Source organism: Chiloscyllium plagiosum, unplaced genomic scaffold (assembly GCF_037043375.1).
Source record: "Chiloscyllium plagiosum isolate Xiang-an unplaced genomic scaffold, Cpla_swu_hap1 HiC_scaffold_12, whole genome shotgun sequence".
NCBI classification, from domain to species: domain Eukaryota; kingdom Metazoa; phylum Chordata; class Chondrichthyes; order Orectolobiformes; family Hemiscylliidae; genus Chiloscyllium; species Chiloscyllium plagiosum.
In genome coordinates, this window is record NW_028270150.1 from 83,432,511 (window position 1) to 84,585,943 (window position 1,153,433).

Sequence of the window (1,153,433 nt, forward strand, 5' to 3'; positions counted from 1 at the left end):
CATCTTCTATGTTGCTTACAAGGCCAATTTCATCCTCATGACATACTTATCAATTATTTGTTTATGTGATTGAAACAACTCCACAGAGGCCAGTATCCCGTCACCAAGTCACCCTTTATTTTCACGCGCCCAGTACATGGGCTCTGACCAGCCGGCTCAGAGCCAGTCCCTAGAATGAGGAGACTCTCTGAATCTCCTATTTTTTTTTTCTCTAGGTCAATTCCTACATTATCTCTCCCATCCTCTCTTCTGTCTTACCATGCTGCTCCTCTGACAACCTGCCTCAACTTCCCCCAACTTTTCCTGCATGCCTTGCCATTGGCTTACCAATTCCTGAAAATCCAAAACTCATGGAATGTGGGCAGGACCATCATTTGTTGCCCATCCCTTGAGTAGAGTGACATACCAGGCTCTTTCAGAGGGAAGGTAAGAGTTGGCGACGTTATTATCAGTCGAGAGTCAGATGTAGACAGATGGCAGATTACCTTCCCAGAAGGTCATTGGTGAAGCTGATGAGATTCATGCAACAATCAATGACATTGTTATGGTCACAAGTATTGAGGCCACCTTTATATTTCAGATTTGTTATACATTGTATTCAAATTCCATCAGATCCCCTGATGGGATTTGAACCTGTTATGACAGCTTTAACCAGGCCTCTGGATTCGTAAGTCTTGAAATAACTCCATAGAGGCTGGTATCCTGTTGCCAAGTCACCCTTGATTTGCACATGGAGAATCCTTGACACTGATCCAGCTCCCTCAGAGCCAGCTCTCAGAGTGAACAGAACCTCTGATACTCGTGTTTATTTTTTTTAACTTTCTTTTTCAGAACCCCTGGCAACTCTGATTTTTTTTATTTAACCTCCACACTACCGCCTAACTGTGGTAGTGCTTATTCTTTCCCCAGCACCCATGTTGTGTATGTGCAGGTGTGAGACACAGTGAAAGACACGAGGTGCATGAATCTTTATTCAATTTCCACCACCAGGAAGATAGGAAAACATCTGGGTGGCCAGTGACAAACACTGGCCTTCACATCAAAGGGCAGTGCCGTGTGATCAAAACAGTGAAGGGGAGGGTAGGGACTAAATCAAAATAGAGTTGGAGGGGGAAATAATACATTCCACTCCCTGCGGGGCCCACCTCTCCCTAAACACCTCCAGGGTGCTGGTGGACACCGCGTGCTCCTTCTCCAACTCAAAAAGGGAGTGCAAACACCCACGCCCAATATACACGTGGTCCACGGACTCCCCAGCGCCACAGAACAATCAATTGGGCTGGGAGTCCGTGAACCACCGCAATCTGCGGTTGCAGGGGACCACTGCGTGCAGCACCCTCCACCCCAGATCCCCGAGAGAAAGGGGGAGGACTCCCGCATAGAGAGCCCTCCACTGGGGATTCCCACCACCCGTTGGCAAATGGGCACGCTAAGGCGTGTCCGGACAGTGGATGAGGGAGAGGAGGTGGACGGTGTGCAGCAGCAGTCTGTACAGGGCCCGCCTTTTAACCCCCTGAAAGAGAACAAACTTAAAATTCCGGAGGCAGCTCAGGTTGTGGGGCACGGGCTCCCACGGGAAGTACGGGACCTTGGGGCCAATGTGAAATTCCGTCTGGGCTGGGATGAGCATGGACGGGATCCAACCGCACACCTGAGCGTCCTCCAACTGGTGCACCGCTGTTTTAAGGTGTCGGATGGCGGTGGCCACGTACCGGACGTCTACCGCTGCCCTGCTTGCTATGTCCTGCGGCAGCGTCCAGCCCAAGCCCCCGGCACCCAGCATGTCCCCGACCCTGGTCACCCTCGCCGCCACGGCCCTCCCCTCCAACAGCCACTCGAACCCGCGAGTACGGAGGTGCGGATTCCTGAGCAACGGCTCCCTGACGACAGCCGCTACTCTAGCCGGAGGGTAGGCGCGACGTGACGCGATTCGACCATGTTCTAGACAGTGATCAGGTCCTGGTAAAAGACAGGCAGCGTCTTGAGGGCAACCTCCAAACCGTCACGGTCGACGAACAGGAGCTGCGTGTCGTAGTTGAGGTTACGCACCTGGTGGAAAAAATACGTCGCCAGGGCGCACCACCTAGGAGGGGGCTCGACGTAAAGGTATCGCCGCAAGGTCTGAAGGCGGAATGTCGCGACCTGGGTGCGGACGCACACCAGCGACTGACTGCCCTCCTCAATAGGGAGACTCAGAACCTGCGCGGCGACCCAGTGCATCTTTTTGTCCCAAAAGAAGTCGACCAACATTCTCTGGATGTCAGCGACAAAGCCAGGAGGAGGGACCAAAGTGACCAGCCGGGAATCTCCTATTTATTTATTTATTTATTTTAAAAATTAACCCCCACACTACCGCCTAACCGCGGTAGTGCTTATATTTTCCCCAGCACCCATGTTGTGGAATCTCCTATTTATTTATTTTTTTCCCACAAAAAAAATCTCCTGTTTATTTATTTTCTCTTTTTTCTTTTTTCTTCCTTTTTTTCTTTTTTTTATTTAACCCCCACACTACCGCCTAACTGCGGTAGTGCTTATATTTTCCCCAGCACCCATGTTGTGGAATCTCCTATTTTTTTTTTCACGGGGCAAAATCTTTATTGTAGTAGCTCAGTTGTAGTACAAAAATGTTCTACCGTAAATTACCATTAAAAAGCTAATTAATTTATGGTTTGAACAGTTCCTGCAGATACACAGAGTTCATCTGATATGCTCTCAGCCAATCTGAATACCTCTTTGAGCTGCCATAGTAAGGATAGCCAATGGTAGCGTAGTAACTGCGCCATGCATGATAATAAGCCTTCCAGTAATCACTAGAATATTCAGACTCAGAGGGCAACATGGGCTGAACTTCTGGGTAAGGACAAGGTGCATCCTTGCTGCCCTGATCTGTGACACTGGAAGCTCTTGCTGCTTCAGCGGATGTCAGCTTGGGGTCTGCCTTGGATCTTTTCCTGCTGCCCTTTGGGGCAAATCTCCTATTTATATCTATCCCTGATTGGCCCAGGTTAATAACCCCAGTCAAGGATCTCATAGTCAATGAGATCCATCTGGCCCTCATTCTAATCACTACTATGACTCTCCAGAAATATGGCATGACACAGTGGTTAGCACTGCTGCCTCACAGCGCCAGAGACCCGGGTTTAATTCCCTCCTCGGGCAACTGTCTGTGTGGAGTTTGCACATTCTCTGCGTGGGTGTCCTCCGGGTGCTCCGGTTTCCTCCCACAGTCCAAAGATGTGCAGGTCAGGTTAATTGGCCAATGCTAAATTGCCCTTAGTGTTAGATGAAGGGGTAAATGTAGGAGAATGAGTCTGGGTGGGTTGCTCTTCGGAGGGTCAGTGTGGACTTGTTGGGCCGAAGGGCCTGTTTCCACACTGTAAGTAATCTAATCTTTAAAAATTTACAATTTCTTTGATGCATGATATAATTTTGTACTTCTTTCTGTTGCACCACTAATATTTCCAATTTAATTGTAATAGTTTGTAAAATGTACAAAATATTTCAAATGAGTTGTCATATTTGTACATCCATCCTGTTTTATTTTTTGGAAAGCAATTTGTCTGTGCTGTACAGTTTTCTATGCAAACAATATTTACTAAATATATTTTAATTACTCACAAATGTAAACTCCACTCTCAAATAGATTCTTTTTTTTTAAGGAAAACATTAACAATTTACATGGTAAGGGACCTTGGGGGGGGGGGGGGGGGGGGGGGCAACTTTGGTTTTATCTGAGATTGGGAGCAATTTACGATTCAGAAATCCATTTTTCAAATGATTCTGAAGAAATTAGAAGCTGTTGCAACACATAATGAAATCAGACATTGCTGTTTAGAACATATATTCTAACTCAGATTTATGAATATGATATTCACTGGGACTGAGTTTCATTTATTCTGAGTTGAAAAGTGTGTTGCTGGAAAAGCACGGCAAGTAAGGCAGCATCTGAGGGGCAGGCGAGTCAATGTTTCAGGTATATGCCCTCACATTCCTATTTAAGGGCTTATGCCTGAAACTGCGACTCTCCTGCTCCTTGGATGCTGCCTGACCTGTTGTGCTTTTCCAGTGCCACACCTTTTCACTCTGATCTCCAGCATCTGCAGTCCTCACTTTCTCCCAGTCATAGAGTCATAGAGATGTACAGCATGGAAACAGACCCTTCGGTCCAACCCGTCCACACCAACCAGATATCCCAACCCAATCTAGTCCCACCTGCCAGCACCCGGCCCATATCCCTCCAAACCCTTCCTATTCATATACCCATCCAGATGCCTTTTAAATGTTGCAATTGTACTAGCCTCCACCACATCCTCTGGTAGCTCATTCCATACACGTACCACCCTCTGCATGAAAATGTTGCCCCTTAGGTCTCTTTTATATCTTTCCCCTCTCATTTTTCTGTATCTATTTGATCAGATGGAGTTAAAATCAAACCTAATGAGTCTATTGCTGTAGATTGATCAGTGATGTAAGGCATTCCATTGTTTTCTATTTCACTGCATGCCTCTAACAACGCTGGATGTGGTGCCAAGGGAGATCTTGGAGTAATTGTTCAAGATATTTTGGAAAGACTGGTGACACGCCTTTCCTTAAATTATGCCATTGGCAGTGTCACCTCGTGATCCATTATGTCCATTCACCATCCTGAATAATGGCGCTAATGAGTGGAATTCACTGCCCAAGCGCTTTGTAATCCAATGTTGTTCAAGAGAAATAGTGGATTGGCCGCAGTTGGATATGGCAAAGCTGTTTTAGCCATACTCATAGATAATGCCTTTCACACACATACACTAACCGGATCAATCTGGTCTGACCAATCTGATTAACTAACAGCTCTGTGGTCCTGGCAAAACCAGAGGATTCAGTGATCAGGGCAGAGACTACAAACACTCCCCAAACTCTAAATTACAGAGACCAGGACCATGCAAGTGTGGTGTCTCATGGCAGGGAGGGCTGTGGAAAGGGGTGGGGGAGGGGTGTGAGGGTTTGTCTGGAAGTTCAATGAAGTGTCCAGGAGGGCCTGAAAAGAGAAACACTAGGCATATTTAAAAATGAGATGTCATCTTGGTGGAATTACACGCACGACTAACTGAATACCAGACCATAGAAATAACATGCGATAGACAGAGCTAACAGATTATAAGTAATGGATTGGATCGAATTCTGTAATCCTGTCACATTCAGTTGTGAATGTTGGTGGACAATTAAATAATTAGCAGGCTGTGAAGACTCCATAAATATCCACACTCTCAATGCTGGTGAAGTTCAGAACATTAGAGCAAAAGACAAGTTTGAAGTATCTTCATTCATCTTCAGCCAGAAGTGCTGAGTGAATGGTTCATGATAGCCTCCTCCTGAAGTCTACAATATCACAGATCAAGAAATGTTTTAAAATGCTGTATCCTGCAAAGCCTGTGGACCCTGACAACATGCTGGCAATATTACTCAAGACATGTGCTCCAGAACCAGCCATGTCCCGAGCCAAGCTATTCCAGTACAAATCCAACACTGACATTTTCCCAGCAATGTGGAAAATTGCCCATGTGTGTCCTGTGCACAAAAAGGAGGTCAGATATAATCCAGCCATTACTACCTCATTAGTTTACTCTCCATCATCAGTAAAGTGATGGAAGGGGTCATTGACAATGCTGAAAACTGGCATTTGCAAAGGAATAATCTGCTCGCTGAAGCTCATTTTAGGTACTGGCAGTATAACTTGGCTGTTTAGTTCATTAAAATCTTGGTCAAAACATGGCAAAAGAGCAGAATTCCAGAGGTAAGCTACCAGTGAATGTCTTTGATATCAAGGCGGCACTTGACTGAGTGTGACATCAAGGAGCCCTATAAAACAAAGTAGAGTCAATGAGAATCAGGAGAAATCTTACTAATTTTTATAGATGCACCACACAAAGCATTCTATTCACATGTATCACTGCTTGGTATGGCACCTGCTCTGGCCAAGACCAAGAAATTACAGACAGTTGTAAATGCACCCAGTCCATCATACAAACCAACCTCCATTCCATTGGTCAGCATGGACCAGAAGGGTCTGTTTCCATGCTGTACACCTCTATAACTCTCTGACACCATCTGTACATCACTCTGTCTCAGGAAAGCAGCCAACGTAATCAATGACCTCTCCCACTTTGGTTATACTCTCTTCTACCCTCTTCCATTGGGCAGAAGATACAAAAGTTTGAAAACACATACCAACACAGTCAAGAACAGCTTCTTTCACTCTGTTATCAGATTTATAAATGGACCTCTCATATATTAGAGTAAGTCTTTCTCTGCACCTTCTCTGTAGTTGTAACACTATGTTCTGTATTCTGTCCTATTACCCTGACATACTCATGTAAGATATGATTTACCTGGATAGCATGCAAACAAACACTTTTCACTGTACCTTAGTACATGTAACAATAATAAATCAAGTCGAATTAAAAGCTTTTCACTGATTGGAGTCATACCTAGAATACAAGAAGATAACTATCTTCCTGGTTGTTGGAGATCAGTCATCTCAGCCCCAGGCCACCTCTGCAGGAGTTCCTCAGGATAGTGTCCTAGGCTCAAACATTTTCACTTGCTTCATCAATGACCTACCTTCCATTATAAGGTCTGAAGTGGGGATGTTTGCATGATTGCACAATGCTCAGTACAATTCTCAACTTCTTAAATACAGAAGCAGTTCATAGTTAAATGCAGCAAGACTTGGACAACATCCAGACTTGGGTGGATATATGAGAAATAACATTCACATAACATATGTGTCAGGCAATGACTATCTCCAACAAGACAGAATTGCCTCTTGATGTATAACGACATACCATCACTGAAACCCCCACTGTCAACATCTTAAGAGTTTAACTAGAACCTGGACTCATGATATAAATACTATGGTTACAACAACACATCAGAGGCTAGCATACTGAACCGAGGAACTCACCTCCAGTCCCCCCATTGCCTATCCACTACATACAAGACACAATTCAGGAGTGTGATACAATGCGTTCCACTTGCCTTAATAAGTGCAGCTCCACTAACACTCAGGAACCTCAGCCATGACCTTCAACATTCACTCCCTTCACCACAGCATACAGTGGCATCAGTATGCAACCTCCACAAGATGGTGCTGTAGCCAATTACTGAGGGTCCTTTAACAGCACCTTCCAAACCCACAACTTTTGACACCCTGAAGGACAAAGGCAGCAGACACACAGGAATACCAACTGCAAGCTCCCTCCCCAATCCACACAATCCCCTTGACTTGGAACTACATCGTCTTTCCTTCACTGTCACTGCATCAAAATCCCAGAGCTTCCTTCCTAATACAATGGTGAGTTACTTTAGCCCCACTCTCCCAGGACTGTAGCTGTTAAAGAATGCAAGGTTATTAGGGATGGGCAATAAATGCTGGCAGTGAGGCCTGAATTTCTCATAAACACATTAAAAAAAAGGAACAAACACCCATGGGAATCAGGTCTTAGGTGAGTGCGGGGAAGGTTGCTGAGGTGGAAAGCTTGAGGGAGGCACCCATCTCTTCCCACCCCTAGGCTCGAACAGGGTGACATCTTGAGGTTTCTCCCACCAGCCTACAAGTTGAGGCCAGACAGGAAGTAAGCACCTAAAGACTTCAACTAAGGAGAAGGCTAAGAACAGAGCTGACCTTCAAAAAAAAAGCCCTTCTGTTCAGATGTTGATAGGGTAAATATGAACATGGTGGGGATAAATAAAACAAAATGCAACAATGGGATTCTAATATTCTTGTCTTATTCATTCACAGGACCTTGACAATTATTTATTGCCCACCCCTAAGTGTCCAGACGGTAGCTAAGAGGCCACCACATTGACATGAGTCTGGAGTCACATGTAGATCAGACCAGGTGGCGGTTTCCTTCCCTGAAGGAATTTTCCAAACATCAACACTGCTTTCATGGTTGTCATTGGATGCTTAATTCCAGGCTTTTATTGAATTCAAATGCCACTATCTATTGTGGTGGGATTCAAACCCAAGTCCCCAGAATATTAAAAACAAAAACAGAAGTTGCTGGAGAGGTTCAGCAGGTCTGGCAGCATCTGTGAAGAGAAATCAGAGTTAATGGTTCAGGTCCGGTGATCCTTCCTCAGAACTGAGGAAGGGTCACCTGATCCAAAACATTAACTCTGATTTTTCTTCACAGATGCTGCCAGACCTGCTGAGCTTTTCCAGCAATGTCTGTTTCCATCCCCAGAATATTAACTGGGTCTAATGATATAGTTAATGTTTATTCCATTGTCTGAGCCGAGAGATAATATTGTCAGGCCATTGCCTCTTACGGTATGTATATTTCGTGCTGGAAGAGGGTAAGCTGGAATGCCTTACCAGCAAATGGTAGCAAATGGATGATTGCTTTGTGCATTACTCCTGGTTTCTGTCAATTAATGTGGTTGACACTCCTGTTTATTTTTTTCCTGAAATGACTAGAGAAGCATAATTTATGGATTTCATGCTACTATTTTCAATAAGATGCACTAAAATGATCACATATGTATTTCCTTGAGATGTTCCCCCATTGTCTGAAATCATCCACGTGGTAGTGAAGTGCACAAAAGGCTTCACTTCGCTTTTTATACCCATCTCAATGGCTAATCGTGAATAAATCTGGGTTGATTAAATTTGCGTCTTGTAAAATGCTGCCAATTGAAATGCATTTTCAAACAAACAAAATGTAGCAGAGTTTTTGTTCAGATACAAACATTTCTGTGCATGAATAATCTGAGATGTGACATGTGGTAAATGCAGCAGACAAATGACTGGAAAAAACTGCAAGATCTGCAGATGCTAGAAATCAGAAATAAAAATAGAAATTGCTGGAAAAGCTCGGCAAGTCTGGCAGCATCTGTGGACAAAAATCAGAGTTTAACATTTTGGGTTCAGTGACCCTTCCTTAGAAACCCCTTCCTTCATAAATCACTGCATAATATTTTGATCCTCTGTAATCCTTGGTGTCCTCCTGGCAGCAGTGTCTGCTTACTTCTTGGTACTGCTGACCTGAGACTGTCTGGCTGAGCTCGCTGGGTGGGACTTCCACTCCTGTGTCTTAATTCCAGGTGAAGGTCAACTGGTGCCCACGGCAATGCTTCATTGGCTTTATATTCAGCAGGTCTCGCCTTAAAGTGCCAGTGTATATCTCTCGTTGGCTCTCCAGCCAGCTGACCAGATCCCACCTCCTCCACAAATTTCCAACAATTAACAATGATTTTCTGGTTTTCAAGTTCTTGATGGAGAAGGCAATGGCTCTAAAATAGTTAATATTGCAGAACCCATTAAGCTCTGCCCAATCAGATAGCATCATAAGGACTAAAGTGAGGATATGGCAGGGCATCTAATGATCTTGTAGAATGGAGATCTATATCCATGTGTATTCCATTAGTCTTTGTACCTAATTAATGTATCTTGTATCTGGTTACTATCATGCAATAAATAACATTTTCTTCAAGATGAGGCCCTCTTCTCATTAAGATTCATTATCTTCCACTACCACTGTAAACCAAGTAGGCCCTTAGACCTATTCAAGGAATGAGGATGGTGGCAGAAAATCTCTCTGATCAAAAACTGATAGTGCTTTTCATCACAGGAGATACCACAGCTTTTTTTCCTCAGATAATGATAATAATGATGGACATGAACATAAATCTTTCTCCACTTATTGTTATACAGAACAAAACACGATCCATTTCTATTAAAAGCTATTCCCAGTTTAGTTAATGTCAAGTAAAATATGGGGAAGGGAATTACATTCACTTTAGGATGCAGAATAAAAAGCAAACACCCAACTAATAATGATGAGCAATTTGCTTGTGCCGTCAGTGGATGAGTATATTGCCATTTTTACCCTCAAGTCTGGGCTTCAAATACAACCTACAGTGATGAGTCAAAAGATTCGCTACTCTGCCAGCTTCAAGGATTGTGAAAGATCTAAGGTTGGGGCAGCTCTTGTTCAGTTCTGAATGGGCTCAAATCCATGCTGTGCTGGCCGTAGTTCAACGCTAATTAGCAAAACCTAAACAAGAAGTGAACAACATCCCCACAAGAACTTTTCTTTCTGGTTGATAAGGGAAGGGCTTCTTTGTGTGGAGGAATTTGCATTGACCTCATGCCTCAATTTTAATTGGGGCTCCTGCAGGACTTCCACCTATGGAGGATCATGGGGTTTTGGGAAATGTGAAATCTGGGAATCTTGGAATCTGTTTGGTAAAACTGCACAAAATGCTCGTTCATTAATGGGACTTGTGTTTGTATAAATATTAAGGACAGAATTAAAGTGCATCACATTTACAAATATCAGGAATTTTACTCAAAAGCCATAACATGTTGAATGAGAGATAGACCGTAGCAGATGTATTTATTTATTCCTCTTTCTTGTGCATCATAAAGGCTCATGGTGCTGATGTCCCACAATCCAAATTAAAAGGTGATTAATAAAAATGAAGTTTATTCCCGCAGGGTATAAATGTAATGCTTATTAGTGATACAGTTGATTTTAAAAAGCAGGCATGTGAATTATCATGTCCAACTTGAACAGTTCGGCATAATATAAGCAGATGCAAAACAAAATAATCAGAATGAGTTACTCTCCATGACAGTGCTATGATGGGAGTATAAATGCTTCAGTACTGGCACAGGCTGGAGGTTGGGAGAGTACAATCGAGGAGTAAATTAAACTGACACAGTCACGGAATGGGTGAGAGGGATATTGACTAAGTGCAGAGCTAACAACTGCTTTGCGGGACTGACAGCTTATAAAGATGTTACTTCTGCTCATATTGAGATGCTTGGCAAATGGCTTGCTGCTTTGTTGTGGGTAAGGAGATTTCAAGATCACACTGTGATTAAGCAGAAAGTTTATTCCAACTAACACTGTGTTATTCAAGAAAAAAACACACCTGCAGGAAATACAATGTCAGTTGGATTTTTGTTTTGAGTCTAGCCTGATACTTAAATAAAATACTTCACCTACAATGGAGAAAATGACACCATTAAACATAATGAACTTAGATAGATACCAATAGATATCTCTTCACTAAATAAGGTGATGCAAAATTTGGATCTAATCTAATAATGAGTGATGGTAACATTGAATATGAAAATATTTAATGTTAGCAGCTTATAAGGACTTTTACATTGATCATTTATAAATACTTAATGATCTGAATGATTTGAGAACAACCACTACAACTTCCTTCTCAGGAAGGAGTGGATGGCAAATGTCAGACTTCATGTCCATACCCCAACAGCAAGATTTTAAAATAAAATTGCCACATCTTCAAATGCAAAGGAAGTGTGAAAGGCCTATTATTGAAGATGGCGAGTGTTTATAAAGTTCTTTACACACACCCATCTGTCTTAACACCATTCCTTTCAGCACAGTGAAGCGGTTCACTCTGAAATAAAAATATTTCGTTCACATACTTTCTCCTAAAAAGGCAGTGGAATGGAATATTACAGAACATGTTGAGAATGAAGAGCAGAGCACTTCTCAGTTTCTTCAAATTATGAAAAAAATTGTTGAAAAATCTTTTCATTATTTGCACAACCAATAACAGAAATCCACCTTTGTGTGGCTGAATTTTGACAGACCTAATTGGCTTGCCAACAAATGTTGTGCTTGGACCAGGATTTCTGAGTTGCAGATAAGAATATCTAATATGCAGTTTCTTTGTACTACAGCCCACTTAATCAGTCAGCAATAACTCAAAGCACAAAAACAGAGAACATTGAAGCTAAAGTGATTATTTTCTTAGTGGTTCTGTCTAGTCTTGCAACACAAAAGATTGGCTGAAGATAGAAGTTTAAAAGTCAGTCTCTATAACTCACTGTCTAGCAAAGCCTTACACCACAAACCTCAAGTTGAATTATGCACCAAAGTGATTGGTGATTTTGACATAAAATGTTGCTGTCCCTCAGAGAAATTTCACACTTGATTAATGAAAGAATAAAATAAATTACATTTTTGTAGCACCGTTCTGTTCCATAGTGCTTGATTACCAATGCAGTGCTTTTGAAATGCAGCCATTGTTATAACACAGAAAATGAGGCTATGAATTTGCTCTGAACAAGGTCCTACAAACAGCAGTTAGGCATTAGCAGCTTACAAAAGAAAAATACTGCACATGCTTGAAATCTGTAAAAAAAAATAAGATGCTGGAGGTCAGGAGGGCAGCTAGCATCCACCGTTAGAGGAACAGAGTTGGTGAGTCCACCCATGCTACTTCAGAGCTCAACAATCTCTCTCCACAGATACTTCCAAATTTCTTGCTTTTCTCTATCCTTTTCTGTTTTTATGTTAGCAACTAAGTTTTTTTGTTAATTCACTCATGGGTGTCACTGGCTGGGCCAGCATTTATTGCCCATTCCTAGTTGCCCTTCAGAAGGTAGTGGTGAGCTACTGCCTTGAACTGCTGCTATAGGTTGACCCAAAATGCCTTTAGAGGAGTAGTTACAGGTTTTAGTTATGATACCTGTGGGACACCAGGAAGAACGCATCAGCTGCTTGCAAAATATCTTTTATGTCCACTGAGAGGACCACCACAGAGTCTCAGTTTAACATTGCAACTGAAAAGTGCACCTCTGACGTAGTAATACCCCCTTAGCATTTCGCTGTGGAGTGTCAGCTCAAATCTCTGGGCTAAGGCTTGAATTCTCAACCATCTGACTCAGAGCGCAACACTTACTTCTATGGAGATACGGTGGGAGTATAGACTGGGATAAGGTGATATATCAGGGCCCAATAATTGGAACCCAAGGTTCTAGGGGGCCCACAGAGTTGGGGGGGAATGGGAGCTTTGGCCAGGGAAGCACTAGGGCATGTAATTTCTATCCCAGCCCCTGGGTGGGAAATTGGAGGAGGGTGGAAGCTGTATAAAGGTGAAGAATGCTTGACAAGGCCTTTTGGAAGCAAGTAAGTAGTTGCCAACAGTTAGTAAAGACTGGAAACATTGTGATAAATTTTTGGTCTATCCAAAACAGGTAGACTGCAATCAGGTCAGATGTTAAGATTTATAAGGTCTGAAATATGAATACAATCACCTCTACTTTAAGCACTTTGGGTTTCATAGTGGAGAAATAAGGGCTCCCAGAAGTGGGTCAGACATTTACATATTTTAATAAAGTTAACAGCCTCTGATGTTGTCTGGTTTGCCAGTTTAACCTCGATTGACCAGGTTTACCAGGAAACCCAGGAATTTGAAGTGAGCAAAGCAATGCTTTCATGGAGAAGATAAGTGTGCTTGGATCTTCTTCCACAAAAAGACAACAAGGTTGTGCATTACCCCTCCCACAGATTACCTCTCCAGTGTGGTGGCTTAGACTTGCTCAGCCTACTCCAGGGTGTTTGTTGAGTTACCGAAAGCCAGTTATAGAGCGACGCCCCTATCCCCAGAATCGTTTTCCACGGTTTCAGTTACCCGCAGATTACTGCGGCCCAAACACAAGGCAACCAGGGAGCAGGAGGCTGCCGGGAAGGTATGTTTCCCATTGAAATAAATGAGTTCGCTCCTATCCACAGTTTCCAGATCCTATCCTATTCCCGTAGCTTTGCATATACCATGGTTAATCCACCTAGTCTCCACATTCCTGAACACTTGGACCAATTTTAGCATGACCAATCCACCTAATCTTACACATCTTTGGACTGTGGGAGGTAACCGGAGCACCCGGAGGAAACTCACGCAGACACAGGTAAAAATGCAAGCTCTACGTGGAAAGTTACCCAAGGCTAGAATCAAACCCGGGTTCCTGGCAAGGTGAGGCAGCTGTGCTAACTACTGAGCCACCATGCCACCCATAATCTCAGTTAATGTTGACCATGAAATTGAAAGCCCATCTGCTTTACTAATGTTCTTTTGGGAAGGAAATTGCTAACTTTACCTGGCCTGCCTACCTATGACTCCAGACTCACAACAATGTGAATGATTCTTTGATGCTCCCTGCAATGGCTTAGCAAGCCTCTCAGTTCAAGAGAAATAAGGGATTAGTGACATTGCTATTCCATGAAAGAATATAAAAATCCTGTTATTGCGTGGGTAAACTAGGAAATGCCGCACTATATTAAACCTCTAACGGGAAATTGACCTCAGTGAAGATGATGAAGAAAGTAAGTGTGAAGAAAATTATCGACTTATCACTTTCCTCAAAGGATGACAGTAAAATACAATCAGCAGGAAATGGCAGCCAGTATCCACACTGTGCATGTTATCTGTCTGACCTGGGATTAGATATAGAAAATGAAAGCTCACTTTAAGTAAGACTACTCAACTACTTACTAGCTAAGCAGTAGATAATACCCAAATGTATCTCTGTTGTTATGTTGTACATGTCGTAACTTTTATTGCAGAACATGTGATTCATTGTCCATTATGCCATGCAATCATGCTCCAGTTCACAATCCACAGCATCAACACACTCGCTGTTATTGGTTATAATGATTTATGCTTGACTCTGACCAGAAACATCTGGTCAGCACGGTGGCACAGTGGTTAGCACTGCTGCCTCGCAGCGCCAGAGACCCGAGTTCAATTCCCGCCTCAGGCGACTGACTGTGTGGAGTTTGCATGTTCTCCCTGTGTCTGCGTGGATTTCCTCCGGGTGCTCCGGTTTCCTCCCACAGTCCAAAGATGTGCAAGTCAGGTGAATTGGCCATGCTAAATTGCCCGTAGTGTTAGGTAAAGGGGTAACTGTAGGGGTAGGGGTATGGGTGGGTTACGCTTCGGCAGGTCGGTGTGGACTTGTTGGGCCGAAGGGCCTGTTTCCACACTGTAAGTAATCTAATCTAATCTAATCTAATCTAATCTCCTCCCTTGGATACCCTCTTGTATAACATATAAAATGAGTCAGGAATAGTCACAATTTAATAAACCAAACAAGTCTGGCAGAAACTGACTTGTCACTGGAACATAAAGTTAGGATAGGGTGTGAAATCAGCATACAAACTAAACTTGCCCATTCTGACCAGGTGCACTCGGCTAAAATTCAGAACTATTTTGTGTATTCCATTGAGGAAAACTGCACTGGGATATTTAACAATGCGAAACAGCCCTTCGAAAGCGACTGCCTCCAAATAAACCTATTGGACTACAATATGGTGTTGTATAATTTTTAACTTTGTCCATCCCAGTCCAACACCAGCTCCTCCAAATCATGGCTTTCATCCAGGACAGAGAATCCATTTGAATGACACTCAATCTTCAACCTTCGTTCCTTCCATCGTCAATGCACAGTGACAGCTGTTTGTACTCATAGGATCATAAAATCCCTGCAGAGTGGAAGCAGGCCATTCAGCCCATCGAGTCCACACCGAACCTCCAAAGAGTATCCTACCCAGACCCATCCCGCGACAGGACATGAGTGAACAATCAACAGTGGTTACGTGGTTACCATTTCTTAGTCCACATTTTTGAATTCAAATTTCATTATGTGCTGTGGTTAGATCCACCCCATTTCCCCAGAAAATTAGCTAGAGGTGCTGGATTAGTGCTCCGGTGATATTACCACTAAACCACTGCCTCCCCCAATATCATTATCACAGTCAATACAGTGTCATGAAGGATGTCTGAATGCAGACTTAGTTAAAGCTTATTCAGTCTATCTATTTCACCTTTTTGTCAGCAGTACGGAATTGAAAAATATCGATCTTGTCCTATTTCGCAGCCACCCCAAGTATTTGTTAACGCATTACCTGTTCTATGGTAGCAGTCAGTTCCTTTCTTTTTACTTACCTGAATATTGTAATATTCATCTCACCCATGTGGCAGTTCATTCCATAAATTGATATGTTCAAGCAGAACGAGATTGTTCTTCAACTTCCCCACTCTTCCTGCAGTTGTCCTCCCATTGCCTTTTCTCTCCTTCCAAAAGCTGATGATTAATGTGGTGAAACAATTTCAATGGATCTGGAAATATTTCAATATCCTGCTTGAGCAGGCTATTCCTCAGAGTGCAGATAATGAATGTTGCCAGGTGATTTAAGTGGTGAATATCATGGCCAGAGAAACAGTGTCCTTGGTCAATATTTGTACGCACAGAGTCCAGTCGGAATAATGTGGCCCATTTTCAATCCAAACACCATTGGGGCAATATCAGGTTTAGCTACATCAGCAACAGTTGGAGTTCAACCGTGCCAGGCACTGGTTTAGCCATAGTGTTATCTTATTGACATTTTGTAATCATTCATAGAATCTATAGCACAGTAGGCCATTCAGCCCATCATTGCTGTGCTGACTGTTTTTTGAAAGAACCATCCAATTAACTCTAACTTCCCCATTTTATCATGTACATCATTGATAAACTTTCTGAAGTATTTCCAGAGAGGTCTATATTCCATCACCAAGACAACCTTTATTTACAATGGAGAGTCCTTGACACTGATCCAGCGTCCTTAGAGCCAGGTCTCAGAGTGTACAGAACCTCTGGCACACCTGTTTTGTTTTCTCTTTAACCCCCACACTACCGCCTAACTGCAGTAGTGCTTATTTTTCCCCAGCACCCATGTCATGTGTGTGCAGGTGTGAGACACAGTGAAAGACCAACAGGTGTACAAATCTTTATTCAATTTCCACCACCAGGAAGAAAAGAAACACCCAAGTGGCCAGTGACAAGCAGTGCCCTTCACGTCAAAGGGCAATGCTGTGTGATCAAACAGTGAAGGGGAGGGCAGGGATTAAATCAAAATAGAATTGGAGGGGGAAATAATGCACTCCACTCACTGCGGCGCCCACCTCTCCCTGAACAACTCCACGGTGTCGGTGGACACCGCGTGCTCTTTCTCTAGAGACACCCGGGCTCTAACATAACCGCGGAAGAGGGACAGGCAGTCAGCCCTAATGACCCCCTCCATGGCCCGCTGCCTGGACCTGTTAATGGCCAGTTTGGCCAGGCCCAGGAGCAGACCCACAGGAGGTCTTCAGACCTGCCCTCCCTCCTCCGTAAACACGCTTATTTCTATCTGTCAGCCAGAGTTCCCTGATTGGGGCTGTTAAACTGGTCCAATCAGTGAACTCATAGAATCATAGAATCCCCACAGTGTGGAAATGGGCTGGGTCCCTGGTGCTGTGAAGCAACAGTGCTAACCGCTGAGCCACCATGCTGCCTGTCTACAAGTTGTACATCAATGACTCATCAATACTTCTATGACAGCACCTTCCAAATCTATAATCTCTACCACCTAGAAGGCCAAGGGCATAGATGCATCGGAGTACAACCATATGCAAATTCTGCGCCAAGCTCGATAACATCCTGACTTGGGAACTATGTCAACGTTGCTTTGTTGTTGTTGGGTCAACATCCTGGAATGTCGTTCCTGACTGCACTGTGCTTGTCTCAACATCACATGGGCTGCAACAGTCCAAGAAGGCAGCTCACCTCCATCTTCTTCAGGATAATTCAGGATGGGCAAAAATACTGGCCAGGTCAGCAATGCCTGCATTCTGTGAACTAATTGTTTTAAAAAATAGCTTACATTTATAAATCACTTTCAAGATGTTCCAAATAGGTTCCTGGGGCATGACTTTAAAAATAAAGCTAAGCCTGAGAGGGGAATTTCAGGCTGAAAGTTTAGGCAAAGAGGTGGATTTTAAAGAAGATTTTAAGAAGTTGGAGAAATGAAAGAGTTAAGAGGGAATTCCAGAGTGTGGGATATAAAAGATCAGAATTTAGAAGGGGTGGAGATGAAAAGGATTGAATCAGTATGATGCATATTTGCTGAATGAGCTTATTACTCAAAGGAGATAGAACTGAATAAAGTCAGTGCCAAGTCCAGCTAAGAAGATAAAGGGCTAAATATTGCATAATGCTGGCGTTTGGGTACAGAGAGCAAGATTCACAATTACTCGGCCCCTGTTGAGATGATACTGACAGCATATTGCCTCAGCATAGTTATGATTTGTAGCCAAGTATTAAATCTTCTGCTGACTGTCTTTGCACTCAGGCGTTTGTATGGCTATCATAAAGTACAGCTGGCCTCTTAGAGGGAATTGCACTCAAGCTGCAGAATCTGATGGATCTGTCTCCAAAAGTCTGTCTCCAAAAGCAAAGGTAAGAGTACCGATGGAGCACCAGGCCAGAATTTGGCCTTGCAAATTCTCTGATGTGGTGCTGAAGGTGGAAATAAAGAGAGTTGTACTTCAACAGGGGCCAGAGAATGGGACCAGACAACCAGATAGGCCAATTTAAGAAATGTAGAGTTGATGAACTGTTGTGCCACAAAAGTTCACCAAGCTCAAACAAGAGGTCAAGGTCAATGAACATACATTCACACGCTTTCAGATTACCACTGCACCAGTAAGTGCACATCCTTCTTCTCGCACAATACCCCTTTCACTTACTGTTCGAAAATTCAGATGCTCCACCTAGCTCTGACACATTCACTAATGCTAAAAGTTTTGCACTTGTGTCTATTTCCATCCAAACCTTCAGCTATCACAGGTATGTCACCCAAACAATTTCCTCCATTTCCTGCAATTCTCTCCTTCTGCTTTTATGCATTCAGATACGCAGGATCAGCTGCTTGGCCAACCAGTGAACCCTGACGATGAAGGATACTACCTATAGTTCATGTATAATGAAAAAGCAACTTCATTTGGTTCAAACACAATGGGCTGCGACACATCAACACTCCTTGCAAGAACAATTTTGCCAAAAAAAAAGCCTTCATTACCACCAGGAAGTGTCAATGCTGGTACTGATGAAACTTGGAAGTCCACTAAGCTCAATGATCCAACAAACTGCCAAAGCACCATTCGACAAGGTGGAACCATTAACAAGGACTGGTTGAAACTTGCTCAGCTAAGATGACTCCAGATGCAAAGAACAAACAAAATTTATATGCTGTGCAATAGAACTGCAGTAAAAACTATATAACCCGAAAGGTGCAAAGGATATGAGGATATTAATTAAATAAACATTGGATTAACTTATATTAAGAAATCTAAACTGGGACAATGGATATGTGTGAAGGAATCAAGAGAGTGCTTGGATATATTATCACTAATGTTGCTCCCTGAAGTAGGCAGACAGTGAAGTATTCATTGACAGAGAAAACAGATGGCTCGCTAAACATTACTGTTGTTTTCCTGTGAGATGGACACCTCTACGTTTGATGCTCTTCCTTATTCATGTCATATAAGTGTTAAGTGAAGAAACATCATCACTTGAGATTGAGAAGGTCTTAGACTGTTTAGCAAACAGAAAATTGCCTGGCAAGGATGAAATTCCAGCTGAACTGCTCAAGCATGGAAATTCTCAACTATTGCAGTACCTTGTGACCTTCTCCTTCTTCACATTATACAAAAACATAGGTGGTTCGATCCACTTGCAGACTGAGAGTACAGCCAACTATACTGGGGAAATGATCTTCTACGTACACCAGTTTCAAGAAAATTATAGGGAACGGGGTATACTTTACTTTCAAACATCCAGTGTTTAACACTGTCAGCAGAGCACATCTCGACAAGATTCTGGGGAAAATTGGCTGCTCACCAGAACACCTCAAGCTCATCCATTCCTTCTATGACATTTACCACAAAATGTAGTCTGATGGCTTCACTTACAACAGTTTCAGACTGAAGAATGAAGTGAAACAGAACTGCATTGTTAACCCCACTCTGTTTGGTATCTTCCTCTCGATGGACCAAACCAATGCCTTCTCTGCAGAAATGGAAGGAATCTACCTGCACATTAAGATAAACAACAAACTCTGCTATCTATTAACACTAAAAATGAAGACAAAAACACATCATGTCTGATTTGCTGATGATCTGCTATGCTTATTATATCCACTTGGCAATTCAATTACAAAGACTCCTGGGCCATTTCTCTCATGCCTATAACTTGTTCTCCCTGACTACAAGTGTAAAAAATAAAGTTGTACTCGTGATTACAAAAAATAACACTCCACTGGAAGTGGTCAGCAAATTCTGCTACCTTGAGTTCACAGTAATGTACAATCTCTCCCTTGATGCACGCATTGAGAAAGCAGCTACCATTTTATCCTTACTCTCAAAGTATGGATGAAACAACATCACATTGACTCAGGGATGAAATTGCTGGTTTATAAGGCCGGTGGTCTCAGTGGTTTTATTGTACAGCTGTGGACGGTTTGCATTTATCAAGAAAAGAAGCTGAACAGAGGAAATGACCACACCTCCTTTGGAATGGCATGCACATCATGATGACCAATAGTTGCAGAAGGTTGGCAACAGGTGCCAACACTGAAAACAAAAACTCATAATGATATTTGGAAGCTTCATGTGCCAATCAGAAAATGCCTCTTGAGGATTGGCATCATATCCTTATGAAAGCTCTGTCCAAAATGGATTATTTTGCTTGTGCCCATCATTTTTCAGAGGTGGAAGTATGCCAATGATGATATTGGATAAATATGATAGGAAGATTTTATGGGTGTCTTTTCTTTTGACCAAAAGGATGCTGTGATTGTTTATAAGAGAGGGATTCCTCCTCCTCCCTCTCTTCCTCTTTTATTTTCACCTCCCAGAGTTCTCACCAAAGTTTGATGACAAGGGCTGTGTGCTTATGAAAACTAGGCTGTGTACCATGCGTCAGACCAGTACATATTTAGTGCTATGTTCCAACAAGTATTATAGGGTGTCTCCTGAACAGTTCTGTCAGCAGAATGAGAATGGTTGGTTCCACAACTCTCCTGAATGGCTCTCATTACATGTGATGTGTCATGTAGTCAGATGGTAGAGGGGTGTCATGAGTCATTTGTGAGTTACTCATCATCAAGTAGTAAACCTCTTGCTTATCATGTTGGGTTGAATGGCTGACTTGATCAGAATGAATTCACTATGATTGCTCCCAGTGTGATGGAAATTCACAAACATGATCCTCTGTACGAGATCACACACCAATGGAACACTCACTGACTGATAACCTGCATGGGATGTGGCATCTGCAGAGCCACTTGCATGCAGTTGATTGCCCCCTCGATCATTGATAATCCTTGACAGAGCCATCCTCCTTTATTTCTGAGTGGTTGGACAAAGTAAGAAGTCTCCTGTTCTTCTGTATCAGGGCCTTTGAGATCTCCCTAAGGAAGCAATAGACTGTAAATTCGTGATATTGGTGAAGTTCTCTTCTCTGGTATGGAACAGTCCACTCATATACAAATTGAAACTATAGATACTTTACTGTTACTTGGAGTAACATTTCAACTTGACCTGTGGCTCAAGTTTGGCTGGAGAAAGTGACATCATTCTGGGATAACATCCTTAGTGAGTCCTGAAGAAGGGTCCTGCCTGAAGTGTCAACTCTCTTGCTCCTCAACTACAGCCTGACCGGCTGTGCCTTTTCCAACACTGAATCATAATCATCTCATACACAGATGGAAATTCAAGAGGTATTTCCTGAAATCTGAAGGAGGTATAACTTTAGATTGAGAGCCCTTATCCTTCCTGCGTACACAGTTTTCCCTCTCTGCCTCTTGTACTCCTCTCTCTGTCTAGGAGGGATTGCAATTCTTGCCCCTGTGAATGACACCAGCAATGCTGAATAGTAGCCCCACACCTTTGAACTCCTTCGGAAGGTCCAGTGACACTCCCTTCTGACTCCAACAATTCTTCAGAACACGTCCAACAGCAAGGTAACACAGTTTCTCATGGAGTCATAGAGAGTCATAGAATCCTACAGCACGGAGAGAGAGCCCTCACCCAAAATGGCCCATGCCAACCAAAATGTCCATCCACGCTAACCCCATTTCCCTGCATTTGGCCCATATCCTTCTAAACCTTTCCTATCCATGTCTTTGTCCAAATGCCTTTTAAATGTTATTAATGTACTTGGCTCAACCACTTCCACTGGCAGCTCATTCTATATGCATACCACCCTCTGTGTAAAAAAAAGTTGTCCCTCAGGTTCCCTTTTATTCTTTCCCACCTAACCTTAAACTGATGCCATATAGTCCTTGATTCCCGAACCCTGGAAAAAGACTGAGTTCATTCACCCTATCCATGCATTCATCCTATCTTATATGCTTCTATCAGTCTCATATGCTCTGAAGAAAAAAATCCTAGCTTGTTCAATCTGCCCCTATAACTCAGACCTTTGAGCCCAGGCAACATCTTGTAAATTCTGTCTGCACTTTTTCAAGTTTAATAACATTGTTCCTATAGCAAAGTGACCAAAACTGAACAGCCTCACCAACATCCTGTATAACTGCAACATAACTTCCCAACTCCTATACTCAATGCCCTGACTAATGATGGCCAGTGTGTCAAAAGCCTTCTTCACTGCCCTATCTACCTGTGACTCCACTTACAAAGACCGTGAACCTGAACTCCAAGGTCCCTCTGTTCCACCTACACTCCTTGAGGTCCTCCCATTCATCATGAAACTCCTGCTTTGATTTGACTTTCCAAAATGTAAGACCTGACACTTATTTATATTAAACTCCATTTGCCATTTCTCAGCCCACTTCCCTAGTTGATGAAGGTCCTGCTGCAATTTCTGACAACCTTCCTCACTGTCCATGATACTGCCTATTTTAGTGTCATCTGCAAACTTATTAATCATGTCTTGTATATTCTCATCCAAATCATTGATATAGATAACAAACAGCAGTGGACCCAGCACCAACCCTGAAACACACAACTCAACTAACTTTACAGCAGGAGAACAGAGTAAACTCACCTCACCTGAATGTTTCAGGCAGATCCCCTTAAGTAGCAGTAATGGGAGCACACCTCATGTAGCTGAATACACCCTCAGTTGAGAGTGTTTAAGAGAGTGCACAAAGCTATTGGGGCATAGTGGTAGTATTCCTCGCCTAGAAGCCAGAAGACTTCACATTCAAGTTCCATCTAATCTAGTGGTATTTAACACTGTCGTTGAACAGACTGTTTAGATAATATTTAAGAGAGCACATTGACAAGACCTATGAGATCCAGAATGGTAGCTCAGGAGTCAAATCAATGCTAGTTGCTGTAGGAGGTCACAAATTTCTACTTCTGCTTTATTCCTGTACATGAATGTTATTTCTGCGCTGGTATTACTCCAAGTCCAGAATGCCATCAAGGCCTTGCTGGCAGTGCCCAGAAGCAAATCACCCTCCATGTTCAGGATTTGGTGGGCCTGTTTTGCTAGAAGCTGCAGGATCTGGACTGGAGGTCAACCCTCAAAGTTATGACTAATCACACACTCAAATCCAGCCAACAATAAAATTAGCATGTCTTGTAAAGCCCGTCCTTCCCCCACAGCCACCCTGCGCATCCCAGTCAGATGAAGGAGTCCTGTTAATAGGGGATAGCAATGTCTGTGATAATTCATTAATTTTGTTTTGAACGCACTAACTAATGAAGCTTTAAAACATTTTTGCTTTTAACTTCAGACTCTTGTTTCAAATTTCACTCTTTTTTTTCAATCTGGCATCATTGGGTCAAAGTTGCCCTTGTGAAATAGAGTGGCTTGCTAAAAATGTTAAGCTATCTCTTAGGGTCATTAAGAGTTAACCATGTTGATGAGGAACTGGAATCATGTATTAGCCAGACTGGATAAGAATGGCAGGTATCCTTTCCTGAAGGATGCTTTATGCGAAGCAGTGAATTTTTATGACAACCTAACAGTTTTACGGTCACTTTTACTGATAACAACTTGCACTGATCTTAACCAATGTAGAATCATCAAATTCATTAGAGTTTCATAATCCAACACATGTCTTTTAAACTCTGACCTAAAGAGCTGTACTTTCTTCTTTTACAAAGAAGGCAATAAACAGTGTGAAATCTGAAATTTAGGGCTTGGACAGAAGTGCTGAGGTATTGAATGATTGTGGTTCTTTGCTGGCCACTTAATTTAACACAGGCATTCATGTTTAGGGTTGTAGTGGTTATGTTACTAGATCTGTAGCCTAATAAAACATAACTTGAAATGTTACTGATGGTTGATGGAAATTTTGAATTAAAGTGATGTAATATCATTAAAAGCAATCATAAACCCATTGAATTGCACTAAGACATCCAGTGGTTTATTAATATCCTCTAGGGAAGGAAGCCTGTCTACGTGTTCAGTGTGTCCCAAACTCACATCAACATGGTGGACTCTAAAATGCCCAAAGGAGAAGGAGAATCGACGTTTCGGACATACGTCGATTCTCCTTCTCCTTTGAGGCTGCCTGACCTGCTGCGCTTTTCCAGCAACACATTTTTAAGCTCTGATCCCCAGCATCTGCAGTCCTCACTTTCTCCTCTAAAATGCCCAAGAAAACATTTAAAATGGATAAACTGCTGTGGTTCAAGCAGGTTCAGGGAAAGTAACAATGGGCCAATAAAAGTGTCTTTGCCAAATGGCAGCGAGTATTTTTTTAAAATTATCTGCAGTCATCCTATTGCTTTCAATTAACTTTGACTCACTGCTGTGGCTGCATTATATTCAAAGGGTGTGGCACCATCTGGGTCCATTCTTCCTTTTACTATTTTAAACACTGGCAAATCTCTCAATTTTCTGAAATGTTTCTTCTGTTTTTATCCCTCTATTGAAATAATGCTGGACTAACTTGCAAAAATCAAATGGAGAATTACAAGTTCTTTAAGATTACTTATTTATATCAATTGGACATGACCACTTCAATGCCAAACTGTTAGACTGTAACAAAGTTTGTAGAGTGGGGGAAAGGGTGACACCCAATGTAAATTATGTATCTTTTCAGTTTGTATACCATAAAAAAGGCAATATAAAAACCTCTTATGAAGTTTTCAGAAGCTGCTTTTGTACTTATAGAATTTTTAAACATTCGTTGAAAATTAAAACGTAATTGTCAATTTTTAAAAATTATCAATTTAAGTATTTAGGGGGTCTTTGATAATTGGAACTTGAATAATGGCTCAATTAAGTATTTTCAAATCATTTTTGTTTTTTAAAGTACAGGATAACATGGAGATATGCTCAAGCAGACCCAATACTTGTTTTATGAATACTTGGAATAATTTGTCATTATTTGCTGTACCTATTGTTATTAAGAATGTGGTACAAGATACGATAGGCAAATTCTCCATTCAACATTTCACATGAAAAATCAGTACCTTCAGCAATGCAGCACTCCCTCAGTGCTGTACTGAACAGCTGTCTTAAGCAAAGTGTTGAACGTTTGCCAAATGGAGTTTGAACCCATGGCAACCTGACTGAGTATAAAGGGCGACAAACAACATCCAACGGAAGACAAAGTGGAAGCATTTTCATCCAAATTCAGCAAGAATTGCAAAACAATGTGTCATCTTGGCTTCTTCCTGATGTCCCAAACATTATAGATACTAGTCTTCTAAAAAACTTTGATTCATTCTATGGGATATCAAAAACATTGCTGAAGATACTAGATGCTGCAAATGCTATGGGCACTGACAACATTCCAGTAGTGGTGCCAAAGACATATGCTCCAGAACTAGCCACACCTCTATCCAAACAGATGCAGGATGGGTACATCACTGGCATCTATCTGGCAATGTAAAAATTGCCTAGGTATGTCCTGTCCACAAAAAGCAGGACATATACAGTCTGGTCATTTACCACCCCATCAGTCTATTCTTAATCATTAGCAAAGTGATGAAAGGTATTGTTGGCAGTGACCTCAAGCAGCATTTGCAAAGGAATAACCTGCACACTTATGCTCAGTTTGGATTCTGCCAGTCAGTTTGCTCATGACATCATTACAGCCTTATTTCAAGCTTGGACAAAGAGCTAAACATTGGAATTGGGATCAGTATGGCTGCCCTTGATATTAAGGCAGCATTCAACCAATTATGACTTCAAGCAAAAACTGGAGTCAATGAGAATCAAGAGGACTCCACTGGACTCCACTGGAGAAGCTCTTTCCAGCACACAGTAAGATGGTTGTGGGTTATTGGAAAGCATACATCTCAGTCCCAGGATATCACTGCAAGGGTTCCTCAAGGCCCTAACCTTCACCAGTTTTATTAATGACATTCTATCCATTAGAAGGTCAGAAGAGGCGATGTCTGCTGATGATTGCACCATGTTTAGCATAGTTCACAACTCCTTATACTCTGAAGCAGTTCATATCAAATGCAGCAAAATCTGAACAAAAATGAAGTATGGGCTGATAAGCGGGTAGTAATATTTATGCCACATAAACCAGGCAATAACCATTTCCAGCAAGCAGTAATCTAACCATTACTCCTTGAGGTTCAATGGTATCATTATTGCTGCATCCCCCACTAACAACATAGATTAGGGGATTACAATTGACCAGAAACTGAACTGGACCAGCCTTGTAAATACTGTAGTTACAAGGGCAGATCAGAGGGCAGGAATTCTGTGGTGAATAACTCACCTCCTCCAACCCAAATGCCTGTCCACCATCTACAAGGTAGAAGTCTAAAGTGTGATGAAGTAATGTTCACTTGCCTAGATGGATGCAGCTCCAATAACACTGAAGAAGATTGACTCCATCCAGGATGAAGCTACTCACCCCACCTAACACTCATTCCCTCCACCACCAATGCAAAGTAGCAGCAGTGTGTATAATTTGTAAGATGCACTACAATAACTCATGAAAGTTCCACCAACAACACTTTCCAATGTTCACAATACTACCATCTAAAAGGACAAGGACAGCAAATACATGGAAGCACAAGTTACTGTATGTTCCCCTCCCACCAATTCACCATCCTGACTTGGAACTATATCACTATTCCTTCATTGCCATCAGGTCAAAGTCCTAGAACTCCCTTCCACTGTGTGTATTGCTACACCATGCAAGCAATGCCCACATCCCTCAAACAAATTTTTAAAAGCCTGAAAGCAAGCCACTCCAAGCACGCAATCACAACTGCAGGTGGCAGAATGAGTGGGGAAGTTCCAATGGATTTCCAGTTCATTCAAATCCTTGAGCTAGCTGTCTCATTAATTTGGCTAATTGGCATCTGGACTCTAAATTGACAACCTTGGTGCCCTCATCCAAAAATAAATTATCAATCTGAACTTTGAAAATCATTTGTTGCAGAACCTCCACCTTTTGCTTTGGTTTGTGACTGAATTCCAAACGACCACTGCCCTTTGTGTGAAAACATGCTTTGTGGCTGCATTCCAAAACAATCAAAGTCTAATTTTAAAATCAAACCTCCTCCACCCTTCGTTCTAGGTTTCCCAAACCAGAGTAAATAGTTTCTTTGTATCAACTATGTCATCATGTGAACCCAACAGTGGATTATTAAGGAATGCAATGACATTGCAATGGTGGATGTCTTTTTTTTAAATACATCAACATTAGAATTCAGTGCAACTCAGAATGTTATGCCAGAGAAAGGAACCAGGAATTAGACTTTAATTTCAAACTTACACCAGCAGCTTGCACAGATGTTTCAAGGGGATTTAGACAAGATGAGTGAGTGAGCAAGATCACGACAACTGGAGTATAATGTGGAAAAGTGTGAGCTTATCCACTTTTGTACAATGGTGCATGATATTTCCTAGATAGTGAGGGATTGGAGAGTGTTGATATTCAAAGGTTTTATTCAAGTCACTGAAAGTAATTCAGAAGGCAAATGATATGTTCGTCTTTATTACAAGAAGATTTGACTACAGGAGTAAAAATCGTAAACTTCAATTGTTCAGAATATTGGTGAGACCACACCAAAAGCATTGTGTGCATTTCAGGTCCCCTTGCTGAAGGAACACATTACTTGCCATTGAGGGAATGTTATGGAGGTTCACCAGACTGAATCCTGGGGTGGTGTGATTATCTAATGAACAGAGATTAAGGAGACCTTGAGCTTGTATTCTCTGGAGTTTAAGACAAACTCATAGAAACTTACAAAATTCTTAAAGAAATAATGTGGACATGCCTATGTTGGGCTGGGGTGGACAAAGTTAAAAACCGCACAACACCAGGTTATAGTCAAATAAACTGGACTATAACATAGTGTTGTGTGACTTTTAACTTAAAGAAATAAACAGAGTAGATGCAAAAAGAATGTTTCCCTTGTACATAGGATCTAGAATCAAAAGTACACCATCTCAAACAATAGGCAAGCCATTTAGGACTGCGATTAGGAAGTACTTCTTCATAGAGTCAGCGAGTCAGAGAGATGTACAGCGCGGAAACAGACCCTTCGGTCCAACTCCTCCATGCCAACCAAATATCCCAACCCAATCTAGTCCCACTGCCAGCACCTGGCCCATATCCCTCTAAACCCTCCCTATTCATATATCCATCCAGATGCCTTTTAAATGTTGCAATTGTACTAGCCTCCACGACTTCCTTTGGTAGCTCATCCCATACCACCCTCTGCATCTCTTTTACATCTTTCCCCTCTCACCCTAAACCTATGCCCTCTAGTTCTGGACTCCCCACCCTAGGGACAAAACTGTGTCGATTTATCCTATCCATGCCCCTCATGATTTTGGGGTAGCGAATTTTTGGAATGCTTTATCCCACAGGGTCAAGGAAGCTCAGTCATTAATTAAATTGAAAACAGAGATTGGTATATTTCTAGTTATAATTACATCAAAGGATATGGGAATAGCATGGGAATAGTGCATTGAGCTGGATGATCACTATGATCTAGAATGGTGGAGTTGGCTCAAAGAGTCAAATGGCCTATCCTGCTCCAATGTAGATCAACAATGTAAGTATTCTGTCAGAAATATGACCCACATGTCTGTGCAAAACAATGAATGGATAAATGAAATGACTGTTCAGCTGTTTTCAACAATGATCAAAGCATTTCACTATCAAACTATTGTGTATAAAACCCAGGGGAAGCCTTAAACAGTTTCCATCGTCTAGCTATCACAACCATTAAGATTGTAACAGTATTGGCTAAATACAAGTAAACCCCTTATTCCATTTTTCATTGAGATTCACAGCAGATAAAAATATTTCTGTTCCATATTTTACAACTGGATGATAAATAAAAATGTATTCTTATATAAAAACATAGTTATTTCTTAAAAAGTTTTAAAAAATGAGAAAACTGGTGGGATGGACACTAAAATATAAACAATGACATACTAGTTTCCACTTTCCACTGCTTTAGCACGAACAATGATAACAAACTGCTCGTAAGTTCTGTTTATCAGTAACATTCTCCTTCCTGCAGTGCTCCCATAGGAAGCAAGCAATCTAACAAGGGTTTGACCTGACATATATTTCCTTCTTAATTATACATGAAGATTAATGTATACACTGTATGTGGATATTGTATCTATATCATGCCCATTACTATTTGAACTTTGCTTTGATTTCCAAGTTAATATTTTCAAAAGCATGTCAGACTTCGTCTCAGTGGTAGGATCCTTATCTCTCAGTTAGAAAATAGTTTAGAAGAATTAATATCCAGGTGAGCTATAAGAATTTGAAAAGTAAGTAAGAGATAAGAATGGAGATACTCAAAGATGATGACTGCATTATAAAGTTGCCACTGTAAAGTATTATCTCACCAGGCATCTCCATCATGCCTCATGTGCAATCAATGTCTGTCACTTCACTACTGCTACCAATGTAGCACTGCTAGCATCACAGTGATAATGCTTGCTCAAATCTGCCAGGGCACACACTTCAAACATTAAAGAAAGCTACAGTACTCCACAGTGTATGTACCAGGAGCACACTGACCTGTCTTCACAAATAAGGGAGTGTACACACCTGACAGTTTTTCACCAAAGGCTTACATTAAAAAAGGACACAACTAAAAGGATTTTTTAAGAGTCACATCGGATTCGAAATGTTAACTTTGTTTCTCTCCCCGCAGATGTTGCCAGACCTTTGAGTTTCTCCAGCATTCTCTGTTTTATTTCAGATCTCCAGCAACCACAGTACTTCACTTTTACAAAGAAGGCCTTTCGAGTTGAGCTCCTCCAAGCTTTACTTGGCTAACAGAATAGCGTTTGCTGCTGTCAGCCAAAGGAACTGCCATGTGCTGCGGAGGCATATTGCCCCAGTTAGGAATTGCTTTTTAGACTGTAAGTACATGCACAATGAAATACATTGGTTGCGAAGGAGCAAAATACCACATATAATCGTGTATAGGTCGATCTCATGTATAAGTAAAACCCTTTTTTTTGGTCAAAAAGCTTGTATTTTTCATTTACCTCATGTATAAGTTGGTCCTAGTTTTTTGCGGCTCTCTTCCTGACCACATATGCTGCCCTAAAGGGCATGATTTGCACATTTTTGATTCAAATGCAATACCTGCGTCATCACGTTACACGCACCAGCATATATTTGCACAACATGATTTTCAAATGGTTAACTTGAATGTTGATGACTATATGTAGGTTAACTTGAATGTTGATGACTATATGTATACTATATATATTATATAGAAACTGTATATATTTATAACTGTAATAGCTACATACATACATTTGACCTGTGCATGCAAATATCTACCTTATGGCAACCGTCGACCTTGTCTTGCAGCCTATGCCTCAGTTTCTTAGAAGTAGCTGTCGCATACAGTTCTGCTCTGAACTTATTGTATAACCCCCCCAAATTTTTCTGACGAAATGGCATCATGAAGAAACAAATATAAAGCACAGTTTAAACTAAAAGCTATTGAGGTCGCAGAGAAGAACAACAATAGCATACCTGCAAGGGAGTTCTGTGATTCTGAAAAACTTGTTCGAGAATGGAGGAAAGAAGCCACACAGTTAAAGGCTATGCCAAAACAGAAGTACGCCAACTGAGGAAAGCTGAACAAGTGGCCATAACGCGAAGAAAAGATTGCTGACTGGGTAATTCAGTGTCATCAGAATGGACGTATAGTGACTCGATAATGTATAAGAATATACACCAAAAACAAAGCAAAAGAAGATGGATTCAGTGAATTCAAAGCCAGTGCTGGATGGTGCAGTAGGTTTATGAAAAGGTATGGTTTAGTGCTTAGACAGAAAACCAAGATTACCCAATGTCTACCAACAGAACCTAATGACAAGGTAACTGAGTTCTATTGCTTTGTAATCAGAAGTTGGAAGAAAAACGAGTACAGGCTCTCATGCATCAGCAATATGGACAAAATCCCAATAAACTTTGATATGCCAGGGAACAGAACTGTGGACAAGACTGGAGCAAAAACAGTTTTGGTTAAGACTTCTGGCCATGAAAGGAGTTGATTCACTGTGGTACTTAGTTGTATGGCAGATGGAACAAAATTAAAGTCTATGGTGATTTTTAGGTGGAAAACTCTGCCCAAACAGAAATTTTTGAATGGCATTGTTATCCTCGTCCATGAAAAAGAGTGGCTGGATGAAGATGGCTGCAAGAATTGGATGAGGGAGGTCTGGAATATGTAACCAGGTGGACTTAGAAAGGAAAAAAAGCTTACTGGTTTGGGATATGTGAAAAGTGTTATCAGCGAACTTCAAGCTAACAATACTGAGATTACAATGATTCCTGGAGGTCTTACGAGCATGGTGCAGCCACTGGATGTTAGCATCAATAAACCTTTTAAGGACTTAGTACAGAAGAAATGGGATACTTGGATGCAAGAAATGGAAAAAAGCTTCACAAAGAATGGCAACATGTGTGCTCCATTCCTTGCAACTGTATGTGAATGGATTGTTGAGTCCTGGAAGTAGATGAAAACTGAAATTATTGTGAAAGCTTTCAAAAGATGTGGAATTTCTAATGCTTTAGATGGTACAGAGGATGGTCAGGTGTAAGTGATGACAAATCAATTGATGATCCCCTTGAGAGTGCAGATGAAGATGATCCATACGATGATATCCTTGACCCGGATGATTGGAACGAATTATTCAGTTGGTGAAAGTGATGAGGACAGTGAATTTGAAGGATTCTAATGGACGTTTGCATGTAATTTTTGTTTTAAGCAGCTATCCCAGAATATTTGTGATATACGATGAGAAGAGTTTTTTTGCTGTGAATATCAGTTTTTTTGATGTAAGGTGTTTACCATATATTATTAATAGTTTCATGTGGTCTTTTCTCATAAAATACTATCAGTCTTTTTTTGTTGTTTGTTTTTACTGCTCCTCTGCTTTTATTTCATGAATTGTGTGTTGTACAATTACTGGTAACTGGAATATAGTACGACCGTACCATTCTACTGTAGCAGGCAGAATGGAGACAGTTATTCTGTAGATAAATATCCAATAATGGCCATAATTCTTTTTCCTTTAGTTGTTTATTACTTTATTTGGTGATTTAGCTCTTGCTTGTCCTTTTGTTGACTCATGCCAAGCATGAATTTCATCCCCTCGAAAACAATACCTTGTGTCTTCGACAATATCCTCATTTCAGCTTAAAAAAACACACCATCTTCAAAGTAATCAATAAACATCCCAATTCTGTCGTTATGAGGGAGGAAAGGTACATGATGAAACAGTTGAAAATTGTTTGGCTGAGGACCTTACCCTGAGGGACACTTGCAGAGATATCCTGTAGGTGAGGTTACGTGATCTGCATCCACGACAACCATGTTTCTTTGTGTTGGGTATGACTCAACTAGTGAAGAGTTTCCCCTGATTCCCAATGCCCCTAGCTTTGGTGGGACTCCTTGATGCCAAACTCAGTCAAATGTCACCTTCGTGACAAGGGCAGTCCCTGTCACTTCTGGAGATCAATTGTTCTGTCCATGTTTGTATCAAGGCTTTAATGAGGTCAGGAGCTGATTGGCCCTGGTGGAATTTAAACTGAGTAGGTCATTGGAAGGCAAGTGATATTTGACAGCGCTGTCAATGACCCTTCCATCACTCCACTGGTGAGCAAGGGTAGGCTGTTGGGACAGTAACTAACTGTGTTGGATTAGTCCTGCTTTCTGTGTACAGGACAATTTTCCATATTATTTGTTAGATGCCAGTGTTGTAACTGTACTGGAACAGCTTGGCTAGGATTGTGGCAAGTTCTGGAGCACAAGTCATCAGCACTATTGTTGGAATGTTGACAGAGCCCACAGCCTTTGTGATATCTAGTGCTTTCAGCCATTTCTTGATATCACGTCGCATGATTTACATTGGCTTGAGGCTGTCATCTGTGATGCTGGGGACCTCCACAGGAGACCATGATAATTGCATTCAGCAATCTTTGGCTATAAAGGTAGCTAACTTTGAACTAATTGTAATAGTCAGAAATGACCAACATTCATCAATAAGTTGGGATATTCAGTTTTAGGAATTACAGCGATTCTGGATACCTTCGACATGTTCCTACATGGGATTGGGAGGTCTGGTTTTAAGACCCACCTGTTTCAGAGGTCTTTTTTAACATTTCCGCATGGGTTGATTAGAATAATAGATTAAATTTTAAAAAAACTTGGACATTAAACCATAAGGTGGAAATCCTTGGTTAAATTAAAATTTGATTTTTATTAAATCAAAGAATCCTTGACCAACACATTAACAGGACAAGGGACAGTATTCTTTCAAAAATCTCCAATAATTTCACATATTTTTGATTTGCTAATGAAGCAACTACCATTGGTTTTATTGTAAAAGGGAAAGAAAATATGTCTGCTTTATTATCAAAATTTTATAATTTACTTTTAAAATATGATTCCATCTCATATTATGTGCAGCTGATTTGCTCAGGACTATAAACTATTTTCCTTGACAATCTCCTCTTTTCAAAAAAGAATCAAAATTTTTATTTTTCTTCACAAAACTTCCATAGGCATTATGTTCTTAGACTATTTTTAAGACTAGCTTTAAGATACAAATTAAAATTCATCTTCAAAATTTCCTTTATGTTCTTTTTCTTTCTCACTCTTCAAATATTCTTATTTCTTTGGATTGAGTTTGCAGTCTTTTCCTTGCTATCGGCATCATTCAAATATTCAATTATTTACTCAATGTAAATAATCATAGGCAATAAATGTGCACGTGGGTGTCATTGGAGAGACAGCATCTAGTGTCCGTAGGCTTTGCCCTTCTGTGATCAGTGGGCATCACGGAAGTTATGGCGCATTATATTGCCCACAAAGTAACATTTTAATTTGAATTTGTAGGTTTCCTCAGATCTTTAAAAAAAAATTCATTGTAGTGTTTCTTAGGAGCTGTCAATTTTAAAATGGTTTATTCTACTATATTGGCTTATATTTTAAAATAGTAGACTAAAACATTTATAATTCATGCCACTTGTTGACTCTGGCAAATAAGTTCCATGGTCACTAATTTAGGAATGAGTTAATTCCTCTAATTGTACTTCATGGTTAAATACTAACCCTCATCTGAGACAACCTTAGGAATTTTCTGTCAATCTCAGGATGTCCAAAAAGACTTCACACCCAATTCAATATTTTTGAAGTGATGTAGTATAGAAAGTACAGCAGTCAATTTGCACACAGCAAGGTCCCATCACAAGCAATGTGAAAATAATAATATAATCTGGTTGATTTGTGTTGGCTGATTGATAAAAGTTACACAGGATACCAGGGAGAACTCCCTGTCACGTCTATTGAATTTTATCACTGGATCTGAGAGAGCCGACAGGCTACTGTTTAACTACTCACCTGAAGAAAAGTCACCATGGACATCCAACATTGTTAATGTACTGGAGTGTCAGCTTCAATTTAATGCATATTGTATCACCTTTGGTCAATACAATTCTGTTTATTCTGCACCTCTTCCATATCCAATATCACCACCATAGAGTATAAAATCTGAAATGTAGCAACTAATCTTCATAAAACTTTAGTAAGACCATTGCTGGATTTTTTGTATGCAGTCTTTGATTTTGATCTATTGACCATAAAACTGTAGGAATTTGGGGCAGAATTAGGCCAGAATTAGATGGTTTGCTCCACCTTCCGATCATGGCTGGTACATTTTTTTGCCCCAATTTCCTGCCTTCTCCCTGTCACCTTTGATCCCCTTACTAATCAAGCACCTATCTGTCTCTGTCTTAAATACACTCAATGACTTGGCCTCCATAGCCCTCTGTGGCAATGAGTTCCATAGATTCACTACTTTCTGGCTGAAGAAATTCCTCCTCAACACCGTTCTAAAAGGTCATTCCTTCAGAGTGAGGCTGTGTCCTCCAGTCCTAGTCTCTCCTACCAATGGAAACATCTTCCCAACATCCACTCTATCTAGGCCTCTCAAAATTCAATAAGTTTCAATGAGATCCTCCTTTATCCTTCTAAATTCTATTGAGCATAGACCCAGAATCCTCAACTGCTTTTCATATGATAAGCCCTTCATTCCTGTGATCATTCTTGCAAACCTCCTCTGGATCCCCCCCCAATGCTAACATATCCTCCCTTAGCTACTGAGCCCTTAGATATTGGAAGGATGTTCAGGCAGTAGAGAGCATCAAGACCAAATTGATGAGGGAAACCATCTTTCATGATGGAGTATAAATATGAAGACTTAAATCTGGGACTGTTTTCATTAGCATTTACTAGAGATTTTAAAATCCCAAGAGAAAGAAACATTTTCCCTGTGATTAACAGCTCTAAAATAAGGCCATATAAGATTAAATATAAGAGATTTACGGATGGAGGGATGGGAAGAGCATTTGTTTTACACAGAGGGTTGTGATACAATGAACTGAATTACTGGGGTTACTAATTGTCGCAGAAACCAAGTCAACAGTGGTTAACTCTGTTATTTTATCTACAGATATGGCCATGCCTGCTGAGTTTCTCTAGCAGGTTTTGTTTTTTATTTCAGAATTAAGTTAGGTGTTTGACTGAGGGAAAGGGTATAAAGGATATGGGAACAGGACGGGATACATGGATCAAGTTCCTGTTCATTTGGAGGATGACTTGGTGGGTCCAAGTGATCTATTTTCATGTGACGATTTCCGTGTATTGTCAGCCATTTCTCCTCTAAAACATGTCAAATCTTAAACAATGATCTTGAATAGGCTGCTGCCTCTCTTGGGGATCCATTAAAGCACATCCAATGGCGTCCCTAAAGCACAAGGTTGTACGGCCAGCCAACTTCTGATTAAGAGCTTAAGAATCTCAGACTGTTATGACAATAAGTAGCCTTAGTATGTATCGCATGAGAGTATGAATGGTACGTTTTTAAATTGCTCTTGACACTGCTGGGGGAATGATTTAACCAATTGAGACTCATAGATGTTTGCAGCAAAGAAGGAGGTCCTATAGCCCATCATACCTGCACTGGGATAAATCTGACTACACGGATCCATTTTCTTGTCCTTGGCGCAGAGCGCTGGAGGCCATGATGATGCAAGCCAAAAGATCAGTGCTGCTTAAAATATTATGAGAGCTTCTGACTCAACCATCCTTTCAGGCAGTAAGTTCCATGCACTCACCACACTTTTTGAGAAAAACAAATCTCAATCCTTCACTTCTACCTCTTTCCTTAAATCCCCTGGTTATTTACCCCTCTACTAATGGTAAAGATGCCTTCATGTTCATTCTGTTAATGCCCTTCATAATCTTATGCAGCACTATCAGGCCACCTCTCACCCTTCACTGCTCCAAGCAAAACAACCCCAATCAACCCAATTTTTTTCCCATAGCTCAGACCATCATGGTAAATCTCCACTGTATCATCTCAAGTGCAACCATATTATTCTCATGATGTGGAGACCAGAACTCCTGCAGTACCCCAGTTGAGTCTTAACCAGTTTTTTGTACAGCTTCAGGAAAGCTTTCCTGCTCATGTATTCCATAGCTCGGCCAATAAAGCCAAGCATCACATATGAGTTTTTAATCACCTTATCTACCAGCCCTGCTAGCTTCAGGGATGTCGATATGCACACCAAGGTCCTGTTGACCTTCAGTACTTCCAGGGTCCTGTTATTCATTGTGTAATCCTTTACCTTGCTCGTTCCTCCAAAATTCATTACTTCACACTCTTCCATGTTAAACTCAATTTGCCACTGCTTTGCCCACTTGACCAGTCTGTTGACATCCTCTTGCAGCTTGCAACTATCCTCCTCATTACTTACCAACTTACCAATTTTCATGTCATCTGTGAGCTTCTTGATTGAACCCCCTTCTATTTAAGTCCAAATCATTAATACGAACCACAAACAGCAAGGGCCACATCACTGAGTCCTGTGAAACTTAACTGGAAGCAGACTTCCAGTCTCAGAAACATGTTACTACTTTCACCCTCTGCTTCCTGTCTCTCAGCTCATTTTGGATTCAACATGCTACATTGCCTTGAATCACCGTGGGCACTTTCTTTCTTGACCAGTCTGCCATGACAGACCCAACTAAAAGCTCTAATAATATCCAGGTAGGGCGACTTATTAAACCTTCCACTGCATTTTTGTTGTAAAAAAACATGGGTGACAATAAATTGCTATTCTATTCTATTCTAAACTGTTCCATTGCCTCAGAAATCTAAGTGTCTCCTGCACCAAATCTCAAACCATACATTCATCTGCTCTGTCTTTCTTTTCCTATACTTTCTACTGCATGGCATTAGGAGTAATCAGAAAATTGCTAACTTTGAAATTCTGCTTTTCAGTTTCCTGCTCAACTCCCTAAAGTCTGCCAGCACAATCTCATCTCTCTTTTTTCCTATGTCTCTGGTCACATGGACCATAGCCACTTGACATGACATTGCTTTATCCCACACTTTAATGAAGGCATTTAAAACAAATGAGTTGATTCTTGTGGAAAACATGTGGACCGAACATTGTAGAAATTTTACGAGACGTTATGTTCGGGTCAAAATGCTTAATGATGGAGGGAGATACAAGGACAATATTTTGTTAATAATAGATTAGCACAGCTGTTCATAATAGATTGTTAGTAAGTTGTGCCAGCTCAGTGAATTTGATTCTCTCATATGAAAATATTTACAGTTACATGAAATCCTTTGCGAACAAAAACATGTTAGAATCAGGAGCATTTCTGAGGTTGGTTACCTTAGAAGACCCTCCTCAGAAATTAATTTTTTCCAGGATGAAGGTGTTGGGTCAGAGAGGAGGGTGGTGTGGATAGATGGGAAGGGAGATTGGCAGCTAGGGCAGGTTATGCGGATGGTGCTGAGCTGGAAGTTTGGAACTGGGGTAAGGTGGGGGGACGGGAAATGAGCAAAATGATGAAGTCCACATTGATTTCCTGCGGCTGAAGTGTTCTGAGGCAGAAGGTGAGGCGGCCCAGGAACTGCATGTCCTCGGCAGAGTGGGAGGGGGAGTTGAAATGTTTGGCCACGGGGCTGTGAGATAGAGTTGAAACGTTGGGCCACAGGGCGGTGGGAGGGGAGACTGGATGCCCTCTCGTAGAGCACTTTCGGGAACATCTCCGGGACACCCGTACCAATCAACCCCACTGCCCTGTGGCCCAACATTTCAACTCCTCCTCCCACTCTGCCGAGGACATGCAGGTCCTGGGCCGCCTCCACCGTCACTCCCTCACCACCTGACGCCTGGAGGAAGAACGCCTCATCTTCTGCCTCGGAACACTTCAACCCCAGGCCATCAATGTGGACTTCACCAGTTTCCTCAATTCCCCTTCCCCCACCTTACCCCAGTTCCAAACTTCCAGCTCAGCACCGTCCCCATGACCTGTTCTACCTGCCTATCTCCCTTCCCACCTATCCGCTCCACCTTCCTCTCTGACCTCTCACCTTCATCCCCACCCCCATTCACCCATTGTACTCTTTGCTACCTTCCCCCACCCTCCTCTCTGACCCAATACCTTCATCCCCACTCCCATCTACCTATTGTACTTTTTGTTACCTTCTCCCCAGCCCCACCCCCCACCCCATTTATCTCTCCACTCTGGAGGCTCCCTGCCTCCATTCATGATGAAGTGCTTTTGCCTGAAACATCAATTTTCCTTCTCCTCAGATGCTGCCTGACTTGCTGTGCTTTTCCAGCACCACTCTGATCTAGACTTCAGCAAGAAGGTAGCTTACCGCAGCATTCTCCAGGGCAATTAGGGATGGTCAATAAAAAGCGAACTGACCAGCAACAACCACATGATGGAATGAATTTTAAAAATTCTAATTTATTTATTCTAGAATAAATATGCTAAGTAAAAACTGAGTTCTATTGGTAACTTATAATGCAGCATTGCACATTCTGCCATTTAATCACTGATGCCATAAACCCTATTACCATGGTTCACTGTCTGTTACAAAAAACAATCCTTACAGTGTGGGAGCAGGTCATTCAGCCCATCGTGTCCATACCTACAATTTGGAGAGCATCTCAGACCCACCCCCCCACCCTATCCCTCTAACCCCGCATATCCCATTGTCAATCCACCTAACTTGACATCTTTGGATAGTAGGAAGGAAGAAACAGGGAGAACATGCAAACTCCATACAGTCTCCCGAGGCTAGAATCACACCCTGTGCTGTGATTGAGCAGTGCTAACCACTGAGCCACTGTTCCACCCCAAACCATCTCCCTGGCTTGCTCATAAGTTGGCTTTCATGTCTAATATCTTCCAATTCTGACACAAGGTCGTCATGATACCAGAACTGGCTTCCTGTTAAAAGGAACAACAGTGGGAAGGCATAGATTTAAGTCTAGATTAGTGTGGTGCTGGAAAAGCACAGCAGATCAGGCAGCATCAGAGGAGCAGGAAAATTGACATTTCAGGCAAAAGCCCTTCATCAGGAATATTCTCCATTTTCCTGCTCCTCGGATGCCGCCTGACCTGCTGTGCTTTTCCAGCACCACTCTAATCTAGACTCTGGTTTCCAGCATCTGCAGTCCTTGCTTTTACCTAGGCATAGATTTAACCGGACGTGGAAAAGAAGCAAGAGGTGATGGAAAAAATCCTTTCCTCACAGCGAATAGTTAGGGGGCAGAATGCACTGCCTGGAAATGTGGTGGAGGCAGGTTCAGGTTCATTGGATGATTATTTGTGCAGAAATACTACAGCAATGTTATGAGTGGAGAAACAGGAGACTGGCTCTAGGAAATAACGCTGGACGGAAGATCAAGGGGTAGGCGCATTGGGCCGGATAACCTCCTCCTGCGCTGGAACAATTCTGTGATTCTGAGATCCTGGTCGAGCTGGGCTCTCTGTATCACTGGGCGGGGAGAACTCAGGTCTGTGAAAAGAACGCGGTGTTACTGGACCCGAAACGTCAACTCTGCTTAACTCTCCACACGCGTTGCCAGACCTGTCGAGTTTTGTTTCCCCCCAGCAATTGCTGTTTTTGCTTTTCTGATTTCCAGCATCCGCAGTCTTTTGGGGTTGAGTCTGGCTGGAGCCAGGTAATTGTTGAAAATGTGTTGCTGGAAAAGCGCAGCAGGTCAGGCAGCATCCAAGGAGCAGGGGAATCGACGTTTCGGGCATGAGCCCTTCTTCTTCAGGAATCCTGAAGAAGGGCTTGTGCCCGAAACGTCGATTCTCCTGTTCCTTGGATGCTGCCTGACCTGCTGCGCTTTTCCAGCAACACATTTTTCAGCTCTGATCTCCAGCATCTGCAGACCTCACTTTCTCCAGGTCATTGTGTCGAGGTGGCCAGTGAACGTGTTGCACTGGGAGTGTGTTGCACTGACAGAGGTCAGCTGAGACAGTGAGGCTCTGTTTGGAGGAGCAGGTGTCATGCCCCTCTGCCCCGTCTGAAGTTGATCCCCTTCGCCAAAGCCGCAAGGCAGATGACCCGATCTTGCCGCCTTTCCAGATGACTCCAGTGCACTTGGGAGGGAGTCGGGAGCTCTGAGCAGCGACCGTACAAATGCACATCGAGCGTTGACTCACAGCCCCGCGTCCCCAGCTGTTGCCTGGCGGTTTTCGGATTTCGGGGATTTCGGATTCCCGAGCAGCAGTTCTGGCTGCGTGTGCAGCTCCGCCAGGGTTAACTTAATGGAGTTTAGCCAAGTGTTTCACTGTGTGTGAGTGTGTGTGTGTGAGTGAGCGCAGGGTGCGGATGTGAGTTTGAGACAGACGCTCGCCCAGCTCTCTCTCATTCCCTTCCCTCCCTCGCCCCTCAGTCCCAGCCGGCATTCCGCCTGTCTCCTCCCCAGTTCCAGCCCCAGTGAGCCCCCCCCCCCCCCTCCCGAGATGTTTTGATGGTGATGAGCCCGTCCTCCCGCCGCCGAGTCTGTGAAGGGGGCTGTCAGCCGATGGGAGCGAGTGTCCTCCCCAGCTCCGCAGAGTCACGCACAGAGCAAAACAAATATAAAATAAACAAGGGGTCAGCCCGCTGCCCCCGGAGATGTCCGCTCAGGGTTTGCCCCAAGGTGGAGGTGCTGCAGGAGGGGCCGGAGGATGGTTGAACACGGTTTTGTTCTGTTCCTCGCCCTCAGCCAAGACCATGTCCAAGAGGAAGCTGCGCCAGACCAGGAGCCTGGACTCGGCGATTATCCGGGGCTACGGCACCGACAGCGAGCTAACGGCGGCCGACGACTTCGACGCCCCCCGGGCTGCCTGCCTGAGGGGCAAGTACGCGGGCGCCGGCGGCTCCCTGTGTTCCCGCAGCTCGGCCGAGAGTCTGCTCAGCGGCCGCTCGCTGCGCCCCCGGCACTGCCCCCGCTCCCCGCTGGAGAAGTCTCTCTCCGCCAGCTTCAGCTTCGACCTGGAGCCCAGGGGAGGGGGCAAGAGGGACCTCGCCTTCCTGCCCAGGAGCCAGCCTCAAAGCCCGGCCAGCAACACCCTGTTCTCTCCGAGGAAGTGGCTGCAGAGGAAGCCGCACCAAGTCAGCAGCCAGTCCTACATAGTCTGGAGGTCAGAGGTAGGAGTTTTAACTCGTGTCGAGAGTTTTGATGGTGTGTGCATTGTTGGTAAACAGTGTGAGGACTGGCATCGCCTTGCTCGGCGGGGTGAAGTCGAGTGTTGTCTTCATTTTAGTTGTCAAATGTGGCAGTGCGGATGATACTGTGCATCCAAGAACTGAGAACGACTGGACCCATTCAAATAGCGCGCACTGTTACCAATGTCTTCAGGCTGCACGGGTCATTGGTGTCATTGTTGATGCCTGAGGCATATCAAATACATCCGAAGGAACTCCTGCAGTTTTATGTTTTGAGGAATGAATAGCACCCTCAGTTCACCTTCATCAGCTAAGAGCTATTCTGACCAATCGATGCTTTTGTTTCTGTTCGCTACTTTGTTGCAATAATTGCTTTGTGAATGAATGACGGAGAAATGATCAGGAATCCTGAAATGATCCCCATTAACCAGTACTAGGCCAACAATACTGAGGTACTAAGAGTGGACATGAACCCAGGAGGTCTGTCATTTCTACAATTGGACTGTCCAGATTCCCTAAATTGGGTTCTTGTGGCACAGCGGTAATGTCCCAATCTCATAAGATAAAAGATTCAGGTTCAATTCTGACCTGCGACAGAGGTGTGTAATAACATTCTTTGAACAGGTTTATTAGAAAACATCTATCGTCCAAACTAGTCTCCACAAATGATGCCATAGTTTCCCTGCTAAAGTCAAACCATGACAATAAAAAATTAAATGCAATGAACAGGTTGTTGCAGTTAATCCTGACTTGTTCTAATATTTGATGTTAAAGGTTTTTCTGTGTTGAAATGGTGCATATCTCACCTTAATTTTGAAGGGATTGGACAATACAAGGTCCAGCCTGTAATTCATCAGGGTGATTCGGAACAAAACCTAATTTGTCCTGAGAGATGAATAGATCGTTTCTACCTACATGCGCTGACATTTGCCATGTCTGGAGATCATTCCCTTAATAGCAAGAAACCAGTATATTCCTAGTGTAGTCTCTCAAGCAAGAATATGCAACAGCTGTCTGTATCAAAGTGTTTGGAAAGTCTGAGTGACTGCTAAAACCTTTTGGAGTTAACTATTTGTTCAATGTTCAATTCTACAATACCACCTCTATTTTCTACTGTTAAAAAGTAATTTTATGCATCTCTTGAATGCAACTCACATTTACCTGGAGCAATACGAATAACATGGAAGGATCTAATCCAATGACTTTAGGTCATCTGAAAGAGGCCCAGAGTTGGGGGAAGAGCCAGGAAATAACTGTAAATTCATTATTCAGTTGAAGCTCAATTATCATTTCAAACTTCAAATTTAACATAATGTGTACAATTAGTAATGGTAAATTCACATTATTTATGGCCCAATATGAAATGTGATTGATCAGTTGATTTCTGATTATTTGAAGATATTAAAAACATCAGTTGACTTACAAAATCATTAACATTTCCATTTTAACCTGTTTTGTGATGTGCTGTCCTTGTATTTTACAAGGTCTATTGCAGTATTGTCATAGTTTTTCACTAAAACATAAAGGGGACCATTAGAAACATTTACAGTATTCAATTGTGAAAAATACCTAGCAGTCCAATTTTAGAACATGACCTTAAAACATTGCATAAAGTGAACATTTTGAGATATTACAACACCAACCTTATGCATCTTTGAAAAGTTTCAAAGCACACTCAAGTCAAAGAACAAATTTTGAAGTGTAGTTACAAAGAGATCTCACATCAGTGAGATAAAATGGCAGACAGCCTTCCAACTCCATTTTGATTTAGCCCCCTCCCTCTCCTTCACCTTTCTTGGTCTGCATTGCCCTGAACAATGAATCAGTTGGAAAATATAGGTGATATGCTGGTGATGGTGAATAGGCAAAAATTGCCACAAGTGATTTGGTGGTGGGAAAAGAAATTCAGTTGTGTGTGAAAGCAATTCTGATTAGATTACCTACAGTGTGGAAACAGGCCCTTTGACCCAACCAGTCCACACCGACCCTCCGAAGAGAAACCCACATCCCTATATTTACCCCTGACTAAGGGTCATATATCGCTACAGGCAATTTAGCATGGATAATTCACCTAACCTGCACATCTTTGGACTGTGGGAGGAAACTGGAGCACCCAGAGGAAACCTACGCAGACACGGGGAGAATGTGCAAACTCCACACAGGCAGTTGCCCGAGGCGGGAATTGAACCCTGGTTCCTGGCGCTGTAAGGCAGCAGTGCTAACCACAGAGCCACCTTGCCACCCCAGAAAATACCAGAGAGCTGGTTTGCAAGTTTTGGCTGAAGGATAAATGCGGGCAAGATACTGGGAGGTACTTGTGCAGTGGATTGAGGCAGCATGGTGGCTCAGTGGTTAGCACTGTTGCATCATGGCACCAGGGGCCTGGGTTCAATTCTATACTTGGGCAACTGTCTATGTGGAGTTTGCACATGCTTCCTGTGTCTGCATGGGTTTCCTCTGGGTGCTTGGGTTTCCTCCGGTGCTCCCACAGTCCAAAGATGTGCAGACTAGTTAGATTAGCCATGGGAAATGCAAGGTTACAGGGATAGGGTGGGTTTGGGTGGGATGTTCTTTGTAGGGTCAGTGTAAACTTGATAGACTGAATGGCCTCCTTCTGTGTTGCAGGAATTCTAGATGCCTAATTTAATGTTTCACTTGAAAGAAAACATTGCTTCTTCTGGAGCAAACCCTCAGTGCTGCGCTTGAGTGTCAGCTTAGATTATTTGGTTAAGCGTCTGGAATGGGATTTGAACACACAACATTCTGATGGCAAAGCAAGTTGTGCTATCGCTGAGTCACATCTGAAATACTACAGATGGAAACAACTCTGAATGATCATCATGAAGTAACAGTATCGCACATCATTAAAGTTTATTGGCTTAAGTACAATATTTCCTGTTATTTACATTGATTAAATAAGCTTGATGTCAACTTTGCAGTTCACCCTTCCAAGTATAAATAGAAACAGAGTATTGCCAATGAATAAAAAAAACTTTTTTGACAACCTTTTGATCAAATAGCTTTGTCGGAAACACTTTTCAACATTAACTATGGGATACAAACACCATGCTGTAATCATGATTGACACAGCCTAGTTTTGGGAGAGATGGTGGTTATGTGAAAATGAACTGTCAAAATATTATGAGTTGTTATGCTGAATGACCTTTGCTTTATTTGAAAAATGCTGGACCTGAACTTACATCATGAGATATCATCACACAAAATATTTAACCCAATGGTCTGAAATTTCTCTCTTTTGTTCTTTCTTTCAGTAAATGTGTGAATCCACCTCAACAATGAGTTAATGCCTTTGCTATCGATCATGATATATGTTATCATCTTTGTTACGACGAAGAAAAAATGCAGATGGGTGTCCTTTGTATGATCATAAACTGTGGGGAAGGCTGAGGGCCTTTATGTTTTTGCATCTTAATCTTGAAACTAGATTGATGATTATATTGCATTCTGTAATAATACAATGTGTTAAAAGTAAACTGTGAAATCATTATAGGGCTGTTGGCTCTCCAAGATTACCTTGGAGTCTTTGGGAATTAAAGATTAATCTGCAAGTTACTGTACCACCAATACGAGGAGCATTTGAAACTGTGGAGTCAATCTTACCAGTACTCAAAAGTGGCATTTTTGTCAAGTTTCATAAAGCAAAATTTTCATGCCAAGTTTCATGCCAGGAGTTCTGGCAATGGCACCATATTTTAAAAAGCCTTGTGAATCCAGTCAAGTGCTGTCAACTCAGAGCTACCTTGCATGATGTGTGACCTTTGCTCCACACGTGGCAGATAAAGAGATATTGACACCTTGCTTTGTGGTCAGCAACCTGAAAGGTATGGTGGACAGGGTTGTGCCAAAATGGGTTATCCTCTTCACACAAGACCAACAGATGAGGCCATGAAGGCAGTTCTTCATCTGGTCTGATGTTGCCAGCCAGGCCATTGTGGTCTCAACTGTCCAGAGAAAGTCCCAGGAATACCACAAGAAGGTTAATAACCTTCTCTCCTCAATCAGACTAAGTGTCACCATCTTGCCTCTGCTAACTCACACTCTGTCCATCTCTGCTACTGCACCCACCTCCCATCCATGTTTTGCCATGCTCAGTACTGCATGTAACATCTTCTCTCACTTGCTCTCGTCTACTCCATCATCCCCCAAACTACTAACCCTGCACGGTGTCTGCATTGTCCACTCACTCACCAGCTTCCCCTTATCTGCATCAGCACTACCATCTGTTCCATCTCGATTAATCCCTTACCTTGTCTCCTACTGGGAGATAAGGGCCCACAATAGGGCAAAAAAACCCAAGACAGCCAGTGAGGGGCCCACTATTTGGCTCTTCAAGCCTATAAGGAGTGGAGTCAAAGAGTGCGGTGCTGGAAAAGCACAGCCGGTCTGACAGCATCTGAGGAGCAGGAGAGTTGACATTTCAAGCATAAACCCTTCATTAGGAATGGGGCTTGTAGCCCAAGGGGGCTGAGAGATAAACAAGGGGGAGGTGGGGCTGGTGGGAAGATACCGTGTGGGTTGGAAGGTCCCAAGACGGAAGATGAAGCATTCTTCCTCCAAGGCATAGGGTGGTTAGGGTTTGGCAATGGAGGAGGCCCAGGACCTGCATGTCCTTGGTGGAGTGGGAAGGGGAGTTAAAGTGTTCAGTTGCAGAACAGTGGTGTTGGTTGGTGCGGGTGTCCCAGAGATATTCTCTGAAATGATCTACAAGTTGGCATCCTGTCTCCCCAATGTAGAGGAGACCACATTGGGTGCAACAGATACAGTAGATGACGTAAGTGGAAATATAGGTAAAGCTTTGTTGGATGTGAAAGGATATGCAGAAGTACAGGTAAATGTCTGTCGGATCTGCTCCTCGGATGCTGCCTGATTGGCTGTGCTTTTCCAGTACCACACTCCTTGACTCTCATCTCCAGCATCCACAGTCCTCACTGTCTCCTAGTTAATTATAAGGAGAGGATCCTGACTGTGAGCACCTCGACTATGCTGACTGTGCCCAAGCTCCTGGACTGATATCGAAGGCTACCCTTCACTTACTGTACTAGGACCCCTGAGTCAATGATGTCTCCTTTGATTTGACTGACAACTATTCCCCTTAGACTTTTAGACATGGCCGAATACAGGTGTGAGATTGATATAATGTGGTGCTGTACAACAACATTTCCATTACCTTGACTTGTCACTGTTGACAATCAGGCCAACCTGCCTGGCTTTGTGCCCGCACTAAAAGGCAAAGCAAAACAGAAATACTGTGAGCATTTCAGCTTTGGCTGAAGTGCAAACCACAAACAGGCTAAGCAAAGCAGAGATGCTATGAGCATCCAAGTCAGCTCAAAGTGAATGAACACTGAAAGGGCAAACAAGGACCCATGAAATGCTCCCCTGTCAAATCCATGAGATGGGTGCCAATTGCTGCACATTAACAGCCCTAATAGCAGTATTCTAATAAAAAGAGTCGGTGTGTTCCAAAGTGTAGTATTGGTGCAGAACTGGAATACACAAGTAACATCTCAAAATTCAAGAGAGTGAGGGGTAGAACTGAGTATGGTAGCCATCACAAAGGTGAAGGTGGATGGCCTGAAGGTGGATAAATCACCTGGACCAGATGGACTACACCTCAGAGTTCGAAGGAAGATAGCTGAAGAGATAGGGAAGGTGTTAGTGATGATCTTTTAGGAATCACTAGAATCAGGGACGGTCCCGGAGGAATGGAAAATCTCTCTCATGACACCCCTGTTTAAAAAGGGAGTAAGGCAAAAGATGGAAAATTACACAGCGATTAGCCTAACCTCAGTCATGGGTAAGATCCTGGAATTCATTGTGAAGGATGAGATTTCTGAATACTTGGAAGTGTATGGTAAAATAGGGCAAAGTCAGCACCGTTTCATCAAGGGGAGGTCATGCCTGACAAATCTGCTGGAATTCTTTAGGAAATAATGAGCAGGTTAGAACAAGAAGAGACAATGGATGTTATCGACCTGGACTTCAAGAAGGCTTTTGACAAGGTTCCACACAGGAGGTTACTAAGTAAGATAAGTGTCCATGGTGTTAGCATGGATAGGAGCTTGGCTGTCTGGCAGAAAGCAGTGGGTAAGATAAAAGGTCCTTCTCAGGATGGCAGCCAGTGACAAGTGATGTTCCGCAAGGCTCAGTGTTGGGACTACAACCTTTTTTATTTTGTACATTAATAATCTAGATGAAGGTACTGAGGGCATTCTAGCTAAGTTTGCAGACTATACAAAGCTAGGTAGAGGGACAGGTAGCATTGAGAGGCGGGGAGGTTGCAGAAGAATTTGGATAGGTTAGGAGAATGGGCAAAGAAGTGGCAGATGGAATACGATGTGGGAATGTGTGAGGTCATGCACTTTGGAGGCATCGACTATTTTCTAAATGGGGAAAAAAGTCAGAAGTCTGAAGTGCAAAGAGACTTGGGAGTTCATGTCCAGGAATCTCTCAAGGTAAACTTGCAGGTTGAGTCAGTAGTTAGGAAGGCAAATGCAATGATGTCAAGCATTTTGAGAAGACTTGAATATAAAAGCAGGGATGTACTTCTGAGGCTCAATAAGGCTCTGGTCAGACCACATGTGGAGTATTGTGTGCAGTTTTATCTCAGGAAGGATGTACTAGCCCTGGAGCATGTTCGGAGGTGATTCATGAGAATGGTCCCACAAATGAAAAGCTTAATGTATGAGAAACTCAATGAAGTTTAGAAGGATGAGGGGGGGTTAAGAAGGATGAGGGGGGATCTAATTGAAACATACAGAATACTGAATGGTCTGGACAGAGTGGATCTTGGGAAGATGTTTCCATTGGTAGGAGAGACTAGGACTCAAGGGCACAGCCTTAGAGTAAAGGGAAGTCCTTTTAGAACAGAGATAACATAGAACATAGAACATAGAACATAGAACAATACAGCACAGAACAGGCCCTTCGGCCCACGATGTTGTGCCGAACTTCTAACCTAGATTAAGTACCCATCCATGTACCTATCCAAATGCCGCTTAAAGGTCGCCAATGATTCCGACTCCACCACTCCCACGGGCAGCGCATTCCATGCCCCCACCACTCTCTGGGTAAAGAACTCACCCCTGACATCTCCCCTATACCTTCCACCCTTCACCTTAAATTTATGTCCCCTTGTAACACTCTGTTGTACCTGGGGAAAAAGTTTCTGACTGTCTACTCTATCTATTCCTCTGATCATCTTATAAACCTCTATCAAGTCACCCCTCATCCTTCGCCGTTCCAACGAGAAAAGACCGAGAACTCTCAACCTATCCTCGTACGACTTCCTCTCCATTCCAGGCAACATCCTGGTAAATCTTCTCTGCACCCTCTCCAAAGCTTCCACATCTTTCCTATAGTGAGGCGACCAGAACTGCACACAGTACTCCAACTGTGGCCTAACCAAAGTCCTGTACAGCTGCAACATCACTTCACGACTCTTGAATTCAATCCCTCTGCTAATGAACGATAATACTCCATAGGCCTTCTTACAAACTCTATCCACCTGAGTGGCAACCTTCAAAGATCTATGTACATAGACCCCAAGATCCCTCTGTTCCTCCACCTGACTAAGAACCCTACCATTAACCCTGTATTCCGCATTCTTATTTGTTCTTCCAAAATGGACAACCTCACACTTGGCAGGGTTGAACTCCATCTGCCACTCCTCAGCCCAGCTCTGCATCATATCTAAGTCCCTCTGCAGCCGACAACAGCCCTCCTCACTGTCCACAACTCCACCTATCTTCGTATCATCTGCAAATTTACTGACCCACCCTTCAACTCCCTCATCTAAGTCATTAATAAGGAGAAACTTCTTCAACCAGAGAGTGGTAAACCTATGGAATTCATTGCCACAGAAGAATGTGGAGGCCAGGTCATTGAGTATCAAGGGGTCAAGGGTAATGGGGAGAAAGCAGGAGAATGGAGTTGAGTAAATTATCAGCCGTGATTGAATGGCCTAATTTCTGCTCCAATGTCTTATGGTCTACACTGTAGTGGATTGGAGATATGTCATGATGTGGTGAGGCTGGTACATATTTAAACTATAGGGAGAGTCTCAACAGGCTGGTGCTATTTTCCTGGAGTGTCAGAGGCTGAGGGGTGCCCTTATAGAGATTTATAAAATCATGAGAGGCAAGGAAAGGGTAAATAGCCAAGGTCTTTTTCCCAGGGTAGGGCAGTCCAAAACTAGAGGACATAGGTTTAAGATGAATGGGCTGATAAATAAGAAGGCTGAAAATGTGTTGCTGGAAAAGCGCAGCAGGTCAGGCAGCATCCAAGGAGCAGGAGAATCGACGTTTTGGGCATGAGCCCTTCTTCAGGAATCCTGAAGAAGGGCTCATGCCCGAAACGTCGATTCTTCTGCTCCTTGGATGCTGCCTGACCTTCTGCGCTTTTCCAGCAACACATTTTCAGCTCTGATCTCCAGCATCTGCAGTCCTCACTTTCTCCTGATAAATAAGAGGGACCTGAGGGATAATTTTTTTCATGCAGAGGTTGGTGTGCGTATAGAAGGAGCTGCCAGAGTTGAGTAGAAATGCAGAATTTAAAGGCATCTTGATGGGTTCATGAATAGGAAGGCTTTAGATGGATCTGAAAAATGTGTTGCTGGAAAAGCGCAGCAGGTCAGGCAGCATCCAAGGAGCAGGAGAATCGACATTGCGGGCATAAGCCTTTCTTCAGCAACACATTTTTCAGTTCTGATCTCCAGCATCTGCAGTCCTCACTTTCTCCTAGGCTTTAGATGGATATCCACCAAATGCTGGCAAATGGGACTACATCAGTTTGGTGTGGAAGAGTTGGACCGAAGCGTCTGTTTCCATGTTGTATAACTCAATGACTTTATGTTGGATGATAAAAGTCTGTGGACTTGGGGTGCACATGGTTGCTGTCCACAAGGTGTACTCTGAGATCTGGGAGTTAATGTCCAAGATAGAGATCCAAAAGTGCCAGTGATAAGTTGGAGTTGCCTGGTAATCACTCTGACCTTCATATCAAGAATTCTCAGCTTCTAATTTCTATATGATGGATAGTAGAATAAGAAACTGCATATTTATGAGGAGAAATTAGGTAATAATGTGGGTGATAATGAACAATAATCTCTATTACTGGCCCCTCACCAGCAAGAATCTTGTCTTGACATCCAGGACTTAGTTAGTTACCTTTGGTCTTGACATTGAGAAGGGTCTTGCTGGATATCTCATCTGATTTTCTGTATTTCTCAGCACAGCTCACACCGTTTGTGGACTGGGAAGGCTGGCAAGATCCTGCCTTGTCTTTGTTTTATTAAATGAAACATTTTTTGAATAATTTTCTTTATGCCCGCTGCTTTTGATGTACATCAATGGCTTGGACCATGGGCACAGTTTCAAAGCTTGCAGATGACATGAAACTTGGAGGTATAATAACCAGCCTGGAAAACTGCAAAAATAACCAAGAAGACACATAATGGTAGAATGGGCTTGAATGGACTTGAATTCAACATCAAAAAAAATGTGAGGTGATGCATTTTGATAGAAAGGATAAGGACATGCTTAACAGCACAACTAGGAAAGGGTGAGTCAGGGCTTCTGCTTCTCGGATGCTGCCTGACCTGCTGTGCTATTCCAGTGCCACGCTTTTCGACTCTGACTCTCCAGCGTCTGCAGTCCTCACTTTCTCCTAATTTGCAAAGAGTTTCAGGAAAAGAGATGGTGCTTGAGTATAAATCTTTGAACGGTGACAAGACAACTTTACAAAGCATTTAATATCACACCATGGACTTCATAAAGATAGGCACAGACACAAAAGCAAGGAAGATAAGCTAAACTTCTACAAAATATTAGTGAAGTCCGCAGTGTAGTATTACCCCAATTCAGGGCACACATTTGGGAAGGACGTGAAGACTTTGTGGAGAGAGTACAAAGGAGATATACTAGAATGGGTCCAGGAATTAGCTATGACAGTTACGTGGATAGACTGGAGAAGCTAAGGACTTTAGAGCAGATAAAGTTAACAAGAGATTTGATAGAGGTGTTAAAAATCATGCAAAGTTTCTGTTTCTAATGACTGAAGGATTGGTAATGCAAGTGCACAAGTGTAAATGATTTGCAAAGAATCTGAGGTGGCACGAAGAAATATATTTTTCTGCAATGGGCAGTTCCAATTAGAATACATTGCCTGTCAGAGTCGTGGTCACAAATTTAATAGTGGCCTTCAAAGAGGATTTAAAAAATACTTGAAGGAGATAAAAATGCAGTGATAGAAGGAAGAAGTGGAGATTGTGATGAACTATATTGCTCTTTGATAGTCTAATATATCCTCGATCAGCTGAAGAGTCTCCATCTGTGCAGTGCTATGCAATTCCTTGAATAGTTATAAAAATATAAGAGGGAAAAATGTTTCACTTTGAATTAACAGTCTGTTTTTGATTGGTGTAGCAGCTAGTACATTGTTTCATAGGCATGTGGACAACCAGAGGCAGGATTGTGGGGCAGGATTGTGGGGATTGTGCGGTTGTAGGCAGGAGATAATATGATGACAACACCAGATATATGAGAAAGCCAGATCACTCAAAACATTCTTAAGCAGGTAGCCCAGACCATAAGTTTGCAATTTGTTTCATTGTGTACAGTGAAAATTAGCCAGAGTGAGGTTGCAAGGTTGACTAATAGATTTTAAAACAGACAGAAATGTATTCACAAAATTACACAATGAAGCACAAAGAACAGAATAAAAAACCCCTACAGAACTCAGTCTATCCAAATTAGACTTAATTATGCTGTTCCAAAACTCCACAGAAGTCCCAATAAGCAAACCCCCTTAAAAACCAGTACAAGTGGAACGTATGCTTACAGGTTAAAGTTAGAAGGACAGAAAGAGAGAGAGTTTGTTTCCACACACCTCAGTGTGGAACTCCCAACTAGTTCTGGACTGAACTAAACAGCTCAGCTAGAGAGCTGACCATGCACCTTTCATTATCCAGGTCACTTCTAAAACATGACCACTTTGGCCTGAAGTCTCATCTGTTTACACATAAACAAAAAGGCCCCTCAATACCCTTTAATCTCTGTACCAAACCAGAACGTTTTATTACCCCTCTGAAAAAAAACAAGGACATAGTATCCTTGAGAACAGGAACATCTTTAAAAAAAAAAGAAAGCAGCTTTGTGACACTTCCCCCCCCCCCCCCCTTAAAAAAGTGAACCATCACCAAAAGATGGCTTCATTTTTAAAACCCTTCGAAAACCCGGTTAGTAGTCTAAACACACATATACACTATACTAACTATAAACGTGCAAACATGCACAATGCAAATTCAGGCTGTGGCACACCCGCCACCGAATGCCTCCATATCTCATTCGAGACTCAATAATGTATCTGCAATCATATTTTCATGAACTGCCGCCTGCACAATTGACAACGTGAATGGCTGCAACAACAAGCTCCATCGAAACAGTCTGGCATTTTTGTCCTTAAATTTTTCCACAAATATCAATGGGTTATAATCAGTGTGTATGATTGTCTCAGATGCACTGCTGGTAATATAAAACTGAAATGTTGCAATGCCAGCACCAAGCTTAAAGTCTCTTTCTCCACCGTTGAATATTTCTGTTGATGAATGTTCAATTTCCTGTAAAAATGCCCAATGGGTCTTTCTATTCCCTTGTCATCCTCCTACAGGAACACTGCACCGAGACCCACATCACTGGCATCAATAGCCACCTTGAAAGGCTTCATGTAATCTGGTGTGGCTAATACTGGGACAACGGATAACAGTGTTTAGGCTGTCAAATGGCTTGTGACAGTCCGCTGTCCACTGAAATGCCTTGCCTTTTTTTAACAACTCGGTGAGTGGAGCAGCCAAACTGCTAAAGTTTGGCACAAACGTTCAGTAAAATCCCAGGAACCATAGTACTGCTTTTCTCATGGACTGTGTGGGAAATTCACCAATTACTTTTGTTTTCACATCCTGTGGGACGATTTGTCCATGTCCAATAACATGGCCCAGGAAGGTGACTTGGGCTTTGGCAAATTCACTTCTGGCTTGGCTTACCACCAAGCCTGCCTTCCGAAATCGATTGAACAAATCTGATAAGTGCTATAAATGTTCCTTCCATGAATGACTAAAATTCACCAGGTCATCAATATACACCACACAATTGGGTAATCCGGCAATGACCGTATTAGTCAGTCTCTGAAAAGTGGCTGGAGTGTTTTTCATACCAAATGGCATGACTTTGAACTGATATAATCCATTCAGCATTACAGAAGCCAAAATTGCCTTTCCTCTTTCTGACAGAGGTACTTGCCAGTAGTCTCTGAACAAGTCCAACTTAGAAATGTAAGTTGCTTGTCCCACTTTTTCAACACACTCCTTCAACCATGGAATTGGATATGCATCAGTCTTTGTAACGGTGTTGACTTTGCAATAGTCCACACATAATCATTAGGTACCATCTGGCTTTGGCACCATGACTATGGGAGAACTCCAGTCACTGTAACTCACTTCAATTATGCCATCTTGGGGCATGCACTCTATCTCCTTCTGAATCTGTGTTAACTTTAGAGGGTTATGCCTATAAGGATGTTGCTTAACTGGAACAGCATCTCTTATATCTACATCAAACACAATTAGGTTAATACTTCCCAGTTTATATCTGCATATCTCCCCATGTGATAGTAATAACTCTTTCAGATCATTACGGTTTTCTTGTGGAAGGTAACTCAATAATTTATCCCAATTTTTGACAACTTCCTCATTGTCCAATTTGATTTGAGGAATGTCCAATTCAGAATCCTCTGAACTTGGTTCTTTCTCTGTGCTGTAAGCATTAATACCTTCTCCTCTTGCTTTCCTTCCCTATCAAAATACCTTTTGAGCATATTCACATGACACACGCTGTGAGATTTCTTCCTGTCTAGAGTCATTATCAAGTAGGTCAGCTTTCACAATTTCTTCTCGCTTTGATAAGGTCCACTAAACCTTGCTTTTAAAGGCTCATCTGTCACTGGAAGTAACACCATTACCTTATTTCCCAATTGCAAAATTGCAAATTTGTGATTTCTTATCCACTTCCTGTTTTATTGTAGTCATGATTCGGAGATGCCGGTGTTGTACTGGGGTGTACAAAGTTAAAAATCACACAACACCAGGTTATAGTCCAACAGGTTTAATTGGAAACACACTAGCTTTCGGAGCGACGCACAATCACCTGATGAAGGAGCGTCGCTCCGAAAGCTAGTGTGCTTCCAATTAAACCTGTTGGACTATAACCTGGTGTTGTGTGATTTTTAACTTTGTTTTATTGTATGCTGTGATACTTTTAAATGCTGTCTAGCCAATTCTCCAGCTCTATTTAATCGTTCTCTAAAATTTGACACATATTCCAAATGGGTGATCTCTGAATTCTGACTTATTTACGTCTCCTTAATCAATTTTAATGGTCCCCTTACTGCATGCCCAAAAATTAATTCAAATGGACTGAATTTGGTTGATTCATTTGGTGCATCTCTGATCGCAAAAAGTACAAAGGGATCTCCTTATCCCAATCATCTGGATAATCCTGACCATAAGCCCTCAACATGGTCTTTAGTGTTTGATGCCATCATTCTAGTGCTCCCTGTCAGTCCGGATGGTACGCAGTAGATTTGAACTGCTTTATTCCCAAGTTATCCATAACCTCCTTGAATAGTTTGGATGTGAAGTTTTATCCTTGATCTGACTGGATCTGTATTGGTAGTCCATATCTAGTAAAACATTTAAATAATTCTTCTACAACCCTTTTAGCTGTGATGTTGCATAATGGGATTGTCTCTGGAGATCTAGTTGACACATCCATTATTGTTAACAAATACTTATTCCCACTTTTTGTTTGAGGTAGGGGAACTATACAATCAATCAAGACTTTTGTGAAACATCCCTCAAATTCTGGAATAGGTATTAAAGGTGCAGGTTTTATTATTGCCTATGGTTGTCGATCAGCTGACATGTATGACAAGTCTGGCAAAATTCAACATCATCTTTGTGTTGTCCAGGCCAGTAAAAATGTCTTTGTTTTTAGCCTGTGTTTTCCTCACCCCTAAATGTCCTCCAAATGGTAGCTAATGTGCCACTCACAGTATCTCTTTTCTATCCCCTACTGGCAAAACAATTTGATGAATCTCTGTCCATTTCTCATCTGCTTGAATGTGTGATGGTCTCCATTTCCTCATTAAGACAACTTTTGTTAAATAATAATACACAGGGATGCATTCACTTTCCTTCTCTGTAAATGCCTTTTGATATAACTGTTTTAAGTTCTAATTTTTCTGCTATATTTCAACCAGCTTAGCAGAGCTCAAGATACTTGCATGTTTATGTATTTGCTCCAGCTCTGTTCCACTTATCTGATTGAAGAAAGTTTCTGATAAAGTTATGTCAGCTTCCTTATCTGTGCCTTTTGAACTCTCCTGCTTCAACTTATACCTTTATAATCTTGTGACCACACAATCAGGGAAAATTCCTGGATAAACATCTTAGATATCTTCAGTTGCCTGTGTCTCCACAGGCTTTTCAACTAGAGTAGGCAGTACACCCACTGCTGAATCAGCTATATAATTTGCAAGGCCAAATTGTATTCCTGGAGCTGAGAGTTTATCTAGTGCTCCTACCACAAATTCTCCACTCTTCACTGGACTCTCTAGCCTCACTTTACATAACTGAGCATTTTTTGTCTAACCATGAATTCATGTTACTTTTTCTGGCAATAGTCACTCAGGAGTACATATCTCCTCATCCTTCAGCATCATAGACTGAGAGCAGCCTGTGTCCCTTAATATCGTAACCTCTTTACCTGCTACTCCTGGCCTATGTGAACTTTACCCTTGCGTCTATATTTTTTAAGCAGATCTGGCACTTCCTCCTTAATCAACCTTTGATCATCTTGTATCCCAGAGGCAGTTGTCTAATTTCCCTTGTGCCTTTTGTTACTAGTCCAACAAAACTTCTGGGCTTGTCTGGTTTTCCTACATCTGGCATTCTCCTATCCCACCAACACTGTGATTTTGTATGGCCCACTTTATTACAATGAAAACATCAAAGCTTTTTAATTCCTTTATCCCTCTCAATGGTTTCTTTTTTACCCTGTGATAAATTATTCTTATGATCTTCATTGAGATCTACCTTTCCCTTTTCATGTGAGGATTTCTCTTTGCCCCAATTTCTATCCCTCATGGACTGAAATTGATTCTGGAAGCAAACCCCTATTTTATGGACCAGCTCATAATCATCAGCTATTAACCTTGCTGCTTTAACTGTCTGCTCTTCCACATGAGTTCACATTACTTCCTCGCTAAGGTTATCTTCAGCCTTTATCTCCAGCCTTTTAAGCTGACTTTCGTTTTTTAAGTGTCAGTTTTTGAAGTTCAAAAGCTCTCTCTTTTTCTTTTTCTGCTCTCTTCTTCCCTCTCTTCTGCTTCTAATCGTAACTCAAACTGTTTCATTTCTGCTGTCCTTTCCTTATCTCTTGCCTCTAACTTAAGGTGCTCCATTTGCAATTGAATTCTTGCCATCTCTATAGATTCTGATGGTTTCTCCAGTGAGTTTAAATGCTGAGCTACTGCTGTAATTATCTCTCCTTTCCTCACAGAAGCAGGCAGATCCAAGCCCAGCTGGTCTGCTAATTCCTGCAGCTTGGTCTTATTCATGTTCTGCAAACCTTCCAAAGTCACTGCTTCCATTTATAGAAAACTTTAGGCGACTGAAAGAGTCATTCCTGTCCCAAGCTTTGTCTACCCAACCAAACCAACACCCGAAATAAAGACACTAGCACCTACCATTCACTGTTTAAAATCCCGGACGAGCCCCCAGTCTGTTATGGACTAGGCCAGACCACTCAAAACATTCTTAAGCAGGCAGCCCAGACCATAACTTTGCAATTTGTTTCACTAAGTGTACAGTGAAAATTACCCAGAGTGAGGTTGCTAGGTTGACTACTAGATTTTAAAACAGGCAGAAATATCTTCACAAAATTACAAAATGAAACACAAAGAACAGAATAAAGAATCCCTCCAGAACTCAGTCTATCCAAATTAGACTTAATTCAACAGCTCACTGTTGAACTCCCAACTAGTTCTGGACTGAACTAAATGACTCAGTTGACCACTCCCCTTTCATTATACAGGTCACTTCTAAAACATAACCACTTTGGCCTGAAATCTCATGTGTTTACATATAAACAAAAAGGCCTCTCAATACCCTTTAATCTGTGTACCAAACCAGGCTAATCAGCACCGAGAGCAGTTTATTACCCCTCTTTAAAAAATCCAAGGACATAGTATCCTTGAGAACAGGACAAGCTTTTATAAAAAAAGAAACCAGATTTGTGACAATAAGCAATAATTCTTAGTCAATAGAACATCCATTGAGTATCTGCAGAGAGATGTGATTTTTATTTTGCACTATGTTACACATCTGAATTCCTCACAAACTAATGATAAGTTTGAGCTAATAGACAGAATTAATCAAAGCTACTATGGTGGAAAGTCTTATTCTTTATATTTACCATAATCATTGCAAATTGCTTGCAATCGTTTATTTCTGCTTTAAGTCGCATGTTTTAAGCATTAAATATTGCAATTCAGTTGGTGATATCTACAGGTGCGAATCTCACTGCAGCTGACCCATATTATGCATTTAATTGAGTCATTCAGCAAAGCAAGAGGCCATTGTGCTTCTTTCTATCATTGAGGAGCTGTCCAAGCAGTTCAACCCTTTTGTCCTTTCACCACAGACATGCACTCTATTTCTTTCCAAGAATATATTCAATACCTGTTGCAATAGCAACTGCAGAACAAATTGCTTAATTGGCTGTAAAGCGTTTGGTGTGTTCTTAAGTCACAAAAGGTGCTATATAAGCATGAAATTAAAAAAATAAACTACAACTTAATATCCTTCAAATAATGAAAACTTATGTCTTTATCCAATCTGACCAATATATGAATTCAGTTCCATACTTTAATTGATCATTAGCTGCCCTCTGAAATTATCCTAAAGCAAATTATACTGTACCAAAAGGGGTGACTAAAGATGGGCAATAATTGAAGGACTTGCCAGAAACATTTATTCTCATGAATTAAAGTATAAGTATAAAATAAAGCTCAACAGTTCGATCTGACCACACAGTTAAGTTTCTCTTCAAAGAAACTGTAAATTATCATATACATCAAGTTCAATTCTGAACTATTGAACCAAATGTTTTCAGTCACAAAGCAAAAAAGTTGAAACTATATGTGTTTGCACTGATGAGTAACATGGTGGAAAGGACACCATAATGATTGGGATGAATCCTTATCTACTGTCTAACAATAAATGGACAAAGGGGCTTTGAAAGACCAAATGTAGAGCAAGGTAGTATCCTGACCCATGTAGGGTATCTTGGAAATGAATTCTTGAGTATTCACTTTGCATCCCTTTTTCTGCTGTTTCACTTCTTGAGAAAATATTCACTGTGCAAAGATTGTCACCATTTTGAATGATGCAGAGTTCTACATCTGTTCATCCAAAGGCTGTTTCTAACTTCCCACACACCAAATGGAAAGATGAACTCTCTCACTGTTGTGTTTGCCAGGACCATGACACTAGGTGCAAAAACTGTGGAGTTGTTTGAAAACTCTAATTTATTTGTAGGACCTACATAGGAGTACACTGTAATTGAAGTTTGCTGAACTCACCCTCAAGCCAGCAATTTTCCTTCCATCCCAAAATTTTGTACAGTGCAGTGCTACACAGTGTGATGTACTAGCCCAATGATCATCAGGTGTGTCTCAAAGCTTTACCTGAGGTTGGAAACGCCTCAATTTCTTTAGGCAGTATAAGAGCCAAATCTCAAGCTAAATTATTCTACTGCAGTTGCTCATTAATACTTTATTCAAACCTGCTACAAACTGAGGGGAAATTAAATTTGAAGCTGTTTTATTGAACCTCCCTCTTTCTGTTCTTTATTAGTGTTGGATCAAAATCCTGTTAATCCTCACTTAACAATTTGTGGAAGCATCTTGATCACATGGATTGCAGCAGCTGAAGAAAAAGACATGTCTATTTCTCAGGGCAAGCAAGCATGGGTGATAAAAGTTAACATGGCCAATGATAAATATATCCTGAGGAAAATAAACAATGTTGGGATACAAATCTGAAGATTTTGTTTTGATCCTTTTGTTCTGGAATCACTTAGCTTTGTTATAACTTGCTGTTTCTGTTGTTTAGCGTGCATGTTGTTCTAAGCTGTACTGTCACCTCATTTTTACCTATGCCTGGTACTGTTCCTGGAATAGTCTCCTATAATCTTCGTTGAACTGTGGTTGACCATCTTTTTTAATGGTAGTTTTAGAGTAAGGGATATGGCAGACCATGAGATTACAGTGTGTGGTTGAATATAATTCAGCTGCTGCTGGTCCACAACAGTTTGTAAATGCTCAGTTTTGATTTGCTACCTCTATTTTGAAAATTAAATTTTAATGCAATTTAATTTTTAAATGATATTTCATCTAATAATAGAAATTCATACTTCCCAACATTTACTTCTCTAAAATTCAATTAAACGTGAAGAAATGTCAATGCATTTTTACTTCCTGGTTTGTCATCTGTAAAAGATTCTTCATTGAGATTGGCTACTTACCTTGCTGATATCATGTTGTTGGATGCTTAGAGATCACCTTGACTTGACTCAAGGATCAAACTAACATTGGAAGAAATGAAATCCATGCCACAGCAATTTTTAGGTTTTCATGGACAGCTTTCTACCAAATCAACAGCAACTGCTATTATTTCTCCACTGACCACAAAATCTAGGTTAAAATGTCCAAATGCTTCTGCTACTGCCTGTTAATGTTCAATCTATAGCTCTTTCAAAATCTAAAGCAAATAATAGGGCTTCTCTTAAAATTGAACCCATCTGTACATATTGCTGAAGGACAAGAAACAAGAAATTCCAAGAAACAGAGCATTCACGTGTCTTGCGAAGAATATTGAACTTGTATTACAGGACCACCTGACACGATAAAGATCAGTATTATCCTGAATATGTGCTTATCCCATTATCTCAGAAAGAGGGGAGCAGTCAAACAATACACAACATCTGGACTACATTCACTTTTTCACATAAATGATATTGGAATACAGAGCAATCTTCTCAAAATAGTTGAAGATGCTGGTTCAATTTGAAATTTTCAAGATTGAGGATAATAGATTTTTGCTGTGCAAGGGTATCTAGGGATATGGAACACAGATGCATAAATGGAGTTGTGCCACAGGTCAGCCATGATCTGTCTGAATGATAGAACAGTTATGAGATATTCTGAACGACCTATTCGCTTTGCTTTCTGGGTGAGCAAACTGCCCAAAATTACCTCTAATTTTAATATTTGCATTACCTTTTTAATGGGTGTGGTGCCAGTGTAAAGAATTGCTTAGCTTTTCACTTGAGTTAGTTTTGCAACAGTACAATCCCTATATTTCTACTTTAAGAAATGAAAAAAAAATTGTATGGACATAAGCCAGTGTCCTACTGTCTGCTACAGGCCTCTGCAAAAAAGTGACTAGTTTAGTATTTCAGTTCAAGTTGGGTCTTAGGTCAATGTGGATTGAATGGAGCCACTCCTGGTCTCCATTATATTTTACTCATTTCAAGTATTTGTTAGAACCAGGGAAGGAAATTCCTGTTGTTTCATACTTGTAAAAATAATTCATAGGATGAGTTATAGACACGACTGCAAACCAGGCAGTATGAAATAGAAAAGCACTACAGCAATTGCTATCAAAGTTTTCATCTTAATCCTTTGCTTACATAGTGGGGTTGTGGAAGGGGCAGGTGGGTGTGGTGGTAAAGTAAGCAGGATGTTGGAGTATTCTTTCTGAGTCTGGTTTGTGAAAAATACTGTTTTGTAATAAAGCCTTAATTGAATGTCCCAAATTCAGAGAATTGATTAAATGTACATTGAAGGCATTTTGCAGGAGACCTTTATGAACAGCAAAACATTAACTTTGAAATTCAGTTAAAAAGAGTACAATTAAAATTATCATAAATCTGTCAGATTGTTGTAAAAGCCAAATAGTTCACTAAATCCTCATTGGAAAGGAAGCCTACCACAATTTGTGAAGTTTTTTGAATGTTCTACTATCACAAAAGGATATTTTGTTTGAATTGTGAGAGACTGAGAAATGTGTGCAATCAGAAGGTCCTGGCTGTCATGGGATCAAAACCTTGGAACTCCCTCCCTAACTGCACTGTTTCATAGAATCCCTACAGTGTGGAAGTAAGCCATTCAGCCCATAAAATCCACACGGGCTTTCCAAAGAGCATCCCACCCAGACCCATTCCCTCACCTATCCCTGTAACTCTACATTTCCCATGGCTAATCTACCTAACCTACACATCCCTAGGCAATTTAGCACAGCCAATCCCCCTGCACATCTTTGGACCATGACAGGAAACCAGAGCACCAGGAGGATGCCCACATAGACATGGGGAGAACGTGCAAACTCCACACAGGCAGTCACCCGAGGGTGGAATCAAACCCAGGTCCCTGGTGCTGTGTGGCAGCAGTACTAACCACTGAGCCTCCATGCCACCCCAACACTGTATGGATTATAGCAGTTCAAGACAGTAGCTCATTGCCATATTAGGGTTGGACAATAATTGTTGCCTCAGCTAGCACCAGCAATACCTTATGAAAGAATGAAAACAGTACATCCAAGTAATAATTTTTTCCACAGGGCATTACAGTTTCAAATAATTTTGTGCATAATAATTATATTTCTCCCTTTATTATTTTAGTGATAATTTTTCTTGTTGACCTTCCAAGCAGTCAATATAAATAATTCCTCAAAAAAGTCATAAATTGGGAAAATCTATGTTACATCCCCTGATTGTTGTCTATTCTAGATAAAATAGATTCAATTTTTAAAGCCTTTCCTGACAACATCAACTTCTTATTATGCTTATTGTCTTAGCATATCTTTTTACTCTATCTATTGTTCCAATGAATATCCTTCTTATGAACTCAGAATGGCATGCAATATGACAAATGGGCTTCACCAGTCACACGTATAAATTCAATATCATATTTTTGTTTTATTACAACATCCTCTATGCATAAAACCAAATAATTTTGCTAGTTCTTGCACAGTTGTATCAATAAAATTAAGGGTCTGAAGAAAAGTCATATTGGACTTAAAACGTTAACTCTATTTTTCTCTCTACAGATGCTACCCGACCTGTTGACTTTTTCCAGCACATGTTTATTTATTTAGATTAAATCAAACCTCTTGTATGTAATTTTATTGTGGCAAAAGGTCACCAGACTTGACATGATTTTTAGTGATTGGGTCAAGGCAAATGAACTGATATTCTATATCAGTGATATCCCACAAACAGTAATGAAATGATAGCCTTCTTCTTAGCGACATTCTGTGAGGGAGAAATGTTGTGCTGGACATGGGTAGAAATCCCTACACTTGACACAGTATAATGGTATCTTTAACAAACACTGAGCAGGTATGTGGATTTTAACTCCAAATTTAATTGGAAATACAGAAATATAATGGGACACCCTCATAATACCGATATGCTTTTGTTCTTCTTGCTTTTAAAATATTCATAAAATACTATTTACTTCATCAACATTTACTGTAAGATTGTCATGTTAGTATTTTATGTTACAGTCCCACAACAACTATTTCTTATGTTCTTATGTTCTTGGAAGGAGGTGGAGTAGTTTGGTAAAACTTGGATGGGATTTGAACAACTTTCGCTCCCTTTAGCAGACCTACTCTTTACAGATGCTTAACTCATAAACCAGACTGGTATTTTTCTGTTACCCTAATGAAATCCTCTCTGCCCTTCAGAAACAGAAATCTGCTACCCACCAACAGTAACTCCTTTGAATCTTAACTTAATGTGGAGTGGTTCCATGTTGCTGAGCTAATAATCCAGTGAATGAGTATTCAAATACCACTGTAATTTTATTGAGAATTTGAATTCAGTTTTAAAAAAGACCCTGATGTCAGTAAACGTGATCTGAATATTATCGGTCCTGAAAGTCCAAATGGTTTAAACAGTTGTGGAAGCTTACAGGAGATAAAAAGGTTATTGAAATTGTTATGCCTTTGTTGGCTCTTTGAAAGTGCTGATCAATTAATTACATTCTCTTGCTGCTTTCTCATAGCCTGTTAATTGTAAACATAACATTTTTAATCATTCTGTTCAGATATGGTTCAATGTACCTCCAAGGCAAGTGGATCTCCAGCTGCGAGGCTCCACAAGACTGTTCAGCTAGTTAATTGTTACTTTTCCTTTAATATTTTCTAATTAACCTTCTCAGGGATGTTTTTACACCCCTCTGGAGCTGGTAGAGCTTGAACCCACGTTGCCTGGCTCTAGAAGTCAGGACACTACCTCTCCATCACAAGAACTCCGAGCTAATTGTATATTGATTGAGTATTTAATTGTTCGAAAGTGGTTGGATATTAACTGGAACTTCACACATACTCATACACAGGAAGAAAGGGTTCTTGTGGCCCTTTAGAACAGGAAGTCTGGGGTTGTGTCACATCTACAACAGAAGTGTGCCATAAAGTTTCTGAAATAATTCCAGGACACTGGTATCCCGCCACCAAGTCACCCTTATTATCTACATGTGCACAGTGCATGGACTCTGACTAGCTTGTCAGAGCCAGTCCCGAGAATGAGGAGACTGTCTGAATCTCCTGTTGATATCTGACAGCCAGGGCCCCTTAACTGGCTGAGGTTAATAACCGCAATAAGGAATCTCATACTCAATGAGATCCACCTGGCTCTCATTCCAATCACTACAGTATCTAAACAAGTTAATTAAAACAAATATATATATACACACACACACACACACACACACACACACACACACTGGTATCGACTAAAGCCATGATTATTGGATGGCAGGAGTAATGAACGTCTCTCTTAGTAAGTGCTTATGAATGTATGAAGAATAGGCTTCAGCCAACACTTGGCTATTTAGATATGAAAACAGTCCTGCATTTTTCTTCCTGCTCAAATCCAATTTATGTTTCAAAGATGTTAGTTTGCCTCCTTCACTCATACTTTGAAATCATAACAATTGTAACACAAAAAGCTGTTGCGCATCTATTTCTTTTCCTGAAGTCCTTAGCAAAGGAAACCTGTCATCTTTAACTTGTCTGACCCTCTGTGACTATGTGTCAGCCTGATTGACTTAACTGTCCTCGGAAGTGGATTAGGAAGTCACTGAGTTGTCAGAGAAACTAAGGACAGGCAGTAAGGATCAACCTTATTGACACCACATCCTGAGAATTAAACAAAAAGAAATACATGAATGTTGCCATATGGTAATATGTGACATAAATACAGGAGAAGCAACAACACTATCTCACTACACCAGTTCATAGTCAATCTAAAGTGCATCAAGCAGACATTCCTGAAACTCACAATATATCTAATATGCCCATTCTAAGTTACTGGACTGAAAGATTTAAGAACACAGACAACACTAATAGGTACTCAAATACTGTATGTAACTGTTTCATTTCAGATGTCCCAGTTCAACTGGTGAATACCAAATACCTTTGCTGAATGCCAAAATACCTTATTGGAAGATATTATCAATTGTTATGGTGAACAAATTTGGTTTGTTTCCATGGCAACTCTAGAAACTCCAGCAAAATTTGAGAAATGTTTAAAACCAAGCAGTATTAATTCCCTTGGTGTATTCTTACTTACAGATGAATAAGACTTGAGATTCATTAATATTATAATATGTGACATTTCACACAGTTAAGGATATCTGTGATGGAAATAACTTCAAGATCCAACCAAGATAATCATTTTTTAGAACAATGTATGTAATTGGCTACATGTATAAAGATCCTGAAGCATTGTGGACTTTAGAGATCAAGTTACATTATAGTTACATTAATTTGAAAATTTTGAAAAGATATGCACGATGCTTCAGGATTCATGGTTGCCTGAGAGACGTTACTGCCCAAACTGTGGATTTCTGTGCAAGCAGCCCTTCTAATATTGAAATAAACAGACTGCTGTCATCCCCTTTAATGCACAAATTTATAATGAAGGAACCAACTCCGAAGTTTTACAAATTTCAAAAGGAATTTCACTTATCATGTTTTGGGTCTGTCAAGGGAGTTAGAAGGATGTGATAAGCTGCTCAGATACAGATACATTCTAGGGAGTGGTGTTGCTACTTGGCCAACAACCGATCACTGTCAGCGATCTGTAAATTAGAAGATGCCAACTTAACCACAGACTAATTGAGGCCCCAATTCCTTTGATGATTGGACAAATAGTTTTGGAGCTGAATCCTACCAAACTGACATTTAGTTTATTTAAGCTGTTCAGGGGAATAAGGGAGGAAGTGCTGTGTTGTGCTTTAACTTATCTGTTTGGATTTCCTAACTGATCTTGATCAATTAAGTCAATGGGCTGAGGAGTGGCAGATGGAGTTTAATTTGGATAAATTCAAGGTATTGCATTTTGCTAAACCAAACAAGGGCAGGACTCATACAATTAAAAGTTAGGGCTTGGGTGGTTTTGTAGATCAGAGAGACCTAGGGGCTCAGGTACATAATTCTTTGAAATTTGCGTCACATGTAGACAGGGTGGTTAAGAAGTTGTTTAGCATGCTTGCCTTCATTGTTCAGACCTTTGAGTGTAGGAGTTGGAAAGTCATATTGAGATTGTACGGGACATTGGTGAGGCCTTTTTTGGAGTACTGTGTAGTGTTCTAGTTGCCCTGTTATAGGAAGGATATTGTTAAACTGGAACGAGTTCAGAAAAGATTTACCAGCATATTGCCAGGATTGTAGTGTTTGAATTATGACTGTTTCAAAACCTTCCACATACAAAACTGTCATCAATTGCATTATGATATTGGGGTGAAATTGTATTTGGGTGGGGTTGCAAAAACAGCAGGTTTTCAATGGTAGCCTAACATATGCTTCACCTGATATACAGTTCCATTGACTACAGTAGATCTGAATATCCCACACGTTGTAAACAATTGACCAATGCAACTTAACTGCTCTTTTTTTCACATTTAATATAAGTTATTGCTATGCATTGAAGATTTGAAGATTGTGACAGGTGCAAACATACAATTATTATTTCAGAATTTTCCTTCATGTGCAATTCAAGTGATTGATTTTAAGAGTGCAGAAGTTACTGCAAACACTAAACGGAGAAAATTAATTGAGTGATATTGTAATAAGGTCTACAGAACAAGAATTGGAAATAGGCATCTTGGTAATGGCATTGGCGTGCTCTTGCATCGAGTTATTTTAGGAAAAGGACCAGTTGTTCAATATTTCTTACAGATCCATTGTTGACACAGAGTACATTTTCTCCTCTTCCATCAGTATGCCTCTGCGCCACCATTCAAAATTCCAATCTGCACACAACTTTTACGTATGTTCACACATAACCCTAAATTAGGGGAGGCAGTGATGTTGTGGTAATGTCACTGGCTGAGTAATCCAGAACCCAAGGCTAATTTTCTGGGATTATATTTTTGAATCTCATCAAGGCAGTTGTTAAACTTGAATTTAATAAAAGTGTGGAATAAAATAGCTCACCTCAAAATAACTGTGTCACTACTGTTGATTGTTGCACAAACCCACGTGGTTTGCTAATGTCCTTTAGGGAAAGGAAAATTCTCATCCTTATTAGGCTTGGACTGCATACAACTTCAGACCTGCAGCAATATAGTTGACTCTTACCTGTGGTCTGGGCAATTAGGGATGGGCAATAAATGCTGGCCTAAGCTGCAATAAACTCCTCCCATGAATGAATAAAGGAAATCATATTTGACAGTGACCATGGCACAATATCTCTGTGATCCATGTTAAATTTGGTACTGTTGATAACCTACATTCATCTAAAACACAGCTTTACTTTCCACAAGTATGCTGCCTTGCCTCCATTATGGTGGTCTGATCAAAAATTATACTTGTCACTGAATTGCACAGCCTATTAGACCTAAAAAATACCACAACTCAAGAATGATTAATTTCTGTTGATAAATATATAAATAAGATAATTTTTGTTATCTAATTCTCCTTCATCCATATCCTTAATAAAAGTTCACCATTTTTGTCAGAATAATATTTTTGCTTATTCATCAAACTACAAAAGAACCAGAGAGTGACTAATAAATTTTTTTAGTGCATTATGAGCTGAAATGCACCACTTTAAGGTGATAAAAGCAAATTCAGTAGTAACTTTTATAAAAGAATTGTATTTAAATTGGAGAAATAAAAACATATTGGAAATTATTAATTTTTGACGATGGGGAAAGATAATGGAAGTTGGAACAATTAAATACCTTTTTCAAAGAGGCAGCGCAGACAGAGGGTTTAGGTGATGGGATGGGCTGGGTGGAAGTAAAATTGTTTTTTTTTAATAGAGGCACTTTGTAGAGCTTGGCTAAGATGGGTGTGTGCATTTTGGTAAGCTTATATGTCTTTGATTTGGATATATCAAAATTTGTGCTTTTAGAATTGATGGCTGAGCACAGTTGACATTCCATGATGGGAGATTAGTGGCAATCAAGAGTTCAAGTCTTCCTCCCACTTAATTTGATAGGAATAGACACTAACAGATCTCCAGCAAAAAGACAGGAACATCTGTTACCAAGCTGTCAAATACAATGCATAAATTCTCTCATTAGACAAACACAAAATTGACACGTACCCTGGGAGAAAGCTGCCAAAATAATAGATGCTTACAGAATTTCCAACCATCATGGCAATATCATAGGATTTAATAACTATTCTGGATCACACATATGAATTGGAATTGTTTGGAATTAAAAAGAAAGTTCCCTGATATTAGTGATTCCATTAAACTTCAGTATTAAAGCAAAATAATCCATATGACAAACTCCAAGCATTGTTGAGGTTTCGTCCCTGATGGGATGTTGTTTTTTAATTGAAGATATAAAGCATGATACTGGCACAGATAAGTAAACAACTCTATTTGTCAAAGCAGGTTTTATTGTGTTTCCTGCCTGGAGAAGTCATTTTGTTTATGTATAGCTGAAGTTTGTTCCTTAATGAAAAATTCATTCTATCTCACCCACGGTCAAAATGAGAATATGCTAGAAAGAGCTGTCAACATGCAGGATTCCTGCTTTGATTGATTATTGTACTGATGATATACAGGTTGCTTGGCTCAACGGTTAAAATCAAAGATCGATGTTTTCAGAACAATAGAAAATTGATGGAAGAAGAGGATATAAAAACCATTGCTCTGAGGCACCACTGTCATGGCCAAAAATGGAAGTGCAGTCAGTGATGGCAGAGCTCAGGTTATTTTTGTGAATCCTTCTCCTTTTAAGTCAAAGAAATTAATTTAAAACTTATCAGCCTTCAGGGTGCTAATGAAGTATTTTTAAAATACAATTACTGTTGTAATGTAGGAAACACAAGAATGCATTTGTACTTCTGCCAAATCCCAGAAATAGTATTGCGATATTGATCTCTCTTTTAGTGATATTGGTTGAGGGATAAATATTGGACAATGCATCAGGAAGAACTCCCTGTTCTCTCTGTAACAAGTTTGCAGAGCATTTTATATCCATCTAAAGAGGCAGGGAGAGCCTCAGTTTAACGACTCATTTTGAAGCCAGCACCTCCGACAGTGCAGCATTCCCTCTGTTGTTAATTGTGATTCAGCCAGTGCTTGCATGACTTAAACAGAATTTAACCGGTTAACACAAAGGCAAGAGCACTAAAGGGTGTTCTCTATGGTTTGAATAACAAACAGCACTAAGAACTAATCTGCTTCATGCTCATATCCTAGGCTTTGAATTCCTCAAATCTGAAATGAATACCTGTTAGCCTTTGCTGTTTAAATGTTCCAGGAAATCTTTGACCTCTGACAACCATTCTAACACCATTGGTAATTTATGATTAATTCGGTACATAAAACATTATTGCACTTAGTGCCTCTAAATCTTTAAGTTTTGGATTATTTCAACCTTCTATTCATATTTTCTGCTTTGTGTTGAATTATTGTCAATTGGGTGGTTGTTATATGCAATACATTGTGTACTTTTTTATTGCTGTTAAATTGGCTGTGCTGTAATGTGTTAACTTTTATAAGTTTTCCTTGGAACTATTTTCAATGATTGAGAGATGCTCCTTGTGAACCACATTTCCCACCAGAGCCAATTCTTCACTACCTCTTTCTTAGTTCTGAGATTGTGGTCACAAGCTACCTTCTTGGACTATGATTCGCAGATGCCAGTGTTGGACTGGGGTGTACAAAGTTAAAAATCACACAACACCAGGTTATAGTCCAACAGGTTAAATGGAAGCACACTAGCTTTCGGAGCGACGCTCCTTCATCAGGTGATCACAATCACCTGATGAAGGAGCGTCGCTCCGAAAGCTAGTGTGCTTCCAATTAAACCTGTTGGACTATAACCTGGTGTTATGTGATTTTTAACTTCTTGGACTATGTGTGTGATACTTAGCATGCTGCCTCAATTCAGAGGACAGTTAAGAGTTATTATGTTGGTGAAGTTCTGGAATCATATAGAAGTCGAATTGGGTGAGAATGACAGGTTTCCTTCCATAGTGGACGTTAGCAATGGATTTGCATTCATAATAATGGATGCTTATAGCGAAAGAATGTTTCTGACATTAGAGCAGCGACGATGCTTCAAAAGTATTTCCTTGGCTGTAAATTCATTTGGGACTTCCTAAGTTGTGAAAGTTTGTATATAAATGCACAGTCTTTCTTTGATAGGAACATTTATTAATAATCATATTAATAATTATATCTCAGTTTGAGTTAAAACTGAGAGCGCTGAGTATGCTCTGAATCCTGAATTAACATTTACCTGATGTGAACTGCAGTTATTTATAAATTTTAGAAAGAATTTGGGCAAAGCCACAAAATACAATAGGCATGGGTTCTTGTAGGAAGACTCTCAGGGTTTTCTGGCAGTTCTAAAATATTTGCTATTGCTGATTTATTGCACTGACAACTGTTTTAAGCATTTGAATATTTTGCTGCCAAGACTGAGGTGTTATAATATTTTCAAAAAAATACGTAGTGAAAAGAAAGGTGAGGGACAAACAATTTCAATGGTGAGAGAACTTCTTCTTGAAGTACAGACAATTTTATATTCATGGCCAGCGAGTTTTATGTCAAGGGTCATACAGCCATCTATAGGGATAGACAGTGTACGATCAAGGGTCAGTCCTATTTTCTGGGTCTGTAGATTTAAAGAAGCAAAAATGGCCCTGAGTAGAGTAATATGTTCTTCTTGTCGGATGTGGGAGTTTAGGGAGAGTTTACGGGTTACTGAGGATTATATCTGCAATAAATGCAGTTGGTTGTAAATCCTTTCAGGTCGAATGGATCGGTTGGAGAGGCAGCTAGAGGCAATGAGAAATTTACAAGAGCAAGGGGGTGTGATGGATGGCAGTTATAGAAAGGGGGGAAGGTTTTAGATACAGTCAGATAGACTGGTTAACTCCAGGAAAGGTAAGAGAGTTAGGCAGGTGGTGCAGGTGTCTTCTGTGGCTATACCCATTTCAAACAAATACGCTGTTTTGGAAAATGTAGGGGGTGATGGTTTCTCAGGGGAACGTAGCATGAACAGCCAAGTTTCTGGTATTGAGACTTGCTCTAATGTATTGAGAGGTGTGAGGGGACTCTAGTCCGAGGTACAGACAGACGTTTCTGTGGCCAGCAGTGAAAAATCAGAATGGTGTGTTGCTTCCCTGGTGCCAGGATCAAGGATGTCTCAGAGAGGGTGCAGAATGTTCTCAAGTGGGAGAGGGGCCAGCAGGAAGTCATTGCACACATTGGAACCAATGACATAGGAAGGGAAAAGGTTGAGATTCTGAAGGAAGATTACAGAGAATTAAGCAGGAATTGAAAAAGGAAGTCCTCGGGAGTAGTAATATCTGGATTACTCCCGGTGCTACGAGCTAGTGAGGGCAGGAATAGGAAGATAGAGCAGATGAATGCATGGCTGAGGAGCTGGTATATGGGAGAAGGATTCACATTTATGGATCATTGGAAGCTGTTTTGGGGTAGAAGTGACCTGTACAAGAAGGACAGATTGCACCTAAATTGGAAGGGGACTAATATACCAGCAGGGAGATTTGCTAGAGCTGCTTGGGGGGATTTAAACTTGTCAGGTGTGGGGGACTCAGGGAGATAGTAAGGAAAGATTTCAATCTGAGACTGGTATAGTTGAGAACAAAGGCAGGTCAAACAGTCAGGGCAGGCAGGGACAAAGCAGAGAACAAGGTAGGACTGATAAATTTAACTGCATTTATTTCAATGCAAGAGACCTAACAGGGACGGCAGATGAACTCATGGCATGGTTAGGAACGTGGGACTGGGATATCATGGCAATTACAGAAACATGGCTCAGGGATGGATAGGACTGGCAGTTTAATGTTCCAGGATACAAATGCTCCAGGGAGGATAGAAAGGGAGGCAAGAGAGGAGGGGAAGTGGTATACTGAGGGAGGATATTCCCGGAAATACATCCCGGGAGGTTATTTGGTTGGAACTGAGAAATAAGATAGGAATGATCACCTTATTGGAATGATATTATAGACCCCCTAATAGTCAGAGGGAAATTGAGAAACAAACTTGTAAGGAGATCTCAGTTATCTGTAAGAATAATAGGGTGGTTATGGGCGGGGATTTTAACTTGCCAAACATAGACTGTGACTGCCATAGTGTTAAGGGTTTAGATGGAGAGAATTTGTTAAGTGTGTACAAGAAAATTTTCTGATTCATACTAGAGAAGGTGCAAAACTTGACTCCCTCTTGGGAAATAAGAGAGGGCAGGTGATCAATGTGTCAGTGGGAGAGCACTTTGGGGCCAGCAACCATAATTCTACTAGTTTTAAAATAGTGATGGAAAAGGATAGACCAGATCTAAAAGCTGAAGTTCTAAACTAGAGGAAGGCCAAATTTGGCGGTATTAGGCAAGAACTTTCAAAAGCTGATTGGTGGCAGATGTTCGCAGGTAAAGGGAAGGTTGGAAAATGGGAAGCCTTCAGAAATGAGATAACGAGAGTCCAGAGAAAGTATATTCCTGTTCGGGTGAAAAGAAAGGCTGGTAGGTATAGGGAATGCTGGATGATTAAAGAAATTGAGGTTTTGGTTAAGAAAAAGGAAGCATATGTAAAGTATAGATTGAGTGAGTCCTTAGAAGAGTATAAAGGCTGTAGGAGTGTACTGAAGAGGGAAATCAGGAGAGCAAAAAGGGGACATGAGATAGCTTTGGCAAATAGAATTAAGGAGAATCCAAAGGGTTTTTACAAATACATTAAGGACAAAAGGATAACTAGGGAGAGAATAGGGCCCCTCAAAGATCAGCAAGGCGGCCTTTGTGTGGAGCAGCAGGAGATGGGGGAGATACTAAATGAATATTTTGAATCAGTGTTTACTATGGAGGAGGACATGAAAGATATAGAATGTCAGGAAATAGATGGTGACATCTTGAAAAATGTCCATGTTACAGAGGAGGAAGTGCTGGATGTCTTGAAATGCATAAAAGTGGATAATCCCCAGAACCTGATCAGGTATACCCTAGAACTCTGTGGGAAGCCAGGGAAGTGATTGTTGGGCCTCTTACTCAGATATTTGTATCATCGATAGTCACAGGTGAGGTGCCGGAAGATTGGAGTTTGGCTAACATGGTGCCACTGTTTAAGAAAGGTGGTATGGACAAGCCAGTGAGCCTGACGTTGGTGGTGGGCAAGTTATTGCAGGGAATCCTCAGGAACAGGATTTACACGTATTTGGAAAGGCAGGGACTGATTAGGGATCGTCAACATGGCTTTATGCATAGGAAATCATGTCTCACAAATTGATTGAGTTTTTTGAAGAAGTAACAAAGAGGATTGATGAGGGCAGAGCAGTAGATGTGATGTATATGGACTTCAGTAAGGCATTCTTCCCATGGGAGATTGGTTAGCAAGGTTAGATCTCATGGGATACAGGGAGAACTAGCCATTTGGATACAGAACTGGCTCAAAGGTAGAAGACAGAGGGTGGTGGTGGAGAGTTGTTTTTCAGACTGGAGACCTGTGACCAGTGGAGTGCACAAGGGTTGGTGCTGGGTCCACTACTTTTCACCATTTATATAAATGATTTGGATGTGAGCATAAGAGGTATAGTTAGTAAGTTTGCAGATGACACCAAAATTGGAGATGTAGTGGACAGTGAAGAAGGTTATCTCAGATTACAACGTGATCTTGATCAGATGGGCCAATGGGCTGAGAAGTGGCAGATGGAGTTTAATTTAGATAAATGTGAGGTGCTGCATTTTGGGAAAGCAAATCTTAGCAGGACTTATACTCTTAATGGTAAGGTCCTAGGGAATGTTGCTGAACAAAGAGACCTTGGAGTGCAGGTTCATAGCTCCTTGAAAGTGGAGTCGCAGGTAGACAGGATAGTGAAGAAACCGTTTGGTATGCTTTCCTTTATTGGTCAGAGTACTGAGTACAGGAGTTGGGAGGTCATGTTGCAGCCGTACAGAACATTGATTAGGCCACTGTTGGAATATTGTGTGCAATTCTGGTCTCCTTCTTATCGGAAAGATATTGTGAAATCTGAAAGGGTTCAGAAAAGATTTACAAGGATGTTGCCAGGGTTGGAGGATTTGAGCTCTAGGGAGAGGTTGAATAGGCTAGGGCTGTTTTCCCTGGAGCGTCGAAGGCTGAGGTGTGACCTTTTAGTGGTTTACAAAATCATATGGGGCATGGATAGGATAAATAGTCAAAGTCTTTTCCCTGGGGTGGGGGAGTCCAGAACTAGAGGGCATAGGTTTAGGATGAGAGGGGCAAGGTATTGAAGAGACTTAAGGGACAACGTTTCACGCAGAGGATGATATGTGTATGGGTGGAGCTGCCAGAGGAAGTGGTGGAGGCTAGTATAGTTGCAACATTTAAAAGTCATCCGGATGGGTATATGATTAGGAAGGGTTTGGAGGGATATGAGCCAGGTGTTGTCAGGTGGGACTAGATTGGGTTGGGATATCTGGTCGGCATGGAGGGGTTGGACTGAAGGATCTGTTTCCGTGCTGTACATCTCTATGACTCTGTGACATTGTTGAGGGACAGGCTATCATTAAGGGGCAGAGTCCTGCATCAGTTGAGGGAAAGCCAGTCTGTGAGTTTTGCTAGACCACTTCAGAGGGGAATTAAGAATCAAACATATTTATATTTGATTGGAGTTACCTGACTTAGGCCATTTAAGAATGGCAGGTTTGGTTGTTAGTGAACCAGTCCAATTTTTAACATAATTCTAACAGCTTCATGGTCACTTTACCTTTACTTCAAAAACTTTCAAAACAAATTTCTTATTCTCAGACTGTCCCAGGGGATATTACATAATATCTCTGAACTGACATTCAATGCTGCTGGATTGCTCGTCTAGTAATATAACCGTTAGTTAGCACGGGAGACTTAGAAAAATATCCTAAAGTATTTAAACCCACCCAAAAATTTGACTGCAAACACACCGTACTCAGAAAAAGTCAGGCATTCATTGTATACTTACAACTACACTAATTAATTTAAAGCTAATTTTTGCTGACAACCTCTAATTTTTTTTTAATCTCTTTGCTTATCTTTATAAATACATTGATTGCTTATCTTTATAAATACATTGATTGCTCTATCTTCTCAGCATTGCAGCATGTTAAATACATAAGGAACTTAAATTTAATTCTGCCTTTCAACAATTATATAAATAGAACACTGATGTTAACCAGACACTGGAACAAGCTGACTATGTATTTAATCCAGATGTGTTATTACTGAGATTGTAAATGAATATCTGAAGAAATGTTACAAGGCTACCATTTTAGCGGTGGCTCCATTGCCATCAGAGTCAATAGGCTGTGAGTGCAAGCACCACCCTTGTGACAGACGGAATACTGTGTGACAGAGGTACCATATTTTCAAATGAGATGTTGATTCTCAAATGACGGGATCTAGGTTTTATGTAGCATCTGAAAATCATCACCTCAGAGACAGTGCTGATGATTTAGATGTGTACCTGTATTATTATAAGGTCCAGGAAATCCTGAAATGGACATTAAACTCTGACATAACACTCTTTCCAATGACCCATGTGTAAAATACAAAAACTCTCATAAGTGAGACAAATTAATTTAGGATGGTCGTGGATCCAAATTCACTATACAGTAGTTACAAATTATACAAATGAGAGGAGAACACAATATGCATGATAACAGGGAAAAAAAAAAATCAGCTTTCTGGAGACATGATGCATGTAACAGAATGTACTAAGAGGGGCTTAGAATCCTTGAGCTCTTTGAAGAGAAGTATTTTGCAGGCATGGGGAAGTGGGTCAGTAACCAAAGGACATAGATCTAAGATAGTTGGCTGAAGAATTAGTTTTTTTTTGGTGTGATAAGTTGTTATAATCTGAATGTATTGCCTGAAAGGGTAATTAAAGTAGATTCAGCAGTAACTTTACAAAAGGGAATCAGATACATATTTCGAAATGAAAGAACTTCAGTTATGTAGAGAAGCTCTGTTAGTTGGGATTGTTCCCCTTAGTATTGATAGTGTAAATATAGAGTAATAATTGCCAGAAGCTTTTGGCAAACAGGCTGATAAATAAGGGGCATATATTTAAGGGAAAGGAAAGGGGTGATGAGACAAGATTTTTTTAAATCAACTAAGTTGTTGAAATTTGAAAAACACTGCCTGAAAGGGTGGTAGGAACAAATTCATTGGAAATATTCAAAAGATAAATGCTTCAAAGCAAATATTTTTAAGGCTTTAGGGAGTGGAATTCGTGGGATAGCTCCACCAGGCATGAAGATTTCTCTGTGATTTCTATGATTCCGTGAAAAAGCTGGGAGGTGAGACTAATTTTGAGTATTTCAATCAAAGAACCAACAGAGGCACCGAATTATTGCCTTTCTACTACAACTCTATGGCTAAGATCTGGCTGTGCAATAAATCCTGTCAAGCTGTGTGAGGCCTACTTGAGGGTCACCATTTGATGTCACTTACAAATAACTTTTCTCTCTCTTCTCCCACAATCAAAAATAAAAGTTTCGCCAAGACTTCTTTTTGTCTCTCTTGAAGAAAAGAAAAACAAAGTCTTTGAACAGTTGCAAATTCTAGAAGGGAAATAAGACAAATTGATTCAATTGCTATTTGTTGGGAAGAGACAAATGAAATTATGGATATTTCTGCATTGTTCGGGGTGTTCAATCAATCTAAAAACACTGTTGTGGAAAATTTGGAGTATATTATGAAAGTAAGTTGTTTTGTTCCAGTGTAGCTTAGCTAGTTGCTGGGACTGACGATCCAGACAATCTTCCGCAGATGGAAGGAAATGGAGTTCAAGCTGTCTCAATTCCAAGAGACAGCAACAGTTTCCAGATACAACAGAGAAAAAAATGCACACATCCCAATGTGTAGCAAAAAATGAGAGCAGTAGATTGCACTGATTCTTTATTTGAAAAAAATATTTTGATACAGAAAATCATAATTAAAAATTCAGAAATCTCATGCTCAGATTGGCAAAAAACATGGATAAATAACTCCCTTTAAAACATATATGCACATGCATCAGGTTTGGACTTTCTTAATGTTGTTTTTAAATGAATACTTGGCTGGTTTCCAGATTCTGTGGACTGTGCAAAATTGAGCCCAATTCTCAGCTGGTTTTGTTTTATGCTTATATATCTTATTGAGGAGTAGCAATCTTATTGATGCTGATTTATGTGATATTTGTGAACACCAATGTGACTCAATCTGTTCAAACTGAGTTAATAAGTTCATTTTGCTACTTTGCAAAGAAAAGGAATAAAAAGACACCAACAAATCATTGCAAAATTAATGTTATTGATATCTGTAATACTCAAAGGCTTTAATTCCTTTCAATGATCAAAACGTAAATGATTTTGAAATGTTTAACATCTGTTAAAATGGATATCCTGTGGATTAAGAATGGGACAAATCAAAAAGAGAAAAGTATATGCAAGGACTTTCAGCAATCCTCAATCAATGTTAATGAATAGGCTCATTATTTTTCAACATTGTGGTGACTTACTGCAGAAATCACTCCGTTTAAAGGTGCAGGTTTTCACTTTTACTTCTTTATAGATTCCAGCCACTATATTTTATATTGATACAATTTTTTGTCTTTTGAAAACAAAATCTTTTGATGTGGGCATACCTGGAAAAGTTGGAATTATTGTCCATCTCTAGTAACTTTGAGGAGCTTGTATTGGGCAGTCTTATTGATTTACTGAAGTTGATATGATGAAGATGTTCTATCATGTGCTGTTAGATTTTGCTTTATTCTAGTTCCTCTTTGTACTGGTTTTGATATAAGTGAATGACTTACTGGACCACATCAATCAACAATTAAGAGTCACTTCACATGGGTATGGAACTAGAATTATGCACAAGCCTTAATAGATTAAAATAGGAGGTTTGCTTACCCAAAGCATGTTAATCAACCAGTTGGGCTTTGTGATAACCTGATAAGTCCTGGTTACTTTCACTGATACAAATGTATTGTCTAGGATGCACAGATGCAGAGTCACGGGGCAACTTGTAACGTACTGTGTGGAACAACAGAATGAAATTAAGGGAACGTTGACTGCCACTATTATTTTTGAAACTAAAGTCAAATTCTCAAACTGCCATGCCAGATTTGCATTCACAATTTCTGAAATGTCATTTCTGAATTACCAGGCTAGCAAGGTAACCACGATACTTCGGAGGCTTTAACCCCTGGAACATTCAGAGTAATAAACTTGCATCATCTTGTTCAACAGGAAGTACACTTAGACCACCAAGTTTATTCTGTATAGCCTATTAAACCATATATTTAAAGTGGAAGTGGCATTTCTTCTTCATATTTCTAACACAGTCAGTGGGTTTAAAAAAAAACTATCAAAGTTCAGCCGCTCAGTGGAACACACAGATCACTGCTTTACGATAACCCATGGCTTGTCTCTGCAGATCATTTATGATAAAGTTCTTTCACATTGTTTACAGTGATCTGCAGATAATGAGATATTCTAAGTCTATTTTAATGTTGCGTGTCCCAGAGTGGCATGGCACACGGATCACAATACGATACGAGAAAGATATAAACTCTACTAACCACTGCTTCCTACTAGCCAGTATGTTAATGTCAGTTAACTAAGAGTTTTTTTAAATTGGTGAAGAGATAAATTTCAAAGACATATGTCAACAACAGACAGTTTGTAAATCATGGTACTAAATTAGCCACATTTTCATGGTCTAAAATCTGAATTTGTCAGTCCAGTGTTCACAGGAAACCTTCAGAGCTTAAGAAAGTATAATTACAGTAATTAGTTCCTGACGCATTTGTTTGTGGCAGGATTTAACCCAATATGTTCTGAGTCTGAATGTGATCCAAATTTTTATAATAACATTTTGCTTGATGAATATTTTCTAGTTTTTCTTTTGTGATGAATATTTCACTACTCAAAAAAACTCTTACTGCTTTATTGAAAATAATTATTTATTCATTTTTGAGGGAATTTGGTGACTTCTGTATGTGGGTACATGTATGTCAGTCAGCGTATGCACTTTTCATCTTTTGTATCTATTTGTATGGTCCATGTCAGTCAGATGCTACTTGAATTTCTCCTGCATTATTTTGTCTTAGCTGAAGATGACAACCAGTGTGTGCATTTTTGAGCTTCCATAACTATGTGTGTTAGCCTTTAAGTATGTGTGTAAACCTGTGTAAGCAGGAATGTCAGTGCATAGAAACCTGTGGATTTGTGTGTACAGTGCAACCTCGGTTATCTGAACATTGAATATCCGAATTTCGGATTATCCGAACAAGATCTCAACGTCTCGATTCTTGGGTAAACTGTGTTATCTGAACATTTGATTATCCGAACATCTGATTATCTGAACAAAATACTCCCTGCCCGTGTCGTTTGGATAATCGCGGTTGCCCTGTACATGTACATCTGTTTGTGTGTGTGCATGTGTAGGGCGTATCTCCGTTAGAGAGAGAGAAAGAGTTTGTATGAGGCTTCAATTAGCATGTCACAACAATCTAATAGAGGTAGAAATTTTGCTCGAGAGAACTACTTGAATAGTAGCGAATAATTGTTTCATGATCTTGCTACTGGACTGTGCATATTGAGGTTATGATGTCACATCACCCAAAGCTTGACAGTCTTCCAGTGTAAATAGTTGTCTTTGACCAAGTATTGCAGACTGGCACATTCCAACGACTAGGACTACGTGCTGAGGTACGCACTAAATATCAGAGTAGCCGCTGCCAAGGTGCAGTGGGAAAAGACTTCCATCTAAAATATTATGGGGTCCATTCAGTTGTCAGACCTCCTCATTAAATTAGCCTCCTGAAACTGTCTCTCCTGCACCCTGGAACCTACAGTTCCAAATATGAGTCACTTTTGAGTACTTCTTCCAACATTATACAATTAGATTTGCACATTTTGCAATTTCTTTTCATTAGAAGAATTTATCCTTCCATCAATATTCTGCGTTTTTCTGTTGAAACTACATCTCTCAAAAGATAAATCCTTCTATGCATGACAGTCCTGGGCAAATTTCATCCTGGGTTGTTGTCTCTGTCTCCGTTCTTGGATCAGTCTGTCTGTGTGTAATAAAGATCGTGTGTCTCTTCCCTTGTCACTGGGAGAAATGTCAACAACTGCTCCAGTTACAGTTTCATTGCCAGGGCATTTGCGCTTCCAGTCAGTCAAACCTTTTCCATTTTTCTGTAACATTCAGATTTTGGATTTCAAGAGCCTAAGGTAGTGGTTGAGTACCTTTCATCACAATTCAGCTTTATACTGTAAAAGGTACCAAGGCATCCATCAAAGTGAATAAAGTTGCTAGAAATGATCATTTCCTATTCTGCCACCATCTGTCCATATATCTTAGCAGGTATGATTGTGAGTTATTATAAAAAGTATCAACATATTTTTTCAACAGTAATTTGCAGGTGGTACAAGTATTGGTAGGTCACTGAATTGCAGTAGAAAAGAGAAAACATGCAAATCAATCACTGGAATCAGATTTAACAACTAACATGGATCTTGAACCTGATACTGTTTAAAAAAGGACTTGTTTTCATGCAGCATCTTTAACAACCTCTGGATGTTCCAAATTCAATGAAGCACTTTTGAAGCTTAATCATATCTGTAATATAAAAAGCACATTGCCAATTTTTGCAAGGTGAAGTTCTACAAATAGCAAATTGAAAAGAAGCAAATAATCTTTTTAGTCATATTAATGAGGCAGAAGTATTGCCCTATGGCTCAGGTGGCTATCCTGAATACAATGGGTAAATTTTCACATTCCTATGCAAGTGTGGAGCTAGTTTTCCAAATCAGTCATCTGTTTAGACACGACTAGATATTATTTCTCTTGAACTCCTTCCTGAATTAAGAAATGCTAAACAATCCATTTCTTTGGACAAAAAAAATGGTGTAGTAATGTTGCAACTAATAAAGAATTAATTGTCTTTTCAGCACTATTTTGTAATTACATTTTGCGTATTTCACCATTGTAATGTTTCCAGCAACTGACGAACTTTGGATTTTCAAAGTAGATTTCATGAGGCATTTAAAACATTGGAAATAGTGCAATTCAGTACATGGTACAGATGAATGGAGTTATGATCTTAAATTAAAATACCTTAACATAGCACACAAAACATTTCAAACTGAGCAAGAATTAAACAAAGATCATGGAAGAAGAATTGAAGCATCTGGGCTTTTGGCATCCTAATCGCTGTTCAAGTTGCTAAAAAAGCAGTTTGTTGGTGTGATATGTTTATGATTTATTTTGTCATTTCTTGAAGGTTTTCTTCCATGCCCTGCCGAAGCACACTAATAGAAAGAGTGATCCAGTTTCTTTCAGCACGGATAACCTTGGTTTCCCATTTGACCATGCTTCCAAAACCGTAAAGTTCACATCACATCAACAACTTGCATTTACACAGGGGACATACACTCAAGATGAATGTATTTTATGGTGGAGATGCAGAATGATTTCTTCACTCAGAGAAAGAAACAATGTAGGAAGATCATACCAACTTGCTTCAAATTGAACATGAGATATTAGGGGATGCAGCCAAACGCTTACTCAAAGGGAAAGGTTTTAGGGAGAATTCTAAAAGAGGAAAGAGAAGTGGCGAGGTTTAGAAAAGGAATTTCAGAGCTTAGCTGGGCAGTTGAGTGTCAGATCACCAATGGCAGAACAATGGAAATGGCAATGACCAAGAACACAAGATTGGAGCAGGACAGAATTCTTGGAAAGTTGTAGGGCTTGAAAAAGTTTCTGAGTGCAGGATGGGCAATTTGAAACTAAAGGTAAGAATGTTAAAGTTGAGGCAGTGCTAGACTGTCAAGTCAGTTAGCATAGGATGATGAGTGAATAGACGTTTAGTGTGATTTAGGTTACAAAAATCACCTACTTCCACCTGATTAATATAATTTGTCTCTTGGAACTTAGGAACACAAGAGTGGCCATTCAGCCCATTCAACCTGCCCCACCATTCAATTAGTACACGGTTGATCTACTTCAATGCCAATTTCCACACTATCTCCCTGTCCATCAATGCCATTAGTCCTCAGAAACCTATCAACTTCTGTATTGATTATGCTCAAGGATTGAGTTCCACAGCCCTTTAAAGAATTCCAAGGATTCACCACCCTCTCAGTGAAGACATTACGCTGCATTTCCACTTAATTACATTCATCTTGAGAGCATGTCCCATGTGTAAATTGAGGAGGACAATATTAGATTTTAAAAAGGCTTTGAAAAATTGGAGTGGGCAGAAAAGTGGCAGGCCAAATTCAATGCAGAGAAGTGTGAGGTGGGAAGTACATTAAGAAACAATACAAACCAAAAGGGCATGTAGGAACAGAGAGACCTGAGTGTATATATGCATAAGTCATTAAAGATGACTGGACTGATGGAGAGAGTAGGTAATCGTGTACAAAATATCTGAGGCATTATCAACAGTGGTTACAGTACTAGTGGATGTAAGTTTGCTCACTGAGCTGGAAGATTCATTTTCAGATGTTTCATAACCATATTAGGTAACATCATCAGTGAGCCTCCGGTGAAGCACTGATGGTATAGCCCACTTTTTATTTGTGTGTTTAAGTTTCCTTTGGTTGGTGATGTCATTGCCTGCAGTGATGTCATTTCTGTTCTTTTTCTCAGACAGTGGTAAATACAATCCAAGTCAATGTGTGTGTTGATAGAGTTCTGGTTAGAGTGCCATGCTTCTAGGAATTCTCCGTGCGTCTCTGTTTGGCTTGTCCTAGGATGGATGTGTTGTCCCAGTCAAAGAGGTATCCTTCCTCATCTGTATGTAAGGATACTAGTGAGAGAGGTTGTTTTGTGGCTAGTTGATGTTCATGTATCCTGGTGGCTAGTTTTCTGCCTGTTTGTCCAATGTACTGTTTGTTACAGTCCTTGCACGGTATTTGTAAATGACGTTAGTTTTGTTTGTTGTCATGTTGCTACATGGTTGGTTGCACCCCCACACCTGGTGGCATTCAATGAAGTGGCTTGCTCAGGCACAACCTGGCTATTCAACCACAGCAGCAACACACATATTGATTGCCTTCGAAACAGCCTTAGCCCATCTGCTGCTTTGTTACTTCAAACTTGTACATTGAGTTGTCTGTATGCTAATTTGCAATAGGTCTTGGTTAGCCCTGTGCTCACTGATCTACTATGGCTCCTTATCTAGCAATAGCTTTGATTTTAAAATTCTGTGTTCATTATCCCCATGTCTCTGTAACGTCAACCCCTCTGATTAATGACAGAAGTAAGATTGGATATGCCCCGTTTCACAATTTTCATTTAAAAGACCGTTTAGACTTTTCACTCCTAAAGGAACCTGCTTTCTCATTTGTCCTGAATCATTGTATTCTGTGATGTTACCCAGCGATAAACTGATTAATTAGTGCATCTGAAAAAAGACACTGCTTTAAACGAATGGCAGCATTTTACTTGAAGTAAAATGCACTTAGCATTTCTACAAGAAAGAAAGGATTTGCAGCTTTTCTGACCCCAGGTTGTCTCAAAACACTTTATAGCTGGAAGTAGTGTAATGCTGAAGTATAGGAAACATGACAACCAAATTGTGCACGGCAAAAATCCCACAAACCGAAATGGGACATGACGAGGTTATCTGTTTAAGTAATGTCAGTTGAGGATTAAATATTATCTGGAAATCCCATTTTTCTATCCAATAGATCATTGGATCTTTTACACCCACCTCTCGAGAGAGGGCAGCTAAGGTCACAGTTTAAAACCAGTCTGACATTGCCACTCCGGTATCAATATTGAGACAGTGGCCACCTGGATTATATACTCAGGGTAAAGCTTAAATCCGCAACTTTCTAACTCAGAAGCAGGAGTGCTAGCAACGTTACCCAGGCTCCCATCTATAATGAGTATATTTTCTGAATTGGCGTACTTATTGGATCAATCATGAAAATTGACCAATAGGTCATGAAATTTCTTATTTGTGCACAGCTAAAATACGCTGTTTTAATATCCCATGCATCAAACCCTTTGTTTCACAACAGTTAATTTGCCCGCTTCAAATATTAGGTTATTCTAGTGTTACTCAAGAGAACCTGTGATTATCCAGTTAGTAGACCAGTCATTTAATTGTTAAGTAGCAGGGCCACCCACGCTGTAAAAATGTAAAACAGCTTTTAGATCAGATGCCTTTATTACATTACAGTAAACCTGTTGCTGAAGCTTGGTACTGGAATCTTGGTCTCATACAGTAAAGGTTTCTTAATGGGTACACCCTGTGGCAAATAAAACATACTTTTTACATAAACATTCCTTTTAAAAAAAAAACACTGTGGAATGAATAGAAAAATGCGTTGGAACTAAGTGCAAATGAACGGCCCCATTTACTGATACAGATGTGCAATGTGGAAGGACCCTTTGCATAAAGCATAGTTTGTATGCTGTCACCTTTTCTTCAACCATAACATGGCTCCTAATTTGGAGTTCAGTTAGTAGAACTGTATGCATATTTATGTTGCGACTTCTGCTGCTGCTCTTCAAAATATTCCTGATGCTGTACCTCCAGACAACGGTTGTATTTATTTTTAAATGGCTCTGGTTATGCTCAGTTTCTTTGACATGGTTTCTCAGGATATTGATGTCCCTGCTAACTGGCCATCCTTAATTGCCAAGAAAAGGTGGTGTTGAACGTTTTCTCAACTGCTGGCAGTGGTTTGATATAACCATGGATCCAAAAGAGATTAAATATCACCTTGAATCTCAGGGAGGGACATAATGGAACAACTCTGGTCTCACTAGGACATTGTACATTTTAAGCATGATTTCCAGTAATTTATATTTGACATTTTTTCACTTATTGGTTTGGTATTTTACTTGCATTGTTTTTGACCATGTTTTAAAGTTATTGAAGCCTTCCCAAATCACTCATAGCTAGTTGAGTGCCATTCAGAAAACGTTTGAGGATGAGTATAGTGTAGTGATAATACTGCAGAGAGGTCTGGACAAGTGTTCTGGAAACAATTCAAAACCTATCAGGACACTTGGAAGACTCTAAATTCAATTAGTGATTGTTTTAAAAATCCTACCAAATTTTAATATCTTTCAGGGGAGAAAATCTGGGGTATTTACCCCTTGACTCGTGTATATTTAACTCTTAACAGCTGTCTGTTATAGCTTGGCAAGGGCAATAAATGCTGACCTTGCTATTAAGCACAAATAATAAGCAAAGTTCTTTGGCCATTTTCTCTTTTGTTACAATATTTGTTGGTCTCAGTTCAGCTGGTAGCACGCGAGCCTTTGTTTTAAGATGTTATAGGTTCAAGTCCCACTCTAGAATCTTGGGCCTAAATCAGACCAGGTGTTATGATCCCAGCTAATAGGAGTACTGGACAAAGCAGAACCCAGAGAGAGACCTGGTTTGATGGAATATAAATTCTTGTTTTGCTTTTTCATTATAGTAAAGGACATTTCCTGAACACATTAACAGAAGGCTGTCAATGTACTTTTAACAAAAGAATATAAAACTTGAACTCTGTTATACTCTTAAAGAACTATGTGAAACAGTCTTATTGCAGATATCAGAAATAAATATTGAACCCCTTTATTCTGAACAACAACCTTACCTTTAATTGAGTTGCTACTTGAGCTCAATTATTAGTTTTATGTGTTCCTTAAACTCATTTCTTCGACAGCATTCTGTTTTGGAGGTTTGTCTTGTTGGATTTTAAGCCACCTTTCTTCCAGCTCACAATCATCTGGAAACTGCTGAACTAAGAGGAATTTTGCTGACTTTTTCTCTCTACCTGAAGCCTGTGCACTGCCTCTTTTTCTAGATCGTTCTGACTTTCTGTGCAAAAGATAAGGCTGAAGCATTTGCTAAAACCTATATCCAGAAATGCCAAGCGACTGATCAATCTTGATCTCCTCTGGATGTCCTGGCATCACGGATGCCAGTCTTCCGTCAGTTTGATTCACCCCACATGATATCATGAAATGGCTGAAAGCACTGGATATTGCAAAAGCTATGGGCCCTGGCAATATATGAAAAATAGTCTGAAGACTTGTTCTCCTGAACTTGACACACCTCTAGTCAAGTTGTTTCAGCAGAGCTTCAATGCTGGCATCTACCCACCAATGTCAAACATTGCCCAGGCATGTCTCATGCACAAAATACAGGATGAATCAAAACAGTCCCATTACTGTTGCATTGGTCTACTCTTGATCATCAGTCAAGTAATGGAGGAAGTCATGACAGAATTATTAAGCGGCATATGCTTAGCAATAACCTGTTCAGTTTAGTTCCATCAAGGCCACTCCGTTCCTGACTTCATTACAGTCTTAGATCAGACATGGACAAAAGAGATAAACTCTCAGAATGAGGTGAGAAGCACTGCATTGACATTAAGGACACGCTTGACTGATTGCAGCATCAACAAATTGGAATTGGAGCGGGGGGAGTCGCTCACTGATTGGAGTCCTATCTTGCTCAAAGCAAGATGGCTGTGGCTGTTGGAGGTGAATCATCTCACTCCAGGACATCTCTACAGGAGTTCTTCAGGCTAGTATTCTAGACATAGTGTTCTTCAGGCTGCTTCTTCAATGATATTTCCTCCATTATAAGTTCAGAAGTGGGAATGTTTACTGATTGCACAAAATTCAGCAACATTCATGCCTTGTCTAATACTGAAGCAGTCTGTGTCCAAATGCACAGGATCTGGACAATATCCAGGTTTTAGCTATTAAGTCAAAAGTAACATTCAGACCACAGAAATGGCAGGCATTGAACAAAAGAGAATCTAACCGTAACCCCATTACCATAATTGTATACACCACTATCGACAGCCTGAGGGTTACCATTGACCAGAAACGGATTGGACTAGCCATATAAATACAGTTGGTGATTGGTTGATTAGCATCACAACCACAAATGTTCACTCTCTGCACCACTGACACTCAGTAGTAGCAGTATGTGCAATCTACAAGATGCACTGCAGAAATGATCAAACCTCCTTAGACAGCACCTTCCAAACTCACAATCACTGTGATCTAGAATGACAAGGACAGCAGATACATTAGGACATCACCCATACGTTCTCTCCAAGTCCAAAGGCTGAATAGGCTGGGGCTGTTTTCCCTGGAGCATCGGAGGCTGAGAGGGGACCTTCTAGAGGTTTATAAAATCATGAGGGGCATGGACAGGATAAATAGAGAAGGTCTTTTCCCTGGAGTGGGGACTCCAGAACTAGAGGGCATAGGTTTAGAGTGAGAGGGGAAAGATATGAAAGAGACCTAAGAGGCAACTTTCACACAGAGGGTGGTGCATGTGTGGAATGGGCTGCCAAAGGAAGTGGTGGAGACTGGTCCAATTACAACATTTAAAAGGCAGTGGATGGGTATGAACAGGAAGGGTTTGGAGGGATATGGGCCGGGTGCTGGCAGGTGGGATTAGATTGGGTTGGGATATCTGGTCAGCATGGACGGGTTGGACCGAAGGGTCTGTTTCCATGCTGTACATTTCTATGACTCTAAATCACTCACAATACCAACTTGAAAATATATCACTTTTTTTTCAATGTTGCTGGGTCAAAATTCTGAAACTCTCTCCCTAACAGAATTGTGTGTCTATCTACACCAAATAGACTGCAGCTGCTTAAGAAGGCAGCTCACCATCACTTTCTCAAGAGAAAAAAAGGGATGGTCAATAAATGCTGGCCTAGCCAGTGACACCTATGTCTCTGAATGAATGAAAAAGGTCAGTCAACATGTTTGGAGTGAATACTTTTGTTTATAAGTTATACATATACTGAAAATGGAAAACAAAAATGTGCCCAGGATGGTTTTCAACTGGAGGCTGTGTATTCAATCCTTTAGGAATAGACCAAATGCAATTTTACCAACCCTAAAACTATATTCTTAAATTGACTTAGCAACTGTGATTTAAAATAGGGATAGAAAATAGTGCAACATCTTAGCCAACATCTTTGCAGGGAGCAACTGATTAACATTTCAGATTATAGTCTTCCATCAGAACCCTTTGACTGAATGTGAATTAAAATTTGATTTCAATCATCTGTAGTTGGAAAAAGATCTCTTTTGTCTTTGTGACCAAGCATTGTTGATGCACAAGATGACCCATGTTTTAACCATATTGAAATCTTAACCCTCTCTGTCAGAGCTAGACTAATAGTAGGAGGAAGTGAGGACTGCAGATGCTGGAAATCAGAGTCGAGAGTGTGGTGCTGGAAAAGCACAGCAGGTCAGGCAGCATCCAAGCAGCAGGAGAGTATATGTTTCAAGCATAAGCTCTTCATCAGGAAAGGGAGTGGGGCAAGAGGGCTGAGAAATAAATGGGAGAGGTGTGGGACTGGGGAGGGAAGTTAGCTCGGAATGCAATAGGTAGACGAAGGTGGAGGGTGTTAGTGAAAATTGTTAGAACCTCAAACAGGTCAGCATGGGTCGGGTGCCACAGCACAATCTGAAAACCAACATAGTTTCAGGAGATGGATTGCTAATTTTAATAAGTCTGCTTGCATCAGTGTTGAGCACCATTTTAAGCGGGAAATCCAGCCTTCAGATTTACCAAACCTTCCTGAGTTCCATTTCAAAATCCAGTCCATAATGTAATTGTCAGAGAAGCTAGATCATTGAAGATATGTGTGTCCTTCAGAACTATTGTACCTGAGTAAGTGGTTGATTGGCAGTAAGTCGAAGTAAACTTTCATACATAACCAAGTGAGTCTTTTCATGACAATCATTTTCACTTACCCTCTGTAAATTAACAGCTTTATTTTATAGCTAAGAGCTGCAAATCATAGTCAAAATGATTTCTAAATTCTTTCGGTACCTGCAAATGACTGTAAACTGATTTATTCATGAGCCCTGCATATGCTATAATATGGCTTAGTTAAGTGATGATAAATGTATATGGAACAGGAACAACCACATGTTACTAAGGGCATGCATCAAGGACAAGGCAAAATTTCTGTAGGAGTTCATGAACTCCATCATGGTTTCCTCCTTCCAAATTCCAACTTTCTTGTGCTTGATGTTTTCAACATTTTCATTATTCAAGAATATTTACTTCCCCTTAATCATTATCATGCCATTAAATCTGATGACTCTCCTGGTAAAGGGATGGTCTTAGGCATTAGACTATCAAAGGAGATCAAGGAAGGGATAAATAGTAAAAAGGCTTAACTGAAGACTCTATCTGAATGCACACAGCATTCGTAACAGGGTGGCAGAATTGGCAGAGTCATTCAAAATAAATGAGAGTCATTATGAGGATACGTGACCATGGCTGAAAGCCGAATAGTCAAGACTATTAGGCATTTCTGAAAGACAGCAAGAAAGGAAAGGGGGTGGAGTATGAGTATATGATGAGATAAATATTGCGGAGAGAAATGGAAAACAAAAACAGAAATTGCTGGAAAAACCCAGCAGGTCTAGCAGGTCTGTGGAAAGAAAGCGTTAATGTTTCGGGTCCAGCGACCCTTCGTCAGAAGGAATTGTAGCTAGGAAGAGGTTGGTATATCTGCAGAAGATGGGGTGAGGGAACGGGGGAGAGGGGTGGAGTAAATGAGAGTTGGAGTTGGAGGCTAGAGAGAGAACAACAATTGGGCTGACAAAGGAATGGGTAAAAGTCAGCCTGGGAGAATCAATAGCTGCTAATGTGGACCATTTGTGGCTGGCAATGGATTGGTTGTGGTAGCAGCCCAGGTGATGACAAGGCCTGGTGTGTAGTGGTTAGGGTAAGGATATGGGAGAAGATGCTTAAGCCCTAAAATTATGAACTTAATACTGAGTCCATGAGACTGATGGGTCCCCTGGGGAAAGGCTGGCCACCACATTCATTACAAACACACCAACCCCCACAGTTATCATCACTATACATCCTCATACCCTGCTTCCTGTAAAGACTCTCTTCCATTTTCCCATGTTCTTCATCTCCATTGCATCTGGCCCTCTAAAAGGAGGCTTCCATAATGTCCACTCGGCTCCTCAACGGAGGATTCCCCACCACCATGATTGACAGGGCTCTCAGCCATGTCTGACTCATCTCCTGCACATTGGCCCACAACTCTTCTCTTCCTTTTCATAACATTGATCGGGTTCTCCTTGTCCTCACTTACCATGCTACGAGCATCCACAACTAAAGGATTGTTCGCCAACATTTCTGCCACCTCCAGCAGGATGGCACCACCAGACACATATTCCCTTCCTATATCAGCCTTCTTTCAAGGGACCATTTCCTCTGGGACACCTTAGTTCCCTCCTCCTCCACTCCCATGGCACCTTGCATGCAGTTGCAGAAGGTGTAACACCTGCCCATTTGCTTCCTCTCTCCTCAATATTTAAGGGCCCAGACATACCTTTCAGTTGAAGCAACAATTTACCTTGACTTCACTCAATGTAGTCTACTGTATTTGCTGATCACATTGTGGCCTCCTCTACTGGGGAGATGAAATGCAGACTGGGCAACTGCTTTGCAGAACACCTACATTCTATCTGCAAAAATGACCCTGTGCTTCCTGTTGCCTGACAGTTCAACACACTACTACGTTCCCCAGGCAACATCTTTGTCTCAGGCTTGCTGTAGTGCTCTGGTGAAGCTCAGCGCAAGCTGGAAGAACGGCATCTCATTTTCTGCTTAGGGACCGTGCAGCCTTCAGGACTCCGTATCGAGGTCAAAATTTCAGGGCTTGAGCTCTCCCATGTCCTTACCCCAACCTCCACACACCAGGCCATGTCATCACATGGGCTAATACCACACAGAACACATTGTCAGCCACTAATGGTCCCCTTTTGCAGGTATCCTATTGAGAAAGAAAGACAATGTGACAAGATTAACTAGATAAAGATGGTGTTGAAGCGAAAGAAAACATGAAAAATGCTCCTTATATTGGTGCAGTGCTTTCCAAATGTATTGCCGATGTGACATTATTTTCACGACTTGAAAACTGTTGCGACTCGTCTGAACACTGGAGAAGGGGAAGATCAAAAACAGCAGGAGAAAGAGGGTTGCCCTTTGCTGCCAAACTGATTAATAGCAGGCCAGAATATTGTGAAAAGGGGTGATTAAATAATTAATAAAGAGGGTGAAATTTCAGTACGAGAGACCAAGAGCAAGACATATAAAAACAGACAATAAAAGCTTCTATATGTATATAAAAAGATAGATTGGGTTCAAAGTAATGTTTCTGTCTTAGAGGTTGAACATAGGGAGGTAATAAAGATAAACAAGGTTGAAACTTTATTGCTGGAACAGCACAGCAGGTCAGGCAGCATCCAGGGAACAGGAGATTCGACGTTTCGGGCACAGGCCCTTCTTCAGGAATGAGCAGAGAGTGTTCAGCAGGAGAAGATAAAAGGTAGGGAGGAGGGACTTGGAGGAGGGGAGTTGGAAATGTGATAGGTGGAAAGAGGTCAAGGTGAGGGTGATAGGTCGGAGTAGGATGGAGGCGGAGAGGTCAAGAAGAAGACTGCAGGTCAGGAAGGCGGTGCCGGGCTGGAAGGATCCGGCTGAGACAAGGTGGGGGGAGGGGGGATGAAGAAACTGGTGAAGTCCAAGTTCATCCCCTGCGGTTGGAGGGTTCCCAGTCGGAAGATAAGACGCTCCTCCTCCGACCGTCGGGTTGTTGTGGTTTGGCGGTGGATGAGTCCAATGACCTGCATATCCTCGGTGGAGTGGGAGGGGGAGTTGAAATGCTGTGCCACAGGTTGGTTGGGTTGGTTCGTCCGGGTGGCCCAGAGGTGCTCTCTGAATCGCTCCGCAAGTAGGCGGCCTGTCTCCCCAATATAGAGGAGGCCACACCGGCTGCAGCGGATGCAGTAGATGATGTGGGTGGAGGTGCAGGTGAATCTGTGGCGGATATGGAAGTTTCCCTTGGGGCCTTGGAGAGAAGTGAGGGGGGAGGTGTGGGCGCAAGTGTTGCACCTCCTGCGGTTGCAAGGGAAGGTGCCGGGAGTGGTGGTTGGGTCGGTGGGGGGTGTGGATCTGACAAGGGAGTCGCGGAGGGAGTGGTCTCTACGGAAAGCTGATAGGGGAGGGGAGGGAAATATATCCTTGGTGCTGGGGTCTGTTTGGAGGCGCCACCTCTATATTGGGGAGACAGGCCGCCTACTTGCGGAGCGATTCAGAGAGCACCTCTGGGCCACCCGGACGAACCAACCCAACCAACCTGTGGCACAGCATTTCAACTCCCCCTCCCACTCCACCGAGGATATGCAGGTCATTGGACTCATCCACCGCCAAACCACAACAACCCGACGGTCGGAGGAGGAGCGTCTTATCTTCCGACTGGGAACCCTCCAACCACAGGGGATGAACTTGGACTTCACCAGTTTCTTCATCCCCCCTCCCCCCACCTTGTCTCAGCCGGATCCTTCCAGCCCGGCACCGCCTTCCTGACCTGCAGTCTTCTTCTTGACCTCTCTGCCTCCATCCTACTCCGACCTATCACCCTCACCTTGACCTCTTTCCACCTATCACATTTCCAACTCCCCTCCTCCAAGTCCCTCCTCCCTACCTTTTATCTTCTCCTGCTGAACACTCTCTGCTCATTCCTGAAGAAGGGCCTGTGCCCGAAACGTCGAATCTCCTGTTCCCTGGATGCTGCCTGACCTGCTGTGCTGTTCCAGCAATAAAGTTTCAACTTTGATCTCCAGCATCTGCAGACCTCACTTTCTCCAATAAAGATAAACAAGGAAATGCAGACACTTTGAGAAAGTATTTTGTCTTTGCACTAGATGACACAAAACATCTCGAGTATAGTAAGAAATCAAGACAAAGGGAAGGGAGGAACTTAAAACAATGAACATTAAAGAAAAAAGTAATGTGATGAAAGGCTGACAGGACCCTTATGGCCTGCGCCCAAGGCTTTCGAAGGAAATGGCTGCAGAGATGGAAGATGCATTGGTGATAATGTTCCAAAATTCCATGGATCTTGGATATTTTCCCGTGGAACAAATGTTACATCACTATTCAAGAAAAGAGGGAGGCAGAACGTTGGAAACTATAGGTCAATTAGTTGAACATCTGTCACTGGGCAAAAGCTAGAATACATTATTAAGGAGGTCAGAGCAGGACATTTAGAAAATCAAAATATAATCAAAGAGAAACAACATGGTTAACTGAATAGAAATTGTGTTTGACAAATGAGCATACCTCCAGACTACATTGTGTGTGTAGAATTATTCAGATTCCCTGAGTAAACTGTAACAGATCACCACCACTTACGCATTGCAGGCAGTTCAGAGAAGGTTCATGATACTGAAGGTGATATTGGTGAAGAAGGTAGCATTGGTCTTGGTGAGGAGAGTGGTTTTGGTATGCAAGATGGTGTCAGTGAATCGGATGATGATAGTTGGGAGGATGTTGGTGAGGACAATGTTGACAGTGGGCAAGATGACAGTAATGAAGAGGATGATATGATTACGATGATGTTGGTGAGGATGATGGTTTTGGTGAACAAGACAATGATGAGGACAATGTGTTCCTCTGTGAAATGGTGACGGTGAGGTAGATGAAGAAGATGGTCATCGAAATGAAGGCGTTGATGGCAACAAGGATGTTGATCATATTGACAGTGATGCTGATATTGATACTTGTGACCATAGTAATGAATTTGATGTTGATTAGGACGTACTTAGTAAAGATGATGATGGTTATGATCAAAACAATGATGTAGTTGTAAATGTGAAAATGTATTCACATGACCAATCCTTTTTTAACTTCAGCTATCTGATTGGTTTTACAAAATTTCATTCTTGGTATAGTCTTGCAAACTGGGAAGACAATCAAAAATGGGGCACGAGATCCCTGTGACTTTTGGCCCATTAATGAATTAAACATCTGCAACTTGTGACATGTATTTTATTTTGCTTTATTGAAATCGACATGCGAAAGCTGCTGCATTTTTATGAGTCACTGATTAATTTTCTCTGCAGTTTTTAAAAAAAATGTTCTTATCTGTTTTCCTTGGATGAGAATCATATGAAATAGAAAGTAGCATCTTCCTGATGGAATGAAGAATAAATGCTGACTGCTCCATGTGATAAATATCTTAAAGTATCTCAAGTCTTTTTAAACAAGGTTAACTGCTCATCTCATCAAAAGCAGCAAATCTGCTAGATTTTAAGATAATCTCTGTATTCATGTCTAAAGTTGTAATGTAGGCACTGATATGGACCCTTGCTGTTTCTTTGCTGTTTGATTATGGTTCATGTTTTAGTTAACATGCAGTTTAGTTGGTAGACAGCAAAGATATCATTGGTAGTTTTGGGCACATTTTGAAATATAATTTTTATTAGAAAACAGGAGAAAGGGAACAAATTAAAATTAGATAAAGAATTAAGTATATAATCACAAAAAGAGAGAAACAAATAAAGAATTTAAATACCTTTAAAACCCGTCACAATATCAGAACATCCGAAAACACTTTACAGCCAAAGGATAGCTTTTGAAGTATAGTCACTGTTGAAATATGGGAAACAATAGTCAATGTGCACATAGCAAGGTCCCACAAAAATAACAGCAAGATCACCTCCTATTGGTATTGGTTGACAGCTAAACATTGACTAGGATGTCTGGAAAAGCTTCCCTTTTCTTCCACTGATAGCAAGAAACATTCTCAGGTCAGATTTGACAGAATAAAGTTTCCTCTGCTCTAATTCCAACATAGAAGCGCACACCCATTACACCCATATTTCACTTCCCGTGGCAAATATGACATTTACGTTGTCAACTCCTTTGTTATCTTTACCATCAGGTATGTAACCTTAATTTCCCTTGGTCCATTTGCAAACATGTTGGCTGCCACTCCAGACCCAAGTCTATCACTTGTAATTCCCTATTTGTTTCCTTCTTAACCTCACTCTTCTATTATTTTTCCTTGTTTCATTTCTGCCTTTTCCTATTAAAGGTGTCAAATAAACATGACAAGTTGGTGTTGGACACTTATTGGTGCAAACTAAATTAATGCGTGCCCTTGATGTGCACTGTGCTGTCTAAACTTTTTAATGTCACATCCTATGTAAGATCAACATTGTGCAATATCAGAATGAGAATTCATGCAGAATGTACCTGCAAGCTATACCTCCTGAAGCATGTAGAAATATTTAATGGTCGAAAATACAAGTTCAGTGTTTACCCCCTTAAGCAACATTATCCAATGAATGAGTCACCAACCACATGTGACTAATTGGGAATATAGATGTTGATCACTCCAGTTCTAATTAGTAAATAAGCAATGAAAAATAAACACTACCATCAGTCATGTGATTTCAATGCTTATTCACATGGAAAAACTTAAATCCTTATGCCCATTTGTTGGTAAAAGGGTTAGAGGAAAATCAGAACATGCAAGTTATTTTCGATTAATGTGGGTGTTTACTAGGTGGTTTACCGAACAGCTGTCGTTAATGCTTTAAATTCGTACCTTTTTCCAATTTCATTCTCAATCTGTTTTACCCATTTGACTTATAGTGACATAGTGTCTTGGAGTCAGAGTTGTACAGCATGGAAATAGATCCTTTGGTCCAACACGTTCATGCTGATAGATACCCTAAATTAATCTAGTCCCATTTGTCAGCATTTGGCCCATATCCCTTTAAACCCTCCCTATTCATGTACCCCTCCAGATGCCTGTTAATTATTGTAACTATCTCAGCCTTTACCACTTCATCTGGCAACTCATTCCATTTATGCCCCACCATCTGTGTGAAAAAGTCACTTTTAAATCTTTCCCCTCTCACGTTAAACCTGTGCCCTCTTGTTTTCGACTCCTTTACACTAGGAAAAAGACCTTGGCCAGTCATTCTATCCATGCCCCTCATGATTTTATAAATCTCCACAAGGTCACCTTTCAACCTCCGATGCTCCAGGGAAAATAGCCCCAGCCTATTTAGCCTGTCCCTATTGCTCAAACCTTTCAGGCCTGGCAACATCCTTGTAAATGTTTTCTGCAGCCTTTCAAGTTTCACAACATTTTTCCTACAGTAGGGAGACCAGAATTGAATGCAGTATTCCAAAATGTCCTGTACAGCCGTAACATGACATCCCGAATTCGACACTCATTACACTGACCAATAAAAACAAGTGTACCAAACTCCTTCATTATCCTTTTTACCTGTAACTCAACTTTTAAGGAATTATGAATCTGCACCTCAGGGTTTCTTTGTAAATCCTGCTCTACCATAAGTCCTATCCTGATGTGCCTTACCAAAATGCAACATCTGCCACTCCTCGGCCCATCTGATCAAGGTCTCGTTGTGCTCTGAGATAACTTTCTTCACTGTCCACAACGCCACCAATTTTGATGTAATCTGCAAACTTACTAACCATTCCTCCTATATTCTTGATTTTTTTTTCACTCTTTGTTATTGCATGAGACTTGGGTCAGTGATATACATGCCTTGAATTTAACATTCATCAGATTAATAATAACAGTGGTAACTCCTTGAAGTTGGAGAGGCATTGGCATAGTGACATTTCCAATGAGACTGAAGTAAAACCCCTGGGACACATAAATTCATGTTCCCACCGCTGCAGATGGTAAGAGTCATAAAGTCATACTGACAGAAACAGACTCTTTGATCCAACCGGTCCATGCCGAACATAATCTCAAACTAAACTAGTTATACCTGCCTGCTCCTAGCCTATATCTCTCCAAACCTCTTCAATTCATCTACTTATCTAAGTGTCTTTTAAACTTTGTAACTGCCCACATCCATCGCTTCCTCTTGAGGTTGATTCCATATAAAAATCACCCTCTGGGTAAAAATATGCCCAACCATTTTTTAACTCCAGTTTCCTGAAGTTGCTGACTCTTCCTGGTGTGCATCTCCACAAGCAATGGTAGATCTTCAGTGTCTTAATCAAATAATGTGCAGAAGCTGGTGTTGGACAGGGATGGACAAAGTTCAAAATCACACAACACCAGGCTATAGTTCCAAATAAACCTGGTGTGTGATTTTGAACTTAGTCCAATAAATGACCGTTTCTCACAGGCATCTCTAGACATTGTGTTGGTCTGCTGTTTGAGCAGGCTGTCACCTCTGGTTGGGCATGTTGCAGCAGATTTCATCACATAACCTCCAACCTCTTTGCTCTTACACTCCTGCAATTAGACGTCTGACACATCCACCATCACTGCACTGCACTTCGCTACATCACTTGAAAAGTGAGTATTAGCAGCTTATTGTCACATTGCACCTCGAGAATGAAAAGTCCCCAACTGCTTCACAGGAGTATTATCAGAGAGAGTATGGCACTGGATCATATAGGGAGAGTTGAGGTCAGATGATCAAAGGTATGGTTAATGTGATTCAATTCAAGCTACTGAGTGGTGAATCTATGGAATTCATTGCTCAAGAAGGCTGTGCAGGACAGGTAATTGAGTATATTTAAGACATTGATAGATAGATTCTTGGTTGTCAAGGCAATCAAAGGTTACAGGGAGAACGTGGGAATATGGGGTTGAGAAACCCATCAGCCATGATTGAATGGTGGACCAGACTTGATGGGCTGAATGGCCTAATTTCTGCTCTTTTGTTTTATGGTCTTATAGTCTAATGGTGACCATTATCATAAAACTTTTTTGGTGGCTCACTAATATCTTTTAAAGAGGAAATTCTTCCATCCCCATCTGGATTGGCTTGCTTGTGACTCCAGATCAAAAGCAATGTGATTGACTACCCTCTGAAATGGTCTAGAGAGTCACTCAGTTGTTGCTAACCATTATAAAGTCTGAATACAGGAATACGACTACACAGCATTAATCAAAGTAGTAAAAATGATAGTGGTACAAACAGTTCTGTCAACCCTGCAAAGTCATCCATAATAACATTTGGTGGTCTGTATCATTTTTGGGAGAGCCAGTCAAAGACAGCAAGAGGAAAGGTATAAGTAAGGTATAAAACCATGAGAATGACCATGTCCTGGACACCATCATCAGCATTCCTTAAAATGTTTTATTCCATTGAATAAAAAAGAATTGGCAGACAAAAGAATAGTTAGTTAGTAACACAGAGAATAAGTGAAGCTAGTTATGTGATAAAAGGAACTCGGAAGTTGAAAATGTGCTGAAAGCAACCTATTTCATTACAGGTCCTGGCATTGTAGGGGTATGTAACAGACAAAGAAGAGGTATTCATGCTTCAAAATTGTTAAATTTGATTTTGAGTCCTGAAGACTATGAAGTACCTTGTAAGTGTTGTTTCTCCAGCTTGGGTTGAACCTTACTGGAGCACTGCAGAAATGTTAGCTTGGGAACAAGTGGTGCTGAAGTAGCTGGAAACTGGATTCTGTGGACATTTCCACAAACAAAGCATAGGTGTTCCCCAACATGGTCACCTCGTCTGTGTTTTGTCTCCCCAGTATAGAGGAGGCTGCAATGTGAGCAGTGAATACTGTAGACTTGTTTGAATGCAACGTAGCTGTTTTACCTGGAAGGTATGTCTTGGATCTCGGTAGTGAGGAGGTAAACGGGCAAGTGTTTCACTTTTGCGATTGCATGGGAAGATGCCGTGAGGTGTGGGGAGGTGTTGGCAGTGGAAGAGAAGTGGACCATGATGCCCCATAATGAACGTTCCTTATAGAATGCTGACAAGGGAGGGGAGGGAAATAGCATTATTACCACAGCTATTATCTACCCAACACACCTATGGTCCTGTTTTCAAATGGATTATCTTCAGCACAGCCATTCTATTTTCAATTAGTCATAGTCACCACTGTCACCTCTCTAGCATCTCTTCTTCTATCAACAATCCCTTAATCTGCCTAGGCTTGTTGTCTACCCTTTCTCTCTGAGCTCTCCATGCTCTCACTCTTCCCTCACCACCCCACCCCCATCCCTGTAAGAAGCATGAATACCACCTTTTCTTATTTACTTGCATTTCTGAAGAAGGGTCACTGGATTCTAAATGTTAACATGTCTTCTCCCCAAAAATACTGCCAGAACTACTGAGTTTCTTCAGCAATTTCTGTTTTGTACGTTTCAAATCTCCAGTATTCACAGTTTTGTTTAACACTTAAAAAGATGATGTGTCAATCTGGTGTACAACACAGGACTACATAAGTGGCATGCGATAGACATGGCTACACAGTCCCACAATCAACAGATCAGCTCTAAGCTCTGCAATGCTGCCACATCCAGTTGTGCGTAAAGCTGGAGATGGGGATATTTGCTAATGATTAAACAATGTTCAGTATTGTTCACAATTCATCAGATATTGAAGCAGTCCATGAACCAATGCAGCAAAACCTGGGTAACATTCAGGCTTCACTGGTAAGTGAGAAGTAGCATTCATACTACAAGTGCCAGGCAAAAATTATTTCCAACAAGAGAGAATTTAATGATCATCCATTGAGATTCAATAACATTGTCAACATTGAATCGCCGATTATTAACATCCTGAGGGGTTCCATTGACCAGAAACTGGATTGTATTATCAATATAAATACTGAGCTCAAATACAGATCAGATGCTAGGTATGCTGTGGCTTTATTGGCTTGCTGTCTTGAACATTTACTCCCTCTACCACCAACACACGATGACAGGACTGTGTACCATCTACAAGATGCATTGCATTAACGTAGAGAGCAGGATTCAAACCTGCAACTGCTACCACCTAGAAGGACAAAGGCAGATGCATGAAACACAACCACCAGCAAGTTCCCTTCCAAGCCACATAGCAAACTGACTTAGAGCTAGATTGTCATTTCTTCGTTGTCATTCAATATTAACTCTGGAATTTTCTTCCAAAGAGAACTGGGTGTGTAACTATGCTGCACTGATTGCAGCAGTTCAAGGAAAAAGCTCACCACCATCTTCTCAAGGTCAATTAGAAATGGGCAATAAATGATAGGATTGGCTCGTAAATGAAAAAAAAGTACAGAAATTTCAAAAGATGGAAAGAGTTTATATTTCTATACAGCTTTTTACATCTTCAGGATTTGTCAAAGTCTTTCTCACCAAGGAATCACATACATTTAAAAAAATCATGTACAAATTGCAGGAAAGGCCAGCATTTATGCCCATCCTAACATTGCCTTGACAAGACTGTGGTGAGCCTCCATTCTGAACCACTGCAAGCTATGTGGTGAAGGTGTTTCCATAATGTGGTTAGGTAGTCAGTTCTAGGATTTCAATCCAGTGATGATGCCCATATTAGAATGATGCATAACTTAGAGGGAATGTTGGAGGAAATTCACATACTTGAAAATTCTTAATAGCTCAAGTATTTTCAAATTATCAGATAATATCCAGTAGTGAAACAACACTGTTGTCGTGATTGCAAGATTCAAAAACATCCCATGTTATATCGACTTACATTTATAGTCAAGATAATTAAAACTTTTTTCTGTTGCATATGGAAGTTTGGTGGAGGAGCAATGTAAGTTTAGATCTGATAGCATGATTGTAGTACGATTACTGCTGATAATGAAGTCAGGTAGTGGGCTGGGTAATTTTGAATGGACAAATTGCATGTGACTTTTCGATAATGCAGAAAATGTTCCAAATTCAGGAAAACAAGAAACTGTTATTAAACATTAAGGTCACCATCTCGCAGACCTTTAACTAGCTTGTGTTAACCTAAAATCTTTTTGGATCTTTGACCTCATCAGATTTGGTATAAGCAGTCATACTAATGGATTGTGTATTAATTACACAGCATTGAACCATTCGCAAGCCCATTACTCACCTTAGACCAACATACAGTAATGAACCATTGTTGATCTTCTAGATAATGAGCATGCACATTTCAGCAATCAGATAGATTTTGCATCCATCGTAACTGTTAAAATGCCACATCAACTAAATCAGTAAACTTGCACAATTATCCACTCTTAACTATCTTGTGTTCTGTAAAAATACAGTAAAATACAGAGGCACAAATTGAGGTAATTTGAAGGAGGTTATAGTTTTTACCAGGCCTGCAATCAAAGTGACCATACAAAATAAACATAACCTGAATGATTTCCTCAGTATTACTAACTTCAGCCCAAACTACCGCAAACGTTATCTCAGCTGCTGTAATACTATCCTTGTTTAACAATGCCACACCCCTGCCTCTTTTACCATCTTCTCTGTTCTTGCTGAAACATCTAAATCCCGGAATCTGCAACAACCATTCCTGTCCCTCCTCTAGCCATGTCTCTGAAATGGCCACAATATCGAAATCTTTGGTGCCAACCCATGCAGAAGTTCACCCACCTTATTCTGGATGCTCCTGGCACTGAAGTACATACATTTCAAACCAATATCCTGATTGCCAATGCCCTCTCACTACCTTGTAAACATATCCCTGACCTCACTACCGTCAACCTCCTGTACACTGGAACTACAATTAAGGTTCCCAGCCCACTGCTGCATTAGTTTAACCCCCCACCCGCACCCCGTGGAGAGCATTAGCAAATTTCTGCCCCAGGATATTGGTATCCCTCTGGTTCAGGTGAAGACCATCCTGTTTGTAGAGGTCCCACCTTCCCTAGAAAGAGCTCCAATTATCCAAGAATCCAAAACTCTCCCTCCTGCACCATCCCTGCAGCCATGTGTTCAGCTCTGCTCTCTCCCTGTTCCTCGCTTCACTCAAATGTGGCACGGGCAACAACCAGAGACAAACACTCTGTTCTAGCTCTAAGCTTCCACCCTCGCTCCCTGAATTTCTGCCTTAGACCTCCACCTTTCTACCTATGTCATTGGTCCCCATGTGGACCACAACTTGGGGCTGCTCCCCTTCCCCCCCAAGGCTCTCAAAAACACAATCAGAGACATCATAAACCCTGGCACTTGAGAGGCAACACACCAATCATGAGTCTCTCTCATTCCCACAAAACCTCCAATCTGTCCCCCTAACTATGGAGTCCCCAATGACTAAAACTCTGCTCCTCTTCCCCCTTCTCCTTTGAGCAACAGGGATAGACTCTAAGCCAGAGACCTGTGCCCCATTGCTTACCCCTGGTAAGTCATTCCCTCTCCACAGTATCCAAAACATATACTTGTTGTTGAGGAGAACCACCACAAGAGATCTCTGCACTGCCTGCCCATTCCCTTTCCTCCCCCTGACAGTAAACCACCTACCTTCTTCACGTGGCTGTGGAGTAACTACCTCCCTGTAACTCCTGTCAGTAACCCCCTCTGCCTCCTGAATGAACCGAAGTTCATCCAGCTCCAGCTCCAGCTCCAGTTCCCTAACATGGTTCTCAAGGAATTGGAGTTGGGTGCACTTCCAACAAATGAAGTCAGCAGGGACACTAGAGGTGACCCTTACCTCCCACATACTGCAGGAGGAACTGCCGATCTAATCTTGTAGTCTGTATCTCCATATTCTCACTAACATTACCCTTTCCCAATGTGAATACTGATGAAAAGTATTGATTAAGCGCTTCCCCATGTCCTCAGATTCCACACACAATTTCGCACTACTATCTTTGATTGGCCATAATCTTACTCTAGTCATTCTTTCATTCCTGATATACCTAAAGAAGGCCTTGAACCTTGGTTTTCCTTGAACCTATCCGCCAACAACTTCTCACGTCCCCTTCTGGCTCTTCTTAGCCCTCTCTGTAGATCTTTTCTGGCTAACCTATAACTCTCAAGCCCTCTAACTGAGCCTTCACACCTCATCCTCACATAAGCCTTTCTCTTCTTCTTGTCAAGAGCTTCAACTTCTTTAGTAAACCATACCTCCCCGCATGATAGGTGTATATTTATCAAGGACCTGCAGTAGCTGTTGATTGAATAAGCTCCACATTTCAAGAGTGTCCATTTCAAGGAGTAGTGCCAGAAGACTAGAGGATACCAAATGTTGTTCACTTGTTTAAGAAGGGGAGTTGGGACAACCCTGGGAATTATTGGCCAGTGAGCCTTACTTCAGTTATACGTAAGGTGTTGTAAAAGGTTATAACAGATAGGATTTATAATCATCTGGAAAGGAATAATTTGATTAGAGATAGTCAACATAGTTTTGTGAAGGGTAGGTCATGCCTCACTAACCTTATTGAGTTCTTCGAGAAGGTGATAAAACAGGTGGATGAAGGTAAGGCGGTTGATGTGGTGTATATGGACTTTAATAAGGCGTTTGGTAAGGTTCTACATGGTAAGCTACTGCACAAAGTACGGAGTTTCGGGATTGAAGGTGATTTAGTGATTTGGATCAAGAATTGGCTAGCTGAAAGAAAACAGAGGGTGATGGTTGTTGGGAATGTTCATCCTGGAGCTCAGTTACCAGTGGTGTGCTGTTTTGGGGCCACTGCTGTTTGTCGTTTTTACAAATGACCTGGATGTGGGCGTAAAAGGATGGGTTAGTAAATTTGCAGATGACACTAAGGTAGGCAGAGTTGTGGATAGTGCCAAAGGATGTTGTGGGTTACAGAGGGCCAAAGATAAGACGCAGAGCTGGGCTGAAAAGTGGCAAATGGAGTTTAGTGCGGAAAAGTGTGAGGTGGTTCACTTTGGAAGAAATAACAGGAATGCAGAGTACTGGGCTAATGGTAAAATTCTTGGCAGTGTAGATAAACAGAGAGATCTCAGTATCCAGGTGCATAAATCCCTGAAAGTTGTCACCCAGGTTGACAGGGTGGTTAAGAAGGCATATGGTATGTTGGCGTTTATCAATAGGGGGATTGAGTTTCAGAGCTACGAGGTCATGCTTCAGTTGTACAAGACACTAGTAAGGCCACACTTGGAGTATTGCGTACAGTTCTGGTCACTGCATTGTAGGAACAATGTGGCAGCTCTGGAAAGGGTTCAGAGGAGATTTACTAGGATGTTGCCTGATATGGAAGGAAGGTCTTATGAGGAAAAGCTGAACTGAGGCTGTTTTTGTTGGAGAGAAGAAGGTTGAGACGTGATTTAATCGAGATCTATGAGATAATCAGAGGTTTAGATAGGGTGGACAGCGAGAGCCTTTTTCCTCAGATGGTGAAGACTAACACAAGGGGACATAGCTTTAAATTGAGGGGTGATAGATTTAGGACAGATATTAGGGGCAGTTTCTTTACTCAGAGAGTAGTAGGGGCATGGAATGGCCTGTTTGCAACAGTAGTCGACTTGCTGGGGTTAAGGGCATTTAAATGGGCATTGGACAAACATATGGATAATAATGGAACAGTGTAGGTTAGATGGGCATCAGATTAACTTTGCAGGTTGGCGCAACATTTAGGGCCGAAGGGCCAGTATTGCGCTGTAAAGTTTTTAAAAACTGCTCAGTGTTGTTGCAATGACTCAAGCACTGAGCTGCCAACAACAAGTAATTCATGTTTCATCAAAAGTGAGTAATAAGTCAGAAATTCTAACTGCATTAAAATTCCAGAGATTTGATTACTGTGGTATTCATCTTAAGGCAGGAGAGTTGATTTCTGAGAAATCATTTCATATTTTCAATCAGGAAAAATAGATTATTGTTCAGTGTTGCACTGCAGGGAGAACTATAGAAACGTTTTTGCTGAGCTGATCAGAAAACCATGGAGGGTACCGTGAACTGAACTCTACATGATGTATGAAGACGTTGCACTAAGAATGATCACTTGATTCACTTTTGTTTGATAAAGAGGCATCCCAATTATAAATCGAAGAATTACCAACTTAGTCCATGTTTTGTTAAAGCTCTAGTGATTGTAGTTAAGGATGGTAAATCGTTGCACTTCCTTTCTCTACATATATTTGAAGAGTGGGGCCTGAATGAAGCATCGTCTGAATCGTTTTGCAGTTTCAATGCAGTTCCAGAGAGACACGGGTAGGAGATTTGTGTCATATCAGTTTGAGACAGCATTTGAATTTACTTTATGGAAACACCATTCGCTGTTTGTCCTGACGACCGTTTTAAACATTTCAGGTTCCACTATGAATTCACAGCTCATGTTTAGTAGCTTGTTCAAGATATTGCCGAGCAGCAGTCACTGCAAGACCCAGACGACAGTTCCCAGGGTCACTCCTGGCTCCCACTGCCTACCTGCAGCCAGCCAGCACAGCAGCTCTTCCTGCTCACACATCCACCCCCACAATGCACCCCATCCCACTCCCCAGCACACACCCCCTCCCAATCTCCTTCCTCTCCCACACCCCATCTTCCCCCCCCCCCCCCCCCCCCCCCACCACACCACACCCCATCCAACCGTCACTCACCATATTAGATTAGATTAGGTTAGATTCCCTACAGTGTGGAAACAGGCCCTTTGGCCCAACAAGTCCACACCGACCCTCTGAAGAGTAACCCACCCAGACCCATTTCCTTCTGACTAATGAACCTAACGCTACGAGCAATTCACCATGGCCAATTCACCTGACCTGCACATCTTTGGATTGTGGGAGGAAACCAGAGCACCCGGAGGAAACCCACACAGACACGGGGAGAATGTGCAAACTCCACACAGTTGCCCAAGGCTGGAATCGAACCTGGGACCCTGGTGCTGTGAGTCAGCAGTGCTAACCACTGAGTCACCGTGCCACCCTAATATGCCATCACTCTGCCCCCCCTTCCTCCTTCAACCTCCTCGGGACTCCCCACCCCCCTGTCCCAAAAACCCCAATTCTGAGTCTTGCCACATAGTCACTATCTTCCCCCGATCTCTGAGGCTGAATGGTCTGTCCTTAATAAAGGGCTAACATTCGTTCCCCTCCATCCCCACCACAACGAATTCCACATCCACCGCGATGCTGAGCTCTTCTTCCACTACCTCCGCCTCTGTGCCTCTTTCTTCGACTAAAACTCCTGACCTCCCTCTGAGGACCCCTTCTCCCACCTCCAACCTTCCGCTTGCACTTGGGCACCCCCCGTCAGCCTTGTACCTACCCTAGACCTCTTCATTGCTGACTGCCAATGTGACATCGGCTGCATCTATTTCTCCACCCCCGCCACCTGCTCCAACCCCAGCCCCTCCTAACATGCAGCGCTCCACTCTCTCCGCACCAACCCCTGGTTCACCTTCAAACCCGTGGTGGTAGTCTGGAGAACTGACCTCTATGTCGTAGAGGCTGAACGCCAGTTCTCTGACACCATATCCTACCTCCCCCTCGCCCACGAACCCACCATGACCCATTAGGCTAAAATCACTCACACTGTCCGTGCCTCATTGTCTACGGTGATCTCCCCTCGAATGCTTCCAAACTCATAGTCCCCCAGTCCAGTTCTACCTGCTCCTCAAGATGCACAAGCCCAACTACCCCAGCCAACCCATTGTCTCAGCATGCTCTTGCCCCACCAAACTAATTTCTTCCCTATCTCAGCTCCATTCTCTCCCCCTTGGTTCAGGTACTGCCCACCTATAACTGTGACACCAACCACGCCCTTCATCTCTTCAGTAACTTCCAGTTCTCTGGCCACCAGTGCTTTACATTCATTATGGATGTACAGTTCTTATACACGTCCACACCCCACAAAGACGGCCTTCAGGCCCTCAGCTTCTTCCTCTCCAACAGGCCCATCCAGTCTCCCTCCACCAACACCCTCCTCCACCTTGCTAAACTAGTCTTCACTTTTAATAACTTTTCCTTTAACTCCTCCCATTTCCTCCAAATCCAGAGGGTGGCCACAGGCACTCAGATGTGCCACAGCTACGCCTGCCTCTTTGTCGGCCACTTTGGACAGTCCTTCTTCAGTACCTAAAGAGCACTGTGTCCCAAGTCTTCCTCTGTTACATTAATGACTGTATGGGTGCAGCGTCCTCCACCTGGGCTGACCTGGAGCAGTTCATCAACTTCGCCCACAACTTCCACCCTGCTTTTAATCTCACTTGGTCCATCTTGGACACCTCCCTCCCCTTTTTTGACCTCTCCGCTTCCATCTCTGGCGGATGTTTACTATAAACCCACAGATTCTCACCATTACCCAGACTACAATTCCTCCCACTCAGTATCCTGTAAGAACTCCATCTGTTCTCCCAATTCCTCTGCCTCCCCTGCATCTGCCCGGACAAGGAGACATTCCACTCCCAAGCACCCCACGTTTTCACCTATTTTGAACAATGTGCTTTTCCATGTTCTATCATCCACACAGCCCTCCGCCACACCACCTCCAATTTCTGTTCCACTGCTCTCAAACCTCCCTCAAGCGCAATAAGACAGATTGCCCCTTATTCTCACCTACCACCTCACCAGTCTCCACATCCAATGCATCATCTTTAAACACTTCCGCCAACTTTAACTAGACCCCACCACCAAGATCATCTTCCTCTCCCACCCCTCTCTGCCTTCCGCAAGGACCGTTCCCTTCGTCAGTCCTTGGTTTGCGCCACTCTCCCCACCAACCCCTCCCAAACTCCCAGGTACCTTCCCCTGCAACCGGAAAGGATGCATAACCTGCCGGCACACTACCCTCTTTCCCCCCCCCCCCCCCCGCCCACCTCCATCCCGGGCCCAAACAGTCCTTGCAGGTGAGACAGAGGTTCATCTACCTCTCCTCCAACCTAGTTTACTTTATGCAGTGCTCCCAATGTGGTCTTCTCTACATTGGGGAAACCAAACATTAACTAAGGGAATGTTTCACTGAGCATCTCAGCCGGGCCTGCAGGGGCAAATCAAACCTCTCAGCCACCGCCCGTTTTAATTCCCCTTCCCACTCCCTTTCCAACATGACCATCCTTGGCCTCCTCCATTGCCATAATGAATCAAACCTCAAAACAACATTTCATTTTCCGCTTGGGCAGCCTACTGCCCGGAGGCCTCAACATTGAGTTCTCCAATTTCAAATTACCTCCTACCTCTCCCTTCCATTCCTCTCAGCCACCTACTAGATTCCTCCCTCCCATTGATTAACCAGGTCGTACCCTCTATTTGTCTCCACCTATCCTCACCTCGCCACTCTGCCCCCACGTCCCCCTTTATCTGCAGCTCCCCTCACAGCCACCCCCAGTCCTGAGGAAGGATTACACTTGAAATGTCGACTTCTCCACCTCCTGATGCTGCCTGCCTTGCTGTGTTTAGATTAGATTTCCTACAGTGTGGAAACAGGCCCTTCAGCCCAACAAGTCCACACCGACCCTCCGAAGAGCAACCCACTCCCCTACATTTTACCTCTGACTAATGCACCTAACACCACGGGCAATTTAGCATGGCCATTTCACCTGACCTGCACATCTTTGGATTGTGGGAGGAAACCAGAGCACCCAGAGGAAACCTACGCAGACACTGGGAGAACGTGCAAACTCCACACAGATAGTCGCCTGAGGCGGGAATTGAACCTGGGCCCCTGGTGCTGTGAGGCAGCAGTGCTAACCACTGAGCCACTGTGCCTTCCAGTCACCTGCTCGCCTACGTTGGATTCCAGCATCTGCAGGTTGTTTTTTGTCTCTAGCAGCAGCCAGTGGGCGAACAATATTTGATGAAGCTTTTAAAAACATTTAAAAGTTTATAATTGTTTTAAAAAGAGTGTTTGAAAGATTTAAATTAATAATAAAATGCTCAATGTCTTAGAGATGAAGATGGATTTTAAGATGCATGACTTGAGCTTGTGATGTTATTGGAGGGGTGGCTTCACATTCTCATCACAAGACCTGACTGGTGCTCTTTTCCATGGACCCTGCTACAGGGAGAACATGACATTCCTCAACATGTGCTGGGGCTGCTGCATTTATTTTTAAGCAACCTCTTCAGAAACATCTGAGGCAGCTGTGACTTCAACCCAAATTTTCTGGGCCAGAGATAGGGACACTACCCTATACCAGAAGAGCCATCCTGAGTCTGTCATACATTGACTGATAGAGATTGATTGCTATAATAAGCCAATCATTCCATTACTGTTGCAAAGATTGACGACTCAGATCTTAGAAAGCAGCTAGGGGTGCATTGGTTCTTAATTAGCCGAGCGCTTCCTGTGATGGTATGCATGGGATTTTAGTTTGCTTTGTAATGTTAAATCCAGGGAAATACTTCATGACTTTAGATCCATGGTAGTTTTCTGCATGAATATCAAAAAATGATTAATGCCTGTCCAGTTGAGTTTCACCACACTATTCAACCACAAAAATGAGAAACACAGGCAGCTGGAGATGCATAAATTCTCCGTTAGCACATCTGACATTCAAAGTCCATAGCTTTGCTGAAGGGCCTGCTGTTCAAAAAGACTAAGTTGTTCACCACTTGCCATCAACGGCTAGTTTGGCTTCTCCTTAAAAGTAAAAGATAGAATTTAATGAAATCAAAAAGGAGTGGCAATCTATGGATCCAGAAGTGGTAGATTCTTCCAATGCCAATCAAATCCAAGTTGAGTAAAATAGTCCCTTATGGTTGCTCACTTTTAAGTAAATATCGTTGAGTGTACAGAGTCGGAACAAGTATTCCTTTAAAAGTTCCTATCAACAGGATGCCCACAATTTGCACATACTGCATTTGGAAATTCCTTGCCAAAAAGGATATTTGCCAATAGAAAGTGAATAATCAGAATGCAAAATTAAGTAAATTGTTTACATGTGTGAAGGATATCTGACGTTCTTTTCCTTGATAAGGAACAATAAATATCTTGCAGTAATTATAAGTTTACAGTTTGATTGACTGAGTGCAGGGTTTAAAACTATTTGAACCTTTAGTTTTAGCTTTTCTGTCAAATAAGAATTAGAATTCTTTGCTGTCAAAAATCATGATCATCATTTTGTTTATGTGACTAAATCCAATTTCATATTTTTGGTACTGGCAATCCAAAGTACCCTTAATTTCAAAGGCAATGGAATATGCTGCAGATAATGATTCGTAAATCAGCATCAGAAGCTAGCATCTTAGGGCCAAGTCAGACTGGATAAGTCCAAGTGAAATGCAACACTTACTCATAGTTGCAAGAGTGTTTTTGATGACAGCTCAAATAAGTCTGTGTTTCGGGGTATGTAGGGATGGCCTGGGGCCAGGATTTTTATTTGCAGAGATTTTTTTTTAATTTTTGAAAAACTTAAAGTCTCACATCAATGGAGGATCTCCAAAACCCTGGTATTTGGAACCGAACCACAACAGATACATTTGACTGTAATGAACCACAATGTTAAATCAAGGCTTGATCTACCTATTCAGCCAGATGTAACAAATCCCATGGAGCTATTCAGTGAAGGCAAGACAATTCCTCTCTGCATCCAACCCAACAGTTATCCCTCAAATAACTCTATCAGAAAGAAAGTAGCTGTTTGTGGGATCTTGCTGTGCAAAAACAGATTGCTGTGCTTTTCTACATTACAATAACAATGGCACTTAAAGGGGCTTTGGTACATCCCAAGATTACGACAGAATGCTATATAAATGTTGTTAAACTATGTGAACAATGATTCGGAGGAGCCGGTGTTGGACTGGGGTGGACAAAGTTAAAAATAGCACAACATCATGTTATAGTCCAACAGATTTATTTGGAAGCACTAGCTTTCAGAGCGCTGCTCCTTCATCAGGTGGTTGGCTCATCATCGGGCTCCTTGTTTTTACCTTCCAAATAAACCTGTTGGACTATAACCTGGTATTGGGTGATTTTTAATGATGTAAAAGTATAAATGACATGAAAGATGTTGTCCAGTTCTGCAGATGACATGAACCAAATCTTCTATAATTTGAGGTATAGAAACCAGAGTACAAATTTAACAAAAAAAGGAGATAACAAGAAAATGGAAGCAGACAGAGATCAAGCAAAAGGCTGTGAGAAGAATTGTTCTGTACAACTACCACTTGCTGAATAACTATCCCATTGCGATGCCTTTGAAGTTAATAGAGAGAGATGTATACTGGCTACTTGAACTGATACTGTCTGTTTTACACAATTATTTAAATCCAAAATTACCTCCTCCCTCCCAAAACAATTCATACCTTTCCAAAAAGTTGTATTATTGCATAGCTTCTAAACCAGGTAAGTAGTGTACTGAAAGACAATTGCATGATATCACAACATATGATAGTGCAGCACTGTATGAAGGCACCTCTCTCACCTTCAGTCACTCTCCCAGTGCAATGGAGTCTGTGTAGAGTGTTCAGACAATCAGTTATCTCTAGGTACATGAACAGAAGTAACTCCACAGACACCTGTGTCCCATCACCAAAGTCACCCTTAATTTAGATGTGGAAATTCCTTGACACTGACTCAGCTCCCTCAGAGTCAGCTCTCAGAGTGAACAGGATCTCTGATATTCCTGTTTTTATCTGTCAGCCAAGGCTCTCTGATTGGACCAAAACAGACCCAATCTGGAAACCCATATTCTATGAGGTCCACCTGGCTGACCTTGTTACAATTAATACAGTAAAAATCAGTACGCACAGAACCCAGATGGTATATAACTCTGTAACAAAACAATAACATAAATAGTCAGAGCTTAAAAATGTGTTGCTGGAAAAGCGCAGCAGGTCAGGCAGCATTAAAGGAACAGGAGAATCGAAATTTCGGGCATAAGCCCTTCTTCAGTTTTGCAACCTCAAGACACATGTCTCAACAAGAACCTGATCTTTGTAGTATATGTTATGTAAGCTAACACCTGGGACAGCACTCATTCTGGCATCCTCTCTGACCTATCATCTTCTCCTCCACCTTCAGCTACCTTCCCATAACCCGAGCCCCCTTCCATTTATCTCTCAGCACCCCCGGCCCCAAGACTCACTCCTGATGAAGGGTGTATGCCCAAAACATCGATTCGCCTGCTCCTCGACTGCTGCCTGACCTGATATACTTTTCCAGCACCACACTCTCGACTCTGATCTCCAGCATCTGCAGTCCTCACTTTCTCTTGGCAGGTGATGTTTGACTCAAGAAACCCAGTCATGGTGGCCTGTCAAAGCAAGAAGAAAAACAGGCAGAAACAGTTTAAAAAATGTATAAACAGTTTAAAAACTTTCAAAGATCCCCCACTCTTGTTATGGTATTACAAGCAGAAACATTGTCAAATGAGATACATTAGTACTGCAATGGCAGGAAAAAGCCTTGCATTTGTATAATGCCTTTCAGAACTAGAGAACTAAATTGTAGAGGGTGCAGTAATTCTCACATGACACGACTGAATGAAGAATTCGGAGGGGAGCTGCTACCTCACAACAATATAAAACACGGAACTTGAAGGTGTGACTTTTCCCTTGTCCCAGGAGCAACTCCCATCTTATAGAACTGCCAGCCAATCAGAAAGCACATAGCTTTGTTGCCTAGGCTTGCCACTTGGGAGCAGTGGTCACAGGTGGTACTACCAGCAGTCCTGCCAAGCTGGGGAGGCCAGGTGACTCCAGCATCGGGGATAAAAGTGTGAGGTGGTGGACTGGGTTCAAGAGGCCAGCTACTATAGCTAATGGGGGGGCAGAACATCGTACATGTCATGTGTCTCTGATAGGCCCAGACAGACCTTCAAAAAACCTGTTGAACTATAATCTGGTGCTGTGTGATGTTTAACTCAAAAAAAGGTACTCCAAGCTGGCCTGACACCAGCCTTTGCAGCAAAAACTGTCATATACATCCTTCAAGGTCCTCCCAGCATCACAGAATGAGATCCTTACATGATCATGACTTGGCCATTTATGGGCCTTAACAGGCTTAAAGATGGGAGGGCTGATGGTTGTCACTCCCACTTCCTGTAACATTTCAGAGAGGTCAGGGGCTGGCAGGTAGGCACCGACAGGATACTTGTGTGATTCTATGTGCCTCCCTCACCTTTAAGCCCACTGGAAGTGGGGCGTTACACAAGTTCATAGAATTGTTAGAATGTAGAAGAAGATCATTTAGCCCTTTGTGACCTCACTGGCTCTGTGACGTGGCAACACAGCAAATCCCACTCCCTGACCTTTCCTATCACCTTGCAATTTTTCTCTCATTGGGTTATCCAATTTCCCTTACAAAATCCTTGACTAAAGCTGCATCCACCATATCCTAAGGAAATGTATTTCAGGTTCCAACTATTCCTTGAGGAAAAAAGATTTTTCCTTATGTTGTCATTGGTTCTTTTGCCAATCACCTCTGGCTCTTGACCCTTCTGCCAATAGGAGCAGTTTTCTCTCCAGCTTATCCTCTCACAATTTCAGACACGTCTGTTAAATCTCCCCTCAACCTTCTATTATCTTAGGAAAACAACCCCAGCGTCTTCCATCTGTCTATGGAACTGAATTCCCTCATCCTGGTAACCCTTCTCTTTAAAACGTTAGCTTGAATTACTAATCTAGTGAGATTATCATAATTTCATAGTCTCTCTCTATACTCAGCAAAATCATTACAGATAGATTAAATATCTGCAGATGGTAAGTAAACTACTGATAATCTCATGTTAATTGTGTCAACTGTACAGTTTTGCACAAGTCACCCTACAGTGGGGCTCCCAACTATTGGTCATTATCAGTCAAGACTCTGAATAACTCTAGTGCAGTTCTTCAAGATACTGAGATATTTTTTATTCTCTATCTCTACATTAGAGAGAAAGCAGCACTTAATTAACATGCCATCTGACAGGAGGCACCTCCACCAGTGCAGCACCCTTTCAGTATTACAAGTAGTGTACATGGAGCATAAGGAGCATGATGTTTGCACTTAAGCTTACAATCTTCCGACTCAGAAGCAAGAGCACTACTAACTCTACCAGGGCTGACATATTCAAATTGTTTAGTTGCAAAACCTCAATGAGGAAATTACTTTGTTTTGGTGGAACAAGGAAATATAAAATGTAGTTTAAATTGACATATACCAGGCCTAATGGATACTTCCTAAAACTTTCAAACAGAATTTCTACTATGTCTTGGATAAAGGCGTCAGACAGCAAAATAGGATCCTGAAACCACGCAGCAAATGCTGCAGGGTCATTTTTAAAAGAAACAGAATGTAGTTATTCTTCCAAAGGTTAAACTATGTTTAATTTTGTGTCAAAAAATAACATGTCTAAATGTAAACACAACTCTAATAATGAGACCACTGGCTATGTTTAGCTCTGCTCACCAACTTTAGCAAAATCTATTGGCTGAAAAAAACAAAATGGGAAAGGCTGAATGAAGGGAATGTTGAGGAGGCAAAATGAAAGAGTTTTAAGAAAATATGCTTACATTGACTGAAAGAGTCTTTATTTATAGCCTCTTTCATGCCCTCAGAATATCTAAATTGTTTAACAATACTTTTGAACTCTTGAAAATGTTACAATGTAGAAAGTAATGTACTTCAGAAACAACTTAAAGTAAAATTAACAAGGGCAAGAAGAGATTGTATAAAATGTGAGGTTCCATATTTTGTATACATGCATAAAATTCTGAAATGTAAGGAAAACAAACAAGATAAGGAGAACTAGAAAGTGAAGCAGAGGAAAGGAAAGAGAGACTTGCAGTGAAAAATATCAATGGTGATGAGAGAACAAAACAAAATCAACAGCATTAAACATGATTAAAATATATACGTGGAAGCTGTGTAGGCCTTAACCACTTTAAATATTTGACATCCTTACGGTTGGTTAATTAGCAGATGGCTATGATTTAGAATCTTACCATGTGTTTTGCTAAGATCCCAGCCTTGCATATGTGTCTGGTCCCACACTTGTCTGAAAATAACCATTCAGATTCTGATCGTGCATCAAGATGACAAGCTGTGATGGAATTTCCTGAAGCCAGGGTGCTTCCAGCCTGATCAACTGAAACACAAAATGCAGATAATAAATAGAACAAGCACAAGTGCCGAGAATCTCTGCTGTATGATGCCTGCATTTTTGGTGCTGCATGTGCTGTTTTGAGTCCAAAATGGAGCTTGCACTGTGCATGTCCATTTCTAATGGGGACCACACGAGATGCCATTTTGCTAATTGCCAAACAAGAGACATACTTATAGTCATGTCATACTACATGCAAATAAGGGCCTAGCACCTGCTGCTGCTCTCTATCTAGCAATGTTGGTTCAATCACACCTGATTCTGGATTAGTGGTGCTGGAAAAGCACAACAGTTCAGACAGAATCCGAGGAGCAGTAAAAATCGACGTTTCGGGCAAGAGCCCTATTCCTGCCTGAACTGCTGTGCTTTTCCAGCACCACTTAATCCAGAATCTGGTTTCCAGCATCTGCAGTCATTGTTTTTAGCTCACTCACACCTGAGGCAATGAGCAGCATTGCTGCAGGCCTCCAGGGAAATCAGTGGCAAGCAGAACAGAATAAGAATAATGTTACCTTTCACTCTAATCACTATTGATCCAGTTTCAAGCTCTCTCTCTGTGCTTTCCTTATACCCATTATCTTTGAATCTCCTTTTCCTTCTGTTACCTGTCTAACCATTTTGTAGATGCCAGAATGATGTCTGTTTCAATTACAAACTCCTTCAGTGAAATTCACAGCCTGTGTATGAAAAATTTAGATAGGAACAAAACGGATTGGAATGGTGCCAGTGTTTCGCAATGAAAAATAGCTCCATGTCCTGGCAGGAATTTTAAGCCCCTTCCAAATCATTCACTTGTTTTACGGAGATGAAGCTTGAAGCTCAACTTCTTGTGAACTATGGCCCACGTCTTTAAGTGTATGTTCCAACCACAACGCAACATGACCTGGCTAAGTTAGCGTTTCCTCAGAAAAGGTGAACAGTAAGTAGAAGGTCGAATTTTATAAACTATATAGCTATAAATATCTCCCCTCTGCAACTGAGTGCTATTCTATTTACCAGACTGGGCAATATATTTTGCGTGGGGTTAGGCTGACAGCCTCTATATATTTTTTGATACAATACTTTAAAAAAAATATTATTTTGTGATTCGTGAGTGTTGCTGTCAATCCCATCAATTGTTGCCCACCCCTATGGCCCTTCAACTGTGTTACCTGATAAAACAAGTTAAGAGTCAACCATATCAGTATAGGTCTTGAGTTGCACATAGGCCAGACTAGTAAGGACAGCAGTCCTTCCCTGAAGGACATCAATGAAAGAGGTGGGTATTCACGATAATCAATGATGGTTTAATGGTCGCATTTACTAAGATTTTCTTGATTTGTCAGTTGAAATCACCAGACCACCTATGTGTCCAGCATTCGATTACTAGTCCAGTGACACCACCATTATGCCACATTCTCTCTCTATGCTCAGTACAAAAGTAATGCAGCTAGGACAAGTGTCTGTAGATGATTCTTAAACTCGTGATAATCTTATTTTCATTGTGTCCACTGTATTGTTTTGCCCAACGCTCCATGCAGTGAGTCTCTCGACTGTTAGTCATTGTGAGTTTGAACTCTCTTTGATTATTCATAAACTAGTTTTTCACTTCAAGTTCATACAAAGCAACAAGAACCACAACTCATGATTGCCTTGGTCCGATCCACATGAGACTTCAGCACCACACCAAGATGAAATGTGGCTGATCAAACCACTCAGTCCTAGCAAAGCACGCTACAAATAATACAGCAGCGGCTCAATGTCCTTTATGAAGAAGATGCAAAGAAGCTTCAAGGGATTTGAGTGAATGGCCAAGAACATGGCTGATGGAATAGAATAGGGAAAAAAGTTATCCATTTTGGCAGGAGAAACAAAAATGCAAAGTATTTCTCAAGTGGTGAGAAGTTGGAATGTATTGAACCCGTACAATGTGGAAGCAGGCCATTCAGCCCATTAAGTCTACGCTGACCCTCTGAACAGCATTCCATCCAATCCCCATAACTCTGCATTTCCCATGACTATCTCATCTCGCTTGCACACCACAGGACAATTTAACATGGCCAATTCGCCTAACCTACAAATCTTTGGATTGTGGGAGGAGACCAGAGCCCCTGGAGGAAACCCACATAAACATGGAGAGAATATGCAAACTCCAGACAGTTGCCCGAGGGTGGAATGGAAGCTGGGTCTCTGGCACTGTGAGGCATAAGTGCTAACTGCTGAGCCACTGTGCTGTCCCAAGGTAGTTCCTTGGATGTCCTTGTTCAGCAGTCATTGAAAGCTAACATCCAGGTATAGCAAGCAATTAGGAAGGCAAGTGACACTTTGGCCTTTACTGATAGAGGGTAAAGATGTCAAGGGTAAAGATGTCTTGCTGCAATTTCATAAAGTCTTTGTGAGACTGCGCCTGGAATGGGTTAAGTAAGGAAAAATTCAAATGCCATATGGGAAGTGCAACAATGGTTCACCAGTTTCATTCCTGAAATGGTGGTACTTCCTGTCAAAGTAAATTAAGAAAATTGGTATGGTATTCTGTGGAGTTTAGATGAAAGAAGGGTGATCTCATCGAAACATACAAAATACTACAGCGTTCAAGAAAGTAATCATAGGAAGGTTGGAGGTGGTGGTGTGTGGGGACAAGAAGTCCAGTTTAACAATAAAGGGTAAGCTAGTTAAGACTGAAATGAAGAGGAACTTCTTCACCTGGAGACTGATGAAGCTGCGGTTTTCTCATTCATTGAATGTGTTCAACAAGCAGATAGATAGATGTCTAGATACTAAAGTCATCCAGGCCTATGAGGTAAAGTGGAATTGGTGTTAAAGTGAAAGTTCAGCTACAATCTGATTGAATGGCAGACAAATGGCCTACTCCTGCTCCTATTTCCCTACATTCCAGAAGATGGCCCACAACCACCTTCTCAGGACAACTAAAGATAGAACAATAGAAGAATTGTGGAACAATGCATGGGGATAACATTTGGCCCAGCGTTCCTGTGCCCATTTCTTTGAAAAAGCTGTCCAACGTAGTCCCATATGACAGCAATTTCTGTATATCTCTGCAGGCTAGACTTCTTCAAGCCTACCTCAATAACCCTTTCGTAAGTTCTATCAGAACATGACCTACCATCCTTTTGGATAGTACGTTCTAGATTTTAACAAGCCTCTGTGTGAAAGTATTTCTCATTTCCCCTCCATTTCTTTGCCAATGATTTTAAATCAGTGACCTCTGGTTGCTGCCCAAGAGCAACAAATGTGAGGTGATGCCAGAAAGGAAGGAAATTTCTAATCACAGGAGGCCGGGAATTATCAAAATCTGATTGCAGAGTTACAGTTCAGGCCAGAATTTTTATGTGAATGAGCAAACTTTCACTTCCTTGCAGCTCACTGTTGGCTTCCTGCAAATATCTGACAGCTCTTCTCAATGACAGCTCGGAAAAGCTAACAAGGATTTCTAGTTCCAAAGAGTGCAAGGTTGAGAGAGCAACATTGGTTTGTATTGTCTCGTGCTAAGCCCAATGCAGTGCGTCAGTTCCTTCAAGTCACTTTGCATGGCATTAGCAAATCAATTAAAACAAGCTGTAGATTTTCAATTCTTTCTGAAGGTTTTCCAAACTAAAGAACTGACTGGAATATTTACCCCTTAGCACTTTTCAGCATCTAAATAAATATTTAGAAGAAAATACTATTTCATCAATCATAATTGTTACAGACGTTAAAATAAAAATCTAGCTTTTCATGTTACTCTAAATGCATAAAATGGATCGCATGTCAACTTGAGTCACCAAAACAATTCTGGACCCAAATTATTCAGGCAGGGATTTGACATGAAATAGCAAACAATTACTACTGCTAATTATGGTGTTTAGTTTGTTTAATCTCACAATTGATTTGTAACGGAAATTTCAGAACGCTGGCTACATTCCTTTAGAAGCAAAAATGTATCCCAAAAATTGGTTCCTGTATGTCAATACCCACCGGCAAAATTAATAACTGGAGAGAAGCAAAGACAAAGCATTTTCCTTCTAAACTTAGAAACAGCTATACTTTTAGCTGTTAACCAAATAGATTCTTTGATCTATTAAACATTCTATCCCATTGCTGAACCCAAATTATTTAATAGTTTTCCCTACAAGTGACGAAGAAAATAATTTGCTTTGGAATGGCACCATTCACAACCTCTGGATTTCTTAAAATGTTTTAGAGACAATTATGAAATTTTGAAGTGTTTTCAGCATTGTCTACTCCTTTGTAGACAGTCCCTTGGGATCAAAAATGCCTTGATTCCACTTCACTTTGAAGTTCTGAGATGACACATATGTCAAATTCTAGATGAGAGTGGTGTTGGAAAAGCACAGCAGGTCAGGCAGCATCTGAGGAGCAGGAAAATCGTGTTTCGGGCAAAAAGCCCTTTATATGTCAAATTGGCTGCTAAGTGACCTGCAGATTATGCTACATGTTGGTGGTTGGAGAATAAGTAGATGAGTTGTTGGAAAATTTGTGCATTCTCCCTCCTTGACTTTGTCTCTGCATGCCTCATTAAGTTTTTCAATGTGTTTGATGCTTCCCTGAATGAGCCTTCTCCATTTTTGTCTGTTATAAGCCAGAGTCTTCCACAGATCAGCAGGGAAGCTTTAAGAATATTCCTAAAGAGTTCCCATTTGTTTCCTGGTCGCCTCTTTCCATGACTTAGCTCTGAGGTGAGGACCTACTTCAGGAGACTAGTCTTGGACATATGACATGTCCTTCCCAGCAAAGCTGGTTCTGGGTAATTAGTATCTCAGTGCTAGGTTTGGGAGAGGAACTGCCTTTATTGCTAATGGAGTTCAAGGATCTTGTGAATGCACTGTTGATGGTTCTTTTCTAGCACTTGTAGGTTGTCAGAATTCTCAGAGCGCAGGTTCACTACCATGGGACCTTGATTTTGAGTTTGAGATCCTGGTCCCAGAATACTCGTTTCCACATTTATTGCCATTACATTTAGGAAATTCAGCAAACAATTTGCACACAGCAAGGTCCTACAAACAACATTCAAAAATGACCAGATTATCTGTTTGAGTGATATTGGTTCACAGATGTGACTGGGCAGATCTCCCTAGTTTTTATTAGCAAACCTACCTGGGATCATTGATGATGACTGCATACATGCATGTGAAGGAGTTAATAAGACCTTAGTTTAGTGTCTCATCTGAAGGTCAGTGCCTCTGACAGTACAGCACTTTTTCTAAAAAGCTTGTACTGTGAGCCCCTAGTATGTGCTAAAGTTTCAGGAGTGGGATTTTGATAGTCTTGTGCTTCAGAAGAGACATTTATACAACAGACTTTATGATGGTCTGGCCAATGTTAAATTTTCAATAAGCATCACTGAAACACTTATCTCATTAGTAACACTTATCTCATTAGTGCTTTTGGGACTTGCTATGTGTAAATTGGCTGCTGCATTTCGTACATCGCAACAGTGCCTGTGCTTTAAACAAATATGTAATTGACTCGAAAACATTTCAGGCTGTCTTCGTAAGGTAAGAGGTGTCATACAAACAGGAGCCCTTTCTTCTTTTCAGCTGTTTCTTTCTGACATGCATACTACAAATTTCTGTGAGAGAAAAAGAGCCTTCTAATCTGTAGACTTGCTTTAGGCTAGTTAATTTAGTGCTCATATCCTTCTGATCTAAACTTAGGCTTCAGTTAAACTGCTGCTACCAGTTTCTGATCAGTATCTGAGGAATGTCACGAGCTGTCCAGACCTGTGGGCTCCAATGACCTCTGTAATAGAGAGGTTTGGTACAAGCTGGGCAATTTTCCATGTTAGGCAAGAGCAGATAAGGGCAGCATCTTTGTCTCCTGTAGCTAAACACACTCTAAACTAAATGGAGGATGTCCCTCAGTTTCACTTTGCCAGGTTGGTACTTGCTAAGATGTCGTCTTGCTCCCACATCCAGTGCAAACATGTGTTACATGGAGACCTGGCACAGCCCTGATTTTAGTGTACCAGAAAATCAGGAGGGGGCCTAAGTTATTTCATCAATTCAAGATTGTATCAAACAAAGCTACTTTCACTGAGGTGGAAGTGGGAGCCCCCTTGGTTAACTTGCTCACGTCTATATTAATTGTGATTCTTATCCTTATGCCTGGATGTTGTCTCCAGTCCATTTGTGAAAGCTAGACTATTGTTATCAATTTTGTTGTTGTCAAAACTTTGAATTCCAGTCCACATATGTCTCATCACAATAAATTGTCTCCCTTTATTAAAAATATTGTTTTCTCCATTGTGCAGCAGATGCTGAAGGAATCAATGACGAATAAGAGTTGACTCAACATTATGTAGACACATTGCAATGTGTTTTTTTTACACCCAGAGTAAACGTCTCCTTACAGAATTGAATGTACACAACAGCTTTAATGCTGTAACCACTAAAATACAATGAACAGTACTCATAAGTACAGCATTTCTTGCTGTATCACAGCTCAAAAAAGCTAGGGCTGTGAGATTTATGTCAAGGAAAACAACCAAAATGTAAATGTATTGAGATATTCCCTTCAAACATGGCAATAGTTTATGTCATTTGCCAACAGACTGTGAAGCAGAACATAGGTAATATATGGTTAGTGGACAGGACAGAAACATCCTGGAAATGCAGAAAACAAGGCTATTAAGTCACAGCTGTATAAAGTTGTAGGACACTCAGCATGTTAGTAATTTCAACATCTAATTCCGTTAGTGATTAAATGCAGCAATATAATTTAAATGTTCATTTGGCAAAAGACTCAGAGCATTGGATCTGATAATTTGCAGCATCACACAAATGAGTAAAAAGTACCTCAAAGTTGATAACAGAAGATTTTTTTTTCAGGAACATGTGCTGAAGTAAGAGGAATGAAGGTGGACAGCTTATGAGCTATTATCTCCCTATCTAGCCTTCATTATGCACAGACATTAAGTGAGAATAAAAAAATAGGATAATAGGAAATGGAGCTTATTTTACAACAAATTACCAAAGAAAAAGGCATGAACATATATTTTGCCTCACATGTCTCTTTAGTCATGGGACATCTTCCACATCTAAGCTGGTTCTGTCATTCAACTGGACAATGCCTGATTTATACTTCAATTGCGTTAATCAACCAAAGCTCTATATCAACTCAATCCCACCTTCATTTCCTGGCCTCTTCCCACAACATCTGATCTCCTCCATGTAAGTGCAGTAGAAGCAACATCCACCCTTTAACCTCCTGTTATTTTAATTCTGAATCCCATTTCCGCTCTGACCTCTATTCTCTTGGCCTCCTACACATTTCCAATGAAGCTCAATATAAACTTAAAGAACAGCACTTTCCCTTTTGATAAACTATTTTACAGCCTCTGGCCCCAATCATTGAGTTAAACACTTTCAATCTTTGCATTTTGTTTTGGTTGCCAATTCTTGGCAATAATTTAGCTGCTCTCATTTAATACTTCTCCAGATGAATCTTTACTTGTCCCACCACCATTTCATTCTACATTGTATTGTTATCTCCTTTGTCATTTAATTTCTTATGCCTTCCACCCTCTCCCAGAACCATGCTTTAGTTCTTTTCCTCACCACTTTTCTAGGCTGTGTAGTTTCTGTGAACCTGCTACCAGTTGAATCACAGCTGTCAAATGATAGGTTTAAAAGAATGAACCATGAGTTTAGGTTGCATAAGCTTGGCTTGTATCCCCTTGAACCTAGAAAGTTGAGGGATGGCTATTTGAGATCTCTGACATTTCTTTTCTCATTGACCACAGACCTTAACTTTGATTCTTTCCACAGATGCTGCAAGACCTTATGGGTATTACTGATAACTTTTATTTCAATTTCCAACATCTGCTTTTGTATTTATTACAAATCATTTGATACTCTTACCCAATAAATACCAGTATCATTGTGACAGCTGCTGTGCAGTTGGAAGTACTCTTGTCTATGAGTTAGAGTTAAAATCCCAAAGTGCTGCAGTATTACAAGTACTATCCTTTGGACAAGACATTGAACCATTGCCAATCAACCATAGCCCCCATCTGCATGCTTGGGTGGATGTAAAAAATCCCATTGCACTACTTTGAAGAAAGGAAGGGGAGTTATGCCCAATGTCCCTGCCCAATTTTTATCCCTCAAGCTCCATCACAGAATCAGATTGCATTATCACATTACTGCAGATGGGAGTCTACTCCATGCAAATTGGCCAATGTGCTTCCAATAGTATCTGCACTTCAGAAGTACTTTGTAAAGTGCTTTGAAATGTCTGGCGGTTGTGAAAAGTGCTATATAAAATGCAAGTTATTTAAAATTGGCGAGTCTGTAATGCAGGTGCACTGTTCAAATCTGAACTCAGATATTCGCTGAAGCATCACTCTGCCTCTTTGTGTCAAAGGTCTCTTGAGGTGTTGGGCAAACTGCCCATTAGCCTTTTGATTATTTTGCTATATCCCCAGTGTCTTTGCATGTTAGCCCCAATTATGGGATGCCTGGTGTCTCCTGTCAGAAGAGAAAGTATGCACTACGATATTTTATTGATATTGAGCATTCTCATTCTGGATTATTTCAGTCCCTGTTTTAAATCACACTGATGGCTGAGTTTCAATGCCTGGATATCGTTCTGGAGAATATTGGTTTACAAAAGTTACAGAGCAAAAATAACTGGGGGCAAGACACCTGGATTATGTGGTTTGTTTCTTGGATGCCAGTTAGCAGTGTCCATTGGAGGTACACATGAGGATGACCTCAACTGGGACCTTGGATTCATATCACACTACAGGTGGCCCCACTATGCTTTATACTCTCTCTCTCTCACATACTCACACACTCATGCAGAATCTCTCTCGTACACACGGTCTCTCTCATACAAACATACATACACACCCCACACTCACACCTATGCACACACACCCTCACAGGCTTATCACCCACACTTTACCAAGCTTTCACACATGTAAACACACAGTCTCTCACGTGCTCTCACACTCACACGCACACGCTCACATGCACACACTCACTCTCTCTCTCTCTCTCTCATGCATGCGCACACAGAAATAAGTCTATGGGATGAATTTGTACTTGTAGAATGCATCTGCAAATATAATTCTATTTTGCTCAGAAAATGCACAATCTGCAGGCAGTCAATACATGTAATATTTTGTAAATTCCACTTTGGAATTAGAACCAGTCTGACTCAAGATTGCAATACAGACAAACTCTAACCTCACACATTTAATGCATTGTCTGAGCTGAGATGTCACCTTTTGTTACAAAACCTTAAGTTATCTTGAGAAGGTGACTTAAAAGAAGTTCTGGGATTTATGTATTCATGAACAGAAACCTGCGACCCATTCTAAAGATGAAAGACTTAACAACAATCCAGGTTTATTCAATATAGAGGAAACGCGATTATTCGGCATTCTATTATCCAAATTTAGGATTATCCTCAAGATCACAAGGTCCCGATGTTTAGCAAAACTGTGTTAGGCGGCATTCAATTATCCAAACAAAATGCTCCCCCTCGTATCATTTGGCTAATCGAGGTTCCTCTGTATATCATTTCAGTTGCATGTCACTATAATCTTTTGCTATAAATTCTGTGCCTTATGGTCTTATGCTCCACAACCACCTGGTGAAGGAGCAGCGCTCTGAAAGCTAGTGCTTCCAAATCAACCCATTGGACTATAACCTGGTGTTGTGTGATTTTTAACTTTGTCCACCCCAGTCCAACACCGGCACCTCCACATCAAGCCTTTTAGGGAGCATGGCCTAAGGAAGGGCTACAAAAATAGGAAGAGAAGACAGGTCTACTATTGAAGATTCCTACCTTGAATTTAAAAATGTACTCAGTACACGCTTTGGTTGCTGTAAAATTAGAAACCAGGCAAAGCCACCTATCCCACCGAGTTGTGCCTGACAGTTAGATCTATGTTCAACACTTATTCAGATCATTTCCAACTGCTCAACCACGCCTTTCCACAATAAACCAATCCTAGGCCTCGACTGCCTGCCGATGCAGGAATGCTTCACTAATACTGTCAGAGCCAAGTCCTGTAAACTGATGAATAATGTTAAGTCTATCCCACACAAAGCATTGCAGAGTAAATTGCACAACAAACATTTTACTGCAGGGCACCGTCTGTATTAAGCGAAAGTGAGCACTGCAGATGCTGGAGATTAGAGTCAAGATTAGAGTGGTGCTGGAAAAGCACAGCCGGTCAGGATTGCAGGGCTCCTGCCCAAAATGTTGATTTTTCCTGCTCCTCGGATGCTGCCTGACCTGCTGTGCTTTTCCATCACCACTCAAATCCTGACTGTCTGTATTAATCTTTTCTGCAATGTGGAATCACTTAGTGAGCTCAGATGCAATACATTCCATTACAAACTACTGTTTTTCATTCAATTGTTACTCACTTAATGCAAATCTGAGTCTCAGTTCCAGCATAGGTCATAAGCATCTCTTTAGAATTCACCGGAAATTGGGTCATTGGGTAGTTAGCCTTACACTGAGTGAATCTTACATTTATTTTTAAATACATTCCTTCTCACTCAGCTGTGGAAATAGCACATTGTTGGGATCAAAGTGGGTCAGCTTCAAACCAAGATATCACCCATTACAGTTGTAGCATGCAGTGAATTCTAACTCAACAAGCAAGAAAATACTGGCACAATGGTGTTTAGCTGCGTTCTCTTCTACCACACTTCTAAACCATTTGAAGCATCTTTCCTACGCCAGATTTTCTATACTTCCATTCTGCCGTTCCCTGTCCCTTGTCGTTTTGCAGTAAACATTCACAGATCTGCATCATCTCATTTGCCAGCCAGTTTGTCAAGCTCCCACCTCTTAATCATGGTTCAAAAAACCCTTCCAAAGACGTGAGCACAGAAGTCTAGACTGAGAGGATTCTGGACTTTGGAACATAGGAGAAAGAGTACAGCATTCAATCTGTCAAGCCTGCTCGCCCATTTAACATAACTATGGCTAACTGAACACCTCAGTTCCTTTTACCACATTACCTCACTAGTCCTTTGTACCACCGGTGATCCGAAATCCATCAATCTCTAAATGTATTCAAACGCTGAGCTTCCACAGCCCTCTGAGGTAGAGAATTCAGACTTTTTGGGAATTAATGTTAAGCCATGCATCATCTGTCTTCTCAGCGGGATGTAAAAGATTCCATCAGCTATTTTGAAGAAGTGCACAGACGTTCTGCCACAGTGACTGGGAAACATTTTTTTTCACCTCAGCCAACTTTGCAGTTAAAGTGTGGCGGCAGATACCTAACGTGGCAACCTGTCTGCTTTGGCCCACCGTCGGCCTTTTTTGCATGGTCATCTGATCTTCAGCCTACTGAGTGATTCAGAAACAGTGAGTTGTGTGTGGGTGTGGCAGAAGTTCTCCCCCAACCTGTTGGCAGCTACTGGCTTTGAAGGTCCTGGAAATACCCATATATTTAAAATTTCACCCTGGGAACCCCTTCCCTGACTGCAAACCAGGAAGAAACACCACAATGTAGAGTGATTACTGCTCCCTCCACCCTTCCTTGCCGAGATGTCTGGGAGATGCCAAAGGTTGGCTTCTGCACGTCATGGATTCCTCATTGAACACTCTGCTTCACACTATCTGGGACAGAAAGTAGGTCCTCTTCCTTTCTGATGGATGAAAAAAGCCCTCCCTTCAGACCACTGTGGCCTGGGCCTAAGTGGAACCTGTCAAGCAGCCCCAAGAGGTGGGAGCCGGTGCAATGATGAACTCCTGCCCTCCACAATTGCTACAATCCTCTCACTGCAACCTCACACTCAATGGGCCAGCACTTAGTCTAACTTTGTCAATGCACAGCCATGTCAAATTGGCGTGCCCCTGGCTCACCATCACTTGCACACTGTGTTGCGTACTGACGGACTCACATCTTTGCACTGACAATCTTCAAATGCTTTCCAGACACTGTGCCTTCTTCTCACTTCCTTCATACGGCTCACTTATTGCACAGGCAGATCACTACAGGCTCACCAGGTGCTCATACACCCATTCCTATCACAGCCAACTCCTCTTTCTCTCATTTCAGGACAAGGTGGCGCACAGAGGTCATGCTGCTGAGGGCCTCCTGTCAGCATTCCCCATTGCTGGGGGGGGTGAGGGTTGGGGGGAGCGTGGGGGGAGATTTGCTGATCTCTCCAAGGAATGGGGGGAGCCAAGGCCTGGGAGGGTTGGGATGATGGGAAAGTTAACACATCTGTTTCAGTCATTCAGTGTATTGAGTTCATCAGGGAGTCTGTTCAAAAGCTAGGGCTTATGGCTTACCAGGTTTTTGATCGGGGACAGGTGGCTTTTTGGGAGCAGACTAAAACTCTCTCTATACCTTTTTCTGAACTCTGTGCTCTTCTTTACGATGCTGATTTGCTGCTAAATCTGAGGGTAGGTCATCAAGCTGAGACACGGACCGTCTCTGCTGATGTCACTTGACTCACTGTCTTCTGTTTTTTCAGCGTTATAGAGTCATAGAGACGTACAGCACAGAAACAGACTCTTCGGTCCAACTCTTCCATGCCAATCAGATATCCCAACCCAATCTCGTCCCATCTGCCAGTACCTGGCCCATATCCCTCCAAATGACTCAAGTTTTCAGCATCTGCAGATTTTCTTTTTAAAAATTGTTTTGTTTGGAGATAGATTCGGATATTCTTCGTTGGCTTTATTTTGCTTCTATTCTTTATTTCAGTCAAAAAAGAATCTTCGGCTGCTATAGTGAAACTGAATATGTGGAAGTTTCTCACAGAATCGAAAGCGAGACACCAGCGTATTTAAACTGAATGCTGATGAATTTCTTGCAGTAACGTAGCCGGCAAATATCTCTACATTTGAGCCACCGATGTCGTCCATTGGTAACAGTCAGTGAAACTTCTTGTTGACCTCACAAATTAGATGCTGGAACGAAAAAGTGCGCTTTCGCAGTCGGGATCTGAGCAATGAGTGGAATTTAAGTTTTTTAAGTCTGGTTTTCGTTATGAAAATTGAAGTTTGAAGCCACCAAGTCTTTATTTACACACTTAAGGCACAGCATGGCCAAAAGAAATCTAATTGCAGAGGCATTTCAGATGCAGTGATACAGAAATTAGAGTACAGATTACAGCAAAAATTTACTTAGAAATGTCACGAAATACCAGGTTTCTCTGTCCTGTAGCATTGCAAGTTTTGGGTGTAAATTTACAAATCTTTCAGTTAACTGGCGTAATGCAGGAAACTCACATGAGTTGCTATTTTGCAGGAGGATGGTGGGGAGGGGTATTAGTGATTGTGTTAGATCTGGTGCGGAAATGGTGCAAAATATCGTGGAAGGTCAGGCACTGTTCGGGATGGGTGTTGGTTAAGCTTGTTCGATCTTTTGCACTGAAACTTGGTGCCACGCCACACACATATGGCTACTTTTTTGAACTCGAACTTCCTGGTTATGTCTGACTTATCGTTTACATACTATATTTTTTAAAAGCTGTGATTTGGAGATGCTGGTGTTGGACTGGGGTGTACAAAATTAAAAATCACACAACCCCAGGTTATAGTCCAACCTGTTTAATTGGAAGCACTAGCTTTCAGAGCGCTGGTCCTTCATCAGGTAGTTGTGATGAAGTTTTTAAAAGCTGATACAGTATAGATCAGAATAAGTCTGTTCGAGTGGCATTTCTACTGTATATTGGGGCACTGGTGGAAAACAGCATTGTGACTTTAGTGCAGATGTTGCCACCCAAGTGGATCTTACCCAAAACGTTGTTCCCCAAATCTTCACTCACACCAAGTCTCATTCACCTGTTATCTCTGCGCCCACTCAGCTACCTTGGTCAGCATCATCTTCATTCTAAAACTTCCGTCACTGTATTCAAGGAACATATTCCATTCCAGAACACAGAATCACAGAAGTGTTAGAATGCAGAAGAGGCCTTTCAGCTCATTGCGTTTGCAATGACTCTTCAAACGAACATCATGTACATTTTGCCAATCTCCTTATTTCAACCCATTCAATGCCCTGTTGAATGTCTCAATTGAACCTGCCTTTACCATACTTCTAGGCAGTGCATTGTACCCTTACCTATTCGCTGTGTGAGAGAGATTTTTTTCTGACATTTTATTTGCTCATTTTGCAATCACTTTAAGTCAATGCTCTCTCGCTTTTGTTCCTTTTGTGAGTGGCAACAGCTTCTCCCAATCCACTCTATCAGCCTGCCCATGATTTTGAAAATCCTCCATCAGATCTCCTCTCGGCTCCCCTCTCTCCAGAGAGAACAATCCAAGCTTCTTCAATCTACCCCCATAATTGAAGTTCCTCATTCCTGGAGCCATTCTTGTAAATTGCTTCTGCACTCTCTCCAGTGCTGTCAAAGGATTCAGTGTCACTTTACGTGGAGTCCTAGGTTAGATTCAGCTTCTGCCCAAAACGTTAGCTGTGGCATTGCCACTGGTGACACCCTTTATCTGGTGCAGGTCTACTCTGTAGTCTTTTTTGCAATGCAGCGGTTTGAGTTTATTACATCCTCTGTAATAAGCACACCAGAGTGGATGGAATCAGAAACCCAATGGCACCGAATTCCCATCTACCCCTGCTACGAATCTGAACATAGTTATGGAAATTGGGAACGACCTTCCCCCAAAAGGCCGTTGATACTAGGTCATGTGAAAATTTCAAGACTGAAACAAAATCTGGCAACACCCACTGGGACAAGGCACAAAGGTTCCTCATCTGTTTCTGAGTCTGTGCCAAAGTTTCTGGTGTAGCAAGCTCTGTGACTGGAATCCATGGAGCATAGTAGTTGAGAACGTTCTGATGTTATCTTTGTAATGAAAGCTTTGTGTTGTAAGTTTACAAAGGAACTTGTAATTTGAATGGCATGCAATATATTTCAAATAGCTGATGCAAGTAAAATATGAATTAAAAGACCTCCAGCATCTTACTTTTATTTGTCATATCTTACATGCACTTTATGTTTTTGATGGATGTATACTGTAAACCAAAACAAGTTTGTCTGAATAGAATATCTACTGTACATTGGGGCACTGGTGGAAACCTTGAACTGTGAATACAAAGATAATGTTGCAAGGCTGCATAGCTTTGAGCTAATCTGAAACACTTTTACCTGTATATTAACTGCATGAAGCCGCAATCACACAGTGTGCCTGGTGCTTGTAGATCTACATTGGCTCCTAATTCAGCATTGCCTCAATTTTAAAATTTTTATCCTTGTGTTCCCCCTTCCCTATCTTCAAAATCAACAATCTTCTGAAAAACCTGCAATCCATCAACTCTGGCTTTTCGGGCATCCCATATTCCTCTGTCGGCATAGCTTCACTCTTCAAAGTCAGGGTGCAAATTTTTGCTCTCTGCACCTCTCTGCTTTTCGAGTCATGAAGTCAAAGAGATGTACAGCATGGAAACAGACCCTTCGGTCCAACCCGTCCATGCCGACCAGATATCCCAACCCAATCTAGTCCCACCTGCCAGCACCCGGCCCATATCCCTCCAAACCCTTCCTATCCATATACCCATCCAAATGCCTCTTAAATGTTGCAATTGTACCAGCTTCCACCACTTCCTCTGGCAGCTCATTCCATACACGTACCAGCCTCTGCGTGAAAAAGTTGCCCCCTAGGTCTCTTTTATATCTTTCCCCTCTCACCCTAAACCCATGCTCTCTAGACTCCCCGACCCCAGGGAAAAGACTTTGCCTATTTACCCGATCCATGCCCCTCATCATTTTGTAAACCTCTATAAGGTCACCCCTTTCTACTTCTCTGTCCTCTTTTAGAATCTATCTTTCTCACTAAGCTTCTGATCACTGGCCCTAACATTTTCTCTTATGGCTCAGACTCAAGTTTGTCTGAGAGCTGTCCAGAGAAGTCCCTTGGGACATTTTAACTACTAAAAATACTATACAAATGCAAGATGTTGCAACCTTTCTCTGCATAATCACATTGAAAGAATCAACGGGGTTCACAAACAGCCCCCAAAAATGGTTGCAGGGCTCCTGGTGCCGAACTACCCTAGTTCAGTATTAGCCAAAACTATTATCTTTGGCTTTGTTGCATACATCACTGCCTTGCCATTAGCTCAAGTCTGGTCCCTCCCAACACTGGTTAAGCTAGTTGTGATTTGAAATCACTTTCAAGCTTTATCTGAGCTCTATAGCTCCCTTCTTCTCCATCACCAAAGCCACTAACTTCTAGCAGGCAACAGTACCCCCTTTCCCCCGATCCTCACTTCAGCCCCTCTGCTGACGTATTTGTCATAAATGATTTTGCAATCAGAAGATTGAATGCTCTGACATTGTCCGAGCTGGTCTCCTATTCTCCATAAAGTCTGTTCTGCTGAAGCTCTGTTCTATGTATGTTGTCATGCACTAACCCCTATATTCCGATTGGTCTCTGTATCCCAACACATTCAATTTAATTCAAAATCCTGGACCTTCATCTATAAAGCAGCCTCCCAAGTTCTTGTCTCACTCTGTCTCTGCAATGTCTTCCTGAACAGTTTGGCTCTTGCTGTTGGTGCCTTTCATACTTGCGGTAGAGCCTTAAGGTGTCTCGGTTCTAAAATCTGGAAATCCTTATACTCTTCAGCTCTTAAAAGTCTGCTCACATCCCATCTCATCAGTCAAGTTCTTGTTGTCTTGCCTAACCTCTCATATCCTGGTCCAGGTTCAGTTTTCCTTATGCCTAATTCTTTATGTTAAATAGACTACCCCATACATAAATCCAATTGCTTTTATCTTTAACGTGACACAAAATTTGCTCAAGAAGCAAATCGTTCTTGTTGTCTTTTGCTCAAAATCTTATCTTCAGTGATTTGAATGAATGGAACTAGTACTTTTTTGTTCAATATCCATCAGTAAGTATGTGGTATTTGCTTAAGAAGCAAGTACACTTTTTATTTGTTTATTCTTTCCTGCTCCTTCTTCCAAATCTTTTTTTTATCATTTGTTTACATCACTGTAAGAGATGTTAGTCACTCGCACTTCCCATACAGGATTTATGATACTTGTTGAAATAGTTGTAGCTACCGCAGTGCCTAAATTTTCCCACAGTGATCACTCTGATGATCCGTGATCGTTCACTAAAGCCTTAGTTGGAATAACTGATGTCTTCAACTACCCCACCTAGTTGTGCCTACTGTGAGTGTCCTTCCTTAATATCTCTCAGCATGTGAACATCAGCCCCATGCAGTGTTAGAAAAAAACACTCAACACTAAAATATACTTAGCCGGAATTTTAAGTGTATTAAATTTTAAAAACAGTATTATTAGATTTTGTTTTCTGTTGTTGCTGTCATAAAATCATGAGGGGCATGGATAGGGTGAATAGCCAAGGTCTTTTCCCCAGGGTAGGGGAGTCCAAACCTAGAGGGCATAGGTTTAAGTTGAGAGGAGAAAGATTTAATAGGGACCTAAGGAGCAACTTTTTTCCCCACAGTGGGTGGAGTTTGTATCGAATGAACTGCCAGAGGAAGTGGTGGAAGCTGGTACAATTACATTTAAAAGGCATCTGGATGGGTATATGAATAAGAAGAGTTTAGAGGTATATAGGTCAAATGCAGGCAAACGGGACTAGATTACTTTAGGATAGCTGGTTGGCATGGATGAGTTGGACTGAAAGGTTTTGTTTCCGTGTCATACAGCTCTATGACTTTGGGGGCTCAGTGGTTAGCACTGCTGCCTCACAGCGCCAGAGACTCATGTTCGATTCCAGCATTGAGCCTTTGTCTGTGTGGAGTTTGCACATTCTCCCTGTGTCTGCGTGGGTTTTCTCCAGGTGCTCCGGTTTCCTCCCACAATCCAAAGATGCACAGATTAGGTGGAATTGGCTATGCTAAATTGCCCATAGTGTCCATGGATGAGTGGGTTAGATCTATTAGTCAGGGATAAATGTAGAATAATAGGGTAGGGGAATGGATCTGGGTGGGTCAGTCTTCGGAGGGTTGGTGTGGACTTGTTGGGCCAAATGGCCTGTTTCCACACTAGGGATTCTATGACTCTATGTGATATAGGTTTATGTGAGACTGTCTGGGTTTAGAGGCTACTTTCAATCTAGTGTTGTGCAATGAGAAACACCAATCTAATAATCTCTCTGTAAACGTGCATTTAATGAAGAATGATCCTAATACCGTGGAATTTTACATTACATTTAACAGTGATAAATAATTCTTTGGCAACACAGAACTTAAACATTGCTAAAAGGAAACAAACAGTTGAAGCTTTTCATTTTGCACACATCAGGACTAGCACGGCATGAAACAGATTTGGAGAAAGAGACACTAATTTATGCAGATTGAGAAAAGGGAGTTGAATGGTTGGGTCATCGCTGGCATGGCAAGACAGCAAAGACAGTTAATTGCCGATCTTTGTTCTCAGACCAGGCAGGTAGATTCTTTGGTCAGTGTTTTGCCATGGGAACACAGCAGAAATGATCATTTCCATGGCCTGTATAACGAGTACTATATATATTGGTGCCCCTTTATCAACTCTGTTCCCCGTGTCTTATTCCCAACGAGTGTAAGATGAAAAGTTTTGACTTCTTGTCTCCTTCTATCAATGTGATGTGGTTCATTCTAAAACTAGGATCACAAGATCCTTGGAAGGAAAATGGTATGGTGACCTTTATTGCTAGGGAATTTAAGTGTAGGAGTAAGGATATCTTCTGCAGTTGTATAAAGCCTTGGTGATCACATGGAGTATTGGGATCATTACCTAAGTAGGATATAATTGCCATAGAGGGAGTGCAACAAAGCTTCTCCAGACTGATTCCTGGAAATGGCAAAATTGCAATTCGGCAAGAATTTGGGTCTGTATCCTCTAGAGTTCATAAGCACAATCCTTACAGGGATAAACAGGTAGATTCAGAAAGGATACATCTTTTCCACATCCAATCTATCTAGGCCTCTCAGTATTCTGTACATTTCAAGCAGGTCCTAACCTTCTCATCCTTCTAAACACTCTGGGTACAGACCCACAATCCTCAACCGCTTGTCACATGACAAGCCCCACACCCCTGAGATCATTCTTGTAAACCTCCACCCAACCCCTCCAAGACCAGAACATCTTTCCTTCGATACAGGTCCCAGAACTGCTCATATTATTCTAACGAAGGTCTGACCAGAGCCTTAGCAGTCCATTTCTGCCATCTTGAAATGAAGCCAACGTTACATTTGCCTTCACTACAGCCAATTAAATCTGCATGTTAAGCTTAAGAGAATCCTGAGCTAAGACTCCCAAGTCCCTTTGTGCTTCAAATTTTGAAATACTTCCACCATCTGGAAAATAGTCTATGCCTATATTCTTGCTACCAAAGTGCATAGCCTCACACATTCACACACTGTATTCCAAATTTTGCTTCTTTGTCCACTCTCTTAATCTGTCCAAATCCTTCTACAGCTTCCCTGTTTTCTCAACACTACCTCTCCCCTCATCTATCTTTGTATAATCTGCAAATTTAGCAACAATGCCCTCAGTTCCTTCATCCAGATTATTAATGTATAACGTGAATAGTTGTTGACCCAACATTGACCCATGCAGAACTTCACTAGGCACCAGCAACCATTCAGAAAAGGACCCCTTTATCCCTATGCTCTGCCTTCTTCCAGTTAGCCATTCCTCTAGCCATGCCAGTACCTTGACCCAGACACCATGGACACTTATCTTATTTAGCAATATCCTGACTGGCACCTTTCAAAGGCCTTCAGGAAATCCAAATAGACCACGTTCACTGGCTCACCTTTATCTAATCTGCTAGTTACCTCCTCAAAGAATTCTAACAGAATTGTCAGGCATGATCACTCCTCGATAAAGCCATTCTGACTCAACCCTATTTTGCAAAGAGGTGTCATCCTGATCATCAGGGGTTGGCAGATACTGGAAGCCAAGTCCACTGATGAAGGCTGTGTGTGAGGCTGGTGCCAATGGATCGTATTCTAGGATGTTGTTGCTTGGTGTCAAACATGGAGGTCATTCCTTAGCAGGTTTTCCTGACATCTGCCTTGTTGTCAGGCTTGGTAGGACAGGAGTCTAAATATTGACAGCGTGAGCTGTGGAATTAGTAAGTCTTTTAACAAGCAATGATCAGTAACTCGCCACTGCCTAATGACAATCTCATCATTCTGCTTGTAAAGCATGTAACAGATAGAGTGAGATGTTCTTAATGTTAAGATGGACCTTGTTGCACTTGTTGCCAATTCTGCCACACCTCTCAGTATTGCCAATATCACTCAGAGCCCTATGAGATTCTGTCAATGGTCACAATTAAGCCATCCCTTTATTACAGCTTTTATTGTCATGGTGGGATTTGCACTCATGCTCCAAGGATATTTTCTGGATTGCTCATCCAGAGATATTCCATCACTGACTCCCCTCATATGAAGACATTAGGTTCGATTCCCTACAGTGTGGAAACAGGCCTTTCGGCCCAACCAGTCCACACCAACCCTCTGAAGAGTTTCCCTCTGACTAATGCACCTAACACTATGGGCAATTTAGCATGGCCAAATCACCTGACCTGCACATCTTTGGACTGTGGGAGGAAACCGGAGCACTAGGAGGAAACCCACGCAGACACAGGGAGAATGCGCAAACTCCACACAGACAATCACCCAAGGCGGGAATCGAACCTGGGACCTTGGTGCTGTGAGGCAGGAGGGCTAACCACTGAGCCACTAGGATATGTAGCCAATCATTTAGGATTGAGATGAGGAGAAATTTCTTCACTCAATGCATTGTTGAATATTTGGAATTCTCCACCCCAGAGGTTTGTGGCTATTTTATCACTGAATATCTTCAAGGTTGAGGGAAGCACATTTTGACTTTGGGGAATTAACTGATGTGGGGAACAAGTGTCAAAGTGGAGTTGAAGATAAAGATCAGTTGTGATTGTAGTGAAGGGCAGAATAAGCTTGAGTGGCTATATGGTCCACTCCTGCTCCTATTTCTTATGTTCTTACAATTAGATGAATAGAAATGGGAAGAGGCTTGCCTGGTAAATATAGTCTGACATGGGGCACTTATGTCAAATGTCTTGTTTCTGTGCAGTGCATTCTTTTTATTCTACCATCTTTGGTTCTGTAATTATTAATACTCTTGTATTGCAAAAATATTACCATCTCAGGTTTGAACTTTTCAATTAAGTTAGTCCTAAGCACTTTCCGGGGAAAGTATTCCATATTTACACTACACTATTGTGACAAAATACTTTCTGTCATCATATCAGAGTGGCTTTGCTATAATTTTAAATTTATACTGTTTGTTCTGGACTCACCCACCAGAGGAAATCATATCTCCCTATCCACCCTATCAACTCCCTTGAGTCAGTTAAATATTTCTATTAGATGACCCCATAATCTTGCAGGTTTAAGCAAATGCAAGCTTTGTACTAATGTGGAACAGAACCCACAGGCTCCTGAAAGAGGAGTGTATCTTAATGTAAATTTCTTGTTTTATTTCACATAAATGCTATTATTTATTGCTTGTACTGATCTCAGTGGGTATTCAACAGGAAATTGCCAACTCAGATATTTTGGGAAGATGAATCATATGACCTCTAGCTACCAACTGCACCTCCTCCATCTTGGCTACTTGCGATAGTTGTCTAATACTTCAATTGGACAATAATGGCAGCTACTACACACAAAATCCACTGAAATGCAGAATCCGCTCTATTCACATTGCTTGCTACGCATCTGGCAGGAGCAAAATAAAATGTTCCTTTGACTTTTCTCCTAGATTTTGCGGAGGAGTATCCAGGGAAAATGAAATGAATTTCTCGAAGAGTCCAATAGAGCCAGTGAGCAATAATCTCTACACCACTCGCTCATAGCATTTGTTAAGGAAATTCCAGGCTTAACTTGGCTTGTAGAGGGAGTTGAGAGTCTAGATGTGGCTAATTGCATTTCAGATCAGTAAACAAACACTGAGCATTAGATACAATCATTAGAAATATGATCTTAATATCATATTTACATAGCCTTTGCATGTCAACTTTATTCTTTCGACGCATTTGCTTGTAAATCTGTAGCTGAGTTTGTTGACTTTGCGATTGTAAAGGATGCACTTTCCGCGTTTTTCTTCACTCTCCCTGTGGTATCAATGCCAGCAGCTGACCAACCATGGTTATCAAAATATTGCAGATCTGTGAAATAGCTGAAGCAAAGTTATGCAATTCTCACTGGGGTTGGTGCAAGGGGGTGTGGGTGTAAAGGACTTGGGAGAGAACCAGTGAAGCCAGACAAGGGTGAGGGACAGAGGACAGAGTGGATAGTGGGAGGTGGGCAATTGAGGGGACTGGACAGGTAAGACTCAGGCAGGCAAAACAAGTGGGTCAGTGCGACTAAGTGAGGCACAAATCAGCACTGATACTGGCCGATGGGAGGAAGTGCACATACTCCAGCAGACGTTTAGACTATTGTGTACAGTTCTGGTCACCGTACCATGGGAAGGATATTAAACTTGAGAGATTGCGGAAAAGATTTACAAGGATGTTGCTGCGATCGGAAGACTTGAGTTACTGGGACAGGCTGGGGCTTTTTTCACCTGGGGCATCGGAGGCTAAGGGGTGACCTTATAGAGGTTTATTAAATCATGAGGGACATAAATCAAATGAATAGCCATGGTCTTTTTCCTTGGCTGGTGGAGTCCAAAAGTAGAGATCATGGGTTTTAGGTGAGATGGGAAACATTTAAAAAGGACCTGAGGGGTAAATGTTTCACACAGAGGATGGTGCATGTATGGAACAAGCTGCCAGAGGAAGTGGTGGAGGCTGATACAATTATAACATTTAAAAGGCATCTGGATGGGTATATGAATAGGAAGGGTTTGGAGGGATATGGGCCGGGTGCTGGTAAATGGAACTAGGTCAGATTGGAATGTCTGGTCGGCGCAGATGAGTTGCACTGAAGGGTCTGTTTCAATGCTGTATGACTAGATGTCCTGTGATCAAGGGCACACGCAAATAGTGAAAATAATAAGAGAAATGTACAGAATGTGTGTGTTTTGGTGATGTGGATGCCTTATTTCCCGGTTTGCTGAATGCTGGTAGATGTCTATTATATAATAACAAACAAGTATATTTATACCAGTGTGGGAGAAAGTTGTTCATCCCTTCAAGCCTGTTTCATCATTCAATTACATCACAGCTGATCTGTATCTCAGTTCCATGTATTCTCTTTAATATAATCCAGTCCACTTTAGAAACTTTCAACTGACCGAACCACATCAGCCCTTTGGAAGAGAGAATTCCACATTTCCATAACCCTTAATAATTGGTAAATTCGAAGTGCCTGCAAGATGCTTGCTACTAAAATAGTAAATATAGAAAAACATGGTGTCACCACACCCACAACACATGGTTGCTGAACTATTTCTTTGGATAATAATAAGCTGGGAGAGGCAAATGGTGAGATATCTTTTTGAAAGGAAGAGTGACAAGCATTGGTTGGGAGACAGAGGGGGAGAGAGAGAGAGAGAAATTGGGAGTAGCCTCATTACACTTACGCAATAATGCAATTTTACAGTTGTGTGCACTCATGCAAACAAATGAGAACAATGATTTGGAGATGCCGGTGTTGGATTGGGGTGGACAAAGTTGAAAATCACACAACACCACATTATAGTCCAACAGGTTTATTTGGAAGCACTAGCTTTCAGAGCGCTGCTCCTTCATCAGGTGGTTGTGGCTAACAAATGAGGAACAAAGTATTCCAAACTCACTTCTATGGAGAATTTGCCTTTCAATCTAAACAGCTTGAGGATTTTCTGCAGGAGTAAAACTGCAATAAAATGGGTTTCAGGGAATGGTTGCAATCCGTCGCTTTTTATCTCCTCATTATCTTGCCATGTTTTAACAATATCACAAGTAAATCAAATGCAGTCCATTGATGTTTGAGGCTGTGTGATTGTATTGTTGTTGCTGTGACACTTGGGATTACATTTTTTAGCTACCCACTGCGACCCCTCCCCCCCACCCACCTCAAACCCATAATGTTGTTTGACATATTTTTTCAATTTCTGCTCAAGTTGTTTTCTGGATTTCTTCCACCGCAGCAGCATCTGTTTCTTTTGATTAAAACAATGTGCAACTCTGTAGTGCGCCGACTATGAAATGTTGTTCTGAACTCTGCTCCAAGTGCTTGACAAACATTTTTGCCTGGATCAATCTCTTGGTAAAGTCTCTGAGGCCTCTCTGGAGGTGTCAAAAAACATTTACTAACTAAGTATGCAGATACCATGGTTCCCTCTTCCCTCTCCCAAAAGTCTGCACTGTCTTCTTTTTGTTTATTCTCATTCCTCATTTACAATTTTCAATAATTCTATTTCGCTTGGCCCCAACTAATTACCTTGCAATATGGTTTCTCTTGCTCCCCCTGCATTCTGTCACTCCTCCCCACTTATCACGTGTTCCAAACTGTCCCAGCACTGTATTCACCTGTTTCCTCTTACAGTAATTGAGAGGTTAGTTCAAAGGGGAGAGGCAAATCTCAGCATTGTATTAATTACCTGACTCAGGAGGAGTAGTCAGGGGTAAAGATGCCCAGTTATGCTGATTTGTGTCAGTAGGTGGTGAGCAATTGATCAGAACACTGACTGTACAGGTGAAAACATTGTTGGTTTGTGAGTTTGTCGGCCCTTGACTCAGACAACACATTAGAGACAAATTCCTCAAAAAATAATTAGTTGTTTGTAATGCTTAATGCATCCTTTCTGATTTGACTAATGGGAAATTGTGCAGTTGAACAGAATATTTGGTAAATTAATATTTCTTCCATCCCTTCTAAGATCAAAATGTACATTTTTCACATTCTGTCTTGCGCAGAATTTTTTGGCAAATGGGATGTTGGGTCTCAAGGCAAAAGCTTTTGATTTCCCTAACATCTTGAACAGTTTGTTCCCTCTTTTCTATCATGGGTGTAGTAAGCACAAGTTTGGAAAGCATGAGTGCACGAAGAGAAACACATTGTACTTAAAAAGGCTTGGGGTTTCTCGCAGTGCCTGCTTAAAATAGCAAGACCAATAAACAGAATGGTTGGATCATTTTACTGTGTGTTTCCCGAACCGGGATTCAATTAACCATCAAAACAACAACATCTTGCAATTAAATCAGCGCCTAGGGTTATCATCTATGGTTGGACCTGTTCCACCATTCGGCCTCCTGTGTTCAGCATTCCAGCTCATTCAGTAGCCTTTTTCTCAAGTATCAATATTTTATGACTGCTGTCTTAAATAGAAATATTCCAAGAAATTGAAAACTAACACAATTCCTTTCTAATGCTCCTAATATTTTCCTCCAAGTGTGGGCCAGCAGTGGAGGATCCTTAAAGAGGTGTCAGACGGCTCATGAGCAGATTTAAATGAGCTAATGCCTGTCTAAGTTTCACTGGAACCAAAAAGGCATAGGATGCATTTCAGGTGTACTCAGGTCATAGGATAAATGATGTTCTGAGCTCTGGGAATGTATCATTAGTCTGTGATTAACCATCAGTTCTCTTTCAGATAAGATGCTAAACTGATATCCATTTTGCTTTTGAGGTGGATATAAAATAACCCCAAAGCATTATTCAGAGAACATAGAACATAGAACAGTACAGCACAGAACAGGCCCTTCAGCCCACGATGTTGTGCCGACCATTGATCCTCATGTAAGGTAAACCTAATGTACGAACTCTCAAATTTCTGTGACCATATGCATGTCCAGCAGTCTCTTGAATATCCCCAATGAGCTCGTTTCCACAACTACTGCTGGCAACGCATTCCATGCTCTCACAACTCTCTGCGTAAAGAACCCACCTCTGACATCCCCTCTATACTTTCCTCCAAACATCTTAAAACTATGACCCCTCGTGTTAACAATTTCTGCCCTGGGAAAAGGTTTCTGGCTATCAACTCTATCTATGCCTCTCATTATCTTGTACACCTCAGTTAGGTCCCCTCTCTTCCTTTTTTCCAGTGAAAAAAGTCCGAGATCAGTCAACCTCTCTTCGTAAGATAAGCCCTCCATTCCAGGCAGCATCCTGGTAAACCTCCTCTGAACCCTCTCCAAAGCATCCACATCTTTCCTATAATAGGGCGACCAGAACTGGACGCAGTATTCCAAGTGCGGTCTAACCAAAGTTTTATAGAGCTGCAACAAGATCTCACGGCTCTTAAACTCAATCCCCCTGTTAATGAAAGCCAAAACACCATATGCTTTCTTAACAACCCTGTCCACTTGGGTGCACACCAACATCCCTCTGTTCCTCCACACTGCTCAGAATACTGTCTTTAATCCTGTACTCAACTTTCAAGTTCGACCTTCTAAAATGCATCACTTCACATTTATCCAGGTTGAACTCCATCTGCCACCTCTCAGCCCATCCCTGCATCCTGTCAATGTCCCGCTGCAGCCTACAACAGTCCTCTATACTGTCAACGACACCTCCAACCTTTGTGTCGTCTGCAAACTTGCTAACCCATCCTTCAATCACCTCATCCAAGTCATTAATAAAAATTATAAAGAGTAGAGGCCCAAGAGTAGAGCCCTGTGGAACACCACTCACCACTGACTTCCAGGCGGAATACTTTTCTTACACTACCACTCACTGTCTTCTGTCGACCAGCCAATTCTGTATCCAGACAGCTAAATTTCCCTGTACCCCATTCCTCCTGACCTTCTGAACGAGCCTACCATGGGGAACCTTATCAAATGCCTTACTGAAGTCCATATACACCACATCCACCGCTCGATCCTCATCAACTTGTCTAGTAACATCCTCAAAGAACTCAATACGATTTGTGAGGCATGACCTGCCCCTCACAAAAACATGCTGACTGCCTTTAATCAAGCCAGCCTCTTCCAGATGGTCACAAATCCTATCCCTCAGAATCCTTTCTAACATTTTGCAGATGACCAACGAGATGAGAAGAGCAAGGGTCTCCTGTCAGGCCTATATTTGCCCCTCAACCTTTTGCCAACACTGATTATTTGGACATTAACACAAGAGCAAAAGAAATAGGAAGTAGAAGGAAATCAAATAGCCTTTTGAGCTTGCTCTGCCTTTTCATTCAATCATGGTGAACCATCCACCTCAACTTCATTTCTTTTCACCCTGATATCCTTTGATTTCCTGGAAGATCAAAATCTATCTACTCAATCATGAATATATTCAACAATAGTGCAGTGCAACCCTTTCAGATGGAGAATTCCATGGCTTCCGAAGCATTTAATCAGAAGGAAGTTCTCATTGTCTCTGTCCTGAATAACCAACTCCTTATTCTCAGACTGTGTCTCCTTGTTCGAGAGTTTGCCGCCAAACAAAGCAACCTCACACGGTGTTGCCTGTCAAGTACCTTCAGAATCATTAATGTTTCAATAGGAATATCTTTCATTCTTCTAAACTCTGGTTGATATAAGCCCCATGTACCCAGCCTTTATTATGGAATAATTTTCACATCTCAAACATTGGAATCAAACATTGCTATACCACCTACAATGCAAATGTATCATTCATTAGAAATGGGAACCAAAACTGCATGCAATACCCCAGACATGGTCTTATTAAATCAGTCTACAACTGCAGCAAGACTTCCTTGTTCTCATACCCCAATCCCTTGACAACAAAAGAGACCAATGTGTCTTATGCCTTCCTAGATCGCTGCACTCAATTGCTAACTTCCTCTATTCTTTGAATAAGTACTGTCAAAGCTTTCTCAACTCATCATGGTGAGTGGGAAAAATGGAATAGCAGAGTACAATTTAATCTTTATTCAGTAGTTTGTGAAATATGTACAAAGTGATTTAGGATGCATCCTTGTATATCGGGCACTGAAAGCAAATATGTAGGTGCAGCAAGCAGCAAGCGTGTTGGTCTTCATTGCAAGAAAAGTTGGGAAAGGATGTCTTACTCTGCAGGGCTTTGGTGGGACCACATTCAGTGCAGTTTTGGACTCCTTGCCTAAGAACTGATAAATTACCGTAGAGAGAATAAAGCAAACGTTCACCTGGGCTGGCAGAACTGTCCTACAAAGAGAGATTTGGTTGACTGTGGCTGCACTGAGCAGAGTTTAGAAGAATGAGGGCGGCAATTGTGCTCTTTGAAATATGTAAAATTCCGGTGGGGGGGGGTGTGGGGAAGGGGAGTGGAAAGACTGGATGTTTCCCTTTAGCACAGAGTTTACAGCCAGGAGTCATGGTCTCAGGATAGAGGGTTGGCCATTTCAGACTAAGATGGAAGGTGGTGAACCTATGGAATTCATTCCACAGAAAGCTGTGGAGGCCAAGTCATTTCATATATTTCAGAAAGTATAGATTTCTTGAGGCTAAAGGTTCAGGGTGTAAGTGGAGAGAAGCTGGATTGTGGTGTTGAAATGGAGGATCAGCAATGATCATATAGAATGACAGGTTGGGCTTGATGGGCTGATCTTCAGTTCGTATTTTCTATGTTTCTATCAACTTTTAAAAGTTTCACACCTATTAGAAAGAATGCTACTTCTCTATTCTTGTTACTAAAATGAATAACCTCATAGTCTGCCAAATTTTACTCCATCTACCAACTTTTAGCTGTCTCTTCTAGCATGCTAATAGCCCTCTGAAGCCTCAACATGGCCTTCTTGTTAGCTTTCTATCATCAGCACACTTCAACACACTCAGTCTCTTCATCTACATCATACAGAAAGTATAAATATATGTATCCATATGTGGAAATTTGCTTTGTTCAAATTACCTGCCAGCTTTTCTACATTATAATAGTCACCGATCTTCAAAGGTATTTTATTGACTGTAAATTGATTTTACACATTGTCAAGTGCTCAAATTTATTACATAAATGCAAGCGATTCTTTGCTCTTGCATTAACAATCACCTGAAGAAAAATAAAACAACAAAGTTACAAAAAAGTGACTGATGCCTGACAATCTGTCGAAAATATAAGTGCAGAATTTTATTTTCTGTGAGAAAATCTGAGGGCAACTTAACTCTGCTAAGGTACCAGCATGCATGGAATTCCTCAGTTGCTTGCATCACCTCGAAGAACCATCCCCCATTACATTCTGCTCTGCATTTACATAATTGTGTCTCCAAATGTAAAATACCGGCACACAAGTGATCCTGGATGTATGTCAATGCTGCTCTGGCATAGATCAACGTGAGAGGGTAGTGACTTCTTTACCTTCATCATGTGGTTCAAGCTTTCTGGCAGAACCAACAGCAGTCAAATTGAAACTTCCCTCCTCTCTATTTTATTGCCCTTGCTTCAGATGTAGTCTTGATAGTATCCTAACTGCACATATTCCAATTCAAGCGGCAGTCTCTGAAGAGATGTTCATTGATTCTTTGCGGGTTTTTGTGCGAGTCATTTGAGGAAGTGAATCTATGTTCTGCAGTCTTCCAGTTGACTCACTCTTCTCTGTCTCTGAAACTTTAGAATACAGTGCAAGAATCTCAAGATGTCATTGTTCTGCTACTGCAGTCAAATGTTAGCTCCTCTTCAGTATTGTAACTTCACTATTCATCAGGTGGATAAAAATAATCATTATCCAGTTGAGTAGAAGTACCCACCTGTCCTCATCCTGATGCAGCAGCCCACTGGCCATTGGTCCTTTCACTACCATGAGCTTTGGGATACTGTTAATAATCTGCTGTCTTCATTTCAGCTGCTGAAAATATAGTCCATAGGCAGCCTTCAATCCTTTGCCTTGCTAGTCTATTTCAAATGACCAGTTCAATGAGAAGTATGAGAACTATCTCCATAGCATTTGTATCAGTGAACAACAAACTTTGTGGTGAGATGGTGAGGTTGGAAGTACATTCAATCATGGGGGAGTATTTCTGGTTAAATGTTTCAGCTATTGACGTTACTAATGATGTTAAGAAAATATATCCAGTTAATAATGTTGGAATCTGAGAAAATACTTGGAGGGGGCAAGGGGGAAATGATATGAAGAGATAAGGTACAATGAATATGCAGATGAACCTTTTGAGGTAAATTGTGATGTCACCGTGACTTCAGTAGCCATGTGCTGGTCCACTGCCAGAAGGTTGGAACCTGTACAACACAGCTTTGCCATCATGTGCAGACTGTTAACAAATGTTTAAAAGGAACTTCACGCCTGGGCTTGTGCTTTTATTAAAATCTGAAGAATGCATATCAGCATATTGGCCAGCCATAGCCCATTTTGAAACTGCTATTAATTAGACAACAGCTTGTCCCAGTAAGACACTGAGCTTTGAGCCAAATGTTGGGGGGTTATACCCCACTAAAAAAAGATAGTTCCATCTGACACTTTAGGGCAGTGTGAAGGGAATGTTGCACAGTTGGAGACATTGTCTTTCAGTTGAGATGTTAAAATATGACTCAATTTGCCTATTCAAGTTAAAAGTCTCATTAATCCGTTTGAAGGGAGGAACAGTGCCCTGACTGTTAACTGTACATCGTATGTGGATAATTGCATTCAGGTGGTAACTGGGGATTCAGTTGTACTCTGATATATTGGTATACGTAGAAACTGGTTATTGGTTTTGGAAATGCATGGTTGCAATGTGTGTCTCTCTTATAATCCCATTAGAGGCTGAGAACTTTGAATTCCTCATGATCAACCAAAGGGACTAGAATTCACATTTAAAAACAATTATTATAATAAGTAAACTAAAAGCAATGTTGTCTAAACACTATCTTATAGGCAACTTGCACTCAGAATTACAGGAAAGTTCACCCTAGTTAAAGGTTTAATACAACTGATAACGCCCATGTCTTAGCTGTACACTAAAATGCATGCTTAATGGAATCACAGTCCTCAGAGAAAATAATTACACAGTTTATTTCAGCTTTCAAAGGGTCATGCTTCCCAATTTTACAAAATCGTAACTACAACTTGAAGGAACTTCCTTTAGTTTTCTGAAAATTCTCAAATTCACTCCCAACAGTAGAGCCTGCTGTGATGACTCTTGTATTCTACTGATGCTGCCAGGACATAGCTCCTGGATTCCTCAGATGGCCACAGGGAATGGCCATCTCCTTCTTGCCTCAGTAGCTTACAGAGACTTTGAGCTTTTATCTGCTGACCGTACTAATTCTGGTCCTTTTCCTCTCTCTTATAATCATATACAGCTCGAAAATGGACCCTTTTGTCCAATTCATCCATGTCAACCAAGTATCCTGAAACAAACTAGTTCCATTTGCCTGTGTTTGGCCCATATCCCTCTCAACCTTTTCTATTCATGCACCTGTTCAAATGTCTTTGAAATGTTGTAATTGTACTTACCTCTACCACTTTCTCTGGAGCTCATTCCATACACTCACCACCCTCTGGGTGAGAAAGTTGTCCCTTAGGACCCTTTTAGATCTTTCCCCTCTCACCCTAAACCTGTGCCCTCTAGTTTAGGATCTCCTACCCTAGGAAAAAAACCTTGTCTATTCACCTTATTTATTCCTCTCATGCTTTTATAAGGTCGATAAGGTCACCCCTCAGCCTTTGATGCTCCAGGGAGTGAAGTCCCAGTCTATCCAACCTCTCTTTATAACTCAAACCCTTCAGTCCCAGCAACATTCTTGTAAAATTTCCTTTCTGTATCCTTTCCAGTTTAACAATATCCTTCCCATAGCAGAGCAACCAGAATTGTATGCTGTATTCTAAACGTGGCCTCACCAATGTCTTGTACAGCAACAACATGATGTCCCAACTCTTGACCACTGAAGGCAAGCATGCCAAATGCCATCTTCACTACCCCGTCTACCCGCAATGCCACTTTCAAGGAACTATGAACCTCCACCCCCAGGTCCTTTATTCTGTTCTACCCAAAAGCCTGGAGATTTAAAATTTCTTCACTGTCAACACAGCTTCCATGCAAGAGTTTCCAGGTACAATAATTTCAGACCTTGCTGGGCATTGGTTAATCTGTCAGGGCGGTGTAAGTTGTTGAGACTAGTGGAACTGCGATTGTCCTTCAATAGGTACTAATCCATGCATGGTTGCAGGACTGGAAGTGGGGTAGGGAGATAACCAATGCAAGCCATTCCCTTCCTTTCGTTTTTGACAACCCTGCTCCCTCTCCTCATGGCTCCAACCCAGAACCCGCCTCCCTAAACAACATTTATGTTTCCGTTGGGCAGTCTTCCATCCTGGAAGTCTGGGGACTTTTGCTGGGTGACAGCCACTGCCTCAGATGTGCAGTAGCCCATATTTGGGGCCTCTAACTGGCCAATAATTCTTGGCGGCTAGGACAGTCTCATTCTGGGTCATAATCCCAATAGAAAGCCAAGCGCCAGCCAGCCATTTACCAGCTGCTGATTGCTGGAAGATCTAGTGATTTCCCATTCTCATTGACTGCAGTTTTCTGGATTTTTACAGAATTCCTGTAATTCCCTTCCACAGGGCAATATGGGTCACCCTACTGCACATGGACACTACCGCCTTCTCAAGGGCGACCGGGGCGTGCAATAAATTTTGGTCTAACCAGCGATGCCCATTTCCCGCAAGCAAATAAAACAAAAGATTTTCTTCCTCCAAACATTTTGATATGCCTGAACATGAAAAGCATCCAGCCCAGTAAAAGCCTATAAAATAATATTTTAGTCAACCTGTTTAGACATGTTATGACATAAGCCCTCTGCTATCATGTGCAGAACCTGGATCTTCTGGTCTCGAGATATGGATACTGCTGACAAGTCCTGACGAACCTATCCCAACAGTCACTGCGTCAGAGGTCAGATCAGTTTTCCTTCGTGTGAATCCAAGGAAAGTGATGGAACCAGACGGAGTACCAGGCCATGCACTCAGAGCACGTGCAGATCAACTGGCAGAGGTCTACTTGGACAAATTCCGTCTCTCCCTGCAACAGGCCACTGTCTCTGTCTGTTTCAAGAGGCCAACATCATCCCTGTGCCCTAAGAAGGGTCAAGCAGCATGTCTCAATGACTACCGCACACTGGCCCTAACTTCGGGTCATGAAGTGCTTTGAAAGACTGGTCATGGCATTAATCAACTCCAGCCTCCCCACTACTCTTGGCCCACTCCCATTTGCCAATCAGACCAACAGATTCACGTCAGATGCCATATCACTTGTCCTTTACTCCTCCCGAGAACATCTTGACACCAAGAACAGCTATGTAAGAATCCTACAGTTCAGCCTTCAACACTATTATACCCTCGAGACTGATTACTAAACTTAATGATCTCGGATGAAGCCCCACTCTCTGCAACTGGATCCTCAGTTTACTGACCCACAGGCTACAATCAGTGAAGATTGGGAACAATATTTCATCCTCACTAACACTCAACACTGGAGACCAGGGGTGTGTACTCAGCCCCCTACTATACTCACTGTATACACGTGACTGCGTTGCCAAATACCAGACTAATGCCATTTTCAAGTTCGCTGATGGCACCACCATAGTTAGTTGAATCTCAGATGGCGATGAAACAGACTACAGACGGGAGGTGGAAGACCTGGAAAAATGGTGCACTGAGAACAACCTAGCTCTTGATGCTGGCAAAACCAAGGAACTCATTATTGACTTTTGTTAGGATGTTACTCATGCCCCCCCCCACACATTAACAGCACAGAGGTGGAACGAGTGGAGAGTGTCAAGCTCCTGGGAGTGGTTATCCAACAATGTCTCTTCTTCCTCAGGCAGCTGAGGAAGTTTAGCATGACGGCGAATACCCTTGCCAACTTTTATAGGTGCGCTATCGAGAGCATTCTGTCTGGATGTATCACTACCTGGTATGGCAACGGTAGTATTCAAGAGATGGTTACAGAGAGTGGTGAACTCAGCCTGGACAATCACAAAGGCCAACCTCCCATCTATAGAATCCATCTACCAGGCCTGATGTCAAGGAAAGGCTGCCAGCATTCTCAAAGATCCATCCCACCCAGGCAATGCTTTTCTACAACCTCTACCATTGGGGGAAGGTACAGAAGCCTGAACACACGCACCAGCCAGTTTCAAAACAGTTTCTACCCTACTGTTGTTAGAATACTGAATGGACTCACAAACTCTTAGCATTTGCCGATATCTGTGTTTTTGTTTTTGCTGCTGTTTACCTATTATTTACTATCTATGCTACTTAACTCTGTGATCTGCCTGAATTGTCACAAAACAAAACTTTTCACTGTGCCTCGGTACATGTGACAATAAATTAAATTAAATTAACTATCAGTGAGTCACAAGACCAAGATTAGACTAGTTTTGTCCTTCACCACTGAGCTAGCTAAAATGGAACACTGGCAAATGACCTTTACAGAGTCGCAGAAAGAGACTATTTGGCCCATCTTATCATTTTAAGTGAGTGCCAATCTCTTGCCCTTTCCTTGTAACCCTGTACTTTGTTTCTGTATAAATAATCATTGTCTTGAATGCCTCAGTTGAATCAACCCTCACAATGCTTCCAGTCAGCGCACTCCATACTCTAACTATTCTTTATGTGAAAAAGCTTTTTCTCACCTTACACTTAGTTCTTTTGCAACACTTTAAAATTGTCCCCTTTGGTTCTTGATCTGTTTACGAGAGGGAACAATTTCTCTCTGTCCACTCTGTAGAGACCGCACATGATTTTGGAAAGTTCCATGAAATCTCCTCTCCAAGGAAAACAGTCCTAACTTATCAAATCTTTCCTCATAACTGAAGGGTCTCAATCCTGGAACCCTTCTCAGAAACTGCTTCTTCACTCTCTCCAATGCTTTCACATCCTTCTCATACTGTGGTGCCAAAATTGTACATAATTCACCAGCTGAGGTCGAACAAATGTCTTTATATAAGTACATCATAGCCTCTTGGCTCTTGTATTCTAAGCTCCTGTTAATAAAGCCTAGGAAACTATTAATAGCTGCCTGTCTGTTGTGTCACTTTTAATGACTTAGAGATCTCAGTTTATATCTACTTATGTTTCTGCAGATTTTTTAGAGTGGTACTCTTTGAGATACTGCCCAAGTTTTTGTACTTAAGTGCATCACCTCACATCTCTGCATGAAACCTCTTCTGCCACCTAACCACCATCTTCACCAATGTGTCAAAGGCCTGTTGAAGTTCTTCAATGTCATCCTCACAGTGTACAATTTTCCCAAGTTTTGTGTCATCTGCAAACTTCAGAATTGTCTTAAATGAGAAATGTAGAGATGCAGAGGAACCGAGGAATGCATTTATCCCAGCAGGTTGACAGATTAAGGTGGTTAAGAAGGCATACAGCATACTTTTTATTTATTTGACCTTTTGGCTTAGAACTTGGGAAGAGTGGGATAATCCCGAAAGGACATTGGTGAATCAGAGGGGTTTAACAATAGAAGTTTCATGATCAATGTTTATAATGCTGGCTTTCAATCTCAGATAGAGACATAGTGTCATAAAGATGCACAGCATGGAAACAGACCCTCTGGTCTAACCCGTCCATGCTGACCAGATTTCCGAACCCAATCTAGTCCCACCTGCCAGCACCCGGCCCATACCTCCAAATCCTTCCTACTCATATACCCATCCGAATGCCTCTTAATGTTGCAATTGTACCAGCCTCCACCAATTCCTCTGGCAGCTCATTCCATACATGTACCACCTTCTGTGTGAAAACGCTGCCCCTTAGGTCTCTTTTATATCTTTTCCCTCTCACCCTAAACCAATGCCCTCTAGTTCTGGACTCCCCGACCCCAGGGAAGAGACTTTACCTATTCACCCTATCCATACCCCTCATCATTTTGTTAACCTCTATAAGGTCACCCCTCAGCTTCTGACGCTCCAGGGAAAACAGCCCCAGCCTGTTCAACCTCTCCCTATAACTCAAATCCTCCAACCCTGGCAACATCCTTGTAAATCTTTTCTGAATCCTTTCAAGTTTCACAACATCTTTCCGATAGGAGGGAGACCAGAATTGCACACAATATTCCAACAGTGGCCTAACCAATGTCCTGTACAGCCACAACATGACCTCCCAACTCCTGTACTCAATACTCTGACCAATCAAAGAAAGCATACCAAATGCCTTCTTCACTATCCTATCTGCCTGCGACTCCCCTTTCAAGGAGCTGTGTACCTGCACTCCAAGATCTCTTTGTTCAGCAACACTCTCTAGGACCTTACCATTAAGTGTATAAGTCCTGCTAAGATTTGCTTTCCCAAAATGCAGCACCTCGCATTTATCTGAATTGAACTCCATCTGCCACTTCTCAGCCCAATGGCCCATCTGATCAAGATCCTGCTGTAATCTGAGGTAACCCTCTTCGCTGTAATACACCTCCAATTTTGGTGTCATCTGCAAACTTACTAACTGTACCTCTTATGCTCGCATCCAAATCATTTATGTAAATGATAAAAAGTAGAGGACCCAGCACCAATCCTTGTGGCACTCCACTGGTCATAGGCCTCCACTCTGAAAAACAACCCTCCACCACCACCTTCTTTCTTCTACCTTTGAGCCAGTTCTGTATCCAAATGGCCAGTTCTCCCTGTACTCTGTGAGATCTAACCGTGCTAATCAGTCTACAATGGGAAACCTTGTCGAATGCCTTACTGAAGTTCATATAGATCACACCTACCACTCTGCCCTCATCAATCCTCTTAGTTACTTCTTCGAAAAACTCAATCAAGTTTGTGAGACTTGATTTCCCACGCACGAAGCCATGTTGACTATCTCTAATCAGTCCTTGCCTTTCTAAATATATGTACACCTGTCCCTCAGGATTCCCTACACCAATTCACCCACCACTGACGTCAGGCTCACTGGTCTGTAGTTCCTTGGCTTGTCCTTACCACCCTTCTTAAACAGTGGCACCACTTTAGCCAACCTCCACTCTTCCGGCACCTCACCTGTGACTATCAATGATACAAATATCTTGGCAAGAGGCCCAGCAATTACTTCCCTAGCTTTCCACAGAGTTCTCGGGTACACCTGATCAGGTCCTGGGGATTTATCCACCTTTATGAGTTCCAAGACATCCAGCACTTTCTCCTCTGTCATCTGGACATTTTGCAAGGTGTCACCATCTATTTCCCTACAGTCTACATATTCCATATCCTTTTCCACAGTAAATACTGATTCAAAATATTCATTTAGTATCTTTCCCATTTTCTGTGGCTCCACACAAAGGCCACCTTGCTGATCTTTGAGGGGCCCTATTCTCTCCCTAGTTACCCGTTTGTCCTTAATGTATTTGTAAAAACCCTTTGGATTCTCCTTAATACTATTTGCCAAAGCTATCTCATGTCCCCTTTTTGCCCTTCTGATTTCCCTCTTAAGTATACTCCTACTTCCTTTATACTCTTCGAAGGATTCACTCAATCTATCCTGTCTATACCGAACATATGCTTCCTTCTTTTTCTTAACCAAAACCTCAATTTCTTTAGTCATCCAGCATTCCCTCTACCTACCAGCCTCTCCTATGACCCTAACAGGAATATACTTTCTCTGGAGTCTCGTTATCTCATTTCTGAAGGCTTCCCATTTTCCAGCCATCCCTTTACCTGCGGACATCTGCCCCCAATCAGCTTTCGAAAGATCTTGCCTAATACCATCAAAATTTGCGTTCTCCAATTTAGAACTTCATCTTTTAGATCTGGTCTATCCTTTTCCATCACTATTTTATATCTAATAGAATTATGGTTGCTGGCCCCAAAGTGCACCCCCACTGACACCTCAGTCACCTGCCCTGCCTTATTTCCCAAGAGTAGGTCAAGTTTTGCACCTTCTCTAGTAGGTACATCCACATACTGAATCAGAAAATTTTCTTGTACACACTTAACAAATTCCTTTCCATCTAAACCCTTCACACTATGGCAGTCCCAGTCTATGTTTGGAAAGTTAAAATCCCCGATCATAACCACCCTATTATTTTTACAGATCGCTGAGATCTCCTTACAAGTTTGTTTCTCAATTTCCCTCTGACTATTAGGAGATCTATGATACAATCCCAATAAGGTGATCATCCCTTTCTTATTTCTCAGTTCCACCCAAATAACTTCCCTGGATGTATTTCTGGGAATATCCTCCCTCAGCACTGCTATCCCTTATCAAGAACGCCACTCCCCCTCCTCTCTTGCCTCCCTTTCTATCTAGCATTTGTATCCTGGAACATTAAGCTGCCAGTCCTGTCCATCCTTGAGCCATGTTTCTGTAATTGCTATGATATCCCAGTTCCATGTTCCTAACCATGCCCTGAGTTCATCTGCCTTCCCTGTTAGGCCCCTTGCATTGAAATAAATGCAGTTTAATTTATTAGCCCTACCTTGTCCCTGCCTGCCCTGATTGTTTGACTCACTTCTGTTCTCAACTGTACCAGTCTCAGATTGACCTCTTTCCTCACTATCTCCCTGGGTCCCACCACCACTCCCACCCCCACCTTACTAGTTTAAATCCTCCTGAGTAGCTCCAGCAAGTCTCCCTGCCAGTATATTAGTCCCCTTCCAATTTAGGTGCAATCTGTCCTTCTTGTACAGGTCACTTCTACCCCAAAAGAGATTCCAATGGTCCAAAAATGTGAATCCTTCTCCCATACACCAGCTCCTCAGCCATGCATTCATCTGCTCTATCCTCCTATTCCTGCCCTCACTAGCTCGTAGCACCGGGAGTAATCCAGATATTACTACTCTCGAGGACCTCCTTTTTAGCTTCCTGCCTTATTCTCTGTATTTTCCCTTCAGAATCTCAACCTTTTCCCTTCCTATGTCGTTGGTTCCAATGTGCATAATGACCTCTTGCTGGCCCTTCTTCCCCGTGAGAACATTCTGCACTCTCTCTGAGACATCCTTGATCCTGGCACCAGGGAAGCAACACACCATTCCGCTTTTTTGCTGCTGGCCACAGAAACGTCTGTCTGTACCTCAGACTAGAGAATCCCCTAACACAATTGATCTCTTGGAACCCGCCGTACCCCTCATTGCATTATTGACAGTCTCAATACCACAAACTTGGCTGTTCATGCTAAGCTCCCCTGAGAATCCATCACCCCCTACATTTTCCAACACAGCATACCACTTTGAAATGGGTATAGCCACAAAAGACTCCTGCATTAGATGACTACCTCTCTTACCTTTCCTGGAGTTAACCCATCTATTTGACTGTATCTGAGACTGTCCCCCTTCTTATAACTGCCATCCATCACATACTGTTGCTGTTGCAAATTTCTCATTGCTTCTAACTGTCCCTCTAAACGAACTACTCAATCTGATAAGATTCGCAACTAACAGCATTTATGGCAGATATAATCCGCAGTAACCCTTAAACTCTCTTTAAACTCCCAAATCTGACAAGAAGCACATATCACTCTACTAAAGGTCATTTTTGCTCCTTCACAATCTACAGACCCAGAAAATATCACTGTCTTATTCCTCGGCAAACACTGTCCCAGGTTAACTTCATAGTTATGGCTTATATTTTAAGTTTAATCAAGAGACATATTTCCAAAAACATATAATCAAGAAAGAACCCACTATACTCACTACTGCAGACTTTCTGTAGTCCACATAAAACAATTAACTTATCTGATTCTGTGCTGTGAACTTCGCCCAATAGTTCCTCCAAGATCAGTTGTGAATTTCACTGTTTGTTAATTTTCCCAGACGCACTCCGATGTCCAGCGATACATAAATTCAAACAGAAAGGCAGTGTCAGTTTCTTTCTTTCTTTCTCTCTCTCTCTCCTGCACTGTCCTCACCATGTGCTTCCTTTGTCTGTTCTTCTCCTTTTTAAAACTGCTGTTGTTTTGACTCTTTTTTTCCAAAGTTCCAAAACAGTGCAACAGCACAAAAACAGTAATTGCTGCTCCTGGAATTCGAGAAAATCACCTCCAGCATCTAAACTACCTCAAAAAAGGAGCAGCTGTTACAGTCAGAAATCTTTCCCGTCCTCCATCTTGGATTACCCAGAATCCTCTCAAAAAATCTTCATCAATTAAATTTAAATTTCACTGCCTAATATAATCAGTTTTGGCATTAGTCTGGGTGTCTAAATTACCAGTCCAGTGACACTATCACTATGCCACTACCTTCTCAAATCAGTAAGACAAACAACAACAGATGAATCAGTCTTCCATCTCATGTTGTTGGACTTTGCTGTGTTCCGATTGATTCCTTTCTCTGCATGCTAATTTGAGAAGGGCAAAATGAGAGCTTGTTAGTTGCATGCTTCAGGATACAATTAAAAATTATATCAGAGTGTCATTAAAGTTATATAAAGGCAATGATGAAAGTATGAATGTTCATTCTGATTAGGATGTGAAGCAGCTTGCCTGTAGATTACTTTTTGATACAGTCAGTTCTGCTTTTACATGGTAGTTCTATTCTCCTGTAATCCCGTGCTATAAGAAAATTGTGTAACATTAGATTAGATTCCCTACAGCGTGGAAACAGGCCCTTCAGCCCAACCAGTCCACACCAACCCTCTGAAGAGTAACCCATCCAGACCCATTTCACTCTGACCATTGCACCTAACACTCTGGGCAATTTAACATGGCCAATTCACCTGACCCGCACATCTTTGAACTGTGGGAGGAAACCGGAGCAACCGGAGGATAGCAGCACTATTTCAACTTATGGGGCCGGAATTGCATTACAACCAATAAATGCTTTAAAACTTTGCACTTTAAAAATAGTGTCCCCAATTCATCAATTGCGAATTTGTATTAATGAAACGAGCATTATAACAGAATGACCTGTATATTTTTAGTAAGATTCTAAATGACTTTATTCCAAATTAGTGAGTAATTTCCTGTAATAATCATCCCTTGCTCATGTTATACGTCTTCCTTAGTCTGTAACTCATTTCCTTATATTGCTCATTCAACTGAATCCCTCGTTCACTCAAAGTATATTGTATGCAAGATACATTGCAAGCATGTGTGCACCGCATTCGAACTCACTCAGTTGCAGAGGTCCAGAAACTTTTGGCACTAAAATAAAGAAAGTTCCTTCTCATGGTTCACGCCCACTGTACTGTGATAAATGCCAAAACAAAGTAAATATGATAATATCAGTATCTCTAATTCTCTTGAGTCTGTCACTGTTAAGGTTTGCACGAAAAAAAGTCAGAAACTGAAAGGAAACAAAGAACATGCCAACTGGTCCAGTGCTGTCAACTAACACTGCAGAACTATTGGGTATAGATTTAAGGTGAGAGGGGAAGGATTTAAAAGAGATATAAGGAGTAACTTTTTCATGCAGAGGGTAGTGTGTGTGGAATGAGCTGCCAGAGGGAGTGATGGAGGCTGATACAATTACAACATTTAAATGGCATCTGGATGGGAATATGAATTGGAAGAGTTTAGAGGGATATGGGCCAAATGCTGACAAATGCAGCGAGATTAATTTAGGATATCAAGTCGGCATGGACAAGTTGGACAGAAAGGTTTGTTTCCGCGCTGTACATCTCTATGACTGCAGTTTGGCAGAGACGACATAAAATGGTGATAGCCAGTTCTTTAACTTGGAACTTAATCCTTGGGATATGGGTGCTGATATCAAGTATTTGTGGTCCCATTCTGTTCCTGCTCAGAAAATGCTGTGGAAACACAGTTTTTTGATCCCTTGCACTTTGCAGCATTTGTTTTACTTTTGGGGCTGAATACACTATTTCAGAGGGCTGTCCATTGTGGCTGAATTGGTTGCTCTTGCCTTGGTGTCACAAAATTATGGGTTCAAGTCCCACTCCACAGCTTGATGCTGATGCGCCATTTCCATTCTTGCGGCTCAAAAGTTAAAATAAGACCTCATTTTCTTGGGTAGATATAAAAGATTCCATGACATTATAATACTTTGAGGAACAATAGTGTATTTAACGCTGATATTCTGGCTAATACTTATTCCTCAATCAAGATCACCAAATGCATTTGATGGAGTTTGAGGTGTGCAGTTTGGCTGCTACTTTTCCCACATTACAACTGTGCTTACTCTTTAAGAAGTACTTAAATGGATGTAAGCTGCTTTGTGATGTCCAGTATTTATAAAAATCAGTTACGTAAATGAAAGTATTTTTTTTCTGAATAGTTGTTTGATGGAATGGAACTTGAGCATTTCCACGTTTTGTCAAAACCTTTCACCTTACATTCATCAGGACACTTTGCAAGAATACCAAAGTAAGGGGAAAACAACATTTATAATGTATCGGAGGAGATTGCTAATTGGTTGGCAAGCAGACATTGATTGGTAGAGATGTTGTAATGGAGAATGGATTAACACTGATTGACAGCTAACTGCTTGGCTTTGTTTAAATTTTAAAGCAGGCCGATTACTCTGATTAGTCAGGGATTTGCACTGATAAATTTACCAGCAGATGGTTATCACCTATTTTGTTGAGTTAATATTGGCACAGTGCTTGTAACTTTTGTTTTCTATCAGCAAAGAACAGGCCTGTCTGTATTTATAAATGCATTTAATTTCTGTTAAGTGCCAACCATATTGGTGGGGGCCAGAGTCACATATAGTCCAGCCTACGTATGGATGGTTGGTTTTCTTCCTGAAAGAGCATTGGTTGGGTTTTACAACAGGCCAGCAGCTTCATAATCAATTTTACTGATATCAGGGTTTACTATCCAAAAACATATTTCTACTGAACTCAGATCCTCCAATTGTCACAGTAGGTTTGTCTGAATGACTGTGGTCTGGATTAGCAACAACATAACCACGGAATTATTGTAGTTGACTATCATTACTGGGAAGAGTGTAAATTGAGCCTTAATACACCATGGTCTGACTCATTTTGTTTCCCAGAATGGCTTAAGCATTCACTGTGATAGGTGTTGGCCTTTTCCTTTAAGTCATCTGTGTTTCAGTCATCCAGTTGCTTTTCAATTTGTACTCACTGGAGCAGGGTGGACAAAGAAAATAGAACAAACTGTTCAATCTTCAGGAAAATCAAAGGCCTTTCTTTGTCCAAGTGAGCCTCCTCTTGCCTTAAAAGAAAAGGAATGCGTGGTATGAGCCCATCAGGGACAGTCAACCATCATTATTTGATCGAAATGAAAGGAACTTTCATTGCAAACAGTGGTGAATCCTCGGTTCAGTGCAAACATAGCAGCAGCAGCAGAGCTCGTCCCTAATCTGTATAATGGTGCAGCTTGTTGTGGTTAAAATCCACGTGCCCTGTGTTTCACATCCTATGTGAAAATAGATTTGCTGATAAATTGCTAATTTGCTGCAGTTAAACAACACTGTTGAGAATTTCTTTTAATTAAAGCCCATGGTACAGTTTTCTGTAATTGTTCTGAATTTTTAAAGAGGCATCGTACTTTTGTCCAAAGTTGTGTTTGGTGTGTGTCTTGGTTTATTATAAGACTTGTAGGACTATCTGGGTAATTTAAGATGGAGGACGGGAAAATTTGTGGCTTTAATAGCTGCTCCTTTTTTGAGGTATTTTAGGTGTTGGAGGTGATTTCCTTGAATTCCAGAAGCAGCAATTACTGTTCCATTATCTGTTGCATTGTTTAGGAACTTTGGAGGAAAAAAGTCAGAACAATGGCACTTTTAAAACTGACACAGCAATGAATCTGTGCTGTTACTGCCTTTGCTGTTTGAATTCATGTATTACTGAACATCCCAGGGTGTGTTTAGGAAAACTTAACAAACAGAGAAAAAATTGATCTTGGAGGAACCTGTTTGGGAGAGATCACAGCACAGAAACAGATAAGTGCAAAATTTTAAGTGTAGCCTTGGTGTAAATCTACAATAGTGAGGAGAGTGGGTTATTTCTTGATTATACATTTTATTGAGATCTTTCTCTTGATTAAATTTTAACAATATAAGCCTTAAGTATCAACTTAGCCTGGAGCAATGTTTTGGAGAGCAATAAGACGGTGCTATTTCCTTGGTCTGTCAATAGGAAGGAGCAAAAAAATGTCTTTAGTAGAGTGATATGCTCTACCTGTCAGATGTGGGAGTTTCAAGAGAGTTTATGTGTTACTGAGGATTATATCTGCAATAAATGTTGGTTGCAAATCCTATCAGATCAAATGGGTCAGTTGGAGCGACAGTTAGAGCCAATGAGGATTTTACAAGAGCAAGGAGGTGTGATGGATAGCAGTTATAGGAAGGGTGAAAAGCAGCAGGTACAGTCACAGAGATAGGTTAACTCCAGGAAAGGTAAGAGGGTAGGCAGGTCGTGCAGGAGTCTTCTGTGGCTATTGCCATTCCAAACAACTATGCTGTTTTAGAAAATGTAGGGGGTGATGGATTCTCAGAGGAATGTAGCACAAACAGTAGGTTTCTGGTAGCAAGACAGGCTCTGATGTAATGAGGGGTATGTTAGGTTCCAAGCGATTGATTGTCAGATGTACAAACAGATGTTTCTGTGGCCAGCAACGAAAAATCAGAATGGTGTGTTGTCTTCCTGGGCCAAGATCTCAGATGTCTCAGAGAGGGTGCAGAATATTCTCAAGGGGGAGAGGGGCCAGCAGGAGATCATTGTACACATTGGAACCAATGACATAGGAAGGGAAAAGGATGAGATTCTGAAAGGAAAATAAAGAATGTAAGGCAGTATTTTTAAAAGGAGATCCTCAAGGGTAGTAATGTCTGGATTACTTTGGTGCTATGAGCTAATGATGGTAGGAATAGGAGGATAAAGCAGATGAATGCATGGCTGAGGAGCTGGTGTATGGGAGAAGGATTCACATTTTTGGATCATTAGAATCTCTTCTGGGTTAGAAGTGACCTGTACAAGAAGGATGGATTGCACCTGAATTGGAAGGGGACTAATATACTGGCAGGGAGATTTGCTAGAGCTGCTCAAAAGGATGTAAAGGTGGAGGGGGGGTACCCAGGGAGATAGCGAGGAAAGAGATCAACCTGAGACTGGTACAGTTGAGAACAGAAGCAAGTCAAACAGTCAGGGAGAAAGCACAGGACTGATAAATTAAACTGCATTCATTTCAACGCAAGAGACCGAACAGGGAAAGCGGATGAACTCAGGGCATGGTTAGAAACATGGGACTGGGATATCATAGTAATTACAGAAACATGGCTCAGGGATGGACAGGACTGGCAGCTTAATGTTCCAGGATAAAAATGCCAGAGGAAGGTTAGAAAGGGAGGTAAGAGAGGAGTGGGAGTGGCCTTTTTGATAAGGGATAGCGTTACAGCTATACCTAGGGAGCATATTCCCGGAAATACATCCAGGGAAGTTTTTTAGTGGAACTGAGAAATAACAAAGGGATGAACACCTTATTGGGATTGTATTACAGACCTCCTAATAGTCAGAGGGAAATTGAGAAATTTGTAAGGAGATCTGTTATCGAAAAGAATAATAGGGTGGATTTGGTAGGGGATGTTAACTTTCCAAACATAGACTGGGACTGCCATAGTGTTAAGGATTTAGATGAAGAGGAATTTGTTAAGTGTGTACAAGAAAATTTTCTGATTCAGTATGTACCTACTAGGGAAGGTGCAAAACTTGACCTACTCTTGTGAAGTAAGGCAGGGCAGGTGACTGAGGTTTCAGTGGAGGAGCACTTTGGGGCAAGCGACCATAATTCTATTCGTTTTAAAATAATGATGGAAAAGAATAGACCATATCTAAAAGTTGAAGCTTGAGCTGCACGGTGCCTCACAGCACCAGGGACCTAGGTTCGATTCCAGCCTCTGGCGACTCTCTGGAGTTTGCACATTCTCCCAGTGTCTGCGTGGGTTCCCTCAGGGTGCTCTGGATTCCTCCCACAGTCCAAAGATGTGCAGGTTAGGTGAATTGGCCATGCTACATTGCCCATAGTGGTAGGTGCATTAGTCAGGGGTAAATACAGGGTAGGCGAATGGGTCTGGATGGGTTACTCTCTGGAGGGTCAGTGTGGACTTGTTGGGCTGAAGGGCCTGTTTCCATACTGTGGGGAATCTAATCTAATCTAATCTAAATTGAAGGAAGGCTAATTTTGACGGTATTAGGCTAGAACTTTCAAAAGCTGTTTGGGGGGTAGATGTTCGCAGGTAAAGGGATGGCTAGAAAATGGGAAGCCTTCAAAAGTGAGATAATGAGAATCCACAGAAAGTATATTCCTGTTAGGATGAAAGGAAAGGTTGGTAGGTATAGGGAATGCTGGATGACTAGAGAAATTGAGGGTTTGGTTAAGAAAAAGAAGGAAGCATATGTCGGGTACAGACAGGATAGATCGAATGAATCCTTAGAAGAGTATAAAGGCAGTAGGAGTATACTTAAGAGGGAAATCAGGAGGGCAAAACGGAGACATGAGATAGCTTTTGTAAATAGGGTTAAGGAGAATCCAAAGGGATTTTACAAATCCATTAAGGACAAAAGGATTACGATGGAGAGATTAGGGCCCCTCAAAGATCAGCAAGGCAACATTTGTGTGGAGCAGCAGGAGATGGAGGAGATACTAAATGAGTATTTTGCATGAGTATTTACTGTGGAAAAGGACATGGAAGATATAGAATGTCGGGAAATAGATGGTGACATCTTGCAAAATGTCCATACTACAGAGGAGGAAGTGCTGGATGCCTTGAAATGCATAAAGGTGGATAAATCCCCAGGACCTGATCGGGTGTACCCGAGAACTCTGTGGGAAGCTAGGAAAATGATTGCTGGGCCCCTTGTTGAGATATTTGTATCATCGGTAGTCACATGTGAGGTTCCAGAAGACTGGAGGTTGGCTAATTTGGAACCATTATTTAAGAAAGGTGGTAGGGATAAGCCAGGGAACTATAGACCGGTGAGCCTGACGTTGGTGGTGAGCAAGTTATTGGAGGGAATCCTGAGGGATAGTCACGAAATTTATTGAGTTTTTTGAAGAAGTAACAAAGTGGATTGATGAGGGTTGAGTGATGGATGTGATCTATATGTACTATATCTATATGCAAGGCATTTGACAAGGTTCCCCATGGGAGACTGGTTAGCAAGGTTAGATCACATGGAATACAGGGAGAACTAGCCATTTGGATACAGAACTGGCTCAAAGGTAGAAGACAGAGGGTGGTGATGGAGGATTGTTTTTCAGCCTGGAGGCCTGTGACCAGTGAAGTACCCACAAGGATCGGTGCTGGGTCCAATACTTTTCTTCATTTATATAAATGATTTGGATGTGAACAATCAAGATATAGTTAGTAAGTTTGCAGGTGACACCAAAATTGGAAATGTAGTGGACAGTGAAGGAAATTACTTCAGACTACAATGGGATCTTGATCAGATGGGCCAATGGGCTGAGGAGTGGCAGATGGTGTTTAATTTAGATAAATGTGAAGTGTTGCATTTAGGGAAAACAAATCGTAGCAGGAATTACACACTTAATGTTAAGGTCTGAGGGAGTGTTGCTGAACAAAGGGACCTTGGGTGCAGATTCATAGCTCCTTGAAAGTGGAGTCGCAGATAGATAGGATAGTGAAGAAGGCGTTTGGTATGCTTTCCTTTATTGGTCAGAGTATTGAGTACAGGAGTTGGGAGATCATGTTGCAGCTGTACAGGATGTTTGTTCGACCACTGTTGGAATATTGTGTGCAGTTTTGGTCTCCTTACTATTGGAAGGATGTTGTGAAACCTGAAAAGGTTCAGAAACGATTTACCAGGGTTAGAGGATTTGAGCTAAAAAGAGGCTGAATAGGTTGGGGCTGTTTTACCTGGAGCATCAAAGGCTGAGGGAAGACCTTATAGAGGTTTATAAAACCATAAGGAGCATGGATAGGATGAATAGACAAAGTCTTTTCCTTGCGGTGGGGGAGTCCAGAAATTGAGGGCATAGGTTTTGGGTTTGAGGGGAAAAATATGAAAGAGACCTAAGGGGCAACCTTTTCATGCAGAGGGTGGTGCATATATGGAATGAGCTGCCAGAGGAAATGGTGGATGCTGGTACAATTACAACATTTAAAAGGCATTTGAATGGGTATATGAATAGGAAGGGTTTGGAGGAATATGGGCCGAGTGCTGGTAAATGGGACTAGATTAGGTTGGGATATCTGGTCAGCATGGAGGGGTTGGAGCGAAGGGTTTGTTTCTGTGCTGTACATCTCTATGACACTATGACTGGGTCAGAAGTTTAATATTCCTACAAGATCTCATTGACAGCAAAGAGATGTCTCCATATTGTCTATTATGGATTTTAGTTGTTTAGGACGTCCAGAAGAATTCCCAACAGTTCTCTTCGAATAAAAAGAAAGGAAGACAGAAGGAAAGCCTTGAATTCAGATAATGCCTTTTATAATCTTGGGATATCCCAAAGCAAAAGCTTCACAGGATTAAACAGGAATGTTATCAGACGAAAGCTGACAAAGAATCACATTCAAAAGTATTGACAATGGTGACTACAAGCTTTATCAAACATTTATGTATTAAGGAGATAATTAAAAGAGTAAAGAGTTAGAAAGGTTTAGACAGAGAATGTCAGACCTGCAGGCCTGGGCAGCTGATAGTGTGCATGTCATTGGTTGAACAACAGAAATTGAGGTTGCCAAAAAGGTCAGAAGCGAGAGAGGTGGAGAGATTTTGGAAGATTGTAAAGTTGGATAAGATTACAAAGTTAGGGAGGGATGAGACCTTGAAGGGTTTTGAAAACAAATGTGAAAAACTTTAAAAATTGAGGCCAGACCAGGAAACAATGTACGCCAGAGAACAAGGACCTGACCGTTTCATTAAATTTCCCATTTGGAACCTCCTGAAATTAAATATAACTTAGTAAAGTAATATAAGGGAATTGTTGTATATTAAAGTCGGCCTGGGAGATGTTTTGTTTTCATCAAGTGATTCACCCATGAAGACTCCCAGCCTTAATAAAGCCAAAGTGGTAGCTTACTCATAGATTTCTCTTCACATGGTCACTAAGTGCGTGTCTGTATACATATAGTTTAAATCCAAGCTTTGCCCTCCAAGCTCTGTTCTGAATATCTAGTTAAAATTAACAACAGATGTGGTGAGCTCTGCAGTCCCAATTGAGATGCCATATTTGAAAAGTTCTGATCACCAACCAATAAGAGAAAAGAATTCGAAGAACTAGGTTTAACAATGATTACCTTGATCAAGACTATATGATGCTGACCTATTGGCATCTAAAAACAATCAGCACTTCTTCTTGATGTTTGGTCTCAATACAATACAAAGGATATGGAGACACTGGGGAAAGTCAAAATACATTCACAAAGCTGATATCAGAACATTACATCCAGTGGGAAATATTGAAAATGCAGTGGCAGCCTTCTCGAGAAAAGAGAAACTTGAGGTTTTTACAGTTATGGAAGAATTTAATAACACAGACATAGAAAAAATGCTTCTGTTTGTGGGTGGGTGGGTGACTACAAATATACATATTGAATTTAGTGGTGAGAATGTGAAACTCACAACACATGGAGTGGTTGAGGCTGCAGCATAGATGGATTTAAGAGGAAGCTAGATCAGTACATGAGGGAGAAAGGAATGAAAGGTATGCTGATAGGGTGTAATGAATTGGGATGGGAGGAGGCATAGTCACTGGCATGGATCAGTTAGATTGAGTGACTTGTCTCTGTGTGGTAACCTCAATGTATTGCTCATTGTTCTGCAGTAGGTAATTGTATGGATTCTGTGCTGGACATATTTTAGGATAAAAACACTCGATGTTGCAGGAATGTGGTTAATTGAAGAATGGTCTTAATATTGCTGGATCCTTCTGAACACATAACTTGGCTTCAATGGGTGCTCTGCAAACTTGAATCAATTACAAGTTTGTATTCGAGGTTCTAATGTACTTTATTTTTGAAATTTTAGTATATCCCCTTAGATCTTGCCATTTATCCTCTACAAACAAGGAATAGTTGCTTATTTTACCTTTGAATGATGTCATGCTAGTATTCAGATTGAAAGTGTAACCTTCTGATCCTCGAGCTTTTCTGTAATGGAATGGTCAAAATCATAGAACAAATAACATCCAATATTGTATGCTGATTTACTGAAACATTTGAGCATATAGACATATTGACTTAATCACATCTGTTATATGATGAGTTAATTGTTTACATTCTGGCATTTAATAATGTGGAAGCGGAAAACATTTGGCAAGGGACTTTCCTCTCTTGAGAAATAGTGGGAAGAGCAGATAATTGAGTGGGTTAGCACCGGGGGAGATATTCACTACTCTGGGGAGGAAGGCATGTGGCTGACCTTCCCAACTTGCCATCAATTAAGGCCCATAAATGTCCTCTTAACAACCACATAAGGGCCTCGTCCCTGTTGCCAGGTCCCCGATTAGATGCCCAGTGAGTGAAAACAATGACAGCCTTCCCAAACCCTAAATGGAGTGGCCAGCCTGCCGGGCTGCTGAGAGCGGGATGGTTAGGGCCTCACTTTGCCAATCTGGGAATGATCTGGGGCACAGATGAGCTGCTGTAGGCCACCACCTCCCTTTGACCTCATCCCATGAACCCTGCCCTTCCCCAAGGAGTCACTTACTTTGCCGGCTATACCTGGACTGGGATATGACTGTGCAGCTGGCAGCTTTCACTGTGAGTGCCAGCCTCTGATTGGTCAGCAGCTGAAGGCACAGCAGAACATTACACTGTCAGGAAGTGATGCACCAGAAAAGGCCACCATGTGGACACTTGTGTGCTTGATAGGCACTTGGTCTGGCTCAGTGGTGGTGGTGGTGCTGTCCTTCACTTTATGGGGCTTGCCTCCATGTTTTGAAGACAAATTCTAAAACCTCTGGGGTCTGTTTCTATGACCCTATGACTCTGCCTTGGAGTTAAAGTTCACCCTCAAAGAAACAGTGCAAAGGGCAATCTGGGAGGCACAGGTTAAAAAAAAATACAGCCTTTGGAAGAAAAGATATGGAAAAACACGATTATTACCAAGAACGTATAGTTCAAATAAAAGTAGAAGAGCAAAAGCAAAAAGAGTCATGCAAGGGAGAGAGAAAACCCTGAAGAAAGTTGTTTTTTGTTGTGTTTAGTTGTACAAAGAGCTGCAAGGCTTTATTTCTAATGATCTTCAGTGTCAGAAATAGTGAACTGAAAAGTCTTTAGGAGAAGAATGGCTGAGCTAAAACGTTCTCAGGGCCTGTCAAGAGTTGAATATTGAGAGATATGATTCAATTCAGTGATTGTGTATTTCCCAGCTTATCCTATTGATTGGGGTATGTTCAAGAATGAAGACTATGATTATGCCACGCAGATTCACATATGCACTCCCATCAAACAAAGTTCCCCAAAAGGAAGCTTATGTTTCAAGTCTTCATCAGATGAAGAGTCATCTCGACTTGAAATGTTAGCTTACTCTCTCTCCATGGATGCCTGACCCGCTGTGATCTACAGCACTTTTTGTTTTCAGTACCGATTTTTTTAGTAATTTGCTTCCCAAGAGGAATGCTGATTGCTGAGTGTAGTTTACAGAATAAAGTAAAATAATCTCCAGTCCTGAAAACACAGCAGTAAAAGTAAAAATATCAAGCAAAGGAGTTATTTTGAACAATGATAGTGATTCAATAACTGTGGGCAAAATGACCTTTTCCTTGTATTGCAATAACAGCTTTCGTTTCTATAGGTACCAATACCACAGTAAACCTCCCAATGCGCTTTATACTGTAAAATGGAGAGGAAATTTCTTTATGTTAGAATGGGTCATTGCTCTGTGCAATTCTCTTCTCTAGACAACAATCAAGGCTGGGTCGTTGAACATATTCAATGCTGAGTTAGAGAGATTTTTTGATCAACAATGGAATAAAGGATTGTGGTGATTGGACAGGAAAAGTGGATTTAATGCCAGAATCGGGGTGGCACAGTGGCTCAGTGGTTAGTACTGTTGCCTCACAGCACCAGGGACTTGGGTTCGATTCCTGCCTTGAGTGATTGTCTGTGGAGTTTGCACATTCTCCCGGTGTCTGTGTGGGTTTCCTCCCACAATCCAAAGATGTGCAGGTCAGGTGAATTGGTCATGCTAAATTGCCCATAGTGTTAGGTGCATTAGTCAGGGGTAAATATAGGGTAGAGGAATGGGGCTGAGTGGATTACTCTTTGGAGGGTCAGTGTGGACTTGTTGGGCTAAAGTGCCTGTTTACATACTGTAGGGAATCTGATCAGATCAACTATGTTCTTATCACATGGTGGAGCAGGTCCGATGGGCTGAATGGTCTACTTCTGCTCCAACCTTTTTTCTACTTTTGCTTATTCAATTCATTCAAAGTTCATGAATATACTCCCACCCAATATCGCAGTATCCTTCTTCCAAGCCCCTTACACAATAATTTAGGAAACCTGACAGCCAATCTATGCTCTGCAAAGGCCCTCAAAAAGTAATGTTATAATTACCAGATAATGTTTCAATTATGTTGATTGAGAGATAAATATTACCCAGGGTATCTGGGCAAAACTGTGCCACAGGGTTTTTGGGTTCAGTTCAGAGGTAAGTGAGGGCCCAGTTTAATGTCCCTTCCAACAGCACTCCTTCAATGTTTCATGACAACATCTTTCAAAGTTACCTACACAAGTGTCTGGAGAGAGGACAACCCATAATCTTTGAGTAAAGAGGCAAGAACGTGACTAACTGAGCTATAGCTGACACAAAGTACAATTGACAAAAACAGAAATTGCTGGAAAAGCTCAGCGGGTCTGGCAGCATCTGTGGAGGGAAATCAGAGTTAACGTTTCATGTCGAGTGACCCTTCCTCAAAACGGAGGAACTCAGAGGTATCCCGAGGAAGGACCATTCAACCTGAAATGTTAACTCTGATTTCTCTCCACAGATACTGCTAGACCTGCTGAGTTTTTCCAGTCATTCCTATTTTTGTCACTGATTTACAGCATCAGGGTTCTTTCAGTTTTTTGTTTGATAAAAAGCAAGATTTAAAAGTACAGGAAACAGCCAGGAGAATGGGATTACAGTAGGAGGCTTGTATGGTTTAAGCACAAGGAGGGGATTCAGCAACAGAAAAGGATCTTTTTCTTTGATGTAACAGTCTATGATTATCTATTAGCTTCACTGACCAACTGCATTCCTTTGGCTTTCTATCTCTTTCTTCGTTACTCGGATGGATTAGTTTCTTAGAGTCGCTGTCCCTCACACTTGCGTGTGTGTATGGTTCTAGTAGGGAAGTTATAGCTATTCATTCTCTATTAAAGAAAAGGTTGCATCCCTCAGTTTGGGAATCATTTACATAGAACATTACCATCCATGACCATCCAGCAATGACCAAGGGCATGTTTTCAAGGAGGTCTTTTGAAGTGGTATTAGAATGCAGGTGACAGAGTTTACAATAATTGCCAAAGGATAAAATTGGCTGCCACAACACGGAGAGAGAAATAACAAAATTAAAGTTAAACAAATCCATCTGGTTCACTTTCTACTGTTTTGGTTGTTTACATTAGAATGCAGTCATTGGTTAATCATAGCAATCAATTTCTATTGACTAATCTAAAACAGAACCAGAAATGAGACAAGGAAAACTGCAGTGATGGCAAGTTGTGGGAAAACATAAAGATGATACACACTTGTCATATCTCAAATACCAAATAAAATGTGTCTCAACATGTTATTTTTCAAAACTTAGACTTGAATGGATCAACACTAACTGCTTACACCATCTCCTGAAGAATTGAGTGTCAAGCACCATGCATTCACTTACTGGAATATGGAGCTGAATTTGAGTCCCTAGGTGGACAATAAAGGGGTCAGGTGGCTGATACTTTGCTTCATCTACCACAGAGCTATTTGCATGAAGGCAGAGTGCAGAGTTGGGGAATAGCAGAGCTACCCACACAGCACAGGATTAAACTAAGTAGCAACCACTTGAAGCAATTGTTGGAGGTAAACTGAGATTTTTCAGTAGCTTCCAGGTTTCAGGAAGTGGTCTTCTGGATCAGACTTGCAGCACACCGGGAAGGTTGGAGGTGTGGATGGGGAAGGTGGAAGGGAGACATATAGTCATACAGCACGGAAATAAACCCTTCAGTGCAACTTATCCATGTCAACAAAGTTTCCCAAACTGAACTGGTCTCATTTGACTGTGTTTGGCCCATATTCCTCTAAACCTTTCCTCTTCATGTAACTGTCCGAATGTCTCATAGATGTAACAGTACCTGCATCTATCATTTCCTCAGGCAGTTCATCCTATATACGAACCACTCTCTGTGTGAAAAAGTTGCCCTTCAGGTCCCTTTTAAGTCTTTCTCCTCTCACTTTAAAAATATGTCACAGATCAACCAGTGGAGGGGTTCCTCCTCCCCTTTCACAAAATGAGGTCTGGCTGCAAAGGCTATTTTTAATAGAAATTTCAAAGAGTTGAAGTGAGGTCATCTCCATCTTAATGTGCCTCCACCTTCACTTTACCTGCTGTAGTATCCTGCCACTACTGTCAAGCTGGAAGCCTTTGCTTGACATTCCAGCTTCAAGATCTACACAACATCCTTAATTAAACAAGCCCATCCTTAATGTGATTAACTGGGGAGAATCAGATTGAGTGATTATTTCTTACACATTTCAATCGAACGATGGAGCTCAGAATCTTTCCCGCTATTTCTGCAGAATAGTTTTAAATTTACCCCACTTCAAGTACACACCACGTCCTCTGATTCTACAGCTTATTATTTAGTCCTTATAAATACAGTGAATATACAACTTTCCAACCTTCTCTTATCCTGTGAAAACATGGTTAGAAATGTAAATAAAAAGTAGTTCCTGTTTCACCTTGGATTACCAATCCTCCAGAACTGAACTGGAGCCTCCAGGAACTAAGGATTAATCTTCCTGTGAGTAAACTGAGAGAATGGACATGTTGGATGACAATGTCAGAATATTGGGGATGAGTAATTGGGGATTAAAGGTCATTTTATGAACTGGCAGCAATATACTCAATTGGAATTGGCAGCTCTGAGCTTTTCAGGTAACACCACATGTACTCATTTCTATTTATCAGCCTATAGCAGCATACAGTTTCACACTATTACTCAGGCTCAGGAAATCCTGGTTGAATGAACAGTTGCAAATAAAAGAAAGACCCACATTTATATAAGACTTTTCCCAATCGCTGGATGTTGCAAAGTACTTTACCGTCAATGTGGGAATTGTAGTCTTTGTAAAGTAGGAACAATGGAGGTTGATTGTGATTTCTATACAAAGGTGCAGATTACCAACAACATGGGTGGAGTCAGCTTAAGACATTAAAGTCTCAGGAGCCAGCTGGAGAACTGGTGAGAGATCTGTGCTGGCACTTCCTGGGAAGACTCCAGAATCACATATTGATCAGGCAGTGGCAAGACCACCATAAAGTCCTTCCATGCATGGAATCAAGACCCAAGGACCGGATGTCACACCGATCATGGGCTGACTGCCAATCAGAAGGTGGATGCTCTTGGACTCAGCAGAGCCACAAAGGAGCCATGAATGCTGCCAAAAGAAGATCCAAGGAATGCCAGCATCACAGACCACCCAGGTGATAGGTAAGAAATGTAAACGTTGGAGGGGGAATTTCCTGGGTTGAAAAGGTGTCTGTGGGAAAAGGGTGCAGGGAGATCAGCAGTAGTAAACCAGAGAACTGCAGATGCTGGAAATCAGAAATTGCTGGAAAAACTCAACAGGTCTGGCAGCATCTATGCGTAGTAAGCAGAATTAACATTTCGGGTCCAGTGACCCTTCTTCAGAACATTGATAGGTTAGTGGCAGAACCCTGCCTGATGCCCAGTCCTTCAATTAGATACTGATTGCCTTTGATTGAGGGAAAGACCATCCTTTCCCATCTTGAGGTATCAGACTGTCTGCAGGTGGCAGCTGTTGTGCATGTTGTATGACAACAGACTTGTAATCAGCTATGCCAATACCAGTAGCAGTGGACAGAAGCCCTTATGCCTAACTCTAACCCTAGTTAATTGACCACTTAAGGGTTTTGATTGGGAGTAGAATAAGGAGATCAACCATGTGTCTTCCTGCCTAGAAATAAGTTTTGGTTGAAGTGGGAAGATATCAGGCTTCAGGTAAGCACACTTCAGCCTAATAAATGCCTTTTCACCTTCAAGCTCCCCAATTCCTTAGCAGAGGTTTCTGAATGATATAAAGCATGGAACATAGAACACTACAGCACAGTACAGGCCCGTCAGCCCACAATGTTGTTCTGAGCATTTATCTTAATCTAAGATCAACCTAACCTACACCCCCCTCAAATCACTGTCCTCCATGTGCTTGTAGTTGCTTAAATGTCCCTAATGTCTCTGACCCTACGACCACCACTGGCAGTGCATTCCATGCACCCATCACTTTCTGTGTAAAGAACCTATCTCTGATATCTCCCCGATACCTTCCTCCAGTCGCCTTAAAATTATGACCCCTTGTGACAGCCATTTCTGCTCTGGGGAAAAGTCTCTGGTTATCTACTCGAACATAAGGGAATCTATCATACTTATTAATATTGTGTTTTTGGAACATGTTGGTAATCATACAGGAAATCTTTATACTGGGAATATTGCTTGAAGAAGTGAAATTAGCTCAGAGATTGCTTGTATTTGAATTTCCAGCAATATAATCTGTTCCCTGCACAGCACCATTTCCAAGGAACTGTAACACAATAAGCTAAGATTAGTACATCATTGAAAATAAGAACAGAACTTCCTTGCTGAATCTCCCAGACATATTTCATTTTTGCTGCTAATATTTCTATCAAATAGGATATGACTTCTTTCTTTGTATTTTCTGCTGTAGCCCTCAAATGTGCCCTTTCTGAGACAGAAATGTGAGAGTATGACCACACCCCATCTAGTGGTCATTGTTAGCTATTACATGACAATACATCAAAGACATTGGCTTCAGTTTTACTGTAAGTGACAATGTGATAGTGCTTGCTGTTGACATTGAAGTGTCCACAGAGATCTTGTGACTGTGGGCCTCAAAGCACAAGGGAAATCCAAGACCTTATAGTCTGCACAGGGAACTGATTCCCTCACAATTTGTCTAATGATAATATAACACTTTATATACAATTATGCCTTTCGTGGGTGATATGGGGTTGGTTAACAAAGGCCTGAGTACTCATGCATCACTTGCAATCTCCTACTGTATCTTTGCGACTTGATTCATCAGAATAAGGTCCAATGTCGATTTCCACATCGTGTCACTCTACGGCCCTCCTTGTCAGAGTGGTTCATGTCCAACTGTATGCAAAGTTGTTACTTGTGAATGATGCAGATGCTAACTGCTCGATTCCTAAAGATCCATTCTGTTTTTTAATGTATCCCCCACAGGTTCATTGTAAGCATAATGATGGATCTAGTCACAGCATAGGTCATCGTTACCTTTGCTAATGTAAAGGAACAGTAATAGCCTTCAGTGAATATCAATAGTCTGCACAATGAAGAGGTACCTTCGGGATGTACAGCTGATGCAGGAGGCTCAGAGTATCTCTTTCTCAATGCCATTCCCTCCAGATGAGCGAGGTGCAGTGTTGCCACAGTCTGTGGGTGTCTCAGGACATCATCACTGCACTGTGCCAACTCCTGGAATGGAATCTAAAGGAGTGTGGGCCATTCAAGGTGGTTGTCAAGGTGACAGCTGCATTGAATCTTTATGTGACTGGTTCCTTCGACTGACTCATTGGGGATTCAATCCTCAATCCACAAATTTATTCAGGATGTTACCAATGGCATTTGTGCCAGATCATACACTTCATCTCATTTTCCTGTGATGAGGCCAGTGCTGCAGCCTGAGCCATAGGATTTGCCACTGAGCTGGCTTTCCCCAGTTGCAGGGCACAATAGAGAGTACACATGTTGAGAGGGTCATTTTGTAATGGAGCTGAGTTCATAAGTAGAAATGTGTTTAATTCCAACAATGTACAAGTGATCTGTTGGGATTATCTATACCACTTCTTAGCAGCATGTCCTCAGCACCCTGAGAGCTGCTGTAATGCCATTTACTTGAGAATTCTCAAGTACCTGCTGTGTTTTAGGGGCTAAATGCTTCACAAGAATGGTTACTGGATCAAGGGCTACCCTTTGTGACCATGACTAATGACTCTATATAATGCAATTCCCTGACTGAGGTGGAGCCTAGATACAACATAGTTGAGAGTGTGTTGCTGGAAAAGCACATCCGAGGATGCTGCCTGACCTGCTGCATCACACTCTCAACTCTGATCACCAGAATCTGCAGACCTCACTGTCTCCATAGATACAACATAGCCCATTCATAGAATCCCTACAGTGTGGAAACAGGCCATTTGGCCCAACAAGTCCACACTGACCCTCCGAAGAGTAACCAACCCAAACCCATTCTCCTACCCTATCACTCTACATTTCCCCAGACTAATGCACCTAATCTGTACACCCCTGAACACAACAGGCAATTTAGCTTGGCCAGTTCACCTAACCTGCACATCTTTGGACTGTGGGGAGAAACCGTAGCACATGGAGGAAACCCATGCAGACACTGGGAGAATGTACAAACTCCATTCAGACAGTTGCCCGAGGCGGGAATCGAACCTGGGTCCCTGGTGCTGTAAGGCTGCGGTGCTAACCACTGAGCCACTGTGCTGCTCTTAATTCTTCAAGGCCATGGTGAAGCAGATGATAGGCCTCATTGAGATGATAGGCCTCATTGACTTGTAAGGGCTTTACAGTATGGAATGGACAGAGTGCTGTATAATGTGAGCATGCTGTGCTTTGGAGCAGGCAAGGATAGGATATAATGGCCAGGAGAGAGGGACTAATCTTCCGAGGAGGAACATGAGAACATTGAGCAGGAGGCGCACCTTCTGTGCATTATAGATTGCAGCACTGTTTGGTAATACAAGCCAGGTAGGACTTTTGTTGAAACCCAGTTCCACCAGATGAGAGCTGGGTGCAGTGATCACTCATTGACTGTAAAGTTGTTGGTACTTGACTTCAAGTAGCTTCTTTCTTTATGAGAGATAAAAGCAGCTTCTATATGTTTCATTTCTGGTCACTTTTTGTGTTAATTTAAAAAATAAGGTGAATGTTTTGAACCACTTGAATGCTCTCCTGTATGTAATGGTTCAATATTGAACAATAATGAAATGCTGGGCTACACTGGGCATTTGGGAACGAGGAGCACTGACCTATAGGGTTGTAGGATAGGAACAGGTAAGCTGTGTGGCCTTCATAGTAATTGAGGAAGAAATGTATAGTTGTTTGTGTAAGAAAGTGCAGCTGTGCCATGTCTGTTACTGTGAGAAGTCTTGCTTTCTGGCTGCTGTGCCACTATGTTGACTGTGAAGGACAGCTCTGGACTGCCAACACTTGATTAGATATACTGCTTGGGGTCAAAAATAGCTAGCACCAGGAATTCTGGAATATCCCAGCAGTGGCAAGGACTTCTGCCTGTGGTGAGTGGCAGAATACAGCTAGAATTGGTTGAGGGGGCAGTACCACAAGGGTGTAGTATCTAGTAAGTGAGGTGAAAGTGCAGAAATCTCTCTAGGCCCCATGGAGAGTGAAATAACTCCACGGAGGCCAGGATCCTGTCACCAAGGCACCCTTTACTTACACGCGCACAGTACATGGACTCTGACCAGCTAGCTCAGAGGCAGTCTCTGGAGTATGGAGAGTCTCTGAGACTCCTGCCTTTTTTTTCCCTGAGAGACTCCTGTCTATATTTGTCAGCCAGGGCTCCCTAATTGGCCCAGGTTAACAACCTCAATCAGGGATCTCTTACTCAATCCACCTGGCCCTCATTCCAATCACTACAGAAAGAAACCCTCCATGAAACTCAATGAAAATTACACACAACAGAGTTCTCATAAGATTCTGTCTTTATAGATAGAGTTTATTAACTACTCCGTCTTACAATTCTTCTCACACCCCAATCCTGCCTGTTCCTCCTTTATGTCAATCCAATGAGCACATATCTCAATTACTTGCTTAAAACCTCTGGCAGGAAGTTGGCTGCAGCTCTGTGGGGCCACCATGTGTTTTAAAAATGCATTTTTTTGCTGAATTTGACATCTTATGGAATTTGACCACAAGGAAATTGCCATCTAAACTATTCATTGCTAAAACTATAGATGAGAAATAAAGAGTGTAATTCACTTTGGTATCCAGTTGGCACCAGGTTGAATTTCTCACCTAGCTGCTGGGTTTACAAGAAGGAAGATGACAAAAATAGTAGTAGCACTGAACACTGTTTTAAAACAGCTAGGGTGCGTGAACTGAAATCTTTTCTGATAGCTGTGAATGTGTGTATACACAACTCAAACATGAACCACAGTGTCTTCTCAATATACTTCTGAAGGGAGAAGGCCACAATAGTAAAGATGACAGTGACATTGTGTCATTGAACCATTGCCCATAGCTAGCACCACAAATGTATTAGTTATCTGTTGTGAAACTGCAAGTTCTCTCTTAAAGTTAATGTCACTGCCAGACATTTTATAGAAAACTGCCTGAGGCAATCAGTGTATCACTGCTGCTATTATGTGCTTTAAGAACCTTTGAATAGCAGTTTTAAACACCACTTACACAATGATTACATGTTCAAGCATAAAATACTTGTCACCCCATCAGAAAACTCCAGCCTCTACTGCTAAAGAGATGCAAAAGTGCAGCATTGAGACCCTGTACCAAATCTATAGAGCTAAATGATATAACTGAAGTCATAACAATCACCCTCAATCAGAATATAGCCATTTCCTCAGACGTTTGGTCAATTTGCTTTATTCCATGTACTGCCAGGTACCAGCTAACTGCATTAGATATAGCAACAGCTGTTGGTTCTTGACGGAGCGGCATGGTGGCTCAGTGGTTAGCACTGCTGCCTCTCAGCACTGGGGTCCCAGGTTCAACTCCTGCCTCAGGCGACTGTCTGTGTTGAGTTTGCACATTCTCCCCGTGTCTGCATGGGTTTCCCCTAGGTGCACTGGTTTCCTCCCACAGTCCAAAGATGTGCAGGTCAGGTGAATTGGCCATGCTAAATTGCCCATAGTGTTAGGTGCACTAGTCAGAGGGAAATGGGTCTGGGTGGGTTTCTCTTCAGAGGGTCGGTGTGGACTTGTTGGGCTGAAGCGCCTGTTTCCACACTGTAGGAAATCTAATCTAATCTCAGATATCCTGAAGACTTGTCTTCCAGAACTAGCCTCATTTGGCCAAATTGCTCAAGTGCAGCTGCAACATTGGTACCTACCTCATATTGTGGAAAATGACTCACTTATGTCCCACAGACAAAAAGCAGGACAAATCTAATCCAGCTAATTAATGCCACATCAATCTACTCTCGATCATCAGTAAAGTGATAGATGCTGTCGAAGAATGCTCTATAAGGGGTATATACTCAACAATAATCTGCTCACTGATGCATAATTTGGGTCTGCCAGAGCCTTTTGGCCTCTGATCACATCTCTGCCTTAGTCCAAGTCTGAACGAAAGAGCCATGTTCAAAATGTGTGGTGAGAGTGACTGTCCTTGACATAAAGGTAGCATTTGACTGAAAGTAAAATCAAAGAGCCGTAGCAAAACTGGAATCAACGGGATTTGGGGGAAAACCCTCCACTGGCTGGAATCATGCCCACCTCAAAGAAAGAAAACTGTAGTCATTGTAGGCCAATCATCGCAGCTCCAGTACCTCACTGCAGAAGGTAACCTAAGTTCTATCACTTTTACCTGCATCATCACTAACCATCGCTCCAGTGAAAGGTCAGAAGCAGAAGGCTTGCTGATAATGGCAGAGTATTAAGTACTATTTTCAGATCCACACTTGCTGAAGAGTTCATGCCAACATTTTGGTATGAGTTAATAAGTGGCAAGTAACAATCATGCCTAACAAATGTCAGGCAATGTACTTCTCCAACAGGAGAAAATCTAACTATCCCTCTCGACATTCAACAGCATTACCATTACAGAATCTCTCACTATCAAGATTGATTGTCTCCCATTGACCTGAAGTGAAATTGGACCAGCCATATAGTTTCAAGGCTGGAAATTCTGTAGTGAGTGACTCGCCCTCTGATTTCTGAAGTCTGCCTACCATCTGCAATCATTTACAAGGCACAAGCCAAGATTGTGATGGATACTCTCTACTAGCCTGGATGAGTGCCACTCTAATGACACTCAAGCTGAAATCACTGAGAACAAAGGCGCCTGTTAGATCAAGGCCCCATTCACCAGATTAAAGACTCACTTACTCCATCACAGAGGCAGCAGTGCATACCATCTATAAGATGCAATACTGGAACTCACCAAGGCTCCTTCAACAGAAATTGTGTGTTGAACCTGTAAATAATAATACAAAACCTTGACCAAAAACTGAATTGGACTAGCCATAAACATACCAGGGCTACACTGCAGGGCAGAGGTTAGGAATCCTGCAGCGAATAACTCTCCTCCTGACTTCTCAAAGCCTGTCCACCATCTACAAGGCACAAATCTGGATGAGTGCAGCTCCAACAACATTCAGTAGGTGACAGCCCACTAAGTAATACACCACTGTTGGGTATGGACAAAATGAATTGGAGATGTAAACATAGCTAATGTAATTTCTAGGTTAGCCACAGGGTGATAGAAAAAGTCCAGAGAACTATAGACCATTCAGCTTAATACAGGTGGTATATATTATAATGGAATCTTGACTCAACCATCTCATGGAAAAAAATCCAAGAAACGTAAAATATATAAAATAATAGCACATATTTTAAAAGGGAGAGACAACGTACATTTTTTGATGGAATAACATAAAGAGGAGGAATAATGTCACATTCCCAGATGCTGGTAATACTGGATGTCAGATTCCAGAGTGAAACCTGGCTTGATAGACCATAGATTTATGTTTGCTGTTTGGATTCAGTTGTTGTTAGTTATTGAACACATTCACACAAGACTGCCAACATAATTCTAACAAAAGGACATAAGTTTATTACTCAAAAGAAAAAAAACAAATATGGAATGATGATATTATCACTGGGCGAGTAATCCAAAAACTCAGACAATGCTCTGGTGACCTGACAAATGGAGGAATTTGAATTTAAAAAACAAGCTGGAATTACAAATCTTCTGATGCCCATGAAATCATGGTTAATTGTTGTAAAAACCCATTGGGCTCTCATCCTCTCTCAGCCCTATGCTGATGGTGTAGTATGCCAGAAGCTATATGTAAATGATTCTCTCTCTAATGGAGTCAGGTGTCTGAGGTGTTTTGGGACTATGGATCAATGATGATTAGTAGGTTATTTAAATGGTCTGATAGGCTATCTGTAACATGGGTGAGCAGTGGTGACTCCCCACTCTGTTGGGAACAAAACATGACTCAGAGGCAAGAACATTGGCAACTTTCAGGCTTTCTACCTCAGTTTACTCCTTTTTGAGAAGTCTATAATTCTGCTCCTGGATTTGGGAATTGAAAGTACATTGCAAATTTTGCAGATGACACCAAATTAAGGGATAAAAGTAGGGTAGAGAGTTGCAACAAAACACAACAAGACTCTGAGTAAACTTTAAGAATGTATTTGGCAAAAGAACTTGCAATATAGTTCAGTTTGTGGGGATATGTTTTGTTTAGATGGATAAGGAAGCAGCATATTTCTTGGAAAAAAGTAAGATATGTCAGATAGAGAAACAGGAAGATCAGGAGTATAGATACACATGATACTAAAAGTGACATAAAAATAGCAAACAAAACAAGCCCATTTCCAGAGCAATAGAATTGGATAGCAGACAAGTTACTTTAAACCTATACAGGACCTTGGTTAGACCACAGTTGAGTATTGAGATCTGCTATATAAAGAATAGAGAGGTTCTGGAGAAGATACAAAAAATATTTACTCAGTTATTAAAGGTGTGAGAATAGATTGAAATGGATGCAGTTTTTTTCTCTCAAAAAGAGAAACTTGAATGGCAAACTGATAGAGGTCTGTAAGAAATATGACAGTGTTAGAGAGAAATGTTGAGAAGATGTTTCCAGAATTGACAACCATAAATATGATATAGTCACTAATAATACCAAAAAAAGGAATTCAGGACAAACGTTTTGAGTCGGAGAATAGTTAGCATGTGGTACCACAGGTAATGCTTGAGCGAACTAATGATGATCCATTTTAGGCAAAATGGAAACGTTGGTAAATTCTATTAACATTTCCTTTTTACCTCGTGTTCATACAGCTTTGTCTTAAATGGAGCAGTGCATTGACTATAGGAGTTGGGATGTCATGTTGCGGCTCTACAGGACGTTGGTTAGCCTGCGTTTGGAATACTGCATGCAATTCTGGTCTCCCTGCTATAGGAAAGATGTTGTTAAACTTGAAAGGGTGCAGGAAAGATTTATAAGGCAGATGCCAGGGTTGGAAGGTTTAAGGTATAGGGAGAGGTTGAACAGGCTGGGGCTATTTTTCCCTGGAGTGTTGGAGGCTGAGGGGTGACCTTATAGAGGTCTATAGAATCATGAGGGGCATGAAGTGGGTGAATAGCCAAGGTCTTTTCCATAGGGTAGGGTGTCCAAAACTAGACCCCCTATCTTAGTCCAAAACTAGGTTTAGGGTGAGAGGAGAAAGATATAAAAAAGACCTAAGGGGCAACATGTTCACATAGAGGGTGGTGCATGTATGGCATGAGCTGCCAGAGGAAGTGGTGGAGGGTGATACAGTTACAGCATTTAAAAGGCATCTGGATGGATGTAGAATAGGAAGGGTTTAGAGGGATATGGACCAAGTGCTGGCAAATGGGACTAGATTAATTTAGGATATCTGGTCGGCATGGACAAGTTGGACTGAAGGATTTGTTTCCAAGTGTGCGAGGGGAAGCATGTCCTGGAGCAGCATGAGGGGAAATGCGAGTCCCAGAGTAGTGCAACTTACTTTGATGCAGCTGAGCAGACTGGAGGCTTGGGACTATCGTTGGATTGAAGTCTGGTGTGGGTGGTCAGACCACGTGCTCACTGAGCTGGCTGCAATGCTGCTGCAATGTAATATTGATCTGAAATTCTTTACTGGACTCTAATGTCAATTCTTTAACTATGTTATAACTATCTTACTTCTAACTTAGAAGTAAGATTTCCTCTTATTCCTCTTTTGTATCCAAGATTTGTACTTGGGTATTTGTACCTAAGATGGCGCCATTGGAGACAGCTATTGTAAAAACTTTTCACTGTATTCCTGCACTTCGGTAGAGTCATAGAGATGTACAGCATGGAAATAGACCCTTCAATCCAACTCATCCATGCCAACAGATATCTCAACCTAATCTAGTTCCACTTGCCAGCATCCGGCCGATATCCCTCCAAACCCTTCCTATTCATATACCCATTCAAACACCTTTTAAATGTTGCAATTGGACCAGCCTCCACCATTTCCTCTGGCAGCGCACTCCAAACACGTACCACCCTCTGCATGAAGAAGTTGCCCCTTGGGTCTGTTTTATATCTTTCCCCTCACACCCTAAACCTATTTCCCCCAGTTCTGGACTCCCCCACCCTCAGAGAAAAGACTTTGTCTATTTATCCAATCCATGCCCCTCATGATTTTATAAACCTCTATAAGGTCACCCTTAGCCTCCAATGCTCCAGGAAAAACAGCCCCTCCTTGTAGCTCGAATCCTCCAACATCCTTGTAAATCCTTTCTCAACCCTTTCAAGTTCCACAACATTCTTCTGATAGGAAAGAGACCAGAATTGCACACAATAGTCCAAAAGTGGCCTAACCAATGTCCTGTACAGCCACAACATGACCTTCCAGCTCCTATGCTCAATACACTGGCCAATAAAGGAAAGCATACCAAATACCTTCTCCACTATCCTATCTACCTGTGACTCTACTTTCAAGGAGCTATGAACCTGCACTCCAAGATCTCTTTGTTCAGCAACACTCCCTAGGACCTTATCACTAAGTGTATAAGTCCTGCTAAGATTTGCTTTTCTAAAATGCAGCACCTCGCATTTATCTAAATTAAACTCCATCTGCCACTCCTCAGCCCATTGGCCCATCTGATTGTAATCCATTGTAATCTGTCCACTACACCTCCAATTTTGGTGTCATCTGCAAACTTACTAACTGTACCTCTTATGCTCGCATCCAAATCATTTATATAAATGATGAAAAGTTGTGGACCCAGCAGCGATCCTTGTGGCACTCCACTGGTCACAGGCCTCCAATCTGAAAAACAACCCTCCACCACCACCCTTTGTCTTCTACCTTTGAGCCAGTTCTGTATCCAAATGGCTAGTTCTCCCTGTATTCCATGAGATCTAACCTTGCTAAGCAGTCTCTCATGGGGAACCTTGTTGAATGCCTTATTAAAGTCCATATAGATCACATCCACTACTCTGCCATTGTCAGTCCCTGTGACAATAAAAGGATATTCTCTTCTATTCTAAGACTCTAATTAGCTTCAGAAGGGTAGGAGGGGTTTTCTGGGCAGCATTAACTCACATTGACTCATTGGACTGAGTGGGTTTTTATGTAAATATTACTGCCTATAGGTAGCTCTATTCCAGTACAAATCCATTTCACTCTTAACTACCTCACTCAGGCAGGTCAACATGTGACTTCAGCAATGCCTCTATCATGATGATAAATTTTAAAAAGTACTGTATCTGTTTTTGCAGTCAGATGAAAATCCAATCAAATGGAGACAGTTTCAAAGGAAAGTTTTCATTAAGAGATAAATTACTTGGTCATGATCACAATGTTGTTTGTGTGAGATTGCAAATTAGCTGCTGTGTTTCCTACATTACAACAGTGAACACGTTTCAAAAGGTACTTGATTCATCATAAAACACTTCGGAATGCCTTGAGATCCTCAAAGACACTATAAAAATACAAATTCTTTCTTTCCGTCTCATTATTGTAAGTGATCTTGTACTGTCGATTGGATGTTTTATGAGGTGTTGAGATGCTGTTTTCCGAAATGTACAGCACAGGGAATGCTCAAACCTGATTAAGTAATCTTGAAAAATGCACTAGTTCCTCGAGGTATGACTGTGGAAATAAGTTTGATTTCAATTATAATCTCAATAGTCTCAATGAAAAGGTCATCAATTTCTCATCCTCTATTTATATTGCAAACTTTCTTTAATTGAGTTCACTTTAAAGCAGCAGCAAAGACATTTGCTAAATTTTATTTTCTGAGCAATATGAAGGAGGCAAAAATGCATAGTTAAATTGTTTGGGTGTAATATTCTAACAGAATATGCACTTTCCTCAAATCACAGAGGGGGATACTTAGCTATATTGCTTTCTCACAAAATGCCTTCTGGAGTGAAATGTTACTATTACATGAACGTTAATCTAAAATAATTGTAGTTAATAGTTAATTAACTATTGTATACATCTGAACTAGGTCAGATAAATATTGAATAAAACTCGGTAAACATTTTGAAAAATAAAACTGTGGATGTGTCAAACTTCCAACAAGCTCTTAAATTATTGCTTAGTTGATATTCTCAATTAGGAGAAAGTGAGGACTGCAGATGCTGGAGATCAGAGTCGAAAAGTGTGGTGCTGGAAAGACCCAGCCGTTCAGGCAGCATCTGAAAAGCAGGAGAATCAACTTTACAGACATAAGCCCTTCATCAGGAATACGGTGGGGGCGGGAGGTGAAAGAGGGCTGAGAGATAAACAGGAGGGTGGGGGTGGGGGGCAGGTAGCTGGGAATGTGATGGGTAGATGAAGGTGGAGGTGATAGTGATAGGTTGGAGAGGAGAGTGGAGCAGATAGGTGGGGAGGAAGATGGACAGGTAGGACAGTTCAAGAGGGCGGTGCCGAGTTGGAAGATTGCAAAATGTGTGCTGTCAATAAAGCTAATATTTTATCCTCAATCATAAATTGTTTGATGTAAAAAAAAAAAGTTGGTAGCCTTCTCATCCTTCCTTCAGGCCCTCCAGTAATAAGTAATGAAGATACTGCATCCACTTGTGGGAGCTGTCTACATTGTTACCATAATTCACAGGTAAGAGGAAGATGGGAGGCTGGAACAGTGAGAGAGATGGGAGAGAGGAAAGAAAGAGAGAGAGAGAGAGAGAGATGAGGGTGAGAAGTATACATACAGGTGGAGAAAGTGTATAAACAGGAGGAGAGAGACAGAAAAAAGAAATACATAGATCATTTCACAACCCTATGATATCCCTGTGAAAGCCAATGATATACTTTTCAAAGTGAAGTCGCTGTTTTAATGGAGGAAATGGGATAACAATTTGCACACAGAAAACACCCATGAATTGCAATTTGATCAATCTGTTTTTATGGTGTGGATTGACATATAAATAATGGCCAGTTCAGGCCACTCAGGAAAACTCTCCTGGTGTTCAAAATAGTACAGTCCACTTTTAAACCCATCTGAGAGAGCAGACAGGTCCTCAGTTTTAACATCTTGTCTAAAAGACAGCAAGAGATGGAGATTGCCAGAGAGGAGAGTGGTGGAATATAAGTGAAAAAGTGGAATAAAAGTGGAAATGTTTTGCGAGAGGGGGAATAGAGGGTGAGTGTGGGAGGGAGGGTTAGTGAGATTTGATTTGATTTGATTTATTGTAGTCACGTGCATCTAATTTCAGTGAAAGGTTTTGTTTTATGAGCAGCCCAGGCAGGTTGTAGCAAACAAGGACATACAGATCATAGGGTGCGTGGAGCAAGGAATACAAGGTTATGGCTGTGCAGGAAGGTGCACAAAGCAAGATCACCATTAGCAAGATCAACATTATTTATAGTTAGAGAGGTCTATTCAGCAGCCCAATAATGGCAGGGAAGAAGCTGCTCTTGAACCTGTCGGTGCGTGTGTTCAAGCTTCTGTATCTCCTGCCAGATGGAAGAGGTTGGAAGAGAACATTATCAGGGTGGGAGGGGTCTTTGATGATGGTGGCAGCCTTTCCACAGCAACAAGAAGTGTAAATGGAGTCCATGGATGGGAAGTTGGCTTCATGATGGTTTGGGCTGTGCACACAACTTTCTGTAGTTTCTTACAGTTCTGGGCAGAGCAGATGCCATACCAGGCCATTATGCACCCAGATAGAACGCTTTCAGTGGTGCATACTCTAGAAGTTGGTGAGGGTCCTTATGGATATGCCAACTTTCCTAAGCTGCCTAAGACCATCTCATCTGTGTGGGAAGTCCGGGGCAGATTGTTGGTTATCCTCACTGTTAGGAACTTGCCACTCCCTTCCTCTCCACCTCAGCTCCTTAATGGAGAAATGGGTGTAGATAAGGAGAGAGGGGGAAAGAGAATATGTAGGAGACATGTACGGAGTCAAACATCAATGGTCTGTGTGTTGTTCCTGGCCCAGGCACCTGGCCCCAACCTGAGCATAGTGGCTTATCCCCTGAAGTAGGCTCAGAGGCCCCTGGACTCCTGGGCCTTGGTTATTGGGCCCGGATGCACCGTTCTGTTTTGGAGCGTAGTTTAGAATAGAGGCAGAATAGAATGTAATTCCATATGTGATTAGAGAGAGAGCAAAATAGAGAAAAGAGTGGGCAGGACTCAAATCCAGGCCCCAGAGTTGAAAGCACAACATGATAACCTACTGCCTCATGTGGTCTTGTACACCATAACTGTTCTTATATACCACTGAGTTGGAATTATTAAAGTGACATTTGAATTGGCCATACTAACATGTTTGTACATTTTCTCTTGTTCTCTAACAAATCATTTAAACACTATTAATTACTCTACAAGTAATTGAGGCAAGGAAACACCCACCCCAGTCATAAATATTAGGTGCTTTTTAAGGCTGAAATGGGAAATATTGTCTGCTTTTCTTTAATGATTTAAGGTATTTTCACATCAACCTGAGAGACAGAGAATCAGTAAATGCCTTATCTGAAAAATGGTACCCTCAACAGTACAGCAATTTCTTTGTACTCTAAGTGTCAACTTAAATTCTTTTTTTTTTGGAGCTATATTCCCTAGCACAGTAAAATCCTGGAACTATACGACAGAAACAGTATTAATGTTGGCTCTGTATGACATGGCATAGCGGTAAGTCATAGAGCTACAGAAATTGGCACATTAATATAATCTTGGCAATATAATACCTGGCAAAGTAATGTGTCATAGAGCTGTAGAAGTTGGGTCAGTATTAATTTTGGCAATGTACTACTTGGCACAGTATTAATCTTGGCACAATACTATTTGTTACAGTTGATAGAAAATTAAAATTAATTAAAGTAACTGCATATGGAGCTGAGAATCTGCCAGCAAATGCTGCTCCTTCAAATCAGGCAAGGTAAATATAGAAAAGGGAGACAATGTAAGTCTGTGATCTAAACTAATTTTTCACCTACCCTTTAAGTTGTAATAGAATCGAGATTAAAGTTTAAGTTTGCATGATACCAACAGCTAGTGCAAAAGTTGTTCCTTTTTCAGCTTTGATATAGAGTCATAGAGTCATAGAGATGTACAGCACGGAAACAGACCCTTCGGTCCAACCCGTCCATGCCGACCAGATATCCCAACCCAATCTAGTCCCACCTGCCAGCACCCGGCCCATATCCCTCCAAACCCTTCCTATTCATATACCCATCCAAATGCCTCTTAAATGTTGCAATTGTACCAGCCTCCACCACATCCTCTGGCAGCTCATTCCATACATGTACCACCCTCTGAGTGAAAAAGTTGCCCCTTAGGTCTCTTTTATGTCTTTCCCCTCTCACCCTAGGTCCACCTTGAGGTGAAAAGAGAAGAGTCCTGGTAGTTAAAAAAAAAACTACTGATAAACTGAATGAAACAAAAGTAAATCAATATTCAGTGGACAGAGTAGCTGAGTATCAGTAAAAAAGGGATTTCAAAAACTCTTAACTCCCCTCTGGGCTTTCTGAGTATAAGGTTCTATGTCAATCATTCACTTTGCTAATTACCTCTGTGAAGACTATTCCTCTAGCAAGGTGCCATGATGCAAGGTTCATCTGTGAGGCTATAAAATATTAAATCTTCTGCTTGGAGGAAATTCAGAATATTCCGAAATGCTGTGCTGTTGGCATCATCTATTTGTGGAAACTGGCAATTCTGAACTATTTTAATAAAGGAAAGATCACGCTCATTGACCCCAAAAAGCCAATATCCCACTCGTTTTCCTATATTTAGTGCAGCAACTTAAGTAGATATGCATATGTGTTCAGTAATAGTGATCTGATGGCAATGTTTCTACACAACTACTCTCTTGGGATATGATTTCCTTGAACTGACCTTAGAACTGAATGCCAGAAATGCTTTAATTATTATTGTCATTATTCACACAATTACGAACTATACCAAGCAACTGTGAAAAGTCTGTAAAGATCAATACACAAAAAACAAAGGGGCTATCAGGAGACTGAGGAATTCCAGATGGAGTTCATTGGCTAGTATTAGCTTTTCAGCATGGTGACTCAGTGGTTAGCACGGCAGCCTCACATCACCAGAAACCTGGGTTCTATTCTGCCCTTGGGCAACCATGTGTTTGGAGTTTGCACATTCTCCCCATGTCTGAACGGGTTTCCTCTGGGTGCTCCAGTTTCCTCCCATAGTTCAAAGATGTGCAGGTTAAGTGGATTGGCCATGCTAAATTGCCCATAGTGTGCAGGCTAGGTGGGTTAGCCATGCGAAATGCAGAGTTACAGGGATAGGGTGCTCGGGATGGGTCTGTGTGATGCTATTTGAAGGGTGAGTGTGGACCTGATGGGCTGTATGGCCTGCTTCTGAACTGTATGGATTCTATGATTCCTGCTTTTAATTGAGTGATGAGGGGTGAAAATTTGAAATTACACTTTGATTCATAATTGTTCCAAATTTTGATTTGATGTTTAAACTCTTTTTCTGTGTATAAATCTGGCAAGTAACCTGTTGTGCTACTGCTATACAGTTGGCCAATGTGTATTCATAAGGATAGGAATGTTAGGTCATTTAGTATGCAGTGTATTATTAAAAGACTATTGTGCCTTTTAAGGCTGTAAGTTCTGGTTATCATTAAGTAAAATCTTCTTCAGCGGGATCAAGGATGACTTGCTTCCACTCTAATTTTGATTGGTTTTGAAATTATTGAGAAATCAATGTGTGGTCTGCAGACTCAGCCACCTGGGAGGCAGGTTGGGTTAAATGGGTCAGGGATATGCCTCGACGTCACTTCAGCATGTTCTCCCCAATTTCCATTGGTGTGTTCAGTGCCTTTTCTGTTTTGACCACTCACAATCCAGAGTCTCATGCCTGAGTTGGCAGGTAGGTCTGACCCCCATCAGAGAAGTTTTGAAGATTTCCCTAAAGTGTTTCTGTTGTCTTTCTGTGAGTCTCCTGCCGTGACTGAATTCTGAGTAGAACGGTTGTCTCAGCAGTCTCGTGCAGGCATTTGAACAATGCGACCCATCCTGCAGAGCTGGTTTTGAGTGATTAGCACCTCAATGTGGGGCAAGGTGGCTTGGGAAAGGGCACTGCTGTTAGACTGTCTTCCATGCTACTATATTTGAAGGATCATTTAATCCCTACAGTGTGAAAACAGGCCATTTGGCCCAACAAGTCTACATTGATCCTCCGAAGAGTATCCCAACCAAACCCATTCCTCTACCCTTATTACTCTACATTTCCTCTGACTAATACACCTAGCCTACACATCCCTGAACACTATGGGCAATTTAGCACAGCCAATTCACCTAACCTGCACATCTTTGGACCTTGGGAAGAAACCTGGGCAGACACGAGGAGAATGTGCAAACCACACAGATACTCGCCCAAAGCTGGAATCAAACCCAGGTCCCTGGCACTGTGAGACAACAATGCTAACTACTGAGCCACCGTGCCACCCGAGCACTGGATCTTGCAAAGGTACAACTGGTAGTTCTTTTGCAATGCTTTGAGATGCCTTCTGTAGAGTCTGTAGACTCCCAGCAGAGTCCAAATGCAAAAAAAAACAACAGGTCAACCAAATGTCTATTGTTGTTTAGTGGAGGAGCATTGCAGATCAGAAAATTGCAAACTCCATAATAGAATATCTAGCATTAAGTAACAGTTTCTCTTTTCTTTTGAAATAGCTTCTAAGGATGAAATAATTAGGATTGTCTACAGGTCTCCTGGTTACGAATTTGATTCATGGGCAAGATGTTATGTAACTGCATGGCTGTGATAACCTTTCTTGCCTTTGCTTGCAGTCAATTGAAATTCAGCAACAAATGCTCTGACTGAGATTGTTAATCAGCATCTGTGGTGACTATAATTTTATCAATGCATGATGGCACTGCGATTTCAGTATTGGAAGTGTGTAGTGCTATAACAGCCTAATTTGTTGCTTTGTCTTGTCTCGTGGATTGTTTTAAGAACTTTGTGAGTCTACGTGCAATCTAAAATTAATAATCCAGTTCAAATACACTTCATATTCTGACATGGGAGATGAGAATGTGAGGTTTTTTTTGGACAAAGTAAGAACACAAATTATCTCTTTATACTGTTACTATAGTGATTGTCACAAGGTCAGCCAGGTGGAGCGCATAGAATACGAGTTCCCTGATGGGGGTGGTTAATCTGGTCTATTCAGAGAGCCCTGGCTGACAGACATAAACAGGAGTGTCAGAGGTTCAGTTCATTCTGAGAGCTGACTCTGAGGAAGCTGGACCAGTATCAAGTACTGTGTACTTGTAAATAAAGGGTGACTCGGCGATGGGATATTGGTCTCTGTGGAGTTATTTCAGTTACTTTTAACACAGTGCAGTTATTAATGACAGACTAAGTGTTGTTTACCTTTTGTCAGACCCAAAACCAAATAAAATGCAGACTAGGGCTTGGGCTGACAGAGACCAGGGTCACAGTTTAAGTTTTACATTTCCTTTTCTACCAGTGAAATCTCCCTGAAAACTCAGAAAAAAAAAGACTGTCATTTAAAACTGAGTTTGTATTAGATATATTTATGTTTTGGCAGATTTTCAGACAGCTCAATTGTTAGGTTGATTGCGCAGTATGAAAACTGGTTAATAGCAATTCTTTGCATTGTACTCAGTTGGTTACTACTAAAGTCTTTGAGGTAGATCACCAAACAGACAAACTTACATCCCTGGAATCAGATAAAATGCTTTTAAACACGACTTCACATTTGCCTAATGCAGCTCAGAGGTGGTTTTTAGTTTAGTTTTCATAGGATGTAGCTGCCACTGGGAAGGCTCAGCATCTGTAGCCCATCCCTAGTTATACTTGAGAGGATGTTGGTGAGCTGTCTTCTTGAACCACTGTGGAGTATGTAAACTAATAATTGCATTATTAGGAAGAGATTTCCAGGAGTTTGATCCAGTAACACAGAAGAAACTACAAAATAATTCAAATCCAGAACAATGTGTGGCTTGGAGGAAACTTACAGGTGGTGATATTCCTCTGCTCTGAGCCTCCGGTTGCACCTGTCCTGTACACTTCTAAAATAGATCTGTCTGCTGACTCATCCTTTACGTAAATAAATATACATGCACATGCACATGCACGCACGCACACACACACACGTATAAAACATAATTGGAGTCTTCAAATAAATCAAATCTACTGATAAGCTCAATTGGGACTGGAAGTCTATGTAAAAGAACCAGAAATACGGGTGTTCACAGGTTTAGACAGGGCTGCTGAAAGAAGCTTGATTGGTTACTGCAGTGCATTTTGTATATGATACACTCTGATGCCGCTGAGCATTAGGAGTGGAGAGAGTAAATGTTCAAGGTGGTGATGAAGTGCCCTTCCTGTAGACTGCTCTAGTTGATGTTGAGCTTCTTTAGTGCTCTTGAAGTTGCACTAGTCCAGACATGAAAGGTATTCCATCACACTCCTGTGTTAGTGTCTGAACAGGAATGTGCAAGAAACCATGCACTCTGCTATGGCTAGAATGGGGTAAAATGGCTTCTCTCTTTTCCTTTGCCTTGTTTGGCTGCAACATGTTTTTTTTTGTTCAAAAAGCATATTTGTTAACTCAGTAAGTATTTAATAACAGTTGGTTAGCTCAGTTGGTTGGAGGTCTGGCTCGCAATACAGAATGTTGCCAAAACTATGGGTTCAATTCCCACACTATGATAGACCAGACCAAGCTCCCTCCTAATATATTAAGAAGATAGCCTGGACCCTAACATTTGATTACTTTAAAGGTAAATGTAAGGCATTGTGTTCCAGATTTAATTTGATTGGTCAAACCACTCAACTTTAGCGTCATAGAGGTATACAGCACAGACAGACCCTTCAGTCCAACTCATCCATGCTGACCAGATATCCTAAATTAATCTAGTCCCATTTGCTAGCACTTGGCCCATATCCTTTCAAACCCTTCCTATTCATGTACCCATCCAGATGCCTTTTAAATGTTGTAATTGTAGTAGCCTCCATCACTTCCTCTGGAGCTCATTCCATACACCCATTACCCTCTGCGTAAAAAAGTTGCCCCTGAGGTCTCTTTTAAATTTTTCTCCTCTCACCCTAAACCTAAGCCCTCTAGTTGGGGACTCCCCCAACCCAGGGAAAAGACCTTGGTTTATTTACCCTATCCATGTCCCTCATGATTTTATAAATCTCTAAAGGTTTACCCCTCAGCCTCTGACACTCCAGGGAAAACAGTCCCAGCCTATTCAGCCTCTATATAGCTCAAATCCCCCAACCCTGGCAACATCCTTGTAAATTTTTTCTGAACCCTTTCAAGTTTCACAACATCCTTCTGATAGGAGGGAAATCAGAACTGCACATAATATTCCAAAAGAGGCCGAACCAATGTCCTGTACAGCCACAACATGACCTCCCAACTCCTGTACTCAATACTCTGACCAATAAAGGAAAGGATACTAAACGCCTTCTTCACTATCCTATCTGCCTGAGACTCCACTTTCAAGGAGCTAAGAACTTGCGCTCCAAGGTCTCTTTGTTCAGCAGCACTCCCCAGGACCTTACCATTAAGTGTATAAGTCCTGTCTTGATTTGCCTTTCCAAAATGCAATACCTCACATTTATCTAAATTAAACTCTATCTGCCACACCTCAGCCCATTGGCCCATCTGATCATTGTAATCTGAGGCAACCTTCTTCGCTGTCCACTACACTTCCAATTTTGGTGTCATCTGCAAACTTACTAACTATACCTCCTATATTCACATCCAAATCATTTATGTAAATGATGAAAAGCACCAATCCTTGTGACACACCTCTAAACCACTGGTCGCAGGCCTCCAGTCCGAAAAACAACCCTCCACCATCACGCTCTGTCTTCTACCTTTGAGCCAGTTCTGTATCCAAATGGCTACTTCTCCCTGTATTCCATGTGATCTAACCTTGCTAAGCAGTGTACCATAAGGAACCTTATTGAATACCTTACTGAAGCCCATATAGATCACATCTACTGCTCTGCCCTCATCAATCCTTTTTGTTACTTCTTCAAAAACTCAATCAAATTAGTGAGACATGATTTCCCATGCATGGATCCATGTTGACTATCCGTTATCAGTCCTTACTCATCCAAATGCATGTAAATCCTGTCCTTTTGGATTCCCTTCAAACACTTGCCCAACACTGATGTCAGGGTCATGGGTCTATAGTTCCGTTGCTTTTCCTTACCACCTTAAATAGTGGCACCACGTTAGCCAACCTCCAGTCTTCCGGCACCTTACCTGTGACTATCGATGATCTAAATATCTCAGCAACCAAAACACATTTTAGTTTCACACTGCTGTTAAAATACAGAAAAAATAAAAAGAAAAGAATTGGCTTAACTGTAACTATAGAAATGCTTAACAACGTAATGTCTTAGTGAGTTTGAGAAGACTTGTAGTTCAGGTTCAGGTTCTGGATGTAGGTTTGCTCACTGAACTAGAAGGTTCATTTTTAGACATATTGTCACCATACTAGGTAGCATCTTCAGTGAGCCTCCAGATGAAACACTGGTGCTGTAGCTCACTTTTTGTTGATATGTTTGGGTTTCCTTGGATTGGTAATGTCATTTCCTGTGGTGATGTAATTTCCTATGGTGATGTCATGTCCTGTTCTTTTTCTCAGGGGGTGAATCGAAATCAATGTGTTTATTGATAGCGTTCCGGTTGGAATGTATGGTGACGAAACGTCTGAAAACGAACCTTCCAGCTCAGTGAGCAAACCTATATCCAGAAAGTAATATCTAGATATTAACTACTACTAATTAACTGTTCCAATACAGTAACATCCCATAACCATAACCCTGGCAAAGGCAAATTCAGTAAAATAGGATGTATCATATGCAATTCTCATGGCAGGAAGAGAACCCCAGCTTTTAGCTGTAACAGAGAGAGGAATAGGAACTTACACATCCATTTTTAAGACCCCAGAAACTGCTGAAATCTAAAACTAAAAATCTGGTTCTGTGGAAGCTTGACCCCACCCATTCAGGCTGTTTCTATTATTCCAGCATTTTTAAAAAACCCCAAGGCCGCACAAGCTGTGTATTTTGTTGGCTTTGAGCAGACTGCTCACTACCTCTGTCTCAACCTTCCTTCACAAAAAAAGGACAAAATACACTTCTTAAAACTATAGTATCGTCACATACACCGGCCAAGAGCTCTCCTCTTCAGCCTCTACTCTCTTCTGAGGCATTTGACCCTCCGGTTAAACCATCACCAGCTGTCTCTCTCTCTCTCTCTCTCTCTCCTCTCTCTCTCTCTCTCTGTCTATCTCTAATGAAAATACAACCCGATGGTCTGGCAGTTTTACCCTGAGAGGGCTCTTGGGGTACAGTAGTAATGCCCCTACCTTTGAGCCAGGAGCCCCAGGTTTAAGTTGCACCTGCTCCAGAGATATGCAATACCATATCTGAACTGGATGATGAGAAAATATCTATCTGGTAAAGAGAAATGTTAAAAGAAATCACTAACAACGAAACAGTTTATGGACGGTATTCATAGTCACACACACACACTCAATATAGGGCTGGGAAGAGTCCATCAAAAAAAAGTTAATGTCTTTATAATAGGTACATTGGTTAGTTTCGGTATTAATTTGATGGTCTAGGTGCATCAAATTTAAAGACGAAGATGGATGAGTTAGTTGTTCCTCTGTTGAACGAGCAGTTGAGTTCTTTCTTTAAAATCTCTGCTGTACACGAATACGTTATCAATAGCTGGCAGGACTAAAACCTGTGTTGAAAGAGTGGGAGAGGGGCCAGAGGGAACTCACTTAGCTTCTCAGCTGCTTGTACAGTTCTGCAGAGAGAGCATGTGCTGAACACACAAAGGAGTTGGCTTGTCATATTACCACTCTTCCAACTGTCTGTCAATCAAAAATGTTTGTATATTCCAATTGTTATTTGATCAGTTATTGACTTGTTTATGTCTGGTCATCTAACCTAAAACCAGGGTCCCAAATGTCCAAACCATTTTCCTTTAACAGTCAGAGCAAATTACTGCAGATGCTAGAATCAGTACTGAAAACAGAAAAAAATGCTGGAAATCACAGCAGGTCAGTCAGCATCCAGGAGAGGCAACAAGCTAGTGTTTCAGGTCTCAATGATTCTTCACGTCGACTCGAAACATTTGCTTGCTCTCTTCACTGATGCTGCTTGACCTGCTGTGATTTCCAGCATTTTTTCTTTCCTTTAATAGTCCATCTCCAACAGTTGAATACCTTCTGGTGATTTTCTTGAGTACTTTGTCAATGAGAGAGGAGACATCGTCTTTCACACACTTCAAGAGAATCATGTTTGGGGTGGGTTTTGCAGACTTGTTGTCTTCGTTCTAATGGGTTTGCAATGTGGGTTGTATAGTAATACAAATTAGGTGGCTGCTTCCACAGTGAGCTTGTTACTCTTAGTTTGCATTTTTAAAAACTCTTCTTTTAAAAAAGAATCAATTTCAGGTTTCTAATTGGTTGTTAAAAATAATTATTTGATATAAGCATGTCTTTGTGACATTGCGTTGCATTGGGTTGATCTTGTCAGACACACAGTAATGAAATGTCAAGTACCAGGTCTTCGCCCTGTTTGAACATACACATTGAGATTGATGATAATGGCACGTTTGGACAAGATTCTGTGTTTTCATGATCTAATGGGGCAGGAAAGCCAATTTAATAATGATTTTATAGTGTTTATATTGGCAAACAGGAGTACAATTATCTGAATCTCTCATTCAACTTCCGTTATAACTAGATTATCGCCTTTATACATAGTTTACGCTAAGGCATGAAAAAGGGGCAGCCTCTGAAGTGATATCTTACATTTCTGCACTGCTTTACAAGATACATTACAATCTCTAATCTAAATGTGCTGAAATGATTTTGCAATAGTTGTTCAGTTAGTCTGAACAAACCTAAACCTTAATTTTAACACATATGCGAGTTGTTTGGGGGTAAAAGTTTCTCACTGCAGTATTCAAAGGAAAGTAAAGGAATATTTTTCACAGATTCGGTGAAGCCAGTAGACAATTAGGTCGTCAAAGTTTGAGAAAATGGCAAGAAAACACCAGCTGGACTATAAAATAGATCAGATAGATGCTGCATGCATGAACTGTCACCCCTGACCTTGGGGAGATTTGTAGTTTATTGGCAGGCTTTTTAAAACCGTCCTGTTGGGAGAAAGTAAGGATTGCAGATGCTGGAGAACAGAGTCAAGAAGTGTGGTGTTGGAAAAGCACAGCCAGTCAGTCAGCATTAAAACAGAAGGAGAGTTGATGTTTCGAGCATAGACATTTCATCAGGAATGTGTTGGGATCTCAATTGCAGGGTTGACAGGGTGAAGTTTACTGTTGACACTTCTGGTGCCCAGGGCAAAGCTCTGTGGTCCATCCAGTCTCGTTCCTGTCTGCATGATGCTTAGCTGTTTTCAGTATCTTAATACCTGGTAAAGACAAATGTTCAAACAAAATGAGAAGATAAAAGTATTTTTAGTGTGCCTGTGTTGCAGGCAGTGCCTTGGAGTTTGGGGGATTTATCTAGCATTTTCTGTTTTGCTTCAGATTTCCAGCATCCACAGTATTTGGTTCTTGTATATATTACTATTCCTACATTGACCAATCATCTCTGCAATGAGAGAGGAGCCCTATGGTCCTCTGGGACTATAATGACTTTACCTTTTTACCTTGCCAACCAGGAAGAAAAAGGAAATCTTGAAAAACAGGTATTCTTCCTGCTCCTGTGACTAAAGCATCTGTAATGCTTTCTCCTCACATCCCAATTCTAACTTAGCTTGCCAGGCAGAATTGAGAGGAATAGAGGTTTAAAGGTTTAAATCACTCAATATTATCCATTGACTTAAATGAAGAGTAAAATAGGGTGGGCTGCAGATCAGTGTGGGCAGCAATCCAGGTTCCTGAAATGCAGGATTGATTAAACTTGATGTACAGTGACCTCTGGGCACATGCAAACCCATCTTTTGCCATTTCAAGGACAACTGAGTTTACAGTGAAATATGAAGTAAAAAGAAATGGTTTCTCCTGGCAATTATGTGAATTTGGGAATCAATTGCACTGGAGTCAATTTCTGCTCCATTTATGACCTACACTTAGATGCACGTGTAGATGTATTGCAAGCAGTCATTGCTTTGTGATAGGCCAAGTAACTTGGAGGCATAGACCTAGAGAATGAGTTCAAATCCCACTATTGCAGTTTGAGGATTGTATTTGGAAACAAAAAGGTGTCAGTAAAAGTGATCATGAAGCTATTGGATTATCATAAAAACCTAACTAGTTAATTACTGGTCTCTGGGGAAGGAAATCTGCCTTCCTTACCCAACTTGGTATATAATCTAACTCCAGTCACACAAAACCATGTTTGTTTTCCAACTGACCTTCTCTGGGCAAATAGGGATATAAAAGAAATGTTAATTTTCGCCAGCAACGCCCACATCCTGAGAGTGATTAGGGACAGAAAACGAAGCGCATCGACCAATGGAAAATCTTGTGAGAAGGAAAAATTGAATAGTCAAGCTCTCTTGGGTATGAGTAAAAGGCAGGCAGCCAGAAAGTGATAATTACGGACTAACTGCTGCCAGTTGACTTACTCTGTCCTTGTTAATAATCCTCTTTATTGCTGAAGTTCAACATTTTCTTTGCAAAGGAACAGTGTTTCAGGATTGTTCTAAAAAAATGACATGCTCAGAACTGCAGTTGCTTGATTTAGAATCTGTTCACTCTAGTGTCTGGGATTTTAGTGTTATGATGTTTCAATTTAGAATGTACTTCTGCATTGTTTTCTCAAGGGATTCAATTTTTTAAAATAAATTTCAATCGAGACTTAAACAATCCTTAGATAAGCACATGGATGATGATGGGATAGTGTAGAGGGACGAGCTGAGAATACTTCACAGGTTGGCGCAACATCGAGGGCCGAAGGGCCTGTTCTGCACTGTATTGTTCTATTTTCTATGTTCTAATAGTTTAGGTACAGTACTTTAAATACTAGCACAAGGAGTGTGCAGCTAATATGTAGAGATGTTTATTGTGCAACAGGATATAAAATAAAATTGTATTTAACCAGGTATGTATGTTCACAATTTTTGTATCTATCTTCAGAAGTATGTTTTGGGAGGGTGAGGGAGTTAGTTCATCTAAAAATAGTGATGGCCTACATGGGCGATAGGCCCCACACTAGGATTTGAACCAGAGCTTCTGGGCTCAGAGGTAGAGTGAAAGCTGGCAAAATAAAAATTGGAATCATGCATATTGTTCTGTGGATTATTGATCTGAACATTGTGCTGGAACAAACTTGTGGATCACATGGAAAACTTTCATTGATGGTACCCTGCGTGGCCATGACTGTCTGCTTTGAAAAGCAATATCATCAATTAGGTACTTCTACAAAGTTCCGGAATTAATATTGAGTGCAACAATTTCAGATTGCACCGTAAGATGCGCCCCATTTTGTTTTTCTTTCTCTCTGCAGGTTTTGCTTGTTTTTTTTCCCCCTTACTTGTGTGTTGTTGGTTGGCAATTGTTCATCAGTCTGCCATTCAGACCTCCTTTAGACAAACCTTTTGTTTCCTTATTGGTCCCTACGACCATTTCCTTTAGCCTTCTGCTATCATCATCTTTCTCATTTAATTTCTCCTGCTTTCTACCTTACTTAGAGACTTTTCCTTTTGAGCTTTTTCTATACCCTTGCCCATTCACTTGCTTAAAATCTAATGAATTAAAATGTTGGTCTTATGATGTTAGTTTCTCCCTTGATAGTTTTCTTTCTAATGTCCAAGTATGTTTTAGCCACGTCCTACTCAATCTCATGTATGTTAATTTGCACTTATTGTGTGAATTGGCAAGAGTATGACGTCAATTGGGCGAACGTGAGGACTGCAGATGCTGGAGATCAGAGTCGAGAGTGTGGTGCTGGAAAAGCACAGCAGATCAGGCAGCATCCGAGGAGCAGGAAAATCGACGTTTTGGACAAAAGCCCTTCTTGCTGTGCGTTTCGAGCACCACACTCTGGACTATGACATCAGTTGTCCCAGTGCAAAGAATGCAGAGCTAATAACTACTATTGTCGAAATTTAAATCTTCAGCTACTGGTGGGGACTCTTGAGTTACAAGACTCATAGCAACTTGGTACAAAATTCAACTGGTTCAACTTCTGTTTCAATTCCTTCAAAATCAAATTTCAACACACATGTCAGATGCACCATTTACATTTATTTTTGTTACCAATTGTGTGAATTGACTCAAGAGGGTAGCCCTTTGTATAAACAATGCAACTCCACATTCCATGAAGGTTACACTGACCCTAAGCCGAATGCTGTCTTCGCAAGGCAGAAACAATAAATAAGCCTGTGTTGTTATTTGAGCTCTTATATAATAATTCCATTTAATAAAATGGCAAATTTCAGCCCAGGCCTCATGCTTTTCCCCATTTACAATCCTGTTGATCACTGCATTTCTAACATCAGCACAAGACAGAGTCTTAACGCCAATAAGCTGTCATCAAGGACCAGTCATAGCATTCTTACCTCAGAGCCAGAAGGTCATGGGTTCAAATATCACTCCAGACGCAGAGCACAAAATAAGGCCATAAGACGTAGGAGCAGAAATTAGGCCATCAGCCCATCGAGTCTGCTTTGCCATTCAGTCATAGCTGATGGTTTTCTCGATGCCATCCTCCCGCTTTTTCTCTATAATCCTTGATCCCCTTGATACTCAAGAACCTATCTCTCTCAATCTTAAATATTAATCATAAAATCCCTACAGTGTGGAAACAGGCCCTTTGATCCAACAAGTCCACACCAACCCTCCAAAGAGTAACCCACCTAGACCCATTCCCCTATCTTATTTCTCTACATTTTACCCCTGACTAATGCATCTAAACCACACATCCCTGAACACTATGGGCAATTTAGCATGGCCAACTCACCTAACCTGCACATCTTTGGATTGTGGGAGGAAACCGGAGCACCCAGAGGAAACCCACGCAGACATGGGGAGAATGTGCAAACTCCACACAGACAGTCACCTGAGGTTGGAATTGAACCTGGGTCACTGGCGCTGTGAGGCAGCAATGCTAACCACTGAGCCACTATGCTGCCATATACTCAATGACCTGGCCTCCCCAGCCTTCTGTGGCAATGAATTCCACAGATTCACCACTCTCTGGCTGAAGAAGTTTCTCCTTATCTCCGTTCTAAAAGGTCTTCCCTTTATTCTAAGACTGCGCCCTCGGGTCCTAGTCTCTCCTTCCAATGAAAACATTTACCCAACATCTACTCTGTTCAGGCCGTTCTGTATTCTGGATGTTTCAATTAGATCCCCTCTCACCCTTCTAAACTTCATTGAGTATAAACCCAGAGTCCTCAAATGTTTCTCATATGTTAAGCTTTTCATTCCTGGGACCATTCTTGTGAGCCTCCTGTGAACACTCTCCAGGGCCAGTACATCCTTCCAGAGATATGGGGCCCCAAAACTGCAAATATGGTCTGACCAGAGCCTTTAGAGCCTCAGAAGTACATCCCTGCTTTTATATTCATGTCCTCTCAAAATAAATATAGACAGAAATTTCAGTACAACACTGAGGGAGTACGTGTTAGAAGTAAAGACCTGGGCTTTCTCCCCAGTTTCTGGGCCATTATTTATCCTCACCCAATGTCACAAAAACATAATATCACATAACAATTTGTGAGATCTTGTTGTATGAAAACTGACAAACAAGTGTCCTATGTATAATGGTGACTGTATGGAAGAGCACTATGATGCATCCAGAGGTCACGAAAATGCAACATAAATGCCCAACATTTTACTTCTTTTCCTTCATCCGAGATACAGAAATAATTCTATTTTAAATGGCAAGCAACTGAGTACAATGATGTTCCACAGATTGCAACTTAGTTTGCCATTTATTGATATGTTTGCTGACATTTTAGTTTCTTCTTTTATATCCTTACACTCTTCTCATGGGAGAATATGAAGCAGTGTGTAATGAATCACATGCTGATTAGCAGTCTAAACAAAACAAAACAAAACCGCAGAGAACTGCGGATGCTGGAAATCAGAAACAGAAGTAGAAATTGCTGGGAAGATTCAGCAGCTCTAGCAGCATCTGTGGAGAGAAATCAGAGTTAACATTTAGAGTCCAGTGACCCTTCTCCAGATCAGTTCTGAAGAAGGGTTATTGGACCTGAAATGTTAGCTCTTCTTTCATTCCACAGATGCTGCCAGAGCTGCTGCGTTTTCCCAGCAATTTCTGATTAGTAATCAGGCTGGTTCTATCTGCTTCCCTTTGAAATCTGCCACCGTCAAATCCCACTTCAGAAACCTACCCGGAAACACCTTGCAAATTATTGCCCTTTCTGATCTCAGTTTCTTCTCCAAACGCCCCGAGAGTGATTTTGATTCCCAAATCTGTGACATCTTTCCAGCGAATTCTGTCGATAAGTCTATCCAATCAATTTTCAGTATCACCCTCTCTATCATCTCCAAAACACTTCAGGTGATTCCAATGATCCCATTTCCATTTTCTAAACTTCGTATATTTCTGCTCAAACAAGTCTGTTGCCTTGTGTATTGTAACTGAATTTTCATAATACAATAAGACCATAAGACATAGAAGCAAACATTAAGCCATTCAGCCCATCGTGTTTGCTCCACCACTCAATCTTGGCTGGTATGTTTCTCAACCCTATTCTCCTGTTTTCTCCCCGTAACCTTTGATCGCCTTGACAATCAAGAACCTATCTATCTCTGTATTAAATATACTCAATGGCCTAGCCTCCACAGCCTTCTGTGACAATGAATTCCATATATTCACCACTCTCTGGCTGAAGAAATTTCTCCTCAACCCTATTCTAAAGGATCTTCCTTTTACAATACTCTAAGGCTGTGTCCTTGAGTCCTAGTCTCTCCTGCTAATGGAAACATCTTCTTAATGTCCTCTGTGTCCAGGTTGTTCAGTATTCTGTAAGTTTCAATTAGATTCACCCCTCATCCTTCTAAATTTCATTGAGTGTAGACCTAGAGTCCTCAAGTGTCCACATATGTTAAGCTTTTCATTCCTCGGATCATTCTAGTGATCCTCCTCTGGACCTGCCCCAGGGCCAGTACATCCTACCTGAGGTACAGGGCCCACAATTGTTCACAGTATTCTAAATGTGGTCTGACTGGAGCCTTATAAAGCCTCCGAAGTACATCCTTGCTTTTTATATTATAATCCTCTCAAAATAAATGCTATCATCGTATTTGCGATCCTAAGTGCCGACTCAACCTGCAAATGTACTTTAAGAGAATCCTGGATGAGGACTCCCAAATCCCTTTGCATTTCAGATTTCTGAATTTTCTCCCCATTGAGAAAGTAGTCCATGCCTCTATTCTTCCTACCAAAGTGGATGACCTCACACTTGCCCACATTGTATTCCATCTACCACTTTTTTGCCCACTTTCCTAACCTGTTTAAATCTTTCTGCAGCCTCCCCACCTCCTCAATGCTACCTGTCCGTCCACCTATCTTTGGATCATCTGCAAACTTAGCCAGAATGCCCTCAGTTCCTTCATCTAGATCATTAATGTATAAAATGAAAAGTTGTGGTCCCAACACTGACCCTTGGGGAACACCACGAGTCACTGGATGCCATCCAGAGAAGAACCCTTTTATCCAAACTCTCTGCTTTCTGCCAAACAGCCGATCTTCTATCCATGCTAGTATCTTGCCTCTAATACCAGGGGCCCTCAGCAGCCTCATGTGCGGCACCTTGTCAAAGGCCTTCTGGATGTCCAAGTAGATTGGACTTTCCTTGACTTTCCAAGTGGCTTTCCTTGGTCTAACCTGCTCATTACCTCCTTAAGACATTCTAACAGATTTGTCAGGCATGACTTCCCTTGATTAAACCATGCTGACTTTCCCCTATTTTACTATGCACTTCCAAGTATTCAGAAATCTCATCCTTCACAATGGACTCCGTAATCTTACCAATGACAGAGATCAGGCTAATTGGCCTGTAATTTCCATTTTCCTTTTGCCTTACTCTCTTTTTAATGGAGGGGGGAGGGGGTGGTGCTGTTACATTAGTGATTTTCCAGTTCTCTGAGATGCTCCCTGACTCCAGTGATACCTGGAAGATCACCACTAACACCTCCACTATCTCTTCAGCTATTGCCTTCAGAACTCTGGGGTGTAGACCATTTGGTATAAGTGATTTATTCACCTGCAGTCCTTTCAGTTTTTCTCACATCTTCTCTTTGGTGATGGCCACCATACTCTGCCCCTGACTGTCTTGAATTTTTGGGATATTCCTCATGTCTTCCAGTGAAGACTGAGACAAAGCAATTATTTAGTTCCTCCGTCACTTCTTTGTTCCCCATTACTACTTCTCCAATCATTTTCCAGCAGCTCAATGCCCACTTTTGCCTCTGTTTTGCCCTTTCGTATATCTAAAAAAACTCTTGCAGCCTACTTTTTTATTACTGGCTAGCGTATCCTCACATTTAATCTTCACCCTCCTTATTTCTTTTTTCGTTGTCCTCTGTTGGTCTTTGGAGGCTTCCCAACCCTCTGGTTTCCCACTGCCCTTCATTACATTATCTGCTTTCTCTTTTGTTTTTGTGCTGTTCTTGACTTGCCTGGTTAGCTATTGTTGCCTCATTCTCCTTTTCGTATGTTTCTTTTCCCCAGGGATGAATTTCTCCTGAATTACTCCCAGAAACTCCTGCCATTAGCTGTTCCACTGTCTTTCCTGCTAGGCTCCTCTTCCACTGAAAAAATGTATTGCTGGAAAAGCGCAGCAGGTCAGGCAGCATCAAAGGAGCAGGAGAATCGACGTTTCGGGCATAAGCCCTTCTTCAGGAATGAGGAGGATGTGCCAAGCAGGCTAAGATAAAAGGTAGGGAGGAGGGACTTGTGGAGGGGCGTTGGGAATGCGATAGGTGGAAGGAGGTTAAGGTGAGTGTGATAGGCTGGAGAGAGGGTGGAGGCGGAGAGGTCAGGAAGAAGATTGCAGGTCAAGAAGGCGGTGCTTAGTCTGAGGGTTGGGACTGAGAAAAGGTGGGGGAGGGGAAATGAGGAAGCTGGAGAAATCTGCATTCATCCCTTGTGGTTGGAGGGTTCCTAGGCGGAAGATGAGGCGCTCTTCCTCCAGGCGTCGTGTTGCCATGGTCTGGCGGTGGAGGAGACCAAGGACCTGCATGTCCTTGGCGAAGTGGGAGGGGGAGTTAAAGTGTTCAGCCACGGGGCGGTTGGGTTGGTTGGTGCGGGTGTCCCAGGGGTGTTCTCTGAAACATTCCGCAAGTAGGCGGCTTGTCTCCCCAATGTAGAGGAGGCCACATTGGGTGCCGCGGATGTAGTAAATGATGTGTATGGAGGTGCAGGTGAATTTATGATGGATATGGAAGGATCCCTTGGGGCCTTGTAGGGAAGTGAGGGGGGAGGTGTGGGCGCAAGTTTTGCATTTCTTGCGATTACAGGGGAAGGTGTCGGGAGTGGAGGTTGGGTTGGGGGGGGTGTGGACCTGACGAGGGAGTCGCGGAGGGAGTGGTCTTTCCGGAACGCTGATAGGGGAGGGGAGAGAAATATATCCTTGGTGGTGGGGTCTGTTTGGAGTGGCGGAAATGACGAAGGATGATACGATGTATCTGGAGGTTGATGGGGTGGTAGGTGAGGACCAGTGGGGTTCTGTCCTCTTCCAGTCAATTCTGGTCAGCTCCTCTGTCATGCCTCTGTAGTTGCTTTTATTCAACTGTAATACCGTTCCATCTGATGTCACCTTCTCCCTCTCAAATTGCAGAGTAAAATCTATCATGTTATGGTCACTGCCTCCTAAGGGTTCCTTCACCTTAAGCTTCCTTATCAAAGTCTGCCTCATTGCACATGACTAAATCCAGAATTACCCATTCCCTCGTGCACTCCACCATAAACTGCTCCAAAAGGGCATTTTGTAGAAATTACACAAATTCCCTTTCTTGTGGTCCACTACTAATCTGATTTTCCAAGTCCACCTGCATGTAGAGATGTCTCTGTAACCTTATCTTTCTTATACGCCTTTTCTATTTCCTGGTGTATCTTGTGCCCCACATCCTGACTACTGTTTGGAGGCCTGTGCATAATTCCCATTATGTTCTTTTCACCTTTGCAGTTCCTCAACTCCACCCAAACAGACTCTACATCATCTGACATTACATCATTTATTGCTATTGATTTAATTTCACTTCTTACTAATAGTAAGAGAAAAGTAAGATAATAAAGCAACTCTACCCCCTCTGCCTAGCCACCTGTCTTTTTTGATAGGATGCATGTCTTTGGATATTTATATCCCAGTCCTGATCCCCTTCCATTCTCATCTCTGTGATGCCTACCACATCATACCTGCAAATTTTGATCTGTGCCACAAGCTCATTTACCGTATACTGCGTGCATTCAGGTACAACCTCTTCAACCCCGTACTCACCAGCCCTCTTCTGATTGTCATCCCTTTATTCAGTGTGCTTGAAGTTTGATTCCTAATCTTTCCCAAACACTTTGTTCTATTTTGTGTTCTGGAGACTTTAATAACTGCTCCCGAGTTCTCCTTTCTTTTCATTTTTCTCATACTTTTCCAGGTAGTTGAATCCACCCCAACAGATGTTAGCCAGCTGCAGCAGTAGCGATTGTACACCTTGGAGTTTTATCCTTCCCTTCCACCCCTCCTTCCTAGTTTGAAGTTCTGTTGACCACCCTGCTTACCCTTTTCGCCAGAACACTTGCCCCAGCTCGGTTCAGGGGGAGACCATCCCAACGGTACAGATCCCTCCTGTTCCAGTACTAGTGCCAGTGCCCCATGAAAAAAAAGAACCTCTCTTTCCCGCACCACTCTTTTAGCCACGTGTTTACTTCCCTTATTCTCACATCCCTATGCCAATTTACACGTGGCTTGGGTAGTAATCTAGAGATTATAACCCTTGAGGACCTGTTCTTTAATTGCGTTCCTAGTTTCTGATAATCCATAAACAGGTCCTCTTTCCTAGTCTTGCATGTGTTCTTTGTCCCAACATGAATCACAGCAACTGGATCCTCCCCCTCCCTCTTTAATGTCCTTTCAAGCCAGTCAAAGATGTCCCTCACCCTGGCATTGGGAAGGCAACATACCATGCGGGACTCTTGATCTTGCTTACAATGGATGTTATCTATTTCCCTAAGTATAGAATCCCCTATAACTATCATGTATCATTTTGCTCCCCCCTGTTGAATGGCCTACTGTACAGCTGCTCATCCTCCCTCATTCCACGCAAGGAGGAAGTACCTCAAACGTGTTGGACAAGGTCAAGTTCTTTTTCTTTAAATGAGCAGCACAGTGGCTCAGTGGTTAGCACTGCTGCCTTGCAGCACCAGGGACCTGGGTTTGATTCCAGCCTCGGGTGACTGTCTGTGTGGAGTTTGCACGTTCTCCCTTGGTCATGCTAAATTGCCCATAGTGTTAGGTGCATTAGTCAGGGGTAAACATAGGTTGGATGGGTTGCTCTTCGGAGGGTTGGTGTGGACTTGTTGGGCTGAGTGGCCTGCTTCCATACTGTAGGGAATCTAATCTAATCCAGAGCAGAGGCATCTCTGTTCCTGAATACAGGATCCCTCTAGCTGCCTCACTTGCAGTCAAACCCTGCTGTCCCTGACCACTGATTGAACTTAAGGTACTTAATCTACCAGATGTGACCATCTCCTGAAACAAAGTGTCCAGGTAACTCTCCCCCTCCTGGGTGTGCCACGGGATCCAAAGCTTAAAATCCAGCTCATCAATTCTGAGCCAAAATTCCTCCAGCAACCAATACTTGCAGCAGATGTGGTCACTGCAGCTCAGCCAGCTCCCACATCATACAGCTACAGCACATCACCTGTCCAGCCATCTCTACTTATTTGATTAATTTATTAGTTAGTTAATCACTGGTCAGTAATTAATTATTAATTAGTTTTCAGAGGCAAATATTAAGTTAATTCCGAAGCAAAAATACTTCTCTTTTTTTATAAGTATCCCAACTCATTTAAGTGAAATCTTACTTTATGATTGGACTTGATTATTCATGTGTCCAAACTTTATACTCATCATTATAGGTTAGTTTCATTTATGTTACAAAATTTTCACAGTTCCAATTCTCTTGCTCACTGGATAGTTGGATGTACAATTTGATATTGGAATGCCCTAACAGTCCGGACACAATAATAAAATTATCTGGGACACTTGAACCTCCAACTGGTAATTTCCCTGTTCCTTGGGACCCTCCAACATTTTTTCTGATTCTGATCTAGAATCTGAGACTTCAAGCAGTTCTGACTCACTGACCTGGACAACTCCAGGTTAAAAACATGTCTATCTCCTGGTTGTCTATCCGACAGAATAACCTCTCACCTCAGTGACCCTCAACTTATGTGCGGACTCAGCAACTCCCTGATTGTGCAATCCCTGCTGCTGATTCTCCCACTAATACTCCCACTGACTTTCCAACTCTGTCTGACTCTCTGACAATCTCGAAGTTGTTCAGACCCTTCCTGATATCTCCTGATTCAACCTCCCCACCCAATCACCCAACTATTCTACTACCCTACAACCCAACACTGCTTTCATTCCACCCATGTACCACCCAAGTCAGCTGTCACCCTGAATCTTTTGCCACTTTAACCAGCTGCTGTGCTATCACCCTGCTATTTTGCACAGTTGCCAACCTATCCATTCACGCACTTGTGTCATGTACACTTATTTGTGAACACTAAAAGATATTTAAGTTTCAGTGTGTTAATGAATGAAGACACACCGGATGGTGGTAGCTGGTGCTATAAAAATGGTGGTTGTGGCTTGGCTTCCCTTGATGATCTAGGGCTAGAGGAAGGAATCTGACTTAGGTCTTGCATTTTTGAAAATGCCAGATGTCAGGGTCAGAAAGGTGGAACCCTGTAATTATGGAAGAAAGGCAATCATCGAACAATGATTGCTATTTCTTGGAAGATTCTAAGCAAATTGTAATGAACATCATCAAATTACAGAAATGCTAACCTGAATCAAAGTGCAGAAACAAGACTTTCTGCTGGAGTAGTCCAAACTGGTACTTCATATAAATCTCCTCAAACTGTATCTACCTCTTCCCACTCTGCTCCTGTATCATCCTTTTCCTCTTCTCCCTTAAGTATCCAATGTAATAAGGAGCCAAAATGAACATTTCTCAGCAAATAGGCTGTACTTTAATCAGGTGCAGCCTCTGTATAACTTGGTTGACCTCCTCCCCAACCCAGCCCCCAATATTCATCAGACTGACTTCCTGTTTAGATTGTGCTCGGTTTCCATGTGAAGACTAAATCAAGCTGCGGTCACATTTTTAGCTTTAAACATAGCCGCCTCTAACACAAGCAAACAGGTTAACCACTAACTACCTCTAGAACAGATTCACAGAAGATTGACTAGCATTTGCCTTGAGCTCATTGTCCCATTTATAACACCATTAGCAAAGTAGCAAAGACATTTGACAAAAGGATTAGTTTTTTCTGAAGCAAGTTTCAGTTTGTCTTTGTGCCAAGTATTTTTAAAGTGAATAATGGAAGCCCTGTCTTGTATAGAAGTCATTTACTAATCTGAAAGGCTCACGGCCTTTTCTTTCTTCATTTTAACATTCAAGTGAACACATTGTTTCACATCTGAAATTCACAACTTTGTTGATTCCCATGGAAAATTAAATCAACGGCACTTTTACTCTGCAATGATTTTGCCACTTTCCGCAACCTGTGGACAATTCAGAATTTTTTGTAACAGGATATCAGTTTGCACCAGTTGATAATAAATTATCATGTTTAAAACCTAATTGAGTCCAGTTTTGGGGCCACATTCCTGAAGCTTGTGATCATTTCTACATGCTTGAGATTGAAGGCAAAGCTTGATCACAAAACCTTTCTTATTAACCAATGCAGAGCCCTTCAAACAGAAACCATAGCACAGAAAGTTTTGCATTTATAAGTGCTTTACAGCTAATTGATTCCTAGTTGACAGCTAGTCAATGTTTGAAGTGCACTGATTTTAGTAACGTAGGAAATGTAGTTATTGATTTGAGCACATCATGATTCCACAAGCAGGTGTGTGATAAAGCCCAGGAAATCCGTTAAGGGAGTTCTGATGAAGGGTCACTGGACCCAAAAGGTTAACGCTGATTTCTCTCCACAGATGCTGCCAGAGCTACTAAGCTTTTCCAGCAATTTCTGTATTTGAATCTGTTTTGTGATGTTGGTTCAAAGATAAATAAAGGTCAGGACAATGAGAATGCTCCTCTTCGAAATAGCATCTCTGGTAGTTTTTTTTACACTCTGTGATAGTTAATGGGGTTTAATTTCTGAAGCAAAAGGCAGTGTTCTGAACATATTGAAAAAATGGAGGTCTGGAGATGACGCTGGTAAGCAGTGTCAGGAATTTGTGACCTTTCATTTTTATCTGGCACCTGGGAAAAGAACAACCATCATATTGTTGAGACTATCATAATTTTCCTTTTTTTTCTCATTTTTTATTTGGAACTGTAAGTTGAAGTTGAGAATTGAACTTTGAACTGCTGCCTGTTTTAAAAAGAGGCGTGAACAAAAGACAGGGGTTTGCTGTTGGGAACTGACCTAGAAAAGATGAAGTAGGTTACATACTGCTCTAAATACACTGTAGATATGTCGCCACCAAGATGTTGCTACGCTCAAGGGCTGGCAGCTGGTTGGATGTTGAATTGGTTGATTAAGGGAAGACTGGTCCTGGCTAGCCAACCACAGAGAATGTTAAAAGAAAGAAAGAAACAAAGAGTGAATTAACACTTACAGGGCATTGAGCAGGGAGCAGTTTTAGTTTTGGAAGCTTCTGGACTGAGTGGCTTTTGGTTTTTGCTGTCTCTGGTTATTCACCAGTTATTGATTTGTTGAGAGTTCTGAGAAAGGAATCCTAGTTTTCAAGAAGTAAGTAAATGTCTACAGAGGTCTTTGGACATTATTCATGTTGACTGGCTTCTTCAGGCAAGATATACATTCCTACCTGCATATATTACAACCCAGTAATCCAAACATTTCACAGAGGCCTGGTATTCATTATTGAAATGGTTACCAAACTGACAAATTATGAGTGTTTTATTTCCCTTTCTAATTTATCTTTAACTATGTCTATCTGTCTGTGTGCGAGAAGGGTATACGATCAAAGAAGATTAGGCTTGGACCATAGATGTTAATAAGATTACCTTGTAGTTTATCTATGTTCTGCTAAAGTTAAATTTTTAATAAGAATTTCTTAATTTCCGTTTAAGTTATAAACTTGGTGTCCAAGATCTGTTATTTGTAAACAAAACCAGAAATTGCTGGAAAAGCTCAGCAGGTCTGGCAGCATCCGTTGGGAGAAATCATTTTGGGTCGAGTGACCCTTCCTCAGAACCCTGTTATTTGTAAAGTCTGATTAAGAACAATTAAGCAATTTTAAGGGTCATGGAATATTTTAATTTCATTGTGTTGTGAATCCAGTGATAGTGAGGCTGATTTGGTTTGGTTTGCTAACCCTGTGTCATAATAATATAAATGAGGCAAGCTTAGCTAATATGAGACATTGGTACACACACTTAAGGCCTTCACCACTCACTAGTGAGTTTCTTATTTAGCTGTTGAAATATATGGAAGAACGGACTTTTGCTTCTCAATATCAAGAATATCACTTTGTCATTTTCATTGTATTTCCCCGATGGACTCATCAGTGCACATGTTGTTCAGAGGCTGGGTAAGTTCTGCCCTGAGTGTCAGTTTTTCTGTTAGTCCCTCCTTCTCTTTCCCTTCATCAATATGTATATTTAACAATGAGTTTAAATCTGTTTGTACTGATCTCATGGTGGGACGTTTTCCATCCTTCAAAGAAAATCAGAGAGCTTGCAGCAACAGTCTACAACATCTCCATTGGACACTCCCATTTATAAAAATACATTATTTATTTTGGACATGCAGATTTATGGGGAAGCAATGGTCCAGAGATACTATTGTGAGAATGTTAATCAATAAACTCAGCTCATGTTCTGGGGACCCCAGATATGTTCTCTCTCACTGGCAGGACAGACCCAGCAGAGGTTGCAACGCAGTGGTATACACTTGGGAGACAGTTACCCTAGGAATCCTCAATATTGACTCTGGACCTCATGAAGTCTCATGGCTTTAGGTTAAACATGGACAAGGAAAGCTCCTGTTGATTACCATGTACAGCCCTCCCGTGGCTGGTGAATCAGTACTCCTCCATGTTGAACAACACGAAGGAAGCTTTGAGGGTGGCAAGGGTACAAAATGTACTCTGGTTGGGAGATTTCAATGTCTACTGCCAAGAATGGCTTGGTAGCAGTATTCCTGATTGAGCTAGTTGGGTCCTAAAGGACCATAGCTGCTAGGCTGGATCTGCGACAAGTGGGGAGGGAAGCAACAAGAGCAAAAAACATACTTGACTTGGTCCTTACAATCCACCAGCTGCGGATGCATTTGTCCATGATAGTATTGGTAAGGGCAATCACCATACAATCCTTGTGGAGATGAATGGGAATTCACGTTGTCTTCACATTGAGAATACTTTCCATCACATGGAGTGGTCTATCACTGTACTAAATGGCACAGACTTCAAACAGATCTAGCAATGCAAGACTGCACATCCATGGGGCACTGTGGGCTATCAACAGCAGCAGAAGTATACTTCAACACAATCTGCAACCTCATGGCCCAGCATATCTCCCATTCAACCAGCCAAGGGACCAATGGAGAGTGGAGCACCAAGCATACCGAAAGAAAAGAAAATGACGTATCAATCTGGTGAAGCTACCAAACAGCTCTTCTTGCTTGCCAAACAGCAAGTGATAGAACTAAGAAATCCACAATTCATGGATCAAATCTATGCTCTACATTCATGCTAGTGGACAATTCAGCAACTCACTGGATGAAGAGGCTCCAAAAATATCCCCATCCCCAATGATCGAAGAGTCTAACACATCAGTGCAAAATATAAGGCTGAAGCATTCACAGCAATCTTCAGCCAGAAGTGCTGAGTGGATGATCTATCTCAGCCTCCTCCAGTGGTCCACAGCATCAAAGATATCAGTCTTCAGCAAATTCAATTCACTCCACGTGATATCAAGGAATGGTTGGAGGCATTGGATACTGCAAAGGCTATGGGCCCTGACAACATTCTGGCAACAGTACTGAAGACTTGTGCTCCAGAACTTGCTGCTCCTATAGCCAAGCTCTTTTGGTTTAGTTGCAACACTGGCATCTACCTGACAATGTGGAAAATTGCCCAGGTATGTCCTGTACATGAAACAGAAGATAAATCCAACCCAACCAATTACTGACCCATCAGTCATAGAGTCATAGAGATGTACAGCATGGAAACAGACCCTTCAGTCCAACCCATCCATGCCGACCAGATATCCCAACCCAATCTAGTCCTGGAAAGTGTCATTTACAGTGCTATCAAGCAGCATCTGCTCAGTGATAACCTGTGAGGGCCACTTAACTCCTGACCTCATTACAACTTGTCCAGACATGGACAAAAGAGCTGAATTCCAGAGGTGAGACAAGAGTGACAGCCCTTGACATCAAGTCTGCATTCGACTGAGTGTGACATCAAAGAGCATGAGTGAAATGGGAATCAATGGGTATCAGAGATGAACTCTCCACTGATTGGAGTAATTCCCATCATGTAGGAAGATGATCGTGCTTGTTGGAGGTCAATCATCTCATCTCCAGGTCATCACTACAGGGGTTCATCAGTAGTGTCTTAGGCCCACCATCTTCAGCTGCTTCATCAATAATCTTTTCTTCATCATAAGGTCAGAAGTGGGGATGTTCGCTGATGATTGCATTATGTTCAGCACCATTTGCCACTCCTCAGATACTGAAGCGTTGCTAAATCTGTTTGAAGTCTGTGCCATTTAGCACTGTGATTTCAACTTGCAATGCAGGTTGGAATGCAACAAGAACTGGACAATAATTGTGCTGAAGCTGATAAGTGGCAAGTAACATTGACACCACGCAAATGACAGGCTAAGACCATCTCCTATAAGAGAAAACCTATCCACTGCCCCTTGACATTCAATAGCTTTACCGTCACTGAATCTCCCACTATCAACATCCTTGGAGTTAACATTAACCAGAAACTCAACTGGATTCACTGCATAAAAACAGTAACTACAAGAGCAGGTCAGAAGCAAGGAATACTGTGGCAAATAACTTACCTCTTGACTCTTCAAAGCATGCCCAACATCTATAAAGCACAAGTTAGGAGTGTGATGGAATACTCCACATTTGCCTGGGTGGGGCAGCTCCAACAACACTCAAGAAGCTTGACAACTTTCAGAACAAAACAGCTCCATTGATAGGCACCACATCCAGAGACATCCACACTCTGCACCACCAATGCTCAATATCTACAAGATGCACTGCAGAAATTCACCAAAGATCCTTTGACAGCACCTTCCAAACCCATGACCACTTCCATCTAGAAGAGCAAGGGCAGCAGATATGTGGGAACACCAGCACATGCAAGTTCCCCTCCAAGTCACACACCATCGCTGTTCCTTTACTGTCGCTGGGTCAAAATCCTGGAATTCTCTCCCTAACAGCATTGTGATTCAACCTACAGCACATGGACTCCAGTGGTTCAAGAAGGCAACTCACCACCACCATCTCAAGGGCAACTAGAGATGGGCAATAAATGCTGTCCTGCCGCTTCCCTTGAATGAATAAATTAAAAAGATTTATGATTATAAGAAACTCTTGTTTTTGGTGGTAAATGCAAGACGGAAATATTGGTTAAAAACCCTGAATTGCAACATAATGGTAAGTTGATGACGAGATGACAATGGTGCAAAAAAAGGGCACAGTCTTACCCAGCTGAGATCAGTTGTTCTTTCTCTAGGTTTCTGACCATGTTGGAAACATCCACCCAGTGACCCTGGAAAAGCCCAATTAACTTGTTTCAGAGAATGTCGCTATGTAGGAATTTGAGCCTGTGTTTACCTGCACCTGTTTATGCAATCTTGGAAGCCCTCCAGCTCTTGGAAACATAATCCTTAGCTTGTTAAAAGAACACATACAAAATAAACTCAGTTCATGTTTATTAACTTGTAACATCATTAATTCTCTTGCTAAAATGTTGCTGCTGATTTGGCCAGCAGCTTCAGCAAGCGCACACACACACTGTACTCTGGAGTAGAGTGGTGCTGGAAAAGCACAGCAGTTCAGGCAGCATCCGAGGAGCAGGAAAATCGACATTTCGGGAAAAAGCATTTCGTCAGGAATACAGGCAGAGTGCCTGAAGGGTGTGAGATAAATGAGAGGAGGGTGGGGGTGGGAGAAAGTAGCTTAGAGTTCAATAGGTGAGTGGGGGTGGGGATGGAGGTGATAGGTCAGGGAAGAGGGTGGGGAAAGGTAGCAAAGAGTACAATGGTTGGGTGGGGGTGGGATGCAGGTGATAGGTCAGAGAGGAGGGTGGAGTGGATAGGTGGAAAAAAAGATAGGCCGGTAGGACAGGGTATGGGGACAGAGCTGAGCTGGAAGTTTGGTACTGGGGTGAGATGGGGGAAGGGGAAATAAGGAAACTGGTGAAGTCCACATTGATGCCTTGGGGTTGAAGTGTTCCGAGGCGGAAGATGAGGCGTTCTTCCTCCAGGCGTCGGGTGATGAGGGAGCGGCGGTGAAGTAGGCCCAGGATCTCCATGTCCTCGGCTGAGTGGGAGGGGGAGTTGAAATGTTGGGCCACAGGATGGTGTGGTTGATTGGTGTGGGTGTCCCAGAGATGTTCCCTAAAGCGCTCTGCTAGGAGGTGTCCAGACTCCCCAATGTAGAGAATACTGCATCGGGCGCAACAGATACAATAAATGATATTGGTGGATGTGCAGGTAAAACTTTGATGGATGTGGAAGGCTCCTTTAGGACCTTGGATGGAGGTGAGGGAGGAGGTGTGGGCGCAGGTTTTGCAATTCCTGCGGTGGCAGGGGAAGGTGGGTTGTCCAGGACGGGAGGTGGGTTGTTGTGGGGCGTGGACCTGACCAGGTAGTCACAGAGAGAACGGTCTTTGCGGAAGGCGGATAGGGGTGGGGAGGGAAATATATCCCTGGTGGTGGGGTCTGTTTGGAGGTGGCGGAAATGTCAGCGGATGATTTGGTTTATGTGAAGGTTGGTAGGGTTGAAGGTGAGCACCGGGGGGGCTTTTGAGGTGGATATAAAATAACCCCCAAAGCATTATTCAGAGAACATAGAACATAGAACAGTACAGCACAGAACAGGCCCTTTAGCCCACGATGTTGTGCCGACTATTGATCCTCATGTGAGGTAAACCTAATGTATGAACTCTCAAATTTCTGTGACCATATGCATGTCCAGCAATCTCTTAAATATTCCCAATGACCTTGCTTCCACAACTGCTGCTGGCAATGCATTCCATGCTCTCACAACTCTCTACGTAAAGAACCCACCTCTGACATCCCCTCTATACTTTGTGCCAAACAGCTTAAAACTATGACACCTCGTGTTAACAATTTCTGCCCTGGGAAAAAGTTTCTGGCTATCAACTCTAACTATGTCTCTCATTATCTTATACACCTCAATTAGGTCCCCTCTCTTCCTTCTTTTTTCCAGTGAAACAAAGTCCGAGATCAGTCAACCTCTCTTTGTAAGATAAGCCCTCCATTCCAGGCAGCATCCTGGTAAACCTCCTCTGAACCCTCTCCAAAGCATCCACATCTTTCCTATAATAGGGCGACCAGAACTGGACACAGTATTCCAAGTGCGGTCTAACCAAAGTTTTATAGAGCTGCAACAAGAGCTCATGGCTCTTAAACTCAATCCCCCTGTTAATGGAAGCCAAAACACCATATGCTTTCTTAACAACCCTGTCCACTTGGGTGGCAATTTTAAGGGATCTATGTACGTGTACACCAAAATCCTGTCCAGCTGTTCCTCCACACTGCTCAGAATACTGCCTTTAATCCTGTACTCAACTTTCAAATTCGACCTTCCAAAATGCATCACCTCGCATTTATCCAGGTTGAACTCCATCCGCCACCTCTCAGCCCATCTCTGCATCCTGTCAATGTCCCGCTGCAGCCTACAACAGTCCTCTATACTGTCAACAACACCTCCAACCTTTGTGTCATCTCAAACTTGCTAACCCATCCTTCAATCTCCTCATCCAAGTCATTAATAAAAATTACAAAGAGTAGAGGCCCAAGAACAGAGCCCTGTGGAACACCACTCACCACAGACTTCCAGGCAGAATATTTTCCTTCCACTACCACTCACTGTCTTCTGTTGGCCAGCCAATTCTGTATCCAGACAGCTAAATTTCCATGTATCCCATTCCTCCTGACCTTCTGAATGAGCCTACCATGGGGAACCTTATCAAATGCCTTGCTGAAGTCCATATACACAACATCCACCACTCAACCCTCATCAACTTGTCTAGTAACATCCTCAAAGAACTCAATAAGATTTGTGAGGCATGACCTACCCCTAACAAAGCTGTGCTAACTGTCTTTAATCAAGCCATGCTTTTCCAGATGGTCATAAATCCTATCCCTCAGAATCCTTTCTAACACCTTGCAGATGACAGACATGAGACTTACTGGTCTATAATTGCCGGGGATTTCCCTATTTCCATTCTTGAAGCGAGGAATTACATTTGCCTCCCTCCAGTCCTCAGGTACGACTCCAGTGAAGAGCGAGGATGCAAAGATCTTCGCACATTTCTTGCTTCCCAAAGCAGCTGAGGTTTCTTGATATTATATAGAAGAGAATCAAATTGGCTGATACCAGAGCCCTCAGGAGGAGGCTGGGATGGATCATTCTGCTTGGGACTTTTGACTGAAGATGAATGCAAACACTTCAGCATTTTCTTTTGCACTGATGTGCTGATCTCCCAACATGCGGACAGGGATTTTTGTGGAGACTTCTTATCTGTTAATTCCTTAAATGCCCACCATTATTCATGGTTGGATGTGGCTTCACTGCAGAGCTTAGATCTATCTGTTGAGTTTGAAAGTCCAGATTCAAGAATTCACATTATAATAAAACAAAAGACAGTCTGTATTTGGGATTCGGTATGCAGTGACTTCCCAATCTGGGCAACAATTTGTGGAGAGCAACAGAATGGAAATAAAATATAAATCTGAATTATTCAAACAAAGAGATGGACAAGGACCTTTTCAGGGCAACTAGGACTAAGACAATAAATGGCCATCCTGCTAGGGATGTCCATATTCTTAGAATGAACAGAAATGTTGTGCTAGTGCTTCACTGAAAGGGGATAGATGTGTAAAGCTGCTCAGTACCACAGCTTGAAACAGATTGGTTTGGGCAGCAAGCTAATTGGAGTGTTTATTACTGGTGATGCCCAGACAGCCAAGTGAAGCAATGGGCAATCGTCGATGCTGGTGACTGTACAGCAGGGGAAGCCAACAAAAATAAAGGTAAATTGAAAATGCTTGGCATTTAATGTGCAACATTTGGAGTTATTGCAACAAATTGAACTATTCCTTCTTGTCAGCAAAAACAGTGAATTTGCATTACAGTACATACCATAGCTCTGCGCAAGCTGGTATCTTAAAAATTTTTGCAGTGTTTATATTTCAAACAGGTTGCTGAAAGTTCACAACTTCTCACATGAATGAAATTAGGTGCTCCTGTATCTTGAGTAATGACAGCCAGCCCAATCTTTAATATTTGAAGAGAGAACGGGAAAAGTGTCCAACATAATTCTTCATTAAAAGTGCTGTGTAAATTCAGGGAGTGAATTTTACAGAGGTGGGCGGTGCCTTAACCACAACGCCTCCCCTCCCCCTTGAATTGATTTTGAAACAGGCTGCTCTGCAGTTACAAAATGGGAGTCGAGGAAGTCTGCTCTCTGTAGTATTGTGAGATCTGCACTCTTGGGAATAAACAACAACAGGTCTTTGGACAGGACTGTTTACAGATGGTAAAAGAAGGCAATATATCTGGAGTCCTGCAAACTAAGGCTTTAAATCCATGTGATCTGACGTAACTGTAATGTAGCTCCTTCTGCATATGCATCATAGCTTTAATTAGGTAAGTTCAATTCCCTTTACTCTGCATCTCTCCCCAAGTTTGTTTAGAATAGCCCTCTTTACCATTAACATTTTACTGTGAACATATTATCCTTTTTGTTCTTGACCCAATTCTCCAATACTGTTCTCTGTTCTCTTAGATGTGTAGTGTGTATGTATAGGGTTTCCTTGGGACACATTGGTGAACACATTGGTGGAGAGGAATGGCAGCTCTTGACCATGGCTGGTTCTTGGCCTGAGACACATTAAAGATTTGGATTTAGCACCACTGAAGACCAATGAGGAAAAAAAAACTAATTCAAAGGAGGAATGTCTTTATAACTAAAATGATCACAGCTTCTTGATAAAAAAGACTAGGAGCTGGAATCCTTATTCATCTTTCCACTGCTTTACTTTCTCATCTAGCGATGGGTCTCCTAGATGAAAATAACAAGATCTAAGAGCATTCTGAAAACAGTCCCAACAATAGGAAATGGAAATTTGCCTAGTACTTCTCGGACAGGAATTCCTCTTTCTGTAGGTAACAATATCGCCTAGATACTTGCTTTATCAAGATACTGCTGAAGTGCAGATGGTGACATCCCAGGGCTTCCATTAAGAAACTAAGACTAAATCATCAGCAACAATATAATAAACTGCTCCACCAGAGGAAATTTCTGTATCTGCAGGTTAGCCTCATTCTGTAGATGATCTCTTTCATTAATAAGGAAATTAAGATTTTTATCAGCTCTTATCTTTGAGAGACAAGGTCATTGCCCATTAACAGAAGCAGACAATTTTCTTCAGTATTCTTCTTGGAGTTCTGAACATTTCTACAACAGAGAGTTCTTCTGACATAAATGTTACTCTGTGTTGTGTCAACTGCATAGGTTTTCGTATAAGAGTACTACCGAATAACTATTATCTCAGAAATTGAATAGAGTAATTGGGTTATTCCCACAATGGTAGTATCAAAGGCAAACAGTAGTGTAGGATTATGAGGGGATTGCAAAGTAACTGTAAATGAGCTATTAGAATGAAGTCTACCTTATAATCTGTCAAACATCAAGGATCAGATCAATTTGTTGTAAGCAGGCTAGATTTTAAAAAAAATTAGATGTGCCAAATTTCTACCTACATCTCCAATTAGAGGATGAGTCAAAGTTATATTTGACTATTTATCTTCCAGTAGGTCTATTTCAGTTTCATTGGCTACCATCTGATGTTTCTTCAGCCCCTGAAATTTTTCAAATGGCAAATATTGCAAGGTATTCCATGGATAGTGTGTTATTTGGACATGCTACTTATTTCAGCTCCAAATACACAGACACATGATGATAGGTTGAAGAAGGAGCTCTAACATGGGGAAAAGCAAGGAGTTCAGGAGAAGACATTCATTTGTGAAATTTTCAAAAATCGATAATTTGGATCACAGAATAGATAGAGATCAGCTGCATCCTGCCCATAGTAAGGTTCAAGCAGTAAGAAATATGCCATATTTACGACAGCTTCCACACTGGCACCTACCCAACAATGCAGAAAATTGCTAAGGCATGTCCTGAACCTAAAAAGCAGAAGTCCAACACTGTGAATTACTGCCCCAGCTGCCTGCACTCGATCATCAGTAAAACGAGGGAAGATGTCATCAGCAGTGCAATCAAGCAGCGCTTGTGCCACAATTGCCTGCTCACGGAGGCCAGTTTGGATTCTGTCAAGGCTACTCAAATCCTAACCTCATTACTGCCTTGGTTCAAACATGGACAAAGGAACTGAATTCCAGAGTTGAATTATAGAGTCATAGAGATGTACAGCACGGAAACAGACCCTTCGGTCCAACTTGCCCATGCCGACCAGATATCCCAACCCAATCAAGTCCCACCTGCCAGCACCCAGCCCGTATCCCTCCAAACGCTTCCTATTCATGTACCCATCCAGATGCCTTTTAAATGTTGCAATTGTATCAACCTCCACTACTTCCTCTGGCAGTTCATTCCCCACACGCACCACCCTCTGCATGAAAGAAAGTGACTGCCTTTGACATCAAGGCTGCATTTGACCAAACATAAAATCCAGGTGATTTTGATATGACACGGGGTAAACCTTCCTCCCCTCCGCTTAATTTAAACCAGCAACACAGAAAAGATTTATCCCATGTAGTAATCTGTGAAAATTCGAGAGGTTAAGAACTATTTAAAGTAAAAATTAACAACTTTATTTCTTAAAGTATAACAGAGAATAATTAACTAACAAAATTTACAACTCCTTCTACAATATTTATCTTTACTTTCCATTCTATAATACTGGTCCGATAAAACCTCCAAGTAAGATTTACCAAAAATTCAGATTTCAAAACCAGGCAGCTGACGAAATCTTCCCTTTATATCTTCCTCTGTAGATTTTCTTCTTCTTAAGGATTTCTGTTTCACGTGTCATTGATAACTAAAGGTACCTTTAAGAGAGCTGTGTTTCGGGCAGTCTGTACATGGCAGTTCTCCCTCAATTGTTCAATTTTTCCCAGTCTTATACCCCAAAGCATTGAATAATTTCATTGGTTTTTAATATTGTCAGTATTCTAAATTCAAACTTGATTGGAGGTTGGTATTTTGGGGCATAATTTAAACCGATTGGCTGAATTCGAATTTTGTTTTTATCTCCAGGCAACTCAGAGATAAATACAATGGCTAGCTGTTCTGAACCAAACGTTACATTGTAAATTCTGTGTGCTTCTCTAAGTCCTTGATAGCTTTCAACTTTCTTAAAGGTACAGTACCCCTTACACCTTCATAACACATAGTAAAACTAGACTCAATGTGAATCAAGGGAAAACCATCTGCTAGTTTGGACTCATACCCAGAAGAAGTTTGTGGTTGTTAGAAGTCCTGTCATCTCAGTTCTCAGACGTCACTGCAGAATTTTCTCAGTGTAGATATTTTCTAACCAACATGCTCAGAGATGTTACTCCACAGCTATGGAGCAGATAGGACTTGAAACCCTCCTGTCTTCAAGGTAGGGACAGTGCCACTGGGCCATAAAAGCCCTTAATTTCTTCAGTGTAGTGTCTTAGGTCAACAATCTTCAGCTGCTTCATCAATGACCTTCCCTCCATCATAAGATCAGGAGTGGGATGTTTGCTGATGATTGTATAATGTTTGCATGATTCGTGAATCCTCAGATACTGAAATGTCCATGTCCAAATGCAGGAAAACTCAAATGTTGTCCAAGCTTGGACTGATGAGTGACAAGTAGTATTTATATCACCTAAGTGTCAGGAAATGACCATTGCCAACAAGAGAGAATCTAACTATCCACCCATTGACATTCAATGGCAACATAATTGCTGAATCTTCTACTATCAACATCCTAGCAGTCAACATCAGCCAAAAAACTGATCAGGACTAGCAATATAAATACAATGTCTGCAAGACAGGTCTGAGGCTATGAATCCCTGTAGTGACCTATTCCCCTCCAGACTCCCCAAAGCCTGCCCATCATCTACAAGACAAAAGTCAGGAATGTGATGGAATACTCCCCACTTACCTGGATGAGAGCAGCTCCAACAACACTCAAGAAGCTTGACAGCATACAGGACACAGCAGTCTACTTCACTGACACGATATCCACAGACATTGGCTCCTTCTACCACCAATATATACTAGCGGCATTGCAGAAACATACCAAGTCATTTGAACAGCACTTCCAACCCACAACCTCTATCCTATAAAAGATAAGGACAGCAGATATTGGAAACACCACCATTTGCATTTTGCCTTTGAAACCACTTCCCATCTTGACTTGGATATGTATCACCATTCCTTCAAAATTGCTGAGTCAAAATCCTGCAACTCCCTTCCTAATTGCAGTGTCAATGTACGTATATCAAATGGAGCAATTCAAGAAGGCAGCTCACTACCACTTTCTCAAGGTAGGTATGGACAATAAAAGTTGGACTGGCCAGTGATGCCCCTCCCCCAAAGGAATAAGCAGAGATCCTTCATAATATTTCCGAGCACAATCTTTTATGGTTTGAGTGAATTATTACCGTCATTGCAATTCACATTTGTCAACTGACCCCTGATGAAGGATCTTCTATGGTTTTGGACAAAGGAATGGGTCAAGGTATTCAAGTTGTATAAATGTAAGTCAGAGATTATGTAATGCTTGTACACCAGAAATGTCTGAAAAGATTAAGCTAGCTTTGGATACTTGTTTGGAGTAGCCACTGTGATCTCTAATGTGTTAGATAATGGTGAGGAGAGAGAGAGAGAGATTGCATTTACCTCATGTACCATAAGTGCTAATGAGCAATATAATGTTCAGAATGTGAAGCATTGTCTTTGATATTTCAACTAATGTTTGTTCATAAATGTTTGTTTGATCATAGTTTCACATTAAACTGAACATAAGCTATTGACTAATGTTTTGAATCCAAATGCTCTGGTTCCAATTTTAGCTTCAGCCCACAATGTAGAGGTGAGCTTTGATTTTGTTTGCTTTTAAGTAAGAGACTGAAGAGAAACAATTGAGAAATCATTGCATTGGTGATGAAATGTCTAGATTACCATCCCCATCCGATGGTACCAGCAGGGAGGATTCATTTTAATTTTCACATAGAGTCAAAACGATGCACAGCACGGAAGCCGACCCTTCGGTCCAATCATCTATGCTGACCAGATATTCTAAATGAATCTAGTCCCATTTGCCAGCTTTTGCCCCATATTTCTCTGAACTCCTTCTATGCTCCATATATCCATCCAGGTTCCTTTTAAATATTGTAATTGTACCAGCCTCCACCACTACCTCAGGCAGCTCATTCCATACACACAGCACCCTCTGTGTGAAAAGGTTGCCCTTTAGATACCTTTTAAATTTTCCCCCTCTTAAACCAATGCACTCTACTTTTGGACTCCTCTAACCTGGGGAAAAGACCTTGACTAGCCACCCTATCCATGTCCCTCATACTTTTATAAATTTCTAAAAGATCACCTCTCAGCTTCCAATGTTCAAGGGAAAACAGTCCCAGCCTATTCAGCAACTCCCTTTAGCTCAAACCCTCCAACTATGGCAACATTCTTGTAAATCTTTTCTGAACACTATCAAGTTTCACAACTTCATCCCTATTGCAGGAAGACCAGAATTGAACATAGTGTTCCAAAGGTGGCCTAACCAATGTCCTGTACAACCGCAATATGACCTCCCAACTTCTATAATCAAAGCACTGAGTGATAAAATGCCTTCTTCACTACCTGTACTAAATGCCTTCTTCGCTACCTGTCTACCTGAATGTGCACCCCGAGGTCCTTGTCTGACAACATTCCCCAGGATCTTACCTGTAAGTGTTTAAGTCCTGCCATGACTTGCCCTACCAAAATCCAGCACCTCAAATTTATTTACATTAAACTTTATCTGCCACTCCTTGGTCATTTGCCCATCTGATCAAGGTCCCGCTGTACTCTGAGGTAACCTTCTTCACTGTGCATAACACCACCACATGCAGATGAGTTGCTAGTCACAACTTGAAGGGACTCCCACATTGTCAAAGGTTTATGACTGTATTACAAATGGGTGGCCAATACAGATATGGTATTTACAAATCAAGCTATTTTTCATCCATAATGTGTTGTCAGTTGATAAAGGTTTTGTTATGTGGGAAGCCAGTATTGTAATTTCATGAAGGTATGAATCAAAGATGCTTGTGACCTCATGATCCACACTTGGGGAAGAGTTTATTGAGAAGCTATCTTTTGTTTCAGGATTAGATAAGGGCATAGAAAACACAATTAAACTCTGCAGAGTACATCAAACTATAGTTAACTTTGCAACCATGAAAATGGCCAGCTAGAGAGTGTCACAGTCAGCTATTAGTTATGACAACTATTTGAAGGCTGTTAAGATCTTTATGAACAGCCAGCAAAACATTTTGTGTCACCTGAGTAATTCCTCTAGGTACCCAGATGAAACTGTTTCTGACAACAGACCTCAGTTTCATTCAAAAGAATTATCAAATTTCGTGAGAATAATTGGGGGAAGACACACTCATGTTGCATTGTGTTATCCTGCTTCAAGCAGAGCAGCAGATTGCAAATTGGTAAGCATGCTCTTGTTAAACAATTGCTGGATATAAACTGGAAGAAATGTCAGATACAATTGAATCATAAACAAGCAAATGTATTACTTCATTTATCGTAACATACCTCATCCTAATAGTGGTAGAATACCAGCTGAATTGTTTCTTAGAAGGTAGCCTGGAGTGAGGTTTTCATTGCTGAAATCATGTTTGGCACAGACAGAAGAAGAAAAGTAATTCAGACAGAAAGAGAGTTACGATAGGGATAGCATGACCGAAGAAGTCTGAAGCTGAACCAGAGGATAAAGTGAAACAATAGCATTAACAAGTAGTTGAAGTAGCTACCAGGGACAGTCATAAAGTCCATGATTCTTGCATGTACTTAGTCAATATATTGATAATGGAATGGTTAGATTTATATATGTTGATCATGAAGTACCTGCAAACGTTCATGAAGAAGGGAGTTGGGAAAAATCGAAAACCTGTGATGAATTGGATAGTTGGGATACCAGCTGAGTACCATAATTTGTGCCTGAAACCAGTTCAGATCCAAATCAGTCAGACGTATCTTGTGAAGATTCAATTAAAGTCATTGCTCAGTAGAGGAAACTTCTTAGTCTCAGGTCAAAACTGGCCAAGGTCCTTTTGAGTTGTGAAAATTTGGGTCAAGGTAGGATGTATCTTTTTAGGGATAGGGAATTAGCGAATAAGTTAAATTTGTAAATAAGTGGAAACTGAAAGATGTATATAAGTTGAATGGAAGTTTGGTCTTCAGTAAGGAGGGAGGACTGTGTTATACAGTTCTGTGGCCATTTGTATACATATCTATATAGCAGAATAAACACATTGAGTTTGCTGTTGTCATTCCATGTGCTGACATTGTTTTAGTATTCCCTGCAAAGATATCATATGAAGGTTGGATAAGCAAGGTCTGGGTGAGATGAGTCTTGATCTAATTCACTAACAGCTGCAGGCTTCAATGGCTCAATGGTCCATGGTCTAGGAATGCAAAGATTGGATATGCTCAGCGACTTTGTCACAGATGGGATTATTCCAATTCCTCATTACCTGTGAAGATTAGAGCTGCACTTTACTTAACAGGCCATTTGGAAAGCTAGCAAAAAAAGAAAATAGAAAACTGAAGGTCAGAATGGGAAACAGAATTCTCAACAAATAATGTATATAAAAGCCAGAGAGGAGAAATTATATAATGCTATGAAAAGCATTTTGTATCCTAAATTATAACACCTCGAGAAGTTCACATGGAGAGATAACGCTGGGCGGAATTCTATATGAACAAGCAGCTGCAGCTCCCAGGCTTCGTCCAGGCACATTCCTGGATGTTGACGTCACTTTGAAATGAAACTTACTCCAGATTGGTTGTTAATGTCTTGTGTGAAGTGTGATTCTGCACTACTGCAGTCCTGAAATTTCTGGTTTACTGGATTTGGATGTGAAGGGAAACTCCACATTTCACAGCCACTGTTGAATTTAGTAACATTTCTCAATAATCAATCCCAGTCTGATAATGGAGACACCTTGAGTTCAAATCCTACAGTGGCAACTTCAGAATTTGCATTACATAAATGGACATGGAAATAAATTTCTGGTCCAGAATTTTTGATCTCCAGACTGAAATTGTCCACAAATTCTTGACATTGGCTGGCATTTGAGTTTGTTAGCATGTTTTTGCCTGTGTGTGTATCCACAACATGCTGATTTGAATATTCTTACTCAACTGGATGTAGAATTAAGAATATTAAAGTTTGATTGAAGGACACATTCTTTCTGCCAATTCAAAGTTGCCAGTCAGCAGGCTGTGACCTGGCCACTGGATGGAACCAGACTTGGGGTGGGGAGTTGTGGTGTAAAATTCCAAGCAGTGGAATGTGGTGAAACGGTTAAAAATTATGTCCCAATACATGTGTGAATCTAACCGGAATGGAGGTGTTGCTTAGTCCCGTGTGAATCTTATTACACACCTCCCCGTGTGAATCTTCTTATCTGTATGTAACCAGAATGGAATGTGTTTTTTAGCCTTGCTCTGCTGTTCACATGAATGTTTATATCTGGAAAAGAGTATATCAGCTGGAAAAGTCTCCAGTTCGGTGAGTCTGCTCCGGGGTTACGTTTAACCGCCGAGCGTGGGTTGTTGGCAACCGCTCTACGAGAACTGACGGCTCCCAGTTCCGGTAACATGTAGAGTGAGTATAAGCCAGACCCGTTGTGGCGACGCTGCGGGGAATAAAATGCCCATATTCTAGCAGACTCGCCTCTTGGTCGTTTGTTCTGTGTCAGACTACTCTCCTACGAACCTGACCTTGAGAATTTTTTAAAACATTTGGCGTAGTCGGCAGGATCAATCGCAATTGAGGAGAGATTTTGATACAGAACAATGTTTTGGAAAAAGACTAAGAAACCAGAAGAACAAACTGTGGAGGTCCCGACCGTCCCGGGATGGCATGGATGTGGGCATGTACGTGGCAGTTTGTTTGAGAGAGGATCCCAGTCCTGCCGAAGAACCCCTTGCCTGGGGTACAGCGGAGGATGTGGGCATGTCCAAAAAGCTGAAGCGGAGTTAACAGAATTGAATGGGATTGAACTGAACTGAACTGAGTGGAACTGAAGTGAATCAAATTGAACGGAACAAAATGGAACTGAGCTAAATTGAATTGAAATGGACGGAACTGAATTGAACACAATTGAATTGAACTGAACAGACCTGAACTGAGCTGAATTGAACTACACTGAATTGACTGAACTGAAATTAACTGAAACGAATTGAACTGAATTAAGCATAATGTAACACATGTATTGGGCCAAGCAGTGGAATGTGGTGTAAAATTCCAAGCAGTGGAATGTGGTGAAACGGTTAAAAATTATGTCCCAATACATGTGTGAATCTAACCGGAATGGAGGTGTTGCTTAGTCCCGTGTGAATCTTATTACACACCTCCCCGTGTGAATCTTCTTATCTGTATGTAACCAGAATGGAATGTGTTTTTTAGCCTTGCTCTGCTGTTCACATGAATGTTTATATCTGGAAAAGAGTATATCAGCTGGAAAAGTCTCCAGTTCGGTGAGTCTGCTCCAGGGTTACGTTTAACCGCCGAGCGTGGGTTGTTGGCAACCGCTCTACGAGAACTGACGGCTCCCAGTTCCGGTAACATGTAGAGTGAGTATAAGCCAGACCCGTTGTGGCGACGCTGCGGGGAATAAAATGCCCATATTCTAGCAGACTCGCCTCTTGGTCGTTTGTTCTGTGTCAGACTACTCTCCTACGAACCTGACCTTGAGAATTTTTTAAAACAGGAGTGGGAGGGGGAAGGGGCAACAGTCTGGGTGGCCTTTTAAAAAATTCCTACCCTAAATTCCATTCCCCATCACTGTCAATGTATAATGTGGCTAAAGGTCACCCAATGGGAGTCCAGCAGCATGGACAGGTTTTTATATAGGAAGCTGTCCAGAGGCTCCTCTTCCCTCTTTCTTACCTGCATCAGCAGCACTAGCTTGGCATGTCTTCTTTCTGTTTCTTCAGTCTGAGAAGCTCTGCAGTTCTTAATTGGATTTTGTAAGGCACTTATTGTCCTTTTGGACAGTGAACCAACGAATTTAAATTGGACACTACTATTTAGCTAAAGGAGCGATTTGCAACTTGAAGATCAAGACCAATTGCATGCTGTGCTGTTTAGCTACACAAGATTATGTTGTCTTTAGAGTAGTGAGGTGGACACTTCACAGGACAGATTTGCACCAGCAGTCTTGGAATTAAGAGAAAACTACTTAACAACAGCCTTTGGATTTGATTTTTAAGTTGCAGTTTCAGAGACCTGTCAGTAATGTTTCCTCTTAGCTGTCTGGCTGTGTGGGTGTGCAGCCATTCCAATGATCCACACATGGCGATTGCTATTGGTATGCAGATTATAGCACTGAATCCCAGTTCCAGAAATTACTGTCATGGATTGGTCATCGAAGTAAACTAGAGGGCATGCTGCCTGTATGGCAGTGCACTCAAAGTCATCCAGGGGTCTGCAAACTAGAACCACAGTCTCCCCCTTCTCTCCTTGCATGAAGAATGACAAAAAAAACCTTGAGAATCTAGACAAAAAAATTCTAATATAAGAAAAGATACAGTAGCCTTGACAGATGCTGAATCAAAAAGTTACCGTTGCTCTGTGGACATAATTATGTTATCATTGCTAAAGCTCAAAAGAACTGTGAGAAAGAACTTAACCCCACCTTTGTGATCCAGCCTGTGATGTACAGAATTTGTTTATCCCAGCCTATGTTTGCCATTCTCTATATTTGTGTCAAATCATCTGCTTTTGTCTGTCTTACTTGTGAGTGAATATGTATGTTTTTAGATTTTCAAAAGGGTCTAATTTAAGTCACATAGTAGTAGATTAGCAATCCATTTTTGCCATTTGTTATAGAATAAATTTGGTCATAATCAATAGAGTTTTCTTCGTCCGAAGCGAGTGAGAATTGCTTTTGAACCGGAATAGCAGTCAATGAGGCAAATTGATCAACTTGGTAGTTTAACTGGGTAGCTCCATATTTGTGTTATCTTGTGGAATAATGGGGCTTGATTACTGGTGCATCCTTTCCAATTGAGTTGTGAAAACTGTGAGAATGATCCTGACCAATCCTTCAAATATCGCATCTGCATCTGATGCCAGTTGGGATCCAGAAATGTTCTTGACTCCAGAAGAAAAGTTTGCCACTCAAATCAGTACTAGTTGGCACAAACCTGTCTGAATATTGTAAAATCCCAATGGATTCACTAACTTCTTAAAGGAAGGGACATGGAGTTACAATGAACAGGTTTTCAGATTAATGACTGACTCCCTCAAAAATGGCACTAATTTCTTCACACCTCTGCTGCCTTAACTCTCTCACACTCTCTAATTTATTAATAGAGAATGATTTATTTCAAGCCTTTTTAGCCCTGTCAGTGTTCCTGCTGAATCATACTGAAGTTTGTTCTACGTAAGTGTTGTTACTAAGGGAGAGCATTGTGCTCATTGTCATCTCCTGGTATTCAGTAGGAGGGGAATTATTTCCAATCTATCAAGGGCTTATCCTCAGATTCTACTTTGTCTACACCTCTTCATCTTACCTTGTACTAGTGAAATAATAATGTCTACATTCATTCCACTGATCCTTCACCAATTTGTTCAGTTAAGGGGGATAACTTTTTCTAGGCACGGTAAGTTAAATGCAGTGTCCGACCAGTCTAGTCCCTGCCTTTGGTGGTCAGAAACAGGATCCTCTGCTCATTAGGGATCAAGAGCAGAAAGGCCATCACAGACAACCTGTCCTGACCTCTTTCTGCCCCATTGTGGACTATCATGCTCCCAGAATGAGAGAGAGGCAAGTATTATAGAAGATGAAGGTGGTGGCACAGCAATTACAGAAGGTGTGGGAGATGAGGTTTCCTGAGTGAGTGGGCAGCACGGAGGGCATGCAGCATTCGCGTGTCAGAGTTTTAGGCTGGGTGAGGGTAAATGGGGAAGATGGTGCAGACATTTTGTAAGACTGGTAGAACATGAGTCTTGGTGGGAGGTAAGTGCAGTAGCAGAGATAGAGTGAGTGTGATATCAGAGAGGGGTTGGTGGCCCTTACCCTGGCAGAATGGGAAAAGTCATTGACCCATTTCCTACAGTGATAGGTATTCCTTCAAATGGTTGAGAGTGCCTCAATACTGATGGCAATGTTGGACCGGGCTGACATGGCCTGATGTCATTGCTTCCATTGCTGCTCTTGGGGGAAGAGGATGACTCATCTGTGCAACACTGCAACAAAAGGAGTTCCAGGACCATGCTTTCAAAGCGGGGTGACAATTTCCCTCTGTTTGCCATGTCTGGGGCAAGTGTCAGGAACCATGCAAGGCAGCTCCAGACTGATGGGTATAGATAGGTTTAATGGTAGTGTCTTCTCCCTAAGATGAGGGATTTCAAGACTAGAGGCATATTTTTAAGATGAGAGGAGAGAGATTCAAAAAAGACGGCAAATTGTTTATACAGAGGGTGATTTGTGTGTAGAATTATCTTCTTGAGGAAGGGATGGGGTGCAGGGGGAGTTACAACATTTGAAAGACACTTAGATAAGTACATGAATAGGAAAGGTTTGGAGGGATATGAACCAGGAGCAGGCAGGTGGGACTTGTTTAGTTTGGGATTATGTTTGGCATGGCCTGGTTGGACTGAAGGGTCTGTTTCTGCTTCTAGCGTCTTTTGCAGGCTCAGTATAACCTCTTTGTTCTTGTACTCTGTTAGGATACTGTAATGAGTTATGACTCTCTGACTATGACAATGAATGTGGCAAGAGAAAATTTGCTTGTCATCGCGACAAGAATCTCTCCACCAAACTGGTCACGACCCACACTTTGTCAAAAAAGGAATATTCTGGCCTTGGGGCTGAGTAACAATCAAAGACAAGATTAAAGAAGGTGGTGGGGAAATGGAGCAAAGAGACATCAGCATATCATAACATTGTATTGGGTAGGAGGAGGTCAGTCAGCCCATCATGTCAACATCAACTCTCTCAATAAACATCATTACCTTGGAACATTCCACTTCCTTTCCCTTGAAACCTTGTCATTGTTTCTATTTTAATAATAATCTAATGTCTTCTTGAGTGTCTCATTTGAGCATGGCTGTTACACATTTCCAGATGGTGCATTCCAGACCCTAACTATGCACTGTGTGTAAAGTATTTCTTCACATTCCATTTGCTTCTTTTGCAAATTACCTGAAGTCAGTACCCCCTTATCCTTGATCTTTTTAGAAGTGGGATCAGTTTCTCCCTTTCTACTGTGTTCAAACCCTTTGAATTTTGAAAACTTCTAATTAATAGTGATTTTTGAGAAGAGTTGAAGTTCAGGTTAATGCCAAGTATGTAAGTTAGCTCACTGAGCTGGAAGGTTTGTTTTCAGACATTTTGTCACCACACTAGGTAACATCATCAGTGAGAGAATCTGGTGAAGCGCTAGTGGTATGTCGTGCCTCTCTATTTTTCGGTCTTGGTTTCTTAAGGTGGGTGATGTCATTTCCGGTCCTTTTTTTAAAGAGGATGTAGATAGGGTCTAACCCAATGTGGTAAAAACAATGACTGCAGATGCTGGAAACCAGATTCTGGATCAGTGGTGCTGGAAGAGCACAGCAATTCAGGCAGCATCCGACGAGCAGCAAAATCGACATTTTGGGCAAAAGCCCTTCATCAGGAACGTCGATTTTGCTGCTTGTCGGATGCTGCCTGAATTGCTGTGCTCTTCAAGCACCACTGATCCAGAATCTGGTTTCCAGCATTTGCAGTCATTGTTTTTACCTCGTTGATTTTAACCCTACTGCGAATCCTCTTGCAAGGATGCCTGCCTTGAAGAAGTTTTCCTCCTCTCTCTACAAGAATCTCAGGGAGTCACTCTCTCACTGCAACTCCCAGGTCATTTCCTCTAACCCAATTGATAGAGTTCTGGTTAGAATGCCATGTCTCTAAGAATTCTTATGCGTGTCTTTGTTTCACTTGTCCTGGGATGTGTGTGTTGTCCCAGTCAAAGTGGTGTATGCATACTTATATAACTTACATACTTCTAACTAATCTTTGATTAGTATTTGCCTTGCCAAGGGAAGTAATCCTAATTTCTCCAATCTATCTTCAGAACCAAAATTTGTCATCCCTGAATCATTCTTGTAAACCTCTTCTGTACTCTTTCCAATGCAGTCACATCTCTCCTACGATGTGGCTCCCAGAACTGTATACAATACTCCAGCTGAGGCATCACTAGCATCTTTTACAGGTTCAGTATAACCTCTTTGTTCTTGTACTCTGTTAGGATACTGTGATGAGTTATGCACGTGTACAACCATGTCTCTCTCCTCCTGTACATCCTTTAAGGAGGCACCCTTTAATTTAAACTGTCTCTTCATGTTTATTCTAACAAAATTCTAGCACTTCACTTCTACCATGTGCTACCAATACATACCTATGGAACCCAATGTCTTTCAGATGACGTTTACAAGGGACTGTGTATAAATGTGCATATGGAAATGAAAGATGGTGTTTGACAAGGACTTGGGGACTCTGGGTAATGGCTTGTAAGTGGGTTATTGCTGGTGTTTCTTTGGCTACCATTTGTTAGATCAGAATACAAAGGCCTTTCCACATAGGCGGCACGGTGGCACAGTGGTTAGCACTGCTGCCTCACAGCGCCAGAGACCCGGGTTCAATTCCCGCCTCAGGCGACTGACTGTGTGGAGTTTGCACGTTCTCCCCGTGTCTGCGTGGGTTTCGCTCCGGTTTCCTCCCACAGTCCAAAGATGTGCAGGTTAGGTGAATTGGCCATGCTAAATTGCCCGTAGTGTTAGGTGTAGGGGAATGGGTCTGGATGGGTTGCGCTTCGGCGGGTTGGTGTGGACTTGTTGGGCCGAAGGGCCTGTTTCTACACTGTAAGTAATCTTAAAAAAAAAGCTGAAGGGCACAAAAGAGGCATTGGAGGTGATGGTATGATCAGTAATGTTGAAGTTTGCATTTGAGCCAAGAAAGATATAGAGGGATAGCTTAACATAATTGCGTCCACAAAGAATATCGCTTGTGACTTTGATAAAAGGCTGTATCAGTATTGTGGTGGGAATGAAAATCTGATGGGAGGAAATCAAAAATAGAATCCGATGTACAATCAATATTAAATCCCATTCTGCTGCCATCATGTTTATGTTATTCTCAAACTGGAATCATTTAAGAAAACAAAATTATTTTTAAAATCCCCCCCCAAATCCTCCGGATATATTTTAGGAGTGCAGCTAAACAGAAAAATGAAACACATGCTTGAGATAGACATTATTGGATGCTCTGTTAAAAGTGGGGGAGTTAAGAAGCCTCCTTCATCAGGAAATGCCTGTTTCTAGTTACAGGTTCCCAGAAGAATGTAGCAGCTGCATGTCTGAACAGTCTACATCTTAAATTTAAGCTGGGGATGGGGCTGGAGGATGAGGACTGAAAATTACTCCTCCCTGTTGGCATTTTTTTATTGAAGTCAACACAAATACAAAATAGATGTCTTTAGCTTATTGCATGGCTTTTCCAGTGAAGTTGCTGACAGCAGGAATTCTGGTCCATAGAGAATGAAATCATAGAATCCCGACAGTGTGGAAACAGGCCCTTTGGCCCAACAAGTCCACACCAACTGTGAAGAGTCTCCCACCCAGACCCATTCCCCTAACTAATACACCGAACCTATACACCCCTGAACACTATGGGGCAACTTAGCATGGCTAATTCACCTAACCTGCACATCTTTGGATTGTGGGGGGAAACCCACGCAGACACAGGGAGAACGTGCAAACTCCACACAGACAGTCACCCGAGGCTGGAATCAAACGTAGTTTCCTTGTGCTGTGACGTAGCAGTGCTAACCACTGAGCCACCCGTGCCACCTCAAACACTTTGAGCTAACCATCGGGGTGGGAGTGTACATGCTTCCGTCACTTTGTGCGGCATGAACTCAAGTGCAGACTTTAGGACTCTGATTCCTTGGAAAAAGACTTTGGAAATTCAGGTGCAGATGACAGCAAGATTCCTCTTTGCTCCCGAATTCCCCAAAACTGTCTGTGTTGTGAAAGTGCTCTCCTTGTAGGGAAAGTGTTAATGATTTCACTGCAAAGAATAGCTCCTTCTCCCAGCTTTATGTTTTGCCCTAACTGTACAGCCGTTCAGGATATTTTCTTACGGATTAACTCCCACCTCATGAAGCTCAGATTTTCCTTCAGTTTTCAAGCCCCTTGTAAACTTTATTTGACTTCCTTCTCTAAGATTAATCGTTCCTTTTATTTTATTCATCTTTGGATTTGCTTTGCTCACAAGTGTTATGTGGTCCAATTATTTACATATCAGAGGGAATGGGATGATCTAACTCTGGGAAAGTTTTCACTAAGTACACTTTCCCCATGGACAAACAACAACATTTGCATTCCTAAGGTGCCTTTAATGTTACAAAACATTTTAAGGTACTTATAAGCTTTAATGCTAAACTACATCAGGAGGAGTGACTAAAAGGAGTGATTAAACAGATACTTTTTAACAAATGTGTTTAAGGAGAAGGGAGAGATAGCACTGCTGACAGTTTTGGGGAGGGAATGCTTGGCCTGAGGGCCAGGATGCTGCAGGTATGACTACCAATGAAACAATCATAACTAGGGACCTGAAAGAGGTCAGTAATAGAGGAGGTAGACAGGCAGAAGGCTGGAAGAACACAGCAAGCCAGGCGGCATCATGAGGTGGAGAAGTTGGTGTTTCAGGTGTAACCCTTCTTCAGGACTGAGGGTGGGTGTAGGGGGAGCTGCAGATAAAGAGGTTGAGGTGGTGAGGTGGGGATAGGGGAAGATAGGTAGAGGGTATGACCTGATTGGTCAGTGGGAGGAATGAATCTGGTTAGTGGCAGGGAGGAGAGGAAGGGATGGGGAGGGGCTAGGAAGGGAGTCGGGGGGAGGGAAGGAAGGTACTTGAAATTGGAGAACTCAATGTTGACCCCTCCAAGCTGTAAGCTGCCCAGGTGGAAGATGAGGTGTTGTTCCTCCAATTTGCAGTTTGGTCCATTGTGGCAATGAAGGAGGCTAAGGATGGTCACATTGGAGAAGGAGTGGGAAGGGGAATTAAAACGGGCGGTGACTGGGAGGTCCAGTTGCCCCTGCAGGTCCGGCTGAGATGCTCAGCGAACCATTCCCTAAGTTTACGTCCGGTCTCCCCGATGTAGAGAAGACCACATCGGGAGCACCTGATGCAGTAAACTAGGTTGGAGGAGAAGCAGGTAAATCTCTGTCTCACCTGGAAGGACTGTTTGGGCCCTGGATGGAGGTGAGGGGGTGGTGTACCAGCAGGTTTTACATCTTTTCCGGTTGCAGGGGAACATATCTGGGAGTTCAGGGTGATGGGGCTGGGTGGGGGGGGGGGGGGGATGTCGGTGGGGAGTGTGGTGCAAATCAAGGACTAACAAAGGGAATGGTCCTTGCAGAAGGCAGAGAGGGGTGGGGGAGGAAGATGGTCTTGGTGGTGGGGTCTCATTGGAGTTGGCAGAAGTGTTTAAGGATGATGCATTGGATGCAGATACTGATGGGGTGGAAGGTGAAGACAAGTGGGATTCTGTCTTTATTGTATTTTGGAGGGGGGGTTAGAGCAGTGGAATAGAGGTGGTGTGTTGGAAGGCTGTCTGGTTGACAGAGGGGGGATACCACATTGTTTGAAATAGGTAGACATCTGAGATGCTTGGGAGTGGAATGTTTCCTCATCTGAGCAGATGTGGTGGAGTTGGAGGAATGGAAAACGGGATGGAGTTCTTGCAGGATACTGGGTGGGAGAAGGTGTAGTCCAGGTAGTTGTGAGAATCTGTGGGTTTAGAGTAAACACCCATCTGGAGACTGTCACCAGAGATGGAAATGGAGAGATCAAGAAAGGGAAGGGAGGTGTCCCAGATGGACCAAGTGAATTTGAGGGCGGGGTGGAAATTGTGGGCGAAGTCCCTGCACCGGTGCAGTCAACGATGTAACGGCGGAGGAGTTGGGGCACAGTGCCTGGGTAAGTACTGAAGAGGGATTGTTCGACACAGCCAACAAAGAGACCAGCATAGCTGGAGCCCATGGTCACCCCCTGGATTTGGAAGAAATGGGAGGAGTGAAAGGAAAAGTTTCTAAGGGTGACGACCAGTTCGGCAAGGCAGAGGAGGGTATTGGTGAAGGAGATCTAATATAGTGGTGAGCTGAATCTTACATTCCTAGTGTCAGTATAATCAAGATGTTTGGGGGATTTTTTATCCCATGGCTTATGGAGATTTCTCACCATACCTTATCAAACTCACCTGATTAACTATCTACCCGACCTCGACGACATCCCTCTCATTTTAGCCCCATTGTATCACACACTGTTTCTGGACTAACTTTCCACTCACCAGCAACATTCCCTCTAATTCATTTTTCTGTTGCATGGATCATCAATGTTGATTTCACTAGTTTTTCATTTCCCCTCCCCCCTCACCTTATCTCAGATCCAACCTTCCAACTCAGAACCGCCCTCTTGACCTGTTCTACCATGGCCCAACATTTCACATCAACCCCACCACCCCGTGGCCCAACATTTGAACTCCCCCTCCCAATCTGCCGAGGACATGCAGGTCCTGAGCCTCCTCCACTGCCACTCCGTCACCACCCGATGCCTGGAGGAAGAATGCCTCATCTTCCGCCTCGGAACACTTCAACCCCAGGGCATCACTGTGGACTTCACCAGTTTCCTCATTTCCCCTCCCCCGACCTTATCCCAGTTCCAACCTTCCAGCTCAGCACTGTCCTCATGACCTGTCCTACCTGCCAATCTACCATCCCACATATCCAGTCCACCCTCCTCTCTGACCTATCACCTCCATCCCCACCCCCATCCACCCATTGTACTCTTTTCTACCTTCCCCCCACCCTCCTCTCTGACCTATCACCTCCATCCTCAGCCCATTCACCTATTATACTCTTTGCTACCTTCCCCCCTCCCCATTTATCTCTCCACCCTGGAGGCTCCATGCCTCTATTCCTGATGAAGAGCTTTTGCTCGAAACGTCGATTTTCCTGCTCCTCGTATGCTGCCTGACCTGCCGTGCTTTTCCAGCACCACTCTGATCTAAACTCTGGTTTCCAGCATCTGCAGTCCTCACTTTTGCCTACTTGTCCTATGTGTCCATCTTCCTTCCCACCTATCCGCTCCATCCTCCTCTCTGACCTATTACCTTCACCCCACCTTCGTCTACCTATCGCATCCTCAGCTACCTTGCCCCCAGCCCCACCCCCCCTCCCGTTTATCTCTCAGCCCCTTTTGGCTACCCCCTCATTCCTGATGAAGTGCTTATGCTCGAAACGTTGACTCTCCTGTTCCTCACACACTGCCTGACCTGTTGTGCTTTTGCAGCACCACACTCTTTGACGCTGATCTCCAGCATCTGCAGTCCTCACTTTCTTCCTGTCCCTAGCTACGTCCCAACTAACCTCCCTCTTCAAGTTGCAGCTTCTCTGACCCCCATTGCCCACTGTAGACCGCAACTTGTCATTGTCCAGTAGGGGTACACTATATGAGATAATTCCAAACATGAGCTTTTATTTACAGACAGCTAAATTGAACAAAACAAAACCACCAGAGGCTTCAGTTTGCCCCCACAATGCAAACCAATTGCTGGCAGATTGATCAACCACTATTTTACATTCCATGGCTGTCAAAGAGAGTAGAATCATAGAGTCCTACAGCACCGAGACAGGCCCTTTGATCCAAACTGGTTTGTGCTGATCAACATGTCTGTCCAAGCTAACCCCATTTCCCCCTGCACTTGGCCCATACCCTTCTAAACCTTTCCTGTCCATATATTTATCCAAATGCCTTTTAAATGTTGTTATTGTACCTACCTCAATCACTTCCGCTGGCAGCTCATTCCAAATTTCTCGGCCCACTTCCCCAACTGATCATGGATGTCTGCTGTACCCAGCTCTCATTTACTGGTACTGGGTTTCAATTAGGTTCTTTCTGGCTTGAAACACCTGATATGGCTGAGTTCTAACATAGAGAAGGAGAGCTTCGTCCTCCTTGATCTCCTCTTTGATAGAGTGCCTCCATTTCCCTGGTTCCTTGGCATATATCACATCACTTTTTTGAGTGTACCAATTGTCCAAAGCACAATACAATAGGATGATAGAGCACACCCCGTCCAGACTATAATAGGAAGGCTCCCAAGTCTAGTTGAAGCAGTGGAACTGCATTTTCAGTAGCCCGACTATGTGCTACGCTTTGATTTTATTGACAATTTCCATTGTGCTATCAACTGGTCTTCTCAGTGCCGTGTGTGTCCAAGTCAATGGTATTCTGAATCTGAGGGAAGCCAACATTCTTTCCACACCCTACCGCCCAGGCTGCAGCACTGACTGTATCGTCGGCTAACAAAATCAGCTGGTGTAATCTTGAGCAGATGCCACTAGTCTCTGTCCTGATGTATTTGTAAATGCACGACTGAGTCATCCTACTTGGGCCACCCATCACTGTCACATCGAAGTTCAAGACGGCTTCCATCTTCACAGCCAAGAGATGACGATGGCCTACCACTTCTGCAGCTCTGAGGTCTCACTCTAGCAGCCGGCATAGTTCCATCATACTCCTCCAAACAGTGAGATATCCAGCACCCTGATAACAAGGGCCATGTCTCCATTCTGCTTCAGTCTCAGCATGTGCACCTACTTGGTGAAGGTGCCACATTGGCTGAGTGAGCAACATATCACATCAAAAAAAGGAATGTCTGCTGCATTCTCATCCTTTCTCATCCCAGATCCGCATCAACAATGAAATGTATCATTGCATTCAGTAACAACCATCATTAACTGACATGACAGATGATGAAGCAATTGTCTCCGCCTACCAGAGCACCCTTGGAAGTTTCACAAGTTATAGGTCGCTTTTGGCCAACATTTCCCTCTTTTCATGTCATTGCTTCAAATGTCTGTATCATTGAGATGCCAGGGTCCAATTTCCAAGCACCTTTGACCAGCTTTTGAACTCTGCACTTGCACTCTGCATGCAGTGCAAATGGTTGATGAAATGACTGCAAATTAAATGTAGCCGATGTTTACAAATGTATTTGCCCCTTCAGTGTTCTAACTTCCAGCAGACTTAGAACCCGAGCTTTCGCCCATCAAACTGAAAATTCTGCCCAATGTGGGCATTGGCTCAGCCATTTTCCAATTGCAGTTAGCACCCAGATAATGGCAGGGAATGCAGCTTGCAATTGATACCGGGAGCAGTGGGGTCTGCCATACACTCCGCAGAACATCCATGTCCCCTTCTACCTTATATTACCCTGACAACACATTTCTCCCATCCCCCATTTGGAGACATATGACATTGAACTTTGCCTGCACTGTCCTCACTATGCCCTAAGTCTGACATTACATCCTAATGATGCTCATCCTGGTCTTCTACTCTCTTCCTTTGGTGGTTACATGACAGTCACAGTAAGCAACCACTCTCCATAATCATGCCCTCTAATGCTGTTCTGCATACCCACCCTTATACTTTGAGTTTCCCCTGTCACTAAAGTGGACCCACTTCAACATATGCCTCTGTCCTCAGTCCCCAGCCTCAACCTTTCTTTTGGCAATCAGTCCCCTTTATCACTCCAGCACCATCCTCAACAATCATTGCAGAGATCCCAAGACTGTATTTGCTCCAGAACACTGACAAACATCGACTAGATATGTCTGACCAGACCCTTGATCACTGTCATTGCAGCTCCCCAATAACAGTTGCTGACTTCCCAGACTGTAGTCAGACATGTCCCCTGACTGCGACTGGTCCAAGCGAACGACTGGCTGCAGCCAATCCCGTGACCTTGCTCATGACTGTCAGCAGCACCCCTTTGACAGAACTGAGGACCAGTCTTTACCCATGACATGACCATTTAATTAAATAAATATGCCTCGCAGGCAGCTGGCACATGCTGTGGGTTTTAGTTTGATGTCTCAAGTGTACTGAACAGCAAGATGTTTCCCCCACTACTCCTGGACAGATCTCTACTGACAAGCATGACAGCCAGCCAATTTGTGTGTCTGCATAAAAGGATACATCAAAATGATAGGACTTTATAAACGATAGACTTTAGGCTGAGCTCTGGCTGAAATGCCATCATACTAACAGGCAAGTCAAGTCAGATCAAGGAATGGAGCATCGAGGTAGGTGCCAAGTGAACATGTATTAAGAGGGCAAGCAAGCAGCCCTGAGCCACAGCCCAGTCCAATTTGTGAACTGAGATCCTGTCACAACATGGAAGACATCCTGGCAGCAGTTTTTCAGTGTTAGTTGCCAGTACATAGGTCTGCAATTTCTAAGTGTCCTGCAAGTGGATTGGAGAGGTACCGTGAGGAGCATGAGGAGTTGGCAGTAATTGGATGTCAATGTTCCTAGATGAGGGGTGGTGCTCATGCATCATGCCCTGTGGTGCTGTTTCACACTGAGCAGCACAGAAGGTCCCCACAGCCAGTGGTGAGCTGAAGTTGTTCGGCAACCGGGGCTGGCTTCCGGGTCAAGAATTCTCAACATCGAGTTTGCCGCAGCTGTGAGATGTCCTGTTAATGAAGTCATTAACAAGCAGTAATCCCCTTAATTGGCAACTTGTTGCTGCCCTGTGGCAACCTACTTTGACACCGGGAACTGCATAAAAGTTGCTGCACGTTGCTCCTGGTGTTGAGACAGTATACCCGAATTTCTCAAGTGATTCTGCTGCATTTCTCACCAGACCCCATGCCATCTAAGCCCATGCCATCCAAGCCCATGCCATCCAAGACCATGCCATCCAAGACCATGCCATCCAAGACCATGCTATCCAAGACCATGCCATCCAAGACCATGCCATCGAAGACCATGCCATCCAAACCCATGCTGTCCAAACCCATTCTATCCAAGCCCCTATAAGATTCTGCCCAGCATTTCTATTATAAATACCTGGACAAATACTTCTGAATTTTGAAATACACTTTCATTTGCAAACATAATTACATCTAATCAGTTAATAGATAGATTCTTTCCTCTTGCAGCCAATTTGAACAGTATAATGTAAACAGGATGGTGTAGCATTCTGGGCAGTTATAGCTTACATCATTGCTGTAATCAGTTAGGGAGGAATAATGAGGATGATAAATTAACAAATTCTGCTGAATACTGACAGCCAGCCAGCCAAATGCTTTGCCAGCAGATGTTGTTCTTGGATTAGGATTCCTGTAGGCGAGCTATAAATATCTAATTTTCTAATCCTCATGCAGTGACCAGTGTAACTATTTCAGAATTCAGTCAAAACGAAAACATAGTTTATATAGAATGATTAAGTCTGCAGTTCTTTACAAAATTTTGGCAAAGTATTATCAAATCCTACCACTTGGAGTATAAGAAAATGGACAATTTGGAACTATTTTCTGGACTAATTCAGATCATGTGCTGCAAGGAAAATAAAACAGTGTTAAATGTAATAAAATATGGCCACACAATTTGGCTGTGTAGTGCTAGTGTTGCAGTACAAGTACAGAAGCAAAATAGTATCTGTATTACTTCCACCCAATTGTGGCATGGTCTGCACATGCTGAATGTTCTCCTGGTCAGTCTGTTAGTACGAGCATTACAAAAATGCATGAGAAGTGTGCAGTGAAGTCTGCAAGACAGAGAGTCATAGAGATGTACAACGTGGAAATAGACAATTCAGTCCAATTCACCTATTCTAGTCCTACCGGCCTGCACTCAGCCAATATCCCTCCAAATCCTTCCTATTAATATATCCATTCAAATGCCTTTTAAATGTTGCAATTGTACCAGCCTCAACCACTTCCTCTGGCAGCTCATTCCATACACGTACCACCCTCTGCGTGAAAAAGTTACCTCTTAGGTCTCCTTTAAATCTTTTCCCTCTCATCCTAAACCTATGCCCACTAGTTCTGGACTCCCCCACCCCAGGGAAAATACCTTGTCTATTTATCCTAATCATGCCCCACATGATTTTATAAACCTCTATAAGGTCACCCCCTCAGCCTCTGACGCTCCAGGGAAAACAGCCCTAGCCTATTCAGCCTCTCCCTATAGCTCAAATCCTCCAATCCTGGCAACATCCTTGTAAATCTTTTCTGAACTCTTTCAAGTTTCACAATATCTTTCTGATAGGAAGGAGACCAGAATTGCACACAATATTCCAACAGTGGCCTAACCAATGTCCTGTACAGCCGCAACATGACCTCCCAACTCCTGTACCCTATACTCTGACCAATAACGGAAAGCATACCAAATGCCTTCTTCACTATTCTATCTACCTGTGACTCTACTTTCAAAGAGCTATGAACCTGCTCTCCAAGGTGTCTTTGTTCAGCAACACTCCCTAGGACCTTACCATTGAGTGTGTAAGTCCTGCTAAGATTTCCTGCTAAGAAATGCAGCAACTCGCATTTATCTAAATTAAACTCCATCTGTCACTTATCAGCCCATTGCTCACCTGATCAAGATCCCGTTGTAATCCGAGGTAACCTTCTTCACTGACCACTACATCCCCTCTGGTGTCATCTGCAAGCATACTAATTATATCTCTGAAGCTCACATCCGAATCATTTATATAAAAGACGAAAAGTAGTGGAACCAGCACCGATCCTTCTGGCACTCCACTGGTCACAAGCCTCCAGTCTGAAAAACAACCCTCCACCACAACCCTCTGTCTTCTACCTTTGAGCCAGTTCTGTGTGGCAGAATCAGATGTCGAATACAGCAAGACCCATCTCAACATTGAGATGGTGTCGCAAGGCAACAATGAGATGCCAATTGACATGCGTTATTGATTGTTACACACCTGGTTACTGCCACAACTTATCTCATCTGTATTCAGCCTCCCATCTTACCAAGCACACCAAATAAGCAAGAAATTGGGAAAACTTGTCAAGGAAACCAAGCCAAGTATCTGAAGAATTCTGAGCTGTTTGCTCTGAACAACCTCCGTGCTGTATATTAAGCAACAACATCCCAGGACATGAGCTATGGGCTCCAGCCGAAAACACTTCTCCATCTTGCTTATTGGCATTTGGAACCAGCTAACCCACCATCGCCATTCTGTCCTGTCTACTTTTCACTGACAGTGTGCTCTGACAGCACAGACCTGCATTGCAGGGTGCACCAGCGATGAGCATTGAAGGGCTGCAGCAGGGACACTCTGGGCAGAGGGATAGGCACCCAGTTTGCAGACTGGACCAGGCTGCAGCTCGGGGATGCTTGCTAGCTCACTCAGCACTCACTCACCCAGCGCCTCTCTGCATGCTCACAGCACCCCTAAATTGCCTGGCCAGGCTGTGCCGAGTACCTTAGTGAACAGCAGTGTGCTACGTCAGTCTCACACCTGCTCCATGTGCCAGCAGTATATGCAGCAAACGCACTGCATGAGCAACAAGCCGGCAGCCATGGATCCAAGTCAAAGGAAAGTAGTTCTCACTGAAATCTATCGAGGCAACCATCAGTCAGGTATAACAACACAGTCCATCAGAGGCAACCTCCCTCAGTGAAGCCATCGCCAAGGTAGTGAGCTTGTCAGTTTAGTCCTCGTGACGAGAGCCTGCATGCTCTGGACAAGTTGTGGTACAATAGAGAAGGCACTGAAAGATTTGCAAACATTGGGGACAACATTGGCCACTAGCACTACAGAGCCAAATTGTGTGGTCATATTTTATTACATTTAACACTGTTTTATTTTCCTTGCAGCACATGATCTGAATTCATCCAGACACATAGCACTGGGTCATGATGAGATCTTTTGTCCCTCCTTGATCAACATCCCTAATGTCTGGCTTCTCCTGTGTGTAAAAACATAGATAAAGACAATATGGTGGCATCGTTGTTAGTTTGTGGTTCCCACGTGGAAAAGAAAGAGGTGAGCATTTGGAAGGGAGTGAGGAAGCAGCTCAGCGCATTCCAGATCATCAGAACCCTCCCGATATGGGAAGTTAAAGGGGAAGAGGGGATAGGAGAAGAGTGGCAGTGTATTATGGGCTACAGTGAGGATGCTGGTACATGAGGGTTGATGGGAGGTGTGGGCAGTGTTAGATTGAGTGTGGGTGACAAGAGAGATGAGTGTGATACTTAGCATGGCGTAGCAGAGTGGTGACTGATCTTTCGAAACTGCTGGCTGATCCCTTATGCTCTGGCTTAGCACTGACCTGGAAGATGATTTCAGACTAAGCTGAATAGGTCTGGTGGTGTGGCCTCCTCTGCCAGTCCACCAGGAGGAGGATACCTTCTTGTTGTACCATCCTGTCCACCAGGACCTGCAGGTCCCGGTTGGCAAAAGGCAGTGTCAGCTTTCCCTTCTCCATTCAGGTGTTCAAATTCTGTCTGTCTACGAGGAAGGCATTTTCATCATGTCAGGGTGCACTGCAACATTTTAAAGATAGGGCAAATACAAGTAATGCCACTGTCTTGGCAGATATCGGATGAGTGGCAAGTTATTCTGGAAATGGCACATGGTAGGATGGGGCAGAAATGGGATGTGAGAGGTGCCATAGGAGCGTGGTGGTAACTAATGAGGCAGGTTTGGTAAGATATGGTGAGAGAACTTACTCAGTTAATGGTGAGGATCTCTTTAAGTATCAATTGGGACCTAGCCAAAAATCACAATATTCAGCCGAGTGTGGAGATGAGGAAAATATGTTTTGTACAGTGAGCTGTGATGATCTGGAATTCACTATCTGAAAGGGTAGTGAAAGCAGATTCCTTTGAATGGAAATTGAACATATACTTAAAAGGAAACATTGCAGAGCTGTGGGGATTCAGAAGGGCAGTGAATCATAAGATCCCTACAGTGCTGTAAGATGCCATTCCGCTCATCGAGTCTGCACCAACCCTCCGAAAAGCATTCCACCCAGACCCAGCCTATACCCATAAACCAACATTTACCATGGCCAATCCACCTAACCTGCACATCTTTGGACTGTGGGAGGAAACTGGAGCACCCGGAGGAAACCCACCTGGACACAAGAAGAACGTGCAAACTCCGCAATTGCCCAAGGCTGGAATTGAACCGGGGTCCCTGATGCTGTGAAACAGCCATACTAACCACTGTGCCACCATACTGCCCATGAAGGAATAAAGAGAGCAGAAAGCAGGCACAGATACAATGGGCTGAATGGCCTCTTCTGTTCAATAATAGCCAGGAAGACTAGCTGTAAGAAAAAATATTTTTCACCATCAAAAACCATCTGGTGGATTTACATAGATGGGGCCATCAGATGAAACGGCTCCACAGGAAAGGCAGCAGCCAAACAACAATACAAAAGTAGCTTTGAAGTAAAACTGGATCAGAAAGGTACCTTATTCTAGAGCATCCTTGGCAAGTGATTCTACGGGGCTCAGCCAAGTTTTGTGTGACTGTGTGAATGTTTGGAGTTATTTGTTGTTGTGTGTTGAATCAAGGGCCTATTACAAAACATTTTAAACACTGGCTGGGCCAGGTTTACACTGCTGAGGTAAGTAAATCAAGTCAGGAACCAACTTGGTGGATCCACCTCGGCTTAAAGTGTCCAATCCTAGATAATCTTTGCTGTGGGGAGAGTGCAGGCTTGGCAGTGGGACCTACTTCAATCTGCTGGCCCCTATAGCCGATAGGAGAAAGTGAGGACTGCAGATGCCGGAGATCAGAGTCGAGAGTGTGGTGCTGGAAAATCACAGCAGGTCAGGCAGCATTTGAGGAACTGGAGAATTGACATTTCAGGCAACATTCCTAAAGCTGATAGGCAGCCGCAAGGGTGGGTTAGTTCTGAGGTGGGTTACTTATAAAGCCAAGCTCAGTTCTCTGGGAGTCTGCATCAGCTGTGATAAAAGCAGTTGGACCGCTTCACCAATTACCCTCTGGTTTACAACATGTTCGCTTATTGGAAAGCCTGTTCTCGATTACTGGCATTGTGTTCACATCAAATAGTAATGAAATACTCTAATTGCTCTCGACCCATGGGTGGCAATCCAGGATTAAAACTTCTGTGATGAAAGCTAATACCTTTCTATATATGGATAGTATTTCACTTTGTTTAAGGATTAAGTAGTTCTGTTAGCGCAGTATTATAAATGGCATTTAATTCGCAGGCTTAACTTTTTCATAGTGTATTAATTTTTTTTTAAATCAAGATCCAAGACCCAGATCAACTATTAAATCCATGTTTAGCTAAGAGTTGTACATTTTTCAGTCAAGGCTTGGTAGTACGTCACTCACCACCCTCCCCCTGAAATAACTCCAGGGAGGCTCGTATTCCATCGCCAAATCACCCTTTATTTACACTGAGTCCTTGACACTCAGAGTGAACAGAACCTCTGACACTCCTCTTTTTACCTGTCAGCCTGGGCTCCCCGATTGGACCAGATTAGGAGGTCCTATCAGGGAACTCATGTTCTATGACGTCCACTGGCCGACCTTGTTACAATCACTACATCCCTCCCCCTCTGAGTCCGAGGACATATGGCCGGTTCTTTTTTTTTGTAGCCCCCTCTGGGGTGTTTTAAGCACCAGTTCAGCTTCGTCCAACTCTGCCTCTGATGTGGGCAGCCCAGAGCACCTTGGAAAAAATTTGTTCTCTTCTTCAGGCAGCAAAGGCATCAAGGTGGTGACATCCGCTGTATCCATCTCAAATTCCAAGATACCTTCAACACTTGACGGAGGTGGTGAACCCATGGATGCCAGAACAGGCATTTCGAGGTGCTGGGCACATTTTGCTCCCACATCGTTTGTGAGTCTGTAGCTTTCATATAGTCCATGTACATGTTCAGGACCATCGTACATACCCGAACTTTATATGTCACTGGAACTGACCTCGCATTGACCACACCTCTCATCCATGCAGGGCCATTCCCGTGGTTCCTACACTAAACTTCATCCCCTGAAGTAAACTGTCTCTCTTGCTTAGCAGAGTCATGTGTGCAGCATTGGCATTCCTGATGCTGTTTCACCATCCTCCCCAGGTCGGGGAAGATCAGATTTAACCTAGTGTGGAGTCTTCTCCCCATTAGCAACTCTGCTGGAGCTATCCCTGGAGGGCTGGTCCTTTAATTAAATAGGAACTGGGACATATTGGTATCAAGTGAAGATGTAGGCTCTTTCTTTAAGGCTGCCTTCAAAGTTTGGACTGCTGTGTCTGCCAGACCATTGGATGATGGATTGTATGGAGCTGCCCTCATATGACAAATACCATTCAACTCAAACTCCCTGCTGGTAAATGATGATCAACACTTCTGGGAGTCCGTGTATTGCACGCAATGTTTCTAACGTCATCTCCGTGTTTGACGAATGCACTCTGTGCAGGTCTAGCCACTTTGAGCGGGCGTCACAATGACTAAAAACGTTGAGCCCATCAAAGGGGCTGCACAGTCATCATGTAACCGAGTCCAGGGTTTATCCAGCCATTCTCACGAGTGTAAGGGAGCTGCTGATGGTAATTTTTGTCCTTATTGGCACTTGGGGCATTGCCCCACCAACGCAGCGTTGTCTGCATCTAATGCTGGCCACCAAATATAATTTCTCATCAACATCTTCATTTTGGAAAACCCTTGGTGGAGTCCAACCTTTGTTGGGAACAATCACTCTTGCTTCCCGTAATAATATGCTGTCCTCTGGTCTGCTGGATCCACAAAGGTTTCAGTTCTGGCTGTGACACCCTTTGATTTTCCCCGTCAACACCCAACTGTTTCAGCTTTGCCAGGACTGGATCCTTCTACATCCAAAATCTGAAATTGTCAGCTGTGATTGGAGGTGTGTCCTGTTGATCAGCAAATTCAGTAGCCATACATTCTAGGCTAGGTTGCATTAACTTTGCTGTATTACTTTGAATTTGGGTGACTGATAGGAGAGCTAACTGAGGCTCTTGAAATAACAGCCAGGCTTAGAGTCACGGAATCATAGAGTCGTACAACATGGAAACAGACTCTTCGGTCCAACCAGTCCATGCCAAACATAATCCCAAATTAAACGAGTCCCACCTGCCTGCTCCTGGTTCATATCCTTCCAAACCTTTCCTATTCATGTATCTATCCAAATGTCTTTTAAATGATGTAATTAGACTCACATCCCCCACTTCCTCAGGAAGTTCATTCCACACGTGAACCACCCTCTCTGTAAAAAAATTGCCCCTCATTTCCTTTTTCAAATCTCTCTCTTCTCACCCTAAAAATGTGCCCCCTAGTCTTGAAATCCCCCATCCGAGGGAAAAGACAACTCCCATTAACTTGATTTATACCTCTCACTATTTTATGAACTTCTGTCAGGTTACCTCTCAACCTCCTACGCTCCAGTGAAAAAAGTCCCAGCTTATCCAGCCATTCTTGATAAGTCAAACCCTCCATATTCGGCAACATCCTGGTAAATCTCTTCTGAATCACTATTTTCTCCGGTGAAAGAAATTCAGAACAAAGGGGTGTAACCTTAAAACTGGAATTAAGCAAATCAGCAAACACTTTTTTTTATACAAAAGGGAGTGGACATATAAACTCTTTTCCCTGACAAGGTGTTGCGGAAGGATGAATTTAAATTTTCCTGACTGAAATAGATAGATTCATTGGGCGATGGCATCAGGGAGTGTGGGAATAAGGTGAGTAAAATGCAGATTGTCCATTTTCTAACTGAATGCCAGAACAGGATCAAGGAGCAGAATGTCTTACTCCTGTTCAAGCAGTGAAGCAACAATGTCAGTTGTGTAATTGTGTTGCACTTCGGTAAAACTTTATATGATGGCTGATGATTAAGATTTTCAGGTTTGTTGTGATTTAATGCAGCACTGCTGTAATGTCGGGGAGTTTCTACTCAGGAGTAGTTAATGAAAGAGCCTGCTGTGAAACATGAATTTGTACTGCAGCATGTTTTGTGTTTAAGGGTTATGCACAATATAACATTGCAGGAAGCTTGATTTATGATGCAAATGAAAACGTCCAGATTTTCCATTTCAGTGATGTTGGCGCATACTCGGAGCAGATTTCAGGGAGTCCCACACTTCTGTATTGTGATTCAGCATCCAATTTAAACGGAAAATATATGCGGCAGGATGGTTGCGATTTCAAGATAACCAATTAACCCCTTGAAAGTACAATGGCAGAGGAAAATTAACTGGGAGAACTAAGGACTAGAGGGAGAATAGCAGGGAGAATGAAAAACAGAAACAAAGTGGCAGAGGGTGAGATGATGGGTATGCAAGAACTTGGGTAAGTAGAATTGGCAGAGAAGGATTTTTAGATTTAAAAAAAAAAGAGTTAAATCACACAAAAACACACCTGAACAAAAAAAAGCTACAAGTAGAAGAAAAGAAAATCCAAACTGAAGCAGAGAATTAAAGTACAGTGAGTTGCCTTGGTTACTCTGAAGATAATGTCACCCCGACTAGTAATATACACAATATAGAGAGTCACTAGAAGTACATGCATAATCTTTAAATATTTTTAAGGCAGAGATAGATAGATTCTTGATAACCAAGGGGATGAAAGTGGTATGAAGAATTATAGAGTTGAGGTTAAAATCAGATCTTATTGAATGGCGGAGCAGGCTCAAAAGGCCAAGGGATTACTCTTGTTCCTGGTTCATAATAGCCACAATGTACTAGATACACTTCCGTAAGCTTCAATAAAAAAAGGTTTCTTTCCAACCATTATCCAAACAATTGCATTCTCACAGGTGCTAACTGATAATAATTAAAAGCAGATGCCACAATTTAATGGTTGCAATCTCTCTGGTTAGCTACCTCCAATTGTGGTGCCCTCAGTGTCGTCCCTTCTGAGATTAGTTAATGCAACTTGATTGAACAGTGGGAAGTAAGAGCCAACTGTTTTATGAAAAGTGTGCTTTCATTCACTGACCATATTTATATTTGATGACTATGATTGGCATTAGGATGTAGGCATTGCTAACCAGGATGGCATTTATTGTCCCTCCCTGGTGGTCCTGAAAAGGACCTTAGTCAGTTGTTGCAAGATTTATTTTAAAAGATAAAACATTAAGGGATTTGATCACCTGAGGTTGAATTTGTTGAAAGAACTCACTTCGCTGTACTTCTATGCACAGCACCCAATGCAGTTAATTCCAGGAAAGGATGTTGGATTCCTCTTATTGAAAAGGTTAAGATCAATTACATTCTGCTAGTTCTTAGTTCATAATGAATAGTCCCAGAAGATACTTCTATCATCAATAGTCACAGGTGAGGTGCTGTAAGACTGGAGGTGGGATAACATGGTGCCACTGTTTAAGAAAGGTGGTAAGGACAAGCCAGGGAACTATAGACCAGTGAGCCTGATGTCAGTGGTGGGCAAGTTGTTGGAGGGAATCCTGAGGGACAGGATGTACATGTATTTGGAAAGGCAAGAACTGATTAGGGATAGTCAACATGGCTTTATGTGTGGGAAATCATGTCTCACCAACTTGATTGAGTTTTTTGAAGAAGCAACAAAGAGGATTGATGAGGGCAGAGCGGTAGATGTGATCAATATGGACTTCAGTAAGGCGTTCAACAAGGTTTCCCATGGGAGACTGATTAGCAAGGTTAGATCTCATGGAATACAGGGAGAACTCACCATTTGGAATAGAACTGCCTCAAATGTAGAAGACAGAGGGTGGTGGTGGAGGGTTGTTTTTCAGACTGGAGGCTTGTGACCAGTGGAGTGCCACAAGATTCGGTGCTGGGTCCTCTACTTTTCATCATTTATATAAATGATTTGGACTTGAGCATAAGAGGTAGATGTTAGTAAGTTTGCAGATGACACCAAAATTGGAGGTGTAGATAGTGAAGAAGATTATCTCAGATTACAACAGGATCTTGACCAGATGGGCCAATGGGCTGAGGAGTGGCAGATGGAGTTTTGGGAAAGCAAATCTTAGCAGGACTTATACACTTAATGATAAGGTCCTAGGGAGTGTTGCTGAACAAAGACACCTTAGAGTGCAGGTTCCTAGCTCCTTGAAAGTGGATAGATAGGATAGTGAAGAAGGCGTTTGGTATGCTTTCATTTATTGGTCAGAGTATTGAGTACAGGAGTTGGGAGGTCATTTTGCAGCTGTACAGGATATTGGTTAGGCCACTGTTGGAATATTGTGTGCCATTCTGGTCTCCTGCCTATTGGAAAGATGTTGTGAAACTTGAAAGGGTTCAGAAAAGATTTACAAGGATGTTGCCAGGGTTGGAGGATTTAAGCTATATGGAGGGGTTGAATAGGCTAGGGCTGTCTTCCCTGGAGTGTCAGAGGCTGAGGGGTGACCTTACAGAGGTTTATAAAATCATGAGGGGCATGGATAGGATAAATAGACAAGATCTTTTCCCTGGGGTGGGGGAGTCCAGAACTAGAGGGCATAGGTTTAGGGTGAGAGGGAAAAGATATAAAAGAGACCTAGGGGGCAACTTTTTCACTCAGAGGATGGTATGTGTATGGAATGAGCTGCCAGGGGAAGTGGTGGAGGCTGGTACAATTGCAACATTTAAAAGGCATCTGGATGGGTATATGAATAGGAAGGGTTTGGAGGGACATGGGCCGGGTGCTGGCAGGTGGGACTAGATTGGGTTGGGATATCTGTCCGGCAAGGTCGGGTTGGACTGAAGGGTCTGTTTTCATGCTGTACATCTCCATGACTCTAAACAAAACAGCTGTCGCAGAGCTCTTTATCTCAGCAAAATACAGTCTAACTATTCTGCATATCTTAGAAGTGCATTTCAAATTACAACAAGGGAATAAATATACATATATATATGGCTAATAAAGAAAGGCAAGTACGATTTAATATATAGGATATTAAGACCAGAATTATATTTACTGATGCAGTAAGTTGGTCATCATCTAATATGTTCTATTTATTGAGTAAAAGGGGAGGAAAACTGTTATTGCAAGATATAGTGACCATCAAGGCTGATCCAATATCTATCCTATTCAAGGGATGGGAGATGCTGTTTGGAGACACTTCAAAGGCAAGTTTCAGCCCTTTTTTAAAGTGAAGGTGAAAGAATGATGAGAAAAGCTGTCATATACCAGGGAAGAGAAACTGTAATCTGCCATATAGATGACACTGGCTCAAGCCACTTGAATTATCACTCAAGGTATTTGCTGTATTTGAACAATTTTGAGACCTGCTTTCTGCAGTATTACCTTTTGACAGAACATATTGCATTGTGTCAGTAACTCTATCTCCACCATTATTTTGTGAACATATATTTTCAATCTAGGGATGAAAGCAATGTTAGCAATATTGCATTTATTCTTATCTCTCGGTGCCCTGTGTTTGCAGTAGTTTTTAATTGTTGAAGTGATACTCCCAAAATGGGGCAAGTGAGGAATTTCAGCATGCCGTGACAATGGGGCAAGATTGGGAAAGGGACTTGGCAATGATCGTGTTTCCACAGCATTGATGTTTTTATTCCATTCGGTCGCTCAGATCCTGAGGGAGAGAGGTTTAGGCCACCTTGATGAGTTGCTGCACGACTGTCTACAGTTGGTTTATATTGTACCAACAATATTCTGGTACTGCTCGAGTGGATCAGTTAGGCAAAAGTGAGGACTGCAGGTGCTGGAAATCAGAGTCTAGTTTAGAGTGGTGCTGGAAATGCACAGCAGGTCAGGCAGCATCCGAGGAGCAGGAAGGTCAACGTTTCGGGCAAAAGTCCTTCATCAGGAATGAGGCTGGGAGCCTCAGGGGTGGAGAGATAAATAGGAGAGGGGTGGGGCTGGGGGGAAGGTAGCTGAGAGTGCAATAGGTGGATGGAGGTGGGGGTAAAGGTGGTAGGTAAGAGGGTAGGATGGAACAGACAGGTGGGAAGGAAGAGGGACAGGTAGGACAAATCATGAGGACGGTGCTGAGCTGGAAGGTTGGAACTGGAGTAAGGTTGGGGAGGGGGAATGGAGGAAATGAGGAAACTGGTGAAGTCCACATTGATGCCCTGGGGTTGGAGGGTCCTGAGGCGGAAGATGAGGCGTTCTTCCTCCAGGCGTCGGGTAGTGAGGGAGTGGCGGTGGAGGAGGCCCTTTTTGTTAACTGCCTGTCTCATCTTTATTTGTTTCTTTGTTTGGTCACTTCCCATTTGAACCTTCTATATTCAGCTTAGTTCTATCTTGTTTTATCTTGTCTTATGCACCCTTTTCCTCTTCATCTTAATCTTTATCTCTTACATCTGAATTTGTTTGTTCTACATTTGCCCATTTGGGAACACACCTTGGCTGAATCTAAGCTATCTCCTTGTTAAAGGAATCCCATTGTTACAATTTTGTCTGTCATTTCACTGACAACCAACAGTCAGAACAAATAATAGGACAGAGAGTGTGGAAAGGGTCAGGAATTTAACTTTAGGCACAGCAAATAAGAGGATAACTATGAAAGGAGGGACAGTCAATGCAGAACTAGGGAGAGGTTTTTATTTAAATGTACACAGTATACAAAACAATGTAAATGAGCTTGCAGTGCAGATTGAAATCAGCAAGTCATCAGTCATTAGCGATTCCTCACAGACAAGGATGACTGTCTTCCACTCTCAGGGTGAGTCTGTAGGTGGCTGTACAGTCTGATGTGGCTTCTGCAGACTCGGCCACACTTGGAGCAAGAGGTAGTCATGGGGAGGGATGTGGTAGCATGTTCCTTACATTGTTTTTGCTTGATTTCCGCTTTTTCCCGAGGTGCTCGATGTCTCGAGGTGCTCGATGCCTTCCTGGATGCTCCTCCTCCATTTTGGACAGTTTTGGGCCAGTGATTCCCAGGTGTCGCTGGGAATGCCACACTTAGCCATTGAGGCCTTGAGGGTATCCCTGAAGTGTTTCCTCTGTCCACACTGGGGATCCTCTGTCGTTTTGGAAATGGGAGTAAAGCGCCTGCTTGGGGAGTCTTGTGTCAGTCATGAAGGTGATGTGCCCAGCCCATCACAACCAAACTAGGGTGCTATAGACTGTCCACATCTCAGAGCCATATAGGAGAGTGGGAATGACCACACCTCCGAATGTCATGAGCTTGGTTTTGAATCTGATGTTGAGGTTGAGAGCTGTGCTTGCACTTTGAAGGCAGTTTTGGATCTCTTCACCAATATATGCTTTGGTCAACAGAATACTCCCCAGGTATTGGAAGTGACAAATGTTCTTTAAGGCCTCCTGAAGGACCTTGATATTCAGGGGTTTGCTCTGCAGTGCTGGCCAGGTTGGTGGAGGACCTTTGTCTTATGGATGTTCAGGGTGAGACCCATATTCTCATATGCTTCTGTAAAGGTGTTGACATGGTCTGGCATTCGTCCTCTGAGTTTGCACATATGCAAGCATCACCTGGGTACCGCAGCTTGATGGCACTGTTTGGGGTGACTTTGGTTTTGGCTTGAATGTAGTGGAGTTTGAATAATTTCTCATTATTTCTGTAAGTGAGCTCCACTCCTGTGGGGAGCTTGTCAGCAGCAAGGTGAAGCGTTATAGCGAGGCAGATCGCTAACAGTGTTGGGGCAGTGGTGCAAACCTGCTTGACACCAGTCTGAACGGGGAATGGGTTGGTGGTGGAGCCATTTCTCATTACCACAGTTTCCATGTTGTGGAGCAGGTGAAGAATGGTGACAAATTCCATAGTGCAGCCAAAGCAGAGAAGGGGGACACTCCATAATACTTCCTGACTGATGGTGTCAAAGGCCTTTCTTAGGTCGAAGATGGCTATGTACAAGAGTTGGTTCTTTTCTCTGCATTTTTCCTACAGCTGTTGCAAGGTGAAAATCACATCTGTTGTGCCCCTCCATGGCCAGTAACCACACTGCGATTCCGGGAGGAGTTCCTCAACCACAGGGAGGACACAGATGAGGAGGACCTTGGCAATGACTTTTGCAATCGTCGGGGGCAGGGAGATTCTCTAGTAATTACCACATCGGAGCCTGTTCCCTTATTTGAAAATGCTCATGACTGTGGCATCTCAGAGCTCTGCCGGGATGTTCTTCTCCTTCCAGATAATGCAGACAAGGGAGTATCGCTGTCAGCAGGAACTCTTTGCCTCCACATTTCAATGCCTCAGTGGGCATACCGTCTGCTTCAGCAGCCTTGTTCTTAAGCTGGCAGATGGCCTTCGGACAGGGCTGAGGCGTTGCTGAGTTTGTGACGTGTAGCATGCTGTGGGATACGGCCGAGGATGCTCAGATCAATGACAGAACCCTAGATGATGAGGTCTCTGAAGCGTTCCCCTAGCATTGTCAGATGGCTTCTTTGTTTTTGATACGAATCACTCCATCCTTGGCCAGCAGCCTGCCTTTGGTGTTTGATCCATAAGTGGTCATGACGTTTTCAAGAATGACATGAATAGGCATTTTGTTAGGTGAGGTTATGAAGGTATATCAAGTACCCTGAGTAAGTGACATTGAGGTGCAGATCAGCTATAATATCACTGAGTAATGTAAAAGAATCGAGGGGCCGCATGGCCACTTGCTGCCAGGTTCAATCCCCAAAAGAAACTTAACCTTTTATTCTTTCTCACAATGACAGACAGCAAGATTTAAAAAAAAGTGGGCCAATAGTTTAAACTATTGCTCAGTTCTCCCATTCAACCACCATGTTGCCAAGCTTTCAGAAGTTCTTTTTAAAAATATATTTGCAATTTATTTAAGAAAATTTAAAAAAACAAATTACAGGATTAATTTCTTCAGTGAATCACGAGCACAATAAAAAGCAAACAGACTAAAAGCAATGAGAGAGTTTGCATTTATCTAGCACTTTTCACAACCTCAGCTTGTCCTAAAATGCTTTACAACTGAATTGCTCTCATTTTGAACTATAGGGGAAGAATCATAGAATCCCTACAGTGTAGAAACAGTCAACACTGATCCTCTGAAGACCATCCCACCCAGACCCATAACTCTATCCTATGACTGAAACCTTGCATTTCCCATGGCTAATCCACCTCGTCTGCACATCCCTGGACACACTGGGGAATTTACCATGGCCAGTCTACCTAACTTGCATATCTTTGGATTGTGGGAGGAAACTGGAGAACCCGAAGGCAAACCATGTGGACACGGGGAGAATGTGCAAACTCCACGCAGACAGTTGCCCGAGGCTGGAATCAAACCCGGGTCCCTGGTGCTATGAGGTAGTAGTGTTAACCACTGAGCCACTTGTCAACCCATTTTGTTTAAGGAAGATGAGATAAGGTATGAGCAGGGATTAAAATCCTGATATGTGCTGCTGAGTCTGGAACCTGACATGGTCCTATCAACTTCTGAATTTTGCAGGTGAGTGTATGAGCTTCAGGCAGCTATTGGAAAAGTCACCCTCGCAAAGAGCTTTGAAATTAACCCCAAATTCTGACTTTAACAGCCAGTACATGTGTATTCCAAGCTCACTGTAACGTTCCAGGGTCAACGAGGTGAGATGCCTGCAGGGAGTGTTTATTTAGTGAAATGGAGCTCCCCAAAAGTACTTAAGCATTACAAAGTTTTTGGCCATCCACAGTGAAAGACATGTGTTTCCAAAATTAGTTTTGAAGTCTGAAGGCACACACTTCTGTATGCTACATCTCTCGAATAACAGTGTGCAATCTTGCAATGTAGAGAAGGTGGAGCTGCAGCAAAAGGAAGATATAGGATACTCAGCATTCTCCAATGAGAAGATAAGGAAGAGGATAAAAAGCAAGATGTGGCTACATGCCTGCAGCCGCACACCTGGATGGCAGCTTCATCCGGGTACATGTCACTTTATGTACACATGAAGCTGTCCAACAAACTATGCCTAGATTGGAGTGGTGCTGAAAAAGCACAGCAGGTCAGGCAACATCCGAGGAGCAGGAAAATCGACGTTTCGGGCAAAAGGCCTTTAGCAGGAATGAAGGCAGGGAGCCTCCGGGGTGGAGGGATAAATGAGAGAGGGTGGGACCCTGGAGGCTCCCCGCCTTCCACCTTGATAAGGGCCTTTTGCCCGAAATGTCGATTTTCCTGCTCCTCAGATGCTGCCTGACCTGCTGTGCTTTTCCAGCGCCACTCTAATCTAGATTCTGATCTCCGGCATCTGCAGCCCTCACTTTTACCAAGAAATTATGCCCACCATTTGTCTGCTTCTCCTGCACAGTCCTGCCTTCCTTCTTTCCCACTTGACCCTGGACACAATTCAGTCAAACAGTTAATGTTCTCACTCTGATCTCCTTACAAAGGCTGATTCTATCATTTCAACTAAAGGCTCCAGACCAGGGTGAGCAGGGAAAGGCAACAAATGAGATTGAGGAGCGCAAGTAAAATGTGTGATTTACTTAAAAAATAAACATTACAGCAACATCTTTAAAATTGCCACACGTGCCCTAATGAATCTCGCCAGGCATTTACCAAGTCTTTCTCATCCATTTCCTCTTCGCTTTAAATGGTGCAACCTTGTGGTTTCAGCTGAGTTGAAGCACAGTTTTACTTTCCCTTCTCTGACAGATGTTTGCCTCAGCAGATAGGCCCTGGTTTTTCCTGAGTCATGGCCTAGAGGACCCAACATTGAGTTACAGCCCAGAGGACTCAACATTGAGTTACAGCTTGGTGGAACCAACATTGAGTTACAGCCCAGAGGAGTCAACATTGAGTTACAGCCTGGTGGACCCAACATTGAGTTACAGCCCAGAGGACTCAACATTGAGTTACAGCCCGGTGGACCCAACATTGAGTTACAGCCCAGAGGAGTCAACATTGAGTTACAGCCTGGTGGACCCAACATTGAGTTACAGCCCAGAGGACTCAACATTGAGTTACAGCTTGGTGGACCCAACATTGAATTACAGCCCAGAGGACTCAACATTGAGTTACAGCCCAGTGGACTCAACATTGAGTTACAGCTTGGTGGACCCAACATTGAGTTACAGCCCAGAGGACTCAACATTGAGTTACAGCTTGGTGGAACCAACATTGAGTTACAGCCCAGAGGCCTCAACATTGAGTTACAGCCCGGTGGACTCAACATTTAGTTACAGCCCAGAGGACTCAACATTGAGTTACAGACCGGTGGACCCAGCAGTGAGTTACAGCCCGGTGGACTCAACATTGAGTTACAGTTTGGTGAACTCAACATTGAGTTACAGCTTTGTGGACCCAACATTGAGTTACAGCCCAGAGGACCCAACATTGAGTTACAGCCCGGTGGACTCAACATTGAGCTACAGCCCGGTGGACTCAACATTGAGTTACAGCCTGGTGGACCCAGCAGTGAGTTACAGCCCGGTGGACTCAACACTGAGTTACAGCTTGGTGGACCCAACACTGAGTTACAGCCCGGTGGACCCAACACTGAGTTACAGCCCACAGGACTCAACATTGAGTTACAGCCCACAGGACTCAACATTGAGTTGCAGCCCAGAGGACTCAACACTGAGTTACAGCCCAGAGGACTCAACATTGAGTTACAGCCCAGAGGACTCAACATTGAGTTGCAGCCCAGAGGACTTAACATTGAGTTACAGCCCAGAGGACCCAACATTGAGTTACAGCCCGGTGGACCCAACATTGAGTTACAGCCCAGAGGAGTCAACATTGAGTTACAGCTTGGTGAACTCAACATTGAGTTACAGCCTGGTGGACCCAGCAGTGAGTTACAGCCCGATGGACTCAACAGTGAGTTACAGCCCGGTGGACTCAACATTGAGTTACAGCCTAGAGGACTCAACATTGAGTTGCAGCCCAGAGGACTCAACATTGAGTTACAGCCCAGAGGACTCAACATTGAGTTACAGCCCAGAGGACTCAACATTGAGTTACAGCCTGGTGGACCCAGCAGTGAGTTACAGCCCGGTGGACTCAACATTGAGTTACAGCTTGGTGAACTCAACATTGAGTTACAGCCCGGTGGACCCAGCAGTGAGTTACAGCCCGGTGGACTCAACATTGAATTATAGCTTGGTGGACCCAACATTGAGTTACAGCCCAGAGGACCCAACATTGAGTTACAGCCCGGTGGACAACATTGAGTTACAGCCCGGTGGACTCAACATTGAGTTACAGCCCGGTGGCCTCAACATTGAGTTACAGCCCGGTGGACCCAACATTGAGTTACAGCCCAGAGGACTCAACATTGAGTTACAGCCTGGTGGACTCAACACTGAGTTACAGCCTAGAGGACTCAACACTGAGTTACAGCTTGGTGGACCCAACACTGAGTTACAGCCCGGTGGACCCAACACTGAGTTACAGCCCACAGGACTCAACATTGAGTTACAGCCCGGTGGCCTCAACATTGAGTTACAGCCCGGTGGCCTCAACATTGAGTTACAGCCCAGAGGACTCAACATTGAGTTACAGCCCGGTGGACTCAACACTGAGTTACAGCCTAGAGGACTCAACACTGAGTTGCAGCCCAGAGGACTCAACATTGAGTTACAGCCCAGAGGACTCAACATTGAGTTACAGCCCGGTGGACTCAACATTGAGCTACAGCCCGGCTGACTCAACATTGAGTTACAGCCCAGAGTACTTAACATTGAGTTACAGCCCAGAGGACTTAACATTGAGTTACAGCCCAGAGGACTCGACACTGAGTTACAGCCCAGAGGACTCAACATTGAGTTGCAGCCCAGAGGACTCGACACTGAGTTACAGCCCAGAGGACTCAACATTGAGTTGCAGCCCAGAGGACTTAACATTGAGTTACAGCCCAGAGGACTCAACATTGAGTTACAGCTTGGTGAACTCAACATTGAGTTACAGCCCAGAGGACTCAACATTGAGTTACAGCCCAGAGGACTCAACATTGAGTTACAGCCCAGAGGACTCAACATTGAGTTACAGCCTGGTGGACCCAGCAGTGAGTTACAGCCCGGTGGACTCAACAGTGAGTTACAGCCCGGTGGACTCAACATTGAGTTGCAGCCCAGAGGACTCAACATTTAGTTACAGCCCAGAGGACTCAACATTGAGTTACAGACCGGTGGACCCAGCAGTGAGTTACAGCCCGGTGGACTCAACATTGAGTTACAGTTTGGTGAACTCAACATTGAGTTACAGCTTTGTGGACCCAACATTGAGTTACAGCCCAGAGGACCCAACATTGAGTTACAGCCCGGTGGACTCAACATTGAGCTACAGCCCGGTGGACTCAACACTGAGTTACAGCCCGGTGGACTCAACACTAAGTTACAGCCTGGTGGACCCAGCAGTGAGTTACAGCCCGGTGGACTCAACATTGAGTTACAGCCTGGTGGACCCAGCAGTGAGTTACAGCCCGGTGGACTCAACACTGAGTTACAGCTTGGTGGACCCAACACTGAGTTACAGCCCGGTGGACCCAACACTGAGTTACAGCCCACAGGACTCAACATTGAGTTACAGCCCGGTGGCCTCAACATTGAGTTACAGCCCGGTGGACCCAACATTGAGTTACAGCCCAGAGGACTCAACATTGAGTTACAGCCCGGTGGACTCAACACTGAGTTACAGCCTAGAGGACTCAACACTGAGTTGCAGCCCAGAGGACTCAACATTGAGTTACAGCCCAGAGGCCTCAACATTGAGTTACAGACCGGTGGACCCAGCAGTGAGTTACAGCCCGATGGACTCAACATTGAGTTACAGTTTGGTGAACTCAACATTGAGTTACAGCTTTGTGTACCCAACATTGAGTTACAGCCCAGAGGACCCAACATTGAGTTACAGCCCGGTGGACTCATCATTGAGCTACAGCCCGGTGGACTCAACACTGAGTTACAGCCCGGTGGACTCAACATTGAGTTACAGCCTGGTGGACCCAGCAGTGAGTTACAGCCCGGTGGACTCAACACTGAGTTACAGCCCACAGGACTCAACATTGAGTTACAGCCCGGTGGACTCAACACTGAGTTACAGCCTAGAGGACTCAACACTGAGTTGCAGCCCAGAGGACTCAACATTGAGTTACAGCCCAGAGGACTCAACATTGAGTTACAGCCCGGTGGACCCAGCAGTGAGTTACAGCCCGGTGGACTCAACATTGAGTTACAGTTTGGTGAACTCAACATTGAGTTACAGCCCAGAGGACTTAACATTGAGTTGCAGCCCAGAGGACTCGACACTGAGTTGCAGCCCAGAGGACTTAACATTGAGTTACAGCCCAGAGGACTCAACATTGAGTTACAGCTTGGTGAACTCAACATTGAGTTACAGCCCAGAGGACTCAACATTGAGTTGCAGCCCAGAGGACTCAACATTGAGTTACAGCCCAGAGGCCTCAACATTGAGTTACAGACCGGTGGACCCAGCAGTGAGTTACAGCCCGATGGACTCAACATTGAGTTACAGTTTGGTGAACTCAACATTGAGTTACAGCTTTGTGTACCCAACATTGAGTTACAGCCCAGAGGACCCAACATTGAGTTACAGCCCGGTGGACTCATCATTGAGCTACAGCCCGGTGGACTCAACACTGAGTTACAGCCCGGTGGACTCAACATTGAGTTACAGCCTGGTGGACCCAGCAGTGAGTTACAGCCCGGTGGACTCAACACTGAGTTACAGCTTGGTGGACCCAACACTGAGTTACAGCCCACAGGACTCAACATTGAGTTACAGCCCGGTGGACTCAACACTGAGTTACAGCCTAGAGGACTCAACACTGAGTTGCAGCCCAGAGGACTCAACATTGAGTTACAGCCCAGAGGACTCAACATTGAGTTACAGCCCGGTGGACTCAACATTGAGCTACAGGCTGGTGGCCTCAACATTGAGTTACAGCCCAGAGGACTTAACATTGAGTTGCAGCCCAGAGGACTCGACACTGAGTTGCAGCCCAGAGGACTTAACATTGAGTTACAGCCCAGAGGACTCAACATTGAGTTACAGCTTGGTGAACTCAACATTGAGTTACAGCCCAGAGGACTCAACATTGAGTTACAGCCCGGCTGACTCAACATTGAGTTACAGCCCAGAGGACTCAACATTGAGTTACAGCCCAGAGGACTCAACATTGAGTTACAGCCTGGTGGACCCAGCAGTGAGTTACAGCCCGGCTGACTCAACATTGAGTTACAGCCCAGAGGACTCAACATTGAGTTGCAGCCCAGAGGACTCAACATTGAGTTACAGCCCGGCTGACTCAACATTGAGTTACAGCCCAGAGGACTCAACATTGAGTTACAGCCCAGAGGACTCAACATTGAGTTACAGCCCGGTGGACTCAACATTGAGTTACAGCCTAGAGGACTCAACATTGAGTTACAGCCCAGAGGACTCAACATTGAGTTGCAGCCCAGAGGACTCAACATTGAGTTGCAGCCCAGAGGACTCAACATTGAGTTACAGCCCAGAGGACTCAACATTGAGTTACAGCCTGGTGGACCCAGCAGTGAGTTACAGCCCGGTGGACTCAACATTGAGTTACAGCTTGGTGAACTCAACATTGAGTTACAGCCCGGTGGACCCAGCAGTGAGTTACAGCCCGGTGGACTCAACAGTGAGTTACAGCCCAGTGGACTCAACATTGAGTTGCAGCCCAGAGGACTCAACATTTAGTTACAGCCCAGAGGACTCAACATTGAGTTACAGACCGGTGGACCCAGCAGTGAGTTACAGCCCGGTGGACTCAACATTGAGTTACAGTTTGGTGAACTCAACATTGAGTTACAGCTTTGTGGACCCAACATTGAGTTACAGCCCAGAGGACCCAACATTGAGTTACAGCCCGGTGGACTCAACATTGAGCTACAGCCCGGTGGACTCAACACTGAGTTACAGCCCGGTGGACTCAACACTGAGTTACAGCCTGGTGGACCCAGCAGTGAGTTACAGCCCGGTGGACTCAACATTGAGTTACAGCCTGGTGGACCCAGCAGTGAGTTACAGCCCGGTGGACTCAACACTGAGTTACAGCTTGGTGGACCCAACACTGAGTTACAGCCCGGTGGACCCAACACTGAGTTACAGCCCACAGGACTCAACATTGAGTTACAGCCCGGTGGCCTCAACATTGAGTTACAGCCCGGTGGACCCAACATTGAGTTACAGCCCAGAGGACCCAACATTGAGTTACAGCCCAGAGGACCCAACATTGAGTTACAGCCTGGTGGACTCAACATTGAGTTACAGCCTGGTGGACCCAACATTGAGTTACAGCCCGGTGGACTCAACATTGAGTTATAGCCCGGTGGACCCAACATTGAGTTACAGCCCGGTGGACTCAACACTGAGTTACAGCCCGGTGGACTCAACATTGAGCTACAGCCCGGTGGATCCAGCAGTGAGTTACAGCCCGGTGGACTCAACATTGAGTTACAGCCCAGAGGACCCAACATTGAGCTACAGCCCGGTGGACCCAACATTGAGCTTTCGCCCAGAGGACTCAACATTGAGTCAAACACTAAAGACAATCAGATGCAATTTGTTCCATCATTTGTTACAAGTTGAGAAAAAAATTCATAACTTTATGGATTTTGAGACGACTGTGCTCATTCGATTTACCCGGGAACTGCAGGCATAAAATGAAGGGCCACCAACAATTTTGGCAGCGTTTAGCTAATTTTGGTCATTCTTACGTGCATCTTATTCGGTTTAAATTAGCGAACTACAATTTTTGAATCGCGCTTTCCAAAGTGCTCGCACATGTATGGACAGGGCTGGAGAGAACTGAGTCTGAGGTTAGTGCGGTCTTCCGACTAGAAACAGCTGCAATTCCTTCCCTTGTGTTTAGTAATGTCATCGTGGTGGCGAGGAAGGGGTCAGGGCATTCCTTCAATCAGATTCCGAGCGTGATGTGTCAGTGACTTGAGAGTTGTCGTCAGTTGGAAACCCCCCCGTGAAGAGCCACCTGCAGTGCAAAGGGTTTAAAATCATGAACTATCTTCCTGCAGTCTGGTCCGAGCTGGAGGCAGTGCCCAGGGTATGCTGTCTCTAGTCTGACCTGAAACAAAGTGAAATAGGCTCTCCACGAAAGATGGTCGACGTTGCTTACCAAGTGGAAAGCATAAGGCGCAGCAGCACTTGAGAAAATTGACATGAACCTGGAGACTCGAAGCTGGAGTGAGGGGGAGAGCTCTTAGTTGGTTTCACGGAAGTTCATTCGAGTTCCATCACTTTGGCGTTACAACTGACTGCAGCAGCCGGTGTATGTGGATTGTCTATGCACAAGCTATGGCAGACTCTGTGTTTTTTGAAAAGCAGGTTACCTGTGCGGTAAGTTATTGCTTTAATGTGAAATTTCGTGAGTACTGATAATTTCCACCCTTTGGGGAGCTGGCCTGTTATTTGCGTATTATTCGGCGTTGTGTTATTTAATTTGCCACTGTCACTAAAAGTTTGTTATTGAAAGACTCCCTTCAAGTTGCTCACACGCACTGTGTCCAGTTGAGAATTAACAGGGTGTTTGTTGAATGCAAGAGTGATTGACCAACTTGGTGTTGAAAGGCAGCAATCCGATTAATTTAACGTGGTATGCTTTCCATTTCCTCTGTTACAGTGACGAACACTGCAGACTTCTGACATCAGAAAATTCTGCAACTATTCAGATTTCCTGCAGGCTTTAAAAAAACCCCAGATGCTGACGAGCCAAGCTTAGCTATTGGGAACCGGGGCAGCGTGCTGCTCTGATGTATGTTAGAACTCCCTTACTTGTGAAGATCCTGAGTGGACTTTAACAAATCCTTTCTGTGTACTCCTGGTCCCGCAATTTACCAAAGTCAACATCACCAAGTAGGTCAAAGTGAACGTACTTTGAGAATATCCTGTTATCTTAAGTATTTGTAATAGCAACAGTATTACAAATGATGGATGGCAGTTATAGGAAGGGGGGGGGAGAGTCTCAGATACAGTCACATAGATGGGTTAACTCCAGGAAAGGTAAGAGAGATAGGCAGTTAGTGCAGGAGCCTTCTGTGGCTGTACCCATTTCAAACAGGTATGTTGTTTTGGAAAATGTAGGGGGTGATGGATTCTCAAGGGAACGTAGCACGAACAGCCAAATTTCTGGTATTGAGACTGGCTCTAATGCAATGAGGGGTATGTCGGGTTCCAAGAAATCAATTGTGTTAGGGGACTGTCTAGTCCGAAGTACAGGCAGACGTTTCTGTGGCCAGCAGCGAAAAACCAGAATGGTGTGTTGCTTCCCTGGCGCCAGGATCAAGGATGTCTCAGAGAGGGTGCAGAATGTTCTCACGGGGGAGGCCAGGAGGTCATTGTCCACGTTGGAACCAATGACGTAGGAAGGGATAAGGTTGAGATTCTGAAGGGAGATTACAGAGAGCTAGGCAGGAGGTCCTTGAGAGTTGTGATTTCTGGAATACTCCTGGTGCTACGAGCTAGTGAGGGCAGGAATAGGAGGATAGAGCAGATGAATGCATGGCTGAGGAGCTGGTGTATGGGAGAAGGATTCACATTTTTGGACCATTGGAATCTCTTTTGGGGTAGAAGAGACCTGTACAAGAAGAACGGATTGCATCTAAATTGCAAGGGGACTAATATACTGGCAGGGAGATTTGCTGGAGCTGCTCGAGAGGACTTAAATGAGTAAGGTGGGTGGGTAGGGGGGAGGTGGGACCTCGAGAGATGGTGAGGAAAGAGATCAATCTGAGACTGGTACAGTTGAGAACAAAGGTGAGTCAAACAGTCAGGGCAGGCAGGAACAAGGTAGGACTAATAAATTAAATTATATTTATTTCATGCGAAGGGGCCTAACAGGGAAGGCAGATGAACTTAGGACATGGTTAGGAACATGGGACTGGGATATCATAGCAATTACAGAAACATGGCTCAGGGATGTCAGGACTGGCAGCTTAATGTTCCAGGATACACATGCTACAGGAAGGATAGAAAGGGAGGCAAGAGAGAAGGGGGAGTGGCGTTCTTGATAAGGGGTAGCATTACAGGTGTACTGTGGGAGGATATTCCCGGAAATACATCCAGGGAAGTTATTGGGTTGGAACTGAGAAATAAAAAAGGGATGATCACCTAATAGTCAGAGGGAAATTGAGAAACAAACTTGTAAGGAGATTTCAGTTATCTGTATGAATAATGTGGTTATGGTAGAGGATTTTAACTTTCCAAACATAGACTGGGACTGCCATGGTGTTAAGGGTTTAGATGGAGAGGAATTTGTTAAGTGTGTACAGGAAAATTTTCAGTATTTGGATATACCTACCCGAGAAGGTGCAAAACTTGACCTACTCTTGGGAAATAAGGCAGGGCAGGTGATTGAGGAGTCAGTGAGGGAGCATTTTGGGGCCAGCAACCATAATTCTATTAGATTTAAAATAGCGATTGAAAAGGATAGACCAGATCTAAAAGTTGAAGTTCTAATTTGGAGAAGGGCCAATTTTGACGGTATTAGGCAAGATCTTTCGAAAGCTGATTGGGGGCAGATGTTCGCAGGTAAAGGTATGGCTGGAAAATGGGCGCCTTCAGAAATGAGATAACGAGAATCCAGAGAAAGTATATTCCTGTCAGGGTGATAGGAATGGCTGGGAGGTATAGGGAATGCTGGATGACTAAAGAAATTGAGGGTTTGGTTAAGAAAAAGAAGGAAGCATATGTTAGGTATAGACAGGATAGATCGAGTGAATCCTTGCAAGAGTATAAATGCAGGAGGAGTATACTTAAGAGGGAAATCAGGAGGCAAAAAGGGGACATGAGATAGCTTTGGCAAATAGAGTTAAGGAGAATCCAAAGGGTTTAAACAAATACATTACGGACAAAAGGATAACTAGGGAGAGAATAGGGCCCCTCAAAGATCAGCAAGGTGGCCTTTGTGTAGAGCTGCTGAAAATGGGGGAGATACTAAACGAGTATTTTGCATCAGTATTTACTGTGGAAAAGGATATGGAAGATAAAGACAGTTGCGAAATAGATGGTGACACCTTGCAAAATGTCCAGATTACAGAGGAGGAAGTGCTGGATGTCTTGAAACACATAAAGGTGGATAAATCCCCAGGACCTGATCAGGTGTACCCTAGAACTCTGTGGAAAGCTAGAGAAGTGATTGCTGGGCTGCTTGCTGAGATATTTGTATCATCGATATTCACAGGTGAGGTGCTGGAAGTTTGGAGGTTGACTAACGTGGTGCCACTGTTTAAGAAAGGTGGTAAGGACAAGTCAGGGAACTATAGACCAGTGAGCCTGACATTGGTGGTGGGCAAGTTGTTGGAGGGAATCCTGAGGCACAGGATGTATATGTATTTGGAAAGGCAAGGACTGATTAGGGATAGTCAGCGTAGCTTTGTGCGTGGGAAATCATATCTCACAAACCTGATTGAGCTTTTTGAAGAAGTAACGAAGAGGATTGATGAGGGCAGAATGGTAGATCTGGTTGATATGGACTTCAGTAAGGCATTCGCCAAGGTTCCCCATGGGAGACTGCTTAGCAAAGTTAGATCTCATGGAATACAGGGAGAACTAGCCATTTGGATACAAAACTGGCTCAAAGGTAGAAGACAGAGGGTGGTGGTGCAGGGTTATTTTTCAGACTGGAGGCCTGTGGAGTGCCACAAGGATCGGTGCTGGGTCCTCTACTTTTTGTCATTTACATAAATGATTTGGATGCAAGCATAAGAGGTACAGTTGGTAAGTTTGCAGATGACACCAAAATTGGAGGTGTAGTGGACAGCGATGAAGGTTACCTCAGATCACAACAGGATCTTGACCAGATGGGCCAATGGGCTGAGAAGTGGCAGATGGAGTATAATTCAGATAAATGCGAGGTGCTGCATTTTGGGAGAGCAAATCTTAACAGGACTTATACACTTAATAGTAAGGTCCTAGGGAGTGTTGCTGAACAAAGAGACCTTGGAGTGCAGGTTCATAGCTCCTTGAAAGTGGAGTCGCAGGTAGATGTGATAGTGAAGAAGGTGTTTGGTATGCTTTCCTTTATTGGTCAGAGTATTGAGTACAGGAGTTGGGAGGTCATGTTGTGGCTGTACAGGATATTGGTTAGGCCACTGTTGCAATATTGTGTGCAGTTCTGGTCTCCTTCCTATCTGAAAGATGTTGTGAAACTTGAAAGGGTTCAGAAAAGGTTTTCAAGGATGTTGCCAGGGTTGGAGGATTTGAGCTAAAGGGAGAGGCTGAACAGGCTGGAGCTGTTTTCCCTGAAGCGTTGGAGGCTGAGGGGTGACCTTATAGAGGTTTATAAAATGATGAGGGGCATGGATAGGATAAATAGTCAAAGTCTTTTCCCTGGGGTGGGGGAGTCCAGAACTAGAGGGCATAGGTTTAGGGTGAGAGGGGAAAGATATAAAAGGGACCTAAGGGGCAATTTTTTCACACAGAGGGTGGTACATGTATGGAATGAGCTGCCAGAGGATGTGGTGGAAGCTGGTACAATTGCAACATTTAAAAGGCATTTGGATGGGTATATGAATAGGGAGGGTTTGGAAGAATATGGGCCGGGTGCTGGCAGGTGAGATTAGATTGGGTTGGGATATCTGTCCGGCATGGACGGGTTGGACCGAAGGGTCTGTTTCCATGCTGTACATCTCTATGACTTTGACTCTAAGTATCCCCTCCTTGCATCTTCATTATTGTGTCTGCTACCTGTTTGGTGCACTGCCACTACATTAAGGTTTTAAAAATGTTTCAACCAAACATAAGGATTTCCATCACCTAGGTCAGGACCAGTAGAGAAATGGGAAGACCATCACCTCCTGATTGCCTGCCAAGTCACACGGCAGTATGTGCTTGACATATATTGGTATTCCTTCCCTGTGTTTTGGGTCAAAATCCTGAAACAGCCCTGTGGGTGAATCCTCAACAAAGATTCGGGAAGAAGGCCCACCATCACCTTTCCTCTCATAGCTTTTGGATGGTTTGTAAATGATAGTAACGTTCTAGTGATGCTCACATTCTGAGAATGATTAAATGAAAACAATCAGACCTCATTGGATAATCATTGCTTTGGGATACAGCATCGTACCCACAATAACTGTTTAGTGACATGGGATACATTACACATTTTGTCCTAAAGTGATCATGTGAGTAGTTTTATAAATACCTAAGGATTTTTTTTTTCTCTGCCAGTCCATAACCTCTGGCGATGAAAGGAATGGGCTAAATCTCCCCTCCACTCCATGTGGCTTGTTGGACTGCAGTTTTGTTTTTCACCATTCAGTTTACTGCCTTACATATAAAAAACCTGCAACAATTATTTTAAAAAGAGCTCTGTTGCCAAGGAGATGCCAGATAGTGTACAGTACTTCAAGTGAATGGAACCTATTCAGGAGAGCTCAGCTGCAAGTTTTGTTTATGAAATAATCCCAACATGTCTCTGTTTTATGCATTCACACATACCAGTGCTCACCTGAATTGAAATGTACAGTAAATTGGCTAACCTCAAATATTCTCTGATTACAATCATCCATCTAGTGTTTTATATGGACACTTTAACATGGAAATCTGCCAATCTGTGTCATTTTGGCAATTGAGCTTTGCTCAGTGGTTTCTGTTGTTGAGTTTGTGCTTGGGTTTATGGGTTACAGTTGGACTAAAGTGCTCCATGGTCTCCATTATTACTAATAGTTTGGTACATGGAATAATAACCTCTTTTTCCCTTGTTGGAGAGTGCTGATAACATTTCTTCCATCACTTAAATGGTACAAGCAGCAAAGATGTAACATACAAGATTGATATTTTTCTGTGCAAGTTGCAGTCAGTTGTCCTACTCACTTTAGTGTGCTTACTAAATGCATTTACTCCATGTACCATTTCGGACTGCAAATCCATTGGAAATATCAGTATTGGGGTCCAATTTGTCTCATGATATGCCCTCACAGTTAAGAAATTTAAGTCAGAGATATACAAACAAATATTGGTATAGTGTCCCTCTTTCCAGACTGTACAATGGTAGTAGTACTATCAAAAAAGGAATACTTCTTTAAATAATGTAAAACTTTAAATATTGACAGTCAGATAGACTTGGACATACTCATATAAGGAATGCAGAAACATTGCATGCAGATACAGCTATCAATTAGGAAAGGTAATGCAATGTTGGCCTTTATTGTAAAAATAAAGGTGACCTGCTACAATTGAATAAGACTTTGGTAAAACCACACCTGGAGTACTGTATGTTGTTTTGGTCTCCGTGTCTATGAAAGGATAGATATTTTCTATTCAGCCTATTCAAAGATGTTATTACACAGACTCTGGTGGAGATAGTATTTCAACCCAGGCTTCTTGGCTGAGAGGTAAGGACATTACCTCTGCCCCACAAGAACCTGCCCTATGCAAAGATAGTCTGAACTGGGAAGTAGTGCAGCAACAGTTCATTAGATTGGTTCCTGGGATGAGAGGGTTCTCCCAGGAAGAGAGACTCGAATCTATATTTTCTGAAGAATAAGAAGTGATCTAATTGAAACATTCAGGACTATAAACATGGTGGCTGAGTGGTTAGCACTGTTGCCTCCCAGCACCAGGGTCCCAAGTTCGATTCCAACCTTGGATGACTGTCTGTGTGGAGTTTGCACATTCTCCCTGTGTCTGCGTGGGTTTTCTCTGGGTGCTCCGGTTTCCTCCCATAGTCCAAAGATGTGCAGGTTAGGTGAACTGGCCATGCTAAATTGTCCATAGTGCTAGTTGCATTAGTCAGAGGGAAATGGGTCTATGTGAGTTACTCTTCGGAGGGTCAGTGTGGATTTGTTGGGCCGAATGGCCTGCTTCCACACTGTAGGGAATCTAATCGAATCATAAAGGGGATAGATATCAAGAGGTTATTTCCCTTCGTATGAAACCAAGAACACAGGGATACGGTCTTAGGGTAAGGGATTAATCATTTAGACTCTGAGGAGAAATCTCTACTCAGATGGCTGTAAATATTTGGAATGCTCTACCTTAGATGCTCCATTGTTGAGAATATTGAACATTGAGATCAGTAGAGTTATACAGAACCTTTTTGATGTAATAAAACTTCCCAGTTCGTTCACTGGAATGTAATCAAATAAAGTAACACACAGAGCCACATAAGGACCTTTTAGGAAGGGTCATTTTGGTGTAAATTAACTTGAAAGATTGATGGCAGCAGTAGATTTTAAGGAGCAGCCTAAAAGAGATAAGTGAGATGGAAAGAGTTGATGAGACAATTCCAGAGCTTAGTGAGTGCCAGGACAGCTGAAGGCATGGTGGCCAACGGTGGAATGACAAAAAAGGGCAATCAAATCAAAAGAGTGCAGATGTAGTAACCTGAAATAAAAACAGAAAATGCTGAAAATACTCAGCAGATGTGGCAGTGTCTGTGGAGAAAGCAACAGAATTAATGTTTCGAGTCAAACCTTTGAAGAAGTTGTATTGTTTGCAAAATGTTAATTCTGTTTTTCTCTTTAGAAATGCTGTCGGAATTGCTGAGTTTCTCCAGGGCATTCTGTTGATAAAAATTACAAGAGTGCAGAGTTTTCAGAGGTTATGAAAGGTTGGAAGAATCTATAAGATGTCAGGCTATGAAGAGATTTGAAACAGATGTGAGAATATGAGGATCAAGAGCTGTCAGTCTAGCCAATGTACATCAGCAAGCATAGCAGTAACAGATGAATGGGCTTTGATGCATAGTAGGATACACTGGGCAAATTTTGGATTAACTTGTATGGATGGAGAGTACAGGTTGAGAGGCAGACCAGAGTAGGCTTGCAAATATTTAACCTGGAGATACCAAGGGCACAGATAAAGCTTTGAGATAAGGAAGCTACAATAACAAATTACCTGTTTGCTGTGCATGCAGTCTACTTTACAAGATGCATTAAAGTTGAGGCTGCTGATGAGCTTGAATAACATGTCAACGTTTCCAATCCAGGCATTATGCGGCAATATGGAAAACTACTTTATGTTGGTTGGCACCCTTGGAATTCTAGAACAATCCTAGCATGAGATGATGTAGTCCCAGCATGGAGCCTCACTCCATGACTAGTAGTGTAAGTTATGTCAAGAAAACGGATGGTAGATAGATTGGACAAGTTAAGCTGAGAAAATGATGAGAGAGGAATGACTGGGCTGAAGGAAAAGGGTCTGTGTCAAGGATGAAAAGCAACTCAGCAGATGGTTTCAATCTTTGTGTCAAAAATGTCCATAAATTTGCTATACTTATTGTTGGATGTGAGAGTGGACAGAGAAGGGAGAGGCAGTTAAGGAAACAATTAGGATTGCAAGAGAGAAGCCAGGGATTATCTATGCTTTCCAAGATGGTCCTAGAATATTGTTTGTTTGATTCAAGCATGTAAGAAGGTGGCCTGATCACACGATGCAAGCTTGTCAGGAATGGCTAATCCAGTTATGTGTGAGATATGTTTAATCATCAGTCTTTGTTTGTTGTAAGAAAAAAAAATAGGTGTTTTACCAAGGGAGTTGCCTGAGATGTGAGTAAACGTTTCATTTGGGACAAAATGGACAAATGGTGCTGATTAGCTGTAGACATGTTGTTGCAGATGGAGTGCCAAAGGCTGGGCAATTGGAATTTAGAATGTGCAGTTCCAAATTATTTGAAGGAGAGCATTTTTTAGGGATCAACACAGAGAAGATAGGTTGGAAAGGTGGGCAGGCATACATTGAAGTGGATGAAGATTGAAACCATGGAATTTAAGGACCCACGGGAGATGGTAAATTTGAGTGGGTGGCCATGTTTTGGAAATGATCATTGAATTCAGAGGACAGCTGGAAAGGGGGGTGCTGAGAATAAGAATAAATCACAAAGCATATGGAATTGCTCAGTTGAGGGTTAGAGGAAGCAAAAGTAAGAGGATATCTTTGCAAGTAATTTTAGGGCACGGCATTATTATCAGGCAAAAGTATTCGGCAAACAAATGCAAAATGTTGGCAAATACAAAACACAGTGACATTGAAACAAGGTCATTTTGTGGGTGGTTGGGTGATTTTGTTTTCTGTCTCCACTTCCAAATATACATAAACCTCTCCTGAAGGTCCTGAGTGTATTCTAAAAATATGGTTCCACGGACATCTTGTCCCATATCTCCTTTCTTCAACTGTTTCACCCTGACGTTGAAAGTTTTAAGCATATGGAGCATCATGTCCAAGCATCATTCTATCGGGACATTCACACAGACTCAGTTCATCAGCACCTGCTTTTTTTTGGGTTCTCATACTGAAGTGCACAAGGTCAGTTGTGGGGTCAATACTTCAGTACTACTGGTCTGTGTCCATTCTGAGCTCTCCCCATAGAGAAAATGGGGATATTATTTCCATTTGCAGGAGGGTCAGTAATCCAAGGAGACAGATTTAAGAAAATTAACAAGGAAAATTCCAGTCCCTTTCCGTCGAGGTCTTAGTCCATTCTCCCCAGGCTGCAGTTTCCATGTAAACAGAGTTCTGCCTGTATCATTGTCTCTTCATGGAACACTTCATTTCTGGAATATTCTCAACTTTGAACTCCCATTGGTCGTGATAACCATGGATCTACCAAAACCACCTTTGCATGAGCATGGTAAGGCACACTCTGAGCCACTAATCACTCAAAAATGAATGCAACAATGGCAGCAATCCCAAATATCCTTTTTATATCCTAAATAAAAGTTTCTGACTTGGCTTGCTGATTGTCTTTTGCTGTCTGACTGGCCCCTTTGCTTTTGACTGCTCGCAGCCTTCACATTTTAAGCTTCATCCTGTTGGCTTTGAGGTGATGGGTCATAAGGTCACACAGACGGGTATTTCTGATTACCCAAAAATTATAATCGATCCATTTACAATTGATACAAACTATAAAAAGTCTTTTGAAACAATTTAAAAGATCATTTATCCAAACATTTTAAAGTAAATTTCACATTGACTTTACTAGCTGTTACATCTTCTTATTCAAAGAATATCACATTGTTACGAAAGGGCAAAATACTGCAGATGCTGGAAAATAGAAATAAAAACAGAAATTGCTGAAGAAACCTCAGCAGGTCTGGCAGCATCTGTGGATGGAGAAATAATGGTAATGTTCTGAGGTAGAGTCATATCCACAAATGCTGCCAGACCTACTGCATTTCTCTAACACTTGCCATTTTTATTTTGCACTGTTACTATGCTTGATTAATAAATTGCTCACAACATTGTCATAATGATATGGAGGCAACTCTTCTTCTCCTTCATCCAACTTCACGTTGGCAACTCCCCCACTCATAAATAGTGCCAGTACCATACTTTCAGCCATATCTCAGTTGGCAATGCTCTCAAATCATGTTAGAAGGTGTTGGGTTCCAGTCTGTAATCCAGGCTAATGCTTCAGTGCAATGTTGAAGATAACATCTTTCAAATAACATGTTAAATTGAGATGCTGTATGCCCACTCAGGTGGGCATCAAAGTACTTCATTGAATTTAAAGTGTTTTGGAACAGCATGAAGTTGTTAAAAATGCTTCTGTATTCCCTTATATAATTCATTCTGCAGACCAGGCCTGAGCTAAAGTAATTAATTGTTACTGAAAAAGCACACAGACCGTGGCAAACCACAAAGCATGCAAACCTAATCTAAACTATTTAAATGTTGCTTATCGATGAGACTTAAGAGCACTGACCTTTGCTCTTTCTTCTCCTTCCCTGGGTGTTCTGTTGAATTACTAGGGTAGTACACTCCAGGTCTAGTTTCATCACAGAACGTAATGTAACTCCTGAAAAAAATGAAAATGAAACTTGTATTTATTTACTTGTATTGGGCCTTTTATGGCCTCTAAACATATCCAAGCATCTTATAATCAATGAAATGTATCGTGAAGTGCAGTTACTGTTGTAATATAGAAAAGACAATGGCCAATTTGTATTACAATATTTTACCAGATAATCTGCTTCATTGACGGCAGGGATAAATATTGACCAGAACATCGGGAAAACTTCTCTCCTTTTCTTCCAATACTATTGTGCGACCATTCCTTTTTAAATCTCTTTAAAAACATGAAACTATTTGGAGACTTATTCTTCTAAATTTCTTAGAATTCCAGCAGTAAATTTAGTGACAACTATTAACCGCTTGGCTCAGTGCTATGCAAGTCATCAAGCTGTCTCAGGAAAGGACTGACTATGGGGAAAGAGGCCATGGTAAGCAGTAAGTTATTGGGAAGGACTAGATGAAACCAAAAGTAGGGGTGTGAAAATGAGAATGGGGGTAGTATAAATCAGGTTACTTAGCTTCAACCTTGACCATTGAATTAAGAGAATCAACAAAACCATGCAGGTTCAATAAAAATGTTTTCTTTAAAAGTTTCTCACGTACAGTGATCTTGAGGGTAATACAAATATCACAGCAATAAAGCTACTCAAAGAGCGAGCATAGCTAGATTCCAGTAATAGAAACCCTAAATTACCTCAGTTATACTAAAATAACAATAACCTCCTTCTCAATTTTTCATCAACTAAAACGCTTAACGTAGAACATGCAGAATATCCCCTACTCCCAATTCTTGTTCCTCGCCCATTCCTGCCGGCTGTATCATTACTGAATTTGTCACATTCCCCCTGTGGCTACTCCTATAACTAAGCTGACCCTGACCTTCTCCTGCTGCTGCTGATTGACTGATTGTTGTCTACTGCAGGCTGACTGGCTACTGAGAATAAACCAAGAGACCATTTACTCCAGAGGTGTGAAATAACATCTCTGGACAGGTTGATCAGCAAATATTTATCTAGGGCTGCTGGACTAGCTCCCTCTGCAATTGGCTAGTCCTGATGTACCATTTAAATTTGGTGCTGCTGCTCTGTTCTGTAATCAAGTGCCTTTCTCTAAACTTGAGCAGCATTCAAAACCCGCTCTGATTAGAATCTTCCAGTTGTGGAGGCGGCTGGATCTGGGAGAAATGGTGATGTCCTAGAACTCCACAGTCCATCGAACTCCACTGGAACCAAGTTCTGAATGAAAAGGCCCAAGCTTGACTTTCCCACCTCACCATTTATTGTGGCCTTCAGGTTGCCAATTAATAATCACTTGAGGACTATCTAAAAGCCTATTTTCACCTTGGCTACAATTATTTTTGTTCCAACTGCGATGAGAAAAGAGTTGGCTCACCTGACTGCTAAACAGTGCATGGGAAGCTGTCATTTAGTGCAGCGAGTCCCTTGATCTGCACTGATTTCTGCATAATTGAGAGCCACTGCTTGTACTAACCTCCCTGCCCCTCAATTCCAGGACCCTCCCACGAAGACCTTGGTCCTCAGGATGTTGGGTATCCTCCCAAACGTTGCCACAGCTATTGGTGACACTGCTTGTTCAAAAGTTGCTGACAGCTGATTGTCTGGCAGATCTCACTTGGCAGGATTTCTGTTTGCAGGAACTCCAATTTTGCAGAAAGGCCCACTGATGCCCTCCAAACTGCCCAACTGGAGGAAAATTCAGCAGACATTGCAGTGAAGGATCAGGTCAGGTGTCTCACTACCTTTTTGCACACTTAATAAAAGTGGCAGATCTTAACATCGAAAACAATGTTGCCCTTTAGAAATCACCAAGTTGCCATAGGTGTGCCAGTTATTCTGGTATTATTCCATCCACACCCACCAATTTTTTTTTTAAAACGCTGGACACATTCAAACAGTACAGCTCAATGTTCTCCATTTTCTCCACTTTCTTGACAAATGCTTAGCACCATCCAGTATCCAAAGAAGTAAATTATTCACAACAATCAAAGAGCACTAACATACTCAAGCTTTCTGTTATATAATCTTACCAACAAACTCACAAAAATGTTCAATTCCACACACAATTGCTTTTGAGATCAAACACTCAGTAACAGTCTCTTAGCCATTTGTTTATTTAGTGATTTTAAAAATATAGTTAATGTAGGTTCCCCATTCATTATCTGTTGCTAGTGTCCTAAGAAGGAAATAAGTCTAAGCCACTTAATAATCAAATGCTGAAACAAAATAGTCTCACTTCCCTTGCGAGAGAAATGGACTTTACCATTTAAAAGAATGCTAGAAGGCTTGATCGTAATGAAAGGCATCTATGAAAACCGACATTGTGAGTAACAGTAACTCTTCCAACTAACTGATGTGAACATCTTTCTCTGTGACTAAAATATTGAAGAAATATGTAACTAGATAAACTTTTTAAAAATGACTCGAAAGTGGTAGTTAATTTTAACTAATGACTTGAATCACCCCTTTCAGTCAGATTTTCCCTTAAGACTTTGTGACTTTTAGGTACTGATTGTACAGAAGCTATAGTGTGGAAATAAGCCATATAAGTGTATGCTGGTGAATATGATTCACACAAGCTCCTCCCACTTCAATAATCTCTTCTTACACTTTATTCCCTTCTCCCTCTCATATGCATTGAGGCTTTTCAATATGTATCAACACGATCCGCTTCAGCTTTCTGTGAAAACTCACTTTGAGTACTATTTATTTCACATGCTTACTGTTGAAAGAAAGAACTTGCATCTAAATAGTGACTCTCATGGTTTCAGGATGTCCCAGTGCATCTTATGATCAAGTACTTTTAAAGTATAGTCACTTAAGAAACATAAGTGTCTCATGAGCATGTGATGCTAACCACTGTCAACAAATGTTTGGGCAAATTATTTTCCGATTTGGCCTACTTGGTATAAAACGGTTAAGAAAAACCACTACATCGTCTAATAAAGAGTCATGATTTGGAGATGCTGGTGTTGGGCTGGAGTGTACAAAGTTAAAACTCACACAACACCAGGCTTTAGTTCAACAGGTTTATTTGGAATCACTAGCTTTTGGTTTATAAGGTGATTGTGGAGTATAAGATCATAAGACACAGAATTTATAGCAAAAGTTTACAGTGTGATCTAACTGAAATTATATATTGAAAAAGATTTGGATTGTTTGTTAAGTCTCTCATCTTTTAGACTGGGCATGTTGGTTTCACTTCTTTCATATATAAATCGCAGAACCTTTTTAAAAGTTATATTCTCAAGTGAATTTCAACAATTGATGTCATGTTGGCTCAGATAATGCATTGAAGGTGTGAGGTGCCCTGTGTGAGGCTGTTTGTTTGTGCTACAATGTTTCGACTGATTCTAATCTAATAAATGTTTAGATTAGATTAGATTACTTACAGTGTGGAAACAGGCCCTTCGGCCCAACAAGTCCACACTGATCCTCCGAAGAGTAACCCACCCAGACCCACTCCCCTACATTTACCCCTTCACCTAACACTATGGGCAATTTAGCATGGCCAATTCACCTAACCTGCACATCTTTGGACTGTGGGAGGAAACCAGAGTGTAGAATTTCATATGGATTCATTCAGTTTTTGAGCAAAATAAAATGTAATTCTGCAGGTACAAATTCACCCCACAAACTTATGTGTGTTGGGGGAGGTTACGAGTGCCTGTGAGAGAGTGTGTGGGAATGTATGTGTGAGCATATGAGGGAGAGTTTGTATATGAGAGAGGGTGTGCGTGAATGTATGGGTCTACAGGAGTGTGTGTGTGTGTGTGTGTAGGTGTGTAGTGCAGTGGGGTCACCTGTAGTGTGAAATGAACCCAAGGTCCTGGCTGAGGCCATCCACCTTGGGTACCGAACTTGGCTATCAGCCTCTGCTCGGCCACTTTTGCGTTGTTGCCTGTCCCAGGGACTGCCTTGGAAGATGGTCACCTGGGGGTCCGAAGTCGAATGTCTGGGACCGCTGAAGTGTTCACCGACTGGGAGGGAACACTCCTGTCAGTTGATTGTTGTGGGGGTGTCCATACATCCGTTGCTGTGGCCTCTGCTCGGTCTCGCCAATGTACCATGAGGCAGACAGACAGGCGTGTTCCCTCCAGTCGGTGAACACTTCAGCGGTTCTGGACATTCGACCTCAGATCCCCAAGTGGCCGTCCTCTAAGGCGGTCTTCGGATTAGGCAACAACACAAAGTGGCCGAGCGGAGGCTGATAGCCAAGTTCGTTACCCATGGGGATGGCCTCAACTGGGACCTTGGGTTCATGTCGCACTACAGGTGTCCCCAATGCACTACGCACACTCAGACAGACAGACAGAGACAGACACACACACACCCTGACAGACCCATACACTCATGCAGGCTCTCTCATATTCTCACACATACACTCTCAGGCACACATGCACACACGTACCCTCTCACAGACTTATACCCTTTATACTCACACTCACACATACACACACTGTCTCTCAAACACTTATAACACACGCACATGCACAGATGTACATACACACACACCCACCCACATGCACACAAGTTTGTGGGGTGAATTTGTACTTGCAGAATTACATTTTATTTTGCTCAAAAACTGCATGAATCCATGTAAGCTTCTGTAAATCTGTTTTTTAGATTAGAATCAGTCTAACCATTGTAGCACAGAGAGTCTCACACAGGGCACCTCACAGCTTCAATGCATCTACTGGGTCAACATGACGACAATTGTTGAAGTTCATTTGAGAACATAACTTTAAAGAAGTTCTGCAATTTACATAAGAAAGAATTGAAACCAACATGTTCACTCTAAAAGATGAGAGACTTAACAAACAATCCCAGCTTTTTACAATATAATTTCAGTTACATCACACAGTAAACTTTTGCTATAAATTGTGTCTTACGATCTTATACTCCATAATCACCTGATAAGGAGCAGTGCTCCGAAAGCTAGTGCTTCCAAATTAACCTGTTGGTCTATAACCTGGTGGTGTTGGTATTTTTAACTTAATAAAAAGATGCCTTTGTCTTTAGTATTATATTGCATGAGAGCAATCAGGTACAAGCTACATTAATGTGATTAACATTGTTACTAAGACAATGAAGAGATCAGATGGTATGTCTGTCTTTCTTAGGAACTAGAGCAGTTTCGACTTTGCTCAATGATGTTGTTTTGACTGGGAGGAGTTAAATAATGTCTTCACCATTAATCGTTTCAGAACCATTACCTTCTACAGCAATTGGAAATGCAACATTAATTTGAGCACAAGCATTCTATAAACATAGATAATAGGAGCATAAATAGACCATTCGTCCTTGCTCCACAATTCAATATGATCATAGCTGATTATCAACTCTGTACCTTATTCCTGCTTTCTCCCTATACAATAATGTGATAATGTTCAGAAAATTGGTTTGTATTAAAGGTGATACATAAATACCAGGTAGTTGCTGGTGTTGGGCTGATTGTGTGCAGTACTGATTGATGCTCGACTCCAGAGGTGCCTTCTTTCAATTAACATTTGTTGAGGGAAAAACATTTTCCAAGACATTGAGGAAATTCCCCTAATCGTCTTTAAATAGTTATAGGGGTCTTTTACTGACAATTCAGTCAGGACCTTAATTTCACATCTTATTTGAAAGAAGGCACCTCTAGAATCTAGCATCAATCAGTACTGCACACAATCAGCCCAATACCATCAACAACTGGTATTTATGTATCGCCATTAATATAGTGAAATATCCAAGTCACTTCACAGGAATAATGTAAACACAATCTGACATGAGCTCATAAAAGGAGAATTAAGACTGGTGACCGAAGCTTGGTCAAAGATATAGGTTTCAAGGAGCATTCTAAAAGTAGAAGAGAGAGGTAGAGAGATTTAGCAAGGAATTCCCACACTTAGCATTGAGACAGTGAAAGGGTCTGGAATGGAACCATCAATTTGTTACTTTCGTGAAGCTTTCTTGCTAAGAACAGTTCTGTTTTGGAGCAAGGTTTAGTTCCTAGTTGTTGCTAAGAAGGTGTAGTAATAATGTATATCCTCTATTATTTATCTATTGGCTTGGGTCATAATGACATGGTTTACAGGCTGCAGTAATGATGTGGTTGAGCTGTGGTATTTCATGTTGTCATTAAGGGAAAGGAGTGGAAACTGTTCCAGCAACTGATAAATGTCAAACTTTCAGTTAAGGAAAACTGAGAAACTAGCAACTTACCAGCATCACTATTCTAAGGGTTTAATACAAAATCAATTAAAGGAACTCACTGAGGGGAAAAGGAAATCAGGCGAATACTCTACTCCCCAGAAGTTGAAGAGTAAAACAAATTAACTTTGGATGATATTGACAATATAGTCATAATCTTCACATTCATCCAAATTGTCCTCAGAAATTTATGTTAATAAGTAATTAGTTGGGATATATGTAGGTAACAAGTAATTCTTAAATTGTGACAGGATTATGAGCAGTTACATTAAATGACATTTTTATTCCATCTGGCAGGCTCAGACAATAAGTAAATCAGAGCATCAAGTTAATCCGTCAGATGAGGAGGAATTTCTTCTCGCATAAGATCATTAGTCTTTGGATATTTTTCTCTCACAAAGAGCAGTGGGGACTGGGTCATTCACTAAAATGAACAATGTTTTAGACAGATATTTGACATCACAGTGAAGGGTTCTCAGAGGCAAGGAGGAAAGTGGAGTTAAAGCCACAATTGGATCTGAATGATCTTATTGAACGGCAACAGGTTCAAGGGGCTGAATAGCCTTAAACTGCTCCTATTTATTATGTAGTCTTAGTCTTATCCTGTGCCAAATACTGCTTGCTGTTTACACAAGTGATTGCATTAGTATCCCACCTCATTTAATCTACTTGAGTGTCAGTTATAGCTCAGAGGAAGCAGGTTTGTCTTTGAGGTTGTGGTTTCAATCCCTGTTCCAGAAATGTGAACGTATGATCCAGGTTGACTCTCCAGTACAGTACTGAGGGAGTGATCTATTCTTGGAGATATCACCTTTTGGGTGAGATGTTAACTTTAAGTCCATCTGCTGTGTCCCCTTTAAATGAAATGTTTTCCCTTTTGAAGAATAGTAACGGAATTCTTCCTGATGTCTTTGCCAATTTTTATCCCTCAGCCAACACCCAGATCAGCTTATCTTCATAGTATTACTTTGTGTGGGATTTGTTTGGCACAATTTGGCAGTCATGTCCTCTATATTGTATCAATGATTGATTACATTTCAAAGGTACTTAATTGGCATTTGATTGTCCTGAGAGTCATTGTATAACGTTTCTCGGCTTCTGCAAAAGTGCATTTCCTAATGGGAGATAAGAGTCATACAGCATGGAAACACACCCTTCGGTCCAACACATCTGCGCCGACTAGGCATTCCAATCTGCCCAGCCCCATTTGTCAGCATATGGCCCATATCCCTCTAAACCCTTCCTATTCATATACCCATCCAAATATCTTTTAAATGTTGTCATTGTACCCACCTCCACCACTTCCTCTGGCAGCTCTTTCCATGCACACACCACTCTCTGTGTGAAAAAGTTACTCCTCCCGGTCCTTCTTAAATCTTTCCCGCTCACCCTCAACCTATGGCCTCTAGTTTTGAACTCTCCCATCTGAGGAAAAAGACCATGGCTATTCACCCTATCAGTGCCTCTCATGTCTTTATAAACCTCTATCAAGTCAACCCTCATACTCCGATGCTCCAAGGGAAAAAGCCACAGCCTATTCAGACTCTTCCTAAAACTCCCTCAAACCCTCCAGTCCCAGCAACCTCCTCTCAAGTTTAACAACATCCATTCTCGAACAGGGAGATCAGAATTGAATGCAGTCTTCTAAAAACCCAACTCCTAGGTCTCTTTGTTCGGCAACACTCTTCAGGGTCCTACCATTAACTGTATAAACCTTGTCCTGGTTTGCTTTACCAAAATGCATCACCTCACATTTATCGAAATTAAACCCCACCAGCCACTCCTTGGCCCTTGGCCCATCTGTTGTGTTGGTAAGTGAAATTTCACTGGGTTGGAGGGAAACTATTTAAGTTACCAAATTAAATCAAGTTGAGAAGGGTTATGTAGACTTCCTGAGCATCAGGGAGGCAAAAGCTTAGAGCACTGCAAAGGACCAATAGGGAAATATATAACCAGATCAAATATATCCCAGAAATTTGCCTTATTTCTTTTGAGTTTTAGAAATTAAACAAATGTTTAAAATAATTGGATTGGATAGAGCAGGTGAATTTAATAGGTGAATCCAGATCAAGGGAAGAATGCTTTGGATGGAGTCTTGCGTGGATCCGAGCTATGGCAGAATTTCTGACAGAATTGGAAAAGTCTGGCAGGACAGATACTGATGTCAGGACCATCTTCCACCATCTTTTATGCTTTTCACAAGTGGCGTGGCACGTTTCTTCTTAGGCAGTGGTGAGTTGCCAATGAAGGGGGGTTATTGCTTGTTGATGGCCCAACTTGCCCCATTAATATTCAGCATTTTGCCTTACCAAACACGCCAAACAAGCTACACATTAAGTGAACTCAATGTGGAAACTACAGCAGCAACTTTTTTTAAAAAAAAATTATTTATGGGATTGGGCATCATTGGCTAAGCCAGTATTTATTGCCCATCCATAATTACCCAGAAGGCATCTGAGCGTCGACCGCAGTGCTGTTGGTCTGGAGTCACATGTCAGCCAGATCAGGTGAGGATGGCAGATTTCCTCCGCTAAAAGACATTAGTGAACCAGATGGGTTTCTGCAACAGTTAACCCAGTGCTTACATAGTCAACAGTAAGTTAGCGTTTTTAAAAAAAGCCCAGATTTTCTTCTGTTGAATCTACATTTGTGCATCTGCTGTGGTGAGATTTGAACCCATTTAGCCTGAGTTTCTGGATTTCTAGTCCAGTGACATCACCATGACTGCACTGCCTCCCCTATCCGGTGCATTCAGGTCACTACTTGCTGTAAAACTATGTTGGACAGTAGGCATCAAGATCTCAAGGCACACTCCATGAGCACTGGTCACATATACCCAACATTTACAGACATTGGTGACATGTGCAAACTTCTAAGATCCCAAGTGCACATGTCCGATCCTTACAGCATACTTCTGCACTTTGACTCTGCACTTTGGGCTGCACCAGCAACTATCATTGTAATTCTGCAGCAAGGATTCTGTGCTCTTAGGGACATGTAGTGAGGTCATAGACTGGATCAGGTTGCACCTTCAGCTCTTGCTTGCTGGCATAGTGCTTATTCACTCTGAGCCTTGCACTGAAATGCCTTGCCTCTTTGCACTTTATCACCTCAGCCAGAGAAATCAGATTGTTATTACCTGTGTATTAGCTTGCCATTTAGTGCAGGCACAAAGGAAGGAAGTTGGTCATAGTTGTCAGCAGGCTTCAATCATGTCAAGGGGGATTGTCATTGCTCAGCGCTGTGGCACAGTAAGTCGAGGGCAGCCTTCAATACATATCCAGGGGCTTGGCAGTGGTCAGTCAGGTGCTCGGGGCAGTTGGAGTTAGGATGCTGTCCACATAAAGGTGAGGAGCTGAATGTCAGGGAGTCCACCGCCCATCTTGACTCTCTCTGCCCGTATTTGGGTTTGGTTTGCCCCAATAATGCGAGAAAAGCAAGTATTAAGTGAGATGAATGTGGTGGCATGACTCTTTCTGTTGGTACAGGTGGGAATGTGTCCTAAGGGAGTGAGGAGGCATTGCAGAGGGCATGCAGGGTTCGTGCTGTCAGCAAGTGTGGAAGATGTTGCAGGCAATAGTGAGAATTGTAGGGCAGTGGTACACCAGCAGAGATGGAGTGAGTGTGAAATATCGGAGAGAAGATGATGACGCTTAAGTTGGCTGTATGTAGAAGGACCTTCTTTTTACCTTGCTGTCCGTTCTTTCAGATGGCTGAATTTACTTTAATCTGGGTGGCAACCTTGGATCAGGTTTAGATGATCTGGTGTTGCTCTGCCACTGCTGGTCCTTGGTGATGAGGAAGTTCATAAGATCAGAAGAAAGAAGAACAGGAGGAGTCTGTTTGGTCCCTCAAGCTTGCTCAGCTATTCAATAGGATCACGACTCTGTCCCATGTCTTCACTGCCCCATCCAGCATGACTTCAAGGACTCTGCCTGCAAAGCTGAGCACTAATCTTCCTCTGTGTGCTATATACCAGGGGCAAATGTCAGCAACCGTGCAGGGCAGCTCAAGACTGATGGTGCTTATCTGAGTGCATGATGGGCTTTTAAAGATGGCATGGATGAATGGGATGCTGGTGAATTCTGGGATCTTCACTGAGTGTGTTTTGGGAACAGTGCGGGCTCAGCTGCGGCCAGAACTGGATGTAAAGGATTCCTTAGGGATGGCGATGGTAGTTAATGGGTGAACACAGAAGACACGCTACAAAACCTTGCTAGGTCTGGCTGTCAAAATCCTTCTAAAAACTGTGATGCAACTCAGATTTAGCAGAAGAAGTCTAAGATTCAGCCCTTTCAAGTGAGAACTGATTTGTTTAGGAGTGATGTCAGGAATGCACTTCCTAAAAAAGACATCGAAAACCTGGAGCTCTTTCTCCAATAAAGCTACCGACTCATGTCACTGAAACTATAAAAGACTTGAAATTGTCAGCCTTTTTCAAGGTAAATATGAGACATGATATTGAACCAAATCAGGTAAATGGAGTTTATGCTGATAAGTGTTGATTCTGGCTGAATATCAAAACTGGTTTGAGGAGTTCAGTGGCTTAATCCTGTTCATGCATGTAAATGCATGCAAAATTCCCCGCTTCTGTTTTACCTTCTCAATATCTGGACACTATTTTCTCAGAAGCAACAAATAACAGGACCAAAAGCCCATCGCAAGGGTGACGTTCCTCTTATGTGCATGGAGACCAGTGTGCTTTTAAAAGTATCAGATGTGGGTGAAGCTAAGGTGTGATGAATGGTTCCAAATGTGTATACCAGAAAATAAATCAAAAGCAATAAGTGGTAACTTCCTTTTGACTCTTCAGATACGACTCAGTACACCCTGTGGATCAGAGATGCAGATTCAAGGAAATGCAGTTTAAAAAGCAAGGCTTCCCAAATGGGTTTCTATCAACCAGAATTGCGTATTTTAAGTCTCCTTCCCTCAACTGATATTAAATTGCTATTTAATCCTTGCAAATGCTAAATTAGGGGGCCAGCTTGTGGAACAGTGGAAGTGTCCATAGCCCTGAAACAGGAGGCCTGGGTTCAAATCCCATCTGCTCCAGAGGTGTGTAACAACATCTCTGAATAGGTTGATTCAAAAAATAGGTTAAATAATAACACTTTAGATTAGAAATTGGGCCCCAGATTAGGAGGTGGCAAGAAATGTAATCTAAATCTTAAGATATGTTTCCTGGTTTCCTTCTCATAGTTAATAGTGGTGCAAAGAGAAGTGATTTAATGCAGGAAGAATAATAAAAAAAAACAGAGTATTACTTAAATGGGGAAACAACTGTAGAATTCTGAGGGGCAGAGGGATTTGGTTGGTCTGGTGTATGACTCACACTAAGATAGTATACAAGTGTAGCACATGATCACAAAAACTCACAGGATGTTATCCCTTATGACAAAAGGAATTGAACATCAAAGGAAGGATGTTATGCCTCAACTGTACAAGGCATTGGTGAGAACACATCTCAGATACTCGGTGCAGTTTTGGTCTCATTCAAATGCATTAGAGGTGAGTCAAATGTCGTTTATGATATCTGAATGAGTGGGTTGTCTCATGAGGCTTGGTTGGACAGGCTGGGCTTGTTTCCATTGGAGTTTAGAAGAATGAATGATGACTTGATTGATGTGTACAAGACCCTAAATGGTCTCTGACAGAGTGGATGTGGAAAAAATGTTTCCTCTGAGTCCAGAACTTGGGGGCACTGTTTTAAAATTAGGGGTCACCCTCTCATGACAGAAATAAGGAGAAATTTCTTCTCTTAGAGAATTAGCAACTTTGGAACTCTGTCTGAGAAGGTGGTAGAGATGGGATCATTGAATATTTTTAAGACAGAAGTAGGTAGATTCTTGTTAGATGAGGGAATCAAGGATTATTGATGGGTAGGTGGGACTGTTTATCATTATAAATCCACCAATTTAATGACAGAACAGACTCGAGGTTGAATGGTCTATATAAGCTCCTATTTCACATATTTGTATGTTCGTAAAGAAGATCTACCCTGATCTTTGCTGATAAAATATAACCATAATTCACCAGCTTTGGTATTTTGGTAATGTATCGATTAGTCCTTCAGGCTGTAAATTACTTTGGTAAATCACCTAGAGGATCTGATTTTTTTTTTCGAGACATCATTTAATTCAATACTGAATACTGTAAAATACTTTCAACTTTTGCATTCAGCACTTTTACAAATTGCACTTTGTACTTACTGCTTTCTGTCAGTTCCAGTTGAGGCAAGATTTCAACAAAAAGGGAATAGAGGTAAAAACAAAATTATCCCGAGAAAGCAGTTTTATGATTCAATCTCATCTGTTTTGAGCTGAAGTAATCTCAGAATTTAAAATACACGCTTGATGATTCAGTTTGTCTTAGGACACTATTAGGACTTGAAGCAACCCCATGTTGTCTACCTGCAGCCCAGAGCATTATCCAAGGGCACCAGCAACTTGCACTGCTTGTCCATGGTCACTAGCATCTACAAACCCCACATGTCCATTATGGCGCCTCTCCAATACACTGGTAATGACTCTGGGAGTACAGACTTGATGCTGAAAAAATATTAAAAGTTGTAGCGCTTGTGATCCTGCATTAAATATGACATCACACTTCAGCTGCTTCGGCTCTAATATGACTCGAAACATTGAACTTGCATCTCTGTCTTACCATAATCCTCCTTTAAGAATCTCCTTAAAACTTGACACTTTGACCAAACTTTTGGTGACCTGTCCTAATATCTCTTTGTGACGCAATATCAAGGTTTGTTAATGCTTGTGTGAATTGCCTTTTAATTTAAAGTTGCTATAAAAATGAAAATTATTATTATGGATTTCTCCCCATTGCACAATTTGGTTCATACAGATGATGTAAATTTGGAGATATTTTTGAAAGTCAGAATTAAAAATAGCAAGCATCGAAATATATCCTCTTAAACTTATTGTGCAAATACTTTTGTTGTTTTTTTTTTAATGAAATTTTTCAACATGTAAACAAAATGTGGCAGGCAGATGACATTGGGTGGCACACAAGATTTGATTCACTTTGTTTCCAAAGTCTGATTTGAGGAAATCAATGCCTAGTTACCAAGATTGGGCATTTTCAACCGAGTACTGATTTGACCCTCAGTATGGAAGCTGTTTGTAGATTAGAATCCAGACCAAGAGATGCTACATTGAACAAATATAGAAATAAAATCACACTGATAGAGTTGGAGGCCTTCGTTCAAGGTGAGGCAAAGACATGTCATCATTATGGCTGCTGCCCTTTGGCAGAGCTGTATCTGGCCTGAAACAAAGCCTTTTGCAAATACTGAATGTAATTTATATTGATGACTATACATCATTGCTGTTTACTGTTGTCACCTTAACAAGAAAACTTCTTCAGCTTTGCTTTCTATTTCCATCCCTCTCTTGTTGTCACAAGGCCCATCTCTAACACTTACCCTTCTTTCCTCAACCTCTCTGTCTCCATTCTTGGGGTGAGCTGTTTATCATTATAAGTCCACCAATTCCCACAGACACTTTAGCTACATTCCCTCATTTCCTCCCTACTTCAGGAACTCCATTCTCTGTTGCATCTTTCTGATGATGGATCTTCCCAGCACAAGACTTGGTTGTGGTAGATGGAGACCTCAACTGTGTCCAGTCCATTTTCTGTACTTCAGCTCTTGCCTCTGCTCTTCCCGCACAGACCTGCAGCAGAGTACCCGTGTCTTTACTTTCTGTCCTGTCAGCCACCACATTCAAAGGATCACTGTGTCTGCCATTTCCATCACCTCCAGTATAATGCTACAATCAAATGTTTCTTCCCACCACCCTCATCAGCATTCAAAAAGCGACATCCTGCAACATGCTTATCGACACCTCATTCACATTTCCAAACCCTCGCCCCTTCCCATGACATGTTCCTGTGTAATCACAGGAGGTATATCACTTGTCATTTTACCTCCTTTGTCCTCATTGTCCCCAGGTCCCAAACACTCCTCCCAAGTGAAGCAACAGTTTGCCTGTCATTCTTTCAATTTAGTGTCTTATATTCACTGCTCTCAATACAGTCTCATTAAGATTGGAAAGACTAAATGCAGGTTTGGTGACCGCTTAGCAGATCAGATCAGCTCAGTCCAGAAGCGTGAGCCTGAGTTTACAATACTTCTCATTTTAATTCTCCACTTTGCTCTAATGCTCACATTTCTATTTGCCTGCTGCAGTGTGAACACTTCATAAGATTCTGAGCTCAACACTGAGTTCAACAATTTCAGATCATGAACTCACTCTGTTCTGTCTTTTTGCCATGTGTGGTTTTAATCTTGTTTTCTTGTGTTTTCATACAGAGCTATTCATTGCTCTGGCATTTTACACAAACTCTCGAACCAATACAATTTAATATAACTGTTACCGCAGTCTCTCTTTTGTCATTTTATCCATAAAATCTTTGTCATTTAATATCTCCCACCCACAACCCAAGTTTAGACCTCCCCTTTTGCTCTTCCTCCCGTGCCCTTCTTTCAAAAGCTTAAAATTCACAACATTTGTCCCTTCCTCCAGTTTGGAAGAGGGGTCACATTTAACTTGCGTCATTAAAATTGTTTCTCTCTCCATGGATACTACAAGACCTGCTGAACTTTTCCAGCACTTTCTGCTTTTAGTTTTGCAAGTTTTAGAATCTTTACAGTGTGGAAACAGGCCATTAGATCCAACAAGTCCACACCAGCCCTCCAAAGAGTAACCCACCCAGACCCATTCCCCTACTCTACATTTACCCCTGACTAATGCACCTAACCTACATATCCCAGAACACTATGAGTAATTTAGCATGGCCAATTCATCTAACCTGCACATCTTTGGATTGTGGGAGGAAACTGGAGTATCTGGCAGAAACCCACGCAGACCCAGGGAGAATGTGTAGACTCCACACAGACAGTGGCTTGAGGCTGGAACAGAACCTGAGTCCCTGGCACCATGAGGCAATGGTTGAAGATTGAATAATCCCTAACAACTAATTTCTGTCAACTGTCACAATGACAAGGCACTGCATACGCATCAGTTTAGAATCTGCTTCCTTTGATATAGATGAATCAACTTTGACCCAATTAGGCTCCAACCACAATGACACAGATGAGCCACCAGCCCTTGAAGGTGACACTTTTAGAGTCTTACAGCACAGAAGGAGGCTCTTTGGCATCTCATACATGTGCTGGCTGTGTATAAGAGTAATCTAATTAGTTCCACTGCCCTACTCTTTAAATATACACCTCACTTTTGACAATTAATATTGGGTTGTACAATCTGGATCGCATCAACTGAATGAATAAAGCAAATTCTCCTCATCTCCTCTCTGCTTCCTTTGCCAATGATCTTAAACTTGTGTCCTTATGTTCTCAATCCAACTGCTTGTGGAAATGGTTTCTCATTCTTGAACATACCAAAACCCATCTTAATTTTAAGTGGTTTTTGCAGATTGATAGAGAACTCCCATAGCTTTGCTAGTTTCTTTATCTGTTATTGGATGACATTAAAAGAAAGATTCACTCAAGATAACAGCTTGATTAAAATTTATATTGGCAGTTTTCAGAACTAGTTCCAATTCTGAGATAATAGGAAATCACAGAGGAGTGATATTAATGCAAGAAACGTCTTTGACCATTTCATTATCAGACTTTACATTTATGCTTTTGGGAATGCTGACACTCAAAGGAAATTATAACTGCTACTCCCTGAACAAGAACATGTATACTATTTGAAATTTATATATTGCTTACACATGCTGAACCAGTTAACTATGGAGAAACAAGCATTTATCATTAAGTATTTAACATACTTAAGGATGATAATAATGACACAGTTTTGACAGTTACTATGGATCCTGTGGCTATCATGTTTCACATCATTCCCAAGATGTTAGTCAAAGCCCAAATTCTGCTAAACTAGGGCATCTAGCATGTTGGGAAAAGACCGAGCCAACCATCTATCTCCTTAAGCAATGAGATTTAATGATGGAGAAAGAAACAGATAATAACAAAGATGGGATCTGCATCAGAGTCAAATCAGATATGGAAAGTACAATAAAGAGAGAGAGACAAGAAAAAGAGACAACAATTGTGTGAAAAAAAATAAAATGTTCTATTTTTCAGATCTAACACTAACTTGACCACTGCAGGTTCAGATTTAACAATGAAACTTGTTCTTTTTTTGAGGCAGGGATGTTGCTTAGCAATACATTAATAATTATCACACTGAGCATTGTGCTAGGTCATATAAATTTCAGTACTTTCTTTCTGTTGAGTTTTTTTAATGCAAATCCCGTACGTTCTTTTAAAAGTAAAGTAGAAGTCAACAATAACTCAGACTTATATAGAGCCATTAATAAAATGAAACATCCCAGGGTTCATCAGAGGCATTTAAAATGAAGTAGGACACTCAGCCAGATAAGGACAATTTAGTCAAATGAGTAAAAGTTTGGTCAAAGAGGCAGGTCTTAAGAATCATAAGGAGGGAAACCATCTAATGCAATGGAGAAATGTGGGAAGGAAATTCCGAGCTTGAGACCTAGTCAACTGGAGGTACAGCCCCAATGGTGCACCAATTAAAATTGGTTATGCACAGTAAGACAAAATTGTGTGGCACAGTGACCCAGTGGTTAGCACTGTTGCCTCACAACACAGGGATCCAGGTTTGCTTGCAGCCTTGGGTGACTGTCTGTGTGCAGTTTGCACATTCTCCCCGTGTCTGCGTGGGTTTCCTCCGGGTGCTCCAGTTTCGTCCCACAGAACTAAAGACGTGTAGGTTAGATGGATTGGCTATGCTAAATTGCCCACAATGTACAGGGATGTGCAGGCTAGGTGGGTGAGCCATGGGACATACAAAGTTACATGAATAGGAGTGTAGGTCTTTGGAGAATCAGTTTGGACTCGATGGGCTGAATGGTCTGCTTCCACATTCCAGATTCTATGATTCTATTCTATAGGAGTACAGCTGTCTTGGAGGATTGTGGGCTTCAAGGAGATGATAAAGATTGGGAGGATTGAGGATGTGACATGATTTGAAAACAAAAATGAGAATTTTAATCCTAAAATGTTGCTCAGTAGAGGCGAAGGGTGAGATATTATTTGTGCAAAGCAAATGATGGAGCACTGTTTATTTACATACCAATTCTGGAAACTTGCAACTCATCATCTCTCTTAATCTCCTACATTGGCTGACTGTTATATGTGTAATGATTGGTAATGTCTTTTGTCATTATCATGCTGTACTATGCCAACAAGATTCAGCCCTTTTCTTCCCCTATTATCTTTTCATTTCCTTGCTCTCAAAAAGTAGACTTGTATCTATGTTACCTCAAACATATCTGTTTTGACATCTGTGGAGGAAGAAACAAAATCTGAACAATATCCCCACAGTGTCAACCTTGTTTAACAGCACAATGTGCCACTTCAAAAACAGGTGTTTATAAATCTACTCGCTTCAAATTCATCAACTCTCCCTCCTTTCTGCAGAGTCATAGGTGTAAACACCCTTTGCACCGGTAAATGGATGTCAGTGTCAAAATTGGATAGGAGAGTTGGCTCAAGTGAATGGAAGCGTCTCTATTGTTAAAGCAGTATGGGATTTCTTTATTTGAGTTAGAGTTAACATTTTCATATTAGCACTGCTTTGTGTTTTGATTTCTTTGAAATAGTTTATATGGGGGCAGGACCTTTTTAGATACTTTATCTTTTCCTGTGCCAACTTCAACAGAGAAGATGAAAGGCTGGGCAGACTGGAGTGACAGGATTACAGATAACTTGAAAAATGTTTTTGAGTAACTTGCAGTTGATGTTTTGCCCTGGGTTATTATCTTTTAGTGTATGAGTAATGGAATCAAAGAACCATTTTTTTTTGTCCCTAATTGGCCTGGATTTTATCTTTTTTATCACATCTCTTGGGAGATTACATGGTACTGGTTATGGTGGGAAGAGTATACACTGCAAAGCACAAAGCAGTACTGCTGGAGGGAGGGCTGGATGGACCTGTGAATCTTTTCCTGTCCATCAATGTTTGTCCATACTTTGATTTTTTTTTCCCAGTACTCCAGGCAGAAGGGGAAAATTCCTGTTCTGGATTGATGCTAGACTAGATACTGCAGTTGTTTGTGGCTGGAGAGTGTGCAATGTATTTTGGTTATGAGAAGTTGATGTAGAGGGTCAAGGATCAGTTGTATTTCAATTTTTCTTTGGAGTTTCTGTTTAAATAAATAGTTCTACTTTTCATTGCATTGTAAACTAGTGGTCAGCTAGAAAAAGAATTGTAAAGGTTAATGGAAATGTTGGCCTCTATCTCAAAGGAGTTGGAATGTGAAATGTTGGAAGTAATGTTAAATTTGGAGTACTGTATTCAGTTCTGGGTGCTGTACCTCCGGAAGACTATAATAGCATTGGAATGGCTGCAGCACAGATTCATCAGAAGGATTCAAGGGAATAAGGTTTATATTATGAGGACAGTTTGCATACATGAGGCTTGTATAGATAATTGACAAGTGATATTAATGAGTTATTAAACTTAGTGAAGAATTTGTAGTTTTGGGGTAAGTTACTGTTGTAGTTTATGAAACATAGCAATTAATTTATGCACAGCACATTCCAACAATCAGAAATATGATACTGAGCAGGCTGTCATTTTTGTATTGTTGATTGAGGAACAAACATTAACGAGGACAGTGGGGTAACTGCCCTAGTCTTGTATAAAATAGCACCATGGAATCTTTTGCATTCATGTAAGAAGGAAGTTGGGACCTTGGTTTACTATCTCATGAGAAAGAATGAATGAGAATTAGTGAAACTCTTCAAAAGGCAGCACAAATTCCACCTGAATATTTACTACCTTATCAGTCTGCTCTTGATTACCAGCAAAGTGATGGAAGGCATCATCAGCAGTGCTATCAAGCAGCATTTGCTCATTGATGCTCTGTTGGGGTCTGTCAGGACGCAACTTAGCTCCTGAGCTCATTGCAGCCTTAGTCCAAACAGAGATTAAAATACCAAACTCAAGCAGTAAAATGCCCTTAATATCAAAGCAGCATTTGATTATGACTGAATGTGGCATTAAGAAACCCTAGCAAAACTGAAGTAAGTAGGAATTAGTGCATGTGGAGGTGAGAGGAGGGACAGTTTCCATGAGTTGGAGTCATATCTACCACAGAACAATATGGTTGTGATTGTTGAAAGTCAGTCATCTTAGGAAATTTAATGTAAGGGATCAATATTTTTAATCAATCTGTTCAGGAGTGTTATGACATACCTCAAGAGCAGGTGGGGCTTGAACCTATGTCTTTTTACCCAGAAGGTGGGACACCACCACTGTGCCACAAGAACCGCAAATGAATCAGAGATTCATTAGGGCACTTCTTGTGCTCTAATCAGCCTGTTCAGCAATGTTATTAATGCATCTCTAGAGCAGGTGCACTTAAACCCAGGCTACCTGGCTCAAAATGTAGGACATTAACAGTCTGCCACAGAAGCCCCAGATTCATAAGAATAGTGTCATAGTCCCAATCATCTACAACCACTTTATCATTGATCTTCCCTATATCATAATCTGAGAAGTAGGATTATTACTGATGTTTACATACTGTTCAGCACTCATTCGTGCAGGTAAATGGAATGTTTCTAGAGGTTTTATAGTTTCAGATAATTGCATTTCCCTTTCTGCATCTCTTTTGTTCACCCTGATGCATTCTCTAGTATTTTTCTCTGCCCTGAATCTCATTTAATGCTGGTGTTGTCATTCACCAAGGTCCCAGGTGCCTCATTATACTCATCATGTCTTTATCAAGTTATGGTTGCAGCAATTTGTGGTGCAAGATCTTTGCTGCTTCAGGCTTATTGTAAAATAGTGAATGAATAGGACATGTGGTGAAATGCTTCCTGATTTTAGCAAACTGTGGGACTATCCCGTTGTAGAATTATACCTTTAATTCTTCCTGTCGTGCAGTATTATTTTTGCAGCGTAGGAGTGAAACACTGTAACCCTCTCACTTTACTTTTCACATGATTTATTGTTAACGCCAAGAAATGAAAATACAAACAAATAATTTACTTAGTTTGGAACAGGCTCCAGCTCAGATGTTGCTGTTTGTTTACTACATTTGCGGTAAAGTCTGCTTTAGATCTAATCCATCCCTCAAGGCGGAGAACAGCAGTTGCTAATACTTGGCTATCCAGCAGCACGTGGCTTTGCAAGTTTAACAGTATCAAACTTCACTGGCATTCAAGAATCGGGAATTTGAGTTCTCCTATTTTTATGTCATGTCTCTGGGTAAAAGTACCACATTGCCTGGCACAAATTTGCCATTTATCATCCCTTGGCTGAACATTCAAAGCAAATTGTTTCAATGGTGAGGAAAAGAGACAAAAGTAGGCATGCATCAATTTCTCAAAGTCTCAGAATGTTTCACACCATGTGTTTCTTTTTGAACAGTGATGTTCGTTATATAAGGAAGCAAGCTGTGTGAAATGCCCACCTTGGTGCTCCAGCATTGTGTCTCCGATTTGGTGAGAAACAACACAGTAAGACAAAACAGCATAATTTTGGCTAAACCTCAGAACCTCTGTGTCCCTATGAAAATTCAGGCCTTTGCTGTTTCTTATCAGAGAGTCAGTTTATGTGTAGGAAGAGCTCAGAAATTGTTCAGACTTTTAATTTTGGCAGCATTGATTGTATTAGAATGCCAGTCAGCTCACTGGGAGACTCACAGCCTTCTTCAAATAGTGCTCATGAATCCACTATTTGGTCTGGTTTCCCATCACATTTGAAGGACAAATCCTCTGACAATAGAGCAGCCTCTGATAATGTATTGGAGCTTCAGTCTATAAGATGAAATATAAGTTGTAATACATTGTGTGTGAAGGTGATGTAGAGGGGGTTTTAATTTCACAATCTTCCGACTGAGGGAGAAAAATAACAGGAACATTTTCTTTCTTAATAGGCATTAGTGATCAGATAAGGTTTTAAGACAGTTTAGTAGTTTCATGAGCATCACTACTGAAGGTAGCTTTTTATTCCAGATTAGTTTAGTTTATTTAGCTGAATTTAATTTGCTTAATTGGTATGCGGGAGTTTGAACAAATCTCTCCAGGTTATCACTCTGACACTGTAACCAAAAGATAAAAAGTAACTCAAAAGTCACCATCTGGTCTTCTTAATACCTGATTTGCTCATTAATATCTTTAACATTTTTAACTGGTCTGGATTATAAAACCAGTTTTATAAAATGTTACTGTGCATAGTTGACCGTTCTTTGAAGCAACCTTAAGAGTCATTCAGTTGCATCAAATTTCTGCAACTCAAGGAAAATATTGTTCTTGGGATGTGGGCATAAACACATGTGTGGACATGTTACAGCTTGCACTGTTATATATATTGTTTAGTTGTGAGAAACCAGGATATTCCTTCTTTGAAAGCCTATGGTATTGAGACCAACTGGAGACCCGATTGTCTCCCTGAGTGAAAACAACATAGACTAAGGATTATACTGTAAGCTTTGTGGCAGACGCCGACTAGACCAGGCATTTGCCAGCAAACTACTGAATTTTCCAGTGGCAAAGACATATCTGGTGATCAAAATATGAGGCGACGGGATGGGATTTATGTATGTTTAATTGCCACATATATGAGTCACTGTTGATGTGGATTTTTGTTTGGTGTCAGAGTAGCTATGCAATTAGCTTTTTATTTCAAATAACTGTTGACTATAAAATCAGACAAACATTCAATAGTATTGAAGAAAACTTACTCCTTCTTTTGACTTTTACGGCACATACAATCTGTATATCTTGTAAATTACAAACAGGTTTGTCTTTTCACTGAGAGCTTCAAGAATCTATAAACATCTGTGTCCTCTGCGCCTGCAGACCAAACTCAACACTGTGTTACTGCTGCAAGAGATGGATAATCAACTACAAAGCCTAGCACTCTGTTAGACATGCTGGGATATGTGCCTACAGTGTCATTTGATACTGGGAATGTTTTTTTTTAAATTCCACTGAGTCAGTTGTAAAGAATGTTTTGATTTATATAGCAGATGATTTTTGCCACCAAGGAATTGAACACTGTTGAATAGTTTTGAAATCAGTTCAACTGTTAATTTCCCGTAACTACAAAGTAACAAATGCACAGTTCGTCCCTGTTAACCTCAAGAATGACTTGCTATTGTCTTCATATCCATACAATGTTACATGGCATTCTTGTGAGGAGCTTTGAAACGGGTAAGTAGAAAATTGGTTTCATCTATGTTCCCTTGGTGATGCGTGTATGGTTTGCAGGTGATGGTCAGTTGGAAATATCAGCTTTTCTGTAGTTAGTTTTGCGTTTATCAGTGTACACTGCCACCACGATACAGTTCCAGCATACTGACTGAAGTTAGTGGGACTTAAATGTGAAGTGATGTGCTTTGTATTGTTGTTTTCCTCCTATCCAGAATTCCAGCCAACCCAGAACTTCCAAGGTGGTTCATCCCTAATGAGGATACAACAATGTGTTTTTCAGGAGAGTTAAAAAGTCCTGTATATAAAAAGTTTTGGTGTTGATTGTGGAGGGTTACATGTGTGTGCACACACACGGACACACATACATCTTGTGTGGATCTGAAAGGAGCATGTGAACATGCTGCATTTGTTGTGACTGCCAGCATCAGGTGGCACAGTGACTGTGCATAAACACAGCTTGGCAGTGGAATGGCAGCTGCCTGGGATAAAGATGACACTGGCTGTATATTCACAGTACAATGTATGGTCAAACCACTGACCATTGGGTGACTGAAATCAAACACATTTAACATCCTGCTAAGATGATCTTTAAAATATTTCCTGTCCAATTTCTTCTGTCCAATATCCCCCAAGCAAATTCAATGGACAATCTGAGCTCCAAAAGGAATAAATCTCTAAAGTTTGGAAATCACCATAAATCTTGATGGGCCTCTGAGAAAATTTTGAGGTTTGCAGTAAAAGACTATTTGTATCACTAGGTGCAGGAGATGATCATTTGAACAGTAGGAAAGGTCATCACAGCAGACAGATAGGTTTTAAGAGTCTGTAGTCATATCTGTATATACACAAATGCAGCCTGGTGAAGGAGAATGTACCACAGTAAAGTGAAATTGGTGGTTCCTTCTGTACATGTCAGCATCTATTTTATCAGCCAACTATGGAGTACAGAGTAATTATTCTGTATGGACACACCAGTTAGGAGCAGAATTATATCATTTGTTCTCATGGGTCTGCTCAACCATGCAATGAGATTATGAGATGTTTGTAGCTTCAATTCCACAATCACACCTACCTCTATAACTTCTGACTCTTTTAGTCTAAAATCTATCAACCTTTGTCTTAAAAATATTCACTGACTCTGCCTGTCTAGCTCTTGCATGTAAGATCTCTGTACATGTAACTTGTAGATTAGTCTTTTCACTGAGAAGGATAATCTTACCTTCATTGCTCAGACCTTTTGAGTATAGAAGTTGGGATGTCATGTTGCGGTTTCAGCAATCATGCTTTAGCTGCTGACTGCATGTGTTTTTAAAATAGTAATACTCTTAAAGTGGTAAACTCATTGACTTGATTTTTTTTCCCTTTCTTGGTCTTCTGGATTCATCTCCTCACAGTGGGGGTCACATCTGTTGCAACACGACCACTCCTAGTGTTTTTAGTATTTGCAATTTCTACCAGAATGTGGTACTGAGTAAAGGTTGCTTGAGGTAGTTCACTGCCAACAATTCTCTCTTTGCTGTGTCTTGAGCTAATCTAATGATTATGGTATGAGATAAACCTCTGTGTGCAGAAGAGGCACTGTTCTTGGATAGCAAGCTTCATGGTAGCAATAAGTACAACTACATTTGGTCAAACATATTACGGGGATCTTAAGTACCTGGGGCAGACATATCAACTCTTGCCAAAAGCTTGAGTAGACCTGCTTGCCTCTATTCACAGATTGTATGGCATCAGTATAATTGGTTGAGCTAGTGAAACACGTACATTAACCCTTTAGAACAGCCATCTTATGCAGTAGCTATCATGTCTACTATGTATCAACCCTGGATTGCATGGCTTGACTAGACTCAGTTTGGAGCCCACCTCATTGTCTATACCGAGGCATGGGCCTGGGCCTGGATCTTCAAAACCTTCAAAGGCTAAATTTAAAAAGTTCTTTTAAAATTATGACAGAGTGTGACTGCTGCCACCAGCTGTTCACTGGCATTTGTCCTACCGTTTCTGCACTAACAAATTCAAATTGCACACAACCATCATCCTGCTGAAAAATGGTTCCAAAGGGGGAGTACCTGTTTCTAGAATAGGCCTTTAGCTTAGTGGTGTTACGATATGGGGTAGACCCTCCTGCTTAATTTAAACCAGGAACACAGAAAAGATTTATCCCGTGCAGTAATCTGTTTGGGGCTCGTCCGGGATAAATCTTTTCTGTCTTGCTGGTTTAAATTAAGCAGGATGGTTTACCCAGTGTCGTAGCAGTTAGTGTTAGTACTCTTTCGCTAATGAGACAAGATGTACCAAGCATCTTTTTAATGTCTTTCTCTAATATTTTTATTTTAAAATTATACACAAAATATTTGAAGAATCTTTACTAGAACCTATTTATTAATATTGTAAATAGTTTCAAAGAAACAGGTAATTTAACCTTAGCTGCTGCTTTCATGGCTGCATGATGTGTAACTAACACTGTTCGCCAATGGGACAACATCCTTTCATTAATGAAGCTGGAATTAATTATTTGTTTAAATGATCCTTCAAAGTTTCATTTTACACATCTGCATTTGTTACAAATCTTCAAATCGTTTGTCCTTAAAATTTCTTTATCAAGGCTTTCTCTGCATTCCTTGTAACTTGTTTTTCAGATCATTCTCTCTTTTTGCCTCAGAATAATCCCTTCTCGAAGGCACTATTGTTTCACTTAAATATCGAAGCAGGCTTTTTCATGTTGGTTTCCTCAGTTTGGTAAAAATAGTTGGTCTACCATATTGTTTCTGCATACTGAAGCCATTTTGTGTCTCTCAATTGTAGGGGCAGCTCCCAACACATCACTGTTCCTTCATCATCACTGGGTGAATAACCTATAAGTCCTCACCTCATAACATGAGTCCGGCGGTGTTTCAGCACTCAGGTCTTTGTGTTTCCCGCATTTCGACATTTCTCCGTGACATGGGTGTCCTGTGTCCTGTCCCAACCCAAACCAAGTGAATGGTGTGATGTTGTAAATAGTTAAACCTTTGTCCAGAGTCGGTTCACTGGAACACTCACTCTCTCTCGGGAATATGCCTTTCTAGACACAGTTATGCTTGAAACCTTTTTTCCACAGACATAACAGAGAAACATTTCTCCTTCCACATTCAGGTTCTGATGAATCCAATGGCCCTGTCATGTCATAACTTGATGTTTAGTTTGAGATTTCCATCCATCAATCATCGCCCTCAAAAATGAGATCTCAATCCAAACCTTCTGTTTCATCAAATGACTCTTTTAGCACTTGGTCCAGCTCTTCTATCTGAAGAAAATTCACAAACACGGGGCTGTTCCATATCCTTCTTTGCTCAGACCTTTGAGTGTAGGAGTTGGGATGTCATGTCGAGATTGTACAGGACGTTGGTGAGGCCTGTCCTGGAGTACTGTGTCCAGTTCTGACCGCCAATATCCTGGTCCTGGTGAATTGATTCATTCTATCAGCTTGACGCTACCATTATTGAGTTTCCCACCAGCAAGTCGGCTTGGAACATCCATATCCCGGGCTTCCCGCACATTGCTAAACCTCAGGCACTGCAACACTGTCTCTCAGTCAGGAAGTTTAATCACTGTTCTCGGAAGCTTTGTTGAGTGGAGACTAGGTAATGATCTCTGAATATTAAGCAGACTGCAGATAGAGATGAGCAAGTCTACTCAAGCTTTTAGCAGGAGTACATGTATCTCCCTCAATGCTCATATCTGAACAAAGTGATTTCTCTTTCAATGCTAGTATTCCTGTCTCTAAATTTAAGTGACAGGGTTTGGGTTCTGGCCTCAAGAATTCCAGAATGCTAGTTGCAGATACAGAAGTGCTGTCTAGTGGTGGTACATACATCTCATTTTTGTGGATGGTCTCCACAGTCATAGAGAGTTAGTGGGCATCTTCAACCTTGGTCAGTGTCGAACTTGGAGAAAGATAACAATAATTCCAAAACATCCACAGTTACTGTTTCCCAATAAGTGAATCCAATGAGATTTGCAAGACTAAGTTAAACAGAATTAAATTTGTAAAGGTATCCATGAAAATGCAGCAATGCAGGTAAATAGATTTGTTCAGATTAGTCATTATGCCACTAAATGGCATGAAAAGCCTATTTTCTGTTCTCATGTCCCTATGTGAAACATGAGTTAGGACCTCCTACTTGGAGAAGACAAATTTGTGTATCATAATCAGCGGCATCAGAGTGGCATTTATTGAATTCAGCATGTTTGCTGATAACATGGTTGCAATGTAATCACTTTATCAGGCATCATTCTGGTCAGAAAGCTACAGTAAACTTTGGCCATTTTTAGTTTGCTCATTTGGGAAGAAATCATTTCATTTTACAAGTGTCAATTTGTAGCACAATCGTGCTGGGTTAAATTCTCACTCTCTAGGGCTTGAGCTGTAACCCCTGAAGGAGTTTGTGTTGGAGCTGCTGTCTTCTGGATGAGACACCAACCTGAGATCCTAGACTTCTGGTCATGTGAATGTGAACAATCCTGTGGCAATATTTTAAAGGAAAACAGGAGTGTTCTCCTGTTGCCCTAACCAAGCTCCATCCTTTATCAATATCACCAGAACATAGAACATAGAACAATACAGCGCTTTGACCCTCAATGTTGCACCGACCTGCGGAACCAATCTGAAGCCCATCTAACCTATATTATTCCACTCTCGCCCATATGCCAATCCAATGGGCATTTAAATGTCTTTAAAGTTGGTGGTTCTACTACTGTTGCAGGCAGTGCGTTCCACACCTCTACTACTATCTGAGTAAAGAAACTACCTCTGACATCTGTCCTATATCTATGACCCCTCAATTTAAAGCTATGTCCCTTCGTGCTAGCCATCACCATCCAAGGAAAAAGGCTCTCACTGTCTAACCTATCTAACCCTTTGATTATCTTATATGTCTCAATTAAGTCGCCTCTCAACCTTCTTCTCTCTAACGAAAACAACAGCAAGTCCCTCAGCCTTTCTTCGTAAGACCTTCCCTCGATACCAGGCAACATCTGAGTAAATCTCCTCTGAACCTTGTCCAAAGCTTCCACGTCCTTCCTGTAATGCAGTGACCAGAACTGTATGCAATGCCCAAATGTGGCTGCACCAGAGTTTTGTACAGCTGCAGCATGATCTCATGGTTCTGAAACTCAATTCCTCTATCAATGAAAGCTGAAACACCGTATGCCTTCTTATTAGCCCTACCAACCTGGGTGGCAACTTTCAAGGATCTATGTACCTGGACACTGAGATCTCTCTGCTCATCTGCACTACCAAGAAACTTAACTTTAGCCCAGTAATCTGCATTCCTGTTACTCCTTCCAAAGAGAATCACTTCAAACTTTTCAGCATTAAACTCCATTTGCCACCTCTCAGCCCAGCTCTGCAGCTTATCTGTGTCTCTCTGTAACCTACAACATCCTTTGTCACTATCCACAACTCTACAAACCTTAGTGTCATCTGCAAATTTACTAACGAGTCCTGATTCAGTCATTTATATAAATGACAAACAACAGTGGACTCAAAACAGATCCTTGCAGTACCCCACTAGTAACTGAACTCCAGGATGAATATTTCCCATCAACCACCACCCTCTGTTGTCTTTCAGCTAGTTAATTTCTGATCCAAACTGGCAAATCAGCCTCAATCCCATGCCTCCATATTTTGTGCAATAGCCTAACATGGGAAACCTTATCAAACGCCTTACTGAAATCCACATAGATGACATTCGTACACTTTTCCCTCATCCACCTGTTTGGTCACCTTCTCAAAGTACTCAATAATTTTGTGAGACACGGCCTACTTTTCACAACCGTGTTGACTGTCCCTAATCAACTTATTAATCTTGCAATGAATTTAAATCCTATCTCTTATAACCCTTTCCAATAGTTTACCCACAACTGGAGTAAGGCTCACAGGTTTGTAATTTCCAGGATTTTCTCTACTCCCCTTCTTGAACAGGGAACAACATTTGCTCTCCTTCAGTCTTCTGGTACTATTTCTGTAGACAATCACGACATAAAGATCAAAGCCAAGGGCTCAGCAATCTCCTCTCTCGCTTCCCAGAGAATCCTCTGATAAATTCCATCCGGCCCAGGGGAATTATCTATTTTTACACTTTCCAGAATTACATGTCCTCCTTATGCACCTCAATCCCATCTAGTCTAATAGCCTGTATTTCTGTAATCTCTTCAACCACATTTGTCTTTTTCGAGTGTGAATACTGTTGATAAGTATTCATTTAGTGCTTCCCCTATCTCCTCTGACTCCATTTACAACTTCCCATTACTATGCTTGATTGGCCCTAATCTTACACTAGTCATTCTTTTATTCCTGATATAGCTATAGAAAGCCTTAGGGTTTTCCTTGATCATATCCGCCAATGACTTCTCATGTCCCCTCCTGGCTCCTTTTAGCTCTCTCTTTTAGGTCTCTCCTGGCTAACTTGTAACTCTCAAGCGCCCTGAGTCTTCACATCTCATCCTAACATAAGCCTTCTTCTTCCTCTTGACAAGAGATTCAACTTTCATAGGAAACCATGGCTTCCGCACTCGATCACTTCCTCCCTGCCTGACCAGTACATACTTATCAAGGACCACAGTAGCTAGTCCTTGAATAAGCTCCACATTTCAATTGTGCGTATCTCCTGCAGTTTCCTTCCCCATCCTATGCATCCTCAATCTTGCCTAATCGCATTGTAATTGCCTTTCCCCCACCTATAGCTCTTGCCCTGCAGTACATACCTATCCCTTTCCATCACTAAAGTAAACCTAACTGAATTGTGGTCACTATCACTAAAGTGCTCACCTACCTCCAAATCTAACACTTGGCCGGGCTCATTACCCAGTACCAAATCTAATGTGGCCTCTCCCCTTGTTGGCCTGTCTACATACTGTGTCAGGAAACCCTCCTGCACACATTGGACAAAAGCGGACCCAACTATAGTATTCCCAGTCAATATTTGGAAAGTTAGAGATTCCTATAACAACTACCCAGTCACTCTCGCTCCTATCGAGAATCATCTTTGCTATCATATCCTCTACATCTTGGGAACTATTTGGAGGCCTACAGAAAACTCCCAGCAGGTTAACTAAATACATAATCTTGCCATTATCACATTAATATTTGTGCAAGCTTTCACAAATTAGCTGTCACTATTCCATCATTACAATAGTGACCATGCCTGAAAAGTATCTACCAGTAATTGGTTTCAAAGAGCTTTTGAGGCATATGGTGGCCATGAAAATCGTGGTATAAATGCATGTCTTTTTTTTATGTACCAATAAAATACCCTGAGATATTGATTAAATACAGATCTGAAAAATCCCTGAAAACGATTCAAAGATGCATGGTCTATTAAGAGAAAACATTACCAAATTGTGGGCGGCATGGTAGCACAGTGGTTAGCACTGCTGCCTCACAGCGGAAGAGACTCGGCTTCAATTCCTGCCTCAGGCAACTGACTGTGTGGAGTTTGCACATTCTCCCCGTGTCTGCGTGGGTTTCCTCCGGGTGCTCCAGTTTCCTCCCACAGTCCAAAAATGTGCAGGTCAGGTGAATTGACCAGGCTAAATTTCCCGTAGTGTTGGGTGAAGGGATAAATGTAGGGTGGGTTGTGCTTCGGCGGGTCGGTGTGGACTTGTTGGGCCAAGGGGCCTGTTTCCACACTGTAAGTAATCTAATTGTTCGTTTGAACTTCAGTTTCAATTGGAATTGACATGCTTTTTTTTCTCAAACCTGTTGGCCCTTTTATTCTCTTCTATTAAGGGTAACAGGTTTTCGTCAGAGAGTGACATGGTCCATTGGTGCAGTATAATATTCTCTTTAGAGGATGTGGTGTTTGCATGGTTCACTCCTGCTAGTCTCGGTATAATTGGAAGATGGCTACATTTTCCAGCAGTTGTATGCGTTGAACTGAAGGTAACCTCATTTATATATTTTCCATCAACGGAATGTCTAGTTAAGGAGAGCAGCTGAAAGCCTTCAGGATAATATGTGAGGTCTTTACTCCTAGTCCTGAAGAGATTAATAGTGGCCTTTGGCAGCAGGTTGTTGATTAATTGGGGATCCTTTTACTTCTGGCTGATGTAGCTTGATTGAAGTTAAGGCCAATTTTTCTTCCATTAAATTCAGATTTACGTTGGCCAGTATGCAATAAAATCTAATCTGCTGTTAGCAAGAAAGAAATGAAAGCACTTGCTTCAAGGTCTTTGACTTATGTTTAGTTGGGCTTAAATTGTGAGGCACTGCACAAAGTCTCAATGCACTGAAATCAAAATGTTGCGATGTGATCAGTATTCCTGCCAAAATGGTGTTCTTTGCTCAAGAGAAGGGGATGCTAACAATCTCAGAGTTAAAGTGGGAGGAGTTTAAACAAACTGGGTAGTATGAAAATACATCAAGAAGTTGCACTCAAAAGGTTTGAAATGCTCAAAGTAGGAAAGTCAGTGGGAAAAGAAGCATTGTAAATGTTACACCTCTGTATGAAAGGTAGGAGTGATAAACCAGGCAACTACAGACTAATGAGCTTGATGAACTTGTGAAGACTTGCATCTGCGTCTGAATGAGCAGTCACTTGGAAAACACAGACAATCAAGGCAGATTTGCATTTATAAAGTACCTGTCATGACTACCAAGTATCTCAAAGAGTTTTACAATCCAGGAAGTTGTTTTGACAGGTAGTCACTGTTGTATTATTGGAAACACAGCAGCCAACTTGTGCACAGCAAACTCCCACAGACAGCAATGGTGATAATAATCCATTTTAGTCATGTTGGTTGGGGGATTAAATATTAGCCTGGACATTGAAAATAACTCCCTTACTCTTCTTTGAAACGGGGTGCTTAGATCTTTCACATCAGCTGAGAGAGCTGCTGGGGCCTTGATTTAACATTTCATCCAATAGGTGGCTCAGCTTACACTTTAATGCTTCCCCGACCAAACAAATGTCTGACTTATGAACACAATCCCGTACAAGGATGTCATTTTAAACATTCAATATGTGAAAATTTCCTGTACTTACGAATGGCTGCTTTATATTCTCCCACATTGTGTTCCAACTTGTGCACAAATTGACTTGCGAGCGGACTCGGGACTGGAACCTGTTTGCAGCCTGGGCACTGCCTGTGCTATTTTGGAGTGTCAGCCTTGATTTTTGTGCTTCTTTCTGGAGCTTCACTTGAACCCAGAAGACTGTGATCAATGTTAAGGACTTCTAAGGCCCTTCTGCACAGCTACTGGGGGATCCCACACACTCCAGTCATCATGCTCACAAGATGCTGCCTGGCTTGCAGTTTTCTTCCAGCCTGCTGCTTGTCGCCACTTTGGTGGAAGCCGCTCATAGACCCTGGAGGTTCGAGCTGGGGAAGACAAAGTAGAGGCAATGCTACTACTGACTCAGAAGCAAAAGTACTTAACTGAGTGACAGTTGATTCTCTACCTCTGAACCAGGAGCCTAGGTTCAAGTACCACTTACTCTAAAGGTATAGAACAATATCTCTGAGCAGGTTGATAATCACTTATAATGATAGTCAAAATGGATTTGCTGAAGGTAAATTGTGTACACCAAACTTGATCGAGTTCTTTGATGAAGTAACAGAGTTGATGAGGGTTGTGCATTTGATCAAGTGCCACTCATTTGCCAAGTTAAAATCTGTGAGACAAAAGGAACAGTGACAGGTGGATACAAAGTGACAGAAAACAAACTATTGGTGAATGGGTTTAACATGTGTACAGGATTCCCCAGGTGACAAATTAAGTGCACTTAGTTTTGATGCATATTGATAACTTGGGGTTTGGGTACAATTTTGGAGCTTACAAATGACACTAAACTTTGAAATGTAATGCAGCAGATTTCTGGAGGACACAGAGTGGCTGGTAAGATGGTCAGACACATAACTTTGAAATTTAATGCAGTGAAGTGATGAATTTTGGGAGTAGGAGCAATCATCAGTAGAGGCAATAAAAATAAAAGATAAAATTTTAAAGGGGTACAAGAACTGAGATGCCTGAGGGTGTACGTACACAGTGCCAATATTAAGAGAATGTTCATTTGACATAGTTGCTAGAAAGAACCAGAGGGGAGATGAAACAGGAGTGATTACTATTTTTATGCAATAAGTTATGATGTGGAATGCACTAAGTAGAAACAGATTCCATAGTAACTTGCAAATGGGACTGGAACATATATTTAAAACTGAAACATTTATAAGGTGGAGGTGTGAAGCTAACTGGATACCTCCTTCAAAGAGTAAGCAGATGGGCTAAATAGCCTCCTTTGTAACTGTAATACTGACAAAGTGAATGGTAGAGTGAAAATTAAATAGTGAAACATACTAAAAACGTTCTCCGACAGATGACTATAAAAGGAGACAAGAAATTTAAACTATTGATCTGATCTAATTAGGTCTCAAGTTACATTTCTCTCAGATTATACATTATAACTTAAGATCCAACCATATGTATTTTTCGATCTCTGATTTGTGATGAAACATATCAGAAGCTGGAATGGATTAATTTAAAACTTCTGCAGAGATGTTAGTTTGGAGTAGTGCTTCGGATACTGTAGAGATTTCCAATAAGGGCTCTCTGCCAAGTTTCTCTGGCTAGGTGACAGAAAATGAAGTACAGAATTAGTTTTTGTTTTACGTATATTCAAAGCAGAGTAATTTCTCACTGTTGCTTTGAGATCAAGGAGCCTCACCAGCTCCTGCAGCGCCACTGTGACTTCCACCTGAAGTGAGGACATTCAGACCTTGTTGCACATTCCAACTCCACCCAAAGTTGAATTAATTCCTTTTGCATATGCATTGACCAATGGGAGAATAATATTTCCATAACAAACCCTATCAGTACAGCTTGTCTTGTTAGCTGTTCCCAATAGCAACGATGTGGCAAATGTATTTCCTGATAAATTACTCTCCAGGGCATATTATCAAGGAGTGAGAAGTAAGAAATAAAAGCAGAAATTGCTGGAGAAATTCAGCAACATTCAGCAGAGTTAACATTTCAAATCAAGTGACCCCTCTGCTTTCTCCCCACAGATGCTACCAGACCTGCTGAGTTTCTCCAGCAATTTCTGTTTGTATTTCAGATTTCTAGCATCCGCAGATCTCTGCTTTATATTTTAGTTTAGCGGGACTTGTAAGGATATTGCGCTTTAGGTTTAGAAGCTGTTTTTGCTTAAAAATATCTTCTAATCATTCTGCAGCACATTCTTACTGGGAGAGGAAAAAAAAATCACTTCAGGTTAAAATATTCCCCCTCATATTGCTCTCTTTCAATAATCCTTTTAAGGCTCTTACACATGAAAAGCCTTATACAAATATGAGTTGTTTTTGCTTCCGACATCTGTTCTGATAAAACTTTTTTTAGCTGAGCAAAACATTTGACATATAAACATGTTGGACCATGATTAATTTTAGGTTGCAGAATTTTAAAATCTGGACACTGTGCTTGAATGCAGCTTTAATTTGCAGTGTTCCTCAACTTTTCCTCACTCCTTTCTTCTCTGTGGTTGGTTGAGGTTCAGTAGTCCTTTCTTGCTTGTGTCCATTACTCGTTGGCTCACAGAACCAATAATCATCCGAGATGAAAATACGAAACCCTCTCAGAATGTGCCCTTAGTCTTCCAAAATATTGCTGGCAGGTCTTTGACATTTGAAAGTTAAAGGTTATGCTGGTACTTATAAATATTTATCTGATTATTGGAGATTTGCACTCTCTGCTGATTGGCTTTCATTTTACTGTCACAGACATATTTTGCACAAACTACAAAGCGTTTGATAAGTCAAAGGGAAAGAAAGTGTGCTGACTTTAAATACCAAGGAACTAGATATAATGTACAGTTTTACCTCTGTAAACCACTGTGTCCTTATGGAGGGAGGTAGAGCTATTGAATACGAAATGCGCTAATGTATATTCTCTATAATGTTCCTTTTGAGAACTGTGCAGAAATTCTACTAAATTAAGAGAAAATTTTACGTTTATCCTGAGAACAGAATATAAGAATTTTTTTTGCTATTTTTTCACAGTGCTAACGTCAGATCTAACTGGCGCAATGATGTTTTTGCAAAGCAATGGCATGTTTTGACGTAAAACATCAGATGTTTTCCAGATACTTCAGCAAAAGAGAGCAGCAATTTAAAAATCCTCTGCCACCTGTTTTCTTGTTCCCAGCAGATCATAAACTGAAAATGTGAGGTCTGTACCTTGTAATGGTTTGTGCTGTTAGTGAAGCTGACTGTTAGCAGATTGAAGGTAGGCGGTCGATTTGTTGGATTTTGGTTCTGACCAACTGACTGGATGCTGCAGATCCTGTTTTCATAAATCATGTGGACTAATACGATGCATATGAGCTTGCAAAATTTGAAAAAAAATTAGTATATTAAGCTGACTTTACACCATGATTGCCACAGTTTAATGACTTAAAACATCTTCTGGCATTGATTGAAATTGTTGGCTGTAGTTTCAATCTGAAGTGGGGAAAATGATACCTGTAGCTTTTCTTAATCCTGACTCCATACCAATCAGAGTTAGTGATGCAGTGTGAGATATGCAAAGGCTCTGATTGGGCTGGAGTTGAGTTTGACTCCGGATCAGCGTCACAGGGTACTGCCTAGAGGTCTGAATTAGTTCTGGAAAGCAGATGACAGCCATTCTCAGGCACAACGAACTAAGCAGGAGAATTGAAGGCAAGCAGACCTGCAGTCCAAAGAGGAAACAAGAATTCAGGCATAACTTGATCCACACAGCTCAAGATAACTGCACAAGGGGACATAAATTTAAGGTGAAGGGTGGAAGGTATAGGGGAGATGTCAGGGGTGGGTTCTTTACCCAGAGAGTGGTGGGGGCATGGAATGCGCTGCCCGTGGGAGTGGTAGAGTCGGAATCATTGGCGACCTTTAAGCGGCATTTGGATAGGTACATGGATGGGTACTTAATCTAGGTTAGAAGTTCGGCACAACATCGTGGGCCGAAGGGCCTGTTCTGTGCTGTATTGTTCTATGTTCTATGTTCTATGTTCTATGTTCTAAGTGGTAACTTTGTGCTACATCATGAGCACCTAAATTGGACGACCATTCTTTTATTAAAGGTTTGAAATCAACAACATCAATAAGAAATGTCTCCCTACTGTGTTCTTGATAACAGATCAACTAAGATGCTCCAGGCTCTTCCTGTTCTTAAAGTTTGGTACTATTCTCCATCTCATCAATGAGTTTAACAATATGTTAACTGAAGGCATGCAGGTTGCTAGCTTATCCCACCATCCCTGTAACATTCCAACATCTGGAGGCAAAGGAAGACTGATGTGTTATCTAAGACTATTATTTTCAAAGCATGTCTGCATCTGGCTTTGCTTCTCCCCTCATGGATGATTGAAAATCCATCCCGTTGAAAGTGAGTTGTGCATGCTAATATTATGTATTTTTAGAAAACAGGTGTTTGTTGTTTTGCAGAGAGTGAGCTATAATCTGATATCCATTTATTTGAAGCAGTACAGTTTATTTCTATTCAATGACTCATAACAGAAAATGGAAGCAGCAGCTAAGGATGGGATCATGGCTGTGATTGCCTAGATTCATCTCTGTGGAATTGCTACTCGAATAAATAATGGCTAGCACCTGAGAGGTATGTTCCATGATGAGCCACTCCATATTGGCAAGTGAGACTAAGACAAAGAAATTCAAGCAGGAAAATGCTTCCTTTCTAAGCAATGATCGAGCTTTCTAAATTGCTGACCCTACTAAATGTCATGACAATAATTGAGCTATGTTCTGAAAATACTCTGAAGCTGATGGCATAACCACTATACAGTAAGAGTCAAAATCCATGTCTTCCTTAAGATTAACTTTCTTCTTCAATGACAGCTTCGCTGGCGAGTGAGACCTTCCAGCTGCAGATCTGATCCAGCTATGTCTTGCTCTTAAAAACCTCAAAAAGCTCCTTAAATAGCTACCTCCAAAAATAGTAGCTCCTTCAGTTCACCTTTGACCAACACTCTGAAATGTGAGCATGTTGATTATTAGTCTATTATTTGGCCAACAGCACCAAGCCTCCAGCATGAATGGTCTGATTAAATTACATGCCTGACATATAAGTTCAGAATCATGTGCTGTAGCAGAATTAAGATGCTAATATGATGGGTTGAATTTTCCCATCTTATTGGCGAAAGGCTGGGAATCGAAAGGGCGAGCAATCAAGATTGTGGGAAGTGTTGGGAGGGGAGTTAGAATCTGTCCACCCACTATGGAAACTTGTCTGTCTTCCTGATCCTCGCGTCCTCCAAGTAAATTCCCCACTTCTGTGAGAATTGGAATTTGGAGCAGGGGTTGTCCATTCAGGTCCCCGAGCTTGCTCTGTCCTTCAATATGATGATGGCTGATCATATTGTGGCTGCAACCCCCAATATCTGACCTACCCCTGACCACTTTTGGCTATCTCGGTCAAAAATCTATGCATCTCAGCCTTAAAAAAAAAGTTACCCTTCCTCCCTTTGCTGTCTGGGGAAGGGAGTTAGAGGGCTCCATGCTATTGAGTCACCTACTCCAAAATGATGCAACAAAATCCAGTCTGGTGCCTGGCGTCCATTGAACAATAGCCCAGGTTCTTCATTGGTCACTGTTGGCAAGGGAGTGGGATTGCCATCAGCTTGCGGTCCTGGTGGCAGGATTTCAAGATCCGCTGAAAAATTCAACCCAGTGATGGATTTCCAGAAATCTCATAAAGGTACTGAAAAATCTAGCAGTCTTGCAAAGCACCTTTCGGACCACTGTTGATTTGATGACAAGTTTTCTGCACAGCCAGGATAGCTTAAAAAGTAAAGCTTAACTCTGGTTCAGTCCAATAAAATCAATTACCTAAAACAGCAATCAGTTGAATTTCCCTATTTTGTGTCTTGCTTTGCATGTTACACCAACTTTTGTGCTTGTAAGTCCTTTATCACTTGTGGGTATATTGAAAGCAAAGGAATGTAAATGGGGGTAGTTAACCACTATCAGATCAAAAAGCAGGCATTTCTTTACATAGAGGGGTAACAATGTAGAACTTACTGACAAAATGCACTACTATAAACAGCAATGTGGATTTTTGAGAAGATTAATAAGGAAACAGAGCTACAGGTTGGGGAGAGGTAATTAGAGTAAGTGGAGGATTGACTGGAATAGAGACACAGACAGAGATCTGTTCCTATTCTGTGCATTTTATGCAATTTATCAACTAAGACAATAAGTAATGATACCCGAATCAGATTTCTGGAAAAGGTTAACTAAGATCAATTAAAAATCACAAGGTAAGTTGAGAGAAAGTGAATTCACTCAGTAGAACACAGATACAGTAATTTATTTTGCATTGTCTGGTTACCACACAATCAATTCAAAACTTATATTTTCAAATGGCTCCCAAAGATAGATTAAATAGTGGCAGCTTGCTATTAACAGAGTCCAAGAGAATATATTCCATTTTAAAGGAAACGAACAAAGTAACTAATACTGCCACACAACAAATAGATTGAAACCAAAGAAAAGACATACTCACTGGATATCCCAGCCAGCACGGAAATCAAGCTTTAATAGGGCCCTTTAATTTTGGTAAAGTGACCTAAACGGATCACCTGTAGTTCGAGGCAGGTACTTTTTCACAAGCCAACATGACCTCTTTAAAAATGGCCTGAAGTCAAGTTCGCGGCACTGCAGTAACATGTGGCTGGCAGACCATAAATGGGTTAGAGGACTGGAGGTATCTGGGGTGCAGATTTTCAAATCATTAAAAGCTTCCACATCACTAAAGTAGTCCATTAAGAAGTAAATAAAGCACTGTTCGAACTGGTAAAATTAGAAAGCAGCAAAGTTGTGCTAAATCTGTCTGATCACTCCGTTAGAACATGCTGGAATCTACTGTTCCCAGTTTTGGTTGTCTTGTTATAAAAATGATAGAGGCACTGCAAAAGGTCCAAACATATTTCTGTTTGTGGGGTCTTGCACAAATTGGCTGGCTCATTTCCTACATTATAACTGATTATGCTTCAGAAGTACTCCATTAGTTATAAATCACTTGGAGGTGCCCAGTAGCCAGGAAGTGCACTATTTAAATGCAATTCCTTTGTTTTTGGTGAGGTTGACACAGGAACAGACGTAGGCCAAATAGTCTACCTGCCCTGGTTCCATAATTACTTCTATTCTTGCCTAGCAAAATCTTGTTATCTCAGACCCAACCATTTCAAGAACAAGGAAGAGGAATAGACAATATAGCTCATCGTGCATGCTCGCCATTCTAAACCATGGCTGATCTTCTATCTCTTACCATTTTCTCTCACTAATGCCATATCCCTTTCTGTCACTTAGTCTCTAGAAATCTATTGATTTTTGTCTTAAGGCTGCTCAATGATTGAGCTTCCACAGCTGTCTGTGGTAGAGAATCCCAAAGATGCAATGTCCTTTGGATGAAGAGATTCTTCTTCATCTCCACTCTTAAATGGCTTTCCCTTATTTCAGGTTTTAGTCTCTTCGGCGCGGGGGGTCTGGGGGGGTGGATGTGTGGTGTTGGGAAACACCTATCTAATTCCACCCTGTCACCTCCTGTCAGAAATATTAAATTTTAGTGAGGTCATGTCTCATTCTTTGAAACTCAGGAGAATACAGACCCCATTGTCTTTAATCTGTCCTTTGTAACACAGTTCCCAAAGGATTAATCAGGTAAACTTCCTCTATGGCAAATGTATACTTAGATAGAGACTAAAACTGTACTCCGTATTCCAGGTGAGGTTTTACTATACAACCTCAGCAAGGCATCTTTACTTTAGTCAAATCCTGTTGAAATTAATACCAATATACCATTTGTCTTTCTAACTACTTTCCTTTATTTGCATGCTAGCTTTTGGTGATTCATGGAATGGACATCCAAACCTCTATGGATATCCTCACTTGCCATACTCTCAGTATTTAAGAAATATTCTGCCTTTCTGTTTTTTTTTTCTGTCAAAATAAATATCGTCACATTTATTTACACTCTACTCCATCTACAATACCCATTCACTTGTTGTGTCCAATTCCTTGTGAAGTCTCCTTGTATCCTCCTCACAACTTAAAATCAAAATGAGTGGGAACATTATCAGCAAACATGAAACTATTAGCCCCCACATTCAAATCATTTATATGAATTGTGAATGGTTGTAGACCTGGCACTGATCCATATGGTACCCCATTAGTGGCTATCTACTATCCTGAGAATGATTCCTTTCTTCCTATCGCTGCTTTTTGGTTGTGAAATAATTTTCAACTTTAATCCATACTGGTATATTCTCTCCAATCCCACATGCTCTAGATTTATTTTCTAATCTCCTATGTAGGACCTTTTAACAAAAGCATTCTGAAAATCCAAATACACTGCATCCACTGGTTTTCCTCTCTCTATGCTACACATAACATTCTCAAAACCTTAAAGTTTGTCAAATATGAGTTTCCTCCTATAACCCCATATTAACATTGCCCAATTTTGTCATTCTTTTCTAAATGTGCAGTTATCACATCACTTGTAATAAATGCTAACACTTTCCATACTATGGACATTAAGCTAACAGATATGTAGTTATACACAATCCAGCTTCCTCCCTTCTTAAACAGTGGTGTTACATTTGACTATGAAATGTTTCCATTATTAGGGGTAGTCCAAACCATGTCATAATGTAAGATGGTCAGTAATAACTCCACTAAATAATTCAGGAGAAACATGTATGAATGATTTAGAATTAGGAATTTAGTACCATAAAAGGAATTTGAGATTACTAGCACAAATATGGTCAGGGAATCTGGACAGAAAAGGAAACCATAGAATCACAGAATCTCATCTGAAACAGGCCAATCGGCCCATTAAGCTCACACCAACCCTTTGAAGAGAATCCTACATAGACCCCACCCCTCACCCTATCCCTGTAATCCTGCAATTCCCATGGCTAACCCACCCAACCCTGCACATCCTTGCAGCCTATGTTGATATATGATAGGTGAAAGGTGATGTCGTGCATTTTTAGCAACATAGTCCAGTAGGGCTGAAAGATTTGTTTCTGGGTTGTACATTCTACATAGCCTATTAGCATTCTTAAAATCCCTTTTTCATGGAAGCGGGATTGCGTATAACTATATCTGTTAGCTTAATGTCCATAGTATGGAAAGTGTTAGCATTTATTACAAGTGATGTGATAACTGCACATTTAGAAAAGAATGACAAGATTGGGCAGTGACAACATGGGGTTAGAGGAGAAAACTCATATTTGACAAACTTTACGGTTTTGAGAATGTTATGTGTAGTATAGAGAGAAGAAAACCAGTAGATTTGGGCTAATAATGAAAATAATGTAGCAAAGGAGTTCAATTAAGTGATTAATTTTTTTAAATCCGCACTCAGTATTTTGAAAATATTGATATTTTATATGTCAGAGAAGCTAAGTGACCAGTGAAAAACAATTTGGCACTATTATTGATTGAAAACCACTATAATGTTATTTGCTGCAAAACATAAGTTCAGCCCATTTTATGAAATGCAAGTCTGGAGTTCCAGTTCTGACAAATGAGATTTAGAAGAGAGCCTGCACTGGCAATTTCCTGTGCAATTCGCTTCAGAGTGGAGACCGTGCAGATTTAATTATTGTCATTCTGACATTTAAAAAATTCATTTATTTGGAATTTTCAATGTCTTTATTTTTGAAAAAGGAGGTACTGAATTACATGTGGTTGCAAATTACTATACTAAATTTTATTAAGGGCCGAGTCTACTGGAGAAATACCTAATTTCAAAGAGAAGCTTTTTGAAGATTTATACATGAATTTTGTAATTGCAGACAAGGCATGCCCTAAAGCATTCTGCTAATTATTTCTGCATTTCCTTCCCATTATATCTTGACCAATGCATTTCTTCATAGTTCTGGCAACAAGTATGACATGTTCATTCATCTGTACTTGATTAGTGCAAAAGCATTCAAAAATGTTGAAGATAGTTAAGTACTGACAACCCTTTCCGAACTTGCACTGAATTTGCATTGTGCGCATATGAGCTAATAAATGGCTAAAGTGACACTGAATCCAGTAACTTCATTGAAGAATGCAGATAAACAGTAATTCAAATATGAACTAGAGTTGTTTACATCCTTTGATCTTAGAGATACATTTGCTTCCCTTGCTATGATTTTATAGGTATATCATACATTCACATTTCCTGTGGGATCACTAGCAGCAAATCCTGAAGTTCTGTAATAACAGTAGATGGACAAGTTGCCTGACGATGAAATTGATGAATCAGCACTTGGGGCAACCTTGAGAAGACCAGGAAGGAGGGCTTCTGGTCATAGAGTCATAGAGTTCTACAGCACGGAGACAGATCCTTCAGTCCAAACTGGTCCATGCTGACCAAAATATTCAGCCATGCTAACCCCATTTCCTTGCACTTGGTCCATATCATTCTAAACCTTTCCTATCCATGTATTTGTCCAAAAGCCTGTTAAATGTTGTTAACGTACCTGCCTCAACCACTTCTACTGTCAGCTCATTCCATATGCGTACCACCCTCTCTGTTTTAAAAAAAAAGTTGCTCTCCGGTTCCCTTTTATTCTTTTCCCTCTAACCTTAAACAGATGCCCTCTAGTCCTTGATTCTCTAACCCTGGGAAAAAGACTGAGTCCATTCACCCTATCCATGCCTTTCCTGATCTTATACACTCCCATAAGATCCCCCTCCCTCAGTCTCCTACGCTAATTTTTCCCCATTACCCTCTGCTTCCTACCATCAAACCAATTGTGTGTTTAATTTGCCAGCTCCCCTTGATTCCATGCAATCTAACTTCCCAGAGCAGTCTACCATGTGGAACCTTATCAAAGGCCTTACTGAAATCCATCTACAGCCCAGCCCTCATTAACCTTCCTGGTCACTTCATTAAAGAACGCTAACACATTTGTGAGGCATGATCTCCCAAGCACAAAGCCATGCTAACTACTGCTCATCAAATCCTGTCTTTCCAAATGCATGTATACCTGATCCCTCAGAATCTTCTCAAGTAACTTACCTACCACAGATGTTAAGCTTACTGGTCTATAGTTCCTAGATTCTTCTTCGCAGCCCTTCTGGAATAATGGCACAACATTCTCTAACCTCCAGTCTTCCGGGACCTCACCCGTGACTAACGATGATGCATAAATATCAGGGAGGGCCCCTGCAATTTCTTCTCTAGACTCTTGCAGGGTTCTCAGATATATCTGGTCAGGACCAGGAGATTTATCTACCTTCATGCATTCTAACATGTCCAATACCTCCTCTACTGTGATATGGACTGTCCCCAACATATCACCATTAACTTTCCCAACTTCCCAAGTCTTCAAGTCTTTCTCCATGATAATCATAGAGGACAAATATTCATTTGTGAACCTTGCCATCTCCTGCGGTTCCACACATAAATGTCCACTTTGGTCCTTGAAGGGCCCTATTCTCTCTTTAATTATTCTTTTTCCTTTAATACACTTAAAGAGCCTCTTTGGAATCATCTTAATCTTCTTAGCCAAGGTTGAATGGTCTGGCAACTCCAGCACCAAGTCTTAGAGTCAGCTCTTAGCAATACTTTGGAAGTGTCTGGGGACGATTGAAGTTGGAGTGAGGAATTTAGCGAGAGTTTCAGGATTTTTTATACTGATATTGCATGAAGGATAAATATTAATCAGAGCTCTCCTGCTCTTAAAACCATGCCTTTGGGTTTTTGGCCTTCAGGTGCATGGGGAGATAGCAAGGTTCAAAGTATGTATTTTTCTGAAGGCCCTTAGAGATTTTGCAAGCTGTTTTTTTTTTGTTCTTCAGGTGATTCTTTTTTGCTTTTATTTATTCTTTCATGAAATTATGCGGCTACTTTGTTAAAACTCCTTCTGAATTTGTGTGATTATAGGGGGAGTTTGGTCTTGCGCAGAAACATAATTAGAAGAATTCATCAATATCACCAATAATCATCATTATTCCATTAAACTTCAAAACAGAAGCTCAATGAAAGCACTCATTTCCTAGATTTGATGGTATTTAAATTGACACACCACAACAGGCATGACCCGGCAACCAATGACTAAATTCAAAAACTAAACTGATGTGCTTCTATATACAAAACCCTCATCCTAAATGGTTTTCTGTAGACTGGTGAGGTTACATGTTTTGCACTGGAATAGCAACTGTAACTCAACTAATTTGTGGTAAATAACAAGCTTTAGGATGTGATAACACACAAATGCAAATCATAATGAAATAAACTGTTTCACCATTAAATTACATAATTGACTGTGTTCATTCAAACACCTCCACTACTTTTTTGCCCACATAGTGACTCCTGAACTCCTTCAGCTTTAACATAAATACCCCAAATTAATCTGCAAGGACTCGATTATGCCATGTCTCTTGTGCCCTGTTGGATGAATATTCGTTTGTTAAAGATTTTAAATCTGTTTTCTCCGCTTTCAGACCCTCTTTGCAATTTTATAAACCCTCTTCCCTTATTTTTTGACTTTTTTCTTCTTTGGAGACCCTCAATCCCATTTGCAATGCTCATTTCTCTCTTCAGTCTTTCTTCTCCCTTTCCAGCTCCTCTCCTCTCTCTTTCTGATCCTCTCTCCATTCTTCAGCCCCTCACTCCCCTTTTGCAGCTCACTATAAATCCATCAGCAGCAAATATAGGAGAGAACCAGCCAGTGTTTAGTGGAGCTGATCCTCAGTGTCTCTAGTCAACCACCCCGTGGTTAGATTTTCCAGGGCAATTTGTAGATTTCATAGGCAGTTCCAACCACCACTCTTTTGAATATATTAAGACACTGAAAGACAGGACTTTCGTTGAAGAACAAAAAGATAACACCAGAACCTATTCTGATTTGAAGTGCTACTGCAACGTTACTGAATTGTGAAGATTAGAAACAGGAAGTTGTGGCAAACAGAAAGAGGAAGTTGATGCAAGCGCTGAATTTAACAATTCAGCAATAAATGTTACATGTCATTATGGCAGTGATCCTTTTTAGTACCTGCTGTAACTTGTATTTCAAAAATGGCAAGAAGTTCATGTAATGTGTGTCATGTACACAATATTATTACTGAGTGCATTAATAAATCTCAGCATAATTGGATTTTAGACAAAAATGTGTTACATTTACTGATTTTTTTTTCCCAGTGTAAAAGCGAGAAGACTGAGAAGTTTGTATTTGAGTGAGGCCCTACTTATTCATTTAATCTTCATTCATCATAAGAACGTTTGAATTTATACAACCTATATTGCAAGAAGCAGGTTTGTTATGGAATCATAGAGTCATAGAGATGTATAGCATGGAAACAGATCCTTCCGTCCGACTCCTCCATGCTGACCATATAACATTTTTTGAGGGGTTTTTTCATTCGTTTGTAGGCAGTGGGTTTCACTGAGTAGATTAGCAGTTATTGCTCCTTCCTAATTGTCCTGAGAAAGTTATAGTGAGCTGCTTTCTCAGACCACTGTCATCTACATCAGGTAGGCATATTACAGAATGGTTAATGAAGTTGCATAGTGGCTCAGTGGTTAGCACTGCTGCCTCACAGTCCCAGGTTCGATTCCAGCCACGTGCAACTGTCTGTGTGGAGTTTGCACATTCTCCCTGTGTCTGCGTGGGTTTCTCCGGGTGACCTGGTTTCCTCCCACAGTCCAAAGGTGTGCAAATTAGGTGAATTGGCCATGCTAAATTGCCCGCAGTGTTAGATGCATTGTCAGAGGGAAATGGGTCTGGGTGGGTTACTCTTCGGAGGGTCAGTGTGGACTTGTTGGGCCGAAGGGCTTGTTTCCGGACTGTAGGGAATCTAATCTAATCTAAAAGAGAATATCAGAATCTAATCTAATGACATTTTAATGGTAGATTGAGGAATGATGTCTTAAATGTTTAATCGTGTAATTTCAAAACACTTATTGATGTTATTCATATTAGATCTTTTAAGTCCTGTAAATGCCCTTTCTTCAACATTTGTAACTGACCAAACATTCCATTCACCCCACCCTTCACTCTTCCATATCCTTCAAGCCAGTGTGTGTTATTGAAGAGAGGAGACCTTCAGGATTTGTGCTTTGACTTTCTTTTGCTGATTTTGAGTTTGTAGCAGTAATGAATTCTGTATTCAGCAGAAAATAGCTGCAGAAACTCAGCAGGTCTGGCAACTTCTGACCAAGTGTGACTGGACCCAAAATATTGACTCTGCTTTCTCTGCACATACACTGCCAGATCTGCTGAGTTTCTCCAGCTATTTCTGTTTTTGTTTCAGGTTTCCAGTGTGTGTGTGTGTGTGTTTTAAGGACACTGTTGTTGGGGAGTTGCAAAAGTTATTGGGATTCAAAAGAAACTGGTATTGGGCTTTTCCTATGCATTCATTGGCACTTGAGGATCTCTTAGTGATCAGCTTGCCATTATTCATTGAGGCTATCATTCCAATGCTCATTTAGCTGGGGCACAGTGTGGAGAAGGAACATAGATAGCAGAGAGGGAGGAGCAGGAGTGCCCTCGATTGGAGGGCATACCAGCTGGGTATATTCAGGGACCACTTTTTTTTCTTAACTCCATGCTTACCTTCAACTCAACCAGGAACAATGTCTGAAACAATTATGATTCACCATAAAGATGATTAATGACATATGCCAAATCTTTTAACTTGATTGTAGCTGCACAGAGGGCAAGTACAGTGTTAACAACAGCTACAAAGATCTCTGTGGTCTTCGGTTTGTATGCCTGCAGCTCCTTTCAGACTGGGGTTGGTAGCCTCACCAACCTCTCCAAATTTGCTGTGCTTTGCTGCATCAGGAAAGTGACTGAGGGCCAAAGAGAGGGGGATTCATAATCTATAATTAGAGAGAAAAACACTTGGATTTGCTAGTGTTGACATTCCCAGTGGAGTAAGAAGCATTGACTGCATATGGCTCTGTGGGGAACCATGATTCAATGAGAGGAGATACTGAAAATGTAAGGGGTAATGCTCCCTTATCTTGTCATGTGTAACATGGTAGGTGAACATGCACAGGGTATTATGCTGGTGGATGTTCACTTTCCTGGCAACGGACTCAATGCTTTCATTCTGTATCAGTCCCCAATTTCTGATATTCCAGTCATTACAACGAGCCAGGAGATGACTGCTTGGTGGCAGGACTATCTGCAGTACAGTTGAGCAATGCCCATTCATCTGCCACGTAGCCATACATGAAGACCTGGCACAGAGGGAGAGTCATGCTGGCACCAGGAAGGTCATGAAATAAACCATCCATATTCTGAATTAATGGCTCTGGATTGAGCATTACTCAGGGGTTACTCTACAGCAGTCTCCTGGGTGTGTCTCCAAATTCGTGGCGGTCTGCTGCAGATTAGTTCTTATGAGGGCATAAGCCTTGCCACAAAGACCTCATGAGATAGAGGTTAAGGTGGAAAGGAGGAGGTATCCTGGACTCTCTTGTTGTGTATTCTGCTTGCATGTGGACCATCACAATCTACTTACTCTAAAATGATCTGTCCATCATTGCCGCTTCAGAATTCATTAGCTTTCCACCAACTAATTGTCCTCCTGGGTATAATTCTGAAATAAAAAATGCCTGACAACAAAAAAAATCATAATTTTATCCATCAAAATTCCAATAATTCTCAGAAAATTGCATTATTCATCCTTATCCATTCCCTTAGGGTTCCTCTGGTGGCTTTCTTTGCATCTTAGCACTGCTGTGTAGCTCTTCATTAGTGTCATCGAGTCTTAGATGCCAACAGCACAGAGACAGGCCCTTTGGCCCAAACTGGTCTCTGCCGATCAAATGTGGTTGTAGTATAGCTAATGGAAGACTGCTGGCTTCCATTGGGAGGGCATTGTGGGTGTCCTTAAAGGCTGATCTTCATGCATCTCCAGACCTTAAAGGCTTCAGACTGCTCCACCTCAGCACGCTCGTAACAAGCTGATTGCTGGATAAAAACATGAGCACTGCAGCAAACTGATAGTGGTCACAGCATGAATGCCACTCTCTTGCAAGAGTGCAGAGGTTCAATTTCCATGGATTCACAGATCCTCCATTGAGGCAATGCTGACTGTAGTACAGCTTGCTGGATTGTTGTGGAAACTCACTAGCCCCTCTGAGCATTAAGATCAATAAAGACAGCACTCTGAGCCTGTGTGGCACCAAGTTGTGCTTGATTGGCAACCAGCATGGATCACATTGACCTTGAAATCTAAGATTTCGCTAAAGTACTGCAAAATTGGCCACCAGGTGTTGCATCACAACTGGCTCTATCAGTGCTATCATGGACTTGGCCACCACTTCTGCAATGAAAAGGATAGATCCCAAGCTCTGTGTGAATCCATGTGCAATGCTGGGGCTGGATTCCTCATGCTCCTTGACAGTAATGAGGTTCTGTGGTGTGGTTGCCATAACTATTAGCATTGTCCTACATACTGGTCCTTCAGGGTCTCCATAGTAGCCACCTGTCCTTTTTCAGCAGAACTCTCCTGCAACCTCAATCTCTAGAGAAATATTACATGTGCAAACCTTTGCCCATGGCTCATTTGCAGCTCCTCATGCTCAGTGATCTACCCCATGCTGATCCTAATCTTCATACCTGATTAATTAATTGATGATGCTTCTTGACCAGATGTCTGCCGTTGCTCCCACTATTTATTCAGAGGTTGTGTTGGCTAAGCTGGAGCCAGGTCTTGGATATCCTAACGCATGAATACAGTGGAGTAACTGTTTGAATGGAAAACAAGAAAATGTTTGTCGTACCATCTGCAATCCGCACCTCATGCCAGCTTGCAGGTTGAGGATGCTGGGATTTGAGAAGGTGCAAGTGAACAAGGACTGCTTCAGTACCTGAGACTTCACAAATGGTGGGTAGAACATAGAACAGGCAGCACAGGAACAGGCCCTTTGGCCCACATGCCTGCGCCGACCATGATGCCATTCTAAACTAATCCCATCAGCCTGCACATGTTCTGCATCCCTGTACTAACCACCTGTTCATGTGTCTGTCCAAATGTCTCCTAAACATTGTTGTCAAATTTGCTTCTACACCTCCTCTGGCAGTGTGCTCTAGGCACCTCCCGCTCTCTGTGCAAAAAACTTTCCTCGCATATCTCCTTTAAAACATTTCCCATCTCCCCTTTAAATCTATGCCTCCTCATATTTGGCATTTCCACTCTGGGAAAAAGACTGATTATCCACCCAATCCATGCCTGTCATAATATTTTATGCTTCTATCAGGTCGCCAGGCAGCTTCTGTTACTCTAGTGAAAAACATCCAAGTTTGTTCAACTTCTCCCTATAGCTAATATGCTGCAATTCAGGCAACATCCAGTAAACCTCTTTAAACCCTCACCAAAACCTCCACATCCTTCCTATAGTATGATGACTCGAATGGCACACAATACTCCAACTGTCTTATACAGTGACCTCATAACTTACCAACTTTTATATTCAATACTTCACCCAATGAAGGGAATCATGCATTTTCTTTTATGTCACCACTTTCAAGGAGCTATGGACTTGGACCCCAAGATCCCTCTATATATCAGTCCTACTAAAGGATTGCTATTTGCTATTTATTTACTTTCCTCTTGTATTTGACCTCCCAAAATTCATCACTTCACTCTGTCCAGATTAAACTCTATCTGCCATTTTTCCACCCAACTTTGCAACTGATCTGTATCCTACTGGATCCTTTGACAACTTTCCTCACTATCCACAACTTCATCAATTTCACGTTGTCTGCAAACTTACTAATCAGACCACCGATAGTTTTATGAAAATGCTGAATCTTGTGCAATTATCAGTGAACATTCCCACTTCTAAGCTTAAGATAGAGGGTAGGTCATTGATGAAGCAGCTGAAGATGGTTCAACCTAGGACATTACACTGCAGAACTCCTGCTATGACATCCTGAGTCTGAGATGACTGACAATTACGACCATCTTCCTTTATTCCAGGTGTGACTGCAACCAGTTTTCCCCCCAACCCCCACCTGGTTTCAATTAACTGTAGTTTTGCTCATGCTGCTTGATATCAAGGGTAGTTACTTTCACCTTATTTCTGGACTGTAGGTCTTTTCTCCATGATTGAACAAGCATTATCCTGAGGTCCGGAGCTGAGGGCCCATGTAAAAACCTTAAAGTTGGCGAGCAGTGACTAGTAATGTTACTTCATTATTTTTAAATAAGCGAATGTAGTTCTATTGATAGAGAAAGTATTGTGTATGAGAAATACATTAATCTCAGCCCTTAAGACACTGTATGATAGAGGGACACCATTGAGAATAACAGACTTAGTTGTTGCCTGCTGTCAATACAACACCACATGAGCATTTCAAAGAGATTTCTATAAAGTAAGAAAATAATCTAGCGATATGTAATTGTATATTTTTCATTCCTTGAGAGTTTTTGTCCCTCCATCGATAAATGCATTAGCTTTCTAAGGTATGCTTTCACAGTAGTAACCCAAATGATTAATTATAGTTATGTAATCCTCCATAAGGAATGTCACTTGGTTATTTGACTGAAGGGAGCATCAGGTAATAAAGTTGCACAGAGACATATCCAATAGGTGCTGCAGCATAGTAACATAGTAGTGCAAGCAGATTGATTCCCTCTTTGTAGTCTAAAGGATACTGAGATCAATTGTTCACCTCCAACATTATTCCAACTGCGCGTCGATAAAAGTTTGCATTTTCCTGTCTTGCATGACTCAGCTGTTTGTTGGGTACTCTCACTGGGTCATCATATGTGATTATAGTTGGATGGTTGATGGATGGCTACAATGATTGACTCAGCGGGTTGGAATAACTTGAATGAGGGGTCATACCATGTGTGGCACTTCCAGCTGTGAGAGGTGGGTGAGTCTGCCTTGGCTAAGATTAACACTTCATTATTACTGTAGTTCTAATGACAGAGAAAATGCTGTGTATGAGAAATGCATTAATCTAGCCCTTTATGCACTGCATGATAGAGGGACACCATTGAGAATAGCAGACTTAGTTCTTGCCTGCTGTCAATACAACAACACATGAGCATTTCAAACATAGATTTCTGTGCAGTTTTCTTCACTGGGGAATTTCTGTTTTAGTTGCCATGGTGTGTTGTGCTTTGTTTTCAAACTGGTTTCTCCCTGCTGACTAATCTTGGTCTCATGAATGCTGTCTATAGTATAGTGGGTTCTTTTAAACCAGACTCAAAACACAGAATAATGTACAATTGAGATTTAATTCAGACAAAAATGTTTCGCTCCACAGCACACCCAACTGTGTGCTGGTCTGGTGCTAACTCATTATAACTTAAAGAAAATTTATAGAATTGCACAATGCAGGAGACCATTCAGTTCATCATGACTATACTGGTTCTTTGAAATAGCTATCCAAAAGTCTCATTTAATCTTTCTTTTCTGAGAATCCTGCAGAACGTTTCAAATCCTTAATACACAGTACTCCATTTTCTTTAGATGTTTCCTATTGAATGCACTTCTGTCACCTTTTCAGCCAATGCATTCCAGACTGTGACAACTTACTGCATAAAACTTATGCTCTCTTTAAGCATTAATCACCACTGTGTCTTTTGCCAATTACTTTAAATCAGTATCCTGTGGTTACTAACCCTCCTGACAGTGGAAACAGTTTCTCCCTGTATATACTTTCTCAAAGCCCTTCAAATTGTAAACACATCTGTTAAATCTCCTCTTAACCTTTTCTACTCTAAGGAGAATAATCCCAGTTTTTCTCATCTCTCCACATTGTACTCCAGAGTATTCTTAAAGTATTAATGTAACCTTTCACACATCACTTCTGGTTATCTCACCTAAAGATTATATTGAACAATGATAGGCTATTCCAAAGTGGTGGCATCACAAGTGAGATCAAGTCTATTGTTGTACATCTTGATTTGTCTGATTTTTCACAAGTTCCATGAAAAGGGAATTGGAATGGAATCATGTATTTTTCTCTTTCAGCTCGCAGGCAGTGAAGCTAATTGCAGTACATCAGAGCTAATGATCACCATCTGTTGTGGATTTATGACAATTCAAGTCTTTATGGCTCTATTCTACACTACCATATTTACTGTGGCTTATTGGGGAGACTGCATATTTTGTGTACTGCTATTGTAATAAATATATTCAAACGATAAAAGCCAAGGATATGAACTCAATAAGATACAGAGAAACCCATTAATCCAGATGACTGAGTAAGCACATAAGTTCCAATCAGGAAGTCTCAAAATGAAGATTCACTGAAATCGTATTGGTTTTACAAAAAATACAATATACAACAATACAATACAGCACAGGAACAGGTCCTTTGGCCCATCAAGACTCTGCTGATTCCTAATCCTTATCTCGGCCCACTACTTATTGCCTAGATGTTGTTTCTATCCCTCTGCCTCTCATTGAAGTGTCTACAAACATATGCATTGAACGTTGCTAATGTGTCTGTTTCCACCATCTGCATTCCAGGCATCCACCACCCTCTGTGTGAAACATTTTCCCTACATTTCTTCCTGAAACTTTTGCCCCTCTCGCCTTGAACCTGTTCCCACTTGTAGTTAACTTTGCCGCCCTTGAGTAAAGCCTCTGACTATCCACCCTGTCTGTGCCTCTCATAATTTTGTAGACCTCTCTCAGGTCGCCCCTCAGTCTCTGTTTTTCCAATGAAAACAATCCAAGTGAATCCAAACTCTCCATATAATTAAAACCCTCCAGACCAGTCAACATCCTAGTAAACCTTCTTTGCACCCTCTCCAAAGCATCCACATCCTTCTGGTAGTGCGGCAACTAGAACTGCATGCAATCTTCCAAATGTGGCCAAACTGGAGTTTTGTATAGCTATAACATAATGTGCCAACTTTTATATTCAATGCCCTGATTAATGAAGGCAAACATGCTGTATGCCTCCTGGGACCTTCCCGTGCCATTGCAAGAATCGCAAAACCTGCGCCCACACTGCCCCCCCCTCATCTCCGTCCAAGGGCCCAAAGGATTCTTCCACATCCTACAGAAATTTACCTACACTTCCACACACACCATCTACTGCATCCAATGTGGTCTACACTACATTGGGGAGACAGTACTCCAACTTGTGGATCATTTCAGAGAACATCTCTGGGACACCCACCAACCTCACTGCCCTATGGCTGAACACTTTAACTCCCCCTCCCATTCTACAAGGACATGCAGATCCTAAGCCTCCTCCATTGCCAAACCCTAACCACCCAACCCCTGGAGGAAGAACGCCTCATCTTCCGTCTTGGGACCCTCCAACTACACGGGATCAGTGTTGATTTCAACAGTTTCCCCATTTCCTCTCACCTCACCTTATCCCAGTTCAAACCTTCCAACTCAGCACCACCCTCTTGAATGGTCCCACCTGTCCATCATCCTTTCCACCTATCTACTCTACCCTCCTCTCTGACCTATCACTTTCACCCCCACCTTCATCTACGTATCGCATTCCCAGATACCTTCCCCCCCCTCCCATTTATCTCTCAGCCTCCTTGGCCAACAGGCCTCATTCCTGTTGAAGGGCTTATGCCTGAAACGTCGACTCTCCTGTACCTAGGATGCTGCCTGACCAGCTGTGCTTTTCTAGCATCACATTCTACGACTCTGATCTCCAGCATCTGCAGTCCTCATTTTCTCCCTCTTGACCATCCTATCCACCTGTGTTGCCACTTTCAGGGATCTGTGGACCTATACACCCAGATCCATCCATAGTCTCTGATGGTATTCCGAAGCTTATTAATTATCAGTATTTGCACATGCTTGCAATGTGAAAATTCTGACCTGAACTGTATCACAAAACATAACTGATGACAGAGTGGCTGTATCAGCAATGACAAATCAGACATAGGTGGCATGGCGTGTTTAACATGAAAGAAGTGAAACAGTAGGTCAAAGATTTTTTTATAGCAGTGACCAATCTTTGTTCCAATGTGGGTCTCTTGTTGGCAAATTATGTCACTGGTTGGATGGTAGAACATCCCATCAGGTTTTTTTTGGTTATTGATAGACCATCAACATTAAGTTGTAAGATTTACATAATTGCCATGAAGCCAGAGAGTTGCTCAGTGTTCTGGCTGGCGATTCTAGGGGCACTGGGATTCTGCAAGGGGGCATTTTTGGAGTCCTTAAATGTCTGTGCATACATCTAGCGTTGAGCATCTCATGACACTCAACTGAACGCTACAGTGTGCATCATAATTGGAAGCCTCTACTCTCCTGGTCTACTGTCCCCACCACTTCTACTAAATGATAAAAACCAATAAGCTGGTTGAGAACTCACTTTGCACTTCATGAGATGTCCAGTGTAGGTACTGCCATGTTCAAGTTAATTTCTTGTGGGGCAACCTTTCTAAGCAGGATTAGTGGCAGACATCCTTCAATTCAAGGGATGGGAAACATGGGAAGTCCTTGTGACATACCCTATTCATAGAATGGTAGGCTTTGAACCCCTTCGGCAAGAGTGGTCCTTGTTAAGCAGGTTCAGGACAAGCCAGGTTCCATGCAGAGCCAGCCTCCATGTCTCGTGCTTTCGTATGAGCCCATTATGCACGTATGAAGAGATACAAACAATCTTACACGTTCTCATGGAATGTCACTTCAACAGACTAAGTACTGGACTAATCACCTCAAACTCAGCAAATGAGGAGGCTATGCTTGTTGCTGGGAATTTGAAATGACTGAATAAATACATTTTCATCAGTTCTTAAACTTTCAGCAATTGTTGAAGGAATGGATGCAACCTGCTAAACAATTGCAAATGTCATCAAATAACTTTAATAATATTTATAGTGGTGTATAGTCAATATGGGTTCATCATTCAATGAGATGCCATAACTCTACATCCCTCCTAAAGGAAGAAGCTGCATTGAATTGGTGTGAGCTTTGAGTCAGAAGGTTACCAGTTCAAGTTCGACTCCAGAGACAAGTTGTGCCTGTGATTCAGATTGCATTTTACATGCAACAATATAATGTATAGTTCATACTGTCCCTGTAATTTTCTACTTAGAGTCATAGAGATGTATGGCACAGAAACAGACCCTTCGGTCCAACTCATCCATGCCGACCAGATATCCCAACTTAATCTAGTCTCATTTGCCAGCACTTTGCCCATATCCCTCTAAACCCTTCCTATAAATGCTGTTAATGTACCAGCCTCCACCACTTCCTCTGGCTGCTCATTCCATACATGCACCATGCTCTGCATGAAAACGTTGTCCCTTACATCCCTTCTAAATTTTTCCCCTCTCACCCTAAACCTACGCCCTCCAGTTCTGGACTCCCACACCCAGGGAAAGGACTTTGAATATTTATCCTATCATGCCCCTCATGATTTTATAAACCTCGATAACGTCACCCCTCAGCCTCCGCGCTCCAGGTAAAACCTAGCCTATTCAGCCTCTCCCTGTATCTCGAATTCTCCAACCCTGGCAACATCCTTGTAAATCTTTTCTGAACCCTTGCAAGTTTTACAACATCCTTCTGAGAGAAGGCGACCACAATTGCATGCAATATTCCAAAAGTGGCCTAACTAACATCCTATACAGCCGCAATATGACCTCTCAACTCCTGTACTCAATACTCTGACCAATGCCTTCTTCACTATCCTATCTACCTGCAACTCCACTTTCAAGGTACTATGAACCTGCACTCCAAGGTCTCTTTGTTCAGCAACACTCCCCAGGACCTTACCATTGAGTGTATAAGTCCTGCTCTGATTCGCCTTTCCAAAATGCAGCACCTCACATTTATCTAAATTAAACTCCATCTGCCACTCCTCAGCCTTTTGGACATCTGATCAAGATCCTGTTGTATGACACCAAAATTGGAGGTGTAGTAGACAGCGAAGAAGGTTACCTCAAGCTTACTAATTATATCTCCTATGTTCACATCCAAATAATAGATAAGTGATGAAAAGGAGTGGACCCAGCACCAATCCTGGTGGCACTCCACTGGTCACAGGCCTCCAGTCTGAAAAACAACTCTCCACCACCTCCCACTGTCTTCTACCTTTGAGCCAGTTCTGTATCTAAATGGCTGGTTCTCCCTGTATTCCATGAGATCTAACCTTGCTAACCAGCCTACCATAAGGAACCATGTCGAATGCCTTACTGAAGTCCATATTGATCACGTCCCCCGCTCTGCTGTCATCAATCCTCTTTGTTACTTCTTCACAAATTCAGTCAAATTCGTGAGACATGATTTCCCACACACAAAGCCATGCTGACTATCCCTAATTAGTCCTTGCCTTTCCAAATACATGTAATTCCTGTCTCTCAGGATTCCCTCCAACAACTTGCCCACCACCGATGTCAGGCTCACTGGTCTATAGATCCCTGGCTTATCCTTAACCACCTTTCTTAAATAGTAGCATCACGTTAGCCAAGCTCCAGTCTTCTAGCACCTCACCTATGACTATCGATGATACAAATATCTCAGCAAGGATCCCAGCAATCACTTCCCTAGCTTCCCACAGAGTTCCATAGTACACCTGATATCCAGCACCTCCTCCTCTGTAATATGGATGTTTTTCAACATGTCACCATCTATCTCCCTACAATCTATATCTTCCATGTTCTTCTCACAGTAAACACTGATACAAAATATTCGTTTAGTATCTCCCCCATCTCCTATTGTTCCACACGTAGGCTGCCTTGCTGATCTTTGGGGGACCCTATTCTCTCCCCAGTTATCCTTTTGTCCTTAATATATTTATAAAATTCCTTTGGATTCTCTTTCACCCTATTTTCCAAAGCTATCTCATGCCCCCGTTGTGCACTCCTGATTTCCCTCTTAATTATACACCTACTGTCTTTATACTCTTCTAAGGATTCACTCAATCTCTGCTGTTTACTCCTGACATTTTCTTCCTTCATTTTCTAACCAAACCCTCATTTCTTTAGTCATCCAGCATTCCCTATACCAACCAGCCTTTCCTTTTCACCCTGAACAGGAATATACTGTCTCTGGACTCTTGTTATCTCATTTCTGAAGGCTTCCCATTTTCCAGCCATTCCTTTACCTGCGAACATCTGCCCCCAATCAGCTTTCGAAAGTTCTTGCCTCATACCGTCAAAATTGACCTTTCTCCAATTTAGAACTTCAACTTTTAGATCCGGTCTATCCTTTTCCATCACTGTTTTAAAACTAATAGAATTCTGGTCGCTGGCCCCAAAGTGCTCCCCCACTGACACCTCAGTCACCTGCCCTGCCTTATTTCCCAAGAGTGGGTCAAGTTTTGAGGAGAAAGTGAGGTCTGCAGATGCTGGAGATCAAAGTTGAAACTTTATTGCTGGAACAGCACAGCAGGTCAGGCAGCATCCAGGGAACAGGAGATTCGACGTTTCGGGCACAGGCCCTTCTTCAGGAATGAGCAGAGAGTGTTCAGCAGGAGAAGATAAAAGGTAGGGAGGAGGGACTTGGAGGAGGGGCGTTGGAAATGTGATAGGTGGAAAGAGGTCAAGGTGAGGGTGATAGGTCGGAGTAGGATGGAGGCGGAGAGGTCAAGAAGAAGCAGGTCAGGAAGGCGGTGCCGGGCTGGAGGGATCCGGCTGAGACAAGGTGGGGGGAGGGGGGATGAAGAAACTGGTGAAGTCCAAATTCATCCCCTGCGGTTGGAGGGTTCCCAGTCGGAAGATAAGACGCTCCTCCTCCGACCGCCGGGTTGTTGTGGTTTGGCGGTGGATGAGTCCAATGACCTGCATATCCTCGGTGGAGTGGGAGGGGGAGTTGAAATGCTGTGCTACAGGTTGGTTGGGTTGGTTCGTCCGGGTGGCCCAGAGGTGCTCTCTGAATCGCTCCGCAAGTAGGCGGCCTGTCTCCCCAATATAGAGGAGGCCACACCGGCTGCAGCGGATGCAGTAGATGATGTGGGTGGAGGTGCAGGTGAATCTGTGGCGGATATGGAAGTTTCCTTTGGGGCCTTGGAGAGAAGTGAGGGGGGAGGTGTGGGCGCAAGTGTTGCACCTCCTGCAGTTGCAAGGGAAGGTGCCGGGAGTCGAGGTTGGGTCAGTGGGGGGTGTGGATCTGACAAGGGAGTCGCGGAGGGAGTGGTCTCTACGGAAAGCTGATAGGGGAGGGGAGGGAAATATATCCTTGGTGCTGGGGTCTGTTTGGAGGTGGCGGAAGTGACGGCGGATGATGCGCTGTACATGGAGATTGGTGGGGTGGTAGGTGAGGACCAGTGGGGTTCTGTCCTGGTGGCGGTTGGAGGGGCGGGGCTCAAGGGCGGAGGAGCGGGAAGTGGAGGAGATGCGGTGGAGGGCACCGTCGACCACGTCGGGGGGGAAATTGCGGTCCTTGAAGAAGGAGGCCATCTGTGTTGTACGTATTTTGAACTGGTCCTCCTGGGAGCAGATGCGGCGGAGACGAAGGAATTGGGAGAATGGGATGGCGTTTTTACAGGGGGCAGGATGGGAGGAGGTGTAGTCCAGGTAGCTGTGGGAGTCGGTTGGTTTGTAGTAGATGTCCGTGTTGATTCGGTCGCCTGAGATAGAAACAGAAAGGTCTAGGAAGGGGAGGGAGGAGTCCGAGACTGTCCAGGTGAATTTGAGGTCGGGGTGGAAGGTGTTAGTGTAGTGGATGAACTGTTCAACCTCCTTGTGGGAGCACGAGGTAGCGCCGATACAGTCATCAATGTAGCGAAGGAAAAGATGGGGGGTGGGGCCAGTGTAGTTGCGGAAGATGGATTGTATGTGGAACAATCCATCTTCCGCAACTACACTGGCCCCACCCCCCATCTTTTCCTTCGCTACATTGATGACTGTATCGGCGCTACCTCGTGCTCCCACAAGGAGGTTGAACAGTTCATCCACTACACTAACACCTTCCACCCCGACCTCAAATTCACCTGGACAGTCTCGGACTCCTCCCTCCCCTTCCTAGACCTTTCTGTTTCTATCTCAGGCGACCGAATCAACACGGACATCTACTACAAACCAACCGACTCCCACAGCTACCTGGACTACACCTCCTCCCATCCTGCCCCCTGTAAAAACGCCATCCCATTCTCCCAATTCCTTCGTCTCCGCCGCATCTGCTCCCAGGAGGACCAGTTCAAAATACGTACAACACAGATGGCCTCCTTCTTCAAGGACCGCAATTTCCCCCCCGACGTGGTCGACGGTGCCCTCCACCGCATCTCCTCCACTTCCCGCTCCTCCGCCCTTGAGCCCCGCCCCTCCAACCGCCACCAGGACAGAACCCCACTGGTCCTCACCTACCACCCCACCAATCTCCATGTACAGCGCATCATCCGCCGTCACTTCCGCCACCTCCAAACAGACCCCAGCACCAAGGATATATTTCCCTCCCCTCCCCTATCAGCTTTCCGTAGAGACCACTCCCTTGTCAGATCCACACCCCCCACCGACGCAACCTCCACTCCCGGCACCTTCCCTTGCAACCGCAGGAGGTGCAACACTTGCGCCCACACCTCCCCCCTCACCTCTCTCCAAGGCCCCAAAGGAAACTTCCATATCCGCCACAGATTCACCTGCACCTCCACCCACATCATCTACTGCATCCGCTGCAGCCGGTGTGGCCTCCTCTATATTGGGGAGACAGGCCGCCTACTTGCGGAGCGATTCAGAGAGCACCTCTGGGCCACCCGGACGAACCAACCCAACCACCCTGTAGCACAGCATTTCAACTCCCCCTCCCACTCCACCGAGGATATGCAGGTCATTGGACTCATCCACCGCCAAACCACAACAACGCGACGGTCGGAGGAGGAGCGTCTTATCTTCCGACTGGGAACCCTCCAACCACAGGGGATGAACTTGGACTTCACCAGTTTCTTCATCCCCCCTCCCCCCACCTTGTCTCAACCGAATCCCTCCAGCCCGGCACCGCCTTCCTGACCTGCAGTCTTCTTCTTGACCTCTCCGCCTCCATCCTACTCCGACCTATCACCCTCACCTTGACCTCTTTCCACCTATCACATTTCCAACGCCCCTCCTCCAAGTCCCTCCTCCCTACCTTTTATCTTCTCCTGCTGAACACTCTCTGCTCATTCCTGAAGAAGGGCCTGTGCCCGAAACGTCGAATCTCCTGTTCCCTGGATGCTGCCTGACCTGCTGTGCTGTTCCAGCAATAAAGTTTCAACCTGGGTCAAGTTTTGCTCCTTCTCTAACAGGTACATCTACATTCTGAATCAGAAAATTGTCTTGTCCACACTTAACAAATTCTTCTTCATCTAAACCGTTAAAACTATGGCAGTCCCAATCTATGTTTGGAAAGTTAAAATCCCCACCATAACCATCCTATTATTCTTACAGATAGCTGAGATCTCCTTACAAATTTGTTTCTCAATTTCATGCTGACTATTAGGGGGTCTATAATACAATCCCAATAAGATGATCATCCCTATCTTATTTCTCAGTTCCACCCAAATAACATCCCTGGATGTATTCCAAGGAATATACTCTGTAATGCTATCCATTATCAAAAATGCTACTCCCCCCTCACCCCCCTTTCTATCTTTCCTGTAGCATTTGTATCCTGGAATGTTAAGCTGCCAGTCCTGTTCATCCCTGAGCCATGTTTCTGTAATTGCAATGATATCCCAGTCCCATGTTCCTAACCATGCCCTGAGATCATCTTCCTTCTCTGTTAGGCCTCTTGCATTGAAATAAATGCAGTTTAATTTATCAATCCTACCTTGTTATCTGCTTTTTCCCTGACTGTTTGACTCACTTCTTTTCTCAACTGTGCCAGTCTCAGATTGGTCTCTTTCCTCACTATCTTCATGGGTCCCACACACGCACCCCCCCCCCGCCAGTATATTATTCCCCTTCCAATTCAAGTGCAATCCGTCCTTGTTGTTCAGGTCACTTCTAGTCCAGAAGAGATTCCAATGATTCAGAAACATAAACCCTTCTCCCCTGCACCAGCTCCTCAGCCACACATTCATTGGCTCTATCCTGCTATTCCTAACCTCACGAGCTCATAGCGCCGGGAGTAATCCAGACATTACTACCCTCAAGGACCTTCTTTTAAAATTCCTGCCTAACTTTCTGTATTTTCCCTCAGGATCTCATTCTTTTCACTTCCTATGTCATTGGTTTGAATATGTACAATGACCTCTTGCTGGGCCCTCTCCCCCTTGAGGACATTCTGAACTCTCTCTGAGACATCCTTGATCCTGGCCCAAGGGAGGCAACACACCATTCTGATTTTTCACTGTTGGCTGCAGAAATGTCTGTCTGTGGCTCTAACTAGAGTCTTTATCACAGCCAATCACTTGGAACCCACTGTGCCCTTGATTACATTTGAGCCAGTCTCGTTGCTTGCCACTGTTTTAATAGAAGTTTATTTACATTTATATAATTATCAGTCTCTTGAACATGGGAATTATGATGTTATCTACACCTGTCAGTTCAATTCCCATCTGACAATCCACTTATTTGTTATGCTTCATATAATGTAGTCATAATAAACTAAACCATTCTTGAACAGTGCACACTTTATCCAAGGCTGGAATGTATCAATTACCTTTATGTTATTTGCGTAAAGCAGTCTTATCATCATGGGCCAAGATTTCCCTTGTATATTTGTGATGTATTCCTCTAATGTTCTTTACGGAAAAATATTTGCGATGTATTTCTGTAATGTTCTTTATGGAAAAATTACCTGATCTGGTCTATGTATGACTCCAGATATACAGCAAAGTGGTTGACTTTTAAATACCGTCTAAACTGACTTAGCGAGCTACTCAATTGTCCACTTTTGTTTGCCATTTATATAAATAATTTGGATGAGACTATAGGAGGCATGGTTAAAACGTTTGCAATGACACCAAAATTGGTGGTGTAATGGACAGTGAAAGTGATTTATCTAAGATTACAAAGAGATCTTGATCCATTGAATCAATGAGCCAAGGAGTGGCAGATGGAGTTCAATTTGGATAAATGGAAGGTATAGCATTTTGGTAAAACAAACAAGGGCAGGTCTTATACATTTAATGGTAGGGCCCTGGGTAGTGTTGTAGAACAGAGAGACCTTGGGATTCAGGTAGATAATTCTTTGAAATTTACATCACAGATAGACAGGTTGGTTTAGAAGACATTTCAGCACGCTTGCTTTCATTGCTCAGGCCTTTGTATATAGGAGTTGGGACCTCATGTTGAGGTTGTATGAACATTAGTGAGGCCCCTCTGGCCATAGGACAGTATGCTGAGAAACTCCTGCAGTGACATCATGGGACTGAAATGAGTAACCTCCAACAATCAAAGCCATATTCCTTGGTGTTGGGTATGACTAACCAGTGGAGAGTTCATCCCCTGATATCATTGACTATAGTTTTGCAAATGTGTTCTTGATGTCATGTTCAGTCAAATGTTGCCTTTTATGTCAAGGGCAGTCACTGTCCTTTAAGCTCTGGAGTTTGGTTGGTTTGTCGATGTTTGAACCAAGGTGTAATGAAGTCAGGTGTCGAATTGTACTTCTTGGTAGCACTTGACACTTCTGACTAAAAATTGATCCAAACATTCCAGTTTTATCTTTTGCTCTGAATGTCCCCAGTTTTTGAAGATTGAGATTGTTGTTTAGTTCTTTAATTGGTCTACCACCATTCATGTGGCAGGACTGCAAAGCTTGGATCTGATCTGTAGGCTATGGGATCACTTAGCCTTCCCAATCGCATGCTGCCTTTTCAATGTTTGGCAGCCATAATTGCTGCATGACTTACATGTCAATGACATGGGCACATTAAATTGGCTGTTACTTTTCCAGTACACGCTGACACATTAACTTCTTGGAGATTGTCATTGTGAAAGGCCAAGTCTTAGACTGAAATTTGTGCTGTGTTGTGTCTGGCTGAAGTCAATGGTGATATTTTAAAGAAGACGTCCAGTTTTCTAAAAATATGTAGGTTACTGTCATGTTGTAAATAATGGTGGAGGGAATTTCATGTGAATATTTAGTTCATTTATTGATATCATACAGCATAATTTCAATGAAATGTCATGAGAAATCAAATTTTTTTTCTGAAACCTTTTCTTCTTCCAAGTACTCATGCACTTTTCTTCAAAGATCATTTGGCCTATCAAGCTTGCTCCCTCCAAGGACCATATGTACTCTTTCTTACCATGGACTCAATTCAAACTTACTTCTAATTTCCTGAGGGAAAGTTCTGTGAAATCTCTTCCTGACCCCAAAGCAAGGCTCCAGATTATCAGTGTAACCCTTCCAACCATCATCGTTCAATCTTGGGCAGTTGTTTTAATAGGATGACATTTCTTTGGTTAGTAGCAGCACTCCACAGGAACCATTTAAAAATAAATATTAAACTATCTACAATATAAAGAAGAACAAATGTCTGGCAGTGAGTTCAAGGCAAGACTTTTGTTAATGTTCAGAGTTGCTTGGGATTGGTTCACGTGGCTCACTAAATCATTGGAAACAAATTAGATCATTGCACTGTACCTGTCATTTGTTTGTCATTCTGCGTGATTCATAAATATATATAAAGTGTATGGTTAATCTCGTCACTGAATTTTCCATGAACATAATGGTGGGTTATGAAAGCCTTATTTTATGCCCATTTGAATTGAAGCCAAGATTCTAGATTTTATTCGCCAAAACTTGGCTTGTGAGAGAAGGGAGGATTTTAAACTGCAAGAGACAAGAGACAACCCAACCTAGAAAAAGCTAACCAACTACTTCAGAAAGGCTAATGCAGCCCTTAAAAATAGAGCCAAAGTCTCAAACAGCTCAAATTGTAAACTTCAACATGGTTAATATGGATACAAGTTCATTGACAGATTACATTCCAAGAAGCCATGACCCAGTGTAGCAAGCACTGCTTTACATTTGTGTTATATGGAAAATATAACTCGTATATTTCAGAGTTTGAGAGATTTTAATATTGAACAAAAAAGGTTTATCGTCCTTTTTCTGAAAAATTAGTTTTTTTTTAATGGTTTCCTGTTGTATTTCCTTCCATTCTGGAGTTTTATATTGGATCAATTAATCTACTGTTCTATTTCCTGTGGAATTATCAATTCTCATAGATGGGCCAAGCATTGTTGCATGTAAATAATAATGAAATAAAGATCTTAAATATGTAGAAGTGATAAATTTTAATCTAAATATCAAGTTTGATAGTTTAAAGACTTGCCTCTCTGACAAATGGGGAATTTAATATATTTGCATTTGATCAATTGCTGCCTTCTAATTGCTTTTAAAAAGAAATTCTAGCCTTAAGTGGCTGACTGAAAGAATCACATGACAAAATTTCGAGTGCTAAATATTGACTAAGATCCATTTCAGTAGACTACTTCATCTAAACTATAGAGTAGAATTCCCACATCTCTGCCCCACTGCTCTATCCATGCCTCTAGTTTAGGGTTTGGAGATGCCGGTGTTGGACTAGGGTGTTACGATCGAGCCCTCCACTATCACCTGATGAAGGAGCGTTGCTCCAAAAGCTAGTGTGCTTCCAATTAAACCTGTTGGACTATAACCTGGTGTTGTATGATTTTTAACTTTCTAGTTTAGGGAGTATCCCTAATGCTTATTTTACTAGTTCCAGAGCAAGAAGTGACCAGTTTCAGCTCATGTTGCCCATTGGTGCCACAGGAGTGCCTTCTACAATCCACAAACAGGTGGTATAAGCATTACCAAATCAGCCTCTTTTGCCACCTGAAACAATTTCAGATCCTTCTACAGCAGTTTAACATTTTTCCTTGTCTTTTAAAAAAATTTCCGAAAACAACTACCAACTATCAATCAAAGTAATAAAGACTAAACTGCTTCACTTAATGTTCTTGAAGAAATTTACCATCCTTATCTATTCTGGCCTGTATGTGGATCCAGAACTGAGAGCAGAGAATCAATTATTGCATCAATCATCAATTGTCAGGTATGATTTACAATATTGGCTCTGCACCCAACATTGGCTCAAGAGTGACTGAAGCATATTGATGTTCAAATAGCAATCAAACTTTGACATTCAAAAACCAATTGGCTTGGTGGACTTGCTCACAATTGTCCCAAAGTATTTGGGGAAATGGTGGCTAGGGTCCTACTGATTACTTTGGATGGGGGGAAGGCTTTTGGTTTTGGGGGCATGATTTGAAGATTTTAAACTGGATATCATCCAAACAGATGGGTTCTTGGAAATGGAAAGGGACGGTAGAACTTGAGGTCTGAAAATGGCATTGTTGCATGGCAGAAAATATTGCTTTTCCAGGATGTATTTGCCAAACAGAACTGTAAAGATGTGTGTATAGAGTCCATACAATCCATTAAAAGGAATCTTAACCAAGTCTTGAGAGGAGGGACATTTCCAGTTTTACAGAGAAAGTTATGGATGTGAACCGTCTGAGCAATCACAGTCACAGGAACTTGTTTCATTATGTTAAGTTCCAAAGGAATTTCTCAGATTTTCAGACATTGGTCAGTATTTTTTTTCTTTTGCCTCTCCCAAGTGGCAGCACAACAAGGTGTAAGTGCCCTCCATCGATTGTGACTCATCACTGAAATAACTCTTCAGAGCTGGAATACTATCACAAATCACCCTTTATTTATATATGCATAGCTTTTGCAATAGCACTGCCTCTCACTGGGTCAGGCATTCAAGGTTCAATATCCCTGGCATTCGCCCTTTGTTGGTCAGGTCTCCCTGGTTGGGTCTATTAATCTGGTCCAATCAGGGAACTTGTACTCTTTAAGTCCGGCTGGCTGCCATCGTTACAATCACTACAATCACTACAATCAACATCTACTAAGAGGCAACTAAATGCTGGCCTCACCAGTGACACCACTCCTGTGATTTTTTAAACAAAACATGATGGTGAATGGTTGAATATGAGATTATGTTGTCACAGTTAGTGGATGTTTTCATCCTTCTCTGTATATCTTCTCAGTAGTCGTTGTAAAGCTTAAGTAATTACAATATTATGTGTGCATCACTTGTATACATTCAACTTTAGAACTTTGCATTCAGGACAGAATGAACATTTTTGAATCAACATGAAGCCAAAGTCACTTTGAAAACTCAAGAGGTGTCATCTGATGGATCTTTGTGTAGAAGGGGAAAGCTGGTTGCATATTGGACTAGTAATATGGCAAATGGTGGAATTTTAATTCAATAAAAATCTATAGTAAAAAAACTTAGTTTCCTGTTGACCATGTAACCACTGTTGATTATTCTAGAAACTCATTTCGTTCATGAACATCTTTTAGGGAAGGATATTTGCTATACTTGTTTAGTCCAGACCCACAGTAATGTGATTGAGTCTTAACTGCCCTCTGGGCAATTAGGGATAGGCAACAAATACAGGCTTAGCACTCATGTACCATGAATGAATTTGAAAGAAAAGTTGCAATGTTGGTTCATAGATTTGACCTGGTGAACAAACTGAAAGAACTAATTTCTTCTTAACAAAACACACAGCTGAAGGAGTTCTTGATATCCCTCATGGGTATAGAATATATCCTCCTCCCTCTCTTTTATTCACTAAACGTGTGACCTAATCAATACAGCATGTTTTGAGTAGCGCATCATCTTTAAAGCCTGTTGTGGATCAATGCACATGTCTTGAATTCAGCATGAGTTCTGCCACCCCTTCATCAAAATGACTTAAAGATGTTGGGCACTCAATTAATAAATCTGCAATATATTAGAAAAGAGAATATTTATGAGGATTCTTTGTTGATTTGGTGAGTGCTGGGAGCTTGCTGGTTTATCTAATGCTGACTATTCCCTTCCTCCCAGTCAGGGTTTGTAAAACAACATTCCTCAAAAGTGATCCAGATACTCAGGATGATAAATCACTTTTTCAGCTGGGCTTTGGTATTCAGTGTTTTCTTGCTCTTTTAGTTGAGGTGAAGCTGTGGGCAGCTTTGACTACGATAAGGGAAAAATTGCAAAAGTGGTCTGTAAAATTCAATTTGCACTATTTTTTAAAAAAAATTAAAGGGGCACTTGGAGTTTAAAATAAAAATTATAATAAATCTTGTATTTTATTTTGTTCCAAATAAGCAAATCTCTGCCCTTTCAGCAGATTTGTTACAGAAGTTAAATGGTTGCTTTCAGTTCCACACTGCACAAATTGACTAGATGTGGAGTAAGTTGCCCAAGGAAGATTTACTTAGGATAGGTTAAGATGTTTATATACATAAATTCATTAACTGGATGTTTGCATCACTGACATGGCCAGCATTTATTGCCCATCCTGGAGAAGGTAGTAGTGAGTTGACCCCTTGAACTGCTATAGTCCATGTGGTGTCGGTTCACCCAAGTTGTTGTTAGGGAAGTGAGTTTAAGGATTTTGACCCAATGGTATTTATGGAATAGATTATATTTCAAACTCCGAATGGAATGAGAACTTGCAGGGGAACTTGTAGGTTGTGGTGTTCCCATTGAACTGCTACCATTGCATTTCAAGGTCATCGTGGTCATAAGTTTAGAAGAAGCTGTTGAAGTTACTTTGGTGTGTTATAGTATTGAAACTGTACTAGATCCCACAGACCTAGTTAGTTCTGAAGCACAAGTCTCCAATACTACTGCCAGAATGTTGTCAGAACCCACAGTTCAAAGTATTCATTGCTTTCAACCATTTCTTGACATCATATGGAGTGAACTGAGGCTCAAAACTGTCATTTGGTGCCAGACTGGTGATGCTGGGAACTGAGAAGAGAGAGATAAATATTCACTAGGCACATATTACTGATAATGAATTAAAATACTTCAGCCTGTCTTTTATACTGAAGTAATGGATTCGCTAATCATTAAGGATAGGGATATTTGTAGAGCCTCCAACTTCCTTGTTTAGTTGTCCATCACCATTCATGACTGGATGTGGCACAATTGTGCAGCTGTTACGGACCAGACCAAACTCCCTTCCAATGTATCAAGGAGGTAGCCCAGACCCTAAGTTTTACCTTATTTAAAATGTAAGGTGCCATCTTCCAGATGTAACTTGATTGGTTATATTCCTTGGCTTCAAGCAAACCACACTTAACTTACTGTTAAAATACAAACAAATGAAGGAAGAAGTGGTCTAACTTTAACTCTACTGGAAAACTTAACTGAATAAAAGATTATTTAACAATGTAACATCAACTGTCCCAAGATAATATTATCCCATAAACACACCATTGGCAAAGGCAAATTTATTAACATATATTATTTTACATACAATTCTGGCAGCAGAGAGAGAGGACACCATCTTTTTATTATGGCTGAGAGAGTTCCACAGCCAACCTCAGACCCCAACAACTGCTGAAAGGGAACATTAAAAACTCCGGTTCTGTGGGAGCCTGACTCCACCCATTCATGCTGCTTGCATTGTTTCAACTTTAAAACAAAACCCAAGGCCTGTCAAACTCCTTTAATTTATCGGCTTGGAGGAGACAGCTTGGCACCTCTGAATCAAAGCCTCTTTTCAAAAAAAGACGAGGACAAAATAAACCTCTTAAAACCATAGTATTATCACATAACTTCTATCTCATCAGTTACTTAGACTTGTCTGTTGTATCCTGTGTCCAGTGCAGTCTTACCAGGTTGACACCTCAATTTTAGTTGCGCCAGATGCAGTTCCTGGCATATCCTCATGCACTTTCCATTGAACCAGAGTTGATCCCTCAGCTTGACGGTAACGATTGAGAGGAAGAAGCGCTGGGTGTGTGCCTACAGATTGTGGTTAAATACAATTCTGCTGCTACTGATGGACAACAGCGCCTTATGGATAGTCAGTTTTGAGTTGCTGGGTCTGATGAAAATCTATCACATTTAGCATGGTAGTAATGCGACATAGCACAAGGGAGGGTAGCCTCAATATGAAGATGGGACTTTGTAGAAAGAAAGACTGTGTGGTGGTCGCTCTTACCAATTCTCCTGGATAGATGTATTTATAACAAGTAAATTGGTATAAATGAAGTCAAGAGTTCTCCCCTCTTCTTGGTTCTCTCACCACTTGCCACCGATCCAGTGCAGCAGACAGGACATAGAATTAGGAATAGGAGTAGGATATCCAAGCCCTGCACCACCCTTTAAAAAGATTTATTGTTTATGGTTGATCTGGTAATGGTCTCAGTTGCATTTTCCTGACTGCACCCTGTAACCTGTGACTCCCTCATCTATTAAAATATATCCAGATCAGCCTTGAATAAATTTAAAGACCGAGCCTCCACAACCTTCTGGGTAAGACAACTCCAGTCTCTACTGAACTTTTGAGAGAAAACATTCCCCTGTCTGATAAAAGTGAACTCTTATTTTTAAACACTTTAGGTTTAGTACCATCCACAAGAGGAAATATCCTCCTTCTATTCCTCTGTATCCAGTTCCATCAATTCCAAGAAGATTGCACCTCGTTCTTCTGAACTCCAATGGATTTAGCTCCAACCTGTTCAAATTTCCTCCATATGATAAAACCATCATTCCAGGAATGAGTAGAGTGAACCTCCATTGTAATTGTAACCTTTTTTTTCAAATCAAGGAGACCAAAACTATACACAGTACTCTAGATGTGGTCTCAGCAATGCCAGGTACAGTTGCAGAAACCTTTGCTAGTTTTACATCCTTTGCAATCAATGACAACATTCTTTCTAATCATGTACCTTACCTGCATACTAACCTTTTGTGATTAATTTCCCACAACCCCCAGATCTATATTCCCTCTAATTTGTCCTCTGCTGAGCAGACCTCTGAGGTCTGTGTGTGATAGCAGCTTTCAGAATTGGAAACCAATGCATCTGCACACCGATTAGCATGCATGAACCCTCTGAGGGAACATTAACTCTGTGCCATTGAGTTCTGTAATCTCTCTTCAATTTAAATAGTTTAGCATTTTTATATCCCTTCTGCTAAAAAATGACAATTTCATATTTAGCTACTTAAATTTCATCTGCCAAAGTTTTTTTGCCTTGTTATTTAATCTGTCTACATCCCTTTGCACACTCTATACCTCATCTTGACAAGTTACTTTCCTAACTACCTTGACATCATCAGCAAATTTAGCAACCATAATTTCCATCTCCTTACTCAAGTTGTACATTGACTGTCTGTGTGGAGTTTGCACATTCTCCCTGTGTCTGCGTGGGTTTCCTCCGGGTGCTCCAGTTTCCTCCCACAGTCCAAAGATGTGCAGGTCAGGTGAATTGGCGATGCTAAATTGCCCGTAGTGTTAGTTGCATTAGTCAGGGGTAAATGGGTCTGGGTGGGTTACTGTTCGGAGGGTCGGTGTGGACTTGTTGGGCTGAAAGGCCTGTTTCCACACTGTAGGAAATCTAATCTAATCTAAATAGTTGATAATCCACCACTGATTACTTTGATACTCCATTAGTTGCAGCTTTTCAACCTAAACAAGATCCATATATCCCTATTTATTGTTCCCTGTGAGCTAACCAGTTCTTTAACCATGTAAATATGATATCCTCACACACATATGCTGTTTTCTTTTGCAGCAGACTTTGATGTAGCACCTCATCAAATACCCTTTGGAACCCAGTACAGTATGTTACATCTACCAATTTCCTTGGATCCATTGTGAATGTTCTTTTGTGAAAAAAATCTCAAAATAGATTAGTTAAGCATGAGGTCTTTTCACAAAACCAAGTTGGTGTTGCCTGATCACTGTAATTTTTCTAAGCAGGAGAAAATGAAGATTGCAGATGCTGGATATCAGAGTTAAGAATGTGGTGCAGGAAAAGCACAGCAGGTCAGGCAGTATCCGAGGAGCAGGAGAGCCAAAGTTTTGGGCTCAGGAATGATGAGGGGCTTATGCCTGAAATATCTACTCTCTTGCTCCTCGGATGCTGCCCGATCTGCTGTGCTTTTCCAGCACCTCACTTATTTCAATTTTTCTAAGCACCCTACTATAACCTCCTTAATAACTGATTCTAACACCTTCCCTTTCATATGTCTGGTTTTTTTCATTTTGGACTTTATAGACGTTTCATACAACGAATGGCTGTCTAGGCTTATTCAGAGATTATTTTAAGAATCAACCATATTGCTATGTTCTGAAATCTCACGTAAGCCAGCACAAGTAAAGATTGAAGATTTCCTTCCCTAAAGGATGTTGCTGAATCGGATGGATTTTAATGACAATTGACAGTGGTTTCTTGGTCACCATCATTGAGATCAGCTTTTAATTCTGGATTCATTAATTGAATCCATATTAAATTTGTTTTTCAAAGCTTAAATCTCTTAAAGAGATAAACCAATAGATGTGTCTCTTAGCAACATGCCAGGTCTCCTGTAGGCCTAATTGTACCATTACCAGTTAACACTTCCAGTAATTTGTAGCAACATTTTATTGAGCGGAAGGATACAAGAAAATGATTTAACTATGGAGCACAGCTTGAGATGTTTTGCTCTGGAAAATTCTGGCCAATACTTTCTGTTACCAGATGTGCTGTACATATCTGAGGTATTGCAATGGGGCTTTTGCCCAAAACATCGATTTTTCTTCTCCTTTGCTGCCTGATCTGCTGTGCTTTTCCAGCACCAGACTCTTGATGCTAATCTCCAGCATCTGCAATGCTCACTTTCGCCTGAGGTACTGCACTGTCAGTTGTGCTTTTTAAAAAGTCGAAGGAAAGGTTGTGTGGCTGCCATTTGAATGGTACTCCAGTAATAAGTGCAAGTTCTTCTATCTTCCTGCTGTTCTTCTGCTTCAGTGTTGTAGCTTGAAGCAAAACTGAGGAAAAATCCAAAGAGAACTTTCCTGTTCTGCATCAATCTACTGCCGTGGAATGTTTATATATACTGGATGGACAGATAGATTCTTGAGTCTCTTCCTAAAGAAACACATTCAATAGTTAGCACTGTCTCAGTACTCCACTCAAGTTTCTTCTTCTTTCACTCAATCTAGTTTCAGACGTACCTCAGGCAAAAGAAGAGAAATAGATCATGAGTGACCATGTTGTAAATATACCATGTTTAGGAGAAACAAATTACTTTGAAATAATGGCTTCTGACGTTTTCCAACATTGGTGGTTTGAAAGAAATTGTTTGCCATGGTTAGCCAGCAACTCCATTATTATTGAATCATGTGATTGACTGGAAGTTAAGATGTTATCTAGGTAAACTAAACATGCATGCAAAGGAAAATCTTGAAGATTGAAGTTTTAGCGATGAATTTTCCAAACCTGTTGTACCAATAATTATTGTTGTGGTTCTGTTCGCCGAGCTGGAAGTTTTTGTTGCAAACGTTTCGTCCCCTGGCTAGGCGACATCATCAGTGCTTGGGAGCCTCCTGCGAAGCGCTTCTTTGATGTTTCCTCCGGTGTTTATGTCGTGTTTTGTACAAAATACCATGCAAGGACTGCACAAAACACTATATAGGACAAACAGGAAGACAGCTAACAATCCGCATACATGAACATCAACTAGCCATGAAACGACATGACCAGCTATCCTTAGTAGCCACACACACAGACAACAAGCAACATGAATTCGACTGGGACAACACTACTATCATAGGGCAAGCCAGACAGAGAACAGCCAGGGAATTCCTAGAGGCATGGCATTCATCCACAAACTCCATCAACAAACACATCGACCTGGACCCAATATACCAACCACTACAGCGGACAGCTGAAACTGACAACCGGAAGCGGCAGTGACAGACCACTATAAACACCGGAGGAAACATCAAAGAAGCGCTTCGCAGGAGGCTCCCAAGCACTGATAATGTCGCCTCGCCAGGGGACGAAACGTTTGCAACAAAAACTTCCAGCTCGGCGAACAGAACCACAACAACGAGCACCCGAGCTACAAATCTTCTCACAAACTTTGAACCAATAATTATTAGCAAAATTAGCATAATTGATCAGAAATCTAAGCAGAGATTGATTAATGGATTGAGGCTTGAGGTAATCAATGACTTAAAATGAAGTCGAAATGTCCAGTTAAAATGATAAATGTCTACATGCTCAAATTTAAATGGATCTCAACAGATCTGGTCGCTAAGTGGTGAAATGGCAGATGCAATTTCTTATTGTGAAAGCAAAGTTTAATGGATTTGGCAGAGGGCAAGTTGACGTGGATTATTTATGTGCCAAATGGCGATTCCCAATCTGTTGAAAGCAGCAAACAGAACTTTGGGATGCATCTCAAGGGTATACCATATAAAACTGTATTCAGAACTGGCAAGACCACATCTGAAGCACTGCATGAAGCTTTGTTCTCCCTGTTTCACCTAGTATATTGAGTTGTAGGAAGGATCACAGAAAACTGCTTTATCACTTAGAGGAATAATGTATGAATAAAGATTGGCAACCGTAAGTCTTTTTTTCTGTCTTTGTTAGAATAGATGTTTTTAAGGAAAGATAGATAAACCCATGGAGAGAAGGCTATAGTGGAAGGGTTTATAAACAATGGCATGGATTAGTTGGGTCAAATAAACTATTGCTGTGCTGCCCACTTCATTTAATTTCCCCCTTTTCCAATATTTTTGGAGAGTTTAAAAACAAGGAAAAGTGGAGGGATGCTTGGTCCTTAAATTTCAACATTGACTGTAACTTTAAAAGTATTTTATTGTTTGTAAAGCATTGTGAAATGTTCCAGGCTTTGGAAAGATGCTATAAAAATGCAATTCTTCCTTTCTATTTGCTAGAATAGCTACGACTTGTACCCTCGAGCTATTGGCACATGGACCCAAGCCAAGTATTTTAAAATGAAGGTGATACACACTTTGTACATGATGCAAGTCATTCCATTCATCTAATCAAGTGGCACTCCCTCAAAATTTTTACATGAGGCTGAAGTAAAGGATTGATACATAAACAAGAGTAGGCCATTCAGCCCTTTGAGTCTGCTCCACTGGATGATAAGATCATGGCTAATCTGATTTTAACCTCAACTCTTCATTCCTGCATACCTCCAATAATCTTTCATTCCTTGCATTAATGCTACAGCTATTGGAACAGTGATGTACTTTGATAGAAAATACAACACTGTTTCGCCTTGAGCAGATGGAAATCTTGCAATGAAGAGAGTACCTCTTCAATTAACAGTTATGAAAATAATGTTTATGTTTACTGTAGAATTCTGAATTATTGTCAGTAGGCCTGTTGTTTTTCCTGGAGAAAGTGAGGACTGCAGATGCTGGAGATCAGAGCTGAAAATGTGTTGCTGGAAAAGTGCAGCAGGTCAGGCAGCATCCAAGGAGCAGGTGAATCGATGATTCTCCTCCTCCTTGGTTGCTGCCTGACCTGCTGCGCTTTTCCAGCAACACATTTTCAGCTCTGTTGTTTTTCATGTACGAATAACATCACTAGAGAAAATGATCGTCCACATTTTAGTTTGAGCTGAAAAGCTACAACCATAATGAGATTCCACAATTTCTCCCACTCTTTGTTCCTGCCGGATGCTGCAGTCTGATGCTCCTGCCATGCTTCCACATGCTCAAGCTCACAAAACAGGCAACAATGGTTGGACTGGGATTTCTCAACACTATTTGCCGATGACTACACATAGTAGATAATGACAGCAATTTCAGGTGTATGCTAATCCCTTGAGCAGGTGATGAGCGAGGAGAAAGAGTTCTTGATGTAGACAATGAGTGGGACGCTATTTTCTTACAATGAGAACAATTTTGACAGGGGTAATAATTTGTATACCCTTTCGTTCACTGTGGAAAATCAAGACTCTTTGATCTCTTTGATCTCTTTGACTCAATTTTCATGATAAAACAGGAATAAACATATAAAAGTGGAATTTATTGGCCACTTTTATAGCAGGCCGGATGGTGATGGAGGCAGATTAATTGGGCAAAAGCACTTGGATTGGATTCCTTGCCTTGGTAAATGTTCTTCAATTAAATTTGGAATGGGCTGACTTGGGAACGTCATCAACTGATGGTGGGATTTCAATTAGGCTCATTAATGAACCACTAGAGTCAATTATTTCTGAGTCCACTGGAACCTCAGAGATTTAGTGGAATTCACATCTCTCTCTTCTATCACCTGAACACTGCCCACACGAGACTGCAGCATTGGGAGAGGCTCCCTTGTAGTTAGACACTTTATGCCTGATCAAAGGAGCCAGGCTGGGAAGAGTTTACTGCCAACCCCCACCCCAGTCACATTTGCTTTGGGAACAGATGGTGATCTGAGTTGGAAGTCTCCATAGTAATATAAAAAATAGGAGCAGGAATAGGCCATTTAGCCTTCAAGACTAGTTCACCATTCAATACGATCACAGCTGATTATCCAACACAGTATCCTGTTCCCGTTTGTTCCCCACACCCTTGGATCCATTTCACCAAAAGAATGATCTCTAACTCCTTCTCATGATTTGGAGATGCCGGTGTTGGACTGGGGTGTACAAAGTTAAAAATCACACAACACCAGGTTATAGTCCAACAGGTTTAATTGGAAGCACTAGCTTTCGGAGCGCTGCTCCTTCATCAGGTGGTTGTGTGGACAACGACCTGACGAAGGAGCGGCACTCCGAAAGCTAGTGCTTCCGATTAAACCTGTTGGACTATAACCTGGTGTTGTGTGATTTTTAATTTCTAACTCCTGCTCGAAAACATTCAATGTTTTGGCCTCAGCTGCTCTCTGTGGCAGAGAATTGGAGAAGTGCATTGGGAATATCCTTTCTACATTTACCCTGTCCTCTTAGAATTTTGTTGGTTTCTATGAGATCTGCCCACCCTCCCGGCCCCCCCCAACCTTTTCAAAACTCAAGTGAAAATAGTCCTACCCGCACACACTACTCCAAGTATAGTCTCACCAAGGCTCTATATAATTGCAGGAAGACATCCCTGCTCCTGTACTCACATCCTTTTACTTTGAAGACCAGCATATGATTTGCCTTTTTTTTTTGCTGCCTGCTTACTTTCACCAACTCTTTCTGCCACTGTAGGGATTCCATCATTCTCTTTACAGCCAGCAGGTGAGACCCCCAGCGCCATGAAATCCCTCTCTTCATTTCTCCTTCTGTTCCTCATTTGGAGAAAATGCTGGAGATCAGAGTTGAAAAGTGCAGCACTGGAAAAGCAAGCAGGCCTGGCAGCATCCGAGGAGCAGGAGAGTCGATGTCTTGGGCATAAGTGCTTCATCAGGAATGACTCATTCACCGTACTTTGTTCTCTATGGATTTGTTTTGCTCTTCATCCTTAAGTCTCATTAGTTCAGAGTCCATTCCTTCAACCAATGTTTACCAAGATTCCAGAGACTCCATTATGTTTGTAATGTCGTCATTATTAATTCTAAAGGGAAAATGTGCAGCTGAAGGGCAAGAGGAAACATCTAAATAGCAGGATGCCCCTCTCCTGCAAAGTCTGAATCAAAACATGTGCAAAAACAAGCAGTTACTTGATATGTGGTCTGCTGGCTGAGAAAAACTTTACACATTGCAAAGTAGCAGCTCAGCATAAAAAATCTTGATGAAAGATCTGCACATAAACAGTGACACTGCATTCAACTATTTTGTACCAGTGTAGAGTCAATAGAGGGTCAGGCAGCATCCAAGGAGCAGGAGAATCGACGTTTTGGGCATGAGCCCTTCTTCAGGAAGGGTTCATGCCCGAAACGTCGATTCTCCTGCTCCTTGGATGCTGCCTGACCTGCTGCGCTTTTCCAGCAACACATTTTCAGCTCTGATCTCCAGCATGTGCAGTCCTCACTTTCTCCTAGAGTCAATTGAGACAAACTTCAAATAAACAGAATTCCAGTAGTACACTACTATAATATCAATACTTTATTGCAACATGCGTACCAACTAGCAGCACATAATTCATGATTTGCAGCAGTCAAATGGTTTTGGTTTAAACACAGCCAGGGCAGAATCATTCCATGATATTAAATTCAGCTGCAGACGTAAAATAAACCCATTGAAAACTGCAAGAGCAAAGACAAGGAGATTTCTCTTAAAATCGAGTGTCTTTTGAACTTTCTGCGATGTTTAAAAAGTTACAATTGATTTAAGGCAAATGTTAATTTTTCAAAATTTAGAATTGTTCAAAATTGTCCCATTCCCACCAAGCATTCATCTAAATCAAGAGGAAAAGTCAAAAGACTATCCCTATACCTTCGAAATAGAAAACCAATGACAGTTGCTGATTCTCTCCCCGAGGTATATGCATTTTGTGGGTTATCTCTTTTCTATTCCATCAACTTTCTATTCTTTCACATCCAAGTAGAGATTGTACCTCTGCCCATAGAGCACTCTAACTAAGAAAATATTATTGCTGAGCCTCTCTCATTAATTTCCCAGCAGATCATCTAGAGTTGAATTGGTGAAAAACCTGAGAGCATTTAATTCAACCTCAGCTGCAATTAGTTATAGCTCTTAAGGAAATCAGTTGGTGAACAGCAAGTGTGATCAGAAAATATTCATGGTTTGGTACAACAGCTTTTTACAGTACATAAACCCCTGGGGTCAGTTAAAGGAAGGACAACTTGCATTTATGCAGCACGTTTTGTAATTTCAGGATAACACAAAGTGCTTTACAGCCAGTGAAATATTTTTGTAGTGGAGTTACAGATGAAAATTAAACAGCTAATTTGGGGTGAGCCAGTTTTCAAAAGCAGCAATAATGTAATGACTGGTTTTGTAATATTGGTGGGAGGACAACTTTTGGTCAGAACATTGGGGCACATACCTTGTTCTTCATAATAGGATTTTAGACTGATACCCTAGAGAGCAGACAGGGCCTCAGTTGAATGTTTCATGTGACTGTTGGTCTTTCCAACAGCCTAGTTTATGTGACTAAATCTGTGGAATAGGATTTGAACCCACAACTTTCTAATGCAGAGGCAAGCGAGCTATGGCTGAAATCACAATAACAATATAAGTGTCTGAAATTGAATTACAATGCCTCGTGGGTTCAAGTCATTTCCCAACTACAGAAGTTAGTGATAGCTGTTTTTGTGGAAATACTGAATTTTAAAAGTCATTTTGATCATTGTTAAGACAGCACAATGCAGTGCCATACAATTGTGAAAATGCACTGAAACATCACTGATAAGTTGATCTATTATTTTAAACAGTATGCAAAATAAATATTAACCATATTTTGTTTGGTCTGACAGTGTCATTTAATATATTTGTATTAGTCACATGTGGCTGAGTGGAAATCAGAGGCAGCTAAATGCAATTTTCGTTATTAGATAGAAAATAGAATAATAGACGGATATTGGTCATGTGATCTCAACCCTCATATTTCCATGGTGATTCCCAGTTAATATTCCCGTGCCTTTGTTAGCAAACAGAGTGATGAAGAACCAAGTGTACAAGCTTTTTTCTGAAACTGTTGTGAGTATTTTGTGTGTGTGTGTGTGTTCTGTAAAACCAATGCTTTTAGTTAAGATGATGTTGCAATAGCCAAAACTGTGGGTACTCAACAATTTCTATTCAATTATACTAACCATACACATATATACATTTTTTTTAAATTTGACATTGTGTTGCAATGTAAACCCACCCAGCATTAATAGGAAATAAATACATCTGAAGAGAAATTATCAAAGCCACAGGAATGTAAAAAAGTCAATTATTTAGAATAAATTAGCAACTTGAGGTTTCACTTGTCAAAAAACAATTACATTTTGCAGTTGGCCACTACATATCAAGAAGGATGATTTATCTTTAGTCCAATTTGTTTGGAAAAAAAACATAATTTTGTCTGGACAGAATGATCTTGGCATGTGTGACACTGTAAAGTGTACAATAATAGAAATGTGTGGATGTGCATTAATGTGTTCCCAGTATTTCCAGAAATGTCCTAAGGTGCTTGAATAACGTTCTGACTTTGGTAGTTTTAGAAGTGCACTGTCATTGAGGTCCCTGCCAAATCCATCATAAAAGGGAATAATAGCCCATTATTTATTTCTGTGGTCCTAATTGAGAAGCCATCTTAATCTTTCCAATAGAAATTTCCCAATCTTTAAAAATAATTCAGCCTTCTTGGACTTTCTGATCACGTAATTTCATAGTGTGGAGAGAATAATTGGAGAAGTGGGCCAGCTTAGTCAATTTGAAACAGCCTGTGTATTGTGTATTGTGTTTTGAAATCATACAATATTTTGGCATAGACTGCTTTCTGTGGTAGTTAATTTCACTGGCTCACTACTCTCTGGGTGAAGAAATGTCTTCCCTTTTCAGTCCTAAATGGTTTACCCTGTATCCTTAGGCTGTGACCCTGGTTCTGGACTACACCAACATTGAGAACATTCTTCCTTCATTCACCCTGTCTAGTCCTGCTAGAATTTTATATGTTTAAATGGGATTGTCCCTCATTCTTCTGAACTATAGCAAATATAATCTTAACTGACTCAACCTCTCCTCATGCATCAGTCCTACCATCCTGGGAATCAATCTGGTGAACTTTGCTGCACTCCCTCTACAGTAAAAACATCCTTCCTTAGTTAAGGGGACAGAAACTGCTTACAATATTTCAGGTATAATGAATTAATATATAAGTGCTGAACAAACTTAAATATAGTTCAAATTTAAATAAAACCTGATCTGGCCACTTAATCATTATAGTTAGAGCAGAAGCCTTGATTTTCAAACTGGACAGATGAATCCATATTGAAAATAATGCACATTTCTCTACCTGGAGTGTAATCCATTTGTCTAAGCTTGGGATGTTTAGGAGATTGATTAGAATGAGAATTAAATATTTTGTAGAAGGTTGAATCTTAGTTATTTCAAGTAATAATTGCTTTGTTACCATTGAACAGAATGTTCAAAGCATTTCACAATTCTTAATCTTGTTTTATCTGGTTTCCAGTATGGAGTGTAACAAGGGACCAAGGGACCAAGGGAACCTGACCAAGAGTCCATTGTAACATGCATGGGACACTGATTCTAGTTTAAGAGCTGCTACACTTCACCCATTCAACACTATCTTCTGCATTGATTACTAAACACTTTATTAACCATTATTCTCTGTGAACTCACATAGTGACAGAAGTCCTGTTACCTCCTAAAGAGGAGGTTCATCTAATACCTCTTGGAATTAGAAGAAGGAACTTATAGTCACATAAGATCCAGCCTAACTTAGATGTGGGAATCCATCATAACACAATGGAAGATTAATGGGATCCATTCATGTACATCTTACACGCGTTGGACTTTGTTCCCTTCTGTACACATTGAAACTGAGAGGCTGGATAGAATTCTATTCTTTTGTTGATGACTGTTCCTTAAACAAAGGGATGGGTGAATTCCTCAGACAGTTGTGAATATTCAGATTTAATTTGATACTTACTTGAGACTCAGGGCTGTAGACAGCTGAAAATGTTGATGGTCACATAATTTGCCGTGGCCATTTTAGGTCAGGTCGTTCTGCTATAACGCATGTTTTGTTAACATGAATTTGCTATAATGTGATTGATAAATTGGGGACATTTGGTTTTACAACGCGAAATTTTAAAACATCTGTTGGCTGAAACGCGATTACATCGCTAACACTTTAAGAGCTGTTTCTGAGGTGCCAATTTTTCTGTAACATGGGGTTTTCCAAGAACACAACCATCGCATTATGGAAGAACTACCTGTCGTCTATTTCTGGACAGATTTAAATTGTGTTAACTAAAAGATAATAATATACTGGAACGTGACAATAAATATGTTTCATACTTAACATAAATAGTTACAAGCACCCTTTGTGCAGTGTCAGAATATCTGTCTAGTTCATTTACTTGCTGTGTTCTGTTGCTACGATGACATGGTGGTTTCCCACAAGGCTATAGCTTGAGTAGTGGAAGGCTGATAAACTCTCGTAGATGATTCTTCAGATCATTGAGTTGGATAACCTTGAGCTGCTCTGAACTGTGGGGGTCCAACCACAAGCTGTAACATCTTGACATGTGCTAGAGCAGTAGCGCCCAGCTGTCAGTGTTGTCCTCCAAGAGGTCCTGGGGAGAGTGTGTAGTGAGGCACATGCATATGTTAGGGGAGAAAGGTGAGGTCTGCAGATGCTGGAGATCAGAGATGGAAATGTGTTGCTGGAAAAGCGCAGCAGGTCAGGCAGCATCTAGGGAACAGGAGAATCGACGTTTCGGGCATTAGCCCTTCTTCAGGAATGAGGAAAGTTGGTCCAGCAGGCTAAGATAAAAGATAGGGAGGAGGGACTTGGGGGAGGGGCGTCGGAAATGTGATAGCTGGAAAGAGGTCAAGGTGAGGGTGATAGATCAGACTGGGGTGGGGGCGGAGAGGTCGGGAAGAAGATTGCAGGTTAGGAAGGCGGTGCTGAATTTGATGGATTTGACTGAGACAGGCTGGGGGGAGGGGAAATGAGGAAACTGGAGAAATCCGAGTTCATCCCTTGTGGTTGGAGGGTTCCTAGCCGGAAGATGAGGCGTTCTTCCTCCAACCGTCGTTTCGCTGTGGTCTGACGATGGAGGAGTCCAAAGACCTGCATATCCTTGGTGGAGTGGGAGGGGGAATTGAAATGTTGAGCTACAGGGTGGTTGGGTTGGTTGGTCCGGGTGTCCCAGAGGTGTTCTCTGAAACGCTCCGCAAGTAGGCGGCCCGTCTCCCCAATATAGAGGAGGCCACATCGGGTGCAAAGGATACAATAGATGATATGTGTGGAGGTGCAGGTGAATCTGTGGCGGATATGGAAGTTTCCTTTGGGGCCTTGGAGGGAGGTGAGGGGGGAGGTGTGGGCGCAAGTCTTGCACCTCCTGCGGTTGCAGGGGAAGGTGCTGGGAGTGGAGGTTGGGTTGGTAGGGGGTGTGGATCTGACGAGGGAGTCACGGAGGGAGTGGTCTTTACGGAATGCTGATAGGGGAGGGGAGGGAAATATATCCGTTTGGAGGTGGCGGAAATGACGGTGGATGATGCACTGTACATGGAGGTTAGTGGGGTGGTAGGTGAGGACCAGTGGGGTTCTGTCCTGGTGGCGGTTGGAGGGGCGGGGTTCAAGGGCGGAGGATCGGGACGTGGAAGAGATGCGGTGGAGGGCATCGTCGACCACGTCGGGGGGGAAATTGCGATCCTTGAAGAAGGAGGCCATCTGGGATGTGCGTTTTTGGAACTGGTCCTCCTGGGAGCAGATGCGGCGGAGTCGAAGGAATTGGGAGAATGGGATGGCGTTTTTACAGGGGGCAGGATGGGAGGAGGTGTAGTCCAGGTAGCTGTGGGAGTCGGTCGGTTTGTAGTAGATGTCCGTGTTGATATGGTCGCCTGAGATAGAAATAGAAAGGTCGAGGAAGGGGAGGGAGGAATCTGAGACTGTCCAGGTGAATTTGAGGTCGGGGTGGAAGGTGTTGGTGAAGTGGATGAACTGTTCAACCTCCTCGTGGGAGCACGAGGCGGCGCCGATACAGTCATCGATGTAGCGGAGGAAAAGGTGGGGGGTGGGGCCAGTGTAGTTGCGGAAGATGGATTGTTCCACATATCCTATGAAGAGGCAGGCATAGCTGGGGCCCATGCGGGTGCCCATGGCTACTCCTTTCGTTTGGAGGAAGTGGGAGGATTGGAAAGAGAAGTTGTTCAGGGTGAGGACCAGTTCAGTCAGTCGAAGGAGGGTGTCAGTGGAAGGGTACTGGGTCGGTACGGCGGGAAAGAAAGAAGCGGAGGGCTTTGAGTCCTTCGTGATGGGGGATGGAGGTGTACAGGGACTGGATGTCCATGGTGAAAATAAGGCGTTGGGGACCGGGGAAGCGAAAATCATGGAGCAGGTGGAGGGCATGGGTGGTGTCCCGAACGTAGGTGGGGAGTTCTTGGACTAAGGGGGACAGGACGGTGTCAAGGTATGCGGAGATGAGTTCGGTGGGGCAGGAGCAGGCGGAGACAATGGGTTGGCCGGGGCAGTCAGGTTTGTGGATTTTGGGCAGGAGGTAGAAGCGGGAGGTGCGGGGTTGTGGGACTATGAGGTTGGAGGCGGTGGATGGGAGATCCCCCGAGGTGATGAGATTATGGACGGTCTGGGAGATGATGGTTTGGTGGTGGGGGGTGGGGTCATGGTCAAGGGGGCAGTAGGAGGAGGTATCTGTGAGCTGGCGTTTGGCCTCAGCGGTGTAGAGGTCGGTGCGCCAAACTACTACCACGCCTCCCTTGTCTGCTGGTTTGATAGTGAGGTTGGGGTTGCAACGGAGTGAGTGGAGGGCTGCGCGTTCCGAGGGTGAGAGGTTGGAGTGGGTGAGAGGGGTGGGGGAGTTCAGGTGGCGGTTAATATCGCGGCGGCAGTTGGCTATGCAGAGGTCGAGGGCAGGTAGGAGGCCAGCACGGGGTGGGCAGGCAGGCATGCATATGTTATTCATCCTCAGAGGACTGTCTTTTTCAGCAAATCAAGGTCACACTTCTCTGATTGCACTCAGTACTCTATGGATCTGCATGATGTCAGAGTGCAGGAATAATGTGATGCTGTTGAAGAATCTCCAGTATTAGTACCTGAGGTACAAAGTGTGTGGTCCATATAAATTCTGCCTGCCCGTGGCTTTACCCTGTCCTTGTTGCATTTTCCCCAGTGCCTAAACTTCCATAATGGCAACCGACGAGCAACATCATGACCTCAAATTACTGTTCACAGTTCTCCAGTTTTCCAGAGTTAAAAATCTGGATTAATTTTGATCAAGTATCAGGCTGATGTCCTTCAGAACACAAAATGATCAATAAGGTCAATTCAGTACTTCAGTTTCACATTTAACCCCTGACATATCATTTTTCTTCATTTTTTCCAACCTCTTTTTAATACTTCACACAACAGCTATCTCAGCTAGTAATTAAATGAAAAAAAAGACAAACTTCAGCTGTATTATAAAAAAATGCTCACCCATTACTGAGGTTTGATTGTTCAAAGCACAAGTAAATGGGTTGGACCCATGGTTCTCATATTATCTCTTGCTTCATTCATCTTAGTCTATTACAATGTTTATACACCTAAAAAAAAACCCCTAAATCTCACAAACTAAGGTGGAAAGTGACGTAGTTGATGCTGACACTCGAGTCCTGAATCTAAGGAAAGGAATATACAATGCATAGTGCGCAAGCTGGCTGAGGAAGTGCAAGGAAGGTTTACCAGACCAATTCTTGGGATAGCAGGGTGGAATTATGATGAGAGATTGAATCAATTGGGATTACGTTCACTTAAGGTTAGAAGAATGGGGAGGTGGAATGGGGAAGAGAGGGTTAGATAAAATTCTAACAGGACTAGAAAGGGTAAATGCACAAAGGATGTTCATAATGACCAGGGAGTCCAAAACCAGGGGTCACAGTTTACTGAGGTAAGGAGAAATCTCTTCACCCAGAGTGGTGAGCCTGTGGAATTCTCTGCCACAGAAAGCAGTTGAGCCTAAAACATTCAATGTTTTCAAGAAGGGCTTAGATAGTTCTCTTAGGGCGTAAAGGATCAAAGTGTAGGTGGAGAAAGCCGGAACAGCGTACTGATTTGAGTGATTGACCATGATCTTATTGAATGGAGGACCAGACCTGAAGGGCTGAATGGCCTACTCCTACTCCTATCTTCTACGTTCCGAAAATGGTGATCAGTTATCCGAATAAGGAGATGAAACATATTATTTCATATTCCATACTCTGTTCATTACTATGGTTTATAGCACTGATGTTGTCGATTATGTCCAATACCAATGGATTATTTGCTTTTCTGTATGAGTAAGTCAGTCCAAGATTAATTAGGCAACAAGGAGATTTGTGGTATGGATTTGTGCCCATTAGGAACTGTGGAAATTTTGCAATCTAATTTCATTTCATGTAGATTCCTTACAGCTGCGAGAGATTCATCCAATTAGTGTTGGATTTAAAGCCAACTTTCAGAGGTGAAAGAGAAGTTTGCTCTCGAAGGCATAGTTTCATATCAGTTATAAAAACAAACAAAATTAAAAAAAATATATATCATAGAAAGTCACGGTGGCTCAGTGGTTAGCAATGCTGCCTCACAGCGCCAGGGACCCGGATTTGATACCAGACTTGAGCGACGGTGTGGAGTTTGCACGTCGCTCTGTGTTTGTGCGGGTTTTCTCCGGGTGCTCTGGTTTCCTCCCAAAGTCCAAAGATGTGCAGGTAGGTGAATTGGCCATGCTAAATTGTCCACAGTGTTCAGGGATGTGTAGGTGCGGTGCATTAGTCAGGGGTAATTATAGGATAATAAGGTAGGGGAATGGGTCTGGGTGGGTTACTCTTCAAAGGGTCAGTGTGGACTTGTTGGGCTGAAGGGCCTGTTCCTGCACTGTAGGGATTGTGTGAAAGTTGAGAGAATCAATAAAAGGGAGGAATACATTTTAAATTTTGTCTAACTTTTATCTTTGACATATAATTGCATTCACAAAATCACTCCTGACATTTATATTTCTGTAATATTGTTTTAATTAGCACATTATGTCTCGGTAAATATCTATCCCTCAAAAAGATCATTAAAATGGATTTTCTGCTGTTTTTACCATATTGTTACCCATGGAGACATTGCTGTGTGAAAATTGATGTTATATTTCAAGAGTATGTCATTGGTTGAAACTACTTTGGAATGTACCGATTCAGTGAAAGGTGCTATATAAATACAATTTTTTTAATACTCCAAAGGTTTTTCGATATGGTCTGACAAAAGAAATTGTGCTTTCCACAAACTAGCTTGCATGCAAGAGCTATGCCCATTAACGGCTTTCCATGCAAGTATTTGTGCAAGTTGGAAAGCCAGAAAGAAACCTGCGTTACTGTTATAACATTGTGGTAAATGTTGGGCTGCAGTTTTTGATGAGATTTACATGGTCATGTTTGTGTATCTTTTAGATTAAATAACTAAATGTTTGGAAAACCTATTTTTCTCTGAATCTTAGGATTTGTCACGCACTGAAAACAAATTTTTCTTGGAGGGAGAGTGGAAAGAAAAAAATCGCCTAAAAGTGATGCCGCAAAAGTGCATTTGAAGGAATGATGCATTATTTATAGAACAATGTGCTAACAAACAGCTCTGCCATACTTCTGTCAAAAATGCCAATACACCTTGAAGAAGCAATAGCAAAGTTTTAAATTTCAGTGGATGACCCGTAGGTTAAGTCCTACAGTTGCTTTCTGCCAAATAAATACAAATGTTACTCTGTAATTAGTGGCAGCACACCATATATGATGATATAATCGGTGGTGTTGATGTTTTCCTCAACTTGATTGGCTGCTGGTACACTGCAATAATAAAATGCAGATGTCAATGAGATGCTCATCATAATTCTGAACAGTGATTTAAGAACTTTTCACTTGTTTTTTTTTTGTGAAAATATTTGTGGCTTAATGTGTTCAGTAACCTTTCAATCTGAGCAAAAATGTTTTCTGATCCACAAAATACCAAAGTAAATCAATGGGTAAAATATCTTTAAATTATTTAATTTTCCCTGAGCATGTCAGAAAGGCTAGTTTGTCCAGATTTTGGAGGACTGAAGCATAAAAGAGGTGTTTCACCTTCATTCACATTGGATTAGAATTATTGTTGAAACCATGAACATCGTAGCTTTGGTGCCTTTGGTATTGCCCAGCACCAGAAGAATATCATGTGACGCATTGTACTAGTTCTTACATGCATGTGACCACAGCTAAATTTCATTATAACAAACACGAACTTGGGACCAGTAGACTGTTTGTCTCAGTAAATATTATAGCTGAGTTTTGTGACTTGCTGCATCAGAAAAGTGTAGATACACACAATTTGAATCATCTTGGAAAAAGTTATATGAAGTTATTAAATAAATAGTGACTATAGTACACTCAAGTTTAATGCATTGCATCAAAGGAAGCAACACAGATGAGCGCCCTTGAGGTTCTAGATTTTGGTGAGGTTGAGTCAGTGGTGAGACAGAAACTGTCTCTAGTAAACAGGGCATAATGGGTAGGAATAATAGAAGATCAATGGGAGGCTTTCATAAAATAATTTAGCATGTTACAGATTCAGTTTATATCCTTAAGGAATAAGATCTATACCAACCAAAAAAGATAGTTGTGAATAATTAAAGAGATAAGATACTCAGCTAAATAAAAAGCAAAAAAGATTCATTGTTGCAGACAAATGGAGGAGATCCAAACCATGGTGAAGAGTGATAAAACAAATTATAAGAACCACCTTGAAGGATCATGAAAAAAAATTAAGGAATTTAAAATCAACAAATTATTTATACAAATATATTAGAGAAAGAGGGCACTTCAGTAATATGGAGCCCTTAAATTACTGTAACACTGATATTGTCAATAAAAAATAAAGGAATTATAGACCTGCTGAACATCTACTTTACATCACAATACACAATTGATGAAGATACCAGCATGCCAGAGATCTCAAGGAAGCTAATAGTGCATCATGAACAGACACAGCAAAGTTAACATAAACAAATTTATGTTAATAAAGAATATCATGATATTAAAGAGTGACCAGATGGTTTCCATTTCAAAGTTTTAAAGGAAATTGAGGATAGCGCAGATGTCTTAAATATAAGCTCTATTTTCTTCCAATTTAAGAACCATTCTTTTGGATTGGGAAAGAAAATGCACACACAAATGCGCATATTAAGATGAATTTCTGCCATTCAATAAAGTCATGGCTGATCTAATTACTCCACACATTAAAGCAAACAATTTGGCTGTTTACAAAAGTAAAACAGGGAAATTAAGGAATTATTGACCTTGGACAAATATTTGAAATCGCTGGAAAAGCTCAGCAGGCCTGGTAGCATCTAAAGAGAGAAATCAGAGTGAATGTTTTGGGTTGAGTGACTTCCTCAGAACCGTTCTGATTTACAGCATCTGCAGTTCTTTTTGGGTTTTAATTATAGACCTCACATCTGTTGTCAGGAAATTACTATTTAAATATCAATACTTAAAATTAGTTTTCAAGTTGTTATGCCACTCTATCAACTAATCAAGTTGGAATTGGAAAGCATGGGTTATGCCTGATAAACCTGATTGAAAGTTTGAAAGAGTAACAAGGAGGACAGCTGAATGACTGGCTGATTGCATGCCAATTATACAGACTTCCAGGAGTCATTATTAACGAACTTTCTAAGAGTCTATTAGCTAAAGTTTAAACTGTTGGTCCTGATAAAGGTCAGAGTTGACTGACAGCATTTCCAAAGTGAAGCATTCTGTCAGTGCCATCCCTGAATGAGATGGATGCTTACAAATGAAGTATTTATCTACCTGCTTTTCTCTGGCAAGAGCAGTGGAAATGTAATTAGTTTTGTTTTAAGAAAGTCTCAGAGACCTCCTTAAAACATCAACAACATGTCATAATTTGCTGTTAGCTGTTATCTCTAGTTCCAGTTTGGAACATAAAAGAACATTACTTTGAGTTCAAGTCAGAGGATTGCTCTCTGAACACTTTGGGCATATTTAAACCCTGTTGATAGATCTCCCCCCTCTTCCAGCAGCTATGCTGTTGTTTGTTGACTGTATTTATTCACTAAGTCATGTTAGATATGTACCCATATCTGGGAGGAACTAAATAATGAACAAGGCATTTCTGGTGAAGCCAGCAATTATTCTCCATCCCTAAAGGTGGCTCAGTGGTTAGCACTGCTGCCTCACAGAGCCAGGGACCCAGGTTTGATTCCAGCCTTGGGCAACTGTCTGCGTGGAGTTTGCACATTCTCCCTGTGTCTGCGTGGGTTTCCTCTGGGTGCTCTAGTTTCCTCCCACATTCCAAAGATGTGCAGGTTGGGTGAATTGGCCATGCTAAATTGCCCATAGTGTTCAGGGATGTGTAGGTTAGGGATAAAAGGTGCCCAGGGTTTGGAGAGACAGGAGGTTAGTAATTTGGTGCAGAATTCCTGGCCTCTGATCTGCTGCTGTAGCCATGTTAGTTTTATAGTTTGCCTAGTTCAGTTTCTGGTCCATGGATTTGACAATGGGGATTCAGCAGTAATAATGCTATTAAACATCAAAGACAATGTTTATATTACCTAGTATTTGTATGGCCAGAATTTTACGTGCCAGTTATCAGCCCAAGCCTGGATGTTGTTAATAAGGGATGGGTCTGGGTGGGATATTCTTTGGAGGGTCGGTGTGAACTTGTAGCACCAAAGTGCCTGTTTCCACGCTGTAGGGAATGTAAAGAAAGAAAACTTCCCTTGAAAGTGGTGGTGAGTTGCCTCTTGAACCAGTACTGTCCTCAAGTTGTAGATACACATTGCTGTTAGGGAGGGATTTCCAGGATAACCTAGTAATAATGAAGGAACAGCAATATAGTTCCAAGGGTGAAGATGGTATGTGACTCAGAGTGGAAGTTGTGCATGTTGGTATTCCCATGCCTTTGCTACCATAGACCTCTTGCTTGTGTGTTTGGAAGGTGCTGTTGGAGAAACTTTGGTGAGCTACTACAGTGCATCTTATAGATAACACACTTCTTGCCACAGTGTGTTGGTGGTGAAGGGAGTGAATGTTGTAGGTGGTGGATGCAGCAACAGGCAACTGGGCTGCTGTGACCTGCATGGTGTCAAGCTTCTTGAATATTGTTGGAGCTGCAGCTATCCAGACATGTGGGCAGTATACCAAAATACCTGACTTGCGCCATGCAAGGTACAGGGTTTGGAGAGAGAGGAGGTTAGTAATTTGATGCAGAACTCCTGGCCTCTGATCTGCTGCTTTAGCCATGTTAGTTTTATAGTTTGTCTAGTTCAGTTTCTGGTCCGTAGTACTTCCATGGATTTGATAATGGGAATTCAGCAGTAATAATGCTATTGAACATCAAAGGCTATGTTTATATTACCTAGCATTTGTATGGCCAGAATTTTACTTGCCACTTATCAGCCCAAGCCTGGATGTTCATGATTTCTGCATCTGGAAACCGACCTGCTTCAATATCTGCGGCCTCCCAAATGGTGCTGAACATTGTGTGACCATCAGTGAATATCCCCACTTCTGACCTTCAAGCTGTGGCTGGAATGGACGAGATAAGCCAAATGGTCTTTCTTGATCAGGACATGTTCTAATATTTACACAGTGCTGTACATCACTATGACTCTCTGATGTTACAAAATGTAACCCGCAGGAAATTTAATCAAGAGCCACATGTGTGTATTACTTTGACTTGTCCACTGCATCTCCCAATCCTTTCCTAAATATATAGTATCCCGAAATACCTTTTACATTGATTACGGAAGTACTAATGGCTAATCTTGCTGAAGCATACCTTAGAATCTGGAAAATTGATGAATTGTCCATGAGGGTCCAGCTTATTTTGTGATTCCATTTTTCCTTGAGTCTAGTGTTTGCATGTCTGGAAAAAAGTAGTTTAATAGTTGACAATGTATATTAGAAGTTATTGTAATTGACCCTAATTGGACATTGTAGACTAACATGTTAACAATGAGAATGTTGCAAATCTATACAGTGTCAAAATAAAGGACCTATTTGGCATGACTGTGACATAAGATGCACATGCTTTAAATAAAATCAAAGTTGAACTCAAAATAAACAGGTTTGTGCAAGACCAAATTTAGTAGATAAGATAAATGATAGCAAACAATTTTTTCAATGATGAATGTTTGGACATATTAAACAGTTAAAACAAAGAGTTAAAGGTAACAGCATAGGAAGGGAAAAGAAAGCAAACGAAAAACAGTGCTTGCACGGTGTCCACATTATTTCATTTCTATTAGCCATACATTTGGAATTTTACCCATTTTCTGCAGGTAGGACCAACATCTATTTTGAGTTTCTTGCTGGTGAGTGTAGAGCACAGTCTAATGGAAGTCTTATGAAGTTCTTACACGTAAATTCTTGCATACAGTCTCGAAATGGCACAAGTGGTTAGCATCGATATCATAACAACAAAACCTATAACACTTGTATTGCCAGTCTGAATACATATTTATTTAACTGTGGCTAATTTCTCATTCATTAACCAAGGATTAGCACGATGACTTTATTTTCTTTCATCTTATTAGCTGTTAGTGCAATATTAGCTGGTAACCAGTTTAATATTAAAGTGTACAATCAATGATGACTGAAAATGGACTTAAACATGGGTAAACCAAATGAAGGATGAATAATTTAAAAAGAAAACTCTAACAAAACATTACCAAGAGTTATTCAGATTAAATGCAGATTATAGAGGCAAAGCATGCATACTGGATCAGCAAAGAGTCTTAACTCAATATTTGATCCGAGGCTGTAACTTCAGTGAAAGTTTCAAAACATTTGAACATTAACTCAGGACTTTTTCTCAAAAATGCATTTGGTGGATCAACTATGTTAGGCTATGAGATTTGTGTCTTCATTAAGATAAGTTCACCTGCAAAAAGTGCATGTGACCCTAGTTTTCTTCTTGACATTGCATATTGTTCAGTGAATAAAGGCCTGCAAAAAGTGACTCTACCGATGCATTAACTTAATAATCTGACTATACTATTTGATTTATTTGCCCTACCTTTTGTGTCTGTACCTCCAGCTGTTCAGAACCCGAACTTCATAATCCTAAACATACACCTCTCCAATTTTCTCTCCTTAAAGTCACCCTATCCTAATGTCTCCTCTCCCAACTCCGTCAGTATTTTTTTTGATAAGGCTCCTGTGAAGTACCTTCAGGCATTTTACCTCCTTAAAGGTGATATATAAATAGTTTTTTTTATTGCCTTCAGTTGGTAATGAAGTATTTAGTCTAAATGGAACTTCCTACGACACCTTTAGAGCTACTTTGTGAAAATCTTCCTGGTATCCTTAAACTATCAGGAATAGAAATATTTTCAAAGAGGTACATATCTGAAGAAGGTGATAAGAATAAATGGGTGGAAGGGAAGACCTGACAAAATATTTTACTGAATATAGTTGAGACAAACGAAATTTTGTCCTGATTACATTTATTTTAAAATTGAGACTTCTAACTCCAATTAATATGATTGCAAACCACAAGATTATTATGAATCGTGATTGTTAAAGTGAATTTTCAGAAGTACAATTTTGCTTAGAAGGTACTGTCAATAATTTTAAGAGCTTCAGAATTTGTGTGAAAGCTTTGACAAATGTGAATGGGCGATGGTGCAGGTGTGAAGAGGGATTGAAGAATTGCTCCTTTGTCGCTCAGTTCTTCAAATCCAGTTTTTCTTTCCCATAGTCCAGTGTCACGCTGTTTCATTATGAAAGCTATCTGACATAATGCCCAAAATAACCACATCAAAGAACTAACTCCATCAAATCCAAATAATATGTTCATCTGCAGTGGGAATGTCTAACTGTAACAAACATATCAAAAGCATTTTATTGGCTAGATTGCTCACGAGATGGAATTTGGAAACAGATATACTGATGGAAACATTACAATTTGATTAGGACCAGGGGCACCAGCAGAACATTACTATGCAGTCAATGTTTAGTCAGGTTACCTCAGTAAGATGTTATGTCAGTTTTTGAGAAAAAAAATTTAAACTGTAACTACTCATTGGAAAGAATACGTAACTCTGTCAATTGTACCATGTGTAGTTACATGGATAATGTTGGCTCAGCTTTCTTCTGGTATCCACTATATGTTGGCAGATTGTTATCCATATTTGTGTCTAACACAGTGAAAGAGTTTGTGTCAACCATTCTGACATCCTTATCCTGTAGGGATAGCACTAGCACATTTTGAGAAGATTTGTAGCTCAGGTTGATGTTCAGCATGTAGGTTCATTTTCAGATGTTTCATCACCACACTAGGTAACATCTTCAGTGAGCCTCCGGATGAAGTACTGGTGGTATAGCTCGCTTTCTATTTATGTGTTTGGGTTTCCATGGGTTAGGGATGTATTTTCCTTTGGTGACATCATTTCCTATGGTCATGTAATTTCCTGTTCTTTTTCTCAGGGGGTGGTAAATGGGATCCAAGTTAATGTGTTTGTTGATAGAGTTCCGGTTGGAATACCATGCTTCTAGGAATTCTCATGCATGTCTCTATTTGGCTTGTCCTAGGATGGATGTGCTGACCCAGTCGAAGTGGTGTCCTTCCTCATCTGTATGTAAGGATACTAGTGAGAGGGTTATGTCTTTTTGTGGCTAATTTTCTGCCTGTTTGTCCAATGTAGTGTTTATTACAGTTTTTGCTAGGTATATTGTAAATGACATTAGTTTTGTTTGTTGTCTGTATAGGGTCTTTCAAGTTCATTAGCTGCTGTTTTAGTCTGTTGATGATTTGTCTGTAGGTTTTGTTTTGAAGGTAAAGTGGGTGGTAAGGTTAGGTCCATTAACTTGACGATATTGTCCTTGCTGATGAAGTTGGTGATGTTTGATGTATGTGTTTGTGGTTCTTCTATTATTGTAGTCAGTGTTTCCTTGGCCAGATTGATGTTGATGGATGTGATCAGGGCTGTTACATCAAAGGAGACCATTATTTCATCCTCTTCTATCTTGGTGTCTTCGGTGGTCTTCAGGAGTTTTTGGTTGGAGTGAATGGAGTGGCGTGAAATCAAACCTCTCAGCTCAGTGAGCAACCTACATTCTGAGGAATAGCACTAGGTGACTAGCACTACGTAAATTGATGAGAAAAATTTTCTCTGGTGCTCAAAACATCTCTCTGACTCCTCCAGAATTGTAAAATGTGCATTTTGTGAAGCCTATCATTGAGGAAGATTTTTCAGGTGTCAGCAGACAGGTGATGTAATGCATGTGTGATGTAACCTTGTTAAAGGCATCCTTGAGATGTTGGTGGAGGGCCTTCTTCCTGAGATACTGCTGTCACTGAAGGTACTATGAGAATGATGCTAATTGTGAGCTACCATGATACCAAGGGGTCTGAGTAGTCTGGCAGTCATTTCCCCTTTGATACAGGGGAAAATGTTTTGTCTGCTTGTTTGGGTTTGTTGCTGAGAATTTGACAGACTGTGTTCATTGGATTCTTTTTGGATACACTGTATAGGTAATTTTCCTCTGCTCTTCGTAGTTCCTCTGTGCTGCTGTGTTGGGGAGTTATACTACTTTGATCCAGTGATGCATGAAGAAAAGGATCTTGTGTGAAAGAGATGGGGATTTGCAGATGGTCGTTTTCCCATCCACTCCTGTCCTAATGCTTCTAAGTAATGGAGATCCTGGTCTGGAAGATTTTGACAATTGAGTCTTGGTGAGTTGCTGAAGTATATCTTGTTGATAGGTTGAAGAGAAAGAGGAAATTGCACATTCTATTTTAAAATAGTCAGTTCTTAAAAATCATGATAGTAATGATGGAATGCAAGGTTATATACGCCTGATGGTGTGTGACTTTTAATTTTGTTCACCCAGTCCAACACCGGCACCTCCAAATGCAATGTGTGAAGATCACTGAATGAAGCAGGAGCTGATAATACAGCCCAAATCCTTACCACGGTGGCAGCCTCTTGTCTTATTAAATGAGTACAATCTAAAAGCTTTACCCCAATATTTTTGAAATGTAGGACTAGGTTTCATAAAGGTTGTTTACAAGTCAACCAAACAAACCAGCCTTGAATGCAAGACCCATTACAAGATTACCTCGCCATCAAGGTCATCCCTTGTCTAGCAAATCACTCTGGCTAGGGGCTGATGTCTGTCCTTTATACAGCCTACTCAATTTTCCCTTTGATTGAAGGAAAGGGTGATGAAAATATATGAAGTGGAGGTAGAGTGTTCAGGACAAAATCACATGCAAACTTGAGATGCCAAAAAGCTATAGAGAAAGGGTTAGGTGAAGTAAAAATGTAATCCATCTACAACATTGCACACCTCTCCAACCCTTAAGTGTACATTAGTGAATGTGTAATTCATACAATTTATAACATGGCTAACATATAAACTGATGTTTAAAGTAGATACAGAACATTTTACCAAGCATAAAATTCCTTGATTCCGAATGCATTTGGAAGGTTCAGCCTCCAATGGTCAGTGATTTGAGTTTGTTGTCCACATCCCACATTGTCTTGACCATTGCTGACCTGTTCAAATCTGTTCCTCGACAACACAGATCTGGTTGGTCTGCCCTAAGCTGAGAAGCTATTTGCTCATCATTCATGGCTTTACCAGAGCCTGTTGGCTTATCTTTTATTTCCAGCATTGAACGTGCTTGTGCTGTCATAACGTGTTGTTGAAAACAATCAAAATGACAACTGATCCATTACCAAGTGGGAAAGAAGTCAGGAAATTAATTGGTGTGAATCTCATTAAAGAGAGAGGACAGATTGAAGTTTGGCCCATCGAGTTTCAAACTAATTCTTCTGCTTTCTTCTTGTAACTTTTGATCCCCGTATTAATCAAGAGTCTGACTTAAACACATGCAATGACCTGGCCTCAACGATCTTCTGCAGCAATGAATTTGACAGATTCACCATCCATTGTCTGTAGGTTGTTGTGGTTCTGTTCGCTGAGCTGGGAATTTGTGTTGCAGACATTTCGTCCCCTGTCTAGGTGACATCCTCAGTGCTTGGGAGCCTCCTGTGAAGCGCTTCTGTGATCTTTCCTCCGGCATTTGTAGTAGTTTGAATCTGTGGCTTCCGGTTGTCAGTTCCAGCTGTCCGCTGCAGTGGCCGGTATATTGGGTCCAGGTCGATGTGCTTGTTGATTAAATCTGTGGATGAGTACCATGCTTCTAGGAATTCCCTGCCTGTTCTCTGTTTGGCTTGTCCCATAATAGTAGTGTTGTCCCAGTCGAATTCATGTTGCTTGTCATCTGCGTGTGTGGCTACTAAGGATAGCTGGTTGTGTCGTTTTGTGGCTAGTTGGTGTTCATGGATGCGGATCGTTAGCTGTCTTCCTGTTTGTCCTATGTAGTGTTTTGTGCAGTCCTTGCATGGGACTTTGTACACTACATTGGTTTTGCTCATGCTGGGTATCGGATCCTTCGTTCTGGTGAGTTGTTGTCTGAGAGTGGCTGTTGGTTTGTGTGCTGCTATGAGTCCTTGTGGTCGCCGTAGTCTGGCTGTCAGTTCGGAAATGCTCTTGACATAGCAGCACACAAACCAACAGCCACTCTCAGACAACAACTCACCAGAACGAAGGACCCGATACCCAGCATGAGCAAAACCAATGTAGTGTACAAAATCCCATGCAAGGACTGCACAAAACACTACATAGGACAAACAGGAAGACAGCTAATGATCCGCATCCATGAACATCAACTAGCCACGAAACGACATGACCAGCTATCCTTAGTAGCCACACACGCAGATGACAAGCAACATGAATTCGACTGGGACAACACTACTATTATAGGACAAGCCAAACAGAGAACAGCCAGGGAATTCCTAGAGGCATGGCACTCATCCACAGATTCAATCAATAAGCACATCGATCTGGACCCAATATACCGGCCACTGCAACGGACAGCTGGAACTGACAACCAGAAGTGACAGATTCAAACCACTATAAATGCCGGAGGAAAGATCACAGAAGCGCTTCACAGGAGGCTCCCAAGCACTGAGGATGTCACCTAGACAGGGGACGAAATGTCTGCAACACAAATTCCCAGCTCGGCGAACAGAACCACAACAACGAGCACCCGAGCTACAAATCTTCTCGCAAACTTTGAATTGTCTGTAGGTTTTGTTGTTGAAGGTGAAGTGGGTGGTACAGCATAGGTTCACTAGCTTAACGATATTGTCCTTGTTGATGAAGTTGGTGGTGTTTGGTGTATGTGTCTGCGGTTCTTCTAATACTGTAGTCAGTGTTTCCTTGGCCAGGTTGATGTTAATGGACGTGAACAGGGCTGTTATGTCAATGTCTGAATGTGTGTGTGAGTAGAATGAGAACCACAAAGTATATGTTAAAAACTAGAAACCAAGGGTGAGAAGTAGACAAAAGCAAATCAGATGCATTTGCTGTCACCCATTTATTTAGCCAAGACCTGCTCAAATCAAATGAACATGTGCACCATGGGAGAGTACATCCTGGTTGAAAGATCCACCTTCTTAACTCTGGTCTCATTTTCTGTCAAACAGGGGAAAAAAAAATGCTTCCCAGAGTTTCTTTGATTCCATAATTTTGTTCTCTTCTTTCTCTTTATTTTCCTGCATTCTTCTATTCGTATTTGCAGCTGTGCAGTAATTGTCGTCATCCTCTAGTTTCTCTCTCTTTGTACCTTTCCTTCATGCCTGCAGCTGTATTCTATGTCTGCCAGCCACATGGCATTTTTGTATCTTAACTTCCTTTGCAGTTGTAATGGTTCCAGAAGAAGCAGCACTGGGTCATATGGAGCAGTATTTCTCATTATTCATGAAAATTATAATTGACTCAATTACCAGTGACACAAACTCAGGTCTTTTTTTCAAACATTCTTAATTGTGCAGAAAATTTAAAGAAATTACATATTTACCTTACTAAACTCCTTTATAGAATCCATACATCAGGCCATTCTGCCCATTGAGTCCACAATGACCTTCCAATGAGCAAAAGCATCCCACCCAGACCTCCCGACCCCACCCCCCCTCAGTAACACTCCATTTCCATGGCTAATCCAGCTAGCGTGCACATCCCTGGAAACAAGTGGCAGTTTAGTACAGTCAATCCATCTAACCTGCACATTTTTGGACTGTGGGAGGGAACCCATGCAGACACAGGGTGAATATGCAAACTGCTCACAGGCTGTCGCCCAAGGGTGGAATCAAACCTGGGTCCCTGGCGCTATGAGGCATCAATGTTAACCACTGAGCCACTGTGCTACCCTGCTTTCTGTAGAACAAACATGATGCAGAAAATGTGGACAAGGTACAAGTACATATCTTCTTTATTATGCCTAAATCTCACTAACAAACAGCCCTGAATTTCATTTACATCAGAAATGATTACTTTCTGGACTTTGAAATTGCTACCATGATTCACAAATGCTCAGGCTTGGTGGTTCAACTCAACTTATATACTTCAAACTGGGCACCAGTGTGTCCAGAACATCCATTTTCAAGTATAAGTTATTTTTTAAAAAAGGTTTTGCCCCTAGGGAGGAGAGTACAGGAGAGGTAGAAAGAGGAACTCAGAATTCTTGAGCTGAAGAAGCAAATTACTCTCAGGAAGAGGTGAATTTTTCTGTGTGAGAGGAAAGAAGGCTAGAGTTCTTGGACATGCTGCACAAGCTGGCTAAAAAGGTCTAAGACTCGGAAAGTTTCATGAATAACTCAGAGATGTTAAACAGCTGAGTGTTTTCTCAGAGGTAGGCAAACAATAAACCGGGGTATTATTGGTTGATTTGCTTGAAAAGAAATGTTGGAAATCTGTAGCTTTTGATGCCATCATTACCTGAGGGAGAAGACTCAGAGATATATGCCTTCTTCATAATAATCATACACATGAAACTCAAAGATGAAAGCTGTTCTTGGATACGATTCCTAACCCACCTTGCATGAGTAAAGAACAACTTTTTTTTTATGGAATAGTGCAGCTGTGTATACCACATATTCATGGTGACTGATGCAAATGTTTGTGGTTGGGTCAGGCATATTTCTGACATATTGACTATAGTAACATTGGGCTTTTCATTTGAAGTGTCTTTTGTCTGTTAATTCATGTTTAGCTTATTTTAATGCAAATCTGAATCCATGTAAAGATGGCAAAAGTAAGATCTCGTTATTTCATCTTTGAGTGTAATTTGGCAAATGTGACCATTTTGGTTTACGGGTTACCATGGGAATCATAATTTTCAGCCAAAAGCAATGAATCATAGCTGGACAGTTAACATACTGATCAGCAAGAAATAAGCAAGAAAACAAACCATCAATCAGAAATGGGCAGTTGACAGCAGCCTCCAAAAACAAACATTTAAAAAAGCCCCTCTTTGAAGTGTAATACGTAGTTATAGATGTAAAGTGTTTAATTTTATCAAGGACGCAAAATAATTTTAAGGAAAGCCAGTATTATTCTTTCCTGAAAATTATAAGCTGTTTCAACTTCATTGGGTTCTATTCTATATTTGCTGACTATATACGCTCAGCGTGGCATATGGGGTTGTTTAGGGAAATAGAAAAATAATGTATTTAAGTTCGTATACATTTGAAATGACAGAGGGATGCTTTTTTTTGTATTGTCATGAGAGCATTCCTTTTAAGACAGGCCAATTTGAAAGATGTGCCACCATGAGGCAGATCACATAACTTACTCGGAATGGAAACCATTATGTTCTAAATCTCTTGAGCTACTGGATGATGTGAGAAGATTACAGATGTACCATTGCTGAAACCTAGATGGATATGATCCAGTTCTTGAGATACAGCTTGCCAGTCCCTACAGGACAGGAACATACCATTCCAATTCTGTAAACAAAGGGACCCTTCTCTCGTCACATTCTTTGTCCAGATGTGAAACACAAGTGTTCGAAGAGACACATTCACTGCTTGCCTTTAGCATTGATCTTTATTTGTACAAATAAGATGGATTAACATTAAATATTATGACTTGTCTAAGAAACATAAATGAGGATAAAGCAGTTATAAAGATGCAATTTTTGGGGGTCAGTTTGCATAATGGAGTCTTTCAGAATGCTGGATCACTGAAAATGTTCGTTTTCATTTCAAGAATGGAAAACAAGCCATGTCACTTACTTCAGAATAAAGTAAAACAAATACACCCTCTGCAATTCAGTCAGCATTCAACAAGCTTCTCTCAGTTAACTTCATAACAGTGTGTTGAGCATCGTTCAGACTGACTCATTGAAAGGAAATAGAAAACACACTCTCTTGTAGCAACACATTTCATGCCACCTGGTTAGTTACATTGCGCTCTCATCATATTCAATTTTAATTATTAAATGTTGAAGTGTTCTAGTGGATTTTAGACATACACATGAGTAAAGTCTCTTTTTCAAGACCAGTTTGAAGTGACAATGTGTGAAATAAGCATACTTTATCACTCTCTTCATTACTCAATTCTACTGCATCAGCTGCTATTGCCTGCCCTCTAAAGGGGAGTGGATGCAATGCAATGTGTGCTTCCTTCTACCTGCCCTTTGATGAAAAGGGAATCTTCAGTGGACAACGATAGTTACTACTATTAGAACAACAACCAGCATCTAGAATTTGCAAAGTTCATTTAACAAAAGTCAAATCTCAAAGATGCATCAAAAATGGGCAAGAGAAATGGAAATTAATGCCAAGTCAGGCAAAAACAAATTATTTTCTAATCAGCACGTTCAGATGCTGTGACACACCTCTGGAGTAGGTGGGACTCAACCGTGCCTCCTATCTCAGAGAAAAAAGCCATTACCACTGTGCCACAAAAGCCCCAAGAAGAGTGGGTTTGGAGAGATCATGGCTATCTTTCACCTGCCATTAATGAGTGACATAATGGTGTCAGCCTCTGTCTCTATCACCAGTGGGGTTTTGGCCAGTTCCATTTTGAAACGGGCATATTTTCAGGTGTCCAAATCACCAACCTGATGCATATGGAAATTGAAATCTTAGGATGTAAATAGGACCTTGACCGACACTTTAGGTGTAACCAATTCAGAACCTGCAAATGCACATTCTGACCAATTCAGCACTTGTGAATGCACACTCTGACCAATTCAGAACCAAAGGAACCAAAAAGTTTATTTTTAATTCACTTGTGAGGTAAGAGCATTGCTGTCCATCCCCAGTTCACTTCAAGTAGGTGGTGGTGGTGAGCTGCTGCCTTGAATCATTGTCCATTTATTGTAAGTAGACCTACAATGCAGTTAGGAAGAGAATTCTAGTATTTTGCCCTAGCGACAGTGAAGGAACAGCGATGTATTTCCAAGTCAGGATAGTAAGTGGCTCGGAGGGGAACTTGCAGTTAGTGGTGTTCCCATTTATCTTCTGCCCTTGTCATTGTAGATAGAAATTTCATTGTCTGTAGAAATGGTTGTGGGGTTTGGAAGGTGCTGTCTAGGGATCTTAGGCAGAGTTATGCGGTGCATCTTGTATACACTGTTGCTACAGAGCGTCAGTGGTGGAGGGAGTGGATGTTTGTGAATTCAGTCAAAGGTAAGTGACAAATTAACTTGGTGGATCTTGGAGGAGCACACAGAATTAAACCAGATTTCCACGATTTTGGGCACTTAACCTTGTGGATCGACATACCTGTTTGGTGTTTCTCAGCTATGTTGCCAAATGTAATTAAGACTAGGCCCTCAAAACAGCAGAAATCTCTTTGCTCCTTGAATTAACCACTGATCAAAAAGCTTCTCCAGTCAGTAACCTGAAGGTCAGACTCTTTTCCCCCTAGGCTCATAAATTTTATATCAGACATTTCCAGTGTGCTAAGTGTCACAACATTGAAAACCTTTTGGCAAGGAATATTATGATTTAGTTCTACATGATGCACAGAGCAAATCTTTACAAGTACTGGTTGGATTTAGCAAAAAGCCACATTCCTGGTGAACCATAAAACAGGATTTGAAACAAAATGGCATGGCAACAGAAGAAATTTTCAGTCAAGATCCATATAAGCAGTCTTGAGCATGCATCAAGAGACAGCCAATTTGTAATCTCCCTTTTCAATGTTTATAATTCAGATATTCTGTACAAGATATGTAGCACACCATATATTTCTTCCTATATGTATTCAAGGGCACCTCCATCACACAAATTATCGCTTACTTGCCTGTGAAGAATTAATGCAACATCATATCATATAAAAGCAATGCATCTGGCATTGACATGATGAAAATATCCTGTTGCTATAGGTTTTGAAGGAGGCCATCAGATTCTTTAGCCATTTTCTGTCATTCAAATTATTTATGGCTGATCAGATAACTCTCTAGAGAGTGGGGACTGTATCTGGCTCCATTGCTGATCTGTACAGCTCAACTACTGACTGAATTCACTATTCTGAGTCAACATGTTTAGCACCTTTTGACAAACAGGTCTTCTGCCTAGTTTGTTAATGCTTCACAGGATCATCTAATTTGTATGTATTAACATGGTGTAAAATTATTTATGTTCAAAGATGTAGAATGACAGAAAGCTAACAACAACTGTGCACTATTCTGAACTTCATATGCAAAGGTACCTATGCTGACATAAAGTTGAAGTATACAACACATAACAGCATTGTAAATATTTGTAAGTAAAATATCATTAATTGTGATGTACATGACATGATAAGTGAAAGACACCAATGGTTGAGAAGAATCCTGCAGATATCCAGGTGTGAAGAATCAAGAATTATATAAGAACATAGCTTTAACAAGAAAAGAAAGCTAGAAAGCTTACAAAGAGGATCAGGGAAAACAACTGCGATGGTTTTGGCAAATTTTAAGAATGGAAACAACTATAATACTTTTCATGGCCCAGCACCCAGAAGTACATAGAGTAAGAAGCTGAGGAAAAGTTTATGCATTAATGTCTAATATTTTCACTGTTTTGTCTGCTTGGCAGTGTTTGGAAGATAACATATTAAAACAGACATGTTTTAAATTAACATCAGTGCAGTGCAATATTTCATGCACATGTCCAACCCTGTTGTTCCATGTTAGCTTGACACAAAGAGAAATGGATTGAGAAGACCCAACTTTGCCTGTTATGGTGAAAGGCTTTTATTTACATTTGACAAAGGATTCAATGCTTATTGCATTTGAAATCATGGCAAATATCACTTCCTCTTTTCACCATATATACTAAGATTTTCATTGCACCTTACAGTCCTTCTTTATTTATGGGTTTAATGAATCAGCCCATATTACAATTCACTACTTAGGGCATAAACATGGGTAACTTGAGAGGTGTGTACATAAAAGAATGTAGTTTTCAGCTTTGGCTCAGTAATAACCCTTTTGCTTCCAAATCAATGTCAGTAAGCTTAAGTTACTCTCCAGAGATTTGGGCACATAGTTTGCCCCAGTGCAATACTGGGACTGGCAGAGTTCTGTGCTGTCAGAATTGCTGCACCTTTATTTGAAGTGTAAACATTTCACATAAAGGGTCCCATCTGTCAGCAATTAGATGCACAAAATCTCATGACAATATTCAAAGAAAATCGGGGAATTTCTCCTGATGTTCTTGACAATATTTATCCCTCAACCAACATACGTGAGCTCATAATTATTTCACTGCCTTTATTGCAACTTTTCTGAGGGCAAATTTGTTGCTATATGTCCCTAAATAACAACAGTGACTCAATTTCAAAGGTGCTTAATTGACAGTAGAGTACTTTGGAATCAGAGAATTTGTGAACAGCGAAGGATGACCAGCTTATCTTCAGTTGTGGGAAAGAATTTGGAGATAATTTGGACAAATATGGATTAATTATAGAGTGGCACCAGAGAGTAGTTAAAGGTAAAAACATGTTCAACTAATTTTCTAGAGAGAGGATTGTTGAGGGAAATATGGTTGATGTAGGATATTTGGATTCTGAAAGGTACGTTATAAAATTTCCTGTAATTGGCTTGTCAGCAAAATTGAAGTCATGAAAATGAAAGGGCCAGTTGCAACATGGATGCAAAATTAGCCAGAGGTGAGGAAGGAGAGAGTAGCAGTGAATCTTTGCTTCAGTGGGCTGGAGGAGAGAATACAATGTATTAATGACTTGCACTTGGGTGTACTAGATGCAAATTCAACCTTCAAGAAAAAGATAAATTTCTGTAAAGATTCAGCAGGTCTGGTGGCATCTGTGGACAGAGAGCTGCCAGATGTGCTGTGTTTGACCAGGAATTTATGTTTTCGTTTCTGATTTCTAGCATCCCCATTTTTCTTTGGTTTTCTTCTTACAATCTCAACCTTCGCAGAAGAGACAAAATGTAAAACAAGCAATGAGGAAGCTGGCAATAAACCTCAAAAGGATGTGAACATGTTAGACAAATGGATGCACACTTGGCAGATGAAATTTAATGCCGAGAAGTGTGAAGTGATAGAAACTGTGGTAAGACCAAGAGCCAATATAAATAAATGGTCATTTCTAAAATGGGTACTGAAGTAGAGATATATGTGCAGAAACCACTGATGGTGGTAAGTAGAGAAAATGTTTGAAAAGCAAATTGGATCCTGGGCTTCAGAAATAGTGGAATTGAGTACAGCAGCAAAAAAGTTATAATATTAAGTACTCGATGTCATCAACTGGCACCATGTGTCCAATTCTAGCCACCACACATAAAGAAGAATGTGAAGACTCTTTTAAAAAAAAAGGATAGATAAGATTTACAAGGACGGTAGCAGAAATCAAGAACTTCAGTTACATAGATAGATTGGAGAGGTTGAGTGAGTGTGTGTCTTAGAACAGAGACACTTGAGAGGAGATTTGATCAAAGTCTTCGATGACATGAGGAATACAGACACTGTAAATAGAAAAAAACTGTTCCTATTGGACACGTTTAAAATGAGAGCATGCAGACTTGATGTGATTGGCAGAAGAACCAAAGGAAAATAAAATCCTTTTCATGCGCTGACTGGTTATGATCTGGAATGCACTACTTGAAAGGGCAGTGGAAACAGATTTCAAAGTGAATTGTGTAAATACTTGAAGAAATAAATGGTCACAGCTAAATGGCAAGGGAGGATTACCTTCTGGATCATTTCTGCAAACATCTGACATAGACTGATTAGGCTGATTGCCCTCCTCTTGTGCTTAACCCCTCTTCTGTAATTTTTAAATGCGCTGCCTATAATTTGTGAATACTTGTCTATATGACCCAACAACACTGAGTACCATTAAGTGTAATTCTTCGTACTGAAAGCTTTCTCATGCCCACACCCTCAGCCTGACCCATTAACACAATAACAGCCATTTCTCACACCCGTCTTCTTTGCAGTCCTTCATTCCCTCAAACCCAGTTGATGTCAGCACTCTTCACATTCTCCAACTGTCCACTGCTCCTCAGTCTTCTCTACCTTTTGTTATATTTCCAGTTGTTGGAATTAATGAAAATATTGGCACACTTCTCTCTCTTGCATCAATTCATTTTGGCACTCCATTACACTATACCCCTATGTGTCCCTCCTACTTTAAGCAGAGCACTACAGTGCTGTTGCTCATGAGCATTGATCTCCAAAAGAATTCCACTTTCAAATTCCAGTTTTCAGGAGCTGGTGGTGCTATTGAAAATATTGGAGCTTGAAGAAACAGATTCTTCATTGTAAACTGACCTGTGTGTTGTAAATGGCTTGAAATATATAATTTCTGATCATGGGCACACTAATAAAGACTTATGTGGTTGATAGTAGGAAACCAATTCCTAAAAAAAATCTGGTTATCAACACATTGCAGTTTGTAAGAAATTGCTACTAGTAAATTATCTGCCTGCTTTACAACAGTAAATCTCATTTCAAAGAGTATTTCAGTTGGATGCTCTATCATTTTATGATTCCAGAGTGTGCTGTAGTTTAGTCATTTTGATTCTTACCACAGGTCTAGGGGTTAATCTATGATTTAAGTAACAGACTTGAAATCAACCAGCCCTATTAATCTAAGATAATGGCTTGAGTCCAGTAGCAGAAATTGGATCAAGTCAAGCTCCAGATAATGCTTACTTACAGCTGAGTGGTTTGAATTCTAAGTCACAACTCATTGATATTAATTTAGATGAGTTTAGAGTGTGTGTGCATGCGTGCGTGTAAAAAGACCTGTAACTTTGAGTCTCCAAAGAAAAGGAGTATACTGCCATTTGTGATTTTATAAATGTAAACCATCCACTCAATATGATCTGAAGCTTAAGAGTCTGGCACTATCCGTGCTGTTTTTGGAAATTCCAGATAGCGTTATGTTCAAATCAAACTCGCAAAACTCTGAAAAATGTTGTTATTGATGACAAAGGTACACTTCCCTGCCATGTTATATGCAGCCACTTACCTCCAGAAATACTCCATGGTATAATCATTCACCTTTTCACCCTCTCAATGGGGAAGCAATGTTTTTTTAATTAAAGAACATGGCTGAAATCTCACCATTGAACTTTCAAATAATTAAATACCCTGGAACGGACACATCAAAACAGAGAGCCATTGTGTGGGATTCGTAATCTTCAATTACAGAAGATTATATTTAGTTTGCACTGCTTAAAGTAAAACTGTGTTGCGGTTAATTCTCAACCCAGTTTCCAACCATTCCAGTGAAGCTCAACAGAAACTCAAGGAACAGTATCTCATCTATACAATATGTACTTTACAACCTTCCAATCTCAAAACTGAATTCAGCAATTTCAGACCCAAAGCCACTGCCTCCATTTTGTTGGTGCTAGTAATGGTTTTGTGGTTGCCACTTACAACTCCTTCAGAAACATGTTACTTTTCTTTATTTGTCCCATTTCCACCCAATTTTGCTTAACACCATTATCCATCTTGGTTAAAATCCTTCCCAAATGACAAAAAAAAGCTACTCTGTGTTGGATAGTGAGTCACAAACGTCTGTTTGCTTCCTTCAAACCTTCATTCCTGTGTTTGGCTAAGGCCAGAAGGTGAGCAGACAAAAAACTTGTTCTATGAAGGTTATTTGCAGTTTTAAATATGGTAATGAACCTCTGGACCCAATTTTTGCGGAGTTTTCTCATTTAACTGTTGTTACATGTTGTTTCCTGAGCATTGGCAAACCTGGCAGCTTCAAGGTGAAGTAATGGATCGAGAGGCCAGGTTTGAGATGCCTGCCTGAGGTAATTTTGCAATCAGGCAGCACTCCTTCCCTATTTCACATCCACCCCACCCTCCTCCCACCCAATTCATTCAAGAGGTCCAAATTTGTTGTAAAGATCTACACCTCTCCCACAACCAAGATGCTGATTTCGCCACATCCCTGATCAAGTCAACACTGATTTTTTTTTTTCTCTTCCACACGCCTCCGACCCATCTACTGAAGAACAAAAGCTGCTCCCCACCACACCTACCTTAAGGAGTCTGATCATCTCTCCTCCTATTTCCACCACAGGCTGCTGATTGCCTACCGGCATGAAACCTTATTGTCCTTCCTTCCCCATATCTGTCCCTGAATTGCTTCCTTCTGCTAATCTGATTGGGTTAAGATGAGTAAGTGGCAGGTTATGTAACAAAATTTACCCCCTTGATCAGGGGTTGCAGGGAACTGTTGGATGACATTTCTGACATGCTGTACAGCATATGGGGATACTGAGTTGCTGATTCCCCCAATCCAACTCCTCTTCAAATGTCAAGCAAGAAAAAATATACCTCTTCTGCATTCCACCTGCTCACAGACCCCCCCTGTTGTTTTTTGTTCACCTTCCCTTCTAGTTTTCCCCTGCCTAATTGGAATGTGCTTAAAATCTGTTATACCTGGAACTTCTTCCACCTGTCCTAATCCGAAAAAGTAACACCATGGATACTGCCTAACCTGCTGAATGTGTCCAACATCTTCTGTCTTTATTTCTGATTACTGCCCAGCTTTTGGTCTGTGAATCAACTTATATTTACGTTTTTCTAATTAAACATCATAAAGCTTTAAGCACAATTTTCACTTTGCGCCATTCTATTTCCTCAATCAGGGCTGTCTACACCAAATCTTCCAAGTATATTTCCAAATCCCACAGCAGCTGATTGCATATTTTGTTGTCAGACCAGTATGAGTGACTAAAACCATTCTTTTCCTTAATATTCCTGTGAACTTTTTAGCAAATGTTTTCAAAGTATTCACTTTCAGGAAAGTGAAAGCATTCCTTTCCATCTCTCTTGTTAATCCAAAGGGCAAGAGGCAGATTCAGCGCCCAGTTAGCACATCACAATTTCTGCACTGGGAACAAAAAAATGCAACAAGAATTAATTTTAGTTATGGATTCGGGAATGACATCACACATTGCAGTATGTTCATAAAATAAAAACAAACATAAATGCTGTTTTCGCTCTGAATAAAGTCAAGGAAAGCTGAGATGGATCCCTTCCACGTTGATCCACATCCACATACTGCTGTAGTAATTAAATATCTTGCCTTTCAATCTCCCTGTATTCCAATTATTGCAAATGTGCAGCTGCTCACATCAGCTTCACAATTATTTTGTTGCACTACTGACACCGATGTCACACTGCTACAGCTGTTCTTCATTGCTTTTTTTCCAACAATAGTCTTTGCTATTTGTTTCCCTCTGTCTTCCATCACATTTCTCAACATTCCTGTACAGCGTGCTGGAAAAATACCCAGCTAATTAGCTTCACTTTAATAGAATTTGGACTAGCACCCCGTTGCAGATATAGTAAATGAGGAAAAAAAAGTGTCTCTGGTGTAACTGACATTGCTACAAGTATATTATGCTGTAACTAATGATTTAATAAACACATGATTAAAAATACAATTAAAAATATCAAAATCGCTTTAATCTGCCATTCTTCAGCAGTAATTACATCTTAAAAAAATGGCAGACTTGGCTCAGTGATAGTACTTCCACTTCAGAATCACAAGGTCGTGAATGTAAGCCCCACTCTGAAGACCTGAACACATAATTCAGACTGACACCCCAGCAACAATACTGAGGGAGGCGCTGTCTTTCAAACAAGACATTAGCTGAGGTCCTGTCTACTCTCTTGGGTAAAGGTAAAACATGCTGCGGCACTATTTGAAGAGTGCCAAATTCTCATTGAACCCTGGCCAACATTCCTCCCTTAAGCAAGTTTTGAAACAGATTATATGGTCATTATCACATTGCTTTTTGTGGGTTTTGCTTAATAAAATTTGGCTACTGTGTTCCCTATATATTAACATTGACTGAACCTCAAAAGTACTTTAATAAAATAAAGAACTGCAGATGTGGGAAATCTGAAACAAAAACTTAAAGTACTTTTGAGACAAAAACAAAAATTGCTGGAGAAACTCAGCAGGTCTGGCAGCACCCTAAGGAGTCACTGGACCCGAAACATTAACTCTGCTTTCTCTCCACAGATGCTGCCAAACCTGCTGATTTCTTCAGCAATTTTGTATTGATGTCTCAAAAATACACTATTGGCTGTAAGTTACTTCGGGACATTGTAGGTTGTGAAAGGTGTATAAAGACAAATTATGTTTTATTCTATTAATAAATTGAGATTGCTCATATATAGTCTTTATGGTGCTGAGTTAAGTAAGTTCATATTGATAACTGCGCAGCTGTGATGACTTACTCTTATGCTACAAACGTTACATCAAAATCCACACAAAACCTTAAAGTATAAAAAGAACTGTATATGCTAAGATTGATTAAGATTAGAAAACTCACCAGCAACCTAACTGGCTACTTTTTTTTCTAAAGAAATGTAATTATTGGTGATAAGGCCACCTATGATTTCCCTTATTTTCACAGACACTACTTGTTTTAAATTACAAATAAGTTAGCCACTTTGGGATGGGCCTGGAATCAATACAAACTAGACAGGTTAAGGATGGCATGTTCACTAAGGGGCATTTAGTGAACTAATTGCATTTTCTGATGATCTAAAGCATAATGTCGCTATTACTGATAGCAACTCTTCTGTTTCTTGATTTTTGAACAGGAATCCAAAGTCATAAATTGCAATTGCATGTAAGACTGACATAGCCACTGCTATTTTTAATTTTGGAAATACTTGACCTTTAACATTGGGTGTAGAGCAGAGTGATTGGATAGGAAATGGATTGGTGAAGACTGGTGGGAAGAAAAAGCAGTAAGAAAGCTCAACAACAAACTAAGATGGGGAAAAAAGTATATTTACAACAGAAGTCTTAAACTCAGTAATTACCATTCAATCCTACACCCATGATAATCCCAGAAGTCAATCTGGTGGATGCAAATTCAGTCTAAGAAACAACAGTATTTAAAGCTGTTTAATAGAAGATCTTGCACACAATGAATATAACAGATTTTCACCTGGATGAACTAGAATGTCCAGTTGTAGAATAAGGTGTAACTAGAAATACATATTGGAAGTAAAGAAAAGATGCAATGCTCATTAATTTGAGGAAAATGTTGACAAAAACCTTGGAGATTGTGGATTAGAGGGGGATGTTTATAATGAACAATTTAGAGTGGGAATGGATTTGAAGCTTCTTGCTAACTTTGCAAACGTCGAGGCAAAGCTACAATGGGAATGAGTCAGAACTGATTGTAGCTGGGAAAAAGTTGGTAAATATGCTGAAGATGGGGAGGGGCAGAAGTAAATGATGGGTGAAGATGGAGTCCTGAGAGAAAGAACAGCAGATACGCAAAGTGAGCCAGAGAGGGGGAGAAAGCTGCTAATGGCACCCATTCAGTGAGTGGAAATGGATTGGCTGTTGAGAAAACAGCCCCTGTCACTGACAATGCCTTGTGTGTGGGTGTGGGGAACAGACATTGAAGAAATTTGCTCAAGCTCTAAAATTATTGAACCTGATTGAGTCCTGAAGGCTGCAGGGTCCCCAAGTGTAAGTAGAGATGCTGTTCTTCCAGCTTGCACTGAGCCTCAGTGGACCACTGCAGTAAGCCTGAGTCAGATATGTTGGCCAGGGAGCAGGGTAGTGTGTTGAAGTGGCAAGTCAATTTTGCGGACAGAACAGGAGGGCAGCATTAGGATATTGAGCTCAATGAGTAGCCATGGTTACAGTGAATGATGGAGTGGGCTTGAGAGGTTGAATGGCCTACTCCTTCAGGAGTTCTGAGGAAGGGTTACACCCAAAATGTTGACATCTCCACCTCCTGATGCTGCCTGGCTTGCTGTGTTCTTCCAGCCTCCTGCTTGTCTACCTTGGACTCCAGCATCTGCAGTTTTTTTGTCTCTGTCCTGCTCTTACCTTTTATGTTTTTATGGAAGGCAGTGGGTGTAAGCATCCATAAAATTAGGAACAAAAGGTCAAGTGGTGTAGCACAGGGAGAAAGAACTAGAGCCAAGTCCTGCCTGCTTGGCAAGTAACCTTGCTTTCTTGATTTTTTTCCGTTATTAGGTTAGATTTTATTTCGCAATAAATTATACTTGTTATGCACCAAACACTTATGCGTTGCTATTCTCTCTTGCCTCATCCCAACTCCACCTCCCCAACCCCAAATCTTTGTTGCCCTGATTATAAGAATATCAGAGAACTCGTTAACATCAGAATTTCAAAATGTGACAGAAGGAAACACAAAATAGACTTTGCATCAGCTCTTGAGGCTTCAGAAACATAACTCGTGCTGATACGTAATCTTCCCTAAGATTCATTAAAAGGCCACCAACACACATTGTCACGTAGATTCCAGGGAGTCAAAGTTCAGAACAAAATAAGTAAGCAATGTACAAGCATGTGTTTATCTAGTTCAACTTGAGAGTGCTAAGCTGGTGATATCACTCCAAAATCCATCAGGCTCAGGGGGAATTTCCAGGCATCTGCGTAACTGAGTATCACAGTGACTGTGACCAATATTTTCTTTCCAGCTGTCTTCAATTAGGTTAGCTCTTTTTAAAAAGTAGGATAACACTGGTTTCTTGTAACTACAATGCACACAATGACGTCACTTTATGAGCCAAACTTGCTTTCTCTTTGACACTTCTAATTCTCGCCGGCATATATTTCCAGGGACATTCCCAGGCCTGTTGTATTTTACATAGTTACTATTCTTCAAGCGTGAATTTAGATAGGCTGGACCACAAGGACAAAGCAACCAAGTCAAATCTGTCCCTACTCGACATTCACTTGCGAGCACCTTTAACTTAGCAAAAATTGTTGAAGTTTGGAGAGGATGTTATTACTTCTATTTGTTAGTTTTTAGGACATAGACATGCTCAGTATGATGAGCATTTATTGTCCATTTCTTAAGTTGCCCTGACATGGTGGTGTTGAGCTTTCCTGAACCTTGAAGTTTTTAAACAACCAAGTATTTTGTCTGGATAATTTTGAACACAGTTGAAAGTCATCTTGTTAGATCGAGGATTTATTCGCGTATTTGTTAAATTGGAGTGTAGGTTTAGGAGTTTGTATCATAAATGTATTGCCTCAGTAAATAATTAATGTAAATTGAGTAGTAATTAGTTGAATAAGTGTCATGGAAGTGTAATTTTTAAAATGTGCTTCTGACAATATTGTTTTAGATAGAATGTACAGCACAGAAACAGGGCTGTTCAGCCACACATACCCCAAGTGAGCATCCTCCTATTTATCAAACCCCATAAACATAACTGTCCATTTCTTTCTCCATTGTAAGTTTATTGAGTGATGTTCCATCACAGATTAAAAGATCAAGAACAAAAATCTACAAATTGAATATTCTGTGTCTACAGGAGGCAAAGGAATGAGGTGTGCTGTCTTGAAAATGAGGTGGTCTGTTCTCCAAATCAATAGCTAATGACTTCTTCCCATGTACAAGTATAGTCTGGGCAGAAATTCCATGGCTATTTTCCTGCCTTGCCTTCATTTAAAATCTTTATGTGGTCAATTTGTGACTCAGCTTAAATTTTACCACCTCCAGATGGGCCTCCTAATATGTAGCCTGCATGACTAATCAAACTGTATGGACTGTATGTCAGGGCTTTTATTGTGCAGTGGTGGTGTCCCTATCTCTAAGTCAGAAGACTGGGTTCAAATCCCACCTACTGTAGAGGTATGCAATAACATCTCTGAATGGGTTGATTGCAAATAGGTAGGCTGCATTTCAACTGAGGGAGGGGTAGGGTCTGAGGAGAGTTCCTCAATCTGCACTTATTTGTGCATCATCAAATGCGCAGACGTGGGGCATTGTGAGGTCACTGAGATCCACCACCTTGCTTCTGACACCCTCCATCCCTGCAAACCCCAACCCATGAGACACTCCCTTCAACAATGCTAACCTTTTCCCCAGGTCCTTCTCAATGCTGAGCCTCTGGGTTGTGCTCTGCAGAAAAGCCATCATGTTCAGGGACCTCACTTTGGAGGGGTACCCTGACAGTGTCCTCTCAAGTGCATGATGAGCACAAGGTCCAATGGGTCTCCCTTTTAAAAATGAGCACGGCTGCCTTGTTCACTTTTTTTATGTAGCCAGCAAAACATCCTCCAAACCTGGAAGATTCTGTCTAACATTTCACAGGTATTAAATCATAATGACAAACATTAAAATTCAGATTCAAGTGACTTTTAGATCAGGAAAAATTAGTCTCCTGAAGAAAGCAAAATACTGTGATGCTGAAAATGCAAAATAAAAACAGAAAATACTGGAAATACTCAGAGATCTGACATTACCTGTGGAGAGTTAATGCTTACAGCCGATCCCTTTCGAGAAAAGGTCAATTTGATGAAAGGGTGACCTGGAACATTTAGTTTGCTTTTCTCTCTGCAGGTGCTTCTAGGTCTATCTCATATATGCAGCATTTTCAGGTTTTCTTTCATTAATCGGAAATGGGATAGAATGGATTTGTGTATGCAGCATGCTTTATTTGTACTTTAAGGCAATACTGTTATTTGAAAATTGAGGTACCATTCTACAGTATTGAGATGAATTTCTCCATACAAACTGTCTCTGAAGATGCTGCTCCTTATCAATATGTAAGGCTCTTCAACTCCTTGTATTGTAATACTCATTTATTTACATCTGCACATAGGTTATCAAATACAGTTCTCTATTGTAGACCTATTGTCTAAGACCTCTATTGTCTAAGACCTCTGTGTTCACATGCTCATTATAGATTGGGGACTTCTCTATCACTGATATCAGAATCATGTGACCAGTTCCATCATCTTGATTTACATGAGGAAGATGTCTTGGGATGAGGACTGAGATAGGGATGATATGAGGATGATGAACAATCAAAGAAGTACAATTTCAATGAAGATACTAATTCCACCAGAAATGTTTTGTTAATCTGTTATAATCTTAATATTTTCAGAAGAAAAATAAACCTGCCATTGGCAATTATGCAAAATTAGTTGTTTTATAATGGAGATGGATTAGATTACTTACAGTGTGGAAACAGGCCCTTCGGCCCAACAAGTCCACACCGACCCACTGAAGCGCAACCCACCCAGACCCACTCCCCTACACCTAACACTACGGGCAATTTAGCATGGCCAATTCACCTAACCTGCACATTTTTGGATTGTGGGAGGAAACCGGAGCAAACCCACATAAACACGGGGAGAATGTGCAAACTCCACACAGTGAGGCAGGAATTGAACCCGGGTCTCTGGTGCTGTGAGGCAGCAGTGCTATCCACTGTGCCACCGTGCCGCCCATGATAAGTAGTACCTATATTTTTCTACTGTATATCTGCAATACAAAATCTTGCCATGACTGTACTAGAGAATTGGAACATATACCAGAACCGACATGAGCAACTTTGCAATCAAACAGTTTGTGTTACGCCTGTGTCATAAAGACATACATAAAGAGTCGATCAATCACCAAGGAGGTGGACAACATTTCACTTTTCTGTGGTTTGGGAAATCAATATCATTAGAGCACCAGGCCTCTTCCAAACAAGCAACTCACTGCAATGGTAGATAATTTGTATACACACTATATTCCCTCTTCAACTGTAACCATTATATCAGGGTGCCTAAACATGAGTCCAAATTTTCACTGTGAACGTAAGCGTAGTTTCCAACTGAGCACACGGATTAATAATTCATTATGATATTAACAAAAGACCTGAAGCAGAGGGGTGGAGAGCGTCAGAAGCTTCAAAGGCAGCATTTTGCTTGAAGACACATAGATTGAAATAATTGGGTCTTAAAAGGTAATTCATATTTCATTAGCAATTCCAAAAAGGGTTCAGCCGTTGGTTACAAACTAATAGTGTAAACATAGGAGGTCGAAACCGGCTCACTTTCATCGGAGAGCTGGACACAAATCCAACCACTCTTTATTTTATCACAAGATTTTTTGTGTCAATAGCAGTGTGACCCTCCTTATGCTACTTCAGGGCTCAACACAAAATAAAATGATCAATTTTCCCTGGATGTTTGGTTCAATTCTGGCTGGCCTCTGATTGAAAAATTCATTTTTAAAGTTGAACAAATGACTGCAAAATGGGAATGTGGTGTAACTGCACAGAGGGTAAGTACCACAAATGGTAAAGCTCTTTCAGCAGTGATGGTCTTGACCATGTATATTGTTAAAGTTGTGCTAGTGTATTCTTATTGATGTTAGGTGGATGACGCTGTGAAAAAGATGAAATTCAGCTACAGGTCTGCCCTGCAAAGTTTTAACCAGAGCCATATTCTCTTACCAGGAGCTATGGAATTTTGACTATTTCAAAAAATATCAAACAAAATGTCATGGAGGGTTACTAATGGGGTTATCATTTTGCACAGTAGCGCAGTGTGTTACTGATTGTACTGAAAAATTAGAGGAAACTGTCAAGAGTGCTTCAGTGGAGGAGGAAAGACAGGAACATGGAGCGAGCTGATTATAGATGTTAGCAATATCAGCCCTCATCCATCTCATTTTGTTCTTCTATGTATGTGTAAGAGATAGGGAGAGAAAAAAAAGCATGTGTTCTAATTCAAATTAAGATGATCAGAAGTGCTGCACTTAATGGGAATATACAATTGGTATTTGTGAAGTCATTTAAAGGCTAACTGACACCAGGAATTTTTTTGGAGAATCATTGAATTAAAATAAAACTGTCCTTTTGTTGTTAATGTATGAAGAGTTGACTTGGTTTACGCTTAAGTGATAGCAGCTAGTTTGCTCTGTAAAGTTCCCATCAAATTCTCCAAGGAGTTATTTAGATTTTAGTTGTATGTATATCTAAGACTGACAACTGTTGTCACTGTTCAACTTCTGTTTCAGGCTGTCAGCAGTGGCTCTGAAGAAGGAACATGCAGGAAATGTACATCTTTTTGACCTTTTAAATTAATTTTGTTATTAACTGGGGTGACTGCTTATCTATGTTTTCAAGTTAGTTCTGTGTTGGGAAGTGTGTAGCCTTCTGTTCTGTTAACTATTATTCTTTAAAGAATAAGATTTCAAACATACATTACACGCAAATTAAAGTTATTCTTAAATTTCAATCAGTTTAGTAGTAGTATATAAATCAGTCTCTGCTAAAAAATATAAATGCAAATATTTAATCAATAATTAGAAATTTCAAATCAATTTAGTTTCCACCCAAAGTGATCAATGATACATTGCTTTCTGCTGATCATTATCAATGTCACATGGGGAAATTTTTGCTTCAGGGCTATTGTCATAAACTTATGCTGAAGATCATTTGAAAAAGGAAACTTTTACATGGCTATGTGATAATATTAGTGGAATGGGATAAATTGGACAATCCTTTCAAAAGAGATGACATAATTACGGTCTGAATGGTTTCATTTTGTGCTGTGGATTTCTATGATTAAATATGGATGTGATGTTTTGACTGGCCAGGTTTCCTCCTTTTTAGTTGAAGAGTCAGCAGGGAAGTGTACCCTGTCAATCAGAGGACCCCCACAATTATTTTTCTGGAGCTGGGATTTCTACTCCTCACCTGGGGGCCATCTAATGGGCTGGCAGTGTTAATGTCAGACATGGTCATGACTGGGTCAACCAGCAGGCTGGTAGAAGGGTAGGAAAAGGGCCTTAATGCTGTCATTGAGAGAGATTGGTGGGTTAATGTTCACAGAGGCAAACCTTGGGCCAAATGCCCAATACAGAAAAAAAAGGTTCTTGCAGGAATGATCTACCACTCCTTCCTGCCCAGGTCTGAAGTACAGAGATCAGCTAGGCTCTATGTGCTACCCAAACTCCTGCTGCTTCGAAATTGAGGCCTGATTGGAAATGACCTTGAGACTTATGTGGCCAGTAATTGGGAACTTAAAGGTTTCAGATGGGTCAAGCATTCTGTACTGATTATAACTAGGTCAGCCAGGTGGACCTCACTGAATTAGTTCCCTGATTCGACGAGATTAACAGCCCCAATTAGGGAGCGCTAGCTCACTTTCAAGAGGAGAATATTAGAGATACTGAAATTCTGGTACCAGACTCTGAATGAGGCAGTATTAAAATCAAGGACTGTTGGTGTGGAAATAAAGTGTTACTTGATGATGGATACTGGCCTCTGTGGAGTTACTTGACAATTTACTCCCCTTACCACACACACACTGTGCACACAGTGGGTGGCTAGAAGGACACCTGCGAAATTTTACAGGCTACCACCACCTACGAATGCGCCTGTGAGGATCCATATAATTCTGTCCTATAGTATTTTTATTATGTGCCAATAAAACTAGAGCTGAATAAGCAAAATATTTCCAGGATATTAATGTATTTTAGCCAGTAATCTGACACCATGATCTGCCAGCAAAAGTTCATTTAATGATTTACCACCGTTCCCTCAACAAATAACGGGAAAAAAATCAGTGTATACTTATTATACAAATGTCTTGAAGTCGTCCTTGGCTCAGTGGTAGTATACCCACTTTTGACATGGAAGTTACGAGTTTTGAGCCTCAGTCCAGACCACTCCAGCAAACGGAGATAAATCTTCCTGAATATTAGATTGAATCACAGCAGTGCATGCTGGGATTACAACAGGATCTTGATCAGATGGGCCAATGGGCTGACAAATGACAGATGGAGTTTAATTTAGATAAATGTGAGGTGCTGCATTTTGAGAAAGCAAATCTTAACAGGACTTATACACTTAATGGTAAGGTCCTAGGGAATGTTGCTGAACAAAGAGACCTTGGAATGCAGGTTCATAGCTCCTTGAAAGTGGAGTCGCAGGTGGATAGGGTAGTGAAGGTGGCATTGGTCTGCTTTCCTTTATTGGTCAGAGTATTGAGTACAGGAGTTGGGAGGTCATGTTATGGCTGTACGACATTGGTTAGGCTACTTTTGGAATATTGCGTGCAATTCTGGTTTCCTTCCTATTGGAAAGATGTTGTGAAACTTGAAAGAGTTCATCAAAGATTTACAAGAATGTTGCCAGGATTGGAGGATTTGAGCTACAGGGAGAGGCTGAATAGGCTGGGGCTGGTTTCCCTGGAGTGTTGGAGGCTGAGTGGTGACTTTATAAAGGTTTATAAAATCATGAGTGGCATGGATAGGGTAAATAGTCAAAGTCTCATCCCTGGGGTGGGGGAGTCCAGAACTAGAGGGCATAGGTTTAGGGTGAGTGGGGAAAGATATAAAAGAAACCTAAGGGGCAACGTTTTCACGCAGAGAGTGGTACGTGTATGGAATGAGCTGCCAGAGGAAGTGGTAGAGGCTGGTACAATTGCAACATTTAAGAGGCATTTGGATGGGTATATGAATAGGAAGGGTTTGGAGGGATATGGGCTGGGTGCTGGAAGGTGGGACTAGATTGGATTGGGATATCTGGTCGGCATGGACAAGTTGGACCGAAGGGTCTGTTTCCGTGCTGTACATCTCTATGACTCTATGAGGAAAAAACCCAGAGCTCAAGCTGTTACATGTAAAGGTAGTGGCAAAAACAATCAGGTGTTGTGGGCAGGGAAGAAAAAGCTGAAGGAGGAAACAAGTGTCTGGAACAACAAAGAGCTCACGTTGAGACACTGGCGATGGCTTCTCTGTATTAAAATAAAATCTAAACCTGGAATATCCACATTGTGTGCAGAGATCTCATTTGGACCAGCTTGTACTCATTTTACTGAGCCAAGAGTAGGGGAAAATCCTCACCAACTCTGCCCAAGGTAAACTGAACCAGAAGTGGAAAATCAGTGCTGCTTTGTCAAGTCCTTGAGAGATAATCATCACGGTTGAAGTTACAATGTTCCACCGCTGACTTAACAAGAACAGATAGTAATCAAAATCTGTCAGATATTTCTCCTGCAAGATTAGAGGTGCTGAGGCCAATTGTAGAATCACCACCATTACCTTATGTGTAGATAAGCTAACCTGGGGCAGGCTGCAGATCAAACATAGAATCTTCCTGTTGTTAAAATTCATTTGAGAATGTAATTTTTAAAAAGATGTTTTTGGATTTACATATGAAAGAACTGAAACCAACATGGTCTTTCTAAAAGATGAGAGACTTAACAAACAATCCAGGTCTTTTTCATTTGCATCACACTGTAAACTTTTGCTATAAATTCTGTGTCTTGCAATCTTATACTCCACAACCACCTGAAGGAGCAGCACTCCAAACGCTAGTGCTTCCAAGTAAACCTGTTGGACTATAACCTGGTGTTTTAATTTTTACGAGAATCTTCCTAGTTTCTTTATCACTGTTCCTACAACTGAATCTTTGGGACATATTTTTTTTGAAAGCTTTCCGGTTTGATTCTCTGGTAGCTTGGATATAATAGATTCAGAATATAATTATTTAATAGCAGGTTACGTAAGAGAATTTTGACGTTCCTAATGAGACTAGTTGGATGCTATCCACATTTGATAAGGATTCAAGAACTTGAAATACACGTTTTGCACAGTGATGGTGTTATAGTACACTTTTCTTTGTTGGTTCCTGTCCATTATAAAGTTCAGAGCTGTAGATGAGAGATTAGAAATCAGGGCAGTGTGTACCTAAAACATACTCGTCTCTTCTTGAATGTTACTGTAAATCTCTTAAAATGAGTTATGCCAGGCTTTGAAACAATCCTTCATGTAAGTTCCTTTTGCTCTACATTATCCAAGTACAGAAAATGGCATTTATTGAACTACTTATCAAGAATATTATAATGTCTTGTGTATATAAAATTTCTCTGGACACTTTGCAGTACAATAACTGGTAAACAATTAACAGCTACAAGTAATAGTATTAGGCTAAATAAACTAAATGCTTGATTTCAGATTGCACTTAATGAGTATCTTGATGAGGAGAAAAGCAAGATAGAGACAATATATTAAGGGAATTCCAGTCCTAGCGAGTTAGATTACTGAAGTCGTAAGCAAGACAATTGCAGTGCAGACAAAGCAAGAATTGGAGGGATGCAGTATCGTGCTGTGGGAATTAGTGGAGGTTATAGAGATCGAGAAGATTCAATTCACAAGGAATTGAACACAAGACTATGAATTTTAATCTGAGACTTTGTGTCGGAGGAATTAGCCCAATAAATTAGAGATCACAAAGCACAGTTCGAAGTGAAATTAACAAACAGTTTATTAGTATGGAGATATTGTGAAAGAGAAATTGACTAAGTTGAAACAGCACAGCCGAGAATTCTCTTCCTCGAGCTGAGGTTTATAGGAATCTTGTACGATAAGGTTAATTAAAATGGGAAAAGATACAATGTATTTGGAAATTAAGTAATCCACTTACAATGATGATAGTAGAAAAACAGTTATCAGAAGAATGTCCTGATTGTCGATACAATGTAATATCTTGACAGTATCAATGAGTTCTTGATGGGGTCAGGAGATTCCAGCTCTCTTTGCAGGTAGGTGAGAATGTCTCTTTTGAAACAGTAAGATGCTTCCATTGTTCCTGTCCATGGAGCGAAGTCCTTTGGTGCCTCTCCATCTGACCTGTCCTGTTGTGTGGCTTTGGTATTGCTATACAAAGTTAAAAATCACACAACACCAGGTTATAGTCCAACAGGTATAATTGGAAGCACTAGCTTTCGGAGCGCTGCTCCTTTATCAGGTGGTTGTGCTGTATTATGAGACTGCCCTCGGGGTTTTGGGACAGCTGTGTTGACTGGGTATTGTTAGTGTGTTTTTGAAAATATATTCGCTTGTCTGCAAGTGGCTATAGTTTTGTCTGGTTTCACTTGTCAGCCTGTTTGGTCACTGTTGAGGCATTCTGGGTGTTTCTGATATAGTTTGGCCAAGTTTGCTTTCCTATGTTCTGTGTGGGCCTACTATGGGTGGCATATCTTTTCCCATACTTTGTTATATTGAGAACAAATACAGGTAGTTGAACACAAGGGTGAATTCATGAGCAGGAGCTGATGCCAATAAGGATTTTGGGAATAAACCTTTTGGATGAACTGAAGTTTATGGAAGGTGGAGGATGGAAGTACAGCCAGGAAAACATTAGAATAGTTAATGTCCCTGTTGGTGTTTCAGCAGGAGACATACTGAGCCAAGTCCTGAGATGGATAGTTTTTCAGAAATGGAAATACATGGTCTTGGCGATAAAAGTGAAAAAATTAAGTTTTTGCAGTGAATTACAGATGAGCTTAGAGTTGTTCTCCATCTGCAGTTGACCATAGTAAGATTTATTTAATTTTCAAACAACTGAAGGAAGATGCCTAGAAGAGAAGTATACAAAACATTTTCTCTAATCTCCAAAACCACGATTAGTGCATAACCCAGTAGAACTGTTTCCAGGAAGCATTCAGACTTGTTGCAAATATAATTAAGTCTTGCTTTGGACCCCTACAGCCCATAAAAACAATGCATGAAATGTTCAAATCAATGTGGGTCTCTTGCACAAAAGTTCCCTCTATTTGGGATATACAAGTCAAAAAGGGCACATGGCTGCTTGGATTGGGAAATGGAAAACTGCCAATATAACAATTCTCCATTTGCAATTCCATAGTTTGTACCTCTCAAGCTTTATCTGATGTAGAATTGCTCTACATCAGAATAGAAACGTGCCTTTCTTTGATAAACACGTGTAGAAATTGAGCTCATTTCAATTAGTTTCCTCCATTCCTCTTTAATGTCTCAGCCACAGTTAAGTGGTACTAAGATTGCATGGCATTACTTTGAAGAGGAGCAAGGGATTCATCTTTGTGTCCTCGCTAATATTTATCACTCAACTGATAATTATTGATTTTGTCATTATCTCATGGCTGTTTATGAGGATATACTAATTTGTTGCCATATTCTTACATCGCAAAAGTGATTGCACTTCAAACGTTCATTAACTGGAAAAGCTTCACAGTGTTTTAAATTTGTGTCAAATGCTTTATGGATACAAATATTTCTTTCTGAAAAGTATTTAAAATTCATGTAGAATGGAATGTTTTTCTGTTCATCACATTCTACATTTGTTAAATTTTAACAGGTGGATACTTGAATAATTGGGCTCATCATTAAATGAAAGAAACTTAATACTAAAGAGGTGACATGGTGGCTCAGTGGTTCGTATTGCTTTCTCACAGCACCAGAGACCTGGGTTTGATTGCACCCTCAGGTGACTGTGTGGAGTTTGCACATCCTGCCCGCGTCTGCATGGGTTTCCTCAGGGTGCTCCAGTTTTCTCCCAGTCCAAAGGTGTGCGGGTCAGGTCGATTGGTCATGTTAAGTTGCCCATAGTCTCTTGGGATGTGAAGGCTAGGGGGATTACTCATGGGAGATGTAGGGTTTACTGGGATGGGGTGGGGGGAGTAGGTTAGAGTGGGATCCTGTTTGGAGGGTCACTGTGGATGATGGGCTGAATGGTCTGCTTCTGTTCTGTAGGGATTCTATGATTCTGTATGCTGTCCCACACCTTTAGTTGTTGATTAGACCATCCCAAGACCTTTCAACAACGTGCTCTATAATTAAAAAGGTATGAAAAGCCTTGCAAAGATGGATCTAATGAAGGAATGGAGTATTGTATTGCAATGATACAGCAGCTATTGTAACAGAGAATGCAACGATAAATCAAAATTGACTGAAGCAATATGGATGCAAATTGAATAAACGAACAAAAATAATACTTGACAGCTGCAGATGAAGAGGTTACTCGCACCCAGGGAGAGTGCACTGAAATACCATTTGAGAATTTTGGTGATGCTGAGCTGACGGACTTGAATCTTAGGGCTGTGGAGCCAACAGTGGTTGCTTGGCTCCATCCTGTGTTGGAGCCAGTTTTGTGGACAGAATAAACAGTAGCAAGGCAATCTGTCCATTTGTGGGTAAACTCAAAGGAAGCTGAATGGATCTTCCAGCACCAGGCCTGTGGGCCAACACAGATCTAAAGGCCATCTCTCGGTCAGTGTGCTGCAGCAGCTACAGGCCACCCTTGAGAGCTGCCCTCCCCACACATTTGACCTGTTTGGAAAAGTTGCATTTTTAAAATTCAAAGTGTCATCACCCTCACTTACCTGCTTTTGCAGCCCATTGGTTTTTCAAGCCAGAAAGCCTCTGGTCCTTCAGTTTCTGGGTTCATCTACCATCTTTAATTTTATGGCAAGCCTATCCTCGGTAAAAATTGAACAGTGATGTTTGCCACACAGAGTGGGCCTGTAATCCACATTGCAACCAGACTGTAGGAGTTCAGAAGCCCACATGGATAGTACTGCCTAAAGAAGGCAGATTGAAGGCACCTCAGGTAAGTAGCAGAAATGCAGGCACTATCTCTCAGGATTAATTAAATAATAACATGGAATGATGTCTGAAGAGCTTTGGGATTGAAGCTAATATTCAGAGGTCCACTACAATCAATCAGTAATCCGAGCTGAATTTTTTGGTACTAATTATGACTGTGTAAAGTTGGTCTTCATTTTGGCAATGAAAGATTTAATTTGGAATCTGAACTAGGGTACCAGACAGATCTTGTTATAGTTACCCAAAAGGAATTCAAACGCAGGATAGATTGTATAAGAAAGATATAAATAATATCAATGCCTAATGAGTGACAATGGCCTGTTTACAATTTTAAAAACAAGGATCATGATAACACGAGATTAGGATCAAATACGTGAATAAAAAGGACCCAAATGCAGGAGCTTGTTACGTTTATAATTGGATTTATTAAAAGGCCAAATTAAGCAGAAACATAACCGAAAATAGCAGCTTTTCTTTTTAAGCTGGAATATTAGGAAACTGCAGATGCTAGAAAACTGAAATACAGATGGAAAACACGAAAATAAAACTCAACATGCTGACCACAATCTGTTTAGGAAGTTCACATTTCTGGTCTGTAACCTTTGCTATGAACTGGGAAAAGATAGACATGTCAATAGGTTTTTGAGCAAGAGATGAATAGGACAAGGAGAACATGATAAGTTTATGGTTTCATATTTCTCAATTGTTTTCTAAATAAACTGAATTCTGAAATGATCAATTTTGAATTCCCAGCCTCTAGAATAACAGCCTGGATTCTTGGTTGCTAATTCAGTAACTTATTCATTAACAATGGTTCATAGCAGCAAAGGAGGTTAAGGATTTGGGTACATAAATTTAGTCTTCAGAGAAAGTATCAAATGAGAGGTGTTGGCATGTACAAAGTTACTGAAGTTCTAGTATGGATTTTTAGGATCTTCGATACAATTGTTTAAAAAAATAATTTGTGGGATGTTGGTGAAGCTGGCTCGGCCGGAATCTTTGGAACATTCTTAACTGCCCTTGAGAAGATCATAATCTGCCACCTTCTTGAACTGATACGTCCTTGAGACGCAGGGCACCCAAATGTTAAAACAATTCAATTACAGCAAAGGAATGGCCTGTCCTACCTGTCCATCTTCCTTTCCACCTATCCACTCCACCCTCCCCACTGGCCTATGACAATTATGCCCCGTCTGTGTCCACCTATCGCCTTCCCACTTACCTTCTCCCATCACTCCCCCAGCCCCACTCCCACCCTCTTATTTATCTTTATCCCCTCTACATTCCTGATGAAGGGCTTATGCCCAAAATGTCAACTCTCCTGCTCCTCAGATGCTGCCTGACCTGCTGTGCTTTTCCAGCGCCACCCTTTTTGACTTATCAGCACAAGCCAGTCTTACTGCGAATGGATACAGGTTGCTTCAGTATCTGAGAAGCATAAATGATGCTGACACTATACAATCATCAGTGAATATTCCCACTTCTGAGCTTATGATGAAGGAAGGTTTACGAAAGCAGCTGACTGTGGTTTGGTCTTGGACACAATCCTGATGAACATCTATAGTGATGTCCTAGGGCTAACATTATTGACCTCCAACAACTATAACCTCCTTCCTTTGTGACAAGTAAAACTCCAGGCAGTGGAAAATTCCAATCCCCATCCCTCCTCTTCCCGGATTCCCATTGATTACAGTTTTGCAATAGCTCCTGGATGCCACATTTGGCCAAATGTTGGCTTAATATTACGAGATGTCATGCTCACCTCATGTCTGGAATTGAGTTCTCTTGCCAATGTTTGGACCAGGGCTTTAAGAAGCTCAGAAGTAAAGCCAGCACAACCCAAACATTTAAAGCAGGATACCTGTACAAGTCATTGGAAAGGGAACTTTTGGAATATCGCACACATTTTTGTTTGCCCCACCTATTCCCTCCTTAAAACAATATTGTTAGTTTGGACAAAGTTCAGAGAGACATAAAATTGAATCTTGGACTTAGCATTCCAAATTATGAAGACCGCATCAGAAAACCAAATTGGTGAACGTGTTTTGGCAGGCTGCACAATTAAAACTGTGAGGAAGCATGAAGACTGTAGATGTAAATGAATTATTTAACTTGGAAAATGATGACAGGACCAGAAGACATGAATTTGAAACGTATAGGAAAAAACCGGAGATGGAGATTAGCTTTCCTAGGGAACAGCAGATGGTGGAATAGATTCCTAGGAAACAGTCAATGTTATCTTCATTTACTAGTTTTAATTGGCTCCTAGCTTAGCACTGCCTCAAATTTAAAATTCTTTTCCTTGCATTCAAATCCCCTTTGACTATCCCTATTTTTAATCGCATGCCAGGTCTACAACGTTCCAAGAATTCTGAATTCTTCTAATCCTGGCCTCTTGTGGATCCCCTAGTTTCTTTTCTCCTCCCTATTGGCAAATGTACCTTCAGTTGCCTTGGCCCCAAGTTCTGGCATTCCCTCCTGAAACCTAATTGCCACTTCCCCATTTAAGGTGGGTTGACCATTTAAGTCTTATGGTGAGGTTGTCTGTCTTGTATTTAAAACACCAGTACTGAATCTAACCCTGACCAGCCAGGTGCTTTGGGCCTGGGGAAACCTGGCAGCTAAAGAGAAGTGATTTCCTTTTCCTGATTTCTCCTGGATCCAGACAACCTCCAGATCACTCCTCCTCCTACTCCCTGGAAAATGGACACAGGAACGTTAATCAGGTCTTGCTGTTAAATTTCCCAGGATGTGAAGGAAACTTGATATCTCTGCGGCTCAGTGGCAAAGTTAGTCTGGCAATGCTCTTATGAAGCATTGTATTCTCTTTGCATTTATGTTTGAGTTTTAGAATGTAATTTGCTGCAATAAGTGAATGGAAAGCAGGAAGCATTAATTTGAAAGATTAAATATATACAAATATATAGGATGAGTTTTGAAGGAGAAAGTTATTGGACTCAAAAGTGTTAGCTCTGTTTCTGTCTCCACAGATGCTGCCAAATCTGTTGAGTTTCTCCAACAGATTTATTTAAAATTCCTAACATCTGCAGTATTTAGCTTTTACAGCAATAACTTTAGTAACTCTACAGCAATAGCCAAGTATTCCACAGAGTACAAATGAGGTCAAAATAGTCAGTAGTACCATGTTGCTCACCAGATTGAGTTTAGAAAAACAATTATTGAACCAACTTATTAGTGCTCTGTTACACAATTTGAGAAAGTGAGGACTGCAGATACTGGAGAGTCAGTCGAAAAGGGTGGCATTCCTAATGAAGGGCTTATGCCTGAAACATCAACTCTCCTGCTCCTCAGATGTTGCCTAACCTGCTGTGCATTTCCAGTGTCACCCTTTTTGACTCTGTTGTACATTTCAATGTAGCAAATGCGCATTGGAAGCCAGAAAAGAATCTTCAGTGTCAGTGACAATGTAGGCAGTACCTGTGGCATTATGTATATTTAATGAAAACGAAACCCTGCAATAGATCTCTTTCGAGTCTAGAAATAAATATTGTTATGGAAGGATCACTAAGTACTTCATGCCGAAGGGTATAGTAGTCATCATGCTACTTGATTAGTAATTTAGAAGCCTGGACTAATAATCCAGACCATTCAAATTGAAATATCAACATTATTTAAAAAAAACACTCTTGGAAATCTAGAAGTGTTCGTTTTTAAAACACAGCCTCTTGATTCATATCCTAACTTAGAACGGAAAACATGATATTCTAAGCCAGTCTAACATAGATGCAACTCCAGTTTTGCAGCAACTCTGAAATGGCTTTTAAAGTGAGCAAACAAATAACTCACTTCTGCAAAAGGCCCATGAATACCAAAACAGAGCAACAAGAGGATGAATATCAGTCTTGTTGGTGTTGCCACATACTGAGCGATTTTAACTTTCAAGGTGTTAGTGAATGGCAAATAAAAACGAAGCATTAATTTGAAAGTGATGGCATCAGGGGCTGCTCATTAGCTTATCGGCTTAAAGTACAAAATTGCTGAAGTATATGGAAACCTAGGAATGCTCCCTAGCCCGCCCTAAACCAACCATTCTGAGCCAGTACATCAACTGAAAATATCTCAAAGAAAAGTTATCATAGCCACTGAAACGTAGAATTATCCATGATTACTCTTCTCTCACATCTCCAGTTAGAGCCAACAAACAAAATATTAATTTTACAAAATCGTAAGTGGGCATTCAAATATTGCAGTCGGTGATGAACGAGCAGAACCAACCACTTGTTACACTTTGCAACTCCCCAGAAACTTTCAATTGACTTTTGCTCTATAACCCAGTGATTAATATTTCAACATGACATGGTGCTATCTACATGGGACATGGGCCTGTGTGGATACGGCAATCAGCAATAGTTGTTCATATCTAATGTTTAATGTGGCACATAGAGTCTGAACAAAAAATGCAAGTTAAAGTATTTAATTCAGTGCAAAAAGTAAAAAGAATACATGGGATTGACAGGGAGAAGAGGTGGAAGTAAAATCTAAAACTACTTCAGATTTTACAGTTTTAAAAATAATGAAACAATGCACTTGTTAAACATTTTAGTACCAGAGAGGTGGCTTGAAAGTAATTAAGGTATACTGCACAATTATAAATTTACTTACACTTGAATGGACAACCCTAACTTTATTCTGGCAACTTTATTTGGTAAATATCCTAACTTCACCTGATATGTTTCGATGCTAAGTTTCTTGGCAGAACAATGGTGTTCGCATCACTGTAGAGAATTTAATGAAACTTTATTTCGCATTTTTAACTCCATTCTAAATAATAGATATGCAAAATTATAATACAACTTGTATCTCAATTCCTGCTCCGACTTGTAATCTTGTGACCACTCTTGAATGTGTTGATTGAATTGCTTCAGAATCAAACACCACAAAAGAAAGACAGTCCATTTTTTTTAACAAAAAAACTATTTTTCTAATTAAACTGTTCAGAGATGTTATTGCCCATCTCTGGAGCAGGTGGAACTTGAACCCAGGGCTCCCAGTCCAGGGGTATGGACACTATATCACTACACCACAAGAGGGCTCCTAGACATACCATTTATAGAGTCATAAAGATTTACAGCACAGAAACAGACCTTCGATCCCAACTCTTTCTTACCGACCAGATACCCTAACCTAATCCAGTCCCATTTGCCAGCACTTGGCCCATATCCCTCCAAACCTTTCCTATCCATATACCCATTCAGATTACTTTTAAATGTTGTAATTGTCCCAGCCTCCACCATTCTCTGGCAGCTCATTCCATACACGCATCACCCTTTATGTGGAAAAAGTTGCCCCTTCGGGCTTTTTTTTATATCTTTCCCCTTTCACCCTAAACCTATGCCTTCTAGTTCTGGACTCCTGCACCCCAGGGAAAAGACCTTGTCTATTTATCCTATCCATGCCCCTCATGATTTATAAACTTCTGTAAGGTGACCCCTCAGCCGTCATCATTCTGGACTTCAGGATGTTTTGCCCAATTGTCATTAAATTATGTTTTTCTGAGGTTAGTGACTGTTATAATGTAGAGAAAACCGTAACCAATTTGTGTACAAATTCCGACAAATAGCAATGTGACAATGACCGCCACATCTACTTTTGTGGTGTTAGAGAATATGCCAATATCAATCAGAAGTCCCCTTCTCTTTGATATAATACGATAGGGTCTTTCACATCTAGTTAAGAGGGAGGATTGGTTTACTACATTATCTGAATGACAGCAACCTTGACAGTGTAGCATGCCACCAGCATTGCACAGGGTGACAGACTAGATTTAGCACTCATGACTGTAGAGTGGGGACTTCAACTCACAGCCTTCTGACTCAGAAACAAAGAGGGCTACTGCTTTGGCGAAAGTCACTGCATCAGGTCTGCTGACTGGTTCTGCTTCTTTGGTTGTGAGTAGCCATTCAGGAGGGTAGGGAGAGTAATCTGATTCTGTGTAGAGCTATATCTCATTAATGAGGTGTGTAAATTAACACATTATGGAAAGCACAAACAAACCTGCAGACTTTTTTTAATGTAAAGATATGTTGCAACTTCAATACTGTAGTACTGAAATAAATAGGTTGTTTCAACAGATTCTAGACAATAAATTAAAAAAAAGTTATGGTGTAGTCTTTTCAAAATTGCACTATTTTAAGCATATGACATCATAGAAAAAACAGAAATGCTGTGATGGGAATGTTTCATAATAGCAGACAGTTTTGAAATACTACTGACCAATCCACCACATAATTTGTAGGTCTACCCCCCTCAAAAAAAGTTACTTGATTTACATCTCATTTCACAGTTTTGGAGTCAAGGCATCAAATATTGGTGCAGCTCCCAGACCTTGCTGCTTGTAACTGACCAATTATCAGATAGCTAACGATTTGTTTATACAACACTAATGACAACATTAGTCCTAAAGTTGTAATGTAAACCATAATCTGGACCTGAGCTAACTCGAAAGAACAAAGTGGAGTGGAACTAATGCCTTTCTCCATGAAATTTTGAGTTGGTTTGGCGTCAGTTCCATGTTTATACCACAACTTTACTGGCTGTTCAAAATGGTTTTGCTTTGCACCTACAGTGCTGTAGTACAATTGGCAAAAGTCCAAATCTGTACTCATGTTCACTATCATTCTCTCTCTCTTTCCCTTTCTGTTGGGGAAACACAAATGTTTTCATCTCGTATGTTCATTGTATCCAGGATTTTAAAAATGAGAATTCGTTTTGAAATGGGAGATATCCTTAAATTGATAAGGAAAAGATCAGTAGTCAGATTTGTGATACACGAAAGCAAATCTAAGTAAATATTAGTAATGAAACAGTGTTTGGAATTAATGAAAGAACATATTTATGTTATCCCTGCCAAAATATTTTACGTGGAGGTAATGCAGAAGGTGCTCCCTACAGTGGCCATTAGGTGCAACACCAGAACAGCAAATGATTGGGTATTTGTTAATTATGAAAACATTATGGTGAAGTATGACAAAAGACAATTCTTGTCCTAGTGTTATTATTTTCAATGTAATGTCTACATATTAAAAACAATACACACTCCAGTCTCCTAGAAACAAGAGGATAGTTTAATATCAACAAAAGTGTTTGATAACATTGATTTTTAGTTCTAACTGTTTTCGGTTCTACAGCATACACACAGTCGTAAAACATCGTTATCTGTTTGTATTTTCTAGCTGGTTATTAGGAACCTTTGTGATTTCTCATTAGCTGAAGTATAAAGTTTTTTTCTAATCAACCTTTTACAGTCATAGAGTCTGTTTCTGTGCTGTATAACTCCTCAGTCCAGTCCATGCCGAATATAATCCCAAACTAAACTAGTCCCACCTGCCTACTCCTGCCCATATCCCTCCAAACCTTTCCTACTCGTGTATCTGTCCAAATGCCTTTTAAATGTCGTAATTGTATTTGCATCCACCACTTTCTCAGCAAGTTAATTCTACATGCGAACCACACTCTGCGTAAAAAAAGTTGCCTCATGTCTTTTTTAAATCGCTGTCCTCTCACCTTAAAAACGTGCCGCTTAATCTTGAAATTACTCATCATAGGGAAAAGACAGTTATCATCAACTGTGTGCATACCTCTCATTATTTTATAATATTCTATCAGGTTGCCTCTCAATCTCCTACGTTCTAATGAAGAGGTCCCAGTATATCCGTTTTTTTTTAATATCTCAAACCTTCAATTTTTGGCAACATCCCGGTAAATCTCTTTTGAACCCTCTCCAGCTCGATAATATCCTTCCTATAACTGGGTAACCAGAACTGGACAGAGTACTCCAGAAGAGTCCTCACCAATGTCCTGTACAACCACAATATGACGACCCAACTCCCATACTCAAAGGTCTGAGCAATGAAGGCAAGGCCAAAAGCCAAACGCCTTTTTCACCATGTTGCAACATACCTCTGGAGAGGTGGGACTTGACCTCAGGACTCCTCATTCAGAGGAAGAGTCACTACCGTTGTGCCACAAGAGCTCAAAATTTAGTGCACTGTTAGTTGTGGATATTTTCAAATCAATCTGTTGAGAGATGTTTCTAGGCTCCTCTTGTGCAGATGAGACTTAAACCTGGCCTCCTGTTTCAGAGATAGGGATATTATGATAGCACTATAAGAAGGCCTGCTCAGTTCAAGTATGTGACGATCTATTGGAGCAATTCCCCAGTTATTACCATGGTTGAAGGAAGTAGCACTATTTCCAGAAATTGAGTGGTTTCAGACTTCACTCTCAAAACTTAAACAGGTGGTGTAGGCTCACATTTTATTGGAGTCCTCAATGAATGCTGCTTTCAAAACTTCATCTGTCCTGAGGTGGATGCACAACCAAAAATCTACCTTAAGGACACTTTGGACCATGACAGAAAATTAACTAAAAACAAAGACATTGGGCCATATTTTCATCTTTGAGGTAGAGTTAGAAGATTTACTGACATCACAATCCAGCCTCCCATGTAGCATTGACTGCCAATGCTATCTTCACCATGACATGGCAGAAGTGGCCTTAAGTTTTACCTGCTGTCAGCTACAATCTGGTTAATAGACCTACTCCATTCATTGAGATAATGACTTGGGAGTTGGGAAATGAATGTGAAGCCCCACTTATTCCCAGTACTGTACAGCCCAATGGCTCAGTGGTTAGCATTGCTGTCTCAATGGGACCTGGATTCAGTTCCAGGCATGGGTCACTCTTCATGTGGAGTTTGCCTTTTCTCCATGTGTTTGCGTGGATTTTCACTGGGTGCTCTGTTTCCCTCCCACAGAGCAGGAGAATTGACGTTTCAGGCATAAGCCCTTCTTCAGGGTCTTCAGTTGCTTTTCCAGCAACACATTTTTCAGCTCTGATCTCCAGCATCTGCAGTCTGCACTTTCCCTCCCACAGTCCAAAGATGTGCAGACTAGTTGGATTAGCGATGGGAAATGTGGGGTTACAGGGATGTGTTCAGGTGTCCAGGTCTGGGTGGGATGTTCTTCAAAGGGTCAGTGTAGACTTGATGGGCCAAATGGCTTCTTTTCAAATTGAAGGGATTCTTCCCCAAATTATTCATCAAATTCACTACAATGAGAATTTGCAAATCAAATAAACATATTGGGAAGTCTTTGAAAAGCTCATAAATCTGTCAAAATAAACATTACTGTTAACATAAACATCTTCCTCTTCAAAAAGCTCACAAGATCTGTCAAAACAAAATGAGTACTTCCACAATTGTGTCAAAGATATTGGATCAGCAATGTCTAGCTGCTGCCTTGTCCCATCATCCCATGCTGATTAAAATTGCCAGGGATGGGGATGAGAATCCTCAATTTAGGTCCTGTCCACAATTTTGGGCTCTGATCAACATACTTTAACTATGCTTTAGAATATGGAAATTCACCTCATCATATAATCTACCAACTAGGATATCTTCTGAGTGAATAAAATATCACTTTACGATCACTTATTGGCATTGATACATCTAGAGTGAATTATATATTGAAGGTAGAGGATTATTGTCTTTTTTTGATATCTATATGTCGAGTTTTAAGAGCATCTTGCTAACCCTGTTAACCAATAGAAGCAAAGGTTCTCAAGTTAATCAAATTCTGATAGGGAAAGCATTGTGATTAGACAGGAATACTTTGGCGATTTTGCCCTTTGGTCGGGTGCCAAACGTTGGCAATCATTGCCCAGAGGTGAAAAATTTTCACACTTAAAGCCAGAACAAGAATGTCATAGTGATGGATGCACATGAAGAGGGGCTGATTGACCTTGTGCTTACTATTGCAAGTTATTACAATTGAAAACCGGTGTACCGGAACGCGAGGTTTTGTTTCGTAAATAAATTAATTTCATAGATATTTGGTCTGTGGTTAGAGTATTTTGATTGTTTTGGGATGGTTGCTTTGGAACGAATTGTTGGGAACTTTAACTGTTGTGGCAGTAGTATATGAACGGGCAGTTGCTGCTCATTTTACTCCATGTTATTTATTGTTTTTTGCAAGAAGGCGTAAAAGCGCTGAAACGGTGATCGATTTGCACAGTGGCCTATGACCGAGACAAGAGGGAGCTCCTGGAAAGGGGGAAACGAGGAGAGGAGCGTTTAAGCGGGATATCAGCAACAATACTGCGAACAGCTCGCACAGTTACGTTGCAATTTTAGAGGCTTTTATTTTGGCAGGGTCCAAAACTGGCAGCGTCTCTCATTTTGCATCAATTCCCCCCCCCCCCCCCCCCCCCCGTAAGCGTGAAATGAGCGTTCTTCCTGTTGTCAGCATTCCCACCCAGTTCCCTGGTTAGTCAGCTCAGCTTGTGCCTCACGGACCTTTTCGCATCCCTGCATTAATATTACACTGCAGTCCTCTTCACGGGTCAGACATGGGGGCCGTTTTATTTGACTACTTGCGCACACCTTTAAAGGGAATAGAAATAACATCACCTCAGTAAATGTCCTGCCCTGCTGCTGTTTGGAGAGCTATTACTCGATGTCTCCTCAGCCGTCCTTCTGGAGCACGATTCCTAATAAGGAAACTTTCTGGAAATAACAGTCGAGCTAAGAAAAAGAGTTGGAAAGGGGTAAAAGAAAACGACCGTGTTCACCCGGACTCTTTATCCGCAAGTTTTGCTAACTCGAGAGCGTCAGCCAAGTTGCTGCTTTCCTGCTGCCTTAAGACAATTGCCGGGAGGGGAGCCCGCTTGCACATGGTGGATGGATGAGGAAAGGTGGGCTGGGGGAATGCTCCGGGGCTGAAGGCATCGAGCGAGCTGCAGGAGGAAAGGGAAAACGCCGAGGGGTTTGATTGGCATCAGCTGTGTGTGTGTGTGCGCGCCGCGAGCTGTCTTCCTCCTTCACGAGAGCCTGCGTGCAAGCGCCCATCGTCTCCTCCAAACTCCTATCAGAGCTTATACACCCGAACCGAACGGCGCAGTTTGATGGGTGAGTGAGTGAGAGAGAGAGCACTTATGTCACCGCCGACATAGTCATGCATGTGTTTTTGGTTTCCAGTCGCTGAGCGGTTTGTGTGAGGTGCTGCACTTTGCTATTCTTGTCCCTTCCTCCTCTTGGGTTTTGTATGGTTTCTTGGAATAAGGGAGTACTGTACGACACATCTGTTAGTCTGAGAATTGGTTCACATTCGACAGGCAAGCAACCTGCATAGCAGCAGGCCAGGCTCACCCCTCTGGAACTAATTGGTTCCAAAGCCATTCAAAGCACTGGTAGACTTCTCTCTCCAATGATAGAGCGGTTCATATGGTGTGCTAAGACCATGCTGACACAACAAAAAATCTTTTAGAATGTTCTTTGGGCTCCTCTTAATTTCGGTGATGGCATTGGCAAAATCCTAACTTTGCAAATGTATGTTATATATGACAACCATGTTATTGTGGTGAAAATCAATATACACTTTGTCTAAACACAAGGTTAATGTATGTAAGCTTAGATTGTTGGATTGGTTTTGGTGAGACGTATTACGTATTTAAAGGTGTTCAACCCAGGTGATCTAGGTTGACGATGAAGAGTCACGCAGCTGTACAGAACCCTATGAACCAACTCGTTCATGCTGGCTGGATATCCTATATTAATCTAGTCCCATGTGCCAGCAATTGGTCCATTTCCTGCTAAGCCCTTCGTATCCATATACCCACCCAAGTGCCTTTTAATTGTACCAGCTTCCTCCACTTCCTCTGGCAGCTCATTTCATACACACACCAGTCTCTGGAAAAAGTTGTCTCAAGGGTCCCTTTTAAATCTTTTCCCTCTTCCCTTAAACCTATGCCATCTAGTTTTGGACTCCCCCAGCCTATTCACCCTATCCATGTTCCTCATGACTCTATAAATTTCTGTAATGTTGCCCCTCAGCCTCTGATGCTCCAAGGAAAATAGCCCCAGCCTATTCAGCCTCTCTGTATAGCTCAAATATTCCAACCCTGGCAACATCCATCTAAATCTTCACTGAACCCTTTCAACTTTCAGAACATCCTCTGCCCTTGAGCCCCGCCCCTCCAACCGCCACCAGGACAGAACCCCACTGGTCCTCACCTACCACCCCACCAATCTCCATGTATCCTGCCCCCTGTAAAAACGCCATCCCATTCTCCCAATTCCTTCGTCTCCGCCGCATCTGCTCCCAGGAGGACCAGTTCAAAATACGTACAACACAGATGGCCTCCTTCTTCAAGGACCGCAATTTCCCCCCCGACGTGGTCGACGGTGCCCTCCACCGCATCTCCTCCACTTCCCGCTCCTCCGCCCTTGAGCCCCGCCCCTCCAACCGCCACCAGGACAGAACCCCACTGGTCCTCACCTACCACCCCACCAATCTCCATGTACAGCGCATCATCCGCCGTCACTTCCGCCACCTCCAAACAGACCCCAGCACCAAGGATATATTTCCCTCCCCTCCCCTATCAGCTTTCCGTAGAGACCACTCCCTCCGCGACTCCCTTGTCAGATCCACACCCCCCACCGACCCAACCTCCACTCCCGGCACCTTCCCTTGCAACCGCAGGAGGTGCCCACACCTCCTCCCTCACTTCTCTCCAAGGCCCCAAAGGAAACTTCCATATCCGCCACAGATTCACCTGCACCTCCACCCACATCATCTGCTGCAGCCGGTGTGGCCTCCTCTATATTGGGGAGACAGGCCGCCTACTTGCGGAGCGATTCAGAGAGCACCTCTGGGCCACCCGGACGAACCAACCCAACCACCCTGTAGCACAGCATTTCAACTCCCCCTCCCACTCCACCGAGGATATGCAGGTCATTGGACTCATCCACCGCCAAACCACAACAACGCGACGGTCGGAGGAGGAGCGTCTTATCTTCCGACTGGGAACCCTCCAACCACAGGGGATGAACTTGGACTTCACCAGTTTCTTCATCCCCCCTCCCCCCACCTTGTCTCAGCCGAATCCCTCCAGCCCGGCACCGCCTTCCTGACCTGCAGTCTTCTTCTTGACCTCTCCGCCTCCATCCTACTCCGACCTATCACCCTCACCTTGACCTCTTTCCACCTATCACATTTCCAACGCCCCTCCTCCAAGTCCCTCCTCCCTACCTTTTATCTTCTCCTGCTGAACACTCTCTGCTCATTCCTGAAGAAGGGCCTGTGCCCGAAACGTCGAATCTCCTGTTCCCTGGATGCTGCCTGACCTGCTGTGCTGTTCCAGCAATAAAGTTTCAACTCAGAACATCTTTCCTATAGCAGGGAGACCAGAATTGCACACAATATTTTAAAAGTGGCCTAACCAATGTTCAGTACAGCCACAACATGATCTCCCAACACCTATACTCGGTGCCCTGACCAATAAAGGCAAGCATACCAAATGCTGCCTTCCCTTGCTCACTACCAATGTCAGGCTCACTGGTCTATAGTTCCCTGGCTTTTTCTTACCACCTTTCTTAAATAATGACATCACGTTAGCCAAACTCCTGTCTTCTGACTCTTGTGTGGCTATTGATGATACAAATATCACAGCAAGTTTGCTTACTAAAATATAATCATGCTGCCACGTACCAGGAAATGCACTGTGGTTTGGTCATGGCTAATAAGTCACGTAAATTTCATGTGTTTTCTTCTCTATCTCAATATATTCACTTAAAGCTACCTTTGTCACTTACTCCTTCAGGGTGGCCATGTTTGGAAGAGATGTAACTGTGAGTCAAATACCAAATAAAAACTGAAAGAACTATGGATGCTGAAAATCAGAAAGAAAAACAAAAATTTACTAAATTGGTTATTATATATTGATACAATGGCATATTACCTCTGTCCGTAATGTTTAAACATTTAAAGAGGACTGATCTTGTTGGGGTTGAAAATAAGAGTTCCTAATCCATTGGAATGATTTAGTACCCTCCGTTGAATAATACATGTCCTAGAATTTCCATCATACAGGTCTTCATATTTAATACGTCTCGATCAAGTTTAGTCTGCAATGGAACCCAAAATTCATTGTTTCCAATCTCATCTTAAATCACAAATTATTTCTGTCTTTGCATTAAGGAAAAAGACAAGTGAAACAACCTTTTTTATTTAAGAAGATTTGACGATTCTAATATAAAGGAAGCATTAGAAGGCCGTGGAAAGAGGATGAACAGGATAGGCTGAGTAGCATTAAAGTGATGATGAATATGGGCAGAGCAACACACATCCGCATTTATGTTTATGTATGTAACCAAACAGACAAGATATGCTAACACTCCTGCATGACAATTATGTCCTAAGTAAACTACTGCATTCAAATAATGGCATTTCAAATAGATGATGTTACCAGGGAATGATAGATTATTTCATTTCTGACTATGTTGAACACCCTCTTTGGGTAAGTACATGAATAAGAAATGTTGAGGAATATGGACCAAATGTATGCAGGTGGGATTTGTTTAGTTTGGGATTATGGTCAGCATGGACTGTTTGGACTTGTTTCTGTGCTGTATGACTCTGACTATTGACTTTAAATGTGGGACAATGCAAGTTTGTGTTTGTTCTTGTTTTCTTGAATTTCTTGCTCTTATTCCCTTTATGGTAGTCATACCATAGTCATACAGATTATTCTAATGCACATGGAACAAAGCAAAGTTGAGGCTCATAACAAAGAGATCCTTCTATTCCATCTTTCATTTAATCTCCAGGTGGATGGCAGTGAAAAGACAATCTGCTCACTTGCTACAATATTTGACCCTGTATAAATTGACAATTAATGATTATTGTGACACCATTGTTGTTAAAAATCCAAGATACCATTGTTACATTATTACATGGTTAGTGCTACTTGTTTTTACTTTCTAACCCTTCATGTAAACTGTTACTCTAAAAACTCCAGTTCATTACTAGTGTTGCAAAATAGTTACTTGGTAGATAACATAATGTGAAATTCCACCTGATGTCTTTAACATTTTAACTTAAAAGATATGAAACAAAATGATGAAAGATTTTATTTTTACCTCCACCCCCCCCTGCCGGAAGCAAATCTGAGAGAATTTGTTTGGTACTTGAGGACAAAAGTCTCAGAATATAGCAGTGTAGGATTTTTGTTGATTTTAGTTATCTAAGTTAATAGAATAAAGCAAAATTTAAAGCATGTGATTTATACATTGAATTATATCTGCTTCATGTTTATTGAACTCGTAGATATGCAATGATACTAATTGAATAAAAACACAGCAAAGCAAAAGCAATCTAAATTGCTAAGATGTACTTTCTATCTAAAAGGGTATTTTGTTCAAAGTAAAACGGTTTTCAGTCATAAAGCAGTTTGCTGATGCAGTGGGTTGAGTGAAGAAGGTGTGCACTTTTTTTTAACCTTCAGGACCCAGCTTGAATCCAGCTCAGATCTTTGTGACTGAAGGTCTTTGAAAGGTTGTGAAAAGACCAATTAAAAAGGTGATCTGTGCCAATGTCAACTTGGCTACTAGTAAGCCTGAGTCCATAAATCAAATGTTGACACAAACCAGGAGAAGCCACATGGATAATTGAAAATGGCTCACAAATGAAATAGTATTAAAGCAGTGGAGAAAATCTGGAAGTAGAATCTAGAATTTCATTGAAATTTTCTTTGGGAATAGTTTTTTTATTTTGGTACAGTTGTAAAATGTGTGCATTCAGTGAAGAGAATAGTAACATGTTGTATAAAGACAAATGTCTTCTGGTTTACTATTATTTGCATATTTTATTTTTCAAATGTCTTCATGAGATGCTTTTTTGAATGTATTGAGGTAAACTGCATTTGAGTTGCTTTTCATTTTTTTTTTCTTCTTTTCCACTAATTGCATTAGATTAGATTACAGTGTGGAAACAGGCCCTTCGGCCCAACAAATCCACACCGACCCGCCGAAGCGCAACCCACCCATACCCCTAATACCCCTACATTTACCCCTTACCTAACACTAGGGGCAATTTAGCATGGCCAATTCACCTGACCTGCACATCTTTGGATTGTGGGAGGAAACCTGAGCACCCGGAGGAAACCCACGCAGACACGGGGAGAATGTGCAAACTCCACACAGTCAGTCGCCTGAGGCGGGAATTGAACCCGGGTCTCCGGCGCTGTGAGGCAGCAGTGCTAACCACTGTGCCACCGTGCCGCCCACATTCTTAAGTTAGGATAGAACAAATGCAATCTGAACAAATGCAGTTGTATTAAAGGAGCACTTTATGCATTTTTGCTGCTCCTGACCAGTATATGCAGACTCTTATTACTGCCTTTTTTATCTTCAATCTCAATTTCTCCTTCCACCAACTGCACCAGCTCACTAAAACCTTCAGGGAAGGAATTCTGCTGACCTTACCCAGTCTGACCCATGTGTTTGATTCTTAATTACATTCTGAGCAATAAGAATGGACAATAAATGCTGATGTAGCCAATGGCACAATTGCCCCATCAACAAAATGAAAAAAACTGAACCAAACACGTTTTGTTTTTGCTTGTATTCTAGACCACCCAAGGACATATTTATCTGTAAACCTTATAATGTGCTTTCTTCTCTCATATATTATCTAACTTAAATCCTGATCGATAAATTCCTCTATGATGTTGGCTCGTTGATTTGGCAACTTCTGCATCTATGTCATCTCCTACTATCAGAAGGCATTTTAATAATGGCTCAGTTGTTAGTACTGCTACCTCACAACACCAGGCATTCTGGTTCAATTCCACCTTTGGGCAATTGTGTGGAGTTTGCACATTTCTCCCTGTGTCTGTATGGATTTCCTCTAGGTGCTCCGGTTTCCTCCCACAGCCCAAAAGTGTGCAGTTTAGGTGGATTGGCAATGCTAAATCCCCATTGTGTCCAGCGATGTATAGGCTAGGTTGCATTTCTTATGGCAATGCAAGGTTACAGGAATGGGGTGGGTCTGGGTGGGATCTGTTCAGAGGATCACTGTGGCCTTGATGGACTGAAGGTTTGCTTCTATGCTCTATGGATTCTATCCTCTGCTCTGTCTTGTCTTCATTCTCTAGAGCACCTTACTTGAACCCTTCCATTTCTTTGCCGTCCCCATCACAAGTTTCATGAGTGCTTATCATGGGAAACCACCTATATTTGGCAAATGGTACTAATCATTTGCCATTTCAACTGAAATTAATTACATGAATGCTATTTATAACTCATTAAATTGCTTTGAACAAGCTGATGTTTAAATTAGCACTCTAATGCAGAGAACTATGATGAAGTACTTACACATTGTCCAGCTTGGCTGAAAATTAATGCCAGGAAAATAGTAGACACTGATGTCTTTGTTTCCCAACTGCCTTCTGTAGCTGTTAAGAATTGTTGGAGGCTTTGACTGTTTCAGTTAGTTGGTTTTACTCTTACACTTTTTGTGTAGCAGGTAAATGTTATTGACATAAATATAAACCTGCTCGGTATGCTTTTGTTTTGTGGAGTGTGCCAGTGCTTTATTTAAGTATGGGGTATTTTTCCATGATTGCGCATGTGCACTAATTTTAAAGAGGTTGTATCATGCACGGTCTGCATTGGGATTTTGTTTACTGAATGGTCCTTCAGCTCACCAGAAACATTGTGCCCACTGTAAGTGGCCAAAACCATGTCTATTGTTTTCAATCATTAAAAGCTTCAATCAGTTTCTTTATGCAAGTTTTAGATCACCACTCCCACATATGACTCTAACATTATAGTACTTGAAAAACTTATTTTGTCCTCCCTGTCTGATCATTAGCACGTAACGCATTGCCAGAGAGCAAAATTTCGCAAAAGGGAAATCATGTTTGGCAAATTTATGGAAGTTTTCTTTTGAGGATGTAATTAGTAGGATGTGTAAAGGGTACCCAGCAGATGTATTACAAAAGGCAGCAGATAATATGCTACACTTGAAGTTAATGCCCAACATTAAGGCCCTGGAGGTTGACTGTTAGAGTCTTAAAAGAAATGGGTAGTGAGATAGGTGTTACTTCGGTCTTAATTTTCCAAAAATTTCTTGGATTCTGGGAAGGTTCCATTAAATTGAAAAATAGTGAAAGCAACTCCTTTATTTTTTTAAAAAAGGAAAAAAAACTACAGGGTAAGCCAGACTTAATATCAGTCAGATGGAACATGTTAACAGCTATTTTTAAAGATGCTATAACAGGACCTTTAGAAAAACGACAAGGTCATCGGGCAGTGTCAACATGTTTTTATGCCAGGGAACTCCCTTACTTTACCCAATTTCTTTGAGGAAGTAACATATGGTGAATAAAGGGGAATGATTTGATATACCGTACAGCGATTTCCAGAAGGCATTTGATGAGATGCCACATAAAAATCGTTGTGGAAAGTAAAAGTTCATAGTGGGCAGCATACTGGCTAATTAACAGGAAATGCAAAGTAGCGATTAAATGAATCACTTTCTGTTTGGCAAGATGTAATGAAAAGTGTGGAGCCGGAATTGGTGCTGGGAGCTCAAGGTTTTGGTAAATTGCTTGAAGTGACCAAAGATATGGTTACTACACTTCTTAATAACTAAATTTTCAGATGACAAAGATAGGTGGGAAAGTAAGTTGTGAAGAGGGTGCTGGAAGCTACAAAGGGATATAGATTCAGTGAGATAAGCAAAGAGTTGGCAATGGGTTTAATGTGGGAAAATAAGAAATTGTCCATTTTGGCAGTAAGAGTTTTAAAAAAAAGGAAACCTATTGTGTAAATGGTGGGAGGTTTCAGAACTCTGCAATGCCATGTGTTTCCTTGTACATGAATCACAGAAGGTTAGTATGCTGGTACAGCAGGTAATTAGGAAAGCTAATAGAATGTTTATTGTGAGGGCAATTGTATACAAGAACAAGGGAGTTTATGATTGTTATAAAGGGCATTTATGAAAGCACGTCTGAATCATTAAACTACATTTATATCCTCTTTATTTAAGGAAGGATTTAACAGCATTGGGACTATTGCCTTGAATGGGCAGGTTTCGTGAGGAAATATTGAACAGGCTTGGTTTGTATCAGTTAGTATTAGGGGGAAGGGTCGCTTGATCTGAGGTGTATAAGATCTTAGCAGGGTGGATATGGAAAGACTGATGATCTTGTGAGAGATTCTACAACTAGAGATCATTGTTTTAAAAATAAGGGATTACCCACTTAAGACAAAGATAAGGAGAAACTTCTCATGGGGTTCATGAGACTTTGGAACACTTCCTCAAAAGGTAGTGCAAGCAGAGAATTTGAATATTTTTAAGGCAGAGGTAGATAAATTCTTGATAAAGTGTTGAGTGATTCTAAGAGGTGGGTGAAAACATGGACTGCAGTGGTTCCCCTGAATAGGAGTGAACCCATTCATTTAAGTGGGAAATTTACCTTCCCGGCAGACTCATGGTCCCTGGTTCCAGTAAGTTCCCTTTAATGTATCGGGCAGCGGAAAATGATGCCATGGATACGGGCATCACCAATTCAATTGAATGATCGTAAGGTTGTGAGGTCAAGTGGCCTCATACATATTTTTGAATGTTCAAGTTGCAGAGATCGGTTTGAAAGGGGAATTTTCAAACCCACTGTTTGTAACTAGTGGAGTCCTGTAAGGATTAGTGCTAGGGCCTCAACAATTTACTGTCTAAATTGATTACTTGGATGAAGTGACAGAGAATAACTGACGTATTTGAGTATTCTGGCGATTCAAAGCTAGGTTGGAATGTAAGTTGTGTGAGGGACACAGGCTGGAAAGACATTTGGACAGGTTTTTTGAGTAGGCAACTAGGTGGAAGAATGACTAATTTGGGGAAGAATTATGTTAATAGTTCTTCCATCTTGTGCTGAGCTTTGCTAGAGCATGCAACAAGCCTGAAACAGATGTTGGCCAGGGAACTGGAAGGTGTGTTAAAGTGGCAGGCAACTGGAAGCTCAGGTCTTTATTGTGGATAGAATGTAGATGTTCTGTAAAGCAGACACCCAATCTATGCTTTACTTTCCCAAAGTAGAGGAGACCACATTGTGAGCATTCAGAGGTGATCCTCTGAAGCAGGTGGGAGTTGAACCTGGGCTTTCTGATTTAAAGGTTGGGGCACTACAAGAGGCCGTAAATATCAAATTATAAACATGTCAACTTGTCAATCCTTCTCCCCATTTCACTTTCCCATCATCTCAACAATTTCAACACCACACCCACCACTCCTGTTTATACCCCTCCCTGTGCCCTCATCACAAAGCCACTTGGAAATAAAAGCACGAAGCACCCTAAAATTAAGTCAACAGCAAGAAGTGATATACAGTTGGAAGGTGTAGAATCTGTGTGGTAGAGTTGAGGAATCATAAAGAAAAAAAAAACCCTGGTGTGAGTTATTTACAGGCTTCCTAGCAGTAGTCAGGATGTGGGGAAGAAAATGAAATCAAGACGTAGTAAATGCAAGTAAGAAAGACACTATTACAGTAATCATGGGGTATTTCAATATACAGATGAACTGGGAAAATCAGGTTGGTAGTAAATCTCAAGAAGGATTTTGTGGAATATCTGAGATGGTTGTTTTGTATTTGGAGCAGCTTGTGGTAGAGCCCATCAGGGAACAGGCATTTCTGGAGTTGATGTACAATGAGGCAGACTTGATCAGGTAGCTGAGGCTGAAGGACTCCCTAGTGGGACAGTGATCATAGTATAATAAACTGCAGGGTATATTTTGAGAGGGAGAAGCTAGCATCAGTTAGAATTGAGAACAGGTAACTACAAAGACATGAGGGAATATACTCGATTGGAAGCAGAGCCTAGCAGGGAAGATGGAGGAGTTTCTGGGGATAATTAAGGAGGCACAGCAGAAATTCATCCCAAGGAAGAAGAAACATACTAAGGGGAAAGTGAGGCAATCATAGCTGACTAGGAAAGTCTCAGACAGCAGAGGATTTGGAAACCTTTAACAATCTGCAGAGGATAACTAAAAAAAATAGCAATAAGGATGGGGTGAGTGGATGAAGAGAAGATGAAATATGAGGCTAGGCTAGCTAGTAACATAAAAGAGGATTGCAAAAGTTTTTGTTAAAGTATCTAAAAGGTAAGAAAGAAGCAGGAGTGGACATTGGACCGCTGGCAAAGTATTAAAGAGGAGCAAAGAAATGTTGGAGGAACTAACTAGGTACTTTGCATCAGTCTTCATGGTGGAAGGCACCAATAACACTAGAACTTTTGAGAGTCAGAGGGTAGCAGTGAGTGTGGTGGCCATCACTAAGGAGAATGTGCTGGGGAAGCTGAAAGGTCTGAAGGTGGGTAAATCACCTGGCCCAGAGTTGTGAGGATGATAGCTGAAGAGATTGTAAAGGCATTGGTGATCTTTAAGGAACCATTGAATCAAAGAAGATCCCAGAGGACTGGAAAGTGGCAAATGTAACACCCTCATTTAAGAGAGGTGAGCAGAAGATGGGAAATTATAGACCAGTTAGCTTGACCTCAGCTGTTGGTAAAAGTTTAGAGTCCACAATTAAGGATGAGATTGCACAGTACTTATAAGTGCATGGTACAATAAGACTAAGTAAGCACGGCTTTATCAAGGGGAGGTAATGCCTGACAAGCCCGAGGAAGTAATGAGCAAGTTAGACAAAGGAGAACCAGTGCATGTGATCTATTTGGATTTCCAGAAGGCCTTTGACAAGGTGCCACACAGGAGGTTACTGGCATAGGTTAAGGATTGGCAGAATGCAGATAGGGATAAAAATGCCTTTTTCACGAAGGCTGCCAGTGTACTGGGACCACAACTATTCACATTATATATAAATGACCTGGACAAAGGCACTGAGGGCATTGTTGCTAGGTTTGTAGATGAAGCAAAGGTAGATGGAGGGCCAGGTAGTGTTGAGAAAACAGGGAGACTGCAGAGCGATTTGGACAGGCCAGGAAAGTGGGCAAAGAAGTGGCAGATGGACTAGAATGAGAGAAAATGTGAAGTTACCTACTTTGGTAGGAAGAATATATTTTCTAAATGAGGAAAGACTTTGGAAATTTGAAGCACAAAGGGACTTGGGAGTCCAAGTTCAGGATTCTGTTAAGGTTAACATGAAGGTTTTTTTGGCAGTTAGGAAAGCAAATACAATGTTAGCATTGATTTCAAGAGGATAGAATGCAAGAGCAGAGATCTACAGTGTCAGCAGTACAAGTCTCTTGAGATATTGTGAGCAGTTTTGTGTCCTATGTCTGAGAAAAGATTTTGGCATTGGAGGGGGTAAAGAGGTGTGTAAGAATGATTTTGGGGATGAAGGGCTCGGTCATGGGATGAGCGGTCGAGGACTCTTGAGACTGAACTCAATGGATTATTGAAGGATTGGGGGGGGGGGGGCGGGGGGCTCTGGTTGAAACTCTCAGAATACTGAGTGGACACAGTGACGTCTCCATGAGTAGGAGAGACTCGGACCAGAGGGCACAGTGTCTGTGAAAGGATGACCCTTAGAATGTAGAGGAAGAGGCATTTCTTCAGTCAGAGGGTGGTGAATCTGGAAGGCTGTAGAGGCCAAGTTATTGAATGTGCTTAAGGCAGTGGTATGTTCTTGATTAGTAAGGGTTAAGAGAAGAAAGCAAGATAATGGGGTTGTGAAACATATCAGCCATGATCAAATAATGGAGCAGGCTTGATAGGCCGACTGGCCTAATTCTGCTCCTGTGTCTTATGGGTCTCTGATCCTTATTGTACTTTTCCGACATATCCACTGTGCCAAATAGGATCAAGTTACAGTACACACATCATAAAATACTTGTCAAACTTGTCCTCAAAGTGTCAACACCTCATTATCATGCTATGTATATGTTCTGTATGGCTGGCTGCTCTTAATGCTGATTTAAGAAAGAAGTGCACGCATTCATAGCATTTTCCTCAACATTTCAGATTACATTACAGTCAGAAGAGAACTTTTTGAAGCATAGTTGCCCTCTGCGACATGGGAAGTATGCATCATTTTACACACGCCAAGGTCAGCCAAGAATAATGGAATATTATAGAGGTTACCTGTTTATAGGTGTCAGTTAAGAAATAAATATTGTCCAGGACATTGGTGATGTACTTGCCTGCTGAATCACGTCGACTTAACACACAAGACAGGGTCTTTGCATAAAATCATAAGAGCAGAAAGAGACTATTCGGTCCATTGTGTTTTGCTAGAACAATCCACTTGTCCCACAGCTCTGCTGTTTTGCCAAAGCTGTGCAGATTTTGTTTACCTTTTTAGTATTTATCCAATTCTTTTTTCTGGGAGGTGTGTAAAGAATCTTCTACCATCTCCCTTTTTATGGTGGTACATTTCAGATTATAATGTCTCGCAACTTTTTTATTTTAAAGATCCTCATATTGCCTCTCTTCCATTTGCTAATTGACTTTAAACCTGCATGTTTGGCTACCAATCCTATTGCCACTCAATTGTCCTTATTTATTTGATTTTAAAAAAAACCTCATGATTTACAAACTCTGTATTCAATTTCTTTGAGGAAAACAAGTTTGGTTTCTCCTGTCTCTCACTGAAGTCCTTCATTCCTTGTACTGTTTGTTTCATTTGGATATACCCCATGTGTATAGGACATCACTCCTCCTATGGACTTTCTCCTCTGGGATCTCCAGTGAGAACTTTGTGTTCTCTTTCTTACTCCTTGAATCATTCTGAAATATTTGGTTTTGTCAGGCAGCATGCTCCATAATTTCAGTGTAAGTGGTTTTATCGCATTTATATATACTCTCCTGCAGAAATTGTGCCCAATGAGTACCTGAATGCTAAACTTACAGGTATCTGCTTCAGTATCTTCAGCCAAATTTAAGTAATGGTAAGTAGGACCAAAGGCGTGTGCTAAAATCAACATTTAAATTGGTATTTTATTAAGACAGCACCCATTCAGTACCTGCTTTATCCTTCCACCAAAAGGGTGTTTGCAAGCTGAGATATTTACACAAAGTAAGCAGGTAGATGGCTGTTGCCAGATGGTCTGAAAATTAAAAGCAATATGTCATCAACAAGACCAGGTTGAGATTCTGATCAGTGAAATTTTAAGTTCGATTTGGAACTGGTGCTCTTTAAAAATAGGAAAGGGGGATGCTTCCACCTCGTCGATCACCTGATACAAAGGCTGTCTGATTTTTCTTTTTAAAGACTTGCCAAGTCAAATAAACTTATATTTATGAGCTCTTTCGGGAATCCTATTACAAGGAGGGGTTGTCTTTGAGCAGACAAAGACAAAATCAATTTGGTTGGAATCGAGAAGCATAAAGATTGTGATCGCACTAACAGAGATATTTTACGGACCTTGAACTAATGTGAGAGTGATAGAGACAAAGTGACAGAGGAGCAAACCTGCAGGGAAGTCAAAGATTTGCAAGAACTGTGGAGAATTGACACGGGGGTCTGAAATTATCCAAGATGAGTAAAAGCTGAGGGGAAGATGTCCTGAAAAGTTCAGGAGGAATTCCTGATCAACATGCTCTTAGTCAGACACAAAAGGAGGCATTGCTAGAATTAGTGCTGGTGAATGGGCTAGACCAAGTGGTTAAGAGAGATCATTTTAAAATAATTTGGAGATACTAGTGTTGGACTGGGGTGGACAAAGTTACAAATCACAGAACACCAGGTTATAGTCCAACAGGTTTAATTGGAAGCCCTAGCTTTCGGAGCGCCGCTCCTTCATCAGATGGTTGTGACATTTTAAAATAAGGTTTGGACCAGTATGGCAACAGGGCCAGGAACATTCTAAAGCAAACATTATTTTGGAAGATGGTAATTCCAATTTGATAAGAATGAATCTTTACAGGGCTTTTTGCATGACAAAGAAGACAGAGCATATAATGAAGCAATCAAAAGAGACTGCATAATGCACACTAAAACCAAGCAAAAACCAAAACAGTTAAGCAAACATGATATATGAAGACAAAAAGGACAGTAGAGAAGCAAGAATATGAGAATAGAGTGACAGTTACCATAAAAGGAAATTCTAATCTTTTAACAGCAGATGAGAAGATATCAGATATTGTGGATCCTCTGGTACAAAGTGAGTGGAATATGGAGGCAAAGAGCAAGATGTGAGTGCCTAATTAAGTATTGTAACAGTGTTTATTAGGGAAGAGGCATTCATAAAATATTGTCAAAAATGGAGATGGTGGAGTGAGTTAATAGTGTAAAAATTGAGTCGCAGGGGACATTGGAATGACTGGCTGTGTATAGATTGTATAAAACTCCTAGTCTGGATGGCTTGCATCATAGGTTGCTGAAAGATATGATTTAGATTGACACTTCAGCATTTCACTGAAGGAGTGTTGCAGTGTCATGAGTTCTACCTTTTCAGATGAGTTGCCAAGCCAGTGCTCCCTTTGGCCTCTGACAAACAAGCACAGGGGATTTCTCCTAATCTTCTGGATAATCCCTCAACTAACATTACTAAATCAAACAGGCTGCTTAGTATCACATTGCTATTTGCGGAACCTTGCTGTACACACTTTGGCTGCTACATTGCAACAGATTAACTAAAGCATGTTTTATTAACTGTAAGGCATTTGGGTGGCTTGAGAAATCCTACAGATTCAAGTACTTTGCATTTCTAATCACAAGTAACTATTTGTCGCTGAATAATGATGCTAAACATGTGATGTGGGAAGGCTGGAAATTCCAATTGGATGATAAATTTTAAGAGTTTCAGGAAAAGTAACATTTTTGTGTAAAGAAAATTCAAATGCATCGAATTCCAAGGATTCAGACTAATTAGAGTTCACAGAAAAACAAATTACATTATCAATTATAGAAAGAAGGCTGGTAACAATCTCTGCAACAGCCAATAGCTGGCTTCACTTTATAAAAAACCATCATCTGGAAACTTTGTCCAGGATAGTTGAAATTATTATAAATGGCATTATTCCAAGAGTTGAATATTGCTAGAATGCACTGATTATTGGCTAAAAATTATTTGGACCACAAAAGTGCTTTAAAGTTTATGTACACAATTACTAATAATGGCTAGGTATGTTTGTATTTGCTGAACTGTTGCATGGTATCCTGGTCATGTCAACATTATTCTGGGAATGGCATTTTCGTACAAGAGTTAGGAATAGTGTGCTCAATCATTGTCAATTGTTAATGGAACTGTGAGCAGGCCCTGTATCGTGCAAGGTAGTGTTATTTTGTATGTTAAGTTTTGCTGCAGACTTACTTGTTACAACATAATGATTTGTAATTGAATATGCATCTACTTCAGTTTCTGGGCATTGGCATTGTTGCTAAGTCTGGGATTTCTTGTTGCTGTGAGAAAGCGACGATGATTGGCTTGTTTGTTGTAGCAAGTTGCTACAGCTGAATGACTCGCAAAACCACCTCAGTCAAGAGGTAAGAATGCACTGCATTGGCCTGTTTAGATTTTGGAATGGTGCCGTGATTTAGTAGGGTAAAGTACTTGCCTAGTAAATAGGTAATCCTGAGTTCAAACCTTGGTGCCTTGCTTCGAAATGAGTTTTTCAACGAAGCTGACAGACAAATCTTGCCATACCACCATGTTCACTTTACAGCAGAAGCTGTAACCACCATGCTTTCGGTGTGTGGACACCTTTGACCACAAGTGGTGAGCATGTAGTGTCCTCAAGACCCTGAGGGAAAGGAAGACGGTGAATCCTATTGCGTGGTTCTCTGAGCAGACTGTTAGTCATTTGGCAAAATGTCTCATCACCAGAACTTTCCAATAAGCACCAAGACATTGCTTGGCTGGTGGTGGTAAGGGCACTGCCTGCGAGATCCTTTATGTACACCTTATCAGCCTGCGTCACTGCATGCTGCCCTCTAAGTAAAAGCACAGGGTGGGTACAGACTGTCGCACATCTCCCTCTGGAATATGCATCTATAAAGCAAGTCTAGAGGAAGATGCAGTGATTTTTGTTAAGATCCGTCCCGAGCAGCTCTGTGACATGAGTTTCTGTGCGGTATAGTCTGTTCCCTGGGATGCACACTGAAACAATCATCATCAACTGCGTCTGGAAGACTATCACGTATGGTGAAACATCCTCTCTGGTCTGCCTGAACCTTGTTGATCTTGCAAAACATGGAGCTGATCCTGACAGAGTGTTACAGACTGGCACATTCAAAGGTCCAGGACTACGTGCTGAGGGATACACTAAAGCTTGGAACACTAGGGTGCAGTGGGGAAAGACCATTGTTTGAGGTCTTTCTGCTGAAAGTAAATGGGGGCCCATTCAATTATCAGACTCTCCCAGTGTCTCAGTTGTATATATTAGTTTTGCATTTTGTTGGGATAGTCAAAGTTTGATATGCAACTGCAAAAACCAAATTGCTTTGTATCAATGTATATATAGAAAGATTTTTTATGAATAAAGTATATTTTAGAAATTAAACCGAGGTTCTTAAATGTGGCTGTCTTGGACCCTCCTAATGTGTCAAATGATGTAAATATTAGTATTGTATGTGTAAGAGAGGTCTTTGGTTTTGTGGATAGTCAAACTCCAACATTTTTGTGTTTACCTGATATGTAAGTCTACAGAACCAAGCTGCTTTTGTGTCAATGCCTATATGCAGAGAGATTTTTGTTTAATGAATGAAATATATTTTTGAAATTCAAAACAAATGTGGATAGAAATAGCCAAGATCTCCATATTGTTAGTGTGGAACTGGAAACACACAGCTAGAGTGGATAAGTATAGAAGTTTTCTTTCACTTAAGTGAAGAGTCAAGTTTTGGTGACAATCCAACAGCTTTACCATTTTACTGACAGCAGATTCTTAATTCCCACTTTGGTTTGAAACCGAATGCAAATTCTTAACCTGCCGCGGAAGGGTTTCAATTCTTGCTTTCACTTTGAGTTTTTGAAGGTAATATATAAATCCTTCCTTTCTAGTGCCACTAATTAATAAGTTGCACTTCCATATGCGATTGCTTTTTCGTTTCAGTTGTCAAGAAAAATAGAAGGCTAATATAAGCCATGCTTATCCAATAGCACAGTCAGGTGGTTATAATAGTGGACACCACTTCCCTTTCAGTTCATAATGTAACGCGAGGAGGGGATTTGGGTGTTGCTGTTTCAAATCTACATAAAAATAGGGATCTGGTGTCATTAGATTAGATTAGATTAGATTACTTACAGTGTGGAAACAGGCCCTTCGGCCCAACAAGTCCACACCGCCCCGCCGAAGCGCAACCCACCCATACCCCTACATTTATCCCTTACCTAACACTACGGACAATTTAGCATGGCCAATTCACCTGACCTGCACATCTTTGGACTGTGAGAGGAAACCGGAGCACCCGGAGGAAACCCACGCAGACACGGGGAGAACGTGCAAACTCCACACAGTCAGTCGCCTGAGGCGGGTATTGAACCCGGGTCTCTGGCGCTGTGAGGCAGCAGTGCTAACCACTGTGCCACCGTGCCACCCACGTCATCTTGATGTCTCTCTGTTTTTACTGTCAAGTAGCTTGCAATTGCTAGTCATGCCAGTGTAACCTGGCAACATGTTGTCACTAGGTCAGCAGAGACCAAAGAAAGTTAAGTAATTTTAACTTTTTGTTTCCTTGTCCTCAGCCTGAGCAACTATGCTCTTCTAGACCCCACAAGGAAACCATGGAGCCTGATTGTTGAAGTTTTCCCTCCTTGTTCTTCTTCAGTCACAACCCACCTGTTGCAAGTGCTTTCCTGGGTTCCTGGGAACTGTTGCTGAGAGTCCATTGCGGCACTGTCATCCCCCTTCCATTTTAGTAGCTTTTTATTTGACTCAGGCAGGGGACTGATGACTGACATCAAAATAAGCTCCAATTAAAATCTCCCAGAATTCATTCTGAGGGATTCAATTGATTTTCTGACTATATGAAGCCCACTTGGGGTTAGAACACAGACACAAACGTCGTGTCCCAGGTTAGAAGATTTGATGCAGACATTCTCATTACTAAATAGATAGGGGAGCATCTCTATTAAGCCATAAAAACAGGTCAAAAGTGAAGGGACATTTTCCTGAAAGGTCAATCTATTTCCTTTTGAAGAAGTACATGAGTCATCATCATTGACACAGAATTGTACGTGCAAAATGCATAGCTCAAGAAAGTTCAACCATTTTAACCTTTCCACTGGGTTTAGGGATTACTGTACTAGCCAGTTACAAACAGTTGCTGTTACAACAGATCTAGGATACATTCCTAAGATGATCTGATGTTTTCTGCAAGTCATTGTAACCAATGTGTTTACTGCTTTGGTAGCACATACTTTGCAAAATGACCTGCAATTAAGTTTATTTGAGTTTAAAATTTAACAAAGTATTTGGATTTCACAGCAAGTTGATCAAGATTTTAAAAGGAGAAAATATGACTTAATCTTTAGCTATTCTTTTGTGGCTTAAAGAGTGTACTTTGGAGATTTGACTTCGAGTCATAGGGTCATAGAGATGTACAGCACAGAAACAGACCCTTCGGTCCAACTTGTCCATGCCGACTAGATATCCCAACCCAATCTAGTCCTATCTGCCAGCACTGGCCCATATCCCTCTCAACCCTTCCTATTCATATACCCATCCAGATGCCTTTTAAATGCTGTCATTGTACTAGCCTTCACCACTTCCTCTGGTAGCTCATTCCATACACGTACCACCCTGTGCGTGAAAAAGTTGCCCCTTAGGTCTCTTTTATGTCTGTCCCTTATCACCCTAAACCTTTGCCCTGTAGTTCTGGACTTCTCCACCGCAAGGAAAATACTTTGTCTATTTATCCTATCCATGCCCCTCATGATTTTATAAACCTCTATAAGGTCATCCTTCAGCCTCTGATGTTCCAGGGAAAACAGTCCCAGTCTATTCAACTTCTCCCTGTAGCTCAAATCCTTCAACCCTGGCAACAATCTAGGGTCGTGTTCCTAATGTGTTGTGAATTTCACAGAATTAAGTGGATGCCTCCTACCTTTATGGTGAGTGAGGAGAGGATTTGACGTCATCCATTCTAGAAGTAGTTGGGGAGTCTGCAATGTTTTTGACTATTCTGTAAATGGAGGTTAAAATGCAAGATAATACAAGTTAGCTCTCCCAAGAGAAAACAAGATAAGGAGCACTGCAACTCCTTTCAACATGATATGATTGTTTTGTCATTTGACCGAAATCACTGCTCTCAGTTGTGCTCTGCATGGGTAACTCTTGTGTGGATCTACAATTCATTCATTCACACACACCCACACAGTGCCCTTTGAGTATAACTGCTGGGCATGAAGTCATGGAATTATTGGAAGAGTCAAACTTTCTTCACTAAAGCCTTCCCTATATCTGATGTATTTGCAGGAAAGGAACATTTGATAACATCATTTATCTTTTCTCCATTTCAAGTCATACCAGTATGATATAGTGCAGAACTGCAAGCCACTGTATCTTTCACTTTCATTGCTTGAGTTTGCAAAGTATCAAGCATTTCATTTGCCTGCTGATTACCATTGCTGAAATTTCTGCTTGTATTTCAAACCAAAAATATAGGCCACCGACACCTCTTGGAGATTATTTTAATTCATCTCGCTACAATATTGGCAATCGTCAACAAGCTAGAAGTTTTCACAAAACACATACCCACTGTATGGAGTCAATGACAGATCAGAAACAGAAATTAAATATTACTGAAATTGGTATTGGTAAAATAGTTCTAATTCTGATTTGATTTCTGCATGAGGGGATTTTTTAACAAATGAATTATTACTAAATAAAGGTATTTTGTCCAAGATATCAACTACTAACTAGCCACATGTGGCTTGTTTGGAAAAATGCTTTTGTACATAGTGTACTAGCTGGCTTATTATAGTCATTGACCTCTGGTGTAACTTGCTATAATTTTAGTTTGTGGCAGACTTCAAACAAAACAACCTGAAACAGAATTCAGAAATGTGAATCAGCAATGGTGAATATTTATCACAGCAGGAATGTCATCTACTGTTTTAAAACAAAAGAAATTAAAAACGGCAGTTTGCAATTTCAAAATGGTGGGCGGCTTGGAATTTTCCTTTCCATGCTGTTGGCAATGAAAAGCAAAATTAGTCAGAATTGGATTTTTTTCCATGCTAGTAAAGCTATGAGCTAACAACTGAATTGATTTAAGAAGACCTGAGCAATTTAAGAATAGAGTCCCTGTTTTCACTTCTAGGGAATGAGTTTCACAAACTGTATTGCAACCCACACTTCGCTGAGGAACAGAGAACCGAGTTGAGTGATTTTGGAAGCTTTTGATGACTTCCTTTGAATCCCATGTCACTGAACAGTTTGTGCTCAGCAGTGGAGTTCAGGGAGAAGTAGACAATTGATCAGTATGTGATAGCAATTTGGACAATTGAAAGTTTATCCGAGATAAGATTGTCTTGGACATAAGAGATCTCACTAAGAGGACATTTCTTTCTCTTGAGAGAAGAGGAAGTTACTCTTGAGAAAACCATCAACGTGCAGAGGCTTTAAACTTGGCAGTTATTTGCTAGGAAGTATTAGTGGGAGAACAGATGAGGTTTTGCAATAATGTTGAGAGACATTCAAGACCAAATTAGAACAACATATTTGAAAAAATATACAAATCTATTTGCAGAAAGGATAGCAGAATGTACAAAACCAGAGGATAGGATGGAAGTGTTGCAGAGGGCATGACAGAAAGAATGAAGATTTGGAGTTTCAGATAGTAAATATTAATTAAAATGCATTCATCTTCACTGAAGCAAGTCGAAAGCTTGGGGTAGTAATCCTTTATGTGACAAAAGAGCTGTTTTGCAGATTATTGAGCCATTTAACTGCTGAACAGATGCTCAAAATTATAAATGTAATCTCAGAAATCTTGAACGTCTTCCCAGTAAAAGTCATCTCAAAGTTGATGAGACTCCAAGACCAACTCAGCTTCTGTTGGGAAGTGTTCAGATCGAGGAGAGAAATCGCAAGTCCTGCTGCTGTCTGTTTTAACCTTTGACTGCTGCTTTTGAGCATCTTTGTGATGTAATTTTGGGTCCTCAAAACAGAATAGTGTAGCACAGAATTCAATCTGCACAAACTTTTTCCAAGTGTGATACAATCACATCTACTACACCAATCCCCCTACTTATTTCTCGCATTGTATTTTCCCTATTGTTTTCTGCAATATCATGCAGTATATTCCAAATCCTAACCACCTTTTTTTAAGTGGAAAACATTTTTCTTTGGTCACACCAATTCTTTCATCTATCAACTTATGAAGAATTCTCTTCATTTCCAACTCTCTTTTTTGCAATGTTCCTCTCCCCTTTGCGTCTAGTCCCTGGCATTCGACAGTATTCCATGGACCCAACCAGGAGCAATCCGAGGTTTGAGGGTCCGCACAATGACTCAGTGGTTATCACTGCTGCCTCATAGCGCCAGGGACCCAGGTTAGATTCCATCTTCGGGACTGTCTGTCTATGTGGAGTTTACACATTCTCCCCATATCTACGTGGGTTTCCTCTCACAATCCAAAGATGTGCAGGTTAGGTGAAATTGGCCATGCTAAATTGCCCATAGTGTTCAGGGATGTGCAGGTTAGGTGTATTCGTCAGGGGAAAATGTGAAAGTAATAGAAAATGGGAATGGGTCTAGAATACTTCTTTGGAGGATGAGTGTGGACTTGTTGGGCCAAAAAGCCTGTTTCCACACTGTAGTAATTCTATGTGCTTATGCTCATTTAGGTCTGACAACAGTGACCATATTGTCTCGCTCACTGCAGCCACATCCTCTCTCAGCAGCTTCTCCAATCACAGATTGGTTCTTGCAAGCATTTTGCTGGCCAGCAGGTTTGCTAGTGAGCCAGTCAGCAGCAAATGTGGGACAGATTACAATTGGAGGAGCACAAGAGAAGCTGAACCTCTGATTTGGAGGAGTAGCTCCTCATAGTTTCTTTCTCACATGCAAGGATGACATTTCCTCTGGTTTGGTTGCAGCGTGGGTGATTTCTCCTGAAGAAAATGCCTGCATTGATTGAATATGTTGTGCACCCAATATCTTCTGGACATTGGTTCCAGCTGTCCATGAATACAGCTTGAAAGATGATAGAACAGGAAGCTTCACAGATCCATACAATCTCTTTTTAAAAAAAAAAATGGAAAGAAAGCTGAGAAGTTCAAGGAATCAATCTTTGAGGAGCTGACTGGTGCTGGTATGCAAATCAAAGCAGAAGTGGCAGTCATAGAACAACTGAACAAAAGCTTGATTTTAATACAAAGAGCAAAGCGAGGGAGGGGGCATTGAGATGACTAAAGCAAAACATATCAATTATTTACTGACAGTAAAAGGACTTTGTCTGCATCCTGAAGGTGAGAACCATCAAGATGCAGCAACAAACAGATGAAAGCAGTGCAACAATTTGCATTTGTGAACTTATGATCAAAGTCCTTGCCTCAAGTGTATGCAGTTGTGTTGTGGCCCAGAACAAGAAGTGGTTTTCAGCCGAATCAAGAAAATGGGAATAACGGCTCGAAACACTCTGTTATTAATCAACCCAACAAAGGAAGATGCTTTGTCGTTCAGGCACTCTCCACAGGAATGAGGCTCCACAAGGAAGAAGCAGACCCTCAAAATCAGTACCAAGGAAAACTGAGAACATCAACTCTTATGTATTGCATGAAAAGACTTGAACCTTTTTGGGACAATGGATGAAATGCCTGTACAGAGACTGATGAAAGTATGTCAGATTAGAATTATCACAGTTTTGTTCATGAATGTTTAGATTATATTCCCAATAGTATGGAAACAGGCCCTTCGGCCCATGTAGTGCATGGAGATGTTTTTCTTTTGGAAAGGTGGATATTTAGAGAAATGCATTATTATGTAGTGTACTTGCTGATTTTCCATGGTGATTAGACCTCCACCTCTTGCTTTCACTTAAGTTTGTGGAAAACATAGTAAATGTGATAAAAGGTTGATTCGGAACTTCAAATTTGAAAACTGCATTTTAGTTTGGTGGTTAATTTGTAATAGACATCCTTTTGATAGGAATGAGATTTCAATATTCATTCAGATAGTATGTGCATGTGAATTCTTTTTTGTATATTTGTAAAACAGGGTTTTGGATTGTTTTGAGTACTTCTACAGATTTCACTGGTGATGATTGATTAATAGGCCAATAGTTGTTGCCATTTCCTAACTGCGTTAAACTCTGGCCTCGCTAGGCCTTTTCTGAGGGTAGTTAAGAGTCAACCAAATTGCTGTGGATCTGAATTCATTTATAAGCCAGTCCTGATAAGGATGGCAGATTTCTTTCCCTAAAGGGAATTACTGGATCAGATAGCTCTTTTTTTTAATATATAATGACTGTTAGTGTTTCGTGGTCTTCATCACTGAAACTAGTTTTCAATTCTAGATTTGATTAGCTGATGTCAAATTGCACCAGCTGCTGCAGTAGGATTTACATAGATGTCTCTAAAGCAATAGCCTGCGCCTTAGCATTACTCACCCAGTGACATTGCCACGATGCCACACCTTCCCAGTTAAATAGTCATAGAGATGTACAGCACGGAAACATACCCTTTTGTCCAACTTGTCCGTGCCGACTGGATATCCTAAACTAATCTAATCCTGTTAGCCAGCAATTGGCCCATATCCCCCTCAAACCCTTCCTATTCGTATACCAGTTCAGATGCCATTTTAAATGTTGTAGTTGTACCAGCCTCCAGCACCTCTTCTGACAGCTTTTTCCATACATACACCACTCTCTGCTAAAAAAAAGCTGTCTCTTAGGTCCTTTTAATAAATCTTTCCCCCTCTCACCTTAAATCTATACCCTGTAGTTTTGGACTCCCTTACCCTGGGAAAAGACCTTGGCTGCTCATCCTATCTATGCCCCTCATGATTTTATAAACTTATATGAAGTCACCCATCAGCCTGACACTCCAAGAAAAATAGCCCCAGCCTATTCAGCGTTTCTTTATGACTCAAACCCTCCAACCCCAGCAATATCTTTGAGAAGGTGATGGCAAACCATCATCTTAAACCGCTGCAGTTCACAAAATGTAGGGATACTCCCAATACTGTTAGGGAGGGAGTCCAAGGATTTTCATCAGTGACATTAAAGGAATAGTAATGTACTTCCAAGTCAGGATGTTGTGTAGCTTTGAAGGGAGCTTGCAGATGGTGATGTTCACATATACCTACAACCCTCAATCTTCCAGGTGTTAGAGTTTGAGAATTTAGAGGATGGTGTTAAAGTCATCCTGGTAAGTTGCTACAGTGCAACCTGCAGATGGTACACTGTTGCCACTCTACCTCACTGGTGAACGGAGTGATCTTTTTATTAATATCAAATGGGATGTAAATCAAGCAGGCTGCTTTTTCTCAGATGCTGTTGAGCTTCATGAGTTTCATTTGAAACACTTATTCAAGCAAGTGGAAAGTATTCTATCTCACTCCTGCCTTGTTCCCTGACAGATGAAGGACAGACTTTTAGACATCAGGAAGTGTGTTACTCACTGCATGATTTCTAACTTCTGACCTACTCAAATAGCTACTGTATTTATCTCAAGAGTCCAGTTAATTTTCTGATCAATAGTAGCCCCTTGGTTGTGTTAATGCATATTCAGTGATGGTAACACTATTGAATGTCAAGGAGTGATGGTTAGTTTGTCTCTTATTGGAAATGGTCATTGCCCTGCATTTGTATGGCATGAATGTTACTTAACACCTTTTAGCCCAAGCCTGGATGTTGACCACAGCAGGTCGGGCAGCATCCGAGGAGCAGGAGAATTGCCGTTTCGGGCATAAGCCCTTCATCAGGGATGAGGCTTGTGGGCCAGGGGGGCTGAGAGATAAATGGAAGCGGGGTTGGACTAGGGGGAAGTAGCTGAGAATGCAATAAGTAGATAAAGGTGGGGGAGAAGGTGATAGATCAGAGAGGAGGGTGGAGCAGATAGATGGGAAAGACGATGAACAGGTCAAGAGGGCAGTGCCACATTGGAGTTTTGGGACTGGAATAAGGTGGGAGGAAGGGAAACTAAAGAAACTGGTGAAATCCGCATTAATCTTATGTGGTTGCAGGGTCCCAAGGTGGAAGATGAGGCGTTCTTCCTCCAGATGTTTGGGTTTGGTGATGGAGGAGGCTCAGGACCTGCATGTCCTTGTTGGGGTGGGAGGGGGAGGTGAAGTGTTCAGCCAATGGGTAGTGGGATTGGTTGGTCCGGGTGTCCCAGAGATGTCGCACAAAGGACGATTTTTCTCTTTACCCGCCTGCCCCAAACTTGACCAGTAATTAAAGTAGGCACATGTATACGCAATTTTGTTGTTTCCTCTTTTGCGCCTCAAAAAAAAGAAAAATTGATATTTAAACTGCACTTTCACAGCGTCAAACTAACACTCAACAATACTTATACATGGAAACCTGTGCATTTTCCTCATCTTTTCTACTCACCTGAAGAAAATGCAATTTTCAGTTTGTGTAATCACAACATATAGTTCAATGAAATTAGCAGTAGCAATGTATAGTTAAAATTCATCTCATTGTTTTGTTGCTACTTTTTTTCCTTCTAATCGAATTGGGAGCAGTGGAAGTTGATTTGGTACTGTTCTGACAGCAAACCCCTTTTCCTTTATTATATCAGCTAATCCTATTTATCTTTCAGCAAACAGAAAATGTAAGAGCCTTGGAACAAGAAACCTAATATGGGTCAACTAACGGAAACAATAATTGGCCAAAGCATTGGGATTCAGCAAAGGGGGGAGAAAAATCATAATGCATCCTAAATGAGCTGACTTGCTGGAGTGCAATGAATTTTTCTTTTGGCCCTTTCTGTTACACCTTTCACTGTTTATTAATATATAGGTGTTGGTCAAAGTAAGGAACTGCATCTGCAAGTCAAGCAAGTTTTGTTTATTGCTTTACATTTTTATTTAAAGGATACTTTTTTTTTGTTTTTGTCAGCCTAAAATGAGAGTTGTTAAAATATTTCGTTTTCCAGCAGCCAGTTTATTCACACCATGCATGAAATGTAGCACTAGTTTTATTAATGGAAGCAAGCCTTGAGCTCAGTGGTAGAATTCCCAGCTCTAGTTTGAATGCCATTCAGACTATCCTGATGAATAGAGACCAGAGCTCTGACTCTGAATTCAGTGTTGATGTCCAGAGACATTCACAATCATGTCCTGTTTTTCAAGGGGAAAGTGAGAAGATAAAATGACAGCAACAATTATAATCAATGGTCCTCTTAAAACATACACAGAAATTACATTGTGTTAGGATGACTTTTCAAATTATAATTTTGGTGCAAAACCCTCAAGGGAAAAATTAAAGCATTAGGTTTCTTTCAAAAGTCTTTGCAAGATGTGATTTGCTTCACTTCATTTTCTGGATTTGTGGATCACTTGGAAAAGTTATGTACCATTCGTATATTCATTGGAATTTCCCTGAGGTTTCATTATTGTTCCAAAAGTGATGTGCTGACAACACTCACATCATTAATCATTACTTTCTATTTAATTTAAATTATATGTTCTGGAATTTTAGTCACATTTGTTCAGTTCTTCTTGCCTGCACTGAGTGTTTCTTAGCATGAAGAGATGCATTGATGTCTTGTAATGGGATTCAATAATTTCATGGAAATTAAACCAACTTCTTTTGCATTGTATTTTGGCGCACACAATATGTGTGCTCCCTTACTGCCTGTATTCAGTATGTTTGGTGTGGAAGGAAGTATGTCAAAGTGTGGCACGAGAAAAGCACAGCAGGACAGGCAGCATCGGAGGAGCAGGAGAATTGACATTTCGAGCACAAGCCCTTCATCGGAAATGAAAGGAGGTGTGTCCTTTCTTATCCTTCAACTGTCCACTTCAAGTAAATAATTCAGCAACAAGTGTATTGGATTGGATTAGATTACCTACAGTGATGATGAAGCCCCGATCCCACCTCACATGTCATCCAGTTTAACACCATGATTAGTTTGAATGGGAATGACTCCTGATACAATAGGGAATTGACAGAGACCGTGGAGATTCAATCATGCTTTTTTGACCAGCTTGAAACCTGGGGGCAAGCAGTTGTGAAAATCAATGGTTTGTCAGAATCATTGGCGACCTTTAAGCGGCAATTGGATAGGTACATGGATGGGTGCTTAAGCTAGGACAAATGTTCGGCACAACATTGTGGGCCGAAGGGCCTGTTCTGTGCTGTATTGTTCTATGTTCTATGTTTGAAGGAAGGGTCAACACAATGAGAGGGATGAATTCTGTTACAAAATGTAATAATTTTGAAGTGGTTAATATGTCCCCATTCTACCCACAGAGTTCGAGATGTGTGCAGCATGGAAACAGACATTTCGGTCCAACTTGTCCACGCCGACCAGATATCCCAACCTCATCTAGTCTCACTTGCCAGCACCTGACCCATATCTCTCTAAACCCTTCATATTCATGTAACCGTCCAGATACCTTTTAAATGTTGCAATTGTACTAGCCTCCACCACTTCCTCTGGTAGCTCATTTCATACATGCATCACCCTCTGCGTGAAAATGTTATCCCCTTTAGGTCGCTTTTAAATCTTTTCCCCCCTCACCCTAAACCTATGCCCTCTAGTTCTGGACTCACCCCACCCCAGGGAAAATACTTTGTCTGTTTGTCCTATCCATGCCCTTCATGATTTTATAAGCCTCTAGAAGTGTGTGGAGTCCTCCAGTAGCTTTTCGGACGGAGCAGGGAATGGATTTGTACCAGCTTCCTAAGGACCTGTAGTTATGTCTATCAAACATATTGTTGCCGTCATGCAATAAACCTTCTTGTTGATGCTGCATGGTACTATATCCCTCTATAATGAATCACTGGATCAGACTAAGAAAATTTGATGGCAGTGCACTATCTTAATTAGCGCTTACCTTGCAACACATACTGATGGACGTGGCAAATATTACAGGGTGCCAGCTGTGGTCAACCTGGAAAATAAGTAAGTGCCATAGATGGCTGGGAAAGGTAGCTTCATCCTGTCAATTTTAAGTAGTATTTATGGGAAATTTGATACTATATGCAGTCCAGATGCCAAGACTTTCATGATTGTAGTACCCATCTTAATAACTTATGTATGTTTAATTTTTAAAAGTATTGGCTGCAAGTTAATAATATGACATGGTTGTACTTGAGAGCTCTTTGTGTTTTTTTTGTGATAAACCTATTCATTTGGTAGGAGACTCGTCTATAGTCTGAGACTGGGCTGTTGTTTTCGAGTGCAATGTGGACTCTGGCTACCAAATACACTTTTTGTAAAATGGGTTATTGTTCATCACATCATCTTCCTATTCCCTTGGATGAGCAGTATGAAATGTGAAAGGAGTAACCTGAGCGGTACCTCAATGACTTCAAACATTTCTGTACTAGTGGATAAGGTGATAGTGATATACAGCGGAACGTTGTATGGACTCTCATTACCCAGACAGCAGACACCAATATATGAGGGTTGTTAGCCTGGAATTCAGATTGTGACAGAGCTGCAGTCTCTGCAGTGACTGGTCTGTCTGGAGTTGCATTTTAACCCTTCACCCTTTGACTGAGGAAGGAAGGCTACCACTGATCCAGTAGTAGAGAATAATTAAAAAAACAATACTTTGGTGTTATCGTTTGAAATGAGTTTATTAAATTACTGTAACTAATATAAAATACTGATGCAGGGAAGATCAGTTTAATGCTATTATCTGTGACTGTACATTTGCAAGTGGGACTTAAGTGCATAATCACTTTAGGAATTAAAATGTCTGCTCTGATCATATGTTGTAAATGCACTAAATATATTTGACTCTAGTGCATGGTTTAACATTAACTTCTCTTTAGCCAGCCATCATTTAACTTAAAATCTCTGCAGGCTTTAGTCGTCTTACCCCCAAAACAGCGAGTTTTGAGAAGACATTAAGCAGGAAAATGGAAAGATACACACTCAATACACGAGAAAGGAAAGTGCTAGAAAGACTAACAAAAGACAAAAACATTGTTATCCTACCTGCAGACAAAGAACACTTGATACTCATTTTAAATCCGAGACGACATTGAGAAAGCGAATTAACTACTTGCCAATACCAAGACTTACCAACAAGTGGCGATAGACCTGACCCCACAACTAGAGAACCAAATCACAGCCCTACTCAAAAAAAACTTCAGAAATCTGGAGAAATAAATAAGACCGACTTCCAAAAATGAAACTAGACTGATCCAATGCACCACGCTTCTATGGGTTACCCAAAATTCACAAACCAGGAACTCCCCTCAGACCCATAGTCTCGCTATCTGGAACGCCAACTTACAGAATTGCCAAGGAGCTACACTAAAGACTAAAACACTTAGTAGAAGACTCACACCACTCCATCCACTCCACCCAAGAGTTCCTGAAGACCACCAAAGACACCAAGATAGAAGAGGATGAAATAATAGTCTTCTTTGATGTGACAGCCCTGATCACATCCATCAACACCAACCTGGCCAAGGAAAGACTGGCTACACTATTAGAAGAACCAAAGACACATACACCAAGCACCACCAATTTCATCAAGGACAATATTGTCAAGCTAGCAGACCTATGCCTTTATCACCCACTCCACCTTCAACAACAAAACCTACAGAAAAACCAACCGAACACCCATGGGATCTCCGATACCAGGGTTCTGAGCAGAGGCAGTAATGTAGAGACTCGAACAAACAGCTCTGCCAACCATCCGTACCCAAACTTCGTGTCTGCTACGTGGATAGCACCTTCGTCGTCACTAAACAAAACAAATTAGTAAGCCTTCAAGACCATCAATAATACCCTTACTGGCATAAAGTTCACTAGAGAGGAGGAAAATAACAACAAACTGCCATTCCTAGATGTCACAGTAGAGTGAACAGCCAATGGGGAACTTCAAACCAGCATCTACAGGAAAACAACAGACTGACCAAATACTGAACTACAGAAGCAATCATCCCAACACCCACAAACGCTGCTTTAAAACATTATTTCAACGAGCCACCACAGACTGCAGCACAGAGGAACTACGCAGAGCAGAGGAAAATCACCAGTGTGTTCAAAAAGAATGGATACCCAATGAACACAGTCCGCCAACTTTCTCAGCAACAAACCCAAACAAGCAGACAAAACATGTCCAGAACCCAAGCCACTCTCCCCCACATCAAAGACATCTCCGAAATGATCGCCAGACTACATCAGACCACTTGGCATCATAGCCCACAAACCTATCAACACACTAAAACAGCAGCTAATGAACTTGAAGGACCCTATACAGACAATAAACAAAATTAATGTCATTTACAAAATACCTTGCAAGAACTGTAACAAACACTACATTGGACAAGCAGGCAGAAAACTAGCCACCAGAATACATGAACATCAATGAGCCACAAAACAACATGACCCCTGTCACTAGTATTTTTATGTACAGATGAGGAAGGACACCACTTCGACTGGGACAACACATCCATCCGAGGACAAGCCAAACAGAGACATGCACGAGAATTCATAGAAGCATGGCATCCCAACCAAACACATTTGACATGGATCACATTTGCCACCCCTTGAGAAAAAGAATAGGAAGTGATGTCACCACAGGAAATGACCACCAACCCAAGGAAACCTAAACACACAACTAGAAAACAGGTCATGTCACCAGTGCTTCATCTGGAGGTTCACTGATTATGTTACCTAGTATGGTGATGAAACGTCTGAAGACGAACATTCCAACTCAGCGAGCAAACCTACATCCAATACCCCAAAACAGTTATTATATGTCTCATATGTCTGCTCGTCATCAACAGTACCCCTTTGTTCTTCAGTGAATTTTATCAGCAAAATAGGTGAAAGCCACACCAGGGTATTAGTGTAGCATTAATGATCTAGGAAATGCTGGAAGAACTTACACTGAAGTGCTAATGGATATAAATTGACACTGAACCAGACAAAGGAGATATTAAAAAGGATAACTGAAACCTTCGTCAAAGAGAGTCTTCAAGGAGCAATATGATGGGATAGTATGAAAGTATGCTCATGACTTGTATATGATGAGGTTTTATGTGAGAGAATGCATGAATTTTAAGAGAGTTGCATGCCATAATCTAATATTTTACTTCTCGTTACTGACACAATTCGATATACTAGAGATGAATGCTGTATGAGTGGAATTTATTGCCCTCCTCAGGGTGAGTTTGGAGATGGGCAAGCATTTAATTGAGTAGGAAGGTATCAAATGGGAACTTTGCCTCTGAAACCATTTCTGTCTCTGTCTTGTTTAAGTTTGAGCCCAGCAATAATGTCATTTCACAGACTTGCTCAGTTTATCTGTTTTTCTCTCCCTCTCCCGCTTTCTCACATGCTCTCTTGCATGCTTGCAAACCTACTGGGATTCAACCAGTAGTGGGTGAGGCAGTCGCAATGTGGGAGACCTCTGCTGCAAACCCAGCTGTCAGCTTGTAGGCTCCCTTGTTCCAAGGCACTCTGTGCTTAATTGAGGGTCTTGGTGTCGGGATGGGGAGAGCCACCTACCTCTCTTTGCTGTTTAAAAAAAAACACCTTTTTTTTCTCTTGCTAAACCCTCAACCTATTTGTGATCTGGGTCCCTTTCTAAACCTAAGCCTTTGGTATATGAATTGCCAGTGACTGCCACTGTTTCACCACTATTTCACACTGGCAATCGATAGCCCCTGTTGACAGTGCCATCTCGAGGGAGTGATATTTCTGTCCCTGAGAACCTCAGGAAAGGTCAGACGCTGGCCACTTAAGAGCTTGTATTGTGCTTAATTCCTGCGGCTTTCCTAAAAGAGGTGCTGTTGGGATTCCTGCCAACTTTGCAGCTTGTGGGCAAGTGTTTTCCATTGTCTTGGATAAATACCTCTCCACGTATTGGCACAAAAAGGTATCAATGTACTTATAAACACAAAGGAATGTTAAAGTAATTCAAATCTTCAGTGACACCTTTCAATCTGAAAATAATGTGTACTGCAATCTGAAACCTTCCCTGACTGACTAATCGTCTATGAAATGCAGAACCATCTGAGTGTTTGTCTCTCCAAACAATTGTCCTTTTGTGACCTTCAGAGGAACAGCCCCTGCTTTACAAAAACATACAATTTTATGTGGTGTAAAACCTATGACTATTTCAAATGGCTGAATGGTTGTACAAGTGACATACCTAACATCTGCGTCAGATGACTGTGGTTTCAAGTCCCCCCCCCCCCCCCCCCTCCCGGGACATGAGATTATGGTCTTAGGCTGCCATTTCAGTACAGTGTTTACTGTGTCACATCTTCATGACACTGGATTCCTTTGGCTATAAATTCTGTGCACATGATCTTAACCTCCACAACTACCTGATGAAGGAGTGGTGCTCCGAAAGCTAGTGCTGCCAAATAGACCTGTTGCATTGTAACCTGGTGTTGTGTGATTTTTAACTTTGTCCACCTCAGTCCAAGCCACGCCTTTCAAATAAAATGTTAAGTTGAGGTCACACATGCCCTCCTCAGGGGAATTTGAAAGATCCCAAGTTAATACTTTGAGAAAGGGCAAGAGATTTCTCCATGAGACCCAACCCACTGAATATCACTTAATCAGCATTGAATATTAGCAGAATTTTTACAAAAGGATTGTGTGATGATAATTGTGTTTCCTAAGTTTCAGCAGCAACTACACTGAAAGTTGATAAGTTGTCAGGGCCTGCCATCCTAAATGCAGGGTCCGTTTGTAGAAATAGTCGATGAACTGGTCGTCATCTTCCAAATACCAGAAGTATTATACAAAGTTAACATGGATTTATGAAAGAGAAATAGTGTTTGACAAGCCTACTGGAGTTTTTTGGGGATCTAACCAGTAGAATTGATGAAGGTGAATCATTAGATGTGATGTATTTGGATTTGAGTGGTGAGAAGTTTGTGAAGAGACTTTAAAGTGATTTAGGCAAATAGAATGATTGGTCAAATACATGGGAGATGCCATCTACCACGGATAAAGATGCAAATTGTCCTGTTCAGTCAGAAAAGTAGAATATTGTTTAAATGGTGGTTGATTAGGATATGTTGATGTACAAAGTAACCTAGATATGCTGGTACACTGGTCATTGAAAGGAAGCATGAAGTTGCAGCAAGCTATTATGAAGGCAAACCACATGTTGGCCTTCAGTGCAAGGAGATTTGATTTACAGGAGCAAGAAGTGTTACAACAACTGTGCACAGCCTTGATAAGACCACAGCTGGAGTATTGAACATAATTTTGGTCTCCTTACTTAACAAAAAAATGTATTTGCCATAATGGGAGTACAGCAAAGGCAGATTCCTGGTTTGGCAGGTTTGTGGGATGAGGAGCGATTGAGTTGACTGGGCCTGTATTGATTGCAGTTTAGAAGCGTGAGAGGGCATCGTATTGAAATATATATAAGCTTCTAACAGGTTGGACAGATGGGATGATGTTTTCCATGGTAGAGTCCTGAATAAATGGGTCACTGTATCAGATATGGCGCAGGTCATTTTGGACTGAGATGAGAAAATTCTTTGCTCAAAATAATGAACCAATGGAATTTTGTACACTAAAGACTGTGAAGGTGAAGTCACTAAATATATTTTAAAGAAGAAATAGATTTCTAAATGCTACAGCTGGGTGGGGGTATGGGAAGAGCATGGGAGATTGGTATTTCGTGGATCAGCCATGATTGTGTTGAACAGCAGAGTGGGTTTGAAGGGCTGATTGACCTTCTCATTCTGTTTTCTGTGGTATACCTCTCAGTACTTCATTGGCTGCAAAGTTCTTTTGGAACGTCTTGAGATTGTGTGTAGATTTGTTTGTATTTTTTCATGGGATATGAGTGTCAGTCGCTAGGCCAACATATATTGCCCATCCCTGATTGCTCATAGGGAGGTTAAGAGTCTCCTATATTGCTATGGGACTGGAATTGGATGTCCATTAGACCAGGTAAGGACATCTGTTTCCTTTCCTAAAGGACATTAGTGAACTAGATGGGTTTTACCAACAATCAACAATGTTTTCGTGGTCATCATTAGACTCTTAATTCCAGATTTTATTTATTGAATTCAAATTCCACCACCTACCTGGGTCTCTGTCATTTTTCTTTACCATTATTCAAGTTTTGCACTCCATGTTCATGTGACAATGTAACGTATCTGGAAACAAAGATGCTCAGCAGTAGCTCAAAATCTTAAAAGCTGAATGTTTGCAATTGCTTCGCTAACAGCAACATAAACCCATCCAGTCTGAACATGTCTGAAGCAACCATGCATTTAGCTGTAAAACAATAAGCAACTACACTTGCATGATATGTGTTCTTCATCTTTACTAAACTGTTATAATAAGAGCACCACTTTGGAATAACCATTGACTAAACAGTGCAGCAATGAAAAGAGATTTCACACTCTGGCCTTCTCTATGTTCCTTCCGTTATGTGATTAATCTGTGATTAATAACAACAATTTACTGAGAAAAATTAGAGGTATTTGAAGGCGTGTCTTCCTTTATTTTAAACTAGTTTCTTTTTTACTGTGATTATTTATCTATTTATTATGAACATTTTTAGCCTATGTATATTTCACTAAAGTATCTTTTCATCTGTACATGTTTTGTCTAGAAACAGATTCGGCTAGATTTTGCAGTTGATATAATGGTGAGGACTAATGGCACTTGTGGTTAGTTATGTATTTAGATGATGAGGTTACATGATTAAATGTCAACATCCCAGTAATTTAAGGCAAATACCAAAATGACATTTCACTGAGCCTGATGATGACCTGCATAGAATATTGTTAAACGAATGTGCTTATACATACAAACTAAACGAGCTACCAGTGTAATTTCAAGCATGAGTAATATTCCTGGTGTAATGGTTGTTTTATTTCTAACAACCAGTCCCTTTGCCACTGGAAACTATCTGTCACAAATATGGAATCTTATCCTTTTAACAGTTAATTGTTGGAGATTTCCAAAATATCAGTCTTTGAACTTTCTCCTTCCATCTCTCTGCTTGATTTAATATTGAATTAATCCAGTCCAATTTCTTTCTTCCTCTGCTCTTTATTTCTTGCTCTTTTAATGCAGTGTTATCAGCTCTCTCTATTTCAGAGCTTTTGAAGTGAAGAGCAGGAGGCAAGTGTAAGCCATGAATGATTTGCTGTTTAAATACCTTTTATTCTTCAGCAGAGCCTGGCCTGTTGTTTTTGGTTTTAATGATAATCGAAGAACAGCATGCCAGGCCAATATATTCTAGGGAGTTAATTGCTAAACCCATAAGGCTTATTTGCATATGTTGGGGAAGGAATTCATAGATGCTAAACTAAAGGAGTTTCCAAGGGAGTGAATCTTCAGCACAAGGCAATTACACACTTGGGGTCAGATTGAATTTTAGCTTGAGAGAGTAAAGGTTCCTGTCACCACTCCAGTCAAAGGTACATCACAGTTGCTGCTTGGTTCATTGTGGTTGTCCCTGTTTGAGACTAGATGAAGTCATATTTTATAGTTGATAGTTTTGTTAAGTTAAAACAAATGTTCTATTTGATTGCCATGCACTTACGTTTTTTTTTCAATATAAAAACATAAGTTGTTGCCCTTCTCCAGCCGAGTTTTGGAATGACAACACAGAGAATTGGTTCTCAGCTCCATCGGACTTGTTCATGAGGGGCATAAAAACAATGGAAAAAAAGGAGGTCTGCAAGACATGATATGTCACATAGTTGTGAATGTTTCCTCAGACGCAAACTTTGAGAAGCTTTTTTTATGTGGTGGTTTATTGAGATTTTAAATGTCGCTAGCCCCAACGACTGTGTCAGCACAGTTCTGGTGTTCCACATAGGCAAAAAAAGATTCTGCTTAAAAATAATGTCATCAAGTAGGGACAAACCAAGTCTTGAAATTTACCTGTTTACGTGGCGATAGAACAGGAAAGAGGATAATGCTCTTCTATGCTGTGTTTGGTTCTTGCCACTTGACCCCTTTTTATTAACCATCCTTTTCTAACAACAGGCTGACTTTACTTGGAACAGCATGTCTGGTCGGAGTGTTCGATTGAAGCCGGTCCCTATTCAAAGTCTGTCGGAGTTGGAGAGAGTACGGCTTCAGGAAGTGGCTTTTTATCGGCTACAGCAGGATTATGACTTGGGCTGCCAGGTTACAATTCCAAAAGGTAAGACCTAATTGTGAATAGCTTCTCAAAGATTGCTACTGCCTTGTTTTTACTTTAATCTTTTCATGGGTTGTGACATCAGTTTCCCTTCCAGTTAATGTGAGTGTTAGAAATGTGGTTACATGTAGTGATAATGGCAGATGATAATGGATCTTGTAAACTAGGGTTGTCAACCCCCTCAGGATTGCAAGGTTCTTAGGATTGAATATTAATCTCTGTTCGTTGCTGTAAGCAGTTCGCAAGAAAAATCTTGGAGGTTTTAACTAAAAATTGAGCTTTTTTTACTTTTTTTTAACTAATTTGTTTTACTTTTGAAAAATATTAGAAATAGGGGAAAAATCACAATGTGATTACAACCAAGAATAATCAAATTTTATATGGAAGAGGTTGTTTGCTTTTCAAGTAGACTGGGAATACAAAGGAACTTTTAACCTGTTAATCAGTCTGCAAATCCAAGTGGTTCGCGCTAGTCTCCAAGGGAAAAGTGTGATGATGTAAAATCAGCAGCATTTTACACTGAATCTCTGTATATAGTTCATTGCCAAGTAATCCGAGACCTTATTCAAATGGATGCAATGAAGAAATGATGTCCTGCATACCAGGTTAACTGGGGAAAAATCCTGTAGGGCATTCCAGTGTGATGGTTAATTAAAACGGAGAAGTTCCTCTGGGTTTATTTTCCTTACTCATTCAGAGAGCTCTGGCAAAATGAGCACTGTTGGCCATCTGTAATTGTTCTTGAAGTGAGTGGCTTTCTAGGCCATTTCAAAGGGCTGAGAATCAACCGCATTGTTGTAGGTCTGGGTGATGCATGGAGGCCAGACCAGGTAAGAATAAGAGAGAATTCCTTCCCTCACTGGTGTTAGTGAACCAGATGGGCTGTCAGAACCTTTGACAGTAGGATCCTCACTAGCCATTGAAGAGGTCCCAGGGGACTCGCAAATAGCTAATGTTGTTCCACTGTTCAAGAAGGGAAATAAGGATAATCTATGAAACTACAGACTGGTGAGTCTACATTGGTGGTTGGGAAGCTATTGGAGAGAATTCTTACAGGTAGGATTTACAAGCATTTGGAAAAGCATGGCCTAATTAGGGACAGTCAGCATTGCTTTCTGTGGTAGGTCATGTCTTACTAACTTGATTGATTTTTTGGAGGAAGTGACAAAGGTGATTGATGAGGGTAGAGCAGTGAATGTTGTCTACGTGGATATTAGCAAGGCTTTCAACAATGTTCCTCATGGTAGGCTCACCCAGAAGATTAAGAAGCATAGGATATATGGTGACGTGGCTGTGTGGATTCAGAATTGGTTTTCCCATAGAAGGCAGAGGGTAGTGGTGAAAGGATGTTTTTCTGGCTTGAGGCCCATGAGTAGTGGTGCTCCACAGGGATCTCTGCTGTTTGTGAGAGACATTTTCATCTAAGTCATTTATATATGGTTGGGTTAGTAAGTTTGCAGATGATACAAAGATCGGTGGAGTTGTGGATAGTATAGAAGATTGTCAAAGGATACAGCGGGATATAGATCAGCTGCAGATATAGGCAGGGAATTGGAGTTGAATCCAGGTGAGTGTGTAGTGCTGCACTTTGGGAGATCAAATGTTAAGGGAAAGTATACAGTTAATGCCTGGATCCTTAACAGCATTGATGCACAGAGGTATCTTAGACTTTAAGTACACTACTCCTTGAAAGTGGCCACGCAAATAGATAGGGTAGTAAAGAAGGCATATGGTATGCTTGCCTTTATTGGTTGGGCAATTAAGTACAAGAGTTGGGATGTCATGTTATAGCTTTGAGACTTTTGTTAGGCCACACCTAGAGTATTGCATTGAATTCTGGTCGCCACATTACAGTAAGGGTGTGGAGGCTTTGGAGAAGATGCAGAAGAGGTTCACCAGGACACTGCCTGTATTAGAGGGTATGAGCTCTAAGGAGAGGCTAGAAAAACTCGGGTTGTTTTCTCTTGAGCAGCGGAGGCTAAGAGGAGATATGATTGAAGTCTTTAAAGTTATGTCTATAAAGCATAGACAGGGTTGATGGTCAGAATCATTTCAGAGTTGAAATGCCTAAAATTAACTGCACACATGTAAGGTAAGGAGGGAAAGTTTTCTACATGAAGAGTGTTTGAGTCTGAAATGCACTGCCGGTGGTGGTGATGGAGGTAGATACAAGGCAACTTAGTCTTTCCTACTACCTTTGGCCAAAGCGTGAGATAGCCATCACCTACGTTAAACTCCATCCAGAAGGAAAGATCAATTAAATTGACAAATGAGCCTAGTACTGATCCAACTCTTCCTTACATTGTGTAGCCAGTATGTTCATCACGTATTATTGTTTTGTTTTTTACTGAATTCTCCCCTCTGCGTCTGGAAATGGACTTGAATGCTTTTGTGGCTTGTAACCAACTTATTTTGCCCTACTGATATGGAGATAACATACATGTTAGGAGTGGGTTATTCAGCCTTTTTGAGGCTACACTGCTATTCAGTATAATCACGATGGATCTGATTACTGCACAACCCTGCCTGCCTAGTTAACCTTTCACACACCCCAGCCTTGCTTATCAGGGATGTATCTACCTTTGCCTTAAAAAATTTGAGGATTCTGCTTCATTGCCCTTTTTTTTTAGGAAAGCATTCCAAAGACTCATGGTCCACCGAGATAGAAAATTTCTCCTTATTTTGGACTTAAATGAACGTACCCCTTTTTTTTTGAAACAGTGACACCCTAGTTTTAGATTCTTTCATAAGATGAAACATTTTTCCCACACCCACCCTCTGGATTTTGTATTGTCAATTAAGTCATCTCTTAAAGTCCCTGAGGATTATTTCATTATTCTCATGACATGTTGCTCTAATCTTCTTGATGATTTGTCCAACCTTATGATAACTGTTGAGACCCTATAAAGTACTCCCACTATACTTTTCTACTCTTGCTTGCTTTTTAGGATCACCTATACTAATTCAACATCATCAACTTCCTCAGTTCTTTCTCAATATTGCCTTAATCTCATCTTTTTTATTATTAGAGCACCCACCTCCCTTTTTATATTTTGCCTTCCTTTCTTAAAGGTTTAGTTAATTATGTCTCTGTAGGTCAATCCATTTTCTCTATTCATGCCATTAATTCATCTATCTTGTTACTCATATTCATTCTGATTTAACAGCTTTTTATTTGATTTTGTTTCTCCCCCCAATGTGGTCTTTGCCTGTAAATGTTGTGTTATCAGTATTAGTCTTTATCCCTTCCTCGTATGACCTGCTTAATTTTGTGCTATTACTACTTAACCTTTTTGCTTTCATCCATATTAGACTAAAGCTCGATTGACTGACTACCTTAGTTGTTGATTTACCAGGGCAATGTTTCCAGCTTGATTGTAAATGGAGTCCACACCAACAAAATAAGTCCTCTTCCCTGCCTCCCACTTGACTCTTCCGGTCACTGAGTAAAATGTTCCAAGGTGCTTTGCAGGAGTATAATGAAATGCCTTTCTCTTAAGGACTGTCTAAGGTGGAGAGCTTACCGGTGGAATTCCAGAGGTCAAGGTCTAGGCAGCTGAATGCACAGCTGTTCATGATTGCAACGGAATTCTATAACATGGAACAGACCCTTTGGTCCAACCAATCCATGCCAATCATAATCCCAAACTAAGCTAGCCCAACTTGCCTGTGCTTGGCCCATATTCCTCCAAATATTTCTTATTCACATACGTAGCTAAATGCCTTTTAAATATTGTAACTGTACCCACATCAACCAGTTCCTCTGGAAGTTCATTACACACAGAAACCTGTCGTTTTTTTGAAAAAGACACAAGAAGTTTTTTTTAATCTTTCTTCTGTCACCTTAAAAAAAAAATGCCCCTGGTCTTGAAATCCCCCACCCTAGGAAAAAAGGCACCTGCTATTCACCTTATCTATACTCCTTATGATTTTGCAAACTGTGTAATGTCACCCCTCAACCGCATAAACGCGTCCTAATCTATCCAGCCTCTCCTTATGTCTCAAATCCTCCGTTCGTGGCAACATCTTGGTAAATCTTTTCTGAACCCCCTCCAGCTTAATAATATCCTTCCTATATCAAGGTGACCAGAACTGGATACAGTACTCCACAAAAGGCCTCACCAGTGTCCTGTACAATCCCAACATAATGTCACAACTCCAATACTCAAAGGCATGAGCAACAAGGGCAAGGGTGCTAAGTACTTCCTTAATATCCTATCTGTACGTGATGCAAACTTCAAAGAATAAGGTACCTGAGTTGCTAGGCCTGTGTTCTACAGCACTACTTTTAATTGTATAAGAGCGTCTTTGACTGAGTTGATGATCCTCCTTTGCATAGGCACATTCTAGAAGGAGGTGTGTGACAGTCTTGTCCACTCCACAGCTGCTTCGAGGGCAGCATGTGGTGCGGCGGAGAGTCCGGGCGTGCATAAAGGATCTCTCGGGCAGAGCCCTTATCACCACCAGCCAAGTCACGTCTTGGTGCTTGTTGGAAAGTTTTGGTGATGATGCATTCTGTCAAATAACTTTGACAGTCTGTCCAGGGAACCGCTCAACAGGATCCGCCCTCTCCTTTTCTCGAAGGGTCTCAAGGACGCTACGTTCTGACCACTTCCTGATGGACTTGTGATCAAAAGTGTTTTATTTTCATCAATTTCTCCACGAAGGACAGGTGATATGATACGGTCCAACTACTTGGAGCGTACCGCGGCAGCGAGGCCAGGCCCATCCTTCGCAACACCGGGGACAGGTAGAACCTCAGTATGTAGTGACACTTGGTGTTTGCGTACCGGGGATCCACGCACAGTTTGATGCAGCCACACACAAAGGTGGCCATCAGGGTGAGGGTGGCATTGGGCATGTTTTTCCCCCCGTTGCCCAGATCTTTATACATCGAGTCTCTTTTTGGACCCGGTCCATCTTTGATCTCCATATAAAATGGAAGGTGGCCCTGGTGACTGCAATGGCACAGGTTCTGGGAATAGGCCAGACCTGTGCAACATATAACAACACTGACAGTGCCTCACACCTGATGACCAGGTTTTTTCCCGCTATGGAGTGCGACCATTGCTTCCATCTGTCCAGTTTCTGCCTCACTTTCCTGGTACGCTCCTCCCAAGACTTGGCGCATGCCCCAGCCCCCCCGAAATACCCAGCACCTTCAGGTGGTCAGTCATGACCGTGAAGGGGATGGAGGATTGGTCGGCCCAATTCCCGAAGAGCATGGCCTCGCTCTTGCCTCGATTTACCTTGGCCCCCGAGGCCCGTTCAAATTGGTCACATATGTACATGAGTCTGTGCGGACAGCAGATCCGAGCAGAAAACAGCGACGGCATCCATGTACAGGGAGGTCTTAATCTGTAGGCCCCCGCTGCCAGGAATAGTCACCCCTCTCAGGCTCTCATCCTTTCTGATGGACTCGGCAAATGGCTCTATGCAGCACACAAACAAGGCAGGAGAGAGAGGGCAGCCCTGCCTGACTCCAGATCTGACTGGGAAGCTATCTGATTCCTACCCATTGATTGAGACTGCACTGACAATATTGGTATAGAGCAGTCTGATCCAATTGCAGATTTCCTCTCCAAAGCCCATTTTGGAGAGAACATTTCTCATATATGTATGTGATATCCTGTCAAAGGCTTTCTCCTAGTCCTAGCTGATGAGGCAGGTGTCCAACCCTCTGTCCTGCACGTAGGCGATTGTATCCCTGAGGAGTGCGAGACTCTCGGCGGTCTTTCTGCCCGATACAGCACATGTTTGGTCAGGGTGGATCATCGATGCCAGAGCAGACCTGACCTGTTTAACGATGACCTTTGACAAGATTTTGTAATCCGCATTCAATAGTGAGATTGGTCTCCAATTTCTGATTTCTTCCCTCTCCCCGTTCCGCTTGTAGATGAGGGTGATGATGCCTTTCCTCATGGATTCACTCATGGTACCTGCCCGAAGCATACTGACATACACCTCCAGCAGGTCCTGGCCAATCAAGTCCCACAGAGCAGAATAGAGCTCGACCGGTAAGCCGTCGCTTCTGGGAGTTTTATTCTTTTCGAAGGACTCGAGGGCCTTGGTCAGCTCGTACAGAGATAGCAGCTGGTCCAGCCTCTCCCATGTTGTGTCATCTAAGACCTCCGTGATAGAGGACAGGAACGACTGGGAGGCCGCGCTGTTGGTTGGCTTCGAGTCATACAGACTGCAAAGAAGGATTTGCTAATCCTCATGATATTCCCACCACACTGTATTATTGATACTTTTAAGTGGTGAATTATTGACCAGTTTTTTTTTTAAACTGTGCTCACCCTGCTGCCATTGCAGGTGGGCCTGTCACCTTTTGGTGTGCATGACAGCTGAAACCATGAGGATGGCTCATCACCTCTGGGAAAGCATCTTTGGGAAGAGGGGGAAACGACTGGAAGTCACCCCCCTCACTCTTGCGAGAGAGCCTCCTTCCCCTCACCCACACTTTCCTGGGACTAGAGTAGATGTTCTCTCTCCAGTGGCCACATCTTTCCCAGTGGTAGTGCAGAGCCTGTGATTCACCAGCAGTTGTCAGGCGTTGAGATTTCTGCTCCCCCAGGTCCTCGATTCCAAGGGAAGGCCCACCACTGGCCTTGCCCTGGCCTGAATGTTTCGGCAGGTCATGTCTATAAAGAGATAAGGCATGTCCCTCACTGACCATCCAACTGGTATTTGAGCTATCACCCATGAACCTCCCCCCCACACAAATAAAACTCCATAAGATTCCAGCCTACCTTTCAATTCTAGATTTTGCGTGAATTTGAATTCCACCAGCTGCCTAGGTGAAATTTGAGCCTATGCCCTCAAAGCGTTAGACTGAACTTCTGGATAACGAGTTCAGTGATATTACTGCTATGTCACTATCTCCCTCTGGAATGCACATCCACAGCTTAATAATGTGTGGAGTTTTTAAAATATTTGTTTGAGGGATATGGCTGCTTATGGCGAGGCCAGCAATTATTGCACATCACTAATTGTCCAGAAGATAATCACACACATTATTGGGCATCTGTGCAATCGCAGGTAGGTCAAAACCATATAAGGAGATTTCTTTCCTCATAGGATATGTGAACAATCAACAGTGGTTACGTGGTCACAGTTTCTTAGTCCACATTTTTGAATTCAAATTTCACCATCTGCCGTGGTTAGATTCATCCCATTTCCCCAGAAAATCAGCCAGAATATCAGTACTCCGGTGATATTACCACTAAACCACTGCCTCCCCCAATATCATTATCACAGTCAATACAGTGTCATGCGGGATATCCGAATACAGACTTTAGTAAAAGCTTGTTCAGTCTACCTAGTTCACCTTTTTGTCAGCAGTCCTCGAGATGTACGGCATGGAAACAGACCCTTCGGTCCAACCCGTCCATGCCGACCAGATATCCCAACCCAATCTAGTCCCACCTGCCAGCACCCGGCCCATATCCCTCCAAACCCTTCCTATTCATATACCCATCCAAATGCCTTTTAAATGTTGCAATTGTACCAGCCTCCACCACATCCTCTGGCAGCTCATTCTATACACGTACCATCCTCTGCGTGAAAAAGTTGCCCCTTAGGTCTCTTTTATATCTTTCCCCTCTCACCCTAAGCCTATGCCCTCTAGTTCTGGACTCTCCAACCCCATGTCTATTTATCCTATCCATGCCCCTCATAATTTTGTAAACCTCTATAAGGTCTCCCCTCAGCCTCCGATGCTCCAGGGAAAACAGCCCCAGCCTGTTCAGCCTCACCCTGTAGCTCAGATCCTCCAACCCTGGCAACATCCTTGTAAATCTTTTCTGAACCCTTTCAAGTTTCACAATATCTTTCCGATAGGAAGGAGACCAGAATTGCACGCAATATTCCAATAGTGGCCTAACCAATGTCCTGTACAGCTGCAACATGACCTCCCAACTCCTGTACTCAGTACTCTGACCAATAAAGGAAAGCATACCAAACACCGCCTTCACTATCCTATCTACCTGCGACTCCACTTTCAAGGAGCTATGAACCTGCACTCCAAGGTCTCTCTGTTCAGCAACACTCCCTAGGACCTTACTATTAAGTGTATAAGTCCTGTTAAGATTTGCTTTCCCAAAATGCAGCACCTCGCATTTATCTGAATTATACTCCATCTGCCACTTCTCAGCCCATTGGCCCATCTGGTCCAGATCCTGTTGTAACCTGAGGTAACCCTCTTCACTGTCCACTACACCTCCAATTTTGGTGTCATCTGCAAACTTACTAACTGTACCTCTTATGCTCACATCCAAATAATTTATGTAAATGACAAAAAGTAGAGGACCCAGCACCGATCCTTGTGGCACTCCACTGGTCACAGGCCTCCAGTCTGAAAAACAACCCTCCACCACCACCCTCTGTCTTCTACCTTTGAGCCAGTTCTGTATCCAAATGGCTAGTTCTCCCTATATTCCATGAGATCTAACCTTGCTAATCAGTCTCCCATGGGGAGCCTTGTCGAATGCCTTACTGAAGTCCATATAGAAGTCACATCTACTGCTCTACCCTCATCAATCTTTGTTACTTCTTCAAAAAACTCAATCAAGTTTGTGAGACATGATTTCCCACACACAAAGCCATGTTGACTATCCCAAATCAGTCCTTGTCTTTCCAAATACATGTACATCCTCTCCCTCAGGATTTCCTCTAACAACTTGTCCACCAAAAAGTTGAAGTTCGAAATTGGAGAAAGGCCAATTTTGACGGTATTAGGCAAGAACTTTCGAAAGTTGATTGGAGGCAGATGTTCGCAGGTAAAGGGACGGCTGGAAAATGGGGAGCCTTCAGAAATGAGATAATAAGAATCCAAAGAAAGTATATTCCTGTCAGGGTGAAAGGGAAGCCTGGTAGGTATAGGGAATGCTGGATGACTAAAGAAATTGAGGGTTTGCTTAAGAAAAAGAAGGAAGCATATGTCAGCTATAGACAGGATAGCTCGAGTGAATCCTTAGAAGAGTATAAAGAAAGTAGGAGTATACTTAAGAGGGAAATCAGGAGGGCAAAACGGGGACATGAGATAGCTTTGGCAAATAGAATTAAGTAGAATCCAAAGGGTTTTTACAAATATATTAAGGACAAAAGGGTAACTAGGGAGAGAATAGGGCCCCTCAAAGATCAGCAAGGCAGCCTTTGTGTGGAGATACTAAATGAATATTTTGCATCAGTATTTACTGTGGAAAAGGATATGGAAGATATAGACTATAGGGAAATAGGTGGTGACATCTTGCAAAATGTCTAGATTACAGAGGAGGAAGTGCTGGATGTCTTGAAACGGTTAAAGGTGGATAAATCCCGAGGACCTGATCAGGTGTATCCGAGAGCTCTGTGGGAAGCTAGAGAAGTGATTGCTGGGCCTTTTGCTGAGATATTTGTATCATCGATAGTCACAGGTGAGGTGCCGGAAGACTGGAGGTTGGCAAACATGGTGTCACTGTTTAAGAAGGGCGGTAAAGACAAGCCAGGGAACTATAGACCAGTGAGCCTGACCTCGGTGGTGGGCAAGTTGTTGGAGTGAATCGTGAGGGACAGGATGTAGTGTGGAATTGAAAAATATCGATTTTTGTCCTATTTCACGGCCAACCCAAGTAATGGTTAACTTAGAACCTGTTCTATGGTAGCAGTCAATTCCTTTCTTTTTACTTACCTGAATATTGTAATGTGCATCTCACCCATGTGGCAGTTCATTCCATAAATTGATATGTTCAAGCAGAACGAGATTGTTCTTCACCTTCCCCACTCTTCTTCCTGCAGTTGTCCTCCCATTACCTTTTCTCTCCTTCCAAAAGGTGATGATTAATGTGAAACAATTTCAATGGATCTGGAAATATTCCAACATACTGCTTGAGCAGTATTCCTCAGAGTGCAGATAATGAATGTTGGCAGGTGATTAAGTGGTGAATATCATGGCCAGAGGAACAGTGTCCTTGCTCAATATCTGTAAACACACAGTCCTGTTGGAATAATGTGGCCCATTTTCAACCCAAACACCATTGGGGCAATATCAGGTTTAGCTACATCAGCAACAGTTGGAGTTCAACCGTGCCAGGCACTAGTTTAGCCATAGTGTTATCTTGTTGACATTTCGTAATCATTCATACAGCACAGGCCATTCAGCTCATCATTGCTGTGCTGACTGCTTTTGGCAGAACTATCCAATTAAGTCTAATTTCCCCAGTTTATCTTGAACGTCATTGATCAACTTTCTGAAATAACTCCCGAGAGGCTGATATTCTGCCACTAAGACAACCTTTATTTACACATGGAGAGTCCTTGACACTGATTCAGCTTCCTTAGAGCAGCTTTCGGATTGAACAGAACCTTGGACACTCTGTTTATATCGTCAGACAGGGCTCCCTAATTGGGGCTGTTAAATTGGTCCAATCAGGGAGCTCCTAGAATCCCTGCATTGTGGCAGTAGGCCATTTGGCCCACCAAATCCACACCAACTTTCCAAACAGCGTCCCACCCAGACCCATTCCCCCTACCTTATCCCTGCATTTCCCATGGCTAATGCACCTAACCCACGCATCCCTGAATACTGGACAATTTAGCATGGCCAATCTATCTAACTTAACACATCTTTGGACTGTGGGAGGAAACAAGAGCATCCGGAGGAAATCCATGCAGACACTCGGTGAATGTGCAAACTCTCTCAGACAGTTGTCCTGGGGTGGAATCGAATCCGGGTCCCTGACGCTGTGAGGCAGCACTGCTAACCACTGAGCCACCATTTTCTGAGGTCCACCATGCTGTCCTTGTGACAATCACTACACATTCCTTTCCCAGTTCTCATTCAACAAGTATTATTGAATTCACTTTTTCAGGCATTGTGTGTACCAAATCATAAATTGCTGAGTAATATAGAATTCTCCTTTTCTTCCCTCTGATCCTTTTTCAGATATATTTAAATTTTTGACCTTGGATATTAACTGTTCACCAGTGTAATGATTCCAGACCAGGCCACCAAATTTATGTTACAATCTAGCTCAGGGCCAGTAACTTTTTTTTTTAAGGAGACAAAGTATGATTTTGCTGGGGACTTAGGAGAATAAGGCCACAAGAATTTGAACAAACAACAATAAACTTTACAAGTTAGAACAGTAATACAATCTACAATACATCTTATCTCCTTTTCTCGGTGTAGACTCCCCTGTACTCTGAAACTGCACTCCAATATTTACTCATGGATATCCTCCAGCTTGTCAATGACAGCTTGCTTCACTGACCTCATCCTGCACCAGGATGTGTCCCCATGTTCTAATCCTGCTCAGATGCCTCCAGCAAATACTGCTTTTAAGCTTTTCACCCTCCACCCACTCAACTGCACTGAACTATCATTGTTGCAAGCTTCTTCCAAACCGCACTCAGCCTCCACCAATACAGAGTCCGTGACCTTCTCACATTATGGACTCCCCAGGACTGTTTCTGAGTCCTAATTCAACAATTAGCTACCTACTAATTCCTGGAACACCTTTTGAGTTCCAACTGTACAGAGCCATTCAGTCACTTTTGACTCTTCCTTGAGTCTCCTACACAGTGTCTAATTAAGCTGTCTTTCCAACAGTGCAACTATCTGCAGTACTCCTAAGATGGAGTTGTCACCTTCTCCAACTAACTGTAACCTTTGAACTCCTCTTCACTGAATTCCAACTGTACTGAGTGACCTAATGCAAATCTTGCAATATGCCCTCCCTGTATTGGATGGCAGAACTGAATGCTCTTAACATTTGATCAAGTCCATGAAGGTTACATTCTCCCAGTATTTTAGAAATGCACTTCATCACAATCCTTTCCAATTTATTCTATCAAAGTCCGTCAACCTTTTGGAAACTTGAGTGAACCATTTTATTGAGGAAAAACTGATCACTGCTGCGGCAATCTCCAGAATGGTAAAAATGAGAACTGCATTTATAATAGATGTTGTAATAGATTTATGACATCACAAAGAATCCAGTGAAATTATATTGCAAATGTGTGCTGGGAGGATCAGCAAATAATAATTAAATGCAGCTTAGTGTTTTGTGACTTTTTTAAATCAGAATTTTTGAAAATTTAGCTTTTTTGCCCTTATTTTTCTTGAAGCTACGTTTTAAAAAAATTGCTTAAAATAGTTGAATTTAAAATACCTTCAATCTAAGTCGTCCTGTACCTGCCATGAGCTGCCATGTCGTAAGACACTACAGATATATTGTTAGCTGCAATGATGAGCCAGCTTTGTCTGAGAACGCACTGTAGTTACGATTTAATAATGCTGTATGATACCACAATTTTGTATCTTCAACTCCCTTTTACTGGAGAACAGCCTGACATTATTGAGGGACTTGCAGACAGATTAACAGTCTGACAGCTCACCAAGTGAATGTTCTTTCGATGGCATTAACCATCTCTGTAGTAGTCACTGGGATGTTTTAATCCAATGCAAGGAGTGCTTTTTTAAACATACCAACTTTCAAGTGATAAAGGGACCATGCACACACCCACATCCATGAAATGTGGGTAATCCCAATGGATGCCATCTGAGAATTCTGAGCCAGAGATTGCTGGAACAGTCTGGAATGGGCTTTGAATCCAACATCTCTGGACTCCAACTCTGCCACTGCAGCAAATTAAAAGGCTTTTCTCATCTTTGCACATAAATGCTTCCAAAGAATAAGGAAAATTAACCTCGTGCTGTCAGGGCTTGACCATCACTTCAGTAATTTTGAAAGTCATCACAGGACATGCTTTTGTGTAGTTCCGTTTTTTTTTTACCCCTGCAAGACAGGTGATTGGATGTTGTCAAAGCCATGTCTCACTGCACTTCTATTTCAATTATCTATTTTCATGTGACAAGAGGTTAACCTGCGGTTAGTCTGAATTTTGGATTTTGTCAATGCTCTGCATTTAGTGTGCGTGCGTTATCTGACTTGCTATTAACCGAGCATCAGAATAGGACAGAAACAGGATTAGGCATTTCAGGCCCCTTCAAGTGCAGTTAGAGAGTAATTTACATTGAATTATACTTCACATGATGCAAACATCTTAGGGCAAAAGCAAAAATCAAGTGTGTGCCTGTGGCTTACAATAACGACTTGTATTTACATATGGCCTTATAAATAGTCAGAACTCTGATTTTAAATCTAACACTTCAAGATCTCTATGAACTTTAAGCAGCAATTGTCTTTACCTTTCTGTAAGAAAAGGCACCCCAACCTTTTAAATGTCTGTGAACACATTTGATGCCATGTACTTATTATTTTTTTCAGACAGTAGGTAGTAACATTTCTCTTTTGCTATATAAAACTGTGGAATTAGGTCCTTCATTTTGATCTAGTTAACTCAACCTTACATGAAGTGTGATAGCTGTATGGCTTAAAAAAAGCAAAAAACATGTTCCAACTGACTGAAGGGGAGGTGGGAGGAGTTAAAATGTAAGAGCCCAACACTGCTTCTCATTTGGTTGTAACAACAACAACTGTATAGACCAAAACTTCCTGTCCTCCTGTTGAATTGAATATGACTGTTACGTCATCAGTGAAAATTAGATTGTGGAATGATTCTGTTTTACTGTTTCTTTCTTGCTATGTTGTATTAAGAGGGTAATTCTCCATATTCCACATTACACACACGCCAGTCAGACAGCATCTGAGAAACAGGAAAGTCAATGTTGACTTTCCTACTCCTTGAATGCTCTCTGGCCTGCTGTGCTCTTCCAGCTTCACGTCTGTTGACTCTTGTCTTCCGGCATCTGCAGTCCTTTCTGTCTCCTTATACACAAGCTGAGGGTGTGCATCATTCATTAATTCCTGTTTATTTCAATGCAGTTTGTTATTTAATAAGTCACATGAACAAAATAGACCATTGAACTCATGACTGCCATCTCAGTGGTGATGTAAAGAAGAAAAGGCTTGCATTTCTATAGTAATAGTTCTCAAGATGTCCTAAAGGCTTTGAAGTACTTTTGTGGAATGTAATTGCTGTTAGAGTGTACACGACAGCGAAAATGACCATCACTGGCAATTTAATGGTTTAGTTAAGCAATGAGCAGATGTCTGGAGGACTCTCATGTTGTTCTCTTATATGGTACCATGGAATATATTACACTTCACTCAGAAGGCCAGCAAGGCCTTGGTTTAACATTCTATCTGAAATGCAGCACCTCCAATGACAAAACTCCTGTTGTACTACATTGCAGAGATGCCTAGATATATGCATTATTTCTGACCTGTTCTTTACTTCTGTTCATATAACAAAGCTCTCTGGTGAAAAAACAGTATTGGAAAGTTTTTCGTGTACTAGTGACCTGCTGAGAATTTTCTTGATAGTATTGATTTCCTTGAAGATGGTTTAAATTTGAGCTTGGAAAATCAGTCTTCTCAACTTCTCAAAAAAGGCAAATTATATAAAGTAGCTTAATTCCCACAGTCTTGAAACAAGGAATTATGCGGCTACCGCTCTGCCCAAAACTTATAACCTCAAGTTTGCATGTTTTATTTGAAGTAGGCACTTGAATGATCCAGGTCGAGCAGTTTTACAATTGTATGCCCATATCAATCTTTTCTTGCCATCGCACCAACAGAGAGTTGCTATCAGGTATGCAAAGGCTCTGAACTCATTCTGTTTTATTAGCAAGCTGTTTTAGCAGTATCTGCAGATCACAAATCATATGCAAATGAAGACTAAGACCCAGTTTGAGTCTCTATTGGGCTTAACTGCTCTATAGGGGTTTATTTCCTGAAATGAGTTCACTGCAGCAAGCTGACCTCAAGCCAACAAATTGATTAAACAGGAGAAAGTGTGGTCTGCAGATGCTGGAGAGTCAGAGTCAAAAGGTACGGTGCTGGAAAAGCACTGATGAAGGGCTTGTACCCGAAATATTGACTCTCCTGCTCTTCGGATGCTGCCTGACTTGCTGTGCTTTTCCTGCGCCACACTTTTCAAAATTGATTTCGACTAACTCAACTTTAAAACCAGTGCATTTTGATATATTCAACAATTGCGCATGGTTCTAATCACTGAGGATAGCTGCAGGACTCTAATAAGAACAAAGGACAGGGCAGCCTAGGAACAGGTCCTTTGGCCTACCTAGATTGTGCTGACACATGCCTTTCTAAATCAAAACCCTTTTGCCTCTATGCTGTCTGTGTTTTCCTATTCCCTGCCTATTCATGTAACTGAAAAATGTGTTACTGGAAAAGCGCAGCAGGTCAGGCAGCATCCAAGGAACAGGAGAATCGACGTTTCGGGCGTAAGCCCTTCTTCAGGAAGGGTTCATACCCGAAACGTCGATTCTCCTGCTCCTTGGATGCTGCCTGACCTGCTGCGCTTTTCCAGCAACACATTTTTCAGCTCCGATCTCCAGCATCTGCAGTCCTCACTTTCTCCTATTCATGTAACTGTCAAGATGTCTCTTTAAAAATTGCTGTTGGACTTGCCTCCTCCACTACCTTTGGCAGTGCATTCCAAACACGTACCAACCTCTGTGAAAAAGCTTGCCTTTCACATCTCCTATAAACTCTCCCCACCCCCATCCCCTTTCACCTTAAACCTATGCCCACAAATAACATTTCTACCCTGGAAAAAGACACTGATGATCCATTCGATCCGTACCTCTAATAATATAGTTGACTGTATCAAGTCGCCCTTCATCCTTTCATGTTCAAGTGAAAACAAATTGAATTTGTCTATTCTCTCCTCCATAGCTATTACTTTCCAAACCAGGTGACATCCTAGTAAACATTCTCTGTACCATCTCCAAAGTCTCAACATCCAGCCACCAGAGCTGTACATAATATTCCAAATGTGGCCTAACTAAAGGAGAAATTGAGGACTGCAGATGCTGGAGATCAGAGCTGAAAATGTGTTGCTGGAAAAGCGCAGCAGGTCAGGCAGCATCCAAGGGGCAGGAGAATCGACGTTTCGGGCATGAGCTCTTCTTCAGCCCTTCTTCTTTCCTCATTCCTGAAGAAGGGCTGGTGGCCTAACTAAAGTTCTATACATTTGTAACATGTTTGCCAATTTTTATACACTATGCCTGACTGAAGGTAAACATGCTAAGTGATGCTTTAACCACCTTAGCCACTTGTGTTTTCACTTGCAGGGAACTGTGGACTTGTATGTCTTGACCTCTTTGAATGTTGATATAATTTAAGGGTTTTGCCTTTTACTGTATACTTTCCTCCTGACTTAGAACTCCAAAAAGGTGTCACCTCACATTTGTCTGGATTAAACTCCATCTGTTATTTCTCTGCCAAGTCTCTAGTCTATCTACATATATCCTGCTGTATGCTCTGGCAATCCTCCTCACTATCCACAGCCTGCAATCTGTATTGTCTGCAAACTTACTAATCAGACTACCTACATTCTGATCCAAATCTCTGTCTGTGTCTGTGTGTGTGTGTCTCTCTCTCTCTCTCTCTCTCTCTCTCTGTCTATCTCTCGCGCTCTCTGTCTATCTGTGTGTGTCTCTGTCTCTTTCTGTCTCTCTCTGTCTCTCTGTATGTGTGTGTCTGTCTCTTCCTCTGTGTGTGTATGTGTCTCTGTCTCTTTCTCTGTCTCTCTCTGTCTGTCTCTCTCTCTCTCTCTCTCACGCGCTCTCTCTCTATTTTAAAAAAAACAAACAACAGGGATCCTAGCGTTGATCCAAGAGGATCTCCAGTTTGAAAAACAACCTTCCACCATTACTCTGTCTTCTGTGAGTAAGCCAGTTCTGTATCCAACTTACCAGCTCACTGCAATTCCCATGTGACTTTACATTTTGTGTTGGCATGCTATGAGGGACCTTGGCAAAAAACTTTCTCAAGTATAGACATCTACCACCCTGCCCTCATCAATCATCTTTGTCACTTCTTCAAACAACTCAATCAAGTTTGTGAAACACCGTCTTCCCCACACAACTTGGTGCCAGTGTTGGGACTGGGTTGGGCAAAGTTTAAAAAAAATCACACAACACCAGGCTATAGTCCAACAGGTTTATTTGGAAGGGCTAGCTTTTGGAGCGCTGGTCGTTGGTCAACCTCCACGACCACATGATGAAGGAGCAGCGCTTCGAAAACTAGTGCTTCCACGTAAACCTGTTGGACTATAACCTGGTTTTGTGTGATTTTTAACTTCATCCACACAGTCATGTTGTCTACTTCCAGTAAGTCCATATTTTTCCAAATGTTCCAAATAAGCTTGAAGTATATTTTGTAAACTATTCTGGAAAGCCTTGATATTGGAGTGTAATGATTCTTTCAACAGATGGGATAGAGTAGGGCTGCTGTAAATTTAAGGAAGATATTTAGAGCTTTTTTTAAACCTCAACAAATTGCCCCTAGCTGTTTTAAACTATCCTGCATGGGATTGAGGGAAAATGATTCACATTTATTTTTAAACTGATGATGGATTAAACTCAGACATTCCACTCTGAGATTTTTTTTCCACAAAAGTATGGTTATCAAATTATTAGCTGAAAATTTATTTTGCAATAAGGCAGTTTAGGCCTTTTTTCCCCTTTTTTTTGTTTAATGTTTGTACCAGCCTTTGGCTGAAGAATACTCAGACTATGATAATCCTCTTGGATGATTTGTTCAGAACTTTGATAGCGAGTTGGATTGATTTGCTTCTGATTTATTGTTTGTCCTGATGGCCAACCACAGATTGGAAATGGAATAAGAAAAGCATTATGAATCTGCTTTTTTTTTTCGTTGTTCCTGGATCAGATGTGCAGACTTGGGAAAAATCAGTCTTTAGAAATGACCATCAAATTTGATTTTTTTTTTTCCTTTCCTCTGGAGAGGAAAGCTGGATTGGAAGTTGAGACAGTTGACCTAGTTGCTCGGTTCCCAAGTCAGGCTGGACAGAGAGCCAATCTTGGGACTCTAGTCCTGTAGTTAGTTTCAAAATAAAGGTTAAAACATTTACTCCTGGTTAATCCTCCTTGATCTCCATGCCATCTCTCCACCCCACAGCCCGTCATAACCCAGGCCCATTTAGTCATTGCTTACAGCCCTTCTATTCCTGTTCTAACTCTAGGCCAACTCATTCTACCTCCCCTCCAACTCACTACACTTTGCCCTTCCCTATCTATGCCAATGCTCCTATTATTTATCATTGATGCATTTCACAATTCATCCTGGGCTTTGATTGTCACTATTAACAAATGCCACATTTTCAATGATACAAAAGTATGTAATACATTGGAATTGCTCCAACATATCCCTTGTGAAAACAAGAAATACTTGACCCCAAAGAGCATAACCCCTCAAGTTACAAACTTTTTTCCATTCATTAAATAGTTGGATCTGTTCATCAATAGGCAGCATGTTGTGAAAATGAAAGTTTGGGAATTCAGTCATTTAGCACAAATTTGGTAAGGATTTTTTATGTCAACAGTTAGCACTATTTTAACTCCACATTTTCCTGGTATCTTTACTAGTCTCAATGAGTTCATGCACTTTTTAATGGACAAGCACATCATTTCACAATCCCAAAGTGTGCCTTATCCCATCAAAGGTGTCCAGGGGCTAGCTTTAAAGGACTACAAAAGGGGAGCACTGTAAAAGTCCTCTCAGCTCACGTGGCCTCACTTGCCCATTCTAATGCTCTCTGCCCATCTTCCATGGTCTCTTGTACTGTTGTGCCAACTTAATGCCTCCTTCTATGTATCAGCCTTTTCCCCTTCAGCTACCATGCTAACTTAACCAACCAAAGTACCCATGCACATACTAGAAAATATAGTTCTATTACTTACATTTCTATATTGCAGGCTACTGTATTGAGAAAAGTACTTGTATTCATAAGTATGTGTTTTAAAATCGCTGATACATATTGACAATTCCAAGGTATTCATGTCCCTTTTCTTTCACAGATGACCTGCTCCACAGTTAACAGTTCCAAAGGATCCCTTACCCCTTCCCATCTTCCTCATACTCTCTCTACCCTACTAGCCTCTCAGAACTGTTATTTCAGATTTAAGTGGTCCTACATGATCCCTCACTGCATCATACCATTGGCATCTATGCCTTTGTTGTAAGAGCCTTGTGTTTTTGAAATTCTGTAAATAAAGAAAGCTCTGTTAACTGCTTGCATTTCATTGTGAGTAATACAGAGGTTAAGAATTGAAGGTGCCTGTTCTGAATTATTTCTATATTATTGCTAAGTGGTACTTCATTGTGTGAAATCCAGTATGGGTCAGAAAGAGTAATTATGGTGACTTAAGTATTTACAACAGAAATGGAAAATGGTTTACATATGTTGCACATCACTCTGGATCTATGACTATGATGATAGTATCTTCATGATTGTTGACGAATTACATCCAGATAATACAGGTTGATAGTTTCTGCATAACTGTAAAGTTTACTTGTTGGGGCTGTAGATTCCCATGCAGAGGACAGCATTGATGTCAGATTGACAGAAGGACTGGTCTTTTCTGTTTTATTTTGGTTTGGATTGTCTTTGCTTCAACAAGCTAGATATATCATATTTCAAGATTTATCATGCCATTGTTAATTGGCTTTTGTTCTTTGTAGAATTTTGAAGTACATCAGATATTAATGAACATCTGAGGCAACTATGATAGAAAATGATTTGAGTTTTCAGGAAACTGCAATTGCGCACACAATTATTACTATTGCCTTACATACCTTTTAAATTTGTTTACTGTTTGTTTATTGTTAAATTTTCACCATAACCTCAAATGAATCCTTCCAAGAGCATGACTGGTTTAAACAATGCGTGAATCATCATATTTTTGTCAATCCATCATCTACTGTGGTGCTTCCAAAATAGTTCACTTTAAATGGCACATCTATCCATGGTAATACAGGGTAGTACGTCAGGTTTTGCGGAGAGTGTGTCCCCTTTGACCATCTTCGGACTTTTCTGAGAGGTTAAAATTTCTTTCAGCAACAATCTGTGAAGACTTAAAGTTCCATTTCAGTTGTTGGCAATAAAGGAACAATCATCAGTTAGGAAGAGCCCATTTTCCTGATCTTGTGCTGGACTGGAAAAAGTCATTGGGTTTCTTCCATTTTCCATGCTTAGCTTGCTTTCACACACCCATCTCTGACTCATCTCTTCTCTTAATTTCTCCATCACACTTTCTAGAAATAGAATACTGACTAATATCCCATTGGAAAGAAAGCATAATTCGTGTTTTGATTTGTGACCCTAATTCATTAGCTTTGCTTTCTGTCCACAGACGCTGCAGGATGTACTGAGTTTCTCCACCAATTTGTTTTCGTTTCAGATTTCCAGCCTCCACATTTTTGTTTCACTACAAGCCCTTTGACTTCCATGGTTACCTTCACTATACCTCCTCTCATCCTGCTTCCCATGAGGACTCTTTTCATTCTCCTGAATTCTCCATCTCACTGCGTCTTACAAATTATTCCACCTTGAGATTGTGCCAAATTTGTTAGGTCTTGCTTTTTTCTCAACTAAGGATTCGACCTCCACGTTGGTTGACAGGACCCTTGACTCTGTGTCTGCCCTGTTGTTCACTCTACTTTTCTCCTTCCCAGCATCATGAGAAGGTTTCGCTTTTCCTCACCCTTCAACCCCACTGGTCCATATAAGTTGCTTCATCCTTTGCCATTTCTATCATGTCATATGAGAGGTTATTACCAAAAGCATCTTCCATTTCCTTTACAGCATTTGGAAGGACTGTTCACTTCATGGCACTCTTGACTACTTTTTTTCCTCACTTAGTCACTGAGATGTACAGTACAGAAATAGACCCTTCGATCCAACTTGCCTGCACCAACCAGACATCCCAATCTGACCTAGTCCCATTTGGCATAAATCCCTCTTAAACCTTTCCTATTCACATACCTATCAGGATGCCTTTTAAATGTTATAATTCTATCCACCTCTACCACTTCCTCTGCCACTCTCTGTGTGAAAAAGTTGCCCCTCACGTCCTTTTTAAATCTTTCACTTCTCACCTTAAACCTATGCCCTCTAGTTTTGGATTCCTCTATCCTGGGGGAAAAAAAAACTTTGTCATTCAACTTATCCATGCCCTTCATGATTTTTTAAACCTCTTAGGTCACCCCCCAGCCTCCAGTGCTGTAGGGGAAAATAGCCCCAGCCTATTCAGCCTCTCCATATAGCTCAAATCCCCCAGTCCTGGCAACATCCTTGTAAATCTTTTCTGCATCCGCTCAAATTTAACAACATCCTTCCTGTAAAAGGTGATTAGAAAATTGTTGACAGTATTATAAAATTGACCTCACTAATGCCATGTACAGCCACAGCATGACACTCTAGCTCCAATACTCAATGTCCTAACTAATGCAGGCAAGCGTGCCAAATGCCACCTTCGCCACTCTGTCTATGTGTGATTCCACTTTCAAGGTACTATGCACTTGTGTCCTAGATTTCTTTGTTCGATGATATTCACCAGCGTTCTGCCATAAACTGTATAAGTCCTGCCCCAGCCTGTCTTACAAAAATGCACACTTCCCCTTATCTAAATTAAACTGCATCTCCCACTCCTTGGCCCATTGGCCCTTCTGATTGAGGTCATGTTGTACTCTGAGGTAATCACCTTCACTGTCTGCTACACTACCTATTTTGGTATCATCTGCAAACTCGCTAACTATACCTTCTATATTCATATCCAAATCATTTGTGTAAATGATTAAGCAGTGGACCCAACATTGATCCTTCTGGCACACTGCTGCTTACAGGCGTCCAGTCTGCAAAGTAACTCTCCGCCACCATCCTTTGTCTTCTACCTTTTAAGCCAATTTTGTAAGAAATTGGCTAGCTCTCCATGGATTCTGGACTGGTTATACTAACCAGTGTACCTTGTGGAATCTTGAATACTTTGTTGAAATCTATATAAACAACATCTTCTGCTCTGCCGTTATCAATCTTGGTACCACTTCAAAAAACTCATTCAAGTTAGTGAGACACGATTTCGCATATTGACTATCCCTAATCAGTCCTTGCCTTTCTAAATACATGTAAATCCTGTCCCTCAGAATCTCCTTCAACAATTTATCCCCCACCACTGACGTAAGGCTCACCCATCTATAGGTCCCTGGCTTTTCCTGACCACCTTTTCCTTAAATAATGGCATCACATTAGCCCACTTCCACTCTTCTGGCACTTCACCTGTGACTGTCAATGAAACTGATGTCTCAACAAGGGGACACAGCAATCTCTTCCCTTGCTTCCCAAGTTCTGGGACTTGTTCCTCCTCCCTCCTTGAGCACCTCTAAATGCATTTGGCATTCAACCTCCCTTGTGCTATTTGAGACATTTCCTTTCCTTCCTCCTCTACTCCTTCCACTGCCTCTGCGTGCCTAAAATCTATTGCATCTTTCTTTGCAATGAAAGATCATTGATACGAAACTGTTCGTCTCTGCAGCCCCACATTTTCTTTTTTCCTTTTATTTTATATAATCGATGCAAGATATAATTTCTTATCCAGTATTAACTGTGCATGTAAAGAAACAGAAGGAAGAGAAGCTGCTTTTTGTCTCCAGGATTTGTGATTTACTGTTCATACTTAACTGAAAGCATATCACCATTTGTGGTATAATTTCCATAGCATTGTGGTAATAAATATTTCTCCATGCTTGACCTTGTTTTATCATCTGTGGTGCATTACTTTGAATTGTAGAACTAATATAAACTAAATCAGAACCTGTTACCTCACAGCTGTGGTATGAATAACTAGTTCGGTCATTTTGTACATTATTTGAGGTTTGAAATTTTGCCGGCTATGCACTTGTCACTAATCTTTGGAGAGGACCTCAAAAGCTATAATTTTGAGTGAAGTTCAACTAGGCTTATACTGCTGTTATTCGATGCTTAGCTCTCAGAAAGATGCAACTCTAATCAGAGAGAGCTACCCTAAAAGTAATCCCACAAATTCTTGCTTTCTCCTCCTCATTATTTCAAAGCGAGTCCCAAATGCCTGGTTCACTCTCGTCTTTAATCCCATGTTAGTACCAATTGTCTATTCTCTCCACATAGTTTTTAAAATTCTGGATTAATCCCACTAACCTGACTCTTCCCCTCAGTTCTGTTTCTTAGTCTGCTTCAAACATTTCCCTTGAAATATCCAATGTGGCCATCCTCTGCTATGTGAAAGAGGTGGAGGAAGGAATGGCATTTTTCTGGATAATGTGCCAAAGTGGTTTTTGGTGCACATATTTGGCAAGGTGAGAAGCCTCCTCACCTTCCAATTTTCCATTTTTCTGCACCAGTAGCTTCTATGCTAGACTATTGTTGGGATAGTCAAGAATTCTCGGCAGACTTGGGGTCTCTCTATATACACACTAGTGGAGGCACAGTGGTTAGCACTGCTGCCTCACAGCACCAGAGACCCGGGTTCAATTCCCGCCTCACGCAACTGTCTGTGTGGAGTTTGCACATTCTCCCCGTGTCTGCGTGGGTTTCCTCCGGGTGCTCCGGTTTCCTCCCACAATCCAAAGATGTGCAGGTTAGGTGAATTGGCTGTGCTAAATTGCCCGTAGTGTTAGGTGAAGGGGTAAATGTAGGGGAATGGGTCTGGGTGGGTTGCATTTCAGAGGGTTGGTGTGGGTTGGTTTTCACACTGTAAGTAATCTAAATTTCACACCCAATGTGGCTGACAATGAGTACAGCTGAGCTTGCTGTACACAAATTGCCTGTGGCATTTCACTACTGTGAGTCACTGAGAAAGCGTTTCATTGGTTGTTAAATGCTTTATAATGGCCTGAGATTCTGAAAGAAGTTTCATAAAAGCAGTTTCCTTTTTCTCTATATTTTAACATGTGACTCATCACATTTTTACACCATCCAGTCTATGTGAAATTCCAGACTCTTTCTAAATTGTGTTTGTTTGTGAGACAGTAATATCATAAAGTAGTGTGCTTTTTTCTCCAGTTCCTGAAGTATTCTTTTTTTCCCACATGGAGCAGCATAAAGGTGGGGCAAATTATACATGTGGCAACTTGCTGTCACAGTAAATCTTGATTTTTGGAAAGCAAATGATAAATGTAATCAAAGGAATAAAACAGACTTGGCAGCACAACTGATTATATAGGTTAAATATATTTGAGTCAAATTCCTCTCTTATAGTTTACTCAGCCAGACCAATCCAAACCAAATGTGTCCCTCCCTGTTATGAAGGCTTGTGATGTGGCCTGTTGCCATTTTCCCAAAAGCAACATTAAAACATGTTAATTTCTTCATGCAACCATAGTCAAAGTCAGTTTGTTAACTTGACAAACCTGCTGCCTTGCGCCCACAATCTTTCATTTCTTAGGCCAGTTAAATGTTGTAACTATTTATTAAATTTGCTACTTTAGCTCTGAGCCCCTGAGAATGAAAGGAGAACTCAAATAATGGAGTTCTAAGGTCATTGCAAAATGGAATTGCTCTTCTTGGACCAAGTTGCTTTAGCATTAATACAAGATGTGTTGGCTCTCGTGTGCAACAGTTAACACATACAATAAACTGAATTCTAACTTTATTTAAAATATTCTCCTTTTCCTCCAATTTTTATGCATAAGGGGCTACATGTTCTGGTCTCCAGATCATTGGAAATCGGATGTAAAAATGAAGAAGTGAGTCCAAAAATAGAGGGCATAGTTTTAAGGTAAGAGGGGAAAGATTTAAAAGGGACCTGAGGGGCAACGTTTTCACACACAGGATGGTGCTTGTATGGAGTGGTGGAGGCTGATACGACTACAATATTTGAAAAGCATCTGGACGGCTATATGAATAGGAAGGGTTTAGAGGGATGTAACCAAATGCAGACAAATGGATGTAGATAAATTTAGGATATCTGGTCAACATTGATGAGTTGGACCAAATGGTCTATTTTCATGCTGTACAGTTCTATGACTGTAAGTGCGTTAGGGATCTGTGGAAGATCTGTGAATTTCCTGCAAAGTTTGAACTCCTAATTCGCAATTCCACCTTCTCCCTGGGACCATCATGAGTGTCTCCAACTCTGATTTAGTTTTTACTTCATTACCCAGGGAATATTAGATTAAAAAATAACATGCATAAAACCAAAACCACCATCCCAATAAGTCTTGCACTGATCACCTCCTCCCTTTCACCTCACAACATGAATTCGTCTGTAACAACTTAACAACTCTCCAACCTGCCTACATCCTCAGCTGTTCCTCCAGTCATATCGACCATAAACTGGCCGTTCGTTCCTAACCCTGAAACTGACACCATCTACTTAACCTTACCCTCCTCTCCTCCACAAACAGACCCGCCTACCCCTCCTGATAAGATCCTCTTAGCCCCTCCCCTCAAACATCCATGTGAATGTAGCCGCTCCAGATGCACTTCATTGATTGATTACTGTGATCCAATTTTCTTTTTTTATTATTGTTTACTCTTTGATAATGATGAAGCTACAATATCTGAGAGGTTCCTTGAGTGTTTAGTTTCAGTTAGGGTGCTTGTGTAATGTATCGACATTTCACTACCACTATTTTCCTTCAGACCACTGTTTAGAACTGCTCCTTTAGAACTGCACCAGCTTTGAAGTGAAACATTCCCAGCAACTGGACATTTTTAGCAACGTGAATGAGCACGGACTTTGTCTTTCTATTTTCTCCTGGAAATGATTGGATAGATATTTATAAATCCTGAATGTGAACTGATTAGTAAAGCAAAAGAGACTAAATTGAACCAATACAAATACTGGAAACTCAGCAGGGTTCAAGGTTGTACATAATCTATTGTCCATTATTACAATAGGCACAGTTGACCTGTTGTGTACTTCCTGTTCATTCTGTTTTTGTTTCACAAGAGTGAATGTCTTTCTGTTTGTGAAAGGCATAAGTTGAGAAAGTTTTGAATACTTCTTTTCATTAAGTGAAAGAACAATTTCTCCTCCAAGTTGTAACATATTATGCAAGGATTTTCTTTAAACAGTGAGTACGTTACTGTTGAAGGTTAGAATTTTGGAATGCATTCAACCTTAAGGATGTTTCACCTTTTGATTTTCTCCACCCGTGCCTGCACCCCACAAATCAAACAAGTATGCAGGCACTCTACTCACTCACTTGCCTCTGCCAATGCATCTCTGCTTAACCCATAGCAGGAGGTATGCCAGAATGGCCTGAAGTTGTTCATGATCTCCCCTTCTCAGTTAAACTTGACTGGCATGTGCTGCTTCTGTCATTGCTCAGGATTGAGGAATATGTATTCCCATTCTATTAATTAAATAATTCTACTTAGCATTGAAAGAGTTAATATACGTAGTAGGGCAGAAGGTTCCTGTCAAGTGCTACATCCTGCTGTGATTTAAAAGGGAGAACACAACCCTCTGTTAAAATGCTGGTAACTTAATACTAGCTAAATGTAATCCTGATGTTTCTGTCAACAAGCTGTGCTTCTCTCCAAAGCAATTCAGCAGAGAATTGTAAATTTTTCACAAGTGCAATGATTTGCATTCTTAAGCTTGACCAAAAAAATGACTCATCAGCAAATAGTTTTTTTCCATTTCAGAAGGTTCAAATTAGTAAACAGAGCCCCGGACTCCTTTGACAAAAGTTTTGTCTTGTACTGATGTGTCCATGGCCAAACATTGTTCTCTGGTACTTTTTTCCTTCCCAGATCATCATCCTTTATTGTGCCAGTCTAGTTATTGAGTATCGATGGCTTATTTTTGATTAAAGGTAATACTACTGTTTTTACTCTATCACCACTTCCTTCTAATGCACACTGAATGATGAGTCATTGGCTTGTGATATAGAATAAGAACCTGACTAATTTGTTTCACCTTGACCCTTTCTCATCTGAAAACTCTGAATCTAATTAACTTGAGTCATACCAGCTAACTTGCCACAGTTAATGGATGGGACTTGATCTCTTTCAGGTCTGCTCAGGCTAGTAGCTACCGTAGACCTTGGTGTATCAGTCAATCTTTAAAGCCTTGAAAAATCTATCTGTAAATGGAAGTTGACTTGTATGGCTAGGTATAAAATGTGAACTGACTACTACCCATTTGGAAAGCCATTTTGAAATGTGAAAATACAACACTAGTCATTCAAATCTCATCAATGCAATGTGTTTAATTGGATGAATTAATTCTGCAAGGGTACTCTTTAACTACAAATAAAATTGTTCAAATATCACCAACTTACAGTCTTTGGTATCGATGCAAAAGGTTCCTTAAGTTCATTCTAAATTACTTAGGCTATAGGGTCATCATAAGATCCCACCGTGGATCAGAATTGGTGTTTGTGTTTTGCCACTGTTTGATGATGAATCGCAGTGGAAACTAGTCATTTTGGCATCAACAATTTTTGATAGTGTCTGAGCAATCTTGGTCTTCTGCCATTTCACTGGTTCATAAAGCAACCGCACCAACTAAATATTACCAGAGTCAATATTTGGTTCGGACCATTTTAAAGTGTCTGTGTGTATAGTCTTTTTTAGTGATGATGTAATCATTTTGATCTTTTGTTTCTCAAGATCAGACCAACAACTGGTCATTGTTCATCTTGGGCATCTTCAATAGGACTTCTACCAAGTTCCACACCAGTTTATCACTAACGTTGAATTCCCTTACTGTAGCACAGTTAATTGAACAAAGGTTACAGTTTTTGTTTTGTATTTAATTCTTTTGGCTGGAGGATGCTTTATCCACCAGAAAGGATTTGCACTGGTTGTGTCTTAAACTTCCACACACCATCTTGGCAATGCAGTCAGTATCGACTTCTTAATTCTGCATGCTGATGAGTAAGGTGAATTAAATGTGCACTTCTGAGCTAAAAATTAAGACTGCCTCTCGATGCAAGTTTCAATTATTTTGTTTCAGCAGAATTTAAGAGTATGGGACTAAGCATAATGTTTGGTGCTGAAAAGAAAGTTTTGTCTTTCGTCCAGGTCAACTTACTTGTGTATTGTTCAATAGTTCTGCTTTAAAATCTCCAGCTTGACTTTGCAGAAGTTATTTTTACTAATGCAAATCTGCTGTTGTGAAAGGGCTGTTGAAGCCGGAAAGCATTCTTCATAAAGATCTGGCTGATAGACAGTGAGCTGCCATTAATCATCGTGTGCTATTATGAGACAGAACTCCAAAACTGCAGTTTTTAGTTTAATAATGGGAGAGATTTATCTTCCAGCTGGACCATTACCTCACACCAAATGACAGGGCGTTATATGGTATTTCACGGCAATTCTTGGCCAATCCTTAATCATTGCTATCATTTCTTCCGTAGTCCAAACGATTGGAGTAGTTATAATTAATTAAAACCCCAGTTATTCCTTCCTTTTAACGTGAAATATTCTTATAATTTTATTTGTAATTAGTGTATATACTTGAAAGTAGATTAATTGTTTGTTAGCAAACTGTACTAGGTTAAAACAGTTGAAAGTAATCAACACTCTGCCTAACTGTGCACACAGTATTCATGAGTAAATGTGTGGATACAATACAAGCATATGCTTGCAAGTATGTTCTGCCCATACACATTAACAGGTTAAATATTTACTTCTCCTTTCATTATGACTTAGTCTTTCTCTTCTAATTAGGTTGCTACTTTAGTCAAGGTATGTGGCCTTTGTCATTAAGTGTATGCAGTAAAGGCCACCAAAAATTAATGGCCTCCTTTTTTAATTTATTCATGGGAGTTGAGTACTGTTCATTAGGCCTGCACTTCTTTCCTGTTTCTAGTTGCCTTAGAGATGATGAAGGTAGTGGTGAGCTACATTCTTGAACTGCTGAAGTCCTTCAAGTATAGGGATGCCGACAGTTGCTAAAAAGGAAGTTCCACAATTTTGACTCCACTATAATGAAGGAACACTGATACGGTTCCTTGTCAAGCTGGTGTGTAGCTTGGAGGAAAACTTGCAAGTAGTAATATTCCCATTGATTTGCTGCCCTCGTCCTTCTGGGTGATTTGTATGTTTGGAAGGTGTAGTTGTAGGAACATTTAGTGAGTTGCTGCAGTGCACCTTGCAGATGGTGCATAATACTGCCGCTATGGATCAGTGAAGAGAGAGAGAGAGACAACTGATTTGCCACAGTCAATTAAGCAGGCTACTTTATCCTGGGTTGTAATGAGCTTCTTGAGTGATCTTGGGACTATACTCATCCAGACTTGTAGAGAGCATTGTATCATTGTACTCAGACTTTTGTAAATGTTGGGACAGGCACTGGAGCAATGGGCAATGTTGCAGTTGATTGCAATTTTTTGCTTGGTTGATCAGTGCAAAGCTCCCCTGATTATTGACACAAGATCTCAGATGTTGGTAGGGAAGACTTAACAATCTTGACAAGTTGTTTTGCTGTCTTTGCCTCGGTTGATGCCAAGTGGCCCACCCAGTTTCATTCCCTTCTTTGGACTTCATAGTAGTTTTCGAGGCTTGCTCGGCCATTTTGGATGAGAGTCAGGAGTTAACCACATTGCAGTCAGGAGTTACGTAGAAGAAGACAATTAGAGAAATGCGAACATACCCGTCAGTTGTCAAACTAACTAGAAATATGGAGCAGCAAGGTAGCAGGTGGATTTGTAAACAAGGATTGCTATTAATCAAGAAAACTTGATGCAGACAAACCAGTGATTGTGTGGTTATCACAATCTAAGACCTTTCCCTTTTTCTATTCTAAAAGAAGCAGACAGAGGCACAGCAAAATCATTTTGCATCAGAAATTTAAATTAATATTTTTTCTTAAGGTTTCTCCTCCATTTTAATGCTATCCATTCCCTGACTAGCGAGGATAAGTAGATGAAATATGCTTCAAAACTATTCCTTATCAAGCACTTTTTAAGGATAGTTTAAACTAACCGCCACTGCAGTTTTGTCTTGCACCGTCCAATTGGAAGAACTTCTCTTGCTTTGTTCATATCCTCAACTGTGCATCCACGTGAAGAATCACCAAGCATGAACCGTGTTGCACTCTATGGATATACATCAACAGTTACTGCTAAGTCACTTCCTTAATGTGAAATCTGGAAGTGAAAAGTGACCGTGCAGCTGTTTAATTGAAGGAAGAAATCCTACATTCCTCCTTAGTTAAGCCAATGTGAGACTCCAACCTTGCAGAAGCATTGTTGATTCTTAACTCTATCTGCTGTGACCCAACCAGCTACTCTGTTCAAGGCAGCTGGGCATAGGTAATAAATCATGCAATTGAAAGTACACTTGATCCGATGCGTTCCAATGTATTTGAATGATATCCTTAGGTAAGTTGGATAAAACTTTATCAGTAAAGATGAAAACATGAATAAATAACTGTGTCTGCCAGGAGTTTGCTCTCTCTCACATTGCTTGTTATTATAAGGCAGCAGTCAGTTGGGAACCTAGTGGAAATTAGGAGTTTTGATAAGTGAGGAGTGATCTGTTTACATTTCTGAAGGTTCAAAGGAATTTTATTGGCATATATAGTCCAAGCCTTTCTGAAGTTCAGATCAAAGAATCATTCTAAATTTATAGCACAGAATCTGGCCATTCTGCTTATTTTGTGTATTGGCTGTATTGACTAGGCTCTCCAACAGCACTAATCCCCTACAATTTCCTCCATGACAGTGAAAATATTTCCTTTTTCAAATTCATGTCCAATTGGCTTGAGGACACTTCTTGAATCTGCTTCCACGAAGGTGAGACATAGCAGGAATTCGAGGGTAGTTTTCTGAAACACCAGATGGGTATTTGGTGGGTCTCATGGGAACAGAAGCCATCACTGGTGATTCTCTGCCTCGAGACTAGGTAGTTAAGAATAAACCAGTTGAGAGCTGATTCCCCCAGCTGACCTGAGGTTTTGGAGGAGGGTGGTGTCATCAACTATGTCAAAGGTTGCAGTCCTGGTCATAAGGACAGATTGAATAGTATAATCTTAGTCACAGTCACATCATATTGCCATTTGTGACCTTGAAAAGAGGTCATACTGGGTCAGGAGTAGAAACCTTTACTGGAGGAATTCAAACATCAAGTTCAAGGAAAGACTGACATGGATTTCAGAGATGACTGCACATTTGAGGACGAGGAGGGTGTTGGAATTGGGTTCAAAATGTCCTAGAATTCCTATGGTGTGGAAGCAGGCCATTCAGCCTGTCAAATCCACACTGACCCTCCGAAGAGCATCCTACCCAGACCTATTCCCCACCCAGCCTACACATTCCTGGACACTGTGGGCAATTTAGCATGGCCAATCCGCCTAACCTACACATCTTTGGACTGTGGGAGGAAACCGGAGCATCTAGAGGAAACCCACACAGACACTGGGAGAATGTGTAAATAGTCGTCCGAGGCTGGAATTGAACCTTGTTCCCTGGTGCTGTGAGGTAGCAGTGCTAACCACTGAGCCACCGTCTAAGAACAGAAGGTGCCCTACAAAAGAAGGGTGAAGACTTCTTTTTTGTGCAGGGTGGATATTATGACATTATCTTTGAAGAAGAGGGGTATATTCTCTGAGGAGAGAGAGCAAACCTTTCTTTAAGCATTTTAGTCAGCATGGGAACTTGGAGGAGAGGTTGGGTGGTGAGTAATTTAATGTGAATGAGGGAGCAGCAGGTTGGCCTCATGGACAAGCTGAAGTAGAAGAGGAACTGTGGATTGTTGGAGTTTTGGAGGAAGTCTATTCCAGTGGCTGCAAGGATAGCTGGTCAAATAGCACCAATCCTCAAGCGGCCCAGGAGTTCCTTGCACCAGGAGTTAAAAGTTAGAGTGGGAAATATGGTTTTAAAAGCTGAGTGAAGAAGTAAAGTTTACCTACATCCTTTTGTTCCACTCAACACAATGGAAAAAGTCATTTGGCTGACCATTCAGAGTGCAAAGTGCTCTGCAGCACCACTTTTAGTCCAGGCCTGTGATTCAAGCAATCAGCATGTCTCAGAAAACTGAAAAATCCTTTTGGATTTCACAACCCTATTCAAACCCTATTGGGTGTGACAAACCAAAGATTCACTCCGGACTTTTCGGTTGAATGCTGCCCGAGCATACATTGATTAAAATATTTTAATGTTTGTGTAATGTGAATGACGAAATTGCAGATGTAATTGGTTAAGTATCTGCTGGATTAAAACAATTTTGTTCTCAATGGTCAAATTATTTTCTTGCAATTGCAAGTAAGTGTATTTGTTAAGATTTGCCTCCTTTTCTTTCGTTCCAACCACCATGTGTAGTTTTCAAGCCAGCCCCAGCTACATTCTATGTCCCCAGCGTAAATTGATGTAAAGGTTCAGGTGTATTTGATTTTTCCCAAATATACAGTTTTGATAAAGGACCTGAACCACACAGTTCATACATAATAAAGTGTGAATAGTTCTGTAGTGATTGAAACCAGGTGTACTTTGCTCTTTAGGTCCAACACTGAGGTTGTTAACCTTGGCCAATCAAGGAAGCTCTGGCTGACTGATATATCCAAGAGATAATAAAAAGAAAAAAAAATATGAACAGGAAATTTGGAATCTCCTCAGTTCAGGGGGCTGACTCTGAACTGTTTGGACCACACAGTCAGTGTGTTATAACTGCCATTGGTTTTGACTAAGGAGGAGAGTTTTTTTTGTCTCTTCCCCCTAGTTTCAGGTAGACCTTTTTTATATATTTTTTTTTTCTCTCCTGTTTTATTTAAACAGGAGATTTAGAATCTCCTCAGTCCAGGGGACTGACTCCAAGCTGGCTGACTGCAGCTAGTGTACTGTGCACTCATAAATACAGGGTGACGTGGTGAAGGGCTATCGGCCTCTATACAGTTACTTCAAACTCACTTTCCTGTTTAACTGAAAAGTATTTATTTCTGGGAAGGTCAGCCAATGCAAATCCAGGAAACCCTGGATATTAATTTCAGGGTTTTATTTTTTCCCCAACTAAGATGATCTGAGAACTGATCTGAATCCTTTTGAGAGTGACATTGGGTCATTGTAACTTCCGAAGTACAGTAGTTGGAAGAAGATATAATTAGTGTATAAAATATTCATTAAGGTAAAGAGAAATTGACCAGAGATGTTGCAGGTTTGCTTCCTCAGGAACAGAGTTTGCAGTATATATTTCGATTTTCGCTTTTTAATAAATAAATACATTTCCTTGATCCTGTTTCAGATTTTGACAACCTTGAATGGAACATTGAAATGGGAATAAACCATTCAATTTACTGAGTTTCCTCCACCACTTAATATAGTCACAACTGATCAAACCATTGGCTTTTATCCACACTATTCCCCTAATTAATATGCCATTGTTAATCAGAAATGTATCAAATTCCACTTCAAATATACTCAAAGGCTGAGCTTCTACAGCCCTCTTGGGTAGAGGATGCCAAAGATTCACTACCATTTGAGTTTTTTTAAAAACAAAACATCTCCTTATCTCTGTCCTAAATGGCACCCCTTAGTTTTAAATCATACTGCCTGAATCTTGACTCTTGAACCAGAGTAAACCTCTTACCTGCATCTGCCCTGTCCAGCCCTTTGTTTACTTGGTAGGTTTCAATGAGATCACTCCTCGTTCTTCGAAACTTTAGACAACACATGTCCAGTTTGCCCAATCTCTCTTCGCAGGATAGTCAACTGAGGGACAAGTCCAGTGAACCTTTGTTGCCATCCCTCTACATCAGTAATGTCGTTGGGGGACAGAAACCAAAACTGCGCACACTATTCTAGTTGCAATCTGACCAAGATCCTATATAATTGAAGCCAGACCTCAATAATCCTTTTACTCAAATCCACTCCCAAAACAAACTAACATTGTATTAGTCTTCTAATAACTTACTGCATCTGCATGATAGCATTCATTGATGATTTGACAAAGGTACCCAAGTTTATTTCTACGTCTATGCTTTCCAAACTCTCACCATTTAATAAATACTCTGCACAACCATTCTTCCTACAAAAGTGACTAATACCACATTTTTCCACATTATATTTCATCTGCCATCTCCTTGCCCTTGCACTGAGCCTGTCCAAACCCTTTTTAAAATGTTTTACATCTTCCTAGCAATACACACTCCTGTTTTTGTATCATCTGCCAATTTGGAATTATTACTTTCTAGTGCACACATCCAAATCATTCAAATGTGTTGTGAACAGCTGGGGCCCAATTACTGATCCTTGTGGTACCCCACTAATTAGTCTGCCAACATGAGAGTCATCCATTTTTTTCCTATTCTGTTTTCTGTTTGTTAGCCAGTCCCTAATCCCTGGCAGTACATTACCCATGTGCTTTAATTTTGCTAACCAACTTCCTGTGGGGGGGGGGGATCTTAACAAAGGACTTCTGAAAATCCAGTTATTACACATCCACTGACTCCCCTGTCACTTATTTGTAAGTAACATCCTCAAAATAAACTCCAAATTTGTCAAACACCTTTTTCGTTTGCAAATCCATGCTGTCTGTGCCCAATCAGATCACTTTTCTATCCAAGTGCCCTTGATCATGGTTCTAGCAATTTCCCTATTCCTGTGTAAAGCTGATGAGTCTGGAGTTCCCTGTGGGGTGACATTTGCATGTGTGTTGTTGAAAAATTCTTGACAGACTGTGGATGATCCAGTTACAGTACAGGATAATTCCATGAGGTCAAATCATTCTTTGTTCTTGGGGTGAGGAGGTCGCTGGTCAGCATTGTACCAATTGACTGTTTCGAGAGGGAATTTCTAAGTCTTGATATAACAACATCAAGCAGCAATGATGTAGGTGTTAAGTTGTGTTGAGGTGCAACTTCAAGGTGTTTGTGTTATCTGTGCGCTTGTCCTTCAGGTGATGGATTTGGAAATATTGTTGAAGAAACTTTGGTGAGTTGCAGTGGTCCACCTTATAGATAATACACCCCAGCACCACAGTACAGCGCTGATGAAGGGAGTGAATGTTTAAGTCAGAATTAGAAGACCATCTTGATCGCAATATCCTGGCCAGAGTATAGTGTCCTGCATGGATGTCAAAGCTAGTGGACATGACCTTGGAACTAATCTGTATTTTCCATGTACTCTCAAACAAGCCAAGAAATCGGAGTGAGGAAGGAAGAAAAACAAAAACACTGCAATAGACCTTAATGTTGTTTGCACTTGAAATGTTTTGTTTTGAATCTCATATCATGTAAGACTTAAATATTTTCTAGAGTTGTGATTTAAATTTCCTGTATACGTACAGCATTCTTTCAGTCAACAAATGTTTAATTTTGTTTTTTATTTGCAGATGGACAAAAGCGGAAGAAATCATTGCGACGGAAGTTAGATTCATTGGGCAAGGAAAAGAACAAGGACAGAGGTGAATAAGCAATGTATTAAAAATGACTCGCATATTTAGAATTTCTGGAAACCAAAAGGGTAAAAATTCAAGAGTTTGAAAGCATTTCCACTTCAGATTAAAATGCAAACTTTACCTAAGGAATAATTATAGAATGAATGATATCTATATTCTGCAAATTCCACTATGAGTTCAAGAATGACTTTGGTTTAGCTAAAAATTAACTTGGGTTTAGTCAGATGAAAGCTCAGCTGCCAGTAATGAAGAAACTAAAATTATTGATGCTTATGATCGTAAAGGTGTCATAAGGCAAAGGGTTGGAGGAAGTTATGGAGATGGTGGGGGTGGGGTTGTGGGGTGTTGGGGGAGGACTGGATGCTCATGGTGGGTGTCAAGGCCGTAGAGGGATTTGAAAATACCAAAACTGATCCATGGCTCAGTAACACCCTATAGTAGAGAAAATGTATGTTTGAACTCTGGATAAAGTTAATCTGGAGATTAGTTTCAAGGAGGAGGCAAGAATTAATGCACAGTCAGACCATATTGTCCTACTTGAGTTTCCCATTCTATTCATATAAATTTTTCTAAGTAGGTGATTGGAGTTTTTTTTTCACCTTAATTTGAAATATTCCATGCAACCAAATATTTCAAGGGGAAGGGCAATAGCATGTGGGGAATTGTCATACATGTTGCCCTTTTTAAAATTATTGAAGCACAACTTGGTTACGTCAAACTAATTTATGTTGACTGCAGTAGGGTTAATGATGCAGTATAATATCAAGTTTTAACTTTTGTTGTAAACTAGGGAGTTTTAAAAAATACAAGCCCTTTCAAGTCAACCTTGTAAATGAGTCCTAATTTAAATAATTACTTAATAATCAAGTCTCAAGTGGGAATCTATAAATAGTGTAAAAGATCTGTTATGACATTAAGCAAACAAATTTGAAGGACAAGTGTATGTATCACATCATAGGGAAACATGTCTTATTTTGTAAATTTTCAAGAGTGTTCTCAATTTCTACTCAGTAAAAATAAAGAAAACTATATGTAACCACGAGGCATCATGACTAATTAATATTATCACTCGAGAAACTCAACACTCTTATCGGTTGTGGCTATCTTATACATAGACTTTATAGGGTGCAAAAGGAACTATATAGTGGATAAAAAAGATAAATAGTACAGTAAGATTTGAGGGTGGAACATAGTCAAAGAGAAGATTTTTGAGAGGCTTTGCCATCTCCTTTGTTTGAGTTTTAACATGGAGAGTTTTGCAACAAAGCTCCCAAAGGCAGGTATTTAGTGGCAGAAGGGCCGGTCACCAAGTTGTGAAGATGAATGGCTCATTCTGTCAGTGGAATGAAATGTTCATGTATTGATCAAAGAGGCCTCTTAATTTGTTGTGGATGTATGCATGGAGGGATATTAAACTAGGTGCAAATAACTTGAAATCATAAACTTGGCAGTTGAAAATTGATTAAATAAGAATTGAGTTGATTGGATAAAGGATGGCTTAGTGCAGTCTGCAGCACTGTTGAATGAAGTGATTATTCTTGAGTGAACAAAGAGTTTGCATGCCTCAAGGCCAAAAAACAAATGTGATTCTTGTGCAGTCCTTCACAAATGTTAAGAGTCAAATTGTTGAAGGAGTGATCACCTGCTTCAGCTGTTAAGTGTTAAAATGTTTATGGCTAGGACTCTATGATATGATTGGGAGTAAAACAGTCTGCCGACCAATTAGTGTGTTGAGCTTCACCATGGGCTGTTCTGATTGTCACTGTCAACATGGAAAGTTCTGTGATACACATCAGCAATGCATGAGGATTTCAAAGTCTGTGAGAAGATTTGTAGCTCGGGTGCACGTTGTTGTGGTTCTGTTCGCCGAGCTGGGAATTTGTGTTGCAGACGTTTCGTCCCCTGTCTAGGTGACATCCTCAGTGCTTGGGAGCCTCCTGTGAAGCGCTTCTGTGATCTTTCCTCTGGCATTTGTAGTGGTTTGAATCTGTCGCTTCTGGTTGTCAGTTCCAGCTGTCCGCTGCAGCGGTCAGTATATTGGGTCCAGGTCGATGTGTTTATTGATTGAATCTGTGAATTCCCTGGCTGTTCTCTGTTTGGCTTGTCCTACAATAGTAGTGTTGTCCCAGTCAAATTCATGTTGCTTGTCATCTGCGTGTGTGGCTACTAAGGATAGCTGGTCATGTTGTTTCAGACAACAACTCACCAGAACGAAGGACCCAATACCCAGCATGAGCAAAACCAATATAGTACAAAATCCCATGCAAGGACTGCACAAAACACTTTATAGGACAAACAGGAAGACAGCTAATGATCCGCATCCATGAACACCAACTAGCCACGAAACAACACGACCAGCTATCCTTAGTAGCCACACACACAGATGACAAGCAACATGAATTCGACTGGGACAACACTACTATTATAGGACAAGCCAAACAGAGAACAGCTAGGGAATTCCTAAAGGCATGGCAATCATCCACAGATTCAATCAATAAGCATATCGACCTGGACCCAATATACCGACCACTGCAGCGGACAGCTGACAACCGGAAGCGGCAGATTCAAACCACTACAAATGCCGGAGGAAAGATCACAAGCGCTTCACAGGAGGCTCCCAAGCACTGAGGATGTCACCTAGACAGGGGACGAAACGATGCAACACAATTCCCAGCTCGGCGAACATAACCCTACATGAGGATATCAGAACCACTTGTTGAGTATTTTGCAGATCAATGTTAAGGAGACCTGACTTGTTGATGCAAATTATTCTCCTTCCCAGCTTTCCTATCCTACTTTGTCTCAATGCATTTATTGACCTGAAATACATTTCCAAAAAAAACTACTGGCAAGTGGCAGCTCATTGAGCTAATGGTTAAAAGGAAAATGTTCTTTGTGCATGGGAAATCATGTCTCACAAACTTGATTGAGTTTTTTGAAGAAGTAACAAAGAGGATTGATGAGGGCAGAGCAGTAGATGTAAACTATATGGATTTCAATAAGGCGTTTGACAAGGTTCCCCATGGGAGACTGATTAGCAAGGTTAGATCTCAAGGAATACAGGGAGAACTGGCTCAAAGGTAAAAGGGTGGTGGTAGGGGGTTGTTTTTCAGACTGGAGGCCTGTGATCAGTGGAGTGCCACAAGGATCGGTGCTGGGTCCTCTACCTTTTGTCATTTACATAAATGATTTGGATGTGAGCATAAGAAGTGCAGTTAATAAGGTTGCAGATGACACTAAAATTGGAGATGTAGTAGACAGCGAAGAGGGATACCTCAGATTAGAACAGGATCTTGACCAGCTGGGCCAATGGGCTGAGAAGTGGCAGATTGAATTTAATTCAGATAAATGCGAGGTGCTGCATTTTGGGAAAGCAAATCTTAACAGGACTTATACACTTAATGGTAAGGTCCTGGGGAGTGTTTCTGAACAAAGAGACTTGGAGTGCAGGTTCATAGCTCCTTGAAAGTGGAATCACAGGTAGATAGGATAGTGAAGGCGGCGTTTGGTATGCTTTCCTTTATTGGTCAGAGTATTGAGTATAGGAGTTGGGAGTTCACGTTGCGGCTGTACAGGACATTGGTTAGGCCACAGTTGGAATATCGCGTGCAATTCTGGTCTCCTTCCTATCGGAAAGATACTGTGAAACTTGAAAGAGTTCAGAAAAGATTTACAAGGGTGTTGCCAGGGTTGGAGGATTTGAGCTACAGGGAGAGGCTGAACAGGCTGGGGCTGTTTTCCCTGGAGCATCAAAGGCTGAGAGGTGACCTTATAGAGACTTACAAAATTGAGGGGCATGGATAGGATAAATAAGCAAAGTCTTTTCCTTGTAGTTGGGGAGTCCAGAACTAGAGGGCATAGGTTTAGGGTGAGAGGGGAAAGCTATATAAAAGAGACCTAAGGGGCAACGTTTTCAAGCAGAGGGTGGTAAGTGTATGCAATGAGCTGCCAGAGGATGTGGTGGAGGCTGGTACAATTGCAACATTTAAGAGGCATGTGGATGGGTATATGGATAGGAAAGATTTGGAGGGATATGGGCCTGGTCTGGCAGGTGGGTCTAGATTGGGTTGGGATATCTGGTCGGCATGGACGGGTTGGACCGAAGGGTCTGTTTCCATGCTGTACATCTCTATGACTCTATTAAATATGGAATACACAATATTTGGTCCCCGTGCAATAAAAGGTAATGCATTCTTTTTGCTAACTCATTAGCAAGGATATAAGTTTCTTTTTAAAAGAATCACTCATCTGTTGACATCATGTTAATTGCCTTGCGTGTCTTTAGACAGCCATGGAATTAAATATAATAGTGGTTTTGTGCTTTAAAAATGGTGTATTCGTTGGTTTCAAAGGAACTGGCTCAGTCTACAATTTATCCTTAACTCTCAGGTTTTTTTTAAAATAAATTGTGGAATTTTACTAGCGCTGGCAAGGCCAGTATTTGTTGCTCATCCATCCTTGCTCTTGAAGATGATAGTAGCCCACCTTTTTGACCTTTTGCAGTACATGTATTGAGTTGGGTATTCAAACAGGGTGTTTGGCTATGTGTTCCAGAAGTTTGATCTGATGGTGACGATGAAGGAATCATGATAAATACTTAATTATCGCACTCTTTCAACACCACCTATAGTGTGTGTGGGAAAAGCATCATCACTATCTTTTGAAACATGAGTTTAAAAGGGAAAGCGAGGACTGCAGATGCTGGAGATCAGAGTCGAAGAATGTGGTGCTGGAAAAGCACAGCCGGTCAGGCAGCATTCGAGGAGCAGGGGATTTGATGTTTCGGGCAGAAGCCGTTCATCAGTAATGAGAGCTCTCACTGTTTGCTCAGTCCGCTACTGTTCACCCGGCAGCGATGCACTGGTTGAATCATATCATCAAGTTCACTGTAGTGGATCTCATCAACAGCAATGCTGAGTCAGCATACAAAGAGGAGGTGCAGCGGCTAATGGACTGGTGCAGAGCCAACAACCTGTCTCTGAATGTGGACAAGACGAAAGAGATGGTTGTTGACTTCAAGAGCTCATGGAGCGACCACTCTCCACAGGGCATCAGCTCCCCCGTGGAGATTGTGAAGATCACCAAATTTCTTGGTGTTCACCTGAACCCTCAATATCAGCTCCTTAGCCAAGAAAGCCCAGCAGCGTCTCTAATTTTTGCGCAGGCTGAGGAAAGCCCACCTCCCTCCCCACATCTCACCACAATCTACAGAGGGTTCATTTGAGAGTACGCTGAGCTGCTGCATCACTGCCTGGTTCAGGAATTTCACAGTCTCAGATCGTAAGGCCCTACAATGGATAGTGAGGACAGCTGAAAAGATCATCGGGGCCTCTTTTCCCTCCATTACAGACATTTACTCCACTTGATGCATCTGAAAAGCTAAGATCGTTGTGGAAGATCCCACATACCCCTCAGTCAAACTCTTCTCCCTCCTGCCATCTGGCAGAAGATACCAGAGCGTTCGGTGTCTCATGGCCAGACTGTGCAACAGTTTCTTTCCCCAAGCCGTCAGGCTCCATAACACAGTATAATTGGACTCCTTTTTCCCATCTGAAATTTTTTCCTATTGCAGCTAGAAAAATTTCTATTATTTATCATTCTTCTGTTGCACTGTAACTTGCGTGTTTGAACTGCTTACACACTTTATGCCGTGTACGATTGTGTAGTTTGTGCTGTCCATGTAGCACCCTTGGTATTGGAGAAAAGCTGTCTCGTTTTTTCTGTATCAGTTGTATATGGTAGAAGTGACAAATAAAAGCTACGCTACTCTACTCAAGAAACAAAACCTGTTTTGGGGGGAGCAACACCTTTCAACTTTGCCTCCCATCGATGGCCATGACTTTTCTCCAGTTGTTCGCCCTTGTGATTGAATTTTCACAAGCCTTCTGAGACATTTTCAGTGTCATTTGCCTGCATATTTTGAGTGTTGCGTGAACCTACACCTGCTGCAGTCCAAAAATGTGGTGCGTTACCACCCCTTGAAAACAAATAAGAATACGCAACAATTGCTGGCCTTGCCAGGGATGTTCACATTCCGTGATAGCAAACACGCGTAACCTAATTAACATTTATTTATAAACAGCAATAATAAATGTAACCTTGAGTACTGTGTTTTCTTCTGTACTGATGCAAATTGGGCAACAATGGTGAAGATCGTGCTAGATTGAAAACTGCTTAGGGTTGTAAAAGTTTCTCTTAGTGTCAGCCGACTTTAATTTGCTGCTCACACCGTTATGAGGCAATGAGAATGCAAGTGAATGATGGCATCACGTAGTAGCTGATGGTGTTGTGTTGCATGTTGCTAACAACACTCAAAGTTTGGCCTAACAACCAGCTATATACCCGTCACTGGGGACTGAGGATACCACTTTAAAATATGGAAAAATGGGCATGTTGTATAGTCTGCTGCACAAATTAATTTACAGTATGGATGGTCACGCTGGAAAAGTTCCATGTGTTAGCTCTGTTAGCAGAAGTATGTTTACGCTATGGAGTGGGATTTTTATTAGCAGGGAATAGTTGACATTTGAAACTAAGCTCACAGTCACTTTGCAATATCTATTTATCTGTTCAATAGAAAGTGAATTTCTGAGAGCGATTCCTTACATTTACATATTTTTCTTTCAAATTGAGATTACTTTTTGTGTTCACCAAAGTAAATAATATTAGTATGGGGAAATCTACAGGAATCACATGTCTCTCATTAGGAGTGCAGCCAGAATTATTATTCATCTTGGTTTGAACTGAATATAATTACCAGTGTAACCCAGCAATTAGAATTCTGTAACTAGTTTTATCAAATAATCACTGGGAACAGTTGAACATGTACCTTTTTAGTTTTGCTGCATAAAACATGCACTCTTTACAGTCTTCTGTTTTGAGTAGCCTGTGTAGTTTTTTTTCTTAAAAAGCCTCTTCGTGAATTTATGTAGGAACACAGAGAAGTGTAACTGTTAACTTTTCCAACAATTTTAAATTCGTGAAGACTGTAGCTTAAAGGTTGTACTGTGTGATAGAATGGTTCTATCAATGAAACCTGCATATAACAAATCTTACCAAAGGTTAAAAATCTGAGCAGAAGAAATCCACTGTGGTTGACAGGGCTCTCAGCTGGGTCTGACCCATTTAACCACATCTCACCACCCCTACCACTCCAGACAATTGTGAAGTTCTACTTGTTTTCACTTGCCACCCCACCGATCTCCACATTCAGCAGATCGTTCCATGCAACTTTTCCTACCTCCAGCAGGATACCAGCACCAAAACACATCTTCCCCACCCATTCCACTGTCATCATATTGCAGGTACGGTTCCCTTCAAGTTATCCTTGTCCACTCTTCTGTTGTGGAGAAAGTGAGGTCTGCAGATGCTGGAGATTAGAGCTGAAAATGTGTTGCTGGAAAAACGCAGCAGGTCAGGCAGCATCCAGGGAACAGGAGAATCGACGTTTCGGGCATAAGCCCTTCTTCAGGAAAGAAGGGCTTATGCCCGAAACGTCGATTCTCCTGTTCCCTGGATGCTGCCTGACTTGCTGCGCTTTTCCAGCAACACACTCTTCTGTTGTAACTAACACTTCCTCGGATCTTCTCTCTATCCCCACCCACCCAATGACAACTTCCCATGCAATCGCAGGTGGAACACTTGCCCTCCATTCACTTCCGCCTTCCTCATTGTCCAGGGCACCCAGCCATGCCTTCCAGGTGAAGCAGTGGTTCTTTGTACATCTTTAAGTTTATTCTGCAGTATTCAGTACTCACAATGCAATTTCCTTTTACAGCAGCAAGACCAAACATCAACTTGGTGACTGCTTTGCACAGCATTCCCATTCTGTCCATAAGAATAACCCTGATCTTCCAGTTGCTTGTCTTCTCAATAACTGATCTTACTCCCACACTAGCATTTCCCACTTGGGCCTGCAACAGTTTTCCAATGAAGCTCAAAGAACAACATCTCATTTTCCACCAGGACACTCTGCGATTTTTGAGGACGCAACATTTGTGTTTAGCAGCTTTAGAGCATGACCGCTGTCCTCCATTTTAATTACATGCTTTGCTACACAGCCCCCAAACTATTCCTGGCCAGGTCTTGTTTGAGCTGTCATTAGAGTGAACTCATTTTCTCCTTTTCACATCTCTCCTTTATCACCACTAGAACTCCATTTGTCTTTGCTCTGGGCACCCCCATCTGTTCCTCCTCCCTTTTGGTCAACAGTGTAGTTACTATAATTTTCCAGCCCAAACCATTCCAAAGAAGTCCTGTTGAACTCAAAAGCATTTAACTCTTTCTTTCTGTTCGTGTGCTAACAGACCTGAGCTTCTTCAGCAACTTCTGTTTTTATTGAGATTGTCAACCTCTTCAGTATTTTATTATACTTAATTATTTTTTAAAAAGTTTGGCAAAAAGTGGAGAAGAAATAGATATCTGATTCATTCAATTTAACTTGTAAATGTAAATTCCCATCTTTCAGTAGACATACTGTCAGTTTTGTTTCAGTTACAAAGCTCACACCTAAAAGTTGTTTTTAAATTTTCTGATAGGATCTCCTTGTTATCCAAATTTACTAACAAACAGCCAGCTCCAAAGTTAGGTATGATACAGGCCAGATGCAAAGCAGCATTGCTCCTCCCATTTACCTCCCCACTCCCCCACACCCAACCTTATTCCAGATCCAACCCTCCAATTCGACACCGCCCTCTTGAAAGGTCCTACGTGTCCATCTTTCTTCCCACCTATCTGCTCCACCACCATCTCCGACCTATCACTTTCACCCCCATCTTCATCTATCTATCGCATTCCCGGTTACCTAACCGCTCCCAGCCCCTTTCCCCTCCTATTTATCTCAGTCCCCTTGGGCCCCCCTCATTTCTGATGAAGAACTTATGCTCAAAATGTCGGTTCTCCTACTCGTCAGATGCTACCTGACCAGCTGTGATTTTCCAGCATCACACTCTTTGACTCTGATCTCTAGCATTTGCAATCCTTACTTTCTGCTCTAACCTTGTCAATCTCTCCACCCAAGTTATGTACCATTCCTGTACTGAAAATACTAATTCTATAAGTCTTTTAAAGATCTGAATGGGAGGTATGTGCAGGCGTGGGAGAAGAGGACAGGAGAGTGTTAATGCATCAATGGTTCCTTAGAATAATTACAGCCCAAAATAAGGCCATTCAGCCTATCATTTCTATGCCAGCTATCTTGCTATTCCTTTTGTGACTGATTTAAAATACTCAACCCCTATATAGCAGCACCGTTGGAATACCTTCACAGTATGGACTGTAGCTGTTCAAAAGTTGGCTCACTACTAACTGATTGAAGGAAGTTTAGGCACTGACAAAGCATGTTGGCTTTGTCAGAGACAGCCACATCCATGGAGAAACGAAGAAAAACAAAAAAAATCTTCAGAAAGAGTGCTACCCAAACCGACAACCTTATAACCTAATAGTGTTGAACCAAAGATGAAACCGATGTGGATTGTATAATGCAGTTACTTTTTTGTTTGCATGGGCAGTCATGTTCTGATTTGATTTTTTTTTTCCCTGTGACACTTCCCATGACAGTAGGAGATTACTTTTTTTTGCAATTGTATTTTCATTATATGTTTTGTTACTACTTTGAAAGTCAATATGACAGTTGCCGATTTCACACTAGTGGTACCTGCCTCGTTAAACCTGAGAGCAGCTTCATAGCACAACTTCCACAGTCGCCTTTTATACTGAACCTCAATAACTTTCCTTTTTACTGCTAACTGTATTTGAATCATGATAAGTTACAATGACATATCTATTTTCCAGATCTTAATGTTGTATGCCTGGGTTCATAGAGCTCTCTGTCTACCCAGTCCTCCGCTGCTCTATTAGATTAGATTCTCAACAATGTGGAAACAGGCCTTCGGTCCAACAAGTCCACACCGACCCTCCCAACAGTAACCCACCCGGGCCTGTTTCCCTCTGACTAATACACCTAACATTATAGGCAAGTTAGCATGGCCAATTCACCTGACCTGCACATCTGTGGGAGGAAACTGGAGCAAACCCACGCAGACGATGTGCAAACTCCACACAGACAGTCGCCCGAGGCTGGAATCGAACCTGGGACCCTGGTGCTGTGAAGTAGCAGTGCTAACCACTGAGCCACTGTGCTGCCCAATATTCCTTTTGTAGCAGTGCCATGGTCTCTAATGCATTATATACCCACTTTGTCGACTGCATGTCCACAGTCTTGGAGTCCTTTCCTGACCACCAGTGACAGAGCCCCCCAAGCTACTAATGTTTTCAAAAAGAAAATCCATGAGAAAATCTGCAGGATTGGCATCCTGCCTTTTTAACATTGCTGTGGTTAAAGTTCTTGGCAGAGCTATTGCAAGGGCTGCATTCTGCAATTCATTATTTTTTCCTGTGCAAGTGTCTTGTGATTACCTCTTCAGTTACAACATCTGTGTGCTTTTAGCAATTTTTTTTTAACATGTAGCTTTTTTTTATTTTAGTAGGACACAAAGTGGAACAGTTTGGGTGTTTGTGACCCAATTACATTGTTTCTGTGTTTCCATGCAAACTCTTCTTTCTTCTTTTTGTGTTTGACTCTCTGACCAATAGACTAGTGCTTCTTTCAGGTTTTTCCAGCTTCTGGCCATGTGTGATTCTCTTACTCTGCCCCAAAAACTTTACACCAACCCAGCCAATCCTCCCTTCTGGTCTCATACTGTGATATGTAGCCATTTTCCCCATCTCTCGTTCCCCAACCATTCGTAATATCTACCCTTCACCTTCATTCTATACTGACTTAGCGCTCTATCTGTGGTGTCTCCTCAACTTCAGTGCTACAGATTTCCATCTAGATACACACAAAGTTTCTGAATCCTTGTGTGTAATATAACTGGCTGGCAAATCTAAAGTAATATTTGACTATTAAACTGAAATACAATATTATAAATTTAGGAAATTTACACTGGAGATAAAATGGGGCTACATAGAGCTTCTGAAAGAATGCAAGAGAGTTGTTCTGAGAAAGAAATGGTTTCTTTGTTCCATAGTATTGTTCTTTATCAATTATCATCTTGTTTTCCCGTGAATAGAATAGAAGTTTATTGTCACTTGTATTTGTGAAAATAGAGTGAGATGTGTTTAAGTTGCCACAATTCCACCAAAATTAAAAATGCTAGATCCTAAAAAAAAATTTGCTAAAAGCATACAGATGTTGTAAGTGAAGAGGTAATCACAAGGCGCTTGCACAGGAAAGTACAACCCCATTTTAATTACAGAAATCATAAGGAATAATTGAACAAAGTTCAGCTTTTGTTCCCTCTGCGGCTCCTGGGTTTCTGGAGTGGCTATGGAATGCCACTCTGTGCATGTTGGTGTATGGAAGGCATTCAAGATGTGGTAAATGTTCCTACAATTCTGTCTCCTTGCTAATGCAGATAGTTTCATAGAGGTATGAAATGTTTCTGTTGGATAAATGTTGATTGACCTCCCAAGTTAGAGATTAATCCTCTTCAGAAGTACACTGTTGATGTACAGCAACATCACCCCATAATGCTTCAAGAAATGATCAAGGATTAGATGATACAGAATCCACATGGGTGGAGGTAAGAAATAACTTGCGGAAGAAAACATGAGTTCAAGTAGTCTATAGTATTCTTAGTTGTATCTGTTCTGTAGGACCAAGAATGAGGATAAGATAATCTTCATGTAATGATAGGCAAATCAAATTTGGCAAAGGTAAATCACAGGTAAAAATTCAGAGTGTCTTGGAAACAGTTTTGGATCGAACAAGGGATCAGGCTGTTTTGGAGCTGGAAATGTATAATCAAATTTTTAGCAAATGATTACCAGAGTAAGAGGTCCTCTAAGGAACAATGGCTATACATGGTAGAATTTAGCATTCAGCTTGAGAGTGAAAACAGTGCTAAACTTTAAAAAAAGGCAATTTACGTGGAGGTGCGGGCTGAGTTGACTGGAATGGACTGGGAAAAGAGTTCAGGCAAAACTAGTTGAGAAACAATGGTAGACATTATAGACAAAATGACACAAGATATAGGAGCAGCATGAGGCCATTCAGCCCATTGAGTCTGCTCCACTATTTGATCATGGCTAATATGTTTCTAAACTCCATTCTCCTGCCTGTTGTCCATAATCCTCAATGGCTTGCTAACCAAAAACCTATTTATCTCATGTCTTAAATACATTCAATTACTTCATCTGCACAGCCCTCTGCGGCATTGGGGGGGGGGGGGGGGTGTTCCACAAATTCACCACCCTGTGGCTGACTAAATTCCTCTTCCTCTTAGTTCTAAAGTCTCATTCCTTCACTCTGAGGCTGTGCCCTCTGGTCATAGTTTGTCCTACTAGTGGAAACATGTTCACCATGTCAGCTCTATCAAGACTTTTCACTATTCTGTTAAGTTTCAATGAGATATCCCCCCGATCTTTCTAAACTCCATGGGGTACAGACCCAGAATCCTCAACCACTCCTCCAACCCCTGGATTATTCTTGTAACCCTTCTCTGGACTGCCCTCTCCAACATCAGAACACCCTCCCTTAGATACGGGACCTAACTGCTCACAATATTCCAATGCAGTCTGTCGAGGTCCTTCTAAAGCTTCAGCAGTATATCTTTGCTCCTGTATTCAAGTCAAAATGAATGTTAACATTGAATTTATCTTCCTGTCAATTAAACCTGCATGATAGCCTTAAGAGAATTTTGAATTGAGGTTCCTAAGTCTCTTTGTTCTGCAGATTTCTGAAGCCTTTGCCTGTTTAGAAAATATTCTCATTTCTGTTCTTCCTACCAAAGTGCATAAACTGACAATGTGGGAAAGTGTATTCTATCTGTCACTTCTTTACCCACTCTCCTAGCCTGACCAAGTCCTTCTGCAGCCTCTCCACTTCCTCAGTGCTGTCTATTCTTCACCTACTTTTGTGTCACCTGCAAATCTAGCAATGCCCTCCATTTCTTTGTCCAAATCATTAATGTCAAAGATGAATACTTATGTCCCAACATAAGTGTGAAACCCCACTAGTCACCGGCTGCTATCCAGAAAAAGACCCCTTCTTTGCCTAATCTCTTTCTGCTAGTCAGCCAATCATGTATCCATGCCAAATTCTGTCCGGCACTTTGTCAAAGGTCTTCTGTAAATCCATACAGTTAACCTCTACTGGGTCTCCTTTGTCTGACTTGCTCATTACCTCCTCCAGAGAATTCTAACAGATCTGTCAGGTATGATTTCCCCTGATGATGCTATGCTGACTCAGCTCTATTCTACCTTGTACTTGACGATCTCATCCTTAATGGGCTCTAAAATTTTGCCAACAGCTGAGATCAAGCTAACCTGCCTATAATTTCCTATCTTCTGAATGCCCCCCTCCTTAAATTAGGGCGTTACATTTGCCATTTTCCAGTCCTCTGAGATCCTCCCTGACTCCAGTGCTGCCTGAAAGATCACCATCAATGCCTTCGCAATCTCCTAAGAAAATAGATAATGATGTATAGCGAAGATATAGTGAGGTGTAAGGGTTTCAGGAAGGGGTAAACCAGCCATGGTTATCCAAGTTAAGGATAGTATCAAGTAAAAGAAGCAGCACGCTAAGTGGCAAAGACAAGTAGTAAACAGAGGTTTAGGTAAGTTTTAAAAGCCAACAAAAGGTGACCAAAGGAAAAAAGGAAAAAACTTGGGAATAATTCAAGATGGACAGTAACAGCTTCTTTGAATATGTAAAAAACAAGAAAGAGGCCACATTGAAAATAGGTTCACATTGCCAGGGAAGAAATAATGGGAAATCGGGAAATGGCAGATGAGTTGAATAAATAATTTATTAGGGATCAGAGAACATCCCTAAAAATACTAAATAATCAAGGGGCTAAAGGGGGCAGAGGGAAGGAAGTAAGCACAGTAATTATCACTTTAGAAAAATTACAAGTGACAATAATGTCTGCTAAGTCCCCTGGATTTTAAAGGAAGTAGCTACAGATATAGTTGATGCATTGGTCATAATCTTCCAAGAATTCTTAGATTCTGGGAATAACCCAGAAGATTGAAACACTGGCAATATATCACCTTTTATTTGAAAATGGCAGGAGACAAACAGCAGTAATTATAGGCCAGTTAGCTTAACATCTGTCACTGGGAAAAGGTTAGAGCCGACAATAAAAGATGCAATAGCAGAATGTTACATTGGAAGAATTCAAGAGAAGGTTCATTTAGTTTGATTAAGAGTATGGAGAATTTTCCTTTTGAGAAGTTGAGTAGGTTTGGCTTGTACAGAATGAATGGTAACATTATTGAAATACATACAATTCTAGAAGACTTGACAGGATCGACGCAGAGAGGTTGTTTCCCCATGTGGGAGAGTCTTTGACCAAAGAGCATAATCTCAGAACATGGGATCAAACATTAAGACAGAAATGAGGATTTTTTTTGTTTCCTAATGGTAATGAATCTGAAGAATTTTCTTCTGTAAAAGACTGTTTGAGGCTGGGTCATTAAGTGATTCATGTGAATGTAAAGGTTATGAATATAAGACAGGAAAGTATAGTTCAGTGTTATGACATCAGCCACGGTCTCATTGAATGGTGGAACAGATTCAGTGGGCTGAATGGCCTACCTTTGCTCCTTCTCTTCTAGGCTATGACTTCCAGTATCTAGATGGGCTTGGGCTGCAGGTGCACGGTAATAACATTTTGCCTCCATGTCACAAACCATTCTAAGTTGGATTCTCCATCATCATATCTGCTTGGTTGATGGGCCAACATCTTTAAATTCCCTGGTTAGCAGCTCAGAGGAAATGTCATCACGATATGAATTGGAATACCTCAAGGAGAAGGCTCATCACTACTTCCTCCAGAACAGCAAGGTATCAGTTGGCTAAGGATTGCCAACAAAACGCAAATACAAAATAAATAAAATTACTGTCATCATGAGCAGCATCTTTGTTTTATCAATTGGTAAAGTTTATAAAGAATTGTATTCACTAACTGAATTTAGAAATTCTTTTCTCATCTGTTTATTTATGTACGTGACTGTAATGACTTCAACTAAATCAGAGGAATATAGTAGCCTGTCATTTGCACATAGCAGTGTCATGAATTGCCATAAATTTTATAGTTCTTCTCATAGTTAGCCTTGATCAAGCCTTAGCACTCCTCTTTCTTCAAGACAGTGACTCCTTTCAACATTTTTCTGGCCCAAGAGTGTTATTTAGAAATGGGCTGTTGCCATTGTGGTTGGTGTACAAGTGGAAACATGAATATATGCCCACTGGCATTCCGCCAATATAAGTGCTGTATTCTGCAAATCGTTGAGTTCAAATTGACTGAAAATTTGCAGAATCCAGATGAGTGAACTTTTCTGTGCACTGGAGGCACTGATGTGAATGTATTGTCCATTCCTGGCATGCGACCTTAGCTTCAAGAACCAATGGTTGCTCCACTAATGACTGAGCAGACGTCTTCCGGGTGACCTATTAATAGACTGCTGTGAAGCACAGCACTTTAAGGTTGTCGAGCCAAGCCCAACTCTTGGGAATAGTGATCATTATCATCAAACTGTAATTAATCCTTTGATGAAAACCAAATATACTCAGTGGGTGCAACTGCATTTTTAACAAGCCTGTTATATAAGCATTCCATGGTTTTGGAGCTGAATGTGCAGGCTATTAGTAAACATTTCTGCACATTTCCACAAAAATTGAATTGTTGAACATGTTGACTTTAAGTCAGTGTTTATTTTTCAACATGCATTTTTCATGAGAAATTGAAGTTTGATGTACAGTTTGGTGGACATTATTGTATTTTAGTAATGACTCAGCCATTGAAACATGATGTTTGCATAGAGGAACCTGCTAGCAAACAAGATTACACATTTGGGTTGGAATCTTCCTAGCCCCTAAATGATGTATGAGAACATTGGGAGAATTGTGTGAGATCGGCATTGAGGAGATTCCCCCTGTTGAGAGCAAGAAGTCCCATTTTCCAACCAAATATTGAATGACAATACCAGCTTCTCAGGTAGTATGCGGGGAGAGGCCTATTTGCTTGCATTAGTATGGAATAGCATTTCATTATTGTGTTAGCTCTCTGCATTCATATGCAGTTCTCCATTCTCCCGCCCTCCAGATAGAAACTGCACATTGACAATTTTTTGACTACTGGCTCCTCTGGGCCTCCGGTCACGAGTGAGTTGGGGCATGCTTTCTTGGCAACCACCAGATGCAGCTGTATCCAGCAGAATCTCCAGGTCTCATCAGTAAAGTGGGGTGCCCGGTACCCTCTGCCAAATACTGCCCATGCTTGACCAGATTCAAGACGGCTTTAATGATGGTGGAAGCACCAGCAATCCAGGAGGTTTTGGCAAGAGGGAGAATGAGAGGTGGAGTGTCATAGGGTTGTAGTGATTTGTTGTTGAGACAAGTTTGGAAATATAGTGTGAGAAATATTAGTGAGAAATCCTGCATGAACTCCGCTGGAAATGATACTTTGCTGATTTCTGGTAAGATTCGGGTCTTGGAACTTGTGTTTTAAAATGTTGTTCAAACAAAAGTAAACATTAAAATTGGACAGATTGAATAAACTTCGATCTTTCGAAAGAAAATAAGCATCACTTTGAACAATTTAAGACTGGAATCTGTTTATCAACTTTTCTTAAATATTTTGTCATCTCATCTGTTTAATGGGGTGTATACTATGAATGCTCTGAATAATCTTTGCTATTTTAAAGGAGACTGCGTAAAAATATTAAAAACTTAGTTTACGTCAATATTTGCAGCTATTTGCTTTTGCATTTGCCAGCACGATGAGCGATGACAAAGTGGGTTCGTGATTCACTGTGGTCAGCGTATGACCAGAAATGGTTTTCTTGCTTCCTCTTGAAAAGGATCATGTGCTTGTTGCCATTGCCAAATTGTTTAAATTTATCAAATGCCTCCCTCTAGGTCTGATAACCTAACATTTCATCTGCTTGATGGTGTCACTGGTAGAAAATGGGAAATTCTGTCATTGTTTCCTAAGAATTTCATGACTCAGAAATCCTGCAGTAATTTCCAGTATGCATGTAAACTCCAAGTTTTATCCTTTCAGTTTGTCTTCCAGGTTTCTTGCTGGGTTGCAGACTTCGCTGTTCCGGCATAGAACATGAGACACTATAAGAAAAATAACTTCACTGGATTGAGTTTTAACAATTGAGTCACACTAAAATACTGCAAATTGTCATTCTTGCATCTCTACGTAGTGTTCTGTTTTGATGGCATGGTATATAAAAACCATTTCCATAGCATGCAGGAACATTTTACAGCACTTGTTAGTTCAGCAATTTGTTGGTTTGCTAATTGAGGATTGCTCGATTTCACAGTTTTCAAGAAACTGTTTTTGGGCACTTTGATTCAAGATTTGAATTTGAATCATGTTAAGAATGCAATTGCATGCTGGTTAGTATTGGGGCCAAACACGTTTTGTATTTTTGTTATTCATTTGTGAATTACAGGTACTGTTGGTTGGACCAGAATTTATTACCCATTGCCTTTCAGAAGATGGTTGTTAATCTACTTGGTGCATGCAACTTGAGCAGCTTGTTAAGCCATTTCAGCAGGCACATAAGGGTCAGCCACATCATTGAGAGTCTGGAGTTACATACATACAGGGCAGATCAGATAAGGACATTGGGTTTCTTCCCTAAAGGGAATTATTTCTAAGACCATTTTTATTTCCTAGCTGCCATGGTGGGACTGGAACTGGTATTACCTAATCATTAACCCAGTCTTATAACTGCTATGCTACCAAATTCTCACTGTGCATGCCTTGGCATTTCACTGAGATGCCGACTAAAAGTCAAGTCTCCATAGTCCTACCAGACCGTAGGACTGCACTCTTTCGTTACTGGTGTTGGCCTTGGGTGAAGGGAGAGTCCTTCATAGGAACTCAGTCAATGCAGGGATTGAACCCACTCTGGTGTCATTCTGCATCACAAAGAAGGCATTCAGCCAATTGAGCTAACTGGCCCCAAGTAGCCACTAATTCCAAAAAGAGCTACAGTTTATAATCGTCGTGTATATTAAAATACCTAAATGGAGACCATCATTTATAATCTGATGATATTTATGATCACTGTCTTATTACTTAGATAATTTTAAAATATCATCCTCTGGAAGGAAATTATCACACAATTAATGTTAAATCATGCATGACCATTTCCTCCCCGCCATGAATTACTTTGGCACCATGTCACACCACCACAAGTTCAAAAGATTATTTTTCTTGCATGTCTTTGGGTTTAGTGCTCTTTGCGACATTCATGCATCAATCTTTCCATAAAACAGTTTGGTAAACCACTTTGATGTGATGAAGTGTTTTAGACTTGTGTGCCAAGCTTCAAAATCATAAAAGCATGTTCTGACAATATTGGGCAATTGTGCAGCCCATGCCAGATATTGTCCAGAAGGATGGTTTCCTTTAATACAAAGGTAGCTACTATCAAGGAAAAATTCATGTGGGAAGCAATGAGCCGAGCTTCTTTGAACTAATGCAGGACTTGGTGACAGCAATGACTTCAATGGCACTGTTTGGTGCTTTTGGTTGGTTGTGTGTTTGTGGAGATCTTCTTCCAACCTCAGCTTTCAAAGGCAGCAAGGAATAAGCAAAAGTGCTGCGATTCTAAACTCCCATGAGTGAATTTTTTTTAAAAAGTCTCAACAGATGTTTCTAGTCAAAATGTTGTTGATGATAAAACTCCACAAATACAATTGAGATGTGGACCAGTTTGACCTCTGTGTCTTGTGTGCTCTGAATTCCTTTGTTGGCTACTCCTTTGATCCCCACATAACAGAGAGGGAGTAATAGTGGTAACCATTAGAGAGCTTAATTTTGTGCTGGGGCTGGGGCACCTGACCACAACATTAAAAGTAATGATGCCATCCCCTCTGGTTGACCAGCTCATTCTCTGCCATTTACCAATCATCAGCCCTTCTACCTCTGAGAGATACTGGTCAGAGGAACAGTACTGGCCCCCATGGAACTGTAGGCAGCCTTGAAGGGATGCTGATGGACCCCAGACTTGAAGGTAAGTCTTTTGATCTCAACTGAACTAAGGTGGGATCCAGGATTGTCAGGGCTGATGGGAGAGCTTCTGGATTAGAGGAGCTACTAATGGGAACAGTGTCTGAGAAGGAGGCACTTACTTCGCTCCCACTTTGCCTAGCCACCAGTCCTCTTGATGAGTTGTACACTTGGAGCCAGCCTTCAACACCAATGGCAAAATCCCATCAGCAGAGGAAATGCCCCATATGTCACCATTGTTGGCTATGTAATGGGCTGAATGAAGCCACAAATGAGTGGGCTACCCAACACCTTCCCTGTGGCTTCCAAAATTGGTTCACGTAGGAAGTGGGCATGGTGCCATTTGAATGAAATCCCCGCCATCTCATTTCCATGTAACGCTCTGGTCAGTATTTACTCACTTCTACCTGAAAACTGTTCTTGTATCTTCTGCTTTCTTTGTACAGAGAATATCAGTGCTAACCCGGAATTCCATGTTCTTTTTGTTTTGTGTTTGCTATCCACACCTCCAAGCTGTGACTCTATACTCGAGTCATAGAGTAATATAACATGGAAACAGGCCTTTCAGCCCAAACTCGTCCATGTTGACCACGATGCCTACCCAGCTAATTTCAATTGCCTGCATTTAGTTCATATCCCTCTAAACCCTTCCCATTCATGTCCTATCCAAATGATGTTTAAATGTTGCTATTGTACCTGCCTCAACTATTTCTTTCTGGTAGCTTATTCCTAATCGTTTTGATTCCAAAGCCTGATGGGTCATTCGCCTTTGTTGGAATTTTAAACAAATGTTAAACCACTTTTCACAGCCGGGTAAATATCTACCCCCTCGCATAGAGGACTTGTACGCAAAACTGGCAGGAGGGGGCTATCCTTCACAAAGCTGGACATTATTCATATGTACTTGCAATTGCAGTTCAATGAGGATTCCCAAAAGTATGCGACAATTACCCGTAAGGGTTTATACCAATATAAGAGACTGCCATTTAGGGTATCGTCAGCCAGTGCAATTTTTCAGTGGACAATGGAGAACATTTTCAAGGTCTACCCCATGTCGCCATTTATCTAGATGATGTGTTAATAACAAGGAATACCAATAAAGAGCACTTAGAGAAATTGGACATTAGTCCTTAGATGTTTCGGGAAAAGCACAGCAAGTCAGGCAGCATCCGAGGAGCAGGTAAATTGATGTTTTGGACTGGAGCCCTTCATCAGGAATGAGGCTGGGAGCCTCTTGGGTGGAGAGTTAAATGGGAGGGGAGGTGGGGCTGGGGAGAAGGTAGCTAAGAGTGCAGTAGGGAGATGGGGATAAAGGGGATAGGTCAGAAAGGAGGGTGGAGCGGATAGGTGGAAAGGAAGATTGACAGGTGGGACCGGTCACGAGGACAGTGCTGAGTTGGAAAGTTGGAACTGGGGTAAGGTCGGGGAGGGGAAATTAGAAAACTAGTGAAGTCTACATTGATGCCCCGGGGTTGAGGGTCCCAAGGTGAAAGTTAAGGGGTTCTTCCTCCAGGCGTCAGGTTGTGATGGAGGAGGCCCAGGAACTGCATGTCCTTGGCAGAGTGGGGGGAGGAGTTGAAACGTTTGGCCACGGGCGGTGGGGTCAATTGGTGCGGGTGTCCCGGAGGTGTTCCCTAAAGCGCTCAGCGAGAAGGCATCAGTCTCCCCAATGTAGAGGAGACTGCATCAGGAGCAACGGATACAATAAATGACATGGGTGGATGTGCACGTGAAACTTTGGATGTGGAAGGCTCCTTTGGGACCTTGGATGGAGGTGTGGGCGCAGGTTTTGCAATTCCTGCAGTGGCAGGGGAAGGTGCCAGGAGGAGAGGGTGGCTTGTTGGGGGTGTGGACCTGACCAGGTAGTCGTGGAGGGCGAAGTCTTTGCGGAAAGCGGATATGGGTGGGGGGGGAATATCTCTGTTGGTGGGGTTCATTTGTAGGTGGTGGAAATGTCGGTGGATGATGCAATTTATGCAGAGGTTGGTGGAGAGGAAGGTGAGGACTAGGTTGGGTGGGGGGGTCTGTCTTTGTTGCAGTTGGAGGGGTGGGGTTTGAGGGCAGAGGTGCAGGACGTGGATGAAATGAATTGGAGGGCATCTTCGACTACATGGGAGGGGAAATTTCAGTCTTTAAAGAAAGAGGCCATCTGGTGTGTTCTGTGGTGGAACTGGCCCTCCTGGGAGCAGATGCAATGGAGGTGGAGGAATTGGGAATGTGGGATAGCATTTTTGCTGGAGGTAGGTTGGGAGGAGGTGTAATCCAGGCAGCTGTGGGAGTCAGTGGGTTTGTAAAAAAAAAAATCAGTGTAGAGTCGGTCCTCAAGGATGGAGATGGAGAGGTCCAGGAAGGGAAGGGAGGTGTCAGAGATGTTCCAGGTGAATTTAAGGTCGGAGTGGAATGTGTCGATGAAATTGAACTGTTCGACCTCCTCGTGGGAGCATGAGATGGCGCCGATGCAGTCATCAGTGTAGTGGAGGAATAGGTGGGGAGTGGTGCTGGTGTAACTCCGGAAGATGGACTGTTCCACATAACCGACAGAGGTAGGCATAGCTGGGGCCCATACGGGGGCCCAAGGCTACCCCTTTCATCTGGAGGAAGTGGGAGGATTTGAAAGAGAAATTGTTGAGGGTGAGGGTCAATTCAACCAAACGAATGAACGTGTCAGTGGAAGTGTACTGTTGGGGACGTCGGGAGAGGAAGAAACGGAAGGCTTGGAGGCCTTGGTCATGGCAGATGGAGGTGTAGGGGGTTGGATGTCCATGGTGAAGATGATTAGATTAGATTAGATTAGATTAGATTAGATTAGATTAGATTACTTACAGTGTGGAAACAGGCCCTTCGGCCCAACAAGTCCACACCGTCCCGCCGAAGCGCAACCCACCCATACCCCTACGTGTACCCCTTACCTAACACTATGGGCAATTTAGCATGGCCAATTCACCTGACCTGCACATCTTTGGACTGTGGGAGGAAACCGGAGCACCCGGAGGAAACCCACGCAGACACGGGGAGAACATGCAAACTCCACACAGTCAGTGGCCTGAGGCAGGAATTGAACCCAGGTCTCTGGCGCTGTGAGGCAGCAGTGCTAACCACTGTGCCACCGTGCCGCCCACGGTGTTGGGGGCCGGGGAAACGGAAGTCTTGGAGGCGGTGGAGGGTGTGGGTGGTGCCCCAAACATATATGGGGAGTTCCTGCACCAGGGGGATAGGACAGTATCGTGGTAGGTGGAGATGAGTTTGGGGCAGGAGCAGGCTGAGACAATAGGTCAGCCAGAGTAGTCAGACTTGTGGGTCTTGGGTAGGAAATAGAATTGGGTGGTGCGGTGTTCCTGAGCTGAGGTTGGAACCTGAGGGTGAGAGATCCCCTGAGGTGATGAGGTTGTGGATGGTCTGGGAGCTGATGGTTTGGTGATGTGAGGTGAGGTCATGGTCGAGCGGGCAGTAAGAGGAGGTGTCTTGGAGTTGGCGCCTGGCTTCAGCTGTGTAGAGGTCAGTGCACCAAACTTCCATTGCAGCCCCTTTGTCTGCTGGTTTGATGGTGAGGTTGGGGTTGGAGTGGAGGGAGTGGAGGACTGCACATTGTGAGGGCAAGAGGTTGGAGTGGGTGAGGCGGTTGGACAAGTTGAGGCGGTTGATGTCACGGCGGCAGTTTGAAATGAAGAAGTCAAGGGTGGGTAGCAGGCCAGCATGGGTGTGTTGGAGGTGGGAAAAGGGGTCTTTGGTGGATGGGCAGGTGTCTTGGTTAAAAAAACTAGGCAAGGAGGTGGAGGCGGCAGAAGAAACGTTCAAGGTCACAGTGTGTGTCGAATTCATTAATCTGGGACCGTAGAGGGATAAGTTTTTTTTTAAACCAAGACACCTGTTCAATCTTCCTTCCCACCTATCTGCTCTACTCTCCTCTCCAACCTATCACATTTGCCCCCACCTCCATCCACCTATTACACACTTAGCTACCTTCTCCCCAGCCCCACCCCTCTCCCATTTATCCCTCCACCCCTGATGCTCTCGGCCTCATTCCTATGAAGGGCTCCAGCATCTTGATGCTGCTCGACCTGCTGTGATTTTCCAGCAACACATTCTCGACTCTGATGTCCAACATCTGCAGACCTCACTTTCTCCTTAGATATTTCTCCCAGGCAGGGTCAGCTTTCTAAATAGTCACATTTGCAAGCCATTGCTCTCAGGGAAGTGAAGAAACAGCTATCATCCTTTAAGGTGTTGGCACATTATGATCCCAAGTGAGATCTGGTATTGACATGCAATGCCTCCCTGTATGGCATTGGGGGCATAGTATTGGCTCATAGGTGGCCCAACGGAGCGGAACACTCAATAGCGTATGCATCCAAGACTTCGGCTAATGTAGGACGTAAATATACCCAGATAGAGAAGGCAAGTTGGGTGGTCATAATTGGGCGGTCAGGAAGTTACACCAGTAGTAAGCTTGTAATAATAACGAACCACAAACCCTGTTAGGTCTACTTAAAGAGAACAAGGCAGTACCATACACAGCATTGATTGACCTGTCTCCTGCTAGCAGGTACACCGCCAGTGGTACTGCTACTGGAAGAGTCTAATGGTTTTAAATTTACTGGACACACTTCCAGTCACAGCTGATACTATCACGTTTTGTACACAAATCTGGTCCTAGCAGAACTGAAACAACTGGTGGTGATGGGGGAAGCCAAAGTGCAGTTACAACCAGAATTGCAGTAGAGGAGGGCATGTTATTCTTGGGAGCAAGAGTGATTGTCCTGAGCAAAGGTTGCCACCAGATTCTGGCTGAACTCCAGCAGGGTCATCCAGGGGTTTCCAAAATGAAGATGTTGGTGAGACATTGGGGGGCGGCCAGAATTGGATGCTGACAAAGCTGCATTGGTTGGCCCAGAGTCCAGAGTGCCAACAAGGACAAAAATTACCGCATGCCGTTCCCCCACATTCGTGGGAATGGCCAGGTAAACCCTGGATTCAGTTACACATTGAGCCCATCAGAGGACCTGTGTAGTTAGTGTTCTTAGTCATTGTGAATGCCAACTCGATGGGGTTGGAAATGCATAGGGTTCATTCGTTAAACACTGGGGCGACGATGAAAAATCGCACACATCTTTTGCAATCCGTGGGCTCTCAAATATGTTGGTCACAGATTGCAGGCCATCATTTGCCAGCAGGGAATTTGAGTATTTCCTAAAGGCAACTGGCATTCAACATATAAGGACAGTGCCATTCCATCCATCATCCAGAAAGAGGACTCCTAACTTTGAAGGCAGGCTTAAAGAACCAGCCTACATCTACACTGGATACCAAACTATCCCAGTTCCTACTTGATTATGAGACCATTCCCTCATGAACCTACATGGGTAGCTCTAGCCGAGTTACTAGTGGGGAGAAAATTCTGCACCAGGTTAAATCTGATCTTTCTAGACCTGGCTGTGCATGGTCAACATGCTGGACATAAGACTCTGCCAAGTGAGAGAGGCGGTTCACTTCAGGGGACGAAGTTTGGTGTAGGCACCATTGGAATGGCCTTGCATGGGAAAGAGGGATAGTTGGTATAAGGTCAGGTCCAGTGACATTTAAGGTTCGGGTAGGAACAATGGTTCTGAACAAGTATGTTGACGATAGGGAAGTTGCAATCTCACAAACAAGGCATGAGCAAATTGTGGAAAGTGAGGACTGCAGATGCTGGAGATCAGAGCTGAAAAATGTGTTGCTGGAAAAACGCAGCAGGTCAGGCAGCATCCAAGGAACAGGAGAATCGACGTTTCGGGCATAAGCCCTTCTTCAGGAATGAGGAAGGTGTGCCAGGCAGGCTAAAATAAAAAGTGAGGAGGAGGGACTTGGGGGAGGGGCGTTGGGAATGCGATAGGTGGAAGGAGGTTAAGGTGAGGGTGATAGGTCTGCAAGTAAGGGAGACAGGCCGCCTACTTGTGGAACGTTTCAGAGAACACCTCTGGGACACCCGCACCAACCCAACCGGCCCGTGGCCGAACACTTTAACTCCCCCTCCCATTGTTCAGGTTATATGTTAGCACTGCTGCCTCACAGCACCAAGGACCTGGATTCGATTCCCGCCTTGGGCGACTGTCTGTGTGGAGTTTGCACATTCTCCCCGTGGGTTTCCTCCGGGTGCTTCAGTTTCCTCCCACAATCCAAAAATGTGCAGGTCAGATGAATTGGCCATGCTAAATTGCCCATAGTGTTAGGTACACTTGTCAGAGGGATTTGTAGGGGATTGGGTCTGGGTGGGTCACTCTTCAATGGGTCGGTGTGGACTTGTTGGGCTAAATGGCCTGTTTCCACACTGTAGGGAATCTAATCTAATCAACATGTAGTGACTAGGCACGTGTAGTCTATTTGAAACATAACTCTGACCTAACAAATTATGAAAATATAGTGTGACCTTTTTCAGTGTGATTTAATAAACAGCATTGTGGAGGGATTTGAATATATCTTACCAACCGTGGAACGTTTGAGACTTTCTATAAGCAAGTATATTTATTTCTGATAATGCACTGGCTCATAACATAGAAAAATTATTAGGATCACGTGAATTACTTTTTTTGTAGAAAAGTGTTCTTGTCCAAATCAGAATGCATGTCACAATTCAGTGGACTTTCCTCAATTACCTATGGAGCCAAGTGTTCCACTCAGTTCAAATCAGCTCTTTGTGGTCACTATCACTGTAATGTTGATTTGATAAGTTGGGATAAGTTTCTGCAAAGGAAGCTTCATTGTACCTGTCTCGTTTCTTGATCTGATAAGTTAGTTATTTACTTATTTCATTCATTACACTTCAGTATCATTATGGGATATATGTGTCACATAGGCCAATTTGATGAATTTATATATTGGAGAGAATCAAAACATAACTGAAGAGATAATGAATCTACAGATCAAAGTGGGAACACAATCGGAAAAATTACCAATAAGGATCTAGTGGAGTATGAATCGTGAAGTCAAGTTAACAAAACCTCACAATGAAAGGAAATAATTGGCTAATGTAGCTGTATGCATATTTTGAAAATATAATTCATTGCTGCTTTTTTTTCTCTCAAATCTGGAACCAGTAAATTTCCTTCAAGTTGATTCCAAGGACATAACTGTATCAGATCTGACCACATCGCACGATTACACCTTGTTTATATATGATATGTCCTCTGGCAAATGAAATCTGATTATTAGACTTATTTTCTCTCCAACCTTTGCACATGCCGACATTCTGTTTTGGTGCCATTATTGCAAGTGTTCTGATTTCTCCTATAAGCTGCATAAGGAACACACAAAGATAACTGCTCCTGAATATGAAGCTCTGAACTAGCCAGTATTACCTCTCTCAAGGTGATCTGTCATTTTCCTCTTAAAAGTAAGAAAGTCATAAATGGTTTAAAGAAGTTATAAACTTAAATCTCACTTCAGAAACTTGAAAGCCTTATCTAGGCTCAGACTTCAGTGCTGTATTGTCAGAGGTAGTGTCTTTCAGAAGAGCCATCAAGCCAAGGTAGCATCTGCTCTTTCAGCTGGACGTAAAAGGTTCTATTGCACTATTTCAAAAAAGAGCATGCAAGTTCTGTTCATTTCCCTACCACCTAGGAAATCCAGAGAAGCAGGACTGTGAGGGTGTGACCATGAACTGCCAAATCCCCTCCAAGTCATGTCATATTCTAATGTGAAAACATATTGCTGTCTCGTCATTACTGGGTAAAATCTTGGAACATTCTTTCACTAGAATTGTTGATGTACCTACACCAAATGGACTGCATTGGTGCAGGAAGGCAGCACACCTCACACTTCAAGAGCTTTGAGGGATAAACAATTCGTGCTGATCCTGCCACATCCCGCGAACGAATCCTTTTTAAAAAAAACTGTTCCAGACAATTTTTGTCTTTACTTGACAACACGAGTAAAACTGGATTATTTGAACGCTGTCAGATCTTTCTGCCACATTTCCTCCATCATGATAGTGGCTACATTATAATGTACTTCACTTTCCACTTTGAGATGTGCTTGTGAAAGGCATTTAATATAAATGGAAGTTTCTACTTTTTTCACTGAGATACTGTATTAAGACAAAAATAGATTTTTATGTTTAAGACTACCTTCAAATTCCATGTGCGTTTTTGTAATGATAAAAACATCAGTCTGGCCAACTTTAAAGATTTTTTTTTGGCAATGCGTTTTAAGTTCTAATTTGATAAATGTCTTGTTTAGCTGGTACCTATTGACCACAATTTACAGGCCTTTGTCAAATGACAAATGAATTGCTACTATTGTTTTTCAGATGATTGTTTCACAGTAGGGGTTCTATGTTATAATTGCTCTATACTTCATTGACAATTGATGGCAGTTCCAACAGTTTGTTTTTTGAAAATAAAATAGCGATCAATGATCATGGAAACCTGAACAAAAACATTCTTCAGTTATTGGTGAGGCAATGGTGTAGCAGTATTATTACTGGACTGTTAATCCCAAGACCCAGGCAATGTTCTGGGGACCCGAGTTTGAATCCTACCATGGAAGAATTCGAGTTAGATTTGAAAAAGTAATCCAGAGTGTATTGATAACCATCAAACTATTGTCAATTGTTGAGAAAGCCCATCTGGTTCACCAATGTCCTTCAGGAAAGGAAACTGCCATCCTTACCTGGTCTGGACTGCATGTGACTCCAGACCCGAAGCAATGACTCTTAACTACCCTCTGGGGTAGGCAATAAATGTCAGCCTAGCTAATGATGCCCTTATTCCATGAGTAAATTTTTTAAAAACTTGAATCGTCCACGCACATATCAAGGACAAAAATGAATGAGATTGTGTATGCGGATGGTTGAACATTGTTGAACTTGCCAAAACAAGTGAAATGTCAATTTTGGGAGCTTGATGTGTCTCAAGCAAGTTGTCTCTCAGTTCCCTGCTGCTCACCTCATAATGTATGCATCACATCTGTACAGCACTATGCTCACACCATTGTGTATTCTCCAGTGAAAGTATTTGCCACTGCTGAGATTTTGCATGATTTCCACCACGGGCTCCATACTTAAAGCCCAGCAGTGCATCAGTTCAAATGCTGCCAGCTACAAATAGCCCTTCTTGGTACATGTAGTAGGAGGGAAACAAAAAGGGTGTAAAGTTTTGAGGACTCATAGATGGCATGAGTGACACAATTTCACACAGAAGCTCACGTTTGTAAAGTTCTTTTGTTGCAAAGCTGTACTTTATTCATAAAAATTCTTTGTGGGAGGTACACAGATACTAAAGGTGTCATAGAGGCTCAGTGGTTAACTCTACTGCCTCAAAACGCCTGGGTTCGATTCCACTCTGGGGTAGAGTTTACACATTCTCCCTGTGTTTGTGTAGGTTTCCTCCCACAGTGCAAAGACATGCAGGTTAGGTGGATTGGCCATGGTTTACAGGAAGAGGGTGGAGGGGATGAGACTGAGTGGGCTGGTGTGGACTTGACCGGCTGAATGACCTGCTTCCACACTGTAGAGATTCTACGATTTTAAAGCAGGTCTGTACACTCTTTGAAAATCAACAAAGAACAAGCATTGGAATTTAACATTTCCTGCAGTTGCAAATACCAAAGGCATTTCCTATTTGTGCAGGAAAGTATTTCCATTCATTCTGAGGCAAAGAGAGGGTCTGAGAACTGAACGGACCCCCTTTGTCCTTTGGCAGAAAGACCTTAAAATGTTGGTTTTTCAACACTGTCTTGGCTGCAGCTGTCCCAAGCTTTAGTCCATCCCTCAGCACATAGTCCTGGACCTTGGAATGTCCCAATCTGAAACACTCGGTCAAGAGCAATTCTTTACATGGAAGACCAACAAGCACCAGGCAGAGATAGGGCATCTTTCACAGATTTGATGGTCCTCTAGGCACAGAATGTGTTTGTCTTGATGTGTGTCCTGGGGAACAGCCCATAGAGCAGAGTTCTGCGTTACGGATCTGCTCGGGATGAACCTTGACAAGAACCACTGCATTTCTCTCCTGACCTTTCCAAAGGCACATTCCAGAAGGAGATGTATGACAGTCTCTTCACCAGCGCAGCCACCATGAGGGCTGCATTTGACGGCAGAGCATACATGAAGGGTTGAATATATAATTATATATTTGATTAATATATAGACTAATATAGTGATCACCTCCCCACCAGCTAAGGTGCTTGTTGGAAAGTTCTAGTGATGAGGCATTCTGCCAAATGATTTTTGATAGACTGCTCAGGGAACACATGACAGGACCAACTCTTTCCTTATCCCGCAGCATCTCGAGGATATTACGTGCTGACCAATGCCTGATGGACTTCCAGTCCTTTGCATATTTCTTTATGAAGGGTTGATGATAGGAAGAGGTTTAATTGGAGCATTCCACAGCAACAGGCCAGTCCCATCCTTTATAACACTGGGGACAGTGGAACCTCGTTGTGTACTGACACTTGGTGTTTGCATACTGAGGGTTGATGCACAGTTTGATGCAGCTGCACACAAAAGTGGTCATCAGGAGGAGGGCGGTGTTGGATACATCTTTCTTCCCCTTATCCAGAGTTTTGTACATAGTGTCCCTGTGGACACGGTCCATTGTTGACCTTAAGATGAAGTGGAAGATGGCTTGGGTGACTGTAGTGGCACAGGTTTGGGGAAAGGACCAGACCAACAGAGAGTGCCTCACACCTGAAGACCAGGTTTTTACTGGCAATGCAGAGGGCAAGGTGCTCCCATTTGTCCAGTTTCTGCCTCACTGGTGATTCACTCCTCCCAGGTTTTGGCACATGCCCCGGCCCCTCCAAACCATATCCACAGCACTTTGAGGTAATCTGCCTTGATGGTAAAGGAGATAACGGATCAGTCCTCAATGACGTCACCCATGTACAGGGAGGCTTTGACGTGCAGGCCTCTGCTGCCTGGAATAGTCACCTCTCTCAAGTTTGCATCCTTCCTGATAGACTCTGCAAAAGACTCTATTACAACACACAAGCAAGGCAGGAGAGAGAGGGCAGTCCTGCCCAACTCCGGATCTGCTCGGGAAGCTTTCTGATTCCCATCCAAGGATTGAGACTGCACAAACTGTTTGTGTAGAGCAGTCAGATCCAATTTTTGATTCCCCTCCCAAAGCACGTATTGGACGGGACAGCCCTCATGTAGGTATGTGATATCCTGTCAAAGACCTTCTCTTTGTCCAGGCTGATGAGGCAGATGACCACCCCCATCTCCTGAACATTGGTGATCGTATCCTTGAGGAGTGCAACACTCTCCAAGTTCATCCTGCCCAGTAAAGCACAGGTTTGTTCAGGGTGAATCGCTGATCTTAGAGCAGGCCTGACCTGGTTAGCATTGACTTTTAGACACTGTTATAATCCACATTCAACAGTGAAATTGTTTGTCAGTTTCTAATATCCTCCCTTTCCTCCTTCCACTTGTAGATGACGATCGTGATGATACCTTTTCTCATGGATTTACATATGCTACTGCCAAAAACATACTGTTGTACATCTCCAGCAGGTCCTGGCCAATCAAGTCCCACAAATTTGGATACAATTTGGCCAGTAAGCCCTCACTTCTGGGAGATTTACCCTTTTTTAACGGATTTGAGGGCCTTGGTTAGCTCATCCAGACATATCGACTGGTTCAGCCTCTCCCATGTGCTGTCGTCTAAGACCTATGTAATACAGGACAGGAACAACTGGGAGGCTGCGCCGTCTGTGGGCTTCATGTCATAGAGTCTGGAATAAAAGGATTTGCTAATTCTCAGGATGTCGGACTGAGATGATGTTACCAAGCTATCTTCTTTCTTCAGGTTGCTTATCCTAGAGCTCTCCCTGTCTACTTTCTGGAAGAAGAAACGCAAGCACGTCTCATCTTGCTCAATGGTCCAAATCCCAAACTGGAAGATTATCTTTGAGGCCTCAGAGGCAAAACCAGCCTCCATTGTCTGCAACAGGAGTAGGCTCTGCATGCTTTTCTGGAATTTGGACAGTTTTTTCTAGTTCTTCTCTCTTCTCTCCCCTTCTCTCCTTTCTCCTTTCTCTTTTCTCTTTTCTTCCTCTTCCTATTCCTTTCCTCTTTTTTTTCTCGCTTCTCTTTTTTCCTCGCTTCTCTTTTCTCTGTCTCGCCATCTGAACACCACCTTTTTTGAGGAAGGAGAACCGCTTGATGTTCCCCTTGACTCTTTTCCATCAGTCCACTGGAGACTTGAACAGGGGTTTCACAATTCTCCAACCTGTGTAATCTTTCTTTGAGCTCCTCCAATGTGTTCTGCAGTTAATAGTTCCATGTTCACCTTCCTTACCAGCCCGCTGGTCATCCTGTCGCTGACAGTGGGCCATCAGGAGTCAGTGATCAGAGAGTAATACCAGCTTGACTAGGTGGAACCGACCAAGAACCCTCAGGCCATAAAAAGGAAACTTTATGCTAGCGTGGTTAGACCAATCTGGCCATGACCAGTTGCATGGGTACTGAGGACCTCGTGTAGCTTCACATCAGGGGAATCTAGACATGGCATGAGGTGGGAACCTATTCCTGTATGCAGAATGGCCTAGCAACAGCATTACAATAAAAGATGTTGGTGTATACCAAAGTACAGCACTGAAAGAGAGAACTGCATTCTAAGTGGGTTGGAGATGTGCCATGGTGTGATGCAGTAAGCTTGGTACAGGTCAAATGCCAACCTCTGAAAATGAGTGAATGCAAGCAGACGCTGCCCATAAAATGTCATCTGAGACATGGGGACTCCAAGATGGAGTTCTGGAGGATTTGGAACGACTAGGTCCATCATTTCACTTTCTTATCAGGAATTGTCGTTATGTAGTTTCTCCCTGCTGTTTGCAAGAATTGAAAATTGTATAAAAATGAGGTGTGATAAGGTACTAATGAGATGTTAATGCATGCAAATAAGCCTCTCGCCACTTGCGAGCAAGATTTGCATCTTGCTGTTCAAACCCTGAATTTAAAGCCAGATTTTTTTGACCCCCGACATTGAGAATCTCATTTGTTTCAATTTCGCCTTATTTTCTCAACTGACTTGCCATTGCCTATGTTGTTCAGGGACAAGGAAAATTCAGCCTGAGGTGTCAACGTGCATTTCAATATCTTCTATTAGTGCTGATAAGGATGTGCTATTTGGACAATTGGCAATGGGGAGGGGACAACCGGTGGTGTTGGGGGGGAAGGGGGGGGGGGGGGGGGGTGCGAGGCTTGGGTGGTGGTGGGGGTGTTGGAAAATGCTTTGCATTAACAAGTGCATAATCATTCTCTTAGGTTGAATATGTGATATAATTTTCAAAAAATTATTTAAAATTGCATTTAATGAGAATGGATGGGAAACTGCTCCAGAATGTGTGATGGGCATCTGATCCAAGACTCTTTTTACTCTCTCTGGAAATTCTGAAGTTTACCCTTCTTATTTTCAATAGTGTATCTGCAAATCAAGGCATTCGCAAATATATAATTGCAAAATAACAGTGCAAATCTAATCACAAAATGTATGCAATTATGTGGACCTATTTACAGGTTAGCCATAATAGCTATTTCTAAATACCAGGCAATCTCCAAGCAATTGTCCCATTAGTGTGATATAAATGGAATAAAAATTTATGGTGACAGAGGACCATCAAAGCAACAAATACGCATTGCGCAACATTATACATTGCATATTCTGTACAATATATTTCAAAGACCTGAGGGTAAAGTCTGTGCATTTTTGAGAGAATTGCTGCACTATTGGAAGTCCCAACTTTTGGATAAGATATTAACTGTCAAACCTCACGTAAACATGAAAGATCTCATGACATTATCTTGAAGACCAGCAGAGATGTTCTTCGCAGTATCTTGGTCAATAGTTATACTCAAACCAATACTACTAATATAGATTATCTGGTCATTTATTGATGTTTGTAGGACCTTGCTGAATATAAACTGGTTGCTATCTCCAAGAGGGCAGCTGGAGTTTAAGTTTAATATTTGTCAAAAGACAGCTACCCAAATAACAACTTTGTTAAGTTTGCTTCCCTTTCAACAGTGACTGCACAAAATAACTTCTTCATCATGAACATGTACAATAGAAACAAATACTTTCTTGGAGACTGAAGCAGAATTCAGAATGGGGCTCAATATTCTACTCATGAGGATAATCTGGAATGTGATCAGAAGCCTGCATTTTAAGACCCTGATATGGGAATGTCACCACTAAGCCAAACATTTGCCATTTTAATAGAAGTTGGCTCTTGCTGACGAGTATCTGTTTGTGCAATAGTGGTCTTAGCAGTGTTGTAATGTAAACTATCTTGTAACATTGGGGATTTGCATGCCTTGTGTACACATACTGTTTCAGTTTCTCTAACCTTAGACTGAAGTAGCGCTGCATGTGGTGAAAAGTGGTTTGAATTATAACTTTTTTTCCATATTAATTAAAACATACAGAACAATGAGATTCAGTCACTCAATACAATCAGTCCCACTTGTGTCCACACACTATGTTGCAATACTTAATCTGAGAAAGAAATTGATTTGGCCTTGTTAATTAAATGTGTTTATGTATCAACAGAATTCGCACCGCATGCTTTTGCTATGCCATTGTCTCAAGTGATTGTCAATGATCGAGCCCATAAGCAAAAGCAGGATGCTCTGAAAGAGGAGCAGAAAGACAGTTCAGACCTGGTGGCATCAATCTTGCCATTTGGAACCAGAAGACAGAATAAAGAACTCTCAAGCAGCAATTCATCTCTCAGCTCAACCTCAGAAACTTTAAATGAGCCAACATCACCAAACACGCCTGAAGCTGTCCCACGTGTGAGAAGACGGGTAATATATTAACATTAGTTACCATCTTGCCAAAGTTTGTCCTGTATGTTGTTGTAAAAAGCTTCCATTCTTGTGTGTCTCATATATTTATGCTAATAATAATCTGACAGGAATATGTCAAAATTTAAAACTTCTTGCACGCTTACTATTAATATTGATTATTAATTAAGTATACTCTTTGGCTAAACTGTTTACAGGCACAGCAGTATGCAGCAACAGAGTGAAAGAATTTGCATGGTTGCTTTTGTATTCAGAATGGATAGTTTTCCAAGATAACATTTGTCAATTGAGAAAGGTTGATAGTGAAATCTAGGAGGAGAAAGTGAGGACTGCAGATGCTGGAGATCAGAGCTGAAAATGTGTTGCTGGAAAAGCACAGCAGGTCAGGCAGCATCCAAGGAGCAGGAGACTCGACGTTTCGGGCATGAGCCCTTCTTCAGGAATGAGAAAAGTGTGTCCAGCAGGCTAAGATAAAAGGTAGGGAGGAGGGACTTGGGGGAGGGGCGTTGGAAATGTGATAGGTGGAAGGAGGTCAAGGTGAGGGTGATAGGCCGGAGTGGGGTGGGGGTGGAGAGGTCAGGAAGAAGATTGCAGGTTAGGAAGGCGGCGCTGAGTTCGAGTGAAATCTAGGACTTCTGCAAATTTGTGTTTCATTTTTCCCATTTTCAAATCTGATCACTGAAGCCAATGATCCATTATACAATATGGCTAATGTGGTGCAGTCAGGAAAGGAAGCTAATTTCTACTAATATAGATAAATTCTGGATATAAGCTTCACAATTTATATTTGAGATGACAATCTGTGTTTGACTGTCAGTTTACACTTCCAAACAGCAGCTGTCTGTCTGTAGCTACCATATGATTTTTGTTTTGCTAATTGCAACTGATCTGCAGAAACATGTTTCCAGTGAATGAGTGTTCAATCTATGAAACAGCCTGTCTAGGTAGGAGGTTTAATTTGGATTAATTTTATTTATTCAAATGCAATTAAGTGTTAAAGATACCATCCAAATCCAAGTTACTTATTTTGGTGAAGAGGTCTGATTTGTACTTCACCTCAAATATCTTGAGTGTTAACTTTTCAGGAGTGTATATATATCTAAACTCTCTTGTTTTATACACTTTTTTCATCTTATTCCTAGTACTGATCCAGTCATCTAAGTTATTTGGAGGTCATAATCAAGAAATATGTTGTCAGATGCCTTTGGTAGCTGAATAGATAGCTAGGCCAGGAATTGGATTTGATTTTGAAGATTAGTTTCTTTGTTAACAATTTTTAAAGTGCAGTAAGCTTGATTTATTGGCAAATCTCAATGAAGGCACAGGAGAGAGTGTGTCAGTAAACATACGTTGCACAAGCTTTGACAGGAATCTACAATGGGGGAGGAATGGGGTAAAACGCTTTGATCATCAAACACTTGTGAAACAGAGAAATCAGCAAAGTTGTTGGTTTTAGTGATAGATAACCACACGACCGAGATCTTTAAGATTTAGATTTTAGGTGTCACATATCAAGTACGGAGTACAGTGAAAAGTGTGCAATGTCACCGTGTGGCGTCATCTGTAGCTACCATATGATTTTTGTTTTGCTAATTGCAACTGTTCTGCAGAAACATGTTTCCAGTGAATGAGTGTTCAATCTATGAAACAGTCTGTCTAGTACCTAAGGACAAAATCTTAGTTACAGAACTTGAAAAATTAAAAATTCAACATGACAGTCATCTTAGCATGAAAGTAGAAAAACAAAGAAGTAAAGGAGATGGCATCATTTCTTCTCTGACCTATGGTCTAAGTTTGCCTCCAGCAGGATATTTTGCTTGATACAGAATGTTTGTTATTTCCCGTAACATAATCTGTGTATTAATATTGTGTTATTGAAGAATCCAGCAGACGTTTTATTAAAGCTATCGCTCATATAGAAACAAAATGTTCTTGAGGCACGCAAGTGTCTGGGCTAGTATTAAGCTATTAGTTTACAATGGAGGTGCTTACTTCCAATTGTATGTTGTGCTTCAAGTGATCCAAGGTGAGAGAGAGGATAATGTCTTTATGTTCTCAGGTTAAATGCTATGATAGTGAGGATAGCTGAAGATATACTTACTGAGAGACCTAATGCAATAAGCTTGACTTTGGAATGCCCATCAGTTATTTTGAAATAAATGTAAATTGCTACTTTCAACAGACATGAAACTGCACTCCTTAACATTGACAGCTGTGAGCACTAAGTGCACTTTGTACTGTGATTTCAATGACACAGGACCACTATTACCAAGCTGGTGAAGATTTTTTAGAAATTCTCAGTTTCAGTTCAGTATTTTGACTAGTTATCCTGAAAATATGATATTGGATGCCTGTTTGTGTCCCTATGATTTGTAGCAAATATAAACTGAACATCTGGCTTGTTACGACACTTCAGAGAGCAAATGGGAATGAATCCTTGTGTTCAGTTTTGGTCACCTTGCTATAGGAAAGATGTTATTAAACTGGAAAGAGTGCAGAAGAAATTTACAGTGATGTTGCCAGGGCTCAACAGTCTGAGTTATAGGGAGAGGTTTGACAAGCTAGGACTTTTTTTCTTCAGTGTGTAGGAAACTGAGGGGTGAACGTTATGAAGGTGTATAAGATCGTGAAAAGGATGGATATGGTGATGTACTCAGTCTTTTTCACAAGGTTGGGGAATCAAGGATTAGAGGACATCAGTTTAAGGTTATAGGGGAAAGAATAAAAATGAACCTGAGGGGCAACATTTTTATACAGAGTGGTACGCATGTAGAATGAGCTGCCAGTGGAAGTGGTTGAGGCGGGTGCATTAGCAGCATTTAGAAGGCATTTGGACAAATATATGGATAGGAAGGTTAGAAGGGTATGAGCCAAGTGCAGTGAAATGAGGTTAGCGTGGATGGACATTCTAGTCTGCATGGACTAGTTTAGGCTGAAGGGCCTGTCTCCGAGCTGTAGGACTCTATGTTGGTGTGCTCCTGGATCACTATATAGGCCAGACTGAATAAGGATGGAAAAGTTCATTCCATCAAAGATATTAGTGAATATATTATGCTTTTACAACAATCTATCATAGTCAGTTATGTTGATGCCAAATTTTTAGTTCCAGGTATTTTAAAACTACATTCTCACTTTCAAAAGGCCATGATAGGATTTGATCTTGTGTTCTCTACTCGTCCAGAATTCTAAGTCACTGGGTAGCACAGTGATGCAGTGGTTAGCACTGCTGTCTCACAGCACCAAGGACAGAGGTTCAATTCCATTCTCGGGCGTCTGTGTTTGTGCATTCCCCCCATCTCTGTGTGGATTTTGTCTGAATGCTCTGGTTTCCTCCCACAGTCCAAAGATGTGCAGGTTAGTTGGATCGGCCATGCTAAATTGCCCATAGTGTCCAGGGATGTGCAGGTCGAGCAGATTAGCCATGGGAAATGCAGGATTACAGGGATGGGTTGGGAGGTGGGTCTGGGTGAGATGCCCTTTGGAGGGTCAGTGTGGACTCGATGGGCCAAATGGCCTGCTTCCACTCTGTAAGAGTTCTGTGACTAGTCCAGTAGCATAACCAGTTCACCACTGCACCATATGCTGAAAGCGTTACCAAATGCTTTCCAACAAAATTTGAGGATCAGCAAGTCAGTGTTTTTATCTTTATATTAAGAGCATTTATTTACCTAACTCATAGATTTATTGGACCATCTGAAGCTGGTTAATCAGCTGTTCCAGCAAAACTTACCTTGCTGATGTGAGCACTACCGTGACAATCAATGGGGGAAAGTAATGGCTATTACTCTGTCCTTGACTGCAAGAATTCTCATTGATAATCCAGCACAGAACTAAAGGGAATACTAATGATTGAGGTTCCCAGACAATCCTCCTTACTTATATTGTCAATGCTTAGCTTACGCAACTGACTAGGTGGGACAGTTTGTGTGACAGTGCATCACAATAGAAATTATAAGGGCCCAGGTCACAATTGCTGAAGTCCACCAATTATTTTGGACAGTTCTTCAATACCAACTTGTGACTTTCATCAAAAACTGAAATGGAGGAGAGAACTATTTTGGGAATTTTGCTATCAGATTAGAACAAAATGCAGAGCTGGAATTATAAAATATTTTTAAGGAAACATTTCACACTTAAATGACACAGAAACTTGCAGATGAATTAAAATTGACCTGAAACACTTATTGGTGCTCTCCTTCCATGTAATGGTAGGAGAGAGAGAATCTTTCAAGATATCAGGATATTTTAATGCACTTGACAACTAATGCAGTACTCTGAGTGTAGTTACTATTGTAATGTAAAGACCATAGACCTTAACTTATGCAGAAGAAAGTCCTTCAACCAGAAATCTGAATATAAGATAATCACCAGTTGAGCCCATAAATTGATTTGTTGGGATAGCTTCTGCCAGATAGGAGGGGCACATTATTGTACATTAGTACTTTCAGTTGAATTTAGTTTAGCTCTTTAACCTTTTTAGCAAAGTATCAAACCTCTGGAAAGTGCTGGTGCTAATATGGGGTTTGTTTCCAACATTTCAAGCAACACGTTTAAGTTTTCACAAGCACAGCTTGAAAAGGTTTCTCCTGTGAGTCGTTTAGCGTAAGAGGTATGTTGCTTGGATTTCCATAGATTTCATCAATTTAAAAAAACAACATTGAATTTGGGGGGGGAAAAGATTTTATGGTCATCACAAAAGTCAACATTTTCAGCTGCTCAGGAAAAAATAGGCATTTTCTGCCAGTCAAATATAGTCAAATTAGATTTGTACAAAGTTCAGGTAGAATTTCTGTAACATCCTAGATGAGCAATCCAGAAAGGGTATAAAAAGAAACTAGAAATTCAGGTCTGTCTTTTTGATAGGGAGGGGGACAGGGTTGATGTGGATAAGAGAGGTGTCCAGTAGTGTGCACAAGTCATTATGGGGGTTGGTTTTGCTCAGTTGGCTAGACGATTGGTTTGCAAAGCAGTGTGGTAACAATAAGATGGGTTCAATTCTAATGTTACCATGAAGGACTCTCCTCTCAACCTCTGCCCTTGTCTGAGGTGTGGTGGCCCTCCAGTTAAATCACCACTCATCGTCTCTCCAGTGAGACAGCTGTGCTATGGTCTGGTAAAATTATGGTGACTTGACTCGCCAAATCATTATCTCTGAATGGTGAGCCAGAGATGCTGACTCCTTCAAGGTAAGCCAGTCTTGCAATGGGAGAGCCTCATGCAGATATTAGGCCCCTTGGCCACAAAGTGCCTTTCTGGCCTTTATCAATGTGGAGGACAGTGTACCCAAGTTGAGCATGCATTTCCTGCTCAACACCATTTCAGCTTAGAAAGTAGTTTAGTGCATGGTAAATAGCCGCTACATAGCATATAGATCCAAAAGGATGGATTTCCCTGAGCAAATGCCACCTAAGATGATATCATATGGTTTGATCTCCAATATATTACTCACAGGCAAGGCTTGATCCTCCCCATTTAAGATAGGGGACGCCCATCAACTAATTACTACATGTCTACTATATGGACATGTGCTTTGTTAACCAAATTTTGTCAATCCATAGGCTTGGCTAAATTGATAAAATGATTTAATCACATTCAAAAGTAATTGGGTCTCAAATATTGCACTTTTCTCCTTCTATTATCATTTTTGCTCATTGACTTCCTCCTTGTTTGTTTTCTCCGCAGGGTGGAATGTCTGTGGATTCTATCACTGACCTGGATGATGATCAGTCTAGATTATTAGAAGCTTTGCAACTCTCGCTCCCAACAGAAGTGCCAAGCAAGAAAGAAAAGCAAAGAGACAAAAAGTTAAGCCTCAATCCTATTTATCGCCAGGTGCCTAGATTAGTGGATAGCTGCTGCCAACATCTAGAAAAGTATGGTAAGTATTGCTCTCATAACCATTCCTAACATTCTCAGCGATACGGTATGTAGATTTTTGTTTAATCTGAGGTAATCTTAATGCGTCACATATTGAGGATTTAGCATTCCTTTTTATTAATAGTCATTGGGAAGCCTCAAGAAGAAATGAATTGTTCTGGACCATTACCTTCAAGTGTGCCAGGATAACCGATCTAAGTGGCACTGGTGAAAGAAGACAGAGGGTGGTGGTTGATGGGAAATGTTCATCCTGGAGTCCAGTGACTGGTGGTATACCGCAAGGGTTGGTGTTGGGTCCACTGCTGTTCGTCATTTTATTAAATGAACTGGATGAGGGCGTAGAAGGGTGGGTTAGTAAATTCGCAGACAACACGATGGTCGGTGGAGTTGTGGATAGTGACGAAGGCTGCCGTAGGTTACAGAGAGAGACATAGATAAGCTGCAGAGCTGGGCTGAGAGGTGGCAAATGGAGTTTAATACGGACAAGTGTGAGGTGATTCACTTTGGTTGGAGTAACCGGAATGCAAACTGGGCTAATGGTAAGATTCTTGGTAGTGTAGATGAGCAGAGAGATCTGTGTCCAGGTACATAGATCCTTGAAAGTTGCCACCCAGATTGACAGGGTTGTTAAGAAGGCATATAGTGTTTTCACTTTTATTAATAGAGGGATCGAGTTCCGGAACCATGAGGTTATGCTACAGAAGTACAAAACTCTGGTGCAGCCACACTTGGAGTATTGTGTACAGTTCTGGTCACCACATTATAAGAAGGATGTGGAAGCTTTGGAAAGGGTGCAGAAAAGATTTACTAGGATGTTGCCTGGTATGGAGGGAAGGTCTTATGAGGAAAGGCTGAGAGGACTTGAGGCTGTTTTCGTTGAAGAGAAGAAGGTTGAGAGGTGACTTAATAGAGACATATAAGATAATCAGAGGGTTAGATAGGGTGGACAGGGAGCCTTTTTCCAAGTATGGTGATGGCGTGCACAAGGGGGCATAGCTTTAAATTGAGGGGTGATAGATATAGGACAGATGTCAGAGGTAGTTTCTTTACTCAGAGAGTAGTAAGGCTACGGAATGCTTTGCCTGCAACGGTAGTAGATTTGCAAACTTTAAGTACATTTAAGTCGTCATTGGACAAGCATATGGACGTACATGGAATAGTGTAGGTTAGATGGGCTTCATATTGTTATGACGGGTCGGCGCAACATCGAGGTCCGAAGGGCCTGTACTGCGCTGTAATATTCTATGGTTCAAAGAGGCCAAGAGGAAGTTAATGGCGCATGTTGCAGTTGGTTATGGTAGTGCATGTTAAAATGCAAAACCAGTCTTGATGAAGAGTCATGATGTCGTGAAAGTCAATTATTCTGGTTGGAAAAGACAAGCATTCTTTTATTCATATTGATTCTGTAAATCATGGTAAAACAGTCAAATGAGGATGCACTTACTTCTAACAAATAGGAGTTTAAATGTCCTTATAGTGACATTTGGTTGCTGGAGTCATTTGAAATTATCAAGACTGAGATTGGTAGATTATTGTTGGGCAAGAGAACCAAGAGATCGGGATTGAGAGTGAAAGCATGTATTTAAAGTGTGGATCAGCCCTACATGTTGGGATGCCAGAGCAGACAATGGACTACAGCTTGATGCTGTATTCCTCACTAGAGTGGCAAGGGTCAAGGCTGAAGTATTTGCAAATACCTTCAGTTACAAGTACCAAGTGAATGAACCCACTCAATCCATCCACTTGGTCTCCAAAATCTAAAATGCTATTATCTAGTCAGTTCAGTTCTATTTACTTTATATGATATGATATTAAAGAATGACTCAATGCACTTGGCAAAAGCTACATGGAGTTTAACTTCATTCCAGCTGCAGTGCTGTTATGCTATAGCTGTCTCACCGCGCCAGCCTCAGGCGACTGTCTGTGTGGAGTTTGCACTTTCTCCCTGTGTCTGTGTGGGTTTCCTCCCACAATCCAAAGGTGTGCAGGTTAGGTGAATTGACCATGCTAAATTGCCCACAGTGTTCACAGATGTGTAGGCTGGATGAATTAGTCAGGGGTAAATGTAGAGTAATGGGGAATAGGTTTGAGTAGGATATTCTTCAGAGAGTCGATGTGGACGTTTTGGGCCTAAGGGCCTGTTCCAATACTGTAAAGATTCGAATTCTAATTCTTGGATTTTAATTCTATCTTTCCCGTTCAACAGTTTCAGTACAGCTAAGACAACTGATACCTGTGTAACTACATACAAAACTTTACAAGCAGATCTTGTTGACAAAAAGCAAGATAGGTTTATCTGCCCAGCAGCCTCTGCTTATCGTTTATAAAGGAGGCATTTAACCATTCTTGGGTTCTCAGCTACTGAAGTGCAAAATAAAGACTATCTTCAACAGGAAAAATCCAACATATTCAACTAACTATCAATTATACTTTCATTGATTCCCAAGGGTTCAAATTCTCTGGGTGGTGTGGAGAAGCACCATTTACAGATTGTAATTGAATTATCCATGTTAGAGCCACAGTTACGATAACAGAGCAAATGTTGGATGCTCTTGGCAAATGGCTCACCATCTGATTCCTCAGTCTCTCCACCATTTATAGGGTTCAAGTCAATGAATTGTCTCCATTTACCTGGATGGACACAGTGACAATGATGCTCAAAAAACCAGGCACCATTAAAGATAGGGCAACAAATTTGATTGCCGTAAAAGTCATATTACCAAAGCTTCTCAAACTGTGGGTCTTGACCCCAGTGGATTCACCAGCTAAATGTTTGGAGCCTGTGACCTCCAAGGTAGCAGTCACTACAGTGGAGTCCCAGCTGAGGGCCAACAACTGTTTTAAGTCATCAAAGTTTTTAAATGGTGAGCATGGTCTAACCAGTAGGTCCTCGAAGCTTGATTGCTACCTAAGGAACAGTACAACACAGCAACAGGCCCTTTGGCCCAGAAAGCCTGTGCCAACACGTGACACATTGCTAAACTGAAAACCTTTTGCCTCTACATGGTCCATATTCCTCTGTTTCCTACCTATTCATGTATCTGTCAAGATGCCTTTTAAATGTTGCTGTTATATCTGCTTCTGCCACCTCCTGTGACAGCCCGTTCAAATGCTTGCCACCCTTTCTGTTTAATAAAAACTTGCCTTTCACGTTTGCTTTAAACTCTTGCCCCCCTTTTTTTTTAACCTTAAACTTACGATAAAATACATTTCTATCTATGCCCCTCATAAGTTTGTAAATTTCTAGCAGGTCATACCTTAGCCTCTGACATTCAACCTCTCATAGCTAATAGCCTCCAACCTAGACAGTATCCTGGTAAACCTTTTCTGTATCTTCTTCAAAGCCTCCACATTCTTCCTTCTGGTGGTGTGGCGACCAGAACTACATGCAGTATTCCAAATGTGGCCAAACTAAAATTCTGTACAATTGCAACATGACTTGCTAATTTTTATACTCTATGCCCTGATGAAGGCAAACATGCAATGCACCTTCTTGACCACTTTTTCCACCTGTGCTGCCCTGTCTTAGGGAACTAAGGACCTGTACACTTAGAAGCATTAACATACAGAGGGACCTAAGGGTTTTGCCATTTATTACATGCAGAGGGGAAGTGTTAGACTTGCCCCAATGCATCACCTTGTGTTTGTCTGGATTAAATTCCATCTGCCATTTCTCTGCCTCATTTAAACCTCTCCTGAGAAGTAGGTGCTTCTAAAATCCTGTAGCTTAACAACTTTTCTCTCTCCAACTCCCTGGTTTCTCAACTCGTCTCCCATCTTCTACCCGACTAACCCCCCCAACCTGCGCAAAACAGGTCTCCCACTCCCCTTCTGTCAGGCGCCCAATACCCTTTTCCTCAAAGATCTCAGGTTAGAACAATTTTCAATCACCAAACTGGCTTGACTATGGAAATAAGTTTGGGAAGCATCACACTATACAAAAGCCACCAAATCGTGACACACACTCAGATTGCCATTGCAGCACCTACCCTCTGCAGAATTCGCTGCAGCAAATCAATGAGATTACACTAAAATGCCTCAGTTTTCCTGTGACCCACATCAATATGAAAGGCCAGTGTAGCATTCTTGTGAGAACAGTAGAATTTGGAAGTTCATCTTCAAGTCTCACATCATCCTGATTTATAGGACTTCTAGTCTCCTCACTTTTGGGTCAATATTCTGAAATTCCCAACATAACATAGGAGCACCATTACCTTCCCCTACCTCCGCACCCCCACCCCCACTCGCCCAAAAAAAAGTGTAGAGTTATAGTGAAAGGCCCATCATCATAATTTTCCAACAATTGATATTTGGCAATAAATACTATCTTTCTTCACATCTTGAAGTCACGTGAAAAAAGAATCTTTACAATTATTTGAATTTTGCAGCTTTCCAAGGTTTAAAATTTAAAAAGAAAGTCTAAAAGTTCTTCCAAACCAGTATTATGAAGATATATTGTTCTGTTTCAAATTCCATTGAGATTTTTCTGTTCTGTTATGGATATGATGAGCACCATTTTGTTGTCTGCACATACTTTTTATTTCTGTAAAAGTTGCTCAAGATAATAACATAGATTTTTATAATTATTTATGATTCTGCAGGCCTTCAGACGGTAGGAATATTCAGAGTTGGAAGCTCAAAGAAAAGAGTAAGGCAGGTAAGGAGCATTGTTTCCTTTTTAACCGTCATAAAGGACATTATAGATGTACATCAGGATATTTCAATGTATTCATATGAAGACCTTGCCCTGCCTGCAAAAACACAGTTTACATTTCTGAAATTCCTCATCAGGATTTTGTCATTTAATATATTCCATAGGCTGATGTGATTTATTTTTATTCCTTTAACTAGATAAATATCCATTAATTTGTTTTGCAGTAGCAAGTCTGTAATGTAAGCACACATGCTGCAGAGAGGTCCTGTAGCTAGATATTTGTGTGTGCACTACTGTTCAACTCAAGTGATTTAGTTTGATGCACAGTGTCTACATTGCCATATGGAAGTTAAATGTTCCACTGAGTAGCAGGGATATAAATTGTTGATTTCATTTGGAGGTGGGTGGTTGGAGGGTGAAAGTGAAGTTTTAGAAATTTTAATTGTGGCGCAGTAAGTTATTACTTATGTATTTCTCAGTTTCTTGCCACCACAATGTCAAGTGACATTTATATTGCAATATGATGAAACATTGCAAGGCCCTTCAAATCTGATTAATCAAACAAATGTCCAGTATGTCTGAATTGACGTTATAATATATTTGTTGCAATGAATTTCCAGTTTAATAATGGTAAATTGTTATAATTTAACTGTTGGTGTTTGTACAAGATTGTTTCTCCTTCGCATATAATTGGAAGTGTCAAAGGGAATTTATGCATGGAGACTGATGAATGTTTTCTGTGACTTGACTTGTAGTGTATCTTTCTTGATGAATTTATAAAAGTTATGACCGTTTTATATATCAAGATGTTTTCGTGTTATTTTCATTCATTCCCTGAGAGGTGAAAATTCTATCATCATTCTACATTTTAAAGTATAACTTAATGTGCTAATAAAGAAATGGCAAGACAAAATAGGTTCCTGTCTATAATAAAACAAAAACAAAAACAAATCTGCAGATGCTGGAAATTAATCAAACAAGCAAAGATTGCTGGAGAAACTCAGCAAGTCTGGCGGCATCAGTGAAGAGCAAGCAGAGTCAATGTTTTGAGTCCAGTGACCCATCTACAGAACTGACGGTAGCTTGGAAAATAAAATCTTCAAGTGAAATCAATAATTTAGATTCATCTCTACTTGAGAACATTTCACTTCTACTTGGCAATGTAGACACAAAGGAACCACTTGAGTTGAGCGGTAGAATACACGCATACATCCAGTTATATGGTGGCTCTGTAGTATGTGTGCTTTTCTTTCTCCTGAGCACACTATTATCCAGGCCTTTTGTATCCCGAAGTGTTATTTGTTCTCTCTGTCTGGGCTCCATCTCTGCCTATCCTCTAGCTCATTCTCCAACATTACCTCCAGCCCACCCCCCCTCCCCCGACACACACATGCCCTCACCCTCGCCCACTCGTATACCTTGTTTCCTACCTACCATCAGTTCAGAAGAAGAGTGACCGGACTCGAAACGTTAACACTACTTGCTCTCCCGCAGAAGCTGCCTGGCCTGCTGAGTAGATCCTGGTCTATCTAGTTCATTTCCTTCCATGTTGGTAATTGTGTGATCCAAAAATATTGTGTGATGGCTAATGATGGTAATTAATTTACAACCAGACGTGAGGGGAGGGCAATTCCCCATGAGACTTAGGAAGCTATTAGGCATAGAAGCAGAAGCAGAAGTAGAATGTATGAACCTCTCCCGTCATTCGATAAGGTCACAATTGAACTTCAACATCAATTCCATATTTCTATCCTATCCCCATGTCCCTTAGCACTCATAAAAATCTGCCAAACTCCCAGTTTTGAATTTGTTCATTAATTGAGCATCCACAGTCCTTTTGGTTAGAGAGTTGCAGAAATTATCTCCAAAGTCATCTGTTCCTCCCAAGCCTGCTGTATTTCATGTAGAAAATTAATTCTATACTTTATACCAAAATGTTTCAGTGCAAATTAAAGAGAAATTGTAATTAACACTAACTCCTTTCCATGTCTCTCTAGAGAACCTGTTCCACAGAATTACCACTCATTTACTGAAATAAATTTTCCACAAATTAGCTTTGTATTTACCCCTCCAAGTACAAGCCATATCTTTCTTTTTTCAGTTCTGGCCAAAATGAAACAAGTTGTAATCTACATAATCAGTTCCTTCAGAATCCTACTATTCTCCATCCTGTTTCTGATGAGAATATGTCCAGTTTACATATAGGCTCCTTCTAATCAAATCCCTCCACCCCCTCAGTCATTCTGGTTTCTTTCTTCTGTATGATTTCAGAAACTGCCAGCTTTTGCACTCCAGAAAATGTTGAGTTAATAATTTTACTTAATATCATTCTTTAAATAAATCCCAATGTTTGATTTGCTTTACTCTCAGTCATTGAGCATTGTGGTAAATGACTTCACTTTAATATAATTTGAAACTTCAGATCTCTGTCATTTTCCATGAACATTGTTTTCTTTGATGTCAATTACCCATTTCTGGATTTTTGTTTCTCCTGTGGAGTATTTCGTATTCTTTCACATCAAATTTCATCTGGAACCTGCCTCTCCAATTACTCAGTATCCACATGTGGTTTACTTTTTTTTTCCAACTTCGGTGTTTACCACTTTCATTAGTTGTGTATTTTCTGCAAGTTTAGGTATCGCATTTGAAAGTTCTAACTCCATATGATTTATGAAGACATTAAAATGAGAAAAGTCCATAACCATCTGTCACCAGTATTCTTTTTGGCTTTCCTTGATTAACCAGTTATAAATCCATCATAAATTATTGTATTTCAGATTCTTTATTTCTTTGTTCTGGAAAGGGTATACTTAAAACAATGTCAAAGTGCTTAATCAAATCCAAGTGCACCACATCCACTGTGCATTCTATGCCTCAAAAATGGCTATTTAGATTGATGAGACAGCCCATCGTGAAACCATATGGACTGTCCTTTTTAAGGCATTTTTATTTCCAAAGATGTACTCTACGAATGTATCTTTAACAAAGTTTCTCCATAACTTTACGCACAGTAGACGTCAAACTCACTGGTCTCTATTTCTTGGATCAGTTTTGCTGCCGTCCTTTTAGAAAATTGGAATACTCAGTGGATCTGGAAAGTTTGTGCCAGAGTTCCTGCAATTTGCTCCCTTATTATAAATTTACTCAGTTCAGCAGCTACGCTGTAGCAATTTGAATAGTGATGCAACTTATGTCTGGAACAGCATCTCACTCACTCTTCAAATTAAATAAATAGTTTTTTTTTATTTCTTTAGTAAAAACCAAGACAAAATACTTTGTAGCACCTTTGCAACCTGTATTGCATCAGTTTTCATACCATTGGCTGATGGCACAACTCCATCGCTTGGATTACCCATATAATTTTTAAACTTTTCATTATCTTTCACTTTTCTCTTTCCATTTTCAATTAAAAATTTTCCTCAGTCATTTTGATCCCTTTTCATAGCATGTCCTTAGACATCAAATGCGTCTTAATTGATTATCGTTTCTCATCTTTGCTTTAAAATGCTGTTTTTCTCTTCTTTCAAGAATTGCTCAGAAACCCTGTCCAACCAAGCAGAATTTTCTGTTTTTATTTAAGAAATATTCATGTTTAGTTCACTGCCATTTGCTTCCAGGAATGCCCTCCTTGGAAGAAGTTATGTTTTTGTCTTCAGTTGGGTTTTTTTAAAAGCTCTATCTTCTTCACCTTTGGTGCTTTCTGTTTCATGTTGATCCGGTATCCAATTTAAACTTGCTTTAGCAGTCACCTTTCTTGACTCAGCCAACCATTTCTGGCTCCAACTTTTTCTATATAGATTCCAGCTGAAGTTCCATCTTTCATGTTTACCTTCCATGGTTACATAAAAGGAGAAAGTGAGGTCTGCAGATGCTGGAGATCAGAGCTGAAAATGTGTTGCTGGAACAGCGCAGCAGGTCAGGCAGTATCCAGGGAACAGAGAATCGACGTTTCGGGCATAAGCCCTTCTTCAGGATTCCTGAAGAAGGGCTTATGCCCGAAACGTCGATTCTCCTGTTCCCTGGATGCTGCCTGACCTGCTGCGCTGTTCCAGCAACACATTTTCAGTATGGTTACATAAAACCCTAGATGTTCTCCGTATCTCAAGCCACTGCTCTCATGGAATAATGGCACCATGCACTGTCACTTGCAGCAAGAACTCTCTTAAAGCTACCCTGGTTCACAGTCCTATTTATCTCATTGCCTTATGCGATGCTTTAACAAATAAATTGTTAGTCTTCCTTTCACATGTCAAAGATTGTAGCCTTCAACAGTTCTTTGATATCAATGCGCCTCGTGATAGAGACTTTTATAAGACCTTTTCTTCCATTGGCATCTTGCTTAGCTATTAGCTTTGGGTTGTTTTACTGTATCCTCTATCATAAAAGCCATTGGAAAATGTGGATTTAAATTATTTGCCAGTTCCCTATTCTCTGTTACTAATTCATGGTTACATCCTCTGAGGTTCCCACATTTAATTTCGCCACTCTCATTTTATATCCCCTGAAGACCTGTTTCTTTTCATATTTCTTGCCAATTTACTTTCATAAATAATTTTCTGCCACATTATTATGTTTTTTTGTCATCCGCTCCCGGTTCTTAAACAATTCCCAATCTGTTTGCTTACCATTAGTTTATACTGTTTTGTTGTCTTAGTTTTTGATTGATTACTCTTTTCAACTGCATTTGTTTACAATGGTTAGTTCATCCTTCTGGTTGGAATAAAATTTTGCTGAGTTAATTTATAGACTCTACCCTTAGGTTATTTTTGCAGCTCACAATAGACAACCGTTTCGTCATACTTCTGTATTTGCCCGTATTTAGGTTGAGGACTTAAGGGCAGTAGTTTGAAACTCAAATTGCTCTCCCTCAAACTGAGTTTGGAGTTCTGCCATGGTGGGCTGTGACCACCCCGGAGAATCCTTAAGTGCGAGACCTCTTAATATAGTTGGTTCTGATGTAATGCATTTGTTGCGTTCTCGTGCATGCTCATGTTGTAAGAAAATTGCGCAGTAGCTGCACCATTTAAACTAATGGGCCTGGAATCACTCTATAGCCAATACAGGGAAGGAAAGTTTGGATTCTACAAATAATGGTCTAAATTCTTCAATTGCATTAAAGCCAATTCGTATTGAAGAAACACGCATTATAGTGGAACTGACTGTGTAATTCTATCTGATTACATATTACTAAATCTAAAATGGTGATCTCATTGAAACATTCAAGATTCTTTTAGGGGACCTGACAGTGAAACTAGGGCCTGAAGGCATTGTCTCAGAGTAAGAGATCACCCGGTTCGAGTGGAGATTAGGAAGAATTTCTTCTGAGGGAGTGAGATTGTGGAATTATTTACTGCAGAGTTCTGTTGAGGCTGGATCATTAAGTATATTTGAAGTTGTGATAGGCAGATTGTTAATTGAGGATCATGGTGGGGGGGGTCGTGCATAACAATAAAGTTGAGGATTCTCAGTTAAGCCATGATTTCATCAAATGACATAGCAGACTTGATAGGCCTATATCTGATCCATGTCTTTATTTTTAATGGCTCTAACTAATGGATTACTCTTAGGCCCTCAATTATTTGTAATCTATATTAATGACTTGGAGAAAGGCAGAGTGTTATCCAAATGTACAGACAATACAAACAGGGTCAAAAGGGGATGTTGTTATGAGATCGTAGGAATCTACAAAAGGTGCAGATAGTTTGAGTGAATGGCCAACAACTTGGCAGATGGAACTTAATGTTCGTCTGAATTCATGCACTTTTGGCAGAAAGAATTGAAAGGTTTTATTTAAATTATTTTTGTATAAATGGTGAGACACTCCAAAAATTACAGCACAGAGAGATCTGAGTGTTCTTGTGCGTGAAACACAAAATGTTTACATGCAAGTACAGCAAGTAGTTCATGAGGCACATGGAATTTTGGCTTTTACTGCTTGGGTTGGAAATAAGAAAGTCTCGTTACAGGGTATCGGTGAGGCTACGGTTAGGGTGCTACATACAATTTTATTTCCCATGTATAAGAAAGGATAAAGGCCATTGAAGGCAATTGAAAAGAGACTCACTAGGCTGATTCCCAGAATGACATTTGGGGTGGCACGGTGGCTCAGTGGTTAACACTGCTGCCTCACAGTGCAAGGGACCCAAGTTAGATTCCAGCCTCTGGCGACTGTCTCTGGAGTTCGCACATTCTCCCAGTGTCTGCGTGGGTTTCCTCCCACAGTCCACAGATGTGCAGATCAGGTGAATTGGCCATGCTAAATTGCCCATAGTGTTAGGTGCATTAGTCAGGGGTAAGTATAGGATAGGGGAACGGGGCTGGGTGGGTTTCTGTTTGGAGGGTTGGTGTGGACTTGTTGGGTCAAATGGCCTGTTTCCTCACTATAGGTAATCTAATCTAATTTGAATGGGGTTGACTTCTGAAGAACCATGGCACGGTGGCTCAGTGGTTAGCACTGCTGCCTCACAGCGCCAGAGACCGGGTTCAATTCCCGCCTCAGGCGACCGACTGTGTGGAGTTTGCACATTCTCCCCATGTCTGCGTGGGTTTCCTCCGGGTGCTCCGGTTTCCTCCCACACTCCAAAAATGTGCAGGTTAGGTGAATTGGCCATGCTAAATTGCCTGTAGTGTTAGGTGCAGGGGTAAATGTAGGGGAATGGGTCTGGGTGGGTGCGCTTCGGCGGGTTGGTGTGGACTTGTTGGTCCGAAGGGCCTGTTTCCACACTGTAAGTAATCTAATCACTAAAACGGTTAGATTTTTATTCATTAAAGTTTAGAGAAATGAGGTGTGATCTTCTGGCAATGTACAGGATTATAAAATGGCTTGAGAGGGTATATGTTGAGAAGATGTTTCCATTAGTGGGGAAATCTTGAAATAGGATACAAAACTTCAGGATAAGAAGACACTCAATTAAAGCTGAGATGTGAAGAAATTTCTTTTTTCAGACGGTACTGAATGCTTCGAACTCTCTGCCAAGAGAGTTGTCGAGGTTAGATCACTAATAGTATTTAAAGAGGTAGATAGATCTTTGAAATTGAGAAGTTGAGGACTACAATGAGTGTCTTGAAAGAGGAGTTTATCAACCACAATCGTCTTAAATGGCAGGACAATCTTGAGGGGAATGGCCAGGGAACTGTTCAGTATAATCAAATGACTTACCTTGATATGATTAAGGATTTGTTTCTGTTAATTATCTTGGTTGTCCCTCTTATATCTTTTCTTTTGTATGCCATGATGACCAGAATATTGGTGGTGTTAGTTTCTCTTTCCAGACTGCACCAACCTGTGATAAGCTATTAGATAATGCACTCAACTAAGTGCAGAAGTACCTTGAAGACTCCTCAATAACACTTCATTTGACTTCAGTCAGAGAACTCTTCTTGGTACAAAACAATTAATTCATTATAAATCTCTGTCTAAAATAGGATATACAGCATTATTATGGGTTTTTGAGATAAAGTAGCTGATGTGCAACAGTTGAAGGAAGTTATCCTACCATAAACTTGTGGGCTCAGATGTTGCAGTCAGTAATGTCACTTATCATGGACCTGGTTAAATCTGTGCAAAAATGTATAGCAAGAATTGGATTTCCTCTGAGTGTGGACTGTATTAGGGTCTAAGCAGCACTGAGGCAAAAAAATGATGGTGCACACTTAATTGCCTATCAGTCATCTTTCTCTAATGAGAAAGCATTCTCATGGTCATCTGGGACTATAGCTAACTTTTATAAGCTCAATGTGTAAAACCTCCCATTGCAGTGAAAAATACTTCAGAAACTAAAATGTAGTATACATGTTTTTTTTAAAGTTAAAGATGTAACTCTAGAAGACTTGTCAAGAGTTTTAAAGTTTCATCTGGAAAAATTGTTTTAACTTTGAGTATAGCATGGGCCTTCGAGTGTTTTCAAGTTGTGAGGAGGTCCCTTATGCCTGGAAATACAGCTGTAAAATTTTAAAGTGTAATTAATATGTAATTAGTGAATACTTGGTCCAAATTGGAGCTGGTTGTCTACTTACCATTTAAGGTTTGAAAATAGCATGTAGCCTGCTGCATTCTGTAGATTCACACTGATCAATGTGCATCGCATTCCAAAGGTTGAAGAGCCTGAGTAAATGGAGCAATAAACTCACCACTGTTACTGACACCGCAGTATTTGTTCCATAACGTTCAGCCTCTTATCTTTGTGGTTTCTGAATGCCGCACAGCTCCTGCCTTGAGCTTTAAGTGGAAATTAAGAATTTTATTTATATCAGAATTCTCCTAAAAGTTGACATTTTAATACAGCGCACTGTTAAATCAAATGTCCGATGTACAGCATGTAACCTTCCTTGAGTTTCCACAGAAGTTTGGGTCATAATTGAGTCTCATTCTGTCAATTGTAAAAATGTAAAGCAGCTGTAATGAGGGCCAGTTTCATGATCAACTTCCCATGCCCTAAAGATGTCTAATCCAATATTGGGTTCGACTGTTCTTTACATAAGACATCTAACTATTCCACTGTGGAAGTACTTTAACTGATTGAGCTCCTCTGAACATGAGCAACTCGGAAGGTCAAGGTTTCTAGATTTTTCTCATCATAGTGAGACTCCACAATGCCACAGTTTAGCTTAAAGAAGCTTCCAAGCTATTTTACAGGCAGCAACAAGCTGGGAGTGATTGAGAAGTCTGGAATGGAGGATGAGGGCAGGGGAGATGGAAAGTCTTTATTTCAGGAGTGAAACATGTGACATTGGTGAAGGAGCACTTCAAAGTGGAGTTGAGGTGGAGACTAGGGAATGGGCCAATGGGTAAAATGGGAGAGACTGGGAAAGGGAGGAAATGAGTACACTAGAGAATTGGGACTGAAGTAGGCCAAGTGAATGTGGTAGGCTTGGAGAACCAACAGTTCCTACACAGTCAGAAGCAACGTGGGTGGAGGGGCGTAGCAGAGAGAGATGCCGTCAGTAAAAAAAAAGGAATCTAAATTTGGGGCCCTTGTTGCAAATTAATTATGAAAGATTGTTTCCACATGTGTGAGTGGGGAACGAAACCAAGAACTGTCATTAGAGAAAAGGAGAAGAAAAGTTCATGAATTAAGGACTATTAAACTGTGGAATATTTTTATTACACGTGACTACTTGGGTTGAGACTTAAATATAATTGAAATAGAATGTAGATGAATATTTGTAAATGGGTATTTTAATGGATCTGGGTATGATGGAGATTCCAAGGATTGGGCAGTCCTGCATGCTAATTGTCCATTCTGATGCTGTACTTTCTACAATTCAAACCAATCTTTGAATGTTTGCCTGAAGTGACAGCAAGCATGTGATAAGTAACGAATCTTACTCTTTAAAATCCCACTTTTAGCAAAACAGTTAATCTGTGTAGACCAGCTCTGAATCAACACTATCTAATAGCATCTAGTCTAATCATATCAATCAACTATAACGATAACATCGATATATCTTTGCTTATCTTCGCAATATATTACTTTTGTTTATAGGCAAGGGCCTACTGACTGATTAAACCTAAACATGTAGACTGAATTTATAATTTTCACTTATATCCTTATCCAGCTCTAGCTTTGTGGAAATAATGATAGAGGCTCCTTTTCCTGTCTAACAAAAAAAATCAAAAACTTCTGCCGCACAGATGAGCAATCTCCAACCAGCAAAGCATTAATTTTATGGTTCAAGGGAACTATGCCAATCTCCTAAAAGCCTTAGTTTAACTCTTGACTTTGAATTTCCATGTTAGCTTTAACCTTAATCTGAATTAACAATATGCACATCAGATTAATTCAAACTGAATGAGGAGAATAGGACAAGGGGACAGAGATTTAAACAAGGAAAGGAAATGGTAAAGACCGACATAGGAAAGTTTGACCTCCGAGAGAATGACTGACACGTGGGACGAGCTCTTAGTTCAAATAGTGAAGGTGGAATCCCTTGGAACTGGCATTGAACTATTAGTCTGTCAGAATTATGGAACTGTAGTATTTCTCTGAATGGATGTCTTAAGATCGGTTAAAAAGTTTTATTCCTCCTTTGAATTAATAAGTGGAGTAAAATCCAGCTTTGACAGCTCTGCAAAATGAGTGGCAGAGGTTTGTCTGCCACTTGCATCCCTTGCCTGGATTTCATTTCCGTTGACTCAAGTGGAATGGAAATTCCAGAAGATATTTAAGTAAGACTTCCTTTCTTAGGCCCCATCGATGTTGCCAACCCAGAAAAATGTTGAGGATTTCTGTTTTCAAGTATGGGTGGGGGCCAACGTTCTCCCATTAACCATGAAGTAGACACAAGTAAGGTGGTGAAATGTTGGTTGCACCATTTCTGGGCTGTCCTGGCTCAAAACAAAGTTCAAACGGTATAAAACATAAATTCAGTTTCTTAACGCATCCTGTTGAAGCTTACTAGTCAAGAACATTTGCTATGTTCTGTGGCTGCACAACTTCAAGAGGTGATTCTGGAGCCTAGATCAGTGGATTTCAGGGAACAATGAAGGTAAAGTACTGAAGTGGCTGATGAGCAAAGAAAATCTGAAGATGTGAGCATAGTGGAGGAGCAGCAGATAGTCATACACTTTAAAAAAATACATTTGGAGTTTCAGTGGCAATGAAAAAAATCTTATTTAATTGCTTTGAGGATGAAAAATGTAGACTTTAGAAAACTGTCTCTGTATTCCTGGGGCATTTCTGATGCCCGACCTTTTTGGGATGGTCGAGCCTCTTCAGATGTTCATTGCTCAGCTTTTGAACAAGATGTTCCAGCATTTCCCATGCCGGTCAGTCAACTTCCAACCAAGTAAACAAATTTCCCAATTTTTTTTTTTGCTCTCGTTCCCCTTTTCTCATTCACTCACTGACACTTCCCCCGCCCACCTCCACCCCCCAACACATCTCTTGTACCCCATTAAATTTGCAGCCAGTTTGCACTCACCATTGTACAATGAGCAGATATTCTGTAATGAAGTAAATTTTGATCAGGATAGTGGGCAAAAATGTCCTGTTCCTCTTAAAATTGATTACAGAATCACCTATGTCCAATTTAGAGGGCCTTAGTTTAACATCTCACCTGAAAGACTGCATCTCAGACAATGTAGGAATCCCTCAATATTGAATTGTAGTTTAACCTAGATTTTATATTCATGTCTCTTGAATGGGCCTTGAAAAATTGATTTTAGAAAAGATCATGTTACCTCTGAATTATAGAAAAATCACAAAGTAGATGGAATTATGGCAATTATCCTCCATCCCTAGTTGCTCTTGAGAAGGTGGTGGTGAGCTGCTTTCTTGAACCACTGCATTGTATATGCTGAGCGTAGACCCATATGCCCTCTTGGGAGGGGATTCAAGGATTTTGACCCAGCAGCAGTGAAGGAGCAGCAATATATTTCCAAGTCAGGATGGTGAATGGCTTGGAGGACAACTTACAGGTAGTGATGTTTCCATGTCTGCTACCCTTGTCCTTCTAGATGGAAGTGGTCATGGATTTGGAAATGCTGTCTAAGGATCTTTGTGCATTTCTACAACGCATCTTGTAGATGGTAGCAGTGGTGTATACGGAGTGTTGATGGTGGAGGGAGTGGATGCTTATGGATGTGGTGCCGATCAAGCTGGATGCATTATCCTGGATGGTGTCAAATATCTTGAGTATTATTGATGCTGCACCCATCCAGGTGAGTGGGGCGTAGTCCATCATTAAATGGTGGACAGGCTTGGGGGAGGTCAGGAGGTGAGTTACCCGCCACAGTATTCTTAGCCTTTGACCTGTTCCTGTAGCTACTGTGGTTTTTATGGCTAGTCCAATTGAGTTTCTGATTAATCATAACCCTAAAAATGCTGATATTTGGAGATTCAGTGATAATGCCTTTCTGGTCATCACCTGGCATTTGGCATGAATGTTACTTGCCACTGGTTGATTTTTATCACATGTACCGAAGTACAGTGAAAAGCTTTGTTTATGTGCAGTGCAGACAGATCATAGTAAGCAAGGATGTACAGATTAAAAAGACTTCGACAGAGACATCCAGGTTACATTGCACAGGGCGTGCCCTACGCGACATCAACATTAGCAAGATCAGCATTAGTTGAGGTTTAGGACAGTACGGGCCCTTTGCCCTTGATGTTGTTCTGACCTTTTATCCTACTCTAGGATCAAACTAACCTATGCACCCTTAATTTTACTATTATCTATGTGCTTATCCAAGAGTCACTTAAATATCCCTAATGTATCTGATTGTACTGCAACCGCTGGTAATGCTTTCCACACACCCACTCCTCTGTAAAGAAGAGTCTAATAACAGCTGAGAAGAAGCTGTTCCTGTTGTTGTTGCATTGAACATGGATTGTTGAACATTCTGCAGTCTTCAGTGAACATATAAACTTATTCATGTATTTTCCTGTAGTATTTAGTTACAAAGTTGTCAATGAGATGGATAATTAAGGTCCAAAAGCTGTCATCTGAACAACTGAACTATATTTTGAATAACATCAGATGTTGAACAGTGGTAGCTATAACTATTGGCCATTCTTTCCTGAATTGCAGAGAACGTTCCAAATAAATTCAGAAGTTAAGTGCCTACCGTGTATTTTCAAATTACGGTAGAAACCAGTATGTAAATCACTAGATTTACCCTCCAGTCAAGCATCCCTTCCCATGCCCTGATCATGTTCTCCTGAGCAGAACAGATATTACGTGAGCGAAGGTGTGTATGAGTTTACGGTTCTTGTACAAAACCTTCCTACTGGAATTGGCTTTTTTAGAAAATGTTTACATTCGTAAGATAGCAACTTTTATTGCAGCAGAATCTATGCAGCGCATTTCATAATGGCAATTTCCTACTAGAAATACACATTAGAAAATAATGAGCATCATCTCTGTAATTTTCAGTTCATTACCTTTTAGTGGAGAGAATATTATAGGGAACATGCCCACATTATCTTTATATGCAATTCTGAGCGCTAAGACTCCTGTTGTGAGAAAATTGGCAGTCTTGCACTTTGCCTCTTAGATTGTTGACAACTTATGAATTGTTTTCTGTGCGATTGAAGAATGACAACACAAGACATTAACAACAAGAAAGCAATCTAATCTTCCACATGACTGATAATATCAATTTGAATACTGCTTATCTTGTTTTAAAAATGATTGGTGCCTACACGTGTGAATTTTTTTTACAGCAATCTGTGCAATTGCACATAGAATATGTAAGGACTATAACACATATACATCCATCTCTTTAAGAAAATCCTTTTTAAAAATTATTTTTCAGCCAAGCTTTTGGGTACCTATCATAATGACTTACTTTTTGATTCAACATATTTTTGTTCGATTATGATCCTGTGAAATGCCTCGTGACATTTATGATGCCTAAGGTCCTTTATAAGTGAGTTGTTTTTGGAAGGATATCGCAACAACCTTGTTATACTGTATGGGCCTGTAAAACCACCATAACACTTACTTTAGACGTTGTTTATGAAATGCAAACTTTGCATTTGTATCTGAATCTATCTTCTTCTTTCTTTGTCTTATAGTTACGAGAGGAATTTGATCGTGGTGCAGATGTTGTTCTTGATGAAGAGCACAGTGTTCATGATGTTGGTGCCTTGCTGAAGGAATTTTTGAGGGATATACCAGATCCTCTGCTCACTAGAGAGCTCTACACTCCATTCATCAGTACACTTTGTAAGAGGATGCTATTCCTTACTTATGTTTACTTTACCCATAAGTCTTTACAATGTAGTGTATATGTTATTTTACTTGTATCCTGAGATGATCATTGCTATCATTATCCCATCGCATATAGCTTTGTCTTTCGTGCTGTTATTCCTGCCCCTGAGTCAGAGGTACAAAGCTTGAATCCCATTGCAGATATGTGAACAGAAGAACTTAAGAACAAGAGTAGACCAAGTGGCCCCTTGAACCAGCTCTGTCATTCAATAAGATTGTGACTGATCTTCAACATTAACTCCATTTTCCTGCTCTATCTACACACCACTTGACTTCCTTTATGTACAAAAATCTACTAAACTTTGCTAGGACAAAACCCATTGTTTGAGTGCTCCAGAACTCTGGATAGGTTTTCCAACATCTCCGGTGTAAATGACCAACACTACTTCCAGACTCTCCGACCATGGGAAACTGTCTGTTAACATTTACCCTGTCAGATGTGCAAGAACTTACATGGTTCAGTGAGGTTGTCTCGCATTCTTTGAAATTCTAGGGAATATAGACCTGGTCACTCAACATTCCCAATGCCAATAAAAGATTGTGTGAGTAGTGTTTTGGGGAAGGAGAGCATTGTGGAGCAGCAGGATGATGGCTGCACAAGTGGAGACCAAATTTCCTGCTTTGAATATGGCTTGACATCCAGTGGGACACATTTATAACTTGAGGATGTAAAGGTCCCTACAACATCTGTTGCTACTCATAGGTTGTGGGAGCATTTAAGACCCTTGCTGTATAGACTAATTACCATATTAGGTGATACAAATATAATGGTCATTGATGGAGCACTGATATGGACTGTCAGACTACAAATCCTTCCAATATTTTTATTGCTCTCAAAGTGTGCAGAATTTACTCTAATACCATATTTGTTGTCCTTCCTTGATTGTAAAAACTGCAAAATGTGTCCATGTTGAGTAAAGTTGATCTGAAACAAAAACAGAATGAAAAGCACCGACCGCTTCAGGCTACAGATTATGCGATCAGAATCACTCCATTGAACTGAAATCTTTTATTATTTTGTGTGTGTGTGAGATTACACATAATAGATCAAAACACACATACAAGGAAAGAATCAGAGAAATGGGGTTGCAATAGGCAAACTCTAGTTGAAGGGAGAGAGTTTGTAAGGTTCCTCCTCCACCTGTGAGCTCTTCTGAAGTTTGGCAACAGGCTTTGGACAGTAAAAGATCAAAGGGACCTCCAGATTGTGTTACTGGATTAATGGTGTAAAATGTTCGCCATTGGTCTCTGGATTCATAATGGGTATATTCAGGGTCTTCCAAGTCCAAGAAAGGTGTTGAAACCCTTGTGAATAATTGTGTTTACAAATTGTCCACATACTTCAAGATGAAAGAATATTGGGGTCAAGATTAACTAACCAGCTTTTCTACCTGGATGCCAGACTAATGTATTTCATGTTATCAAGGGATATAAGACTGAAGAAGCCATTTTTGAGATTGGGTTACAGACTGTCAGTGAATATCGAGAGAGAGAGAGGCTGAATTGTCTCTGCATCCCATTGCCTTTTAAATTTTTCAGGAAATCCTTTCTGGATTGGCCAATGGGGAGAAGTCATTGTGAATAGCTTTATTCTAGTGATAGATTTAGGAAACTCTATGAAAACTAAGGAAGGAACTGCAGGTGATCAATGTTACTAATTGGGAAAATGGGAACTTACTGTAAACTCGGACCAAATGTGGATGGTTTGCTGCAGGTACTGTAACTCTGTGCAGACTGTGATGTGAGATGAGCAATAAACGGGGTATGTACCTTTTCTGTAGTTTAAAGTATGCCTTCCACAATAATTATTTAGTTCAGAGTCTTTTTAGTCATTCGTATTAGGAAAGATATTAAGATATGAAATTTTGCCATCCTTTTCAACTATTAACTAGAAGTTTGAATTTAATTTTAAGCATTATCAGTCTCTTCGGAGATATGTTTTTTTTTAATTTAAAAAACCATTGTGCAACACTTTGCCAAAGTGGAGCCAGATTTCTCCGTGCTGTTCAACCATGATAACAGACCTTTTGGCACAAATCCCAGTGCATCACACATCGTGTGTGTGTGTGTTTGTGCGTGCGTGCGCACGCGCGCGCTCATCAGCATTTTTTCTGCAGGTCTGTAGATACAAAGTCCTGCTCTGAGTCCTCTGCAGCAGAACCGTGTGCAACCCTGCACTGGGAAAGTTGATACCTGTGCCATCCTTTCCCTTAGTGCTGGCTGGTAACTGTGCCAGTCCTCACCAAGCAGAGTCCACTTTCTGTGCTTCTCTCTAAAATCAAGCCAGCCTTCGTATCCGTAACTGAGGTTGAAAATACAAGATTGAGTGGCAGCATTTTTTTCTTCAAAAACGCTTGCACTTCACATTTCATGTGTTTGACCAGAGAGCAGTCCTTGGGGATCTGAAAGGATCCAGGCATAATGGTAGTGTACGTTTGGAGTAAGGGATATGGTTTAGATTTAGATTACTTAGTGTGGAAACAGGCCCTTCAGCCCAACAAGTCCACACCACCCTGCCGAAGCGCAACCCTCCCATACCCCTACATTTATCCCTTACCTAACACTACAGGCAATTTAACATGGCCAATTCACCTGACCTGCACATCTTTGGACTGTGGGAGGAAACCGGAGCACCCGGAGGAAACCCACGCAGACACGGGGAGAACGTGCAAACTCCACACAGTCGCCTAAGGCGGGAATCGAACCCGGGTCTCCGGCGCTGTGAGGCAGCAGTGCTAACCACTGTACCACTGTGCCGCCCACAAACAGGAAATGCATGATTATACTATCTTAAGTATGTAAGAAGGAAGAGTGTGGGATGAGGAGGAAGTGGGATGTGAGACAGTGAGTAATAATCCTCCCAGGTTTTAGCCCATTTGCTGGCCATGGACTGAATCATGGCTGCTCCAGTGATGGCTAGCACTATTTTTCCCAGCAGGCTGATGATATGCAACTTTGCCTGTTTTCTGTGTGTTGCAGTTTCTGACACCTTTATCCTGCAGGACAGTGGGAGTTGCAACAGTAAACATGGAACTATATATCTGGGTGATGCACCCATTCTGATTGAAAAGTAATAGTAAATACAGATCTGAGGATTGCTATTTTGCTAAGTACATGAGCTTATAGTGAGGCTGTAAATGTGAGATCTGAATTACAGTTGATAGACTGTTGGTAGGTGTATGAAGCTGGTGGTTCATCATAAGAACACAGCATTTAAAACTGCATTCATATTTGCTCACACTTGACTTGTGCAAAGTCTGGACTGCTGTGATGATATAATAATTCCATACCCCCTTTTGTAATGTTTGCCTGGAGGGCTTTCTCGTCCCCAGAGGCAATTTGACCTTCAGTGCTTCATTGAAAATCCATGAGATGCTCAGTCTGGCTGTTTCCATTCTTCCTGTTCATGAACTCTTCCTTAATCAGTTCCTGGGCTTGATGATGAGGCGTGAGCTGGCTCCAAGTGGTGTTAGTTTTCTATAAATTTAGGATACCTGCCGGGGTCAGGCACAGGGGGCTAACACCTTCAACATATTGTCTGGCTAACACCAATTGTTAAAGTTCACCTGAGAATGTAACTTTTTTAAAAAAAAATTTATGATTTACATATGATGAAAAAAGTGAAACTATCATGGTATTCGAACAGATGAAAGACAACAATCAATCAAGGTATTTTTCAATGTATACTTTCAGTTACATCACACTGTAAACTTTTGCTATAAATTCTGTGTCTTACAATTGTGTCCTCCACAACCACCTGATGAAGGAGCAGCGCTCCGAAAGCTAGTGATTCCAATTAAACCTGTTGGACTATAACCTGGTGTTGTGTGATTTTTAACTTCGTACACCCTAGTCCAACTCTGGCTTCTCCAAATGATGCTTTGTTTGTTTGACTAGATGTTTAGAAGAAAACAAATAATCCAATCACTTAACATTTTAATGTTGTGTGCGTGTTTGTTGTCAAGTTTGGTGTGCCAAATAAGTGAGTTTAAAAATGACCTTTTTTTCCCTTCAGAACTGTAATACTCTCTCAAAGTGCAACAAACCAAGGAATGTGTTGCATTCTCCTAAAGCAAAACAAAGCAGAAATGACTTGAGTAAATGCTATCACTTTGACACCGACTGTCAGCACCCTCTCCTCCCTGACCTATCACCTTCATCTCCTCCCCCACTCACCTATTGTACTCTATGCTACTCTATCCCCACCCCCACCCTCCTCTAGCTTATCTCTCCACGCTTCAGGCTCTCTGCCTTTATTCCTGATGAAGGGCTTTTGCCCGAAACGTCGATTTTGCCTGTCCTCGGATGCTGCCTGAATTGCTGTGCTCTTCCAGCACCACTGATCCAGATCCTGTCAGCACCATCAGCCTACTCCTCTGCCCTCATGCTGCAAGTGCAGACCACCAACATTGATTCAGACATATTTTTATGCAAATGTGTTTCTAAGCTTCTTTCAATCTCAACTGACCTCTTTGTGAAGCCACCAGTTAGCAAGACCACTTAGTTCTCTCCATCACACACTTTTGAAGAGAGTCAAATACATATAGCTAACTTCAGTTTGCAATAGAAAAACCAATGTTGTGCATGGTGAGATATTGGATAGAATCTTTTTTATCTTGCTTCTGATTTTGTTATAACATCGTACATTCATTCATTTCATACTGCATGTCTGTGACATTGACTTTAACATAGGAGTTGTTCTCTTTATCTTAGTACTCGAACAGGAAGAACAGCTCAATGCGTTGCAGCTTCTCATTTATCTCCTGCCCCCATGTAATTGTGACACGCTTCACAGACTCATGGAGTTTCTTGCCATGGTAACAAATCATGCTGAAGACACCCTGGATAAAGATGGACAGGAGGTAGGGGAACTTTGAACTTTAGAGACTTCAGAATTCCATTGACTGTGTTGTATTGAATCCATATACCATATTCTTTACATCTTATACATAAAACAAGATATTCACATAACAGAGCTGCATTGCAGCCTCCTATAATCTTCCCTTTTTTACCCCCTCCCATCCATCCTCTTCCTTTAATAGTGCCTAGAACTGAGCAGTTTATATATTTCCTCCTGGCTCCCGTCCAGTTAAATTGATGGATGAGATTTTTTAAAACTTACTTTAAATTTAACTTGATCCAAATTTCTGGAAATGTCAAAGTTAAACTTATAAATGTTTAATTTATTTCATAGTTAACAATACCATTGTTGTAGTTAGCAATGACAGTAGACTCTTTTAATTCCATTAGGTTGGCAGCAAGAAATGGTTCAGATTTATTGCCATTATTATCTTAGTAACATCCCTTGCCAGGGTTTGGCAGTAATCCCAAGTTGCTTCAAAATAATTTGAAGTTTAAACTTGCTAACCCTGGAGAAGTATATAATGTTACATGGAACCAGCATATATGCATATTTTTTAAAAAAGTTTTCTTTCAAGAGGAAGAATGAGTTGTTTTTGTGATGGAGCACAGGATCTCCAACTTGATTTGTTCCAATTGTTAATCAGGATATTTGACTGCTTTGGCAGTAGATAATACTGTCAACTTGTAAATCACAAGGTCAGTAGATCAAGTCCCTCCGCAGAGACTTGAACATGCAATTGAAACTGACAATTCAATGCAATACAGAGGAAGTGCTGCACAGTTGAAGGTGCATCTGTTGGATGAGTTAGTAAGACGTGGCCCCTTTCTCCCCTTCAGGCAGACATAAAATATTCCGTGGCATTATTTCAAACAAGATCAGGGAAAATCTCCTTCACATACTGAACAATATTTATTTCTCAAAGAACATTACTAAAGTAGATGATCTGGCAGTTGCTGTTTGTGTGACTGCTGTGAGTAAATTAGCGACTGTTTATCCCCACATCACAGTGGCATTTACACTTGAAGAATACCTCATTGACTGTAAAGAACTTTGGAACAGCCAGAAATTGATATATAAATGGAAGTCTTTTTTAATGGTTGTTTGAATTTTGTACACTGATGTAGGCATATTCCTGCCATATGTCAGCTAGACTAGTAGAAGGAACACTACATAACTTTAGTATTAAACAGAAACTGGGCGGCAGAACCATCAGGCATGTACAACACCAGAAACTATTTTCCTTAAGAAATTAACTTCTATTTTGGAAATAAATGCAGGAATGGCTGCAGTGGTATTATGAGGTCACAATGAAATGACTAGTCCTGGCACTGAATGTATTATAACACTTAGAATTAAAAATATTTATTTTCTGATGCACTGACTGAGGGTAGATTTTGACTGTGTGCAATAGGATAAGTAGGTGATAAGGAATTAGCCTCTTATTTAATATCTCTCATTTCTCCATCAATGTTAGTAGTTAGTTAAAGGAGTCTCCTGTTAGCTAGAAAGTGACCAACAACTGGACCGACAACTGATGACATTCTTCTGGCTCAGGAAGAGTCCAAGAGTGTGCTGAGCCTGGCGCTTTGCCTGTGGTGGGCCAGAGAACTGGTAGTTTAGGATTACCATCTGCGAGTGCAGGGAATACCAATCTTACTTTCTAAAATAGTGCAACCTGTCACCAATTCAAGTTGTACGACTATCTGAAGTATTAGCCCAATCTGAAATGTTTGCGGTGCAGTACAATAATCATCTGAAGATTCATTCTACCTGGTAATTAGTGTGTCCTTTAAAAGAAAAGAAGGACTACTGCTTCTATAACACATTTTCTCATTACACTATAAGTGCTTTACAGTCAATGAAGTTGTTTTTATAGATTAGTCACTGTTGTAATGGTGGAGCTTCTTGTGTTAGTAACTAAGCACTGTTTTCTCCCTTGTTAGGCTCCAAGTAATGTTACAACAGGCTGTACTGATCCCTCTAGAATTCATGTGATCTTTTGTTTCTGTTTTGCTTTCCATAAATAAGCGTGACTGCACCAGTTTGCTTTAATAATGCAGTGTTGTAATAACAACTTTGCCAATTGCATGGTATTCCCTCACGCACACTGATGAATGTTTGTTTGTGTTGTCTCTCTTCCAATTCTAATCAGCATCCGGTAGATGTGATAACCTGTCGTTGGCTAGTTAATTATGTTTGGGCTTGGATCTCATAAAAATGGAAGCCGACATTTTTAAAACTGGTTAGGACAGAGGGAGGGGGATGAGGATGACTCCTTGACACACTCTGATCGCTCATGAATCTCATTATCATGGCACAGGATGGGGTCCCATCTGAACCTGTGAGCAGTGACGTGCATTTTGAGAGAAACAGGTGATTGTGACTGGCAGGGAGAGTAATTGGAAACAGGGGGTGCCCAAGGTTTCCTGTCAGACTTGGAGAAGTACTCTTGACTCCAAAATTGACATCCCTCCTCTCTTCAACTCCCCCCCCACCCCCACCTGCTGTGGCACCTTGAGGGGAGTGGGACTACTGCTGTGATTGGTAGCTAAAATCATATAGGGCTCAGAATGTAGTCATTAGACCCTAATGTTCAAATGTTGATGAGTTCCCCACAACTAAGGAGTTAATGGAACCAGGTGTGAATTCTGAGGGTGCAGGTGTGAAATTTCACACTTTTTTAAAGGTCAGTTCCGTTTTTCCAGGCAGCTAGGTTTTTTTCCTTTTAATGCAGTCTAGGACTTGCTGTCAAATGCACTGTTTGTCATCCATCCATGACTGCTATCAAACCAAGTGACTTGCTAGGCTGTTTCAGGGGAAAGTTAAAAGTCAACCACATGAGGCTGGAATCAGATGTAGACAGATTTTCTTCGTCTAAAGACATTAGTGAAGTAGAAGGATTTTTCACACCAATTGCCAGTGGCTACATGGTCAATAGCCTTTAATTCCAGATTTTCTTATGAATTCAGATTTCACTATTTGCCATGGTGAGATTTAAACCTGTGTTCTCAGAGCTTTAACCAGGAGTTCTGCATTACTGGACCAATGACACTGCCACTGCACCATTATCTCCCTCCTAATTATTCTGCAAGAATCAATTAGCTATTCTAACTAAGCAGCATTTCCTACTTCTATCCTGCTTTGTTACATTTTAGGTGACTGGAAACAAAATGACTTCACTTAACCTTGCCACAATCTTTGGCCCCAACCTCCTCCACAAACAGAAGAGTTCAGACAAGGAATTCAGTGTTCAAAGTTCAGCTCGAGCTGAGGAGAGTGCTGCCATCATCACCGTTGTTCAAAAGATTATTGAAAACTATGAGATGCTATTCATGGTGAGTAGAAATCTCTGTTTATCAAACACTGGTTCTACTTTGTGTTTCACATGTAGTCATTGCAGTGCTCCATACTGCTAGCAAACTCAATCAATTTGCAAACTATTATGATATCCATGGGTCGCAAATTTCACAATTTGTCCTGACCTTGAACACCATTGTTATTACTCAGAGAAGGTTATGACCGCTGAAATTGAAGTGTAATATTCTTCACTGTGGCCACTGGAAGTGCTTCAGTTCCTAGCTACTCAAATTGCTGGTAAGGAATTTTAATTAAAAACATAACATTTTAAAAATACACAACAGGTCAGGTAGCACCCATGAAGAGAATGTGACAAGTTTAAGATTGATAGTGACTAAAAATTCATTCTGAAAAGGGTTGCAGTCGAAGCAATGTGCAAAATTGCACAGTGTTTCCTCAGACCTCTGTCTTTGTATCTTTACCACCCTAAAAAAGTTGCACCAAGTAAGCTTGGAGAATATTTAGTTCATTGTTGTTTATTTGCTCAAGTAAGGGACACATTGCTTACATTTTCTGCTTCTCGACATCATCAACAACGTCGGCGTATTGCAGTGCCTTTCATCCGAGCATCATTTGTGTATTGGGCATCAGTTGTAAGCAGAATGCAGATGGTGCAGTTTTATTTCCTTGGACTATAGCCATTAGTGGTCCGACAGCAGGATCAGACAGCGGGAAGAAAGAAGTGCAGACTTCGCTGATAGGTGCAGTGATCTGGCACATGGGAAACTGGAGTGGTTCTCAACTAACAAGGCAGTCATTGGAATATAATGAGTGGCAGAAGGAGGGAACGACCATCTATCCAACACCTTTGGAATAAATCTGCAGCAAGAATTGAAACTATATGATGGAATTTAACCTGGACAGATGAAAATCACCAATTGGAATTGTGCATCAAGCTCCCATTCTATTCCCGAACAATGTGAGTTTATACTGATGCTCTGAACAGTTTGCAATGACACACAGCAGACATCAGCAGAGTCCTTTTTTTTGATTACACAGATGGGGCTTTCATGACATCATCAGGGCCCGAATGCAATTTTAACCAGAGGCCTGCTCAGGGAAGCAGCTATAGATTTCCTTCCAACCAACCTAGCAGAAAGATGAGCTGGGGCCAAAAGAGGCCCCAGGAAGTAAATGCTTTTACATCTTTGGGTTAAGTACAGGGAAAGTTTTTAGACTTCACCTGCCTGCTGTTTTACCCCTCCCTGAATCCTCTTCCCTATGACTTACACAAGTGCCACGGTCCCATTCCACCAATGTGGATAGGTTCAAATCAGGGCCGTTTGAGTCACTTCCACGACTCGGAGTGTTTCCCCTTGATATTACTTACGGCAGGCCACAGCTTCTAGTCCAGCATCTCCTATTTGTAAAGCACAGAAGAAACTGTTCCTGCCCAGTGCAGAGGCAATCATGAATTCAGATTAAAATACCATGAGTTTCTAAATATACTGAATGCTGATAACAACTCGTGCAGTTTTAAAACAGGTGGTACCCATCTACATTAAGACCAGACAGTTAAAGGGATTCTTTTGTGTTAATATTTGTTTTATCTAATACACACTCCATACTCGCAGTTTCTTCCTCCTGTGGTGAAAGTTCTGTGGGAACACAGCCCATGAATTCCTTTGTAATGAATCTCTGCTGACTCTGGAGCGGCCAGTCACAATTCTGTTTTGTTTCCAAGCTCCTCAGCTCTGAGGGGGCCACAGTTCATATTGTTTTGACATTTGTATTAAGCCCTAGCAAAGAAACATCTGTCTTGTTTTAGAGGAAAGCTAGCATAGCACAGTGCAGAGGAGAGCGCTTGCCAGCCATTTTCACCCACTGAGAACATACAACCTCATTAGACCAACTGAAATGCATGACTGGCCATTGCATGGTCATGCAGTATGGTCCTGCTTGAGAAAAGCTATATGTGCAAAAGGTTGCATGGGTGGAAACTCGAAACAGTGTCAAATGCTGCAATCTGAGTCCAGTCTCTCAACAAGTCAATTATTCTTGTGACCAGCCCATGGTTTAAGATGTGTTTTTGTCGTAACATGTAAAGTAAATCGCTTCATCCTTGTCCCTGATTTTGTCAGTCTTCAAGGCTTCCTCGCCTAATCATTCAGCCCATCATGGTTGTTGTATAGCTCATTGACTCACTTTGCTTCATGACCCTTGATACACCTATCTAATGAAAAGCGATCAAAATGAAAACTCACGTTATCCCAGCATTCACAGGCTGTTGTGGGCAAAAATTGCAGAATCGTACTGATAAGGAAAACAACAAGCTTGCATTTATATGGCTTTCTTTTTAAACAAAGACAGGATATCTCTGTATTTTTACAACCAAAGGAGCAGTCAGTTTTCAGACACTAAGATCTCACAGTCAACAATGTAGGAATGATCAGATTTTTGTTAGGCTTTCTAGATGAATATTGGCCAGGATATCAGAGGGAAGACCTCCGCTCTCTTCGAAAAGTGCCTGAAGATATTTCTCATCCTAATATGACACCTCTGACAATGCAGAAATCACTCAAACTAAATGTCAGCCTAGATCATGTATCAGTGAAATCTATAATCCTTTAATAAATGAGGAGTCTGTACATAAATTATTACAGTCTGTCATACCAAAATCATTCAAAAAGGACAGAAAATGAGAATTTAAATAATAAGTTAGCTAAAGGACGAGAGTTTTTTTTAAATAGGTGAGAGTGACCCAACTCTAGTTACCATATGATAATAACTAGTTCATACTGATCTTTTCACAATGTTTGCACCAATTTAAAATATTCTCCAGTTGAGTAACAGCATTGGGTTAAATGCAGAATAAAAGTTGCCCAGCCTGGCCTTTGAAATTTTACAAAAATATGAGTTTGGAGCATAATTAGGCAATTCGGTGCTTTTGAGCCTGCACATTCACAAAGGGTGTGGCTGGTTTGATTATTCCTTAACTGACCTGGACATCTTTTCCACATTTTGCCCTGTTGAGTCCCCACAGAAGCCTAGCGTGTCATTCCTCAAGACAGCTAAATATTTCCATATGCTGTACTAGTCCAGCCTTAAATCTTCTCTTGAATTTGCATCCAATGCATCCAATGCACTTACAATTTTCCTGAACTTGGGAGACCAACTCACTAATCTGGATGTGGTCTCAGCAAGGCACAGAATAACTGAAACATAACCTTCCTAATTTTGTATTCCATTCTCCATTCACTTGCAATAAGTGAAGACATTCTACTAGGTTTCCTAATCACTTGCTGTATCTGCATATACCAGCCTCTTGTGATTCATGAAAGAGTGTGCAGTCTCTCAGTTTATTTATTATTCAATTTTTAAATTCTTGCCAAAATTGTTCATTTCACTTTATATCCTACATTATATTTCATTTGCCTGATCTTTACCCATTTAACCTTCCTACGTCCTTTTATGGCCCTTAATATGTTCATCGCGTGTTCTGTCTGTCTTTGTGGCAACAGCAAATGTAACAACCAAACATTTAGTTTCTCCATTCCAATAATTTTGGATAAATTATTGAAATTTGAGCCTCGGTGCATTATCCCTGTGGCACACAATTCATTACATGCTGCAAAGCAAAAAAATGACCCAGAATCTGATCTATCTGATTTGCTCTGTGTGAATTTACTCGTGGCTAAGATAATAATCCAGAGTGGAATGCTTCATTGGCGTTGACTTTCAGTTCTGAAAACTGCTGCTGCATACAGACCTCAGAGGTTCGTACAGTGGAATAGTATTGGAGACAATGTAGTTTGAGGTTCTGCCTTTTAATTCGGTGTATTATATTGACTATGCTGAACCACTTGCCTAATTCCTTGGTGCCTACATGGGCCATTATGAATGGGTCCTATCCCTCTCATTGCAAAGATTTTCCTCTCTAGACTGAAGCAAATATCCTAAACACTGGCAACCCAGCTGTCTGGACTGTCACTTTTTGCTGCAGAGCATAGTGAAAATTTTCCTCAGTCTACTATCCCCTAATGCCACTGCATCCCTTTTTGTTCCCTCCACTTGACTAGCTTCCTGTGTCAGTGTCAGGGTCCAGAGGAAGTTTACAAAAAAAGATACCAGGGATGAAGGGCTTGTTGTGTGAGGAGCAATTGAAAACTCTGGGTTTGTACTTGATGGTGTTACAAAGATAAGAGTGGACCTCATCAAAACATACGGGAAACTGAGAGGCTTAGATAGAGTGGATATAGTGAAGGTGTTTCCACTCTTAGGAGAGACTATGGCCCGAGGGCAAAGCCTCAGTGTGAATGGACAGCCCTTTAAAACTGAGAAGAGGAGGAATTTCTTCAGCCAGAGGTGGTGAATATATGGAAATCATTGCCACAGAAGGTTGTAGAGGACAAGTCATTGAGTGTAGTTAAGACAGGGATAGATAGATTCTTGATTAGCAAGGTGATCAAGGTTTATGGGGAGAAGGCAAGAGAATAGGGTTATAGAACATAGAAATAGAAGAATACAGCGCAGTACAGGCCCTTGGCCCTCGATGTTGCGCCGATCCAAGCCCACCTAACCTACACTAGCCCACTATCCTCCATATGCCTATCCAATGCCCGCTTAAATGCCCATAAAGAGGGAGAGTCCACCACTGCTATTGGCAGGCCATTCCATGAACTCACGACTCGCTGAGTAAAGAACCTACCCCTAACATCTGTCCTATACCTACCACCCCTTAATTTAAAGCTATGCGCCCTCGTAATAGCTGACTCCATACGTGGAAAAAGATTCTCACGGTCAACCCTAACTAAACCCCTAATCATCTTGTACACCTCTATCAAGTCACCCCTAAACCTTCTTTTCTCCAATGAAAACAACCCCAAGTGCCTCAGCCTTTCCTCATACGATCTTCCTACCATACCAGGCAACATCCTGGTAAACCTCCTCTGCACCCGTTCCAGTGCCTACACTTCCTTCCTATAGTATGGCGACCAAAACTGCACACAATACTCCAGATGCGGCCGCACCAGAGTCTTATACAACTGCAACATGATCTCAGGACTCCGGAACTCAATTCCTCTACCAATAAAAGCCAGAAACAATTCAGCCATGATTGAATATCGGAACATACTCAAGGTGCCAGATGGTCTTATTCTGCGCTTATATCCTACGGTCTAATATGCTCATCCCCCTGCAGACCACATTCTCACCCCAACCAAGCTCCCAACCTCTTGGGACCCTTTTCTCTTTCTTGAATCTTATCAGTGTCCTTCTACTATGAAGACTGGTGCAAATTATTTATTCAATTCCATTGTCACTTCCTGATTCTCATTATTATTTCCCCAACTTTGTTGTCTTGAGGGCCCATGTTCACTTTGTCCTTTTTTAAATATATTTAACAATTCTCTTAACATCCAATTTTATTGTACTTACTAGTTGGCACTTGGTTTATTTTCTTTCTTTTTTTGGTCATGAAGTTATAGCACGGAAACAGACCCTTTGGTCCAACTTGTTCATGCTGACCAGATATCCTAACCTAATCTAATCCCATTTGCCAACACTTGGCACATATCGCTGTAAACCCTTCCTATTCATATACCCACCCAGATGCCTTTTAGATGCTGTAGTTGTGCCAGCCTATACCACTCCCTCTGGCAGCTCTCTAGGAAAAGTTATACAATTCAACAATCCCCTTGGTTTCTCTCTAGTCTTTGCCACATTGTGTATTTTTCATTTAATTTAGTACTATCCTTAACTTCCCTAGTTCATGATTGCTTTATCCCCATGTGGAATCCTTCTTCCCCACTGGGATATATCTTCACTCAGTCATGAATTATATTCTTAAGCACTTGCCGTTGTCTGCCAACTCTGCCCTTCTTTGAAATTGCCAATACTTAAGTTCAGTACAGTTATATCTGACCCACCTTTCTTACTTGCAAACTAAATGTTAAGTTCGACTGTGACATTTTTACTATTACTCATTATTTATTACCTCGGTACACATCATCACATCCAAAATAGCCTGATCTCTGGTTGGATCCACAGCATTTTGTTCTAGTGACTGTCCAGAATATACTCTGAACTCTTCCTCATGCCTGCCTTTCCAGTTTGATTTCCCAATCTACATGAAGATTAATGTCACCCACGATTAGTGGCCAGCCTCCCACCAATCGTTTAATGTGAAGTTTGTGATCTGGCATTTCCATGAGGGACGTAGTCAGCAAATTGTACCTAACACACACACTGCTGGTTTTGTCAAAGTGAAATTGTTTCCATGTTTTCATGCAAACTCAGCATAGGCCAAAGATAAACTCTCCCAATAATTAGTACAGACAAATGCAACTGATAAAGAACAGATACGATGCCAGTGTAGTTTATAAAAGGCAGGGAATAAAATTCACCTCGGTGGAGATGGGGGCAGTGGGGGAGACCGCAGACAAAGCAGCAGTTATTTTTCTGTTGATACAAATTTATTTCTGTAGAGGTCGGGCAGACCTGTGGTTTCAACTGAACAGTTGGTCAGGTGATTGATGTTGGATTAATGTGGCCATGTGTGCTTGTATGCCTGGGACTCTGGACACAAGGCCATGAACCTCAAGAGTAGTGTAGGTGGAAACCCTCCTTTCTGACCAGAGATCGACACATGATTATGGTTATGGTACAGCAGAGGGATTACCAAAAGAGCAAAGAAAATTATATTCTCTTGACCATGAAATAGATATTGGCATGTGTCACTTGTTTTTAAAATGCTCCAATCTTCTACGCTGTATGATATTGCTTCACCCCAGAACAAACTGTTTCCTCAGCAGAAATCATGCTGAAATTCCGGGCCCTTTTCTCTTGAGTCTGAAATCTTTAGCTCACGCTATTTTGCCTGCCAAGTCTTCGATCTATGTACAGGAAGTGCTCAGATAATTTTTTTTTCTTTCTTTCTGTCCCGATTTAGCCCCAAGTCTGTAATCCTCTACTTCCTGAAAAATCAGGAACTTATCTGGTTCATTTTTTCAAAATGTTGTCATGCAGTCAACAAACCAGAGATTTCTGTGTGCCAGCTGCCTTGTGGTTAAACAGTTTTGGACTGGAGACCCTAAACAGGCAACGTCCTTTAACTGAGGGGCTTTGGCAAGATAATTTGTACATGACCTGGGGTAGCAGCAACAGCCTGGGACACCAGCTGAATCATGTTATTTTATAATTAAAAACTGCAGCATTACTGTATTACACTTAATGCACATCCAAGGTCGCACCAATACACTATTTACATGATGTAATGTGTATTACATTCTTATATGGAAACTAAAATATAGTGTTATATCTATTTCAAAAAACTAGGAGCTATGACAATGATGGGGCAGTCAGTGCACGTGCAGGCACTAATATCATTGTGCACAATATGTGGTGATGTTAACATTGAATGTGCAGACAAATCCTAATGTCAGAGATTGCCAGCTAATCCCATCAGCCTTGATTGCATGTGCATCAGCAGCCAAATTGATAATCGGAGGAGTCACTGTAAACTCAGTCATGGGTCACCTGTATGTATGTAGGGAGAATGTCTGTCTGAAACAGTTCTGGGTCATTTGCGCATGCAAGTTAGGATGCAGTATATATCTCTGACACTTTGTTTTCAAAAGTTAGGTTTTGCATTCACAGAGTCCATTTTGTACACACTGAAGCAACGCAAGCAACTAATCTTCAAGGTAATGAAATAAGCCACCATTCGGACGAGTTCCAACTCTCTCTCTCTTCCCCCCCCACCAACTCTCCATCCCATTATCTAGGTATAAATTGTCTGTCTTCATTCGGGGCATTCAACATATGCTGCCCCAGAATTGTCCCACAAATTCAATTTATAGCCATTTCCATGGCACAAAGAGTCCATTCAACCCATCGAGTTTGTGTCAATAATAGAGCACTGCAGCTAATTCCATAACCCCTCTCTATTACCCAAAGACCTGTGTAAGTTTACTTCACTCAGTACTTTTTGACACATTCTTCCTCCGATTCCCTCTGCTTCTCCTGTCTAAACCTTAAATCATAGAATCCTTACAGTGCAGAACGATTCTGCGCCGACCCTCCAAACAGCATCCCACCCTATGCCTGTAACCTTGCATTCACCATGATACATTCTTGAATGCTATGGACAATTTAGCAATGGCCAGTCCACCTACATGAACATTTTTAGACTGTAGGGGGAAACCAGAACACCAGGCAGAAACCCACACAAACACTGGGAAAATGTACAAACTCCACACAGTTACCCAAGGCTTGAATCTAAGTCTGACTCTTGGCACTGTGATGCAAAAGTGCTAATCACTGTGATATCATGCTGTCCTGTGTTCCCTATTCTTTGTGTCCCCAGCTAAGTGGACCAGCTTTTCCTTGTCTAATTTCTCAAAAATTTATCATAATCGTGGAGACCCCCATCAAGTCTTCGCTGAGTGCCCTTTACTCCAAGCAAAACGGTCCCACCCTCACCTTGTCATTAAAATCTTACAATCATTGAGCTGTTCTCCTCGGCACCTTCTCGGGGGTTCCTGTGCATTTCTTGTATGTGGTGACCAGAACTGAGTGGAATATATTTCAGATGTGAGCTCGTCTAGCATGATGGTTTTGGCAACTTTTTGGTCTATCTCAACCCACTATGTGGCTCTTTGCTAAAATTCCTATGAAAACCCTTGGGAGATTTTGTCTGGCTGAAAGTATATTTTAAAATGATTGTTATTTCAGTTGAAATATTGTTTCTCCAGTAGAGAAAATATGAGCTTGGTTATTCTTCAGTTAAAGGGTATTCCAATTATGATTTCCATTCTTCTCAATGTTTAGTTGAAGATGTCCTAACTGTAAGGAGATTTTCCACTTTTAGTTTTAAATTTTTTTTGGGATCCATTGGATATATGAGACCAAGTTGCACAACAAAAACTGTAACTTCAAGATACTTGGATGAACTGTCCTTCATGTACAGGTTATTTCCAAAACAGTCATTTTGTGTAGGCTATATGTCCAATAGAGCGCTTTACTATCTGATTCTTATCAAGGATCGAGATGACACGGTGGCACAGTGGTTAACATAGTTGCCTCACAGCACCAGGGACCTGGGTTCAATCCCACTCTTGGGCGACTGTCTGTCTGTGTGGAATTTGCACATTCTCTCCATACCTGTGTGGGTTTCCTGCAGGTGCTCCAGTTTCCTCCCACAGTCCAAAATGCAGGACACTTGGCTTGGCCATGATAAATTGCCTATAGTGTCCAGGGGTGTATACGTTAGGTGCATGGAGGTGTTGGTTTGCAGGGGTAGGGTTGGATGGTCTTTGGAGGGTTGGTGTGGATTTGTTGAGCTGAATAGCATTTTTCCACATCGTAGGGATTCTATGAAGGGATCTCTGCTCCCAGAGCTCTGTCATTTGATGTCTTATCAGTTTTATTTTCTGTTTGTTGAGTTTTCCAGTCCTTGTCATCCATGTTCATTTTCATTGAAATAAGAATCTTTTAGTACAAAACTTGAATAATGCTAAGAAAAGACGTATATTGTTGAAGCATTTCGTTTTACAGTCATCAAGACAATTCGCAAGAAATATTAAAGGGAAAATAGCATTTATCCAATGAGAAGAGGATGCTGTTTGTCCATCCACTAATCAGAATCAACCAATCAGCACTTGTCCTCTCATACAAATGTTGTTTTCCTTTTCATTTCTTGCAAATTGTCCTGATGAGTGGACGTCAAAAAGTTTCAACAAAATCTGTCTTTTCTTAGCAGCATGCAAGTTGAGAAATCCTGTCAAGTATATTGCAAAAGATGTGGAAACAGTAAATTGATGATCCCAAACACAGAGATCAAGATAACATTGAAATACAATTCTAGTGCGCTCAGTAGAAATGAAAGTTGGAGATTCACAGTTTACTTTCATCATTGATATTTCTCTGATCTTGTATGTTTCTCAGAAGAACAGTACGTGAACGCACAGTTTCACACACGCAAAACAGTGTGAAACTCATCAGTTACATATTCCAAAAAAAACTCCAGTGCTAGGTTATTAATGTTTAGGAAGAATATGATAATGCATTTAATTATTTGAACATTAGTGGTAGTAGGAAGGAACAAAATATCTTCCTAATGGAAAGCGATTGGCTTCAGAAAATAAGTTAAACTGGGCCAACTTAATTAAGTAGGGATTAGTAAGTGTGCATCTAACATTGAGGAAGCGCTAATGGAGCACATTTTGTTTTTGAGAAATGAAGACCAAATAACAAAATTAAACACCAAAGTTGAAGTCATGCTAAAGGACAATGCAAAGTAAACATTTTTAAAGGCTAGGTCATTGCCTTGTGCACTGATAGCAGCAATTACTTTTTTAAAACTTTTGTTAAGAGGTATTAAAGAATTGGTGAAAAGTTCTAAAGTTTGTCTCAGAGTGAGAAATTATCCAACTAACGTAGTTTTCACTCCGTGATCCAGCACAGGAAGCCATTGGAATTGATATGTACTAATTTCTGTGAATTTGAAGGGGGTGGGGGAGTAGTTTGTTTTGGTCAATAGCTAAGAATGGCAAATCAAATTGATAAATCTTGAGCCTACCTTTAATACCACAGGTGCCAAGACTAATGAGATTTCAAGAAGTTTGATGAAGGTTTGTTGCCAAAGGTGTTGCTGAGAGTTTATGGTCCACAGTTTGAAATGTTTGAGTAGGAGTAGAGTCAAATACATTCTAATTCCACCATATTACACAGCATTGAATGGTGCTGAAAAAATAAATATACGGATTGTGAATAGGTCTCTGCAGAAATAATGAAGTAGGTGACCAAAGCTTAGATTTAACAAAGCCGAAAATGTTGTCAGAGCAGTGAAGCTAATGGATATGGGTACCCATATAGAGAGAGGTCAACCAAGTAGGTTAATTGAAAGCATGAAGGAAGAAGAAAAAAGTTACTTTTCATTATTTCTTCTCAATCAATCATTTTTATTAATGTGTTTAAGTGTTAAGGAAAAACACTTTTGCATGTAAATTGCTCTGGTAATACAAAATACACATCGTAAGGTTTTCTCAGTAGAATATGCAATGCTTCAAATCCCACCTTCTGTCAATTCAGATTTTCCTCTGAACATTAATACCTGTAATTCATGGCTCTCTACCCTACTCCCAGTTGCTCACTGTGTGGTGACTGTGGGGACCATGGCGTCATAGCATTGGTGTTGGAAGGTGGCACTGATGTGGAATATTTAATGCAGTAATCATCAAAAATAATCATCATGTCTTTTTAGAAAAAAATATCTCCATGGATGCGGGAGGCATCGCTCGAGAAACCCATGTCTCATTTCGCCAGCATATTTTCTATTTCAGAAGGGTGCAATCTCTGTCCAGTGTTGTTCCAATTCTTGTGGAATGAGAAGTTTTTTTTCACAAGCTTTGGTAGAATAACCACTTTCTACACATGGTAGAGCCATGTTATCTCAGAGAGAGAGAGAGAGCGCGCGCTGTTTTTCTGTTGCTATGGAATGCATAAGGATAAAAAAGATCACCATTGCTTTCACCAGTTGCTACCTCCTAATAAACTAATTTTTTCAGTTGCACATTAACTTGTATTAAAACCTATCTGTAGCTTGTAATTTGAGTATATGTGATTTAGCTGGGCAGAATGAAACCTTTTACAGAGTAATTTGTTTGGTAGAGTCACTGTTGATTTTTGGACATTTCCACTGTGTATAGGTTTCACTGTTTCGAGGGAATTGCCACATTTTTAACGGTTAACTTTTTATTAGCAGTTTAGTAAAGATTATCTCAACAAAATAACATTAAAATACCTCAGTATAGATATGAAAATTGAATTGTCAAAAAAAATCTTCTTCTGATTTCATAATACATTAGAATGAGAAGGTTTTAAATAGTTGCCACAGAATAGTGGTGTGATGTGCTATTCTTATGACAGCAGAATAACTGACAGTACCTAAATTTCATAAGAAATATTATGTTAGCAGCCACACAGGGGGAGATGAAGGTTGATGCTAAATAGTTCTGAATGTTCTGACCCAGAAAGTAGGATTTAATTTGGCTTAAAAACTTCTGCAGGGAAACATCAAATGTCTAAAATGTGGGATGCTTATGTAGGAAGATGCATGGATATATCTCGAGTAGGACAAATTGAGGTTGAAATCTTTTTTTAAATATAACTAAGATTGTTAGTGCTGGGGACTGAAGAGCTTTTCATTTCTTTCAGTTTGCATCATCATATCCACCAGGTCAAGAACAGTATGAAAGGTAGAATATTTGTTTATGTGACATTATGCTCTGGATTTTGGATAGCTCAAAGCATATTTATAGTCAATGAAGTCCTTGTAGTCATAATTGAAATGTAGAAAATCTGACAAGTAATGTAAGCACAGCAACACAACAATCTGAAATGAAATAATGTTCAAGCAAACTGTTCTGGTGTAATAACAAAAGTAAAATGTTAAAAGTAAACAGCAGCCCAAGACGCATTGTGGAGAGAGACAGAGAAACAATATTAATATTTAAATGACCTTTCTAATAATAACAACCTTCCATCTCTCCACAGATACTTCCTGGCCTGCTGAGTAGTTCCAACATCTTCAGTTTCATTTCAGATTTTCAGTATTTGTGTTATGTTGCTATTTTATTACTGTTTAAGTGACATTGGTTGACAGATATATATATTGACAGAGATATATATTGTCCAGCACTTGGGAAATCTGTCCTTCAATATAATCTACGTGGACATGGACATGGACATGGAATCCTTTTATATTAAGGGGCAGGTGGAGTCTTGTTTTAACATTTAATCTGAAAAGCACTGAAACACACCCTGGTTAGCATAGAAATGTCAACCTGGATTACATCTATAGTTTTTGAAGGTGGGACATGAATCACCAGACTTCTGTCTCAGAGGCACCAGCGTTATGACAGGTGTGTAACCAAAGCACTCTGAAAGCATCATGTTCTCTGCCTCATAGGTCATCCACAGAAGGCAATTCTTTATGGCAGTGATGTGATATGGTTTTTGTCACATGTTGTTGCTTTTGCGTTTCTGATTTTAATACTTGATGTTGATTATATGTTTATCTTCTAGAGTTGGAGTCACGAATTGGTCTTCTGGTACAGCTGGAATATTATATCCAGTTCTGGGCACATCTTCACAACGGTATAAAGGCTTTAGAATAGATGTCAAAAATATTTGCGAAAGGCTTCAGGGATGTGTGAAAATTCAGTTAAGGAGGATACAGTGAGAACTTTGGGTTGATCTCCTCGGAGAAGAGAAGATTGAGAAGTTCTTTAAAGATACACAAAACCATGAGAGGTTTAGACAAACCAGAGAAAACTTTGCAGGAGGGACGAGAACCAATGAACATGGATTAAAGATGATCGATAAAAGGATCGACAGCAGTATGAGGAACATCTCATGTAGTTAGTAGTTAGCATCCTAAACGCATTGTGCTGGAGGCAGATTCAATCCTAACTTTCAAAAAGGATTTGGATAAGCACCGAGAGAGAGAGAGAATTTCCAGACTGTTACAAGTAGACCCTGGCCAAGGTTCCCCAAAGTTATTAAGGTTCCCGATGGAATTCCACAAATTGTCAAGCATTTGCATGAGAACGAATGACCTGGCTCCTCTTTTTTTAAGTTCATCTGCCCTTTTGGTTGTTTGCAACAAGTTTAATTTATCAAAGTTTCTCCTTCTATGTGGATACCATTCTCCCAGAACAAATTAATATAGTTTTAAAAATTGCCAATTCAATCAGGCTTTCTTGAGCTAACAGTGGCACAGCGGCTCAGTGGTTAGCACTGCTGCCTCACAGCACCAGGGTCCCAGGTTCGATTCCAGCCTCGGGCAACTGTCTGTGTGGAGTTTGCACATTCTCCCCGTGTCTGTGTGGTTTCCTTCGGGTGCTCTGGTTTCTTCCTACAGTCCAAAAAGATGTGCAGGTCAGGTGAGTTAGCCATGCTAAATTGCCCATAGTGTTAGGTGCATTAGTCAGAGGGAAATGGGTTTGGGCGGGTGACTGTTTGGAGGGTCAGTGTGGACTGGTTGGGCCGAAGGGCCTGTTTCCACGCTGTACGTAATCTAATCAGTAGAATGAGTTCATTAGTTACTAAACACAAGAAGAAATCATTAAGCAACACACAAACTCTCAGATTAGAAATGAGAAGTCAGTCTTGAAAAAGGTTAAAAGATAAGAGTAAGTCTTTTTCTTTTGGTGGTCACTTGCTGTCTATCTGGCTTCTAGTATTCTGTATAGAATTAGAATTCCTACATGTGGAAACAGGCCCTTCGGCCCAACAAGTCCAAACAGACCCTCCAAAGAGTATCCCATCCAGACCCATTACTCCACCCTATTACTCTACATTTCCCCTGACTAATGCACCTAACCTACACATACCTGAACACTGTGGACAATCCACCTAACCTGTACATCTCTGGACTGGAGTTGGGGGAGAATCCGCAAAATCCACACAGACAGTTGCCCAAGATTGGAATCGAACCTAGGTCCCTGGCGCTGTGAAGCAGAAATGCTAACCACTGAACCACCATGCTGCCTAATAGAGTGTAATAGAGACTTAACTTGCAACGCAGGGTGACAATTGGATGGCTCTTCAACTCTGACTGTCACAGCAAACTGATGCTCAAAATAAGCTAATGTACACAAGTACTGCAGTCAGCTGGTGCACACAAGTGCATTAGCTCACAGGAACGCCTTCTTCCAATGGTACACAATAACCATGGTTGAAGCAGCTGTTTTTGAAAAGGGAAAGCAATAAACATTTCCCTCACCCAAATCGGTATCTTTTCTGCTATTTTAAAATAAAATAAAATGAACTGTGGATGCTAGGAATCAGAAACAAAGTCAGAAATTGTTGGAAAAGCTCAGCAGGTCTGGTGGAGAGAAAGTAGAGTGAATATTTTGTCCAGTTCTGCAGAAGAGTCACTGGACCCAAAATGTTAACTCAGCTTTCTCTCAGTGAACGCTGCCAGACCTGCTGAGTTTTCCAATAATTTCTGGTTTTGTTTCTGATTCCCAGTATCCGCAGTTCTTTAATTTTTTTTAATGGGAGACCTGCTGAGTCTTTTTCCAGTGCTATCTTTTCTACCATCATGTTCACAGTGTGCAGTAATGTCCAGGAGATTACAGTTCACTTTGAAGTGTATTTATCCTCTCAAATCCATCACATTGAAACTTCCATGATACTTTGCCAAGTTTGACATTCCCAGGTCTATCTCTCAGACTGTTACAAATGTGTAATTCCAGTCAACCTTTGACCCTATATTCTTTTGTTTTAAAAATATATGATGTTGCATTATGATTCATGGTCATGACCAGGGTTACAGTGAAAGACTGGGGAAGTGTTAATAGCTGAGTTGCAAATTGAGTTGACTAGCTAAGAGCAGGCACTAGCACAAGTACTGTATTGAATTGCTTCCTTCCGTGCTGTAAGATATTTACGATTCAACTGTGATTTTGGTTAAGATCATTCATCCTGTTATTCTAGACTAGTTTAGGTAGAGCTTAAAAAGCTATTTGCTAATTTGTAAGAATTGTGCTACAAAGTATGTACTAGCTAATGCAGTGGGTGATGTGTTGTACTCACTATGATGTTCTGTGGCACACCAGTCTAAATGATACAACTCTATGGCCGCAGTTATTCATTTCTTTCCAGAAATACAGTAATATATAACCACTTGTACAAGTACAGTTCCTTTACTAAATCATACAGCTGTTTCTTGAAATAATTTATTGTTTAATCATGCTGTTCTTAGCTTAACCACTGGAATTAGTGAAAACAATCTATTCTAGCAACTTTAACAGCATCAGCTTGAACAATCTAGGGCAGGCATGGCCTGCCACTAGACCATTAATCCAGGCACTCTGGGAACGCTGATTTGAATCTCACTATGGCACATGATGGAATTTTGAATTCAAATTTGGAGGAAAAGTCTGAAAGAGTCTAATGATGGCCATGAAACCGTTGCTGATTGTCAGAAAAACTCATCTGGTTCACAAATATCCACTGCTCTTATATGGTCTGGCCTACATATAACAGTGAGTTCAAAACCACAGTAATGTGGTTGTCTCTCAACTGCCCTCTGAGCAATTATGGAGGATTTTTGTCAGTCACTGGGGACTGTGTGTATTTACATTTAAAAATATAAACTGGAAAATGGACACTTTGATACCGCTGAATTGTAAAGAAGGAATTTGCCATTTTTAACTTGAAGCGAAAGTGGAATTGCGTGGTACCATTTGTTACAGAAGGTAACGTAACTTGCAAAGAGTCTGGATTTTGATGTTTTTGTAAGGCACTGACCGCAGTTTGTCACAGAACTAGGAAAGTGCAGATGCGCTCTGACCTCCAAAAAGTCTACAAGCCAAGACTGCTCTACCTCCCTCTATAGGTGAAATAGGAGCGTTGCTTAACGACTGAAAAGAAGAACTCCAAACTCAAGCAAAAAAATGTCCAATTGACCAGCTGCCAACCACCTAATATTATTTCCAAAAGAACTGTGAGAAAGTCATCTCATTCTACCCTTGTGGTTTGGACTCTTGATTTAGAGAATATGTTCCTCTTTTCCTGAGTTTTCCAATTCATCCCATTGCATCAAATATTTATCCAAATGTCTGACTCAATTCTAATTAATGGTCGCAGACCTGAAGTATGACCTCTACTTCTCTCTTTCCACAGATGCTACCTAACCCTCCTGAGCATTTCTGGCATTTTCTGTTTTCTCTCTTGGGCGGCATGATGGCACAGTGGTTAGCACTGCTGCCTCACAGCGCCAGAGACCCAGGTTCAATTCCCGCCTCAGGCAACTATCTGTGTGGAGTTTGCACATTCTCCCAGCGTCTGCGTGGGTTTCCTCCGAATGCTCCGTTTTCCTCCCACAGTCCAAAGATGTGCAGGTTAGGTGAATTGGCCATGCTAAATTGCCCGTAGTGTTTAGGTGAAGGGGTAAATGTAGGGGAATGGGTCTAGGTGGGTTGCGCTTCGGCGGGTCGGTGTGGACTTGTTGGGCTGAAGGGTCTGTTTCCACACTGTAAGTAATCTCATCAAATCTAAAAAAAAGTTCCACTTGTATACTGATGGAGATAAGTTAGTTCTATCTGACCACCAACTCTCTTGGCCTCTCCTGTTCTGCTTGCTTGTAAAACTGTTTGGCCCATATCCAGTACTGGATACATAGAAATGTTTGGAAAAACAAATTTAAAAGATGTGGATCATTGTCTTTGGGTTCTGCCGCAAACTCTGTTCCCTGACAACTATTTCCACCCTCACCCGGAGAACCAAATCAGAGCACTTTCAGTGTTGAACCTCAGGTGATTTTTCCCTCCAGTCATTTACTCTATCACCAAAACTGCCAACTTCCATTCCTGTGCCATCATCAGATCTCCCCCCACCTTAACTCATGTGTTGATGAAACTCTTAACCATGTATTTGTACCAACCTAGCCTTAACCATTTCGTACCATTCCGGCTGACCTCCCATCTGTATAAACCTGTGCCCACCGATACTCTGTTGCCCATGTTTTAACTTGCACTAAGTTCACTTGTTTGTCACCCTGTGCTTGCTGACCTCTGTTGTCTTTCCTTTCTAAGGTGCTGTTTAAAATTTACCCTTCCCACCAAACTGGGTTGTTTTTCAGACTGGAGGCCTAAGACCAGCGGTGTTCCGCAGGGATTAGATTAAATTAGATTACTTAGTGTGGAAACAGGCCCTTCGGCCCAACAAGTCCACACTGATCCTCCGAAGAACAACCCATTCCCCCTACATTTACCCCTTCACCTAACATTACAGGCAATTTAGCATGGCCTTTTCACCTAATCTGCACATCTTTGGACTGTGGGAGGAAACCGGAGCACCCAGTAGAAACCCACGCAGACGCTGGGAGAATGTGCAAACTCCACACAGACAGTTACCTGAGGTGGGAATTGAACCCAGGTCTCTGGCATTGTGAGGCAGCAATGCTAACCACTGAGCCTAGTGCTGGGTCCATTTTTGCTTGTCATTTATATAAAAAGATTTGGATGAGAATGTAGGAGGTATAATTAGTAAGTTTGTAGATGACACCAAAATTGGTGATATAGTCGACAGTGAAGGTTATTGAAGATTACAAAGGGATCTTGATCAACTGGGGCAATGGGCTGAGGAATAACAGATGGAGCTTCGAACAAAGAACAAACATTAATACAGCACAGGAACAGGCCCTTCGGCCTTCCAAGCCTGCACTGCCCCATTTTGCCCTTCCATATTAAAACTGACTTCACCTACAGGGTCAGAATCCCTCTATTCCCTTTATTCATTATATTCATCTTTGTGTTTCTTGAATGCTGCTATTGTGTCTGCTTCCATCACCACCTCTGGCAATATGTTCCAGGCACTCGCCACTCTTTGTGTGAAAAATTTGTCTTGCACATCTCTTTTAGAATCCCCCCCTCACACCTTGAACCTGTGTCCTCTAGTAATTGACCCCTCCGCCCAGGGAAAAAGCCTCACACTTTCCACTCTATTCATGCCATTCGCAATCTTATGAACATTTATTATTTCACCCGTCAACTGCAGCGTTCCAGTGAAAACAAACCCAGAGTCAGTATGAGTTGCGCTGGAAAAGCACAGCAGATCAGGCAGCATCCGAGGAGCAGGAGCGTCAACGTTTCGGGCATAAGCTCTTCATTGTTCCTGATGAAGGACTTGTTCCCGAAATGATAACTTTCCTGCTTCTCACGTACTGCCTAACCCGCTGTGGTCTTCTAGCACCACACTCTTCGACTCTGATCTCCAGCATCTACAGTCTTCCCTTTCTCCTGAAAACAAACCGAGTCTATCCAAACTTTCTTCATAGCTAAAATTTCCCATACCAGGCAACATCCTGGTAAACCTTTTCTGTACCCTCTCCAAAGCATCTACATCCTTCTGGTAGTGTGGTGACCAGAACTGTACACAATATTCCAAGTGTGGCCTAACTAAAGTTCTATAAAGCTGCAGCATAACTTGTCTATCCTTATACTCAATATCCCTTCCAATGAAGGCAAGCATGCCATAAATGGGGCGGCACAGTGGTTAGCACTGCTGCCTCAGAGCGCCAGAGACTTGGGTTCAATTCCCGTCTCAGGCGACTGACTGGAGTTTGCACATTCTCCTCGTGTCTGCGTGGGTTTCCTCCGGGTGCTCCGGTTTCCTTCCACAGTCCAAAAATGTGCAGACTAGGTGAATCGGCCATGCTAAATTGCCCGTAGTGTTAGCTGAAGGGGTTAATGTAGGGGAATGGTCTGGGTGGGTTGTGCTTTGGCGGGTCAGTGTGGACTTGTTGGGCCGAAGGCTTGTTTCCACACTAAGTAATCTAATTCTAAAAAAATGTGTAGGTCAGGTGAATTGACCATGCTAAATTGTCCATAGTTGTTAGGTGCATTAGTCAGAGGGGGGTGTGTTACTGTTCGGAAGGTCGCTGTGGACTTGTTAGGCCAATTGGCCTGTTTCCACACTCTGGGGAATCTAATCTAATCTCGTAAATCTTTTTTAACTACCATTTTCTACTTGCACTGCCACCTTCAATGATCTGTGGACGTGCACACCCAGATGCCTCTGCATATCTACACTCCTAAGGCTTCTGCCATTCACTGTGTGATTTCCACCTGTACTTGACCTTCCAAAATGCATCACCTCACATTTGTCTGGATTAAGCTTCATTTGCCATTTTCATGCTCATGCCTCTGACTGACCTATATCCTGCTGTATCCTCTGACAATCCGCCTCACTACCTGCAACTCCACCAATCTTTGTGTTGTCCACAAACTTATTAATTAGACCGGTTACATTTTCCTCCAAATCATTTATGTAGATTGCAACAAGCGAAGGTGCGAGCAGTGATCCCTGTGCAACACCACTTGTCACAGCCTTCCATTCCAAAAAGCATCCTTCCACTGCTACCCTCTGCTTCCTATATCCAAGCCAGTTCGGTATTCATCTTGCCAGCTCATTCTGATATCTTGTGAGTTTAATTTGGGCAAATGTGAGGTATTGCATTTTGGTTAAAAAAAACAAGGGCAGGATTTATAGTTACTTGTAGGGCCCTGGGTAGTGTTGTCGAGCAGAGAGACCTAGAGATTCAGGTAATAGTACTTTGAAAGTTGCATCACAGACAGTGGTAAGGCATTTTGCAGGCTTGCCTTCATTGCTCAGATGATTGAGTATAGACGTCGGGATGTCGTACTGAGGTTGTACTGGACATTGAGAAGCCACTTTTGGAGTACTGTGTACAGTTCTGGTTGTCCTGCTGCAGTTAGTAAATTGGAGAGAGTTCAGAAAAGATTTACCAGCACGTTGCCAGGATTGAAGTGTTTGAGTTATAAGGATAGGTTGGGATTTCTTTCACTGGGTTATAGGAGGTTGAGGGATGACCTCAGGGGTTTATAAAATCAAGAGGGGTATAGCTAAGGTGAATAGCAAAGGTATTTTCCCTCGGGTGGAAGAGTTCAAAACTCAGGAACATATTTTTAAGATGAGAGGAAGAAGTTTTAAAAAGAACCTGAGGGGCAACCTTTTTACACAGAGTGGATTGCCGAAGTGGTAGATGCAGGTACAGTTACAACATTTAAAAAACATTTGAAAGGTACATGAGTAGCAAAGATTTAGAGAAATGTGGGCCAAATGCAGGCAAATGGGACTAGTTGAGTTTGGCAACCTTGGTTGGCATGGACAACTTGAACTGAAGAGTCTGTTTCTGTGCTGTATGATTCTAATTACCCTGAAATTTCCAATGGCTTGGTATCAACGTTTTTATTGATAACATTCTTGTTAAGCCCATTGAGGTGTTTAATTTTGTTAGAGTGGTTTTGTCATTTTTGTTTTGTTGTTCTCTTATTCCCTTCTCTTAATCCTCCTTTTGTTTGAGCTTGCACCTGTATTTCCCATAAACAAACCATTTCCTTAAAATAACTCAGCTGCTCGTCTCAAGCTGTTGGAGGCTGTAAATTTCCAATCCTCGTTTAACCAAAATTATTTCTTTTGATAAGAATTGTGATTGCTTGATGAGGCACCCATTCCAAGATGAAACGGTTCCATTCCCTTGCAAGCAATGAGGTTACTCGGTATTATTTCTGCTGTTTCAGACAAGGTTTTAACCTGTTTGTTTAATCTGATTAAAGCTCCTGTAAAAATAGCAGAGAAATTAGATTTCTGTTTCACTCGAGAGGTTCTTATTGCATATTTTCAAGTACCATAATCTTTCAATTAGACACACTGTATTACTGTCTTCATTGCATCACATGATATTGTCATAACGAAAAAAAAAATCCACCCCAAAGCCTTGCCAGATTTCCTTTAGCGAGGTACGGTGGAAATGTAATTCGGTTTAAGAATGTTACAGCGTGGTGCATTCAATCTTCCAAGAGATTTCCTCAGCATTTCATGGGTTTATATGTTATTGACTCCGAATTGCAGGCTGTGGAAAAAAGCAGGATCTGTCCCCACCCAGTTCATTCAAATGGTTCAAATTTTACTTTGGAGGAACTCAACAGCTTGGCAAGGTCTATGAAAATGTTATATTTACACACAGGCTTCCTCCTAATAAAAGGCATCTGAGCTTTTCATTTAAAATGTTTGCTGTTCTCATCTTGAGACTTCAAAGTTTTTAAAAACAGAGTTGTTTGAAAGTCTCATCACTTATAGGGATCAGCAAACAAAATAATCATGTTGCTGGGATACAGGAACTGGGTGCACTTCAGCCACTGTATGCAGAGTGATTGAATATGAATATTTTCTTGGTTAGTTGAGGATAAATCAAAACTAAAATTGCTATGATGCATTGCCTCATGAAGCACTTTCAAAGTGGTTAGTTGCTTATAGCAAATGGTGCAGCCAATTTGTGCATGGCAAGATCCCACAAACAGCAATCTTGAATGATTGATTTTGTCAGCTGTTTGTTGAGGGTTAAATATTGTCAGGTTAATAGGGAAATCCCTCCTCCTTTTTGAAGTAGTGTCTTGATTCTTTTATATTTGCGTGAGAGGTTATCTGATTGAACTCTTGCTTGAAGGGAGGCAACTCCAATTGTGCAGCACTCCAGCATCAGTTTTTCACTGCGGTGTCAGCCGATAATATGCGGCCAGTGCCTCATGTGAGAATTTCCAACCTCAAAAGCATATAGGCACTGAGTACTTTTCTTTAGTATGGATTTTTCTCTTGTTGTTTTGTTCTTGAATGAAAGACCCAATGTATTTACGAGCCACGTTGTCTGCATACCCTTCACTTGCTCCACCAAGTTACTAATTTTGTTTGTTTTATGTCTTTGCGCACACTCTTTCCCTGCAAGGGAAAAAGATGGGGAAGTATTAAGAGGTTTGATGAGCTGACTTCTAACCTATTGCACTCCTTGAACTCTTCTTATGTGACCAAGTTCTGGAGTGAGACTTAAGAATCCAAAATTGTTTATCCACTTTCATGTCTCATCACAGCAGGTATTCTTCTGGCCAAGGTAATATGTAAGTATTCAGATCGCAAGCTTCTGCCCTTGGTGTTTTTATCTAATTGCCAGGAGGCTGAGCCTGGGTCTGGGTTACTTGACCACAAACCTTTCTTATGGTCCAAACCTCTCCCTGTGAGGAGTTATCTGCCTGTGACTCTTTCAAAGAGGGTGTGCAGTCCTGGGTACGAACGCATGTCATGCTGTGATTGTATGTCATCAAATACCAAGCCAACAACATAGAGTCTAGATAAGACTAAATGTATAGCTGAGTGACTAAGTATAATTGTTTTTAAACACAATTCCATACATGTCATGCAGTGTTTCATGTTAAATTCAGAAAATGTCTTCTGGCTGTAATGTGTGATTTGCATTATTGCTCAGGTACCACCGGAGTTACAGAATGAGGTACTGATGAGCTTGCTAGAGACCGATCCAGATGTCGTTGACTACTTGCTGCGGAGGAAAGCTTCACAGTCGTTGTGAGTAGCTGTTACCATTGTGGGTTCTTTTCCGGTCGTAGAGCTGTTTTCCATCTGGGGGTGATAGGTTTCTCGCTGTTGACCTCTGCTGTTCATGCAGGGTATGAACTAACAAAAGGGAATGCAGAACCAATTCAGCAGATTCCAATCAGTGTACTGTACAAATCATTTTTTTTTTAAATCTCGAGAGCAATCTTGTTTTACAAAATGCATTTATTTGCACTGATTTGTGCAATCTCAAAGTAATCAAGAAAGTGTGCTCTGATTTCTTTTAAAACCTGGAATTTTATTAATTTCAGCCAGTAAGGTGAAGATAGCATTGAATGAAACAGAAATTATGTATTTTTTTCTTTTTAAAGCAGACCTCTTTATGTCAAAAGAGTTAAAGGCTCATGACGAAGGCGATGCTAAAAATTTATGCACAGAAGTGTCCTACAAACAACAGTGAGATAATGGCCAGATCATCCATTTGGTACTGATTATGTCTAGCATGTCAGAAGTACCATCTGGTTCCCTGTAATAAAGCTAAATCTTGGCCTAGATTGTGTGTTCAGGTCTCGGCATTGGAATTATATTGCACTTACAGCTTCCAGATATACCCTGAGCATAGCCATAGAACAATGGCAGACACCTGGGAATTTGTCTTCAGCAAGCTGATAGTTTGGATTTATTCATTCTTGGGATATGGGTATCTCTGGCCAGGCCAGCATTTACTGCCATCCTTAGTTGCCTTAATCATAGTTTTTTTGGTGCAACAAAATGGCTTGGCATGCCTGTTCAGAAGGTAATTAAGATTCCACTGCATTGATGTCTGCCTGTTTGGGTTTCTATAAAAAGTCATACTTTGTTAACATAGTTAGTCTGTTAAATGGTCATTTAAGCTCATGGTTACTATGTCTGCACTTCATATGCAAATGTGACAATATCAGTTGTATCAGGACATTTATTTGCAATCGAGCTTTATCCACAATTTAAACAATGCAACTTTATAGTGTGCTGATAGAGGATGCTTTTCCTCCATCAGTTTACTCTTAGTTGAAGCTCAAAAGATGGGAGACGAAAGGCTAGATTACTTCAAGGTTGATTTAAGTGCAGAAATTACTGGAAGACATGTATAAAAAGGAACAAAAAGATGAGTAGAATGTTGGACTTTATCTCCTGGGGCTTAAATATAAAAGGTCGGAAATTGTGCTTTGGTTATGCAGAATCTCGGTGGGACACTGGCAAGAGTGAGCCTTGAATCTGACAATGACTCCTAAATGAAATTATTTCTTCAGTTGTTAATATGAACCTTTGACTAGACAGTTTAAATTAAGTTTTTGTCTAATTAGTTTGGATTAGATTAGATTCCCTACAGTATGGAAACAGGCCCTTTGGCCCAACAAGTCCACAACAACCCTCTGAAGAGCAATCCACCCAGACTCATTTCCCCACCCTATAATTACCCCTGACTAATGCACCTGACACTATGGGCAATTTAACATGGCCGATTCACCTGGCCTGCACATCTTTGGAATGTGGGAGGAAACTGGAGCACCCAGAGGGAACCCACACTGACACGGGGAGAATGTGCAAATTCCGCACAGTTGCCCGAGGCAGGAATCGAACCTGGGTCCCTGGCTCTGTGAGACAGCAGTGCTAACCACTGAGCCAACTGATAATTGATAAATAGTTTTATACTTTCACCTCGGGGACTTGAATTGAGGTTGAGCCAAAAATGATGGATTAAAAGTTTCCCACAAAATTAAGTCTCCCCTATTCTAGTGTGTGGGAGGAAATGGCCATGATTCTGCATGATCTATAATTCTGGATGAGGGGCTTGTACTTGTTCACAATTGAGACAATGTCAGGGGAGGTTTACTGTGAATTGACTGTACAATGGTTGAGCAGAAGCTAATAGATTGGCTGATAGGAGAGGTTCAGATTCTTAATACAAACATAACCCAACCTGATTAAATCTAATACACAAACTAAGCATTATGTTAAAGCAAGTGAATTGGAGCTTTTATCTATTTGGCATCTTTCTTGGACAGCTTAAAGCAGTTCACGATCCATGCATCAGTTTTGAAATATAGCCACCATTATAATGTGGATAGATTTGGCAGGCAGTTTTCCCACACTGAACTCCTACTGCCAGTAGAATCAGAGGCCAGAAAACCTGCTTTAGTGACGTTGGCTGAGGAACAAATAGGGGCTAGGACATGGGACAATCTTCCCTGTTCTTCAGTGAATAATGCTGCAACATCTTTTGTACATATTTGAACATTGCCTCCACATTGGAGTGAAGTAGCACTTGGGGGTTAAGAGTCTCTGAGCTGTCATAACCAATGCTGAATCACAACCTTCTGACTGTGCTGTCCACTGAACTGCACCTTCGTTAGCTGTGTAACTTAGTAATGCGGTTTGAGGTCACATAGTGAACATGTGATACTGTTTTATGAGATTGAATTGACTAAAATTTAATGTGATATCTTTAATAGAAGTCCTGATCTGACAAGAGCAGAAGTCTCCTATTCCTTGGGAGGAAGACATTCATCTACTGACTCTAACAAGATCTCAAGTGGAGAAGTGTCACCCTATGATAATAACTCTCCAGTCCTCTCAGACAGGCTGTTAACGCAGGGACCAGAAGATGTTAGCACAGGTCCTGAGAAACTCTATAAAGTCCCTGAACAGTATGCTTTAGTTGGACACTTAAAATCTAAATCTGGGGATAGCTCTCCAGTTTCATGGCCTGATAAAGGTAAGGTTCAAACAATATTTACACTTGTCCGTTTTCCACTTTCTTGTTTAAGTGCTTGTAGCAATAATTGTGACCATAAAGTTCATGATAATATTAAGTATATTTGTCTTCGGATTTAGTTTGGCAGAAGCATCTGTTCCATCGTGGTACTCAACTTCACCAGACCAAGTCCAAGACCAGCATTGTGGTGGTCTGGTATTTTCCAGAGTCATGTGATAATCGCAGCTGAAATATGATCTTGGCTGATCACCAAACTCAGCACGCTAAGTAGCCACTTTTTCCTGATGCTATCGATCCCTTTAGCTCAAAATATATATATGTATCTAACTCTATTTTGAGATCATTCAGTGTATTGGCCTCAACAGTTTTCTGTGACAGAGAATTCCATAGGCTCACCACTCTAGATGAAAACATTTCTCCTCCTCCTCAGTCTGGAGACTACCATAGAGAAGATATGTTTTGTTGAGGTAACAAAGCTTAGCCTGAATGTGAAGTCATGATGTATAGGAGAACTCTTCCCAGTTCCACAGAAAAGTCTGAGACCTTTGCCACCATCATCCATTGCCATTGTGTTTACTTTATTATTCCAATTACTTGGTTACATTAACGCACCTTTGGTTGTTGTTAATTTGCATCTGACCATTATGCATTAAGTGCGATCAAATGAATATGCAGGAAGAGAACAAAAAGCCTCTTGGGGAAAACAAACTTAGCAGCCTATTGGGATAAAAGATAACTTTGCAACACCATTAGACTATTTTCCAATATTCCCTCTATGTTGAGGGTTTTAATAGAGCAAGAGAAGAGAGACTGTATCCAGTGACGAGATGGTTGGTGACCAAAGTTCAGAGTGAATGCTGAAAAGTAGAGAAAAAAATTTCACTCTATGAATTGTTATCACATTGAATGAATTGTCTGATAATGCAGGAGGAACAAGATTCAATAGTCACTCTTTTCAAAACAAAATTAGACATACGATTGTCCTGCACTTTGTTCCCTTTTCAATGGGGAAAGAATAGTGGAGTGGGAGTTAGTACAGCCACAATGTCCTCCTCCTGTGCTCCAATTTTTGAACTTCTCACTGGCCACATTAGAGCTATAGGGTTAATTAACTTCCAGTGAGGGGCCATGTTTAGAATTGCAATAATAGAATCTTTAATCTGTGCTGTTGGCTGGGAAGATGGAACTGAGTAAATTAACCAAGACTGGATGGCATTGTTTCTTGAAAGTTCAATAGTAGTGATCTGCAAAATATTTTGGAAAAAACATTATATCTCAACGTTGTTTTCCATGTTCAAGTGTATTTATATTCTGCAGTGCTTGTCAGATAATGTGATTTAATCATAAAACCATGCACAAGTTGCTTGGCAGCAATTATTGTGTACCTCTTTAGAGAGGAAACTAATCCAAACATTTCTGGGCGTACTGATGAAATGTCCTGCTGAGGTTGTAATAAATTATATTGTGCTGAGGAAGCTTGGAGGACATTTCAGTATCATTATTTGTAGTACATGGAATAGTGACGTAATCTTTCATACAAATCAAGAATGTAGTATTTAAGTTGCATGTGCATTCTCCATTTTCTTTCTTCTGCTACAGTTGGAATTGCCTTTTTGTTCACACTGTTATTATTATTCCTTGTACCTTAGTTTTCTTCCTGTCCTGCCCAAGATTGTGTGAGCACTCATGCCTCAGAATCAGTTGGTTTCAAGTCTTGCCCCAAAGACTTGAGCACAAAATTCCACCGAATACTAAGTGTGGCACTGAAAGAACGCTGCAGTGTTTGGGGTGCTGCCTTTTCGAGTAAACACTCACAGGTGGATTGAAAAAGGACCATAACACATTTTGAAGAATAGGAGAGCTGTACCCTGTGTCCTGTGGGCAATATTTATCCTTCAACCAACATAAACCCACATATAATCTGCTTCATATTAATGACAGGGAGTCCATACCTTATGAATGCTCATACTTAGAAACATGATCCCACGCAGGAGTGTAACTTTAAATATTTGACATACAAACACAACCTGTACTTACAAATGACTGCTTTATATTCTCCTGCAATGTGTTCCCATGTGCGTAAATCAGGACTTCAGAGTGGAATCTTTTTGCAACCTGGCTGCTGCCTGTATTTAAACAAAAATAGAAAATGCTGAAGAAAACTCAGCAGGTCTGGCAGCATCTGTGGAGAGAAAGTGTACTAAACGTTTTGGGTCCAGTGACCTTTCTTCAGAATTGCCTGTACATTTTTGGGGACCGGTTTTTCACCCAAGTTGGTTGTTATGTTTCCCTATGTGTTAATTCCAAATATTTCAAAAATACTCTCTTGTTTTGAAATGCTTTGTGAATGTCCTGAGGTTATGCAAAGTGCTATAAAAATGCAAGTCCTTTCCTTTCTCATTATTCATTTCTTAAGTTGTGGCCTTTACATTTTAGACAAACTATCTCCTTTTTAGTTTCTAGCCCTCTAACTGATGTTGAGACTCAAAAATAGGTTTGATAAACTATACACAAACAATGAAGCGGTTCTTGTGCATGGTATCTTGGAATGTGAGCAAGTTGATAGGTCTCTGAGAAAGACCAACTGAATTTTGAGCTTTATGCATAAAACATTTGAAATTTTTATATCATTTTTGGGGTATGGTTATTGCTGGCTAGGCCAGCATTTATTGTCCATCTCCTGTTGCCCTTGAGAAGGTGGTAGTGAGTTAAATCGTTTTTGTCAGTTTGCTGCAGATAGACCCGTAATGCCATTAGAGAGGGAGTTCCAGAACTTTGGCCCAGCAACACTGAAGGAAAGTTGATGCTTCCAGGTCAGGATGGTGAGTGGCTTGGAGAGAATTTGCAGGAGATGGCGTTCCCACGTATCCGATAAACTTGTCCTTCTAGATGATTTCGGCAATAGGCTTGTAAGGTTCAGCCTTGATAAGTTTCTGCAGTGCATCCTGTAGTTGGTACACATGGCTGTTGCTGAGTGTCAGTGGTGGAGGAAATGGATATTTGTTGATGTGATGCCAATCAAGTTAGCCGCTTTGTGATTGTGTCAAGCTTCTTAATTTTGGAACTGGACTCATTGAGGCAACTAGGGAGTATGCCATCACACTCCTGACTTGTGCCTTGTAGATGGTGAATAGGCTTTGAGGATTCAGGAGGTGAGTTAGTCACTGCAACATTTCTAGTGTCTGACCTGCTCACTTAGCCACTATATAGCTAGTCCAGTTCAATATCTGATTGATTAATTGTATATTATAGTTGAATGCAATTTTGATTACTTCAGGAAAATACACTTTAAAAATGAAATTGCAATGTAGATTCAGCAGTAAGTTTTTTTTTAGTGAGAAACCATAGTTTTACTTGAGATACGGTGAACTTTTCATTTAGAGCTGAAAAGTTTGGAGGCCATTTAATGGAAGATATTAAAAATGACTGAAAAAGTTCATTGCTTCAGATGGAAGAATACCTAATGAGGCGACCATCAATTTAGAAATTCTACTGAGAGTGAGAGATGAAATGAAATTTCTGTACTCCCAAGAATTGTTGGACATTTGCCATGGTTGATGCAGAGACCATTACATTCTTTAATGAGAAATTGGATAAATATTTGAACCAAAGGACGGTGGAAGTCTACGGTGAAAGTGAGCCAGTGGGTATAAACTTCAGACTGTCTTAGAAAAGAACTGACACATGTAGAAATGCAGATTGGCCATATTGCTTCGTAAATGGCTACATACCAGACAAATCCTAAAGTGAGTCAGTATCTAAAATTTATAGCTTTCCTCAGTTCTACTTGTTGTCCTCAAACATAGTGTATTTAGTGAAAGGTGAAACCAACTGCATCAGGCCAAATTATGCATGTATAAATTCTTCTAAGAGTAAATTAGAACACTCTTGAACTGGTGGGTTGGCTGTTTCAGCAGCACTTTCCACTTGAGAAAGCTGGGTGATGACGTATAGGATATCTGTCCACCCTAGAAACATTTTAAAGTATGAAGATATTGATGGAGTAAATTTAGAATAAATTTCCATTTATGGAAAGCTATGGATAAATTTAGTCACTCATAATCTGATGAAGAACTCCTCGGGAAAATCTCTTTATCCAGAGAATGTTAGAATGTACAACTCAGTGCCACATAGAATGGTTGAGCCAAATACTGTAGATTTAAGAGGAAGCTAAGTAATACTTTTGGGTGGTTGGATGAAGTTGAGTGGGGGAGAGGGTCAGTGTGTAGAGCACAAATATTAGGTTGGACCAGTTGGGCCAATAACCTAATTCGGTGGTATAATAATTTGTATAAATTATTCTGTATTAGTGCAGACTGTACAAATTACAAAATAATCTAAAACAATATAGTTTAATAAAATAAATAACTGAGGAACATGTGGAAAAGGTTACCAATTCATTATCATCCATTTTGTACTTTTCTGCAAGGTCAAAATTTCCTTTTGTATGTCCTGGAATATTGATAATTTTATCGAAACAGATCTGGATGGTAATTCCTTTGTGAAAATGCACTGGTATACTCATCACCTTTTGTGTTTTTAAAAAGGTTAATTTAATTTGTTCTATGTCTATCCTCCCTTGCTTTTTAGATAAAAATGCATCTTCAGAAGAAAACGCTAACATTTGGGGAACTTGGCATCCCACGTTGAAGTGTGGGTCTAGAGAGGAAGGGATGACAGGTACAGCAAACATGCGCAGCGCTTTTTAAAAAATATGTTCTTTCCTATTTTAAACACTTTGGAAGGCTCTGCCCAATCTGCATGCTTCTTTGGCTGAAAGGCAAGATAATTATATCTAATATCTATAAGTATCAATAAGTAATGGAAGCAGAAATAGACCATAAAACCCCTTGAGTCTTCTCTTTCTTTCAAGATGATCATGGACCCATCATCAGTCTCTGACATTCTCCCACCCACTGTCCGCAATCCTGAACTCTGTGTTGAATATATTTTGTTGCTAGAGATCCACAGTCCTCTAGGTTAGAGATCTTAAAAATTCGCAACCCTCTACATGAGGGAAATCTTGGACTCAGATGGCTCTCCCCTCATCCTGAGGATAATGCCTTAGATTACCTAACTCATGGAAATCCTGTCAAGTTCCTTCAGAATCTTTTAAGCTACAGTAAGATCATTCTTCAGAATTCCAGACGATATAGGCCCAAATTACTTAGTCTTCCATCCCAGGAACTAGTCTACTGAACATTCATTGTAATGTCTCCTTGGCAAGTATGTCCTTCCTTTAAAATGGAAACCAAAACTGTACACAATACAGCAAAGCCAATATTCAAAACCAATACTTTTGCCAAAGCCTTATACAAGTCAAAAAAGACTTCTTTGTTCCTGTACTCTAGGCCTCCTGCAATAAAAGGCCACATGTCATTTGTCATCCTAATTGTTTTTTCCTTTTCATGCCTTTTCCAAAACAAATTCTGCTTTTCATACTGTAGATACTCAAGTAATAGTCGATCTCAATAAAAGTCAACTCCCTATTTTGGCCAAAAAAATTTGGAATTTTCCATATATCTCGTGTGAATGTTGACCCTAGTTCTTCACAAATAACCATTTATGAGTTAGTGACCTAGTCGTTCTGCTCTGCTCTGGGTTTTCAGACCAACCACAATTCCCAGAGGTATGGAAACAGGCCCTTTGGCCCAACAAATCCACACCAACCCTCCGAAGAGTAACCTACCCAGACCCATTCCCTTACCCTAAATTTACCCCTGATTAATGCACCTAACACTATGGGCAAGTTACCTAACCTGCACATCTTTGGATTGTGGGAGGAAACTGGAACAGCCAGAGGAAACCCACGCAGACACAGGGAGAACGTGCAAACTCCACACAGACGGTCGCCCGAGGCAGGAATCAAACCTGGGTCCCTGGTGCTGTGAGGCAGCAGTGCTAACCACTGAGCCACCGTGCCTTCCCCAATTTGTTGTGCCTTTTTTCTTTATTCATTTACAGATCAGTTGGGCTTCTGCTAATGGACCTTGACAGAATTTCCATGTGTTAAGTTATCTAAGGCGTTATCCTCTGGATAGGGGAGAGCCATCTGGGACCAAGATTTCACTCATGTAGAGGGTTGTGAATTTTGAAGAGCATGAATTTCAGCCACTCAAAAGTTGTATCCATATCATAGTCGGCACCATAAATTTAACCTTAAAAAGTAGTCAAAACAATTCGACTATTACTTGAGGATAATAATGATTCGGAGATGCCGGTGTTGGACTGGGGTGTACAAAGTTAAAAATCACACAACACCAGGTTATAGTCCAACAGGTTTAATTGGAAGCACACTAGCTTTCGGAGCGACGCTCCTTCATCAGATGATTGTGGAGGGCTCGATCGTAGCTGTTACGTAGCTGTAGCTGTTACTGCCTACCTTTGCATCAGTGACAACCCTTGAGTTCACTACTTTTGGATTTCTGTCAAAATCATTAATTTAGTTTGTAAACAGATGAGGCCAAAACACTGGTCCTTATAACACTCTAGCAGTTACTGACTGCCAACTTGAAAACCCCTTTTTATGCCTCTTCTTTGCTGTCTGTTTGATGACTAGTTCTCTATCCGTGCTAGGAGAAAGAGAGGATTGCAGATGCTGGAGATCAGAGCTGAAAATGTGTTCCTGAAGAAGGGCTCATGCCCGAAACGTCGATTCTCCTGCTCCTTGGATGCTGCCTGACCTCCTGCGCTTTTCCAGCAACACATTTTCAGCTCTATCCGTGCTAATATATCAGCCCAACTCCTGAGTTATTATGTTTAACATTAACTTTTTTTGTGTTGGCCATGGTTCAGTTGGTAGCATATTCACTTCTGAATGGCAAGACTTTGGGTTCAAGTCCTGCTCCAGGGCCTGATCACAAGGACCAAGACACTGCAATGTAGTACTGAAGGAGCACTGTATTCCAAGGTCCCATCTTTCAGATGGGGTGTTGTACTGAGGCTCCATATGTTTGCACATGTTGATGTCAAAGATCCTATAGATCTTTCAAAGAAAAGCGGTATCCGGAGTCCTGGCCAATAATTATCCCTCAATCAACTACACAAAAAATAAACCCAGATTATCTGGTCATCATTATTGCTAACAGTTTGCCTCCAACAAAGTGTTTTTTCCTGATATTGTAAATTCATGTTATTTCCCCTAAATTAAGAAACTGGGTGCAGACATCATGGTATTGAAGAATCCAATTGCTATTATTATTTCCGCTATGTATAGCAAACCAGCTGACCAGCCAATTGACTCCCAACAATAGAATAGATTGCTAGGTATTGAGAGTGGACAGTGACAGGGAAGGCACCGGAGTCCAATTGGGTTGGAGTGGCATGTTTCCTTCCCTAAAGTATGTTTAAATAACTATGGGAAGCAATGTCCAAATTTTAACCTCCTTAAAATAGGATTGCTGCATTGTGGTATTCCATCTGAAATAGTAGCAGAAAACTCAGAATATATGTCTCTTGAGAAAATAGTGTAAATGGTGCCATAATAACTTTGCCCTGTTAAACACCTCTCCAATTTTTTTTTTCAATAGACTTCAAGTAAGGAAGGTACAGCCTTAGAGTAAAGGGAAGACCCTTTAGAATGGAGATGAGGAGAAACTTCTTTAGTCATTCTTAGGAATTCATTGCTACAGAAGGCTGTGGAAACCTGGTTGTTGAGTATATTTAATACAGAGATAGGTTCCTGATTGTTAAAGGGATTGAAGGTTACAGGGAGAAGGCAGGAGAATTGGGTTGAGAAATGTTTTGGCCATATATGAATGGCAGAGCAGACTCAATGGACCAAATGGACTAATGTTTGCTTCTATGTCCTATGGTCTTACGGCAAAAGCCTGTTCAAGTAATTTACTATGTTTCATTGACTATACTATATTTCTTCAATCATGGAATGGAAGGCTAATGAAATTATCCTTTTTCAGAATAAATGCCAGTAGGGGCCTGGTTTAAATTTGCTCATTCAATAATTTATAACAAGAACGCATTTGTAAAAGATTTGAGAAGTGGCATTTAACTAAAACGTAATTTTCTCCAATAATATTTTAAATTATTCTTGTCTCATTCGTACATATAATGATGCAAATTATGGGATTTATGAATGCGGAATTTTCTTTATAATGTTTCACATGACTTGCCTTAGCATTTCACAGAAATGGCTACTTCTGCTTCACATCTGCAAACATTTTCAACATCACAATCAGTTATTTTAGTCATAAGGTTTTTTCTGGCTACCTCATAACATCTGGAACCTAACATGACCAACTTTCTCCTGCATCATATAGTCATACAACACAGAAGGAGGCCACTGACTGTGTACCTGTGCCAGATCTTTGAAAAAGCTATCCAGTTAAATTGGTGTCCTCTGCCTGTCTACTTTGCTGCCAGTCACATTTTGCTTCTATTTAATCTATCAAAACTCTTCATGATTTAACACTTCTCTTAATGCTCGCTTAATGAAAAGCAATCCCAGCTACTCTCATTTCTCCACATAATTCAAGTGTGATACAGTGGCTTCATTGCTAGGAAATAAGGAAGATGTAGTTTCATTAAAATATCTTTAAGGAATAAATACTGCTGAATTTTCTAGATTCCATTAATATCATCATCATCATCATATTGGAAGATGGACATGTTCACTCCCAAGTCTACTAGTTATTTCCTATTCTTTCTTGTCTAGGTTCGTATGGGGATATTTATCAAAGCAATGTGTTACAGCAAAGACAGTGTTCTCTGTCACAGGGAAACCTCACAGCAGACTGGCCTGTCGTTCAGGCCTCTTCCATGTCTTCTCTGGACAACGCAAAGCCGCCTGTGCGAAGAACTCATACTGCAGAAGGTGCTCCTGAGTACAGAACCCATGCTCCTGTGAGCCGTGTTTGCAGTAGCCCTCAAGTGGCAGGAGGTAAGAAACATGTGCAGTTGAGCCTGGAATCCTTGTGCCTCAGACATGACCAGCGGTCCACGGGAAGCGCAGAAGAAATTCCTCAGAAAACCTCAGAAACCTCTTTCTTGCACAAGAAACCATGGCAATTCCATTTTAGGCATGGGGACATCAACAGAAATGAGACTCGGCCCCCTCCTCCGTACCCCGGTCCATCGAGACAAAGTGCTGTGACTTCTAGTAAAGCTGGTACGCACCAAGAGCAAACTCTGTCAAGACTTCAAAAGACTCAGCAAAGTTCTGTGGAACAACAGGCAGCATCATCCAAACAGTCAGCTTCCGAAACGGAGCAGCAGGATTCTGTTTCCTGTAATGAAGAGAATCGAACCTGGTCCAGGCAAACAGACAAACAGAACAATAAGAACAATTTAACAGAGGCTGACTGGGTGGAATGGCAGAGAGAACGATGGCAAATCTGGGAGCTGCTGTCTGCAGACAATGCAGATTCACTACCAGAAACTCTAGTATGATATTTTGAACTGCTCACAGCAGCCTTTATTTAGATGTCATTTTAATTTTTTTAAAGAAACAAATCAAAATCATCCTATCATTTCCACAAAACATATTTTTATATTTGTGCGATATTTTAACTTTCTTTTACTTTTCAGGGTGTAAAACAACACAGTCTTTAACATTCTTGTACAAAGTCAGTGTGTCTGTCATCACCTAAAGCGTAGCATAGGACAATACATTTGAATGTTGCTATATGCATAAAATATACATGAAAAAAAAATATATATATATCCCGTGTTGTAATTTCCATTTGATTTTGTATTTATACATATGTTTGGTTCATTTTATGTTTTGGAAGAGATTATGTTCAGAATTGCATTCAAAAAAAAACTATTTTGGACTGCTCATACATTGCACTTATCTTGTTGCTCTAATGACTAATTGTAGCCTCAGCAGCTTTGTGTGTACCAACTGGTGTTTCTGCTATTGTCTTATAAGGAATCTGAATGTGTACATTACAAGACCTTCTTGCCACTGACTAAATGAAATAACCACTGCAGTATCAAGGTTTTAACTACTGTCAATGTTCTTTGTGGGCTATCACTATATCTTCTTCAGCTACGTGTACCACTCGAGTACCAACCCACACTCCCTTGAATAAGTAACCTACTTAACTCTACTGCCAGTTACCATTTCCAGTGTCATTATTCACAGGGTTTTTAAAAATAACTCCCCTCCTTACCCTTTCTTAGAATGTGAAAAATAGGATTGAGATGAAAAGAGTGTATAGCATCGCAATTGCCAAATGGCAGTGACAGTCCAGCTGTTAAGTCCTTGCTTGGTTGACCTCCGGCCACGTAGAAGTCAAATATTCTTGACTCGCAGGACTGCTGTGCATGCAGTTTAAAAAATGGGGAAATGACAGGTTACATGTTTTGAATGTATTCAAATGAAGGATATGCATAAAGTGTACCTTTTAAAACAAGACTGTAAAATACATTTTAAACAATTGTGCCAAAGTTATAAGTGACAAGTTCATACAATTCCATTTATTTTATTTTCAGAGGAAAAGAACATTTTATAAAATGATGTTTTAATTCGCTTAAACTCTGGGTTAGCAGTTGACCACAATCGTGTTCATGTTTGAAATGTTCTGCCAATTAAGGCAAGTATATTACATAGAGACAGATGTGATCTAGCACAGTACATTGTCTTAAGCTGGTAAATAACATAATCTTAAATCTTACATGTGCCATAAAGATCCAATTAAAGAGAATGTGATAAAGCAAGATTGATTTCTGAGTTTTTAATAGAGCAAGGAACATTCCAGGTTATGCAACTAAAGTTTACCTTGATGGTACAAAGTTAGGTGGTGGTGTTGCCAGTTTTATAGCCTGTTTCACGCTCCACTGAAAATCATGTGAAGTTCTTGAAATAATTAGAAACAAAAGGATTCAGTGTGAAACTACAGATGGGGCACCATGCATCAGCGTGATGTGAGGCCAAGAAGATGACTACTTTGTACAGTTTTAGGACATGGTCATGATAAAAGGTCTTGTTTGAATCTATTCAGCTGAATTTCAGTCCCTCTCATGGACTTGAAATGACTATCGTTGGAGCAACCTGCAACATTGTCAGTGACTTTTGTTTATCCTCTACATCCTCAACCAGTTTGTTAACGCAATGTGGGACACTCCTCCTCATTGCTCCCATCTCCAATGTCCATTTCTGTGGAAGAAACCTTTTGTGATTGCGATGCCACCTTAACCTGCTTCGTTATGTCACTGCCGCAATTCCTCCAAGAATGGGAGGAATTCTTCCACTTGTTCATCTTTGTTTTTATATGTATGTTACCAACCCTTTACTTTATCACCTCACACAATCTTACATCTACTCTTGATGTGCTTAAAAATATTAGATATGTTATCTGTACTTGAAGTTGATTAAGATACCAAGACTAGATGAGATGCTAAGGAAAGTGAAGATGGAAATTGTGGAAGCACTGACCGCAGTTTTCTGATCTTTCTTGAACTCTGGTAGTCTGGAAGATTGGAGAATTGCAAATGTTTGTCTCTTGGTAAGGACAATAAGCTCAGTAACTCTTATGCCAATTTAAATTTGGTGGAGGACAAGGGGGGAATCTTCTGCAAACAATAATTCTGGGAAAAATTAATAATGGTTTAAGCAAGTGCAGATTAATAAAGGAAAGCCACCATGTTTCTTAAATTGCTGGCTTCTTTCAAAGAGGTAAGAAGATCGATAAGGATAATGTGACTGAAAGTACATTGTGTAGTGCTTTATCACAAACTTGTGAGCAAAGAATGAAGTAAGTGGGACAATACCGACGTGGATAAGAACATTGGCTGAGTGACAGAAAGCAAAGAATAATGATTAATATTTGTCTCAAACAGGAGGAAGGTTTGTAATGATCCCAGGGATCCATGTTGGTATCTTTAGTCGTCTTAATTATTCATGACTGACCTTGACCATGTTATACCGGACACAATTTTAAAATTTGCAGATGCTATGAAATATGGAGGTTTTCTGAGCCATGAGGAGGATAGTATAGAATGTCTAAAGTATGTCGGTGCGATGGTGGAATGAGCAGACTTGTGTCAGATGAAATTTAATGCAGAGAAATCTGGAGTGCTTCACTTTGATATGAAGAACGTGAAGGGATAATACAAAGTAAAGGGTACAATTCTCAAAGGGATGCAGGAGCAAATGGACCTGGATGTATATGACCATGGACCTCTGAAGGTGGCAGGTCAGGTTGAGAGAGTGGCTAGTGACGTACGCAATAGATTTTATTGATCAGGGCATGGAGTACAGGAAGTCATGTTAAACACATTCAATACTATGATTTGGCCTCAACTGGAGTTTAGGATTCCATTCTGGGGTTCACACTTTTAACGGGATGTGAGGTACAGCGGTGGGCAAAAAGGATTCAGGACATAGAATCAAGAATAAGGATCTTAGTTTTGGAGGTAAATTGGATAAGGTATTTAGAATCATGTGAAGTCTGGATAGAGTAGATAGTTAAAAAGTGACCCATGGTGGGAGAAGCAATGATGAGGGCATAAATTTAAGGTAACTGGCCAAATAAAAAACCATGACGACAGGAGAAATATTTTAATGCAATTATGGTTAAAATAAGGATGAAGATTTTAATCAAGACATTCCTAGACCGGGAGCCAGTGTAGGTTAGCAAGCGCAGTGGTGATGTGTAAATGTTGTGAATCAGCATATACACAACAGAACTTTGGATGAGCTCAAGTTTTCAGAGGATGTACATAGGTTGGCCAAGCATGCAGTGGAATAGAGACAGAAGTTTCTCAGAACTAAGGAAGGGTCACTGGACCCAAAACATTTAACTTTGATTTTTCTCCACAGATGCTGCCAGACCTGCTGAGCATTTACAGAAATTTCTGTTCTTGTTTATGATTTCCTGAATCTGCACTTCTTTCGGTATTTGTTATGCATTGGAATAGTCTGGTTTAGAGGTAAGAAAGACATGGTTGAGGAATTTTGCAACAAGTGAGGTGAATCATGATGGGTGAAGCTGGGAGGAGGGTACTATTCGAAGTTGGCGGTAGACTGTCTTGGTAATAGAGAAGTTACGGGTTCAGAAGATCAGCTGAGTATTAACCAGGCTGCCTTTCTTCATAGGTTAAAAAACACACATCACCAGGTTATGGTCCAACAGGTTTAATTGGAAGCACACTAGCTTTCGGAGCGACGCTCCTTCATCAGGTAATAGTGGAGGGCTCAATCGTAACACAGAATTTATAGCAAAAGTTTACAGTGTGATGTAACTGAAATTATACATTGAAAAACTGATTGTTAAGCCTTTCATCGGTTAGAATACAGTGATAGTTTCACTTCTTTCATGTGTAAATCACAAAACCTTTTTTTTAAAGTTGCATTCTCGGGTTAGCTATTAACAATGGTGATAGCTAGACAATATGTTGAAGGTGTTAGCCCCCTGTGTTCTCTGTCTCTGCCATGATGTTTAGATTGATTCTAATCTAAAAAGTGAGATAACGGAGTTCTACATAAATTCATGCTATTTTTGAGCAAAGTACAATGTAACTCTGCAAGTGCAAATTCACCCCACAAAATATGTGTGCATGTGGGTCTTTGTCTGTGTGTGTGTCTGTCTGGGGTCGGGTGTGTGTGTGTGTGTGTGTGTGTGTGTGTGTGTGTGTGTGTGTGTGTGTGTGTGTGTGTGTGTGTGTGTGTGTGTGTGTGTGTGTGTGTGTGTGTGTGTGCGCGTGCGTGCGCACAGTGAGTGCAGAGTGTCTTAAGTCTGTGAGGGTGTGTGTGTGCGCGTAGGAATATCTGTGTGTGTGTAGTGCAATGGTGTTCACCTGTAATGTGACATGAACCCAAGGTCCCGGTTGAGGCCCTCCCTATGGGTACTGAACTTCGCTATCAGTCTCTGCTCGGCCACTTTTCTCTGCTGCCTGTCCCAAAGTCCACCTTGGAGGATGGTCACTCGAAGGTCCGTGGCTGAATGTCCTGGACCACTGAAGTGTTCCCCAACTGGGAGGGAACCCTCCTGTCTGTTGATTGTTGTGCGGTGCCTATTCATCCGTTGTCGTAGCCTTTGCTCGGTTTCCCCAATGTACCATGCCTCCGGGCATCCTTGCCTGCAAAGTATAAGATAGACAATTTCAGTTACATCACACTGTACACCCCCAGTCCAACACCGGCATCTCCAAATCATTTCTTCAGAGGAGCATTCTCCATTTGCTTTGAAATTTTATCCAATACCCACTTTTAGCAGGTGGATATTTCTGACTGCAATTGGTTGTACCAGCTTATTGTAGCTATTAGGTTGTGTGATTCCATTCTTGTAAAGATATTGCACAAGTACAGAAGAGTGGGAATGGGACAAAGCACATGGATTAAAATGCAAACAGCATGATGTCGAACAGAACTCTTTTTTTTTTTAGCAATGCAGCACATAGGATGAATGGGGTCAGTTAGCTTAGCTGGCTAGTTAGCTTGTTTGTGAAGCAACTTGCTGTCAACAGGGTGAGTTCAATTCCCACACCAGCTGACATTACCACAAAAGACTCTCCTCACTACCTCTCCCCTTGCCTGAGGTTTAAACCATCAACAGTCATCTCTGTCAAATGAGAAGCAGCCCATTGGTGCAGTAGGGCTGTGATAATTTTACCTTTTAAATGAGATCCATGTAAGTTCCAATCTCAAGTCACACGTGAAACTTTTGTACTACTTAATAGGGAAGAGAAGCCAAGAATGTTTCCTATTAGAGTCATAGATATACAGCAGGGAAGCAGACCCTTCAGTCCAACTCGTCCATGCTGACGAGCTATCCTAAATTAATCTAGTCCCCTTTGCCAACATTTGGTCCATATCCCTCTAAACCCTTCCTATCATATACCCATCCAGATGCCTTTTAAATGTTATAATTGAAACAGCCTCCCACCATCTGAGGTTCTAGGGTTCAACTCCCTATTTGGGAGTGAGCTTTTATGGGTGGCACAGTGGGTCTGTAGTTAGCACTGCTGCCTCACAGCGCTAGGGACCTGAATTTGAGTCCAGCCTCAGGCAACTAGAATTTGCACATTTTCACCCATGTCTGCGTGGGTTTCCTCTGTCTGCCCCAGATTCCTCCCACAGTCCAAAGATGTGCAAGTTAGGTGAATTGGCCATGCCAAACTGTCCCATGGTATTCAGGGATATGTAGGCTAGGTGCATTAGCCTGGGGAAATGTAGAGTAATAGGATAGGGGAATGGGACTGAATGAGATACTCTTTGGAGGTCGGTGTGGACTTATTGGGCCAAATAGCCTGTTTCCACACTGTAAGGATTCTAAGAAATCTCCTCTGGCAGCTCATTCCTATACGTACTACCCTCTGCGTGAAAACATTACCCTTAGGTCCCTTTTAAATCTTTCCCCTCTCACCTTAAACCTATACCCTCAAGTTTTGGACTCCCCTACCCTGGGGAAAATACTTTGTCTATTCACCCTATCCATGCCCCTCATGATGTTATAAACTAATATAAGGTCACCCATCAGCCTCCAACACTTCAGGGAAAATTGCCCCAGCCTCTCCCTATATCTCAATTCAGCCAACCCTGGCAGCATCCTTGTAAATCTTTTCTGAACCCTTTTCAAGTTTCACAACATCTTTCCTTTAACAGGGAGACCCAGAATTCAATGCAATATTCCAAAAGTGGACTAACCAATGTCATGTATAGCCATAACGTGACCTCCCAACTCCTATACTCAGTGCACTGACCAATAAAGGCAGCATATCAGACTTGCCCTCCTTGTTCTTATTTTCAAAGTACTTTCACTTATTTGGACCAAAGTGCTCTATACTCTATAATACGAGGACCATGCATAGTAACTCAATATTCAGAGTGGCCTGTCCAGTTTCTATTTGCTAAGACTGTATGGAGTGAGACACAAATCATACCTTTTGACTCAAGTTGGAGGAACAACACTTGGGACAGTGGTCACTCTGACATGATGCAAATACCCTGTTGAATGCTACCCCAGTGTTTAGAGATCACACTTCAATCTCCATTCAGCCAGAATGAAAGAAACTGTTCTTGAACGCTTCAACAGATGACAAGATGTGGGAACGGCAGAAACTCAATCTTTGATAATGGACAGGATGGAATGTAGATAAATTTGGTGAGTGGTCAAAAACTTGGCAGACAGAGTTTAATGTCGGAAAGTGTAAGGCCATGCACCTGATAAGAAGAATCAAAAGGCAGATTGTTATTTAAAAAAAAAGACTCCCAATAACAAGTGGAGAGGTGCCTGGGTATTGGTCTGCATGAAACACAAAACGTTAGCTCTCAGGTATGGCAAGTAACTAAGAAGGCAAATAGAATTATGGCCTTTATTACCAGATGGTTGGGGTTTAAAACAAAATAGGGAAGTATTGTTACAACAGTACAAGGTGTTGGTGGGCCTGCACCTGGAGGACTGTGTACACATTTGGTCCCTGTATTTGAGAGAGGATATGCTGGCATTGGAGGCAATTCAGAGGCATTAGCCTAGCAAATCTTTTGGGATGAAGGGGTTGACTTATTGAGAAAGGCTAAAGAGTTTAGACTTTTTAGTTAGAGTTTAAAAAAGTGTGATGTTCTTGCAACATACAAGGTCTTGAGGGGGCTTAACAAGGTTGATGTTGAGAATATGTTTCCACTGTTGGAGGAATCTCACAGAAAGGATACAGTTACAGAATAATGACACTTATCTAAAATGGAGAGGTGAAGAAACTTAGTCTCCCAGAGGATAGTGAATGTCTGAAACTCTCTAGTTGGGGAAGCTAGAACACTGGAAGTATTAAAAGAGGAGCTAGATAACCCTCAACCTTTTGATATTTCAACAATCCATAAGGGAATTGATGTGAAAGAAATTGACACCTGGGGTAGATCAACCAGGATCTTATTGATTTGCAAGGCTGGCTTGAGGGGCCAAATTGCCTACCTCTACTCCTATTTCCCGCATATTTTGCACTTGGGGAATGCAACTAAGATTTGTCCAATCTGGACAACTCTGGTGCCGAATAGAAGTTGTCCAGAATAAGGAAGTCTCTAGATGTGTGTGAAGGCATGATACTGCAGCAACTGGTTCCTGCATTTCATGCTTTCCAGCAGAGGGTGCTGGTACCTTGTTCAGAAGCTGTAAAGTTTGCATAATTTGTATATTATCTCCAGGCTGTGTTTCCTTGCTTGTCCATTGTGTGGAAGTAAAGAGACACAGTTTAAACTGTGTTCAAATTAAATCTTTCATTTTAGGCATGCAAATAACTCTTGTAACCAGAAAAGAAATATGAAGAATATGATGACCATAATTATTTTAGGAAAGCTCAATAGATTTTCATTGGCTAAACCATTTAACTTAAAGTTGAAGGCAGTAACTGCTTTGTAATAAGATTGTGACTGTAGCCATTTGAGTCAGCCTGTATACTTCTACTCTGCAGATCCATTCTGGCTGGCATCATAATAATGACCATTCACACTGTACTAGCTGAATCCATTGAATGGTTTGTCAACCTCAAACTGTAAATGCTTCCCCAATTGTACAAAGAAAAGATCAATAATATTGGAGCTAATTAGCCATACTAAAGTACTTTCTTCCCATTAACTGCACATTTAAACAGCAGCTGAATTGGGCTGATCAACTGATATTCTCTTCCCCCCCCCCCCCCACCCCGGGCTTTCAACAAGCTCAAGGATACCCTTAAAGTATGCTCCGGGATACATTTGTGTCTAATAAAGTCGGCACTGCAAAGGATATCCAGGCAACACTGCTGCTTTGAATCGTCTGTTTATTTTAAATGGAAGGTGCATCAAACAATGAGACATACCCGCTTGGCAACTGCCAGAGTTTTGTGCCAGAAGAGGTGAGCATCTGGCAGTTGCGGGAAGGTCATCTTCCAGGAGGAGTAGGTCTTGTGAAGTCACAGTGTCATCCATATCTGTAGGTCATGGGAGCAAATAAAGCTTCTCTGAATGCCATTTGGGTCATGATTCACCATCTCCAGGTAAGCCATAGACACCACTGTGATCCAAACACAGTGAGGTTAAATTAAGAAGAATGTTATCTGATCTATTTGGCCAGTAATTAGATATATTTTGAACATCTACTGCTTGTAGTAGCACTGAATTACAATGGAACCTGAAATTTGTACTTTGGCATGGATTTCCAAGGGATTGGGTATATGCTGGAATCATTAATGTTCCATTTACCCATACAAATGCCAATGAATAGCTCTTTGAGAATGAAGATGGGGACCTACCTGAATTGCATGATATCCATGTTCCATCTAAATTAGCTATATACAGTTCATTCATGTTCCAATGTTTCTAGATTGCCTTTGGCATTGTCTTAGTTGCATCTCAAGCCAATTTTCCAGGTTCTCAAAACAGTTTTGCTGACAGTTTCAATGTTCCTTGCTAAAAGAAATTGACAATTTTAAGAACTCTTTTGGGTGGTTCAAAGTCAGACTTGGAATCTGTATGGGTAAGAAAGCTATATCTCATCCTAAAGTGAGATCTTTGACCAATTTTGGAGAAGATTTGGAGCTCAGGTTGCATATGTTTGCTTGCTGAGCTGGTAGATTTCTTCTCCGATGTTTTGTCACTATACTAGGTAACATCATCAGTGAGCTGCCAATGAAGCGCTGGTGTTCTGTCCTGCTTGCTATTTATGTGTCTTGGTCAGTTGTGGTGGGTGATATCACTTCCAGTTCTTTTTCTGAGAGTTTGGTAAATGGGGTCCAAATCTATTAGATTAGATTAGATTACATTACAGTGTGGAAACAGGCCCTTCGGCCCAACAAGTCCACACCGACCCGCCGAAGCGAACCCACCCATACCCCTACATTTACCCCTTACCTAACACTACGGGCAATTTAGTACGGCCAATTCACCTGGCCCTGCACATCTTTGGACTGTGGGAGGAAACCGGAGCACCCGGAGGAAACCGACGCAGACACGGGGAAAACGTGCAAACTCCACACAGTCAGTCGCCTGAGGCGGGAAGTGAACCCGGGTCTCTGGCGCTGTGAGGCAACAGTGCTAACCACTGTGCCACCGTGCCGCCCACCATCTATATGTTTGTTTATGGAGTTCTGGTTTGAATGTCAGGCCTCTGGAATTCCCGTGCTTGTCTTTGTATAGCCTGTCCCAGGATGGATGTATTGTCCCAGTCGAACTGGTGTCCCCCTTCATCTGTATGGATAGTAGTGATAGTTGGTCATGTCTTTTGGTGGCTAATTGGTGCTCGTGTATCCTGGAGGCGAGTTTCCTGCTCATTTGTTGTAGTCCTTGCAGGGTATTTTGTATGTGACATTTGTTCTACTAGTTGCTGGTATGGGTCCTATAAATTCATCAGGAGCTGTTTCAGTGTGTTAGTAGGTTTGTGGGCTACCATGATGCCTAAGGGATGGAGTAGTCTGGTTGTCATCTCAGAGATGGCTTGAATGTATGGCAGGGTGTCGAGTGTCTCCAGGTATGTTGTCTCTTCTTGTTTAAGTCTGATGTGTAGGAATCAACAGACTGCTCTCATCGGGTACCCGTTGTTCCTGAATACATTGTATAGATGTTTTTCCTCGGCTTCTCGAAGTTCCTGGGTGCTGCAGTATGTTGTGGCTCATTTAAAGAATGTCCAGATCCAGCTCCGTTTGTGGGTGTTGGGATGATTGTTCCTGTGAGTGAGTATCTGGTCAGTGTGTGTGGCTTTCCTGTAGATGTTGGGATGCAGCTCTCCATTGGCTTTGCGTTCCACTGTGACATTTAGGAAGGGGATTCTGTTGTTGCTCTCTTCCTCTTTGGTGAACTTTATACCAGTAAGGATGTTGTTTGCGCATTTGTGGGTTTCTTCTAATTTGCGTTTCGTGATGACAAAGCTGTCATCCACATATCGGACCCAAAGTTTGGGCTGGATCACGGGAAGGGCTGTTCGTTCGAACCTTTGCATAACTGCTTCTAGCAAGAGTCCTGATATTGGTGATCCCATAGGCATCCCATTGATTTGTTTGTAGATCTTGTTGTTGAAGGTGAAGTGGGTTGCGAGGCACAGGTCTTCTAGTTTGAGGATGCTGTTCTTGCTGATGGAGTTGGTGCTGTCAGGTGTTTGTGTCCTTGGGTTTGTCTAGCAGCGAGGCCAGTGTTTCTTTGGCTCAGGTGACGTTTATTGATCTGAATAGGGCTGTCATTGTCAAAGGAAACCATGACCTCATCGTCCTCCACCTTGATGACGTTAAGGAATTCCTGGGTGAAGTGGATGGAATGGCAAAAAAAAGTCATATGCAAAATACCCTGCAAGGACTGCAACAAACATTAATTTTGATAGACTAGCAGGAAACTAGCCACCAGGATACAGGATACACCAACGAGCTACCAAAAGACATGACTATCACTAGTATCCATACAGACAAAGAGGGACACCAGTTCGACTGGGACAATACATTCATCCTGGGACAGGCCAAACAAAGACATGCACGGGAATTCTAGAGGCCTGGCATTCAAACCAGAACTCCATTAACAAACATATCGATTTGGACCCCATTTACCAAACTCTCAGAAAAAGAACTGGAAGTGATATCACCCACCACAACCAACCAAGACACACAAATAGCAAGCAGGACAGTACATCAGCGTTTCATTAGAGGCTCACTGACGGTGACGAAACGTCTGAGAACAAATCTACCAGATCAGCGAGAAAACTTACAACCTGATCTTTGACTGAGTCACACTTACTCCAAAAAGGACTACCTTTAATGGAAGGCTAAGGTTTAGTGTTACCAACACCATTAACAGAAAAGGAACCATCACTGATGTTAATTTCGCCAACGAGTTTTTATTTCTCCAACTAAGAAAAATAAATTTGGCCATGTCTGTAACTCTGGAAGCATAAGGACTGAATCTTTTATTTCTTTGGCTAAATGTAAATTTTTGAAGGATTTTCACCAGCAGGCAGAATGAGTTTTCTTGCCATATCTTACCAAGTCCATCTCATTAACTGCTTTTTCTGCCAATATGGTATTCCTCGTAATTGATTCTGACCACTTTTTACATTCCCTGTTCTAGGGACAACCCACCATTGCTGGCATATACCAGAATTTACCTGCATCCCTGGCACTGGTGCCATCTTTAAAAACCTATTGCACGCTCTGACAAAGCACTGTCAGTTTGTAGCTGACCTGCGTATCCCCGACATTTTTCCAGGACATGTCTACATTGAGAATTTGACACCTTGCTTCGAGAGAAAGTACCTGGATGTCCTGTTGGATGGGCTGGTGCACAGACAGGATCTCGTCTTCCTGCAGGACTGCCTGAAGAAGCTAGGACCCCAGACTGGTCCAATGTAGCCTCTGGCTTAGTGCAGCCTCAGCCATTTGAAGGAACCCCATCAAATAGAAAGAAGGTCAATGACTTTGTCAGTGTAAGTGCTGCCTATCTTCCCTCTGGTGCCTCACAGTCACTCCATCCCTGTTACTGTACCCATACTCTACCCACCTCCCAATATAATGTCACCCCCTTCCAACCCCTGGCACCACTAATCCTCCATGCCTTCTGTGTTGCCTACTCACTCTGCAATCATACCAACAATAATGACTGGGCCACCTATTTTCAACTCTCTTAATATTAACCCATCTCTCATTCCAGGACAAAAACAGCCCACAGTACATCAGAAAGTGTCAAGGTGGGTGGTAGATTGCCTGATAGATGTCTCTTTACCCCTTATGAGGAGAGGATCCAGCTCTGACTGCCATGAATAACTGACCGATGGACTGCCTCCAGTCCCTGGGCTGGAGGCTGTTCTTATCATAATGTATGGGGTCCTCCTGAGCAAAGGCGATCTTCCCTAGAATGACTGAGGGGGCTGCTGGTAACCAATGACAAGCTTCCTGGCTTGTTCTGAACAGCAGAACAATACAGCAGTTATGCAGATCTGTGGCTGAGGGACAAATTGCGCTGGGGTGGTGCAAAGCAGATCAACCAGTCAAGCACAGTGCCCATAAGTGCTGAAAGAGCATACACACAGACTAGTGATATAGCCTAGTCCAGTCAATGAGTTGGGTTCATGTCCCTGACCCCACAATGTACTTGCTGCAGCATGACAATGGTAGTTACCAATGCTGCGCTGAAGTGTTGAAGCATCCTGTAGGTGAATTGGAGCTGGTACTGCAAGGGTTCATGGAGACTGGCACATATCTGATGCTAATGTCTGTGGATGTGGGTGCATGTGACAGATGCCATTGAGTGTGTCCTGACATGCTGGTGCCCAGTGTTAAACATGAAGGTAATTTGGAGCAACTGGTGAGCTGAATATGCCAGGTACCTGCTCTGACTTTCATGTCGAGAATTTTCAATGTCTGGTTTATTTGCCATGTTTGGTAAGAAACAAATATGAATATTAATGAGGCGAGTTGTGTCTTTAACGAAGTGTTTAACAAGCAATAGGCCTCCCAACTGGCAGTATTTAAGCAAGAAACGTGCCTTGCCACTCGACAGATACATAAAAGATGCAGCAAGTTGCTGCCCACGTCAAGCTTTGCCTCACTGGACCCCTCACATATACCTCACCAGAGCCCCTTATACGATTCTGTCCGATGTGACAGGGCTAATTATGGTGATGGAATGAACATAGAGTTGATGAGGATAGAGAAGCACTATAAAGTATGTTTAGGGTGGGCTCAGTACAGGAAATGTGCTCTTCCAGCACCACTAATCCAGAATCTGGTTTCCAGCATCTGCAGTCATTGTTTTTACCTCAGTACAGGGAATGTCAGAGTCTATTTTTTTCTAGGATGTGATCAGTGTTGGGCTACTATATAATGTGTTTTTTGTGGGGTTCCTATAGGTATGATTAGTATCAGGATGCCATACACTCTATTCAGAATGTGCATAGTATAATGTGTGTGCATAATATAAGCACAATAGGGTAGGTTCAGCATAGCATATTCAGAGTGCAGTTTTTTTTAAAAGTATGTTTAGCTTTGCTGGGAATAGCAATGCCAAAATATGCCTCCTTTATTATATAATTGAGAAATTGGAAATAACTCGAGGTAAGCTAATGTGTAAATATCTGGGCTGTACTTTTACACTTATTGCAATAATTAAGTCCTCTTTTTCACAATAACCTTTAGATCCATCAAAGACTGATGGTCAGTAACAGAGTCATTTGTCTGGCCCTGGCTCAGTTTTTACCTGACATTTTTTCAATTTATGATGTCTAGCTGTGCATAGTTAATTCTTTAATCTTGCTTTCACCATAGTTAGGAATTAACTAAAACACTATGGGCAGAATGTCTTTTGTTTAAGTACAGAGACAAGGTGTTCAGTACCAACTAACATGCCAACTCTACTGTAGAGAAGATCAACCTGATTGCTTTTTTTTTGGATACTCTCCTTAACCACCTTTGTTAATCAAGGGTGGTTTATCCTACTCATTGAGTCCTTTTTGATGAGTGTTATGAGTGTTACCTGCCACTGGTCATCTTGTGACCTGTCCTTGGATGACTTTCCCAGCCTGCTTTAGGGAACTTTCTCATGCCTCTGTAATTGCCCAAGTTTAAGTTGACAGCATTGGTTTCAGGTTCAAAGTTCTCTAACTCAATATAAAATTCTTCTATGTTCTGATTGTTACCCTCTAGAGAATTCTTAACTACTAAGATCACTTATTAATCACAGAGTCATAGAGATGTACAGTATGGAAATAGACCCTTCGGTCAAACTCATCCATGCCGACCAGATATCCCAGCCCAAAGTAGTCCCACCTGCCAATACCTGGCCCATATCCCTCCATACCCTTCCTATTCATATACCCATCCAAATGCCTTTTAAATGTTGCAATGGTACCAGCCTCCACCACTTCCTCTGGCAGCTCCTTCCATACACGTACCACCCTTTGTGTGAAAAAAGTTGCCTCTTTCACCCTAAACCTATGCCCTCTAGTTCTGGATTCCCCCCACCCCAGGGAAAAGACTTTGTACATTTATCCTATCCATACCCCTCATGACTTTATAAACCTCTGTAAGGTCACCCCTCAGCCTCCGATGCTCCAGGACAAACAGCTCCAGCCTATTCAACCTGTCCCTATAGTTCAAATCAACACATTACTAATTGCAAAATAGCCTGATCCAGAGGTGGGAAATATCTGCCTTATGATTTCTTGGCAAATGCGATATTCTGATGCATGTTTCAACTATATCACCCACGCCAAGTGCCAGGTCAACTATCATCAACTAATATGTGCTAAGGATTCAGTATGATTAACATGAATCACAATAATCAAACTGAGCTCCCAGTTCTGAGTATGTTGTAATGATTCAACATGGTTTCCATTCTTGCAGCAAACTGTTAAAAGAAAGATGAAATATTTTGTACTATAAACATTGCCAACATGTACTGCAAATTATTTTCAAAGCATAACTGTGCACTGACATCTACATAAAGATTTTAGTGTTATGTTATGTTACATAAATTTTACTGTGACATACTGTTGCATTGTGAGGGAGCATGAAGATAACATTACATGGAATTTACAGCTATTTTGTACAACTACCTACCCCTAAGATTCATTCACAGGATGTGGGTGTTGCTGGAAATGCTATCAGTTTATTAGCTGTCTCTAATTTCTCTTTTGCAGATAGTTGTGAGCTGATTTGTTGAAACATTGCAGTCCAGCTGGTGAAGGTGTGCCCACATAGCTGTGATGGATGAAAGTAACGGATTTTAACTCTGCTGCAGTGAAGGGATGATGATACACTTCCAAGTCAGGAGGGAGAGGTTGGAGTTACAAAGAACCTGCTCTACCTACCCTTGTAGGTGGTAGGGATTGCAATTTCAAGAGGTACTATCAAAGCAGCCTGGGTGAGTTTTTGGAGTGCAATAGGCAGATATAAGACAATGTGGTTTTGTTGCAACAACAGTGGAGGCAAAAATTTTTATGGTAATGGATGGAATAGAACATAGAACATAGAAAAATACAGCGCAGTACAGGCCCTTTGGCCCTCGATGTTGCGCCGATCCAAGCCCACCTAACCTACACTAGCCCACTATCCTCCATATGCCTATCCAATGCCCGTTTAAATGCCCATAAAGAGGGAGAGTCCACCACTGCTACTGGCAGGGCATTCCATGAACTCACGACTTGCTGAGTAAAGAATCTACCCCTAACATCTGTCCTATACCTACCACCCCTTAATTTAAAGCTATGCCCCCTCGTAATAGCTGACTCCATACGTGGAAAAAGGTTCTCATGGTCAACCCTATCTAAACCCCTAATCATCTTGTACACCTCTATCAAGTCACCTCTAAACTTTCTTTTCTCCAATGAAAACAGCCCCAAGTGCCTCAGCCTTTCCTCATACGATCTCCTACCATACCAGGCAACATCCTGGTAAACCTCCTCTGCACCCGTTCCAGTGCCTCCACATCCTTCCTATAGTATGGCGACCAAAACTGCACACAATACTCCAGATGCGGCCGCACCAGAGTCTTATACAACTGCAACATGGCCTCAGTACTCCGGAACTCAATTCCTCTACCAATAAAAGCCAGTACGCCATATGCCATCTTCACTGCACTATTTACTAACCATGTGGACTGCTTTAATCTGGATGGTTTCAAGTGAAGAGTATTTTGTAAGAGAAGCCAACAAGTGAATCGCTGGTGTAAAATTCACGTGGGCCTTCTACCTTACCTCTCATTGTATCAAGTTATCCCTCTGTTCATTTTTTCTCTATTTCAGTTAAGCTGCAGTTCCACTTGCTGTGATGCTATCCCCCTTAATTTCTTTTTAATTCTATTGCATTTAGACTTTTCATTTTCCCATGAGTGTGTGATCTCCTTGCTCCTCCCATCAAAGAAAAAATATCATTACCTCGCATATATATCGTGAAATGTATTTACAATTAGCACAGCTATTTTGCACGTTCTCATTAAAAATTGTTTCAAGACACTTCACTGGAGTTTTGCCAACTCTTCTGTAACCTCATCTCTCAAATGTACATTGCTTGTTCATCCCCTTGGAAAAAGACATTCCAGCATTTTCTTTTACATACCTCCTCAAATCATTGCTCCAGGAACTACCTCCCCATTATCTGTTTTGGAAGTTGGAATCCCAGGATGTTCCCAAAATTTGATTACACCACCTCAAGGCTAAATCGTATTTGACAAAATTAAGGATTATATTTAATTACCTGCTGTGTTAAGCTTAAGAAGAGAAACCTTCCTTACTGTACACATCCTTCGTCATGACTTTGTTTGAGATTAGTGATATTTATTGGAATGTGACTGTTGAACGACTGTAGTATTCACAAAATAAACCACTGGTGCTAAACAATGATGCTGGATTTAGAAATATATGTTCATAGCCAGTAAGATTCACATGAAATAGAAAATGTAGCAACACAACACAGAAACTGTTTAGGTCTGGTGTAAGAGTGAAGCATTACAAATAAACAAATCAAATATTGACAGCTGTATAGCTGGCTTGATTTGATATTGGCTGACTTGTGATAGATACTCTGTTGCTAACCAGACTGGGGGCTAAGGGTATTACTGCGATGTGAATATCCATGAAGAAAACAGGAAGCAATAAATTAAAATATGTTTTGAGTGTTGATTCAAACTATCCCAGTGCAAATGCACAATAGTTGGACCATTTGTTAATAAGTAAACAAGCACAATGCATAACTTGATTATTCTATCATTGTTGTGGTTCTGTTCGCCGAGCTGGAAATTTTTGTTGCAAACGTTTCGTCCCCTGTCTAGGTGACATCCTCAGTGCTTGGGAGCCTCCTGTGAAGCGCTTCTGTGGTGTTTCCTCCGGCATTTATAGTGGCCTGTCCCTGCCACTTCCGGTTGTCAGTTTCAGCTGTCCGCAGTAGTGGCCGGTATATTGGGTCCAGGTCGATGTGTTTGTTGATGGAGTTTGTGGATGAGTGCCATGCTTCTAGGAATTCCCTGGCTGCTCTTTCTTTGGCTTGCCCTATAATGGTAGTGTTGTCCCAGTCAAATTCATGTTGCTTGTCGTCTGCGTGTGTGGCTACTAAGACACACAGACCAAGTCCTGAACTATGAAAGCAACCATCCCAACACACACAAACGAAGTTGCATCAAGACACTATACAAAAGGGCCACAACACACTGCAGCACACCAGAACTGCAAAAAGAGGAAGAGGAACACCTGTACAAGGTATTCGCCAAAAACGGATACCCGCGCAATTTCATCAACAGATGCCTAAGAGAAAGACAACGGAACGAGGACATGCCGCAACCCAAAGGACTAGCCACACTACCATACATCAGGAGCATTTCAGAACTGACAGCCAGACTACTGCGACCACTAGGACTCATAACAGCACACAAACCAACAGCCACCCTCAGACAACTCACCAGAACGAAGGACCCGATACCCAGCATGAGCAAAACTAATGTAGTGTACAAAATCCCATGCAAGGACTGCACAAAACACAATATAAGACAAACAGGAAGACAGCTAACGATCCTCATCCATGAACATCAACTAGCCACGAAACGTCACGACCAGCTATCCTTAGTAGCCACACACGCAGACGACGAGCAACATGAATTTGACTGGGACAACACTACCATTATAGGGCAAGCCAAACAAAGAACAGCCAGGGAATTCCTAGAGGCATGGCATTCATCCACAAACTCCATCAACAAACACATCGACCTGGACCCAATATACCGGCCACTACAGCGGACAGCTGAAACTGACAACCGGAAGCGGCAGACAGGCCACTATAAATGCCGGAGGAAACACCACAGAAGCGCTTCACAGGAGGCGCCCAAGCACTGAGGATGTCACCTAGACAGGGGACGAAACGTTTGCAACAAAAATTTCCAGCTCGGCGAACAGAACCACAACAGTGAGCACCCGAGCTACAAATCTTCACCCAAACTTTAGTTCTCTCATGTTAAAAGGGAACATCATGACGGAGAAACTCGCAGCTTCACCTGCAGTCAGCAGATTTGAGGGGTGCAGGCAGAAACCAGCATAGCATTTTGATTCCCAATATCTTCCTGTATTGATGAAGACTCCCTGTGATATTAAACTGATAGTTTGATCAAGAGCGATGCAAATCCCTAGATGCATGGGAATGCTGTTGATGGCAGTTCTGAATTTCATAAATGAAACTTCAGAATATATTGCTTCTAGTTTGGCACAGTCCCAAATATAACAGCAATGCCTGCCAGGTGGATGTCAGAATTCACATTGTTTCATATGTAGAGGATTGATTACACTGAGAACAAAACACCGTACAATTCTGGATATTCTGGTGCAGGACTGGTGTTAGTAATGAAGTCCAAATGCCTGTCGCGCTCTCCTAATTACAAGGAAAACCAATGGCTCAAGCTGCATAATATGCCATTAATGTCACTTACGCATAGTCATGCTTCTGCCAGTACAAGCTCTTGATGAGATTGCTCCTCGCTATACTCTATCTTTGTAAAGTTTGAATACAAATGAGTAGCAACCAATTGAATATTAAGAATCAATGGTTTCTACAGTGATTTAGAGTCATAGAGATGTACAGCACGGAAACTGACCCTTTGGTCCAATCCGTCCATTCCGACCAAATAACCCAACCTAATCTAGTCCCACCTGCCAGCACCCGGCCCATATCCCTCCAAACCCTTCCTATTCATATACTCATCCAGATGCCTTTTAAATGTTGCAATTGTACCAGCCTCCACCACTTCCTCTGGCAGCTCATTCCATACATGTACCATCTTCTCCATGAAAAAGTTGCCCCTTAGGTCTCTTTTATATCTTTCCCCCCTCACCCTTAACTTAGTTCTGGACTCCCCCACCCCAGGGAAAAGACTTTGTCTATTTATTCTATCCATGCCCCTCATGATTTTATAAACCTCTATAAGGTCGCCCCTCAGCCTCCGACGCTCCAGGGAAAACAGCCCTAATTTATGCAACCTCTCCCTATACCTCAAATCCTCCAACCATGGCAACATCCTTGTAAATCTTTTCTGAACCCTTTCAAGTTTCACAATATCCTTCCGATAGGAAGGAGACCAGAATTGCACGCAATATCCCAACAGTGGCCTAACCAATGTCCTGTACAGCTGCAACGAGACCTCCCAACTCCTGTACTCAATACTCTGACCAATAAAAGAAAGCATGCCAAATACCTCCTTCACAATCCTATCCACCTGCGACTCCACTTTCAAGGAGCTATGAACCTGCACTCCAAGATCTCTTTGTTCAGCAACACTCCCAAGGACCTTACCTTAAGTGGATAAGTCCTGCTAAGATTTGCTTTCCCAAAATGCAGCACCTCGCATTTATCTGAATTAAACTCCATCTGCCACTTCTCAGCCAATTGGCCCATCTGATCAAGATCCTGTTGTAATCTGAAGTAAACTTCTTCGCTGTACTCTACACCTCCAATTTTGATGTCATTTGCAAACTTACTAACTATATCGCTTATGCTAACATCCAAATCATTTATATAAATGATGAAAAGTAGTGGACCCAGCACCGATCCTTGTGGCACTCCACTGGTCACAGGCCTCCAGTCTGAAAAACAGCCCTCCACCACCACTCTCTGTCTTCTACCTTTGAGCCAGTTCTGTATCCAAATGGCTAGTTCTCCCTGTATTCCATAAGATCTAATCTTGCTCACCAGTCTACCATGGGGAACCTTGTCGAACGCCTTACTCAAGTCAATATAGACCACATCTACCGCTCTGCCCTCATCAATCCCCTTTGTTACTTTCTCAAAAAACTCAATCAAGTTTGAGAGACATGATTTCCCACACACAAAGCCATGTTGACTATCCCTAATCAATCTTTGCTTTTTCAAAAACATGTAAATTTTGTCCCTCAGAATTCCCTCCAACAACTTGCCCACCACTGACATCAGGCTCACTGGTCTATAGTTCCCGGGCTTGTCCTTACTACCTTTCTTAAACAGTGGCACCACGTTTGCCAACCTCCAGTCTTCCGGCACCTCACCTGTGACTATTGATGATCCAAGTATCTCAGTAGGAGCTGAAAATGTGTTGCTGGAAAAGCGCAGCAGGTGAGGCAGCATCCAAGGAGCAGGAGAGTCGACGTTTCAGGCATGAGCCCTTCTTCAGGAATCTCAGTAGGAGGCCCAGCAATTATTTCCCTAGCTTCCCACAAAGTTCTAGGGTACACCTGATCAGGTGCTGATTTAACTCCTTAGGTATAAATATATTCTTTTAAAAATTGGATAAATATATAATTCATTCTTTATCAATTATTCTGGGTGCACGGCTAAATTAACTTGGTTGTTTCTACAGTGGCAAGGTGGTGAACAAGGTCTACTGCAGATTGCATGTTGGGAGCTGTAGTTTCCTCTTAAGTATCCAGTTATATGTCAGGAAGTATTCTATATTTCTGAGATACCAGTAAGATCAGTTGGTTGGATTACTAGCGTGTGGTGCAGACTGCAGCCAATAGCAGGAGTTCAATTGTTGTACTAGCTGTGGTAGTTCATAAGGCCCCACCTCTTTACCTTACCTTATGCTTGTGGTGATCATTAGGCTATACATGATCAATTGTGTGTGTGTGTGTATGTCTCTCTCTAATGGAGAGAGGTGCCTATGGTTCTTTGCAGACTTATCTACCATTCAATAATTCCAAGCAGGTTTTCAGTGTCACCCTCTCACGTTAGTCTTCAATGCTAACCAGATTCGGTGATGTGCACCAATTTCCAAGTGTCCTTTTGCTTGAGGATATTTATCTACCCGGCTTTTCTTATCCAAAGAAAGAAGGATTTTAAATCTAGGCATTGGCTTGTTCAATCTCCGCATGTTCCGAATTGCTTCACAAGTTTTTCAACTGAGGTCACCATTGTAATTTAGGAAATTCAGCATCCAAATTTCACATGGCAAGGGGCGGGGTGGGGGGAGAGAGATCCTATAACCGGCAGATAAATGAACAGATTATCTCTTTTAAGGTTGTGGCTTGGACAATAAATTTATGACAGTATATTATGGCAATTCACTTGATTTTTCTTCAAATAATGCAGTGGAGTCTTTATATCCACCAGAGAATGGAAATGATGTCTTAGTATCTTAACCTAATGATGGCACCTCCAATGATATAGGATGGACAATCACTACGTTCCTACAAAGACACATAAACACTAACAGTCTTATTATAGGTTAGTTCATAGAATCGCTACAGCAGGCTATTCAACCCATCAAGTCCATACTGATCCTCCAAAGAGCACCCAACCATATCCACCCCCGTGCTCTATCCCCGTAACCCTACATTTCCCATGGCTAACCCACTCATTTAGCACGACCAATCAGCCCAACGTGCACATCTTGGGACTGTAGGAGGAAACCCCCGCAGACATGGGGAGAACATGCAAACTCCACAGAGACAGTCCAAAGGTGGATTTGAACCCGGGTCCCCGGTGCTGTGAGACAGCAGAGCTAACCACTGAGCCACTGTGATGCCCTAGTCCAGAATCCATTTAGATCAAAAAGATTGTCAGACTGCTGCTGAGATAACTTACAGTTTAAAAGTTATGGAAAAAACCTAAAGAAATTTATAAAGAGAAATCCATAGCTGTGCCACCGGATGAATGTTTTCCTTACACCCTTCAGGACTGCACACTGATTGTAAGCTGAAATTGTACAGTAAAGTCTTAACAGTCCAACTCACATCTACTGCAGCCTCCTGAGCCAGGGGAGATAGTGCTACTAATGAACCACATTTAATTATCTCTCGATGAGATAAGAATGGTGTGTTGCTTCCCTGGTGCCAGGATCAAGGATGTCTCAGAGAGGCTGCAGAATGCTCTCAAGGGCGAGAGGGGCCAGCAAGAGGTCATTGTCCACATTGGAACCAATGATATACGAAGGGAAAAGGTTGAGATTCTGAAGGGCGATTACAGAGAGTTAGATAAGGATTTAAAAAGGAGATCCTTGAAAATAGTAATATCTGGATTAGTCCCAGTGCTACAAGCTAGTGAGGGCAGGAATAGGAGGATAGAGCCGATGAATGCATGGCTGAGGAGCTGGTGTATGGGAGAAGGATTCACATTTTTGGATCATTGGAATCTCTTTTGGGGTAGATGGACCTGTACAAGAAGGACTGTTTGTACCTAAATTGGAAGGGGATTAATAGACTGGCAGGGAAATTTGCAAAAGCTGCTCGGGAGGATTTAAACTAGTAAGGTGGGGGGTTGGGACCCAGGGAGATATTGAGGAAAGAGATCAATCTGAGACTGGTACAGTTGAGAACAGAAGTGAGTCAAACAGTCAGGGCAGGCAGGGACAAGGTAGGACTAATAAATTAAACTGCATTTATTTCAATGCAAAGGGCCTAACAGGGAAGGCAGATGAACTCAGGGCATGGTTAGGAACATGGGACTGGGATATCATAGCAATTACAGAAACATGGCTCAGGGATGGGCAGGACTGGCAGCTTAATGTTCCAGGATACAAATGCTACAGGAAGGATAGAAAGGGAGGCAAGAGAGGAGGGGGAGTGGAGTTCTGGGTAAGGGATAATATTACAGCTGTGCTGAGGGAGGATATTCCTGGAAATACATCCAGGGAAGTTATTTGGGTGGAACTGAGAAATAAAAAAGGGATGATCACCTTATTGGGATTGAATTATAGACCCCCTAATAGTCGGAGGGAAATTGTAAGGAGATCTCAGCTATCTGTAAGAATAATAGGGTGGTTATGGTAGGGGATTTTAACTTTCCGAACATAGACTGTGTTAAGGGTTTAGTTGGAGAGGAATTTGTTAAGTGTGTACAAGACAACTTTTGATTCGGTATGTGGATGTACCGACTAGAGAAGGTGCAAAACTTGACCTACTCTTGGGAAATAAGGCAGGGCAGGTGACTGAGATGTCAGTAGGGGAGTACTTTGGGGCCAGCGACCATAATTCAATTAGATTTAAAATAGTGATGGAAAAGGATAGACCAGATCTAAATTGGAGAAAGGCCAATTTTGACGGTATTAGGCAAGAAGTTTCAAAAGCTGATTGGGGGCAGATGTTCGCAGGTAAAGGGACGGCTGGAAAATGGGAAGCCTTCAGAAATGAGATAACGAGAATCCAGAGAGAGTATATTCCTGTTCGGGTGAAAGGAAAGGCTGGTAGGTATAGGGAATGCTGGATGACTAAGGAAATTGAGGGTTTGGTTAAGAAAAAGAAGGAAGCATATGTAAGATATAGACAGGATAGATTGAGTGAATCCTTAGAAGAGTATAAAGGCAGTAGGAGTATACTTAAGAGGGAAATCAGGAGGGCAAAAAGGGGACATGAGATAGCTTTGGCAAATACAGTTAAGAAGAATTCAAAGGGTTTTTACAAATATATTAAGGACAAAAGGATAACTAGGGAGAGAATAGGGCCCCTCAAAGATCAGCAAGGCGGCCTTTGTGTGGAGCCGCAGAAAATGGGGGAGATATTAAACGAATATTTTGCATCAGTATTTATTGTGGAAAAGAATATGGAAGATATAGAAAGTAGCAAAATAGATGGTGACATCTTGCAAAATGTCCATGTTACAGAGGGGGAAGTGCTGGATGTCTTGAAATGCATAAAGGAGGTGTAGTGGACAGCGAAGAAGGTTACCTCAGATTACAACAGGATCTTGACCCAATGGGCCAAGAAGTGGCAGATGGAGTTTAATTCAGATAAATGCGAGGTGCTGCATTTTGGGAAGTGCAGGCCTTATACACTTAATGGTAAGGTCCTAGGGAGTGCTGCTGAACAAAGAGACCTTGGAGTGCAGGTTCATAGCTCCTTGAAAGTGGAGTCGCAGGTTGATAGGATAGTGAAGAAGGTGTTTGGTATGCTTTCCTTTATTGGTCAGAGTATTGAGTACAGGAGTTGGGAGGTCATGTTGCAGCTGTATAGGACATTGGAATATTGCATGCAATTCTGGTCTCCTTCCTATTTGAAAGATGTTGTGAAACTTGAAAGGGTTCAGAAAAGATTTACAAGGATGTTGCCAGGGTTGGAGGATTTAAGCTATAGGGAGAGCCTGAATAGGCTAGGGCTGTTATCCCTGGAGTGTCGGAGGCTGAGGGGTGACCTTATAGAGGTTTACAAAATTATGAGGGGCATGGATAGGATAAATAGACAAAGTCTTTTCCCTGGGGTGGGGGAGTCCAGAACTAGAGGGTTTAGGGTGAGAGGGGAAAGATATAAAAGGGACCTAATGGGCAACTTTTTCACTCAGAGGGTGTTACGTGTATGGAATGAGCTGCCAGAGGAAGTGGTGGAGGCTGGTACAGTTACAACATTTAAAAGACATCTGGATGGGTATATGAATAGGAAGGGTTTGGAGGGATATGGGCCGGGTGCTGGCAGGTGGGACTAGATTGGGTTGGGATATCTGGTCGGCCTGGACGGATTGGACCAAAGGGTCTGTTTCCATGCTGTGCATCTCTATGACTCTATAAGGGCCTCAAAGATGTGACGTTAGAGCAGTTATCCCACAAGATCCATGAAACTGGGAGGATCAATCGTTTAATCTGGTGAACCAACTCCTATTCTCAGGCAAAAAAAAGGTGAAAAATAGTGAGGTTGTTTGCTTCTCATCAGATTGTCACAGGCAGCAGAGGCTCTTCCAAAATGGTGGGGGTGGTGTTGGCAGCATTTGACCCCTCAGGCGTGGGGGCTCGGCTACTTGTGGCTCATTCAGTAGGTTGTGCCACATCCACAAAGCTTCATCATTGTCCTTCCAGCTTGGTAATATTTTTATTTTTGCTTTGGTTGCCCTGGGGCCTCCTACTGCAGTAGGCTGGGGCCCCCTGTAACTCCACACCGGTACGTCTCGGATGGCGACATTGGAAGATAAGTCAGTCGATGTCCGGCATTGGACGAGGTGCGGGACCTACGCAGCATGACCACTTCCAGCTTGGAGGCGGTGGACGCAGAAGCACCAGGGCCGGTGGCAGCAGGACAGGAGTATGTTGCCAGGACCCCTCGGACAGTGGCACTTAAGGAGTGGAGAGGGTGAACTCTGCAGAGAGGGAAAGATGAACTTTTGAAGCTGTTTTAGTTTTAGTAGTATCAATTTAGCATTAATTTATTCAGTATTTTACAATTTATACTATTTATTCGGTAATTTTTTAAATTAAAACTCCCACAACCACCTAACAGCAGTAGTGCTTATTTGTTCCCCAGTACCCACGTCGTGTGTGTGCAGGTGTAGGACACAGTGAAGAATAACACGTGTGTAAATCTTTATTTGTATTCCACCCCCAGGAAGAAAGGAAACACCCAAGTGACGAGCAATGCCCTTCTCATCAAAGGGCGATGCTGCGTGATCAAAAAAGTGAAGGGGAGGGCAGGGATTAAATCAAAACAGAGTTGGAGGGGGAAATAAAACACTCCACTCCCTGCGGTTCCCACCTCTCCCAGAAGATCTTAAGGGTGTTGGTGGACACCGCGTGCTCCTTCCCCAGGGACACCCAGACATAACCGCAGAACAGGGGCAGGCCATCAGCTATAACGACTCCCTCCATGGCCCGCTTACCTGGATCTGTTTATGGCCAGTTTGGCCTGGCTCAGGAACAAACCCATGGAAACCCCCACACACTACCGCCTAACTGCGGTAGTGCTTATATTTTTCCCAGCATCCACGTCGTGTGTGTGCAGGTGTGAGACACAGTGAAAGACAACAAGTGTACAAATCTTTATTCAATTTCCAGCACCAGGAAGAAAGGAACCACCCGAGTGGCCAGTGACAAGCAGTGCCCTTCTCAAAGGGCAATGCTGCATGATCAAACAGTGAGGGGAAGGGCAGGGATTAAATCAAAATAGAGCTGGAGGGGGAAATAATGCTCTCCACTCCCTGTGGTGCCCACCTCTCCCTGAACAGCTCAAGGGTGTTGGTGGACACCGTGTGCTCCTTCCCCAGGGATACCCTGACCCAGACAGAACTGCAGAAGAGGGGCAGGCAATCGGCCATAACAACCCCCTCTATGGCCCGCTGCCTGGATCTGTTTATGGCCAACCTGGCCAGGACCAGGAGCAGACCCATGAGGAGATTTTATTCGGTAATTTATTCTGTAATCCAAGATAGCGCCAGTACGTGGCAGTATTATCCACTTTTCATTGTACCTAGGTGCAAATGACAATATAATAAGTAAGTTGGCAGTTGGTGGCTGGAATGCTTTGCCAAATTTGAGAATCAGACGAAACACAGAAAAACATGAAACATCACAATAAATTACATTGCTAACAGCTTGAGTCATGTCAACCACATCCTGAAGATGGTGCTATGGTAAAACACAGAAGGCTTTGACTTCGCCATAGAATTTCAATGTATACAGTAAAACTAGGCAGGACTTTAACATGTCTTAACATGTGGAATTACTCCACCAACAGGCTTTGAATGTCCAGATTATTTTTCCAGCTGCTGGGAAACAGGTGTTGTTGAGTTGACAGGCAAAAGTGAAGAATGGAGTGTGTTTTCCTGCTCTACGTGGGAATGTGGAAGCCAATGGACCGAATCCTAATTTAAAATTGACCCAAGTTCCATATTCTGGAAAGTACCATTCCAGACTTGTTTCATTTGTTCTTGAGAGGTAACCTTACTAATTAGGTCATGATCTATTCCTCATCTGCAGTTGACCATAACAGTTTGATGCAACTGAGGCGATCATCTCTGCTCTTGCTGGTTGCTTGCTAAGCAACAATTTAATTGTAAAATTCACAATTGTTCAATATATTTGTGCTTAGCCTCATTCCTTCCACTGCAGGCAGTGAGAAGCGAGAAAACTCTTTCGTTCTTGAATTTTGACTTAAAGTCATAGTCATAGATTATACAGCACAGAAACAGACCTTTGGTCTAACTTATCCATGCCGATCAGATATCCTAAATTAATCCAGTCCCATTTGCTAGCATTTGGCTCATATTCCCTCTAAACACTTCCTGTTCATATACCCATCCTGATGTCTTTTAAATGTTGCAATTGTACCAGCATCCACCACTTTCTCTGCCAGCTCATTTCATACACGCACCACCCTCTGCGTGAAAAAGTTACCCCTTAGGTCCTTTTCTTCTTTCCATCTCAGCTTAAACCTATCCCCTCTAGTTTTGGACTCCCCCACCCCAGAGAAAAGATTTTGTCCATTTATCCTATCCACACCCCTCATGATTTTATAAACTTCTATAAGGTCACCCCTCAGCCTCTGACGCTCCAAGGAAAATAGTCCCAGCCTATTCAACCTGTTTTTCTTGAGCACTAAGCTGCCAGAGGAAGTGGTGAAAGCTAGTACGATTGCAACATTTAAAAGGCATCTGGGGGGGATATGAATAGGAAGGTTTTAGAGAGATATGGGCCGGGTGCTGGCAGGTGAGACTAGATATCTGGTCGGCATGGACGAGTTGGACTGAAGGGTCTGTTTCTGCGCTGTGTCTCTGACTCTATGACATTCTTATTTAAATTGCTTTATCACTGGTGCCATTGTTTCAATTGCCTAGGCCCTGAGCTGTCATATTCCTTCCACATCATTGTGCCTCACTTTCTTCTTAAAACTACCTAGTGACCAAGTATTGACCTAATAAATCCTTCTGTAGGTTTACATCAATTTTTTGTAAAATTCATTCCAGGATGAGTGCATTGCTGGCTAGGCCAGCAATATTATCCATCCCTAATTGCTCAGAGTGCAGTTAAGAGTCAACCACATTGCTGTGGGTCTGGAGTCACATGTAGGCCAGACCAGGTAAGGATGGCAGTTTCCTTCCCTAAAGGACATTAGTGAACCAGATGAGTTTTTACCAAGAACCAGTCATTATTAATCTCTTAATTCCAGACTTTATGTAACTCAAATTACACATGTTGAAACCCACATCCCCAGAACATCATCTAGTCTCTGGACTAACAGCCCAATGATAATACCTCTAGGCTATTGCCTCCCCTGATGTTCTTGCTGGATAATATTTAAAATTGAACTGCCTATAGAGTGAGTTAATACATTAAAGCTGCACTAGATTGCAAGTTGTTGTTGTTGTTGTTGTTAAAACCAGAGTGTTTTGGTTGAGATGGTTGAAACTTTTTTTCTCACATGTTTAATTGACTGAATAATGGTGAAGTGATAGTTGAACACTGCTGTTCCTCCAGTATGAGTGCCTGTGCTGAATCCAGTATTTGCCAGGATCTTTTCTTGCATTGAACACCACTGGCCCAGAGAGTGTGAAATAAAGGCACTCTCACACCAACATTGGACATAGCAAGTAAAGGGGTCTGCATTTGGATTCTTCCAGTGGCATAGTTAAATGGGTGTGTCAAATTCAGCAAACAAAAATAATAAGGAGAACAATTTGACTTTATATAGCACCCTATTTATCCTCAAGACATCTCGAAATGCTCCTCAGTCAATGAGGTATGTAACACAGAAACATACAAAAAAGGAGCAGGAATAGGCCATTCTGCCCTTTGAGCCTGCTCCACCATTCAATATGATCATGGCTGAGCATCCAACTCAGTAGCCAGTTCCTGTTTTCTCCCAATTCTCTTTATCCCTTTTAGCCTTAAGAACCAAATCTAATTCCTGCTTTAAAACATTCATTGTTTTGTGCTCAACTGCTTTCTGTAGCAGACACTTCCATAGTCACACCACTGTCTGGCTAAAGAAAGTTCTTCCCATTCCAGTCTTAAATGACCTATCCTGCATCCTTAGACCATGACCCCCTGGTCTTAGACTCCCTAATCATTGGGAATATCCTTTCTGCATTTACCTTTTCTAGTCCTGTTAGAATTTTACAGGTTTCTTTGACGTTTCCCCCTCATTCTTTTAAAGTCCAGTGAGCATAGATTTAACTAATCCAATTACATCAGTCCTGCCATCCCTAGTCTGGTAAACCTTTGGTGCATTCCCTCCATAGCTACAACATCCTTCCTTAGATAAGGCGAGCAAAACTTCACTCCAAGTGTTATTTCACCAAGGTCCTCATTCTGCAAGGCATTCTTGCTCCTGTATTCAAATGCTCCTGTACTCGCTATGAAGGCCAACATGCTTGACTGCTTGCTGCACCTTCTTGTTAACTTACAGTGACTGATGTACGAGAACACCCAGGTCTCATTGCATGACCCCCTTTCCCAATCTATCACCATTCACATAATAATCTGACTTCCAGTTTTTGCTACAAAAGTGGATGACCTCACATTTGTTCGCATTATACTTCATCTGCCAGGCATTTGCCCAATAATTCAATTTGTCCAACATGTCTGCATCTTCCTCACAGTTCCCCCTCCCATCCAGATTTGAGTCAGAAACATTCTTGGAGATGTTACTTTTAGTGCCCTCATTGAAATCACTCATAATATATTATGAAGAGCTGGGGTCGTAGCACTGATCCTGAGGTATCCCACTGCATGCACTCAGAAAAAGATCCTTTTATTCCTACTTTTTGTTTCCTGTCAGCCAACCAGTTCTCTATCCATGTCAGTATACTACCTATGAGTAGTGCAATCCCATGCACTTTAATCGCACATGCTAACGTCTTGTGTAGGACCTTATTGAAAGTTTTCTGAAAGTCCAAGTAAACCATTTCCTCTGGCTGCCACTGATCAATTTTAATAGTTACATCCTCAAAACATCTATCAAGCATGATTTCCCTTTCATTAATCTGTGTTAACCCTACCCATCCTGTTACTGTTTTCTAACTCCTCTGCTATTAAATCTTTTATAATGGACTCCAGCATTTTCCTTTCTACCAATGTCAGGCTAACTGGTCTATAATTTCCTGCTGCCTCTATACCTCCTTCATTACATTAGAAAACCCTCCAACCCATAGGAATTGTCCCAGAGTCTGTAGAATTGCATCCACTATTTCTAGGGCCACTTCCTGAAGTGCTCTGTGGTGTAGATTATCACACCCGAGGAACCCATCTGCCTTTAATTCCATCCATTTCCCTATCACCATTGATTTCCTTCAGTTTCTCGCTTTCAAGAAACGTTGTATTCACCATCATTTTTGGGACGTTTTGTCTGTCTGCCTTTGTTAAGATAGAACTGAAATGTGTAGTCAGTTGGTCTAAAGGCTAATTATTGTTGGAGAGTGAGAAAGGAAATGGAAAATTCTGTGCCAGTTCAGAGATACCTTCAGACCTTGTGCATTAGAGTCCCTATCCATGCAGATAAACACGGTTATAGTTTGAAGAATTTATTTGAGGTTGCTTGGATTTCTGAAGGTGATTACGTTTAAACTGCAAACAGTAATGCCTGACAAATGTTTAGAGACATTTCTGGTACATTCCAAAATGAGCATGTTCCTCAAAAAGGCAAAAGCTTCGCCTGTACAGTGAAACAGTGCGGGTTAACAAATGAAATGAAGCAAGGCAGAAGTAAAGGTGAAAAGCGAGGGGAAGTGGAAATCCAGCACGCTGGGGGTACCGTAAGAAGCAGGAAAGAAAATAATAGGAGTTGTGAAACGGCCTGCAAATCATAAGAAAAGGAGATTGGAGAAAGGTGTGAAGATTTGTGATGCTGATTTGCAGAATGACAGGCTACAAGATCAACATTGTTTCTCTTGCTGCAACCATCTTTATACCAGCCAATATGGTGCTTACTTCTGAATGGTTGGGAGGCTTTTGGCTGTTAAAATACCCTACGCCAGTGCATTCCAAAGTATTTTCCAATTCTGGTGCCATTTTACTGCTTGCTAGTTACCCTGACCCCAGCCCAGTGAGACTGGGGAGGTTATTCAGGTATTTTGGATTAGGCAGTTAGGCCACACGCACACACTATTAAAAACACTGTGATGGTTTAAAGGGCTCAGGCAACTCTTAGCATTCAGATCTCCACTACAATCATTGCTAATTCAGAGCTTGAGACCTCAGTGTTTTGGACCAGTGACGCATATTATCCCAGGATTCGGAGCCAGAGTTCTGGTGTCTTTCACTCGGATTGGTTGGAGTGGGATTTGAGCTCTGCAGCTCCTAACCTCGAAGTAAAATTGTTCCTGAAGGTTCAATCCTGGCAGTCTTTAAGTGACGCTACACACTGAGGTTTTAAGTGTGGTCTATTCAGGTATCATATTAGAACTAAAACATTTGAAAAAACAAACAAGTTTCACCCAAGTCTGGAGAACATTGCCATGAAATGCAGTGACATGTATCCTTTTCACATTTTTGTGGATTAATTGAAGCAGAGATTCCTCCTGTCTTACTTTATCCTTTAGTCTCCTCATCCATCTCACAGGAGGAAGACAGCTGCCATCTCACTGCACTTAACAATTCGAATACAGTTCAGATTCCTCCCAAATACCAGACAGGATAAAAGTCATGCACCAAGTAATCAGTTCATCTCACTCAGAGTGTCAGCTGTGGCTCAGTACTCTTCCCACTTTATTTCAGGCTTTTTTCCAGAACTTGAACACAAAAATCAAAAACTGAGGGAGTGCTGTACTGTCATTCATACTGTCTCTCAGTTGTGAGCTCTTGAGTGGAGCTAAAAGATCCCATGGCACTATATCAAATAAGAGCAACAAAGTTACCCTTGGTGTCCTGGCCAAGATTTATCCTTCAATGGGTGTCTCCATAAACAGACCATCTGAGAATTACTGCATTGCTCTTTGTGGGAGCTTACTGTGTATAAATTATGAGTCACAATTCCTACGCTACAACTTTGGCTTCTTCAGAAGTACTTAATTGGCTGTCATGCACATCAGGATGTCTCACAGTCAAGAATAAGTGGAAATCATATTTTCAACAGAGATGATCAGGTAGTACAGAAGAAATTGGCCCTCATTGACCTCATTCTGAGAGCCTAAAACACCTAGGGCTAAATAATGGCAGGCATGAGGACTTTGAAGACAACTTGGGTAAGGTTGAAAGGTTATTTAAAAAGAACCATGGCTGTGGAGCCAGGAAAACAGAAACGATCCCTAGAAGGAGCCAGAGTAGAAGCATCTGACAACAGCAGCAGCATCTCACCCAGGTAATGAGGGGAATATCTGAACCTGCCTCAAGCCTCCAGGTGAGGTGTGTAAGTCACCAATGCCTGAAATTGCGTTAAGAAGAATTTCAACCCCCATGTTCACTACACAAGGAGAAGTAGCAATAATGGGAACTAGGAATCTAAGCTAGTGTGGGATAAAATGAGCCTTACAGGGAATGGTGGAAGGGGCAACATGGAATGACAGTTTACTTATCTCCCCTGTTCAGCACTGCCTTTGCAGGTCAATGTTGTTAATGTAAATGCAAAAGCATTTGATTTTAAATTATTCTAAGGCCACGTTGGGAGGTGTTTAGTTATATTTGACTGTGAAAACATTTAGAACATTAAGCTAACTCTCATGTTTTGAAATAATCATCATTAGCCATTTTTCCATTGATAGATTTCTAATTACTCATGATATCAAGAGATATGAGGATAATGTGCCGGTGTGGCAGATGATCAAGAATGGTCTATCCTGGCAAAGAAGGCTTAAGGGATTGAATGGCCCCCTTCTGATCCTACATTTCTGCAATTTGGGGATGATGTCTACATAGGGTGATGCGTTATTGCCATAGGTCTTCATGTGACTGAACAGGCCAGTCTCAACACACGGACCTTTGGACCCATGGGTTACAATGCTCCATGAGATAGTGGGATCTGGAGTGCAGGACTTACTTTCTTTACTTTTGTTCTCTACTGCCATTCTGTTTCACCACTACGGCATTGGGATGAATTTAAACTGACAGAATGAAGTCTGTACACCTGTTCCCAAGCACAAGATTCCAATGGACCATTGCACCCATAGGATAAGTTATCAGAGCGGTGGTCTAAAATTTGTTTATTGAATTGGCAGTAACTTTATTAAATTTTAACTATTCCCTGTTAAAAAGGCCCCAGTATCATGTCAGGTGTCTACTGCTTCAGCTGTCCACTGAAGTGATCTGGATGTTTGAATTCTGTTCTAAATTTACAACCAAATCAATAACACTTCAGGTTGCATTTAAGGCTGGAATGTTGTAATTGATATTAATTTGTATGATATATTTTACTGCTGATAGCAGCCTGTTTCTCACATTAATATCTCATTTTTGCACCAGCTCACATTATTGCTGCTAATGATGGTTGTCAGAGTAATTAAAAGCTAAATAAGCTTGTAATGTTAGATAGAGTGATTTATTAAATGCCAGTTATCTGCCTCTCTATGGACAGAGATTGAAAAGGCTCACTTTTAAGCCAATTGTCCCTTTTCTTTTTGTTTTGCATGGCCTATTCATTGGAACTGGCTGGTCCTTCAAATTTATTTGCACAATAACTTAAAGAGACTGATTACTGCAAACTGATTATGAGAGTTGCGGCTTCTCAATCAAAACCTGCTTCACTTGCAATTGTGTGAGAAGGCCTTTCTGTTATTGAGTATTCATCAGGGTGCTGGGTTGCAAGTAGCAAGTAACATTTGCACTGCACAGGTGCCACCTTTAACAACCAAATATCTAATCATTGCCCCTTAAAGTACCATCACTGAAAACCCCACCATCACTGAAAACCCCACAATCACCATCTTAGGGATCACCATTGACCAGAAACTTTTCCGAACCAGTCTGGCTGCAAGGACAGAACAGAGGCGAGGAATTCTGTGAACACGAAATTGCCTGCTATCTCCCCAAAGCCTGTCCACCATCTACAAAAAACAAAGCAGGAGTTTGATGGAATACTCCCACCTGCCCGATGAGTACAGCTCCAACTGCGTTCAAGAAGCTCAGCACCATCCAGGACAATGCAGCTTTCTTCATCAGAACCCCATCCACCACATTAAACATGGAATCCCTTCACTCTAGCATGCAGTGATAGCGGTGTGTATCATCTGCAAGATCCAAGCAAATTGCATCTCCACAGGCACAATTTTCAAAGTTGAATTAAAGTAAATACAATTAGGGGTAGGCCTTCTAAAGTGGAGATGAGCAATTTTTTTTCTGATATGTGACTTTGGAGCTTTGTGGCATGGAAGGTGTTGGAGACATGGTGTCATGATCCAGGCCAGACCCCCTCAGAACATTATAAGGAAGTAGCCCAGATCCTAACTTTGCGAGTTGTTTTAAGCAGGAGTAGAGTGGATATTCCAGAAGTGATGCAGCTGGTCAAACTTATTATTAAACAAAGCAGAATTTATTTACAAAAATACCAAATGAAGCAGAAACAAAAGAGAACAGAATACAGAACAACTTAAGCTATCTGAAAGCCCCACAGATTACTCCTACTTAATGATGCTGTTCCAAATATCTGATCTATAATCACCCCTTGGTACAAAAGGCAAGATCAAACCCAGGGTCATACAGGAGAGATGTCTTTGAGCGAGGGAGGATCAGCATGGACCTGCTTCCTTGGCTCTAGCAGCTTCACATCTAACTGACTGCTTTCAGTGAAAAATATCAGACTGATAAAAACCAAACCAAACCAAAGAAAAGCTGAGCTGGGAGAACTGGCCACTCCCCTTTCATTGTACAAGTATGTTTTAACTTGAAAGCCTTTTTTCTGAGGCAGTATATGTTATCTATAATCCCCTAAAACCCACCTTTGGGAACCGTTGCTTTTACGACCTCTCTGAAAGAAAAAGCCAATGACAGCATAACCTTGTTAAAGGAGCAGCACCATCACACAGAGCTGCTGAATATTCTTAAGGCAGAGGTAGGAAGCTTCTTGTCAGGTCAAGGAATGAAAGGTGATTGAGATAGATGGGAATGTTGAATTTAACATTGACACATCAGCCTTGGACTTAATGAATGGCACCAGAATCTCAAGGAACCAAATGACCTACTTCTGTTTTTAATTTACATGCTTGCATTTCAGAGAGAGATGTGTTCCTCAATCGATGTTCTTCCTAGAAGGAGTGTCTGCATCCCTGGACACTAAGAAGGTACAGATTTGAAATGTTGCAATTGTATGTGAAGATTGTGTGGAAAGTGCTATATAAGTCTTGGTTCTGAAGGAGTAATTATTCATGTAAAATTGAGCACCACCCAGTCTGAGGACATCATTATCTTTGGGTAGAGACAGTTGAGTTCTGAACAAGCACAGGAAGGAAGCTGGTGGACTGGTGATCTGCTGGTTGAAGGAGAGAGATGAACCATGGCACCAGGAAGGACTGAAAATGTGTTGCTGGAAAAGCACAGCAGGTCAGGCAGCATCCAAGGAACAGGAGAATCGACGTTTCGGGCATAAGCCCTTCTTCAGGAATCTTATGCCCGAAACGTCGATTCTCCTGTTCCTTGGATGCTGCCTGACCTGCTGCGCTTTTCCAGCAACACATTTTCAGCTCTGATCTCCAGCATCTGCAGTCCTCACTTTCTCCACCAGGAAGGACTCTCATTCTCTTTTTTGAAATAGTGCTGTGGGATCTTTTACATCAATCCAAGAAAGCAGATAGGGCCGTGGCTTAAGGTCTCACCGAAGTGGCAACAGCTTAGCTAGAGTTGATCACCACCAGTACTGCATTATCCTGCAATGGCTGGTCATGTCTCTGGACTGGAACTAACTGGTGAGGATGCTAACACTGAGCCAGTGTGTAAACTTGCAGGAATGCCAGTAGTTTCACAAACACTTCCACAGTAGAAGTGAACATGCAGTGTGACCCTACAACATTATCATTGCAAGAAAATGTTCTTTTCCTGACATAAAACCAATGCCTTCACACGGAGTGGGTTAAAGAAAATGAGCAACTGAAGGGTAAACTTTCCTTCTTCTCTTGTTCTGGCGAACATGTTGGTGTTCAGTTCCTGTTTGTGCTATTTTAACAAAATTGCCAATCTGTTTAGAGTTAGTGTGCTAAAAATAGGATACAAAGGAAATTAAAAGCCTGTTGCCTTCAGGCAGAGCATGAAACAACCCTTCTCCACTCTTTCCCAATGCTTGCGGTCTGATTTCCGTAACTTCACCTCCAATTTTAACTGATGAGAATGGAGCATATGACTCAATGCATTAAAATATCAGTGAGGCACCATTAACCGTTTATAAATGTGGCATTTCAGTAAAGGTGAGAGAGTCCCTGATACTTTGAAGGTATGGAATTCATCCTCCCTGTGTACTGCCCCAGGAGTGTACAGACAATACAGTTCATTACGGTTGTAACACAAAATCCTGAAGGAGTCAACCTACTAATTTTCCAATTTTTTTTATGAATGGGAATTAACAAGCCAGACAATTTAAATGGATCATTTGGCAGCTAGACTAAATATTATCAAAAGATGTATTATCAAATCAAATAGAATGTAGTTGTGTGAAGACATTGATTTAGATTTTCCAGTTAAAAGATGGTATCAAAGCTACAGTGCTCTCTAGCTGATGTGGGGTGAGGCAATGACCTGATGGTATTACCACGAGACTAGTCATCAAGGGACACAGGTAATGTTCTGTGGACCTGGATTTAAATCATGGTGGATGGTTGCATTTGAATTCAATTTTTAAAAATCTGGAATTAAGAGTTTAATGATGACCTTTGTCAATTGTTGGAAAAACCCATCTGGTTCATTAATGTCATCCTTACGCCATCTTTCCCTGGTCTGGCCTGTATGTGACACCAGACCCACTGCAATGTGGTTGACTCTTAACTGCCCTCTTGGCAATTATGGATGGGCAATAAATGCTGGCTCAACCAGAGATGTCCACATCCCACGAATGAATAAAAAAGCTCTGTCTGCTTGGCATGCATCCAGCCAATCAATGTTTCACTATTACATTTATCAATATGGCATCCTTTGCACTTATGTATGCAGGCCACAGACACTACCTACGAAATACAGTGGCACTGAGTCTTTCACTCCAGTTCTTTCTTATGTTCATACATCAACAATAGTTGTGTACAATGGCTGGTTAATTGTGAGATTAACCTGCAGAATTACACAGTTCAATCACCTTAAAAGTAGGTTACTGATTGACTTTGAGATTGAATTGTTCCGGTGAAAGCTGAAGCACTGGTCAGCAATATTAACTCAGTTTCTATTTCCAAACGTGTTGTTAGCAATTTCTGTTTTAACTATTGATTTGTTTTTTCTGCTACTGGATGGGAAAGTAATGCTAATCAGAAGACCCCCCCCCCTTCCTTTCTCAGGAAAATGATCACCTTGATCTAAATGTGTTTTAGAACTGTGATGAAAGTTCATAATATGTTATTATTATTTGGGAGAGGCTGAACAGGCTGGGGCTGTTTTCCCTGGAATGTCGGAGGCTGGGGTGGGGGTGGGGGGGGTGGGGTGGGGGGGGGGGCGGGTGGAGGGGGTGACCTTATAAAGATTTATAAAATCATAAGGGGCATGGCTAGGGTAAATAGACAAGGTTTCCTCTGGATTGGGGGATCCAGAACTAGAGGGCATAGGTTTAAGGCGAGAGGGGAAAGATATAAAAGAGACCTAAGGGGCAGCTTTTTCACACAGAGGCTGGTGCATCTTTGGAATGAGCTGCCAGAAGAAGTGGTGGAGGCTGGTACAATTACAGCATTTAAAAGGCATCTGGATGAGTACATGAATGGGAAGGCTTTAGAGAGATATGGGCCAAGTGCTGGCAAATGGGACCCAGATTAGGTTAGGATATCTGGTTGGCATAGACAAGTTGGACTGAAGGGTCTGTTTCCATGCGGGACATCTCTATGACACTAAAGTATTTACATGGGTTTTTTACTTTCAATGCTGTGAAGCTCTGACTTTTGTAAGAGTCAAAAAGTCATTTTGAACATTGAGCTAGAGACATTCAAATGGTGTGATATAAGATAAATGAGTCTGCAAAGTACCTGGTAACACAATTGCTGCTTATTATCGACTTGAGCTTATATGATCTAAAAATGGGGAAGAGATCCTCATGATACACAGGCAAAGATCCATACCAGCAGATGGGCTGTTTAGCAGGTTAAAAGTTGTCAAAGCCTTGATTTTATTTCCTAGGATTCAGTGAGAAAACTCAGTGAATTAATTCAAGTGTTTGTTTGTATTAGGAAGACACAGTAATGGGAAAGCGTCACATCTGGTGAATGTGTCTAAATTTGCAAAATGGAAATTCTTGTGATCTTGTTAGTCAGGAAGAAATTTAAAAGTGAAGATAGCTCTGGTACGTCATTGGGATTGAGTGCCTGAAATGGACATTGCTGGGGAACAGGATTAAATTTCTTTTTGCTGTTTATGGGAGAATCTTGTCAAGTTATCATATATAGCTTGTTTTTCTTTTACTTTCTGTTCAATAAACATGTGTCTTTTTGTTAAAAATATGTTCACAACCTCATGTGAATAAGTGCAATGACTGATCACTGTGCTAAACAAATTGCAAAACTAAAAATTATGATCGATCAACTAGGTTCACTCCGTAATCTGACATAGAGTCATAGAGGTATACAGAATGAAAACAGACCCTTTGGTCCAACCCGTCCACGCCGACCAGATATCCAAACCCAATCTAGTCCCACCTGCCAGCACCCAGCCTATATCCCTCCAAACCCTTCCTATTCACATACCCATCCAAATGCCTCTTAAATGTTGCAATTGTACCAGCCTCCACCACTTCCTCTGAAAGCTCATTCCATCCACGTACCACCCTTTGCATGAAAAAGTTGTCCCTCCGGTTTCTTTTATATCTTTCCCCTCTCACCCTCTAGTTATCCCCTCTAGTTCTGGACTCCCCCACCCCAGAGAAAAGACTTTGTCCATTTATCCTATCCATGCCCCTCATAACTTTATAAACCTCTATAAGGTTACTCCTCAGCCTCCGATGCTCCAGGGAAAACAGCCCCAGCCTATTCAGCCTCTCCCTGTAGCTCAAATCCTCCAACCCTGGCAACATTCTTGTAAATCTTCTCTGAACCCTTTCAAGTTTCACAACATCCTTGTGAGGAATAAGAGAATGATCAAAGAAAGAGTAGGGCCGATCAGGGATAGCATAGGGAACTTGTGTATAAAGTCTGAGGAGGTAGGGGAAGCCCTAAATGAATTTTTTGCTTCTGTCTTTACTAAAGAAAAGGACCTTGTAGTGAACGAAACAATTGAGGAGCAGGTAAGCATGCTGGAACGGATAGAGATTGAGGAAGCTGATGTGCTGAAAAGTTTGACAAACATTAAGATTGACAAGTTGCCAGGACCAGACCAGATTTGACCTCAGCTGCTTTGGGAAGCGAAAAAAAAAAATTACTTTGCCGCTTGTCAAGATCTTTGCATTCTTGCTCTCCACTGGAGTCGTACCTGAGGACTAGAGGGAGGCAAATGTAATTCCTCACTTCAAGAAAGGAAATAGGGAAATCCCCGGCAATTACAGACCAGTAAGTCTCACGTCTGTCGTCTGCAAGGTGTTAGAAAGGATTCTGAGGGATAGGATTTATGACCATCTAGAAGAGCATGGCTTGATTAAATGCAGTCAGCATGGCTTTGTGAGGGGCAGGTCATGCCTCACAAACCTTATCGAGTTCTTTGGGGATGTGACTAGAAAAGTTGATGGGGGTCGAGCTGTGGATGTGGTGTATATGGACTTCAGCAAGGCATTTGATAAGGTTCCCCATGGTAGGCTTGTTCAGAAGGTCAGGAGGAACGGGATACAGGGGAACTTAGCTATCTGGATACAGAATTGGCTGGTCGACAGAAGACAGTGAGTGGTAGTGGAAGGAAAATATTCTGCCTGGAAGTCAGTGGTGAGTGGTGTTCCACAGGGCTCTGTTCTTGGGCCTCTACTCTTTGTAATTTTTATTAATGACTTGGATGAGGAGATTGAAGGATGGGTCAGCAAGTTTGCAGATGACACAAAGGTCGGAGGTGTCGTTGACAGTATAGAGGGCTGTTATAGGCTGCAGCGGGACATTGACAGGATGCAGAGATGGGCTGAGAGGTGGCTGATGGAGTTCAACCTGGATAAATGCAAAGTGATGCATTTTGAAAGGTCGAACTTGAAAGTTGAGTACAGGATTAAAGACAGGATTCTTGGCAGTGTGGAGGAACAGAGGGATCTTGGTGTACAGATACATAGATCCCTTAAAATTGCCACCCAAGTGGACAGGGTTGTTAAGAAAGCATATGGTGTTTTGGCTTTCATTAACAGGGGGATTGAGTTTAAGAGTCGTGAGATCTTGTTGCAGCTCTATAAAACTTTGGTTAGACCGCACTTGGAATACTGCGTCCAGTTCTGGTCGCCCTGTTATAGGAAAGATGTGGATGCTTTGGAGAGGGTTCAGAGGAGCTTTACCAGGATGCTGCCTGGAATGGAGGGCTTATCGTACAAAGAGAGATTGACTGAGCTCGGACATTTTTCATTGGAAAAAAGAAGGAAGAGAGGGCACTAATTGAGGTGTACAAGATAATGAGAGGCATAGATAGAGTTGATAGCCAGAGACTTTTTCCCAGGGCAGAAATTGTTAACACGAGGGGTCATAGTTTTAAGCTGTTGGCGGAAAGTATAGAGGGGATGTCAGATGTGGGTTCTTTACGCAGAGAGTTGTGAGAGCATGGAATGCGTTGCCAGCAGTTGTGGAAGCAAGGTCAATGGGGATATTCAAGAGACTGCTGGACATGCATATGGTCACAGAAATTTGAGGGTTTGTACATTAGGTTTACCTTACATGAGGATCGATGGTCGGCACAATACCGTGGGCTGAAGGGCCTGTTCTGTGCTGTACTGTTCTATGTTCTATGTTCTCTCCTTCCGATAGGAGGGAGACCATAATTACACACAATATTCCAAAAGTGCCCTAACAAATGTCCTGTACAGCTGCAACATGACCTCCCAATTCCTGTACTCAATACTCTGACCAATAAAGGAAAGCTGCTAAGATTTGCTGTCCCAAAATGCAGCACCTCACATTTATCTAAATTAAACTCCATCTGCCACTTCTCAGCCCATTGGCCCATCTGATCAAGATCACGTTGTAATCTGAGATAACCTTCTTCACTGTCCACTACACCTCCAATTTTGGTGTCATCAGCAAACTTACTAACTATACCTCTTCTACTCACATCCAAATCATTTATATAAATGATGAAAGGTAATGGACCCAGCACCAATTCTTGTGGAACTCCACTGGTCACAGGCCTCCAGTCTGAAAACAACCCTCCACCACCACCCTCTGTCTTCTACCTTTGAGCCAGTTCTGTATCCAAATGGTTAGCTCTCCCTGTATTCCGTGAGATCTAACCTTGCTAACCAATCTCCCATGGGGAATCTTGTCGAATACCTTACTGAAGTCCATATAGATCACATCTACCGCTCTGCCCTCATCAAACCTCTTTGTTACTTCTTCAAAAAACACAGTCAAGTTTGTGAGACATGATTTCCCACGCACAACGCCATGTTGACTATCCATAATCAGTCCTTGCCTTTCCAAATACATGTACATCCTGTCCCTCAGGATTCCCTCCAACAACGTGCCCATGACCGAGGTCAGGCTCACTGGTCTATAGTTCCCTGGCTTGTCCTTACCACCTTTCTTAAATAGTGGCACCACATTTGCCAACCTCCCGTCTTCCGGACCTCACCTGTGACTATCGATGATACAAATATCTCAGGAAGGGGCCCAGCAATCACTTCCTTAACTTCCCACAGAGTTCTGGGTACACCTGACCACGTCCTGGTGATTTATACACTTTTATACATTTCAAGACATCCAGCACTTCCTCCTCTGTAATATGGTCATTGTTCAAGATGTCACCATCTATTCTACATTCTATATCTTCCACATTCTTCTCTACAGTAAACATTGATGCAAAATACTCTTATTATCTCTCCCATCTAAATTAAACTCCATCTGCCACTCCTCAGCCCATTGGCCCATCTGATCAAGATCCTGTTGTAACCTGAGGTAACCTTCTTCGCTGTCCACTACACCTTCACACAAAAGCCGCCTTGCTGATCTTTGAGCGGCCCTAATCTCTCTCTTGTTACCCTTTTGTCCTTAATGTATTTGTAAAAACCTTTTGGATTCTCCTTAACTCTATTTGTTAAAGCTATCTTGAATCGTGAAACCTGAATGTTCGAAATAACATTGCTACTACTGAGTCCAAGGAGACAGAATTTAGATCCTCGCATGCAGTTATATTTGAGAGGAATTGGGATAATATTTTTGAAAATTGCTGTTAGATTATTTATGTCTACATGAGGGGACAAACAGTGCCTTCATTTAATGTTATCCAAGCAACAGAACTTCCAATAGTGTAGCCTCCTTTCAGTTTTGTCTGTACTTTGCTATCTGGGAACAATAAGGTACACAATTGAACTTGCTGAGTGAACTGTGACCAATAGCCATATGGGGAAGAGACTGCCTATAGGAATGGATGCATTGTACATTCTACACTGCTAGGAATACATTCCAAAGTTCCTACATTCATTTTTATTCATTTTAGTAGATGAGGCTATATATATCATATTGGTACAGTTAATAGAAAAAGGTTAACAAACTCAGTGGCATCCCTTATGTTTCAAATGCTGAACTGTCATCCAATATGTTCAAAGTCAGAAGTCACCCGATGCCAGGTTATAGTCCAGCAGGTTTATTTGAAATCCCCCGTATCGGAATGCTGCTCCTTCATCAGGTGAAGTGGAGGGAATCGCACAAGCACGGAAGAGAGATGCGGAGAGATAATGACAAGATAATTCCACTCACACTATTTATACTTATCTATTGACATGCCTAATTACCTGAAATTATGTTGCCATTATCTCTCTGCCTATATATTCTGTGTCTGTCTTGAGCTTATATGATCTAAAAATGGGGACGAGATCCTCATGATACACAGGCAAAGATCCATACCAGCAGATGGGCTGTTTAGCAGGTTAAAAGTTGTCAGAGCCTTGATTTTATTTCCTGGGATTCAGTGAGAAAACTCAGTGAATTAATTAACAATGCCTGTTCAGAGCCAACAACCTGTCTCTAAACGTGGATAAGACAAAATAAATGGTTGTTGGCTTCAGGAGGGCACAGCGACCACTTTCTGCTGGACATCAGCTCCCCCGTGGAGATTGTAAATTGCACCAAATTTCTTGGTGTACACCTGGTGGAGAATCTCACCTGGACCCTCAACATCAGCTCTGTAGGCAAGAAAGCTCAGCAGTGTCTCTACTTTCTGCACAGGCTGAGGAAAGCCCCCCCCCCCCCCCCCCCCCCCCCCCCCCATCCTCACCAGACTCTGCAGAGGGTTCATTGAAAATACCCTGAGCTGCTGCTTCACTGCCTGGTTCGGAAATTTCATCGTCTTGGATTGTAAGACTGTACAAGGGGATAGTGAGGACAGCTGAGAAGATCATCGGGGTCTCTCACCCCTCCATTACAGATGTTTACACCACACGCTGCATTTGAAAGGCTAAGAGCATTGTGGAAGACCCCACACACCCCTCACTCAAACTCTTGTCCCTCCTGCCATCTGGCAGAAGATACCGGAACATTCAGTGTCTCACGGCGAGACTGTGCAACAGTTTATTCCCCCGAACCATCAGGCTCCTTACCACTGTATGATCAGACTCTATTCCATTTGAAACTCTTTGCACGACTTCAAATCACTGCTGGAACAATGTTTTATTAATTATCATTCTTTTATTACACTGTAATTTGTACAACACTGTGCCTATTGCCTTTACGTGTTGGGAATTACTGTGCTGTCTTACAGGTTTGCGCTTTTGATGCACTTTATGCTGCCCTGTGCATGATCGTGTCGTGTGTGCTGTCCATCTAGCACCTTGGCCCTGGAGGAACACTGTCTCATTTTTACTGTATCGGTTGTCTACGGTAGAAATGACAAACAAAAGCTACTCCTGACTCTTGACTGTGCGCCTCCCTCCACCTGATGAAGGGGCAGTGCTTCAACTGCTTGTGATTTCAAATAAACCTGTTGGACTATAACCTGGTGTCGTGTAACTTCAGAGTTTGTCCACCCCAGTCCAATACCAGCACCTCAACATTGTTGATGATTTGACGTCGAGACCTTTAATAGCATTGCCCGGACAAGGGAGAGTAGAACCAGTTATTCACACAATTTCAAGCATGGACAGATGAAGTTAAAATAAGCTGGGGTGCATCATCAAGAACTAAGAGAGGGGTAAATAGTGAAAGTACTCAGAAACACATGCAAACTGCAACATACATCTCTGGATATATCCTGTCTCATGGGCAGGACAGACCCAGCAGCGGTGGCAGTACAGTAGTAAAACAATTGGAAAGGGTTTGCCCTGGAAGTCCTCAACATTGACTCTGGAACGCCTGGAGTCTCAGGGCTTCGGATTAAACATGGGAAGGAAATCTCCTGCTCATTACCACACATCATCCTCCCTCAAATGATGAATTTGTAGCCCTCCAAGTTGAACAACATTCGGAGGATGCACTGAAGGTGGCAAGGATGTAAAATGTACTCTGAGCGAGGGATTTCAATGCCCACTATCAGTAATGAGCAGTATTACTGATTGAGGTCCTAAAGGACATAGCTGCGAGACTTGGTCTGCAGCAGATAGTGAGAGAACCAAAAAGAAGGAAAAACATACTTGACCTCATCCTTACCAATCTGCCAGCTGCAGATGTATCTGTACATGGCAGTTTTGGTAAGAGCAGCTACAATACAGTCCTTGTGGAGACAAAGTCTTCACATTGAGAAAAACCTCCATCGTGTTGTGTGGCACTTTCACCGTTCTAAATGAGTCAGACTTCGAACAGTAGAAAGTGAGGACTGCAGATGCTAGAGATCAGAGTCGAGGAGCAGAAAAATCGATATTTCAGGATGAAGGGCTTCTGCCCGAAACACTGATTTTCCTGCTCCTCGGATGCTGCCTGATCTGCTGTGCTTTTCCAGCAACACACTCTCGACTCAGATTTCAAACAGATCTAGTAGCTCAAGACTGGACATCCATGAGGCGTTGTGGGCCATCAACAGTAGCCCAATTAGGGAAGGCAATAGCCTCATTGTATTATCACTAGACTATTAACCCAGAGACCCAAGTAATGTTCTGGGGACCCGGGTTTGAATCTTGCCATGATAGATGATGAAATTTGTATTCAATAGATTTTAAAAAAACACTGGAATTAAGAATCTACTGATGGCCATGAAATCATTATCAATTGTCGGAAAAATCCATCTGGTTCACTAATGTCCTTCAGGGAAGGAAATCTGCCATCCTTACCTGGTCTGGCCTACATGTGACTCCAGGCCCCAGCAATGTGGTTGACTCTCAGTTGCTCTCTGAAATGGCCAAGCAAGCCATCAGTTGTACCAATCGCTACAAAGTCTCAGTGGAAAGAAACCAGATGGATCACCAGGCACTGACTTAGGCACCAAAAAAGACAATGGCAGAAACAGCCCTGTCAACCCTCCAAAGTCCTCCTCCCTAACAGCTGGGGGCTAGTGCCAACATTGGGAGAGCTGTCTCACAGACTATTCAAGCAACAGCCTGACATGGTAATAATCATGGGATCATACCTTACAGACAATGTCCCAGACACTACCATCACCATCTCTGGATATGTCTTGTCCCACCGGCAGGACAGACCCAGCAGAGATGGTGGCACCGTGGTATACAGTCGGGATGGAGTTGCCCTGTGTGTTCTCAACATTGACTGCGGACCCCATGAACTCTCATAGCTTCAGATTAGACATGGACAAGGAGATCTCCTGCTGATTACCAAACACCGTCCACCCTCAGCTAATGAATCGGGACTCCCCCAGGTTGAACAACACTCAGAGGAACCACTGAGGATGGCAAGGGCACCAAATATACTCTGGGCAGCAGTAGGTACTACTGATGGAGCTGGTCGGGTCCTAAAGGACAGAGCTGCTGACTGGGTCTGTGGCATGTGGTGAGGGAACCAACAAGAGGACAAAACATTTTTGCCCTCATCCTTACCAATCTGCCAGCTACAGATGCATCTGTCCGTGACAGTATCAGTAAGAGTGACCACCACACAGTCCTTGTGGAGACAAGTCCCACCTTCATGCTGAGAATAACCTCCATTGTGTTGTGTGGTGTTAACACCACGCTGAATGGGACAGACTTCAAACAGATCAAGTAACTCAAAACTGGGCATCCATGATGTGCTGTGGTCCATCAACAGCAGCAGAATTGTACTCCAGCACAATCTGTAACCTCATGGCCCATCATAGCCCCCACTCAACCATTACCATCAAGGCAGGGGATCAAACAGGATTCAATGGAGAGTGCAGGAGGGCATGCCAGGAGCAATGCCAGGGATACCTGAAAATGAGGTGAAACCAACCAACAAGATGAGTTGTATGGCAAACAGCATAAGCAGCAAGTGATAGACAGAGCTAAGCGATCCCACAATCAACAAATTAGATCTAAGCTCTGCAGTCCTGCCACATCAAGAATGGTGGTGGTCACTTAAACGACCCACTGGAGGAGGGAGCGCCACAAATATCCCCATCTTCAATTATGGAAGAGCTCAGCACATCAGTATAAAACATAAGGCGAAAGTTTTCACAGCAATCTTCAGTTAGAAGTGCCGAGTGGATGATCCATCTTGGCCTCCTCCAGTGGTCCCCAGCGTTACAGATAGCTGTCTTCACCTGATTCAATTCACACTATGTGATGTCAAGAAACGGTTGGAGGCTATGGACCCTACCAACATTCTGGCAATAGTACTGAAGGCTTGTGCTCCAGAACTTGTGCTCTCCCAGCCAAGCTGTTCCAGTACAGTACACTGGCAGTACCCAACAATGCTGAAAATTGCCCAGGTATGCCTTGTACGTAAAAAGCAGGACATATCCAGCAATGGCCAATCACTACTCCATCAGTCACTTTCAGTCATCAGCAAAGTGATGGAAGGTGTCACCACCAAAGTTATCAAACAGCACGTGCTCAGCAATAACTTGCTCAGTGCTGCCCAGGTTCAACCAAGGCCATTTAGCTCCTGACCTCATTACAGTCTTGGTTCAAACATGGACAAAAGAGCTGAATTCCAGAGGTGAGGTCATAGTGACAGCCCTTGGCAGCAAGGACATATTTATTTGAGTGTGGCACATAGGAAGATGGTTGTAATTGTTGGAGGTGAGTCACCTCAGCTCCAGGACATCTCTGCAGGAGTTCCTCAGGGTAGTGTCCAAGGCTCAACCATCTTCAGCTGCTTCACCAATAACCTTCCTTCTATCATAAGGCCAGAAGTGGGGATATTTGCTGATGATTGCACAATGTTCAGCACCGTTCACAAGTCCTCAGATACTGAAGCAGTTCATGTTCAAATGCAACAAGATCTGGACAATGTGCAGGTTTTGGCTGATAAGTAGCAAGTAACATTCATGCCACACAAATACCAGGAAATGTCCATTTCCAATAAGAGAATATCTAACCACAGCCCCTTGACATTCAATGGTGTTAGCATCTCTGAATCCCCACTAACAACATTTTGGAGATCACCATTGACCAGAAATTCAACTGGACTTGCCATATAATACAGTGTCTACTGGAGTAGGTCAGGAGTTAGGAACACTGGAGTGAGTAACTCACCTCCTGACTCTCCAAAGCCTGTCCATCATCTACGAGGTACAAGTCAGGAGTGTGATGGAATACTTCCCACTTGGATGGGTGCAGCTCCAAGAACACTCCGGAAGCTTTATACCATCCAGGACAAAGCAGCCCGCTTGATTGGAACCACATCCATAAACATCCACTCCCTCCTCCACCAATGTGCATTCTGCACTAAATAAATCACCTCCTGACTCCTCAAAGCCTGTCCACCATATCTACAAGGCACAAGTCAGTAGTGTGATGCAAGACTCTCCACCTGTCTCGACGGCTTTATCTCCAACAACACTCAAGGAGTTTGACACCATCCAGGACAAGACAGCTCACTTGATTATCACCCTGTCTAACACTGTCAACATTCATTTCCTCCACTAACACGCAATGGCAGCAGTGTGCATTATCTGCATGATGCACCATGACACCTGATCAAGGGTTCTTCAGGCCTGCAATTTCTACAACATTGAAGAGCAGCAGTTACATGGGAACACTACCCCCTGGAAGTTCCCCTCCAAGCCACTCACCATCCTGACTTAGAAATATATCGCCGTTCCTTCACTGTCGCTGGATGAAACTCCTGGGACTTCATCCCTAATAGCATTGTGGTTCTACCTATAGCATATGGACTACAGCAATTCAAGAATGCAACACACAACCATTTTCTTAAAAGTGAGTAAAGGTGGGCAGCAAATGTTGACCCAGCCAGTAATGCTCACATTCTGAGAATGAACTTCTAAGATAATGTTCAGGTCCAGTGTCATGTTTATCCTTCACCAAATCTTTCATTGAGATCCTCTTTGACAGTGTTCTGCAAATGGATATGACCATGTCAGCCTGTTCTCCCTCCCACCTCAGAGGAGAAAAAAGCAGGACCAAGGAAGTTTTCACCCATCTGCTGGTACAGAATCTCCAGCGACTGATATGCATCACCAAACGGAATAGAGACCTCTATAATTTGCAGTCAGTTCCGTGATTTTATCTTTTAATACTATCAATGCCAGAGTAACTCATTTGAGATTACGAGAAGGGATACTCACATCCTCACCAATCCACCTGCAGGAGATGGATCAGTCCAAAGCTGTATTGGTCGGAGTGATCACTGCACAGTCCTTGCGGATGAGGAGTTCCACCTTCACATTAAGGGTATCTTCCACCTCTTTGTGTGGCACTATCACCATGCAAAATAGGATGAATTTATCAGCTCAAGACTGGACATCCTTGAGAGCACTGAGCAGCAGAACTCCAACATATTTTGTAACCTTATGGCCTGGCATAACCCCCTGTACTGTTACCATAGAGTCAGGATCAATCCCGATAGAATGGAGAGTGCAGGAGGGCATGCCAGGAGCCAGGCACACCTAAAAATGAGGTGTCAACCTGATGAAGCTATATAACAGGACCGCTTGCATGCTAAACAGCAGGAGCTGCCAGTGATACACTGAACTAAATGATCCCACAAGCAGTGGATCAGCTCTAAGCTCTGCAGTCCTGCCACATCCAGTTGTGAATGGTGGTGGACAATTAAACAACAAAGAAAAAGATATAGCTCCATAAATATTCCCATTTCACTGGAGCAGGGCAGAACATTTGTGCAAAGGATAAGGCTCAAACCTTTTCGATTATCGTCAGCAAGACGTATTAGGTGCATGATTCAACTCACCCTCCAGAAATCCCCAGCAACACTGATGCCAGTCTTCAGCCAATTTGATACATTCCATATCATTTCAAGGGAAAATTGTTTATCACAAGCAATGTATCGACTATATCAAACCAATATACGCTTGCAAACCATTCAATGCAGTATCCAACATTCGATGAGATTCTGCAATTGTGAATTTGCTGGATAGTCCTGAGTAGAATCATAGAGTCATAGAGATGTACAGCATGGAAACAGACCCTTTGGTCCAACCTGTCCATGCCGACCAGATATCCCGACCCAATCTAGTCCCACCTGCCAGCACCGGCCCATATCCCTCCAAACGCTTCCTAACACATCCAAATGCCTTTTAAATGTTGCAATTGTACCAGCCTTCACCACTTCCTCTAGCAGCTCATTCCATACATGTACCACCCTCTACATGAAAACGTTGCCCCTTAGGTCTCTTTAATATCTTTCCCCTCTCACCCAAAACCTATGCCCTCTAGTTCTGGACTCCCCAACCCCAGGGAAAAGACTTTATCTATTTATCCTATCCATGCCCCTCATAATTTTGTAAACCTCTACAAGGTCACCCCTCAGCCTCCGACGCTCCAGGGAAAACAGCCCCAGCCTATTCAACCTCTCCTTATAACTCAAATCCTCCAACCCTGCCAACATCCTTGTAAATCTTTTCTGAACCCTTTCAAGTTTCGCAACATCTTTCCGATAGGAAGGAGACCAGAATTGCATGCAATATTCCAACAGTGGCCTAACCAATGTCCTATACAGCCAAAACATGACCTAACCAATGCCCTGTACTCAATACTCTGACCAATAAATGAAAGCATACCAAACGCCGCCTTCACTATCCTATCTACCTGCGACTCCACTTTCAAGGAGCTATGAAATGCAAAGAATTATGAGGCAATCAATATTGGTTCATTAGTTGAATTCAATATGATGTACTTGCACGTAATGGAAGCTATATATATATGTATTTTATATATTACAGAGACACTATTCTTTGCAGACTGAAAGCACAAGGACATGCACTGCACCTGCTTCAACTCAACAAAATAGGTGACAGCTAGTTCATTACTGTGAGTCAATCTGTCTGGTTTAATAGTTAAGCAAAGCCTGGCTGTTAATTGTCAATCACAATGAGCTGGTGCATTCTCTATGGTAATGCCTCTACAAATCAGAGTCAACTTGCAAATAATCAGCATTGTCCTCTCATGCAGTATGAATGTTGATGCTGCCCTCGAATTGGTTTTCTTGTGAGTTGTCCTGATGATGGCAAAATTAAAAGCTTCAATGAAGTGTCGTTTTCGGCAAAATTCATCTTACAAAACATAAAAATGCCATAACTTATATGCATCTCCATGTTTAACATGCATTTACAAAATTAACTTCACTGCTCCTTGTCCTATTCTTACCTGCACAGCTCCTTTCTTGATTCAAATTTTGAGAACTCGAGGAAAGGCTTTGACCCATCAGGTTTGAGATTAAGGGAAAGTTTTCTCGAACAAGAGCTGATTTTTTTTTTGCCTTTGAACTTCAATTAACTTTTCCTTTCTGTCAGACTCTGTCTCAGATCTAAAATGGTTTCAGACACAACTTGTGTTGTACTATTAGTACGATACCCCTTTCCAACGATTCAATTAACCAGACTGATTTGATTCTTCACAATTCTCTGCTCCTTCATAAAACTCTAAAAGTAAAACTTATTAACATGTCAAAACCTAACCTTTCCATTACCAAACATATTGACTAAATATATATGAGGACCCTTTATTTTTACCACTTGCTCCGGTAGCCATTTCCACCACCTGTGGTGATATTGTTTCACCTGAAAATTTCGGTCGACCTTCAGACTTCTTGTCTCACACTACGCTTATCGTGATTCTCGTTTTACCTGGATTACTTATCAACTACTGACACAAGTATGGCTAGTAGGGGAAACTGTGCTTTAAGAAACAATTCAGCTGGCATTCCACCATTATTAGTATGAGGTGTGTTATAATAAAATTGTCAGTTTGTAATTTAATGACATCCAACATTGTTTCCAGTTTGAATGCAGCATTTGTTGAACAAGCACACTTTTTGCAATGAGCACTCAGATTCCTCATTTGCAGCAGGATGATTTGGTGTGTGCAACATGAATGTGTTTTGCCCATTGATTCACATGAAATTTGAAAACTCTTCTGATTGACACCGAGGTCCATTGTTCAACACAGTTTCCTCTGGAAAACTATAAACTGCACACAAGCTATTCAAAACTTCAAATAACTAACGAAGAACTGTGGGTGCTGGGAAGAAGGATCATTATATTCAAAATTCTGTTTCTCTCCACCAAAGCTGCCCGACCTGCTGAGTTATTCCAACAATTTCTGTTTTGTTTCTGATTTCCAGCATTTGCAGTTCTTTGTTTTGTTTTGTCTGGTGTTAAACTCACTGTCACAGCTCTTCCAGGTATGCCCAACTTGAAGGTGTTCTGCATCTCCCTCAGAGAGGATGTCCATTCTAATCATTTTTTTCTTGTTCACCGTTATTACTTCCACTTCTGCTCCTGTTGTTTGACACAGCCCCATTCCTCAGTGACTGACTCTGGCCCAGATTCACCCTTTGTGGATTCCAACTTGAGTTTCATCCTTCATGTTTCAAATCTACCCAGGATCACAGGTATCTTCATGGTATACAATGCTCCTGAGCTGGCTGCTCGCACTGCATTCTGAGATCTGCACACTCTCAACCTCTCTCTCCATCAATAGTTCTGAAGAAGTATCTCTAGACGTGAAAACATTAACCCTGCCTTCTCTCCACAGATGCTGCCAGACCAGTTATGTTTTTCCAGCAATTTCTGATTTTGTCTCCATCCAATATTACTTGAACTACAATACCCAGTGAATTCTTGTTGGACTTCCTAGTCCTTTTTATTGCATGGAGCTCAATTCACCTCTTGTTGACTTGTTGCTCTTCAACAACTATTCGTAGTGGCATCTGTTTCCTTCCACAAACATTTTATTTCATGTACCATCTTCCAGAAAGCTTTGGCGTGATCATCCTTCTTTCTTCAGCTGTCAAATAGACAAGTTGTGCCCACCTGTAGCCTGAGCATCAGTAACAGGATGTTGTAAATTGTCTTTATTGTGGCTTTCAGTTTACTCAGCTGTAGCTCAGTACCATCAGCAGATGAGTGACAATTGTTAAATTACTTCTCTGGGGTCACTTTCTGACATTTCCATCAGCAAGCAATGTCAAAGGTTAACTTTGCCAATGTCAACAACAACACGTAAATCTGTTAAAGTGTGCATAGATACATCCCAAAAAGGTCTCTCTTCAAATTCTTGGACAGCATTTGGAGCAATTGCTTTCTGCAATATCCAATGGCTTGGGAACGCAGTGCAGCTCAAGTTAACTAGGAGAAGGTGAGGACTGCAGATGCTGCAGATCCGAGTCGACAGTGCATTGCTGGGAAAGCACAGCAGGTCAGGCAGCATCTGAGTAGCAGGAGAATCAACGTTTCAGGCATAAGCCCTTCATCCGGATTCCTGATGAAGGGCTCCAGCCTGAAACGTTGATTCTCCTGCTGCTCAGATGTTGCCTGACCTGCTGTGCTTTCCCAGCAACACACAGTCAGCTCAAGTTAACACAAACTGGCTGGAAGTGATGTGTCCTATGGTTTGGCAGGGCTGAGAGAATTCTGGAGTGTCTAATACACTTCTGATCCTGCTTTGGCCAGAAATGTCACCCTGTTCCTTCACCACCTCTCCCCTCACCCCACACTCCCCCATGCCTGACTAAGATGTATATTATCAGGATAAAAGCCACTCTTCATACATCTCAAAATATTTGATCATGACTGCACTCCCCCAAGTCTCCCGATTGTACCTGTTTCCCCTACTGGCTTGTTTGAAGCTTATCCCACTCCAGATTTGTTCAGCTGGAGACATCCACAATCCTACTCATTGCCAAACTGCAGGGCGATCAAAAGAGTGTGCAGCACATGGAATGTTAACACTGAGCTCAACATCTACTAATGGCAAAATTGTGATAGTCGATGAGAGGTAGAGAGGAAGGAGTGGGATTGTGGGGAAAGTTCCTTTTCCTCCTCCTTGTCTTCTTTCTATAGGACTGCTCGCAAGTGTATTGCCTTCATGACACGAAGCTGTGATGTGCACAGATATTAGCATTCATCTTGGCACCCACTCTGCCGAGTACCACAATGTTCCACCACAACTGTCCAGGCAGCAGAGACTTTGTCAGCTGGGTAGCCATTCTCTGGTTTATTTTTATAGCTGAAATTTTGCTGGTAAAATGGACTTTGAGAATGAAGGACATCAGGAAGCACTGGGGAATGGTCACTCAGTAGCTGGATGGCATACTGAGGCAGTGGGATCCCTGCAGTTTAGGAACATCACAGAAGTTTCATTCAACATCCACACTACAATGAGTGTGCAATCAATGTGATACCATGGGTTTACGAAAGTGAGTGAGATCATGCTTGACAAAACCACTGGTATTTTTTGAGTATGTAGCTAGTAGAGTTGATAAGGGGTGGCCAGTGAATTTGGTTTGCCCTGGGCATTTAGAAGGCTTTCAATAAGGCCCAATGTAAATGATTACCAAATAAGTTAAAGCAGATTGGAAACAATGTGCTGACATAATTTAAAAACAGGTTGTCAAACAGGGACCAAAGGGTAGGAATAAAGGGTGTTTTCCGAGTAGCAGGCAGTGATAGTGGGGTGTGGCAGGGATCAGTGCTTGGGCCCTAGCTATTCACAATATGCATTAGTGATTTAGATGACAGAACTAAAGCTAATATGTTCAATTTGCAGTTGACACAAAGTTGGGAGGGAGGATGAGATGTGAGGAAGATGCCAAGATGCATGAGTGTGATTTGGACAAGTTGAGTGACCGAGCAAATGTGTGGCAGATGGTATATAATGTGAATAAATGTGAGGTTATCCACTTTGGCAGGATATCACAGGGAGGCAGATTATTGTCTGAATGGTGATAGATTGGCAAATGAGGTAGTGCTTTGTGCATCAGTCACTGAAAGTACACATGCAGATGCAGCAGGCAATGAAGATGAAAAACTGATGTGTTGACCTTCATAGCAAGAGGATTCGAGTACAGGGGCAGGGATTTCTTGCTGCAAGTGTACAGGATCTTGGGAGACCACACCTGGAGCGCTGTGTGCAGTTTTCCAGGTCACCTAACTTGGGGAAAGATGTCCTGGCTGTGAAGGAAGTGAAATGAAGATTTACCAGACCAATCCCCAGGTTGACAAGACTGATGTATGAAGAGAGACTAGATTGGTTAGGATGACATTCACTGGAATTTAGAGGGAGTGAGGGGCAGATCTTACAGAAACTAGACAGGGTAAATGCAGGAAGGATGTTCCTGATGACCAGGGAGACAAGAACCTGGGGTCATAGTCTATGGATACAGAGTAGGCCATTTAGGATTGAAATAGGGTAATTATTTTCACCCTGAGAGTGGTGAGCCTATGGAATTCTCCCGCACAGAAAGCAGCTGAGGCCAAAACATTGAATGTTTTCAAGAACAAGGTGGATATAGTTCTTAGAGCTAATGGGATCAAAGGGTATGGGGAGAAAGTGGGAACAGGTTACTGAGTCGGATGATCATACTGAATGGTGGAACAGGATCAAAGAGCCAAACAATCTACTCCTGTTCCTGTTTTTCTAAGTGGCAGGCACAACGGGATATTAATTACTGAACTCAGGCAACTGGTCTACGCAGAGTCTTTAAGTCAGGTCAAAGGCTGCCAGCACTCACTGTAGACTTCAGCAACCATCAACAATTTCACAAAATATTCCTGCAAATCGCAACACAAACCAGAAAACATCAATTAGCCATTACCTTGAAAAGAATTGAAGATGCCTTTTGAATAGCACCAGAGTGGGTGGTAGCCTAGGGGAAGGTTCTGAGCATCTATGCAGCTGGACAAGTTTTGCACTCCAAAATGACAGTGCTGACATTGAACCAGCAAATGCACACATGCACACTTCTGGCTGTCTCTGCGCAGGCTATTGCCTTTACCACAATGACATCCAGGGCGGCTTCCATCAGAGGTACGTGCAGACACAGATTGAGGATATCTGTTTGCAGGTAACACAAAACCCATAGCGCTGAAAGGTCAAGCACTACACAGCCACATTTTATGGCTTAAAAATTTCAGAATGTTTCAGGCTGAGATGTTATTTTATGGGTGTCATAAAAACTACTTGTTGTTGTAAGACAATCCCAACCTCAGCTCACTGTGAGCAACCCTTTCGAGCATACCTGCTGGTATCTGTAGGAGCACATGAATGGTACATTATTAATCCTGTGATGTACAGGACATTAATCATGGAATACCAGGCCATTTCTCCACAAAGTTTGTTTTGACCCTATCTTCACAACATGTACTGCTGGATAATTAGCTGCTCACGGACTGAGTTTTGTTAGTCTCTACACCAAGTCGGCAAAATAGTTTTAACTTAGCTGTGGGCCATTGTGGGGACTTATTGAAATCACAGGAGCTCGTCTAGCTGGTTGAATGATCTCTTTCTTTCTTTCTTTCACGCAGAGTCCCTCTGCTCCCTGCCTCAGGAATGCTGGAAACGTGCGGTATGCATGCTTGATGTGAGCCGGATTTATCAAGTAGTTGTTCCTTTGACCCAGAGCCATTGCAGAGGATTATAAGGGGACCTGTCTTTTTTCTCTCCACTGTGTTTTGCTGCGTTTTGTTTTTCAAATGCCGTGGCTTGTTTCTCTTGTATGGTCATTCTAATCCTCATAGGCAGCTTTGCTCTTGCAATCTCATTTGGAGTTAGCGTACTAAACTGGCTAATGCATAATTTACATGTAATGGGAATGACTGAAAGCCCTAATATGCCCGAGAGAATTCTTGGAGAGTTTACAGAAGAGCTATTGAATTTCTCTCAGAGGCTGCAATTAGTGAAAGGAGGCATGTGTTCTGTCAAAAGCGACTAATGATTGCCGGGCAGCATGGACTGATTACTGCTGTCACTGTACTTTGACATTCTGGAAATTGGATCATGCTGTGTCCCTTCTACAGGTACAGAATGGGAAGCTAAGGCCAAGTAAAGTGGTTAGCATTGCAGCCACCCATTTCACACCGGAAGGGCACTGCTGAATCCGTTCAGGTTTCCATGTAGTTAGTAGGTCACACAGTTGTGACTGGAATTAGAACCACTGCTTATACAAACCTGTCATATTTCTGTCTCCAGCTCCTTCTTAAAATTATTTCTCATTTTGACTTCTGCAGTCATTTTGCCCATATGCTTGGACACCAAATCAGTGGCTCTTTCAAGGGGTTTGTTAAATGTTGCCAATTAAGGTGGAAGGTAAGTTTAATGGTCGGAGCAATTAGCTGTGATTCTGCTGCCAATTCAGGAGTGTTCTAATTTTTGCTTTTGATAGAAGTTCTGATGTAGTTTTCCATATTTTATTCAGCACTGAAATAGTCATAGAGATGTACAGTATGGAAATGCACCCTTCATTCTGACTTGTCCATGCCAACCTGATATCCTAAATTAAGTTAGTCCCATTTGCCAGCATTTCTCTCTAACTCCCTCCTATTCATATACCCATCCAGATGCCTTTTAAATGTTCTAATCTTACCAGACTCCACCACTTCCTCTGGCAGCTCATTTCATACACGCATCACCCTCTGTGTGAAAAGGTTGCACCTTAAGTCCCTTATAAATCTTGCCCCTCTCACCTTAAACCCACACTAGGCAAAAGACTCTGTCTATTCACCTTATCCATGCCCCTCATGATTTATAAACTTCTATAAGGTCACCCCTCAGCCTTGGATGCTCCAGCGAAATTAATGGAGACTTTTTATTCTAGAGCATCGTAAGTCGCGGTGTGATCTAGCTGCGTTTAAGCTGCCGTGTGTCTCTGAGATCTGTGCAATAATACAGTAGTACAGGCCTCTTGAACAGCAGATTCACCTGGATCTGAGAATATTCTCAAGGATATAAGAAGTTATTTAGGACATGTTGTGTTAAAGATCACAAACACTAAATATTCTGAACAGAACTGTGATAAGAATAGAGGTGAACCAAATAAGAATAATTTGGGTATGCAGACTCGAAAGAGAATGGAAAGACATGGGCCTGACTTCTGAGGCTAGTGGACAGTTTTCTTGGACTTGCAACACTGACATGTCCCTTCCTCAGAGACTCAAATGTAAGCAATGGGTATGCTCCTTTACATCTGACTGTCTTTTTGTCCACATAGACATCCACTATGTTTCATATTGCCATTAAATGTCAGATGTGGCTCAATGGAGTTCTCTTTCATCTTTGAACAGCCGAAGTGCATAATGCAGGTTCACCAGCCAGTGCAGTGCAGAGCACATTCTCCCACTCCGCAACATTAACTCATTTAATTGACTGTAAATGTTCCTAACTGGAACTTCCTGAGGTCACGAAAGACGTCATATAAATACACAACTCTAGCAAGTTGCTTGTGAGAGAGACTATTGATTGTTGCGATATAATAGTATAGCATCTAGCAAAGACTATTAGGCAAGAAGGCCAGATGACATCATAAATTGATAGTATTCAGAATAAAGCCGAGCATGGTTTGCCTGTCTGTATCGCCGAACTCTCTTTCAGCTGCGTTGTTGAATGATTCTTCTGTGTTGTTGTCTCTGAGCTTCTGATAATTGGCTGTGGAATATTGGCCAAAGTGGGTCACAGTATGTGATTTTGGCAGGATTATTTCACTCACTAATTGACAGAAGGGCTTACTAAATTGCTATTTTGTTCAGCAATGTTTTCCTCCTTCATCCAGTACTCCATCTACAATGTGTCGCGTTGGGCTTGATTGGACAATGGAACTGAATTCCACCACAAGCTGTAGAGACTGCATAAATCTCATTGAAACATGATTGTTAAAGGGCTTCACAGCTGAGGGATTGCTTCCCCTCATGCTACAGTCTGGGACCAGACGGCGTAGTCTCAGTATAAAGGGGTACCAATTTAAGATTGAGATGAAGAGGAAGTTCTTCTCTGAAAAGGTTGAGAGTCTTTGCAACTCCTTGCCACAGAGAGCAGTGGGACAAAGTCCTTGTGTATATTTAAGGCTGAGATAAATAGATTCTTGATCATAAAAATAAATGTGTGGAGTGTCGCATCAGCCATGATTCTGTTGAATGACCGAGCAGGCTCCAAGAGCAGGACGGCCTACTCTTGGTCCTATTTTGGTCTTATGGTCTTTTGTCCCAGACTTGCACTTTCTGGCAGTGGAACTGGCTTGGCTGTTGTCAAAGGTTGTTTCTTATTTGGCCATCTCCTACCCTTCTGTCTAATTAAAGCCACCAGGTGGATTCCTAATGCTGTATGCCCAATCAGAAGGCTAGCAACTCAGGCTTCAGTGGCCACACCAGGGGACATTTCTGCTGCTGAGGCAGCTGGGAGGTAATGGAGAGGTAAGTATTATTGAATATTTGGATGGATGAGTACTGAAGATGTTGTATAAGGTCATGATTCTGTAAGAGTTGAATTTTGAAGTATTAAGCTCCACCCGTTTTGATGATGCCACATATCTTGTGGTGGTGTGGACATAGTCTAACATAAGGCCATGGTGGAGTCAGATGTATCATCTCTCACTCCTGTTACCTTTGTCATCATGTTACTCAATGTAACTTGTACATATTGTTCTTTCATGCAATTAACTACATCTTGTTGTTAAGCTCAGTGACTAATGAGTGAGCTAACTCACTAATAGTTTATTCTTTACCAACATTAACCAAAAGGTGTCTTACATACAGTATAGAGGGAAGGGTGCCATGGATAATGTTATTTTGGTTTAATAAGTTTCTATTCATTTTTATTAGTTTCCATTAGCCGTTTGGTTATGTTTTATCACAATGCCCCATCAGGGACAGTCAAACCTAATTAAAGTTTTGTTTAAACGAGTAGAAAGGAGGATTGGTAACAAAACTCTACCCCAACTTCAAGTTGCCAGTAGTTGGCACCGAATATACATCAGGGGGCTCCACTCATCATCCTCCAGAATGATTGTTGGGGCTGCAAGGGGTGTTTCTTTCTGCTTCTACACCCCTCACAGGGCGTCTAAACTTCTGGATCTGATGGGTCATTAGGATGCTGCAAGGAAGCTTTGTCCATCTGGCTGGCAGCCTCCCCATGCAGCAAGGAGCCTCTGTATCTCTGGCAAAATACTGATGGTCCATCTTACTAGCACTAATCAGACCTCCGATCCATCCCCATGAAGTGGACCCCCTCTTGCTCACTGGGAAACCTCTATTATTTACGAGATCTCCCTCTACCCTGTTCCTAGTGGCCTTGTAAAATTCAGGCTTAATCACCCGCTTTGACAAGAAATGATGGGCACAGAACTCTGGCCCAACGTAGTCTTGTACCAATGTTGTTTTAGGGGCCTTCCTTATTTGGAACTGCAAGTCATAAGGAAAAAGTATTCGGGAACATTAAGAGGAAGCATACCCTAGTTGTTTCACAATAAAGACTACTTTTAAAAACTGTTTTGCTTTGTTTCCCATCATCTATAACTATCAGCTGAGCCCAATAATTAGATTACCCTGGCTTGCAGTTTCTTTGATACATCATCTATTGATGTAATGTGTGCTTTGGTATTAATTGAGGCGAGGTGATTATTCATGACAGATGTTGGACAGTTTGCTCAGTGTAATTGAATGTGTGATGTGGTTTGCACCAAAGGATTAATGATTATGAAGTAATTTATGTGCATTTATTGAATGCTAATTAAATCTAATTAACCGTTGATGTGGAGCAAGCCTTTGGCTCAGTGACAATATTTTCACCATGGGGTCAGGTGACACTGGGTTCAAACTTTTCTCTGCACATCCAGTGGAAAATTTGTGTTTGGTGAGGTTGAGTGCTCTCCCCCACTCTCGCACCACCAACCTCATGGTGAGAGCTCTTCAAGTCTTCCAATTGTATACAACCAATAAGATTGCTGGCTGGTATAAAGATGGTTATGGACATATTGAAGGAGCCTACCAGATTGTCAATCAAATGTTCTCCCGGGGAAGAATCTGCAAATGTTGAAAGACCAGTAGGAGATATCACAGTTTGTCATTCATGGCACCAAAAATAAAATGAACTCATGATTAAAGGGAAACTTCCCCAACATCAGGAGGCTTAAATTGAAAAGTAATGAAGTAATCAAACTGTTTACCTTGTCAATGAGATGAAACAGTTTTACCAGAAGATTGTAAACCATTATCAAACCTACAGGAACATACTGTGCTGTAATCTTACACTTGCATCAACCGTGCTGCTTACAAAAGCAGTCTTTTTTAAAACATTTCTGCTCTTGAATCAAGCCCAGTGTTCTTGCCTTAAGAATAGAGCCATTGTGTACAGGATGAATGTTTATAACCAGATAGCTGTGAAATGAAGAAATCTGGTACAACAATCAAGAAAGATAACAGCAGCACACAGTGGAACTAATTGACAAAGTTAGAAGCAAGCCTTTTCTCCCTGTTAATTTATCTCATTTTTAATTCTGATTTTTAAGTTGCAGTTTTTGTAACTGGCTAATGTGCTACTTGCACAAAACAATTAAAAGCAATTCAGATATCTTTTTATGAGCATTGTTGATTGTTTACAGTTAATAGGATGTAGAATCAGATTATGATGTGCATCAAACCCCTCCAGCTCACATACCATTTACAAATTTCCACATCATAAATGTTGACTAAGGGCTTCAGGACCCTGGAGCAACCTTGAGATAATGTCATAGCATAAATAGCACAGTGTGGACGGAGGCTGAACACCACTGCATTTTCTGAAAGAATAGCACCAGAATGTAAAAATCTAGACTGGAAGATTCACTGACAGCAAACAGACATGAACACGCAAAGAAGATAGATTACTCCCTACCTAATTTAACTATAAGGTCAAAGCTTGGAAATCTATGACTGGTATGTAGAGAATTATTCAGTATTAATGTATAAGGAATTATGTTACTTTGAAGACTAAGCCTGAAGACACTTCTTGATTATGTTTACCTGCCAGCGAGTCTGTCTCGAATCCAAACTTATAGTCTGGTATCAAACTACAGGGTTAAAGAAATATGGGTTTAGGGTTAAGAAACAACATTTGTGACACCTTCCACAGCCATGTGGAAATTGTAAAGTGATTATATTTAAAGTTTCAGTTTGTACAGTTAACAAAGTACCTTTGAAGTAGTCCTTGATGTAATGTAGGAAACATGGCAAACAGACACTAATGTGATGGCTATTGCAATCATTTTGAACCTTCCTGCTCTAGTTTCCTTCTCTCGCTTGTAACCTTGGTCCCTGCAGCATTGATACTTTTCGTTGTGAATTTAAAGGTGAGTTACTGATTATTTATCTATTAGCTCTGTTTGAGTTTGTGGGAAGTGCTTGGTAGTTTGAGGAGTTAGCTACAGTTGATGAAGCTGGCAGGATATGGTACTGCACATGGAGAAGGTGTTGATTATGAATGATGGAGCTCTGTTCATATATTTGCTCACGTCAGGAGTGCTACATTGTTGCATAACACTTGGTCTGCAAAGGGAGGATGAGATGTTTGAGAAGGGCTGTCATCAGGAGGCCACATACCTAAGGCTTTTCTGGAACATTTATCTTACATCCACTTAAGTCAGGACAGTGTTTGACATCTGCACATTATAAAGAAGATGCTTATTAAACTCTGCCAGATCTTAAAGAAAGACTGGTAGCCTCAGAACAAATAGAGGGTTGTCCCTCTAGATAGAAGTGGTCATAGATTTGGAAGGTGCTATCTAAGGATGTTTGGTGAATTTTCTGCAGTGCATCTTGTAGACAATACACACTGCTACCACTGAGTGTCGGTGGTGGAGGGACTGGATGCTTGTGGATATGGTGCCAATCAAGTAGCTCGCTTTGTCCTGAATAGTTACATCTTGAATGTTGTTGGAGTTGAACTCATCCAGGTGAGTGGGGAGTATTCCATCACACTCCAGACTCATGCTTTGTATATGAGAGACAGGCTTCCTTGCCCCTGACCTGCTATTCTAGCCACATTACTCATGTGACTGGCCCAGCTCAATTTCTGGCCAAAAGGTTCTACATGGCAATGCATTCATTGACTTCAACTAGCCATGTGAGGTTATTACACTGTTCATGGCACTGCATCCAAACATTCACCACCAGCAGATGGCAGTGCCACTACCTGCGCTGCCTTAGCAATATCTCCAAATGGCCTCCAAAGAATCTCTTGCTTCTTCAGCACCGGAGCCTCATTGTTGTACCTTCAAGAATTGGGACATACTCTGGTCATACCGTGCCATCCTTTAAATGTTCTTCCTTTTGTTTCTCTACTCTTGCAACCACTTTAGCGCCTGCTATGACCAGGATGAACCTTACCTCTAAGGGGCACAGGCTGGCTCTAAGGGAGTGCTGTTATTGCCTTGCATGAAGTTTGGTCTCCCTATTGATGTGTGTCGCCACTCGGCAATATGCTCAACACTTAGCTGCATGCCACTATCATTATCATTAATGGACAGCAGGGGGTTTATTTGCTGCCTGTATTATTTTGAAAGTGTATGGGTTAGATGCGGTTAATTTTGCATCACAATTCCCATGCCCTTTTTGCCAGGCTATGGAGCTATCGCACCACGGCAAGAAAAATATGTTAGACATATTTTTTTGATCATGTAGTAATGAAGGAATGTTGAAGAATATCATCTGTCCCAAAACTTGGCCCAACTTACTGCCTGTGAGAAGCTTGTCCCCCTCCTTCCCCTCTTGCAGGAACCAATATTTCACTTTCTCAACTACATCTATTCAGATATTCTCTCCCATTCATCCTCAGCCTTGGCTTTTCTCTCCATTCTGCTTTGAGGGAGTGATTAGATTCCAGTCTCAGTTGGGAACAACAGAATTTGGAACAGATGGTCTAAAATGCTCCCACAACATATCGGCTAAATTGTGAATAACGTTTTAAACTTAAGACATAAAGACAGTTCTCTCCTGCTGATGGTGTGTTGTCATTACAAATTTTGCGTGGCTGCTGATGGAGTGGCCCATCTGTTCCTCGTAAGACAGCTGACAGCTGTGGGAGCGTGTAAGTGTTGGACTTATCTGGAGTATGAAGTCCAGCTCTCAGGTACAAGTCAGCCGAGGTAAGAAACTCACTGAGCCGATTTCTCTTGGTTGAAGATTGTTCATTATACTTATCAATGGCCCAATGGATAACATCACGACAAAAGTGTCAATTCTGGTATCTGTTTGCAGATGATGTTGTGTAGCTGACGGACTCACCAAGGATTCACCATCTAGAATAATGGACTCACAAATGATATTGCTCGGCACGAGTTGTTAAGATAATGTCAAAGGTATTCTGCGGAGGAAAGGAGGAAATGTATAGACTCATACTGATATCTGGCATCTTTATGAATGTGAGCTTCAGCCTAAATACAATCAGAAACAGCAATGGGCCTTTATGTTGTGCTTTTAAACTAATCAAAGACTAAAGATGCTTCACAACAAAAATAAGCAAGGGGGTATTTAGACAGATTGGGCAAAGTTAATATGTCTTACAGGAGGAGAGGAGTGGTGGATGCAGAGGCTGAGGGAGGGACATCAGAGATTAGGGACTAGCCACATGAGGCATGTTGCCCAGTGCCAACAGACAAAGTGAGTCAGGGGTGTAGAAGAGACCAGAATTGGAATAGTAAGGTCATCTTAGAGGATAGTGGGCAGAAAATATGCCACAATCCCAGCTGATGGTAAGATTGGACAACTCGGATCTCAAAGTAAAACTCTACACTATACCAGAAAGAGTTGAAACAGCCTTATTACAAACATCAGAAATAAACCTTTTACCAGCAACAGCGATATTAAAGGTACTCAAACCTCAGTGAAGGTTCACCCTGTCTCTACGTTTCTTGTTCTCGAGGTATTGCTGGAATTAGTTTCTTTTCAGCAAATTTCCACATTAAATTGATGCTTTTTCTTTAGTTAATATTCAACTGCAATCCCTACATGTGAATAAGATCAACCATTGTCCAGAGCTTCTGTTGTTATGTCTTTCTCTCTCAGTTATACAGAGATACAATGGAAAGTACATGATAACCCATTTATAGTTATTGGGAGGATTACTGACAGCCAGCATTGTCATACGTGCTGTGGGAAGGTAGAGGGAGCACCAGTTTAAAGGGTCAGGTTGTCACCGGGCCTTTGAGCAGAATCAATACTTCATTAGTGGGATGTAGTTAAATTTGATGCAAGATTTCAACAGCTGAATAATAGCACTGGACTGGGACTTATTGAAGGGCATTTGCAAAGCAGAGGAGAGGGAAGTGTGAAGAATAAGGCTACATAGATTTGAGGAAGGAGGGATGTCAGAGAAATTAGGCTAATAAATTAGAGATCACCAAGCACAGTTCGAAGTGAAATTGACAAACGGTTTACTAGTACGGCGATGTCGTGGAAGAGAAACTAACTGAGCTGACACAATACAGACAGTCTGCCCAGGCAGTCGAGAATTTCTCTTCCCTGAGCTGAGGAAGAAGCCAGTTTTTATAATAATCCTGTACAATGAGGCTAATTGAAACAAGGAAAATACAATGTATCTGGAAATGGAGTAATCTAGTTACAATGATGTTAATTGGAAAACAGTTATCAGAGGAATGCCCTAATTCCCTACACAAAGCAACATTCCGACAGTATCGGTGGATCCAGAGCTTCCCTTCCTCTTCGCAGGTAGGTGCTAATGTCTCCTCTGAAGTGGTGAGGTGCTCCCACTGTCCTGTCCTGGGAGTAGTGCTCTTGCTGGTGCCTCTCTCTCTGACCTGTCCTTTGTGTGGCTTTGGTATTGCTGAGTTGTGAAACTGCCCTCGGGGTTTTGGGATAGCTATGGTGCTCTGTAATTGTTAGTGGGAGCTTGAAGTGTATTCCCTTGTCTGCGAGTGCTATCTAGTTTTGCTTGTCAGCCTGCTTGGTCCCTGCTGAGGCATTCTGGGTGTTTTGGCACAGTTTGGTCAATTTTGCTTTTGTCGACCAATTACGGGTTGGCAGGATGGCAGATATTTTCCCACAAAGGACAAAAATGATTTAGTACTAAAAGTGTCAGCCTTTTATCAGAATGATTACGGGTTGCAACCTACGCAATACTAAGTCTTTTCTTTGAACCAAGTGTTCATGCTGCGCTGTCCTTTGATATGAAGTTCAAGGCTATGTAAATGTTGATGTAAAGAATTTGAAGGACACTAGTATGCGGCATGATTAAAAATAAAGCTGCTAACAACTTTCCTGAATTCCAGACATTTCACGAGGAATGTAACCTCAACCTGGCATTCCTCGTGAAGACTGGCCTACAGACAATAAGCTGCATTGAATGGCAGGCGATTCACAAGCCTGGGTTAAAAAGCCACAACTGTAACTGTCCCTCTGTGGCAGTGGTAATAAGTTGAATTTAATGCTCGCCTGTCAGTGGGCTTGAAACCAATGTTTCATCCAGTGAGCAGCTTGCCAACACTGACTCACCATTTTATGCACTTTATTGTAATCACAGCAGGATGGGTAGAGGTGTGGGCAGCCCGTTTGTCCTGTGGGAAAATTTCAGCCCGACTTAAAGGCTTCATTTTGCTATCACCAAGATTTAACTGCCCTCACCAAGCAGCCAACCCAGCACATTTCCCTGTGTGAGCTGAAAAATGTTTTGGGCACTCAGAAATGTTCAGGTCAGATGGTGGAATTTGAACTCAATAAAAATCTGGAATTAAGTGTCTAATGATGACCATGAAACCATTGTCTAGTCTCAGGAACATCCATCTTGTTCACCAAGGTCCTTTAGGGAGGGAGATGGCCATCCTTATGTAGTCAGGACTACATGTGACTCCAGATCCACAGCAATGTGGTTGACACTTAACTGTTATGACACGGGGTAAATGCCCTCCGCTAATTTAAACGAGCAACACAGGAATGATTTGCCCCGTGCAGGTAATCTGTGAAAATTCGAGAGGCTAAGAACTACTTAAAGTAAAAATTAACAACTTTATTTCTTAAAGTATAACAGAGAATAATTAACTAACAACTATTTACAACTCCTTCCTCTAGCCTATCTTTTACTTTCCCATCTATAATATTGGTCCGATAAAACCCCTCAGTACAATTTACCAAAAATTCAGATTTCAAAACCAGGCAGCTGTCGAATCTTCCCTTTGTATCTTCCTCTGTGGATTTTCTTCTTCTTAGGAATTTCTGTTTCACAGGTCATTGATAGATAAAGGGACCTTTAAGAGAGCTGTGTTTCGGGCAGTCTATACATGCTGGTGGCTTGGCAGTTCTCCCTCAACTGTTTACGTTTTCCCGGTTTTATACCGCCAAAGCGGTTGTGTCATTAGTTTTTAATATTGTCAGTATACTAAATTCAAATTTGATTGGCATTTGTTTTTTTTTGCGGGGCGTTCAATTTAAACTGATTGGCCTCATTCAAATTTGTTTTTGTCTCCAGGCAACCAGCTACTCTAGCTGTTGGACCAAAAGGTTACATTGCACTTGTTCAGAACACTTGATGCTGTCAGGTAGTTCTGCAAGCTTTTAACTTTCTTAAAGGTATAGTACACTTCTACACCTTAAGAAAAAATAAACCATCATAATGAAAAGATGACTTTGTTTTTTTCTATTCTTTAAACACATTACCCTACCATACAGATACCTTTAATCTAAGTTCACCTGAACTGCTTCCTATATACTATATATATAAAACATTAAATAAGTACAAACCTCATCTGAACTTTATATGTTAAATCCGTGGTAACGCATTTGCTATTACATTCGTTGGACCCACAACATGTACAATTTTTAAATTAAAAGTCTGTAAGATAAGACTCCAGTGAAATATTCTCATATTCTTTAAAGCATTCTAAGAATGTAAGAGGATTGTGATCCGTGTACCGTCTCCGACACATTATTCGTGACATACACATTAAAATGTTGCAAGGCCAGGACCAAGCTCAAGTTTTTTCTTGTTTGTGGAGTATTTCCTTTAGTGGATGTTGATCTTCTTCAAAAAGTAACCAACTGGCAGTTCAATCCCATCCTCATCTTCCTGTAGGAGTACAGCGCCAACTCCTATGTCAATAGCATCAATGGTTGTGAAAGGTTTGGCGTAGCTAAAACTGGTTTGGTGGTTAAGGTTGCTTTCAAATGGTTGAACACCTCCTGGCATTTTTCTGTCCACCGAAACTGTGTTCTTCTTCAGCAAACAGTGCCACTACACTGTTGAAGTTGGGAACAAACTTCCGATAGAATCCGTTGAGTCCTAAGAATTGAAGCACCTCTTCCTTCAAGGTTGGTCATGGAAATTCCCTCAATGACCTCTGTCTTTGTGTTCCATGGTGTCAACTTTCCACGACTGATGTTATGTCCCAAGAATGTCACCTCTGCTTTCGCAAATTTAGTTTTAAGCTTATTACCAATTTTGCTTCTCGTAGTTGTTCAAAGAGCTCTGCCAACTGTACCACGTGATCTTTCCAGGACTTACTAAAGATCACTACATCGTCCAAATAGCTTGTTAACCCAGCCACAACTCTGTTCATGTGTCTTTGGAATGTGGCAGGTGCGTTCTTCATTCCAAAAGGCATAACTTTAAACTAATATAGCCCATTTGAGGTTACAAATGCAGCAATTCTTTTGTCAACTCTGATAAAGCTACCTGACAGTAACAAGCAATCCAACTTGGTGATGTAACTGGCTTGTCCAACTTTCTCGATGCAGTCCTCCAATCTAGGAATTGGATATGAGTCCGATTTTGTAACAGTGTTGACCTTCCAATAATCCATGCAGAATTGTTGGGTCCCATCCGGTTTGGGAACTAAGATGATCAGTGAACTCTACTCTCACTAGCTTGGTTTGATAATGTTCTCATCGAGCAAGGCCTCCACCTCCATCTGGACCCACTTGGCTTTGAAAGGATTAAGCTGATAGGGGTGTTGTTTTATTGGAGCAGTATTCCCTACGTCTACTTCATGTACAATAGCATTAGTCCTCCCCATCTGATTCTTACATATGTCCTTATACTGCAGTAACAAATATTTCAGCTGTGTTCTATGCTCCCGAGGCAGATAGCTTACTAACCTATCCCACTCCTCAAGGACTTCTTTCTCTTTTAATCTATTTCGAGGCACATTAAATTCCACATCATCTGGATTTGATTCCTTACTCTGCGGGACAGTTACTAACACCTGTTTCTCCAGTTCTTTCTCTCTAGTATAATACTGTTTCGGCATGTTCACATACCTGATACCTTTTCCTCTTTCTGGCATCTTTACTAGATAGTTTACCTGGCTCAACCTTTTCGCAATTTGATAGGGACCACCAAACTTGGCTTTGAAAGGACCTCCTATCACTGGTAACAGTACTAACATGTTATCCCCTCAGGAAATCATTTGCGTCTCAGAGCTTTTATCTGCCACCTGCTTCATTCTACACTACACCCTCTTTAGGTGCTGTTTAGGTGCTAACTCACCTACTCAATTTAATCTCTCCCTCACCTCCGATACATAATCTAAGTGTGAGACCTCTAACTTTGGTCCTGTCAATTTTTCTTTAATTAATTTCAAATGATCTCTCACTTCATGCCCAAATATTAACTCAAAAGTAGTGAACTGAGCAGATTCATTTGAGACATCTCTAATGGTGAACAATACGATTGGGATACCTTTATCCCAATAATTCGGGTAATCCTGACAGAATGCTCTCAACATGGTCTTCAAGGTCTGATGCCACCTTTCTAAAGCTCCCTGGGATTCAGGATGATACACACTGGATTTAAAGTGCTGTATACCTGAGCTATCCACAACCACTTTAAACAGCCTAGTAGTAAAATGTGACCCTTGGTCCAACTGAATGTCTCTGGGTAGCCCCTACAGTGTGAAGAAAGCTATTAACTCTTCTTCTACCCTCTTTGCCTTCATACTCCATAATGGAATTGCCTCTGGGAATCTGGTAGAGACATCCATAATGGTTAACAAGTACTGGTTCCCACTTTTAGTTCTCAGCAGAAGACCTACACAAACAACCTGCATGAAAGGTCCTTCAAATGCCTAATTGGCAACAAAGGGGCTGGTTTTATTATTGCCTGCGGCTTACTTACCATTTAGCATGTATGACATGTTCGGCAAAAGTTAACCATACCATTTTGCATTCCAGGCCAATAAAAATGTTTTTGTACCTTAGCTTGATTCTTTCATACCCCTAGGTGACCTCCTACAGGTAGTTCATGTGCAACCCATAACACTTCCTGTCTGCATGCTAACGGCCACGCAATCTGATGCACTCCAGCCCATTTCTCCCCTGCACTAACCTGCCGTGGTCTCCATTTCCGTCTTAGGAATCTATCTTTCAGATAATAACCCTCCAGAATATTCTCTGCCTCCTTTTCAGAGTATACATCCAAATATATATCCTTTATTGTCTTGTCTACTGTTGCAAGTCCCTTAGCCTTTCAGGACTAAACACTTCTGTCTGACCCTCAGCGTGTTCAGGTTTTTCCTGTACCATTACGTCAAACGGTGTCTGATAACTAATCCTCAACTCCTTCATCTTTATCTTTTCGCTTTATGCTGTGACTTATAATATTGGACCACACAGTCTGGGAAAATACCAGGACATTTCTGTTTTAACTCCTCAGTTTTTTTGGGCTTCCTTGGTCTTCTCCACAACAAGGGATGTCATTCCCACCTTGGATCCTGCTAAATCCTTCCCAAGAACAAACTGAATTCCTGGAACTGACACTGTCAATAACTCCCACTGTAACTTCCCCAGTCTTGAGTTGACACTCCAAACAGATCTTACATTGGGGAATGCTACATTTTTGTTCATCTATCCCACAAATTTCCACACTCTTGGGTAACAGATCAGAAAAAGTTAATGTTTGCTCATCCCTTACTATCAGCAGCTGATTACATCCTGTATCTCGCAAAATTATCACATTTTGTTCTTCTCCCCCTGTTTTTTCTGAATAAACTTTACCCACAAAGGCGGATTATTTGTAGAGATCAGGTACTAACTCCATACCCTGCCCCTGTCTTGGTTGTGCACTGTCCTGCAGCTCCTTGGCTTTTCTTGGGGTCTCCTTTACTACCTTCACTAATGCCACTGGCTGAGCTTCTTTTACCAAATTTTTTCCCCACAGTGCCTTTTTTTAATGACCAGCACTGTGTCTTTAGGGTCCCAACATCTGGCAATGAAAATACCTTTTCCCAGAGCCCATCTAAAACCATCGACACTGAAACTTTCTGTGTCCCACCCCATTACATTGAAAACACCTGAGGCCTTTCACCTCCTTTCCACCCTCTTGAGCTTTTTTATGCTCTGGTAAATTCTTACCAGAGTGCTCTCTACTCTTGGTTTAGTAGTGTAGGATCTCTCCTTTTCCCAACTTCTATCCCTCACAGGATGAAATTCTGGCCTGAAGCTTGTCTAATGCACCAACATGTACTCATCTGCTAATTCTGCTGCCTTTCTCAATTCCTGAACTTTCTGTTCCTCCATGTGAATTCTTACCATCTTTGGAAATGAATTTTTAAACTCCTCCAGCTGAATAATCTCTCATAGAGCCTCAAAGGTCCTATCTATTTTCAAAGCACATGTCCATCTATCAAAATGACTATGTTTAATCTTTCGAACTCAGCATAATTCTGAACTGGTTCCTTCTTTATGTTTCTAAATCACTGTCCATATGTTTCTGGTACCAGTTCATAAGCACTTAAAATAGCCTGTTTAACCTCTTCAGAATCTCTTGACCACTCATCTGACAGTGCAGCAAATATCTCACTAGCTCTGCCTACTAGTTTAGTCTGAACTAGCATTACCCATTAATCCATGGACCACTACATCTGCCTCGCCAATTTTTCAAACAATATAAAGAAGGCTTCAACATCTTTTTCATCAAAGTGTGGCAGAGCTTTGACATCTTTGTATGTATCACTACCTTCTCTTTTAATCTCTATCCTGTTAATTTGACTTTGCTAAGTCGCAACTTCTCAAGTTCAAATTCTCTCTTTTTGCTCAGCTAAGACCCTTCTCTCTCTCTCTTTTTCCTCTCTCTCTCTTTCTCTTTCTCTCTCCCTCGCTCTTTCCCCCCTCTCTCTTTGTTTATCTTATAATTCCATTTTCCTCAATTGTAATTTAAGTTTTTCGACCTCTATTGCGCTTGTCTGTTTCTCTGGCACACCTAAGTGACCGAGTAATTCCCTTACAATTTCAGCTTTACTTTTGCCCTTGGTTAAACTCAAATTGAACTTCTTTGCTAATTCTGAAAGTATGGTCTTTTTCTTCCCTTCTAAACCTTTTTGGCAAATTTGAGAATCATCTTCAAATCCCAGAACCTCTTTAACAATTTTAAAAGCCATTTCTTCACTTTTAATCAACCACAAGTAATTGAAATTGAACAGATTATCTCACCTACATTTTATTTAAAGATCTAGGACAGTAACTTGCAAGTGTTTAAATCTGCTGGGAATTTTCCTACCCTCAAATCCATTCAAATCTGTCTAAACCAGTTCAAACTACGGATCCGAGCCCCCAAACTGTTACGACATCGGGGAAACCCCCACTAATTTAAATCAGCAACACAGAAATGATTTACTCCATGCAGTAATCTGTGAACGTTTGAGAGGCCAAGAACCATTTAAAGTAAAAATTAGCAACTTTATTTCTCAAAGTATAACAGAAAATAATTAACTAACCACTATTTACAACTCTTTCCTCTAACCTATCTTTTACTTTCCCTTCTATAATACTAGTCTGATAAAACCTCTGAGTACGATTTATCAAGAATTCAGATTTCAAAACCTGGCAGCTGTCAAATCTTCCCTTCATATCTTCCTCTGTAGATTTTCTTCTTCTTACGAATTTCTGTTTCGCAGGTCATTGACTGATAAATGTATTTTTAAGAGAGCTGTGTTTCGGGCAGTCTGTACATGCTGGTGGCTTGGCAATTCTCCCCCAGCTGTTCACGTTTTCTCGGTCTTATACTGCCAAAGCATCAGATTGTGCCATTGATTTTTAATATTGTCAGTATACTAAATTCAAACTTGATTGGAGTTTGGGTTTTTTTGGAGGGGGGGGTGAGTATAAGTTAAACTGATTGGCCCAATTCAAATTTGTTTTTGTCTCCAGACAACCAGCTACTCTAGCTGTTGGACCAAAAGGTTACATTATATCTTTTTCAGAACACTTGGTGCTGTCAGATAGTTCTGCTAACTTTTAACATTCTTCAAGGTACAGTACACTTCTACACCTTCATAACAGAACAGCCCTCTGGGCATGGACAAGAAGAGCCTGACCTTGCCAGTGATGCTCTCATCCTGTGAATGAAGTTTTAAAAATTTGACTTGTGTTCCTTTGACTTGTAATCCCTTGGATGATCTAATCAAAGTATCTAAAATGATAAGATCATTCAATAGAGTAGATACGGAGAAACTATTTCCAGTGGCAGGGAATCCAGAAGAAGTGAGCTTATAATATAAAATGCATCTAGGAATGAAACCAGGAAGCACTCGTTCACACAATGGATGGTGAAAATCTAGTTCATTGTCCTGTGGTTGCTGGGGGTCAATTCACTAAAGTCAATAGGCATTTGTTGAGAAGAGGTATCAAGATATTGTTACAGTGCCAAAACAATCAACAATAAAGGACAGGATTTGTCATTGAGTCTACTCCAAAAAATTGCTTAACCTGCTCCCGATTTTAGCAATGTTAATACCATCTTTGTGTCAATGTCTACAACCACCAATCCCATCCAAAACCAAATAGTAATCCATTTAGTTATTGGAGGAGTCAATCAATTGCATTAATAGAAAATAATAATGCTATAAAAAACCTTCCTACACCCCACCAATCTACACTTCTATCCTTCCTTTCATACCTGGTCTTTCATCACGGATAGATCTCTCTCACAGATTAGGTAACAATGCAATCCTTACTTTCTAAACCTACTTCTTATTCCTGACCTCCTTGACATGGGATTAGAGGACTGATCCTTCTGTTATGATTTTACGTAAATGCAACGATGAAGTTATTCATTCTGACATTTCATTTGTAAAGTTATTTGCAGATTAGTGGATATTTCAGACCATGGGTGAAATGTTCTCCTTCACAGTGAAAGTGTTTCAGTGAGTGCATCCAAGTGCATCTGGTGCATCCAAACTCAGAACGAATTGTTTTACAAAATCTTCCTCCATTCAACTCAATAGTCTTTTGGCTCCTAAAGCAGGGCACCACATGGCCGGAGAGCTGGGAGTGGTGGTAGCTGCTAGCACCTTCTGGCTGTCACACTCTTGTCACATATTTAACGCTCAGCTACACACCTCTCCAGATGCTGTGAGCCAAGTGCTGCCTCTCACACTGTGCTGTTCAAGCCTTAATACACACGGACCTGAGGAGAGCAAAGCTCATTTTGTGTTTTGTGTACAGGGGTATGGAGGTGTTGGTGGAGGGAAGGGTGGTCCTTTTTCCTAACTGCCCACCAGAGGAAGCCATTCCCTAGACCAGGCGAGCCTGTTCACAAAATGCAGCCAGAGTCTGCGCCGTGCCCTGAGTAAAGTGGGGTGCCTAGCAGTGCCAGAAGAAAGTCAACCATTTTCTGCACTCTACTAGGATAGGTTGCGCCATCTTACCTCTGCTCCCTCATACTCAGAGGGTGGGCACTCACTCTAACTCTGCCATGTACAGACATTTCACCCAGGCTCTTAACATTCATGCAGCATTTCCACTCTACAGGTCTCACCCACTTCATCCTCCCAATTTTCTGTCCTCTGTGTTTCCTGCTCACTCACGGAGGATACCTCGCCACCACTACCTGCTCTTCCATCCACTTCAATCATTCTCAACCCTCCATCTGTCTTATCACTGGAAAAACTAGTCCAGTCCCCAGACTGATGTATCAACAGCATTTTGACTCCCTTTCCTGTATTCCCCAGCATTGTTGCACTTGACCATTGCATTTGCAAGTCCTGAACTGCGAGGACTTGGTTTCCCAGAGTCTGGTAGGACCAAGCATCTAGCTGACCGTAACCAATCCCCTGGACTGGAATAGAACCAGGCCCTTTAGTGACTGCAGCCAAACCCCCTGATATAATCCCCCTTGTACCTACTAAGGATTATTCCTCTTTGACTTTCACACAAAGCCATTTGCTTGAAGTATGCGCAGTATATTTACCACGTAACCTGCTGGCTTGTGCTGCAAATATGACATTAATGTAGTGATTAGATTAGAGTGGTGCTGGAAAAGCACAGCAGGTCAGGAGGCATCTGAAGAGCAGGAAAATCGACGTTTCGGGCAAAAGCCCTTCATCAGGAATGGAGGCGGGGGGAGCGGAGGGGGCTGGCTGGGGACAAGGTAGTAAAGAGTACAATAGGTGAATGGGGGTGGGGAGAGAGGTGGTAGGTCAGAGGGGAGGGTGGATTGGATAGGTGGGAAGGGAGATTGGCAGCTAGGACAGGTCATGAGGACAGTGCTGAGCTGGAAGGTTGGAACTGGGGTAAGGTGGGGGAAGGGAAAATGAGGAAACTGTTGAAGTCCACATTGATGCCCTAGAGTTGAAGTGTTCCGAGGTGGAAGATGAGGTGTTCTTCTCCTTCAGGAGCCTGTATGACATTAATGTAGCATAACGTGACAAAGCAACATGTCCACCCCCCTGATTGTTCAGCACTCCCCATCAGGACAAGGTATTTGGCTCTCCCTCTGCGCTGAAAGCCAATACAAACCACCAAAGCTGGCAGTTTTCAAGTAAACAGAATAGTGAGTGAGCTAACAGCCACAAGATGCATGTGCTCTTGTGAATGCAAAAGCATCTTATGTAGATGCATAAAATGCATGTCAGTCCCTGTGCGCAAAGCAACCTGGGACCAACATGCGAGTCATGGGTGTCTCTGAGCTCCAAGACAAAGGGTTAAGGGGTTGACATGGTGCCTGAGTTGGTCCGTGAGCAGTAATGGACCTGATGGCTGCTGCTTTGTCGATGTTGACTTGTGCAGATGAAGGGTTAAGGAGGATGAAGGTCATAGATTATGCGGACACATTGTTCTGAAGAAGCAGTTGCATTGTGGCCGTGCCAACTACTTGGTCCAGTTTACACAATCTAATTTCTTGGTGAAGGACAGGAAAACAGGAATGGCGGAGAAATAAGGTGAGTTGGGACCTGTGTGAGAAGCAACTGCAGTGAAACAAGACAGTCGTCGCTCAATGACAAAAGTCAGACATCATCATTTAAGGCTGGAGGAGGAAACAGGGATCTCACAGTCTGATTCTTTTTCATTCTCACTTTATTTTCTCACCTTCCTCACCACTGGTCATGTAACGGACTGGGAATGAAGAATTCCACTTTGAGTTCAGCAGATGAGGGTGAAAGGGAGGTAGGCAAACAAAGAGAGAGAGAGAGAGAGAGAGACAGGGCAAAAACAGCAGAAGGTAGGCAGGAAGAGAGAGATATACTGTGAAAGATAGAAACAGAGGGATACAGGTAGAAACGAACACAGGGAGATACACAGACAAAGAAAAAAAGAGTGAGAATTGGACAGGCAAGAAGACAGACATGACTGGTGGAGAGGCAGTTAATTCCAATTGAGACTTCTGGAACTATTTGTAATTTTTCTTCTGGTGGAGCTGATTGGAACTGTGCTGGTGATTCCGGCTGACTCAACGTTTTCACTAAAATGAAACATTATCAAATTGAAGCTTATTGCAAATGGCAAAATGTTCATTTATTCTTCACAAAGCTTGACCCACTATTGCGTACGCATGCGTGCTCAGAATTAAATTCAAACTGTTCGAATTCAAAGTGCTCATTCAGACATGTATGAAAGTGCTGATGCACAGATTATTCAAACCCAATTTATCCTCCAAGTACAGTTCTTAGGAATCTCTCAACTCACAAATGCACGTATGGATTTAGAGGAGAAGCTGATATTTCGCTCAGGAAGAAATTAAATAGCTTGACGGATTTTAGTGCTCTAATAGAAAGTCAAGTCACTGTGAAACTGCTTCTCAACAGCTCAAGAGCTATTTTCAATAATCTTAATTGAAGTTAATTCAACTGTGTCAGCACTGCCTCTTTGAGTCAATAAGTTTTGGGTTCAAGTCCCATTCCAGGACTAAGCCCAAGAAGCAAGACTGACTCTCCAGGACAATATTGAAAGTGAGCTTCACTGTCAGAGCTGCTGTCTTGTGGGTGAGTTATTAAACCAGATCCTATTGGCTGGACATAAGTGATATCGGCATTATCTCGAAGATTAGCAGATTATCCCTGTTGCACGAGCCAGTATTTACCCCTCAATCAACATCACAAAAAGTCGTTATCTGATCATTATCACATTATTGTCTGGGAGAGCTTGCTGTGTCACTGTATTTGAACTTCAGTTCCAAAGTAACTCATTATATAAATGCAAGTCTATTCATCATATTGTTGTTTGTTGACTGCTGTACAGTATATTCCTATATCATAATAGTGACTATGCTTCCAAAGTGTTTAAATGTGTTTTGGATGGATTGAGGTTGTGCAAGGTGCTGTGTAAATGCAAGTCCTTATTTCATTCTTTCCTTCATCTTCTGATGGATGAAGGTGGAATGAATATGATGTATATCTCCCAATAACCACCGTGACAACCATTATTTGGAAATGCCAGTGTACAAAGTTCAAAATCACACAACGTCAGGTTATAGTCCAGCAGGTTTACTTGGAAACCTGTTGGACTATAACCAGATGTTGTGTGAAAATCATTGGTTGTCTTAGTTACTTTTCTTTGGTGAATTTAAAAATCAAGTGGTGTTAAAACTGAAAACAACAGGTCTTAGTGCCTTCCCCACCTCCGTCATTTTGGGCCAAAGGGCCTGTCTTCGCGCTGTAGGACTCTATGACTATGACTCTAATTTGACTTGCTGCACTGTTGCTGAGCACTTTAGCAGTGATTTGGACAAAGTGCATTGTTTGAATCATAGTCGATATCTGGAATCCTTTGGCACATAAGGCAGGAACAATGGGAGCTTTCAAGGTGGTTGGGATGTTTAAGCAGTCAGGAATACAATAGACACAATGAAAGATAATTTAAAACTAATTTGACTCTTGAGAAACTGAAAAGATAAGCCACAACACTGGTTTTCCACCTGGCTTGACTTTACAATGGAATAATATTGGACTGGATATTAAACACACTTCTCCCTAATGCCATCAATTTGACAAAGAGAGTTTAAATTAAGTTGTTCCATTGGCCTGGTACAGGTCTGAAAAAGTTTTTTTTTGCTGTAGCTGAGTATTATAAATAAATTAGAATGAGCATCTACTTTGTTCAGAAGAATGTTTAAGAGAAAGGCCCCCAATGGAGGAAGAACAGGGAAGTTCTCCTCGTATCCTGAGTCAATGTTCCTCCTTCAATTGATCCCACTGAAAAACAAATGAACTGGCCATTCATCCCCATGCACGTTGTGGGTTCTTGGAGCTATTGAATTTTCCACATTACATCAGTGACTGCACTTCAGTGGCAGTAAAGTAGTTTTGTGAAAGGTGCTATATAAATGCAAGATCTTTTATATAAGGCCCAAAGTGGAGCACAAGTGTGTAAAGAGAGAAAGAGAACTAACTCTAGGTTCAATGGTGACCTTCAGGGAACCCCAGTCTGGACAATAGTTGACTCCTGCACCACAAAAACATGGTTGACTCTTCATAATGGCCTGGAGTGGCTTAACAAGACTCTAAGTTAAAATAAACTGTAAAAAGTATTAAAATGGCACAGGTTGAAAAATCTGAGCTTCAGGGAAAGAAGTGTATAATTTAGATATGAAAAAAATGTCATGCAAACAAATTGAAAGAAGGATGGATTTTGGAAGCTGCTATGTTTGATTTGATTTATTATTGTCACATGAACTAAGATACAGTAAAAAAAGTATTGTTTTGCATCCTATCCAGGCAAATCATACCCTACATATATACATCAGAGTGACAGAACAGAATGCAGAATATAGTGTAACAACTACAGAGAAGATGCAGAGAAAGATCTACTCTGTAAACAAACCACTTAAAATAATGATGGGGCTTTGCATACAGGAGCAGTGTTACATATCATCACCGCTACTGACATTAAGAAAAATGTTCAACATCTTTGCTCTAAAATCAATGCCATGACTTATACAGTCAATACAGGGAATTAAGTACAGCACAAGATTTATTATACTTTAAGGTAGGAACCCTGGGGTTTTGGAAAATAATTTAGAAAAGGTGCTTCTATTTTCAGATCATTGAAGACTCATCTGGCTTTGCTTTACCTTCAGCACAAAAGGGTGATCTCTATTACCTTATGCATCTGAGATTGCTCCCTGTAAATTTACTGAGATAGTCCTAAGGAGTAAAACATTACTCAAGCATTCAAGGTGCATTTAAGGGTTTCCTATCTTTCTCACTAACTTTAACTTGCACTTATGTCGCACCATGAACATCGGAAAAGCCCCGAGGTGGTTCACGAACACAGTCAAATAAAATGTGACACTTAGCCATGGACAAAAAGTATAAAGACAAGCGTCCAAAGTTTGAGCAAAACACAGGGAGGAAAATTTGAAAAGGGATCATGATAGTTGACTAACCCAGACCCATTCAGAGAGAGCTTCATGCTATCTGTTCATTTAGAACAAGGAACAGGAGAAGATCTTTCAGCCCGATGAGACAGTCAATGCTGATCCGAGGTTCAACTTCATTTTCCATCTGTCCCCAATATCCCCCGATTACAATTCACCACCACTTTAAATAATGGTAGAAACCTCTGGGGTAGAAAATTCCCAACGTTCACAGCCCTAGAGAGAAGAAATTGGTGCTCATCTCTATTTTAAATGACTGAGCCCTTGTTCTGAGACAGCGACCTCTAACAGTAATGGAATGGCCCTGATGAAGGGCTTTTGCCTGAAACATCGATTTTACTGCTCCTCGGATGCTGCCTGAACTGCTGTGCTCTTCCAGCACCACTAATCCAGAATCTGGTTTCCAGCATCTGCAGTCATTGTTTTTACCTGGAATGGTGTTCAGCCCAGTGCAAAGTTTGCTTTCCAACAATAGAATGACTCAGCATAAGGCACAAGTTCATGGCAAATGAACCAAAAGCAAGGCTCGCTACTTAAAGACAGCCTGCATCTCTTGAAGGCATATCACATCCTGACTGCAACGGGTGCTGGAACTGGTGATAGACAAATCTAGAAGCAAAAGCAGAGTGGGATATTGCCATAGGCCAGTGAGGTTACCCTCAAATGTAATACTGGAGATAATGGTGCAGGAGATGGGTAGCAAGAGAAAGTCTGTCTTTTCATAATCATACAGATGTTCATTGAATCATAGATTCCCTACAGTGTGCAGGCCATTCAGCTCATTGAGTCCACACCACCCCTCTGAAGGGCCTCCCACCCAAACCCAGTCCTGTACTCGTTTCCTAATCTCCCCTCCCCTCCCCTCATCCCAGATCTAAGCCCCCAACTCGGCACTGCCCTCTTAACCTGTCCATCTTCCTTCCCACCTATCTGCTCCACCCTCCCAACCAACCTATCACATCCACCTATCACCTTCCCAGCTACCTTCCCTCAACCCCAACCCTACTCCTCATTTATCTCTCAGCCCCCTTCCCCCCAGCATTCCTGATGAGGGGCTTATGCCTGAAACATTGACTCTCCTGCTCCTTGGATGCTGCCTGATTGGCTGTGCTTTACCAGCGTCATACATTTTGACCCTATCTAAGTAACCCTGCATTTCCCATGGCCAATCCACCAAATCTGCACATTGTTGGACTGTGGGAGGAAGCTGGAACTCCTGGAAGAAGCCCACACAGACATGGGGAGAAAGTGCAAACTCCACACAGTTGCCCAAGGGTGGAATCAAACCCGGGTCCCTGGTGCTGTAAGGCAGCAGTGCTAACCACTGTGCCACTGTGACGCCCAATGTTATGAAGAGGCAATGGAGGAACACAGTCACCATTATCTTTCTCAGCATGCAAGCTTTGAGGACCTGAATAGTGTCAGAAATAAAGGTCAATGAGACATACAAGTGATCAAGGTCAATGTGTGCATCTTCACGTTTACTCCTTATAAATTAACCACCTGTCTCTCACACACTGCTCAATTCACAACAATTCCAACTTCACTCACCTACTGACAGAATCCATCAAGCTCAGTCTCATAGATCTACATTACCTTGCCTTGCACTCAAAGGTTTAGCACTGCTATGAGCCTCATGCTCAATCTCACAGAATGCAAACTACCAGCTGTGATGGGTGTATCACTCAAACAAATTACACCACATTCTTTGATATACCCCCATCTTTCTTGCAGTACAGTGTGGTCCAAAATCAGAGACATCAGGGGTCCTTACCAGTGGGGTCAGGCACAACTGCATACCCATAATGCCTACAGTTGCTGAAGCAATGTCTGAGGCCACAGTCAGGGGGACAGCTGAAACTATTGAGTCCACTGGCACGTTGCTAAATAATGTGTCTTTTCACAAGCGGATTCCTCCTCTGATCGCATAATCTCCTGCTTCATATACTGCAAATTGCAATACCCCTCTTACCTCATACCCCTCCACCCCCGCCAACACTTCATTCAGCAGAATCTTTCTCACGTACACACAAACAAATGAATTAGGAGCAGGCGTAGACCATTCATGCCAGCTGCATCACTCTAATTCATGGCTGAGCTGATTTACATATATTCTCCCCTTCTCCAATAACCTATAGTCTGTAATGAGATCAGCCAGGTGCATCTCATAGAATATGAGTTCCTGACTGGAGCTGTTAATCTGATCCCTGGCTGATAGAGCTTAATCTGAGGGAGCTGGATCAGTGTCAAAGGATTTTCACGTGTAAATAAAGGGTGACTTGGTGACAAGATACCAGCCTCTGCAGAGTTATTTCAGTAGTGACAAGAAGAAAGCTCACTCCAGAAGAAATTTGCACACAATAGTTGTCTTTGAATTGGGGTAAGCATTTCTGGTATCATACCGCTATTTGGGAAGCCTGACATGTTCAGTCCTGCTGTTGAAGACTGGACCAGTATGTGGAACAAATGTGTTATTTTCTTCCTGGGCAAATGATATTGGGGCAGATGAAAAGCAATGCGTCAGTCTCCTGACAGCTTGTGGACCTGCAGCTTTTTTGGTTATCAGGAGCCTACCTTTCCCTGAGGCACCAAATACTATAACCTTTCAAGAGTTAATGATTCCCTAAAAGAATCTTACAACCCCAAGTCTCCTCTAATTCTGAGATGCTATCATTTTTACTCGGCAATTCAAGAACCAGGGGAATCCGAATCTGGATTTTTGACAGGTTAAGTTGACTGGAAGAAGCATGTGGCTTTGGTTTAACCCTTAGTGAGATGCTGAGAGACCAGTTGGACTGTGGGATTAATGATGTCACCAGGCAAAAGTACCTGCTGGCTGAAGCCCAACTGGACTTCAAACAGACACTACAACTGGCTTTATCATTGGAAAATGTAGTAAGTGGAGCATATGAATTGCAGGATGTTCTGATGGCCAAATGACCTTGGGGAACACTATTTGAGTGAAGGGCATTGCATAGCCTCAGTCAGGACTTATCCTGAACAGAGGGACTCTAGATCAGCTTGCAGCAAAACCTCAAACCAGGTCTCAGCCGAGTAGTTAACATTTTCTTCAAGTCTGGGGCAGCAAGTATTTGTAGTTGCTGTTGGCATGTAGACGTATCAGCAAAAGAGTTCTATTGGGCCTAAACTGAGTAAGAGAACACATAGGCCGGTATCCTGGAGGGTGCATACCCTGGAAAGACCACCTATATCCTGTTTATAATAGTTAAATTTCTCATCAACATCCGAATCAGAGCCAATGAAAATAAATGTCAGGTTAAATGGTCACCCAGTTCTAATGGAGGTTGCTACAGGCACGGCCATTTCAGTGACTACTGAAATAGTCTTTAAATAAATTCATTCTGGACTCCAACCATTAAGTTTGCGCAAGACCTTAGCTAGACTGAGAACCTATACTGGGAACCTTTATAGATTAAGGGTCCATCTTTGGTTCTGGTCTCTTGTGAGAAGCAAATGGTCCAGTTACCACTGGTTATAGTAAAAAGCTGGGGTCCACGTTTGATGGGGTGAAATAGGTTGAGAAAGATTCACCTAGATTGGCTTAATAGTTTTCCATTAGAAAATAGTTGCCTGAGTGAAGTCCTAATTAAACACCTGGAGTTATTCAGGCAGGTCTGGGGTCTATCAAAGGAGCTGAGGCTTCCTAGCATGTTGATCATGATTACGGGGAACAGTAGAGGCAGGAATCAGAAGGCTGGACAGTGGGCGGCACTGTGGCTCAGTAGTTAGCACTGCTGCCTCACAGTGCCAGAGACCCGGGTTCAATTCCCGCCTCAGGCGATTGACTGTGTGGAGTTTGCACGTTCTCCCTGTGTCTGCGTGGGTTTCCTCCGGGTGCTCCGGTTTCCTCCCACAGTCCAAAGATTAGATTAGATTAGATTAGATTACTTACAGTGTGGAAACAGGCCCTTCGGCCCAACAAGTCCACACCGCCCCGCCGAAGCGCAACCCACCCATACCCCAACATTTACCCCTTAACTAACACTACGGGCAATTTAGCATAGCCAATTCACCTGACCTGCACATCTTTGGACTGTGGGAGGAAACCGGAGCACCCGGAGGAAACCCACGCAGACACGGGGAGAACGTGCAAACTCCACACAGTCAGTCGCCTGAGGCAGGAATTGAACCCAGGTCTCTGGCGCTGTGCGTCAGCAGTGCTAACCACTGTGCCACCGTGCCGCCTTAAAGATGTGCAGGTCAGGTGAATTGGCCATGCTAAATTGCCCATAGTGTTAGGTAAGGGGAATACGTAGGGGTATGGGTGGGTTGCGCTTTGGCGGGTTGGTGTGGACTTGTTGGGCCGAACAGCCTGTTTTCACACTGCAATGTAATCTAATCTAATCTGAAGGAATCATCAACCAGTCTGGTTTGTGGAATGGGCCATACCGATTGTGAAGCTTGACAGGTGAGTTCGCCTTTGTGGGGAATTTCAATAAACGGTAACCTGCTTTTTGCAGCTGGATAAATACCCAATCCCTCACATTGAGGATTTATACACAAAGCTGGCAGGGAGGATGTCCTTAATGTAGCAGGGCAGGAGCCAAGGGCACTTGGAATTGTGGTTAGATGAGGATTCGCAGAGGTATATTACAATTAATACCCATTAGGGTTTATACGAGACTGCCATTTGGCGTACTGTCAACCTATGCAATTTTTCAACAGATGATGGAAAACATTTTACAAGGTCTACTCCCGTTCATCATTTCTCTAGATGACATGCTAATAACGGAAGAGCAATAAGGAGCACTTAGGGAACTTGGACATATCTTTTCAACATTTCTTCCAGGCAGACGTATGTTTAAGAAGGGAAAATGTCTGTTCCAAGAACCCCATGTGACCTACTTGAGCTACAGAGTCAACAAGACTGGGGACATCTGTTGGAAGATTAAGTGAGGGCAATCAAAGGTGCCTTGTTTCCCACGTCTGCACTGGAGCTTAGGTCTTTCCTTGGGCTGGTGAACTATTTCATAAGTTTTATACATAATCTGCCCTCCATCTGGCACTTTTACATCAACTTCTAAAAAGAATAAGCCTTGGAACTGGTCATGTAGCCAAGCCATAGCCTTCAGGGAAGTGAAGAAACAGCCATCAGTCTCTAAGGTGTTGATGTGGTCACACTGTGATCACACTGTGATCCCAAGCAAGATCTGGTACTGACTTGTGATGCATCCCCCTAAGGCATGAGGATAGTATTAGCTCATAGATGGCCCCATTGGAGATGAACACCCAGTAGTGTTCCAGGACATTATGCATCCAGGACATTGGCCAATGCAAAGCGTAAATATGTCCATGTAGAGAAGGAAGGTTTGGCGGTCATATTTGTAGTCGGAAAGTACCGCCCATAAATTTGTAATAACAATGGACCACAAACACCTTCTTAAAGAGGACAAGGCAGTGCCAACCATAGCTTCAAGTTAAAATTAGCAGTGGCCTCTAATACTAAGTCCGCATAATTACAAGTTGGAACATTGTCTAGGAAACCAAGTAGCAAATGCGGATGCATTGATCTGCCTCCCACTGGCAGATACACCATCAACCCTTCCCTGTCCTGCTTCAAAAGGATTTACATCCTTTCTTAAATAAGCCAAGCAATGTTGGGTATAGTATGCCAGGGTTGTGGTCTCAGCAATGCATTGTATAAGTGAAGCATTTTGTAGTCTATTTCCCTAGCAATAAACAATAACTTTCTATTCACTTTCAGACTTGCATGCTGCATCTGCACACTAACCCTTTTGCAATTCATGCAAGAGGCACACGGATCCCTCTGTATGTTAGAGCTCTGCAATCTCTCACCATTTAAATAAAATATTTCTTTATAATTCTTCCTGACAAATTGAAATTTCACATTTCCCAACATTATACAGCATTTACCATATCTTTGTCCACTCAACCTATCTAGATCATTTTGTATCCTCCTCATGGCCTCTTCACAACTTATTGCCTACCTGTCTTTGTGTTATCAGAACATTTAAGGACCACACCTTTGCTGCCTTCATACTTGTTGATGATGTAATTTGGAAAAAGTCAAGACCACAGTATAGTCTCTGTAGCATAATACTCATTATATCTTGCCAATCAGAAAATGATTCATCAAACTGACTTTCTGGTTCCTAATAGCTTGCCAATGCTCTATCCATGCCAATATCTTACATTGTACATAATGAGCTCTTAATTTCTACAAGAATCTTTGATGTGATGCCTTATCAAGCGTCTTCTGGAAATCAAAGTACAGTCCATCTACGAGTGCCCCTTTATAAACAGCACGTGTTACTTCTTTTATGAATTCCAGGAATTTGGTTAAATGTGTTTTTATTTTCACAAAGCATGCTGACTCGGTTTGATTACTTTAAGCTTCTCTAAATCTTCTAAAACAGATGTAATAATAGCTTCGAACACCTATACTGTGACATATCTTAGGCTACCTGCCTTTCTGTTTCCCATCACCTTTTTGAAAAAGAAGTTACATTCATTATTTTCCCATCTAATGGAAACTTATGAAAAATGTTGAAAATTTAAAATGAATGTATCACCTATTTTCCTAGCTGTTAGGATAAGCAAATTGTCAGTCTATGGTTCTAACAATTTGTTAAGTACCACTTCCCTGAGTTCTGATATGTTTTGAGCTCCATGCTATCTTCCTTTTGCTGATTTATATCCTCTACAGAGAATGCTGATACAAAATAATTGTTCATTTCATCTACCTTCTCTTCATCTTTAATTACTAATTCCCTAGATAAACCTTCAAAAGGGTCAATACTCTCTTTTTTAACTCCTTTATTTTTAAACATCCATACAAACTCTTACAATCTGTCTTTAAATTTCTAGCTAGCCTTCTCTTATACTCTATTTTTTTCCTCCATATAATTTTTTCAGTCATTCTTTACTGCTTTTTATAGTCCATCCAATCTTTCAGATACCTAAGCAGCAACACCTAGCACTGGCTGTGGTGCATAACCCGAAGTTCAAGAGGTGTAGGAGACTGCTGAAGAAATACAACCAATTAATCTTACACTCTGTGCAACTAGTTCGGATAATGGCGCTGTGTTAGAGAGGAAAATGTGGGTCAAATCCACATTTGCTTCATAACTGGGCACAAATGGCTTTCAGTCTGGGCAGGGGGAAACAACATGGTGGCTCCCAGCTTCCTGGATAGACAGGTCATATCCTTTTTCAGTTGCAAGAGACATTGATGAGGACTTCAAATGGACAGAATACGGAAAGTAGTCGCCCATAGTCACAGAAATACTTAATGAATAAGTAGAGCTGCCAAACTGTTAGTGCCAAGTGCGCAAAGGGATCCAACAATCCAACACCATAGAACTATGCACAGAATATGGAGCCGAGCCTTTCGAGAGTGGGAATAGCAGTCAACTTCAGGAAAATATAATTGAGTGACTGGACCATAATAAAGTGGTTGATGGCTGATTTCTCAGCTTCCATTACAGCACAGACTGAAGGCAGCCAATGTCAGGCAGCTGCAGTGGAAGCTGAGACTAAAATCAGCTTGTTCCTGCCCTGCCAGCATAGCTACAGATACCAGTGCTCCACGGGACCAGCAGCGTCTCACAATGGTCCCAGCAATGCATGCTCTCATAGACTTTCAAGATGTGGAGGTGACGGTGTTGGACTAGCGTGGACAAAGTTAAAAATCGCATGACAGCGGGTTATATTCCAACAGGGTATTTTTGAAAATCGAAGCTTTCAGACCACTGCTTCTTCATCAGGTAGCTAGTGGGACAGGATACATAGGACTCAGAATTTATAAATAAAAGATCAAAGTGTTATACAACTGATGCAGTGTATTAGACAAACCTAGATGGCTATTAAGACTTTAATCACACCAAATAAATCAATCAAAACCTGCATCCCCATTCTAACTGATGCCCTACTAGCAACGTGATGAAGAAGCAGCACTTCAAAAGCTTGTATTGTCAAATAAACCTGTTGGACTTTAACCTGGTGTCGTGTGATTTAAGATTTTGTCGATCGTCAAAACAGAGGAGGCACCATTCCAATGATTCCGAGTGCATGGCCTCGGTCTAACATACTGTGCTGGTCTCCAGCTCTATTCTTTCAGTCAGACAGGGCTCTCTGCTGCTTCCCATGCTGAGGTGCTGCAGTCTGAAGCCTCAGGGCCACTGCATGTCATTAGCAAAAGTGAATGCAGCAGCATCAGTCAGCCACACAGCAGCTGCTGAGAGAGCTCAGGATAGGAGCATTAACACCAATCAGAGCAGCTGTACCACAGGCACTAGTGGAATGCACAAGAGTGCTTGTCTGACTATTATTCTCAATCTTTTGTGGGGTAAAATGAGTATGGGATCTTTGTTTTGTGATACATTTTATTTCAGGATTATGACAACAATGGGATCCAGGGTCGCATTGACAGGAACCAGAGTGGACTCATGCTCTCATCGAAAGCTCATTCAGAGGATGGTTCCTCAGCTCTTCCTCCTCCTGCTACTTGCTGTGCCCATGCTGCATCGCTGTGCCTGGCTGATGCTCAGGACGTGGAGGGGAAACACACACTTGGCAAGTACCTGCTGCAGACCGCTCATGAGAGTACAGCTATCGCCTCAGGGCCCCAGTGATCTGTTTAATGATGGTTCATGGGGCATCTTTAGCCCTCAGTGCACTCAGACTGGTCACGAGGTTGGCTTGTGCAGCAGAATCAAGGGCCCAAGTGTTAGATGGTATTTATTGGCCAAGGGCTACCCTCCATTTTGCCGTGATGACTAAAAAGCAAAAGCGCAGTGGGCTGGTGCATTGTGACAGCTATGGCAGGTATTGACCTGCACAGTGTGCTCCCACACTGACTCCACATCCAATGAGTGGTGACGTTTGTGATTATGGAATTCCTCTGTCTTTTGCTGCAGAGCCTGCAAACCCATGAGTGGCCAGCTGGTGGCACCCTGCACCATGGAGACTGGGAAGGCCCATTATCCTGGCAACGCTGCAAAGCCATCTGCATGTAAATATGATGCACTCCACTCTCCTGGCAACAAACAGCCCCTTTCATCTCTCTCTCTCTCTCTCTCTCTCTCGAGCAGTGAATTAGGAGATGTTCCAAATGCCGTCCCTTCTAGTCTGGAAAGAGTAGGCGTGAAGAAGTTTAGTGTGACTTGCTGTGCTCACCTCGTCCTACTCTGAGGATAGAGGCAGGAGGTGGCAGAGTGCTGTGACCAGTACCTCCATTCATGGCGGTGGGGTTAAGAGAAATGCGACAGAAGTCCTGAGGTGGATAAGGGCTATCTGCTGAGAAACCTTTTGCATCTTTTATTACCACCCCCCACCCCCACCCCCCCAACGCACCCAATCCCCTCCCTAGTCTCTTTGCTACCTCTGCTCCATATGCATCAGGTAAAGGCACTGGAAGCTGTATACCTGTGACTGGGAGCGAGTGGCAGGTCAACCGCATTTGTATTCCCAGCTGAGGTTTCCTTCAGGTGCAGTACCACCTCCTGAAGACCTCCCCAACTTTAACAACTCTTCAAGTTGCCCATCATTTCTACACAATTCAAGTCAGGAAAGACTAACCAGAGACTAAGCAGTGAATTGTAGATGATCCCTTTCAATGCTATTGCTTCGTGGTGGGGGTGGGGGTCTTTCCAGCTATAGGCTGTGTGTTCTGCATGTTTAAGAGTTGGTGTTAGCAGGAGTGACAAGGTTGGAAAGGTAGCGCTGGGGTCAAATCAACATTCGTGACTGATTGACCTTCTGGTCTGCTGACTTTGCTCAACACTGTTGCACTTTGAACTCTTGCCCCGTAGCCCCCTGGCATCTGGCAGACCTGAAATGTCTGTGCATGGCGTGGATGACTCTTTATGCTTAATTGTCATCCATTGCCCCAGAACAATGGGTGCTCTAGAGCCTATTGTTGCACCTGTAGCTTTTAAACAACATCTTAAAAGAGAAGTGAGAGAGAAAGAGGTGAAGCAGTTCAGCGGTTCCAAAGCTAAGGGTAAAGCAACCGATGGCAGAGAGATGAATATCAGAATTACCACAGAATTGGAGGTGTGTAGAGAGCTCAGGGATGTGGGAGGGTTGGGAGAGGATGTGACAGAGACAAGGAATGGGAGAGACATGAAAAGATTGGAACACAAGGAGGAGATTTTGAAATAGGCGAAAGTGAGTACTAGATGCAGCTCGGATGCTGCCTGAACTGCTGTGCTCTTCCAGCACCATTGATCCAGAATCTGGTTTCCAGCATCTGCAGTCATTGTTTTTACCTACGAAAGTGAGTACTGCAGATGTTGGCGATTAGAGTCAAGAGTGCGGTGCTGGAAAAGCACAGCAGGTCAGGCAGCATCCGAGGAGCAGGAAAATCGACATTTCGGGCTTTTGCTCGAAGCATTACGCATGGATGGGATAAGGAAACGGACTCATCCCAATTTCACATTGCCTGCTTTCAGCATGCACAGCTTTACATCAGGAATCCAAACCCACAGAATCCACCCTCCTAGGTTCCAGTTACTTGCCATCTCCACTCTGATGCCTACCAGGTTTGTTCGCAGTTGGAATATTAGCACAAGGAGTAAGATCCTGGCAAGACAATTCACCAAGTCAGTAGACACTGAAAACTGCAAAACAGTTGGGTTCTAATATACCGCGATAGTTCTGTTCTTATGCGATCTTGCATTAGAAGGGAATCGGGTAATAGTCGCATGATTTAGATGAATTGGGCCGGAATTGCGTTATTTCCAATACAGGTAAGGAAAGTTCGTGTTCTCCAAATAACAGGCAAAATTCTTCAATCACGTTGAAGCCAATTCGTATTGAAGAAACACGCGCTATAGCAAAACCGACTGTAATATGAATGGTGGCATACAGGTGCAGAAAAGCGTCCAGTCTAAAGCCCAGTTGATGCTGAGCACAGCTGATGTTAAGTTAAATAATTGTGGTTCTGCCTCACTCAAAGGGACAAAATCAACAGGATCATAGGATGATCTCCAAAGTTCTGCTCAAATTTCATATGGTCTTGACTTAAATATATATTCCATTTCTATGTGACTTCTGGGTTCGTGTCCAGGAGCTCCCTAACTTACAGCACTGTGGAAGCGTTTTCTCTACATGGACCTCAGCACTTCAATATGAAGGAACACTACCTTCCAAGGGCAATGAAGAATGGAAAGGGATTCCGTCCTTATCATTGGGTCAATTTCCTTTCCTTACAGCATGTGGATGTCCCTACAGCCAAAGGACTGCAGTGGTTCAACAAGGCAGATCACTGCCATGTTCTTCAGGACAAATAGGGATGGACAATAAATACTGGCCCAGCTGGATATGCCCACATCCCATGAATGATTAAAAATCAATCAGTAAATGCCCATCTTGTCTGTGGCACCTTAATCCCAGCCATCAGTACATTTTCAAAATGACATTGGCTAGCGAAAGGATAATCCCTGCTGAGTGTAATCCCTGCTGAGGGTAACCACTAGTGAGACTAACTGCTTGCTGAGGGTAATCCCTGCTCAGCAGATTCCCTTGCTGAGGGTAACCATTGTTGATGGTAACCCCTCCTGAGTACAACTTAGAAATCCCCCGCTGGACAATGTGATTGCCAATACCCTTAGTTTTGAGTATGCCCCCCTCCCCCCACCACAGCCAATCAGCCCGGACCCACAGTTAAGAGGACAGGACAGTTTATTTCATGACAAATGTAAGGGCCGGTATCATTTGTACTTTTTTGTATTTTTGATTGCGGATCGAAGTGGAAGAAGAACTACCTGGAAACGGAGGATTGTTGCAATTTTTAAAAGCTCTCTGCCCTTAATACCCATGCATTGTTTTTGTGGCTGTAAGTATGTGTGTAGACAGGGAGCTTATAAGTGGGTCAGTGTTTTCACTAGTCGAGCTATTTGGCAATGGTTCACAATTGTTTGTCTGCAATTAGGTTCTATTTATTTGTAATAAACAGTTATTAAGAACAGAATTCTGGAGGATCTGTGTCGAAAAGACAGGTAAATTGGGGAATTCTGTATACTGTCTAAGATCATTAACTTTTGCTATGACTCAGGGAATAGCTGGGTTTGATTTCCAGTGCGGGTTACCATAGTAAGGGTGACACAAAATACTGCAGTGATTATACCACTTGGCTTGTGATCCCATGGAATGAGTTCAATTTCAGCATGAAAACTCAGGGAATAAAGTTCAGACTTTAAAAGTTTGTAATTAAAAAACAGTGAGCATACAAATGTATGAATTAGGATCCAGTGCACAGCATTAAATAAGATCATGGTTGATCTGATTACAGCCTCAACTTTCCCACTTACCCCCAATTACCTTCAACCACTTTGTTAGTCAAGAATATACCTACGCGGAGGTAGGTACTGCGGATGCTGGAGATTAGAGTCAAGATTAGAGCGGTGCTGGAAAAGCACAGCAGGTCAGGCAGCATCCGAGGAGCAGGAAAATCAATGTTTCGGGCAAAAGCCCTTCATCAGGAATATAACTAACTCTGTCTTAACAATACTCTCTGATATCATCCCCATCGCTTTTCTGAGGAAGAGAATTCCAGAGTCATGACCCTCCTGGAGAGAAAATATTTTCTTCATCTCTGCCTGAAATGGGTGACCTTTTAATTTTAACTGTGTCCCCTAGTTCCAGCCTCTCCCCCATTCTAGAAGGAGAATGTAACCATTGGCTTCTTAGCTGTTTTGATAAGACCACCTCTCCATTCTAATAAACTCCAATTGATACAGCCCTAATTTGTCAAAACATACCTCATAAGATAATGCTAAGCCATCCCCCCCCACTCATGAATTAATAGAGTGAACCATCTCTGACCGACTTGTAATGAAATTATGTATGTTATTAATTGAGGAGACAAAAAGTGTACAAACTTTAGAGGTGGCACACATGTGGCAAAAAGTCTCAAATTTAAACTCCATTCTTCTTGTAATAAATGTCAACATTCTATTTACCTTCCTAATCACTCTCTGTTCACAGCATTCCAAACTTTTACTATTCATCTAACCGGACTCACAGCTGTCTCTGATCTGTAGTCTAACCACATCCGTGTGAGAGACGATAGAGAATTAAACATCAAAGTGAAGGAGGAAGCTCCATAACAATAGGGGAGCTTACAAAGTACGAAGCTAACACATTTGCATCCATCATCAGCGATATTGAGAGTGAGTGATCCATGTCTTCTCCTCCACAGTCTCATAGGTGCCGGTTTTAGCTAATTTGATTTACTTCATGTGATATCAAAAAATGGTGGAAGGCACTGGATCCTGCGAAGGCTAGGGTCCCTGACAAGATGCTGGTGATAGCTCTGAATAGTAGTTCAGAGCTATCTTGGCCCCTAGCCAAGTTGTTCCAGTACAAATGCAATCTGACATTGTAGAAAATTGCCCAAGTATGTCCTATGCATAAAAGCAGAACAAATCCACCTTATCAGGCTCCTTTCAATTATAGAACATAGAACATAGAACATAGAACAATACAGCACAGAACAGGCCCTTCGGCCCACGATGTTGTGCCGAACATTTGTCCTAGCTTAAGCACCTATCCATGTACCTATCCAATTGCCGCTTAAAGGTCACCAATGATTCTGACTCTGCCACTCCCACAGGCAGCGCATTCCATGCCCCCACCACTCTCTGGGTAAAGAACCCACCCCTGACATCCCCCCTATACCTTCCACCCTTCACCTTAAATTTATGTCCTCTTGTAACACTCTGTTGTACCCGGGGAAAATGTTTCTGACTGTCTACTCAATCTATTCCCCGATCATCTTATAAACCTTTATCAAGTCACCCCTCATCCTTTGCCATTCCAATGAGAAAAGGCCTAGCACTCTCAACCTATCCTTGTACGACCTATTCTCCATTCCAGGCAACATCCTGGTAAATCTCCTCGGCATCCTCTCCAAAGCTTCCACATCTTTCCTAAAGTGAGGCGACCAGAACTGCACACAGTACTCCAAATGTGGCCTTACCAAGGTCCTATACAGCTGCAACATCACCTCACGACTCTTGAATTCAATCCCTCTGCTAATGAACGCTAATACATCATAGGCCTTCTTACAAGCTCTATCCACCTGAGTGGCAACTTTCAAAGATCTATGAACATAGACCCCAAGATCCCTCTGCTCCTCCACCTTACTAAGAACCCTACCGTTAACCCTGTATTCCGCATTCTTATTTGTCCTTCCAAAATGGACAACCTCACACTTGACAGGGTTGAACTCCATCTGCCACTCCTCAGCCCAGCTCTGCATCATATCTAAGTCTCTTTGCAGCCAACAACAGCCCTCCTCACTATCCACAACTCCACCAATCTTCGTATTATCTGCAAATTTACTGACCCACCCTTCGACTCCCTCTTCCAAGTCATTAATAAAAACTACAAACAGCAGAGGACCCAGAACTGATCCCTGCGGAACTCCACTTGTAACTGGGCTCCAGACTGAATATTTACCATCTACCACCACTCTCTGACTTCGACCGGTTAGCCAGTTCTCTATCCAACTGGCCAAACTTCCCACTATCCCATGCCTCCTGACTTTCTGCATAAGCCTACTATGGGGAACCTTATCAAATGCCTTACTAAAATCCATGTACACTACATCCACTGCTCTACCCTCATCCACATGCTTGGTCACCTCCTCAAAGAATTCAATAAGACTTGTAAGGCAAGACCTACCCCTCACAAATCCATGCAGGCTGTCCCTAATCAAGCAGTGTCTTTCCAGATACTCATAAATCCTATCCCTCAGTACCCTTTCCATTACTTTACCTACCACCGAAGTAAGACTAACTGGCCTGTAATTCCCGGGGTTATCCCTATTCCCTTTTTTGAACAGGGGCACAACATTCGCCACTCTCCAGTCCCCTGGTACCACCCCCATTGACAGTGAAGACAAAAAGAAATTATCAGCAAAATGATGGAATAGATTGGAGACTGTACTATTTAGCAACACCTATAAAGGAATAATATGCTCACTGACCATTCAGTTTGGGTTCTGCCAGAGTCATTCAACTCCAGACATTGTCACAACCTTGGATAAGCATAGACAGAACTACAATGTGGAGGCGAGAGTGACTGCCTTTGACACCAAAGCAGCATTTGACCGAATCCGGCATCAAGGAGCCCTAGCAAAACTGGAGTCAATCAGAATCGAGGAAGACATTTTCCTGGCTGGAGTAATACTCAGCACACAGGAAAATGTCTCCGGCTGTTGGAGGTCAATCAACTCAGCTTCACATCATCTCTACAGGAGTTCCTCAGGTTAGTGTCATAGGCCCAACCATCTTCAGCTGCTTCATCAATGGCCTTCCCTCCATCATAAGCTCAGACATGGGGATATTTGCTGCTGATGGCACAATAGTTACCACTTTACTGGGTTCCTTAGATACTGATGCAGTCCATATCCAAATGCAGCAACTTCGAGACAACTTTTAGGCTTAGTCTTATAAAATGTCAAGTAACCTACACAGCAGACAAGTGCCAGACAACGAGGATAGAGTCATAGTCGTAGATCTCTGACAAGAGAGAATCTAACCATCGCCTCCTGATTGTTAATAAGATTAACATTGCTGAAACCCCCACTATCAACATCCTGTGAGTTACCATTGACCAGAATCTGAATTGGATGCATATATATGTTATAGCGACAAGAGGCAGACAGAGGCTAGATTGATTCAAGTGACAAAAATACAGAATTTAGTAACAGTAAAGAAAATTATTTGACTAAGCAATTTACATATGATGGATGATCTTGAGTTCATTCACCAAGACACACAAAGACTGTTAATTCATTGCATAATGAGAAAGTACAGACGAGCCCGTCACTCAGGCAGGCTTGTTTATTTTCATTAATCCTGTACATTCATCTTGAGTCCTTTACTGCGAGCGCTCTTTATTGTGTAGGTGTTATCCTGTTGGAACTTGCTAGCTCCTTAAGTGCCTTAATATTTCTTTTTCACTTGACAGTCTTTTAAGTACTTAAAGATTCACCTGATGACCTTGTGAGGTTAAGCAAATAGCAGTCTGCAAATTCCAACCCATAAATAAATTAGCCCAAGCATGACACGGTTGCTAAGTAAATGGTGTGACTCACTAGGCTACACAGGTGTGTAGCATACTTTAGCAGCTTTGAAGTCAAGTTTAAATATATAGGTGATATAAAATATAACATACCACCTTCACCTCCTCATACCAGCTTTTAATTTCCTTTTAAAATGTAAACTCTATTTTGAAGCTGAAATGCCAAAAATATAATCCTCCTTTCTCCAATTAACTCCCAACAGGAGAACTACTCTTTGTGTCAGCTACTTTCTGAACTCTGGTTCCTTCTTTATTGCTTCAGTGTGTCTACTTTCCCAGAGAAGAGGAGAAAGTGAGGACTGCAGATGCTGGAGAGTCAGAATTGAAAAGAGTGGTGCTGGAAAAGCACAGCAGATCAGACAGCACCCGAGGAGCAGGAGAGTCAACGTTTCATCAGGAATGTGGAGGCAAAAGGGGCTAAGAGATAAATAGGAGGGTGGAGTTGGGGCTGGGCAGGAAGGTAGATGGGAAGGCAATGGATAGATAGATGCAGGTGTTGAATAATTGTGATAGGTCGGAGTGGAGGGTGGAGCGGATAGGTAGGAAGGAAGATGGACAGGTAGGACAGGTCAAGAGGGCAGTGCCACATTGGAGGGTTGGATCTAGGATGGGGTTAGGGGAAGGGAGATTTGGAAACTAGTGAAGTCGATATTGATGCTGTGTGGTTGGAAGGTGTCAAGGCGGAAGATGAGGCGTTCTTCCTCCAAGTGGCAGGTGGCTTTGATTTGGCAATGGAGGAGGCCCAGGACTTGCATGTCCTTGGGGAGTGGGAGGGGGAATTGAAGTGGTCTGGTCATGTGATGTTGAGGTGTTTGGTGCGTGTGTCCCAAAGATGTTTACTGAAAAGCTCAGCGAGTTAGCGTCCTGTCTCCCTAATGTAGAGGAGACCAGATCGAGAGCAACAAACACAGTACGTGAGGTGTTTGGATGTGCAGGAAAATTTCTGCTGGATGTGGAAGGATCCTTTGGGGCCTTGGACGGAGGTGAGGGGGAAGGTGTGGGCGCAGGTTTTACACCTCGTGCAGCGGCAAGGGAAGGTGACCCGTTTGGAGGGTGGGTTGGTGGGGGAGGATAAACCTAACAAGGGAGTCGCGGAGTGAATGGTCTCTGTGGAGTGTAGATAGGGGTGGGGAGGGAAATATATCTCTGGTTGTGGGGTCTGACTGTAGGTGGCAGAAATGGCGGAGGATAATGCAAGGTATCCAGTGATTATTGGGGTTGAAGGTGAGGACCAGGGGGATTCTATCTTTGTTGGAGGAATACAGTTCAGGAGTGGACGTGCAGGAAGTGGATAATTGTTTCAAACCAGCATCATGCATGGTATGGATGGGAACTTACAGTTGTTAGTCTTTCCATGAACCTGCTACCCATGTTGGGCGCAGCTGTTCGCAAGTAAAGGGATGGCTGGAAAATGGGAAGCCTTCAGAAATAAGATAACGAGAGTCCAGAGACAGTGTGTTCCTGTTAGGGTGAAAGGAAAGGCTGATAGGTATAGGGAATGCTGGATGACTAAAGAATTTGAGGTTTTGGTTAAGTAAAAGAAAGAAGCATATGTCAGAAATAGACAGGATAAATCGAGTGAATCCTTAGAAGAATATAAAGGTAGTAGGAGTATACTTAAGAGGGAAATCAGGAGGGCATAAAGGGGACATGAGATAGCTTTGGCAAATAGAGTTAAGGAGAATCCAAAGGGTTTTTACGAATACATTAAGGACAAAAGGGTAACTAGGGAGAGAATAGGGTTCCTCAAAGATCACCAATGGTAAGGTCCTCGAAAGTGTTGCTGAACAAAGAGACCTTGGAGTGCAGGTACATAGCTCCTTGAAAGTGGAATTGCAGGTAGATAGGATAGTGAAGAAGGCATTTGGTATGCTTTCCTTTATTAGCCAGAGTATTGGGTACAGGAGTTGGGCAGTCATGTTGTGGCTGCTCAGGATATTGGTGAGGCCACTGTTAGAATAGTGCGTGCAATTCTGATCTCCTTGTTGGAAAGATGTTTTGAAATTTGAAAGGGTTCAGAAAAGATTTACAAGGATGTTTCCAGGGTTGGAGGATTTAAGCTATAGGGAGAGGTTGAATAGGCTGGGGCTGTTTTCCCTGGAGCATTGGAGGCTGAGGGGTGACCTTATAGAGGTTTATAAAATTGTGAGGGGCATGGATAGGATAAATAGACAAAATCTTTTCCCTGGGATGGAGGTGTCCAGAACTAGAGCGCATAAGTTTAGGGTGAGGGGGAAAGATACAAAAGAGATCTAAGGGGCAACTTTTTCACGCAGAGGGTGGTACATTTATGGAATGAGCTGCCAGAGGAAGTGATGGAGGCTGGTACAATTGCAACATTTAAAAGGCATCTGGATGGGTATATGAATAGGAAGGATATGGGCCAGGTATGGCAGGTGAGATTAGATTGGGTTGGGATATCTGGTTGGCATGGACAAGTTGGACTGAAGGGTCTATTTCCATGCTGTACATCTCTATGACTCTATGAGTCTATGTTATTTAAGATGGTAGTCATTGTGAGTTTGGAAGATCATGTTAAAGCAGTCTTGGTGTTTGTTGTATTGCATCTTGTGGTGGTACACATGGCTCCCACTACCAGAGAAGAGGCTTCCAACAGCTTAGCACTTACACTGGTCATGGGTGTTGGATCCACATCCGAAGATTCTTAACATTGTCACCGGAAAAGACTACAACCAGGTGGTTTGCTGTCACTCAGCATAGTGTTGTCTGCACACAAGCTTTGTCATGCTCTTGGTAGAAAGTGAGGACTGCAGATGCTGGAGATCAGAGCTTAAAAATGTGTTGCTGGAAAAGCTCAGCAGGTCAGGCAGCATCAAAGGAACAGGAGAATTGATGTTTCGGGCATAAGCCGTTCTTCAGGAATGAGAAGGGTGTGCCAAGCAGGCTAAGATAAAAGGTAGGGAGGAGGGACTCAGGGGAGGGGCGCTGGGAATACGATAGGTGGAAGGAGGTTAAGGTGAGGCTGATAGGCCGGAGAGGGGGTGGGGGCAGAGAGGTCGGGAAGAAGATTGCAGGTCAAGAAGGCGGTGCTGAGTCTGAGGGTTGGGACTGAGATAAGGTGGGGGGAGGGGAAATGAGAATGTTATTGGTGCTGGCTACAGCTTCAGAAGTGCTGCTGTTTGGCACTCTCACCATTCAAGTAGTTCCAATAAAGTCTTGAAAGGAAGACCTGTAAAAGTGTCCTGTTCAAAGCTGTGGTAGCTGCTGCTCAGCAATGTCCTTCATACTGTTTCCTGCAATCTTAACACTGCAAGGATTCCTCAGGATGTTCTGGTCTCCAGGATGTTCTACAAGTTGAGAGGAGAGCTGTGCCTGCAGATCCAGGCAGTAGACTCCTATAGCTCTCCACCTTCTCAACTACATTCTAGGAAACCATTGTCTGCAATTGCACTAGATGTTCCCACATCTCATCTTCTTGAGTTGTAAATGACAGTGGATGGGCCAGCATTTGTCTCCCATTACTAATTGCCTTGAGAAGGTAGTGGTGGGTCACTTTCTTGAACTGCTGTAGTCTCAGTGATTTAGGTACCTCTACATTATGGTGGAGGTGGGAATTCTAGGATATTTATCCAGTGACAGTGAAGGAACAATGAAATTGTTTCAATTGGCAAGGTGCATGGTTTGAATGGGAACTTACATTTGTTAGTGTTTCCAAGAATCTGCTGCCCATATCATTTCAGATGATAATGGTCATGGGCTTAGAAGATCATGTTAAAGCAGTCTTGGTGCTTGCTGCAGTGCAGTTTATAGGTGGTACACATGGCTACCACTGTGCAAAGATGGTAGATAGGGTGTTGATCAAACAAGCTGCTTTATCCTGAATATTGTCAAACCTCTTGAATATTGTTGGAGCCACACACAGATGGGCAAGTGATGAGTATCTTATGAAGTTTCCAACTTGAGCCTTGTGGCTAGCTTTGACAAATCAGGAGGTGAATTATTCACATGAGAATTGCCAGCCTCTGACCTTCTATTGTAGCCACAATATTTATACGCCTGGTCAGTTCAGTTTCTGCTCAATGCAAATTCTCAGGAAGCTGGTTGTGATAATGCTTTGAAGGCCAAGGGGTGATGGAGAGATTCTGACTTATTGGAGATGGTCATTGCCTGGTATTTGTGGGAAGTGGAATTTACTTGCTACTTATCAGTCCAAGGTTGAATGTTGTCCAGATTGTACTCCATATGGACAAGGGACTACATCAGTATCTGAGAAGTTGCAAATGTACTGAAGACTGTCCAATTAAAAGTAGACATCTCCTCTTTCTGATCTTACTAATTGCAAGTCATTGATGAAGCAGCTGAAGATGGTTGGGCCTGTACACTACTCTGAGGAACACCTGGAGCAATATCCTAAGACTAGGATGTTTAATCTGCGACAACTACAGTCATCTCCAACCATTTTCCCTTGAATCTCATTGACTTCAAATTTGCTAGAGCTTCTTGATGCCACACACAGTCAAATGCTACCTTGATGTCAAGCAAAGTCACTCTCCTCTTACCTCTAGAGTTCAGCACATTTGTCCATGTTCAGTTAAAGATTGTCATGCATTTAAGAACTGAGAGGCCCTGGCAGAAAGTCACTGACCAAGTTATTGCTGCATAAGTGCTCCTTGAAAGCACAGTCGGAACCATTTTCCCATTACTTTGCTGATGATCAAGTGTAGACTGATGGGACAGTAGTTGGGTGGATTGGAGCTAGCTTGATTTTGGAGGACAAGACGTACATGTACTGAAACAGCATGGTTATGGGCATGGCTAGTTCTGATTGAGGAGGGATAATCTGGCTTTCTTTTATTACTCATTCAATTGATTCTAACAAGGTTAATTTAAAAATGGGTCCCTTCCCTTGTGGATACATCATTTTAGATCCAAGTTAACATATGTTTTAAAAAGAGCAAATTTAACCATTGACCAATGTCACTATTGCAAAAGAGGTTGCTTAAAGTGTTGATGTTGATAGTTCAAAAGTCAGCATCACAATCCTTAGCTTTGTTGACTGGTTTAGAATCAGGCATTCTGATTCCGACCAAGTTACAAAGAAAGACTGGTTAGGCTGGGACTTTCTTCACTGGAGTGTAAGTGGTTGAGAGGTGACTTTTTAGAAGTTATAAAATCATGAGGGCCATAGATAAACTTAATGGTAGTTTTTTTCCCTCGGATGGAGGATTGCAAAACTAGGGGGCACTTCTTTAAGGTGAGGGGAGAGAGATTTAAAAAAGACATGAGGGGCAAATTGTTTACACAGTGGGTGGTCCGTGTGTGGAATGAACTTCCTGAGGAAGTGGTGGATGTGGGTGCCATTATAACATTAAAATGAGTACATGAATTGAAAGGTTTGAAGGGACGTGGGCCAGCAGCAGGCAAGTGGGACTAGTTTAGTTTGGGATTATGTCCAGCATGAACCAGTTGGACTGAAGAGTTTTTCTGTGTTGTACGACTCTATGACCATGACTGAATTCCAGCATTCAGAGTGAGACGTAGTTTTTTTTGTTGACTTGTTTCCTTCTGTCTGGAAGATCCTTAGACAGCAACTTCCAAATCCATAACCACTTTCTTTCACACAGAGTGAGAGAGGGTCTCCCTTTACCTGCAACACAGGGCTGTCTAGGGGTAGTTCTTTGATCTTTACAGCACATCATTGCTTGGCCCCAGACTGGTAGCCGTGAGAATTTTCAGTACCATTATCCACTCCTGTCCTTGTATATTTTTTTACAAGGGAAAAATAAACAAAACATGTCTGCAGTTTGGGACAAAGTCCATAGCGGATGGCTTGCTGTTGAGCAGGGGCTAGCAATTCCCAACCCCTGGGCAGATCCCTACTGACAACTATGACAGGCTGCCTGTCTGCAATAATGGGCAAGCCAAACAAGGAAGCTGCAAAGATGCAGGCAAGTACTAAATGAAAGAGCAGCCCTGAGATGTAACCTAGTCTAATCAGTGCCTTTCACTATGCAATAAATGTCCTTGCAGCAGCCTTTCAATACTAAGCAAGGAGAGAGTGACATCAATGATGCATTTGCCCAAGCGTGGCATCAAGGTGCCCGAACAAAACTGGAGACAATGAGAATTAGGGAGGAGTTTCTGCCTTGCTTGGACTCATACTGGCACATAGAAAGGTGGTTGTGGTTGTTGGAGGTCAATCTTCTCAGTTCAAGGACATCGCTGCAGCAGTTCCTCAGGGTATTGTCCTAGGCTCAACCATCTTCACTTGCTTCATCAATGACCTTCCCTTCATCATAAGGTCAGAAGTGGGGACGTTCACCAATGATTGCACAATATTCAGCACATTTGTGACTGCTGAGTTACTGAAGCAGCCATGTTCAAATGTAGCAAAGATCTGGACAACATCCAGGTTTGGGCTGACTAGTAACAAGTAACATTCACACCACACAATGACCAGGCAAAGGCCATCTCCTACAAAAGGGAATCCAGTATTGTCCCTTGACACTTAATGCATTATCATCACTGCATTCCCCACTATCAACATCCTGGGGGTTACCATTGACCAGAAACTGAATGGTCAGAGGCTCGAAATACTGTAGTGAGTAACTCACCTCCTGGCTTCCCAAGCCTGTCCATAATCTGCAAGGCTCAAGTCAGGAGTCTGATGGAATACTCCCCACTTGCCAGGGCGGGTGCAGCTCCAACAACACTCGAGAAGCTTGATACCATCCAAGACAAAGCAGCCCATTTGATTGACACCTCATTCAGAGGCATCCACTCGCTCTACCACCAACGCAACAGGGGTGTGTACAACCTACACGATGCACTGCAGAAATTCACTAAAGATCCTTAGGCAGCACCATCCAAACCCATGACCACTGCCACCTTGAAGGACAAAGGAAACAAGTTCATAGAAGAATTCAAAAGAAGAGTAATATGGGACTTTAAATGTTAACTCTGTTTCTCTCTCTCCACAGATACTGCCAGACCTGCTGAGTTTCTCCAGCACTCTCTCTGTGTTTGCTTAGTAATGAAACCAGTTTCAGTTTTTTTTCAATCTGGCTCACGACAAAAGAACTCAATGTTACAAGCACTACTAACAACAATCACGTGGTATAAATGACAATATGTTGAACTAACAGTGACATTTTGTATGAGCACAAGACACATGCTTTCAAACTTTCATATATCAGTTGGTAAGTCCTTCCAGTCAATTAGCACCAACTAATTTACCTGCTGCTTCTATCTAAAAGTATGTGAACAGAACTATTACTTTGCATTAAATAATGCATATTTTCATATTTTAAATGGAAATGAACCGCACTTGCAAATGCATGCAAGGTACATAAAGCGGGAGAGCAAAGTATTACAGATTTGGAAATGTTAACGATAAACTGAAATGCTGGAAATCCTAAGCAGACCAGGTACCATTTTCTGTGGAGGGTATCAGTGTTTCAGCTCCACAATCCAAATCACCAGCTACCCAGCAGCTGCCTGAGAATTGCTTTGGCATAACATTAAACATTCGCATTTTTTAAAAAAAACATGATGTTTGAAGAAAGCATAAGAAACATGCTAAGGAAACAAAAATATCAAAGTAATAAATTGATCATTTAAAAAGATGGGGTCATTGAAATGTGCCAACTATTGAAGCTGTTATAGAGTCATACAGTGATAGAGCTGTTGCTGGCTGCCTCTCATTGAAGAAGCAGAGCTAGGGAGACACAGATTAGTGCCTGAGTCCTGGTCATGTGGGAAGGCACGGGACGTCCTGGCTGAGATAAGGAGTTGGTTTTAACTCACCTTTTGTCTTTGTTGGTGCACATTCTGAGCTGGCCTTGGCGCAAATTACATGGTTCAAAAAGGATTGCATTTCTGAGGGTTCTCCTGACTTGGTATATGGATAGGGTTTGGGACAGAAAGTGGAGGAGGGAGAGGGTGTCTATCTGTTTGTATGTATATCTATATGTGTCTGCACTGAGGGTGGTGTGTGTGTGTGCGTGCGTGTGTGTATACATGTGCGCATGTGTGTGTTCAGCTTACTCCCAGTCTCAAACATCTCTCCACTCACACTCATTCACTCTCAGATGCACTAGTTCTGACATGTATTCACTCAGTCTCACACTCCTCACTCACTCCCTCCAGACCCACAGGTCTTGAAGCTGACTGTAACATTAACATTCCAATGTGTATGCTGGTGGCTCATGGCTGTGGCATTTCATACAGTTGAAGGCACTGAGTCACATTTATCACCTACTGTTTCCTCCACAGTGCCTTACCAGTTCTAGTCAGGTTACTTCCTTGTTCACCTTATTGGCCATAATCAGTCATGCCAATATAGTCAAATGGATCAGGTTTAAGGTGGATGCCCCATGTGTGTTTTCTGCCTACATATTAATGCTGATTGCAGATAGCATTCAAAGACATCATGGTTATTCTTGCAGTATAAAGGCTAGGCAGTCTTATTGATGAAGTAGTGGAGATCGGTACCCATTCAGCAGCAGTTTGGATGGCCATGCCAGTGAAAGATATGCTTCCTGTCCATTCTATGCAACAATGCAGCTGCCCAGACCTTACCCATGCTGTAACGATTGGCCTTCCATCCTGGCCCCTTCACCTTGTCCCTGGCAATCCTTTCGTCGGTACGCACAGTGTAACACCCAATTCACACACAGCGATGTGAGATGTAATCACTTTATCTGATTTTGTGAACCTCAGTGAGGGTTACATATCAGTCAGGACAACAAAGAAAACTTCCCCAAGATCTTTGAAATTCTATCTGGTATCTTTTACATTGACCCAGTTGGGCCTACAGCATACTGGTTTACAATCTCATCTGCGTTTCTGAACATGCAGCACTCCCTCAGACAGAATGATAGCTCAAGCTATTGGCTTGTGTTTCTGGAGTGAGGTGATGAATGCGACCTAATAATGTCATGGAGGAGCGAGTGCTATGGCTGAACCCCAGCTGACACAGATTACTGCCAAACACCTTTTTACCTCCAGTGCAAGCTTAAAACTTAAGGAAGAGGCACTTTTGAGTATCTGTTAAGTACTGGTGAGAAGGGGTGAAATGGTTCTCTTCTTTTCTTGCCCCGTGTGTGATTCTAATAGAGGCTTTGAATCTTTTAAAGGATGTATTTGCTTCTTTTAAAGGACGTGTTTGTTAACTCGAATAAAGAGTGAGTCAGAAGAAAGTGAGGACTGCAGATGCTGGAGATCAGAGCTGAAAAATGTGTTGCTGGAAAAGCGCAGCAAGTCAGGCAGCATCCAAGGAGCAGGAGAATCGACGTTTCAGGCATAAGCCCTTCTTCAGGAATGAGGAGGGTATGCCAAGCAGGCTAAGATAAAAGTTAGGGAGGAGAGACTTGGGGGAGGGGCGTTGGGTATGCGATAGGTGGAAGGAGGTCAGGAAGAAGATTGCAGGTCAAGAAGGCGGTGCTGGGTCCGAGGATTGGGACTGAGAAAAGGTGGGGGTAGGGGAAATGAGGAAGCTGGAGAAATCCGCATTCATCCCTTGTGGTTGGAGAGTTCCTAGGCGGAAGATGATGCACTCTTCCTCCAGGCGTCATGTTGCCATGGTCTGGCGATGGAGGAGTCCAAGGACCTGCAAGTCCTTGGCGGAGTGGGAGGGGGAGTTACATACATATATGTTTGGTTCAGGCTGTGGAGGCTGGGGCATGTTTTTTATTATTTTAGTGTCTTTAATATTTTCACCTGGGTAGATTTCAGCACAATTAAAATGAATCCCTTATTTGCATGAAAACCTGTCTGACTCGTTCTTTAGCTGAAAAATGTGTTACTGGAAAAGCGCAGCTGGTCAGTATACATTTTAAAATGGAGGAGTTAACTTTGGCCAAGTAATGTCTGAATAAAGAGAAAATGAAAAGGAGGAGTCTGCCAGTTGTAGCTGGCAGTCAGATCTGCCTGGAGCTCTCCAAAGCTTTGTCTGAGGAAATACAGCCTGCCCTGGATGGAGACCGGGGATGGAGACCGGGGACCGGGGATGGAGACCGGGGATGGAGACCGGGGATGGAGACCGGGGATGGAGACCGGGGATGGAGACCAGGGGATGGAGACGGGGGATGGAGACCGGGGATGGAGACCGGGGATGGAGACGGGGGATGGAGATGGGGGATGGAGACCGGAGACCGGGGATGGAGACCGGGGATGGAGACCGGGGATGGAGACCGGGGATGGAGATGGGGGATGGAGACCGGGGATGGAGACCGGAGATCGGGGATGGAGACCGGGGATGGAGACCGGGGATCGGGGATGGAGACCGGGGATGGAAACCGGAGACCGGGGATGGAGACGGGGGATGGAGACCGGGGATGGAGACCGGGGATGAGACCGGGGATGGAGACGGGGGATGGAGACCGGAGACCGGGGATGGAGACGGGGGATGGAGACCGGGGATGGAGACCGGGGATGGAGACCGGGGATGGAGACCGGGGATGGAGACCGGGGATGGAGACGGGGATGGAGAAGGGGGATGGAGAAGGGGGATGGAGAAGGGGGATGGAGACCGGGGATGGAGACCGGGGATGGAGACCAGAGACCGGGGATGGAGACCGGGGATTGAGACGGGGGATGGAGACAGGGGATGGAGACGGGGGATGGAGACCGGGGATGGAGACCGGGGATGGAGACGTGGATGGAGACCGGGGATGGAGACCGGGGATGGAGACCGGGGATGGAGACCGGGGATGGAGACCGGAGATCGGGGATGGAGACCGGGGATGGAGACCGGGGATGGAGACCGGGGATGGAGACCGGGGATGGAGACGGGGATGGAGACCGGGGATGGAGACCGGGGATGGAGACCGGGGATGGAGACCGGGGATGGAGACGGGGATGGAGACGGGGATGGAGACCGGGGATGGAGACCGGGGATGGAGACGGGGATGGAGACGGGGATGGAGACCGGGGATGGAGACCGGGGATGGAGACCGGGGATGGAGACGGGGATGGAGACCGGAGACTGGGGATGGAGACGGGGATGGAGACGGGGATGGAGACGGGGGATGGAGACCGGAGATGGAGACCGGGGATGGAGACCGGGGATGGAGACCGGAGATGGAGACCGGGGATGGAGACCGGGGATGGAGACGGGGATGGAGACGGGGATGGAGACCGGGGATGGAGACGGGGATGGAGACGGGGATGGAGACCGGAGACCGGGGATGGAGACGGGGGATGGAGACCGGGGATGGAGACCGGAGACCGGGGATGGAGACCGGGGATGGAGAGGGGGATGGAGACCGGGGATGGAGACAGGGGATGGAGACCGGGGATGGAGACCGGGGATGGAGACCGGAGACCGGGGATGGAGACGGGGATGGAGACGGGGATGGAGACCGGGGATGGAGACGGGGATGGAGACCGGAGACCGGGGATGGAGACCGGGGATGGAGACCGGGGATGGAGACGGGGATGGAGACCGGGGATGGAGACCGGGGATGGAGACGGGGATGGAGACCGGAGACGGGGGATGGAGACCGGGGATGGAGACCGGGGATGGAGACGGGGATGGAGACCGGAGACCGGGGATGGAGACCGGGGATGGAGACCGGAGATCGGGGATGGAGACCGGGGATGGAGACCGGGGATGGAGACCGGGGATGGAGACCGGGGATGGAGACCGGGGATGGAGACGGGGATGGAGACCGGGGATGGAGACCGGGGATGGAGACCGGGGATGGAGACCGGGGATGGAGACGGGGATGGAGACGGGGATGGAGACCGGGGATGGAGACCGGGGATGGAGACCGGGGATGGAGACGGGGATGGAGACCGGAGATGGAGACCGGGGATGGAGACGGGGATGGAGACCGGAGACTGGGGATGGAGACGGGGATGGAGACGGGGATGGAGACGGGGGATGGAGACCGGAGATGGAGACCGGGGATGGAGACCGGGGATGGAGACCGGGGATGGAGACCGGGGATGGAGACCGGGGATGGAGACGGGGATGGAGACGGGGGATGGAGACCGGAGATGGAGACCGGGGATGGAGACCGGGGATGGAGACCGGAGATGGAGACCGGGGATGGAGACCGGGGATGGAGACCGGGGATGGAGACGGGGATGGAGACGGGGATGGAGACCGGGGATGGAGACGGGGATGGAGACGGGGATGGAGACCGGAGACCGGGGATGGAGACGAGGGATGGAGACCGGGGATGGAGACCGGAGACCGGGGATGGAGACCGGGGATGGAGAGGGGGATGGAGACCGGGGATGGAGACAGGGGATGGAGACCGGGGATGGAGACCGGGGATGGAGACCGGAGACCGGGGATGGAGACGGGGATGGAGACGGGGATGGAGACCGGGGATGGAGACGGGGATGGAGACCGGAGACCGGGGATGGAGACCGGGGATGGAGACCGGGGATGGAGACGGGGATGGAGACCGGGGATGGAGACCGGGGATGGAGACGGGGATGGAGACCGGAGACCGGGGATGGAGACCGGGGATGGAGACCGGGGATGGAGACGGGGATGGAGACCGGAGACCGGGGATGGAGACCGGGGATGGAGACCGGGGATGGAGACGGGGATGGAGACCGGGGATGGAGACAGGGGATGGAGACGGGGATGGAGACCGGAGACCGGGGATGGAGACAGGGGATGGAGACGGGGGATGGAGACCGGAGACCGGGGATGGAGACAGGGGATGGAGACCGGGGATGGAGACAGGGGATGGAGACCGGGGATGGAGACCGGAGACCGGGGATGGAGACAGGGGATGGAGACCGGGTTGGAGACGGGGATGGAGACCGGAGACCGGGGATGGAGACAGGGGATGGGGACCGGGGATGGAGACAGGGGATGGAGACGGGGGATGGAGACCGGAGACCGGGGATGGAGACGGGGGATGGAGACGGGGGATGGAGACCGGAGACCGGGGATGGAGACCGGAGATCGGGGATGGAGACGGGGATGGAGACCGGAGACCGGGGATGGAGACAGGGGATGGAGACCGGGGATGGAGACCGGGGATGGAGACCGGAGACCGGGGATGGAGACAGGGGATGGAGACCGGGGATGGAGACCGGGGATGGAGACGGGGGATGGAGACCGGAGACCGGGGATGGAGACCGGGGATGGAGACCGGAGACCAGGGATGGAGACAGGGGATGGAGACCGGGGATGGAGACGGGGATGGAGACGGGGATGGAGATCGGAGACCGGGGATGGAGACCGGGGATGGAGACCGGGGATGGAGACGGGGATGGAGACGGGGATGGAGACCGGAGACCGGGGATGGAGACCGGAGACCGGGGATGGAGACCGGAGATTGGGGATGGAGACCGGAGATCGGGGATGGAGACGGGGATGGAGACGGGGATGGAGACGGGGATGGAGACGGGGATGGAGACCGGAGATCGGGGATGGAGACGGGGGATGGAGATCGGAGACCGGGGATGGAGACGGGGATGGAGACCGGGGATGGAGACCGGGGATGGAGACGGGGGATGGAGATCGGAGACCGGGGATGGAGACGGGGGATGGAGACGGGGGATGGAGACCGGAGACCGGGGATGGAGACCGGAGATCGGGGATGGAGACGGGGATGGAGACCGGAGACCGGGGATGGAGACGGGGATGGAGACCGGAGACCGGGGATGGAGACCGGAGATCGGGGATGGAGACCGGAGATCGGGGATGGAGACGGGGATGGAGACCGGAGACCGGGGATGGAGACCGGGGATGGAGACCGGGGATGGAGACCGGGGATGGAGACGGGGGATGGAGATCGGAGACCGGGGATGGAGACGGGGGATGGAGACCGGGGATGGAGACCGGGGATGGAGACGGGGATGGAGACCGGAGACCGGGGATGGAGACCCGGGATGGAGACCGGGGATGGAGACCGGGGATGGAGACGGGGGATGGAGATTGGAGACCGGGGATGGAGACCGGGGATGGAGACCGGGGATGGAGACCGGGTATGGAGACGGGGGATGGAGACGGGGGATGGAGATCGGAGACCGGGGATGGAGACCGGGGATGGAGACCGGGGATGGAGACGGGGGATGGAGATCGGAGACCGGGGATGGAGACGGGGGATGGAGAGAGAGCAACTTTTTCCCACTGGCACATTCGATTGACCCAATATCCAAGTACACACGCAAAGCTTGATTGGTCTCATGACTTCACCCTAACTGCCAACAAGCTCCAAAAAAAACCCACTGTGTATTCCAAAAGGTGGTTTTGATTAGCTCAAGCTGGCACAGTCATCTTAAGAAACCCGAGTTCTTTTGACCAAACAATTAACTTCTGCACAGTTCGTTTTCCCTCGGTTGCAAACTGTCAGGTGGGAAGGAAGCTGATTCCACCTCCCTAAGAGTCTTGCAGTGGGGTCTTCACACCCTCATTCAGATGGAGTGGAGTGTGCACTTCAATGCGACGCAAATACAGAGCTTTCTTTAAGTTTTAGTGTATGTCCCTGTTTTGGTTAAAAGTTTTTATTTTCAGAATCCTCCAATATCTGTGCTCGGCTGATAAAGGTTAAGTTAATATTTTGTATGGACATGTCTTCATAATCATTCGAAATAAAAGTACTGACTATCTTCTTACAATTGCCTTTTAAATAATACATTAAGTTATAATTATACACAATTAGAAAATAGTTGTTATCCATCCAGAAATAATGTTTTACCTCTGTTGATCATGAGAGAACTGAAAGTCATTGAACTGTGAGTCTGACAGAGGAGGGAAAAACCAGGACCTCCTATCATTACAGCAGACCAATAAGTCTTTATCTTCAATGGAAGCATAATTGAAAAGCAATAACGAAGTTAGAGTTGTTCAATAGCGATGAGATTGAATATGTCTTTTTGACTGATTGCTTCAATAAAGGATCTGGACCTCAGCTCTAGGCTGTCATACTTGCTATGGCCTGCAGGAGCCCAATTGTGAGTTACGTCAAATCCTGACTGTGTACAGTGATGGGAGAAAAGCTTTGCAATACTGGGAGATAGTCATCACCCTTGTTCACCAGTTAATCTACACCAGGCACTGGCAAGGAATTATTTGAAAAATGCACGATGACTCGTTGAAAGACGCTTTTTAATAAGAAGAAAAACCTGGTGCCATGATGAATGGGACCTTCTGCAAAAATATTATTCAATACTTTATTTGCTAATGTCCTGGTGTGGCTTATATTGGATTTTAAAGAGAAAATATGACTGTAATCTTATTACAGGTGCATAGGTCAGGATAGACCAAGAACCTTTTTAGGATTACATTGTCCATTATAGTGAAGGCTATGAATTTATGAATTCCTTATTATACACAGCTACTTTGAAACATGCAGAAGTGTTACATTCTTTAACCTTCCACAATCACTATCAGAAGCAATTCCATTGTCAGGGGAACATTGTTACATTACAACAACACAGTTAATGCAATAAAACGTCCCATTGCACTTCTCAGAGACATTATATGACAAAATATGACACTGATTTTAATGTTGCCCTGTTTCACATTGTTTTGTTTTATCATTGTTCTGTTAATGAAACCTATGTTCCCATTCGGAGTCCTCTGGTTTGGTTTTTAAATGGTTTCAGGCCAGAATGACATCAGGGTGCATGGCTCAGTGCCATTTCGGAGAAGCTGGTGCCCATCCCTGATGAACCTTTTTGCTGCTGGCCCTTCAGCGTGCCACCTCTACTCCTCCCAAACTCATCCTCTCACCGATTCTTCTTCTCACAGAATCTCCCACTCCAGGACTCTGCTGCTCTCCTGAGCCCGCGCTGTGAATGAGGGAGCTGCTGCAGGGCTGCAACCCTGAGGGTACAGCACAGTGAGGAGCTGAACCACAGCAGGGCTGAGACCCAGAGGGTACAGCTCAGTGAGGAGCTGAACCACAGCAGGGCTGAGACCCTGAGGGTACAGGTCAGTGAGTGGCTGAACTACAGCAGGGCTGGAACCCTGAGGGTACAGCTCAGTGAGGAGCTGAACCACAGCAGGGCTGGGACACTGAGGGTACAGCTCAGTGAGGGGCTGAACCACAGCAGGGCTGGGACACTGAGGGTACAGCTCAGTGAGGAGCTGAACCACAGCAGGGCTGGGACACTGAGGGTACAGCTCAGTGAGGAGATGAACCACAGCAGGGCTGGAACCCTGAGGGTACAGCTCAGTGAGGAGATGAACCACAGCAGGGCTGGGACACTGAGGGTACAGCTCAGTGAGGAGCTGAACTACAGCAGGGCTGAGACCCTGAGGGTACAGGTCAGTGAGGAGCTGAACTACAGCAGGGCTGCAACCCTGAGGGTACAGGTCAGTGAGGAGCTGAACTACAGCAGGGCTGCAACCCTGAGGGTACAGCTCAGTGAGGAGATGAACCACAGCAGGGCTGGAACCCTGAGGGTACAGCTCAGTGAGGAGCTGAACCACAGCAGGGCTGGGACACTGAGGGTACAGCTCAGTGAGGGGCTGAACCACAGCAGGGCTGAGACACTGAGGGTACAGGTCAGTGAGGGGCTGAACCACAGCAGGGCTGGAACCCTGAGGGTACAGCTCAGTGAGGAGATGAACCACAGCAGGGCTGGGACACTGAGGGTACAGCTCAGTGAGGAGCTGAACTACAGCAGGGCTGAGACCCTGAGGGTACAGGTCAGTGAGGAGATGAACCACAGCAGGGCTGAGACCCTGAGGGTACAGGTCAGTGAGGAGCTGAACTACAGCAGGGCTGCAACCCTGAGGGTACAGCTCAGTGAGGAGATGAACCACAGCAGGGCTGGGACACTGAGGGTACAGGTCAGTGAGGAGATGAACCACAGGAGGGCTGGAGCCCTGAGGGTACAGCTCAGTGAGGAGCTGAACTACAGCAGGGCTGCAACCCTGAGGGTACAGCTCAGTGAGGAGATGAACCACAGCAGGGCTGAGACCCTGAGGGTACAGGTTAGTGAGGAGATGAACCACAGGAGGGCTGGAGCCCTGAGGGTACAGCTCAGTGAGGAGCTGAACTACAGCAGGGCTGCAACCCTGAGGGTACAGCTCAGTGAGGAGCTGAACTACAGCAGGGCTGCAACCCTGAGGGTACAGCTCAGTGAGGAGCTGAACCATAGCAGTGCTGATACCCCGAGGGTACAACTCAGTGAGGAGCTGAATTAGCTCTGCCATTCATTGAGATCATGGCTGTTCTGTTAAGCTTCAACTCCACTTTCCTGCCTTTCCCCCCAATCCCTTGATTCCCTTACTGATTTATTATCGGTCTGTCCCAGAATTAAATATAGTTGACAATCCACCTTGACAGCCCTTTGTGGTAAAGAATTCCAAGTGGGGGAAAACCCTTCCTCATCTCTGTCTTAAATGGGTTGTTCCTAATTCTGAGAACATGCCCTCTGGTGCTATACTCTCCCACAAATGAGAAAATAACCTTGTTTCATCTACCCCACCAAGTCCCCTAAACGTCTTGTGTGTTTCAATAAGGTCATCTCTCATTCTCGGCAACTCCAATGAGTCCAAATACAACTGTCCCAACCTCTCCTCATAAGAAGATCCATCGAAATGCGGGATCAACCAAGTGAACCTTCTCTGGACTACCCACAATAGCAACGTAACATTCCTTATATAAGAGGATCCAAACCATTTCACATGTGACCTGACCAGGAACTGAGGGAGGGCACTCAACCTGAAATGTTCACTCTGATTTCTCTCCACAGGTGCTGACAGATGTGCTGAGCTTTTCCCCACAATTTCTATTTTTGTTTGTGATTTGACCAACGACTTGTTTAAATTTAGCAAGAAGCTAGGTCTCCTGGTGCAAGCGCCCTTTTTTTATATTTGCATAATCTGTCCCTCATTGTGCATCCAGTTCAAAGAATTACTCTGCAATGTTGCCGTATTATTTTCGTTTGCCAGTCTACATTGCCCTCCTCTAAAACATTGCCAACTACCTCCCCCCGCCTCAAAATCTCCAATTAAGTTAAAGCTCTGGATTCACCAGCACGCTAGGATACTAGTCACAGCACAGTTCAAGTGAAGCCCATCTCATCAATACAGCTCCCTTCCACCCCAGCACTGGTCCCAGTGCCCCCTGAACTGAAACCCATTCCACCCATGCCAATCCTCGAGCCATACAGTTAACTCCTAATTTACCCTATGTCAATTTGCCAATGGCTCACGTAGTAATTCTGAGACGATCATCTTGGAGGTTCTGCTTTTTAGATTAGTTCCTAACTGTTTAAAATCTTTCAACAGAATCTCCTTTCCAATCCAATCAATGTTGCTTCTACTGACAACAATTGAATCCCCGCTCTCCTTCTCCTGGCCCATTGACATAAGAACAAAGAACAAAGAAAATTTACAGCCCAGGAACAGGCCCTTCGACTCTCCAAGCCTGTGCTGATCCAAATCCACTGCCTAAACCTATCACCTAATTCCTAAAGATCTATATCCATTTGCTCTCCACCTACTCATGCATCTGTCCAGACACACCTTAAATGAATCTACCATGCCTGCCTCTACTACCTCTGCTGGCAATGCATTCCAGGCACCTAGCACCCCCTGTGTAAAATACTTTCTGTATGTATCCCCCTTAAACATTTTTTCCCCTCACCTTGAATGCATGACCTCTCATTATTGAATCCCTCACCCTGGGAAAAAGCTTTTCTCTATTCACCCTGTCTATACCCTTCATGATTTTGTAAACCTCAATCAGGTCCCCTCTCAATCTCCTTTTTTCTAATGAAAACAATCCTAACCTACTCAACCTCTCTTCATAGCTAGCACCTTCCATACCAGGCAACATCCTCGTAAACCTTCTCTGCACCCTCTCCAAAGCGTCCAAATCCTTTTGGTAATGTGGTGACCAGAACTGTACACAGTATTCTAAATGCGGCCGAACCAATGTCTTGTACAATTTTAACATGACCTGCCAGCTCTTATACTCAATACCCCATCTGATGAAGGCAAGCATACCATTTGCCTTATTGACCACTCTATCCCCCTGTACAGCAACCTTCAGTGTACAAGGGACCTGAACTCCCAGATCTCTCTGCTCATCATCTTTTCCCAAGGCTCTTCAGTTTACAGTATAGTTCATGCTAGAATTAGACTTCCCAAAATGCATCACCTCACATTTGCCTGGATTGAACTCCATCTGCCACTTCTCTGCCCAACTCTCCAGTCTATCTATATTCCCCTGTATTCTTTGACAATCCCCTGTGCTTTCTGCTATTCCACCAATATTTGTGTCATCTGCAACTTACTGATCAGACCACCAATGCCCTCTTCCAGATCATTTATGTGTATCACAAACAGCAGTGGCCCCAACACTGATCCCTGTGGAACACCATTGGTCACCTCTCTCCATTTCGAGAAACTCCCTTCAACTACCACTCTGTCTCCTGTTGCTCAACCAGTTCTTTATCCACCTCGCTAGAACACCCTGCACACCATGTGACTTCACTTTCTCCATTAGTTTACCATGGGGAATCTTATCAAATGCCTTACTAAAGTCCATGTATATGACATCTACAACCCTTCCTTCATCTATCAACTTGGTCGCTTCCTCAAAGAACTCTATTAAGTTGGTAAGGCACGATATTGCCCATCATGTTGCCTATCACTGATAAGCGCATTCTTTTTCAAATATAAATAGATTCTATCCCTCAGTACTTTCTCCAGCTACTTTTCCACCACTGATGTCAGGCTCATTGGTCTGTAGTTACCTGGAATATCCCTACTAACCTTCTTATATAGGGGGACAACATTATAACTCTCCAGTCCTCCAGCACTTCAGCTGTGTTTAAGGGTGCCACAAAGATATCTGTCAGGGACCCAGCTATTTCCTCTCGTGTCCCTCAGCAACCTGGGATAGATCCCATCTGGTCTTAGGGATTTGTCCACTTTCATATCCTTTAGCCTGCCCAACACATCTTCCCTCCTATGTCAATGTGATCCAAAGTAAACAAACGTCTATCTCTAATCTCAACATTCATCGTGTCCCTCTCCTCAGTAGACACTGATGCAAAGTAATCATTGAGAATCTCACCCATTTTCTCAAATTTGACAGACAACCTTCCTTCCTTATCCTTTAGTGGACCAGTCCTTTCTCTAGTTCTTCTCTTGTTTCTTATGTATGAATAAGAGGCCTTGGGATTCTCCTTAATTCTGCTCATGAAAGTTATTTCATGACCCCTTTTAGCCTTCTTGATACCTCATTTAAGTTTGGTCCTACTCTCCTGATATTCCTCCAAGGCCTGTGCTGTTCTTAGCTGCCTGGATCTTATGTACACTTCCCTTTTCCTCTTGGCTAATTGCACAATTTCTCCTGTCATCCACAGATCACGAATCTTGCTTTTCCTGTCCCTTGTTTTCAATGGGACATGCCTATCCTGCACTATCTTCAAAGTACCTTTGAAAGACTCCCACATATCAAATGTGGGCTTCCCTTCAAATAGCTGCCCCCAATCCATATGTCCATAATCCTGGCACTAAGCAGACAACGTCATCCCAGGATCTTGAGTTCAAAGCTGCAGAGAACAGTATATATCTCCTACCACTGCCACATTGCTATTTCCTTCCTCCACTTAAGTTGCTCTGGGTACCATGATGTCATTGCCCAGTTGCTCATCCTCCCTACAGTACCACTCTCATCCTCACATGTTCAAGAATCCAGGTATTGTTGTTCAATTGCAAGGACTGAGGCTCCTTGAAAACTGTCCCTTGGGTCCCCAGATCTGCCTGATCTACGATCACATCTGCAAGTTTTGATCACAGATCAAGTTTGAATGGCCTAGTTTAACTGGTGTGACGACCTCCTAGAGCAAAGTGTCCAGGTAACCAGCTGACTCCCTGACGTGATACTGTGTGTCTCCAACTCAGACTCCTAATCCTCAACTCAGACCTGAAGTTTCTCAAGCTGTGAATGTTTGAATAGATAGGATTACTGTGGATCATGTTAGTGTTCAGCTGCTCAGACATGCTGCAGCTGCAATACATTATCTGACCTGCCATCTCTGTCACATTGAATTAAAATATGAATTAAAACTAATATCCCTTCATTTTACACTTTATTTCATTATTTTCCTGTTTCTAACTGCACTAGTAACAGTCTTTGCCCAACAAACTGTGTTTCCTTAAAAAAAAGATTGGAGACCTGAGTCACAAATTGAAGACCCTTGCTTTCACTCAGAAGACTAGAAATGTCCACCAATTAGCTGCTACATTGAGGCAAAATTCAACCAAACACCTTCGTTCTTCCTCCACAGAATTTCTCGAAATGCTTAATTCGTGAACTCGATTATAAGTCATACTTTGCAAGGTGCTTATTACAGGCAAAGTTACAATGTAGAAGTACAGAATTACAGCAAGCATTACTGGCTGGTGTGGTGACAGAAATGTAAATTGTTCTGCACTCCGTTGTAAGTCACACTCTGTAGGATGCTTAACTCCTGCACTCTGTTGTAGGTCACATTCAAGGGCTCAGTGGAATGGATTGGATACTTACAAATGTTCTGAACACAAAAGGTCGAGCTCACTCAGCAAGTGAAGTTCCAGGTTCAGCCAGTTCTTAACTTGTCTGCTATCTCAATGCACCTCTTGAAAACAACCCTGATCAATCTTGCAACTACAGAATTTATAAGCTGTTGATTTCTCTTTAAGCAAAGCACAAATTACAATTTAAATTAGGTTTGCAGAAGTTGAAGATTTAGAAACGTCTTGTTGATTATAATTAGCCCAGCTCAGCCAGTCTATATAATCTGAATCCACACCTTGAAAACCCCAGAGTACCAGCTTCAGATTCCTCAAGCTCCGTCAATGTGGATGAGGCTCAGGCAATGTGAAATTGCTGAGCTGGGGGTGTTATAATTCATCTTTAAAGGTTTGAATTATAAAGAGAGGCTGGATAGGCTGGGACCCTTTTCACTGGAATGTAGGAGATTGAGAGATTGCCTTATAAAGGATTATAAAATCATGTGGGGTTTAGATAGGGTTCACACTAGGTATCTTTTCCCGAGGATGGGGGATTTCAGGATGCGGGGGCATACTTTTAAGGCGAGAGGAGAGAAATTTAAAAACAACATGGGAGAAACTGTTTAACACAAAGGGTGTCTTGCGTGTGGAACGAACTTCCTGAGGAAGTGGTGGATGTGGGCACAGTTACAACATTTAAAGGACACTTAGACAAGTACATGAGAAGGAACAATTGGAGAGATATGGGCCAGGAGCAGGCAGGTGAGACTGGTTTAGTTTGGGATTAGGTTCGGCATGGACTGTGTGGACCAAAGGTTCTGTTTCCATGCTGTGTGACTCTATAACTCTATTTCCTCTATGCAGTCACATCCCCAGGGTCTTAGTACCATCAAACCCACTCACTGAAAGGCAAATCAATACTGGTAAGGGGGCAGAGTTAGATAGAGTCACATGCCATTGGTGATATTGATCAGAGGAATATTAGTGCAGTGGGGAGGATGAAAATCTGATTGGAGGAATTTCAGAAAACATAGCGCAGATTTGAGAGGCTACAGCATGTTGACAAAAGTTGTCAACTAATGCATGGCTAAAGATAGGCTGACAGTTTCAGAAGACCCAGAAGGTTCATACTTGAAGTGAAGGGATGATAACAGCAAGAAGACTAGAGTGATATTTCAGTAGAGACAAATCTACAATGTCAACTAATGTGGCTACCAGGAAGGGAAGTGGTGCGTAGTTTCATGTGAGCAGGGTCAAGAGAGTAGTAGATGGAACACATGGACAAGTTGAGAATGGAAAGAACATTGGGGAAGACAGGAGAGAAGGTAAGAAGGAAACAATTTCAATGGACGAAGGCAGTCAGCAACCTTAGAGGACTTTGAAGTCAAGCTGTGGCAGTATGGTACACAAAAAACTTTGGTTGATCCCCAGTATTGACTGTCTTTCTGGGTAGTGTGGGAAACACCCCCACCAACAAACTGGATTGTTAAAATACAATAAATGAGAATGTGCCCTTCTATGTTTCTATAAGTGATTTGATAAAGCTCCACACACACAGAGGCACAAATTAAACCCATCTCCAGCTTTACTTCCAAGATTCATTCTGTTGTCTGGACTTTAAGGAATTGAAATAACTCCAAAGAGGCCAGTATCCAGTCACTAATTCACACTTTGGTTACACATGGAGAGACCTTGATCAAGCTCCCTCAGAGCCAGCCCTCAGACTGAACAGAAACTCTGACACTCCTGTTGCTATCTGTCAGCCAGGGTTCCCTGATTAGATCAGATTAAGAGCCCCATTCAGGGAACGCATATTCCTGGCTGTTCTCATTACAATCATTACATCCCTTCCCCTCTGAGTCTGAGGACATAGGCCAGTTTTTTTTCTTGTAGCTTCTCCTGGGATATTTTAGCACTGGGTCAAATTCATCTGAATCTGCTTCTGACACAGGCATCATCTAACACACAGTATCCTTGGAGTGTCTCGGAAGACATCCATCCTCCTCTTCAGGTGGTAAAAGTATTGAGGTGGTGACATCCGCTGTGTCCATCTCAGATTCAGAGGTATCTTCAATGCTTGTCGGAGAGGAAGAACCCACTGGATCTGAAACAGTCAGAAAGGCAGTCGAGGAGTTGGGCTTGTTTTGTTCCTGCGCTGTTTGTAAGTTTGCTGCTGCCTTTGGTCCATCTGTTTGTTCAGGATTGTCACACGCACTTGAACTTTGTACGGCACTAGACCTGAGCTCGCATCAACCATGCCTGTTCGCCATGCAGGGCAATTCCTGTGGGTCCTACACAAATTTACATCTCCTGAAGTAAACTGTCTCCCTTGCTTGGCATTGTTTAGTATCTTGCATTGGCGCTCCTGTTGCTGTCACATTGCCCCCACGCACACCCCGAAAAGGTCCAGGAAGATCAGGATTTAACTGGTGTGGAGTCTTCTCCCCATTAGCAACTCTGCTGGAGCTATCCTTGTAATTGTAAGAAGGGGGATCTTATAATTAAATAAGAACCACGACAGTTTGATATCCAGTGAAGGTGTAGCCTGTTTCTTTTAGCCTGCCTTCAAAGTTTGGACTGCTCTTTCTGCCAGACCATTGGATGATGGATTGCATGGAGCTAGCCTGAAATGTCAAATGCCATTTCAATCAGGAAATACTCAAAATCCTTGTTGGTAAACAATGGCCCCTTTATCTGTGACCAACATCTTTGGGTGCCTTGTGTATTGCAAAAGATGCACACAGTTTTTCTATCGTCACCCCCATGTTTGATGAATGAACTCTCTGCACGTCCACCCACTTTAAGTGGGTATCTACAATGACTGAGAACATTGAACTCATGAAAGGACCTGCATAGTCGATGTGTAACCAATTCCAGGGTTTACTTGGCCATTCCCACGAATGTGGGGGAGCTGCTGGCAATAATGTTTGTCCTTGTTGGCACTCTGGACACTGCCCCACCAATGCAGCTTTGTCTGCATCCAATCCTGGCCACCCCATAATGTCTCTCCAACATCTTCATTTTGGAAAACACCCTGGATGACCCTGGTGAAGATTCTGCCAGAATCTGGTGGCAACCTTTGAACAGGACAATCATTCTTGCTTCTCATAATAATATGCCGTCCTCTCTTGTGATCTGGTCTCTCTGGGTCCAAACAGGTTTCAGTTCTAGTTGTGATGGCCCTTTGGTTTCCAACATCATCACCAGCTGTTTCAGTTTTGCCAGGACCGGATCTTTCTGTGTCCAGATACTGTCAGCTGTGACTGGAAGTGTGTACAGAACATTTAACACAATTGCAGACTCTTCCACTGACAGTATCACCAGTGGTCCATTCGCCAGTGGGAGGTGGCTCAATGCATCCACATTTATTACTCAGCTTCCCAGACGATGTTCCACCTTGTAATTATACACACTTAGAATTAGAGCCCATCACTGAATTCAGCTTGAAGACATGGGCAGCATTGCCTTGCCCTCTTCAAGTAGACCTAGCAGGGGTTTGTAGTCCATTATTATTGCAAATTTGCTTCTGTAGATGCATTTGGTGAAGTTCCTGACTCCAAATATGACTGCCAAATCTTCCTCCTCTATCTAGCATATTTATGCTCTTTACTAACCGAAGTCCTGGATGCATATATTATTGGGCGTTCCTCTCCACTGGGCCACCTTTGAGCTAATACTGTCCCAATGCCATACCAGGAGGCATTGTATGTCAATACCAGATCTTGCAGGGGATCATAGAGTCTAATGTCTTAAAGGACGATAGCCGTTTCTTCACTTCCCTGAAAGCTATGGCCTGGCTACGCTCCTGTTTCCAAGGCTGACCCTGTCTTAAAGGTTGATGCAAAGGTGCCAAGCCAGGTCAAACATGAATCTTCCATAATAATTCACCAGCCCAAGGAAAGACCTAAGCTCCAGCACAGACATGGGAGCTGGGGCACTTTTGATCATGCTCAACTTATCTTCCAACAGGTATAACCCAATCTTGTCAACCCTGTAGGCCAGGTAGATCACGTGGGGTGCCAGGAAGACACATTTCTCCCTTCTGAAGCATATGCTCACCTGGGTGAAACACCTAAGGGCAATGTTCAAGTTTCTTAAGTGTTCCTTATTGGTCTTCCTAATTATTAGCATGTAATCTAAATAAATAGCAACCTGGGGTAGACCGCGTAAAATGTTCACCATTGTCTGCTGTAATATTGCACTGGCTGATGGTACCCCAAATGGCAGGATCATATAGGTATATCACCTTAATTGCAGCATATTTCTGGGAATTCTGGTCTGGCAGAAAGAGCGGTCCAAACTATAATACCATGTATGCATGACTCATGCCCAGCTTCTTGAAGGATAGCCCCCTGCCAATTTGTGTATAAATCCTCTATGCGAGAGATTGGGAGTTTATCCAACTGCAATAAGTGGTTTATTGCTTGCTTAAAATACCCGCAAAGGCAAATCGACTCATCAGACTTCACAATCAGTACGACTGGTGCTGCCCATTCCAGAAACTGGACTGATTCGATGATTCCTTCACTTTCCAGCCTTCTGATTTCTGCCTCTACTTTTGCCCGTGAGGTAAATGGCACTGGACAGGCTTTACAGAATCATGGAATTGCTTCCTGATCAACATGCAAGGTGACCTTGGTTCCTTTGATCCTGAAATGTTGATTCTCCTGCTCCGTGGATGCTGCCTGACCTGCTGTGCTTTTCCAGCACCACACTTTCGACTCCTTTGATCGTCCTGAGACCTTTCTGAAAATCTACCAGGTATTTAATTCTGACTTCACTCAGGCAGCCATTTCCTCATCCAAAAGTCTTGAACCAATCTAAGTGAATCTTTCTCAACCAATTTCACCCCGTCAAGCTTTGGCCTGAATCTTTTATACAATCAGTGGGAACTGAACCAGTTGCTTCTCATAAAAGGCTGGAACCGAAGTTGTACCCTTAATCTGTAGAGCTTCCCTGTACAGGTTATCAATCTAGCTGAGGTCTTGTGCAAACCTAAGGGTTGGAATTTAGAATGAATTTTGTTAAAGACTGGTTCTGCAATCACTGAAATGGCTGCACCAGTAGCAACCTCCATTAGAACTGGGCGACCATTTAACTAAATGTTTTAGATTACTTACAGTGTGGAAACAGGCCCTTCGGCCCAACAAGTCCACACCGACCCTCCAAAGAGCAACCCACCCAGACCCATTCCCCTTTGCCCCTAAAACTACGGGCAATTTAGCATGGCTAATTCACCTAACCTGCACATTTTTGGACTGTGGGAGGAAACCCACACAGACACAGGGAGAATGTGCAAACACCACACAGTCAGTAACCTGAGGTGGGCACTGCTAACTACTGTGCCATCCACTATTTATTTTGATTGGTTCTGATTTGAAGCAATTTAACTGATCCAAACCAGATGCAGGTGGTCCTTCCAGGGTCTGCACTCTCCTGGATCCCAGCCTATGAGTTCACATACTCAATTTAGGTCTGGTAGGACTGTTTTGTTGTCTCAGGTTCACATCCCGGCAGCAGTTACAATGGCTTGTTGCCCCAGAACGTGAAGATAATGTTAACCGTTTGGCTGAGGCATGGTTTTGTTTTGGGATTTTGCTGTGGGCTGACCTAGAGTCCCTCTGTTCAGGATATGTCCTGTGTGAGGCGATGCAATTGCTTTCACTCAGGTAGTGTCCCCCCAAGCTCAGTTGGACTGGCGAAGGTGTCCACTTCCATTGGAATCCCCTGCAATTCATACTCTCCAATTGACACATTTTCCAATGCTAAAGCCAGTTGTAGTGCCTGTTTGAAGTCCAGTTGAGCTTTAGCTAATAGGCATCTTTGCATGGTTACATCGTTAACCCTACATTCCAAATGGTCTATCAGCATCTCACTAAGGATTAAACCAAAGTCACATGCCTCTGACAGTCATCTTAGTTTAGTCAAAAATCCTAGTACAGAATCCCCTGGTTCTCACATTGCTGAGTAAAACCAATTTTTCTCAGAATTAGAGAATATTTGGGGTCATAATGCTCCTCAAGCTAAATTTGTCAACTCTTGAAAGGTTTTAGTATCTGGTGCCTCAGGGAAAGGTAGGGTCCTAATAACCAAAAAGGTTGCAGGTCCACAAGCTGTCAGGAGAGTTACTCATTGTTTTCTATCTGCCCCAATAACACATTCTTTCCACGTACTGGGCCCAGTGGCAGAATTCAATGGCAGAATTGAATGAGTCAAGCTTCCCAAGTAATAGCATAATGCCAGAAATGCTTACCCTAAGTCAAAAATGACTGTCACAAGCTATTTTCTTCAGGAGCGTGCTTTTCTCTCATTGCCACTGAAATAACTCCACAGACGTCAATATCCTGTCACCAAGTGACCCTTTGTTTACACATCCTTGATACTGATTCACATCCCTCAGAGGCAGCTTTCAGACTGAACAGAACCTCTGACACTCCTGTTTATATCTGTCAGCCAGGGCTCCCCGATTGGGGCTGTTAATCTGGTTCAATCAGTGAACTCATATTCTATGAGATCCACCTGGCTGACTTTGGTACAATCACTACATGGATCACTCTTCACCGTTCGTTGGGATGTGGGCATCAGTGACAAGTCCTGTATGTTTTGCCCATCCCTAATTGTGTCTTGAACTGAGTGGCTTCCTCGACAACTTCAGAGTATAGTTAAGAATCATATTGGTCTGGAGTTACATGTAGGCCAGATAGGATCAGATTTCCTTCTGTAAAAGGCATTAGTTTATCAGATGGGTACCATCAGTCCTGTTCAAGTGTCCTGCCCTTGGATGTTGCATGAACTAGCACCACACTTTATTCACCCTGACAGTCCAGCTTCTGCAGTCCTCACTATCTCCCAGATGGGTTTTTACAACAATCAGTGGTAGTCGTCATAATTAGCATCACCGAGACTAGCTTTCAACTCCAGATTTATTAACCAAGTTCAAATTTCACCAGCTGCCATGATATATTTCTGTGATGTAGAACCAGTTATGTTAACTCTGATCTCAAACTCTCCTTGGTATTGCCTTCATCATGTCTATCATTTTCTCCTACGTTTAACTCTTTATCGAACTACGCAAGAATGTCATTTTGGTGTAGGATAGAACCACACATCATGCACTCACAATATAACTGTTTACAGCTTTATTTAGGGCTGATTGTGCTCTGTTTGCAATTTCTATTCCTGTTACAATAAGTCTTTTTCTCAATCTTATTGGGTGGTCTCTAGATTGAAATATTTGACTTAAAACCAAAGCAAAAGATTAAGTAAATGTCTTGCATTTTCACCCCACCGTATTCTAAAATTAAATTTAATGGATTGGACATTGTACATGGGACTGCAAAGATTCAAGAAGACAGTCCATGACCACGTTCTCAGGGGCATTTAGGGATGGGCAATAACTGCTAGCCCAGTCAGTGATTGAAAACTTATTTTTCAAAAGTCTAATTCTCATTTTATTGTTAATTTCTGCATGTGCTTTTATTTTTCCTTCTCTTAGTTGCACATTCAACTTACAAAACTATTGTTCCATTAGAAGAAATAAATGGATCATGCCTTTGATTTTCAAATGCTGTATGGATAGTATTCAATGAATTTGAAGAATGTTGGTAACAAAGACAAAGCTTTCTTTACAGACGAGAAAGAGGCGTGAGATTTTATTGTTGCATTAAGTACCATAGAAAATACATGAATGCAATTTTAAATCAGGATTTGGAGGTGCCGATTTTGGAATGGGATATACAAAGTTAAAAATCACACAACACCAGGTTGTAGTCCAACAGGTTTATTTGGAAGTACTAGCTTTCGGAGCATTGTTCCTTCATCAGGTGGTTTCAGCACTCTGAAGGCTAGTGCTTCCAAATAAACCTGTTGGACTATAACCTGGTGCCGTGTGATGTGTAATTTTAAATCAGGTGCATTTTTGATCTTAGAAAGGTTCACAAACAAGTTCTAATTCTCTATTTTAAACTGTATGCTCAGGCTGTGGCATACTGCCAAGACTGATGATTATTCATAAACCACCGGGGTTAGGTTTAAACACTGTTCTCTGAAATAATTAATTTAGTAATACAATGATTAAGCGACCCATCTATACAGCCCCTGCACCCTACTTGAGATTATGGGTAGGAAATTGCCTTGTAGTTTACTACAGGAACCTGGAAACATAGAAACTTGGAGCAGGAATAGGCCATTTGGCCCTTCGAGCCTGCTTCTCCATTCCATATGATAATGGTTGATCCCCCATCTCAATGCCAGTTTTCCGCTTTTTATACCCCCTACCATAAATTTGTCAAGCTTTCTGGCAAGTTCACTAGTGGCAAGTTACGTGGCCAGCCAGCTGGACCTCATAGAATATGAGATCCCTGATTGGGGCTGTTAATCTGATCCAATCAACGAATTCTGGCTGACATAAAAATGTTGAATGGCAGGGATACTGACACTCTGGTGCCTGATTCTATATGAGGCAGTGTTATAGGCCCAACCAGAAACCCTCGAAAGATGTTTTAAGAAGGCAGAGCAACCTAACTTTTTTCTTATTTTAAAGCCACATGCAAAGTGTGATGCAATGCAACTGGTCAAAATACTCGACGTTAAGCAAAACACAATTTATTTAAATACTATTTAATTAAAATATAACTGAAGAAAGAGGAATTTAGAACAACTTAACAGATTGGAAACTTAATAGAATTATAGATATACTAAAAATTACTAATTAACTGTTCCAATATAGTAACATCCCATAAACACACCCCTTGGTAAAAAGGAAAATTCAGACACAGATTCTCACAGTCAGGAGGAAAAAACATCAACATAAAGTTCTGAGAGTGTAGCACCCAGGAGATGTTCATTGAAGCTTCCTACTCTTTTGAAGCCCCAAGATCTTCTCATGTTACTGAAAACTGGTAAACCCAGAAATCCTGATCTGTGAGAGCTGGCCACACCCATTCAGGCTGTTACAAAAAAAACCCAAGGCCTCCCAAGCTGTTTACTCAAGAGGTCTTCAGTACGCAGTTCTGCACATCTGCCTTACAACCTCACTTCAAATAAATGGGCAAAATAACATGTGACAGCATTGTCACAGGAGGTAATATAGTCCAGGATTGCTCATGTATAAATAAAGGGTGAATTGGTGGCAGGAAAGCCCACTGTCTCGAGTTATTTCAAAGACAATGGCAAATTAGGAACAGGTCTCAGGGATTTCACAAGCTTTGAACACCTCCACTCTTCTTCAAATTGAGTCATTGCGCCTTTTATAATTGACTAAGAGAGCAGATTTAATACCCCTCCCCAATCCCTTCCAACTGAGCAACATCCACTCAGGTCTTCACTGGAACACCAACCGAGATTGCTCAAGCCTGTGAAGTGAGGCTTGAACCCACAAGCTCCTGTCTCAATAGGTGAAGGCGCTGCCACTGAACTAAGGCTGGCAGGCCAGTTGGTCCTAACAAAACATCCTGTCCCAGTCACAAAAGACAATCTGGAACCCTGCAGGTTGCAGTAAGCAGCCAAAAGTAAGCATTGGCCACTAAACAATGTATGTTTTCCTTCATCATAACTGGTACACTGTGTGAACCTTCAACGATCGAACAGTTCAGCTGGATACTGTTAAATTGTTTAAAAATTGGTGAAGTGCATAACTTTCTATAAATTCCTCTATCTTATGGTTGAGATTCTTGTGTAGTAGGTACCTCATGGTAAGGGGATTATAACTGTTAAGAGCTATTCATTGGAGTGGATGGCACAGTGGCTCAGTAGTTAGCACTACTGCCTCACAGCACCAGGGTCACAGGTTCAATTCTAGCCTTGGACAACACCCTGTGTGGAGTTTGCACATTCTCCCTCTGTCTGTGTGGGTTTCCTCTAGGTGCTCCAGTTTTCTCCTACAATCCAAAGATGTGTGGGTTAGGTGAATTGGCTGTGCTAAATTGCCTGTAGTGTTAGGTGTATTAGTCAGAGGGAAATAGGTCTGGGTGGGTTACTCTTCATAGGGGTCGGTGTGGACTTGTTGGGCTGAAGGGCCTGTTTCTACACTGTAGGGAATCTAATGTAATCTCTACAGCGATGAACAGAATTTTAAAAATAAGTGAACAAGATGTCCCAAGTGAATATATTTGTAATTTTTTTTTACAAAATCAGCCAAGATGAATGAACTGTTGGAAATACAGTTGGGTGTTTTATACAAATACTAAATCCAGCCGTTCAATATCCGGTTGTACAGATGGGACTGGGCTTTCTTTTAATTTAGAAAAACAGGGAATGACTATTTTTCACCATGATTTACAAGCTGCTGATAAAATTATGGAAAAGTACAGGTTTGAAATACAGTCGTTGTTGCGATGTAGGAAGCAGGGCAGTCTATTTGTGCGCATTGACTACTCACAAACAGCAACGAGATAAATGAGCAGATCATCTGTTTCTCTTCAGTGATGTTGGCTCAAAGACCTGAGCATGTAATCCAGGCAGACACTCCAGTATAGACGGAGAACAGCATTATGAGTATATTCCCCTTTCAGATAGGGTGCAGATAAGGCCCTGGCATTCCTCTAGGGTGGACATAAAGGACAACATCTCTATTCAAAAACAATCAGGGGCATTCTCCTGACCAATATTGAAGCAGTCCACGTCACTAAAACTGATTATATTGCTGATTTTGGCAACTTGCTGTGTACATTTTTCCTACGTTATAATAGTGACTATATATCAAAAAGTACTTAAGTGATTTGGCTGCGAAGCATTTTGGATGCCCTGGGATTATGAAAGGTGCTCTCTACCTTCATGTAAAGGAATCCTGGAGGACACCAACCTATCTTAGCTGTGAACTACCTCATCACTTGTCTGAATAATACAGCCTGGTAATTTCTTTTTCAATTCACCATCTTTGTCAGACATTAAAAAAAACATAATTGTTGTTTTGTCTCTTAGCGTCAGGCACTGTGTTAGACCTTTATTTCTTAAACTTCCATATATTTCAGGTTGATTACTTGTTTATCTTAGTGCTGAGTTTAATGTTATCTACGCACAGCCAACAGGAGATTCCTCGGCTGCTTCAAAGACTGGTCTGTCAGTGACTTAATTCCAAATCTCATCCACCACCCCCATGCTGTCTCCCCACTCAACAGGGCCTTCATTAAGTTTGAAAGTCAGAGGAGAGTCATTTGGGAAAAGTAAAAGGACAGTACAAAGGATTGGAAGGAGGTATGCACACGGCGAATGGTTCTTAAATCCGTGGATAAAGTTTCCTGAGTTCTAAACATTAAGTAAGCAGTGATTGGTGGAAGGCTAGACCAGACAGATCTCTGCTGTTGCTTTCAATGATCCTTTGATTAAGTACTTCATATTCTACAGCTCCAATGACCACATACCAAACATAATAATTGGTCCTCAAAACCTTTCCATTCGAGTTAGAACTTTTTGTGGATTGACAAAATTATTTTGCCTGTTTACGTCGTATCCTCCTATCTTCACAGTAAACCTGAAAGGAAATCTCTCTAATTACCATGGTTTCAAAATGTTTATAATTAAAACTAGATTTATCAGTGCCTTGTGCTATGCAGATTGCTTTGACCAAAGAGAGATTTTGTCTGTTTACACAAAAGCAGGTTATATGGGACTTAGTCTTAGGCAACCATTACACTGGGACACATTTCAATCTATAAGGCAGGGATTGAATATTCTATATCCTTTCAAAGAATTTGATATGATTTCAACTGTCTGTGGCCCTTTAGTTCTCACACATTCCACAATTTGCAAGCCCATGAGTCAGCAGAATGTCTGAAGTTAACTATACTCCATCAATTCCATATATTATTGAAAGAATGCTGTTGAATCCTGCTGAATAACAGGCTTTCACAGATCTGTCTCCACATTCAATGTTTATTATTAAGTGCATTCTCAGGAGCAAAATACATTACCACACCCCCTTCTTCTGCCCTCTGTTTATGTTCAGCAGAAGACAAATTAGCTTTGGTGTTAATCTGAGATGAGTATTCAGGGTATGGAGGTGTGCATAAGTCTAAAATCTACACTGAGCAGGGGCTAAATCAATGTAGTTGGTGAAAGATGTTTCATTATATATAATGTGGAATTAATATATTTTTAAAATAGAATAGCAAGCGTTATAATTTTCTGAACTGAACACATACGTACTGCCTGCAGGAAATACACCCCACTGGATTAGTAAAAGCTTGAACCTCTTTCATAAACTCAGTCAATTTGGTCTCAAGTTACAATTCTTTCATTCATTCAGAGGATGTGGCCAGCTTTTATCACCCACCCCTAATTGCCTCTTGAACTGACTGATTTGCTAAGCACATTTCAGCAAGCCGTTAAGAGATAACCACATCGGCTGGATTTGAAGTCACATGTAGATCAGACCAAGTAAGGACCAAGTAGATTTCCTTATCTGAAGGACATTAGTGAACCAGTTGGGATCTTACCACAACTGGTAATGGTTATCTAGTCACCATTAGACTAACTTTTAATTCCATATTTTTAATGAATTTAAATTTGTCTATTACCTCAGTGAGATTCAAACTAGTATCCCCTGGGTCTCTGCCCAGTACCATACCACCATGCCATTGCCTCTCACTACACAGCAATGTTAGAAGTTATCATTGGGTAGGTCTGACAGACTTCACATTTGTTGTGGGTTCATGAATAAATGACTCTTTATGATTGGTCACAGAAGCATATAACTATCAGAATGATAATTGACAATCTGTATGGAATTCATAAAAGGGGACCAAGCACCATGAATATTGTATACTGTGCTTTGTATTGTATATAAAATACCTGTAAATTGTACTTTACAGGATAAATTGTACTTTACAAACTATGTCTTATCCTAGGAAAATGACTGGGGTTAATTATTTAAAAAGTCTTAATGTACTTAGAAAAGGTAGTATGATTAGTTATGAAAGGGAAATCCCATTTGATTTGATTTATTATTGTCACATGGACTAAGCTACCATGAAAAGTTTTGTTTTGTGTGCAGTGCAGGCAGATCATACCATACAAAGTGCATTATGGATAACAGAACAGAACAAATAATACAATGTTACGGTTGCAGAGAAGGTGCACAGAGAACAAGGTCAACATTAAGTTTAAAATTTGAAAGGTCCATTCTGAAGTGTAACAGCAGCAGGGAAGAATCTGTTGGTAATGTTTAATACACTTATTATATTTTTGAGGATAAATGAAGGAAAACTGGTAGATGAAGTATGCATGAACTTCCATAAATCATTTGATAAGCATTCACACAAAGGGTTAATGCACAAGGTAAAAGCTCAAAGAGTTGGGGATGATATAGTGGATGGGTAGAGAATCAGTTAACAGACAGACAGCAGAGGGTAGGAACAAATGGGGCATTTCCAAGTTGGCAGCCAGTGACTAATGGAAAGTTGCAAGGATCATTGCTGATGTCTAGGTATTTACAATCTTTAGATGAAGAGACAGAGATTAATGCATCTACCTTTGTTGACAATCAAAGTTCGGTGGAAATACAAGTTGGGAGGAGGACAAAGAGAGGCTGCAGAGAAATAGAAGCAGATTATTTGAATGAGTGACAAGGCAGAAGTTGAGTATAGTACGTGGAAATGAGGAGGCATACACTTAAATAATCGTGAATTATGAGAATAGAGATGCAGAATATTTTTAAAAGATGTGAAATGCTGAGGTTCAGGGAGATTTATTTGTACTTGTACAGGAATATAAAAGGTCAGCAGGTATTCACAGACAGCAAATGAGAAAGCAATGCCATGTTGGCCTTTAATGCAAAGGGATTGGAGTACGAGAATAAAGAAGACTTGCTAAAATTGTATGATACTTTGGTGTGACCATATTTCGAATACTGCATGCAGTATTTAATGTATATTTGTGTTGGATGCAGTGTAGTGAATGTTCCCGGGAATAAGGGGGTTAGGCTGATTAAATTGGGTCATAGTCTTTGGAGTTTAAAAGAATGAAAGGTAATTTTATTGTAATATTCACCAGTATGAATATGGCATGATGGGAGGTAATAGGACATTATTTGCCCTGGTCGGGGTATTTAGACCAAGACTGTATAGTTTCAGAAAAAGAACGTATCCTTTAGGACTGAGATAAGGTGAAATTTCTTCATTCAAAAGATTGTAAATCTCTGAAACTTTCTAATATAAATGAATATATTAAGGGTAGGATAGATAGAGGCTTGGTCCCTCAGTGAATCAAGAGTTATGGACAGCAAACAGCCAAGTGGGAAAGTCACAAATGGAGTACTGTATACAATTGTGGTCACCCTGCAACAGGAAGGATATTACTAAACTGGAAAGGGTACAAAAAAGACTTAGAAAGATGTTACTGAGACTGGAAGGTTTGAGTTGTAAGGAGACGATGGATAGGTTGAGACTTATTTCCCTAGAGCATAGGAGACTGAGGACATATAAAAGTTTATAAAATAATAAAGGGCCTAGATGAGGTGAATAGCCAGGTTCTTTTACCCAAGGTAGGGGAGTCCAAAACTAGAGGGTATAGGTTTAAGGTGAGAGGGGAAAGATTTAAAGGGACCTGAGGGGCAACGTTTTCACACATGTATGGAATGAGATGCCAGAGGAAGTGGTAGAGGCTAGTACAATTACAGCATTTGAAAGGCATCTGGATGGGTATATGAGCAGGAAAGGTTTAGAGGGCTATGGAACAAATGCAGGCAAATTGGATTAGTTCAGTTTAGGAAAGATGGTCGGCTTGGATGAGTTGGGCCAAAGGGTTTGTTTCTGTGTTGTATGACTCTACATCTCCATGGAGCTGAAGCCCAGTTTCAGCTGTGATTAAAATGCACATGAATGCCAGCTCGACAAGCTCTATGGTCTACTCCTGCTCCTGTATCTCAGGTTCTTATGTTATGACAATTATATCACATCTATGTACTCTGGTTGCTCATCATCCTGCTAGCAGCAGCAGTTTCTCCCTCGCTACTCTGTTAAAATGCCTTTGCAGTTAAAACTACCATTAACCTTTCCTGCCTGATGAACAAACATTGGAGTAACTCTCTCCATCTCTTTCTCTATACACCTAAAGTCCCTCATCCCCTGCTTCAATCCCTGCCTTATGATTTCGTAAGTGACGACTTGTACACTTTTCACTGTAACTCACTTGTGTACGTGTGACAACAAAGCAAATTCTAAATTCTAAAATTCTAAATTCTAAATCTGGTAAATCTCCTCTACATTTACTTGAATGTACCTGACATGTTTGTGCACTCGTTTAATATTAAAAATTAGTTCTCTTTATCCTATTTCTCACAAAACCCAGGATTAATGGGGCGACACAAATCCTCAGCCGCCACTGTAATATCTAGCAGGATTACTGAAGCAGACTGCTTCAGGGCCCAAACCAGTCTGAAACTTGCCCTATAAGAGGTGGAGAACACCACTTTAACCCTTCTCACAAGTTCAATAATAAATAGCTGGGAACCGTGAATGGAACAGCAGATATATGGAGCTTTTCCATGTGTGTAACATTGAGCCAAACAAGTTACTCAGCTCGGGCTTGTTTAAAATTAAAGAGTAAATGATTTTCAACCTTGTTTTGTGCTGTAATTAGCTTATATCACACAAATATACATATGTCAGTCATGAGGTGAATAACATCATTAAGTGATTTCTGGGCATAATCTTTTATCACATTTGTCTCTCAGATTTTCCCTGCAAGTTGCCATTTTCGTAACTGTGCCTCAGACGTATTCCATTGGGATGCCCTGAAGTTGTGAAAGGTGCTATTTAAATGCAAGTTCATTTTCCCCTTCTTTCTTTCATTTATTATAAAGGCAAGGGAGGGGCTGAATAGGCTAGAGCTATGTTCCTTGGAGTGTTAGAAGCTGAGGAGTGACCTTATTGAAGTTTATAAAATCATGAGGGGCATGTATAGGATGAATAGACAAGGCCTTTTCCCCAGGGGTAGGGGAGTCCAAAACTAGAGGGCATAGGTTTAAGGTGAGAGGGGAAAGATTTACAAGGGACCTGAGGAGCAACATTTTCACACAGAGGATGGTGCAGGTATAGCAATGTATTACTGGAAGTCTGGTATAATTACAACATATAAAGTGTATATGTATGGGTATATGAATTGAAAGGGTTTCAAGGGATATGGGCCAAATGCTGACAAATGGGACTAGATTAATTTCGGATATGTGGTCAGCATGGACGAGTTGGACTGAAGGGTCTGTTTCTATGCTGTACAGCTCTGTGACTCTAGATTTGAATTGTTCTAATTTTCAAATGCTTTATCTGGACACTGACAGTCCAGTTGAAACAATCTGTGACAAAAATGACTCACTCCATTCAGCATACTTCCTTGCATGAAGCACATGTATTTCAAATTGCTCCACTGTTACAGAACCAGGCTTACCCCCACTGTCCACACTTGCTATGGTGAGATGAAATGTCACATATTGCATTTCTGCTCTTGTCTCTGGCATGTTGGCATACCTAGAGTTAATGTACTCGATTCAAAGCAGCCACCCTCCACGGGAATGTGAGTCATGTTTACCTATATAAGGAAACCTGTCAGACTGAGGCCAGCCTTGTTCACTTAACTAAGAGACATATACACACAACACACACCCCGAAGAGAGTGGGAGTGATCTACAATTTGGACAAGAGCACAACCTCCTCAGTAAAAGAGCTCCTGAAGTATCTTTAACACAGTGAGGACCAGACAAGACTGCATTAGAGAGAAAGTGTGAGAGAGGGAGAGACAGATCTATTTTGGAACTAGAAGCTTTGCTTTTTTTACAACTTCAGGGAGCTGCAGCTTCTGGCGAAATGGAGAGTCAGGTAAGTAAAGTTTGAAGCTAATGGGAAGTTCACAGAGAGGTTAAGTTTTGTTTGTGATTCAAAGTTTGACAATCAAATTGAAGTTTTGTTTCTCAATCAAAAAGACGCTGCATATTATATCATAAACTTCTGTGCTACACATTTCTTCTCTTGCACTTGCATTATGTGCTACTATAGGTGAAAACTATATTTTTGCAGAAGGGTTGTCCATGCATGTGGGTTATCCAGAACAGAAATACCTACACTTGTGATTCTAGTCTCAGTGTGTACCACTTCTGACAAAACCCAGATGCACAGCTTTGTCCTAGCAAGGGTAAGTGGAAGGTGGTGGGAGAGAGGGGGAAGGGGCTGTGAAGGGGCAGATTTCTTGTAATGAACGGATGATCTGTAGGCTCAATTGCTGTCTGCAAGCTGCATAATGATCACTAATGGGGATGTGTTGATTCACGGTAAAGGTACCATGTCTGAACAGGCTCTCTCTGTTTATTGGCAGGGCTAGCTTCTGGACTGCAGAGCATGGGAGTGTTTAACCCCTTCAGAATCTGATGGTGTTTATTTTACTTCTTCTGTACAATTCTTTTTTCTTAAATTGCCTGCCTGTAGACCAAATCCTTCAATACTGCTGATAAATGGGGTTCCAGTTTGTGTTTCACTGGTGAAAATGTCTATAGACAGGATTGCAATGAGCATTAAATTTTGTGAATTGTTTTGTTTCGCCTGAAGGATCTTTATTATTTTGAGATGCAATTATTCTTACTGTTCCAACAATTTATGTGTGCCTCAACTAATTATTAGGGTGAATGCAGAAATTGTCTTTGAAAAGATACTTCATCATCCGGTAGTTTATTTCGTTTTTTTGATTCATAATCTCTGACAATTTTTTGCTAACGTTACATCTGTTGGGGTTTTTAACAGCCTTTGCCACTGTTATTATGCTGGAAGCTAAACTGTCAAATATTTAGTCAGAACTTAAACACTGTTGTTCGAGCAGCTTCAGATTTAACTTGACAGTGAATAACTTCCATTCTTGCTTCGACAAGCACTTTGTACCTAAAGCTGCCTAAAGCAATATTCAAAGGCTATCCAAACAACACTGCAAGAGTAGCTTCTCTATCTTTCCCTATCCCCAATTCAGATATCCCTCCCCTTGACTCAAATGCCCCTCCCCCCAGCTCAGACATGCCACCCTCTCAAGTCAGACGCCCCTTCCCCCAGCTCAGATGCCCCTCCCTCTGCCCAACTCAGATGCCCCCAACTCAGACACCCCTGTCCCCATGCACATACTCCACCCCCAACCCAATTCAGGTTCCCTTCCCCAATAAGTACACTCCTTCTCCCCTTAAGTCCAGTTCCCCCCTCCCCCTTGTTCCCCTTCTCTGAATGACTGAAGATTGCTTGTGATTAACAGCCTCACGTAGCCATAACCATGAGAGGCTGTTTTCAGGGCTATGTGATTTGAATGGCAGCTGGCTGTGTCAGTCTCTCTTGGGTCAGTAAAACAGACCTTGCAAATTGAACTGTCTAGATTCCTGAAGACTTTGGAGCTGGTTTGTAGCAAATGGGAAAAAAAAAGAGTTTTGTTTTGTGGGAATCTCAGCCCTGGATTTGTCTTTTAACCTTCATAATGTGTCATAGGAAATATTCTGGAGTTTCTTTCGTGGACTCATTATAAAGTGGTTTTATTTAATTCAGCACTGGATTAAATTTCACCAGCAATTTCGCTGGAGTAAATCAGAGGGATATCGCTGTTGTGTTGGCCAAACTTAGATGGGGAGAAGTTGATTGCAGCAATGACAATTTGGGAATGATTAATTTCAACGTTAACAAAGCTGTTCAAAGTTGTCGTGGATTTTAAGATGAATGATAAAATCAAGTACCACCAAACTCCAACTCTACATCGACATTGTATTTTTAGTTATGGTTTGCAATTTAGAAATTGGAATATATTTCAATCCTTCTGGGATAACAAATCAAATAAGATAAACATATACTCGGTTACATACATACTCCATAGCATTGTATATCATAATCACGAGAGTTGCACTAAATTCTTGCGTAGTTTCCATTCAGTACTCTGAAGTTGCAATGGATTTTGAGACGAATTGACTCTTGCCTTAAACAACATGTAGTTTACTCTATGTTAGCAACTAAGACAAATTACACTGATGTTACAATGTCACAGAGTCAATGAAGAAGACCAAGATGGTAATTCGTATTCCTTCGAAATGCTCAGCTGTTATCCCACCATCCTTTAACATCACTAAACTGAATTGTGCTCACGGCTGTATTCACTATTAACCCACTCAAACCCATACACCCTTATGCAGCAGTATGTATGGTGTGAGCATTAAAGTCAGGCAGGTACAATTCTCCAGCTGCTACTCATGAAAGTCTCAGTGGCTTAGTGCTACACTTTTATATTATTTAACAAATAAACCTAAGAGCTATCATTTACCAGTGGCCATCGGGGAAGGAAATCTGTCACCTCTACCTAATCTGGCCTTTAAGTGAGGCCAACTCCACATTATGGTTAACTTTTTTTTTAAATTGCAACAGTATACTTTATTCACAAAAACATTATGTGTAGGTTCACACGCAGATCCTAAAGCAGTTCGTTACAGTCTTTGCACATAAAGAACAAACAAACATTGGAATTAAACATTCCTTGCAGTGGCAAAAAAGGGCAATTAATTACTCATGCAGGACACGACTTACATAGATTGAGGCAAACTGAACAGACCCCTGGTATATTTTAGCAGGAAGATCTTAGCTAGTGCTCTTCCCCCTTCCTCAGCACATAGTCCTGAACCTTGGAACGTGCCAGTCTACAAAACTCGATTGAGGTCAGCTCTTTCCGCTGGAAGACCATCAAGTTTCGGGCAGACTGAAATGCGTCTTTCACCAAGCTGATGATCCTCCAGGAGCAGTTGACATATGTCACGCTGTGCATCCAGGGGAACAGACCAGCATCATGGAGCTGCTCGGGATGAACCTTGACAAAACCCACTTCCCTTACAAAGGCACATTCCAGAAGGATATGTATGACAGACTCATCCCCCATCCCGCAGCCACTTCGAGGGCAGCTTGCGGTGGTGCAGACTGATCGGGCGTACATGAAGGATCTCACATGTCGTGCCCTTCTTCCTACCAACGAAGCAACATCATGGGCTCTTTGGAAAGTTCTGGTACTGAAGCGTTCTGCCAAATGACTTTGATAGTCCGCTCAGGGAACCACACGACAGGATCCACTCTCTCCTTTTCCCGCATGGTCTCAAGGATGCTACATGCTGACCACTTCCTTTTGGACATTGGTTAACATTTAACTGTCTTCCAACAAGCCACTTGGTTGTCTTGTGTAGCTCACAGACCATAGAGGCTCAAGGAGGTGATGTTTCACTGTCTTTTCAGAGCGACTAGGAACGGGCTAGTTTTGAATTTGTTGCCACTGTTAGAGACATCCACATTCTTAGAATCAATTTTTAAAAATTTACTGCTTAGGATCAAGGTGTGTACGTTTTGTGCTTTCTGTGATCTAGTGATCATGGTTAATATTCATGGCTGTGGAACTGTTCCATTATAACCTTATAGTACAATATATTAACCTTGAGGAACAGATTCCAAAAAGTAGATTACAAATTCTGTTTAATAATTCAAAGAATTTGCCTTAGGAAATTAAAAAAAATCATTTCAAAATTATGTAACTCAAAGGAAATTACCGTATATTGTGGAATAAAGGGGAAGTACATTTAGGCAGGCAAAGTCCTAGTGGTATTATCACTAGACTATTACTCCAAAGTTGCAGGCAATGTTGTGGCGCCCCAAGTTCAAATTCTCCTCTGGAAGATGGTGGAACTCGAATTCAATGAAAATCTAGAATTAAGGGTCGGATGATCATGAAATTGTTGTTGATTGCCAGGAAAATCTCATCTGGTTCAGAAATGTCCTTGAGGGAAGGAGACTGCCGTTCTTACCTGGTCAGGCCTACATGTGACTCCAGACCCACAGCAATGTGTTGACTCTTAACAGCCCTCTGGGCAATTAGAGATGGGCAATAAATACTGACCTAGCTAGTAATGCCCACGGCCTGTGAATGACTTAAAAGAATTTTTTTAAAATTCAGTCTCAGAATATGGCAGCCAGTGGCAAGGCTGGTATATAATTTCTCCTTCGAATCCTCCCACTTCCTCAGGTGAAAGGGGTAGCCATGGGCACCCGCATAGGCCCCAGCTATGCCTGTCTCTTTGTTGCTACATAGAGCAGTCCATCTTCTGCAGTTACACTGGCACCAGCCCCACCTTTTCCTTTGTTACATTGAAGACTGCATCGGCACCATCTTGTGCTCCCACAAGGAGGTCAAACAGTTCATCAGCTTCACCAATACATTCCACCCTGACCTTAAATTCACTTGGACCATCTCTGACACCTCCCTCCCCTTCCTAGACCCCTCCATCTCCATCAACGGGGACCGACTCAACACTGATGTTTTCTCCAAACCACCAACTCCCACAGCTACCTGGATTACACCTCCTCCCACCGTGCCTCCTGCAAAAATGCTATCCCTTGTTCTCAATTCCTCCGCCTCCACCACATCTGCTCCTAGGAGGACCAGTTTCACCACAGAACACACCAGATGGCCTCTTTCTTTAAAGACCGCAATTTCCCCTCCCATGTGGTTGATGATGCCCTCCAGTGCATCTCATCCACTCCCCGCACCCCCGCCCTCGAACCCCACTGCTCCAACTGCAACAAGGACAGAACTCCCCAGTCCTCACCTTCCACTCCACCAACCTCTGTACACATCACATCATCCTCCACCATTTCCGCCACCTACACGTGGATCCCATCACTACCCCTGTCCGCTTTCTGTAAAGACTGTTCCCTCTGTGACTACCTGGTCAAGTCCATGCTCCCCCACCACCCAAAAAACTCACCCTCCCCTCCCAGCACCTTCCCCTGCCACCGCAGGAATTGCAAAACCTGTGCCCACACCTACCCACCCCCACCCCCTCACCTCCTCTAAGGCCCCAAAGGAGCCTTCCACATCCATCAAAATTTCACCTGCCCTTCCACATATATCATTTACTGTATCCATTGCTCCCCATGTGGTCTCCTCTACATTGGGGAGACAGGACACCTACTCGCAGAGTGCTTCAGAGAACATCCCTGGGACACCTACACCAACAAACCCTACTGCCCTGTGGCTGACCAATTCAACTCCCCCTCCCACTCCTCCAAGGACATGCAGGTCCTGGGCCTCCTCCATCACCACTCCCTTACTACCCGATGCCTGGAGGAAGAACACCTCATCTTCTGCCTCGGGACCCTCTAACCCCATGGCATCAATGTGGATTTCACCAGTTTCCTCATTTCCACTCCCCCCACCTTACCCTGGATCCAACTTCCAGCTCAGCACTGTCCCACCTGTCCCACTTCCTTCCCACCTATCTGCTCCACCTCCCCTCTGACCTATCACCTTTACCCCCACCTCCATCCACCTATTGCACTATCAACTACCTTCTCCCCAGCCCCACCCCCCTCCCATTTATCTCTCCACTCCCAAGGCTCCCAGCCTCATTCCTGACGAAGGGCTTGTGCCCGAAACGTCGACTCTCCTGCTCCTCGGATGCTGCCCGACCTGCTGTACTTTTCCAGCACCACACTCTCGACTCCGATTTCCAGCATCTGCAGTCCTCACTTTTGCCTGGTATATTTTGCCCAGACATCATTGCCCTTGAGGTACCCTTCTGAAATCTCCACCAAGCTCAATATCGCCGAGTGAGTTACTCGGCCATTTTAGGAGAGCAGTAAAGAGCCAATCAGCTTTCAAATGGAATGCAGTTGAACCCATTGCTAAAGTTGTTGCCTTGACTAACCAATCTGGTATGTGCTTTTGTCTGTTAATAATACATTTGGAGGGCTATTGTTTCCATAAAAGAGAGTTTACCAAACATATTTGTATGCTTTGAAATGCATGAGGCATATCTACACCTCACATCGTCATGGTGAAAACAATATAACGTTCTTTAGAGTCCTCTCTCTTACACTTGCTCTCACATTCACACGTTTACTCCCATTTTCACTCGCTGATATCAGAGGGAAAATAAAGTTTACCCAACAGTTTTGAAGACACTTTCCCTTTTATTACAGAACTGATTCTGAGTAATATGTCCCTAATTTGGAAGGTCTGACTAATGGGGATAAGGCAATACAATGAACTTGCATCCAAAACCAGTTACATCCTGCTCAGTCATATTTTAAAAACGCAGAAGGAGCCACTTTACTTTCCAAAAAAATGGCTATGAATTTTCATGTCAAAACACAAAGGGCTGTGGTATTATTAATCTGGCTGCAGCTTGCTGGGTGTGACCCCTGCAAGAATATTTCTTAAAAGTTTCCTGACTGAAAACAGCTGTTCGGATCCCTTGCAGAGCGAAAACAGAAATTGAATATGTTGTGGCCTATGATACCCAGATAACTTCGGTCCATTTATTCTCGAGGGACAGAAAGAAAGTTTTTTTAAAAAAATCCTTGCTTCCAATAGTCGTGGTGCATTTCGCTTGCAACGCATTGGTTGTTAAAATGCTAGGATTTGCCTCCAATCGTACGTATAGCTAAAGATACGTGGCCAAAATTAGAGAGAGGCATTTGGAGCAGAAAGAATAGTGCTGGCCACACGCACTCACACAAAAACACACAACATGTTTGAAACATGAATTCAATACTTTGAAATATTATGAAGCAAGGATTTAACCAGTTTGAGCCGTGGATTGAATGAGGCACTGGTACACAGCAAGCCTTTAATTCAAATTACTCAATCCAAACAAATCCCCAATAGACTTATTTAGGTTGAAGTAGAGGACTGGGTTTGCATTTATATAGCAGCTTTCATATCCACAGACTTTGCCCATTGTACTTCACAGCCAATCAACTGCACTTTGAGCTGGCGTTACTATTGTAACATAGGAAATATAGATCCAATTTGTGACTAGCAATTTCCTGGGCTCTGCATTGAAATAATTGCAAGATGATAGACTGAACAGGCTGGGGCTGTTTTGCCTGGAGGGTTGGAGGCTGAGGGGTGACTTCATAGAGGTTTCTAAAATGATGAGGGACATGGATAGGATAAATAGACAAAGTCTTTTCCCTGGGGTCAGGGAGTCCAGAACTAGAGGGCATAGATTTAGGGTAGGAGGGGAAAAATATAAAAGAGACCTAAGGGGTCATGCAGAGGGTGGTAAGTGTATGGAATGAGCTGCCAGGAGAAGTGGTGGAGGTTGGTACAATTGCAACATGTAAAAGGCATTTGGATGGGTATATGAATCGGAAGGGCTTGGAGGGATATGGGCTGGGTGCTGGCAGGTGGGACTAGATTGGGTTGGGATATCTGGTTGGCATGGAGGGGTTGGACCGAAGGGTGTGTTTCTGTGCTGTACATCTCTATGGCTGTGTGACTCTATGATCTCTTTTAGCGATGAAATTAAAAATTACACAACACCAGGTTATAGTCCATCAGGTTTCTTTGGAAACACTAGTTTTCAGAGTGCTGCCCCTTCATCCGAAAGCTAATGCTTCCAAATAAACCTGTTGGACTATAAGGGGTTAAAAGCATTCTGCATTTGTTTATAAGTATTTGCATTGTACAATGGTGCTTGCTGCAAGTAGACACCAACTGAAATACAGAAATGTGTTTCAGAGTCCTCAGGAATGTGACATAAAGGAAAGTAATGTGAGGCTCTTTTGCCCAGTACATCTTCCAAATGAAAGCAGTATTTACCTTCTTAAAGAATCCTGCATTTTATAACATCAGCAAGATACTTCAGAGCTCAAATTGATATTTATTTAGCAAACTTGGTTTTTCTATCGGCATCAATGTGGATGGGTTAAACAGACTGCTATTCACTAATGCCTCTTTTTATAATAGCCAGAAACAACTGAACCCCCAAGTTCCATCTTCTATTATGATGAAATCCTCCAGTTATGTGCATTTCTTTTACACTCAATAAGTCAGTGCTCCCTGTGAACTGTGATCAGCGCACACTCAGCTCCAAGAATTATTAGGTGGCAACATTTAGGTGATCGGGGCGAGGTTAACAATGGGTCACTCAGAACAATTTGGAGGTGAATAAGCAACAATTTAAAATATTACATCTAGGCACTGAAGGTCAGTAAGCATAGAAAGGTGATTATTGTAGACTAGGAGACCGTGAAGACTGCAGATGAGAGTCGAAGGGTGTGGTGCTGCAAATGCACAGCAGGTCAGAAAGCGTGTGAGGAACAGGAGAATTGACGTTCAGGCAAGGCTTATCCCTGAAACGTCGATTCTCCAGCTCCTCGGATGCTGCCTGACTGGCTATGCTTTCCCAACACCACACTCTTTGACAATTGTAGACCCCAATTTAGGAGTTTGGCAATTATCAGCACTGCTGGGAAGATAGCTGAACTAACTAAGATCTCTGTAGACGGTATTAAGTGAGGATCAAGAGCAGTTAGATGGCTCTGTGAGGATAGAATGAATTCCAGAAGGATTTCTAGGAATTAGTAGGCAACTGAGAGGTGATGTCAGGATACAGGAGAATACTTGGGCTGCTGAAAAATTGGGAAGATCACTGGCTCTGTCTTGAGGGAACTGTGAGTGTTTCAGAAGAAGCCTATGAGTTTGAGTTTAGAAGAATGAGAGATGATCTCTTTGAAAAATAGAGGCTTCTTAAGGGGCCTGACAGGGTAAATGCTGAGAAGGTGTTTCTGCTCATGAGAGCATCTAGGAACAGATGTCTCAGAATAAAGGCCCACCAATTTAAGGCTGGGATGAGGAGGAATTTCTTCTCTCAGAAGGTTACGAGTCTTTGGAACTCTTTGTCACAGAGAGCTGTGGGGGCAGAATCCTTATGTACATTTAAGGCGAAGACAGACAGATTCTTGGTCAGTAGGGGAATCAAGGGATATGGGGAAAGGGTAGGAAAATGGACCTGTGGAATATTGGATCAGCCATGATTCTTTTGAAAGGTAGATCAGGCTCAAGGGCCCATTATTATAATAAGCCCAAAAATTAATTAAACACCCCAGGATAAGTCACATGTTAGTGAAACATAGCATAAGTGGCACTAAAATATAAGCAAAATACTGCAGATTCTGGCAATCTGAAACAAAACAGAAGTGGTGGAGAAACTCAGCAGGTCAGGCAGCATCTCAATGGAGAGAGAAACAGAATTAATGTTGTGAGTCCAGGATGACTCTTCTTCAGAACTGAAAGGGGCTGGAGAATGGATTTTATTTTTCATTTTGAATGGAATATTTTATGCTCAAGTGAAGGATCATATAATCCTTACAGTATCGAGGCAGGCCATTTGGCCCATCAAGTCCATACTTGACCTTCCAAAGATCATCCTACCCAGAGTTACTCTCTGTGCTCTATCTCCTTAACCCTGCATTTCCCATGGTTAATCGACCTAGTCTGCACATCCCTGTACAATCTGGGCAATTGAGCATGGCCAATCCACCTAATCTGCACAGCTATGAATGTAGGAGGAAACTGGAGCACCCGGAGGAAACCCACACAGACAAAGGGAGAATGTGCAAACTCCACACAGACACAGGGAGAATGTGCAAACTCCACACTGACAGTCACCCGAAGGTGGAATCAAACCCAGGTCCCCGCCGCTGTGAGGCAAGCGGTGCTAACCACCGTGCTACTCTCAGCTGTGAAAATGAGAAAATAGATCTGCTCTGTCTGCCATATGATTTCACTGATAGGTCTGTGTCCTCACCCAGATTAGTAAATTCACAGCCCAGCATGTTACTGAATCTTTTAAACTGGGAGGAATCTAAACTAAATTTCATTTTTAATTGATTTAATCTGGATTTTGTTTTCCAGTTGGAAAACAAATTACCCTCAGCATTTCCGCACTGGGAAGTGGAAACAACAGGCATGCTTTAGTTTGATGGAGATATACTTATCAACGCCTATACTCCACATGAGCTTCCTGTACCTTAATTCTTTCAATATTTTCCATGCCTTTCTCCCTCATGTTACTCATCTAGATTCTTCTTGAATACATCTATGCCATTTGCTCAACAATTTCTTGTAGTAGCCTATTTCACACCCTTATCATCCTCTTGGGACAGAGGTTTCGCCTGACTTCTTTATCAGCTTTGCTAGTGACTCTCTTATATTCATAGCTCCTAGTCTTCAGCCCCTTCAAAAGCATCTTCTCTACATTTACCTGATCAAATCTCCACAGAAGTTTAAAGACCTCAACAAGGCCACGTCTCAGTTTAAAATCAGAGACTCTAGGAATCGACCATTCAATTGACATCAAGGTCTCATTTAATGGAGTGTCGCATCAAGGAGCCCTGAGAAAGTTGAAATCAATGGGAATCAAGTTGGTATCATGCCTGGCACAAAGGAAGAGAGTTGTTGTTGGTAGAGGTCCGTCACTTCAGCTCCAGGACATGTCTGCAGGAGGTCCTCAGGGTAGTGTACTTGGCCCAACCATCTTCAGCTGCTTCATCGATGATCATTGCTCCAACATAAGGTCAGAAGTATGGATTCACCAATGTCCGCACAACGTTCAGCACCATTACAACTCCTCAGATATTGAAGCAGTCTGTGTTCCTGAAGAAGGGCCTGTGCCCGAAACGTCGAATCTCCTGTTCCCTGGATGCTGCCTGACCTGCTGTGCTGTTCCAGCAATAAAGTTTCAACTTTGATCTCCAGCATCTGCAGACCTCACTTTCTCCTGTGTTCAAACGCAGCAAGACCTGGACAATATCCAGGTTCAAGCTGAAAAGTGCAAGTAACATTTATGCCACACAAATGGCAGACAACAATCATCTCAAATGAAAGCCTGCCCACCATATCTCCAGGGCAATAGTGAGGAGTCTGATGAAATACTTCCCACTTGCTTGGACGGTTATCTCTTCAAGAACTCATCAGAAGCTTGATACCATCCAAGGCAAAGAAGCCCACTTGCTTAGCACCACATCTACAAACATTCAGTCATTCCACAACAGCAGCAGTGTGTGCTATTTATAAGATGCACTTCAAAGATCCATCAAGATAGCACCCTCCAAACCTAGAAGGACAAGGACAGCAGATACATGGCAACATCACCATTTCAAGCTCCCCACCAAGCCATTCGCCACCCTGAATTAGTAATAGATCACTATTTCATCATTGTCACTGGGTCAAAATCCTGGGATTCCTTCCCCAGTGGCACTGTGGGTCTGCCTTCAGCAAGTGGGCTGCAGCAGTTCGGAAGGCAGCTCACCACCATCTTCTCAAGGGCAACTAGGGACAGGCAATAAATCTTGGCACAGCCATCCAAAACTCTGCTGTGTGTCTAAACTCGTGTCTAAACTCACAGCAAATCCCATTCCCTTATTGATTCCCAGTTGAGCAAATTCTAGACTATAAAACTCTCATCCTTATTTTCAAAAACCTCCATAGTGTCGTTGTTCTCCACCATTGTAATCTCCTCAAAGCTTCCTGCCTCCTGAGATAGCTGCACTCCACCAATTCACTTTCATCTTTCCACCATTGATCCCTGTGCTTCTAACTGCCTAAGTCCCGATATTGGGAAGTTCCCTCACTGCTTCTCTCTGCCTCTCTATTTCCCTTTCCTCCTTTGTTAAAATATATCACTTTAACCATACCTTTGATCATCTGACCTCAACTCTCCTTGTATGATCCAGTGCCATACTCTCTCTGATAATACTCCTTTGAAGCACTTGGGGACTTTTCATGCTAGAGGTGCTACGTGACAATAAACTGCTAATACTCACTTTCTAATTAATGTAGCCAAGTGCAGTGCAGTGATGGTGGATGTGTCAGACGTCTAATGGCAGGAGTGTAAGGGCAAGGAGGTTGGAGGTTATGTGATGAAATCTGCTGCAACATGCCCAACCAGAGGTGACAGCCTGCTCAAACAGCAGACCAACACAAAGTCTAGAGATGCCTGTGAGAAACGGTCATTTATTTGACTAAGTTCAAAATCACACAACACCAGCTTATAGTCCAATAGGTTTATTTGGAACTATAACCTGGTGTTGTGTGATTTTCAACTTTGTCCACCCCAGTCCAACACTGGCTTCTCCACATTATTTGAGTAAGACACTGAAGATCTGCCAATCTTGTGGAGATGCACAAGAGTCAGCAACTTCAGGGAACTGGAGTTAACAAATGGTTGGGCAAACTTTTACCCAGAGGGCAATTTGCACATAGAATTAACCACATGAGGAAGCGATGGATGTGGGTACAGTTGCAAAGTTTAAAAGACACTTAGATAAGGACATGAATTGAAAAGATTTGGAGAGATATGGGCCAGGACCAGGCAGGTAGGACTAGTTTAGTTTGGGATTATGTTCAGCATGGACTGGTTGGACCGAAGGGTCTGTTTCTGTGCTGCATGACTCTACAAGTGAAGGTACTGTAGAATGAGGGGGAGAAATATCCAAAAACACATCCTGTAGACAATGTTTCTTCAATGTAATGTGACACACTGCATACCTGTCTGGTAAGATGCGTATGGACAAATCGAACACCTTTCCAATCATGTCATATTACAACTTAGTATAACTCTTCCTCTTACGTTTTACCGAATACAATCAGATCTTGGAACTCTGCTGTGTATTTCAAAACACTCCTGAGTAGAGCTGCCAGTATCCATTGCTTGGCAATGCTCCTTCTTGCTTTTTGTGAAACTGATGTCTTACATCTGACTCTCCTTCACGACCCCATGCAGTAACAACTCCAACAATAGCCTAACTGATTACCGAAGCATTATGAGGAATGCCTTGCTCACTTCTGATATTGTCTCCTGATACAAAGCTGTCTATAGACTCAGCAGCCAGAGGCGAAACCACAGTCTGTATAAACAGAATTGAACTTTTTACAGCTGAACTAGGGTGAATCAGTTACAAAGTAAAGGGAATAGTTGCCTCATTTAAAGATGCCAATGCAGTTGAATTTTAAGAGCAAACAGATATATTTCTGAATTTTTACATGTGAATTTTAGCACTTAACAAATAAATGCTGGTTTATGTTACATAAAGAAATTAGTAATCTTAATTGGATGTCAGCAAACATACAAATGGTCTGAATCCCTACATTATGTTGCTAAAGCTCTTTACCCTTATGTTGTCCCTTAAAAACCTAATTATTTCATCAAACCTTCGGTCATTTTTGCTTATACTTCACAAATGTCAAATGTCAGCTGATAACACTCTGGTGAAGCACCTTGGACTGTTGTACTATATTAAGGGTAGTGCATGAATGTCAGTTTCTTTAACTGGCTCTCAAACACCAGAAAACCTAACGTTTAACTCCTGCCTTAAACTCACTGCCAACTATTTGTTATTCTTTGCAAAAAGATTGTTTGTGTTGTTTTGCAATAAAACCAATGTTTTGACTATTACACAGTGGGCCATTGTGCACAGATGGGAATACATGGGTAATAAAGTAAAAAGAACACAACAGCAGAATGCCATATCCTCAGCTCCCAGGTTACGGTACAGAATTATCTAGAGATCTCCAGCAGTAGATTACTGTGAAATGAATACTGTATTATAATCAGCACGTATGGTGTTACATTAGCTTAAAGAGTTTCAACAGAGGGAAAGGTTCCAGGTTCCACACATAAAGAATATGCATTCAGATGGAAGAAAGAAATATTTGCACTTGCTTTTTCACATTCTCAGAAGGTCCAACAGTGTTCCATCGCCAAAGAATCATTTCTGAAAGTAACTCACTGTTGTAATGTGAGGACACCAATTTGCTCCGAGTGATGTCTAAGCCAGAGAATGAACGCCAATATTAACGGTTACAAGTAGGCCAACAGGAAGGCATTGCTCCTGAAATACTATACTTTTACATCTACCTTGAGGCTGTAAATAGAGCTTCAAATTCATGGGCGCAATCTTCCAGCCCAGAAGCAGTGGGACTGTATGCGGGAAGTTAACTAAATTAGGCAGAATTAGTGATGAACTAGCCCTACTGATCCTGCCTCAATTAGGTGTTGCAAGGAATGGTCAAGCTCCATTTTCTGCCTTGCCATCAATTGAGGCCCTATTAATGACCACTTAAAGGCTTCATTCCACCTGGACTGCATTTAGTTTAGCTCCAGATGGATGGGAAAGAGCTAGTCTATTTGAATGGTTAACCAGTATGGGTGGCAATATGGGGGGCAGTGGGTATTTATTAATCTGCACGCATCTGTGCATGATCAAGGGACCGGACCTAGGGTGAGAAGTAGCAACTGATGATCAATGTCTGCCCTTGCTTTCGACTCCCAAGGACCCCTTATCTCTGTGATTGCAACCTACAACAATTCCCGAGCAGCACTTATCTTTGGGTGAGGCTTTGCCTTGAGAGTCCAGGAGGTGTGGTCTCTGTGGCAGCCATGTGCAGCCTTTGACAAACCCTGGAGTTACCGGTTTCCTATTGGCTGGCAGCTTTTGGCATCCAGGACTTCCTGGTCTGGGGTTCTAATTTTAACAGATTGGCTGCTGACAGCCAATCAGCTGGCTGATGGCCTGCTGGATCTTCCACCATTGCCACCTTAGTATGCCATGGGTTTCTTTCCTGGAAACTCTCCCACTTCCGAACTTAGTCTGAAAATGGGAAGATCGTGGGCAATGCATCATGTGGTGGACAGCACTGCTGATACTACAGCACTGCCTTGAAGTTTCTGGAGGCTAAAACCTAATTCAAAGACTGAGCCGTGGCTTGCTTTCTGTAGGGGAAAGAGAAAATTGGAGTGAGCTGATCAACCCTGATTTGCAGCGATATCTTAGGGAAGAAAATTGTTTGTTTCTATAGCACTGTGCAGACTTACATTGATTTCCAAGAGCAGACAGTGTCAAGAGCATTCCTCACTGGCTTCACTAAAGTGCACTAACACGTGGAAATCAAACTAGTCTGCATAGTTGACAGAAATAGATCACAAACTATCAGCAACCCCCGCCCCCCCCAACTGCTTTGTCTCCCACCCTGCACCTAATGAGACAAGTTACATTCCCCGACCCCCTCACCACGTGTGTTACAGAACACAAATCAGCTTTGTGTAAGTGCTCAATGTTGGATTAACACAGACATCTCAGCGGGTTATCGGGTTAGAGGAAATTACAGCCAGGGGCAAGGCTGGAGATTTGAAAACAAAGCATTTGATATCATTGGCAAATTCACTTTGTTTGCGTTATGTTTCAGAATCCGGGGGGTTAAGAAGAGACAGAAATACAAGTTACAGATGGTTTGAATGGAGAGCAGTAATTATTGGAATGCTTTGTCAGTTTAACAGGGCCACTTCAGTAAAGTCAAAATTGGTTGGGAAGAGATGTGACTATGGGGGCAATTTGATTAGCTCTTTGGGCATGTTCAATGTGGACATGGACAGTGCAGAAGATTATCTCAGAGTACAAATGGGATCTTGATCAGCTGGGCTAATGGAGCAAGGAGTGACAAGTGGAGTTTAATTTAGCTAAGTGTGAGGTGCTGCATTTTGGAAACACAAATCACGGCAGGACTTATTCACTTAATGGTTAGGTCCTGGGGAGAGTAACCAAACAAAGGGACATAGGGGTGTAGGTGCATAGTTCTTTACAGTGAATTGGCCATGCTAAATTGTCCATAGCGTGTTTAGGGATGTGTAGGTTAGGTGCCCTAGTCAAGGGTAAAGGTAGGGGAATGGGTCTGGGTGGGTTATTCTTCAGTGGGTCGATGTAGAGTCAAAGGAAGACTGGGTGGTAACGAAGGCATTTTGTATGCTTGGCTTCATTGGTCAGAACATTGAGTCAAGGAGTTGGGACATCATGTTGCAGTTATACTGGACATTGGTGAGCCCACTTTTAGAATACCCCATATAATTCTTGTCACACTTCTATAGGATGGATGTTGTTAAACTTGAGAGGGTACAGAAAAGATTTAAAAGGATATTACCAGGACTGGAAGATTTGAGCTATGGCGAGAGGCTGAATAGGCTGGTGCTGTTTTCTCTGGAACATTGGATGCTTAGAGGTTTATAAAATCATAAGGGCCATGGTTAGGGTGAATAGTCTTTTTCCTAGGATGGGGGAGTCCAAAACTAGAGGGCATAGCTTTAAGGTGAGGGAAAAGCTTTAAAAAGGACCCCAGGGATAATTTTCCATACAGAGGGTGGTGCGTGATTGAAAAGAATTGCCAGAGGATGTGGTGGAGGCTGGTACGATTGCAACATTTAAAAGGCATCTGGATGGGTGTATGAATAGAAAGGATTTGGAGGGATATGGGCCAAAGCTGACATCACATTGGGATGTGTGATTGGTGTGGATGAGTTGGACCAAAAGGACTTTTGCTGCACTGTATGAATTTACGACTCTATGATTTGATAATATAGATGGAGGATAGTTTTTGGAGGGGATTCTTCCTTTCATTCAAGCTACATCTGGTGTAAGAACCATGAATAATGTTGGGATGGACAGCATAACTGGGCAGGTGAGAGACCTCCTGCAGAAATTCACCTCGAGAGAGTTTACAAAGTGGAATTGATTAAACAAACATCTCTCTGTTTCATATCAGTCCTGACATGTCTCTTAGTCTCTTCCTTCCTCCTGCTCAGTTACACTGGGACTATCCTCAGGATTTTCCAGTAGAAAAGGTGAGAAAGTTAAACAGCCCTCTGAATCTGTCTAATTATTCAAATCTGGCTGATCCTGCATCTCAATTTCTTTTAGATAGCTTAATCTTAGAATCCCTACAGTGTGGAAACAGGCCATTTGGCCCAAAACATCCACACCAACCCTCCAAAGAATAACCCACCCAGACCCATTCCCCAACCCTATTATTCTACATTTACCCCCTGACTAGGGCACCTACCCTACACATCCCTGAACACGCTATGGGAAATTTAGCACAGCCAATTCACCTAACCTACACATCATTGCATTGTGGGAGGAAACTAGAGCACACAGTGCAAACCCACACAGACACGGGGAGAATGTACAAACTCCACACTGACAGTCACCCGAAGCTGGAATCAAACCTGGGTCCCTGGCGCTGTGAGGTAGCAGTGCTAACCACTGAACCACCATGCCACCCAGGCTTAGTTGTGTAATCCTTAACCACGTAGCTCTACAAAGATCGATCAGATTCAGTTTCAAAATGTTGTATTTATAAAAGCATTCTTAGATGTGTTCTTCCAAATTCTGAAGGATTTCTTTTGATAGGGAGACCATTCCTATTGGGAGGATATGTTTGCCAAGTGGCCATTAATATTAAGATACCACTTGATGAATGTTGAAGGAGATTAGGAAAGTTTAGTGGATCTGAGAATTGAAAGCTTTATCACCAGTCGGAAACTCCATTATATTATTAATCAAGGAGGTACATGGACTTTTAAATAAAGGGAAGCAGAAAACAATGCAGAGAAAGAAAACATGGGTTGATGCTACGTTTCTCCAGCAAAGGACCATCATCAATACAATAGGATGAAACGACTTCCTTCTGTGCCATTCAACATATATGGTCTTCCCAGTGAAGAGTCTATTATCTCTTCCCAGAAATGTCTGGCCTCACATCTCTTCTTAGTTTCTCCTTAATACTATAGTGTATCCAACCATAACTCAGAGGCAGCCGTTATGCCTCTCATAGAATCATAGAATCCTCACAGTTTGGAAACAGACCATTTGGCCCAACAAGTCCACACTGACCCTCTGAAGAATACCCCATCCAGATCCATTCCCCTATTACTCTACATTTCCCCTGACTAATGAACACGCTATGAGCGATTTAGCATGGCCAATTCACCTAACTTACACATTTTTGGACTGCGGGAGGAAACCGGAGCACCCAGAGGAAACCCACACAGACACAGAGAATATGCAAACTCCATGCAGACAGTTGCCCAAGGTTGGAATCGAACTCGGGTGCCTAGCGCTGTGAGACAGCAGTGCTAACCACTGAATGTTCAAAATGCACCCTTGATGGAATGGGTGAGTAGAGATCAAAGGCCCCATTCTTTGGTTGCTGCTTGACATCCAATGAGATACCTCCAGCTGATGGGAATGGAGTGACATCCCCTGCAGACACCCTCACCCCAATCCTCTCCTTGCCCCTAGTCAGTGTCTGCTGATCATGCTAACAAACCTGTCCACATACAAAGGGTGCAGATTCCCAGAAAGGCTCCAGAAACCCAGAACAAAATCCATTATAAAAACAATGTACTGCAGATGTTTTTATGAATCACTCTCGAGATGTGGGCTGGGTCACTGGCTGGGCCAGCGTTTATTTTGCATCCCTAGGTACAGGAGATCTGGAAGTTCTGGCGAAACTCAGCAGCTATGGCAGCATCTGTGGAGAAAGAAAAAAAAGTTAATGGTTCGAGTCCAACATGACTGTTCTTCAGAATTGAAGGGGACTGGGGAATTAATGGATTTTATAGAGAGCAAGTGGAACTGATGGTGAGGGTGCCCAGAGCCGTGGACAAAGGGTGTGTTAATGTTCATAGAGGAGTCATGTACATGAACAATAGATGTCAATAACACGTGTCCGTCACAGAATAATAAGAAAATCACACAACACAACACTGAATCTTCCTTCATAAATCTCTTCACCTCCATTTCCTTCTTAAGATTCTCCTGAAGCGAATCATCTTTGATTAGTCCTAATAAATCTTCATGTGAATTGCTGCGAAATTTGGCTTGATAATGCTTCTGAAATACCTTGATTATTTTAAAGGTAAGTTATTGTAATGGACTCAAAGGCAGCTGCTCAAATTGAGAGTAGGAACTCGAAAGTTAAATGCAGACCGAGAGTAAAATGCTGCATGTAGGTTGGTAAAGATCAAGAATATTCATAGATGATGGACAGTTTTGAAAGAGATCTAGAAGTCCTAGGGAAGTCAATATTCCTTGTGTCAAACTGAAGCTTAGCAACCAGAAAAGCCAAACAGTGGAAGCAGAATGTAACAGCTAGTCATCCCACAACCTATAGGTCAGACCCAACCACTGCAGTTCTGCCACATCCAGTCATGAATGGCAGTGTACAATTGAACAACTAACAGTACATGGAGGCTCCACACGTAACCCTATCCATAACAGTTGAGGAGCACAGGACATCGGTGTCAGAGATAAGCTGAAGTATATTGATTGATGGCCCATTTCCATCTCTTTCTGAAATCCCCAGAATTACAGATGCCAATCTTTAACTAATTGATTTCACTGATCTGATCTCAAGAAGTAGTTGAGGACATTGGATATTGTAAAGGCTATGGGCCTTGACAACATTCTGGCAATACTGCTGAAAATATGTGCTGCAGAATAAGCTGTGCTCTGAACCAAGCTCTTCCAGTATAGTGACAACACTGATGTCTACTTAACAATGTGGAAAATTCCCCAAGTGTGTCCTGTCTAGAAAAAGTGGAACAAATCCAATTTCCGCCCTAGGAATCAACTCTCAACCATGAGCAAAATAATGGGAGGGTCAGTTAAATTGTTACCAGGCAGCTTCTGCAAAGGAATAGCCTGCTCATTGATACTCAGTTTGAATTCCACCATGGTCAGAGCTCTTGACCTCATCACAGCCTTGGTTCAAACAGAGACAAACCAGTGTAACTCCAGAATGATTATCCCTGACATCAAGGCCACATGTGACCAAGTGTGCCATCAGGGAGTCCTAGCAAAACTGGAGTCAATGGATATCAGCGGGCAAACCCTCCGGTGGTTGGAGTCATATCTGACACATAAGAAGATGAGTGTGGTTGTTTAAGGGCATTGGTCTCAGCTCCAGGACATCTCTTCAGGAGCTCCTCAGAGTAATGTCCTCAGCCCAGCCATCTTCAGCTGCTCCATCACTGACCTTCTCTCCATCATAACCTCAGAAATTGGGTTGTTCATCAATGATTGCACAATGTTCAGCACTATTCGCAACACCTCAGAGATTGAAGTAGTCCATGTCGAAATGTAACATAACCTGGGCAACATCCAGTTTTGCACTGATAAATGTCAAATAATATTCCTGTTACACTAATGCCAAGCAATGACCATCTCCAGCAAGATAGAATCTAATCATTTCTCCTTGACATTCATTGGCATTATCATTATTGAATCCCGCACTATTAGATTCCAGGGTTACCACTGACCAGAAACTGAACTGAACCAGTCATTTAAATACTGTGATAACAAGAGCAAGTCAAAGGCTATGAATTCTGCAGTGAGTAACATCACTCCTGACTCCCCAAAGCCTGGCCAATATCTACAAAACACGAGTCAGAAGTGTGATGGAATATTCCCCACTTGTCTGGATGGATGCAGCCCCAACAACACTCAAGAAGCTTGACTCCAACCAGGATAAAGTATCTTGTTTGATTGGGAGGGCAAATGCATCTTGACAGCGGTATTGATGACATCTTCCATTCTTTGATAATTGAAAGTAGTTTGATGATATGGTAATTAATTAGATTGCATTTGTTCTGCTTTTTGTAGACAAAACCCAACTGGCTAATTGTCAGGTAGATACCAGTGTCCATGTTGTACTGCAACAGCTAGACTAGGGATGTGGTTAATTCAACTGCTGGAATATTGAGGGCTATAGTCTTTGCTGTATCAAATATTTGCAGCTGTTTCTTGACAAATAAATTGAATTGAATTGGCTGGAGATTGGTATCTGAGATAGTGAGAAATTGAGAGGCGTTTTAGAATGGGTCACCTTCTTGTGGGAATGGGGGGAGGTGGAGTAATAATTCAGGGTGGAGCCTGCTGATAACAGAATTCCCAATCGGACTTAAAATTCCGGTTCAAAGGTCATTTCGTCACGCCCTCACCATTTCACTAAGAGACTGAGCAGGCTGGATAATGGAGTTTTGAAACCTTTTAATTTAGTACCACTTTTAAAAGGAACTTTCCTTCGCTGTATTTATCAGCTGTCATCTGTAAAGTGGTGTAAATTGCATTTAAAAATCTTTTAGAAAGGTTGGAGATGAGTGTGTCTTATCTTCCTTCAGAAAATAGTGTCCTTTTTGCAGTTCCTTTTCCTGGGAGTCTCTCAGGAAAGCAATCTGAAATGGAAGCATTTGCTTCAGAGTGCAGGTATTTACACTGTAGTCCACCCTGATTTTAAACTAATTCACCCAGAGAATATAAGGCGGCTTCACCACAGGATGGCTATTTTGAAGTTGTTGGGTAAAATCAACAGCTGAAAGTATTAGATACAGCAAAGACTATAGCCATCAATATTCAAATTGGCTGACTCAGGGCTGCCTTGAACAGCCACTTTTAGTGGAGAAAATGCATTAGTATGGTACATATCCCACTGTTGTAAATGCTGGACCCACTGTAAAATTCACAAGTTCCTCTTTTCAGAGTACCCAGGTCACAGAAGAATCTTTCATTCTTGTCAGAATTCCCTCACTCTTCCTCACAACATCCAAACCCTTGCTTGCTCCAACATTCCCAGCTGGGTAAACCCCCACAATCTGCAGATCTTAGCTCTTCGACTGCTCTTAGATATATACCTTCATCCCAGCACTCCCATCTCGAAAACATTTCCTTTGATCGCAGATCCTGGGAAATCCTCCCGAGTGCTCAAAAGCCCCTCGATTGTCCTGTTACTCTGAAAGAATGGGATTGGCCCCAGTTTTTGGATCACACACCACCCCAATCCAGATTTCTCCCTCTGTTCCTTTCTGCAATGCCACTGCAGGCATGAAGGGTCGAATGGCCTTCTTCTGCACCTTAACATCTCTTTGAAGCTACTAAACCCTGCAATGCTCACCCAAATCTTCTCACGCCTTCTCTTCAAAGTAGCACTGGACCATCATATCCCACACTGCAATACCCCAGGCCATCTCTCCCAATACACCACTGCCCCCCTCTCCAATCCAGCAGATGATTGAATGTCCATGTCAATAATATGAAATACCACTGTTTAAAAAATATCTGAGTCACCACAAGCAGCAACATGAGGCATCGTCTAGTAATATTTCATATCTTTACAAACTCTGTTCTCATGTTGCCTTCATTATTGAAATGAATGAAGGATTTGTATCACAATTGTGCAGGTTAACTGCAGGTAACAGTTTGCTTCTGGCTTGCATTTTCTTTCAGCTGTCAGTAATGTTCCGATAAGCTAACCTGATAGTCTTGAGCAAAGAGAAATTGACTCCAACCTTCCCCACACAAAATTTCCACCAGCTTGTGCTTAAACCAAAAAAAGCAAACAAGTGGCAATTGTTTGAGGATCAGTCACGGAACAAAGGTGCATTCACAACAGGTGCTCAGCGCATAATGGTTGGAATAAACTGTATTCCTAGTCAATCAGATACGACAGTCAATTTTCACTCTTTTGCTGTGTGCTGGAGGTCAATAGTTCAAATATTGGTCTCCCGGAAAGGAGTCAATTAGTGTTCTCTTTGCCTCAACTCAAGGCCTGAAATTTCCTGGAAAGTTTCATTGCATTCCAGCTTATGAGAGGACTCTTAAGATTCTTTTGAGGAAGAGTGAGTTTAGCGGTTTTGTCTGCAAACATCACTACAAGCAAGTTTTAATCGATCATTGTGGCCCCGCGTCTGAATAAGTATGGTGTCAATCCTCACCTTGTGTCACAAAAGACCAGAAAAGTTCCCTGAAGTAGCAAAGTGCAAGACTTAGTACTGCCAGCAGTCACTATTTGTGATGTATCATGGCAATTTTAAAATGATTTATTTACTATTGCTTCACTGAGATTGTACATTAATTTCAATACTTTAGTCGTTGGTACCATCAGATTCTTTTCCATTAAAACACAGTCATACTTTCTGAAGCATGCAATTTTGGTGTGTACTAATGATGGAGTGAAGGACTCACACATTAACTTTAACTTTTTAAATTAATTCATGGGATGTGAATGTCATTGACTGGGCCAGCATTTATTGCCTGTCCCTAGTTATATAGTCATGGAGATGTACAACACGGAAACAGACCCTTCAGTCCAACTCGGCCATGCCGACCAGATATCCTAATTTAATCTAATCCCATTTGCCAGCATTTGGCCCATATCCCTCTAAACCCTTCCTTCCTATTCATGTACCCATCCTGATGCCTTTTAAGTGTTGTAATTATACCAGCCCCTACGACTTCCTCTGGCAGCTCATTCCACACACGCACCACCCTCTGCAATGCGAAGGTTGTCTCTTAGGTCTCTTTTATATCTTGCCCCTCTCGCCTTAAACCTATGCCCTCTTGTTTTGGACTCGCCCACCCTGGGGCAAAGATCTTGTCTATTCACTCTATCCATGCCCCTCATTATTTAATGAACCTCTATAATGTCCCCCCTTCTCTCTCCAATGCTCCAGGGATAATAACCCCAGCCTTTTCAGCCTCTCCCTATAGTTCCAAACCTCCAATCCTGGCAACATTCTTGTAAATCTTTTCTGAACCCTTTCAAGTTTCACAACATCCTTCCTATAGCAGGGAGACCATAACTAAACACAGTATTCCAAAAGTGGCCGAATCAATGTCCTGATTAAGCTGCAAAATGACCTCCCTTGAGAAGATGGTGATGAGTTGTCTTCTTGAACCACTGCAGTTCGTGTGCTGTAGGTTGACCCACAATGTCCTTAGGGGGGGAATTCCATGATTTTAACCCAGTGACAGTAAAGGAACGGCAAAATATTTCCAAGCTAGGATGGTGAATGGCTTGGAGGGGTGCTTGCAGACGGTCCTGTTCCCATGTATCTGCTGCCCTTGTCCTTCTAGATTGTGGAGGTCACAATTTTGGAAGGTATTGTTATGTGTTACTGCAGTGCATCGTGTAGATGGTGAGGCATGGGCTGCCAGTCAAACAGGTTGTTTTGTCCTATCGAGCCCCATGAATGTTGTTGGATCTGCATTCATCTACTCAAGTGGAGAATATTCTATCACAGTTCTGAATTGTACCTAGTAGATGATGAACAGACTTTGGGGATAAATGAGGTGAGTTACTTGCCACAAGATTGCTAGTCTTTGACTTGTCCTTGAAGTCACATTATTTATATGGCTAGTCCACTTCAGTTTCTGGTCAATGATATACCCCAAGATGTTGATAGTGTGGGATTCAGTGATGGTAATAGCACTGAATGAAAAGGGGGAATGGTTAGTTTGTCTCATGTTGGAGATGGGCACTGTTTGGCACTTGTGTGATGTGAATGTTAATTCTGACTTACCAAACTACTCCTGAAAATTACACAGGTCTTTCTGCATTTTTGCATAGACTACTTTGGTATTCAATATTAATAAGAGGGATTTACCAAAGAAAGATTCTCCAAGCTTATCTTGGATTGTGCTAAATTATGATCATTTCTGCTAGACTTAAAGCCACTAATGCAATTTGGTGCAAAGTTACTTTGCCATAATTACCATAGAAACAAAGAGTTTCGATGTGACTTTGAATCCAGGACATTCTGGGTCTATAATGCAGAATGAACTGAAGTAATTACATTTGAAAAAAGACACATGCTGCCAAAATATTTTATCTGGCCCTCAGCATGAAGAATACAAGAGTGCAAAATTTCAAACCACCATAACATCCCTATTACAGACAGGAATAGCACTGATTGAATGATAAGAACTAAGGTATTGCCTTGGAGGTAGTATCCATAGGCTCCCTAAACGCTCGGGTAATTTTAAAAAGTGCAAGACTTGAATATATTGCTTTCGTTTGCATAGAACGGATCCATGCATATGAATGTGTTCCTTCTAGCAAGTTAATGAGCCAAATTACAAGTTCAACTCACTCTATTATGTGAGTCATTAGTACAGCTAGTGGCACATTCAGGATTCTTTAGCAGTGCTGCTCAATGATAGAACTACACCGAACAACAAGATGTTTTATTTTGGAATTTTGCAAGGGCGCACTGCACTCTACCTATTATGAACAATGAAAGTAACATGCTATTTGATTCAATCAGCCAGTCACTGGTATCACACCATTTTGTGATGTGACTGACTACAGCCCCCTGTTCCTGGAAAATACCTCCATGCAATGGAAGTGAAACAGCTTGCTTAATATGTTGTTCAAATTTCCAAGCAAAAGTTTAAAGCTTTTAATGTGACATACTTTCTGCATGGCAACATTTCAAGCAATTGTGATTGACTGTCACTCACCATTCTTTTCTACTGTAGTAAATTGTTGTGATCATTTTAAATTGGCATTCTTGCATTTGTCCTGATGAGGAGAAGATGAAAAGCTTTGGTAACATGCCCCTCTCTTCAGCAAGATTTAAGTTCTGTAAGACCAAGTAACTGGAATATTATCTCAAAGGAGTCAAGCATTTAACTCAATAAATGATTCTTCAGCAAATAAAACCAGCTGAGTTTACCCTTCTGAAATTCATAAGAGTGCTGCAGGGCCAGAATGGCTGATTCAGACTGTTTGAGAATTTAACTTCACATAAAAAGAGCTAAATAAAAAATATTAAGGGTCAATGTGAAACTGTAAAAATCTCAGTGGTCCACTGATGTCCTTGAGGGAAGGAAACCACCAGCCAATATCTGGCCAACTCTGCATTTGATCTTATCAAAGTAGTTGAATCAAAGCTTGAATATTAGCGGCCCTCTGAATTGACCAAGCAAGTCTCCAATTACATCTAACCTCTACTACAAAAGATAAAGAACATGCAGCAGCTTGGAAAGGCAGCCCTGCACCTCCCTCTCAAGACATTTGGGGATGGGCAATAAATGCCACCTGTGACAGTGATGCCAACAGCACAACTTAATACTTGTTAAAATTCCATATCAGGCAGTGCATTGGATTACAAAAGGGATAAAACAAGCTTCTCTACAATAACTCCTTTTATTTCATACAGTAGGCTGTTTATTCGGATCCTGGATGAGCCCTCATTTCTTTGGGCTGCACGGTAGCTCAGTGGTTAGCAACACAGCCTCACAGTGCTAAGGATCGGGGTTTGATTCCAGCCTCAGGCAACTGTCTCTGTGGGTTACCCCTATTGGTCCAAAGATGTGCAAGTTAGGTGAATTGGCCATGTTAAATTACCCATAGTGTGCAGGGACCTATAGGTTAGGTGCGTTAGCCATGGGAAATGCAGCATGATAGGGTGCGGCAATGGGTCTCGGTGGGATGCTTTTTGAGGGTTGGTGTGGGCTTGTTGAGTTGAATGGCCTGTTTCCATGCTGTGGGGATTCTGTAAAAGAACGAGATTATGAAATCTGCTTGTTTTACAATTTGATCTCACAGTCATACAGCTTTGCATCCAAAGTGTCCCTAAACTATCACTAACATCAAAAATGCTCACGTACTTTCACAGTGTTGCAAATGGAACCATTTGACTTGATCATAAGATGTAGGAGCAGAAGTAGACCATTCAGCCCATCTAGTCTGCTCCACCACTCAATGAGATTGTGGCTGATCTGATCCTCAGTTCCACTTTCCTGCCTTTTCCCATGACCCTTGATTCCCTTACTGATTAAAAATCTATCTTAGCCTTGAATATATGTAATGATCCAGTTTCAACAGCTCTCTGCAATAAAGAATTCCACAGAATCATTACCTTCTGAGAGACAAAATGTCTTCTTATCTCTGTCTTAAACGGCAACCCCTTACTTTGGCCGCATAGAAGATGAAACATTGAATGAGTTCAAATCTTTGTTATTGAGACAGGCAATGGGACAAGTCTCATTGCGCAGGTAACCAACATGAATAAAATACTTTGTGGGCAGAGTATAGAAGGTGCAAAATTGGGCTCAATAACAAGTGTTGTTCTAGATCAAGGCACTGCCCGATGTGGGCGCACACACACTGTCAATGAAGTTAGCAAGAATTCATTGAGTCGATTAATGTGTCACACTAATCCAATGCCAGTACTACCAATTTAAAACTCTTGTGCCCAGCACTTTTTTGTTTCAATTCATTTGTGGGATGTGGGCCACACTAGCTGGACCAGCATTTATCCCCCAACCCTAGTTGCCATTGAGAAGGTGGTGGTGGTGGTGAGCTGCCTTCTTGCACCTTTCTTCAGTCACACACAGCCCAATCAGCAGCAAGAAAGAGTCCCCCTCTGCCCGATTGTATACCAGCCCTCGTTCTATTTAAAGGAATCAACTATTGACAGGTTGGTTGCTGATTGATTGATTTCTTATGGCTGTTGATACGAGGCTATGAGTGTTTCGCGGCCTTCGTCGTTGTTTCAATTTACAAAGGACCACAGAGAGTGGGGTGACAGGTGCAGAAGGCCATTTTGCTGACATCTAGGCCTCAGCCCAGATTTCTTGCTCTCAGACACAAGGACAGTAATAGGAATTCCCCTTAGAATATAGCACAACAGAATGAACTACGGTCACGAGGAGCAGGCCCAGCTGCTGGATGGGGGAAGAGTAGGAGAAGGACTTTGTTCAGGAACCACTCTCCTATTTAAATCACTGTGAGAGAAAATGTATGGGATGTCTGCGCTTCAGCAAGGATAGATTCACTGAAACCTGCCAACAGCTGTAGCCACAACTGAAACCTCAAAGCAGGTTAAGGATCGCATTGCTGAGGGATGTGGAAGTGATCTTGGCAATCAATTTTAATGAGTCTGATCCTCTCCTGTCTGATCCCAGAGATATTAGCTACATCTCACACTTTGCTATTCATTGTTCCTTAAGGGTGGGGTGGGGAATGGGTGGTATGTTACTGATGCTTTTAATTCAATGCAAGTTAATTATATTTCATTGTCTCCTCCCAGAGGCAGAAAACACAAAGCCTTTCTAGGATTTCAGGCTTCTCTGTGGCGCAGGATGTCGCCGTCTGTGTTCACAATCCATTATGTGTCACCTCCAATCCTGTCCTATACCAAAAGCAAAAAAAACGTCTCCACTCCCTCAGTGTCCAGGGCAGGGCTGGCTGGCACAAGCACTGCCAAAGTGGAAGTAGAGGGTGCATGAAGCTTAGAATCTGCTCAGACAGCACCTCAGTGATCATTCACTGGAAGACAGGCTGCTGGACTGTCGTGGTGCATTGTAGGCCCCTTGGAGCAGTAGCATCCACAGCCGTGGTGGGAGAGTTGGAGCCTCCATGGCAGAGCCCAGACCTTCAGTAGAATCTGCTCGTGCTTCAATGGACGCATCTGATGCTGCATAAAGGTTGATCCAGAACTGTGATGATAGGGCTGGCTATGGCTTCCAAACTGAAAAGGATACACTCCAACTACCGCTTGACGCATTGTGACAGGTTTGTGTTGGGCTCATCCACACTCCTTTAAAATTGAGTAAAGGCTTCCCAATGCACTACCCATCGTGCTGTGTACACCCATCTATGCCTTGTGTATGAAACCCCAGCAAACTCTTCATCTGAGATCTCTGCTGCATATGTCTTCCTCCCTCTCCTCCAGTGAACTGACGCTTGCTCAATCCTTGTCCACTGCTCTGCAATCGCGCATTCATGTCTGGTGTCTCACTCAAACACCGTCTCTAATTTGTCCTCAAAGAATAGTGTTCCGTCAACTGGGTGTCTGCAACTGTGAAATCATCATTTCTTACCACATCTCTGTTCCCTGACTAGGTTTGCAGATATCTAAAAGTAAAAATCCCAAGGATAGGACTGTGCTGTGATGACAGAGATCAGAAAGAAAAAGCTACATCATCTGCATTACACCCGGAGAAATGGTGAAATAATGGGAAAATGGGAGTGGGAAGGATGGTTGGGAATGAAGATTCCCCCATTTTGAATGGTTTCTGCCCTATCACTGGCCAAAGACTTAACAATAACCACCATCATAAAGGCAGAGCCATCTCCTCCTTGGGGGGGTTAGGTGTGCCTCTCCCACTCTGGTCAGTTCCCCCATCCCTTACTGTGCTGTATCCTGTCCTGCAAGATGAGGGGGTGGGGGTGGTAGGGCAGTGAGTGTGGTGCAATCTGGTTTGGTGATGTGGCTGTCGTTGTTGAATATCTGGCAGACTGTGAGGTTTGAAGGTGTGGGGCTTGGAGTCACACTAAGATATGAGGGTGTGATTACACAAATGAATGTTACACACATAGGTCCTGACTGATAGAAATGGTTGGTCAGTGGTTTGACCAGTGGCTGAGGCAGATCATGCAGTCTGTGAGGTTTGACACTTGGAAGTGGATTCATTGGCCTTGCCCATTTGGATGAGGTCATTGGGTTTGCTGTGACACTGCACCCAGCTCCTTGGGCACTGACTGCTGGAGCAGACCGCCATTGTATCTTCCCTCACTGCTTTTTGACGGTGAGTCTGCTGTGCCTTCTGGACCTCTGTGGTCTCCTGTGTACCACCTTCTCTAAGAATTTACTGCAAATAAATGTTTCCTCATATTCTTTTGATGGCTTGGCTCTTCGTTTAAGATTAAGACCTTTACTGTTAAGTGTGGCTGCTGCTCTTGCCTACATTATAGTGGCTATGAGACAGTGAGGTTGGGTCACAACAAACTGGTGTTAACAAATTGACAACTTATTTGCGGACCCCTCTGAATTTTTGTCACTTTTACCAGCTGATTCTACACAGTGAGGTCTGCAGATGCTGGAGATCAGGGCTGAAAATGTGTTGCTGGAAAAGCGCAGCAGGTCAGGCAGCATCCAGGGAACAGGAGAATCGACGTTTCGGGCATAAGCCCTTCTTCAATAAGCCTCATTCCTGAAGAAGGGCTTATGCCCGAAACGTCGATTCTCCTGTTCCCTGGATGCTGCCTGACCTGCTGCGCTTTTCCAGCAACACATTTTCATCAGTGATCCCAATGCTAACCAAAGTGATCTAATTATCCTTAACCATTAGACATCATGATTCCATTTCGTGCTGACGTTATAAAATGATGAGATGGTGCCAGAACGCAGATAAAAGTTCCCAGAAGCTTCAGCCAGTAGAGAGAAAAGAAATATGATGGTTTTGGTGGAAAGGTCATTTTCAGTTCAGTATTCACAGGTGGTGTGACATTGAAGTTACATTTGACCTCGGTGCAGCCACATCTGGAGTGCTGTCATTTTGACCCCCGATTACAGGCAGGTAGTACAATTTGAAGAATGCTGACCTTACGACTGTGTTTCTTAAACGGTCTCAGTTATAGCAACAGAATGTCTCTCTTGGCCTTTTTTTTCCCTGGAGGAGATGAGGACGATTGGTGATCAGGGATTGTGGGCAGTGTGTAGTCCACTGCAGCCTTCTGACTTTCTAAGGTGTGGAAGAATTTAGGTCTTGATATATTCTCCTGTCAAGAACAGGGTCAAAATAACACAGCAGATAAAGGCATAATGTTCCCCCAAGAAGTACACAATAGAACAGCACAATAGATTAACATTATGGTTGGTAAATCCTTGGAACTAGTCAACCCTCTAGTGCAGAAGGAGGCCATTTGGCCCATCATGCCCATTCCAGCTCTTTGAAAGAGCTGGCCAAACCTGCTCTTTCCCAAAAGACTTGCAAAATGTCCCCGCTTAAGCAATTAATTTCCTTTTGAAAGCTACCATTCCATTATTCAGATATTCTCAAGTATTTAAGCAATTCACTTTTGAAAGTTACAATTCCATCTGCTTCCAAAGCTCTTTCAGGCAATGCAATCCAAGCTACAACGACTTGCTGTGTGGAAAAATATTATTTTCATCTCCTGCTGGCTCTTTTGCAAATGATTTTAAATCTTTGTCATCTGGTTACAACCTCCTGCCAGTAGAAACTATTTTTTACTTACTTGAGCCATCAAAACCCCCTAGTAATTCTGAGCAACTACATTAACTCTTCTGGCAACTTTCTTCGGAAAATCAATGCACCAGGCGCTCCATGTCTTTGACATCCCTTGGTCCATTTTGTGTCAGTGCTGCCGATGTACCTTGCAGCCTCTGAGCTTCAACCCATGTTAAGAAAGAGATACAGGACTAACCTTCCCAGAACCACAGTGAAGAAATTGACAGTACATTTGGAAGGACTGGTCTCCCTTTATCAGTATAGTTGCACTCAAAATTAAACATGGTCTTTTCATATTTGCATCCTCCAGCAGGAAAAGTCAGCCTGCTTAGCTGCTCCTTCCTTTGCATTGTGATCACAGTGTAAATAAAGGCTTGGCAGAGTTAGCTTTTCATCTGTCTTGTGTTTCCAGGCAACAAGGGACTTAATGCGACTCAACTGCCACCTGTAGTCAGTGCTGTCTTGTAGAGACAAGATTTATATTGTCTGAGAGGTATAATTTAAATAGAACAGAACTCAAATTGACACCTGCATGAAGTAATCAATAAGTCAAAGGCAGGGGCATTTACTGTGGAGAGCTATTGATTGAGGTCCTCTAACAAGATGAAAGGATTGGATGCAACCCAGTTTAGGTAGAATGTTTGAAATGGATAAAGATGGTGGAATTAGAGGTCATGTCTATAAAATCTGGTGGCACGGTTTACAGGTCGGGTCATATTTTTGCTGTCCTTGTCCACTGAAAATATTACCATGATCTGACGGCGATTCAGGAAAGCTGCAATAATTCTTTACAAGAAAGAGGTTTCTGGAAGAAGGCAGCAGGAAGACAAGGGGAGATCATTCAGTCCTGGAGCTTGTTTGTTCACTGTTCAATTAGATGTGCACTTAGCATCCATTTTCCTGCCTTTTGCTCAATCTCTTGCTTGTGCCCAGATGAAGAAGGAGTACACAATGTCCACCAATACTCTTGATGCCTTTAGAAAAAGGTGTTACAATCAGGGTAGGGATAGACTGCTTTATCTCCCCTTCCAATTATTTCAATTTAACATCCCTTCCTTTCTTCCTACTTCTCTCTCCCCCTTTGCACTGCCCTTAATGGGCTGTATATTAATCAGTTGGGATTCACGGATGACTTACTGATGGTGGTTAATTGATTGAAAAAACCATGGGTAGTGATGGAAAAATTAGTGTTCAATCCCTTGCATAGGGACACTTGAGGTCCAGTAGTAACATCCCTTTCTCTGGGTAAGGAGACTCAGTTCAAGACTCTGTAATAACATCTCTGAATAGGTTGATTAAAAAAGATATTCAATTGCCAACAAAAAAAATGTTCAGTTTGCAGAGATAGGACAAATTGGATTCCTAATGATTCCCTGGGCGATGATCCAGTAAGCTACCAATTTGATTTAAGGTTGAAGAACCCAGCACCACCTTTTCATGGAAGATGAGGATGGGCAACAAGTTGTTGACCATGCTCGTGATTCCCACTTCTGGAAAGAGTTTAAATGTTGCCTGTGTGAACTAATACCTTTGAGGGATTTGTTGCTAAAGGCATGAGGTGTACATCTGGACCCTAACGCTACAATGTAAAATGGATGACACCAAACCAAAGGAATAGAAATTAATTTTAAAATCGGTCGAGGGATAATATCAGTCATGGTATCTATTTTAAACTAATGCATAAAGTCAAAATTGTTCTGAACATCAATTTGGGGGACTGTTCCATTTACAGTGAAATGCATGTGAGCTTATTTACCTGGCTCCACTCCATCATTTTCAAAAAAACCATCATACAAATGATAGGCTTTTAAAAAAAACATATACTGTGGATTCCCAAATGCAATCTTTATGCAAAGTATTTCTAATTTACAAAAACAATTTGAAAAAAAAACAAAGTACATCTGACACAAATACATAATTTGCGGTTGTTTCTTAAGGGGGTTATGGACAGGCAGGAATGCTTTTTTTTGCAGCAGAATACCATTTTTCTTAGAGCTTCAGTCAATTCCTTTTATGGATAAAACATTCTATTTGCTGTATGAGTTCCAGGGGAAGGTGTTTGTCTACTGGAGCACTCAGAGCATCAGATGCTTCCAAACTAATTAAAATAAATCTTATAAATACGGAACGGGAATATGCCAGGATCAAATACTCCTCTACGACATATTGGTTTCACAGTCAAACAGAGACAATTGCTGGAAGATTATTGTGGAATTAAGTAATACTACTTTGTAATTACCTCTCAGGTAAGTGCTGCTTAATGTTTTACATTTTCTTTTTGAGAGGTGTTGCAGTTGCTCGGGAGAGGCTGTCAATTATAGTCCCTTAATAACGAAGGCAGAGAGATGGGGGTTAACAAAAATCATGTTTTCATGTTGACAATCTGTGACAAGAAAAGCGAAGTTGAAAGGAGTGCTAAATGATCAGGGTTAGGAGATCAGATCAGGAATTAAAGTGGGTGAGTGCTGGGGGCTGGCGTGGTTCTGTTCTCCTTCAAATATCCCGAAAGGTTCAAGCGAAAGTGAAATGGTGAGCCGGGGCAAATTTGAGGCAGAAATACTGAATTGTTCTATTGGTTCAACCCAGACTACTGCCTGGTCCCAACACTGAAAATCTCGACTGGACTTTGCCCGTTGACTTCCAATATTTGTCTGTCATTTTGACATTAATTAGTGCATAAATTTGTTCCAGCTCCTTTTGAATTCGATCTGCTTTTGTGCACATTTCATTTGCAAAATGCAGCACAGATGTTGGAGTTTTGACTGACCAGTGAGGGTAGATAAAGTGTGCAGTCTTGCCCCCACACAAATACTCGCACACAAAGCAAAACCTAACAGTTGATTATAGGTTTGATCTGATTAATGGGTAAATGGCTTTGACAGCTTTTGTTTACACCCTGTAGTTTTGTCATACCGGTGTGTTTTATTGATGATTAAAAACAATGGGAGTTGTGGTAATGTTACAGTGATGACAGGTGAAGAGTGTGTAAGTCTGCTTCATGGAGGGTGACATAACCACAGGCATGGCTGCTTATTAAAAGTGTCAGTCATAATTTCAGTCATTGTTCAACCAGACTTGCGTTGAGACTTATTACCAGACTGAGGATTAATATGGGCATGTGGTATTGCTAGGGCAAAAGCAGAAATTGCTGGAAAAGCTCAGCAGGTTTGACAGCGTCTGTGAAGAGAAATCAAAATTAAAGTTCCAGTCACCTTTCCTCAGAACACCGGACCTGAAAAATTAAACTTTGATATCTCTTCACAGAAGCTGCCAGACTTGTTGAGTTTTACCAGCAACTTCTGCTTTTGTTTCTGATTTACAGCAACCACATTTCTTTCAGTTTTTATTTAGTATTGCTGGAATTTGGGGCCAACGTAAAGATTTCCTATCAATTGTTATCATGTCTCCTTCCATGCCACCCAGCCCCACAGTTACTTACATGAGGAGGGATCAAAAGCTGCATTGTGTTGTGTTGGGATGGCAAGAGAACAGGAGAAAGTCTTTTGAGCCTCAGTCCCATTCTTAGGATTTGGGCATTGCTGCTAAGGTGAGCATTTATTGCCCATTTCTAATTATTTGAGATCATTGCGAGCCTTCTCCTGAGGCATGGTCGTGCTCACATGTCCTATGTCTGTAAGTTATTGAACCATTGCTGTCCCTGGTGGCAAAAATATTGTTAGATAAGGAGTTCCATAATTTTGCCCTGGATCAAAACCCTGGGACTCCCTTCCAAACAGCACCTTGGGTGGACCTGGACCACACAGGGAGGCAGCTCATCATCACCATTTCTTGGGCAATCAAGGGATAGGCAGTAAGTGCTAACCCAGCCGGCGATGCCATGTCCCATGAACCTTCGACGTGCAGTGTATTTTGAATGAGCAATAACAAAATTGTGACAAATCGCCGAATCTGGATGGTGTGTAGCTTAGAGGAGTCCTCAGTAGTGCTGGTCTTCCCATACATAGCTGACTTCTGGATGCTGTAAATCACAGATTTGGAAGGTAATAGCAGGTAAATCTCAATGAGTAGCATTTTATAGAAAGAACATACAGCAGCCCCTGCAATGAAGGTGATGGGTGAGCTATATTGAGTGTTGTGACAGCCAGTCAAGAGGGGAGTACTCTCCTCTCACTTCTAATGGGTCTAGTTATCCGTAGTGATCCCACTGCGTCCCCATAGTAAACAGCTTTCTGGTAGTTTATTGGCTTCGGAGAATAAGAGTTAATCAATTTCTTGATGTTCAATCACACAGTTTGAACTAATGCTCTCCTTTATCTGGTATCCTGTGAGTTCTAGTATCCAAGATAGTACAACTTTGGTATTACTGCTAATCAGGCCTTTGGCCTGATTAGCTGATATCGTAGCACAGGATTAACTTGTCAATTAAGGTTTACTTTCCCCATTTCTTCTCTCCTCACCTGCTCCCTTCCTTCTCTGAGGCTAGATTTTAACTCTTCAACTCCCCCTCCCACTCCGCCAAGGACATGCAGGCCCTGGGCCTCCTCCATCACCCGACGCCTGGAGGAAGAATGCCTCACCTTCCGCCTTGGGACCCTGTAAACACACAGCATCAATGTGGACTTAACCAGCTTCCTCACTTCTCCTCCCTTCACCTTATCCCAAATCCAACTTTCCACCTCTTGATCTCTCCTACCTGTCCATCTTCATTCCCACCTATCCGTTCTGCCCTCCTCTCTGAACTATCACCATTACTCCCACCTCTGTCTACCTATCACACTCTCAGCTATCTTTCCCCCAGCACAACCTCCCTCCCATTTATCTCTCTACCACCCTCGGCTCACAAGCCTCATTCCTGATGAAGGGCTCTTGCCCGAAACGTCGATTCTCCTGGTCCTCGAATGCTGCCTGACCTGCTGTACTTTTCCAGCACCACACTATCGACTCTGATCTCCAGCAACTGAAGTCCTCACTTTCTTCTAGATTTTAACTATCAGGATGTCAGACAGCCATTCTGAAGAAAGGCACTCATTAGCATACTGAAAATGCATACAGTAGAAAGAGACACCTTTACACTCAGCAGTATTTCTTGGGTCACTGGGGTTAAGTTTCCCGATGCTTTCCTTGTAGCTTAAGGACAATGAGGCGGCACAGTTGATTTGGAGAACGTTTCCTTTGTGTTGCTTTGTGTAGGATTTTATCGACGTATTGAGGGAATGCAGTGCATTGTGAGAAAAGCTTCACCCACTCAGGCAGTTATAGAAGAGCAGAGGAGGTAGAATACTTTGTTACTCCCTTCAACATGATCCCACCTAGCCCTCACTCCCATCAACCCGAGATTGAGCCCTTCCTCCACCCCGATCTCAGTCAGAAATCCCCCACCCCCTCAATCTCTGACAGGACCCTCATCCATTCCCCCCTCTCCCCACTGATCTCAGATTACCTACTGCCCAGCTCACGCCAGGCAGCTGCTTCACATCCCTACTCTCAGACAATTGACTCGCTCCCTCTGATACCACTCTGATTAGTGAGCGGGAGAGAGCAGGAGGTTGTTTAAATATGATTGTGCTGGTAAACCTGGCGGGGCTTCCAGAACTGTGACCTTAGCCTTTATTTCCTCATGCCTCCACCCTCCACTTCACCGTCCCCATTAAAATCAAGTCTGGAATAACTGCTGCTAGGCTGTCTGTACCAGCACTTTCAGATCGAGTGGTAAGGGAAGCTGAGCAACACCTCTCATGCATTATAAGGGAAAGATAGGAACTGAAATCTAATTAACCCTTGGGTTTATCAAGAACATAAAAAGATGACCATCAATGGACTGCATAGTCCCTCAAGCCTGCTCCTACATTCAATACAATCAGAGTAATCTTTGGCTTTAAAAAATCCCTTCTACTCCTCATATTCCTTGATCCCTGAGACACCATAAATCTCAGCCTTACTGAAGAGTGTAATGAGTAACACTCTGGCTTAGAGAATTCCAAAGGTTCACAGCCATTTTAAGTGAAGAGATTACTCCTAACCTCAGCCCTAAATTATCAACCCCTAATAATGAGTCTATGGCTATGGATGTAATGGAAAACCAAAATGTGGCAGGGCAAGCTAGAAGGGTCGAAGGGCCTGGTCCTGTGCTGTTTTGCTCTTTGTATGAGATAAAGCATTGGGAAGTCTAAGTATATTACATTTACTGATGCCCCTTTGTCCATCCTACTCGTTACATCTTCTGAAAAATTAGTAAATTTATTAAACAGGATTTCTTTTATTGTAAAACCATATTTACTTGTTCTCATCATATTGTGCTTTTCTAAGTACATTGCCAAACTTGATAATAAGGAATTTTAACATTTCCTTTAACTTGCCTATCATTCTTACTTTCTCTCACCATTCTTTCTTGAATATTTACTAACTTTCTATCCACTGGGACTGTATCAGATGTTAGGAAATTTTGGAAAATTATAGCCATTATCTCTGCAGCTACTTCTTTTAGAATGTAGACCATCAGGTCCTGGGGATTTGTAAGGTTTTGAACCCTTACATCTCTTTGGCACTTTTTTTCTCTATTGAAGTTCATTACTATAATTCTCTCACTTTCATTAACCCCCAGTATACCTTCTGTGAAGAAAGACACTGACATTTGTTCAAAGTATCTATGTTTTTCTCATTTCCTACAATAACTTGTTTCTGTCTAAAGGAAAAAATGTTTCTGTTCGCTACTCCCCTTTTTAATATATCTTAAAAGTTCTTAATTTATTTTATATTTCGAGCTTTGATCTTTTTTTTCAATTAGCTTTTTGATAATCCTTTGGTTTTTAAAAACATTTCGAGCTTCAGACTTAGTAATATTCTTTTCAACATTATAAATCTCTTATTTTAATCTGATACTATCCTTAACCTCCTGCATAAACCACGATGCATGTCTCCAACTGAATTTTATTTTTCAGTGGCATATATTTTTGTGCACATCCTGAAATGTCTTTTTTAAATGTCCCCCCCCCCCCCTCCCGTTAATCTGTTTTTAGTCTATTCATCTAATTAACCATAGTCAGCTTTCCCCTCATCACTATGCGGTTGGTTTTCTTGAAGGCTAAAAGTTTTGGTTGAGACTGGAATATGTCATTTTCAAAAATAATGTAGAGTTAAATTGTATTCAGATCACTATTTCCCACTGGATCTGCCATTCAACCGGATAATGGTTGATATGTATCTCAAATCCATTTATTCCTCTTTGATCCAGAGCCCTCGATATCCCTACCTAATGAAATTCTAGTCATTCAAATCTTGAAAGCTTCAATCGTTCCTGCAGTCTTTTGACTAAAAGGAATTTCCAGATTTCTCCATATGCATGTGTACTCAGCACAATACAACTCTTTCAGGGAGCTCATGATGAGTCCAAAAATGGAAAGCCCTTTCAGTCTATTTAATAAATTAATCGATAAAGGTGATCATTTTGATTTGGTTAAACATTGTTCCTTGATAAACCTAGTCTGCAGATTCTCGACGAGAGCCTTCACTATATCAATATGTACTGAAGGAGTTAACTGTCTTATGATGCCAGAATGAATAAGTGTCTTGTTTAAAGAAAGCAGGAGTCTCAAAAGTAGCTTCAATTATTCAATTCTTTGAAACGTTGTATCTGCAATCTATCACCTGTCAGATCAAAGTGTTGCTCTGATTTTAATGCTCAGGTCACCCAGGTCAAGATCCATTAGCCATTTGTACTAAAATATATATGGAGACTTAGGATGAGGACTCAAGGTCATCAACCACGTCGTACTTGGTGTCCGTATCATCCTCATGGCATTCCTGTACTCTGCTGAATTATGAAGTGTCTTGTCCTGTTCTATTCGAATAAGATGAACTTATTCCATCAGCGTAAAATTGCTCCAGTTAAAGGTGAAGAGTCCCAAATAAAAGTTACTCAAAGGTTGTAATTAGTCCACTCCGTATTAATTACCACATATCATTTAAGAGAAGGCAGAGGTCATCCCTAAAGGCTTTACCCCAGTGAGGTAACTTTACAGCATAGTAACAGTGGCAACATTGGAATCACAGCAACATCCCACAAAACGCAATGGGAAAATCGAAATGGAAGAGCAGGAGGAAACCTCACTTTCACCACTCAATCAGGTTAGGGTTGACGAGAATTTAATTCCAGCGACCTGCTTTGGTACTGCAAATTCTGTCCATGTCCAACAAAATTCTATCAATGTAACAGATGATTAGACCTTATTTAATGATGGATAAGTATTGACTAAGACAACATGTGAACGTCCCTGCTTATCTTCAAAAGGTGCCATGAGATGTTTCATGTGAACCTGAGAGAGAGCAGATGGGCCGAGGTTTAATGTTCCCTCTAAAAAGGACCCCTGACAGGACAGACCTCCCCCAGTTTTGCACTGAAAGGGTCAGCTGAGGTTATGTGTTCAAACCATTGTCTTGAGGGTTGAGCCCCAACTGAGTCACAGATACCAGAAACACAAGTCTTTTAAGTACCTGAGATAATCCTTCCTTAACGTTACTGTGGTTAGGAGCAGATATTGTCGTTTGGAGATATTTATTCTCAGGGGTTCACTTGCTGTAAATGATAACTTCCTCAGACCAGTCACAATAAAGAACGATGGTTAACGGTGCAATTTGTATTGTCATTAAAATCTTTATCTTCAAAATCTAAGCCAATTTCATCTTGGGTATTATAGTTTGAGATATAGAAAATATTTCAATTGGAATTTTTGTTTTTTAACCTTCACCTCCTGCATTCTCTGTGCTCCAGAACCACATTTGCATTCCCTGCCTCTGCAACTGTTGAAATGATCAGGGATAGAATTTGCTTTTATATCTGATCCTCTCTTTCTGTCTCTCTTCTTCATCTCACGTTGCAGCACATGTCACTGCCAAGTGTAAGACCATGGCAAAATTTCTTCCACGTTGTGCATAGGCATTAATACCAATTGTAGCAAGGAACCTGTGACTGAGATCACCTGACTCAGCATGAACCAATCTTTAGGTTATATGACTTACTACTCTCAAAGCGTTTTGTCTCTTCAAATTCTGACTGTCAGGCTTAAACTTGTGGGTTTTTTTGGATATAAAGAATGTCCCTTTCTGGGTGATTAGTGCATGAAATTCAGGACAACAAGGGAAGCAGTTTAAACGATGACAAGTTAAAGCAGATAAGATCACTGTGTCAATGAATGAAGTGTAGTATTGTATAATAATAATAACAATAATAATTTGTATGTGATCCTCACAAAAAGAAAAGTTATACAGGACATCTCACAACTGCCTCATGATTTTAATGAATTGCCTTTGAAGTGATATGGAAACAATCATGTCAGTGTGTTACCTGTGAAACATGACTGTGTAGTAGAGTGAGTTAGCCCTATATTACTGAGGATACAATATAGGATGTCAGTGTAAGTAGAAAGCATGAAAAAAGATTCGCAAATTTGGAATATCCCTAAATGCTTTACAGCTAATGAGTAGGTTTTGAAGTGTAGACTTTTGGTGAGGGGTGGGGGTGAGTGGGTGGTGCAGTGAGTGGGATTGGGGGGGGCACGAAATCTTATAGCAGTATATAAAATTATGAAGGGAAAAGATAAGGTAGAAACACAGAAATTGTTTCCACGGGAGGGTGAAGCTAGAACTAGGGGTCATAGCCTCAAGAGAATGGGGAGCAGATTTCGGACTGAGTTGAGGAGGAACTTCTTCACTCGAAGGGTTGTGAATCTGTGGAATGCCCTGCCCAGTGAAGCAGTTGAGGGTTCCTCGTTCAACGTTTCTAAGGCAAAGATACACCAGGCAAGGTATAAAGGGTTATGGTGAGTGGATGGGTAAGTGGAGCAGAGTTCACGACAAAGATCAGCCATGACCTTATTAAATGGCAGGGCAGGCACAAGGGGCTTACTCCTGCTCCTAATTCTTAATTTCTTATGCTCTTAAAATGACAAATATGACAAGCACTATATGCAGAGTAAGAGACCACTATCAGGAGTATGATAGTCACTGTGTCAAATACTGAGTCAGATACTGGGGTTTACTCAAATAAAAAAAAAATGCGAAAGAAGTCAGGGCTATTAATCAAACAGACAATCAATGTCTGCTTAAGAGGTGTGGACAGATTTTGACAGATTCAGAAAGACTAGCAATAGTACCAAGAAAGGGTACATAATGGAATTCAATAGATTATGTGCAAGACTGCAGAAATTTCTTTTGGAAATTCCCCAAGCTGTGCTGGTATTTATGTTATTAAACTGGGCCAAAGTACCAACTATGGACAGATGTTTTGACCGGAGTTAAATCTGTGGATAAACATATATTACCAGAACAACTGTTGGCAGCATTTTAAAAATTGCTAAGAAGACATTCCTTTCTAGCAGCAGTCACAGCATAAAGGGGGAAATGATGATTAGATTAGATTACTTACAGTGTGGAAACAGGCCCTTTGGCCCAACAAGTCCACACTGACCCGCTGAAGCGTAACCCACCCATTCCCCTACATTTACCCCTTTACCTAACACTATGGGCAATTTTGCATGGCCAATTCACCTGACCTGCACATCTTTGGACTGTGGGAGGAAACCGGAGCACCCGGAGGAAACCCACGCAGACACGGGGAGAATGTGCAAACTCCACACAGTCAGTCGCCTGAGTCAGGAATTGAACCCGGGTCTCTGGCGCTGTGAGGCAGCAGTGCTAACCACTGTGCCACTGTGCCGCCCTCATGTCAGAAAACATGTCAGAAACTGTCAAGACCATCCAGATACAGGTTCCAGGTGACAGTGCAAAAGGAAATCTGTCATTAACAAAAATGAGAATGCAAATTCTAATGAGAGCAAAGAGAATTTGGGATTTACAATAAGGAAACTAATACTTAATATTCAGAATTTCAGGTGCAATTCAAAATTCTATGAATGAAATACCCCCCAAACTTAATACAGCAATAAAATATTCAAATCTAAACATGAAATAGGAGACTCAGAGAAAGATGATGGAGATACAGGTCAAAGAAAGGTCATTGCATTTGCACAAGAAATTTCAATTAATTGATTAATGTATTGGTGTCAGAGTCTTTGAACTATGCAGTATTGGACAGTAGATGCACACTTCCGGTGTGTGGAGTAAACAGGTTGAAATGTTATCTGGAGTTTCCAAGTGAAAAGGAACAAGACAAAGGCAAGGGATGTCCAAGGTTCCACCAGTTTCACATTTGGAGATGATAACATACTGAAATCTTTGAAAAGAGTGATTATTCATTGTAACAGAGTTACAGTCAATAATTTTATGAATATAGATGTCGTATCCAAAGCTATATCCTTATAATGATAGGCTGTCAATGTAAAAAGCAAGTATTAAACCGGATATGGAAAATGGGAAAGCTACTGTATTTGGAAAATCTGTGAATTTGCAATTTACATAACTGGGGATGCTATTAATGGAAAAATAATCTCTCCACTAAATTAATTATTGACATCAGTGGGTCGAAATTTGGAAAACACAAAGTCAGGTGTGTTACAATTAGACATTCAATTTGCCCAACCATCCTCGAAAAAGGTAAACGTTTTTAGTAAAGGATGTAGGAAAAAGGGATAGGGAATATAGTCAACTCACAGAAGAGGTGTGATGGAAATAGGAAATATCAAAGGATACCATCACATCTATTGTATTACAACCCTCAGCAGGAGATTTCAACAAGGTAGTGGTTATGGATCAAAAGGTATGTGATAAAGAAAAAATATATCATTTTACATATTGTAGATTTAGCAACCAGGATTAGTTATTCAACAATGCCACATAGTAAAGATAAAATAATTTTGGATCAAGTCATGGAAGAGAGGGCATGGACCAGACTTGGACCATCAGTAAGATTCTCCCAGATAATAAGATGGAGTTTGCTCACGGTGAATTCAGAGATGTATGTGTGGTTTTAAACATAATAGCCATGAATATGACAGCAGAAGCCTTATTAACAGTGATGTATATGAGTGGAACCATGTAGTAATGGGCAAAATGGTCCATGTAATTTTGGTAGATCAACAAACTGTAAGTTATTATCTGCATTAGTATGGGCTGTACATCTTAAGAATTTGTTGCAGATGGTAGAGGATTATTATCCAAATTAGTCAGTTTTTGGCAGATATCATGAAGGAACATCAGTAATAAATGGTCAATTCCAAGCTTGTGAAGGGAAATCAGTCTTATTTTTTCAGAGCATTTAAAGAGCATACTGAAGTAGTCCATGTTCAAATGCAATAAAATTTGGACAATATCCAGGCTTGGGCTGACAAGTGGCAAGTAACATTCATGCCCCACAAATGCCAGGCTATGACCATCATCAATAAGAGACAATCTAACTACTGCCCCATGACATTCAATGGTGCTACCATCACTGAATCCCCCACTGTCAACATCCTGGACAGAAAGTCAATTGGTCTTGCCACATAAACACAGTGGCTACAAGAGCATGTCAGAGGCTAGAAATGGTGGTGAGTAACTCACCTCCTGACTCTCCAAATCCACTATCTGTCCACCATCTACAAGGAGAAAGTGAGGACTGCAGATGCTGGAGACAGGAGTTGAAAAGTGTGGTGCTGGAAAAGCGGCAGCAGGCCAGGCAGCATTCAAGGAGCAGGAGAATCGACGTTTCGGGCATAAGCCCTTCTTCAGGAATGAGGCTGATGTGCCAAGCGGGCTGAGATAAAAGGTGGTGGGAGGGGAAGAATTTGGTGGCGGGGCGCTGGGAATACAATAGGTGGAAGGAGGTGAGGGTGATAGACTGGAGAGAGGGTGGCGGCCGAGAGGTCGGGAAGAAGATTGCAGGTCAAGAGGGCAGTGCTGAATTCGGGAGTTGGGACTGAGATAAAGTGGGGGGAGGGGAAATGAGGAAGCTGGAGAAATCTACATTCATCCCGTGTGGTTGGAGGGTTCCTAGGCAGAAGATGAGGCGCTCTTCCTCCAGACGTCGTGTTGCCAGAGTCTGGTGACGGAGGAGGCCAAGGACCTACATCTCCTTGGTGGAGTGGGAGGGGGAGTTAAAGTGTTCGGCTATGGGGCGGTTGGGTTGGTTGGTCCGGGTGTCCCAGAGGTGTTCCGCAAGTAGGCGGCCTGTCTCCCCAATGTAGAGGAGGCCACATCGGGTGCAGCGGATACAGTAAATGATGTGTGTGGAGGTGCAGGTGAATTTGCGATGGATATGGAAGGATCCATTGGGGCCTTGGAGGGAGGTGAGGGGGAAGGTGTGGGCACAGGTTTTGAACTTCTTGTGGTTGCAGGAGAAGGTGCCAGGAGTGGAGGTTGGGTTGGTGGGGGGTGTGGACCTGACGAGGGAGTCGCTGAGGGAGTGGTCTCTCCGGAACGCTGATAGGGGTGGAGAGGGAAATATATCCCTGGTGGTGGGGTCTGTTTGGAGGTGGCGGTAATGACGGAGGATGATACAGTCCATCTTCCGCAGCTACACTGGCACCATCCCTCACCTTTTCCTCCGCTACATCGATGATTATATTGGCGCTACCTCGTGATCCCACAAGGAGGTTGAACAGTTCATCCACTTTACTAACACCTTCCACCCCGACCTCAAATTTACCTAGACCGTCTCAGACTCCTCCCTCCCCTTCCTAGACCTCTCCATTTCTATCTCGGGCGACCGACTCAACACAGACATTTACTACAAACCGACCGACTCCCACAGCTACCTAGATTACACCCCCTCCCACCCTGCCCCCTGTAAAAACGCCATCCCAAATTCCCAATTCCTTCGCCTCTGCCGCATCTGCTCCCAGGAGGACCAATTCCAATACCGTACAACTCAAATGGCCTCCTTCTTCAAAGACCACAATTTCCCCTCTGACGTGGTCGACGATGCTCTTCACTGCCCGCTCCTCCGCCCTTGAGGCCCGCCCCTCCAATCGTCACCAGGACAGAACCCCACTGGTCCTCACCTACCACCTCACCAACCTCCAGATACATCGTATCATCCTCTGTCATTTCCGCCACCTCCAAACAGACCCCACTACCAGGGATATATTTCCCTCTCCACCCCTATCAGCGTTCCGGAGAGACCACTCCCTCCGCGACTCCCTTGTCAGGTCCACACCCCCCACCAACCCAGCCTCCACTCCCGGCAACTTCCCCTGCAACCGCAAGAAGTGCAAAACCTGCGCCCACACCTCCCCCCTCACCTCCCTCCAAGGCCCCAATGGATCCTTCCATATCCATTGCAAATTCACCTCCATCTCCATACACATCATTTACTGTATCTGCTGCACCCGATGTGGTCTTCTCTACATTGGGGAGACAGGCCGCCTACTTGCGGAACATTTCAGGGACACCTCTGGGACACCCGCACCAACCAACCGAACCGCCCCATGGCTGAACGCTTTAACTCCCCCTCCCACTCTGCCAAGGACTTGCAGGTCCTTGGCCTCCTCCATCGCCAGATTTTGGCCACACGACGCCTGGCGGAAGAGAGCCTCATCTTCCTCTTAGGAACCCTCCAACCACACGGGATGAATGTAGATTTCTCCAGCTTTCTCATTTCTCCTCCACCCACCTTTTCTCAGTCCCAACCCCCGGATTCAGCACTGCCCTCTTGACCTGCAATCTTCTTCCCGACCTCTCCGTCGCCACCCCCTCTCCAGTCTATCACCCTCACCCTCACCTCCTTCCACCTATCGCATTCCCAGCACCCCTCCCCTAAATTTCCCCCCCTCTACCTTTTATCTCAGCCCACTTGACACACCAGCCTCATTCCTGAAGAAGGGCTTATGCCTGAAACGTCGATTCTCCTGCTCCTCGGATGCTGCCTGGCCTGCTGCACTTTTCCAGCACCACACTTTTCAACCACCATCTACAAGGCACAAGTCAGGAGTAAAATGGAATACACCCCCTTGACTGGATGAGTGCGGTTCTCAAGAATTCTTGACACTATCCAGGACAAAGCAGATCGCTTGATTGGCACCACATCCACAAACATCTGCACCCTCCATTATGGATGCTCAGTAGCAGCAGTGTGTCCTATCTACTGATGCACTGCAGAAATTCGCCAAAGGTTCTCAGGCAGCACCTTCCAAATCCATGACCACTTCCATCTGGAAGGGCAAGGGCTTATGAGAACTCCAGCACCTTCAAGTTCCCTCCAAGCCACTCACCATCTTGATTTAGAAATATATCGCTATTCCTTCTCTGTCACTGGGTCAAGATCCCGGAATTCCTGCCCTAATGGCATTGTTGACCTACCTACAGCACATGGACTGCAGTGGCTTTAGAAGGCAGCTCACCACCACCTTCTTCAGGGCAACAAGGGAAAGCCAGTAAATGCTGGCATCACACAAAATGCTTTTCAAAAAAAATTGAAAGTATTGTATGCAGACAGAGAGGCTTCCCTTGAAGCCAAAGTCTCAAAGAATTTGGTGAGCCCTATTAGAAACTGGTTTAAATCAGTGAGATATAGTTTACTGTAAGAGAGGGAGCTTAAAGAATGGATAGATCCAGGGAAGGTGATTGATAAATACAGAAGAAACAATAGCTGTACAGACATAGTTACCAAACGGATCAAGTGCACTTTTCAAGTTTTTTTATGAATTACAAGCTTGCTGATTCTGAAGGAGTTATAGAAAATAACAAGGAGCTAAGTACCTCTCATACCCAGCTGTCGTACAACTCTGAAGATCAGAGTGCTGCAGTTGACAGTTTGTTTGATGATGGGCAGATCAGATCAGAGCACAACTGGGACCAATATCTGCAAAGTCATTTTTTTTTAACTGGAAAGGGCTAGTTAACGGAGAAATGTGACTATTGTAAATAGAGTGTGAAAAGCCACTGGAAAACATAAAATCTGGCTGAATGTACAGGATGCTTGGTTGGGGGTTAGGTTTATGGATTGCGAACACAAAGTAGAAAGATGGAAGGCAAGGAAACGCAGTGTAAGCCCAAATAGAGGCCCTAGGAGTGAACGTGCCCAATAAAGAGATCATGAACTGTCGAAAGTAATCCTAGTGATCGGAGAGGGAGGTCAGACAGTAACAGCATAGCAAGGTACAGAAGGCAAGAGAGAGAGAGAGAGAGCATAGTTTCACAAAGACAAGAAATATAGTACAAATCAGAATATCACCAGGAGCAGAAGCCTATGGGATTGGGAGTGTCTCAGTGGGCATGAACAAATTAAAAGACAAGTTAATAAAAGATACAAACAACAAGAAATACAAAACAGGAGAGGGTGTACACAGGTGCCATGTTGGGGACAACCAGCCCTATCACATCACTTAGGTAGTTATGTACAGTAAGGGTGCCTTCTGATGGGACGTATCAGACTAAAGTAGGACTCGTGGCATAAGGTTTCAAAGGAAAACTGGGGAGACCAAATGTAAAAGAATAGATTCAACAATAACAGGAAAAACAATTCTGAACATAGGCTTCGCTTTGCAACAAATGCTTGAGAGTGTAGATCAATTGATATTTACGCTGAATTTTTGCAAGGCTATCAGCTCAAGAGGGAAATGCCTTTCATCCTCAAAAAGATGCAAAGAATCTCTGTAAATTATATATACGTGTGTACATGACCTAAATGTTACTTTTGCAGTTTGATAAGGTATGATGTGTCAAATTATAATTGGATTGTCTTCAGTTAAGAGCAGGCCCTGTCATGTTTTATTGCCCCCATGAGTTGCTGCTGTGTGGTATCTTATCGATGCATGCAGCTGATATTTTTTGTGGGTTGCAGGAGTGAATTGCATTGGAAATCAGACAGAATGAATCAAGTGTCACTTTACATTAGGAAACTGACTTGGAAAATGTTAGCCCCATTGTCATTAGTCAAAGTATGCTCTCAGAAAAAGGTGCAGTGGCTTCCCAAATTGAAATAGAGGAATTGTGAAATCCAATTGGATAACTTGGCATCTAAACAAGGCTGGATGCCATTTTGAAGTATTAGTTGTGATGAAGAGTCACCGAACCCGAAACAGTAACTCTGCTTTCTTCCCACAGATGCTGCCAGACCTGCTGAGTTTCTCCAATAATTTTTGTTTTTGCCTCAAAACTCCAGCATCCATAGTTGTCTGTTTAATTTAAAGTATTAGTGTTGAGTATAACGATGAAAGAACCCTAGTGGAAGATATTATTTGGACAAAGAAGCATTGAAAAAATAAAGCATGGAGCATTGTGTCTTGAAATTTCCATCATTGGGGATGACAGCAACGTGTAACTTGTTGTTATTAATTATCTTTCTTATGCAAATCTCCAAGATGGATTCTTCAGTGCGAGAAAATTTCTCACTTTTCTTGTGGGAAAGGGAGGTGAATGTGGCTCTTTAGCTTGGAAAGCTAAATAATTCAGAAGAATAACAAAAAGTACCTCACTGACAGAAATTCTCATTCTTGGTGAGTTTGGTAGACATGGCATGTTTCGTAGCAAAAATATTGGAAGACATTCTAAAAATGGATTCAGCAACAATGCCCATGAAGTGCAACATTGATAATTAGTCACTATGGGATAAGGTACACTCAATTAAATGTGTGAATGAGAAAAGACTGAGGATCAATGTCACTATTTTAGAACAGATGGAGAAGACAGGTCCACTTTGAAACTGGTGGATAGCAGTTAATTATCTGATTGTTTTACAAATAAAGGAACAAGTTCTAAGAAACTATTGGACATACAGAAAAAAGGACCCATGGAACTTGAATGTGCAAAGAAAAAATGGGAATATGATATGTTGTCATTTTGTATATTTTGTTTGCTTTATATGTATAGACTTATTTAAAAAGGAAATGCAAACTCCATCATCATCAAATATGGCCTGAAGGAATCCCTGAGAGCGAATGGAATGAGGGAATAGGTGATGGATATATTCATTCAGGCTTAACTGGGTATGCATTTGTTGTATAAATATGGGGAGCTAGTAATACGTTTTGTGGTGTTTATGAAGTGTGGTTAGCTGAAATAAAGCTCTCATTAAATGTGTGGATATGGACTTGGTTTAGCTATTGTCATCTTCCAGGGTGTAAATATATCTTAGTACTACACTGGAATATCAACCTACATTTTGTTTTCAAGTGTTCAAGTGGGGTTGGAATCCTTGATGTGTTGACACAGAGATGAGAATGTCACTGTTTGACTCACACTGTATGTTGGATTTCTGCCTCAGGTTTATACAGTATTTTAGGGCCGTGATATTAGACCTCAGGATATGGATTTTCCTGGATGGTAAAATATGGAAATCATCATGGTGGTAAGATTTTTATCTCCACTATTTGGCTGCAACTAAATGAGGCTGATCACTCACCCTTTATAGAGACCAACTATGCTTCATTCCACTGATTTCAATGGAGCACAAAATTACAGCCCAGACTGTGAAGACCAAAATCTATCCCACTGTCTCCTTAACAGTATCAACCTTTATTAAAGGCCCTTTGTATCTTGCAACAGTTAATTCCCTTGGCAGAAATGTATAACGGAAATGAAAGGCAGTTTGCTGTCTATCTCCTTGTACAGCGTCTACTCAAACTGACTTAGTAGCTTCCCTTATGTCATATCAAGTTAATAGAAAATTATAGTGGGAACATTACTTTGGCCTGAAGCTATTGTTACTAGATGGTATCATTGAGCATAAATACAGACATATGTCTGCTCATTCCTGTAAGTACCTCATGAGTGAAATTGGTGACCAAGCACAACCTCTCATTGGTTAACGGGAAATATTTTTGTGGAATCGATGATTGGTAAACATGTTCTATTGACGTATCACCCCTCTACTCATTCTCTTACATTGGCTCCTGGCATCAATTTTTAAAATTCTCAGCCTTCTGTTCAAAACCCTCTGTGGCCTCACCCATCCTTTGTTTAAACAGATGTGGTCCCACATTCCTCACAAAGCAGTGAGCCCCTTTGGTTCTGCTTTCTCTTGCATCTTCCTTTTCGTTCACACCCATTGTCAGCCAGGCCTTCAGCTGCCGAGACCTTGTCCTCTCGAGTTTCCGACTCAAGCGCCTTCTCTGCCTCTCTCTGCCTTGCCTAAACGATGCCCTTTAATCTCCAAACTTTTAATGGTCTCACCTTGTGTGGCCCACTGTTATATTTTATCTGATTGCCTTCAGAAGAAGCAAGTGTTCCTGTATTAAAACTGCTTTATAAATACACGTTGTTATTACTACTGGCCACACAAGGTGCCTCTCATTGTTGAGGGAACCAACCATAATTTATGTGTTAGTGGCAACTGGTGAAGCAGCATCGCAAGATAATATACAGGTAAGAATATAAAGCTGTAAAAAAGCAAGATCAGCAGTAGGCCATTTGGCCCCTCGAGCTTGTTCTAGGATTCAATAAAATCGTGACAGATCTTATTATGACCTTAACTTCACTTTCCTGCCCGATCTCCTTTAACTTTGGATCTCTCATCATTCAAAATATATCAAGCTCAGCCTTGAATATATTCGATGACCCCATTGCAGTGCTTTTTGTTGAAGGGAATCCTAAACACTCCTTCTCTCCATATTCAATGGCAGACCCTTCAAAAATGTACTGTCTTGATCCCAATTTCCTCAGAACATGAAACACTGTCTCATCAACCATTCCATCAAATTCTATCAGAATCTTAAACTTCAATAAGATCACACTTATTCTTCGGAACTCCAATGAGTATAGGCTCAACCTTTCCTCATCAGTCAAATTGCTCATCCCAGTAATCTTTCTAGCTAATCTCATTTTAACTGCCCCCAATGCAAGTATATCACTTCTTTGGTGAGGGGACCAAAACTATACAAATTATCTCAATGCACTAGTGCCTTTTAATAACTTGTGGGATAATGAGACTTATGTACATTTAACCTCTCATGGGACCTGGGTGTTACTGACCAGCCAGCAGTTATTGCCTGTCCCTAATATTATGTATGTAGTTGGGTATGTGTTGCCACTTTAAGATAGCAGGTCAGCTGAACAGGTGGGGAGTTGGGAAAGCAATCTAAAAAAAGTGATGGTGAGCTGCTTCTTGAACCATTGCAGTGCACCTGCTGTCAGTTGACCCACAATGCCATTAGGAAGGGAATACCAGGATTTTGACCCAGCACAGTGAAAGAATGACAATATATTTCCAAGTCAGGATGTTGAGGGGCTTGGAGGGGAACTCAAAGGTGGTGGTGTTCCCATGTATCTGCTGCCCTTTCCTACTAGATGGAAGTGATCATGGGTTTGGAACGAACTGTCTGAGGATCTTTGGTGAATTTCTGCACCTGTTTCAGGTTAATGGTAACCCCAAGGATGTTGATAATGGGGGAATTCAGTGATGGCAACAGTATTGAACATTAAGAATTGGTTGTTAGATTGTGTCTTGCTGGAGTGGTCATTTTCTAATGATGATGTAGTAGATAATATGAATTTGACATCAGTGAGAGAGAAGATGCCAGTCTTGAATGAGCGTGTGACAGGAAAGCTCTTAGCCGCTATGTTGGAGAGCTGTATTTGATAACTTTTCAGTTTCTCAGGTTGCATTAGAGTTTCAGTATTAAATTCACAGGACCTTTCAGGAGGGTCAGCTTTATGAACTGTAAATCTCAGGAACCTCTTGTGCATTTATTAACAGGTCAGGGGTGGGCAATAAATGGCAGTCTCGCTGAAAATGAATTAAAAACATACTTAAGTTCTGTTCCACCTCTGGTATGACAGAAGCTATGGATGTTCCCTCCCTGTCCTGAGAAAACAAAATATCAGATGGCTTGTCTTATTGACCAGCAACCCCTCACAGTGTAGGCAGAGGACAGAGAGCAGTCTGTTGCCCATTCTATTAACTTGTACCATAACTTGTACTTCTGTCTGAGAGGGGGAGTAGAGAGGGCACCTGAATAAGTGAAGAAGAGGCTAATAAAAATGAATGTAAAATATGGCAACCTGAATTAAATTTATTTGAACAAAGTGTAAGAGTGTAATCAGTATTAAACATTGCTGTCAAACAATAACTTAAGAATTTATAATTTGACATTTTTCTTATATTTAGGAGAGAGAATACAAGGACAGAATTCCTGCAGCAATAAACTTCACTTTAATTGCATATACTCAGCTTTATTAAGGATAATCTGTTTTATCCTTCAATTTTCAACAAAGGCTTTTATTACAGGGCTGTTAAATGTGTGGTACCACTTATAATTTACAACTTTGTATGTAAATTTAATGCTGCAATATGTTATAGGGATAAAGTGATTTATTCCTTTCTGGCTGAGTGCATGTTGCATAGTTAGAGGCATGTCAGGGGTTTTAGATAACAGTTATAAAGTGCAAAAGCAGACTTCAAATGATTTATGAAATGCCTTTGACTGTCTGGTTTGTCATTGATTTGGCGGGATTCCTCATGATCTTTCGTCTTAACATACATGCTGGGGTAGCCATTCATGTGGTTCCACTTTCAAACTCAGAATGAGTGCTGAACTTACACAGGCAGCTTCCACTCAAACCAGGAGACCAGGGGGCTCAATACGGGGCCTTAAATGAGCTGTCAGTGCCTGTCATGGCTCCTTGGGCATGTTGCCCATCAGTCAATTCAATTTTGTGTCCCCTATCTTGCCAGCTCTGGCTTCATGCCAGGTTCCTGGATCGGATGGAAGGTGCCAAAGTGACATTGGATAGGTGCCCAAACCGGTTTTACTGAGGAGTCACAGCTAACCTCTAGCAGTGATTCTCGAGTGTGTTGGCAGCCACTGAGTGTGGGGGGCCAGATAACTCCTGTGCTGATCAGCAAGTAATGTTGGATGGCAGGTACTTGTCGTGGAGTTTAGGCCCCTCCTGCTCACCCATGCTCCTGGTAGATCAGGAGTTCACCCAAGTAATCTGCTCTTATTCTCCATCTTATCAACAATGTAAACCAGGTCACAGAGATTGTTGTGTTGCACAGAAGGCTGCCAGTATTGCAAGGCCATTTGTTTTACTTGTGAGTGCTCCCACACAGCGTGATAATGTTGAGAAGTGCCCCTTTATCATGAGTGATTCGAGCAGTATCTATCAGTTTGCAGTGCAGACAAACCAATCCTTCTTTGCTTCAGGATCTACAATCCACCATTTATCAGTAAATCTCCAAGATCTCTCTGGAATTTCTTGGAGCCTCCTGCCACATGAGCTAGTCACTAGCGTAAATGTGGAGAAGCCTAGGCTTTTCTTGTTTTATGTAATACATGTTGATTGGTGAAAAATGGTGCCATCAATTTTGCAAATCACGAATGTCAGGGACCATCTCCACTTAGGTAACATGGATCAGTGTTATTTCTTTTAATGGAAAATTAAAAACAAGAAAGAATATTTACATAGTTTCTGTTATAACCTCTACAGTGTCAAGGTGTTGCAAAGCCAATGGGCTGGACTTTGGTTACTGAAGCAGATAGATCAAATCAGAACAATTCCCAACTTACTGGACCAGTCTCGGTAAAGAATTCCCACAATGTAAGACCATCCCTTTAGGAGGGAGTGGGAAACAGACTGTCCCAGACCCTGGAAACAAAGTGAAGGTGACTATGGGCTGGTGCTTTAGAAATAGTTAGGCCTTCTCACCCTCATACCCCCTAATCCTTCCAAAGGTAATTTATATTCAACCACACCCTCCCATAGATCCTACCTTCACGGCCACTCAGCTCTGAGCAAACCTCAGTAGATATGTAAGATATGTAAGAGTGGCACGGTGGCTCAGTGATTAGCACTGCTGCCTCACAGCACCAGGGACCCAAGTTCGATTCCAGCCTCAGGCAACTGTGTGGAGTTTGCACATTCTCCCCGTGTCTGTGTGGATTTCCTCTGGGTGCTCTGGTTTCCACCCACAGTCCAAAGGTCAGGTGAATTGGCCATGCTAAATTGCCCATAGTGTTAGGTGCATTAGTCAGGGTGAATGAGTCTGGGTGGGTTACTCTTTGGAGGGTTGGTGTGGACTTGTTGGGCCAAATGGCTTGTTTCCATCCTGTGGGGCTTCTAATCTAGTCAAAACTAATTAGGTAGCCATCCAATGCAGCTCTCACTCCTAAACAATTGATAGCAAAAAACAACTTCCATTCATAAGAGCCAACTCAAAGTTTTTAGGTTGTAAAATGTTTAGTCTTTTATTAAGAGCAGTTATTTTCATAAATTTATTTTAATTCAATCATAGGACATGGGCATCACTGGCTGGGCCAGCATTTATTGTTCATGCCTAATGAAATACAGATGATCGTTTAATAGACTCTTTAAATTGTCAATCGAGCAGTGAACTCAGAATCCCACACTGAGGTCATTGTAGTTTTTAAAATTCAGCCAAGCATTCACAACAATATAATGACAGCTTTTGCGGAAGAGCTCTTTTCAAACTGTATGACAAACTGCATAACCAGTCGTTATTTTGCTGGTGAAGGGCTTATGCCCAAAACATCGATTCCCCTGCTCCTCGGATGCTGCCTGACCTGCTGTGCTTTTCCAGCACCACACTCTCGACTCTGATCTCCAGCATCTGCAGTCCTCACTTTCTCCTGTTTCTAACCTGTGTCTGCCAATCAAAGCCATCCAGCAGAGAGTTTTTATTTGGAACTCATTGATAGCTGCAACCTGTTTCTTTCCAAAGTTTCAAGAGTGGAACATTTAAAATGGAGTCTTGATGAGTTTGTGATTCTCTCCTGTGTAATCCATACCCTATCTCCTTACCCCTGGCAACTAACATTCGATCTGTTGGAAGAAGAGACAGGACATATACGCCTGGGTCCTGCCCACTAATTTTAAAAAGTCCAATCTGATGCAATGTTTTTGACATGTAGCCAGTGTAGTAATGGTGGAAACATTGCTGGTGTGAACAAGCCATTCTCCCAAGCAAGGTGTGTATTTGGTGATGCCAGTTGAAGGATAAATATTGATCACAACCTCTCAGTAATCTCTCCTGCTGTACTTCAAGAATATTGTCTGGGGATGTTTAACACCCATCTGAGAGGGTAGGACCAGCTGAACAATTCATCTAAAAGACTCCGACAATGCTGTCATCCTTCAATAATGTAGTGGCATGGGTAGTTATATACTGAAGACTGGAAATGAACTTGAGCCTCTGGCATCTGAATCAGAGGTGAGAGCTAAGCTGACAGATAGGATTCTCCTTACTTCATCCCTTGCTTCCATTCCGTAAATTAGTGTAACATCTTTTGCAAGTGTGCCAAGGTAACTAACAAATTTAAGAGTGCATTTTAATGTCTGCATTTTAGTGTTCACCCAATAATGATGCAATTGCGTCAGAGTTTATTAAGGCTGGAAAGCAGTAAATGTTTGAAGTTATGGTTGCCTGTCGAGAGTGCTAGCATGGAATTGGTCTTGGCAACGAGGTAATACAAAAGGGGTGGAGTGAATTGCCAGCCTGTTTTATATTCCATCCATTGGAAGATAATCAAGTTGGATGTAAAACCGACAGCCAATTCACTTGTCACCTTATTCCACTTTTGGCCAAGACTAATTCCACCAACCATTTTCAAAATGTGCCAACCAGTCTCTCTGTTGTTGATCCTAAACGTTGTAGAATAACTTCCTGCTGGCAAACAGCTGAGACTTTTGAATTATTTTTGTTGTATGCATATGCATTTGAAGCATCGACAACTCCACACTCCAACTCCCAGCTTCACTGATAAAGCCTCATATTAATCTCGATTATACAGTTGGAAGAAATCCTTCTGTATGATACAGTTCAATTGCTGGTAATGCTCCCTTTCCAAGATTTCCCTGGCTTTGATGATCTTCTTCCAGAAATACCTCCCTCCCTGCAGAAAGAGAGAGATCAAATTGTGGGAAAGGGCCAATATTCCACCCTTGGAGGTATTGCTATTTAAGGATGGGAATTTTAAATTGAAGACAAAAGGGTTCAGAAAAGATTTACAAGGATGTTGCCAGGGTTGGAGGATTTGAGCTACAGGGAGAGGCTGAATAGGCTGGGGCTGTTTTCCCTGGAGCATCGGAGGCTGAGGGGTGACCTTATAGAGGTTTATAAATTCATGAGGGGCATGGATAAGATAAATAAACAAAGTCTTTTCCCTGGCGTCAGGGAGTCCAGAACTAGAGGGCATAGGTTTAGAGTGAGAGGGGAAAGATATAAAAGAGACCTTAGGGACAACCTTTTCACACAGATGGTGGTGTGTGTATGGAATGAGCTGCCAGAGGAAGTGGTGGAGGCTGGTACAATTGCAGCATTTAAAAGGCATCTGGATGGGTATATGAATAGGAAGGGTTTGGAGGGATATGGGCCAGATGCTGGGAGGTGGGACTAGATTGGGTTGGGATATCTGGTCAGCATGGACGGGTTGGACCGAAGGGTTTGTTTCCATGCTGTATATCTCTATGACTCTATGACATAGTCGAACCGAGAGCTGACACAAGTGAGCAAGACCTGCAGCAAATTCAAATATGGTGCAGTTGTTCTGGATGAGCTGAGGTTTACAGAGGGCATAAGGTTAGCCAGACGAAAATGCCATCACCAAATAGATCCTTTTTCTGTAGAATTAAGGATATGATTGTTGTCCTCTCATTTTCCTGGAGTGAACAATTGCAAGATGCAGTTATTGTATGCAAGTGGACTGGCAAATGTTGGCTTTGATGCATGATGGATAGGCTGATTACAAATCATTGATAATTTATTGGGCTATAGTTGGCTTCAGCAGCCTGGGGGTGAAGGAATTGAGAAAAGATTACTCCTCTCAAAAATATCTTCAGCTGGAATTAGCCACAGTTTTGACAGCGAGAATCAGTGAGGGTGTAAATTTACATGGTCCAGTGTGGAAAGCAGACCATCTATGAATCATGAAAGCTTCTGTCACAACCCTGCTTCTTACATTTTACCATTTCATCCCCAATGGGCTCTCTGTGTGGGCTCTTGGATGTAATGGATACTTTATGAGGGAGCAGAGGACAAAGGTTTCCCTGGAACTGCCCCTCAATTGAAGCTGTGCCTTTTAGAAGGGAGGGAGAGAGAAAGGTTTCGATTCAGAAAGTCTTCTTTAAGCCAGAATTTCATCCAGCCCACCGATACCAAATGGAAGTATTTATATTTATTTGCAAATCTTGAAATATTTAATCCGAGACCAATCCAAATAGAAATACCCGGTCAGTAATCCATGGCATTTAGAAGTTGGCTTGTTTAACCGTGAGAAATAGACATTTGAGATGTATCTTTTGTCCCCTCTATTAGTGCTGCTCCCTCCGTACTGTGTCTTAATGTTGTTAACCTAGACATAATGTTATGCTGCAAATAAAGTATGCCTTGCATTTATTTGATAGCCATATAAGCTGCACAAACAACATTTTCACAGTATGCTGCATTAAACCTCACATCCTGTACAGGTACTAACCAAATTATATGCTGTTTTCTGTATGTTCTTCTTTATTAAGAAAGTGTTAGATGCCGTAAGTATCACTACTAAAAAGAAATACCTTGATATCTAAAACATACCGGACAATCTGATTACATCTGAATGCTTGCAATTCTCATTTCTTCTGAAGAGACTGATAAATTTTTCAGTTACGGGCTGACACATTCCAAGCACATAAACTGGGCTGATTAATACCAATGGCTTCCCTTCCCATTCCTGCATAGGTATCTCTGGTGTCTCCTGGAATCTATCCTTAACCCCTTCCTATTTCATAACTTCAGTGCTCTCCCCAGAAATATCATGGAAAACATATCAATTTCCACACAAACACTGATGACTTTCAAATTTCTCCCCCCTACAACCATTCACAAATAGCCTTCCCACTGACTCTAAATGATTAGACTTGCCTGATTCAGTACTAGATGACCAGAAATTTTCTCCAATTTAAGTATTGAGAAGACTGAAGCCATTGTCTCCAATCTCTGCTCAAAACTCTATACCAACACTGTCTCTATCTCGAGCCAACGACTGACGCTGAACTTGATGGATTAAAACCTCAATGTCATACTTGACCTGGGGATGACCTCTGAACCACAGCACCTTATCTATCATTGCACGTTTACGCCCTTTCCTCAGTTGTTCTGCCTGAAACCTTCACCATGTCATTGTCACCTCCAGACTCGTTTATCCCAATGCATCCTAAGGTGGCCTCTCATGTTCTACTCTTCATAGGATTGGGTCTCTCCCAGACTCTGCTGGCTATGAACTTACATCACATATCATAACCGTGAACTGACATTTGATCTTAGCTAATTACTGCCTCAAATTTGAAAATTATCACCCTTGTTTTCAAATCCCTCCATGACCTGGCCCCATGCTGCCTCTATAATCTCTGACTCAACAAGTTATCTAATTCCAATTTATTGAACATCATCAGTTTTTAACCTCTCCATCATTGGTGGTCATGTCTTAGACTCCAACTACTGGAATTTCACTTCACCTCCACCTCACTTTCCTCCTTTAAGACATTCCTTAAAACCCACAACTGGATGAAAGCTCAGATCGCCTGTCCTAATCTCATAAATAGCTCAATATCATGGGTTGTTTGATAAAGCTCCTGTGAAGTGCTTTATGAGGTTTTCTTATGCTATCACAGGCATATAAATACAAATTGTTCCTATATCTGATCAGAGGGTGCTGTAACTGGGTAGCTACTGGAAGCAAGGACCACGCCCTGTTGTTTTCCCTCACTGAGATGACTGCGCTCATGGCTTTTGTTCTATGTCTTGGTTGCAATCAGGTGACACACCGTGTTCAAGCCTGGGCCTTCAGCAGTCTGTCAAGGGCAGGATTACCCTGCAGGCTCCTTCGAATCATTGTCAGGTAGAAACGGGAGACAGACGCCTCACACCGTACAGGAAACACTCACTGTTAGTAGTCGCCAGTTAGTGGCAAGAGGGTGGATTTACCATCTAATCAAGGATGCCTGGGGCCTCTCTCAGATTTGAAAGGCCAATCATGGGCCTTCCAGCCTGAAAGCAGCAAGGAAAGAGATATCACCTCAAAAGAGAATCACCTGCCCTCCAATCTTCTCAAGGCTATGACTGTGCCTGCCAGCAGGGAGAAGGTATAAGCCAGCCTGAAGTGATGGTTGCCCTCAGGAGGTCAACACCAAACAGTTAAAGTACTCACCACCACCTCCAGAAACCTGAAGGCTGAGTGGGAAATTCCAGTCAGGATCATTCAATGGGCTTTCATAGACCCTTAGATATCTCTACTGGCTGCCCAACTAGGGGTATGCAGTCGTGGTGCAAAATTTCTCACCTGCCTCCAATCCCAGCCTGGTGGGGGCTGAAATTAAGCCAAGCGTCAGCTGTGGCATTTAGAAGTTTGAATTAGAAATTTGTGTACCAGAGACTGGTGATTGAAATCTGGTGGATCTCATTGATTATGAGATCCTGATGGGCGTTGTTAACCTGGGCCAATAAGGGAGCCTTGGCAGACAGATATAAACAGGAGATTCAGAGAGGCTCCTGTCCTGAGACACTGACTCTGAGCTGGCTGGTCATAGCCAGTGTACTGTGCACATGTAAATAAAGGGTGACGGGATACTGGTTTCTGTACAGTTATTTCAGAGATCCCAGTCTAGAATCTCAATGGTATGGATTTTACAGTGGCATATTCAATATTGGAGAGGCCCAGAAACTTCTGGAATGGACACTGCAGTAAGCCATCCTACACTGTTCCTGAGACTTTACAAATTCAACCATTGAGTTTTCAATTTGAGCAGTGAGCATGCAACAAGCACGAATCCAGACTAATTGCTCACTAAGAATGTACTATTTGCACTGAAAATTGTTACTGTTGATATCTTCTCTGATTTTGTAAATACTAACTAATGAGATCATCGCCAGAGGCAATCTCGTAATTTTCTAAAATGTATTTAGTAAAGGAGTTGCAAAACATTTAACATGTCACATTCAGAGATCTGATGATATTTATCAGCCCTTCTTTGCGTTTCCACGTACATGACGACATTTAATGTTGACTACATTTCTCTAACATTTGAAATCAGATTATTATTGTTGAACTTCACAGAGATCAGAAAAAACTTGTTCGAATACTAAAGATTAAATCATTTGAAATATTTGAATCTCTATGACCTTTTAAGTACAGTTTATCAGATTGTTTTAAATGCTTTAATATTTACCATTTTTAAGCCTATTTATCTGACTTCACAATGTGAATAACATAATTCATTAACACAAACTTGATTAATTCTATCACATCTTTAAGTGTTTACATTTTCAATGTGGCGAAGCGATTTCTATCAAATAACTCGACACTAATCCTTTGTTCCAGTGCCTTCATATCATGACAGATGCTGTAGCAGCCTGAAGTAGATTGACTTCACAGGCATGGCTTGCAGGTCTAGCACCATGTGATCACACATTCCAGAGTGCCGTTGGGCTCCAATGTCAGTGAATCATCCTTCCTTCAAATTCTAACCCTCACCCCGGGGATTGCATTGAGCGAGTCTGTAGTTTGTTCTGAGGTCAGAGGCGAGTGCTGTTACCTTGCTGTGCCCTGAAAAATCCAGCTCACAATTTGTTGCATAAGTGGCTCCTGTACCATACTGAGGGACGGCTGCTCTGTCAAATGGTGGTCATCCTTCAGTTCAGAGATTAAACAAAGGTTTTGTCTGTCCTGTTAGGAAGCTACAACAGATCCCATGGTACAATTCAAAGAAAGATAATATTGCTCTCCCGGTGTTCCACACTTCTCTCTTAAGCGATATCGGATTCAAAAATGGAAGTTGCTGGAAAAGCTCAGCAGGTCTGGTGGCATCTGTGGAGAGAAATCAGAATTAACGTTTCTGGTCCAGTGACCCTCAGCAGATCCGAAACGTTAACTCTAATTTCTCTTCACAGATGCTGCCAGAGCTGCTGAGCTTTTCCAGCAACTTCCATTTTTGTTTCTGATTTGCAGCATCCGCAGTTCTTTAGGTTTTCAATAAAACAGATTATCAGGTTATGATAAACGCTGCTTGTTGCAGTAAATTATAGTTTCCTACAATACAAAAGCAACTATACTCAAGAATACATCCTTTGGGGTATTGTAGAACAGTGATAACGTTTAAATCCCACCTACTCCAGAGGTACATCATAATGTGTCTAAACAGGTTGATTTAAAAATACCTAAAAATACTTCATCGGTTGCAGACTGTTTTGAGACACTGTTGTGTAAGGTGCGAAAAAACTAAAGTTATTTCTTATTGAAAATAACGATTCATTAGGCTGTTGCTGCAGAACTTTCTCAGTTAATGAAAGCTATTTGTTGGGTCACAGTTGTAGCATATGACCTTTGAATTAAAGATATGTTCCATTGATAACTAACATTGTGGAGAATAAAATTCAACAGGCATGACCTTAGATTGTTAACAAGCACCTATAACAAGGCTGTTGATTCATGAAGTCTCCATTATTAAATTTATATGGTTGACTACAAACATTCTGGCCCGTGAAGTGTTTGGCAATGTTCCACTTCCATTATTGCTGAATGTTCTTTCTCTTAACAAAGTTTTGCTCGCCTGACCTGCATTACTGATACACAATGCGAATCTGTGCACTTTGGCAAAACAGATTGTCTCACTGACGATACAATAGAGCCTCTAGTTTCCCAGCTGACAAGCCTTCCAACATGGTCTTTGTTTATTGGTTCTCGAAGCGTGGACATCGCTGGCAAGTTCGGCACTTACTGTCTATCCTTAGTTGCCCTGAAGAAATTTCTACCGGGCCTTCTCTTGAAGCTGATCACATGGTGAAGGTGTGCCAAGACAATGCTAAGTGAAAGATTGCAGGATTTGTCACCGTCTGCCACTGAAGGAACAGTAATGCATAACCAAATCTAGATAGTTGAGGGGCCTCAGGACGAAGATCTCAGGACGTTGCTGAACACAAATTGGACTCTCGGACAAGTGTTGAAAGTAATTTGTCTATTTTTTTGATGGAAGAGTGGTTACTCATCAATGCTGTTTAGCGCTCTGCTGATAACTAAGTGTTTTATAAATACCATTTTGAATGATGATGAATGAAAGAGGATGCAATGCCCTCCGTAAAGGGACTACGTAAATTTAGCGTCCCATAAAGAAGGTAAATTTGGAGAAATTGATAAACCAATTGGTCACTTGAAGATTATGGAATCATCCACACACTGCCAGATCCTGTTGAAGAGCAACAATGACATTTACATATCACCCCTCACGGAATAGAATGCCACAAGGGAAAAGACTGGATGCTGATTCAAATAACGAGACACAAAAGAGGTGCCATAAAGCTCAAAGATGAGATCCTATGGGGAGTCTTAACGGGGAAACTTAAAGAAGTAGAAGGAGGCACAGAAATTGTAGAAGAAGCTGTAAAGTTGTGAATTGAAGAGATTGGGCTATCAATAACGGATAGCATGGCTCTCAATGACGGGCCAAAAGCAAAGGAAGAGTTGAATGTAGGGGCAGAGCTAATCATGTGCGATCATGAAAGAAATTAAAGCAATATTGACACATTTTCTCAGATCTACTGAAGAAAACTTTCACTTCCGAGCAGAAAGAAACTCCTTTCTGAAATGGCTGGGGGCCATTTTGTTTTGGGGCAGCGTGGTGGTTGTTGGAGGAGCCATAACCTTTACAATACTCCTTGGACGGATCAAGCCCAATCTTTACACCTAATTTCCAGTCTGACAACACGGCTGTTCGCTTTGAATTGATAAACACTCTAAATCTCACCGTCTGAATTGCTGGACTTTGCTCAGCCAAAGAAACAGACCAGAGACTGTTTTCAATCACAAGCTCAGTTGTTTAGCTTTGACCGACAAAATCCAATCCCAGGGTCACTACACATCTCTCAGAAAGTCCTTGATTGGAGTAGGCTAATCCTTTGAGTATTCCCTGTTCTTCCCGTTTTCCAGAATAAGCTCCCCTTATATCCTCTGACACCTTTAATCTTCTGCATAGTTCCGACAGTGAAACACGGGAATTGGGAAGAATGCCTAAATCATTGAGGACTTCTTAAATCTGTAATACATTTCGACTTGACTGAAAATGACTTAAAGGGACCTTCCTCTAATCTTCAAAACAAAATGGAATACTTGAATGCCCCTTACTTACTAAAATTCTCCTAAATTTCTGTGTTCTCATTACCAGCAGGATTTCCTGTGATTTACAGGAAACCTGAGCACAGATGCAGGAAGAAAAATACAAAATGAAGGCAAGTAACCAAGGGCGTAAATGAAAGAGTAGAACTTGATTGTGATCTTGGAAGGCTCAATTTATAAACATTACATGAATCAAACTTTTCCTCGTTTGGCACATCAGTTAAAAATGAATCAAAATCTGAATGGAAACCTCTGTTCTGTTTTTTCCTCATGGTGACATGGATGGAAAAATACAGAGACCCCACCACCACCCACCACTCCCCCGCAGAAAATCTAGAATTCGGGGTTTGGATCTGTGCAAAGTTACAGGAAAACAATGACATGCTTAATTGACACTTCCACTGGTTAGGCTAGATGTTCACTCTCTTTACCATTCATACACCCCGGAGCCATGTTGCACCATCTACAAGATGCACTACAGCAAGTTGACAAGATTTCTCTGAGTGTGTTTTCCAAGTGCAATGTCTTGAAAGACAATGGTGGCAAGCGCATGGGAACACTGACACTTCCCAGTTTTTCACTGACCCAGACATTGCCCTGATGCTGACATACTTCACTGCTCCTTAAAACGTCACTGGATCAAAATCCTGGAATTCCATTTGTATTAGCACTACATTCCCTACACAGCTTGCAGTGGTTCAGGGTGAAGGCCAATCTCCCCTCTTATAGGTACCGGCAGTAAATACCAGCTTTGCCAGTATTGGCATCATCTCAAACGTGAATCATAAAGGGTGTATGTGATCCAAGAATCCTACATATCAAACTAACATGCAGGCAAAAGCAAGCCAGGTGGGCAGACAGGCCTGTAACAGGTGATGATGAATCCTGACCTGTGCACTGAGCAGAGATTTATTGATAGTGAGAAGGTTGCACTCATTCCAGTTTGATTACAGGGAATTCTTCTATAACACAATGGTTACATTCGTGTGGAACCCTGTGTTATAGAAAAATTGTGGTTTAGAAACAGCGCTTACAATGTTGGCGGTCTAATCACGTTACAACCAACACACATTTTAAAAGTTCACGCTTTAGGAACAGTGTCCCCAGTTCATCAATCATGTTACAGTGAATTTGCGTTGACGGAATGCACATTATAGCAGAACGACCTGTAATTTCTTTGCAATGGTTGGGGTTGAAATGATTAGAGATCAGGGCCAATGGCCCCCAAATCATATTATACCCTGAGTATTTGACACATGTCTTTTATGGGAGGAGACCTGCTGACATTACACATGACTCCAATTCCACAATAACACAGTTGACTTCTAACCATGCTCCAGTGTACCTAGCAAGGCAGTCAACACTGCATCACCTTTGTGGGTGAACTTGAACTGAGAATAAACCTTACCAGTGACATTCTGAGAATGGGCAGAGCAAAATTCAATACTAAAACAGCCAAGCTGATGAAAAAAAAATGCCCAGAAAGGTTAAAGCCTGCATGTATTGAGATCACATGCCCAAATACATTGCCAGGTACTCATTGTGCATTTACAACAGAACTACAATTAACTGCATCTTAATTTGCAGTTAGCCATATATGGTTATTCACTAATAGTTTGGGTTTGAAGTGGGTGGCAAGGCAGGCTGACTTCGTTGTAAAATTGAGCGGTTTTCTGGTGCTTGGCTAAGAAATGGAAATGGGATTTAACAAATGAGAAAAACACTTCTTGTCTAAGTATGATTCTGATCCACAGAGACTCCTTCATTACCAGTTCGAATAATCAGCACGTAAACTGATGACAAAGAAATATTTGCCACCATTAGTAATACAGGCCCCTAACGCTGATTCCACACAAATGGCCATCATTGAAGCTAGTTTTCTTTAGTTCCAGTCATAATAATATGTACCAACAGGTGTCAGGAAATGAAAGGAGAGCAGAACATTCCAGAACAGAAAGTTGTTCCAATTATTCAAAGAAAAATGTGGCTCCCTTTGTCATGACCCATAGCAACAGCAGGGACTGCTACATTCTCAGATTAGAAATTGCTTTCTAAGGCAGGTTTGTAATTCCAGGATGTGTTGTGAGTAAAACTATTTCTGGATAGGATAATAATCACATTAAGAGTGTGACAAGTGTCCTATTCATTGCAAACAGGCAAGTACTCTTTGGCTGTTCTAGCGACCTACTATGTAGAATGGGCAGAGCAGAATTCAATACTAAAACAGCCAAACTGATGAAAAAACATGCCTAGAAAGGTTAAAGTCTGCATGTATTGAGATCGCATGCCCAGTTACATTGTCGAATACCATGTAAAAGGCTCTATTCTCGCTCACTAGCCATGTTGGGGTCCAATGAGCTGTAGGAGGAAAGGATTTTTCAGTCTATTTTCAGCCAGGGCAGCATGTCAAATAATCAAGGTCATCCATTGTAAATCAAAGCAACTCTTCTCTGAAAAGTAGACTGACATCTCCTTTCGTGCCCTCTTGGCTTTTCAGAGGTGTCACCAGTTTCCAAACGCCAACACTTTAATTTTCCCAGACCCACCTCCCGTTGTGTTCTTCCCCTGCGTGTTCCAGGTTGCAAGGAAATCCTCCAGGATGTACGTGAAAGTCAAGGGATACACAGCAGCTCACAGTAAGCCACACACCACCCACACTGTAACCAGAACTGAAGGGGACCAATTAACGAGACAAGGGAGGCACTATGAATTCTTGTTTACTTAGTCACTTCAAAAAAATCGTGCCGCTTACATTTCAAAGATCCCTTCACTTCCTCATGGGTTTAATAGAGAAGCCTGTAGCTGCTCCCAACTGAAAACGGAAAAGAATATTATGCATTGTTTGGTTGGAAATTTAACACTGCGACAAATCAGGGATCACCAGCATCTCTAAACCTTTTGATAATAGAAACAGGGCTTAGGTAGAGAAGCACTGAAATGCTTTCAAACTGACCAATAGTACAGAAACCACAAGCAAGAGCAGTTTGTTGTTGATTTATTGTTTAAGCTAGCCCTCTGTTTCACATGGCAAGGTTCACAACATTGTGGTCATTATTAGTGAATGATTCCACTTTATATTGTGCAATACTGTTCAAATACAGTCCAGCTTACAGTGTCCTGCTATATAGAAGAATAGAATCCCTACAGTGTGAAAACAGGCCATTTGGCCCAACAGGTCCACACCAACCCTTCAAAGAGTAACCCACCCATACCCATACCCTATTACTTTACATTTACCCTTGACTAATGGACACATCCCTGATCTCTATGGGCGATTTCCCATGGCCAATTCAGCTAACCTACACATCTTTGGACTGGAGGAGAAAAACAGAGCACCCGGAGGAAACCCACGCAGGCACAAGGAGAATGTGCAAACTCCACACAGATAGTCTCCCGAGGCTGGAATCAAACCTGGGTCCATTGTGCTGTGAGGCAGCTGTGCTAACCACTGAGCCACCGAGCTGACCCACTTGATTGCAGTCACTGATATCTTTAACCAACCTGTTCAGGCATATATATATCTCTGGAGCAGAGGGCCTCAAACCCAGGTCTTCAGGCCAAGGGTAGGGACACAACCACAGTGCTACAAGAGACAATATGATAGCAATCATATCTTTGCATCAATTTACAGATTCCTGTAATAGGAATGACTCTGTTGTTTATTTTTCCCCTCACGCAGCTTTCTGCCTCTGCTTGTTTTATTTCTGTCCTTTCCTCATTTGGTCTCCATTCCCTGCTCCATGCTACTCCAGGTTACCTTGAAGGTGGTCTGCTGGTCTTGTTACCCAATCCCTACAAGTAACCTCCCTGGGAGAGCCAAACAAGGGTAAAGAAACAGGGACAAATAAAGGAAAAGTTTGGAAAATTCCTCGCTTACATCACGCCCTCCCTTCCTGAGGCAATCTGAACAAGTCCAAGAGAATCCATGAACCATATGTTATGGGTAGCTCATGGTCAGTGTCTTGTAGCACTTGCAAATTCACACAGCCTGGGAATCAACTTTGTCTTTGCATGCCTGCCGCCTTGATCCTAAACACATAACGTCCAGAATAATTACCAAAAATTACATCCCTCCTACTACCAGCCAACCCATTGCAGAAACGAACAACCACACTCCTGCCAGACGTTGATCATTTGACCATTCTTCATCTCACTGGCTGACTAGCAGTACCTCAGCAGCAGACACCGCTCAAACTCAAGGTCATGACTTCAAGTCCCACAGCAACATTCACAGGAGCTTAAGGAAGAGATCTCAATATCCTGCTAAATCTTCAACCCTTGATGTCAATTACTGAATCAAGCTAGGTCGCTATGTCACTGTGAGCTTGCTCTGTGCAAACTGGCAGCTATGTTTCTGATGTTACAACAGTGGCTGCAGGTAGCTAATTAAAAAAAACTCTTCATTGGCTAAGTGCTTAAGGGCATCCTGAGTTTGCGAAAGGTGCTATATAAATGCGAGTTTTTCATTTTAATGATTAATGGATTCAGGCCTTACTTAGCCTTTAGTTTGGTATGTGCAATGATTTTCAGACTGTCATTACTAGATTTGTGAAGAAACTTGGGAGCCTTTTGAAGTTAGTGACCTGTAGTACATTTCTTCTGAAAACCTTGATGACAATGAGGCTCTGTTCGTGAAGTTAAAATCTCATTCATCAACTGAGCATTCAAAATCTTTACTACAACAAGGCTTTGAATTTCATTTGAAATTCAACAGAGATTTAAAGGTTTACTTATGAGACTGGGCTGCCTGAATTGGATTTGTATTCCTTTGAGTGCAGAAGATATAAGGACAGATCTAATGCAGTTGAAAGATGATTAAAGAAAATGATACAGTAAACTGAGAGAAATGGTTCCCTTTAGTCGGGGGTCAAGAACAAAAGGACTCAACCTTAATATTGCAGCGAGGCTGTTTGGAAAGGATGTCAGCAGATGCTTCCTCACACAGATATTGCTTGAATCATGAAATTCTCTTCCCCCCCAAAAAAAAACTGTCAAAGGTGATGGTCAATTTTAAGATTACAATTAGAATTAGCTTTATTGTCACACAGTAAAAGATTTACAAGTCGCCACTTACAGCGTCAACTTAGGCACCAAGATACCTAGGTACAGATTCTTAAGCACAGATTCTTAGGGGAAAGAAAACAGGAAAAGAAAGAAATAAAGAGTCCGGCAATAAGTTAGAAAAATTAGCTGTGCAGATCTGTTTTCGTTAGATAAGGGCTTTAGGGATTTATAACAAAGGTAAAAAACTGGAATTAAACATAAGGTCTGAATCGCAGAGCAGGCTCTATTCCTGATTTTATGACTGAACATGGCAAACACGTATCTCCTTTTTTCATTTTCACCAGCAATGACTGTTTGCAGATTTCCATCTTGGAATGGAACTCAATTCCATTGTGCAATGTGAACATCCATTCTCTGGCGTACCAGCCCAGTAACATAACCACCACATCCCAAAATTGATGGTTTCGTTTCCAGTCACTAATGAGTTAATTGAGGGGGTTAATTGTTGGATTAGAATTAGTCTCAATTGTCAGCATCCTGTGCTAGGTAGATGAGGTCACAGTCTAGAGAACCCTGCTGGTCAGTGCATGTAGATTGTCCCAATGGGGTCAATGGAATAACCGTTTATCAATATGCCCCTTTTTACAAAGGGGTACAACTTAAAACATAACTTTTTTTAAATGCCCTTGGTCAAAAAGCCGCAGGTCAGGAATCACAGAAGACAGCTCCCTCTAGGCTGAGCTCACGACCTCCTTTTACCTTTGCATCGAGAGCAAATATTGAGTCATAGAGATATACAGCATGGAAACAGACCCTTCGGTCCAACCCATTCATGCTGACCAGATATCCCAACCCAATCTAGTCCCACCTGCCAGCACCTGGCCCATATCCCTCCAAACCCTTCCTATTCATATACTCATCCAGATGCCTTTTAAATGCTGTAATTGTACCAGCTTCCACCACTTTCTCTGGCAGCCCATTCCATACATGTACCATCCTCTGTGTGAAAAAGTTGCCCCCAAGGTCTCTTTTATATCTTTCCCCTCTCACCCTAAACCTATGCCCTCTTTGTTGCATCATTTTCCATAACACCCATTTTCAAGGCATCTCATTGTCATTCGGTGCCAAAATATTTTAGCCTGTGGACTTGTCTTGACTTGGAACTGAGTTGAAACTGCTCAATCATGCAGGAAGCATATAGCCTTGGATTGGATTGAGTCCCAGATTCTACATTTTAAATGTCATGGCACCAATTATACCCCATCCTAGTTCAGAGATGTTTTCCCTTGCAAGACACAGAGCCATGCTCTTATTTGTGAATCGTGGTAAAGTGATAGGAAGAAATGATTATCAGTTTTAATGTTTACTTCCACAATAATTCTATTGTACTTCTGCATCAGCTAATGATGTGATGCAATTAAAGGAACACTTCAAGTGCCAATTAATATATCCTACTGCACAGGATAATCCCCAGTCATAATAAAACATTCAGATCCATCTTAATACATTCTCCCAAGCTGCCAATGTCACACAAGCATTGTAACGGTATCTTGTCGCTTTTCCATTTGGTGCTACAAAGTTGATTTTTACGGTAGTTTCTGAAGATTATTCATTATACATACTGGAGGAATACTGGCACTGGGCTGCATGAAGGCTCTCATTAAATGATCTTGATGAGGAGTTAATTAATATTGTTGATGAATAACTCATCAACCCTTTTTTTTCCATGATGAAAGTATTATCTGCTCATGTAGTTGTGGAAGGTAAAATTTAAATCACTATCAGATAGGACATCAGTACTAAGTGTCATGTGTCAAAACAATTGTGTGTGTATGTGTGATGTAATGATGCTGACACCGTGGGGTTTTTGATTCCAGCACACCTTCCACTTAAACGTGTCGTCAACACGGTTAAAATGTTCTGAGGTTAGCCTAAATTTGACATCAAGCCAACATCATTACAACTTGTGTCCACAAACTTGATGAAGAAAGCAAGATTTTGAGAAGTCTCTGAAAGGATGGGAGAGAGGTTTAGGAGGGAATTCTAGAGTTCAATTCAGGATTGGAGGAAATTAAGTTTCCCAGAGGTTGGCAAAGTCTGGAGATTACACAGTTCTTTGAAAGAGCTATCCAATTATTTCCAGGTGGCCATGCAATAATTCTCTTTTCAAGTATACATCCAAGTTCTCTTTAGAAAATTGCTGCTGAATCTGCTTCTATTCATGCAATGCATTCCAGATCGTAACAACATGCTGCGTAAAATTCACCCTCTGGTTCTTTTGCCAATTATCTCAGAGAGCAATTGTCATAGTCAATCTTTACATCTAATAAGATAGGCTCCCACTGGAAATAAAAAAGGGTATTGAGAAAGGATATCACAAAATAATCTTCACTGTTTTATGTGGCGTTGGCTATAAGGCCACTTTTGTGACTTATTTTCCCTTACAATAGTATCCTGCCTCAAAAATATACAGAAGACTTACCATTTAGGTGTTAGACTGAGGAATTTTCATTCCATACAATTTTCATTCTTTCAAAACTGAATCATTTCCATAGGTGATACCCAAAAGAACTTTGTGATTTTTTTTAACAGCTTCAATATTTTTAATTGAATATTTTGGAGATGATGAAAAGACTTCAAGAACTGAAATTCTCTTTGAGCAGCCACAGAGGAAGCAATATGGTGAAATTTTAAACAAGAGCTCTTAGTAAGTAAATAGATGGCAAAGCTTTTCTATGAAGGGTCTAATTGAGTTGTTGACAGATGTAGTTAGGACGGGATACCAGAACGTCGTCACTTTGCAAACTCGTCAAATACAATGAAATGCTTGTACATGGTGGGATGAGGAGGCCAGCTGGTCTAGACTATGCCAATACAGAGGCAACCTGGACTTTGGCCAAAATAAGTCTCCCCTTCTAACAGGATATGTTTTCCAGTCATGTCTTCACACATTCAGGTGCTGATAGGCTGTGCCAACAATCGATCGCAACCATTGAAAGATGAGTGGTAATCTTTGCTCTCCAAAGAGATTCAAAAATTATCTACACACTTCAAACTTTCCAAAACTGGATTGTTGCGACCTGCTGATTGATGAATTGCTAATTCAACCTTTGCTTCACAGAGCTCAGCGATCCCATATCAACGGATCCGACCTAAGCACTGTTGTCAGTCACATCCAATCACAAATGATTGTGGACAGTTAAACAACTCACAGAAAGAGGAAGCACCAGAAGTAACCCCCCTCCTCAATAATGCAGAGCCTAGCACCTCAGTGCAAAAGGTAAGGGTGAAGCATTTTCAGCATTCTTCAGTCAGAAGTGCCAGAAGGATGATCCATCTCAGCCTCCTCCAGTGGTACCCAGCATCACAGTCGCCACTCTTCAGCCAATTCAATTAAACCCACGTGATAGCATGTGAAAGGGTTGACAATGGGCCTGACGACATTCCAACAATAGTACAGAAGACCTATGCTTCAGAACTTGCCAATCCTGTTCACACAAGCTGGTCCAGTACAGTTTCAACATGGAAGATTGTCCAGGCATGTCATGTCCACAAAAGACAGGACAAATCCAACCCAGACAATTACTGTCCCATCAGTCTAATCTCGATCATCAGGAATGGAAGGTATCATCAACAGTGCTATCAAGCAGCACGTGCTCAGCACTAACCTGCTCGGCGACACCCAGCTTGGGTTCTGAGAGGGCCAATTAGCTCCTGACTTCATTACAGCCTTGGTTCAAACATGGAAAAAGGAGCTGAATTCCAGAGGTGAGTGTGAGAGTGATAGCAACATCTTGATGTCAAGGCTACATTTGACCGAGTGTGGCATCAAGGGCCCCTAGCAAAACTGGAATAAATAGGTATTGGGCAAACTCTTCACTGGTTAGAGTCATACCTGGCACGTAGGAAGATGGTTATCGTTATTGGAGGTCATTCATCTTAGGTCCAGGACATCTCTGCAGGAGTTCCTCAGGGTAGCTTCCTAGGCTCAACCAAGTTCAGATGCTTCATCAACGACCTTCCCTCCATTATAACGTCGGAAGTGGGAATGTTCGCTGATGATTACATAATGTTCAGCACCATTCGCGACTCCTCAGACACTGAAGCAGTTCAAATTTAAACAAAACATAGACAATAACCAGGTTTGGGCTGACAAATAGCAAATAACATTTGTGCCACTCAAATGCCAGGCAATAACCATCTCCGATAAGAGACAATCTAATCACTCTGCCTTGACATTCAATAATTTTACCATCACTAAATCCCTCACTATCAATATCCTGGGGTTACCACTGGCCAGAAACTCAATATAAACACAATGGATACATGTGCAGGTCATAGGCTAGGAATACTGCGGTGAGTAACTCACCTCCTAACTCCCCAAAGCCTATTCACCATCCAAAAGGCGCTAGTAGGGAATGTGATGCAATACTTCCCACTTGCCTGGATGAGCACAGCTCCAACAACACTCAAGAAGCTTGACACCATTCAGCACATAGCAGCCCTACATCTACAAACATCCTTTCACTCCACCATCGATGTTCAGTAGCACAGTGATACAATTTAGGAGATGCACTGCAGAAATTCACCAAAGATCCTTCGACAGCATCTTGCAAAGCCACCATCACTTCCATCTAGAAGGACAAGGGCAGCAGATACATGAGGAACACCACCACCTGCAAGTTGCCCTCCAAGCCACTCACCATCCTGACTTGCAAATGTATCAACATTCCTTCATTGTCGCTGGGTCAAAATCCTGGAATTCTCTCCCTAAGGGCATTATGTATCTACCTACACACATGGACTGCAAAAAGGCAGGTTACCACCACCTTCTCAAGGCAGCAAGGGCCGGACAATAAATGCAGCCTAGCCAGCGATGCCTAGATCCCACAAGAGAATAAATTCTTAAAATAATTGGGAACTTTGAATGGTCCTGCCCTAGCAGTGTGACTGAATTCTTCTGAAGTATAATCTTCTAATTTAGTTACTGTCTTCCAACACAGTCTATCTGACCAGGCTCCCATTTGCAATCTGTTTAAAAAGATTACACTCCATGCTTGTTTAGCTGAAGGATAAAGGTTCTTTCTTTTCAAGTTCAATGATGATATTTTAAAAGTTCTTTAATTGGTTTAAGAGTGAAACAGAACTTACACTTCTGTACCCCAACAACATGTCTCAACTCAGCAAGCCATACTACTGAAATTTCCTTGCCCACCTTGTTACAAATGTGAGGTTTTATAAGATTGTTGATGTCTTCTGTGTGCATCAGAGCAACTGTGGTGATGAGGGATAGATTGCCAGTCTCCTAGCCCTGGGATATGTCAGAACTGTTAAGTTTTGTAAAGGGTTATAAACTGCCTAATTAATTTCATGCTAGCATTGAATTGGGGGCAGATTGTTTAGCATTTCTACCTGAATAAAAGACCCATGTGATTCATGTTCCCTTTGAGATGGCTCTGGTAGGGAAGAGTCCACAGGAAGGCAGCTAAGGTTTGGGTTACAGGCATTCCAAAAAGTATCATGAAATTTTACAGATTTGATCAGCTGGTCAGAATGTGACCAGAGAGTCAGATGTGAAAAGCAGCGAGTCTCTATTATTCATTATATTAACGGCAGATGGAAGTTTGTGCTTGAATCAAAGAGTTCACGGTCGTGATTGTTTGAATCAAGTAAGGAAGATTTGCCAAGCTGACCAGAGGGAGGAATCTTCTGGGTACACTCTGTCCCCACCAGGAGAGTCTGTTCAGGCATTAGATATTATTCAGCTGGCAAAGGAAAAAGGAATTAAAAATCACGCTGGACTGGTTCTGAGAAAACATGGTGTCCATTTAAAGTATTGCTGGACTGTGGGATTTTTTGGTGATTTTAAATGTCAAAGGGGGATCTTTGCTGTAATTGATAGGACAAATTGCCTATTGAATAGTGTTTAGTCAATGTTATTGAATCGAATTGAATTTATTGTCACATGTACCGAGGCACAGTGAAAAGCTTTGTCTTGCAAGCAATACAGACAGATCACCAAGTTAAGTAGCATAGATAGTAAATAATAGGTAAACAGTGGCAAAACAAAAACACAGGTACAGGCAAATGTTAAGAGTTTGTGAGTCAATTCAGTATTCTAACAACGGTAACATTGAAACTGTTTTGAAACCATGTGTTCAGGCTTCTGTATCTCCTCTTTAATGGTAGAGGTTGTAGAAAAGCATTGCCAGGGTGGGATGGATCTTTGAGAATGTTGGCAGCCTTTCCTTGACAGTGGGCCTGGTAGATGGATTCTATAGATGGGAGGTTGGCCTTTGTGATTGTCCAGGCCAAGTTCACCACTTTCTGTAACTGTCTCTGATCTTGAATGGTACAGTTGCCATACCAGGTAGTGATACATACAGACAGAACACTCTCGATGGCACACCTATAAAAATTTGCAAGGTTATTCACCGTCATGCCAAACTTCCTCAGCTGCTTGAGGAAGAAGAGACATTGTTGGGCCTTTGTAACCAGTGTGACTACATGAAGAGTCCAAGAAAGCTTGTTTTGGATAACCACTCCCAGGAGCTTGACACTCTCCACTCGTTCCACCTCTGTGTTGTTAATGTGTAGGGGGGCATGAGTAACATCCTGCCAAAAATCAATAATGAGTTCCTCGGTTTTGCCGGCACCATTTTTCCAGGTCTTCCATCTCCCGTCTGTAGTCTGTTTCACTGCCATCTGAGATTCGACCAAATATGGTGGTGTCATCAGCGAACTTGTAAATGGCAGTCGTCTGGTATTTGGCGATGCAGTCAAGGCATACAGTGAGTACAGTAGGGGGCTGAGTATTTAGTATTCAGTGTCGAGGGGATAATAGTGTTGAAGGTTGAACTGCAGTCAATGAGTAGGGTTCTTACATTGCTGTTCTTAGTGTCAAGGTGTTCTAGGGAGGAGGGAGGGGAAAGTGATATGGCATCTGATGTGGATCTGTTGGTCCAGTAGGCAAATTGGCGTGGGTCAAGAATAGTGGGGAGGCTGGAGTTGATTAATGCCATGACCAGCCTTTCAAAGCATTCCATGACCACCAAAGTTAGGACCACTGGGCAGTAGTCATTGAGACATGCTGCATGAGCCGCCTTAGGCACAGGGATGATGTTGGCCTCTTGAAACAGGCAGGGACAGTGGCCTGCTGCAGGGAGAGGTTGAAGATGTCCAAGTAGACCTCTGCCAGTTGATCAGCACATGCTCTGAGTGCATGGCCTGGTACTCTGTTTGGTCCCATCGCTTTCCTTGGATTCACACGAAGGAAAACTGATCCGACCTCTGATGCAGTGACTGTTGGGATAGGTTTGTAAGGACATGTCGGAATAGGTGTTACCTCTCTGCTGAAATTCTGCTCAAAGTGAGCATAGAAGGCGTTGAGGTGATCTGGGAGGGATATGTCATCGTCTGCTATCTTGCACTGTCTCTTTTTAGAGCCTGTGATTCCATTCAGCCCTTGCCATAGTCACTGGGTGTCTGTCTGGGTCTCTAGTTTGGATCGGTATTGGTCCTTGACTGTATTAATGGCTCTGCGAAGATCATACTTGGATTCTTTACATCTGAGTGGGTTATTTGAGTGGAAGTTACTTTTAATCTTTGTGTTATGTATAACCTGCAACCTTCCTTTATAATCCTTTCAGCTATTTAATGGAAATCTGCATTTTGTTTTTTTAAATAAATATCAGTCTCTATTTTAATTGTAGCAATATACAATGATCCTATTGTCATCTAACAAATTCAAAATATTTCTGGGTATGACATTAAACCAGGACCCTTTATGTCCTTTCAGCTGGATGTAAAGCAATCCTATCTGAAGTGGAATTGGGGGAGTTCTGCTTACTCCTACCACTTAGTCACCATCTCCTGGGGAGAAATAGAAATATTTGTGCTAATTCAGTCCTATTTTTGGATCGTACTCTGCACAGATTGGCTACCACATTTTATATAATGGCTCCATCTCAAACAGCACTTCATTGGCTGTAAGTAACATTGGGATGCCTTGAAGCCATTAAAGATGCTTTATATCTACAAGCTCTTTCTTCCTCCACTCCCATTTGTGATCGTCTGGTTGTGAACAGGTCGGGAAACAGAAAAGTAGAGTTGCTGACCAGAAACTTCTGGTACGATGATGGAGTGTTGATGTTCCTCCACTAATAATTTACGACATTTAAATTCAATTGCTGCTATGCCAACTTTAGGATTTAAATAGTGTTTTTAAACAATATCTGGAAGTTACAAAGCCGGTACTAGTAAAAGTGACTGTGTAGATTTCACAGAAGCAATTTTGAAGGTTTTGTTTTAAAAATCCATTAGCCCACCAGTTCCCACCCCTGCCCTCTGCTCTTTCCAAATTGTACCTTTCTGTGTGTATATCCAATTCCCATTTGAAAGTCATTATTGAATCTGCTTCCACCAGCTTTGCAGGCAGTGCACTCCAGATCATTATTTTCTTTCTAATAATAAAATTGTCCCCATTTCTTGACTGGTTCTTTCGGCAATCATCATAAATCTGTCTCCTTTGGTTACTAACTCTCTTGCCATGGAAACAATTGCTCCTTATTACTCTGTCAAAACCTCACATAATGCTCAGCAAATGAATTCAATCTTCCATTTAGCTCCTCTAGTGAACAACCCTCGCTTCTTAGTCTCTCCACATAACTGAAGGTTCTCATCCCGGGTACCATTCCAATCTCCTTCACATCTTCCCTAAGGCTTTGATATCTTTCCCCATATGTATTGCTCAGAATAGTTTTCAAAAGTCTTGATTTTTACAGGGAAGAAAGAAAAGTATGCAGAGGTGGCCAGAACCATATGATACACCAGAACCATAAATCCTAATGACAAGGGAGTGCTGTACTGTCTTAGTGACTGTACTGAGAGAGTGCTGCACTGTCAGACAATCAGTGCAGAATGAGTGCTGCATTTTCAGAGGGTCAGTACTAGGGGAGTGCAGCACTGTCAGAGGATCAGTGGTTGGGGAGCATTGCGCGATTGCAGGCTCAATACTGATGGAGTGTTGGACAATCAGTACTGATAGTATGTACCTATACTTATTTAAGTCTTTACTGAATATGGATTTTTAAACACTCATTCATGTAATGAGGGCATCCCTGGCTAGGCCAGCATTTATTGCCCGTCCCTAATTTCCCAGAGGGAAGTTAAGAATCAACCACATTGCTTTGGGTCTGGAGTCACATGTGGGCTGGAACAGGTAAGGTTGGCAGTTTCCTTCCCTAAAGGGCATTAGTGAACCAGATGGGCTTTCCCTGCTGGTTGACATTGGATTCATGGTCATCATTTGACTCTTAATGACAGATTTTTAAAAAAAATATTATTAGAGAATTCAAATTCCATCATCTGCCAGGGCAGCTTTCAAGCCTGGATCCCCAGAACATTAAGCGCCCAGAGATAATACCATTCGGTTATTGCGTCCCCGTTTGTGGCTTAGAGTCAAAGGAAGTGGCATTTCAGAGAAAGAGATAGATAGCAGAAATATTTACCAGTGTTGGCCTGTCTATTTTCTCCTTGGTGTATGCACTTCCTGTTTATCCTTTCTATTTTAAAAAAAGTTCTACTTAGATTCATTGAGATGTACAGCATGGAAACAGACCCTTCGGTCAAACCTGTCCCTGCTAACCAGATATCCCAACCCAATCTAGTCCCACCTGCCAGCACCCAGCCCATATCCCTCCAAACTTTTCCTATTCATATACCCATCTAAATGTCTCTTAAATGTTGCAATTGTACCAGCCTCCACCACTTCCTCTGGCAGCTCATTCCATACACGTAACACCCTCTGAGTAAAAAAAAGTTGTCCCTTAGGTCTCTTTTATATCTTTCCCCTCTCACCCTAAACCTATGCCCTCTAGTTCTGGACTCCCCCACACCAGGGAAAAGACTTTGTCTATTTATCCTATCCATGCACCTCATAATTTTGTGAACTTCTATAAGGTCATCCCTCAGCCTCCGACACTCCAGGGAAAACAGCCCCGGCCTGTTCAGCCTCTCCCTGTAGCTCAAATCCTCCAACCCTGGCAACATCCTTGTAAATCTTTTCTGAACACTTTCAAGTTTCACAACATCTTTCTGATAGGAAGGAGACCAAAATTGCACGCAATATTCCAACAGTGGCCTAACCAATGTCCTGTACAGCTGCAACATGACCTCCCAACTCCTGTACTCAATACCCTGACCAATAAAGGAAAGCATACCAAACGTCTTCTTCACTATCCTATCTACCTGCGATTCCACTTTCAAGGAGCTATGAACCTGCACTCTAAGGTCTCTTTGTTCAGCAACACTCCCTAGGACCTTACCATTAAGTGCATAAGTCCTGCTAAGATTTGCTTTCCCAAAATGCAGCACCTCGCATTTATCTGAATTAAACTCCATCTGCCACTTCTCGGCCCATTGGCCCATCTGATCAAGATCCTGTTGTAATCTGAGGTAACCCTCTTCGCTGTCTAATACACCTCCAATTTTGGTGTCATCTGCAAACTTACTAGCTGTACCTCTGATGCTCGCATCCAAATCATTTATGTAAATGACAAAAAGTAGAGGACCCAGCACCGATCCTTGTGGTACTCCTTCTTTTCTCATTTATTAAATCAAAGACAACAGGGTTAAATTTTCAGGTACATTTTGTGTCAAAGTAACAAACTAATGCTGAGTCCTGTCTGTCCCAAATGAAGTGGTTCCTGCATTTAATTAAAGAATACGTCGATCATTTTGATGGGTTGTATCCTGTTAACTGAACACTAGAGGGCACCACTCTGTGGAGTCAAGCATAGTGCAGACAATAGACTCCAGAGTCTTTCACTGAATGGCAGAAAGGTCTTATTCCTTAACATCTCTTCATATATTGTAAATGTTTTAGTCAGAAATAAAAAAAACAAAGAGATTAAAACCCTAGTTTGCTTAATGATTAGACTTGATAAATTAAATTTTCAATCCAAACAGCTGTATGATTGGTTTATATTCCCCTTTTCCTTTGTTTGTTGCCTCTTCCTACTTGCCTGTCCTGAGGGGACTAACTGCCTGCTAGGAATGTAACTGTCAATATCCTAATCCTCATGCTGAGAACCCAGAACAAACATGACAGCACCTCTTGCATTTATGTAGCACCATCCATAACCTCATGTTGTCCTAAAGTGTTTTATAGCCAATGAGGACTTTTGACAAGTGAATGCTATTCTATTGCAGGACATGTTTGAATCAGGTTGTGCGTGGCAAGCTTCCACAAACCAAATGGGACCGTGCTCAGATAATCTGTCTTCTAAAGATGTTGGTTTCAAGTGGTCAAAGTTAAAGACCTTTCAGTCATAGAGTCATACATCATGGAAACAGACCCTTTGGTCCAATCAGTCCATGCCGAACATAATCCCATACATAACTGGTCCCACCTGCCCATATCCCTCCAAATCTTTCCTATTCATGTCCTTTTCAAAGCGTCTTATAAACGTCGTAATTGTGTCCACATCCATCACCTAGAGTCATAGAGATGTACAGCACGGAAACAGACTCTTCAATCCAACTTGTCCATGCCGACTAGATAACCCAACCCAATCTAGTCCCATTTGCCAGCATCCGGCCCATATCCCTCCAAACCTTTCCTATTCATATACCCATCCAGGCACCTTTTAAATTTTGCAATTGTACTAGCCTCCACCACTTCCTCTGGCAGCTCATTCCTCTGCGTGAAAAAGTTGCCCCTTAGGTTTCTTTTATATCTTTCCCCTCTCACCCTAAACTTATGCCCTTTAGTTCTGGACTCCCCAACCCCAGGGAAAGGCCCCTGTCTATTTAGAGCCCTATCCATGACCCTCATAATTTTAAAAACCTCAATACGGTCACCCCTCAGCCTCCGGCGCTCCAGGGAAAACAACCCCAGCCTGTTCAGCCTCTCCCTATAAGCTCAAATCCTCCAACCCTGGCAACATCCTTGTAAATTTTTTCTGAACCCTTCCAAGTTTCACAACATCCTTCCAATAGGAAGGAAACCAGAATTGAACACAGTATTCCAAAAGTGGCCTAACCAATGTCCTGTACAGCCGCAACATGACCTCCCAACCCCTGTACTCAATACTCTGACCAATAAAGGAAAGCTTACCAAATGCCTTCTTCACTATCCTATTTACCTGTGACTCTACTTTCAAAGAACTATGAACCTGCACTCCAAGGTCTCTTTGTTTAGCAACACTCCCTGGAACCTTACCGTTGAGTGTGTAAGTCCTACTAAGATTTGCTTTCCCAAAATGCAACATTTATTTAAATTAAACTCCATCTGCCACTCCTCAGCCCATTGGCCCATCTGATCAAGATCCCATTGTAAGCTGAGGTAACCGTCTTCACTCATTTGAGCATCACATCCAAGACTGACCCTAACCAACTCATGTTGGTAAACATGAATTTCTTGTAAGGGTTGTTGGACAGTGATCAACTTTTCCACATGGCTGAGATCAATTATTTCTGCAGGTTACGCGGTCTTCCTGATTCCTCAGCTATTTAATGGGATAAACACCTTTTGAGGTGCCTAATTGTTTTTAAAATTTTAAATTCTTTTCCTCTCTGCTCATGATGGGTACATTTCTGTAATTGCTACATACCCATGCTGTCCAGCAGGGGTCTCTGCAATGGGAGTCCAGCTGACTTTCTGTCACGTGATGCTGACAACTAAAATAGAACAGAAATTGCTTGATAAACTCAGCAAGTCTGGCAGCTTCTTTGGAGAGGGAAACAGTTAGTGTTTTGAGTCAGTATGATTATTGGTTGGACAACTGAGCTTGAATTTATGCCAACTACCATCACCCACCTGGGCATGCACTGGTAATCTTGGGTTTGATCCTATGACATTCATATTACTGTGATTAATTCAGAAAATGTGAAAGTAACCAGAATGATAGAACAGGCTCGAATGTCTGAATACCTTATTTCCTATTTTCTTTGTTTATATTACATAATCTGGCCTATATGAGACTGTAGTGCCCACAAAGATAGTTAATTCATACTTGCCCTGTCAAGTGGGCGAGCAAATCACTCAGTTATTATCAGTGATTTAAGAAGGCCACTTCTTCAGGGTAACAAAATTCCAGCCTTGCTGTAGATTCCCTACAGTGTGGAAGCAGGACATTCAGCCCATCGAGTCCACACCGATCCTCTGAAGAACATCCCACCTAGACCCACCACCCCCCAATCCTATAACCCTGCCTTTCCCATTGCTAACCCACCTAGCTTGCACATCCCTGGACAGTATGGGCAATTTAGCCATCCACCCAACCTGTACATCTTTGGACAGTCGGAGAAAACCCACTGAGAAACAGGGAGAATGTGCAAACTCCACACAGACAGTTGCCCAAGGGTAGAATCGAACTCAGGTCCCTGGTACTGTGAGGCAGCAGTGCTAACCACTGAGCCACTGTGCCACCCCATACCATGTTTCACACATCCCAGTAATGCGGTGGAAAATACACAGATCAGGACCTACAATTAACATTTTAAAAAAGGGGACTTTCACTACCTCAGCACTTTCCCAAGACAGTTCCTAGCCAAAGTATGTGTTACTTCACACCATTTTTAATGATATTTCTACATTTGTACCTATTGGCTACCCAAGACATATAGAGGTGATGCACCTTTACGCCATATTCAGTCCATTATTCAGTTCTTCACAACATGAATTGGCCAAAAGGTTCAGTAATTTCCCACAAACAGATTTGAGCAAGTTTTCTAACTACGTGGTGAAGGATTCGTTCACACGGACTGTACAAGACTTGCACATTTAAAGCAATGCAGCGTCCCCGTGTTCATGTGCCATATATTCACCAATGCAACACTAGAGGAAGCCCACCTGTACTGTAGCATTATGTCATGGTGATCTAGTCTCACTGACATTGAACTATGAACTCATCAACTTGCACAGTTCAGGTTTAATGGCACGATATATCCCTATATAGAATGGTGATGTCGTGGGATCCTCTCTAAGCCCGAAGTAAGTGTCCCACTGCTCACACTGTCTGTCGTTCCATTGAGGGCTGAGTCTTGTGGAGGCCGAGGACAGGCAGTGGGTACCCTTCCCTGAAGGACATTCATGAACTAGTTGAGTTTTTATGACAATCGAGACACTTTTCATGGTCACTACTGCTGAATGTCTTTCACATAAATGACCAGATGCAATGAACTCCATTTCGTGACCTCTTAAGTGTCTTAGACGGTTCTTTTTCTCATACTCATCTCTTCCCAATTTAAAATTCTTTTATGGAGAATCATAGAGGCACATTTATCACCAAGAAATTCAAACAAACAAGATTTGAAATTGAGTCAATTCATCAGGACTTCAAACCCACTGGATTTTCAACATTTGTCTGGTTTGTCCGTGGGAAAAGATTTCAAACATCAGTGCATCTGGAAATGTATCAAGGCACATCCACCCAAGTGAGTGTTCCAGTGAACTGACTGTGAGACAGGTCTTGAACTGGTTCCACAGCCTGAATAACATCACACCATTCACAGTGAGGAGAAACTGTATCCTTGTCCTGTGTCTGGGTGAGGAGTCAGCTGATCATCCAATATGGAGAGACATAAGAATGCCTGCACCACGGAGAAACTGTGGAAATGTGCAGAGTATAGGAGGGGATTCGAATACCCATCTTTGCTGGAAATACACACACTGGGGAGAGGCCGATATACTTGACTGAAGTCTGCCTCATCGTTAGCCACGGGTGAGGTCCCGGAAGACGGGTGAGTAGCGAATGATGTGCCATTATTCAAGAAGGGCTGCAAAGGGAAACCTGGGACTATGGACCTATAAGCCTAACATCTATGGTAGGTAAGTTACTTGAGAAGGTTCTAAGATATATATGCATTTGGAAAGACAAGGTTTGATGAGGAGTAGTCAGCATGGCTTTGTGCTTGGGAGATCATGCCTCACAAATTTGTTAGAGTTCTTTGATGAAGTGACCAGGAAGGTTGATGAGGACAGGGTGGTAGATGTAGTCTGTATGGATTTCAGTGAGGCCTTTGATGAAGTTCCACATGGTAGGCTCATCTGGAAGGTTAGATTGCATGGAATCCAGGGAAAGCTGGAAAATTGGATATAAAGTTGGCTTGATTGTAGGAAGCAAAGGTTAATAGTCAGACTGGAGGCCTCTGACTAGTGCCTCAGGGGTCAGTGATGGGCCCATTACTGTTTATTTTTTATATCAATGATTTGGATGAGAATGTACAAGGTATGATTAGAGAGTTTGCAGATGACACTAAAATAGGCTGTATCGTGGTTACTGAGGAAGGTTATCAGAACTTGCAGCAGGACCTTGAGCAGCTGGGAATGTGAGCTGAGGATTGTCAAATGGAGTTGAATATAGATAAGTGTGAGATGTTGCATTTTGGAAAGTCAAATCAAGGTAGGAATTTCATGGTGAATGGTAGGGCCTTAAGGAGTGTAGTGAAACAGAAGGATCTTGGAGTTCAGGTGCATGTTTCTCTGAAAGTGGAGTCACAGGTAGATAGGGCAGTGAAGAAGGCTTTTGGCACACTGGTCTTCATCAGCTAGGACGTTGAGTATAGAAGTTCGGAAGTTATGTTACAGTTGTACAGGACATTGGTGAGGACACACCTGGAGCATTGTGTTCAGGTTTGGTCACCTTGCTGGATGAAGGATGTTATTAAACTGGAAAGAGTGCAGAAGCAATTTGTAAGGATGTCACCAGGACTCAGGGGTTTGAGTTATAGGGAGATGTTGGACAAGTTCGGACATTTTTCTTTAGAGCATAGGAAACTGAGTGGGTGGGGGTGGGGGGGGGGGGGGCGTGGCAGGGTATCTTTTAGAGGTGTATATAATCATGAGAGGAATTGATAGGGTGAATGCGCTCAGTCTATTTCACAGGGTTGCTTTGATGAGGGGGCATGTTGGTCACACTCTTGTCTCTGAGTTTGAAACTTATGGATTCAAATCCCATGCTGAAGACCTGAGACCAGAAGTGGTTGGGGCAGGTACATTAACACCATTTAAAAGGCATTTGGACAAATACATGGATAGGAAAGGTTTAAAAGGATATGGGGGCCTCATTCCTGATGAAGGGCTTTTGCACGAAACGTTGATTTTCCTGCTCCTCGGATGCTGCCTGATCTGCTGTGCTTTTCCAGCACCACTCTAATATAGACTCTCATCTCCAGCATCTGCAGTCTTCACTTTCACTTAGAAAGATATGGGCCTAGTGCAGGGAAAGGGGGTTAGTGTAGATGGACATTTTGGTCAGCATGGACCAGTCTGGGCCAAAGGGCCTGTTGCCATGCTGTAGGACTACATGTACCTATGACTGACAAATGTCTTTGATTGTTCAGTGAGGAACATGTCATTGATGGAATGACACCTAACTTCTTCCTCTTTGCATTCTTCTGATGTATAGATAAAATGTTTCCTTTATGTGAATTGTAGCCCCATGTAAGAATTTCCTTACACATCTGACTATGCCCCATGCTGCCTCAAATTCATGTTTGAAACATAATGGTCAAATGATTTTCCTTTCTTTGATGACCTGGTTGGGAATTAGGAGGTCCTGTACTGCTGCCTATTGCATACCTGCCTTTACTGGTCAATCTTCACATTGAGCTTCTATGTGTTATGATATTAACCTTATCAGCAACATCATAAGTAGGGCACAAGCTATTCACTCACAATGTCTGTGGGATGAGATGATTGACCTGAAACATCATCAAATATTTTCCCTTATTCTAGATATGACTCCAACCAATGGATGTTTAACACCCAATTCCCATTGATTCCAGTTTTGCTAGGACTCCTTGAAGCCATACTTAGCCAAATGTAGCCTTGATGTCAAGGGCTGTCACTCTCCCCTCCCCTCTGGAATTCAGTGCTTTTGTCCATGTTTGAAGCAAGGCTGTTATGAGGTCAGGAGCTGAATGGCCCTGGCAGAACCCAAACTGGGTGTTACTGATCAAGTTATTGCTGAGCACGTGCTACATGATAGCATTGTTGATGCCAGCTTCCATCACTTTACTGAAGATTGAGATTAGAGTGATGGGGCAGTAATTGGCTGAGTTGGATTGGTCTTGCTTTTTGTGGACAGGACATACCTGGGCAATTTTTCACAGGTTGGGTAGATGCTGTACAGTGTTGTAGCTGCACTGGAACTGCTTAGCTACAGGCACGGCTATTTTTGGAGCATTCATCTTCAGGGCTATTGCCAAAATGTTGCCAGTGCCTATAGCCTTTGTAATATCCAGATGTCTTTAGCTATTCCTCCTGAGGTATATTAAATTGCCTATGATGATGGGACCATCTGGAAGAGGCTGTGATGGATCATTCGCTCGATGCATCTGTCTGAAGATTGTTGCAAATACTTCAGTCTAATTTTTGCACTGATTTGCTAGAAACCCTGTTATTGAGGATGGGGAGATTTGTGGAGCCTCCTCCTCCTATTTAGTTGGACACCATCATTCACAAATTGACATGACACTACTGCAGAGTTGAGATATATTCTGATGCTTGCGGGATTGCATAGCTCCATCTGACACATGCTGTTTCTGCAATTCGACACACAGGTAGTGTGTTGTCTTGTTGCCAGGTTTCCAACTCATTTTTAGATCTGTTTGTTGCATGCTCTTGTGCAGTGTTCATTGAACCAGGGTTGACCTCCCAGCTTGATGGTAATGGTAGATGGTGGAATATGCTGGTCTATGAGGTTGTAGATTGCAATTGAATACAAGTCACTGTTGGCCCACATACCTCATGGATGCCCAGTTGGAGTTTGAGATCTGTTTGAAGTCTTTCTCATTTAGCCTGCTGGTCATGTCACACAACACCACTGAAGATAACTTCAATGCAAAAACGGGACTTCATCTCCACATCTGCTCTGTTTCATTTCAGTGATGTGTACCGGTGACAAATCACTTGCTTTCTTGTTTTTTTATTGAAGTTTGTTGCCATTGCAACCAGCTTGCTTTGAACACTTCCCCCTTTCTCTGAATATAATTTTGTGTTAGCAAGTCAAGAGGTTGCTGAGCCTGAATCAGGCACTCTAAATATGAATCAAAGGGCTGGAACCCAGTGAAATGTGACATGTTCAACACTATCATTTCTCTCACCAGGAACAATTTAAATGTCATCCTACTTAGTCTTTTGACATTTTGTTTGTACCAACACTGACAGCAAGCGGGAGAGTATAATTATTGCTAGAACTCCCTCCCTTACATCACTGTGGGGCTGTCTACAGCACACATAGATTGCCGTGTTCATTAAAAACAGCTCTCCACCACCTCGAGGGCAGCCAGGCAGAGGCAATAAATATTGAGCTAGCCGAACCCTCATATCCCATGAAAGAATAATTAAGCATATGGAGTCCCTGGAAAGAATTTACAAGGATGGGAGGCATGAACTCTTGTGATATCTAAAAAGACTGAATGAGCTGAGAATCCTTTCTCCAGAGGAGAGAAGACTGAGTGGTAAGATGATAGAAATCTTTGAAATGATGAAGAGACTCGATCAGGTTGATGGGGAGAAGATACTTTCACTTGTAGGAGCATGCAAACTCGGGGCCATGACCACTAATACATCCAGGTGAGCTCAGCAGAAATGTCTTTACTCGCTGAATATTGAGCATGTGGAACTTGTTGCCAGATAGAGCAGTGAGGATGAATGGCACGGACATACTTAGGCATAGCGTGAATAATTACCTGACGGAGTGAGAGAATAGAAGGATATGCTGCTGGGTTAGATAAAGAGGGGTGAAAGAAGGCTGAATTGCCTGGTTCTGGGTGGTCTCTATATTATTCCGTGTAAAATCACTAACAAGGAATGGAATAAGAAGGCTGAGATGTGGGCATTTATTTAACCAAATGCTTTCAACCTGTAAATCAAGAAGGATTAATAGAGACTAGTTTGTTGGAGATGTACACAGACTGGCAGTTCAATTGTAAATAGTCAGGACAGCATTAAAAATTAAAAGGAGAAACTGATTTTGTGTACATGATTAATTAATAGGAAGTGTTAGCCTACAGACTACTTTTGTGTTTAACCATTATAACAAATGGTTTTAGTTTTTACAAGAAAGGGAATTGTTGTCATCTACTCCATTCCAGTCCAAACTTGAACATGGCCCGTGGGACAACAGAAGGTAAGGGAGACCCTAAGGAGCGCATCTGGCTAGATAATCGCTGGCAGTGTGTGCTGTACAACCCACTTCAGAGCTGGCTCTTATTTCTTACAGACTCTGTTCAGTATTTGCTTTGTTTCAGTAAATACTCTTGGCAAGTAGCCAAATCCCCAAGAGTTGCTCTGTTTTAAAATGCCTGGCTTGATCCTGAACACACGAGGAACTATAACGCAGCATTATTGACAGCTTGAAGTGAGATTACAGAATAAAACTGCTGACTGGATTTGCTGTCCTTGTTTGTAATACTTGTCAAGTATTTCAGACCAGTCTTTCATTTTCCCTCATGCTGCTGGAAGTGGTTCAATTTATATCAATGGCTCCAATCAAACCATTGCATTGAAGAACGAGACAGCACAGATGGAAGCCATTCAGCCTATCATATCTGTGTTGGTTTTTGAGTACAGCTGTCCAATCAACCTTTCCCAGTTTCCTTCCCCTTGGCGCTGTAAATATTTTCCATCTATGTATGTATCCAATGTTCCTGTGAATGTTGTTATTGAATCGTCTTCTGCTATTCTTTTAACACATACATTCCAGATCAGATCAACTCACTGTGTTAAAGGTTTCCTGATCTTGCCTCAGTTACTTGAGTAAGTTTATGCTAAGTTCATGTGACAAAACAAGTCTTTGGTGACGTGTTAATGTTTCCACCTTTGAGTCAGAAAGTGCTGGGTTCAAATCCTTCCCTCGGTTTTCCTGATCTGGTTCTGAATTTTGCTCTGACATTGAGCAGGAAATGTGGGTTTGAGACGGCCCATAACAACCTCACACTGTACAGCGCTTACAACCAGATCAGTTGGTATATCCATGACTACGCCCATGAAAGGCTGTCCATTCCTTATGCCACATTCAAAAGACCAATCATAATTTTACTGGTTACCAACGTACTGTGAGTTCTTCATTTGCACAAATTAATGAAGAAACTGGCAAAACTCCCCTGCTGTTCTTCAAAATAATACTAACAGAAACTTTTAGGTCCATCTAAGAAAGTAGACATGGCTTTGCTCTAACTTCATATTCATAAGATGGTACTTCTGACAGTGCAGCACTCCCTCAGTATGAGGCTGGAGTGAATGTCTGGATTCTTGTCCTCAGGTCTTCAGCATGGAATTTGAACCCATAAGCTTCAAACTCAGAGACAAGAGTGTGACCAACATGCCCCCTCATCAAAGCACTTCCAGAACACGGTGATTCAGTGGTTAACATTGCTGCCTCACAGTGCCAGGGACCTGGTTGGATTGCAACCTTGGATGACTGTCTGTGTGGAGTTTACGCATTCTCCCCGTGTCTGCCTGGGTTTCCTCTGGGTGCCCCTCCCACAGTCCAAAGATATGCAGGTCAAGTGAATTGGCTGTGCTTAATTGCCTATAGTGTTCAGGGATGTGTGGATTGCAATAGTCAGGGGTAAATGTAGAGGAATAGGGTAGGGGAATGGCTTTGGGTAGTTTACTCTTCGGAGGGTCAGTGTGGACTTGTTGGGCTGAAGGGGCTGTTTCTACACTATAGGGATTCAATTGAAAATACTGAGGTCATGAAAGGCACGATGAAAATGCAGGTTTGTTTCTTTCTCAATGACTGCCTGAGTAGATATATTAATACAATTTATTCATTTGTGAGTCTTGGATTCGGGAACAACCAAATAGAATGAAAATTTCTGTTCAAGAGTAGTGGAGATTTTAGAATGGTTATCAAACATTCACCTATTCTAATCCCATTTCTCAGCACATGGCCCATTGCTTCACACGCTATGGCATTTCAAGTGCTCACCTAAATAGTACTTAGAGTTGAACTCTTGAGAGTTCCTGCCTCCACTATCCTTTCTGACAGTGAGTTCCAGATACGCAAAACCCTCTGGGTGAAAATGTTTTCCCCCAAAACATTTCTAAACCTTATCTTAAAACTGTGCCCCCTGGTCATTGACCCATGTATTGTGGGGAAATGACAACAAGTTTCCATTTTTAAAGAAGGTCCAAAGCAGGAATGACATGCCAGGGTTCTTCGGGGCCAGTACGAGACAAACTTGGGCATTGAGCCAAATTGGGGAGGTATGAGAAAGGATGACCGAATCCTGGAACAAAAGCTGGATTTTAACTTGGCATTGAAGATGGTGAGTGATGGAAAGAGGCATTTCGGGATGGAGTTTGGGATCCAGGTGACTGAGGGCATGTACAGCCAAGTTGAGGCTTGAAGGAAGTCTGGGAGCAGAATTGCTGCATATTAGGTTGAAATTGGAGAATTGAAAACTTTGAGGGGTCCAATTACAGATAGGAAGGCAACTACGGAGGGGCTGAGACAAGCCCTCTGCTACCCACCAACCTCTTCATATCTCATCTTGAATGTTTAAACTTAAGCATTGTAATGTAAGATTTGAGGTGTTCATATTGTGGGATCCAATAGAGGGGTGATTGATACGTAAGGCTCAGTGCAGAATGGCATAAGAACAGAAGAGATTTAGAGTATGGAGCTTATGGAGTATGGGAGACCAGCCATTAGAAGATTCAGCTCACAGTTGAGTAGGATGTCAAGGTTATGATCAATCAGCCTGGTTCAGTCTGAGTCAGCATTTCTGAAAGAGGATGAAGCCAAGGTGAATGATATGGACCTTGTGATGACGGCTGAATGCTGAAACTTATGTGTTCAGCATCTTGAGGGACAGAGGAAGAGGACTAAGCCATTCCATCTCTTGAGAAATTTCCACCTTTCTTTTTGATTAGGGCTAGTTTGTTTTATATCAAACCTGTTTCTCAAAGAAAATCCTATCAATCGCGGTCTTAAACATTTCATTGGACACAATGTTCTCAGCTGTTCAAGGGAGGAGGAGGAAAGTAGAGGTCATGTAAGACCAGATATCAGACAGAGACAACAGTGAGGTTGAGAGAGTCAGTAGAGAGATCTCCAGCACGTGTCTTCAGTGTACAGGTGGTTAAGTTGTCCGGTGTCGGTTAAAGATGTCACCAAGGGACCCAAGTTGGATGAAAAGGAAGATAAGGACAAGAAAGAATCCTTGAGCGACTGAGAAGAGAAACCATGGGTAAGAGTGCTGTATGATCTGATATGTAAAACTGAGGTGACAAATGCAGAAGATGTATTGCAACAGCCTGGGGCTGTAAACCTCATGGGAGATTTTCTTCTCTCATTTCTAAGACAGCTTGGAAGCAATTTTAAACTCTTCCACCTCCTATTTTCTCCACATGGGTTGCACCTAAATTGGAAGGGGAGTAATATACTTGCAGGGAGATTTGCTACAGCTGCATTTAAACTAATAAGGTGGGGGGGGGGGGGTGGGACCCAGGGAGATAGTGAGGAAAGAGATCAATCTGAGACTGGTTGAGAACAGCAATGAGTCAAACAGTCAGGGCGGGCAGGGACAAGGTAGGACTAATAAATTAAACTGCATTTATTTCAATGCAAGGGGCCTAAGAGGGAAGGCAGATGAACTCAGGGCATGGTTAGGAACATGGGACTGGGATATCATAGCAATTATAGAAACATGGCTCAGGGATGGGCAGGACTGGCAGCTTAATGTTCCAGGATACAAATGCTACAGGAAGGTTAGAAGGTGGGGGGTGCAAGAGAGGAGGGGGAGTGGCGTTTTTGATAAGGGATAGCATTACAGCTGTACTGAGGGAGGATATTCCCAGAAATACATGCAGAAAAGTTATTTGGTGGAACTGAGAAATATGAAAGGGATGATCACCTTATTGGGATTGTATTACAGACCCCCTAATAGTCAGCAAGAAATTGAGAAACAAACTTGTAAGGAGATCTCAGCTATCTGTAAGAATAATAGGGCGGTTATGGTAGGGGATTTTAACTTTCCAAACATAGACTGGGACTGCCATAGTGTTAAGGGATTAGATGGAGAGGAATTTGTTAAATGTGTACAAGAAAATTTTCTGATTCAATATGTGGATGTATCTACTAGAGAAGGTGCAAAACTTGACCTACTCTTGGGAAATAAGGCAGGGCAGGTGTCTGAGGTGTCAGTGGGGGCGCACTTTGGGACCAGCGACCATAATTCTATTAGATTTAAAATAGTGATGGAAAAGGATAGACCAGATCTAAAAGTTGAAGTTCTAAATTGGAGAAAGGTCAATTTTGACGGTATTAGGCAAGAACTTTCAAAAGCTGATTGGGGGCAGATGTTCGCAGGTAAAGGGACGGCTAGAAAATGGGAAGCGTTCAGAAATGAGATAACAAGAATCCAGAGAAAGTATATTCCTGTTAGGGTGAAAGGGAAGGCTGGTAGGTGTAGGGAATGTTGGATGACTAAAGAAATTGAGGGTTTGGTTAAGAGAAAGAAAGAAGCATATGTAAGGTATAGACAAGATAGATCGAGTGAATCCTCAGAAGAGTATAAAGGCAGTAGGAGTATATTTAAGAGGGAAATCAGGAGGGCAAAACAGGGACATGAGATAGCTTTAGCAAATAGAATTAAGGAAAATTCAAAGGGTTTTTACAAATATATTAAGGACAAAAGGGTAACTAGGGAGAAAATAGGCCCCTCAAAGCTCAGCAAGGCGGCCTTTGTGTGGAGCCACAGAAAATGGGGGAGATACTAAACGAATATTTTGCATCAGTATTTACTGTGGAAAAGGATATGGAAGATATTGGAAGTAGGAAAATAGATGGTGACACCTTTCAAAATGTCCATGTTACAGAGAAGGAAGTGCTGGATGTCTTGAAACGCATAAAGGTGGGTAAATCCCCAGGACCTGATCAGGTGTACCCAAGAAATCTGTGGGAAGCTAGGGGAGTGATTGCTGGACCTCTTGCTGATATATTTGCATCATCAATAGTCACAGGTGAGGTGACAGAAGACTGGAGGTTGGCTAACATGGTGCCACTGTTTAGGAATGGTGGTGAGGACAAGCCAGGGAACTATAGACCATTGAGCCTGACCTCGGTGGTGGGAAAGTTGTTAGAGGAAATCCTAAGGGACAGGATGTACAAGGATTTCGAAAGGCAAGGACTGATTAGGGATAGTCAATATGGCTTTGTGCATGGGACATCATGTCTCACAAACTTGATTGAGTTTTTTGAAGAAGTAACAAAGAGGATTGATGAGGGCAGAGCAGTAGATGTGATCTAAATGGATTTCAGTAAGACGTTCGACAAGGTTCCCCATGGGAGACTGATTAGCAAGGTTAGATCTCACGGAATACAGGGACAACTAGTCATTTGGATCCAGAACTGGCTCAAAGGTAGAAGACAGAGGGTGATGGTGGAGGGTTGTTTTTCAGACTGGAGGCCTGTGACCAGTGGAGTGCCACAAGGATCAGTGCTGGGCCCTCTACTTTTTATCATTTACATAAATGATTTAGATGCGAGCATAAGAGGTACAGTTAGTAAGTTTGCAGATTACACCAAAATTGGAGGTGTAGTGGACAGCAAAGAAGGTTACCTCAGATTACAACAGGATCTTGACCAGATGGGCCAATGGGCCGAGAAGTGGTTGATGGAGTTTAATTCAGATAAATGCGAGGTGCTGCATTTTGGGAAAGCAAATCTTAGCAGGACTTATACACCTAAATGGTAAGGTCCAAGAGAGTGTTGCTGAACAAAGAGACCTTGGAGTGCAGGTTCACAGCTCCTTGAAAGTGGAGTCACAGGTCGATAGGTTAGTGAAGAAGGTATTTGATATGCTTTCTTTTATTGGTCAGAATATTGAGTACAGGAGTTGGGAGGTCATGTTGCGGCTGTACAGGATATTGGTTTGGCCACTGTTGGAGTATTGCGTGTAATTCTGATCTCCTTCCTATTGGAAAGATGTTGTGAAACTTGAAAGGGTTCAGAAAAGATTTACAAGGATGTTGCCAGGGTTGAAGGATTTGAGCTTATAGGGAGAGGCTGAACAGGCTAAGGCTGTTTTCCCTGGAGCATCAGAGGCTGAGGGGTGACCTTATAGAGGTTTACAAAATTATGAGGTGCATGGATAGGATAAATAGACAAAGTCTTTTCCCTGGGGTGGGGGAATCCAGAACTAGAGGGCATAGGTTTAGGGGAGGAGAAAGATATAAAAGGGACCTACGGGGCAACTTATTCATGCAGAAGGTGGTACATGTATGGAATGAGCTGCCAGAGGAAGTGGTGGAGGCTGGTACAATTGCAACATTTATATGAGTAGGAAGGGTTTGGAGGGATATGGGCCAGGTGCTGGCAAGTGGGACTAGATTGGGTTGGGATATCTGGTCGGCATGGACGGGTTGGACCAAAGGGTCTGTTTCCATGCTGTACATCTCCATGTCTCTCTGACTTGCAGCCTGATGGAAATGAATTATAGAAAATAAGGAGGTAGCCGATGAATTAAACAGGATTGTGTTTTTGCATCAGTCTCCACTGTGGGGCAGTTGCAAGGAATATCCAAGGCCCATCAGGAAATGGAAATGAGTTAGAAACTCAAGAAAATTACAATCACCAGGGAAATGATGCTGAGAGAATTGTTGGAGCTGCAGGCTGATTAGTCCCACGTCCTCAGAGCCTTCTTCCTGGACTCGGTAACAGTGAGATAGTCAATACACTGCTTTTAATTTCCCTAGATTCAGGGAAGATCTCATTAGATTTGAAAGCAGTGACAATGCTGAATGTAACTCTCTTATTCAAAAAGATACACAGATAGAAACTACAGCTTAGTTAGAGTGACATCTATCGTAGGCAAGATATTTGAAGCTTGGATTGAAGACATTATCACAAGGCACTTAAGGAAATTAAGCAGAGTCGACATAGTTTTATTAAAGGAAGATTGTGTTTATCCAATTTATTAGAGCTCTTTGAAGAAGTAACATGTCCTGTGAATAAAGGGGAACTGGTAGGTTTATTGCACTTAATTTTTCAGAAGACATTTACTAAGGCCTAACCACATCAAAGGTTGTAGTGGGCAATTAAAGCTTGTGGTATAGGGGCTAATGTATTGACAGGAATAGAAGATTTACCAGCCAACAGGGAACAGAATAGCCATAATTGGGTAGCTTTTTGCTTAGCATAGTTCACCAAGCAGTGTGCCAGGGCCTCTAACTTTTACAATTTTTATAAGTTAGTTGGAGCAAGAGACTGCAGGTATGGTTACCAAACTTACTAATAATATGTAATGTAGATTTGTGAAAAGGACAGGAGGAGACTAGAATGGGATATGGATGGGTTACATGGATGGATCACATGAGTGGGTCACATAGATGGGTCACATGGATGGGTCACATGGATGGGTCATATAGATGAGTCACATGGATGGGTCACATGAGTGGGCATAAATCTGCAAATAGAAAAAGAGGATAATGTGGGAAAAGGTACAATTGTTCCATTCTGAAGAAGTAGAGGTGTAAACAAACATATGATCTAAGTAGTGAGAGATTGCAGAGTTCAGATGTGTGTGTCCTAGTGCACGAATCACAGAAGATTAGCGCTGTATACATGTACAACAAGTAATTGGAGAAGCCAATAGAATGCTATGATTTATGCAAGGGGAACAAATTACAAAAGTAGGAGACTTATATATCAGTTCTACAGGACATTGGTGAGAGCACAACTGGAGTACTGTATGTAATACTGTTCTCCTTATTTAAGACAGGATGTAAATGCATTAGGATCAGTCCAACGAAGATTTACTAAACCAGTGCATAGGAAAGGCAGATTGTCCAATGAATAAAGGTTGGAACAGCTGGGTTTCTATCCGCTGCAGTTTCGAAGTGTGAGATATGGAAGTGAGATCCCAAGGCATCTTGGCAGAGTAGGATGCTTCTACTTAGCAGAGAATCCAAAACTAGGATTTGATGTTTAAAAATCAGAGGTCACCCATTTAAAACAGAGATGAGGAGAATTGTTTTCATTCCCCCAGAGGATAGTGAGTCTGTTCCTCAAAAGGCTGTGGGAGCAAAATCCTTGAATAATTTTAAGACAGAGGTTCCTGATAAAGTAGGGCATGAGAGTTATGGTAGGGAGGGTGGGGCTCAGTGGGAATGTGAAGTAATATGGGGATCATAGTTGTGTTCTTATGTCATTCATTTGTATGTTCATATGTACCACAAGAAGGGATATCAGGAATAAAAGAGTGGGGCGAGAGCAGCATATTTCTAGCAGGATTCCTGATGCTCAGTGCATGGAGACCTACAAGAAGTGTTTGAAGATGGACATGTTTGAAAGTTTACAAGTTTTGAAAACTTGCGCCATACTTGGCTTTATAGATTGAGACAGAAATCACAAAATCGAGAAAATTGTATGAAATGGTTAAATCACTGGTTGACCCTCAGCTGGAGCATTATATTTAATTTTGCACAAAACACTTCAGAAAGCATGTCAGCATCTTGTGGGGGATGGGGTGCAGAAAAAAACCTACTGCAATGGTACTAGCGGTGAAGGGCTTCAGTTGTGTGAAGGAACTGGGATTGTTATCCTTTAAGCAGAATAAATGAAGGGGAGGTGTTAGTAACTAGGCAGAAGCCAGTTCCATTGATGGGGAGGGATGGTAACGAAGTGATCAAGATAACTGAGCTGCTGTCTTTTAGAAAAGACATTAAACTGAGGCTCCATCTCTCAGGTGAATGTAAAAGATTGCATTGCTTTATTGTGAAGAGGAGCTTTTCACAGTGTTGGGGCCAATAACGATCTCTCACTAACAGCTAACAACTGTTTATAGGATCATTTATCTCGTTGTTGTTCGTAGAACTTTGCTGCATTCAAAATGGCAGTTGCAGAAATATAGGCAAGTTCTGCTCCCTGAACAAATCTAATCCCTGGTTGCATTTAAGACCCTCATTCAAATGTTTATGCTGCCTACATGTTTCAGTCAAGTGCCTTTAACCAGCTTCCAAACTGGTGGCCAACCAAGTTCATAGTGGGATTGGATGCTGAGAGCAGGCCTGAAAACCCTTTTCTTAAAGAATCATCTTCTCACATGGAGTGAGATCCTATTTCCAAACCATGTCTGGCCCCACTCCGATATTTTTAAACAGAAACGTTATTGAGGTTGTTTGAAAGTAGTATTATCCTGACACGTATAGAATCTCACTCTGTTAGATTCAGCCACAGGAGTGCACTGAGCTCAGTGAGAGAAATGGAATGTATGTAATGTCCAAAAATGAGAACAATTGCAGAGCACTCAGTCAGCAGCTGCTGGATGACTGAATCAAACATTCCCCTCGAATGAATGTGTGTGACTCAGGCTGCACAGTAATTAAAACATTCATATCCTCAGGCACTGCTGAACCATAAACAATTAATCGCATTGCTCAATGGCAAATGCACAACATCCAATTGTTTAAAAGTTAGGATTTCGTACTTTCATAGTCCTAATCCGAAATGAGAGGTTTTGAGTGAGATATTTGTTTCCTCCTATGCACTGAAAGATGACAACTTAATCGAATGTATCGCCTATAACAAATCACATTTGACAATCTCAATGTGATATTTGTCAGGTTTGACTTTCTTAATAAGATGTATGAGATAATCTGCAGCTTTCTGGTATTCAGCCACTCAAGATTCCAGCTCAGCCCCTGTGATCAGCAAAAAGCCGCTGGTTAAATTGTGTTATTTCAAGGCTGTCAGCACTCACACTACACTATCATTCTCAGGTTACAAACCTTCCATTCTCCACCCCACTCCCTCCCTCTCCCCCGCCTTCATTGTCCTACCCACATCATCTACAACATGCACAAATCTAAACAGATAAACAGCGAGTCACTAATGTTATCCTTGCTCCACACACCCCTCGCTCCTGAGGGAGGTGAGTGATGGATGACTCAAATAGCTTTCAATGCAAAGGCAGCTGAGGCACACTGACAGGCTTTCCAGAGCCATCTTCTCCACCCATCTCTCTCACAACCGCAGCTGCTATCCATCCCCTACCTCAGGAGGGCCATCCACACCACTCCCTCCGTTCTCAGAGGAACGAAAGCACTGTGGGGAGGGATGTTTCATCACTTTTCACGGCCAACACTGCTTTGACTCAAATCCGAACAGATGGCGCAGTGGCACACATGGCTTTGAAGAATCAATGCGCTCGCTTTAAGAAGTCAAGCAACGGAGGGTCTAAGACTTTTCTCGTACCTCTGTTGTGTCAGGCAACATCACACAGAATCAGTGTCTCCTTTCGCAATGCGCAAGGGACAAGTTAGAATGGCCATTCCTGTCTCATTCATAGACTCATAGAGACTTACAGCAAAGAAACAGATCCTTCGGCTCAACTCATCCATGCCGACCAGATATCTTAAACTAATCTAGTCCCATTTGCCAGCACTTGGTCCATATCCCTCTAAGCCCTTCCTATAAAGCCATCCAGAGATTCATAGAATAGAAGGGTGCCATTCAGCCCCTCTTGTCTGTATCTGTTCTTTGAAAGAGCTGTCCAATCAGTTCCATTCTCCTGCTGTTTCCCATTGTCCTGAAAATCTTACTTTTAGTTCCTTTCTTCATTTATGCTATGTGGCCAGGCCAGCATTTATTACCCATCTGTAGTTCCATTAAGTGTCAACACGTTGTTGAGTCACATGCAGGCCAGATCTGTAAAGGATGGATGTTCCCTCCTCTAAAGGGTATTAGTGCATTTGTTCAATTGTGTTTGAAAATTATGATTGAATCTCTCCATTGAGACGTTCAGGCAGTGTATTCCAAATGAAATCTAATCGCTGGGTAAAAGTCATTTTCCCTAAACGCTCCCTTATTCTTTAGTCAATAAGTTTAAATCCTCATCCTCCAGTTACTGCCTGTTTTTTGCAGAACTACAGAAAGGTTACAACTTATTCAGCTCATCATGTCTGTGCTGAGTTTATGCAGGAACAATTGACCTGGGGCAATTCTACCATCTTTTCCCAGTAGATCTGCAAATGATTGTTTTTCAAATAATGACCCTTTTCAATGCAATGATAGAATCTGCCCCTGCCACATTTGGACACTGAATTCCAAATCCCAACCACCTGCTTTGCACAAAAGGTTTTCCACACATCACCATTGCTTCTCTCACTGATCATCGCTGATCTCATTGAGGATGTAACTCTGAAGATGGACAAGGGAGATCCAGTAGATGTAGTGTACCTAGACTTTCAGAAAGTTTTTGATAAAGTCCCACATAGGAGGATAATGAACAAAATTAGGGTGCATGGTATTGGGGGCAACTTGGATTGAAAGTTGGTTGGCTGACAGGAAACAAAGAGTAGTGATAAATGGCTCCATTTCGGAATGGCAGGCAGTGACCAGTGGGGTACCGCAGGGATCAGTGCTGGGACCGCAGCTTTTTACAATATATATTAATGATATAGAAGATGGTATTGGTAATAACATTAGCAAATTTGCTGATGATACAAAGCTGGGTGGCAGGGTGAAATGTGAGGAGGATGTTAGGAGATTACAGGGTGACCTGGATAGGTTAGGTGAGTGGTCAGATGCATGGCAGATGCAGTTTAATGTGGATAAATGTATGGTTATCGACTTTGGTGGCAAGAACAGGAAGGCAGATTACTACCTAAATGGAATCAATTTAGGTAGAGGGGCAGTACAAAGAGATCTGGGTGTTCTTGTACACCAGTCAATGAAGGTAAGCATGCAGGTACAGCAGGTAGTGAAGAAGGCTAATAGCATGCTGGCCTTCATAACAAGAGGGATTGAGTATAGCAGCAAAGAGGTTCTTCTGCAGCTGTACAGGGCTCTGGTGAGACCACACCTGGAGTATTATGTGCAGTTCTGGTCTCCAAATTTGAGGAAAGACATTCTGGCTATTGAGGGAGTGCAGCGTAGGTTCACGAGGTCAATTCCTGGAATAGTGGGACTACCTTACACTGAAAGACTGGAGCGACTGGGCTTGTATACCCTTGAATTTAGAAGACTAAGAGGGGATCTGATTGAGATATATAAGATTATTAAAAGATTGGACACTCTGGAGGCAGAAAACATGTTTCCGCTGATGGGTGAGTGCCGAATCAGAGGACACAGCTTTAAAATACGGGGTAGACCATTTAGGACAGAGATGAGGAGAAACTTCTTCACCCAGAGAGTGGTGGCTGTGTGGAATGCTCTGCCCCAGAGGGCAGTGGAGGCCCAGTCTCTGGATTCATTTAAGAAAGAGTTGGACAGAGCTCTCAAGGATAGTGGAATCAAGGGTTATGGAGATAAGGCAGGAACAGGATACTGATTAAGGATGATCAGCCATGATCATATTGAATGGTGGTGCAGGCTTGAAGGACAGAATGTCCTGCACCTATTGTCTATTGTCTATTATCTTAAATCAATGCCCTCTGGTTCTCAAACGTTCTGCTGGTGGGGTCAGTTTCTCTCTATCTACTCTTGTTTTATTGGGCTCTGGTAGCAACTATTGGTCATCAGTCCTCATTTACACTTATTTTCTGATCAATCTGTTCAGAGATATGATCACACACCTTTGGTGCAGGTCAGACTTGAACCCAAGTCTCCTAGCTCAAAGGTAGGGGTACTACAACTGACCTTATATAAGTCTTAGTTATGTTTCTAGATATCTTCTCATCAATCTCTGGAGCCAGTGAAACTTGAACCTGGACCTCTGACACAGAAAACTATGAGGCACTTAAATTGCTTGCAGATATTTTCACATCAAGCTGTTCAGAGATGTTATGACACAGCTCTGGATGGATGGAGTTTGTACCAAGTTTGACTGGGTCTGAGGGCCTGTCTAATTATCAATAGTACAATATAGATCACTAGACAGTCTTCATTAAAAGCACTGGGCTTACATAACAAGGCATAGTTTATTTCATAACAGCAATAGGAATTAAGATGAACTCATTAGGCATAATTATAATAATTCAGAGCCGAGTCTGTCACATCTAATCCCATCAGAACGTAAAATAAATTACTCTTTTGCCACCCAAACACTGTATGATATTATCAGATTGGGTGGAAACTAATGCAACTTCAACATCAACTCATTCAGACCAATTACTTTAAACAACAACTTTGTACTCACTCTTCACAATTTTAATTGTCTCTCTCCAAATCTCCCCCCAATCTTCCCTTCTCAAAGTAGAACAGCCCCAAATTCTACTATCTATGTAACTGGAGTTTCTTCATCTTCAGAGCCATTCTCATGAGTAGTTTTCCATACCCAATGCCCTCACATCTGCTGGAAGTTCGGTGTCCAGACTTTGACTCAATACACCAGTGGAACCAAATGAGTTTTCATTAAATACTAGTTCATCATAATATCTTGTTTTTGTTCTCCATGTCCCTATTTATAATGCTGGGCTAACTCAATCAGTACAGCATGAGGCTCTTAGTCTCGCAGTTTTTACATCCGAGTGGTGCTGGAAAAGTACACAGGTCAGGCAGCATCCGAGGAGCAGGAACATCGATGTTTCGGACAAAAGCCCATCATCAGGAATAGAGGCAGGAAGCCTACAGGGTGGAGAGATAAATGGGGGTGGGTGGAGCTGGGGAGAAGGTAGCAAAGAGTACAATAGGTGAATGGGAGTGGGGTGGGGATGGAGGTGATAGGTCTTCTTAATCTCGCAGTCATTGGAAATGTGAATCAATGAGTTCAGCTGGTTGGATGGCTGGTCTGCAAGGCAGAGTGATTCCCATCCTAGCTCAGGTTACCATGCAGACTCCCCTTCTCAACATCTCTCCCTGCCTGAGGTGTGGTGACCCTCAGGTTAAAAAACCAACAGTTGACACTCTGTAATGAGAGATTAGGACAATGACAACTTTACCCTTTTGCCAAGGATATGGACCAATTACAAGATAATGGAATTATAACAGGTAGTTGTTTTTGACCAGTGGAATATAATGGACGATAGGGCCTTTTTCTGTGCCGTCATTCTCTATGACTACGATTAAACTCATAATCCTGAACACTCAATAATCAAAACTGAATACTCAACACTCTTCTGCCGGTGGAATAGGTTTCACCCAATTTAGTCTTCCAAAATCCTGCAGGATTTTGAACACATCTATTTAATCTCCCCTAAACGTTCTCTCTTAAAGGAAAATGAAAACAATATGTATTTATATAATGCCTCTTCTTAGCGAAACATCTCCAAGCATTTCACAGGAACAAAATGAACCAGCAATGAGCCACATGAGAAGAGATTAGGTCTGATGACCAAAAGTTTCTTGGTGAATACTGATATTTAAATCAATCCAAGAGCCTGACCTTTGCTGCCATGGTGACAGGATTTGGGCCGACTGGAGTAGTCCTGTATGCTTGAGATAAATAAATAAATAAATAAAGAAGGACCCTGCTGATGTTTATTTTGGAGAAAGGGTGTATACTTGTGGGCTGCTCACGGGAGCCAGTTAAAATGTGAAATAGTAGCAGGTTATATGCAGAATAAAAAAAATAGGTAGTACCTGCCCATTATCTGAGATCCCACAAATCAGCTAACATTTTTAATCGAGCACAAACTAACATACATTCGGTTTTCAGTGAAAGTTAAAGATTTTTTATTTTCACATTAAGTAGGTTCCTGGTTTAATGGGCATGAGTAACGGTAGTTGACTTTCATTGACTAGATATTTCAAGTCATTTCATTTTAAACATACACATACCTATAATTCAAAAGTGTGGCGCTGGAAAAACACAGCCGGTCAGGCAGCATTTGAGGATGGTAATTCTAATAGAATGCCCAAATGTGCAATGGAAAAGGATAGACCAGATCTAAAAGTTGAAGTTCAAAATTGGAGAAGGGCCAATTTTGACAGTATTAGGCAATAACTTTCATAAGCTGATTGGAGGCAGATGTTCACAGGTAAAGGGACGGCTGGAAAATGGGAAGCCTTCAGAAATGAGATAACGAGACTCCAGAGACAGTATATTCCTGTCAGGGTGAAAGGAAAGGCTGGTAGATATAGGGAAAGCTGGATGACTAAAGAAATTGAGGGTTTGGTTAAGAAAAAGAAGGAAGCATATGTCAGGCATAGACAGGATAGATCGAGGGAATCCTTAGAAAAGTATAAAGGAAGTAGGAGTATACTTAAGAGGGAAATCCGGAGGGCAAAAAGGGGACATGAGATAGCTTTGGCAAACAGAATTAAGGAGAATCCAAAGGGTTTTTACAAATATATTAACGACAAAAGGGTAACTAGGGAGAGAATAGGCCCCTCAAAGGTCAGCAAGGCGGTCTTTGTGTTGAGCCACAGAAAATGGGGGAGATACGAAATGAATATTTTGCATCAGTATTTACTGTGGAAAAGGATATGGAAGATATAGATTGTAGGGAAATAGATGGTGACATCTTACAAAATGTCCATATTACAGAGGAGGAAGTGCTGGATGTCTTGAAACATCCTCAGGACCTGATCAGGTGTACCCGAGAACTCTGTGGAAAGCTAGAGAAGTGATTGCTGGGCCTCTTGCTGAGATATTTGTATCATCGATAGTCACAGGTGAGGTGCCGGAAGACTGGAGGTTGGCAAACGTGGTGCCACTGTTTAAGAAGGGTGGTAAGGACAAGCCAGGGAACTATGGAACGGTGAGCCTGACCTCGGTGGTAGGCAAGTTGTTGGAGGGAATCCTGAGGGACAGGATGTACATGTATTTGGAAAGGCAAGGACTGATTAGGGATAGTCAACATGGCTTTGTGCGTGGGACATCATGCCTGACAAACCTGATTGAGTTTTTTGAAGAAGTAACAAAGAGGATTGATGAGGGCAGAGCAGTAGATGTGATCTAAATGGACTTCAGTAGGGCATTCGACAAGGTTCCCCATGGGAGACTGATTAGCAAGGTTAGATCTCATGGAATACAGGGAGAACTAGCCATTTGGATCCAGAACTGGCTCAAAGGTAGAAGACAGAGGGTGGTGGTGGAGGGTTGTTTTTCAGACTGGAGGCCTGTGACCAGTGGAGTGCCACAAGGATCGGTGCTGGGCCCTCTACTTTTTGTCATTTACATAAATGATTTGGATGCGAGCATAAGAGGTACAGTTAGTAAGTATGCAGATGACACTAAAATTGGAGGTGTAGTGGACAGCGAAGAGGGTTACCTCAGATTACAACAGGATCTGGACCAGGTGGGCTAATGGGCTGAGAAGTAGCAGTTGGAGTTTAATTCAGATAAATGCGAGGTGCTGCATTTTGGAAAAGCAAATCTTAACAGGACTTATACACTTAATGGTAAGGCCCTAGGGAGTGTTGCTGAACAAAGAGACCTTGGAGTGCAGGTTCATAGCTCCTTAAAAGTGGAGTCGCAGGCAGGTAGGATAGTGAAGAAGGCATTTGGTATGCTTTCCTTTATTGGTCAGAGTATTGAGTACAGGAGTTGGGAGGTCATGTTGTGGCTGTACAGGACATTGGTTAGGCCGCTGTTGGAATATTGCAGGGGATTCTGGTCTCCTTCCCATCAAAAAGATGTTGCGAAACTTGAAAGGGTTCAGAAACGATTTACAAGGATGTTGCCAGGGTTGGAGGATTGGAGCTATAGGGAGAGGCTGAACAGGCTGGGGCTATTTTCTCTGGAGTGTCGGAGGCTGAGGGGTGACCTTATAGAGGTTTATAAAATTATGAGGGGCATGGATAGGATAAATAGACAAAGTCTTTTCCCTGGTGTGGGGGAGTCCAGAACTAGAGGGCATAGGATTAGGGTAAGAGGGGAAAGATATAAAAGCGACCTAAGGGGCAACTTTTTCACACAGAAGGTGGTGTGTGTATGGAATGAGCTGCCAGAGGAAGTGGTGGAGACTGGTACAATTGCAACATTTAAGAAGCATTTGGATGGGTATATGAATAGGAAGGGTTTGGAGGGATATGGGCCATGTGCTGGCAGGTGGGACTAGATTGGGTTGGGATATCTGATCGGCATGGACGGGTTGGACCGAAGGGTCTGTTTCCATGCTGTACATCTCTATGACTCTATAACTGTCGAATGTACGAATGGATTTTCTTGATAACTAATCTCTGTAATGAATGTTGTACGCCACTATTCACCATGATGCCTTGTGTATCGATCAGCGTTAAGACACTGCTACATAGAATTTTCAGTGGCTAATAATGCATATATTTAACTATGTAATGTATTAATATGAGGAACTATCATTTCTTTACATTAGGAATACACCATATAATAACTCTGTCTATTTATGTCAGAAAAATACTTAACATTGACCTAGCCTTGGTTCAGTGTAGCAATCCTGCCTTTGAGTCACAAAATCAAGTGTTCAAATTCCAAAACTGAGACTTTGAGGATATAACTCATGTTGACACCCCCAGTTCAATATTGGGACATTGGTACATGGTCAGTCATCTTTCAGATGAAACCAGACGACTATAAATTATAGAAGCGAAGATAGACCATTCAGCCCATCAAGTCTGTTCTGTCATTCAACGAGATGGTGGCTGATTTGAAAATCTTCCACTCCGGCTTTATCCCCGAAACCCTTCAACCCCTTACTGCTAACAACTCTGTCTGTCTCAATCTTGAATATATTTCATGACTCTAGCCTCAAATGGCCTCTGTAGTAAGGAATTCCACAGATCACTACACTCTCAGAGAAAAAAAATTCTCTTTATCTCTGTCTTAAGTGAGCAATCCCTTGCTCTGAATTTATGACCCCGGTCTTAAGTTCTTCACATAAAAGGGGAGAATATTTCTGAATCTACCCTGTCAAGTCCCTTAGAATCTTAAAGTCATACGGCACAGAAACAAACCCTTTGGTCGAACATGCCCACGCCAACCAGGTATCCAAAACTGAACTAATCGCATTTGCCTGCACTTGGCCCATATCCCTCTAAATCTTTCCTATTCATGAACCTCTCCAAATGTCTTTTAGACGTTGTAATTATACCCGTCTCTTCCACTTTATCTGCCAGTTCATTCCCAAACACACACCATCCTCTTGTGTGAAAAAGTTGCCTCCCAGTTCCCTTTTAAATCTTTCCCCTTTCAACCTTAACCTATGTCCTTTCGTTTCGGACTCCTCTACCCTTGGAACATTACCTTGGCTATTCACTTTATCTATGCCCCTTATGACTTTATAAAACCTTATAAGGTCACCCCTCAGATTTCAGAGAGAAAAGTCCCAGCCTGTCCTTATAACTCAAACCCTCCAGTCCTGGCAACATCCCTAAATTTTTTCTCTAGCCTTTCAAATTTAACAACATCCTCCTTTCACAGGGTGATCAGAATTGTACGCCAGTATTCTAAAAGTTAAGAATCATGTATAATTCAATCAGGTCCCCTCGCATTCTTCGAAACTTCACTGAGTACAAACCTAGTACTCAGAAGAACACTCCTCCATACCTGGAATCAACCTGGTGAATCTTCTCTGGACTACCTCCAATGCCAACATATCCTTTCTTAGATAAGAGAACAAAATTGTTCACAGTATTCCAGCTGTGATCTAACTAGTATCTTGTATAGTTTTAGCAAGACCTATTTTTATATTCCATTCCCTTTGAAATAAATATTCATTTGTGTTCCCTATTATCCCCCTGAAAGTCTGTGTAAGGTTTGTTACTGATTCATGAGCCAAGGACCTCCAAATCCTACTATGCAGCAGCTCTTTCTTTTCCCCATTTAAATAATATTTAATAATTCTACACTTCCTGCCAAAGTGTAAAGACTCACCTTTTCCCATTATATTTTCCATCTGCCAACTTTTTTGTCCACTCACTCAACCTCACTACTTCTATGTCATCTCTAAATAACGATAAATCATGATGGTCCCAGCACTGATCCCTGTGTCACTCTATTGCTGCATCCTGAAAATGCCGCAGTTATCTCAACTCACTGTCTTCTATTATTTAGTCAATCCTCTGACCATGCTAACATATCACCCCAATGTCTTAGTGAGTAGCCTTATATGCAGTACCTTATCAAACACCTTTTGGAAAACCAAATATATTACATCCACTACTTCTCCTTAATCTATTCTACTTGTTACCTCCTCAAAGAGTTCTAGTAAAGTTATCAAACATGATTTCCCCTCCACGAAGCAATTTTGACTATATTTGATTTTGTTATGTATCTGTAAATGCTCTGCTATTATGTCTTTACAATAGACAAACATTTTCCCATTGATTGATGTTAAGCTAACTGACCTATAGTTATCGGTTTATTTTGCCTCCACACCTTTTTAAATAAAGGTGTTACTTTGGCAGTTTTCCAATCCTCTGGGACATGTCCAGAATCTAAGGATTCTTGGAAGATTGCTATCAATGCATCACTGTCTCCATAGCTACTTTCTTGAAGGTCCCAAAATGCCACGCATCAGGCCCAGGGACTTGTTGGCCTTCGGCTCCAGTAGTTTCCCTCATACCTTTTCCTGAGTGAAACTCATTGTGTACATATCCGCTCCGCTTTCAAACATAGAATATAGAACATAGATGTTGTGCCAATCTTTTATCCTACTCGAAGATCAAACTAACCTATATATCCTGCATTTTATTATCATCCATGTGTCTATTCAAGAGTCGCTTAAATGTCCCTCATGTATCTGACTCAACTACCACTGCTGGCAGTGCATTCCACACACCCACCACTCTCTGTGTAAACAGCCAATCTCTGACATCTCCCCTAAACCTTCCTCTAATCACCTTAATATTATGGCCCCTCATGATAACCATTTCTGCCCTGGGGAAAATGTCTCTGGCTATCCACTCTATCTATACCTTTCATTATTCTATATATCACTATCAAGTCACCTCTCATCCCTCTTCGCTCCAATGAGAAAAGCCATAGGTCCCTCAAACTTTCTTCATAAGACATGCCTTCCAGTCCAGGCAGCATCCTGGTAAATCTCTTTTGCACCCTCTCCAAAACTTCCACATCCTTCCTATAATAAGGAGACCAGAACTGAACACAACTTTCCCTTTGATGTTAACTATTTTTGGAATACTATTCATGCCCTCAATTCTGAAAACTGATATTTATGCAACTCCTCTGCTATTTCCTAGATTCCCCATTGTTATTCCCACAGCTAAGTTATCAATCAGCATGACCCACACGCCACAACGTGGTGAAGTGTATGCATCCTATCATAGCTCTCAGGTGTTAATACAAAATGGGGTTTCACTGAATTGTTAGATTGTTTTTGGTGAGAATATCACAAAATTACAATAAAAATGTATCAAGGGTGAGATTCATATAATTTAAAATTTCTGAAAGGCAGGAACCCTGGCCAATTTGCCCTCTATAACAGCGTGGACTGAGGCCAATTATAGTAAGGTGGGATCACTTAACACTGCACAAACCAGTGAATGAACCTGCAACCTTCATGGCTATTGAGGCTAAGTTCCTTTACCAGCAGATCCAATGAGTCCACTTGAAGACCTTTCCTCCGCATTAACTAAGTTCATGTCTTTTGATGCTGTTAGGGGTCATTTTATTAACTCTTTGAAATCCTGAGCACAGGTCATTAGGTGCTAATGCTTTCTCAAGGTGAAGCAATACACTGCTGATTCAGCTTTGCACTTGTCTCAAAGGCATGATATTAATTTGGAGACTGTGTTTTTTTCTCTCTGACCTCGCTCTTCATTGTTTGATTTTAAAAGATGCTGGTCACAGAGTGCACAGTTGATGAGAGTTGAATTAGGAGTCTGGGGTGAGTGATGTCAGGGCCTTTATTATCTACTTGGAGACCCATCCATCAACCTGTCACCCTCTGGCTCACAGTCCTGGCTCCCCTGGTGCAAAAGGTGACCTGTCCAGACAGGAATTGGAAACGTGTTCTCTCAGTCACTGTATATGAGGATACCTCTGTGTAGTCCTTGGATAAGAACAACCAAGGGCAAATAAATATGTTCGGATATGTACTGTAATGAACTGAGTAGATGCACAGAAGGCCAGTGGCTGACTATGAATTTCATTTATGTTTGATTCTCGACTGAGAGGAATGGTTCTTTTCCGCAGGCACATCATCTTTGTGCCGAGAACCTAAATGTAAACCTGCACTGACCAGATAGGTTATGTTTTCAAAAGCTTTCTGAAGATTTAATGAGCAGTGGCCTAATTCCAACAAAACCTAGGGAGACTCCTGTCTGTTGAAGTCATTTAGTGACACATGTTCACTCTCTCTGCCTCTCTCTCTCTCGCACACGCACACTTTCTCTCTAGAGAGTAGGAAAGAGATTAGAATGTAGTCATAGAACACACTGATGACCACAGAATGATAGCCTTCGCTTCCTAAGGTTCTTACAGCAGATTGGTTTGTCCTTTTACTGCAGGGTGCCTGGACTGTGCTCAGAAATACAGACGGTAAGATGTTTGGATGTTTGACTGTAAAGTCATTGTCTGATATATATGATTTGCTCAGTTTTGTCAAAATTCAAGTAGTTCTGTCATTATGCCATTCTGTCTTTCTTGCTCAGTTGTCTGTGTGTAACGTTTATTGGGAAGGCTTCTTCTTTTTGGGAAGGTTTGTAATTAATAAGATTTTTAAGGAATTTCATATTAAGAAATCCACAGTGATGGGATTGGCTGTTTAAGTTAAAAGTAAGAGGCAGCAAAACAACAGCTTTGCACTGTCCGCTAAAATGCTAAATATGCAGGTCAAGGAAGAAACCCCAAGCAGCTGTTTAAAGCCACAATACCCTGGTTAAGTGTTTCCTGCTGTACTTTGAATGGGAAACTTTCACGGCGTGTTGAGAACTGTGCTCTTTGATTTAACTCTGACAGCTTCTGCTTCTTGGAAAGTAGTGCTGGCTGTGAATTCTTTAAACCCTCTATGCCTCTCCACGCTAATGTGGAAAATGAATTCAATCTATCATGCTGCGATATAATGTAACATTGAGTACAAATACTTTCCTTTGGATTTTGTGTTAATACTTCAGTGTTTGTTTCACAATCTTAGATGTATATGGAGTTTGTTAAATAACTACATATACGAAGACAAAGACGTATGAAAAATGATAAACACCTTAAAAATAATCATTATTCTCAGAGTATGTCCATATGCAATTTTTTTTTTATCACTGACAAGAAGATGGGGATTTGATGTTTCAACATTGCAGTTCAGCATCCCATTCCAACATCTCTCTCATTTCATTTACTGGACAGATTTATTTCCTGGATTAGAGTGAGGCTTTGAGCATCGATAAAGACAATGGCATTGCAATGGAGAGATTTGGAATAGTAAGCGAAACTCTCTGGAGCCCTTGCTTGTTCAGTGCCATATCAAGTTAATGGTGCTCAGACACTCATTTCACACCCACATCATCACCAGAGCTGTTCCACCAATGCTGAACATCCATTTTTATTTGTTGAACTAAACTCCCCGTGAGTATTCCAGGAGACCAAAACTGTCTAGTATGCTGGCTTGAGTTGCTTTTTGAATATTTGTGTTGATTTTGAAACTGGAAGATTTTTCTGATTTTGGATATCGAGATGACTGAGTTTGATCTTTGCTGTTAACTCATTACCTATATCAATTTAAACAAGTTTCCAAAATGAATAGGACTGCATTTAGTGAACATCCTAACTCTCTCTGAACCATGCAGACAGGCATTATAGTCCCTGATCACTCTAATGTTTAAAGTGATTTTCTCTCAAGTGGAAGTTTAGATTTCCATTCAGGGACAGTCTTGTAGAAACTGAAATAAATTATGTTTTACAGTGGGAGTTTGATCTTGCAAGAGAGTAATCAGCTGACAATAATTTGACAAGTTTAAACCTCAAGACTTTTACAGATTAAATCTTACATGTGAATAGTGGTTCTAAGCTCATTTGTTGTACTGAGGGAGTGCTGCATTATCTGTGGGGTGGTTATTTAACCTGTCTGTGCTGTCAGTGGAGAGAAGAGATCCTTTGGCCCAACTTGGAAGGTGAGCTGGAAGGAGAGCTCTACTTAACCACCTAACAATTGCACAGAAGCAGATTATTTTATCAATCTTATTGATGTTTGTGGGAACTTGCTGTGTGTAAATTGGCTGCTGCATTTCCTACAATAAAGCTGTGACTCCATTTCAAAAGAGATGATTTGGCTGTAAAATGCTACAGGCAAAGATGTGAAAGATATCTTTTAAATGTAAGTATGTCTTTAAGCAACACTCATTACCCAGTTTTCTTTAAATAATATCTGACTGCTGCATTTTCGCTTCAACAAATTCCTAATTTTAATTTTGGAATATGCTTTAAATTCTCGGAGTTCCATAGTTACCTTACTCAGAGATCTGGATTTATAATATTCTAACCTCCATCGCAATTGACCCTTGGTGCATTGGAAACTGCAATATTCCTTCTTCACTTTTGCGAGAATGGATCATTTCTAATCAGGTAACTTAGCTGATCCAGAACCATGACATTGCACAACCTTCCCGAGATAGTCAAACCAAATTTGATGAAATTATCATTGGAGTTAAACATAAATAAACTTTAACACAATCCCTGACCTCCTGTGTGTGCTAATATTATAACATCATTGCAAAATGATGGATTAAAAGTTCACTGAAGGTCAAACTACTCTGTCAGTCTTTTCAAGAGCAGGATTATTAAAAAATGTTTCGATGGTACTGATCTGCAATGTACTGTCAGGATGATGGAGGCAGATTCTGAAGGAACTTTCAACACATATTGAATAAATAGTTGAAAAGAGAGCAATGGAGAAAGAGTGGGGCTAAGTGGTTAGCTGTCTCAAGTCATAGTCATAATGGATTGAATAGCCTGTTTCTGTGATGATAGAAACATTGATTCTAAAGCAAAATCTGTAACGCAATTCTACAGTTTCTGGTGCAGCCCCAGGAAGAATTTAAACCTGTCTGGATTTAGTGAATTGAACTAAAGAACTCACATTTCTATCATACATTTATAAGCTTCAGCTTAGAGGACAGATTGGGCCTGAGTTCAAATGTCTCATCTGAAAGACTGCACATTTCACAGGGCAGCTCTCTCAGTACTGCAATCGACTTGTTAACTTCAGTGAAGTTGCGTATGTATATTGGTTAAAAAAAAGATGGAATCAACATTGCTATTGTATTGAAACAATTACCTAGTTTGGGAACTGACAGTTTAAAAACAAATCACAGTCCCTTGCCAATGATGCAGTGAATGTCGGGTCACCCCTGAGGGGATAGTTTGAAATTCACATCACAGTGCTCTTTGTTGAGGAGCTGGTTCAGTTCGATTGGGGCCTAATTGAGTTGATCATTAAAAGCTACACCTCCCAGCTGCTACCTTGACACAGCAGACAAAGGGAGATTAAACACAGGTCCACAATGACAAGCCCAGCTCCTGTGGGACAAACCTATCTGTGCATGCCTTTTCACTGAATTCTCTGAAAATTTGGTTTGATTTTCAATCAGAGCTTGTTTCTGGCAAGCACAGGAAAGAACTTTTCAACCTGCATATAAAGAAGTAACTTGCATTTGTCAAAACCTCCGAATGCCTTTAAGTGTTTTACAGCCAAGTAAGCAGGTCTTTTTCGAGCGTCTGTTAGAGGAAAGATCTGAAAGGAAGAAGCTTGTCCTTGTGTTTGGTTTGGTTTCGGTCTGCCTTCATCAAATGGGAAGAGGATCTGTTGAACGTGAACTCCTCTCAACTGTCCTGTCACAAAGCAGTGTCCACTGTTAGACAGTGAATCCTTGAAGGTGTGCCTTGCTGATGAAGCACACCCACATTGCAGGATTCTGAATTACTTGTTTGGCTTTCACATGGACTGTCAATGGCTGACAGCAATATGAGACCTCAAGGTCAGCATGGACATTCATGGCAGTGAACCCAACAATGGCACTGAAATAGTCATCCTAAGCAGTGTGATTATATCAACAAAATGCACAACATTCTTAACAACTGGTCCAAATTTGTTTCCTTTGGATCTGTCATTTACAATGATCAGACAGCCCTACTTAAAAGCAAATGCCAACAGCCTCACAGTGCCAGGGACCTGGGTTTGAATCCAGATTAAATGTCTGTGTGGAGTTTACACATTCTCCCCGTGTCTGCGTGGGTTTTGTCCGGGTGCTCTGGTTTCCTCCCACAATTCAAAGATGTGCAGGTTAGGTGAATTGGCCGGGCTAAGTTACCTATGGTGTTAGGCGCATTAGTCAGAGGGAAATGGGTCTGAATGGGTTAATCTTCGGAGGGTTGGTGTGGACTTGTTGGGCCGAATGGCCTGTTTCTGCACTGTAGATAACCTATGCTGGACTTCTGTAAGAGCGAGTTGCTGCCGGATGATATATATGATAAGGTTCGTCTTCACTGCTCACTGAGTCAGGACACATACAGGTTATCCAAGACACACAAAAGCGATGGCACTTTATGCTCTGTAGCTATGGCCAGTTCTGCACAACCTAAATCATCTCAAAAGAGATGATTTGGCTGTAAAATGCTACAGGCAAAGATGTGAAAGATATCTTTTAAATGTAAGTATGTCTTTAAGCAACACTCATTACCCAGTTTTCTTTAAATAATATCTGACTGCTGCATTTTCGCTTCAACAAATTCCTAATTTTAATTTTGGAATATGCTTTAAATTCTCGGAGTTCCATAGTTACCTTACTCAGAGATCTGGATTTATAATATTCTAACCTCCATCGCAATTGACCCTTGGTGCATTGGAAACTGCAATATTCCTTCTTCACTTTTGCGAGAATGGATCATTTCTAATCAGGTAACTTAGCTGATCCAGAACCATGACATTGCACAACCTTCCCGAGATAGTCAAACCAAATTTGATGAAATTATCATTGGAGTTAAACATAAATAAACTTTAACACAATCCCTGACCTCCTGTGTGTGCTAATATTATAACATCATTGCAAAATGATGGATTAAAAGTTCACTGAAGGTCAAACTACTCTGTCAGTCTTTTCAAGAGCAGGATTATTAAAAAATGTTTCGATGGTACTGATCTGCAATGTACTGTCAGGATGATGGAGGCAGATTCTGAAGGAACTTTCAACACATATTGAATAAATAGTTGAAAAGAGAGCAATGGAGAAAGAGTGGGGCTAAGTGGTTAGCTGTCTCAAGTCATAGTCATAATGGATTGAATAGCCTGTTTCTGTGATGATAGAAACATTGATTCTAAAGCAAAATCTGTAACGCAATTCTACAGTTTCTGGTGCAGCCCCAGGAAGAATTTAAACCTGTCTGGATTTAGTGAATTGAACTAAAGAACTCACATTTCTATCATACATTTATAAGCTTCAGCTTAGAGGACAGATTGGGCCTGAGTTCAAATGTCTCATCTGAAAGACTGCACATTTCACAGGGCAGCTCTCTCAGTACTGCAATCGACTTGTTAACTTCAGTGAAGTTGCGTATGTATATTGGTTAAAAAAAAGATGGAATCAACATTGCTATTGTATTGAAACAATTACCTAGTTTGGGAACTGACAGTTTAAAAACAAATCACAGTCCCTTGCCAATGATGCAGTGAATGTCGGGTCACCCCTGAGGGGATAGTTTGAAATTCACATCACAGTGCTCTTTGTTGAGGAGCTGGTTCAGTTCGATTGGGGCCTAATTGAGTTGATCATTAAAAGCTACACCTCCCAGCTGCTACCTTGACACAGCAGACAAAGGGAGATTAAACACAGGTCCACAATGACAAGCCCAGCTCCTGTGGGACAAACCTATCTGTGCATGCCTTTTCACTGAATTCTCTGAAAATTTGGTTTGATTTTCAATCAGAGCTTGTTTCTGGCAAGCACAGGAAAGAACTTTTCAACCTGCATATAAAGAAGTAACTTGCATTTGTCAAAACCTCCGAATGCCTTTAAGTGTTTTACAGCCAAGTAAGCAGGTCTTTTTCGAGCGTCTGTTAGAGGAAAGATCTGAAAGGAAGAAGCTTGTCCTTGTGTTTGGTTTGGTTTCGGTCTGCCTTCATCAAATGGGAAGAGGATCTGTTGAACGTGAACTCCTCTCAACTGTCCTGTCACAAAGCAGTGTCCACTGTTAGACAGTGAATCCTTGAAGGTGTGCCTTGCTGATGAAGCACACCCACATTGCAGGATTCTGAATTACTTGTTTGGCTTTCACATGGACTGTCAATGGCTGACAGCAATATGAGACCTCAAGGTCAGCATGGACATTCATGGCAGTGAACCCAACAATGGCACTGAAATAGTCATCCTAAGCAGTGTGATTATATCAACAAAATGCACAACATTCTTAACAACTGGTCCAAATTTGTTTCCTTTGGATCTGTCATTTACAATGATCAGACAGCCCTACTTAAAAGCAAATGCCAACAGCCTCACAGTGCCAGGGACCTGGGTTTGAATCCAGATTAAATGTCTGTGTGGAGTTTACACATTCTCCCCGTGTCTGCGTGGGTTTTGTCCGGGTGCTCTGGTTTCCTCCCACAATTCAAAGATGTGCAGGTTAGGTGAATTGGCCGGGCTAAGTTACCTATGGTGTTAGGCGCATTAGTCAGAGGGAAATGGGTCTGAATGGGTTAATCTTCGGAGGGTTGGTGTGGACTTGTTGGGCCGAATGGCCTGTTTCTGCACTGTAGATAACCTATGCTGGACTTCTGTAAGAGCGAGTTGCTGCCGGATGATATATATGATAAGGTTCGTCTTCACTGCTCACTGAGTCAGGACACATACAGGTTATCCAAGACACACAAAAGCGATGGCACTTTATGCTCTGTAGCTATGGCCAGTTCTGCACAACCTAAGCTAGTCATGTGGTTGGGTCAATTGCAACAGGTTTTAAGCAGGTTTTCCACTTACACAGTGAAGTATCTGTGTACACTTGTGAAGAATCTGTGTACACTTGTGAAGACCATACATCAAGAACAATGCAATGTCTACATGTGACATTGCTAGTCTATTTACCAACGTACTACTTAAGGAAGACATAGACGTCTACTTTGCAATTCTATATCATGGCGATCTAGACCCACCAACAGTGTGGGAATCATAAGACCATAAGGTATAAGAGCAGAATTAGGTCATTCAGCCCATTGAGTCTGCTCCACCATTCAATCATGGCTGATGTGTTTCTCAACCCCACTCTCCTGCCTTCTCCCTGTAACTCTTGATCACCCTTACTAATCAAGAAACTATGTATCTATGTCTTAAATACAGTCAATGACTTGACCTCCACAGCTCTCTGCAAAAATGAATTCCACAGATTCACCACCCTCCGGCTGAAGAAATTCCTCCTCATTTCAGTTCTAAAGTGTTGTCCCTTTGCTCTGGGGCTGTGCCCTCAGGTCCTAGTCTCTCCTACTAAAAGAAACACCTCCATGTCCACTCTATCAAGACCTCTCAGTATTCTGTAAGTTTCAATCAGATCCCCCCACTTTCTTCTAATCTCCATCGAGTGCAGACCCAGAATCCTCAACTGCTCCTCATATGATAAACCCTTCATCCCTGGGATCATCCTTGTAAACCTCCTCTGGACCAGCTCCAATATCACCACATCCTTCCGAAGATAAGGGGACCTAAATGCTATCAGACCAGCATCTTTACAGAGCCTCAGCAGTACGTCTCTGCTGTTGTATTCTAGTCCTCTTGAAACAAATGCTAACATTGGTACAGTGGCCATGCTCCATGTGCAGGCTCGGTACAGTGGCCATGCTCCATTTACAGGCTCGGTACAGTGGCCATGCTCCATGTGCAGGCCTGGTACAGTGACCATGCTCAATGTACAGGCTCGGTACAGTGACCATGCTCAATGTACAGGCTCGGTACAGTGACCATGCTCCATGTGCAGGCTCGGTACAGTGGCCATGCCCAATGTACAGGCTCGGTACAGTGGCCATGCTCCATGTGCAGGCCTGGTACAGTGACCATGCTCCATGTGCAGGCCTGGTACAGTGACCATGCTCCATGTGTAGGCCTGGTACAGTGGCCATGCTCCATGTGCAGGCTCGGTACAGTGGCCATGCTCCATGTGCAGGCTCGGTACAGTGGCCATGCTCCATGTGCAGGCCTGGTACAGTGGCCATGCTCCATGTGTAGGCCTGGTACAGTGGCCATGCTCTATGTGTAGGCCTGGTACAGTGACCATGCTCCATGTGCAGGCCTGGTACAGTGGCCATGCTCCATGTGTAGGCCTGGTACAGTGGCCATGCTCCATGTACAGGCTCGGTACAGTGGCCATTCTCCATCTCCAGGCCTGGTACAGTGGCCATGCCCAATGTACATGCTCGGTACAGTGACCATGCTCAATGTACAGGCCTGGTACAGTGACCATGCTCCATGTGTAGGCCTGGTACAGTGACCATGCTCCATGTGTAGGCCTGGTACAGTGACCATGCTCCATGTGCAGGCTCGGTACAGTGACCATGCTCCATGTGCAGGCCTGGTACAGTGGCCATGCTCCATGTGTAGGCCTGGTACAGTGACCATGCTCAATGTACAGGCTCGGTACAGTGACCATGCTCCATGTGCAGGCTCGGTACAGTGACCATGCTCCATGTGCAGGCTCGGTACAGTGACCATGCTCCATGTGTAGGCCTGGTACAGTGACCATGCTCAATGTACAGGCTCGGTACAGTGACCATGCTCCATGTGCAGGCTCGGTACAGTGACCATGCTCCATGTGTAGGCCTGGTACAGTGACCATGCTCAATGTACAGGCTCGGTACAGTGGCCATGCTCCATGTGTAGGCTCGGTACAGTGACCATGCTCCATGTGCAGGCCTGGTACAGTGGCCATGCTCCATGTGCAGGCCTGGTACAGTGACCATGCTCCATGTGTAGGCTCGGTACAGTGACCATGCTCCATGTACAGGCTCGGTACAGTGGCCATGCCCAATGTACAGGCTCGGTACAGTGACCATGCTCCATGTGCAGGCCTGGTACAGTGACCATGCTCCATGTGCAGGCCTGGTACAGTGACCATGCTCCATGTGCAGGCCTGGTACAGTGGCCATGCTCCATGTACAGGCTCGGTACAGTGGCCATGCCCAATGTACAGGCTCGGTACAGTGACCATGCTCCATGTGTAGGCCTGGTACAGTGACCATGCTCCATGTGTAGGCCTGGTACAGTGGCCATGCTAAATTGCCCATAGTGTCCAGAGATGTACAGGCTAGTTAGTTAACCATGATAAATGTGTGGGGGTTTGGTTTGGACGGGATGATCTTTGGAGGGTCAGTGGAAATCCAATGGGCTGAATAGCCTCTTTCCACACTGTAGGGATACTATAATTCTATTAGTGTAACTGGACTATAAATTTTCAAAGATAAGAAAAACACTAAAGAAAATGCACAACAAAATATTTGGATAGCTTTTACTTCAGTCCTTTCGAAATGAATGCTGATGATGTATTTGCCTTCCTAAATGCCAACTGAATCCGCATGTTTACCTGAAGACAATCCTGAACTATGACTCCCAAGGCCCCTTGTGCTTCAGATTTCCAAAGCCTTTCCCTATTTTGAAAAGCCTATGCCTCTATTCTTCCTACCAAAGTGCATAATCTCACACTTGCCCACTATTCCATCTGTTACGTCTTTGCCCACTCTCCTAGCCTGTCCAAATCCTTTTACAGCCTCCCTGCTTCCTCATCAGTATCTGTCCCTCCAGCAATCTTTGGGTCATCTACAAATTTAGCTGTAATGCCCTCAGTTCCATCATCCAGACCATTAATGGATAACTTGAATAGTTGTGGTCCATGCAGAACTCCACTAGTTATTGGCTGCCATCTTGAAAAAGACCCCTTTATCTCTTCTCTCTTTTTTCTGCCTGTCAGCCAATCCTCTATCCATGCCAGTACCTTGCTGCTAACACCATGGGCCCTGATATTATTTTGCAGCTTCTTGTGTGGCACATTGTCAAAGGCCTCTGGAAATCCAAATAGATCACATCCACTGGCTCTCCTTTGTCTAACTTGCTTCTTAAGTCCTCAAAGAATTCTAACAGATTTGTAAGGCATGACCTCCCCTTGATGAAGCCATACCAATTCAACCCTATTTTATCATGAACTTTCAAGTACTTCTCAATCTCACTTTTAATAATGGACTCTAAAATTATATTAACAACCGAGGTCAGGAAAACTGCCTGCAGTTTCCTGTCTTCTGCCTCCCTCCCTTCTTAAACAGGGGTGTTACATTAGCCATTTTCCAATCCTCTGGCACCCACCCTGACTCCAGTGATTCCTGAAATATCACCATCAATGCCTCTACAAACCCCTCAGTTATCTCCTTCAGAACCCTGGGGTGTGGTCCATCTGATGAGGGTGATTTATCCACCTTCAGACCTTTCAGCTTCCACACCACCTTCTCCTTAGTGAAAGCCACTGCTCTCACCTCTGCCCCCTGAATTTCTTGAATGTCTGGTGAGCTGCTGGTGTCTTCCATTGTGAAAAGTGATGCAAATTACCTATTTGGTTCATTCACCATTTCTTTGTTCCCCGTTACTATTTCTCCAGCCTCATTTTCCAGCAGTCCAATGTTGATTCTTGCCTCTCTCTTCCCTATTTAATATCTGAAAAATCCCTCATATTTCATCTCCTCCCCCCTTACTGCTTTCTTTAGTTGTCCCCTGTTTGTTTTTTAAAGGATTCCTCATCCTCTGGCTTCCCACTAATCTTCCCCAGATTGTGTGCTTTTTCTTTTGTTTTTATGCTGTCCCTGACTTCCCTCACCAGCCATGGTTGCCTCGCCTTCCCCTGAGTATGATTCTTCTTCCATGGGATGAATTTCTGCTGTGTCTCCCAAATTATCCCCAGAAACCCCCACCATTGCTGCTCCACCATTTTCCCTGCTAGGTTCCCCAACTCTGGCCAGCTCCTCCCTCATGTCTTTGTAGTTACCTTTACTCAATTGTAACACGTTACATCTGATTCCCTTTCAAACTGCAGGGAGAATTCTATCATGTTCTGGTCACTGCCCCCTAGGGGTTCCTTCACCTTCAGCTCCCTGCCTCATTACACATCACCAAATCCAGAATTGCCTGTTCCCTAATGGGATCTACCACAAGCTGCTCCAAAAACCAGCCCGTGGACATTCCACAAATTCAATTTCTCGGGATGCATGACAAACCTGATTGTCCTGGTCCATCTGCATTTTGGAGTCCCCCATGATCATTGCAATGGTGCCTTTCTAACATGCCTTTTCTATCTCCTGATTTATTTTCTTCCTCACATCCTGACTACTGCTAGGAGCCCCGTAAATAACTCCAACAAGGTCTTTTTTCCTTTATGGTCCTCAATTTTACTCGCACAGATTCCACGCCTTCCAACTCCATGTCACTTCTTGCTATTGATTTAATTTCACTTCTTGCTAACAAGGCAGTCCTATCCCTCTGCCTGTTTGACTGTTGTTCTGATAGGACTGTATCCTTGGAGAATTCCCAGCCCTGATCCCCTCATAGCCACGCCTCTGTGAAGCCCACAATCCACCAATTTCAATCTGCAATATGAGCTCAGTTACCTTGCTTCATATACTGAGTGCATTTAAGTACAACACCCTCAGACCTGTGCTGCTTGCCCTCTTACCTATTGTGCCTTAAGTTAGATTCCTGACCCTTTCCATACTCTTGTCCTATAACTTAATAACCTCTGCTGCCTTCCCCCCCCCACCCATTAACCTTTTCCCTAATCGTCCATGTAACTGAACCCCACCCCCTACTATTTAGTTTAAAACCCTATCCATAGCTTTAGTACTCATTAAACATGTGAACGCAGCAACTGGTGCAATTTTAATGGACCCCATGTATGTCCAAATGTTCTCGTGGGATCCCCATAGGCCCAGCTCACATCTATGTTGGATTCCACGAAAAACCAGTATTCAATGGAATGTCACCTAACCTCCTACCCCTTGCAGATTTCCAGTATTTGCTACATTTGACTCCGTAACTGCATGTCGAAATTCCTTACCTGTCTTAATGGACTCCACCCTGTGCTCAAATTCATGTGTAAAATGGAGCAGTCAAATGAGCTCTCTTTTCTGATGTCCCAGTTGAGAAATCGGCTGGGGGTTTTCTCCTGCTGTCCATTGCAAATCTCCCTTTGCTGAGCAGGACACACAAACAGGATTCCTATGCTTTCAAGCACTATAAGATTGACCATTTGCTCCCCTCCCAAAACTAGACCGCATAGGTTTAAAGTGAGAGGGGAAAGATTTAAAAGGAACCTAAGGTACAATGATAATCACACTCCATAAAGACACAAGAAGATTTTAAACAAATACAGATCTCTCTTTAATCCCTCCCCATCTCTTCCTTCAATGCATCTCTCCCATTTCCAGTCTTTCGACCTGAGCTGTCTCTCTCCACATGCAGAATCACAAGGTCGCATACCTGTTATAGCACTTATTCCTTTATTTGCTCCTCTTCATGGTTAGCTTCCTACTTCCAGGAAGAAACTGGATAATGACCATCGTACAGATGAAACTGCACAGATTTCCAATGCGGTGATGAGTGGGTTTGTCTGCGGATGATCGAGTCATTTGTCACTGTCCTGCAATAAATGGCCCTCAGCTGCTAAACTCTTAACAGACACACAATTTGCTCATTTACATTTATCAATGCAAAGAACCAATTAGTGCGGACTCATGGCACAACTCAATTACATAAACATACCTAAGATTCAGCAGGAATTGCCAAGCCCAGAGGCAGTTAACACTGTGTGAGGGGTCAGATGGGCTATCAGTGAACTTTTCCCATCTTTCATGTTGGCAGCTTTCACTAATTGGGATAGACAAGCCCATTCGTTAAGATTCAGTCACCTTCCCAAAATGCACCTGAGGCACTGCACAACCATAATAACCAATGAATCACTGGAGGTGCTTGGGAGGGGGCATGTCCCCTTGTCAAACTAGTTCTTCTTCCAATACCCACACACGCAGAGGTAAAAATGAGCACCAATAAATTATTAAAATATCCTCTCCTGCACCACTGACTACAAAAAGGGATGATGAATCCAGGAGTCCTCAGGGGGTTGAATAATTAGAAAATTATCAGCCAAACTTCAGGAAAAATAGTGCTGTACACTTCCCCTGGATGCGCTGAATAAACAGGGTCTTTCAACATCTAAAAGGTATGTAAAAGATCTACAATTGTGAGTGTCTATTGTCGGCTAAATAATCCTCTTTGTCCAAAATGCTAAGATTAAAGTTAATACCTCAGAACCTCAGAGCAATAACAAACAGCAGTCAATACTATTATTTTTTTCAAACATATGATTGAATTAGCAATGCCCCAATTCTAATATCAAACACTGGGCACACCGTTCTCACTAAAATCACTTAGTGATCCAGGAACCTATATATAAATAGGTATATACTCAGTACGCTGTCCTTGTGTTTGGTAAGAAAGATCTAGATTTGCCCAGCCTTCAATTGTACCATTCCCAGGATGTCCCAAAGGACTTTATGTTCAATGGATGATTTCCCATTGTGACACATTGTTATTTGATAGCGCAGGGGTTCTGTTTTAAGATGTCCATGGAAGGATGCAGAATGGAGATCCTGAACACTCATCACAGACATAGTACAAGAAGAAGTGGGGAACTGAAGAATTTTAAATCTTTGTGATAACTCCTCCAAGGGATATGGGAATCACTAATTACCCTCCTTATGGAAATCATTGTTTATGAGTAACAGGTAATGGCCTGTCCTGTTGGACTCATGACCCAAGCCCTTTATAAAGCAGATCCAGGGATGGTCTGCACAACTGTACGTTGCTGGCTGGGATCAGCCAATGTTGGGGTGTGGCTCTACTTTGGTGTTCTACAATAAACTACATGCCTTTCCAATGTTATTACAATCTTGTTCTCTGAGCTGGCAGTTCGAAGGACTGTGAGTCAGAAACAGGCTACTTGTGACTCATTGGGAACAGGAAGCTATCATTCAGCATTTCAGTCCTAATCCACCATCTGATGGGAATCTTGACTATCCTGCTCCTCCACACCATTTACCTGCCCCGTTCTGTCTACAGTTCATGACCCTTACCCAACCAATATCTCATCACCTCCATCCTGAAAGCCCCAACTGATCCTCAGCTCTTTGGAGGACTGAAAGATAGGAAGACTTCCAGATTTCCACTGCACTTTTGTGTGAAAATGTTCCTCCTGATAGTAGCCCTAAATGAGCCCAAATTTTAGGATTTTGAACCCTTGTTCTCACTTTCCCGAAGCAGAGGAAATAGTTTGTTTCTAACAACTGTGGAAAAAAAAATCCTTTTTAACATTTTGAGAAACTCAGTTATTTCTTTCTCACACCACTGCCCCCAGTTTCCACTCTTCCAATCTCAAGGGGAATTCGAGCCAAGCGTTATGAAAACTCTCCCGTTTTAATATAGCAGGAATTAAAATGCCTGAGGATAACAGAAATCATATCACACTTTACTGTCGATCCCCTTAAGAATCAATGGCACAGTTATTAACGTGCAAAAGAGAAAGATCAAAAAGTCTCTGCCATTTTAGTAGGACAATATTGTGAGGATTGAGGATGAAGGTTTTGGTGATTTCAAAGGAGAGGATGGAATTTGTGAAAGACTTATCAGGAAGATATAAGCAATTGCACTGTATCGTTAGCCCGGGCATAACTTGACATAACTGGGCTACAAAGGAGTAAACGCTTCTATGAGCATCTATCTTTGTTACCTCAAATGATGAGGCTGTCTCTTCCTTTCTCCTTTATGCACTTATCTAGCTTCCACTTCAACACATCGATGCTGCTTTTCTCAACTGCTTGTTGTGGTTCCACATTCTAAGCTTTTCAGATCCGCACTGCTGCCTTTTGATGCCATGTCAGAAAGTATTTCATTGACTGCAAGGTGACTTGGGACATCCAGAGATCATGAAAGGCAGTATAGAATTGAAAGTTCTTTTCCTGGCATCCAACAAAAGTTGAGCTTATCGGAGTACATGAAGACACTGCCACTGTCCTGCGAACAGCTCTGTTTTTCTACCCTTGAAGGCGGAAGAACTCAATGGTGAAGGTATGGAGTGTTTGTAATGCAGCATCTGCTTGGCCTGCCACCTGCAGTGTTCCTTTGTTCCCTGTGTTTCACAGCCAGCAATATTTCTGTCACTGCTTTCCGTCACATTCTGGTGTTCAATTCAGTGTGGCGTCTGCTAGGCTCAGTAAATCTTTCAGTCAGTTACATTGTGTAGCTCAACAATATCAAGACCCTGTGAGGGCATTTTGACCATTGTCCCAACCACTTTCAGTGACCATTAAACTGCCTACTGAACTAATCTGAGCAACATTTATGGAAAAGGATGGAGAGAACAGTGCTCCACTTCCAAACACATGGCCAACGTATTGAGGTATGAGCTGGGTTGCCATTTATTTAATCTGTTTTAATGTCTGTTCATTAAATTACTTTTGTTCCTCCCCATTTGTACCTATAACTCACTTCATCTCAGGAGGCAAGGGGCAGCTTCTTCCCTCATTCAGACATTTCTACAGAAGCATCCTGGCCATCTGAGAGGTTGGCACTGCCAACATTCCCATTGGTCCTTCAGTACAGCAATTGGGAGGAAACTTGGATGGGCTGCATACCAATATTTTATTGACAGCGTTGCTAACAGCCATGATTATTGACAGGAATAGCAAAGGAGCATCTGAGGTAACTTACAATGGGCCTGAAACAAGGCCATTCGGCCCATGTGTTAGTGGTTCTGTTTGACATGAACCCCTTCACACTCTATGTCATGCAAATCTATCAACACTGCTCCTTCATCAGGTACCTGGCGCTCTGAAAGCTAGCACTTCCAAATAAACGTGTTGGACTATAACCTGGTGCTGTGTGATTTTTAACTTTATCCTCAGTGATGGCACTCAGCTGTCTGAGTAAGATCACACGACATTTAAGTCTCTTCATGTTGAAAAAATATTTAACAAAGGGCACGTTTTATTGCAGCTACACACTTCTTTTTACAGTATTTTTGCATTGCTCAGTATTACAAATGGATATTTTCTTTAAGACATATAGCTCCTGGAGTGATACTGACAAGACGTCAGATGCACAAGGGCTGCATGTGTGGTGAGGGCATCTGCTGCAGTGTGGCAACAAACACAACCTTCCTTTTTTATAAACTCAATGACCTTTCTCCGGGGTTGCTCATAGCAATGTCCTGGAGATTAGCCATTAATTCTGGAAGACTCCAGGATTAGTCTGGCGTGTTGATGACCATTTCACCTCCTTCGAATGCAGGGGCCAGAGAGTCACCTCTGAGCCAAGGCTGAATCTTAACAACAAGCTTTATTGTTAAGAGTTTATGTGTGAATTTCGTACGCTAGGTGTGTGAGATTGAAAAACACAAATTGAATTTGAATGGGAGTGGCCACAACAGTGGGTCTCAGAGGGTGTCCTATATTTTGATCAAAAACTCCTTGTTTACTGCTGAGCATCTTCCTGACTCCTCTTTCATGACATGAATGTAAAACAATTTATGCAAAGCATTGACCTTCTCCAATAATCTGCCTTGGGGTCAGTCTTAACAGTTTTAAAGATAGGTATTAATTCAGAAGGAAATTAAAAACTGCAGCAACAGGGGAGCATTCGACCAGAGTACTTGTGAGAATTCAAGCCAACGTAAGATTGAAAGGGACAATTACTTAATCAGGTTGCTTCCTGAAGTTGCTAAGTGAGTTAGACGTGAAATGAAGCAAATTATATGTTCAGACACATGCGGTGATTGCTCGTGGAGGTTGTATCAACAAGGGACATCTGTGAATCACCTATTCAAATAGATTGCAATTTAACCTGAGAGTTGAGGATGTTGTATTGCACGAGTAGTGTCCTAACCTCTGAGCCAGGAGACCTGGATTCTAAGCACCAGAGGTGTGCATTATTCATGCCTGATCAAGTTGGTTAGAAAACATGTACAATACCCCAGTGACAGAGTTAAATCCTTTTCCTTCCATTTGTCAATACTGACTCACTGCAGATGGCAGACTGTGAAAAGAATGATGCTTTACTACAGGTGCCAACAGTTACCTTATATTAAATTACAGATAGGCCACGGATTGGTTTCTCACCATCTGTGAGCCATGTAACCATTTTTCTGTTTAGCTTCAGTGCGTTTTATTATTCTTCATGGCAAAAAGTATGGTGTATGTTTGCGAGGGAGTGCGTGTGTGAGAGGTGGTGGGATTGTACCGCTTTAATCCTGTCTGCCCAGAGAACAGACAAAGAGGCAATTGCAATTTCTCTAATTAGGTATTGACCTGGAGTTGCCAAGAGCTGATTTTAGCCTGTTCCACTCAGTGGCTGTCCCCATCCCCCCAATCCTATCTGCCAGAGACATCAGAGTCCTCCCTGGCACCTACAGTTCGGATCCACATGACATCATTGAGACCCCAATCCAATTTTCTCTCAGACCTCAGTGAATGCAGGGTAAAGGTCCCAAAAATGTTGGTTCGATTTTTTTCACCTTTCTGTGGCCAGGAAAGGCAGTGATTCCTTACCCAGTTTTATATGGGTCTGAAAGGGTTAATGCAAAGGTGCACCATAAGTACCTCCCACTATGATGAGATCATATGGCATGTGGGCTATAGTGAGTCCTCCGAGCTGATCCTCCTCAAAATCTCTGGAACAATGTCCTTTCGATCAATGTACCCTGTAACTAGTTGCTATAAACGATATATTGTTAAGCAGGAAGTGTGCTAACCATGAACTCGTTCAGCCAAATGGTCAGCTTCCATGTTAAAATGTCTGTCCTCTCTACTGATTGCAAGTGCATACCAGTTTCACTCAGAGCAATCAGGTTGTCTGATGAGGTGACCTTTTGTTGGTGCTTAATCCTTTAATGGTGAGGCAATGCAATGTGTCACAGCCAGAAAAAAGAGTGGAACCACTGAGTGACAGGTCATGGGACTCAGAAAAGCTGACAACAAGAAACATTGTCAATGTTACCTCTTAGAAATATAGTTAGAAATACCAGTTGTTGATAACATTTTAATTTAACGGTATACCGAAATAAACTGTTAAACATAGAACTTCAATTTTAATTTTCAAAAACTGTTGTGCGCATACGCACTCAGAAATAATGGACAGTGCTTTAGTTAAGAAAAGAGTATTTTAATAAACCAGAATAATTCACATTATTTTACATGGTTGCCCAAATTAAGTCGAAACGTGTGACACTGGAAAAGCACAGATGAAGAGCTTATGCCCAAAACGTCAATTCTCTTCCTTGGATGCTGCCTGACCTGCTGTGCTTTTCCAGTGCCACACGTTTCGACTCTGATCTCCAGATTCTGCAGTCCTCACTTTCTCCGTGCACAAATAAAGTGTAAAACAAAGTAAATATTTTCCTTCAATATTCAATAATTCTCTGAGTATTACGGTGCAGTGGTGTCAGCATACGGGATTGATTTCTAAAGAGGTGCAGAGCACTCAGTTATTACTGGTCGTTGCTCAGGTCAAATCACCTTTTGTGATCTAAATGTTGTGTTTTAAATGATCAAGGAACAGTAATTTAACAGGAACAGGAGGAGACCATTCAGCCCCTCCATCCTCCTCTACTATTATGTTCAATCATCACTAATCTGTACATACCTTGTTTTGCATACTAAATACCTGATCTCCATACCCAACAGAAGGTGTCAAACACAAGTCTTGAAACTTCTAATTAACCCCCAGCACCTACTGACTTATGGAGCACTGAGCACCAGATTTTCATGACCTTTTGTGAGAAATAAATGTTTCATGATATCACTTGCATATGGCCTAGCTCCAATATTAACACAATGCCCTCTGGTTTAGGATTTTCCACCAGAGGGAACAATTTTTCTCCCTGTCAAATTCCTTTTTTGACAGGGTGAACATCTCGACGAGATCACCCCTTAGCCTTCGAAATGTAAGTCAGGGTTTATATAACCTATTCTCACAAATTAACCCAGTGTTATTGTTGCAAATCTCTGACACCCCTGGTGAAGGAAATTTATATTTTCAGGGGTGTGGGGTCCAGCGATGAATGCAGGAGTCCAGATGGGCTTGGACCAAGTGTCTATACAACTGAAGTATTACTTTCTCCACTTGGTAATCTTGAGAGAAAGACCACCACTTCATTCCCCCTTTTTAATTATTACAGTATCTTCCTGGTTAACAACGGCGATAGAATTTCAGAGCCAATGCTCCATTTGAAAATGAATCCTATTGTAATAGTAGGCACCATTTCACACCTCGTGTGAAGCTTCCTTAATTGAGTAGCAAGTCTGGGAATGACAGCCAGCAACAATTCCCTGCCTCTGGATTTTCGAGTGGGAGGCAGGATTGGCAGTGGAAGTGGGTGAGTGTGTTGACCTGTGCTGCCATTATATTTATAGCACTGTGGAATCTTAGCTGAATGAACAGGATTCACCAATCATAAACACCCTTCAGTTTAATTGGCATGCAATTTACACTCAGCACTCAGTCACTTGCTGACTGTTATTTTACTGCGGCTCAGCTCTTGGAATGTTGTCCTGACCTTTCACTTTCAAACACAGAGGGCTTTCGGTCTTCTTGTAAACAGGTCCGATGTAGGGCTGTGAACCTTTCAAGACATCCCTGAACTCTCCGGGAATTAAGGACCACTCTCCAGGACACTGTTGTGAGCAGTCCAGGAATAAAGTAAAATGTTAGGGGAGCTGGGGAAAAGAAAAGGTAGTGTTTACATTTTCTTCCCATTGTCTTCGAACGGTTTGCTTAGCTAGTAATAGAAGTGTGAGAATCTGTTCGACTGACAGTCAATGGTCATTGATCGGAGTTTTGAAAAGGGGAGACAACGTGCCATGACGATGGACTTGGCTTATTAAATGATGGGATGGTGGCTAGCTGCACCAGCACTTATTGCCTGTCACTAATTATCCTTGAGACGGTGGTGAGTGGGCTGCCTTCTTAAAGCACTGCAGTCTATTTTGCGCAGGTTGACTTTGACCCCATGCTGCTGAATGAACACTGATATATTTTCAGGTCAGGATGGTGTACAGTTTAAAGGGGAACATTAAGTGCTAAGGTTCCCATGTATCTGCTCCCCATGTCCTTGTAGATGGTAGTAACTGTGAATTTGGAAAGTGCAGTCTTGAACTGAATTGAATTACCTATATTGTCATGTGCGCTCGAATGAGTGCAGTGAAAAATTCATAATGTCACCACTTACGGTGCCGTCTTAGGTACAAGATGTGTAAGTACAGGTACTTAAGTATTTGGTATAATATAGAAAAATATACTAAATAAAAAGTCCAGCAGAATAAAAAGGGGACAAAAGTTCTCAATTTATAGTCCTTCCACCCCAGTCCGTGCTGGTACCAAGCCTCCAGACCTCACCGGGCCAACTCTCCAGGACATGCTGCTCTTCAAAACTCAAGGCCTCATCTCCCATCGAAGGCCTCCAGTATAAGACCCACCTCCTCTCGATAGCATCCAGTCTGACACTCAGCACCACGCAATCGCCTCCAGTCTGTGACTCACCTCCCCACAATAGCATCCAGTCTGTGACTCACCTCCCCACGATGGCATCCATTCTGTGACTCACCTCCCTTCGATGGCATCTAGTCTGAGACTTATCTCCCCTCAATGGCGTCTAGTCTGAGACTCACCTCCCCTTGATGGCGTCTCGTCTGTGACTCACCTCCCCTTGATGGCGTCTCGTCTGTGACTCACCTCCCCTTGATGGCGTCTAGTCTGAGACTCACCTCCCCTCGATGGCGTCTAGTCTGAGACTCACCTCCCCTCGATGGCGTCTAGTCTGAGACTCACCTCCCCTTGATGGCGTCTCGTCTGTGACTCACCTCCCCTCGATGACATCCAGTCAGAGATTCAGCACCAGGCAACCCCCTCCGGTCTGAGACTCACATCCCCATGATGGCCTCCAGTCTGTGATTCACCTCCAATTCATGGCATCCGGCCTGAGACTCACCACCCGACGATAGTTTCCAGTCTGATACTCACCTCCCTACGGTGGCCTTCCATCTGAGACTGAACTCACCTCAATGGCCTCCAATCAGAGACTCACCTCCCCACGATGGCCTCCAGTTTGAGAATCCCCTCCCCATGAAGGCCTCCAGTCTGAGACTCACCTCCCCACAATGGCCTTTAGTCTGTGACTCATCTCCCCACGATGGCCTCCAGTCTGAGACACAACTCCGCACAATGGCCTTCAGTCAATGACTCACCACCAGACGATAGCCCCCAATCTGAGACTCACCTCCCCACGATGGCCTCCAGTCTGAGACTCACCTCCCCACAACGGTCTCCAGTCTGAGACTCACCTCCCCATGACGGTCTCCAGTCTGAGACTTACCCCCACGACGGCCTCCAGTCTGAGACTCACCCCCACGACGGTCTCCAGTCTGAGACTCACCCCCACGACGGTCTCCAGTCTGAGACTCACCCCCACGACGGTCTCCAGTCTGAGACTCACCCCCGCGATGGCCTCCAGTCTGAGACTCACCTCCCCATGACGGTCTCCAGTCTGAGACTTACCCCCACGACGGTCTCCAGTCTGAGACTCACCCCCACGACGGCCTCCAGTCTGAGACTCACCCCCACGATGGCCTCCAGTCTGAGACTCACCTCCCCACGATGGCCTCCAGTCTGAGACTCACCTCCCCACGATAGCCTCCAGTCTGAGACTCACCTCCCCACAATGGTTTCCAGTCTGAGACTCACCCCCACGACAGCCTCCAGTCTGAGACTCACCCCCGCGATGGCCTCCAGTCTGAGACTCACCTCCCCATGACGGTCTCCAGTCTGAGACTTACCCCCACGATGGTCTCCAGTCTGAGACTCACCCCCACGACGGCCTCCAGTCTGAGACTCACCCCCACGACGGCCTCCAGTCTGAGACTCACCCCCACGATGGCCTCCAGTCTGAGACTCACCCCCACGACGACCTCCAGTCTGAGACTCACATCCCCACAATGGCCTCCAGTCTGAGACTCACCCCCACTACGGTCTCCAGTCTGAGACTCACCCCCACGACGGTCTCCAGTCTGAGACTCACCCCCACGATGGCCTCCAGTCTGAGACTCACCCCCACGACGGTCTCCAGTCTGAGACTCACCCCCAAGATGGTCTCCAGTCTGAGACTCACCTCCCCACGATAGCCTCCAGTCTGACACTCTCCCCCATGATGGCCTCCAGTCTGAGACTCACCCCCACGACGGTCTCCAGTCTGAGACTCACCTCACCACAATGGTCTCCAGTCGGAGACTCACCCCCACGACAGTCTCCAGTCTGAGACTCACCCCCACGACGGTCTCCAGTCTGAGACTCACCTCCCCACAATGGTCTCCAGTCTGAGACTCACCCCCAGCACGGCCTCCAGTCTGAGACTCACATCCCCATAATGGCTTCCACTCTGAGTTTCACTATCCACAACTGCCTCCAGTCTGAGACTCATCTCCCTGTTACTGCCTTCCGTTCGGGAGGCACCTCCTCCATTCCCGTTCGAGTAAGTTTGAAAAGTTAACAGTTTGAAAAAAAAACATAAAATGCGCAGACAGAGTGGCCAGGTGCCCCACCCCCCTGCCATGTTGGCAGTTTTAGGAGCCATGGTGACTTTCTGCCAGTGCCGTGTATTCAGGCGATTAGAAGTGAAGATTAAAGATTATGTGGAAGCAGTGTTGTTAGCGGTTACCTTTTATCTTTGCCTTCATCTCCCTTTTCCTGAAGCTGACCCTAATATTTAGGAGAGTGGCCCATGTATCATCGGCTTTCCCTACAGTCTTACAACCTCACTGCAATACCACTTCCAGAAAGGCATGTTTGAGTGACCTCAGTAAAATGGTGGACCAGCTCTTGATCACAAATGTAGAATGCAGTGAGTTTATCTCTAACATCCCCCCCCTCTTGCGTGACTGTGAGACACGCACTTCATGAGAGGAACAATGTAAAAAAAATTGTTTTAAGAATGTAGCATTCCTGAAAATAAAACAATGGCTGCACATTTGTGCGTCAGTATACAACAATAATGACATTGATAGATGGCTTTAAAATCTGAACTTTCACCCTGAAGGTAGTCAGCTCAGAACAGGGAAAACTTAACTGTTAACTTGGTCCTGGTTGGAAAAAGACTTTCCTCTGAATCAGGAAGTTATGAGTTCAAATTGCATTCTAAAGTCTGAAAAAAAGGGACAAAACTCACGCTGGCAATTCAGTGCGGTACTGGAGGAGTGTAGCACTGTTGGACTTACGATTTAAATAGGATGTTAAACCCACTTCCTGGACTAGAGATAAATTGGGTATAAATTGCTGAATGAAACTGCTGTTCCAGCAAAAAAAGGGAAAATGTTCTTGACGTCTTCCTGATCTTATGCCATCCTTTTCACAGGCTGGCAAGTTCTCTGGTGTAAATTGTCCACATCACTCAACCAAGGTAGAGGTGCCTATTCTAAAGACCATTTGAGAATTGTATTTCATCCTGCACACTATTTTTGTGGCTGTTGTGAGTTTGGGAAGCCTTAGAAATCAGACTCTCCTTTGAGATTTTGTGACCACTGTGGAAGTCTGTTTGGGAGCTAAGAACATTCTGTATCTTAGAATCGCTACAGTGTGGGAGCAGGCCATTCTAACCCCCACCAACGCTCCAAAGGGCATCCCACCCAGATCCATTCCCTCTACCCCATAACCTTGCGTTTCCCATGACCAATCTATCAAACCTGCACATCTTTGGACTGTGGGAGGAAACTTGAGTACCTGAAGGAAACCCACACAGACATGGGGAGAATGTACAAACTCCATTTAGACAGTTACCCAAGGGTGGAATTTAACCTGGGTCCCTGGTGCTGTGAGGTAGAAGTGCTAACCACTTAGCTACATGCTGAAATGTAAATGTGAAATCTTTTGTCACCTTCAGAAGTCACTATTATATGCTGTGTTATAATGTAGATCTGTGCAGTGATTGATGGATCTTTGCCCTGGGGAGATAAATGAACCATTACATTTGGTCACTATTGTAGAAACATTGCAGTATGTTTTCCATTAGTGAAAATGCCATAATGTATTCACAAATATAGAAAAATATGTTGGTAAAGTTGTTCTGTCAGGTTTGTCACTAGCATTTATAGATAGCTGGCTAGCTGTGGCTATGGAGGAGATAGGATTTGGTTTGGAAAGAAAAAGTAAAATTATGTACTTGCTCCCTCTACTGACAGACAGCCTGCTATTAAGTGGTGAGAAACCAACTGTTTAGCCAATGTCTGGCTCTTATAGTCAGTAATGATGTTTCGATAGCTTTGGCCATTATGAATGCTTGACTGAGTTTGAAAAACTATTGTGAGTATGGTCAAGATAATGATTGACAGGCACAAGATTGTGATAGCATCTTCTGTGTTTGTGGTTACTTAACTGAATGGAGATTTTTCTTAATGCAGTATCAATGATTGATCTTTAAGTGAGAGTTTTGTTACATTGTCACGGTTTTTTTTAAAAAAGTCTGTTTTTAAAGTAATTCCCCTTAGTATTGCCTGGCTCCTAAAGTGATAGAGGTATTGGATGTAAGCCATGGAGGATACTTGGGGGTTGGGAATGGAAGGGGTAAAAATGTCCTGGGAGGCATGGAGTGGCATAGAGGATCTCAGAGCGCATAGAAGTGGGATGGGATCTGAAGGGCCATGGGATTTGAGTGACTGCAAGAAGAGTGATATTTCGGGGTATTTGGGCAATGTTGCTGTGTCTGAGAACTGAGGCTGGGCCTTCTAACCAGCCTGGCTGTGGACTCACACTTCTTGCATACTCCACTGTGTTTCAACAACCACATTGCATACCTGAACCCTGTGTCAGAAAACAGAAGTCTTGGTCACAGTCACACGAGTTGTATGTACAGTTAGAAAGATGCAAAAACAGACATGCCATATTTTCTTGAAACTCCATGAAAATCTTGGCCTCTATTTGCCCTCTCAAGGGGACGTAAAACTATCCATTCTGAAGAAGATTAGGGAAAGTGCCCCCAGTATCTTGACTAGTATTGATGTGTCAAGCAACATCACTGAAAATGATGGATCCAGTCATTTCCCTCATTATTATTGTTGACAAATTGGTTGCTCCATTTCCCCCAATACAACAATGACTTTACATCAAAAATACTGTAATGGTTGCAACGTGCTTTGAGACATATGAACTCAGTTGTGAAAAGTTAGAAAATTCCACTGCTCTTCCCCCTAAACAATACATCAACGTATAACGAGAGACTAAATCAATCAATGCCACTACAAATGGCACCTTTGAGGGTAAAACTGCAGCAGTTTACGTGCCAATGTTGGTTTGATGTGTTGGGAAAGTCCACATTGCAGCCTTTACTCGGCACTCTGGAAGTGAGTTAATGAACCAGAGCTGCTTCAGAATTTTAACCGGTCTGCACACTCTTCAACAGGCCAGCTTTTACTAAGAACACTTCTGCCCTGGTTACCAAATTGGAGATAAAGTAGTTACTGCTTAAATATTATTTATCTGGCTTCTCCTAAGGGCAGGCTGAAGGTCATCAATTAGAAATTCAATTTCTGTTAGAGGTTGAAATCAGTCAGCATCCTTTTCATGAGGCTATTATAAAGTATCTCCTTTATGAACAAATTAAAGACGTGGTTAGAAGAGACTTTACTTCAGGAAGGGGGAAGAAATGAAAGATCTGTTGATTCTCCATTTGTTTTCAAAGAGATCAATGTCATAATTAGATCTGGTTGTGAGTTTTGATCGACGAAAAGTTGTTGTGTAGTCCGTGACCAAACACTTGATACCATCAGCTGACTTTATTGCTATCCTTTATTTCAATTCATTTAGTTTAAGCGAATTAAGGCTCAGCTAAACCAGCAATCCAAGGGATAGCTCAAGATAGTTCACTCGTGCTGCCAGTGGTAATCTCCAGTTAAATCCAGAAAAAGTTGATACTATATATATATCAGGCCAATCAATGCTTGTGAGAGAAAAATGCATTTGCAGTCTGGTATGTGACATTTCATTAAACCTCCAGCAATTACATCTGTAATATTCTGTGGATGCCGATAATTTGAAGACTGGCAGCATTGGGTTTGTGTTGGGTCAGGTTTTCACAGGCTAGAGAACAAAGGCTATCAAATGAAATTTAAGAAGCGGTCAGCCATGATCTGACTGAATGACCTGGCCATCACTCAAGCCAACCCTCCAATCATTGACTTCATCGACAATTCCCAGTCCTCGGGAAGGCAGCCAACATCATCAAAGACCCCTCCCACCCCGGGTTTTAATTTCCTCCAACCTTTTCCGTCAGGCAAAAGGTGCAAAAGCTGAAACACACGTACCAACAGATTCAACAACAGTTTCTTCCTCACTGTTATTAGACTTCTGAATGGACCTCTCAAATTTTTAAACTTAATGTCGATCTTGAGGTTTGTGCACTTTCTCTGCAGCCGTAACGTTGTATCCTTCACTCGATTCGATCACCCTCAGGCACTTTGTATGGTATGATCTGCCTGTGCGATCTGACATAGAAAACAAAACCTTTCACTGTATGGAGGTACATGAGACAATAACAGATCAAACCAAATCAATAAGAGAGGAGAGGAGATGGCTCGGGATGCTGAATGATCTATACTGTTCCTCATCTTTGAGCAGGAGCTTACCTTTTACAATAAGGATCAATTTAATCAGAAATAAAGATCCTTTGAAATGTTGAAACTAACTTTACTCACTTTTGCTCTTACTCTCCAAGATAGTTTAAAATAATGTTTCTTTTCAATTTCAAGCATCTTTAGACAAGCTTCTCTGAAGAGTTTTAAACAAGAACAATCTTCCTGGGCAGCAGAACTACATCAGAGTGAAAGCATGCCTGTTAAACACTGGAGACAAATGAACAATTGTAGCTTTAGAAGTGGCATGTGAAACTACTTATGGGGTCAAGGAGGAAACCAGTAACCACTCAGACAGAACTCTGTGAGAATCAAGTACAACAGACAAATGAACTGGATGAAGGACTTTGACGTGATAATGGCTTTCAACCAAAACATTTGCTATCCTTCAATTGATACAGTAAATAAGCAGACACGCATCTGTGTGGGCTGATGGGCGACAGGTCCTAATGTTGACCTCAGCTTGGAGATGTGAACTTTTCCCAATTTGCCATGCCGGGCCCAGAAAGCCACGCAGCTTTTTAATGCCTGAACCTATTCACTTCTTGGAAGGACAGAGGGAAACATTCTGCAAAGTTTTCTTATCGCATTTGGCATTCGTGATCCCAATGACAGCTCCAGTTCTGGCCCGCTAACTGAGGGAGGCCTTGACGCCAACCTAACCAGCCTAAGAAGGCTAGCAGCAGACCCATGGCCCATTGATTCACCAACCTTATTCATTTCAGGCCGGTGAACTGCCAGCAGCAACCCCATGGGGAGTGTCCAGGGAGAAGGTGACATGAGTTGCGATGGGCCAGTAGTGAAGGTTTTCCAGCAACAACCGTCCTGCTCCTCATAGCTCCACAATGACAGCAAGTATCTGACATTCATGCTGACCCTCCATGGAAGGAGGGCTGCATTCTCACAAAGAGGTATTAAACCAAGGTCTTCTCCCATCCTGTGGCACTGCTAGAAGGATAGTTCACCACAGTGTCCTGATTCTTCAACTCACATCAGTAAAGCAGGTTTTCTGCTTGTTATTCTCATTGTTTGTTGTGAGTGGTACAGTGTGCAAATTGCCGGCCTTGTTTCCAGGCGTTACAACATTACGTTATACTTCAAAACCGCAATTAAGCTAGTACAAGTGGACATGTCCAACAATTGCTGGGCACTTACTGGAAAATCCAAATCACTTGCGTCGTAAAATCTCCATAAGGTGCCCTCAAAGCATGGAGACTTACAAATCAGATAGATGTCAAAGCAGCGAGCTTTTTCACAACTTCAAACAGTCTGTTACAAAGGTGCAGCATGTGGTCCATTCACAGAGTCAGGATCACTGATAGTACCTCTATCAGCTGGCTTGCTTTCTCTCATCCAATGTTCACAATGTTTGTGTGTGCATGAGGTAGAAGCAAATGTTTGCAGCATCAAGAGCTGGCAAGTGACAACTGAAAGCAATCTGTCTGGAATTGACAGAGTCTACTTCTTCCAATGATTATAACAAATTCTTTCTTTAATTTACGATATAAAACATACAAGCGTACAGTTACATTTGCAGCTTGTCTCAGGATGGCTGGCTGAGTTTGCAGAGCCTGAAGGAGCCAGCTGTAACATGCATTGCTGCAGACAGTAGTCAGTGGCAATCTGATGTTGCGAAGCACCTTCTCCTTAACATTGCCAGGGCGTGATACCCGCTTTGTTCACTTGCCCTGGGTGCCAATGCAGAAGCCTCTCACAGCATAGCATGTGGTAGGTGAAATGACTGTCCATGATCACCACAGCTGCATCCTGTTCCAGCAGCCAATCTTAAAAGGGGCACTGATCATAGAATCCCTACAGTGTGAAAGTGGTCCATTCGGCCCATCGAGTCCACACTGGCCCTCTGAAGAGCATCCCACCCAGACCCACTGACCCCCAGCCCTGTAACCTTGCATCTCCCATTTCTGATCCACCTAACCTGCACATCCCGTGGTAATTTAGCATGGCCAATCCATCTTGTCTGGACATCTTTGGACTATGGGAGGAAACCCACGCAGACACGGGGAGAACGTGTAAACTACACACAGAGAGTAGCCCGAGGCTGGAATCGAACCCAGATCCCCAGCACTGTAAGGCAGCAGTTCTAACCACTGAGCCACCGTGCCACCCATTAAATTGTTTTGTAATTAATCTAGAGTCACAGCCACATAGAATCCCCGTTGTGTGGAAGGAGACCATTCAGTCCATTGAGTCCACACTGTCCGTCTGAAGAGCGTCCCACGCAGACCCACAGCCTCTCCCCTTTCCCTGTAACCCTGCATCTCCCATGGTTAATCAGGAATTGACCCTCTCCAACCTCTAGACTGCTACCTATGCTTCGCTGTTGTGAGAGCTTGTTGTGCACAAACTGGCTGCTCTGTTTCCTACATCCCGCCAATGACTACAATTCAAAAATAATTCATTCACTCTAAAACATATTTGACGTACGTTAGAAGTTTTGAGAATAAACCAATTCCTGAAAGTGTTTTATTTCCAGTACTGCTTCTGGCTGTGCAGCATTCGGTATGAAACGGAAATATCAGTCTGGGTGACATTAAATCTCTGGAGAGAGGCTTGAACCCTCAAACTTGTGAAGAAATGTTTCCTTCGGCAGGTGTCCATCACAGAAATAAAAAGACTAACTGGTTCAAAGTTTAGGCATACAATTAAAGATAGACCCTATATTGTCTGGTGACAGCTTTGACAAACTGTATTCATTCAGATATGTTCAGGGGCTACATCCCAAAATTCCCCTTTCATCTGTTAATAACTTAACCACCAAATAAATATGTGCATTGCCACAGGCTATCAACTAAAAGTTTTTGCTGTCTTTCCTTCACCAGTTTTCAACTAACGAGAATTTTATTTAAAAGGAAAGCAGCAACAGTGTTATGGCTGCTATACTGTCAATGTCAAATCATGCTATGTTAATGGTTCAGAGTTAAGAGTTTCATCAAAGTATAAACCTGTCCTGTTAAGGGAGTGATTTGATGAGTGAATGATATTGAGGTATTTAAAATAATGAGAAGATTTGATGGGGTCAGTGAGGGAAAATTATGTCCTCTGTTGGGGGAGCTCAGACATAGTATTCAAGATTGAAAGCGGGAAATTCAGGAGTGAGTGAATGAATGAGTGAGTGAGTGAGTGAGGGGAGTGAATGAGTGAGGGAGTGAGAGAGAGAGAGTGTGTGTGTGTATTTTGGATATACAGAACAACCTTGATTTTCCAAATGAGACAGATGCGGAGTATTTTGTTCGGATAACGAACAATGTTTTTACGGGACCTTGAGGTCTTATTCGGATAATCCAAAATTCAGATATTTGATGTTTGGATAACCGAGGTTGAGATATATATATATGTATATATATATACACCTGGAGCCAAAGTACTGATCTGCTTTCATCTCTGGAATTGTAAAATAGACTAGATGGGGTGAACGGCCATCTCCTGTCCCTGTGCTCCAATTTACTGTTTGGAAACTAAAGCCTGGATTTTTACTTCCAAGGTGGGTAGCCCAATTCAGAAAATTTCCTGGTTCATTGGACCCAGCTGAGTTGAAGGGTGTTGATTAGTCACTATCTTCCCTCTGGAGTTGAGGGCACTGGGGTACATGTGGTGGTTAGATGGCTCACTTTGGTTTTCTAGGATTTTGTTCCATTTGTGTTCAAGACTATTTGACCCACTAGCCTTTAATACCCACTAATCCCTCACCACAAATTATACCAAACTGTGGGCTTGAAGGGTCACAACTGAGTTGACATGGAGACTATAAGAGGTCATTTGGGTGGGTGCTTGGGAGTGCATGAGTTGGCATACAGGGGCCTTGGGGCTGAGTGAGGTCACAGGGTTGGCACTGAGGGATCACGAGGGATATGGGAAAAGCATGGAGGCAGCTGTGAGATCTTCTGAATTTATTTTCATAATAGTTACCAATTCTAGACAGTGGTCTTAACTCCTCCTAATGGACCTTGAATCACATGACATAGGGAAACCGAGCTGACTCCACGAAAATTGGGAGGAGGGGGGTCTCATCATCCCTCCCAACCCAAACTGCAATGACACTGGTCCGTTTGGGAGTGCAGGGTGTGGTCTAATGACTGACTCTCACTCCACGTCAATGAATACTAGGGGCATACCGCCATTTTTAAATGATGACGTCACTCAAATCTGGGCCGAGGCACTGAGAGTTTGAGTGATGTATAGGTCAGGAGGGCGTATTATGAGAATGGTGTGCCATATGTTTGACCTGCCTCAGCACCAATTTTATAAACAATTACGGATTAGAGGAGGACTGAAAAATTCTTATGATCTCACAAGTTGTGCAGTACCCTGAGAAATAAGGTGAAATGAGGTTCTGTATCAATACGCTGCTCTGTAAAATGGCAGAGGGGATAGTCAAGGAGGAACAGAGGACATGGGAAGGTGGCTGGGGAGTAGAAGACAGGAACTCAGTACTATGTGACTGTATCTGACAGATTGAGAATGGAGTTCATCCAAACTGGAGTATTGCGTTGGTGTTATTCCAACACAAGTCAAGTGAAGGAGCTCTACACTGCCACTGCCTTTGCATCACATTGTGTAAAATATCACATGGGTAACAGACATAGACATACATGCCTAATATTTTGGCATTTGTTCTCAGAGTGACATCCCCCCTTAATGAGAGGCTGAGGGAGCAAACCTTTAGCCAAATGATAACATTGCCACTTCTGAGTCCAAGCTTGACTCAAACCCCACTGCAAACAATGAAGACTCCGGGGCTATGGTCAAAGGCTATTTCAGACCGACTGCCCTATCGCCTGGGACATCGGTGGTCACATCATTCATGTTCTGATCTGTCAAACTGTTAATCAGCCTGAAAATCTCCCTCCAGCCCACTTCACACAATCCCCTCGGGTTGTGAAGATATGAAAACAGCCCAGGAGACGGCAGGTCTCGTTGTCTCCACATCAGGAGAATAAATCAACAATATTAATTTTTTTGTGAAGGTGTTATTGGATGAGGTGAGAGAAGATGGGCACCTCAAGAGGATTAAAGTAATGAGGTCAATGGAGAGTGGACTGAACTGTGCAATATATTTTTCTCCTGCTATTTGGATTTCATGGTATGATTGGCAGGGGATCAAACAGAGGATTATTGAATCTTGCAGGTCCTTAAAAGAAATCACGTAATGATTGAGCTAGGGACTACAGTGGCTAGTTTTGCCCTTACACCACTGACTTTTCTCTGCAATTCTTTCAGATAGCAAAGGACAAACCTAGTTCTTTCCCCCTAGTAAGAGCTTGAATTTTCAGCAAAGATCATCATTTCCCTTTTAGGAAGCATAGAATCTCCTGGTTAGTGCAGTGACTGGTGCAATGCTGTGTGCATGAGAAAAGCAGCTGGTTCGTTTTGTAGCCTGAGCAGTAACGAGTTTTTTGAGGTAGGGAAAGGAGCCACACACTGATCTCCCTGTTCCACATTATTCATAGAGCCAAAGGGTCATGCAGCACGGAAAAAGACCCTTCAGTCCAACTTGTCCATGCCAACCAGATATCCCAACCTAATCTAGTCCGATTTGTCAGCACTTGGCCCATATCCCTCTAAACCCTTCCTATTCACGTGCCCATCCAGATGCCTCTTAAATGCTTTAACCATACCAGCCTCCATTACTTCCTTTGGCAGGTCATTCCATATATGCACCACCCTCTGCGTGAAAAAGTTGCTCCTTAGGTGTCTTTTAAATCTTTCCCCGATCACCCTAAACCTATGCCCTCTAGTTCTGGACTCGGTCAGCCTGTGATTATTCACCCTATCCATGACCCTCATGATTTTATAAACTTCTATAAGGTCACCCCTCAGCCTCTGATGCAACAGGAAAAACAGCCCCAGCCTATTCAGCCTCTTCCTATAGCTCAAACCTTCTAACCCTATCCTTGTAAATCTTTTCTGAAACCTTCCAAATTTCACATCCTTCCCATAGCAGGGAGACCAGAATTGCACACAATATTCCAAAACTGGCCTAACCATTGTCCTGTACAGCAGTGACATGTCCTCCCAACTCCTGTACTCAATGAACTGACCAATAAAAGCAAGTGTTCCAAATGCCTTCTTTACCACCCCAACTATTTGCAGCTCTCCTGTCAAGGAACTGTGAATCAGAGCCCCAAGGTCTCTTTGTTTGGGTTTTCCATCCCACTGAGTATTGTGCATCGGCAGAGTTTGGGAGAATGTAGTTTTGGGTTTGGCTCTGATCCCTACTCAGTGGAATTGGCCGCATGTTAAAATAAAGTTTGCAGCTAAGCAGACAGATGGAAATTTGTTGGATAGTGATGGAATCTGTGACCCATTTGGAGTGGTAGTGAATATTTTGGACAGATCAATTGGGAATCTGTAGGTTTAGTTTTACCGTGCTGGTTTTGACAGTTCAGACAGTGTAACGCTCCCTCCATTTAATGTATTTTTGAAGATCTCAGACCTCTTCCAGAGCATTTTGAAACCAATCACAACGGAAGAGGCAGCATAATAAACATCAAGAGAGGAGCACTGTTGAAACCTCAAAACACAGCCTTAGGTTAGCATCCTAACCGAAAGACTGCACCCCTGACAGTGTGGCTCTCGTCTGTATTTCATAAGAGTATCTGGATAAGGCTACTGTATGATTCCTATGTGGCTGCATTTTTGTCTGAACCGATCAGGGCTCCAGTCTGTGGATTTATGATTCTGAAATGAGTGCACTACTAAATGAACCATGGCTTGTACCAAATGGGCCAGAGTTACGAATGATGGGAACATATCATAAAACATAACACATCTGGTGTCAGTCTTCAACCTTGAGATTTTCATAGAACAATGGTGAACAGTGCTCCCCTCTTGATGTTTATTTTGCTGCCTCTTCCATTGTGATTTAAGCCTTACTTGCTTCATTTTCCCTCCATATTGTTTTAATTCCCTACACGATCTTCACATCAGGTCTGGTTAATTGTAAGGCTAGTTTGGTGAATACTTTTTGACTTTTACAAAGTATTTGTCAAAAGTTTCTCCAGAGAAGTATTGAGTTAGAAGCGCATCCACAACGTTCCCTTTAAGTCACATTGCCACAAGAAAGAATTTAAGGGCCCTGTGCAATTAAGCAAACCAGCCATGCACTACACCACAGAAATCGGAGTGTATGCAGTAGATTTGTCACTAAGAACGCTCTATTGATTTATGGGATGCTGGATATTAGCTGTTTGCTAAGTGATTTACAACCATTGTTTGCAGATATTTCAAAACAGTCATAGATCGCCAAGCAAGATTTACTGTATGATCTGCTGCTGTGCCAGTGTTGAGAAATGAACACTTATTGGCATTTTTGTGTTGTAGCCTTGACTCAGTTTTTGCACTCGCATCTCTAAATCAGAAGGTTGCAGGCTCCATTCCAAGACCTGAGCCCATTAAGCAGCCTGATACTCTGGTGCAGTGTTGTGAATATAGCACTGTTTGCTCTGCAGTCTTTCAAATCAGGAACTTGGATCCTGGCCCCTCCCGTGGATGTGAAAGGTTAAGTGAATGGAAAAGGAATTAAGAGTATAATGACAGAGAGTTAGCATGTAGGTAAAGCAAGTGATTGACAAATACAATATTGGCCTTTGTTGTAAGATATATGGCATACCTAAGCAGAGCATTCTTGCTTCAATTGTACAGGGCATTGGTATCTAGATTAATATACTCTTTTGGTATCCTTACTGTTTTGGACCTGACCAGACCCTCTCAAAATATTTAAGAAGGTAGCCTAGACCTGAACTTGCAATTTGATTGGCCAAACAGCTCGACATTAAGCAAAACACAATTTATTCAAACACTATGCGTAATCCAAGATGGAGGACGAGAAAAATTGCTGCCAGTAACTTGCTGCTCCTTTTTTGAGGTATTTTAGGGGTTGAAGGTGATTCCCTCAAATCCCAGGAGCAGCAATTAATGTTTTATGTGCTGTTGCATTGTTTTGGAACTTTGGAGAGCAAAGAAGTCAAAACAATGGCACTTTTAAAAGGGAGAGGAACAGACAAAGACAGCACATGGTGAGGTCAGTGTAGAAGAGCGAGAGAGAAAGAAACCTACACTGCTAACTGACAGAGCAGTGAACCTGTGCTGTTACTGCCTTTTCTGTTTGAATTCATGTGTATCTGGACATCGGAGTGCATCTGGGAAAATTAACAAACAGTGAAGTTCACAACTGATCTTGGAGAAACCAGTTTGGGAGAGGTCACAGCACAGAAACAGATAAGTTAATATTTTTAAGTGTGGCCTTATAGTAAGTCTGCAGTAGTGAGTAGAGTGGGTTATTTCTTGATTATATATTTATTGAGATATGTTTCTTGATTAAACTTAAGAATATAAGCCATAAGTATTAACTTAGCCTGGAGCAGTGTTTTGTAGAGGAATAAGACAGTGCTATTTTCTGGGCCTGTAGATTGGAAGAAGCAAAAATAGCCTTTAGTAGAGTGATATGCTCTTCTTGTTGGGTGTGGGAATTTAGGGAGAGTTTACGTGTCACTAAGGATTATATCTGCAATAAATGCCGTTGGTTGCGAATCCTATCATATGGAATGGATTGGTAAGAGTGACAGTTTCAGGCAATGAGGAATTTACAAGAAACAAAGGAATGTGATGGATGGCAGTCATAGGAAAGGATAAAAGCCACAGATACAGTCACATAGATGAGTTAACTCCAGGAAAGGTACAAGAGTTAAGCAGGTAGTGCAGGAGTCTTCTGTGGCTATCCCCATTTTAAACAAGTATGCTGTTTTGGAAAATGTAGGGGGTGATGGATTCTCAGGGGAATGTAGCATGAACAGCCAAGTTTCTGGTATTGAGACTGGCTCTAATGCAACAAGGGGTACATTGGGTTCCAAGAGATCAATTGTGTTAGGGAACTCTCTAGTCCGAGGTACAGACAGATGTTTCTGTGGCCAGCAGCAAAAATCAGAATGGTGTGTTGCTTCCCTGGCACCAGGATCAAGGATATCTCAGAGAAGATGCAGAATATCCTCAAGGAGGAGAGGGGCCAGCAGGAAGTCATTGCACACATTGGAACCAATGACATAGGAAGGGAAAAGGATGAGATTCTGAAGGGAGAATATAGAGAGTTAGGTAGGAGTTTAAAAAGGAGCCCTCGAAAGTAGTAATATCTGGATTACTCCCAGTGCTACAAGCTAGTGAGGGCAGGAATAGGAGGAGAGAATAGATGAATGCATGGCTGAGGAGCTGGTGTATGGGAAAAGGATTCACATTTTTGGATCACTGGAATCTCTTCTTGGGTAGAAGTGACTTATACAAGAAGGACAGATTGTACTTAAATTGGAAGGGGACTAATATACTGGCAGGGAAATTTGCTAGAGCTGCTCGGGAGGATTTAAACTAGTAAGGTGGGGGGGACAGAGGGACCCAACGAGATAGTGAGGAAAGAGATCAATCTGAGACTGGTACAGTTGGGAAAGGGAGCGAGTCAAACAGTCAGGGCAGGTAGGAACAAAGCAGAGAACAAGGTATGACTGATAAATTAAACAGCACTTATTTCAATGCAAGAGACCTAACAGGGAAGGCAGATGAACTCAGGGCATAGTTAGGAACATGGGACTGAAATATCATAGCAATTACAGAAACATGGCTCAGGGATGTGCAGGACTGGCAGCTTAATGTTCCACGATACAAATGCTACAAGAAGGACAGAAAGGGAGGCAAGAGAGGAGGGGGAGTGGCGTTTTTGATAAGGGATAGCATTACAGCTGTACTGATGGAAGATATTCCCGGAAACACACCCAGGGAAGTTATTTAGGTTGAACTGAGAAATAAGAAAGTGATGATCACCTTATTGGAATGGTATTATAGACCCGTAATAATCAGCGCGAAATGGAGAAACAAATTTGTAAAGAAATCTCAGTTATCTGTAAGAATAATAGGGTGGTTATGGTAGGGGATTTTAACTTTCTAAACATAGACTGGGACTGCCATTGTGTTAAGGGTTTAGATGGAGAGGAATTTGTTAAGTGTGTACAAGAGAATTTTCTGATTCAGTAAGTGGATGTACCTACTAGAGAAGGTGCAAAACTTGACCTACTCTTGGGAAATAAGGCAGGGCAAGTGACTGAGGTGTCAGTGAGGGAACACTTTGGGACCAGCGACCATAATTCTATTAGATTTAAAATAGTAATGGAAAAGGATAGACTAGATCTAAAAGTTAAAGTTCTAAATTGGAGAAAGGTGGGTGGCACAGTGGCACAGTGTTTAGCACTGCGGCCTTCACAGCGCCAGAGACCTGCGTTCAATTCCCGCCTCAGGCGACTGACTGTGTGGATTAGATTAGATTACATTACATTACAGTGTGGAAACAGGCCCTTCGGCCCAACAAGTCCACACCGACCCGCCGAAGCGAAACCCACCCATACCCCTACATTTACCCCTGACCTAACACTACGGGCAATTTAGCATGGCCAATTCACCTGACCCTGCACATCTTTTTGGACTGTGGGAGGAAACCGGAGCACCCGGAGGAAACCCACGCAGACACGGGGAGAACGTGCAAACTCCACACAGTCAGTCGCCTGAGGCGGGAAATGAACCCGGGTCTCAGGCGCTGTGAGGCAGCAGTGCTAACCACTGTGCCACCGTGCCGCCCACATTCTCCCCATGTCTGCGTGGGTTTCCTTCGGGTGCTCCGGTTTCCTCCCACAGTCCAAAAATGTGCAGGTTAGGTGAATTGGCCATGCTAAATTGCCCATAGTGTTAGGGAAGGGGTAAATGTAGGGAAATGGGTCTGGGTGGGTTGCGCTTCGGCGGGTCGGTGTGGACTTGTTGGGCCAGAGGGGCTGTTTCCACTCTGTAAGTAATCTAGTCTAATCTAATCTAGTCAAGTCAAAGGCCAATTTTGACGGTATTAGGCAAGAACTTTGAAAAGCTGATTGGGGGCAGATGTTCACGGGTAAAGGGACGGCTAGAAAATGGGAAGCCTTCAGAATGAGATAACGAGAGTCCAGAGAAAGTATATTCCTGTTAGGGTGAAAGAAAAGACTGGTAGGTATAGGGAATGCTGGATGACTAAATAAATTGTGTGTTTTGATTAAGAAAAAGTAGGAAGCACATGTCAGGTATAGACAAGATAAATCGAATGAGTCCTTAGAAGAGTATAAAGGTGAATAGGAGTATACTTAAGAGGGAAGTCAGGAGGGCAAAGCAGGGACATGAGATAGCTTTGGCAAATAGAGTTAAGGAGAATCCAAAGGGTTTTTACAAATACATTAAGGGCAAAAAGGTAACGAGGTAGAGAATAGGGCCCCTCAAAGATCAGCAAGGCGGCCTTTGTGTGGAGCCACAGAAGATGGAGGAGATACTAAACGAGTATTTTGCATCAGTGTTTACTGTGGAGAAGGACATGGAAGATTTAGAATGTAGGGAAAAGATGGTGACATCTTGAAAAATGTCCATATTACAGAGGAGGAAGTGCTGCGATATATGTATCATCGATAGTCACAGGTGAGGTGTTGGAAGACTGGAGGTTGACTAACGTGGTGCCACAGTTTAAGAAGGGTAGTAAGGACAAGTCAGGGAACTACAGACCGGTGAGCCTGACGTCAGTGGAGGGCGAGTTGTTGGAGGGAATCCTGAGGGACAGGATGCACATGTATCTGGAGAGGCAAGGACTGATTAGGGATAGTCAACATGGCTGTGTGCGCAGGAAATCATGTCTCACAAACTTGATTGAGTTTTTTGAAGAAGTAACAAAGATAATTGATGAGAGCAGAGCAGTGGACATGATCTATATGGACATCAGTAAGGCGTTCGAGAAGGTTCCCCATGGGAGACTGGTTAGCAAGGTTAGATCTCATGGAATACAGGAAGAACTAGCCATTTGGATATAGAACTGGCTCAAAGGTAGAAGACAGAGGGTGATGGTGGAGGGTTGTTTTTCAAACTGGAGGCCTGTGACCAGTAGGGTGCCACAAGGATCGGTGCTGGGTACACTACATTTTGTCACTTGTATAAATGATTTGGATGTGAGCATAAGAGTTGTAGTTAGTAAGTTTGCTGATGACACCAAAATTGGAGGTGTTGTGGACAGCAAAGAAGGTTACCTCTGATTACAATGCGAACTTGATCAGGTGGGCCAATGGGCTAAGAAGTGGCTGATGGAGTTTAATTCAGATAAATGTGAGGACCTGCATTTTGGGAAAACAAATCTTAGCAGGACTTATACACTTAATGGTAAGGTCCTAGGGAGTGTTGCTAAACAAAGAGACCTTGGAGTGCAGGTTCATAGCTCCTTGAAATTGGAGTCTCAAGCAGGTAGATAGGACAGTGATGAAGGATGTTGTGAAACCTGAAAGGATTCAGAAAAGATTTACAAGGATGTTGCCAGGTTTGAAGGAGTTGAGCTATAGGGACAGGTTGGATAGGCTGGGGCTATTTTCCCTGGAGCATCGGAGGCTGAGGGGTGACCTTATAGAGATTTATAAAATCTTGAGGGGCATGAATAGGATAAATAGACAAAGTCTTTTCTCTGGGGTGGGGGAGTCCAGAACTAGAGGGCATAGGTTTAGGGTGAGAGGGGCAAATATAACAGAGACCTAAGGGGCAACTTTTTCACGCAGAGGGTGGTACATGTATGAAATGAGCTGCCAGAAGAAGTGATGGAGGCTGGTACAATTGCAACATTTAAGAGGCATCTGGATGGGTATATGAACTGAAAGATTTGGAGGGATATGGGCTGGGTGCTGGCAGATGGGACTAGATTGGATTGGGATATCTGGTCGGCATGGACAGGTTGGACCAAAGCATCTGTTTCTGTGCTCTATGACTCTATGACTATTGCTAAAATACAACAAAAGAAAGAAGAAGTTAGAATAACTTAACTCTATTGGAAATCTTAACAGAATAATAGACACAATAACTATTACTAATTAACTGTTCCAATATAGTGATATCTCATGAGCACATCCTTTGGCAAAAAGGAAAATACAGAAAACAGCTTTTGTGTCACATGTAATCCAACAGCCTGGGAAGAGAACTCCCAGCTTTTGGCTGTAATCAAGAACAGGAAAATAGCTTCCACTTCCACTGCTAAAAACTAACTAAAAATCGTCGATCAGTGAGAGTTTGACTACACCCGCTCAGGCTGCTTTTATTGGTTGAACTTTTTAAAAAATCCCAAGGTCTCACAAGTTGTTTATCTTTTCATAAACTACTTTTCACATATCCCCCAAACTCTCTCTAAAATAAACCAGGATAAAACACACCTCCTCAAGCCACAACATTGTCACACTCACTGAAAGGTAGATTTATTTGCATTGTACGCAGTTCAGAGAAGATTCGTCAGGTTAATGTGATAGAATTCTCTTTATAACAAAAGGTTGAGCAAGCTAGGCCCATAATCAGTGCAGTTTATAAGAATGTGATGTGATAGTATTGAAGCATGTAAGATACTGAGGGAAGTTGACGAGGTGGATGCTGAGAGGATGTTTTCCTATGTAGGGGAGTCTAGAACTAGGCGCCATGTTGCAATGAAAAGGTTTTCCATTTAACTCTGAGACAAGAAGAAATGTTTTCTCTCAGGAGGTAGCTATCCTGCTTCTCTCCCACAAAGAGCACTGGAGGATGGGTGTTTAAGCATATTCAAGGCTGATCCAGACAGATTTTGATCTACAAGAGACTGGAGGGAAGGTGTTGGTAAGGCCATGAACAGATGTAATCTGATCGGGCACTCAGATACAAGGAAAGGAAAATTAGCAAAAGGAAGTTGAGAAGGAAGAAGCAAAATAGAAAACAGAGGAAGCACAGATAAGCATCAAATAGGGATCAGAATAGAGATTAGCATTAAAAAAAAAACAGACCTAGGCTTCTCAATCTCCTTCATAAGAGAATCCCATCATCCCTGAAATCAATTTGGTGAACCTTCATTGCTCTATGGCAAGTATAATCCTCCTTAGATAAGGAGACCAAAACTCTGTATAGTATTCCAGGTGAAGTCTCACCAATAGTCTGTGCAACTGCAACCAGATATCTTCACTTCTTTCATTAACCATGGTTGATTGACCTTTCCCTTTGAAGATTCATCAGATTAATCTCAGGATTCTCTTAAGAGGTGAGATTGAGGAGACTTTCAAAGAATGAAGAGTGGCTTCATTGAACCGTAAAGATTCTTACAGGTTATTCTGGGGAGGATGTAGAAATGATGTTTCCAGTTGGTGACTCCAGACCAGGGGACATGGTCTCGGGATGAGGGGAAGACCATTTAACACTGAAATGAGAAGAAATTGCTTTACTTCAAGGTTGGTGAAACTTTGGAATTGTGCACCTTGGAGAATTGGAGAAACTCAATCATGGAACAGGTTTGAGACAGAAATGGACAGACGTTTCAAGACAACTGATGCCAAGGGACCTGGAAATAGTGTGGGCAAATGACATTGAAGTTGTTGATCAGCCGTGATCTTATCCCCGGTAAGCAGGGACGAGTTTGTGCCAGGATAAAAACAAACTCTAGCCGGCCAGCTCAGCCGGCCATTCTGTACCCTGGACAATAAACTGGACTGCATCTGACTGTGGCAGATGACTCAGTGTGAGTTCAGAAACTGCTGCATCCTTGTTTACACAGAAACATGGCTCAGTGACAGAGTTCCAGACACCACCATCCAGCTAGGTAGGCTCACCTTGTTTCACACTGACAGAAATGCAGCTCTGTGTGGTAAGGCTCAGGGTGGGGGATTTGTGTGTCTACATCAATACAAAATGGTGCAAAGACTCTGTGTCAGTCTCTAGTTACTGTTCATCACTGGTGGGGTTTGTGACTGTTAGATGCAAACCATTTCATTTGCCACAGGAATTCACCGCCGTCCTGAGAGTTGGGGTATATATTCCTCCCAGTGCTATTGCTAAGGAGGCACTCTGTGAACTGTATGAGGCTATTAGCGGACTGCAGAACGCATACCCTGATGGACTGTTTATTGTTGCGGGAGATTTCAACCATGTGAATCTCAAGACTGTGCTCCTGAAATTCCATCAGCATGTGATGGAATTGCGATGAGAGAGGGGCACACGCTGGATCTGGTTTACGCAAACATCCCCAACACATGCAGGGCAGAGCCCTGGCCCCATCTTGGCTCCTCATACCACATCTCTGTAATGTTAATCCCAGCGTACAGACTGCTCGTCAGATGGGTCAAACCAGTTCAGAAGCAGATGAAAGCCTGGCCGCAGGAACCACTTCTGCTCTTCAAGACTGTTTTGAGCGCACTGACTAGCGTGTGTTTGGGGAGGCAGCAACTGATGGTGATTCCATCAACTGAGAGGAGTACATGGAGTCGGTGATTTGCTACATTAGCAGGTGTATTGATGACGTCACTGTGTCCAAGATCATCATTTCTCACCCCAACCAGAAACCTTGGATGACGGCAAAGGTGCGTGCGCTGCTGAGGACTGGTGATTCCACCTTCAGAGTAGATGACTAGGCGGCCCTAACAACAGCGAGGGCCAACCTGACCTGGGATATCAAAGAGGCAAAGCGTGCACACACACAGAGAATACACAGCCACTTTCAGGACAGCAGCGATACGCGGAGCATGTAGGGGGGCATCCTAGCTATCACCAACCACCGAACAGCATGGCCTGCTTGTGCTGGTGATGCCTCCCTCCCGGATAAGTTGGACAACGTTTATGCACAGTTTGAGGCACAAAATGATGTGGCAGTGAGGAAGTCCGACCCCTCCCTTCCAATGACCAGGTGCTGTGTCTTACCATGTCTGACGTGAGGAATACTCTGTGCAGTCAACCCACGTAAGGCTGCTGAACCAGATAACATCCCTGACAGAGTGCACAGAGGATGCTCTGACGTACTGACGGATATTCTCACAGACATCTCCAACATCTCCCTGAGCTGCACCATAGTTCCAACGTGCTTCAAGGTCGCAACCGTCATTCCCATGCCGAAGAAGTCTTCAGCGTCCTGTCTCAATGACTACATCCCCATTGCACTTAAACCCATCATCATGAAGTGCTTCGAGAGGCTTGTGATGAGGCATATTAAGACCCTGCTGCTCCACTCACTGGACACCCTGTAGTTCGTGTATCATCCCCACCGCTCAACAGATGATGCCATTTCCACCACTGTCTATCTGGCCCTCACCCACCTGGAGAAGAAGGACACCTATGTCAGACTACTGTTCATAGACTTCAGTTCTGCATTTAATACTGTCATTCTTCAGCACCTGATTGGAAAGCTGAGTCTGCTGGCCCTTTGTAACTGGATCCTGGACTTCCTGACTAAGAGACCTGAAGGGCTTTTGCCCGAAATGTCAATTTTCCTGCTCCTCGGATGCTGCCTAGCCTGCTGTGCTTTTCCAGCACCACACTCTCGACTCTAACTTCCAGCATCTGCAGTCCTCACTCTCCCCTGGGAGACCTCAGTCAGTCCGGATTAGGAACAGTATCTCCAACACCATCACACTGAGCACAGGGGGGCCCCACCCAGGGCTGGGTGCTCAATCCATTGCTGTTCACCCTGCCAATGCACAGCTCGAATCATATTATTAAATTCACTGATGACATGACAGTAGTGGGTTTCATTAACAGGAACAACGAGTCAGCACACGGAGAGGAGGTGCAGTGGCTAATGGACTGGTGCACAGCCAACAACCTGTCACTGAACATGGACAAGACAAAAGAAATGGTTATTGACTTCAGGAGGGTGCTGGGCATCGGTTCTCCCATGGAGATTGTAAATTGCACCAAATTTCTTGGCATACACCTGGCAGAGAATCTCACCTGAACCCTCAACATCAGCTCCGTAGGTAAGAAAGCCCAGCAGTGTCTCTACTTTCTGCACAGGCTGAGGAAAGCCCGCCTCCCCCCCCCATCCTCACCACATTCTACAGAGTGTTCATTGAGAGTACCCTGAGCTGCTGCATCACTGCCTGGTTCAGGAATTTCACCGTCTCGGATTGTAAGACCCTACAAGGGGATAGTTGAGGAGAGCTGAGAGGATCATCACGGTCTCTCTTCCCTCCATTACAGACGTTTACACCACACGTTGCATCCGAAAGGCTAAGAGCATTGTGAAAGACCCCACACACCCCTCATTCCAACTCCATTCTCTCCTGCCATCTGGCCGAAGATACCAGAGCATTCAGTGTCTCACGGCCAGACTGTGCAACAGTTTCCTCCCCCAAAGCCATCAGGCTGCTTACCATTGTATGATCCCACTCTATTCCATCTGCAATTCTTTTGAGACTTTTTGAATTGTTGCTAAAGCAATAATTTATTAATGATCATTCATTATTACGCTGTAATTGTCCACCACTGTGCTTATTGTCTTGTCGTATCAGGAATTACTGTGCTGTCTAGCATGTTTCGCACTTTTCTTATGCACTTTATGCTGCCCTGTACTCTCGTATAGTTTGTGTTGTCCATGCAGTACCTTGGCCCTGGAGGAACGCTGTCTTGTTTTTACTATATCAGTTGTATTTGGCAGAAATGACAAATAAAGCTACTTTTGACTCTTGACGCTTATTGAATGGCAGAGCAGGCCTGAGGGGCTGAATAGCCTCCTGCAGCTCCCATTTATCATATTAGATTAGATTAGATCAGATTACTTAGTGTGGAAACAGGCCCGTTGGCCCAACAAGTCCACACCGACCCTCCAAAGCGCACCCCCCCAGACCCATTCCCCTACATTTACCCCTGCACCTAACACTACAGGCAATTTAGCGTGGCCAATTCACCTAACCTGCACATCTTTGGATTGTGGGAGGAAACCGGAGCACCCGGAGGAAACCCACGCAGACACGGGGAGAATGTGGAAACTCCACACAGACAGTCGCTTGAGGCGGGAATTGAACCTGGATCTCTGGCATTGTGAGGCAGTAGTGCTAACCACAGCACCATTTTGAAAAAGAACTGGAGAATTCTCCTGGCCAATAATTATCGCTCAACTAATATCACTCGAACAAGAGCTCCTTGTTATCACCTCATTACTCCTTAATGGTAGCTTGCTGGGTATGAGTAAGCTCCCATCAATTCCTGTATTATAACTGGGAACACTCTGTGCAGGGCAGGCTAACACAGTGGTTAGCATTACTGACTCATAACAACACGGATCCGGATTCAATTCCACCCTCGGGCGACTGTCTGTGTGGAGTTTACGCATTCTCCCTGTGTCTGCATGGGTGCCTTCTGTGTGCTCTGGTTTCCTCCCACAGCCCAAAGATGTGTAAGTTAGGTGGGTTGGCCATGCTAAAATGCCCATAGTGTTCAGGCATGCACACGACCAAGTGGATTAGCCATGAGAAATGCAGGATTATGGGGGTGGAGGGATCTAAGTGGGATGATCTTTGAAAATTCGATGGGCCGAATGACCTGCTTCCACACTGTGGGGATTCTATGATTCCATTTCAAAGTTAGAATACGTTATTGGTTTTAAAGGACTTTTAGATGTGCAAAGATCTTGCCTGTTGTATATTCATCCAGATCGAGTGACTATGCAGATAAGGACCAAGAATTAACTTTTTGTCACCTTAGTTCAGGATGATCAATGAGTAGTTGGCAGGTCATTTAAAAGAAGTGCAGGAGATGTGAATATGATGAATGAACTCCACTACTACATGCTGAAATCTTGTGAGTGGAATTACATGTTTGCGAAACAAACACAACAGCCATGTGTGAATCTAAATGTTATAGTCAATAACTTATACACCATTTTACTAAGTAGCAAAGTGTGCAGATCAAACTCCAAGCATGTAGTTTGAATGCGAAGTGCTGGTTGAGGATTTAGAGTTCATGTATGTACCTGCTGAGGGATCTGATGCTGCTGCAAGTCAACATCCATGTTTGATTCAGCAAAGGCAGCATCATCACTCTTCTGTCCCAGTGACTGAAATGAGCTGGAGAGCCAAGTGTTACAACACCCCATCGGAGCTTTGGTGGCACTTACCAGATCTTGAGTTGGCAAGGAATTACTTTTGAGAGGTGTATACTAGCATTTTGTGTCATTGAACACCTGAGGAATTGCACTCCTTGTGTCCTCTTCCATCTGGAGGTTTTAAGGCACAGTGGTCATGTCCCCACCTCTGGGCCAGTAGCTCTAGGTTCCGTGTATGTTAGACACTTGATGGTGACCGATGGCGTGTCACAGCCTGGCCAAACAGGTTGACTATTGATCTCTAAATCCTTCCAATGGCAGGTGATAAGAGAGGGAGAGATTCTCGGTCACCCCAGAAGTATGTGGTAGCTGCAGCAACAGCCTCCCACTTTAAAAGATTCCAAGTTTAGATTCTTGCCATGAATGAGCATCATTCATAATTTGAGGGGCTACTTCACACAGACATCTCTTCCATCTTGAGAGAATGGTACACAGAGTACAAAAAGAAGCAATCATGACATTAGCATGCCAACTTCATTGGCTCCCAATGCCATATGTTTGTTCACTGAGGCCATCACAAATAGTAATGCGTGGCAGTGGGTGTATTGGCAGCTGGAGACTGGAAAACCTCCCGAGCTCTCCTTTGAGTCACGTTATGGGATCATTCACGTTTACAACACACAGACATGGCAAGCATTACATTACAGTGTGGAAACAGGCCCTTCGGCCCAACAAGTCCACACCAACCCGCCGAAGCGCAACCCACCCATACCCCTACACTTACCCCCTACCCAACACTACAGGCAATTTAGCATGGCCAATTCACCTGACCTGCGCATCTTTGGACTGTGGGAGGAAACTGGAGCACCCGGAGGAAACCCACGCAGACACGGGGAGAACGTGCAAACTCCACACAGTCAGTCGCCTGAGGCGGGAATTGAACCCGGGTCTCCAGCGCTGTGAGGCAGCAGTGCTAACCACTGTGCCACCAATGTTTTCACCTGCGGAGTGGTAGGGTGGGGCCTTCAACAGCCAGAGTAAGTGCAATACTGAAACAGGTTTAAAAATTGCACACTTAAGGAGTCAAATTGGAGTGGTATTGGGGGATCAGTTCATTGTAGTGACAGTTCCCGAGTCACCAATACATTTCCATTTACGCAATTGAATATGGATGGGATTTTAGGACAAAGCAACAATTAAATTTGCATCATCCATTTTCATGTCCCTGATAAGGGAGTGCTTTTATCGAGGTGATTGCCAGCAGTTTGTTAATTTTGTCAATGGAGGCGCAACATATAGAGGTGAAAGGCATTGATTGGGTCATTACTTAAGCACATATAAAGAAATACTTACTGACAAAGAGTGGTAGCCAAACTGGAGATATATAATGTAATGCAGCCCTCCAGAAATAAATCCAGAAGTAAAGACTGGTTCTGGTTTCTTCCTTCACCGACAGACTCTGTTGTAAGTCTGATAGCCAATGTACTTTCACAACTTACCATCGATCAGATGTTAAACTGGACCAGCCATTTACTTCCTGCGGCTACAAGCATGGGTCAGAGGCTAAGAGTTCTGTGGAGACCATCACAAGCAAGGGTCAGAACCCTTAAGTAATGTGGACATTTTTAACTTGTACTTTTTTTAAAAAATGTGCCTTTTTAAAAAGAAGGTGGATAAGTAAAAAATGGATGTAAATGTAAATGAAATGGCTTCATGGAGAGAAAGACTCACAAATGTCACACCCAAACATTGGAAGGAAAATTCTGACAACAGCCGCAAAGAGGGAAGTCTAAACAGACTGCAGCATTATCTCTTGGAACTGCAAAGATAATGAGAAGCTGACAAACCCCTGCTCAACAGCAATCCACCCTCTGTGGATCAGCTCTCAACTGCAGATAGGTTTTGGGGTTTTCCTGTGAAGAATACACAGAACAAGGCGGCACGGTGGCACAGTGGTTAGCACTGCTACCTAACAGCGCCAGAGACCCGGGTTCAATTCCCGCCTCAGGCGACTGACTGTGTGGAGTTTGCACGTTCTCCCCGTGTCTGCATGGGTTTCCTCCGGGTGCTCCGGTTTCCTCCCACAGTCCAAAGATGTGCAGGTCAAGTGAATTGGCCATGCTAAATTGCCCGTAGTGTTAGGTAAGGGGTACATTTAGGGGTATGGGTGGGTTGCGCTTCGGCGGGGCGGTGTGGGCTTGTTGGGCCGAAGGGCCTGTTTCCACACTAAGTAATCTAATCTAATCTAACCTAATCTAAAAAGCTACTCAACTGGGGTGTGTTAGTGGCACTGAACATTCTTGTGTGCACCAGATTAGGTTCAAGTGATAATTTGGTGTGAAGGTCACATTCAAAGAACTATTCCCTAGTTACCCCTGTGCAGCAGTTAAAGTACTCTCTCACTCTGAGTGCTAGAAATCCATTTTCTAAAAGTCAGACAAAAGAAAATAGGGCAATAAAAGGACTCTCTCTCACTCTGAATGCTGAAATTCAATCATGGTCAAAAGGAATCGGCACTAGAGAATTTCAACAAATCTGCAAAACTAAGGATCATGCAACTGACTGTTCAACTCTTAATGTCAATGCTACCTGTAACTTCCAATGTAATGCCCACAATGTTCAACTCTCCACTCTTCCGAGGCAGCTCCAAGACTGGTCCATATATATTTTCTTTAATACTTTTATCCTTTTGGGCTCACCTTGTATTTCTAATCTGTGTGTCTAATAAGTTACCAATTCCTCTTACATTTGGTGATTAACTCAGGAAAATTGGGTTAAATTGACTCCTATTGAAACATTAATTTGGATCTGGGAGAGTGGTACCTGCAAGGAAAGGAATCTTTTTCAAAATTGACTTTGTTGCAACAAACCAAAAAACAAGGAGTCAGTTTTATCCCTCCTCACCTGATCCTGTGTGCAACCATAACAAGTGGGGAACCTCATCTAACATCCGGTCATGATGAATAACTCACATTCTGAATCCCTAAAGCCTGTCCATCCTCTACAAGGCACAAGTCAGGAGTGTAATGGAATACTCCCCACTTGCCCCAATGAGTGCAGCTCTAATAACACTCACAAAGCTCAATATCGTCTAGGGCAAAGCAGCCCAGTTGATTAGCAACACAACCACAAACATCCATACCTTCCACCACTCACAACTAGGTCTGTATCATCACTGTAACAACTCAACATGGCTCCTTTGACAACAGCTTCCAGGCCCATGACCTCTGCTAACTAGGAAGATAAGGACAGTGGAAATATGGGACACCACAGTCCAAGCCACACGTCATCCTGATTTGGAAATAAAGTGGAGTTCCTTTAGCGTTGCTAGGGAGGGAATCCTGGAATTACCTCCCTAACAGCATGGGGGTGTGAATGTGCACCTCAACGACTGCAGGGAGTCAAGAGGCAGTTCCCTACCATCTTCTCCAGGGAAATGAGGATTGGACAGTAAATGTTGGCCGACAGCAATACTTACAATCTCGCGAATGAACAAATAAAAGCAAATTAATGGTGCCAGTGCCTAACTTAACAAAATACCGTTTCACAAGAGTTTAAACATTTTATGCTTCACCTTGAAACCTCTAATTACAGCTTGCAATGTTTAACTTTTTGATAAAATATTGCCAACTGCTTGCTGTCTGCTGCTGCTGCTAAGCAGACCATTTAGTCTGGTTTACAAGTCTGAAATTATAAATGGCTGTGCCTATTTTACAAGTTCGACTCATTCGAGATAAATAGGGGTACTTTTCTGCTCAGGAGGAAACTGTTTGGGTTCAGAATGGGTGCCTGGGCACTTTTCTCTTCATTGGCATCTTTGTTGGCATGCAATAGGGGTGACATGGTGGCTCAGTGGTTAGCACTGCTGCCTCACAGCGGCAGGAACCCAGGTTCGATTCCGCCTTGGGCGACTGTCTGTGTGGAGTTTGCACGTTCTCCCAGTGTCTGTGTGGGTTTCCTCCGGGTGCTCTGGTTTCCTCCAAGGATGTGCAGGTAAGGTGGATTAGCCATGCTAATTTGCCCATAGTGATGTGTAGGTTAGATGCATTAGTCAGGGGAAATGTAGAGTAGTAGGGGAATGGGTCTGGATGGGTTACTCTTCAGAGGGTCGGTGTGGACTTGTTGGGCTGAAGGGCCTGTTTCCACACTGTAGGGATTCTAATATGACACAAGTTGGACTAAGACCAAGAGTTTGCTCAGAGGACGTGAGTAGTCAGGTGCTGCCTCAAAGATATTACTACCAGATCCACGAGCAAATTGGCATGGGGTAAGTAAAATTAGAGGGTTGAATGCCCGGCTGAAAGGTTGGCATGGGGAAAAATGAGGTTCGATTTGCGGGAGAAAGACGGAGCTATACTATTGGGTCAGCCTTCCACCTGGGGCACTCTCAGACCCAGGCTCTGGAAATATGTGGAACCGGAGAGGGTTTTGAGCAAAATAGTCAGGTGGAGGAGTCACCTGAGGGGAGATTTGGAAAGTTGGAATGAAAGGGCGAGGCAATAGAGCAGGGCGACGATAATGGATAGAATAATCAGAGTGTGACAGGAAGGTGCAGAACACATAAGCATTAACAGTGCACCATGGTCAGAGTAGGGAAAAACAGCTTTCAATTCAAAGCTGAGGAGGAGGATTCGGAGAAGTGTCAGTTCATTCACTTTGGTCATAAACGTTGAAGGGAAGGACTTTTCTTAAAGGCAAGGAAATTACAGATTTTGATGAGAAGAAAGATTTGGCTCATACAAGAAACACAAAATATTAGTATGCAATAACGGCAAGCAGATAAGCAAATGCTACGTTGACTTTCATTGCAAGGGAATTTTTGTACAAGAATAAACAAATGTGCTTACATTTGTGCAGGGTTTTGATGAGACCACATCTGGGAATATTAAGTGAAATTGTAGTCTTCATATTAAATTAAGAACATACTTGTATTGCTGAGCTGACAACGTTAAATACTGGCTGAACATGGACTTATTGTTGCAATCATCCAGTGTTGCTGTGATTGAAGTGTTTCTCAGACCATAGTTGTGTACACCATTCAATGTGGCCTTAGACAACAACAAAATCAGTACATGTGTTCATGACAATGCAGCATGTCCCTGGGATGAGACAGTTGACCTGTTATGAGAGACTAAGTAAACTATGTCCAAATTCTCTGGAATTTAGAAGAATGAAAGACAAGGGCATTGAAACATTACAGAACCTGAAAGGTTAATACTGAGGTAGATACAGGGTAGATACTAAGAGGTTGTTTCCCCAGAGCCAAGTGCATAAAGCTTCTGGCCCACGACCCTGGCACTGCCCTGAGCCAAACTCAGAGACCTCTGCTCCCCTAGATCCCAGTGCCCCATATCAGTGCCTGATGGCCTCATTATTCCAGGCCCTGGTTTCTCAGGACTAGAGAATCTAGAACAAGGGAGCACAGTTTCAGAATAATCATTTAGGACCGAGATGAGGAGAGATTCCTTCAGTCAAATGGGTGCGAGTCTTTGCAATTTTCTTCTGCAGACGGTTGTTTGTTGTTGTGTCCCCAATGAATATATTTTAGATTAAGATGTACAGGTGTTTGGTCTTTGGGGAATCAAGGAACATGATGTGTGTGTGGGGAATGGAACTGAAACCCAAGATCAGCTCGGGTTATAATGAATGATGGCTCCAATGTTCTGGGTTATCTTTCTCCCATGGAGCGTAGAGGCTCATCACCACCATCTCCAGGGCAAGTAGAGATGGGGAATAACTACTGGCCCTGTCAGTGATGGCCACATCCTGCAAAAGAATAAAATACATGCAGGCTTGACAGACCATATGGTCTACTCCCACTCCTTTAAATTTACATTCTAATGTGGGTAAGCAAGGCAGACCCATAAGCAACAATGAAGTAAATGACTAAATTGTCTGGTTTGAGATGTTGGTTCAGGGATAATTGTCACCCAGAGTACTATTGGATTTCCCTAGCATTGTAATCACATCCAGCAGGATAAGCAGGCTGGACTTTGGTGCTCTATTGGATAATGGATCGAGCCAGGGGTGTAATAGATCATGGGTGGAACTTTCAAACTCAACCCAACTCTCCCCTTCCCTTGAGAAACTGACAGATTGTGTTATCTGCTAATGTTGCCAAGGGGCAACACGTGGATGAGAAATGGGAGGAGGCTAGGGAATGGAGGGGTGTGGGGGGGAGTGTGTGGCAGCAGTGTTGGGGTGGGGGTACATCAGAAGTAACAATGAGGGAGTGGCGGGAGCTGGGGGGAAGGACGAGAAATCCACTGCATGTGATTATCTGGGTTTTTTAAAATTTTTAAAAAATCAACCGGTCCAGACATGTTATGACACATACTTGGGACATGTGGGACTTGAACCCAGATCTCTGGCCCCATAGGTAGGAAAGAATAGAGCCAAGTGAGAGCAGTCACACCCTCGTGGGACTGTTTGATAATGATGACCATGATAAGCCACATCAAAGAGTGCAGATGCAATGCGAAATGTAAAGAGGTATAGTTTATCTTTGTCACTGAGACTGCATTTTGCAACTTTGATAATAATAGAATCCCTACAATGTGGAAGCAGGCCATTCAGCCCATCCAATCCACAATGACCCTCCAAAGAACATCCAATCCAGATCCACCCCTTCCCGTCCTATCAACCCAGCATTTCCCATGGCTAATCCACCTAAACTACACATCCCTGGACACTATGATGCAATTTAGCATGGCTAACCCACCTAACCTGCACATCTTTGGACTGTGGGAGGAAACTGGAGCACCCAAAGGGAACTCACACAGACAATGTGCAAAATCCACACAGACAGTTGCCTGAGGATGGAATTGAACCCAGGTCTCTGGCACTGTGAGGTACCACTGAGCCACCATGCCACCCTACAAAGAGCTGCTTCTGTCCAATAGCCAGAGCACAAGACTAACCGGAGGCAATCAACATCAACTACAGAGAAAGGTAACTCCTTTCTACACGTGGTACAGAAACCGGTGGGCTGGGAAGGAAAAGGGGATGTGGGAGGTAAGAGATACCTTTCATTTAAATTGATAAAAACGAAAAGGACTGGTGTTTTTACAACTTTCCAAAGGAAACCCTTTTCAAAATTTAGGAAATAGCTTTTAAGAGCCTCTTTAAACAGCCTCACACAACTGCTATGAGGCACTCGGCAACCTCTGAAAATGTTTGATTTTATGGGAAATATTGGAAACATATTTATTTTAGAAGCAGTAACTATGGCACGCTTGTATGTAGGTCACATATGGACCTCATCTGCATTTATCGTCCCTCTTAGCCCTCTGATATCTCCCTCCTTCATTCTTTATTTCTTTTACACTGAGGGGGTTTTGATCTCTGACAGCATTTAGATAAACATTTCTCTTTACATATTCCAGCCTGCGACACTTGAAATTGTTGTTCTTTTTCTAAGTTGTCCTTCAAATCCTGCCCTTCCTTCCGAGTCTCTCGATTCTCAACACAAGCTTTTACTATGAAAACAAACAAATTATAAGATATATGAATAAGCAACTCAGTCCTTCGAGCTACTTCTGCCATTTAATAAGTTAATGGCTGAACTGGGCACTCTAACATCTTGCCTATCTAAGATAACCCTTCACCCTCTTGCTTATCAAGAATCTATCTCCCCGTCAAAAAGATTCCAATACTCTGCTTTCAGGTCATCTCCATTGATCCTCTGTGAGAAAGATTTTCTCTTCATACTTGTTTTTAAATGGGTAACTGCTTATTTTTTTTCCAAAAAGTCCCGATTCTAGATTCACCCTTAAGAAGAACCATCCATCCTATCATGACCCCTCGGATCTTGTATGGATTAAAATTAATGTAATAATTAAGTTGCCTCGTGCCCTTCTAAATGCTATTCTGATATTAGTCTTGTGCATCTTCTCTGAACTGTTTTGAAACTATTTATCTCTTCCTTAAAGAAGGATACCAGTACTGTGCACTCTAGCTGGGGTCTCACCGATGTTTTGTATAATCTCCCTAATGTTGTATTCAATATCCTCTCAATAAATGATAACCCTCCATTAGCTTTCTTTAAGTACCTGAAAACTAATTCACGCACCAGGGTACTCAGGTCCCTTTTCCCTCTGCAGTCTCTCACCTTTTAGACAACACAATTCTCTTATATTTTTCTTCATTTCTTCCACCCAAACAATTTGAGGTTTTTCCTCCTGGTATTCCATTTGCCAGATCTTTTCCAACTCACTTTCTCTACATCCCTAGTCAGTCCCCAGGCAAGGTTCATAGAATTAATCATAGAATCCCATTGGTGTGGAAACAAGCCATTCAGCCCATCGGGTCCACACCACTCCTCCAATTAGTTATGGCTTCAGTTGGGATATCCCAAATTGTCATACTCCTGAGTGAGCAGGGATGAACACTCACCTCTTAGATGGTCACAACAATGTTAATTCCCTCGCTTCTGGATTCCTTTCCACCAGACCAAATTCATTCATGGTTTAAGTTGAGCCAGTTTTAACAAACATCCTTTGGTTAAAGACTGATTGAATTTATTAGTTACTAAATGCAAGTGGTAATAACACATACATGTAGATTAAAATTGAGAAGTAATATCAATAAAGACAAAAGTTTAAAGATGTACGGATTGGGTTTGTCTTGTGAAATCATTGTGGGCAGTTGCAGCCTTTATGCTTGGTAAGACTGGTAGCACTGGCTCTGGTAGTTGAGTATTTGATTTCAAAATTCTTGTCTTTGCAGGTTAGCTGAGATTCTTTTCTCCTGTTCCCTTTTGACAATGGTTAGCATGTTGTCTGCCTACCAGTACTGAGAACGAGTTGCATCTTTGCTTTTAACCTGCAGTACAGGGATATCAAATGGCTGTTGTCAAGTTGTGACTACACAACACACACGTCCACAGTTGTACATCAGCTCATTAACACACAGAGGTTTGCAGTTGCTTTATAATCCATTTCTTTTCCATATTGCTGGAGAGATAAAACTCAAACATGGCTTTTAATTCATGTCAATAGTCTGCAGTATAAAGCAGAGCTGAGAGGAATTAGTTAGATTGCCTTTTGAGATCTCAGTCCTTAACGTTTCCTTGGCATCTTACCAGATGGTACATTCCCAAGGATTCACACAATGAATCATTCAGAATTCAGTGAATTCTGTTCTTTGAAGTTGCATTATCAGCCTGTCTTGGCTTACAGTCTTTGCTTTTTTTAAAAAATGTTGCGTCCAAACATTCAATATGTCCATAAATAATTTGGTGCTCTGACTTATTGTCATGGCAGTGGCCTTTTCACAACTTATTTGCTACCCATCTTCAGGTCATCAGCAAATTTAGCAATAGTATTGTATAAGGAACACATTGTATAAATTGTAGATGGAAATTCAACTCATTGGTTATGGACATGACAACCATTACTGAGATGGTAAGGAAAAAGAATTAAATATACTCGCTCATAAGCTCCACAGGAAAGATTCAGAAAAAAGTGGAAAAGCAGCTTTTGTGTCTATGGATAAAATTACTTTAGTCAGAAAGGATGTAATGTGAGATAAGCAGATAGAGAAATTATATAGGTAGAATTAAGAATGAAAAAAATAATCAGGTCAATTGTGTTTAGATTCGCTGGTAGCAACTAGAAGTGGTAGATTGAATAAGTGCAGAAATTAAGCAAGCATGTCGATAACACAGCATGGTTTTAATAGGGGATTTTAATTGTCGTGCAGATTTGGACAAACAGAGTAGCACATATCAGAAAAACTGAATTTCTTGATATGTCTGCGATAATTTTATGCAACAATATATTCTGGAACCGAGAAATTGCAGACCATGTTCAACCTAATAATACACCAGATTTAGTTAACAGTTTAATGACAGGTGAACATTTATCTAATAGTGATCATAATGTAATCATACTCAACGTAATGCTTGAAGGGGAGGAAAGAAGTTAAGATTTGAGTTTTGAGCAAGACTGGTTGCAATGCCACGATATAGTCCATTGTAAGCTGTGTAAATCTGTTCATGGGTAAAGTGACAGAAGGTCAGTGGGAGCTGCTTAAAACTAATTTTATGTGATACAGAACTAGCTTATAGGCACTATAAGCAGAAACAAAACAACCATGAACACCTAAAAATCAACATAGGGACAACATAACCCTAAAGTCAGGCAAAATGCAAAAGGTAATACAGATCCTGGTGAATAGGAGAACTACAAGAAGCAATAAAAGCAGCTGTTGCCCATCTCTGACAGACAATAATATATACATAGACAAAGATACAGCGGCGATACTTAGAGCTCAATAAAACTCAACTAATTTATAAAGTACTTGAAGGAATAACACATGTTTTTAACTACGAGAGATATCTCAATCATTGTCTTTCACTACCCTGGGTTCTGTAACTACCTGGGTGGCAACAGGCCAGGCTGGAACTCTTCTCGATGTCTTCACCAAGCCTCCTGACATGGGTGAACTCCTGCAGAGTTATTCTCCCAAGTCCTACTGAAAATCAAGGATTTTCTGGTCCTCTTACAGATCTCTGTGCTAAGTATATGGCTTATTTGGAGTTATCTGTGCATGTGGCCAATTCCCCCCCCCCCCCCCCCAAGTGTTTCATCCTTATTTGGTAGAGACAACAGTTACTGATTCCCTGCAATCTTAGCTCTTAGTTGACCTGAATGATTCAGTCAGCGTAATTCCATTCACATAACAACCCATTGTAAAGCCTCTTATCGGTTCCTGTTATCTTCAACCCTATCCAACAGAGCAAAACTGAATTGATAGAAAGAGCTACAAGAGTCTGAAAAGAAACTTGTTAGAAATATCAAAATCAGCAGAAGTTTTCTTCCAATAATGTTAGAAAAAAGAATGGTGGTGAGGAATATTGTGTCCTAGTTGAAAACGGATAGTAGTGAAATTTCCAATGGGAGTAAAGAAATGGTGGACCTGCTCAATACTTTCTGCCCAGATTGTGTGATTAGTAATGAAACACTTCCGACCTATACAAGCAGCAAGAAAAAGTACATGCTTACCCATCAGGGTCTTATCAAGCCACATGTCTGATGCTCACAATTTCCTGAACTCTCCATCATAAAAAGAACTGAGCAGACATTCTTGGAAGACAGGAGTGGTCAAGCTAGTGTGGAAAGCCAGAGAAGAAATTGCAGGGGTCCTAGCCGAGATATTTGTATCATGTGCAGCCACACGTCAGGTGCCAGAGAACTGGAGGGTGGTTAATGTTGTGCCTTTATTTAAGAAAGGCTGTAAAGAGAAGCCTGGAACAATAGACCAGTGAGTCTGACAACAGTTGTGGGTATGTTATTAGGGGGGATTCTGAGAAATAGGATTTACATGCAATTGGGGAGGCAAGGACTGATTATAAATAGTCAACATGGCTTTGCATGTGGAAAACTGTGTCTCACAAACTTTAGTGAGTTTTTGAAGACATAAGAAAAAGATAGATGAGGGCAGAGCAATAGACTTTGTCTACATGGACTTTAGTAAAGCCTTTATTAGGGTTCCACATGGTAGGGCGATTAGCAAAGTTAGATCACATGGGATTCAGGGAGACCTTGTCGAATGGATACAAAGTTGGCTTGAAGATAGGAGACAGAGTGTGGTGGTGGAAGGTTGTTTCTGGACTGGAGGCCCATGACTAGCAGTGTGCCACAGGGATCGGTGCTGGATCCACTTTTGTTTGTCACTTATATAAATGATTTGGATGAGGATTTAGGAGGCGTGGTTAGTAAGTTTGTGGATGACCCCAAAATTGGTGATGTAGTTGACAGTGCAGAAGGTTATCTAATATTACAAAGGGATCTTGACCTATTGGGCCAATGGGCTGAGGAGTGGCAGATAGAGTTTCATTTAGATAAATGTGAGGTATTGCATTTTGGTAAGAAGAACAATGGCAGGACTTATACAATACACTTATACAATCCTGAATAGTGTTGTCAGGGAGTCCCAGGGGTTCACAAACATAGTTCTTTGGAAGTAGCGTCAAAGGTAGACAAGGGGGTTTAGAAGGGATTTAGCATGCTTGCTTTCATTGCTCAGACCTTTGAGTATAGGATTTGGATGTCATGTTGACGCTGTATAGATCATTGGCGAGGCCACTTTTGGAGTGCTGTGTACTGTTCTGGTCACCCTGTTATAGGAGGAATATTATTAAATTGGAGAGGGTTCAGAAAGGATTTACAAAAATGTTGCCGGGAATGGTGGGTTTGAGTTCTAAGGAGTGGCTGGATAGGCTGGGACTTTTGTCACTGGAGCGTAGGAGTTTGAGGGATGACCATATAGAGGTTTATAAAATCCTGAGGGGCACGGGTAAGGTGACTAGCAAAGATCTTTTCCCTAGGATGGGGGAGTTCAAACTCGGGGGCATATCTTTTAAGGTGAGAGGAGAAACATATAAAAGAGACATGAGAGGCACCTTTTACAGAGGGTGGTTCATGTGTGGAAAGCATTGCCAGAGGAAGTGTGGTTGCAGGTACAGTTACAACAGTTAAAAGACATTTGGACAGATACATGAATAGGAAATATTTAGAGGGATATAGGCCAAATGTAGGCAAATGGGGCTAGTTTATTTTCGGAAATTTGATTAGCATGGGGTGAGTTGAACTGAGCGGTCAGTTTCCTCATTGTATGACTCTATGCCCTCTTTTTAGTGGCACTATCTGCAATACTCTGGGAAGTAAAGGTTAATTGTCTCAGAACTTTACATTCTTTGAATGTATGAGTGAATGGTTGACTAAGTAGTTGTGGAAGTGGAAAGTTTTAAAGGATGCAAATTCAACCAGGTTTCCTTGAGTTAAAGAAAGAGGGAGCTTTTCAGCTACTAAACATGACAGAAGATAACAAAATGTGGCATATACACAGATTTGAAATGAGAAAAACTAAAGTAAATAAATGATTTGATTTGGTGTTTGTCCATGACTCATAGATGTGAAAACACTGCAGCCGTGAAGCTGGGTGATTTCAGGAATGCTGATCTGGTTGGTTGTTAATTAGTTGTTTTGAGATTCTTGTTTTGGCAGGTAGCCAAAAGGAGTTTGTCTGGTTTCCTTCAACCGTAGTTTTGCTGATGACTTTGTTCTCTGCATTTCTTTGTATCTGCACCCACAGGGTGTCCAATGGTAGTTCTCAACTTACCCCTTCACAGCACACTTTAGCGCAACAGAACTTGAACCAGACTTTAATGTGGCACCTCAGAAATGATGAAGGGCTTAGGCTTGAAATGTCAACTCTCCTGCTTCTCTGTTGCTGCCTGACCTGCTGTGCTTTTCAAGCACCACACTATTTGACTCTGATCTCCACCATCTGCAGACCTCACTTTCTCCCTGCATCATGCAGAACCCAGGTATTATTATTGATTTTAATCTCTTTTCTTCTGTATTGCTAATAGGGTTAAACTCAAATATGGATTACATCCAGAACTGCCTTTCTTTAAACTTATATAATGTCCACAGTTAATGGCACAGTTTATAGGAGATCACAGCTCACTCTCATTAATGGCATCTTACCCTTTTGCGGTCTAATGTATCCTGGACATCTTTCAGGTGTGACATTGCATGATTCTTTTTTGAACATCCCTTGCCATATTTTGGCACGTCTGTCTTTCTTTTAAAATATATGTGGTGCTTAAATGTTCAGCATATCCATAAGTAATTTGGGATAATGATCCATTGAATAGCAATGCTTATCCAAAAATTAGACCTGGTTTTAACCTGTCTACTTTTTCCTGTGTAGTTGGTACATTGGATTTCTGAGAGGTGACAACCTGTATAATGGATAGTGTATCCAATCTCCATCTTTTTAGGAATGGGAAGATTCTGGTTTACTTTGTGTCAACATTAATATTTGAGCAAAACAAACATATCAGATGGCCCGAGATGACAGAAGAACAGCAATCACTAGTTGCTAGATCAATTGTTAGTTTTAAATTTCAGATTGACAGATTTGTTATTAACCAAAGAGTTGAAGGGACATGGATCAATGAAGAGTGTGTTTGGAGTTAGGTCATAGATCAGTCCTGCTTTCAGTACATGATGGCGCAGCCTCAAGGGACTAAGTAGGCTGCTCCTCTTTCTACTTACACTGCAAAATATTTAGATAGGTAGATTGAAATTTATAATGGAAATAGCTGATGTAAGAGTATCACCAACTATTGGGGCAGCAAATGAATTTTGGGGATAGAAGTTTTCAATGCTGTGGATGTGGTGATCAGACCCATATAATGAGCAAACCATTCCCCGAACCTCTGAATTCCTTTAGTCCTTAGTACGTGCCAAGAATAGTTTATTTAACCTTGTGCTCCTAGGAGACCACAATGCATGTGGCAGCTAATGTGAGTAAAGGGTCTATGCTCATACAAGTGGTAAAATGAAAACTAAAACCCTTCTGGCTCTACACGGTGGCAAGACTGGGAACAGGGACCTGGCAGACTAGCAGGGAGACGTATGGATCAGCTACGAGATGACAGGGCAGTCAACCTGCATATATAAGGCCCCAGTTATGGCCAGCGTGGAGACCACCAAGCTCCCTCGAGGTGGTGTGTGTGCGACTGGCTGGGTGGAATTCAAGAGCAGACCCTGCTAGGACATGCCACAGTAATGGGCCAAATGTGATAGTCAGACACTCCCTGCTCCACAGCAGCTGCCTGCTGAAGCCCATCCAAGGTTTACTTTGAAATCCATATCCCACACCAACCGTGGGCCATCTACATGTTGAGGTGCCTTCTCGGTCTTGGACCTGCCTCAGTAGCTCCCACATCCCGCAGTGTACTGCAGAAGCTTCAGCTTTCTGAAAGGGGCACTGGCATTGGGAGCTCACCCGTTGTTAGGAGTCAGTCCCTCTCTGGGCAAAATGCCACTCTCCACTCTCACCCCCAGTAAGCATAGTGTTGGGGACCTTCATTTGTTTTCAAATCGGATTGCCAGAGGATGCAGGAACATCCTTCCTCTACTTAGAAGAAGGGAAAGGAGGTAGAGGCTATACCAGGGCAGAGGAAAATCACAGGCCTGACTTGAGATCGCCACCTCGTGATCACCTAGTGACACCTTTGGTATTGGGGAAGGTGGAAGGACATCTCAGGAATTGCAAGTCCAGTGACAGGTTGACCCCACCTGAATGGCTGTGTCTTATGTAAATAAAAACTTGCTGACTCTTGCCCAGCTCTCAGCCAGGTTACTTGCCAGACTGTGGGCGGGAATCGGGAACTAAAAATGGATGGCAACCGATGGGGATCCCTGGGGGTGGTTTCCAGCAGGCAGTGGACAGAGGTCTGTGCAAGAGATGAGGGATCATGAGCCATGGAGGGGATTGGGGATGGCTAGGGCTAGTGAGACCTAACAATGTCTTGAGGGGCGTGTGGGTGAGGAGGGGTAAGTGTGAAGTGGAGGAGGAGCACTCCTGCATGCCCTGACCAAATGGAAATGTTGCAAACACTACACTCAGCCATTTGATACCTCCAGCCATATAAATCCATGGGAATGGTGAGGGGTGGGGTGAAGGTCTGGAGTGGGCTTGGTGTCGCCAATGTTTGGATGTCAGATAAGCCTCCATTTGCCTCTTATATGATCCTTGCTGATGGCCTGATTTGATGTTATAAGTTTAAAAGGCCAGGAAGTCGTCAAGTCGAGATTGGGAGAGGGCGTTCTCACATGTTTCACCATTCCCACTGGGAAGTAGGGATGGTGGGGGAGGGGCGGGCGTGCAGGCAACACCGTAAAGCAGGACTCACATCTGCAAAATGAACAAAAAAAAAACTGGATTGATCTTGCCTGTTTCAAATGGCCCTCTTCTGCCAGTGGATGTTTTGACATGTGAAGGTTTTGCAAAAGCCCTCTGGTATTTTCCATCAACACTAACAGCACAGTGGGAATGTACTAGATGAGTTAATCATGTCAGATTGGAGCATAAACAAGACCTTGAAGCTATTTCCTCCATGAACCCAATCTGTTGAGCAAGAAAAGCTTTCCTCTGCAGAATCAGATAGCTCTGGAATCCCAACTCTTACCCATTTAAGCCACAATTCTTGTGGCTAATGTCAATGACCTAACCAACAAAACAGGATTGGAATTTAGGCTTCAGTGCTTTGATAATTAACCACACTAGAGTTCCAACTACTGACTGTGCCGGGATTGAAAATAACTTTCTAATGCACTGTTTCAGCATGAAGTCACTGTTCCTTATCTGGACTGTAAGAATCAGTCTCTCAACTGCATTGCTGTGCCAAGTGAGCGGATCTTCAAAAGGCAAGGCACATTAAGGGGAACTGGGTTCACATACGCAACAAACTGACCAAAGACTGCATCCCTGCAGGATATCATGTCGTCAAACTGATGCATTTTGGTCAAACTAAATTACAGCTTCATGGATCAGTACAAATACAACAAATCAGTGTAATCTGACTAAATCTGTCCTGGAAATATTGTACTCCAGTATGAAACTGTGTCTGCGGGACCATACACCATTATGAATCAAAGTATGTGGGACTGTAGGCAATATTCACCCATGGGACCAGGCTGGCCAGCATTTCTTGCCCATCTCCTGTTGCCCTTGAGAAGGTGGGTGTGAGCTGTCTTCATGAACCTCTGCAGTCCACCCACCATAGGTTGACCCACAATGCCCTTAGGGAGGGAATTCCAGGCTGTTGACCCAGCGACAGTGAAGCAATGGTGATATATTTCCAAATCAGGGTGTTGAGTGGCTTGGAAGGGAACATGCAAGGTGGTGGTGCTGCCCTTGTCCCTCTGGATGGAAGTGGTGATGGGTGTGGAAGGTGCTGTCTAAGGATCTTTGGTGAATTTCTGCAGTGCATGTTGTAGATGAGGTACATTGCTGCTACTGAGAGTCGGTGTTGTGCAGGTTTGTATTCCAATATGTGTGGACCTGTGTTACAGTGTGAATCAGGGAGTGTGGAAATGTACCCCAGAATGTAACAAGGAATGTGTGATTTTACTCATTGTGTGGAACTGTCCTCCAGTATCAGTCACCATGTGTGACTGTACTCCAGTATGGATCAATAAGTGTGTGACTGTACTTCAGTATGAATCAGGATGTGTGTGTCTACAATCCAGTATGTATGAGGGAGTGTGGGACTGGACTCCCGTATGAATCAGAGTATGTGGGGCTGTATTCCAGAATTAATTGCTGAGTGTGTGACTGTACTGCAGTAGGAATCAGGAAGTGTGTAACATTATTTCAGAATTTAACAAAGAGCATGTGACTGTACACTAGAATGAATCAGGGAACATGTGACTATACTCCAGTATGAATCAGGGAGTGTGTGACTGTACTCTAGTATGAATAAGAGAGTGTGTGACTGTACTCCAGTGTGAATCAAGAAGTGTGTGACTGTACACCAGTGTGAATCAGGGAGTATGTGACTGTACTCTAGCATGAATAAGAGAGTGTGACTAAAGAAGGGCTTATGCCCGAAACGTTGATTCTCCTGCTCCTTGGATGCTGCCTGCCCTGCTGCACATTTCCGGCAACACATTTTTCAGCTCTGATCTCCATCATCTGCAGTCCTCACTTTCTGCTAGGTTGTGACTGCACTCCAGTATGAATCAGGGAGAGTGTGACTGTATTCCAGTGTGAATCAGGGAGGGTGTGACTGTACTCCAATGTGAATCAGGGAATATGGAACTGTACTCCAGTGTGAATCTGGGAGTATGTGACTGTACTCCATTGTGAATAAGGGAGTGTGTGACTGTACTCGAGTGTGAATCAGTGAGTGTGGGACTGTACTCCAATATGAATCAGGGAATATGGAACTGTACTCCAGTGTGAATCTGGGAGTATGTGACTGGACTCCATTGTGAATAAGGGAGTGTGTGACTGTACTCGAGTGTGAATCAGTGAGTGTGTGACTGTACTCCAATATGAATCAGGGAGTGTGTGATTGCACCCCAGTGTAAATCTGGGAGTATGTGACTGTACTCCAGTTTGAATCAGGGAGTGTGTGATTGTACTCTAGTGTGAATCTGGGAGTATGTGACTATACTCCAGTATGAATCAGGGAGTATGTGACTGTACTCCAGTGTGAATCAGGAAGTGTGTGACTGTACTCCAGTATGAATCAGGGAGTATGTGACTGTACTCCAGTATGAATCAGGGAGTGTGTGACTGTACTTCCATACGGATCAGGGAGCATGTGACTGTACTTCAATATGAATCAGGAAGTGTGTGACTGTGCTCCAGTGTGAATCAGGGAGTATGTGACTGTGCTCCAGTATGAATCAGGGAGTGTGTGACTGTGCTCTAGCATGAATAAGAGAGTGAGACTGAAGAAGGGCTTATGCCCGAATCGTCGATTCTCCTGCTCCTTCGATGCTGCCTGACCTGCTGCGCATTTCCAGCAACACATTTTTCAGCTCTGATCTCCAGCATCGGCAATCCTCACTTTCTCCTAGAGTGTGACTCTACTCCAGTATGAATCAGGGAGTGTGTGACTGTACTCCAGTATGAATCAGGGAGTACGTGACTGTACTCCAGTATGAATCAGGGTGTATGTGAGTCTACTCCAGTATGAATTAGGGAGTGTGTGAACGTACTCCAGTATGGATCAGGGAGTATGTGACTGTACTCCAGTGTGAATCTGGGAGTATTTAACTGTACTCCAGTATGAATCAGGGAGTGTGTGACTGTACTCCAGTATGAATCAGGGAGTATGTGACTGTACTCCAGTGTGAATCAGGGAGTGGATGACTGTACTCCAGTATGAATCAGGGAGTATGTGACTCTACTCCAGTATGAATCAGGGAGTGTGTGAATGTACTCCAGTATAAATTAGGGAGTATGTGACTGTTCTCTAGTGTGAATCTGGGAGTATTTAACTGTACTCCAGTATGGATCAGGGAGTATGTGACTGTACTCCAGTGTGAATCTGGGAGTATTTAACTGTACTCCAGTATGAATCAGGGAGTGTGTGACTGTACTCCAGTATGAATCAGGGAGTATGTGACTGTACTCCAGTGTGAATCAGGGAGTGGATGACTGTACTCCAGTATGAATCAGGGAGTATGTGACTCTACTCCAGTATGAATCAGGGAGTGTGTGAACGTACTCCAGTATGGATCAGGGAGTATGTGACTGTACTCCAGTGTGAATCTGGGAGTATTTAACTGTACTCCAGTATGAATCAGGGAGTGTGTGACTGTACTCCAGTATGAATCAGGGAGTATGTGACTGTACTCCAGTGTGAATCAGGGAGTGGATGACTGTACTCCAGTATGAATCAGGGAGTATGTGACTCTACTCCAGTATGAATCAGGGAGTGTGTGAATGTACTCCAGTATAAATTAGGGAGTATGTGACTGTTCTCTAGTGTGAATCAGGGAGTATTTGACTGTACTCCAGTATGAATCAGGGCATGTGTGACTGTACTCCAGTGTGAATGAGGGAGTGTGTGTCTGTACTCCAGTATGAATCAGGGAGTATGTGACTGTACTCCAGTATGAATCAGGGAGTGTGTGACTGTACTCCAGTATGAATCAGGGTATGTGTGACTGTACTCCAGTGTGAATCAGGAAGTGTGTGACTGTACTCCAGTATGAATCAGGGAGTATGTGACTGTACTCCAGTATGAATCTGGGAGTGTGCGACTGGACTCCCGTATGGAGCAGGGAGCGTGTGACTGTACTTCAATATGAATCAGGAAGTGTGTGACTGTGCTCCAGTGTGAATCAGGGAGTATGTGACTGTACTCTAGCATGAATAAGAGAGTATGACTGAAGAAGGGCTTATGCCCGAATCGTCGATTCTCCTGCTCATTCGATGCTGCCTGACCTGCTGCGCATTTCCAGCAACACATTTTTCAGCTCTGATCTCCAGCGTCTGCAGTCCTCACTTTCTCCTAGAGTGTGACTGTACTCCAGTAAGAATCAGGGAGTGTGTGACTGTACTCCAGTATGAATCAGGGAGTTTGTGACTGTACTCCAGTATGAATCTGGGAGTGTGTGAATGTACTCCAGTGTGAATCTGGGAGTGTGTGAATGTACTCCAGTATGAATTAGGGAGTGTGTGACTGTACTCCAGTGTGAATCAGGGAGTTTGTGACTGTACTCCAGTGTGAATCAGGGAGTGTGTGACTGTACTCCAGTATGAATCAGGGAGAATGTGACTGTACTCCAGTATGAATCAGGGAGTGTGTGACTGTACTCCAGTGTGAATCTGGGAGTGTGTGAATGTACTCCAGTATGAATTAGGGAGTATGTGACTGTTCTCTCGTGTGAATCTGGGAGTATTTGACTGTACTCCAGTATGAATCAGGGAGTGTGTGACTGTACTCCAGTATGAATCAGGGAGTATGTGACTGTTCTCCAGTGTGAATCAGGGAGTGGGTGACTGTACTCCAGTATGAATCAGGGCATGTGTGACTGTACCCCAGTGTGAATGAGGGAGTGTGTGTCTGTACTCCAGTATGAATCAGGGAGTATGTGACTGTACTCCAGTATGAATCAGGGAGAGTGTGACTGTACTCCAGTATGAATCAGGGTATCTGTGACTGTACTCCAGTATGAATCAGGGAGTATGTGACTGTACTCCAGTATGAATCTGGGAGTGTGCGACTGGACTCCCGTATGGATCAGGGAGCGTGTGACTGTACTTCAATATGAATCAGGAAGTGTGTGACTGTGCTCCAGTGTGAATCAGGGAGTATGTGACTGTACTCCAGCATGAATAAGAGAGTATGACTGAAGAAGGGCTTATGCCCGAATCGTCGATTCTCCTGCTCCTTAAATGCTGCCTGACCTGCTGCGCATTTCCAGCAACACATTTTTCAGCTCTAATCTCCAGCGTCTGCAGTCCTCACTTTCTCCTAGAATGTGACTGTACTCCAGTATGGATCAGGGAGTGTGTGACTGTACTCCAGTATGAATCAGGGAGTGTGTGACTGTACTCCAGTGTGAATCAGGGTGTGTGTGACTGTACTCCAGTATGAATCAGGGCATTTGTGACTGTACTCCAGTGTGAATCAGGGCATGTGTGACTGTACTCCAGTATGAATCAGGGAGTGTGTGACTGTACTCCAGTATGAATCAGGGAGTATGTGACTGTACTCCAGTATGAATCAGGGAGTGTGTGACTGTACTCCCGTATGAATCAGGGAGTATGTGACTCTACTCCAGTGTGAATCAGGGTGTGTATGACTGTACTCCAGTATGAATCAGGGCATGTGCAACTGTACTCCAGTGTGAATCAGGGAGTGTGTGACTGTACTCCAGTATGAATCAGGGAGTGTGTGACCTTACTCCAGTATGAATCAGGGCATCTGTGCCTGTACTCCAGTATGAATCAGGGAGTATGTGACTGTACACCAGTATGAATCAGGGAGTGTGTGACTGTACTCCGGTATGAATCAGGGAGTATGTGACTATACTCCAGTGTGAATCAGGGAGTGTGTGACTGTACTCCAGTGTGAATCTGGGAGTGTGTGACTGTACTCCAGTATGAATCAGGGAGAATGTGACTGTACTCCAGTATGAATCAGGGAGTGTGTGACTGTACTCCAGTGTGAATCTGGGAGTGTGTGAATGTACTCCAGTATGAATTAGGGAGTATGTGACTGTTCTCTCGTGTGAATCTGGGAGTATTTGACTGTACTCCAGTATGAATCAGGGAGTGTGTGACTGTACTCCAGTATGAATCAGGGAGTATGTGACTGTTCTCCAGTGTGAATCAGGGAGTGGGTGACTGTATTCCAGTATGAATCAGGGCGTGTGTGATTGTACTCCAGTGTGAATCAGCGAGTATGTGACTGTACTTCAGTATGAATCAGGGAGAGTGTGACTGTACTTTAGTGTGAATCAGGGAGTATGTGACTGTACTCCAGTATGAATTAGGGAGTGTGTGACTGTACTCCAGTGTGAATCAGGGAGTATGTGACTGGACTCCAGTATGGGTCAGGGAGTATGTGACTGTACTCCAGTATGAATCAGGGAGTGTGTGACTGTACTCCAGTATGGATCAGGGAGCGTGTGACTGTACTTCAGTATGAATCAGGGAGTATGTGACTGTGCTCCAGTATGAATCAGGGAGTGTGTGACTGTACTCCAGTGTGAATCTGGGAGTGTGTGACTGTACTCCAGTATGAATCAGGGAGCGTGTGACTGTACTCCAGTATGGATCAGGGAGTGTGTGACTGTACTTCAGTTTGAATCAGGGAGCGTTTGACTATACTCCAGTGTGTATCTGGGAGCGTGTGATTGTACTTCAGTATGAATCAGGGAGTGTGTGACTGTACTCCAGTATGAATCAGGGAGCTTGTGACTGTACTTCAATATGAATCAGTAAGTGTGTGACTGTACTCCAGTGTGAATCAGGGAGTATATTACTGTGCTCCAGTATGAATCAGGGAGTGTGTGACTGTATTCCAGTGTGAATCTGGGAGTGTGTGACTGTACTCCAGTGTGAATCATGGAGTATGTGATTGTACTCCAGTTTGAATCAGGGAGTGTGTGACTGTACTCCAGTGTCAATCAGGGAGTATGTGACTGTACTCCAGTGTCAATCAGGGAGCGTGTGACTGTACTCCAGTGTGTATCTGGGAGCGTGTGACTGTACTTCAGTATGAATCAGGGAGTATGTGACTGTGCTCCAGTATGAATCAGGGAGTGTGTGACTGTACTCCAGTGTGAATCTGGGAGTGTGTGACTGTACTCCAGTATGAATCAGGGAGCGTGTGACTGTACTCCAGTATGGATCAGGGAGTGTGTGACTGTACTTCAGTTTGAATCAGGGAGCGTTTGACTATACTCCAGTGTGTATCTGGGAGCGTGTGACTGTACTTCAGTATGAATCAGGGAGTGTGTGACTGTACTCCAGTGTGAATCAGGGAGCTTGTGACTGTACTTCAATATGAATCAGTAAGTGTGTGACTGTACTCCAGTGTGAATCAGGGAGTATGTTACTGTGCTCCAGTATGAATCAGGGAGTGTGTGACTGTACTCCAGTGTGAATCATGGAGTATGTGATTGTACTCCAGTTTGAATCAGGGAGTGTGTGACTGTACTCCAGTGTCAATCAGGGAGTATGTGACTGTACTCCAGTGTCAATCAGGGAGTATGTGACTGCACTCCAGTATGAATCAGGGAGTATGTGACTGTGCTCCAGTATGAATCAGGGAGTGTGTGACTGTACTCCAGTGTGAATCTGGGAGTGTGTGATTGTACTCCAGTGTCAATCAGGGAGTATGTGACTGTACTCCAGTTTGAATCAGGGAGTGTGTGACTGTACTCCAGTGTCAATCAGGGAGTATGTGACTGTACTCCAGTTTGAATCAGGGAGTGTGTGACTGTACTCCAGTGTCAATCAGGGAGTATGTGACTGTACTCCAGTATGAATCAGGGAGTGTGTGACTGAACTCCAGTGTGAATCAGGGAGTATGTGACTGTACTCCAGTATGAATCAGGGAGTGTGTGACTGTACTCCAGTGTGAATCTGGGAGTGTGTGACTGCATCCAATGTGAATCAGGGAGTATGTGACTGTACTCCAGTTTGAATCAGGGAGTGTGTGACTGTACTCAAGTATGGATCAGGGAGCGTGTAACTGTACTTCAGTATGAATCAGGGAGTGTGTGACTGTACTCCAGTGTGAATCTGGGAGTGTGTGACTGCATCCAATGTGAATCAGGGAGTATGTGACTGTACTCCAGTTTGAATCAGGGAGTGTGTGATTGTACTCCAGTATGAATCAGGGAGCGTGTGACTGTACTTCAGTATGAATCAGGGAGTATGTGACTGTGCTCCAGTATGAATCAGGGAGTGTGTGACTGTACTCCAGTGTGAATCTGGGAGTGTGTGACTGTACTCCAGTATGAATCAGGGAGCATGTGACTGTACTCCAGTATGGATCAGGGAGCGTGTGACTGTACTTCAGTATGAATCAGGGAGTATATTACTGTGCTCCAGTATGAATCAGGGAGTGTGTGACTGTACTCCAGTGTGAATCTGGGAGTGCGTGACTGTACTCCAGTGTGAATCATGGAGTATGTGATTGTACTCCAGTTTGAATCAGGGAGTGTGTGACTGTACTCCAGTGTCAATCAGGGAGTATGTGACTGTACTCCAGTGTCAATCAGGGAGCGTGTGACTGTACTCCAGTGTGTATCTGGGAGCGTGTGACTGTACTTCAGTATGAATCAGGGAGTATGTGACTGTGCTCCAGTATGAATCAGGGAGTGTGTGACTGTACTCCAGTGTGAATCTGGGAGTGTGTGACTGTACTCCAGTATGAATCAGGGAGCGTGTGACTGTACTCCAGTATGGATCAGGGAGTGTGTGACTGTACTTCAGTTTGAATCAGGGAGCGTTTGACTATACTCCAGTGTGTATCTGGGAGCGTGTGACTGTACTTCAGTATGAATCAGGGAGTGTGTGACTGTACTCCAGTGTGAATCAGGGAGCTTGTGACTGTACTTCAATATGAATCAGTAAGTGTGTGACTGTACTCCAGTGTGAATCAGGGAGTATGTTACTGTGCTCCAGTATGAATCAGGGAGTGTGTGACTGGACTCCAGTGTGAATCTGGGAGTGTGTGACTGTACTCCAGTGTGAATCATGGAGTATGTGATTGTACTCCAGTTTGAATCAGGGAGTGTGTGACTGTACTCCAGTGTCAATCAGGGAGTATGTGACTGTACTCCAGTGTCAATCAGGGAGTATGTGACTGCACTCCAGTATGAATCAGGGAGTATGTGACTGTGCTCCAGTAAGAATCAGGGAGTGTGTGACTGTACTCCAGTGTGAATCTGGGAGTGTGTGATTGCACTCCAGTGTCAATCAGGGAGTATGTGACTGTACTCCAGTTTGAATCAGGGAGTGTGTGACTGTACTCCAGTGTCAATCAGGGAGTATGTGACTGTACTCCAGTGTCAATCAGGGAGTATGTGACTGTACTCCAGTATGAATCAGGGAGTATGTGACTGTGCTCCAGTATGAATCAGGGAGTGTGTGACTGTACTCCAGTGTGAATCTGGGAGTGTGTGATTGTACTCCAGTGTCAATCAGGGAGTATGTGACTGTACTCCAGTTTGAATCAGGGAGTGTGTGACTGTACTCCAGTGTCAATCAGGGAGTATGTGACTGTACTCCAGTATGAATCAGGGAGTGTGTGACTGAACTCCAGTGTGAATCAGGGAGTATGTGACTGTACTCCAGTATGAATCAGGGAGTGTGTGACTGTACTCCAGTGTGAATCTGGGAGTGTGTGACTGCATCCAATGTGAATCAGGGAGTATGTGACTGTACTCCAGTTTGAATCAGGGAGTGTGTGACTGTACTCCAGTATGGATCAGGGAGCGTGTGACTGTACTTCAGTATGAATCTGGGAGTATGTGACTGTGCTCCAGTATGAATCAGGGAGTGTGTGACTGTACTCCAGTGTGAATCTGGGAGTGTGTGACTGTACTCCAGTATGAATCAGGGAGCGTGTGACTGTACTCCAGTATGGATCAGGGAGTGTGTGACTGTACTTCAGTTTGAATCAGGGAGCGTTTGACTATACTCCAGTGTGTATCTGGGAGCGTGTGACTGTACTTCAGTATGAATCAGGGAGTGTGTGGCTGTACTCCAGTGTGAATCAGGGAGCTTGTGACTGTACTTCAATATGAATCAGTAAGTGTGTGACTGTACTCCAGTGTGAATCAGGGAGTATATTACTGTGCTCCAGTATGAATCAGGGAGTGTGTGACTGTACTCCAGTGTGAATCTGGGAGTGTGTGACTGTACTCCAGTGTGAATCATGGAGTATGTGATTGTACTCCAGTTTGAATCAGGGAGTGTGTGACTGTACTCCAGTGTCAATCAGGGAGTATGTGACTGTACTCCAGTGTCAATCAGGGAGCGTGTGACTGTACTCCAGTGTGTATCTGGGAGCGTGTGACTGTACTTCAGTATGAATCAGGGAGTATGTGACTGTGCTCCAGTATGAATCAGGGAGTGTGTGACTGTACTCCAGTGTGAATCTGGGAGTGTGTGACTGTACTCCAGTATGAATCAGGGAGCGTGTGACTGTACTCCAGTATGGATCAAGGAGTGTGTGACTGTACTTCAGTTTGAATCAGGGAGCGTTTGACTATACTCCAGTGTGTATCTGGGAGCGTGCGACTGTACTTCAGTATGAATCAGGGAGTGTGTGACTGTACTCCAGTGTGAATCAGGGAGCTTGTGACTGTACTTCAATATGAATCAGTAAGTGTGTGACTGTACTCCAGTGTGAATCAGGGAGTATGTTACTGTGCTCCAGTATGAATCAGGGAGTGTGTGACTGTACTCCAGTGTGAATCTGGGAGTGTGTGACTGTACTCCAGTGTGAATCATGGAGTATGTGATTGTACTCCAGTTTGAATCAGGGAGTGTGTGACTGTACTCCAGTGTCAATCAGGGAGTATGTGACTGTACTCCAGTGTCAATCAGGGAGTATGTGACTGCACTCCAGTATGAATCAGGGAGTATGTGACTGTGCTCCAGTATGAATCAGGGAGTGTGTGACTGTACTCCAGTGTGAATCTGGGAGTGTGTGATTGTACTCCAGTGTCAATCAGGGAGTATGTGACTGCACTCCAGTATGAATCAGGGAGTATGTGACTGTGCTCCAGTTTGAATCAGGGAGTGTGTGACTGTACTCCAGTGTCAATCAGGGAGTATGTGACTGTACTCCAGTGTCAATCAGGGAGTATGTGACTGCACTCCAGTATGAATCAGGGAGTATGTGACTGTGCTCCAGTATGAATCAGGGAGTGTGTGACTGTACTCCAGTGTGAATCTGGGAGTGTGTGATTGTACTCCAGTGTCAATCAGGGAGTATGTGACTGTACTCCAGTGTGAATCTGGGAGTGTGTGATTGTACTCCAGTGTCAATCAGGGAGTATGTGACTGTACTCCAGTTTGAATCAGGGAGTGTGTGACTGTACTCCAGTGTCAATCAGGGAGTATGTGACTGTACTCCAGTGTCAATCAGGGTGTATGTGACTGTACTCCAGTATGAATCAGGGAGTATGTGACTGTGCTCCAGTATGAATCAGGGAGTGTGTGACTGTACTCCAGTGTGAATCTGGGAGTGTGTGATTGTACTCCAGTGTCAATCAGGGAGTATGTGACTGTACTCCAGTTTGAATCAGGGAGTGTGTGACTGTACTCCAGTGTCAATCAGGGAGTATGTGACTGTACTCCAGTATGAATCAGGGAGTGTGTGACTGAACTCCAGTGTGAATCAGGGAGTATGTGACTGTACTCCAGTATGAATCAGGGAGTGTGTGACTGTACTCCAGTGTGAATCTGGGAGTGTGTGACTGCATCCAATGTGAATCAGGGAGTGTGTGACTGTATTCCAGTGTGAATCAGGGAGTGTGTGACTGTACTCCAGTGTGAATCTGGGAGTGTGTGACTGTACTCCAGTATGAATCAGGGACTATGGGACTGTACTCTAATATGAATCAGGGAGTATGTGACTGTACTCCAGTATGAATCAGGGAGTGTGCAACTGTATTCCACTGTGAATCAGGATTAGTGGAATCATACTGTCTTTGAATTGTTGCCTCTCAGATGGCAGTCCATATGTATCTGTAGTAATAGCTGTCATCTAGGGGGATCGATGCCTATGGGATTATATCCAAACATGAATCCGTGATTTGCAGAAAAGTGGTGTAATGGGCAAGGAAATAAAAATATACTGATGTGCCCTTTAAGCACTTTTGTGAATTCATTTCTTTTTTCAAAGACACATTAGGAAAAGATTATTTATAGTGGTTATGTCAAAAGTGCTCACAGATTTTATAGGCCAAGGAGCAAACAACAGACTGGCAGTCTCGTGTGCAAATCAAGGGGTACGTTTGTCTTTGCGAATCTATAATTATTCCTCTGACTGCACATTGCATCCACCTATCCAACTAGTTATTGGTCAGCCAAGTTACACCGGTGATTCCTAATGATTACAACAACTGATGTTCTGACTGATAGTGATCGCTCGCTCACCTCTGAGCATTGGTCCAAGTCTCGGCTCCAGAAACACCAGCACATAGACACTCTCAGTACTTTACCGGGGGTCTTCAGCAGTGCCACGGGTGCTGCAACATGGTTGAGACATTAAACCAAGGCACTATCATCCCACGCTGGTTGAACTACCCTATTCTCCCAGCCCAGAGGGAGGGATTGCAGTACCATCCAGGCGATTAGTAGGGAGCAGCACAAAGTTTGAACAAAGAATGTGAGAAGCTGCTACATCCCTGCCTGTATGTGGGTGGAGGGAAGGGAATGGATTGAACCCTGTCCCCCTGCACCAAGTTCTGTTTGATTGTGACTTCTCTGTGCACTATGGATAATGGGTTTCTGAAGATGAAGCAGGTACGATTATTGTAATCATGTGGTGCTGTGGTCCAGCCCTCTGTCCTATGTGAAAGCTTTGCCAGTTTGATGTTGCCTCCTTAACTGAAGTGTTTTGCAGAGAATTGAATATAGCTGCTTAGCTGCAGCAAGAACATTCATTTCTCTAGTGTCTTCCATACAATTACCTATCCACCAGTGCACTTGGGGAACAGAAAAAGTTTATCTGGTGCTTAACTCAATCCTGTTTGTAGAAACCTGCTGGGTAAGAAGTATTTGCAAAGCCTCATACATTAGAAAGCTGTCTGCACTTCCTAAATATTCCATTCCCTTTAAAGTTCTTTAAAAATCTGGAAAGGCACTACGTTAATGCAAGTTTGTTCACCTCTTTTCAAGATGGAGTGCGTATCCCAAATGCAAACTTCACTCATATTTTGTCTTTTTTTGTGTGTGTGAGGAGTGACTGCTTATAATTGTAAACGGCTGACTGCATTCATTTTGCGACCTGGGATGGCAAGAGTGCGGTCGAGTTGTGTCTGCACGGTACAGCCACCTGCTATAACCATTTACCTGCTGAGCTTAAACAAGGGAGTTGGAGACAGGAAAAGTACAGGAAAGCCCATGTTACGCTTCCCAACAGGCCTCCGCAGACATCTCAGCCCATGTTCATCACTTGACAGACAACCGCAGAACACAAAAGTTTTGCCACAGGCTCGTCTGGTTTTACTGTTCATTCTGGGGGATGCCTTTTGAAAGGCAGCTCAGCCTAAACCAAGAGATACAGCAACTTAGCATATCCCCTCCTCTTTTGCCAGCTCGTGCCTTTGATCTCAGTGGCCCTTTATCTTGAAATACTTATAAAACCTTCCCGAATCCGGGAGTCGAAGGCGAGCCTCCGCCCCTTGCCTCTGATTGGCGAGGTTTGATCACAGCCTCTTCTAGCTCCCTGCAACTGATCAGAGTCTGGGTTTCAAACGAAAGAAGCGGCCAGAGATGTCCCCCTCCTCCTAACTTATTTCTCCCAGCCCAGAGGGAGAGATTGCAGGACCATCCAGGCGATTAGTAGGGAGCAGCACAAAGTTTGCACAAAGAATGTGAGAAGCTGCTACATCCCTGCCTGTATGTGGGTGGAGGGAAGTGAATGGATTTAACCCTGGCCCCCTGCGCCAAGTTCTGTTTGATTGTGACAGCAGACTTCTCTGTGCACTGTGGATAATGGGTTTCTGAAGATGAAGCAGGTACGGTTATTGTAATCAAGTGGTGCTGTGGTTCAGCTCTCTGTCCTGTCTGAAAGCTTTGTAACTTCGATGCTGTCTCGTTACTTTTGCAGGGTGCTGGACATGTTTCTGCCTAACTGCAGCAAGTGAATGAAAGCACTGGCCTAAGTCTCTGTCAGTTAATTAGTGGGCGACCAGTAGGAAGTCTGGCAAGTTTTTTTTTGTGTCTTGGGTTGTCTGTGCCCTTTGATCACTTGTGTGGCAAATAGACGTGGAGTGAATCCATGGCAACCTCTGCTCATAGGTTGGTGGGAACAGAGAGGATTCCTCAGCACGGACAAAGAGTAGTTTGTTAGCATACTTGATTTTAAACAGCAGTACAGAGCTGTGCAGTAGGTGAATCACTGTGCAATGCCTTCAGTGAAACTGTGAGTTTTTAAGGATTCTGGCTCACAAAGGCTTGAGGTTTTTTTTTGTCAATATATTTCAGGAGCTGCCTAGGATCATAGACTTGTCATTTTTAAACGTATAGGTTTCAAATCTCAGTAGTCACAGTCGGGAAGTGAAGAGTTAACCACAGAACAAGTGGCTCTAGCGTGTTGTCACGAATCAGAAAATTGTGTCTGTGACTGTAAAGTTTTGCCCAGTTATTTGGAGCTGTGTTGGGCACCTTTTTTATTAGACAATTTAGTGACACTTACTCTGATTGCAAGGATACTTGCTAGGCACGTTCCTTTTAAACTCGTTCAAACTTGAATGTAACCTGCAATCATTCAACTCAGCCATACCACTCCCTTCTCAGAAAATTAACCGTGATTTGTTTATAACCACAGATAAAAAAAGATAGTGTTCAATTCAGACAATGCTCGGCTTTGAATTTTCTTTAAATTCAGTAGAGTTAGATCGAGACTCCACCCGAGGGGCCTTTTTGTCCATTTGTTTCAGACTGTTATTCCAATTTGTGCAATTCGTTAAAATCGGGGAGGGAATGGATTTCTCGGTAGTTGCGCAAGTTTCTTGTGTGTTTGGGAGTCAGGGGCTGGAGGTTGGAGCACTCTGATTTGTGTGTGATTCTCTTGGTGACCTGCAGAGGTCAGGCTGTGGATGAAGCAGCACTGAGTGAGCTTTCTCCTGCTTATCCCATCCCCCATCCAAGACATACACCACACAGAAACTGTTTGGAGCATTATCTCTGTTGTTTGACGGGCAAGGGGGTGGGGAGAGGGGAAGGAACATGTCGAAAGAACTCGAGCATACACTGATTTTGAAGTTGAGGGAAGCAGATACACCCCACAAAGTTTATATAAACTCTCTCAAGATATGATGGTTGCCCATGTGTACATTTCTTTACTCTTTCTGGAAAGGGTTAGATATATTTCTGAACTTATTCTTTGTTCAAATATTAGACTTGGTGATGCGCCCAGGGCTACCTCTGTGGTTCCTGAATTCATCAGCTGTGGTTCAGTTGGTCACAATTCCACTTCCCAGGGTCAGTATTGCTGTATCCAAACCTCCCCAGACACCTGACTGTATAATCCAGGCTGACACCCCCATGTCATCACTGAGGGAACACTGCAATGTAAGAGGTGCCGTCTTTCAGTCGAGATGTCAACCCAAGGTTCTAGTTGCCTTCTCAGGTGGACTCCAGAATCTCCATGGTACTATTCATAGAGTCATACAGCATGGAAACAGACCCTTTGGTCCAACCAGTCCATGCTAACCATAATCCCAAACTGAACTAGCCCCACCTGCCTGCTCCTGGCTCACATCCCTCCTAATCCTTCCTAATCATGGACTTATCCAAATGTCTTTTAAATGTTGTAACTGTAACTGCAACTGCATGCACCACTTCCTCTGACAGTTCATTCCACACATGAACCATCCTCTGTGTTTAAAAAATAGCCCCTCATTGAATGTTTTTCTTTTCACCTTACAAATATGCCCCCTAGCCTTGAAATCCCCCACCTTGGGGGAAAAGCAAACTTTGCTATTCACCTTCTCTGTACCCCTCACAATTTTATAAACCTCAATAAGGTCCATCCCTCTTTCGAGTGAAAAGAGCCCCAGAGCAGGATTTCTGCCAGGACCTTGGTCACTGTTTGACCATCATCACCAGCTGGTAATGATCAAAATGCTGTTTGTGGGAACTTGCTGTGCACTAAAATTGACAGCTCCTTTCCCTGCCTTTTATAACCACGACTGCTCTTCAAAAGTACTTTGGAACATCCTGAGGCAGTGAAAGGTGCTGCACGCGTGCAAGTTCTTCATAAATAGCTATCCTTGTCCATCCATAGGTGTGTTGGTTGCTATGGTTGAGAAGCGAGGAAAGGTGATGAGACAATAAATGAAGAATTGGCCACAGGCCACATGATATGAGTGGGCCTGGAAACAAAACTGATAGTTTACCTGAGTGAATGATCTTAACTGGGGGGGGGGGTGATGCCGAAGGACAGGGTGGGGGCGGTATGTAGAAGGGGCAGCAAGTGTTAAATACACTTGTCAACAAGAAGGGATTTAATACCGAGCCTTGATGAGTCCAGAATCAGTAACCCAGGACTGCAAGTTACCTTGGTTTCATCCTGAGGCACCAAGACCACAGTTCATTTGAGTGTTTCTGCTCACTTTTCTAAATACCTGCACCGTCTCCATTCCTACAGCACTGCCAGCCACTCTCCTTTTCAGCCTCCCCTCCATCACCAATAATAGGCTTTGTCCCGGATGAAATGTTCTTTCAGGCTGAGCCCTTTTCCAAAACAAAATTCCTTTTACTTGGGGGAGCAATGAACAATTTACAAAAACTTTGCCGTTTTTTCTTTCTGGTGTCACAGTGGAGATTTCCTGCCTGGTTCCCATTCACAGGCACACAGTGGGAAAAGAATCGAGTCTGACACATTCTCAATGCCTCAGCCCGTTGAGTCTTGACACAAGTCAGCGACTGTCCTGGGTTTCCCTCCTTTTTGAGTGAAGGCCATGGGGTATTCACGGCAGGCTTAGTAGGACAATAGCCATAAGAGGAGATGGCCAACTATAGATATTGTAAAGAAATACGCGCACAGCCTTCGCAGGCTTTAAGCCATCTTCTGGATGAGTTGTTAAACTGGGGCCCTGTCTGCTCTCTCAAGTGGATGTCAAAGATCCCAGGGCACTATTTTAAAGATGAGCAGCCAGTTTATCCCTGGCAGCCTGGTCAATATTTACTCCAAAGTCACTAAATACAGATGATCTGGTCATTATCATGTTGCTGTTTGTGGGGCCCTGCTGTGCATGAATGGTTGCCTCATTTCTTCATTTACAACAACATTGGACATCATCTTGTGTATCTGCAACTATAAATCCAAGTCATGGACTGTACTGCGGAGTGAAAGGTTTCTAAAGGTCATAAACTAGGTCTATTTTTAGCTTTGACTTAACTGGAATTGTGGGTACCTCTTCATTCCAAATGAAGATTTGGAAGCTTTCAAATGGTAGTTCACCCCGTGTTCAGTCTAAAATGATTGTGAATTGAAAACTGTGACCCGGTTACAACATTTAAACGACATTTAGATGGGTACATGAATAGGAGAAGGTGAGGACTGCAGATGCTGGCGATCAAATCGAAAAGTGTGGAGCTGGCAAAGCTCAGCGGACCAGGCCGCATCTGAGGAGTAGGAAAATCGATGTTTCAGGCATGAGCCCTTCATCAGGAATAGGAAAGGTTTAAAGGGATATGGGCCTAATGCAGGCAAATGGAACCAGTCTAGTGATCGTCTTGGACTGAAGGGTCTGTTTCCATGCTGTAGGTCTCTATGACTACATTACTAATGTGCAGTATCAACTTTAAGCACCTGGGACATCCTTAGGACAGACAAGGTGCTTTATAAGTGTGCCAGTCCTGCTCTTATTTCTTTCTCGGTCATATCTCCACTCACAGCCAGCTTCCCACAATTCCCAGGAACATTCCTCTTAACCCCTGACCCCTTTTCAGATCATGCTTCAACTGTACTTGATTCTGAGCTTTTTGTTTTAATCGGTCAACTTCAAATTAAAATGGAATGATATTCCAACGCAGTCTGTGTTTTTTCCCATCTAATTTTATTTCCCTCATGTGAGCTATGCTTCAGAATCTGCATCGCTAGATACTCGGGATGTACTGGACGGCACCAATTATTGTTTCTGGATGGCTGCCTTCATCACATCATATCCCTTCACCTGACCAGTGGAAGCGGCCCTATCTTTTCCAATGGACGTCCCTCCTTTTCAATGCAGATTGTTCTTTTGGGGAGTGAGACTAAAAACAGACATCTCTGTCACTGGGACTGCAAACCATGGAGTGGGAGATTCATATCAGTCTTATGCACCTGGATTTCACAGGCAGTGCCTGCATTGGGATAAGTCAATTTAATATGTTCTCATGTGCAAATTAAAGTGGAGGAGCCCTAGTGAGAGTCTCTCGGGGATCTGCCTTCTTTCATTTAAACTCACAGGGGACTAGTATTTTAAGAGCAATGTTTTGAAAGTGACTTGACACTATCAAGTAGTATTGAAGAGGCGGGCAGGCTGCAGAAGGATTTAGAAGAGGGGGCAAAGAAGTGGCAGATGGAGTACAACATTGGAAAGTGTGAGGTCATGCGTTTTGGTCGGCAGAACAGAGATATGGACTATTTTCTAGATGGGGAGAAAATTCAGAAATCTGAGGTGCAAAGGGACTTGGGCATCCTAGTTCCGGATTCTGTTAAGATAAACTTGCAGGTTGAGTCAGTAGTTAGGAAGGCAAATACAATGTTGTTATTCATCTCAAGAGGACTAGAATATAAAAGCAGGGATGCTCTTCTGGAGGTTTATAAGGCTCTGGTCAGAATACTGTGAGCAATTTCCGGCCCCATACCTCAGGAAGGATGTATTGGCCCTGGAGCAAGTCCAGAGGAGGTTCACGAGAATGATCGTAGGAATGAAAGGCTTAACTTTATGAGCCTCTCTGTTCTGCCATTTGGTGACAATGCCAGAATTGGTGTGCGCACCAAGAAATGGTCAGAAGCCACAGGCTTTACATTTTCCAACAGTCTCACTCTCCCACCTTGACATGTTGGAGAAAATAGCTTTGATTCGTGTTAACAGGCCACAGGCAATGAGTTTGTTTCAAACTGAGGCCAAGTGGAAGCCTCTACCACCTGGGTAAGCATTGGCAATAGTGACCCTCACGCATTTCACTGGATGACATCCTCAAAGAGTCATGCAGTCGTACAGCACAGGAAAGACCCTTCGGTCCAATTCGTCCATGCCGGCCAGATATCCTCAATTAATCTAGTCCCATTTGGCCCCTATCCCTCTCAACCCTTCCTATTCATATACCCATCCAGATGCCTTTTAAATGTTGTAATTGTACCAGAGTCTAGCATTTCCTCTGGCAGCTCATTCTGTACATACTCCACCCTCTACATGAAAAGGTTGCTCCTTAAGTTCATTTTAAATCTTTCCTCTCTCTCTCACACCTTAAACCTATGCTCTCTAGTTTTGGACTCCCCTACCCTGGGAAAAAGATGTTGGCAATTCACCCTATCCATGTCCCTCATGACTTTATAATTTCTGTAACTTCTCAACCTTTAATGCTCTAGGGAAAATAGCCCTGGCCTATTCAGCCTCTCTCTATATCTCAAACCCTCCAACTCTGGCAACACCTTGTGAATGTTTTCTTCACCCTTGCAAGTATAACAACATCTTTCCTACAGCAGGGAGACCAGACTTGAAAGCAGGCATTCCAAAAGTGGCCTAACCAGTGTCCTATGCAGCCGCAACATGACCTCCCAGCTCCTATACTCAATGCACTGACTAATAAAGGCAAGTGTACCAAACACATAGCTACTGGAGGTGGGGAAGGAAGTGGGGGTGGGAGGGGAATGGTGCAGTTCGTGTTCTGGAATCACCAGACTTACCACAATCTTAAAACCATGAACAGATGGCTAGATTAATCAGAAATTAAGACAAAATAAATGTCAGGCTCCTCTCAGGAGATTCCTGTGCCTTTTTTGGTTTTAAAGGTTTGTGAAAAGTTTTCTGATACCCTGACTGTCAGTGCACACTGTAAATAATGATCATGTATCCAAAAGTACATTATTGTTGAAATTCCTTTGGCAGGTTGCTAGTCATCTGACTTGTCTAATCAAATTTAGGCATTAATAAACTTTATGTGTTCCATATGTTATGTTCACAGCCCATCACAATATTAAGCAATAAACCTGTGGGGAATATTAAGATACATTTGAGGAGACCCGGTTGCCTCGGAGACAAAACAGTATTCAGCCAGAGGGCAGGCTCTAGTTAAAATTAATTACTCCATTTCTGGACCGGCAAAAGTCAACTTTTATTGGATGTAAACAGGGACTAATGGAATATAAAATATAATTTCTAAGTCTGTAATCTGACATTGGCGCTGCTGGCTCAGTGGTGTGTTTCCCATAGGGGCAGAGTGCTGGGAAACCCTGTTGGTTGGTTGGTTGATTGTTTGTATCTTATATGGCTGATATGAGAAGGAACAATGACCTGCCATGGTTGACACCTCTCTGTCCATTGCTTCACTCATGCAGTTCATCCACTGACTGTGTGCATGAGACCACACAGCAGTCACCCTCAGCTGTGTTTCTGAGATTGCCTTGCCACACAGTCACACAGAACTGCAATCTACCCCTCCTCATCTTTCTTGACCATCTGCAGCCATTGATGTGGCTAATGGCACCAACTTCCTCTAAAGCTTCTCCACTTCTGTCTGGCGGGTGGGGATGGCATTGTAATGCTTGATTAAGCTTGTCTGATCTTTTGACTGTGCATGATTTCTTTAGTCTGTGGATGAGGTTAGTAAGTAAAGTGTCTCTTGACTACGAGTGAAAATTTTAGGGAGAGTCTAGACTTCCTACTCCTAGCTAATGATGGCATGTATATTGAAAGTTTTCAAAAATTCTAGGATGTAGGGGTACATAGCTCTTTGAAGTTTGCTTCACATATAGACATGGGGATTAAGAAAAGGGGTTAGCACATTTGCCTTCACTGCACAGTCCTTTGAGTATAGGAGTTGGGAAGTCATATTGAGTTTGTACAAGACACTGGTGAGGTTCTTCTGGAATATTGTGTCCAGTTATGGTTGCCCTATTATAGGAAAGATACTATTAAGCGAATGAGGCTTCAGAAAAGACTTAAGGGTGTTGCCAGGTATGGAAGGTATGAGTTATAATGAAAGGCTGGGACTTTTTTTTCACTGGAAAGTAGGAGGTTAAGAAATGACCTCTAAGGGTTTGTAAAATCATGAGGTGTATAGAAAGGGTTAATGGTAGTTCTCTTTTCCCTAGGATGGGGATTTCAAGACTGAGGGCACATTTTTAAGGTGAGAGGAGAGGGATTTAAAAAAGACATGAGGGGCAATTTTTTTACAGAGGCTGTTTTGCGTGTAGAATGAACTTTCTGGGGAAGTGGTGGATGCTGGTATAATATCAACGTTTCAAAAGACATTTGGATAAGTACATGAATAGGAAAGGTTTGGAGGGATATGGGCCAGGAGCAGGCAGGTGGGACTAGTTTAGTTTGGGATTGTTTGGTGTGGATGGGTTGGACAAAAGGATTTGGTTCTGTGCTATATGACTCAATGATTCTATGTTTTTAAGTCTTGTAAATAGACTGTGTTTGAACATAGAGCTATTTCTGCATTACTCTGAGGTAAATAAAATAGACAGCAACTCAATTCTGTCATGAGAGGGCTGTAATTGCATGGTACTCCTCTTGTGTCTCTTGCCAAAAAATCCATAGATTATCTGGTCATGGTCATACTGCTGTTTGTGGGGATCTTGCTGCAGACAAATTGGCTGCATCGTTTCCTACATTATAACAGTGACTGCACCACAAAAAGGCTGTGAAATGTTTTGCGATGCCCTGTGGTGGGTTAGGAAACATGTTTTTTAAAAGTGTAAGTAATCTCTTCCCTTCCCTGACCCAACTCCTCCCCAAGAGTGTAACTTTGGTCCTCTCCCATTTATCATCTACATACTACCTCTCAGCAATGTCGTTGTTCTAAAATTACTCTATGGGTCTCATTCCTCCACATCTCTGTCATTTTCCTCAAACCATTTAGATCTCTGCTCCTCTCATTTCAGACCTCTTGTACAGCTCTGATTTTAATTACTCTGCCTTTGTTGGCCGTGCGTGCAGTTGAGAAGGTGTTAAGCACTCCGATCTCCTCATGAAATCTCTTTGCCCTCACTTCCCTAATTTCACGCACATTTACAATTGTACCTTTTTTTGGCTAAACGTTTACTCATCTGACCTAATATCTCCTTATGTAGCTCATATTGCCCCTGTGAAGAACCTTGGTAGACTTTAATACATTAAGTCACAAAATCATTGGATGGTTAGAGTACAACAGCAACTTATTTTCATAAGTACTAGTGACAATATAGTGAGGTGTGGATATGTTGCTGTAATCTGGTGCCATTTCAGTTACAAAACAGGAGGAGGCCACTATGCTCATTCTTTCTGTGCTGACTTTCCAAAACAATAATTCACCTCGTGCCTTTCTCCTGCCTTCTCCCCATGCCATTCTCTCTTTTCAGATAATCCAATTCCCTGTTAAATGCTTCGACTCAACCTGTCTCCACCACATTCTCAGGCAGTGTTCTGTGGACCTGAACAAGGTTTCTCCTCATGCCGCCACTGCTTCCTAGACCAGTTACATTAAATCTGTGTCTGCTCGTTCTCAATTGTTCTGTCAATGGGAACAGCTATTGCCCATCTACTCTGAGGAGATCCTCATGATTTATAAAGGTGTTGTATAAATGCAGGCTGTTGCTGCTGCTATAGCTATGGTGTGCAAGATTAGTCCCTTCTCCCTGTCCTGTGGGAGGAGTGGGTGGGGAGGGTGTGGTATGATGTGCTTTTGGCCTCAACCCAGTGCTCATCTGAAGGACATGCAGATTCAGTGTCTGCTGCAGACACAGCTCCAAAAAGTCCTTGGCAACTTCCTGACACTATTCATTTGAATGTGTGACAGATCAAACTGTCCATTTGCTGAAACGAATCAGAGAATTACAGAGAACTCTTATTGAACTGACAGTTCATTAGTGGTTCATTAGTGCAGAATCTTAAACGTAGGATGCTGAAGATGGTCTTGACTAAAGGCAATAAGGCCCCTTTTTAAAAAAACGTTCCGCCTCAGAGAAAGACTTGTACTACTCCTGACAGATTTGTTGGCTGAGGCGTAAAATGTCATAATTAATGTTGCAATGATGTCAAAGCAGCTGCCAAAAGATACTCATGGGGTAATCGGTTGCTTTTTCTCTCAGTGAAATGTTTGTCATTTTTTTTATTGATCTGGGGAAATTATGGCTTGTGAGGTGGTTCTCTCAGCTCCTCAGGGCTGGTCGTTGTTCCCTCCCTCAACACTGCCTTCCAATTCCCTGCTCGCTTTGCTCCCACGTTGCTGTCTGCTCCTGTTTTGATTCCACATGGAGCATCAGCAATTCTTCAGCCTGACTGCCGTCTTAACTCAGCCCAGGATTCATCAGTCCCACAACTCTGCCTCAAGGCTTGCCCTATTCCCGGACAAAATTCACTCCTCCACTGTGATCTCCTCTCCAAGCCTCTGGCGAAGATCTTTACAGCTACAGTGGCTGTAGTCCTAACAACCCATTGGACTGCTGTCATATTAGCGAGAGATTGCAGGTTCACTCCCGGACATGTTGGGAAGGGACAGTTCAAAACAGTCTTTCAGCCTCCTGCATGTTCCTGATACAGAGCATATGTTTGCACAGAGTAATAGTGGGGAGCTTTTGCAAGGGTTAGCAGGCCAAAGACACAGCAAGCCCGGCAGCATCAGTAGGTGGAGAAGTCGACATTTCAAGTTTAACCCTTCCTCAGGACTTACACCCGAAATGGCAACTTCTCTACCCGCTGATGCTGCCTGTCGTTTTTGGATTCCAGCATCTGCGGTTTTTTTTTGTTCCTAACTGTATTAGTAACATGCAATCAACTATCCAGAAGCATTCTATGAAAACCAAGGTAATGATAAAAGGCACTTTGCCGTGCAGAAGGCAAGGTGTATTGTAGAGAGTCATAAATGTTTACAGCACACAAAGAGGCCCTTCAGCACATTGTGTCTACACAGGTCATCAAACATCCATCTATTCTAATCCATTTTCTGGCACTTGGCCCTTGGACTTGCACACAATGGCATTTCAAATGATCATCTTGAAGGTTTGTTTTCAGATGTTTCATCACCATACTGGGTGACATCATCAGTGATAGTCTCCAGTGAAGTGCTGGTTGTATGTCCCACATCACTACCTTGACTGGGACAACACACACATCCTGGGACAGGCGAAACAAAGACACACATGAGAATTCTGAGAGGCATGGTATTCTAACCGACCTCCATCAATTTAGACCCTATCTACCTTCCCTTGAAAAAAAACTGGAAATGACATCACCCATCTTAAAAAAAAAACCAAGACCTATAAATAGAGAGGTGGGACATACCACCAGTGCTTCACCGGAGACTCTCACCAATGTTGTTACCCAAAGTATGGTGATAAAATGTCTGAAAATGAACCTTCAAGCTCAGCGAGCCAGCTTACAGACTTATCACCAACCTGAGCTACAAATCTTCTCAAAAATCGCTAACTTAATAAACGTCTTGAGGGTTCCTACCTCTACTATCCTTTCATGTGGTGAGTTCCAGATACCACCTAACCTCTGGGTGACAAAACATTCTCACAAGTCCACTATCACCTTCCTGCTCCTTGCCTTAAAACTGTGCTCCCTGGTTATTGATCCTTCTACTGAGTTGGGTGGGTTTCTGTTTGTCACGTTTGTACACCTCAACCAGATTTTCCCTCCACTCTTTCCCATTCAGTCTTCTTTGCTCTAAGGAAAACGCCGCCAATCCATCCACTCTCTGTCAGTGTTGAATTGCTTCAGCACAGGCAATATCCTGGTGAATGTCTTCTACACCCTCTCCAATGCTATCACATCCTTCCTATAGTGTGGTGACCTGAACTTCCCACAGTACTCCAGTTAGGGCCTAACTAACATTATATACAGCTCTACCATAACTACTTTACTCTTGATTTGGAGCTGCCGGTGTTGGACTGGGGTGTACACAACACCAGGTTATAGTCCAACAGGTTTAATTGGAAGCACACTAGCTTTCGGAGCGATGCTCCTTCATCAGGTGATAGTGGAGGGCTTGATCGTAACACAGAATTTATAGCAAAAATTTACAAAAATTTGCTATAAATTCTTTGCTATAAATTCTGTGTTACGATCGAGCCCTCCACAATCACCTGATGAAGGAGCGTCGCTCCGAAAGCTAGTGTGCTTCCAATTAAGCCTGTTGGACTATAACCTGGTGTTGTGTGATTTTTTTTTTTACTTTACTCTTGTATTTTAAGGCAAGTAGCCTATATGTCGTCTTCACCTTGCCTTGCAGCCTTGAGGATCTATGGACATAGAGAGGGCTAAAATACAAGAGCAGAGATGTACTGGTAAGGCTATACAATGCTCTGGTCAGTTCTGTATTTGGAATATTGAGCAATTTTGGGCCCCATTTCTAAGGAAGGATGTGCTGTCATTGGAGTTGATCCAGAGGAGGTTTACAAGAACGATCCCAGGGTGAAGGGTTTGTCATATGAGGAACGGTTGAGGACTCCAGGTCCATACTCAGTGGAGTTTTGAAGGATGAGAGGGGAATCTGATTGAAACTTAAGGAATACTGAGAGGCCTAGATAGAATGGACATGGAGAAGATATTTCCACTACTGGGCGAGACTAGGACCCAAGAGCATAGCCTCAGAGTGAAGGGACAAGCCTTTTAGAACTGAGATGAGGAGGAATCTCTTCAGCCAGAGGATAGTGACTCTGGGGGACTCATTGCTGCAGAAGGCTGTGGAGGTTAATTGAGTCATTGAGTGCATTTAAAACAAAGGTTCTTGATTAGTAAAGGGATCAAAGGTTACAGGGAGAAGGCGGGAGAATAGAGCTGGGAAATGTATCAGCCATTATTAAATGGTGGAGCAGGCTTGATGGGCCGAATAGCCTAATTTTGCTCCTATATCTTATGGACATGCACATCAAGGTCCCTCTGATCCTCTATACTCCCTAGGCTCCTACCAACCAATATTTACTCCCTTGCCTTGTTACTCATCGTAAAATGTATCATCTCTCAATTTTCAAGATTAAATTCCAATTGTCATTGTTCAGTCCATCTGACCAACCCTTCTGTCATGCTGCAGTTTAAGGTTTTCTTCCTCGCTATCTGCACCCCAATTTCCATATCATCTGTCAGCATACTGATTGTACCTCCTACATTTGTGTTTAGATCATTCATGTACACACAACAAATAGCAAGGGAACTGGCACCGAACTCTGTGCTACTTCACTGGACACTGGTTTCCAGTCACAAAAAACCCTTTGACTATCACTCCCTTCTTCCTGCCACTAAGCCAATTTTGGATCCAGTTTGCCAAATTACCCTGAATCCCATGGGCCCTTTGTTTCTTAATCAGTCTGTCATGTGAAACATTGTCACACACCTTACTTAAGTCCAGGTAGACTACGTCTGCTGCACTTCACTCATCTACACACTTAGTCACTTCCTCAAAAAATTCAATCAAATTGGTTAGCTATGAATTCCCTCTGACAAAAACATATTGACTATCCTTCATTAACCCTGGTCTCTCCATGTGGTGATTAGTTCTGCTTTCTAATGGTTTTGCTCCAACTGATGCCAAACTCACTGACCTGTAGCTACTTGGTTTGCCCCTACCTCCCTTCTGAATACTGGTATCACACTCACCATCTTTAAGTCCCCTGGCACTCCACCTGTGGTCAGAGACGATTTGAACATTAATGTCAGAGCCCCTGGTATCTCTGCTTTATGTCTCCCAGAGGAGCCTTGGATACATCTCATCTGAACCTGGGGAATTATCCACTTTCAAGTCTGCTAAAACCATCACCACCTCATTATAGATCCCTGCTGATCTCTTCTATGAACATAGATGTAAACTATTCATTTCAAATCTCAGCTATTACTGAAAATGAACCTTCCAGCTCAGCGAGCAAACCTACATCCAGAAACTCAATCTGAGCTGCAAATCTTCTCAAAACTCGCTCAACTATTACCCCAGCTCCTTTCAGTTTGCCCTTCAAGAGTCCTGCTTTTTCTCTGGTTATTGACTTGCACCCCCCACCCCAATATGTTCTATACTCTGTGGCATTCACGTTTTTGAACTTTTGACATCCTACTGTAACTGTCTTTTTTCCTCATCCAGTCCTATCCATCGCTTGACATACAGACTTCTCTCTGCTTGTTAGTCCCTTCACATTCATGGGAGCACATTGGCCTTGTACTCACACTATTACCTTTTTTTGGATGACTCCCACTGCTCTGATGTGGATTTTCCTGCAAGTCCCAGTCCACTTTGGCCAGATCATGTTTTATCGTATTAAAGTTAGCCTCTCGCACTCGCACTCGCACTCACACTCACACCTGATTTATCTCTGGTCCAATTTTGTCCATAGTTATATTTTACTGAGTTATCATCACCAATGCCACAACTATCACATTCCTGCCTTTGTTCCTCAACATTAGGTCTGGCACTGTCAGTTCTCTTGTAGGACTTGCTATGTTCTAGCTTAAAGCTCTCCTGGACTCACTTTAAGAATTTCACTCACGAAACATTTCACATTTTGTTTATTCCAGTTAATATTGGGGAAGTTGAAATCCCCTCCTATTATCACCCTATTCTTTCACAATTATCTGATATTTGCCGACTTACCTGTCATTCTATCTCACCTTGCCTGGGGACTGTATAGTACACTCCTAGCAAAATGATTTCCCCTCTTATTTTGTTCTTAAATTCTCTCCATTTGGCCTAATTTGAGGCATAGGACATAGAACACGAGAGCACAATACAGGCCCGTCGGCCCTCAATGTTGTGCAGAGCATTTATCTTGATCTAAGATCAACCTAACCTACACACCCTTCAAATTACATGTTCTAGGATATCAATCCTCCTCATTCCAGTAATTGACTCTTTGGCCAAGATTGTGACATTCACCTCGTCTCTTACACCACCATCTTGTTATAAGAGCTTTTTACAGGGGAGTATTAGTTGCCAGTCCCAACTCTCCCTCAGCCTTGTCTCCTTGATGGCAATGATGTTCTCTACTCTGCCATTTCCACAAAAGAGTTGCCGGCTGTGTTACCCTGGAGTGTTGACTCTCCAATTGCCCCAACGTGGCAGACATAGATCATTGGTCACCCAACACATCCCATTGCCATCCTTTCACACCTTGAGTCATGTGAAATGGGGCATGGGGGGGGCAGGGTGTTGGCGTTTGGGTGTTGGCTGAACCCAGACATAACCATCCCTTTCTTTGTCTGAACTTGAGAATATGGTGCTGGAAAAGCACAGCAGGTCAGGCAGCATCCAAGGAGCAGGAGAGTTGATGTTTCGGGCATAAGCCCTGGATTCTGGTCTAACTAGATCAAACCATACACTGAGCACATCGTGTATGGGAAGTCCAATAAGAAGCTATGAGCATGCAGCTTCACTGAGTTGATTTTTGCATATCCCTGACACAAGGGAAAATTGTTTTGTGTTGCGTGATTGTTGTCCTGCTGCTTACCAGTTCTGCAGATTAATGTACAAAGGATGGCAATTTTGGCATTTGCTTTTATTCTAGGCCCCTTGTTTATTGCCCATATTGAGTAGCCTTCACAATGTGATGATACCTCCCTTTTAATTTTCCCCTGAAGTCTGTGGTACGTGGCTCCTGAATTGTCAGTTTATGCTGCCAATTGCATCCCTTGAGTAAACGAGCAAAGTTCCAGCCAAGCCAGTGGTTGGAAGAGCACGCTTTTACCACGTCATCCTTAACCCAGGCAAATTTATTTTCAGATTGTGAGTCTTGAGTCAGAAAGCGGAGATGTCCATTCAGAGAGCAATGCGATTTTACAACATATAAAGATTTAATAGTTCTGCAGCTCCAGAACTATTTTGGAGGGAACAAAGAAATGTTATTGGATTGGAAAGATAATAGTTTGGAGTTTGCCTTCCAGAAGTTGGGTCAGAGCTGAGAAAAAGTTGTTTTTCAGGAATTTATTTGTGTTTGGGATGCAAATAAAATAGGTCAGGAAATATTCAATTCCCATCGTGGTTGCCTTACAGGCATCAGGAGCATTCCACATAATTATCCAGTGCTAACTCATAAATGACCAGGTTCAATGAATTAAATTTCACAATTTGTCAATGTGGGATTTGAACCTGTTGCAGCAGAGCCACTGAGCTGACCCCCTAAACGTTTGTATGTGGATTGAGTCCCTGAAGAAATTTGCTTGTGAACTCTCATGACTTTTCTAAATACAATCTGTTCTTCTAATTTTTTTTAAAAAATCACTTATCCCATGTTTGTGCTTGGCAGGATCACAATGGATAATAAATAATCATTTCATCAATTTGTATATTGAACCAAAGCAGAACTATGTTGTGATCTGCAGAATGCTGAGAGAGATGCTGAAACCGTAAAGGGCTTTGGATAAGACTAATCACTATCCCTCATAAACCCTTCTTTACATCAGTAGATCTCGACTTAAGATTCTCTGTTAAAATAGAAATTAATTATACAGTCATAGAGATGTACAGCATGGAAACAGACCCTTCGGTCCAACCCATCCATGCCGACTAGATTTCCCAACCTGATCTAGTCCCACCTGCCAGCACTTGGCCCATATCCCTCCAAACCCTTCCTATTCATATACTCATCCAAATGCCTCTTAAATGTTGCAATTGTACCAGCCTCCACCACTTCTTCTGGCAGCTCATTCCATACACGTACCACCCTCTGAGTGAACAAGTTGACCTCTAGGTCTCTTTTATATTTTTCCCCTCTCACCCTAAACCTTTGCCCTCTAGTTCTGGACTCCCCGACCCCAGGGAAAAGACTTTGTCTGTTTATCCTATCCATGCCCCTCATAATTTTGTAAACCTCTATAAAGTCACCCCTCACCCTCCGACACTCCAGGGAAAACAGCCCCAGCCTGTTCAGCCTCTCCCTATAGCTCAAATCCTCCAACCCTGGCAACAACCATTGTAAATCTTTTCTGAACCCTTTCAAGTTTCACAACATCTTTCCGACAGTGGCCTAACCAATGTCCTGTACAGCTGCAACATGACCTCCCAACTCCTGTACTCAATACTCTGACCAACAAAGGAAAGCATACCAAACGCCACCTTCACTATCCTATCTACCTGCGACTCCACTTTCAGGAAGCTATGAATCTGCACTCCAAGGACTCTTTGTTCAGCAACACTCCCTAGGACCTTACCATTAAGTGTATAAATCCTGCTAAGATTTGCTTTCCCAAAATGCAGCACCTCACATTTATCTGAATTAAACTCCATCTGTCACTTCTCAGCCCATTGGCCCATCTGGTTAAGATACTGTTGTAATCTGAGGTAACCCTCTTCGCTGTCCACTACACCTCCAATTTTGGTGTCATCTGCAAATTTACTAACTATACCTCTTATGCTCGCATTCAAATCATTTCTATAAATGACGAAAAGTAGTGGACCCAGCACCGATCCTTGTGGCATTCCATTGGTCACAGGCCTCTGGTCTGAAAAACAACCCTCCACCACCACCACCCTCTGTCTTCTACCTGTGAGGTAAAAACAATGACTGCAGATGCTGGAAACCAGATTCTGGATCAGTGGTGCTGGAAGAGTCTTTTCCCTGGGGTCGGGGAGTCCAGAACTAGAGGGCAAAGGTTTAGGGTGAGAGGGGAAAGATATAAAAGAGACCTAGGGGGCAACTTGTTCACTCAGAGGGTGGTACGTGTATGGAATGAGCTGCCAGAAGAAGTGGTGGAGGCTTCTACCTTTGAGTCAGTTCTGTATCTAAATGGCTAGTTCTCCCTGTATTCTGTGATTGTTTAGATATTGCTTTTTTAAAATTCATTCATGCGATAAAGGTGTCGCTGGCTAGGCCAGCAGTGATTGCTCTTTGGTCAGTTAAGAGTCAACCACATTCCTGTGGGTCTGGAGTCACATGAAGGCCAATCCAGGCAAGGATGGCATATTAGATTAGATTAGATTACAGTGTGGAAACAGGCCCTTCGGCCCAACAAGTCCACACCGACCCGCCGAAGCGAAACCCACCCATACCCCTACATTTACCCCTTACCTAACACTATGGGCAGTTTAGTATGGCCAATTCACCTGACCCTGCACATCTTTGGACTGTGGGAGGAAACCGGAGCACCCGGAGGAAACCCACGCAGACACGGGGAGAACGTGCAAACTCCACACAGTCAGTCGCCTGAGGCGGGAATTGAACCCGGATCTCTGGCGCTGTGAGGCAGCAGTGCTAACCACTGTGCCACCGTGCCGCCCACCGACATGGCAGTTTCCTTCCCTAAAGGACTTAAGTGAGCCAGATGGGTGTTTTCCCTGACAATCAGCAACAGGTTCGTGGTCATCATTAGATTTTTAATTCCACATTTTTAATTGAATTCAAATTCTACCATCTGCCATGGCAGGATTCGAACCCAGGTCTCTGGAGTAACAGTTCAGCGATAATATCGCCAGGCCATCACTTCCCCTGTTTGCAACTGGTCCATACGTAATGAGAAAGGAAAAGGTGATCAAGGGTAGCAAATGTTGTAATGATGGGTCTGAGAAGCTTTAGGTGGATTTCTGTCCACGAATCGATCTTAACACTATTATTCTAGATTCACAGAATTGCTATGTTACAAAAAGTGGCTATTCAGCCTATCAGGTCTGCACTAGCTCTCTGAACATTTTAACGTTGTGACGAAGCAAGCTGTTTCTGTTTAACCATCCATTGCCCTCCTAATACAGTGCAGCACGATCCGGACCCTAACTACTCACTGTTCTTGCCTCACCCCCACTTCTTTTGCAAAACGCTTTAAAACTATGTTCTCTGACTTTTGATCTGTTTGCAATTGAGAACAGTTTTTCCCGATCTACTCCTGTCCGAACCCTTCATGATTCCATAAGCTTCAGTTGAAACTCTGTTCAGCCTTATTCTTTCCAAGGAAAATAATCCCAACTTTTCTAAATCTTTCCTCATAACGGAGGTTTCCTATTCCAGAACCATTCTTATAAACCTCTGAGTTCCTCCAATGTGTTCATGTCTTGCCTATATTATAGCAGCCAGTTACTGGGGAATGATGTCCACACAAGGTCTTCAGCTGAAGATAAGCTCACTCCACTGTACTGTACAGGAGCTACCACATAGTGAGTTAGTTGATGCTTAATTACATCAAAAATTTCATTCTCAGTGCAACAAGGTCAGCAGTGGGGATGCTCACGGATGATTGCACAATTTTCAGCACAATTCGTGATGCTACATTCAAATGCAACAAGGTCTGGATAATATCACACCACACAAATGCCAGGTTATGTCCATCACCAATAAATAATCTAACCACTGCCCCTTGATAGTCAATGATGTTACCATCACTGAATCCCCCCACTATTAAGATCCTGGGGATTACTATTGACCAGAAACTCAACTGGACTCAAAAACCTCATTTTGGCTACAAGAACAGGTCAGAGGCTAGGAATACTGTGGTAAGTAATTAACGTCCTGACTCTCCAAAACTTTTCCACTATCTACAAGGCACATGTGATGGAATACTCCCAATTGCCTGGATGGATACAGCTCCAATAACAATCAAAATGCAGCCCACTTGGTTGGCAACATATCCACAAGCATCCATTCCCTCCTCCACTGACATTCAGTTCACATTGCTGCTGCTGCTACTACCTACAAGATGCACTGCAGAAATTCATCAAAGATCCTCAGACAGTACCTTCCAAACACACGACCACTTCTATCTAGAAGGACCAGGGCAGCAGGAACATAGGAACACCATCACCTGCAAGTTCCCCTCCCAGCCCCCAACCAGGCATCCCAGCTCAGAGGTAATGACACTATCACTAAACCCCAAAAGTCCTGGTCAGGCCACTTTTAGAGTATTTTGCCTGGTTTTGGGCCCATATCTCAGGAAGGATGTACCGTCCCTGTGTTCAGAGGAAATTGATGAGAATGGTCCCAGGGATGAATAGCTTAACGTATGAGGAACGTTTGAGGACTTAAGCAGATTTAAGGGGAATGAGAGGATTGCTACTTGTCTAGGGTTGAAGTCACTAGACTGTTTTCAGGATCAGTCAAATGATACTAAGCTCAATTTCTGACTAAAGTGGGATTATTAGCACAGACTCGCTAGACTTCAGCTCAGGAACAACCAGCTTCCAGATCAGAGTGTTGTCGCTCAGTGATGTAATTTTAATATGCTGTCAGTTGTGGCGAATCACTTACAGTTTTCACCGCAAGCAACTTGTCAGGAGTAGACTTCCAAATTTAAAAATCCCAAGAAGAATGTTAATTGCTGGAAGCGCAGCGGGATGCTACCCCAAGCCTATCATCTTGGAATACCATCACCCCACATCCACCCTCTATAACATAATAACTTCCTTGCCCCCTAGGCAGGGAGCTACTTACAGACAGCAGTGATGGAGGTATGTTGAATTAGGTTCAGGCACAATTATATCATAAATAAAGTACAAACCAAAAACAAAATACCATCAGCAATGTTTGGAACGAGCAAGAATATTATTTTAAGAATAAATTTTAAATTTCATTGCAGCATTACTCTAGCCTTTAACACCTGTGAAACTAAAACTAACTTTTACATGTAATCTTTTGATACATGAATGTAACAGCCAAGAGAGGATGTCCGTTTATTCTCAAATTCTTATCTTTGTGCAAACTGTTCTTGGAAGGATATTGCTTTTGATTAGATTCTCTGAAAGCAATCCTAGAGAACAGTAAGTCCTCAATAAACAATGTTGTTGCATTCCTGAGATGCGTGACTTGAAATGAAATAATATTGAGCAAATTTAGAGTTTCCGTTGCAACTAATGTGATCATTATAGGTTAGTTCTTCAGACGGTTTGGCAATAGACCAAGAGCATTAAACTGAGTTGAAATACTGTCCATTCCTAAATTCCTACATTAATAAATGAAGCAACTGTTGACATTATAATTAAAAAAAATAATGTTAATCAGAAATTTGAATAAGGACATGAATAGGAAAGGTTTGAAGAAGTATGAGCCAGGAGCAGGCAGGGGGACTAATTTAGTTTGGGATTATGTTCAGCATGGACTGGATGGACCAAAGGGACTGCTTCCGTGCTGTATGACTCTATAACTATGTAAGGAAAAGAAGTTGCATTACTGAGTACCGTTCATGTCTTCATAACATTCTAAAGTGTTTGACAATCTGTTAAGTATGGTTTAAGTGCAGTCCCTTTTGTAATGTGGGAAAAGCAGCAACAGATTTGTTGCAAAGCAAGCTCTCACTGGCAATAATAACAATAAATGACCAATCTGTTGTAGTAACATTGGTTGAGGGAGATATAATCGCCAGGACAAAAGAGGGATCTCCTCTGTTTTCGTGCACATAGTTCCACAGGATCTTTTACTCCAGCTGAGAGGACTGCCTCTGTGTAGTCCCGCCACACGCCAAAGGCATTGACAGGATGGTGTCCTGAGCTCACTGGAATGGAGCTTGATCTTTTGACGTTGAGGTGAGAGTTGAATTGAATCAAATTGAATTGAATTTGTTGTCACGTGTACCGAGGCACAGTGAAAAGCTTTGTCTTGCGAGCAATACAAGCCATCACATAGTTAAATAACATAGCTAAGTAAATAATAGGCAAACAGCGGCAAAAACAAAACACAGGTACAGGAGAATGTTAAGAGTTTGAGAGTCCATTCAGTGGTCTGCCAGAGTAATACCAATGTTACTGTTCTGAGAAAAAATGAAATGCATCTTCTGTTGAAACCATTCCTTATACTTTCAATCCACTTCCTAACAATAGATGGTTATATGGATTATTTAAAAAATGTAAATTACTAATAGGAATTCATGGACGGTATCATGGATTGTTTGAGATGTACAGCAGGCTGCTACCTTTCCAGTTATTGGATTTGAATAGGATGTAGTGATGCCTGTTAGTTGCTGTTTCACCCGTGCAACAGAGATTTTGAATAGTTTGTTGACCATTTCCACCAGCAGCCAAAACTTTAACATTGTATGTTGAAGCAATAATTGAAAACAGAGCAAATTTTGTTGGCCATTAAAGCTTAATTTAGCAATTGAATTGCAAACACTTTTTAGGCCAATGAAAGGCTGAAATAACTTACATTTAATCTAGTCCAGTAGTTTTGGGTTTTAAAAAAAAAAACGCCTTCAGCTTTAAACATAGCATTAACACTGAGGCTAGAAGATATAGAAGCAGAACTAGACCATTCGGCCCATTGAGTCTGCTCTGCCATTCGATCATGGCTCAAACCCAATCTCCTGCCTTCTCCCTGTAACCTTTGGTCCCCTTAATAAGCAAGAACCTTTCTATCTCTGCCTTAAATATGCACAACACCAGGTTATAGTCCAAAAGGTTTATTTGGAAGCACTAGCTTTTGGAGAGCTGCTCCTTCATCGCTTCCAATTAAACCTGTTGGGCTATAACCTGGTGTTGTGTGATTTTTAACCTCGCCCAGCCCAGTCCAACACCGGCTCCTCCACATTTTAAATATACTCAATAAGTTGGCCTGCACAGCCCTGTGCAGCAATGATTTCCTCAGGCTGAAGTAATTCCTCTTCATCTCGATTCTAAAGTGTCGTCTCTCCACTCTGAGGCTGTGCCCTCTGGTCAGTCTCTCCTACTGGTGGAAACAGTTTCTCCATGTCCACTCTATCCGGGCCTCTCAGTATCCTGTAACCCCCCCCTCCCCACATTCCCCCCCCCCCCGGTCCTCCAAAGCTCGATGGAGTACAGACCCAGAGTCCTCAACAGCTCCTTATATGACAAGTCCTTCATCCACCAGTATCATTCTTTTAAATCTCCTCTGGACTCCCTCCAGCATCAGCACATCCTCCTTTAGATACAAGGCCAAAGCACTGCTCACAATATTCCAAATGCAGTCTAACTAGGGCCTCAGTAGTACATCAGCAGGCCATGCTAAATTGTCCCATAGCTGCATTAGTAGGGATAAATGTAGGGTTGGAGAAATGGGTCTGGGTGGGTTTCTCTTTGGAGGGTTGGTGTGGATTTGTTGGGCTGAAGAGCCTGTTTCCACACTGTAGGGATTCTAATCTAATCTAATCCCTGCTGTTGTATTCTAGCCCTCTTGACGTGAATGCTAACATTGCAGTTTCCTTCCTAACTACCAACTCAACCTGCAGGTTAACATTTAAGAATCCTGAACTGGGACTCCCAAGTCCCTTTTGTAGTTCAGATTTCCGAAGCCTTTCCCCATTTAGAAAGCAGTCTACGCCTCTATTCTTCCTGCTTGAGTGCATAACCTCACACTTTCCCATCTTGTATTCCACCTGCCACTTCTTTCTCCTCTCTCCTAGCCTGTCCAAGTCCTTCCGCAGCCTCCCCACTTCCTGAATATTACCCATCCCTCCACCTATCTTTGTATCATTTGTAAACTTAGCAACAATGTTCTCGGTTCCTTTTGTCCAGATTGTTAATGTGTAAGCTTTTGATTCCAGGAGTATTACAGATAATCTGAAATTCAAGTATTTCTGCACCAGCCATGAGATCTTGTGGGAGTGGACAGGATTACTGGTTCAATTATCTGCATTGGAGATTGAACTAATTACTTTCTGAACGAGGAGTGTGATTAGTAGGTTCACAGCCAAGGCTGACACTGGCCCACTGCTTTCCAAATTGCCAATATTTTAAAAATCTTGGTGCTTCGATAATGAGGGCATTTTAAAAAAAAGGCATTAGCACTGAGGACTGCTTCCACCCGTGAGACAACTGCATTTAAACCAAATCCTTCCAAAACCCCAGGTTTGCCAAATTCAAATTGGAGAAAGTGGTGAATGAGAAATATAAGCATTCGGATATGTGTAAGGGATTAGTGCCTGGGCCGCCTTAGACCTATAGAGACTAGTGTGGATTAAGTGTCCTGACTATCTTTATATATTCACAGATAGAGCCCTACATGAATACACATAGACAAAATCCAGCAACAAATGGTACCTGAATGAAAATGTATCTGACTGCATTACCTTTGTTGCTTGTATAAATGGGACTATTCAACTGCACAGACCAGCTTTGCTACTCCATTAGGCTGCACACTCAGGTCTTGACCTATTGACAAAGTGACATTTCCAGCCGATGCACAGTGGATGGAGTCTATGCTTTAATTCAGCCGACTGTCTCGGTCTCCCTTGCCCGTGATGATCAAAGAGCACCGTTTGTTTACAGTGCTGGGCCAGAACAAAGCTTTGAGGAAACTTCTTCGGACTGAGAAGGCATGCTTCGAGGCTATTGGGGGTTGGTGTGTGAAATTTGGATTTCAAGGGTCTGTTAGTGCCTTTTTGAGAAGGTTTTGTGTCGATGGGCCTGGGTTTGACACGTTCAGTTAGGGTACTGCAATGTGGCAGGATGGTGAATGAAATGAATGATGTGTGCACAGAAAACTTTCTGCCATTTCACAGCACATAACAATGTCCATTTGAAAACAAAAACACTAAGGCTAGGAGTTCTGAAGTTTTTATTTGTTGACGATATCAAAAAGAAATTCTTCCAAGCTTGTTTGGATTAATAGTCAAATCTGTTTCAAGGCATATTCTCATTGTGAAAAGTGCTGAAAAATATTTATACCTCAAAGCATCGCTGAAAACAGATAATTGATCATTGTTTCATTGCTGGGGTGTGCCGGGCACACATTGGCTGCCACTTTTTCTGCAATACATCCGTAATTACTTTGTTCAGGAGTAGTTAATATGCTGTAAAGTGTTTTGGGACATCCTGAGATTGTGAAAGGCATGGTGGAAAATGCAAAATCTTTAACTTCATGCTGAATCCAATAACTCTTCTTTCACAAAATACTGCAATGCGGTAATGTAAATGCAATACTAAATTGTTCTTTGGCGCAGGACAGCTCTGTGACTCAATGGAATCTGATATATTGTGGTTTCCTATATGATACTCCGCATATCTTGTATCCCAGAGTTGGCTGCTCATTCAGTCGGATATCTTGAAGTTTATTAACCGATGTATTTACGCGACTAAAGTACAAAATCACAGGCCTGTACACATTGGATTGTATATTTTGCTGCTGCTACTCTACATAGACTGAAGACCCCCTCCTGACTCCATGACGGAGAGGTGGGTACCTTTTTTTTTATATACCGGAGCATCACATGTCATGATGTCATGGAAGTGTTGTAAAAAGTACAAACATCCAGTCTGGCATCACAACAGATTCACTCGTTCTCCTGAAATGAAATAGCTTTCAATCGGAGTCACTGAAACCTGGGGTGGAGGGGGCAGATTTTAACCATCAGTGGGTAGGGCAAGCAAGCACTCTGCCCGTCCATCGTCTGAAAGGTGAGGGCTCTTACAGAATGGAGTCTGTGCATACTGCATTGCTAAAGTGCCCCAAGGCAATGCTGCCCACTTATCTGAAATGCACTTACCTTTAAAATAATAGGAATGTGGTCCCTCAGCCATGAAATATATCTTCTGGCTTCCATTTTAACATCCAGATCAGACCCCTCGAGGTTCCTTATGTTGTATATTTCCTTGTTCTGATTGACAGTGGGGCTTGAGCACATTGGGATAAGGTCCAAAATCTCCACAGAGCTGATTTGTAATGGTTAAAAGTCAGAAGAACAGCTACCACATTCAGGATTCCAATGTTATTTTGCACAGTTGAGGTTTTGATTATTGTAAGTTGAAAATAATCATTTCCCTCTGCTAATGTTATGCTTAGTTATCATTTAGTCAGATGTTATTATTTAATTCCTTTCATTGCTCTGTCTTCCCCTGACATTTACAAGCTCATCTGCTGCCTGCTAACCTTGGCACCTCATCAGAATCGCCAGTCTTCCTGTGGGAGTTGAGGTATCGCAGCTGATCCACTGGCAAGGCCATGGTTATACTGACAAACCCATCCTATTCCATCCAACTTTCCAGTCGGAGTTTGAGATTGGAAAACATGGCCAGCTATCCTCTTTATACTCCCTGTGATCTGGATGACTGCTGCTGCATAAACCGGTCTGAACAAGGGAGGGCTAATGCGGTGAAAAGCAGGGGTTGACCCTCCGATACAGCACGATGCTTGGTTTGGTACACAATAAGGGACTTGGGCCTCAGGGACACACACAGACTGGACCAGGTTACATCTCCAGGCTCTTTGTTTGTTCTCACAGCGGTCGTACACTCTGATCCCACCGGATGCCTGCCTTGCCCTCCGGCACCTTGCCCACTCAGCCAGAGGTACCAGCCTCTTAATGCCCGTTGTGTTGGCTCGCACTTCCTTTGTGTCTGCTGTCACAAGGTTGTCAGCAGACTTTGTTCAATTCAAGGGAGGCAGCCACTGCTCAGAGGTTCCTAGCACAGTAAGGTGAGGTCAGACTCTGCAACCGATCAAGGGGTTTGGACACGGTTGGCCAGTCGGTCAGGATGTTCTCCACATAAAGGATGAAGAACTGAATCTCAAGAGCTCACCTCCTATCTTGATTCTTTCTCCCCTACCAGACTGGGGGCGATGGTATTTCCCTCCTGGAATGGGTGACAGGTGGGTATTGAGGGAGATGAATGGGTAGTACAGCTGTTACTATTGGTGGTAGGTGGTGAGGTGCTCGTAGTGAGTGAGTAGGCAGCATAGAGGGCATGCAGGGTTAGTGGGGTTGGAGTGGCAAGTGGAAAAGTAGGGCAGGGGTTAAAGGAAGTGTGTTAGGTAAGATCCAGCGAGAACTTTCAGTGGGCCTCATGACTGGATTCTCTCCAAAAGAAACCCATCCAAACTGGCACTTTGGCAAAAATACATAAGATTCAACCCTTGGGAACTGCCAGATAAGAAGCAATCGATGTCCAACAAGTTCACACTCTACCATTCTGATAGTCACGTGATCGAACATGATGATGGAATTGCTGACTCCTCATTGCAATCCACCTCTATTAATTAGACCCAGGCACGATTTGAGGAGAACTTCATTGTTGGCGATCGTTACCTGAGAATCTGAACAAAGTCATTCACTTCCCCTGAATACGCCATGCCTTAAAGCACTCTGAACCAAATTATAAAATGCCCTTTTTTTCTGAAAGAGGGTTTATATTTGGCTTAATCAGACCTAGTTGCCTCCACTGTTTTTCTAGGTACCTTTTGCTTCAATCACGCACTCACTGACCCATTCCCCTTGGGTTGGAGTGGGGGAGGCGAAATGGAAGTTGGAACGGGACTCCAGTCCATGCTGATACTGTTTTCACAGTGGCTAATTTCATAAATGGAATTTGGTGTTAGGTGGACAACATCAGGCCCCAGAATTAGCACTTGAAATGGGTGGTACAATGATTGGTGCTGCAACCTCACAGCACCAGAGTCCTGGGTTCAATTCTGGCCTTGGGTGACTATCTATGTGGAGTTTGCACGTTCTCCCTGTCTGTGGGTGGATTTTTGCCCAATGCACTGGTTTCCTCCCACAGTCCAAAGATGTGCAGGTTAGGTAAATTGGCCATGCCAACTAATAAAACGCCATGTTATGGGTGTGGAGTGGGTTTGGGTGGGATGCTCTTCTGACAGCTGATATAGTATCAATGGGCTGAATGGCCTCTTCCCACACTACAGGGATTCTGAGGAAAGGCCCCTACTTGTTTAAGTCTGGGAGGTCTCCCATGGCTGAAATACCTTTGGCTAAAACCAAGGAAATTATTAGAAATTTGTCAATCGGGCCTCAGGATTCCCTATTATCCCCAAGTCTGTTGAATAAAACTGGGGGCAAGAAATGCTGTAGAGCTAATGAGGTACCATGTTTTGTATGTAGCAGTAAGGAAGCGAACAGAATATGTAGCCTCATCCATCGACAATCTCCCATTTCCATTCCTTATATTTTATTGGAAACATATGGAACTTCAAAGAAAATGCTGTGAAAGTAACATTTTGACATTATTTTGCCATTCACACCCACTGTTTCTAAATGTCGCTGTGGTTTAATTCTCTGTTTGCTTACGGCCATTTCCCAAAGATTAATCTTTAATTCTTGAATGATTCTGAAAGGCTGTCAACCACGAATTGCACATTCTGCTGTGTTTGGCAGAAAGAGAGAATGAGGGCAAAATATGACCTGAGAATTTTATTTCTTAAATTGGAACTTTGTCTCCTCAAATATAAATGTAGATTGAGATGCTCTGGTCAACAATGCCCTGGTCTGGGCTGCCAAGATGTGCATTTGTCATGACTGAATGTTGAACTTGGACAGAGTCTGATTAATTCATGAAACTCTGTGCTAAAACAATGTGCTGTCACTTTTAATTTTCCATCAGCAGTCTATTTGTGGAAACAATATTTAGGTACTGTCAGCTTAGCTAAGGTGGCTTTCAGCAAGCAAGTTTAGGTCTAACATTTAGCTCTCCAGAGGACCTGTGTTCTCTGCTGTTTTTTTGATTCACTCATGGGATGTGGGCATCGCTGGCTGGACCAGAATTTATTGACCATCCCCAGTTGCCCTTGAGAAGGTGGTGGTGAGCTACTTTCTTTGAATCTCTCCTGTCCATGTGCTGTAGATAGACCCATTAATGTCATTAGGGAGAGAATTCCAGGACTTTAACCCAACGACCATGAATGAACGCTGATATATTTACAAATCAGGATAGTGAGTGGCTTGGAGGGAACTTGAAAATGTTGGTGTTCTCATGTATCTGCTGCCTTTGTCCTTCTAGATGGAAATAGTCACGAGTTTGGTAGTTATGTCTAAGGATTTTTGGTGAATTTCTGCTGTGCTTCTTATGGATAGTACACACTGCTGCTACTAAGCATCAGTGGAGGATGGAGTGGATGTTTGTGGATGTGGCACTAATCAAACAGGCTGCTTCGTCCAGGATGGTGTCAAGCTTTTGTGAGTGTTGCTGAAGGTGCACACATCCAGGCAAGTGGGGAGTATTCCATCCCACTCTTAGTAGATGGTGAACATGCTTTATAGAGTCAGAGGGTGAGTTAATCACTGCAGTATTCCTAGCCTCTGACTTGCTCTTGTAGCCACTGTGTTTGTGGTGAGTCCAGTTAAGGTTTGATCAATGATAATCCCTAGGAGTGTTGATAGTGGGGGGGGGGGGGGGTTCAATGATGATAACGTCATTGAATGTCAAGGGGCAGTGGTTAGATCCTCTCTGAGACGAGATGGCCATTACATGGTATTTGTGTGGTGTGAACATTACTTGCCACTTGTCAGCCCATACCTGAATATTGTTGCATTTGAACACAGACTGCTTCAATATCTGAGGAGTCGCAAATGGAGCTGAACGTTGTGTGGAGCTGAACATCAGTGAATATCCCTATTTCTGACCTCGTGATGAAGGGAAAGTTATTGATGAAGCCGCTGAAGATGGTTGGGCCTAGGACACTTCCCTGAGGAACTCCTGCAGAGTTCTGGAGCTAAAATGATTGACCACCAACAACCACAGCCATCTTCCTATGTGCCAAGTATGACTCCAACCAGCAGAGAGTTTGCCCCCAGATTCCCATTGATTCCAGTTTTGCTCGGATTCCTTGATGACACACTCTGTTGAATGCAGCCTTGATGTCAAGGGCTGTCACTTTCACCTCATCACTGGAATTCAGCTCTTTTGTCCATATTAGAACCAAGGCTGTAATGAGGTCAGGAACTGAGTGGCCTTGGCAGAACCCAAACTAGGCTGTATAAGGTAATGGTTCTGAAGGAGTTAATGTTCACCTTACACTGGCTCCATCCATTCTGCTGGTGTCTCACTGTCTGTGGGCAGAAATGTGGAGCTCTACTGGAGCTTGTGAAGGGAGTAAATGTATCTGTACCAGCTCCATAAAGTCCCAGTCATTGTGCCTGACGAAATGCAGTTATTCTCATTGCTATCATGCTGTAAACCTTCTTGTTATTCAAGAACAGCACCTCTCTTGTGTTTACTCTGCAGTGGTGCATCATCCAGCACTGATCACAAAGGAGGATTAGTAGCAGTGAATGACCTTAAACAACTCTTACCCTGCACTGCCTACTAGACTAGGTGCCTACAGTGATTATGAAGGAGATACCATATTCTTGACTGTGACTGTGTTCTAAAATAATAAATCCATATCTCATTGCAATTCGTCCTGGACAGGAATTACACAAAATATGAAATTATTAGTGGCAGGCAGCATGGGTTTGTGCAGAGGAGGTTGCGTCTCTCAACTTTGAGGTTTTTGTTTTGAGGAAGTGATAAAGATGTTTGAGGGCAGGGTCGTGGATGTTGACTACATGGACTTTATCAAAACATTTTGATGAAGTTCCTCATGGTGTATCGATATAGAAGGTGCAGTCATACGAGATCTGCAGTGAGCTGGTAAAATGGATACATAACCTGGTTTAGTCATCGAAGGCAGAGTAGCAGTGAAAGGGTGTTTTTCAGATTGGAGGTGTGTGACCAATGGTGTTTAGCAGGGATCAGTGCTGGGACCTCTGTTGCTTGTGATGCATATGAACGATTTGAAAGTGCCCTGATTAGGTGCCCTGATTTGTAAGGTTGCAGATGACACAAAGATTGGGTGGGAGCTACAGATAGTGAGGAGGATTGCCAGAGAATGCCGCAGGAGAAAAATAGGCTGGGGACTTGGGCAGAGAAATAGCAGATAGAATTCAATCTGAACAAATGCAAAGTGTTGCGTTTTTGAAGGACTAATGCAGGAGGGAAGTATACAGTCAATGTCAGAACCCTTTAGAAGTATCGACAAATGGAAGGGTCGAGATACACAGGTCCAAAGTTCCTTGAAAGTGGCAACGCAAGTGGATAAAGAGGTCAAGAAGGCATGCTTGCCTTCATCCAGCGGGACATAGAATATATAAATTTGGTGAGTAATGTTGCAGCTGTATAGAACTTTATTATGGCCATATTTGGAATATTGTGTACAGTTCTGGTCACCACACTACCAGAAGGATATTGAGGCTTTGGAGAAGGTACAGAAACAGTTTACCAGGATGTTGCCTGGTTTGGAGGGTGATTGAGGCGAGATTGGATAAACTTGGTTTGTTTTCACTTGAATGTTGAAGGATGAGGAGCGACCTGATGAAAGTTTACAAAATTTATGAGAGGCATGGACAGAATGAATAGTCAGAGTCTTTTTCCTAGGGAAGAAATGTCAATTACTAGGGGGAATAGGTTTCAGGTAAAATGGGAGAAGTTTAGAGGATGAGAGGAAATTTTTTTTTAAGGGGGTGTTAAATGCCCAGAATGAATTCCTGGTGGTGGAGTCAGATACAATACCAAGGTTTAAGAGGCATCTTGATGGGTATTTAAATAGGAAGGGAATAAAGGGATATGCACAGCATAGAGGCAAAAGTTTTTAGTTTAGAAAGATGTCACTTGTCAATGCAAGCTTTGGGGGCCAAAGGGTCTGTTTGTGTGCTGTACTTTTTTTTTTGTTCCTTAACGCAAATTGGCTGTTAGGTTATTTTGGGTCTTAGTTGAGAGATGAACATTGGCCAAGAAGCTGGAAGCCTTCCATTGTGGGACATCTGGGGGACACCCGCACACAAACCAACCCGACCGCCCTTTGGCTGACCACTTCAACTCCCCCTCCCATTCTGCCAAGGACATGCAAGTCCTGGGCCGCCTCCATCACCAAATCCAAGCCACCCGACCCTGGAGGAAGAACGCCTCACCTTCCACCTTGGGACTCTCCAACCATACAGCATTAACATCGACTTCATCAATTTCCCCATTGCCACCTCATCCCAGATCCAGCCCTCCAACTTGGCACCGCCCTCTTGAACTGTCCCACCTGTCCATCTTCCTTCCCACCAATGCGTTCCACCCTTCCCTCCGACCTATCACCATCACCTCCCCACCTTCATCTACCTATCGCATTCCCAGCTACCTTCCCACCCCCCCAACCCGCTTTATTATCTCTCAGCCCCATTTCCCTCTCACATTCTTGATGAAGAGCTGATGCCCAAAACGTCAAATCTCCTCCTCGGATGCTGCCTGACCGGCTGTGCTTTTCCAACGCCACACTTTTCTACTCTGACTCCCCAGCATCAGCAGTCCCCACTTTCTCTCCTTGTGGAATAGTGTCAAGGAAACTTTTCTCTGTACACTGGATAAAGCCTTGTTTTAATGTCTAGGACTGGCGGGTTGTACGTCAGAGTGTTGCACACCATTGGCCTGGAGATGAATGCACTGTTTTTAGAGTGGGATTTGAACCCACAAATCTCTGGACTCAAATGAGATTGGTACATGGGCTTCACTTGAGTAACTGCTAATGGCCTGTCCCACCTCCACAGGCAGGTGGATAATGTATCAGGGTTGAAACTTTATTGCTGGAACAGCACAGCAGGTCAGGCAGCATCCAGGGAACAGGAGATTCGACGTTTCGGGCACAGGCCCTTCTTCAGGCCTGTGCCCGAAACGTCGAATCTCCTGTTCCCTGGATGCTGCCTGACCTGCTGTGCTGTTCCAGCAATAAAGTTTCAACTTTGATCTCCAGCATCTGCAGACCTCACTTTCTCCTCGGATAATGTATCAGTCAGAGGTAGGGGGTTGACTAGTCACTGTCATGAAGAGCTAAGAGGAGCACTCCAGTTCTATCTCTGTGGAGCTTATGAACTGGTTGTCCAGTTATAATTTTACATTTTGTTCAGTGTTACTAGGCCTAAACTAGGCTTCAAAAGCTGCTCACCCAAACAGGGTTTGAATGATCTGTTTCTGTTCTTCCCGATGACTATCGGGATGCTGAACTGGGGCTGCATATCTGTATAAGGGATGGTGATCTTTGCCCTTTCTTGTTTGCAATCACTGAGGCAGAAGGGGAGGCTCCTGTTGGCAGTGGTTCAGGTTCTTGTTCTCTGCCAATAGAGGATTAAAACAGTCGATCGTAAGCAGTTGAATTGCAGGAACTCGCTCTCTTGCTTTCACATCTTTTTTTGTTTATTAGTTATCTGGTTATATTTTTTAAAAATCCAAGATGTGGAGTGCCCCTGTGTTCGGCAGGAAGGTTTGAAGACAGGAGGTCATGTGATAGAACCTCCAGAGATGTACCCAACCTGAATTGCCCCTCCTACATTAACCGATGTACAAATGGCACAGCTTTCAGTCCAGCCTAACGACTTTACTCTGACCAATGGACTGAAGGGCTGTGAAAGTTTGATGGGGATGAAATTCCTGTCTTTAATTTAACACAGATCTAAAGCCACGGAAACACTTCTCTGCTCTGCTATTTTTTTTCTCTCTCGGCTAAAATGTGGAAAGAATTTTAGCCGCAGGCTCTTTTGAGAGCTGAATGCCAGAGTTTAGCCACGAGTGTGCCTTTCACCTCTAGGACACACGAAAGGAGAAATATAGAGGCCTGTACTGTCTCCTACTTTGTTCCACCATTTCCCATCTGTTGCTTATTTATTGAAAAATTGCTGCAATTGCCATCCATGTAAGTGGTAAGGACCTAATTATTCTGATTGTAAGCGATGCGCTAGTTGATGGAGTTGGGAAAACAAGGCGTGGATTGTTGATTGATGGAATTTGACTTCATGTCATCACCTACAGGACTGCCTGATTTTGGTCAATTTAAACAAGTTAGGGGATGGTGTGTGGAATGAGCTGCCAGAGGAAGTGGAGGCTGGTAGAATTACAACATTTATAGAGGCATAGAGATGTACAGCATGGAAACAGACCCTTCGGTCCAACCCATCCATGCCGACCAGATATCCCAACCCAATCTAGTCCTACCTGCCAGCACCCGGCCCATATCCCTCCAAACCCTTCCTATTCATATACCCATCCAAATGCCTTTTAAATGTTGCAATTATACCAGCCTCCACCACTTCCTCTGGCAGCTCATTACATACACGTACCACCCTCTGTATGAAAACGTTGCCCTTTAAATCCTTTTTATATCTTTTCCCTCTCACCTGAAACCTATGCCCTCTAGATCTGGACTCTTCCCCCCCCCCACCCCCCACCCCAGGGAAAAGACTTTGCCTATTTACCCTATCCATGCCCCTCATGATTTTGTAAACCTCTATAAGGTGACCCCTCAGCCTCCGATGCTCCAGGAAAAACAGCCCCAGCCTGTTCAGCCTCTCCCTATAGCTCAAGTCCTCCAACTCTGGTAACATCCTTGTAAATCTTTTCTGAACCCTTTCAAGTTTCACAACATCTTTCCGATAGGAAGGAGACCAGAATTGCATGCAATATTCCAACAGTGGCCTAACCAATGTCCTGTACAGCCACGACGTGACCTCCCAACCCCTGTACTCAGTACTTTGATCAATAAAGGAAAGCATATCAAATGTCTCCTTCACTATCCTATCTACCTGCAACTCCACTTTCAAGGAGCTATGAACCTGCACTCCAAGGTCTCTTTGTTCAGCAACACTCCCTAGGATCTTACCATTAAGTATATAAGTCCTGCTAAGATTTGCTTTCCCAAAATGCAGCACCTCGCATTTATCTGAATTAAACTCCATCTGCCACCTCTCGGCCCAATGGCCCATCTGATCAAAATCCTGTTGTAATCTGAGGTAACCTTTGCTGTCCACTACACCTTCAATTTTGGTGTCATCTGCAAATTCATTAACTGTACCTCCTTATGCTTACATCCCACCCTCATAAATGTTCCAATTATGGAGAAACAAACAAGAGTTTGGCTTTTTTTTTAATTCCTCATTTCTCAAGATTCAACAGTAAGTGGTATATGAGTAGGAAGGGTTTAGAGGGATATGGGCCAAGTGCTGGCAAATGGGACTAGATTAGGTTAGGATATCTGGTTGGCATGGAAAAGTTGGACTGACGAGTCTGTTTCCGTGCTGTACACCTCTATTATTCTATGACTACATTCCAGCCTGTTTTGTAGATTGTAATCCAGGGAGATGCATCTGACCCAAGAAGAGAGAAGGATAGTTTAATGGAATCAGATTGCGAGAAGTCATGAGATTCCCAACAGTTCAGGAAGACTGCCTCATTGAATCTTAATTTGGAATATTCTACTTTAAATGGAAATTCAATAGGCATTTAAACTGGCATTCTACCTTCTGTGACTTGGGGGACTCAGCCAATAGGGACAGATATTCTGTTGCAGAAAAGCTGGATTGAGATGATGTCATGATCCCAAAGGGGTATCTAGACAAGGTTCCTGCGGAATGTGGTGTAGGCATGTAGTGCCTTTTATGTTAGTTGGGACCTAATGCAGTGATTCCACTTCATCAACAGGATGGTTTATTCAGTTACATGGCCTGTGTCAGTAGGAGCACTGTGGCACTGGGGTATGTTTGAGAGAGTGCCTGAGCTAGTATGAGTTTACCCAATTCATTTTACCATTTGGTAGTCCAGGGGAAATCTGCTCACTGCTGTTGGAAATGTTTTTCCTTTGGCCAGCTTTGCATGTAATCCATTCAGCTAATGCTTAATTTATGCAGCGTTCAAGGCCAGAATCTTGCACTGCTACCAACAGTGGGAGGCAAGGTAGTGTGCACAAATAAATATGCAGGAGGTGGAATGTCAGCTTTCCGATGAAAAGTAGGAAATTACTCGTGGCAGTTTGAAGGTGAATCCAGATTCCTGATTGTCAGCAGTGAGAATGTCGGAGTAATACAGCAGGATATCATGCATACCCATTAAATACACCTTTTTTGCCAGATCTGATTGTGACATTTTTCACAAATAACTTCCCAATGAATGAGAAGCCATGCCTACAGATTTGTGACTGGTTGGTTGTTTAAAGAAGGCTTGCAGCAGACTTGGCACTCCTCAGAGAGTCATAGAGATGTACAGCACAGAAACAGACCCTTTGGTCCAACTTGTCCATGCCGACCAGATATAGTCCCTCCAAACCCTTCCTATTCATATACCCATGCAGATGCCTTTTAAATGTTGCAATTGTACCAGCCTCCACCATGTCCTCTGGCAGCTCATTCCATACACGTACCACCCTTTGCATGAAAACGTTGTCCCTTAGGTCCATTTTATATCTTTCCCCTCTCGCCCTAAACCTATGCCCTCTCATAGTCATTCAGCACAGAAACTGACTCCTCGGTCCAACCAGTCCACGCCGACCATAATCCCAAACTAAATTGGTCCCACTTGCCTGCATTTGGCCCGTGTCCCTCTATAAACCTTTCCTATTCATGTACTACTCCAGGTATCTCAAACATTGTAACTGTAGCTGCAGCCACTACTTCCTTTGGAAGCTCATTCCATACACAAATCATGCTCTGTAAAAATAAAATTGCCCCTAATGTGTTTTTTAAACCATTTTCCTCACTTTAAAGGTATGTCCACTAGTCTTGAAGTTTCCCACTCGAGGGAAAAGACACCTGCAGTGGAGATCTTTGAGTGACCTATGTGACTTTTAACTGTCAACCAGCATTGCTACTTGTTGCGGACATGAATGCTCTCAACATGAGATGTAGGAGTTATGATCAATAACGTTGAAGATGACATGAACACTGCTGGCGTGGTAAACCATAAGCGGGAAATCCTTAGACTACAGGAGATGGGCTGAGCAGTGGATGGTGGAGCTTAATCCTTATAAGCATCTTTTTTGGAGAACTAACAAGGCAAGGGAAGACACCATGGATGGTGTGGTCTTACAAAGTACAGAGAATCAGGGACCTTCGTGTGCATGGCCGTAGATCCTTGGAAGCAGCAGGACAGGTGGTTCATAGGACCTTGGTGTGCATGTTCACAGATCTTTGAAGGCAAGAGGACAGGCAGAGGCAGTTCAGAAGGAAAGTGGGGCACTTGCCTTTATTGGTGAAGGCATTGAATACAAGAGCAAGGAGATTATGATGGAGTTGAATGAGACGCTAGTTGGGAGTACTGTATGCAGTTCTAGTCACCGCACTGTAGGAAGAGTGTGATTGCACTAGAGGATGCAGAGGAAATTCTCCAAAATGTTGCCTCGGCTGGAACGATTCAGCTATAAAGTGAGACTAAGTAGGCAGGGGTTGTTTTCCTTAGCTGAGAGATATAAAAAATGATGAGGGGTGCTGATAGGATAGAGGAAGAGAGCTTGCCCTTTAATAGAGAAGTCAATAACTAAAGGCCATAGATTTAAGGCACGGTGAAGAGGTTTAGATAAGATTTGAGGAAGAATGTTTTCCACTTTTGGATGATGGGTTTCTGGAACTCACCACTCAAAAGGGTGGTAAAGACCGGAACTGTCAAGATACTTATACAGTATTTAAGTAGTCACTTGAAACACATCGCGTGCAAGGCCATGAGCTACAAAGTGGGATTACAATAGATTGATGGTTTGATGACTAGAACAGATACAATGGGCCAAAGGGCCACTTTCTCTAACTGAAACCAATGTGGTCATTTGCTAACTGTGGGATCTTGCTGAGCACAGGTGAGTGCTGCATTTGCGCCACACTTCAATACTACTTAGGATTTTGCTTAACATTTCAACCAGAGGTAAGGAGCTCTGGTGCATTTCTTGGTGCAGACACACCTCCAGAAAATACTTAATTTCCACTAAGTAAGGCTCATTACCCCTTTAATGTATAGTTTTCCATGAGTAAACACTGTGGGAATTTCCCCTGAGTGTGGAAAGTTCCAGAAGATTAATTCTGTTGCCGCAGGGATGGGAATGAATCGGATTGATGAATTTGAGGCGGTTTGTCAGACAGATAAACAGTTTACAGCTCCAGGAAGGAACTGCTCCACCTTCAAGATAAGCAAATGTGAAATGAAGAGTCTTTGCATCACATTGTGGGTGAATCATCCCTTTTAACTCACTGCATATATAATTGTACCGAGCAGCTTGGCCCCCACTAGCCCCGCTCCTCATACACAGTTTGGCATGTCGAAATGTTGAGAAAACAGCAATGTGCCAACCATTCACCTTTATAACCCTGAAGAACTTTGGTCAAAGGAACAAAAGGCAAGAGGGAAATTCATACTCACCCAAGGTACTCAAAGGCTGTCAAGCTGAGCAGAACTGGGAGCAGATGGTTTTTCTAAGAGATTCCCCAGGCTAAAGGCTGCCACTGATTAAGGAGGCGCTGAGGTGCAATTATAGCTCCCTAGATTCACCTTGCCTTGGCAGAGCGTTCAAAACATTTGCTTCGATTTTGGCAAGGAAACGCAGCTCTTTGCTAACTGTGATCTGAGTTACTCCAGGGGGTTTGTGTGGAGGTAACTGAGGGCAATGAGAACAGTTGCTTCTCCCTATATCCCTTGCATAATGACTGTAATTCTAAAATTCCAAGCTGTGGGTTCAAATCCTCCCGCAGCCTTGCCCTTCCCAATCTCTCTCATCTGCTCCAGCCCTAAAACCCTCCGGTATCTGCAACCCCCCCACTTCTGCTCATCTGCAAGACTGTACCTCCAACTCACTGGGCCCAAATCTCTGCTCCTCCCAGCCCAAACCTCATCACTTCTCTTCTATTATGTGAGACTTCTTAAAACCCATTTCTTTGACCATGGCTTTTTGGCTGTAGAGTGGGTTTGCTGTCAAGAACCTCTTTGAAGCACCTTGGAGGGTTTGGTTACATTAGAAGTGCTATTGAAGAGTAGGTTGCTGTTGGTTTTAAAAGCAAGTGTTCCTGTCTTGGAAGCTGGGTTGTACCTGCACAGTGCCTTTGAAGTTACTGTCGGGGAATCACATTTGAGTTACCGTGGTTATTGAATGGTGTATGGCAGAAAGTGAGGATCTTTTACAAGAACGTGCCCCTGGTAGTTGCTCACATTTAGTAAACTGCTAAGCCACTGTATTCAGCTCTATGATGTTCTGAGAACCGTGTGTGATTACAGCACAGAAAAATATGATCACATCTGTGCTGCTCAAGCGAGTCCAACCATGCCACTGCCTTCCTGTAGCCCTGTGTCAATCCAAAACTACTCCCACTGCTAGCCTGGTAGCCACCACCCTCTGCTAATCCTAAAGCAATTCAATTTTCCCACTCTTTCCTCAAAGTTGTATGTTGGCTTCAAATACTGATGTAATTTTCCCTGTAAAAGGGAATGGTATCATACCAATTCTCCCCCACCCCAACCCATGATAAAGCATTTCATGCACTAGCAATTCTCTGAATAACAACATTTTACTGAGACTATTTAATTTGAGGGTCATTAAGCTTTTGAATGCCCAACCTTGGGAAATGATCATCTTTCCTTACTCAGACTATTAACATCCTTCAAACATACATTGAACCCCAGTCAGATATCCTGCCAATCTTCTTGACTCCAGCTGATAATATCTCCAGATCTCTCAATCTGTGGTTCATCTCATAGCAATGTCATTTGCAAAGCAATTACACATGTGCTTACTTATTTATTTTCACATTGGCTCTATTCGATCCCTTATATCCACCAGTTTAACATCTCATCTGAAAGATAGTATCTCTGTCTGTGCTGCACTCCTTCAGTACTGCACTAACAGTCAGTGTCAGCCTAGACTATGTGCTGATGTCAACAGACAAAGTTAAAAATCACACAACACCAGGTTATAGTCCAACAGGTTTATTTGGAAGCACTAGCTTTCGGAGCGCTGCTCCTTCATCCACAACCACCTGATGAAGGAGCAGCGCTCCGAAAGCCAGTGCTTCCAAATAAACCTGTTGGACTATAACCTGGTGGTGTGATTTTTAACTTTGTCCACCCCAGTCCAATATCAGCTACTCCAAGTCATGATGTCAATGGAGTAGAACATAATCCCAACACCTTCTGACCAATTGGTGAGAGCTGTAGCTGACTTTGATCAAATTTGAGCTGCTGGTTACAGTACTCTGGAGTAAATGGATGCGAAAGCTCCCTGTGCCGGGTTAGATCCCACCAACGGTCAGTTCTGGCTCTCTGGATTTTGGGAAGATGGCTGTGACAGTTCAGGAGCTTCTAAGAGTGGCGGCTGTAGGGAATGGATATGTCACCATTTACAAAAATGAATTGCTCATCCAATATTGGGCTTATGTTTGCGAATGAACTGCAAAGCCAGCGTTAATTTGCATCCAGCTTACTTTGTGCATGATCTTGGGTAGTACACTAGTGACACTGGATATGAACATTGGGAAAGCTGTCCATCTCCTGCACTGGCATCTTGTGTCCCAATAAATTTGTATTCACGTGGGCAGGACATGGTGACCCAGTGGTTAGCACTGCCCTCAGCGCCAGGGTCCCAGGTTCGATTCCAGCCTTGGGCGACTGTTTGTGGGGAGCTTGCACATTCTCCCTGTGTCTGCGTGGATTTCCTCCCACATTCCAAAGATGTTCAGGTTAGGTGAATTGACCATGCTAAATTGTCCATAGTTATTCAGTGCATTAGTCAGAGGAGGGTGGGTTACTCTTTTGGAGGGTCAGTGTGGACGTGTTGGTCTGTTTCCACACTTAAGGAGAAAGTGAGGACTGCAGATGCTGGAGATCAGAGCTTAAAAATGTGTTGCTGGAAAAGCGCAGCAGGTCAGGCAGCATCCAAGGAGAAGGAGAATCGACGTTTCGGGCATAAGCCCTTCTTCAGGAATGAGGCGGGTGTGCCAAGCAGGCTAAGATAAAAGGTAGGGGGAGGGGCATTGGGAAAGCGATAGGTGGGAAGGAGGTTAAGGTGAGGGTGATAGGTCGGAGAGGGGGTGGGGGCGGAGAGGTCGGGAAGAATATTGCAGGTCAAGAAGGCGGTGCTGAGTCTGAGGGTTGGGACTGAGAAAAGGTGGGGGGAGGGGAAATGAGGAAACTGGAGAAATCTGCATTCATCCCTTGTGGCTGGAGGGTTCCTAGGCAGAAGATGAGTCGCTCTTCCTCCAGGCGTTGTGTTGCCATGGTCTGGTGATGGAGGAGGCCAAGGACCTGCATGTCCTTGGTGGAGTGGGAGGGGGAGTTAAAGTGTTCAGCCACGGGGCGGATGGGTTGGATGGTGCGGGTGTCCCAGAGGTGTTCTTTGAAACGTTCCGCAAGAATGCCCCGTCGTATCTGCCTTTATTATATCCACACTGTGGGGAACCTAAGCTAATATTCACTTTTTTTTCTCCATATTGACTCACCAATACCCCTCCTAGATCTGTGCTGTGGCGTGTTCTAGGTATTTGTATGGACGGTGGCACACCCAAGAGTTTTCCTGTGGTCCGCTCCATTATACGGTGTATAATTATGGGCTATAATACACTTAACTGAGTTTCATTATTGGCTGAGCAACCACATTATGGTTTCATTTGGACCACTCCACGTTAAGAGCTTTGCGTGATATCACAGTTGTGCTCAGTAAATTGATGTTTGTTCTTGAAGAAACAAGCTCTCTCCAGTTTGGAGCTTGGGAATCATAGGTCCTGTTTTTCTAGCGAGGATATAATTACTTTATAGGTGGCTCCATTTCTCCCTGTCGTGCCTGAAAATGAAAGCTCCAAAAGTCCTGGCGACAAGAGGTTATTGTTAAGCTGCTGTTCTTGAGCAGAATTTGATCCTCCTTGTTTATTTAGTTGACTCCAGCTGAAACAAGGTACAGAAAGCAAAGAATGAGCTTGTGAGTGACTGGCAGACTGACTGGCTAATGATTGGAGGCCCCAGCCAGCATCCACCCCCCTCCGTGCCACTCTTTGAGGGAGGTGGTTTTAGGTGGAGCTGGTTTTCCGGTTATTGTAGGCTGCAGTAAATTTGATTTATTTTTCCTGTTGCATTTCAGACGTGCCTGTTAGTTTAGTGGAGATTGGGTTCTGGATCACTCAGTCTTCTGAAACCTCCAGTTTGATAGTGTTGTGTGATGGTCACCTTAAAAGCAGCCATGTCCAGACAATCACAGCCGAGTTCCAATCCAATGGTGGGTATCTGACTAATTGTTGTTGCTGATAGTACTGGCCCACTGCTACTGGGAGAGTTTATCTTTCCCAGTCAGGCTCACTGCCAGATTTGTTTTGTTTTTAGTAAATTTCACTGTTGAATTTATTTATTTAGCAACATTAGTCCATGCGTGTGAAAGCAATTCATTTGTAGTTTAGACCAACAATGTCATATATTCATATCTGCTTTGCTCTGAGGGGCACAACGCGGTTAGTGTGTTTGCAACATTAACTTTCTCTCCCCTCCTACAGTGACAAGCCCCATTGGCAACCAACCAAACTGCAGGCTGTATTCCTTGGATGGGTATTGGCTTTTCTTTGGGAAACGTCCAGTGATCCATGGTTACTACGTTTGCTAATAAACACACCTCTCTGATTTATTTGTGAAGCCCCAGATTTTTGGATCAAGGGAGTTGATGGTGATCAGCACAAAGCGGTTGCTGATTTGTTTTTAAAAGCAGAGACTTTGCGCTTCAGTTAGTATTTTGGTTTGTTTATGGTTGGGTGCAGAGAGGAGGATTTTGTGTTCAGAATGAATTGAGGAATTCCACTTGCTCCTCAGTGACTGTGGGACCAGAGTCTTGCTGCAACTTCAGAGTGATTGTGTTTTAGCCAGACAGGGGTGTGCTGTTGGCTGGCAGTGACTTTGCTAAAGAAGGAGTGATTGCACGAGAAGGGTGAATTTCCATTGCCTCGCTGACTAACATCCAGTTGTCTCCATAGATACTGTGTCAGAGGTAGTCGCACAAATTGATACTCCGACAATGCGAATACCTGATTTGCCTACATAAATTCCAGCTACAGATCCATTCTCAGGGATTCATTGTGCTCCATATAATCTCAATTGATGTCCATAGTTTAGAGTAATGCAGCACCATTCCCATCCTCAAGACATTCCAGTGTTGTCAGTGAAGTATAGTTTTGAAGTGTCATCATAGTTTTAATGGAGGAAACATGGCAGCCAATTTACACACAGTAAGGCACTTCAAACAACCGTGACCACTTCCTAGAACATAGAACAGCACAGCCAAGGAAGAGGTCATTCGGCCCATCATGTTGTGCTAAACATGATGCCAAATTAAACTAATCCCTTCTGCCTGCCCTTGCGTCATACCCCTCCACTTCCTGCATAATCATGTGCTTATCTAAAATCCTTTAAATGCCCCATTGTATCTGCCTTGATTATATCCAGACTCCTACCACTCTGTTTAAAAAAAAACATGCCCCTCACATTTCCTTTGAACTTTCCCCCTCTCACCTTAAATGCATGTCCCCTAGTTTGAGACATTTCAAATCTTGGAGGGGAGTGGGGGGAGTGGAGATTTTGACTGCCAACCCTATCTATGCATCTCACAATTTTATAGACTTCAAGCAAGTCTCCCCTCAGCCTCCACCCTCCAGAGAAAACAAATTTAGCTCATACCCTCGAATTCAGGCAGTATCCTGGTAAACCTTTTCTACCCCCTCTCCAAAGCTTCTACATCCTTCCTGTAATGTTGGAGGCTTTACCCATCTGTTTTGATGATGTCGGTTAGACGGTGTGATGTTGACCACGGGATTGTGCTTCTCTTTAAAAAGAGATGGTGTCATGTGATCTATTATACTCACTTGAGAGGTCAGGTGGGGCATTTATTTAATGTCACATCCTAAAAATGGCACCTATGATAGCGCAATCTTTCTCAGTACTGATGTTACAGCCTGCATAGTGTTTATGTCTCTGCAGTGGGGCTTGAACCCACAATGAATGGACTCCCAGATGACACTGCTGCCTCTGAGTCAAAACAATAATTTTAAGAAGTATTTGCCTGCCCATCTGTCAGCTTTTTTAGACCATCTGATTGGCCCCTTGCCAGAACCAATATCCCAGTGGCTTTAGAGTTTGTATTGTCACTTCGTTGCTGCATATCCCCCCTGAAGGCTGCAGATCCTGGGGGACAGCTACAGCTTGTAAACAAAGTGTCCTGTTGGAAAGCGCTATTAACAGATATGGTGCAAAAGCGGAGAATTGAACTTGAATGAGAGATCAGCCATAATCACCGTGTGGGCGGCACGGTGGCACAGTGGTTAGCTCTGCTGCCTCACAGTGCCAGAGACCCGGGTTCAATTCCCGCCTCAGGCGACTGACTGTGTGGAGTTTGCACGTTCTCCCCGTGTCTGCGTGGGTTTCCTCCGGGTGCTCCGGTTTCCTCCCACAGTTCAAAGATGTGCAGGTCAGTTGAATTGGCCATGCTAAATTGCCCGTAGTGTTAGGTAAGGGGTAGATGTAGGGGTATGGGTGGGTTGCGCTTCGGCGGGTCGGTGTGGACTTGTTGGGCCGAAGGGCCTGTTTCCACACTATAAGTAATCTAATAATCAAAAAGCCTTCAAGAGTGTTACAGAGCTGGGAAGAGAATTCCTGCTGCCTCCTGGCTTCATGTAAAGATAGGTTTAAAAAAAATGAATTTACCTTGAGGTAGTGTTGAGTCATGCAATTCAAGTGGCTCACTGTCTGTTCAAGGTGGAGGGATGAGATGCTGGTGTGTGTGTGTGTGTGTGTGTGTAATGTAGCTCTCCATGAAATTGGTCCTGTACACTCCTGCCCTCCACCTTGAAACAGAGAGCGATAATCTACTCCACGGTGTTACTGCGCCGTTTTTGATTCCGAATTTGTCGATTTTTACGCTCGAGTTGTAAGAGGGGATTGAGTTGAATGTTAGGAAGTGATTCCTTTCCCAGAGAATAGGGTTATCTCTGTTCCTTTTAGACAAGACCAGGACCTGGACAAAAGATTACCCAGTACAAGAAGTAGATAGTGTCTGAGATTAATCAGGGCAGGGCGAGTGATCCTGTGAATCCAGGTGTTTTAGGGAGGTGAGAGATTAAGTTTTCATTGAGTTGATTTTCTTTTACCTGGGAGACTCCAGGAATCTGGGTAGAATAGCGATTTATTTTGACTTGATACAGGACAGTCTAGTTGGACCAGCTAATAATAGTCTTCAATCTGATCATATCTCATGTTTGTTTATATATATTTTGGGTGAATTGGTTTAACTCCCATCAAGGTGAATGAGGCTTATGTTGGGGAATGAGAAATTGCTCAGCATCAGAATCCTGCCCTTGAGCTGCCTATAGGAATGGCATGGTGGCTCAGTGGTTAGCACTGCTATCTTACAGCACCAGCAACCTGGGTTCAATCCTAGCCCTGGGCAACTGTCTTTGTGGCGTTTGCACATTCTTCCCGTGTCTGTGCAGGTTTCCTCCCAAAGTTCAAAGAGGTGTCGGTTAGATGGACTGGCCATGCTAAATTGTGCAGGTTAGGTAGGTTAGCTGTGGGAAATGCAGAGTTACAGGGACCAGGTGAGTCTGGGTGGGATCCCCTTCAGAAGGTTGGTGTGGACTCAATGGGCCAGATGGCCTGTTTCCACTTAGTAGGGATTCTATGTACAGCCAATTTTCCTGTTGCTATGGCCCAGTAACCTACCATGACTCTTGACCAGTAAATCCTCCATTCAGTCTGGATACCACCTTCACGTGATTGGGAGCACCAGTTAGCATGTTGGACTGTACGCACTCTTGGGTTATGAGTTAGTGCTCCATGGGAAGCAATCAGAAATGGCAGAAAACCCCTAGTATTTACAACTCTGGTTGCCAGGTGTATTCCGATGAATTGCTGGAGGTTCTTGCCTCACTGTGTTCCCACTGGCTCTTAATTAACACCATTCTCCTCCAGAGAATGAAAACAGTCAACAGTCCTGCTGTTGGATCGTTGCCATTCTGAAATACCAGTGAGTCTGTTTATTCCTGTCCGCCAGAATCTGATACCCGTTTCCCGGGCAATGCTTGGTGCAAAGACCAACAGTCCAGTGTGATCGGTGTGCAACTTCCCCTAAACTGGATGTGAGACTCAATTAAACAGGTCTAACCAGACACAGGCTGCACACGCATTGTAACAAAGCTAGTCATTGAGAATGAAAGCAATGAGAATGAATTAACATTGTTAATAATTAAACTATGAATGTTAGGTAATGTGCAGTAGGAAACTTGTGTGAAATCTATCCCATCCAATTACTGGATGGTCCATGGAAGATCAGTATCTGTGTGAGTGAAATGGAATCTACCTCTGTCCCTGTGGAGACTGGAAACCACTTGGATAAATCTGAGCGGACTAAGCCAACAGTGAAGCCGACAGAACTTTATACATTTTCAGGAGAGTACAGAAGGAATTTAAACACATTGTTCTGGTTACCATAGAGCACAGATATACAGTACTTCCTGCTGCTTTGCTAGGTCAGGGAAGTAAGGGTTACATTTATATAGCACCCTCTCACAACCTCAGGATATTCCAAAACTCTCTTACTGCCAATGAGATTGATTTGAAGCATTGTAATGCAAGAAATGCAGCAGGCAATCTGAGCACAAAGATCCCATATAGAACAATTACATTCTGAACATTAATTTTTGATGATTATGGAAAATGCATAGTTGGTTAGGTCATGTTTGGAAAGGGAGCAACAAGGGGAACTGATGGTCACCAACCAAAAACATTGGACGAGATGTTGCAATGGTAATGCTGGTAAACCTGTTAGCCTTGCATGTCAATATTCCACTGAATCAGGCTGCAATGTTGGGAGACCATGCTTAGCACAATACAAAATCTCAAGAGTTGCCTTAACTTTTACACATCTCCCAGGGGGAGTCTTGGTAAGGTCCTGCTACCACAATCCATTGGAAACTGTTATGGACCAGACCACATCCCCTCAAAACATTGAGAAGACAGTCTAAACCCTAACATTTTCTTATTTTAAAGGTGTGTGTAAAGCATTGCATTCCAGATGCAATTCGACTGGTGAAACTACTCAACTTTAAACAAAAACACACTTAATGTTTGCATTATAGTTAAAATACAGACAAAATAAAAAGTAAAGAATTGGCTTAACTGTAACTCTATCAAAATGCTTAACAGAGCACTAGATATATTCGCTGTCACTAATTAGCTGTTCCAGTATAGTAACATCCCATAAACACACCCTTGGCAAAGGCAAATTCAGTAAAGTAGATTGTATCAAATGCAGTTCTAGCAGCAGGAAGAGAACCCCAGCCTTTAGCTGCAACAGAGAGGAATAAGAGGTTCCACATCTATCTTCAGGACCTCAGTAACTGCAGAAAGCGAAGACTAAAAATCCTCATTCTCTGGGAGCTTGACCCCACCCATTCAGGCTGCTTCTATTGTTCCAACTTTTAAAAAACCCAAGGTGTCACAAGTTATTTACTCCATGGTTTTGGAGCGGACTGCTTCACAAAAAAAATAAAATCAGGACAAAATACACCACTTAAAGCCATGGTAACATCACAATAAAGAAGAATTTCTACTCCGCACTCTTGGCCTCACTGGACAAAGGCTATGTTTTTGGGTTTAATGAAATGTAACTGGGTTTTTAACAGCATACTAACTTCAGTGTTACTGCCACTACTGATCCCAGAGAAATAAACTTTTATCTTTTGTGGAATGGCAAATTTCTCCAGAAATTCCACAGTCTGAATTTTTAAGCAGTGCTTTTTTTTCCTTTGTTATAGTAACTAAGAGAGTTGCAATTCATTTAAAGTTGCTGAAAAACCTGTATTAAGAAATGGAAACTCAATGCAGTTAACTTCCAGGGTGGCTGAGAGGATAGTTTAATGGGATTGGCTATTCACCAGGTTTCCTTTTCGCTGTTACTCCACTTCAAGACAGCCTGTTACCTTGGTGACAGATTCCCATCCTGGTCATCAACCCTCTTCCTCCCTCCACAGATGCTGCCTGCCTTGCTGAGCATTCCCAGCATTTTCCAAACTGAAAGGGCCGTGGATGCTGTAAATCAGAAACGAAGAGAAATCGCTGGAAAAGCTCAGCAGGACTGGCAGTGGCTGTGAAGAGAACTCCGAGTTAATGATTTGGGTCTGGTGACCCTTCCTCAGAACAGTGACCCTTCCACCAGACCCGAAATGTTAACTTTGATTTCTCTTCACAGATGCTGCAAGACCTGCTGAGCTTTTCCAGCAATTTCTGTGTTTGTCCCAGCATTTTCCATGTGTACTGGTTCACATTTCCCCCATGGACACCAGAAATAACTCCACTGTATAGCTTCAGTTGTGTTTTTGTTCTGGCAATGTATTGTTGCTGGCTAGGCTAGCGTTTGTTACCATCTCTAATTGCCTCTGAAGGTGGTGGTCAGTCACTACTTCCCACTTCTGCAGTGTGTCTCATCATTAACATTAAATCGAGAATGCCAGCTACACAAACTGGCACTGGTTCCTGTGACTGAACAAGCCAATTCTTGACCTGCAAATCTTTTGACACATGCAGCAGGTTGCCCTGTGAGTCAGTGGGAACGGCAATGCAAGCTTTGTCTCCTTTTGTAGATGAGACGTCTGACAATTGTGTAGACATGAACATTATCAGAAAGTTGAGTCCAGTCATGAGGGGTGTCTACACAGTACTGTTAAGAAGGAAATTCCAGATTTTTCACCTGGTTCCATGTCAGGATGGTGATGCAAGTGGTGGTGTTCTTGTGTATCTGGTGCCCTTGTCTTACTAGATCGTAGAGAACGTGAATTTGGACAGTAGTGTTCAAGGAGGTTTCTGTGATGCATCTTGTAGGTGGAATGCATCGCTGCCATTGTGCAGCGGGGTGAAGAGTGTTCATGTTAAAGGTGAGCTGCTTTTCTTGGATGGTCATGAGCTTTCTGAGTGGTGTTGGAACTGCACTCATTCAGGCAGGAGAAAGTATGCCCTTCTATTCCTCACTTAGTGTCATGTGATCTTTTACATCCTTCTAAAAGAGCAGATGGATTGTCAAGTTAACATCCCATCCAAAAGATGGCATCAACAAAGTAATGAAAGAGATCATTGTGTGGAACTTACTCTGAGTTCCGCCAGGGCCACTCAGCTCCTGACCTCATTACAGCATTGGTTCAAACATTGGACAAAAGAAAGAACTGAATTCATAGTGACAGCCCTTGACTTCAAGGCTGCATTCGACAGTGTGTGTCAACAAGGAGCCCGAGCAAAACCGGAATCAATGGGTAACGGGGGGCAAACTCTTCATTGGTTGGAGTTATACCCGACAGATAGGAAGGTGGGCATGGTTGTTGGAGGTCTGTCATCTTAGCTCCAGAATATCTCTGCAGGAGTTCCTCAGGTTACATATTTACTGATCAACCTGTTCAGAGATGTTACCCCTCTGGCGTAGGTGGGACTTGAATCCTCTCTCAGAGGAAGGAACAATACCACTGTCTAAAAGTTCCTCAGGATAGCTATTTTGGTTTAGTTTATGAATGTGTTTGGTATATGTAGATCAAGTACACAAGTCTCTAAAGTGGGGTATGAGGGCGCTTGAGGGTGGCACGGTGGCTCAGTGGTTAGCACTGGTGCCTCACAGCACCAGGGACCTGGGTTCATTTCCCGCCTCAGGCGACTGACTGTGTGGAGTTTGCACATTCTCCCCGTGTCTGCGTGGGTTTCCTCCGGGTGCTCCGGTTTTCTCCCACAGTCCAAAGATGTGCAGGTCAGGTGAATTGACCATGCTAAATTGTCTGTAGTGTTCGGTGGATTAGTCAGGGGTAAATATAGGGGGGGTGTGTTTCTCTTCGTAGGGTCGTGCGTGGACTTGTTGGGCCGAAGGGCCTGTTTCCACACTAGGTAATCTAATCTAAAGGTAATTTAAACCCACAACCTTCTGGTTCAGAGGTGACAATTCTATAACAAGGCCAAGACTGGCACATTTCCTCAGGGTAGTGTCCTAGGCCCAACCATCTGCAGCTGCTTCATCAATGACCTCCCCTCCATCATAAGGTCAGAAGTGAGGGTGTCCACTGATGATTGCACAATGTTCAGCACTATTCATGACTCCTCAGACACTGAAGCAGCCCGTGTTCAAATGCAACAAGATCTGGATAATATCCAGGCTTGGGCTAACAACAGAATGTAGAGTGGACATTGCACTGTCACAGAATGTGTAAATATGCTGCAGTACATCAGCCCAAACAAGGATCCAGCCAATGCCAGCAATGTTTAACCCAGTCAATCATTCATTTCAGGTTGTGAAAAGAGCCAGTTAATGGCTTGTGTCAGTTTTAATAAAGATCTACAGTGGCTAACTGCAAGATGGCAGACCACCATTGCGTGAAACATAATGGATCTGTGCAGGGGTAATTTGCTGTGTTGTTGTCCTTTATTTGAACCGATGTTATAAGTGCATGTGGTAGAATAACAAGAGGATGGGCCAGGAAACTCTCTCCCACAAGGGACCAAGTAGTGAGTCACTTTCACACAGCTCTCACAAGTGAGTTTATTCTGACGTCTCAAGACTTTGCTAAGAATTAAAACATATGAAGGAGATTTCTTTTTATTATGCTGTCACAACGATTTTCATTTGGGCAAAGGTCCCTTGTATCAATGTGCATTACTGTAGTTTGCCGTTTTTAGTGCAGTAAGTCGTCGTCTCATGCTTTACGGAGAGTGTAGTCAGAAAGAAAGCTGAAGCAGAGCATTATAAAACGACAGTGAGGCAGGTGACCAAAAGCTTGGTCCAAAAGGGGTGGGTTTTAAGAGGTGTCAAAAGGAACAGAGAGAGAGAGCGAGAGAGAGAGAGGGATTTAGGGATGGAATTCCAGTTCTTGAGGGGCCTAGCCAGCTAAAAGCAAGGCCACCAATGACAATACGGGCAGCACTGAAGTCAGAATGGGAAGAATACACTTATCTAAGAGTGGTGTAGGAGAAGATTCCAAACCTAAGAGGGTTGAGGCCAGGGGAGGGATTTGGAAATAAGGGTGAGCATTTTAAAATCGGAGTGATCGCTGGATTGGGTACCAGGGATATTGAGGTCTTTGTAGCACAGACAGATAAATGGAGGTGGGCTGAAGATCAGCCATTAACTAACTAACTGACTAGAGGAACAGGATTCAGGGCCTTTTCTAGTGGGAGGTAGGGGTTGATACGACTATGTTTGCTGATATGGTCGGTGAGTCATGTCCACAGCAAGAAATCATTTTAGAATCTGTGCAGCAAGATAGAGACACTTCCTTGTCAGCACTGGTAAATGTACAAAATGGTCCCCATTGTGTCTTTGTTTGAAAACGTTGGATTTTGGTTTACGAAAGGGAGAGGCATCAGGATAATGATTTGAGCTGATGGTTTCTCACTTACCTCCAGGTCAGCAGCTCATGGGTTCAAACCCCACTCCAAAATCTTGAAGACATAGTAAAGTCTAGCACACTGGTGCAGGAGTGAGGGAGTACTATACTGTCAGAGGTGCTGTTTTTCAAACTGTGGTGTTGAGTGTAAGGCCCTGATTGCACTCGGATGGCTGTGCTGACACACCATTCACAGAAGATTCATGCTCTGTGCCTCGGTCAATACTAACCTCTCGACTAACGTTGCAAACTAAAATTAGCTGGTCATTATCTTGTCTTCCATAGAAACTGGCTGTGCACAAGATGGCTTCCTATCTTAATAATGGGGCTACATTCCAAAAGTAGTTGTAAGGATGTCCCAGAGTCCTTTGCAGCCAGGAAGTTCAATTCACAACACTCCCTTCCTCCCCCCATCTCTCCTTCCTTGTGCACCATCATTGAATAATAAACAAAAATATTCAATTATAATTCAGTGTTTATTTTCAGGTGTCTTTGTAACTTTTCTTGTATTGTTCACCATCATTGTCAATTTGTCAAATTTCACTCTGTATGGGAGATGCCTCATTCGAACCTCTGGGTTCCATCAGACCTTGGAACTCAATATTTGTGCGCTCAAAAAATAATTTTTATGAATCATGCCGCGCAGCCAGGGATTAGCGGCACCTCCCCATGTCTGATTTTTTTTTTCTGCTTGCTGCTCTAGTAAATTAGAGGGTTTTGGGAGAACTCAGAACAATCAAAGGTCGTGTTGGGAACATAAATTTAAGTTCGAGGAGAGGTGAGAATAATCCCAGCCCCAATCAGTTTTTACTTGGAACAGGGGTCGACCCTCCGAGGTCTGAAGTGAGAAATGTTGATTAGTGGGACCCCCCCCACCCCAGGCCCATATGAAGCCTGTTGCTCTGCTGCCAATGTCATGGTCACGTTGGCTGCTCTTGGAAGGTTGGAAACGTGGGTTCAAAGCCTTCATGCTGGGTTTCTGCTCCGTCCTGTCACACACCGCCTGCAGCGGCCAGGAGGTTGTTTCATAATGAGAGACCCTTTTTGAACTTCGAAGCTGCTGTCATAATTCTACACGATGCCTGCAGTGATCATTGTAATTGTTGATGGGAAGAAGAGCTTTTTTCACCAAAGTGATGCTTCTCTGAGCTGTTGCATTAGCCATCAATAAAGTCTTAATGATGTTGAACTGAGTTGTTTGTAATTAACGATGCCCAGAGGTACTTGGCTGTATGTAATCCCATTGATGTTTGTTTTCTCCTCCCCTCTGGCTCACTGTTTCCAGCTCGCTAATGAGAGCCTAAAGCCCCCGCTAATGAAGCGCTGTTTGTTTCAGGAAAGGTTAGAAGGTCCTGCAGCAGGACGGGGTCTCTGGGAGGACAGCGCGTGCAGCTGCCCCCTCTCTGATGCACAGCTCGGAGGTACCAGAGCGCGGAGATGGAGGGATTCTGCCTGACTGAGCTGTCTGCCCGCGGTAGGCAATGGCCGTCAAGCCGGGCACCAAGCAGCGGTCCCTACCTTCGATGTGGGGGAGGGGGAGGAGCCATTCTGATTGAGCGCAGCGATGGGCTGGGGACACCGGGATCGAAATGCTTTAATTGTCTGACGCTTTGGCCGTACGCCTCAGTGCAGCCGGCTTGCAGCCCCCGCCATGGATAGTGTCCGGGGCGATAGCCTGGCAGTGGGCTGCAGTGTAAGTCGGCAATCTCCCTAAGTTGAGCCCCGCATTTCTTTACCCGCCCCCTCCACCCAGCAGACACACACACACACACGCACGCACAATGTCGTCTAATCCAATCCTGTGTTGCCTTTCCAGATAGCTCGCCAGCTTCCCTGGATTTTGCTGACGACACAGGATTGCTTTGCCTGAAGATGGAAACACTGGAGTCGGAACTGACCTGCCCAATCTGTCTGGAGCTCTTCGAAGACCCGCTGCTTCTGCCGTGCGCCCACAGCCTGTGCTTCAGCTGCGCCCACCGCATCCTAGTCTCTCACTGCGCGTCGAACGAGAGCGTGGAATCAATCGCTGCCTTTCAGTGTCCGACCTGCCGCTATGTCATTGCCCTCAACCACCGCGGCTTAGAGGGTCTGAAACGCAACGTCACACTGCAGAACATCATCGACCGCTTCCAGAAGGCATCCTCGGTCAGTGGCCCCAATTCGCCGGGCGAGAGCCGGCGCGAGCGCCCCTTTGACGGCAACGCCATGACGACGGTGGAGCGGATCCCGTGCCAGTTCTGTGAGCAGGACCCCCCGCGGGCGGCTGTGAAAACCTGCGTGACCTGCGAGGTCTCCTACTGCGATGGGTGCCTGAAGGCCACTCACCCGAGCAAGAAGCCCTTCACTGGGCACCGGCTGATCGAGCCCGTGCCCGATTCGCACCTCCGCGGCCTCATGTGCCTGGAGCATGAGAGCGAGAAGGTGAACATGTACTGCGTGACTGACGAGCAGCTCATCTGTGCCCTCTGCAAGCTCGTGGGGCGGCACCGAGACCACCAGGTGGCAGCACTCGGGGACCGCTTCGAGAAAATAAAGGTACGTCTGCATGTGATCTTTCCCGCGGGGCGTTCTCTGAGAGGGCGGAGTGTCAATGTTGGGCTGCTTGTGCTCCTGTGAAGCGCCTCAGAGGTGCTACATAAATGCATGTGGATTTTGTTGCAGCACGGACCGGCTTGACCCAAGTCGACGTGCATTAAGAGGTTGCGACTGACGAACAGGCACATCCCTTTGTAACCCAGGAGGGGGTGGGAAAACCGAGAGGGAAACAGTTTGAGTGGTGCTGCAGTTGCAAAAAGGGATCCACTCAGTCAGAAAGACATTACAATTGGAATAGAGTCAAAAGCATTGATTGCATTTCACCCCAAAGAGATTTGTTCCTCTGTTTTTAATTAAAAACCAAAAGAATGACTCCGCAGTATCAGTGTTTGGAAATTCTGTTCGAAGGGGTGAAGATATCTTTATGTAGCTCAGAAAAAGGTTTATTTTTAATTGTACAGCGATTATTTGTGTAGACAATTCTATCGTTTTCAGGTGATTGGTCAAATCATTTGCAATGGATTAATTCCTGTCTTGTCCTCTGTTGCATCTCTCAAGACATCGGCATGGTGACTCAGTGGTTAGCACTGCCTCCTCACAGCACTTGGAACCCGGGTTCGATTCCAGCCTCGGGTGACTGTCTGTGTGGAGATTCCACATTCTCCCTGTGTCTGCGCTGGTTTCCTCCCACAGTCCAAAGATGTGTGGATTGACTGTGCTAAGTTGCTCAGTGTCCAGGGATGTGTAGGCTGGGTGGGTAAGCCATGGGACATGTAGGGGAGAGGGATGCCCTTCAGAGGGTTGGCGTGGACTGATTTCACACTGTGGGGATTCTATGTTCAGCACTGACTCTGACTAATGGTGTTGTAATCTCCTCAGTCTCTGAGTGTAAAGGGAACCTGATGACGGATGACAGTTTGCACAGTGGTGGGTCTCTGGACTAATTTAAGTCACAAATATATAGACTGCGCTCGAAATAACTTTAGAATGAAATCAGGCCCATGGCACAGAAACCGATTGTTCAGCTCTCCAGCAGCTTTCATGTATCTTGTTCGTGTTCAGTTCCTATCCATCCAGGCTTTTGTCCTGAACTCGGGCGATTGTTTTCAGCATGCTGGTGAAAACAGGGAAGAGTTTGTGCTCTCGGCAATATGCTGCAGGCTGCAACCTCTTCCTGTCAGTTGCAGGACGCGTTCAGATCCACGATGTGGTGTGATGTTTCGGCACCCAGACCAGTGATGTGCCCCCTACCCCAATCCAATCCCGCAGGCAGTGACGGAACTCGGGAATCGGCCCCAGCGCAGCATCCGAAATTGGCCATTGCTGGGACTAAGATTTGGTGGGGAGGGGGACCCATCACTAATCGGCACATGTGGTGGGGGGAGCCATTGGGATTCAGTTATCGGAAGGACTCAAAGTGGTGAAGTGTCATGGGTTAGGATTCAGGGAGTGCTGAATACTGGGGAATGGGGCTGTGAATTGGGCTCACTGCAAGGGATGAAATGGCTATTCCTGCAGGAATACCTCACAAAACAAAAAAATCAGCAACTTCATCCAATCCAGTCAACATGCCTGCTATTCCCTCCTTCAGTCATATGCTTCTCTCCCATCCTCAAAACTATTTGTCTCAACTCCTCCTTGTGGTGGCAAGCTCCACATAGGTTAATAGAGTAGTACAGTTGGGGGGTGCTATTTGGCCTAGGCAGAAGTGGGTACTGCAGATGCTGGAGATCAGAGTCAAGATTAGAGTGGTGCTGGAAAAGCACAGCAGGTCGGGCAGCATCCGAGGAGCAGGAAAAATCGGTGTTTCGGGCAAAAGCCCTTCATCAGGCTATTTGGCCTGTCAAGTCTGTGCTAGCTCTCTGCAAGAGCAATTTAGCTCATTCCCATTTCCCACTCTTTTCCCAATGGCCCGACATCTATTTTTCTCCTTTTGGATGCTGTTTGGATTTGTCTTCGCTCACACTTCCCTGGGATAGGTTTCTCCTGAGCCCTCGAGAGGAGCTCTCAGTGAATATCGGTCACCCCTGTGTTTGCTGGTCATCAAGGACAACTATGTCTGAGGGTTTCCAAGTAGGTGAGGAGAAAAAAACCACATTAGCTAACAGAAGGCAGTGTGTGATGAGTGAGATGTGGTACAGAACCATTATGACTTCTGTCAGTTCCTCTGAGAAACTGCATTGGGAGCTCTTTGTTGAGGAATTGTTATTTTTCAATGTAATAGTCCAGGATTTCAGATAGGAAAGGTACTGATTGAATGATGCTGGTAGAGGGGTTGGTGAGGTTAGTCAGAAATCATGTTTGAGGATCCCACATTGTCACCATGTATGGGACATTGAGAACGTATGCCCTTCAGCATCTGATCCCCAATACTAGTTTCCTGAACCACAATAACTCAGAGCTGGTTAGAGTTGAATGGTGACTTGGTTCTAGTTAAGGATGTTCTTTCTTTTGAGGACGTTCCTCGCTTGCTGTGAGGGTGGTGTATGTGAATGGTATTCTGAAGTCAAGCAGCCACGGGACTTTGTAATTGGTCACAAAGGAGATTGGGAGCACATTGGCAATAACAAACTGGCTGCCCATGAATTAGTTTTTGTTTTACCTGGTCAGACCGAGATGTGGCTCCTCGCCAAGATGAATGGCTCCCTACAAAATGGCCTCTCAAGCCTTTAAGTTGCATTAACTGCAGCAGCTCAAGGAGGAGACATACCACCCTTCAGGGAGTCCAGGGGCAATTAGGCAACGTTATCAATCATGCTTACATTTCAAGATTGAATTTTAAACGAACGCATCTATCTCCATGCAATGAATTGCTTATCTTTCATTTCCTTCGCTACTAACCTGTCTTTCCTTATCCTGGTCTGTCTCTTCGCAAGTTCTCACTGCCCTACTTTCTTTCATGATATTGGGTTGTCGGTGTTTGACTGGGGTTTTACAAGGTCAAAAACCACATGAGACCAGGTTATAGTCCAACAAGTTTATTTGAGAACACAACCTTTCTAAGACTTCTTCCTGAAGAAGGAACGGGGCTCCAAAAGCTTTTCCTCTCACTCTTACTCTGTCACCTCTTTCTGTATTCTTTCTTCTTGTCATACCTTGCTGTCTTTCTACTCCATATCATTTTTTTTCCCTCTCTTAACCTCTCTGCATCCTTTCCTCGAGCATCCTTTCTTCCAAGTTTTGTAACTCTCTGTCCCCCATTTTGATTGGAGTAAGACTTAATGAGTGCCTTTTCACATTCCAGCTGTTATGGTTCTTCAGACAAACACTGGGCTGAAATTACGAAGCTGTGGCAATTTCAGAAGTATGGCGGCCAATTTGTACACAGCCTGGTCCAAAGCAAACAGTAAAGTAAATAAGCAGATCATCTACTGCAGTGATGCTGTTGATGGGATACATAGGCCCCTTTTCACACAGTAGCACGGGATTATTTTTACTTCCATCAGAAGACAGAGCCTTGGTTTAATGTCTGATCTGAAAAGACAGCACCCCTGACAGTGCGGCACGTCTGCAGTGCCGCTCTGGTGTCACAGCCCAGGTCTTGTGCTCTGGAGTGTGACCTTAACCCATTACCTCCATCCCAAGGCAAGGAGACTACTGCTGAGAAAGAACTACTACCTTCTCTTACCGAGAGTCTTCCGTTTATTGGTTATGTTCTTCCATATTTCCGTCTGATGGAATTAGGCTGGGAGTTGAAAGTACCCAATAAGTTTGGAAACCTAAATGGAAAGAGTACCATCAGTGCTATTGTCGGTCTATGAATATGAATAGCCTGAGTGCTGTTGTCCAAGTTCAGGAGTCTAAAAGCTTTTCATGAAGCTGAGGTACATTCTTATATAAGTGAAGACACTCTTACATGTTAATTCATTATTAAGTATTTTCAGTTCTGGCTAACAGCACTTCTGAAAAATGTAACATCCCTTGGGAGGCTCATCGTGAGCTCACTTTTTTTCCACAAGGGAAGAAAACATAATGTTCTCAACAATTCTGTATACGTTGAGCCTTTGGCCCAGTGCGGGCATTCCAGTCTCTGAGGCAGAAGCTTCGAGCCCTGAAGCTAGAAAACTTACAATAATATCAATGCCCCTTTTCTCATCGTGGTGCCCTTGCTTTTGTCTAAGGTTGTATCCACCAATCAATGAGGATTCAGAAAGGTGCAGTGTTTGGGCAAGAATATGGCAGATGGAATATAACATGGATAAGTATAAGGTTCTCCACTTCTACCGGAGTAAGATGTGCAGAATATTTCTGAAATACTGAGAGGTTGGAAAGTATAAATGTACAAAGGGACCTAGGGTTTCCGTGTCAATAAGCCACTGACAACTAACGTGCAGGTTCGATAAGCTCTTAGGAAGGATAATGTAATGTCAGCCTTTATTCCAATAGGGTTGAGAACAGGAGCAGTGAAGTCTTGCTTTTGATTGTGTAGGAGTTTGGTTAGACCGTGCCTGGAGAGTACTGTGTGCGGTTTGATCTGCTTACCTTCGGAAAGGTATTACTGCTATGGAGGGAGTACGACAAAGGTTCCCTATACTTGTTCCCAGGAAGGTGGGACTGTCCTATAAACAGATGGTGAGTAAACTGGGCCGGTATTCTCTCTGGACTTTTGAAGAGCGAGACACAATATCACTTAAACCAATCAGGATTGAGAGTGTAAACACAGGTAAGATATTTACTCTGGTTGGAGAGTCTTGAACTGGAGGGGAGGGGGTTTAATTTATAAATAAGAGGGATGCCAGTTCAGGTTCTATTTTACTCCAACACTGGTGAATGTTTGGAATGTAGAAGCTCAGTTTTTCAGTATATTTAAAGGAGTGGTTGATAGATTTTTGATTAGCAATGACAGTGTTATGGTGATTGTGAGTTTAAGTGTTCAAGCAACATGATTATACTGAATGGCAGAACAGTCTGATTGATTGACCTCCTCTTGTTCCTAATGACTAACAAATGAAAGCATGGATTTGTTAAAAGGAAAGTTTGTTCGACTGCATCGATTTGAGTTCTTTTGAAGTAACGGACAGGTTTGGTAGGGGTGGTTTGATTGATTTTGTGGCAAAATTTAAACTCTGGAATCAAAGGACAGTGGCAATATGAATACAAAAATTGGCTAAGAGACAGAGAGCAGAGGTAAAATTGTTGTATAAGATCTAAAGGAAATAAAGTGGCGTTTCCCAGGTGCAAGGATTTTTTTTTAAAAAATACATGTGTACGCAATATTACTGGTTTGGATTTGGCTAAGTTTAGTCAAAGTTTCAAAGTTTATAAATGACACGAAACTCAGAAATGCAGCGACCAATGCGGAGAATAGTGACAGGAAGACATGGGCTGGTGAACTGAGAGACACACAGGGCTGATGAAATTTAATATAGTGAAGTAATGCATTTCAGTCAGAAGAAGAAGAGGCAATGTAAATGAAAATGGTTCAATTTTTTAAAAAGGCTGCAAGAATAGATGGACCTTTTTGGGGGTCTGTGTACAAATCCCAACGGAGAGAGAGGCTGAGAAGACAACAGCTATGGGATGTTGACTCCATTTGAACATACTCTTGGCACCATGGCTTGTTAGTTTGGTGCTTTTGAAAATTGTGAGCTGAAATGCGAAAGAACTGTTTTTTAAAAAATGTGCTTTAAAGTATTACTGCATTGGACAAGCAGCAACTGGAAGTTGAGTTGCAGACCATTTAGCCATTGTGTTTGGAGGGGGGGTTTATGCTGATACAGCTATGATTGGAAAGTTGTTTGGCCTGTGAATGCGTGACCTGGATTAATGATAAAGACCTTTCCTCCAATGAGAAAAGCCCTAGCTCCCTCAACCCTTTCTTCATTAGATACACCCTCCAGTCCAGGCAGCATCCTGGTAAATCTCCTCTGCACCCTCTCTACAGCTTCCATATCCTTCCTATTATGAGGCGACCAGAACTGAACACAATGTTCGCAAGTGTGGTCTAACCAGGGCTCAGTAGAGCTGCAGCATAACCTCGTGGCTCTTAAACTCAATCCCCCTGCTAATGAAAGCCAACGCACCATATGCCTTCTTAACAAACCTATCAATTTGGGTGGCAACTTTGACAGGTCAATGAACATGGACCCCAAGATCCCTCTGTTCCTCCACACTGCCAAGAAACCTGGCTTTAATCTTGTACTCTGCATTCAAATTCGACCTTCCAAAATGAATCACTTCACACTTTTCCAGGTTGAGCTCCATCTGCCACTTATCAGCCCAGCTCTGCATCCTGTCAATGTCCTGTTGCAACCTACAACAGCCCTCCACATTATCCACAACTCCACCGACTGTTGTCATCAGTAAACTTACTGACCCACCCTTCCACTTCCTCATTCAAGTCATTTATTAAAATCATACAGCAGAGATCCCAGAACCGATCCCTGCGAAACACCACTGGTCACCGAGCTCCAGGCTGAATACCTTCCATTTACCATTGCCCTCTGTCTTCTGTGGGCCAGCTAATTCTGTATCCAGACAGCAGATTTCCCTGTATTCCATTCCTCCTTGCCTTCTGAATGAGCCTACCATGGGGAACACCTTGCCAAAATCCATGTACACCACATCCACTGCTCTACCTTCATCAATGTGTTTTGTCACATCCTCAAAGAAAGGCATGACCTGCCCCTCACAAAGCCATGTTGATTCTCTCTAATCAAACTTTAATTTTCCAAGTAATCATAAATCCTGTTTCTCAGAATCCTTTCCAATAATTTGGCCACCACGAATGTAAGACTGACTGCCCTGTAATTCCCAGGATTATCCCTATTCCCTTTCTTGAACAAGGGATTACCATTTGCCACCCTCCAATCATCTGGCACTAATCCAGTGGACAGTGAGGATGCAAAGATCATTGCCACAAATGCATCAATCTCTTCCCTCGCTGCCTATAGTAACCTCGGGTAGATCCCCTCTGGCCCAGGGGATTTATTAATCCTTAGATTTTTCAAATTTTCAGACTTGTTTGCTTGTTTGCTGTCAGTATTTCAGACTTCAATATAGAAAGGCACACGTTCTCAGATTAAAGTTTATGATTTTATTTTTTTTCTTTTACTCTATGCAAGGCATGGAGTATAAAAGCAACAAAGCTTTGCAAAATCTCGTGGAAAAAAAGTCCACTGGTTAGGCCTCTGCTGGAATATTGCATCCAAATCTGGAATAGCACTTCAGGAATGATGTTAAAACCTTTTGGAGAGGTTGCAGAAAGAGATTAGACCAGAATGGCACCAGCGATGACAGACTTCACATATGTGGAAAAGATGGAGAAATTTGGATCCTTCTCCCTTGACCAGATAGAAGATTAATGGGAGTCTTGAGTAGTTTTTGATGGAATAAATCATGTGATGGACCGGGAACCAGGGTGTGATTAGTAAAACAGCCAGCAGTGACATGGGCAAACATGTCTTTTAGACAGCAAGCTGTGATCTCAAAGCAGATTGAATAGTAACTTTATAAAGGGGATGGGGTCATACTTGGGGATGGGGGGAGGAGGGAATATATGAACAATGAGGAAAGATCAGGCATGTGTAACAAATTGGATAGCTGAACTACACAATGGCCAAATGCCCCACTTCCTGTACACTATCATTTGAGGAAGCCTGATTGCAAAGCTCTTTCTGAATGCAAGCACGGTTCTATAGTATCAGACAGCTGCCTTCTGCACTGTACGATTCTTTTTACAATCATAGGCTCTGTTTTTAATTAACAGAAATTAATACCCATGCAGTTTGGTGCAACTTCAGAGGAATTTTAATTGACACTTTCAATTAATTTGTTCCCATTGAATTACCACCTTGATCACCCATTCTGGACCCTCTAATCCCTACTGACTGGGGGAGCTTGTTAAATGAATGGCCTACTCCACAAATCAAAAAGAAAATCATAAACTTTAATCTGAGAATGTGTGCCTTTCTGTATTGAATTTTGAAAGGCTCTGAGAGCAAACAAGCAGGGCTCCAGTCAATAACTAAACAATGTAAGTAACGTATTCCATCACATCCGTTTTAGTACCAGTTCCAAGAGTGATTTTGGTAAACTTTTCTGCACGTTATGAAACGATTAATTCGAGAATGAAGGATTGATTGACAGTAAAGGCCCAGGGAAGTGGAAGTCTTTGTGATGTGTTTCTCCATTTTTAAACGAAAGGCAGAGGAAATGCTTTGAGTGAGAGTTGGGATTTAATCTTCCAGGGCTACGATGACCCCTGCATTCAGACTGAGTCAACATCATGCTTTTGAGATGCTGCCTCAGGCAGTGAGTAGAGCAGCTGTCTCTGCTGTGTAAACTGCAGAGACAGAGCTAACAACATTGAAACCCAAGTAAGGGAGATTGGAGGAATTATTCAAACGTATATCACAGCAGTTGCTTTTGACAGAGAGAAATTCGGGGGCATATTGTGTTGAAATGGCAGCTGAGCTTGTTTTATTTCCTGTGAATGCGGTGTTTAATTTGTGAAGAGAAACTAGTCAGATTCCCTTTCTGCTTTCCTTTCTCTGATGGAATGCTGTCATCCTTTTCTGGAAGGAGGGGAGTAATTAAGTGTAGGCTCTTCCATTGACAAAGCCAACCACTGCAGACTGACTAACACATGAAGCTTCCCAGTGGTACTCAGGAGCAAATACCAATCCGTTCCTAGATCACCTTCTGCAAGCTATCAAGCCACACAGATAAAATTGAGTGATAATTGCTTGAACTCTGTGTTTGAATTGGGACTACAATGTCCCTGCACATATTGAGCTAACAGTACTGAGCTAATGAATGAAATGTTTGCTGCACTTAGGAATTGCAAGCTGAGCATCCTGAATATTCCTTTCAGGCTCTAAAGAAGGAGGGGAACTATATATCTATGTTGGAGTACCGATTGGAATTTGGCAGTCCATTTTACACACACTACCTCGCTGTTATCCCCACAATTGGTGGATAGTAAAGCAAGCTGCCCAACTTTATGTTGCCTTTCTTTGATATGAATGTGTTTGTCTACCATTTGCAGATACTGCATGGGCATTGATGGATGCACCTCACTCAGGAAACTCTTTGCTTAACTAACTTAGTCATTTCCCTACATCTGAGCAAGATAAATAGGAGAGTCGTTTGCACAGAGAAACCATAAAGAATTCATTGAGTGCACCAAAGCGCATTCTGAAATGCAGCTAATTCTTTAACCAAGCTTGAGAGTGTTTCTATTTATATCCAAAGATTGCACTTCAGTCCCTTTTAAGTTATGTCATGTTGTAAAAGGTTCTCAAGGTGATGACAAGACCTTATATTTTCAAAAGGAAAACTTTGTATTTCCGTCACACATTTCCAAATCCCAAAATGCAGACTGGGAAGTCCTTTTTCTTTCCACACACACTGTTACAATCTAGAAAAATGCAGCAACCAATTTGCACACAGAAAGCTCTCTAACAGCTAGAGAAAGCTAGCTAGGAAACCAGGGACATCTTCCATGCTGTTGATCGGCAAAGGAGAAGGCAGTAGCATATCGGTAATGTCACTGGACTGAACCAGAACCTGGGACCACGTATCTGGGGACATCATTCAAATCCCACCATGGCAGGTGGTGAAGTTTTGAATTAAGTAAAAATCTGGAATAAAATGTTGATAACGCAAACACTGTCGGTTGTTGCAAATATCCATGTGGTTCACTAACGTCCTTTTTTTTAAGGGAAGGAAATCTGCTGTCCTTACCTGGTCTGGCCTACATGTGACTTCAGACCCTTTAGCAACGTGGCTAACTCTTAACTGTCTTCTGGTCAACTAGGGATGCGCAATAAATGCTGGCTTAGCCAGTGACATCAGCATTGCATGAATGAATAAATTTTTTTAAAAATGGAGTCCTTTGTCTACCAGAAAGGGTAGATTAATTTAATAATTAATTTAGTATCCTCTCTGAAAAATAGCTAATTAAAGATTCTGACAGAAGCAAGTTAAAGGCAATCTCAACCAAAGTTGTAGGCTAACTGCGTATATAAAAGAGATGTAAAAGTGCAGGTAAAGATTCTCGGGTAAACCCTGAACTGAGATTCCAAACCAATGGGGAGTTACTGGCTGCCATTACTAAAATGTGCTATCTACTTTAAAAGTGGGCTCCCTGAAAAGATTAAAAACCAGTTTGTTGTATGTCATTGCCAGAATGGTGTTCAATACTGAGACTGTCTCTTCATTGTCATTAGCAAGAAAAGTGGTTTTTCCTCTTGCCCAGTCCCTCCTGCAGATTCTGAAAATGCTTCCATCACCAGGATTGTAATTTGTTGCTTTGCTAATGTAGGACCCACGGAGAGTGAATCCCGTCACTTGGATGTGGACTAGTACAGGCCAGCTAAGGACAGTGTAATTTGAGCGACACTTCACCAACTTATATTTGTATTGTCTTCATTCCAGGAAGACATTCCCAAGCTGAATAGAAATATACTATGTTTCAATTCTAGTATTTTGTTTGCTTCATTTTTGGCAGAGGGGAATTTCAGTTACTGACTGGGGAAATCAAGTATTTTAAGTGGCTACGCAGAAAAGGTCGCACATTGTATCCACTGGGTGTTATGTGGCAAGTGACAAATCCTACAAGGACATGTTATCACAGCACTGTCAACCAGCAATGCAAAACATAGGAATGGCAGTAGGCCATTCAGCCCCTCTAGCTTGTTCAATGAGATTCTGATTGATCTGTGGCCTAAAACAAAAGTTACCTTGAGATTTCCCATGAGAGTTAATTTAGATCAGAGTTTCAATGGAATACCTGTGTGAAATGCATCATAAATATCTGCAGGTAAATCTTGAGCTTCAAGAAATATTTGAAAGTTATATATTTCAGATAACAGATTTCACAAAATTTACTCTTTGTAGACTCTGCATTTTGACTTGTTCTTGTAATAGAATGAAATTAGTCATCTAAGATATCTGCACCTTTAGATTTTATTATTTTTGCTAAGGATTGCATTTTATGTTCATCAATGGGAGAGAGTTAAACATTTTGGAAAAAGCATCTTTCTCCAGCCAACAGGCCAGTAAAGATGGCTCACTGTTTTACAATCTGATATCTACTCCGCAATGATGGTCAAACAAGTTGTTTCTCCTACTCTGAGTGGGCCATTCCCTACAGCAGCTGTGTGGATTTTTCCATTTCCTACACCATGCCAACATTCTCCATGTCAGTGAGACTGGCAAGTCAATCTGAATTAGACAGAACCGTTGCACATTAGGGACTATGCTAAAGCCTTCAAACTTGGTTGATTTGTATTATTACAGGAGAGAACTTTGTTTCCCTCAGTCTGGGCAGGATTCCAACTCAGATTGTGGAATGTTTCACAGCTCTGTACCACCTGGAACCTTCCATGATTGGTCGCTGTTTTGATTTGTTCTTTGAATACATGCTTACTCATGCACCACCATACATGGCCAAAAGCAGCCACAAAATCCACACAGCTGCTGTAGGGAATGGTCCACACAGAGTGGGAGAAACAACTTGTTCGAACATCATTGCGGAGTAGATGTCAGATTGTAAAACAGTGAGCCATCTTTACTGGCCTGTTGGCTGGAGAAAGATGCTTTTTCCAAAATGTTTAACATGTGTGGGTGGCACAGTGGTTAGCACTGCTGCCTCACAGCGCCAGAGACCCGGGTTCAATTCCCGCCTCAGGTGACTGACTGACTGTGTGGAGTTTGCACATCCTCCCCATGTCTGTGTGGTTTCCTCCCGCGTGCTCCGGTTTCCTCCCGCAGTCCAAAAATGTGCAGGTTAGGTGAATTGGCCATGCTAATTTGCCCGTAGTGTTAGGTGTAGGGGAATGGGTCTGGGTGGGTGTGCTTTGGTGGGTCGGTGTGGACTTGTTGGGCCGAAGGGCCAGTTTCCACACTGTATGTCATTAATCTAATAAAGTGATGCTACTGCAGTAGTACATACACAAGGGTTACCAATATGTGCACAGCAAGTTTCCACAAAAAGAACTGTAATAATGACCAGATAATCATCATTTGTGAAGAGTACTGGCCAGTGGACTTCCTAATGAAGGGCTTTTGCCCGAAACGTCGATTTTCCTGCTCCTTGGATGCTGCCTGACCTGCTGTGCTTTTCCAGCATCACTCTAATCATGAGTCTGAAAGCTGCAGGACTCTTCTTCACAATGTTTATGTGGATCTGAGACAGCCGGACTGAACCTCAGGTTAATGTTAAATCTGAAAGTTAGCCTCTCTGACAGTGCAGCTCTCCGTCATGACTGCACGGATGTGACAGCCAAGCTGAAAGCCTTGAATCTGCAGAGTTCTGGTCTAATGGCTAGGAGTGAGCCCCAGCTGACTGTGCTGTGAGCCTTCATGCACAGGACTAGTAGACAGCAGATGGTTCGATTTTTGTGTTCCTGTTAGCGAATGGTCAGGTCCTCAGTTGCAGTTGTCAAGCAGACAGTTTGGAAGAGCTGCCCAGCATGCTTTGTTCAAGTTTCCAACCACTTTCCCAAAAATGCAATCAATTGTGACATCTTTGCCAAGCAGAGAATTTTGCATATCGGATATGTGGCATAGATTCATCACTGTTTTGTAAACAGCATTAACCTCTTCTTAAAAGCTGTAGGGAGATAAAAGCCTAACGTTTGGCGAACCGTTATTTGTCAAGCCTAGCCACATTCCCACTTACAGATGGGAGCTGACACTGAGGCTATGATGTCGAAATACTGACCTCAAGAATTGGATTCTGTATGTGGGCATACCCTCCGAAATCTGCAAACCGTTTCGCCACCAAAGCGGGCTTCCGATGTGCAGGCACTCCTTTTGGTCGTAAGATCCCGGAAAATAGCAACAAAAACAGAAATTGCTGGCGAAACTCAGCAGGTCTGGCAGCATCTGCAGGAAGAAAGCAGAGTTAATATTACAAGTCCAGCGACTCTTTCTCACTTCTGATGTTTCTGTTTTATCCTATTTTACCTCTGAAATTAATTGAAAGACTTTGACTGTCTAATGTTCGAAGCTCGGCTTACATAACCAAATTAAAAAATCAGTAGGTGCACTGAAAGGGTGGCTAATTGATTTAATTAATGAAAACTACAGAAGCACAGATTCCCTTAACAACCAAAATAGGGAGGTGATCGAATCCTAAACTTTCTTAAGCAAGCTGCTCTACGAACGTAATTTTAACTGACAACTTCCTGCATTGAGCTGATAATGTCAGTTTAAATATTCGTGGCATGAGTGCTGTCCAGGGAGCTGTAAACGTGCAAGGGTGTACACCCCCTCGTGGGGAAAACAGGCCCATCCAAAAGGTCAGCAAAATATCCGAAACGAGCAGCCAGGAGATTTCTTTCTATTCAATTCCTCAGCCTCCAGGGTGGGAGTTGTCTCTTTCCTGGGGAAAAATAGAGTATCCTTCTGAGAATGTGTCTATTGTGGGATATTGTAATTTGATAACATCCTTTTGCGGTCGGTCATTCTTAATATGGGAGAATTCCGATTCACAAACTGGTGCATTGTTTGGGGGGGTGGGGGCGCGCACTACAAGTCAGTTTTGAACCTGCTACAAAAACAGCTTTTTTTTTCCCATTTGTTCATCAATTTATACAGTTAGCAGATTGGTTAATTGCTTAAATTAGAGGTTGAGCTTGCAAATTCAAATGAATAGACTATCGTGTCCTGTTTGCCTACTCGTTGCACTCTGAGGTATTTTGCAGATTGCAGGGAACACACTGAAGCCTGTTTTCCCACTATTGTCTTGTCCTCAACCTCTGACAATTTCGAAAGACTCCTGGAGAGAAGTTGCGTTTGTGCTGAATCACTCCAGGTCAGCTGAGCAGCATTATTAAAAATGTACATAGTCTAGAATTTACAACACAGAGTCATTCAACCAAACAGGCCATGTTGTACATGAGTGCTTCCATTTTGCCCTGTCTGGGTATCTTTCTATTCCTCTCTCTAATTATCTAACTGCCCCTTGAATGTTTCAACATTATTCACTTCAACTGCTTAATAGGCTATATGAGAGAGCTCCCTGAAGTGACACTGGTAAGCATTGCCATTCCTTCATATTGCTGTCAGATCTGGTCTCCCAGATTAGTTCGGGAAGAGGGGCTGATGGCTACACTAATCCGTGCACTCTCTCAGCAGACATGTATTTGGCTGGCTATTATACAGTAGAAAGTCATGATTAATCTGCACGGGATCAACTCTTGTGTTATTGACAGACCTTTGTTTTAGATAGTGTTTTAATACAAGTCCTAAACTAATAATCCTGCTTTTACCATTGTCGAAGTAATCTCCTTGTATGTGTTTTGTCAGTCATCCAGGAATTTGATCTCCAAGCCATTTGTTGCAACAAAATGACTTGTTTTTATTTATTCTGGAGATATGAGCTCTACAGGCATTTATTGCCAATCCGGAATTCTTCTTCAGAAGGCAGGCTGCTTTCTTGGGTCATTGCAGTCTGTGTGCTGACGTTGCTCCCTCTATCGCATTTATGTTAGGAAAGGATAGGATTTTGAGCCAGCGGTGTCGCACAGTGAAATCTGTCCAAGCCAGGATGCGGTAAGATACAGAGTGGACGGTGCTCCTTATCTCCTGCTGTCCCAATCCTACGAATTGGCGCAGGTTGTCAGTTAGAGAGGTGCACTCGAACAATCTCAGGGGAGTTATTGTAGAAAGTGCACACTGCAGTCATTTCATGTTCACGGTGAAGAAATGTCCACAACACCTCACTGAAGTTGCACATCTTAAAATGTTAATACCAAAAGCATATTATAGAATCATAGAGATGTACAGCACGGAATCAGACCCTTCGGTCCAACTTGTCCGTGCCGATCATATATCCCAAATTAATCTAGTCCCATTTGTCAGCACTTGGCCCATATCCCTGTAAACCCTTCCTATTCCTATACCTGTCTAGATGCCTTTTAAATGTTGCAATTGTCCCAGCCTCCACCACTTCCTCTGGCAGCTCATTCCATACACGCACCACCCTCTGTGTGAAAAAGTTGCCCCTTGGGTCTCTTTTATATCTTCCCCTCTCACCCTAAACCTATGCCCTCTAGTTTTGGACTCACCTACCTCAGGGAAAAGATCTTTTCTATTTATCCTATCCATGCCCCCCAAGATTTTATAAATCTCTAAGGTCACCCTTTCAGCCTCCGAAGCTCCAGAGAAAACAGCTCCAGACTATTCAGCCTCTCCCTATAACTCAAACCTTCCAACCCTGGCAGCATTCTTGTAAATCTTTTTTGCTCCCTTTCAAATTGAACAACATCTTTCCCATAGCAGGGAGACCAAAATTGCATGCAGTATTTCAATAGTCCCTAACCAATGTCCTATACAGCCATAACATGACCTCCCAGCACCTATACTCGATACACTGACCAACAAAGGCCAGCGCACCAAATGTCACCTTCACTATCCTGTCTGCCACTTTCCTATCTCCCAGCTTCAACATTTTGCCAGCTTCTGCCTCCATCTCCAGGGATCTTCAGCTGCAATCCATGGAAGTGAAAAGGCTGACTAACCTAGAGCTGTATTAATGAGAAGGGGGTTTGAGAGAACACGATGAAGATGTGACAGCAGTCCCAGATTAGGGCTCCTGAACAGAAGGAGTAAGTTGTTTAACTCCGGATGGCACCAATGTGGGTAGGAGTGAGGAGGCAGAACCCCCCGAGCTCGGCAGTGTGAATTACTGGGTGGTTTGTAAATCACCAGGTTCATCATCAGGAACTCTGAGGCTCCCATGGTTGACCCTGGCCCCTGGCACTCATGAAGGTAACTGCAGGGGCATTTCAGGATGTGTCACTTTCAGGAAGAGAGTGAGTGAGTCCTGGTCGGGGTGCTCCAAAGTTTCCTTTGGTGTGCCCAGAGGTGCTTTCAGTGTTCCTGCTAAACCCAGCCCAAAAAAGGAAAGTTTCTTGTGTAGATGGCATAATTGAAAAGAGCTCAGTGGCTCCAGCAGCACTGTAATCTTGGCCTGGTGTCTGAGCAAACATTAATCCCTCTGTTGACATCTGCCTGCTCTTAACATTGCTGCCTGTGAGATCTTGTATGTCAATTAGCCACTGCTCTGTCAAAGTCCACACTGCCTATGAAGTACTGTATCCAGAGAAAGCTGAGAGACAAATGCAAGCTTGTTCTTTCTTAATGTTTAAAATAAAGCTCATTCAGAATCTTGCACAATGAGACTGAGTGGATTGAGGAGTCTTTTCCATTTTCAGTCACTGTGACAGACCTCACACCCATAACCAGCAAAGCACTGGAAATTATCTTGACGAGAGGAATCTATTTTTAGCTCGCTATAATAATTCAGGGCGGCTTTTTTGTTTCTGGTTTAGATTATTCCATAGTGTGCCCATTGTAACAAATCCACTGTAAATCTGCATCTTACATAAAGCAATGTCATTACAATATTTTAAATCTCCAGTGGCAGGTACGTCTTTGCTGCAATTATTTTAATTGTTTCCATCAATAAAATACAGGATGACCCTCCCCCGTATCCGCGGAATCATTTTCCTCAGTTTCAGTTACCCATGGTTTACCAGGGCCCGAACATATTATAGGGAACGTTCCAGAACTAGGGACCAGGAGGTTGCCGGGAAGGTACGTTCCCATGTAAATGCATGGATTCGCTCCTCTCTGTGGTTTCAGGCTTCCGTGGAAGGTTTTGGAACGTATCCCCTGCAGGTAGAGGGGATCTACTGTAATTAAGATGAATATTGTGGAAACCACAGCACAGCGAACTTTGTGTGTGTCTCCCCCTCTCCCCCTCTCCCCCTCTCCCCCTCTCCCCCTCTCCCCCTCTCCCCCTCTCCCCCTCTCCCCCTCTCCCCCTCTCCCCCTCTCCCCCTCTCCCCCTCTCCCCCTCTCCCCCTCTCCCCCTCTCCCCCTCTCCCCCTCTCCCCCTCTCTCCCCCTGACCTAAGTGGGGAAATGTGTCATGGTATCCATCTCAGAGCCTTGCCAATTGGGGACACAGGTCAGAGATCACCGTGAAAGATCTCATTCTGGGATGAGTAAACTCCTGTTTAGTGTGGATAGCATTAGAACAAAATTAAAACTCCCAACGTCAGCATGAAGCATTTTGAGGCCATTTAAAAATCACTTACAAATTTGAGAATTTATCAGTGCACAAAGCTTTCTTGACAGTGTCTAAAGTCTGGAGTTCAAAGATTTTACTGATGATAGGACGATGTGCTGTATGTTTGAAGTTCTTGCATTGTGTCACAACAAGATTCCCCATGGGAGACTGATTAGCAAGGTTAGATCTCACAGAATACAGGAAGAATTAGTCATTTGGATACAGAACTGGCTCAAAGGTAGAAGACAGAGGGTGGTGGTGGAGGGTTGTTTTTCAGACTGGAGGCCTGTGACCAGTGGAGTGCCATAAGGTTTGGTGCTGGGTCCACAACTTTTCTTCATTTATATAAATGATTTGGATGTGAGCATAAGAGGTATAGTTAGTAAGTTTGCTGATGATCCCAAAATTGGAGGTGTAGTGGACATCTAAGAAGGTCAACTTAGATTACAATGTGATCTTGATGAGATGGGCCAATGGGCTGAGAAGTGGCAGATGGAGTTTATCTAGATAAATGAGGTGCTGCATTTTGGAAAAGCAAATCTTAGCAGGACTTATACACTTAATGGTAAAGTCCTAAGGAGTGTTGCTGAACAAAAAGACCTTGGAGTGCAGGCTCATAGTTGAAAGTGGAGTCGCAGGTAGATAGGATAGTGAAGAAGGCGTTTGGTGTGCTTTCCTTTATTGATCAGAGTATTGAGTACAGGAGTTGGATGTTGCCAGGGTTGGAGGATTTGAGCTATAGGGCTTAGGGCTGTTTTCCCTGGAGCATCGGACGCTGAGGGGTGACCTTATAGAGGTTTATAAAATCATGAGGCGCATGATTAGATTAGATTACTTGCACCGACCCCCCCGAAGACTCACCCAGATCCATCCCCCTACATTTACCCCTTCACCTAACGCTGCAGGCAATTTAGCATGGCCAATTCACCTAACCTGCACATCATTGGACTATGGGAGGAAACCGAAGCAAACCCACACAGACATGGGGAGAATGTGCAAACTCCACACCGACAGTTGCCCGAGACGGGAATTGAACCCGGGTCTCTGACGCTGTGAGGCAGCAATGCTAACCACTGTGCCACCGTGCCGCATAGATAGAATAAATAGACAAAGTATTTTCCCTGGGGTGAGGGAGTCCAGAACTAGAGGGCATTGGTTTAGGGTGAGAGGGGAAAGATATTAAAGAGACCTAAGGGGCAACGTTTTCACTCAGAAGGTGGTATGTGTATGGAATGAGTTGCCAGAGGATGTGGAGGAGGCTAGTACAATTGCAACATTTAAAAGGCATTTGGATGGGTATACGAATAGGAAGGGTTTGGAGGGATAGGGGCCGGGTGCTGGCAAGTGGAACTAAATTGGGTTGGGATATCTGATCAGCATGGACGGGTTGGACCGAAGGGTCTGTTTTCGTGCTGTACATCTCTGATTCTATGAAATGATGTCTTTCAATTTTCCATACTTGTTTTCAATAAAACCTTTCACACGAGGCTGTAAAACAGAGTCCCATGTGGTCTAAAGAGAGATGTAAAATGCTTTGAAGAGATGCAGATCTATTCTCTTGGTATCCTGGCCAATATTACTCCCTCAACCTTAATGACAAGATGATGCCCTAGTTTTATCACATTTCTGTTTGTGGGCAGCATTAAGTGTGAATTAGCTGTCACAGTTTTGTACGGTATAACAGTGACTATAGATGTACTTTGACTATAAAAAGCTTTGAGACGTTCTGAGATTGTGAAAGACCCTAAATGCAAGAACAGCAGAAAATGCTGGAAGAACTCAGCAGGTCTGGCAGCATTTGTGGACAGAATTCATGGATTAAGCCCTTTAAACTGTATAAATTCTTCTTATCTATTGTTCCCTTTGTATCCTATGCTTCCTCTAGTTTAGTGTCAATCTTAGTTCATTGAGGACCTAGGATTGTAGATCTGCACATCTGATTTTAGCATCGCCAGCTAATGTACTGCAGTCTTGGGTCCCCCTGCACCATAATCATCACAGAAAGCAAACATCCTTTTGCAATTTTCAGGGTCTCCAGAAATGAACCCTTAATTTACGTTTGGGATAACAAAGGATTGCAGTTGAACTTTTATGAAAATGCTTCCTACAGTTCCCTCCGTGGTGTCTCCACCAATTGAACGCAAGTCACAAAATTGATTCCGAACTCTGAAGAAGAAGCAGGAAATGGAACCAAAATGCTAGTCTGCTTCACTTTTTAAGGAGTAACAATTTTAAATGTTAATGGACCGTCACTGTCAATGCTTTAGAAGCTCTCTGCATTGGTCCTGGGGACATCTCCGGTGGGAAGGGGGAAGATCAGGTGAACTTTCCCAGGCTATTCCCGAATAACCTTTGAACCTGAACCGGGCACCGAGTGGAACAATCGCTCCGCTCCAATTCAGTAGCTCTTTGTGTTAAGTGTTATTATGAAGAAATTGCTTAATAGGGACTAACTCAAACAAAACTGCAAACCACAAAGGGATATAAATTCTTGGCAAAAGAACACACACAAATAGAAAATTGAAGTCTCTAAGTAACTGCAATTGTTCTCTGATTTTATGTTTCCTTCATCACTGAGATTTGGGGAAGACTGCACAGTGAGAGAGAGCCTTTCCATAAATTTCCATTGGAGCAAAACTTGTCCACATTTACACAAAGCCAAGCTCTCTCTAAAGCATTGACAGTGACGGTCCATTAACATTTGAAATTGTTACTCCTTAAAAAGTGAAGCAGACTAGCATTTTGGTTCCATTTGAAAAATCTTAAGAAGGTGTGAACGACAACAGTTTATCTTTTAAGTGGTGACTGAAAAATTTGGAAATCTCCACGAGGGGTGGGGATTGGACAAAAACAAAATGACACAACCGAAGAGAGAGGTTGAAAATTGGGTCTTAAAGATGGGGAGAGTCGTAGAGTCATACAGCAAGGAAACAGGCCCAACTTGTCCGTGCCGACCGAAACCAAACTAGTCCTACTTGCCTGCGTTTGCCTCATTTGGCCCAAACCTTTCCTGTCCACGAACCTATCCAAATGTCTTCTAAATACTGTACTTGTACCAGCCTCCACCACTTCTTCGGGCAGCTCATTCCATACATGCACCACCCCCTGTATGGAAAAGTTGCCCCTCAGGTCCTATTGAATCTTTCTCCTCTCTCCTTAAACCTATGCCCTCTTCTTCTGGACTCCTGGGGAAAAGACATTGGCTATTCACCCTATCCATGTCCTTTATGATTTTATAAATCTCTAAAAGGTCACCCTTCAGCCTCTTACGCTCCAGGGAAAAAAGTCCCAGCCAATTGCAAATATCTTCTCTCCGTCCACCCTAACCAACCTTTTCATAATCATTAAAACTTCCATCAGATTGTTCTTCGGTCAACTATATCCTTGAGAAATTGGCCCCAGGCTGTTCGGTCTTTTCAAAAAATAAAACCTCACAATTCTAATTTTTTTTTCTTTTGCATCATTTCTAGTGCAGAGAGGGAGAAGTATTGAGGTTTGGGGTTAGAATTCCAGAGTTGAGGGCCCCGACGCCTAAAGACGCAGCCTCCAGAGATAAAGTGAAGATAATGAGGGATTAGCGAGTTTTGAGAAGATTAGTCACTCAGATTGAGGTTCTGAATATAGGCTTGTTCGCTGAGTTGGAAGACTCATTTCCAGACGTTTCGTCACCCTACTAGGTAACATGTTCAGTGGGCCTCCGGGTGAAGCACTGCCGACGATTCCTGGTTTCCATTTATATGTTTGGATTTCTTTGGGTTGGTGATGTCATTTCCTATGGTGATGTCATTTCCTGTGGGCATCACCAAATATATAAACAGAAAGCAGGAATCATCAGCAGTGCTAAGTGTGAGGTGATTCACTTTGGTAAGAGTAACAAAAAGATGGGTACTGGGCTAATGGTCGGATACTTGGTAGTGTGGATGAGCAGAGGGATCTTTGTGTCCATGTACACAGATCTTTGAAAGTTGCCACCCAGGTAAATAGTGCGGTGAAGAAGGCATATGGCGTACTGGCTTTTATTGGTAGAGGAATTGAGTTCCGGAGTCCTGAGATCATGTTGCAGTTGTATAAGACTCTGGTGTGGCCGCACCTGGAGTATTGTGTGCAGTTTTAGTCGCCATACTATAGGAAGGATGTGGAGGCACTGGAAAACGGGTGCAGAGGAGGTTTACCAGGATGTTGCCTGGTATGGTAGGAAGATCGTATGAGGAAAGGCTGAGGCACTTGGGGTTGTTTTCATTGGAGAAAAGAAGGTTTAGGGGTGACTTGATAGAGGCGTACAAGATGATTAGGGGTTTAGATAGGGTTGACCGTGAGAACCTTTTTCCACGTATGGAGTCAGCTATTATGAGGGGGCATAGCTTTAAATTAAGGAGTGGTAGGTATAGGACAGATGTTAGGGGTTGGTTCTTTACTCAGCGAGTCGTGAGTTCATGGAATGCCCTGCCAGTAGCAGTGGTGGACTCTCCCTCTTTGTGGGCATTTAAGCGGGCATTGGATAGGCATATGGGGGATAGTGGGCTAGTGTAGGTTAGGTGGGCTTGGATCGGCGCAACATCGAGGGCCAAAGGGCCTGTACTGCACTGTATTCTTCTACGTTCTATGTTCTATGTCCGGAGGCCCACTGAAGATGTTACCTTGCAGGGCAACAAAAAGTCTGGAAATGAACCTGCCAGCTCAGTGAGCAAACCTAAATTCATAATGTGGGATATACAAGAGGCCTGAGCTGCTGGTATGGAATGGACTGGCTGTAGAGCTGGAGGAGATTACAGCGATGGGGCAGAATCTTCCGATTTGCAAAGGTGTTGAGCCTTAAGGTGGAACAGCAAGATGGAGGCATCCCAGCAGCATTCGTCCTCGTCCTCGTCCTCCTCCCTGAACAAGTTCTCAATGAAAGACACTTCAGGGTCTGTTGTAAGCAGAGGGGAGCAAGGGGTTTGGATGATCATTGATGTTCATTGCACACAGTGAGGATCATTGAGACAATTTGGAACAAAAGTGAAGCACCTTTTGCCAGTAGTTCATGTTTGTAGGAGCTGTCAAACATCTCAATTTAGATGCAGTTATTGGATGCCAGCAAAAACTCTTAGAACTCCCATCTTTCAATGTCCAACTTGAATGAATATCAAGTATGTATGCATGAGGGCAACTGAAATGGATCTGCTATGGAATGCCACCAAGGTTTTACTCAGTGGGAGTACAATGTCGTACCCTTGAATTTGTTTATTCACTCGTGGGAGGAAGTCATCATTGGCTGGGCCAGTGTTTTTATTGCCTATTCCTAGTTGTCCAGAGAGCAGACAAAGGTTAACCACATTACGGTGGATCCAGAGTCTCTCAGGTATGGATGCCCGTTTCCTTCCTTGAAAGACATGTTGACAATCAACACCAGTTTTTGTGGTTATTGTTAGAATCTTAATTTCAGATTTTTTTTTATTGAATTCACTATGGTGAGACTCAAACCCAGGTCATTACATGGTGTCTTTGCATTAATAGTCTAGCAATAATACCACTAGGCCATTATCTCACTATTACTGACTGGAAAATCAGACACAGTTTGTAACAAATTCTACCATTATCGTAGTCCTTATGACCAGCCTTACTTGATGACAAACAATATCGCAGACTTTTTTCTATGTCCTACTTTGACTGCATTTGACTTTGTTTTGGAGCACAAACATTCATGTAGATCAATGCAGTGACAATCTGGTGGGAGAGGATGTTATTTTTGGATAGAGAGGATGCAACAATTAGCAGTATTTATGCCTTATGGATTGTTAAATCTACAGTCCTATTAGTACTTCTCCTGTTCTGTTGACTGAACTTTGAACTTAGGCATCTCAAAGGACCATTGGAAATAGAGTCATAGAGATGTACAGCATGGAAACAGACCTTCGGTCCAAACCAGATATCCCAACCCAATCTAGTCCCACCTGCCAGCACCCGGCCTATATCCCTCCAAACCCTTCCTATTCATATACCCATCCAAATGCCTCTTAAATGTTGCAATTGCACTAGCCTCCACCACATCCTCTGGCAGCTCATTCCATACACGTACCACCCTCTGTGTGAAAAAGCTGCTCCTTATGTCTCTTTTATATCTTCCCCTCTTACCCTAATCCTATGCCCTCTAGTTCTGCACTCCCCAACACCAGGAAAAAGACTTTGTCTATTTATCCTTTCCATGCCCCTCATAATTTTGTAAACCTCTATAAGGTGACCCCTCAGCCTCCGACGCCCCAGGGAAAACAGCCCCAGCCTGTTCAGCCTTTCCCTGTAACTCAGATCCTCCAACCCTGGCAACATCCTTGTAAATGGTTTCTGAACCCTTTCAAGTTTCGCAACATCTTTTTGATGGGAAGGAGACCAGAATTCCCTGCAATATTCCAACAGTGGCCTAACCAACGTCCTGTACAGCGGCAACATGACCTCCCAACTCCTGTACTCAATACTCTGACCAGTAAAGGAAAGCATACCAAATGCCTTCTTCACTATCCTATCTATCTGCGACTCCACTTTCAAGGAGCTATGAACCTGCACTCCAAGGTCTCTTTGTTTAGCAACACTCATGAGGACCTTACCATTAAGTGTATAAGCCCTGCTAAGATTTGCTTTCCCAAAATGCAGCACCTCGCATTTATCTGAATTAAACTCCATCTGCCAATTCTCAGCCTATTGGCCCATCTGGTCCAGATCCTGTTGTAATCTGAGGTAACCCTCTTCGCTGTCCACTACACCTCCAATTTTGGTGTCATCTGCAAACTTACTAACTGTACCTCTTATGCTCGCATCCAAATCATTTATGTAAATGACAAAAAGTAGAGAACCCAGCAGCGATCCTTGTGGCACTCCACTGGTCACATGCCTCCAGTCTGAAAAACAACCCTCCACCACCACCCTCTGTCTTCTACCTTTGAGCCAGTTCTCTATCCAAATGGCTAGTTCTCCCTTTATTCCATGAGATCTAACCTTGCTAATCAGTCTCCCATGGGGAACCTTGTTGAACGCCTTAATGACGTCCATATAGATCACATCTACTGCTCTGCCGTCATCAATCTTTTGTTACTTCTTCAAAAATCTCAATCAAGTTTGTGAGGCGTGATTTCCAACACACAAAGCCATGTTGACTATCCCCAATCAGTCCTTGCCTTTCCAAATACATGTACATCCTGTCCCTCAGGATTCCCTCCAACAACTTGCCCACCACCGAGGTCAGGCTCACCCTGGCTTATCTTTACCACCCTTCTTAAACAGTGGCACCACGTTTGCCAACCTCCAGTCTTCCGGCACCTCACCTGTGACTATCGATGGTACAAATATCTCAGCAAGAGGCTCAGCAATCACTTCTCTAGCTTCCCACAGAGTTCTCGGGTACACCTGATCAGGTCCTGGGGATTTATCCACCTTTAACCGTTTCAAGACATCCAGCACTTCCTCCTCTGTCATCTGGACATTTTGCAAGATTTCACCATCTATTTCCCTACAGTCTATATCTTCCATATCCTTTTCCACAGTAAATACTGATACGAAATATTCATTTAGTATCCTGCCATTTTCTGTGGCTCCATACAAAGGCCGCCTTGCTGATCTTTGAGGGACCCTATTCTCGCCCTAGTTACCCTTTTGTCCTTAATATATTTGTAAAAACCCTTTGGATTCTCCTTAATTCTATTTGGTAAAGCTATCTCATGTCCCTGTTTTGCCCTCCTGATTTCCCTCTTAAGTATACTCCTACTGCCTTTATACTCTTCTAAGGATTCCCTCGATCTATCCTGTCTATACCTGACATATGCTCCTTCTTTTTCTTAACCAAACCCTCAATTTCTTTAGTCATCCAGCATTTCCTATACCTACCAGGCTTCCTTTTCACCCTGACAGGAATATCCTTTCTCTGGATTCTTGTTATCTCATTTCTGAAGGCTTCCCATTTTCCAGCCGTCCCTTTACCTGCGAACATCTGTCTCCAATCAGCTTTTGAAAGTTCTTGCCTAATACCGTCAAAATTGGCCTTTCTCCAATTTAGAACTTCAACTTTTAGATCTGGTCTTTCCTTTTCCATCACTATTTTAAAATGCATAGAATTATGATCGCTGGCCCCAAAGTGCTCCCCCACTGACACCTCAGTCACCTGCCCTGCCTTATTTCCCAAGAGTAGGTCAAGTTTTGCACCTTCTCTTGTAGGTACATCCACGTACTGAATCAGAAAATTGTCTTGTACACACTTAAGAAATCCCTCTCCATCTAAACCTTTAACACTATGGCAGTCCCAGTCTATGTTTGGAAAGTTAAAATCCCCTACCATAACCACCCTATTATTCTTACAGATAGCTGAGATCTCCTTACAAGTTTGTTTCTCAATTTCCCTCTGACTATTGGGGGGTCTATTGTAGTTAGTTCTGTCTGTTATGAATTAGGGTTTAAACTCTGGAGCTCGGGCCCAACATGGGTCTGCACATTCAAAGGAAGAGGACAAAGAAATTGCTCAAGGCAGAACTCATTTTGTTATCAAGGCTAGCTCTCCCTGTAGTAGTTTTACATTGAACTGGAAAAGTTTTAATCAGCTTATGCAGCTGATGTGCAAATTAAATTCTGCATTAAGAGAAGGTCTGTAGATTTTTCAGGGTTTATTCTCCCTAAAGGATGATAGGTTTTCTCGGATTTTCTGACCCTCATTGGTGAGAAGCTAAGTATAACACAGAACCCAGTTCAAATTCTATTGTGGGGGAATATTTAAATTTGAAATTCATTCCTCACAAATTGGCATCAATAAAAGCATCTGTGAAGATTTTTTGTTTTTTGAATCAACACTTTGTTCACTTAAGTTATCCCAGGGAAAAAGGAGATGACAGCTTGTATTTCCGTAGTGGTATGAGCCATGTTTTCGGACAGAAGTCTAAAAGGTTGCCCATAAAAGCATCTTAAGAGGCATGAGAGGTAGAGACTGCTGTCTTTAAGCAGTCTGGCTTTTTGTGACTCCAGTCTTATCTGAAAGGATTGCCCCCTGACACAGACTAGCAAGCCATGACGTTGCATAATGCCAGCATGACACCCACTATGTAAACGATTCTCTCTGGGAGCTGTAAACGAGAAAAGTTACACCTTGTACATGGTTATACATGTTTCAGAATGTTTGTATAAATATAGTGCTGAGTCTGGCAGCAATGTTAAACCTTCTTGCTAGTGTAAGATGTCTGTGTCTCCCTGGGGTTAACTGAGTATGGGCAATGCTACTGACCCCCACTAGGATGACATTTCCTCTTTGTTATGGTACTTTAGAGAGTTACAGATGAAAACTGACAGCATTCTATCCCCCTTTCTCAAATGGATTATGCCTGTGACTGAAGAACTAATAGCTGCCTTGATAACAAAATGCCAGCAATTGCAGATCCTTCTTTTAGAGTCAGAGAGTCAGACAGCACAGAAACAGACCCTTCAGTCCAACCAGTCCAGGCTGGCCATAGTCCCAAACCAAACTAATTCCACCTGCCTGCACTTGGTTCATATTCCTCCAAACCTTTCCCATTCATGTACTTATCCAAATGTCTTTTAAATGCTGTAACTGTACCCGCATCCACCACTTTCTCAGGAAGTTCATTCCACACATGAACCACCCTCTGTGTGTGAAAAATTTCCCCCTCATGTCTTTTTTAAACTTCTCTCCTCTCACTTTAAAAATATGTCCCCAGTCTCAAAATCCCCCACCCTAACGAAAAGACACCTGCCATTAACCCAATCTATACCCCTCATTAGTTTGTAAACCTCTATAAGGTCAGCCCTCAACTTCCTACGCTCCAGTGTAGAAAAAAGTCCCAGCCTTTCAGTATAAAATCCTGCAGTACTTCATCAATCTGATACCAAGAATTGGGTTGCTTCAGAATTGGACTCCTAATTCAGTTCTGCTCAGACAGCCAAACTGGTCTGTTCAAATAAACTTTATTTTAATTTGACCATTTTCCAGCTCTGCTAGAAGTGTTAATTCACTGTCTGTTGTTAATGCTTTGTAATACTTGCTGCTAATGTAGGCACAGGAAGTGACCATTCAGCCCCTCACAAATGTTCTCCCATTTATTGTGACCAAGGGTAATCTATCCTTATTTGGCAGGAAGTGACAGAGAGAGAGAGATGAAGAAAGAGTCCGGAAGAGAAAGCAGTACTTGAGCTGAGAAAACGGGAGAGAGAGGGGGAGGGAGATAATTGGATAAGCGAATGAGGCATGATGTGCAAATTCCATGTCTATGTGTCATCTTGTCTTTTTATTGCAGTGTGCTGCTCCCTCTGTTGTTTTGGACACAGGCCCCACAGCACATTCCTGTTGAAGGGGACATCCCCAGTATGTTGTGAGATAGACCCTATAGCGTGTGTGCTATCCCGATACCTCACATTCTAACTGGCTGGAGAGAAACCAGGACCCTCTGTTTTGCAGCCTTCAGGACCTCAGTTGTCAGCACCTGAACAACAAGCACAAACCTTACACAATAACAGTGTTTATTTGTGGGGCCAAACAACCCATTTGCACGTGTACTTTTTTTTAAACCAAGCTTCTGCCAAGTCCCTGGAAGTACTGCGGAGAGTTTAGGGTTTTGGAGATGTTGCGGTGAGGTTCCTGGATTTGGCAGAGTGACCTGTCTGCACACCTGGCAGTGCCACCAAGGATTGCAAACTGCTGGAGGAATGTGGTCATGTATGAGGAGGGTGGAGGGCAGGCTTCACAATGCCACCTGGCCAATTTGATGCTAGCTTCCTCAACAATGAGAGGGGACAGATTGGCAGGGCTGACTGCACCCCCCCCCCCATCACTTTAGCATGTGTGCCCACCTCCAGTGCTGCCCTGTGCACTGCCTAACGAGAGCTTCATCTGCGTCATCTGGGGAAATATCCTACCTGTGACCTAGCCCTCCAGTGAGCTGGCAACCAGCCCATCCCTCACCCCAGACCTGGCTGCAGGCGACATGTACATCATATACCGATCCCAACCCTATCATATTCCGCGTGGAATCAGCACAGACAGGATCTGTCAGACAGTGTTATAGGGTTTTGGGGTCCTCTTCAGTGCTGTCCATTCACTCACTCTCTCTCCCTCCTCATACTCTGGTGCACACCAATTCTCAGGTGTCTGAAAGCAGAAACTCGGAGTGGTGACTATTTACTGGAGTGTTTGAGACCCCCCACCTCATTCTTCCAGAAACCTATCAAATTCTAACAGGACTAGACCGGATCATCGCAGCAAGGACCCTCCCATTGATGATACTGCCCGCTGTGGCAGCACAGCTGGACGCAACAGGAATAGCAGCCTGGTATCACTGGCTAGGTTTGGGAAGAGTAAGGTTGACTCCTGAATGTTGGTGTGGGTGGCTGGAGGTGCTTGGAGCAGTGCGAGATGTTGCTGATGTAGGAATCCGAGATGTTACGCAAAAACGCATTCACTGTTTGTTGTCCACATGTGAGGACGTCGTATGGCACCACTGCCAGGCCCTCCATTCCAGGTACTGAGCTTTAACCTCCCTGACTGTGTTTCAGGGTCTCCCAGCCCTACCATCAGCCCAGAGACTCTGCATCTTTCCTTTTGCCCACCTTAACCACTAAAACCTCCGGCATTGTATTCATCATCCTCTCCTTGCCCAGAGATTCATTTTCCCTTGTTTAAAATCGTGGCAGTCAATACAGCTTGTCTGTGAAGGGCTGGTCTGCCTTTAAGGAGAGCAGCAGTATTAAGTCTCAGCACAACACTGCTCAGAGATCTGCTGAGCCCCGGGTCAGCCAGCAGAGAGGAACTTGTTCAAAAGGAACTGGCAATTGGCAGGCCATGAAGTGTGACCGAGGAAGGGAGCAGACACACTTTTTCTGCTCACAGCTGCTGGACACCGATGCACAAGAAGCAAGTTGCAGAAAGAACAGGAGAAACAGACAAATAAAACAGGCCAAGATTGCAAAGGCAATAGGAGCTGAGGCTGTGGAGAGACTGATCTCCCCTCACATTAATTTGCTGTCATTTCGCCCATCGTTATGAAACTGGAATCATAGAATCCCTACAGTGTGGAAATAGGCCCTTTGGCCCAACAAGTCCACACTGACCCTCCGAACAGTATCCCACCCAGACCCATCCCCCACTACTCTACATTTACCCCTGATTAATGCACCTAACCTACACATCCCTGAACATTATGGCCAATTCACCAAGCCTGCACATCTTTGTGATTGTGTATTGACTATTCCCAAACTGGTGAAAAATGGTAAAGTGTTGATGACCAAAGGAACCTGGATATCCCTGCAATGTGGGAAATGGCCATTCAGCCCAACAAGTCCACAACAACACTCTGAAGAGTGATCCCTCAGATCCATTCCCCTACCTTTTATTTACCCCTAATGCACCTAACCTACACATCCCTGAACACTATGGCCAATTCACCTAACCTGCACATCTTTGGACTGGGGGAGGAAACCAGGGCACCCAGAGGAAACCCACGCAGACACAGGGAGAATGTGCTAACTCCACATAGACAATTGCCCGAGGCTGGAATTGAACCCAGGTCCCTGGCACTGTGAGCCATCAGTGCTAATGATTCTTATTAATTATCTCATTTTGTTAGACAATTTAAAACAAAGGTTCTAACCAGTATGTTGTCTGGTGGTTAATACAAAGTAATAAATACATTTGTTTTTTAAATTACCAAATTATCAGTAAGGTTTTAACCTGGGAAGTGTTTGGAATTATAATACATGGTAAACAAAGGTCTTTGTTGTGTTAGTTACAGACCTGTTAAGAGGTCATTGTGGGGCTATGGGCAATAGAATACAATAAATTTTTGAAAAAATATACACCCTTTAAAAACACATCACAAGAGAATGTGACATTTATCTCCTCCTTTGTTCACAAATGCTGTGGTAAACTGTGAAAGTAGTGCGGGTTTGAAAAAAGAAGTGTTTCTGCTGCTTTTGGGCCTTATTTCAATGCAGGACTTTCTGTCACAGTCACAAAGAAAATGCCAATCCTTTTGAACAGGGGCACATGAAGGGAGCTCACTCTCTGAGATAAGACACTGCAGTGGCTTTAATCACTCCATTCCTGTGAAACAAAATGAAACGCTGTGCTTATTTGGAAGAGGATTAGGTGTTAATGTTATCACTGGAATAGCTGGGATACTGTTCTATGTTATTGTTATTGGACAAGTGATCTGGGGCAATAGACATATGATCATATAGTGGCATTGATGCCAACCATTGACGAATACAGAGAATATCCAGTTCAGTTTGCACCACGCAAGTTGAGAATTTCAGTTTGTGGATCAGTGACTTTGTTGTTGTAATCTGCAGGAGGTTTTCTGTTGTAGTTGCAAATTATTGGAGAGGATTCTGAGAGGATTTATGATTACTTGGAAAACCCATAGCTTGATTAGAGATAGTCAGCATGGCTTTGTGAGGGAGAAAGTGAACACTGCAGATGCTCGAGATCAGAGTCGAAGAGTGTGGTGCTGAAAAAGCACAGCAGGTCAAGCAGCACCCGAGGAGCAGGAGAGCTGATGATTTGGGCATAAGCCCTTCATCAGGAATGAGAGGGTGGTCCAAGGGGACTGAGGGATAAATGGGATGGGGTGGGGCTGGGGGACAGGTAGCTGGGAATGCGATAGTTAGATGAAGTTGGAGGTGAAGGTGATAGGTTAGAGAGGAGGGTGGAGTGGATATGTGCGAAGGAAGATGAACTGGTAGGACAGATCATGAAGGCGGTGCTAAGTTGGAAGGTTGGATCTGGGATAAGGTGGGGGGAGGGGAAATGAGGAAACTGGTGAAATCAACATTGATGTCGTGTGTTTGGAGGTGCAGGTCATGCCTCACAAGCCTAATTGAACTCCTTGACAATGTGGCAAAACAATTTGAACATAGAACAGTGGATGTGGTGTACATGGATTTTAGCAAGGCGTTTGATAAGGTTCCTCATGGTAGGCTCATTCAGAAAATAAGAAGGCATAGGACACTGGGAAATTTGGCTGTCTGGATACAGAATTGGCTGGCCCATTGAAGACAGAGGGTAGTAGTAAATGGAAATTATTCAGCCTGAAGCTCAGTGACCAGTGGGTTCCGCAGGGATCTGTTCTGGGACCTCTGCTCTTTGTGATTTTTATAATGACTTGGATGAGGAATTGGAAGGGGGTGATAGTAATTTTGCTGATGACACGAAGGTTAGTGAAGTTGTAGATAGTATGGAGGGCTGTTGTAGGTTGCAACGGGACATTGACAGGATGCAGAACTGGGTTAATAAGTTGCAGATGGTGTTCAACCTGGAAAAGTGTGAAGTGATCCATTTTGGAAGGTCAAATTTGAATACACTACACGGGCTTAAGGCAGGATTCCTGACAATGTGGAGGAACAGAGGGATCTTGGGGTCCATGTCCATAGCTCACTCAAAGTTGCCACCAAATTGATAGTCGTGAGTGTAATGCTGGAAAAGCACAGCAGATCAGGCATATTCCGAGGAACAGGAGAGTCAACATTTTGGGCAAGAGCCCGAAATTGGAGTAAAGAAGGATTTACTCCTCATTGGAGTAAAGAAGGATGGGAAGTGACTTGATAGGGGTGTACAAGATGATGAGAGGCACAGAGAGTGGATAGCCAGAGACTTTTTCCCAGGGTGTAAATGGCTATCATGAGGGGGCATAATTTTAAGGTGATTGGAGGAAGGTTTAGGGGAGATGTTAGAGGTTGGCTCTTTACACAGAGAGTGGTAAATGTGTGGAATGCACTGTCAGCAGTGGTAGTAAAGTCAGATACATTAGGGACATTTAAGTGACTCCTGGATAGGCACATGGATAATAGTAAAATGAAGGGTATATAGGTTAGTTTGATGTTAGAGTAGGATAAAAGGTCAGCATAACATTGAGGGCTGAATGGCCTGTACTGTTCTATGTTCTATGGTCCAATGTTTCCTGTTGTATTTGTTGTAATCTGCAGGAAGTTCCCTGTTGTTATTGTTACAATTATAATCTGCAAAAGGTTTCTAGTTTTGGTGGTTGTTATTATTTTTATTAATAATATTATAAACAGTCATGGAAAGCAGTCTCCCATGCCCGGTGGCTCACTGCTGCCTCACATCGCCATGGACCCAGGTTAGATTCCAGCCTCGGGTGACTGTGTGGACTTTGCCCATTCTCGCCCGTGTCTGTGTGGGTGTCCTCCCACAGTCCAAAGATGTGCCGGTCAGGTAAATTAGCCGTGTTAAGTTGCCCATAGTGTTAGGTGCTGTAATCAGAGGGAAATGGTGGGTTGCTCTTCGGAGGGTCGGTGTGGACTTGTTGGGCCAAAGGGCCTGTTTCCACACTGTAGGGAATCTAATATAATTAGTTTGCAACAAGTCTAGAAAAAAAGACTTGCATTTTGATGGTACCTTGTATGAGTGCAGACTGGCTGCAAACTCTGAGACAATGAGAGAGACAAGGAAATCCCTCAATGTTGAAGACCATGGAGATATACTTCCCAAGCATGACATACTGATTTTATTGTCATAACTTCAATTATTCATATACTGTATTCCAAATGTTATTTCCTGAAAGAAATCTATATTTCATTTGTACTTGTCTCAATCAATACTAACAGCTTCCACCACCTCCCGAAGGGAGTCTGTTCCATGAATTGATCACTTGTGCACTGAATCATTTGTTCCCACAGATTAGTTTTGCATTGACCCCCTTAAAGCTCATCAAGACAGTATTAACTATCCCAACTAGCTGAAACCTTCAGAATTAATGACTGTGCCTCTCTACTGTTGTTCGCATACAGGCCTTGTGAGGAATTAAATTAGGCTTCCCATACTTAGAACATTTGAAGCACTATTGTTGAATTAAATAAATGAAAATTAAATAAAATCCAGGTGAGTTTTCCAGCTTGTAGCGCAATTAAAATGAATATACAAAAAGGTGAAGTCAGCCATTAGTCTGCTCATTATCAGTGAGGAGTGAGTGCTACAATCATACTAATCGTCCTGAAGGGTCAACAGAGGTTCAGTTGGATATGTGGGAGGAGATTTCACTTGTGAAGGATGAAATAGACTGATTTGTGATCATGAGACTTTCTGTATGTAGTATTCAATGCAGAAATAAATCCCTGGCTTCAAAGCAGTTGCCATCTGTGTGTTGGGTTCTGAGATTCCGTGCCTCTGCAGTACAGAAGACAATTCAAGCTAACCTTCAGCTAAGGAACTATCAACCATGTTGAAATGACCTTTGGCTCAATTGCAGCAAATACACCATTCTGCATTTATATAACACCAGTAATGGTTGTTGGAGGCCAACCATCTCAGCCTCTAGACAGCGCTGCAAGAATTCCTCAAGATTGCCTGTTCCAACTATCTTCGGTTTCTTTATTGCGCACCTTCTCTCCGCCCTCAGAGGTGACCAGTTCCATTTGCATCTTCGCAAATAGGTCGATCAACACCCTATCTGTCATCTTAAACAATCACCCCCTCCTCCGCTGGTACACCGTGACAGCTCCATCTTCAAGGCATAGTGCTAGAACTCACCGAAGTTTCTTCAACAGCACCTTCCAAAGCCACCAGCTCTATCACTTAGAAGAAGGTAAAGTCACAATCGTCTTACCAGATCATGGGCTGCTTTCTCATTTGAGGGAGAGAGATGACTAGTGGCGGTTTAACCTGAGCGTCACCATGCCTCAAGCAAGGGGAGAGGTTGAGAGGTGAGTCCTACGTGACAACCTCAGCCCATTTAGAGAATTGATCCCTTGCTTTTGGCATCACTCACCAGCTGTCCAACCAACTGAGCTAACTGATCCCCACTTAAAAGTACATGGGCAGTAGTAGCACAGGAACATCACTAACTGCAAACTCCCTTTAAAGTCTCATACCATCTGGACTTGGAAAATATATTATGTTACTTCACCATCAATATGCAAAGATCCTAGAACTCCCTTCCTAACAACTTTGTGAATGTCCCTGCGCCCACACGGACTGCAACAGTGAACAAAATGACCCCTCAATTTCTCAAGGACAATTAGGATGGATAATAAATGTTGGTCATGATTTGGAGATGCCAGTGTTGGACTGGGGTGTACAAGGTTAAAAATCCCATAACACCAGGTTATAGTCCAACAGGTTTAATTGGAAGCACTAGCTTTTGGAGCACTGCTCCTTCATCAGGTAGTTGTAGAGAATGAGATTGTAAGACACAGAATTTATAGCAAAAGTTTACAGTGTGATGTAACTGAAATTATATATTGAAAAAGACCTGGATTGTTTGTTAAGTCTCTCATCTTTTAGAATGACCATGTTGGTTTCAGTTCTTTCTTATGTAAATTGCAAAACCTTTTTAAAAAGTATTCTCAAGTGAACTTTAACAATTGGTGTCGGCCCAGATGATGCATTTAAAGTGTAGACAGCAACGCTCATAGCCCACTAATTAAAATAAATTAGATTAGATTACATTACAGTGTGGAAACAGGCCCTTCGGCCCAACAAGTCCACACCGACCCGCCGAAGCACAACCCACCCATACCCCTACATTTACACCTTACCTGACACTACGGGCAATTTAGCATGGCCAATTCACCTGACCTGCATATCTTTGGACTGTGGGAGGAAACTGGAGCACCCGGAGGAAACCCACACAGACACGGGGAGAACATGCAAACTCCACACAGTCAGTCGCCTGAGGCGGGAATTGAACCCGGGTCTCTGGCGCTGTGAGGCAGCAGTGCTAACCACTGTGCCACCATGCCACCCACCTCTCAGGTTTGTCACAGGAGCATTATTGGACAAAGCTATAGAAGAAGACCCATCGCAACTTCCATGGGATGATGAACGCCAACTTTGTCAGTGCCGTCTACATCCTGACAATGTGAAATTCCCGTGCAATCTTTGCTCTTCAGCAAGCTGTGCTTTCCAAAAAGAAGTGAGGAATTGAAGGGGACGCATGTTGTTAATTGCTTTTTGATACTACACTGCAAACTTGCGGAAATATTTTATTTCTGCTGACTTTTGAGTTTATGATTATAGGGCCATCCACATACTGGATGGAGATTTACAGCTGTAAAATATGAATGAGCTCCAGCAGCTGCAAACAGCCTATGAATATTTGCAGATGTAAGGAATGAATGAGACTGCTGATTCATAAAAATAGCACAACACTGCCTGAAATTATCTATTTTGATAAAACATAGAGTTTTACATTTTTAATTTCCCCAATTTGCTTGATTTTAAACTAGTGAAATCCTTAATATAGCTTGATTTAAATCCAGTAAATCCCCTAATCTGTCTTGAATTTCAGTCAATGAATTCACCAATCTAAATAAGGATTAGAAACAGCACAACATGGTAGGCTAAAGGGCCTGTTCCTGTATTGTATTGTATTGAATCGAAATTACTATACAACACCTGATGTATTATGAGTAAATTATAACCTTTTCCTTCCCATGTTTCATTATGAGTATACATTTGTGGCAGACATTGGGCATGCTCTGTAAAGAAGGAAAGGGACATAGCCTGTAAATCAACTTGGGTTCAATATTTATCCATCAGCCATCACTCAGACACTCATTACCTTAATCAGCTTTGTGGTAGACAAATTGACTGCCAGTTTTCCTCTGGTGATATTAGTCCTAGTATCCCTGTAATTACTCAAAGATTAAAAATAATTTGTTATTTTTTCTGCCTATTCCAGAAATTAAATGTCTTCAGGTAATCATGATAACATTAAACAAATAGAGATAAGTGATATCAAAAAACAGAACATTGGAAACCCACAGGTCAGGCAGCACCAATGACGGGGGAAACGGTTCATATTTCAGGTTAATGGCCACATCGAAGCATAGAATTTGTAGGATGATAGGCCACCGAAAGAGACCATTCAGCCCATTGTGTCTATGCTGGCCCCTTTCTCCTTATGCAGCTCCTTTTCTAAATCCCTTGCAAAGTTATGATTAAGTTATTTTCCAATACACTTTCAGGCAGCATTCTGAATCACAACAGTTCACTTTTTTTATTACCTCAGGTTTTCAATCCATGTAACTTGTTTTAATGAGTAAAAAGAACACTCGAGTTTTTTCCTTTTTTTTTACCAAAACCATTCATGATTTTCGACAGCTCATATTTCTGATCTCCTCTTCCGATTGCACTGGAACTGGAATGTGCCAGATTTTAACAGCGTACAAGTCAGCAGAGCGAGAGAGGGAGAAATGGACTTGGGGTGAAGGAGTACAACAGAAGGGAAGGTCTGTAATAGGATGGAAAACAGGAGCAGTTAGCTGATTGTAAAAAGGGTTTATTATAGGACATGTAAACAACAGCAGACAGGTACAGTGGAGGTGTAACTGGTTACAAAATTCACTGTATTTACAACCACTTGCTTGAAAACTCAAAATCATAAAAACTAGGAGCAGGTGTAGAATGTTTGGTCCCCTCAGCTCTGCATGGCTGTTCAGTAATGGCCGCTCTGATTGTAGTCTACACTCACTTTCTTCTCTGATCCCCATGACACTTGACTGCTTTGTCAATTAAAAACCCATCTAACTCCGCCTTGAGTATGTTTGATGATCCACTCCACTGCTGTCTGGTGAAGCGCGTTCCAAAGCATAACAATCTTCTGAGAGAACAGATTCCTCCTCATTTCACTCTTAAATTGGGTCTCTGTCTTTTTAAACACTGAATTTAACAACTTGAGTTCCTTGCAGCCTCTTTCTGCTTTGACATTTATTTGACCTTCAAGAATATGCATTTGTCGAGTACCTTTCATGATCTCAGCCTGACTCAATGTTTTAAAGACAGTTGAGTACTTCTGAAGTACAGTCACTATTGTAATGCAGGGAAGCACCACATTCAATATTCAATCTGTGCACAACAAGATACTATAAACAATGGCTAGATTAAAAGACCGCATCATCTGCTGTTCAGCAACACCCTGTATCATTTAGGACCCCAGAGGAACTGCCATCCTGACTTCAAATAGTGGCATAGGATTCTTTAATGTCCATCAGAGAGGCAGATGGTCTCTTGTTCTAACATCTCATCTGAAAGTTGACATCTCTAACATTGCTAACAAATTTCTGAATTTCATTGAAAATACCTCTTGGCACCAGGAGTGCTGTCCACTGAGCCTCGGTTGAGATTCTGAATGGTGCTAATTGATAGTTCTTCAATTTCTCTTCGCTTGTTCTGATTATGCCATCTGTACAAAACCACTCGTGAGACTGTATAACATTGTAGTTACAGCACAGTTGGCCACGTATCTCACTGCTGTGGGTAACTCGCATCCAACCCTGATTAAAGTCATTCAGGAGGTTGCTGCTTTGTAACCATTACAACATCAGCTCTTTGATCAGAGAGAGGACTGACGTCAAGATCTCTGATTTAGCCAATGTGCTAGCACACATCAACTGCTATATCAGCCTTGGGCTGCACTAAAGTTCTGTCTTGATAATAGTGCTTGTGTCAGAATGAGTACATGTGTCAGCTGTAGTTCAGTTAGTAGCATACTCAACAGCGCCTGAGGGTATACATATGAGTCCCACAACGGGGCCTGAGGGCAAAAATTAAGGCTGCCACTTTCGTGTATTATTGAGGGAGTGCTGCACTGTTGGAGGTGTTGCCTTTCAAAGGAGATGTTAAGCTGAGGCAACACTATTGGATAGAAGAGCTGGGGAGTTGTCCCTTTGTCCTTGCCAGTGTTTACCCCTTGCTCAACCCTGTAGAACTAGATTGTCAGGTTCTCACATTGCTGTTTTCTGGGAGTTTAATGTGCATCAATTGGCTGCTGCATTTATGACGTGACTGCATTTCAAGTCCTTCATGAGCTAGAAAATTCTTTGCACCATGATTGTGAAAGGCACAAGATCGATGTAAGTCTTTCTCTTTTCAATCCTGTGTTTGTTAATGACAAGTTGTGCAGGTTCCTAAGAGACTGAAGCATATGAGTTTGAAACTGGCAGCGTCTGTGGTGTGGAAAACAGTTAATATTGAATGACCCTTTTTCAGAATTGAGAGAGAGAGTTAACATTTCAAATCCAATTGACTCATACCCCCTTTCTTCTTCCCGTTTTAAGATGACGATAGAGAAAGACATGATTGGGATGAATCCAGGTTACTAGATTGGATAAAATCTGGGTTTGAGGGACTGAGAATAGAACTTGGGGAAAATAAAATAGTCAACAAGTGTGGCAAACAACAATTTCAAACAATGATGAGAAGCATTGAGACGATTGTTCAATAAACTGCAGGAAAAATGTATTTCACTAATAGGAAAGAATAAAATTAATGCGAGTAGGCTGCTGTGGTTAAACGAAGACATAAATGATTAGGGTTTGTGGAAGAGGAATATATTGAGTATTTAGGTATCAGAGGAATCATGAAATTATTACAGCAGGGAAAGAGTGTGTCCGTGCCAGTCACCAAACATCCATCAATTCTAAACCTAATTTCCAGCATTTAACCTGTAGTCTTGAAAACTATGGCATTTGAAATGCTCATCCAAATGTTTTCCAAGTGTCAGGAGGGTTCTTGCCTTGACCAGCCTTTGACACGGTAAGTTCCAGACACCCACAACACTTGTGGTGAAGAAAGTGTTTGTCAAATCCTCTCTGAATCTCCCAGTCCTTAACTTAAAACTCTTCCCTCCAGTTATTCAATCCCCTGCTAAGGGAAAGTGTTTCTCCCTACCTATCTCCCTCAAAACTTTGTATATTTCAATTGGTTCCCTCCCCCTCAGCCTTCTCTGCTTGAGGGAAAACAACCCAAGCCTATTCTTTATAGCTGAAACATTCCAGCACAGAAAACACCCTGGTGAATCTCTTCTCTAGTGCAATCACATCTTTCCTATAGTGTGGCAGCTAGAATCTCTCCATACTCCAGCTGTGGCCTCACTTATGTTATATACAGCTCCATCATCACCACCTTGCTCTTGTACTCAGTGCCCTGATTAATAAAGGCAAGAGAAGTGAAAATACAAAGGATTTGAGAAGAAGGAAAAGAGACACAACTGAAGTAACTTAAAGAATACAAAACAAAAATATAGTGCAATATTTTACAATGGTCAATGAATTGAGTTTAGGAGGTCATACTGCAGCTGTACAGGATATTGGTTAGGCCACTTTTGGAATACCGCGTTTAATTCTGGTCTCCCTGCTGTAGGAAAGATGTTAAACTTGAAAGTGTGCAGAAAAGATTTACAAGGCTGTTGCCAGGGTTGGAGGGTTTGAGCTACAGGGAGAAGCTGAATAGGCTGGGGCTGTTTTCCCTGGAGCATCAGAAGCTGAGAGTTGACCTTACAAAGGTTCATAAAATCATGAGGGGCATGGATAAGGTAAATAGACAAGGTCTTATTTGCAAAATGTGAGTCCAAAACTAGAATGCATTGGTTTTGGGTGAGAGGGGAAAGATTTAAAAGGAGCTCAGGAGCAATGTTTTCACTTAGAGTGTGGTGTGTGTATGGAATGACCTGCCAGAGGAAGTGGTGGAGGCTGGTACAATTACAACGTTTAGAAGGCATCCAGATGGGTATATGAAAAGGAAGGGTTTAGAGGGATATGGGCCAAAAGCTGGTAAGTGGGACTAGATGAATTTCAGATATCTGGTCAGCATGGATGAGTTGGACTGAAGGGTCTATTTCTGTGCTGTATATCTCTATGATTCTAAAGAATAGATAGGAATAGGACCATTTGAGGGTAAATAGGATAATTCACAGGTGGCCATAGAGAGGTAGCAGAGATGTTGAATATTCATTTTATTTCGGTCTTTACTCTGGAACATAAAGATTGGTGATGCATTGAATAAACTAACCAAACTCAAAGAAGAATCAGATGGATTGCATCTACGTATTTTCAAATAATATTATCATTTGTACATAACACTTACTTAGAAAAAGGTGGATTGCCAGAGAATTGGATCATCGTTAATGTAATTCCTATATTTGAGAAGGAGGGGTCTGTACATGTCCGGGGTGAACTATAAACAATTCTGCTTAATATCTGTGTTAGGAAAGATAATGGAATTCATACTAAAGGAGAGGAACAAGAACATCAACAAAAATATAATAGCAAATAATAAACATGGATTTCAAAAAGAAAATCTTCCCAAATCAACTTTACTTATTTTTTTCCCCCTTTTACAGCAGTAACAAAGAGACTAATGCATATAAATGCAATTTATCTGGATTTTCAGAAGGGGCCTGATAATTGTGTTGTTTAATTTAACCTGTTCAGAGATGGTATTACACACCACTGGAGCAGGTGAGACTTGAACCCAGGCCTCGAAGGGGTCTTAGAATGGCTTAACAAATCGGATTAGGGACAAGTAGCAGAATGGATTGTTACTGGACAGTTCAAGAGCACGAGCAGATTGAGGGAGTAGAGGGTTATTACTCAGAGTGGCAGAAGGTGTGAAGTGAATCAGGGCTGACGACACTGCTGGGACTGTGTTGCTGGAAAAGCACAGCAGGTCAGGCAGCATCCGAAGAGCAGGAGACTCGATGTTTCGGGCATAAGCTCTTCATCATATTCCTCAGATGCTGCCTGACTTTCTGTGCCTTTCCAGCACCACACTCCAACTCTGCAGCATCTGCAGTCCTCACTATCTCCTCCTGACCACACTGCTGTTCTCACTATGCATTTACGATTGGACCCTGAAAAGAAAACCACAATTTCTAAACTTGGGGGGTGGTTAGTCAGCACTGAAGAGAACATACCACATACTATAGGAGGACATTAATAAACTGGCTGTATGCACAAATAATTGGCAAATGAGGAACAGCGTATAAATGTGAGGCCATGCATTGAGTGGGTAGAACAGGCAGGCAGCTTATTACTTGGAAAGTGCAGCACCAGGTGAGATGGGAGTAAATGTAGAAATATAGCAACCAGTAAAAATTGTACCAAAGGTTAGTGAATCCATTTAAACAAAACGAAACAACGAGTTTCTTTAACTCCAGAGTTAAAACAAAGGAGGGAAGCTGTTGAAATTTGGTTACAGCATACTTACAGTACAGAGTGCAGTTCTGTTTGTTAGATTACAAAGATGACAGAGGCACTGGAGAGGGAGCAGAAAAAGATTGCAAGGATTTTACCAGATGTGGGTGGGTGTCCGGATCTGGAAAGGATTGTCAAGAGTAGGTCATTGTTCTCGTATTGAAAGAAAACTGGGACGACCTTATAGAAGCCTCTAAAACGAAAAAGGGAAGCTTTGATGGCATGGTTGCAGGGAGAACTTTCCTCTTGTGAACAACAGCAGAGACCATCAGAATACAATGGTCAACCAGCAATCCAACAGCGAATTAAGAACCTGGGTGAGAACGTGGAACTCCCTCTCGGTGGGAATGGCTGAAGTGAGTAGTATAGATGGATAAGATGGGATGCTAGATAAGAATATGAGGATCACAACGGCAAATTTGGCTGGGGAGATTAAGGACAATAAACCTTCAATGTGAACTAATTAAGTTCATTAGCCAATTCCTCTCCTGTATATTTTGTGTAATCCTACGCAGATTTCACATATTTTATAAAGAAATTCTCTGAAGCTTCAAAGAAGGAGAACTCTCACTCCATTCCCAACTTTCAACCCCTTCTCTACAAACATCAGACATGAAAGGGAAGCAGCTGTCCTTTGAACAGTATATTAACCTCCCCAATCCACTCATCCCGCACCCACACCAGCAAAGTACTAGCCATCATTGAGAAGCCATCATTACAGAGTGATGACGCAAATCAACCTTTGACAATGATGTAACGTTTTGTCATGCAGTTGTCACCCACTGCCGGACTTGTCAGGAACATTGGTTGCCAGGGAACAGTAGGCACAGAAGAGGGATGGCATGGTGGCTCAGTGGTTAGCACTGCTGCCTCACAGCACCAGGGACCCGGGTTGGATTTGGGCGACTGTGTGGGGTTTGCACTTTCTCCCCATGTCTGCGTGGGTTTCCTCCCACAGTCCAAAGGTGTGGGTTAGGTGAGTTGACCATGCAAAATTGCCTGTAGTGTGCAGGTTAGGTGGGTTAGCCATAGGAAATGCAGACTTATAGGGTGGGAGGGTTAGGTCTGGTTTGGATGTTCTGTGGGGTGTTGGTGTGGGCTGAATGGCCTGTTTCTGTACTGTAGGGATTCTAAGAGGGTAAATTATTTTATTTGCGCTTCCAAGATTACCTTGTGGACCAGGTGGAGGTGCTGGGAGTTTCAGAATCTGTGGGCCCCTCCTGTCTTAAGGCTTTTTCCCTTTCTCCTAACCACACCCATCCCAAATAGCAATGGCTCTTTTGTTGGGGTGCAGTGCTGTTGGTTACTATACACCTATCCTGGAATAGGCAGAGCATCTCCATGATTATAAAACTGGCCTGGGTTTGAAATGTTGAAAAAGTCTCATTTTGGCATTTTGGAGCGCTTCAGTTGCCTTAGGTTCCATCCCTGCTCCAGATTGGAAAGAATCTTCACAAACATATTTTCATGAAGGTATTGAACCTGCTTCCACGAGGACGCTGTGTCAAATAGAGAAATGTCTCATTTAATTAAAACCAGGACCTCTCAAAATGCTTAAGTCCCTTTAATGAGGTTGTTATTGGTCTTTACATTCTCAAAGATAATGACTGAAACCCCTCCCTCAAAGTTGTCTAATCTTGGACAAAGTAAGTTTTCTGATGAAAAGTCATCTAGATTTGAAAGGTTAGCTTGCTCTCCCTCCATGGATGCTGTCTGACCTGCTGTGATCTCCAGCATTTTTTATTTTCAGTACCGATTCTAACATCTGCAGTAATTTGCTCCGACAGAGTAAATTCTAACTACTTTTCTTTATGTTCATTCTGAAAATGTGGGTGTCACCAGTGGGCAAGAATTCATTATCTTGTTTTGACCTAGTGATTGATATAATGGGAAACATCTCGGCTTTCATGTTAATTCAAATGCTGAACTAACTAGAATTAAATCCAGAAACTCTCTGGAAAACAGCAGAGCAGTAAATGCAGTGTTAACAATTTCTATTGCACCTCTTTGCTGTTATTTTGCTGGCCTTGAATTTCCTCAGCATCAGTTTTCTTTTTTAAAAAAAAATCATTCTCCAGGATATGGACTGTCTCTGGCAAGGCTGCCATTTATTGAATTCTTGATTCAGAAATAAACCGGTTACATTTTCTCGTTCTCAAATTTGAAAGAGTTACACATTTTTAAGACTGAAATGTTGGAGCTCAGTCAAACGTATTTCTCAAATCACACCATGTGCTACAGACAGATCCATCAACACTCCATATGCTGCCTGCAGTTCAGTTAGTGAGTGATGTGGCATTTTGGATGCAGATAACACTGTAGTCCTTAACTAATTTCAGAATAATATAGTGGTTGTTTAAAAAAAAAATGCTGCTATGTATCAAGAAAACTGTTTCAATCATTGAACTTCTTTTTAAATTGACTTCTATAATTAAACTGAACACCTCAAAACTCTTTTATGGTTTGTTTTATTTTCTCAAAAGTATTACTCCCAGTACTGCTTGGGTGGTGGAATGTTGCACTTCATAGGCATCACTCTGTGATAGGTTGGTACGTTGTCCTGGCGATGTGTCACGTGTTTCTCCCTGGTCTTGATTATGTTCCTGATGAGATTTCACTTCCTGTTGATATTACGGATGTTATTAGTGATGATGCTGTTGTCTCTCGCTGGTTAGTGATGTGGCCTGTGTAAGGGAGTGTTTAAGAATGTTATTCATATGGGCTTCCAGAAGGTATTTGATCAGACCGTCTGTGTTTAATTAAAATGAGACAATACCCAATTGTAGGAAATGTATTAACATGGAAAAGGAATTGGTTAGGAGGTAAGGAATGAGAGAATGCAAATAGGGATAATGGGTATATTTTAAAGTGGTTGGCTGTGGTCAGCGATGCCTCCTAGGCCATTCAGCCCACAAAAGCCATTCTGTTACCCCTATGGTTGTGCTGTACTTCAACACCAGTTACCCATCTTAACTCCAAATCTCCTAATACCCTTACCTCACAAAACTCTTTCTCTCAGCCATCTTTTTTTTGTGGAAGAAAGTCAATCTGAGATTTGTTTACCCTTTGGTTGTGAAGCAATGAATCTTGACATCGGCCAAGCTGCAATTTAAAAAGTTATGCAGCGTTTTTTGATATTGTCGTCAGATTCCCCAGGTAGGAGACATGAAGCTTCTGGAGCACAACGAATGGTGAGGCTTCGCAACTTGTGCTAGTTAACCTTCCAGAATATTCAAAGCTGCATTTCTCCTATTCAGCTCAATAGCAGCATTCCTTTGAAAACAGCAAACTCCTTCTGTACGTTTCAGTTCTGTCTCTGGCATCTAAGGCAATGGAAGCGTGATTTTCAAAGGAATAGATAACAGCTGGCTAAAACTGGTTCTGTGGTTAATCAGATAAACTTTATAGGATCCATTATGAGAAGGATGTGGTTGAGAAGGAATTTGGGCCCAATACTGGGCTCCTGGAACAGAAGAAGCAGAGAAACAATTTGTGTTGCAGCCGAGTCAGTAGGTCACGTTAGTGCTCATGTGCTTACACCTTCGCGGTCAACATATACAGCTGCATTCAAAGATTAGATTTTCACTCCTGTAAGGAATATGCTAATCTGTCAGTGCCTACAAAGCACCGTATGCCGTTGCAGACTTTACCAGCCCACATTCCTACAGTGCCTGTGGGTGTAACTGGAGTAATATCACAAAATACCCCAAATACCAGTTTATGGCTTTGTTTGACCAAAGTGGAACAGGATCCAGACTGCTTTTGTTGAGCTCTATCCAAGTGCTTAAGGAACACAGGAAATGTGGGGTGCCCAATAACATTGCACTTTTTTCTTAACTGTTTGTGATTCAAATGCTGCAGAGCCATCTCCCTCACTGATGTCCCGCTAAACGCATCAACAGTCATATCTTGTGGCTTTTCATAAAAGTGCAATTTATTAATACAATCCAAAGGATATACCTTAGTAATTACAACTCAAGTCGCTACAAATACATTAAAAAAAATGTATTCCATTCTGACCTGCATTGGAGTCTGATTCTTCAACACTTGGCTTGTGAAATCTCCCTGTGTTCTTACCCTTATTTATCTCTGTAATGTCCCAGTACGTTCTAAATCTCAGCTACAAATCCTCTCATTGAATTTATCCCACTCCAATTTATGTTGTTGTTTTCAGTTATTGATATCCCTTTCCAATTGTTTACCTCTTTTCATGACAATTTCTGTGCGACTTCCCATTTTTTCAATTCACCTTCACTCGCTCCACGAACCTCCAACCCACATCAGCTTTGTTCTCGGAGTATGTCTCCCTTCCTGCCTTCACTTCCTGCCTTTTTACAACTCCGTTTGAGATGAAGCTTTAAGTATCTTCTCAGAGTCACAATCTTTCCAGATTCAGATGCGCGTCTTTACTCTCGTTCACGATTTGTTGAAGCTGTTTGAGGCACAGTATAGATTAAATGCTGCTGCTGAAATATTGCTGCTGAGAAAGTTTCTGAGCTTGCAAAACAGCTGTGTAAGCAGTGGCATGTGGCTTTTCGTTGCTGTGAGGTGTGCACACTCTCTAATGGACTCCTTGGTGTGTCATGACGCAGATAGACAGGTCAAAGGAGCAGCTTTGTAGGTTAATGGGATCATTACCTGGACTTGGCTAAGGTCGTCATCTACAGGAGTCCCCTGCCACTCTTCTCCAGTACATCTCTGGATTTGTCAGGATACTTGTTGTGTGATATGGGCCATAGCCCATGATCGGCTACTATGCCTGGGCACATCGTTGACTCTCCCCGTGCAGATGGTGTACTCCCAGCTCTGAAACAGCAGGCAAGCCCCAGGTGGACAGAGGAAATGCTTCAGGGATACCCTCAATGCCTCACTGGGGAAGTGCAGCATTCCCACCGACACCTGGCAGTCACTGGGCCATGACCGTCCAAAGTGGAGGAGCAGCATCCGGGAAAGCGTCGAGCACCTTGAGACTTGCTGTCGGGAGCGGGGGGGGGGGGTAACAGCTGCCATACCAACGCCTCTCCCTCACCCACCCCTTCCCATGACCCCCTCAACCTGCCTCCAGGGTAGCAGAGACCACTGTAGCTGCATCAGTGTGTACAGCCAGCTACAGGCTCACACCCTGAGAGTGGAAACGAGTCACCCCCAGTCTGTGAGGAACCACCAATTAAATAGAGTAGACATCATTACAGGAACATCACATATTTTTGTTCTGTCTTAACACCTCATGGCAAGATGAAGCCATAGTGAAGATGTTAGATAAATAAAGTGAATTTTTCCTCATCTCAGCAGGTTCTAAATAGTTTTTTCAGCACATGAGACCAAGAACACTACCAGTATCCACAGGATGGGACTGTCTTTGTGTGCCTTCACAATGGGTGGGCACCACGAGACATAAAGTGCCTGCGGATACCAGGCATAACATTATCACTTAAATGTCTAACGTCCCTTTTGTCTTGTTCAAAATAATTCAAGGGAAAAAAACCCACGTGAGAAAGCAGGAGACCAAGACTGAGAGATCAAGATCAGGCGTTTGTTCCTAATGATGGGAGGATATCAAAGGGAAGCAAAACAGTAAGTTACTAATAGCCAGGGGCAGAGGAAGAATAGCAGGCCAACAGTGGAGGTCACTGTAGGGTCACAGTCTAGGTCAACCTCAGAAATATGTTAAAGAAAATTTCAGACCATAAAGAAATGTCATGAAATGCGTATGAACTTGAATAAATATATCCTGCCACATGTAGAAACTTGCGGCATGAGAATATTATAAAGAAAGAGATGCTGTATGTAGGGAAAATGGTTATATAGAGGCAGCCATACCTACCAGCTGTTGTCTGTTGACTTAAATAAAAATGGGAAAATGCTGGAAATACTCAGCAGGTCTGGCAGCATCTGTAGAGAGAGAAGCAGAGTTCATGCATAAGATCTGTGACATCTCATCAGAACTGGCTGTTGACTGCAGTTTGTATGGATTAGCCAACATTGCATGGTAAAGGCCACCATATGTAGAGACGACCATATATAAATGTATTGCAAAAGGAATGATGAACATGGAAGAGAATCAGTACAGCAGGAAGAATTAATGGCAACTCAGAGTCAGTAAGCTAAGGTTAAAGAGCAAGTATAATTATTCAAATAATGAGTTAACAGGTAAAATGCATTCAAATCTAAAATCACCTTGTAAGAACTTGGGTAAAACCAAGAACTTGCAATTTTACCCTTCCTGAAATGTGCACACTAAAACTTGCATTCATCTGTGTAAAATGAAAGCGGGAGTCTGACTGGAGATAGCAAGACAGTCCCACCTCTCCCCTCATGTCGGAAACGTTACTGTAGTTGGAAAGCCATTACCTGTGATGTACAGGCTGCAGACACGCAAGTGACTGTATGAGAAGCAAAACCATCATCGCACAGAATTTGTTAGCACTTGCGAAGTCGTGAGGTGCTGTGTTACAGTCCATACGGTCTGCTCGCCAATGCTGCGTGGGTCGACTTCATCATTTGCCCATCTCTTGTTAAAAGTGATCACATCTGAACTGAGGAGCTGTCTCTCCAGCAAGCCTCTCTGCACCATTTAACTTCCGCGCAATTCAAACGTGTACCAGCCCGGAGGCAGGACTCTGCAGGCTTGTACAGGATGATTCATCTCACATCGGTCTGACAGGAACAGAGACTGAGGAAGATGTGGCTGCTGCTCAGCAGATGGACAGCCCTGGCATGGGCTTGGTGAACTTACTGTCCCAGCTATCATTGAATATGAATACAAAAGGAGGCCGTTCGACCCAAACTGCCTGTGTTGGCTCTTTGAAAGAACTCGTCAATTAGAGCTACCCTCCTTGCTCTTTCCCCACACCTTGCAGTTTCCCTGGTTTTCCATAACGGGGCTTAATTTTGGAAGTTCTTATTGAATCGCCTCCATACACTATCAAGCAGTGCATTGCAGATGATTAGCAACTTGGCCGTGTAAATCAATCTCACTCACTCGTTCTTACCAATTATTTTAAATTTGTGTCTTCTGATTCTCAAAGAAATGTTTTCTCCTTGGTCAGGCTAACGTTCGCTAATTTTGAAATCCTCTATAAAACCTTTTTTTTTTCTCCAGCTTGAGGTTTTTTAGTCTCTCCATGTAACTGGTACCCAGTATCCTGCTACCATTCTGCTAAATCTCCTCCGAGGCCTTGACGTCATTTATAAAGGATGGCGCACTGAATTAGGTGCCAGATGTTGGTTGAGGCTCCAGCAGTGATTTGTAAAGATTTTGGTTAATTGCTTTGCTTTCTACTCTACCTACTAAAAGGGAAACAGCTTGGGATTGAAAAATTGCATAAGTCGTCTCCCTCCTCATTCAGGACTGTAGATTCCATCAAACTTGAGCATTTCTCATGAATTGCGGATTTTTTGCTTTATAGATTCCTGTTGACAGTGGTGATCATGCCAATAACATTGGCATCCACAAATGGTGGGGCAATATTGGTCAAAGGCAGTATTGGAACACAGGTCTATACTAGGCAAGGTAGTGAGAAAATCCCCACAATCCTGATGCAGCAACAATTGCCAGTATTTTGAAAGCCACGATCAGCTGTTATGCGGACTTTAACTCTGGAATGGAGGTTACAAGCGCAGGAGTTGGTGACTGACTCTTTTACCTAAAGTTGCTTTAGGAAGAGAAGGGCTGTTTAACTTTTATCTAGCTTCATGACTTCAGAAAGTAACTGACTAGGCTTAGGGAGTTGAATGACACTTCCTATGTTCATATGCTATTGCATCATACCACTGTTTGAGTACACTAGGTGCCTGCTCAGTGATGTTTCTGTGCCTGGAATTTGCTGCTGTAAATGCCATTTGCTGTGCCAACAGGGTTGAAGTTGTGGTGTTGAAAGCAGTTGATCTGTAGCTCTGAATTTCACATTGCATCTGTAAGGCACTTATTTCTTTACCGTCATTCATTTGCTATTTCTTTTTCAGTATCGGAATAAATATATGTGTCTGTGTGCTTGTTTGTTTGTGTGTGTTTCTGAGTGTCCATCTGTATTTCTGAACATTTGTATCTTTGGATGTCCTTTATGCATGTTCCTGGCCATAAATACAGGCACAGTATGGTGTGCTTGTATTTATGTTGGTCTGCCTTCCCTTGTATTCTATTTTAAATGCTGTCCAGTTTACCCATAGAGTCCCTGCTCCAAAGATATTCCACCTGATCCTTTTGAGGGTCTCTGGTATTTCCTACTATGGTGCCATTAAGCAGAAGGTGAGAATTGACATGTGTTTCTGTCCTGGGAATGAGCAGCACTGACGTACAGGTCTCTACAGGCTGAAGGAGCTGGAAATGTGTTGCTGGAAAAGCGCAGCAGGTCAGGCAGCATCCAGGGAACAGGAGAATCGACGTTTCAGGCATAAGCACTTCTTCAGGAATGGGGAAAGTTTGTCCAGCAGGCTAAGATAAAAGGTAGGGAGGAGGGACTTGGGGGAGGGGCGTCGGAAATGTGATAGGTGGAAAGAGGTCAAGTGAGGGTGATAGGTCAGACTGGGGTGGGGGCGGAGAGTTCGGGAAGAAGATCTCAGGTTAGGAAGGCGGTGCTGAATTTGATGGATTTGACTGAGACAGGGTGGGGGGAGGGGAAATGAGGAAACTGGTGAAATCCGAGTTCATCCCTTGTGGTTGGAGGGTTCCTAGCCGGAAGATGAGGCGTTCTTCCTCCAACCGTCGTTTTGTTGTGGTCTGACGATGGAGGAGTCCAAAGACCTGCATATCCTTGGTGGAGTGGGAGGGGGAATTGAAATGTTGAGCTACAGGGTGGTTGGGTTGGTTGGTCCGGGTATCCCAGAGGTGTTCTCTGAAACGCTCCGCAAGTAGCCGGCCTGTCTCCCCAATATAGAGGAGGCCACATCGGGTGCAGAGGATGCAATAGATGATATGTGTGGAGGTGCAGGTGAATCTGTGGCGGATAAGGAAGTTTCCTTTGGGGCCTTGGAGGGAGGTGAGGGGAGAGGTGTGGGCGCAAGTCTTGCACCTCCTGCGGTTGCAGGGGAAGGTGCCGGGAGTGGAGGTTGGGTTGGTGGGGGGTGTGGATCTGACGAGGGAATCACGGAGGGAGTGGTCTTTACGGAATGCTGATAGGGGAGGGGAGGGAAATATATCCTTGGTGGTGGGGTCCGTTTGGAGGTAGCGGAAATGACGGCGGATGATGCGCTGTACATGGAGATTGGTGGGGTGGTAGGTGAGGACCAGTGGGGTTCTGTCCTGGTGGCGGTTGGAGGGGTGGGGTTCAAGGGCGGAGGAGCGGGAAGTGGAAGAGATGCGGTGGAGGGCATCGTCGACCACGTCAGGGGGAAATTGCGGTCCTTGAAGAAGGAGGCCAGCTGGGTTGTGCGTTTTTGGAACTGGTCCTCCTGGGAGCAGATGCGGCGGAGTAGAAGGAATTGGGAGAATGGGATGGCGTTTTTACAGGGGGCAGGATGGGAGGAGGTGTAGTCCAGGTAGCTGTGGGAGTCGGTCGGTTTGTAGTAGATGTCCGTGTTGATTCGGTCGCCTGAGATAGAAATAGAAAGGTCGAGGAAGGGGAGGGAGGAATCTGAGACTGTCCAGGTGAATTTGAGGTCGGGGTGGAAGGTGTTGGTGAAGTGGATGAACTGTTCAACTTCCTCGTGGGAGCACGAGGCGGCACCGATACAGTCATCGATGTCGCGGAGGAAAAGGTGGGGGGTGGGGCCAGTGTAGTTGCGGAAGATGGATTGTTCCACATATCCTACGAAGAGGCAGGCATAGCTGGGGCCCATGCGGGTGCCCATGGCTACTCCTTTCGTTTGGAGGAAGTGGGAGGATTGGAAAGAGAAGTTGTTCAGGGTGAGGACCAGTTCAGTCAGTCGAAGGAGGGTGTCAGTGGAAGGGTACTGGTCGGTACGGCGGGAAAGAAAGAAGCGGAGGGCTTTGAGTCCTTCGTGATGGGGGATGGAGGTGTACAGGGACTGGATGTCCATGGTGAAAATAAGGCGTTGGGGACCGGGGAAGCGAAAATCATGGAGCAGGTGGAGGGCATGGGTGGTGTCCCGAACGTAGGTGGGGAGTTCTTGGACTAAGGGGGACAGGACGGTGTCAAGGTACGCAGAGATGAGTTCGGTGGGGCAGGAGCAGGCGGAGACAATGGGTCGGCCGGGGCAGTCAGGTTTGTGGATTTTGGGCAGGAGGTAGAAGCGGGAGGTGCGGGGTTGTGGGACTGAGGTTGGAGGCGGTGGATGGGAGATCACCCGAGGTGATGAGGTTATGGACGGTCTGGGAGATGATGGTTTGGAGTTGGGGGTGGGGTCATGGTCAAGGGGGCAGTAGGAGGAGGTCACCCGAGGTGATAAGGTTATGGACGGTCTGGGAGATGATGGTTTGGTGGTGGGGGGTGGGGTCATGGTCAAGGGGGCAGTAGGCTGAAGCCAGGGCAGACTGTACATTTTAGATGGACCCTCTGTTAATATTAACAAACCAAATGAGCATACACCATTACCTAAAGTAGTCCTGATGAATAGAATAATGATAACCTCCCAAAGGGTATTGAAAACTCTTGCAACAGCAGAGAGATTGAGGGTCAGAACCAAGTGTGCAATGAGCTGAGATTTCAGAGCTGAATTCATTAAACAGCTGTCCAAAGAATGGTTGCCAATGTTGTGTTTTTGTTTGTTTTTCTTTCATCTATGCTTAACATGAATATAAAGCCATTTGAAAAGGTAAGCTGCTCTTCCTCCACCCCCATCCTCTATCCCTGCATCCACCCCTTTGGTCTCCCTCTGTCAATTTGCCTTTCATCCATATTATTCCTATGTGCGGCCAAATCGCAACATGGTAGTTTGAGAAATTCAAAGTTTGTGAGAAGATTTGTAGCTCGGGTGCTCGTTGTTGTGGTTCTGTTCACCGAGATGGGAATTTGTGTTGCAGACGTTTCGTCCCCTGTCTAGGTGACATCCTCAGTGCTTGGGAGCCTCCTGTGAAGCGCTTCTGTGATCTTTCCTCCGGCATTTGTAGTGGGTTGAATCTGTGGCTTCCTGTTGTCAGTTCCAGCTGTCCGCTGCAGTGGCCGGTATATTGGGTCCAGGTCGATGTGCTTATTGATTGAATCTGTGGATGAGTGCCATGCCTCTAGGAATTCCCTGGCTGTTCTCTGTTTGGCTTGTCCTATAATAGTAGTGTTGTCCCAGTTGAATTCATGTTGCTTGTCATCTGCGTGTGTGGCTACTAAGGATAGCTGGTCATGTCGTTTCGTGGCTAGTTGGTGTTCATGGATGCGGATCGTTAGCTGTCTTCCTGTTTGTCCTATGTCATAAGACAAACCACTACAAATGCCGGAGGAAAGATCACAGAAGCGCTTCACAGGAGGCTCCCAAGCACTGAGGATGTCACCTAGACAGGGGACGAAACGTCTGCAACACAAATTCCCAGCCTGGCAAACAGAACCACAACAACTGTTTGAGAAATGTTAACAGTTTTAAAAATCTGAAAATATTTGAAGCTGGTATCTGTGATGGTGATAACTGAAGCTGCTGTTTTGCTAATAAAAAAGAACAGTTGACTCGCAGTTGCACAGGTAGCTAATGAGCCAAGTTTTGGTAAAATGTAATAAGGGATCTTGCTAGGCATCAGGGTGAACAACCCTCCAAAAAATTTGATGCAATGCAGGTAGCCTCAAAAACATAGGATTCAACTTTGAACTGAAACCACGTTCTTTAAATTAAGGCACCTTGACTTTTGAAGTTAAAGGCATGATGCCAATCTTCTTCTTAAGTTTTCCTCCTGCTGAAGGTGGATCTGATCTTCACCACCAGGGGGAGGGCAAGGAGGTATGTCCACTACCACCCTAGCCACACTGGAATCCATGTGCAGTTGGCATAATCAGTCCCTCATGAACAGTCCAACCAATAGCACTCTGAGCTGCTATGGCAACAGAGACTTCCATTTTGTAGTTTGCATCCTGGTTTGTGATGGTGGAAGCTCCCAATTAACTTCCAATCAAATGACTGACTAGAAACCATGCCCACTCTTATTGCCTGCCACTGGAAAGATTTGCATGTTGAGAATCAACTGGTTTAGTCTGCGTCATGACCAGCCCCTCCCTGGTCATCAGGTCCTGGTGTGTGACTTGAATCCAGAGACTCTGGCTCAGAGTTTAGAGTCATAGAGATGTACAGCATGGAAGCAGACCCTTCGGTCCAACCCGTCCATGCCGACCAGATATCCCAACCCAATCTAGTCCCACCTGCCAGCACCCGGCCTCATATCCCTCCAAACCCTTCCTATTCATATATCCATCCAAATGGCTCTTAAATGTTGCAATTGTACCAGCCTCCACCACATCCTTTGGCAGCTCATTCCATACACGTACCACCCTCTGCGTGAAAAAGTTGCCCCTTAGGTCTCTTTTATATCTTTCCCCTCTCACCCTAAACCTATGCCCTCTAGTTCTGGATTCCCCGACCCCAGGGAAAAGACTTTGTCCATTTATCCTATCCATGCCCCTCATAATTTTGTAAACCTCTATAAGGTCACCCCTCAGCCTCTGTCGCTCCAGGGAAAACAGCCCCAGCCTGTTCAGCCTCTCCCTGTAGCTCAGATCCTCTAACCCAGGCAACGTCCTTGTAAATCTTTTCTGAACTCGTTCAAGTTTCACAACATCTTTCCGCTAGGAGGGAGACCAGAATTGCACGCAATATTCCAACAGTGGCGTAACCAATGTCCTGTACAGCTGCAACATGACCTCTCAACCCTTGTACTCAATACTCTGACCAATAAAGGAAAGCATACCAAACGCTTTCTTCACTATCCTATCTACCTGCGACTCCACTTTCAAAGAGCTATGAACCTGCACTCCAAAGTCTTTGTTCAACAACACTCCCTAGGACCTTGCCATTAAGTGTATAAGTCCTGCTAAGATTTGCTTTCCCAAAATGCAGCACCTCACATTTATCTGAATTAAACTCCATCTGCCACTTCTCAGCCCATTGGCCCATCTGGTCCAGATCCTGTTGTAATCTGAGGTAACCTTCTTCACTGTCCACTACACCTCCAATTTTGGTGTCATCTGCAAACTTACTAACTGTACCTCTTATGCTCACATCCAAATCATTTATGTAAATGACAAAAAGTAGAGTTTAGTTAAGCATTATGGATTAGAAGATAAGAAATGGCTCTCACTTCCATCAAATCAGTGTTGTTCACAAGCACGTGTGGTTCAATGTGTCATGTGTACTCCATTAACCTGAAAGATGCAATGTTGTCAGCATGATGGTCATTCGTAATGTGGAGAGGTTAAAGATTATGGAGATGCTCTCCTTTTTAGAGAGGAGGTTAAGGGAAGGTTTAAGAATAAGTGTTCAGAATTTTGAGGTTTTGTTTTGTGGAGTATATCGGGAGGAACAATTTTAGCAAGAAAAAATTGTAGGGAAAGAGAGGGGGAATGGAACTAATTGCAAAGATATTTCTAAGCAAACCCTGGCACAGGATTAAAAATCACACAACACCGGGTTATAGTCCAAAAGGTTTAATTGGAAGCACGCTAGCTTTCGGAGCTTCCTGGCACAGGAAAATTCCATGATTTTATTTGTGTTTTTATGATTTAAATTATCTGGAAAATAGCTCCTGGTGAGCAAGTTAGAGATCATTGTTCCTGGGTGTCAACCTGTGCTTACTCGGGATCATCCTTAGTTCTTTCAGAAGCTTCTGGAATCAAGCCCCACTCCAGATCTAAAGCACATCTTCCATACTGACACTCCCACTGTACTGCTGATGGGGAGGTGCACATTGGCAGAGATGCCACCTTTCAAATGAGTCCTTAAGTGGCAAGAGTGCAGGTCCTCTCTGGTGGATGTGAAGGGTTCCATGTCAGTATTTGTTCCTCCACTAACCGGACAAAAACATATTTGCAGATTATTATCACATTTCTGACTTGCTGTGTGTAAATTCACTGCTATGATTCATGTTTTACAACAGCAGCTATTTTTCAAGAACACTTAATTGATGAAAAGCATGTTAGGGCATCTTAAGGTTGTGAAAAGTTGCGGAAGGCATGTAGAGATATTTTTCCCCAGATGAAGAGCCTTATTAATATTTCTATTGCATTTCAGAAAAGGCTCTGTTTTTGCCCTGGATTAATGTGAAGTGCAGGAGCAGCATTGTCATGTAGTTATTTTCTCTCCAGTTTGGAAATGTCTGCTGGATGATTCAATAATGTCCTACGATACAGACTGCTGAAGTGTTTTTCAATTATTAATGAATTTTTGTAAAGTGTTTAGAGTACCACTGCGACCTCCTGCAGCTAAAGCCACTTTAGAGAAGTTAGTGTAAACCATTATGTAACGAAAATATATCTATGCATATAAAATAAGGATTGTCACGTTAGTACAAGATAATTGATCCCCAGTATTTCTGCAAACAAGGTATGAGGTCTTTGCGGTTGAAGGAAACTATTTGGAACAAGCCTACACTCGCAGGCAAACTCCCCCTTAAAAAGCGCTGAGTTCTGTTGAGGCATCCCGCAAGGCAAGACTTATGTGAAGAAGATGGCAAAAGGGAGTTCCCATTTGAATGTTCATTGGTTTATGTAGTGGGTGACAGACAGTGGTTTTACTCATGAGCGACAAGTTGAAAGCACTTGGCTTCTGGCCCACCAGCCAGAGCAAGTGACCCACGACCCAGTCGGGATTGCAAACAAAAACCTACAAATTTCCTTTGGGACACCTTCACGATGTTCCATTCTGACTTGTCTCTCCATGCGATAGGGCTGTGGTGCCTGGTGCAGGTTGTAACTAACTATGTTTAATTTCTGTCCTAAACAGCAAAGTCTGGAGTCGAATCTGGCCAGTCTAATTAAGAGGAACAATGAGCTGGAAACACTAATGGGAAGATTAATTCAGACTTGTCAACATGTAGAGGTGAGTCCTTTCTGCAATTCACTAAATGCAAGCTGGGTGATGCAAGAAGTGTAGTTTAATAATGCAGCAGTCAGGATTAATATTGTATTATGAGAACATGTTTTATGTCACATCAGTTAAGTTAGCTGATTAAAAAATGTTACATAAGCAGGTTGCGTCAAATTAAGTCCTAAACCTTCATCTAAAAAGACCATAGCTACGCCATGTTCGTTAACACTGCATTAAATAGTGCCTGGTGTGGCCCAACATTACCGCTCTGACTAGATAATTTGCTGTGGAGGAAGACACTGACCTGGACTATACATAATTTGTTGGCCCCTCTCTCTTTTCTCTGTGGCCTTTGACCAGCTGAGTCTTTCATTTCTGCTTGGCTCTTCCAAACCCCATTCAAACCATCAGTGTTCATATAGCATGGCCGATTATGCCAATCTGCCAGTTATCAGGGCCCATGTCTGCCATCTTCACAGCTTGCATACAAAAGGTCTTTGGATATACAGCTACCATCTAGTTGATGAACATGGGCAAGCCCACACTGGTGCTGTCAGCTCAGCGACAACTGGAGCTGGTGGAGTTAGCACAATCCAAGAAGGTGCTGGTGAGAGTAGGACAAGGAGGATCGAGTATGGACGAGGACCTGGTGCGAGGGTGGTGGTGGTTGGGGGGGGGCAAAGGATTCACATCGTTGGTCCTTTGGGATCTCTTCAGGGGTAAAAGTGACCTTTATAAGAGGGATGGGTTTCATCTGAAGTGGAAGGGGACCATTACCCTTGTGGGGAAATTTGCTATTGCTACTCAGGAGGCTTTAAATTAGTAAGAGGTGGCGTGGCGGGGGGATAACCAAAGCGAAAGTGAGAAAAGAGAAAAGGCTGAGGTTGGTACATAGATTTGGAGGTGACGGGGTACGGATGGGGGTATGGAGTCTATTGGTCAAGGCAGAAAAGAGCTTGGGAGCGAGTGAGGTAAGACTGATAAAGTAAACTGGATTTACTTCAATGCAAGAGATGTGACAGGGAAGGCAGATGATCTTAAGGCAAGGTTGGGAACATGGGACTGGGATATCATAGCTATTACACAAACATGGCTCAGGGATAGACAGGATTGACCGCTTAATGTTCCAAGGTATGGATACTATAGGAAGGATCGAACGGAAGGCAAGAGAGGAGACGGAGTGGCGTTTTTGATTAGGGAAAACATTACGGCTGTACTTAAGGAGGATATTCCTGGGAGATTGTCCAGGGAAGCTATTTGGGTGGAGCTTAGAAATATGGAAGAGATGATCACCTTATTGGGATTGTATGACAGGCCCCCCAATACCCAGTGAGAAATTAAGAAGCAAATATGTAAGGAGATCTCGGATATCTGTAAGAAAGATGGCTTGTAGTGGTATGAGATTTTAACTTTCCAAATATAGACTGGGACTGTCATTGTGTTAAGGATTTGGATGGGGAGGGATTTGTTAAGTGTGTATAAGCAAACATTCTTATTCAATATATGGATGTACCTACTAGAGAAAGAGCAATACTTGTCCTTCTGTTGGGAAATAAGGCAGGACAAGTGACTAAGGTGTCAGTGGGTAAGCACTTTGGGGTAAGTGATCATAATTCTATTAGTTTTTAAATAGTTATGGAAAAGGACAGACCAAATCTAGAAGTTGAAGTTCTAACTTAGAGTAAGGCTAATTTTGATGGTGTGAGGCAAGAACTTTCTAAAGTTGATTGGGGACAGATATTCACAGATAAAGAGATGGTTGGGAAGTGGGAGGCCTTTAAAATTGAGACAGAGTTCAGGGGCAGTTTGTGCCTGTTAGTGCGAAGGGCAAGATTGGTAGGTGTAGGGAATGCTGGATGACTGGAGAAATTGAGGCTCTGGTTAAGAAAACAAATGAAGCATATGTCAGGTACAGACAGCAGAGATTGAGTGAATCCTTAGAAGTGTATAAGGGCAGTAGGAGTATATTTAAGAGGGAAATCAGGAGGGCAAAATGGGGACATGAGATAGCTTTGGCAAGTAGCATTAAGGGGAATCCAAAGAGATTTTATAAGTACATAAATCCCCTGGACCAGATCAGATATTTCCTCGAACTCTGTGGGAAGCTAGGGAACAGATAGTTGAGACCCTTGCTGAGATATTTCTATCGTCAACAGCCATGGGTGAGATGCCAGAGGACTGGAGGTTGGCTAATGTGGTGTCACTATTTAAGAAAGTTTGATACGAAAAAACCAGGGAACTATAGAATGATGAGTCTGACATCAGTGGTGAGCATCCTGAGAGACGGGATTTACTTGCATTAGGAAAGCCAAGGAATGATTAGGGATAGTCAGCATGGTTTTGTGTGTGGGAAATCATGTCTCATTAAATTGATTGAGTTTTTTGAAGACGTGACCAAGAAGATTGATGAAGGCAGAGCTGTAGACATTGTCTATATGGACTTCAAAGCATTTGACAAGGTTCAATATGGTAGACTGGTGAGTAGGGTTGGATCACATGAGATCCGGAGGAGCCAGTTAATTGGATACAAAATTAGCTTGAAGGTGGTGGTGGAGTATTGCGTTTCAGACTGGAGTGACTAGCAGTGTGCCACTAGAATCAGTGCTGGGTCCACTGTTTTTTTATAAATGATTTGGATGTGAATATAGAAGGAATGGTTAGTAAGTTTGCAGATGACACCAAGATTGGTGATGGCGTGGGCAGTGAAGATGGTTATCTCAGCACAACTGAACCTTGATCAGATGGGCCAGTTGGGCAAGGAGTGGCAGATGAGATTTAATTTAGATAAATGTGAGGTGTTGCATTTTGGTAAGGCAAACCAGGGCAGGGCTTATACAGTTAATGGTAGGACCATGGGGTCTGTTGCTGAATAGAGACCTATGGGTGCATATGCATTGTTCCTTAAAAGTGGAGTCACAGGTAGACAGGGTTGTGAAGAAGGCATTTGGCACCCTTGGCTTCATTGGTCATAACATTGAGTATTAGAGTTGGGATGGAGAAAGTGAGGTCTGCAGATGCTGGAGATCAAAGTTGAAACTTTATTGCTGGAACAGCACAGCAGGTCAGGCAGCATCCAGGGAACAGGAGATTCGACGTTTCGGGCACAGGCCCTTCTTCAGGAATTGGGATGTCATGTTGCGGCTGTACTGGACATCAGGGAGGCCACCTTTGGAATACTGCATACTTGGTCATCCTTCTAGATGAAGAACGTGGTTAAACTCTGGAAGGTGCAGAAAAGATCTACAAGAGTGTTGCCAGGGTTGGAGGATTTGAGGTACAGTGAGAGGCTGAATAGGCTGGGGCTGTTTTCCCTGAAGCATTGGAGGCTGAGGGGTGACATTAGAGGTTTATAAAATCATGAGGGGCATTAATATGGTGGATAGTCAAGGTCTTTTTCCTAGGGTGGGGGAGCCCAAATCTAGAGGGCATGGGTTTAAGGTGAGAAGAGAAAGATTTAAAAAGGAACTAAGGGATAACATTTTCACACAGAAGGTGGTACATGTGTGGAATGAGCTGCCAGAGGAAATGGTGGAGGCGTACAATTGCAACATTTAGAAGGCATCTGGATGGATATATGAATAGGAAGGGTTTGGAGGGAAATGGGCCAAATGCTGGGATCAGATTGGGATGTCTGCATGGTGTGGATGAGTTGGATCGAAGGGTCTGTTTCCTTGCTGTATGACGCTATGACTCTGTACCTCTGAATTGGTCACCACTGCCTACTGAAAGATGCCAAGGAAAAGTATGAGTCCCCTGGAGACATGACAGTTGTAACTTTTGGGATGGGGGATTGGTTTCAGCATCAACAAACAGATTGTTGGTGGCTGTGGATATGTGATGCTATGAACAGACCCCAACATTACTTTCTCAGTGCTGATAAACAATGGGTATGACCATGTCCTGACCCATCACACTTGTGTTCATAGTCCTGATGGTTGAACCAAACTCCACAGACACAAGGGCGTCTGCCTGTTTTGTGCTGAAGGTGTTCCTCTGTGTAGAATACTACTGTGGAAGAGAGTGAGGTTATTGCAATTGAATCTTTTTATGGAATGGTTTGTCTGAACATGATAGCTAGTTTAGAGCCAGTGTATGTTCAGATTTCAGTTGTTATCGCAATGTTAATTTGGGTTGTTTATGAGCACAAAGCATTATTATCTTCACATGATTGATACCCCATTCCAATGAGAATGCAGAGGATGTGGTGCAATATCTGCACTTACTCGTGGAATAGATCTCAGGTGGCAACAATCTCAGGGCTGACAGGCTTTTTAATGAACTAAAAGCATCCCAGAATCCTTCGCAGCTAATGAAGGACGACACTCATCGAGCACTGCTCACCCACATATACAAATAGACTCACATTCAATTCTTCTGGGGTTTTGTAGGCTGTGAGAACCTGTTTGAATTAGTTAATAGTTCACAGACCCTGGTGGACATCATAAGTATGGACAGATAACTTGTTTTTACATTCTACTGATAATAAAATCAACAAGTTGATTTATCCCTGGAAACTAAACCTAAATAACTCAGAGTAAATTACTTGATTGGTCTAATATAAGCGGGTAAGCTTTAATCTAATTTGTCTTACGGGAATGTAGCATGATCAAACTGACCTCTCTCTCTTTCCTTCTCTACTCTCGCTTCTCTCCTTTCCTGTACTCCTTCTCTCTCTCTCTCTCTCTCTCTCTCCCCCCTCTTGCTTTCCCCTTCTCTCTCCTATCTCTCTGCTATCTCTCTCACTTTCTTTTCTTTCTTTCTCTCTTTCTTTCTCTCTTTCTCTCTCTTTTTCTTTCTCTCTTTCTTTCTCTCTTTCTTTCTCTCTCTCTCTTCTCTTCCCTCTCTCTCTCTTCTCTTCCCTCTACCTCTTGGGAAACTTGGTCAGCATGGACAAGTTGGACCAAAGAGACCATTTCGGTGCTGCATGACTCTTTGACTTTCTACACTCTCTAATCTCTGGGTGTCAAGTTTGGCAGCAAAAACCACTTTGGAAACTATTTAAGGCTGTATTTTATGCCGTGTTACTCACAGCACAACAAAAAAAAAGAGATGTGGGGAAATGGGAAGATGGTGACACAGTGATAGTGCTGCTCATAATCCACAGGCCCAGACTGTGTGGACATCCGTTCAGGCACTGGTTCAAATCCCACAATGTCAACTGACGCAACTTAAATTCTAGTCCTAAAATCTGGAATTGAAAGCTAGTCTCAGTAAAGATGGTCACAAATGTATTGTCAAATGTTATAAAAGCCCATTTGGTTCACCAATGTAAAGTAGGAAAGAAAACTGCCATTCACTTCCTGCTCCAACTTACACGTGACTCCTGACCCACAGCCCTGTAGTAGACCTGTAACTGCCCTTTGAATAGCCTGAGCAAGCCACTCATTTTAAGGGCAGTTAGACATACTATATCAGTGACACCCACATCCCACGAAGGAATAAAATATTGTTCTCACCACTACAATGAACCAGTCGTCAAATGTACTGGGGAAAACAGTGGCAGAAAAGTTTGTGTTGTTGTTAATAACATCTTCATGTGAGATTCCAACTGAATCCAGTACAAAGGAGGAACATCACAATCAGTGCTAGACAAAAAGAAGCATCTAGTTCAATCTGGCATCCTGATAGTGTCATGATACAATGATAATAGAGTCTGATTACTCCCAGCAATAAATCTCTGTCAATAAATCTGCAACAGATGCTAGTAGCAACACCCAAGCACTGGAGTGCCCTGAGCAGGTCCGAAAATGTGTCGCTGGAAAAGCGCAGCAGGTCAGGCAGCATCTGGGGAGAGAAATCGGAGTGAATGTTTCAGTTCGCGTGATCCTTCCTCAGAACCCATCATCTTGTCATTATCTCATTGCTGTTGGTGTATTTCCTGTGTTAAATAGTGACAACAGTTCAACAAGGGACTTCATTTGCTGGAAAGAATTTACCATTGTGAAACATTTGCTGTTTTGTTTTGTTGTGTATGATAAAAATGAACGATGTGAGGGCATTTTTTTTCTCTCAGCAAGAAACAGCACAGATGTGTACTGAAGCTTCCCCTACTACGGCATTTATTGTTCCACTCACAAGCTCTTTAATTCCTCCCATTTACTTCAATCATTACTGCGGCTGTGAATTGGAGCCAGAGTGTGTTCAAGTCTCAGCTGCCTGCTGGGAGATTAGCCGTTACCTTATGCATTGTTTTATTGCCATTATAAATACCTGCTGCACTTCTGCTGTAAATACTATGAAAGGAAGACCTCCAAGTATACGTGGTAGATTGAAACTGTAAATCAGTCCTTCATGAGGATTTTATTTTATCCAGTGCACAGATCCTCTCCATCGCCCTCTTAGGAAACTAACGAGCTGTTGGTGGTTTTTTTGGTTTAATTAGACCTGCTGTTTCCAATTGTATCTGAAAGTGTTCTCAAAAAGTAGTATTAAGAGCCAGGATTTCAAAATTCATTGGAAATATGTTGATGCTTTCTCCTTGAAGTAATAGCTGACCCATCCATGTCCTGGGACATCTTTTACTCTTGTGTGCACCACTGGAAATGCCAGTATTTGTGGCACAATTGAACGGTGTGGCTTGCTGGAGCATTTTAGCAGATACATAGCTGTTCGTAACAAGCAAGCAACTGATCATACTCTACTAGCCCCACACTTACAAAACTCACAGCACAGTGTCCACCGTTAGATGTGATTCTGCAATTAATCACCATTTGCTGGATGATCCCGAGTGTGTGAAGAATTAGGCTGACAAGCAATTGAGAAATAGCACCTACAGTCACAAGGTAAAAACCATTAACAACAGGGCGAAAGTGGGTATTACAGATGCTGGAGATTACAGCCAAGAGTGTGGTGCTCGAAGCACACAGCAGGTTAGATTAGATTAGATCACTTACAGCGTGGAAACAGGCCCTTTGGCCCAACAAGTCCACACCGACCCTCCGAAGAGCAACCCGCCCAGACCCATTCCCCTACATTTAACCTTTCACACAACACTACGGGCAATTTAGCATGGCCAATTCACCTAACCTGGCCAATTCACCTAATCTTTTGACAGTGGGAAGAAACCGGAGCACCCGGAGGAAACCCACGCAGATACTGGGAGAATGTGCAAACTCCACACAGTCAACTGCCTGAGGCGGGAATTGAACCCGGGTCTCTGGCGCTGTGAGGCAGCAGTGCTAATTAGGAATCAGGGCATCTTCCTGATGAAGGACTTTTGCCCAAAATGCGATTTTCCTGCTCCTCGGATGTTTCCTGACTTGCTGTGCTTTTCCAGCACCACACTCTTGGCACCATTAACAACAGATTGAGTGGTCCAATTAAAACTGAATTGTCTTAGATTATTTTACACTGAAAGCGTAATTTTCTTTTGTTCATTCATGGGATGAGGGCATTAGTGTTTAGGCCAGCATTTATTGCCCATTTCTATTTACCCAGAGGGGAATTAAGAGTCAACCACATTGCTGTGGGTCTGGAGTCACATGTGGGCCAGACCAGGTAAGGATGGCAGTTTCCTTCCCTAAGGAGATTAGTGAACCAGACAGGTTTTTCCAAAAATTGACAATAGTTTGATGGTCATCATCAGACTCTTCATTCCAGAATTTTCAAATTCGTTGTACAACAGCTGTCCATTGAGACACAATGTAGGCTTGCTAACCTTCCTGGAGTGGTTGGCATTTTCCTGAAATTCCAAGGTGTGCCTCGGGAAGCTCAGGTGATTCAGTAATCCTAAGACTCTTGCTATTGTAGCCTCTGTTCCTTGACATTTTGTGAAAGCAGCCTCTGGTTTGGTGGCTTTAGCCACAGAGCTGTCAGTGCATGACCAAGGCTGCAGAGTCAACAGCAGTAATTCCTGTGGGTGGATAGACATGGGCTGCTGGTCTCCTCAATCAGGCAATGCCAGCCTTTGGGACAGACTCTGAAATTGACATGGGCCTCTCTGAAATAATGTGGAGGCATCGTCTTTGGTATATACTTTTCATCTGCTCATGGGTGTCCTCCTGAGTCCAGAAATTTATCGCATGACGTCTGATGTCACCAAATCATGAAAACATTGAGCGTTGTTTGAGAGTAAGGCTATCCTGTCATTATAAAGTAAAGACAATAGCATTTGTTGAAGACATGTGATTGAATACCATGTGATCTGGTGCCATCTCTGTATGATTGTTGGCTGAACTCGATTCAAAGATGATGTTCATCCAGGGTTGTGAGTTTTCTCGGTGGGTTTTCCGGTGACTGAACTGCTGGCTTCCTGACCCGTTGATGTTTGGGCACTTAGGCCTGGCTGTTAGTGTGAGGAGGCAGCATCTGGAGAGCTGCCCTTTCCTCCCCCTCTCTGCCAGCACTCTGCCCAATCATTAGGGCATTGGCTCTTGATGTGTGGTGAAGTTTGATGGACGGATTGTCCCCATTTTGAACAATTGGGAGCAAACTCCTCCCAGCAAACACTCCAAGGAGAGTTTGAGTGTTTTTATTGGCAGCAGCTGGAAGGCTAGCCATTTTGAAAGAGTATGACCTGGTGGGGGATGATTTTGCCTTCTGGACATAAGCTCCAGTGCACCAAAGATGATCTCCTAAGAGCTTTCTTCTGATGATGCCTTTGAGAAGGACACTATAGTGCTTGTATGCTGGTCCTCCTGTTGCATCAGAAGGAGATGACAGGGACATTGTTGGTGGAATTACTCTAGGGCTCTAATGTGTCACAAGTACACAGTGCAAGTCTCTCTGCCATAGAGGAGTGCAGTGACAACAAGCGCTCTATGTGCTCGGTCTTTGTTGACTTTCTGAGGTCTTTGTTGTCAAATGCATCCTGTAAAAGGTCAAGCTGATTTTGGATCTCTTCATCCAATGGGAGCATTTTGCAAGAGATGGCTGGTGAGGTATGGGAACAGCTCGACGCGTATAAGAGTCACCCCTTCAGTGGGTGCTGGGACATTGAACCGGATGTGGGCTGATGCACGAGCTTTTCCGCAGCGAAATGCTCCAAGCTGCTTCACAAGAGCATGAGGAAAGCTGGCTGCAAACCCGAATAGGATCTACTATATGGGCTGGTTTTCGGTGGATTTGAAGGAAGAGAGGTCTTTAAAGGGAGGGAATTCCAGTATGTGGGGCCTATCTGGTTCAAGGCACAGCCATCAATGGAGTGGAGCGGAGCTGCATGTGCAGTTTGAGTTGGCGCTCTTGGGAATAACTGGGATTTTGCAGGATTATCGGGAGATAGAAGGAAAGGGGAAAAACATGGAGGAAGTCAAAACTCAAAAGCACCAAAGTCTTGTTTGCATCTCAACATCACATAATATAATAGATTTTAACATCTCAAGGAAGTTTAACAAGAAACGAGATCAAAGTATGTGTGAGTGAGGACTAAGTGATTTAGTCAAAATGATGGGTTCCAAGAAGTCTTCTACAGGTGGAAAGGGATGTTGAGTCACTGTGAAAGTGATTTATAAATAATTAAAATTGGGGTGTCAACAGGGAACCATTCAAATCCCATTCAGAGGAGGGGAGGAAGTAAGAAAGGATGTATGGCTAGAGGATGTTGCAAAGATGGGGAGAGATTTGAAGATGAAGATGATGACTCTAAGTCTTGTGGGGGTCAATGACTTCATACAAGTCAGTGAGTGCAAGAATAATTAGTGCTACACAACATTCAATTCTGCAATGACCTTGGAATAAGGTTGAGTTTCTGGAGGGTAGGTGAAGAACCGGAGTGGCAGCAAGAAGAATAATTAGACAAGTCTTATCTAAACCTGACAAAGCCATAGGATAGGCTTTTCTGTGGTGGCCATTCTTGGAGATGAAAATCATTAGACATAGTCATTAGTCAAAACACAAATCACCATTATCTTGTCTACATCTCAACCTCATATAATATATTTAACATCTCAAGGAACTTTAACGAAGAAACAAGAGGTCAAAGTATAGATGGTGTTGCAGGATTGTGGTTTAAGGAAACAGTTGGTCCTTGAAGTAAAGGTAATTTTAGGTGGTTCCTGACCTGCACAACAACCAGCAATAACCAGAAGGATTTGGCTGAGCTGAGGTGAGTGAGATCCTGTCCTGATATAGAGACCTTGAACTAAAATTAGAGTGAGGTTTCATTTGAGAGCTGATGAACAAGCAATACGTCCACTTGTGATGAAAGTCCAGTTCGGGAGCCAGGAGATGGGTAGAGTTTGATTTGAAAACCAAGTGAAGGTTAAATGCAGTCAGTGTAATCACTGGAGGAATTGATTAATGTTCAGAAAACCAACAGGGAAGCATTGCCCAGATGGGCAAAGTGAGTATAGCCAAGGATTCCAATTGGGAGTAACTCTCAGCCCAGGAGTTAAAAGGAGATTTGGAGAAAGACAAAGTTGTCTTTAAACCAATAACATCCTGTGATAGAGATAGGAACGATTATGAGCTTGAGAGTGTCATTATATAATGAAACATATGACACCAGCCCAATGCAGGTAGCTCTGCTATTGTGCGATAGTTGTGTTTTTTGTGCGACCCCACGCTATATAAAAGTCATACAATAAAAATAGTACTTAAAGCATTGTCGGTGCAATCATGTTATAGCCAACACAGCCTTCCAAAGTTTGTGCTTTAGAAACAGCATCCCCCCTATTTGTCAATCGCATTACAGCCAATTCACGTTGACAAAACGCATGTTATAGCAGAATGAAATGTCCGTGGAATGTTGCAGGATAGAATTGTTTTCCATTTGAATGCATTGTTTGTCAGTTTTCTGCCTGATTTTCTGCTAGTTGCCTTATCTCCCCCTGTCGCTTCCACACAGTTACCCAGAATAGAGCCCCCATGCCTTGTCCCCATTCAGAGTTTCCCCACAGTCGGTAAAAGGTGCAGGCAGGACCCGCTAGCCCTGTTGCTCTCCTTGTTCCCCACACTGGGGTGGTTTCTGCGTCTCGTTCTTCCGAGAGTACTGGGCTACACAAAGGCTGCCTTTCTGGGGCCTCTGTAACCTCAGTGAGCCTCCAGGAGTACAGAGAGGGCAAACTTTGAGGCAAGGCAGAAGAGGGCAGACTGCTGCCAAAGAAATATTACAGTGGGAAGCAAAGTCCTTGGAGGAGACAGTGTCAAACAAGGGGCAGGATGTTTTCACTGGCCTGCGGCATTCCTGTGAGCAGCATTGAATTATTAATGTAACTTTATACACATTAAACGGGACATTATAATAAAAATACTCCCCAGCATATTTAAATCAACCCCAGCCTTCCTTTGGAATGCAGAAGCCATCAACGCCAAAGCACATTTACATTAAATCCAACAGAACAGCTCAACACCACATGCTATCAGTTCAAGAGTGACACCATGAATAAAGGAAATATTGCTACCATTTGTTTGGGATAGGAATCCTAACTCCTTTCCATTTGTGTCAAAAGTAACCACATAAAATGTCTCAAACACAGGTTACACTCAGCACTGGTCAGTTTATTGGCTTGGGTTTGAAAATTCTGTGTGCCCTCGACCAGATACTGTTGAGGGTTGGTGTGAGATCGAGCAAACCGGCCAAACTTTGTTGTAGCTCTTTTTTTTAAAACAAACGGAAACATCTGAAATAATGTGCAACGCAGATGGTTGGAGTGTCTTTGGGGTCCAGTTGTAATCTGAGACAGTGAAGGGTCTGCTAAGTGTCACAAAGTGTTTTAATTTTCTCCCCGTCGACCGACCAGAGAAATGAGCATCAAAGTTGCAGAAATGAATGTGGATACACCGTTTAAGTGATGTTGTAGTTTGCCAGTGACAAGAGATATTAAACTTGAGCTCTGTTTTAAAAGGATGAGGTGGAAACTCGTGTTAATTATTGGTAGCCCATGCAGGCTTTGCAGAATCATAACCAAACTACTGCAGATATTGAACGCCTGAAGTAGAAACAGCAAAGGGCTGGAAATGCTCAGCAGGTCTGGACAGATCCGTGGGGGCAGAGAGAGACAGAGAGAGGTAGAGTTCATGTTTCAGGTCTGTCAGCTGGTTTTCAGCTGAAGCCTTCGCCGGATCTGCTGGCTCCAGTGCTAGTGAACACAGCAGCTGTTACCACACTACAAACTCTGGAGGCCTCCTCCCTCAGCCCTAGGCTCTACCCCTTTCTCTCCCCCAATTCTAGCACTCCCCTTGGTACTCCCTACTCTTCAAGGTAAAAACAATGACTGCAGATGCTGGAAACCAGATTCTGGATTAGAGTGGTGCTGGAAAAGCATAGCAGTTCAGACAGCATCCGAGGAGCAGGAAAATCGACGTTTCGGGCAAAAGCCCTTCATCAGGAAAAAAGGATGAAGGGTTTTTGCCCGAAATGTCGATTTTCCTGCTCCTCGGATGCTGTCTGAACTGCGCTTTTCCAGCACCACTCTAATCCACTCCCTGTCTTCAGTCAGCTGCACAGGACTTAGGGACACTGGCAGCAGGGTTTGAATGAACCGTAAATAGGTAGGAGGCTGCCCGAGGAATTGTAAAATGTGGAGTGACAATGACGTGTACAGGGGTTTCAGGTGAGCTAAGCCAGGGGATAACCTAGATGAACATACACACACAGTGACTACTGTTCAGGGGGAGTTCTGACCAATCCCAACTAGCAGACGGGACAAGGCTTGTGATATCCAGAAAAGTCACCCAGTCCAACTGGGTACCTGACAATCCAAAAGGCAGTATAAATTATGGAATGGTGAACGCAGAGAAGGAACCCACTCGGCCGACCGTATCCGCACTGGCTTTCTGTAAGAGCAACTCGGCAACACAGCGGTCCGTCAGTGGTAGGCCCCTAATATTCCTTCGCCGATTTGATTGTTCATTGACTTTACCACTTTGTGGATCTGAAAATCCCAATGGCAGGTTTGATAATACTGGGTTAATGGGTTACGGCATTTCTTCCTGGAGCTGTCCCATAAATGGTGGTCAGATGTGCACCATTACTGACCCTTCTTGGCCACAAGGTGGTCACATCAGCCTGGGCATCCCTCACTACCTTCGCTCTCAGGAAATCATTCATAAAGGAGGCAGTTACACAAACCCTTTTGGCTGAATGAAAAGAACAACACCTTGCATTTATCTAGTGCCCTTAGCAGAGCAGTATTGTTATGGGCCAGGCCAGACCCCCTCAAAGTATTTTCAGAAGGTAGCCTAGAGCCTAACTTTTTCTTATTTTAAATGCAGATGTGAAGTGAGTATCCCAGGTGTGAAGCAGCTGGTCAAACCATTTGGCTTTAAGCAAAACCCAATTTATTTAAACACTGCAGCTGAGACACGAGCAAAGAAAATAGAATTTAGAATAACTTAACTATTGGAAAATGTAACTGACCCAGTATAATACCTATTACAAATTAACTGTTCCAAATCAGTAACATCCCTTAAACATACCCTTTTGGCAAAAAGGTAAATTCAAACGTAGCTTCTTACAGGCAGGAGGGAGCAGCATCAAGAGAGAGATCTCAGAAGGTGGCCAGAGGAGTTCCTTACAGAAGCTTGCAACCTCCCTGGACTCTCTCATCTTGTGACTGCTACAGCTGAAAACAGGCTAAAGTCAACCTGAACTGGGAAAACTGGCCATGGTTGAACTAGACTCTTCTACACGTCTGCCTTCATGACCTCTCTTCAAAAAAAAACAAAGACAAAATAACCTTTTAAAGTGACAGCATCATCACAATATGCCCAAAACTACTTTAGAGGAACATGATAAGACAGAATTTGTGATTCTACCAAAAAAGTGTATGCTTTTTTTGGAAAATGGCATTAACTCCTCCCAGCAGGAGGGGGATAGCACTGCCAGCAGGAGGCAGCACGGTGGCCCAATGGTTAGCACTGGTGCCTCACAGCATCAGGAACTAAGGTTCGATTCTAGCCTCGGGCAACTGTGTGGAGTTTGCACATTCTCCCACTGTCTGTGTGGGTTTGCTCCCATTTCCTCCCACAGTCCAAAGATGTGCAGGTTAGGTGGATTGGTCATGATACGTTGCCAATAGAGTTTGGTACATTAGTCAGGGGTAAATAGGGGGAATGGGTCTGGGTGGGTTACTCTTTGGAGGGTCGGTGTGGGCCAAAGGGCCTGTTTCCACACTGTAGGAAATCTAATCTAATCAAACAGCAATAGTTGAAAGCCAGGCCCAATATATTAAAGGAATATAACTTGGCAAAGGAAGGTGAGGCAAATACAGTTAGCATAAGGGAGGTACGTTAATAGTATTCAAGCATAATTTTTTTTAGAAAAGAGTTACTCAGGCTTAAAGAAAGTTATGGCAGCAAAGCTCGCACCTGTGACATGCTCCTCCTGTGCTATGTGGCAAATCGTGGAAATTTCAATTGTTCCTGGTGACCATTAGTATAGAGCATGTGTCCAGCTTCCGGTACTGATGAACAACATTTTGGAATTGGTACTGCAAGGGAATTCATCATGGAGTACTCGCAATGCTGAGTACATGATGGTTAACACGTTCAGTAGGATGGTCAAATTGAACAGGCAGAAAGGGCTTGGGTGACTGCCAAGCAGAGTAGAAGTAGACAGTCAGTGCAGGAGTAACCTGTGGCCAGCCCCCTTTCTAACAGGCATAACATTTTGGGTTCTGTTGGGGGAGATGGCAGTGCAGGGGAAAAATGGAGGCATCCAACTTCATGGCACCGTGGGTGGGTCTGCTACACAAGCGGACAGGAGAAACACCAGCAGAGCTATAGTGGTAGGACATTCAATTGTGAGGGGAACAGCCAGGCATTTCTGCAGCCACAAGACAGGCTGCAGGATGGTATGTTCCAGTGTCAGGGATATCACAGAATGGCTGCAAGGGCATACCTAAGGGAGAAGGCAAACAGACAGATATTGTGGTACATATTGGCACTAATGACCTAGGTAGGAAAAGAGATGAAGCCCTGAAAGCAGAATTTAGGGAGCAAGGAGGTAGATTAAAGAATAGGACCTAGTAAGGTAAAAGTAGACAAATTGCTGGCAGCGTACGCGGAGAAAAGCAGAGTTAATCTTTTAGGTCCACCGACCCTCCTCCAGAACAGCAGAGGTTGTAATCTCTGGATTAATTGTGATGCTACATACAAGTGAGTAGAGAAACCGATGGGTAGTCCAGATGAATGTGTGACTGGAGAGATGGTGCAGGAGGGAGGATTTTAAATTTCTGCGACATTGGGACCATTTTGGGGGTTGGTGGGGACTGTAAAACGCAGACAGGTTGTATCTGAATTGGAATGGGACCAGCAATCCTTGTTGGGAGATTTGATGCTGCTGGTAGGAAGGGTTTAAATGAATTTGGCAGGGAGGTGGGATCCAGAGAGAATGTTCAACAGGGAAGATAAATGGCCAAAATTAGAAGAGACAGCAAGTGAACTGGGAAAGCACAGATGTTATGAGACATTTTAGGCACCAGGAAGGTGGGCAAGGATGGGTGGTATTTATTTTAATGCTTGAAGTTTGACAAGCAAAAGCTAAGTTGAGGGCACAAATTAAAACATGGGGCATGATTTTTTTTTACCTCTTGTGGGATGTGTGTGTCGCTGGCTGGGCCCAGCGTTTATTGTCCGTCCCTAATTGCCCCTGGAGAAGGTGGGAGTGAACTGCCTTCTTGAACTGCTGCAATCCATGTGCTGTAGGTTCCCACTATGCCCTTAGGGAGGGAATTCAAGGATTTTGACCCAGCGACCATGAAGGAATAACAATATATTTCCAAGTCAGGATGGTGAGTGGCTTGGAGAGGAACTTGCAGTTGGTGGTGTGCCCTTATCTCTGCTGCTGTTGTCCTCCTGGATGGAAGTGGTTGTGGGTTTGGAAGGTGCTGTCTAAGGATCTTTGGTGAATCTCTGCAGTGTATCATGTGGATATTTGATTGGATTTATTATTGTCACATGTACCTAGGTACAATGAAAAGTTTTGTTTTGTATGCAGTACAGGCAGATTATACCATACAAAGTATATGGATGGTACTGCTGCTACTGAGGATCAGTGGTGGAGGGAGTGGATGCTTGTGGATGTGGCACCAAACATGTGGCTGCTTTGTCCTGGATGGTGTCAAGCTTCTTGAGTGTTGTTGGGTCTGCACTCATCCAGGCAAATGGGGAGTATTCCATCACACTCCTGACTTGTGCCTTGTAGGCTTTGGGGAGTCAGGAGGTGAGTTACTCACCATTGTATTTCTAGCCTCTGACCTGTTCATCATCGTTGTGTTTATGTGGCCAGTCCTGTTGAGTTTCTGGTTAATAGTAACCCACAGGATATTGAAAGTGGGAGATTCAGTGATGGTAACACATTGAATGGCAAGGGTTGTGGTTAGATTGTTGCTTAGTGGAGATTGTCATAGCCTGGCATTTGTGTAGGCAATGGTTACTTGCCACTGGTCAGCCCAAGCCTGGATGTCGTCCAGATCTTGTTGCATTTGATCATGGATTGCTTCATTATTTGAGAAATTGCTAGTGCGAGCGTTGTGCACTCATCGGCAAACCTCCCCATTCCTGACCTTACAATGGAGGAAGCTAAAGATGGTTGGGCCTAGGACACTTCCCTGAGGAACTCCTGCAGAGATGTCCTGGAGCTGAGATGACTGACCTCCGACAACCACAACCATTTTCCTATGTGCCAGGTATGACTGCAACCTGATGCCCATTGATTCCAGTTTTGCTAGGGCTCCTTGATTCCACACTTGAACAGATGCAGCCATGATGTCAAGTGCAGTCACTGAAACTTGGTTGAGAGATGATCAGGATTTGAGCTCAGTATTCCAGGATACACAGTCTTCAGGCAAGACAGGGAAGGAGTTAAAAGAGGTTTCAAATAAGGAATCTATTACAGCGGTAAGGAGAGATGACATCTTAGAAGGCTTCTCAAGATAAGCCTTATAGGTAGAACCAAAATGGAGTGATCACCTCATTGGGAGTATATTATAGTTCCCCCTAATGAGAGAAGAGCAGATTAGTAGCCAAATTTCAGGGAAGCATATAAGTAGCAAGGTTGTGAAAGTAGGGATTTCAATGTCTCCAACATTATCTCGGGTAGTCATTGTGTGAAAGGCTTGAAGGGAGTGAATTTTTGAAATGCATCCAGGACAGCTCTTTAAGACAGTACGTAGAAAGCCCTGCAGGAGAGAGTGAAGTCCAGGACTTAATGTTAGGCAATGAAGCAAGACAGTGATCGTAACTCAGTTAAATTCAAGATTGTTATGGAAAAGGATAAAGATTCAATAAGATTAGATATGATTTAGGCAGAGTGGACTTGGAGTATATACTTCCTTTCAGGTAACTCTATCTCAGAACAGTGAGATGTATTCACTGCTGCCTCACAGCGCCTGAGACCCGGGTTCAATTCCCGCCTGAGGCGACTGACTGTGTGGAGTTTGCACGTTCTTCCTGTGTCTGCGTGGGTTTCCTCCGGGTGCTCCGGTTTCCTCCCACAGTCCAAAGATGTGCAGGTCAGGTGAATTGGCCATGCTAAATTGCCCGTAGTGTTAGGTAAGGGGTAAATGTAGGGGCATGGGTGGGTTGCGCTTCGGCGGGGCGGTGTGGACTTGTTGGGCCGAAGGGCCTGTTTCCACGCTGTAATGTAATCTAATCTAAAGGAAATAGGGAGAGTACTGGCCAACATAGAGTCATAGACTCGTAGAAATATACAGCTCAGAAACAGACACTTTGGTCCAACTCATCCGTGCCCACCAGATATCCTAAATTAATCTAGTCACATTTGCCAGCACATGGCCCATATCCCTCTAAACTTCTTCCTATTCATATACCCATCCAGATGCCTTTTTAAATGTTTTAATTGTACCAGCCAATTACTTCCTTTGGCAGCTCATTCCAAACACACACTATCCTTTGTGTGGAAAAAGTTGCCCCTTTGATCCCTTTTAAATCTGTCTCCTCTCACCTTAAACCTATGCGCTCTATTTTTGGACTCCCCCAACCCAGTTAAAAGATCATGTCATAAGCCTCTGTACGTTCACCCCTCAGCCTCCGACACTCCAGGGAAAATAGCCCCATTCTATTCAGCCTCTCCCCATAGCTGAAATCCTCCAATCCTGGCAAACAAATCCTGTGAATGCTGGATATCAAGGGATATACGGCATTGGATTTAGAGGAAAGGTAAATACCAAGGGCAGAAACCAGTAAAGGGCCTAAAGGAGAAAGTGCAAGAGGGAACTTAAAAGGGAGATGAGGAGAACTGGAAAGGGATACAAAAGGATACTGGCGAGTAAAGTAAAGGCAAATTCTAAGTTGCTTTACAGATACGTTACAGGTAAAAGGATAACAAGGGGAAGAGTAAGACCCATTACAGTCCACAGAGGTAATTTGTGCATGGAGCCAGCGAATGTGGGTGGGTTCTAAATGAGTGCTCACTAGCGACAGGGACAATATGGATGTAGAAATCAGGGAAAAGGACTGTGATACAACTAAAGAAATTAGGATAGACAGAGAGGAAAGTGCTTTGGCAGGCTTAAAACTAGATAAATCATGAGGGTTGGATGAAACATAGCCCAGGCTGTTGAATGAGGCAAGGAAGGAAACAGCAGGGATCTTGCAAATAATTTGCAATTCCTCTGTAGCCATAAGAGAGGTGCCAGGGGATTGGAGACAACCGATGTGATCCATTATTGAAAAAGGAAGCGGGGATAAACCAGGAAACTACGGGCCGGTCAGCCTAATCTTGGGTGGTAGGAAAACTTGGAAGCAATTCTCAGGGACAGAATTAATCTGCATTTGGACAGGCCGAGATTAATCCAGAACAGTAGACATGGTTTTGTTGAAGGGAGGTCATGTCTGACAAACTTGATTGAATTTTTCTGTGTAGATGAGGCTCATACGTTTGATGTGGTATACTTGGACTTCAACATGGTCTCTGATAAGGTCCCACATGGGAGACTGACAGAAAGGGTAAGAGTCCACAGGATCCAATGAACTTTGGCAAATTGGACCCACAATTGGCAAGAAGCAGATGGTGATGTCTGAGGGGCATTTTTTCTGACTGGATGTCTGTGTCCAGTGAAATCCATAGGGGGCCAGTGTTGGGGCCCTTGCTCTTTGTGGCTTATATCAATAATTTGGACTTGAATGTAGGAGGGTTGATCAGTAAGGTCACAGAATAAACAAAAATTGGTGGGGTGGTAAAAACTGAGAAGGTTAACCTTAGATTACAGGACGGTACAGCCAGCCTGCTTCAATGGGCTGATCAGTGGCAATTGGAATTCAATCTGGATAGGTGTGAGGTGATGTACTGGGCAGGACAAACAGGGCAATGGAATATGAGTGGTAGGATCCTGGAAAACACTGAGGATCCAAGGAACCTTAGTGTGCATGTTCACCAATCCTTTTAAGGGAGCGTGGCGAGTCAATAAAGTGGTTAAGAAGCCATTTGAGATACATACCGTTATTAGCTGTGGCATAGAATTTAAGAGCAGGGGGGTAATGCTGGAACTGTATAAAGTGTTGGTTAGGCCACAACTAGACTGCAGTGTGTAGTTCTGGAATCCTCATTATAAGAGAATGACAAGAACGAGGGTAGGTCCAATCAAGGACAGTAGTGGGAGACTGTGTATTGAGTCGGAAGAGATAGGAGAGTTCTTGAATGAGTACTTTTCTTCAGTATTTACGAATGAGAGGGACCGTATTGTTGAAGAGGAGAGTGTGAAACGGACTGGTAAGCTAGAGGAGATACTTGTTAGGAAGGAAGATGTGTTGATTTTGAACAACTTGAGGATAGACAAGTCCCCCGGGCCTGATGGGATATATCCTAGGATTATGTGGGAAGCAAGAGAGGAAGTTGCAGTACCGTTGGCAATGATCTTTTCATCTTCACTGTCAACGGGGGTGGTACCAGGGAACTGGAGAGTGGCGAATGTTGTGCCCCTGTTCAAAAAAGGGAATAGGGATAACCCTGGGAATTACAGGCCAGTTAGTCTTACTTCGGTGGTAGGTAAAGTAATGGAAAGGGTATTGAGGGATAGGATTTATGTGTATCTGGAAAGGCACTGCTTGATTAGGGACAGCCAGCACGGATTTGTGAAGGGTAGGTCTTGCCTTACAAGTCTGATTGAATTCTTTGAGGAGGTGACCAAGCATATGGATGAGGGTAGAGCAGTGGATGTAGTGTACATGGATTTTAGTAAGGCATTTGATAAGGTTCCCCATGGTAGGCTTATGCGGAAAGTCAGGAGGCATGGGATAGAGGGAAATTTGGCCAATTGGATAGAAAACTGGCTAACCGGTCGAAGTCAGAGTGGTGGTAGATGGTAAATATTCAGCCTGGAGCCCAATTACAAGTGGAGTTCCGCAGGGATCAGTTCTGGGTCCTCTGCTGTTCGTAGTTTTTATTAATTCCTTGGATGAGGGAGTCGAAGGGTGGGTCAGTAAATTTGCAGATGATACGAAGATTGGTGGAGTTGTGGATAGTGAGGAGGGCTGTTGTCGGCTGCAAAGGGACTTAGATATGATGCAGAGCTGGGCTGAGGAGTGGCAGATGGAGTTCAACCCTGCCAAGTGTGAGGTTGTCCCTTTTGGAAAGACAAATAAGAATGTGGAATACAGGGTTAACGGTAGGGTTCTTAGTGAGGTGGAGGAACAGAGGGATCTTGGGGTCTATGTTCATAGATCTTTGAAAGGTGCCACTCAGGTGGATAGAGCTTGTAAGAAGGCCTATGGTGTATTAGCGTTCATTAGCAGAGGGATTGAATTCAAGAGTCGTGAAGTGATGTTGCAACTGTACAGGACTTTGGTTAGGCCACATTTGGAGTACTGTGTGCAGTTCTGGTCGCCTCACTTTAGGAAAGATGTGGAAGCTTTGGAGAGGGTGCAGAGAAGATTTACCAGGGTGTTGCCTGGAATGGAGAATAGGTCGTACGAGGATAGGTTGAGAGTGCTAAGCCTTTTCTCGTTGGAACGGCGAAGGATGAGGGGTGACTTGATAGAGGTTTATAAGATGATCAGAGGAATCGATAGAGTAGACAGTCAGAAACTTTTTCCCCGGGTACAACAGAGTGTTACAAAGGGGCATAAATTTAAGGTGAAGGGTGGAAGGTATAGGGGAGATGTCAGGGGTGGGTTCTTTACCCAGAGAGTGGTGGGGGCGTGGAATGCGCTGCCTGTGGGAGTGGTAGAGTCAGAATCTTTGGTGACCTTTAAGCGGCAATTGGATAGGTACATGGATGGGTGCTTAAGCTAGGACAAATGTTCGGCACAACATCGTGGGCCGAAGGGCCTGTTCTGTGCTGTATTGTTCTATGTTCTATGTTCTAAGAGGGCTGTGATAACACTGGAGAAGGTGGAGAGGGGACATGATTACAATGTTTAAAATTTTGAGGGGCATAGATTGGGTAGCCAGGAAGAAACTTTCCCTTTGATGGCAGGGTCAATGACAAGGGGCATCAATTGTAGGTGAGGGGCAGGAAGCTTAGAGGGATATGAGGAAATTTGTTTTTGCTCAGAGGTTGTGGAAATCTGGAGCTCACTGCCTGTAATGGAGATAGAAGAGATGCAGAAACCCTCATAACATTTAAGTAGTATTTAGATCTGCTCTTGCAAAGATATACAAGACTGTGGGCCAAGTGCTGGAAAATGGAATGGGAATAGTTAGATGGTTGTTTTTCACTGGCATGGAGATGATGATTCGAAGGGCCTTTCTCTGTACTGTAGGTCTCTATGACCCTGTGACCTGAGAATTTGACGCTGAGCCACGGGAGAGGATACGAGGGCAGGTGACCAAAGGCTTAGCTAAAGGAAGAGGGTTTCAAGACTTGGGCAGCAGACAGTGTAACTGCTCCTGGCGTCAGGAAGAATGCACAAAGGTTTCAAGTTGGAGGAGTGTGGGTATCTTGGAGAGTTGTTGACCTGAAGGAAGCTTAAGGGTGTGTAGAGCAGCAATGTATCAGGGGAAGGAGTTTGAGGCACTGCCGGACTGCTGGGAGTCAATGTACTTCAGGAACAGAGAAATGATGGCCGAAAGGGATTTGGTTAAAATAGAGAGCGTGGAATTTTAGATGATGTCAGGTTTACAGAATTTGGAAGGAGGATAGCTAGCCAAGGGAGCACTACAATAATAAGAACAAGCCCGCTCATGTCCTCCTTTCAATCTGTATTTGAGTGTTGCCCTGTTCCATTGAAAATACCCATTCACTCTGTGTGAGTGTCTTTGTGAATGATGGGCGCACGTTGGAGGCAGTCAAGTGAGAAAATTGGCTCAATTATATTTTACATTTTACAGTGAGTCTTGATCTGTCTCTTCTCCTCGCCTAATTACAGCTTGGACCTCAGCAGAAGTTATATTAACACTATCTGACAGGGGATCAACTTTAATAACTTAACCATCAATGCTCAGCACCTGCCCGAAAGCTCTTTCTGAATAGCTTCCAAAGGACAGCGATAAGGATTGAGGCTGGCTTATCATTGCAGAAGTGGCTCTGTCAGTTTTAACCCTGGAGGGAGGCTTTCCACTGTCAAGTTCCTCGAGAAGCCTGTTAATTAAAGGAAGGAAAGGCAGTGTTGTTCTTTGGAGTGTTATTGTTGGCCCAGAGCCACAGAGGTTGCTGACATCTCACTGTGCTCAGGCAGATTTGTCTTTATGAGTTAAAGGTGGGATATGTTATTGTTGGACCAATCGGCAGACATTCCCTCCAGTGCTGTGGAAACTATTCATTACACTGAATGGAGATGCTTTACGTTTTTCCTGTTGTGGTGGGCTTTAGGGGATCGAATGCATTTGCACCATTCTCCCTGCCCCTCTCTGAACCTTGGCACATCTTTGTGACAGAGTGATCAATGTATGAAACCACGTTAAGGTATCAAGACTGGGAGGGTTCATCATTTTGTTGATAAACCATTCCATCCTTACTTTCTCCATAGTGAGAGAGTGGGGCCTGCTTAAAGTGAGAGTCTATTAAGAAGATAAATCCAGTCGCACAGCCATATTGTTATACCTTTGTTGGTGCTGTGAGAACTCCCAGTTTACGGTGTTGAAGATCAGATTCTAGGGGAACTGGGATAGCTCGGAACTGTGCAAAGTTACTTTCACACTGGGGTTTGCAATTTTCCCTCTGTGCCCTTGTATCTTTCCCTGAGGAGGACATCATTAAGGGCCAGAAGCACAGGAAGACGTCAGTGGGCCTGCACAGACAGACAGGAGCACCCTACTTTGGTTACAGGTAACCATAGCAACAACCTCCTTTAATCAGCCTTTTGTGCAAGAAGATCTGCTCTGTTCGCTTGTCTTCAGATCATGAAATCAGTTTGCTCGTAGCTACATGTATCCATCAGATGCATTTTGTGAAATTGCATTAGCTCCTAGTTTCACGTCAGTCTTCATGAATTATAGATCCACAGGACATCAGAAGGGAACATGAAAAATGATTTAACCTCCAGATCAAAAGAGAAAGTTGCCATCCTTTTTCTCAAACAGGAAATGGCTAATGCACACCAATGTAGATTTTATTTTTAAAACTGCGTTTACGGAGAATTATCAGTGGTGAATGTGGTCTGCACCATCCTTAAAACAAAAGGGGCAATGTTCTGGAAAGGTCATTGCTGTGACGTTAATGAGATGAAGGAATATTCATCCAGTAAATGGCGTTGAATTTGAAGATGTTAAGAGTAAATAATTTGGTTAGATCATATTTCTAAACTGAAGATAAGTTTATCCGTCATGTACAGATAAACACACACACTACATAGGCAATGAAAACAGAAATTACTGGAAAAGCTCAGCAGGTCTGGCAGCCTCCGTGGAGAGAAATCAGACTTAACCTTTTGGGTGCAGTACTCTTCCTCAGGACAGACCCTTCTGATCAATCCCTTCTGATCCTCCCTCAGAACGGTCATTGGAGCAATAGAAGCAGCCAGGATGGGGTGTCACCAGCTGTCCCAGATCTCTAGTTTTCTTTTAAGCTTTTAAATTAGCAGAAGCTGCTGGAGTATTGAAGTAGAAGCTATTGTTCTCCCCTCTCTCGGCTACAGCCAGAAGCGAGCTTTCTCTTCCTTTTCAGACACTTCATGTGAGAAAATCTGATTTCCCTATTTGCCTTTTTGCCAAGGGGTGTATTTATGGGATGTTACGATATGGAAACATGTAATTAGTAATAATTATTCTGTTCATTTTTCCAATCGAGTTATTATTCCCAAGTCCTTCTTTCTTCTGTTGTATTTTAATGATAGTGTTTGAATAAATTGTGATTTCCTTATCTTCTAGTAGTTCAACCAATTAAATTGGAACACAGCAGCTGACATTTACCTTTAAAATAAGAAATAGTTGGGGTCTAGGCTACTGTCGTGACATATTTTGAGGGTGTCTGCTCTGGTGCATAACACTAGCCAGTAGAGGTCTTGGAAGTTGGTGTTGTGCAATCTTTAATGAGTTACTGTACTGCAACTTGTGGATGGTACACATTGTGGCCACTGTGCATCAGAGATGAAATGAGTGAATATTTAAGCTGGTTGATGAGGTTCCAATCAATTAGGTTGCTATCTCCTGCACAGTGCTGAGCTACTTGAATGTCATTGAAGTTGCACTCAGCCAAGTGGGGAGTATTTCATCTCCACCTTACATTATAACTTATAGGGGAGTCAGGAAGTGAGGCTTCCAACACTGAACTGCTGTTGTAGCCACATAATTATATGGCTGTCGAGAGTGAGTCATACTGAAGGGCTTATGCCCGAAATATCGATTCTCCTGCTCCTTGGATGCTGCCTGACCTGCTGTGCTTTTCCAGCACTACACTCTCGACTCTGATCTCCAGCCCTCACCGACTTATATGGCTGGTCCAGTTCAGTTTTGGGCAATGTTAAGTCCACAGGATGTTGATAATGGGAGGTTGAGTGATGGTAATGCTATTGAATATCATGGGGCAATTATTAGATTTTCTTTCATAGAGTCATAGAGATGTACAGCACAGAAACAGACCTTCAGTCCAACCTCTCCATGCCGACCAGATATCCCAAACCAATCTAGTCCCACCTGCCAGCACCCGGCCCATATCCTTCCTATTCATGGAAGGCATCTAGATGGTTATAAATGTTGCAATTGTACCAGCCTCCACCACTTCCCCTGGCAGCTCATTCCATACACGTACCACCCTCTGTGTGAAAAAGTTGCCCCTTAGGTCTCTTTTATATCTTAACCCCTCTCACCCTAAATCTATGCCCTCTAGTTCTGGACTTCCCAACCTGGGGAAGAGACTTTGTCTATTTATCCTATCCATGCCCCTCATGATTTTGTAAACCTCTATAAGGTCACCCCTCAGCCTCCGATGCTCCAGGGAAAACAGCCCCAACCTATTGAACCGCTCCCGATAACTCAAATCCTCCAACCCTGGCAACATCCTTGTAAATATTTTCTGAACCCTTTCAAGTTTCACAGCATCTTTCCAATAGGAAGGAGACCAGAATTGCATGCAGTATTCTAAATGTGGCCTAACCAATGTCCTGTACAGCCGCAACATGACCTCCCAACTCCTGTGCTCAATACTCTGACCAATAAAGGAAAGCATACGAAATACCTTCTTCACTATCCTATCTACCTGCAATTCCACTTTCAAGGAGCTATGAACCTGCACTCCAAGGTCTCTTTGTTTAGCAACACTCCCTAGGACCTTCCCATTAAGTGTATAAGTCCTGCTAAGATTTGCAAAATGCAGCACCTCGCATTTATCTGGATTAAACTCCATCTGCCACTTCTCAGCCCAATTATTGGAGATGGACATGGCCTGGCACTGGTGTGGTCCAAATATTGCTTTCAACTTATCAACCCAAGCCTGGATATTGTGCTGCATTTGAACATAGACTGCTTCAGTATCTGAGTCGCGAATGGTGCTGAACGTTGTGCGATCATGAGCAAACATTCCCACCCCCCCCCCGACCTTATGAAGGAGGGAACGTAGGTGATGAAGCACATGAAGGTGGCTGATCCTCAGGCCTTATCCTGCGAAACTGCCCAGGTTCAAGGCCCACCCGCTCCAGGGGTGAGTAATAAGATCTCCAAATAAGTTGATTGGACACTATATACCCCGGGCAACAGCAGAGGGCAAAGGTAACTGACCTGAAATAGCCATGACCATCCTCCTTTGTAACTTCAGCCCTGTCTTTTACAGTAATGTACAGGGCACTCCGGTCACTGAAGTAGGGGGTATTTGTGGAGCTGCCTCCTCCAGAGAGTTGTTTAAGTGACCACCACCATTCACAACTGGATGTGAACAGGACTGCAGAGCTTAGATCAGATCTGTTGGTTGTGGGATCACTTAGCTCTGTCTATCACTCGCTGCTTATGATGTTTGGCATGCAGGATCAACTGTGTTGTTGCTTCACCAGATTACCACTTCAGTTTTAAGTTAAAAGTCACACAACACCAGGTTACAGTCTAACAGGGTTATTTGGAAGCACTAGCTTTCAGAGCGCTGCTCCATCAGGTGGTTGTGGAGTATCTGGTGAAGAACCACCTGATGAAGGAGCAGCGCTCCAAAAGCAAGTGCTTCCAAATAAACCTGTCAGACTCTAACCTGGTGTTGTGCGATTTTTAAACTTTGTCCACCCCAGTCCAACACCGGCACCTCCACATCATGACTTCAGTTTTAGGTATGCCTGGTGCTGCTGCTGGCATGCACTCTCCATCAAACCAGGGTCGATCCCCAGGCTTGCAGATAATGGAAGAGTGAGGGATATGCCGGTGCTTTGAGGTTTCAGATTGTGACAGAGTATAATTCTATTGTTGCTGATGGCCCAGAGCACCTCATTGATGCCCAGACCTGGACTGCTCGATCTGTTCAAGCTCCACTCCATCTGTTGATTGTGTCACCCAACACAATGGTGGATCTCCTCGATTTAAAAACAGGATTTTCGAGGCCATCGGAAGAACATCCATTTGGTGGGGCTTCCTGAACGGGAGGAAGAAGGCCAGCTCGTCAGCTTCTTGGAGCGATGGCTCCCGCAGCTTTTGAAGCTGGAAGTCGAGGTAGGCTAGGTGCGGGTCGAGCAGGTCCACAAGGTCGCAGTGTGCAGACCCGGATTGGACCAGTGCCCCCAGCCGGTCTTAGTGCGACTCCAGCATTACAGAGATAAGCAAATGGTGCTGGAAGCCTCTCGAGCACTGGAGAAGGATCCACGAGCTCTCATATACAAAGGATCAGGATTATGCTTTTCCAGGACTTCTCTCCGGTTGTGATACATAAAAGTAAGGCCTTTGATGAGGTAAAAAGGCGGCTGAGGGACTTGAATTTCCAGTATTCTGTCAGATATCCAGTGATGTTGTGTTTTGGCCGCAGAGGGTCCGTGTTCAATTTTCGTTCACCGGAAAAGGCAAAGGACTTCTTGAATGCTTTAAAATGGACTGAATGGCTTGAAGTATATCGACAATTATGTTTATTTTGTTTCTTCTCTTTAATTTGCCTGGTTTACCTGGTTGTTGGTGGGTGGTCTTGGTTCTTTTAATATATGTTGGGGTCATAATTATTTCCCTTTTTTTTGTCTCCTCTCCCTTCTCGCTCCCTTCCCATCATCCTTTGTTTTCCTGGCTTTTCTTTTCTTATTATTTTCTTTTGTTTGTCTTTTCTGGTTTGGGATGGGGGGTGGGCGGGCGCAGTGGAGGGAAGCAGGGAGAGGTCTTTTTTTTTTGTTCTACCAGGAATGCCGAGGATTACAGTATGGAGGGGACGGGTTGAGTGCCCACTTTTAATTTTCTTGTTATAAGATGCTGGTATCTCTTTTTCTTCTTGTTGTCTGGGGCGGGGGCGTGGCTTCAACTAGAAGGAGTCAGGTGGTGCTAATGGGAGGTATGAGCGCCCCCTGTGGACAAAGGGGGAAAGCCTCCTTTCATTTATGTTATATGTTGGTATGTTGCAGAAGTAGCTGTTAGAAGTTTTGATTTGGTAGTTTTGAAAGTTGCATTTTTAAACTTGTACGCACTGTTTATGGTTTTCACTCAGCGCACTATGAGTGGGGTTCTTCCTCCCAGGGGGTCTCGGACTGTTTCGGACAATCATGGCTAGCCATTCGTTTAAATGGTGCACCTGGAATGTTCAGGGGAGTCACTCACCAATTGAGAGAAAAAAGATACTTTCAAGCCTTAGAAAAGAGAGGATCGATGTTGTCTTGCTACAAGAAACACATTTAACCGATAAGGAGCATTTGAAGTTGCAACAGGGAGGATTCGGCCAGGTGCTTTTCTCTACCTTTAATTTGAAGGGTAGCGGAGTTGCTATTCTCATCCAGAAGAACCTCCAGTTTCAAATGCTAGGCCAGTTAAGGATGAGTCCGGGCGGTTCATAATTATTAAAAGTTTTAATACATGGAGAGGAATATGGGATTCTGAATGTATACTGCCCCCCCCCGGCACGTCCCCTTAAATTCGTAACAGATGCGCTCTCTAGATTGATGGCCGTTGGGGCACGTCACACAATTATAGGGGGAGATTTCAACCGCATTATTGAACCCGAGGTGGACAGGATCCCTCAGGGTCTTGCGGATATGACCCCCCCCCCAATCCAGGCAGTTGGTGGACCTGAACAGGGAGTGGGGTTGGTGGGTGTGTGGAGATGTCTTCACCACGAAGGTAGGGATTTTACCTTTTTTCACTAATCCACATAAGTGCTATACTAGACATGTTTTTGTCTCATTAACCTTTTAGAATTCAATGCTGTCTTGCAGAATAGGGAACATAGCTGTTTCTGATCGTGCGGCAGGGTACATGGAGGTCAAGGTCGGTGGTAGCAGGAAGGGCTCCCGGCACTGGCGCATGGACCCTCTCCTCCTGAAAGATAGCAAGCTTATAGAATATTTTTTGTGGGAGCTTAAAATCTTTTGGGATATTAACTTAGGTACAGCCAGTAATCCATCGGTGCTGTGGGAGACTGCCAAAGCCTATGCATGGGGTTTGATTATTTCTTACTCTGCGACCTGGAAGTGACAGAGGGGAGAGCAGCTTGAGGCTCACCTGAAGGCAGCTGAGTTCACATACTTTGACAGATTGTCTGTTACCAAATTGCAGCAGATTACAGACCTTAGGGCTATTTTGAATGCTGCACTCATCCAGACAGCAAAGAGGAAAATCTGTTTTGTGAAACAGAGATTATTTGAGTACGGTGATGAGCCGGGTAGATATCTAACGTACTTGGCCAGAAAGAAGAATGCCCCCCCAATCTATTACATCCATCAGAGAGAGCGCTGGTACTCTGACTTACAGTGCCAAAAAGATTAACGCAGCATTAAGAAAGTTTTATTTTGAATTGTACTGGTTGGAAGGCTGTGAGGACAGAATGAAGAAGATGGAATCCTTTTTTAAGACCCTTGGATCTTCCGGGTGTAACCTCAGAGCAGGCGTCTTTTCTGAATGCCCCCCCTAAAATCCTGTCAAAAATGCTGGTGTTAAGTCTGGAGAGAGTATTGTCTTTTATTGTAAAGGAAAGATGTTGTGAAACTTGAACGAGTTCAGAAAAGATTTACAAGGATGTTGCCAGAATTGGAGGGTTTGAGCTATTGGGAGAGGCTGAACAGGCTGGGGCTGTTTTCCCTGGAATGTCAGAGGTTTACAAAATTATGTGGGGCTTGGGTAGGATAAATAGGCAAAGTCTTTTCCCTGGGGTCGAGGAGTCCAGAACTAGAGGACATAGGTTTAGGGTGAGAGAGGAAAGATATAAAAGAGACCTACGGGGAATAAGCTGCCAGAGGAAGTGGTGGAGGCAACATTTAAGAGGCATTTGGATGGGTATATGAATAGGAAGGGTTTGGAGGGATATGGCTGGGTGCTGGCAGGTGGGACTAGATTGGGTTGGACCGAAGGGTCCGTTTTCATGCTGTACATCTCTATGACTCTATAACTCTAAGTTTACTTACTACTGCTCCCAGTGGTGAGGAACTTCAGTGAGATTGCGCTGAATGTAGTAATTTAATTGAATATAATTTAAGTTACCTTGCTATAACATAGTTTAATTTTATTTTGTTTGTATATTTATTTTTCTTCTTTTTCCTTGGTTATTTATTGAATTGTAGTTTTTGTAGAGGTTTTATTTTGTTTTTTTTTCATGTTTCGGTAGTTTTTCGAGTAGAGTAGTAGTTTGTTTCGTATTATTGGTATTATATTATAAAGTTGTCACGCTATTTTTACTGGTTTTGTAATTTTGTAAAAAAACTTAAAATCTTTTCTTTTTCAATTAAAACATTTATTGAAAAAAAACAATGGCAGAGTTCCTTCTCAAATGGATGCAACTCAACCAGGAGGGTTTTTACAACAATAGATTCATGTTCCGGGGAAACATTCCAGATTTGTTTTATTAATTGAATTTAAATTCCTCCAACTGCTGTGTTGAGGCTTGATCTCTGTTCCCAGAGTATTAGTCTGGTGTCTGGGTTCCTAGTCTGTCTACATTACCACAGCACCTTCACCTCCTCGAAGACCATTCTTTCTTTCATAACAAAGGCAGCATCACTTCAACCACCCAGATCGAAATACAAATGGAAACATTTAAAGGTTTCAATTGCTTTTACATATTGTACTCCATTTGGAAAAAACACTGTATTCCTGTTGTACCTTTTAACATTGGTGAATATTCCAAAGGCACTTTGCAGAAGTAATTTTTTTTTTGAACAAAATAGAGTCATGGTTGGGAAGATTAAGTGTGGTGGGAGAAACCGCTGAAGCATTTAGAAAGGGATTTCTAGATCACGGGGCTTATGTGGCTGAAGACAGATTGGGTGGGGAGGAAGGGGAGAGATGATGCACAAGGCGGTAGATTGGGCTTCAAGCGTTTAAAGACAATCAAGATATCAAGTCTTCATGTATGTCCATTATCACTACTGATCATTTGGATCTTTCTTAAACCTCCTTATTTTATGAATAATATTGGAAATGGCCATAATTCTAATCTGCAGGCTCCTAAATAAAAAAAGTTTTCAGTCAAGTGACATTTGGTAAAGAGGAGGTACACTTGATACATGTGACTGTGATAGAATGGGACTTGACAGTTCAGATTGTCTGGGTCTGAGTCAGCTCATTCGCAGGCTATTGGTTAGGTTTCTTGCAACTTGTGTTTAGCACACAGTCATCTGACCACATTCCTCAATCACCTACAACAGCAATGTTCCAACTCGTACACTCAGTGTTCTGACCAATGAAGGCAAGCGTGCCTGTCTACCTACGACTCCACTTTAATGGAACCATGAACCTGCACTCCCAAGGTCTCTTTGTTCAGTAACACTCACTAGGACCCTACCATGAACTATATGTGTCCTGTCCTGGTTTGCCTTACCAAAATGCAACACCTCATAGTCATCTAAATTAAACTTCATCTGCCACTCCATGGTCCATTGGTCCATCTGATCAAGATTTTGTTGTACTCTGTGAGATAATCTTCTTCACTGTCTGCTACACCTCTAATTTTGATGTAATCAGCAAGCTTACTAACCATACCCCCTTCACATCCAAATCATTTATATAAATGATGAAAATCAGTGGACCAAGCACCGATCCTTGTGACAAATCCTTTTGGATGCATAACATGAACTGGGTCAGGTCAGGACAGTAATAAAGGAGATGGCCATGCTTGCTTACACGTGAACTGGGCCAGGTCAGGATGGTACTAAAGGAGATGGCCTTGTCTTTTTACAGGTGAACGCAACACGTCAAGAGGACAAGCTAACCGAAGAGTGCGACCAATTGATTGAAATCATTCAGCAAAGAAGGCAAATCATTGGCACCAAAATCAAGGAAGGGAAGGTAAGAGACAGATCACTACTGACGACTGTCATCGTTGACAACAGAAATGATGGAACAGGCTTGAGGGGCCGAATGCCCTACTTCAGTTCCGACATTCCTAGATCCAGACATTTTTAATTAACCTGTTTAGAAATGTGATTACGCATCACAACACTCGAGCCCTTGATGTTGTTAGATCCTCACTCAGAGTCATAGATTCATACAACATGGAAACAGACCCTTCAGTCCCTGCAGACCAGGTTTCCTAAACTGATCTAATCTCATTTGCAAGCGCTTGACCCTTATCCCTCTAAACCTTTCCTATTCATGTACCCATCCTGATGCCTTTTAAATGTTGTAATTTTACCAGCCCCCACCACTTCCTCTGGCAGCACATTCCATACACACACCACCCTCTGTGTGAAAAAGTTACCAAACCCAGTCTATCCAGCTTCTCCCTATAACACAAACGCTCCAGTCCCGCCAATATCCTTGTAAAACTTTTCTGCATCCTCAAGTATAACAACACGCTTCCTATAGAAGGGCAACCAGAAATGTGCAAATATTCTGAATGGCCTCACGAATGTCCTCTACAACAGCAATGTTCCAACTCGTATACTCAGTGTTCTGACCAATGAAGGCAAGTGTGCCTGTCTACCTACGACTCCACTTTAATGGAACCATGAACCTGCACTCCCAAGGTCTCTTTGTTCAGTAACACTCACCAGGACCCTACCATGAACTATATGAGTCCTGCCCTGGTTTGCCTTACCAAAATGCAACACCTCATAGTCATCTAAATTAAACTTCATCTGCCATTCCATGGTTCATTGGCCCATCTGATCAAGATTTTGTTGTACTCTGTGAGATAATCTTCTTCACTGTCTGCTACACCTCTAATTTTGATGTCATCAGCAAGCTTACTAACCATACCCCCTTCACATCCAAATCATTTATATAAATGATGAAAATCAGTGGACCCAGCACCGATCCTTGTGGCACTCCACTGGTCACAGGCCCCCAGTCTGAAAGGCAACCCTCCACCACCACCTTTTGTCTTCTACCTTGTAGCTAATGTTGTATCTAAATGGTTAACTCCCCCCAGATCCCATGTGATTTGACCTTACTAACCAGTCTACCGTATGGAGCCTTGTGACATATTTGCTGAAGTCCAAAAAGACCATATCCACCGCTCTGCTTTCATCAATCTTCGTGGTCTTCAAAAAACTCAGTCAAGTTTGTGAGACATAATTTCCCACACATAAAGCCATGCTGACTATCCCTATCAGTCTGTGCCTTTCCAAATACATGTACACCCTGTCCTTCAGAATCCCCTCCAACTATTTACAACTGACATAGTTCCCTGGTTCTCCTTACCACCTTTCTTAACTAATGGCACCGCATTAGCCAAACTCCAGTCTTCCGACACCTCACCTGTGGCTATTGATGATACAAATATCTTAGCAAGGGGCCTAGCAATCTCTTTTCTAGCTTCCCACAACGTTCTGGGAAACACCTGATCAGGTCCGGAGGATTTATCTACCTTTACACATTTTCTGTAATATGAACTCTTTTCAAGGCATCACTATTTATTTCCCTAAGTTCACTAACTTCCATGTCCTTCTGCACAGTAAATACTGATGCAAAATGTTAGTTTTGTATCTCACCTATCTGCAGTGGCTCTCCACACTGACAGCTTTGTTGATCTTTAAGAGGCGCTATTTTCTCCCTAGTTACTCTTTTGACCTTAAATGTACTTCTAGAATCTTTGGATTCTCTGTAACCCTATTTGCCAAAGCTATCTCATGTCCCCTTTTTGCCCTCCTGATTTCCCTCTTAAGTATAATCCTACTGCCTTTATACTCTTCTAAGGATTCACTCGATCCCAGCTGTCAACACCCGATACATGCTTCCTTCCTTTTCTTGACCAGCGCCTCAATCTCTCTAGTCATCCAGCATTCCCTATATCTACCAGCCTTGCCTTTCACACTGACACTGTCTCTGAATTCTTATTATCTCATTTCTAAGAGGCTCCTACTTTCCAACTCTCCCCTTACCTGCGAATAACCTCCCCCAATCAACTTTTGAACGTTCCAGCCTAACACAATCAAAATTAGCACTACTCGAATTTAGAACTTTAACTTTTTCATTAGTGCTATCCTTTTCTATAACTATTTTAAAAGTAATAGAATTATGATCACTTGCCCCAAATAGCAACCCCCACTGACACTCCAGCCACTTGCCTTGTCTTATTTCCCAACATAAGGTCCTTCTCCAGGAGGTACACCTACATACTGAGTAAGACATTTCATTGGACAAAGATTGGGTCTTTTAAAGAGGTCTCAGCAACACTGGTAATGGGTCATGTCATTTAATCAATGGATTAAGAAGGTATCCTCAGTTTGGGTTGGATTACTTTGATAGTAAGAAAGCTGGAATTTCACAGCATTGGGAAAAGATTTAATCGGTCACCAGTCTGCTTTCTCATTATTATCCACACTGAGTGCCTCTGCAAGTAGTAAAAAGTAACTAAAGAGGAATGTCAATTTAAGATGATGATATGATGAATGCTGCTGCAATGCCTCTGTCCAATTACCCGCTCACACCCACACCTAAATAGAACATAGAACATAGAACATAGAAGAATACAGCGCAGTACAGGCCCTTTGGCCTTCGATGTTGCGCCGATCCAAGCCCACCTAACCTATACTAACCCATTATCCTCCATATACCTATCCAATGCCCGCTTAAATGCCCATAAAGAGGGAGAGTCCACCACTGCTACTGGCAGGGCATTCCATGAACTTACAACTCGCTGAGTGAAGAACCTACCCCTAACTTCAGTCCTATATCTACCCCCCCTTAATTTAAAGCTATGCCCCCTTGTAATACCCGACTCCATACGCGGGAAAAGGTTCACACTGTCAACCCTATCTAACCCCCTAATCATCTTGTACACCTCAATCAAGTCACCCCTAAACCTTCTTTTCTCTAATGAAAACAGCCCCAAGTGTCTCAGTCTTTCCTCATACGATCTTCCTTCCATACCAGGCAACATCCTGGTAAACCTCCTCTGCACCCGTTCCAGTGCCTCCACATCCTTCCTATAGTATGGCGACCAAAACTGCACACAATATTCCAGATGCGGCCGCACCAGAGTCTTATACAACTGCATCATGACCTCAGGACTCCGGAACTCAATTCCTCTACCAATAAAAGCCAGTACGCCATATGCCTTCCTCACCGCACTATTTACCTGGGTGGCAACTTTCAGAGATCTGTGTACATGGACACCAAGATCCCTCTGCTCATCCACACTACCAAGTATCCGACCATTAGCCCAGTACCCCATCTTTTTGTTATTCTTCCCAAAGTGAATCACCTCACACTTAGCTACATTGAATTCCATTTGCCACCTTTCTGCCCAGCTCTGCAGCTTCTCTATATCCTTTTTTTTTATATATAGTTGGAGTTGTGGGTGCACTGTCCAGAGAAAGCAAAGATGCACCAACTTGACCAGCCAAATACCAACTACCAATTTCCACCATCTGTGTTAATGAATATCAATCATAGTTTTTCTCCAACTCATCTGACCAAGGGACTTCATCGAGTTGACACTACCCAAGGACCACATGGTCTATTAAATATTTTCAGTTCAACTGACTCCTCCTTTAGGACTGAAAGTTAACAAGCCACCCCACACATGGGCTCTATCATTTCTATTGACCAGTATTATTGACAAGATTGACATGATGAATGATCCCTGTGACATGATGAATGATCCCTGTGACATGATGAATGATCCCTGTGACATGATGAATAGCAAACATTTTAGGTACTAAAATAAAACAAAAAACTGCAGATGCTGGAAACTGGAAAAAAAACACAGAAATTGCTGGAGAAACTCAGTGTCTGTGAAGAGCAACACATACTTAATGGTTCAAATTCACATGGACTGGAAATGTTAACTCTGCTTTCTCTCCACAGATACTGCCAGGCCTGCTGAGTCTCTCCAGCAATTTCTGTTTTTGTTTCATTTAGTTTAAGTACTTAATGTGATGGGATGAGTGTCTGGTAGTGTCAATACCCCATATTGAACTCTAGAAAACAAAAGAGGGCTGCTGAGGAAAATGTACATTTTTTTTAAAATAAAAGATGATTGACAGTTAACTGTCAAGCCGCAGTTAAATTTTTAAAAACCAGGCATGTTGACTCTGATTGGTCAAGTGTGTGTACATGTCCTTTCTGATGTGGAGGTGTCAGTGTCGGATTGGGATGGATAAGGTCAGAACTCAAGCGACACCATGTTATAGTCCAACAGGTTTATTTAAAATCACAAGCTTTCAGAGCGCTGCTCCTTCGTCAGGTGAAGTCAACTTCATCCGCAGTTCCACTTCACCTGAGGAAGGTACAGCGCTCTGAAAGCTTGTGATTTCAAATAAACCTGTTGGGCTATAACCTGGTGTATTGTGACTTGTGGACTATGTTCCTTCTGCAAAGAGCAGACTCCCATGTACTAATACCTGTAGCTCCCCGTATGTGCAAGAGGTTGGAAGAATACAGAAAACCAGGTGGTATCAGGAGGTGGAAAAGTCAACATTTCGAGTGTAACCCTTCTTCAGGAAACATTGACTTCACCACCCCCTGATGCTGCCTGGCTTGCCGGTGTTCTTCCAGCCTCCTGCTGGTCTACCTTGGATTTCAGTTTCTGCTGTTCTTTGGTCTCTAACCCAGTATGTACAAGCCCAAGTGACAATTCTAAATTGGGTGTCAGCATGATTGTTCACCCTCTCAGCATTATCTAGCAAGTGTTGTCCGATTGCAGAGTAACAGTGCATGCTGGATGTTGTGTTGAGAGTTTTGCAAGGGTGGACTGGTTGGGTTCAGCTTGAGTCTTGCATGTTGTGAATAGTTGGAGGGATGTGCTGTTTGATATGCTCTTTGAGATACATAGCAAAAGTGAGGACGGCAGATGCTAGAGATCAGAGTCGAGAGTGCGGTGCTGGAAAAGCACAGCAGGGTCAGGCAGCATCCGAGGAGCAGGAGAATCGACATTTCAGGCGAAAGTCCTCTTTGAGATATGTGGCATACTTCTCTGGCATCACACCAACACTGAAATTCAAATACCGCATTCCTCGTTTGTATTGGTCACTGTTATAAGTTTTTTACACGTGCCTTTTTCAAGTTGTGCACTAACAGACAAATATAGTAGAAGACAGAGGGTGGTGGTGGAGGGTTGTTTTTCAGACTGGAGGCCTGTGACCAGTGGAGTGCCACAGGGATTGGTGCTGGGTTCTCTACTTTTTGTCATTTACATAAATGCTTTGGATGCGAGCATAAGAGGTACAGTTAGTAAGTTTGCAGATGACATCAAAATTGGAGGTATAGTGGACAGTGAAGAGGGTTACCTCAGATTACAACAGGATCTGGACCAGATGGGCCAATGGGCTGAGAAGTGGCAGATGGAGTTTAATTCAGATAAATGCGAGGTGCTGCATTTTGGGAAAGCAAATCTTAGCAGGACTTATACACTTAATGGTAAGGTCCCAGGGAGTGTTGCTGAACAAAGAGACCTTGGAGTGCAGGTTCATAGCTGCTTGAAAGTGGAGTCGCAGATAGATAGGATAGTGAAGAAGGCATTTGGTATGCTTTCCTTTACTGGTCAGAGTATGGAGTACAGGAGTTGGGAGCTCATGTTGCGGCTGTACAGGACATTGGTTAGGCCACATTTGGAATACTGCATGCAATTCTGGTCTCCTTCCTATTGGAAAGATGTTGTAAATCTTGAAAGAGTTCAGAAAATATTTACAAGGATGTTGCCAGGGTTGGAGGATTTGAGCTATAGGGAGAGGCTGAACAGGCTGGGGCTGTTTTCCCTGGAGCATTGGAGGCTGAGGACTGACCTTTTCGAGGTTTACAAAATTATGAGGGGCATGGATAGGATAAATAGACAAAGTCTTTTCCCTGGGGTCGGGGAGTCCAGAACTAGAGGGCATAGGTTTAGGGTGAGAGGGGAAAGCTATAAAAGAGACCTAAGGGGCAACTTTTTCACACAGATACGTGTATGGAATGAGCTGCCAGAGGAAGTGGTGGAGGCTGGTATAATTGCAACATTTAAGAGGCATTTGGATGGATATATGAATAGGAAGGGTTTGGAGAGATATGGGCCGGGTGCTGGCAGGTGGGACTAGATTGGGTTGGGATATCAGGTCGGCATGGACGGGTTGGACCGAAGGGTCTGTTTCCATGCTGTACATCTCTGACTCTAGAATGCATAGAAGTGGTGTAACCAGTGAGAGACCTGCTGAGAAAGCTATCGAACTATTCACCTGCTCCTTCCCTATAAGTTTGAAGATGTTTTCCCTTTTCAAATACTTATTCAATTCCCTTTTGAACATTGCTATTGGCTCTCCTTCCTTTCAAGCAGTATTTTTCACATTATCACAACTCACTGCATGAATAGATTTCTCATCCTCCCTTCTTCCCCCCCCCCACCCCACCCCCCCCCTCCCACCACTGCCCAGTTAGAAAGAGGGTGCACGATGGAATATCGGAAGCAGATTGAAGCAGCCCAATGCCCTTCGTCTGAGCTCCTCTCTTTCCCTTGAAAGGTCGTACGCCTTCGGAAACTGGCCCAGCAGATCGCGAACTGCAAACAGTGCATCGAACGATCAGGCTCCCTCATCACTCAAGCAGAGCAGACACTGAAAGAGAATGATCACGCTCGCTTCCTGCAGACAGCTAAAAATATCTCCGAAAGGTAAGGGAGCGCACCACCACTCACTTGTTGTTTTCTGCCTTCATGATGACCCTGTTGACTAAATGTACATCCCACCACTGCAAAGGCAGTCTCATCCTGTTCCATTCACCACAAGTGAAACCGTACACCTTTTTGAGCCTTCTTCCTGTCTGCTTATTTCATTATATGATCATTTTCATCCAGAATGTGAGCTGTCGAATGTATTTCAGTCTATCACCGCTCTCTCTTGTCCCCACGGTAACAGCAGTGTTAAGGTGTTGCATGTGTTTCCATCTCCAGGAGTCTGGACGAGTAATTGAGAAAATGTGAGTTGATATCCCAGGGTGGCTCATTCGCGATTCTGAGTTTCCCACGACAGTTTATTCTGGAAAACGAAAGGTTTAATCACTGAAAGCTGCCGGATTGTTTGCACAACCAGCGTTGGTTTGCTAAGGAAGGGAATCAGAAGTTGCTCCCTGACTTCACTGACCTGGTTAATGGTTTCTTGCTGTTTAGTGTGGCCTCGCCAATCACTCAGTTGTACCAACCTGCTCAGTGCTGCAAGAAGAAAGCAGGGGACTGCAGTCTCAGGAGAGACACGGATGTCAAAGGATTTCTAGTGTGTGTGTTTGGGGTTTTTTGGCCCCTTGCACACCAGAAGAACTCCTATGTCCTCCTTTGAAAAGTGCTGCATCCAGAGTGTGAGCTGTCGAATGTCGAATTGTGCATCTACCTGGTTGGTAGGCAGGGGTTTTGCTTGAACCTCATATCAAGAAGGATGGATGCTAAGACAGTGCAATACTTTCATGGAATACCACTGGAGCGCCATCTATGATTATCCGCTCGGTAGTCTCCAAGTGCAACGTTTAGAAAGCTAACAACAACCTTCACTTACTTAGTAGCTTTAATATGATATAATGTCCCAAAGCACTTTGTAGGAAGGTGTTATTCAAGCTGTGAGGGAAACTGAGCAGGGGAATATTTGAGTAATTGTGTTGAGGTGACAGAGTTTCAGCAGCAGATCAGCTGAGAAGGGAGATGTTGTGGAGATGGCAGATGGGTGGTCAGAAGACCCGTGCAGTGATAATTAGGAAATCAATGTTGGGAATGGTCTGGAAACACCTCAGGCAGCTGAGAGAGAGAGAGTGGGGATTGGAGCAAACTGCTCAGGAACAGAGTTGGGAACAGCAACTGAAGGCAATAGCTTCAGTCTTTGCGGTATTTAATTGGAGCGACTTGCTGCCTACTCAGTTGGACTGGCAACTTTGGCAGTCAGACTGGTGAGGGCTTGAAAGAGGAGGTGGTGACAGAGAGCTGGATGTCTTCAAGTGCCTGTGTGAAACCTGGCACTGAGAGTTTAGGTAACATCACCAAGGGGAAGCAAGTGGATGAGAAATTGGCCAGTGGTACGAGAGGGGGAAGAGAAGCTATCATGAACTGTGGCAGTATGGTGGCTCAGTGCTTAGCATTGCAGCCTCACATCGCCAGGGACCTGGGTTCGATTCCAGCCTCAGGCCACTGACTGTGTGGAGTTTACACACTCTCCCCATGTCTGCATGGGTTTCCTCCCATAGTCCAAAAATGTGCAGGTTAGGTGGATTGACCATTCTAAATTGCCCTGTAGTGTACAGAATTGTATAGACTAGGTGGATGATGGGAAATACAGAATAGGGTGGGTCTCGGTGGGATGCTCTTCAGAGGGGCAGTGTGGGCTGACTGCATGGATATAAATGGAACCAGGCGAGTGTAGTTCCATTCGCTGGAAAATGGCTTTAGAGACCCAATTGTTTAAACATTTCTAAATCCTGTTGCAGGCCTTTCTTCCTATTATAAAACCAAAAGAGCATTTTTTTTCCCAGTAATTTGATTCCTGGAGCTCTAACTGTTGTTCATTATGAGGTGATCAGGGGATTAAGAAATGCAACTGATCCAGTTGGCAGAATGAGCTCGCATTAATGCACAATAAAGTCACTGAATGCTCAGATGAGCTCACACAGTCTGCTGCCAATGCTCCTCGTTTTATGGTTTTCTTCTCAAATGAGTGGCAAGACAGATTGCACTCAAACGGAGTTGCACAACAGCAGTGAAACATATTCTATAATTTACTGGCCAGCCTTACAAGTCTTTGCTCAGCTTGTACCACTCTCTGTCCTCTGAACTAGAAGCTCATGGGTGTATGTCTGACTCCACAGGCTTTAACATATCGTCTAGGCTGACACTCCAGTCCTAATACAGAGGGAGCAGTGGCCAACATGCTGATATCGATTCCTCCAACTGATAGAGCGAAAGCAGATGATCACTTAATATCATTGCTGTTCCTTAGGCCTGCTGTGTACAAATTGGCTGCTGCGTTTCCAACAGCAGAGTAAAGTGCAACGTGTGCTGTAAATTCCTGCTGCTTGTATGCAAGCCCTTCCAGAATTCACTTCACTCAATCTGCCGTTTTAAAGCAAAGTAGCAGTTAAAGAAACTTGCTTGCTGGAATAAAATGCACACTGCACACTCTGTCGCAAAAGTCACCAATTTCACTGGGCAAGGCTGGACCTTACTGTACTTAAGAGTCATAGAGTTGTACAGCACAGAAACCGACCCTTCGGTCCAACTGCTAACCAGATATCCTAAATTAATCTAGTCCCATTTGCCCACGTCCAGCCCATATCCCTCTGAATCCTTCCTATTCATGTATCCATCCCGATGCCTTTTGAATGCTATGATTTGGAGATGCCAGGGTTGGAGTGCGATGTACAAAGTTGAAAATCACACAACACCAGGCTATAGTCCAACAGGTTTATTTGGAAGCACTAGCTTTCTGAGCGCTGCTCCTTCATCAAGTGGTTGTGGCTGATGAAGGAGCAGTGCTCCGAAAGCTAGTGCTTCCAAATAAACCTGTTGGACTGTAACCTGGTGTTGTGTGATTTTTAATTTTTAAATGCAGTGATTGTACCTGCCTCCACCACTTTGCTCCCCAGAAGGTACATGTTCTCCCTCTTCCTCTGTTTTACAGTACCATTGTTCTAATCTTTTCCTTTCCAAAGTCGCAAAACAATGCAATGGATTATAAAACAGTAACCACTGCTCCAAGAAGTCAAGAAATCACTCCAACACTGAAAAAAGACCTCAAAAAAAGGAGCAGCTCTTCGATCCACTATTTTCTCTGGTCCTCCATCTTGGAAATCTCATTGATTGTAAAGTGCTTTCAAATGTCCTTGAGTTGTGAAAGAGTTGCTGTTAATTTAAGATCTAAAGGAAAAGGGATTACCAAGCTAACTGATGTGCTAAACTGTAATTCATACTTCAGTCTGCTACTCCCCACATTAAATGAGAGATTATTACAATGTAGCCACATTCCGTGCATAAGGAACTCTGCTGGGGGGAAGAAAGCAGGGAGTCAATGGCCTGTTCATGGAATACAGCTTCAATAACATGAGCACAGCTAGTGACTAGAATGGGAAATGACTAGGCACAAGTCTTTCAGAAGCTCAAGGAAAACAAATAACTCGAAATGCAGGGCTGCTAAAAGGATCATTTTAATGGTGTCTCCTTAGTTGCTATAGTAACATAAATATCAGTTCTTCCTGCTGCTAAAGATCCACTCAATATTCTTTTAAAAACTGAGCGACTACAAAGCATCACAATTACCTTTTTAATAGCTTGTCGTGCTGAGTAGCTCTCCAATGCAGTGAGGTTGGATTAAGGTTAATAGAGGTGTAATCATTAACTCAGTCACTCAGTGCCTTGTTAATTCTGCTTCATCTCAGCAGTAGGGCTCAACACACACACACTCACACACATGTATATACATATATATATACACACTCACATATATATACACACACATATATATACACACACACTATATATATACATATATATACACGCACATATATATACATATATACACACACACACACACACACACACACTGATCTGGATTGATCCTGAAACAGTATGTATTTGAGGCTGTTAGCTCTTATTGTTTAGGACACGGTGGAGGCAGAAATGGTAACTCTGTCTTTAAGTGCATAAATATTTTTATTTTAAAAAAGAAACCTGGTCTGGCAACTGTACCATTCAAGATCAGAGGCAGTTACAGAGAGTGGTGAACTCAGCCTGGCCAACCTCCCATCTATAGAATCCATCTACCAGGCCCGCTGTCAAGGAAAGGCTGCCAGCATTCTCAAAGATCCATCCCACCCTGGCAATGCTTTTCTACAACATTACTATCGGGGAGAAGGTACAGAAGCCTGAACACACGCACCAGCTGGTTTCGAAACAGTTTCTACCCTCCTGTTATTAGGATAGTGAATGGACTCACAAACTCTTAGCATTCACCTGTACCTGTGTTTTTGTGTTGCTGCTGTTTACCTATTATTTACTATCTATGCTACTTAACTCTGTGATCTGTCTGTATTGCTTACAAGACAAAGCTTTTCACTGTGCCTCGGTACATGTGACAATAAATTCAATTCAATTCAAATACTTTATTCATAAAAATATCTTTATACATCGTCACGAAAGCAGTTTCGGTTCTGTACAGTAGTGTTTGAAGAAACCAACAAACATTGGAGTTTGACTGTATCCAGCAAAAAAACCCAAGTCATTTCTTCCTTGTACAAGACTATATTTACATAGATTCGAGGCACGGAGAGGATTTGATAACTGGTCTGTGCTGTGCTGTGCAAACTGTGACCTGGGACTGGGACAAACATCGACTACACCTGGACAACCATCAAACCAGATGGAATCCTTTTTTTAAGACCCTTGGATCTTCCGGGTGTAACCTCAGAGCAGGCGTCTTTTCTGAATGCCCCCCCTAAAATCCTGTCAAAAATGCTGGTGTTAAGTCTGGAGAGAGTATTGTCTTTTATTGTAAAGGAAAGATGTTGTGAAACTTGAACAACTACACCTGGACAATCATCAAACCAGTGAAAAACGCGCTTTGGGGTCTGCCCAAAACTTGTTCTTCTAGAATAAAGAGTTGACTGCAGACCGGCACATTCCAAAGTCCAGGCTTATGTGCTGAGGGACGCACTAAAGCTTGAGGCAGCCTCTACCAAGGCACAGTGGGGAACAACCACTTTCTGAGGTTTTTCTGCTAAAGGTAAATGAGGGAGCTCCGTTCAGTTATCAGACCCTGCTGGTGCATTAAATGTATGTAAATATAGTGTTTGAGTGGATTAATATTGGGATATGAGTCAGTCTTGTCAGTGAGCAGTGTCCCCACCATAGTCTCCCTTGCAATGCTAGCTGTGGTTTGATGGTAACACTTTAGCCTCAGGGTTCAAAAGTTGTAGATCTTGAGTGTCTACACAGCTGACAATCCACTGTTGTACTGAGAGAGAACTGTACTACTGGGGCACAGTTTAATCTCACTGCTTCTCAGGAATGTAAAAGACCCCATCTCGCAATTGGATGAAGAGCAAGGATACATATTCCACACCAATAATTGTCCCTAAATCCTCTCTCGTCATTTTCACACTATTGTTTTCAATACCTTGGTTTCCAAGAAGGTTAAAACCCAGAAGGGTCTGAAAGGGTTTGAGTGCAATAAGGACCACCCACTGTCATGAGGGCTCAGTGAGAGTGAAGTCTGACCTTGTAGAAGATAGACTGAGAGCTTGGTCCTCCCAGCAGTCTTTGACATAATGTAGAGGCAATTATCAACCTGTGCATAGTTGCAGAGGTGCAATAGGCACCTTGTCTCCTCCACAAGACTCTTGTATTTAGACCAGAAATTGCCAACCTCATAGACACTGGACCATGTAAGCCCCCTAGTGAACCCAAACACTTAAGAGTATGCTCAATTCAGTTGTTCGCTATTGAACTGAGTCACACACTTCAAAAGGTACTTAATTAATGTCTGCATCCTAAATTCATGAAGGCTGTTCTCCAAATGCAAGTTAATCCCTTTCCACAAAGTTTTTGTCTTAAAGGGTGGTTTCCTCAGTAAAGTCCTATGTATACCCTTCTTTGCAGTATGAATGGGTGGTTTGGAATGCCAAGTTAGACACTGTCGTCTGACACATGAGAGAAGAAGTATTGCTTCAAGAAATGCTACAAATCCCTTCGTTACAACCCATCTAGAGAACTCCATTCAGTTCGAGACATTGTACCTCAGAACAATTGGTCTTGGAGGGGTAAAGCATGGGTTCAGCAGGACTTAGAGTTAAATTAGGAGGCAGAATATTGAGTACAGGAGTTGGGAGGTCATGTTATGGCTGTACAGGACATTGGTTAGGCCACTGGTGGAATATTGTGTGCAATTCTGGTCTCCTTCCTATCAGAAAGATGTTGTGAAACTTGAAAGGCTTCAGAAAAGATTTACAAGGATGTTGCCAGGGTTGGAGGATTTGAGCTAAAGGAAGAGGCTGAACAGGCTGGGGCTGTTTTCCCTGGAGTGTCAGAGGCTGAGTGGTGACCTTATAGAGGTTTACAAAATTATGAGGGGCATGGATAGGATAAATAGGCAAAGTCTTTTCCCCGTAGTTGGGGAGTCCATAATAGAGGGCATAGGTTTAGGGTGAGAGGGGTAAGATATAAAAGAGATCTACGGGGCAACCTTTTCAAGCAGAGGGTGGTATGTGTATGGAATGAGCTGCCAGAGAAAGTGGTGGAGGCTGATACAATTGCAACATTTATGAGGCATTTGGATGGGTATATGAATAGGAAGGGTTTGGAGGGATATGGGCCAGGTGCTGGCAGGTGGGACCAGATTAGGTTGGGATATCTGGACGGCATGGTCAGGTTGGACCGAATGGTCTGTTTCCATGCTGTACATTTCTATGACTCCATGAACCTGACTGTATTCCCTTTAATAGCAAAGGTGAGAATGTGATGTAATCAAAGTGTTGACAGTAACGAGGTGTTTTATTGGATAGATACAGCAAAACCATCTTCTGTAGTGGAAGAATCCACAATGGGAGGCCACTGTCTTAAAATTGGGGAGAGGCCTTTCAGAAGGAAGCAGTTTTTAAGGCAGTGTGGGCTATTAACACAGAACCCCTTGCTCAAAAGCTGAAATCTTTCAAGTTGAAGCCAATCGATGTTTGATAGATAATATTTTTGTGCAAGGTTGGAGAATGGGACTGAGATATGGATAACCGTGAGCTAAATGAATGGCAGCATGGGTTAAATACTGGGCAGCTTCCAATGTTCTGCAGTCTGATGCAGGGGCAACTTGATCTGGGTGGTGTCTGACTTCATACTGTCGCAAGCTCACCAGAGAAAAACAAAGGCTTCCTGTTTAAACAGTGCTGGAAATGTCATGGTTAAAATGTAGGTTGCATGGTTCACACTTGGTGGGTAGCTCTGCATTCGGCATTTTCAGGTTCCGCGCAACGGTCACGTGCGGAGTCTCCGACCAGGGTAGTGCTTAGGGCTAGAGGGTGGGAGGGAGCAGGAAATAATTGGAGTAAGCTTGAGGTGAAGGCGGAGGTAAGAGTGGCGAGGGGAAAAGAGTGAGAGGTAGAGGGTAAGAAGAAAATAGGGGAGAGGTGACAGTAGGGAAACCATGGATGGCAATCTGGAGACATGACGGTAAAGAAGATGGCAAAAATCAGGGTCTGTATGCAATTAAGCTCCGACCCAGAGGAACCCTAAACAACAATTTAACATTAAAAATGCCTCTTCATGTGCACTTCCACAGATAATGTGTGCCCCTGAAATGCAATTCCATGCTGTTCTACACAAACTGGGAAGATTCCGTTACTGTCAGCAGGACCTCGTTTAAAATGTTGCATCCGGGGAGTTGGCAGTCGGTTCCATTCCCTCCCCCTCCTGAGAACCCATGAGTAAAATTCAATGCTGCGTTGTATGGGCAATGAGCTGAAACTCTGTCCATTACTGATGGCCCTTGTATACCTGTTACACAACAGACTGGGCAGTCTATACACTGTTCAGTCAGTGGCAGGAAGCCAGCACCAGGGCATGCTATGATTTTAATGGCGGGCAGTAACAGGCCTCTCTTAACTTTTCCTCGCCAATTGATGTTCATAAAGAAGAAAATGTGTGCAGTGAGAGCGTGCTTTCGGGATAGTCACGCGTCTCTGAGGATTAGAACTCTGGCAGAGCTGAGGCTGAGGGACAGGGATTGTTTCCCCACCAGTTATTAAATGAGATGCGCGTGCAGGGGCCTGAAGTCATAATGCGGAGCAAAGTAAGACAAATGACTCGTCAAGTCTTAATTTATTCCGGGTTGCTCGGGTGTCACGGCCCCTTTTTTTTGCAGCTCATCAATATCTACTTCTATGGTCATTAGCTGCACAATGTCAGTCAGTTTGACAGAAATGATGATCCAGGGCTGGCTCAAAACTTAAGTCAAGCAATATAATCCTGGAGAGGGAATTTAGTTTGGATTTGTTTGGACTTGGCACGAAGTTTTACAAAGTAATGCAATTCTACCCTCCAGAAAGTAGCTGGAAAATTAAGAATATTTGTGTTGAAGAGTGAAACGTTTCAGCCACAAACACTCAAGTGCACTAATAGAATGGATTAAAAGCAGGATAAAGCTTCTTCCAAAGCAAAAAAATTGCTGCAGCGTTAAAAATCAAAGTGGTTTGTTGGCTGTTAATTGTGAACTTTACTGGATAAATACAATTTCTTTCACAGTCCTGCTTTAGCCCCTATCTCAGAAGAACAATCCCACTTGCATCAGTCTGAGAGCCAGTCAAGCTGTCTGGTCCATGTTGGAATTCCACCGTGATATTCCGAATTCCCAATGCCCGAGGAAGAAGAGCTTGCATTTAAATGGCTCCTTAGGTGACCTCTAGCCCTCCCTTGGCGTCTTGTGGTCAATTAAGAGTAGTAATGGGAGCTCAGCACATGAAATCAAATTTACCAAACCTCTTGCTGTTTTTTTTTCTCTCTGCGCAGAGTCTCCATGGCAACTGCATCTTCTCAAGTGCTCATCCCAGAAATCAACCTGAATGATACATTTGACACATTTGCATTAGACTTCTCGCGGGAGAAGAAGATGCTGGAGAGCCTTGATTACCTCACAGGTGGGAGATTTGGAGATGAGTGTTACGTACATTTTTGGCACCTCGCTATGAATTTAGGAAGGCGCTGTCGACAACGTTTCACCTCGTAACCGATGGCCGAAATGGTGCCTTTTTTTTTTAATCCATGGGGCAAGGTGCTAACTCTGTGGGAAATGGGCTAATTATGGATTCTCCACCTCCATTTGCACTAGCTGAGGTATTCGCTCCAACAGCTCCCCAACCCCCATTTTACAATCCATCAATCCTGGATTATCTGCAGGCTAGCTTACACACGCCACACAGCTAATATTACAGCCAATGGTCATTCCCATTCATTGCTGCTTATTACATATTGATCAATCACCCAGGGGAACCTTAACAAGAGGACTAAGCCATTTGGCTCCTTAAGCCTGTTCAGACAATTAGTCGTGACTAATTTGCGCCACCTCTCCATTTACCCGCCCGTGATCCATATCCCTACTTCAACGAAAAATCTATCCGTCACGAGCTGAAGCACCCCCAGGTGTGCACAGTGGATTCAAGGGCATGTGTGGCCTTCAGCTGAAGGGAGGGTTAGAGAGTGTGTGTCATACAACCAAGACACAAGATTGTAATTCAATCTCACTCATTGCTTTTACATTATACCTTGACACTGTTTACAGGTCAGTAGCAAAATCCACTGAAATCTGGCAAGTAGAGAGCGGTTTCTGTGCATAATGAGGTACAATAGCATCACCTCCACAGAGTGTGTAATTACAGTGTGACAGGTCTGCGTGAGCAGGTTTGATTCTAAATGGTGAGATTGAAACATGTAATTGGAGCAATGTTAACACAAAAAGATAACAGTAGAAAAACTTCACAGGTAAGACCTATTTTTAAAATCTATCCATTCTTGGGACATTGGCATTGCTGGCGAGGCTGCCCATCCCCAGTTGTCTCTAACCACCTTTTGAAAACTCGGCGAAAGTGAGGACTGCAGATGCTGGAGATTAGAGTCAAGATTAGAGTGGTGCTGGAAAAGCACAGCAGGTCAGGCAGCATCCCAGGAGCAGGAAAATCGATGTTTTGAGCAGGAGTCCTTCATCAGGAATGAGGCTGGAAGCCTCGGGGATGGAGAGATAAATGGGAGGGGGTTGGAGCTGGGGAGAAGGTAGTTGAGAGTGCAGTAGGTGGATGGAGGAAGGGGTGGAGCAGATGGGAAGGAAGATTGACAGGTGGGACAGGTCATGAGGACGGTGCTGAGCAGGAAGTTTGGAACTAGGATAAGGTGGGGGGAGGGGACATGAGGAAACTGGTGAAGTCCACATTGATGCCATGGGGTTGAAGGGTTCTGAGGCGTCTTCCTCCAGGCGTTAGGTGGAGGAGGCCCAGGACCTGCATGTCATCGGCAGAGTGGGAGGAGGAGTTGAAATGTTCGGTCACAGGTCGGTGGGGTTGATTGGTGCGGGTGTCCCGGCGATGTTCCCTAACTGTTAGGGGGCATGCTGGCAGTGAGCAGGTGGGTGGCTTTGGTGGGGGTACTTCCATCCGCCATGACTAGGGCCTCCAAGCCCACCATTTCTTCCTCTCCCGACGTCCCCAACAGTACCCTACCACTGACACAATCATTCGTTTGGCTGAACTGGTGCTCACCCTCAACAGTTTCTCTTTCGAATCCTCCCACTTCCTCCAGATGAAAGGGGTAGCCATGGGCACCCGTATGGGCCCCAGCTATGCCTGTCTCTTTGTTGGCTACGTAGAACAGTCCATCTTCCGTAATTACACTGGCACCACTCCCCACCCCTTCCTCTGCTACATTGGTGACTGCATTGGCGCCACCTCGTGCTCCCGTGAGGAAGTTGAGCAGTTCACCAACTTCACCAACACAACTTCACCACCCCAACCTTAAATTCACCTGAACCATCTCTGACACCTCCCTCCCCTTCCTGGACCTCTCCATCGCCAGCAACTTCGACCGACTCAACACCGACAATTTTTACAATCCCACCGACTGCCACAGCTACCTGGATTACACCTCCTCCCACCGTACCTCCTGCAAAAATGCCATCCTGTATTCCCAATTCCTCCGCCTCCGCTGTATCTGCTCCCAGGATGACCAGTTCCACCACAGAACACGCCAGATGGCCTCCATCTTTAAAAACCGTAATTTCCCCTCCCACATGGTCGAAGCTGCCCTCCAACATGTCTCATCCACGTCCCGCACCTCCACCCTCAAACTCTACCCCTCCAACCGCAACAAAGACAGAACCCCCAACCCTGGTGCTCACCTTCCACCCCACCAACCTCCGCATAAACAGTATCATCCACCAACATTTCTGCCACCTACAAACATATCCCACCACCAGGGATGTATATTCCCTCAGCACCGCTATTCGCTTTCCGCAAAGACCGTTCCCTCCATGTCTATGTGGTCAGGTCCACGCCCCCCAACAACCCACCCTCCCGTCCTGGTACCTTCCCCTGCCACCACAGGAATTGTAAAACCTGCGTCGACACCCCCTCCCTCACCTCCATCCAAGGCCCCAAAGGAGCCTTCCACATCCATCAACGTTTTACCTGCACTTCCACAAATGTAATTTATTGTATCCGTTGCTCCCAATGTGGTCTCCTTTACATTGGGGAGGCAGGACGCCTTCTTGTAGAGCGCTTCAGGGAACATCTCTGGACACCCGCACCAATCAACCCCACCGCCCCATAGCCAAATTTCATCTCCCCCTCCCACTCTGCTGAGGACATGCAGGTCCTGGGCCTCCTCCATCACCACTCCCTCACTGCCCGACGTCTGGAGGAAAAACACCTCATCTTCTGCCTCAGGACTCTTCAACCCCAGGGCATCAATGTGGACTTCACCTAAGTGTTACAGTAGGGAGTTCCAGGGATTTGACCCAGCATCAATGAGGAGCTGGGCCCTCATGTCTGACCCATCTCCTGCACTTCAGCCCTCATCCTCCCCCTTCCCTCCCACAGCAGCAATAGGAACCTCCATGTCCTTCCCTGCCATTCCACCAGCATCCACATCCAGAGGAACGTTAGCTGGCATTCCGCCATTTCCAGCAGGATGTCACCACTAGACACACATTCCCCTCCCGTCCTGTTCCTGTCCACCTTCCAAAAGGACCATTCCCTCTGGGACACCCTGGTCCCCTCCTCCATTCCCAACACTCACTCAAAGCCTCACGGCGCCTTCCCCTGCAACCGTCGAAGGTGTAACACTTGCCTGATTACTTCCTCCCTCCTCAGTATCCAAGGGCCCAGGCTTACTTTCCAGTGAATTCACGCTTCACACAATCTAGCCAACTGCTTTCACTGCTCACAATGTGATCTCCTCTACACTGGGGAAATGAAGCATTGACTGAGTGGCCATTTCACACAACACCTACACTCTTGTCTGTAAAAATGAGCTCAATCTTCCAGTTTCCTGTCACTTCAGTATCCCCACCGTGTTCCCACACCAACATTTCAGCCTCAGGCCTGCTGCAGTGCTCTAGTGAAGCTCAGTGCAAGATGGAGGAAGAGCACCTTATCTTCCAACTAGGTACCTTACAGCCTTCAGGATTCAGCGACGGGTTCAATAACTTTACAGCATGAACGCCTTCCTCCATGTCTTTTGCCCACCTTTCCTGGCTTATTGTCCTGTCTCCCTCTCTCTCTCTCTCTTTCTCTCTCTCTCTTTCTCTCTCTCTCTCTCTTTCTCTCTCTCTTTCTCTCTCTCTCTCTCTCTCTTTCTCTCTCTCTCTCTCTTTCTCTCTCTCTTTCTCTCTCTCCTCTCTTTCTCTTCTGTCTTCCCCTCTCTCTGTATTCCTCTTTCCCCTCTCTCTTCCCCACCCTCTCTCTTCCCCACCCTCTCTCTTCCCCCCATCTCTTTCACCCCCCTCCTCCCCCTTCACCCCTCTTTCTCTTTCCCCCCTCTCTTTCCCAATTTCTTGTCCCCCTCTTTCTCTCTTTCTCCCTCTCTTTCTCTCTTCCTCCCCCTCCCTCCCTCCCTCTCTCTTTCTCTTTCTCTATTCCCCTCTCTTTCTCAGTCTTCCTCTCCATCTCATTCTCTTCCTCCCACCTTCGCCCCCCCCCTCCCCCCCCCCAACCCCCCCCCCCATATCTCTTCCTCTCTTTCTTTGTCATCCCTTCTTTGGTTTGATCTCCATCTGTACGCCCATTCCTGCCAGACCTGCTGAGTTTCTCCAGCAATTTCTGTTTTTGTTTGTTTCAGATCTCCATTGCGCTTAATTATAATTGAGTTTATGCACAGCCTTAAAGAGGTTTACACTTTTATAGCCATAGAGAAGAGTGTTGGGGGTTGGTGGAGGGGGGGTGGTGGTGGGAGGGGGGGTTGGGGCTGTGTGGAGGAGTGTGGGGCTATGGTGGAGAGAGGCAGTAACTGGTCAGGAGATGGTTGAGTGCTTACCCCAGGTTTGCGTGTCTGCCTTTCCAGCACCGAACCCACCTGCCATCCGCGAGGAACTGTGCACTGCCTCACACGATACGATCACAGTTCACTGGACCTCGGACGATGAATTCAGTGTGGTCTCATACGAGCTTCAGTACACCATCTTCACCGGCCTAGCCAACGTTGTCAGTGAGTTCACAGTCGCTGTTAATGCCGTCCTTTCAGGGTATGTCCGGGAGCTTTCTGGTTTTAAAGATGAATCTGTTTGGGTGCTGATGGCAGAATAATCATCGCAGTGTTCAGGAAACGGTGCTTTCTCTACAGAATTTGCCCAATCACAGATGCAACTGAAAACTACCCAATCATCTAGTTTTAAAACTTGCCCCGGTAACTTTTTTGCATTCAGATTGACTCAATCCCATGAGAGTTCGTTAGCACGCGTTCCTAGAAGTGTAGCAGCTCAAACTTTTCCATAAACTTTTGATGTTATTCACAACTTTGACTTTTATTTCTGTAACCCTCCCAATATTTCCCTCAATCCTCTTGCCTTAATCACTGAGTTTAAATTAAGCATACCTTCAACCGCCGGTTTAATTATATAGCACAAAATCCAGTGAGGCTGGCGAAAAGGAATTGAATAAGAATTTGTCTTTTCTGACTGAGTCAAGCGCATTTTGAACATCTGTAGTTTGTCTGAAATCCCACGGTTCGGAACAGCAATATCATTACAGCGATGCCCTACATAGCCGAATAGCCTGCTGACGTTCGCAGTCAACGCTGGCACAAATCATGGTGATTGGGTGAGCATTGTATGGCTTCTGGTGCCAACCAGCCATACCCCAGCCAGGAACTCAGAACAAGAAAACTGGAGAGGCTGAAACTCTGTGAATAAGAAAGGACCGCAGTGGGCTAGTCACTAGATCAGTAGTTCCATTGGTCTTGGTTGAGGGATAAATATGTTGCAAGACACCTGACAAACTGCTCTTGGAATAGTCCCATAGCATTATTTCCTGCCATCTTACAGGGCCTGAGTTTACTTTGTCATCTGAAAGGCAGAAATGCAGCAACGCTCAAGTGTTAGGAGTGGGACGTGGACGGATTACTTTCTAAGTCAGAGGTGATAGTGCTATCCCTGAATCGATGTTAACACTTAAAACGCCGCAGTCTAAAACTGTATACTCTCAATCATGAGTGGAACTGGGCTTTCGATGGGCAATTGTAGATTTTCAGGACTCTCATTCCTAAGTAGGTTCTTTATTGTTTAGCAATTTTGACATTCCCGTCATTCATTCAGCAGCTGTCGTTGCATGCTGGAGCGGGTAGTCCAGTTGGTTCTCATGTGGGTGTTGAAGCCCCTCCCCTGCCCCCCAGCCCACCCCCGAGTGATGCTACTCTTTCGGTTCCGTTGCAGGTTTGTGTAGCTCGGCCGACAGCTGGATGATTGTCCCGAACATCAAGCAGAACCACTACACGGTGCACGGGCTGCAGAGCGGGACCAAGTACATCTTCGTCGTCAAGGCTATAAACCAGGCCGGCAGCCACAACAGTGAACCGTCCAGGCTCAAGACCAACAGTGAGTTGTATAAGTCACTCTGCCTGGCTTCAGAAAGGCCACTCAACGGCCTGTTGTCAACGACACTGCATTACAAATTCCATTTGTGACCATTGCTTTTGCTTGCATCTTTTCCCTTCATCTGTGGCAACTCGACCACAACACTCCCCACCCGCCAAAGCGTTTGAAGGAATGGTATTAAATAAAATTAGACACTGGGTCACATAAGGAGATATTAGGGTCGGTGACTGTCAGCTTAGTCACAGTCATAGTTTTTAAGGAACATCTTAAAGACGGAAAGAAGTCAACCAAGTTTAGGGAAGGATTCTGGAGCTTCGGGCCTAATGGTACCTAACGGCAAACAATTAAAAATGGGGATGCTCCAGAAGCCAGAATTAGAAGAGACCAGATGTCTTGGATAGGTCGTGGAGCTACATGAAGTGCAAGTTAGGGAGGGACAAGGCCTTGAAGGTTTAAAGTTGAAATCTTGTTTAACTAGGAGTCGGGTGAATAAGCACAGGGTGATGGTGAAAGTAAGCTGTATTAGGGTACAGGCAGCAGTGGTTTAGATAATGTCAAGCTTACACAGGCTAGGATGTGGGCAATCAGCTAGGCATGCCTTAGAATAGTCAAATCTAGAGAGTTCACAAATGGAAGAAAGATAGGCTGAGGCAGGAGTAGAGATGGGTGACAACACAAAGCTGAAAATCACTGCTCCCAGTGACTGTCATGTGTGATGGGAGCTCATCTCAGGGTTGAGTGTTTGGCACCAAACAGTTGCCAGGGAAAAGGATGGAGTCCCTCCATTCAATTGGTTCCATGTTGCTCCCAAATGGATGGTTAGTTTCCAGAATCTTAGCCATTCAAGGTCTTCAGATTAGTCATTGTTACATCATTGTGATAATGGCAGTTCAGTCTATTTGTCCGTCCAAAACTGGAAGCACTTTAGTTCCTGTTTATGAAAGATCAATCAGTGAGAATTAGGCATCTGAAAAGCACTTAAAGAAGAATGCTATGATTTAGATTTAGATTGAGACCAGCTTGATGTGAACAGGATGTGGGATTGATGGTGTGGGTCAAGAACCAAAGCCTTCGTTCGCGATGCCCAGAGAGATTTTATAGCCCCCACACCTCATCAGCAACTGTCACACTCCAGCTCAAACCGGCCTGATTGTGGACATGCACCATGGAGCCCACAGCACCTCCTCCTGGTCAACAAAGAAACCTTAAACAAACATTCCGTTTAAATAGACCTGACCCTCTCTGGCCCGAGATCTAGCTCTTAGCATGATTGGTCAGGTCGAAGGCCACCGCTGCTGCTCAACACAGACTTCAGATTATCATCAGCCACCCATTGGGATAGTTAACGGATAACCATCTAACTTTGCCCAAGCCTCCCGCCCTCTTCCTTCAGTGAGCTTGAGGTGACAAATTGAATATTGGAAACATGTTGAGTGTCGGAGGTTGAGGGGTGACCTTATAGAGGTTTGTAAAATCATGAGGGGCACAGATAGGGTAAATAGTCAAGGTCTTTTCCCTGGGTGGGGAATTCCAGAACGGGAGAGAATAGATTTAGGGTGAGAGAGGAAAGATTTAAAATGGACCCAAGGGGCAACTTTTTCACACAGAGGGTGGTGCATGTATGGAATGAGCTGCCAGAGGAAGTGGTGGAGGCTGGTACAGTTATAACATTTAAAAGGCATCTGGATGGGTGTATGAATAGGAAGGGTTTGGAGGGATATGGGTCCGGTGCTGGCAGGTGGGACTAGATTAGTTTGGGATATCTGGTTGGCATGGACAAGTTGGACCGAAGGGTCTGTTTCCGTACAGTACATCTCTATGACTTGGTTGAAGTTATCAGGGGCAAAATTAAACCTTTCAGCTCCTCCAGCCTTCTCTGTTATTCTATCGGATCATGGTGAATGTACCTTAACGTAGACCCTTATCAGTTCACCAGACAAAATCTATCTGCCTTAAAAGTTTAAATTACCACTATCCATAAAGTTGCAGACTTCGACTACCCTTTGTGTGAGAAAGAAATATACTTTGTGATTTCACCTCAAAATGGGCTGGCTCTAACTTATTGTGGTCCCTTGGTCTGGATTTCATTGAAATAGCTTGGAAGCAGGGTTCACAAGTGATGTGTGGCATATGGAGGAACATTAAGGGTGTCATTTCCTGGCTTCCCAATTGATATGTATGGTCACACAGGCACGAGACGCAAGCAAAACAGATGTCCTGATGAACTTGCCGATATCTGCCCTTTGACCTCTTTGTCCCGTTTGATCAGAGGGCAGTCAACTACTGTAGATGGGAATAAGGATGGAGCTAAGGGAATTAAAATGGAGACCAGTATTGACAGACGGAGGTCAATGGGCAGATGTCATTATTTAAAGGAGAGATCAATAAAATTCATGAGAAAGATGTTCCAGTAAAATAAAGCAAAGTAAGAATGAAATGCCAAGGGTAAATAAAGAGATGAGGATTAAAACTGAAAGTGAAGAAAAGATTTTTGTTAAGAGATGAACAGTAAATGAGAGAAATACAAAAAGCAAAGTGTTAGGTATTAGAAGGAAGTTAAACAGATAGCAAGGCAGAGTGAAAATGTGAAATGAAGGTACCAACGAAATGGTATTCTATTGACACGTAAGTAACATTTAGAAGCAAAGGGACAAGGGTCACTAAAATAACAGCTCAGAGGCTGACCCTAAAATGAGAGAGTGTGAATACATTGGGCAAGACTTTAACTTAAAACCCAGTTGTTGCAGAGGGTTAAAGTTGAGTCAGTAATAGGGACAACTGGGGGAAACGGCAGCAGTGGAAGATGGCAAAGAAGAAAGAATATAACGTCAGTTAAGGTAATGTGAAAGGAAATACCAGTAAACTTATCAAACTTAATTCAAAACGGGATGGATTACACCCACAAATGTTAACAGCGACTATGGAGAAGGCAGTAACAGAACTAGATCACAAAGAGAAATTTTGAACTGACAAATGAACAGAGCCAGGGGATCAGTGAACAGCAGATGTAATTCATCATAGGAGATCGATGCAGCCCAGAGAAGCATCCCCTAGTTAGCAAAAAGAAAATTACAGGAACGTTTGTTAAAAGGTGAGATAGCAATATGATACGAGAAATGAGAAAATAATGAAAATAGTCAAGATGGATTTCCAGAAGAAGGTTTTTTTCTTAAATCAATTTTAATTGATTTCTTTGAAGAAGTAACCAATTGTAAACTAGGACACAGTGGTACACGTGGACTTTCAGAAGATCTTCGTTATGAAACTCGTGACAAGGATGAGTGTGTGTGGAGTCAGGGGCGATGGGTTAAAAGGTGGCTACAGAAATGGAAATCTAAAGGAAGCTTCTCAGAAGAGCAGGAAGTGTGAAATTGGATCCCATTGTGATCTATGCCAGGATCTATGTTGTTCCACCAAACTGTACCAATGACTTGAGCTCAGGAAAGTGCTGAAATTTGCTGGTGACATCAAATTGAAAGTAAGGGTGTTAAGGATCAGCATGGCTTCAGATGATGGAGTGACAGCTGCCAATCTGACCCCCAGGCGTCAGACAGGGCTGGCTGTGGGGGCAGGCACCAGGGGTTGCCTATCAGAATGGAGGGCTGTGGGGTTACTGTTGGACAGGATCTGGTCTGCTGCCTGTTGTGGGACCATGGGAGAAAGGTCAAGGTAGCTCGTGGTGTCAGGGGTAGGAGGAGACTGCAGGAGAAGGAGTGAAGAGAAGGCAGCTGCACACACTGGGGGTGGGGAGGGGTTTGCAAAAATTGGTGATAAGAGGAGGCAGCATTTGTTGGTGGGCAGGGTGGACTTAAGAGGTTGGATCTAGGAGAGACACCAAGGCCCATAAATTCTGTCTTTAGCTCCTTGATTCGGGTAAAAAGGATAAGGGGGTAGCCACCCCTTGAACAGTAAAGACTTTTAAAAAATGCAGGAAAGTCGGGCTAGTTTAGTTTAGGGAAACATGGTCAACATGGACAGGTTGGACTGAAGGGTCTGTTTCCATGCTGTACGACTCTGTATATGGGATAGAGGAGAAGAGAGCGATCTGCCAATATAGTCTTGTTAATCATTAAATGGAGTTAGTGAGTTTTGAGAAGATTAGTAGCTCAGGTTGAGGTTCTGGATGTAGGTTTGCTCGCTGAGCTGGGAGGTTCACTTCCAGACGTTTTGTCACCCTACTCGGTAACATCTTCAGTGAGCCTCCGGGCGAAGCACTGCCGATAATTCCTGCTTTCTATTTATATGTTTGGATTTCTTTGGGTTGGTGATGTCATGTCCTGTGATGCTGTCATTTCCTGTTCTTTTTCTCAGAGGGTGATAGATGAGGTCTAACTTGATGTGTTTGTTGATAGAGTTCCAGTTGGAATGCCATGCTTCTGGGAATTCTCATGCATGTCTCTGTTTGGCTTGTCCTAGGATGGATGTATTGTCCCAGTCGAAGTGGTGTCCTTCCTCATCCGTATGTGAGGATACGAGTGAGAGAGGTTCATGTCTTTTTGTGGCTAGTTGATGTTCATGTATCCTGGTGACCAGTTTTCTGCCTGTTTGTCCTTGCAAGGTATTTTGTAAATGACGTTAGTTTTGCTTGTTGTCTGTATAGGGTCTTAAAGTTCATTAGCTGCTGTTTTAGTGTGTTGGTCAGTTTGTGGGCTATCATGATGCCAAGGGGTATGAGTAGTCTGGCAATCATTTCCGAGATGTCTTTGATGTAGGGGAGAGTAGCTAGGGTTTCCGGACATGTTTTGTCTGCTTGTTTGGGTTTGTTGCTGAGAAATCGGCGGACTGTGTTAATTGAGTATCTGTTCTTTTTGAATACATTGTATGGGTGATTTTCCTCTCCTCTGCGTAGTTCCTCTGTGCTGCAGTGAATGGTCGCTCGGAATAATGTTCTGATGCAGCTTCGTTTGTGGATGTTGGGGTGATTGCTTCTGTAGTTCAGTATTTGGTCCGTATGTGTTGTTTTCCTATAGATGCTGGTTTGAAGTTCCCCATTGGCTGTTTGCTCTACTGCGACATCTAGGAATGGCAGTTTGTTGTTGTTTTCCTCCTCTTTAGTGAATTTTATGCCAGTAAGGGTCTTATTGATGGTCTTGAAGGTTTCCTCTAATTTGTTTCGTATAGTGATGACAAAGGTGTCATCCACGTAGCGGGCCCAAAGTTTGGGTTGGATGGTTGGCAGAGCTGTTTGTTCGAGTCTCTGCATTACTGCCTCTGCTAAGAACCCTGATATCGGAGATCCCATGGGTGTTCAGTTGGTTTGTCTGTAGGTTTTGTTGTTGAAGGTGAAGTGTGTGGTAAGGCATAGGTCCACTAGCTTGACGATATTGTCCTTGCTGATAAAGTTGATGGTGTTTGGTGTATGTATCTTTGGGTCTTCTAATAGTGTAGTCAGTGTTTTCTTGGCCAGGTTAATGTCGATTGATGCAAACAGAGCTGTTACATCAAAGGAAACCATTATTTCATACAATTGGAGTCATACAATTTAATAAGGGCAGAAAGCATTGGGTTAGATGAAGAGACTCCAAAAGCAGAGATGTACTGTTCCAGTCACATCAGGGGTTGTTTAGAGCACATATGGAGTATTATGAAGACAGTTCTGCTGCGAGATAATGTTTATACAGCTGTTACTGGAGGATGTAGATTCAGGAAAAGCGAAGCCTAAGACTAGATCTGATAGCCACTGCCATAGATATGAGGGGCTTCAATAAAGTGCTGAAACTCTTTCCATTTAGAGGTGAGTCCAAAATACTGGAACATCAATATGATGCCATGGACTTATTGAATGAAGTACTTAAGGAGAATCTCAGGAAGGAACATATTCTGATAAGGCAAAACTCTTATAATTGGCAACCTTCCATGCCCATCGCACATCCTAAAGTACATCACATCAATGAAGTACTTCTGAAATATATTCACTGCTGTAGTGCAGGAAAACAGGCAGCTAGTTTGCAAACAACAATACCCAACACAGAGTGATTGTCAGAGATCATTAGAGTGCAGGAAGCTTATCAATATAGATGAACGGAGCAAATTTAAGATTTACTAGCCAGATTTTGAATGTAATACAGGATGTATACCTGTTGTGAGTGGGGTTTGAAAATTCAGGTCCTTGAAATCCTTATGGGGACGGTTGAGTTTTCCAGATTAGTTTATAATTTTACTAAGGCTGGCAATAGGGCCCAATGCCACTTCCTAGCACCAAAGGTCCAGAAGAGCTTCATGGTAGGACAGAGGAATGTTCTTGGTCATGAGGTTACAGATGGAGGTTGAATGCAACTTGGCAGATTCTGGTGACCCACATCTCCTCACAGGATGCCCAGTTTTAGGTTGGTTGATCTGTTTGAAATCTATCCATTTAGCACTCTGCCCTGTAGCATGCTGGAAACGATCCTCAAGCAAAGAGAGAATTTCTTCCCTGTAATGGCTTTGCAAAGGGTTCTCCCACTGATGCTGTCAGGGACAGACATGTTTGCAAGAGGTACAATGATGAGGATGAAGTCAAGCAGATGTTTCTGTCTTGGTTCTCTAGCCACCTACCATGCACCTGGTCCAGCAGCTATGTGTTTGGTCAGCTCACTCAGTCATACTGGCACCAGCCACTTTGAAGTCGCCCGTCCACAGTATGTTCTGTCCCTTACTGCCCCCATTGCTGCCTCTCTCAATTGGTATTCAACATGGAATGCTACTGAGCCATCATTGGAAGGAAGTGGCAGAGTCGTTGCTGAGGGAGGTTACCAGCAGAATGGTTCCTTGCCCGTATTTGACCTGAAGCCATGAGACTTCATGCGGTCCAGCATTGATGTTAAGGACTCCCTCCTGGCTGTGCCACCACCTCTGCTGGCTCTTCACTGAAGGTGAGGCAGGACATACCTGGAGTTGGTGGTGCCTGGAACGTATGAGCTCTCGTCACTCCACCCCCCCCCCCCCCCACGTCACTCCACCCACCCCACGTCACTCCACCCCCCCACGTCACTCCACCCCCCCCACGTCACTCCACCCCCCCCACGTCACTCCACCCCCCCCACGTCACTCCACCCCCCCCACGTCACTCCACCCCCCCCACGTCACTCCACCCCCCCCACGTCACTCCACCTCCCCACGTCACTCCACCACCCACACCACTCCACCTCCGGACATCAGTCCACCCCCCCCACGTCACTCCACCTCCCCACGTCACTCCACCCCCCCCACGTCACTCCACCTCCCCACGTCACTCCACCTCCCCACGTCACTCCACCTCCCCACGTCACTCCACCTCCCCACGTCACTCCACCTCCCCACGTCACTCCACCTCCCCACGTCACCCCACCTCCCCACGTCACTCCACCTCCCCACATCACTACACCCCCACATCACTCCAACCCCCACATCACTCCAACCCCCACATCACTCCTACCCCCACACCAGTGCACTCCCACCACGTCACCCCACTCCCCACGTCACCCCACTCCCCACGTCACCCCACTCCCCACGTCACCCCACTCCCCACGTCACCCCACTCCCCCCCCAGTCACTCCACTCCCCCCCCAGTCACTCCACTCCCCCCCCCAGTCACTCCACTCCCCCCCCCAGTCACTCCACTCCCCCCCCAGTCACTCCACTCCCCCCCCAGTCACTCCACTCCCCCCCCCAGTCACTCCACTCCCCCCCCCCAGTCACTCCACTCCCCCCCCCAGTCACTCCACTCCCCCCCCCAGTCACTCCACTCCCCCCCCAGTCACTCCACTCCCCCCCCACGTCACTCCACCTCCCCCACGTCACTCCACTCCCCCCCAGTCACTCCACTCCCCCCCAGTCACTCCACTCCCCCCCCACGTCACTCCACTCCCCCCCACGTCACTCCACTCCCCCCCACGTCACACCACCCCCCCACGTCACGCCACCCACTGCACATCACGCCACCCCCCCACATCATTCCACTCCCCCGCCTCCACATCATTCCACTCCCAACACATCACGAAACCCCCACATCACGCCACCCCGCCACATCACGCCAACCCCCCCACATCACGCCACCCCCACATCACTCCACCCCCACATCACGGCACTCCCCCCATATCGCTCCACCCCCACGTCATTCCACCCCCCCACGTCACTCCACCTCCTCACATCACTCCATTCCCCCCACATCACTCCACCCCCCAAATCCCAACACCCGCCCACATCACCACACCCCCCACATCACCACACCCCCCACATCACCACACCCCCCACATCACCACACCCCCCACATCACCACGCCCAGTCACATCAACACACACCCCCACATCACTCCACCCCCCACATCACTCCACGCCCCTCACATCACTCCACGCCCCTCACATCACTCCACGCCCCTCACATCACTCCACGCCCCTCACATCACTCCACGCCCCCCACATCACTCCACGCCCCCCACATCACTCCACGCCCCCCACATCACTCCCCCCCCCCACATCACTACACGCCCCCCACATCACTACACGCCCCCCACATCACTACACGCCCCCCATATCACTGCACTTTCCCCACATCACTGCACTTTCCCCACATCACTGCACTTTCCCCACATCACTGCACATTCCCCATATCGCTCCACCCCCCACGTCACTCCACCCCCCCACGTCACTCCACCTCCTCACATCACTCCATTCCCCCACATCACTCCACCCCCCAAATCCCAACACCCGCCCACATCACCACACCCCCCACATCACCACACCCCCCACATCACCACACCCCCCACATCACCACAACCCCCACATCACCACACCCGGCCACATCACCACACCCGGCCACATCACCACACCCCCCACATCACCACACCCCCCACATCACCACGCCCCATCACATCACCACACCCCCCACATCACCACGCCCCATCACATCAACACACACCCCCACATCAACACACACCCCCACGTCACTCCACCCCCCATGTCACTCCACCCCCCACATCACTCCACCCCCCACGTCACTCCACCCCCCCACGTCACTCCACCTCCTCACATCACTCCATTCCCCCCACATCACTCCACCCCCCAAATCCCAACACCCGCCCACATCACCACACCCCCCACATCACCACACCCCCCACATCACCACACCCCCCACATCACCACGCCCCATCACATCAACACACACCCCCACATCACTCCACCCCCTCACATCACTCCACCCCCTCACATCACTCCACCCCCCCACATCACTCCACGCCCCCCACATCACTCCACGCCCCCCACATCACTCCACGCCCCCCACATCACTCCACGCCCCCCACATCACTCCACGCCCCCCACATCACTCCACGCCCCCCACATCACTCCACGCCCCCCACATCACTCCACGCCCCCCACATCACTCCACGCCCCCCACATCACTCCACGCCCCCCACATCACTCCACGCCCCCCACATCACTCCACGCCCCTCACATCACTCCACGCCCCTCACATCACTCCACGCCCCTCACATCACTCCACGCCCCTCACCTCACTCCACGCCCCCCACCTCACTCCACGCCCCCCACATCACTCCCCCCCCCACATCACTACACGCCTCCCACATCACTACACGCCCCCCACATCACTACACGCCCCCCACATCACTACACGCCCCCCACATCACTGCACTTTCCCCACATCACTCCACTCCCCCACATCACTCCACTCCCCCACATCACTCAACTCCCCCACATCACTCAACTCCCCCACATCACTCCACCCCCCCATATCAGTCCACCCCCCCACGTCAGTCCACCCCCCCCACGTCAGTCCACCCCCCCCACGTCAGTCCACCCCCCCCACGTCAGTCCACCTCCCCTCGTCAGTCCATCTCCCCACGTCACTGCACTCCCCCCACATCACTCCAACCCCCACGTCGGTCCACCCCCCACGTCGGTCCAAGCCCCCCACGTCGGTCCACCCCCCCCCCACGTCATTCCACCCCTCGCGTCACTTCAACCCCCGCGTCGCTCCACCCCCCACATCACCAAACCCCCCCCACATCACCAAACCCCCGCCACATCACCAAACCCCCCCCACATCACCAAACTCCCCCACATCACACCACCCCCCCCACATCACGCCACCCCACCCCACATCACGCCACCCCACCCCACATCACGCCACCCCACCCCACATCACGCCACCCCACCCCACATCACGCCACCCCACCCCACATCACGCCACCCCCCCACATCACGCCAGCCCCCACATCACGCCACCCCCCCACATCACGCCACCCCCCCCACATCACGCCACCCCCCCACATCACGCCACCCCCCCACATCACGCCACCCCCCCACATCATGCCACCCCCCCACATCATGCCACCCCCCCACATCATGCCACCCCCCCACATCACGCCACCCCCCCACATCACGCCACCCCCCCACATCACGCCACCCCCCCCACATCACGCCACCCCCCCCACATCACGCCACCCCCCCACATCACGCCACCCCCCCACATCACGCCAACCCCCACATCACGCCACCCTCCCACATCACGCCACCCCTCCCACATCACGCCACCCCTCCCACATCACGCCACCCCTCCCACATCACGCCACCCCTCCCACATCACGCCACCCCTCCCACATCACGCCACCCCCCCACATCACGCCACCCCCCCCACATCACGCCACCCCCCCCACATCACGCCACCCCCCCCACATCACGCCACCCCCCCACATCATGCCACCCCCCCACATCATGCCACCCCCCCACATCACGCCACCCCCCCCACATCACGCCACCCCCCCCACATCACACCACCCCCCCACATCACGCCACCCCACATCACTCCACCCCCCCACATCACCCCCCATCACGCCCACCCCCCCACATCACCCCCCATCACGCTCACCCCCCCATCACGCCCACCCCCCATCACGCCCACCCCCATCACTCCACTCCCCCATCACTCCACTCCCCACATCACTCCACTCCCCCCACATCACTCCACTCCCCCCACATCACTCCACTCCCCCCACATCACTCCACTCCCCACATCACTCCACTCCCCACATCACTCCACTCCCCCACATCACTCCACTCCCCCACATCACTCCACTCCCCCACATCACTCCACTCCCCCACATCACTCCACTCCCCCACATCACCAAACACCCCCACATCACTCGACCCCCCACATCACTACACTCCCCCCACATCACTACACTCCCCCCCACATCACTGCACTTTCCCCACATCACTCCACCCGCCACATCACTCCACTCCCCCCACATCACTCCACTCCCCCCACATCACTCCACTCCCCCCACATCACTCCACTCCCCACATCACTCCACTCCCCCACATCACTCCACTCCCCCACATCACCAAACACCCCCACATCACAACACCCCCACATCACCAAACTCCCCCATATCACTACAGCCCCCACATCACTGCACTTTCCCCACATCACTCCACCCGCCACATCACTCCACTCCCCCCACATCACTCCACTCCCCCCACATCACTCGACCCCCTCACATCACTCCACTCCCCCCACATAACTACACTCCCCCCCCATCCCGCCACTCCCCCCACATCACTCCACCCCTCCCACATCACCACACCACCCCACATCACCACACGCCCTATATCACGTCACTACACCCCCCACGTCACCCCACCTCCATCACTACACCCCCCCCACATCACTACACCCCCATACCACCCCAAACCCTGCATCACCCCACCCCCCCACATCAACCCCCCACATCGTTCCAAACCCCCCCACATCGCCCCACCCCCCCACATTGCCCCCCCACATCTCCGCACCTCCCCACATCACTACACTCCCCACATTACTCCACCGACCTCACATCGTTCCACTCCACACATCGCTACCCCCCCCCACATCGCTACACCCCCACACATCGCTACACCCCCCCCACATCGCTACACCCCCCCACATCGCTACATCCTCCCACATCACTCCACTCCCCACATCACTCCACTCCCCATATCACTCCACTCCCCCACATCACCAAACACCCCCACATCACCAAACTCCCCCATATCACTCGATCCCGTCACATCACTCCACTCCCCCCACATCACTCCACCCCTCCCACATCACTCCACCCCTCCCACATCACTCCACCCCTCCCACATCACTCCACCCCTCCCACATCACTCCACCCCTCCCACATCACCACACCACCCCACATCACCCCACATCACCATACGCCCTATATCACATCACTACACCCCCCACGTCACCCCACCTCCATCACTACACCACCCCCACATCACTACACCCCCATACCACCCCAAACCCTGCATCACCCCACCCCCCCACATCAACTCCCCACATCATTCCAAACCCCCCCACATCGCCCCACCACCCCACCACATCTCCGCACCTCCCCACATCACTACACTCCCCACATTGCTCCACCGACCTCACATCGCTACACCCCCCCTACATCGCTACACCCCCCCTACATCGCTACACCCCCCCCCACATCGCTACACCCCTCCCACATCACTACACCCCCCCCACATCGCTACACCCCCCCCACATCGCTACACTCCCCCACATCGCTACATCCCCCCATATCACTCCACCGCCCCGACATCGCTCCACTCCACACATCACTACAGCCCCCCCACATCACTACAGCCCCCCCACATCACTACAGCCCCCCCTCATCACTACATCGCCCCTCATCACTACATCGCCCCACATCACTACATCGCCCCACATCACTACATCGCCCCACATCGCTACAACCCCCACAACACTACATCCACCACGTCACTACACCCCCATACCACCCCACACCCCACATCACCCCAACCCCCGCATCACCCCACCCCCCGCATCACCCCACACCCCACATCACCCCACCCCCCGCATCACCATACCCCCCGCACCACCACAGCCCCCGCATCACCACACCACCCGCACCACCACAGCCCCCGCGTCACCACACCACCCCACATCACCCCACCCCTCATCACCACACCCCCCCACATCGCCACACCCCCCACTACGCCACACCCCCCACATCGCCACACCCCCCATCACCACCCCCCATTGCCCCACCCCCCCATTGCCCCACCCCCCCATTGCCCCACCCCCCCATTGCCCCACCCCCCCACATCGCCCCATCGCCCCATCCCCCCACATCGCCCCATCCCCCCACATCGCCCCATCCCCCCACATCGCCCCATCCCCCCACATCGCCCCATCCCCCCACATCGCCCCACCTCCCCCACATCGCCCCACCTCCCCCACATCGCCCCACCTCCCCCACATCGCCCCACCTCCCCCACATCGCCCCACCTCCCCCACATCGCCCCACCTCCCCCACATCGCCCCACCTCCCCCACATCGCCCCACCTCCCCCACATCGCCCCTCCCCCCTCCACATCGCCCCTCCCCCCTCCACATCGCCCCTCCCCCCTCCACATCGCCCCACCCCCTCCACATCACCCCACCCCCTCCACATCGCCCCACCCCCTCCACATCGCCCGTCGCCCTCCACATCGCCCCTCCCCCCTCCACATCGCCCCTCCCCCCTCCACATCGCCCCTCCCCCCTCCACATCGCCCCTCCCCCCTCCACATCGCCCCTCCCCCCTCCACATCGCCCCTCCCCCCTCCACATCGCCCCACCCCCCTCCACATCGCCCCACCCCTCCACATCGCCCCACCCCCCCCACATCGCCCCACCCCCCCCACATCACCGCCCCCCCACTTCGCCCCCCCCCACTTCGCCCCCCCCACTTCGCCCCCCCCCACTTCGCCCCCCCCCCCACTTCGCCCCCCCCACTTCGCCCCCCCACTTCGCCCCCCCACTTCCCCCCCCCCACTTCCCCCCCCCCACTTCCCCCCCCCACTTCCCCCCCCCACTTCGCCCCACCCCCCCCACATCGCCCCACCCCCCCCACATCACCGCCCCCCCACTTCGCCCCCCCCACTTCGCCCCCCCCACTTCGCCCCCCCCCCACTTCGCCCCCCCCCACTTCGCCCCCCCCCCCCACTTCGCCCCCCCCCCACTTCGCCCCACCCCCCCCCACTTCGCCCCTCTCCCACTTCGCCCCTCTCCCACTTCGCCCCCCCACTTCGCTCCCCCCACTTCGCCCCACCCCCCACTTCGCCCCACCCCCCACTTCGCCCCACCCCCCCCACTTCGCCCCACCCCCCCCACTTCGCCCCACCCCCCCCACTTCGCCTCGCCCCCCCCACTTCGCCCCCCCCCACTTCGCCCCCCCCACTTCGCCCCACCCCCCCCCCACTTCGCCCCCCCCCACTTCGCCCCCCCCACTTCGCTCCCCCCCCACTTCGCTCCCCCCCCCCACTTCGCCCCACCCCCCACTTCGCCCCACCCCCCCACTTCGCCCCACCCCCCCCACTTCGCCCCACCCCCCCCACTTCGCCCCACCCCCCCCACTTCGCCCCACCCCCGCCCACTTCGCCCCACCCCCCCCACTTCGCCCCACCCCCCCCACTTCGCCCCACGCCCCCCACTTCGCCCCACCCCCCCCACTTCGCCCCCCCCCCACTTCGCCCCCCCCCACTTCGCCCCCCCCACTTCGCCCCCCCCCACTTCGCCCCACCCCCCCCCACTTCGCCCCACCCCCCACTTCGCCCCACCCCCCCCACTTCGCCCCACCCCCCCACTTCGCCCCACCCCCCCCACTTCGCCCCACCCCCCCCACTTCGCCCCCCCCCCCACTTCGCCCCCCCCCCACTTCGCCCCCCCCCACTTCGCCCCCCCCCACTTCGCCCCACCCCCCCCCCACTTCGCCCCTCTCCCACTTCGCCCCTCTCCCACTTCGCCCCTCTCCCACTTCGCCCCCCCCCCACTTCGCCCCCCCCACTTCGCTCCCCCCCCACTTCGCTCCCCCCCCACTTCGCCCCACCCCCCACTTCGCCCCACCCCCCACTTCGCCCCACCCCCCACTTCGCCCCACCCCCCACTTCGCCCCACCCCCCCCACTTCGCCCCACCCCCCCCACTTCGCCCCACCCCCCCCACTTCGCCCCACCCCCCCCACTTCGCCCCACCCCCGCCCACTTCGCCCCACCCCCCCCACTTCGCCCCACACCCCCACATCACCACGCCCTCTACATCGCTACACCTCCCCACATCACCACCCTCCCACATCACCCCTCCCACATCACCACCACCCCCTATATCGCCACATGCCCCCACATCACCGCATCCCCAACATCATTACACCCTCCAACATCACTGAACACCCCCCCACATCACTGTAGCACCTTCCCCTCCCACATCACTACGCCACCCCCACGTCACTACACCACTACCACCCCTCCGACATCATGCCAATCGTTTATTATTTTATCGCCGCTTACTTTATAATTATTGTAATTCTCTGGTCACGTCTTATTCTTCTGCATCATACACGTGTGGCAAATAGGAACATGGGCCAATTGGCTCAACATCAATCTGGCCATTGTGTTTACAATGAAGTGTTCTTGCTTAATAATTACAGCAGATATTTTATTCCCGTGCCAAACAGGCGCTGAAATCACAATGTTTAAAATAGATGGTCATCTTCTGGCCAGGAGGTTGTTGGCTCTTTAGCCAGGAAGCAATGAACCGACTGCCACTCCAGTGCCATCCTGAGGGATTGCTGCACTGTTTGAGTTGCCGCTTTTTCAATGAATCATTAAACTGAGGCCCAGTCTGCCCCTTCAGTGCCATTTTACATCCATCTGTTTCAAAGACAAGCAGAGGACATATCCCCAGTGTCCTGTGCAGTGTTTATGCCTCACATTCATTTGGAGGTGTAGTGGTTCTCATGAGGCCAGCCAGATTGATCTTATACAATGAGCTCCCTGCTTGGAGCTGTTACCCTGGTCCAATCGGGGAGCCCAGGCTGGCAGATATAAACAGGAGCATCAGATATCCTGTTCACTCTGACAGCAGGCTCTGAGAGAGTTGGATCAGTGTTCAGGATTCTCCACGTGTAAATAAAGGGTGACTTGGTGACAGGACACTGGCCTCTGTGGAGTTATTTCAGGTGATAGCAAACTCAAACATTCCTGGAAAAACGACACGTTTTATCAGAACTTTTTATTTTGACTCATCAGGACAATTCACAAGAATATCATAGAACAGAGAAAACAATATGAGAGGCTGGTAAATAGAGGCATTGCCATGGAGAAAGCACCAGTTAATGATCACTGACACTTAACAGCCAAACCCTGTTTAAACTTTAAACATGATTGCTCAAAGCTTTGTCCCTGGAAATGAACGTATTTCGAGCTGAAACAAGTTCAGTGTGTGTAAAATGTCCTTCTGTCTGCAAACACCAGGGCCCTGAGCATGAATAGATGTAGATTCCTCACTGACAGTGCAAAATTGGCTGTCCATATATTTCCGAGCAAACTCAAGATTATATCCAGCAAATGTTGGACACCGTGTTGAGAGTTTTACAAGGGCGGGATGGTTTGGTATGATCAATGCCTTGTTTATTGTGAACTGCCGAAGGACTATGCTGTTTCATCTCAGTCTTTGGGATATATAGCCGATGTACCTGGCCTCACACCAGAATATCCCACATTCCTCATTTGTGAGATGGGCAGAATGGCTTTTAGAGTTGATGGTAGCATCCTCTTACTGACAAAACACTAGTTGTGTTGTTCCTGTATAGTAGCAGCTGGAATTCACCTCTTGGTCCAAGTTTTGAGACATCTGATCTGAGGTAGATTGGACATTTTTCAGGATAATATTGTTGGCCTTAGACCTATTTGTGGGCAGCACGGTGCCTCACAGCACCAGAGACCCGGGTTCAATTCCCGCCTTAGGCGACTGACTGTGTGGAGTTTGCACATTCTCCCCGTGTCTGCGTGGGTTTCCTCCGGGTGCTCCAGTTTCCTCCCACAGTCCAAAGATGTGCAGGTCAGGTGAATTGGCCATGCTAAATTACCCGTAGTGTTAGATTAGGGGTAAATGTAGGGGTATGGGTGGGTTGCGCTTCGGCGGGGCGGTGTGGACTTGTTGGGCCGAAGGGCCTGTTTCCACACTGTAAGTAATCTAATCTAATCTATTGGTGAATTTGCTTGATACGTAGCAAGAAATGATCTGTTCAAGGACATACCTCACACTATGGCGTTTATTTTAACATCAAACTCACAGTGAAGAATTAACAAGAAAAAAAGTTTCAACACCATGTGTCTTTCTTCGGCAATATCGCACCTTTTTAAAACTGACCATTTAATCATCATCTCGTTTTTTTCATTGGAGCTTGTTGTTTGGAAATTGTTTTGTAAGTTACAACACTAATTGACTATAGAGTCGTTTAGCATTTCCTGAGATTGTGGGCTGTACTTTAAATGTATAAGTTGAGAATGTGTTGCTAGAAAAGCCTGACCTGCTGCGCTTTTCCAGTAACACACTCTCAACTCTGATATCCAGCATCTGCAGACCTCACTGTCTCCTCCTTTAAATGTATAAGGCAAGTCTTTCATGCCTGTCTTTGTTAAAATAGTCCTGTTTCCTTTACAATGTGAGAAAGACAATGTGGATATTATGAAGAAGATCAGTAGACGATCACCACTTCCAAATTTAAAGCTCAAGCTATGTTTCAATGCTGATGGAACCAGTCTGGATAATGGTGTGAAGTTCAGGATTTCTGAATGTGTGACATCAGATATTTCAGTAAGACAGAACACCAGCAATTTCCAGGCTTGTTGGAAACCTTTACCTTACCCCAATGGCATGCTGTGGCATGCCATTGGGGTAGAATTTTCAAAGAGAAATTGTCTTGGTCTCCTATTGCAGCATTGACTGAGATTCCCCTCTTTGCCAGGGTAGACACCCCTTCTTGGCACGGTGGCCCAGTGGTTAGCACTGCTGCTTCACAGTGCCAGAGACCCGGGTTCAATTCCCGACTCAGGCGACTGACTGTGTGGAGTTTGCACGTTCTCCCCGTGTCTGTGTGGGTTTCCTCCGGGTGCTCCGGTTTCCTCCCACAGTCCAAAGATGTGCAGGTCAGGTGAATTGGCCAAGCTAAATTGCCCGTAGTGTTAGGAAAGGGGTAAATGTAGGGGTATGGGTGGGTTGCGCTTCGGCGGGGCGGTGTGGACTTGTTGGGCCGAAGGGCCTGTTTTCACACTGTAAGTAATCTAATCTAATCTACATTTCTTATTCTGCTGTAGTTATTGGTGACAATTTGGGACATCTCTTTTCCTACAGAAAATCAACATCCTCCTATTTATGGAACTGATGTTGCGATTACTCCGTTTCTCATATTAGGGTACTCTTTTCGCCACTGCATGCTTTCCTTTGAACTTAAATGACTACTAATTGAATGATACTGCGAAATAAGTCCCCCATATAGTTGGGGATTCACTTGTCCAGTTTGCTGTTTAAATCCAATTGACCAAAGAGCAGATCCAATGAATAAACAGGTCATGAGAAGTACAAAACCTGCGAGGACGTCCCAACATATCATAGAATCCCTATAGTGTGGAAACAGGCCCTTTGGCCCAACAAGTCCACACCAACCCTCTGAAGACCAACCTACCCAGACCCATTCCCCTACCCTACATTTACCCCTGACTAATGCACCTAACCTCCACATCTCTGAACACTATGGACAACTTAGCATGGCCAATCCTCCTAACCTGCATGTCTTTGGATTGTGGGAGGAACCCCACCCAGAGACTGGGAGAATGTGCAAACTCCACACAGACAGTTGCCTGAGGCTGGAATCAAACCTGGGTCCCTGGCGCTGTGAGGCAGCAGTGCTAACCACTGAGCCACCGTGCCACCCTTATTTTACATTGTATTTGATAGATAAATGCTGATTTCGCTCGGGACCCCTGATCCTGGCACCTTGGGGAGAACCATGTATGAGGCATGCTACTTTCATCTACATTTGTAACTTTAGGATATTTGTCTGGGCCAAGTGTCAGCAATCCCCACCGTTCTGCAAGGGAGGATGTTACGGTGTTGCTGTAGGTCTGAGAGGCTAGTCATAGTAACAATGACTATCTGAGCTAGAGTCAAACTGTCACGGACAGGGCATATTGACCATAGTCTGGGCTTGCTGACTGGTACCCAACATTAGTATCTGAAGGATTCCAGTACCAAATGATAGTCTGAAGACATTATTTATCACCAGAAAAGGTAAACATCTTATTGAGCGAGGCTGTCTCATTTTAACAAAGAGTAACATAGTGGCTCAGTGGTTAGCACTGTTGCCTCACAGTACCTGGGACACGAGTTCGATTCCAGCCTCGGGCGACTGTCTGCGTGGAGTATGCACATTCTCTGCGTGGGTTTTCCCTGGGTGCTCCCGTTTCCTCCCATAGTCCAAAGAAGTGGCACATTGTGTTCAGTGGTTAGCACTGTTGCCTCACAGCACCAGGGACCTGGGTTCAATTCCAGCCTCGGATGACTGTGTGAAGTTTACACATTCTCCTTGTGTCTGCACGGGTTTCCTCCGGGTGCTCCGGTTTCCTCCCACAGTCCAAAGATGTGCAGGTCAGGTGAATTGGCCATGCTAAATTGCCCATGCTAAATTGCCCATAGTGTTCAGGGATGTGCAGGTTAAGTGCATTAGTCAGGGGTAAATGTAGAGTAATAGGGTAGGGGAATGGGCTGCATCAGGCCTCTTCCAGCTCATTTAAATCATTTCCTAAGGGCTGCCCTTTTCATGTTTGTAATCATTTCCTTTTTCCCCATCCCCTTCTCCCCCACCTCTTTCCCCCCCCCACCTACCCACCCCCACTCCCCCATCCCCCCAAACCCCCTGAGCTTGGTCGAGGGGGAAAAGGACTAGAGATCTTGGGTTAACGTAAGGGAGCGGCCCATTTCTCAGGCACAAATCAGCCCAATCTTTAGACAGTCCCGAGGCCACATCTATCCATGAACCCACCACAAGTTTTCCACCAACGAATTACTCAAAGGACCGGTAAAGCTTAGCCATGACTTTGAGCTGACTATCAAACGGGCAAAAGTTTGGTGCCATACAGGTCAGTCAAGACAGGACTGTTTCCATGGTAACGGCCCCATGAAGAACCATTGTTTTCCTGCAATGAGGACAGACACTTGCAGAATCTGGAATGTTGGCCGTACAAAGCCAGCAACAAGGTGGGACTGCAGCATTGTTGTTCCCGAAAAACATTAGCATCAACAGAATGTGCATGTGTCTGTAAGCACTGGACACCGGCCCCTTCCTGATGAAGGGCTTTTGCCTGAAATGTTGATTTTCCTGCTCCCCGGATGCTGCCCGACCTGCTGTGCTTTTCCAGCACCACTCTAATCTTGACTCTGATCTCCAGCACCTGCAGTACCCACTTCTGCTTGCCCATCAGCCATGTTTTAGGAATTGCCCTCTTCCTATCTTGTGTTTACTGAATGTGACTTTGAAAGTGAACCTCAAAGGAGGAATAGAAAGTGGAATGCGATGGAAAGATTTATGGAAGCACTTGCAGAACCTAGAAGACATGTCTGGTAACATAAAGGCGATGGGAATGAGAGTTTACTTAGGAAGAGAAACAGAATTTGGAAACTGGGTTATAGAGAAAGGGGTGAATAAGGCCATCAAAGGAGCTGAATGTTTTACATTTGTGGCACTGGGAGATGAGTAGAAACAGAGATGATGGTGTGAGTTAGGAGACAAGTAGCAGATGGGCTGTGATGGCATTGTATAATGGGCTGTGATAGCGTGAAGAGGTTACAGGAGCTCAGTTGAAGATCAGATCAGGTTTCACAGTTCAGCTTAGCTTGAATCAGTGGCCGGAGAGGGGAACACAGTTGTTAGCAAGAGAACAGAGTTAATAGCAATCTTCAAAGATGCTCCAACAGAGGTCACCAAACTCAAAACATTAAGTTTGTTTTCTCTCCACAGATGCTGCCAGATGTCCTGAGTTTCTCCAGCGTTCTCTGTTTTGTTTCAAAGATGCTGGGTTTGCCAGAACGTATTCTTAAAATCCCACCGTACTTGGCCTTCGCCCTCACCCAAACCCTAGACCCATTAACAGCATCTGACTTTCTGATGAGCTGAACTCTTGCACCCTTTCAAAAGATCTTGTTTTCATTTATCTCCTGGACTGTTTGAAAGAGCTAATGGCCTTTAATATATGCAGCTGCAGTTCTGAGTGTGCTGGAGTAAAGCCAACCCTTCTGAGCAGAGCTGGTTCAGAGGAATGAGAAAGCTACGCAGATGTGTGCTATCCCTGAGCTCTTTATCAAGGTCTGATTTTAACCATTCCCAACCCAGCAAGCGGAATCTTCCCAGCCTGGCAGAGAATTCAAAGGCGGGGACACAGGAACGTGTTGGGGCAGTGACACCCCCTCCCCCACCTACCGACCTCCCAACGATCCTGTCAGAGGATTGGAGAGGGTGGGAGACGGTCACCTTGGCACCTGTTTGGGAGCTGTGAATGGCAGATTGATCCGAGTGGGCTCTCTGTTGGCCTCATCCCAGCGCCAGAGGGGACCCACATAAAGTGCGGAGCCTGTGGAGGCAGCTATCCAGCTGTGGGGTGGGTGACCATCATAGCCAAAGGCCCTGTGAGGTGGCTGTGGGAACTCCCCCCACCTGCCTCCATTTTGAGTCCTAGCTGCCCCCTTTGTTTCAGCAGCGTGTCTCCCAGTTGGCTGTCCTCGGCTGCAGATTGTCAGCCTCAGAAACCAACCTGCTCACCGTTTTTCGTTAAAAGGGGGAGATGGAGTGGGCCGCACTGTGGGGCCAGGCGTTGGAACTGGCCCCAGCAAACCAACCACAATCAAAACCAACAGGCGTTTGGATGCTGCTGCATTCATGGGGTCTGTCTTTGGGTGCTCCTGGCAGTCTTCAGAAATCTCAGAACTGAACCGAGACTCCCTTGGCCAGTCCAGGGCCAGATGGTTAGATTCATTTACACTCGTGTCTTGCGCAGGCTCCAAGTTTTGAGCAGCCCTGTTAGTCGTCCTTAAAGGAAAGAAAGACTCCGAAAAGACCTCAAAACCTGTTCGCAGTTGTTTTTTCCTTATCTCCTCCCTCACATATAAAGTGTGGGACACAGAACAGAGTAAAATTCAACAAGGCCCAATGGGCATAATTGACTGCAGGAGCTCGACTGAGTCACTTTGCTCCCAGGTTAAATTTAGTTCAGGCCTCGTATTCTCTCTATCCCAGCAGGTCTTGGCCCAGACGTTGCCATACACGCACCTTGGTTCCATATCTTTTGATGCCTTTATGCACAAAACCATCTTATCTATCTCAGCACAGAAGGCTTTGATTATCCCAGCATGTGCAACCACTTGGGGGTGAGAAAGAGAGATCCATATTTTTAGTGACAATGAGAATGCGAGTGCTGGTGAGAAGAGGCTAGCCGATGTTTAGCCTCCTGGATCATAAACCAACAGAAATGGTTAATCATATACTACCTCTTACACACAGCTTACAAAACCGTCACATGACCAATGAAAGCTTCTTAAGAGATACTTCAATGTGCATTGGGCAACAAATGAATTACGACTGCATTTATATAGCTCCCCTCAAGACCTCATGATACCCCAAACTGTGTTGAGCCAAAAAAAGACTGTTGAGTCACATTCATAATATAGGAGTCGTGGCTGCTTGTGTGTGCACAGCAAGATCCAACAGACTATAATGTGATCACGACCAATCATTCTGTTTTGTTTTAGATGATTTGGGGAGTGGGATACCCGGCAGATCTCTGCTTCTCTTCCTCAAGCTGTACCATTTGACATTGGTCAATCTACAATTGAGAGGGGAGAGGTGACATTGGTTTATAGCTTCATTCAAAAGACAGCACCTCTAGCTCCCCCCACCCATCCCCGAAACTGTGCTAGAGTTCTTGCTGAGGTTTCTGTACTCACGTTTCAGGAGTGGAACGTGAAGCCTCAACCTTCTGTCTCAGAGCAATGGTACTACCTGGTCAACCAGACCTGAGCATCTTGAAAGGCTGACTGCAGCTTGTAGTTTGAGGGGGGCCCCCGAGACTGAGCTGGACACAAAATCCCGGCTGAGTCTTCAATGCAGCGCTGAGCAAGGGCTGCAGTGTTGCAGCCATCTTTTCGATGCAGCGTTAAACTGAAATGCCGTCTGCTCTGTTGGGTGGAAGTCAAATACTCCATCGAAGAAAAGTGACAAAATTACCCTTGGCATTCTGGGCAATGTTCATCCTGTAATCGATATTTGTTTTAAAAAGAAACAAATTCCCTGATCGCTGCCACATTGGTCTTTGTGGAACCTTGCTGTGCAGAAGTGTGTTCCCTATGTCACAGCAGTGACCACTTCATTGGCTGGAGAGCACATTGGGGTAGCCCGAGGTCATGAAAGACGCCACCTAAATGCAGGTCTTTCCTGTGGATGGAAAGCAGTGCATGAGGCATGTCTGAGTGGCCGCTGGTAATGGGTGCTACCATGTTTTCCTACATCGATGGTAATGGCCTCTCCTTTCTTCTTGTACCTCCCCCCCCCACCCCCACCACTCGTAGGCCAGCCGTTCAAGCTAGATCCCAAATCCGCACACAAGAAGCTGAAAGTCTCTCATGACAACCTGAGTGTGGAACGGGATGAGACCACCTCGAAGAAGAGCCACACTCCAGAGCGTTTCACCAGCCAAGGGAGCTACGGGATAACCGGCAACGTCTACATTGACAGCGGCCGCCATTACTGGGAGATCCTCATTGGAGGAAGCACATGGTGAGAGCACGTACTGCAGTGGGGTTGAACAATGTTGTTAGCTGTGTCCTGTGTTAGTCATATTGCTGAAACTGATACCAGCTTTGTCCTGACTCTGTGGTCTCTGGAATATATCCTGAGACTCCCCTCCCTAACAGCACTGCAGAAGCCTTCAGTACATGGACTGAGCTGGCTTACGAAGGTGGCTCACTGCCACTTTCTCAAGGGTAACTTCTCGAGTATATATACAGGAGCTAATTTATCCACCAGACGCAATAGTCTCTAACAAAGCATGTCTACGTGTCTTCTCCTTTCCACACCCCCATTTCCAAGCTTGCCCAAATGGTTGTTTCCTTTTTCTTGCACTCGTTATGAGTACAGGGATGTAACAGGACTGATATAACCCCCTCCTCTATAATTGAAAAGGGAATGGAAGTCATAGATTATCTAGGAGAGGCCTAGTGTAGGTTTGAGGCTAAATTACACACTAAGACTATATTTGTAAATGTGGGGAACTGGCTGTTGAATCAGGTGCATCTGGTCTTCCAGCTTATTTTTGCTGCAACAGGTATCTAATTTTTGCAGAACAAAAGACAGTTTTTTGCCAAAGCTTTTAGCCTTGCCATCATCTGGACAGTGCGCAAGAATACCAGCTAAAGAGGAAACTGCGCATTTATATGGCATGAGAGGAGGGATTGGCATGTAGAAGGACGACATGCCAATTTGGTAGAGGTGATGCTATGAAGAATGCACCAGTTAATGATGATTGACAGTTATCTGCTCGGGTTTGTTAAAATTCTGAACTAGACAGGTTCACCAACTATCTCATTTCAGTAATACTAGAGTTCTGTACACCCAAACAACCAAATATCTGATTGGATCTGAAGTACAACAAAGTGATGCACAGAAACGAGTTAGCATATCTGGCAGCAGGTTATGTTTACAGAACCGAGAGTGGCTCTGAAGTAACTGGGAACAGCTGCCTTAATACAATGACTTTTGCAATGGAGACAAGTACCTTTTTGAAAGGCTTTGTTCCTTCTTTTGCATTTGCGTTCGTGAGAGGTCACTCTGGGACTGTGCTAAGCAGGAGCTGTGTTTGTCTGGGCAGACTCAGAATGTGGCCTTGGTATTCAAGATGGTCCGATGCCGAAGTAATCCCAAGTGCAAAGCCTTTACTGGAGACAGCAGCTGTGTAAGCTCGATCTCAGCCAGCATCGCCATCCCTTCCCCTGACCTTGCAGCCAAACTGCCCAGAACCCAGGCTTCCCAAAAGAGCTTCCTGTTTGCGGATTGGTTGGACATTGATGCGGTGTAGCTGGAGGAATTTCAAGTGGAACATTATACTTCTCACTGGAAACCCCTGAGGCCATTCAGTTTGGCCTCAAGTAATATTGCCTCAACGTCGTCACTAATTTCAGAACAGTCCAGCATTGTTCACTCCTCTATTTTTATGTTTCCCAGATTGCCATAAAGTGATGGAGTTCTTTTCTTTTCTCAGTCTTCTCAGGCAATGTGCTTTCCTGTGGTAATCGAAATGGTTTCTTTGTAATACAGTAATTTGATAAGCCATTCCCTCCCTGTAGTATTATGGGAAGTTAATATGCTAATAATGATGACGCGACTCTGACACTTGCCGACTAGGATTCAAAAGGGAGCAGGATGGAAATGCTATACAGAGAGCTAGAATTACTAGTGAAGTGTTAATAAATAGTTTATACAAAGTGAGAGTGTGGATCATAAAATCCTTAAACAGGCCCTTCAGCCCAACAAGTCCACACTGACCCACCGAAGAGTAACCCACCCAGACCCATTCCCTTACCCTAATGCAACTAACCTCCACAGTCCCGAACACTATGGGCAATTTAACATAGCCAATTCACCTAACCTGCACACAAGAAGCTGGAAGGAGGAAGCCTACAGAGACACGGGGAGAATGTGCAAACTCCACACAGACAGTCAACCGAGGCTGGATCCCTGGTGCTGTGAGGCAGCAGTGCTAACCACTGAGCCACCGTGGGATGGTGATGCTGCCTGAGATCGAGCTTACACAGCTGCTGTCTCCAGTAACTGACACTCAAGGCTTTGCACTTGGATTTACTTCGGCATCGGAGATTATTTTTAAATAAGGAAAGGTTGGAGTGGCTTCAAATAGTGTAGGACACCCAATGTCCAAGGGACCCATGGTAGATAAAATCCCAGAAGGGGCAATGTTGGAGCCTTACGCCTTTAGGAGTAATGATGTGGAGTGTATTGTATAGTCTGCTAGCTTCAGTATTCACCCAAAGCGCTCCTCACTGCCATGGCATCTACTGTTCCACAACATTATTCCTCAGGTAAATTGTTTCCAGCAAATCACAAACAAAAACCCTTCAGCATTGATTTAAGACCTCCTTCACTGTAAGTCACTTATTCACAACAGCTTTTCTGTGCAGTCAACTATAGCTTCTTCACAACGCTTTGAGATCCACTTCAGACACTTGAGAACACCATCTCCAGGCTGACACCCTCTTTAAAGATACTCAGTAAAACCCAACTCTTTGCTCAAGGCTTTAGTCACTCTGTCCTGGTGCTCTCTTCATTAGCTGGGCATCAGCCTTTGTCAAATAGCACTTCCACATAGTGCTTTGTGAAGATTTACATAGTTAACGTTGTTACAGAAATGCAGAAGGTTCGCTACATGGATATCCTAAATAGGCATGTGTGAAAAGTGTGAATTTGACAGGGTGACCTCCTGTCTGCCAGCAGACTTTGTGAAATACGTTCTCCTAGCCAATTATAGTTTGCCTGTTTCCAAGGAAACCAACTCTTTCTTTTTGTAGGAGAGGGTACGGGAGAGAAGGCAATGTATATGTGAGTTATTTCTCAAACTCTCCTCTCTGACACACCACAAGGTGGTCTTGAGAACTTGCTGTGGTTTCCTGTCCATGCTTTGTAATTTACAGCAGCCTGAAGCAGCCCACTCTGAGCACAACCTCCTCATGTCTGCTCTCACAGATTTTACAGTAAACGTAGGAACAGACAGAGGCCATTCATCCCTTTCAACCTATCCTGGCTCCATATCGCCTCACATTTGTTGTTCGCAAAGACCGACTGGAGTCAGATTTAAAATGATGAATTGAGAGTCCACCAGTTTGTGTCTGAGGTGAGCATCCCACCACCCACTGAATGAGGCACCTAGTGTTTCCTGTATTTTCTGACGAAGGGCAGTTCTCAATTTAAGGGTATATTATTTTGTTGTAATTTGCCTGACTGGTGGAAAAGATTCATTCTGTCTACTCTATCAATTCCTTTCAATACCCTAAAACCTTCATCAAATTACCCTTTGCCCTTCTGTCATTTCGAATCTAGTTTATGTAATCTCCCCACATAATCCACTCCTTGGAGGCCTGGAAACATTCAAGTGAATCTCTGCTGCATTCCTGCCAGTCTGAGTGTAAAACGGGGTGCCTAGAACTGTTCCAAATATCCCAATGTGGTCTAACCAGAGCCAAGTATAGTTATGGGAAATCTTCCTCTTCACTGGCTGATCTGTACGTAAACTTAGTTGGCCCGCGTTGGTTCTATATTGCTTGGTAGCTATACCTGTCACTGTTTAAGGGGAAGCTAGATATGTGGACGGGAGAAGATGATAGAAGGTTATTCTGAAAGAGTAAGGTAAAGGAGACCTTCGTGATACATAAATCTCTGTGGATTGAATGGCCTTTGCTTGGGCTGTGAGTTCAGCGTCATGTGGCTAGAAGCAGAGCAGCTGCGGAGAGTAAAACCATTTTAATTTTATTTCCAGGTATGCAATTGGGATCGCATACAAGTCCGCACCAAAACATGAGTGGATTGGGAAGAACGCCTTCTCCTGGGTCTTTTGCCGGTGTAATAATAGCTGGGTTGCAAGGCACAATAGCAAGGAGATACCTGTGGAGCCCTCACCCCACCTCCGACGCTTGGGTCTTTTGCTGGACTACGACAATGGATCTTTGTCCTTCTACGATGCTGTTAATGCTCAGCACCTGTACACCTTTGACATTGCATTTGTTCAGCCTGTGTGCCCCACCTTCACTGTGTGGAACAAAGCCCTCACAGTCTTAACTGGTCTCCCTATACCGGATCACCTGGATTGCACAGAACAGGTACCTTAGTCGGTGTGTGGTGAGCGAGGACTACAGTTCCTTGCCTTTTCAATGGGAGTGCGTTGCACAGTTGACTGGAACTGCCTTATCCAATCAGACTTCATCTCAGTGTCCAGGTCTAGCTGGGAGTTAAAACAAAACATGTGCTTTCCTCTGCACTCCCCCCCCCACATCAGTGAGCTCCCATCAGCTCAGTTCCTGGGTATATTTTCCTCTTGCTCTCAGCCGTTCATTGTATTTGTGTCCTTACCTCCCAGTCGTCCTTTAAGACGGCCGGTTCCAGTCAGAAAATGAGGACGGAAAGCTCGTCAGGCAGCCAGATTTCACTGCCCTCCTCAGAAACCTGGGTGGGGGGTTTAATTGATCCACAATGTCGATTGTTGCATCTGCAGCCCCCCCCCCCCCCCCCCCAACAGGACTTTGCGAAGCTTGGGAAGCCGGGGTGCAAAGTTAAATAGCTTGAGGTAGTTGGGCCTCTCCCTGTGCTGCTTCCAGCATTTATCACCAGCATTGGTGTTTCCTGATTGTGTTGCTAGTCTTGACCCAAACTGTTTCGCTATCACTTTGTGATGTAACTCTGCTTGCAACAGGGACCCGACTTAACCCTGTCTGCTCCTGCTAACCCATTCCCTCTGATGGCTCACAGGCCCACCCAGACTTCCAGCTGTCCAACCCATTTGTCAGTTTTATTTATTTAATTTATCCCTTCCAAAAGAGGAACAAGATGTTGGATATCATCCAATTCTTTCTGGATACAAGGTATGTCAGCTGTAATTCCAATTCCAATCCCATGCAGAGTTGAAAACTGGTTTGGGTCCGTGGTTGTGATGTTGGGTGAGATTGGCCTTATTGGAAGAAGCCACATGGGTAAACTCCTCTTGCGCTAAACCTGTTGTTTTCGAGCACTCCCAGACGTCCAAAATCTGCAGCATCTTTTATTTTGACAAGGCTTATTTCCTGTAACAACTGGCAGGTCAGAACCCGCACTTTCTCCCCTCTGTTTTCTCAGTCAGGACTTTACCATGTCACCACGACGCCAACTTGAACACGGCTATTTCCTTCCTTGCTGAATAATTTTTCAACCCTTTTGCCAACGGGAGTAAGCTGTGGGAATAATAATTCCATCTTTACAACTTCTTTTTGTTTGAAGCTTCGGAATGGAGAGAGGGTGGGCAATCGAGGGCAGGGCTTCATATTCCTGAAGTGTAAATCTGGTGCCCCAACTTTGGCTAATGCTGATGAGCACTCCAGCCTGTTCCACCCGCACACCCATGTTTACTTTTATACTCGCTTTACCCCCCCCCCCCACCCCCGACAGAGGAAATTATACCCATTAATGTTCCACATATGGCTCCAACACTCCTTTATTTTGTACTCACTCATATAGGGGGATTTATAAATTATTTATATAAAATGGTTGTTTTTTTTGGACTAAAATTGTAGAACTCTTTTTGCTTTTGCACATTCAATGTTTACTATCGTATTTATGTGTAGGTGATTTGTTGGGGAGTTGAAATATATGAAAAGAAAATTAAGAGAGAGACTATGGATTTTCCAACGGGGCTGTTAAGAACTTTTGTATCGATTAACAGGAAGCTGTTCTGGACACAGTGTGCAGTGAATGATAAGGTTCATTCCAATTATAGATCGTTCTCTCGACATAGCAAATGTGCAACAAAAGCTAAACTGAGCTGAACTGGCCTTTAAAGAGACAATATCTTGTTTATACACAACTGCACATCGAGGTGGACCTCGCTAGTGTCTCTGCACACAGTGAAGACATACAGAGGTTCGTTCATATCCGAGATCTGGTACTCTGATCTGATTTCGATGGTCAAGTTGGGAACCTCTTCTGTTTTTAGTGGGACGTGACTTTAATATGAAATTGTATGTTGGTTTAAGTAATTGCTATGGGGACATCCGTATCATTGGCCTGGCGCAATCAGATTTGGGTACGGCATCTCAAATAGAGTACAGGCCTCAGAAATCAGCTGAGTTTATTGAAGGGCAAGAGTTAAATTAGCAGGAGGGGTTGGGTAGACTTGGTTTGTATTTCCCCGGAGCTGTTGAAGATTGAGAATCACTGAACTGGAGCTCTACATTGATTTGATATGGTGGGTGGAAAGCAACTGTGAGAAGTCCAGGACCAGATTGACAGAATCTGGAAATTAAACACAGGCTATCTAAGGGAGAAATCTTTCCTTGCAGAGGGTGGTAGAAATCTGAAACCTGTCACTCAAAAGGCTGTTAAATTGAGATTTTCAAGACTGAGTTTGTTCAGTTCTTGTTGGGTAAGAACACTGAAGGGTATGGCGCAAGGCAAAGTAAATGGAATTGAGATACAGAGAAGCCGTCATCTTAACTGAATGTCAGAGCAGGTTAGAGGGGCTGAATGGCCTCTTGTCCCAATGTTTATGTATCGTAAAAATCTTGTTATTGCAGCTCATTGAACATTACAACAGGATACACACATTATAAAACGTGGTAAACCATTCAGTTGGGATTTAAAGGGATATTGCCTCTTTAAAGTTGTGTCAATCTCAAATTAATCCAATGTTCATTTGTATCTCCACTGTGAACATTTGTTGCTTGCTGCAGTTTTCATTTTTAAAATGAGCCAGTTCTGAAATGCATGTTGCATGAAAATACAGTTGTGTCTCATTGCAGAACTGAGCACATCTCTGGGCCTTATGCTGCCTCTGTTTCAAGAACCCTGTGACAATTTCTGTAAAACTGAGGTGGTTTGTCTGACTTGGGCCAAGGCTGCAGATCAGAGGACAAAGGTACTAGATTGCAAGTGAATCTCTGAAATGAGACTGCACACAAGGAGTTAATAGGGAAATATATTAATGTCAGTGTTGCACGGCAAAACAGTTTTTTTTAAAAAAAACTGAGTGACTACCATTGAATGTCGCCACTGTTATTGCAAGTTTTCAAAGGAAATTGTTCCTCACTGATTGATTACCTTTTGGACTGAGGAAGATGACTGAGTACCTCAGGAGCAAAAAAAAGACTGTCAGGAGTCCAGGAACTGCATTACTTTGCAAACTGGTTTTAAAAAGGCAAGACAAATGGACTTAAACATATCCAGTTACAAATCCCGCATGTAATTGAACTCCTGGGAATGAATGCAAGGTGCACTGTGGTGTTAGGATGCCGAATTCAGGCATTGAAGCAGGTAACACAATCTGTTTGTGGATGACGTCGCAATGACCTCTGTTTGATTGTGCTGGTTACTGCGTGGAAAGGCACATTATCTTCTGCTAATCAGTGGAGCCTCTGGACTGCAAACTGCAACGGTCACTTCAAGCTGGACTACAAAATGAGCCGTTCAGTATGAGCCAACACATTCCTTCCTGTGGACTGCTAATGATTAACATGCTCAGTAATAAAGTTGGCATTTGGACAATTGCATTGCACTCCACTGTGGAGGCTGCTCCCCTTCACTGTTGTTTTTCATCAGCTTAGACACAGCTCAGTGGCTGGAGGGACATTTTCATGTATTCAGTGTCAATAGACGCACTCCACCATCAGCTTGATTTTTTTTTCGTTCTTTATGATTTTAATGAAGCAGCCCATGTTTTTTTTATATTTTGCAGTACTGAATTCAATCCCTGATTCCAGAATAAAGGACTATTCATGTCGAGTCCAATTTCTTTGTGTGTGCGCACCAGATTTTGTTTATCAAGATTAAACCAGCAGCCCAGAATGTCGAAGCGTTGTGTTTAGTATCAAGCAGAGTGGTGGGAGGTAATGAATTTCTCAAATTGGTGTCAGCATTGATCGCATTCTCCCACTGCACAGGCTTGATGCGGGGGTGCTGCACTGTTGCAGGGACTGTCTTTGACACAAAATCTTAAACCAAGGGTCCTTCTGACTTCCGAGGTGGACGGGAAAGATTTCATGGGAGACAAGGCTGGAAGAACGCAGCAAGCCTGGCAGCATTAGGAGGTGGAGAAGTCAATATTTCAGGTGTAATCCTTTTTCAGGCTGACTTCTGCACCTCCTGATGCTGCCTGGCTTGCTGTGTTCTTCCAGCCCCCTGCTTGTCTACCTTGGATTCCAGCATCTGCAGTTATTCCCTCCAGGGAAGATTTCATGATGCTGCTCAGTGAAGCATCGGGCTGGTATGCGTCTCTCAACCAAAATCATGAGAACAGATGGCCTTGCCGTTATCGCTGGCAGGGCGGAGAACAGGTGAGACTTTGCTGTGTGCAAATAGCAGCCATGGACAAGGAACTACCTTTCAAAGGCTGTCAAGCAGTTTGGATGATGCTGTGTCAAACAGACACAAGAAATTATTGGAGAAACAGCAGGTCTGGCAGCATCTGAGGAGAGAGACAGAGAGACACAGTTAACATTTTGAGTCAAAAAATGACGGAGACACTGAGTTTCTCTAGCGATTTGTTTTTGTTTGTTTCAGGTCGCCAAAGATCCGCAGTTCTTTGCTGGATGAGGTTGAGTATGTGAAAGATTTGTCAGTTGGGTGGCATGATGGCTCAGTGGTTAGCACTGCTGCCTCACAGCACGAGGGTCTAGGGTTCGATTCCAGTCTCTGGGTGACTGTGTGGAGTTTGCACACTTGCCCTATGTTTCCTTTGGTTGTTCTGGTTTATGGGCGGTGCGGTGGCTAAGTGGTTAGCACTGCTGCCTCACAGCACCAAGGTCCCAGGTTTGATTCCAGCCTCGGGCGACTGTCTGTGTGAAGTTTGCACATTCTCCCCGTGTCTGCATGGGGATGCTCTGGTTTCCTCCCACAATCCAAAGATGTGCAGGTCAGGTGAACTGGCCATGCTAAATTGCCCGTACTGTTAGGTGCATTAGTCAGAGGGAAATAGGTCTGGGTGGGTTACTCTTCAGAGGGCCGGTGTGGACTGGTTGGACCGAAGGGCTTGTTTCCACACTGTAGGGAATCTAATCTAATCTAAGTTCTTTCTATCCTCACAGAGACTTTTGTTATGTACAGTTCACCTGCTTTAAGTGTATGGTTTCTTGATATCAGATTGGTAAAAACTAGCTCTACATACCTAACCTTGTGGAAATTTCACCCTAGCTGATTCCTGATCCCCACACATTTGAAACATGTGGTGACTTGATGTAGAAGATCAATTAACCCTTTCTCTTACCTTTGAGAAACCTTTCTGCAAATTGGTGTGGTTTAGCTTCTTTCATGGAGGTAGCTGATAGGTGTTATTTCTGAGTGACCCAGTTAACATGCTTGTTGGAAATGGAGCACCATCGTTAACATGAAAGGAAACTTTTCCTCGTGCTTCCAGTAGTTTGTTTGAAGTGTTGGTAAATTACATTATTAGAACAGCTCATTCTCAAGATGATTTCAGTGTTGAAAATTTGAGAGTGTGGTGCTGGAAAAGCACAGCAGGTCAGGCAGTATTCGAGGAGCAAGAGAATCGATGTTTCGGGCATAAGCCCTTCATCAGGAAACGTTGATTCTCCTGCTCCTCGGATGCTGCCTGACCGGCTGTGCTTTTCCAGCACCACACTCTCGACTCTGATCTCCAGCATCTGTAGTTCTCACTTTCTCCTCCAATGTTTAAAAGGCATTTGGATAGGTACATGAATATGAAAGATTTAGAGGGATACGGACCAGGAGCAGGCAAGTGGGACTAGTTAGGTTGGGATTATGTTTGGCAGGGACTGGTTGGACCGGAGGGTCAGTTTCCATGCTGTGTGACTCTATACTTCTATGAAATCTTTGCTGTCAAAGCCACTGTGTATTGACCATTTTTTATTGGTCTGAAGAATATGGCAGAGGGCTGTCATCTTCAGGGACAAGGGCAGGGATTAGTGCCTATTTAGTGGTAGTTACGTTGGTGCAGACTCAATGGGTCTTTTCTGCGCTCCATGAATCTTGAACCATTTTGATCCGATATACAGGCTGACACGGCCATGGGAGGGGGGTGGGGGGGAATGAAAAGCCTTGCTTTACTAAGGGATGGGAGGCACATCTGATCAGATGAGGAAGACTCACTCCTTTACCTAAAGGGGGGATTTGAATCCAAAATTCTGGAGCTGAGGATTGCAATTGCTTCAGGAGATAATGGTGAAGGTAGGGAGAGAGAGAGAGAGAGAGAGAGAGAGAGATGTGCTTGAAAATTAATCCCGGGTGTGTGGTAATTCTGTCACTTTTAGACTGACTCAGAATTCAGCTCTAAGAATACAACAATGAGTGGATCTCCTGCCCCACACCCCCCAACCACCCACATCAAAAGATATATCCAGTGGGATGGCTTCCTGCTTCTCTATAAAATTGCACCTTTAACACCATGAGGCTTCGCAGCAGAAGTAGGCTATTTGGCCCATCTGATCTCGTTTGCCATATATTGAGACGGATAGTCCTCAACTCCATGTTCCTGCCTTTTCCCCATAATTATTGAAAATCTGTATCACAGCTTTGAATATATATAGTCACTGCCTGCCACTCAGAAAAAGATCCATTTATTCCTAAATTGTTTCCTATCTGCTCAATCTATTTCAGTACATGCCACACACTTTAATTTTGCATACTAATCTCTTACCTGGCACATTATCAAAAGCCAGCTAAAGGTCGAAGTAAACCACATCCACTGGATTCCCCTTATCAACTCTACTAGTTACATTCTCAAAATTCCAGATTTACCAAGCATGACTTACCCTTCATAAACCTCCCACATGCTTCGCTATGAGGTGAAGGCTCACATTTTATTTGCTTTCCCTATGACCGAGCCCTCTCTGCTGCAGCTTTCTGCAATCTTTCACCTTTGAAATAATATTCAGCTCCTCTAATCTTGGTGCCAAAATGCATAACCTTGTGTCCCACATGCCAAGATGTTCCCCACTTGGCCTGTCTGTATCCTTCTGTGTTCCAGCTTGATTTCCCACCTATTTTTGTCTCACCCACAAGCTTGGTGCCAGTACATTCATTTTCCTCATCCTTGTCATTAATATATATACTGTAAATAATTGTGGCCTCAGCACTGATCGCTGTTGGGCTCCACTGGTTACAAGTTGCCATCCTGAAAATGCACCGCTTATGTCAACTCCACCTTCTATCAATTAGGCAATTTCCATCCTTGCTAATACATTATCTAAATACCATAGGCTCTTGTCTTATGAAGTAGTCTCACATTATCAACACCGTTTGGAAATCTAAATATATTACATCCACTGTTCCCCTTTATCTATCCCATTTGTTACTAATTCAAATAATTCTAGTAAAATTGTTGGGCAGAATTTCTCCTTTAAGAAGCCATTGCTGACTCTGCTTGATCATGTTATGTATTTCTCAATGCTCTATTACATCCTTTGTAATGGACTCTACACTTTCCCAATGACCGATATTAATCTAACTGGCATATAATTGCCTGTTTTTGCCTCCTTCCTTTTTAAAATAATAGTGATGTATTGGCAGCTTTCCAATTGGCTGGGACTTTCTAGAATCTGAGGAGTATCCGCTATCTCTGTGGCTATTTCCTTTGTTATCTTAAAATGAATCCAAGTCAACTTCTAAGAATCTTTTGATTCTGGAAACGTCCCAGGGGACGAGAAAGGTGGCAATGTTTCAATTCTATTCAAAACGGAAGGAGATGAAAAAGGTCACTTAGTTTAATATGTCATTGAAAAAATGTTACTCCATCATTGTTTTTAATGTTGCAGGAAATTGCCCCATATACAATTTATAAATTCTCCTTTGTGGCTGTCCCATCAATTTGATTTTCTAAACCTCCTTGAAGATTAAAATTCCCCATGATTAATGTACTGCCTTTTATATGCCTTCATTACCTCCTGACTTATCCTCTGTTGTACAATATAGCTACTGTTGGAGGGCATGTAGGCTGCCTCCACCCAGTATCTTCTTCCCCTTTGTTGTTTCTTGCCTCCACCAATACAGATTCAACATCTTCCCATCCAAGATCATTTCTTGCTGACATACTTGTTCTATACTTGTACTAACAAAGCTATACCACCCCATTGCCTTCCTGCGTGCCCTTTTGTAAACAAACCCCTTATGTGTACTTTCCAACTTCAATCTCATTACAACCATGTCTCTCAGAAAAGAATTACCAGGATGTTACTGGGAATGGAGGGTTTGAGTTATGAGGAGTACTGTGTGCAGTTTTGGCCTCCTTGCTTGAGAAATACTGGCACGAGGAGAGGTGCAGAGGTGGCTCATTAGGTTGATTCCGGAGTTGAGGGGGTTGGCTAATGTGGAAAGACAGTGGACTGTGGTTGTATTCATTGGAACTCAGAAGACTAAGGGGGAATCATATAGAAACCTATAAAATTATGAAGGAAATAGGTACGACAGAAGTAGGGAGGATGTTTCCACTGGCGGTTGAAACTAGGTCAAGAGGGCATAGCCTCAAAATTAGGAGGAGCAGATTGAGGACTGAATTGAGAGGGAACTTCTTCACCCAGAGGGTTGGGAATCTATGGAATTCCCTGCCCAGTGAAGTAGCTGAGGCTTCCTCATTGAGTGTTTTTAAAGATGATTTTTTGAACAGTAAAGGAATTAAGGGTTCTGGTGAGAGGGCGGGTAAATGGAGCTGAGTTCACGAGAAGATCAGCCAAGAACTTATTGAATGGTGGAGCAGGCTCGATGGGCTGGGTGGCCTACTCCTGCTCCTAGTTCTATGTTCCTATGTTCTGAAAATAGGCTGGAACCTTTCACAGATGTTGGAGGCTGAGGGGTGACCTTATAGAGGTTTATATAATCATGAGGGGCATTAAATAAGGTGAATAGCAAAGATCTTTTTCTTAAGGTGGGGAAGTTCAAAACTAGGGGCCATATTTTTAAGGTGAGAGGAGAAAGATTTAAAAAGAACGAGGGGCACAGACAGTGGTTAATGTGTGGAATGAACTGCCAGAGGAAGTGATGGACGCAGGTACAGTTAGAACATTTAAAATACATTTGGATAAGTTCATGAATAGGAAAGGTTTGAAGGAATATGGGCCAAATACAGGCAGGTGGGACTAGTTTAGTTTGGGAACATGGGTTGGCATGGACTGATTGGACCATGTTAGGTGACTCAATAGCTAGAAAATGGTACCCATCAACCTCGATATGTGCTATTAATTTGTTTATTTAGTTCTGAATGCTACACACATTCAGGTAAAGATCCATTAATTTTGTCTGATTATCTTTGTTCCCATTGACTCTATTACTGTTTTTCTCTGTTTTTACACTCTGTCCCTATCTGCCCACTCTCACAATTGTTATTCAAATAGTTGCCAGGCATTGCTGCCAGAATCCATTCACTTTGTAAACCAATGTTTCCCCTCTTCCAAACCCTCCCCTGTCTCTGATTAGTTCAAAGCCGTCTCTACACTCTGAAAAGGGGACTGTGCAACTAATGGCGCAAAATACTTTTGGATCGACTGCACTTATCCTGGAATGTCCCATTTTACAGTATTGCATTTTAATTTACGGTGCTTTGTACAACTGTACCATGTCCCAAGACTTTATTAAAACCCAGGCTGTCAGTTCTGAAGTGTGGTCACTTGTTATAATGTAAGATCTGGAACAACCAATTTACTCACCATTAGGTCTGACAAATGGCGAAGAAACCTGGCAGCAGGAAAAGTTGGTGTGTGAGGCCCGGCAGCTGACTCCATGCAAGGAGTGGGGCACTCACTCCCTGACTGTGGTGGCACAGTGTGATCTAAAGGTGAAGAGTAGCTGCAGAAGTATTGCCTCTTCATCTTCATCTCCTTTTGAGGGTGTGGTGCTGGAAAAGCACAGCAGGTCAGGCGGCATCTGAGGAGCAGGACAATTGACATTTCAGGCATGGGCCCTTCATCAGGAATGGGGCTTGAGAGCCTAGGGGGTGGAGAGCTAAATGGGAGGGGGTTGGGCTAGGGGGAAGGTAGCTGAGGCTTCAATAGGTAGATGGAGGTGGGGGTAATGGTGATAGGACAGAGAGGAGGGTGGGGCAGATAGGTGAGAAAGATGATGGTCAGGTAGGACGGTTCATGAGGGCGGTGCCCAGTTGAAAGGTTGAAACTAGGATAAGGTGGGGGGAGGGGAAATGAGGAAACTGGTGAAATCCACATTGGTGGCATATGGTTGGAGGGTCCCGAGGTGAAGGATGAGGCGTTCTTCCACCAGGCATTGGGTGGTAAGGGTGTGGCAATAGAGGAGGCCCAGGACCTGCATGCCCTTGGCAGAGTGGGATGTTCTCCAAAGCACTCTGCAAGTAGGCGTCCTGTCCCCCCAATGTAAAGGAGACCGCATCGGGAACAACGGATACAGTAAATGACATGTCATTCCCTTGTTGAGCGATCCAGCTATCTCTCCCACATGGAAATGCTGTTTTCCCTTCCTCCTGCTCCTCTGCAAAGTTTTGGCTGCCTGTTCTGTCCTCTCTCTTTTCCACACGATGGGGAACTGCTGGGCAAGAATGTGCAGCCAAGGATGTGCAGGCTAGTGGATTAGCCATGGGAATTATAGGGTAACAGGGATAGGGTAGAGAGTGTGGGTCTGTGTGGGATGCTCTTCAGAGTGTCAGTGTCGACTCAATGGGCCAAATGGCCTGTTCCACATTGTGTGGATTCTATGATTCCAAGAAGCTTGCAGGGCATCGTCCTATAATTCCTAGCTTTTCCATTCCATACAATACAGTATGATATTATTTCCATCTGCTTCAGGCACTCCTGCAATGATAATCAATTAAATAGCATTTCTAGATTACCTGTAGCATCTTAGTGATACCATATAGGAACAAAACAGGCTCACGAGAAATTCATCAGGCTACCGTCTGCACACCAATCTAATTTAATTAGACGGACACTGGGGATGTTAGATATTAACAAAAACCTTTTCCAGGTTATAACTGAGTACTTGTAAAGCTAGATCTCAATTAGTTTAAAAAGGAACTGATCAACAATAAAATGATGATGCAGAGAAATTAGTGAGAAATTGCTCCAGACTGCTATAGGAAGGATGTTATGAAACCAGAAAGGGTTCAGAAAAGATTTACAAGGATGTTGCTGGGGTTGAAGGGTTTGACCTATAGGGAGAGACTGAATAGGCTGGGGCTGTTTTCGCTGGAGTGTCGGAGGCTGAGGGGTAACCTGAGAGATGGTTTATAAAATCATGAGGGGCATGGTTAGGGGTATGAATAGGCAAGGTCTTTTCTCTGTGGTGGGGGAGTCCAAAACTAGAGGGTGTAGATTTAAGGTGAGAGGGGAAAGATGTAAAAGAGACCTAAAGGGCAACTTTCTCATGCACAGGATGGTGCGTGTGTAGAATGAGCTGGCAAAGGAAGTGATGAAGGCTGGTACAACAATAATATTTAAAAGGCATCTGGATGGGTATATGCAAAGGAAGGCTTTAGAGGGATATGGGCCAGGTGCTGGCAAATAGGACTAGACTAATTTAGGATATCAGGTCGGCATGGACGAGTTGGACCGAAGGGTCTTGTTTCTGGGCTGGACAGCTCTATGATTCTATGACTGTAAGAATTGGGAACAGAGTCGGTGGCCCAGTGGGCTGTTTAATTGGGACCAATTCCCACCAGAGCTCACAATAATTGCTGCTTCAAGATTGTGCCAGTTCTCCTGCTGTTAGAATGATCTATTGTCACAACCATTAAATAAATAAATAAATCCAGTGTGAAATCACCCTGGGTACGAATACGTCTCGGTTGTAAATTCATTCTAGGCACAGAATCAAAGTGGGTGTAAATTTGTCTGGTTGCACAATCAGATTGGATGTAAACCAATCAGAGTATAAAATCAGTTTGGGTATAACTCAGTGTACATTCAGTCTGGGTGTAAATCAATCTGCCTGTACATCAGATGATGAATAATTCAGACAGCATGTGAAATCAAGCCAGTGTGAAAGCAAGCTGTTGGTGCCCGTTTGATATCCAGGGTTTGTTGTTTGGATCCAGATAAATGTGAACGTGACTCCACTGATGGTGAAACCCTTTAAGCTGTGCAAAGAGATTCTCTCCCTAACAAGGTGGATTTCACTCAAGTCCAAATTCTAAGTCAATAAAGGAATGCGTTCGGCACTCACTCCAGCCTTCTCCTAATGGTGTCGAATTTACTGAATTCCAGAAGGAAATGTCAAACAATGTCAAAAAAATCCAAAGTGTACAGCATGTTAACAAGACTGACTGAAGATAACTGAGCGTTTTGTTCCCTTGGATTCTCCCCAGTTTGGCTTTTGCCTGGCAACTTAAGCTCAGCATGTTTATTTTTGCTGGAATTCCTCTCAAACTTGTTGAGCAATTTAACAGCGAAACTCTGAAGGTCAGTTTGACAGCTTCCTGCAGAATGAAGGAAAAGGTCATTGCAATGAGAGCAGGAAACAAGGCACCGCCTGGTACAATCAGAGGAATGCATTGCATTGTTACTGTATAAACCTCAGCACCACTCCCCATAGTAACCCCCTAAGAGAGGGCTATCGCACTGTTAGTCAAAGTTGAAGCAGGAGAGAAGTTGTATTTACAGAACATCTTTCACAATCTCAGGACTTCACACGTCACTTACAGACAATGATGTACTGTTGAAGGAGGACGATTTGTACAAAGCTAGGGCACCTGAATGAGGGATGTATCGATAACCAACTTCAGCAAGACATAGGATTTAAGAGGAGGGCAGGCTATTCAATCCTTTGAGCCTGTTCTGCCATTCAATAAAATAATGCTTGACCTGATTGCAGTCTTAATACCCACTATCCTGCTGCCACCTACCCCAGCTACCCCCATATCATTATTCTATGACTTTCTTATCCATCAAAAGTATAACTAACTTGGATATCAAACAGGCACCAACAGCTTGCTTTTACACTGGTTTGATTTCATATACTGACTGATTTATACATAGTCTGATGAACATGCAGATTGATTTACACCCAGACTGAATTTACACTGAGTTATACCCAAACTGATTTAATACTTTATAAAACCTCTACTGTTTTCTGGAGAAGAGAATTCCATAGACTAATGGAAGAAATCATTTCTCCTCATCTCTCTCTTAAAAGGAAGCCTCTTATTATCAAACATATCCCCTAATTCTAGTCTCCACAAGATGTGGAAAGATGCATGCTCACAGTCCCCACCCTGTCAAGTCTATGTTACATGTTTCAATGAGATCACCCCTCATTCTTCTGAACTCCAATGGGTACAGGCCCATGGTATCTTGGTTTGGCATCTCATTGAAAGACAGCATCTCAAACAGTGCAGCACTACCTCAGGACTGCCCTAAAGCAAAGCATTAATCCAGATTATATACTCCATTGCTGGTGTGGAAGATTGAACGTACAACTTTCTCCCAGGTGCCAATACTGCCAACCGAGCCAAAATCGAGCAGCTTTCAGGGCTCCCACCAGTTTATCACGTGAGCTGGGGTTTTTGAGCTGACTAAACTGAACAGCAGTGCCAAGGTTTGAAAGACAATGTGCACTATTAGGCAGTGACCTCGCTTTATTGTCAGATTGAAGAGTCCGATTGACTAGAAGTGGAAAATCCAAAAAAGATTATTTCTAAAGTGGCGTAGACACAGTTGTACCATAAGCATATATAAGCATGTACCTATATTCTCAAGCTCACCGGGGAGAGAAAAGGGAAGCAAAGTGTGACTTATTGATACTGAAAATGTTGTGACGTTATAAATCTGGAAAATCATTGAAATTATACCTGCCAATACAAGAACAGGAGTAGTCCATTCAGCCCATCAAGACAGCTTCACCATTTTAGATCATGGCTGATCATCTACCTCAATGCTATTTTCCCATGTTATCCCCACTGCCATTGACGTCGTTAGGCTCTTGAAATCTATCAATTTCCAACTTAGATTCAATGACTCCAAAGCCTTCTGTGATGGAGAATTCCAAAGATTAATTAGCCCCCGAGTGAAGAAACTCTTCCTCATCTCAATCCTAAATGACTTGCCCCTTTTTCTGGGACTCTGTCCCCTGGATCCGAATCCATCGGCCAGGGGAAATAGCCCATCTATTCCTTTGGCCCTTTAAGAATTCTGTAAGTTTCAATGAGATCATCTCTCATTCTTCAAAACTCTACAAGAGTTCTTCCACAGTACCCTCAATCTCTCCTCATTCGACAGTCACATCATGCTGGTGATTAGAATGGTAAATGTCCACTGTACCTCCTCTGTGCAAGTAGGCAAGGGGACCAAAACTGTACACAATACTCCAGGTGCAGTCCCAGCAAGGTCCTATCCAACGGCAAGACATCTTTATCCTTGCACTCATCTCTCCTTGCAATAAAAGTCAATAATACTGTTTCCTAATTATGCATTGCTGCATCTGCATGTTAGTTGACAGTGACTTATGAACAAAGTTGGGGATGGCATGGTGGCCCAGTGGTCGGCATGGTTGTCTCACAGCACCAGAGATCCGGGTTCAATTCCAGCCTCGGGTGACTGTCTGTGGCGTTTGCATATTCTCCCCATGTTTGCATGGGTTTCCTCTGGGTGCTCTGGTTTCCTCCCCCAGTCCAAAGATGTGTAGATTAGGTGAATTGGCTATGCTAAATTACCCATAGTGTTCAGGAATGTGTAGGTTAGGTGCATTAGTCAGGGGTAAATATAGGGTAGGAGGAATGGGTTTGGGTGTATTAGTCTTCAGAGGACTTGTTGGGCTGAAGGGCCTGTTTCCAGACTGTAAGGATATCCAGGGCCCTTTGGTCATCAACACTTTACCATTTTTCACCAGTTTGGAAATGCTCCATGCTTTTAGATTTCCAACCAAAAGTGCAAAAGCTCACACTGTAAACACATTACCTTCCTTCTGTCATTTTTGCCCACTCACTCGGTTTGTCCAAATTCCCTTGAAGCCTCATTGGCATCATCCTCACAATGAGCAAGGAGAGATGAGTGCAAGGATAAAGATGTCTTGCCGTTGGATAGGACCTTGCTGGGACTGCACCTGGAGTATTGTGTACAGTTTTGGTCCCCTTGCCTACTTGCACAGAGGAGATACAGTGGACATTTACCATTCTAGCATACCCATCTAGTTTTGTGTTGTCTATAAACTTGGAAATATTAGAATTAACCCCTCCCCCGCCCACCCCATATCCGAACCGTTAATGTAAACTGTGAGCAACTGGGATCAAGCACTGAGTCCAGTCCCAACCTGAAAATGACCTATTTATTCTTACTTTCTGTTTTCCATCCATTTCCAAAGCTCGGTCCATGTCAGTATGTGACCCTAAATCCTATGGGCTGTAATTGTGGTTACTAATCTCTTGTTTGGGACTTGATTGAAAATCTTCTGGAAATCCATCTGCTGCTCCATTCCACCCCGCGCTCCCCACCTCCCCTGCCCCCCCCCACACCCCTTATTTACTCTGTTTATACTATCCTCTAGCAAGTTTGTCAACATAATTTCTCCTTCAGAAATCCACGTTGACTCTATCCAAACAGATCATTATTTTCTAGATCTAGTACTTTTCCTACTACTGATGTCAGGCTAACAGCTCTGCAATCTTGCACTTTCTCTCATCCCTTTCTTAATTAATTAGGTTACACATAATATTTTCCAGTCTGCAGGCACTATTCCAGAATCTAAAGAATTTTGAAAATGATCACAAATGCATTCACTATCTTTATAGCTACTTCTTTCAACATTACTGGATGTAAATAATCAGATCTAGCAAATTAAGGAAGGTGGAATGAAAAGAAATTACTGCACGGACGAAATCAAAACATTCACTTGAATAAAATGTCTTTTTAAAAGAATCAAAGCACACCCATCTTTGCTGTACATGTCAATGGTAGGATCTGTAAAGTACTGTGTGTTGGGCTGAGGACATTGAGCTGATTAACTGTAGTAATTCTGTTGAAGAGATGAAGTCAATGAGCTCAGTTGCCTGGATTGCCACGCAGAGTGATGCCAACAGCATGGGTCCAACTCCCACAAGACCTGAGTTTACCATGACATACTGTCCGTCTCCCCTTTTGTGGTGACCCTCAGGTTAAACCGCCAGCAGTTCTCTCTCTCTCTCTCTCTCTGTGGCGTAGTAGGACTATGGCAACTTTGCCTTTATATTTTATTGGGCTCAGGTGAGATCGAAGCTGAGAGTAGCTGCACGATGGTTGATGTCATGGAGAAAATGTAGAGAGTCACCAGGAGACACAGAGAGTTCTTCAAGGATTAGGTTTTTTATTTGCAAACAAAAAACCATGACACTCAGAATGTGAATTCTTGAAAGCCCCTGTACCTCAGGCCCGTGGCTCTTTATACCTTTTTGTTATCATGCTTTTGTTTAGCTTATCAGCATGTCCAACTGTGTTAGTCAGAGTTACCTCACTCCAGATATACAATAAACCAATGATGTTAGTTCCCATTATCTCTCTACTTCTGCCACTATGTTTTTTCCTACATTCTACTTAATATTATTCTAATGTCACAATTAGATATTTTTCTACCCCATCTACCACTATGGTCTCCTGTCCCAGGCCGACCCTGCTAACTACTGATTAAATATTTATTGTCATGTTCTGCCACAAGGGTTTCAAGCAGGCTGACTCTACTAACTATTAATTAAATATTTAATATCAAGTCCTAAATATTGATTGTCCAGACCTGTTCCAACCTGCCATGATGATATTTAGCAGACGAGGCTGACTTTACTAATTTTTGTTATCTCATCCCTCCACAGTGACCTTTCTGCCCTAACCTGACTCTGCTAGTTGGTGTAGGAGCATTCCACTATTCTTATCCCACCCTGCCACAATGACCTTTTGACCAGTGCAGCATTCCACAGACCCCTTGTAACAGATCGCCAGTGGTCTTCAAGCTTTAATCCTTTCCATGCTTTCATGCTGGTTATTTTCCATATTGACAACTAGACAAATCATTCTGCAGCGCTTGGGGCACAAGTGCCACATGCACCAGGCATGTGCTCCACTCAACAAGATCTGCAAACATAACATGTCATGAGGGAAGTTGCCATGTCAGCACTTGAACATGGTTACTGCCTCCATAGCTGTGTTGTGTAGCTGGTGGATGTCAACACTTGTTGACCCCTGATCCTTGATCATCGCATCAAAAGTAGCTTGTTATTGACCTCGTGATATTGCTGTATATTTCATGGTGTCCTTCAGTTTCACCACCATTAACACCTTTACAATGCTCTATGTAAATTCATCACCTATTAAAGGGAGAATGTCATTGAACTCTACTTAAAGTGGGAAACCTGCTGACTGCCCTTCCCCTGTCAATGCCAGACTCCCACAGCTACCTGGATTACACCTCTTCCCACCCTACCTCTTGCAAAAATGCCATCCCGTATTCCCAATTCCTCCGCCTCTGCCGTATCTGCTCCCAGGAGGACCAGTTCCACCACAGAACACACCAGATGGCCTCCTTCTTTAGAGACTGCAATTTCCCTTCCCACGTGGTTAAAGATGCCCTCCAACACATCTCGTCCATATCTCGCACATCCGTCCTCAGACCCCACCCCTCCAACCGTAACAAGGACAGAACGCCCCTGGTGCTCAGCTTCCACCCTATATAAACCAAATCATCCGCCGACATTTCCGCCACCTCCAAACGGACCCCACCACCAGGGATATATTTCCCTCCCCACCCCTTTCCGCCTTCCGCAAAGACTGTTCCCTCCGTGACTACCTGGTCAGGTCCTCGCCCCCCTACAACCCACTCTCCCATCCTGGCAACTTCCCCTGCCACTGCAGGAATTGCAAAACCTGTGCCCACACCTCCTCCCTCACCTCCATCCAAGGCCCTAAAGGAGCCTTCCACATCCATCAAAGTTTTACCATCCACCAATATCATTTATTGTATCCGTTGCTCCCGATGCTGTCTCCTCTACATTGGGGAGACTGGACTCCTCCTAGCAGAGCGCTTTAGGGAACATCTCTGGGACACCCGCACCAATCAACCACACTACCCTGTGGCCCAACATTTCAACTCCCCCTCCCACTCTGCCAAGGACATGGAGGTCCTGGGCCTCCTTCACCGCCACTCCCTCACCACCAGACGCCTGGAGGAAGAACGCCTCATCTTCCGCCTCGGAACACTTCAACCCCAGGGCATCAATGTGGACTTCAACAGTTTCTTCATTTCCCCTTCCCCCACCTCACCCCAGTTCCAAACTTCCAGCTCAGCACTGTCCCCATGACTTGTCCTACCTGCCTATCTTCATTTCCACCTATCCACTCCACCCTCCTCTCTGACCTATCACCTTAATCCCCACCCCCACTCACCTATTGTACTCTATGCTACTTTCTCCCCACCCCCACCCTCCTCTCAGTTATCTCTCCACCCTTCAGGCTCTCTGCCTGTATTCCTGATGAAGGGCTTTTGCCCGAAACATCGATTTTAGTGCTCCTCGGATGCTGCCTGAACTGCTGTGCTCTTCCAGCACCACTAATCCAGAATTTGGTTTCCAGCATGTGCAGTCATTGTTTTTACCTATGCCAGGAGGACAGCCTGCCATGCAGCTGGGTTCAAAGATCCAAAATTGTTGTATTCCAACACATCACAAATAAAAGCTCACCATCGATTGTTGTCATGGGGCAGGTGGAAGAAACAGGTACCAGAAAAGGCTGCTGAATATTAATTTCTTTACCTGAAAATGTCAATGTACACCAAGCAGTGCCCTGTATGCCTTACGTTTGTTCTCTGCCTCATTTCATGAGCCATATGGCTCGGCCATGTTGAAATAAAATTACCCCTATGCAATTAGGATGCAACAGTTAGATTATGATGCACTGCTCTTATTGATTCTCCAGCCAGCTTAGACCAAAGGATTGTTAAGCTGCATTGTGATAAAGTTTCATAACATGTTATTATCACTTGGGAATTTGGATTTTAAAGTGGAGGTAAAAAGTGGGGTTGAAGATTATGAGATCAGCCATGTTGGACAAATGGCCGACATTTGCTCCTGCATCTTATGGCCATTTCAGAGGGTAGTAAAGAATGAACCACATTACCAGAGTCAACAGTCACATATAGGGCAAACTGGGTAATGAGTCAGAGTCCTAGAGTCGTAGAAACGTACAGACACTTTGGTCCAATCCATCCATGCCGACCAGATATCCTAAATTAATCTAGTTCCATTTGCCAGCATTTGGTCCATATCCCTGTTAGCCTGTCCTATTCATATACCATTCCAGATGCCATTTAAATGCTGTAATTGTACCAGCCTCCACCACTTCCTCTGGCAGCTCGTTCCATACACACACCACCCTCTGTGTGAAAAAGGTGCCCCTTAGGTTCCTTTTAAATCTTTCCCCTCTCCCCCTAAACCTATGCCTTCTAATTCTGGATTCCCCCAAACCGGCGAAAAGACCTTGTCTATTTATCCTATCCATGCCCCTCTTGATTTTATAAACCTCTGTAAGGTAAACCCTCAGCCTCCAATGCTCTATGGAAAACAGTCCCAGCCTGTTCAGCCTTTCCCTATAGCTTAAGCTCTCCAACCCTGGCAACATCCTTGTAATTCTTTTCTGAACCCTTTCAACTGTCACACCATCCTTCCAGTAGGAGGGAGACCAGAATTGCACACAATATTCCAACAGTGGCCTAACCAATGTCCTGTACAGCTGCTGCTTGACCTCCCAATTCCTGTACTCAATACTCTGACCAATAAAGGAAACCATACCAAATGCCTTCTTCACTATCCTATCGACCTGCGACTCCACTTTCAAGAAGCTATGAGTCTCTTTGTTCAGCAAAGGGCCCTAGTGAATCAGATACATTTGTAATGACAGTCATAGGAATGTAAGAAGTCGGCCATTTAGCCCTTCCAGCCTGTTCCACCATTCAATGAAGTTATGGATGATACGGAGCCTAACTCCATTCACGGGCCTTTGCACATACCTTTCCTTAACAAAAGTTGATCTAACCCAGATTTAAAATTAACAACTGATCCAGCATCCACTGCTGTTTGTGGAAGAGAATTTCAAACATCTACCATTCTTTGTGTGTAGAAGTGCTTCCTAACTTCTCTCCTGAATGGTCTGGGCCCAATATTTAGACTATGGACCCTAGTTCTAGAATCCCAAACCTTTATCTAGTCGTCTTTTCCTGTTATTATAGGGTCACAGAGCTTAAAAACAGACCCTTCCGCCCACCATGCCTATGCTCACCAACAAACACTGAATGACACTAATCCCATTTACTTGCACTTGGTCCATAGCCAACTATGCTCTGGCAGTTTTGTTGGAGAGGGATTTTAAACAGGAGTTTGAGTCCCGTGTTCAGCAGCACGAATGGATCTTTATTCGGAGCTCCTTACCAGTGCATCCTGGGAGAAGTCTCTAGGACCCTCTACCTTTCCCAAGATTTATACACAAGTTTTATACATACCCCGCTACAATGATTACATGCAACATTGACATCAGCACTTGTCACTCCCTCTCTGACTGTTCTAGATCTTCCCAGACATTTGCCAGCTGCATTATACTGAGTGGATGCTATTTGTTACTTTGTGAATGCGGTTATTTATATTGCCAAAGTCACAAGGAATAAGTATTGTTTTTCAATTACGCCCTGCGCTACTATCTGTTTTCCAGTGTCCTTTCATGAGGTTATCTGTCTACACCTTTTGTTATATATCATTCGGTCATTGATGTTAATGCCATTGGTCATATGTCCTCTGGTCCTTGGTGTTCACACTATTTGTCCTGCAGTATTCTCTGCTGATGGGATGGGGACTACTCTCTACTGTCCATGGCTGTTTCTCTGAAGACATTCAGGTAAATATGGGCGGCACAGTGGCTCAGTGGTTAGCACTGCTGCCTCACAGTGCCAGGGACCCGGGTTCAATTCCCACCTCAGGCAACTGTCTGTGTGGAGTTAGCACATTGTGTCTGAGTGGGTTTCCTCCAGGTGCACCGGTTTCCTCCCACAGTCCAAAGATGAGCAGGTCAGGTGAATTGGCCATGCTAAATTGCCCATAGTGTTAGGTGGTAAAAACAATGACTGCAGATGCTGAAAACCAGATTCTGGATCAGTGGTGCTGGAAGAGCACAGCAATTCAGGCAGCATCCGACGAGCAGCAAAATCGACGTTTCGGGCAAAAGCCCTTCATCAGGAATTAGTGTTAGGTGGATTAGTCAAGGGGTAAATATAGGGGAATGGGTCTGGGTGGGTCACTCTTCAGAGGGTTGATGTGGACTTGTTGGGCCAAAGGGCCTGTTTCCATACTGTAGGGATTCATTATATGCCATGTAATGGCAATTACTTAAAAAGCCTTTGATTGCGGTGGGATCAGACTTTCCCTTCTACACTTTACTAAATAGCCAGTTTTCTCTTTTCCACTGAGATTTCTGTCAGGCTCTTCATTACCTTATCTGAGCATGATGGCCTTGATTCTGACTGTGGAAACTGCTACCTCAACTAATTCTCTTCAAACATGGGCAACTCCAACAAGTGCACATCCAGACATTTCTCAAACATTGTGAGAGTACCTGCCTCTACCACCGTCTCAGGCAGCACTTTCTTATACCATTTGGGTGAAAAACAAGTTTTTTCACAGAGCTCTTCTCAACCTCTTGCTCCTCAACCTTAAGCTTATGCCCTTTGGTCTTAGACACATCTGCCATAGGGGAGTGATTCTCACAATCTACTCTGTCTATGCCTCTAAAAATGTTGTATACCTCAGTCAGATTCCCCCTCAGCCTCTCTGCTGTAAGGAAAACAAATCTAGTCTATCCAGTTTCTCCTCATAACTGAGACTTTTCATCCTAAGCAACATCCCAGTAAATCTCCTCTGTAGGGACTCCAGGATTTCCTTGCTCCTATATCCTACACACCAGCTAATGGAGATAAACATCCAGGATGCCTACTTCACCATCCTGTCTGCTGGTGCTGACAATTCAGGGATTTATGTACACCAAGGTCTTCTGTTCCTCAGTAAGCCCTAGAGACTTACCCTTCATTGTGTGTGTCCTTCCCTTATCAGACTTCCCCAAAATGCACCACCTTCTACTTCTTGAGATTAAATTCCCTCTGCCAATGCTATATCCAATTTACCAGCTGATCATTATCAGACCATAGCCTGATTCTATCCTACTCATTATCAGCAACGCCACCAACTTTGTATCATCTGCAAACTTCCTGCTCCAAGTCGTTAATGTAAATATAAAACCGCAAGGGTCCTAGTACCTATCCCTATGGTACACTGCTGGTCACAGGCCTTCAGTTACAAAATCAACCTCTACCATCACTCTTTGCCTCTGATTTGGAAGCCAGTTTCAGATTCAGTTTGCCAACTTGTCCTGGATCCCATGGGTTCTTACCTTTTGGGCCAAGCTTCCATGTGGGACCTTGTCAAAGACCTTACTGAAGTCCATGTCAACCTAATCAGCTGCACTACTCTTGTCAATCCTTTATCACCTTTTCATGAAGCTCAATTAAATTAGTCAGGCAGGATCTCCTTCTCACAAATCCGTGCTGACTAACCCTGATCAATCCTGCCTTTGCAAGTATTGATTAATCCTGTCCTTCAGTATTTTTCCAATAATTTCCCCAACATTGATGTCAAACTAACTGCTCTGTAATTACCTGGTCTACCCCTGCTATCCTTCTTGAACAAAAGAAAGACATTTAGCTATCCTCCAGTCAACTGAAACTTCACTTGTGATCGGCAAAGTATTAAGTATCTCAGTCAGAGCCCTAGCAAACTCCTCCATTGCCTCCCAAAGCAGCCTGGGATGCAGCCCATCAGGTCCTGGGGATTTTATGCAACTGTATGCCCATTAAAATATCTAATACCGCCTCCTTATTCATCATAACATGTTCTCAACCCTCATCATGCCAACTGAAATCTCCTCTGTGAATATAGATAAGAAGTATTTGCTTAAAATCTCACCCATGTCCACTGGCTCCATACACAGTTTGCCCCTTTGGTAGCTAATAGGTCCCAGTCCTTCCCTGGTAATCCACTTACTCTTAGTGCTCTTATGGTTTTCCTTGATCCCATCTGCCAAAGATATTTGTTGGCCCCTCATTGCCCTCCGAACTCCCTTTCTGAGCAACGTCCTACACTCTATATTTTTAAGGATCTCCCCTGTTATAATTCCCTGTCCCTGCCATGTAATTCCTTCTTTTTCTTTATCAAACTCTCAATATCCTTTGACACCCAACCTTCCCTAGACCTGCTGCTCTTGCCCTTCACTCTAAGAGGAACACACTGGCCCTGAATTCTCACTGTACTACTTTTAAAAGAGTCCACTTTCCAAATGTAGACTTTCCTGCAAGTAATTGCTCCCAGTCTATGTTTCCCAGATTCTGTTTAATGATATTGAAATTGGCTTTCCCCCAGCTCAGACACCTAATGTCTGCACTATCCTTATCCCTTTCTATAACGATTTTGAAACTTACAGAATTGAGTTCATTATTCCTAAATGTTCACCCATTGAAACTTCAACTATTTGGCTAGCTTCATTCTTTATGACTGGGTCCAGCGTGGCTCCACCTTTCGTATGACTATCTATGGACTGGCACAAAAAACTCCATCCTGTCTGATCCTTTCACACTGAGGGAATTCCAGTTAATGTTAGCAAATTACAACTATAACCCGGTTTCACTCACACCTCTCTGTGGCTTGCCGACATACCTGCTCCTCTATCTCCCTCTGACTGTTTGAGGTCTGGAATATAATCCCAGCAAAATGATCGCCCTTTTTGATTTCTAAGCCCTACCCAGATTCCTCATTTGATGAGTCATCCACGACATTCTCCCTCATCACTGCAATAATAGTTATCTTTATCAATAATGCAAAGTTCCCACTCTTCTACCGCTCTACCCTGGAATGTTGAGCTGCCAGTCCTGTCCTTCCTCGGATGCTGCCTGAACTGCTGTGCTCTTCCAGCACCACTAATCCGGAATCTGGTTTCCAGCATCTGCAGTCATTGTTTTTACCTCTGTTTTTACCTTCCTTAAAGCATGCCTCATCCACCTTATCAGTTAAGCATCTTGCATTAAAATAGATACAATTTGACTTTCCAGATCTTTCACATGCTTTATCCTGCTCATGCCTTCTCCACATACTGGACTGTCCTAGCATTCCTTGCCTCTGACTTTCCATTTGTTCCATGCCCCATTCCCCCGTTGATACAGTTTAAAGCCTCTTTAACAATATGAGCAAACTTCCCAGACAGTAAATTGGACTCTTGAAGGCTTTGATCATATCATCCCTTAACCTTCTACTTTCTAGGGACAACAGGCCTAATTTGATTAACCTCTCCTCATAACTTGACCCTTAATGTATCATTGTTGTAAACCCATGTTGTAGTCCCTCTAAGGCTAATACACCCTTCCCAAGGTTTGGTGCCCAGATCCGCTCACAACATTCCAGGTGGGCTCTAACTAGGGTTCTGTATATCTGCAGCATAAACTCTGTATCCTTGTCCTCCAGTCTCCTCGATATCAAGGCCAGCATTACATTAGCTTTCTTGAATATTCTCTGCATCTAATGCAGCATTTTAAAGATCTATGCACCAGAACCCACAAGTCTGCTTGGACCTCCACTGTAGTAAATTTGTACCAATTAGAAAATACCCATATCTATCCTTTGTTGATCCAAAATCACAGACTCCCTACAGAGTTTAAGCAGGCTATTCAGCCCATCAATCCACACTGACCCTCCGAAGACCATCCTGCCCAGACCTACCCCGCTACCCTATCCCTGAAACCCTGCATTTCCCATGGCTAATCCATCCAGCCTGCACATTCCTGGACATTGCAAGGAAATTTAACATGGCCAATTCACCCAGCCTGCTCATTGCAGGGAAATTTAGCATGGCCAATTCACCCAGCTTGTTCATTGCAGGGAAATTTAGCATGGCCAATTCACCCAGCTTGTTCATTGCAGGGAAATTTAGCATGGCCAATTCACCCAGCCTGTTCATTGCAGGGAAATTTAGCATGGCCAATCCACCCAGCCTGCACATTGCAGGGAAATTTAGCATGGCCAATTCACCCAGCTTGTTCATTGCAGGGAAATTTAGCATGGCCAATTCACCCAGCCTGCTCATTGCAGGGAAATTTAGCATGGCCAATCCACCCAGACTGCTCTTTGCAGGGAAATTTAGCATGGCCAATTCACCCAGCCTGCACATTGCAGGGAAATTTAGCATGGCCAATCCACCCAGCCTGTTCATTGCAGGGAAAGTTAGCATGACCAATTCACCCAGCCCGCACATTGCAGGGAAAGTTAGCATGACCAATTCACCCAGCCTGTTCATTGCAGGGAAATTTAGCATGGCCAATCCACCCAGCCTGTTCATTGCAGGGAAATTTAGCATGGCCAATTCACCCAGCCTGCACATTGCAGGGAAATTTAGCATGGCCAATTCACCCAGTCTGCTCATTGCAGGGAAATTTAGCATGGCCAATTCACCCAGCCTGTTCATTGCAGGGAAATTTAGCATGGCCAATTCACCCAGCCTGCACATTGCAGGGAAATTTAGCATGGCCAATTCACCCAGCCTGCACATTGCAGGGAAATTTAGCATGGCCAATTCACCCAGCCTGCTCATTGCAGGGAAATTTAGCATGGCCAATTCACCCAGCCTGCTCATTGCAGGGAAATTTAGCATGGCCAATTCACCCAGCCTGCACATTGCAGGGAAAGTTAGCATGGCCAATCCACCCAGACTGCTCTTTGCAGGGAAATTTAGCATGGCCAATTCACCCAGCTTGTTCATTGCAGGGAAATTTAGCATGGCCAATTCACCCAGCCTGTTCATTGCAGGGAAATTTAGCATGGCCAATTCACCCAGCCTGCACATTGCAGGGAAAGTTAGCATGACCAATTTACCCAGCCTGCTCTTTGCAGGGAAATTTAGCATGACCAATTCACCCAGCCTGCTCTTTGCAGGGAAATTTAGCATGGCCAATCCACCCAGCCTGCTCTTTGTAGGGAAATTTAGCATGGCCAATTCACCCAGCCTGCACATTGCATGGAAATTTAGCATGGCCAATTCACCCAGCCTGGACATCCCTGGACATTGCAGGGAAATTTAGCATGGCCAATCCACCCAGCCTGCACATTGCATGGAAATTTAGCATGGCCAATTCACCCAGCCTGGACATCCCTGGACATTGCAGGGAAATTTAGCATGGCCAATCCACCCAGCCTGCACATTGCATGGAAATTTAGCATGGCCAATTCACCCAGCCTGGACATCCCTGGACATTGCAGGGAAATTTAGCATGGCCAATCCACCCAGCCTGCACATTGCATGGAAATTTAGCATGGCCAATTCACCCAGCCTGGACATCCCTGGACATTGCAGGGAAATTTAGCATGGCCAATTCACCCAGCCTGCACATTGCATGGAAATTTAGCATGGCCAATTCACCCAGCCTGGACATCCCTGGACATTGCAGGGAAATTTAGCATGGCCAATTCACCCAGCCTGCACTTCTTTGGACTGTGGATAATAAATGGTAGCTTCATCATTACTGATGACTGGGTGTATATTCCAGATTTATCAATTGGATTTAAATTTTGCCAGCTGCAAAGGCAAGATTTGAATCTGTGTTTCCAGATCAGTAGCCTGGATTAACCTATTCTCGGCAAAATTATCATTACACCACTACTTCCTTGTATGAAGGCAACTGAAAGCAGTCTGGCCTATCTAAATCTGTTTCTGCTGATAGTGAATATGAAAAGTTTTTTTCTGTTTTTGTTTAGATTTTTGGATATATGTTATTGTCATACCACCAAAGCAAATTTGAATATTTAAGAGGAAGAAGCTGACCTCACTCATTCCCGGAGTCAAATGTCCCAAATAATTGACAAGAATGTAACTGTTTTCAAACAGTTAGCGACTGCACATGTTAAGTGTATTTGAATGATGAATCTCACGTAACAACAATCATGTAACTTTCCATTCTCTTGCACATATTATAGTGATTCGGCAATTCAGTAATCCTTGTCCATCGGTTTTAAAAATTTGATCAGTTTTGAGTGAATTCGGGATTCCAATCATAGCTTCTTGAACTTTTGACTTAAAGACAATTGACTCACACTTTTTTGTTCCTAGCAATACCATAGCATTGCTTAGGAATGAAATCCTCATGATCAAGCCTGGGAGTTCAGGTCTTTTGGCAGTGTGCTTTTCCCAGCCTCCCTGAGTATGGCAGGAATTATTGAATTTTATGCTTTGTTTCATTTCAGTTAAATTCACTGTGGAGCTAATCAGCAGTGATATTTACCATCCGCATTAACAGACAGTGCAGCTCGAGCAGTGGTTCATCATTAATGTCAAACCAATGGAGGAGTGAATGACTGAACCAACCATCGGGTCAGTAAAGGTGAACGATAGTAATTTGAGATGTGATGGAGTAAAATGTGGCAGCTTTGGGAGGGGCATGTAGTCTTAGGTCTAATCTGGTCCCAACGTTGGACAGAAAACATCAAAGCATCAGTTGGTTTGGCATTGAAAAAGGACTTTCTGGGGGTCAGCTAGCTCAGTTGGCTGGATAGCTGGTGCCAACAGTGAGGGTTCAATTCTTGCACTGGCAGAGATTACCATGAAGGACTCTCCTTCTCAGTACCTCCGCTTGCCCGAGGTGTGGTGACCCTCAGGTTAAACCACTATCAATCACCTCTCTTTCTAATGATGGAGCAGTCTTGTGACTTCACCTGTAAAAGAGAACTTGGCTTCTGATTGTTCAATAAAGTGATTCTAAATGGAAACCAGCTATCCTTCAAGGATTCTGGAGTCAATCTACATACTATTGATGCTGTCAGGATATGAGTGAAGGCTTTTCATTTTCATAACAGGTGATCTGTAATATGATTAAGCATTGTGAGTAATTCTTGTATTTTATTCTTTCTCTGGTTGTAGGGTAAGGGGTGAGATGGGGAGCTAGTGGTGGGGAAAGAAGTGTCTGGTCAATTATAATGAGCTTGGGACAGATTTGTTGGACCAGCCCTGTCTTTTTAGCCTATGGCTTTCATCTGATCATCTCCTTATATTTGAATGTTGGGTGGGAGGTAGGCATTTTCCTATTTTTGGTAATGATACCATCTAAAAAAAAAGAATAGCAGCATTGGGATGGAGGAGTCAAAGGTCCAGCTATTGATAACCACTGACATTGTAGAGGAGGATAATAGACGAAAACATGTTGAGATGGCAAAAGGAAAGAAACAGGAAATGAAGAGAACAAGTAAGAGACAAAGATGAAGATAAATGAAGCAGAGGTTAATTTTAAGTACCATGGTGTAGCTGTACATGTGTAGTTGTGTCATGATGATAAGGAGAAAGTGAGGACTGCCGATGCTGGAGACCAGAGTTGAAAAGTGTGGTGCTGGAAAAGCGCAGCAGTCCAGGCAGTATCCGAGGAGCAGGGGAATCGACGTTTCGGTCATAAGCCCTTCTTCAGGAAGAAGGGCTTATGCCCGAAACGTCGATTCTCCTGCTCCTCGGATGCTGCCTGGACTGCTGCGCTTTTCCAGCACCGACACTTTTCAACTCATGGTGATAAGCCCCAAAAAGCTGTATAGAACAGGAGTTGAAATCTCAAATCCCGGCAGCTTGAAGACTTGAATTTTGTCTTCAAAACTACAGAAATAAAACAACAGGAGCTATCGGGTTGTCATAAAAACCCAAATGATTTTGTACTGCCAATGCATTTCGGGGATAAAACCTGTCCTTCTTATCCAGCCTGTGACTCTGTGCCACACCAAAGTGACTCTTAACTGCCTTCTAACAAACAAACTACCCTGTTAGATCCAGGACAGCCCAGGAATGGCCCTTAAATACTGACCTAGCAGTAACATCCAGATATCAAATTAGTGAAATCCTCCATGGACATGATTCAAAACTGCAAGCATTGAAAACTGTCTCATATAACAGGAACTTTCTGATTAAGATCCGGGAGTGTATAGATAAGGTTCTGGTGGAGAAATAGTTGTTACATGTTCAGAGATTAGAGGAATTGTTAAACAAGAAGAGATCAAGCCTGTATACTTCCCCTTGTAAAACCCAGGCATTCACATAATGCACATTAATAAAGCTGTGTTTTAATCATAGCAATCTATCTCTTAAGGAGTCTGCTACAGGCATAAGATAAAGGAAACTGGCTTCAGGAAAGGACTTTGAGAATCAATGGTCCAAAACTACATCTTCCTCTCAAACATGTCATGTCTCAAATTACTCATAAACGGGGTTAAAAATATTATTTTCAAAGTAAAATATTGCAAGCATATTTCTGATAATAATTCCTGGTTAGGAGTTTAATGTGTACATGGTTGAGTGCCTTGGGAAATGGAGTTAAAAATCACACAACACCAGGTTATGGTCCAACAGGTTTAATTGGAAGCACACTAGCTTTCGGAGTGACGCTCCTTCATCAGGTGATAGTGGAGGGCTCAATCCTAACACAGAATTTATAGCAAAAATTTACAGTGTGATGTAACTGAAATTATACATTGAAAAATTGATTGTCTGTTAAGCCTTTCATCTGTTAGAATACAGTGATAGTTTCACTTCTTTCATGTGTAAATCACAAAACTTTCTTTTAAAAAGTTGCATTCTCGGGTTAGCTGTTAACAATGGTGATAGCTAGACAACATGTTGAAGGTGTTAGCCCTCTGTGTTCTCTGTCTATGCCATGATGTTTAGATTGATTCTAATCTAAAAAGTGAGATAAAGGAGTTTTACATGAATTCATTCAGTTTTTGAGCAAAGTACAATGTAACCCTGCAAGTACAAATTCACCCCACAAAATATATGTATGCATGTGGGTCTTTGTCTGTCTGTCTGTGTGTGTGTCTGTCTGAGGTGGGGGTTGTGAGTGTGAGAAAGTGTATGTGCGTGCGTGTAGTGAGTGCAAAGTGTCTTAAGTCTGAGAGGGGGTGCATGTGTGAGTGTGGGAGTGTGTGTGTCTGTAAGGGTGTGTGTGGGTGTCTGCGTGCACATCTGTGTGTATGTGTGTCCGTGTGTATGTGTGTATAAGAGTGTCTGTGTGTGTGTGAGAGTGTATATGTGTAGGAATATCTGTGTGTGTATATAGTGCAATGGTGATCACCTGTAATGTGACATGAACCCAAGGTCCCGGTTGAGGCCCTCCCTATGGGTACTGAACTTAGCTATCAGTCTCTGCTCGGCCACTTTTCTCTGCTGCCTGTCCCGAAGTCGACCTTGGAAGATGGTCACCCGAAGGTCCGAGGCTGAATGTCCTGGACCACTGAAGTGTTCCCCGACTGGGAGGGAACCCTCCTGTCTGTTGATTGTTGTGCGGTGCCCATTCATCCGTTTTCGTAGCCTTTGCTTGGTTTCCACAATGTACCATGCCTCCAGGAAATGGGAAGCCATGATGTGGGGGTGCTGGTGTTAGACTGGGGTGGACAAAGTCAGAAATCACATGAGACCAGGTTTATTTGGAAGTACAAGCTTTCGGAGCATAGTCCCTTTGTCAGGTGTAGATATGGGAAGGTATGCACCTGAAGAAGGAGCACTGCTCCAAAAGCTTGTGCTATCAAATAAACCTGTTGGGCTATCACCTGGTGTCATGTGATTTCTGACTTTGGGAAAAGGAGGAATAAGAGCTGCTGACTGTCAGGGGTGAGCTGGTAAATGCTGAGTCAAATCTTCTCATCAGAATGAGGAAGACTTCAGTACACAGAGATTAAACATTTACAGCTTAATCACTTTAAACATCATCAGTAATCACAGTGATTGGGCACTGCTGCCTCCAAATATCTGTGACTGGCTGTGTCAGGTTTGTATGTTCTCCCCATGTCTGTATGGGTTTCTAAAATTCTGTAATCAGGAGTTCATGCAGATTGTAGTTATTGAGATGAAACTTAGAGTCACAAAGTCATAGAGATGTACGGCACGGAAACAGACCCTTCGGTCCAACCTGTCCATGCCGATCAGATATCCCAACCCAATCTAATCTCACCTGCCAGCACTCAGCCCATAATCCTCCAAACCCTTCCTATTCATATACCCATCCAGATGTCTTTTAAATGTTGCAATTATACCAGCCTCCACCACTTCCTCTGGCAGCCCATTCCACACACGCACCACCCTCTGCGTGAAAAAGTTGCCTCTTAGGTCTCTTTTATATTTGTCCCCTCTCACCCTAAACCAATGCCCTCTAGTTCTGGACTCCACCACCCCAGGGAAACTACCTTGTCTATTCACCCTATCCATGCCCCTCATGATTTTATAAACCTCTATGAGGTCACCCCTCAGCCTCCAATGCTCCAGGGAAAACAGCCTAGTCTATTCAACCTCTCCCTATAGCTCAAATCCTCCAACCCTGGCAACATCCTTGGAAATCTTTTCTGAACCCTTTCAAGTTTCACAACATCTTTCCATTAGGAAGGAGACCAGAATTGCATGCAATATTCCAACAGTGGCCTAACCTGTTTAGCTGCAACATGACCTCCCAACTCCTGTACTCAATACTCTGACTAATAAAGGAAAGCATACCAAATGCCTTCTTCACTATCCCATCTACCTGCGACTCCACTTTCAAGGAACTATGAAGCTGCACTCCAGGGAATGTGCAGCAACATTCCCGAGGACCTTACCATTAAGTGAATAAGTCCTGCTAAGATTTGCTTTCCCAAAATGCAGCACCTCGCATTTATCTAAATTAAATTCCATCTGCCACTGCTCAGCCCATTGGCCCATCTGATCAAGATCCCGTTGTAATCTGAGGTAACCTTCTTTGCTGTCCACTACACCTCCTTACAGAGATTTTTAAGTAAAACTTCACATGAGTACCATTTACTGAGTGCCCATCTCTGGGGAACAAGATTAGCGTAACACAGACAAATCAGAGAACACAGTGATTACATTGCGGATGTAACGTTCTTCGGCCTGCTAGAATCCCTACAGTGCATTAGAGGCTGTATAGGCTGCACCAACTCACCAAATATTATGGCACCTAAATCTAGCCCTATAGCCTTGCATTTGCCATTGCTAACCCACCTAGCCTGCACCCTCGGGGCAATTTAGCACAGTCAATCTACCTGACCTGCACATCTTTGGACTGTGGGAAGACACACACACAGGCACAGGGAGAACATGCAAATTCCACACAGACAGTCACCCGAGGCTGGAATCGAGCCTGGGTCGCTGTGGCTGTGAGCCACCATGACCACATATTGTGAATCACAGGCAATAAAATTAGGTTAAATTGTACCTTGTTTTTGGAGCTACAGGCGCAGTTTTGAATCCAAAATGGCATTAGAGGCATATGTGCATGGGTTAGGTGCAGGCCGTGCGGGCGTTTTGTCAGCTGGAATTAGGCAAATTGGACAATTTGACTCCAGCACTGTTATTTTGGAGGCCCATGCTTCAGTTAAAGGCCACTCAGCAGTGCAGTGGAAAGCATGCATTCAACAGAGGAGGGGTTCCTACATCCTACCATCACCCTATCCCTGCCAGTCCCTACTTGGGGTCTGGTAGCATTTGGAGAAATGCTGGCCAGTTTCCAGTGTTATTTCAGGCTGGCGAGATCTCCAGGGGACGGTATGGTGGGTGCTGAGTCCGTCCTGAATTCAAGGATGCGGGGGTTGTATCGTGTTTGGTCTGCAGCAGGTCAGGAAGAATGAGCAGAAACCACCCAGCAGGAAGACAGAGCAGGAGGGGCACAACACTCCCAGCAGGAGGGGGGCAGCAATCCCAGCAGGAGGGGCATAGCACTCCCAGCAGGAGGGGAACTGCAATCCCAGCAGGAGGGGGCACAACACTCCCAGCAGGAGGGGGACAGCACTCCCAGCAGGAGGGGACAGCACTCCCAGCAGAAGGGGACAGCACTCCCAAGCAGGAGGGGGAATAGCACTCCCAGCAGGAGAGGGACAGCACTCCCAGCAGGAAGGGCACAGCACTCCCAGCAGGAGAGGCACAGCAATCCCAGCAGGAGGGGGACAGCACTCCCAGCAGAAGGGGGAACAGCACTCACACCAGGAGGGGAACAGCACTCCCAGCAGGAGGGGGACAGTAATCCCAGCAGGAGGGGGACAGCACTCCCAGCAGGAAGGGGACAGCACTCCCAGCAGGAGGGGGACATCAATCCCAGCAGAAGGGGGACAGCACTCCCATCAGGAGGGGCACAGTACTCCCAGCAGGAGGGGTTCAGCACTCCCAGCAGGAGGGAGACAGCAATACCAGCAGGAGAGGGACAGCACTCCCAGCAAGACGCCCTCATTTCACAGCACAATGTTGTGAGGATTGCTGAGGATCTGCAGTCGTATTTAGGCCAATCCAATGCTACTTGGGGTCTGGTAGCATTTGGAGAAATGCTGGCCAGTTTCCAGTGTTATTTCAGGCTGGCGAGATCTCCAGCGGACGGTATGGTGGGTGCTGAGTCCGTCCTGAATTCAAGGATGCGGGGGTTGTATCGTGTTTGGTCTGCAGCAGGTCAGGAAGAATGAGCAGAAACCACCCAGCAGGAAGACAGAGCAGGAGGGGCACAACACTCCCAGCAGGAGGGGGGCAGCAATCCCAGCAGGAGGGGCATAGCACTCCCGGCAGGAGGGTGACAGCAATCCCAGCAGGAGGGGGACAGCAATCCCAGCAGGAGGGGCACAACACTCCCAGCAGGAGGGGCACAGCACTCCCAGCAGGAGGGGGACAGCACTCCCAAGCAGGAGGGGGAATAGCACTCCCAGCAGGAGAGGGGCAGCACTCCCAGCAGGAAGGGCACAGCACTCGCAGCAGGAGGGGCACAGCAATCCCAGCAGGAGGGGGACAGCACTCCCAGCAGGAGGGGGAACAGCACTCACACCAGGAGGGGCACAGTACTCCCAGCAGGAGGGGGACAGCAATCCCAGCAGGAGGGGGACAGCACTCCCAGCAGGAGGGGCACAGCAATCCCAGCAGGAGGGGGACAGCACTCCCAGCAGGAGGGGGACATCAATCCCAGCAGAAGGGGGAACAGCACTCCCACCAGGAGGGGCACAGTACTCCCAGCAGGAGGGGCACAGCACTCCCAGCAGGAGGGAGACAGCAATACCAGCAGGAGGGGGACAGCACTCCCAGCAAGACGCCCTCATTTCACAGCACAATGTTGTGAGGATTGCTGAGGATCTGCAGTCGTATTTAGGCCAATCCAGGTAAAAGTGCCAGACATCCTTTCCTTTAGGACTCAGATGGATCTTTGCAACGACTGATGGTAATATCATAGTCACCATTACTGAGTCTGACTTTCAATTCAAGATTCAGGTCACAACCTCATTCATGGCAATGTAGGGTGGCCTGGCACTGCTCCCTCAAAGCACCAGGGACCTGGGTTTGATTCCACCCCAGGTGACTGCCTGTGTGGAGTTTGCACATTCTCCCTGTGTCTGCACGGGTTTCCCCCAACAATCCAAGATATGCAGGTTAGGTGAATTGGCCATGCTCAATTGTCCATAGTGTCCAGGGATGTGTACATTAGGTGTGTTAGTCAGGGGTAAATATAAAGTAGGGGGAATGGGTCTGGGTGGGTTACTCTTCAAAAGGTTGGTGTGGACCTGTTGAGCTGATGGGCCTGCTTCCACACTGTAGGGATTGTATTGTATAACTCCCCGTCCATGGCCAGCATCCCCCTGCCATGAGAATAATGAGATCAATCTGCGCATACTCCCTGTTAATCAGATGAAGCTGCCCCCATCTCTAACCCAATCGGCATATCAAGAGGGAGGTGTGCCACTGAGGGTGGGGCAATGTGTTTGGGTGGCATGCTGGTCATGGTTAAATAGCTGACCGTGCGTGTGAGGTGTGGGCATGAGCCGTGCTGAGTCAGCAAGAGCGAGGTGAGGTAATACAAGTGAAGTCTGGGTTATGATTGATGGAGGTTGCTGACAGGTGGGTGAAGCAGCTAGAGGTTGGTGTGGTGAGCCATACGTTGTAAGGATAGGGCAATGGGAAAATGAGCTAAGTGACCTTGACCAAATTGAAACAGCCAGGAAACTTTTTGTGGCACTGTCCTCTGGGCTCTGCTTGCATCACAAAGGCTGTCAGCTGTCCTTGCTCTCTCAGAGTTTGGCTGCAGTGTCCATATCCAGTATGGATAGAGGACATTGTTACCTCTCTCCACCTCCTGCACCAAGTCATAATGGCAATAAAACGATTAATTGCACAGTACCTCTTTTGCTGCTTTGTCATAAACTGGCTGCTGCGTTTCCTCCAACATGACATCGATTGCATTCCAAATAGTACATCATTGATTGGAAGGGGCTATGACAGGCACGACATTTTTGTTCTTGGTTAGTTTGCTTGTGTAAACTATGGAAGCCATGAACATAATTAGCAAAAAGACTTTACAAATAGAATTACTATTTTCCAAATTCGATAGAAAATGCATAAGCTTGGTGTGGAAAATTCCTGTTTAGTATTTCTAAAGTTCTTTTCTGTTCCTGCAAAGGTTTGATGTTCCCTTGTTAGTGCTCATACTCATTTTTATACAGTGTGTAAAATGTGTCAGACACTGTACCTTAGATTGCAAGATAGTCTCAGGGCAGTTAATCTTTTGTCAAGTTCAATGAGAATCAGAATCTCACCCTAATCGTAGAAGTCCGGGTCAAATCATTCTCTCAGAGAAAACGCTTTAACATTTTCGAACAGCCTTGGGTGGCAACTCATTCTGTCTGAACAGATTTCATCACCTGTACGCAAAGGAACAAGTTGGTAATTTACTAACTTATCCAGAACAATTTGCCCTTTAAGTGCCATTTGTTTTGAGACTGAGCATGCGAGTCCTACAGGTTCTGTGCACTTTTACAACAGGGAATGAACAGCATGATGCACAAAGCTAATTGAAAAGTTCTTTCAAAGGATTGACCAAAGCACGGCCCTGATGGACCGAATGGCTGCTCTCTGCAGTGTCAGATTATAAAAGTTGGCGGAATTGAAAAGAGAGATGTCCCAGGAAGTGATAGTGTGCTGATGGATGGCCTTTGGTGATTGAAGCACATCACGACTCCTACGTTGGAAATTCTCATCAGACAGTTTAAAGGCTCGAGAGAAATTTAACCGCTATTTCCTCCTCTTCTGCTTCAATCACCCAACAAGTACTGACTTCACAAGATGAAAATATTTTAAAATGCATCCTCTAATTTAAAGGAAACGGTGTTGCTGATTATCTGATCAACGCTACAGTTTGGAGAAGTGCTCATGGGATTTCAGGTTGGCCATGGGGAGAGAAACTCAATTCAATACTAGCTCATCAAGTGGCAAATTTAGCATCTATCACAGTAACCACAGAGCAGAAAAGATGGAAAAGGAGAAAAAAGGACTTTTTTTTGGTGGTCACTGATTGTCATCACCGTCTGACTGGAGATGGGGAGTGATGCCCCACAATGTTTGGTATAACAACAATGTTTGGTAGGCCCGGGGCGGGGAGGGTAAAGTGAGGAAGAGTTAACTAAAGGAGGTGAGAACATGGGGGTGGGGGGTAAAACATGATGGGGTCACTGAGAAGTCGAGACAGTGAGGAAGGTGAAAGTTTGGAGATTCAGAGGCTGATTGAGCTGACAACTCACTCCCTCAAGTGCTGACTGTGTCACTATCTACTCTCATCCAAATGACACACATACGAAATGGAAAAGTAAAATGCCTACCACCAGCACCATGCTCCGAGTGGGTGAAGGAAGTATATAATTGTTTTATCTCTAACTCTGCTTGTGAAGCCCTTCCAAGGGGCAACTGGGTAATCAGCCACTTACACAGTACAGCTTCGGGTTAGGGTATGTCACAGAAGTCTGGATGTGATCCTCATCCACTGACCAGTTATGTTAATTAAAAATCCTGGCCCCAGTCATTGAACATTACAACAGAATTTTCACCAATGTGCAGACCAATAATTGAATACTCAGCTTTCAACTGAGCCTCCCATAATCTTATAGACTTCTATCAGGTTCCCCTTCAACCCTCTCTACTCCAAGGAAAACAACCTGAGCTTATCCAGCCTCTTTTTAGAGCCAAACTGCTCCATCCCAGGCAACATCCTGGTGAAGCTCCTCTGCACTGTCTCTAGTGCAATCAACCCTTCCTGCAGTGTGGGGGCCAGAACTGTACACACTACTCCAGTGTGATCTAACTGAAGTTCTGGAGAGGTCCAACATAAGCTCCCTGCTCTTATAATCTTTGTCACGCCTGATAAAAGCAAACGTTTTGTGTGCCTTCTTAACTTCCCTATTAACCTGTCCTACCATGTTCATGGCATCCCAAGATCCCTCTGTTCCTCTGAGCTTCCCAGCGTCCTGCCATTCAAGCAGTAATCCCTTGTCTTCTGACTTTTTCCAAAGTGCATCAATTCACACTGATCTGCCCATCTGACCAACCCGTCCAAGTAATTCCTGTCACCTAAAAATGTCTTCCTTGCTATTAAGCCCCCAGCCAATCTTTGTGCCATTCACAAACCTGATGATCATCCCACCCCTACATTCTCATTTATGTTGTTTACATGTGTCACAAAAAATAAGGGACCCAGCACTGAACCCTGTGGGAAACCACAGCACACTGGTCTCCAATCACTCAAGGACCACTCTCAAACACAAAGCCAACTTGGGATTCATACTTGCCTAGTCACTCTGGATCCCATGTGCTTTCACCTTCTTTATCAGGCTGTGTTAAGTTGGGGTCTGGCTGTAACGTGGCAAAGGGTATTGAATTGGAGTGTGCCCTCTCTTCAGCCTTTCCTGCTTTGCCCTACAGCCTACAGGGTCACTGTTGCCCACCCTCTGTTATCGCTGTCTTTATGAACACAAGTCGTCCCTCTCTGCTGCCCCTGTGAGAATTATAGAATCCCTACAGTGTGGAAACAGGCCCTTCGGCCCAACACATCCATACCAACCCTCTGAAGAGTAACCCACTCAGACCCGTTCCCCTACCCTACCATCATTCTACATTTCTCCTGACTAACCTAACCTACACATCCCAGAACACTATGGACAATTTAGCATGGAACATCCACCTCACCTGCATCTCTTTGGAAACCGGACTACCCAGAGGAAACCCACCCCACTCAGACACGGGGAGAATGTGCAAACTCCACACAGAGAGTCGCCCGAGGTGGGAATTGAACCCGGGTCCCAGTGAGGCAGCAGTGCAAACCACTGAGCCACCGTGCTGCCCACTTTTGGCAGTGGTGGGAACACCTGCTGAAAAATACTGGGTCTCACCAAAGCGTCTCAAAGAAAGCACTCCAGGATGCTATCAGAATGCAAGGGAAAAAGTCGCAATTAGGTAGTTTACCCTTCTCAGCAGCCTGAACGCAGGCGGTCATCTTAGCGTTTCACCCCTCTGTTCTCATTCCCAGAAGTTGTGCCTTCCAGATTGGCCATCCTGGTTAGGCCATTGTGCCAAGTCAAGCTGTTGGAGTACAGACCGAGGGCACCCAGGGGTCGGTTGTCTCCTCGGAGTGCAAGCAGAACCTGCCCATTCACTGAAACAGCAGGATGTACATGTACTTCTGAGTGCCAAGGTCACAGATCCATCTGGGATACAGCTTTGACAGTAATGAATGTTCTGTGAATCTTCCCTATGCCTTAAGCCCTGATGGCCTTTCTGTGGTGTTTTTGGAATTAAATTTACATTAACTTTAAATAATGAGATAAAAGCTTGCGAACTGCAACAGCCCGTGCCCTGGAGATGTTATACAGTGTACGAGCTAAATATGCACTCAGTAACTGGGAGGGCTATTCCTGCATAACTTAGGAGCAAATGTGTTTTGAGTGAGTGTCAACAGTTTCCAAACTGAGATTGATGTAATATTTTCTAATTAGCTCAGAGGGTGCAAATGCTGATCTAACATTGGGCTTGGCAATTTATCAAGAAATAGCTGGAGGCAGCCAGTGGTGGAAGCTCATTGTGACAGCCTGGTTATACATCACTGTCTAGTCCACTCGAGTGATTAATTATCTTGAAGGGATGCACAAACCGACCTTGTTGCGCTGTTTGTGTCCAAGTCACAGACTTCAACAGATCTACTGGGACTGAGGGTATCTGCATAGCTTTTATAAAGGACAGTTGAGCCACAAACTCTAAATAATACACTGCTTTGCCAACTATGAAAAATTATAAACTTATCTTAAACCTTGCGCTAATGAGATATGGACAAATCACCTTGATATCACCAATGCAGAGTAATGGTGCCATCATTAAAATAGCACACATGTGATGGCACAGTGGCTCAGTGGTTCGCACTGCTGCTCACAGCGCCAGGGACCCAGGTTCAATTTCTGCCTCGGGCAACTGTCTGTGTGGAGTTTGCACATTCTCTCTGTGTCTGCGTGGGTTTCTTCCCACAGTCCAAAGATGTGCACGCCAGGCGAATTGGCCATGCTAAATTGTCCATAGTGTTAGGTGCATTAGTCAGAGGGAAATGGGACTGGGTGGGTTACTCTTCGGAGGGTCGTGGTGGACATGTTGGCCTGAAGGGTCTGTTTCCACACTGCAGAGAATCATAAAAAATGGGAAATACAATACATATGTCTGGCTATGTAGCAATCTCACCAGCTTCTAAATAAGAGGTTAGTGCCTTCACATTCTATTCCAGGGATTTGAGTACAGCAATCCAGACTAACACCTTGCTGCAGTACAGCAATGCAGGCTAAAACCCTGCTACAGTGCAACAATGCAAGCTAACACTCTGCTGCAGTACAGCAATCCAGTCTAACATCCTGCTGCACTGCAGGCTAAAACACTGCTACAGTGCAGCAATGCAAGCTGATGCCCTACTACAGTACAGCAATGGAAGCTTAAATCCTGCTGCAGTACAGTAATCCAGGCTACAACCCTATTGCAGTACATCATTCCGGGCTAGCACCCTGGTGCAATACAGCAATCCAATGCTGTACCGCACTAATTTCCCAGTGCAATACTAAGGGAACTTAAATGCAATGATACTGTTGCAATGATCTCAATAAACTTAATTTACAACGACCTTATATATACACCTTCATTCCAGACCAAAAGAAAGTATGTTTTCAAAGGACCAAGCATACAATAATCAAATTTTCTTGAGGTAATAATGGAGTGAGTTTATTGGTTGTAAATATTTAGCAAGAATTAAAAGTGTGGTGCGCATAACTGGATATTAGAAATGAGAATTGCGTCGAAAGAATAGATAACTGCTAAAAGACATGTAGATCAGTCCCTTTGGATCATTTGTGAAGTGTAGACAATGGAAAGTTGATTGTTGAGCAGTCGGATTTGAGATTATTGTCTTTGCAGGTCGTTTGAAATTCTTCCGTTCAGCTTCCCATTGACTGGCTTTCTGATTTCGAACACTGAGAGTGAGCAAATTCTTTACCCGCAAAACAGGGGTGCCTAAAGGATTGTTCTTAAACTCTGACCTTGACTAGCACTCAACCCCAAGATTGTACACCCTCATTGGCACCCTTCCTTCTATTGGCGCACACAGGCCAGCGTTGACCTGCCTTTTAACCCATGTTCTTATTGTTGAAAGCAGAAGAAACAAAGCCTCACTTTATCTTGGAATGCTATCTTTCCCCACATCAAATTCATTATCTGAGATAACTCCCAGAAGAATACAGTTTAGTTTGTAAAGTATTTCTCAATGTTGTGTGCATCCCTTCAAAGCCTCCTTGACACCTAACCAGCTGTGAGATTCCAGGGTTTCTCTCTCCAAACAGCCACTGCATTTATATCCACAGCCATGTGTTTGACTGGCACAGTCCTGGAGGGATGTTGGTAGTACAAGAGCATTGTCATTAGGCTAGTAATCAAGAACCCCAGGTTAATCTTCAGGGACCATAGGTTCAAATCCCACTTCAGCAGATGGTGAAACATTAAATTAAATATACCTGGAATGAAGAGTTGGCTGAATGGTGACCACGTTTGAATGTCATAAAAATCTCGTTGCTTTAGGGAAGAAAATCTGCTGTCCTTACCTGGTCTGGCTTACATGTGACTCCAGACCTTCAGCAATGTGGTTGACTCTTAACTGCCCTCTGGACAATTAGGAATGAGGAATAAAGTGCTGAGCCAGCCATTGACATCTACACCCAATGAATAAATCAAACGACATTAAAAGTTTGATATGTCCACAGCTAATCCACAGTCATGACAATGTCACACCAGTAGCTCTATTGGGCAACAGGTTGATTAGCTCAGTTGGCCGGGTGGCTTGTTTGTGATGTGGGGTGGTGCTAACAGCATGGGTTCAATTCCCACAGCAGCTGAGGTGACTATGAAGGACCCTCCTTCTCAACCCCTCCCCTTGCCTGAGGTGCAGCGACCCTTGGGTTAAGCCAACACCAGCATTCCCTCTCTCTCATGCGGGAGTAGCCCTTTGGTGCCTTCATCTTACACTTTTAAAATACCTATTAGCCATAAAGTGCTTTAAGATGTCCTGAAGTTTGAAAGGCAATTAATAAACATACATTTTTCTTCCAGTGACTGCAGAAAGCAGAACAGAACAAGTTGTCGAAGATGACCTAGACTAGAGCTGGGGCATTGCAGGATGAAGGGCAAGTTAAACCACAAGCGTTAGAAAGAAAAGATATCGGTGAGGAAGTTAGATCAAGTTGATGCAGCATGATCACTATCACAGATCTGCTGGGCCGAATGGCCTGTTCTGCTTCTAATTTCTATATAATTCTGTGCAGGGGTCCTCCAGCTTCTTCTGACTTCCCCTTAGCTCTCCACTTCTGTCCTATCTTCAAACCTTTCTGAGGACCCAGGCAGTAAGACCAGCATTAACTTTATGCTGAACTTTTAATAGCAGCAGGAACAACAATGGTCATGCTGACTGTTCCACCATTCCTGCAGGGTGACCAGGATCATTCACCCAAACTACAGTCTCTTCCAGTGAAGAAGGCATTTGGTATGCTTTCCTTTATTGGTCAGAGTATTGAGTACAGGAGTTGGGAGGTCATGTTACGGCTGTACAGGACATTGGTTAGGCCACTGTTGGAATTTTGTGTGCAATTCTGGTCTCCTTCCTATCGGAAAGATGTTGTGAAACGCGAAAGGGTTCAGAAAAGATTTCTAAGGATGTTGCCAGGGTTGGAGGATTTGAGCTTTTGGAGAGGCTGAACAGGCTGGGGCTGTTTTCCCTGGAGCGTCGGAGGCTGAGGGGTGACCTTAAAGAGGTTTACAAAATTATGAGGGGCATGGATAGGATAAATAGACAAAGTCTTTTCCCTGGGGTGGGGGAGTCCAGAACTAGAGGGCATAGGTTTAGGGTGAGAGGGGAAAGATATAAAAGAGACCCAAGGGGCAACGTTTTCACACAGAGGGTGGTGCGTGTATGGAATGAGCTGCCAGAGGAACTGGTGGAAGCTGGTATAATTGCAACATTTAAAAGGCATTTGGACGGGTATATGAATAGGAAGGGTTTGGAGGGATATGGGCTGGGTGCTGGCAGGTGGGACTAGATTGGGTTGGGATATCTGGTCGGCATGGACGGGTTGGACCAAAGGTTCTGTTTCCATATTGTACATCTCTATGACTCTATGACTCTGAATGGGTCTGCCACGCTCGAACAGGCGTGAATCTGTGCAATCCTTTACCATAGTGGGCTATCAAGACTGACACTTTAATAATGTTCCAGGCTGAGATAGGTAGATTGTTTATTTGGTATGGGAAGCGAGGATTATGGAGGAAAGTAGAGCTGAGGATTATCAGATCAGCCAATGTCGAAGCAGACCTGACGGGCTGAATGACCTCATTCTGCTCCTATATCGTATGGCCTTATGGTTCCTCACCTCAGCAAACCTGATGCTACTCTTTCATACTTTTTATTCACATTTAGACCTAATGGGGATGGGGCAAGGGTGACAATGTCACATCAGGGTAGCAGAGAGAAGTCTTAATCTGACTTTGTAGAACTCAGCCAAGAGCCTGCTTGCTGAAGGAGACTTGGGGGTAGGTTACCGAAACTCAGCAGACAGTGATGTACGCTGACTGTTGGTTGCAACATTACTCCCAGTTAATCTATTATTAATGCATCCCATATGTTTGTTGGCATTTGCCTGAACTGAATTATACTCAGCAGCAATTACCCAAGGCTTGTTGGGTGAATAGGCCAAGCATTCCCTGTGGAATAATTACGTTTATACCCATCAGCTCTCAACACCATTATTATAACATTCAAAGCTGTAAATGAGTTATGAAATAATTAGTCTAAGGTTTTAAATGATGAAGTTGGAGAAATTTTGTGTTTTCCATTGCCTGAAGGAGAGACTCATATGTGATGATTTAATTCAAAAGAAAATATAACAAATAGAATTGAAAAAAAAATCACCCCTAATTTCCAACTTTAATGCAACGTCTGATCAGTCATCACATTGCTATATTAACAAACATCAATGCCATTGCCTACTTCTTTATGTTGAACTGAACTAACATTCTCGAAATGTTAGTTTACAATGGACTGATCTGCAACGCATATTCTTTACCTCTCACACTGTCAGCCTTAATTGGCTCAAATTGTCGCGTTCTCACTTCTGAGTCAGTCCAGGGACTTGAACCTCACGACACTTCAAAAGCAGTTCATTGGGGGCAAAGTGATTTTGAGATGTGCTAGCAAGTGGTGTAGAAATTTACAAGTATCAATAAATAGATCTGTTCTTGTTCTTTTCAATTCTATTAGGCAAACACATTGGGCACTCTGCATCAAAGCGACAGAGTTATATTTTCCTTTGAATGGGAAATCATCACATATGAGTCATTCTTCAGGCAATGGAAAATGCAAAATTTCTCCTTTTTTATCATTTAAAACCTTAGATTAATTATTTCATAACTCATTTATGGCTTACAATTTTATACTAATGGTATTTAATAAACAGAGGCTCCCACACAATGCAATTCTGCCATGATATGGCTTGTGGGAGCAACAAGTTCCACTAATCTGTCCAGTTCATTTAAATCTGCTCTTTATTTACTATCCTTTCACAGAAGTACTGTAGATTTGAAAAATATTTATTTAAACAAAGAACTACAAGAAGAATGTGCAATTATATCGAATAGTCAACCTTCCATAGGCATGAATGTGCTTGGGAACCACAATTAATGACTTATCTCCTCATTTCCACAATATGAAGGATAGGTTCCCAATTCAGTGTGAAATCCCATTCCAAGTCAGAGCTGGACTCTCCCATGTTTCTGTAGCATGGCCCCCTGCTAAGTCTATCAATGCACCATGTATTCCCTGCATTCCCATCCGTCTTTTCTTATGTGTTGTCCCATGGATATTTCGATCTAAGTCCCTGCAGCGTAGTTCATGTGAAGCCTCACACTCTGAAGAATTGGCATCTATATAAGACTTTCCCATGCTCATTCCTGAAAAAGAGCTTATGCTGGAAACGTTGATTTTCCTGCTCCTCGGATGCTGCCTGACCGGCTGTGCTTTTCCAGCACCAGACTCTCGACCCCCACTTTCCCCCATGAAGGTCTGGCTGAAAACAAGTGGCTCACTGTGTGCAGATCCCACCTTGATGTTACTTTGTAAAGTACAAGCCACACCAATATCTGAGTTGTTAGCTACAAGGGTGAGACAAGCCACTGCTGGTCAGGTGGTGGTTCTTGGGTGTCTGGAAAGAGAAAGACACAAGGAAGGGTAAGGTTGTGGTGAAGAGAGAAGGGAAAAGGAAAAGGCACATGGAGACACCATCTGCAATGTCGGCATCAGGAGAGATTGTGGAACGAGAGAAGATAGGTTGTGAGAAGTTGCATTATATCTGTCATCTTGTACCTTTATCGCCCTGCTCCTGACCGTGTTCTGACAATTCCAACAGTGACCAACAGTGTCCCTTCCATTGGGAGTAAAGATGTTAGTCCTGGCAATTAGAGGCATCTCCTTGCATTCAGGAGAGGGGGTGGTGATGCGTGCCAACCAGTGTGATACCAAAGTGATTGGGTGATTTGCCTGTCACAATTGAATAGTTGCCAGAGTGTGCAGGATATGAGATGTGGATGTGAGAGTTGCGACTAAGTCTGCAAAGTGAGTATGTTCAAGATTGAGATAGATTGAATTTGTGCACCAAAGCATAGAGTTAAAAGATAAGAGAATGAGGTATGGGAAACAAGAAAGTGGTGTTGATAATGATGTTCAGCCATGACCATATTCAATGTTGGTTGAACCAGGCCTCATGAGCCATACAAATTACCCTTGCTCGTACTTTTAGTATCAATAGAAAATCATGTATTTATACATCACCCTTACCACTTTGCAGTCAGAGCAGAAAATGATGGAAGCACTCTTGATTTGCCATATCAATGGTTGATAGAACCATGGTGACCATCAGATCCTGTAAGGCCTCAGGAAAAGACTGGAAGCCATGGGGTGTTGCGATCTCTGATGTCTGGCATCCAAAGATCTGAAACAATGAAGACTTTATATCAGGCAATTTTGCAAAGTCTTCTTGCAATCCGCCAGCTTCATTCCAAAGACATTCTGCCACTCACAATCATATCCTTCTACCCAATATCTTGAGGTCCCAATGGTTCTGATAATTGTAGAATCCCTACAGTGTGGAAACAGGCCCTTCAGCCCAACAAGTTTACACTGACCCTCCACCCAGACCCATTCCCCCTATCCTATATTTATCCCTGACTCATGCACCTTTACACTATGGGCAATTTAGCATGGCCAATCCATCTAACCTGCACATCTTTGGCCTGTGGGAGGAAACTAGAGCACCCGGAGGAAACCCTCGCAGTCATGGAGAGAACGTGCAAACTCCACACTGACAATCACCTGAGGCTGGAATTGAACCCAGGTCCCTGTTGCTGTAAGGCAGCAGTGCGAACCACTGAGCCACCGTGCTGCCCAAATTATGTTTAGCCCACACTGGCCAATTTTGGATATATGCTAAAGAGATGGACGGGACATTTGAGGGCAAATTTGCATGTCCCAAACGGGTATAGATCAAGCTTGTACCATGCTTGGACAAACTCCCCATACCCCAGCCCTCAGCCTCATCAAACTATGGCCCAAATGAGGTAGACTAACTCAGACACCATAGAACACATATTACTAGAACATTCTCGGAAACTATGATGTGAAACATTTGTACTTTACCAAGCTTACTTAAACCCATATATCAGGATATTTCACCAATTCTGCGCCACCAATGGAGCACGAGAATGGAGGGTTGTGCTGATGACCTTATGGCTGGGGTTGTGGTATCAGCTAACGTGTGCTATATTAGGTTGAAAAAAGTCTTCATAAAATCAGTCACGGAGATAGCCTTAGCACCTAACACGATGATGAAGATGGGAAAAATGTGTAATGCCCTCCCTGTGCTCCAGAATTATTCCTGGTTGTCTTTGAAACCCAACAGGCTCTGAAAATTCTTCACCTTGTTCTTGAGTTGTCACTGTTCAAGTGAGAACAAGCCTTTGGCTTAATGGCAGTAATCTCATCAGTAACTTCAGTGTTCAAACCCCACTCCATACATTTACCTTTACACCTGAAATACTGCACATAGTTTTAGGTGCTCACATCTAGGGAGGCCTACACTTGCCTTGAAGGCAGTCCAGTGAAGATTTACTAATGAGATGAGACGGTGTGCCTGTGATCAGAGGTTGACTCAATATTCTTTGGAATTTTGAAGAGTGAGGGGGGTATTGAAGAATATAAGATTGTGAAAGTGTGAATACTGATACTGATTGGGAAATCTAGGACATGGAGCTGCTGTCCCAGGATAAGAGGCCAATCTTTTATAATGGAGGTGAGGAAAACGTACTTTAGTCAAAGCATTGTAAAGCTTTGGAATTCTACATTGCAGCAGGCTGTGAAAGCACCATAAGTGAATATTTTTAGTCTCTCAGGCAATCAAGGGAATGGGCAGGAAAATGAAGCTGAATCCCACAACTGTATTGAATGGAGGAGCTGGATCAAAAGGCCATGGGATCTATCTGTGTAGATTGTGGGAGCCGAGAAAGTCCTCCCATTGCTTATCAACAGGGACTGTGACAATACTATGGCTTTAAGAGAGATTTTGAGCTATGGGTGAAAAGCGATCTGTTCCAAGCCAACAAAGGAAACAACATGTGAGGCCTTGAGTTTTTCTTTACTGTTGGAACAATAGAAGCAGCCTGAAAGGGTGAGGTCAGGCTCCCACAGAACTAGGGTTCTAAATTAGCTTTCAGTAATTGATGGGGCTTTGAACCAGCCTTACATCTCTCCCTGCTAGAGGAAAATGCTGAAGTCTCTCTCTCTTTCTTTCTCTCTCTCTCTCTCACTCACTCAGCCAGAATCTTTTCTTGGTGTTCTTTCCTCCTGGATTGGAGAAACATTGCACATGAGACAATCTGTTTCACTGAATTTGCTTTTGCCAGGGATGTGTTTATGAGATATTACTATACTAGGGCAGTTTTTATTAAGTCATTAAATAATCTATTATTCTAAGTTTTCCAATTGAGTTAAAACTAATTCATTTTTTCTTTCTTGTATTTTAACTGTTGAGCAAGAATAAAGTGTGTTTTTGCTTAGAGCCGAGTAGCATAACCAATCTAATTACATCTGAAACACAACAGCTTTGTCTTTAAATAAGAAAAAAGTTAGGGTGCAGGATATCTCCTTGATATATTTGAGGGGGGTTTGGTCTAGTCCATAACAGGACAAAGATGGTTACTGTCAGAATATCCTTCCAGTAGATACACCCTGGGCTGTGAACATGGGTGGGAACTCATAAATTAGGAACAGGATTAAGCCTTTTGACCCCTCCAATCTGCTCACCCCTCCCCCCAACTTGATAAGATCATGGCTGATTTGCTCATTGCATTACACTATTTACTTGTCTACTCACTTGGTCAGTCAACACTCTGTCTAACTCAGCCTGACAAACATTCAAAACTCCTACCTCCACTGTTCTCTGGGGAAGAGAATTTCACTGACTAAGGGTGGTCTGAGACAAGAAAGCCCTTCCTATCTCTGCCTTAAGAAGAGGGCCCCTTAGTTCCCATCTTTTTCACACCAGGAATCATCCTTCTAGCGTCGATCTCGTTAAGATCCCCCAGGATTTTATACATTTCCAGACTTGGAAGAACTAGAGAATGGAAATTTTGTCTTGATACCATGGCCGCTTGTAACTGAATTACCTCAGACCCGCATGCTCGTGACAGGGAACTAACTTCATTGGCCCTTGGAGGGTTTTTTTTCACTAAGATTAAAGAACATTCTCTAACACAATGTTTTTATTACACTCTACACTTGATGTTTGATGCGTTGCACGCTCAAGGTCAAAAATGTAGCTGTTTGAGTTTCACATGATCTGCACCATAAATGCTTACACTGGTCTTTTGCTTTGGGCTGAGTTGCCCAATTGAAATTCCAATCTTTAGTTTACAGTTTCACTTCCAGTGAAAATACATTCGCACAATCTGAAAGGAAAAGTCTAACAATGTAGTAGAAGGATTTTCATTCTTTTCTGTCAAAAGTATTCCCTAACGTATCTGCAAGAGGTAACCTGGTACAACTTTATTCATACTGTTGAAAATGACCTGTTTAACGAAAGGCAAACATTCTTACTAAGTGCCCAGTCCACCACATTGAGTAATCATATTTAAAATTGTGAAAAATACTGCTATCTCCTGCCTGTATATGTAGCAATTCACCTTAAAGAGTAACCTGTTTTCAAATGTCAGAGCTGCTGATGCACCAAGTAATCTGCATTCGTTCATGCCACCTCTAGGAGGCGCAATGCAAGGTTGGAGCCTGATGAACATAAATGCTGCAGTTCTGTTTGTGAACTGACTGATTCCTGAAGAAGGGCTTATGCCCGAAACGTCGACTCTCCTATTCCCTGGATGCTGCCTGACCTGCTGCGCTTTTCCAGCAACACATTTCCAGCTCTGATCTCCAGCATCTGCAGACCTCACTTTCTCCTCAAAGACTGGGGATTGATGCCTCTTAAACCTCACCTAAAATTTCCCTTCACATTTCCATTCAGAGTAGTAAACACATCGTCATCTCGACTGGTTCATAATTAAGTCCAGTTGCCCACCAAGTTTCAAAGATATTGTTGAGAACTGATTACTTGTCACACCAGATGACAAAGCAAATTCCAAAAGCTGACTGGTTAGCCTGGTGCTGTATCTCTGCATTGCATGCTCCATTCTGATATTGCAAAGATCGGTGACAGATTGATTAGTGCTTTATGGTTTTAAGATATTTGCAGTCAACTACAGAAATAAACCCATGTTATCCATCTGTGCAAGACTAGATTGGGGCTATGAGAATATTGTAAAACAGAAATGGGAATTTATATCATGGGAACTTTGATAAATAAGCTTTTTAAATAATTATTTCACAATTATTGTCTATCCCTAAATCCCTTGCTAAGGTAGTGATGAGCCTCTTCTTGAGCTACCATATGGTACAGCTACTCTCAATACTCTCGAAGAAGGCAGTTCCAGGATTTTGACCTTGTCACACTGAGGGAATGATACAGGGCTCTTAGTTTGGAGGGGAATATGCAGGTCATGGATTGATAGAGATGTACAGCATAGAAACAGATGCTTCAGTCCAATTCGTCCATGCCGAACAGGAATCCTAAATTAATCTAGTCCCATTGGCCAGCTTTTGGCCCAAATCCCTCTAAACTATTCATATTCATATACCCATCCCGAAGCCTTTTAAATGTTATAATTGTACCAGCCTCTTCCACCTCTTCTGGCAGCTCAGTCCATACACGCACCACCCTCTGCGTGAAAAAGTTGCACCTCAGGTTCTTTTTAAATCTTTCCCCTTCACCTTAAACCCATGTCCTCTAGTTTTGGACTCACCTACAGTGGGAAAAAGATGCTGTCCATGCCCCTCATGATCTTATAAATCTCTATAAGGTCATCCCTCAGCCTCCAACGCTCCAGGGAAAACAACCCAGACTATTCAGCCTCTCCCTAGAACTCAAACTCTCCAACCCTGCCAACATCCTTATAAATCTTTTCTGAACCGTTTCAAGTTTCACAACATCTTTCCTACATCAGGGAGACCAGAATTGCACGCAATATTCCAACAGTGGCCTAACCAATGTCCTGTACACCTGCAACATGACTTCCCAACTCTGATACTCAGTGGTCTGACCAATAAAGGAAAGCATACCAAATGCCTTCTTCACTATCTTATCTATATGCGACTCCACTTTCAAGGAGCTATAAACCTGCACTCTAAGATCTGTTTGTTCAGCAACAGTCCCCAGGAGTTTACCATTAACTGTATAAGTCCTGATCTGATTTGTCTTTCCAAAATGTCTCACATTTATCTAAATTAAACTCCATCTACCACTCCTCAGCACCTTGGTACATCTGATCAAGATCCCATTGAACTCTGAAGTAACCTTTTTCACTGTCCACTATACCTCCAATTTTGGTGTTATCTTCAAACTTACTAACTATACTTCCTTTGTTCACATCCAAATCATTTATATAAATGATGAAAAGCAGTGGACCTAGTAATGATCCTTGCAGCACACTACTGGTTACAGGCCTCTAGTTTGCTGGCATTTGTGGTATATCAGTCTGACAGGGTTAACATTGAGAATACAAAAGTGCTACTGGCTATAATATGCTATATGGACTTGTAGGGTGACTAGTTTAGCAAGGTGTGAGATCTAAAGTTTTGATCCTCTTCAAAGTCTTTGCAATAACCTAATTTTATCAATGTAACCTGTAACGAGTTGTTGACTTCCAATAAACTATATTTTGTTAACTACAGAGACTCTTCTTGTTAGACAATGAAGTCATTACCTTCTTCCACAGTGGACCAAGCAGATCATGGAGCCAAAGAGCTGTACAACATGGAATCAGACCCTTCGGTCCATGCCGACCAGATATCTTAAAATAATCTAGTCCTGTTTGCCAGCATTTGGCCCAGGTCCCTCTAAATACTTCCATCCTGTAGTTGCTCACAATTGAAGACAATGATGATGGCAACCTTCAATATGAGTCACGATGTGGAGGTGCCAGTGTTGGACTGGGGTGGAGAAAGTCAGAAGTCACACGACACCAGGTTATCATCTAATGGGTTTTTTTGAAGATGCAAGCTTTCGGAGCACTGCTCCTTCATCAGGTAGTTGCCTGTAACCTGGTGTCGTGTGACTTCTGACTTCAATATGAGTAGCAGTGCACATAATGCAGCAAGCTGGCACACCCAGACAACAGTGTCACCATGCATCTACAACCCTTGCCTTTCCAGGTGGGAGAGTTAGCTGGTTTGGAAGGTCCTTTCAAAGGAGTCTGGATGTGTTGGTGCAGTGCAATTTGTAGATGGTGCGCACTTGTGCCATTGTGCGTCAATGGTGGAGGAAGTGAATGTGGATTGTAGTGGATGGGGTGCCAATCAAATGCGTTGCTTTGAACAGGTTGGTGGCCGCTGGGGCAGAGGTGAAGTTTGGGTTCCCCTCAGCTTCTGCATCATTGAGACTGTCCTAGCACCAACACATCGCTACTGCGGCGGGGGCTAGTTTAGATTCCCAGCTGCCTGGCCCATGGCTCATGATGGAAAACTTAACAGCAAGTACTGGAAAACTGAACACCTTTTCTTTTTTATTTAGTTTTCTGCCTTCATAATCTATGTTTTGGTTTACTTTTCTGTATTTTTAAGATGGCGCCGGAGAGTGGCGACATTATACATCGCTTTCCATTGTATTTTGCAACAAAAATAAATAAATAAAATCATTATTGGAGTTGCACTCATCAAGTCAAGTCGGAAACATTCCATCATATTCCTGTCTTGTAGATTGTTTATTATGTTATTTTTCTTTAAACATGACAATGCACAGATATAGAATTTTGCAAAATAAAACTCCTTCTGGATGCAGTAAATTTAAAGAAATCATTTTGCCCAGAAAGATTGCAAATTATGAGCTTTTTAAATGCATGCATGCTCAGTCAAGTCAGGGAGCAAGATCTGTAAAATTGCACTTAGCAGCAAATAAATGTATAGAAAACAATTTTTCCCTTCAGTGCAATGATAAGCCTCAATTTACATAATGACTTGATCAAATGTGTCTGTGCCTGTATATGGCATTTTCAAAGGCAGTGTTTTTTAGGTATAACAGGAGAACTGACAGGAGTTCAGCTAATAGCAATGTGTTTTCAATTAATGATGATAAAATGTTTAGCCTGTGTTGTCCCAAATCTCAGTAAGCAGCTGAAGATCTGTTTCCAAGTTCACTCGATTGAACTGATGGACAGAGAGTAACAATCCAGGGACCTGCTGTGACTACCCCTCCCCAAGCATTAATGCGCCCCACTCATCCCAGGGAGCTCCCATTCTACCAGTCACCCTTGGGAAGTGCTCCATCTGCAAGAGATATCCTGTATTTGTATGCCTCTGTTGCGAGGTTAGTCCCTGTTTCTCTCACTAGGGTTTATGAAGTACGTGTCAGGCTGTGTCTGTCCTGACTCCAAACCACAGCACTGTGGGCTAGGTAGGTGCAGGAGGTGACTTGGAATGTGGATAAGCAACCCATCCTGTGAAGGGCTGGGAAAGGAGCACAGGCAAAATTGGAGATGGTAGCAATTTTAAATGGCAAGGATGAAAAAGAAACAGCGCCAGGGTCCTGGGCTCAATTCCCACCTCGGGTGACTGTCTGTGTGGAGTTTGCACATTCTCCCCGTGCCTGCGTGGGTTTCCTCCAGGTGCTCCGGTTTCCTCCCACAGTCCAAAGACTTGCAGGTCAGGTGAATTGGCCGTGGTAAATTGCCCATAGTATTCAGGGATGTGTAGGTTAGGTGCATTAGTTGGCATAAATGTAGGGGAATGGGTCTGGGTGGGTTTCTCTTTGGGGGGTTGGTGTGGACTTGTTGGGCTGAAGGGCCTGTTTCCACACTGGAGGGATTCTATGAAACGTTTAGAGGTTAACAGAAAGAAGGAAGTATGGGCATAGCTTGGAAGATGAAATGGCAGGAAACACAACGTGTGTCAGGAAATACCCAGAGGAAGTGATGTGTATGCATAAGCAGAGCACTCTCTCTGGGTGACTATACATATATGACAGGTAACTAGTGTAAACAAACATTCTCAGGTCGATTGGAGCCTTGGAATGAGCAACATCAGAGAGAGAAATGGGTGTAATGACAGACAGCAGCCATATCCCTTACTTGGAAACAAGGATCTTAAATGTAATGGTTAGAAAAGTGCTGTTGTCATGGTAACCCAGAACCACAGGCCAATGCTGGAGGGACAAGGGTTTGAAGCCACCATAGCAGGGGGTGAACTTTGAATTCAATAAACACCTGACTTTTTTTTTAAAGGAGAAATAAATAGATATTTTAGTTTAACAGTGACCATTGAAGATTGGATGGTGTGGTAGCTCAGTGGTTCGCACTGCTGCCTCACAGCGCCAGGGACCTGGGTTTGATTCCACCCTCGGGCAACTGTCTGTGTGGTGCTTGCATGTTCTCCCTGTGTCTGCGTGGGTTTCCTCCCACAGTCCAAACATGTGCCGGTCAGGTGAACTGGCCATGCTAAATTGCCCATAGTGTTAGGTGCATTAGTCAGAGGGAAATGGGTCTGGGTGGGTGACTCTTCGGAGGGTCGGTGTGGACTGGTTGGGCTGAAGGGCCTGTTCCTACATTGTAGGGAATCTAATCTCATTGTTGTTGAAAGAAAAACCCATCTTGTTCATGAATGTCCTTCAGGGAAGGAAGCTGCCATCCTTATCTGGTCTGGCCTACATGTGACTCCAGCCCCACAACAATGTGGTTGACTCTTAACCACCACTGATATGGCCTAGAGAACACAGAATCCCTATAATGAGAAAGCAGGCCATTCAGCCCACACCAACACTCTAAAGAGCACCACCCAGACACAATATTCTACCCTTGCATTTCCCATGGCCAATCCACCTAACCTGCACAGCTTTGGACTGTGGGAGGAAACCGGAGCATACCCACGCTGACATGGGGAGAATGTGAAAAGTCCACACAGAGAGTCGTATGAGGATGGAGTTGAATCTGGGTCCCTGGCACCGTGAGGCAGCAGTGCTGACCGCTGAACCACCACGCTGCCCAGAGGAGTGCATCAGTTCCAGAGAACAAATGCTAGCCTTTGTACCATCACTCATTCTGTTGGGGATGGCGGTTTGCCCAAACTGGGCTGAAAGCCACATTATTCTCCATCAGATTAAAGTGCAAAGCACATGATAATCCAATCGTTCACGTTTGGCAATCAGAAAAAAAGTCAAACACGCTGGAGAGGCAGATGGTCAGTGAGATTCAGTCTGGGAAACCTGTCATCCTTAAAGTAAAGCAGTAATGCAGATCATTCACTGGCTGATATTTTACAACACAATGTCGTACAACTCTAATTAGATGCCTGGTACTGATTTGACACAAGACCGTTATGCAAAAGCACGCCCTCCACGCCCTGACCTGTATTTTTATATAGGCCAGACTCAAGGAAGGAAAGAAGGTTTCCGATTTCTCGACAGACCCCCAAAGCGAAACAAAATCTGTGAAGTCTCTTGCAGGCCTGAGTTCAGGTTGCAACAAATTTGGCATTCATTTTATTCATTTCATTCAGTAAAAGGTGTGAAATAAACTCAAAATGATTAGATTGCAGGAGTTCTCGACCACCAGTCGACATGATGTTCTGAAAAGTCCAACACATGTTAACCTATAAAGTTATAACAGATCAGAGTTCATATAGATCCCAGGTAGATATGTACAGTGATGTGCTGGTTTCTTTACTGACTCAGCAATCCTGGCAACTGACTCAGAAGAATATGAGAACATAGTGTATTGCCTTAGTCTGGGAATTTGAATGTAGGACGTCCTCATCTCAAGCTGTACCTCTGTGGCTGAAAATCGTAACTCTCAGTGAAACAGAATCATAGAATTTTCAGCAGTGATTCACCTGAGGCCCACTGAAGATGTTACCTCGGGTGAGGATACGTTTGGAAATGAACCTTCCACCTCAGCGAGCAAACCTACATCCAGAATCATAGAGTCATAAAATCATACTGTACAGAAAAGACCCTTCAGCCCACCAAGTCTGCGTCACCAAAAATATACTACTACCTACACTGGCCCCACTCTCCCACAGTAGGTCCATAGCCTTAAATGTTATGACACATCAAATGCTCATCCAAGTACTTGTTCAAGGTTGTGAGGTTTCCCCACATCCCTCCCCCCCTCCCCATCACCCCCAACTTGGGCAGTACATTCAAGATTCATACCACCCTCTGGGTGAAATTTCTTCTCCTGAAATACCCTCTAAACCTCCTGCCGTTCACTTTATAATCATGGCCCCTTGTTGCTGACCCTTCAACTAAGAGGAACAGCTGCTTTCTATTCACCCGCTCCTTGTAATCTTATACACATCTATCAGGTTCGCCTCCAACCTTCCCTGCTCCAAGGAAAACAACCTGAGCTTATCCAGCCTCTCTTCATCGCTGAAAGGCTCCACTCTGGCAACATCCTGGTGAAGCTCCTCAGCACCCACTGCATACAATCAAATCCTTCCTAAAGTGCAGGGGCCAAAAACACACAGTTCTCCAAATGTGGCCTAACCAGAGTTCTGTACAGCTCTCTCATGACCTTCCTGCTCTTATAATCTATATCAGATTAGCTTTAAACAAAGAATTCCTGTATTTAAATATATTAAAAATGGAAACAACTGGTATTGGTGAAAATGGCAACTCATGACCCTTTAGCAAAGGAAACGGTAGATTTCCTGTAGTCCAATGAGCTACGTAATCATATTTCAGGACTGTTGTGATAGTACAAGGATACGTCCTGTCTCCAACACATTCCTGATGTTTCTCATATCTTCTCTTGTCCTTGAGATCATTGAGAAGAAAGTTAGTGTCTAAAATGGAGCTCCAATTCACTGTCGTTGGTTTTGTACTGATTTGACCGCAGTATCTCTGTGGATATCTGCATGGTGTGAGGAGAGACACATCCACCAACACACTCTGACATCTGCTTAAACGGCTGACACTTCAGTTTGCAGGATCATGAATTCAGATTGGTGCAGCTAATTTAAAAGACAGCCTGTCACCTTAATGAATATAACTGAAGTAACAAGCACATCACAAGTAACAAGGATCTCCACAAGCATTAGCTATGAGTGCACTGTGGTTTGATCTTGTGGTTTGGGCCAAACTTCAAATGGTGGCCACCTCAGAGATTTCAATCAGTGCAAAAAATATCCAAAGAAGATTCAGAGAACTTCAGATTCAGAGAAAACTGGAAAGGGGAAAGTAAGCCGGGGGACAGGCTAATGGAGGTCTTTGAGGCTGTGATGAATGGCCACAGTTAATCCTGTTTTCGAAGCTACATCAGCATTTATTGTTTTCTTATTTTAAAGATCTGAAGGGGTTTGTGTCAGTGTCAAGGACTGGATTTAGTGCTAGCGGCCTGATTCCTGCTGCTAGGACTGAAAGCAGAAGGGAACAGTCATGTTTGGAAGTCAGTGGGGCCTGGCCAGATGGGAGCCCTCTCAGGACGGTCAGTCAGAGAGCCAACTGGGAACGGTGGCCATTTCTTGAATTGCACTTGGAGCAAAAGCAGACATGGATGCGCCTCCATGGCAAGATCAGTGGACCCTGGGCCTGCTTCTTCCACCAGCTCCCAGCAAGGTGTAGGTAGGAGGGAGTAGCTCCACTACCATATACTAGTGGAGAGGGGGATAGTGATGGTGGAGGTGGTGCCTCATGCATCAAAGAGAGCCCAAAACACAGGCTGCCACCCTCCCATCACCAGGAGCACCTCCCCCCAGGCTGTAGCCAGATCAATCTCTGTCGAGGCCCACAATTGGTCATCTGTCACCTCCCCCTGCTGTTGGCAAGATGGCATGGCAGTGGGCAGAGACAGGCAATTCACCCACCCCTTTTTCAAAGGCCATCTCAACAGCCTTCCTGCCACTCAGCTCAATCCTAGCGATCAGCCCAATGTTGGGGGAAATCTGCAAATAGAAGGCAGTCAATGATAAACTCAATAAGGATGTCAGGAGAAACAGAAGGAACTAAAAAAAATGGAACCTGTTACCTAAAGGAGTGGCTGAGGGGAACAACAACAGGAAACAGGAAGTGAAGGTGATGCTGATAGGGTTAGGTGAAGAAGGGTGGGAGGAGACCCAGAGACTGTCAGGCAAACCGATCTGTTTCTGAGCCTTCACTATAATTTCCGGGAGGCCAAGTCAGGCAGACCTGAGAAACAGACTTGCATCTTCACAACGTTGCTCAGCAGAAAGGAATGGAACGAAGATGCATTTATAAGGAACCTTCATGAGCTCAAGATGTTGAAAAGTGCTTAGCTGCCTATTAAACATTTCTAAAAGCTGTTTTCCAGTATTTTCCAACCTATCTGTCCTCTGCTGTCCATTTTCACAAAATCCTTTCTTTAGAATAAAAAGTGGTGAGCACCTTGGGCTATAGGGAGAATCAAAGCACAATCAGACAAGAAGCCCATTGAGACTGAATTTAATATTGGGTGCATCTCTGCACCTTTTAAGCTTTTGCTAAGTGGTCTGGTGAGTGATATTCGTGCCACACAAATGCCAGATATTGACCATCTCCAACAATAGAGAAGCTAATCATCACTGCTTGACGTAAAATGGTGTTACCATCACTGAACCCTACACTATCAACATGCAGGGGGGTTACCATAGATCAGAAACACAACTGGACTCACCACATAGCTACCAGAATAGGTCAGAGGCTAGAAATACTGCAGTGAATAACTCACCTCCTGACTCTCCAAAGCCTCCCACCATCTACAAACCACAGGTCAGGAGTGTGATGGAATACTCCCCACTTGCCTGGATGGGTGCAGCTCCAATAATACTCAAGAAGTTTGACACCATCCAGGACAAAGCACCCCATTTGATTGGTATCATGTCCACAAATATTCACTCTCTTCTCCAGTTACACTCAGTAACAGCAGTGTGTACCTTCTATAAAGATACACTGCAAAAGTTCTCCAAGGCTCCTTAGACAGCATCTACGAAACAGGTATATGAGGAACACATTCCTTCAAGTTCCCCTTCAAGTCACTCAACATCCTGACTTGGACATATATGGCTCAACACTCAGTCGGAATCCTGGAATCCCCTCTCTAATGTTATTATGGGTCTAACTACAGCGACTGCCAGTGGTTCAAGAAAGCAGCTGACCACCACCTTCTCAAGGACAAATATGGGATGGGTCATAAATGCTGGTTCAGACAGCAACACCCCCATCCCACTAATTATTAAACAAACATTTCTCATTAGGCAGTGCCGATTAAAGGAAATTATTGCTTGTTAAACACCTTATTAGTGATACAACTCGTCACATTAATATTCAGCTTTCCATCTTACTAAATGTGCCAAACAAGTCATCGAGAACTATCAACATGGAAGTCAGAGCAGGTACCTGGCAACTTTAGCTCACCACTAGCTCCAAAGGATCTTCATGTTGGACACTGGGCACAATTTCTCATTGGGGCACACTCCATTGGGTGCCAGCCTCATGCATCCCATATATCCAACATGTGCCAGCCTCTGTGAGCTCTCCCCAACCCACTTACAGGATGCTTCTGCACCTCAATATGGTACCTCGAGCTGTCCCAGTAACTCTCACTGTATCCCTGCAGCAAGGACACTGGGCACTCAAGGACACACACACCCAGCTCATGGACTGGACCAGGCTGTATCTCCGGGCCCCTCGCTCTCCGTCACAATGCCCACTCACTCTGATGCTCACATGAATATTTTAAAGAATTTTTTAAAAAATTGTTTAAATTAAGCTGCTGAATGGTTGTGAAAGTCCAAGGGGCTCCCTTATCTGGGCTGGCCTTTTCCCACACTTGACTGCCTTTTAAATTGGTCCAGCAAGGTGCTTAGTTGTATCCCAGATAGGTAATAGGGATGGCCAATAAAGGTCAGCCTTGCCAGTGAACCCAGATCCCAGGCTCACTTTTAAAGTACCTCTTAGTATGCAATCCTTGAGGGGAAACTCCACTGGGAGCTTCTTTGTTCTTGAGAGACCTGTTCCTTCATCGCATTTAGCTTCAACAATGGTGCAATTAATAATGAGACCAACAGTGGCTCCGCAGACAGTTATAATTAAGCAACAGCCGCAATGGAGTGTAACTCAGATGGCAAGGATGTAATTACTGCCTGAACTGGATGTACATGACAGTAATGCTCTGTCCTCAAGGCTGCTCTGTGCATTGACTGTGTGATACTTCACTCAATTATATGAAGATGTAAATTACTATTACAGCTGAACACCCCCCAGTGCTTACCTACAGGTGACTGAGTGAGCAGAGGAAACAACCACTTCAAAATGACAAATGCACAACTTTATTTAAGGGGGAATAATAAATTATTTTATTGCCTGCAAGCAGCATCATGCACTTCCTGTAGCACAACATGCTATAGCGTGTTCCTAAACTAAGGAAGCTTCCCTTGAATGGCGCTTCCAGAAATGTCAGAACATAGGAACAGGAGAAGGCAATGCAGCCCCTTGAGCCTGCTCAGCCATTCGATTAAATAATGGCTGATCTGTGTTTGTCTGTAGTTCCAGTTACCCATCTTTGCCCCCAGTGTCCCTCAGTGTCCTTCCCCAATCGCTCAACTGCAGTCTGTGAAACTCCAACTGATCCCCCAGCATTTTGAGAAGGAGATCGCCAGATTTCTGCTACCCTCGAGTGAGACGGGACCTCCTGGCTTCCCTCTGGAGAAAGGACTGGTTCTAATTTACAGATTATGTGCCATTGCTGGAGTTTGTTTAGTATCTGCCCTGTGGAATCCTTTTAGGATTTTAAATACCTGATTTGAGCTATTCCTCAATCTTGTAATCCCAAAGGAATACAAGAGCTGTGTAACTTGTTATTGCAATTTAACCCCCTGATTCCCAGCATCACTCAGAGAACCATATCACTCCCATCTGAAATCCTGTCCTTTCTGTACTTCAGATAACATGATAGAAGAGGCCAGGACTCTGAAATGCCACCATCCTTAAGCTTCCGAACTATAAAAGGTATTCTAGTTTATGATCTGTGTAAACAATTACAGATGCACTGCATATCTTGCACTCAATATACTTTTCCTCGCCAAACTGCCGAGCTGTAACCATGCTCATGAATAGTAAAATATTTATAGGAGATAATCCATAAAGCATCTACTTAACACTTTTGCTGACCTATTAACTTATATTCATAGGAAACAGAGTAAACAACATAAAAGATCATTACCCTTCTTTTGTACAGTGTCTCTCACGTCCTCTTGAAAAGCCTATATGTCAAGGAGAAAAGGCATCGCTTCCTCTGATTAAACTGTTGGATCTTCATCACTCATCGTGCTATAAAAAGGGCAGAAGAGGTCTTGGTTTAATATGGAGTCATAGAGTCAAACAGCATAGAAACAGACCCTTTGGTCCAACCAGTCCATGCCAACCACGTTCCCAACTAATCTAGCGCCACCTGCCTGTGGTTAGCCCATAGCCCTCCAAAACTTTCCAAATATCTATCAAATGTTGTACATGCACCCGCACCCATCGTTTCCTCTGGCTGTTCATTCGACACACATGCCACTGTCTGTGTAAAAGGTTGTCCCTCGTGTCCTCTTTACATTTTTCTCCTTTCACCTTAAAAATCTGCCTCCTAGTTTTGAACTTGCCACTTTGGGAAAAGACCTTTGCTATTTACCTTATCTATGCCCCTCATGATTTTAGAAACTTGGATAATTCTGATCTAAAAGACAGTCGTTCAGATGGTGCAGCAGCTGCCTCAGTCTTGAACCAAAGATCCAAGTCTCAAGGTGGTGCTCAAACCCACAATCTTCTGACCCAAAGCTGAAAGCTACCTCAAAGCCAGGGCTGATGCCCCTACAGTGTGCTCTGCCACTCATTTAGATCATAACTGATTTATAGGACCCCTTAAGTGCAGAAAGAAGCTATTCAGTTCATCAAGTCTCAGCAACCCTCTGTGAAGTAGCCCACTCAGACATAGACCCCCACCCTATCCATGTAACCCTGCATTCCCCATGGCTAACTCATCTAATCTACACGCCCCTGGACACTATGGACAATTTAGCATGGCCAATCCACCTAACCTGCATATCTTTGGACAGTGGCAGGAAACCGGAGCACCTGGAGGAAACCCATACAAACACAGGGAGAATGTAGTGTGAGAGATCTAAAGCATTGGGTTTAGGCTCCAGACTCTAAGAGGGGTGGGTTCAAGTAACAGTCTGACAGCACATTACACCGACTGTGGTTTGGGTGACTTCAGTTTAAAGGGGTGGCACGGTGCCTCAGTGGTTAGCACTGCTGCCTCACAGCACCAGGGACCTGGGTTCGATTCCAATCCTGTCCACAGTCTGTGTGGAGTTTGCACATTCGCCCCGTGAGTTCCCTCCTGCAGTCCAAAGATGTGCAGGTAAGGTGGATTGGCCATTGGGGATGCAGGCTTACAGGGAAAGGGTGGGGGTGCTGTTCAGAGGGTCAGTGTGGACTCTGCACTGTAGGAATTGTACAAAATGTACCACATAGACAATGGCCTGACAGTAGAATTGAACCTTGGGTTCCTGGTGCTATGAGGCTGCAGTGCTAACCACTGAGCCACCGTGCTATCCCCCCTCCCCCCACCCACCACACACACACACACAATATATGGCTCTACAAGTTAGGAGCTGAAACATTTAACATGGTCATGGTTGAATCGATTGTGCCCTTAACTCCACTTCCCCACCAACGCTCTCAGACCCTCTGAGAGAGAAAAGAAAAATTCTCCTCCTCTCTGTAAACATTTAATCTGTGTCTTCTAATTCCAGTTTCTCCGACAAGGGGAAACATCTTTTAGCACCTATCCTGTCAGTAATCCCAAGATCTGATTTTTTAAATGCTAGGTCTGCATTTATTTCCCATCCCTAACTGTGCAGTTATGAATGAACCACTTGGCTGCAGGTCTGGAGTCCCAAGTAGACCGGACATGGTGGTGATGGCAAATTTCCTTCCTGAAACAGCGTTAGTGAAACAGATGACAATCAAGAGTGGTTATATGGTCGCCATTAGGGCTAGCTTCCATTTTTGTGACGAAACCACCTCTCATTCCAATGGATACTGGCCCAACCTTTCCTCATAATGTAAACTGCTCAACCCAGGAATCAGTCAAATGAATTTTCTCTGGACTCTTCCTTGTGTCCATACTAAATTAAGGAGACCAAAAATGTACATTAATCCAAAGGTGGTCTTCACTAACTGAAGCAAACTACTCTTACTTATGTATTACCATTCCCTTTGCTGTAAAAACACCTTACATTTGACTTACTTGTCACTTGCTGTCGCTGCATGCTAATGTACTGAAATTCATCTACCAGGACACTCAGATCCCTCTGCATTCTCCCTCCAGTTAAAGAGTATATGCTGCATTTTAATCTTCCTGCCAAAGTGGAAGTTCACATTTACCTGCAATCTGCTTCATGAGCCAATGTTTTGCCCTCCCAATTAAAGCCTATGTTTATCCTTTTCCCTTATCTTGTTGGATGTCCCCTTCATAACCTTCCTGTGAGCACTTTGCTGATCTGCTGCCAGAGTTTCTCCAGTAGATCAGGAGAATCCCTAAAAAAATTCCTGGCTAGTGCCTCAAATTCCTCACCTTCCCAGAGTTCCTTTGCTGTTCAGCAGCCTTAAGCTCTGTATCTGGCAGTGACCAACAACTGGAGCAAAATGATTAGATTAGATTAGATTACTTACAGTGTGGAAACAGGCCCTTCGGCCCAACAAGTCCACACCGACCCGCCGAAGCACACCCACCCAGACCCATTCCCCTACATTTACCCCTGCACCTAACACTACAGGCAATTTAGCGTGGCCAATTCACCTGACCTGCACATTTTTGGAGTGTGGGAGGAAACCGGAGCACCCGGAGGAAACCCACGCAGACACGGGGAGAATGTGCAAACTCCACACAGTCGGTCGCCTGAGGCGGGAATTGAACCCGGATCTCTGGCGCTGTGAGGCAGCAGTGCTAACCACTGTGCCACCGTGCCGCCCACAATGGTAGCCCTGGCAGCTGCTCGGAGCCCAGGTATCCCTTCCTTCCACTTGGCTCCTGATCAGCATCAACTGGCTTCAGTCGTAAACCTGGAGAACTGTTCCTGAGCAACCTTTGAAAATTTAGCAACTTCAGACCATAGCTGCTTCCTTCATTTTGCTACAGGTTTTACTCCAATCACTCTTCACTGCATTCCCATCCATGTTGCAAGAGGTTTTATTTCCTTGTTGTTTTTTGCAATTCTTTATTATGACTATCTTTTCATATCATGAAGCACTTGTGTCTACCTGGTTCAATTTGCTTTTTAGTAACCCTGTTCTCAAACATAATCTTCCTGCCAAAGTGGAGCTTTGACAAAGGGTCAGTTAGACTCAAAACGTCAACTCTTTTCTCTCCTTACGGATGCTGCCAGACCTGCTGAGATTTTCCAGCATTTTCTCTTTTGGTCTGAAACGTTTAAGCTCGTTGACAATTAATGTATAATTGGAGTGAGAATTATCAAATCTGACCCTCTACATTTCCTTTTGTATACAGTCATAGAGATGTACAACATGGAAACAGACCCTTCAGTCCATCTCATCCATGCTAACCAAATATCCCAAATTAACAAGTCCCATTTGCCAGCACTTGGCCCATATCCATCTAAACCTTCTCTTTGCTACCTTCTCCCCAGCCCCACCCACCTCCCATTTATCTCTCCACCCCAGAGGCTCCCTGCCTTCATTCCTGATGAAAGGCTTTTGCCCGAAACATCGATTTTCCTGCTCCTCAGATGCTGCCTGACCTGCCCGAGTTGTTCTAATCTCGACTCTGATTTCCAGCATCTGCAGTCCTCACTTTTGCCTCCCTCTAATCCCTTCCTATTCATATACCCATCCAGATGCCTTTTAAATGCTGTAATTGTACCAGCCTCCACTACTTCCTCTGGCAGCTCGTTCCATACACATAGCACCCTCTGCGTGAAAAAGGTGCCCTTTAAGTCCTTCTTAAATCATCCCCTCTCACCCTAAACCAATGCCCTCTAGTTTTGGACTCCTCCACCCCAGGGAAAAAACTTTGTCTGTTCACGTTATCCATCGTGATTTTTAACAACCTCGATAAGGTCCCCCCTTTTAGATGCTGATGGGTTTATTGTATATTTCTAGCAGCTCCTGGTAACATCAGTCAATAGATGCATCCTAGTGCTGTGCTCAGCAATTATTATAAACATTAGATCTGTTGCATGCATCTCAGAAGTCATTAACAGTCTTTTGTTTCTTGGTATTGATGAGATGGCAGGCTAGATATCAAGCCCTTGTTATTGGAAGTGAATGGTAGCTCCCTTTATATTCAAAGGCATGACAGCAACGAGAAGCTGGACCTTCAAGGACAAATTCTGGCTTAAATTTGGGAATAGGCACATGGCTTTATGTTTCTCACTTCGGTAGGCAAGGCTGCCGGAACGCTTCCGCCGGAATTTTATACTCAGGAGGGAAACCTTCGGACAACCCCTTGATTTGCAACAGCCCCATCGTAGCTCAGGGACAGGCAGGAGTGGGGTGGGCAGGGAAGATGGTGCGGAGTGGATGGGTAGAAGAGTTGCATGAGGGAGCAGACAGTACAGGAATGGGTAAAGGGGGAGCTTCTAGGACTGGATGGTGTGGCGAGGGTATGAGGGGAGGATGAAAAGAGGAAAGGGGGAAGGGGAGAAGGTTATAGGGAGAGGGAAGGGGATGATAAAGACAAGAGGGGAGGATTGAAGGGAAAAGGTGGATGAAGATGGACGGTAAGATGGAGATGAAGGTGATAGGCAGGAGGAGGGTGAAGGTGTGGAGACGAGAATTGGAAGAGAAGAATGGAAGAAATTATATGAAGATGATGGAGCAAGGATGGAGGTGGAAATGGAGATTACTGGAATGATGGAGTGGCGGGAAAGATGAAAGGGGGTCAGTGTGCTTGAATCCATGTCCTTCCCATGCCCACAGCTGATCCAATCCCACAAACAGGCACCAGCCTCATTTCTGTAACTAAATGTTTTAGACATTTTACGCAGCCTTAGATTCATTCAGCACAGAAACAGACCCTTCAGTCCAACTCATCCATGCCAACCAAACTTCCTGAAATAAGGAGAGAGGGAGAATCACGGAATCTCATTTCAGAAGATGAATTCTCATCCCCTTTGAATTCAGTTAGACTGCAGCTGTTAAAAGGTTAATTCTACAGAGTTTGTACCAGATAATTGAAATGTCATTGACTTTAACAAACTTTTCCTATGAAGATTTTTCTTGGAACACAGTCTGTGTATTTTTTTAGTTTCAGAACTTGGGTGATTGTAATTATTTTGGCACATCCCATTTTTAATTTCACCGATCCTGTGGTTAATCCATAGCCAAAATACTGACAGCTCCAGTCTGGAAACTCTTTCACAGCTGACTCGATCCCACATCAAACCCGTCGAGTTTTCTCAGCCAGCTAACTGTCAGGAAGATCATCTTGGATGCCAGCAAAGAATTGTTAATGACCTAATGCAGAAATAATTGCCAGTCCCATCTCAGAAACATATATGGAGGATGCTGTGCAGAATAAGACCAAAGATATTCACAGTTGCAGCTGACTGGATCAAAACAGCATTTATCTCAACCCAGCGACCTGGCAAAGATATAAAAAGTCAGCTAAATGTGAGGTGTTGCATTTTGGCAAGACAATCCAGGGCAGGACTTATGCAGTTAATGGTAAGGCCTTGGAGAGTGTTAGATTCTGGATCAATGGTGCTGGAAGAACACAGCAATTCAGGCAGCATCGAGGAGCTTCAGCAAAATCGACGTTTCGGGCAAAAGCCCTTCAGCAGGAATAAAGGCAGAGAGCCTGAAGCGTGGAGAGATAAGCTAGAGGAGGGTGGGGGTGGGGAGAGAATAGCAGAGAGTACAATGGGTGAGTGGGGGAGGAGATGAAGGTGATAGGTCAGGGAGGAGAGGGTGGAGTGGATAGGTGGAAAAGGAGCTAGGCAGGTCGGACAAGTCCGGACAAGTCAAGGGGACTGGAACTTTGAAACTAGGATGAGGTGGGGGAAGGGGAAATGAGGAAGCTGTTGAAGTCCACATTGATGCCCTGGGGTTGAAGTGTTCTGAGGTGGAAGATGAGGCGTTCATCCTCCAGGCGTCTGGTGGTGAGGGAGTGGCGGTGAAGGAGGCCCAGGACCTCCATGTCCTCGGCAGAGTGGGAGGGGGAGTTGAAATGTTGGGCCACGGGGCGGTTTGGTTGATTGGTGCGGGTGTCTCGGAGATGTTCCCTAAAGCGCTCTGCTAGGAGGTGCCCAGTCTCCCCAATGTAGAGGAGACCGCATCGGGAGCAACAGATACAATAAATGATATTAGTGGATGTGCAGGTAAAACTTTGGATGTGGAAGGCTCCTTTAGGGCCTTGGATAGAGGTGAGGGAGGAGGTGTGGGCACAGATTTTACAGTTCCTGCGGTGGCAGGGGAAAGTGCCAGGATGTGAGGGTGGGTCGTAGGGGGGCGTGGACCTGACCAGGTAGTCACGGAGGGAACGGTCTTTGCGGAAGGCGGAGAGGGGTGGGGAGGGAAATATATCCCTGGTGGTGGGGTCTGTTTGGAGGTGGCGGATGATTTGGTTTATGCGGAGATTTGTAGGGTGGAAGGTAAGCACCAGGGGAGTTCTGTCCTTGTTATGGTTGGAGGGGTGGGGTCTGAGGGCGGAGGTGCGGGATGTGGATGAGATGCGTTGGAGGGCATCTTTAACCACGTGGGAAGGGAAATTGCGGTCTCTAAAGAAGGAGGCCACCTGGTGTGTTCTATGGTGGAACTGGTCCTCCTGGGAGCAGATATGGCGGAGGCGGAGGAATTGGGAATACGGGATGGCATTTTTGCAAGAGATAGGGTGGGAAGAGGTGTAATCCAGGTATCTGTGGGAGTCGGTGGGTTTGTAAAAAATGTCATCCGCCGACATTTCCGCCACCTCCAAACAGACCCCACCACCAGGGATATATTTCCCTCCCCACCCTTTCCGCCTTCCGCAAAGACCGTTCCCTCCGTGACTACCTGGTCCGATCCACGCCCCCCTACGACCCACCCTCCCATCCTGGCACTTTCCCCTGCCACCGCAGGAACTGTAAAACCTGTGCCCACACCTCCTCCTTCACCTCTATCCAAGGCCCTAAAGGAGCCTTCCACATCCATCAAAGTTTTACCTGCACATCCATTAATATCATTTATTGTATCCGTTGCTCCCGATGCGGTCTCCTCTACATTGGGGAGACTGGGCGCCTCCTAGCAGAGTGATTTAGGGAACATCTCCGAGACACCCGCACCAATCAACCAAACCGCCCCGTGGCCCAACATTTCAACTCCCCCTCCCACTCTGCTGAGGACATGGAGGTCCTGGGCCTCCTTCACCGCCACTCCCTCACCACCAGATGCCTGGAGGAAGAATGCCTCATCTTCCGCCTCGGAACACTTCAACCCCAGGGCATCAATGTGGACTTCAACAGCTTCCTCATTTCCCCTTCCCCCACCTCATCCTAGTTTCAAAGTTCCAGTCCCCTTGACTTGTCCGGACTTGTCCGACCTGCCTAGTTCCTTTTCCACCTATCCACTCCACCCTCTCCTCCCTGACCTATCACCTTCATCTCCTCCCCCACTCACCCATTGTACTCTCTGCTACTCTCTCCCCACCCCCACCCTCCCCTAGCTTATCTCTCCACGCTTCAGGCTCTCTGCCTTTATTCCTGCTGAAGGGCTTTTACCCGAAACGTCGATTTTGCTGAAGCTCCTCGATGCTGCCTGAACTGCTGTGCTCTTCCAGCACCATTGATCCAGAATCTGGTTTCCAGCATCTGCAGTCATTGTTTTTACCTTGGAGAGTGTTGTCAAACAGAGAGACCTAGGAGTTCAGGTGCATAGAAAGTGGGGTTGCAGGTAGACAGGGTGGTAAAGAAAGCATTTGGCACACTTGTCTTTTAAATTACTTACTTACAGTGTGGAAACAGGCCCTTCGGCCCAACAAGTCGACACCGGCCCTCCAAAGAGCAACCCACCCTGACCCCATTCCCCTACATTTACCCCTTCACCTCACACTACGGGCAATTTAGCATGGCCAATTCACCTAACCTGCACATCTTTGGATTGTGGGAGGAAACTGGAGCACCCGGAGGAAACCCACGCAGTCACGGGGAGAATGTGCAAACTCCACACAGACAGTCACCTGAGATGGTCTTCATTGAGTATAGGAGTTGGGACGTAATGTTATGGCTGTACAAGACATTGGTAAGGCCATTTTTGGAGTACTGTGTACAATTCTGGTCGCTCTTTTATAGGAAGGATGATGTTAAACTGGAAAGGGTGTAAAAAGAATTTACAGGTATGTCACCAAGACCAGAGGGTTGGAGTTATAAGGTGAGGCTGGATAGGTTGGTACTTTTTTTTCCTGGAATGTAAGAGGCTGACAGGTGACCTTATCGAGATTTATACAATCCTGATGGTCATGAGGTGGATAGCCAAATCTCTGGGATAGAGGAATCCAACACTAGAGGGCATGGTTTAAGGTGAGAGGGGAAACATATAAAAGGGAGGGGCAGCTTTTCTACCAGAGGGTGGAATGAGCTATCTGAGGAAGTGGTGGATGCTGGTACAATTACAGAATTTAAAAGATATTTGGATGGGTATATGAATAGGAAAGGTTTAGAGGGATATGGGCAAAATGCAGACCAATGGGCCTGGATTAGTTTAGGATACATGGATGAGCAGGACCAAAGGGCCTGTTTCTGTGGTGTATGACTCCATGGCTCTATTGTAGCCTTGGGTTTCCAGCCTTGGGAGGAAGAACTCCCATTTTTAAAGTGGCTTTTAAGAAATCCTGAAGAATTTTGAAGTGAATAATACTTTAGTCACTATTGTAGGAAACACAGCAGTTATTTGCTCCTGGTAACTTCCCATAACCTTGCTATACTGACCAGACAAGGCATGACATTGGGTGACAGATAAAAATGACCAGGACACTGGAGGGAGAGCTTTGTCTTCTTCGAGACAGCGCTGATGGACCTTTTTAAATTAGGTTCTCTACAGTGTGGAAACAGGCTCTTCAGCCCAACAAGTCCACACCAACCCTCCGATGAGTAACCCACCCAGATCCATTTCCCTCTGACTAATGCACCTAACACTATGGGCAATTTAGCATGGCCAATTCACCTGACCTGCACATCTTTGGATTGTGGGAGGAAACCGGAGCACCCGGAGGAAACCCACACAGACACGGGGAAAATGTGCAAACTCCACACAGACAGTCGCCCGAGGCTGGAATCGAACCTGGGTCCCTGGTGCTGTGAGGCAGCAGTGCTAACCACTGAGTCACTGTGACGCCGTAAATTGTTTTAACTTTAAACTGAGAGAGAGGGTGATGGGGCCTGTGTTTCCATCTCCTTAGCTTCTCTGACAGTGCAGCATTCCCTCAGAGCTGGAGTGGAGGGGCTAACGTACTCACGTTTCTGAAGAGAGGAGCGTGGGAGCTTAAGCCATCAAAAGGTGTCTGTGGCAACACCGTGGGGCGCAGGAGGCAGGAGCAGTGGTTTTGTGCGCACCCCAGGGGTTGGCGCTAGGGGCAGCGTGCCATGCCTGAGAAAGGGTCACGTTGTTTATATCCACTGAGCTGCATTGGCTGCAACAGGTTGTGGTAGGTCCAGCACCGAGGGTCAGACTCAGCGCAGGTCAGGCAAGCTGGGAATGCTGAACACCAGCCTGGGCTTTAGACCCAACCCCTAGGGCAGAGACACAACTGCAGGTTCCAAAGAAGCAGGCAGGGACTGAGAGGCGAAGGGTATGACTGGCGATTTAATGAAAGGAGTTACCATAACCTAGCGCCGTTGCTGTGTGGACAAATACTCCAATACTGAGCTCAAACCCCCGCTGTGGCACTTTGTAAACGATAATTCGGCTTGCTTTTTAAAGAAAACCTGCACTATGTCAGTTTCCTCCTCCGTTCTTAATGGCCGTTCGCTGCTTTTAAACAGGGCCTCCGGAGATTGGGTGAATTCAGTGAAAAATATGGATTCCGTCAGACAGCGTGCACCCACTGAAAGGGGAGTCAAAAGTCAATGATCCTCTTTCTTCTCACGCCATTGGATAAATGACCAGAAAATAATCCAATGCATAACAGCGTCTTCAAAAAATGCTTTTCAGAAGGTCCAGCCTCGAAGGCAGAATAATTATTAAGTGAGGTATTGCAGGAGGTAAAAGGATTCAGTACAGCCTCAAGGTTAAAGGTATCCAGTATCACAGAAATACATTTAACACTTCATACAGCATTTAAACCCAAACCTCACTTACAGGCCACTTAAAGTAACTGCCTATTCATACAGAGTAAGTGAAAAATATAATCTGTACTGAGAATGAAAACACAACATACAGGCCTGCGGCACCTCACAGGTAGAGTTCCAGTCATAAAGACCTTAATGGTTCAGACACGAAATAGAAAACGATTCATTTCACGGCAATGTCTCAGGGATAATCGCTCACACAATAGCCAAGCTGAACAATCAACAACATCGTCACAGAATTCCTCTCCTATACAGTCTCACTCAACCGTGCCGCAGCGATGGGC

The 1,153,433-nt window shown here is 42.8% G+C and overlaps 2 protein-coding genes and 2 long non-coding RNA genes across 17 annotated transcripts in view; 2 read left to right on the forward strand and 2 right to left on the reverse strand.

The window, feature by feature from the left end:
* The first annotated feature begins 40,846 nt into the window (after positions 1–40,846).
* LOC122554976 (rho GTPase-activating protein 6) lies at positions 40,847–578,938 on the forward strand. 7 transcript variants are annotated; one of them, XM_087992993.1, is made up of 14 exons: positions 40,847–41,590; positions 439,625–439,660; positions 441,013–441,172; positions 476,264–476,335; positions 509,904–510,160; positions 515,843–516,038; positions 520,639–520,694; positions 534,212–534,362; positions 539,121–539,269; positions 542,427–542,606; positions 565,421–565,518; positions 567,999–568,261; positions 572,852–572,941; positions 576,933–578,938. In XM_087992993.1, the coding sequence occupies exons 1-14, from the start codon at positions 41,075–41,077 to the stop codon at positions 577,664–577,666; spliced, it is 2,958 nt and encodes a 985-aa protein (XP_087849119.1). In that variant the 5' UTR covers positions 40,847–41,074; the 3' UTR covers positions 577,667–578,938. The 7 variants fall into 7 exon arrangements, with proteins under 7 accessions (XP_087849119.1, XP_043556394.2, XP_043556395.2 ...); XM_043700459.2 differs by lacking the exon at positions 439,625–439,660 and having other exon boundaries at positions 40,848–41,590; XM_043700460.2 differs by lacking the exons at positions 40,847–41,590; positions 439,625–439,660 and adding an exon at positions 261,285–261,596.
* LOC148148557 (uncharacterized) lies at positions 391,066–404,751 on the reverse strand. Its single transcript, XR_015758921.1, has 2 exons — positions 404,614–404,751; positions 391,066–391,475 (listed from the first exon to the last, which is right to left on the reverse strand). It is a non-coding gene; the product is annotated as an uncharacterized LOC148148557 (long non-coding RNA).
* Positions 578,939–710,931: 131,993 nt separating the features above from the next.
* mid1 (midline 1) lies at positions 710,932–1,086,630 on the forward strand. 6 transcript variants are annotated; one of them, XM_087992998.1, is made up of 10 exons: positions 710,932–711,120; positions 945,338–946,056; positions 1,001,848–1,001,943; positions 1,033,481–1,033,588; positions 1,040,179–1,040,327; positions 1,049,178–1,049,305; positions 1,053,714–1,053,857; positions 1,055,080–1,055,241; positions 1,078,671–1,078,878; positions 1,082,645–1,086,630. In XM_087992998.1, the coding sequence occupies exons 2-10, from the start codon at positions 945,394–945,396 to the stop codon at positions 1,082,991–1,082,993; spliced, it is 2,007 nt and encodes a 668-aa protein (XP_087849124.1). In that variant the 5' UTR covers positions 710,932–711,120; positions 945,338–945,393; the 3' UTR covers positions 1,082,994–1,086,630. The 6 variants fall into 6 exon arrangements, with proteins under 6 accessions (XP_087849124.1, XP_087849127.1, XP_087849126.1 ...); XM_087993001.1 differs by lacking the exon at positions 710,932–711,120 and adding an exon at positions 743,949–743,972; XM_087993000.1 differs by lacking the exon at positions 710,932–711,120 and adding an exon at positions 796,978–797,244.
* Positions 1,086,631–1,086,784: 154 nt separating this feature from the next.
* The window catches only part of LOC122555538 (uncharacterized), a 66,656-nt gene continuing 7 nt past the window's right edge, over positions 1,086,785–1,153,433 (reverse strand). Inside the window, exons 1-4 of one of the 3 annotated variants that reach the window (XR_006313289.2) lie at positions 1,153,239–1,153,433; positions 1,143,042–1,143,148; positions 1,128,073–1,128,226; positions 1,086,785–1,087,312 (exon numbers count right to left, since the gene is read on the reverse strand). The exon at positions 1,153,239–1,153,433 is cut by the window's right edge and continues 7 nt beyond it. This is a non-coding gene — a long non-coding RNA (uncharacterized LOC122555538). Of the gene's footprint in view, positions 1,087,313–1,095,027; positions 1,095,257–1,128,072; positions 1,128,227–1,143,041; positions 1,143,149–1,153,238 lie in introns of those variants that run through there. The other 2 variants (XR_015758923.1, XR_015758922.1) reach the window with 2 other exon arrangements.

Excerpts from the sequence above, each read along its gene's own strand:
- LOC122554976 (XM_087992993.1), top strand. The coding sequence starts at position 41,075 with ATGTCCGCTCAGGGTTTGCCCCAAGGTGGAGGTGCTGCAGGAGGGGCC. Across the intron at positions 539,270-542,426 it reads TGGATAAAGATGGACAGGAG|GTGACTGGAAACAAAATGAC; the intron begins GTAGGGGAACTT and ends GTTACATTTTAG. Across the intron at positions 572,942-576,932 it reads TAGAGAGGAAGGGATGACAG|GTTCGTATGGGGATATTTAT; the intron begins GTACAGCAAACA and ends TTTCTTGTCTAG.
- mid1 (XM_087992998.1), top strand. The coding sequence starts at position 945,394 with ATGGAAACACTGGAGTCGGAACTGACCTGCCCAATCTGTCTGGAGCTC. Across the intron at positions 946,057-1,001,847 it reads ACCGCTTCGAGAAAATAAAG|CAAAGTCTGGAGTCGAATCT; the intron begins GTACGTCTGCAT and ends TGTCCTAAACAG. Across the intron at positions 1,049,306-1,053,713 it reads GAGCCTTGATTACCTCACAG|CACCGAACCCACCTGCCATC; the intron begins GTGGGAGATTTG and ends CTGCCTTTCCAG.